Genomic DNA, 911,055 nt, shown 5'->3' on the forward strand with positions numbered 1-911,055 from the left:
GCCTCTGCAGGTCATTCCAGTCAGGCTGCTGCATGTCAGAATTCAAACTGCTCCATCCATCAATGGCAGACCAAAAATTAACGTAGCTTGGAAACTCTGCAGCAAGACAGTAACAGCCCAATTTAAAGTCTGACCTTCGGAGAACGGTGGGGTAAGATGGAAAAATTATTTCATGCCCTGTACCAAAGCCAACAACACAGTTCAGAGGGATTTTCAGTTAATTTATATAGAGAGATAGATATGAAATAAAGTTTGCCAGAATACAGACATTAAACTGTTATGTCAGATAAGAGAGCTGTTATAAAAGCTTTTAATTTATAAGGCGATATCAATTATGTTTACAGAGCTGCAATTTTAAGACATTTAGAATTTTCATTTCTCTAAACTACTGATTAGTACAAAACAAGCAAATAAAAAACCAATCCATAGCGTATCCAGGTTATAATCAACACTACTTTCTTAGTGGTCGGCTGGGTAAAACCTAGGGTTAAGCAACCTGAAAAATTAGATTGAAAGAAGCTGGACTTCTTGCCAGATATACAACTCCTGGTCAAAGTGAACAAACAACCATAAGACAATTGTTCACACTTTCTCACACATGATTTTATGAAAGAATTTGATCAAATAATTAATTTAATAATCAGAGGCATCCACATGAACAATGTACACCAGCAAAAGTCTGAGGTGCCTTTAGCCTTCTAGACTCTACACCAGCAGACAAGTGATTAATCCATTTGTTAAATCACCTACTAACACACTTGTTAGTGCTCAATAAGCTAATTTAAGTAGAAGCTTAATAACATGTAATTGTTATCTTCCATTTGCTTTTGTAAATAGAAATACCATATAGTTCAAAATTTCAACTAGTACAATAAAATCAAACAGTTCGCAGTAAAATTCAAATAATTCAATGAAATCGCCAGATCACATTTGAAACGTACACCCCAAACTTGAGAAAGTCATTTATTTTTCCCAAGCTTTCCTCTGGAGATGATCTAAGAAGCTGATTTATAGTTTTCTTTCCTTACAAATTATTTTTTTTCTAACGTTGTAAAACATTTTCCTTTTTTAACAGCTCGTTTGCTTTGCAGTGGAATCAAAGACACCAAGTAATGCTTCCCAGCATGTACGCAGGACTGCTGATAAAACTTGTGGGTGACACAAGCTTGGGGAATGGCAAAAGCTGTGAGAAAACAATGGTCTCACGGTCCAGCACGGCATGAACTACCTGCAAAACAGGTCCATTGGGATATTACAGATTTTTCAATATTTCAATACAAAATATTTACACCTAGAAATAAGGAGACAGAGGATTTCAGAACCATGAAGACAAAATATTCAGGAGATCTTTGTAATGTGGAGACCCTAACACTCTGTGGGAACAAGGAATGGGAAAGTGATTTCATGCCTAGATACATGTATGGTATTGATGAGACCAGTATAGGAATACTGCAAACAGTGCTGATGTCCAGCACCAAAAGCCAATTGACAAACTAAAAAAACACATTTAAGTAAGTTATAGGCAACCCGTATTTAGCTTATCAAAAAGAAAATATAGGTATAAAGGTATCTCCGTGTACGGCAAGTATCGGATAGTAAAAGTCTATCTTGTCAAAAAGGTCCAGAACAAGGACCGACATCTGGAAGCTGAAGCTAAGCAAACGCAAACAAAAAGGTGTTCAATTTACTATTTGACTGAATAGTAAGGAAATGACAGAGTCTTCCTGTCTTGAAATATCCATAGGAAGGCAAATTGAAATAGTACAGTATATACTCTGTTTAAACGCAAGTTTATAGGCTTAATACAGAATTAACTAGGCTAATTTTAATGGCATATGTTATACAGGACATAATATGATTTAATACTCCCTTCTGGCCTTAAAATCTATAATCAATGAAATAATCCATTAGTTGCATTTTATGGAGTTTCTTACATGTTCCTGTGAAATATCTGGAGCAGCCCTCTGCCAAGGACAAGTTCGCGGAGCGCTCTTTCTTGGTTTGATGCAGTAGGGAACTGAAACACTTGCACTAATTACCGCCGAGAGAATATATTAGGTTGCCGAGTGGAACTGTAATGATTTTATGACCAAATATGCATGCTAGCAGAAGTGTTGTAAGCTATTAAGAACTCTGAAAATTTCAAGTAGTTATAGGCCATCTGACCAGGATAAGGAATTATTTTCTGTATTTTATCTTCTACTGCAAATTATTGTTTTAAGAGCAAAAAACAAACATACAAAAAATACAATAATTGTTGCAATAATTTTAACATTAATTTTAATTACTGGTGACTACTTAGAACTGAAAAACACTTATTTTAATAAATATTATGGTTTACGCTAGTAGTAACCATATATAGTTCCTTACAGTATCCTACTATTTTATTCTCCAAATAAAACATATAATTATTACACAGCAGAGAAACTGTGCCGTTACCCCATTATTTCCATTAGACTAATGGAAATTATTTACTTTTGTTTGTTTGTTTTCCCCAGAATTAATGCACATGGTACACAGAAATAGGGAACGGATGAATTATTTTTAACTAGTCCCAGGACTTCACAGTTTACAATCAGTTCACAGCTTTCTTGCCAATGAATTGTACTTAATGAATGCAATTGTTTTAAGGAGAAAAAAGCATTTATCTATTAACATTAATCATTACATTAAGTGAAGTTATATGGGATATCCAATCAAAGCTGTAGTCAGTATCCTTTTAAAGGAAACTGTTGAAACTTTAACAAATCTATGACTGAGTACAACTATGCTGAAAAAATAAACTGTTTTACTTTTCTCTGTTGAAAAGGGTCAAGCCTGAGAAGAATGTATAATCAAGGTAGTACTAAGGATTTACAATATTTACTTTATTTTATTTACAGAACTGTTTGGATGATAACAAAAAGTCTATTGGCAAATTAAAATGCCAAATTTTATTCTTATTCCCCTATGGATTTCCAAATGACAGACGACAGGCACTTTGGAAAAAAATTTCAAACGCTATGCACTCCCTTAATGGCTGCTAATACTGTAGTGCTCAAGGCTCCTGAGTGGTTTTGGTACTACGAAAGGAAAGGTTTCTTCTTTTGGAGAGCCCCATTTAAAGTAAGTAACTGAGAGAAGTCACAATGATTTCTAGGACAAGGAAAAGTCGTAAATTTGCTATATTATCAACATTTCTTTGATTCAGGGCAAAGCAGGATTTTAACCTATTACACTGATATGGTAGGTGTAACTAAGTGCAACCTTCAGAAGAATGTTATTTGCAGATACAAAGATGTACTGATTTATTTTCAAGGAGAGCAACACAACCACGACCCACAGCCTTCCCCGTGCAGTCTCTGCATTTCTTCTCAGACCTGCGTCCTGCTGCAGGAGTGCTGCAAGCTGACAGCTCACTGCTGGTCTGTCAGCTGACACACTCTATTAGTAGTTTATTTTAATTTTCTTTAAATGTAGGAATACTTAAAACACTTCCCTGAGCATCTTGACAACTGCAAGTGCTTCAAATATTTCAAAGGTAAGTTTGATTTTTTTAAATAGCCTCCAGGTATGTTGCCAGCGGACACTCATTTCCCAAATGCTGCTGCTTTGCATTCTCCTTCATCACCCACTTTTTCCTACTTCTCTTACTTGTGTTTCTTGTTCCACATTTCTCTGTCTCTCTCCTAGGCAAATACCGGTACTGTACCACAAGAACCACCTCACGTTCTTCTCTTCTCCTATCAGTGGCAATTCTGTTGTGGTCTTTTTGAAAAGTTAGGCTCATCAACAAAAATTACTACCAGACATAAGAAGCTAGGTAGTATTTAAAGAATGGAGCTTTAGAAGCTTCTGCCTTTAGGAGCACGAACTAAATTTGAACAACAGATAATGCTGCAGGACATGGTCTAAGCAGCCCACAGCTAGGAGGCCTCTGACCAGCTAAAGCATTTCTGGTTACTTTCCCCCTCTAAGCAATTCCTTCTCTGTGTGCTGCAGCTACAACAAAGGACATCTTTTGTACTGTTCCAAAGTTTACGAACTATGAACTATGGCTGGGAGACACCAGAAATAAAGACAATTGATAGACAAGCGATTGGAACTGAAAGACAATCTCACCCTTCTCCATAGGCACCCCCTGTCAACCTTCTGCTACCAAGTGCGATTTGCAAGCTTCTCTTACAGATGTTCAAAAACATTTCATTTCTTTATAAAATAACATTTCCTAATGCACCTAACAAATTAATGTATTATAAATATGAATGCAAATATTTAGAAGTGAACCCAAAATCCCATATATGTAAAACACAAAAGACAGATGCCTAAAAGCAACCTCAATTTAAAAGAAAAACATATGAAAGACACTGCATGGCTGCACAGGACGTGTCGGCACCTCACATACACTGACAGCAGAGCACAACTCTGGATACTACATTAAAGGATTCATGTTTGGAAACATGTTTGCTCTGAATTATTTCAACTCTCATCCTTTAAATTATTAATGTAATATCAAGGTTCTGTTTTTAAGAGCAAGTCCACTCTGTAGGAACAAAGGCAAAATTAGCCACAGAAGAGAGCAGGGGCCAATAAGAAAATTATTAAATAAAACTGTATATACAGTAAGCTACATTTATATTCATCTTCCCTAGAACTTACAACTACATATGCACTAACAGTTAGTAGTACTGTCACTAAAAACACATTTCCCAAATTTTGCTTTTATATATATATATATATATATACACACCTGTATGTACATATAATGCACTCAAATACACTCATGTATATATTGTCTATATGGAAGGAGGAGGGGTCTTTTTTTGAAGTTGAAGTTTAGTAATTGGTTGGCAGGGGAAAATGAAGAGGAAGGAAAAGAGCCTATTTTTTCACTAAATAAAAGATAAGAGATTTCCAACACTGCATTATGGTGAAAAACTGTGACAGCACGAAAGTACTGCACAGATGGGAAGGACAGAAAATGTGCGAAGATATAAAAGAACAGAAGGAGAAAGATGCGATAGTTATCTCTGCAGTTACCCCATTTCTGGGATACTACTGGGATACTAATTAAGATCACAAGTGTCTCGTGTTGGATCAGCAGCAGCAGTTTTGTGTCAGAAGTGAAGGGGAGGAACAGAACGATCAGCTCTTGTTTAGAGGAAAACTATCAGAGAGGTAGCAGACTGTGTGAAGTCGCACAATTTGCATTCACGGGTAGAAACACAAAAATTCCATTTCTCATGCAGAAACTTATGCACACCTGTAACCGAGTCCCTTTTTTCTCTCTTTTCGCACCTGTCCCGATCACAAAAGTATTTAACTCTATATGAGAGAGGGAACAGCCTCCTCTGTGAATGCGCAAATTCCTTTAACACAGACGCAATAACCCACACCATTCACTGGAAGTGCTCAGAACATGATTGGATTACTACTTGGAAAACATGAGAAGAACGGGAGGATAGGATCAGGTTAGGACAACTGAGACCATTCCAGACTAGCACTACAAGAGGAAGCACAATTTTTCTTAGGACCTGCTGATGCTGAACTAAAAGCAGCTTCCCAATGTTTGGCTGTTGCAGAACCCGCCCCAGTCTACCAAATCCTTCCACTGTACTGGGGATGACATTAAAGAACTGTTGCAGGTCCAACCAAGCACACATACCTGTAGAGACAACCAAAGAAAAACTGAAAGGTACATAAATTCATTATGTACAGGCACCTCTTTTCAGCTGCTACGTTTACCTATGTGAAATGGCCACGTTTGTGCGTGTTTGCATGTCTGCTGTGAACGTGCATGCGTTTCTGCTGCCACGGAGCAGCCATGCATGATGCACATGATGTGCAAACTGCAGTTATGCAGGTTGAAATATTTCAGTAGTTGATGCTTGTTCTTGACAGAGAGCAGTACTTCCATTGAAAGCTCATTTAATAAAAATAATGCAATGCAAATGAACCTGAATCAGAAAAATTAGATTGATGGAAGTAGCTCGGTCGCTGTAATTACACAAGGTGTATTATTTCCTAAATTCTCTTTGCATTAAATATATACCATACATTTATCAAACATAATTAGCAGTTTAGGTGACAAGGATTTGATTTTTCTCCTGCAATAAAAATCCCTCTACACTGGTATGCACATCTAAAACGTATTATGAACATTTTCTTACTATTGCTGTTTATTTACCAAAAAAAAATAAAAAATCATAGGATCAAAGAATCAGAGGGGAAACACCATTTGGGACTTACAAAGCAGAAGATGAGGAAGATGGCTAGGTCAGCCTTCTGTGGATTTCATAAGCATAAAATAAAATTAAATCAGTCAAAGCTTTTAAGGTTGTTAGTCAAATAAATCATATTTGAAAGCAAAATAATTGATGATACCCCATTACATCTTTATTTCCTTTATAATCAGCATTTCATTTTTTAAAATACAGAAATAAATTGATGAAAAACAGCAATAGAAACAGAAGTTAAAAAATAAGCTGTTACAAAGTCAAACGTGGTCTATAGGCATTCTAGTGAAAGAAATGGGTTTTCGGGAAGACTCACTGAGCATATTCAACAAAAATCTTGTTTTTATGTAGCTCTACCTTTTCTTTGCCTTTTGATAATTTACCTCTGACTAAACCTAATTTAGAGAATAGCCTGGAGAATCTATTTTAAACCACAAAAAAAAAGTAAGGTGATGCTACACGGAGCTGTAGCATAAGACTAATATTAACGCACTATTCTCAAGCCTTAACTGATACTCTTCAATCTGACTTCCTGATTGACAGCCTGTCTTACATTTGAATCTCCTGTCTTCAATTTCCATTTCAACTTAATATTATTGCAACATGTTTTCTAAGTGAACCCTGTGTTGTATAATAGACATAGTTCTTTTTTTTTTTTTTTTTTTTTTTTACCCAAGATGATAACAGCCAGTACTGTGGGTCATATCTTCCAAACTGTTCCAAAGATGAGTTAAATATTTGAGACTTCTTAGACAAGCTGTGCTGGTTTTTAAATCTAGCAAAGATCAAGACCAGAGTTGTGATGACTGAAGATGCCCCGTTCATTGCACAATGTGCAAAAGCAGCCCCTCAAATTGTAGGCACATGGAGAAAGAGGCAAAGTATCTGAAATGGGATGCACTCCTATGCATTTCCACAAATAACATTTACAGTAACACTAACCTACTAAACAACTACACTTTTCAGGACTAATTATCTAATTGTAGCTTATCTCATTCCTTCTGTGGAAGATCTGTGGCAAGCAGTTCTGTGTTGGAGCAGCCGATAAAGCCCGTGTTGCAGAGCACACACAGACCTTCCCACTGCAATTCTCTCAATTCCTTTCTGCTGCTTTCCCCACCAGCTATATTCAGCAGAATCAAGTGTCAAAGCACCGCCACAAAGACAGCCGTTTTACCTTTCCACAAAAAGCTTCCCATCTCGGTATCAGCACTTCGACTCCCCTTACTCTCTGCTGTATGCCATGGGGCGCTTCCTGCTTTATACAGTCAAATCTTGATATTCCAAGACCCCAACCAGCACGGCACGGGGCAGTTTTGCTAATGCTGAATTTTCAGCAAGGTCTCATGAAGTGCTCTTTTTCACAAGGCTCTTTTTACAATTGCAGGACACGGAATATGTGAACAACAAAACTGCCTGGCTCCAGCAGAGCAGGGCTGGCTGCAGCTCTCCCTTCAGGAAGCACTAAGGTGTCCCCAGCCTCAGAGCAACGAGCCCCAGCTGGCTGATATTTACAGGCTGTGATGCAATTTACGAAACAGAGGCACGTGAAAACCTATTAAACATGTTTAAGAAATTTCATTAACAAACAATTATGAAACACTTCTATTTCTCACTGAAATTAAATGCAGTGACATCAGCTTCTCTGAGCCCCTCACGGCCAAATGAAAACATTCACAGCACAACTCAGATAAAGAAGTTTTTTTCCCCGTCTCTCTGAATGTTTGGGGCTGGGGGGAAGGGACATGTGGGTTTTGTTTGGTTTTTGGGTTGTGTTTTTTGTGTGCTTTGTTTTGTTTTATAGTTTCACAGATAATAACTATATAAAAATAATGGCAGAAAGCACTTTCAGTTTTTCTCTCAGAATCCCCTAGGATTATATGGGGACCTCAAGTCAAAAACCTTCACTTTAGAACAATAAATAAATAAACCTGCTAAAGCCTTCCCAAGGCTGGCCAACTGTAGCATAAGTAATGCAAGAGGCTGAGAGATGCCAGATAAATTTGATTACTATAAAAGATGGGAATATGTTTCTTTCCTCAGAGAATTCACAAAAAGGGGTCAAAAACAAAGCAGCACTGAAAGCGAACAACTTCATTTCACCACCAACTCAAGGCGACAATACAATACAATTTTGTGGGAACGTTTTATCACATCGGTGCAGAGACCTCCTAATCTTCTATTTCAGAAAAAGGAAAATAGGAAAGAGTCCAAGCAACATGGGACTCCCCTTTCCTTTTGGGAAAAGTTGTCCTGATTAGTATATCAATTTAGTAAAGAGTTCAAGAGCTGTTTTCTTCATACACCTTCTACCAGTCTAATAGAAACCCAAGCATGTTTTGTTAGAAAAAAAAAACAACAATCTTTCACTTCATGTTATTCTTCCTATTTGTCAGATTACGAAACCATTTGTATTGAACACATTCGGAGAGCATCATTAGGAGAAATGACCTACCATACTTTCCTTGTTAAGGAAAAAAAAGTGTTGACTCGCTGCTAATTGTTACAGCCCTGGGAAATGATTAGATGCAGAGATGCTCTGAGCACGATTCTCCAACTGGAAGACAGTCCTGATTTCACATTGCTCCATTTTCCCCCCATAAAGAGATGAGCTCTTACCAGTGGCTATCACAACGGCACTAGTATTTTGCTGACCTCTCTGGAATTACTTTTCCTTCATACATCCTAGGGTCGACTAACACATCGTGTTGGTGACTCCCAGTCATGCCGTCAGCTAAGACACCCTCATCCGTCGCCAATGGCATACTTTCAGCCAACAGCAAAAGTTACTAGAATCTACCAGATTTTACCTAATTTTTATTACTTCTTCAGAGTCAACCAGTTCTTCCTAGTTAATAGCCCAAATTTTCACTCTTATCAGCATCTCACAGCACAGGGTCTTCAGCCCCGTTTCAGGAAACCCACGAGTGATTTTCACAGAAGGCTTACAAATAAGAAGTATAAAAAAGTTGATCTTTGAGGGAAAAGTAACTTCCATCCAGTCTGATAAAGTCCTTTTCAGCACACAAACTCTTTACTCACATCACACTTCTTGTACAAACTTCATTTGAATCCAAGCAGAAATTAAGCAGCAGATGACTTCTATCTTTCCATTTCAGTTAAAACAAACACGAGGATGTCAGTTTTGCCATAGGCAGTTCTGAAGCATCTTCTGAGAAGCTCAGCTAAATGACAGTAATATGAAGCAATCTATTTGCTATCACTGAGAATAAAAGTTTTCCTTTATAGACAGTACTTTTTCATGCTAGAAAATGAAAATCACAATTCCTAGTGCTATTAGGTCCTCAGAGATGAACGTACACAACCAAATTTGGTCAAAACCTTTTCAGGATTGAGCATTAGATGCTTTGCAGTAACTAAGCAGAGCCATTTATGTCAAACAATTTCAGAAAGAGAAAAAAAGCCTAATTATCTCTTTTATTCATGTTATCACTGCTCACTTTACCACAGTCTCCTGTGTAATTGCCACGCAACTCTTACTTCTCTTTTGCAGTACATACATTTAACGGTGGGCTCTAGAAACTAAGAAAAATCATAGAATCGTGGAACCATTAAGGCTGGAGAAAACCTCTGTGATCACCTGGTCCAACCGTCCACCTACCACCAATATTGCCCACTAAATCACGTTCCCCAGCGACTCCCCCACTTCCCTGGGGAACCTGTTCCAACGCCTGACCCCTCTGAGAATTTTTGTTTTTGCAATATGCAACCTGAGAGAAATACTGGGCTGTACTGGCTATCATGTAAACAAACAAATTAGATGCTGGCTTTAAAAGTCATCTATATGCTGCCTTCTTTTAACCTCTGTTTCTAGCCAGGTTTCTTGCATGAACACAGCAGAACAGCAAAGCTGTTAGGCACTACATGTTTGTAGAGAACAGAAACACAATGTAGAAATATGAATTTTAAGATAAATAATAACAAAGCAAGATTTGTGAAAGTGCATCAATTTCTTCACATGCTATTTTCTCCTTTCTAAGAAACCTAAATTACCTTGCTTTCATTGTTAATTGTTTTCAGTATTAACGGCAAAAATCCTGACCACTAGCAATTTATAAACACAACAAAAATTACATGGTAAGAGGGCTAGGGAAATACATATTAGGGAAATATGCAGTGCAGAAAGGGTACTGTAACCTGCTTCCTTTGCTTAAGAGATCACTTTTGGAATGTCTATAAGGCTAAAGCACAAGAGTCTTCTAGAGTTAATAATCTTTGTACTTCAGTGGCATAATTAGCTGATTTTTTTTTTTTTTTTTTTTTTTTACACCAAGGGGTTATTGAAAAAACAGATGAAACCTGCAGAAGGATGCTCCTGCACAGAACAGTGACTGATGGGCAGCTCTTTGACTGACTAGATGAACAAAGGGCTCCTGTGGATTTTAATAACACTGATCCACTTATGAATCATAAATGATACAGAAACCCTTTTGCATCTTTGAGATTTTCAAAGATTTCAGGGAAGGAGAGTGTTCCCATCCAGCAAAACAATATTCTTCATTATGGTGTTTTGTTTGTTTGTTTGTTTTTGTGTGTGCGGTTTTTTGTTTGTTTTGTCTTTAAGAATACAACTGCATTTGGTGTTTGACATGGATGTGCTCTGAGCCAAATGTTTAGATTTTTTTTGCCATAGCTAAGCTATGTGAAAGTGGGAAGCATAGCAGGTTTTTAACACCCTTTCACAACTATCTGAAATATTTCATAGGAAAAATGAAAACAGACTCAAGAGTAAGGCAGCATCCAGATGACCAGTAAGACCACTAATGAAGAGACCGTGAAACTGGTTGATATCAGACTGTCATTTCTCATGGTTTTAAGAATTTTAATGGATTCTTTTTAATTTAGATAAAAATAGTTCATATAGTTTTTGCTTTAACCACAAGCCTATAATGAACTGTAAATAGATGTAGCTAGAAGGTAAGATTAACATTTATTTTTTAAAAAGCAGAAGCTAATGTTTTCTGAGAAAAAGCCTAAGCAGCGTTTGATTTTTTGGCTGCAGGATGTCACAAGGAAACATTTCTCCAAGCAAAGTAAAAGTAACTTCCAGCGTTCTCTTTCCGAACATACCAAATACTTTTATCGGAACAACACCTTCTTATCTAGGCACAGTTCTTGCACTGAGTTCTAAAACTACATACACATAACTGTGCATTTCATATGTATGGAGTTTCCTATGCACATATTCCTTAGATAAACTTTCAAGACTACGTTTTCAGAATAACATAGACACAAATGCTAGGAAACAGTCAAACTCAAAGGCTTGGAAATACAAATACAAAACTTACTAGGACAATGTTATTTTGGATCCTCGTATGTAAGTTTCAATTTAAATCTCATTTTCCTACAGGAGATGTATGTCAATAAATAAGGAGAAAAGTTAGGGTGACTTAGAAGGAAAACAGGAAAAGATTCTGTCTCTGACACTGCCCAAGGGATCTCACTCTGCGTTTATTATGCAAATATACGTCCGACCCCACAAAACTAGGACTCCTGACTGATGATACCAGTCTCACCTCCACTCTAGTTCCTAAATCCACTATTCCCCTCAAACACAACTTCACTGGACTTTTGATCTCATGTCCTGTCAGGTAGCTTCTATTTTATGAAAGTTGACATCATTTTTACCACCATCATATCAGTTCATAATACTGTAAAGAAACATTCTTTAGGCTCAGAAAGAACTGTACAAAAACGTAGTGAACTTCCTTAGGATATTTAGTGATGCAGCATCATTTCTAACAAATTTTTGTTTCTGTTAAAGACATACTTCTTTCAAATGCAAGCATGAGACTTTTTTTAAAAATTAAAAGTTGGCACCTCTGAGATAGTATTAGAACAAATAACCTCTCACAGCAGTGACTGCATAGACCGCAAAGGCTGTACTCGTTCTGTGCATGACCGGAATTTTTCATTTCATACATCATTTACAACTTGCTGCAGTGATTCCACAAATCTGTCTATGCTATTAGCGTGAAGTTAAGTTTTTCCCTCCCAAGAAATTCATTTGCAGATAAATATTATTGGTTATTTTGGCCAGCATTAATTTCACCAAAATTCAACTATGCAACTAGGTCACCGCAGCACTGCGAGCCGAGAAGCAAAGCATACTTAGTACTAGGTAATGAAGACAAAATCTTATATTCTCATACACAATATAGCATATTTGAATACATCAAAATAAAATTATACTGTCTACATCATAAGCAAACTTACTGAAGAAGTAATAATACAATAGCAAGAAGTCAGCTAATGCACACACTTGCTTCAACATATTTAAATATAGGTTTGCATTTATATCCCATATTTTTAGAAATTGCTATTTCAGGACAGTGAGAGACCTGGAACAAAGCTTCTTGCAAAAACATGTTTAGGTAGAACACACCTACTTTTTCTTTGGTCTTTACCACAGGCAGATCACTTACTGTTGCAACTGTCCCAGAAAAACTGTGAGGATTATCCTTACTGGTAAAGTTATCATTGCTGGCATAGCCTTTAAAAATGCTTGTACATTGTGCTCTGTTCTGAAACCATGCTATTCACTGAACCAGGCACTACAGTCTTAAACTCTAAACTGTGGCCGCAATTCACACACCTGACTGTGCTTGACTGAAAGCTGAAAAATTGACAGTTTTTACATAAAATTTATTTAAATATTTCTAAATACTTGGACTTAGAACTCAGCTTGGAAACAAAAAAGAAAGGTTTTCTTACCGTAAAATGAAGGACTTCTGGGCTGGAGGAGTGTGTAACACGGGACAGAAGAATCACTTCCTGGGCATTAATTCCACCTCTTGCTCACGATAAATCCAGAACGTATCTAGCACAAAAAAAAGTGAAAATCACAGATTTAGCAGGGCTTGGGTGTCTTGTCTACTTGGCGGACAAATTCTCCCATGGTCTTCCTTTCTAGTCTAAAAGCAGCGGTGTGTTACGAGGGAGGAAGGCACAGCACTGGTTTGGTCCCACACTGTGGTGTGCTGGCACTGGCACACACCCAGCGTCAGGGCACCGGGACAGCAGCCGCGGTGCCGCCTGGCCCCAGCTCATGGGCAGCGTGCGAAGAACAGCCCATGGCCTGCGCCTGCTCTTCTCACACAGTCACTCGTGCGGGGGCCTGAGCTACTCCACTTGGCATTTCTGTGCGTGGAAAACAATGGCAAAACGAGCAAACAGACCTCTTCCTCCTGCACCCTAATACATAGGTACAGGTGTGCAAAAAGAGGTACCAACAGAAGCTGCAGATGGAGGAATATCTCTGAAGCAAGCACCAGTTAATATTTTCAGAAAGATAAGGCCCCAGAGCCAATCATTATCAAACATATGAAAAAGGAACTAAATATAGATTATATCAATCTCCTCCTTTTGTGTGTCAAAACCATATTTTAATTTTGTTTTTAAATCTGCCAATCAGGGCATAACTGATCACCCAAAAAAATGTTTTAACTTTCAAACATCTGTCACATGTTAAAATAACCCATGTCAAATAGACATACCAGAGGAAAACTTGAGGGGTACACAGACAAGCTTTCACAGATTCATCATATTTCTGGCCTCCAAAATGTTCTTTTAAAATATTCAGATACTATTAAGAACTGAAACTTCCAGCCAGCAAATTTCTTCTTTCTGGAAAAGATTTTTGGAAAAGAAGCTTCAAGCAGTAGCAGATGCATTATGTTTCTTTCTAGAAGAGTGGAGAAGAGATTGCAGGGTTTGCAAGATAAGATGGGCTAACACAGGTCCTGGAGTCAACCATGCAATTTTAAGCAGACCAAAAATGACTTGTCATCTCTAAACACTGAACTATATTACATTTTAATCTCAATTCACATCCAGAATTATTTCTAACACTAAGAACTGACATAATAGATCTCTGCTCCAGAGCAAAGAGCTCTCTGCTCCGGGCTGGATGCCGAGTATTTCCCCACTCCTTTGACCTTAGCTGTAAAAAACGTTGTTATCCTTCACTGATGTTTCCTGAACTGAAGGAGAGAAAAGTATAGCAAGAGGAAGAGGTCACTTATAACGAGAGGCAATTCCATCAGGCAGATACCAACACAAAAACGGAGCAGGGATCTGCACGCACGAGTCTCAAGCCATCCCTAACCTGGCACAGTCAGGGCTTCACCTCGCAGGCACTGGCAGGTGTCTGAGCCACTACCACGGTGCTACGGATCCTGCACAGCCAAAGGAAGCACAGCATTAAAGAGAAAAGGAGTCCAAGTGCAAACAAACCAAAACCCAGCAAGATAAGTGATCGAGGAAGCCTAAATAGATAGGCTATCACGGTATAAGCACAAATCTAATCCCCGAAAGTGGTTGAGAGAAAAGCAGACAGGAAAAAATTTGCTTTCAAAGAGTTTCAGTAACTGCTAAGATTGTACACAGATATACCCCCTGCTTTTCAGTGACTACCAAAACGTTTAAGTGTTGTGTCCCTGAAAAAAAAAAATAAAATCCATTTTACATAAAGGATAATCTACAACAATAATTGCAATATTTCTATTATTTTTAACATGACAGAGCATATTTAAGTTATCAAAATGTGGTAAGACATGAACCAAACGGTTCTGAGTTAGGAGAACTTCTGTGAATAACACAGCACAGGAGCAGAGGAGAGGCTATAAAACCTAAGACTATTCCATGACAGCTTGTGGAAAGCTTCCCAAATTACTTGTCCATCTGCAATGAAACAACCGGGTACATGATGAAATATTTTACTAAATATGAAATAAATACAACTGGCTATCTAGTTACATTTATGCAGCAAGTACATAAATCTGCTTGTCTACATTCACAGCACAGCTTCTTGAGAACACAGCCCTAGACACAAGCTCTTGCCATTACAGTATTGTCAGCTGAAAACTTAAAGGGAACTTACATGCACTGATGAGCACTGCCTAATAAAAAAGACACAGTCGCAAAAAAAAGGAGACAACCACCTCTACAGATCCCTCTGGTACAGGCTCCGTTCCACAAGTTCTCCCACATTAAGGACTGTACTGTCAATGCCACTTTGCATCACAAAAGAAGTTCAGCCAAAAACCACAACAGTACTGACAGGTCCCAAAGAAGCCTGCACCCCCAGCCTTCCACGGTCCTTGCCTCGCCCTTCTCCCTCCACTGCTGCTTCACTGCAGGCATTGATGTACGGACAAGATTTGGTCTTAATCCACGGGAACTACAGAACCAGCAGACACTCGATGTAACAGCACATCTATTACAGGATTCTGCAGCTGCCTACGTAACTTCTGCCATGGTACTGGCTGCATAACCTTGAATTGCAAATGCTTACCTGAATGTAGCAAGCAAGCATGTCAATGCAGACCATGCAGGAAAGATCTATAGCTCTAAACTGTTCCACCTTCATTGTGAACTTCTCAACTCACAAATCAATAAGATATTGAGTAATAAACGAGCCAGAAATATTCTTGGGGAAAAAAAAAAAAAAAAGATTCAGAATTGTGAATCATGGAGCCTACACATTTCTGACATAAGTTCATTAAATAAAAATCTCATTAAAGCTTTAGCCAAAATTTCTAACTCATCAAAGGCCCACGTTCTGAATACCAATGAATTTTATGAAAAAGAAGTGATTTTTACTTGTCTGCATGTCGGTAGAATATCTCTTAGGTTACAAAACCAAATCTGATGACACTGAAAAGTCTTTCACGAACAAAGACAGACGGGTAAAACAACCACCAGATCTCTTTAATTCCATGCAAAAGTGTCAACAGCAAAATCACTGCATCTTTTCCGTAGCAGAATATTAAACAGTTCATTAATATCCATTTTCCCTTCTTCTCTTTTCAGAGGCTACTAAAATTGTTTCTGTTTGATTTTACATGAGTGAAACTCCTCCCAAATGAAACAGGTACAAGTGTCTTGAAAGAACATTCAAGTGTACATCATTCAAGACCTTGGCAGTCCCTATCTCTGTGAAACAACAATAGCATCCCACTAACAATGACTTGCTTAACTATTCATTTTTGTAAATAATGGAACTGAAAATTATCTAGTGATGGATTTACACTTTTACAATGCATCTCAGGGATGAACATGAATAGGGATGCAGAAATTATGTATATTACAATGGGTGACACGCAGAACTTAAGATTCTAGCTAGCTCCACAGAAGAACATAAGCTGGAAACACATAGCACTACAATTTTTAGCATTTTACCTTTGTCTAATATTGCTGTGAGATATCCTATATGTATTATTTGTGTTATACTAGCATTTAAAGACTCCAATTAAAATCCAAACACCATTATATTAGGCAGAAATAGTATGAAAATTACAATAGGTGTCATAGCCATTTTAATTCCAAACAACCACAATAAATTGTGTATTTCTCAGATATGCTTTCCTTTATATTGTAGTTACCCACACAATTTAACAGATTAGTTCTAATATTCAGGGGGAGTGTTAAAAGGATTGCCGGGTAGTCTTCTCAGACTTTTTTTTTTTATTATTATTATTTGAAAGCTGCATTAATATTTCCAGTGGAGGTGCCCAGCCAACAGAGTGAAAGCCTACTGACACAAAGCTTGCCTTCCTTAATCACCTTTCCTGAGAAGAAGCCTGTGAAACTGCAAGACCCTGTGGACCTCAAAATAAAAAAAACCTGCTCCCCTGAGGTATAAGACTGCAATTTTACAGAAAATTCACACATCTAGATTTTCCTCTCGTTACTCCTCTTTTTAGTGATTTTTTTCTTTTTTTTTTTTTCTATTTTTTTTTTTTAGCATAAGTACTGACTTACTCGATATACCAATTTACTCTCATGTAGGGTATCATTTTACTATTAATATATCTGCACATTGAACAACTTCAGTCTAGGAACTAGCTACGATCTATCAGAAAGTTAATCTGAAATATAAATGCATTTTGCACATATGTCTTGCCAGTCAGATAATTCAGTAACAGTTTGTTTTGACTTGAAGAAGAGGACATCTTAAATTAAGAGATATGGAAAAATAAGATCATTTGGAAGGAAGGAACTGACAAAAATGGCAACTTTTCTGGTAATAACACAAAGCACTGAGTTTCCATACAAAAGAAAGTTAATAAAGACTACTTTGGGATTAAGTAACAAATGGCAAGTGTTTACACTGTGACTATTAGTCCTTTAGCTGGGTGTTTATTATAAACAGTATTTCAAACAGAGGACCTTAGGAGACAATATATAAATATTTTAAATGGTAAAATATAGGTGTTGGCTTTTTTTGTACTGTGTCCAGAAAATCTGCACAAACACATCAAATTCTCCACCTAGGGAATTTACTTTATTGTTACGTTTGCATTTAAAACAAATGTACATGACCTATTTTGGGCCTAATATAACTAAAAGGAACCTATTTGTTGTTTATTATTTATAGAAGATTCACTTCAGATTAGGCCTTTTGCAGACGTGTGTATCTGTGTGGCATCATAAAGCGTCTCCAGATATCCCCCAGCACTAAAACAGACGAGAAAATGACAAGTTAGGATGTATCCCAGTACGCACAGTATTTTATAAAAGCAAAGATTAAAAGCTGTTTTTTCCTCTTCAGAAAGGCCACATGAAAGAGCCTGTACCATGGCTAATGCATTGACCTTCTGTGTCTGATAATGACAAGTTCAAGTTCCTAGAGTTGGATAAGATGTGGAACTAAAGTAAGTGCACTCAAGCAATGAGTTCTCCTGCTCTGTTAGAATCCCGCTCGCAGAACTAGCTGCCTAGAAAGAATGAATAAAACAGTTTAATTTTTTTTTTTTATATATATAACCAAGGAGTTTTTCTACACCATCAGCATGTCTCATATCTACTTTCTTCAGTCTAAGGCACCAATGGTTTCTTTCACTTTTTAATAGTAAACTTGAAATGATTTCATGTGAGTAAAAGATGCTAAATTTGTGAAAGATGAGAGATGTAAAATTGCTGCTTGTGTCTGCAATTTCTTATTTTCAGCTTTTTTCGTGTAAATGGAGAAAGAGTAAAACATAGTAAAATCATATATATCATATAAGAGAGACAACAGCTCTTTACAAATAACCAGCAAATCAGAAATGCATTTTTACACAACAAGCAGACTTCCTAAAGTAAATTCCTCTAGCATATGACTTTTGTTTTTAAAGGAGGACAGCAATAATACATCAAGCATTTCTTCCTATCATCAACTAAGAAAAAAACAGAAGCAGTTGACCTAAAGACTTTCTTCCCATCAGTCATCAACTCTGTCCAATTTTGCAGGTTACAGTACCTGGAACTCTGCAGGGGCAGAGTAAAACTCCCTCACAGTGCTGCTGGCATGGCTGAGGCACGGAACAGAAAGTTACTGTCATCAAGCTAGGCACCAATAGCAGTAGCTTACATAGATATGGCAAACAGATGACTAAGGAAAGTAATTAAAAAGGCTTTTTTTTTTTTTCCTAAGTTAATAAAAATAATACAAGACTATGTTTTAGCACATTTTGTACTGTCAAGTACATATTTGAAAGTACACATAGATATCATAGCTGTTACGTCTCCGTTTAGGTTGTATAAGAGAAATAATAAAGGCTAAAAGAAATGCTGGGACTCAAGTTGGTGCGAATCAACACATGCATCACCAGGTTTTAACCATCAAATCACACGTATTTAGAAAGAAATATTAATTTTCAGCATGTCCAAAGTCTTAGGGCGTTCTATTCCAGTAAATTCTTGTAGGTGGAAATTGTTATTATCATTTTCAAAGAAACATGGTGATACTAAGTACAAAAAACGTGTATTAAAAGAACACTAACATTTCTAAATGTATGCGTGCAGCCCAGAAAGTCAACCATATCTTGGGCTGCATCCGAAGAAGCATGGCCAGCAGTTCGAGAGGTGATTCTCCACTCTACTCTGCTCTCGTGAGACCCCACCTGGAATTCTGCATTCAAATCTGCAGACCCCAACACAACAAGGCCATGGATGTATTCGAATGAGTCCAGAGGAGGGCCACAAAGCTAACCAAGGGCCTGGAGCACCTCTCCTATGAAGACAGGCTGAGGGAGTTGGTGTTGTTCAGCCTGGAGAAGAGAAGGCTCTGGGCAGACCTTACTGCAGCCGGCCAGTGCCTAGAGGGGGTACAGGAAAGCTGGGGAGGGACTTTGTGTCAGGGGGACAGCAACAGGACAACGGGTAATGGCTTTAAGCTCAAGAAGGCCAGGTTTAAATTAGAAATAATGAAGAAATTCTTTACTCAGAAGGTGGTAAGGCACTGGAATAGGCTGCCCAGAGCAGCTGTGAATGCCCCATCTGTGGAAGTGTTTAAAGCCAGGCTGGATGGGGCTTTGGGCAACCTGATCTAGTGGCAGGGGTCCCTGCTCATGGCAGGGGGGTTGGCATTAGATTATTTTAAGGTCACTTCCAACCCAAACCATTCTATGATTCTATGAAACAAGAGCTCGAACTGAAGTTAAGAAATTGCCATAATTAAACTTGCCCAGGAAGACAGATTAAGGTCAAATATGCCTATTAATTTTGGGTATCCACTCTAAACCACCTTAGACTTGATTTTTTTTTTTTTTAAGCACAGCATTTCATAACATTTATGCCATTCCTGGAATCATTTTTACCAGCTCCCTCTGCAGCTGTGATTTCCACTGCTGCAAGGAGAACACCACATGCCCAGGCTGAGCGCTGAGACGGGCGACACGAGGGACTCAGTCAGCCCCAAGCCTAGCTTTGAAAGAGGTCTTTACCTCCTTTACTCAGAGTCCACACTCACAGAGCAGCACCAGGCTGGGCTCCATGCCCTGAGGAGCCGGGGGACTCTGCCACAGTGCTGCTGAGGCCTCAGCACCCCACCTGCGGCCGGTGGCAGGGCTGCGCTGTGGGGCCTGGCAGTCCCTGCGCTGAGGAGACGCGGCGAAGCGCTGCCACGGCTCTGCTTCGAGTCCTGTCATGGGGGGTGCCCAAGCGGCCTCACCTGGTGGTGTAAGTAAGGGAGACAAAACACAACACACAGTGTCACTGAACATCGATCCCAGCTGAGGTGTTTAGGGCAGGGCACGGCAGCAGCCCAAGCTGTGCCAAAGGCCGTGCCCAGTGTCAGCGTCCCCGGCCTGCCACGGCCTGGCTGCGCCTGGCCACGGCTGCAGGGTACTCTGCTGCGTGGGAAACGGCACGCTGTCGAAATAAAAGATGCATTTGCACTTTGTAACGCGTTTTCATGGGGTTTTGATACATCCCTCGCTAATTCTAATTATCAAAGAGACTTTCTTTTTAAACAAAGGCTGCTGCTTCTTCATCCAAGAGCGACGTTACGATGCTAAATGAGGTATACGATCAGAGTGCCTTGCCAAACAAAGGGATAAGTCAAACGCAGACACTTGTGATTTCTCTGCTGGATCAAGCGGAGGGAAAGGAGCTACAGAGAAGAAAGCCGAGATTTCAAACAGATGTTTCCGTAATCAACAGTTACTGCATGCAAGGCTCAGAAAATTACAGGGAAAACAAATTCTGTAAATATTCCTTGTTTTCTTTCTTTAAGGTGATTTTATTTATTTATTTACTGTACATCAGTCTTAGCTTTTCTTATTCATTTTAGCTTAGAAAAAGGAAAAGAAAAAGCTATCCTGGAATTTTAAAAAATTTGACACAATAAATTTCAAAGAGTTCTTTTGGAGACGCTAGACCTATCATTTAGCATCTTTATTTAGATAAATTATAAAGTTTTTCCTATATACTCACAAGCCAGAGAATGATTTCTGCTATTAAGAAAAGATATTTTTCCTAAGACGTTATTTGTTAACATGCCTACATACTCATTATGTGAATACACATACATGTAGTCTTTTAAAAGCTTATTGTTTTCTCAATAAATTGGGTATTGAGGGAAGAATCTGTACGCCATATTACATAAATAGTTATTTGGACAATTTAAAGTTAATGTTTAAAATACAAATAGTAACAACCTTTGTAGAAGTAGCTCCTTCCTATCTCTAGCGCTGCTTTCTATTCAGCCTCCTCAGCGTTTTTGTTTCTACCAAGTGAAGGCACCTTTCCCATCACCGTGTATTCTGATCCACGCAGTGAGTTTCTGAGTATTCAGCCACACTGTGAGAGGGAAGACGAGAATTCTCTTCATTCAGTATCCCTCTGTTCTTCACACTTAAATTTACAACACGGTGTTTGTCAAACAACATCAAAATATTTTTCTTTCCTCCTCCTCCCTACATAAATACTCTGCTCTTAGTGCCAGCACATTTCTTTGGACCCAATTGGAGCACAAACAACACTGATGTATAACTTCAGTTTACAAATAAGCATCTGTGGTATACGAAGCTTAAACCATGTTAGTTGAACATGATTAAAGCTGAATGCTTTAATCTGGATAACATAAAAGCAACACAAATATATTATTTGTCTTCTTTATTTATTAATAGCCATTTACCATTCCAGTGGAAGAGGGTTACCTGTAATTCCCTTCTCTAATTTTCTTATACAGAGATGTCAGGTTTACAAGTTCCAGTGTATTTTTAAGTTCTATAAGGTATATTTTAAAGTTGCGTACTCCTCCCCATCTTTCTGTGATATGAGAAATTGTTTAGAAACAATTTCACTAGTTTCATTTTTTTCAGAGGGTGCTTGTATATATTTATTTTGGATCAGGTTATTTGCTTTCAATGGTACTACAAAAAAATTAAATATCATAAGGTTCGACATGTTGCCTTAAAATGAGTGTGGTAAAATCCAGGAGATGGCCTTTAAACCTGCACACTAAACTTGCACATTTTCTTTCTGTGGCTGTACACAAATTCCAAGCATTTGCAGATTTTTTGTTTCTTATTTTATAACTCAGACAGTGAATAAGCAATTTACATGAACAGTTGCTAAATTTTCACAAGCAGATCATGTCCAAAGGGAGGTACTGAACCTACATCACTTTCATACAGGTATCTTTTATGAAAATTAGTAATTCCTAGCCTGAAATGTGGCTTTAAAACACCGGTGAGCCACCTGAATAAAGTGGTGCACCAACGCAGTTTTACTGTCAGAGGGTATCAGGTCAGAGATGGCTTCTGTTGGCAGATCAGTCACTGACTACCTCAATTGCCTTTGGCAAATCATTTAACCTTTCTGTATTAATGTTTTCCTGCCTGTAGAATAGTTCTTCATCATATTGAGAGAAGTTTAGCTTATTAATTAATAAAAATAACTATTAGAATGCTACAGATTTAATTCCAATGTCCATCTGCTCCACAGAAACTCAGAAACACTCTGCATGTTAGACAGAAAAGAATTGTTTCTCTGCACGTGAGTGCTATTTCAGACCACGTTGCTACCCCACGTACTTTAATGACTACACAAATCGGGAAGGAGAACAAGGCTTGCAGGTTTCTTGCAACTCGTGAATAACAACGACGAAAAGCAGCAGCAGCCTTTGTCCTGAACTGACGGTTTGTTGCTTCGAAATACTTCTGTAAGTTTTAATGAGCTAAATGATTTAAACATATATATTGTGAAAGTTCTCTTGATCTGAAACCTTACATGCCACATTTCAGATTAAAACCAAGTTTTACTGCCTAGATATAAACCCCTAGAAAACAGAGTTTATAATGGAAATACTGACAGAACATTAGCTACACTGTAGTGTGCTAACGGGTACCTCTATAATACAGTCTATTCCAGAATAATTTTTCTTTTTATTATTTCATTAAGTTGTATCTCACTAAAGTTCCTCCTAGGATCTCTCTACAGCACCAAATTTTTCATTGAGAAAACTATAAATCATAGGCCTAAATTACAATTTAATTATAAACGCCTTCCCTTCTAATGCTGCCTGGGACCTTTTACCCTCCTACATAATTCTAAAAAATGACCCCTGTCATAATTTCCTTCACTAGAATAATATGCAGAGATCTAATCCTGAATCCTGCTGTCTTATAATTTAATATAAGAGGTAATTATTATTCAAAAGATAATGTTGCAGATATTGAAAATATTCTGAAGTTTAAGTCTAAAAAAACCTTGACTTGGTATGTAAAAGGCTCTTATTTGACTCTTGTAGAAAAGGAAATAAATAAAAAGGTCTTAAGATTTTCTGCAAAATGCTAGAAGTATCATTTGTAGCTAGAATTTGTCTGCTATAAATTCTATAACCTTTGAACTACAGAGAAAACACTCTCACGCAGAGCAAAACCGAGACGACACTGGATCATTTATTATTGATTTCTGCTTTTTGCCATAGGTTAGACAAAAAATTTTAGGTTGCTGCTATCTATCTGAAAAATATGCATTAGGTAGCTCCACATTTCTGAATACAAAGTACACATAAGCTAAAGTTTAAAAAAAACTTGTTCTCACATCTAAAATTTGATTTTAAATTTATCACATTGAAGACACTGGCATGCTTATCCAAAGCATTCCTGTAAGGAAAAAAATAATATAAAAACTATAAGAAATTAGTACATTTTTTTCCTAAGTCAGAAAGCAAGGGCTAACACCGTTACGTCAATTCATCTTGCACAAGAGACAGTGAATTTAATCTCATACCAAGAACACAGCTATTATCGCCTGTCTCTATTCACTTACAAAGAAAGACTTTGACCTTAAAACTCTTTTTTCTAAAACTGGGATTTCATCAATTAAAACCTGTTTTCTCTTTATCTGACTCCTAGGGTATGCAAGAATATCTGCCAAAGAAGTGAACTGATTGTACAGATGGAGAAAAGAAGGTGAGGATGTGCAAAAGGAGAGAGAATCAGCAGAAATTCTGCATCAGAATGAAATCCACAGAACAGGAATACCTTTTTGGTTACAAATGCAGGGAGTATCCCCCACCACCACCACTTTTTTTTTTTTTTTTGGGGGGGGGGGGGTAAATGAGATATCAAATGAGCTTCCTTTCTCCTAACTATATACAGCACCATCAGTAAGCACAAATAAAATACCATAACTGACAGATTCAACATCCTGAAGAGGTAGAGGCCAGTGAGGTTATCAGGAAATGGGGTTCACAAGAGGTAATTATAGCCCATGCTCACCCTTCTTAGGTGAGGCAGAACATTACTATACAGCTCAATAAAAATCAAACTATATAGTGCAGAGGCACCAGTTTACTACCCTTTTTGTTTTTGCTTTGGGAGCAGTTCATTTAAGATGTAATAAATTGAAGTTTTTTTCCTGTCCTTCCATAAATCTAGGGACAGTGCAAATGAGGTGTTCCTCATTATGAACAAAAGAAAAGGGGCTCCCTAGATAGTGACTTGAACTGGTAGCATTAAAGCAGTCATTAAAAGGAGCCCTGTTCTTTTTTGTAGAAAGGAATATTACTTAATAACACTAGAAGCATGGTTCACTTCATATTGCTGAAGTGAGCTTTTGGGGTGCAGTGAAGAGGAAAAAAAACGAGAAAGTCCATAGTACCACAAACATAATAAAAAAGAGAGATGGAATTTTGCCTGTAACAAATTAATAATAAGTAAGAAAGTGTAATTGACTGCCTGTGTCTAACTGAATTGCTTCATGCAACAAAAAGATTTAAGGATCTCAGGGGGTTCGTGGAAGATGTTAGACCATACTTTCAAATGAACAAACAAAACCAGAGTAGATGGGCACAGGTAAACTGAAAAAGACTGCCAACAGATCATTTTCTGGCTTGAGGATCCAATACAACACAAAGCTTAAACAATTTTGAAGGAGTCCTGTTATTAGCAAATCTGAATGGTTATTGTGATGGGGAATGTAGAGCACCGAGACGGACAGAGTGGAGCAATGCAAATAATTTTACTTTTCCGTTTCCAAAAAAAAACCTCTCTCAACCACAGCAGTGAAGGCTTAGACATTCAGAGAATCTGAATCTCATCTCTTAGGGGATTAGTCAGAAGTGAAAATTCAGTTGTAGAATACCTCTGAGTATCTTTGCTATCTTGTGTGCACAATGGGAAATACCTATCAAAGAAATTTATTAGATGTGAGGCACATGTAAAATATGAAGCACACCAAGAAAGGATGCCAGCAGCGAGGAGCCATCATTCTGTCTCACACAGGTTCATCCCAGATGCTTTAGAAGAAGACAAGAAATGTTTTAGTGGTTATCTCTGTGTTTTCATTCTACTCTCCTCAAATGCCATTCGTTCAGTACCTACAAGGCTACACCGGAAAGTAAGCACACCGGGGATTCTTGTTGGACCCAGTGCTCAGCAGGAAGGTTTTTGAGGAATTTGGTATGAACGGTATTGGATCTTCCTGACTGACCGCAGAATTCAACAAGAAAAAAAAAAGTGAAGAATAGATGAAGGTCAAAGAATAACGAGAATATGCAAAAGCAACAACCGGAGGCCTCTGACAAACCAGTATTTCGTTTTTGTTTGTTGTTTTTCTTTTTTACTTTTACAGTGCTAGTGCCTTTCAGAAAGGAGAATAAGGAGGGTTAATTGAACTGGCATTAAAGCTGTTGAGAGAGTTTTTGTTATAAGTCAATCACATTGTCAAAACCTTGAGCAAAGCTCTTACTCAGGTTAATCAAGTTAGAAGTGAAAAAATGACTTTATGTATTACATTTACATTACATATATATTATGTTTACTTTAGAAATTATATTTTCAAAAAACTTTTTCAATAAGCAGGAAAACACTTTTTTTCTGAAGAAAATAATAATTAAAAAAAACTTCTTTTTGCTGTTTCTGCTTGACATAGCCATAAGTGTGTACACAAAGTCCAGGCTGGGGTACCTCAACACAGTTTAGTAATGACTTCTGAATCTATTTTATTTTGCTTTTGTCATTAGCATGTCTGTAATACACAGACAATGTTAATAAAACACTGTAGAGTATCTAGACATAAATTCTTTATGGAGGAAACCTTGTTTCATGCAAATCATTCCTTATCTACACTTTGAGCAATCTTTTTTTTTTTTTTAAACAAATCCATGTTTAATATTCATTTGTATTTGTCTTCATGTTACAATAACTTCAGTTCTCAAAGCAGAAGAATGACTGGAGGTTTGAAGCCAGCAGCAGGGCACTGGGCCAAGAAACTACTAATAGTTAACTCATTACACTTTTTGTGAACATGCTCTCCCTACAGAATTGCACGCTTTTTCTGAATGAAATGGTGATCTCCCCCTCTTATCAGATTACTTTGAATGGCACTCCTAGCATGGAATGTACTCAACATCTCAGTTTTCTACTGCCTGAAATTCAGAAAGTATATTTTCTACTTTACGATTCAGCTCATTAGAGCAAACACTGCAAAGACCCAGGGTCAGGGCGAGCCCTTGCCAAACCTCGTTTTATACCTCCTTCCATTTTGACACTGATAAGCATGCCCTAAACACGATTCTTCAGCCAGCTGTACATCTACACTCATAAACTACCTTTCCTTAGCTTGCTAGGCAAGTCATGTGAGACAGTGTCAAAAACTTCCCTAAATGCAAGATACACGACACCTGCTGCTTCTTCCCTGTCCAGAGCTGCTACTCTGTCACAGAAGCTGTTGTGTTGGGTATACAATATTTTTTCCAATAAATCTGTGCATTTTGGTCATTATTCATTTCCTTGTCATCTTCCAATTGCTTGCAAATAGCTTGATTATTTGTTCCATAATTTTTGCAGAAACTGGAATTTAGCTGACTGGTCTATAACTCGTCTAAACTCCTACTGAAGCTAATGACACTACATTGCCTGCCAGTATTTCACGTTCCTTGTTCCTTCACAAACATTTGGCTTTCTGAAAACTATCATTTGCTCTCCACTGAATGAAGATCTTACACTTTTATTTATTCCTATTCCTGCTATTGTTCTGAGTACCATTATTTTTGCTATTTTCATGAAGCACTAGCTGCTTCCCAACTTATGATTTGGCCTCTCTGATTTTATCACTACATGCTTCTGCTATACTTCAATACTCACCCCCTCAGCAATCCACAAGGAGGTTTCTCATACCTTGCACGCACCCTCTGCTCTGGGATACGTTGCACTTTATGAAAAGATTCCATTTATGTAATTATCCAGACTTCAGTTCTGAATAATTCCCTGTAATTCCAGCGCTAAACATCTGAGATATTCATTGTCATTGATTATTCTTAGCTTTTAATTATGCACTGACCTAAGAAACCCGCTAGCCTCTTACCTGTGATGTCCCAAGTAGTTATATCTTAGCTTTCTATGTCCCTTTTATGTATTCATTCTGCACAGCAGTATATATTGCAACAGGAATTTAGTGTCTTACACTATTAGTACTTGTGGGACTAACAATTCTCACTTTTCTCCTGTCTGTAACCAGAAGCCACACCAAAAAAGAAGAGAGAAAAAAAAGGGGAAGCAAACAAAAGCTCCAATTCCCAGCTGATGGTAGTGTCCCTTTCTTTGGGGGTCCAAGAGCATCCACCCTTCCGAATTTGCAAAAATAGTTTTGCACAGAACCCAGCCCCAGCACATTTTCTCTCACATTTAATAGGCTGCTTTAACAGAACGTTTACTTAGTCCGCATCAAACAAGGATAATTGACAGCTTTCCACCCCTAGCATCCCCACTCTGAGAAGGCAGTGTCCCCAGGAGCCACCTCGTACAACCTCAAACACTTTATTATTGGTCAATTTGGGTTTCCTGCCCACTTTAAGTGGCAGTGCTGAGGGTCTCTAACTCTCTCGTGTCTCGCTAATCAATAGGAGCAGTCACTTCCCCAGCATTTCCCTGCTACTCAGCGAGAGGGGCCATGCGGCCTGCCATTGGCTGTAAATAACTGCACAGCTTCGCCGTTGCATCATAAAGTAAGTTAAACTTCAGAAATAGGGGGAAGATTTGATTTTGGACTTTATTTCTTCTGAGGCTTTCCCTGCTTTAATTCTTCCCAGTGAGAGCAAAGAAGTGCAGCTGGTGCCGTGCCACTGCGGGTCCCTGCTGGTGGATCCCCAGCCAGGAGCCCAGCCTGGCCCTGCAGGCTCGCGGCCGTCCCCGCGAGCAGAGCTCGTGGCACCGTGCTCAGGGCGGAGAGCAGCAGAGAAATTCCATCAAGTGTCAACCGCAGCTTTACAGTCACTGTGCTGCGGGTATGAGAAAGTCAGGATTAAACAATTATTGGCTTGAAGTCACGCAGTAAAATTTGTTTATGAGGTAAATTTTAACAAGAAACAAACAGTTAGTGTTGTTTATAAGCAAACTCAAGCTGTTAAAACCAGGGAATGCTTTGTAAATACCAGCACAGGGGCCAGATGAGGTCCTGGAGGGAAACTCCCTGCTGTTTGCAGCTGGCTCTCACACGCATGCAGAATTTGACCAGTTCCAGCAGCCAGGTGAAATCAAAGCCAGGGGTTTGCCCAAGGAGGACACAGCAGTGAAATGCATCTTCATTTGTTAGTAAAGGTTGTTCTTGGGGGTCCTCCCTTCTACCGCACAGAATGACCACCTAGTAACGTCCATACAACAAAATGGACACAATGACGAAAAAGGTAAATCTATTACCTAACAACAAATAGCATCAAAAAGACTGCTAAACACAGTGCGGGTGTACTGCAGAGTACGTGGATCTAAACAACCCCCAAATTCAATTCAGATCGGTCTTACACTGCCATCTTGTTTAATTGGAAATACCCGTGTTCGTACTCAGCGCTGCAACGTACCCTCTCTTTTAATGAAATTAATTCATTAGGTAAAGCCCTGGGAAGGTTGGAGACTTTGTGGTCTCCCTACAGTGCAGTATGATCGCACCATTAAGACAAATGCCAGCGCAACAACAGGGAGCAATGACTCAAAGCTAATCTCTGCTGGCAGGTGGCGTGAGATGCAGCATTTACCCGTTGGGGCTCTCGGCACTGAGTCATCCGGGGATGCAGGTGATGGGTGGGCTCCACTGCCTGAACCATGGAGACCAAAGATCTAACGCCTGCAAAGCCTCAAAGACTGACTGATGTGTGTTAGAGAGCCCACGCTGCAGAACCAGGGCTGTGGGTGTGCTGCCTGGCACGGTACCTGCCACACGTGCAAGCGCCCCTCTGCGGGGCGGACGGCCTCTCACCTCTGTGATCGCTGGAGTGTGCACAGCAGTGGAGGAATATCAATGAACAGCTACTTTCATTAAAACCCTACATACTTGGCGTACTGCGAGGAAGGAAATACACCTTAGCCTATCCGGCTTTCCTAATCCTTAGCAACAAAGAAATAAAAAAGGGGGGGAAGCGTAACATTATTCTTTTGATTGCACATTAAAAAAATAAACAATAAAAAACCTTTAAAAGTGAATATATGCCTACTGCAAAGTACTGAGGTGAAAAGGGAGGTCTTATCATCCCTGTTCCCCCAGGATCTCTTAAAGCGTGTGTGTTTCTGTGGTGGTTGGCTTGTGGTTTCGTTGTTCACTAGTTTCCCAGAGCCCTATATTTTACTGAAACATAAGTACAGGCCCACCAATTCGCTGACAAGCTGATCTATTGGCTCTAGGACACTGAGGGGAATTATGCTCCTGCCGCCCTGATGCTCTCCTTTGTTTAGAAAAAGAAGAGAGAAAGAGAGAGAGAAAAAAAAATCCTCAATCGTTTAGTACAAGTCATTTTACATGCTGGGATAATGAAGTATAAAAATGCCTTCAAAGGACTGATTTCCTACTTTTAACTCACTACCAGCCGAGCTCTTTGTGAGGCCCTCTGGAACATGCATTCCCAGCCCCACTCAAACAAAAGAGCTGCGAATTCATTAAACTATTTAATTATGCCTTTTTATTTTTCTCCATTAGCAAGCCCTGCCAGTACAAAGTAAATAAAGCCACCATGGTCTTTCCCCAGCAGACACACTGACTGTTTTTATTCTTTATTCAGTTTACAATATAAAGGGCTATTTTTCCCCCTCCTCCTATTCTTGGCTAGTTTCCTAATACAAGCCCTACAAACAGAAGCATCCAACTGTACATGCGATGCATGGAACTAGAGAGCAGCAGCAGCACTCAGCATTGCAGGCACATACCCTAGACAGCTTTCAAAGTACCAGCAGCCAACGGCAGCCAAACAGCACTTTACAGCCAGGCGCGGAAAAGATATTAGCTTTTTTTTTTTTTATACTCTAGTAAATTTGCTTTTTACATCTATTTCTTTTCAGAAGGGCTTGTTATTGAGCTTACTGTCCACAAATTCCATTGATCTCAGGCTGTGACTCAATCCATATGCTCACGCTTTGACACCAGCACAGCAAGCAAGCGATACAAATCCTGTTCAGGCTACAAACTTATTGATTTTATAGATTTCCCCCAAAGTTGTGATAATGATATATCATTGTTAAATTTGGTAGAACAAACTGCTTTCCCAATCTGTCAATGCGAGCATGAAAACCAATTCACAGCCTTGTTTAGAAGGCTTTCCCTTCAGAAGAATAACTACTGCTAGCGGAAGCAGATCACCAATACCCAGCCGCTGGCACAGGCTTGATGGATGTTACCTTTCCAGCTGCCCTTTCTTGACCTGTAGCATGCTGGGTTCCCAGACTTGCCTCCTGGTTATGAGAACCACCCTTAGTTTTCAGCAGCATTTTCCAAATTCATTATTTAAAACTCGCAGTATATGTGAACCATAATAATGGTCTTCAAACATATTTCCTTTAAATATTTAGATGTATTAAGACTACAGGAAAATTATCGATTTTTAACAAATCATTTTTGTTTGTTCCATTCCTACGCTGGCAGACATGATGAAGCTATGCTTTTCCCTTCCATGGGAGGGAGACAGAACACTGATTTAAAGAGGAGCGTCTTCCCTCGCATCATCACAGCTTCTCAACCTAAGAACAGTGGGAACAACGAAACATGCCACTTCATAACGAATGGCCTCTGCTGTGAAACACAGTTGGGCATTTTCCTCATGGCTTCTTACTGCCAACGCAGAAATTTGATCTGACTTTGGTCTCCCAACCAACAAGAGGCTTCCATTCCAGAGGTATTAGAAAAAAGAAACTCAAGCTGTTTCTCAGGTTCTGAGAACACAACATAAGAAGTTCATCCGTCCTTATGTGCTTATCATACCACAAAAAGGCAGTCATCAAAAAAATGTCTGCATGGTGCAGGAGATGCACAAAAACTGTAAACAGCTGTTGTGTTTTTAACAAACCATGAAATAGCTCTAGCAAAATGGTTCAGTGGAATTACAATGTGTGCTTTCATTCACACATTCTCCTTAACTCCGAAGCAATTATTAGCACTCCAAGAAGAGACAGAATTCACGAACAAAAAACTTGCCAGAGAAACTGAAACCAATCAAGAGGCAAGACTTAAAATGTTAGAAAACAAAGATTAGGCAATCAATGTGAATAAATAATACCTCTTCTGGAACGCTTCCTCTTTCCCATCATGGCTTTTCTGTCTGTTACTTTTCCTCGCTGTGTCAATGCACCCCTCTTTAGCACAGGAAAAGCAGCTCATCTCATCTGACATCATGCCATTAGTTCAACATACACCACTGTGAGAGGTTTTTTAGCCTCTTCCAAGTCTTGTTAGTGATAGCTCCCCAGACCTGCCAATACCTCTCCAAGCATTTAGCTGTGTTCCTGGGAACACACCTCTGAGATGGGTTTTTGAAGAGGTGAACGTGTCCCACCACTGCCTCTCCTTCCACTTTTGATTTAATTCAAGGTGATAGATGTTGAACTCTTCTACCTAACGTGGCTTTTTTTGAACTTTCTGAATGCCCTTTCCAACTATGTCTTTCTGAAAAGCCTTTCTGAACTTCAGGGCACTTTACATTTGAGCGCATGCCTGCAGAATCTCTTGCCTATCTTCCAACAAGAGTAAGGAACAATCCTAATACACTTCTCATTTGTCTATAGTACTTTTGCTGGTTTTCTCAGAGACATAAATGCCAGGCTGAAAGGTGATAGAAGAGCCCGATGCATATTTTTTATCTCCTTATTAATAAGGAGCTGTGCCTCATGCTCATCTTCCAGCACGTAGGCAGGAAGCGGTACCACAACGTGTCTGCACAAAACCGAGTTATTTGCTGGGCAGAGGAAGCGCTATCAACAACAGGCTAAGCATTCAAATAGCTTTTGTTTGAATAAAGTGAAGGCCTTTACAAAAACAAGCGTTATTACTAGTTTCACTTTTATGATGTGAGAGCTGAGACTCAGTGAATTTGGAGGACTTGCCAAAGGTCTCATGAAGCCCATGACAGTGTAATGCTGAGTAACGAAGATCTTCATTCCCAATGCTGTGATCTACCTACCAGATAAACTTTTATCTTCTCAAGGACGTTCACAGAAGGAAACGTCGTTGTCATGAAAAGCAAACACCACAGGATCTACTAGTGGTCATTTGACCTCCTTCAGAGGAAGAACAAACGCTCAACAAGAACACCATCCTATATCCTCTGACTTCTCACCATTCCTTCTGTTCAAGCTCTGCATCTTCCTGGAGCGTCTACGATTCTCATATCCTCCATTGTTCCTTGTCTACAAGACAGGTAATGGCATTTCCCCAATCAATCTGAGCAGCAGTAAAGGAATCACATGCTCCTCTGCCCTATTGCAGATTACCTTTCATACCACATGATACATAATTTATATGACCCCACAACAGGAAAAATCTGTTTGTGATACTTTGTGGATTTCCCACTCAGGGTAACACAGCATTTGTGGGGATTAATAGAACATCGTGGTTCTAGATGATTAGAGAAGAGAACTGCTGTCTGTCAGAAAAACAAACAAACACGCAAGTCTGAATGTATAACCTCCGACTCTGAAGTCATCCACAGAATGTGACAATTCTGAAAATTACCTTAATTCCATCTTTGCCCCCCAAAAGCAATGTATTTTGACGATTTACAGAATCTTAGCCTTGAATTAACATTTCTTGAAAAATAAGTCTTTTCTTTCTTTCATCCCACTCTCTCACCTTCCCTTCCACCCCCTACCAAAAAAAAAAAAAAAAAAAAGAGAGAGAAAGGAAAAAAAGCCCTTCCTGATAATTGCACTGGTCCAAATGTGCAGGGGCTTTCATACAGAATGATGGCTTCCCTTGTCTCCTGCATTTGTTCATCTCCTTTGGGAGGAGCAATTTACAGAAAGCATTATCGATTTTTGCCATAATAGGTACAGAGATGCCTCACTGTCCCTGCTCAGCCAGCTCACTCTCTGCATCACAACTGTCAGGCCAGTTTGTGAAGCCCGTCATTATTTTTTTTCAAGTAAATCCATCACGGGAGTGGGGGAAAAGTGATGAAAATAAAATTATTTTCACCTTGCCATAAAAAAGAATGACCATGTTCCCTAACAGAAATAAGTGCAAATGCTGTCAACTAAGAGAGCGGAAGGGAAATTCAAAGCAACTAAAAGCGGGCTGGGGGGAGGAAGGAAAGGGAGGAGGGAGCACGACGAGGCATGGCAGTAGCTAATTTACTTTGAACACATTCTGGAATTTTCCTGTTAAAGCTGCTATTTACAACTCTTCCAGTTGTTCTCCATGTTCTCATTTTTCTGGAAGTGTTGAAATCTATACTTTATACAGGTATTTTCTTTGGCTTTCAGGGTGTTGAGGAGATTGCGGGTTTTGTGATGCCATTATTAAATATGACTGGTCTGCAGGATGAAATCTGCCTTTAAACCTCCCCTCTGAATACAGACCACCCACCCGCTGCAGAGATTACCAACAGCACTCCACTCCTTTGTGCACAGAACGGTTTGGGTTTTTTCTCCCACTCCCTGTTCACCAGGGGCAGGCTGAGGCCACTAAACTCATTCTGTCCCTGATCAGCATGTGAATGTTGAGGGACACTTACTTCAAATATTTCTGAAACTAAAAAAGCCTTTTAGAAATTGCATCTAAAAACAAACAATTCCCCCCTCCCCTCAATTGCATTACTGACTCTCAGACAAGTCTTTTGGTATTCATCCCTGCTCCTTGATTAGTTTTTGCTGTACCCTTCATGTTGGTCACTTATCTCACATCTTGAAGGTCACCGTCTGTAGTACCCTATTCCAGTGGCCCTGCGTTGTTTTTTATTCCTGAAGACAGCCTTGTTTTGGGCTCAGAAGGTTTAATCCAAGAATTGGCTCTGGATCTAATTCCCAGATCCTCAGTTCATTAGCCATGAAAAGTGATAGCTGCTTAAGATTTTTATGAGACATTGTTCCAAAAGCAGACCACAGAAACTGCACAATTACCCAGCACATTGTATAAAGCCCTAGCTGCCTTTGGCACTGACACAAGGAGCTTGATAGCAATCAAACAGCTTAATGAAAAGCAGCAAGTTTGCTCTTGGTAAGGAGCAAGGAATCTGTGAAGTTTGTTTCCAAGTGGTGCTTTCTGTAAGGACACTTGTCGGGATAAAATTTAAACCATCGTACCCCTACTTCAGGAGGGCTGGCACTAAAGGATACACGAGGCATCTTTTTGACCCTCTCGTATAAGCACTTGCAAACATCCTGCATTCAAAGCTCATCTGCCTCGCCCCGTTGGAATCTCTGGCAGATCTAGATATGAATGTTGAGCCGGCCGTTCAGAGCAATTAGGCCGGGCAAATTGTGAGAAAACGGCAAGACAGCTGTACAGAAATATCGGAGGATTTCTTTTAGTCAGGGTGTAGCGAAACCACAATAACCAGTCCCACGTCCAAGTAATTACAAGGATGCGATGCAGGCCAGCAATATGTAAGAGGTTTAGCAGTAAAGTGGATACTCCACTGAGTGGTGGATTAGGACTAACTGCAGCCAGACCCAGCCCAGCTGAAGTGCTCCCAGCCACGCGTGGGCTCTGCCCATTGCCTCCAGCCCTCAAGGAAGGCCACCTCTGCCTCCGTCAAACCCAAGAGAAGCAGGCTGCTGGGCTGCCTCCAGCATCAGGCCCCAGGTCTCTGGATTCTGCCGTCAGCCCCCTCTCAGCCCCCTGCAGAGCTCCCGTGCTGTGTGGGGCACCGCAGTGCATCCTAGGGCAGGACGACACTCGCACAGGGGAGGCAGCTCCGGACGCTGCTCGAGTTGCCCGCAGATGTTCCCAGGGCATGGGGAAGTACCTCACCCCCCAAAATCTGAGTGAGAAGAGATCTGCCTGCCCTGGGCAACTGTCCACAAGGAGAATTAGCACAGAGCTAGCCGATGCTCTCACCTCATACTACTCCACGGCAACTTGCCCATACGAGTGCTTTGGGACTTCCCAGTGCTTGGGAACCAAGGCAGGGCCAGCAGCAGGGGCTCCATAGTGTGTTTGGCATTCATTTTTTGTCTTTACACTGATTGCCTTCTGTGTTTGGTAAATAGTCCTGGCCTGATGCTCATTAGAGGACTTTATATAAAAAGCTATGTATTAAAAAGTTATATGTGAAATAAGCCAGATTTTTGCAGGACATGCCTATTAACATAAGGTAACGTCACTGCTTACAGCTGGAAAACAGTAACTTCCACGGGAACATTTTCAACAGAAAGAAGGTCAGACCTGGGGGCAGAGGAGGGGTAGCACCAGGCATCACAGGGATGGGCAGGGGCTGTGCTGCGTGTCCTCCATGTCCTCTCAGCCTCCAGGGCACCTAGACCCTGCTGCAGACTGACACCGAGCCCGCTTCAGGCAGCGCACAAGCTTTTCACATGCCTGAAGTAGCTAAAGAAAATCAAAGACATCCTTGGTTTGTCACTAGAAAGCAAAAAATAAACTTTGTAATATAGATCAAGCATATCAAGAAATTTTAGCTCGTTTATTAAAGGCAGAGAATGGCTATTACTGCTATTTATCTAATACGCTCTGCTGTGCAAACAACAGGCCCAATTTCAATAGCAGGGTAATTCTGTCAATGAATTACCATCCTAAGGGAAAAATTACTTTAAATTAGTTTAGTTTGTTCTTTTGCTCTAACAAGTACATTCTAGATTGTAATTGTTTTTAAATCTCCCCTCTTTGCTCGATACGCACTCAGCGCTGTCAGAGCAGGTGGCTACCTTATGTCTCTCTCGCTTAGCCAACGCTGCACTCCACTTAATTCATACATATGTTCAGACACATGCATACACACCCGGAACAGATGTATGCACAAAAGCACACAAACACATATGTGGTTGCTGTTTAATATAACAAGTACAGTAAAAACATTAGGACTGGGAAAATTTGGAAAACAGCCTGCAGAAAAATAGCTTTCGTCTTACTTTTTAATTTTAAACTATATTAAATTAACCATTGTCACAAGAGAAGTATGTACTGAAGCCAGACAAGTTCAAGTGTTTGACACCCCCATCTTACCTTTTGGAACAAAAGTTCTTTCACTTGATATGTTTAAGACACCATCCCTGTCTTCAAGTTTGGAAAAATGCTGATAACGTGAGGTGTGGCTTCACTCAAAAATCCTTGCAGAAATGGTAACCCCTTATGCAAAAATTCTCTCATTGGGTGCAAATAGAGTCACATATGCCGACCTGGGTGACAAACCAGCTATTTACCAATTTTTAGCGATTCAGGGTCAAGACAGATGATAGTAAGCGAGCAGTTACGTATTACTTCACATCAAATTCTGCGCAGTTTACTGAGCCCTAATGAGTTTTGACCAGTGTAAATCCACTGAAACCGGTACGGGTGCTGTGGATACCAGCAAGCACCCAATTAACCTTTGCAAGGCTAACAACACTTGAACTGCTGAAAAAAAGTAAAAATGGAAAATAAATCGGATTCTGAGGACATGCCGAAGTCAGAGAATCGACACAGATATAACTAGAGGTGATCTACCTGCCCCCACATGAACTTCAGCTAGAGATGCACTCAAACTGCTTTCCAGCAGACAGATGCTGCTTACCATGTTCTAAAACTGCTCACAGGAAAATTGGCTAAAGTTGTCTGGTGAGAGCAATGCTTCTAGATGGAAATGTTCCCTAAAGCAGAACAGTTTGGGAGCCCTGTGCTGTGCATCCCTTCGCTGCATGCCCAGAGATCCCAGCACAGCCCCTGCTCCATCCCTGGGCAGCACCAGGACATTTCGTCCCTTTGTCTCCTGGGGGTGACATTTGCTTTGCCTGGACAGTAATATTTTTTTTTTTTTTTTTTTTAAGGTGGGATAATTTATCACACATGCCCTGTTCTACATTTTATTAGTTTTGTGAGAAACACAAACCTAACTGTTGGTCAACCCTGCATTGTAACATATTCCTTTGTTTTCACATTTGTTGCAGTCTGACAAGTTCATGCTACAATTCTAAGCCACTTGTTACCCATGCTGCTAGCGTTAACCAAACATAATGTAACGAGAAATGAAGAGAACTGTTCATCTTGGAAGAGTTAAATAGAACTGGAAGTGTAATTTAAATGCATATTTAAACATGCGCATGAGGCAAGTGATGAACCCTCCTCTCAGATGAAAATCTTATCATTGAATTTCTTTGGTTTTGGTGGCCCATGGAGCAAAAGTTGGAGAAATGGTGAATTTATTTTTTTTTCTTTTTGATGGAATTAAAATAGGAAGGGAGTATATCAGAAAGTGGGTTATTTGTGGAAAAACACTCTCTGGCTTGAACACTGGGGTAGAAATGAAGTCTGCTGTGCTTTCTTTGTGTTCAGCCTCTGGCTGTCCAGCTGGTAACCAGATCATGTGGAACACAAGCCTCTGAAAGGTGGAAAAAGATCTGAAATATGAAGCACTGCTGTTTTACTGCTAATTCAATAGGAAAAAAAACTATAAAATATTAAAGAAAGTATTTAAAAATATATTAAACACAATTTGTACCATAATAGCTTAACCTGACATCAAAATGCAGCTTACAGCTTGTTTATCCCGAGTTTCATAGTGCGGATAACAGAGTAATGGGCAGAATGTTCCATACAGCCTCCAGCATTTGACAAAATAGGATTTGGGCTTCGTTAAAACAAATTCCAGGTGGAAAATTGGGCATGCTGATAAAAGCAGTGCAGGAAAGAGTGTTAGCTCTGATAGGGTAGGATGGGTATTGAATTCACTCTTAACAAGACTTAATTAAAGAGGTTGACCTGAGGACCCCAAACAGTGACAAGCCAAGATAGCCATTTCTGGTACAATGTGGTGTTACTAACGTTAATTCTTTTTAATATGACTCAAACTGGAATGTATATAGAATATCCTAATTCAGGGAAGAAGCATGGAGTGCATACTGCATCGGGGCTTACCAGGTAAGAATGCACAAATCCAGATAGTGCATAGACGTTATATATATAAATGTAGACCAGCTATCTCAGCCGATCATTTTTTTTTTTTAATGAATTAGAGTATTTTTATATGACTTTGTATAGTCAAACATCATCTCTCCAGTTTCCCTTCTTAACCAGAAAAAAACAAAAGGACAGTGTAAGTTCTTAGGAACAGCCCTAGTTCCTGAACCTGTGTGCATGGTGCCCTATGGTTCAGTGCTGACAACTCTGTCACCAGTTATGTTTGCAACCATTTTGTTCTTGCAGCAAGCAAAAAGAGGGATTAAATTAACAGTCACAGTACTGACAAACTCTTCTGATTAATGTTATGGCTTGAATTTCTGTCCAGCACCCATTCAAAGTCAGTACCCGTTGTCCCATCTTGCTTTCCACTCATCCATCACCTTGCTCCCATAAGCTACCAAGAAGCTGCACGCAAAGGCAGCTCCCAATCCAAGAGGGAACATTCCTTAAGTAAGGCTCATACAGCACAAGTTATTTGTGTGCGAGGAAGAAGCTGTGGATGACAGTAGGACATCACTGTCAGTGCCTGCCCTTAAGGCCTGCAGAAGACCGAGTGCTGAAGTGTTGGTGCTCAGACACCGCTGGCATTGCTCTGTCCCACGTTTCTCATTCACGCTCAGGATGCGTCTCCTCTGCTTGCATGTCACCTACCCAGAGGTTGGGCAGAGGTGAGAACAGGGCCCAGCCAGAGCTGTAGGACCTTGTCCTACATGTGCTGACCTACAGCCATGAACGGGGTTTCCAGACCTGCAGATGCTCAGCCTAAAACCTGCAGCTTGCCACCCTTCACCCTCTGGCTGCATTCCAGCTGCAACAAAATCCCACAAAACCTGCCAGCGCCATATAGAGCAGAGGAACACGTTAACTACACTCTCCATTTTGTTCACTCACCCTCTGCTTTCCAAATACAAAGGTAGCCCAGCACTACAGCAGGATGAAACGGAACGTGGCCGTTCCAGACAGGAGCGAAGATGCCCAGGGGAGCGGCTGATGAAGGATCATTCCCAAGAGAAACGCGGGCAGAAGATTAACGGGGGGGCCCAGGAGCACTGTGCCGCGGTAACACCGTGTTGGGGTCAGCTCCCCACTGCACTTTGTCTCCATCCAGCTCCTGCAGCTCAGGAACACACTGCATCTCTGAGGTGTAAATGCAAAAGTCATTTTCAAAGCAAACGGCTCTGTGCCACATCACCCTTACCACTACCTTCTGTACGCCTCAGTACACATCTCCCGGAAGGAGTACATCATGCCTCGGGAACTTTTATCTCACCAACATTAAACAAAGATATATTGAAAGCTTTGGAAATCATAGAACTTACAACATCCCCAAAAGTTGGGATGAAAACCACTATTTTCCCCCTTTGGTAGTTTTCCTATTCACCAAGACAGGCCCCAGTCAAAACCTATAAAAAAGCTTTTTGAACAAAAATATAGTAAGCCTAAAAAAATCTGGCCAATCAAATCTACAATTAAAGAAAGTGTAATAAAAGTTTACTGCTTTTGAAGAATAAAGATGTATTTTTAAAAAGCCGTACGTATAGCACTGAAATTAAGGTACAAGTCTAAACTAAATCTCATGTCAGATGCAAGACTGAACTGAAACGAGCAACAAATGAAAGCCGGGCTCCTACCTGCACATTCTCCTCATTAAAAAGATCTTGGAAAAGGCCAACATGAGTAATGCTGTAGGTGAACTCAATGCAATTTCTTACCGTGAGAATATCCATCCTGCTGCATATAAAACACCCGGAATTGCCAGCTTTGCCCTGGTGGGCCACCTTAAAACCTGTGGTTTTGGGGCAGAGTGTAAGAACAAGGCCTTTTCATACAAGCTTAATAACGTGCCCAGATCTCTCTTGTGATTGCTCCGATATATAAGACAAATACTACTGAAGCTGTATTTCTCTGCTCTAAATTACTGTAGCAAATAAGAAGGGAACACAGAAATGGCTGTGCTGGGTCCAACCAAATGTCCCCTTAGTCCCATGTTCAGTACCCAGCCATCATCAACAGCAGGTGCCCAGGGAGGAGAGCAAAAATAGAGCAGGCAGACAGCAATACTTCCCTCAAACACCCTCCCGGGCTGTGGCAGCTTGTGGTTCACGGACCCCGTGCAGAAGGGGCATGTTTGTCTTTCATGTCTCCTTACGGATTTCTCTTTCCACGCACTTGTCCAGCCTCCTCCTACACCTGTGTAAACTCACAGCATCCGTCCTATCTGATGGGGGCAGCGAGAAAACTTTCTGCCTTCTTTTGCAGCATGACTGAGAAGGTTGTTGCTTTAAAAGGACATAACGTGTCTTATCGATGACGACTAATCAATGCTATATCTCTAAGTGCCAACTAATCTTAAACCCAGACTCCCATTTTCATTTCAGTGCGAATCACTCATTTGTAGCACACTTCGTCATTCCTGAAGCAACTCTCTGTTGTGGTCTCACTTCCCAAGGGTTTGTTCTCTCGTTAGGGAATTCTGTGCATAGTTTAACACTATGTACTTACTCTTATTTACAGTTTTTAAAGTTGTGCTTGTTTTATTTAAGAAAACCTATTTGAGTGCAGCTACCACAGAGACTCCTCAGCACAGCACACGTACCAGTTAAGAGTGATTCATTTGCTCACATTATGTGAGATCCCAAGTTGGCCACTCCTTCACCACATGTGAAAAATAAGCACTCCAGCACCACGTTTTTTGGTTAAAGGATCCAGAGCCATTCCTGAGTTCACCTTGCCTTACAATAAACAGAACCAAAGTCCTAATTGTGCAAAGAACCCACCTAAAACCAGTTAAAGAAATACTGCTATCAAGATATGTTGACATTTACTGGCAAAGGACAAAACTTTTTCAGAAGTACAGAAAGCGTCCACTAGTTCAATCTCAAATACTCACTGCCCAAGCTCATCATGTTTGATATTGTACACTTAATATTAAGTCATTTATATTGTGGCATCATCTGCAAGTTCTATACCAATGGAAAAAATGACAGTAACTGCCTTAAAGATCTAACAAGTTAAATGTCAAGCTGTGGAAGTGGATAAAATTAGTAAGTGGGGCCAGCGAGGTGACGGGCAGAGCGTGTACTAGCCACAGCTGTATATGAACAACCCCCAGCAAATGAGCTGCATTGCTCACAGCTTGCTGCTTGCTCTGCCATTACCAGGCTGCCGTCTTCAGTAGGCAGAGTTTTTTAGATGTGAAAGAAGGGAGGGCAGTGGCTTTGGGGACTTTGAGTGCTTTTCTCACTCTTTAGTGACAGTTTGGGAGAAAGTGCAAAAATACTCATCAGAAAAGCAAGTAATCAGAGAGGATGGGAATGAGGGCAGGCATCCAGGATGGAGAAGTAAGCGCAGCAGAAGTACAGCAGGATTGACACCATTCTTGTTGAATTAGAACAGTTCAGTTGAAAGCGACCTACTAAGATCAAGTCGAACTCCCTGACCACTTCGAGGCTAAGCAGAAGTTAAAGCATATTCTTAAGGGCATTATCCAAATGGCTCTTGAATACTGACAGGCATGGGGCATCAAAAACCTCTCTAGGAAGCCTGTTCCAGTGCTTGACCACCCTCACGGTAAAGAAACGTTTCCTGATGTCCAGTCTGAACCTCCCTGGTGCGGCTTTCTCCCCCACACTGAGTCCTTGATCGCTTCACTCTTTGATTATAACCACCCCCCCCTTAAATTTAACAAAGGTAACAGATCATCTGTTTTGCATGTAGATTTGGATCTTCTTTTACGGCTTACATGCATACATGGAAGTTTGGGGACCAAGATTCCTCCAAATTTTTCATTAGTTGCTTAATTCTGAAATACAACTCTTACTAGAAAACATTACACCTTAAGTTTAGTTGGACTGGCAAGAGGTTCAACACCATAAATTCTATAATCAGCACTTTCGATCTTCTGTTTCTTCTGACTGCACACCCAGGATTTTCCAAACTACACAGGTGATAATCTGATAACCCTTCTCTCAACCTATGTGAAGGTATCTGCAGATCCCAAATTCCTCCATGGAACTAGCACAACATGCACCGTATCAGTCCACTTCTTGTAAAAGTCTGAACTGTCAGCCTTAGGGCGTTATAGATTCTCCTAATCTCATCTGAGACAAGTACAAAATACACATCTGACTTTTCCTTCTTTCAAATTAACCAACCGATGCAAAGAGAAAGATTCACAGTGTTGGTCGAACCTTCATAACTGCTGTTTCATCTCCTGCTAGGTTTCACTCCTGCTCCTCAAAAAGGCAGGGTAAGGTTAAGAACGGGCTATTTCCTGTTGCTTGTGTATCTGATGTGCCGACCCCTGATGCTGAAGAGTATAAACTTGTATTTAATGCTACTTTGAAGCTGCTTTATTTTCCAGAAATAACAATTATTTTCGGAGGCCATACATGCAGAGTTACCAGCCGCATTGTGTAACAAAGACAACAGGTATTTTACAATTTCCACTGCTGGCTCCCCCAGTGCTCACCTTTCTCTTGGTCCCGGATGTGAAAGCCATAGTGAAAGAGGCTTCCAGCCTCTACAGCCTCCGAGGCAGCAGGACAGCTATCGTAGTGATGTGCCCATCTCAGTCAAAGGAATCATACAAAGCCTGACCTGCTGTCTTCAGTTGCTATTCATTTATATTTAAAACTTTCTTCTCATCCAGTGACGATGACAGTACATGTCTCGTTGCTGTCCAGGGACAAAAGGCTGCTATTTCATGCTACATAGACTTCACTCTCAGTATTGTGCCCGAGGACAACTTAAAAAATGCAAAAAAGTCTGTAAAAATGCTCAGCTTATTGTCCTACCAAGATAATGGAGTCAGAGGACTCTTCCACACGAAATTTATCTGTGCTATCGCGAAACGATGGGGACAGCCACGATAAAGAGCAGCGAGCATTGCTGTTACCCAGGACCACCAACCTCTGCAGTAGCAGAGCACAGGAAACCAGCAGGCAAAAGCACTCCACGGTTACAGACATTTACACAACCGCTTCAGAAGGCACCTAGGAAAAAACTGAGCAAGTTGGCCTTTCAGCCTTTGGAGTCTTTGGTACACCAAGCCAGAAAGAACTTCAAGTGCACTCAGCGCAGAAAAGCCCTGCAGCAGGTCAGGGTGCCACGGGGCTCACGGTCCAACTTCACACCGTAATCCAACCCAAAGGGAGAGCCAGCTCACCAGCAGTGCCACCAGACCTTTTTTCTTCTTAAAAAGAAAACAGAATGAGACCTGAAGCAAGATGCCCCAGATGGATCTGCAGGGAAGAGGAAGAGCAGACCTCCGACCCCTGAGCCAACCTACCCCTCCACCACCACCGCCAAGGCAAAATCCACCTCTCACTATAGGTGTCGCTGTGGACCTATCCAGAGTACCTGGAATATTGCACATCTGTGCGTGATAGGGAGCAAGGGAAGAAGAATGAATACTTGAAAATTAATGATGTCAGCCTGTCTTCATATATCAAGCTAATTTGAAAGGGCTTTAATTTTCTTAAGGGATAAAAAAAGGTTTCTTTGCTAGATTAAACTTGCAATTGTCATTCATATATTGTTTATAAGGTACTCATCTCCTCACTCTGTATTTTTTTGTTTTTGATTTTGTATACTAGTTAGCAGTGAAGACTTGTCTGCGTGTATCAGAAGGAATAAAGAGAGAAATGTCCTTAACTGTCAGTTTTAATAAGAGGAGTCAACATGCCTCTATTCAGGTTAAATATTGCCCTGTCACATTTCAATAGAGTCAACAGATTTTTTTTAAAGAAAAGTCAAAAGCACTGTGTTTGCAAAAAATAATAATAAAAAACCCTACCCCCCACCTCCTTGTCATAGAGTGTCAAAGCCCTTCTTTATTTGGGGGGGGGCGTGGAGGCAGGACAGAATTCTTTTGTAAAATGTGAAAAATTACTACTCATAATTGGCACTGACATGAAAAAGGTTGGGTTTTTTTGTTAGAAAAACAAAGAAAATCTCTAATTTAATAATCACCTGCAAAGTGTTATTGTGATGGGAACAAAAAACACACAATCAAAGTCATCTCTTTTAAGTAACTATAGTGTTTTTAAGCAATCACTGCACTTTACTGCAGCTCATACACATAAACTGATGATGTGCAAAGTATAACAAGACACTCCAAATTCCTCAAGTAAAGTTTCTCAAATAACAAGTGACAAGCTACACAGAAGAAGAGCAAGAAAGGACCTGTCACATAAAAAACAGTCACCAAAATGAAGTAGAAGTAGGAGATTCCGCAGCGATTGATATCATAAGAAAATTTGCAGAAGTTGACTTCCTCTGCTGGGCAAAGTCTGATCTCCCTGACAGCCTGGTACCTCGTGGCCCTCGCCTGCAAACTGACACAGGGTCCGTCCTGCTTAGCCAACGCCGATCTAGTTGTGTGGAGGAAGAGGAGATATAAAGAGGACATCTGATGGAAAGGATAGCATCCCAGTACCTCATCATTTAAAAGTTCTTAATGTACCTCCAGTGACACTGTTTAAAGTCCAAGATCATTACTTGGAACTACTTGTGCTTCACTTCCTTTATTGAAGGGCAACACCAATTAGAAGCTAGTTCCTGGTCCACGCTGCATAAATTCCCAAATACAACTGAATGAAATTTAACAAGAAGAGAATACAGACCTTGGGAACTCTCGCGCAGTGCCAGAACTCGACAGGAAAAGGCAGAGAATGGTGCAAACCAGTTCCTAACCCAGCAATGTCACCTGGCTTTGCTGCCACCCCCTGCTCTGGGGACGCAGAGGCTGTGGCTTCCAGCAGCCCCTCTGCAGACCCATCTGCACCTCAGCCCCTGCTGCCGGAGCTGTCCTGAAGAGGACAGCCCTGTGGATGAGCTACACGAGCCTTGTAAATCCTTAAGGTAGAGGACAGCCTTCCTTGCATGAGGCAACAACCAGGGTGTCACTATGTCCCACATTTAGGAAACACGGGGTCTTTGACAGAAATCTTAACATCTGTAAAACTGCTTACACACAACGTTTCCAAAGCAAAGCTCACATAGGTCAGTAATGCCAAAAAAAGCCGCTCTCAATTCAGGTAAAGCAGATCTCTAAAATCCAGGTGGTTCCCAAGATTTTGTTTTACAAGCCATCTGCCAGATGCTTACATTTCATTTCACAGACAGTCTAATTTTCATGAAATGGCTCTAAGATTTATTCAGTGAAACCAAATCCCACCGCGCATAAAGCAGGGGCTAAGCAGAAAAGCAGAGCACCGCGGCTCTGTTCATCTCCCCTGTAAAGGCATGCGGCCGGCAGGACAGGGGACGTGGTCAGGATGGTTTTTCCATCCTGCTCAGAGTACGCTCCCGTTGGAGCCTGCTTCATTATTTACAAATTCAATAACCAGCGCGCTCCCCTCTGACTTGCCTCCACGCAGGCTGCCTGCCAATAGAAACCCTTTCAGGAAATCCAGCTGGCTAATAAGGCTGGCACTTGGTACAAAAGGCTCTTCCTTTCAGCTGGCATCCGATCGCCTGCCCCGCGTGGTTTCAGGAACAGCGGCGCAATTGTCCTGCATTGCGCTGCGTGCTGGGAGCCCAGGCTGCTCGAAAACCCCGACCCTGGCAGCAAAGATCACAGCACGAAGGGGCAAAACAGTCTTGTTACGGACTTGTGGGGGAAAAAAAGATACTAGCAAAAAGAATTTCATTTTAAAATGTGAGAGGAAGCAGGCACTTTACTAGGCGAAGGCAGCAGTTCAGCTAACAATAGTGCTGAACTTCCCCGAGGAAAGCACAAGCCGTAGCACACTGCCTCAGCACCCAGACTTCCACAAGTCTGCTTTAAAAGCAGAACGGGGAATCAATATCATGCATAAAGATTATCAATGAAACACTCTGACATATCATTTAACAATAGAACTGTTTTCTCGTGAAAATGATTTTTGAGCTGTCCCCAAACTTATAGAAATATGTACTAAAAAAGAGGAACTGACATTTACTGAGAAAACAGTAATTTACCTGAAAATGGTGCATGGTTCAAACAAAAGCCATCTTCAAGTTAACAAAAATATCTAGCCATAAACATACAGGTATCAGATTAATTTGGCAGTCCCAATATTTTAAAAGAATACCTTAGAATACCAATTAAAATTACGGGGTTTGTGCTTTACAGCACGTGACATGTAAAGGACTCAAAAACCAGGATCACTTTGTTCTGAAACTGAAAGTTCTTCGCTCCCACTACTTCCTTAGTAAATATTTACCTTTTAAAGAACGTGTAGGCTTTAACAACAGCAACAAATTCCTCCTTTCTGGCCTGGCTGGGCCTCAGCACACAGAAGCGAGCAGGAGCGAGGCCGGGCAGGACCACGTGCAGGTGCCATGAGGAGCGAGCGGCCCCGGCCTGCAGGCTGCGGCCTGTCCCCTCCGGCAGCGAGGCCGCTGGCAGAGCTCCTCAGCCCTCGACTCACATGAATTTGTTGCTGCAGAACCAGGCAGAAGTAGAATTTTCTTCTCTGGCTTTGTTTCCTTTTGTAGGGCATGTGAGGCCACAGCACCGCCACTGCCCGAGCACCCAGCCATGGCCCAAGGCCCTTCTCTGCACCAGGTAAACGCGTCTGTGGTCAGTAACACCTTCAACACAATCCCTTTTATTGACATTCTACTCACTGTCAAGCTCTTGATCAAGTAAAAAATCCTCTCAGCTTTACATTTTCTATAAATAAGTTTGGTAGAAGTGGAGATGGCTTGATCCCTCCCAGACATCAGCTACTGGCTCATAGCAGTGGGCTCGTGCATCTCAGCTGAGCGTTCCCAGTTACTGAAATTGTGACCCGATGTCACAGGAAGTTAATTTTCCTTGGCAGCTCACTTTTAAATTTAGCCTTTCATACGCTTTTCTAAAGCAGACATTTCTAGTGTGACTTCATATAAACAGACAACAAGTATTTCATAAATTAATCTTTGTAAGACAGGCTTCATTAATCTGTAAAAGACTCTAGTTGTACGTTAACCCAAAGGGCATAACACTGAAATCCTGTGATGTCTTCTGACGTACAAAAGTAGCTCTAAATTTGCAGTCATTATCCAAATAAGCCTCCTGATAAGTCAAATGCAATCACATACTTGGTTTGTGAAAAAAACTGCAAAGATATCTCAGATTACCTTCACATACGATATATGTGATATACATTTAATTGTAAAGTGTCATATAAAGGGCGTGTTTATGTACGGTTTCAGATATTTTTTCTAAATATATTTAGACATTATAACACATCTGCTAATGCCCACACTGACAACTGCTGGACCTATGAAATATTTAGCACTTTGTTCAGAAAATATTCCAGAACTACTGCTACAGCAATTAAAAAGAACACACGATGCTTACCCCTCATGAAGGTTCTCTCTTAAGTCCTTTCTCTTCTATTATGCTTATTTATTTATTTATTTTTAACCTTACACCATTTGTATCTTTCTCATGCTGATACATACAAAGAACTGAAGAACTTTCTGGAGTTTGCATGGAGGTGAGTTGTTTGTGGATTTGTGGGTATTTTTTCAGTACTAAGATGAAAAATAACAAAAAATAGCCCAGAATTTCTCTTAACATTTATTAAAACCTTTATTTATAAGTGTTTGAGCACATGCACAGATTGTTTACAATCAAAGGTACCTGCATAAGCAATTTCCTAATTTGCATCTGCAGCCTTAATGTTTTGGCATGCAGCTGACTACTTCCATTCTTTTTCTAGGTACACTTATGGAAGTCCCATAAAAACCTGCACCTGTATATCTGAGATACTTCTGTCTGTTTCTAGCAAAGCTTGGAGCATTTTTCTTTCAGTGACAGCATTGTTTTCATTTAGAATGGCCATTTTTCCTTTTTTTCTTTTTTTTTTTCTCCTTTTTCCCCTCCCTGGGCATGTAATATTTTCAACTTTGGAACAGTACATTTCACTCTAGCAGGAATCCAAAATGCTTTAGCAGGAACAAAACTCTTAAGAGATTACTGCCCAGCACACCCTGGATTAAATCTCACAATTAGGAACTCAATTTGCATTCTCAAAGTGGAATTCATTGTTACAACTACAACTGCAGTTGACACAGTAGAATAAGCTATTGTTGAAGTAATTCCTGCAAAAGGTCATATACTTAAACCCTTCAATTTTTCCTGACAACCTCTCAGAAATGAACGCCTCAGTGGCTCTGTGGCCAAATAAGCCACACTGACCACCCCACGTGCTTCCACAGGCAGTGTGGGCAATTATCACCCACCTTGGAACCTCCTGGTTATAAAGCATGCCTGGGGACATTTGAGAGACCTCCATGTCACACCAAGACACTGCCACCCTTGCCAGGCAAGGATCAGCGCAGAGCAGTCCTGCCCTGGGGAGCGGCTGGGCTTTGCAGAGGGGAAGGGGCACGGGCAGGCCACCAAGGCACCGGGATGCTGATGGTGCAGAGGGGCTGCAGGGGAGGGGTGCTGTGCAGCACCAACTGCGAGCCCACATCTCTGCCAGGTTTCCAACTCTGGTAGAGCATCTCCAGGGTGGAAAAAGAGAAGGTGGCTTGTAAGAAACAGCAGTTTTGCCAGGCTGAGATGCTATTCTGACCTACTTTTTTTTTTTTTCACCCCCTACTTGGATTCTCTCTGCTTACATTTATGCATTAACCCCTGCTTGAGGAGTTCTCTGCACACGTGGTGCTGTGTCCCATCTCCATCTGGAAGGGGTGAGGCAGCTGCAGTGAGGATTCCCACCATCATCTCATAGTGGATTCATCAGACATCCTGCCTCCAAAGTGACTACGTAGCTCATTTCATTATACCAACCCGGCTGCTGTTGTTACACAGTCTAATAAACTTTAGGAGTGTAGAGTTACTCAACTGAACATTATGTTGGTCTTAACATTATCCAGGGGTAGGATTGTCAGATTCGTAAATTATTCTATCACTGAACAGTGAAAGAGAGGGGAACCTCCTAGTTATGATTTTACTATAAATATCTCTTGTGGAGAAGATGCAGGCTCAACAGAATTCAGCTTTTAAATTGCTCCTAAGAATTACCTATAATTCTTCCCCCCGCCCTTTTTAATCATACTAAATATGGTCATGGAGCAGAGTGGGAAGTGTACAGTCCATACAGCATAAGCAATAATTCCTTTCTATTCTGTTGGGCTTTGTGTCACACAGAAGGCATAATGTGTTATTGATGAGCTGATATTAAGCTATTTTTACAGTGTCAGAACACAGTAACTCCTTTTCAGAGACTTTCCTATGCAATTTTGTCCAAGTAACATCTCTGTGAGGAAGCCATCTATGTACCATGCTGCTGCTGCATGTACACCAGTGATGTGCACAACAGGCTAACTGTGCCACAGAGCATTTGGAGTCTTTGTTTAAATTCCTTCAAAACCAAGGAAGCGCTGTATATACCCGACACTCGGCCCAGATCCTAACCAAAACTTCTGTCTCAGAAATAAGCTTTTTTTTTTTTAAACACTTCTGAAATGATACATGCTGTATTTTGCATACATTTAAGTTATCATTTAAAGATATCTGGTTTGTCTTTTCCTGATAGATAAATATAAAATTCACTTTGGTGACTAATGTATGATATATTTGTGGATACTATTGTGATTGATACAACTAATCTTTATTTAGTGCAGTTGCTGAGTGCCTTTAGTGCTGTTACCATTGAATAAATATAATCTCATCATCTTTTGGCCCTGGAATGTAGAAGTATTTTTATGAGTATCTTCTGTCCCCCCTAAAAAAAATCTGGCTACCCTTGTGAATGCATTTATTTGATGAAGATGTTCTGTTGTTTATTCTTCTCGAATAAGGCAAAAAATTGTCCTCCAGGACATTTGATTCCTGACACATCACAGAAAGATGCAAAAGCAGCACCTCCCCTGCACGGGCTCCACCACAGCACAAGGAACAACCTACACTTTATCACTGTTTCTGCAGGTAAAAGCTGCCATTGCAAATCAGCACTTTACAGATCTAAGATAGATCCCCTTCTCTGCACAGACTCCGTTTAGACTGGACTTTTTCTCTAATGTGTCAAATTTTCTCATTGGGTTAAAAAAATTACTCCCAGTATCTCACCTGGGAACATATGGGGGCATTAGGTTGTGCATGCCCAAAACAAGGGAGAAACTGATATGAGAACTGTTTCTGAACTCTGTAGTCCGCACAAAAATCTAAAATAAGGCCCAAAAGCACAAGATGGTGTGCTAGTATTACTTCTACATTTCCATTAAGCACACTCGCTTTGTGTGTCAGTTCCCACTTGCACCTTGTGTTGGCTTCAATATTTAAATTAGAAATCTGAAGGATTTACACTCATGCTCAGCTCTAATCACAGACAACAACCGTCAAATGCTCTCGTGCAAATCAGAAACTAGAGGAAAGGCTTAAGAACAAAATGTAGCCAGACCTTGCTGGTATGAGCCTGTTCATAACATTGTTAGATTCAGGGATGGGGTGGTGGCAAGAGACAGAAAACTCCCCAATGACTTCAGAAAACTCTATAATCCACCCAACTAATCCAGTTTTAATTATATCAATAAGCAGATACGGGACCAGACTATTTTTCAGGATAGAATATAGAGTATGAATAATTTTTCATGCTATTTCTATTCTGCTTTTAAAGAATATCTAGAAATTATCAGTGTGAGCAAATCTATGAGAAAAAAATTAATAATGTAGCAACACCATATAATAAGATTTAATGTTCCTATTCCTGCAGCGTAAAGAAAAGTGGTCAGATGTTGTGCATTGCTCTGTGCAGCAGCACACTCAGTTCAGTGACAAAGTAAAGGTGTTTTTTTTTCCTTATTTGCATGAAAGTAAAAATGTATCCTGAATTGCACACTATTGCCCAGCAGAGACAATGAAAAAAATCAGAAGTGTTCCTCATAGATATACGCATGTCTAAGAAAAAAGAGAGGATTTTCAGTAGAGGGGAGCACACGTGGGGTCTTGCCACAAAATGGGGGAAACACAGGATGCTGAAATGTGGTGGGTGTTACCAAAGTTTGTGATTGCACAGAAATAAAAACAAAGCAAGCTGCGTTACTTTAAAGAAAAATGCAAGATACTGGGTAGTCACAGTTCTTAAAGATTCCTGTGAAGCCAAATTTCCCCTTCACAAGATATTAACAGGATAAATAGAGAGAGATTCAAATCAAACCAGTGATGTCAGGAAGTCCTCTGCTGACTTTATCGACCATTTTACATCTTGTTGCACTCTATTCATCATTCTTAGCACCTATATGTCCTATATAGGTCTCAACTACCTGATACAGAGAAATTGCTTCCATGCAGATCTATGGAGTAGTCATTTCTCTTTTGCAATTATGTAATAAATGTGACCAATATAAAAACTGGGGAAAAAATCCTGAGACAAAATAAAAGCAGAGTGACTGTTGACCTCTGGGTCCTTTGTATTTCATGAAGTGCTAAGAAATATTGTTCATTTATTTCTGAACATTTCCCAGAAAGTCCAAACACGTGCCACTTTGCAAAACAATGTACCTAAAAACCCTCAGGCATCAGAGCAGGAGATACCATTAACCAGCATAAACCAAATCTTGATCCATTACTGTCACTCAGTCTATATAGTCACAACCCAAACCATCCACCTCAGACAGATTTAATACTCATTGCCTATCTCTTGTCTCCTAACCCAGACCCCCTGGGTTCTGGATCTCCAAACCCATCTCCTCACTCTGCTCTGTAACACCCACCAAGATCAGCCCTCAAGAGCACCTGCGATTTTATGACTGATTGGACCAGGGTCTTACAAAACAAAGACCATGTTGGAGCACACCATGAATCATATTTTATAACAGCACGTGTACTTTGGTGCTGAAGAAGTCCATCACGCATCCACCAGGAGTACAGGGCAGAGATGCTGTGCACCCTCCAGCTGTTTGTTGTGAAAACAGGCAGTTTGGCTTCTGTGTTGAGAAAATCATTGGGAACAGTGTTGGCAGAACAGTGCACAAAGACAGAGGAGCCCAGTGTGTGTGAACACATCGTCAGTAGCACAGATGCTTGCTCTGGTTGTGGAAGGACTCGATGCACTTTCCCCAACCTCGTAGGCATTCAGCCTGCACAACACTACCGAGAGGCACCAGGAGCCATCAGATACATGATTTTTCTTCTGATTTCAGACTATGGTTATAATGACCAAAGTCAGATTTTGAAATACAAAAATTCTTAGTAAATGTACAACTTCCTTGTTTAGCTTTACCATTTGCCCATACAAAATAACAAAGGACAGAGGTGGCAATCTAGAAATAAATTCCTGTATTTTCCTGTTTTTCAGGATTTTACATGTATTTTAAGTTCTATCCCAGGGCTTCAGTCTATAAGAATTTAAAGCACTGAGTGCTTAATTCTCCAAGACATAATTTCCCACTCGCAAAAATTTACCCCATTTGAATTTAACGTATGTTTCTAGGGATAAACTTCACAGAATGTTTAAATTAAACGCTATCATATTTTTTTAAAGTCTGAAGAAATTCACAAAATGAAAGCAATTAAAGAACAGATAGTGTAACTAATAGGTTCGAGTTAGGTGTGTAATTATAAATATATTCTAATTAATTTCCTACTGCATCTTAGTTATTATCCACGTTTCACATGAACCCATTTATGTTCATTTGCAAATGAGGAAGGTAAAATAGATGATGCTCTGTAAAATGTATTTGTTTTATCGTAGCGCCAGCTCGTGCTGTGAGCAGAGCCCTCGGTGAGGCTGCGGCTGCTGCCAGCCTGGGGCAGTGCAGGCGGAGTGACCCCAGTGCAGATAGCAGAGGTGTCGGTACCAGGCACCCAAATTCACTTCCTCGGCCAAAATGGAAAGAAATAGCAAACAAAACGCAGCCCAGATCCCTTAGCTCTTCCCATTGTCCTTGCTCTAAGTCTTCCTGAATGTTCAAAGCAAACTTCCTTTAGAGATTCTGCCCCGTGTGCCTTTTGTTTTAAAAAAAATTAGCTATATAAATAGGCCTGCCTCAAAGACTCAAAGCAACTAAAACTCTGTGGACTCTTCAGATACAATATACGCTAAGAAGTAACAGAAATTTGATTTCTTCTCCACAGGAGAGAACAAAGTGTGTGCTCTCACTGCAGATGCAGTGCTGGGCAAGGTCCCTGACACATTGATTCCAGTGAATGCTTCTCATGCCTGAGAAAATAAAACGCAAATCTCCTGCCTGCCATCCACCAGTGGAGAACTGGAAGCAAACTACCAACTTATCACGGGAGCGGACACACTGTCCATCAGCGGCCACCAAAAACCCAATCCTAGACAAAATTACACCACCAGAAAGCCTGGGGAGCTCCGGAGGGCAGCAGCAGCCCTGCCCCGAGTCCTGCAGCTCCACCAGCACCGCCAGGCACCACGAGCAAGGAGACAAAGGAAAGTAAGAGCAGAGCAGCTGCAGCACCAATGACCTTCCCACCCTGCCAGATTTTAGGAATTCTTTTATTATACGGAAAATACAGATTTTAAAGCCTTTGTGGATGAGCCTACAGTCTTTATTTCCATCCGTTATTTTAGGTGGTCAAAAAGTAAAAGATGTCTCAGATTCCAGAGCAGACTTGAGGCAACAGTAAATGGAGCAGTGGCTCCCACACTGCTACCACCAAACATGGATTTTTTTTAAACCCATGTTTTTTTTGTCATCTAATCCAACAGTAATTGTACCTGGGGCACCATCGCATGCAGCCCCTCTCCAGTCAGGCAGATGGATGCACACAAACCCAGGTCACACTGAATGTGGGTGTTACAGTTGATAAGAAATGGCTGAATAAATAAGACTTCAAATTTTCATTTGCTTGTTTTTGCTATTACCATTGCATGAAAACCATTGACTAGTAACCAGAAGGAAACCTTGCATTTCAGTTACTGCAAAGGGCCAGCTTCCCCTCCCCACAGGCGGCTCGGCATTGCCAGAGCCCTGCGGCACAGAGGACGGCCCCATCTCATCCCTGTGAGCTGCACTCTGAAACCTGCCAGCCAGAAAAGCACTGCTCCAGACCCAGATGCACCAACTGAGCAGATCATACTATCAAACCTAACTTCAGCTGTAATCCCACTGCATATTCGCATATGAAAAAACACTGACATTTTTATTGCAATACGATGCTTTGATTGAAATCCACTACAGGTCTTTTTCTGACTCAGTCTCTTTAAATCTTCAGCTCTGTGCTATTTTTCCATCTGTCTGGGTGTAAGGGTACATTCCTTTGCGCTGAATATCATTTTGATACCTGAAGTACACGTATCCAAATTCTCCAGGTACCTACAGTTGATTTCTGTCACACAGGCATTTACTACTTCTGATTTTGAGGTTAATCAAGTTGGTCATGTTTGATTTTTGTACCCCTTTTCAGATCCTTAATGAAAATTCTAAATCACAGATCATAGGTCTCAGTGATTTTTTAAGACAACACTTAATATTGGTACCTGCTAGTCTAAGTGATAATTGCTGTCTGTTCTTTATCAACTAAAAACATATCAAAGTATTTGCTTTACGTTGTCCATTAGCTCTGACTTAGCACCCAGCACTGCGATGCTATATTTGCCGGTTAACACGGCCTTTATTTATAGGGTGCACGCAACCCTTTCACTTTACATGCATCTATCCAAAATACACGTAAGCGTACAGCACCGCACCAAGTACCTGTGGGGTACTGACAGCAGGGACTGCCCAGTGCGAGCACCTCGCTACCAAGCAGCAGCGTTACCCAGCCGCGGGCTGCAGCACCCCGAGCCAGCAGTGCCTGGGCAGGACCGGAGCACGCAGCAGCCTCGGGGCACAGCACAAGCTTTGGTTCTGTGCTCCAGCCTGTGGCACCCTTGGTTTTATTTTGTCTGATTCCCATTCACTTTTTAAATGTATCTGTCTGCTATTAGCAAAACCACTGCAGAAATTGCTCTTCGCCTTACGGAGCCCAGTCTGAGCCAGCTACCTGATGAAATAACGTCTCTTCACCCCGATACTCAGAACAGGAAAAAAAATAAAAATCAGGTCTGAGCAGTTGATCAGGGATATTAACACCTAAATAAAAGCACACCATCTATTTACATTTTAGCCCATTCTGTTTCCACTACGCAGCGGGAAGCACCGAGCAGCACCACCAGGTCCAACCAGCGCTGAATCCAAGCGGCTGCGTGGCGGCTCCTGCCTGCTCCCTCCTCCACACGGGAAGGGCAGATTTACCTTGGGACCTACAAACCAATCCCATTTCTCAACTCCAGAAAATCAGATCTTCTGCTTCCAAACAAAATAAATAATTGCACTGCAAGCAGCACCATCATTCCTCTGTTACCAAGAGTTTAAGATAAAAGCACTCAGCCTAAAAAAAAAAAAAAAAAAAAAAAAAGAAAAAAAGGGTAAGCATTCCTACCAAGGACACCCTTACCCTGGTCTGGATCTTAGGAGGAAAAAAAAAAAAATCTATAAATACAACTGAGGTTTCTTTATTGCTGTCAAGAGCCAGGAAGGAGGCTTTTTGGACTGGAATATCATCAAGATAAAGAGCACCTTAGAACAAAAGCTTTCTGCAGAAAAGGGCACTGTTTACTCTTCCAGTTTAAGAGCATGTTGTTTGAGGCAATCTCCCCTTTCACATTAACACTTGTTTGCACCACAGAAAGGTGTTTTTAAGGACACTGAAGCCAGGCTGCCTTTTCCTCTGCTGTCAGACACCTGGGTACCAGTGGGACAGGTGCCAGCCCAGTACCCTGCTGGGCAGGACTGGTGCAGGCCCAGCACGGAGCTCATCCTCACACCACACACCTCCAGCACATCCTGCCCGCTCTGCCCTGGGTGTTCCACACTGTGCTGAATCAGAGGCTTTTTTTTTTTTTTGAGGAGTAGTGGGGGGGACACAGACCCCGTGCCAGGCCCAGCACCCACACCGGGGATGGTTTGATCTGGACTCACGCTGGAGGCAGCGCTGCTGCCTCTGCCACCTGGTTGGGCTGTCTGCTGAGCCCCTATTGTATTCAGGCAGCAGAGGAGAAAAATAGGGATATTAACCTCTAACACTGATGAAAATAATAGCCACAATAAAATAGGGATGAAAAACACAGTGGTAGTAATTATTCTGCTCTAGTTTACCCTGGAGTAAACAGAGCCGGCAGGAGTTTGCTGAGTCCCTGCAGCCAGCCACTGCCTCCCCGGGCGGGCACTGCCAGACCCGCGGGGCAGACCCAGGGGCTGGAGCCACAGTGCTGGCACCCTGGGGTGGGCTCCCAAAAACCGGGACAGTGGCTGGGAGTGGGGCTCTCGCTTTTGTCTGGTTCTGACATTCCTGCAGAGCAGCCTGAGCAGACAAGGGGGCTGTGAAAGCAAACCTGTGAAACAGAAAGAGACCTTTGGGGAGATCTCCTGTGCACACAGCAGGGACACCAGAAGTGCTTGCATTTGTTCGTGGTGTTTTCCACGGGGTGCGTGTATTCAGACATGCACAGTGCAACCACATCTGGTTGATGTACAAGCGCACATTGCCAAGCATCAAGGCTGAAGTGTGCAGGTGCAAGGATAGGTGTCAGTGTACGGGCTCTGAGTGAAAAAGAGCAACCATCACTGCTATTGAAAAATCAACTGTTTCTCCCCCACCTTTTTTTTATTTGAAATATTCCATGTCTGTAATTAATTTTTGACATATATAGCACAATTTCATTCCATGAGTTATCTTAGCTCTTCTCCAGTTTAAATGTCACTCTTCTTTGAAATCTTCTCATTCAAAAATCAAGTTGGATCTAATAAAAAATTCAAAGGTGCATCTAATAATAATGATATAATAGCAGCGAAAAACATGCACCTGCATTTATGCCAAAGAACAAGGGATATGAGAGACAAAAATGTAGGGAAAAAAGAAATTAGAGGGAAAATCATGATATTGCTGAAGTGCTGCTCTCACACTAAGACCAGGGGGATTGGGATAAGGCTAAAGTTAATTGCATTTCCAGATGACAAACCTCTCACCTCTGAACTGAATGGCTCTTTATAAAAGCTATCAGTAATAAACTGTAAATCTCAGCTATGATTGCAAATAAAGGTCATCCCTTTCATGCTGCCACTTTCCCAGGCCTTATTATATTCCTGTCTGAACCTTTCTTACTTCTTAAGGTGTGCTAGCTGCCCATATAAGCAATCAGCGAGGCTTTTTGATTTTATTTTGAAAGACACAAGGCAATCGGATTTACATTCTGGCACTGCACTGATCCAAAATAGAAAACCACTGAATTCTGACAAGACAACAGAATCCTGCTAGCAGAATTAATCTTCATCTTATATTAATACAAAGAAAGGCAATCCCTTTCCTCCTCTTCCCTCCACTTCTGAAATTCACATTTTCTTCCCCACCAGTATCAGTGGGCGTCTCCAGTTTCCTTCCCTCCACACGCAGGGATCGCTGTGCCTCCCGAAGGGGAGCAGCAATCCTCCAGGGCACAGCCCCCCGGGTCCCCTTCCCCCCTGGCACTGGAGCCTCCGGGGAGCATAGCAGGAGGTGAGGACCATGCCCAGCACCCGGCAGGATTGCTGGAGCCAGAGCTCTGCCTAGGAGCGAGGGCAGCTGGACCAAGGCGAGTCACCAGCAGAGCTCCTTGCCTGCTCACCGAGGGCCCCAAAATGCCCAGCAAGGAGCAGAGTCCAAGAGGCGCGGGGTGATGAGCAGCAGTAGCCAGCACAAGGCTGGGCAGGCAGTGCGAGCCCTCACCTCATGCCAGCTGGCCCCGAGACCTGCAATGACTCAGGGAACCAGGGATTCCCAAATATCTTCACAGACCCTGCAGGGGGCACGGGGGATGCCAGGACCCAACAGTCTATCTAGAAATCAGATTCTCCACCACAAAAAAAAAAAAAAAAAAAAAAAAAAAAAAACCTACATAAGCACACACACCTTTCAAGTGATTTTATTGCTCTGCAGAGTATTTCTTATTTGTGACCATCAAGATTTTTTGAAACAAAGAATGAACCTCACTAACCCGGCAGTGAGAGAGCAGGCTGTTAGAAAGGCTTTAATCAGGTACACAATGTTAAATAGCTTAATGAATGTTTGGTGGTCTGTTTTCATGTATGTGTTATTGAGTACCCAGGAGATGGCAGGGGTTATAGCCCTGCACTGCCAGCGTCTCAGCTACCATCAGCCGTGGGGACAGGGAACGCTCTGACCTGCTGCCACCACCGACCGAGGGACTTCTATGCTCACACCCACTGCTGGGGCCACGTCTGCTGCAACATCTGCAAGAGGCTCTGAAGATTTGTCCTCACAGGATGGGGTGAACTCTACTTAAAGGCTGTGACCGTTTCATTACACCTCTTCAGATAACAAATCTCTAAATCCACAGATGGGTGTGGCAATGGGGTCTGGGAATGGGAGAATCCCGATCAACTTCGCTTTACAAAGTACTTGGATTTGCACCATATGCAAACAAAAAATAGAGCAGCAGCCTAAATCTGCTGTACCCTTTAAATGAGGGGCAGGGGGGAACAACTCAAATTGCCATATAACAGCCACAGAAGCAACTGGTGTAAGGAACAAATAGACTTGTCTATGGGATGGGATAATTATCTTCCACATCTTCAGGCTCCTGGAAGATGTGACAATAGCACATCTGAATGAGGCTTCTGACAAGTCCCAGATGCAGTCAGGTTTCTTTTAGTTTAGCTTTTAATTTAAACTGCTCATTTTGAAAGTGATATACTGATAGCTCTGGTTGGAGGCAGGCAGTAAGCACTTTCTTACAGAGCTCGAACAATGTCCCTCACTCACAAATTACGTTAGCCCCAGAACACTCCTCCAGCCCTGCGTGATCCTGCCCATGTAGCCCACTCCCAACCTACTTCATCCCCAAGCTCCGATCTTGGAGAAAGTGTAAGGAGATTTCCTGGCCAAGTCCACCTTACCATGTGCACTGGTTTTCTCAGTGCTGTTTCCTCAGGCACTTTGCTTGCACTGACACAAACTTAGCAGATACTTCCACCACTCTGAACACCTGTGGAAACGAGCTGACAATGCTGCAGCACCAATAATACTCCACACATACAGGCTGCTTTCATCTGGGCTTTTAAAGCATATTTACGAAGCTGCATAAACATCATCACTGTTGTACTGCAATAATGAACTGGCAGATGATGAAATTATGAAATTAAACCCCCATTTTCAAAATAACTGCTGATTTCAGAACTCTTACTTTGAGCCAGGGTGCTGTAAGTTTAAAGATTTTCCCGTTGCTTCTCAGGTGCTCTGCTGAGACCAGCAGGCTCAGCACCACCCCACGGAGCATCCCCTCTGCTGCAGAGCCACAGTCCCACCAAGACCACCGAGCCATTGGCCCTAAACGAGCAGCAGAAGCTGGGACAGGACTCCCTGGGCCCCAGCACCTGGGGTCTGCCCCCTCCATGCTGCCTGTGGCTCCTGCCACCACATGGCCCCCAGCCCAAGGTGGGCATCACCACCCCACAGCCAGGTAGCAGGAGCTGCAGGCTTGCAGTGAGGCTGGGGAACCTAACTCTGCTCATCATTTCCACATTCATTTACAAGACAGAGCTCTTGGTTTTAATGGAGAACAGCAGGTGGAGGACCCTGGGATCTCGCTGTGCAATACAGAAGACCTCATGTGGCTAGAAGCAGGCTCCTTTCCCCTTAGCTCTGCAGACCAGGGCACACTGACCCACATTTCACCTCCTGCATCTTCTTGCAAGTGGGAGGCCACATCTCATTGCACACTTCCCCTCAACATTCTGTTTAGGTGCCCAGAAAAAAAAATCAAGAAAAATAATCCTAGGCATTAGCTGTCTGTGGCACATGATAATTAACAGCTCCCCACATCAGAACATCCCCACTTCAGGTGCATTCACCAGATGTAACCTTGAAAAAGCAATCTGCATTGTACAGAATGCATTTGTTAGGTTTCCTTTCTGTTACATATCTATAGCAGTTTCTGTGCTTGCAGTAGATCTCATTTACCACTCATGAAGGTATTTGTTCGTCCCTGGGGAACGAGGGGAATATGTTTTTAGCTATTTTCACATTGATACATGTGGAGGATTGCAGTTTGTGGGCTGCTGTTAGATGGGGGGAGCACTGGAATGATAGAAGAGATCTACTTCCAGCTCATCTTCTGGAGGGATCTGTGCACATGCCAATTGACCTTGCTGTGTATCCTGCTTCCTTTTTCACTTTAACACAGCAAGCACTCTGTGCCAGGGGTTGCCTACTGGAAGCATCCGTGGGCAGAGGGTCAGCAGCGATGGCTAAGATCAGGCCTCCAGGCTCCGGGGAGTGCTCAGTGCGAGCATGCAGGAGTTTATTTCTGGCTTGCACTGTACAGAGTTGCCTGAGGTTCTTCTGCTGAGGACAACTGAATGAGCACCTGGGCAAACAGGCTTTGAAACCTGACTGCAATGAAATGTGACTGTCTCTGTTGTGTCTAAGGCCAAATGCTCTTGACATGGAGGAGAATTAATTTGAGGTCTTGCTGTAAGAGCCACAGCCTGAGAGGCTTCTCCTGACAATCCCTGTCTTGCTGTGAGTTTTCATCTCAGGTATTAGCGTGGCTCCCAGTTAACACATTATCTGCAGAACCAAGAACAAAGAAGTTTTCCCAGCAAAAGGCTGGTGTGGTTTCATCACCGCTGCCCCGTGCCAAGAACACAGGCGTAATGTGGTTGTGAGGCTCACCCCACATCCGTGAGTCCCTAAAGGAGAACGGGACATCCCATCCTGGACTGCATCAAAGCTTGCTGTGTGACAATTTTCCTGCTGTATTGCAGGAAACACATGGATAACACGTGCCAGCTGGACACCTACTTCCATGCATCTCCTTGCACCTGAATTTATGGGAGTGAAAGCGTTCATCTATAAAAGTACCTATAGAAAATGTACACCGAGCCTGTAAAAATAAGCTAATTGCTTAAAATAGAATAAGAAATATACTGTATATGAAATGTTCCTGAGTTACTGAACCCTTTTGATTCACAGGGTCACAAAGAATTATTTTAAAGTCTCTGATGTAAGTATATTTCAAGGCAGCAGCATCCAACTAAAACAGTGAAATGTAATCAGTCAACAGAATATTTTTTTAAGCTTAAAAATACTTCCTTTCTCAAAAATGGACACTAAAGCCCTAGGCAACATAACCACTGAGATTTTTATTATAAAATACATTTCAAAATAATGGCTGAACGTCTTAGGAGCACAGAGGATGAAAGAAGTAAACAAGCCTTTTCCTACCACTAAATGATAAATTAAAAGCAGTATTTTTGCTGTTCTGCCCCATTTTTTAATCACACTGCATTGACTCCAGTGTGGTTAAGGTTGTGTAGGTATTTCCATTAAAAACACCTATTACCAAAGGTTTACAAATTTGTAGTAGACATGTGTGCCAGCCAAAACAATCAGATAAAAATCTCATTCCAAATCAAAATTTGAGTCAAATTTTAAGAAAAAGTACTGCCTGCTTGATATTACAGGCATACTTGCTAAGACATATGCCTCTCACACACATCTTTTAAGAAATTTGAGTAATTTCAGAACGTAGTCTTCTGGGATTTTAAGAACCATAGTGAAAATACTGTATGTGCTGTTGTTGCTGCCAGATAAAGAGCTAAATCTTAATCCTGCTATGCTATCTTGCCTCAGCACAGATTATGTCTGAACATATCTGTGTAAAAATGCAAGAACAAATAATAAATAGACACTTGCCAGAGAAAAGGGAGAAGATTTAGACTGTGAAGGGAAATGGTATCAGTTCAATAGTCTCTTGCTCAGGAGTTTTTATTAATTAAAGAATAGTTTTGTTTCTGCTGTCAGATCTGTAACACTGCAATATCAATAAAACACTCCCAGCTGTTAATTCATTCTTAATTTTTAAATTGACATAGTTTTCAGATTGATTTCTCAGTTTGTTTCCTAAACTTATTTGCAGACATAGTGTGATGCATAAGTTCTGAAACCAATTGACCAGCTTGCGGATTTAAAAAAAAATTACATGCTTGTATTAGAGAAGACATTAAAAAGACAAAAAATCCTATCTTGTTACCTCCAAACAAAAGGCTGTGCTATGAAAGCGTACAGCAAATAGATCAGCTGGAAAGCTAACGTGAGGCCAGCCAGTAATTTTGTTCGGATTTTCTCTTAAAACAAGGTTCATTAACATACAGAAACCAAAACCAGGAGCCGAGCAGTGCTGTGACAGCCACCAAACATGTTCCCAGACTTCAGCAGTCCGTGAAGCAAGAGGACACTGCCTGCCTCCCATCCCAGTTCAGCACAGTGCTCCCAGTACAACCAGTTGTGCCGCAGGGAGCGGTGCAGCACCACCCCACCCACAGCCCCTACAGAAACAAGCCACACACCCAGCGCACCCCCTGCTCCCAGGAGGGGACCCCGCGCCGAGCCCAGGACCAGCTGCAGTAAAGCCCTCGTTTTCTCTAGGGCTCCTTCCTATACCCAGGACACCGGGCACAGCACTATGCTGGTAGTGCCATGTTTAAGTTATTAAATTAGGGAACATCCTTGTTAGCAAAGTGTATGAAGGGTGTGATCAAACATTTGTATCGTCGCATCGTGGGTGGATGTAGCCAAGTGCTGTTCAAAGCCAACTAACTGCAAGGGAAACATCCGATGCATCAACTCTGTCATACAGCGTCTCCACCCTGTATTTAGTTTAATCAATGTGTGGGGAGTTCTCCATTCCTTTCACAGTACTCGTTCATAGGGATTGCATCCTTACCCAGCAAGCAAAATCCAAGCCAACCTCACTGCAGCCAGAGTGCCCTTTCACCTCACCTCCATCAGAAGGAGCCAGCAATATTAAATCAACAGAATAATGTGAGGTGGAAAAGGAAGAGACAACTGTGGACAAAATAAAAAGGAAAGTGTTATTAATGCTAAATACACTTTCCCTTTTGGGTTTACACTACTGTTCCCTTTAACCGTTTCCAGATGGTTTGCTCGGCTAGCCAGGAACGGAGCAGCAGCTCGCTGCCTCTTTTACTTTAAGGGGGCAAAATCCCAGGCATAAAGGTGATTTACAGTTTTGATAAGCTAAAAACAAAGGTAAAGAGAAGAGCAAGAAGAGGAAATAAAAGTGAATTTTAAATAAAAGCTGGCAGCTGAAGGGTTAACCACAACCTCCTTTCTTTTAACACAGCCTTCTGTAGTAGCTAATGAAGGTAATGAAATATGACATGTAGTTTGGCCCTTGACCACAGAGTGCACCTCCCTCCCCTCTGCCTTGCGAACAAAGCCAAAACAGATGTAGCTGCTTCTGTCGGGTTTGGGGTTGACGGCTGCTACACCGAGCGGGTCAGCAGCGCCTTCCCGGGGCGCTGGCTCTGGCACCACCCCGCAGGACCAAGGGCGCTGGGCTCAGGAGCCAAAATCACGCTCCCGCTGTGGGACTGGGTGCTACACTGGTGTCCAGTCTCTTACAGACAACTCCATAAAAAACATGTAGGTAAACGGGAGATAAACTAGTCTGGCACATAAACCCCATCTGCTGCTATGAGATGAGGCTCTGCTCCAACAGGGAGAGGCTTCGTGCTTTGGGAACCGCGGCTCCTCTGGCTTGTGGAAGCAACGCGGCACAAATGGGGCAGCCAGCTTCACCCCCAGAGCTGGAGATGGAAAAAGCCTTCTTGAAGGAAGCACCTCTACAAAAAAATGCAAAAAAGCTTTCAAGTTATAAAGTTGATTAACCTGTTTAAGCTCTTTCAAAAGGTTCCCCACACATCCCCGGCTGTCCGGGTACCACACTTGACTTGCTGCCCCCCGCCCTGCTGCAGCTGCCGGTGAGCACCCCGAGCAGGAGCCGCGTGGCAGCCCACAGCAGGAGGCACCACGCGGACACCTCTGGTGCCTGGCTCATCACCTGGCCCTCAGGGGGCTGTGGGTCAGGGCTGGACACGTGGGTGAGGATTCCAGTCGGTCCCATCAGCTCTGACCTGCCCTCGGCTCGCAGCAGTGGGGTGTCCCTGCTTCGGCTACGGGGCACTCCTCCGCCTCCCCCAGGACCAGGGGCTGGAGGGAACGGGGTTGCAAGCACCACAGCATCCGTGGAGCTCCAGGGTGGGATCCGGTTCCCCGCTGGGATGTCTCACTTGTAGAGAAGTCTGACCTAATCCACATGGCCCTGTGCTGCCAGAGAGAGAAAAGCACAGCAGAAGGTGGCCAGCGCAGACAAATAGCTCTCTGGAGAGGAGCAGGCAGCTCCCGACCTGTCCGACACAGCCTCTGAAAGTGCTCATTTGTCTCCAGCAGCTCCACCAAGAGCCCTTATGACTCACACAAGTGCCTGTGCCCACCCCAGAGCACACAGACATCCCCTGGGTGCCATCTGCCTCCTGCAGCATCCCTCCTCCACTGCCACCAGCCCCCAGTGGCAGAGACCCTAAATTGTGCTAAGCTGCAAAACCTGCTGGGTTCTGCTGCTCAGTGCCTGGCCAACCCAACCTGGAGCACCGTCTTCACCTCCACCACAGCGTGCTGTGGGTTCTGTGCCCTGGCAGCAGCAGAGCCAGTCCTGGCACACAGCAGCTCCACTGTGACCTGTGGCACAGCAGGTGGCCCGCACCAGTATGCGGCCTGAGGGTCTCCATGGTTTCTCCATCCCTTTTCAGATGTCTGTGTGCTGGCCCATCTGCAAACAGTGATGATCTTTAAAGGAAAGCTGATTTGTCTTTTCTATTTGTTGCCCATAAGCTGCTCAAATTGCCAAGGATCTGAGATATAAAACCCAAAATGTGAAATAAACCTAGAAAACAGAAGTCCTCTAGGAACTGAAAAACCTATAAATAAAACCAAGGAGCAAAGTGTCCTCCAGCCTAGCTACAAGCTCAGCACAGCAGTGCACAAGCCCACTATCCCATAAGGGTTGGACAGACATTTCCCATACCCACTGCTTTCTGGGCAGCCGGGTGCCCCACCAGAAGCTGCTTGGCCCCGCAGCAACCCCCTGACCTCCCCCGCAGGCTCCTCCACCCCACCAGGCTTCTGCAGGCTGGGGCTGCCTCTACATCCAGCTCCCCTAACAAAATAATTTGAGGTATTTCCTCACCCCCCCCCCAAGAGCTATGTATAAAATGGGAGAGTACCAAAAAGCTGGAAAATGCTATAATTAAATTTACCTATTCAACCTTAATTTGTCCCTCTGTTGCATATGCATTGTTATATATGCTTGAATTATATGCTAATTCGCTATCTTTCTACAGGAGGCTAACCCCATTTAGTGAGCGCAGTGGAGCATGCGATGGGTTGGTGCTGAATAACAAAATTATCTGTTGGTTATGGAAGCACAGCCTCATTTGAAGCCAAATTTGGATACGTAACTTATGTGCATGACCTTAACCATGGTGGCTTTGTTGCCTGCATGTAAAAAAGGGTTAATAGTGATTTATACGGGCTTTAAACCCCACAAACAACATTGTATTTCACAAGAAAGATTTGAGGGTATTTTCCCAACTATTTATCAGGCAGGAAGGCACCTCCACAGACGCACAACAGATGCACACAAAGGACCGGTCTGCAGCCAGCACGGCAGTTGTGCCGGGAGCAACACAGAGCTAGGAACAGGGAATGTCAGGTGTCCACAGTACCGTAAGCACCTCTACCCTGCACACTGTGGTCAGGCCAGAGTCCTCCAAAACTCACCCCATGAGGGGATGTGGCTGAGGGTGGTGTCGGACAGGCTCACAACAGGAGGGCAAGGTCAGGGTGTCCGTGCGCACAGACAGCAGCAAACCAGAGCTTGCACCCGGTGCCTTGGCTCATTTGGGTGAGCTGCGGGCAGGTAAAGCTGTAAATGCTCAGGGTCCAACCCCGGCTGTCTCAGTGCACGCTCTGGGCCAGCCCATGGTGCTTGCAGCCTCCCCAGCACAGCGAGAGCCGGTGCCATGCGGCACAAGCCCCGCACCGCAGCGCCGGAGCTGCGGGCCCTCGGCAGAGCCAGACCTCAGCGTCCGGTGCCGCGGGGGGGCCTTGAAAATTGATAGCCCGCTTCAAACGTTATTTATCATTCCCAGCACAGACACTGACATGTGCCTTTTGAAAGGGGATACTGTACCTTTAACCTTGACTCCGTGCGCGCTGGTAATTTGGGATGCGAGCCCCGGTTCAAGCGGGGTGACCTTTCGGTGGGCACGGGGGGAAGGGCTGTGCTGTGCTTATTTATGAGGCAGCTGGAAATTTTTGACATCACATGCTAGCCCCATTACTCACATGTTACATGACACAAGATTGGCCCTTTTAATGCAACAACATCACATCAAAAAATTTGATTTTCTGCTCTGACAGCAGGCTGGTCCTCCACAGTCCCCAAAAATGTAATCTTTTCAGGCTAAAGGCCACTGGAAAGTGATTTAAAAAGCCCACCGCTCCCACAAAAGGGAGAAGGACAGGCCCCAAACTGAGAGCACGCCCAGCAAGAGCTGGGAACAAGCACCCACACCCTCCCAGGCCCCAGGTTTCGGATGCAGAACGTCCTCCCTGGTCCCCATGCAGGTACCACACAGCTCCTGCAAAGCAGCAGCAGCTGCTTCAAACCCGTGCTGTGCAGCAGCATGTGGCTGCATTTAGCAGGAGTCCCCCCACCCCCCATATAAAAAATGCACCACAAAAATTATGTGGATTACAGTGATAATTTTATCTGGAAGAAGTGTTTGGTTTTTGTTTTTTTTTTTAACACACAAGCTTAAAAACCTCTGCACTAGGAGGTTTTACACTCGTATACACAGAAAATTCAGGTCCCGTGCTGTTTTCTTGCACAGCCGCAGTGACAGCGCACGCATTAGCTCAGTAACTCCATGCCCACCCCACGGAGAAAGCTGGTTCATGTAACTAAACTCCTGCTTCCATAGAATTTAAAGTATCAGCTAATGCACTTAAAGATAATGAAATATAGTTCACAAAAAACGTGCCACAAAGCATATATATTAAATTACTCATCAGCTAATTCCACGGAGAGAAAACAGTTTATGTTTAACTTTTCTAAATATGCTTGGTTGAGGGCTTGCAAAAGAGTAATTTTAAGGCAGTTGATTTATATCTGGAAAAGCATTTCTAAGATTGCTACAATTTCTTTACAGGAATATCACGTTGATGATGCTGATACTAAAATATCGTTAGAAGTCAATAAAAGTGGCTAATTTTATCAATATTTATCAATTTCAGTGTTTTCTAAATACACTGCCAAGGGAAGACACGATGTGTTTTCTGTAACAGATGTATTAAGAAGGAGCAGCTTCCTCTCGTGGGTCCCGGAGATGTTTATTCTATTCTTAGGACAGAATTTTAGGCGTTACTTACTTCTTCACCCAGGGAATCGAATCTACAAAAACATTCCACATTCACCACTGTTTGGGATGTAAATACAAAACAACGAGAAATCCCTGCACCCTGCCAGCCCTGTGCCACCTCCCTCCTGTTTGAGCCATGCACACAGGGGGATCCCCAGCACCTCGCTGCCCCGCACCGTGCTGGCTGCAGGCACAGCGGAGGCACGGCCACGCTCCAAGCTGCAGGAGGCACCCCCAGGCACACAGCCATGCTCGGGGATGAGCTGGTGGCCCTGGCCTCTGCCACCAGAGCCAGGTAACAGCACAGATCCCCCAGAGCCATCTCAGCAGCTCTGCACCAAGGCGGAGAAGCTACCGAAACGTGAAAACCTGTGTCCTTTGGGAGCAGGGCACAAATCCAACAAAGCAAAGGCTGAGGAAACTCGTACTGTCTCCAACTGTCATACCCACACCTCTCTCCAAGTTTTCTTTCCCCTAACACTGGCTGTGTTCTCCTGCCTGCTCACTGCTCTGTGCCGCAGAAGTGGGCACATCTCAGCCACACTTTGTCCCTGGCTGGCAGGGCACCGCTGAGCCTCGCTGGCGGGTGATGCTCAGTCAGCATTATTTACATTTCAATCCTGTTACTCTAGAAAGTTGTAAACATTTGCACTTCTTGTCCTTCATAGGCTATTTCTCAGCTTGTCCTGCAGAGATCCCCCAGCCAGCACTCAGCACGGAGCCCAGCAGCGCCCCAGCCCCGGGTTTCGGAGGGGGGGCAGAGGCAGGCGGTCACCTGCACCAGGGGAAGGGGCAGGGGTGGGGAAGGCTGCAGGAGCAGCCAGGTTTACAAGCCAGAGCTGAGACAAAAACATCTTCAGGAAAACCCTCCTTCAGGAACAGGAGGAAAAAAAAAATCCTAAGGCAGTATTACATTTTTACAGATTTATATGGATTTTGAAGCCAAGTCCCAAGACTGGCAGAACACAGAGGGGGAATTATTTTCTTCTTATTAAAAGAATGAAGAGACCCAACATTGATTTTGTCCTTCATCACCACACAAAAAACCTCCCAACTACTGCAAGGATGACGGTATAGATTATCACAACACCGTAAATCAAAGTGAATGTATTTATTAGGGTGACTCTCTTTGTTGTCCATGTGTGTGCTGTTTGCTGGCCCATACTCTTATTATTTTAATTTATGGGTTGTTTTTTCCAGTCTTTCCTCCTCCCCCAGTACCAGAGCCTGTCTGCAAGTTTTACTCACGCCAGTTAAAATCAGCATAATGAAATATCACAGCCAGCCCGACAGCTCCGCAAGGACATCGGGGTGGCACAGGACAGTGCCCACAGGCGCCCTGCCAGCCCCGACCCCTGCCCCGCAGCAGGGACCCTGACAAAGGCAGCTGGCGAGCACATCACGCGCAGGAACAGAGCCTTCCCCGACTTCACAGGTCTCACTATAATTAAGTGCAATAATTCTAAGCAATTTGCAAATCCCACCTCATCTTCCATTTGGTTATAATCACGTTCTCATCATTAACAACGCCGCGTTTCCATGTACTCGGAGCGAGGTGCGGTGGGAATCCAGGCACAGCACAGGACCCCCTCTGCTCCCCGCCTGCCCCAGCTTCACTCAAGCCTCAGCTGCAGCCCCTGATGACCCCACCAACCTCAGGGAATTCCCAGGCACAGGGATCTATGCACGCAAAGCCACAAGGAGTTGGGTGCTCAGAAAGCACGACATCCCCCAGAACCCCACTTGACAAGAGAGGGCCCCACCACATGGCTAAAGCCAAAGGAGCAATCAGCACCTACTTTGGGAGCACGGAACCACACAAAATAAATGACTTTGGAAAATGGCAATTTTTAGTTACATCCATTGTTCTGTGGATAAGCAAGCCTTTGTGCTCCCACACCCACAGCTCTGGTCGCACACTTCCAGCAAAGTGTTCAGGAGAGCAAAGCGAGCCTGCTGGGGGCTGGAGCTGCACGGGGAGAACAGACACCAGCAACCAGCTCCAGCTTGGTGTGTCCTGGCACATTGTAACCGTGCGATATTTTCTTGTGTGTGAAATCACAGCTTGCTCCCAGGAAGTGATAGTTCATTTCTTAATGAGCATCTTTCCCCAAAATTGAGCAGAATCCCTTGAGGACCTGTAGCCTTCGACCTCCTGCAGCAGTTTCTCGCTGTGCATCCCCTAAGGACACAGGTCTGGTCCCGCTGAGCAGCCAAACGCTGGCTTGAGGGATGCAAATCTCTGGCACAAGACACCACTGTGGCATTGTCTGCACGTTATTATCAAGTGTCTTCCTGCTCAGAACACAGGGTGTTGGTTGATGAGAAGCTCAACATTAGCCAGCAATGTGCTCTTCGCCCACAAAGCCCTGTCCTGGACTGCACCAACAGCAGCATGACCTGCAGGGCAATGGAGGGATCCTCCTCCTCTGCTCCCCTCTTGGGAGATCCTAAGCCAGAGCCTGCCTTCAGCTCCGGTGAGCACCCACCTGCACCCCAAACACAGCCCCTGCAGCTCCTGCTACCATCACTGCCCAGCCCCAGCATCTTCCCTCCCTGCTGCCTCCCCCACAAGCACCTCAGGACAGTGCTTTCCTTCCTTTCTCCCTCATCAGTTGGGAACAAGATGCCAGGATGTTTTCTGCCACCCAGGTTAGCCCCAGCCCCACAAGAGGGGATTACAGGGTACTGCAACCACCAGCAGCCCCTTTGAAGCCACAAATCTACAGCAAGGCTTTAGAAACAAAGCAACAGATGACTTTAAGACAATTTTCTACAGGATCTTCTTGGGTGATGCCTAAAGAAACTGATGGTTGGACTTGATCTTAAATGTCTCTTCCACCCTAAACAATTATATGAAATTGCTATGCAAGTCTTTAAAACATAAAATCACAGCACTGACTGTAGAAACAATGTTTAGGGAACCAAGTGTCATTGAAATCAAAGATAACAATACCCTTTACATCAGCTGTTTACCAGTACTAAAGCCCACCAGCCGAATTGGGTGCTCCAGGACTGAGAGCACCCTTCCCCCAGGAGGACACAGCCCCGTGGAGATGGCAGCCCAGGGGACAGCAGGATGAGCGGGGTGACCCAGGGCCAGCAATGAGGAGCAGGAGGGGATGGATTGCAGCAAACAGACAGTGGTGGCTGCTGGCCTGGGACGTGCCCACAGCAGAGCTGACGTCCTGCTCCCTCTCATCACTGCTTCACCAGACCCACAGTGACAGTGCTGATTTCCAGCCCTTTGAGATCACAAGTTTCCACAACACCTGGCTGAGCATCCCAGTCCACATCACTCTTCCCCAGGAGTAGTAACCCATGTTCCATTGCATTGGTGTTTCCACCACATTTCTGTAATACCACACAGGTATCACTTATGGCCATCCATGAGAATTCACGATTTTTCTGGTCTTATTCACCTCTTAACAATCACACAGAAGCAATTAAAGGATCTGGGTTTTTTGCTGCCTCAATTTGTGTAGGCAGGCCAGCTGAGGCCCATGGAAGGACTAAATCTTTTACAGGAGTACACAGGCAAACACCTGTAATTGGGAGAACTGAGTTCAGAAGCTCCTGGCCCTGGCCAGGCTTGATTCAAACTCTCCTAGTTTAGAAACTGGAGGCTGTAGCAGCTGGAATTAGTGTGCTGGATCACAAGCTGAAAGATTCACCCCATCCCTGTACTCCACAGCTACACGGAATGCAAAGCTGAATAAAGAGGGACCCAGATGTGAATACAAAGAGATCATAGCTTCGAAACAGTTTTCTCAGAACAGCAGACCCAAAGCAGAACTGGAAGAACAATTCAGGGAACAAAAATGCACATACTAGCTTAATTTCTGCTGTTACTGACTTTCCTTCATTATTGTTTGGCTTTGGGTTTGTCTTTTTAAGAGCTCAAAGGCTTGAATTCACGGAGTTCCTCCGCTACCCGATGGCAGCACGTGCCTCCACCCACAGCAGGGTTTCCCATGTAGCTGCTAATCCACTCAGACGCTCAACAGCAGAGCCTTGAGTTTTCACGGATTTATGCCCTACACTGCACACAGTTCTGTCTGTTTCACGGTTATTGTTCTCACCAAGTCTACTTCATCATTTAAATTATTAACAGCAGAATTACACTGACTGAAATCTCCTAGAATAGGCAGCTTTAAAATACAAAGGCTTGTATTGTGCTGTATTGATACACATTGACTGGAACAGATACCGTCGAAGAAAGTTAGATTTAAGGGTCATTACTTCATTTCTGTGCTGTTATTTATTTTTTGGCATAAGAGCAACAAAAGAAAAAGCTGGAAAAGCTCCTTTAGATGTCCATCCGTAGATTGGCATTCATATGTTCAAGTACCTTCACGTAATCAGTAGCCTGAAGCTGCCTGATTGATGTGCCACACATCAGAGCACGCAGCACCTTCAGTGCTTCCTGGGCTCACCTCCGTGTAAGCTCAGAGCTGTGGCAGCACCGAAGCGCCTGGGCAGGAGCACATCCCGCACAGCCAAACCGAGCAGAGCTTCCCTGAGCCACAGCGACAGTCTGCAGCCGAGACACAGTTTGTTTTATCAAAGAGGAGTACGACAATATTTGCAAAGCACGGACCTTGTACAAACACATACTGCAAAGATGGAAATTATACACTGGTGTAAATCAAACCCCTGCTGAGAAAAACACAGTGACCCTGGTGGTTGAAGGAGGAAAAGGAGGACAGTGTAGAGGAGCTTCTAGGTTCTAGTTCATTTGTTTCTTCGCCATCTCCTTCTCATTAGGAAGACAAAATTTCCCATCAGGTGTTATACCCCTATTGCTGTCATTAACTATTCAGAAAATAAAAAGAGAAATCAAGTGTTCTAATCACACCAAGTCTCAGCAATTCACAAAGTTGCAAGGAGATACATCGCTCCCCTTTGACTGTATTTTTGAACGTGGCACATGAGAAGCAGAGATTGTGAAAAACCACTTATGTTTTAAAAACAAGCAGCTCTCCCCAGCCGCCAAACAGCGCAGTCAGAGGCAACTGAGCTGATCCCAGAGTTAACAATATTCATTAATAACAGACTAGGCAGTGCCCACGTTCAGACTATGCATATGGTTTGAATACAGGGAATTTGCTTTTCCCAAGCACTACATTACATATTCATGCTGAAATAAAAGCCTTTTTTTCACCCAACTTCTAACATAATTGACAGATGGATCTGATTCAGGAAAAGAGTAATCAATACATTCAGATAGTTTCTACCCATGCCATGTTGCCTAGTTTTTGCCTAGTTTTCGAACATTTGCATTATGCAGGGTTCTACATACTTTAAAATAAAATAGTTAAATTTCATACAGCTTTTTATAGAGGACTTTAGTTTAAAAAAAATCTAGCCTTCTAAAGCAAGAGTTTCTCTGCAATCACATCAAAGTCCTATACGTTAGTACAGCTTACACTACATTAATAATGGAAGTCTTACATGCAAAGACAAGTTTCTGTCAAACAAAAAGAAAGTACATTTTGATTACATCATATATCCAAAACCACAATACTCTGGGGGTCATTCAGGTTAGAGCTGCCTGAGCTAAAGCTGGTTTAAGGCAAGCTCACAGCCACCGGGTGTGATTGATATCTGAGCACACAAGTTTCATTTCTGACAGTAACACTGAAACCCATCCTAGAAAAAAAAAACATTTCTCACTTATGTGGTGGGGAGGAAGAGACAAAATAATAGTTTTAGATGGACTTAATATCATTATTTGTCAAGTGATAAGTATTGAACTATCGAAGTATGCTCTTCCACTACTGCCAGGCATACGAGAAGTCAATGCACAGCTTCAGGTACACCACACACACCCACCAGGGCTTCCCAAAGACACTGACTAAGGCATCGTTTCCAGCACTACAGATTGCTGGTCCTAGAGACAACCAGGCTAAGAACAGAAAACTTCAGCAAAACTTCTAATACTCAAATGACTTGCCTTATACCAGACCATTTCAAAATACATAAAATTTAAGCTCTTTAATTCCTACAGCAGCAGAGAGGTTTAACCAGGCAACCACAGCTAGAAACCTACCTTGCTTGCATCAGAGCAGATCACTCTCTCTGCAGCTTCAGGGCCATTCCCCCTAAACAGTCCCAACTGCTCTATCCTTCCTTATATTCACTCCCTCCTACCCAAATGACCTCTCAGATCAATTGCTTAAGCCCTTCACCTGTATGGCATTAGGTAACGCTTGTCCCATCAGCAAGTTGTGCTCTACCAGCTGATGTTCGTATCATCAGCCAGCAAACAGGCTCAGGAGCTAGGTCAGGGCTGCTCTGCTGACCCTAGGGGCAGGCCTTTTCTCTAAGAGACCTCCTAGAAGCCCCAGTAAGATTAGAGGAATCCCTAAATCCCAGTGCAAAATCCAAAATGAGTTCCTTTACGCATTGGGTTTAAACATCAGAAGTGCACAAGAGAAACTTGAAGTATGATTCTTCTGTTCTTCCTGACAAATAGCTGGTTATTCTCGTCTTTACCACTTTCCTCTTTCCTCATCTTTCATAATTAGACGTATTACATCAGTGGCCGACCGTCAGCTCTCAGATCTAGCAGAGAGTGGGATGCTCACTGCGTCACTCATCTGCGGCTGAATAAAGCATTCTTTCTCCTCAAGTCCTAATGACGCTTCCAGCTGGAAATAGCTAGATTTTCTCCTCGGAATAAATCAGCCCACAGAAAACACCTTGCAGAAGATTAATTACAGAGTCGAGGTTGGAAGGCACGTCTGGAGGTTGTCTAGTCCAAATCCCTGGCTTAGGCAGGGTCACCTGGAGCAGGATGGCCATGGCTGTGCCCAGCCAGGTCTGAACATCTCTAGGGAGACTCCAGCCCCTCTCTGGGCAGGCTGTGCCAGACGGGTGCAGGACGCTGCCAGACACGTGGGGCTTTGCTGGGAGGGCAAAAGGCTCAGATGTGTCAGATCTTACTGCCCCTATGGGGTGAGCTCTCCCTTCCAGGCAGATGGGTGTCTGGGTTTTCTTAAATTTGGTACTAACTGCGAAGAGCTGATTTTGAACAATTCGTTTATTTCCCAGTTATCTGTTGCGGGGTGCAGCAGCTGTTTGTAAGGAGTCTGAAAGGCTCAGAAAGGAGCACAGGCCAGCCATGCTCAGAAACTCCCCGTGGGGTCTCATTGCTATTTGCTTTTTTCCATCTGAGCCAAAATACACGCGCTTTTAATTCAGATGAGCATCACCACACAACTCTTCCCCAAGCACGTGGGTATGGATGGAAAAGGTCCTGGAACCGCTGGTGGCAGCCACATAGAAGCTGTGTCCCAGGGGCTGCAGCCAGCAGCAGGAGCTCACCACGGGAAGTATTTTGGAGTTTCTCTGACACGTTGTTCTCTTTTACATCATTTTTTCCTAATGGTATCTTTAATCTGAGGGGTGGTAATTGGTAATAATTAGTTCATGCACTATGTTCTAGTCAGCATTGCCTGTTCTGCCCGCACTCCGCTGTCAGCCAGCTCCAAGCAGCCGCACGGGAGATGCAGAGGGGAAGATGGGCTGTGGTGTCCACCTCCCTGCTGCCTGCTGGGGGCTGCTCCAGCCGGGGAGCGAGCACAGGATCACAACATAAAGCATTAGACATGCTCTGGAAACCCTTTGCCCAGCTGCTCATTAGTACTGCATTAGTCTGTAAACTCAAGCGCAAAGCGCCTAGTTCAAGTTGCTCTTTCTTGATGTACTTGAAAGGTCCTGTGAATTTATGGCAGGATAATGCGGAGCACAGCACCTATTTATGAGTTGATCATTTGTACAAAACCCCCCTCAAAGCGCCGAAGGTTACCATTCGACCAAGAGCTGCACTTAGCTGCTCAGAGGGCAAGAAAGCCAAGTATATGAAAGTTAAAAGCATTAATAAAAGTGTGACTTATAAATTACTTCATCTTTGTCACCCTTTTTGAAATGGGGTGAGAGAGGCCAGGGTAAATTTATTTTTTAAGTGCTTTCTGAGACCTGCAAGGGTCAGCCCTGAAATGCTGTACTCTATAAATCATTCCATGCGTATCTGATAGATGCGAGTGCATCATAACATTAACAAATATTGATTTGTTTATCATTTGCAACAGTTTATAGCTAAACAGCAGACTTTATAACATTTGTAGGGAGAAGAAACTTTAATCGGTGAGAATGCAGAACAGAAACTCCCTCGGCCACGGGAGAAAAGAGCAACCAATTTCGTTCTGTCACCCGACTGCCTGCTCGGTGTACGTGTTACACTCATATTATGAAACCAGTTATTTCTCAAAATGACTAAAATTTTCAGGCATTTCACGAAACAACTTGTATCACTGCTAAGAACAACAGTGAAACCTTGCATTAGGAGCGCTCTGGTGAATCACAGCCACGAGAGGCAGAAAATGGAGCCTGCAGCGGGCAGCCAGCGTGTGGATGTGAGTGCTACGTGACAAAGCTTTTGTCGGGAGCAGAAGACAGGCACCGCTCCCCCGTCCATCCCGGGGAGCTCTGCTCTGCCACGCCACAGGGAGCCCTGTGCCAGGGCCGGACCCCGCTGCCCATGCAGGGTGCTCAGCACCGCTCAGTGCCCAGCCTGGGAGCAGCACGGGCGCTGCGGCACCGCTCACACCATCGCACAGCCTGGTTAAGGCAGAAGGAGGCTGGTGGGTATGGGAATGGGTATGGGTATGGGTAGGGGTATGGGAATGGGTATGGGTATGGGTGTGGGTATGGGTATGGGTATGGGTATGGGTATGGGAATGGGTATGGGTATGGGTATGGGAATGGGTATGGGTATGGGAATGGGTATGGGTATGGGTGTGGGTATGGGTATGGGTATGGGTATGGGTATGGGAATGGGTATGGGTATGGGTATGGGAATGGGTATGGGTATGGGAATGGGTATGGGTATGGGTATGGGTATGGGTATGGGTAGGGGTATGGGTATGGGTATGGGAATGGGTATGGGTATGGGTATGGGTATGGGTATGGGTATGGGTATGGGTATGGGTATGGGTATGGGAATGGGTATGGGAATGGGTATGGGTATGGGTGTGGGTGTGGGTATGGGTATGGGTATGGGTATGGGTATGGGTATGGGTATGGGTGTGGGTGTGGGTATGGGTATGGGTATGGGTAAACCTGCACCTCTCTGCACGTCACTCTCAGCGTGAGGGTCAAACAGACACCTAGAGGCACTTCACATCACGTCGCCTTATGGTTTCCATCCATTTTATGAAGTCACCAAAACCAGTAATTTCACAAAATGACTGGGTGAGTAACTCGCACCGTGGAACACTTCACATAAATGTCCCTGGGGGTGCAACAAGGACATGTGTTTCACGGCACCTCCAGCCTGCTGGCAGCACCGACCAAGCCACCCTGACTGCCAGCCCCACCTTTCTGGCCAAAATCAGCACCCAAGGTGTAAGTCTTGGCCCTCAGCCCCCTCCAGCCTGTCTGACAGGCACAGAGCATCGGGTCGTCACTGGCCCACCAGTGGGCACCAGCACCCAGGAACTGCTCTTAAACCATCACAGCCTGTGAGGCTTATAGACCTGGCAAAATACAGCAACACTTTTTTTTTTCCTTAATTTAACATCATGCAGCATGTTGTAAGGGTGCAGAAGACACCTGTAGCAACAGGAGCAGGTCAGAAAAAAATACAGTAAAAATCTCACTGGCTCAGTGAGGGAGACAAACTCTATGGTGAGTCTCTTCCTGATGCTTTAAATCATTAAATATTAGGGTAAAACCAAAGTTTTTCATTAAACAGCTACAATAAAAACTGGGTTATTTTCTTTCCCCACCCTCTTTTTTAAAATAGCACAACTCTTTGCTTTTATTTATTTTTGGAACTTGACAGGCTTGATATCCAATTTCTATGCAGAACCACCCACTATTCACATCTCAGAGAGCTAATAAAGTGTAATAAAATCGCCCCAGGAGACACGGATACGCAGACATGCACAAACTTTTCACAAGAATACTAACTATGATTTCTTCAGGTGGGAAAGCAAAATTATGTAAGATAAATGAAAACAAAATCAAATAAACATCAGCCAGCAATAGCAAAACCTGGTTTGCAAAAGGATGGGCACCTTCTTTCCTGTGCGGCTGCCAGGATGCTTTTCCATGGGGAGTTCTGCAGAAGCAGAAGCAGAAGAAAAGTGGCTTGGGTCTGGTTCTGGTGTGGTTTCTTTGCCCCAGAAAAGAGCATCGTGCTACAAGGGATTGTAGTCTAAGGGCCTGTTACATCAACACGGGAGAAAATATTTGATTTCATGCTTCAGCATAAAGCAAGGGTGGGCTCCTGTCCGTTGTGCTTCACACCACAGCAGGTCAGTGCCATGGTGAGTGTTACTGCACAGAGAGTCCTGGGTCAGTGGCACATCACTGCAGGCCAGCACACCGAGCAGTGCCCGCAGCACAGCCGCTGCCCGTTTGGCTTTGCAGCACCCCGATGTCCCTCAGGGCTGCAGCCCAGGAGCGGGGCCGGCAGGCACGGGGCTGGCACGGAGCTGGCAGCAGCAGGTTGCTGAACCCCCGATGGATGCGGGGCCGCTTCCAGCCCATGCTGCGGGGGCTGCAGCCACGGTTTCACCTGGGAATGTGCTGGGAGCTGATGATAAAGAAAAAAAGGAGCATTTGCCTCTGTGTGCCTCCCATCGCCTCTCCTGTGGATGCTCAGGACACGCTCCTAAAGGCGTAAGAATACTTACTGTGCCACAGGAGAGGCAAATCCCTTACTGAAGTGATCTGAAAGGAGCAGTTTCTGCTGGGGATTATTTCTGGCTGTTAGGGAAACCTGCATTTATTGTCTTCTGTGATTTCCTATAGCCATCTCCTTTTGTGCACTGTCTGGCCTGCTGTAAGGCTTCTTGGGGTATTTCTTTGGCTTGGTTCAAAGTCCCATATAAAACATTTTTCTTGTCCTTTTATCTTCCCCTATCTAAAATACCACCACCAACTAGAATCTAAGAAGTTAACAGTAACAAATAAAGCAAAGAGGTCTTACAGAGGTGGTACAGCGTCCCATTAACAAACACCTCAGCATTGCCCAGCTGTTGCACATGGCTGTAAGGAGCAGGAACATCTGGCATGGCTTCACCTGGCAGCTGCTGTCACCTGCGGTCCCCAGCAGGTCACACTGATCAGCTCCAGCCTTGGGGACATGCTGCAGAAGAGCACAGTTGGAGCATCTTGTACCTGGTGAAGTCCTACATCCCTTAAATGATGTGCTCTTTGCTTATGAAGAGATGTCCTTGGGGCAAATGGCAGCATGAGCTGAGAACCACCTCTGCTCGCAGTGAGTTTTGGCTGCTCTGCCTCACGCCTGGCTGCTGGCACCCTCGGGATGGGCATGGGATGGTTGACGGATAGGATGTTGGAAACCACGGGGCTCTGCTCCAGAAAGAGAGAATGCTAGAATTGGCCCCATATCCTGGCACTAGGGCACCAGTGCTCGCGGTGTGCTTATTCAGAAGAGCTCCTCCTCACTTAGACCCCTTACTGCCCAGGAACAAGCTGCACTTGCTGTAAGCCCAGCGCTTTGTCTTAGGCAGCTCCTGTTCATTTGAAAGCTCCTCCGTCCCGACCCATGCAAGACCTGGTGACGATAAACACCCCGTACAGCTGGCCACAGTGCTGGGGGTGAAGGTGCTGGGGCCGCCACCAGACCCAGCCTGGTCCAGGGCTGCAGCACCGCGCCTGCACAGCGCATCTCTCCAGCACGGGAGAGACAACTCAGCAAGACCCTCTCTTACCAATTACAGGTCGTCAATATTGACTATCTGAGGGATTTCCATGCTCAGGAAGCAAATTAGAAACTCAATACCTGAACTATTCCTAAATGCAGTTATCAACTTCAGAGTTTTATCTCATAAAACCAATTCAGCTTAGAGTTTAATTCTATTAAATTAGGGCTTAGAAATAAGATTTGCTCTGAGAATGAATGCATCATTAGTTTTAAAATGCAATATACTGAAACCCAAAATGTGCAGCATTACAGTTTGAAGAATAAATGAGTAGAGATGGCACCCAAATGTACTTCTCCCTAAATATATTTACCAGCCTTGGAAAAATCTGTCGGCTCATTAGGATGGGAAGTCTTTCAGTGTGTGGGACGTCCCCCTTCTTTAGGGAATGATAATCCTCTTGTGTCTCTCCTTGGCACAAGTTTTTCCTTTGTTCTTAAAACCTTCTTATTTCAGCAGCTGACAGAGAAAAAAGAATCAGCATCCTCTTTCTTAATAAAAATGCCACAATGAGATCCTGTCGGGCTGGTGCCAGGCATGTCAAAGGAGCAGGTACTAATACAGGAAACCTCAAGAACTACCTGTTTTGTGTAAGTTACAGTATATGGAAGAGTCACGTAGGGCTGTTTTTTTTAAATCAGACTTCCAATACATGAAAAGCACCCTTCCATGGGGTGCATGTAATCTCTGAATAGGGCCCTTAGTTTCCTGTGGTATTGTATTAAAACTCATGTTTGATACAATAATACAGGGATAGAATATGTTCAGAAGAGGACAAGGTAGCCCAACGGTGCCTGTCCCCTTGCATTATGAACCGCTGCGTGCTCTTTCATGCAGTACTGGCCAAGCAGATGCGAGCCCAATGCATGCCTGCAGTATTAGGATTGTATGATAGAAGGTTAGGATAAAATAGACAGAAAAAAAAGCAAGAACCACCCCAAAGGCACTGGAAGTCCTAAACAGAAATAAGATGTTCTGGTGATATGTTTCACTGCAGATTTTATTCCAGATGTGGTATTTCAGATAGTCCAATGAAAATAGGAGGATACCACTCAGGCCTGGCCACCTACTTTGGAATTAAAAAAAAAAAAAAAAAAAGCCACTGTTTACTGTTTTAAAAGAAAATATCAACATCTGCACCCAGTATTGTATTGTGAGTTAGCAATCTGCCCTGTTCTATACCATCATAATGTAATTGGTAGTCCATTGTCTCTCACACCGAAAGGCTCGGTTAAAGCTTTTAAAGATGTATTATAATACGTGTTAATTTGCTATTTTATTCAAGTGGACTATAACAGTTTTGTTCTTATTAGAAGTACAAAAATAAAACTAACTCAAATGATCTCATTATAATTTTTGGTAGCAGAAGAGTCATACGGAACAACACAATTGACTCTATATAGCCTAAAATACTTTCCAGGAAGCATATTAATGTAACAACTCATTTGAAAATGCATGCCAAAGCTGTGAAAGTAAAAGGAACAAAATTATCTATGTCCATTTCGTTAGTTAGGCAGCAGCTCTGTGGGGTGATGCCCACGTTATCATCCCCTCTTCAGTCAGGACCTGATTTTACAATATTGAGCAAATTCTCACATAACCACATTTTTATTTTGCCATATGATTTTTCTCTTCCTTAGTTTTAAAATTATATTTGGATCAAAACAAGCCTTGTATTTTACATGATTAAAAGTTCTCAACCTTTCCCTTTTATATTCCATCTTCAAAAGCAGCAAGTCAGCCTTCCTACATGCCAGGCAGAGCTCTACCAAATATTTTATAGTTCTGCTCCAATTCATAGCTGCCTTTACTTGGTTTTCATTCAGTGGCATGAACTATCTGTTCCAAACAGTGAAACAGAACAGCTCAGCTGAGATGCTACAAGGCTGCTGACATTTGGAATACTATTTTCAGTCCTATTTTACATATGCTTCCAAAATTTAGTTTACAAAAAAATAAAAATCAGTTAGAAGATGGGCTTACCAGTGTCTCTGGAAATGCAGATGACCTACTTTCAGCCATAAAGAACGGGAAATTTGCACTGCTATTGGCAGCAAAGTTAAAGGAAGGAAAGAACCAACACCACTACCTGTGCAAATGCCCAAGCAAGAAATCTGCCACTGAGAACGGGGCATTGGAAAGAGAGGTGACGGCGGCCCAAACCCACTGAAACCATGCATCACCGCTGGGCCTGAGTAACAAAAAAATACTGTTTGATTTCTTGTCTCCAACAGATTCCCAGGAAAAATCTTCCAGTCTGAAATGATCTTTTTTCCTGACTACTCGTAACATGCAGGAAAACAGCTGGGAAACAAAGCGGTTTAATAAATGTAGCACGTGGGTAAATATTAACTTACATATCTTTTAATGACGCATTTTACAAAAATCCATAATGAGATAAAAGGAAAAAGAGAGAGGAACACAGCCCCAAAGTTTTTCAGAAAGGGAACTAATTCCTTAAAAAGAAAACTAATTAGAATTAATCAAGGCATTACCTAAGGAGAGGGATTAAAGGGAGAGAGAGAGGAAAAAAAAAAAAAAAAGATTTAATTTAAGTCTATTAAAAACCACCATATTTGTAGACAAGGCAACAACTATAAACTTCCTATTGATACTTTACATTTTGTGTGGCTCTTTCAGCCTATAAACAAATTGTAAAAGATGGCAACAGCTAATTTAAAAAATAAAAAGCAAAGTGTTGTGGCAGACTCTAAATTGAGTCTGACAGTCAAGGTCACGTAACTTTTCACATTTATTTAAAGACATTGCTTTGATTACTGAAAAATATTGCAAGATATACACACACAAGTCTGGGGTCAGGATAGCCAGCCTTTGAGGACTACATTGATGGCTTATTGTCCATTGCTTTAAAAGGAAAAATAGCAATAATTCTTTAAATTGACAACTGTTGTATAATTACCAAACTATAGAATATTGTCAGAAATTCTTGATATAATTTTTTGAATTACGCTTTGAGTGTAACCATTATGTCCTAACCAGTCCTGTTACGCCTCAATAAGTTATTTCGGGAAATTTTAAAGAAATGTTTGCTGCTTTAGTTCACACACATGCAAAAAAATTTCATTATAATATTTTTTAATTATTTTAATCACATTTATATTGTTCTAGTCCTTTTACTGCAAACTTTGGGAAAATTTATTAAAGCTAGTTCTGAAATTCATTATCTGCAAAGAAAATTAGTTGAGCCTGCAATGCATGTTTCTAATATGGAAGTATCACATGAAGAGAAAGGATCTCCTGTCTAATGCAACAGTTCTCCTGGGCCCATTAAAGTCTTTATAGGTGGATCTCACTTATATCTTTGTTTAAAAGAAAAAAAAAAAAAAGAAAAAAACAGATTCTGAACAGAACTGGAGCCTATTTGATGTTCAGCCTCTATTGTCTTCAAGGCAGACCTGAATGAAAGCTTGGAATTAAACAGTCTTTGAATATAGTTTTCATGGAGATCACTGAAAGAGATATAAAATAAAGCAGAATGGTTCACACTTCCAGGCTTTCAGAGCCAGCTGACACATTTCCCCTCATTCATCCACTTTCAAAGTTTATAAAAATCATGATACAATTTTGTCACAGACTTTTTATAAATTAAAGGCAATAATCAGACTTTTTTTTTTTTTACTTTTTTTTTTTTTTCCTTTGTAAAGATTCCTTTTCAGGACCTGCAGCTTTCCTGGCTTCTTCCTTTCTGCAGTGCACAAACAAGTTCAAATATTCACATTTGCCCTGTTCTTTGAGATATGACTTCTGGAGTCACTAATACATATTTTAATTAGGACACAAATATCAAGTAACCAATATTTTAATCTTACACAAAGGTTATCAGTGAAATAATGGCTGTTGAAGGCAATAGGAGGTTTGACATTACTTTCGGGGAGCAGGGGACATTTCACCCCAGCTGTCTGCAACACAAATGACATTCCTTAGGATTATATATAAGATGCATCCTATAGGTTATAAAACACAATAACCAGGATATGGCCAAAAAACTTTCTCACCTAATAGAGGGTTTTTATGCATGCATCTTGGCCTAAATCTTTAAACCTAACACTTTTTTATTTAAACAGCAAACAGTAGCGAAACCTATACCTTCCATTTGCTATTCTTCTCATTTACATAGTTCTTCAGGATGCTTGGGTTTCACCACTCTTTGTTATTGAAATAAGCTGCTCTGGGTATCGCTCTGCGCTGCTCCCCATGCGCGGCACGAGGTGCTGGCCATGATCCCCACCACCAACCACCTGAACCCATGCCGAGGCTGGCCGGGGCTGGGAGGAGGCCAGTAGGGTCTCCCCACATCACGAATGAGAAAACAAAGCACAAAGAACAAAAAGAGCATTTTCAAGCACACAGGTAGCCTGACGTGTGTTTGGACCAGCTGATGATTAAGAGCTTTGACGCAGATTCCTCTGTCATTGTGTCTTGTGGGCCCTGCGTGTACTTCCTCAGCATTAGCTGGACCTGGGGCTGCAGTTGTTCCCCTTCCACTGAGCCCCAGTGCCATGCTGCATCCCACAGACCTGACGGGGCATCGGTCTGAGCCCAAAGGTACGGCAGGGAGAGCCCCTCAATGCACAAGGACTGTGTGGGATGCTCAAGGGGCGGATGCTAGAGAAGGGTGAAGCATTACTGACACCAAAATCATTGCTAAGTTCCACATTTCCCACATGGTCTGCCTCTGGAAAACACAGCCTTTCCCGTTGTTTTTGCAGCCCCCTACATACAATTTTCTTGGGATAAAATTCCTACCTGACATAGATTATGAACCTTGTCTTACTTTTTAAAATTATACCGATAGATTAATTCATAACACTAATGGTATTATTATAAATAATAATTACTATCCTTCTTATCAACAATAGTTTTGAAGGCTCAAGACGTAAGACATAAATATCCCACATATGCTGTGGCTGCACATCTCCTCTCTCAACGTGCTGTTGCATCATTTTTCTTGACGTTTGGAGAGGTATCTTTCGAGGAGGTGCATTTAACATGTTTTGTAACTGTATTTAGGTAGTGCTTTCTGTCACTTGAGAAGATTATTTTAAAATGGAACCACGAAAAAAAAAACCACTCAGATAAAATAACGCGCCATGCCAGACTCATTATGCTAAATATATTTTTCACAGTCTTCGTGTTCTCGCTTTGCTATTTTTCGTACTGAGGTACGTGGGTGCCTTGTCACGCGGCGGCATTGCCCAGACCGACCGTGGCACGTTCCGGAAGGCAGTGCACACACGGCAGCAACAGCCCTGGCACGTGGCGGTGGGGCGGCCGGAGCAGGGCTGCATGAGCAGGGCAGTAGGTGGGTGCCGGAGAAGAGGTTTCCTAAAATCCCACAGAAACACTGCCACAAGTCAAGCAAAGCCGCTCGATGTGCCAGGCGACTGACTTGCCTCTGAGCAGCCACCTGACGCGTGAGCCCCACGGGCGAGGTGCGGGAGCGTGTGGGGTGAGCGCCCCACGGCCCCCGGCAGTGCCCCGAGCAGCACCACGCTGCCACGCAGGGCCCGGCACCGCCGTGCCCCCAGCCCGCTGGGTGTGCAGCGAGACGAGCCAGCGGCACGCGGGGCCCGGGGCGCCGCCAACAAAGCACCGCCTGCAGCCAGCCCCGGCAGCCGTCCGAGCGCGCTATTCATCTCCTTGTTCGGATGAAGGCAGGATGCATAAAGAGGAGTGAGAGAGAAAAGGAGTGGAGTTATAAAAGGAAAAGGAGAAATCATAAATTAAAAGAGAGACAAAAAGCTCTTCTGGACATTTTTTTTCTGTGCGGAGCAGAATAGGAGGAGAAGCGTTAAGCATTACTGTGTTTCTTCATCTAATGACACAGAAAGGAGGAGGAAAAAAAAAAAGCCTTTTCCTTTTCTGCAAATAATTCAAGTAAACAATCTCCAGAAAGCATGAACAACAATGCCAAATTTCTTGAAATTAGCCAAGCTCACAGAATCAGCAGGCTGCTATTGCTGCTTGGAGGCTGCGTTTCCAAAACCGTGGATGAGGCAATTTGTGGGAGGGGAAAAAAACAAGAAAAGGGCAGAAAAAAACAGCACCTTCCTCCTCCATTATCGTTCACCTGGGGTTTAGCTCACCATAAATTTCATTTCAGAGGGAAAAAAAATCCTGTGACAAACTCACCTTGACTAAATATCGTTTCCTGGTTTCGAACAAAGATCTGATCCACTTTAACTTGCTAAACACTTTGTCACTGTTTTATATGCACCACATCCAAGGAAGGGAAAAAATAAAGGAGAGATTTTTAGGTCAAATGATTAAGGAGAAAAGGGACTTAAACCAACAATTTTTTAAAGTTCTAATTGTTTGCTTATTGACACCAATTTACATGGAGCCACTTAGTGAATAAAGGTTTTCACAGTACATGGCACTTCTTTATGTCAGTTTTTAGCCATCATGTCACAGCCCGGCTTGAAAAGAAGAAATGCTGAAAACTCGTAGGCCAGAAATGAACAGCCTATTAAGATCTGAAAAGCTGTCATCCCCACTGAAAAGACTTGCGTCAGCCACTGAGGATATATTTTAAACCGCCTGTCCGCAAGAAAACTTTAATAATGCAGCCTTGCTCTAATGTCTTGTGAGAGGAGAGGCAATTTTACTTCTTCTATTAACCCAACGTGATTACAATGGCTTATTTCATGGAATATTAAGTTCAAATTCTGCTCCCTGGGAGGACAATAAAAAAAAGAGTGTGCTTATGACATTGCCCGAAATAGCCACAAGGACCGCAACTCCTTGGTGCTTTTAATGCATCCAAGCAGTAATCCACCTTAATTTGCTAATGGTTAAGTAAATTAGCAACAAAATAATAAAATACAAAAAGGTATCAACACAGAGGTAAAGTGCTTTCCTCTAAAAATATTAAAATAACAAAACAGTGTTTGCGCGGAGATTGAGGTGGCCTTTCAGCCCCCTCCCTCCCCCCGCCGATTCAAGGGGAAAAATAAACTCCTTGTGTCGGACGGGCTTTCGCCATGAGGCAATCATACGCGGAGCATTTTGTGCCGAGACCACAGCTGGGGCGGCTTTGTGCAGATGGACGCGTTAATAACTGCCTGGGAGCCGCAAGCGCTTCCACCGCTACCTGCGCAGCCCGCGGGCACAGGGCAGGCACGGAGCCGGGGGTGCTGGGGCACACCGGGTGCCCCCACGCCACGGCCACCATCCCGATGGAGGGGCTCGGCTGTGCCAGGGGCACCGCAGGCGGCCCCCTGCCCTCCAGGAGTGCCGACCGTCGCCCAACGCGACGCGGCCTGCTCCGGCCTGGCGCTCGCTGGCCTAGCGGGGACCCATGGGCCGGAGCCCGCCCTCCGCCACGTTCAGTACTCAGCTGTTAGAGCAGGGCTCTTGGCATCGCCAGTTCCAATCTCGACAAAATGCAAAATGAAATGGGAGTGAAGGCACTCACCCAGCTCCCCGGTACTTACCCTCGTCCTTCGCCACAGGCAGCGTGGGGGGTGAGCCCCGGGGGCTGCAGGGGGGCCCTGAGGTCTGGGCAGTTAGGGCAGGCAGCAGAAACCTTCACCCCAAACCTTCATCCCAAACCTTCATCCCAAACCATGTGTTTTGCTTCTAAACTGGTTGGGGATGTACAGGAAAACTTCATCACCCACCCTTTCTTGCACTGTCTTCCTACAACTTCTTTTTTTTTTTTTTCCCCAATGTGTAAAAGGAATTTTTTTTTTTTAGATTAAAAAAAAAATAATAATAATAATAATAACAATGTATGCAAATATCTGGTGCAATTATAAATAGCCACCATTATTTTTTTCTAAAGCAAAAAGGCAAACTTAAATAAATACATTTAAAATTGCCTGCTGTGTAATAGTAAGGAGACTCCATAAAACTAGAACAATATTTATTTCTTCTTTTCTTAACAGCTCCCTGTTTTATTAGGCCCATGTTCCAAAGCGATCTGATAAGAAGGAGTGAGGCTAAATGGCAAATGGCAAACATCCCAAATCGCAACCTGATGTATTTCCACAGCCCTGACCTTCAGATAAAAATCGTACAGAAATCTGCAAACCCACCAAATATGCAGCACCACATGCTTCAAGCATTTTCAGACACAACAGTCGGGGGCAAAAAAAAAAAAAAGAAAAAAAAAAAAAAAGGGCGTTGCTATTTAAAGCATTTAGCCTTCCCCTCCCTTAGAATTTAAGGATTATGCTCATATATGGCACGTACGAGGTGCATATAGAAAGCCACCATCAAATCAAAACGTTTCTTACATCCACAGAGGATACTGTGGGCATACAGCTGCCTATCTGTGACTATCAGAGAAACACATTATATATAAAGAATATATCCCACTGCTATATTATATGTATATTTAGGAAAATACTTCAAACAGCAAAAAATTTTGCAGTGTGAAATTAGCTAAAATTATGACAACTGTAAGAAAAAAATTATACGGACAAAATTTGGGTCTGGTGGAAGAATTCTTTGATGTCTGGATTCCAATTTAACCCCGACTGAGTTCTAAGAATCAAATGAACAAAGTATATCATACACCCCAAGTCTGCTTGTCAGTGCTAGTCATCATTTTTATTTTATTCTTTCCAGCCACATGTATTTACAAGACCCTGTTCTGACATTTCCTCCCTTCTTACTGGATACGGCTAGTTGCCAAACACATTTGTGACACAGTCCAACTCTGTATTTATTTATTCATTAAAACACATGCATTAGTATCAATAAATATGTATAACAATATTTTCCTCATATTGCCATATAGCTTGTTCCATAAGCATATGTGTAGGTAGGATGCTTTGTGGTAAACACACAGAAATATGTACAGATCTAAAATTTTAAAAATATTTTTAATCAAAAGCCTGTGTCAATAAATACTGCATCTTTTCCTACATAAAAATGCACCGGGGCTGTGTATAGCAGTACATTTACTAAATAAGACTATAGGTGAATAATAAAGCTGCGCTTAAATACACATTAATATTTTCAGTATTATTTCATCAAGGTGCTGGCTATCTATGGCATGCATTAGGGAACATCACCTTCATTTTCTAAAGGGACATCAGCATGAAGCCTCTATGAACTGTACATATTACATGCTGAATAAATAGCATAATCCCTACCATTTGTGTGTTTTGCATATAAAAATCACTTTTTCTTCAGGTACCAAACCACTTTATCCTATAAAGTGAACGAAGCTTCAGGATTTTTAAAGCAGTTGTAAAACATTAATAATATATCTAGGTTGTTTAAAGAATATTTCCAAATAACATGAAATATTTAGTCCACTCCCCCCCATCCCCACCCTCAGCACTACCACCACCATAAAAAGATAAGATTTATCATGAAATGTTTGAGGGATAATCAGCCATTTTTGGCCAATATATTTTAATATTTATATACCTGACATAGCTGAATATAAATGATACATCATGATTTTCCATAGTGCATGGAATTTATACAATTAACTGAGTGATCCAATGGCTTTAGGGCACACAAGGTGCAAACAATGTTACAGTGGTTTGCTGATTATTGTTATAAATCTTATAAACCATAGAGACATTAAGGTGCATTTTGTTTACACCGTTTATTTTCAAATATTATATAAAACATTATTATTTATCATTAAAAGAGTTACACTTTCCCAGTGTATTAATTTCATGAGCTACATTTATATAACTATTTAAAAATATATAGCTTGTAAAATACATGTCTAAAATATACAGTAAAAATTTATCATTTTCAAGTTATTTCTAAGAAATATGTTTTTGTAATTTTAAAATCAAGGAAACATTTAAACATTATCTGTATCTGAAATGTCTAATTAAAAAAAAAAAAAAGTTAGACCAAGAAATCCATTTAATTTAAATATACCCTGCACCCTCGCACACAAACGTGTGTTTTTATATAAGAGCATATACATCCCTGCACACCAGCACAGGAGGTGCAGCATGCTCACCCTCAGCATGCTATTTTGACAATGTTTCTTAGCCGTATTTTAAAAATCAGAAATATGTAGTTTGAAAAGCTTAATCTACAATTTTGTAGAGAAAAAAACAGGTACAAATAATCAGTCTTGGATATTACAATGTGAATGTATTTTTCCTTGGAAAGAGCTACATTCACTGTGCTTTTATTCCTATTACATATAAATGTAGGATCACTGAGCACCTATACTTACAAATAAAAATTCCTTAAAATGTTCTTAAACGGTTACAATGCTCTAGTATTGTTTCAATTATTTTCATTTGGTTTTGCCTGTTTTTTGAGATGCTGTAGTCGCAGAATGTGAAATTTGAAACACAAACAGTTCTGAGCTGAGCTCTGAAAATCGTGGGGTTGTCCACCCGTTAGTAAAAGGGAACTGAACACTGCAGCTGCTTATCAAATCAGTTTTATGTTTCTGAAATGAGTTCCTGCTGCTGAGCCTGAATTCATAGACAGTCAGAAAAAAAAAAAAAAAATAGATTGATATAGCCCAAAACAAAACCTCTGAAAACACATCTAAGGTACTCTCTTTTTATACATGTATATAGACAGATGGGTGTATTTGTTTTATACCTATGGAAACAGAATGTGCTTATTACATGTATGTGTGTGTATGTTGATAAAAAATCCCTGTAAAAAACATGTTATAAATCCCTATGTTTTTACCGTAGATTTTGTTTGCTTTACCAGAAGTAAACAAGTACTTTCTCTCCTATTCTTTCTGTACTACTGGCAATCAGGTATCTCGCTCCTATTTTTCTCATTCAGAAAGCACATGCATTCCTTGCTGAACATAATCAGAATTTTTCTTAAATTTACATTTTTTTCTTCGGTTAAAATGATTGAAGAAATAAAAAGGACAATTTTGCTATTTACTGTCCTTTTCCACATTAATATAATACCAGCTCAGTAACACAGAATTTGCTTAGCTCTTTAGTATTTACTGACCTGTTTAATGGTTTCTTTCAAATGCATTTAAAATATAGAAATACAGAACACAAATGTAGAAATGTACAGAATTGTCTGTTGACTTCAGAGATCGGCAGTGTTTTGTTGCAAATTTGAAGGTGCTAAAATCTCATCAATGACTGGGAAATAGTGCTAAATACAAGCTCTGCTAACTTTATTTTTAATGACGACTTTAAAAAACAGGGATCAGCGAGGTGAATGTAAAAACTGTTAATCTTAAATTTCTACAAACCCAAGTGTCAGGGCAAGCATGTATGGTGCATCAAGCATAACAAGATGAAAACGAGGAGGTGTTGGTGAGGAGGGGGTCCTAGACACTTGCTTTTCTTGAATCCCTCTGAATACATTTCACAATTCATCAGTTTTTGTCTTTCCTGCCACGAGTGAGGACAATCAGACCAGACACCCATTAGATTTTTCATGCAATTTTTTTTTTTCTTGTTCATGACATGTTGGCAGGGAGGATGGCAATTCTGAAATCTTACCAAATGAGAAAAATGTCAGAAACTGAACTGACAGCTAGTGGTTACTATGGTGATAGGTGATATTGAAAAAAAAAATAAAATAAGACTCAGTTAATTCAAAAGGAATCAAGTTCAGTATTTTTAAGCCAGTTGATACAGATGAAAACTTAATCCCAATACTGGGATGTTATCTTGTTTTAGCTAAGAGCCAAAGAAACCATTTACTTGATTAAATAATTAACTAGCTACAACTAAATATACAATGAATATTATAGTTAAAACAAAAATAAATATATGTATAATCATTTGTTTAGAAAAATAAAACAGTCCTATTAGAAATAGCAGATTAGGAAAAATATTCTGGCTGCATAAGTAATCCAGAATTTTCTTCTACATATTCACAATTACCTACGTGGGTCCAGTATTCTAACGTCAGTTTTGAGAGAGAAAGAGTATTTTCATTCAATGACAAAGACAAATCAGCTTGGAGGTAAGTAAAGCTGCTGACTGATGTCTTCAATAGAAAGAAGGCTGTGCATGCAAGTTCTGCAGAAACCTGAATATCTCCATATTTGTGTTTATGTATTTTATGGGCTTTTTAAAAAATCCCAGGGGAGCTATTTATGGGGCCAAAATAACGCGAGATCTGGTGTTCTCATGATATTTCCATCTAGGAATTGAAACACTAAAATGCCATGAGAACATCAGATCTCGTGTTATTTCGGCTGCATTAATGGTTCCCTTAGGTATTAACAAAGCCCGTGAAAAACAAACACAAATATTTGAGGCAGAAATATAAATGCTAGAATATCCACCACCCCTCAGCAGAAACCCAGTACACCATACACACACACACACACGAAATCTGCCTTTCTCTTCTTAAAGCCAAATTTGCGTAACCATCCACATTTACAATTAATATTACATTAAAATTTTTTGCCAACCACCTCTATTTTTTCTGGTGGAAATTTAGCTTCCTTATATTCCTCGAGGAAGATTATTTTAATATAAATGCTTGTGAGGTTTTAGGGATATTGTTATGAAAATCACTTTTTGAATGCAAAAGCCACCAAAATAATTTGAATTTTGAATGTGCAGCCTAGGTGGAAGTTTGAGAAGTTGTGACTGGAAGCATACTTAAATAAGACAAAAAGTATCTCTTGTGTTTTGGAAGTTCATCATATTTCCATATATGTTTATTTAAGTTGAATCACAATGTAGCTCCACGTTCAAAAGAGATACTTAACTTAGCTAAAGCAAAACATTAGAAGACATCAGGTCCTTCCAGAATAGCGAGCAGCTAGGAAAAAGCAGGATTCTTATTTATAACAGCCAGTTGGTATTTAATGATGAGGAAAAAAAAAAAAAAAAAAAAAAAAAAGAGCAAAATACCCAGGAAAAATGAGATAGTGTATATTACAGGTTAGCAGCTTCTCGCTGCTCACTGGGCAGACTACATTGCCATCTACTGGGAGAGAAAAGTTAAAATTCCACTAAAGAGCCTGTATTTCAAAAGGCTGGAAAATTAACTGGAAAAATGCCCAATCCAACATTCGGCACCGAACAAAAAGAAAAAAAATAAATTGTCACAGAAACATCAGTTCCTTTTATAGCTCATTATGTGCTACTTCTGCAATCTCCTCCCAGCACTTTCCTTCCTAATTTCCAGCCAAAGCCTCTCCTCAGCTCCCGCCAGCTGCTGAGGAGCAAGTTAACAGCACCCGGAGACACCAGCACCGGCAGCACCAACACCAGCACCAGCAGCACCACCAGCAGCAGCACTGCCCCATGGAGCACCAGCACCACCAGCATCACCAGCACCACCAACACCAGTGGCTGCCACTGGCCGCATGATCCCTGCAGACAGACCCCAGGACAGGGCGGGTGGGATGGGATGGGATGGGATGGGATGGGATGGGATGGGATGGGATGGGATGGGATGGGATGGGATGGGACGGGACGGGATGGGTGGGCAGCCCTGCTGCCCCAGGGGTCTCCCCTGATGCCAGTGCCCAGCATGTGGCCCCTGCCTGGGGCTAGCACTGGGGCTTTGCAGAACCAGCAGCCCCTGACCCCTCATGGCATGGGCCCAGAAAGGAGCAGGTCCCAGGTGCACTGCCCGGTGCCGCTGCAGGGTGCAGTGATACAGGAATCCGTGTCCATTGAAACCGGGCAGCTCTCGTGTTCCTAAATGACTCCAGTGCTTTTTGCCTCCCGTGTTATTTGTTTTACAAGGGAGCCCCAGCCCACGCCAGCCCTCGCCATGCAGAGCACCGGACACTGACACAAGGCACAGCATCTCCTGAACAAGTATGGCCATGGCACACACGACAGAGAATAACAAGGGGAGGGAAATCTGTCATTACTTTAAAGGTGGGAAGTTATAAGAGCAGCTACTCACAAATCCAGCATCAGCAACTGCCCCGGGCTCAGCCCATCCCTTTCTTCGCCCTGCCATAACACTACAGGTCCATGGGACAAGTAGCTGAGTGCCACGGCCCAAATCCTGCTCAATTTTCTGTGCCAGGAATGCCGCTGACACCATCCATGGCCTCAATTGACCTCTTGCTTCCCATCTACTGCTTCCACATATCCTCCAGCCAGACACCAGCAAGCAGGGAAGCTGGCCAAGCTCCAGCACAGAGGCCAGGGGCAGAGCAGAGCCACTACAGACAGCACAGGAGAGGGGTGAAAGCAAGAGGAGCGTGCGAGGACCACCACACGGTGGGCTAACGGAGCTGGAGATGGGCTAGGCTGGGTTGGAGGTGGTCCAGGCTGGGCTGCAGGTGGGCTAGGTTAGAACAGAGGTGGGCTCGGTTGGGTTAGAGGTGGGCTCCCTGAGCTGCTCCATGAGAGCCTGCATCGCTGATTGCCTCCTCTGACCAGCACAGCTGAGCAAGGAAAAGCAGGTCACAGGGCTGGGAGAGGCTTGGCTGTGCAAAGCAGGGGGAGGTGGTAGGCAGCAAGCTGCAGGAGGCACAGGAACAGGCTGGGGCTGCAGTCATTGCAGGAGCTAATGCAGTGCCCTGTTCGGTGTACCCCATAATCAACAACTGCATTCCTTGTCTTGAGCAGCAAGCCTGCTTTTTTCCTCAAAAACACACAGAAGCTTTCAGAAAAGTGGTGGCCTATAAATAAAAATTGTTTCTGAAATACTTTCAACTGATATCTACAATGCAGAACTTTCCCTGATCATTATACGGAATAAAAACAATTCCAGCTTGTTCCCATGCCCGAATGCAGGAACAGAAAATTTTGGGATTGGGTGAGTCCCTTTGTCCTCTGACTGCCAAACAGTGTCACAAAAGCCAAGCGTTTTAAGGGCAGGCCATACGAAACGCGTTTCTGTCCCCATGGCTAAGTTCATTGGAGTCAGGACTTCCTAATGAGAGGTCTGCATTTTCAATGCAAATAGGATTTCTATCAGGATACATTTTCATGACGGGTCTTTGCAGACAAAACAACTCCCCTAATATCAGTGATGGCTCCTACATTTAATCACATGTATTACTGCATAAAAGTGGTTTGGGGGCAACAGCAAAACAAGTTCTTTTTATACGTGCACTAAAAAAAATAATAATAATAAAAAAATTGTCTCATCAACAGAATTATACTAAAAGGAAAAAAATGGCATTTTAAAATAAATGCTTTTTTTTTTTAAAAAAAAAAAAAAGGATCTGGGAGATAAGAGAATGGTAAGGTAAATAAACAAAAAGACAAGATATCACAAACCTCATTTTCAAGATTAAAAACAGTACAAATAACTGTTTGGGAGTGGTTAAAACGATCATTGATTATATATGAAAAGTAAAGACTGTTTAAAATTGGAAGCCTATTGAAAAAACATGAAGTAAATATCACACCCCTGTAAAATGTATATTACATACTTCAAAATGGATATTACATATTAACTTAGAATATGGCAAATTCAGTGAAAGCCTGAATGCTAGCAAAAAGGTTTGTCTTTCAAGCATCACACCAGAAAATCTATAAAATGGCCACGTGTAAGTACACACTGAAATAGAATTAATTTTTATATAAATTTAAATACAAATAAAAAATGTCTGTTTTAATGTGGTCTATAATATTCTTGTTACTATATATTGATGTATAGGTGGAGATCATAGCAGATAACTAATGTTAATGATTTTTAAAAGGAAATTAAAGCACTTTATTCTTGCTTCCTTTTTCTTTTTTTAAATTTTGATAAGAAGTTACATTGCTATAAAATTTCCACTGGTGTGGGGGGTTATTGTTTATCCCTTAGTATTTTTAATTTAAAGGCAGATGTTGCCTTTTTTGTACAGTTCAAATTATGACTTGGAGTTCTGGAGCAATGGAAGCCATCACGATCTATTATTTTTATGTATAGCTGTATGTGTGTGTAATGCATGTATGCGTTATGATGAAAACCACTGGAGATGGCTGGGCAGTGCTCAGACAAACAGCAAGACATCCTGCCCCTCACCTCAGAGTCACTTCGAGCGAGGGGGAACAGGAGGGTGGGGGGAAAGTGGGAGATAATAAGGAAAGAATAAAATCATGATTAGAAACATGTAATCGCATAAGCTAACTGCACACGTAAAAGAATGGTTTCAAGTTGCTTTCGTATATGCTTGAAGGAAATTAAAAAAGCTAAGCTTAAATGCTTCTCGACTGACCCATCGCTGCTACCTTCCTGACATCTCCTGCCCGGGACCACGCTGCGATGTGCAATTCAAACACCTCTACTGCACCACGCACACACACCTTAAAATGCGGGGCAGGGGGGGGCTGTAATTGAGCTGGACCACACATATTCTCTCATTCAGAATAAATCTATACGAACTGGATCCAGCGTTTTTAAAGTAATGCTGCTTGTGCGGTCTGCTGCTATCTCAAAGAAACAAGGAACTATTTTCACATCTCATTCCCATAATGGATGAGCTGCGGAGCAGACGAACACTCTGTTCGGTTTGTCACATAGACATGAAAATTCTTTGATACTTCCACATTAAGCTTTCAAAGCCAAGCTGTTTTGCCAGTCCACTTGTATACATTAGAGACCATGATGGTCACAGACGGCCTTTGTTTGTGGTGTTTCGTTTTGTTTTGTTTTTAATGGTAAAAAGCATATGTAAATAATCCCTAATGATCAGGTCAATGGTCTTAGGGTTAAAGCGGGGCTTTATGCTGCTTTCTGAGAAGCTGCCCTGCGTTGTGGCCCTGCAGGATCATTTCTGGAGCAGTCCCCGGGAGCAGAGAGAGCCCCTGGGGCTGTCCCTGCCCTGCACCAGGGCTGGCCGGTGGCCGGCCAGGAACCTTCCAGCAAGACCCAGCTGAATTTCTGCTCCGTTATCTGCAGGTGGAGTTCAAACAACCACCCCAGAAAGGCCCGCACTTTGGGGTCCAGTTTTTATTTTGTTTATACCATTTCAATACATCTGAGTTCAATGAAATTAATCCTGATTTACAGCAGTAAGCGAGCAAAATAATGGTTCTAAGTGGTGTAACCTTTTACCGTCTTTCAGTTGCCAAAGTCTACCAGCTGTTAAGTCTATCAATTTTGCTCTTTTCATTTTTTCAGGCACATTCTACCTTCAGTTTCTGCTCAAAATTCAATTGACTTCAATGGGATTTCTGTGTAAGGAGCAAGGCTCGAACGCAGCCGCTGAGACAAATCTGCCGCTGATTTCAGCAGCCGAGAGGCCGAAGGCGCCGTCCCCGGGAAGGGACGCCAGCAGAGGAGGAGGTCTCCGTGCAAAGCCCACTGTGCAGGATTAACACATAAGCAAGATCTTATTTATAACAACTCCTTCATTTAAAAAAATGCAAAGCACGGTGCTTTATCTGTTATTGTGCTGTTAGCTTCCAATACTCATTGCTAGCTACTTTGAGTTATTAGTGCTGCCAAGGTTAGCTATGCCTGAAAATCTTTGTTGACTCAGTTTCAATGAAAGTAGGGGTAAATTAGTGATGTCACCACCGGAAAGCACAATATTTTTGCTGTCAAATATGCTTTGAAAAGTTATTTAAACAAAGGGAAGTAAAACACCTAGCTATGAAAGTTATATAGAAACATGATCACTGAACTTTACATTTAGGAAGAATTAAGCTTTTAAAAAGTTTTTTCCACTGAAAAAGCCTTTAATGGTAGTTATCCAGGTGGCCCCTGGATTTATTGTTGGATTTTGCTTTGACTGCTATGGAGTTCCCAAGGGCACTATTATGTCAATAATTTCTAAGGCAACATTTTATTCCAGGTAACTGAAATTCCTTAGAAGATGAGAGCTTCAGCTTGGAGATTCTCGGATCCCATTTGAAATCACTCATACTGACTACAGCAGAAATTTAAAAATAAATTATTGTATAGCCTTCTGCTTTCGGCTATATATATAATCTATATATATATTTATAAACATTCTTTATATAACAATTCAGAACTTAATTCCCCTTGACGCTATTAAAACTATATATTTAATTACATTCATAAGGGAGTTGCCTGGGATACAGTCAAAACCTACCACTAATTCAACATGTATTATATATTAACACACTTTGCGATTCCGAAAAATTAGTAATACGGGTCATACGCTGTCTTCGTTCTGGGCATGGAACTTCCATCAGAGTCAGTCAACAGCCTTTATTTGTAAAGTCTGGGTTTTTATGAAGAAGTCTATAATGACTATTTTTGGTCAAGCTTAAAAGAAAAAGAAATGGCACAAAGGTCTTCTGGTTTCCAATGCACAGAGCATATTTTGCTAGTAGGAAAAGTAGAGTAGGACTTCTATCTAGACTAAACAAATTTCAGTACAAAATGATAAATGAATCAAGGAACTTACACTTTGAGATCCTAAATTCTATTAAGTCTCTGATTTTATGAAGCCAGAAAAAGGTCATTTCATGATACTTACAAGCTACAGTAAATAACTAAAATTTATGCGGTATGATGATTTTTTCTCAAAACCTTGATAATCGATACAACTTGTAAGAAATCAGAGAAATTAAACTGAAAATATAATTGTTCCTTTTAAGACCTATTACGTTTAACATCCATTGGCCACGTTTGTTCCACAGGTCACATATAAAAATAAATTTACTATATTTCTTGCATTTGATCAACAGAAAGCGCCTAATGATACGTGTCCAAATTCCCCGAACGGTTGTCCCTGTGTTGGTGTCTATATAGGCTGTCTTGCATAAACTGAAAACCATCTGTCATAAATACATAATCGCTTTTAAATCCACCACACCCATTCCTCCTGCTCCCCAAAAAGGATGCATGTGAAGTATGGTCTGCCCCTGAAATATTCCTTGCAAGTTGCTAAGTGGATATAAAAGAACACAGACCTAAAATAATCTGCAAATAACTGTAACATAAGCCCTGAAAAATGCTTTTGGAGCTGGAGAGAGGGGGGAGAAGCATTTCCATCGCCCGGAGTCGACTCAGAACCCGATTCTGAGTGAAGCATTCGGGCAATATTGTTTGTCCCTGGTTTATTTTGTAAATTTGAGAGATGATTGCTACAAATCTTATTTAAATCAAGCTTCCTTTCGAATATTTTCTTGTAATTGAACAAGTGTTAAACTGCATCAGGCTGTCACAGCTGTTACAATACATGAACCACACTTACAGTAACAGCTTTCGTTCCACATTTTTGTGGAGTAGTTTCCATAGCACTATGATCAGGGTTTGCATATTTTTATACCACTTGCATATTGAAAATAAACTCTGATGTTTAGATTGCTTTCTCCAAGTGCATCTGGTACTTAAATTTCCTGAAAAACTGAGCAGGCAACTCTGATTTAATACCAAACAGCCAGAATGTAACACCTTGTTTTACTTTTTGTAGAGTTATTTTTAGCCTTCTTTTCTCTTAAATTTGTAACCAAACAGTGTATCGGATGAGAAAGCTTTGAAATACGCATTTATCTTAATTGTCATCCATGAATTAAACATTATGGCAAACTTTTCCATTCACGACAATATACAATACAATCAGATATTCTCCATGTAATAATACGCTTTGCGTAATTATCTGTGCCTCGATTCAACGTCTAGCACAGATAAAAAGAGAAGTGCTCAGAAGTTTTAATTAAACCCTGCTCCTCGTGCACAGGCACCTGCCCCTGGCCAGCAGCCCCTGCCCGCTGCCACCTGGGCGCACGCTGGCACAGCCCCGGCACGCGGTGCACGCGCTTGAGGCCGAGCTTATTCCCGACCGAGGAGCCGCCTTCTTATTAGAAAAATACACACAACTTTATATGTCTTGAGGGAAACAACCTAATGAGCACAAGCTCTTCTCTGGAAAGCAAAGCAAAGCCAGCACGGAGATGGCTTGTGTCCTGCTGGCTTCCCCCCAGAGCCGACCCCAGCCGCCGCCAGCGCTCGTGGCCGCGAAGCGCGGGGCCACGCCGTGCCGGCACCACTGCTCCCTGCGAAGCGCCCCGTGAATTAGCAGATTGGAAATTAGCAAAATACAGCAATGCCGTTCACTTTAAATTTTAATAAGAAACAGAGACATCTTCTCTCTCTTTCTTTTGCTGTTCCTCCCTCTCCTCTAAGAACAGAAGGCTGCTGGTGAAAGGAATGAAAATCTGGAAAGAATTTGGGGTGGACTGGCCAACCCCCTTTCATTTCCTTCAGATGTTTACAATCTAGCACCTTTCTGAAGACAAAGATGGGAAAAAAGCTATTTTTTCTTTTGACTGAAGGGTGAGACAGGGGGGTATTAAAAACTGATCAATGTAATTTTTTTCGCAGAAGTATTTGCACATCTGTGAAATAATGTAATTTATGAAAAAAATCTTTTATATGACATTCATGATTATAGCCTGATCTGGAGAATTATTCAAATATAAAATTAAATACTCAAAAACTAGCTGTGCTGTGGATGACTGAGCTTTTACCAGCTGTGCATCACACTTCTGTAATTCTATTAAAAGTATATAAGTGAGGCTTTCCAACTATGTCTGACTCTCTTTTAAAAGGAATGTTACATTTCTAAATGTCTTTATGATCAGTTGCGTTTTGTTTTTTCTTGATGATCGCCCCAGTTGTTGGATACGTTTTATCTGACTGTACCAAAAAGAAAAAAAAAAAAAAAAAAAAAAGAGAGAGAGAGGAATGCATACCCATGGAAAGCGCTCTATAAATTATATTGTATTTTATTATCACAGGGCTTAAGGAAAAATTGGCTCTTAAGAAAGGTTAAAAACCTTTAAAGTGCATTCTTCTGTTTGGTTGAAATTGCCTTTGATTTAACGCGATCCATCTGGGCCCGGTACCTGGCCACCTCCCTGCTCCGCCCGCCCCCAGCCCGCGCGAGGCCCGGCCGCACGTGGGGCGCGCAGGAGGCGGCCGTGGGGCGAACGCCCCCCGAGCACGAAGCCGCAGCTGCTCTGCTCCCAGGCGCCCGCTCGCAGGTTTCTGCACGACTCGTCCCTCTGCAAGGCGAGCCGAGCGCCTGCATCGTCCCCAGCATTATTTTACACGCCGAGCCGCACGCCCCGCAGTCAGGTCGGGAGGGGAAAGGCTCCGTGTGCCTCCACACCATTTTCTTCTCGGTTTCAAGGCGTTCTGCTCGCTTCCAGCTGCGCCGGGCAGGACTGCACGGCCAACCTGCCCCATCGCACAGGCACAGGCTCCGCATCCAAGTTCACCCGTATTTTCTAAGCTTACATATAACATTTGGCATAGATCTTCCACATCTTTCTTATTATCTACAGGTTACAGAGAGTATAATCTTGAAATTATGTGCACTTTCCCATGTAACAAGCCAATATTTTGATTAAAAGGGAAAATACAATCCTAAAACCAACCTAAATGCTCCGGTATAAACTAGCCATTAAAAGAAGAGCACCAACAAAAGGCCACATTAGTAAAAGACAGGATCTGCAGTTGTAGTTTAGCAGGGAGAGAGACAAAATAAGGGATAAGATATTGTTTCTGCTGCCTAAGACAGACGGACTTTAATAACACTTAACAGAATGATGCACATTAACGATCTCAGAAAGCACTTCTTATGCCTCATCCATCATGCGGAGGAGAAAATGAAGCCTTCGACAGCATTAGGAATTATTCTAGATCTTGTCAGTAATTCGCAGCTTCTCTGTAGTATCGTAACACAAATTTGTGTGTATGAGACACTGACCATTAATCTAGGGGCTTTTTTTCACTCGCCACAGCGTGCTGAGAATGTATCAATTGTTTCATGGAGAAATTTCACAGATGAAGCCTTACTAAATAAAACACGGAAGAGGAAAGAGATATAGACAGAAACATAAACAAGGGGAACTCAGAGACAAATTATTATCCTTAAAACAAAAAACACAATAAAATCTCCATATATGTGTTTTCTGAATGGGCAACAACAGACCTCATTCACTGAAAATAGTCAGAATATGCAGTGATTACAAAGTTATGCTCATACATACAAACAGACTTATATTTAATTTTCTGGGAGCCTTTTTTCCCCTCCTTACCAGAGCACAGGAAAAATCCTGATCTCTCCTCCCAGGAGAGTCATGTATTTTTACAAATAGTAGCAAAACAAATTTCAATGCAAAATGCCATACGGCTAAATAAACAATAGCTTTTGGCAACCTTTTCCTTAAGTCGAAATCTGCTGTTAATCGCATGATAGCTGTTTCAACTGGAATCTGTACTACAAAGGAAAATGTCCATAAATATTTGTACAGCAAACTCCTAAGAAAAAAACCCTCTGAGTACACTCCAAACTCATTTCTATCCATGTGACGTAAAGATGAAAGCTAATGAGTTATATGAAGTTTATGATAAATTAAAACTGTTCTGCTTCCAAAACTCATACAGCAAGCAGATGTATGTTTACATAGATGTGATCGACTGCTCAACAACAGAACACTTGTCAGACAGAATGAGGTGAATTCTCCCCTAGATGTGGAGGAGCTGAATTGTCTCAGGAAAAAAAAAAAAAAAAAAAAAAGGATGGAATTTGATCAAATACTAATCACGCAGCAATAATCAGCCTTGCAGTGGCCTAAAACATACACTATTTTATCTCAATTGAAATAGTGACATATATCCAAGAAGTCCTCAAAGAAACTTGGATTTAGATAATATATTGTGATTGCAGTAGATATGCAGGATTAAAATCATTCTTGATCTTCAAACAGAATAAGAATGTATAGTTCTGTTTACTGCACATATATTTGTACATAAAAGATACGACAAATATTTTAGGTTATTTAGAAGCCCATAGTTCTTTATTTTGAATTTTTACAGACCGAATACTGGGAAAGCGATTTGACAGTCACAGGTAATAGGCACAAATTACAGATTAAACTCATTAGAAATTATAAACACTCATATAGTCTCTTAAACCCCCTGACGAAACCTGAAAATTAGAAATCCAATAACCAAGCATCAATAGGGTCTTTAACGGCTGGACAGATGTTTAAACTGCACGATGCTCATGTCAGGAGTGAAACGAAACACTTGAAAATCAAGGTTTGCACTAAATAACAAGGCACTGATGTCAGATCAGATCATTCATATAAACTGTTTTAATCCATCTTTTGGCATTAAGTTACGTTATTCTATAATTGTATAATTTTGTTGTTCATTCATTTTGCATAATATGAATAGAATAAAATAAAATAATAAGCTAAAATAAAATAAAATAAGGAAAATATGCAGATGAGGGAGACTGTTCTAAAACACTCTGCATAGCTATCCTCAGAAAAGGATTACTATCAAATTGATACATACAGAAAGTCAGGACTATTGTCAGAATAAAAATGTAAAAAATGCTTAAAAATAAAATCTTATCAGCAAGCTTTAATTCATGGCTTATTTAATTAAATCACAGAGGGAAATATTGCAGGAATGGTCATCTCACCAACAGTAACTAGATAAATCCCTAGGAGCGGGCACTGGGATAGCAAAAGAAAAATTGTTTGTGTTCCTAGTGTTCGGTCTGACCTGGGAGGGATAACAAAAGAATCTGGCATGAATATGTATTTTTATAGAGCGTGCTGCTGGTAAACATACCAAATAAAATAGAGTGGATTATTTTAAAATAGTTTCTCCTTAACTCTCAATATGTTTAATATGATGATATGAAAAACTATATATAAACCAGAAACATATTCAGCCCATACAAATTCTTTACAGCGCAGTAAAAAGGCAGCCAGATTTCAGCAGAAGAAAACAAACAAACAACAGAAACGCTCCGAAGCTGCCCTGTCTCTCTGCAAGCCTGCGTGCTCTCCAGTGCCGAGATAAAGACCCAATCTGCTCATCAAACACCTCCGGGCTCGGCCATCTAATAGGAACAAATTGGCAATGACTGCCCAAGCAAGTAACACAGGCCCACTGATTTGTAGATTGATACTGATGCCTAATGATCCCCTTGGGCAGATCAATAGCAACAATCCTCATCCCTGCCTTTCTTCTTTATTGGCACAGAGGACCGAGGCAAGCAGAAGCCGTGCGCGCGCTCCCCAGCACCGGCGCTCCCGGCCGTGGGGCAGCAGGGGCTCCTCCGCAACGTGGGCCAAGGTGACCCAGCCTCGATGCTTTGCCAATTTAGGGAGATCACTGCTGCCCGTGCCCCTCTGCCATGTGAGCACCAGCAGTGGCTCCTGGCCATCCCAAGCACGTGCCACCGGCCCAGGCTGGGCATGAGGACCGCTGCCACCACAGCTGGGATGCAGCGCCCACGGCCAACGTGCATCAGGCCAGGCCCACGGCTGGGCGCTGGTGCCCGGACAGCACCGAGACACCAAGGGTCAGGTGAAAACACAGCACGTGTCGGCACCACGCTTTAGAAGTTGAGATTCCTAAGAACCCAAGGCAAGCACGGTGCTTCGGTGGCACAGAAATGCAAGAGGTGGCGGCCTGGCCATTGTTTAGGAACCAGGCCATACGGACAGGTGGATTTACCCTGTGGATTGCCGTAATAGGGTTATACTGCACTTCTTCTCTTGATGCTCCTGCCTTTTCCCTCCTCGACTTTGTCTTGTTGTCTCTTAGTGCACTACAGTATGATCAATCAGGCAATTTCAACGCAGGATTTTTATTCGGTTAACCGTGAGTCACTTTCATCCACTTTCCCCAGCCCCACCCCTTGAAAGAATTAGGGATTTTCTATTTATTTATTAATCTAGTGAATACAGTTATCCCATTAGAATATCCTTTTAAAGTCCCTGGTAATACCTAAGAAAAACTAATAGAGGTGCTTTGCTTTTTTTTTTTTTTTTCAGTGAATTAATGTTAGTGACGTTCTGCAGACCTGTGAGTGGTCATTTACGGCACCGCGGCTGCTGGCAGGCACCGCACGCAGCACTCAAGTTCTGCGGCAGCTTCCCTCGCTCTAGAATAGCCGTGTATGAGCACAGAGCTCGCCAGGTGCACCCCAATCAGCAGGTAAGCAAACACAGAAAAAAGAAAAAAAAAAAAAAAAGAAAAAAAAAAGAAAAAAACAACAGCAGAAAGTTTGTGTCTGCAGAATATGAAATATGAATCCTGCAGTTACTGGGTGTGTATGGCCACCTGAATGGCTCTCCCCTGCCAACCCTGCTGTGCCCAGGGGCAGGATGAGCGCAGCCTCGCTTCTTGAACCGCGCTCAGCCCCACGGCCGCCCGCCCGCGATCTGCTTTGTTCAGCAATCACCGTGGTATTTTTATTCCTTACGGCCGTTTTATTAAAACGTGGATAAAGCAAAAGGCGCAGGATAAAATTAAATTTCATTGACTGTAAATTCCTAAAACGTCCCTCCAATAAAAGATTCCCCTTTTCATCACAAAAACGCCCTTCCCGGCTCTCCCCCTGTCCTGCCGCACACTCGCGGTGGGCACCGAGCCGCACCGCCACCCGGGTGCCCCCCACCCCTACGTGGGTCCGTGCCCGGCGCTGCCCCCCTGGCACACGCAGCGCTGCTGCCGGGGCTCCCCCCCACACCCCGGGGCCGTGCCGCAGCCCCGCTCCTGCCAGCACCGGGGGCTGCGCTCTCCGCCGCCGTCGGACCCACGAGGAGCCGCGGCCCCAGCCCCGGCGGGGGGCAGCGCCCTGAGCCCGGCCCTGCCCGCACCCCCCCCCCCCCCAACCGGGGGCCGCCCGTGCCCACGCGCGACCCGGCCCTCGCGCCTCCCGCGGCCACGCGGCCGGAGCCCCGCGCCCTGCCCCGCGCCCTGCCCCGCGCCCCCACGCGCGGCCGCCGCCGGGCCCCGGGTGCGCGCGGCCCCCACGCGGCCCCCGCGCGGCCCCGGCGCCCCCACGGAGCGCGGGGGGCAGCGGGCGGCGAGGAGCGGCCGCGGCGCCGGGAGGAGGGAGGGGAGCGCGCACGTGTGACGGCGCAGCCCCGCGCCCATTTGCATATTCACATGAGCTCCGTTCCCAGATTGCTTAAGCAGGCAAGAAGTTAAGGTGTCTTCTCCACCCACCTTCCCTCCCTGCTCCGCCGAGGAACGGCAATTTATAACCAAAAAGGGAGCGGGAGGCAGAGAGGGGAAAGCAAAGAAAGGGTTCGCACACACCGCCTTACCTCCGCCGGCTGGCTCCCGCTCTCCGAGGAATTCCCCCTGGTTCCGCTAGAATTTTTGAGACCCATCCTTCAGGGTTTTTAGTTTTCCCTTTCTCTCCCTTCCTCCTCCTCCTCTCTCGGTGTTGTGACTGGGTTTATAAAAAAATAAAAAAGACAACTCCATGTTAAGCTAGCAGTCAGGGCATCGTGAAGTCTAGGGCTACAGGGGGAGGGAAAAGAGGAGGGGAGGGTCACAGCTTAATGCCTTACAAAAGGGAGCCAAAAGCCTCTATATTTTTTTTAATATCCTACACAAAACGCTGGCATGCATATACATGTAATACAGGCGCGCGCAGGGCCACGTACATGTCGCTAATTAGATTTTCGCCAAAAACTGTCGAGGCTCAGCCTATGACGCAAATAAACGCAACGGCATTCGGAGTTAATGTGGAAACTCCATCCCTAACCTGCCCTGTTGTTCCTCCGTGTGCACAGACACCCGAGGAGCGCGAGGTTTTATGTGGCGTGCAGCACTGTTTGCGATAGCTCGCACAATGGTTGAGCATCCAGGTTCAGCCTTAGCCACGCGGTGCTGGCTGGGGCTGCTTCCCTGCAGCAGTGCCGGTACCGAGGTGCACTTCTGCACAAATTAATTTCCACGTTGCATGGCTCTAACGAGAGCAGGGGAAAAGGGGGGAAAACAAAATCATGCGTCCCCTTGCAAATATACCAAATTGGCCTCCCCGCGTTTACGGAGAGGGTGGCCAGGAGCGCAGGCCCATTGTTGTGAGAGGCACAGCTTTTGTTAGCCTGGGCAGCACGGGCTCTGCCCCCAGCCTGCCCGCTTCCTCCAAGGAGCTCGGATCCCTTGCACCAAGCACGCCACCGCTCCATGGATCGCATCCACTTTTTAACAGCCTTGCATTAAATGTTTGCTGCAAATACACGGTGCGTACACATGGCACCTTTTTACAAACGTGTCATTACCATGAATGATTAAGGGCTTCGTCGCTCCCCTGTGCAAGGTCTTAGATCTGATTGCTGACTGATTGCTGAATTCCACTGTACACCTCACAACATGATTTCAGTGAGGGGGTCAGGAAAAAAAGGCACTTTATTAAAGATTTTTTTTCTGCACAGAGAATATTTAGGAACAGTCAAATTTATTTTTGCAATTGGCAAAGGCAAATTTGCTCCTAAGCTGAACCGTCGCGCGTCGTGTTTCATCCCAGCGTACGTTTTTATGGAGAAGTTATAAACCCCTGAAATATGCGGTGTCTATCAGGAGCGCTGGATGTTAGATCACACGCCGCAGCAGTGGGAGCTGCTCTCTCTGAGGCAGGGGCTATGGAAGCTAGCGCAGGAGCGGTGTTTGCGTGTGCGCTTGTACAGTAACTCCATGTGTGTTCGCCACTGTACGGGGCTGCGGCGGTGCAGGGCAGACAATAGGAGCTGGGGAGAGCGAAGGAGTTAACGGGAGCTCTGCTCCTGCACCCAAGTTGCACGGGGCTGAGCGAGGGCGAGGAAAGCAGGTCAGTGGCTACCAACTGGTTAAGCAAACGCCAAAACAAAGAGCACTTCTTTATTTTGGCCAGACCTTGGTGGGCACGCTTCCTTATCAAAAATAATTTCTCTGCCTTTGTTTCTCTCCTCCTTCAAAGAGAGTGGGAAACGTGGTGCTTTGTATTCACGCCTGGTTTCCAAAGGAAGAAAGGTGATTTTTAAGAATCTGACCACCGAGCGTGAGTTACTCATCCTCCACCCAAAACTGATTAAAAAAAAAATTCTTTGACAAGACTCAAAGGGTCCCTGAAATAAAGAAGAAAGAAAAAACATCCAAAACATTAGAGACAGAAACATTATATTTCAATATTATCATATGAATTAAATGTAATCCTTGAAGCGACTAGTCCCAGGGGTCACATATTAGGCCATTTTTTTCTTTTTTTTTTTTTATTTAATAGAGGTCATCCAGGCTGAAAAGCAGAACCCAAATGAAAAGCATCTTCAATGTGGTTATAACATGAGCTGCACGAGGTCAGGCAGTGTCTTGTATGGCCTCATAAAAAATACATAACCAGACAGCCTAATAGTATTTCTTTGCATTCATTTTTGGATGGGAACTGGCGGGTGGGGGAGGGGGAGGGAAGGGGCTGATGGAGATAGGAACATATAAAAAACCGCACGTACATTTCCATAATGTGCAGCTTTTAATACATTTCAGTTAGGAAAAAATGAACATTCATTTTAAAAGATGCCTCAGTGAGCTTTCTTTAAAGGACCAATCCTAAGAACTATTTCCATGGCCCTAAAAACAGAGGTGGCATTTCAGCGTAGCCCTGTGTGCGCGTGCAGCTCCTGCACACACGCGTGCATTTATTTAGGACAGTGGTGCTACAGCCATGCTTAATTGGAAGTGCAACCATGTTGGGCTCGCTTTCATTAAAAATTCCTAATGCACTTTGTTATTTGTCCGTACACAAACACAGCCTGATTAATTTGAATTATTTCTCTTCTGAAAAGAAATACAGATGAAAAACCCCGGTTACATGGTTTCTGCTTTAATTTGCTCTCACAGGGGAGGGGTTTGCCCAGCACAGAATTTATGCAGGTTGCAAAGATACACTGGGTGGGAGAGAGGGCAAGAGAAAGGCAAGGCATAAAAGGGAGCGAGGGGGGATAAATAAAAATAAACAGCGCTAAAAACGCTGGGAGATAAGAGAATCTCTAAATATTGCCTCCCTTCCCCCTCTCCCAAATATAGCCTGGAGACGAGTGACCCTGCTGGGGAGCGAGCCGCAGAGGTGACCCAATGCTAACCAGCCTGTTAGAACTAATAAGGTGCGCTCCTAAGCCACTCAGCTGACACTGGGGCATTGTGGAAATAACTCTCCTTGTTATTGCCCATCCTCAGCTTGAAATTTACTACTCCTTTGCATTATTAAAGAGACAGCTTGCATTCACTATGGGGGAGAGGAGCTGGGCAGGATAAATAACTGTGCACGATTTTTTTAATGTTATGTTTGTGCTCTCTGTAGTCTTTATATTAAGATTCTGAGCATTAAAGCATGCTGGGTTAATAGGTTGTTATTTATTATTTGAACTGTTTTCAAAAATAAAATCTGGTTTAGAAAAATAAGATTTTTTTCCCCCATGGCAAACGGTCAGAAAACAGGAAATGCGTGAGCCATCACGGGGAAGGTCAGGCTGTGGCCAGCGGCAGGCCTTGTGGGACAGAAACCTTTCCAAAACGCTTCTCGGTAGCATCCGATGGGGAGCAGAGCAGAGCAAAACAAAACAAATAAACAAAAAACCCCACCACGGCAGATAGCATGGATTACGAGGCCGGGAACAAAAAAGACCTGCTGCAAAATGAATCTGCTCTTGCGAGACAACATGAAAAGGGCGTCAAAATATGGAGCTGCTTTGCATTCTCTGGGCTCTCACATTTTAAAGCAATTGCAGGGAAAGGTAAAACTCCGAGATAGGAGTAGGCGGAAAAAAAGCCATGTTCATCATGCCCTGCCCACGCGAGCTTCCCCAAAGCAAATCCAGAGAGGTGCTGCAGCTGCCCCTGGAGCCGGCCGCCCCTCTGCAGGGCAGCTGCGAGGGTGGCAGCGCAGCCACCGTGCTGGGATTTACATTGGCACTTAGCAGACCGAACGCTATGGAAAATGGGCTGAGCTGCTTGTACAGAATATTCTGCCATCTCCGAATCGGTTTTCACGGGCAGGCATTTTAACCTCGGTCACCGTAAGGGCTGGAGAGGCCGTCCCACGGCAGAGCAGGATCCTCCAGCCCCTGCTGCAGCCTGGGCCCGGCCAGCAGGGGAGCAGCAATAACAGAACCCGGGTGTTGTTAATTTCGTGTAGCACATCCGAATTAACATTGGAGACATCACTGTGAATAGTGATCGATGATAAATAAGATCCTCCGGGTAAATACAGAACGCCACTTAGCAGCCCATAGTGGGCTGGCAGAGGCAGGGATTGTTTCTGAAGCCAAGGAGGCTTTGCTTCTCTCTTGGTGTTTCATCGGATGCCTTGAAATTGGTTACTGGAGGGATTTGAGAGAATTCTTAAGAGAACACAAGAGCCACAGCAATGCTTTAGCTGTCCACACTGACTGTTTTGTTTCTGCAAGTTCAGAGACAACCCATTCTTCTGAAAGGTTAATGTGGGCAGCTGCTGGGAAGACCTGGGATGACAGCAGGAATCAATGCATAGTAATGTGATGAAATACATGTAGCTGCCATAATACGCCGGAGGAGCATATCGTGACCATTGAGCGACCAAGGAGCAGCCCTAGGAGTGGGTGTGATTTGAAGGGAGCAGCCCAGCAGCCCAGCAGACCACCCGTGGTGGGAGCAGAGGGGCCCTGTGCGTGCCAGGAGGACAGGGTGGGCTGCAGCGAGTTTTTGGCTCGTGCTCCGTGCAGCGCCCTGGTTCCGCAGGACACGTGCCATGGAGCAGCCCGTGCATCCCGAGGGACCTGCCCGCCAGATGCAGGATGCTGCCAGCAGCACGCTGTGCCAGCAGCTCCCCTGGAGGCTGGGTGTCGTGGCACCCAACTGGCAGGGTTGCAGCTGGCCAGGCTGCTGCGCTCGCTGTGCTCTCAGGGTGTCACGGATTCACAGCAGGCAGAGCTGGAACCACGAGTCTGATCTAGTGGTCACTGGAGAGCCAATAGTCTAGGAGTAGATCAAAGATGACCCAGAGCTTTGAAAGAGGCATGGTGAGAGCTGCTTCTCACGGGAGGTATTGAAAACCATCAAATCACTGGAAATGCTCCGTGTGCGCACACGTTGATCATCCTGGAACCGCAGCCCAAACAGCGTCTGAGCATGGATTTATAACTCTTGGTTAAAGCTAACTCTGTGCCTATCGCAAAACCGGGCTGAGTGAGGCTTTAGCATAGGCATACAAAGCGTGTTTAAATACAAAATGTCAACATACATTTATGGCAGCAACTAGCAAACAAGAAGTATTGCTTCAGAGCAAAGGGATAACTGCCGGCTAAGACAGGAAAATGAAACCCAGATTTTTGATAGTGCCAAATATAAACAAGGAATTAAAAGGGATACCTGGACAAACAGGCAAACCGGGAGCCTTACTGACTCTCTCAGTTGTTCCCTTTCTGGCATCCTAATTTTGTGAGTCATCAAAAGTAGCCAAATTAGTCCTGTCAGCAACCGAGCTTGCAGATATTTAGAACTGCTCTACATTTATGTATGCCCAAATATAAAGGTACTTTTATAAAAACACAGCTGCATATACATATTTTTAATCAAGTACCCGTCCTGTAAGCCACGATAATAGCAACAAATGTAATGTTTTACATTCCGGTTGTAATCTCCAAAAGTTTGGGGGTAAAATCGAAGGTGTGGAGACTCACAGGGCTGTGTTAAGCAGCTCTTGTGCTCAGCCTTCAGGTGGTAAAGCTTAAGTAACGAGAGTATTAGAACCGTGACAACACTCTACTGGATTTAAAAATACAATTTTCAAAACTGATTGCCAAACTCTGATCTCAATAGCATGCCAATTTTTTCAGCTCTGCCAGCTGATCCCATAAAAAGTATTATTTCTCCTTACAAACCCAGGCAAAGTTAGGCATCCAAAGAAGAGCAATTTGACTCTAGGGTTTCTAATCCCCTGCAGCTCTCTCGGTAACACTGAACATTCTCTTGAACCGACATCAAAAACACAATTATAAAAACAACAGCCAAAATTATTTCTTATATAACCGGATTGTATCGGTGCCGTATCTGCCACATTAAACACAGCAGTGGTTAACCTGCTCCACGCTTAATTCCATACCTCTTGTTTAGACTGACTGTTTAAATGGCTGTCTTGCCATCTTGGCTTTTCTATGTCTCACATTTTATTCATTTTAAACCTGCTTCTCCTGCTTTTTTGATATCTGGTGGGCTTCAGCAGTGCCGGCTGTGAGGCCGCGCGGTCTGTGCAGCCGCTGCACCGGGCAGGCAGGAGGTGGGGAAGTGCCGGCTGGCGGCTGCAGCTGAGTCCTGCCCGGGTGATGATCACGTTCACATCAGAGCTATTTTGCCAGAAGGTGCTTAGTGTGTAATTCCATAGATGTGCCTATCTGCGGAGCACAAGCAAACCAAAACTTGAGGTAGGAAGCCCGTAACAGAATAACCCCCGCTCTCCAACTTCAAGGTGCACTCACTGATGGCCGAGCTCGGCAGCGTGAGAGCTGCGGTGAGGACCAGCAGGGTCAGGAGCCTCCTGGACCGGTGTCCCCTGCAGGTGGCAAGTGGCCCAAGCAGAAGATGTGACCCAGGTCTGGATGGAGGAGGGCGAAGGTTTAACAGCTGGGTAGGGAGCTGTGCCCCCCTCCCAGAGACCGGAGACCAGCACAGGCCTCGGCTAACTGAGCAAAGACGGAGAGGAGAGGCGGCTGGGGACAAATACCTCTCACCTGGGAAAAAGGGCAGGAGAGGACAAGAGAAGCGTGAAGCAGCTGTCGTGGTTACACAGCCTTGCAGCCCCAGCAGGACCAATTTCCATACCGCAAAGCCCCTGCGTGTGCGTATCGCAGGCATCCAGCACGCCTGCAGCTACTTTGCACCTCTGCAGTGTTCCTGCTGTAACTCTCTTGTACCTCCCTTCTCCTGCTCTCCAAATATAATAGCAACTGACAAACAGATAAAACTTCTTTTAAAAAAAATCTGTAACTAACGTATCTATAACAAATACATGTACGCATTTTAAGCCATTCTTTGGGGAATCAGAATATTAGGTTGCTTTATACAAAACAGGACTTATCTGCTGAATTTTCTAAGCAATATCATTCTTGATTATTAAAAAACAGCTCAGAAGGCTTTTAGCATGCAGAAAAACACCCAAATATATTGAGCCTCTCTATGTGTCCTAATGAAAATTATGAAGGGGGATTTGGTTTTTGTTAGCTCTCCCTTTTTAATGTAAACCTACAAGAGAAGATGGACGTCCCCGGGGGTGAAGGAGCTGGTCCTGGTCCAGCCTGCAGGCGTGCCACCAGCTGCCTTCTGAGCTGTGGCCAGTTGCTTAATAATTCTGCAGAATGAGGACAGTAATTCATGTCTCCCATGACTCATCTGGTTTAGCTATTTAAACTAAAACTCTGCAAGATAGGGAGTGAAATTTTAGCTCCTCTCAAACCAGTGAGTTTTGGCACTGACTTCAAAAAAAAGGAAAATTGTAGGTTAAACAAGTTCAGGTGTCTATATAGTGAAACACTGATCTTGGCTGTGGTCTCTAAATGCTCTTAGAGTGCTAATAATAAGAATGTGGTGGCATATCCGAGACTACACTGCAGCCACAAAAATGTAAGGTCTTCATTTTCAAACATCTGAATGCTGCCAAAACCAGCTACACAGAAAAATACACACCAGCAGCTGTCCAGCAGTCCAGGTCTGGAAATCATGGAAATGCTAGCCTCCTCTTCGCTTACAACCAGACATACTTGATAGCTTGCAGAAAATGAACAGAAGGAAAGTAGAGCTCACAACTGGGGGTTTGACCCCCAGTGAATTAAAGCTAGACGTGAAAGCTGCGGAGAACAGGAGCCTGAACCCAGCTCCCCCAGAAGAAACCCGCAGCGTGTTAACTCTGGAAGGAAAAGCTGGGAAGCATCAGGGGGTACTGAAGCATCCGCAGGAGCAACCTGGTTAGGGGGATTAATCCTGTTTACATGAGACTCCCACATGGGCAACCTGTGCAGTTCTGCGCAGAATAGAGGAGCTCCTGGAGAAGACCCCAGGTTCCAGCCAAGGACACGACTAATCCGCTCAGTGTTTGTCCTAATGAAGAAGCAAACAAACCCAATCTCTGGTTGTACCCCTACTGAAGTGACCTGCTTCCATGAGAGGAAGCCTACAGATAGTTAAATAGATAGCTAAATCATCACTGGTTACAGCTGCTAGTGATAGGGAAGAAGGCATTTAATTTATCTAAGTGATGAGCTTTGCTCTTTGTCAGTTTTTTTTTTTCAGGGAAGATCATTTCACTGTGTAAAAGACTTAGTTGTTAGGGAAAAAAAAAATAATGATATTCAAATTTTTACTAAGGATCATCCTATAATTCTGAATAGCCATCAGCATAAAAATCTGTTTTAATAAAATAAAATAAAATAAAATAAAATAAAATAAAATAAAATAAAATAAAATAAAATAAAATAAAATAATAAAACAAAATAAAAACTCAAGCTCCATAAATGGTGAATTCCATACAGAATAATGGCTCCTTTTTCTGTTGCTGTTGCTTAAAAATTTTAGAACCGTATAGTGAATATTGCAATTTTACAATTAGAAGATGGCATAAGTGTGCTCATCTTTCAAAATCACTTTAAGATCTAAAATATTCCACATCAGCTAGGTATTACTGTTATCCTGCTATTTTCATAAAAGTTTTAGGGGTAGTTCTGCTCTGTAAATGGTGCAGAGAAATTCTGAGTGGATTTCAAAAATCCTTGGTGAGCTGAGGGCTACCTTAATAAAAACAAAGGCATGAACTTGAAACACACACAGTTGCAACTCCCCAGATAACCTTAATTTGGAATAAGAACGTCTTTATTTTATTTAGTTCAGTGGTTCTTAAAGTTAGGACCAAGAGACCACTACCCAGTCGTGGAATTTCTTTGAGTCACTTTGCGTAACCGCACAGAACTGACTCATTCATAAATTTTACTGTTTAGTGTAATTCTATAGACTACAGTTCAGGAGCCAGCGGTTCAGTTTACAGTGTTTTGAAGAAGTTAAACTAACCCCAAAAAGCCAGTTATTCCAGATGAAGTGATCCATCCGTAGAACTATACTGGTGTGGAAGGTGTAACTTTCCTATATAAACAAGTCCTAAACAGCACAAATCCTCCTGAAACTCAATGGCACTTGTGTTCTTAAGTCACGCAGATGCCTTTGAAAACACACGCGTCCATTTTATTCTTGTTACTTCTGAGGCTGTTGAAAGATACTGGGAAATAAAAAATGGTAAAAATCTCTCGGTGATGACTTTGGCTTTCTGACTGTGTTTTGAGCCACCCAGCCGAGGAGTCCCCCCGTTCTTTCCCCACCACTGCCACCCAGAAGCTCCAGGCAAAGCAGGAGTGAATGTCTTTGTAGGAGGTGGCCTAAAAAAAATGGAAAAATAAACAACTTTTGCTTTGAAGTGTGTCTTGTAGTGTTATGCCCCAAGTTAAAAATATCCCAGTAAAATTCAACAACAACAACAAAAAATTCCAACTAAAACAGCAGTGGGGAGGGGAACACCACAGGTCACAAGCTGCTCCTGCACTTGCACTCATGTCAGTCACTGACCAGCAAGAAATTGCACTACTCAGTATTTAGAGCATGAAACCACGGCATTCAGCCTAATTCTCCAAAGCTTCCTCCCTCTCCTTCTGCCCATCCGGTGACTTGATATATAACCCATAGGAAATAAACAGAAAATCTCTCAAAGGGAACCAAGAAGGGCATTTTAAGAACAGACAGTCAATTAAGCATTATCTGCAACTCTCGTGCTTACATCTTCAAACACGAAAGCACAGAAACTTTCCCTTTAAACAGCAGCTTGCTCGTATAGCTGCTAGATGACAAGGCTCATGCACTACCACATAGATGTTCTTACAGATTGGATGGTTATTCCTGGAACTGTAAATACAGAAGGGTTTTGGCACTGCATCTTTGAAGAAAAATACAAAATATACACATAGCACATACATTCTACTCCATAGTTTATATAAGCTAGAAAGTCGTGGCATATGGTGAAGTCGGTTTTTATACAAAGACGTGGAAATGTATACAAAGAAAAATATTCTCAAAAATAATGCAAAACTACATATGGTCATTAAAAAAAAAAATACTGCAATATATTTTTAAAGAATCTTGCAGACAATTTAAACCCCAGCTATCCCTTCTAGATGATGGAGGGTAATAATGCAATTTATTTTGCAATGTCTACTTCCATCACAGCTCAGTCTTACCAAGCTCCTTTTTACCTTCTGAATGCACTGAGGTAACAAAAGAAAGTTAACTTTATTTAAAAAATAGTGCTCTGTATAAAAATGATTGTGTAAATATAAAAAATAAATACTTGTATGCAGTTCTGTAAACTTTATATCAAATAAGGTTGTGCCTGTTTTCCATATCTTTGTTTTTTTTAAATGCCTAGAGAGATGAAGAGCATGCTGAATAGGAATCCCCTATCAGTGGCAAGTGCTTAATGTTCATTAAATTAAAATACAATTAGCACAGTTCAGCTGCACTTTGGTAAGACCCTGCTTCCGTAAAACCGAGGGCTGAACCAGCTGAGGCAGGAGTCCCAGCAGTGCTTCCCCCGAATGGTTGGCTACAGAGTCCAAGTACGGCACCCACACCACTTCGTGGCAGCGATCGTGCAGGAGGGCCACTGGTGACGCCGGCTGGTTATAAACGTAACCTTAAGACCTGGTTTTCTTTTAGAAGAATTAAAAACTTCAGCTGGTTTTCAAAGAAACTAAGAAATGTGCCGTGTGAACTGAGCTTGTCTCGCACTCAGCTGATCAGGAGCCACGCTTGCCTTTCACTCCACCACTGCCACTTTCTTTAGCGCTCTCCCTGGGGAAGGGATTAGCACAAACGTTGCCGTTCTACCCGGTATCATCAACGAGAGTGCCTCTGCAAGAGTCAGAAATAGCTGGGCTCTCAAATAAGATTTTAAGGGAAATTTGTATTAAAATTATTCTCTTAACATTTTTCTACTTCTGCATTTCACTGCTACATTCATAGTTGCGATTCTGTACCTTTGAGGTAATTAACCGGAATTGGTTTGTTAGATACTATATTTAAACTTTAAAATACTATACACCCGTTACTCAAGATTCAAAATACTCTGTCTCTCCTGCCAGACTCCACAAGACACGTCTCAGACAAACGCTCTAAAGGCCCAGGGAATAGGAGCATTACAGCTCCCACCTCCTGAATCAGAACCAGAGCAGCTCAGAGATGGTGCACGATCCACCCGCAGGAGGAACGCGCGTACTTGGGCATCTCCGAAACAACAAGTTCAGCAGCCACAGGTGTTGTTTTGAAAGCAGCCCAAGACCAATTTGCTTTATTGTTTCTCTTTATGCATGGTTGGATCATTAGCATATGTAAGATGAAACCCTAAACCAAACAGGAGTTTTTATCTTTGACAAACATCTTTTCTAATTAATTTGTTACAGAAAGCAGAGATCACCAAGAGCCAAACTTTGTTGTGTGTTTTTAAGAAAGACTTGCCATGCCTTCATCAAAAGTCATATAACATAGAATTTTTCATCAGCACTTATTCTATTTTGACAACCTACAGAAAAGAAGAAAAAAAACAAACTCTTGGGTATACATTGCTTATTTTTTTCTAATGGTAATAACATACTCTCAGAGTCACTTCCCACTGAGACCTGCTAGTTATCACCTCTTTCTTTTATTCTATTAAGCAAATCCTGTGATTCAGTAGAAGGTTATTCCCATCAGCCAAAATGATTAACTAATTCATAATTTCCTTTCCTAGCTTTATACCCTCCTCCTCTAAATTTGGGATAGGCCATTCAGCTACAAAAGTTCATACTCAAGGCACTGGAAGTAAAGAATATACTGGTTTAGCACCAAATAACTCACATCTGGAAACTTGAAGACAGTGTTTCAGGAACTTTCACCTTATATTAACCCAATTATGCAGATCAACATTCAAAAAAATGTGTATATGGTGTTTCCCAAAGCTACAGAAGTTATTTTAAAACTGATCAGAAGAAAGGATTTAAGAGAAAATCAACCCAAACCATGGAAGAAACATATCAAATGTCCAAAAAAAATTGATTTAACAATGTAGAAAGGTGACAACTTTGACTAAAAGCCATTTTGGTTTATTAGTAATATAAAGTCAGCAATTAAAATAGAAAACCGGGATGACAAATGGAAACAAAGGAACTAGATAACAAGTAAAATAAACAAGAAGCTGTGGCCAGCAGAATGTGGGTAAGGAAAGCTAAAGACAGCAGGAAAATAGTTACACAGTTAGGGATAACAGTTTTTAAAGTATGAAAGAAAACACAGAAATCTCAACCCACAATGAAATGAAGGTGGCAAAGCTGAAAATACAACGTAGAAAACAGGTCCTATTTCAAATAAATAAATAAATAAAAAGGATTTTGACAAACTTACCAAAGAAGAACAGTAAGGCACTGAACAGTTTGTTAATGTAAATTAAACAGTGATTCAAACAGGCACAATCTCCAAAACTCTGCTGATGTGCATTGTCAGTGGGTCTCGGTCCTGGCACGTGCAGAGATGGGAGCTGATGCAAAAGGAAATGCAAGTCGCAGTATAGCAAGAAGATGCTGGTAATAATATTCAGGTTAAATTAGGAAAGCTAACTTGGGATTCAGCCTGTTTTAGCAGCTGGGAGGGGTGCACGTGTTATCTGGTGCTGGCACTTGGGTTTGTGGAGAGCAGATGTTAGCAAGGAGCAGTGGCTGCGGCAGCACCAGTGGCACAGGGACACAAGCACCGTGCCGGCTGTGCCGCTCCTTGGCATGGACAGGGGAAAGGGGGGACTGGGCATGGAGCGGCTGCTCAGTGGGGAAGCAGAGGCACAGGAAAGATTTCAGCAGACCCAGGGCTGTGCACCATTTTTGGAATCCTGAGGTTAATAATAACTAGGAAAAAAATAATTGGTGATAAAGATGGCACAAAGTTTTGGAGCAGTGAAGAAATGATGGGGATAAGACAGAACAGTTGGGATCATTTGCTAAACTGAGCCCATTCGACGAGCTAAGAGCTAAGGAGCTGAATCTGCCTCATTTATCAAAATTAGGCCGAAAAATGATGATTACCATGGAATAAATACTTACATGGGAGAAAGCACCAAGCACTAACGTGTCCCTCACCCTGCAAGGCCAAGCAAAGAGCTGGTGGCAAGAAGCTGAAGTCAGGGAAATTCAAATGACAGCCAAAGGACCTGTTTGTTACCACAAAGGTGATTCTCCTCTGGGAAACATTAGGGACAAATGGGTCGATCCTTCATGTTACAGCATTTTTAATCCCATACTCAATGCCTTTCTTGAGGAGAACCCTCAGTGAAACTTGAGTTTGGGGCTAGAAAATCAGCAATTGAGAAAAACTCAAGTGATGGAATGAACATGGGGCTAAAGACCCATGGTCTTAAGTTGTATTGTGGAGAAAAGATTTTAAAAAAAATGCTGAGAAAATCCCAAAGCTATCATCAAAGCAGCTTCGCCAAGTGGAAAACAGCAGCCCTGCTGGTGCTGGCAGCACCCCGGAGCTCAGCCCGCTCCCTGCACGTGGGAGTAAAGCCCTGCTGGGTGCAGATGCGGGCTCTGGAGCATCAAAGTGCTGTTTGAAGGGCAGGCATTGCAAAAGCACAATCTGAAGCACAATTCACAGCAAGGATGTGGGCCAAAGCTTCATCCACATGCCAAAGAAGGGATAGAAGGCCCAGGAGGGCAGAAAGTAATGAAAACATCACTGCAGTGCCCTGAACTTGGCCGCCAGCCCTCTCATTTTGGGGTGGTTTGGGGCAGGAGGCAGGGTGCTGCCATGGGGCCGCTCGTGTGCCAGCTCCTGCAGGAGAAGCGAGGCGAGGGAAGGCACAGAGCCACCATGGGCACTGAGCCCTCGTGCTGCGCCCCAAGCTCTGCAGCTCACCCCCGCCTCTTGGCCATGCTCAGGACAGGAAAAAGAGCAGAGCTGAGGGGCCTGGGGCTCACAGAGCCCTGGCGGGTTGGGTGAGGACGCAGGCATTAGCAGGTGCTGAAATGCCTCTTTTTTAAACGAGGTGGGGGGGGAAGCGAGGGGCTTTATAAAGAGATTTTTCTGTCCCGATGGAAGCACGACAGCGCCTGTTGGTGACCTGCTGTCCCCGTGTGGCTCCCCCTCGGCCGGCCTCCATTTCCCGCAGCCCCCGCCAGGCCGGTGCGAAATGGAGGAGAGCGCCGGAGAGGAGGAGGAAGGAAGGGAGGAAGAAAGGCGCCGTGAGCGGGAGGGCAGGAGAAAGAGAAAGATTGAGCGAGACAGAGAGAATGTCAAAGCTCAAGTCTGGCATTTGCCTATTTAAATTCAATCATGCAGCCCTCGCAGAGCTGGAAATGGATGGCCTGCGTTATGAATTTCTGATCAGACGGCTGATAGGTTATGAGCGGGGACGTAATCCCATTGAGAAAGCCTTTTTTCCCAAGCAAGGGCAAGCAATAACTGCCCTTCAGAGATGGCTCTTTGCTTTGCCCTTTTTATATTTTTTTTCCTTTTCTTAAAAAAAAAAAATCCAAATAAGCATTTTTATGATGATAAATGTGTAATAATGATTCATTCTGCCTGCATCTGAAATGGGATATGCCTTTGCAAATCAGACATGCGCTCAAAATAAACTGCCATATTTTTTCTTTTTTAAACCTAATTAGAATTCTCTCCTTCTCTCAGCTCATTTTGTACCAACACTAGTGATCTAAAAAGAAAGTGAAAGGAATGAACACATGCATTGAGGCTGGTATTTTTAATACCCTGCAGGGTTTTTAACGTTTTATAGTTTGCCTTTTTTAACATGATGTGTTTACATAAAAGGGTACAAAAAAAAATTCTTCCAATGGCAAGAACTGCTGGCGTACAGCAGGGCAAGCCAGAAATTATTGCAAAATCCAATGTTTTCCTTCTTCTACCCATGTGACATCCTTCAGCATTGCTTCTTGTTAGGTTGAATTACGCAAAACAGCTGAGGACACTGAAAGATTTACAGGAGCCAAACTCACCAGGAAAGGGAGAGGCATGCGGCGGGGGCAGGCATCGCATCCCGGCACCCAGCCACCAAGGATTTACAGACGTGCTGTCCAGTGCCCACAGCGTTCACAAGAAAAAATGGTACCAATGTGAGCTGTGGTTGGGCCTCGTCTGATACAAGAGATCTGCTGAGATTCGGTAACACTGCGGTGCCCAACCTAGGAGGAATTGCAGCGAGGTCAGCAGTCAGCAGCCACCACCTCCACAGACCTCCTGTGCCCAGGCACAGCTTGGGGCTGCAGAACCACGGCGCACAGCCTTGAACTTCATTCCTCTTTCTTTCATGTTTTTCCATGCTAATGCACTCACACATGGATACCTCACCTGAAGCACACACAGAAAGCTTCGCATCGCCAGCTGCCCCAGCGGGGCTGCAGGGCTGCAGCTCTGAGTACCGTGCCCAGGCTGGCACAGGGCTGAGCAGCCCCGGGGTGCTGAGACTGAGACCCACACCGTCACTGCATGGCATTTCTGCAAGTTCTTCTAGGTTTGTTGGATTCATTCCCAGATGTGGCTTCTGCTTTTTTTTTTTTTTTTTTTTTTTTGATGTTGTAGCACACCAAAATATCTAGAGACAAGTAGCTTAGGCTGTCGGCGTCTTGAAGGAGATCACAGTCTGCAGCCGGGGCTCTGTGAAATTCACAGGCTCCATTTCTGGAAAGGAGGATGCCGAGGAGATCCTCTGCGAACTCACACAGCCACCACCTCCCACCAACAATGCTAACTTCACGTCTATAAATGTAAACGCTTCAGAATAACAAGGCTATTGGAAAGAGTAGATACATTTTTCCTCATTTTGCTAAAATTCTGGATCACCAGCTAAAAAACGGATCCTTGCAGGAGCCTCTCAGATGTGCTGAGCCAAAGCCTGGCTGCTCTGCACACCCCAACACATCGCTCCGTGGCACTGCCCACAGGGGCAGCGCAGACGGACACTGGAGCTAGCACGGCACCTCCCCACACAGCAACTTTAACTCTGTCCTCTTTCAATACATTAAAATGTGCTAAATTGGCTGGTCTCCAGAGCTTAAGGCAATAAAGGGAAAACTAGGGGGGGGAAAAATGTATAAAGCAATTTTCCATCCTTCTGACAACGTACCATAGCTGCAAACATTTTCTGAGATTTTGCGTACACAACATGAGGCTCCCATGAAACTCACACACTGCAAGTGTCTTGTGTATTTTTCCTGAGGAACGCAAAAACCTGATGAACTAAGTGGTTTGCTAGTCTCCTGTGCTCCAAATGGTTAATTTTGCTGAGTATCCTCACACTGAAATGGGCAAGAAACCTCACAGCTGATAATTATGAAATAACGTGGCCACAGGGGAGTTCCCTCCCCATTACCATTGGTTAGGGATTGTCTTATGTCCTGGAGCAGTAGAATTTTGATTATTTAATTGAAATTATATATATTAGCATGGATGTTCTTGTTAGCCATAAAATAAAATATCTAATATTTTCAATCTTGTTGCATCAACATCTTGTGGCAATGAACTCCAAGGGCTAAAAGCACATTATCTGAAAACATCATTGTTTAAATTTGCCACCTTTCAGTGTCACTACCTGGATGCTTGCATTAGGAAATAAAATAAAAATAAAAATAATATTAAAAAAGGAGTGGGGGACAACAAATAACTGCCTATTCGCCTTCTTCCTCTCTTTTTATTTTATAACAAGAATTAAAAAAAAATAAAAAAGCTTTAACTGAGGTAGAAAAGTATGGTCACTTATCCAGCATATCACATAATTTCTTGTCAATTGAAGTTTCTAAAAAGCTCTATCTTTTACTAACAGATTTTAAAGCCAAGTGTTGGTAGTCTCCTTTATGTCACAGGACCAATAAATTCCCAGTGACCAAGTAAAATCCCAGACAGACATTTGTTTTATGATGTGTTCCAATCAAATGCAGGGGTTCCTAAGCTGGTGATTACAACTGCTGTCACTTGTATTTGCAGTAACTGCTTTACATATTTATTTGGTAACTCAAAATAGAGGTTAGCTAAAGAAGCAAACCTACAACAATAAAGCATCTTCTTGTAAAAGGCTTTTACTGTTTTCATTAACTTATTAAATTTAAACTCATTTTTCCTAGTTTTCACTTCTGCAGTTAATAACTTTTATATAGCAATTCTATAATTACATTAATAGAAAGTTAAATTTTCCCCCTTTCCCATAGCATTACAGCATTAATGGGATATTAACCAGTAAAACTGCACATTAAGTCAACTCATCTTCCACTGATAGGGCACATTTTAATTTAATGATTTTGAAGTTTTCAGCTGATTTTTCTTTTTTTTTTTTTTTTTCATTTTATTTTGTTTGTTTGATTGATTTCTTTTTAAAAACTATTGCCAAGCTTCTGTTTTTCCCAGCATACACTAAAGCCCAAGCAGGAGCCCCTTTCACCTTCCAGTTGCCACAGGGCAGTTTTTCTTCGTGCCCTGAAGAGCAGCAAGAGCCATGGGCACCACGTGGGCACCTTCGTCTGCTGGCATCACACCCGCGACACACGGGAACAGCCCGCTGGCCTTCACCCTGCAGGAGCCCCTTTTTGCCTTGTGCCTTGTGGCTGGTAGTTTGCTGTGTTTTTTTTCCTGCTTTTTCTAAAAGGATATGGAAGTTGCTGTACTTTTAACACTGCATCACTTCGCAGATTTAAGTGCAGCTACAGAAACAATGGAGCCGATAAACTGCAAAGGAAGGGCACGAAGGAACCGGCACCTGGGAGCCCCTTCCTGGCTGCCACGGCAGCCTCGTGCCCTGATGCCGGGTGCCTCAGCCACTGGAACTGAGGATAAAACGAACAGAATTTCTGTAATAATTCTAACAGTCAAAAACATATCTATGGAATATTAGATTTATGCAGTGGGAAGGAACCATCAGAAATGTTCCATTTAAGAAATATAAAGACTTACTGAGCTAGTGATGCACAACAGAAACACTCAGTGATCAAGGACATCACAGCCCTTTATAAACTGAACCGGTGGTTTCCCAAATTTAATATGCATGAACAGTGCATGTGAGTCCTCTTAAATCCAAGTACCAAACCCTGCCTGTTTAATAAATCTCACCAGTACTCCACTATTAGACAGGGGATTAAAACTAATCTATCAATCCCAAAACCAAGCACAGAGTGGATTAAAATGCAAAACACATGAGAGTATGAAGATGCTTAATGCTAAATAACAAACATTTCAATCACAGAAATCATTTTTATCTTCTTGTTTATGCTAAGTAGATACTATTAGGCTTAATATCTGTATTAACACAAGTGGGGGAAGAAACAGTTTTAAGGAGACCTAAATACTTGAACGCTACAGTATTGCTTGCAAGCAGAAGCTCTCTTGTTGAAAGTGAGTGCACCATGGCGTTTAAAATAATTGTTTACTCTCTGAGGCCGGCTCAATGGTGCTTGACCTTTTTCTATTTTTTTAACCCAAAGCAATGCACCCATAGGGTCTTAAGAAAGACAGAACTCAAACCTGTTATTTGCATCATAATATCCAAATATCACATTACCACCACTGCTGGTGATGTCACAGATGTTGCTCCTGTATCCCCATGTTCAGTTCAGCTTGTCAGCGAACTGTGGGTTTGGGTGCTTTGTGTGTTTGTTTGTTTTAAAGGGTAAATGAAAAGAGCTCACTCCACTATGGAATAAATATGGGAAGCAAAGATGAAGAGGGAAGGGTGGAACTGTGCTTGCCCAGCTGAAACAGGGGAATGGCCTAAACTAAGTGGTTCCCACCTCACAGCAATTCACTTCTCCATCGTCACCCCAAGCTCCTAACTCTGCAGTGAGTGCCCGTTTGGTTACACATATCTGTGCCTTTGTGCATCTGCCTTGCAAAGAGAAGGATTTGAGAGCACTGCACCCAGCTACGGTGAGTGAAGGCACTGCGTGTTACATCATAGCTTCCTAAAAATCCTCAGTGAAGACAAATGCCAAATGCTTGCCTGAATTCATTCATAGCTCGAGAGCATCCAAAACCTGCGGAACTGGACCTTTGTCTTCCACATCCCAGCAAAAACTACCCCCGAATCAATGAGTAATCATATGATTTGATATGAAATAATATCCATCGGGGATTTGTCTGAGGTCGCCATCACACTCATTTCACTTGTAGGCATATCAGGTTGTGAGCTGATGTCTGCGGATGTGAAAGCTGGTGCATTAACCCAGTGGTATTATCACCAGCAGAATGTATAATGAGGGGAAGGCGAGCGGCTGCTGTGTGTGTGTGAGGATGGATAATGTCACACAAGTTCAGGCTATCTAGCTGGAGAGGGAAATTTGGTGACAGGAATAAAAATAATAAAGGAAAGCCACCCATCCCCCTCACCTCCATAACATTAACTTGTGATGATGTTTATTTGTCCGTGGGGTCTTGCTTCTGGTGTGGCAAGAGGCTATGGTGCTATTTCAGCTGAAAACATACATAGTAAAGTTGCACTGCTCTTGTTCATATTTGCCTTGGTAGGTAAAGATTTTTTCTAAAGTGTCATCATTCACTAGTTACTGAAATCCTTCCACAACAGTATACATCCTTAATGGAAAGCATGAAATAAAGACAGAAGCAAACAATTTTTTTCCGAAGGCTGAGGCAGTTAGCCAACAGATTTATGCTGTCCTAATCTCTTAATTTTAGCAGAAGTCACAAATTCAGGAAAAGAAAAAGGGAAGAGAGCAGCAGTTTGATAGTTTCTACACAAATTGGAAACATTGGTATTTTATTTTGCCATAAAGTAACAAACACAAAATGCAAGCACACACCCTCATCTTGTCCCTTTGTCAGTTACACTGCATTTTCAGCTCAGTTTCTGCCTGCCCTTGCTCTCCATTGTGCCTGTACCTGTGTCATCCATGCACAAAGCAAAAGCGCACCATTTAAACCTATCAACAACCTAATACCAAAAAGCAAGACCTTCTAATATCACAAAAGAAGGCCCACACATCCTCAGTAGTTGTGGAAGCACTCATTAAAATACCATTTGGAGAGAGGAAACACCTTTGACAATGGTAAAATATCTGGGGAAAAAAATAGCACATGGGAGCTCCAGGCTCCAAGAAGCCACCCGTGGGCAGGCAGAGGGGTCTGGGAGCAAAAGGAGAAGCAGCACAAGCACCTCGGAGCACCAAGTTACCTGGACCTCTACAACAGCCCTGCAGCAATGTGTCACCCAAAGCTCCGCTCAGCTTCTCCCAGCCAGCTCCCAGTCACACACTGGGCAGTAGCCATTATGGTTATTTTGCTCTTTCAGTGACTTTCCTCAGAAAAATGCCTCGCAGCTGGTGAGCTACCAGATGTAACCAAAGTGACCGCAGCAGATATGCCCACGTGCAAATCTGTTTAGGCACAGAGACCTCAACTCAGGAAAGAAACAGGGCTGCAGCTCTGAAAATGGCCACACACCTCTGAGGGTCTCCAGCTCTCACCTTTATGCTTCCCTTCCCTTCGTGCGGGGCTGTACGAGGCCAGGCAGAGGTTTCATAGCACGTGAAGCCATGGTGTTTTGGGACCAGCTGCACAGCCAGCACGTTCTAGGTAAAACAGATCACTGCCCTGGAAGGCTGCACAGCATCCGTGTGACCCCGAGAGCTCGCCCCCCAGGATTGTCCCTGTCCCTGTCCCTGTCCCTGTCCCTGTCCCTGTCCCTGTCCCTGTCCCTGTCCCTGTCCCTGTCCCTGTCCCTGTCCCTGCCACAGCAGCCCTGGAACAAAGGGGGCAAATGGGCCCCTGCTCTGCTGCCGGGAGGATCAGGGAGGGTGCAAGTGTGGCGAGGTTTATAAGATTAATTCTTATCTCTCTGGGCAGTGGGTCAAGTCAGAACCGTCATTCAACTAACTCTATGGATAATCTCCCTTTATTACTTTCAATCAAACTAAGTGTCTGCAATCTGCGGTATGGTTACTCATTTATTGAAAGAAATTACTTGTAGAGCTTGATTATATAATACACGAAATATAAAACAGTCTGGGTAAGCATCCGTTGAGTTTTTACATATCTCATTGCATAGCAAAGCTTCTTCGGGCTAGCTGCATTAGCACTGAGCAGCTGTTCGGTGACCGAAAATTCACAGAAAGAAGTGGACATTATGCTTGTCCACTTCCTAATTAAAATAACAGGAAAAGAAATGTGATTAGGGTTATACTTGGCGTCATATCTAAAAATTTGCCGTTTGCAAATATTTAACAAATGCATTTTGTGAAAAATCAAATTTCTACTGTGTTCTTGTTAATGGAATTCTGCTGCAGCCCCTGGACAAAACAATGTAAAGCTGCCTGGATTGTGGAAATCATTCTCCTCCAGTGATGGATAATATAGCATGAGGTTTTGCTTGGTTTGATTAATTTCAGAATATTGCAGAGAAGCTGCATAATCCCTTAGATAGCACAGAAAAGAAGGAAGACATGATGAAGTAGGATAAAAGCGCGTAGTAATGAAGCACAGGCTGTTTCATATATTATGGAGAAGCTCACAAACTAATGTTATTTTGGCAAGTAGCAGCCACAATAAGGGGCAACACTGGAATGCACTTTTGCTTATGTGATTATATTATATGATCCCAGCAGTTTGTTTTTGAAAGCAAAAAACCAAAAACCTGCTCAACATTTCCACGGCTGCGACTGGAGCCAGAGCAGAAATAGAAAATGCGCCTTTCCTTTTTTGCTGCTCGCGATGGCCATTATTTATAAAAGCACTGAATATGGAAAAGGCTCTGACAAATTTACAGTGGTGTTTGGATGGCTGAAGATGACGAATGATGGATGGGGGAGGCAGAGGATTCCCTTATTAAAGCATCAAATCTTCCCCTAAACATCAAGCAGACATCTGAGCCTCGGTCGCTCCGCTCGCACCAAAAATTGCCTCGGCCGCCAGGCTCCGATTTTGCTCCTCGGCTCCTTTGCACCCCCGTGCCCGGCCGTCCCCGAGCCCCCCGCTCCTCCCGGTGGAGCCGGGGCCGGTCCCGTCCCGCGGGCAGCCCCCGCTTGCGGCCGCCGGGGGCTGGAACGGGTTCGGGGCGCAGCCACGGGAGGGGCGAATCGTGCGTGGGGACCCGCCGGAGGGACCCCAAGGAGCGCGGGGAGCCGGGCAAGCAGCAGCCTCCCGACACCCACCCCTGGGTGCCAGCATCGGTCCCTTTTGTCACCCACTGGGCAAGGCCAGGACAAAGCACGTGCGGAGATGGTTCCCCGGGTTGTGCCCCGAGGACTGAACGTGCAGCGGGGAGGCAAATAAAGGCAAAGCGAATACCCCAATACCGTAACTCCCCATGTGCACCACCAGCACCCGGGGTCCCATTCAGCCGAGGTGCTAGAAAAGGGCTGTGCCAGCTAACGGGCAGCTGAAGCCCTGTGCGTGACTCCATGATGGCAAATGATAGTGGAAATTATTTTAATTCCACGAAAAAAAATAATAAAGTACTTATTAATGGGTTTTAGAAAAGGTTTTACTGCCCAGTTTCAGGTCTGGAGGTGAGTCATTTCAGTTTCATCCAAGGAAGTAGGGACTCACGCCCTGTTACAGGAACATCACAAAGCGCTGCGTGGACCTTCCACTGCTTCAAATAAAGCGAGAGCCTCAAAGCAACCAGAGAACAACGGCCAAGCCTCAGCCCTTTCACTGTATACTCTCACTCCACCTTGGGGAGTTTCATAGTTATAGACAGAATTAGAAAGGTGTCTCCATTTGAAATGCATTTTCTACATTGCAAGAAACCATACAGTTTGAAAACATGGATGAACAAACCCATTTTCTGTCCAGGTGGGAACAGTCTGGTTCTTGGGGTTTTTTTTCAGTACCAACACCTGCCCTATTTTGGTTGGTGCTTAATCAACCAAATGGTAAGCTATTAATTTCAACCTTTCTCTATTTCCTTTAAACCAACCCCTTTCTCTTTAAAGTGCACGTACAGACAAAAATAAAAACCATGCACCAGGACGAGGGGGGCAGCAGGACCAGCCCCATGGCTGGGCAGGGAGGGTCCGGGCATGATGCTTTCAGTGCTGGGCTGCCTCAGCCTCTGGCACACCGGGCCTTGAGCAAGGGTCAGACCTGCTACTGCTTCCCTGCAGACCACAGCGTCAGGCAGGATGCTTGTTTTATAATTTGGGCTTGCTCTGCAGGCATGTAGAGGGGCTCCAGCACCTCCAGGGATCTCCAGGCATTCTTATGGCGTTGTTCACCAAGTGGGCATCTCCCTGGCTCACTCGGTGTGCATTGGCACCAGCAGCATTTAGCTTTTGGCAGTGGCTGGGAGAGACAGAGAGACAGACATGCATCTAAGCAATCCCCCTGGCTTCTAGTTGTGATGAGCAGTTACTTATTGGGGCACAAAATTCTGTTCCGTGCTGCCAGAAAAAAAAATGCCAAAGGAATTTTCATTACTGAAAATATCTTACCATGTAACTTTACTCATGTGAGCAGCTCCTTTGAAGTCAACAAGATGACTCGCATGTGTAACTGTTTGCAGGATCAGACACTTAGTTTATCATTTTTAAGTTCTGCTTCAGTACTGAAGGATGATGAAAGTGTTTCAGTGGCATGGATGAGAGTCTGCAAGGCCCATGGAAGAAGCTAACTTTGTCAGGAAGCACTTCCTGAAGAGAGGTGAAGAGACCCCAGCAGTTGAGCAAGAAATGTCCAGGAGAAAAGGAAGCGGGGAGCAGGCACAGGGCGGCAGTGGCTGTGATCACATTAAGGCGAGGAGTTACCAAGATACAATGCGGGAAAGTGTAAGGCTGAAGTATCACAGTCAGAAGAGCAAATGGGATGCTGAATAATATGGAAAAATTGTGTGTAGCACATGTAAATCAAGCATTCTCAGCCACAATGTATGGTATGACCACCCGATTTCAAAAATAATATTGCATAATTAGAAGTGATTCAGAGCAGACCATCAAGAATGATTAGGGATATGGAAAAATCTCTCACATGACAAGAGATTGAAAGACTTTTTTTAAACCTTAAATAGGCAATAAATAAGAGGAGACATAATAGCAGCATATAGGATAATGAATAACCTACAGGGGGTAGATCAGCCACTCCTGGGCTATCTCATAACACGAGTACCTGGGCATCCTCCATGAAATTAAAAGGTGATGCATTCAAAACCAATAAGGGGAATTTCTTCCACAAATGCAAATTAAACTTGGGAAGTCCCTGACTCTGAACACACTGAGCAGATGAACACAGATGAAAAAATGGAGTGTGCATTTATGCTAATACTAAAAATATACAGAATTATAGTAGTCAATTATAACTTTTTTAAAAAACAAAAAATTACCTCACTCATTTACTTTCTAATCACAGGGAATCCAGAGGAAAAAAATAGACCATGGGCAGACTGTTCCACGTGGCTAGTGTGGGATTTCTCATTCCTTTTTCTGATGTATTTGCTCTGCTAATGCTGGACAAAATCCCAGGTTAGATGGAGAAGAGCCAATGCAGCCGGTGCCCCAGAAAGGCACATGCTACCAGGCAGTACACTCAAAAAGAAAGGAATAAGAAAAAAATGAAGTTAAAAAAATGGTATTTTCACTCCCAGTCCTGTTGGCAGACCTGATGGCTTTCTCCCATGGGCCCAAGGCAGCTCTTTCAGGCTGAGTGCCAGGCAGTGCGCGACACCCCGCAGCCGCAGTGCCCGGGTGCCAGCAGCGCCCTGAGCAGCAGCATGCTGGCAGTCACATTTTTCCAAAGCTCTGCTGTTACCCCCACCTCGTCCCACAGAAAAAATGCAGGCAGCACAGACAGAGGGCCACTGGCCAGAATGGCAACTCCTCAGACTGCCCCCGGCACCCCAGGGCACCCCCCTGCAGCTCCCTTGGGTGCTGCCTCGCCGCCGGGTCCGGGGCTGGTGATATCCCCGTGCTGATAAGGACACACGAGGGCTGTTCTGCACCAACGCCCTCGTAGACCCAATTGCTGAGAATTTTCTGCCTTTTCTCCAGCTGACAGCTGGTCACGTGCACCTCACTGCCACCATCAAGCCCCCAAATGACAAATGAGACATTTATGCACCCCGTTCTCCCCACAGCCCCGTTAGCTCTCCGTTACATTTCACACCTGCACCGACTGCACCCTCACCAAGCAGATTTTGCTCTTGAAACCCCCCCGTGATTCCCGCGCAGCTGGCGCGGCGACGTGCACACCGCAGACAGTGCCGGCCCTGCGCCTCTGCCCTCGCAATCCCAGGAAATGGAATCCACATGAGAAAACATCCCCCTAACTGCCTTTTTATTAAGGCTTGTCGGAAAGCATTTTCTCCCTTTTCTTGTGTGGAAAATAAACCCCTGCCCATTTACAAAAATAATTGTTTTGCTCAGTTTAATCAAAAATGCAAAAAAAAGGCTTTGCTTTCAAAAATTAGTTGTTGTTTTTCATGTTAAAGGTCAAAGATTTTCAATCAAGACAGATTTTTAGGTGAAAAAATCCATTTTCTCATAACACCATTTTTAGCCCAGAAAAGAACTACGAGTGAAGCTTTTTTTCCAAATATCTCTTGTCCTCAGCTTAATTAGTTTTATGGGTTTCTGTTGCCTCTCCAGCACGCAGTCCATGACACGTGAGCCTTTCCTATGGCCCTACAGGCAAATCCCAGCCCCTTCGGCAGCTTTTGTCGCAGAATTGCTGCGGAGGTTGCTGCCCGCTAATAAACGCAGGTGGTCCTGACCCCCTCGGTAACCAGAATCAGCATTTTTCCCTCACTGTCTGACACCGCACCTCCACCTGTCCCTGTGTGAAATGTCTGCCTGGCCACCAGAACAGCCTGGGGTGCAGTCCCACAAGGGGAAGAGATGCTCATCACCAGCTGTGTGCAGCCCGGGCACCACAGAACAGGGCAGCTCGGCCACCCGCTGCCGGGGTGCTCAGCTGAAACCCGGCCATTGGGTTGCGTTGGAAGAGGGATAACATGCATTAGTGGGGATGGGAAACTTTTAAAAGTACCTCCGCATGGAAAGTCATTCATAGTTACACTCTCCTGGGAAATATATAACTTATCTGCGCCTCAGTAAGGGAGATAAATGTATTTTCAACTTGTCACAGTTGCATATTGCTTCTCGATACCTGTCCATACATTTTATATGCTTCGCATACCTGCGGTACGTCTGCAAAGATAAAGTACTACCAGCAAATACACACAACAGCAGGGAGCTGGATGATGCACGACCAAACAAAAAGATGATGGACCCGTATTCAAACAGCAGCTCGGGGGAGGCGGGGGGGTCACCGGGAGGTAGTTTTGATTTGTTTGGTTTTGCTTTTGTTGCGAGCGTTCTCAACCCACAAAATGAACCTCTGCAAAAAATAAATATATAAGGAAAGCTAGATAAGATATAAAATGTGCTTCCATCAGTTTCTTGATGGTCTGCAGTTATATTTTTGCATGGAAGTCAATAAAATTCCATGCAGTATGTGTTTTTCCAGTGGATGCAATTTTTACAAAAAAAAAGCTATAAATAAATTATTAGTTGGGTAAAGCTGCATTTGTTCTTAAAGGAGACCAGGATCAAAGTAAGGCAGTATGAGAGAAAAGGCAATAGATACGACTAGATTAGGCTGCAAACACCTTTAACTCTTCTTTTATTACTGCACCTGTTAGATTCATTTTTAATGATTTTTAACCTTATAATTTTATATTTTAAGTCTTTAATAAATCACTTTTACCTCCCTTGGGTAATGCATTTTGATATCTGTTTATGTATTCACTTTGGCACCTGAATGGCTGTGGTAGAAAAACCCTTCCATAGTATATTTAACATGGCAGACTCTAGGAAAATATAAAATAAAATAAAATGAAAAACCTTCCATCCTATCTGTCTTCAGAGCCATCACTGCTGCAGCAGTGGGGTTTTGGTGGCTCCTGCTGAGCCCCCAGCCCGTCCTTCCACACCTGCAGCCCAGACACAGGCACATGGGGGCCAGGGCTGTGAGCACACAAACCCCACACGATAGGCACGGGCTGCCTTAACTGCACATCAGAACGTGACCCACCATCAGCTCTGCGTTACGATGCACATAGTAAGGACAGAGCAGAGCAGCGGGAGGAAAGCTGTGCCATGACCCCACACATGGGAAGTGCCTCGAGCTCAGCACCCCAGCTCATGCTGCCAGCCGTGGGGAGGACCTGCTGCTCCCAGGGGAGCAGGGGCTTGACATTACACATCCCCAGCGTCTAGCTTCATGTCTCAAGGCACAGAGGATCAGGAGAAGTTGGCTGGGACGCTCAATGATCCAGTCTTGCTGGACCTCCCCCTCCTGAGCTTTTGCTAGCGCTCACAGCCTCCGCCCAAGGAACCTGCATAGGCCGTCCTTTATCAGGGGTTATTCCCCATCCCAATCGGCCCAAGTAACAGTGATATGAGGAGTTTAACAAAGGAATTTCCTCCCCACTCATTTCATTCTTAAAAGGCACTAGAGGCTTGTAAACATTTGTGCAATAACGCAGCCCCGCAGAGGCACCGTCCTCGCAGCAGGCTCCAGCTCCTCGGCAGGCCCGAGGCTGGCGGGGCTGCGGGCCCGGCAGGCGCAGTCCTCCCCTCGCCTGGAGCGCTGCCATCTCCCACATGTGCTCGAGCAGCGCAAAACCCACCTCCAGTTCAACCTCCTCCTTGTGTTACAGGTTGAGGAGAAACAGATGTCCCAGCCAGCCGCCCCGGTCTGCTCGCAGAGACGCTGCTGTGCCTCAGCAGCCCAGGGTCGCTTCCCCACACCTCACGGGGGCGGTCCCACGTTCAGCGGGGTGCCATCCGGGGGATGCCCGTTCGTGGGCACGGTTAGGCGCAGTTGGAGCACACTGAAATGAGGTTTTCTAGATAGAAGTGAAGCTCAGTTAAATGCGGATAGATGCATTTTGTCATATCGAGTACCAGTGTTCGCTGAAGGAGAGGCTGCACGTCTCAGGTTTGCAGAACAGCACGCTTTGCCTGCAAGCAGCCCACAGCTTCTCACACGAGGAGGTGCAAATCCAGCAGATGATGCGCAGTCACCTGGGACAGCACTTGCCCAAGGCCCTGGCGCACTGACTTTTCTCCCCATGCTGGGGAAGGTAGACGTTGTTGCAGCTGGCTGGGTGAGCACCGACACACCAAGCAAACTGCAAAATGGCCTGGGAAGCGATGAGGAGAGGGCCAGAAGCATCAAGCTGTGCTGAGAAAGGCTGGAGAAGCCCTCAAGCAGTGAGCAGAAGGGAGCAATTTTAGTGCTGTTTTTCAGATGTACAGCAATTTTCTTGTCTGCTAATAAATGTACTACACCGCACATGAGGGCCGCGGCCACAAGAAAAATGAAAATTTCAGGCATACGTGATTCCTGAGCATATGCAGGAAGGCACCTTCATCTGGTGCACAGGGTTCACCAGGGAGGTGCAGGTGGGTGAGGACGTTTGGACAAGACACCCAAGGAGCCAGGCGTCCAACCATGCAGCACGCCCCGAGCTTCACTGGCCCAGACAAAGGAGGAGCTGGCTGCAGACATGAGTGCTGACAGCGGCAGCTGGCACAAGATAACAGGAGCCCATTGGCTGCTGGCCGCTATATTCCACTTTAAAAAATAAAGAATAAAAGTGGTGAGAGATTAGTTGATGCCTCCTAGTCCTTTCCAATCACATTGGATGTGATTTCAGTGATCTCCTAAAGCTGAGGAGTTTAGTCCTCATTCAGACAGAAGGCCTACAAGACCACAGAGTGAAAGCCGTGGGCTGATGTCACCTGCGAGGTCGGGGAAAGCCTCACAGGCTCGCGGGGCTGGCCCAAGGAGGCAGCGTGCCTGAGCGCCAGCCTCGACTGCAGTTACACGTTCTGGTCTGGATATGCTCCGAGAACACAGAAAAGTAATTCACCTCAAGTATTGCAGCTTTTCTATAGACAACGCATCCAAAAAGGTTTCTAAATGTAAGAAAACAAGTATATAATTACATAATTAAGCAGATGCACTGCAATTTTTCTTTTATGTTACCCTTTATATTTTTAAAAGGCAACAGGACAGAGCTGTGCTAAAAAGCAATAAAGCACGGGTAATTTAATACCAAATTACATCCATATTGAAAAGTTTACATGAAGTTGAGAGCAGACAGAGGTCAGGTTTTCAGCAGGACTGTCTTTAATTGTGGCCATCAGTTTTAGCAATCCAGATCTCTGGATCAAAGAAAAATATAATGCGTTTCCTCAACACTGAATAGTGAAAGCAGACAGTAAGCATGGCACTATCTTGCACCAAAAGGTCATAAAAAAGATTATCAGAAGGGGAATACGTCTCGCTATTCAACACACACATACGCATAACATACTGTATATTTTTAATAGTTACATTTTTCTAGCAGATTTTTCAGCAAGTGGGAATGTAAATTACAAGTTTTACTACTAGTTTTCAAATGTAAAGGGTTTTTTCTTCTTGTCCTCTAGTAAATGTGCCATCTTGGTACATGTCTTTTTTAATTTTTTCTGTTGCTTTCAATCATAACTCTCAGCCCAGTGAAACAATTCCTCCCTCCTCAGGGAAGAGATGTGAGCTGAGACACTGTTTTGTTTCAGTCGGGGGGGAGCAGGGAGAGAAGAGAAAAAAAAAATAAATGAGGAGTAAATTATCAGCAAATCAGATAGAAACAAGTTTCCTAGATCTGCAGATCCATTGTACAAATGAAGCAATTTCATCTCTGCTTGCTCTGGGGGGGTGGGATTTTAAGTGGCCAAGGGGGACTGTAAGGGGATGTTAGCAGACGAAGCATCACAACATTTGCATGCATAGACCACTCAAATCTGCACCAGGAGACTACTTGTGAGAATCCATCTTTTTTCACTTAACAAGATACAAAATATAAAACACATTTGCCTCTTATTAAGCCTCTCTTGTAAGTGGTTCCAGGTCCACCATTTTTAAAGAGGGGGAGAGGGGAGCCTGGATGCTCTCTTGGGAATTTCACTGGAGTGACTGGAGATGAGGTACAGGCTGGGAGCCTTTATTACTTCCCCCCACACACACCCCCTTTTTTTTCCTTTTCTAAAAGCACAGAAGGAATAACATTTTAAATCATTAGCATTTACTTTAAGTAGCACTTTCTTCAACTAAGCTTCCCTTCCTGGCCCTCGCCCTGTTAGCACTGCACCCCGTGCTCACTGGAGGAGCTGCCCGATGGGATCGCGATCTGGTTGCTGAACGCAGAAGGTGCTTTTTTAAAACTCTGCCCTCCAAACCAAGGTGGCTGTGAAAGAAACTGTAATCACATTTTTCTTTAAACTGTACTGAAAATAGTATTCTAGTGTTTATTAACACCTAGACCTGCAAAGCACATAACCTCTTGAAGTTACTTTCCTGCTGCAGTAGCAGTTTCTGCTTATTTTTTTTATTTTATTTAATAAAAAAAAAACACTAATCTGTTTAAAAAAAAAAAAAAAGATTCTTAGCAGCCTACATTCAATTCACAGTTCTGTCACACAGTCAGTAGCATTTTCATCATTTCTATACTTGTTAAATATTAGATGCAATATTAAAATATTGAAGAGAAAAAAAAAAAAAAAGCAACTGCCTGAATTTACAACACTGGCAAAGAGAGACGTGGAGGTGATCTCTGAAAGAAGTCATGGGTTCTGTAGTTCAAGCATATTACAAAAAACAGTTATGAGATACTCCATAATCAATGTTCAAAAAGGGAGAAAAAATAAGTTTCTCCCCTACCTGGAAATTAGGCATTAGTGAGACTTCTTCAGAAACAAAAACAAAGTGATTTCCACTGCAGAACAGAAGGTGCATCCCACCCTGCAACCTGTCCAGAAGGAAACCTGGAGCACAGGTGCTTGGGCTTGAAAAATCTAAATTTCCTAAGAAAAGGGACTGCACTTCAGTGCCAGAGCAAGCATTGTCTTCCATTACCACAAAAACAAGGAGGCAGAAGAAATTATTTCAGAAAATAGTAAAAAAGGAATGGAAAACGGAGTACCTGTTGTGGGGGAACATCGTCTCTGCTATAATTTGCACCAAAAACTTTTGGATGTTTCCAATGCACCTTTCACAAACCAGACAGCCTCCGCATTTCCCCTAAATCTCCTGGCAATGCTGATTTGCCAACTAAAGTGTATTTCAAACAATCCCTTTTGTAGTGCAATAAGTTCAACCAGAAAGCCCTCTTTCCCGGAGCAGCTGTGCAGAAGGTTAAGCATCGGGCCCAAAGGTAGTTTGTTGCAGCTCAGGAGGCGAGCCACAGCTCTAATCGGGTGCGCACAGCCTGGTGCAGGAGGGTCATCTCCTCCGGGAGGTTTTCCTTGGACAGAGAGCCCTGGCCAAGTGCACGCAGTCACAGCCAGCATCTCTGCAGAGCTGCTGCTGCGGGCACAGCCGCCTGCTCCTGCTGCCAGCAGTGAGGGGCACGAAGCACGAGGCCTGCTGGTTGCCCGGCCGCAGTGGGTGCCACTTCCAGCTCCACCTCATCACCACGTGCATGCCTCACCTCCCATGGGTGCTCTCCTCCCCCTCCTGCCACCACTGGCTTCCCTCCGACCATTGCCCCCAGGCTTTGGGATGGGATGGGATGGGATGGGATGGGATGGGATGGGATGGGATGGGATGGGATGGGATTTGCTACAACCATTCTGAGAAATGAGGCTAAAACAGGCAAAGACAGGAGCTAATGGATGAAAGCCCAAACTGCAGACAGCTAGGTTTCCCTGACTCTCTCTCATGTCACCCTAAAAATGCTTCAGAACCTGCACTTGTGCCTTGTTGCGTGCTGGCATTTATGTGATGTTTAAGAGGGTCTGGGGCAGGAGGAAGGCTAACCTGGGCAGAAGATACGGGGCTGAGAATTTAATCCCTTTGTACCTCAGTCACCTAATCCATAAACCAGGGATAATAATACTCACTAATCTCAGACGGCTTTAATTGATTATTTGTTAAGATCATCAAGAACCTTAGCAGGAAGACTTTAAAGACCTGTAAAGTCTGTTAATTATTTTACCATTATCATTGCTTCAAAATTATATCACATTCTTCCCTCTCCTTCTCGCCTTTTAGACCAGGAAGATTTCAAGGCATGCAGTGCATGACTGTGAGGCCACATCCAAGCTGAAGCCTTGGGGTATCGTAATGGATACACACGGCTTTAATAGCAGACTCTTCAGACCAAGGATTGTGTCTTTCTGTTTATCTCATTATATAAAAACAACAATGAAAACAATATGGCAGAATCCTCTGCTGCAGCTAATGACAACGAGCAAGGAAGTGCTGTACTAAACTGAATACAGCAAGGGGGGAATAATAATGTTGCTAATAGGGGAAGTTTAGCTGTAGCTTTTCATCATCAGATCTCTGACCTGTCTGCAGCAGAGCTCTTCTGCATCCACTTTAACGTACAGGTAAAAAGCAATGGTGCAAAGTCAAGTGGCGAAGATCCAACCAAGTCCCCAGCTCAACCTTAATGAGGCATTACTTTAAAAAAATAAGGCTGTTTATCACTGTTAACACAATGACAATTACATGTTTATTAATGTAATATATATATAGTCATATTCAAACCATATGTTTGTCTACACATGGATTCATCATTTTTTTTTAAATCACTTGATCCAAAACTTCAGAATAACTACACCCTAATAATTTTCATCCTTTGAGCTCAAAGGCTTGTTAAAGCACTGACCAGGGAAATTTCCTGTCCAAGTTACACATAGCCTGAGATGAAGAATTTACCAGATCCTTTGCTAAACTTCAAGTGGTTAACAACTATCATTAAAATATCTGTGCCACATTCCCCACTTGAATTTGGTGATTAGAAGTTGAGTCCACTTCTGTTTGCTGCAGATTTCTCCATGCAGACACATACACCCCTACACAGGGAAGAGTTTCATGTGAACTTAACTTCTACCAGAAATAAATAAATACATAAAAACACTAACTTTTCTACACTACTTTAGGCATCTCTTTGTGTACCACATTTTTGCACTTTTAGACCCAAAGTAGGAACAATTATTTCTTGCCACCAAAGCTATCCAGAACAGGACTATCCTGATGCTCTAGACTGAAGATTTTTCCATTATTATAGCAATACTTGGTCACACCTGAAAGACTAGCTTGTCCGATATCAGTAACGAAGGTATTTCATGGCCGGTGAATTAGGAGGAAGTGTGACCTAAATTACTTCAATTCACATTTAATCTTTTCGCCTCAGGGACTCAAACCCCTCCAAGTAACGGCCAGCATGAGCCCAAATGGCCAAGTGCAATAACGTCTGTGACTTTGTGCACAGCAGGAACATGCCATAACTGTTACCTGCACTTCGCATGTGCATCCACACCACGCACATACGAGGGCGGTCGGTAGAAGATCTCATTTTATTATGGCCTCAGGACACCGAGCTAGAATTGGTCTAACAGGAAGGGGAAAGTTATTGAGCCACAAGCTTTTTCTCAGATGGTTTTCTCTTCAGAAGTTTACTTTACCTCCCAAATTAAATTTTTTGGTAATATTCAGTACTTTTTTTCTGAAAAACTTTAAGTTGTACCAGTGTGTCCACAGTTATTTATTACCTGCCTTGTGGTCTGAACAAATATGATTTTGTTATTCTGTGTTGTCAATAGAAAAAGCACATATGGTTTTGTTTGACAAAATTATGATAAAATTCACTGTATCCTAAAAAATGATTGAAAAGTTTGCAGATGGTTTCTGGGCATAGTAGGGAGGGAGAGGATTGAATTTCAACAAAAGACGTGCCAAATTTTTTTCTCTTCTTACTGTTCACCCTGTTTCCACATCCCAGCTTTTTTCTTATTAGATACTAGGGTAAAGCAGGTATTCAGTCCAGAAGTCATATGTTTCTCTTTAGCTTTTGGCATTCCATCACACTTTGTCATGTTCGCATTATGTTATACCCAGGTTCATTCACAGATAAACATGAAATGACATCATAAGCCTCAAGTCACAAACAGCAAAACATAATTAACGGTAATCAAAAGAGTGACAAATCTGTACCCCAAAAATTTAATGTTTGAGGAATGTTAGTTTGGGGCATATTCCAAAGGTTCTAAGTGAACTTAATTTTGTCTTCTTTTTCTTTTTTTTCTTTTTTCTTGAAAACTAAGTTCTTCTCTTCCTCTGTTCTTCTACTTCCCAGAGGACAAATAAGTGAGGAGAGGGCCAGGCACTGCGAGCCCAGGTGAGACATCAGATTATTTCCTGATAAAATCGATAGCTCCCTTTTTGTCAGCTCAGCTCACATATTAAAGCTAATCCCTTCCATGGGCTTTCCTGTAGCTGCTCACGGTGCTTGTACATGTTCTGTAAAACAAAAGACCCACGTAAGCCGCGTTGTTTGTGTTTCATCTCCAAAACATCTTTACAAAGAGATTCACCTGTCATTTGGTAGCACACATTTTTCGTCTTCTTCATCTGCCTGGGGAAAATACTTATTTAACTTTCTGCGTGCACCTCTGCAGCAGCTGGTGCCCCACGGCCGTGGCAGATGGGCAGCCGGGGCAGCCCCTGGGGCATTAACAGGAATGGGGCTGCGGGCTCCAGGGCAAGACTCTGGGAGCTCTGTGGGGATTCTGCATTCAGAAGAACAGCAGGAACCAAACAGCATCACTGAAATAACTCATATGTGAGCATGGGGAGGGGGGTACAACTCACCTTCTCATGCTTTCCATTAATTTGGTAACAGACTTCAGCCTGTCATAGCCATTTTTCTCTCCCCAATACTCATGGCAGTTGACGATCTGCTACATTACCACCTCTAAAAGCTGCTCACAGCTCCATGTGCACATGTGCACGGAGGTCCACACCTACACCACGGGCTGGGAGAACAGAAGCCTGGGTGGGAAGTTCTGCTTTCCCCAGGGAGGAGTGGAGGGACAGCATCCTCAAGGTGCGAGCTCTGAACTCTGTCCCTGCTCCTTCATTTTAGCCACGTAATGATGGATAACACAAACTACTCAGTACTTATTTAACCAGCCCAAATATTCCCATCTCTGCCAAAGCTGTCAATGCCCATCGGCAGCTGTCATCCCATCTGCCACGGGATGTCTGTGGAGCAGCAAGCCGGCCTGGAGAAGACTGATAATTGTTGAAGGGAGAACATCTGGAAGGTGTCATCTGAGTGTTAGTAGCTCTCCCTGCCTATGAGCTGTGCCCAAACATGTCGATAAGTTTTCCAACGTGGAATTCATTTTTTATAACAGGATACATGTGGCAGTTCATGTTTCAGCAGTGGACAGAAGTGGCTCTTTTCTTCTTCAAAAAGATTTGTGACCTCTTCTCCAGGCTACTGTAGTGTGATTTATTTGGGCCTCCTTTCACAGCACACTCACAGGCCACAGCATTTCCAAACACAAGAGCAGAGGCTTTCAGCTGCCAGTTAATGAGAGCTACCCCCTGTGACGGGCACTGTCTGCCCGCCAGCCCGTGAGCACAGCGTAAGGGCCGCGAGGGCACCAAGATGCTCTGCAGGGGTCTGGCTGTCCTAAGCTGCCTGGATGGGCACCGTGGTCTGTGTGCTGCTGGATGGGGGCACCCAGCTGGGCAAAAGTCCCCCTGTGCAGAGCAAGGGTGAGTTTCACCAAGGTGTCCAGAGAAATTACCAAGGATCAGGGTGAATCTGACCTGAGAACATCTGTGGACTCTCTCACCGCCAGAAACAAGACGAGGAAGGACAGGGAGCCTGGGGAGCAAAGGGGCAGAAATGAAGGAGGAATGTAGGGAATGGAAATAAAACTCCCCCAAATCTTGTAAAAAGTTTTTGATTTAGTTTGAAAGGGAGTGGTGAGGAGAAGACACTTTGCTCACACGTTTCACTTGTGGTCGTTTGCAGCAGCCGGCCCCAGGAAAGCAGCACGGGGCCTTACCCAGCCTTAGCCTGCAGCGTGTGGCTTACAGCCCAGCCCAAGCACATCTGCGAGCTTCTGCATGCACCTCGGAGACATTCACGGCTCTCCCAGCCACATCTGCACAACCCCAAAGACACCTGTCCGACAGTGGAGTGAGGCACAATTATTGATTATGCAGAGGAGGAATTTTGCAGGACCTGTTCCATGCAAATCCCTGAACTGATCACGGAGCAGCACACTTCCATACCCTTGCTTATTGCCAACAGAGAATGTGTGTGACCTATTTGAATTTTATCTAAAACTATTTTCTTGTTTAAGGTCTCTCGAAGCACTTATTAAAATAATCAGTTTGAACATCACAATGGCTCCAGGAAAACGCAGGAGCTGGAAGATTTTCAGCAACAACTCAAAAAAGTCCTTATGCAACACTACATATCTCATATATCTCAAAATAGCACATGCATGGAGAAGTACCATTTAGAGAGATTCTGAGCATTTAACCTTTTCAAAGGGACCCTGGGAATGCTACCTTCTGCCTGGCCAGAGAGCAACTGGCTTTTACGTCCTGCGGGAGCTGCCACCCTCTATCTGAGGCACCGAGAGGCTGGATCAGCACTCTGCATTAGCACGAATCCTTGATGTGATGCTTAAACCTATAACCCTCCAGTTCAGAGGGAAAAATTCTACCCAATAAACCTTTCTGACATGCAATAAAATAACACATTTATTTACTTGCTTGAACCCACCAATGTGCTGTTCATTTCAGTGATTGATAGAATTGGGTTATAATAAGCATACTTTATTATTGAAAAATTTAATTTAAGGTTTAAACATAAAACAAATGGTATTTTCAAATCTATTTTAATGAAGACTATCAAAACCATTCCATTGCCATAAGGGAAAAATTCTGTCTCCATATCTGTTATGTATATATGCATAAAATCTTCAGCCTACAAGTATAAGTCGCCTGTCCTTCTATCAATCCATCATTCTGAAAATAGAATACAGAAAGCCTTATTTTTTCACTTAATTTTCATTAGATTCTTGAGGGAATTAAAATAACACAATAATGGGCAAATTCTGCCACTACAAATCCAAATGACAGCAATGAATCTACTTATGGGCGGAATTTGGCCAAAACTCCAGCTAGGAGTGCCAAATACAGAGCAGATACCAATAAAAGAATACTTAGAGCTCAAGTATGTCAGGCAGGTAAATAATATACTGTAAATTCATACAGGAATATGAGTGCCTTTAATGTGCCATTCAGAGTAATGGGCTGGCTGGAGGGACCTCGCGGCGCAGTGCCCGGTGCGTGCTGTACCCACGGGCAATGCGGTGCTTGCACCGGGGGCTGCTCCTTACCACCTGGGCAGACCCTGTGCTGGGCACAGCCCAAGGCAGCCCCCTCCTACCAGCATCTCCAAAGGGGTTTTTCTTGTACAGGAAATGCAGGACTGCTGGTGTGCCTCCAAAAGGCTGCTGAACGTCCAGACAGCATCCAGCCCTGGAGAAGTCTAGCGATATGATGTATTGCCCAACGCGCGCGACTCAGTTCTTTGAAATAGAAACTCTTCCTACTACGTGATTAAAGAACGTCTCTCCCTTTGGAGCAGCCAAGCCAGCAGACCCGTCCATATTGCTGCGCTGTAAATCAGGTTAACGACCCTTTGTTGGAGGCCAGTTGCATTCGGCAGAGGGATGGTCGCCTCCTTCCTCGGAGGGCTCCAGTTTAGAGCACACGGGTGCAGCCCTTGGCAGTACAGTCCAGAGCCCTCTCCATTTTCCTGCACGTCCACCTTCATCCTGGGCTGCCCTGCATGAGTGTTGACCAGGCAATCCTTGAAGTCCCGTGCCAGAAGGGCCATCCAGCAGCTCGCTGGGACACCTCTGCTCTGCCAGCAGGACGGAGAGGTGCTGAGCTGCGTGCATTGGCTCTCCCTTGTCCCATGTGCACTGTGCCATTCTCCTCTCCCCCCTCACGCATGCTCGGAAAGAATATTTTGGTGGGTGTTATGAAGAAATGTCTTATAATAAAACTTTCCCCTGGCACTTTCCTGAGATCTTCCTTCCCACAGTCAGTGCAGATGTCAGCTCGCTCCTCTCTAAAAAAGCAACACAAAAAGACACTGGGCATGCCAGAAGAAAAGCCCTGCTCCTGAGCCCAGTCCCCTCACCCCTCTTGCCCATGGCTGGGGGGCGAAGGGCTGTGGATGCCTGCAGCAGGGCAGGGGTTTGGGAGCAGCCTCCAGGGGTTGGGAACACTCCAGACCCCTGCTGGCTTAGGGCTGCCCACCCGGCCATGGCACACAGCAGAGCCTCAGATCCGCAAACCCTGCCACCGTTGGCATTAGGCCCCCACTAAGAGCAAGCAGCCAGGTGCTACCACATCCAAAATTTCCATCCCTGGGCAGTCAAATCCTGCACTGGGTTAAAATGTCTGCCCACAACTGGCTGGGCTGGCTGCTGTCCTCAGCCCCTTTCTTATTCCTTGGTTTTTGGAGATAGGCAATACATTTTTTAGCTTGAATGCATTTAAAAAAAATAATAATTTGGGTCTGCCTGCTTGTTATAATTCAGTGTGTAAGTTAAATGTTAGCCACGTGCTGAAGTTCGGGGGGTGGAAATAATAGACTTACATTAAGGATGCTGAGAATGCTCTCATTCACATTTTCCTTAAATTTTTTAAATCACCTCAAACCATAGCAGAACATTAAAAGCACCATGTGTTGGCTGGATTCTTGTTTGATAATTTTTAAATGATCGTCTATATTCTAATTCGGTTTGCACACTGCCCAGATAAATCAACAGATTCATTTCTTCCGTGGGTCAGACCGCTAGCACATTTTGCCTTTTTGCGGAAAAGAAATTTATCTTTTGAAATGACTTATTCTTTCCCTGGATGTTCCTTTGATGCAGGTCTATTGTTTCAGTGTAAAGAAAATGTATTCCTTTAACAGGTTTATGCCTTCAATGGAATTTGTGTAAGTAGGTTCCACTGCACAAACACAAAAAGCCCTAATACATGCAGGCTGGGTCTACATCACGCCGTCAGATGTCAAGTTTGATGGCTGATGGTACTTACACAGATTTACACAACAAAAAGTACATTAAAAGGACGTTAAGATTGTGAGTCAAAGTCACAAAAGCATGGAAATTCACATTTCAGGATTTAAACATCCAATATTGACATGGAATGCTGAATATTAAAACAGTATCCCATTAGAGTTAAGGTACTGAATAATTTTTAATCTAGACTATTAATTTCCTGAAATTTGTTGTTCTCTCTGCCTCTTATGGCTTTCACATTTTTAATTAAGTTTTTGTTGTGTATATGTCCTTGTCTTGTAATTTCAGAGTTGCTCCTTCTGTGTCTAGTATAATTACATAATATATGCAGCATGTGTGATAGCTTAATTAGAAATGTTAACCACTATATGTATTGAAATCATAAAAAGCTTCATGAAACTTTAAGAGTAAATGTTTCTACGTATTTACTGAGGCTTGTAAATGGTTGTTTCCAGTATTATTCTCTAATAAAAACAATTACACCCAACACCAGCCCAACCTGGAGTAAAATTATGAATAATAATAATAATTAGTACTTACAGAATCCTTTCAACACAGTGTTACCATTTTCAGATAGAACAAACATATTTAGGGGTTAAGTGACTTGCCAAAGGGCTCGCTTCAAGTCAGTGTAAAAGGAAAAAAAAAAAAAAAAAAAAAAAAAGCCACGCTCAGAAACCAAGCGTCTCAAACCAGGCTCAGGCAGCAATATTAAACTCTCTCTCTTTGATCATTTGACCCCCCTCCCCCATGTGTCTGGCATTATTCTTACAAAACCCTGCTAGGATCCAAACCTTTCAGATGCTGAATTGCTCTTAGGAGATGTTGGGCACTAAAATAAATGGGAATTGAAGGTGCTTAGAAACGTGCACAGCCAGAATGATGTAAAGTTAAAAATAGTAAAGTAAATTGTATTTTGAAAATTTTTTGTAACATTAAAAAAAAAAATTATTCCCAAGTTTACACATCTTATGCCAGGCCTTACCCTGGTGTGAATTCTGCGAGGCAATTTTATAAGCCTTCAGAGTAGAAGTGTGTAGCAAAAACAATAGCATGCTGTAACTTTAACTAGCAGTCTTACAGCCTCGCTGCAATAGAAGCAGAAATATGCAAGTTAAACCAGTGGATAAAAAAATCTCCAATGTAATGACTATTTGCTACGCTCTCAGAAGGGGCTGGGACAGCTTATGGGGAGAGGAGAGGAGCACCAGGAGAACGGCAAAGTGCAGTGAGATAAAACAGGAGCCGCTACTTTGAATACAATTTACGTTTGCTAATTCCATTTCTATCTACACAGAAGGGAGGCTCCATCTTACGCACCAGTGCAGCCATTTTGAGCTCACCAAGAACTAACTAGACAGCGAGTGGCATTCTTCCTCAAATAAACCATGATAGTGGCTCAAATGCAAACGGGTGCTGAGTAATGGCTAGTGGGTAGCGACGGCCAGTATCAACCAAAAAAAAAATAAAAAATAAAATAAACACAGGAATTTTCTTAATATCTCGAGATGACTCTGCAATGCTGGGACCAAAGGAATCGCAGCTCTCCAGAGGTGGTTCTGCGCCAACATTTCAGTGTCAAATCAGTGTTGCGAGGCACCAACTTGTGCAGGCCCACTGCTTGTAACCGCAGCAATCTGTCCGTGCCCTCGGTGCTGAGCTGGCCCTGAGGTGCTGCGGCTGTCACCTCCCGCAGGAGGAGAGGACAGGAGCACCTGGGAAAGGGCTTCTCCAGCCCAGGGCCCTCCGAACACCAGCCAAGGCTTGCCTGGTTGGTTTTCCTTCTAAAATAAAGCCTTTGGAAGAGAGGAGAAGCTGATTTATACTCACACAAGTTTTCCAACATGGATTTTGGGTGGATAAGCCTTTTTCTGCCCTTTAAAAAGCAAAGAGGACAGAAGTTACTAACAGCGGTTTTTTGTTTGTTTGTTTGTTTTTGTTTTTCCACATAGTCAAAATTGCACACATCTAAAATTTGGACTCAAGGTAAGCCAACATGTGAAAGAAAATGTCAGAAGTCTGTTCTCCAGCCAGAACCCCTCAACTGAGTACCCGCCAGCATAGAAACGCATCCCAGCATCCCAGCAGGATGGAGAAATCCATCAGGATTTCAGCAAAACACTAAAATCATTAATTTTTTAACGCTTTTTTTTTTTTTTTTCCAGCAGTCAAAGTGTTACCAAAAACTGGGCACAATTCTGCACTGCCCCTGCAGCCCCAGCTCACATCTCTGTGCTGCCTCCATCCCAAGCGCAGCAGGCATCGCGTCCAGCCTGCCACAAGGCTTCTGAGGGCACTTTATTTTTTCCAGGTGTCCTGCACTGGCTTATTTATGGTCTCACTTTCTTCCTCAGTGTGAGAAATCCTAGCTTTTAGCCAGCTGTAAAGGATTGGTAAGAAGCATTTGTGAGAGGAAAAAAATTAGCAACGCTTTTTTCTTACCAACCTTTGCCCACCTTATTAGGCCGAGAATTTTCCAGTGTGCTTAAATAAGCCCCGCAGCACCCTCGCGTTTGACCTGCGAGCAGCATTCAGCACATTATTACAAAAACCAGCTGAAACATGGTCACATCTGATAAACCTGGGCTTGCCTGAGCCTTTCCGAGGAAAAACTTCCCATGAGAAAAAAAAAAAAAAAGAGAGAGAGAGAGAGAGAAAATAATTAAAAAAAAAAAAAAAAAAAAAGACATGAATTTCTGTTCTCACGGGCTTTGGCAAAATCACAGTGACCCACCTGAGAAAACCCAGAGGCAGCCACGTCTCTCACCAGCCCCAGTAACATCTCCCGTGCCCACTGCCCAGCCCAGGGGCAGAGGTGGCCGGGTGGCGCCCAGCCTGCATCGCACCACGGGGAGCCCGTCCCAGCCGAAATGATGTCGAGCAGCTGCTGCAGCAGAGATTGCAGCCCTCCAGCTGCACACATATGGCCTTTTAGGAACGCCGCGGTGCCACCAGGGCCGGTGGTGCCATCGGGTGGTGCTCAGCAGAGCAGGATGTGGCCCCGGGGCCACGCTCACTGCAGAGCCGCGGTGCCAGGTGCTCAGATATCAAAAATGTGCCCAGAGCTCAGCTTCAAAACAGAAGCGTGAAGGCCCTAGCAAAGTTGTTGCTTGAAGGAAAATGAATCTTGGGTTTATCAAAACGAGGTGTCAGATACCTTTCTGCATATGCTGGAGAGACTCTACCCTGCGTGGTTAATGGCAGGTTATTCCTTTTCTTATGCTGTCAACTATTGTTACTGATTGTTAATAGCATTAATATTTCCATCACTTAATTTATTTTATTAATCCCATTCAGGTTTACCATTACCAGCATATGAACTGTAAATAGCAATAATAATGCCATCAAGGTTAATATCGCTGATGCTGAAGGGTATTATGTAAAACACCGCCTGTGAGCGGCAGCGAGACGGGCGCCTATAAAACCTCGCGTGAGATAGTGGGGGGGGTTAAACAAAGGTCTCGCGCAGATTTACGGAATTGCGTTATCTGGTGGAAGAGGTGAAGATTTAATACCAAAAGCCTCCTTTAAATTTCCCGTAATGTTCCTTTCTATCCCCCGACTGTAAAAATATAGCCGAAGAACATTCTTAAGGAACAGCATTTTTATCTTAAATTATTAAAAGTCTAATAGTGGCTTCAGTTTTCTTCTAAAAGCACAGGCACTGGAAATAGGCGATTTGTCAACTTTTAAATCACAATATGCAGGCGTTAGGATGATTACAAACAGCAGAAAGAGAAGGTCTGCTTGAGAGAGTACAGGGCAAGCAAAATCCCTGCTGGTGGACTCCGAAACGCCAGGGCTGGGGGGGAGAGGGACCTGATCCGGGGCTGGTCCTCACCCTTCCAGGTGTGCACCACAGCCACAGAGAGCAGCAGCACCCAGCAGCGAGCACACCGGCATAATAATACTGCTAAAGCTGCTAGCTAAGTTTATCTGCAATTAAAAGGCCAAAATATCTCCAGGCAAACCAGCCTTCCTGCTGGTGGAAGAGCCAAGGCAGAGGGAGGGGACACAGCACCCTGCAGCCCAGCACCACCATGGGCACGAGGTGCAGGAGAGCCCACGGGCTGGGACAGGGACACCAGAGGGAGACACACGGGGACAGCCCTGCTACCCCCCCAGCAGCCCGAGGGAAATGCTTGCAGATGCTGCTCTGGAATAAAGGGGGGGAAGATTCAGAAGAAAAATTTGAATTCTATAGAAATTCCAGGAGAATACGGAAGCCGCTAGTAAAGAGGCCACTGAATACGGTAGTTTAGGGAAATCTGGAGAAAGGCTCCATTTGCACCTCTGGGATGGATTTCTGAAGGCTAAAGAACACGTCAGCTTCCTGCGCTTGGACAGGGTGATTTAGTATTCACACCACTTTATTTGGGAGGAATTTGTAAAAGAGTTTGAGCTATAAAATACCTTTCTGCTCATTTTTCATTGATGCTGCTGCAGCGATTGCAGAAGTCTGCCAGGGCACGGAATTAAAAGGAACGTTTTCATGGAGGAAGGCTTCGTCCTGCGGTAGGAAGTGGCCCGTCGGCACAGACCCTCCTTTCTTTGTTACATCTGCCTTGCCTTCCTCTAAGAATTAAATTAGATATACAAGGGAAAAAAAGAGAGAGAGGGAGAGGGGGAGAGAGGGAGGGCAAGAAAGGGAGGGAGAGAGAGAAGAAAAAAAAGGCTCAGGCAGGAATATATTTCCTATGTCTGGATAAGGGGAAGGATTCGAGGTAATTGCTTGCTTTTCTCATTGTTCTCAGCTGCCAAGCAGAGATTCATAGAGTGTCTGCAAAGATCTCTCTCTTTTTTCTTTTCCTTCTAATTCTTCACTCCCCCCCTCCAAACCATCACAGACCCCCAGCCCCGATCCCTCCCCTTCCCGGTGCTTATTCCACCCTAGGAAAAAAAAAGTAATTTGTCTGTTTTATTTATGATGCAATGAAGGTATGCTGAACGCATCGGGATAACCTGACACTGGTCAAACTATCTGTCAGCAAAGAAGAACTGCCTTCATACTCCAACGAGTGCATAATTTAACCATTTCTCCACCACAGGGCAGCGCGAGACCATTCATTTACAGCGAGAGGTTTTGTCACTGTTCCTTTCACAATAAAAATCAGTTTTGTTGCACCCTGGCAAAAACTGGAATTTGACGTGTTTTCAATCAGCCCTTTATCTTCTCATTTTCACTAGTCATATACAGATTGTCTGCATGTAATAAAACTTCTACTTGGAAAAATATAAAATGATTTGAGATATTCATATGAAAGCCAGGTCCCAAAACAAGATGGAACACACAAATCTGCCAGCTATGAAACCAATTCAGGATGGATTTAGGACCCAGATAGATCCAGACAATTGGATGCTGAGTATGGTGAAGAAACAGTAATGCCTCGGGTCTGAAAGAAGTGCGGATAATCCTATCCTCCTGATGCACAGGGCGGCAATGGCTACGGCTCTGAGAGCAAACGCAGCCCGTCCAGCGGCCAGGGTACAACGAGAACAGAAGGAGGAGAGAGCAGGCGAGAGAACCATAGCAAAAATATTAGGAATGTACACTATGGATTAAAAAATAAAATAAAATGAACTGCATCAGAGCTTTAAAAAATAATAATATTAATAATAAATAATCTATTCAAGCCCTGTTGAAATAGAATGAGCAAAGAAGGGAAAGGCTTTACCACTTACATTCCACCATTTTAAATTAGCCACAACATTTTTTCCTCATGGCCAGCACCACGCTGACGAGGCCAGTGGCCGGGAAGCCCCCTCCTGCCCAGGCCATGCCCATGGCCACCCCTGCCCACTGCCACCGGCTGTGCCGTGGCCGCACCGCAGCACTTGTTGGCCAAGGAGGGCGAGCACGGCCGGCGTGAGCAGCTCCAGCTCCCCACTTCCCCACAGCTGTGCCATTTGCTGCTCTAATTCTTGATCTGAGACAGGAAAGGACACGCCAAGTTTGAACAATTCCATTTTTTATTTCACCATAAAAAAAACAATGCTCGGGATTAGGCCCCGAACTGTGAGCTCTCGCGCCACGAAGCCCTGCCGGGCAAGATTTCCTGAATAAGTAGGATTTGAGCACACTGAAAATATTCTGATGTTTAATAAATGACAGAACAAAATATGGAAAAAAAGATTTTGAAATATAATGCAATGCATGCAACAGGGATCAGAAAAGGAACTCCAGGAAATAAGGGGCTTGATGAATAGGTTCTGCTTATGATCCTATTTATTTCTGATGCACACCAGTATTTGCCTTTGCACTGTAAGAAAGCAGAAAAAGATTTTATGAATGGGAATATCTGCAGCAAGAGGACCGTACCCTCACAGGGAGCTGACAGGCAGGGTCGAGGCACAGCCGCCAGGCTGTCCCCAGCACCCCAAGGGACGGCCTCCAGTGCAGCCACACTCGCCTGGGGACTGGGACACTGGGGCCGAGCCGGCACCCAGCTCCTGGTGCTCTTCTGCTCCTGCTGCCGGGCTGCTTTTGTCCATCCTTCGTGGAAGGAGGGATTGCACAATTAAAATCTGGGTCTCTCCTGTATTCTGAGACAATTTGCTGAGAAACAGGCATTTAGAAATGACATACATTTTTCATTGTGAGGTTATTTAGGAGTCGGTCCTTGTAGTTATATTGTCTACTTACCTGTAACTACTTATGTATTAAACACATGTTAAGATAAAAACAAATATATTTGGCAAAACATAAAAATAAAGATATTCTGGATATGGGGAATCAATTTGTAAAAGAATAGATTCTGTAGTAGAAACATCTAAAAAGACACATCATGCTGTTTGTCCTGTCATTCTGGAAATCCCACTTCTGCACAAATATGATGAATGTTCCTATGTTTTTCACACAAAGATTGCTCTGTAATAATTACTGTATTTGAGAACAGTCCACTTTACTTTCTTCTTGCCCTTTATTTTTTCACTACTGAATGAAGAAATAACATGAAATTACAAGGACCGGCCGATCTCTTTTTAATTCGCAACCATCTTAAAATGTGAAAATACAAACAGAGATAAATACATCAAGCTTTAATTTTATTGTAAAATTGCAACTAAAATTAAAATTAGTTTAAACAATTAACATTTGTTTAGAAAAAGGCACAATGAGGTTGAAACATTCTGTGTCTGCTTTTAACTTGAACCAAATTTTTAAGGCTGTTATAAACCTGAAAACAGGATGTTAATACCTGAAACACTTGCATTAATTTAAACATAAGAGTCCAAATAACATCATTATAATTCTGAACAGGTTGTTTTATCTCCTCAAATCCAGAGTTAAAACCTGCTAAAATAAAATTACAAGAGCCTTTTGAACAGACAAGCTCCTTCAAAAGAAACTGTACAGTTTTGAAACCTGATTTGTGTTACAGATTTTGAAGTGTTCATAATTTGTATTTGTGAAACAAGCTGGATTATTACAGCAGGGGAGATCCTATCAGTTTACAGTCTGCCTGAATTTCATACAGAAATCTGACAACACTCCTCCATGATCCCCTCTTTAAGTAATTGCTCTGCCATTTTGTCGTTGCTTCTTTTTCACCTGACTCAGCCTCAGAGAACCCAAACCACACATTTTAAAGCAGATTTCAATGTCCCAAAACAAAATTTGCAATTAACAATTCTTTTATCATCCCTCTTCAACATAAAGAAAAGGCGCGTTTATGCTGATGTAAGGGAATTTGCTGCAAATCAGTTATTTTTTACTTTAGTAAGTGACTTGAAGCAAATGAAAATCCTACTTGGTGAAATAAAAGAATCCCCATTCCCACGCTGGAGTGCTCAGATTCTGGAAGAAAAGTAGAACGCATTTTCAGAGAAAAACAAACAACGAGGGAAAGAAAGAATAAAGCAGGTAGCAAAAAGAAACTTGAAGACCAAATTCACACCTCTCATTAGCAATGTAATGCGTGGTTTGGATTACAGATGTCAGGGGCTCCCGCAGCAGCGTCCCTGCGGGCTGGCTGTGTGGGCACCAGGTACTTTTGGTTAAGCGGCCTTTGGGCACGATTCGGCCAGGTGACCCCACGGGAGCCCCGCTACAGCCCAAACGCGGCCGCGGCACCTTCCTCAGCCTGCACCGAGCTGGGGATGGGGAAACGCGCGAGTGTTTGCGGCAGGGGTTGGGGAGCTGCGAGCAACGCCGGGGAGCGTCCGCAGGGACAGGCGGCCAGGGAGGGCTGATCGCCCCCGACCCGAGCCCCCAGCCCCAAACCCCCAGCCCCAAACCCCCAGCCCCAAACCCCCAGCCCCTAAGCACCGGGCGGCTCCAGGCGCTCCCCGCGCCCCATCGCCCCGCCGGCCACGGGGCCGCTCCCCGGCTTCCAACTGCGCCCACCGAGCCCCACCGGGGGACCCGAGCCCGGCTCCCCGCCGCCCCCTCCTCCCCCCTCGTGCCCCCCCCCGGGCATCATTTGCTGCCAGCATCGGGATTTTTCTACACGCGCGGATCGCGCCCGGCTGCCCGCGGGGCTGCGCTGGGGGCCGCGCGGCCGGGGCGCTTCGGTGGAGGGCGGGCGCCCTCTGCAGGCGCAGCCCCCCCGCAGCCCCGCTCCGCTCCCCCCCCCCAGCCCCGCTCCGCTCCCCCCCCCCAAGCCCCGCTCCGCCTCCCGCACGGCGGCGGGGACGCGGCCGGGGAGCCCCGGGCAGCCCCCCTCCGGGCAGCCCCTGCTGGGCAGTGTGCCCCCCCCCCGGAGCCGGGCAGAACGGGGCTTTTTGGGGGGGTTCTCCAAAATTCGAGGCGTGTCGGAGCCCTGCCCAGACACCTGTGCGGGACGGGTGGCTCTGCGGGGCTCTGCGCGCCCTGGGCTTTAAACAGCGCTTTGGGGTCTGGCTGGGGGGTGTGGGGGGGTAGGGGGGGGGGATGTGGGTGTTTGTGTTTGTACCGACACAGGGCACGCAGGGAGAGGGGCGGCGGGTTAAAATGCAACCCAAAGGGCCGGGGCCGGGGAGCCCACTCCCACGCGAGGTCGGGGGGGGCCCGGCAGCCCCAGGCACGAGGCCTCCCCGGCCGGCGGCGTGTGCGCTGCGGAAGAGGGTGGGATTAGGGCAAAAAAACCTTCTCTGAAGGGAAAGCATTTCAAAAGACGTCATGAAATGAGAATTTACTAGTCTTTTCCAAGACCTAATAATGCCTGTGCAGCACAATAGACATTGCTCACTCTGCCACAGACAGGACTTTCAGGCTCCTTTTTGTCCCCGGGCCCCCTCCCCCTTTAAGAATATAGCTTATGCAAACCTCACAACAGACTTTTGCCTGAGATTGTATATCAGAGCAGCAGGGGGGCTGATGAAGTGCTCATTTTTTTACATCAGTCTTATAAATTGCTCTCCCCATTAATTGTTTCCATGGAAACAATGCATTTGGCTTGTAGGGGGATCCTGAAATTTTTTTAATGGGATTCTTAAAAACGGGCAAAAGGCGGGTGGGGGGTAGGGTAGGTGCTCCCGAACGTCCTCAGAAAAGATCCAGCTTAACTTCTAACAAAATGTGCAATTAATTGCTTGTTTCCAAATGTTGCTAGGCTGAATCCAGATTAAATCAAGGATCTGAAAACATTATTCAAATGACCAGGGGAAAAAAAAAAAAAAAATGAAACAAAAGGGCAAGTACAGATTACGTGACAGCACAGACGAGAATTTTCAAACACCTCCTAGCAAAACACAGTCATGAGACCATGACCAAATAACAATTCTTTAATGTCACAGCCTTAACTAATAATTTAAGCATGAGCAGTCCCTGATAACCCATCAGATCTTCCAACAAACATCGCGTTTCTTGCAAAATCTCCGCATGCTGCTCTGACAGGGACAGCGGTAGCTACACACAAGCCTGCACCACCAATGCGCACAGCTGCACACACACGCACGCACACACCATCTTCCCTTTCCCCACTCTTCAAGTGCCTGGGAGGATTTTTCTTCTATTTTTTTTTCTTTTCCCAGCAGGGAAAGTATTTGTATTACAGGGTATGAAACTAGTCCAACATGCAAGCATATTTAATTTGGAAAATGTGTGGCTAAATGCCACTTGTTATGGGATTAGTTAACAGCTGCGAGTCTGCTACTGTGGAAAGAATTTTTTCCAGGAAAAAAAAAAAAAAAGAGAGAGAAAGAAAAGGATTTAACTGAGAATTGATATGTGTCGTCTCCCAACTTTCCCTGCACATTTTCAAGTTACATTCAGTTTCTCAGCTCTCTATGGGGTTGTCCTCACTTAACTGCCAGCTGAAGCTATCTACACTTACATTAACTCCTCTCCAGTCAGCCTGCTTGGAGCGAGAGCCGTCAGCACCAGCAAGCAACACTCGAGCTGCCAGGCATGCGCCAGGGCGGCAGCGCCCGGCTCGGCCCCGCGGTGTTGCTGGCAGCAGCCTCGCGCCCACACCTCCAGGTCAGCTCCGGCCGGGAGCCCCGGGCTCGGCTGAAGATACGCCCGGGCATCATGTTACAGGCAATGCTCAAGTTATACCTCACGCTAACAACGCAGCGAAGACAGGCTCTAAATTACTTGTTAAAAATACCGTACTCGTCCTGAGTGTCCTATAGTGTCCTCCAACAATAAGTGCCATTAATGAAGGAGAATTTCACTGTTAACAAATCAGGCAGATAAGGCACAGCCACAAGTGGCTCCTATTGTTTCTGTCCATATGGCCGTGACCTTCCTGCGTGACCGCTGACAGATTTTTTTCACGAAGATGCCAAGAAGCAGGTTTCTAGGCCACGGCATGCCCTGCTCTGCATCCCAAAGTGTTTCTCATCAGTATCGTGTCGTGGGTCGGGCTCTCGGGATGGGGTCAATGCAGGGAGCAGCTCTGGAACAGAGCAGTTCCCCAGGGCCACCTCCTGGAGAAGCTCCTGTAGGTCCCTGCCAGGCGAGGCAAGAGGAGGGGAGCCACCAGGGGATGGAGCGGGCTCCCCAGCCCAGCAGGGAACCTCCAGAAATTTGCTTTTTTTCCCCAGACTTGCTGCTGCCGCTCAGCCTGAAGCAAAACAGGCTCCCGTGGTTTCATTGCACCAGTGGTAACAACAGAGAGAAGTCCCCATCACTCACCCCCATAACCCCAGGTGCTGGCTGCTTGGGCTCCAGGTTCAGGATGCCCGAATCCCCGTGTCACACTGCGGGGAGGAGTGAGGAAGACGCAGCACACGAGCAGGAGCAGGTGAGGAAGGCTGCCTGGGCTGGGCTGCCTCAGCCCCCCAAAACTGCCCCAGGGGCTCTGCCCAGCCCCGGGGCCTGCAGGAGCTCATCTGACCAACTCTGCTCATGGCATCGGCATCCTTTGGAGGTCACCATTGCCTCCAGCAGTTATCCAAAAACCACAGTCATATGGGGAAAATGCACTTCTATGGCTACCAAGAATGAGCGGGGGCAAGGCAGTGCCATGCCTGTCCCGTCTGGGCTCCCCAGCAGTGGTGCTGGTCATACTCCAGCTGATAATTCTGTTTTAACGCCATGCTTACTCCCACAGCCTGTATCATAGAAATGAGACAGAGATAGTCATATGATATGGCAGAAAAATCCCTCTTTGGCTGTTTCTTTTGGATACCATTTGCCAATTGCTTTTATGTCATACACACAAATATGATCACGCTGTGCTGACAGACACCCCGCAATTATGTGGACAAAGACAGATGCTACGTGGCATTTTTCTGCTGGAAATGATACCCTGAAATGTATCACGGGGGCAGGGGATAATTGGGAGCAAGTTTCTTAAAATCACATTTCTGCTACAGTGGTGCCAGTTCGCTGACCCTAGTTGAGCCACATATATTGACACCCCACAGCCCAGACCTCCTCCGACCAGAAGGACCCTCTTCTCCTTGAAGAGCCACAGGACGACCAAGCCAGTGTCAGCCAGGGGGGTTCTGTTTTTCGCAATGATGCAGCAAAATATTCCTTTTCCAGCATTCTCTCTTAAAATTGACCAGATGAAGCCCATTGTGCCCAAAGTTTGCACTTTGGGCCATCGGTCTCTTCAGGAAGGTGCAGTGAAGCTTTTTTGAATTTGCCCACATTTAAAAGTAGGGCCACTTTAAGAGGAATGAGTGAGGAGTATGTTCTGTCATTTCAGAAATGAAAGGCATTTACCCTCAAGACAATAAAACAGATCTTTTAAACCTTTCTGGTGCAAGAGAGGAAACGCAAAGTTTACAAAAGTAAAGCTCCGCTCCTGCAAGTACAGCCCTGATCTTCCTCCCGGTGCAGTTCACCAAAATCAATACAGTTGCTCACGAGTGAAGCCGCAGATGCAAGCAAATGTTTCCCTGGCTGAATCTTATATTAATATTAAAGTTGCATTAAAGAAAAAAATCTTCAGAGTAAATTCAAAAGTTTGTGCAGTTAAAAAATCATGTGTGAGTTATATTTGGGCAAATATTTTTCATTAAATTATATAATTTATGCATGCAGTTAAAGCCCACCTACCTCAGGCGACGACCCGGCAGCACCCCCCTGCAGGACACAGGGGCACCCCGCGGCACAACGCCCGCAGCCCCCCAGCCCCAGCACCCCCTCCGGCCACCGGCTGCCTCGGCTTGGCAGCCACAACCACTGCCTTCGGACCGTCCTGCAGCTCCGAGCTTGTGGGGTTGAAACAAACACTTCTTTTCTTCTTATTGCACTGCAAAGGTCCTCAAAATACTTGAAAAAGCAACAGGTATTACACAGAAAGGACATACGTGGTAAAGACCCACAGGAATTACGAAGAGGTGACAGCGATCACTTCCCCCAGACCTTCAGACCGTCAGCTTTCCTCCTACTTTATGGAGCCACACAAAGTAAATTCCAGCTGCTAACCATACAGAATGAGAGTTGTTTGCTAGAGACCTGATAATGTTTAAAAATATATAGTCAAACATCTTGCTAAGTGAAGGCATGATAAAGCAAAGTCCATCTCTTACACTAACCTTCAAGGTAAAATTAATAATTAATTGGTAAAGCCAGGACATGGAATGATTGCTATCAATATTTTAATACTTTTACTGCTAATTTCATTCTCCCTTCATAATCTGCTTTCTGAAAAAGCAAGAGAGCTACATGTGCATTTCCAATGAGCTCCCCTGCCTCGGCTGGGGTCAGCATTTGAAGCGAAATACCGCTCTGAAGTGTGCTGCGAATGTCATTTCTACACGGAACAAGAAACACAACATCCACGCTTCCAGCTGCTGGGTGTGCTCGGTGAGTGAGCTGTCCCCATGCCCTCCATGAAGCAGACCCCGCCGCAGCCCTGCACCACGCTCTCCTCGCCCGCAGTGGCTTTGTGAAATTTTGGTGAGCACAACTTCAGTGATGGTTCTGGTAGAGCATACCGGAAAAGAATACACAACTCAGCTCAATTCCTTGCATGGGAATTTTTTAACAGGAGTGAAACCCAAACCCCTCAAACCCTGAGAGCGAATAGTGCCTGCATTTGGTGACGTACGCGGGGCTTTGCTTTCAGGTACACAGGCAGTCAGTGCCGCAGCTTGCCCAGCCAGGACAGGGAGAAACATGGGGTTGCTTTTCATGAGTATCAAAATGCAGCCATAAACTTCCGTGAGTGCTCAAAACACCAACTTCCCTGGGCAAGGAGATGCCCAGCACAGGACAGAGCTGCTGGGGAAGGTGCATGGGTCGAATGCCCACGGATGAAGGACCCAAACCTGCACAGGAGCAGGCGAGGGGCAGGGAGGCGACCCCGCTGCTGGGAAGAGAAGCGTGTCCTCGCCTGCTTTATTTACTCTTTATTAGTCTAATGAGGCTGTTTCCCGGGAGTTTAATTACCATAATAGAGACAATTCCTTTCTTAACCCTCTTTACAGCCGGGAACAGAAAGAGCCTATGAAAGGGTAAAGCAGAAAACAAGAGCCAGCCAGGAGAGAAGTCGTGTTTGACTCTGTCGGAGCAGAAAGGGACCGAACCTCGGCCACGTGGCCGGGAGCTGGGCAGCCGCGGCATGGGGCTCCCGGCCGCCCCCGTGCCCACTGCCCCATGGGGCCGCCGCCAGGACGCGGAGAACACATGATGAATGCTACAGAAAATGTGCGGGTTACCAGCCCTTTGAAACCCTACCTCGTCATCATTTTCCATTTATAGTTTACTAATGAAATTAGATATGGTAAAGGGTTTCTTTCTTTCGTACTTTTTTTTTTTTTTCCTTGAATTGACTGTGCATTTTTTTAGAGTTAAATCAACATATTTTCCATTCCATATTCAGCAAGAAATCAGAAAATTAAATGGTTTTTGTTTTTTGTTTTTTCCTGGTGCTGCTAAGAAATATTTCCACATTGTTGCCATAATGCATACAGCAATTTACTGTAGTAGCTTTACATGTCTGCTACTCCGTACACAACAGATAAAACAGAGCACACTGAAACACTGAAACTGCTCGTTAGCTGGTTCAGTCCCCACTGACATCCAGCTGAAGCGCACACGCACCAGATCAGCGTTCCCTCCTCCCAAGAAAGCATACTTGTGCTAAATGCAGCCAGTAATACCATTCTGCTCCTTTCTGTGTGAATAAAAAATAAAAAATAAGAAACAGCCTTCCAAACATTAGTTAGTGGCCGTTTTATGAAGCCAGTACTGGACCAGCCACCTCGCCCCCTGCGGGCTGGGAGCCCCAACCACTCGGAGCGCTGTGGGAAGTGAGGCTCTCGGGCCAGACCTGGAGAGCCAGTGATCTGCAACTGGGCCGTGCTAAAACAGATTTTAAAAAGGTGAAGGCAAAGAGACAGTGAGGACGAAAAGAAACAGATCTAAGAGGAAAGAACTACAGAGCCTATGAAAAAGAACAAAAGAAAACAAAACACAAAGTGGGATGAATCCAAGCAAAGTCTCTCCTTGCCCACTCCATTTGTTCTTGCACAATATGGACAACATACTAGGAAACTGATTCCTACAAAGGGGATGGATCTGCAGGAGAACGCAGAATAAACTTGAGCCAGGGTCCAAGTTCCAAAACCACACAACATCCTCTCCTGATTTTCCTCTACTCAAGCCTCAGCGCCACCTCAGTGAGCAGCTTTGGGTTTCCCTTGTCTCATGTGTGAGCCGCCCTCGTTCCATGGCCGGTACCTGGTGCATGTCCCCACGCCAGGGACGTGCCCCGGTGCCATGGGTGCCACTCAGGCACACAGCGTCCTGCCAAGGGCCCCGGGAAGAGGCTCAAGCAGAGCCCCCTGGGGCGAGGGCACCATGGAGCTGGGAAGGCGCTGAGCCATGGGGAGGGGGCGCCTCACATTTTGGTGCCCCAGCTCTGTCTCTGTCCTCCCCACATCTATGGCTGCACTCCTGTTAAGCACCTTGAGCACAGGGTTTGTATGCTGGAAGCACAACACAGCAAACCTGGGAGGGGATGGCAGCAGGTCGGCACAGTAAAACCACCCAGGGCCAACACAGCATGATGCAATCAACCACTGCTATTTCTCACTTTGTTCAGCACCGCAGTGTTGCTGTTTTCCTTCACCTTTTCCTTTATGGCTTCCTGGGCTGGGTTTGGCACGCACGTCTCTCCGGGTACACGCAGTGCCCAGGCTCCATGCTCTGGGAGCAGCTGGGAAACACTGCTTCTGCTTGAAACGACAATCACTGTTTGCATCCATGCTGCTAGCACACTACAGAGAAACCAGAGTAAGATACCAGTTTATTTAGAAGCCTTCTTTCCCTCTGCAGCACAACATTTCTGAAACAAAGCAGTTAAAAGTGCCTTAGGTTACAGCTTGACCAAAGCCAGGAGATGAAGCTCACACCCGTATCACACCCATGTCGCATGCACTGTGTGCACTGAGCACCACGGCCACCGCACGCTCCTTCCCTGGATCGCTCCCCAAAGCCAACCCACTGCCAGAACTTAGGAACTTCACTGCAGCCAACAGCAAACGGGACCTTTTGTAGTCAGATAGCTCTTACCATAGCCAGGGACTGACACTGTAAAAATAAACGTGAAATTAAATAATTAAACACATTCCCCAGAGGCTGATTACAGAGCAACCACGAGAGCGAAGGGATTTGTGAGCCTCTCGCTTCACGAAGCCACTGCCACGTGTTTAGATGAATGCCCTCTGTTCCTGTGCTGCGTTTTGAAGTTTAGGACTTTGCAGCAAGAAACTGCACTCTGGCTAAAATTCATATACGGATATCCCCTTTGAACGCCTCCTGAATGGTTATTTTAAATAAGGTTGTGTTTATTAGCAGAACAGAGGAAAGTCTGTAAAGCGAGAGAACCTGAGCGCGTGATTTCAGGCAGTGATGGATGAATGGCGGGGGAGGCCAGGTCACCCGGCTGCAACATCAAAGGGGCGGCTGCGCCAGGCAGCACACTTGAAGTTAGTTAAAATGCCATAACAGTTCTCTGAGTTTTTCCTTTTTCTTACAGTTAAAGAAATTATATTTCATAGCGCCAGCTTCAGTCATTATTTTCAGGTCTCTGACGATACCCAGGGCTATAAAAAGCGGCTACCTGCCGGCATCCCGCGGAGTTATTTGCCACACATTTTAATTGCGGTACGGTGCGGTGCTCCCCTCGGCCAGAGTGACGCCCTTCCAAGAGCAGGAGCAGGACGCGTGCCTCCAACAACGCCGCGGTGCTCCTCCCGTCAGCCTACTCGGACGCATCGGGACGAAACTGCCGGGTGACTTGAACGTCCCCCGAGCCCCCCGAGCCCCCCGCCGACGGGAGGCGGCTGCCGGCCGCCCTCGCTCCCCTCCCGCTTTGCGAGCAGCCGGAGCGCAGCGCGCCCCCGACGGCCCCGCGCACCCCGAGCCCGCAGCGCAGCGCCAGGGGGCGGCCGCGGCACGGCACCGGCACCGGCACCGGCACCCACAGCCCCACCGGCACCCACAGCCCCACCGGCACCCACAGCCCCACCGGCACCGGCACGGGCACGGGCACGGGCATCGGCACCCGCCCCGGAGCGCGGCCGGCCTGAGCGGGGTTCTTGTTTTTGCTTTGCCTGCAGGCACTTTTGAGCCCGAGTAACTGCAGATCTGGGAATAACAGGTGTTTATTGATTTCCTTGTGGGTTTTTGTTGTGTGTTTTTTTTTTTGTTTTTTTTTCCAGCCGCAGAGCTGCTGCAGAAAGACATATGTAATCCATATGTAACACGTTAGAAAATGAAAGGCAGCAGAAACTCCGAACAGGTGGGCAGAGCGGGGGAAGTGCTGACTCTCTCCCCAATAAATTTTACCTACTTTTCCCACATCATCAATATTAGGAAGAAAGCAAAAGAGTTTTTTAAAAGCCCGACCTCCCCTAGAATCCAAGCGTGGCTTTCAGCGCCAGCACGATGTCTGCACACCCCAGCAAACCGGCTGGGGTTCCCTCCCTGCCCGCTCAGCGGGCCTCAGGGCAGGGCAGCTGCAGCAGAGCCCAGCTCGCTCCCTCCAGCCAACAACCTCAAACTGCAGGGGAGATGCTCTTTTGCTAGGAAGTGGACAAAGCCATGGATCACAAGGGTAAAACAAAGTCCAGAAAAACACGATCAAACTGCAGTGTAAAGCTGAACAGAACTACATTTCTGCATGTCAAGGTTTCCTAAATTATCTCTAGGTAAACAGCCGAAAACTGGCCTCCTTACGCTGACATCCACCCACTTGTTTCCACAGGCATTTTGCCTGGGCACAGAACCCGTGTCCCAGATCGTTATCCAGGGGGTTGTGTGCAGGGATCCAGGCTGGGCCAACCTGACCCAAGAGCCCTGCAGGTGGCCAGGACTGAGCACACGGCAGCAGCGAGAGCCCCCCATCCACAGTGCCCCTCGCTGCGTCCAGATCCCCTCTGCCCCTCTCCTCCCTTCCCACAGCAACAACAAACCCTTCTCCTGCGCCTCAGTCCAGTATTACCTTATCAAACAGAGAGGGGGGAAACCGTATCGATCATTTTGTCCAATGTTAAAAAGAGGGCGAGGAGAAAAAATACAAAAACAAGAAGGGGAAAACAGACAAAGAGAGACTAAATCAAACCACAAAGCAGCAAAGGAGGAAAAACAGGTAGAAAACGACAATTGTTTTCTGAACCCTGGCTAAGTGGAGAATTGAAACGAGGGAGGCACCGAGAGAGGATCAGGGGATGAAAGGAGAGATGGTAAGAAACAGAAGGGATATATAAGTCTGAAAATGGCTAGAAAGAACAAGGGAGAGAGGAGACAAGAATGGAAACCTCTGATGTTGGCAGGAAATGTTGTGATTCTGAAGATGAAACAACTTGCAGGGAAAGAAATTGGGAAAAAATACCCCTGTGTATTTCATACGGTGAACTTGAGCAGCAAATGAACTGCAGAGGAGACAGCTGCCGGACGGTACTGGGCAGGAATGAAATGGCGCAGCGTCCTCTGAAGGAGAATTCATTGTTAGAAAATGACATCCTTTCATAATACCAATATTTTTCAAAGACTGCTACAGCTGCAGCTGCAGATGTGGTTTAAAAACCCGAGCAGGAGGCCCATTCCCCTATGGCAAGACCATATATTCTATGACCGTAATATTATTGCCATAAAGGGAATAGGAGAGACGGGGCATGAGAGATACTTAAAACTTCCAAACTCATCTGAGACAAGTATTAAGGGACATACAAGGAGTTTAAGAAAAGAAACATGATGGCCTTCTTACTTATCTATGAAATTATTATAGAAATGTTTATCATATATATTTTCACTATCCCCTAGTATGCTGGGGGGGTTTAATTCCTTTGGACAGATGCCAGTGCATTAGGAAAAAAATGCCGGGGAGAGGGAAGGAATACATTTACTAGAAAAAACGCATTCCTTCCAACCTTTCTGCAGCTTCTTAAAAAAATACAAAAAGCCTCCTTCAAACTGCTCAGTGCCATACCAATTTCCTGTGTAGACCTGGATATTAGTATATGTTTTTCTGTGTCTCCTAAGTTTCCCAAGTTACCTAATGCACGCTCAGCATGAAGCATTTTTAAATGAGTTAGTCTTTATTGAATTATGATTTCCAGCAGTCACTAATAACAAAATTCAAATTGCTCCAGCAGACGAGGATTTTAAGAATGCTGAGAAGAAACTGAGATTTTAAGAGAATCTCGAAGAGCCACCCACTGCTTGTGTATAGTAACCATGAGCCTCTTGACGGAATACTTCAAATAGTTAATTAGATTTGCTCAAAAAAAAAAAAAAAAAATCAGTCATTAAGAGTTACCACTCTGGGAGACACTTGATAAAGGATTGTTACTGGCATACCTACGGCTTAGTCAAAAGTGAAGCTAAAAAAAAAAAAATTTTTTTTTAAATAGTTTCAGGTTTTCCTCACACTGTCCCTGCAGTCGGCATGATGCAATTAGCAACACATCCAAAGGGGAAAAGGGAACTTTTATTCCATTAGGACTTCTTTTTTTACCTCAGGAATTTCTTCAGGCTGCTAAAAAGGCATTTTTTCGAGCAAGGAATAATAGGGACACTTAGAGGCTATCTGCAGTTACCATCCACGAGGCTGAGAACTGCAGATCACCTGCAAACTGAATTTGTTCTATTTTGTTAACCATTTATTTTGTCTTTACTGGCTGTTCAAAGGGAAGTGTGATAATCCCACTGTTCCTCACTTGCTCAGCAGGGAGTTTAATCTAATAAAGCTATTACAGCAGAATGGATTAAAGCAACGTGAAGCATTAGTAATTTGAGGAGCAGTTAAAGAATGTTAACGCTGAGACACTGTGCGTATTCTCCTAAAAACATTATCACAGAGATGAAAGCAGAGCTTCTACTCAAAATGTCATTTTTCAGGCTCAGAATTTAATTCTTTCAGCCTCCTCAACCAGATGTTTATAGTGCAGAGCAAGACGCTGCCCATTATTTTAGAACTGCTGAAACCAGAGGCCGCTCAGAGCGGACGTGCTTTAGCTTAGCCCAACTTTTGATTAATCCTTCTGTTATAACAATATCTGTTTTCGAAAGAGATGTCTGTGACCGCAGCCACCTGGAGGGCACAGCAGGCAGGGCCCAGGGCCCTGGGCCACCTTCCCCTGGGCAGGGTCGGGGCTGTGGGAGCTGCAGCCTCAGTGGGAAGGGTTTGGCTCCCGTGGTGCACCCAGGCACCATGCACAGACAAACCACAGAGGTTTCTGCACACTCCTGACCCGAGAGCTTCCCATGCCAGACTGCAGCCCCAAATGGGAGCTGGGAACCAGTGGGGTGACGGGCAGGGAGGTCAGGGACTGCAGCACGGGCATGGGTGGGACAGAACAAACTGAGTAAAGAAAAAGTGATGTGCTGCACATGGGCTTTAAGTACAGTACACACACGTTTCACTGTACTTGGGTTTTAACATATTATTGATCTTCCCATGAAATCAAGCGTTTGGGGGCAGAACTCCAATTAAAACCCCAGTTGCACTGCAGGTTTCTGGATTCTTTATCAATACTGTTGGAGGCAGGAACGTGCTCAGCCCGTGTTTGGCACCATCATCAAACAGCACCTATGTCCTGGTGCTTCAGAGGACGGGAGTGCTCCTGAAGCTCCCCAGAGGCAGGCAACCACCAAGCCATCAGCCAAATGATGCCATAAGCACATTTATTTATTTTTTTTTACTTTGTCAAGGAAAGATGCCCCTGTGTTCAGAGATCCTCAGCCCATTTTGGGGCTGTTTTGGCTCGTGCAGAAGAGGAAGCTCTCTGTGCTCACATTGCTGCTTGTGGGAAGCAAAGGGATCATCGGGACACCAAAGACAGAGCCTCATTGGGAGGAAAACACCCAAACCGTGCCACATTTTCAAACCCACCAGTAGGGTTGCAGCCTGGAAACACACAACAAATCTAAGTCAGAATTTGAAGCAAAAAGGTAGGCATTCAGAGTTGAAAATTTGGTCCTCTGTTACATCTGAATGCTGGCAAGGCCAAGTGCATCTCAGAAGGAAACCCACATGCTCACACCTTCTTTACAGGACTTACAAGGGCTTTGCTACCCAGGGATTTAGATGCCATCTGGTACCCAACTGTTGCCTAGAGGGCAAAGTTTAAGTCAACTTGTATTATATATGTTTATATACACTTATAAAACCTAACACGGCATACAACGCAGTAGCACTTGTGGAGGCACAGGCACTGCTAAATGTCACTGGCACACCCCAGCAAACGTCCCTCGATCAGTCTTGGTGGCACAGATGGGGGCTGCGGTGGCCCCACCACAGCATCTGCATCAGGACCCTCTGCCCATCAACCGCTTTTATTTTGCTAAGATAATTTTTTTAATATGGGAATTGCTGTGACCGTCACTATCTGACCTTCCACTGAGCACATGCTGTGGCCTGCAGAAAAATAATAGCTAAAATAGAGAAACTTTAAATTATCCTGAAAAAGATGGGAAGCAAGAGGGTGACCAAAGAGGAGAGCTGCCTGCCTGGCACAAAGGGAGGACACCAGGCCTGAGAGGTGCTGCCCCACATCAGCCACAAAGACCTGCTGCAGGACCCGGCCAGGGCTCAGCACCCCAAGGCTGAGCAGCCACAGATGTCGACGGGCACCCGTGCCTGGCCAGGACATCAGGCAAGGTGTCAGGATGATGTTTCTAACCCCAGAAGTGGGAACTGCTGAACTTGAAGCAATAAAGAAGCTGGCAGCTTAACTATGGAAGAAAAAAAATCTATTGCTGGTCCATAATGCAAGTTCCTCCACTTAATTCGGTCACTGGTTAATTTGTTTCTTTGTTTAATATGATAGAAACCCCAGGGATCAAATCATTCATATTGAAATTATATTAGTACTTTATTTTTGTCATTTCTGATTGCTCTGAGCAAGCATTATTGGATAGTTTGATCGTGGAATACAGAAAGTTACCATTTAATTAATATGAAAGGTGCCTAAATTTTGAATAGCATTGAAGAAAAAAGCCTTAGGACATGGCAGGAGACTCACATGTATTATTAACTCCTATTGCTTTCTAAGCTGCATTGGCTGTCAGCTTTCGGGTGCACTTCAAGATGTTAGATTTAATCTGTAAAGCCTTAAATTGTTTGGAACATTATGGTGAGAAACAGGCATTTCTCACCGGTCTCATTGACACGATGGAGAAGCCAATGTGCATCACAAGGGGAAGTTGTGCACAGGGGGGTGCCAGAGGCCTTGCATGCTTTGGTGCAACATCTTTAACCTTTTGCACGTGTTATGGGCATGGTCTCAACTTCAGGGAGCAGTCATCAGTACCAATTAAGTAATAACTTCATAGTTATTCCCGAACTATCAATAAATCACATTATCTGATGAAACTGTCAACCCTGTAGCCACCTGGTCACCTTTCACAAAAGGTCTAGTCTTTGGCAACAAGGGGAGGGTGGTGGTGTTTTTTGTTTGTTTTTGTGAAGTGGCTGCTCAACACTGGAAACGTAAAACCCTTAAAAAATAAAAGTTACAAAATTAAGCCCCAGACACGCTGAAAAGATGTATTCTTTGCACATGGTTTTCTATCAACGAGCATAGTTACATGTTTCTTGATGTCATCAGCTCACGAAGCAGATGTGAGGTTTGCTCAAGGAACCCTGGCCCTACCCAAGGCTCAGTTAAAAATTAAAAGGACATGGGAATTAAAGTTCATCAGGTGTCGATGGGGAGCCAGAACAAGCATGGCCTGCTCCTTAAACCTGTAAGGAGAAGATCCCACAGCACACTGAGATCTGTGCCCAGCTCCTGGTGCTCCAGCAGCTGGAAGGCTTCCCACACCCAGACCAAGTCATCCTCATCACAGGGGAAGTTTGTGCTGGTTAGTACATTTGGTAGAAGAGAGAAGTTTGAGGGTAATTAGCACAGAAGAGGATAGCGAGGAAAGCAAGCAAAGCAGGGGAATTGGCAGCATGATTGGAAACGAAAATCAATGTTAATAAGTGGAAAGAAATGCATACTAGGGGCAAAAAAAAAATAAAGCACTTAAAGACTTTACAGTATTCTAAATCAACAGGGTCAAAACAAAATGTTTTCATAAAGCATGCTGTTGGGGTGTCCTACAGGAAGTCACTGTGGGCACAAATGCACAGAGACAAAAACAATGAGTTTTCCTAATTAAGTAGGAGTTCAGAAAGGACGTTAAATTTCGTACCCTAGGGTTTATGCCACTCTGTAACTACCAGACAGCAGAAGAAAATACACCTTTGGGGAGGAGGCCGAGCAGCACTATTGCCTGCTGTGCTGGCAGGGTCTCCCCAGGACACGCAGGAGCAGCCAGGTGGGGCCAGGCATGCACAGAGCCACAGCCCCATGCCAGGGCCTGGCACTGCTGGCTCTGCACCCACACACCCCTATGTAGCCAACAGAACAGGAGACAAGGGAGGATGCCATGCCCAGCGTGCACAGCTCACAGTAGCAGGCGAGGAAAAGGCTGGCACACTGAGGTTTAGCAAAGGAAGGAGCCCAGTTGCTGTTCTGCTCCCCAGGGAAGCTGCGTGTGCAGTGCAGGCGGCAGCCTGAGCAGAGTTTGGGACCAGACCCTCCCAGCTTGGTGAGCCTGCCAGGCATGTCCCTCCCTCATGGCACGGAGGGATGCTTCTGGAGACTTCACACGTTCGCTGCTTTTGGCTGAAGTTTGTTGCTTTTTGGCTCAAGAGCTGCAAGCAGGACTCACCCTGGAAGCACAGAGCTGCCTGCTCTGCCTTGGCAGGAAGGCACAGTGCTGCTAAACCGCAGGGTCTGATTGAGTTTGGTCGCTAGAGTGGCGTCCTCAGCAGCATGGCTAATTCATCTTAGCTGCTTGTGCTACTGAGGCTCTCTGTGGCTTGGGAACTACCCAGCTCCAGATTTGCAATGTGCATGTTGTTGTGCAAACTGCCCGAGATGACACCGTGCACTAGGCTTTTTTTAAGGAGCCATTCTCACTGCACGTATACAAAATGCACATACAAGAAACATAGCAAAAACTTGCTCGGTATTTCCAATATGCAAAGACAACATCTTTTAAACCACTGGGACTAGTTCAGTGAGCACAAAGGTTATGTTCTATCAGCAAGGCCTCGTGGCCAGGAGTCCAGCAGCACACGTCTCAGCAGACACCACCTGCACCACCACCATGCAGCGAGAGCACGCTGCCAGTTGTACCAGTCAGCGCCCAAAGCAGGAGCAGGTTAGAAACTTAGCAGTTTTCTTTTCCATATTCCACTGAAGTACTTCAGGAAGAGCCCTTGGAGCACTTCAGCACACAGCAGACACTCACATTTGCTTTTCCCAGACTCTCTCAGCTGTGATCTGCTGGAAGGTGCTGGCAGCACGGTGACAGCCAGGGGCTGAGCCCATTTCACCTTCAGGGGTGCTGGGAGCAGTTTCTCTCGTGCCACCAGCCAAGTTCCCACCCAGCTGCACAGTGGTGTCCCAGAAGAAATGGATCCTCACAACACAGTGGACAAAGCCAGCAGGTAAAGCCCCACAGGTAAGTGGGACCCACAGAGCTCCCGGCAGCACTGCTGCCACTCCACAAGGGCAGCTCCTGGCACTGGTGCTTAACCTTCAGTGTGCAGTACCACGGGGAAGTACTCACATCAGCCAAGACAACCAGGCATTTAGAATAAACCTGCAGAGTTTTTTACCCTAACCCAGATACCTCTGCGTTTTCTCCTACTCTGTCAGTGCCATTTTATGATTCTCCACTGCTCATAAGTGCTTTGATGTCATCTAAACAATCCCACCTGCACCCATCACTTTTCACAACTTACAGGTATTACTCGTTTGGAACGTCCCCTCTGCATCTTAAGCAAGTGCAAAACCAGAATAAAACTGAATAACCCAGTCAGATAATGAACAGAATCTGACTCTATTTATAAATTTTATTTTTCTTTTATGATATACTCACAAACAGTAACATGATTAGCCTTCTTGTAGGTCTGGTATGAATGGTTCTTTTCATTAAAGTTGAAATAATTAATGTTTTTAAAGCCTATAAAGGCTTTGAAAGTACAAAATGCCGCAGGCTATGAGGAACAAAAAATAAGGATACAGTTAAAAAACATATATTATAAATGGTTCCTTAAACCCCAGTGTGCTATCCTTTCATCATTCCCTTATGCCGAGGTTAGTAGGTTATTAACCTGTGTCCCTGGGGAGATAGGATGCACATCAATTATATCAATTGAATAGACAAATGAAAATCAAATTAAAAATTTAACATGCACGACCATAACTACAATACAGTGCTTCTAACAGGAATTTCATCCAAGGAATGAAATGCAGAAGTGCTTTCTCCATCTTAACTGCAATTCACAACACCAGGAAGAAGTACCCAGAGAGCTGTGACCTAATGGAACTGAAGTCCGTGCAGGAGATACCAGTGAAGTCTTCATTCCTAGTCCTGCAACGTTATTGTGGCAAATCTGCTTTAATTAATCCACTAGTCTGGTGTTTAACACGGTGAGGCGTGCTTTGAGAAGATGGGTTTGTGTGTTTCTTCTAGCCGGAGCCCAGCAGGAGTGTGCTCACAGCTGGATCTCCCTGCCAGGGGCCAGGTCCCACTCTCCAGCCTGCTGCTCACTGTGAGCCTTCCACCACAAAGCCACATGAAGTGTTGATCCCACTCATGCAAAAATTTCAATGAGAATAGCAACCCAGTTTGCACTGAATTTCAGAACGTAAAGTGTTACAAATCCCTAAGTACATGTTCTGCAACATCCACGAAGCAGAGCAGCACCCTCATTAATTTCACCTGCTTCACAGCTAGTCTCAGGATCACCATTAAAACCCGAGATGGGGAAACTTGTGCTTAGAATGGTTTAAGTTATGCAGTTCTGCTCTAGATTTCGTGCCCTATGTCACCTCTATGCCTAAGAGAAAATAATATCTAGAGGCATCCATCAGGAAGAGTCTTCTATAAATCTGCCCCCCACTGAGAACTTTTGATTGCAGTTTTAGACTAAGATGCAAAAATATTTAGCTTAAGTAATTAAGTGCTTATATTATGTAATTATGTGTATTGACGTTGGCACATTTAGACAATTAAACAAACAATTGCAACATTCTGCCTTTCATGCTATTTGCACAGCTCAGGAAGCCCCAGCTCAGCAAAGCTCCCAGCTGCCACAGCCTTGCTGGCAGCACTGGGACACAGATGTAGCCAAAGCTCCACCAGAACCATTGGTGCAGCCTGGCAGCAGCAGGACCAGCAGGAGCGGCTGCACACCCCCATCACTCCCCATGCTGCCTGCACTTTTTAAGACAGAAGCAACTTTCTAGCAATGACTCCCAATTATCTTAACACCAAAGTTAGGGAAGAAGCAAAAGGCTCCGCTTTTCTCCGCAGATTTGTCTGTACCTTCAACACTTCATCACTTGTAAGCAGAGGACAATTACTCAGAAACAAATACGGAAGGAAGGCAGCACTACAACGGAGCTGTGCCATTTTAATGCTATTTCTGTCTATATAAAATCTTCTGTAATTTGTTTACGACTACCAGATTCAACAATAGTGTGCAAATGCAAACCCATTTATGTTAATGTCCTCTTTCTCTCCTTCTCAGATCAGATTCTGAATAAAAATTAGGTAAATACTCTGTTTGAAAATATATAAGATGAGAACTAGTCAGGGAGGGAGCAAGAGAACCTCCAAATGCACTATCCTATCAACCGCATTATTTTTTTTCACTTAATAACTTAAGTGTACTGTTAGTGAAATTACAACCTGCTTGTGACACAATAAATTTACAACAAAATTCATGTCATAAATTATTCAATTCGCTGACTGCAACTACACTGAGAAATATCACCACGAGCAGATGATTAGCATGTGAAAAGAAAGCCATCTCCAGACTGAAACAATCACTGTCACACCTCCATTTGAAGATGCCTAGTGGAGTTTTGTAAAATTACCATTAAGAATACACATTTAAGGCTTTGTAGTTTCTATAAAAGCGTTAAGTATTTGATTTACATTAGATTCATTTGTTCTTTCTTCAACTGTCTCTTTTTTCCTACAAACCATAACTGTTTCAATAAATGCTGGCTCAATCAAGCGTGCATTAAAACAAAAGAATTTTAGTCCAATAAAAGTGATGAATCAGAACTAGAAGTTAACCTTCCCCCTCCCTTCCCTTGCCACATGATTGCTGCAGCAGGAGAAACAGACTGATTTGGTAGCCTCAAGGTTCAAAATAGCCTTATCCCACAAGGCCACATGCTCACGAAGAAAGAACCCAGGAGCTGTACCACCAGTTTGGAGGCTTCAAACCTGCAGTAAACATGAAGACTTTCTCACCTTCAACACAGGCACAGAGCTGGTGGTGAAGAAATGCTTCCATGCAACATCTTACCTTCATTCAGATAAGCAGTGAGCTCTCAATGGGCAGACCTTAGCATCTCACAACCTAACCAGGACCCATTTCTTCTGCGTGCCCACAGAACTAACGTCTCAGCAACATTTCAGCAATGGGATCAGCAACCTTCCTAACAACTAACAGGAGGATGACACTACAAAAAGTAACAGATGCTGAAGCAAGCATAAGCAAAATCAATGGAAATTCTTAACCAGCTGCTGAGATGGGCTTCTAAAGCTTCTCTGTTTACTTTCTGCACCGAACAGCTAGCACCAGGCTACTAGGTTTTAGATAGCAGTAGTAGAAGCGACTGTAGTTGTATAACCTAACAATTGTTGCAGTATTATACTAGCATCAACTCTTCAGAGCACTCCCTTAAAAATATCCTAGTATGATACAGAAAAGACTTAAACCTCTCTCCCTGATAGTCTCCTTATATACTAATTGTCTGAAGAATTATTTTATTCCAAGATGCAGGAGTAACTGCTCTGAAGGCATGCATTACCTCTCTGATGAACGACCCGCATCCAGCTGCTGCAGTGCCCCACCCAGCAGAAACAAGGTGATGGATGAATTTTAAGTACAATTTTCTCAGGTGACCTAGATGAGTTTATCAAAATGCCTCCACACAACAGACCCTTCTGATCCTGGCCCATTAACTGTAAACATCTTACCCATTAGAAGCATTTAAATGGCTTCCAGCATCTTTACCTCCTGCTGGGTTTCCCAGCTAGAGAAATTCAAGGAGTTTATGTAAAGAATTTATTTTCCTGAAAAGCGGAATGAAGTCTTCTTGCTCTGGGAATCAAAATCTTACATTTTTAAAAAATACTTAAAAAATAAAAAGTCCAACAGCAATCTTCAGGTAAATCAAAACTCACTGCCATGACAAAATTCCACTTTTACAGATAAGAGTATTTAAAAACAAGAGCTACCATTTTTAAGCTGAACAATGACATAAATCCGGCTTCTTCCTCACTAATCATTCAACTTGCATTTAAAAAAAAAAAAAGTTGTTGTTGTTCTAGGAGCACTGACCACAAGGGGAAAAAAAAAAAATGTTTTGTTCTTTTACCCAGAAACTTATTGGCTCTACGTAAGACTGCACTTCTCTATCCACTGACAAATTGCTTTATCTTCTCTTATGCTGAGTTCATTATCAGCACTTAGACATGTTCCCTAACTCCTTCTCGAAGTCTCTCCCATCTGAAAGCAGTACCTTACATTATTCATAAGGATAATCGCAAATATGCAGAGAGCCATAGACATGTAATGGAGAGGCTGACTTGTATCCGATCCAAATTCCATACGCTTCATGGAGCTTACGGCTTTCCCATAAATTTTGCTGCATGGGCATGCCTCCCTTCCCAGCCGCTCCAACCGGCCCGAAGCAGGGACAACTTTGGAAAAAGTTCTCATGCTTCCCCACCAAGTTTTGTTTCTTTCAAAGGGTGGAAAGCAAATAGGTATATTCTGCCGTCTCCTCATGGGTTCTGCAGCTGCTGTATCTGTCTATAGATGCTGCCTCCTGACTGTACAAAAGGAAGGCTCAAATGGTGTTTCCACCCTTAAGCAGGATTCAAGACTTTACATGAAATTGTACTTCCAAGAGCACAAGGAACGCAAAAGTTCCTCTCAAGTTACTCTCATCAGTGACAGCTCCATGAAAAAGCCAAGGAACGCCAGCACCCTGGCTGTCACTGACTGCGGGCAACCAGCTGCCGGGCATTTTTCACTGCAACTTCTTTACCTCTGGTGGTGCAGAGAAACTTCTTTGTCGTCTGCACTGCACAGAGCCCGCTGGGTCTGCCAGAGCCCTGTGGAAAAATTAAAAAGCCTAGAGGAGGAAACTGAACGTGTCTGTAACTGCAGGGGCTCAAAGGACACGCAAATGGTAGGTGAATAAATGGGGACAGGTAGGACAGGTAGGAAAGGAGGGGGTATGCACAGTCCAAAGGTGGGGAAGAAATGGTGGCTGGATGGGGTAACGAGGTCACCAGAGAAAAATCACTGAAATCACGGGCTCTTTGTGGCAGGGGCCTCTGCTCAGGCATTACTGGAAACATCCCAAGTCCTTCTGGACAAGATTATTAAGTAATACTAATGAAGTAACAGATTAAGAAAATGGAGGCATTTCTAAATCCCTCAAATTTGAGACCAAAAAAAAAAAAAAAAAAAAAAGATTAAAAAAAAATGTCCTGAGCAGATTCTTGTCATCAGATGCATTCTAATAAGGAAGAAAGAGATTATACGTTCATAGCCACATTAACCAGTAATAACTGTGTAACTTCAGCGAAAGACAGAATCATGGAGACATTAATAAGTGATGAGATCACAAAACATCTGGAGAAATGTGAGCTGATATGAAAAGTAGCCAGCAGAGTCTTATAAAGGGTAAATCTTGTTTGACAAATCTGCTGGAATTTTTTAAAGAGGTAACACAGACTTCAGGCAGGAAGAAAACACTGGACATAATTTATTTGGATTTTAAAAGTTTATTCTACACATCACAGGTCACAGGCTGGTGTATTAAAGTACCACAAGTCAAAAAAGTCACCAACTTTGAATGGACAAATAAAATTAAGGTAGTTAACAGCTTGGTAGTGTGATCAGTGAAAAACGGGGGGAGCAAATCAGAGCATGTTATGTTCTGTGCACTCAGGATAGAGAGGAAGACATCATAGCACAAACATCCAACCAGATGGATCACATTGAGCCATTATATGAAGAACATAAAGTAATGTACTGTGTAATGGCCATGATATTCATTTTAACTATAAAATGAGGAGTTTTAATATTAGAAGCTTTATGTGCGGTGATGTCTTTGGAAGACCCAGAAGAAGAAACTGGGATTGGCTTTAGGAATAACTGCAAAGCATTTCATGACACCTAAAAGCAAGCAAGCAAGCATGGCAGATGGAGCAGTGCACGACCGGAGCACCGGCTGAGCCCTGCATGTGCCGGTCAGCCGGGGAGAGCACTGCTCTGAGACAGGAGCAGTGTGCCTGGAGGCTGCCATGCATGCTGCAGCACTGCATGCAACACAGCACATACTGCCAAGAGGAGGAAGGAGGAATAAGAACAAACTGATAAAAGGTTAATAACTAACTCACGCAGAAAGTAAATGCAAAGGACGCTGTATTTTTGTAGAGCAGTTTTAGTATTATTTCTTTTCCCTGAAACCTTTAAAGTACACATAGTTATTAGACCTCTCCGAGTAAAGGGCAGACAATCTGCCCAAAATCAAGTTGTTACACAATGGTGGGCAGCAATTGCGGGTGGGCCAGAGTTTTAGGGTTTGTCCTTCCAGGGTGCAAGACTGTGTAATAGTGTCAGGCTGGATGCTCTGATCCCTGTTCCTGCCTGACAGCTAACAGCCACCCCTCCTGCGTGGAAGGTGCAACACAAGCTGGTGGACAAGCACCCAAGGGCTGCCCCAACCCATTGTTCAAGTTTAGGTACCACTGGAGCAGGTCCATGTCAAGAAGGGAGATCTCCAAACTCTCCAGAAGCTGCAGGCCAGCAGTGAGCTAAGCAATGAGTAGCCAGCAGCTCTCAGACATCCTCTTCAGCAACAGGTTCCACATTTATCCTGGGAAAACTGATGGAAAATTCCTTTCCCCTGAAGCACAGCAAGCAGCCGTACATTGGAGGGGTCACACACTATGAGGGGCGAGGTGATTGAGATTATCACTGGATTGCAAACCTGGAAATCAAAACAGCCACTCCTCAACTCCTCTGGCTGTCAATGAAGACAACTCAAAGCGTGCCTGACGTGAGGAGCAAGCACCATCAGCACCCAGAGCTCCAGTAGAGCCTACAAACTGCCCTGCAGCTCAGCCTCGTCAGGCTGTGGGAGCAGGGCCAGAGCTGCACCACGTCTGGGACCTTGGGGGCAAGAGACCAGCAGGGTTGATAGCAAAACCACTGCTCTGTGCTCAGGCAAGAGGGATCCTTCTCGTTGCATCTTACAGAGGGCCTAAGTAGAGGGATAGAGGAGAAAATCCTCTTTCAGTCTACACAGCAAGCCAGAAATGCAGCCCCGGCTCCCACAGGGCTGCAGGGTGCGCGGTCCCTCCCAGTGGCACCAGTACACTGGCACTGGTGGTGCTGGAGGATCTGATCTTTGCCTCTGGCAGGCAGCAACAAGTGAAAACTAATGCAGAATTCATCCTCTGACATAACACATAAAACTCAATCACATTTTCTGCTTCTCAGCTGAAACATATTGATCTGATTACTCTTTGGGATGAAACATGGAAAAAGACAAGTTCCTTATATATAGGAATAAATTATTTAATGTAGATGTCCAAACACATATACAGTCATATTACACGTATAGATCAATACGGTATTTTTGCAAAGCATTTGGCCATCTCTGGAGATAAGGAACATATATGAAATTAAGCCCCGATTTACCGCATTATGCCAGTTCAACATAGCCATTAATAGCATTGATCTTAGTGGACTCAGACTTTCAGGAAACCAGAGGGGAACAAGGCTGACACGGGGAGGAGGGAACCATGGAAAACAGAAGGAAGGTGTGGGGAGAGCAGGCGGGTCGGCGCCAAGGCCTGTGCGGGCTGGGTTCTGGTGCTGCCCAGCACCTGCTGAGGGACAATGTTGGAGCACCGCAGGACACATTTGTCATAGAGCTGGCCTAAGCACGGCCTTAGTGCAGCCCAGTGCAGGGGGAGCAGGGGCCAGGTCATTGGCAGCAGTGTGGTCACTGAGACATGGTCAGTGAGACATGGTCAGAACATGGGGTAGGACAACATCCAGAAGCAAAGACATGCAGTACTTGGAGAGTCATGCTCATGGGCTGAATTTTTTTTTTTTTTTTTAAGGCTGGCAGACTAAGGCATGCTTGCATTATTGGGCTGAAAACAGAGCAGGATGACATCAGAAATGTGAAGGAAGAGACAGGAAAGAGCATGGGAGAGATCAGGAACTGCAGCACTGCTGCCAGTGGGGTAATAGCGAGGTGGGAGGAGGTGAGCACGCAAGAACTACCCGTGACAGTGACCACGATGCTGGTGATCACACCCTCTGCTTGCCTAATCAGAACCAGCACCAGCACTGACTGCGCTGCCTTGTTGAAGCCCGGGGTCTGTGCGGGGCCGCCTGCGCCTGCCCAAAATGCAGCTGCAGTGAGAGCTCCCTGCAGCCACAGGAGCAGGCAAGAAGGCTTCACGGAAAACTTAGTTCAGCATTTTCCAACTTTTGGAATTTGAAACTTAAATAATCTCCTTTTAACCTTTTCTTCAAAAAAAAAAAAAATGCACCAAGGATTGTTTATAAACACAGCCTGCATTGCAGCAGGCTGCTGAGGCAGCAGCACGGGCTTGAATTACAATTTTTATTTATTATTTTGTTGTGCTCCCTATATTTTTCTTACAGCACAGAGAAGAAAAAAGGCAATTTTCAAAAGTTTATAACTCAGCTCTACTGCAATGAAATGTCACTTGGGAGATAGAAAAGTAGGGAAAGAAGGACATCTACGGCAAACCTCCACTGCTGGTGCCTTTTCTTGTAGCTCTACCAATGTCTGCAGAAAACTCCAACAGAATTAAAGCTTATGGAAAAAAAAAGTCTCAAAAAGGCCACAGTGGAAAATGTTAAGCAATCACAGTGTTATATATACCTCTCTTTCTAAGTGTGCCTGTACAAACATGCTGGTAAACATGCAAATGTGTGTTTTCTTGAGGGCAGGGTGCTGTGGCAGTGGGATTCGGACTGGCAGCGCTGTGAGGAAAGGTGCTTCCCAGCCACAAGGGCAGCGGGGCAGCCGCACACTGCAACAAGCCCGTGTCATGCAGAGTGTGGGAAACGTGTTTCCATGCAAGTGGAAGGAAGGGAAGAAAGTGCTGGGATGAACAGGTATTTTAAACTAACAGCCATGAATGAAGTCAATCAAACACTGAGCACCCAGCACAGTGCAGGTCAGGGCTGCACAAGTTGCCACTGCAAGGCAAGGCAGCGAGTTTATGGGCAGGTAGGCAAGCAGAGGAGCTGCACCCACATCCACACATCACATGTGGGTCACCATCCAAATCTCAAACACTTCTCAGGAGGAATGAGCTGCAGAGTGTTCAGAGCAGGCATGGGCAAGCTTTGCCTGCACACATTTGGACATCACTTTGTTATTGCTAGCAATGAGCCCAGGCACCTGTCTGTCCAGATGCTGAGCAGCAATCTCCCAAAAGCTGGAACTCTTCAGCAGGTGGCACTTGAAGCCAAGAGCAGCCATGCTGGCTCCAGTCCTGTGTCCCTCTCTCACACCCTGTCCCCATCCCCATCCCAGTGGAGCAGCCCAGGGCAGTGCACGGAGTGGGGTCATGTGCACCAGCACCTCCGAGTCCCCTGCTGGGAAAGCAGAAATACTCATGATAAATCCCTGCCAATGGTCTCTGATGGTACACACTCAAATGCTGCCAAACCAACACCAACATCCATGTTTAAAAAACACCTCACATCATTCCTGTATCACCGATGCTGCACCCAAGTCACAAGTGATTTCACAAGAACAGCCCAGAGGTGTCATCAGGCGTGGTGTGAAGCACGAAGCAAGCATGTGGAAACAAGGGAAACAAGAACCTGCAGGATGGCACGCGAAGCGAAAAGCACCTTGTGAAGTCTGGCATTTTTTTCTAGCTGCGATACGAGCCTTAAAATAATTCCTACATAGGCTTTCTCTGTAAAAAGCACAGTCAGTGAAAAGTTACACTAATTTAAACAAAATTAATAAAGAAATGTTCTGCTTCTTTTTATCATCTTTCTACCTCTCATCATTTATCATGCAAATTAAATTGCAGTAATAGAAAATGTAAAGAAAACAAACTCCACAGTATATTGAAACCTCTATCCAGCAAGAGATAAGGGTGAATATTAGAAGGAAAGGTGCAGAAAATTAGCTGTCCATACAATAACTGGGAGGGAAACTGTTTTATTTAGCCTGGAGGGATTTTTGTTGCCAACTGACTAAATTAAAATCCAGTCTATTATACCCAGTATCATACCAGAAAACGCCTTTTCCTTGCACTTTTAGATAAATTTTCATTGATCTCATTTTATGCATGATTACATTTTTAATGAGATGTACAATATTTCCAAGCTCATTTTAAATGCCTGCTCTCACTGCCGTCTCCGTTCCCCTTGCCCCCTCCCACCGTGCACACACTCACTGCTTGTTGGATTAACACTTCTGATAAATTGCTAGACCAGAGAGGAGCATTACCAAGATGAAATAAATTACTTCCATCTTTTGCAGTTCCAAAGTAGTAAAGTAACCTTAAAAATGCCCCGTGTCTAATTATGCCACCTTGCAATTCTTTCCAAAAGCAATCATTTTATTTCATGTAATGATTTTATTTGTTATCGGTAACCCTGCAAAACACACAGATGGTTGTAAGAAGTCACCTTCCTCTGCCAGCAGTTCTGACCGGAGGAACCAGCACGCTCTTGAAACTCAGAGCTCTGCTGGAAATAAAAAGTTGTGTTCACAAGAGTTTTTGAAGAGAACAAAGCAGGTGACCAGGCATGAACTGGCCTGTTGCCAGAGTGCAGTGATCTTAACTTTAAAATATCAGGCAATAATTGATTTTCAGCATTGAAAACTTGGCTCATTCCCAGAAGCCTTAAACTTTATTTTCTTCCTTTGCCTATTTTTGGTAAAGTCATTCCCTTTAAAACAAAGGGGGAAATTGCAGGGGCGGCGCATGAAAAAACATTCTGCTCCAAGCCTGCCATTAAGTCCCTGGTGTTTTATTTCCCTCTTTGATTTGAGAGCTGCTTTTTGTGGGTGGGGGATGTGTTGTCCACGTGGGGCCGGGAGGGCTGCCCGTGGTGCGAGGCAGTGGGCACAACAGCAGAGCGACGCCTCAGGGAGGTCCCTGCGTAGGAGCAGCCGTTGGAAAATGAGATTGACAAAAAGTGTGAACGTGGCAGAGAGTGACAAACCTGGAAAAAGTGGCAGGGATGCTGGCTGAGAAAGGGAGGAGGGCCCAGACAGAGAATGGGCTTGGGGAAATGCTGAAATGAAGGAGCAACAGAGGAGTCTCAGCTCAAGCTGAAGCATCACGAGAGGGGATTAGGGGCTTAGACTTGGGACAGTGGAAATGAGGCCGAGTAAAGCATCCGACAGACAGTGGGAGGAAAGAAACTTAAATGTAAATCCACATTTCACAAAGGATTTATCATGATCCAGCACTGCTTTGAGAATTAAGTACTTCCATCAGAATCCTCGTCCCGGTGCACAACAGGCGACGCGAGCCCCTCCAGATGTGCAAGGTCAGGTGGGCTCGTGGACCCGTGGAGCAAAATGCTTTCCTGATTCCCCCAAATGGATGAATGGGACTATTGCATAACCCATGAAAAATTACTGCTACCAAAAAAAAGCATTGTTATAGGCACCAGACAATAGGATCCTAAATCAGAAGCAGTGAGTGAAAACAAAAGGAAATGGCCTAGAAAAGTAAATGTTTGAAGAAAGGGAATGCGTATCATAGAGCAAAATCTGACCCTCCAGATGTATGCCCGATTTGCATTAAGTTGTAGTCGTGAAGGATGAGCTATGTTTTTCAGGAATAAATGACAGATTTGTGATGAACTGAAATTAAAAAATTGTGGAACTTCCACAGCTAAACACTTCCAGGGAACCATTACCATGGCTCCCTCCAGCTCAGCTGCTGTGAAACACAAACTTATGGAGAGATGATGATTTCCACAGACGCTGGGATGTTCTGCAAATGATGGAGACAAGGGGAAAAGACACGGGAGAGACAGAAGGGGTGGACAGACAACGGAACGTCCCGCACAGACTAAGCAGGCTTTACGGTCACAAAAAGGCCAGGAAAATATCAGATAGGGCAGGCATCCAGGCTGCAAACCTCCAGCAAGAAAGATGCCTCAAAGGAAAATCAACTCAAACTAATCACAAAGCAGTAAGAATAGAGCAACACTGCTAACGTTTTAAATACAAAAACCTGCATGTTCATGTGGTTTCCACATGTGCCCAGCGTGTCTGTGTTTCTCCAGCTATGTGCTGTGTAAGCCATACACTGTTTATTCTTGTTCTGGCTGCCTGCATTTCATACATGTCTTTTTAAACAAACCATTGTAAAAACTAAACATGATTTCCTTGCGTTAACTGCTGCATGTGGTCTAGTAAGGAATTTAAATCATTGACCTGCCTCTGAAGAGGGCAAATCTGCAGTGGACGGTGCACGCCTGTTAGCAGCCCAGCTACAGCAAAGTCGAGTGAAATGCAACTTCCATCTGCTCCTTAAAAACATCAAGTTCTGTGATGACGTTTTGTACAGAGGTAACACATGCAACAGCAGCCCTTTGGGGCTGAACCCTGGATCCATCCGTCCCAGCACCTGTCTCTGACAAGGACCAGCAGTGGGGACCCCAGCGGGACACGGGCCCTTCCCTGGTGGCCAGCAGTGGGACCCTGTGCAAGGAGAACTTCAACATGTGTTTGACCCAAAAATGCATCTCTGGGCCCCACTGCTTACAGCAGGCTCCCGAGTGCTACCCTAACTGTGCTGCTGCATCCTGGGACCGGGGCTGTTTCCAATAGAGTGCATTTTCAAAATAATCCCAGACGTTTGGCAGGGCAATTGCAGAAGCTGCTTGTAGGCCGCGTGTAACTCCAAACGCATGAAGGCAATTATTGTCTCCATTTGAGTGGCTCTCCAAATGGATCCCGGTCATCAGCTGGGAAGCCTGAGCACGGTCTGTGCTCAGGACTGTGCACACACATCTGAGCAGTGCTGGTGCTGGGCCCTTCCCCACGGCGGGCTGGCAGCAGTGCCCAAGGCAGGGACTGGGCAGCCTCCGCAGGGCAGCTCTCTGGTCACGGGCGTAACCAACTCCTACACCCTATTACTGCTGCTACTGCTTTATTAAAATGCATAAAGCAGCCAGAAGCAAAGACACCAATAAATTCTTCTGTAAAAGCAGAAATGTTTTTTTCAAATGGCTCCCTTAACACTAATAATCACAGCTCTCTTATGTGTACTTGACTCTGGTTAACCTTTTTCTGGCACTTTTTAACTTCTCCAAGTCAGGTACTAATATGGAACTAATGTGGGGTTTATTTTCCCTATAGGAATAGCAGAAAGAGCACTGCACATTATCGTAATCACGCAAGCTCCTTCCAGAAACTGCAGGACTTTAGATCAAAGCATCCGCATTATGGCACAGGAAAAGAATTTAATAACAATTGTGGGACTAAGCATTTTTTTAATGTTAAGGGGTTTTTATTGAATATTAATCCTATAAAATGCTCCTGAAAGTTGGCAGAAGGAAAACTGATGTCCCAAATCGTTGCTGTGGCCTTCCCCATTGTAGGGATGCAATTGCAATGTAATCAAAATTCATCATGCCATTAGCAGAAGGACAACAGGAAAGGAGACACTCTCTCCCACATCGCGCTGCTTGAAACAATATGAACTGTGGAAACAGAACAGAGCACGTAATTGTTAACCTTCGCTAAGCACTTACAGTTTGCATGTTTTTTTGGTTCATAGCTTGCAATTTCTTTCACTACAAGTCATGCTCAATATTTGCACTTTCAATTTTACCTTCTATTAAAGATTTGCGTTATATTTCATCCCCCAGTGGAATGAAGGTGCTGGGAGCATGTCTGCTGTGAAAATGAGCTTGCGGTAGCAAGCGTCCCCCCGTTCCTAACTGCTGGAGGCTTTCCATGTCTTGTCCATGGAGCAGTCACTCCGGCTTCCTGATGCTGCTGCAGCTGAGATCCAGCAGCACCAGCACAAACCCAGCTGCAGGGACAGGAATCCGTCCAGCAGCAGCAGGGGAAAGACAGGCAGAAAATGTCAGGGAAAAAAAATGAATGAATAAATAACTCTGGCAAAGGACAAACACTTGAACAAAGCAGCGCCTGCGCTCAAGGGAGTATCGGGATGGACGAGAAGTGAGACGAGCGCCAACCAGCAAGAGTGGGCATCATGCAAGCTGAGCACATCTGTCTATCCGGGTGTCCAGGGGCAGCACCAGGGCCCCACGCTTGTGCCATGAGCAGTGCCACCAGGCAGAGGAACATGGGGCACAGCAGCCCCCAGCAGCTGCCTCAGTGCCCACGGGGTCACTGGGGGACCAGCCCCTGCTTTGTCCCTCACTGTCCACCTCAGGTGGCCCCTTTCCCTGTTCTTCATGAGCAAAACCCAGAGCAGGCCATTTCCCTGCACTCCACACACCAAACTGTGGTCAGAAATGCAAAACCCATTCGGTGTGTGCTCTGCTGGAGAAGGGAAGAGCACAGAGCCTCCATCCATTATCTCTGCAGCATGGACACTGCATGCAACTTACATGTCTTATTTTAAGACAGACTTGGCATTGGTTTCATGTATTGAGACACCTATAACCTTTCCTTTACTGCAAAGGAACCTCCTTCATTATGTATCCCAATACCGTGTTGTTTAGTTAACAGCCAGAAAAGAAGGAAGTGCAGAGACAACTGTCATCATCACCTCCATCCCATTGGTGTGGGGTTTGCTGGCACTCATGGGGTTGTTCTCCCACCTGTTTACCACACAGACATCTTAAAACAATGAACAGGATTGTGAGCAACCACGAAGTCTTAAGATTTCATGATTGGTTTCTTCTTTCCCTATTATTACATAAAAATGTCGTTTGTTAAATTCAGCCCCTCACCTCCAGTTTGTGAGATGGACGTCCTGCTAGATTAACAGATCTTTCTACCACTGCTCACAGCCTTTGGCATCTCTGTGTGCCAGTGTGCCTTCTCAGCCGCTGCTTGGACAAGCTACAAAAATTTAATGTACTCAATGTCTTCTCGTATGTCAGCTCTTTGGGTCCCCAGCTCTCTTTGCTGCTTTCCTGTTCCCGACTGTTCGCAGGAAGGCATTGGGGCAGTGCCGGAGTGGGGCCTGACACCCCAGCTGCAGCCTGGGTCAGGGTGGAGGGCACCGTTGTTTTCCTGCTCCTCGGCACGATTTTAGCTGTACTGGTCATTTTTCCTGTAGGACATCGCAAACTCATACCTAACTTGCTGCCTATTGTTGCCCTGAAATGTCTGGTAGCATTGCTGCAGCTCGGGTTCCTTCCTATTGAATATACCCGTGATGGATTATTACTTTCATACACAGGCAGCTATATCATCTGTATTTTTCAAGGCTGAATTTCATTTTTCCCCTTCCTGCTTCTAACTTCTATAAATAACCTGACATTATACCTGTATAAAACTCCTCACTACTCATCATTCTTCCAAGTTAGTCTGATGATGTTTACTTCATCGCGCAAGCTATTAGAAGTTATTAAAGGAAATGCATAGAATTAATTCTGGACCGGTCACATGGCTGTACATCAAATGCCAACACAAAATTAAACATTTTGCCATTACTGTTCTCAGTCTTTGGCCATTTATTGAGTTTTCCATCCAGTAGACAGAACTACACCAGAACTACACTCCAGCTACATCAGAAGAATTAACTTCCACCCAGAGCACACTGTGAGAGAAAGCTTGCTGTCTAGGTTGGGTAAATTCAGGGACTGTGTGAAGGCTGGGAAGGTAACGTGCAGGAAATGTTACCTTCCCCTCCCTGACATATCAGTGGCAATCATTTAACAACAACTGTTTTGGTGCCACCACAAATACTGGGGTAGGACTGAGATTAGGTCAGAGCTCCTTACCACAAACCCCACATCTGCAGGGCTACCTTGAGCCTGCCTCCCTGTACATCACTTTTGTAATGCCAGCAGCTTTTTCCCACTAAAGAGCACTCAAGAAACTTAGATTGCTGGTGGAAAGCTGATCACATAATAGTCTTCTATTTACAGCTAAGCCCAGCAATCTTCACGAAGTGGCAGCCAGTTTTCAAGAGATGCACACACACCAGTCCTGGCCGTTCCCGTGGTTTCTGTGTGGATCAGAAGGAAGCCAGCACAGTTAACCCTCCAATTTCAGGCTGCGATACTTCTTTATTATCTTACCCATAAATCTTCCAAGCATTTCTCTTTTAAATATTCAAAGAGAAAACTTCAGAGCAACCTAAAGGTAGGTATTTTATTGCAGTAAAAGAAAAGAATAATCCAAAAGGAGATTGCCATCTTGACAATCGGTTAAAAAAATCAAACCATAAATGCAAAGGAGAAATCTTGCCTGCATACCTGTTCAAACGTAGCATGCAGACCATCTGACTTATATAAACAACAAAACCTCAAACACTGTCAACATCTGAGTGTTTTAAAGTTGCTGTAAGGCGATTTTTTGGCAAGCAGTCATGTCATTATTTGTTCTTGGGACTCTGAATTCACTTGTAGAAGTCACTGACAATTTAATCTCTCCTTCCAAAGACCGAAAGTCACTCAGTTTTAATCACAGCAAGGAGGAGGAATGCTTGCTCTGTGCTTACTCAGCAAGCAGAGGATCGCACACGGGGCAGAAGAGAGCTAATGGTCTCTGCTTCCTAGCAGTCTGTCCCAGCTCAGGATCAACCACAAGAAATCTCTGTTCCTTTCAGAAATATTCTTCAGTCTTACAGCAGGTGGTTCAAGAGAAAAACTACAGACTTCTTTCTGCAAGACTTTCAGCGATGCCCAGGCCACTGACCGCCTCGAGGAGAGGACTGGGCTCTGGCACCAGGGAGCCTGTGAGCATCCTGCAGAGCTGCCACCACCATGGGCCGTCTGCACCACTGGGCTGCCTGCTGCAGGGAGAACCCCGGCCAGCCCAGCCGTGTGGTGGGAGGGAGAAGAAGAAGGAGGCAGAGCACTTTCAGAGGTTTTTCAGATAGAGCACTGACAGAACGCAGCACAGGATGCCAAAGTCCAGGCTGGACAAACTAAGAAGAGTGAGGAGGAGTGCTAGGGATATCAGGATGAAAAGAAATTCTAAGAACATAACTGGTTTATTATTAGGCGGAGGTGATCATGTTATTAATAAGGGTACAGGCAGGGCAGAACTGGTCAATAAACATTTTGTTAGGAAAGACCCAGACAGCACACTCAAATCAGATGAAGACAATGAACTAGTCTGGGTCTATTTCTAGCCAAGGGGAGCATTAAACAATCTAAAATCTGATGGCCTCTGGATGCCTCGTGCTACTAAGTCGTAAAGAGTTGCCGGGAGAGATCACTAATCTGTCAATATGAACTGAAAAAAGTTAACATACCAGGGAAATTGCAGAACACTGGAAAAGCGTGAAGATTATATCCATACTCACGGAGAGCAAGTGAGATGACTTGTAACTATAGGTTACTTAACCTGACATCAATCCTCAGCAGAAAGTAATGAAAGTTAATATAGAGTTTGATCAATAAAATATTAGAGGATGGGAATAAAATTAACTCAAGTCACAAATGTTTTGTACAGAGTCTTGTTGAGCAAACATTGATTTTTTTAGGTTTCATAGCGCTGTTTGAATTGACTGATTCTGAGCCAGAGCCTTTGGGCGCAGGTGGCTGTGCGGCGTGGCCGGCTCCTGGCAGGGCTGTCCCTGCATGGCACGGCAGTGCCCGGTGTACCCATGCAGACCCCAACAGCACGCAGGGGGCACCGGGTCCAGCAACCCCACACTCCACAGCACGCCGCCATGCACTGGTTTAAGGGTGACAAGCCCCAGCCTTCACCTGAGCTGATCTTCTCAAGTAGATCTCAGAGGACTGGGTCACACCACTGACAGAAAGTCACGGCAAAACACAGGAAAACCTTTTATCGCATACTGTGTTAGCACGTGAGTCCAGTTTATCCCAGCAGCACAAGCAAGATGTGTTTTAAGGGTGCTAGGAGCTGTCCCCACGCCGTGAGCACGCGGTGGTGGAGGCACCCTGGCCTCTGCGCTCGCTCCGCCGCCCCTCGGACCAGAAACACTTCGCAAGCTGCGGCAGAGAAATAAGAAAGCTGAACGGAAGTTTGGCCTCATTCCACCGAAAGCAGGAGATCATCTGTAAGTGTTACAAGGTGTTTCCATCCTATGTTGTGGCCTGGCTCCAAATTGCGCAGAAGCTGAAGTAATGGCTTTTATTAAGGGGGATTGGGGCTGGCCTTTGGCTAGCTTCTGCGTGAGCTTCCTGAGGAACAGGGGCTTTGTGCTGGGCAGAGGGATCGGAGCTGATGCATCCAGGGTGTAGCTCCCAGTTGCCCAGGTAAACCCAACTTCAGGCTAATTTTTATTGGTTAAATAAGTTCCCCACAAGCAGATTTACAACACATGTGACCAACTCAACATTTTAATTACAAGCAGAGAATGATTAAGCTGGTTATTTGAAAGGAAAGACAGAGCTCGTCTGGTGGCCTTCTGGTAGCACTCCATAACATCATGGAGAGGCCGGGGCTGGCACTCAGCTCTCCAGCAGCCTCACAATGAGGCCAGCAGATGGAGTACAATCATCTGCTGGAAGGGCTCCAATACTCGTTTGGGCCCCCAACATCATTATTGCATGGAAAATGGTGAAAGCTGGGCAGAGGCCAAGTTCCTTGCCAACATGATGAGCCGTGTACCAGTGCCTGCCCTGCCCTGCCCTTCCCGGACGGGCAAATGGGGACTACATGGGCTGGGTTTGGGACTTTTGCACGTATCCTTTTTTAAGAGCATATTCTGATCCTGCAAGGTAATAAAGCCAATTAAAATGTTGCACTTTCATTGCACCAGCTCAAATGACCTATTTCGATGTCGTATCCGGAGGGCTTTGGGGAAGCACTGCTCAGCAGGCCGTGGGAAGCAGCACTGGCTGGCTTTTCCTTGAAGTGCCACAGCAAAACACAGCCCCGTGATGCCAGCACCACCGCGTGCCATGCTGGAGGGCGCAGAGCACAGAGGGGATCTGTGCTCCTGCAGGAGCTGGTGCTGGCAGGGCAGCCACGAGCCCCCCCTCCCGCTATATGCACTCCTCTGCAACTGCTGCTACATCATCACTGCCCCGCTGCAGGATTCCCACCCACAAATGTGTCCAAAAAAACAAGGAAACGGGATCCAGCAACTGTACGATCCAACTTCAAAGACATCAAAAGACATAACATTTTATTTGCCTTCTGCTTTTTAAACTTTTAGGGTCCACTCAGGTAAGACTTTCAAATTTTTAATTAAAAATAAAGGCACAGCAGCTTCTGCCGTCGTTTCTCTTTGAAGTTGGACATTTAAGTATAATATCTGTTACCTGAAGACTTTGCTAAAGCTGTGAGTTTAGGAAAACTCTGCCCAACACATATGTCTCAGCAGATCTGGATGCTTATTTTGGTTTGATCTAGTTTTATTTCGCCTACAACTATTCACCTATATTCTTTCAGCAATTTAAAAGCCATTTTGAATTCCACACGGTTTTTCCTTTCGCATTTCACGTTTAAATTTAACGTATGTTTTTTATATTATCATGACAAATTGCCTCCTTTTTAACTCAGTCATAACCACCTCCTCACCCAGCACCGCCCGGCCGTGGCGAACAGCTGCCCAGATGTGCTGCTCAGGGAGAGCATCGAGGTTGTTCATCAACACCCCTGAGAGCAGCAGAGCTGCAGGCTGGGGACGGGGCTGGTTTGATGCCTCCTCCAAAGCCGCGCGTGGAGTGAGAGCAAGTACACGTCTCGAGTCATTGTGTTTCTTCTTAACCACAAAAGAATACTTACATCCTACATTACTCGGCGTAATGGGATCCATCATCAAAATTCTCTTTCTACTGGAGGACTGCTATATTTCACTGCTGAAAGAACAAAAACTTTTGAAGCCTCTCCTTAATTTTCAATGAAAAGCATTTGGTTCCAGGGTGACAGACTGGGCTCTTAAGAGCTGTTACCACCTCGGGTAATTATAAAATGACGGAAGGGGGGAAAGAGAGAGAGAGAGATTAACACTTGGTGTGTTTCTGCAGTGCTACAAAGGCAGCTCCTCAGGTGCCCATGTTAGGGGCTCGGCTATAACAGCTTCCAGTTGGAAAGCAAATTGGAGGATGGAAGTGCAGAAAGGAGAACTTGCAATTAGAAGCTGGAAGAAAGAAATCCACAAACTAATGTATTAACTTGAACGCTCCAAAATAGGGGGGGGAGGGGAAGAAAGAATGAAGAAATTAAGTAGAAAATATAGCTTCTGTTGAAAACAGCCCAGATTTGGAAAAAAAAAAAAAAAAAAACAAAAAACAAAAAACAAAAAAAATCTTGCACAAACTTGGGACTGACTAATGCCCTAGGAGCTAGAGGAGGTTTGTCCTCTCCCTGTGAAGTGGGTAAATCACAGCAAATTAGAATTTCATTTTGATACGTCACTTAATATACTCTACATTAGGTATTACTGGAAAATATTAAAAAAAAAAAAAAAAATCAAAGCAAAGTAAGACAAAAAAAGGCAAAGGCTGAGCAGAAACCAAAGAAATGAAGTGATTCCAGCAGCAATAATTAGCTCTTCAATATGGTTACGTGGAGTAATGTAATAAACACACATGGACCGTGCAAGAAACGTATGGACTAGAAGCAGGAAAAAGCATTGGTAAGAGAGAAAACTAAGCAGCTCCTTACTGACGACAACTGAGCACCTAGGTGAGAACCAGGCAACACGCAATTAAAAATGGTCAAAGCATGAGACGAGGAAACCACCAAGGCAGAGCAGCCTTTAACCTCCCATACCCTGCTCCTAATTCTAAATTAAAACAGAATGAAATGCAGGATTACTGGCCTATAGGTTCGCAGAGTAAGTTCCTCCCAAATTCTGCCTGGTGCCAGCAGTACTGTACAGGGCAGCCAGGAAAGCCTCCGCTGGGCACGACCACACGTCCCCGCTGTGCCGGGGCCATCCATGCACCGGCGAGGGGAGGTGCTGCTCGGCTGGGGCAATAGTGGCAAATAAAGGGTGCTTTAATAAAACAGCAGCATAGTACAGGACTCTGTCCTCTTCATTTTTTAATAGAAGCCTTTCACGATATGGAACTAATTATCGCCATCTGCCGTCCCATACTTATATTTCCTCTCTCACAGCTCATTCTTCAAAAACTCAGTAGCTTCCTCCCTTTACATTTGTAAATGCTGTTGACTATGGATAAAATCCATGTTTACTTTGTATGCAGGGCCCATAGGAAAGCTTGTTTTAATCATCAACAGATGTTACATTCTGCTCTGCTGTGCTTGGCACACAACTTCAGAGGGAAATAAAAGAAAAATCTTTATTTTAAATTTAAATTGTAGATTGTTACAGACTAAATAAAATGCCAAATTGTTATTGGAAACAACATGGCCACTGTAATAACTATAACTGACATTTACTTTTTACAATTATAATTTTTTTTCTGGTGCTGTTTAACACAAGATGGTTTCCACATTTTGCAAAGGATTTTTTTTCCCTTTTCTCTGAAATGATTTGCAATCAAGCCACAGACATTTGTAATTTATTTTTATTTAATACTTTCCTATGAGTTTATGAAATACTGGGATTATTATGCTATATACAGTAGATAGTTTTTGAATACGTACTCTCCCTCCGGACTCATATTTCAATACACATTATCCCCTTGAACTCATTTATAAACACCCATTATTCCCACAGACCCTGCTATAAACATGTAATATCTCTGCAGACTGTTTCAGCCTTATGGTCCTTTTTATCTCTGGCTCCCCTCCCGTACACATTCACCTTTGATGTCCAAGCACGGCCCCGGAGCCACGTGCCCACGGGTACCCGGTGCCCTCCTGCTGCCCTACAGGGACGGGAGCAGCCGTGCTCCTGCTCATGGTCCTGCTGCTGGAAGGGGACTGGTGGCACTGGTGTGCTCGGGCACCTGCTGCCTGTGCTGATTACAGCATGGCACCTCCCAGTGAGGCATCGACCATTTCGTGTTTAGTCACAGTTGTCAAGAATACGAACGCAATCTCCATGGCCGCTAGAGCCAGGTATCCCTGCCGCAGCCTCACTCGCCCTTTTTTCCTTGTCCCCACAGGCACTCACCAAATTAGTGCTTCCTTTGAGTGATAATTTCTCATTTCAACTTTGTTTCTAAACTACTGAAGAACATACTTCATGAAACTATGGGTGTGTTTTGTATTGCTCAGAAGTAAAAGGGATTAAAATGTTTGAGTAGAAAATCTGAAAGCACGATGCTCTTTGTGGTAGCTAGCTACAGAAAGGACCGGAGTGTTTTGCCAGACTGAGGTGTCAAATCTCTGAGTATTTGCAGCAGCAAATAGCACGTGTCTGCTTTTACTCCTACAGAAACAAAACACACAAAACCAAAACCTGCCATGTGAGTCTGCAGGAGACCACATTATGGCCTGAATACAGCAGAAGGATGTTTCAGAATCAAACAAAAGGTCTGTAACAATTAAAATTCACATATTTTTATGGGACAAAAACTGAGCACTTTGAAAGTCAGGGGCATCCCACACAGTGAGAGTGAATTTCAAGGGGATGGCTGCCTGAAATTCCTAGTCTTAAGATGAGAGACATTTCTCAATTACTGCAACATCCTCTCCTCTGTCCTTGACAAATGCACTCTTGCTCTGTTCACAGCCTATCTGGAGTGTTACTGCAAAGATAATTTCCCCATCCATCACCTGGAGCGCATCACACATCTCCGCAGCCCTCCATTAGCCACCTCTTCTCCCTCCTCAGACACGAGCGGATTCTCTTCTCTTCCGTGCCTCTTCGCCGCTGCCCCCTGCCCCATCAGGCATCTTCCATGCAGGGTCATGAGCCTGCCGCCCAGCTCTGCCACATGAGGTGCCTGCTTCTGCTCTCTGCCTGCCAGCTTTTCAAAGGCCTTGTGCTTTCTCCGAATCTGGTTATAAAAACTGAGAACCTACTATTAATAATTTTTACCTAGGCAGTTATTAAAAAGGAGCAACAGATTAAGAGCGTTTAGGACACTGGTATTCCCTTCACAACACCTCTTGTACTGATGCTGCTTCGCTGTTCCTTAAAGCCTGTCACTTCCCTGCACCTGACCTCTGTCTCCTGTCCCATACAGGCAGGGCAGAAATTAAAAAAAAAAAAAAAAAAAAAAAAAAGTTCCTTGTTTTTACATATTTAGGATGGATGTGATCCTGGTCCATGAGTAACTAGACTAAAGAATGATACCAATACTGGAATAATAGAAACAGGGAAAAGCTGCAGACAGGTTTGGGTTAGTTAACAGGTGTGTAGGCTAACTCGCTTCTCATGGACTTCATCCCGGTGCTCATCAATCTGCTGTCAGTGGAAAGAAGACAACTTCTTTTGGGGGTGATTCATAAATTAATCTCATTAAATACTCCTAGTCATCTCCACGGGCTTTTCTGACAAACGGCTTTCTTTAGATTAAGAACCTTGCCTGTGGCAAGCTGAGCTTAGCGTGGGCAAGGCACGAGGCCACCACACCCCAAGCCCTTGCCAGAACCAAGCACTGCCGCAGCTCCTGTGCAGTCTGCTCCCTCCCTGCAGAATCCTGCTCGCACACATCGAAGTCATTAAATTACCAGCGCTCCAAAAGCAAACCACAAAGCTCACTTTAAAGTCACAAGCCAGTTTTGCCTAAAATCATCTAAATGTCCAAAATCCATACAAATCAACATGAGAGGTCCAGCACCCAGGCTCACCTGCAGCAGTCCGTTTCACACGCCGCCAGCCTTACCTCTGCCACGTCCCCTTGTGCAGCAGCAACCTCCTTCCACTAACTTCCCCCAGCTTTCTACAGTCCGCCAAAGCCCAGGCCATCACCCTGTAAGAGGGGAAGTCTGCCTTTTGCACAGCCTCTCGACTTGCCAAGCAATTTTCCTGATCATCCCGCACGCTGCCACGAGCCTGCACGTGCTGCAGCAGGCTTGCGCGAGCGCCAACAGCAGAACCTGGAGGTACGTGTTCCCACAGCAGGTCCCTCTCTTGTCTGAAATTACACACACGTGTTGCTCACAGGCACATTACACACAGAGCTCAAGCTCACAGGCTGTACGAATGCAAATACAGCACAATACTGACAAGATGATGTTATAATTTTAGATAGGTGCATGGTTCACACCAAAGCAAGCTTCCCACGTCTGTGAATCTGTGCATCAGTGTCTGGGAGTGTTTAGAGAAAGTCAAGAACAGAGCAGAGGGTGGTCAGACTGCACCTGCACTGACACGGCATGTGCCAGGGATGCAGATGTGGGTTTTGACAGATAAGGTAACACATTTTATAAAAATGCAGCAGTGCACACACAATTACTCAGTCAGATGTTGCACACAGTTGTGCAAATAGTAACCACAAACAAGTTTAAAAAATCTTCCTTGGAAATTCTGAGGTCTAAACAAAAAGCTGAGGAGGAAATAAATCCTTTACTTTTAAAAATTGCAAACTACAGCACAATGCAAACCAGCTTGGAAAGAAGCAGACTTTTATTTTACATCACTAGTGGATACTGTTATGAATTAACAGTTCATTAAGAAAAAAACTTTGCAAACCATGAATCTAAAAAGAAAGTCAGAGAAACTGTCATCTGCAATTTCCAGTGTGTGAATAAATCTCAGAAGATGTCAGCAGACAGAGTTCTTACCGAGAGCCAAACAAACAGGTGTCTCCTGGCTTCCTGACCCGTGACATCAACAGCGCAATAAAACTCTTTCCATTTAGGGACAAAACCATTTGGTACCGGTACATGGAATAATACCTGCTTCTTAAAATACGGAAACACATATAACAAATGCCTCTTTAAATCCCAGAAGAAACAGAGACTTGCACTGTGAAGTATTCCCCCTAGGAATCCTGTAAATCATACAGAAATTTTACTTGTCCTGGAACAGGTTTGAAAATCTGTTTGTGGTTTCTGGTACATTTTTTAAAACGTATCTGGTCAATTCATAAATGAAAGAGTCCTTCAAATTCCAATGGAACGGCCTCTGTACATGTTGTTTTAGAATAGCCTTAAATTGCAGACAAATTTGCTTTGAAAATTCAATTATTTTTGTAGTAGAAAAAAAAAAAAATTACTCTATTATCTTCATCACATTCCATAGGACTGGAAATTAAGGTGTCGTTGCTTCTCTATCAACTCACTCTCTCCTGTCAGACCTGGCTGCACAGGCACCACAAAAGCAGTGCTACTGTGGCCTTTCCTTATCGTCTCCTCTCCAAACCTCAGCATCCACAGCGTGAGATCTCCAGTCACCATGAGCACCACAAGCACCTCCTGCTCCTGCGCCCAGCTCCGCTGCCCAGGCTGGGGCTGCAAGGAGACGAGATGGAGGAGCAGGGAGAGAAAGGTGAGTTTGGCACCGCACGAGCAAGAACGAGCTAATGCTGCATTTAATACATGCAAGCAAGCATTCCTCATCAGGCTTTCATTCAGCTATTTAAATAAATGTGTTCGTGCTGGAGATTAAGCATAAAGCTCCCTCAGCCAGGAGCCCCAGGAGGAGGGCACACTGGGCAGCGTGCTGTGGGAGGGAACGAGGGCTTCACTTCCCCAGTTCCCATCTTCTTCATGGCAAGAATGTGAGCGGGATCACACCAGTTTGCTTTTAACCTGAAGCAAAAACTAGAGTGAAACAAGTCAAGCTGCTTGGAAGGCATGCCAAAAGTGGCAGCGAGTGTGCGCATTTAGGCAGATTGGTTTGTGCCTTCCCAGGAGCAGGGAAAAACTTAACAAGTTTTGGAATACAAACAAAAAGCTCGTAACAGATAAAGAAGAATCTTCCAGCAAGCAGTGTGGAGCCTCGCATCCCCCCTCCCGAGCATCTGGCAAGTACAGCCATGAGCAGCTTCTCGTAGGTGAACCACACTTCAAGACCAGACTGATGGCAGCCTTGAGAGAGGCAAAGCCCTACCGTGCTCATCATCATTACAGAACTGCAGACACAATATGTAATCGTTTCATGATAAAGGTAAAACCGTCCGGTGATATGCCCTGTATAAAAATCTACGCTTATGCAGATGGTTGCCCACATTTAATTTCATTGACTACCTCTCCATCCATCCATCAGTTCTCCTGAACTTGAAAAGTAAAGTCAATTTGGAAAGCTATTCCAAGATAACCTTCAAAGTCGCTTCCAAAAGGTATGCCTCTGATTTAGGTTGACAGTCCAGCCACTGTTTGGTGTTATATCTTTGTGATCGTAACTCATTGTACTCACCCCGTGTTGCACCACACTCCGGTGAGAGGAGTATCTTCTTAACGGCACGTGCTAGCATACAGTTTATTAAAATGAAGAACCCTTTATCTCCTTTGTCACTTCTCTCAGCTCTTTGCAGTTTATCCCATCACTGCTCTTTCATTAAGCTAATACAATGTGCACACATAGACATGGTAAATACCAAATAATAAAATAGACTACATTAATGTTGTGACATTCACAAAAGGCAGCAAAATTAAAGCTGGGTTCATCATTCCAGCCTTGCATAACACCTTGTTTGACATGGGGTGCCACAGATGCATAAAGCACAGGAGATTTAAGGGAAGAATAGATAGGGATACACAAAAAGGCAGAAACATAAAGGATTTTTTTAATATATTTTTTCTGACAGCTCATTCCATTATCATTTATTTTCTATACTTTGGATCATCACTGAAGAAATCCCATGTTCAGACAATTCATGGTGATGGAATAAAACATATCAAAAACAGTGAGCTGTAGGACTGCTGAATTATTCAAGAAACAGAAAATTATTAGAGGTCATGTTTATTCAGAAACAAAAGTGCCTTGTTAATTCACAGGACCCTAGACACTGCGATGATTTGATCTGACACTTTGCATAATATAGGCCACAGGAATTTTCTGTATTACTTCCAGTTTGAAGCTCAATAGTTGCACTTGAACTGCAGCTTTTAGAAAATCATCCTATCTTGATTTTAAAATATCCACCATAATGGCCATTAAAGTTGTTCCAGTGATTAATCACCTTGCCTGATTAACACATACATTATTTCTAGACAAATTTTTGTCTACCTTTAATTTAATTCACTGAATCTCATTATACCTTTTGTTGTTAGTTTTTAGAGCTCTCTGTTCTCAAATTTCTTTTGCCTGTTTGAGCACTTATTGACCGTGTTCAAGTCACCTCTTAAGTGCCTTTTTGATAATGTAGGAGACTTGGGGTTGGGGTTTGTGGTTTGTTTGTTTTTTTTTTTTTTTTTTTTTTTTTTTTATCTGTCACCGTAAGATACATTTTCCATTTATTTAATCATCCTCATGGATTTTGAGTGAATCTTTTCCGGCACCCTTCTTCAAGTGTTGCCATAAGAAAGGGACAGTATTCCAGAGGCATTTATAGCAGCAGAGAGCGATCACGCAACCCCTAATCCTGCACAGCATCCTTCAGGTCACGCATGAAGGGGCCGCAACAGCCCTTTTATCCTTGGCATCACCCCAGAATTCGTATCGATTTATTCCATCAGCTGCTGTGAGACTGACGTCTGCCCCTCCTGGGGCAGCCCGCGATGGGATGAGGGCAGAGGGAGCTGGGGCCGGGCCGTGGTGATGGCCCCATGGAAGTGCAGGAGTCACCCAGAGCAGGGGGCTTCACAGCATTGCAAATGAGACATTCCCTCAGGATTAATTGCGATGATACCTCCATCGACAGAAAGCACGTACCTTTTCCTACAGCCATGTACATTTCTGCTATACCAAATATCCTGGACAGAGACTGTGGATTCTTTCAGCAGGACTCATCTGGTGTTTTATTTCTCTTCATGTACCTCTTCCTCTGTAATCTTCCATAAAGTGGCAAAGAACACAAAACAGTCTGCAGCATACACGTCATGTCCTGAAGCACTGGTCACACAATTGTTTTAAAGTTTAGGTCATACAAATGACCCTAAATGGAAGCATGTTTCTATTAATTCCCAGATAACTAAGATGGTACATTATTACAGCTCTTTAAACAAGCAGCATTTCTCAAACTGGAAAGGAGGACACTGGCACGGTGTCAAACGAGAAATTGAATAATAGCTTAGCTAGAATTTGTCTCATCCTCTCTTGCATGTGCCAGGATGAGCACGGCATCTCTTCAGAAAAGGAGAAAATGCGGCCAACCAGGACCGCTGGGCATCCTGTACACGCTTGGGTGCCGCTGCTCCCTGCGCTTCCAGGACACAGCAGCACGGCAACCTCCCAGCCCTGCCTGGGATCTGCTGCCAGCACTTCATGAAGGGCTCCAGGAGGACAAGGACATGCAACCAAGAACTCTCGACAGAAACCCTTATCCAGGCTGGCCACCTTCACAATAAACGGTGGTTGGGTTGCGTGGTGGTAGCTTACCAAAGGGCCAGATTGCAAACAGGCTTTGTTGTGATCGATGGTGGTGACACAAAGCGTGTGACTGCTCACTGTGCAGCCCTGCCCCAAGCCCTGACCTCAGCCTATTTGATGCTTCAGGACAACGTAATTTTCCAGAGCATTAAGACCATCAAACCCACAAACGTTGCAAACTGTATTCTGCATGTAAAATATTTGGATTGCTCAGACTGGACGCAAGCAAATGAAAGCTATAACTAGTTTATCTCTGACACAACCCTATGCCTTTATGAGATGTTTCTGTCTCATATTTGCAGTGGAGGAATAGAAATAAAAGTCATAACCACAAGCAGGAAGTTGGCGAACGTCTCAGGAATTTTTGCTACAGAAAAACCATGCTCCGCCTGCCGCTACTGGCACGTGTGCCTTTTGCTTCAGCAGGCTTTACTCAGTTTTATTTTGTTTAATCAAGAAGAGGGACTTTCTGTAACAAACAACAGAAGCACAAGTCTCACTTCAGATGCTCCACACATCTGAGCACAGGTAAGTGCTGGGCCAGCACGGATGGGTCTGACGCTGCCCTGGGTTCCCAGGCATTCCGGCAGCATCCCACTGACCTGGTGGACGTTCTGGTGAGCAGATGGCATCGCTGCTGCTACCGGTGTCAGGGACCGGCAGAAATAACCCAGCCACAAAACCCCACTGCAAAAACCTATCCTCTCCACCCAAGCACCTGGGGCCGCATCCAGGCACAGCCGCAGCTGCTCCCTGGGTCAGCCCTGGGGGAAGCAGCCAGAGCACCGAAGCTGCTTGGGGAAAGCTGTGAATTCTTCAGAGTAGCAGCATTCCTCTAAAGTGAATTTGAACAAAGGCATTACCTTTTATTTCTTATAAATAGACAACTTTGAAATGTATTCTCTTTAAAAATTATACCATTCCTTCACGTCTTAATTAATGCCAAAAGCTTTGTTTTCTTTCTAGCAACGTATTAGAAAGCTGTTATTAACGTAATTTAATTTTTGTAAGGAGCAGCATTTGTTTTCTATTTAAAAAAAAATAGGTGGTTCTGAAATCCTGGCCTGTCAACATCGCTTAAAACATTCCCGCTCCATGCCTCTACCTAATAAATTAAATCAGTGTTTTAATTGTGCCCATGCTTTGTGGTTCCTGGCAGTACAAAAAGATCTTCTGTGAATGCACGTCCCAAAAAATCCTACCGAGTGATTAATTACTAGTCTGGAAGATATAAATATGCCTTTCAGTAAAGACAGTATGGACTGCTGGAAGCTCTGGCCTTACATATCTCTGTAGATCTCCTTCACCCAGCACACATCTTTTTAATTCAAACAAGATTCCAGCCTCAATATTTACTGACAGCACAAAAAACCTTTCTCTGCCCATTTGCCCTATGTAATTAATACAAGGTATATTTATTTGACGTAGAGCAATACAAGGTACATTTATTAGAATTTTTCGATTTCTCCAAGTTTTCCCCACCCTTAAACAAGCCATCCAAGAGGCACATTAAGTTCTACATGTTCTGGGGAGCTCAGCCCCTGCCGGACACTGCCCTGAGCAGCATCCCAGCACGGAGCAGCCCCGCTGCCCCTTTCACCGCCCCAACAGACCCCAAGCCCCTCCTGGTGCACGGGCGCTGTGGCCGGAGCCACCCCGGGGGGCGAGGAGCAGCAGGCAGGGGACAATTCAGTGCAAGAACTAATCAAAACCAACCGCGAGATGAAAGGAGAGGGACTGGCGGCATAACGCCCAGCCTCACGCAGTCAGGTCACCCACACAGGCCAAAGCAGCACAAGTGGAGATTGCTGCTTAATGGCCTGAAAAGGGGGAAGCAGGGACTGCAACCTAGCTCCTTATCATAAGAAACGCGATTTATTTCACTACAAGCAAGAACGAGGCAAAGACTAACTCTGCTCTTACACTTTGAAAAGGTCTTTCCATAGTCAAGGAACAGACTGAAATATGAAAGGGAAACATGTGCCTGTTTCGAGGACAGAAGACCAGAGTTTTGCAACTCTCTGAGCACCAAAATTCACTGAAATCACTGTTACCATTGTGATTGCTCATTAACAATACACATCTTTCAGCTGACAGTTTTCATTTGGATCTTGTGAAAACCACAAATCAAACATACGTAAGGAGGCAGCTAACTTCAACTGAGGAAAGGTCTTTAAAAAACAAGAAAGAAAATAAACCTTTGATAAAATAATTGCTTCTACTGTCATTTTTTCTCTTTTTTTGCTATTTCTTCAAAAACAATTTCTCTTTCTTTCTTGTTCATCTATCTGGTGTCCTGCTGTTGCATAGATGAAAGGTCCAGTCTCTTTAAAATTTCATGCAGGGCTCTTTAGAACATCTCAGTTTTAAATGCCCATGGCAAAGACAACAAAATGTAACAGTAAATGGAACGCAGATGAAAAACCCTGTTTATATACTTTATAAAGGTAGCGTGTGTGACATAAGGTATATTTTCACACCCGAGCATCGTGGTGATAACCATTTTTAAAACCACTGAACCACACAACTTGTGTTCACGAAGCACTGCCCACAACTCAGACCCACAAAAGCTATCAGCAACTTTTAAAAATAATAAAACCACAGCCCCTGGCACCCACACAGAGCAGACGTGTCCCACCACCCACCAGGTCCTTCCTGCCCTTTGCAGGACCAGGTCCCACCCTGTGGCTGAGCGAGGACTGCAAGGAGCAGGGCACAGCCAGGGCTCCCTCCCTGCCACAGGACATGATGGCCCTGGAAGGCCTTCGGGTACAAGGACATGACTACCTACAACTGGCATCAAAGGATCCTCAGAATGCTGCAGCCCCCCTATGGCTCTGTTTTTGCACATCAGACTTGTGTTCCTACAAGTTCTGGAGCTAAGGCAGGGGAATCTTTCAACATACTCATCTGTTACGTTTGCCATATTAAGTCCTCTTGAGAATTCAAAACCACACAACAGCTGTAAGCCTGTGGAGATGCACACACATGAGTACAGGTGGTGTGTGGTATGTGGACCACTCAAAGAACAAGGTGCTTCCAAACTGTCAAAAAAGGTCCACTTCCATTTTCTGGAAATAGAGCATATTCCTATTAGGAAGATGACCAGATTTCAGATAATTTCACCATTCACAGATAACTTGGTTTTACCAAATTCAAGACAACAGGGCCTCACAAGCAATTTCCAAGTTTTTACAGCTCACCATCCAGCAAGGTAACCACCAGCAGCAACATTGGGTCAGACAGGTTTGTGTGGTTTTGTAGCATCTTAGCATCGTCTTATATCCAATAAGTCTACAGTATTTTACCAGAATGGTAACTGGAACTTTAACTGGAAACCACAACATCTGTTTCCTATATCTCTGCTGTTGCTGCTCTTATGTACAATGTTCACAACACTTACCACTCCCGAGGATATATCTTTTAGCTCACTGAGGATTTGAAGCACAAGTGTCACAGCTGTGGAGCTGAAGCACTGAGGGAAGAACCAGTAGGCTCCCTGCCTGCAGAGGCTGGGGATGTGAATAATACCAAAAAATTTGGAGGAACTGATTAGCACACCTTCAGTCACTTCAGGGAAAAAAAAAAAAAAAAAAAAAAAAATCACAGACTATACTTCAGAGAACCATCCTGATACATAATTGTAGTCATATTCCTGATCAATGGGAACATTGACAGAAAACTAGAATGAGGGTAAAATGCTACAGGTATTTGAACAGGTTCAATAAAAACCGCCCATCATTTCTGCTTATAACAAATGTTGAGCCTGTTTCATCAAAAGTGCAAAGCAGCGAGACAGTGACAAGCGAAAACCCCCAAGCAGCAACTAAAACAGGCCCCAGGTGGACGAGCAGCACGAGGCAGAACATCTCTTCTGAGACAACGCCAGCATTCCTAAGGACAAAGGAGTTGTGAAATGTTGGTTATAACGCTCTAAATGCAGATGTAACAAAAACAGATGACACAGTCTTCCCCATCAGGAACAGGGCAGTTTTAGCAGCATAGAGTCTTTATTAGTGGAGCTATGTTTTGTACACAAAACATGAAAAGAACAACCAACGGTATCAAAGTGGGCAAGCCTGATGGTTCAGAATCTGAAAACAGAAAATGTTTCACTGCAGGAGCTGCATGCATTAATCAAAATACTCTGTTAGCTAATCCCACATTGATAACAAGGACTTATCACACAGGGAGATCAGGTACGTGATGGAAGTCATGTGGATGGCACAAAATAAAGATTCAAGCAGGAAACATCTCTGCCATAGCCTAGAGGCCGGGTTTGGAGAGCACTGTGCAACATCATCCCCAGCGAGAAAACTCCTGGTGTCCCCGAATGAGCTGCTGATAGACATGCTTGTCCTGGGTAACCCAGTGCCAGCACAGCTTCCAGCACACAAATCAAAACCAGCAGAGGTTCAACACTTCTGAACAGAGCAGCCTGGCAGATAAAGGATGATATCACAGAGCAGAGCATGAGTGAGTCATGTCCCATCCGATGCTTGGAACTGAGTCACAGTTTAATAAACAGGCTGGCTCCGGCCACGTGCCTTCTTCATATAGAGCTAATAAGACCAAAATAACCCCTAATTGCATCAGCCATGATAGAGAAAATGATAAGCTCTTTCAGTCAAGACTGAGCTCATGCATCCAGAACAAAACCACCTCACATGATTTTGCAGTCATGTTTTGTAAATGTATCAATGGGAATATTAAGCATAACACTGTTCATATATTTCCAAATACCCAAGGAGCTGAAGGAGCCTCTTTGTGTCTAGAAACTAGGACCTGCTTCAGAAGGTGGTGCTTTGCTGCACACAAACATTTCATTTTCTAGCTTGGGACAACACTGATGGACTCCTGCAGCAGTACAGGATGGGGGCCAGGTACAGAAAATCCCTGCTCAGGCTCCATTTGTGAGGCTGAGGCTGTCTGCTGGCACCACAAAGGAAAAGCGAAGAGCAACCAGCACCACTGCAGCCGTTCTGCTGCAGAAAAGCACCTGAGAAAGGCAGGACCACATACATACACGTGTATACATAGACATGCATACACACACACACACATATATATAAATATATATATATATATATATATATATATATATATATATATATATACACAAGCCAAGACCTGGGAGCACTGGCGAGGATGGGCCAGCAGCCAGGAATGTGCAATGCCAGCAGGAGGGGGCGAGGGAGGGGAGCTGGAGCCCAGTGAGCCCGGTTGGTAGAAAGCACTCGGATTTCTGCTTGCACACTTTAATAAATGTACATTGCAGAAAAGCTTCCAACTCAGAATTATTCCAGTGCTCATCCACAAGTATTGGGACTTGAAATATCTGCATATTTAAAACTACTGGACACATTTTCTGCAAAATTGGCTTCTATTTCCTTCCTTCTTCAATAATGACAATATCATCTACTAAACTTGAAATTCCAATTTTAACTTTTTTTTTTTTTGGTTAGGCACAAAGGAGGAAATTAAAAGGAATGTTATTTTCACACTAAGATCTAGAAATCCAACAGACTTTGAATTATTTAAAGAAATATTTGAACATACCAGACAAGAAAAATGTCAGCTTTAAAGAACTAAGGAAAGTTATAAATAACTGCAACACTGAAAGACATTAAACCAATCATGGTTTTGTATCAACTCATGAAAGATTATTCATATATTAAGAAAAGAAATAATGAGTTTTCTTTCCTGAAAGGACACATTACTGCATTGCAACACACACGTGGACTTTTCAAGGATCTGCTTGGGCATGTTTTTGTAGAAGGGATTAACTGAAGATCAATTTCAAATACTTCCAGTTTAAATCTTCATTTGGTTTGTGTTGCAATGATCTTTCTGTGTGGTTACATCTGAGCACTCCAAATTCTCTCGGCCAAACTAAATCCAGGGACTGAGGGAGAGGAGGTGGGTTCAAAGCCCAGCATGGGGTCAGGAAGGCTCCAGGGGTCAGCACCAGTGCCATTTCTCCCTATATCCAGGTGCCTCTTATCACAGATAAGGTGCTCTGTCAGCCTTAGCAAGTCCTAGAAAACACCCCATTTCTGGTTTGCTTCACAGGACTGCAGTGCACTTGTGAGTGCTGCGGATCCAGGTCCAGGTAGCTCTACCCAGCTGTGGTGCGCAGGTACTGCTTCAGGCTTTTAAGGCTTGAAATAATGTGGATGAGCTTGCTTGATAATCAGACCATTGCAATATTTCCACCCAAGCAGCTTCTGTAAGATCGTAATGGAAGGTGCAAGTAAAAGGAGATTTGTTATTCATTCCAGACTTTAATCAAATGAGAAGGATAAATCATGCTTCCTTTGAAAATCATGTACGTGGCACATAACGTGCTATCATAGCAGGAAGGTCTTTAATACAAAATGAAAACTTAAGTTCTATTTTCCCTAAGTAGGGAAGAAGTAACTTGGGTTATCCTTTTAGCTTATTCATGCATTATGGACTCAATAGACTAGTCTTGTTTCTTAATACACTATTATTAATTAGACATGGCACAGCCAAAGGCAGAATCCTATTAGAAGAAAAAGCAGGGATACAAATCCTGCACATCCCAGCCCACTGGTCTCTGCTCACTGCCCAGACAACATTCAGTGTGTTTGAGCAGGGCCCTGTGCAGGAGGAAGGTGTGCTCTGCCTGAAGGTGCATTAGGAAAGGGAAACGAGGCAGCATCCAATTTCTAGCTAATCTGAATAATTTACAAAGTAATGATATGAAACGTTGGCAACTGTGGTCTGCCTCATCGATGGAAGATGCAGATGACAAGCTTGTTTTGTTGAGATCTTTCCACAGAACAAGTGTTTATTGATCAGAACTTGATGCGAAAGAGGCTGAAATATTGCTTTAATGTAATCAAACTTTATTTCCCTAAAAAATTACTTTTACCTGCAGTAGATTTTATGCACAATTGCAATTTTGAATTGAACTAAGCCTACTTATATCTAGCACTTCAGTTTGTAGGTAACCAGAGCATTCACAAAGGTCGTGGTCTGAATACCAAGCAAAAAAATAACACCTGTTATCACAAAAAAGTTATAAAAAAATAAAATAACAAATAATAATTTTTACCATCTACAAAGAAGAGCCTACCTGAAGCTGATTCTGACAAACCTGCTCATACACATTCTGAAATATCTGAGTCATTATTTATACACCTGCATGAAACACACAACGATGTGCTGCTGGATGAGTCTTTCAGTGATGCTTCACACAACAGGTATGCCAGGCAAGGCTTTGCCACTTGCACCTGGCAGCTTTCTCCCAGGCCGCTCAGGCAACAAGGAAACACCCCCCCTCAGGCACAACCCGGGATGCATCCTCGTTAGGCACTCCATGCAATTAGCTGCAGGCAGTGGAAAGCCCATTTTTGCTCAGCCTTTCGACATCTGTGTTTTTCCAAAGTCCTGATTTCCTGTTTTACTGCTCATATGCTAAAATTCAGCTCTTTTTCCATAAAGTATTTTAATCTAAAAATAATTTGAAACATGTTTATTTTTAAAAGCTTTTACCCTCCCCAAAATAATGCTTAAAAGAAAGCAACCTTAAGTATTAATACAGAGGAAGTAGTTGCTGTTACTCTCATTGCAGATAAATCACTTCTAATCTAAATTTTTTTCAAAAAAAAAAAAAAAAAAGATCTAAAGTAATATTAATCGTGCTGGCCAGGGAGCAAAAGGACATTCCCAGACATTAACTGCTTTCCAAATATGAAAAACATATTAAATATCTCTCTTAAAGCAAGATGTTTTCCTCATGTTTTCTTCAGGGGGAAATGTGCTCTGCTCACTGCGGGATGGGGGCACCGCGCACCAGGCACCGTCCCCTTGCTCTGCCACGGTGCCAGCTCCACTCCGATAGCACCCGAACCACTGCACGCTGTGTTAAGCACAGGGTAACATCAGGTAACAAGGAAACATAGCAAATTTATGCAGAGAATGTCTTCATTTCCCAATATGCAAGCCCCTGGCTGGGACACTGTGCCTGGAGGCACTTGGAGAAGAAAAAATAAAAAGGGAATTCAGCACAAGAAGTGGGCAAGACACAAAATGGACTTGGGTACACCCAAACCTGTGCATGGCCTGCATACTGCTGAGCCCATCTGCAACTGCAATCATACATTAGGCAGCAGGAATCACAATGATCCTTTCCCAAGGCCACAAATCCCCCAGTGCTTGGAAGCAAGCCCCAGGGAGGCACAGGCTGGGCTCCGGCCAGCCCAGCACCACCACAGCCCTGCACAGGATGGGACACGATGCCTGCCCATGGCCCCACACAGGACAGGCTCACGCTTCAGCTCTACAACTTGGTTTGTCCCAGACTTGTGTAGGAAAAGCGCACAAGTGAGCCTTGCCTGCACCCAGCGGATCAAACCCGACAGCGCAGACAGATCTCGCTTTTATTGAATCACAACCTGTGATTTTTGCTGCAATAGGATCAGGGGCAGAAGGCAGGGAAATGCACTTAGGCAGTGAAACTCAGGGAATACAATTAGGGCCAGTCCCAAATAAGATATATAAAACTGTTCTCGCCCCGCACAGGCACAGCGGGGCCAGCAGGGAAGCCCGGACAGTCCATTCCCTTCCCCTGCGTGTGTGAGGGTGGTGTGAGCGCTGCCTCGGACACGCTGCCCACAGCAGCATTAAACACGGCCCTCGCCACTCCGAAGCTACCAAATGCTACCACCCTAATTACTTATAAATCACATGAATTCCGGCCACGTGGATGAGTTTTTTCTGTCAAAGTAATTTTTGTGAAAGAGCTGTGTTTCTGGAGTTAGCTTCTCATCAGACAATCCGCCACAGCCCAGCTGTTAGGCTTCTCAATAGAAAAAAAATACTTTTTTTCCCTCGGATAAATAAGGAAGAATTTTATTAGGCTTTAGTGTACGTGTATGATTAGAATAACAGAAGGAATAATTTATTTGTGGCATCGTAGCATAAAAAACAGTATCCAAGTCCTCAGAGGCTAGGATAGATGCCTTTTAGCAAGGAGCATTTTAAAAAGATCATTAAACACATATTCCTCACTTTCTGAATCTAGTGTCTTTTCCCTATTTCACTAGTGTCTTCTTTTTTATTATTTTTGCTTTAACAGAACAGAAATAGCGTTTGAACTGTTACAGACTTTCATTGAATTAAGATTTTGTACGTTCATCATCTCTCGTAAGAAAACATTCCCACACACCCTGGTGATAAACAGCATACAAAGCTTAATGCCAAGTGATAAAGCTTCTTGAAAAGTTCATATTTACAGATCTTTAAAATGCTTCAATGCGAAATATACGGTAATGCTGTTTTCCCTTGCACTGCATAAAAGCAAATTAAAAGTAAGCACCATAGGATTTGTAAAATAGAAAGGTATTAGGTATCTCACATCAGTCCGGGAGCACACCACACATACAAATGCCACTAGAGAAGGAATGAGGTGTCCCTACCTTACCTGCCGGCTCCCAGGTGCAAAGCTCTACGCAGCTGTGGACACCCCAAAATACGGGATGCAGAAACTGCTCCAGGCTGGGGGCATTCTGGGGTCAGAGGGGCAGCAAGACTCCCTCTGCATCCCCTGCGTGTCCCACCCGGATATCAACAGGACTGGTAAAACATTAAAACATCTGGGACGACAGCAATAAACCCCAGAGCGCCCGGCCTTGAGTGCGAAGCACGGAGCAGAGCTCTCGAGGGTACCCCTCAGCTGTGCCCGCTCTTCTGGAATGCATTCCCTTTTTGGGTTTACAGCACCAAAAAAGGAGCCTAAAGATATTTTTTTTCCTGATTTACTGCTACATTGATACGCATACCCAGGAGATGCACACTCTCTAATTATCTTTAAAACATTAGGAGAAGAAAAAACAGATATCTATCATATTGATTTAAATTTCTACTGGGCAAGAGTACTTCATGCCCTACCTCCCTCTGCTTGCCAAGCGTAGGTGTGCCGACACCACGGCCAGCTTCACAACTGACCGGCCACACTGAGGACCCTGTGTATAACTGGACGATAAAACAACGAGAAAAGATAAACAAGCGAGCCTTCCCCCCGACACTTTTCCTGCGTAGTATGGATTCTCCACTATGAAAAAGACAGTTATCCCTGCTCCCAGCAGTATTTAGATAAGCACACGCAGAATGCCTACAGGCTACAGTTTTTCATTTTCCTCTTGGCCGATCTACAACTAAGCTGCCAAAATAAACAAACTTAGCCTTCCAGTCAGGCTCAAAATGAACCAGCAAACTGAATTTTTATGTCATAAAAGGAAGCAAAAAAATAAGCAGCAGCAGCTAAAATGCTTAAAATATCAACACTTTTTTCTAGAGAAGGAAAAATAAATGTATGAAGACAAGCTATTAAGCAATGCTTTCAGATGTTAATTACACAGTCCTCAAAGCATCTAACACAGTATCAGAATCACAGACTTCTTTCTAAAGTCACTGAAGAGAGAAAGTTTGGCCCTGTGACATCAGAGAATAAAAAATATACTTTTTAGGTTAGAAGAGGAACGAGCACATATTTTGAAAGCTGCCTCATCTATCTCATTCTTTGCCGAGCAACTACTTCATTAAGTCACACATTTTTGAGAGATGTTTTTCTCCCCTGGGAGCCCCGGGAACACCCTGGGGAAGAGCCCAAAGCCCGCTGCTGACGCAGGGCAGTGAGGTGCCCATGGGCATCGCAGAGCTGCCCGTCCATGGGGAGCAGGCACTGACACTGCCCCAAGACACTGCGTCCTCTGCCTAGGTCCGGACCACATTCATCTCCAGACATAATCATAAGTTCAAATTAGGTTGAGTAAGTGTTTTATTGTGTATTGAAGACCTGAAAGATGAGCTTTTCTAAAATGCTGAAAACAGCCCTATCTTAGCTTTCCAAGGGACGTGGAGCACAGCTGAGGAGCTTTCCATGCAGCAGACCACACGGACCACCTTGCATCAGAACCCAACCAGAGGCCAAGGGCTTGCAGTGGACTTCTCACCACCCTTCCCCTGTTCTTTGCAATGCAAAGAGCTCAGGCAATCTTTTTGCCTTGGGGCACATTTTGTCATGATGTTTGTTTACAGACGTGTCCCTGCAGGAGTCCTTAAGTTCTTGTTATGAACAGGAAAATACCAATATGAAAATAGCCCTTTCTTCTTTGCTTCTTCTCTGCACTTTTTCCTTGTTTTTGTTTACAATAATTTAAAAAAAAAAAAAAAACCTTTCCATTCTTTTTATCCCAGCAGAAGCAACATGTATCAGGAAGCACAAACCGCAGCTTGCTTTGCCTCACACACCATAAACAGAAGCACTCACCAAGCTCTGACTGTAGAGCCCTTATTACTGAGGATAATGTATGAGACAAAAAGAAAACAGATGGGTTTTCAAAGGCCAGAATCTGCATTTAGGGGAAGAAGGGAAGAAAAAAGAAAAGTTTTTAGACTGTAAACTGCAATTTTGCTGGACTCATTGAAAAAGAATAAAACCAGGATTCCATGATGTAACTTTTACAGTCAATGCTCTGACTATAACCACACTTTACTGACCTGCCAGTTCGAAGTACTGGTACACCAATTCATCACTTTGCTGCATAAAACTGTGTAAAAATACCAATTTTAAATAAAAAGCCCATTTTGTTATTCATGTATATGAAAGTACAAATCCCAGGTACCTGCTGTGTCAAGTAAAATACATAAAGCATTATCAGAAAAATACACTGGAAAAATGCGAGTGCCATATAAAGCAGTCTGGAAGAGTAACTTAAAATGACTGATGGCATGCTTGTCTTTTTTATGTGCTTTCAGCCTTCTTCCACTTACTGCATTCATTTCCATTAAATATATATATAATATATATACATATAGTCCCTCTATACAATGCCTTTGTTTGACCCTTCCAGAGGATTATACAGAATTAATGAAATAAATAGGCAAAATACAGACCAAAACAGAATAGAACGTATACCACATTCAGTTCATCCTGAAGGACAAGCACTGACTGAGGGTTTGTGCAGATGGCAAAACCAAATCAGCAAATTAATTTGAATTTTGTATGTTGTTGTTTTCCTTATAATTCTCATAGAATAAAGAGCAATTATTTCCACAATATGTACCTTATGACAAAGAGGCCAGAGATCCAACGGAGAACCACAACAGAGTAAATACTCTGTTCTAAGATTTCGCTATTATTCACATACAAAGGTTTAAAATAAGTAATTTGCAAAAATAACAACAAAAAATGAGGCATTGTCCACCAAGATTTTTGTATCCAATTCTTTAATAAACTTAACGTACAAAAGAACATAATAGTTTTTGTACTTTATAATAAGTGAAGGCTTTACAATCAGCTGTTAGGTTCTGTAGCACCAGAGTGCAAGATCCCGACTTGACGCCTGCCGTTTCAGGACAGCCTGATGACGTGCCAGGGGGATGCCCAGCATGAGCCGAGGGGATGTCCAGCACAAGCTGAAGCAGCACAAGAGGCACAAAGCACGGCTGGGACTGCTGCAGAGCATCCCAGGCTGCTGAGCCTCCACGCCACCACAAGACTTGTCTTCCTTTGCTTTAAAACAAAGCACCACAGCCCAGCTTTCTGTCCAGGTGGGAGCCTGGGACCAGCAAAGCAGCCAGCACAGATACATGGGCTCCTTTTATCCCATCCCAGCTGTGACACGGCTGTTGGGTTCCCATGAGACAAAGGCAAGGGAGAGGGACTTTAGAGAAAAACCCCTGTCATTAGTCTGAGAACAGACTCATTCAAACTGGGCGCTCAGCTCGTCTCCGTGACAGCAGTACTAATCACAGGGAAGGTACGCTCCCCACACAAAGTGAGGATTCTCCATCTCTGTATGTTTACAGATCAAGATTTGACTTCCTTTCTGAAAAACAGACTTTGATTAAAGATACATTTTTGAGCTCCATGGTGGTAACACAGCCGCGAGCTAATGGTTTCTGAAACACGGGTCAGGCCAGTCCGGGGCAGCGAGAAGAAGAAAATTCTGCAGGTTCCAGACAACTAAGTGCTTCCCTGGAGAACTGAATTTCATCCTTCCCCTGGAGAGACTTCTGCAATTTTAAGCCACTTGGTTAAATCAGACTTGCCAGAGGTACCGAGTAATTGTATGTTCCATAGATGCTAACCTCCAGCCTGCTAACAGGGGGTGTCATCCGCAATGTGCTGTGCGTTTTTAGAGACCAAGTTCATGGGATTTGTTTTTACACAGAGAACGCTCAACAATGCTAGATGCTCTGAGTCACACAGCCTAGATAATTTTCTATTCCATCTCTTGAAGATTCCCACTGAACCCTACTTCTGACATTTCCATAATTAGAAGTGTCTGACATTGCATATTTAATAACTTTTTTTTTATTTAGCATTTTTGTGTGCAATTAATAACCTAGACTAAAAATAGTGTTTTTATATATGTGTGCGTGTGTATATATATACTGCACTATGAAAACCAAAATATTTTTGGTATAGTATTTGATTTGAATATTTTATTGAGGTCATACGGAGCACCTATGTCTTTATATGGATAACTAAAAGCAAAGAGAAATCTGTTGTGATAACATGCAAATAAGTATGGTGCATTCATACGAGACCAAACACTGAAGTAATAAAAAGGAAGGAAAACTACACAGCAGGACAGATATTTCCAGCATTAATGTAGCATTTACACCTGCTGTGCAGACACAAATCCTGTGTACATGAATTAACACTTGTTCTTATTTGTTTTCTCACCTTTTTTATAGAGCAGAAGCCCTATGTGTATCTTTACTTTCAGCTAATATTAAGAAATATCCATAGCTGAAAAGATTATTTCCATTTTTACCCATATGTGGAAAATGTGGTTATGTACAGTTCATGGGGGAAAAATTAAAAACTTATGCCAAAAAAAAAAAAAAAAAAAAAAAAAAAATCTGTTTGCCTCTCAGCCTTTTATCAGTAAAATACCTTGAAGAGGGGGGAGGGAGGAGCGGGGGAAGAAAAAAACTCATGTCCTCTGAATGCTCATCCAAACACCAGTAATAAGGACTAAATCAATTTAATAGCATAACTTCTACACCTGCTGGTCCACCAAAGCTCAGCAGGGAGCTCCTGGACATGATGTCGGTGGAGACTGCTCTCTTATTTCTCATCTTAGTATTCTACATGAACATTCTTTTAAGATTAATATGCCTAAAAGCAGTCTTGCAAGTGCAATTGTGTCATGCATTTATTTTCATCATTATTCGTCTTGCAAGGTTTAACTAGTTTCTTGTAGATTAGATTTCTAGAATATATTTATATTTTCATAATAGCATGATATATTTTAATGTCAAATTAAACACCACAAAAGGAGATTTAAAAAAAAAAAAAAAAAGAAAGAAAGAAAAGAAATCTAGACACGACAAAGAAAGGCAGAGTATTGCCAAGCCCACAATCATCACAGCAAACCTAGAAGAGATGACTGAACAACAGATCAAAGGGTGATCCATTGCCCTCTTCTGCTTAATTTGTGCCACTCAGGCAACAAAAAGAAGGCAAACTCCATTCAGTTTTCTTCACTATGAAAGTCTTCTTAGGAAAGGCACAACAGAAAAATCTATTCTCTCTGTCCCTGGATGGCAAAGGGAAACCAGAGCTCAGCCACTTGGAAGTTGCACCCACACAGAGAACCAGAGACCTGCAGCCACACCGATGGCACTGCTCGGTGCACTGGGTGTAAGGACCTGGGATGCAGCTGAGAACATGCCAGTGTTTAGGTTGTAATATTTCAGCCATATACCTTCTTGTTAAGCAAATTCACTCCAAAGTATGTTAGGTTCAGATTAAGGCCTCTCCTCTTTTCTCCTGCTTTTCCTCCCCAGTCCAAGCTGAAATCCTGGTACCTTTCTTTCATGTGTATATCCAGCCATAAGATTAAAGACAGTTTTACGACAGCACACCTTTCAGATCTTGCCTTCAGGCATTCCTTGTTTCTTCTGACTCATCTTCACAAACAATGATCTTCGTCTTCTATTGTTTAGACTTATAACTTGGCCATTACCCAAGTTTCATTTTTCTTTCTCTTCCTTCCATCAGATCTAACTTATTGCTTTTTCCTGCCTGACATTATTAGGACATGACTTTTCCTTTTCATCCAGCTAAATGCCTTGACCAAGTCTTCATCATATAACATCATAACTCCTACAACGTCCTTCTCTACAGATTTGATAAATGCAACCTCGCTCAAATTTTACTCATTTAAAAGGTTGCCTCAAGAATCATTATCTTGACTCTTTTTTTTTTTTTTAAATATGAGAAATCCATCTTTGTAGTTCTGCCTATTGTTTATCCTCTTTACAACACAAGGGGAAAAAAAATGGAAAAAAAAATGCATCTTCATTTTCAAGGTAGTTCACCACTTACAGAATTGGGAGTTTATAAAGGACCTTGCCTTTTGTTGTTATTGTTGTTCACTGTTGACATCTTCATCTTAACTTCACCTAAGCTGTTTGCCATCTCATTTCAAAGCAGGATATATTCGCCCTCTCCTCTGACACAGCTGTTGCGTAGCAGCATCACAAATAACAGGTGTACCTCATAATCCCCCTTCAGACTGAGCCCCCCCTGTCATAACGCTTGTAATAACTCCTCCATGGACAGGTGAGGTGCATGCAGCCTTTGCTCGTGTTCCTGCTAGCACCATCCCACCATCTCCCCCTGCCCATTGTCCCTGCAGCACCTGCTGTTCAGGGGAATTGCTCTGGTTTATGTCTGCACAGCAGCAGGGTCCCAGCCCCTCACCAGGGTGTCTGCGTGCCAGCAGGGTACACACAGGGAGGAAAAAAACTCAGAATAAATTTAGGAGGAGAAAAACTTGCAATAATTTTTTGCCAATGAGTGCATTAGTGAACATACAATGCAGTAATACAGGAGTGCCACAAGGAACTTCCCTAACAGATAATTCTGTCTTTCTGCAGTCTGACACAAAGCAGAAATAATTAGGGTGATAAAGTCGAAGCAGCACTAGTAAATTCAGCTAAATCTGGTATCAACACAGTTGGGATACTTATTTGCATGTTTAAATTACTCAAGTGACTAATTTTATAATTTCCTTTTCAATTGCTGAATGCCTTACTTTTAACATTAGCCCCCTGAGAAGCAGAGGCACAGTGCATGGTGCTGTTAAAGTTAAAAAACTTGTTATACTTCAGAAGATTATCATAATATTGCATACATTATTTCTTATTTAATAAAAAATTAATTGTGCATATAATTTGATCATTTAATGTCAATAAATTGTCATATAATTCTAGAATGCATTAATTTGTGGTTTGTTTGTTGTTGTTTTTTTTAATTGTAAAATAAGTTTATTCATCAAAGTTTCTGTGAATAAACGTTCTTATTAAAACTCCAAATTTTGCACCATTTTGTCTGCAGTCTTCCGAAATGGGACGATACTCATACCCATGGAAATCAGGCCCCTTTATTGTTATTAAGTGTCCTTAAATCCAGGCTCCTGCCCTTGTCACAGAAGATGCAAAACACCAAGACACACAACCTAGCTTCATGAAGTTCTGTTCTTTGGGTATATCTTCAACACAAAGACAAGAAACAACCATAGAAAGCCGTGACATCAAGGAGCAACATTTAGCTGCCACTGGAGGTGGAATTCTTCTCTACTCCTCTTCTGTTGGTGTGTAGTTTCTCAGAGAAAGCCAAATCTCTGGAAACCATTATAAACAGTGATCATAGTAAAACAGGACCTGTTTTCTGCAAAAGCTGACTCATTATGACCTTCTAAAATGCCAGATTCCACGTGCTGTGCCAAAAAGCCAAGTTCAACATTATCTGTGTATTTCCTCACACAGGGACACAAACGTAGCAATAGGAAGCACTCAGTTCACTGCATGGGCAACGGGGATTTGCTTGCTGTTTGCAAACTAGGTAAGGACCGAGTATCACTGGTAAGGACACTGTCACCATAATCCTCGCTTCTCTGAGGCCTCTACAATACATGGATTTCAGGAAAATAAATAAATAAATAAATAAATAAAAATATGGCAAATTTTACTAATAACCTGGATCGATCCTCAGATGACTGTGGGTTTCAGACATTCGCCTCCTTGCATCAATTGCAGGTTTGCAACACTGACCTTGTCAGTTCAGCGTGCCCTTCAATATACACAGATGCTATGTGTAGATTTTAATAACAGACTGCAAATGGACATGGAAAACATCTTTAAAAGCATTTGGAAAAACCCATTTTGTTACATCATTGCCAATTACTGTCTCTGGCAAACTAGCCTCTCGACTGGTTTGTTGATGTGCAATCTGGTTTTCCATATCCTGAGGGGAAACAGTGATCTTAGGAAGTTCCTAATGAAAGCAAACCTCACTCAACAGGATCACGCAAATGACAAATTAGTTATCTTCTGTAGAAATCACAAAATATTTTCTAATGTGTACTACTGACACATTATTTCTTTCCTGTTTTCTAATCTGGCTCTCTGTGGACCTCAAAGTCTCCAAAGACAACAGAAAACCCACTGCTATCGGTTCTCTCTCTCATATGGCCCACAGCTGCCCTGCAGACTTAACAGCCATCTACCTTCCACCGAGCACTCATTACTTCTGGTGATGGTGCTTCGTATTTGTGTGATGCACCCAGAGACCCTAGGTAGAATTCATGGCTTCCCGCTACCAGGAGCAGTTATCTGCTCAGTTAAATTTTACTCCAGGTAAATTAAGCAGCCAAGTAGCAATAGGCTACATAAAAACATAACGTTAGAAGCAGTCTTCCATAACTTCTGCTTCATTATATTCTTCTTTGGCTCTCCTATTCTTTTTTTTTTTTCTTTTTTTTTTTTTCCTCTAGTTTCTGTAGCCAAATACAATACCAAGATTTTCAAAAAGTCTGTTTCTGCTAAATTCATTTTGACCCTATTCTTCTAGAGCTCAGTAAGGCACTATCTGAGTATAGCAGCAACATAAAAATTCAACAGCCTAGATATTTTACAGTGCTGACATTCCATCCCTTTGAAAACAAAACAAAAGCAATGCCCATTCCTCCACAAACAATGAGCAGCACAATTCCTGCCACAATATGCCCAACAGCATGTCATATTAAAGTATTTTATCAAAAGGTTTGATCAAGAGTAATTATGTCACTAAAGGAAGAATACCAGATGTGTTTTCCCATTGGAAAAAAAAAAAAAAATCAAGTCCTAATAAATTTCCACCTTTACACAGGTATTAAAGCCATTAAAACATATACACATCTGACATTAGCTTTCTGTATTCAGAGACTAAGAGGTTATTTTTCTTGCATGAAAACAAACCACTTCGCCCAGTACTATACTAACTTCCTTGTGCAAAGGTCAAAAAAGTACATACAGCACCCACCTGAAGTTTGCTTATAAGAAAACTGCCTTTAAAATCTTGTCAGCCTATATGCAATCCTAATGTAACATACAGATGACCTTACAAAGCTTCTCTATCTTCCATAAATTTAAATTAATTGTATCATTTTATTTAAGTTCCCAACTTGCTGTGGTATATTAGCATATTAAAATTAACTCTGCAGGCTGTAATCACTTTACCTTAATAAACCAACTTACCAAGACAAATTTGATAAAATTATAGTACCCCCTTGTGGTGTTACCTTCATACCCCAGTAGAACATTTCTTATTATTATATTCTAAAAAATCTTCTTCTATCAAGCTCAGTGGATAACTAATTAACCTTTTCCAGAATCCAATAAGAGCAAAGGGAAATTAAAAGGACTATCACCAGAATCTGAGAATGGATGAGCTAGGACGACATTTTTCCATAAGCCAAGAAAGCAATATTTCGAAAACCGTATGCATTTTCCATCAACAAAGACAGCATATAATGCTTTAATATGAAAAGAGCATGTGGGTAATTGTCTCCATGATGCACCACCAGAAAAGATTTTATTTTTTTTTAATGGAAAGCAATCAGTTTATCAGTTACAAAAGTAATCTAAAAGTTCACCATTCGGTGATTATATCTCACCTTGTACAATGTTTTCCCTCACTAAATTTAAATGACTATGACTTTGATCCAAGAGGCCCTCTCTGCAGAACTCTTCAGTCTCCTGTCCTCTTAATATTTATTATACACACACATAAACCAATCACCTTTTACCTCAATAGACTCCTGTGAAAACAAGCAAATATATAAACAAAAAAGTAACCAGATATTCTCAAAATGGGACAAAGGAAAAGTGTAGTTTGTATGCTCTATTCTTTCTACACTGATTCTGAAGAGGTGTGGAATGTCTTGAGGTTACAATTTCACTCTCTCTTAAAAGTAACATTTAAACAGGACAGATTTATATACTATCTATGAAAAATGTGCAGACTAACAGCCATACGGCCAATTAGATTTACCTTTAGAGGAGAGGTCCCAGCACCTAGCTGCTCACATCACCTGGACAGCACCATTTATGACAGTGGCAGGGTAACTCCAAAAATATTAAGCGTAAAGAAGTTCTTTAGATGCCATGTATTTTGACTTTTTTATGTATTTATACAAAAAAAAAAAAAAAAAGGCTGTTTTACCTACATGGGAAACGTGGCAAATGATATCAGACTACACAATTGACCACAGCCTGCCGCAGGTAGGATGTCACAGAAGTTATTGAACATCTGAGAAGTATTCCCTGCACAGGTACACGTTGGCCATAGCCAGGGAGAGAAGTCATCCTTCTAGAGAAGGCAAGGAAAATGAGCACGACATTCCTATCATAGACGTTTCATCTCAACATAATTAACGCAGCACAACATTAAGAACAACAGTAAATTTGGTCTATAAAGCGCAGACCTAGGCGGTACAGGATTTATAACCGCCTGAGTCTTGAAATAAAGTAAATACATTTTAAGTTCCTGATAGTTATGGAAACAGTTTTGAAAGATTGTAATGCAGTACCAATAAAGCTTTTGCAAACACTATCCTAAAATATGTGTTTTCTCTAAAAGAAAATAGTTGCCATAGGAGGTTTTTTTTTATTATTTTTTTTCCATATTTTTACCTATCAGGCTTCCAGAGAAATGGTAGAAAAACAGTTTGTTCTTCTGAAAGAATATGTGTTTATCTGTTATTCTCAAACTGTGACAAATGGGGTATTGGGACCAGCAGAGGTGGTAAAGTGTCCTATTAAAAAGCACCAGTACAAATATGAGAGAGAAACTGTCACTGGCAGCATGTGAAGCAGCACTCCCCGACCCCTGCTGGACCCTGCTCCTTCCCCAGGGACACCTGCTCCCACAAAAGGAAGCCATTTAAAGCAAATCTGTGCTTCCTCAGTCCAATGAAATAATTTTGACACTCTTTTAACAAGAATAATTACATTATTACTACCAGCATTTCTCAAACACGTCCAATACAAGAATTTCAAAACACTACACTTGAGTCACTAATTTTTCATTTTCTAAATGAAACAGCTATCAAAACAAAAGAGTGATTTTGTCTAAACCATTCATAGATGAAGCAGTAGAAGAACAAGACATAAACACTGACTGATCAACTTTATCCTGTTAAAGCCCCTTCAAGGCTATTTTACTTCTTCCTTCACAGCATCTTGGCCTTGGTGTCACAGGAATTCGGGGGACTCCAGGTGCCTTACACTCCTTTCATCTTTAAACATTCACAGGCCTTGGGGACAGCTGAACCTACACTTGGCACAGGCAGCTGATTGAGAGGAGACCTTTGCAGATGAGCTAGGACGAGTCTTCAAATTCAACTTCCCCCTAAGTCCAGTCTTAGGACAGGAAAGGAGCTTGGAGATGAGCACAGCAGCTGGGCCACAGAGGCTGACAGAGCTATTGGGCTTGGTTATCACCGTGCTTCTGTAACATTTCGCTTGTAGGAGAGTCTTCCACTGCCCGAGGTGCCCAGGTGCCTTGGTAATCTGCCTTGGACAGGACATGAAGGGTGCCCTGAGACAGACTAAGGAGGGATGTCTTTGGTGGGATTGCATACCACATTTAGGGTAAGAAGGTGTTGACAGGACCATTTTAAATCTGGGTAACTCTTGGGGTATTAGGGTCAGAAAGTCTTCCCATCGGTGCCCATTTTCTACTAAGTGCTGTTTCATTGCCCTGTGAGCCTAACCCTAGTTCCTTTTAGTTTATTTCTGACGTGGCTTGTGTAACCTCCACAGGACCAGAGACGGAGGCTCTCAGAGCTGGAATTTCTGGAAGATTTTTACTGGCAGTAAGCACTTGGGGTTTTGGCCATACCTGCTCCCATGAGGGCAGCGAAGCAATTTGCTCCTTACAACAGCAATTCAGTGTCCTTGCAGTGGCTTCAGTTTGTGACACTTGACTGATCTTTGCCCTCCTGAATTTGGTGGCCGCAGCTCCCAAACTGCACACACAGACCTCCGAGACCGCCAAGGGCGTGGGGTAGGCTCAGGAGCCTGCTCACCTGGCGATTCAGCCAGGGAGCTTGGGCCAGTCTTTGAGAACAACCTCACACGGCAGCCTGGACACGGCTGTTAATTCCCAACTCTTTGAATCTCATCACCTACCAAGTGCAACACATTATCTTCCATTATGATAGAAGTAAGCAAAAAATTAATTAACCTCCACTCTCCATGAGAAATGAAGCTTTATATAGACAAAATCATGCACATTCGTGATATTTGATTACAGGCTAAGGAAAGAAAAAAAAGAGAAAGTCTGAATGAAATACGCTTAAAGAGATTTTATTCAGGCAAGAGAGGACCTTCTGCTTAACATACGCAAGCTATTAGAAATTTCTCAACCAAATCATATGGAAGTGCATATACGGTACATGTTAATTCTTCTTACAGAAGCAATGATGGAAGGATCCTGGCTTCAGAATGGACTGTTTTAATTCTGCTTCAGCTCTCAATTCTGCCTTTCATTTTCCTACTGACTTTCTGAAATTCCATGGAAAGACATTGTTGTTAAACAGCAGTGAGTGTTATTCTCACAGCAGTGTACACTAATAATAATTCAGTGCGGTGTCATGGAAGGCTGTGAGCTCTTAGCTGAATGTATTTGAAAAATAAAGTTTGTTTTTTTTCCTCAGAGATCTTTACTTAAGTCAGCATGGAACTCTTGTAAAAGATAACTACCAATAAGTCACAACTACCCAAGGAACAGCCTTTTTATTTTATTTTTTTATTCGTTGCTCACCATGACAACATAATAAATGAGCCCTGAGAGACTAGAAGTGCATAACTATTTAAAATTTTGTATTTTATCTTTCATTGTATGCTTCCAGACATAACATTCATGATCTATTTTTTTTAACCCTCTTCAGTGTCTCCAAGTAAAATACTCCAATTTTCAACTGCAATATACAGTAATCAGAAATACATCTTCACCGTGATTCTAGATAACAGTTTACAAAACCAGTCTTATAGTATTTTTGTGATTCATTAATAATTACTTGCTCCCGTAAAAAGAAAGCAAAAAGCCAACACAGCTTCAACATCTGCTTTTTCAATTTTTGTTTTGAGTTCTGTTGGATGTCTCTGTATTCTTTCATACATGACTAATAGGAAAGATACAAGACTAATAGGAAACATAACTGAAACTTCACTTATGGTTGGTTTCAGTTAACAGATGGTCTTTAAACTATCCAACATAAAAGCATTCATTTTAGAAAAACTGACCCCAAAACTGCTTCATAAAATAAAAAGTATTTCAATTTTTTTTCCAGAGCTTTAGGATCTTTCAAGACACTACAGTATAAGAGGCCCCAGGGTTTAAAAAAAAAAAAAAAAAAAAATTATAATTCCTGACTTTAAATATCAGAGACTAAAGGCTTTACGATACGATAAGTATCAGAAGTAACATACACAGCTATACAGAAAGGTGGGCCTCCTAGACTAAGTCTGTTCTTGCTAAATTTCAAGTGCCAACATAAAATTACAGCAAAGAGATCTGCAAAATCCCTCTGCTACAGATGATTGCCATGATAGGTCAACCAAAGCCTTAGTTTTCCATACGCTAATAGAGCAGTTATGGTGGGGTCTTCTGGCTGCTGTAATAGCTGCTTCCTTCTGGATAAGTAACTGCTCTAAGTCAGCCACCAAAATAAAAATAATAATAATAATAATTTCTTGGCAATATGCTTTCGGGGCATATGAACTAGAGTGATCATAATCTGAGTCCTATTTCCAAACTATTTAATGTAGCATACAGTGAGTGAAGAATTATCCCACACACACCTTGCACAGTTGAAGACTGTTCAGGATCGATAGGAAGGCTTGGCAAAATTTGTGCTGCTCCACGTTTCTCAGTCCAAAAGCACCACTGTACGTCTGGCTCTTTTTAATACTCATCTACAAATCTGCTGCTGACCACGGTCAAAGAAAGTCTAGTAGGGCAGACACACCTTGTGCTTGTGCTCAGTGCTTTTGCTCAGACAGCAGCACCACAGAGAGCAACGTGGTGACTTTGCTACAAGAGCAGTCTGCTTACAACATGGCTTTTCTTAAAAGCCTATCTACAAAAGAAACCAAGAATAAAACCAAAGAAACAGCTATTGTCCAAAATGCCTTGCAAGCCCATCCATCATGCTTTGCATAACTTGGGGACAAACGGGGACTACTGCAGCACTGCTGTTGCTGTAAGGGCAGCAGAGCGTGGTGCCAATTTAAATATAAACAAGGTTTAATGCCTCTGTCTTTTTCAGACTCACTCTTAGATGTGTTCTGACAGCAGCCCAACTGAAGCCAACACATCAGAAGGACCTCCACTTTGTTTTAGGTCAAGAATTAAGGATTATTTTATTCAATGTTATATTAACAAGTACTTTAGGTAGGTCTGTGCTGCTACTCGCATGTTGAGGCTGCCCATGCAGCAACACTGGACAGCTGCGCATCGCTGGACTTCGCCGATTGTCCGATTCCTCTTTCCCTGGAAGAGACTGAAGGTGGCAGCACTTTCATGGAACAAACAGAATTGACTTTTATATACGTATCTATGTACATACACACACGTCTGGACACAGTTTACTTATGGCCAGATTCTGAGCCCCTTGCTCACTTGCAATAGGTATTTACTCTTGCAAGGTGTCCCACACAGCTCTGTCTGCTAGAGGGTCCATACAAGCTATCAATATTTTGGTCTAGACAGGGAAATAATTTTTGCTATCTGCTCACTTTAAAGAACAGCCTTCAAAAAGTCACTCAGACACAAGTTTAGAAACAGATGAAGCAACTGAAGCACAACTGAAGCAAAATAGCAATATGCCCTAAAAGCATGGCTCTTAATTTTAAATTATTTCCTAATCAGAATTCCTTCAGCTTTGCAGAGAGGTATATGATCACTTAAAAAAAAAAAAAAAGGAAAAAAGAAAAAAAAAAAAAGAAAAAAGAAAAAAACCTCTACTTTTAAAAGTGCTATGAAAAAGAAATCATACAAAAATTAGCATTGGAGAAAGAGTTAGCAAATAAACCAAAGTTGAAAGTAAGTTTCTTTCCTTCAGAAAGTCTGTTTTTCCAGATGCATCATCGGCATCTGCATGTTAGCAATTTTTCATTATTTATAAATGGAGTATTACAGGAACACAGCCAAACTACAAGCCAAGAAGTCCAACACACACATTTTTAAAAATAGGGAATGTGTCTTGGTTATAGAACAAAAGAACTCATTTTATCACTTGGCTTTACCGCTTGAGAAAATGGCTCCTGGTGTGCTGAACTCCATGATAAATGTGCCCCCTCTAGATCTTTATTGCCCTTGTAAATCAAAGGACTGACAGCAGTTAATAAGAAAGCTTTTGAGTGGTTTTGAAGTTTTGCTTTGTACAAATAAAATCTCATATTAAAGAATTTGCTAGTCCTCAAGGTGTGGAAAAATGAGTATGACTGGAACCTGTTGTGCTTTTTTTTTTTTAAACTGTTTCCACTGTTTTCAAAAAAAAATCATTTTGTAGCAGAAGCAGCAGAATACAATAAGTAATTTGTGCTCTATTGAAATACAAAAATTAGAGTTGGTGATTTAGTTATTAACTTTTTTTTTTTTTGGCATTTCTATATCCTCTGATTTCTGGATGGAACAACAAAATCTTAAGTATAGAGTGTAAAACAGGAAGAGTTTTTTCCAAAGCTTCATATTAGATGTTGACAGCTCTTCTACGAGCCGTCCTTACCTGAAGAAAGGGCCTATTCTACATCCAAAAATTATTGGTCAAAATTCCACTACGATACTGGTTTTGGAAGGATAAGGATCATTTCAGTTACCAGCTAACCCACAGGTATGGACAGAATTTTTTTAATTCACTGACAACTGCAGTGCTTACAGATGGCCAAATTATGGTTAAGTAGCATGAGTTTTACAAATCTACCTTTTGGTCAAGCAACAGTACTTTACAGGGAAACAAATAAATGACTACAGCACAAATATTTAAATATCAGATTGCAAAGAAATGAACAGAACAATTTATAATTACAGATTTGAAAGTTTACTTTAAGAAATTATGTTCTAGAACACAGACTTGGAAAAAAAATGTTTATTGCTCCAATTTAGAGGTCTTCAGAAGCAAACTGATACATATTTTGAAGTTTGGGTAAGTACATTCTTCATGGCATCATGCATTGAGCATACAGCATCAGCATTTTACTGAATTACGGTTTAACCAAAACAAATTAGAACTAATGTTGTGGTGGCTTTGTTTTCCTTCCATGACTTGCATTATCCCTGTTCAATTCCAGGCAGCATCATTCTTCCTAAAACAGTTAAAGGCACAGTCTGGTCAAGGAAATCTTAACAGGAAGCTGCAGTTATTTGGACAAAGCTACACTTACTTATAGCAAAATAAATATTTCCTGTTTGAACCCGTAGCATAAAGGTATTGTGACAAACTATGGACAGTTCTAAAGAAAGCTTCGCTCTTCCCTAGTGGATTTTTAACACATTTTAAAAGGCATTTCAATGAAAACATATTCTAGTCTTTTTAAATACATTTCCCCCTTCTTCACCTATGTAGAAAAAATAAAGACTTTATTTAAAAATAAAGAAAAATAGTATTAAGGGAACACGTTAGCAAGTGTCATTTAGGATTAGGATCCAAAGCATCAGGCATCAATACGTCTCAGCTGCGTGGATCTGTTGCAGCCACAGTCCCACGGATGTCACTTATCACTAGCAGGCACTGGAGAGCTACAGAGAAAAAGCAAATCAGGCTGGAGCATTTCTGCCTTCCACAGGACTTGCCCTCCTCCCGCCCGCAGCCCACCCTCTTTTTGCTGACAACTTCCCTCACACACTCTGCCCTTTAGGTGGGTAGAGAAGTGGGTCCCTGGGAGAGGCTCCGGGGCACAGGTAACCAAACCCTTCCCAAGGAGAGGCTACCGATCGACAAAGAGCAGCATCTTGTCTTCTCAGACACGATGGAAAAATACACAAAGCAGGCGGTAAGTTGGGAGGGCACAGGCTATTAAGCAGTCATCCAAGGCTCCATTCACGTGCTCGATGAACTGAGGTTGTTAACTGCAGCATGCTGGTGTTTTCATTTAAAGCACTGTTACGTTTCTAACTCTCACAGCTGGAAAGAACACCTAGAAACACAAACTGAACGTACTCAGTAAACGTATGCCTTCCCTGGTCTATACACAATCAGATGCTTCAGTGATTCCACTGGCAGAATTATCTTTGTTTGTTTCCCCACCACCACTATTACAAATTCACACTGCTCCCCTTCACCAATACTGCCAGATTGAAAGGAGAAAGTGAGGGACACAACCATTAAGTGTCCCTCCGCCACGTTCCTGTGGTCTTGTAGGCCAGTAGTAGTTAAATTAGAAAGCAGCTGGCAAGCAGAGACTCTGTAATGCCATGGCTGATGGCTGCCCAGAGAACGTCACTAGTCTAACAAGCACCTAGGCATGAACATGACACAGGACATTTTATAGAAATAGAAAGCAAGTTTCTGAAACATCTAAACACTTTGCAGTTAAAAAACAAATACCAATTCCTGATGGAAGGTCCAACATTCCTGGTCCCCAGGGTTGGAAAAGAGGCCAGGACATGACAAAAGGCATAGAAAAGACTGAGGATCTCAGCACCAACAGTTTTCATCCTGCTAGTGACACAGCAGCTGACAGCAGCAGAGCTTGGTTTGGAAAAGCCTACAGAGGCATCGTTCTGTGTGACAGTAAGAACTTGAGCAGAGTTAACAACAACTAACAAATTAAAAGGAAGAGAATTAGGGCAAAAAGTGAATTCCGAATGAAGTGAATTCAGAACAGAGTTGCAGGTCATGCCGTTCAAGACAGTGTGCGATTTTCTGCTGATGAACTTTCTTTCAAAATGCACTGACACTAATGGAACCGATAATGGGATGGCGAGCCAAAACACAGCAGAGGTCTCCCCCACAGACAGCACAATGCATCTGGGACGGTGACTTCCCCCTTGAGGTTATCAAGGCCATTATTCAAGGCAGACCAGAGGTCAGTTTAGCATTAAAAGTCAAATTCATGATTACGCAGCTGTTTTATGACAATTTATTCTTCTAATTTTTCAATTCAGAGTATTGTTCTTAAACCTCTGAAAAGTTGTCCATACCCTAAAAAAAATAAAAATAAAGGAAAAGAAAGGAGAAGAGAAGTAAAGCCCAACAACTAACAACTGAATCATTTGTTCCGGAGGGGAGGAACCTCTCCGCTCCAGGTCAGTCGCCAGGTGCTCGCTTACAGGAGAACGTCTCTAAACTTTGAACTTCAGCTCAGCAATCATGAGCCAAATCATAAATAAGTATTGATGTTTGCCACTCTACAGTTAAATTACATCAGGCATCAATGCAATCAACTCATTAGCCGTTTTTTATTGAGCACCAACATTCATTACTTACTTTTCAATTCTTTGATTAAGCAACATATTGCCTGTATTCCCAGTCTACATCTACCAGCTGATTAGCTCAATAATACTGATAATCTTCTCAAGTCAAAAGAGCTGGGAAGGGAAGTAACTGAAATCCCTATGAGCAGACTCAATTTACTCCTTTTGTGTATAACATCAATACACTAAACTACCAGCAATACAATCCAGCAAATGAAACTTCAAATGCACTAAGTTAGAGAGTAATTTTAACAAAAAGTCACAGCAGGTCATTAAAATGCCCCTTAATTGTCTCTAGATCATACTCCGTTATCCTTCAACAACCTTCCTGGCATGCTGAGATTTTAAATCTCTTCTGACTGATGTAAGACCCAGGAACAGAATTGAAGCGTGATTGTCACATACGGAGTCTGAATGCCAAAGGTCAGAACAGCTTACTGGTATGCTGGCCCGCTGCTCCAAATTTTATATCTTTTCTGTCCCTCGGTTATTGCCTGACATGATTTAACAACTGTAATTCCTTATTTAACGATGTCAAAGGTTTTTAGGAAATTGACTGTATTTCACCAACGATATATTTCTTCTTGATTACAGAGTGGTTAAAATGATTTTAAACCAAGACAGCAAAATAAAGCAGTAATAAAATCAATAAAAGGTGCTTAAAACATTCCTTCTATTAGGTAATGGCATTTAAAATATCCGTAGCTTGTAATGGCACTTAGGATATGCCCAAAAATCAATGAGCTAAATTACTTATTGAACTAGTTAATTTGAACATTGAGTTTTATATGTATATTGATAAAACAAGCTACAAGAACGCCGCCTAGCTTCCAATTCCACGGTCAGACGTCTCCCTCTGCTGGAAGGAGCCCCTCAAAGCACCGCCGGATTTGTATTTTTCAGACAAAACCGGCGCTAGAGGACGCAACGCCTGAAAGAGGCCACAAGAGGCCTCAGCTTCGGCCCCAGTGACAGCGAAATCGCGACAGTCGCAGCTGCGAGGTGTCGGGATACGGGACAGCAGCACAGAGCCTGGGGCCTCACCCGGCACTGCCACACTGCTTACACCTCAAAAAACGTGTCCTATGGGGAAAACGTGGAAAGAAGGAATGTGGTGATTTTAAAGCAGTGAGGCGATAAGCACTCTGCCGGCACTTCTTGTGTTAATATCCCCGCGCTGGGTTGGGGAGCAGCCGTGAGGTACCACTGACAAGCTTTGTGCCTGCTGGCTTTGAGTGTGAGCTGCGTCTCTTTTAGGAAACACTATACTTCAGAGAGGAAAATGTTTATTTAAAAAAAGCCTGGGAGCTGTTGTTGCCCACAGAGGGCTCGAGGCGACCCCCAGCAGCCCCCCGCCCGCCCCCACAGCGGCCGGGGCGCCGCGTCCCGACTGCCCCAAGATGGCGCCGCGCCGCCGCCGGCCCGGCCGCACCTTCCCAAGATGGCGGCGGGGCGCGGCCCGCCTCCCGCGACCTCCCCAAGATGGCGGCGGCCGCCCGCCGCCCCGTCGCAGATGGCGGCCGAGGCCCCGCCCGGGCGCGGGGCAGGCTGGGAGCGGAGCCGCGCGGCGGGGAGCGGGGCCTGCGGCGGGCGGGGCGCGGAGCGGGGCCGGGGCCGGGGCCGGGCGGGCGGCGGGCGCCATGCCGGAGCTGGCGGTGGAGCGGGTGGTCGTGCACCCGCTGGTGCTGCTCAGCGTCGTCGATCACTTCAACAGGTGGGGCCGGCCGCCGGGGCCGCCGCCGCGCTGAGTCACGGGCCCGGCCCGCGCCGCGCCGACGGGCACCGGGCACCGGGGGAAGGGGGAACGGGAAGGGAGCGGGGGGGGAGCGGGGACGGGGGCAGGGGGCGGGTGGGCCCCGATCGGCCGGAGCCGGGCCCGGCGGCGGGATCGCGGCCTGTGGCGGCCGCCGGGCCCGGGGGAGGCGGCGCGGGCCGGGGCCGGGGGGGGCTGCGGAGCCCAGGGCCGCGTCCCGCAGCTGCCCGCGGGGCTGAGCGCGGCCCTGAGGCCCCAACTGCCCCCTCCCGGCCCCGGGGCACTTCCCGGGGCTCCTCCCGGGCGGCCCCAGCGCTGATGGGCAGCGGGGGGAGCAGCTCGCGGTGCCCCCGAGCCCCCCGGGCCCTGCCCCGTGACACAGCACCGCGGCCTGTCCCGTGTCACTGCGGCACCGGGTTTGGCTCTCAGTGCACCCGGGCAGGTTTTTTTAACGTAGATCAGCGGTCGGTGACCATCCAGGCCGCCCTTTGTGCCGGCCCGCCCGCGCTGGGAGGTTTGCACGACTGGGGGGCAGCGGCTGCCCCGCTGTTACCTTGTCCCCGAGGGGCTCGGTGCCGGGGCTCACCGCCTTCTCCATTCAGGATAGGAAAAGTTGGAAACCAGAAGCGAGTCGTCGGCGTGCTGCTGGGCTCGTGGCAGAAGAAAATCCTGGATGTGTCCAACAGTTTCGCAGGTGAGTTTGGGTGTCCCACCATATTAGGACCTACCCAGTTGCTCAATCAGGTGCAACACGTACTTTTTTCTTAGGCCACCCTGACAGGCCACAGATTCTCTCCACCTCAAAGCAGCCTGTATCAAACAAAAAAATGCTAACTGCCAGCTGTCAAAAATACTGCTACTCTACCTTTCTCATCCCACATCTTCCCTGTAACATTGTGCCATGTGCAGTGTTTCTGCAGCAGGTGTAAACGTTTTTTAAAACACTGGCAAATGTTTTGGTGCATTGGACTGGCTGACCTCTGCTGAGTGATCATGTCCCAGCTTGCAGAACAAATCACAGCCCTGAGTGCTGATGTGGCTGTTTCCTGCTTACGTAAAGATGTAATGTGTACTTCAGCTTTAATTCTTTTCCTCAGGTTTTGTCCAGTTACAGCACTTGGTCTTTCTTTAAGCTGTTATTAACAGTGTTGAAACAGTTTCCTCTTAAATACTTCTATGTGATAGTAACAGTAGTTTTTGAATCCATGGCTTTCGCTAACCCATTTGTGTTAGTTACATCATTTCCTTCCCAGTGGGACCACTCTATGACAAGGCAAAAATATCCCAGTTTACATACGCGGTTTTTCAGTTTGTATTGAGTTCTTCTCCCAAATGGGGACTTTTTTTTTTGCCAATTTTTTGAAGGCTATTTTTTCCAGTTGAGTTGAAAAAAGTTGAAGAAGTTGTTTTGTTGGTTTTGTTTTGTTTTGTTTTTTACTTTTGACAGCCTTTCAACTATGAAGCTTTAATATTCTTGTAAATTGTAGGGCTGAAACAGCCTGTTCTCAAAATTGAGCTTGTGTCCCTGTGTACATGCTGACTGATGAAATAACGAGCCCTGTACTCAAGGGTAAACAGTCCTTACTTAAAGTGCCTCTTTGGATTCTAGTCGTCCATGAAAGCACTGATTAATTCGCACTGAAAATTAATTTTTCTCTGAGTAGATTTCTGTTGATCAACAAGCTGCAAAGTCTACAGGGATCCTCAGTTTATCATATCAAATGTCTGTGCACAGCGAGTTACTTTTGTGTAAGGGAGGATTTCTCTCTGATGTTTTGATGTTCTCAACTGATGATAACCTACAAAATGTTTTGCATTTTATTTTTCTGTTCTAGAACTGTTAGGAAAGAGAACTGACCAGCGCCAAAATTTATCTCCTGCAGTGTAACATTGCAGAACATTTGAAGCTGTTTAAGATCCGATCTCCCTTAGCAGCCAAAGCTATCCTAAAACATGGTGGTTCTATAAATACTTCTGGTCTAGAAGTTGGATTCTTAAATACTGATATTTTGTTTTATTCGCAGTTCCTTTTGATGAAGACGACAAGGATGATACCGTGTGGTTCCTAGACCATGACTATCTGGAGAACATGTATGGAATGTTTAAGAAGGTCAACGGTAAGTTTAGATTGTCTTGCAGTCATGGATACGCTCCTGGAAACTTCAAAATCTTTGTTTGCCTCAGAAAGTGGATTCATAGCTAAGTAGAAAATTATTTGCTCATGTAAGAAGCTGCTCCGTACTAATTCCTTGCATGGCTTCGCTTTTGCTAATGCTTTTCCATGGATTAATTTGTGCAAGTAGTTTGTGTTCTTAACACATTTATTTATACCTTGTTATTTTTCCCAAGTAACTCTTCTATATAGATGTGCCCTGAAATTGCTTCTTATGAACATAAATATTACAAACACAAATTTCAAGTAATAATTCTATTATTCCTTACTATCGTTTTAAAAACTGTCTTCGCTACTTGGTTTGAGGCTTTAGAGCTGAATGTCCATTCATAACTTCAATTCACATTAATTTTTTTAGCCCTAGGAACAGTTGGCATTCTCATGGAACAGTTTATATTTCTAGAATTTTTACATTCTTAGATGTCAGAGTTTCAAGCTGACAGATCCCAGCATCTGCAAAATTAGTACATGATATGAAATAGTCTAGTTATGAACCTAGGAGTAAAGTAATTGATGCAAACTAAGATTAGTAAGATGTCTTTGTCACTGGTCATGTCATTGTCTTGCCTGCTCAGATTCATTTTTTCCCTGCTTTACACTCGTCTTCTGCATGCATCAGATTTTCACCCCTGATCAGTCTCCACCTAAATCTTTCTGTTGTCTTACCACATGGTTCTGATTTAGAATCCTTTCTGTTTTTTCTCAGCTAGAGAAAGAATAGTTGGTTGGTACCACACAGGCCCTAAACTACACAAGAATGACATCGCCATCAATGAACTGATGAAAAGATACTGTCCTAACTCTGTAAGTGCTGCACTTTCTGTTTGTTTTTTCACTTGCTCTTCCTGAATGGGAGACCTGGGAACCCCTGGCCCCTACCTTTGTTATGGGTGATACAGTTTGTTAAAAACTGACCTCAAAGTCTTTTGAAACATCTGTAGATGTCTGGAGACAACACCTGAACAGCCAGCATACCATTGTTAGGGAATGAAGAGCTGACTTGGGTATTTTTTTCTAGTCCTTGAGTAAAACTTGGGTTTCTGAAATGTTTGCTTTTTTGCTTTTTTTTCCATAAGGTGTTGGTGATTATTGATGTGAAACCTAAGGACTTGGGGCTGCCCACAGAAGCTTATATTTCAGTTGAAGAAGTTCACGATGTGAGTATTCAATGTTTCCATTAAAAGATGAGTGTTAGTTTCCCGGGTTTTCTGAAGGATGCACATCCATGTGGCTGGCAGCCAAAATCTGCTGAAACCAGAGTTTAATCCCAGCAGTGGTGTGAGCCTTTCTAACTCAAGTTTTCATCCACCAATGCACTTGGAAGAAAAGCTTTGTGTTACAGTTTGACCTCAGGAATTCCACAGTTCCAGCTTTCTGTATGATTTAGATGCTTCTTACCTGTTTCTGTCACTTCCATGGCCACAGTCACTGATTGGAACCCTTATAACTTGTCACTTCTGCACGTATGTTTGCAGAAGTATTCTGAGTACTTGTGTGCTTATTCATTTGTTCACCAGCCAGTGTTGAACAGGCAGGTCAGGCATGAGCAAAACTAAGTAATCACTTGCAGCACTCTGCACCCAGGTGATGTACAGTAGTAAATCAGCTTCAGCTTTTCATTTCCAAATGTTTGATTTAAATTACATTCTGAACATATATAAAGAAGTTTGATCCTCTCGCCTTTCTGAGGCCCTCACTAGAGAGAGAAAGCTGTTTCCAGTATTACAGGTCATATATCTGCGGAATTTGTTCTTAGTTATGTGAATTCACAGTGGTCTCAGTAGTGCTTTCTGTTTACAGCTGTATACTGGTCTGGGTAATGACTTTGAAAACAGACTGGTAAAACTCATTCTCAGTAGTTCAGGTGATGGCTCTCTTAAACATCTTCCTTAATCTCAGTTGTGTAGATTTTAATTTGAATTAGATTGATTCACATTAGTATTGTTTTCTAGAATTGCATACTTCTAACCAGTGACAGCCAGGATGACAAAAGGTGTCCTAAAGTGTAATAAGGTTATATTGGGAAAGAAAGAAATGAGGATATTTAGTGAGATTTTCCATTTTACCCACTAGTAGACCAATAGACAAATAAAGTACATTAATTGAAAATTGCACAGAGCACAATAAGAAATTGCTAGCATTTCTGGACTTGTGGCAGAAATACTAATTAAAACAAGAAAAAGGCAGCTTTTCCTCTCTGACTATATGTGGACTATATGTAACTACTTTGCTAAATTCATTAGTACAGTTTCTTATACTCTATCTGAAACTGTGTATTTTTAAAAGGCGTTGTGATTCACTTACAAACTTCTCCCCTTAGCTGTGTACTTCAGTCCCACGTTGTTTTGCCCTAATTTGACCCATTGCTTCTTCCTGATGCTGTCGTGCAAACAGGCCTCAGTTAATCTTACGCTTAACGTTGTTCACGTTGCCCCTGTTCACTTGAGACACCTGTACTGGCTGGTCTGTGAGTGTCTTTGTGCCTGTAGCCAGCTGTGTGCCCAGTCTAACCCTGTCCCTTGTGTTCGTGCCCCTCCAAGGATGGCACTCCAACCTCCAAGACGTTTGAGCACGTGACCAGTGAGATCGGAGCGGAGGAGGCAGAGGAAGTTGGTGTTGAACACTTGTTACGGTAAACACCTTTAAAATCAAAACTTTCTCAGGCGACTTGCCCAGGGGAAAACAGGGTCCATCTGGCATCTCCCGGTGCCAGCTTCCTGGAGGAAACGCAGAGCTTGTTAAACACGCTGCTCAAGTTCCAAGAGCGTATTCATTTAGCAGTCTTGCTTGGCACGTTCACTTATTGCTCATGAAACGTGTATCTGCCCACTTAAACTCCATCAGATGATGAAAACTACGTAGTCATTGTATCAAAGCTTTGGAATATTGTGGTTTGGGACTGTCTCCAGCCACAGCATACCTCACAGGAGGACTGGACGGGTGCGTGGCAGGTTTATCTCTAGCTGACGAATTGGCAAAGCTCGCCAGTCATCAAGAGAGCAGTCACCCAATCCAAGCTGTTCAACTTCTCAAGTGTCAGAAATTCTGATGTTTTATTTCTTAATATCCCTCTAAGTGGTGTTATTAATATTATTCCAAATAGAACATTTGTGCACCACAGGATACAACAGTGACCTATTTTAGATACACTTTCTAATGTAAATCAGTTTGTTCTCATTCTTTGACTTAAAGCATTCAGTTTAATTGTCCTTTATCTGGGCTTGAAAGTGCTCTTCTTTCTAAGCTGGAACGACCTCTCAGTGACTATGCATAGCCTGGAAACGAGCATGCAGTGTAACTTTCTGATGCTGAGGCTTTGTTATGTGTGTTTCAGAGATATCAAGGATACCACGGTGGGCACCCTGTCCCAGCGGATCACGAATCAGGTCCATGGCTTGAAGGGACTGAACTCCAAGCTTCTGGACATCAGGAGCTACTTAGAGAAAGTAGCCATGGGCAAACTACCCATCAATCACCAGATCATTTACCATCTTCAGGATGTCTTCAACCTGCTACCAGATGTCAACCTGCAGGAGTTTGTCAAGGCCTTTTATCTGAAGACCAATGACCAGATGGTGGTAGTTTACCTGGCTTCTCTTATTCGTTCGGTGGTTGCCCTGCACAACCTCATTAACAACAAGATTGCCAACAGGGATGCAGAGAAGAAAGAAGGACAGGAAAAAGAAGAAAGTAAAAAAGAGAGGAAAGATGAGAAGGAGAAAGACAAAGAGAAGAGCGATGTCAAGAAAGAGGAGAAAAAAGACAAAAAGTAAAATGTGTAGTTTTTTTATTTGTAAATTAAAAATCTTGTAAACTAAATCACTTTGCTGCTGGGTTCTTTTCCTTTGCTGAAAGGGTCAGTGCTTTGTTTGCCTCTTCTTTGATGCCTGCTTTTTGCATTTGTTTATAACATGGCTGTATAGGCCTACTCAAACTGGCAGCTGCTGCAACAAGGAGAAAGGCTGGGTGGTTTGGGGGTCTGAGCACTGAGCAGGGAAGGGGGAAAAGCCAGGGTGAGGTCTTTTCTCTAAGCACAGCACTCTTCCTTCCCCCGTGCTCATCTCCTTCACTGACAAGTCAACAGCTGAAGATTTCTACTGCAGCCTGTATTAAAACTTGCTCTACATACCTGTTTCAGCTGTCACTGTGAGTTTTCACTATTAGCTGAGACCTGACTGGTTCTGAAGCACCACAGAGCAGGAACAAGGATGTTGCTGTATGGGCAGCTGCCTTCTGGCTCTAGCTTGTGGTGGGCTGGTAGCTTTTGGTACCTCACCAAAAAGAAAAAAAAAGCAGCTATAAAGTATGTGCCTGGCACATGGGCTCTGCTGGGGTGGAAACAACGAGGGGGGGGAAGAGAGCAAGGGCTCATGCTGGAGAGGAAAGGCTGTGTGTGTGTGTGTGTGTGTGTGCCACCACTGCTGCACAGAGCAGCGTGCCTGCCTCCCAGAGGAGCAATGTTCATTACCACATCATGTTTTGCAGTGTGAGTGCATATTTGCATATTTCAGGACTAATTCATTGTAATTAGCCAATTTTATGCAATATGGACGTCTCTATATTTAATCTAGTCCCGATTTGCAGTCCCTGGGCACCTCAGTGCCCTGGCAGCACACAGATGGCACTGCTGCTGCTACAGCTGCCAGCGACTGAAGCAGCCCCACAGCGAGCTCCCCACCTGCCCAGTGAACCCCAGAGCTTGTAGGGAGTCAAAACATTTGTGGAGACACTGAGCCAGGCTGAGCTCTGCAGAGCCCCAGGCTGAGGTGACGGTGGTGGTGCTCAGGAGCCTGCCCTGCACGTCCTGCAGCCCCGTCCTGCATCGCCAGCCCCTGCCAGGCCACCTGGCTGCTGGCAGGAGGGACGGACGCGTTCTGCAGCACAGCTGCCCCTGAAACTGAGCCAGGAAGCTGGAGCTGGGGCTCTGTTTGGCCTCATCCCCTGCAGAGCGTCCCCTCCGTGCCACAGCTCCCTGCCACCTCCCTGGTGGATGCCAGCGCTGCCGTGCCTGGGGCCAGGAGACAGCAAAGTGGCTGGGGCCAGCCCACAGCGAGCGAAATTTCCTCTGGGGCTGGGCTGTGCCGCACGGAAATGAGCTCCCACTGCGCAACACCAGCACAGACCACTGACAAAACAATAATACCAGCTGCAACAGCTGCTGAAAAGCAGGCACGGCAAAGTCCCTGGCTGCTGGCTGTCCCCCGGCAGTATGAGTGGCGGGTTTATTTACTGCTGCTGTGGTGGATTTTTTTTTGTTTGTTTGTTTCTTTTAACCAAATGCTGCAGTCCCGGGGCTGCTGGCCTCACCTGCCTGATCCCCAGCACTCCCCGCGACGCCAGGCAGGGACACACACCTGGGCAGCTGCTTGTCGTTTATTGCACAAGAAGTCGGCATCACTGAGGCAGGATGGTGCAGTACAAAACTATCCGCTTACCAGTCAAAAGCTATGGCAGAGCTTTGTATCCACAGACTTCAGATATGTACAGATTTACACACCAACGCTCGCAGGGGCCATGCCCGCGGTGCCAGAGCCGGGACCCTGCTGCCAGGAGCCCTGGGGGCACGGCAGGATGAGGGGCAGGGGCCTGGTGGCAGGGGCCTGGTCCTGCCCTCACCGCAGCTCCTGCCACCGGCCCGGCCGCGGCACAGGGAGGGCAGCAGGGCTGGGTGACCCTCGAGCCAAGCGAGTGCTGTGGTGGCCGTGCCGTCCCCACCGAGCGCCAGCTCGGAGCAGCACGCCGCTTCAGGATTCAGTACAAGAGCTCGGAGGCCTCACGCTTGTGAATAAAGCCAAGCAGCAGCCAGGGCCAGGCTGGGGGCAGCCCCGGCCCCAGCAGCACCCGCTGTGACCCTTGCTGGGTGCAGGACGGGGCCCCAAACTCGTACATCTTCACAACCCCCTGAGAGTCAGCTCGAGAGCCGTTGCCCATCCTCAGCTGCATCTACTAAAATGCCACAGAAAGGCAGAAAAAACTGGGGGGTGGGAACAGCCCATACCTAAACCAGGTCTCACTTTAACCGCATCTAGGAAAAGCCTCAGGCAGGCTCCAGAAGTCAGAGCCTCTGGACAAAGCTGCTGCTCCAGCAGAAGTGCCTTTCCCCATGGGGGGTCTGGGGGGTCCATCGGTGTCCCCTCACAGGGACCTGCGGCCACAAGCTGAGTTCAGTGAAGCTACAGGGAGCAGAGAGAAAGAAACTGCAGAGAAACGAGGGGGTTTGGCTCCAGCTCAGTTAAAGATGTTGGTGCCTGTTTCCAGGCGTGCACAGCGCTTCAGTGCGAGGTTTCTCACCCCTCTCCAGGCACAGAGGAGCCCCTTTAACACTGACCAGCCGTGGGACAGGGGAGCACAGCCCCCAGCAGGCAGGAGCTCAGACCCTGGGGTCATTCCCGAGCCACCCCAGTGCCCCCCAGGACTCCCAGCGGGGTGAGGGGGGACAGGGAGCCCAGGCGCACGCTGCGCACCCAGGCTGAGCGGAGACTGGCTTTGGCACCCACCTCCCCATCACACCTCTGATTAATTTTGGGAGGCACACGTGGACCCGTTTCCCCCAGGGCTGTGTTAGTGCAGGTCTCGCACAGGAACAAGAGCAGAGTCCGCAGCCGCCCGCACACCATCCCGTGAGGCAGCACCCGGCAGCAGGCAGCACTCGGGCACCTCCGGAGTCGCTGGGAGAGCACCGAGGCTCCGTCACTCCTGGCCAAATCCTTCCGTCTCCTCGATGGCGTAAAGCAGCTTCTCCTTCAGCTGTTCGTAGCTCTTGTACGGAGGCAAATCCAGGCGGTTAAAGCTGGTGAGACAACAAAGGCTGTGAACAGTGACCCCAAATCCCCTGCCGCCCTCCTCCCCCTGCAGGGACCCCTCCGGCCTCAGCAGTTCCATCCCAGGGGACTGCCAGTGACGGGGACAGGACAGGGGGCACCGGGGCCCCACGCAGCCGGGCAGGGACCGTGAGCAGTTGTCCCCACGCAGCACTGAGGAGAACTGACTTACCATGTATGGCTCCGAGGCAGCCACGTCTCTTTGCCAACTTTATCGATGCAGAATTTCTGGGGCCCGTTGCTGCCTGTTAATTATGAGCAGAGCAAATCTCATTACACGATCGGGAGCTGAAAAAGAAAACCCTGCCGTGCCACTACAGCCAGCAGATCCCATCGGCACACGCCCTGACAGTCCTACAGGCACCCGAGGGCACAAATCCCCTGCAGCACTCCGACAGCCTGCTCTGACCCCTTTGCAGAGAGAATGCACAAAAACACAAAATGAAGAAGCTGAAAACTACATCCACAGCACACGGTGATGGCAGCGCGTTTTGTAAGTGGGGTGATCAAAGACCAAGTGTGAAGCACACGATTTGCGCCCGCTGGACGGAGCGGGTCCATCCGAGCATCATCAAGGACCTGGCTCAGGAGGCCTGAGTCACCGAGGTGGCTTTTTGACAAATTGTGACTGCTGGCTGGGCTCTAGGGGCCTGGAAAAAAGCTAACGCAGCAGGCAGAACAAACACATGGGCTAGGTTAGCTGCTTCACTTGCATCAGCTCCGGGAGAACAACAGAACACCGGTACGGGCCCCAGGAGTAGCAAAGGACAAGGGCAGAATAATGCCACACGCTGTGGGTTTCTAGAAAAGGAGCTTCATCACACACCAAAAAATCAAACATAAGTCAAAAAAAAAAAATCAAATCTCATTCAGAATGACATTACGACTGCACTGACGAAGCTAACTGTGGTGGCACGGCTCAGCCTAAGGAATTTGTCCGGGCACAGCACGCACCAGACCGAACCGCCGCGCCCAGACATCACCACAACTACGTCACTGCTGCCAAGTGCCCTCAAGTCTGGGGTGGAAGTGTGGAAAACCAGGTCCCAGCCTCCAGCCCTGGGCACTGCCACCACCCCCCCACATGACCCAAGCAGCAGGACACGCACCGATGAGCTCGGCGAAGCCCCCGACCGGCAGGCGGCAGGTCCCCGTCACGAACTGCAGCAGCCGAATCCTCTTCTCATTGTCCATCTCCTTTACCACCTGTGACGACAGCACACCAGGAGTGGGACCCCCATCACCCCCACACCCAGATGGGCCAGGGCACCATCCTGCAGTGCTGCTCCTGCCACGTTCACCCCACGCTCCGGGCCATCCCTGCCTGCCCCAGCCCCACGCAGGGGATGGAGGCGCTGGGGCTCACCTGCCAGAACCACTGGATCTGCTTGCTGTTCTTGGTGTAGTGCCGGTAGATGGTGTTCTTCTGCCAGTCGTTCATGTCGATCTCCTGCATGCCGCACAGCATCAGCTAGGGACAGGGCACAGTCAGCAGGGGCACAGGAACAAGGCCCCGCGCCCACACATCACAGCACCGACCGCTTCGGTGCGGGGCTGTGCCAGGCACAGGCTCCAGCACAGGGCACGGGAGGAATCCCTCGCCTCTGATGAGAAGTTTCCCACTAACGGGCCCTACAAGCAACCCTGCAAACCTGCCACCGGGTGGATGTACAGAGCTGACGGGCAGAGCCCGAGGTTGGAGGGAGCAGAGCCCGTGCACCCCAGCAGCACCAGGCAGCCTGCAGCAGGGTGGGAACCCCGCTGCCCCTGCGCTCCCCATCCCAGCGCGGGCACCAGCTCACCTCCAGCTCCTTCTCGTCGAAGTACCGCAGCCACTCGAGCGGCACCACCTCGTTGAAGCCGTCCAGGAAGGCCTTGGTCTGCTCCTCCACGCCCCGCGTGAAGCGCCAGTCCGTCAGCAGCCTGGGGAGGCAGGGGGTGGTCAGCCAGTGGCACTGGGGCCGCTGCTGTCCCTTCCCATCAGCAGGGAGGCAGCCGGCCTCGGGGGGCCCAGGGAGCTGCAGGGGTGCGTGGCGGGGACCCCCTCAAGCCCTCCCTCTGCCCCCACACCCAGCAGCAGCCCCGAGCACAGAGCAGCAGCCATCGGGGAGCGAGGGGTGCAGACCACGTCCCCTGGCTGCAGCCTGCTGCCCGCAGGACAGAGGCAGCCCCAGCCAGCGCTGGGTGAGCGGCCATGGGACAGGGAGAGCAGTCTCACCCTCTCTCCCCTCTCCTCTTTCCTGAAAGTACTGGCAGCTGCCCAGCAGCAGGCAGCCAGACCGCAGCGCAGCTCAGTGACCGCGCCAGCCCATACTTGTCACAGGCCACGTAGCCAGGGGAAGCAGCCACGTCCCAAGCCCCACGTTCCCACCCCAGAACCGCCCTAAAGCCGGGGGGCCGGGCACCCAGCGGGGCATCGGGACCAGACTCACATGATGTACTCCTCCTTGTTCTCCTCCGTCACCCGGATGCTCTCGCCGCCCTCCTTCAGCTCATGGGTGGTCACCTTGCCCAGGATCTCCATGTCCTGGATGAAGTACAGCTCCAGGCCGCACTCCTCCAGGCTGTTCTCCCTGCAGGAGGACACCGGGACGTGATTTCTGGCAAGGCACCGCGAGGGGCGGCGGGACGAGCGCTGCCTCCCCCCAGCACAGGTCCGGCCCCGGGCCAGGAGCGTGAGGCACTCACTTGGTCCAGACGATGGAGTTGTAAAACTCGGGGTCGATGGACTCCAGGTCCTTCAGCGTGGGCCGCTTGTTCAGCATGCGCTTGTAGAAGGGCAGCGTGAAGCCGGTATCGATGAACTTCCCGTGATACAGAGCCTGACGGGGGGGGGACACTGGGTTACAGGGGCCCAGCACGGACCCACAGGGACACACAAAGCTCCACCGCAGCCACGGGGGACAGGGAACAGCTCCCCACAGCCAGGAGCCCCCCCACCAAGCCCCCCTGGCTGGGGAAGGCAGCGGGAGGCTCGCCCGGCGCAGCCCCTCTCCCCTCCCCAGCGCGAATTCCACCGCGTCTCCTTCTCCCCTCGCAGCTCTATTAAGAGCACTTGTTTAAACAGAGCTCTGCTGTGGCTTCCCTGAATCCCTGGCTTCCAGGAGCCCCAAGGCAAAGGCAGCCAAAAATAATGCAGACGCTTGTCTAGAACAGCCCAGCGGTGAGTAATAGTCTGGGGTTTTATTGGTATCCTGCGAGGCGCAGGGCAGGGCAGGACAGGCGGGGGACCCGGGCAGGGCGCAGCCGCCTCCCGCACACACCTCACAGCCCCGGGACAGACCCTGCCCCGAGCCCGGACCCCCGGCAGCCCCGCGCCCACCCGGGCCGGGCGATTGAAGGCACAAATGGCCCCGGGGAGGGCGAGACGAACGGGAGGAGCCACGGCGGGGCCCGGGCAGCTGGAAAATCTCACACTGCTGGGGCTAAAAATAGTGCGGAGCTGCAGACCCGACAGCACCTGGGGTGGCAGCCAAGGACCTGGAGCCATCCCCGCAGCACAGCCCCCGGCAGCGGGGTCCCCTCGGCCCCACAGCCGTCCCCAGCCCTACAGCATGTCGCCCCGCTCTGGTGCAACCCCTCCAAGCCCACTCTGGGGACCAGCACCCGAGCGGGAAGGGGTGTAATGGGGTGTAGTGGGGTGTAATGGGGTGGCTGCTGGGCACAGCTCGGCTGCGGGACGCCGCGTCGGGCTCTTACCATGGCAATGAAGCGGCCGATGAAGCGGAAATAGGTGAGGTGGTCGGGGTTGATGGAGGAGGCAGGGTTGATCTGCAGGCAGTAGTTGTTTTTGCCAGCGTACTCGAAGAGGCAGTACATGGGGTTGAGCACCTCGTGGGACAGGAGGAAGAACCATTCCCTGGGAGAGAGCGAGAGCGGTGAGCAGCGGCTCCTGCGGCCACCGCAGGCTGGGTCTGCCGGACGAGGCTGCGCCCCGGCACAGGGGACAGGGACAGGACAGCCCCTGGGCCTCTGCAGCTCGCCTGCACGAAGCAAGTGCCCAGCTCCTGGGCCCTGCCGGGAGCTGGTGAGGGCATCGGGCACCACAGGCTCCAGCTGCCTTTGCAGAAGTGCTGAAAACGGTTTGTGAAGTGCTTTTGGAGGCATCAGAAAGAAAATCCCTGCTGGGCACGGAGCTCGGCTGGGAGCAGGAGGCATCCCAACGGGCACCGAGCAGCCCAGCCCCTCGCACACACACACAAATGCACACTCACGTGGCTGTGCACTCACACCCAGTGCCCGTGGGCACCCGCTCTCCTCCCACACCCCCCCAAAGCCCGACCGAAGCAGCGCAGGACGGGCCCCGCTGTCCTTGCTCCGCTCCCCGGCCGCGGTCCTCAGGCGCAGAGGCAGCCCCGGCATCCCGTCCGTGGTTCTACCCTGTGGTAGAACAGCATGACGTAACCTACCATAGGGTAAAACCACTGGCAGGACACGGAGAGACGAGGGAGCAGCGGCCCTGCCCCACAGCCAGCAGCAGCAGCACGAGCGGCAGGGTGGCGGAGGGAAGCCCAGCACCACGCCGGACACCCCAGGTGAGCCAGACGGGGACACGGGGACAGACACGGGGCTCCCCCCCTCCACCTGGAGGCGCAGCCCGGCGCCACGCAGCTCGCTCCTCGGGGCGGTGGCAGCTACGGGCTGGCAGCAACCACGTCCCGCCACGTCCACCCTGGCACGCAGCGACTGTCCCGAGAAACACCAGCACCTGTGAGCCCCGCACCAGGCTGCGGGGGGAAGAGGCAGCACGACCCATCGCCCCGGGGTGCTGGCGTTGGCACTCGGGGGCTATGGAGAGCCCCAGGGGGGCCCCCAGCCCTCCCTGTGCAATGAACAGGCTGGTGCAGTGCCGTGGAGGAGTTTCACCCTCCCCAAAGCTCACAGTTTCCAGCACAAACCCCTCTGGCTCCCCGCAGAGGGGCTGGGGACCCCGAGCCCAGCTGCCTGACGGGCCACCCCGGCAGCCCCTCACACCCCAGCACTCACCTGGCGATGCCGCCGTAGTCCAGGCCCTCCTCTCCCCGCATGATGATGTAGAGGCGGCGCCGCAGGTCGTACGGCTTCATGTTCATGATCTGCACGGGGACACGGGGAAGCGTCACCGCGGGCTGTGCGCGAGGGACAGCTCTGCACCCCAGGACCCCGCGCCCCTCACCTGCTGGAAGGAGTCCTCGAAGAGCGTCTGTCGGGAAACGCTGATCTTCACGTGGCTGGGCAGGGCGTTCGACTGCGGGCAGGGCACAGACAGGAGGCTGTGAGCAGGTTGGCACAGCCACTGCCCCATCCCCAGGCTGTCCCCGTGTACCGGCGGGCCCAGCGGCCTCGCGCCGCTCTACTCACGTGGCAGAGGAAGCGGAACTGGTGGTACTTCCAGCGAAAGCTGCGGTCGTACGCCCCCGGCGATCCCCCCTGCTTGCTCCTGAGAAAGCAGCAGGGGCTGGGTCAGGGCATGGCCCCACAGCCCGACACCTCCAGCACCCGCTGCCCTGCCCCTGCAGCCTCACCACCCACGGGGGGGAGGACAGCCCCTGTGCTGCAGTTGGAGCCAAACACGGGGCCCTAACCCCACTCTCAGTGTGCAGGCAACAAAGCCAACCCCTCTTCACTCACTCCACGTTGGGAGCACACCAACGAGCTGTGAGCAAGCTCCTCGAGCACCAGCCCTGAGCACTGCAGCCCCGCTGCTGTCCCACCAGGCGCAGAGCCGGGGCTTGGCCCAGCACCACTTACCCGGACTCGAATCCGGGGCGCGGGTCCTTGAAGGTGGTGGTGCGAGTGTTGTGGTCCACGAAGTAGCGCACGCCCTCGTTGGTGTACTTCATCTCCCAGCCGGGCGGCAGGGGCGGCTCCTGGATCATCCTGCGGGCAAGGAAGGGGTCACCCAGCTGCCGCCTGGGGGTCTCACCCTGCCCCACATCGCTGCCCTCGGGGACCGCCTTCAATTCACAGCTCCGTGCCAGGCAAAAGGATTTGGGGGCGGAACGAGCAAGCAGCTGCCTGCGCCCCGAGGCAGGAGCCCTGCCACCCTGAGCTCTCAGGAGCCCAGCAGGGTGAGAGGAGAGCACCTCCTCCTGCCTTACAGCTCTGCTGCCTCTCCTCACCTCGGTCCCAGCTCCCCCCAGCGCCCGGGGTCGCAGTTCCCAACCCTCCCCAGCTCCCCCAGTGCCCGGTCACTGCCTGCATCGCTCAGAGCCCTAAAGCTCAGCCCCCCCTCAGCCACCGCTCAGCACCTGGGAGCCCAGCGGCGTTTCAGAAACCCCCAGCAGCCTCCCCAAACCTCCCTGCCCACCCCTCGGGCTCCTACCCCTGCGTGCGGGGGTCTTCCCACTGCGTGGTGCGCGTGTTGTGGTTCACGTAATACACTCGCCCGTTGTCCTGTCTCTTCTCTAGGAGAAAACAGAGGGGAATTGTTAGCTGGTGCCCCGGGAACACACCTTGCAGCTCACAGGAGTCTGTCAGCTCCCTCCTCCCCTCCTGCACTGCCCCGAGTTGTTTGGAGAAGACAAAATAAATAATTTTACGTTTTCCCTGTGCACAGAAGCCGCAGTACCCGGGGGAAGGCCCGCTCTCCCCAGGCCCATGTGTGGGGGCAGCAGGGCAGAGGCTGGCGCCCAGCCGCGCACCCTCCTACACAGCCCCGCTCCCTGCGGCTTTGGGGGCGCCTCCTCCCCGCACAGCCCTGCTGCTGGGCACACACGGGCATAAAATCAAGGCACCACTCACACCAGCATCGCTGCGGGACAGGCTCTGCCTCCCAGCCTCACCGCAGGCTCCCCAGCACCCCCTGTGCCCCCCCCCAGGCACTGAACACCAGGGCCCCCCAGCCACAGCCGGGCACCCCGTCCCATCCCGGTGGCAATTCCTGCACCCGCTGTGCGCCCCCTGAGCCCCCAGGGATGGGGCCCACCCCACGCACACCCCCCCGCACGCAGCCCTGCTCCATGCCGGGAGGGATGCCCTGCACGCGCTCCCCGTCCCCGTCCCCTCCCGGTGTCCCCTCCCACAGCCCCATCCCGCTCCTGCAGGGCTGTGGGAAGCGGCTGCGGTTCCCAGCCCGGGACTGGGAGCCCAGTGGGGGTTGTGCTGCGTCCACGTCCTTCACCCCACAGCCCCCCCTCAGAGCGCTGTGCCCCCAAGGGACCAGACTGAGGCTCCAGGGAGCCCAGGGATGGGACACGCCTGCCACCAGCCCCACAGAAGCACCAGGCATGGCTACGGGGGACGGGGGCTTTAGCACTTCTGCTCCTGGCTCCTGCTGAGGCACATCCGATGACCAACCCCACATCCACCCCAGAACCCTATCCGCCCGGGGTGCTCACTCCGAGTGGGCTCCCCCAGCTGACGCAGGAGCTGGGTCACCCAGTCCAGCACCAAAGGCTCCGGCACTGCCCTCGCTGAGCCCCTGCCCTGCCCCTGGAGACCCCCCCTCAGCCACCCAGCCCCTCGCTGCCCTGTCCCAAGCTCCCTGCAGATTGTTCCCTCTCCGGGTCCCTGCAGGGGGCCGCTCTCTGCCAGCCCTGGCAGAGCACAGCACTGCCAGCCAGGAGAGGGGCCCTCTCCTCCCTGGGGGTGGCACAGGGGCTTTGCAGAATGTCCCAGCACCCGGTGTCCCCACTGACCCCTTTCCCAGTGCCCAGCAGCTCCCATTAACGTCCCCTCCGTCCCACCAGGCACTCGCCACCCTCACCACCAGCCCTCCCCAGCCCGGACACGGCACAGCAGAGCCCCGGGGGTGGCAGCAGCACTTGGGACACGGGGACAGGGCTGAAGCCTGGGGCAGAGCATCCCGGGAGGCACATGCGTGGCAGCAGGACAGGCCGCCGCTCGGCACAGGGCTCCGGGGACGAGCGAGGAGTTGGATCCCCAGCCTCTCCCCCAGTCCAAAGAACAACCACAAACACTTCTGCATTCAGTAGCTGAGAGAGAGAGAGCTGGGAACTCCTCCAGGAAAAGAGAAAAAAGGAAAGGGAAAAAAAAAAGGGAAAAAAGCTGGATTTCAAATCAGAGACTGAGCTAGTCATGGGCAGCCTCAGCCCCACACGCAGCGCAGCACCGGGAGCGCTGTGTCCCCACCGAGGGCACCCCTGGCCCGGGGCAGAGCAGGACGGCTGGCAGGAGGCACAGGCAGGTGAGGAGGCTCTGTACTTACCCCAGCCGGGAGGAAGGGGGCCGAGAGGATCATTGTCGGACGGGGCGCCGGACGACTAGAGACAAGAGAGGGCAAAAATACAAAATAAAAACCAGGGCACGGGCGAGCGGGAGCAGCAGCGAAGGCGAGAGCCGCGCAGCCTCTGCTCTGCGCTCGCCTCCCCTGGGCCCGCAGCTCCCAAAGAACTGAAAAAACAAAAACAAAACAAAAAACAAACAAAAAAAGCCTTGCACACTCAGGGGGTGTTAAAAAAAAAAAAAAAAAAGCACAAACCAAACAGAGGCTGGAGTGGCCAAGGGGGCGGCCGGGCAGGGGCCAGGCGCGGCGCAGGGCGAGGAGCGGGACCGTGCCGCAGCCCCCAGATGTGCGCGGCCGCTCGGCTCCCGCTGGCCCGGGCGACCATCCCCATCAGATACACCTCCAGCCTCCTCCAAGAACCACACACAAGAGGGAAAAAATATCGCAGGCCTTTCCAATGAAATCATTCCCACAAGCCCTGTCCACGCCCAGCGCTTCCTGGCGGGGCCCGCGGCCCCCCTCCTCCCCGGGCAGCGAGCGGGCTGCGGGATGCGCCGCACTGAGGGCACATTCATGCCTGCGCAGACGGGCGGCTCCCCGCGCCCCCAGCCCCCCCGGCAGGTTGGGGGCCCCGGCACAAAGCACCTTTCTTCTGCCCCGGGCGGGCAGAGCCGGCGGCCGTCACCCAGGCTGAAGCAGGGGGGGTGCCGGCACAGCCCCCCGACCCCGCTGGAGGTCCCCGGGGATGGAGGCACAGCCCCGACACCTGGGGCTCCAGGGGAGAGGGAGGTGAAATTGTAATGGTTAAATAAGACACGCGTTGTTATGAGAGGCCTTTTCATTGCACCTCCTAAAAACCAGCCACCGGAGAGGGGCCAGGGGTCCCGGCGGGGCCAGCAGCGGAGCCAGGCCTGCAGCCCCCGTAGGGACAGGACAGCCCCAGGCCTGGGTACTCGAGGTGCTGGGTGCCCCCCAACCCTCCATGGATGGGCACCAGCCCCTGGGGCCAGCCCAGCACGCTGGGGGATGCCCTGGGGTGTGCTGGGGACGGGGCAGCCCACGCCTCCTGGCTTCTTCTCTCGCCCCCTGCCCCACGCACAAGGAGAGGGGCGCAGGAGGCACCGCCCTGGCACGGCACAGCACGGCGTGTCTCGGGCAGCCTCCGCTCCCTCCCTACCCAGCCAGGCTGGCCAGAGACACAGCTGAGGCACGTCCAGAGGTATCACCTCACTGCGACCTAAAAATAACTAATTAAAACAAACAGGGCACAGAGACAAGAGCCCGGGGCAGAGCTCCAGGAGCCAGCCCTCCCGCAGCTCTCCGCAGCCCCCAGGAACGACCCTGGGCCAGAGAGACCCCCGGGCACGAGGGATGCTGCTCCCAGCCTGCTGCCTGCGTGCTGCCGCAGGGACCCTGCCTGCAGCCGGCCCCGGAGCTGGGCTCCCTGCAGGGGCTGTGCTACAAGGGTTCTGCATCACCCAGGGGTGCGGCACCGCTCAGCACCTCCCGTCCCCGCACGGAGTGCGGGTGGGTGCTGGAGACGGGAGGGCAACGAGAGGCAGAGAGCCCCTGGGGGAAGGAGGCGCAGCAGAAGCCATCGCTGCTGGCAGGAGAAAGTTTGAACCGAGGAGTACAATCGTTTCATCAGGCTAAATTTGGAGCGTGAGTCCCTCCCTCGGTGCTCTGCAGAGCCCAGCCAGGGCGAGTCGCGCGGCGCTGGAGCAGCTCCAGAGGCGGTGCTGGCAGTGAAGTGAGCAGCGACAGACTCAGAGCACAAATCAGTCTTGGTGGAAGCCCCCTCCCTGCTGCCCCCATGCACAGCTCCCTCTGAGGGGCAGGAATCCATGAGGGCAGCCTCCCACAGCCCCTGCGGGGGCACAGCCCCAGGCCCAGCTCATGGGACTGACCACAACCTCTGCCTGCTTCCCCCTTGCAGAGACATCCGAGCTCCTCGCTGGGGCACCGAGCTCACCCTGGCGCTGGCAGTGCTTCTGCAGGGTGCTGGGAGACCCCAGAGAGGAGCTCAGCATCAGCAGGGAGCTGGATGCCCTGCGCTGCACACCCAGAGCTCCCCGGCCCTGCCAGGAGCTGGGTTCCACACCGCGGTAAAACCCCACAAGGCACGGGGCTGGCTGGCACCAGAGCACGGGGACATCACCACCCAGGAGGCAGAAAGGCTCCAGAGGGGCTCAGCCTGCAATGCCAGCCATCAGCACAGCCCTGCCTATCAGGGGGTGCTCACCCAAACCACAAACAGGGGGAAAAAAACAAGGGAAGCAGCAGCAGGGAGCTTGCAGAGCCCGGCAGCGCTCGTTCCCTGGGCCCTGGCAGCCCTGGGTGCAGCTCCTGCCGCAGCCCCCAGCCCTCACCTGGTACAGGAATCTTTGGCTGAACTGCTGCATGGCTCCTTGGAGCTGGTTTCGCTGGGACTGCCACTGCTCGTAGTTCCTGACGTACTCGGCCGTGGGGCGCTGCCACGTGGTGGTCCGGGTGTTGTGGTCCACGTAGTAGTACCGGCCCCGCGGGTCCACGCGCTTCTCCCACCTGGAAGCACGACGGGGAGATGTCACAGGCTGTCCTCCCCTGGGACAGGGGCTCGCTGGGACCTTCCAGCCCTGCTTTAGGGCCTGACCCCTTCCACCTCCCAGGGACTCTGCACCGAAACGGTGTGCACACCTCCCCGCTTCCCCCAGCGCTCCTTCCCCTGCTGCTCGGAGCCCAAACGCGGCACCAGGCTGCTCAAAAGCCCCTCAGGACATCAGTGGCTGCCCCAGGGAGCCTCTCCTGACCACCACGGCACCAAAGGACATGGTGACAGCCAGCCCAAAGAGGTTCCACCCCGGGCTCAGCTCAGGCACCATCCCAGTACTAACGCGGGTGTGAAGGCACGGGGCCAGCAGAGCCCCAGGAAGGCTGGGAGGAACGGCAGAGGGCACCCAACAGGATCCAGCACTGAATCTCCCATTGCTCTGGACACGCAGCCATGGCTTGAGCACACCGAGCTGCTGCCCCAGCACGTGCTGAAAGCACAAGCTCGCACCATCCTTCTGCACGAGGGCTCCGCTCCCAACCCCAGGACAACCAATTTCATGGCTGAAGGGTTCCCTGGACAAGGTGAGCTCCACCACCAGGGAACACAACAGCCTGTGAGGACCTGAAGCAGCTCCCCACAGCTGGGAGGTGCTGAGAGGTAACACCAGGACACCTCAACACAGCCAGCCCCTGACAGCGGCGCTGGAGCTGCACAGCAGGAGGGGAGCACGCCCCGGGTGCTCCCAGAGCCACCTCCCAGGTAGCAGCCTCCCCCTTAATGCCAGAGGGATTTTAAGCTGCCAGGGGGTCAGAAAGCAGGAGGGGAGGCTGCAGAGATCACAGCCTGGCTGAAGGCATGGGGTGACCACAGGAACTCGGAGGCTCCTGCGGAGGAAAACAGGCTGGGCTTGCACTTCACACTCACATGTTACACCGGCTGCTAGAGCACACTGCGCTCACCCCAGCCTTGAGCAAACTCAGCCCAGAGAACAACCACCAGCAGCATGCCTGCGCTGCCTGCTCCTCCTGGAGCACAGAGGTGAGAATTCAACAGCCTCCTGCAAAGCACACGGCCCCCCAGGGGCACACGCAGCCTCTGTGACCTGTTCCTGCTCACCAGGAGTTCAGCCCCCCCGTGTCATCCCAACTCAAGAGCCATCCGTTCCTCCAGGTGATTCGAGGTCTGTCCCCTCCCTGCTCCTGGTCCTCACGGGGACTTTGCAGGCGCCCATCTCAAAGGCTTCTTTCACCATTCCTGAAGGAAGGGCCTCCAGAGGACACAGGGCGTGCTTTCAGGCCGGTGAACACTCCTGCCTCTCAGCCCGTTTCCTTTCAGGACTGAGACCTCCCTCCCACCTCCCCTGCCTCGCACAGACTCCCGAGCACGGGCTCCACGAGGCACCTCCTGCCCGCAGCCCCTTACCCTGGAGGGAGCGGTCGTTCCCACGTGGTGGTCTTGTTGTTGTGGTCTACGTAGTACACCCTGCCGTTCGGCAGCTCCCGCTGCTCCCACCTGGAAAAGAATCACAGGACAGTCGGTAAGGGCTGGCACCGGCACCCAACCCCCGGAGGTGCAGCCCCCAAAGCTGGCTGGCCCCCGGTGTCAGCCCACACCGTGCGAGGCTCCAGCTGGAGGGGACGTGGAGCATCTGCTGCTTCTACAACCCAGCCCCAACAGCACCTCTGGGTGCTGCCCTGCGCCCTGCAGCCTCCCCCATGGAGCAGTGAGCAATTCCCAGACACCTCCTGAGCAAGGACACCCAGAGAGCTGCGGCTGGGGGCTCAGTAACCCCCCGAGCATTGCTCAGCCACAGCGTTTAGGCTTTCATTTAGGCTTTATTTAAAACCAAGCCCGACAGCAGGTAAGGGCAGCAGTTACTGGGCCTGCTGCACAAAGCCTGCGTGCTGAGAACCGGCCGAACTCGGGGCGTAAATTCCCAATCCCATAGAAAGGAGGGGGGTCGGTGTAAGGTTTCACGCAGGGTCAGCTTCATGCCCCGCGAGTTTCTGATGTAGTTTTTGTTTAGCTTCCCTTAATACCTCTGTAAAGGGGAGCCTTTGAGTTGGGGCTGGGAGTTTTCCTGGCAGCCGTGCTGCTGGCTGCTGACAGACCCCTCTCAGGAGCACCGCATCCACCCGGCGCTGGGCTGGGCAGCAGCCCCTCGGGGGGAGCGGGCGCGATGGGGAGGCCTGGGGGCACACAGCGACACCAAACCCACTCTTTGCCTCCATTCATTCATCCAAGTTTGTGCCCTGGCAAACGCGAAGCCTCCACAGAGCGCCGCGCTTCATCCTCCCCTCGGCGGCACAGGGCGAGCGCGCGGCTGCTGACAGATCAAGGGCTCTGCTGCCACGCTCCCGCTGCCCCGGCTCTCCCTCCCAGGCAGCCTTCAGTCTCAATTAATCATCACAAAAGCCCCAGGAAATTAACGTAGCAGCTTACTAGCTTCTGTTGCAACTCCCTGACGGCAGCTGAAGGAACGCGGCTGGCGCCCGGCGCTCGTGCCGGCGATGCTGCAAGAACCAACACCCAGCGCCAGGCCCCACACCGCCCCCGCCCACCCTCGAGCCCCCCAGGGTCGGATTCACACCAAGGGAGCTGTCACCGTGCGCTGCTGCGGCCACCCGGGGTCTGAGCAGCATTTCCAACCCCAGCTGAGGACCTGAACAGCCCCCAGGTCACTGGGCAGAGACTGCCCCATGTACCCAGACCGCTGGCTGCCTCCCTGCGGGCTTCCCCAAAAGAGTGGGCTCTGAGGACTTGGAAGTCCCTTATGACAAGAGGCTCAAGCCCCCAGGTGCTAATTTTGGGCTATGGAGATGAGAAATGGCACCGTGAGGGCTCCTCCAAGGCAGGGGGAGTCTGGAGCCCTCGCAGATCCCCCTCTGGGCACCCCCACGACTGCAGAGCTGTGCAGGATTGCTGCTGGTGGTGGCAGTGACCGGTGGCCACTGTCCCCGTGTCACACCGCTGTGAACAGCCCACAAGCTCACGCGCTCCTTGGAGCTCTGGAAGGTAAATCTGCCACGTGCTGCTCTGCCCTGCAACCCAGCATTTCGCTGCCACCAGCAGTACCGCAGGCAGCACGCTGCGCCCGCTGCCACCACCGCTGACAGAACAGCCTGGGCACGGGGCACTAAGGACATCGCCCACAGCTGCCAGGGCACCTCGCCAGCTCCCCACGAGCCTCTCCGAGCTCCCCACACACCCCCTACCAGGCGGGTTAGCAGAGCCCAGCGGGGTGAGCTCTCACCCCAGCACACGGCCACCACCAGCAGGACGCGCGTGGCGTGCCGGCACCGCTGCGGGAGAGGCGAGCGGCGCACGCGGGGAGCCACGGCTGGTGCGAAGCAGCAGGGCCGAGGCAACCCTGCAGTCCAAACAAAACGCCCTCCTTATGTAAGAAACCACAGCCCCGTGCCTTCTGCCAGGCAGCATAATGCGCCCCTTTGTGCGCGCGAGACGGGGCTGTGTACACAGCGCGGCAGCGGCCGCCTGTCCCCGCGCAGCATCGTCGCTGATAGGAACCAGATGCAGGAGCCAGCGGCTCTCCCGGCCCCTGTCGCTATCGGCCAGCTCGGGCACCCCATGGGACAGCCAGGACCCCGTGCTGGAGGCTTCAGGACACTCTGGCATCACAAATGCTCCCCAGACCTGCAGGGAAACGCGCACTGCACCAGCCAGGAGGGTGTGAGGAGGGCTCTGGGCAGCGCTGGGGCTGGAATTATTCAGGACACCATCCAGCATCCTCCGTCCCCCAAAACAGACTCCCAGTTGTATGTGAGATGCCTCTGTGCCCACCACACCTGGTGCAGATGCTCAGAGGCAGCTCTGAGCACAACAAATAGCTCCGAATCCCCGCGTGAACCCAGCTGTGCCGGGCTGCCGGGCACACGGGGACCCCGAAGGCAGGGCTGGGAGCTTGGGAACTGCTCCTGCCCCTCCAGCAGCAGAGCATGTGTGCTCCCCCTGCTCCCACAGACAGAAGGAGACGCTCAGAGAACGAGTCTGCAGAAAGCACAGGTTCCTGAAGGCTTCTCAGAGGGGAGAACAACATGACAGCTCCCCCGCAGCGGAGCAGGAGGCGGCTCTGCAGGGGACCCGAGCGGCTGCTCCCAGGGTGCAGGAGCTGGGCCAGCGAGGGGCTGTCCCGCACGGCGCTGAAGCAGCCTGGCCGTGTCTGCATCCCTCCTGCCTGAGGCACCGCCGCCTGCCCTCAGCCAGCCCCATCCCCACCTCCCAACACCGGGCCCCCAAAGCGCTGCTCACAGCAACACCCTGGTGCTGAGCCAGCCCCGGAGCGGCGTCTCCAGACCCGGCCCCGGGGGATGCCCAGCAGCTCAGCCACATGTCCCCAGCCACTGCCCTGCTCTGTTCAGCTCTGTTCAGCCAGGGCAGACCCCAGCTGCTCTCAGGGGAAGGCTTGGGGCAGGGGAACACAGCCGGAGCCAGCTCTCTGCCCCCATCCCCTCGCTGCTCGGCCTCCACCCGACGGAGCGGGTCAGCAGCCACCAGGCACGAGCACGGAACTGGGACAGCGCACGAGATGCTGCTGCTCCCTTCCCCGATACAGATCCTACAGGCAGGATGGGCAGGGAGGGAAACTCAAGGTGCCACAGGCAGCCTCCATCCACCTCGGGCAGGCAGAGGCAGGGAGAAGGAGCCCTCCCGCCTGTCTGGTAGGCGCAGAGAGGGGCACAAGCTGGAATAAAGACCTTTTCAGAGCACTGGACTTTTCCAGCTGCCTGGAAACAGGAAGCGCCCAGGCCCGAGAACAGTAACCCTCACACACCCCGCATAAAGGCACACTGAGCCGTTAACCCTAATTACCTGTGACTGACACACCAGCGAGGCCCTGACCTTCCAGGCATTGGCTTAGCCAAAGGAAAATAAACAGCTCCCTTCATACGAAACACAAGCCGTCCTCAGCCCCCCTCCACGGCTCTCCCCTTGCAGTGGAAGGTGTCTGAAACGCGGGGCGGGGGGCTCAGCCTCACCCCCGGCTGCCCGCAGCCCTGCTCAGCCAGCCCAGCTCCGCTCCCGGCTCCTTCCCCGTGCCCAGGAGGACGCAGAGCAGAGGGGAAACTCATCCCGGGCGTCCCCGCAGCACTTGGCTGCACCTTCCACCACGCAGAGGGCTTTGAGGCTCTCGTTTCTCACTGTCACCACCTGGGAACAACCCGGGGCCGCACCTAGTGACAATTCTCTCCCTGCTTCCTGGTGACACCAGGAGAGCCCACGACTTTCCTGACGTATTTGGGGCTGTTTGGTTGTGCCACCTTGAAACCAGGAGACAGACAGGCTGGGGGGGGATCCTGCCCACCTCCCTGCAACTGCAGCCATTGCCTGCAAGGTGTTCCCGCAGTGCTTCCTTCCCTGATGTTCACACCTTTCCCGTGGAGCTCCCTGGAAGTCCACGCTCATTCTCTCACGCATTTTCTCCTCGCTGCCTGGCAGCCAGCAGATCCTCCTGCACGTGCACTGGATGCTTCTGCCTCCCCTGGCAGCACGCCCCGCTCCTGCTCTCTGTGGAGATGCCTTCCCCTGCCTGTCCTCCCCCAAGCCCCGTGGTGCAGCACAGCCCCATCCCACACCCTCCTCCTCCAGCACAGAGCAGTGCCCCCACTCGCTCAGTCCCCCAGCCACCCACCCACCACCCTCCAGGGCTGCCCCTCCCTCCCAAGCCCCCCCTGAGGCTCTCGGCCAGGAGGAAGGCCAGCCCCAGGAGCACAGCAGGACGCAGAGCTGCTTACCCCGGGGGCAGAGCATCCAGGGCCAGCACCGCTGCCCGGGCCTGGGGGGTGCTGGAGCCGGGCGCTGCCTCCTCGGGCTCCCCGGAGCTGCTCAGCGCAGGAGCCGCGGGGCCATCCGCTGTGCTCGGTGCCATCGGAGTCGTCGTGGTCGCTCCCGCAGCCGGCCTCTCCTCCTCCACGTCCGCAGCACCCGTCACGTCCCCGTTCACTGGAAGGGCAGAGAGCAGAGAGCTCAGCACCACCAGCGGCTGCCCCACGCAGCCACCACCACAGGGCTCTGATCGCTCAGATCCCCCTGAACCCTTCCCCACCTTTTGTCTCAAGACTAAAGCGGATGCTGCTTCGTGTTTGTGCTCAGCACCTGCCCTGCTGCGGAGCTGAGCGCAGGTAGCAAGGAGCTCAGGGGCTGCTGGCAGCGCACCCCCAGGCACTGCGAGGAGCTGAACGTTGCTGGATTCCACTCAGCGTTTGAGAAGGGAAGGGGAAGAGACAGAACGACAATGAAAACTGATCAGGAGGAAAATGCAGACCCAAAAAACGACAGGTTTTGTTGGATGGTATGGATAAGCTAGCCAAAAACACAAGACCTGGAAACCAGGCCAGCAGGCTCGCAGCAGCTTCCATCAGTCCCCACAGCTTGCTGGTGGGGTCTCTGACCGGTGCTCACTTCTAGCCAGCCTTGGAAGGGGGAATTTTAGAAGCTCCAGACACCTCCTGCCAATTTTATGTTAATAGACCTGCGGGATGACCCCAGTGAAGTTGGACTGATCTCAGGCCTGGTCACAACAGGGATAAAGCTGCTCCAAAGTCCACCTGATAAGGAAGGACTGCAGGGAGAACGCGGCAGGGGCTGAACAGGGCAGAGAAAATGCCACAAAATGATTTCCTTTTACTCTCGGATGGAATTCCAGCCGGGAGCAGCAGACGTGACGGGGAAGCTCTCGCAGTCACTCCCCAGCCGTGCACGGTAACGCCGGCAGAAGGCACGGAGCTGGGAGCAGAGCGAGGCTGCTGGAGCTCCAAGCACCAAATCCTCACTGGCAGCACTCAGGGCAGAGCTGGTGATGGGACACAGCAGCGAGGACAGCACAGCCGTAAGGCCACGGGGCAGGGAGATGCAGCTCGAGGCAAGCAAAGCCCAGCAGCAGAGCTGTGCCTGCAGGACAAAACGCTGCCCGCAGCCCCAGGGCAGCAGGGCTGGGACAAGCCGCAGCTCGGGGAGGGCAGCACAGGCTGCAAGCGGCGGCTGAGACGTCACACTTCGCTCCAGCCCTCCACTCCTCCACCTCCCTCCCAAAATGGATTTTGGCAAAATTCAAATTACAGTGCTCCAGGTTTTTCCAATGAAGTGGAAAAAAAAAAAAAAAATCCTCCTCCCGGGCTGAACAAAACATTTCCTTCTACCCGACACAAAGCACGCTGCTTTTCCTTCCAGGTCTCTGACAAAAGCAGAAGAAAGGACAGTGCTCTTTGGAAAAAAACAAAAATAAAAACACCGTGTAGGGGCGTAGGAAAAGCCTGTGTCACTTCTGCTGCCCACCTCCAGCCCTACGGCACCGCCACTGCTATGCTCGCCCAGCACGTGGGACACCCGGACCTCCTCTGAGCCCACCCCAAGCACGTGGCAGGACAGAGCCCCAGGGCTTCCAGGGGGGCTTCTTCCACCCCCAGCCAGCACTGCTCGAGCAGCTCCAGAAGAACCAGGGAAGAAAAGGCCACGAATTGCTCAGGGCTCATAGCCACACGCTCAGCAGGCCCAGTCCCTGCTTCACGGGGTATTTATAGCTTTGTGGACAAGCTCAAGAAAAGCCAAGAGAAACTCTTCCTGAAATACTCCCTGGCACAACCAGCACAATTTTGAGTGGTGGGTTTCTGCTGCTTGATAGACCCCTGCTCTTCCACTTCATTGGGTAAAGAGTTCAAAATTACTTTCTCTGCAGGCTGATGGGCGAATCCAGCTGAAAGCTCACAACCCAGAGAAAAGCCCAGCCAGCTGTGGGGGCTGCTCTCACCATGACATTAGTGCCACGGCTCTTCCAGGCCCCTCTAAAACTGCTGGATGCAATCATTTCACATCAGGGAGACTCCATAGAGGAGCCACGGGAATTATTCCAGGCAGACCAGGTCCCACCAGGGAGCTTGGTGAAGCTGCTCGGTTTCCCAAAATGAAATCAAGAGCTCCTTTGCGGGGAGGAAGCTCCCGGGCACTACGGGACCCTTTATCTCAGCAGAAACTCATTTTCTCTCACTAAGGCAGCCCCCAGCTCTGTGCGCCCCCCGCCTGTAACCGCAGGGCTGGAGCAGAACCCCCGAGCCCACTCACCCGTGCCGTTGGCGGTGCCGTTCATGGTGCTGGCGGGCGCCTGGCTCTTGGCCGGCTGCCGGTGCCGGCTCCTGGTGCTGGGACTTTGCTCCCCGCTCCCTGCGCCTTGCCGGGCTGCTGCAGCCGTGTGCCGGTGTGTCCTGCAGGGAAAAACACGGGGTGAGACACCTCCTGAGCCTGCACGCAGCTCCTGCCGTCCCACCCAGCCGTGTCAGGGTCCCCTGGAGGAGAAATCTCGGAGCAGCCCTCGCTGCTGCTCGCCGCAGGTGCCCCACGTGCTGAGGATGAGCCCCGGGCACTGCTGGCAGCACCGTGCAGCCCCCCCAGGCTGCTCCTTCCACACCCACACGGCAGCACCTTCTGCAGCGGGCACCAGGGCAGTGAAACCTGCTCGAGGGCAGCCGCAAGGCTCGCAGGTGCTGCGGGTGCTGCCAGGACGGCCGCGGGCTCTGGCCCAGCAGGGAGCAAAGAGCTGAGGAGGGCAGCGGGGGGGAAACATCGCAGCAGGAGCCCGACCCCGACCCCTCTCACAGGGATGCTCAGCAAGGGGAAGGGGAAAACCGACAGCAGGGCATCCCACTGAGCACAGGCACCAGGAAAGTGGTGCCCTGAGGCAAAGCCCCAAGGTGGGTTTCTCAGCACTTGCTCCCCAATTCAGGGTGGCAAAGGGGCGAGCTTCCTTCCCTCCCCCGTGCCGAGGGCAGGGGGCAGGAGGCAGCGCTGGGGCCACGGCTCCACAGAGCCCTTAGAGCTGCAGCACGGAGGGTGAGGACCACAGGGCTCAGGACTCGCTTTGCCCCAGCCAACTTCTTGCCTTAAAAGGGCAAAACCTGCAAAGTGTCCCCAGCCCGGGGCCGCGCCGAGCTGGGAGGGGACGGCAGCTTGGCAGGGGCAGGGCACAGCATCGCTCACGCCACCCGCGCCAGCCCCAGCCAGCCCTGGGTTCCTCCCAGCTGCTCCTCGGGGAGCGGCTCACAATGACAGCGGGCAGAGGAAGGGCTGGGAGCGGGAGGAGACTTGGGAAAGGAGAAGACGACTGTTGAAAATAGATCAGATAAGGGCCAGGGACGGAGCGGGCAGCCCAGCAGCCGGAGCTGCCGAGGCCACCCTGATCAGCCGCCTCTCCCAGGAGCTCCTCTCCCATCCCAGCCCCCTCGCTGCCCTCCTGGGGCACTGCTGCCGTGGTGCTCACAGCCCCAGGGCACAGCACCCAGCCTGGGTTTTGGGACCCAGCTCCCCGTGGGGAGCGGTGCTGAGGCAGGGGACGGTCCCGTCCCTGCCCTTCTGGGTGCAGATGAGCTCAGAGCTGCCCAGGGAGTTTTTAGAAACCCAAACAGGATGTGTCCGTGCTGCCAGCCGGCCGCACGGCGTTACCAGGCCTGAATTAGCCCTCCTGCCGCCCGGCACAGCCCTCCTACGAGCGCTCCCATCTGGGCATTGTCTTTTAATAGACGCGTGGAAACAAACCCAGCGGGGCCACGTGCCAGCGGCTGGACTGGGAACACGCTGCTCTTAAAATAGGAGCAGGGAAAAAAACAAGGCAGGGCACGGGTGGGAACGGGCTCCGGCAGCGGTGCCAACGGGGAGGAGGTGGGGGGCAGGGGCAGCCCCCTCCCCAGCAGGGGACACAAGTGCTGCCACCCCAGGCACTGCCCCATAGGCACTGCCAAGGAGGGCAGCGGTGTCAGCGGGGTGCCAGCAGCCCCTCAGCTGCCCCTTTCTGCCCAGGCAGAGCCCCCTCTGCCTGGCTGGGCTGGGTCGGACCAGCAGCACGGTGCTCAGCTCTGAAACCCCAAATTCATGTAGTGTTTGTCCCCGTGGCCCTACACCCTGCTCAGTGCTCGCGGTGGAGATGGGCTGAGCGAGGCAGAGGTGCTCCTGCTGCCCACCCTTGGGGACGCTCGTGCCCGGCACCAGCTGAGCCGGGAGGTTTGGAGGTGCCCCCCCCGAGGCAGGCAGCCGGCTGGGTTTGCACAGGCTGGTGACAAGTGACAGCCACATTTCTCAGGCCACAGCCAGATTGCAGCCCCCAGCACGGCTCAGCAGCCCGAGCCTCCCCAGAGCACACACCCGAGCGCGTCGCTCTGTGCTGTACAGGAGCCCCCCCTGTGGCCACCAGCGAACAAACGGGGATTGTGGCAGCGAGGGGGGCACCCACGGCACCAGCGCTCAGCCAGGGACCTCGGGGCTGTGTTTGCTCTCTGCGCAGAGGGCTGTGGAATTTCACACCCCGCCACCAAGATTAGCAGCAAATCCCAAGATGACATTTGTTCAGGAGAAGAAAGAGAAGCCCTGATCAAGCAGTTTCCCTCGAGGGGACAGTGTGGAAATAGCTGAGGAGCGAAGAATGACCCTTTTCTTTCCACCCTGCCTGCGAGCCAGCGTGCCAGCATCCATCACCAGGCCCATGAAAATAAACCCAGCTCTGCATATAAACACAGCAAACATCAAACGGCGCTCCCGAGAGCAAAGGGACCCGCGCGGCGCTCCGGAGAGGGGCAGCTGCCTCCACGCTGGGTACAAACAGCCACGCTTCACCCCCAGTGCCACAGCCAGCTGGGGGCTGGGTCCGGAACAGCCCCAACCTCAGGTGAGTCCAGGCTGAGTCAAAAACCAGCACGGACGCCTCCTGCACCAGAGCAGCCTCAGGGTTGGTCATGGTTGGGAGCGACCAGAGCTGGGAGGCTCTGAAAGCCAGACCAGGCTGAGCAGCACAACCTGGGGCTTTTAGGGGCTTTCTTTAGGGGCTCTCTAGCCCTTCGGGTAGCTGCCACGTGGCTGCAGGACCAGCTCCTGGCAGGACAGCGAGCAGCATCCTGCCTGTGGGAAGGGTCAGAGCCCACAGCAGGGACCAGGGGCAGCTACAGAAGGGCCCAAGCTGCCTTCAGCAATCTGCCCCGCTCAAACCCACGGTACTGAAGGGCCAGGTAACTTCTTAGAGCTAAAAACACTTCTGTTCACTGCTCTCCTGTCCATGCCCGGCAGATGCAGGAGGAGCAGCAGGGCTCAAGGCGTGGGGCGTGCAGCTGAGGCTGCTCCTGCACCTGGTGTCCGCGGGGCGCACAGAGCCTGCGCTCAGGCAGGCTGCAGCTCCCCTGCTGCAGGCACGCTCCTAACAGAACATCTGTAGGGGCTGCTGGGCCACTGCCACGCTCTGGAAATATAAATAGGTGTTAAATTCAACTCCATGTTGACAGCGTGACACGTCTCTCAATAACCACAGCTCCAAAAGGAGCAGCTCTGAGCCGCTCCAGCCCAGCGAGGAGGCAGCGAAGGGCTGCGTGCCAGGCGCAGGATGGCCCGCTGCCCGAGCGTCTCATTTCCCTTGGAAGCGGCTGCTATTTCCCCGCAGCCCTGCTCACTTTGCTTCTCCTGCTCTCCCTGGACCTTCCGAAGCATCCCCTGTGCCCACCAGCACAGCCTGGCCGTGCTCCAGGCAGAGGTGCGCTGCTCCCCGCCGCCCCCAGCAGCCATCTGGGGGTGCACAGCGGGCTGGGCCCCCCCCGGTTCACCCCGGTGCCCGCAGCCCTGCCCGCACAGCCCCGCTGTGCCAGTCCTGCTGGCAGCGAAGGGTCCTTACCTCGATCTGCTCCCAAAGCAGTTCGTAGCAGGGGGCTGCTGTCTGCTCTCCGTGGCTGCAGCCATGCTGCTGGGGTCCCGTCCGGGCACCTGAGACCCTGGAAGGTTGAAGGAGAAGGGGGTGAAGGAAACAATCACAGAACCCCCTAGTTCTACCCTCTCTTCCCTCCCACCAGAAAGGAGACACAAAAGCACAATTTACTACAGGACAGAGCAGCCAGCATGCTACTCTGCAGGACGCTGCCAGCTCTGCCACGGGGACACTGCTGCCCTAGAGACCCCCGCCCAGGGCAGCAGCCCACTACAGGTGCCCGCACAGCACCTTTACACCTCCCAGCACCCAATTTCCCAAGTGGTGAGCGAGCAGAGCAGCACCTCTGGGCCCTGGCTGCTCCCCTGTGGCTCTCTCCACAAGAGCTCTCCTCTGCCACCACCACACAGAGGCACTGCCCGTCCCACACAGCACCCCCAGCCCTGAGCACGGCGCTGGGGGAGGTCAGCACAGGGCTGAGCTGAGCCGCCAGCACCACAGGAGCCTCGTGCACGGCTCCCGCATTTCACAGCCTGGTCTCCCAGTGAGGAAGGGAAGGAGCAGAGGGAGCGCAGTGCAAAAAAAGCTGCCTGAATTGGGCCGAACGCTTCCCTGCTCGCTCCCTGGGAAGCCCCAAAAGCAGACAGACGGCTGTCCCTGCACAGGAGCCCTTTTTGGAGCAGTTTGGCAAATCCAGCAGCTGTCTGCCCAGCACAGGGCAAGCTTGGGAAGGGGCTGAGCCACTCGGGTGCCTGGCAGAGGGCCCCCCCTCACACCAAGGGAGGCAGGCGTGATGCCATTGAGGCCCCCGCTCCCGTCCTGCCACACGTCCACCCCCACAGGAGCGGGGCTGGGCGGCACCGGGGCCTTACCTGGGGGAGGAGGAGCTGCTGGCACCCCAGAATTTGCTCGGCGGTGCTGGGGGCCACGCTCTGGGCCCCGCTCCTGTCCCTCCCGGGGCTCAGCGCTTCGTGCACGGAGCCACCGCGCGCACGCGGAGCCGGGCGGCACTCACCCTCCGTCACGGCGCTGCCATTAGGCAGGCTGCCCAGATCAACAGCAGGCCCGTCCAGGAAAATCGTCAGCTCTCCGCCGGAGACAACGCTGCCTTTGTTCTCCGTCTGCAGGTTCAGGGTCAGCTGCCTGTTCTCCACTGGGGGAGACGAGGGGACAGAGAAGAGACCCGGCAGTCACCGCCCGGGACAAGGACGGCTCCACCGCCCGGCTGCCCCCCGGGACAGCACCTCGGGTCCCCCCTTCCTCCTCCTGGAGCTGCCGGTGGCAGAGCCGGGCCCCCAGCCCCCTGCGAGGGGCTGCAGCCTCCCCGGGGCCCTGCTGTGGGGCAGCCCAGGCCACAACGCTCACACCTCCAGAGCTGCAGGAGACACAGTGGAGGAAAGCCGAGGATGTGACTGGTTTGATGCAAAGCACGGGGCAGGAAGGGTCCTGCTGGGCAGCACCAGCGGGCACCTGGGGCACAGAGCAGGCTGGCAGCTACGTGCCGAGGTGCCCGAAACCCCAGCCCAGGCAGCACCCTTCAGAATTACTCTTCTTCCTACCTGGAAAACCACGATAAGCAGCAAAAGAGAACCCTGGGCACATCCCTGTCCACAGCCCCACACATCACCAAGCATGCCTGGCACAGGGGGCTGCCCCAAAGCACCCAAAAACCGGCCACAGCGGGGTCTGGGGCTACAGGGGCTGCTCACACACCTCCCACAGCCCCCGACCCCAGAGCCACATCCCTGGGGGCAGCAGGAGCACAGCGGGACCCTCAGCGCCGCGGACAGGCAGGGCTCCTGCTCAAGCACGGCCGTGCCCCGCAGGAGCCAGCGGGACCGAAACACCCAGCTCTGCCGCATGGGGCCAGAAAAATTTGGCTGCCCCGAGCCGGGACAGCAGCCCAGACGCTTCCTGACTCATTTGCTCAAATAATATTTTTATTATACACGGCTTGCTCACGACACAACGGCACCATTTTTTAGCAACCTGCTTTGCCCCAGCCCGCCGCGGGGACGGGGTGCGGTGCCTGCCCATGGGGGCAGCGGGGGAGCAGGCTCCCCACGGACCCCCCCGGCCCGGCCCCAGCTCCTGCCATCCCTCCCTGCCCGCGGCTGCTCCTCCCCTGCTGGCCACACGCAGCTGGGAGGGGACACGAAGGGGACAGGGAAGGGGTCCTGGGACCCGCTGGGCACGCTGCCACCAGCCGTGCAGCCCCAGCCCTCCCGGTACCAAGCTGCCGTGCCCCCTGGGGGACTTGGAGGTCCCCCATGAAGCCAAAGTGGCATGAACTGGTGGCAAAGGGCTGCCCGCAGGCACAGGGACAGCTCCAGGCTGCTTCCAGCCCCGAGGCAGCAGAGCCACCGAAGCCACACACGGGCTGTGGCCAGCTGCGGCCACCTAGAAGTCACCGCTTGGCCCCGCCGGCCACTGCCACCCGCCCTCTGCCACCTTTCCCAGCTCACCAGCACCCCGGGGGCACCACAAACCTCCAGCCTCCCTCCTCCAAGAGGTCTCAGCCACGCTGGGCGTCCAACAGCCCCCCCAAAACCAGCACCTGGGGGCTGTGGTGGAGACAGGGACGAAGGACGATTTGCGCCAGCACCTCAGGGGTCCTGTCCCCGGTGCCCAGAGCAGGACGGGCTGTCGGGGGCACAGCACGGGGGGCCGGAGCCCCACGCTGCCCCTCGCTCCCCAGCAGGGGCTTCCTGCCCAAGGCTGCCCGCACAAAGGTGTTATTCTGCGCGCCTCCAGGGGCAGCCGCTCCCACAGACCGCGTTAAGAGCCCGACACAGGAGATGCTACTGAGCGCAGCCAAAAGCCAGAACAAACCCAGGGCCTGTTCCTCCCGGCTGCCCCACGCCGGAGGAATGTGCCTGCTCCCGGGGCCGCGCGGAAGCGGCGCCCGCACCCGCCGGGGGTCCCCCCGTGAGCGCCCCGCCGGAGCCGCACAAGCCCCCATTGTGCGGGCTCCCAGCCGGGGGGGCGGCAGCAGGGGAGCGAGGCCGAGGTGGCTCCGAACACGAGCCTCCCCCCTCCCCGCCGGCCTCCTTCTCTCCCTCTCCACCCCCTTCGGCTGTTCTTAAAGAAAATAAACACGGGCAGAACCTTCCATTCACTGTCCCCGTCCGGCGCGCGGGACGCACAAAGGGACATTGCTGCTGCACCAACAGAGGGTCCCCTGACGGGCCGAGCACAAAGGCCGCCTGTGTCCCGCCGGCAGGCAGCGGGGCAGAGGGATTATTAGGATTTTGGGAGGGGGCCGGGGGCGATGTGGTCCTGAATAAGGTCTCAGTTTGGCTGCTCGCAGCGCCCCGCGCAGCCCCGGAGCTCCCACTTAGTGGCAGCAGCTCCCACCCGGAGGATTTACAGCCCCACATAACCCCAGCAGAAAGCCCCAAACGGCTCCGAGTGGCACCCGAGCCCCCCAGGAGCTCCGGGAGCTGCACCCCCTGCTGTGGGTCCCCGCACGGGGAGGGGGCACCCTGGCCGGGGTGGCTCCCTCTCCTCCTGGGAAGACGGAAAGACTTCCAGCCAGCCGGACGGACAGACAGGCAGACAGCCCTCAGTCCCCACCCTCCTGGCTCCTAACCCCCCCATGCAGTCCCTCAGAGCCCCCAGGGCCCAGCAGGCGGGGGGCTCACAAGGGTTTGTGCCTGCAGCCCCAGCAGGGACCCCAGGCTGCGGCCACAGTGCCCTGGGAACAAACCCACGGATAAGAAACCTTCCCCGGCTGTCCTCGGAGCAGGGAGGGCGCAGAGGTTTGGGGAGGGACAATCCCTACGCTCCCAGGATAAATGGCACCCCCCGAGGAACAGGAGCTCCCCAGGGCTCTCCCTGCTGCTGAGCTCCTTTTCCAGGCGCCCCGAGCTGAGGCTTTTCCACCTGAGGTGCCGCCCGCTGCGGGCGCAGGGAGCCGCGGCTCCTCCTGGCAGGCAGGGGCCCTGCAGGCACCGCCGCGCTCAGCGGGGACGAGGGCAGCACCAGAGCAATTCCTAAAGCTACGGGAACAGGGGGCTGCAGCCACGCTCCCCTATCAGTGCCTCACAAAAAAACTCATGGAACCCACAGCCAGGAGAGAAATCGGGGTCCCTGAGGGGCTGGGGGCACCCGGGCTGCAGCAGGGCACCGCGTGTGCAGCCCTGCAGGGCGGCTGGTGCCAGCAGTGAGCAGAGGAGGAGGAAGAAGAAGAAGAGGAGGAAGAGGAGGAGGAGGAGGAGATGTGGGGCTGGGGTAGCAGCTCCCCGGCAGGGCAGCCCTGCAGCTTTAAGAGTCCTCCCTCCCGGCCCGCGGTGTCAGGGAAAAATGTGACAGTTTTTTTCTGGTGCCCGGCAGGCAGCAGGCAGAGCAGGCAGAGCAGCCAGCTCCTTTTCCACTCGGTTTCCACACAGCCCCCCCGGGACGCCCGCTCATGAAAGAGCCGATTGTGCCCGGCCGCGGGCAGGTAGGGCGGGGGCAGCTCCAGCATGGCCGGGGGGGGGGGGAAAAAAGTGGTGAGGAGCACGCCTGGGGCTGGGCCCCACCGCGGGCAGCCTGGGGGCTGTGCCCCAGGCAGGATGAGCCCCCCCTGGGAAGGGGACCCTGGGCTCTGCCACCCCCAGGGCAGGACGGGGCCGGGACCCCCCCAGGTTGGGCAGGGCAGGGCCCGAGCCAGCCTCATAGAGCACCACGGATGTGTTTTAGGAGCAGGGAACTCGGCTTGAAGGGGCAGATTGGGGAGCCTTTATCTGGGGGCTGCCACGGCCACCCCCTGCTGTCTGCACGTGGCAGCAGGGAGCAGAGGGGTTGGGGTCCCCCAAAAGCTGTAGGGGGCTGGCTACCAGCACACCCAGCACCCAAGGGCACCGCGTTCCCTCGTGGGGCTGAGTCCCTTGGGGCAGGGGGGCTGCAGGAGGCACGCGGAGCATGGGGGGACCCCGACCCCGCAGGGGGACACACAGGACACCACGCGGAGGCGGTTTGGGGCTGGACGTACGTTTCCCACCGCTCTTGAGCAGGTTCCAGAGGCTGACGGAGGCGGTGCCCAGCAGCTCGTTCCTCAGCGTGTGGCAGCTCCACACCTTCAGGTCCAGGTGGCTCTGCGCCGTGACGTTCCTGGGGGGGGGGGGACACCAAGACCGGGGCCATGGCTGTAGCTCCATGCGAGGGGCAGCAGGAGGGGGCAGGTGAGAAGGGGGCGACAGCGATTCCCCCACCCCGAGGGCACGGCAGCCAAGCCCGTGGACGCCCAAGCAGCCAGGAGCCGTGGGGGTCCCCACAACGCCTGTGCCGGGGAGCGGGGGGACCCCCAGCCCCGCAGCGGGGGCTGGCAGGGACTTACAGGACGAGGATCTCGTTCCAGAGCAGCTCCGAGCTCCCCATCTGCTTCCCCGTCTTCTTGGTCTCGCTGGGCAGCCCGTCCCCTGCCACCTCCACGTAGCAGCTCAGCCGCGGCTGCCGGCTCTGGGCCTTGGGCTTCACCGACACCACTGCGTGGGGACGGCACCGGGCAGGGTCAGCATGGGGCAGGGAGCCCCCCCCGATGGCCCCTGCACCCCATCCCTGCCTGGGGGGCTCAGGGGGGCAGCAGGAAGCCGTCCTCCTGCTGGCAGCACCGTGCAGAGCCTGTCCTGGTCGCTGCCTTCCCCCAGCCCCAAACTTCACCCACCCCATGGCAGCCCCCTGCCCCCCATCCCTGCCCGGCTGCTCCCACCCCAGGAGGTGGCTGAGAAACCCCCAGGGCTGAGGAAACCTCTCCTCGTCCTGCGGGCACAGCAGGGAGAGGGGCTCCGCAGGCACCCAGGGACGGCCACACCGGGCTCCGAGGGGCTGCAGGCAGCGCGGGGACCCAGCTCCCGGCGTCTGGAGCCACCTCGCGGCCACGGGAGCACCGACAGGGCCCTGGCAGGGCTCCGGAGCCACGTCCCGAGGGGAGGCAGAGCCCTGGGCAGGCCCCAGAAGCTCGGCGCTTCCCCACCGCGCTCACGCAGCCTCCCCCGGGGGTCTCCCACCCGCACGGGCCCGGCCCCCCCCCGACCCCCGGCAGGACTCACCTTTGACGGAGAGCTGGGACTTCTCGCAGGGCGGCCCTGCCCTGGCCCTGCTGGAGCTGGCAGAGGCCATGGCATCACCCCCGGGCTGCAAGCAGAGGGACAGGGGGCTCAGCACCGCTCCCACCACGCGGATGGGGCCGTGCTGGGGCCCGAACCTGTCCCTGTCGGGCACCCCCACAGCGTGGGGTCAGTGCAGGGCCCCCCCTGGAAAACGTGGGGCTCCCCCCTGCTCCTGCCTGGCCTCAGCCACGCGCTGCGGGTGGCAGCAACACTCACCCTGCGAGACAGAAACCCGAGCAGCACCCCGGGAGCTGCCCTCAGGCACCACATTGGGGCTCCTCCGCCTCACCACAGCCCAGGAGCTGCCGCTGAGCACAGCCACGGGGACAGAGCGGTGGCAGAGCACCCGTAGGGCACGCTGCCCTGAGCCCTGCCACGTGCTGCGGAGCAGGGGCACCCACCCGGAGCACCCCACGTGGCTGCGGCACCACGGGTCCCTTGGGAGGGACACGGAGTGGGGGCTGCTCGCAGCACAGGGCGGCCTCCTAGGTCTGTGCCTGGCAGCCAAACCCCACAAAATTTGGTCCTGTGCTCCCCAAAACGCACCACGGGGCCGCAGCGGAGCAGGGGGGAGGCACAGCAGTGCCCCTAAATGTGGGGCAGGGGGGTCCCGCTCACCGCCCCCAAGCTCTGGAGCTCCGCGGGTGCTGCCCCAGCCAGGGGGGTGCGCTGGGGGCCAGGGGGCTGAGGGCAAAGCACGAGGCCGGGGGTCACGCAGCAGCACGAGGCCCCGGGATGGTCACGCAGGGGCACGAGGCAGCCGCTGCCCCGCACCAGCCTCGGGGCCGGCTCCGGCTCCTCTCCGCCCCTCCCCGCCCCCGCCGTGCCCGGGCTCTCCACAGCCCTCCCGGTACCGGGTGAAGCAGCGCCCGGCCCAGCGCAACCCCTCGGGGCTCCGGCTGCCCCCCGCCACCGCCCGCTCCCTCAGCGCCCTTCCCGAGCCCCCCGGAGCAGCGGCCGCGTCGTGACCGAGCCCCGGGGCCGGGCAGGGAGCCCCGAGCCCCCCCCCGCGGGGCCCGTCCCGGGGCCGCCCCGTCCCGCCAGGGCCGTCCCCAGCGCCCCCCCCCCCGCACGGGGACTTCCCCCGGGGCCGTCCCGGAGCGCGCAGCGGAGCGGAGCCGCCCCCGGAGCCCCCGGTGCGGGCCCAGCCCCGAGGCTCGGGGGCTCCTCGGGGGCTCCCCCCGGGCCGCCCCCCTCCGCACCGGGGCTCGACGGGGCCGGGTGAGCCCCGGGCCGCCCCTCTGAGCCCGGCCGCTGCCGGTGCGGCGGGGCCCGTCCCGCCTCGTCCCGTCCCGGCCCTGCCCGGCCCCGCAGGGCCCCCCCCGCTCCGGGCCCCCCGCTCCGGTACCGGCCACCGCTGCGCTCCCGCTTCCGGCTCCAGCGCCCGCCGTCATGTGACCCTGCCCGTCACCTGACCGCGTCACGCTCCCGGCGTGCCCCGCGCGGGCGGGAAGGGGAGGGAGATGAACTACAACTCCCAGCGTGCCCCGCGGCGGGGAGCACAGCTATGAGCGGGAGGGAGGGGAGAGGAACTCCATCTCCCGGCGTGCCCCGCGGCGGCCGCGCTACGGGTGGCGGCGAGGGCCATGGGGCGCGCGGAGATGGCGCGCGTGCCGCACGTCGTGGCCGACACCGGGGCCTTCGTGTGCGGGGCCGCGCTGCAGGTGGGGGGGGGGGGCGGCACCGGGGGGGGGGGACCGGGGTCGGGGGGTCCCGAGCCTCGTGTGACGGCGCCGCCCCCCCCCCTCAGGACGTGGCGCTGAGCGTGTACACCGTGCCCGAGGTGCTGGCCGAGATCCGCGACCGCCCCACCCGGCGCCGCCTGGCCGCGCTGCCCTACGAGCTGCGCCTCCGCAGGCCCCGCGCAGAGTTCGTGAGGCTCGGTGAGAGCGGGGGGGGCCGGGGGGGGGCGGGGGGGGACGGGGCTGGGCCCCCCCTGAAGCTGAGCCCCCCCCCTCGCCCCCCACCCAGTGTCCGACTTCGCCAAGCGCACCGGGGATTTCCCCAGCCTGTCGGCCGCCGACCTGCAGGTGCTGGCGCTCACCTGCCAGCTGCACGCTGAATGCTCCGGGCCCGCCGGGCTCCGCCTGCAGCCCCCCGACAAGGTGAGGCACCGGCACCGGGGTATTGGGGGTGTGGGGGGGGGTTTGGGGGGTGTGGGGGGGGCGCTGGGGGCTCGCTGAGCCCGGGCGCTGCCCCCCAGGTGCGGCTCAGCTCCAGCCTCAGGCACCCCGAGGCCCCCCTGCACCTCGCCGGCTTCCACCTGCCCAGCAAGGTAAGGCACGGGGATGGGGAGGGGGGGGGGGACGGGGTTTGGGTCCCCCCAGGGATGGGGACACAGCCCCGCAGAGCCCGGGGTCGAGGCACCCCCGCGCCCTGCCCCGCCGCAGCACAAGCGCCCCGGGAAAGGCCGGCGGCAGCACAGCCCCGAGAGGAGCCCGGACCCCGCCGAGAGCAACGAGTTCGGCTCCTTCCTCTACTGGAGGCCGCCTCTGCCCAGCATCGAGGATGAGCTGCAGGAGCTGCTGGTGAGCTGCCGCGTCCCGCTCCTCGCTGTGCCTGCTGCCCTGCCTCCTGGCTGATTCAGCCCAGCCCCTCTGCGTGGCAGCGCCGTGCCCCAACATCCATCTCCCCCCCAGGAAGCCCACGCCGTCTCCGTGAGCCCAGAGACCACCGAGGAGCACCGGAGCCCAGAGGATGGGGACAGCGCCAAGGAAGAGGAGGAGGAGGATGAGGATGAGGAGGAGAGCGACGACGAGGGTTGGATAACGCCCAGCAACCTCAAGCAGGTCCAGCAGGACCTGGGGCACTGCGACACGGCACCCGCTGACATCCAGGTCGGCTGCGTCACCACCGACTTCGCCATGCAGGTGGGTGCTGATGGAGGTGGGGGGTGCGGGCTGGCTCCAGCCTCCTGCTCAGCCAGGGCCGTGTGGGTGCTGTGCAAAGAGCAGCTCCGTGCTGCCTCCTTTAACATGAAGAGCTGTCAGCTTTCTCCACAGCAGCAGCCTCTGCAAAGCCTGTCAGGGTCACTTTCTTCGGCCTTTCTGGCTGCCCAGGCAGGCAGATGCAGACGCTTCTGGGGTGCCCCCTGACAGCAGCCCCCTAATGGCAGCCCCCTTTCTCCTCCCTCGCTGCAGAACGTGCTGCTGCAGATGGGCCTCCACGTGCTGGCAGTGAACGGCATGCTGATCCGCCAGGCCAGGAGCCACATCCTGCGCTGCCACGGCTGCTTCAAGTGAGTGCCGCGTGTGCTGCGCTGTGCTGCCACGGCACGGGGTGTGAAGCCTTCCCTGGGCCTGGGTGACTGCTCCTGGTCCTGCTGAGCCCAGGTCCTGCAGCCTCGGGAGCAGTAAATGCCCTCTGTCCCTCTGTCCCTCTGTCTCCCAGGACAACCTCAGATATGACCAAGGTTTTCTGTCCTCACTGCGGTAACAAGACCCTGAAGAAGGTTGCAGTGAGCGTCAGCGAGGACGGCAGCCTCCACATGCACTTCTCCCGCAACCCCAAGGTGCTGAACCCCCGAGGGCTCAGGGTGAGTACGGGCTGAGCCGGGCAGCATGCAGCCAGTGGGTGGAGAGAACTCTTGGCCCCAGAGAGCATCAAAACAGAGCCGTGATCATCTTCCAGCTGTTCTGCTTAACCCAAGGACTTTGGGGTTTCATTTGCTGAGCCCTTCTCTAGAAGCTAGCCGTTATTCCAAAGTCTCTCTGAGCCAGAGCTGCTCCTGAAGCAACTTTAAGAGCCTCCCTTCTCTTGGCAGTACCCGCTGCCGGCACCGCAAGGAGGGAAGCACGCCAACAACCCCCACCTGGTGGAAGACCAGCCCTTCCCCCAGCAGCGGCTGTCCCGCAAGGCCAGGCAGAAGACCAACGTCTTCGACCCCGACTACATCGCGGGGGTCTCTCCCTTCGCAGAGAACGACATCTACAGCCGCGCCGCCAACCTGCACATCCGCGACGCGGCCCTGGGTGCGGGCAGGAGGCGCCTGAACCCCAACGCCGTGACAAAGAAGTTTGTGAAGAGGAGGTAAAGGGCAGGACAGGGCCCTCTGCGGGGCGCTGTGAGGGCAGGGCCGTCCGCCAGGGCACTGCGCGGTGCCTGGTGGCACCGGGAGGGCGACCCGCCTGCAGCTCCAGTGCCCGGCCTTTCCTTCTGAGCTTCTCTGCGTGCCTGAGGGGCAGAGCGACGGGTGCCAAGTCTCTGCTTTGGGGAGGCTTTGACCCGGAGTGCCCGCAGCCCCACTGCTGGTGGAGGGCAGGGGTTGTGCTGAGGTTTTTGCTCTCCCCGGACTCCCCAGTAACCCGCAGCGCTGAGAATAAACACACAAAACTGCAGCGTCATGCCTCGTTCATTTCTAGCGGAAGGGAGGCAGGGTTGTTGGGGTGAGAGGCATTGGCAGTGCCCAGGGGTTGGTTGTTCTCAAGGCACTCCCTAAAAACAAGATTTTAAATGCAAACACGCATCCAGCATCCAGCCCAGACCTTGCAGGGGCTGAGCACCCAACTGCACGTGCACCGCAGCCACGACTGCCCCATGTGCCCCCCACACGTGTCCAAGGGTCCCTCTGCACGCATGGCCGTGGTGGTCCCGGTGCTCCAGAACCATGCAGCTGTTCTCTCACCAGTGGGACGGGGGAGAGAACTGGGGGGTGGACTAAAATTATGGATTGACATGAAGACAGCTTAATAGGACAAACGAAGGGAAATAATAAGGCCACGGGCTGGGGTGTCCTTCCAGCAGCTGGGGTCAGCGGTCCCGGCTGTCTCCTCCCAGCACCTCGTGCACTCCCGGCTGGCGGGGCAGTGTGAGAAGCTGAGAAGGCCTCAGTGGGTTACGTAACCAGCATTGTTGTTGTCCTAAATCCAAAGCATGGCACCACACCAGCCACTGTGAGCAAAATTAACCCTATTCCAGCCCAAACCAGGAGACTGGCCCAGCACTGGGACACTAACAGGGGGGAGCGTAAGCGGCACGGAGGGGGCGGCTTGGCTGCTCCTGATGCTGCACCGTGCCCCCCGGCACTGGGCACGCCAGGAACGAGAGGAGGTGTTACCCCCCTTGGGCGGTGGTGCAGCTGAGTCACGGTCACGGTGCTGCACTCTGGCTGCTCACCCAGCCTCCCGGGGACCTGTCCAGCCCTGCCCCGAGCAAAGTCCAGTCCGGCATCCCACAGTGACAAGCAGTGCTCCAGCTCCGCTACCAGCAGCCGAGCCGCTCTGGCCATGGCAGGTAGGTCAGCACCAGCACCAGCACCTGGCCGGATCCTGCCCAGGGCCACAGGAGATGGCTCAGCCTCACCCACAGCTGGCGAACAGCACCGGGGCTGTGATGCTCCCAGCCCCAGGCGTTTTCCCTTCTCTGCAGCCTGGCTGGCAGCGTTAATTGGGAGCAAGGCTCAATTAAGCGTGCTACTGACTGCTGCCCTTGTGGCCTCAGAGCTTCAACTTCTGTTGGCACAGCACAGCACAACATGGCACAGCACAGCCTGCTTGCTGCGCCCTGCTGCAACGTGCCTGGGGGCAGCTGTGGGGCTGCTGTGGCAGCTGCAGGCATCTGGGGGCTGGGGACATCGGTATGGGGGGGGCTCCTTGCGGTGTCCATGTGGCACCCACAGGTGCCTGCAGGACACTGTGGGTGCCCCCATGGGGGGCTCTGTGGGCCCTGCTGCGGGGGTGCTGAGCTGCCCCTCCCCGCAGGACGCAAGGCCCTGATCGTGCTGGCGCACTCTGAGAAGACGTCCTTCAACCATGCCATGGCGGAGGCGGCTGCCAGCACGCTGCGGGCCAAGGGCTGGGAAGTCACCATCTCTGACCTCTATGCCATGGGGTTCAATCCCGTGCTCTCACGGCACGACATCACCGGTAGGACCACAGCCCTCGCCCCTGCCAGCCCCGTGCCCCCGCTGGCTCCCCCCTAACCCCCCGGCTCCCCACAGGGCCGCCCAAGAACCCCGAGCACTTCGTCTACGAGACGGAGATGGGAGAGGCGTGGAAGGAGGGACGCCTCAGCAGCGACATCGTCGCCGAGCAGAAGAAGATCGAGGCAGCTGATCTGATCATCTTCCAGGCACGGGCGCAGGGAGCAATGCTCTCCTTGTTGGACGGGCGCTGGGCTGGGTTGGGGAGGGGGATTGGGGTTGGGGGGATCTGCCTTGGGGGCCGGGGGAGGTGGCAGTGCTGGCTGCCAGCCTCAACGCTGCGTGCGCTCCCAGTTCCCACTGCAGTGGTTGGGGATGCCGGCCATCCTCAAGGGCTGGTTCGACCGCGTCATCATCCAGGGCTTCGCCTACTCCGTGGCCACCATCTACGAGCAGGGGCCCTTCCAGGTAGGTGGCCGGGCTGGGGGGTGGGGGGGGACACCAGGTGCTGGCCTTGCCCCCTGCTGTGGGTCCTACACCCTGTGCCTTCCCCCCTGCCGTCTCCAGAAGAAGAAGGCCATGCTGTCGTTCACCACCAGCGGGATGGAGTCCACGTACAGCCCTAAGGGCATCAACGGCGACATGAACGTGTTCCTCTGGCCCATGCAGGTGGGGCCGGGGCTGGGGCTGGGGCTGGGGCTGGGGCCGGAGTGGAGCTGAGGGGCCGCACTGACACCTCCCCTGCCCCGTCGGCAGCGGGGCATGCTGCAGTTCTGTGGCTTCCAGGTGCTGGCACCTCAGATCTGCTACAGCGTGCGCTACGTGACCCCCGAGGCACGGGCGCAGATGCTGAGCGCCTGGCAGAACCGCCTGGCTGCCATCTGGGAGGAGAAGCCCCTCAGCATCATCCCCAACAGCTGCTTCGAGATGAGCATGGAGCGCGGCTTCGTGCTGAAGCAGGAGGTGCTGGCGCAGCAGGAGGGGAAGAAGCAGGGGCTGACGGTGGGGCAGCACCTGGGCAAGGCCTTTCCCCCCAACCAGCAGCTCAAGGCCCCGTAGCAGGTGCCGGACACCTCGGGGCACCGCCGAGGCCTGGCCCCGCGGCCCCTGCACTGCCAGGGCCAGGGGGGCACGATGGTGGTGGCCCAGCCCTTCCTCTTGGGGGTTTGGACCTGACAATCTTTCGGGGTCCCTTCCAGCCCCTTCAATTCCGTGATTCAGTTGTGATCTTTCTCTCTCTTTTTTCACTGTCTCTTTCCTGTCATTTTCCGGCATGAGATCCCTCAAAAGCGAAGTCTCGGGGTGCTGGGGGCTGCGGCACGGCCCTTGGTTGCCACCATCCGTGTGAACACAATCAATAAACTGCAGCCTGGAAATCAGCGGCGGTGTTGGTGTCCTTCGAATTTCCCATTCCCATCCATCCCAGGGAAGCAGGGGGTAGCGGCCCCATGGTGTCCCGGGCTGCGCGGTGTTGGCAGCAGGGGGAACGGGGACGGATCCTTGGTGTGGGCAGAGGACCTGGCACAACGTGGAAGAAACGTGCCGAGGGCAGGGCACAGGCAGCACACGTGGGACCGTGCTGAGGCTCCAGAGCTGGGCTCGGGGGGCCGAGGGGGTGCAGATCCCACAGGTCCCAGCAGGGACAGAGCCAGCCGAGTAGGGCAGCAGGGCCGGAAGCTGAAGGGTTGGATACACCATTAAAAAATAATAACACGGAGTAAACTACAGATATAGTAGAGATAGTAAACTCCTCTCAGCAACGCACCCCTTCCTTCCACGTCGATGTGCACGAGCCAGGCTTGTTCCCTCCTACCCAGGGCTGGCAGCACACAGCCCGGCACTCAGAGCTCCACTGCTTGAGCACGGCTGGCACAAAAACGCATTTTGCCCTTGGGCTAAGTTCAGTGTTTGGTTTTTTTTTACCCTTGTTGTAACGTTTCTGTCCAGTAAGCACAGGAAGCCCATTTTACCAAGCAAAAAGGCAAACAAGACCCCTCCAGGTTGTTTTTTAGGTGCTTGTGCTCTTGGGGCGCACACGCTCCTTGCTCCAACTCAACGCCCCTTTGCCCTTGAACAACTTTTCTGGAGGGTGCTGCGTGCCCAGGCTGCTCCCCGCACAAGCCCCAACTTCTGCCAAATGTTACTTCTCCAGCTTTGCTGATGAAAATACTGAGAAGGAACCAACTGAAAGCTGGCACTGCCTTCCCCACTGAGTATCTTTATCAAGCTTGTCCCAAAGAACGTAACCACATTTACCCAGGCGTATTTTCTCGTGGGGGGACACAGCTGGGCCTCAGCATCCCCAGGTCACCTCCGGCACATCCGCATGAGCACAGCGAGGATGCAGCTGCAGGGGGATTGTGCCGAGACACACGGGAACTGAGGCCTGGGCACAAACCCTTCTGCCAGAGGCAGCATCCCCAGGCGCCTCTGGAGAGCCCCCGCTGGAGCTGTGGGAAGGCTGAGCACATCCCCATCGGCTCCTCGGAGGGGATCCCACCTCTGGCCGACCATGAAAATAACCTCGAATGCTTTGAAGTTACAAAGCTGGGGCGTGGGTAGTAAGCCACGCAGGCAACCTTGGACTTAAGGCAAAGTCAAGAAGAAACACTGTAAGTTGTTTCGTTTTTGTTTTTTTTTTTTTTTCCAAAGCGTGTGCTTGCCACGCTGCCTTTCCTTATGCAACAGCTCGAGTGGGATACACCAAACCCCAAACCCGCACGCGCTCCTGTCCTCCCCGTGCTTCCTGAGCTGGCAGCCGCAGGGGCACCAGAGGGATTTACTCCGCTCTCAATGGCCACTTTCTCTTGGCAGAGGGAAGATGCCCTTGGGAAAAAAACTACACAAACCAAGAAAGCAGAACAAGACTTTACACTGCAAAATGAAAACTTTCATTGTTTTATTCTTGACTGCAGCTGTTTACAGAAATATAGTTGCGAGTATACAAATGTCCCAATAGAAGCAAAATATTTTTTTTAATATTTAACAAGTTATCACAGGATAGCTAAAAACATAGATGCAAATGAAATATCCCCTCAGAGAACAAACTGAAAACACTGGGTATCAGTGCTTTGAAATCCCATCTACGAAAGCCATATACACAGAAATGCACGAAGGAATATCTGGTGCTACTTTCACATTGCAGGACAATGGAAAAGGCAGCTCAGCAGTTGATCAGTGCACTCCAGAAAAACATGGCAGAAAGGCAGGAAAGCCACTAAGAAAGACGCAGGCATTAACAGAGGTAGAAAGCTCTCACCTTTTTTGGAGCTTACTCATTAGCAACAAGCGTGTATGTTAAAATTTGAAATGGCCTCATCTCAAATAGTGTCTGAATTAAAAAGCTTCGGGAACACTGGGGTCTTTTAGGAACTGGTTCCCAGTTCTGCCATCCCTAGAAGTGCCACTCTCCTTCCAACAGGGACAGCTGTGCTCTCCCAGCCTGTGAAGCCGCCGCGCTCCTGCACGGGACCTGTCTGGGCAGGGGATGCTCAGGCCTGGCCTCCACCCACCTTACCAAGGGGCAGCTCCAGGGACTAAAAAGAAGTTAAAAAAATGCATGTTATCTGAATATAGGACCCTTTGCTAAAAAATGCACATAATTAGAGTATTTTACAGTGGGCTGTGGCTGGGTGTGGGAATTTAGGAGTCTGAACTGAGCACTTGCAAGAATTTCGGTGAGAATCCCATGGCAAGCAGGGAAATCCTCACATTCCTCACCCTCATCCCAGCACGTCTGAACGTTAGAAGCAATTTCATACACTGCAATAGCAAGAAGCAGAGAAGATCATCTCCAGAAGTGGGGGAGATCAGGCTAAAAAAGAATACACCCATTTGCTTTCGGTTTGGCAGAGATGCTCTGAAAACGCCTGTAATGAGGCTACGGCGCCTATCGATCAACCCAACGCCAAATTGCTGTGCAATACACCTGGGTTGGCACGAAGAATCACGGTGGACTAATGCATGCTCTTGGTTTCACATTCTGGATTTCCTTCGAGTTCCATTGCTCACACAATCTGTAGGAACTCGGAACAAGTCGGGGCCGGGTTCCTCATGGCTAGCAAGCAGGGAGGGGGCTGTCACACGGTTTCAAGGAGGGAGTGCTTTAGCCATCAGCTACTTCAGTACAAAGCAAAACCAGAATGGAAGATGCTTCCCCTTGCATGCAGGAATCAGGACAAGCAGGAGAAGAATGACCTACAGATTACGTTTCCTCATCCTGATTCAAATGCAACCCAGCTGAGCAGCAGCCAGCATCTCCTTTGCTACACAAGAACGATGAATGACCCGCACCGGGAAAGAACTGCTCGTGTCAGCCCAGCTCCTACCGAGCAGCACAAACACCACTACTCTGTGTCTGTATGGGCTGCTAGGACACTCAGAAAGGGAACTGCCCTCAGCACCGACATTTGCCAAGTCACTTGGGGAAAGCTGGCAGAGGAGCAGATGGACGCAGAAAGCGAGCGCTGCTGCTGAGCCCATCCAGTGGGCAGAGCCCTAACCAAAGCTGTCAGTTCTACTGCTTGGTTACATCGTGTTTGCAACTATTAATAAAAATATATAAAAATACAAAAGTGTACAGCTGTTTTAAACAGTCACTTTAACCCCACGGACATTAGTGAAGTTCAAGAGCAGGGCAAGTTTCTGAAGCAACACATCCAGTACTCAAAGGCGTTTAGACAACTATTAATGAGCTACTACAAAAACCTCGGTAGATGAACTCATACGAAGGAAAATTAATATTATTTCAGGTTTATAAAAATGTAAATATTAATAATATTCTATGCATGTCTACCACTATTTGTAATAGATAGGACTCCTCTATATACATATGTACAATCCTAGCATATACAGGCATTGCGTATTTACACACCTAGAGGCGAAAGGAAAAGCCTCTCCTGTGTAAGCCTCTCCTCACAGCCCCGTGCTCAGGGTGATCACATTTCAAACAGGGATCCTCTGCCCTCGACACTCAGCCTGCGAGTGCCCAGAGGGATGGATGCAGCTGGGTGTACCCCCAGGGGACTGCTGCGTTCCTGCCTGGCATCCATCAGTCACCAGCCTGCAAGTTCTCCTCTCACTTCTGACCTCCAGTTCAGAGCATGCAAAGCAATTCCTTCTCCTCGCTCCTATCACTCAGAAATGTCCACAATCCTTCACACTCCTCTCCTGTAACTCTGAAAAAGTTACCCAAATATCAGCAAAAGCCCCTAGCAGCTCTTGGTGAAGGTGCATGTGCATGCCTGCACGCACAGGCGCTTGGCAGCAGCTCCGTGCAGCTCCAGCCCAACAGAAACCTTTCGGATTTAAGCTACATTTTAAGATGAATGCGAGCTTCTCACTTGTTAGGTATTCTTTCTGAAGACTCTGCAGAGATAATAGGAGTGGAAAATCTGTTCAGGCAAGTCTTCTTTTCAGAAACTAGATCCTAAATCAGAACTCACAAGATTTTCCATTTTGATCCCCTTACCTAAATGAGGGGAATGCCCGTGAACACAGCTGCCCAGGTCCTCAGTATTTCCAGTTCTAAAAAAAGCCAAATTTACAAATGTTCAACTGTTGATGTTTTATTCTATCGTAAAATTAAATTGAAAATAATCACCCTGCCAATAATTAGAATGGTTGATGATTAAACATTTACTTTGAAACTGTAAGGCTGAAATTGGTTCTTCAACTATTTTTATGTTAAAAAGCAAAGCATTTGGCTTGAGTAAGTGCTGAAATAATAAGCAGTGAAGAGGCAATTAATATCAAAATGTGGACTTGCTAATTAAGCAACAAAGCACCAGTATCTTCCTGCCACAGGAGACGTTTAGCTAAGAATTTTGTGTATTACGTTATTCATGGAATCATAGAATATCCCGAGTTGGAAGGGACCCATAAGCATCATCGAGTCCAACTCCTGGCACCACACAGATCTACCCAAAATTTTAGACTAAGTGCACAGTCCAAACACTTCTGAAATTCAGACAGGTGCCGTGACTACGTCCCTGAATCCTTCACTACTTCATATGAATATTTTTAATTATTCTTAACAACTCACAAGCAGACGAGAAGTCACAACTGGTGGTTAGCAGAGAGGTCTCCACTGATTTTAATCTGTGCCAAGAAATCACCGTCCCACAAACCGTCACGTACCACAGACACCGAGCAGCGAGCAGGTCGTTGGTGCTTTAGGGGCACATGCAGCTGCAGAGCCCACGTTTAACGTGGAGGGGCAGAGAACAACTCTTACGAGGGAGCTCAAGCAGCAGAGAAGACAACACACAGAAAACCCATCCGAGCAATGCAGTTCCAGCTTTTCACTTTCCATCTAGCAGTATCTTTTACACTTAACTGCTGCTTGTGGATATGATAGCAGGTTCTCCTTTATGTCAGGAGCTTAAAATTTAGAGACCAAAAGTCTCAGCATCTCCTCGCTTTCTTAACAAGAATGGGTTAGACCTGAGCACCACTCTCTCTCAGCTCTGCAGGCAAGCACTCCACCTGCTCGCAGCCTAACAGGCACACCAGTGTGAACATGCAGGAGAGTAAACAAAGGGATTAGAAATGCAGAATAAGCTCCAATTATCAATATCAACTCGTTAATCATGAAAGTACATGTTTAGGACTGATAAAATACAGATGTGGCTCACACTGTTCTCATGCCTTTCTGCCATGAAATCCTGCAAGCTGTCCTTAAGTTCTTTACCGGCTTATCAAACCTCTCTCTTTATCCCTCCTAACAGCTGTCTGCAAGCAGCAGTTCAAGCACTAATCAACCACTGAGCAATCTTTTCATTCATAAGACAAATACTTTTTGTAACCAAATCACATGTTCAAAGTGTTGTACATTTAAACATTGACCTAAAATGGAACAAGATAAATTTAAACACAAGAAATGTTATCCAGAAGTGAAAAATATGATAGCACAGCCCTTTTTTTTTTCTTTTTCTTTTTTTTTTTTTTTTTAATAAGCAGCCTAAAATACGCACGCAATTCCAACATACCCTTCCCCTGGAGCTGTAGCAGTCTTGGTATAAAGTTCTCTTTTGGACACCCATCTTATTAAACGAAGAATTGGTCCCTGGTGACTTGGCACTGACCAACAGCACTTCAACATGAGGATACACCCCTTCAAAACAATAGAACAAACTAAAGCAGCATACGAGTGGATTTATCATTCCTATTACTTCTGTGTATGAAGGCCCCAGATGACACCCGACAGTTTGTCCTGGGACTGCAATCCTGCGACAGCCACCAGTTCGCTTTTGAGAAACTGGCTACTGACTTCCCCAACCACCTGCAAGTTGTTTCGGTCCATAATTAGTCTTCTACACATCCTCATACAGCATTTAGTCAATTCTGCAAGATTGCCGTTTTCATATCGTGAACCATAACAGGATTTTGTTAACGTTTTCTCTTAGTAGGAAAAAAAAATAAAAATCACAGGAAGAAAAAGTATGGTTTGGGGTTATAAAGCAGCTCTGGACAGTAAGAAGCAGGGAATTCTTTTTCTCATGATTAAAATTTTAAACATTTGAGCGTAATCATAAATTAAAAGTTAAAACATAGAGGCACTAATAATAAAATATTAAATAGACAATGATAGTGGATAAAAGCTGAATGGCTCATTCTGAATGAAATCCCATTATTTTACACATGCCTAAATGCCTACAGGTTTCCTTACTAGACTGTATTGCTGAGTGACAGACACACCAAAACACACAGTGAAGCTTCTCATAGCCAGTTGGAACAATAAATTGCCTGATGGAATGGCGAGAGATGAACAAGTTATTTATGTTGCAAAAAGTACTTAAATACTCAATAAAGACATAACAAACCCCACCCCACCCCCACTGTTATCAGACGCCACGTTGTGGTAGAACATCAGACAAACTCACAAATTTACCACAAAAATGTGTGGCAAAAAGAATATTTTATATATATGTATATATATAAATTTTTATATTTATGCCAATGTACTCACTCAGTACAAATAGCAAAATAGTATACCATTTCCTAAATACAAAATATAGCTTTCCAAAAAAATGAAACACACATTAGATATAAACCATCCAAAACTTGAACGATTGAAAACTGTATTCAAAATTAAATGACCCAGAGCAGGTCTCTTTCTGAAAAGTTCCCTTCATATCGGCAAGAAGCCTTACTACTGAAAACGTAATTCAATGCCTCTCAATGAGAGAGAGAAAGAGAGAGACAGAAAGAGAAAAGAAAGTTATGACAGACTGACACACAGGAAACAACATTAAAACAAACAAAAACTCTACACGGCTCAACTAAGCACACGAGTTAGGGAAAAAACACAGTAAACAGACTAGAGTTACTTAAAAACCATTTACAGACTACTCTTTGTTATTTAAAATAACAAAAATGAAAAATGACGTGATACCAGCTACACTATACCGAGGCATAATAGCCATACATGACAGCTGTTCGGCTCTAGCTGCGCTAACAGCTTTCTACGTGCAGAAGGAGAAGGAACAAGTATCGGGACGAGGCTGTAGTGAGATATCACAAAACCTTCTGGACAGTCGGAGCACCCGGGAAATTCACATGCCTCACAACACAACTGCATGGTTTGGAGTGGGTTGTCTTTACATTCTGTAACAAGTCGATTTTTTTCATTGAAACATGACGATCTAGAAGCTATACTTGGGGGACTGTCAGTAGGAAAAAAAAACAAAACACTGAGTTTGCAATGAGCTCAATCTGGTACAAAAACGCAACAGCTCAGGATGACGTGAAATTTTCAAGAACGCATAAAAATTCTGTAATTTGCCCCCTCCTTGGAGTAAAGTCAAACTGGAGATTTACAACAGCAAGAGCTGGAAAATGGCTGGTTAAGGGGGTTTCTTGCATTTAGAGGGAAGTGGAAAAATTGTTTCCTCTTTCCTTAATCCTTATTTCTCAGAGCTTCTACTGACTAAGCAATTTAATACCACAAGCGTTAGGTGCCGTGGATTCCTAAAAGCTGCTTCTGATCTTTAAAGCCAGTAGATATCTATAACATTTTTAAAAACACAATGCGAAACTGAGGAAGAGAGAGGGAAAAACATGGAAATAACAAAAGGGAGAAGACTGGTTTGAAAATGGATAATGCAGCTTTAACAAGATCTGACCCATACGGTCAGAGCGAGAGACACAAAAGGAGCTGCTTCCTTAGCCAGGCAAAATGTTCCTTTCCAGTGGAAGGTATTTAAGAGGGCAAGATTTTTAGAGTATAATTTAATTAAAAGTTCCCCTTCATTTCTTCATTTTGTTAGAGCCACCAAACCCTTACTCTATGTACAGGTACATGTAAGAGACACAGAAAACCGTTATCACATTCTCAGATGGGAAGCACCCACCTCTGTCTGGCTATCTACAGTAGCAAGCAGTTCTCTGCTTGTTTATGAGAAGTATCAATATTTTCATTGCCACCTACTGCAATTAATAAATCACAGTATTAGCTCTCCCACTTATCTGTAAAACATGCAATCCCTTCACTTACTGATAGCTATGAGTCATGGCTCATGTCACGGGTATTTGATGGTTCTGCTTCACTAGCTTTTCTAACCAAAAGAGGGGATGTGAAGAAGGAAGAGGAGGAAAAAGTAAACATGGTAACATGTATTACCTTCTAACAACAATAATAACTGACCAGATATGCTTCAAATTCAAAGAGCATCCCACTCTTAGAGGGCATTAAGAGTCAGGTAACAGTACGATCCCATGCCCGAGTAAAACAAAGCATAGCTTTTCAGCATTATTGGCACTATGAATCTTGAATCTCAAATACTACAATCACAGCCTTAGGTGCTAGACACTGCAATTGGCCACATATGTGCTCTTTAGAGAAGAGGGCCACTTTTTGACAGGAGCAATCAGTTCCACGCTGCCTAATCCAGAGTCACAAGGTCTGAAAGGATCTACGAAGTCATCACCTCTTTCTTCACTGAATTTCTGCAGGGAAAAAGGCAAGCAAAAATAGACAATTAACAAAAGTCATCCTCTTACTTCTAAGTAGCTACTTTACCTTGAAAGTGTCCTTCACAAGCAGACATGATACTATGAGTACTATCAGAATGCAGCACTCATTCAAACAGCAGGATTACTTCCCTTCCACTCACGTTCATAACTTCTCTCAAAACAGTTTCACTTCAGTGAAGCTTCTGGGAGATGTAGGGTGCCAACCAGCTTTTCTAACGCCAAGTTACATACTGTGGACAATACTAGATTCCAGAGTCCCACTGTTCTCAGTACTCATTCATAGTCAAAGCCTCTTTCACCTCTCTGAAAAAGGCATCTTCTAAGAGCAGAATGTTTCCTCGAAAGAGCCAATCCTCTCAGCTCGTTTTTAACAGGCTCACCACGGGACACACAATACCCACCATATTCTACAGAAATTTGTTTTCACATTACATTATTGTAACCCAGAAGGCAACTTCGGAACAGTACAGACCTGAGGTGTGTTACCCAATAAGCCTTAAGTTTTCACCTGCAACCATATTTTATAACGCTTTTATCTGCCAAGCTGTTAGATTCACTCGCTCCTTCCTAATAAAGAACTGGATAGCAGATGACAAAACACACAGAAATCAAACAATAAACCTGTCTCAGCCAACTGTTTCACAGAAATTCTGACCTTTGACTGTTTTAAATCATTCTTCATTGTAACCACTGATACTGTGCTCTTAATTCAGCATTGCTGATATTGTAGCTGACCTCCTAAAGCACGGTGATACAGTCATGGGGAAAACTTGCTGAACAAATCGTGCATGGCAGGAAAGAACCTGTAAACCCAAACACATTACTTACTAAAACGAGCCAGCCATGTTGTTCCCCTGGTTTTGCAGTGACACAAGCAGATCATCTATTTTCTCAATATTCTGATTGGGTGCCATAGCTGAAGGTAGAGGAGAAGTCTCAGGTAGCTGCTGGGAGAGAAGCGTTGGCACTGCTGCTTGTCCCTCACCCTGTGGCTGACCTGGCTGACTTATAGCCATCAACTCATCTGGCAGTGCCGCTGGTCCAGAAGGTAGCAACTGGCCACAGTCTGTTAATGAGCAAGTGAAGAACAAAAGGACCATTTAAATAATGTTAACACATGTAGTAAATTAGCCTAACTCTTTATACATATCCATATTGACTATAAATTCTATAGAAGGTTACAGGCAGTTTTGTTCACATGATCACTGTTGCTTACCACTCCCTCAAAGTACAAGCTCAAGGTATACAGACTGTCTTATGGACTCTGTGTTATACCTATTAATATCCTATTATATAGCAATATATTAATATATACATATAAGCTATATATATATATATATATATATAAACAATCTATAGCTAGACAAAAAACAAGATGTGCAGCTCAGAGAAGTATTGGGTATGCCCACGCTTTGTCTTTATAAATTACAGCTGTGTATTTTTCAGGTCAGGAATGCACAGCCCTTTACAGACAGATGAAGTGACCTGTATCCCAAGGAACTTACACTAACGGCTGGATTCAGAGATGAGATACAGGAAAATGCAGACTTATAAAGTTAAGGGAGTTTCAAATACACTTCAATAGACACTTTTCTGAACAATGCAGCTTCAAAAATCTTTCGTTTTCTTCAACAACACGTGGAAAAAGTAATTGCAGAAATTTTGAAAACCAAATACAGTAAGAGAAAGATTAGTGGAGCTGTCTTAAGAGAAAATTTGTTGTTTTTTTTTTTGCAGGTGTATATATATTTTATTTGTATATCTATTGTCAGTATTATATTTTATATCGATATTTCTATATAGATATACATAAAATTCTAGGTTGTTTCTGTTGCATACTAATTCTAAGAGTAAGAAACCAACAGGTATTTAAGCTAAGAGTTCTCTTACACCGCTAAGAGCAACATGAGCCACAGGAATACATACATACACCCTCAGCTGTACTGCTACATTACTTATCTCAGGAGTTTTTGAAAAGTTAATACAGAATTGAACAATCATTGTCTCGTGGACTCCAATTAGTAGCTCTTCTAAACATTACACTCTGAATTAGGCATCTACCACTTACTGTTCTGAATGCCAAACAGGAATATTCCTGAAGTTTGCTGAGATGAAGCAGGAGAATTCTGCAGCTGGTTGATAGCACCTCCTGCTGCGTTGTGAAATAAAGAAGCTTGCTGCTGTGGAGGAGAAGCAGTTCCTTGCATTCCTGCCATGCTGTTTTGGGAAGAGAACATAGGAGACTGCTGTAGCTCTTGCTGGCTCATACTGTTCTGCAAGGCAGACATGGAAGCTGAAGAGATGAAGAGGGTGACCTGCTGCTCTTGAGAACTTGGTGACCCTTGGACCAACTGAATTTGGGGCGAGTTATGGAAGATGGCTGGCTGCTGTGCTTCGGCCTGGTTGGACCCAGGGTTCTGTAGAGAAGACACTGTAGTTTGACTCTGGAATTGCATGGGCTGCTGCTCCTGGTTCATCGGCGCCATGTTCGTCTGTGGATGAAAAATGGACTGGCCTTGTTGCTCCTGATTAGTAACCGGGTTTTGGTTTGGGTTGAAAATCATGTTTTGTTTTTGAGAAGCAATGGTACTCATTGCACTTTGATTGCTGAACATCATGTTCTGCTGCTGCTGCTGCGGCTGCTCTTGAGATGGAGGACTACTCTGAATTGCAACTATCGAATGCTGGGGCTGGAAGATAGCTCCTTGTTGGTTCTGGGGGATTGAACTGGACTGGATGGAGCCCATTGACACTTGAGGCTGAAACAAACCTTGCTGAGCAGGCTGAGTCTGCGGCTGTTCTTGGGGAAGCATAGAACTCTGGATGTGAGATATCTGTGTCTGCTGCTGGAAGGAAGTTGGTTGCTCAGTGTTTGTTGCTGCCTGAAGAGGAGAAATGGAATTCGGGCTTGTAAAGAACGACATCTGTTCCTCTTGAGATGCTGGGTTGCTTATTGAACTCTGGGAAAGGAACATGTTGGCAGACTGCTGGTCTTGAGGAACTGAAGAGCTCTGTAATACGCCCATGGTGCTCTGTGAGTGGAACATTGGAGGCTGCAATTGGTCGGAGGAATTAGTACTGGTCTGGTTGTGGACAATGGAATTTGGACTGTGAAAAATGGAGCCTTGTGTTTCCTGTGGCATATTCTGAGTATCACCAATAGGATTCTGAGAATGGAAAAGCTGAGCTTGTGAGTGTGCAGACTGCTGCATAAAGTTTGCTGGCTGAATAGACATGATTTCTCCACCCTGCTGGAACAGACCACCCCCTTGTTGTTGAGCTCCACTTGCCTGAACAGACATCATGTTTTTTGTAGATGAAAAGAGATTAACTTGAGGCTGACTTTCTCCACTGTGCTGCATTTGAACCATGGTCTGAAATACAGAATTTTGTATCTGTTTACTCTGTCCTGAAGCTTCCTCTCCATCTGCAGAACTTGATGCCTGAAACATATTGGGACCATTGTTAGAGACCTGCTGCTGAGCAGTCGGAGTAGTCTCACTTCCAGAAACACCGGGAGATGAAGAGAATAATTCACACTGCATTTGCATGTCTTCGCTTGTTGACAACCCACTCATTATATGTGAAGCCTGCTGGTAAACAGGTGACTGTTGGAGGGCTCCGTTCCCTGAAGTTGTTGAAGAGAACAAATCAGACTGCATCTGCGTGGCAGCCTGGCAAATGTTTTGTTGGATTCCTATCACCATTGCTGCGGAAGTCTCCATCGCCTGCTGCTGCTGCTGTTGCTGCTGCTGCTGATTGGACAATGCATTTTCAGGCTGTGAATGAACATTTTCACCTCTTCCAGGCAAAAGGTTCTCTGGTCTGGAATGGACAGCCGTCTCTGATGAGGAAAATATCCCAGGATTTTGTATCTGACTGACTTGCTGAAAGATATCTGCATTTAGCTGATCTTGAACATCCTCATTGCTCTCTGACCCAGAAAATAGAACAGAAGATAACTGCTGTTGAGCTTCCAGTACCTGCTGCACCAAGTCAACATTTCTATTGCTGCCTGTGGCAGTGTTAGTTGGAAAATTTCCAGCTTGCAGTTGCTGTATTGTGTTCTGTAACTGACTCACACCACTTGCTGATGAGAAAATACTTGATGAAATTTGTTGCTGTAATGCCTGTGCTGGTTCTGATAGTGTAGACTGTTGTGTCTGTGATCCATCAGTTAATTGTGACAGAGTGACAACCGTGCCATCTGATTGCAAAACTTCTCTGGTTTGGGAATCTCTCGTTTGGAACTGTGCAGCTTGCTGCAATAATGTGTCACTGTTCTGCAGCTGACCTGGAGTAGAGACTGCTGAAAAGCTACCAGGCTGGGAAATGTCCTGCGTTTGGATTGTAGTTAGAGTCTCTGGATTATACACCTTCGGCTGTATTTGTTGCTGCTTTTCACTTTCAGAAGGTAAATGGGAAGCAGAAGTTGGTATGCCAGACATGCTGCTTTCCAATGTTTGCTGAGTTGGTCCGACCACCTTCGAAGCCTGAAAAGAGCAGCAATACATTAAGCCATTCACATGCTTATTCAGGTTATGCTCATCAGATTTCCACCAATCCACCATGTTCAGGAAGGACCAGATGGAAGATTTGATGGCTAGGCATCTTTCCATACATAACCAGAGGAGCAAGCAAATGACTGGGAAAACAGTGGAAATTCCACTTCAAGGCCAAGTCATAGCACAATTCGATGAAAGCAATACCAAGAAATTATTTAAAAAAAAAACCCTCACAATAATTTACTCGTTCTGTGTCACAGGACAAAAAGAACATTCATCACAGCATCACTCACTAACCAATCACTGCTGGCATGCAGGGACAAGAAAAGTTACTTTCTAAGGAAATTGTCCATTACTTTAATCATGCTGATCATGATGTGATCATATGTTTTGGCCAGACTGATCTTGGATGTGACATTTCCTGTGTGTTCCTCTTCTCCACTCTTCAGGACATGGGCTGATGAGGTTAATACTATTAAAATCAGTATCTTCAGATCACAATTAAACTTACCTTGAAGACAGGGGGAGATCGTTTTTCTGCGCTTACTTCCATTGGAGCCACATCTTCATTCTTAATCATACTGCTTGGTATAAGTGGAGTTATCAAGGCACTAGGAAGAATATTTACGTTCTCTGGGTTACAACTGGTGGCATTCACTGCTGCAGTCACAAATAAAAAGAAAAGAAGGGAAATGAAATGTGAACATCCACCATACAAAGCACGGTTTTCTAGTGGTGGCCTGCTTCCCATTTAACTTTTGAGCCCTGCCATAAGAGCTCGCATTCTCTTGTAAGATGCTAACATGCAAAGAAATCACTGCAACCATTTGGATACTTCAAGTAATCTTGGAGATTTACAGTAATATTAACGTTTTTACTTAATTCTTTATTTTTTTTGGGCCAGGACAATCATCCACCGACTGCCTGGAAGTGCAAACAAATGATTAATACATCTTTCCACAAAGTACAAATTTATTTTACTTCACTTTAGCTGCACAACTACTCTATTTTTTTAAATGTCTGTTTTCAGACAAGTGCATGAACAGAACACTCAATGAGTTCAGACAGTATTTTTATTCTGTTAAAGGACTAGCCAAGTGAAAACTTGATATATCTGCGTGCCAGCTCTCTATCAAGAGCAAGCTGTTGTTTTGCCTTTACAGTGCCTGTATTTTTTTCTTTTTGAAGTAAAAAGGTGTCTCTTCTTGAAATGAATTAGATCTCTTCAGTTTTGATTTTTCCTGATCCAGGTAAAAAAAACACATTACATAACATATCTGAGATCTTTGCTGTAAGTAAAATTAGCTTCCTTGATTTAAAATACTGCTGAAAGTGTTTGAGCTTAAAACGAACCAATGGAAAAACCTATAAAAATACATATAGATCTGTGGGTTTTAAGTAAATTAAAGAATTCTCTTCAACATACAGTAAGAAATCTCCATGCCTTAAACAGATTTAAATCTTACAATAACATGGCAGTAAAATTTCTGCAAATTTGTATCAACAGTATGCTATGTCCTTGGTCACAGTCCTTGTGTGCTTATTCTATGTACAACCAACATTCTCTCCTGAAATGTTATTTTTTGTCTTCGGCAATAAATTCTCAGCCATCAGTATGCCAACAGTCGTCAGTACACAAAGAGCCAAATAAACTCTTTCCCTCCTCCTACTAACTCGCATATTTGGAACAGCCCCAAAATACAGGCCACGTGATGTGACGTGCTGGGCTTGGGCTGTACTTCTGGCAGGGACTGCAATTTGAGTGAAAAACTCAACTACGCCAACTTCAGGATGGCCAGGCATACACAGCGGTCAGTATTTTTCTATACCTTAGTCACAACTGACAATTTTTTCTCGTTTACATGCTTAATCCTGTCATGTTAAACAGAAATGATAAAAATTTACATATAAATAATTAAAAAATCCTGATGCTACACAGGTTAGTAATGGTGTGTTGGTTCACAGTGACACACCTGGTTGGAAGGATGAGAAAAAGAAATGAGATTAAGAATGAAAAAGGAATGAAAGAATGAAAGAAAAAGGTCCTGTGCAGGACCTTGGCAACTGTTTATTCTATTTGTCCAGGGCTGCAGTAAATGATGCCACCTAAACTATGAATTCTATGATGTTGCTCCCAGTGAAGAGAAACTGGAAAAAAGCAGCATCCCAGTGGATCCCACCTGCTCTTTATCATTTCAGAAGAGTGGTGAAGGATAACCTGGGACTTATGCAGAGACAATGTACATAACGCAGACAAAATTGCCTGACCTCAGGTTCGCATTCAGCCTGAAGCAGAATAGGAACAGGAATGAGTCGACCAAAAAGCTAGCTAGCAGAAAATCCACACAAGAAAATTAAGTTTCTACCACAAATTAAATACAAGGACACACACCAATACGAAGAGCACACTGTTCTTATGAAGAGCAGATGTTCTCCTGAAGCAGTTGGTATCTTGCCTTGGCTAAGCCTCCACACTAGATTAGATACATGTCAGGCTTGCCCTGATACATCAGTTATTATTATCCTTATCTTTTTAATCTTGCTACTAAGAAGTTTTACCAGTACTTTTATCAGCTTGCTTCAATGCCCTACATGTTTTTGCAAATTTCTCCCTGAATATTCTCTGCAGGTTTAAACTCATCGTATCTTGTATTATCCTCCCGAACAAGTTGTAAAGTCAACTTGTAAATATATCCCCTGCCAAGGCTCAATATACAGCTATTAACTTTAAACATGAGCTTCATGATTTTAACCTGAAGCTATGGATTCCTATCAAACTTGTGATCACGTTGTTAATTTGCTTACCTTTCAACCTGCTTTCACCAGAGCAGGCTATGGAAATTTCCATTAACCTCTGTACACCTCCATAGTTTTAACAACCAACTCAGAAACATTTCCTTCCTTTATTTCAGTATAGGAAGGATCAATTCACCTCACTTAAAATCCAGGCAAACCAAAAAGCTGCTCCCTTAGAACAAAATAACAACCCTTCCGTGGACAAAATGCAAATCTCAGAATTGCACTGAAAGCAATCCTAAAATCACTGGACAGCTTCTACTCTGTCTCTGCTACTACCGTAGCTTTATATCTTTAAGGAAAAATGACAAGTATGTTAGGGTTTTTCAGTGCTGAGTTTTTATTTTTTCCCTTTCACTTTTTTTTGGGTTAAATTAACACAACATAGATTTGAAATGCTTTGTATTAACAGCCATACTAAGTTTCTCTCCTCTTCGTTTAATATTCTTGCAAAGAAAGAAGACTGAAATGCAGGGCCCAAGGCACAAAAAAACCCAAACCATTTTTAAAAAATTATTTTTGCAGAGTTTCTGCTCTGCACTATCTCACGTTACAATATACTTAAAGAAATATGGTTATGAAGCAAAATATTCTGGATTTGAAATCAAACATTAGTGTAAGAATATGGCCAGATTTTATGAGTACATATTTATCCCCACAGCACAGCTGATTCATTCCTGCAAAATTTGAGTAGGAATTTATAGTTAAATTATTAACAATAATGATAAGAATCAATTTAGTACCTTTTATAGCCTCTTCAAAAGAACAATGTTGGGCTGGGCTGGAGATTTCCTTCTTCACTTTAACATTCAGGGTACCAGCTGCTGAGGGAAAACACATTGAAAACTTCCTTATGCTAAAACAGCAAACAAGCAAAAAAATCCCAAACTCAAAGCAAACTAAAACAGTTACTTATACCTTGAAGTAACTAAAGCTCTTTGAAAACCACAGAAACAACCTTTTTTGTGAATACACCAGTAATTCTAATGCCCACAATATCATTCATTTTCACTTCCAAAAACGAAAAAGCCCGTCAGCTACTGCACCGTACATTGTCATACAGATAAATAAATACAAATACACGATGCAGTCAAACTGCAGCATTCCTTGGGATAAAGCTTGGTGCTAGTTTTTCTTGTATTTGGTGCACTGTATGTAGCTTATCTACTATTTTTCCTTACTTTCCTAGTAGAAATGCCTAAGAACAGCAGCCTACATGCAACTGAAACTTGAGCTACTTGTCACATAAATGAATAATGAAATCTAAGGGCTTGGCTCTCCTTGGCAGAGCAAATCTCAACAAGAGGAGTTCAAAAACATCCGTATTACCTAACATTTATATTATTTACGGTCTAGACACTATGCAACCAGGAACAAAAGGTTTAGCAGGTAAAACTGTCCGTTCCTTCCCCCCGTTTCCTATTTTACATACATGTATCTGGAGTGTATGTAAATGGCTGCACATCGTGTGATCGGCCAGCGTTGGTCACCACATAGATTCCCACAGAAACAGCTGAGGTTATTTGCTGGTCATGATATGGTGGCACCTTCACAATAAGGTGATTCTGCAATGCAAAAATAATAAAAAAATCATATTAGAAAACTTAATTCATTATTATTGATTATATCTACATCCATCAAAACACAGAAACAGCCTACTAAAACACTAGAAAAATGGGGAAACATGGTCAAGTTACAGGTTCAGCAAAGTCAGTTGGCAGCAGTTCTTGTGCTACAACAGAGATTTGAATATTCTGCCCACATGATGCTCAGGCAACTTACAGCTCAACTGAAATGTGCAGAAAGGAAAAGCATATATATAAAGTCCAGTACTTTCAACAGAAACTTATGCCTAACATGCCTGAATGAACTGCGATCCATCTGCCATAACACTGCTGGAATCAGATACCTCACTGTTCTGCTGAATCAGACCTTTGTATTCGGTGTGGACAGAGGATGCAGTCTCATGTTACACTTAAGCAGATTTAACACTGAGCAGACACCAAAAATATGCTTGCAATCATCCAAGAGTGATAGCGCTGAGTGAACTACAGGCTGTCTACTCCCCCACTACCTGTCCATCCACTGGAAAAGGAAAACACAAAGCAAAGGAAAATGGAGCACTGCCCTCAGAGGTGGGAGCACATCTGTCAGGCATCGTGTACATTCAATAACTTCTCTAATTTCAGTCTGATAATCCATAAAGACACTCATTTATATGAAAAAGAATGAATACATATTCTGAAAAACATCTCAAAGTGGACCCAAAATTCAGCTGAGTGTAAAGACTGTGGTGTACACACAATATATTCCCACCCAATAGCAATCTCATAGGAAAGATACTAGAAAAAAACTGTATTAGGCCTTTTCATTAAATTGCACGTGAGGGCAAATGCTCACCCACAAAGTTCATATACCACACTCCTCCTGTGGTATCTACGTTCCCAATTAGAAACTGAACAATTCTACTTGCATAGACCTGACTGACAACAACGATAGCCTACCAGACTCACTGCAGAACTCATCTGAAGTGTTATTTATAGAAATGCACAGGAAGAGGGGAAGGCTCTAACAATTTTCCTTCGGAAGAGTCAGAACTAGTCAGCCACCGGGTAAATCAGGAAGCCTGTAACACCACCTTTTATTTTCAATAGAACTGCAGGTTGTATTGTCTAAGTGGCTTTAATGTAGCTTCTGTTTCAAAGATGACACTTCTGGACATCAGATTTTAAAGCCTGATCTTCACAAAAGTGCTACTTTCATGCTGGAATAGCATGTTGCCTTATTCCAGCTGACACAAGGCTATACAAGAAGTACTTCTGCACACTACCTGGGGATGCTTTACTTCAGACAGGTTTTAATTAGAATCTGTGCATGGCAGCTTCCAAAGTACACATTGATCAGTAATACACACAGAATGTCACTCATCCAAAAAGTTCAGCCGGGCCGGCTGCCAACTGCCTCCTACCTCTTTTCTTCCACACAGCAGTTCTAGACCAGTTTAGGCACTTAATGAACACATTGCTTTTTTGTTCTATTTTTTAATAAACTGAAAAACAGTATCATGTAAAAAAAAAAAAGTACAGGTCCAACAGAATCTCATCTCTCATCTTTGGAAAGAGCGATGGACTGCAAAATAACAATCCCAAAAGAGAAGCTTGCTACTAGCAGAGAGGATGTCCCTTTAGAGAAGAAGTGTTTATTATCAGTTTAAAACAAAACTAGAAAAGTCTTTTTTTCCCTTTTCCTTCCTCAATAGCACTGACTGAAAACAAAAACACTGGGTACATTTTCCATCTCTAATCAACGTGAGCCCCACACATGGTATTTTTAGCACAAATGAAATCTTTCTGAACTCTTTTTCCTTGCATTTTATGCATACTACTTTGCATTTTATGCATGGTGAGCCATTGCTCCTGGCCCACAGTTGCCAAGACACTGATCTAAAACCTAACTATCAGATCTTGATGATATCAAAAAGGAGTATTTTCCGGTATTTATAAAAGAGCAAAATAGTAATTTAGAAAAACAAAATAAAAGTAATAATCAGAAGTACCTGATGAAATAATTCCATGTCTATTTCAGCTTCTGCCTTCCAAGAATTTTCATCTAAATGAAAGTTAAAAAGCATAATTTATTGCATATCCATATAAAGCAATTTATTTTAGTGCCTTTGATTCAGCTTCTCAGTTTGCTCCCTACAGCTAAACTGTATGAAACAACATAAACCCAAACATGCTCTCTTCATCACCCCAAGCTGGTATCGCTTTCACACTAACCAGAAACGTTCTCTTGGAAAATCACTTTTGTTCCTTTTAGAAAGTTCTTGCCAATCAGAAAAACTTCCTCTTCACCCTTCACCGAACAACTGTGCAGACTTTTCTTTAGGATCTCTGGAACTCCTGCTGGTTGAGCTGCAATTGAAAAAACACATAGCTTGAAATCCAAGAAAATATTAACATCCAAAACAAAGAGCTTTCACTGACAGGATTACAACTTACTTCTGTCACTTACAGGAAAGAATAAAATAATTCCTAAATGTCTTCCTTTGCTTTATGATTTGTGACAAAAAAAAAAGTATATATATATATGCATATATTTCTCACTTCTTTGCTAAATGTAACAACGTAAATGCATAAAATCAGAGAATACCACCATTAAAAAAAAAAAAAAAACACTGAAAAGAACAATTTAGCAAAAAATGTCAGGAGGAAGAAAAAAATGAGGGACAGGAACACCTCAAGCTGATCTTTCAAGAAGACCACCCCAAAATGTCAAAATAATGCCTAAAGCATAAAACGTGGCCAAAGAGAGCAGGAGAGCCTGCCTGTGCATCAGCAGTGACATTCCTTTGGTTGGGCAAAGGGATTCTTGGTGAGAGCAGTGCACTGGGAGACTCAGGCTGCACATGCAGCACAGCTGCTAATCAGCCTGTAGCTGAATATAAAACCATATAAATACCTATGGATACATATAGAATCATATAAATGTTATATATATAATTGCCTGCTGCCCACAGCACTGTGGTATCTGATGTGCTTTTAATCATCCCCTTACAATCTGTCCTTTCACTGGCAGCAAAGCTGCAGTTTCTGAGGAGTTGAATAGGAGCCCTGATACAACAGGTATTGACTGTTAAAAAAATATCAAGAAAAGCAGCCTCAGATGTACCATGGCCTCCTCTGATTTCATTTTCCATGGTGTTCATTGCAACCTGAACAGTCAATGCAGCCATCTGTGCTCAGTGCTAAACAGAGCATTTTAATAAATAGCTATAAAAGGTTTCATTCTTCCACTGAACCAGAACAGATCCCCCCTCTGGGCTCAATGCACTCCCACATCTGGGACGAGCCATGCTGAGTAACTTATTACAAGTAATTTCTATCACTGAAAGCTGGCAGATGAAAGTGACAGTACAGAAGGGATTAAAACCTGTATCAAAAAAGTCATTATCAGTTCAAAGCAATCATGACACAAGTTCTCGTCTCTTGAAAGGCAAAAAATCACTTAATAAGAGATTAGGCAATTTGTAACTACTTTTAAATACTAGTCAGCCATTCAACACCCCCCTCCAAATAAAAATAACCCATCCGATTTTAGCCACAGCAACTCAAATGATCACAGACCAACATTGTGGTCCCACCACACTTCAATCACACTGAAATCCAGAGTCCTCTAATAGCAAACCTTTTATTTTGATACTTACTGCACAGAATTGGGGAAGAAGGCGTCTGGAGAGTCAAAGTTGAACCATCTTTGCGAGTGATGTTAACACGAAATACCAGCCTGGCACGTGTGCTTTTTTTCTTGGAACCAGCAATCCCTATCCTAGCTTCAACATCAGCATTTCTCAGCTTCAGTATTCCCACACAATCAACCCTAATGACACAAAGTAGTTGAGAGTTTAATAGAGTTTAATAAATTCATCCTCTTTTAAAATATTTTGACTAATCGATTAAACAAGCCACAAAAAAGTCAGAACTCTTGAAGTAGAAATATTATTAGATTAGTCACATGAAATCTCTGCATAACCTCTCATTATATAGTCCTGCCCTCGATTCATCCCTACTTAATTTGGATGCTGAATCATAGGAGGAAGGAATGTGAAAGAACTATGAATAAAAAAGAAAACGCAACATAACAAAATTATTCTGGTAAGCATTCAATTATCACTACAGATCTTTATTCTTCCATTCCTCTGCGTTTGCAGGGTTACTACTACAAAACGTTCTGGACAACAGCTAGGGAATGGAGATAAGTGTGATAAGGGAATTAATCACACTTAAGAAGCAGACACTGCAAATTGAAGAAATGCTTCTGTTGACATCAAGACAAGTTTCTTAAGAAGTGACAGCTTTCAAGCACAACCACATATTGCTTTGAAAGGAAAAAAAAAAAAGAAAAAAGACATTCTACTGAAAAACATACTTGAGAAGATCACGCCTTTTCTATAACTTAAAATACATGTGAAAAGCTTTTAGGGGAATCACTTCTATCTGAAATTTCTTGTGAGATCTACACAGACACAAGAGGCCATTTGCTCAAAAATCTGCTACACTTGACAAGGGTCACTGGACTGGGTTTATCCCTTTCGAGCAACAGCCATATACTGTTTAAACGCATCTGAAAACCTGTTGTATCCAAGACGTTGTCTATATTTGACCAGATTGCTCTGTGAAGATAGGAAAGCACTAGGCTTTCATGACAAAGGACTGTCTGATAGGAATGGCAGTAATGGAACAAAGACAGATGAGAAACCTCAGAATTTAGCCTCCAAAATCCCCAACCTTTCTGGGCCCTAAAAGGATCTGAAGATCCCAGTGTTCGCCTTCCCTCTCTTCTGATTAGCCATTTCATACTTGCTAAGAGAGACAACCAATGGAAGCAGTGACATCGTAATTCAGGTAATGCTTGAATATGTTCATTATTCTTTAAACAGTACATGAACATGGATTTAGAAGTTTATTATTCATGCAGCTTCACTAAGAGCCTGACTTGCTGAGATACTAAACAACCCAACTGAAAGAGGAAGGCCAGTTTCTGAAAATAAGCTAATAAAGTAAAATATATAATTGAAATAGCTACTCACGCGAGTGTCATATTGTTGCTAGGGTCCAGTCCAACCTCAATAACAGTAGTCCCCTCGATATCCACTTCTTTACAGGGAGTAGTGTTTCGCCCAGTAACTCTGCAGGCCTGGTAGAACCCGTGTGGTTTCACTCGACCAGAGTCATTGCCTACGAATACTTGCAGCACCACCGGCTCGTTGTGACCTTCCAGCTGAAACACAGCAGCACAAATCATATTTTGACTGACCAGCAATGCCTTTTAATTAAAATCAGGAATATTTTATGCAGCTGAACTTGAAGCAAACCTGCTCCTAGTGTTGCTGGAAACAATCCTCAGGGAAGCATTTTTTTTTTTAAATCTAGTTTATAAACAAAAGGTAATTGATGTTTTTAACCTATTGTCATTTGCTCATCTACTAAAAGACAAATAAGTCATTTAACACATGGTTGAAATGAATATATATACACATATATATAGTTAATTTTGGAGTTCTTAGCTGGTTTGCAAAAAAATTAAAACTACTGCTAAGATCACAGTATGCCCCTCACGTCCAAAAGGAGCCACTAAGTTACAGCATGTAGGTGGGATTCTAGGAAGTATGAAACCAAGCAAAAAAACAAAAAACTCTTGGCCTTTGTGTACTTGTTGTGTGGTTGTTTTTTTTTTCCCTACCCTCAGCTCAGATTTCCTGAAGATCCACTGACTCATTTTGACTGTCCAACTCAATTAGACTTATGTATGCAGGGTAGGAACTCGTCTGCCTACTGGTAAAGCAAGCTTGGGCTTCCAGGCATTCAGTAACATGAAACTCTTCCAAACAGAAAATTTTCTCTGACGGGTGCTAAAAAGAACTGGAAAAGGAATTAAAAGGAAGTTCAGATGAACAAAGGCCCATTAAGAAAATCCACATAAATGAGCACTAAATCACCATAGCAACAGGAGAGCATGAATGGATTCTTTTCTTAGGAAACTTTACTGGACTTCTGCATTACTGAAGGGGACTGAGTAAAGTGTTGGAGATGCTTGTAGTGCTGTTGAACTGGACTTCAGAGATAAGTATATTTCTATACTCTGCACAAATTATTAAGGCTTGCATTGAAAACAAGTGGTCCTTTGTCGACCTGAAAAATCAGCCTGATCTGAACTGCTTTGCTGCTTTCTCAAAGTAGAGTAACTAAGATAAAGTATTAGAGGCAATGTTTTTGTTTGTTTGTTTGTTTTTTGGTATGGTAACAAAAACGTGGTTGTCTGCTTGCTTTGCCTGCTGGCCAGAATCCTCGCAGTACAGCCAGGATGCTATTTGCCTTATTTCCAAGGAGCACGCAATGCTGGCCTGTATTCATTTTGGTGCCCACTGTCACAATCATACTGCCATCAATGCAACTTCTGTGATACCTGACATCAGTTCTTCTGCTTCTCTCCAAGTACAGCATTACAGCAGGACCCTGCAAATTCACATTCTGTACATCAGCAGACAGACTGTGAATGTTCTCCCTCTTGAGCAGGAATACGAAAGACCTGTGACCTCATCACAGATGAGGTATCATTGCCTTGACATAACATTTCCTGCCTCCTGTAATTGTGTGATGCAGACAGATGTCTTGGTATCCGCAAGAAGAGAGACAGTACAGTTCTACAGCCTTTGCAGTGAAGAGATTGCAAGTTCTCCTCCCCTTCCTCTAAAAGTAGAAATTTGAGGTCTTATCAGAACTGAACCAGTTCCCATTCTGCTAAAGTATGGCTTGGAAAGGAATCCCCGTATCACCCGAAACTAAACAGCCTACCTTTACAGTTGGAAAACCTTGCTGTGTCCGGTCTTTCACCGAGCCTCGGCTGCCTTCAGTCAGGTAACGAGCCCTGTGCTGGGTTTCCGGCTGTACCACTATCTTCAGCTCCTTCCCCTCACTTTTAGTTGGATACTGACCACACAACATTGGGGTCTTCTTCCCTCCAGCTCCTTTCTGGCTCTCTGGTGCTCTGAGAAGTCAAAGCAGACCATTAAAGATGTTATAAGCAGCTCCTCAATGAAAACAAATGAAATCACAGCAAAGCTACAAAAGTAAGGAGTGTGTATTAATGCACAGAAGATGCACGGTTGAGAGCAAACATGGGAATTCTCTTTCTGACAGAGAAGGAAACCTGCAGGATGAAGAGGAATGGTGCTTCCCTGCCTCTTCCATCCAGTGCAACTGCTTTTCATAGAGTAAACATAAAGGAAGGGAAAAGCAATTAGCATTAAACTGCATTAACAAATTGAAGGCTTATAACCTGCTGTTCTCAAAGTATACAATATGGCTTGGCATTATTGGAATAAACTGCTTCACTTCTGTTAAAAATATATGTATGTACACACACATGCCAAATGGATTTAAGGTTAAATGATGCTTCTTTAAACAGGAAAACAGCCTCATGCCTGTCTCCTCCTGAACATGTACATCCATGCAAACTCAAATACCAGTTTCTGTCAAAATTCATAAATTTATGTTAAAAACAGATTTGTTCTTGTAAAAGGCTCTGACAAAATTGCACAAATTTTAGAGCTGCAGTATATGCAAGAAGACTCTTTCCTTCCAGGTGCACACCTCAAGATGTACTGTACTTGTGATCAGTTCCATAATTAAAAGCTGAATAAAGAAGCCCTCCAAAGTATAGCGTTACGTGGTCAATTCTTTAAAGCACAAGGGAAGGTAACGTTTGATGTTGTACAGAGCAGGTTTCTGTAATTATCCTGAGGTCCATCAAACCCATCTAACATTAACAAATGTAAACATGTCACAGCAAACAGGACAGGCAGAAAGAGCTCAATGTGCTTATGCAGAACGTAAATTCATTATTTTTCTTTTTGAACTACCAGAAAGTAGCTTTTAACCGTTAAAGACTGAAAAAAAAAGCAGTTTTAAATCACAGTTGTGATCTGCTAAAAAACAAAACAAAACAAAAAAGAATCCTGTTTCAATGTGCAACATGCAGAACTTCTCCAGGTCCCAGCTGCCATGCTCTGACTTCCACTAAACCTTCCAAAGTTTTAACCCAAGTAACACAGAGCTGTGGTGTATGTTGGTGAGCTGTTATGAGGTTCGTGCTGTGCTTGAATTTCATTTTTCTCCCTGTTCCTGAGGGCTACCCGTGTCAGCACCCAGCGAGCCTACTGCTCACACTGCTCGCGGCCTCAGGCTCATCTCACAGCCACGTAGCAGCACTGGGGCAGTCTGAGGTTATAAAACCTGCACTAACCATGTCACGAAGTCCTGAATCCTCAGCCATAGTCAAGGTTAACAGGCTGGTTGAGAAAAAAAAAAAAAAAAAGCCATGTAAAAATATGCCGTATTTTAGGAAAATAGAAGGGAGATGTCTTCTTCAACTAGCACATACAAACCTGCGATACACTCAATAAATGCAATTACCACCTTGATGCTCTTTGCTTCTGTACAAGTCAAGCAAAAGCAGTGCTTGAATTTAGGCCTGTTAGGTTATCGCTTTCCCTGTTCTTCCTGTCAGGACATTACTCCAACGGCCCAGTAATTAAGAGGAATACATTTACAAACTTTCAGTCCATGCCTTCTCTTTGTTCATATTCAGAATTTTAAATGACTTGACTGAAGTCTATCAGCATCCCACAGGGGATCTGAAAAGGAATTGCAAGGAGCAACTTCAGCCACAACCACACAGCCCCGGTACTCAGACCCGGTACTCAGTCCCGTGCTTCCTTCGCCTCAACCAGGCAGGCTGAGACTGCAATTTCACTGAATTAACGCAGCAGGTGGGTTGCATATTCTGACCTCCTCATACTTGGGAATTGCAGTTACGTAAATTAATATGGAGGACTCAAGTACAAAATTTTGAAGGGTAAAGTCAGAGAGGCATCCATTAAAATGAAATTCCCTTTTAACACTCCAAATACAGTTTTACCAGAGGGACATTGACGCTTTGGCCTCTCCAGCACATCCTTCTGCTTTCCTGAAAGTACTTCACTCTTAAAACCCAAGTCCATTGTCAACACACTGACATTTTACACATATTTATCTAAAGAGATGACACCTAAAAACTATTTGGAAAATCTTCCCTTCAGAAACTTGAGGTAATTGTTATTTTCAGTCAGATTAGATGAACATTAATTTTAAAGACTTCACCCGAATTTCTCAGTGCTTCCTTCTCAAGTTATGAGGATTTATCATTTACACATCCTTCTAATTTAGTCAAAATATAATCCAAGTAGCCATGCCCATACAAATAGTAAAAATATTTCTCTCACACACACCCCTTTATTTATTAGCTTAATTGTTACCAGACAATGTCTCCTCAAAGCCAGCACTTCCTTTCTAGAACAGAAACTCAAATGGCAAAACCCATGATTCTATTAAAAGAGATTTCATGAGTTAACTTTTGTCTGGTCCTGCAATGCATCGCGGCTGTTCCAAGTGGAGGCTTGAAAGTGAAAGCGAGACCAAGCATGACTGAAAGCTGAGAATCTTTGCTCTAAATCAATTCATCTGTTTTTAAAAGGCTTTCAGAAATGCTAAGGGTTTCCACACGAATAAATTCTTTTTTCTATCTCTGAAAGCCAACTACAAGTCTCTTTTAAGACAAACTATTTCCGCTTCACAAATTACCAAGTGTTCTTTCCTTGCTTTTTTCTTAAAGCCAGAAGTGAATGACCTTGCTTGGCTGAACTCCATCAGGCTGCAAAATTTAACAAAAATTTAAGTGACGCTACCATAACTTGGTGTGGTCTGTAATCTAGAGTTGTAACACTGAATTTCTATATTCTAACTACAGAACTAGCTTTTCTAATATCTTAGATATTTCTTATTGCAAAGCTCTTATTTAAAAGGACAATTCTATTACATAGGATTTTGCTGTCGTTCAATCTAGCCTGTATATGAGACATTACACAAACGCTTATCTAACCCTGTGTTCATCGAATCCTAACGCCAGCGCTGCACCGTTCATTGTTCATTGTGCCCCTGATATTTTGGGGAGTATTATAATCTTGTGATGTTTTAGATTGAGACCACATATACTGTTCCCAAGTTTACTAGATCTCCCATTTATGTCCAGAATCACAGAATTCTTGCCTCCCAATAGTTTCCTCCCTTTGTAACTGAGGGACTGAACTCCTTTGTGCTTGCTGGAAGCAGCTTCCTCGTTCCAAGCAAACATGTTAGTTTGCTTCCTAGGTTTTACCCAGAACAAATGCTTTACATCATTAAAATTTTCAGCTGCCAAAATAAGAGATGCTGGACAACTTCGGTCAAGCTTAGAGCATTTGCTGTAAAGACAATTAAAACAAAAGATGAAGAAATAAAAACCCACCCAATTGTTGCTGTACAGGTTTGAGGGGAGGAGCAGGGATAGTACCAACTCTTTGTTACCAGCTAGCTCCATCTTTCCAAATGAGGTCCCTAATCGAGCAGGAAGCAGCAGCACACTCTGGAGAGTTTCTCAGAATCACCTCACAGTGAAATTTTAAGTATGGAACTGCAATGACCCTGGGAATACAGACTCCAGGCTCTTTCCCTTTGGAATATGAGACATTCATACATCTCATTAGGCAAATTTTAATATTCACCATTACTGTGATTAATATCTGAACATACTACAAGCACATACATAAAAAATGAAACAAAATAGCCCCCCCAAAAGAAAATAACCAAATCTATCCATTTGACCACCTTAAGAGTACTAAAAAAGCCAGAAGTTAAAAAATAAAATACAAAAATACATATAACCACGCTACTATAAACTGATGGGTATTTTCTCTTCAAGCAGCTACTGAAATGCATTTAGTGAACAGTGTGAAGTGGGAGAGATGAGAGACCACCACCCAGGCGTGCCCACACACAGACACACGCATGCACACAACCCAGAAGCACAGAGAGAAACAGGATTAGAGATTTATTTCTGAAAAAATCAAATACAGATGTGAATTCACAAGAAAAAACAAAATTTGGTTCACCATATAGTCTTAACATTTTTATAAAAAAGTAAAGGATGCGTTAAATGATGAGAAATCTTAACAAGCCATTAACTTCTACTCCCATCGCTCTCTCTATTTGACAAATAGAGAAAGAGACAAACAAGCAGGAAAAGTGCCTAGACTGAAATCCTCACATAAAATACTGCACAAACAGCAAGATTTAGGGTGCGTCCAGTCCACTTCTGCCTTTTTTTTTTTTTTTTAGTACAATAACGTTTCCATTGTCTTTTTATACGGGGGATTGCACAATTTTTCAGGAATCTCACTTAATAATACAGCCAAGCTCATCGATTCTGCGTCCAATTGTTACGGCAAAGTTTAGCTTTATCTTTAAAGATTAGCAAGTCTAGTGAGAACTTATCATGGGCTAGAACACAAAACGGAATGGCAGAGAAGGGGAGAGATTTATGTGAGAACCTGAGTAGAACACTTGGCGGGAAGGGAGTTTTATTAGTTTGGTTTTACATATGGCGATAGAAATTTATTAAAAAAATGCAGATACCAACCCATTTCCTGCTTTTGAGTTGCCTTTGCTGTCCGTGCTGAGCTGAGAAAGGACATAGTGAGGCGCTTTGGCACTGTCGGCATCAAATATATCCATGTTGGACTCTTCACAATCTCGGCGTTTGATCCCTGGCCTCTGCTTTGGGTTTCGTTTGCGTGATTTACGTGGCACCTCAGTGTTATCATTGTAGGAACTGGTACTCATGTTACTGAAGTTGGAGGGTGAATCCTCCATCCACATACTGCAGCTCTGTTCTGATTCCAATCCACACCCCTCATCCTGGCAGGACATCCGACTGTTGTCCAGCAAGTCCTCAGGTGGTGGCGAGATGTACAGGACTGTGTGTCTCTTCGGCGTTGACTGCTGCTGCTGGACTGTGTTACTGGTTAACTGCTTTTCACTTACCCCTCGGTTACTTACCCCCACGGCTGAGGAGCAGCTCTCCACTTGCATAGCCTTGCTGTCGGTGACTGAGGTAGAGTAAATGGTAGGACTGGAAGAGGTGGTAAAGGAGCTGCAAGCACCGCCCATGGAGGAAGAGGAAGGAGCTGAAGAAGCATCTGCGGTGTACAATTTAGAAGTAAATACAAGACACGTGGTTCTGTGTGTGCTGGCTATAGCAGTCCCATTGAAGTGAAGTGATTAATGAACCGATTTCTTTCCCCCAACGAATATTTGGAATTTGGTACGTTTTGGAATGTAAATGCTTAAAGCAGTATAGCCTAGCCAATACGGTACTTTGGAAATGTCCAAATATGACTGAATGCATTGTGCTGTAATCAACTTTTTTAAAACTTTAAGTTAATTCATAAAAATGGCTGCAAGTAAACAGAATTTTCATTGCCTCAGCTGGACTACTTATTTGTGTATAAGCCATTTCATCTAAAATAATGGAAGCCCCAATCAAAACGTTTATAATCCACATTCAGTGCCAATTAAACCATTTATTATTGGATTTTTTTGTTTTGTTTTGAAAAGACGGGACTGTGCTTAGCCACGAAATATTAAAATAAGTTTCTAACCTATGAAGCAGAGAACTACAGGTCATTTTTAATGCAGACACTCCCTGCTTCAGAGGCAAATCCTGGAATAAAAATATGAGAAAATAAATGAGAAAAGAGCTGCTGATTATTCCATCATAAATGAGAAATAAAATATAAATTCAACTGAGTTGGTAGGCAAAATGGAACTGGTATCAGTCACTACGATAGAGCTATTTATTTTGCAGGTTCAGAACAGGGTTGAAATAGCTGTATTGGTGACATACTGACCCAAAACAACATGAAGTTTCTGTAATTTGATTCAGTCTCTGAGACTCTACATCAGCCTTCTCTCACTCTTCATTAGCTGAGTCCCCTAAGCATACAGGGGCAGCCTGGGAGAGACCTCTAAAATAATTCATATTAAGCAGGGTGTATTAAACAACGTGATTGTGACCTCTCCAGAAGCCCCACAGATCAATCTGGTTTAAAATACGAAAGGCAGCTAATTGATTAAAACAAAACCCTGAAGATTTCTGAAAAGCAGCATAATCATTTCCACTGGAGAATTTTAATGGACAAATAGTTGAAAACGGAGGCTGAAATGTTAGAGAGGAAGTGGTAAGAAGGACAAACAGAAGTCTTAAATTTAAATCAGCTGTAGTTCACTAAGGAATAATTAAGTTTCATATACAGATTTTAACTTCCTAGGGGAGAGGCCACTTTACTACTGCACTGCTAACCACACCTTATGCAATCAACAAGAACTGTAGAAAGAATCTAATTTTGCAAACAATAGGCAATAATAGGTATGTTTGCTCAGCTAGTTACTGCTGTAGTAGAGGTAATACCTGCTATGATAAGAAACAAGATCCTTTCTTTTTTGTTGATTTTTTAAAATCCAAGTTATTATATAGAACTGTCACCTCTAAAAAGGTTTAGACATAGTTGAACTACTTTATCAAGTTTAAGCTACTTAAAAGTAACATAATAAAGTATATTCAGTATGGTATAAATATTTAACTAGCAGCAAAATTCAGCAAACCTTCCTATCAACCAGTCTGCTTGTTATTAACAGGGGTTACCCATGGCTGATGACAAAGACTGCTTAAAAAGGTATTGGTTTCTTACAGCTTTGCTGTGCTAAATGAAATTAAAAGTAAACCTAAACTGTTTCAGAAAGGAGTCAAGTAAAATACAGCAGTCATTGCAGTTTATCAAAAATCTATTCTGCTTTCACCTGCATAAGAAGTCCCTTCCTCAAACCTCCCGGAGAGCCAGGAGCAGATGAATGATACCAGTTCCATTTTCCAGTTTGGTTTTTGGCAAATATAGTGGCTGAAATTGGAGAATTCAGTCACTTTGAACTGCATTCCAATTTAAAGGCAAATTTATCCTTTTTATATCATGCATTAATGCAATGCTTTTTTCAAAAACACTTACAGGATTGGCAAAAACTATTAAATCTAGATATTAATTTCAGTGACAATAGGAGCTGATTTGCAGCCACTTTGAGTTGAGATAGATCGTTGCTATTTGTGATGTTTACTTTTTTTTTTTAATAGAATTAGTTTCCATTCATTAGAAAGAAATGCAAATATGCAACATGCATACAGCATATATGCTGCACGCAAATGGTTGTGACCTGAATACACGGAGCCCACAGCAGCGACGCTGCAGAGCTGGATTGCTGACTAGCAGCATTTCCCCTAGCTTAAAAAAAAAATCAATTCTATTTTTTTTAAACAGATGAAACTGAGCATCATGTACATGATGATGCAGTGTATGCGGATCTCATGTTTTCCTGTCTGTGACAAAGACTGACAAATAAATAATTACGTACGTTGAACCAGGTAGCAGGGCTCTAGAATTGGAAGACATTTCCTCCTCTACAGAGAGCTTAGTATCAAGGATTCTCTTTTTGCAGCAAATACTGGAAAAGTTTTAGAAAGGTTTTTTTCGGAAGACCGATAAGAAAAAGTTAGTCACGTTCATACGCAGGTCTGCCTTGGGACAGGTCTGCCAAACACTGAGCACAGCCTGCGTATCAAGTGGCTCCATGCATATCCTCTCCAGAAATGCAACAGCTGCACTTCTCCTTCACTTTCCTAGAAAAAAAATAATCACTAAACAAAATACTTTCAGTATAATGCTAAAACAGCTGCTAACATTATTAGGGTGCAGCATTTAGCAATGCTGCTATCGTTATAGCTACCAGGTTCTCAAAACAATTTCTCCCCCAGCTTTTTACCTAGAAGGTTGTTGGTTGTTTTTTTTGTTTGTTTGGTTTTTTTAAAAAAAAGAGACCGTGTATGAACATCCATGGTTTTCCTTTCTGAAGATAAGGAGGAAACAATTACTGCCCTTTACGCACTGGTTACACTCTCCTCCGCTTGTCAGACACATCCCAGTGTATCAACAAAATTAAATTATGGAGACATTAGTATCAAGCTGGACAATTATGGCAAGAAACCCCCTCTTCAGCCATACATCTTTTCAAATGAATGTCACTGCCATCCACAAGCATGCACGTGTTAAAGCATGTGCAGACCAGCGCCTTCTCCCTCCTAACGACGTGTGAGAACGTATGGCAAATATTAAAGGCAATGAAAGGAGCTGGCTGTATCAGAACAGCCAAATACAAAATGTAAAATATACTTGGGGGGACAAATTAATAATTGCTTTATGAATAGTTTAAGTCACACAAATACTGAAAAAATGTAATAAAATTTGTGGTTTTTTTCAGAGTCTGCAGTTATTATCTAATTTTCCTTTGAGCTACTAAATAAATAAATGGGATCAACCAAGTAAGAATTCAGAAAAGTTACTATAATGAAAAAAATATCCATCTTCTACACGGCTCCCATGTTGTTCTATCAGTTTATTCAAAGCCTGTGGCTACACATGCGTACCTGACAACCCAGGGAGATCTCTTGGTTGAATGTGCTACAGTCCAAAGAAGTTTATTCTACACTTTTCAGTAGTTCACTTTGACTGGCATTGCTTTAAAAGGTGAAAGCGTTTTGCTTTTCCTGTTTTTGAGGAAGGCATTTTTCCCCAACACACAGAAAATAACCCAAATGTAACCCGCAGGCACTGGGGCTGCAGGGAGGCGAGCACACCTCGCACACTGCCCTTCGCTGAGGTTCACTCTGAGACACCTCAGGGACTGCCACAGGTGGCTCTTTCACTTGCACTTTAACAGCGCTTGCAGTGACAGAGCTTGAATGAGCACACACATTTTGAAAATTAAGATTGATATCATGTTTTAACACAATTTCAAAATAAAAATCGCTTTCGGAGCAGCAGCACTGAATGTAAGCCAAGTGCACGTTATGGCCAGGACGCAGCCCGGTACTGTAAATGAAATACACACCAGCTCACAAGGCTGTAGGTTTATTTATTTTTATTTATTCTTTAATAGAAAGTGAGAGAGAAAAAAGAAAACTGCTGCCCTGTTAAATCAACCTTGATCACTGTGCAAACTAAACCTCCCGAATCCACTGCTTGCCACCTCCAAGCCATGTAAGACAGCTGAAATAACTGTTTCAGAGTTTGTTGCTTGTCTTACGAGTTTTTCTTATCTCAGCTAGGTAGAATGATATCAAATAGCTCAATATAAGGAATTTCTCATTCTGTTTTGGATATCATAATTTGCACATCATTAATAAGTAATTCTGCAATATGGAAATTAAAGACAAAATAACCAAGAGCTAACAAACTAACTGGCCAGTGTGGGAGTTGAGCATGCAAACAAAGAGCTCATTACTCCGCGCTACTCCTAGGAAGGCCAACTTGCAAAGAAGCTTCAGTTGTTCACCATACCAGTCATTTGTACGTTCACTTCCCAGAAAGCCTAAAAAGGGGCCTTCTGCTCCCATACATTTCCTTTGTTTTGAGGCAGTGAACAAAATTACATTCACAACGAAGAGATTGAATAATTCAAGTTTCTTTCTGAAAACAAAAAGCAGGCAGTGGCAGAAGGGATGCAACACGCATGTGGCACGAATGCATGCTGCCAAGAATCACAGGCTAGTTAAGCATGAGACTCAGGGAACACATAGCAGAGCATCCCCATCAGCAAATCAGCGCATTCTTTTTCTTTCCAATAACAAGCTATTGTATAAAGAAAATTTATTACCTCCTGAATTGCCAGCTAAGGCAGTGACATATATTTCTACATCTTATTATCTTGTGAAGTCAAACAAGGCATTCAGCCTTTTAAAAAATGTCTGAAACGGAGAAAAAAAACACTACTTGGCATTGAGGGAGTCTTGTCTTTGGCTAAAACTCACGCGGAGCCAATCTTGAAATCCTTGCTCAGTCTTTCCAAAGAGATCCTTCCATACAACAGGGATTACCCAATCTTCCCAAAGAAGCAGTTCCTCATGACGTCTGTTTTTGATTGCAGCTAGAGTGCAAAGCAAGTCATTTCCCAGACTGGAAAGCTCAAGATTGCAAATTAATGCAAATAAACTGGAGATATTTGGGGCTTTACAAGTCTTCCTGCCACCTGTGCACAAACAGCCAGGACTAGCAAAGGGCCATTAAAGGACTTGCCTTTTTCTAGCCTGCATCCTATGCGATCCACTACGGTATTTCAGGGAACAATTAAGCATCAAAAACCCCACCACACATAGTGTGGTCCAAGTCATTTATAAGCCTACTATGTGGAATATACCTCTTTATTGAATTTGTTAATTTATGTAACGTGTCGTGTTTTTTATAAGAATTTTCTGTGTTAATTTGTTTGTTCACAGAACTACTGGACACAGGAGAACAATTTCAGAACAAAACCAGAAGGATAAAGGATACTATGTGCAAAATTTCCAGCATCAACCCTTGCATTGCCAAAGGCTTTACAGGTAAAAAACAGAACTTACAAAGTGGCTGCAAACCTGCTTTCAACACCTCACATGCCAAACTTGGGGTTCTACATTTCTTCTTCTTGTATTACTGATGTAAAGTCAAAAACTTTCCAAAAAGAGTTTAGTTTCAAATCAGTATCAATCCACTATTTAGAAACAAAACAAAAAAAGAAGGAAAAAAAAAGGAAAAAAAGGAAAAAAAGAAAGAAAGAAAAGAGACTTATGAAGAAGTCTGAAAACAAGACCGACCTATACCCTGGGTGAGATTGGATGGGTTAAGTGTCTCTGGCACTATTTGTCTTCACTATTGACAGACACTGTCACACAACCCACCACACGATGCCTGTCTCTGAATGGCGAAGCTAGAATGCAAGTTAAGTGTATTAATAGAGAAAAAAAACTAGCATCCCAGCAAATATAATAAAGCAATCCAATTCACCAGTTATTAAAAAACACTCAGATTCAAGATAGGTAGGTTAATTTAATTTACATTAAGCCCAACAGTGTAAATTCCCCTTACATTCACATGCTGAACCAAGCAGTGCATTGTAATTTGGGTGAATACATCAATCTGTTTTTATTACCAATGACATCCATTGTTAAATTAGCACCAAGTTCAGGTATCTCAGCAGAACCTCTGGGAGCAGCTCGGACCCAGCAGTCCCGTTTAGCTCGGAGCCAGGCAAGGCAGAACTCTAGGCCCCCTCAGCTGCTCTCTGCAAGCTCTCACCTGTCTGTCCCTCAGCTCCCTCCACAGCCCACTGCCCTAAAAGAGTGACTGGACAATGATATCACGACTGATGGGTCCAACAAAGAACGCTTCAGGTTAGGAAATGGCCTCTCTTGTTCTTTAGGTCCATGGCTGTTTTTTTCCTAACAACTTAAGAACTCCTCTTGGCTTTCAGGAAGTCTTCGATGCCGGTACTGCAAGTGCCCAAACAGGAGGACATTGGGGTTGTTCTCCTTTTACCCTTTTTCTTACTTTTTTTTTTTTTTTCATTATTTATTAAAGAACAAGAAATTCTCCTGTCACAAGCATCTCTCGAGCCTTTTTGGCGTAAGGATAGGAGCCACTCAGTGTAAGAATTTGCCATCCAAAATTTCTCAGAACAATAGAACAGCTTGTGTCTGAGTCAGTATTCTGGAAAAATGGGGCTTGCAGGCTCTGTAAGACTCAGGAAGACTGAAAACAAACTTTAATTAGAAAAAAAAGAAGATCTGGGATACATCTATGCAGCCCTCACATGCAGTTAGCAGCAGGCTGTGCTCCACGCAGAGCAGCAGACGTGCTCAGTGTGCGCACAGCCCAACAGGACTGCAGGGCTTTAACTGAAGTCACAGGGAACACACCTAAAAGGTTTCCATGAAACGGAAACGATCAGAGAAACCTCCTTCCTCAGCATTCCCCAGGGATGAACGCTCACCCATGGTGATGAAGGAGCCTCCCCCAGCCCCTGTGGCAGCCCCTCGGGGCCCGCGGGCTGCTGAAAACAAACTGGTTGGGAGGCAGCAGTGCCGACAACCAGAGCGGCCGGGGCACTGCAGCAGGACAGGGCACTATTAGAGCATTATGGTCTGGCTCAGATTCATTCCCCAAGAAAGAAGCGTTTGGCACGAGCGAGACAAGCGCGCGGCGGCCGGCCGGCCCTGGAAGACGTCCTCCAGGAGGTGACAGGAAGGCGCTTCCAGCCGCGACGGGGTGGGAAGGGGAAGGGAACGGCCTACAAAGAAATGGAAGTTTTTACAGTCATTGGAGATCGACTACAAAGAGGAATCTTTCTTTTCCTGATCATTTGTTTACATCGTGTAATTATAAGCCCAGGAAAACAGAATTCGTAGTGGCACTCGTAGCCCCTTTGAAATTTCTGGTAATTATTTCTGTATCAACAGGAAAAACTGACTAATGACACTAGGAAGGATGACAAACCAAGAAAATATTTTCATTAAAAATAAAAATTAAGAAGCCTAACTGTTCAAAAACAAAACATCTTCATTTTGAAGCTGTATTAGAATATTTAGCTTGGAAATGATGTAAAAAGCTTTATCTTCGTAGGGGAAAATGAGCCATATCCTTAGCACTTGGTCTCGACCCTGCAGGTAATCCAAATATTTTTGATCCATTTTGCTACAGTAGCGATCTAGAAGCAAAGCTTTATTTTCATAATTAAAATGAACAGAAACACTCATAACAAGTATTTCAATTACAGATCTTTGACCAAAAAGCAAATTCCATTTGGGACAAGTAGTTTGTCCCTTTAGTTAAAAAAGGTACAAAACTGGGAAAAAAAAGGTAAAATTTCATTATTTAGTATTTTCCTAGGGTACAAACCTAAGACAGAAAAATTCAGTTCGTAACAGATTAACTGTATCTAAATGTGAAGAATGCAAAAAGTGTTCAGTAAACACATTTCAACAGCAAAAAATCTTTTCCCCTTTTGTTATACCGCCACCACTCTTTGTGAATTCAATTTCAGATAAGAACTGGAAAATGTCAGAATGGAAACGACACAGGAAATAATATCCTGAAGAGCAGTACAAAAATATGGAAGGATATATTTGCCTCTGGTAAATGGAGAGCAGCATAAGAGATCATCAACAAGCTGAAGCAGCTCATTCCAAAACTCTGCTACAGAAAGAAGGAGCAGATGATAAGAAGATGCGACAGTTTTCTTCACTGAGGCTCTGAAGGTTTGAGCATTCTTGTCACTGGAAATAAAAGATGAATATGCAACACTTTTTTTAAAGTACATGGCTGAAAATGCTTTGGAATCATCCCCAAAAGACAAGAACAAGGTGTTGACCTACTAACTAGAAAGACACCTTTGAGGAAGGACTTGAATTAGCGGTTTGAATTTTAAGCATTTGAAGCACTTGTTCAGTGTGTCCTGATCAGCGGGGGGGGGGGGGGAAAATCATTCAGCCTTTACAAGCAACTGAAAAGAATCAGGCATCCCTCCTTACAACTGGAGCTTAAAATCCTGTGCAGAAGGCATTATTAAAGCCTCAGCCATGCTTATTTCATGTAAGAAGTCTCCAGCCACAGCTTACAATGGTATTTCTCAACAGGACACCTTCATGTAGTTCAGGAGTCTGTAAGATGATTCATATTTAATGTGTTCATGGAACTGCACCAGGCAAAGTCCTCTTTTTCCTGTCCCCTGAACAAAGACATTTGTAATGTAAACAGCAAGCAGAGAGAACAGTTTCTAGGAGTAAAACCAAATCCTTTCCCTCCTCTCCACTTTCCAGAAGTATAACAGAATTAAAGCTTGAGATAGCAGCTTAGGTTGCGAACATCACAGCTCAAAATCCTAGAGTTCTATTAAATTATACTTGCCTGGTTGTTATTCAGAGGGTGGGTAATAGCCCCTTTGTCTGGATTAATGAATATGAGATACACATTTATTAACAAGTTAATGAATCCAATCAGCAACATTCCATTTTAATACTTGTAAAGATGTTCTGTAAATTGCAAGACATTTCAAAATGTAAGAACTAGAAGTCTGCCCCTGCAAGGCCATCACAGCTTAAAAACAGCCCATCCTGGTCCTCCAAAAAAACTAAGAAGTTAACTGCAGCAATATATTTATCTCTCAACCATGATGGTATTTTTATGGAACAAAACCCCACAGCAAAGCACCTGACAGAAAAGCCTCAAGTATGTTGAATTTCAGCCAGACACTACCTTATTCTGTGTCCTGGGAAGCAGAGAACAAACTGTGTTAACTCTTATAGGAGTAGTTAAAAAAAAAGCAAGTGCTTCATTACTTAATATCAGTCCCTCTAAGGTAATCCTCTCATTATGAAGAGTAAGCATATGTGTTATTGACTTGTAGATACACTGTGCCAGCAGCATTTCAAATTAGCCCTTCCTTTAAAAGTGAGAGTAAGTGAGATTACCTACAACGCTACGGAGGCTGAACTAGCATTTCCAACAAAAAAGTGAAGTTCCGGAGCAAGTAAAAGCTGACAAAACCCACCAACAAATAAAAGATTAAACAAGGGGGAGATTTCAGAACAAACTGGTTTACACCACAGGAGCATTGCTTGCCAAAGCCATTTTTCTTCCTCACCCTCTCAACCTGTGCAGTCAACTAACTGAAAACATTAAGGACTTGAAATAGACAAACGAATTGTCTAATCTCAGTCTTTAACATTAAATTTAAAGTATATGTTGTCCTGTACAGACATATAAATATCCACGGGCTGATTTTCCTCTTGCTCGGTTTGGAGCGCAGCCTGCAGTCCTGCTTTCCAGGTAAACGCTTCTCTAAGATGCACTATTTTCTTTCAAGTGCGTGGTGGAGGAGAGGAAAACAAACCACGAAGACACTACACCAAAACTATCTGCTATCACTCCCTGGTAGAGCCTGCCTAGAGCCACGGGGAGCCAGGCAGCCGCTTCCCTCTCCAAGCAGCAGCCACGCTGCTTTGGGCCGGGGCTTATCTCTGCCTCCATGTGTACACAGCGCAACTGGCTGTGGAATTATCCTGGTCATCACAATTATATGTTTATAAGAGACCAAGATTCAATTGTTCTTGCCCTCACTGTAGTGGAAAGTGACATAACCAATGAAAACAAACTAGGCTTTGCTCTGTTTTCATACCATTTTTTTTTAACAGCTTGGAGAACCGTCGTTTCTTGCACACCTAATACTTCGGATCCAAGTTTTCGTGGCACCCAGACCCTTAACTGTCTCCTCACAACGCTCGTGGAAGGCCTCCACAGCCCCAGCTCTGCAAACAGAACCCCTCATGAACTGACAGGCGCTGGGAGAAGCTCTGAGGCCCCACCTCGTCTGGCTGCTCCTTCCTCCCCCTGCAGCGCTCCCTGCCCCAGGGCACCACGAGCATTCCTGCAGGCTGGCCGTGAGCCAAGCAGCCTGCACCTGGAGCAGGTCCTTCGCTGCGCAGCACTCAAAGCCCTCTTCTCTGGCAGGACTGCCAGCCTGAAGTCTTTGTGAACCCACAATCTCTGACGCTGAGAAGTGTTCTTGATTGAGTGTCTCCCCATTCCAGTGTTTGCAAAGAAATCTCTACGCTATTTTTTGGTACTTTTTCATTAAAGAAAATCTTGCTGCAGCTTAGCCCAAACACAGCTAACACATTCTTAGTTTTTTAGAAGGAACCAGACTGGCTGTTAGCAGACACTAAATACCTGCAGGAAACAGACATTTAGTTCCATTCATCTCGAGTGTTTAATTTCCTCTGTTAGATACAGAATTAATTAGCAGTTTGCGTCCATCTGTGGATTTAGAGTGTAACAGGGTTTGTGGTTTTTTTGTTTCTTTGTTTTTGTTTGTTTTGTTTATAAGATCTAGGTTTCTACAGGATTTGGTCACTGCTGTATCTTTGAACAAAACCAATCATTAAATATGTTGATTTTAGAAATACATGCCCCAAATATTTTTGAATAAGTGATACAAACGTATCAAATCCTTTCAACATTATTAATAAAAACATAAAAACATCATTTTTTCCCCAATGTAGCAACTGAAATTCCACTGCACACAGTTAAATCCACAGGTTCTCTCAGAAGAGGTCTGGCAAAACATGAATGGTGAGCAGTGCTGTAAAGTTTCTCCAACAAGTCTAATAATATCGTTTTAGTTCTGACCGGGATTCCTGTGCCATGCAAATCTGGGAAACATTCTTACACAAATATTTAATGCACATGAGCTCAGAGGAAAAGAAACAATGCAGCTATTAGAATCCTCTCCTTAAATATATACATTTTAATCAAGCAATAACTTAAGACCAAATCAGGAAGTGGAACATGACCTTGTAAGAAACACGGGGATCCAATTATGCAAAAAAAAAAAAAACAAAAAAAAAACCCCTCATCCAGTGAAGAAAGATGCATCGATCAGTTTTCCTTTTTTCCTCATCGCATAGATGTTTAGTAATCTATAGAGGTTACTGACAAGAATTCCAGATGCAAACCAGCACTAAGACTAACCTCACAAATGAGAGCTTTGCCCTTAAATCCAGACTTTATTTTCAATGAAGACCAATGACAGAGTCTTTAGACTAAAGTCTAGAACATGACTAGGAGTAAGCTGGAGCAGAAAACAAAGACAAAAAGGTCATGTCTCATTTTTATACGCTCTCAGAAAGATAACCAATTTCTCAGTTTTACATATGTGCCACCCTGACTAACGTATTACATTCTCACGCACGTGTAAATTTTGTAATACATTACAGCAGAGCTGTGCTGGAACAGAGTTTAAATACTAAGCTTTCTCAGGCCTCTGAAAAGAAAGCATGAACTCTCTTCCTCCCTACAGCTCGAAAACCTTCACGGCCCAAGATGTAATCTCCCATTTTTTATGCTTGTTAGAATTGTTACACAGTCGGTCAGCATTCTGACTCAGTTCCAAACAGGTATGTATACCCCTGAAGCCAGAATGCACTCTAGGAATTAACAGGCCTGTGCTGAGAGTAATAACAGAACAGCAAAACAGATAACTTGTTTCTTATAGATACATCCTCCCTGAAATACAGTAACCAGTAATTTAGAAGAGCTGGTAGTTTAGATCACCTAGTTTAGCTTGATTTATACTACCTAAATTCTCCTAGAATGAACTTGGCTACTTCTCCACCAACTTTTTACAATCAAAACTTTGCCAGCACTGTTCATGTTGGCCAGAACGTTACAAACCTTAACAAAGCACTGAATAAATGAGAATGCTTACCAGCAGCGACTACAGCTGGAGGAGGCGAACCTGCCTCGCCACCGCTTGTTTGGCTCATGGATGCTACAGATGTTTCTCTGGAAGGTGGTAACTGCAGCTCCTTTGGGAGAAGGTCATAGACAGATTCTGTTGAACAAACGGAAAACAAAAAGGAAAAGGGTTTATTAAGAAAAAATCATGCTCTGTAAGAGAGAAGAAATACTGGTTTTGTCTAAAAACATATGACCTACGACGTGACGTTCTCAGAACTTTCCTAAAAAGTTACATTAGGTACTCAGAGACCCTAACGTTATGGAATAAAGTTATTTCAGAAGACAAACCACGGAAACACGGAGATACACGTTCTCAAGAGTGAAACAAAAACACCAATTTGTTCAAACAAAGAAATAATTCATGACCTTCCACAGAAGCTGTACTCATTTCGAATGACAGAGCTGACGGCATATACCAAGAACCACGTGAGAACCAAAGACAAACCCGCTGCCAGAGCCCAACCTGTGCAACTGCATTTCAAAGAGACTCCCCTAGCACCATCACCTGCACAACATTTACAAAGCCCTCCCAGGAAAGCATCAGCTCCTTACCTAAGATCCCTTATTTCCACTTTTCTTGCCTTACGCTTTTTGATGAAGTGCCACAGGCACCCCTAGGCAAGCAGCCTGCTCAGAAGCTGCTGGCCCCACCCGGCATTCACAGCAGCTCTCTGACCCCTGAGAGGGGATTTGTGACTCGGGTCGCAGAGCCGCAGGGTGCAGCAGCCCAGGCACACGGGCTGGCAGCAGGTCACCTGGGCAGGGCTCTGCACGAACACCTCCCAGGGCATCGTTAGGTTACCTGAGATAATTACAGCCACGGGCACGCAGCTCTGAGCGCACCTCTTCAAGGGGACCCATGGAAGATGCACGGCTGCCTTAAACGCCCAAGGCAGGGATGCAAACAACCCAGCTGAACAGACAGCTCTGCACCACGGAACTCTAGGAAAATCCCTTATAAATATTATTTGCGTGCCTGAGACAGGTATGGAAAGCTCAAGGCAGATTTTTAATGTCACTGTCGCTCAGCTTCCCAGCTGGGCAGTAAAACTTAGCAGCAAGTGTCATTCCCACCAACCTGCTTCCGTCCAAAAAGCATCAGTGACACAGCCTGGCTGCATACTTTGTGAACCACAAAATCCCAGCAGCTTTCAGAGACAACGTCTACTTATTTCCACGCTGAAAGGCCCCTATAAGCTCGGCCACTGGCACTGCTGTCAATGCGTCAAAAACGTCTCCAAATAGAACGTGGCATTTGGAAACCACAAGGTGTGTGCTGCTCTATTTCCTGCTCAATTACAAGTTTTCTTCAAGACGAGCATCTTGATTCAGGAGGCTGATGAAGTAATGAGGTAGGACTGAGCCTTAGGGTTTGGCTTTGTGTTTTTTGTGTGTGTTTTACATATTTACTTCTCAAAAGTGACAAAGGTTCGGTCAAATCTGCCTCTTTAAAGGGATGCTCAGATCCAAACTTCCTAAAATGTGTTGTTTCTCAAGGAACTGGTAATTATATCTACCACAAGCACAGGCACGATCCCTGTGAATAACCCTATCGACACGATAAGGAGAGGGAGGGCAGGAGGAGCAAGCATTAGAACCGAAGCACATTCCCCCAGACCATCACAAGCCAAACCCTGCTGTGCCTGCACCGTGCGGCCAGCCCCATCCTGAGGCACTGGGGGATGGCACCCAGCGCCAGGCGAGCAGCCGCCCTAAGCCCAGCCCGTGGAAAACGTCCCAGGTTGTCTTGCAGAGGGCACGGGCTAACACACACCCCCAGTGACCCAGGCTATAGGAACTGCCGCTCCCAAACCTTCCTCAGGGATCCGAGTTGTGCCGGTGCCTTTAAGAAAGCTTGCCACATCAAACCTGCTCTGAGCTGATCAGACTTCAAATGAAACTTTGTGTTTTCACCTAAACACAGGCCAATGTTTATATACGCTGCGCTATAAATAGCATTAAAGCAAAAACTGACAAATTCCAGAAAGATTAGAGTTGCTGCAAGGAAACCGACTCTTCCCAGAGGATACAGCTTCTCTCCGTGCCTGCTGTCGCTCCCAAATAGCTGAGTCCCTTCCCCATTGCTCAGCTCACCTCCATCACCGCTTTGGGGTTTCTGTTTGGTTTTACACACACACACTCTCCTGCTAGAACTTTGCATTTATTCACATGGAAAACATCCACAAAAAGAAAAAGCTGTTGTTATCTAAACCCTGTATTGCTTTTGAAGGAAAGAAAAAAAAATAAATTAGCATCATTACATATTTCTATCTAACTAGCAGGAAAAATATGTAAACAAAATTCCTGTCCTCAGCAGCCACTGCGGTGAATAAAGGAGTCAGGATTCAGGCAGCTGACAGCACAAGTGCCTTGTAATGTATTGCTTCTTTTGAATCCCCTTGAAGAACATATCTGTTGATGCTGAGCTCCATTTACACCCAACATTCTCCTTAAATACACTTTCTTTCTCCATATAGGAAAAAAGGAATCTCTTTTTCAGGATTATTGTTATCATGAGGTATAAACAGGATCCACACATGAGCAGAATAAAGCTAACAAATGCTCGGCAGCAGCCAAGAGGCTCATGCTCAGCTCCCCCACACAAACCCTCACCAGTTTCTGTGCCACGCATCCGTGCCATCAGCTATCGCACGCCCTCCTCGCAGGGAGCTTCCAAATCTCGCACCATCCCTCCAAATGCCTGGCTGGACTAGCTGGGTGAGCCCAGGCCTCGCAAATCCCGGTACTGAAATCAAGGACACCCGGGGAAGGGCAGATTTACAAAAAAGACCTCTAAGTGTCAAGTTTCTTCAACTGCCCTTTATCCGATTATGCTGCCAGCGTAATCTCTCCGATCAGCTGCCTGTAACTTTGATGTGCCTGCCAGTTACGCTGCCAGGTCAGAAAACTGCATTTCACGTGGCTGTACCGACCAGCACAGCCCCACACACCGAGCCAGCACCCCATGCAGCAAAGTTTGACACCTGGGGAGCACAAGGTTCTGCCAGCGTGCTGCTTGAAACTGCACAAAGCACTCAGAGTCGAAATATTAATGAAAACCAATTAAAGCAATACAGTAGCAGAGATGCTCAGCACCAGCACAGCAGGGCCAGGAGCAGCAGCAGCAGCCCGGACACGAGGCAGGGCCACCAGCAGCACTCACCCGGTGCCATGCACTGCTGGACCTGCAGCACCTGGGGAGCTGCACACCGCTGAGACCGGGTCGCTCCGTGCTCAGCTTCACACTGGAATGGAGACAGACATTGTCACTTCAACTGGATGGGAGGTGGGGAGAGGAAAGCGAAGGAGTTTCCCCAGGACAGCCAATGGAAGCAGCTGCAAACCATCAGCTCAGCACTAAGGCAGCAAACCCAAGGCGCAGCGCCCGCGCTCCCTCACTCGCGGTGCTCGCAGGACTTCCCTGCAGCTCCCCACGCTGAGCGGCCCCAGTGATTCCCAGCTGCAGCCAGGCAGGAATCTCAGCTGTCCAGCCTCAGAGCTGAGAGCTCCAGCAACCTGGTGCCCCGTTAGCTCTCCCTGTGCCGGGACTGGTTCACGAAGCTGCCGCAGGGTGCGTGGAGCCGGGGCGTTTTCCACGGGTCGTGGCGGTGCTTGGCCCTTAGGCGCACATCCTGGAAATCTCTCCCCACTCCTCCGGCCTCCTGAACAACAGCAAAGATAATCCCTGTGTTTTAATAAGCTCTCCGCACCGAGCGGCCGCCCACTTGATCCCCAGCGCTGTTAGTCTCCTCAGCATGCTCTAATACCCACACAGCCTTGGCTGCTTCTTCCCAGGCCATTTCCTTGCCGCAGCACATGACAGTCACACCAGAGATTAGCCAAAACCTTGGTGCACCCTCCTCATCAGCTGGCAGCATGCTAGCAGAAACGCCTTCTCTGGACGTGCTCCAAGCTGATCAGACAGCAAATAGGCAAAAACAGCTACTTATAAGGAACTACATTTATAAAAAAAAGCAATTAGAAGCACACGAACCTGCAATAGCTTCAGCTACGCGGGCTGTGAGAAAAGTACAACAGAGCACATGTACTCTGCCAATGAAAGAGACCCTAGAAAGAAAAAGTGGTGTCCATACTCTACCACGTTCCCAGGTAGGCATAAAAAATCAGGTTCACAGTGCCTGTGTGTGCATACAGATCCTGCAACTCCAGCAGTTCATGTTAAAGTGAGAGCTTTAAAGCCACGGGCCTGGCACTCCTCACTCGGAAGGCTGCTGTGATTTCATACAGCTACACGTGCAAGTCAGGGGCTTCTGGATCCTTTTGGAAAAGGCACTGAACCCCAAATGTATTCTACACCTGAAAAACCAAGGCCTCTGATTCTGTCTGAGGACGCTATGCATTTTCTTTTATTTTTAAACACAAAGTTTGGCTCTACCCAGCAGCCCAGAGCCTAGGCCCAACAATACGGTGCGGTGGCTGAGCGCACTGGATGCCAACAGCTCCGCCACAATAGCTCCGCTCACAAAGGGTTTCAAAGAATGACGGAGGGGTGGGAGAGGTCCAGCAGCCCGAAATGCTCAGCGCACAAGCACAGCCTGGCTTTGTTGCCAAACGTTGGCGTCCTGTGACCCTCACGGACTCGCTGTGCACAAAGCCCGGGTGTGGGAGCACTTCCAAGGCAGCGTGCGGGCTGTCAGGAAGAACCCGCAGGAGCCATCCGATTGCCCCATTCTCTGCCCACCCCCAGCCCCCTCCAGACACCCACCAAGGGCACCAGGAGAGGGGCTCTGAGCGAGTTCGTTACGGCAGTGTGGGATGATGGCTGGATGGCAGGAGCACCCTGGAGCTCCATGGAGGCACTGGGGGTCTGCGGAGGGTGGTGAAGGGGGACGGCACTGCCGCACCAAGGCAGGACAGAGGCAGGATCAGGATCACAGGATCAGCCTGTGACCACAAAGGACTGGTGTGTTCCTATTTTTTTTGTTGTTTCTCCTAACATCCTACCAACTGGCCTTGATGCACACCCCTTGGAGCACCCTATAAGCCATCGGTCTGACCCTCCCGCTCCGGCACTCCCCACAGTGGGACGCAGGCAGTGTCCTGGCCCCGTGTTCAGCCCATGAGCACCGCCCCGTCACACCTCGCAGCACCGGGATGAGCCAGGATGAGCCGCAGGCCCCCGCTCACGCTGCGGAGAGCAGCCAGGCCGCCCGCCAGCGCTCCTCTCGCTGGCAGAACTGGATTGCTACAGCAACAGTGGCAGGTTTTCAAAGAAACGGCAGTGTATACAAGGATGTTTTACACAGCCAAACATAAAATCTTCCTTCCAGTCCCCTCTGGCTTCAGACAAAAGAAGCGAACCCTAAATCAACATGATTCATGAGCACGCAGGGAAAGGCAGATGCCATCACTCTGCCTGCCCTAGAAAACTTTGATTACAAAGTTTGTGCTGCTGCAACCCCACTCCCAAGTCGCAGCTGAGGCTCTGTGCTGATGATGCAGCACTGGACGCTGTAAAGTCCAAACCCTGCCTGCAAACATCGCTGTTCCAACACAGAAATGCACCACGAGTGTTAGCAACGAGGAGAGAAGAGCTTGCTGAGGGACGCACACGTCTATTTTAAACAACGATGATCAGTAATACATTATTAACCTGCAAAGTCATTAACTTTTTATCACAACAGCAGGATCATTGCCTCTCGTATTTAAAAATAAAAGAAATCTGAAAAGTTTTTCCTTCCTTTTTTTTTTTTTTTTTATTTTTAAAGAAGCAAGAATTCGTACCAAAATGCTGCTATTAGAAGGGTAATCTTGCAACCAACCCATAACCGAGCACAACTCGGTTACTGCAGAACGCCACCAACCTCCAGAAAAGCTGTTAATATTCACGATTCTGCACAGCAGGGTAGGGTTGAGAAATTAATCCCTTTAAAGTTGAATTTCAGCAACTGACAAAGGCATGTGTTAGCTGAACTCTATTTATGGCATCCATCCAAATATCAAATAAAGCTTTCCTGGCTGTGTTTCAGTCATCCCCATTCACAGCTCAAAGAGGACTTTATAAATGCAGACAGACAGCATAAATCCTGGGTCTTGTTTGCATCCAATTTTACAAATCTCAGAGAGAGAACGACTTTATTTACTGAGCGTCACTTCAAGAACCGGACCGGTAATGACTTACTGAAGCATCTGCCCCATGCAGTTGTAAATTCCAGAGCAAACCCCAAGAACTCCAAGAAACCAATAAAGCACCACGAGGGACAAGGCAGAGAACCGAGGAACAACAGAACCCCAAGTCCTTGAACGCTGTGGGGCACCGCTCCACAAACCCCTTAAACCTCTCAGCCACGGCTGAAAGACTTGGTTACACACGAGGAGTGCTTAAAGGTGCACATCTTGCATAGCCCAGAATGGGAAGAAAAAAAAAAAAAAAACACCTGTTGGCAATACCTTAAAGAGTTAGAAGAAAGCAGTCCAGCGCTGCCATGGTTTGATCCTCCAGCACACTGGAAGCTGAGCTGCGCTTACCCTTAGGAAAGGCTCCGAACATGCCAGGTGTGACAATTCAATGAGCAATTCAAACAACTCCATTTTGCCATGTAACAACTATAGAAAATTCTGTAACAAGGACATTTCTTTATTTGGGATTCTACACTAAACTGAATTTTAAAGCTAATTGGTTTTCTCCCGTCTTCACACTCTGTCACCACCCTGACATTCTCAAATGCTCAAACCCACCAACACACGATGTCCAAAGAACAAAGATCAGCCCTATCTATCTATCACCCACTTTAAAACGCTGCTATTGTTTCAAAATCAAAATTCCCTGGAAACACAGAGGTGCTCCCGCCAGCGATGCCAGTCCTGTAGGTGCCACACGGCACCTGAACCAGAATCACAGAGCAGCAGAATAGAATACCCCGAGCTGGAGGGGACCCACCAGGATCACCGAGTCCCACTCCAGGCTCCCCTCAGGAGTACCCAAATCCCAGCCCGTGTATGAGAGCAGTGTCCAAACGCCCCAAACTCCAGCAGCTCGGTGCCGTGCCCCCTGCCCTGGGGGCACACCGACCACCTCAAGCCCACAAACCACACAAGAGGTTCCTGTATCTCACCAGCTTCCCCTGCCTATTGCAAGATCCCATGTGAGGGGGTAAAACTGCCCCAGTGCTGAAGGACACGAAGCAAAGGGAGGCCACCTGGATGCTGCCTCGGTGCCCAAGGCGCCTCGAACACGGCACAGCTGGGCCACCCCCTCAGCGCAATGACAGTGCGCCGCTGTGGGCTGCTCTGAACGTGCTCGGGCTGGAACAGGAAAACAGGAAAAATGAAAAAAAAGATTGGGCACAAAATCCTTCCTAGTGAGCTGGAATGCTGCAGCAGACTCACGTGTTGAAGAGGATCCGTACGAAGCACGCCCTGCAGAGCACGAGGTCCCAGGGCTCCCTCCTGGCCCTGCGCTGTCCGAGGAGCAGCGCTGCTGATGTGCACCAGCGAGAGGCACACCAAACCCCCAGGCTGTGTTTGTGACCAACACAGCACCTGGAAGGAGCTCCTCACAGAAACCCAGATGCCAGTTGTTTGTAAAATCAGGTATGGAAAGCGTTAAGCAAGTTCTTCTCCAAACATGTTCGCAGATCACTCTCAGGAGACCAGTAGGAACCGAAGCCAAATATTTAATGGCAAAACGTGGATGAAAAGTTATTTTCTGTACTGCAGAGCTAAAAATCCCAATGGAATCAGAGGGAGAACAGCAGTGAAAGAATGAGTGGAGTAACTGGTCTGGAATTGCCAAGTCACATAAAACACAAGGATGGTGATACCAAATCACACTGAGTATTGATTAGGCCATCTCTCTTCTCTGACAGCAGCAAGCTGCAAAGTAAAGCTCACAAGAAAGTTTTTTTTTTCCACCAGGAAGTTTAGAACAGAATAGCTTCCAGGTTCTAACAACCAGCTACAGACTGGTCCCTGGCTTATGGGCTGCCCTGAGCGGCTGCATCCCCTACAAACCTAACAGCACTCCCGACTCATTCATACTTTTTCTACCCAGAGCATTTATCAGCTGTTTCTATAATCAAACAGCATACCAAAATATAGGCCTATCTTGTTTTAAACTGCTGCCGGGTCATTGCACTGGGTGTCTTTTATCTCTGAAGCCATGAAAAGTAACAAATAGGCACTGCCTGTCTGTCTGCAGTGTCCTGTCCGTGGCTTTCAGGCTCTTCTCCCACCCACTCCTCTCAATTCTCCTTCAGTTCTGTACGCGCAGCACTGGGGACGCTCAGGCTTGACGTGTATTGAAGGCAAGGCACCGTAACAGAGGGTAAGCCCGCTGAGGGTTAGAGGTCATGGGGATAATCAGCCAGCACGCTGATAATGATCCTGTCCGGACCGATATAGCATCCCTGTCAAAAGCTGCTGGGGACTCCTCATGTCTGTGCCCCAGCACGCTTACAGCACGGTGTGACAGCCCTCAGCAAGCACAGCACACCCGCGTTGTACCTCACATCTCCCCCATCAGTTAACGGGCCTCTCCCTCCCCAAATTCCACAAGGGGAACCTCGCTCTCAGAGCTTCTTCAGCAGGTAATTAGTAGCCCACTACACTAAGCGGCTGCTTCAAACTCCCAGTGCTTCAACTTGCTTTCATCCATGCCTGAAAGCTTAATTCAGTAAAAATAAAGCCCCACAGATTCCCTGGCTCAGGGGCAGAGAGGTAATCTTACCAAATGAATTCTTTTGCTATTGTACTAATGTGCTGGCATACCTGCACGACGAGCAGTTCTGCATTTTACCCTGAACAATCTAATCCCTTCCCTGCTACCACACCTCTAAAAGCACTTTTTTTTTTCCTCCTTAAGTGAGAGCACAGAACTTAAAAGTACTGAGGCTTGAGCTGAATCCTTTCAGGCCACAAAATAATAAATAAATAAATAAAAAGATCTCCCCACCCAATTAAAAAGCAATTCCACTCCAGGCACGGCTCAAGTTTCAAGGAGCGGCAGGTGGCTCTGGCTGCAACTCAGATGCCCTAGAAGAAAAACAAAAGTTTGATACCCGGATGAAATCTGCAGACGGGCAAAGGAAGGGCCCTGACCACGCTCACTCAAATATACTTACAGACCAGATCTATTGATTTATTTTTAACCCGTGAGGCTGGTCAGACACTGCCACAGGTTGCCCAGAGCAGTGGCAGAGTCTCCACCCGCAGAGATGCTCAGACCCAGGCACAGAGAGGTCCTGCTGCTGCTGCTGCACCCAGACCCAACTGCACACACCAAGGCAGGGGCTGCCCGGTGCAATCTCTGCCACCACCGCCAGCAGCACGCGGATGGGAGCGGAGCAGAACCTCAATGGGACGGGTTGGCACGCACAACTTACATCTCCCTGCCCTGTTTTACAAAGCAGCCTGCACAGCCACCATCAGTTAACAGCCGTGCGAGTGATGGTGTTCCCCCACGCGCAAGGAAGCAAACAGCCAGCAGTTACTGCAGACCACTGCTCTCCAGCTTATTCTTTTCCCATCACTCCGGAGTGCTGCTATCAAAACTTACAGATTCTGCTGCTCAGCAAATCTGCACAAAGAAGTCAGGCCTGCAAAGCATGAGGCTGAAGCAGCTGGCCTGGAGGTGTCCGTGTGCCTGAACCGGAGTGAAGCTCCCCCACACAGAAACTTTTCATTCCTGTCTTTAAGCCTCTTTCTTCTCTGTGGGCTTCCCCTTGCTGGGCGTTAGGATCTTTGTTTGCTCACCAAACAGCCTGAACTTTACCACAACTCAAATCTGCTTTTAACAACAGAACTTTGTGTTACTTCGGCATTTTGCATTTGCTTTACAAGCTCTGTAAGATGATCGGAAATCCCTCCCAACTGTTTACAAAACAACCGTAAAGCCTTTCCAACTGCTGCAGGGACAACAGATCGACAGGGCTGGGAGAGCGATTCTTCAGCGCGTTTCTGTAACCAGAGAAACCTCTCCTCCTCCCAGCCTCGCCGCGATGCTCAGCACCCAGCTCACCAAGAAGCACCCAAGCGAGCCCCGTAGCAGAAGGGACGTGAGGCTCTTGCATTTCAAACACTGCTAGAGCGCCGCGCCTTCTACAAAGAGCAGCCACTGCGGGATTTATGCGCCCAGCACAACCCCGCTGCTAAACACAGCTCAGCTCGACCCGAGCTCATGGCAGTCGGTGCCGAGACAATCGCTGCACTTCGTGATGGGAAAGCCCCAACCGGGCTCAGGATTTTCAACCTCATCGGTTTACTCTTTACATAAACACAGGGAAGATAACACAGGTGATAACTGCACGGAGATGAGCACATACCTTACTTCACCTGCACTTTGGCCACTCATCAATTTCTGCAAGGCTTACCGGCGTATCTGAACTGCAAAGCCAGGCCAGGCTGCTGTCTTGTTTGTAAAAGAAATCATTCCTATTCCCTCGTTTTCTCCAACTCCAAGTAATTTCCACCTATATTTAAGTAATCTGTGCATCAATGTGATCAATCAGACCAAGACTGCATATGACTATGTGAAGTCTGGTAATTGTTTTTATTAATCAACAGACCCCAAGAGTCATCAAATATTCTGTTGAAAGCTTATAAATAAGCCAAGAAAGATCACGTCCCTTATAAAAATTGGATGGTCTTAACCTATGATTTGGGAAACAAAGGACAAAATAAAAGATTCTTGACTATGCTGAGGAGCAACATGCTATAGATTCCCCTCATGAGAGCTTCGATGGATTTCAAATATGCAGGTCCTGGACTGACGGAAGCCCAGAGCTGTTGGAGTAAGCCTGGAGAACGCAGACAGAACTTCCCAGAGCAAAACAAAGCACAAGGGATGCAGGGTGGCACATCGACGCACTGTGTGCAGCCCCCAGAGCCAGCAGCACCCACCGCAAGGAGCAGCTCAGGGGGCAGGGGGAGCCCCACACGGCCCCTGGGCTGGCAGCCTTTGGGCAGCAGGAGGCACACCTCGAGGAGCATCCCCTCCTGCGCAGAGCCGGTTTGGCAGTTCCACCTCGTCTGCTACTTCCCCGGCCGCTAATCCCAGCCCTCGAGATGCCCGGTCTTGTCTCGACACCGCCGCTTGTGCAGCTGCACAGTAAATTAGAGCAGGGGGCAGGACGACGTCAGAAAACCCGATCAAAAGCACAACGCACTCGTTCTAGGTTGGTTTCCCAATCCCATTCAGCTCGCAGACACGAGAAAACAATCGTGCTGGCACAATGTGGAGAACAGCCCATGGGTGGGAACAGGCAGCGGCGCGGGGCTGCTCGCACAGCACCGTCCCCGCACTCTTCGAGTTACGGCACGAGAGATGGGGAATCCACATCCTCCCCGGCCCCAAATCCTGATGTGATCATCCTGCAGCAACACACTCCAGAGCTATGACTTTAAAGCCAAGTAGCTAGAAAGTTTCAAAAGCGAAGCAGAGATCTGCAAGGCTGACAGAGCTTCAGGAACTCTGGCAGAATCCACGTCCAGCTGCCTTACGCCCCAACCCCAGCCGCGTGCAGGCCGTCCCCATCAGCACCACTCGGCACGGTTTGTCTGCCCTGGCACCTTCTGGGAGGTGCAAAAAGAAGCTAAAATCCACATGTTATTTCTATTACCAAACTGCTGGAATTAGCTATAAACTTCAAAACTAAAAGCAGAGCCTTAAGATTTGTGTAAAGCATCTGTTCCACCTCCTGAGATAATTCACTCACTGTCTTGCCGGAGTTACCTCTCGGTTCTAGTAGAAAAAAACCTCGCCAAGCAGCACGTGGCCTGCATCGGCGGCTCGGCGAGCACAAGTAGGCTACAGTCACTGAAGCAGGGAAGGAAACGGAGTTGTGACTGTGTGACGTTTCCAGGGCAAGGGAGCTATTTAGGACACTGCGAACATTTTTCTTGTTGCTTCCAGTTCCAGAAAGTCTCGCAGCTTCACAGTTGCTCAGATATGTGAAGCAAAAACAGAGGGAGGGAGCAGGGGGGCTAAAAACTTCTGATTTCACTTGCTCCAGTGAAAAAAAAACGCACCTTTCAGCACACACGTTACTTTTTAGTTGCTTACAATGAGCGCGTTAAAGCAGCACATTTCATCGGCTCACATTCAGTACCTGACGCTGGCTGAACTGCTTTCATCACATTTTTTCCCTCTGCCCGTTCGTCATGAATAGCTAACTTTGTTGGGCTTGAATGCTGCGTGTGATGCTCGACCACAGAACAACTGGCCTCAAGGTTTTCGGTTTTACGCTCCAGTGATTTTTCTACTCCATTACTAATTTGTATGCACATTTTGGTTGTTTTATTTCAAGAAGGACAGCGCGTTACGTAAAGATGGGAAGGCTGTGATTTCTGGTCATCTCTGGGATCTCACCAGCAGCTCCCATCCTTCTGCAAGGGCTACCAACAATTCACGTTTTAGAAACACCGATGATATTTAGGAAGCTGGATTTTTAGTCCTCAGCACAAGCCAGTTCTTCAGATGCTACGGGGATGAGCCCCGGCAGCAGGCCTGGGCACCAACACTCCGCGTTTATTTTATTTTTAACAGCCGTAACCGGTCAGGTTGCAGAGCCCTGCAATTTGGGCTGTTTCACTATCATTTTCAGCCAACACAAGCTGGCACGGCCGCTGGAGGAGTGGTCCCACCCTTCCCCACGGCCAGTTCTCACATGTCCCGTCCTTGAGTCAGCCTAAGTCATTCATGAGGGCCCACAGCAAACACGGGCAGGAGACTCATCTAGGTCAAAGCACAGCTTCTCTTCCCCTTCTTTTCTGGGGGCGGGGGACGGTGAGAAGGAAGAAGGGCAGAGCAGAGTTAATTTTGATAGCATTGGTTCCCCGGCCCAGCTCACTGCATGGCTACAGAAACGTTGGCACGAGCAGAGCAGCGAGGGAAAAGGGGACGAGAGTGTCTGAGCTCGGCAAGCGTGGATTCGTGCTGGCTGGAACGGCTCACGGAACTACGCAACAGCATAAACCGGGAGAGAAAGTACTTGGATACTCAGAGGAAAATATTCTCTTTCCCAAGGTAAATATAACAGGGAAAAAAAAAATCAGATGAATAATCGGATCAAATTTTAAGTTACTGATGCTCGCTTTGTATTGCTGTTTCACCTCAGTCTATGTGTTTTCTGAAGTTTTGCGGAACATTTTGACAGGAATACGAAAACAAAAATCTGATCTGAAAGGACCACACAAGCGAAAACATTAATGCGTAGTGACAGCATGCCCTGGTGACATAACTCAGCCCCTCCAGGGAACGGGCCAAACGATACCACAAAAATTGTGCTACCATGAGCCACATCTCGAGTCACTGGAGCTGCAAATCTAACTGCAGGTTTTCTCTTTTCTTAAAGAGCAGACAAGCACATTTCAACCCGCACACTGATGTTCTTCTACCTGAGCTCCAACAAACTCAAGTACAAACACCAGAAAGCCTCGGGGCTGCCACAAAGACCCCAACCTCATGGCTTGGCCCACATCCGTGCTCTCATCTCCAACACATGCCAGCGAGCAGCCCCGAGCACACCGGGACAAGAACATCGCTCTGTCACCCCGCTCACACAGCTAGGACCCAGCCAAGAAGTTACTGGCCCCAGTTCAGCTGCAGCTCTGGGAGCACGCTGCCGAGGAGCTCCTCGCACGCCCTCATCACAGATGCATAGTTGTGGCTCCCTCGCGGCGTTCAGGCCTCTCCCTTATCTCATCAGGTGCACCTATGCTCTGATCCAAAGGATAAGTTGACGGGGTAAGTTTATCCAGAGTGTAAGTCCACAGGATAAGTTTATCTGTCTCTATCTATAAAACTAAATAAAAAAGCAACCGAGCGTGTTCTGATTAATCAGATAACCGCTAATACCTTTTCCTAAATCCAGCTAAAGTCGTACAAACATACCTTGCAGCAACGAGAACAGATTAATTATTGCTGTAAAAGCGCATTCATTCATTCTAAATTTCAATTTAAATTAAAATGCATTTCAAATTACCATCTCCTTGATCTCTTGTTATGACAAAACATAAAGAGCAATCCTTGCCTCGGCCTCTTTACGGCCACTCACTGCGCTGTACGCCCCTATCATGCGCCCTCTCGCTCGCACCAGGAGGCTCGTTACAGCCACTCGAAGCCTGGGACGCCCTTCTGCAGACCCCTGCTAGCTCTGACCCCACATCAGCGCTGCCAGAGGGAAAATGCGCTCTTAATCGACCCTTCCGAGCAGCTCTTCCTACCTGACCCAGCCACTCAGCCATCCTGTTAACTAGAAACAAATTACGATTTTTGAGCATTCACAGTAGGAGCGGTGAGCTCACAAGTTCTGCTCAATTAAGCGTGAGTCCTCGAAGAAGTTCCGTGCCTTACACGGAAGGCTTTCATTTCAGACGTTTTCCTCCTTATTTAATAACTTACGTTTTTTATTGATTGAATTGGGAATTTGAAAGACCAATTTGATGGGTTTTTAACACCTGTATTTTTGGTTTATTTTACTAGATCCGCCCTGGCTCAAAACGCTTCTCCCTTCCATTGTCCTCACCAGAACCGAAGCCAACTGGAGCACATCACACAGGAGGAGGCCGCAGCCCCCGGCCGCCCCACGCCCCCAGTTACCCCAGGAGCCCCCCTGCAGCCCCAGGCCCCCAGTGACCCCCCCAGCCCCCCCCCCACCCCCTGACAGCTGCAGGCCCCGCAGCGAGGCGCTGGCCGCGGGCAGCCCGCGAGCTCCGGACTTGCACTTTCATTCGTGGCCGCGCTTTTCTTTCTTTTCAGCTTTGGCACTAATGACACATGACTCACAGTTAATAAGCGCCTTGCTTCATAAAAAAAAAAAAACTATATAAAAAAAAAAAACTTTAATCTTTGCTCCGGCGTTACCCACGGCCCCCTCCCCCCATCCCCCCCCCCCCCCCTGCTCCGCACCCTCCGGGCGCTGCTCCCCAGCCCCGGGGACCCCCCAAGGCCCCGCCAGGCCGAGCCCCGAGGCTGGGGGGGGGCGGGTGGGGGGGGCCGGGCCGCGGCCTCCCGGGGTGAACGGGGCCGCATCCGCGTTCCCGGCCGCGGCCCGGTCGGGAGGCGGCAGCCGCGAGCCCCCCGCCGCCGCCGGAACCCGTCGGGACACATTCCTGCGGGAAACGGCCTGGAATGCGCCCGGGGGAGCCCGGCCCGAGCCCGGGGGGGGGGGTTGTGAGGAGAGGGGGGGGGGGGATTGAGGGGAGGTGGGGGGGGGGGGGGTCGGCCCCGCGGCCCGGTCCCGGGGCCCCGCTCACCCTTGGAGTACAGCGACTTGGGGGACTCGAGGTCGAGGTCGGCGCTGAGCAGAGAGATGAAGTCCGAGGGCATCGCAGCTCCGCGGCCCGGCGGGGCGAGGGGCGGCGGCAGCGGGGCCGGGCCGGGCCTGAGGGGAAGGGGGGGGGGGGGGAGAGCGGCGGGCGGGCGAGGGGAGGGGGGCGGCGGCGGGACGGGGCCGGGGCCGGGGCCGCGCGTCAGCTCGGGTCGGGTGCGCTCGGGTCGGGTCCGCTCGGCTGGGCTGGGGCCGGGCTGGGCCGGGGGCTCCGCTCGCCGTGGGGACCGGGCGCCGCCACCCGCCGCTGACAGGAGCCGGCCGCTGCCAACGGAACGCGCCCGCCCGCCCCCTCCGCTGCCGCTCTGCGCATGCGCGGCCCGCGGGGAGGGGGCGCGCGCCAGGAACCCCGGCGCCGCCGGCTCGCGCATGCGCGCCGGGAGGGGGGGGGGAGGCGCGGCGGAGGAACGGCCCCCCCCGGTTGGGTCCCGCGCGCATGCGCCGAGCGCTTCGCGGCGCTGTTCTCGCTCTCTGGCCGGCGGCGGCGCAGTGCGCGTGCGCGGGGCCGCGTGGGGAGGGGCGGGGCGTGGAGGGAGAGAGAGGAGGGGGGGGGCCGCGCGCGGGCGGGGGGCGCGGAAACATCTAGAAAGGGGGGGGAGGAGTGAGGGGCCCCGCGCGGGGCCGGGAGGGGAGAGGAGGGGAGGGGAGGCTGCGGAGGGCTCACGGCGGCCTCGTCCCGGGAAACGTCGACATCGTCCTCAGAAATTGTGCGCCTTGTCACCAAAAACGTCTGCGTTGTCCCCAAAATAATCTGTATTGTCCCCCAGTCTGCATTGTTCCCAGAAAACGTCTGCCTTGTCCCTAAAAAGAGTCTGCTTTGTCCCCCAAAAAATGTCCATCTTGTCCCCAAAACATTTCCATCTTGTCCCCAAAAAACATCTACATTGTCCCTAAAAAATCTACGTTGTCCCAAAAAAAGTCCACCTTGTCCCCCAAAAACATCCATCTTGTCCCCAAAAAACATCAACATTGTTTCCAAAACTGCATTGTCCCCAGAGAAGTCTGCCTTGTCCCCAAAAAACATCCATCTCGTCCCCAAGAAATGTCTACATTGTCCCCCAAAAAATCTGCATTGTCCTCAAAAAATGTCCACCTTGTCTCTAAAAATAGTCCACTTTGTCCCCCAAAACATGCATCTTGTCCCCAAAAACGTCTGCCTCATCACCAAAAAACGATACAAATTCAGATACAAAGGGGCCGTGGGCCCAGCTGTGGTGCTTGGGCCCAGAGGGGTTGTGGTGGGGGCAGCCCCCCAGACCCCGGCCCAGCCGCCCCGGGCAGCGCTGCCAGCCCCGAGCCTCGGCCCCAGAAGCTGCCAGGAGCCGGGGGCCGGGGCCGGACACACACAGCACCACACAAATTTGTGGCTGTGGATTGACAGGGATTAGCTGATGAATTCACCGAGCGCCTGGCCATTCCTTTTACCATGGGAGGTTTAGAGGGAGGGAGGAAAGCTGCAGAGTGGTCATGTTTGGGAGAGGAGAAGGGAGAGGCCGAGATCGTCCCCTCTTGGGCCTGGGGCAGCACGAACGTGGCTGCCAGAGAGGAGCGAGAGAGCTGCCCTGGGGATGGCACTGAGACATGAAAACCAAATGCAGCATCCCAGGAAAGATGCCAGGCTGCCATCTAACCGCCTCCTGTGGAGGCAGGGAGGGGAAGGGAAGGTTTTTTGGGGAGGTGCTGCAGGGAGGTGGTCGCAGGTCCTGCTGCTGGAGGGGGAAGCAGCGAAGGACAGAGCACTGAAGGGCAGCAGAGCAAGACAGAGCAACCGGGCATGGTGAGGCACAGCGAGAGGCTTCCTGGGCGCTGCTGCCAACCCCAAGCGGAGCCGGGACCTTTGCCCCCAGCCTCCAGCCGTGCCCTAGGCCTGGCTGAGCTTTAAGCACGAGGGCAGCTGCAGCGCGTAACCAAACCTTCCTGCTGCCTGTGCCCCCAGCCCGGGCTGCGCTGCTGGGCTGTGTGGGCAGCCGGGGAAACCCAGCGCGTGTTCCTGTCCAGAAAATTCGGGGATGGCACAGGAGGAATTCAGACCAGTTACTCGTGAGGGTTGGAGGTCACCAGAGACCTTCTTGTACATTTTCCTGTGCTTTTATGATTTTTGAACATTTTGTGCCTCTGGCTGTAGTTGAACATCCAGCCTCAGGTTCGCTATGGGTGCCTGGTGCTTCGTGGGACCTTCCCAAAGTCGGCTTGGCTGATGGACAAAGATCTTTCACGTCCCAAAAGGGCGAGCTGCAAATGGTGACTGTAGTGGAAACTGTGAGCAGGGTCATAACTGTGCAAACTACACAAACAAGGGAAGTTCAAACAACAAGGGAAAGGAAACCTGGCCCTGTTTGGGGCCGGAGGGCCCGCAGCTGGGAGAACACGCTGATCCATTTTTTCCCAGTCAGTGCAGCAGAGATTGACAGAAGGATGGGCTCAGTTTGGGGATGCTGCCCTCAGCACGTGGAGATGCTCAGCCCTGTCCTTCCCTGATCCACACCCGCTCGGAGCGAGCCCTGCCAGCAGCCCATGGCACTGGGACGGGCAGCTCCATCCTGGTGCCAGCATCACAGCCATGCCCGTGAGCAGCACACGGTGCTGCCCACTCCTCCTGCACCCCAGGTCTCGCCATTAAAGTGTATGGAATCAGCTACGTTGATTCCACACAAAAACCCCGTCCAACTAACTCCAGGCACCGAAGCGGGAGACTTCCCGCGAAAAGTTATGTGCTCTGGGGAATTAAAGTATTTTCTCGTTCCGTGATTGAGCCCTTCCCCGGTGCGAGGTCAGATATTGGCAGGTGGGAGTGGGCGGCAGGCTGAGCCACACGCGTGTGCACGCTGCAGGTGTGTGCGGTGCCGCTGGCCCCGCTGCAAGCCCTGAAGCCACGTAGGTGTTGTATTTTCTAGCTGCGCTAGAAGGCTGTCAGAAAATAATTAGGCTCTGTCAACAGCTCCCCTATTCCCAGATTACTGCTTCCTGACTCATTAGCGCTGCTGAGCTTGGCAGGAAACTTGTTTTATAGTAATTTCTGCTAGCAGCGTCCCTGGAGATGGGGCAGTGCTGCGCCCGTGACACCGGCGTCCACTTCAGCTTCGTGATGGAGGCGCGGGGCCGCGGGAGGCCGTCGGGATGCCCGGCCTCTCGTTGTGCCATGAGTGCTGGTGCTGCCCTGAGCAGCGGTTTGCAGCTTCCCACCCCAGTGCTGGCCACGGCTCCTGGGCTGCAGGCTGGGCGCTAGCCTGGTGAGCACGATTCACCGATTTCCTGACTGCTTGGTGTGCATTTAGGGTTAGTGCGCACCAGTGGCGCTTTGGCCATTAGAAGAGTGCTCAGATACATCGGGCTTTTTCCCCACGCTTAGTGCAATATTTCCCCAGGGAAATATTCTTCTCAGAGGCCGCGGTCGGTCATTTCATGTCCTGCACCACTCAAAGCAGGGAATGCTGGCACCCCGGGGCCCCGAGTGCTGCAGGAGGATACCACAACGGGAAGGGCAGCACTCGTGAGCAGAAGCAGCCCGGCACGGCGGCTGTGCAGGGCAGGCAGGGCAGCATTCAAAAATAATGTTGTGATCCCAAAGAGCAGGGTAGTGGAAGTGACGTGCAGCTGAGCAGCAAAAGGTCACAAAGCGAAGAACCGGAGAGGTTTCTGCTATAAATTATTGCCCTGGTAGCTGGGAGCAGCGACAGAGGAAACTGCTCCAGGCAGTCACGAGGAGGCTTGGCCGGTGGTGCAGCATCTTTGTTAAAGGCCTGTGTGGGATGCGACAGGCAACGTAACTCATGTGGCTGGAGAAATTGGTACTTTGGGGTAGGAGGCTGGGGGCCAGCTTTGTCAGGAGCGTTTTATACATTGTCATGGCCATTCATGACTAATTCCTTCAGTGCTTGTTGTGTCACTTGAGCTGTCTCAGCAAAACAAGCTCATTTTGTTGCAGTCAAAAGCTTTAATAATTGACTCTGGCTATTAGGGATGCTTCTCAATTTTCAGCAGCTCCTGGCTCGGGGAGCACACGGTGCAGGACGGCAGCACTGGGGCCAACGCAGTCCCCGGGATGGCTCAGCTGCTCTGAGGACTCATCTGTGCGCAGGACACCCCATGGATTCCCCCAGTGCCGGTGCTGTTAACCCTGCACACTTGGCAGCAGGTCTAAGCATCATTCCGAAACCTCTGTATTTCTGTGGATTTTGGATCCAATTCCTCTCGATCAAAGATGAAGTTTACAGCAGAGTGCTTGCCAAGAAAATAATTCACAACTTTCCTCTGCGTTGTGAATCCATTTTTCCTTTACCAAGCGTGCTCTGAGGATGTCCTGTCCTGTGACCACAGGCTCTGCTTCCTGGACCGCTGAATGTTTTAGTACCAGGACCTCACGAGGGATGCACAGTTGGCTTCATGAATTATCCAGCGCTGGTTACAAAGTGCCCCCTGCTTCCCCCAGCCACAACCCCCCACTTCCAGCCCAATTAATGTCTTTTTTTTTCCCCAGGCATTTCATCCACACCCATATGTTGGTGCCTTGCTTTGCCCACATGCTGTCCATAAAGTTTCAGAGCCACACGGCAGCTTCATCTCGCAGCTGACTGGTGCTACCACTTCCACGGGTCCCTGATTTATGTCAGCTAAATCCCAGGACCCAAGCAGGCAGTTCCCCCTGGCTTTCCCACCCAGTTACCCCATCAGCAGCTGCTGGTTCGTGCCCCTGCCAAAGTTCTCCTTGCTCCCGGGACGCCCCAGCTGGCTGCTGCCTCCTTGAAGCTGCTGCAGCTCCCGTGAAAGCTACAATTAGGCAAATTTGTTAGAGCTCGATTCTGCTGACAGCTGTGGGAGGGGAAGGTATACTCCTTCAGAAGGATGCGTGTCGATGAAAGCTGTATTTCACAGCCGCTGTTTCATCTTTCCACTGAAAACCACCCTCCCATGCAGGTGGTGACGATGGTCTGGGCTGCCAGAGCCAAGGGTCTGGTGGCACCGGGAGACTTCTGCTGCCCAGGCTGTGGCCCAGAGCACGGGAGGCTGCTCTCCTGCACAGGAACAGACTTCAGGTTCTTATCTGGCACAATTTGCTTCCATAGCTTCTTTGCTGCTCGCTTATCACACTTCCTGAGCAGGTGACTGGAACTTATCAGGATTACAGATGGGGCTCTCCCTGCGCCCCTGCTGCGATTATAAAAAGTGCCATTATTATCGTGACAGCATTAAACATTGTGCCGAATCAGCAGCTGCTGACCGGAGAGCAGGCGCTCACAAAACTGGGAAAGCCAGAGAGCGCTCAGCCACGTCAACGCGCCGCGGCTCCCTGAGGTCTTCGGGATAAATGAGCAAGTTCAGAGCAGAAGGAGAACGATTGCACGGTATTTGTCAGCTGTGAGGTTGAAAACAATCCGTGTTTAGATCACTACGGAATGGATTCTGCAGAAAATCCATTTTACCCCCCAAAATCTGGGCTGCACGGCTCGCCGCTCCCTGACTTGCCTTGCGCCGTGCCCGTGCTCTGGGCGAGCCCTTTGGCAGCGGCTGCTCAGCTGCTGCCATCCGAGGGATCCTTCCTCCGGCAGGAAGACAAATCCCACCTCTGCAATAGCTCAACGTTTTCTCAGCTTTAACTCGTTATTAGTTATAAGCAGAAAAATTGGCACAACCAAATGCTCCTTTCCCTGGTCTGGGTAGGGCTGCAGCTCCCTCCCTTCAACGCGGTGCTGCTGCCACTGGGGTCCCCGTCCCCACAGCCTGCAGCGGCTGCAGAGTGCCAGAGAACTCTGTGCATTATTCTCCCCAAGTCCTGCCCTTCATCAGCTAATTCCAGCAAAACCAGGCTGTATTTGGAGCTCTCAGCTCTCCCCTGCGTGCCCTCGAGCCGGTGAGCAGCGACGCTCCGTACTGTGCAGGAATTGGGGTTTGGGAAGGGGCAGAACCCCCAGTGCTGAGCTCCGCAGGTGTTCCTGCAGTGGCTGACCACAAACGCTGCCTCCATACTCGTGTCTGCACTTCTCCACCTCTCAACCTCTCCTCCGAGACACCTGAAGGAGCCCTCACCACCCGACCAGCTCCCATCCCAGGAACTTTCCTGGCAGGGCCGGAGCCGAGGCAGCGCCAGCTGTGCAGGAGCTCCGTGCCAGGACAAAGCCTTGGAAGCCTCCTTCTTTAATCCTCAGATGAAAGGGGTAAACAACTTTGGTAATGCCTCCTTTGTGCCCGGAGTGCTTTCACACCCACTGGACCCATCGCTTGGAGGAAAGCAGGGAGGATGGGGCAGCCCCCGGACAGCGTGTGGGGCCAGCGGGTCCCATGTTCCTGCATCCTTCAGCCCGGCCCCACTCCGTCCCCAGAGCCCCGGAGGGAGCTGCAGAGCAGTAATGCTGACACCAGGCCGCTGCTCCGAGCCTGGACATTTCACAGAAGGCCTCAACGCAGCTCCTGCAAACAGTTAAATGATGTCCATGGAGAATCCAAACTCGTGAGCACCATTCCAGGGGCCCCTTTCCTCAGGCCAGCCTTGGGTTCCTAAAAGCAACCCATCCGACTGCTGCAGAGGGCTCTGGGCTCCCCTGAACTCACCCCTCCAGAACAAAGAAACATTTGAAAAGCAGCCCTTCCTGACCAAAAGCCCCACGCCAAAGTTGCTATTCCACATGCAAGCACTTCCACGCTATGATTTTGTAACCTTTTCTTCGATAAGCTACAGCGAGCTCAACTCCCTCACCATAATGCTTTCCAGACTTTTAATCATTTACGTGGCTTTTCTAGGGATTTGTAAAAGCCAAAGGCATTTGGTGTACGGCACAGCCACAGCGTTAATTCACTGCAACAGCAACACCAAACGCACACGAGAGCTCCCGCAGGAGCACGCTCCACCTTCACCCCGTGGCACCACGCTCTGCCACCCCCCCGATGCGATGCTGCGTGCACACTCCCCAGGACACAGCGCGGATCCCACACGTCCCAGGACGCAGCCCTGCAGCAAACGTGACGACAGCCCCGACAGCTTGGTGCCAGCAGCTCACCCTCAGCACAGCCTGCTCCATGTGGTGACTGTCCCTTTTCACTGTTAAATCCGATCTCTCCCTTCTCACTTTGTCCTCGTGTCTGTTTGTTTGTGTTAATTCTATGAAGTCAAGCAACAGACCTTGTGGGATCAATTCCAAAGCCTTCCAAAAACCCAAGCAGCTCAGCTGATCTAGGATATAAAAATCTCACGTTAGGCTGTTGAGATCTATTTTCCATAGACTGATTGACTGATCCACTGCTTGCTTTAAGACCTGTACGACTATGTGGCCTGTCACCTCTACCCTTTAAAAATATACCTAAATGGAATTTATCAGACCTTTCCCACTGTTTTTTCCTCGGCTCAAATTTATACTCTTGCTCTGCTTTCGTTAGGATAGAATAAACAGACATCAGGCCATTTTTAAAAGGTGGAGTGTAACTCCAAGTGAGAAACTCTTCTGAGCAGCCTTCCAAGGAGCACGGCGATTTCATGAAAGAGAGAAGCAAGAAAACCACAACCGACAGGAGGTTTTCACAGCCGGGACCGCAGCACGTTGCTTCCCTTTTGCTGCAGTTCAGAAAGCCGATATGCTTTGGACTAGGAACCGGCGTCAGACCACTGCAGGGTATCGGACACCACAGGATGAGTTTCCTTTTGTTAGCAGATCCTGAAACCACAGAGCAGCGTGCTGGAAGAGCTGCAGACATCCGTGCCTCACAACACACGAGGTGTACCTGACCTCTCCTGTGTGCTGCTGGAGGCTGGCTGCAGGACACACAAAAAGAGAAGAAAGGAGAAACGTCCTCCCCTATTCCAAGACAAAAACAGCACTATGCACAAATCCCAAGTGGATTTCTTTTCGCTTTTTATTTAGGAAGAAGAGGCAGGATTTATTTCTTTTGTGTTTTTTTTCCCCCATCTGGTGCAAATTCACAGGCAGTAAGAACGAGTTTTGTATCCAACACATGTGTTGGATCAAGACCCCAGGGAGAAAAAAAATCTCCCTTTCAAGAAGCCACATGTCAGTTCCCATTTCTGGCGTTGCCACACGCAGCACAAAAGCACCCAGACAAACCAGAATCCAAGGCAAAAATTGTTTCACAGAATATACATGTTAAAGGGACAAGTACAAATATTACAAAATGAACAGAATCACTTTTAAAATACTTATATTTGTTTAACCGTTAAAAACAGACAGAAAGAGGTAGCAAAGCTAACAATTTCCTGCTGTTCCGATTAGTGTAGCCTGCATGCACTTGGAAAGTTACTGTGGAACCGAATCTCTCAAAATCTTTTCTGGAAAGGACTGTAGACAACTCGCAGTTTATTTCTGACAATGCTACGTGAAGTACTGAGGCAAATCCACAGGCTCACTAGCAGCTGTTTCACGTTGTCTGGCTGAACAAAAAGGCATCGAAAGAAAAAGGTTATCTGCGTTTTACTTCAGAGAGCGAGAGAGAGAGAGCGCGAGAGAGAGCACAAGCACGCACACGCCGGGGAGACCACACACACGTAACAGAATAACAGGATGCTGCGCCTGCCCTGCCCCAGCCAGAGGAAGTCATGGAAGGGCCGCGGGTCCCAGAGTTCGGGCAGACGGTTTGGTATCAGCTTGGTCCCATGGAGATCAACACCACTTGACAAACCCAAAGCTAGAAGCGAGGCATGAAAGGCGGAGGGAACTGGAATCCCGCGTGCTGCATGCATGCACTCTCTCTCACACATGCTCTTTCAGGCTTTCTGAGGTCCCAGCAAGGTGAGCTCACGACGATCTCCCTTCCAACATGTAATAGCGATACATCAAACCTATGACCAGTGCTCCGAAGATGGGGATTAGCCATGTTGACCAGAAGCTACGGGGAGGGGAAAACAACAACAAAAAAAAGACACCACCCACGGACAACATAAAAGAGAAGAAAGTATCAAGTTAATAAATCATTCGAGATGTTCGACACTCGCTACACGTCTGTTTTCCCCCAGGGAGCTCTTGAGACCCATCTCCCACCAGCTCGCAGAGCACAGTCCTGTGCTCAGTGCTCTCCTGTTCCCTGCGAGAGGCCCCTGTGACTGCAAGGATGGCTTGGTTGCTTATAAAATAGCAGCTGGGTTGCTGAACTTTCCAGCCTGGCACATACAGAAACCAATTGGGGTTTTCTGTTGTTGTTTTTTCTTTTCTTAAATAAGCCAGACTGTAATTTGTGCTATACAAACAGCTGCGTTGACTCAAGCATGGAAATTGCTACAGCTATCCCACAATAAATCATCCTCGCGCATAAACCTGAGGCCACAGGCTCACCTTCAGCAGCCTCCTCAGCAACAAATAAATTAAAAGCTAAAAACTTCTGCATCGGCTGTGAAAGACCAGGACCCTCTTCTGGTTGTGAGCACTGCTGCATTTTCAACTAAGCTGTGCTGGTCGCGGTAAGACCTTCCGAAAACCCACACATGGCTGCATTGCATCATGCCTGGCCTGCAGCGACCACCCAAATAACCACTGCAGTGAAAAAGGAGCGCAGCCAGCGTTGTGTAATACAAACACGTGGGCCAGAGGATTCGAGCTGCACTGCACCAGGACGCCTGCTCTGCCCAGCGAGGAGCTGGGGACCTCTCACTGCCTCCACCAAGGGAGGTGCACGCCCTGGCAGCTGACTCGGTGCCATGCAGTTGGGCAGCTTCTTTTGGAGCACCTGCTTGCCGGCAGCACAGCGCAGGAACAGCCTGCGGGGTTTTTTCCTGCCCGTTAGTGTTGCTCTGCAGTTCTGTGAATGGAGACTCCCAGCCCCTCAACCTCTCGCTCTATTTATTTATTGTTACGATTACTTTGTACGATACCTTGCTTGGCCGGAGGATGTCACATTTTGATCCTGAAAGAAGAAAGAGAGAGTTAGCAGGGCAAAAAAGAACCATGACACATGTGGTGCTAATAAAGGAGACTGCAAGACCGGACATGTGCTTACAAACAGAGGAAAAACAACACTCCCCCTCCTTTCCCAAACATCCTCTCCATCACGGGCATGGCTGTTTCTGGGGGCGTTTGCCTTCCTCCAAACCTCCACATTATTTCATCAGCCCAATCCCTCCCACCTTCAGCTTCACACTGGCACTTTAACCTCTCACAAAATATGGTCTTGCTCATCGCCTTGCAAACTGGTCCGTCCATTTCATATGATACGGACGACGACTGATGATCTGAGACAGATAATTGTTTCCCCATGATCGCTTCCCCAAAGCCTTCCGTCCACATCCCCATTTGCTGTCCTCCTGCCTGGCCACCGAAGCATAAAACCATGAAGGTTGATGGTTTTCAATTCTTCCTTTGCCTACGACCTGCTTCCAAACTTTCGTATTTAATTTTTCATAGAACTCTGAGAATTTAAGTACGTTTCCCAACCAACTGAAATTTTTATTTAGATTTTTATCAACTCTGCATCCTCTTCCTCAATCACTGTTGCTGCTCTGCAGTATCTACCAGCCAAAAAAGTCACCTTTCCTGCCCCTCCTAAACAGTATGACCTCCACTCCTTGGGCGTCTTAGCACTTTCTTTTCTGCCACAGTACCTTCAGTGGCTGTTAAACATTGACACTTATCCATAGGGAGTTACCTCTAGGCTGAATTCTAAGAGTATAACGTCACTACTTTAAAAAAAAAAAACATAAAAAAAAATAAATAGGGGGATCCGCATTACTGATGTCTATCCCTTGCTGCTGACTTTATATTTCAGACTAGCTTAAAAACAGATGTTGCACACTAGAAAAACCTCAGCTGTACATAAACCACTGAACTTTATACACTGAACAATACATTTGAAGGTGAATATAGGCAGAATCACGCAGCCCCACTTTATAACTAAGATTTGCCTTTATCTATCCCAAGTGGCTCTTTCTATGGCTGGCTATAACAAGCAAACACTCCCAAGGGCTTCAGTTACTGCTCTCTGTTGACAGCTTCCTTATTGATTCCCGGTGCTCTGCGAGTGGCCCTGCTTCGAGCGACAGCTAAATGAAAGCGCTGTTGAAGGCAGAGCTGTGCCTGGTCCAAGCCTTCGAGCCAGGCAAGAAGAGAAGCCAGTTGCAAGGCACATGTTTACCTCTCAAACTGCATTCTATTTATTACCATTTCCCTCTCCCCATCTGTTTCAAAGGCATTTCTGCAACCCTGGGTCCCGTTCTAATCCAGGAGTACCTGACTTGTAACCAACACCGCTGATTTCTAGGGCAGTTAACAGAGAATTCTTGTTCTGCAGCCAGCCCCGCGGTGGCTGTCTGCTGGCTCAGATGGAACACCACGAACAGTTCAGTGACCAGGACACAGCAAGTACTGCAAAAAACGCTCTGTGGCTTGCGGTGTAGAAATAGCATCGCTGATGTCGGGGAAGAGAGGGCACAAAAAAACACTTCAAATTTCACCGAGGTGCCTGCCAAGCTTCTGAACAACAACAAGAAAAAATAAAAATAAAAAAGGAATAATTTGCCTAGGAGATCTATTCCTTATGGACTCTGTAAACATAAAGCCACAAGCTCCATAAGGAAAAAAAGAAAGCAAAATAAAAGGTGTTTGAAGACTTCTTTGTTCGTTTTGTGAACATAAAATAGTTTCCTCAGCATTAAATGAAACGGGATAGTAAAACACTAACAGCTTACCTTAGAACCTTCCTTTTTACGATCATGCTGTCAAGGGGAAAAAAAAGAAGAAAGAAAAAGATAAGCGAAACCCAAAGTCATTATGCGGGAATTGTTCTGTACACAGTCCTCACCACACGGCCAATTGCCTGGACTCGTTTTCAAAGCAGGCAGACCTACAACACCGAAAGGCAGCAGCAGGCAGGAACCCGCTGTGTGCCGTGCCCCTGTGATCTCTCCCCCTCCTCAGTTCTAAATCTTAAGGCAAGGGGAAGTTGTGGTCTCACCAGCTAAGGAAGGCATGGGTTAGATGAGCTTCCTTAAGTGCCATGGATTTAACCGTAGGGAGAAATCTGTTCTAAATGGTGGAAAGAGAAGACCGAGCTGGTTTTGTTTCCTCAGCGAGGCCTTCTTTCCTCATTAGAAATCCTGGCCGAAACAGAGACTGGGTAAAAACGGATCTTGCACGTCTTGGTGTGCGTTTACTGGGTTGCATAAAGGAGAATCACGATTTGTCCACCCCATCCCGTGTCTGAGAGGGCTGTCCCACCCCGCGGGGCCTTACCGGGTGGACCTCCCCGATGTAGTACTGCTTCAGCATCTCCCGGGCGTCCGTGGAATGCCCGACGTCTTCAAAGCTCTCCGTGGCATCTTTACCAGCTTGCTCGAGCAGGACCTCTTCTCCACCCGGGTGCTGCAAGAGAAGACTTCAGGTGAGTGAGCAGATGGGTTCCAAAGAGCCTGAGCAGCCCTTCGAGCCCTTTGCAGGCGTTATGGATGTCTCAGGATGATCAGTCAGAGCTACCAGAGATCCAACCACCCAACCTCCCTCCTTCAGGGCACAGCAAATGGTGTGTGCTGCACAGCCTGGGAAACACCTTGCATAAAATAGAAATCCTTCCAACGAGGTGAACCCCCAACTTATAAATGGAAGCCCAGCTTTGACCCCCACAGCCAGGCCATCTTTTCTTGATTCTGCAACTGATTTGGGCAAGAAGATAACACAGGAGAAGGTGTATCCTCATGTGGCTTTTCATGGGCTTCACTGCACGAATCAGACTTGCAGAGGAGCCTCTCCAGTGCGACAACCCCACTGCCAGCAAAGCACGAGAGAACGCTGCCTTCACGGAGACCAGCAGAAGAAATGATGTTCTGCTTCTTCAGATACTACAAAACCCAGCAGTATTTGGCAGACAGCCTCTCTCTGCACACAACTGTACTACGAGGAGTGGAGAAGCACAAAGGAGAAGCACATCACGTTTCCTAGTGGCCTAAGAAACCACAACCATAATGTGTGCTGGATAGAGCCCAGTGCTGGTGGAGCTACAACTACCCAACAACCACAGGAGAAAGCACAGAAGAACCAACAGAACACGTTGCTGCTCGACATCACGGTCTGCTTTCAGGAATCCAGAAGTGTTAACAACAGAAGTCGCTCCCCAGTGACACGGCCAGGGGCAGCCCGAGCAGCCTTGCAGTTCCCAAGCATACCTGGAGCAATTCTCTGCTCCTTCCCGGGCCGGGCTCTCCCCTAGCATGTCAATACCAGGATTCCCGGAACAGCCTGGCAATAGGAGGCACCGAGCACGAGGCCAGCAAAGTGCAATCTCTTTACGGTGTGTATGGGAACAAACAGTTCAGTTTGAACTCGCAGCTAATCCAGTTAAACCAATAAAGCCATCAGGCTGCGGAGCACACACCGGGACCAGCCCAGGTCTGCAGGGCAGCAGGCAGCAGGCACGAGACACGCTGCTCGAGCAGAGGGGACGTGCTCACTGCTGCACGAGATTCCTCTGACAGCTACAAGCCTGGGACTGGAGAAGAGATGTCAGGCTACATCTCAGATCAAAGGACTGAAGCACCTGTTTTTCTCTGTAATAGATAATTTTCTCCTTCCCACAGACACAGACCAGTTGTCATCGCCCCTCTTCCTCCAGCTCGTTTGTTTTTGCTGCCAGAAGTTGAAATATTCTCACTTGGCTCTCACCCTCATACCAAACCTCCTCGTGCAGACACCAAAGCAGCCCGGCTGCGTCCTGCAGGGAGGTGCTGCCAGCTCTGCAACCCCACATCACAGCTCTTCATTCCGAGTAACCCCCTGCACTGTCCAGGCATGCAACATCATCGAGGCAGCGCTTTCTCAGCAGCCACGAAGGGCAAAGTCTCAGCCCAGCAGGCAGCAGGGTAGCACTCCAGTTGTGAGGTCGCCTTCGCAGTGACCCCAAACCAGGCTCCGCTCTGCTGCCCCACACCACACTGCCTCTTCTCCTGCTAGGGCTGCTTTGATCTCCGAGGGAGTCAGGCAGGGACTGCCCCAGCAGAAATCCAACCCAGCAGAAGAGGAGAGGAGGCGATGTCCTGCTGGCAGCCACCAACGAGCTCCCTACAGCCGCGGGTGCCTGTCCCTGTTCCCGCAGGCAGCAGCACCCCCAGCTCACACTTTGGGACCTGGCTGCAGCAGTAGGGTGCTGTACTTGTTCTGCACAACGTGCACAGGCAGTAATTCAATTCTCAGCTACTTTATAAGCATGCTCACAAAGATCCACAGAAATTAGGGGAAGAAGGGCTGACCATTTACTTTAAGCTCTCTACAGGAAGTCCTTAGGGACGGCTCCTCAGAAATCTCATTTCACGTGGAAAAACGTCAGAACTGAGATTTTGAAGAGATAACCTTGACTTCCTACCCAGCCATCCTCAAAGGGCCAACAAAACCCTGCAGTAACAGGGCACATGGAGCAGCTCTTGGCTTTCAGGGGCAGCCAGTCCCTGCACGCCCAAGGGATGAGAAAAACAGCAAAGTGCGAGAGAGAAGAATGTGAAATTTTACTGCTCTTTATGTGTTTGTTCTGAAGCTTTGCTAAACCCACAAGTAAGAATTATTTACTCGTGTACGATCATCCTTAATTGTAATCTCCAAGCCAAAAGAAAAAATTAAAAAAAAAAATCAAAAAGCTTGTAGGACGTTGTGCTTCTGAAAGGACTCTTTAGTCTAGACAGCCACAACTGCAGCCAGACAGCTCCTACCTCGCCGTACCCGCGCACATGTATAAATAGTCTGCTTCCACAAGAAGTCATTCACCCTGCCACAAAGCTTCCAAAAGCCACAGCTCCTGCAGAAAAACATGAGAACTGCGAGAAGCGCAGCGAGCTCCGAAAACGAGATGTACTTCCAGAGGAAATAAGGGCTGAGGTGAAGCCTTCCTCCTCCTGCACAGGAACGGACACAAGCAAACAGGGACCAGAGAGGTGGGCCCAAGCGCCAGCATGCAGGGGTCCCCCTCGACATCAGCACCAGACAAGGACGAGCACCCAGACACACGGCGCTCATCCAGCACATGTCCTTCGAGGCTTGTTGGACATGGAATGGGCTTCCTTGAGAGCTCCTCTGCAGCGCTGCATCAGCGTGAGCAAAACCAGGTCTCTGCCATCCCTCCTCCTCCTGCCGCACGGAGCTCTGGCTGCAGACACACCCGAGCACGCAGGAGTTAAACACAGAAAGACAAAGGAAGATATTCGATATTGTTTTCCTACTGCTGGTGCAACACGAAGGTAAGAACTTAAAACCTTGCTGCCTCCTTGGTGTGAGCGACCATCCGACACCTCCCTGCCTGTCCCACTTCACTTTCGGCTCAGATGAAAAGTCTCACATCTAAGTTGTGGCGGGCTCACAACCCAGTGATGTTCTGAAGCAACACACATCCCGGCTCTTCTGTGCGTACAGAGGCAGAACAAATCCCTCTGTCACAGGAAAGCTGGTGAAAATAAGAGCGCTACAGCTGGTGCACAGGTGGAAAGCCACAGCTGGTAGCAGCGATGTGCTGAGGGCATGTGTGAGCAGCACCAGCCCTCGGAGACCTGCCAGGGAGGCTCGCCTGCCTTCCTCCTCTTCCCCGCTGATCACTCACAGCTCCCTGCCGAGCCAGCCCTTCTTGCTCCAGCAAGTCTGCACTTGCTCTCCTCGCCTACTGCCAACAGGAGCAATGATGTGGATGCCGGTGGTCCAGTTACCCAGATTTGGAAGAAAATGAGACAATTCCTATAAGGCTGTCTCAGATTTCAGGTAATCCCACCTCCCTGCAGGCACCTGCAGGCTTTCTGGAGCACGCCACCTCTCACAAACACTGGGAGATTTTGGCTGCCCTCTCTGCATTCTCACACACACTGGGAGATTTCGGCTGCTGTCTCTGCATTCTCCGTTTTGTTCATGCCCTCGTAATTCAGGAGACTTTTGCTATGTGCTGAACGTCTTAACTTGGTGCCTCTCACACAGGAAATGGCCAACGGTAAACTGAAAGTTTAAACCCCCCTGTATTTCAGGGAACACCCAGCTTTTGGGGCGGCTGGCTAACAGCTGGCCTGCTGCTCCCAGCCCGCAGGGACACGCAGCAACATTCGGCAGCCTTTCAGCAGCGAGGCTTCCTAGAGATAACGCGGTCACTCCGAGGCAACTCCAGTGGAATTCGGCAATCCTGTTCAAATAACCCATGGCCAAAGGCCAGGAAAGGCAACAACCAGACGCTGCTTCAGTGACTACACGGGACCAGGGGGAAATACTCCCCGCTGAGAGCTGCGGTGGCAACTCAGAGATCTCAGGCAGCACAGTTTATCAGCCAACTGTAACCTTTAAACACGGCAAACATTCCTGGTTCTGATCAGCCACACATTGCTCTGCTGTCACCGCGCTGATTGCAGGGGGGTAGCAGATATAAAGCACGTTTCTGCCGATAAATCAGGCCTTGATCTGTGCTCACAAACTTCACCACGTTGGCGAGGGGTGCACATAGCAGACTGCTGTGCTAGCCGTGCTGCCAGTTACCAGCGCAGCCTCGCTGCTTCTCTTCACTAACCTGGGAAAATCTTTATGCCAAAAAGCCAGAAATGGGATAAAGGGCACCCCAGCTGCCATCCTACACAGAGACTGCTGAAAGAAAGGCTGGGATGAGCACGTGGCAGCCATGCTTGGAAACACGGCGTCATTCGCACCACGGGCCTGGGGGCAAACACCTCAGAAATGGGATTTGTGAAGAAGAAAGGCTTTGAAGATTTTTCTGCCTCTTAAGTCTGAAAAATAAGCAGCAGCTGTAACGGAACACTGCGGCAAGGTGAGACAAGGCACGCACTTCTTGCAGCTCCTCCTAAGCCCAAGGTGCCTTGTTATTTAGAAACAGGCAGCGAGCTGCTTTTCCACGTTTGTCTTCCCCTGACTCTACCTAACCTTCTTGCATCCGTGACGTCCTTTGGCAAGGATGGGCTGCTCCTGTTGTGTGAACAAACACCATTTTTTTGTTTTGAAATGTGCTCCAGCCAGCCTCCTTGATGTCCCCTGCTTCTTGTGCTCGGCGGTGAGATACAGGCAGGCATGAAGGCTCTTGGACGCTTGTGGAAAAGCAAACGCTCTTCAAAATATTCAAAATATTGAAAGATTCAAGCAGAGCCGGCTGTCCCCACAGCTCCCAAGGATTTGGCAGGCGCTGGATGACCACTTTGGGCTACTGCTGGGGAACCCAAGCACCGGAGGGGGCGTGCATGTAAAGGGGGCAGGCAGCTGCCTGAGCAACCCTCCTGCACCAGGGGGAAGCTCCTGGTGTTGTGCACTGCCCCTTGGCCATGGATCCGAGCACCTCCACCGTGCCTGCAGCTGCATTTAGCTGCTTCCCAAGCTGGAGTCCTGCCCAGCAGGACCACCCCCATTCCCCCCCAGCTGCCAGCCCCCCAGCAGTGCCTGTGTCTGCCCCCCGCCGTGCTGGCAGCCCCGCAGGCCCCACCAGGCCCCACCAGGCCCCGCCAGGCCCCGCCAGGCCCCGGGGCGGCCTCCTCAGAGCCCCGCCAGGCCCCGGCCCCGCTCCCTGAGGCCTCCCCGCTCCCCGGCCCGGCCCCGCACCTCCTCCAGGAAGCGGGTGACGTCGTACACGCGGCCGTGGATGACGAGCCAGGCCTCGCGGCTGCAGTTGCGCCTCGCCACCTCCTGCAGGGTGAACACCGGCCCCGCCGGCCCCGCCGCCGCCTCGCCGCTGCCGCCCTCCGCCCGCTTCCCGGCCTCCATGCTGGCCGCCGGCAGCTTCGCGCAGCGCACCGGATCGGCCCGCCGAGGCCGCCGTAGCCGCGCGGTTGGCTGACTGACCAATAAGGAGCGAGAGGATGAGGCGGTGGGGTGACTCCGGGCACATGAATCGACCAATAGGAAGGGCGCGGGGAGAGGCGCGGGCCAATAGCGAGCGGCGAGAGGGAGAGGGCGGGAGGAGTGAGGGCGGGCGCGGCGGGCGGGTTGAGGGCAGAGTAAGGGCAGAGCTGCTCGCTGCAGCTGGCGCGCGTTTGTACTCCATAAAACCCCAAATAAACCCCAAATAAACGCCAAATAAACCCCAAATAAACGATTTGTGCGCCTTCCTCTGCACTTTCCCTGCTGGGGGGGTTTCTCCACGTATTGTGCAAGGCAATCCCGGTATCCTCCCCCCCAGCTCCCATTTTTGTTGTGCTAAGTGCCCCATTCCCCCTGCCCTGCAGCTGCCCCACGCAGCGCCCTGACCGCGGGCAGCTCAGCAGCACAAACAGCAGCGGTGGCAGCAAACACTGTGTGCATTCACCGAGGGGCAGCATCCAGGCGCTGCTCCTCACCACCAGCATCCACCAGGAGCCAGCTGCGACCCGGGAGAGGGGAGTGTGCGGTGACCGGGATGCCCCTTGTCCTTCCCCTGTTTTGTTTTCCGCTGTAACTTGGGCAGGACAGAGCCACGAGACCGCAGCAACGTGCGGGCCCTGTTCCATTCAATGTTTTCTTTCCTCAGTAATCACTTCATCGAAAGCCATAAATCAGCCCGCTATGACCGAAAAGCACAAACGTGACTGTAATTTGTGCCTTCCTGCCCGGTGTTTCTTTTGGCACGCAGAACACCAAACCTTTTCCTGAAGGGGAACTGATGGTGGACATTCCTCGCCCACCGCCTGCCCCCACAGCCCCCGTTTCCTTTCCATTCCTCACAGAGGATTCAGAGCCCAGCAAGGGGCCGCAGTTCTGTGCAGTTCTGTGCCGTTCCGTGCTCGCTCCAGGAAGCACCTCACGGGGCAGCGTGTGTTGTGGGCACAGCATCCCCAAACTTCTCAGAAACCACAGAAATTTCTCAGGAGAGCAGAGGCCGTGCAGGGAACCGGCCTCGTGCTCCTGCTGGGCCTGCTTGGGCTTCCCTTGGAGGCTCGGGACTGCCCGTCCTTCGTGCTGTGACAGAAATACGGCAACCCCACGACGGGTACGGCACCCGCACGGCTCCGCCATCCCGAGCCACAACGGAACAGGCCCAGGCCCCGGACCAGGCCCCGGAGCGGGGGGAGGCCGCCAGAGGGCGGCAGCGCGGCCGCGGAGCACGCTGGGAGTTGTAGGCACAGCGAGGGGGGGTGTGCCGCGGGGCACGCCGGGAGTCATAGGCACAGCGAGGAGCGCCGCGAGGCACGCCGGGAGTTGTAGGCGCGGCGGCGGGGCTCTGTCGTTATTTCCGGTGTGTCCGCGGTCCGTTTCCGGCGCGATGGCGGGCGAGCGGGCGCGGGGCGCTGGCGGGCGGCGGGAGAAGGCGGCGGCGGCGGCGCGGGGCGAGGAGGCGATGAACCGCTGGGTGCTGCAGTTCTACTTCCACCAGGCCGTGGAGGCCTACCGCGCCGGAAGGAACCGCGACTTCCGGCAACTGCGCGACGTCATGCAAGGTACGCCGGGACGGCGGGAGGGACGGCGGGACGCCCCGCCAGGCCAGGCCAGGCCGCGACCACGCTGCCGGTCACAGCGCCCGGTAACGGCCTCGGTTACAGCCCCCCGGTAACGGCCTCGGTAAGGGCCCCGGTAACGCCCCCTGTTATACCTCCCGGTAACCGCCCCCGGTAACGGCTCCGGTAACGCCCCCTGGTAACGGCCCCGGCTACACCCCCCGGTAACGCCCCCCCGGTAACACACACACACACCGGTAACCCCCCCCCCAACCTCCCCTGCTAACACCCCCCCGGTAACACCTCCCCTCCCGGTAACCCCCCCCCCCCCCCCCCAACCCCCCCGTTAACTCTCCTCCGGTAACACCCCCCCGATAACAGCTCCCCTCCTGATAACAGCCCCCCCCCACCTCAATAACAGCCCCCATCCCCGGTAACCTGTCCCGTCGGTAACACCTCCCCTCCCGGTAACACCCCCCCCCCCAATCCCCCCGTTAACTCTCCTCCGGTAATACCCCCCCGATAACAGCTCCCCCCTGATAACAGCCCCCCCACGCCTCAATAACAGCCCTCCCGGTAACGTGTCCGCTCAGTAACATCTACCAGTAACACCCCCCCTCCCGGTAATCCCCCCCCCCGTTAACTTTCCTCCAGTAACACCCCCATCCCCCCCGGTAACAGCCCCCCAGTGACCCCCCGCCCCCCATCTCACCCCCCAGCGCTGCTGGTGCGGCCCCTGGACAAGCCGCCGCCCGTGGTGCAGCTGCTGCGTGTGATGCAGTTCCTGACCCGCATCGAGGAAGGAGAGAACCTAGGTGGGTCACTCGGCGCCAGGACGGGTTCTGCAGCACCCCCGGGGGTACCGGGCTCCTGCGGTGGCCCGGCGGCCTTCCCTCCTCCACCGTAGCTGTAATGTCTGAGCTCAGACCGAGTGTGTCCATGTCCATTCAACAATCTGTGCCTTCTCTCTAGAGTGCAGCTTCGACAGAGAGATGGATCTCACTCCCCTGGAGTCGGCAATGGGCATCCTGCAGCTGTTTCAGAAAGAATTCAGCGTGCCTGAGAAGAAGGTGGAACCTGTCCGGAGAATGCTGAAGGAGGCTGTAAGACTTCTGGCTTGTTTGATAGGTTCTCTGCTCGCTCTTGGCTCAGTTGTGCTCTCAAACAAGCGGCAGTAGGAGTTGGCACCGGTAACGGACTGGGGTAGCAGTGAGTGGGCTGCAGATGTCCTGGTGTCACGGCAGAGCTTGGTTCTCCACGTGAGCCAGCACTAAGCTGAGACCCACGTGCCCTGGCTGATTATTACATGTGTTTTCCTAAAACTGGTTAATTGTATGGCTAACGCAGTGTAACAGAGAAACTGATGGTTTTTCTTCTGCAGGCTGTTATCGTCTGCATCAGGAACAGAGAGTTTGACAAAGCTTCATTAATTTTAAAGAGGCACATGGGGAAGGATCCCAGGATCCAGGTGAGCCCCCATCTGACTGTAAGGTGGGTGAGGACTGTCAGGTACGTCCTACGGGGTGTCACGGGGCTTCTGACTCCCGTTGCAGGCCTCAAAGTACCTCTGGAGTAAATGAAAGTGGGGGGGGATGAAATGGAAGGGGTCCTCGAAAGGTGAATCCTCAGGCTGGGTCTCCAGGGCCTGCAGCCTGTTCCCAGACTCGTGGCAGTGTAATCGAGCAGGGTGTGCAGGGCGGCCGAAGGGTTCTGATCTTTGCCCAGACCCAAGCTCTGGAAGTTCTCATTTACACCCCTGGTAACTGTGCAGAATGTTCTTGCCTTTTCTCTAGAAAAAGAAGGCAGAGTTGCAGGCCATCATCCGGGAGAAGAACCACGCTCATCCCATGATCAGAACCTTCTCGTACAAGGACTTCCAGCAGGACATGTTCCAGTTCATGAAGACCTACGTGGACAGCTCGGAGCCGGTGCTGGTGACGGTGTGTGTCTGCTCCTGCGCCCGCTGCCGTGGGAGGGAGGTTGGGGGGAGCTGAGGCTTCCTTTCCCATGGGACAGGGAAATCCAGGGGCTGGGCCTGTCCCTGCCTTCACTGCAGTCATGAGTTTCAGAGTGCAGACACCTCGTTAACAATGGGTTAAGCCCAAAGTACTGAACGCTGTCTGTTCCTACAAGGTTTATACAGCTGAGCCTGTTTTTCAAACCACATTGCAGGCTCTAATTGGCAGACTTGAACTCTGTGCCTAGTGCCTGGCTGCACGTAACGGCTTAAAATGCCTTAGGGAGAAGGTGAAAACTGAATGGTGCTGTGGGGAGTCACTGTTGTAATGATTACCTGCTTTTTCCCTGTTGAAGATGATGAAGACTTTGAATTCAGAACGTGCTGAAGAACCAAAACGCTTATCGGCGGCTCCTAGATCTGCGAGTAGGGCCAAGGATAAGGCAGCAGCTCCCGAGCCCGTAGGAATGGAGCAGGAGCCGGCAGGAGCTCCAAAGCCTGCAGAAACTGCAAAAGACACGGTGGTACCTCCCAGCCCTGCGGAGAGGGCAGAGGGCCCAGCAGGAGTTCCTGAGCCCATGGAAGCAAGCAGGTGCCCTACAGCAGCTCCTGAGCACGTAATAGCGGCAGTTAAGAACCTGCAAGACGTTTCAGAACGTATGGAAATAACCGAGCAGCCAGCGGCAGCAGCTCCAGAGCTTGCAGAAATGCCTTCCAGGGACTCAGAAAGGTGGGCAGAGAAATCTGGGGGGTGTTGGTGTGTGGGAGGGCTGGGAGTGCCCTCAGCAGACGTTAGCACCCTGGGGTCAGGGTGAGTTGTTGAGGGTCACAGCAGAGGAGAAAAGCCTGATGTCAGCGATGTCGGAGCCGTTGCGGTGGGACGTCTACAAGCTGCTCAGTTCTGTTTATTTTGTAGGCAGCCGCCTGGAACTGTAACCACGTATGGGATTTCTGTTCTGAGAGAAGCTTTCAAGATCCTGTCAGACTCCCCGGACGCAGATGCGCTCTTCACCAAACTGGATGAAACAGACTTTTCTTTACCCAAGCAACTGTCTCCTTCTGTATCCCACAGAAACAAGAGACGGAAGGAAGAGGAAAATCAAGATTCTGAAATCTCAGACCCTCCTGAGATTCCCCATAAGGTCAAACGCTTGACCATAAGTGAACTTGTCATGGAGCACGACAGCCAGAGCAACGAGTCAAGTGAAAGCCCAGACTCTTCCCAGGAGCCAGTTGTATCTTCTGCCTCTAAATCCGTTCAGAAATTGCCCAACCAGCAAGAGTCTACCGAAAATGCCAAGTACGGAGCCCGTCTCTTGTGGTATAGCCTAATTGCACCCAGCATTCTGACTTGCAGCTGCCTTTAGTGAAGTGAACGGCAAAAACCTTTAGCTCAGGATGCCCGTAGTGCCCATCCTTGCCCACTAGCGTACGTGGAGCTAGGTGAAGTAAGCTGTCCTTAGGGCTCTTTGTTCGTGTACTGGAGGTGAGAAACTCACCCAGCTTCGCAGGCAGCGAGTCACTTGGTGCAGTCAGTGCTGGAGGCAATCCTGGCAGGCACAGCTGGGTAACCACCCCCCCCCAAGAGCACAGCGCTGAGCTTGTGCTCTTTTTCCTGAAAGCTCTGCTGGATGAGAACCCCCTCGTTGCAGCTCTCCTCTTAGCTTGTAGCTGAAGGGACTGCTGTAGGAGGCAGGGGTGTTTGAGGGTTTTCATTTTTGTAAGGGTTTCCTACAGAAAACAGCAAAGTACGCTTACTGGCAGAGGTCTGAAATTCATACTGCTACGAGACCTAAGGAAAGTTTCATGAGTATTGCTTTTGGCAAGCAGTGGTGAGGCATAGCAGGGCTTCCTGCTCACGTTGCTGTTCTCTGGCTAGTGAGGGTGCGCAGCAGGCAGCAGGAACGCTCGGATCCCCAGCAGCAAGGCTGGGAGGCTTGCGTGAAGGTAGCTGGAAGTGCTCAGAAAGGAGAAACGCCTTCCCCTGATCTTCTGGATGAAGAGTTCAGAACCTGAAGTTTGGCTTTGAAGGGAGAGCAGTGCAGGTCGTGGTGTGCTGTGGAGCTTGGCCTCGCAGGCGGGTTGCCCTGCTCTGAGGCACAGGGGAGGAGTGGCTGCACGCAGAGCTGCGGCGCGTGCTGGTGTGGTGGTGTGAGACCTCCCGTGCCCTGTGCTGCTCGGCACTGAGCTTGTCAGAGATGTCCCTGAGAGGAGATGACCCCGCAGGCACCTCGTCCATTCCTTAGGCTCATCTGGGAATTTCCACTTTCCCTTTTCAAAGACTTGCAAGTGGCGGTGCTTTCTCTCTCCATATTTTTTTTGTTGTTGTGGTTGGGTTTTGTTGGTTTGTTTTGGTACCCTGCAGCTCTCTAGGACAGGTCTTTATTTTGAGCCGTCGGTGATGGCCTGGGCCGCACGGTGTGAGCTTGCTTGCTGTGTTTGCCAAAACCTGGTCGCTTGATCTCAGAAACGCTGATCACAGAGTACAGGCTGCTGCTCGTGGCTGGCTGCGTGGTGCGCGCTGTCTTTCTGCAGGGGCTCCTACCTCGTCCCCACGCCGAGGGGAGAGGAGGGGGCGCCCGCCTTGTTCCTTGCTTCCTGGGACGCTTTTCTGCCCTGCATGCTGACTGCAAGCTTGCCTGCTGTGCTGCTGCTGGCCCTGCACCCCGCCCCCAAACTGCTCCTGGCTGGTAGCTGACGTAAATGCTTGCCTGCTTTCAGGTCCCGCGAAGGAAAGTGGAGCAGTTTATATACTGAAGAACAAAAGGACAGCTGGAGTGATGAGGAAGAGCTCTTCTCAGATGCGGGTAGGTACTGAGCTGCTGTCACAGGTGCTAACTGAGGCTAATCCTGGCTTTGTGGCGTGTTCGTGGGGCTGTGCTACTCTCTGTGTGGGTTTTGAAACCAGAAATTGTAGGAGCCCAACAAAATGGCCAGATAGCCAGTGCTGAGGCACTGGGTTTCTGCACCTCTTACCTGAAACGCGTTCAGGTTTCAGACTAATAATGCTTAAACTACAGGGTGTAAATACTGGCAGTACAGCTTCTTCCCTGTTCGTGCTTTTATTGCCATGAAGTAAGGGTTAAGTTTACCTTTATCAGCCAGATTGGTTTTCCAGTCCAGTTACCTTTGCACGTATATGCACAGTTCAGCTGGCACTGCTGGTGAGAAGGGGTGGGCTTGGTTCCAGGCTGCCTAATTCCAGCCTCAGCATATGGCGTGGCTGCATCCTGGATGGTTGCCCCTGTTCTTGACATATTGGCTAGTTCAAAACAAAGCAGATCTTACTGGGAGGCTTCCCATAAAGCAACTGGGGCTTGAAACGGCCTGCAGAGAAGTGAGGGACAAAGGAATTTGTTTTTATTGCCTGTCATGGGATGCTCTTATTGTAGGCTAACTGCAGAGTTCAGCAGTTAAGCCAAAGGCAGTCTCCTGGGAGCGTCTGTGTCCTGAGCTGTTGTGAAATGTAACCCTCGTGTCTTGTTTTCCAGCACAACTTGAGCAAAATGGCCACAACTCTGCAGTCATTGGTTCCAAGAAACAGGTAATGTAGAGCCCTTAAATCCTTCCTGTAAGGTCTGAAATGAGAATGTGTCTTGACAGAGGAGCAAACTGTCAGTGATCTGCACTGTGTGTTGGTGAGGGGGCTCTGGTGCAGTTCAGCGCAGCAGGGCAAGCTGCTGCCCTGCTTCAAACCAAGCCCAGGGGGCTGGGCTGGGGGGAGATTCGTGCTGAGGCTGGTGCTGCAGTGCCTGGGCTCTGTCAGCCTTGTGCAGATCTTCACGTTCCTCAAGCTGGTTTGAGTTTCAGTGCTAAAGCAGCCTGGTTTGGTAGCTGGCTAGAGCTGTGTGCCTCCCACGTGCCAGGCATCAGGTGTTGGAGCAAAGTCCCTTTTCCTTCCCGTGTGCCCCTCAGAAGTAGGCTCGCTGTGCCTGCTGTCACCTTCCAGGAGCTTCCAGGAGCTCCTCCAGCCTTACCTGGAGGTGAATGTCAGCTGGCTGCTGTGCTGCCCCACGCAGTGCAGCGCCTCGTTCCCCCTGACTGCTTTCTGCAGGTCTTGATTTGCCTCCCATACAGAAACCAGGGGACCTGCAGAGCTGACCTTGCAGTTCTAGCCCTAAATCCGTGCTGCTGTGAGGGAGTCATTCCTCAATTGTGTGATCAGCAGTATGTTTTGGGAAGCACAGCTATTGAGCTTGTGCTGGAGCTCGGTGATTCTCAGCTAGAAATGAGAGCACATCTGCAATGAGGCGATTTTTGGGTGTTGCATGTGCTGTCAGAACAGCTCTGCCCTTCTTCCATGTCCCTAGCACGGGTGATGAGGCACAGCTAACCCCTAGGAAGGAAATGCAGTGCAGTCCCAGCAAAATGCAGCTCCTTCCTGCAGCTGCACGTCACTCACAGAATGCTGCTTACCTGCTCTTTTGTAGAGATGGACGGCGCAGGAAAGTCAGTGGATCAAGGATGGAGTGAGGAAGTACGGAGAAGGGAGGTGGAAGTCCATCTGCCAGAGATACCCCTTCCAGAACCGCACGTCGGTGATGATCAAGGATCGCTGGCGGACCATGAAAAGGCTGGGGATGCTCTGAAGCTGGGGGCCACGGGATCTTCAGTGCAAAACTGGTTTTGTTTTTTTATGTTATGTTTTGAAAGATTGACCAGAGCAATAGCAGCAGTGAGGCTGCGGTGCTCTTCCCTGATGCACAGCAGCTTTGGGATTTTGGCTTTTGGTACCAGAGGCTGCTGCAGCAGATAGAACCATGTGTGGCAAGAACCGAAGAATCTTGTTTCTTGAGTTGTAGGTAGCAGGTTTAGGTCTTCTGCGGCTGGTAGAACCTGCACAGCCTGACTGTGGGTGCTGGGACATGGCCTGTGCCGGGACTTCCTTCACCTGACAGCTGCAGCCTTTGCAGAATGAGTACCAGCCTGATGGGCTGCTGAAAGGAGTTCTGTGTTCAGATACTGTCAAGTGACAGGAGAATTTTATCAGTGGCTGTTAGTGTTGTAATTTGTCTAACTGTTGGAATTTTGTTTCCGTCTCTCCCTCGTGGGAGAGGCAGCACAGCCCCAGAGCTTCTGGGCTGGAGCTGTAGGCAGGGTGAGTTACTGTTCTACTCCCACAGCTCTTTGCTTTGTAAATGTCTAGTCTGCAAGCGAGAATCTCTCTGCTTTCTGAGGCGTTAACGGCATCTTTTTCAGTACTTAAACGTTGATTAGTTCCATGTAAAACAGCTCAGTGTTTAATGACTTCGATCCTCTCTTACCGGCGTGTCTCCTTCCTGGTAACATCCTCCGTGCGCGGTTCCTGCATGCACGTGAGCTCTGAGCGCTGTTCCTTGCCTTCAGGGCCCTGGGCTGGAGTCCAGGTCTGAATGGTGTTCTATAAAATAAAGTTCCTTTCCTGTTGAGTACCGGAGTCGCGCTGTGTGAGCTCGTGCTGCCCCGAGGGGAGCGAGGCGGTTTGGGGCACCGGCTGGTCCCTGGGCGTGCACAGCCCCAGAAGTGGGGGGTTCCCAGTCTGCTTCCTGCGAGTGGTGCACCAGCCGCTGTGTGGGGTGGAACAGAGATGCCCTGAGGGTGCAACGTGAGGCACGGACATGAAGCATCGCCTTCTGGGCTGTGCTCCCCTTGAAGGCAAAGGGCAGAGGGGCAGGCGTGTCCTAAAAGCAACCCCTGCTGGCTCTGAGTGAAGCGTCGGTGAAACGGCAGCTCCAGAAGAGTTGGGGAAGCCCAGGGAAGCTTCTTACTCCTCTTGTTACTCTTCTGATTACCCTGTGCTGTTTTCACGTAGCCCTGGAGCTTTTTCCTCCACTGCCAGCTGAGGTGTGAGCAGCTCTGCTGCCTGAAAGCCCAAAAGCTCTGCACGGACTTGTGAGGGAACGGAGGTGCCACGGGGACGGTGGCCGTGTGCCAGCGGGGCAGACGGAACCTGCGGCAGCTGCGAGGTTGGCTCTGCAGAGATAGGAAATCAGCAGCACGGACTGAGCTGCGGGTGGCTTCGTGGCCATATTCCTTTGGAGCTGGTGCTGGGTAGGTTTCTGTTTGGAAACACCTGCTTGGCCCTGCCCTTCGGCAGCTGCTGGCACGAGCTTCCCCCGTCAGCTGGTGGTGGCTGCACGTTTCCCTGCCCTGCCACTCCTGCAGCTCCTTGCAGGGCTCACTCCAGGCTTGGTGAGAAGAAACGAGCACTGGGTGAGGAATCGCCGGTGTGAGGCAGAGCTTTCAGCATGCCCAGGAGGAAGAAGACAAGGCGGGGGCAGAGCATTTTCTCCACGTCCTCTCCCCTCCCCTGCTCTGGGCTCCTGCCCCAGGCAAACACCCGGAGTGCCAGAGGAGAGCAGCAGGGGAGCACCGTGCCCTGCTCAGCTGCACAGGGCTCTGGGTGCTTCTTGGAGTGAAATGTTTGTGCTGAAGCACCTCGCCCACAAGGACTGGGGCTCCTCCGCAAGAGGCACGAGGCTGGCTGGGGACAGGAGGAGCAGCTCCGTGCGCCAGGAGCTGCTGCTGGTGACCGTGGCGCTTCCTCACAGCATCCCTCATCCTCAGCAGGAGGGTTCAGCTGGGTGAGCTCCAGCGTGGAAGAAGCAGCCCAACCCCACTGTGCACAGGGAGAACCTCAAGGAGCAGAGCCTGCTCCGTGCTGCTGCCAGCCCCAGCACTGCCAGGTGACAGCGGGGAGCGAGCGGCAGCGCAGGCGCCGTTAATGATTTACCCCCCCCCAGGCTCCGTGCTCCTGCCCCAGCCGCAGGCAGCATGCTGCTGCTGCTGGCTCTCCTCCTCCTGCTGCTGGGCCCTGCTGGGTGCCCCAGGACCGAGCCCCTGAGCAGCTCCAGCGACGAGCCCCTGTTCCGTGGTGCGGATCGCTACGACTTCGCCGTCATCGTCCCCGCCGGCACCTCCGAGTGCTTCTGGCAGTTTGCACACCAGAGCGGCAACTTCTTCTTCAGCTACGAGGTGAGAGCTGCGGGATGGGCTCTGCGAGGCTGTAAGCGTGGTGCTTCTGCTAATAGGGTCGGGAACGGGGCGCTGGGTCAGTCCCACAGCACCTCCACGGCCAGCAGCAGCTGGCGGGTCCTGCGGCGGGCACTTCTCCCCCTGCCTGCTCCTGCAGCCAGGCTGGCACCAGGAAGGGAGGGAGGGAGGGAGGACGGGGACCTTACCTCGTAGGGTGACAGCCACGTGCCGGCTGAGCTCCAGATGTGCTGACCTCAGGGCAGGGGTGGTTTGTCCTGCGTGGGGAACAGCTGCTCTTGCGGATTCAGACTTCTTTTTTTTTTTGAGGCAGCTCTGTTCTCATTGTCAATCCTTTTTTTTTCCCCTCAAATACCTGCTCTAAAACCCTAAGTAGGTGCAGATCAAGCAGGTGCTGAGTGCTCCAGCTGTGGTGCCTGTGTACCCTGAGGGAGCTCAGGTTTACGAGCAGCTGGCTCGGAGCACCTGAAGGTCCCCGCACAGCCATATCTGCTTGGCCCTGTGCTTGGTCTCCTTCCCACGATGGAAACTCCAGCCCTTTTATCTCCTGTTTACACTGCCCTGGCTGAAGGGGAGCAGGGCAGAGCCAGCACCCTGTGCCAGGCAGGGCCTTAGCACGAGCCCAGCTTTGTCCCCAAATGTGTGCTCGCCCAGCCCAGAGCGCTGGCACCGGCGGCTGTGGGCAGCAGGAGCTGTGCCAGGAGCTGCTCTGCGGGGCTGATGGTGCGCATGGAGCCTTGCTGGCAAACACCTGGGACCCACAGCAACCCTAGGGTTAAATTTCTCAGTGCCACATCTTTTGGCTTTTATTTTTCTCCTCTTTAGGTGTAGCTGGCAGCTCACACAGGCATTTTTGTTCCTTGCCTTGGGGCGCAGCCGGCACCCTCAGTTCCCCAGCGATGCTCAACCCTCCCTGGGCCCTGGTGGGCTCCTGCCCTGCTCGCTCCACTCCCTGCTTCCCTGGGCACACAAACACCCTTAGGCAGCGCCCTGTGGGGTGAGGATGGGATCCCCATGGGGCAGGGCACTGTTTGCTATCCCCTGCCCGCAGGTCCAGCGGGCGACGGGCTTCGCCAACAGCCGGATCATCCTGGCCACAGCGAGCGACCCCAATGGCTTCCAGATCGGCGCTTCCCAGGACGCACGAGGACAGATCAACTTCCCCACCAGGGAGACAGGTCCCCACTGCCCTGGTCCCCCCCAGGGGCAGGGGGCTGCTGCCTGGGGGCTGTGAGCTCCCCGAGCACCCTCCCTGCAGTGTTGGCTTGAAGCCGCTGCAGCTCTTTCCACCCAGGGAAAAAAAAACCCCGCTTCTCCCTGCAGGTTTCTACCAGCTGTGCCTGGACAACCAGCACAACCACTTCGGCTTCATGCAGGTGTACCTCAACTTTGGGGTCTACTACGACAATTTCAACACGGAGAAGGAGCAGCCAGAAGAGAGGAGGCAGCTGAACGACACCTTGGAGGCCATCGGGGTAAGTGCCACTGCCAGCACAGAGCGCTGTGACACGGCGCGTGGCAGGCAGACCCCAGACGGGCTGGAAATAACGCAGTGAGGCTGCCTGGGAGTGAAGGATCCCAGGGATCTCCCCTCCCACTGCGCTGTCTGCAGGTCAGCATTCGCAAGCTGCAGCTCCACATCTTCCACATGTGGCGCTTCTACAACTTTGCCCGGATGAGGAAAGGGGCCGACTCCTTCCTGCTCGAGTCCAACTACCACTACGTCAACTGCTGGTCGATGGCGCAGAGCTGCGTCATCATCCTCTCCGGGGTGCTGCAGCTTTACTTCTTGAAGCGTCTCTTCAACGTGCAGGGCTCCAGCAAGCCCAGGTGCTGACAGCGCCCGTGGCACCGGCACCGAGCTGCATCAGCCCCTCCTGCTGCGGGGAGAGAGCTGGGTCCTGCGCTGGGGGGGAAGCAGAGCTCACCCAGCCTTACCTCAAATCACCTCTTAAATAAAATGAACGAAACACCCTTTGTATCTGTACAGTGTTTTGTTCTGTCTACCAGCCTTCAGGCAGTGCCTCAACCTGCCTTTTTTGGTGATAAACCCAATAAAAAAAGGCTTCTAACATGTCTGCTGTGGTGAGTGGTGGGGGAGCGCTGGCTGCTCTCCCTCTGTACCAGCTGGGGGTGAGCCCTGCCCTGCAGGCAGCTGCCTGCCCCCTTCCTCCGTCCCTCCCGTAACAGAGCCATCAGTTTGTGCCAGCTCAGCCTCCAGCAGGGCTGCCCCTGCTCTAGCTTCATCTCCTGAGCCTCCCGAGGTGCTGTGCTACTTGGGGCAGGCATCGAGGCTGAGAAGTGACACGAGACAACAGCGCTTTGGGGAAGGAACAGGCTTTATGCAACCGCAGCACCAGCTCTGGTGCCTCCTCACACACATGGGGGCAGCAGCCACCCCCTGCCCGGGGTGAGCTCCTGGCTGTGCCGCACGCTGCTGCCACGCAGGGGGCAGGACGAGTCCGCGCTGCCCAAAAACGCTCACGGCTCCTGAACACCCGCGCTCCTCTAGGTCAGCGTGTCTTCGCTCCGCACGTACTCCCCCACATCAGCCTGGTGGAACACCACGATCGCCATGGGGTCCACCTTCCGGCAGTCCTGCGTCGACTTGGCGGCTACCCCAAACCCCTGGGGAAGAAAAAAAAAGAGAGAAAAAAGGGAGGTTTCCGCAGCCTGGCTCCCGTGCCTGGCAGCAGGAGGCGTGGGGCTCACCAGCGGGACGTCGGCCATGGAGTACACCACCACGCCCTGGTACTGCGCCGTGTTCTCCGTGATGCGGCCCAGGCCTGATTTCAGCACGTGGTTACCGTAGAGGAAGGACTGCTCGGAGCCGGGCTTCACCCACACCTTGTACTGCGACAGAGGCACCGCACTGAGCACCGGGGGGGGGTGCTGAGGGGTTGGGGGAGGCCGGGGGGGGGGAGTGCGCCCCAACCTTGGCGTAGGGCGCGAGGAAATCCAGCGCCGTGACGTTGAGCCGAAACTTCTGCGTTTTGGTGAATTTGCCGAAGCAGGTGCCCAGCGCCACCAGGCTGCCCCGGGGGATGCTGGCCGCCCCCTTCAGCAGCTTCTCGCTGCGGGGAGAGGGACACACGGGGGGCTGAGGGGGTGGCAGGGAGGGGACGGATCCCCCCTGCCCCCAGCCGCGGCCCCCGGCTCACCTGACGTAGTAGACGCGGTCGCGGTGCAGGCGGAAGCAGTAGGTGCCGTCAGGGCGCTCCACCAGCAGCTGGATGTTCTCACCGATGCTGCGGGGACGGGCAGCGGCCGTGGACACCGGTCCTGGTCCCAGTGTCCCCCCCCGTCCCTCGCCCTTGCCCCCATCCCGGTGCCCTCCCCTGGTCCCGGTGCCTCCCCCCCCCCAGTAACCCCATCCCGGTGCCCCCCTCCCCCGGTGCCCCTCCCCATCCCGGTGCCATCCCGGTAGCCCCCATCCCGCTTCTCCCCGGTGCTCTCCCCCCCCCGGTACCCCCTCCCGGTGTCCCATCCATCCCAGTGCCTCACCCCCCTCCGGTAACCCCCATCCCGGTGCCCCCCCCCACCCGGTGCCGTTCTGGTAAACCCCCCCCGGTGCCTCCTGTCCCGGTACTTCCCCCGCTCCCGGTACCCTCCCGGTCCCCATCCCCGTCCCGGTAACCCCCTCATTCCCGGTAGAACCCCTCAGTCCCGGTACCCCGCCCCGCTCCCGGTGCCCCCTCCGGTCCTGTTACCCCCGGTCCCGTTACCCCAATCCCGGTACCCCCCGTCCTGTTCCCGGTGCCCTCCCCGGTCCCAGTGCCTCCCCGTCCCGTTAGCCCCGTTCCCGGTGCCCCTGGTCCCGGTGCCCTCCCCGGTCCCGGTGCTCCCCCGTCCTGGCGCCCCCAGTCCCGGTGCCCCCGGTCCCGGTGCCCCCGGTCCCGGTGCCCCCGGTCCCGTTAGCCCCGTTCCCGTTCCCGCTCACTATCTCCCGAGCTTCTCGAACACCGCCCGTGTCTCCGCCTCGGTGAGCGGCCGCATCTCCCTGCGCGGCGCACGCGGGGCCGAGCCGGAAGCGGAACCGGCGGGACCGGAAGCGGAACCGGCGGGACCGGAAGCGGAACCGGCGGCGGCGGGAGGCGGTGGTCTGGGGGGGGGGAGGAAGCGATGGCGGCGGCGGCGGAGGAGGCGCGGCTGCTGGCCTGGCTGCGCGGCCCGGCGGCGGCGGGGCCCGGGGGGGCCGAGCTGTCCGCATACGTGGCCGAGCTGGCGGCGCTGGGGCTGGCGGAGCTGGGCCGGGAGCCGGCGCGGCTGGCGGCGGAGCGGGCGCGGGTCGGGGCGGAGACGCGGCGCTTGGCCTTCGAGCACTACCGGGCCTTCATCCGCTCCGCAGAGTGCACCGGCCGAGCCGGCCGCGGCTTCGGCGGCATCGAGAGCCGCCTCGGCAGCCTGCTGGAGCGCCTGCCCGCCCTGCAGGACGCCTGCCGGTGAGGCACCGGGGGCACCGGGGGTCGGGGGAGGGATGAGGGGGGCCTGGGCAGGGCTCCAAGCCTGCCCTGACCCCGTCCCGGCCCCGCAGGAACTTCGTGCGTGATGCCGAGGCCATCGCCTGCAGCCGGCGGATGAACAGCCTGACCCTGAACCGGCACACGGAGATCCTGGAGATCCTGGAGATCCCGCAGCTCATGGACACCTGCGTCCGCAACCGCTACTACGAGGAGGCGCTGGAGCTGGCCGCCTACGTGCGGCGGCTGGAGAAGAAGCACAGCAGCATCCCCGTCATCCAGGTACACCCACCACGCTGCCGTCCCCCTCTCCCCGTGGCTGAGTTCTCTCTGAGCCTGCCCTGAGGAACCTACCTTGCAGGGGGGCTGCACCCGATGATGTGCCGAGGTCCCTTCCGACCCCCACAGCTCTGTGATTCTCTCCCTCCCCAGGGCATCGTGGCCGAGGTGCGCCAGTCCACGCAGCTGATGCTGACCGAGCTCATCCAGCAGCTCCGCACCAACATCCCGCTGCCTGCCTGCCTGCGGGTCATCGGCTACCTGCGCCGCATGGACGTCTTCACGGAGGCCGAGCTGCGCATCAAGTTCCTGCAGGCGCGGGACGCCTGGCTGCGCTCCATCCAGGCCTCCATCCCCGAGGACGACCCCTACTTCCACCTCACCAAGACGGTGGAGGCGTGCCGTGTCCACCTCTTCGACATCGTCACTCAGTATCGCGCCATCTTCTCCGACGAGGAGCCGCTCCTGGCCCCCGAGCAGCCTGCCCTCAACGAGGGGGCCATCTTCCATGGCTGGGTGCTGCAGAAGGTCTCCGAGTTCCTGCAGGTGCTGGAGCGCGACCTGCAGCGAGGGGTGGGCGGCCGCCTGGACTCGCTGCTGGGGCAGTGCATGTACTTCGGGCTCTCCTTCAGCAGGGTGGGGGCTGATTTCCGCGGGCAGCTGGCCCCCATCTTCCAGCGCGTCGCCGCCGCCACCTTCAGCAAGGCGGTGGAGGAGGCGGTGGAGAAGTTCCAGGAGGAGATGAATTCCTACACGCTCATCTCCGCCCCGGCCGTGCTGGGCAGCGCCGCGGCCGTGCCGGTGCCCACAGCCCAGCCGGGGACGCTGCAGCCCCCCATGGTGCTGCTGGACTTCCCGCCCCTCGCCTGCTTCCTCAACAGCCTCCTGGTGGCCTTCAACGACCTGCGGCTCTGCTGCCCCATCGCCCTGGCCCAGGACGTGGCCTCCTGCCTGCAGGATGCCCTCGGCAAGGTGAGGTGTGAGGTGCTGGGGCTCGGGGCTGTGCCCAGCTCCTGCTTTGTCTCGGCAGAGCAGCAGAAAGCGAGGGCGGTCTCTGTGAGCCCAGAATACTGCCCTTGTCCAAGTGGTCGGGTTGCTGTGGAGGAGAAGCGGCTGTTTTCCTGTGGGGGGTTCTCCAGGCTCGTGGAGATTAACAGGATTAACGGCTCTGTCTTCCTCCTTCAGGTGACCAAAGTAATCCTGGCTTTCCACCGGGCAGAGGAGGCGGCGTTCAGCGGGCGCGAGCAGGAGCTCTTTGTGCAGTTCTGCACGGCGTTCCTGGAGGATCTGCTCCCCTACCTCAACCGCTGCCTCCAGCTTCTCTTCCCTCCGGCCCAGATCGCGCAGGCGCTGGGTAAGGCCCTGCTGGGGGAGGTGTCACGGCGGGGACAGGGTGCCACTGCCACGGGACCGTGCCCAGCCCCCTCTCTGTGTCCCGCAGGTGTTCCCCCCGCCCAGCTGCAGCGTTTCGGCCGCCTGGGCTGCATCGACGTGGCCGCCATCAGGGAGCTGCTGGACCCCGTCCTGCCGGCACGGGAGGCAGAGCCGCTGCCGGGCGAGGAGGAGCCGGTGCTGCAGAGCCCTGTGCCCACAGCGGCCCCGTGCCCACTGCAGGAGGAGGAGAAGGAGAAGAAAAAGGAGGAGGAGGAGGAGGGGGCTGTGCCGGGGGAGCCCCCAGCAGCACAGGGCCAGGAGGACCCCACAGACCCCATAGTGGGGGCTCTGCTGCCGGACGCACCGCCAGCCGTGAGCTAGCGGGGAAGGGACAGCTGCACGGTGACACGGTGACATGGTGCCACGTCTGTCCCTGCGTGAGGCTGCCCCGGGGACAGCTGAAAAGGGACAGCGGGGGGGGCACAGCCCCGGTTGCTCCCTGGGGACGCGTTGTGGGGTCCGTGCCCTGGTCCCGCTGTGTCCCCGCAGCAATAAAGCCGTGCCACCACCGCCGTGCCTGGCGCTGCTCCTGGTGCTCCCCCCTCTCGGTGCCTCCTCCCCGGTGCTCCCGGTGCCGCCCCCGCCCCGCCCCTCGCGTCACGTCCGTCCTGAAGATGGCGGTGGCGCTGCGGCGGCTGCTCCCGGGACCGGCCCCGGGGGGCTCCCGGTGCTGCGGGGCCACCGCCTGGGGGGCCCGGGAGCGCTCGTACTGGCGGGCGCTGCGGAGACGGCTGCTGGGCCCCCCGGTGCCGCCCTTCTCGGAGCCGTGCCAGGTGGGCACACCGGTGCTGCGCTCCCCCGCCGCCGCCGTGCCCGCGGAGAGCCTGGGCAGCCCCGAGCTGCGGGCGCTGGCGGCGGCGTTGGCGGCAGGGCTGCGGCGGGGCCCGTGCTTGGGGCTGAGCGCCCCGCAGCTCGGTGTGCCCCTGCGGGTCTTCGCCGCCGAGCTGCCGCCCGCCCGCTGCAGCCACTACCCCGCGGCGCTGCGCGGTGCCCAGCGCATCGAGCCCTTCCCGCTGCGCGTCCTCGTCAACCCCGTGCTCCGCGTGCTCGACGCCCGCCTCGTCACCGCGCCCGAGGGCTGCGCCAGCCTCCGCGGCTTCTCCGCCTGCGTGCCAAGGCACTGGGCCGTGCACGTCTCCGGTACGGCTCCCCCGGTACCCCCCCCAAACCTCTTCCCAGTTTGATCCCAGTCCAACCCCGCTCTCCCACCCCAGGTGTGGATGAGAGTGGGCAGCCGGTGAGCTGGGAGGCGTGGGGCTGGGCTGCCCGCGTTATCCAGCACGAGCTGGACCACCTGGACGGCGTGCTCTTCATCGACCGCATGGACAGCCGCACCTTCACCAACACCGCCTGGAGCCAGCTCCTCGACTGACGGCCACCAGGCACCCCCAGCACGGCTCCATCGCGGCAATACCGAGCGTGGGGCAGCCCCTGCCTCCTGTCCTGCCTGCAAACTGCGGGGTGCTGGGCCTCGTCCCCCCCCCCACAGCACCCACAGCCTGGGAGGAGGGAAGGGGCCGGGGTGCAGGCTGCTGGGATATAGGGGAAGGGGGTGTCCTGCGGCTGGGCACCGTCTGAAGCTTTTGGATTGTTTTTATTTTCATATAAACAAGACAGAACCCGAAGCAGCATTAATTTAAAAAATAAAAAAAGAGCAGGAAGAAGAGAGGGGAGCGGGAGGAGGAGCGCCCGGCTGCACTACGCCCCCTCCCCCAGTAGTGTCAGCCCCCCCCCCTCGGGCAGCGCTCCCCCCCCGCCCCGCCGGGTGCTGCAGTGCGCGGGGTTGAGCTGTGAGCTGCGGGTGAGCCTGTTTGGCACGGCCGCCTGCCGGGCTGCGGGGAGATGGGGGTGGGGGTGGCGAGGGTGCCCCAGCCCCACCACCCGCCGCCGCGGCCCTTATCCCTCCTGCCCAAAGTCCTCTGTGAATTTCTTCACCTTCAGGAGGTCCTCGGCGTTCACCGTGGGGCGGGTGGTGGCCAGGGAGCGCAGCATGTCCGACTGCAACACAGGGAGGGGGGTGGGCGCTCAGGGGGGGGTGGCAGCGTGCTGAGGCCGTGCCCCCGTCCCCACCGGGCACCAGGGTGCAGACGGGGGGGGACCTGGGGCTTCCTGCTGCAGCGCGTGAGGTGCTGAGCCTGCTCCAGCCACCGTGCGCCTCCGCCAGGCCCGCAGGCAGGCGGTGGCTGGGGAGGAGGAACCGGTAGGGCCGGGGCTGCAGCATTGCTGGGCCGGGTGCTGGGTGCCGGGGCCGTGCCGGGGCCGTGCCGGGGCCACACTCACCATGCAGACGATGGGCTCCATCAGCTTGTCGCTGGGCACCTCCATCCAGGTCATCTCGATGGCCCCCGGGTCCCCGGGCGAGCACGGCGTCAGGAGATCATCCACGATGAGGTTGGGGTTGGTGCGGGAGGGCCCGCGGACCTGGTGCCGAGGAAGGAAGCGTTGGGAGGGGGGCACCCGGCGCCCACCCCCCTCAGGGAGCAGCCCCCGGCCCCCCGCTCACCTTTTTGAAGTGCATGGCCGACTGCACCTTGCGCACGGGCTGCATCAGGGCGTCCCGCACGATGATGCTGATGTCGGCCCCCGAGTAGCCCTCGGTCTTGCGGGCCAGCTCGTGAATGTTGGCGTCCGTCAGCGAGTGCGGCGTGTTGCCCAGGTGCAGCTTGAACATCTGGGCGCGCGCCGCCTCCTCGGGCAGCGGGATGTAAATGCGCTTCTCGAACCTGAGCGTGGCACGGGGGGGGGTCAGGGGGTGCACACACTGCTGCCAGAGCTGGCAGCCCCACAGGGCACAGCGTGGTGCCACGTTTTGGGGCACTGAGGGGGAATTTCATGCCACTCACCTCCTCCTGATGGCCGAGTCCAGCACCCAGGGGATGTTGGTGGCGCCGAGCACCAGGATCCCATCGCTGCTGTTGCCCACACCTGCCCGTGGAAACAGAAGGCGGACACTTGAGAGGGAGCCCTGAAGGGTTGGCTCCACCAAACCCCCCCGCCCCGTGGTCCCCCACCCCGTAGTGCACCCGCCGGGGGAACCCCACGCACCCTGCATCTGCACCAGGAACTCCGTCTTGATGCGCCGCGCCGCCTCGCTCTCGTTCTCGTTGCGGGAGCCGCACAGCGAGTCCACCTCGTCGATGAAGATGATGGAGGGCTTGTGCTGCCTCGCCAGCTCAAAGAGGTTCTTCACCAGCCTGGCCACAGAGGCAGGGGGTGGGTCCCCAAGCGCTGGGCGAGGGGCCAAGGCCCGACGCCCCCCACCCGCTGCCCAGGGGTGCGAGCCCCTCCTGCCCCAGCCCACCCTGGCAGCACCCCTCCGGCACAGCTTACTTCTCGCTCTCTCCCAGCCACTTCGACATCAGGTCTGAGGACGACACGGAGAAGAAGGTGGAGTTGTTGGCTTCGGTGGCCACGGCCTTGGCCAGGTAGGACTTGCCAGTGCCAGGGGGCCCGAAGAGCAGAATCCCTCGCCAGGGCGTGCGCTTCCCTGCGACAGAGCCCGGTGTCAAAGCTTCTGTGCAGGGACCTTGGGGCCCGCAGGGACAAATGTCCCCTCTGTGCTGGGTCACCTCCCCATGTGCACATGCCCCAGCTGCTGCCCCTTGCTGTGGGGCCCGAGGCCCTTCTCCACGGGTGCCGGTGACTCTCACCGGTAAACAGGTGTGGGAACTTGATGGGCAGGATCACGGCTTCCTTCAGGGCCTCCTTGGCTCCCTCCAGGCCGGCCACGTCACTCCACCGCACGTTGGGCTTCTCCATCATGATGGCACCTGCGAGGCGGCGGTGAGAGCCCCCCTGTCCCCCCCACGTCCCCCCCACAACCCCAAGCAGCCAGCCCCACCCAACCCCCCCCCCGGCACCAAGCCCTAACCACCACCACCACCCCCTGCGATGGCTTCGGGGGGCTGCACACAGCAGCACCCACCGCAGCCAGCCGGCCCCCTACCCATCAGCTGCTCCTGCAGCTTCTTCTTCTCCGGGTTCTCTCCCTCGCTGTCGCTGTCGCTCCTGGGGAGAGGGGAGGAGGTGAGGAGAGGGGAGGCCGTGCCGCGGGGGAGGGCGGCTCTGCGGGGAGCCCCCCCCACGCACCCCTTGTTGTCATTCTGGGCCTCCTTGACGGGCTTCCTGCCCTGCCGCTCCTTGCTGCGCAGGTAATCCTTCAGCTTCTCGGCGCGGTCCAGGTACTGCACGCACTTGGCTCGGATGCTCTCCTTGGCCTTGTCGCTCTGCGCCTCATCTGCGGGGCCCCGGAGCCGTCACCCCGAGGCCTGTTGGGGGGGGACCCGTGCTGGGTAGGGGGGGGTTTTGAGGGGGGGTGCTCACATTTGATGGCGTGCAGGAAGTACTCCACGGCGTGCTGGTACAGCCGCAGCGCCTCCTCGTAGTTCTTGGCCTTGTCCTCCTCCGTGGCCTTGGTCACCAGGTCGATGGCTTTCTGCCGGGGGGGGGAGCGGCCGTCAGCCGGGGCCTAGCGGCGGGGCCGGGCCCGGGAGGGCCGGGAGGGCCGGGAGGTACCTGCAGGGTGGACGTGGTCATCGCATCGCACGGTAGCGGCCGCCCTCGGAGCGGCGCGGCCCTGCCCGGCTCCGAACGGCGCTGCCCGGCCCGGCGAGGCCCGGCCCGGTTCGGCCCCGGCCCGGAGCGGCTCTGGGCGGCGGGGCCCTGCCGGGACCGCCCGCGACTGCGGCTCTGGGAGGCGGCGGCGGCGGCAGCGCCCCCTGCTGGCACCCGCCGGTACTGCAGGGAGGGGGCGACACGGACACGCCCCCTCGGGTAGCCACGCCCCCTTTGTAGCCACGCCCACTCCGTGTAGCCACGCCCCCTGCTGCTCCGCCCCGCCCCAGCGAAGGGGGCGGGCCCGGGGCGCGGGCACGGCGCTGTGCGAGCAGCGGGGGGGCACGGGGGGTGTTACACGGCGGGCACGGCTTGCACACACCTTACACACACTGTGCACACACCTTACACACAGTGTGCAGCCCTTACACACACCTTACACACAGTGTGTAGCCCTTACACACACCTTACACACACCTTACATACACCTTACACACAGTGAGAAGCCCTTACACACACCTTACACACACCTTCACACAGTGTGCAGCCTTACACACACCTTACACACAGTGAGAAGCCCTTACACACACCTTACACAGACCTTACACACAGTGAGCAGCCCTTACACACACTGTGCACATACCTTACACACAGTGTGCAACCCTTACAGTGTGCATGCCTTACAGTGTGCACACATCCAGTGTGCAGCCCTTACACACACTGTGCACACACCTTACACACAGCATGTAGCCCTTACACACTGTGTACAGCCCTTACACACACCTTACACACAGTGTGCAGCCCTTACACACACTGTGCACACACTTTACACAGTGTGTAGCCCTTACACAACATGCACAGCACAGTGTGCAGCCCTTACAGTGTGTGTGCCTTAGTGTGCACACTTCATATACCCAGTGTGCAGCCCTTACACACAGCGTACACACACCTTACACACAGTGTGCACGCCTTACACAGCGTGTGTGCCTTACAGCGTGCACACACCACATACACAGCGTGCATCCCTTGCACACATAGTGCACACCCTTCAGTGTGCATCCCTTACACACAGCGCATCCCATGCACACACCTTACACACTGTGCACAGTGCACACACCCCGTGCACACCCCCATACATACCCACAGCCCCCACCCCACACCATGCACACACCCAGTGCACCCCCAGCCTCCCCCATGCACGATGCCCACCCTCTGCACCCCCACAGCCCCCCCACACACAGTGCACCCCCCGAGCACCCCCCAGCACGCAGCGTGTGTGTGCAGCACGCTGGGTGTGCAGACACCAGCACTGCACGTGCAAGGGCTCCAGCACGCGCTGCATCACACCCGGCTGTGCCGTACCCCGCGGTCCCGGGAGCAAGAGGGAGAGCCGAGCCAGATTTTGTATAAATAGCGATTTACAAAGAGTACAAAAATAGAAGGGGCTGCGCAGCCCGGGGCCGTGGGGAGGGGGCACCCCAGGGCCCGCGGAGCCCCGCGGGAAGCAGAAACGTTTGCGGAGGAGTTTGGCCGGGGGCACGACGGGGACACCCCCAGCGCCTGTCCCCACGCGAGGGTCAGAGGTAAAGTACAAAAAGCGAAAGTGCATAAATCTGCGCCTCCCTCCCCAAAGCTGCGGGGTGCTCCCCCCCCCTCCCCTCCCCAGGGGCCCCGCAGCCCCCAGCCCGGGGCGACCCCGTCCCCAGGAAGGAGACGGCGGCGTTTGTTTTCTGGCTCTTAGAGTTTGGGAGCAGCACGGAGGGGGCCCAAGCCCCCCGCCCGCAGCAGCACCGTGGGACCGGGTCCCGGCGTTCCCCTGAGTGCCCAAATTGTTAAGACAAGACCCCTGTGGGGGGGGGGTGAGCGGTGGCACGCAGCGCCCAGCCCCATCCCGTGGGGCGTGGGGGGCAGCGGCCCCGCTCCAAGGCACAGGCGGTGAGATTGGAGATGGCTTCGGGGCCGGGGGGTGCCGCTGGAGCCCCCCCCGTGCCACGGCAGGGGCAGACCCGGCCCCAAGGCACTGGTGCGGCAGGAGGGGGGCGCGGGGGGCTCTGTGCTTCCTCCGGCTGCTTCGTGCTGCGGGGTTGGGGTCGGGGGCTCCGGGGCCGTCGCCTACACCAGCAGCCCCATGCGGGTGACTTTGGCCGAGAGGAAGGTGTGCAAGATGAAGACGATGGGCTTGGGGCAGGAGTGCAGGTCCAGCGCCTGCGGAGGGAAGGCGAGAGCGGCGTCAGGGCGCGGGGGCACCCCTGGCACCATGACCCCTGCGTGGGTGCCTCAGAGCCCAGGGGGGGGGTCCCGTCCTCACCAGCTCCCCCTCGGGGCCCCCGAAGTCCAGGTAGAGGGTCCTGATGCCGTCGTCCGCCGACATCTTCAGCTTCTCGTAGGGGTAGCGGAACAGGACGCTGCCGCCCCCCTCCTCGCGGCACACGGTGAAGCCGCCCTCGTAGTGGATGCAGAGCTTCACCTCCTGCCCGCCCAGCGTGCAGCCTGCGGGCACGGGCACAGCTCTGGGTCCCCGCACGCACCCGAGGCAGCCTCGGCACTGCCCTTGTGCCATTCCCACCCTGGTGGCCTCGGGGATGCGAACCCAGGGGGGCCGAGTCCGCGCACTCACCCACGGACACCTCCTTGATGAGCTCGGCGGCGGCGTGGCAGCCCTGCACCAGCACCCGCGTCCAGCAGGACAGGTCCCGGTGCGTCTCCACGCGGAAGACGTGCATCTCGATGCCCTGGCGCGAGCCCGTCCGGGTGGCGAAGGTCAGGTCGGAGCCCAGCGAGGGCGAGCGGCGACCCGAGCCCGAGTGCACCAGCCTGGGGACACGTGGAGGGGGGACATCAGGGGTGTGGGGACAGCGCCGTGCCTCATACACATGGCTGTGGCCCCCCGTTCCCAGCCCACCTGGTGGCCACCAGCGGGTAGCTGTGGCACGGTGATGCCCAAGCGTCGCGCGTCCAGGGCATGGCATCGTAGAGCAGCAGGTCCTTCTCCGTCACCGCCATCAGCACCGGCCGCCACTGCTGCCGCCCGCCGTCCAGGCGCGCCTGGTGGAGACGGGGTCAGGGTGAGGGGCAGCCGCAGCCCCCGGCCTTGTAGGGGGGGTGAGGGCACCGCCGCACGGTGCCGGCACAGGGACCGTGCCCCCCGGGCACCCTCGTACCTGCTCGGCCAGCCAGGCGATGTGCTTCACCTCGCGGCCACCCGCGCCGCCGCCCAGCGTGGCGTTGAGCTCGGCCAGCACCTGGGGCAGCAGGGCGGTGATGTTGGCGTGCAGCGCCGTGAACCACGAGTGCGCCGTGGCCGTGTCCTTGCAGCGCAGGATCAGCGTGTTCCTGCTGTCCGGCGAGTGCAGCTCGATCAGCCTGCGGGGCACAGGGCGCTGGGACGGGGTGCAGGGGGTGCAGCGGGGTGCGTGTCCCCCCCATGTCACCGTCACCACCCAGCCGTGCACAGCGGGGCCGCCCGGCCAAGCAGTGCCTGGAGCGCAGCCGGGTGCGGGGCTCGGGGCAGGCTGCCAGCACCGCGGGGGCCCGGGGAGGGGGCACGGCGCAGCCCTGGGCCCCGGCCAAACCGCCGAGCATTTCCTGAGCGCCGCCGCGACGCGTCCTGGGAACCCCCCCGCCTCCCCCTCACCGGTTCTCCAGGTCGGGCATGCTGAGGTTCCTGGCGGCGAAGCACATCTTGAGCGGGATGACCTTGCGGTCCCGGGCGCCGTGGTGCTTGGGCGAGCCCGAGTCCTCGCTGCCGCTCAGGCTGGGGGACTGCGGGGCGGCCCCCTCCCAGGGCAGGTCCGACACCAGCGACGGCTTCTTGATGTAGGGCGTCACCTCCCGCATGAACTTCACTGGGGACGGAGCAACGGGCAGCGTTAGGGATGGGGGAGCCCGCGGGGACCGGAGCGCAGAGGGATGGGGACGCCCCCCAGGGCCAGGGAGCCGTGACCCCTGGGTGGGAGCCGGCGGCACGAGGGGCGCCGGGGGGGCTCGTCCCGGTACCGTCGGGGCGCGGGGATCGGAAGGGGCCGGCGGCGCAGCACAATGGGCCGGGCGGGAGGTCAGGCTGCAGCCCATCCTGGCCCGCCCTGCAGGACACCACTGTCCAAGTTTCCAGCGCCGCAGGCACTCAAGGCCCCCGGGAGCGGGAGGAGGACGAGGACTTTCCAGCCAGGATGTCCCCGGCTCCGTGCTCCTCTCCAGGCTGGGAGGAAGGAAGGAGGCACCGGCTCCGTTTCCCCACGGACCCGTCCCTCCCCAAACAGGCAGCGGCGCGCCAGGACGCAGCTCGCTGCCACCCACCGCTCACCGGGTGCCGTCCCCACGGCCCCCACGCAGCCCCCAGCTGGACGAGCTCCTCGGGCTCGCCAGCACAAGCGGCCCCGCGCGGGGCCCTGCTCCCTGCTGTCACGCTCGGGGAACTCCAACTCGTTCAAGATGTCAGGGAGCGTCGGCGCCAGCGAGCGTGCGGCGCGGCGTGCCAGAGCAGGGCTGAGGACGAGCAGGAAAGCCGCACGCACGGCCAGGGCCGGGGCCGCCCTGCTCTGGCTGCGAGGGAGAAGGAGCCGCGCTGGGAGCAGCAGCCCCGGCACGCCACAGGGCAGCAGGGAATTAAAATCGGAAAAAAAAAAAAAGCAAATAAGCTCTAATCTGCTGTGAAATACAGCTGCGAAACGCAGCTCCCCACGGCCAAGTAGGCCACGCGTGGCCGTGGGGGAAGCACCGGCAGCGGTGCTGCTGTGGTGCCCGTGCCGGGCAGCGCAACGGGGGGGCTGTGGGGCTGCAGACCCTGGGCAGCAGGAGGGGGACGCGCTGCCACGAGCCTCCTGCCCTTGCTGCGGGCAGCCAAGGAGTTAATATTAGCCTCCCGCTGCGCTGATCCCCGGATTACGCCTTCCCCACGCACCTTTAATCCCCAGCGGGCAGCGCAGCGCCCAAGGTGGCCGGGTGCGGGCAGGGGGCTCAGGGGGCAGCGTCCCCCCTGGGGGCTGCTCGGCAGCTGGCGGCCAGATGTTGGTGGCCTCCAGCTGAGGCTGGAGACAGGGAGCAGAGCACGCAGTGGCCGTGCAACCACGGCCAGGCCAGCAGGCTGCGGGTGGCCGGGGATGGTAAAACAGCCCCAGCCGTTTGCCTCCTGCAGCAGCCGAGCCCCGGCCACCACAGGAAGCGCGCCCCAGCCCCGGGGTGGCCGGCAAAAAGGGGGGGGTGGCTGCAGCCAGCCTCTGCCCCGGGGACACCGCCGGGCTGTGCTCCTGCACGGTGCAGGCAGGGAGCCCCCCGTGCATTTGGGGTGCAGGGGGCACGGCACCTGCAGAGCCCCGGGCTGGCACGGCACGGCCTGGCTCGGCACGGCACGGCACGGCCCGCCTACGTGCTCACCGCAAAGGAAACCCAGCGCTGCTGCACCCTCACACAGCCTGCTGCAGGAAGGCGGCGGCGCTCCCTGCCTGCACCCAGGGGCTCGTGCTGCTGGCAGCAGGGCTGAGACCCCCGCCGGCTCCCCTGGGGGCTCCCCGGCACCGCTGACCCCGGCCCCACGCAGCCCCCTCCCGCCGGCACCGCAGCGGTTTCCCCACCCATGGGTGCGGGTTTGCTCTCACAGCCCTTCTTCCCCTTTGCCAAGCTCCCCGGCCAGCAGGGCCCAAAGGCCCAGGGCTCGGCCCCCAGCTCCTGCCGAAACTCAGCGGGGCTCCTCGCCACCGTGCCACGAGCACAGCGGGGTCGCACCGGGCCATGTGCAGGTCCCTGTGATCAAGCCCAGTGCTGGGGAGCGGGTGCAGGGCTCGGTGCTGCTCCTCCTGGGCACCACAGCCCCCGCCAGCACTTTTGGGGCTTCCCAAGGACGGTGCAGCCAGCACCAAAGTCTCCAACCCCTTTTTGGAGGGGCGATGCTGGGTCCTCTCTCTGGCCCTGAGCAGCCCCACGTGCCCCCGGGGTGGGATTGCCCCACGGCACGGACACGTGTGGGGCTCCTGCGGGACAGGGCTGAGCAGCTCGGTGCCGGACGGGAGCCGAGGGGCACGGTGCCGGAGGCAGAGGAGAGGCAGCAAATCTGGCACGGGGCACCAGAGGGGAACTCAGGCGACAAACTCTGCCAAAAACAACAGCGGGCGGCCGCGGGCTGGGAGCTGTGCCGAGGCACGGCCGCCCCTCCTCGCCCCCTCCTCGTCCCCCGGTGCCCCCGGGGGCAGCTGAGCCGTGCAAATCCCCGCTCGCCCTCGCACCGGCACGCGGCCCCGGCGGGTGCCAGGACGGGAGGGCGCATGGGGCACCGGGGACCCCGTGCAGGCACCGGTGGCACCGGCAGTGCCGCACCGGGCAGGTCCTGCCCCAGCTTGCCGGGGAACAGGTTGGGCAGGAGCCGTGCCGAGCCAGGCCAGCCCCGTGCCCGCTGCACCGCAGGCACCGAGCCCGGGGCTGGGCACCACCGGGAGCCCCCGGGGCACCGCAGCCGAGCCTGGGGGCAGCGGGTGGCACGGCAGCTGGGGGGTCCAGGCTCTGCCAGGGGGGTGTCCCTGTCCCTGTCCCTAGCCCAAGGGGGGGACAGCCCCGTCCTGTGCCGGTGGTGGGGACGTGACCGGGCCCCCCACGGTGAGCGGGGGTGGGACAGGAGGGGGGGGTCACGAATGGGACCGGGGAATGAGGGGGGCTGGGGAGAGAGAAACGGGGATGGGGGTGGAGGGAGGGGACACCGGGGGGGCACCGGAGGCGGGGAAGGGACACCGGGGGTCGGGAGGGGACACCGAGTGGGGACACCGGGGACCGGGAAGGGACCCCGGGGGGGTGACCCGGGGACAGGAGGGGTACCCCGGGGGGGGGCCACCGTGGCCGGGGGGTGCGGGTACCTTCCAGGACGACCTCCCTCCCGGCTCGCTTCAGCGCCTGCACGGCCTGGTCGTGGGTGGCGTCGCGGAGATCGACGCCGTTAACGGCGAGGATGGCGTCCCCCAGCCGCAGCTCCCCGCTGCGCTCCGCCGCCAGCCCGGGGAAGATGCGGGAGATGAGCACGGGCATGCGGTTCTCGCGGCCGCCCTTGATGCTGATGCCGAGCCCGCCCGCCTCCGCCTTCACCACCCGCACCCTCCGCACACCGCCGCCGGTGCCACCGGCCGGTTCCGCCGCTCCCCCACCGTTGGGCAGCCCGTTGAGCCCGTGCTCGGCCGGCGGCTCGGGGGGCTCGGCCGTGAGGCTCAGCGCCTCTCCGCTCAGCTCGGCCGCCACCCGCACCCAGCGCTCCCGCAGCAGCAGCTCCAGCAGCCCCGCCTTGGCGGCGCGCGTCCACACGGCCATGCCGCCGGGCGCCGGGCAGGGCGGCGGGCACGGAGGGGCGGGGCCGGCAAGGACCGGGACACGCCCCCCGCCCGCATGGCGCCACGCCATTGGGCAGGACACACCGAGGGGGCGGGGCGAAGGGAGAGGGAGCCGATCTGATTGGTGGAGAGGGGGAGGGGGCGGGGTTAAGGAGGAGGCAGGGCGCGCCGCCCCGGCACCGGAGCCCCCCCCCCACCGGTACCGATCCGGGACCGATCCGGGACCGGCCCGGGAGCGCCGCCCCCTCCCCGTACCCGGCCCGGTACCGGCACCTGGGGACGGCCCTGACCCCCTCCGGTACCGGTGCCCCCCCCCCACAGCCCTGCCCAGCCCGGTACCGGTGCCCCCTCCCCGTACCCGGCCCGGTACCGGCACTCGCCCCCCGGTACCGCCGTGACCCCCTCCGGTACCCTGCCTGTCCCGGTACCGGTGCCCCCTCCCCATACTCATACCCGTACCGGCACCCACACCCCACTCCTGTACCCCCCCTGTTACCGGCACTGCCACCCCCTCCCCATACCCAGCCCCAGTCCCCTGCTGTCCGGTACCGGAGCTGCCCCCCCCAGTACCGGTACCAGCACCCCCACCACCCCCCCGCCACCCCCCGGTACCGGTGCCACCTCCTCCCCCAGCCCCTTCCAGTACTGGCCCAGTTCCCATCCAGTTCCCTCCCACCCATCCCCTCCCGGTACCGGTTCCCCCCCCCCGGTGCCCCCCCAGACACGGGACGCGGTGCTGTCGGTGGCAGAGCTTTATTGCGGGGCTCTAGGTGCCGAACGGCTGCTGCTGCACGGGCGGCGGGAGCTGGGCACGGATATCGGCCAGGGGCCGCTCCACCAGCACCAGGCGGTTCTCCTCCAGCAGCTCGGCGAACAGCAGCGGCTGTGGGTACAGGAGGGGGGGTCAGGGGGCGGTCAGGGCACCCCCAGCCCCGACACAGCCCCCCCGTGCCCCGGGGTTAGGGCTGAGCCCACCTGGAACTTCTTGCAGATCTTGAAGGCGTGCAGCTGCCGCTGCCGGGCGTGCTCCGGGAGTTGCTTCAGGGTGCTCTGGTTCAGCAGGGGGGTGCTGGCATCGGGCAGGGGCTGGGGGGGCACAGCATCAGCTGCCCGAGCCCCTCAGGGCCCCCCCGGTGTCCCCCTGCCCTCCCCAGCACCTTCCCGTGCCCTCCCCTTGCTCCACCGGCACAGCGCAGCGTGAGCAGCCCCCCTGGAGCCCCCCCAGCCCCGCTCACCAGGGATTTATCGAGGACGCAGAACATGTAGACGTCGTGCAGCAGGATGTGCGCGGGGTTCTGGGGGTTGAAGGCGATGTGGGTGATGGGCGAGTCCCTCTCCAGCCAGGCTTTGTGCAGCCCGCAGTTCTGCACCGTGCGGCTCCAGGCCGTGTACTGCTTCTGGGGGATGCTGAACTCGAAGAGCTGCGGGGCAAGGACAGGGGATGGGGGTGGTGGCCCCGCAGCCACCCACCCGGCATCACCCCCAGCCGGGCTGAGCGCTGTGTGGGGACGGGATCCTGCCGGGGACAGCCCCTACCTGCTGGTCCGCGTAGGCGATGACGAGGTTGTTGGTGGCCGGGTGGATGGCGAGGGCTGTCACCGCACAGCTGTACGTGGGCACCGTGCAGTGGTGCTGAAACGGGAGGGGACAGAGCTGGGGGCACACGGGGACAGTCCCTGCCTCGTGGGACCTCTCCCTCCTGCCCCAGGGGTGCCGTGCACCCAGCGCCTTCCCCTACCTTGAAGTGTTTCAGGCTGTAGACGTGGATTTCCCAGTCCCCGCTGACCGCCGCCAGCCAGTTCCCATCAGCGCTCGATGCCAGCAGGTAAACAGCCTCGGCCGTGCCTGGGGGAACACCACACCCCCCCCCCAAGTGGGCACTGTGACCCCCCCCCAACCTGGGCTCACCCCTCCCCATCAGCACCCCCCAGAGCCCAGCCAGGGCAGGGACGCACAAAACCCGGCGTGGGCAAGGTGCTGAGCCCCAGCCCCGCACCCCCAACACCCCCAGCACCCCCCGGTGCCCGCTGCCCACCTGTGGGGGGGCGCAGCGTGTGCAGGTGCTTGCAGCCCCCCGGCTCCAGCAGCTGCAGGACGTGGACGGAGCCTCGCTCAGAGCCCACAAACAGCCGGCCCGCGTCCGAGGCGCACTGCAGCTGGTACGCCGGGAGCAGCAGCTTGGGCACGCCGGGGACCTGAGGAGGAAGGCGGCACCGGGGGTCACCCCGCGCCCCCCCGGGGGCTCCCCCGGTCCCCCTCCCTCCATCCCGTGCCCACCTTCTTGACGCTGACGCCGTCGCCCTCGTGCTGCACGCGGTAGAGGTGGAAGCGGGAGGCCGTGCAGTAGGCGACCCAGCTGCCGCAGGGCGAGACGCAGCTGCAGTAGATGTGCTCGGGACCCTGGGGGGGGGGGATGTGGAGGTGCTGAGCGGGGCCCGCAGAGCCCCCCCTCCTCCCAGCCCCCTCCCGCAGAGCCCCGGCCCAGCCCTACCTTGCTGTTGAGCTGCAGGAGGTGCTCGGGCATGCGGCAGACGGGGAGGACCTCGCCATCCTTCCCTGGGGTGACAACCAAGCGGGCAGAAAGTCAGCAAATGTGGAAACCAGACAGGTCCCAGGGAGCAGCTGGGGGCCCAGGGGACACCCCAAACCCTTCCCTGGCCTCACCCCAAGCCTGAGCTCCCCAGGAACCATCCAGCCCAGGGGGAAGAGCGTGCTCTCAGCAGCACAGCCATGAGCAGAGCTGCGTGGAGGATGTTCACCACCACCCCGCTGCCCCGGGCGCTGCGGGCTCTGCCCCGGGGTAAAACGCAGAGGTTTGTACCCGACAGCTCACCGGTCTCGTTGGTGGAGCCGAGCCTCCAGAGCTCCAGGTGCTGGGAGAACTGGAAGAGGAGCAGCCGGGCTTTCCTGGCGCAGGAGACGAGGCGGCGCTGCGGGCAGAAACGGGCACGCTGTCAGGAGCCCGCAGCCGGGGAGAAAAGGGCTGGGGGCGAGCCAAAATGCCCCGGGGGAGCAGCGAGGAACGGCTCGGGTGCCGTGGGATGGGAACGCAGAGAGGATGGGAGCCCCAGCGGGACCAGCAGGGCAGGCTCGCCAGCTCCCAGCCCCACCGTGGGAGCCTCCGGGTGCCAGGGCTGGGGAGGGGGCCCCGCAGATCCTGCCCCAGGACCCCGCTCAGCGCCCACTCACGTGGGGGAAGGTGAATTTGCGCAGCACCGCCTCGTAGCCCTTCCTCTGCACCTTCTCCATCAGTGGGCGGATCACCAGCTGGGCATCCAGACCTGGAAGCCAGGCAGGGCGCGGTGAGGAGGCGGCGGGGAGGGGGCTGCCACCCCCCCCCAGCCTGCCTGGGGAGCGCCCCGCGTGCCCTTACCTCCGGAGATGAGGGCTGTGGGGCTGTGCGCCACGGCTCGCACGTCGTGCGTGTGGAACTGGAAGGGTTTCGTGCGCACCCAGCGCTTCTCCTGGCCGCCCGCCTTCACCGGCAGCAGCTGCAGCTGGTAGGTGGCCCCCGTGGAGGTGCCCACCACGATGCTGTCCTCCTGCTGCGAGGAAGAAAAAAGGCTGCAGCTCGAAGGGATCGGCCCCACGGGTGGTGGTGTATGGAGTTGGGGTGAGCCCTACCTCGGAGACGGCCAGCGAGAGGACGGCCGAGGTGCTGACGGTGTGGGACTCCAGCAGCGTGCCCCGCTCCCAGTCCCAGAACTGCACCCTCCCGAACGAGTCCGAGCTCACCACGGTGCCGTCGGACAAGAAGGCGATGCCCCACACCACGCACTCGCGCTTCTTGGGCTTCGGCACGTGGTAGTTCACCATGATCCTCTGCACCGTCCGGCCTGAGGAGCGGGTATAGGAGGGATTAGTGGGGTGGGAAAGGGAACGGCTCATCCTGGGGACCAGGGGTACCCCAAAAAGCGGCGCCCCGTCGGCAGGGCAGCCCCGTTACCTGAGCGGACATCCAGCACGCGGATGAAGTCGATGGAGCCGGCTGCGAGGTGTGTCCCCGAGGGGTGCCAGGAGAGGCACAGCACGCGCCCTACAAAGGACGAAGCTCCAGGAACACCGCAGGACCCCGCAGCCCCTCGGTGAGTGGGGCCAGGGCGGCTGGGAGGGGGGCACAGGGCCACCACGCCGAGCCCCCCGCTCACCTTTCTGCCGGTCCAGGTTCTTCTCAAACTGGACGCCGCCAGGCACCACCTGGAAGAGCTTCACCGAGCCGTCCTCGCAGCCGATCTGTGGGGACCGGGGTCAGCTCCAGGAGGGTGGCAGCGGGGTCCTGGCCCTGTCCCCATCCCGTCCCCATCCCGTCCCGGTCCCCGCACTCACCGCCAGCCGCGTGCCGCCCCCGTTGGCCACCATGCTCCAGATGGGGCCCCCGAAGCCATCGATGGTGCGCGCGGGGCGCAGGCGCTGCAGGTCGTACTCGGTGATGTCCCCGCTGAGCCCGGCCCCAAAAAGCCGCTCCCCGGCCGCCCAGCACAGAGCCTCCACCGAGCGGGCCTGGTGCCCCGGGATGGCCTGCGGGGGGCACGGGGGGGGGCATGCTCAGCACCGGAACGCTCCCCACGGTGCCCGGTTACCCCCAGTGCCCCCAGTGCTCCCAGTCCTGCCGGTACCCGGTTACCACCGCCCCCCCGGTCCCTCATTGCCCCCCCTGGTGCCCAGTTGCCCCCGGTGCCCCCAGTTCCCACTGCCCTGCTCCCCCCAGTGCCCGGTTCCCCCCGGCACCCCGTTTTCTCCCCCGGTACCCCGGTACCCCCCCGGTGCCCCTGGACCCCCGGCGTCCCCCGGTTCCCCCGCTCCCCCCAGCCCAATGTCCCCGTCCCCCCCCAGTCTCCCCGGTGCCCGGTTCCCCCTGGTCCCCCATTTCCCTGCTCCCCTCACACCCCCGCGGTTCCCGGTTCCCCCCGGTGGATTGTTTCTCCCCGGGTCCCCCGGGACCACCGACCACCCCCGGTCCCCCGGTAACCGGTTCCCCCCGTTCCCCCCGGTCCCTCCCGGTCCCAGCTTACCACCGCCCCCCCGGGTCCCCCATTGCCCCCCCCGGTGCCCGGTTCCCCCGGGTACCCCCCGGTCCCCCCGTTACCCCCGGGTACCTCCCGTTACCCCCGGTCCCCCCGTTACCCCCGGTGCCCGGTCCCCGTAGTACCCGGTTATCCCCATTCCCCCCCGTTATCCCCATTCCCCCCGGTGTCCCCGTTCTCCCCCCGCTCCCCCCGTTCCCCACCTTCTCCTGGAAGCAGCCCTCCGCCAGCCCGTACACCTCCACGGCGCCGTCGGTGCGGGCGAGCGCGAGGCGGCGGCGGCGGGGCAGGTAGGCGAGGCAGCGCACCCCGGCGGGCACCAGCCCGAAGAAACGCACCCGGTGCACCTCGAGCGGCCCCATCCCGGCACCGGGCACCGAGCACCGGGACCAGGCCCCGCCCTCGCCGCCACCGGGAGCACGTGCGGGCCGCGCTCCCGGAAGCGGAAGTGCACCGGAAAAAAAAGGGGGGCGGGACCGGAAGCGGAAGTGCGGAGCGGAGCGGCGGGAGATTCGGGGGTGGTGGAGGGACCGGCACCGGGACTGGGGGGGGGGGGGGGAAACGGGGAGATCCAGGCCGGAACCGCCTCAACGGGGCTGCTGCGGGGAAACGGGGCTGGGGGGAACCGGGGAGAAACGGGGACACCGGAGGGGAACCGGGGGGGCGCAACCGGGCCCGGGAGGGGCACCGGGGCTGGGGGTGAGGGGAACGGGGGCAGCCGGAGGGTCCCGGGGGGGTCCCGAGGGTACCGGGGAGGTCCTGGGGAGGTCCCTGGGGTTTTGGGGAGGTCCCTGGGGGTCTTGGGGGGCACCGGGAGGGGTCCCGGGGATACCGGGGAGGTCCCAGTGAGGTCCCGGGAGGGGTCCCCGGGGTTTTGGGGAGGTCCCGGGGGTCTCGGGGTGGTCCCAGGTGTCCTAGGGTGGTCCCGAGAGGGGTCCCGGGGGCTTTGGGGTGGTCCCCGGGGTCTTTAGGAGGTCCCGGTGAGGTCCTGGGGGTACCGGGGAGGTCCCGGTGAGGTCCCGGGGGGTCCCTGCCGGTCCCATCCCAGCCGTGCCCGCAGTGCCCGTGGCCCCGCAGGCCGTGCCATGGTGCAGCTCATCGTGTCCAGGTGAGCCCTGACCAGTCCCAGCACCGGTTACACCGAGCACCCCAAGCCCGGTGGTGCCCCCCCCTCACCCTCTATCCCCCCCCCCATCTCCCGGTAGCGGGGGCAGCCTGCCCCGCTGGGTGCTGCTGGAGCTGCAGGGCGAGGTGGAGGCGCGGAGCGGCGGCGCGCTGCCTGGGAGCCTGCTGGGAGACCTGCACTACACCCGCCAGGCACGGAGACCCCCCCCGACCCCCCTGCTGCAGGGACACCCCGCCACCGGGCCGCTCACAGCCCTCAGCTCCCGTTTGTACCCCCCCGCAGGGCGTCCCGGTGCTGGTGGTGGGCCACCATGTGCTGTACGGGAAGGTGGTGCCGCTGGAGAAGCCGTTTGCTGTGCTGGTGAAGGAGGCGGCTGGCCCCGCGGAGCCGCACGCCCGCTACGCCGTCACCGCCCTCATCAAGACCAAGCTGCTCTTCAAAACCCGCCCCAAACCCATCATCACCAACGTGCCCCGCAAGGTGTGAGGGCACCGACCCGCTGCCAGCACCACCAGCGTGCCCAAAACACGAGGACAAGGACCTGCTGGCACCACCAACGTGCCCAAAATGTAAGGACAGGGACCTGCTGCCTGTTGCCAGCACCACCAACGTGCCCAAGACACAAGGACACCGACCTGCTGCCACCACAGGCCTGTCCCAGGTCCCCTGTCCTCCCTCGGTGACACCAGGGGAGAGCCAGGACACAAACCCAGAGCCTCTCTGAGGTGAGGAGCACCCGGGGGAGCCCAGCTGCAGGGCCCGTGCCCATGGGGGCAGATGTGGCTCTGCAGCCGTGCTCGTGCTGCTGGGGGGCTTTGGCTCAATCAGCCCGGCTCAGCAGCATCTGCCCCCCCCAAAACGCACCCCTGCAGCTCGCAGGGGGCAGGTCTGCCTCACCCCTGCCCCAGCACCCACTCCCCTCGAGTTTCCCCCCGCCCAGGGGGCACCTTGTGGATTTGGGGCAGGGGGAGAGCGGGGCCGAGACGCCGGCGTTTCTCTGTGCAAGTCTTTATTGTGACAAATCCAGCGGGATATAAAAAACAGACCTCTCAAAATATGAAAAAAACACGGGTTAAAAAATAAATAGATTTACAAACCATCAGCAATAAGTGTAAATACGAAAAGAGCTACAAAAGTCTCCTAAAAAACCTCGTCTTAAATAAAAAACCCAAGTTGCTCGACTGTAGAAAGGTTCTAGCCCTGAAAAAAGAGGGCCCAGGGGAGACGGCCGTGGGTAAGCACCCGGGGGGACCCGGTGGGCAGGGAAGGGCTGGGAACTGCCTCTCCCCGCCCTCCTCTGCGTGCCCAGGCCCAAAACCCAGCGCCTCCTCCCGCTGTCTAGACAGATGCCAGGCTCCCTCCTCGCTTCCAGAGCTGGGGGGCAGAGGAGGGGCTGCGGGGAGGCAGCTGGGACGCGCTCGGCTCTGTAGGGCCGTGGGCTGGCCGGAGCTGCACCACAACCCCGTGTGGGTGCCGCTCCAACCAGCCCACGGCCCCGCTTTGCCTGCTCCTGCCCAAGCTGCGGGCACAAAAGCAGGAGCCAGGGTCCCCCCCGAGCTCTTTGGCACAGCACAACGGGGGCGCCGCCCTCCTGGGGCAGCCGGGCCCCCCAAAAGGGGTCGGGGGGAGCTGTGGGTACGTGCCCGCACATACACAGCCCTGGGGCGAGGACGTGGCCCTCGGGGACATTCGTGAGCCGCCGGAGCTGCGAGGGGATGGAGCAGGGGGGTGCTGAGGCCCCGGGGGGGGGGTGGCCCCAGCTGGCAGCACCAGGGGAAGCGGTGCCAATACTGGTGAAATCCCACTCGTGTCCCTGACCCGCGGCAGGGAGCGGGGCTGAACCTGCAGCCGGCTCCTGCTCGCGCAGGGGCTGCACAGGGATTTTGGGGACGGGTTGGGGGACACCGTGGGACGGAGCATCACAGCTCAGCACCCGGCTGGACGCGTGGGGTCCTCTCTCCATAGCACCGTGGGGACGACCTCAGGGTCCCCGGGGAAAGCACCGAAGGACGGCGGCCCCGGCAGGGTGGGGGGAGCCCAGCCAGCGGAGCTCCCGCAGTGCCCAAACGCTCGGCGTGGCACAGGGGGGGGCCTGGCACTGCCCCTGCAGCACCAAGGCTGTGCCGAGCACAGCTCCAGGCAGCCCCTGGCCGCCAGCACCCACCGGGCTGAGTCTGACAGAAAAAAAATCAAATCAAAAAAGGGAAAAAGAAAAAAAAAAACAAACAAGACTTGATCACAAATGCTGCCTGGGGCTGCCCCCGGGGCCGGGAGGGGACAGTGGCGGTGTCCCCATCCCCTGGCACCCCGCTCACACCTCGGCAAAGGCCAGCCCGCACTGCTCCTGCCGCTTGCCGCAGCGCCGGGCGACGATGGCCAGGTAGAGCGTGAGCAGGGCCACCCAGTAGCAGGCGTAGAGGATGGCTCCCGAGACGAGGAAGGCCACCTCGGTGTCGCTGAGCAGGTCCTGGCTGTAGGCGGTGTAGGCCAGCCCGCCCAGCAGCACGGCCACCCACACCGACACCGGCAGCAGCCCCACGAAGTTGACCACGATGGTGCGGCGCCCCGACGTGCCCCAGCCCGACTTGTTGATGGTGGCGATGGCGAACATCTTGGCGGGCAGCAGGCTGGACATGTAGAGCAGGGAGTAGAGGGACACGAAAATCATCTCGGCGCTGCCCCGCAGGAAGCAGGCGTAGGTGGCCTTGATGATGCCCACCAGCTGCACCGTCAGCAGGAAGAGGAGGATGTTCCAGATGCGGCCGCGGTAGAAGAGCTGGATGACGGTGGCGATGAGGAAGAAGGGGAAGAAGCCGGTGACCACCGACTCGTAGGTCATCCAGAGGTGGTGCTTGTGGAACCAGAGCGCGTTGTAGAGCCACTCGCGGAAGTAGGACTTGCTCCAGCGGGTCTGCTGGTTGAGCCAGCGCAGGTAGCGGGTGGGCGTCTCCGTCAGGCACTTGGAGCGGGCCGTGTACTTGGTCTGGTAGCCCAGGCTGAGCACGCGGTTCGTGAGGTGCCGGTCGTCCCCGAAGCTGCACTTGCTGCCCAGGAAGGTCTGGTGGTACCAGTCCTCCAGGAACTGCTGCAGCAGGGCGTTGCGGTACATGCCCAGGGGCCCGCTGATGCACTGCACGCAGCCGAAGTAGGACTGGCAGGCGCGCTCCACGTTGAAGGCCATCCAGTACCGCACGCTGCTCAGGAAGGAGATCCACGAGTCGTACTTGTTCAGGATCTGGGGAGGGGACGGCATCAGCGCCGGCACCGCCGGGACCGGCACCGGCCTCGCGGTGCCCCCACGCGCCCCGTGCCGCCCCCGTGCCGCCCTCCCTGCCCGCGCTACCTGCACGTCGCCGCCGACGCCGCCGACGCGGGGGTCTGCCTCCAGGATGCGGAGCATCTCGGCGGTGCAGGCGGGGTCCAGCACCGTGTCTGAGTCACACACCTGGGGGCAGAGGCAACGTCGAGCCCCGCTCCTGCCGCCCACGCGCGCCCGGCAGACGGCCCAGCCCCAGCCGGGCAAGCCCGAGCCACGGCCGGCGAGACGAGGCAGGGCCCCGCCGACCGGCAGGCGGTGGCAGGGAGCGGAGCGCCCCGCGGTGCCCGGCCACCGCTGCCCCGGGACACCCAACCCCAAACACCAGCCCCGAGTGATGGCACCGCGGTGGGACCTGCCCTCGCCAACCCCCAAACAGGCCACGGGGGTCCGGAGCCCCACGCAGTGCCGCCCCGTGGCATCCCCCCGGTGATGTCTACCCACGGCACGGGATGCACCGAGGAGGTGGTGCAAGACCCTCGTGGGCAGACCTGCACCCGCAGGGTCCCCACGGCCACCCCACTGCTCACAGCATGCCCACAGCCCCCCGCCCGGCCCCCACGGCCACCTGGATGTAGTCCACGGAGTCTCCGAGCGCCCGGAAGGCCGTGTACATCACCTCGCGCTTCCCGCCCCACTTCTGCAGGATGCAGGAGTAGGTGGTGCCGCGCACCAGCGCCTGGACGCGGGCCAGCCCTTCCCGCAGCCCGGCCTCCGTCTCGCCCTCGCCCCACGCGTGGAAGTTGCTCCTCCAGACGTAGCTGCCCGCCCGCTCGGAGCCCATCACGTCGTGGAAGATGTCCAGCATGTAGGTGTCGTCGGGGCCGTTGCCGTCCACCACCATCACCACTTTGAGGTCGGGGAAGGCGATGCGCTTGACGGAGCGCAGGCACTTCTTCAGGTAGTCGGGATCCTCCTGGTAGGCGGCGATGCAGAGGGCCACCGAGCGCCCCAGCCGCACCGGCCGCCCCTCGCCCCTCATGCGCCGGTGCTCCAGGAAGGCGAAGAGGCTCTGGATGAAGAGGTGCAGCCCCAGGATGGCCCCGTAGAGCCCGAAGGAGAGGTAGTGCTTCTCCGTGTGGATGAACTGGTACCCCGTGACGTAGGCGGCCAGGATGCCCCCCAGCACCGCCAAGGCGAAGAGGCTGGTCCCCACAACTCGCAGGGCCGTGGAGAGGCTCACTGGCATCTGGGAGGGATGGGGGCAGTCAGGGCACGGCCACCACCGGGGGGAACAGGGGAACGCGGGCACACGGGGGGGTTCCCACCCCACATGAGCCCCATCTGTCTGCAGTCTGTGAGGGGGGCGCATCCCAGTGCCCCCAGTGCAGCCCTGCAGGGCCTGGAGGACAGGGAAGGGCACGGGGACAGCGGAGCCCTGGCACCGGGGGGGTCCCCAGGGGAGAAACCCTGCGTGGACACAGCCCCCCCGAGCCCCCCGGCCCTCCCACGGCAGGACCCGGCAGCCCCCCCCACGGCGGGGCCGGCAGCACCCGGAGCCCCCCCCCCTTTATCCAGGCTGCGGGACGGGCACCGAGCAGCGGGCAGCGGGCAGCAGGTACCGGAGCTGCGCCCCGGGGCATCGCCGGCGGGAGGGGGGGTACGGGCAGCGCAGGGGGGGGCGCAGGTTTGGGGGGCAGGCTGAAAGGGGGGGCTGCCAGCAGCGCCCCCGGCTCCCCCCGGCCCCGCCGCCCCCGGTGCCGGCTCCGCGGTGCGGGGTGGGGGGGGCGCGGCCGGTCCCGCGGCGCCGCGGGGGAGCCCCGAGCCGGTACCGGCACCGGCGGGGCGGGAGGGAGGGGAGGGGAGGGAGCGGGGCCGGGACTCACCGTGCCGGTGCCGGTGCCGGTGGTGCCGGTGGTGCCGCTCGCCCCGGCCGCCGCCGCTGCCGCTGTGCGCCCGGCCCGGCCCGCGCGGCCGCTTTATACCGCGGCGGGGCCGGCACCGCCCGCAGCCCGCGGGGTCCCCGCCCGGCACCGGCACCGGCACCCCCGGCACCGGCACCCCCGGCACCACCCCCGGCCCCGGCCCCGCCGGTCCCGGCCCCCGCCCCGCCCGCGGGACCCGCCCGGCCCCGCACTGCGGGAGCGCAGCCGGCACCGGGCACCGGGCACCGGGCACCGGGCACCGCGCCGGGCTCCGGGACACCCCGGGGACGCCGCGGTCACCCCCGCGCCACCCGCCGGGGCCACCCCCCTGTCCCCGTGTGCCCCCGCGCCACCGGCCGTGCCCCCCCCCCGTGCCCATCAGCCGCCCACCTGGGGGCACCCGGGGCTCACCTCGTGGCGTCCCCGCGGTCCCCACGCAGGAACGGGGCCGCCCCGGGGACAGGAGCCCCGCGCCCCTCCTGCACGAGGTGTCGGTGCCAGGCTGGTGGGGGGGTCCCTGCCCACCCCGGGGTGCTCCGTGCCCGCTGAGCCCCCCAAGCTGCAGCTGCTGGTGCGGGCTCAGACCCCCCACGCTCAGGTCCCTCACCCAGAGGGGCTTCCCGGGGGTGTCCCCGTGCCCACGGCGGGGCAGGGGCGAGCTGGGACCCTGGCACTGCGTGGTGGGGTGACACCCAGCATGGTCCTGTCCCCAGCGCAGGGGTGCACAGAGGTGCCCCAGGGCTGTGGGTGCCGGGCTGCAGGAGGCAGGGAGGGGACAGGGACAGGGACAGGGACAGGAGGGTTTGTGTCCCCACCCCAGTGCAGGTGCCCAGCAGCGGGGTTACCCCCTGGCCCCGTTACCTTTCAGTGCGATCCCAGCTCCCCGCTGCTCGCCCTGCTCTCTCCGCACGAGCGCTTCCCAAGGCACAAATAAAATTTCCTCCTCCTCCGGCACAGAAATCTCCTTGTTCACAGCGGCAGAACTGCAGCCAGACGCCCAGAAAGCAGCACAAATGCAGACTTCTCGTTCAAAACCCTTCCTCTGGCTGCCTGCTCCAGGCCCTGGCAAGGCAGTGCCGGCACGGCAGCATCCCGGCGCACGCCCGCAGCCCGGCACCGGCACCGAAACCAGCAGCAGTGAGAGCAAGGGGGAGCGCCCGGCTGCTGCCGTGCTCCATCAAGGACAGCGTGCTCCTGGCCACCCACCCTGCCTGCACCCACCCGGCTCAGCACAGCACGGCACGGCACAGGTGGCTTTGCTGGGCTTGTGCTGCATCCCAGCACCCCAACCCTACAGGGCAGAAGCGCACTGACCCCACACAATCCCTCGGCCCAGCACAGGGCGGTGGGGCTGGGGCACGGATTTGCTGCAGGTGCTTTTTGGGGCTCAGGGCTGCAGGACCCCTGGGTACCCTGGTGCAACCCTGCACGTCCCCGCTCCCTCCCTGTCCTGTGGGTGCAGGGCAGCTCCCAGCCCAGGAGCGGGGTGCACGGTGCTCTGCGGCTTTGGGGTGTCCCCCTCGGTGAGGTGGGGGCTGCCTTGATGGATGGAGAGGAGTGACCCCGCTGCTGGGATGTCCCCAGGCACAGAGGTGCCCCGCAGGGCCCCGCAGACCCAGCCCTAGGAGCTGCCAAAAAGGCAGTAGGGGGCCCCAGTGCCAGTGGGGCAGGGGCTTGGAACCACCAGCTCCATTTCTCTCTTCCCCACTGGGGAAATCACTCCAATTTGGCTAAAGTCACAACATTTTGGATCTGTTTCAGCCACTGCTTCCAGGGATCTTCTTTCCTGGCCCGCACCTGGGGCTGGTGCCCCTCGATGCCCCTCAATGCCCACGGGCACCCCAGGGGCTGGGCTGGGCGAGTGCCACCAGCCAGCTTGGCACGGCTGCAGCCGAAGCCCCCTCTCCCTCCCGGCTCCCTCCATGGTCTCAGGGGAAGCCGCAGCACCCGCGCTGCCTCCAGCCCCAACAGCCCAAGCACCAGTGCTGTGGCTCCAACCTGGGCACCCCCCCATGAAGGGCTGCTCCAGGGGGCTGATGCCCCAAACCCCCCCAGGACCCAGGGGCTCCATGGCCCGTGCTGTTGTCACCATCCCAACCGTGCAAGAATACAGCTGAGAGCACCCAGGGGCTTCGTGTGGGTCCCAAAACCATCACACACACACACGTGGCGGAGGGTTTCTCCATTTAATCCAACATCCCTGCACCGGTGAGGCCGGAGCTGCCCTGGCCGAGGGGGGCTGGGGACGCTGCCTGCCCCCGGCACCGCGGCGCTTCCACCACGGCCGGCACCTGCTGCAGGCACCCCGAGGGCGCAGCAAACCTGTCCCCTGCAGGGAGCAAAATCCAGCAGGAAAAGTCTCTTTCCGTAGGGGAGCGCTGCCAGCACCTGCTAGGGCAGCACCACGATCTTCTTCTCCAGCACCTGCGGGGGGAAGAGGCCGCCCCGCACCGCCTGGCCCAGCTCCTCCAGCGCCAGCTGGGCGTGCAGCACGGCCGCGCCGTCGGGCTCGGCCACCACCACGTGCTTCAGCAGGCGGTACAGGTCCCGCAGCACGTCCCGCAGCACCTGGGCAGAGCAGAGGGCAGAGCCCCGTGGTCAGAGCCATGGTCAGCACCCACCGGCACCCAGCGCAGCACCCGGCGTGCCCCGGCAGGCGCAGCTGTGCCCCTTCCACCCGGGCAGCGCCAGGACGCGGCCCCACCACCATCGCCGCGCTGACTCACCGCCCTCCCCTCCCGTGACTCAGTTTCCCCACACATTCGTGGCACTGCCGGCTCTCCCCAGGCTCCCAAACCCACAGGGGTGCCAGCTGGGCAGTCCTGGCAACAGCCGTGGTGGGCGCAGCGCACGAGGGCAGCTACGGGTGATGACCATTGGCACGGCCCTGCTCACGGGCACTGCTGCAGCACTGAGCCCAGCGAGGGGGCAGCACCCCCAGCCCCTCTGCAGGATGAGGCCCGTGCCCAGCCCCAGCTACCTGCAGAGGGGCACCCCGGAGCTGCCCGCTGGGGATTCCCGCGGGGAACCGGCTGCTTCCTTCCTAGGAACTGAGCCCCAGCACACTGCCGGGAAGTGAGGCGATGGCCTTGGCAAGCCTGGTCCTTCCCAAGCCAAATAATCGATCATCGGGGCCCTCAGGGCAACTCCCACGGCTTCCCAGAACCTGGAACTGCCCCAAGGGATGCACCTCCACGGCCCCCTGCCCCAGGAAGGAGGGCACTGCGTGGCGGCCCTTCAGTGCGGGGCCATGAGCTGTGGGTCGAGCAGGGGGCACGCAGAGAGCAGCCCCAAGCTCCTGTGGGCAGCACCACAGCCACTGGGCTTGCCAGGACCAACAGATACGGGTTCAGGCTGGGCCACGAGCAGGAGGTGCTCCATGTGGTTTGGGGAAGACAAAGTAATTCACGGCTGCAATGCAAAAATGTCACCGTGCCACACAGCTGTGCCCTGATGTCCCCCGAAATGGGGGCTGTGGCTGGAGGGGCTGGGCAGAGCCCCCGTGGTGGCTGAGTGCTGGCAGCAGCCCCTGGGTGACAGCCACCCCTGGGTGACAGCCACCCCTGGGTGACAGCCGCCCCACAGAGCTGTCCCCGGGCTCAGCCCCGCGCTGCAGGGCCTGTGAGGAGGGCGCAGCTCGGCCGCCTGCAGCAGCGGGTGCCAGGAGGAAGAGGTGCCAAGCGCCGATGGCTTCAGGGGCAGATTCCTGCAAGTGCTGAGAAAGGAGCCAGGCCCTTCCCAGAGCGGGGTGCTCTGAAGGGCAGAGCCCTGAGGAGGGAGAGAGCTCGAGAGGAGCGCAGGGAGCTGGAGCGAGCTCAGAGGGAGACGTGGATCCGCGTCCGGGCCCCCAGCCTCGTGGGGCTCCCTGCAGAAAGGAGCCCTGCCCCTTCTAGGAAGCCGTGAGGTGAGGATGGCTCATCCCCTGCTGCTGCTCCGAGCCAGGGAAACAAAACCTCTGTGGCTGCACGGTGCTGCTGCCCGGGGGAGATGTCAGTGCCCCAGCACCAGGCAGGACGCGGGGCTGAGCGCTGCAGGAGCCGGCCCTCCTGCACGGGCTGGGGGACAAAATGGGAAGCAGTCAGAGAGCCGTGGGGACTGGGATTGCCTTCAGGAGGAAACACAGTCAGGCTGTCTTTTTTGGGGGGCGCGGGGGTGGAGGAAGAGAGGAGAAGCTTCGACCTGGGGGAGCAATGAGCCTTGGAGGGGAACACCGGCAGTGACACCGGCAGTGACACCAGCAGTGACACCGGCAGTGACACCGGCAGCCTTCCCTGAAGCCTCCACAAAGAAACAAAGAGCAGGCGTGCACGGAGCACAAAGCACACACAGGGAGAGCTCCTGCACGGCTGCTCCTGCCGCGGTGCCCTCGCAAGCACAAGTCTGCGTGCGTCCCCAGGGCAGGGACCCCGCGAGGGGTCACCCCCGGGCAGTGCACGAGGCTGGGTGGCCGCAGGGCCAGCTCGGGCAGAGGGCAAGAGGCACAGCCCCACGCTGAGGGGCTGCTCTGCTCGAGGCTGGGGCCAGGACGTGCTGCGTGTCTGCATTCACAGAGGAACGCATCAGGGACCGGGCTGTCCCCAAAAGGCCGCATGCTGGGTCCGAGCTGCGGGGAGGGCGAGAATGGAGGGGCAGAGAGAGAGGAAAAGGGCAGCTCTGGCTTAAAGAAAGCTGAGAGAGAGAAACTGAAGCGATTGCAGCAAGGAGCTGGCAGGGCTGTCACCATGCCAGGCTCTCCAAGCTGCTGCCTGCATCGGAGCCGTGAGGATGACTCCGTCCCTGCTGCACCCAGCCCAGCCCTCTCCCGGCCGTTCCCACCGGGAGCAGGGCACACAGCACCCGCCTGCACCAGAATCAGCAGTAATTTAGGCAGAAGAAGCCTGCAGCTGTTCAGGTAATTATAGCTCAGTTAATTTTCTCCTAACTCCCTGCAGCTGCCGCACATGCCGGAGCCACAACGCCAGCTTGGGGTGACTGCAGCCGTCACCAGGCGGGGACGTGTCGAGAGCACTCGCTGCCACTGCCAGGCTGGCCCTGCAGTGGGGCACCCCCTGGAGCAGCAGGACTTCTCGGGGAGCTGCCTGCAGGTGGAATTTCACCCCATGCACCCCCCAAACCCAGCTGGTCCCCGCTGCCCTCATCACACGAGGCAATACAAGCACCGGGGCACCAGGACCTGCCACCCCAGGGCAGGGACAACCCCTGGAGCACTGTGTTCCAGGACAGGGTCTCGCTGTCCCGGGGGGCAGCAGGGGGTGACCCACCTCGGTAGCCTTCTCACTGAGCCCCCGCAGCAGCAGCACCACCACGTGCACGGCGGCTCGGCGCACCTCCGCCTCGGGGTCCGTCTTGGCGATGGCCGTCACACAGGAGGTCACCTGGGGGGGCAGCACGGGGAGGACATCAGCAGGACGTGTGCCACCACCCACGGCCAGCCCTCGGGCAGGGGCTCAGAGTCCCCATCAGGGGACACAAAGTGACCTGGCAGGGACAGCGTGGGGCTCTGGCACTCGGCTACGTGCAGGGAGGTCCCACTCGGTGCAGAGGCAGCCACAGCACCGTGGGGCCTGAGGCTGGGGGATGGAAAACCCTCCTGGCACCTCGGACTCTCGCCGTGCTGCCCTGATCTCCCTGGGGCTGGGGCAGCAGAGCCCAGCAGCCGCTCACCCGCAGCCAGGGCTGTTTGCCTGGGGAAGCCCAGGGCACCGCCACGGCCAGCAGCTGCAGCTCAGGAAAGGATTTAATCATCAGTAATTACGCAGAAAGGCTTTCCCTACGCCAGGAAGGGGACGTGTCCCTGTGCCCTTCTCCTGCCAGCCCTGGAGCTGCAGCCCGGCGCTGCCTCGCGATCCCTGCGTCCCTCTGCAGCACCACAGAGCGCCCAGACAGGGTTGGACTCCTGCAGCAGAAATTGGGACTGCTGCAAGTCCTGCAGAGCCAGCGGTGGCAGCGATGCCGGGTGAAGCAGCTGATGTGACCTGAGCAGCTGGGAAGCGAGCGGGGCGAGGGGACAGCGGCTGCACCGCGAGCACGAGCAGGTGAAGGAGGCAGCGCTGGCCCCGCTGCAAAGCTCGTCCTCATCGGGGCACCGAGCCCAGCTGAGGCTGCAGAGTGCTCCTGGTGTCACGCAGTGTCCTTAAAAGCCCCCCCAGGAATGCTGCTGCCACGGGGCTGTGCCTCCTTCAAGCACCGGTGCTCGCGGGACACCGAGCACCTCCCTGCCAGGGGCTGAGCGCTGTGCGGACGTCTTTGAGAGCTTCAGAAAAAAAAAAAAAAGCAGAGTTGAAGGAACCTAATTAAACACCCAGTGACAGCAGGAAGAATGAGCAGAGCTAGCGCGTTCCCGAAATAGCTGCATGTGTGGTGCATTGGCATCTCATCAAACGCTGTCATTACCCCATTGATGCGTGAGCAGCAGCGAGAGGGAACCCAGGGAGAAAAGCCGGCGTGCCGCGCCGATGCTGCTGCCTTCCTGAGACCCGAACCTCGCCAGCTGCCCACACCAGCACGGCGCTGGGGGTTTGATGCTCGCAGCTCCCCAAACAGCCAAGCCCTTGAGCTGAGCACAGTGATTGCCAGCTGAGCAGATGCAGATCGGCCCCGTTCGTGCCCAGGCTGCAGCTCCCACACCCAACGCTGTGCTCCTCGCCCCGCTGCGACATCCACAGCCCGACCAGAGCCCCGGCTCCCCATCTGGGTGCTGAACACCCGAACAACCGGGGCAGAAACGTGCCCAAAGCCTGGCTGCCCCTCACAGGAGCACAGCCGGGGCACCTCTGTGCATCCCCACCCCGGGCACCCACCCGGGCGAGGGCTGAGCACCGCTGCCACGGCGCTCCCGGGGGCACCGAGTGCTCCCCAGCAGTAGTAGCGTGGAGGATGAGGAGGTTTCATTAAGGGGGAGGAGGTGCCTTTGGCAGGTACAGAATATGCCTTGAGGTCTCCTGCTCTAGGGAAACGAGGATGGGAGGAGCAGATCCCGCTGCGCTTCCTTGGGGCTGTCTGTCACTTCCCATCACCGAGACATTTTTAGCTGCTGCTGAAGCTCTCAGCCCTGAAACTCGGCGCTAGAATTACCCGAGCGTTTGCTTCAGACTGAATGACTTTTTTACGCTCTAATATCTGCAAGCATCATTCACGTCCTCTCCCAGAGTAAGCTGTGAAAGAAACCGTGCTGCTGTGCCCCCAGCAGTGACCCTGCCGGCAGCTGACGAAGCAGCCTCATTAACCAGAGCCAGCCCCACTACGGCACAGCTGGGGGCTCCCCTGGGGGCTTTGGTGCCATGCCAAGCACCCGTCCCCACTACCTGCCACCAAAAGACCTTAGCCCTGGCCCCAGGCTGGCACAGCCCAGGACTTTGTGCCCAGCTGAAGCATCCCCGTCCCACTGCCCCCAGCGCCAGGCAGTGGCAGGAGGGGAGGTGACGGCGGCTGTCGGGGGGTTCGGTACCTCGTGGATGACGGAGCCCAGCTGGAAGCCGAGCCTCTGGCACAGCTCCCCCAGGTTGGAGAGGCTGCTGGCGCGCAGCACGCTGTCCGGGTCCCGGGACCCCCGCAGGAAGGCGTGGATCAGGGGCTCTCGGTGCTTGACCACCATGTCCCCTGCAAGAGAAGAGAGAGCACAGCGGTCACCGCAGTGCCAGGCGGGTGGCACAGCACAGCTGGCTGCAAGGACACCCCACAGGGATCCAGCACAGCCACGAGACAGAAGCTCAGGCCCTCTCCGTGTCCTGCGGAACAGCTGGGTGCAATATTTGGAGCACAGAGCAGCCAGATCCCTCACCGGGACCCCCTGTGCTGCTGGGGACCAGGCACCCCCGCTCGGGTAAGATTCGTGTCACGCAGCCCCCTGAGCACAGATCTTTGTCTGGGGCCACTGGGTGCATCATCACGTATTCCCTCAGTCTTCTGTTGGGCCTTTCAGGTAGGTGACGTGCTGCAAATAAACAATCCCAAGTGCGAAGGCCCAAATTCTCACATCATTCAGCGCCCAGAGCCCACGGCCAATTAGCACGGGCAGGCACCGGGGAGGTGTGAGCCAGCTAATTAGAGCTGCGTGTGCGCAGGCAGTGACCTGCATGCACAATTACCCCGCTCACAAGGACACCCGGGTCCTGCACGACCCAAACGCTGGCCAGGAGCGCTCCTGAGGCGAAGGCACCCTCCTGCAGAAGCAGATCCCGTGCAGCACAGGCTGCCGGACACAGGCTAACCTGGGGAGGTGTTCGGGTGGGGTGAGCGGGGAAAAAAAGCTGCAGGGATCTCTCGGATCTCACTTGCAGCAAGACAAACGCCCCAGTGGAGAAGGGAGAAGGGCTGCCTCGGCACTTGGGGTGGATTTAATGGGTTTGCAGCTAACGACCAGAGGAATGATGCGAATTCCTCCCAGCCCTGGCGGGGCAGCCACACACGGCCCCCGCTGTGTCGGGTTGCAGAGCCCCGTGCGCTCCTGTCCTCGTCCCAGCACTGAGCAGATCCCAACTTGTCCTCAGCTCTCTCCTGCCAGGTGCCAGGAACAAAAACGCTTCCTCATGGGGCTGACAAGGACCCCGCTGGTGGCAGGGGATCATGAGCAGCTCCTGCAGGGCTCCGGGAGGAGCATCCTCGGCTCTGCTCCAGCAGGAGGGCAGCAGGGCAGGGAGCATTTCCCCATCGCTGCCTTCAGCCCTGCCTGCAGCCAGTCGGGCAGCTCTCCCCATGGCCCTGCTCCCTGGAGCAGCCCCTCGTGCACAGGCACAGCTCCAGCAGGCTGGGGGCATGCAGGGGAGGGCAGCACGGTGGCCCCCAGGTGCAGGGCAGCAGCAGCAGAGCTCCGAATCCCAGGGGTGCTGCTGCACGGAGCAAAGCCTTTCTGGAAGCACCGGAGAAGTCCTTTGTCTGGAGGACCGAAGCCTTGCAACAAAAACAACCCAGCGCAGCGTGTTCTATAAATACGCAGGCGCGCCAGGACACGCCGCAGTCGCTGCCCGCAGCAGAGGCTCCGCAGAGGGGAGGAGAGCCCCCGCGGGGGCCGTGCCCACCCTGCTGCTGCCAGCACCCCCCGGGAGCCCCACCACGTCCCGTGCCCATGCTCGGTCCCAGCCCAGCACCGCCGAGCCCTGGCACGGAGCTGGACCAAAGGGCACGGGGCCGTGTTTGGGATGGGCACGGCTGCGGCGCTCAGCGCCAGGGCTCAGCCCTGCCACGTGCAAACCCCGAGCGTGCCCCTCGCCCTGCCCTCCCCTCGGGGCTCCACTCGTGGGCGACGCAGCCCTCCTCAGCCCTCCGTCCGCTCCTCCTCGCACCTGAAAGCCTGGCCCAGAGCCTGCCCGGCCATCCCCGTACCTGCAAGCACAGCTCCCGCCCGCCTGGGAGGCGAGAGGAGGTGTCGTTAAAGGATAAAGCGCCTTTGAAGGATCCAAAGTACCGGGGAGCTGAATAAAACACTGACACACTGCAGTGCAATTATGTTATTATCTTTAAAGAAAGGGCCCCTTGCCAATTGCTGCTCATGCCTAGAGCCAAGAGACTTTTCCCGCAGCGAGGAGGGAGGACGGGGAGCTGCTGCCAGGAGCTGCGATGCTCCCTGGGGCAGGGCTCAGAGCAGGGCTGTCACCGAGGGTCTGTGGGGACCCGGGAGGTGGCAGTGCAGGGGTGACCCCGCTCTGCAGCCGTGTGGCGGGCAGGGAGCTGCCACGTGGAGCGGTGTGATTGCTGACAAACACCCAGCACCGCACAGGGTGCAGCACGTGAACCCCCCAGCCCTGTCCCCATCCCAGGGGCCAAGATGTGACCGAGGCAGCACCAACCCTACGGGATGAAGCACAAGGAGCTGCCCCCGCAGCCACAGGACCCGGGCAGCCCGAGTGGCCACGCTGCAGGGCCCGTGGGGCCGGCCCACGACGCTGAGCTGCAGCTGCTGCGGTGTGGGGAGCGCTCACGGGGAGCGCTGGAGCCTTGGCCAAGAGCTCCTACGAGCAGCCCAGCGCTGCCACGTCACTCCTCGGCACGCAGGAGACGTGCACAGATGTTTCCCCATCTGGAACAGCAGCTGCCTTAACACCGAGCTCAGCTCAGTGTGCCTCGAGTGCAGCCAGAGCCAGGAAGCACGGGGCCGGCCACTGTCGCCCAGCCGGGCAGCACAGCACCATGTGCCATGTCCCCAGGCCCACGCCGACCCCACAGGAGGCAGCGATTCCCCACATGGGAGCATTTCTCTGCCCGTTTTATTGGAAGCAGGACTGCGGGGCATACAGTCACCTTCCTGCCTGAACAAGCCGTGCTGCTGCTGTCCCAAAAAGCCGGGCTGTGCTGGGCGACGCAGCGCGCTGCGTCCTGTGCGGATGGGGACCGAGGGTGATGCCCAAGCTGCCAGCACGGGGAGGGGGCTCAGGGTGCAGCACACAGCGTGTTTTTGGGCTCCCCGTGTCTGCTGTGCCCAGGAAGAGGATCCCTTCTGCACTGCACGACTGTTACGAACAATAGGCTGCGGTTACCTGCGTGAAGGCTGGGCAGGTCGCACCTTGCCATGGGGTTTCCAGGCAAGAGGATGGCACAGAGCTGCCACTTGGCACTGGTGGGAACAATGCGAGGGCTGGATGCCAAACTGGGGGCCTGGCTGCGGCACCAGGGCTCGTTGTGCCCCTCTCATGCCCCAGCGAGATCAGACACTGAAGGGAGAGCTCGTGGGCCAGGAGGACAGGCTGCCAGGCACCGCCTGCTGCCCTTGGAGGTCCCAGCTCAGCTCAGCCCCTTGGGATGGGGCTGCCAGCAGCCCCACAGCACCGGGGAGAGCGGCTTCCTCCTTCCCTTGGTGCCCTGGAAGCACCGAACGCCTGCTCTCGTCAGCCTTGCCTCCACCAGGAGAAGCACGAGGCGTTTTAGGACATGTCCCAACAGCAGCTGCCGGAAAGGCCTCGCACAGCTTTCATCCCTCAGCCCTGCATGTCCAGGCGCTTCCCGGCGTCCTCTCAACCCAGCCAGGGCTGCCGAGGGTGAGGGGGGCCGGCTGCGGGATCTGCGCCCCCGCTCCTGCCCCTGGGCTTCAGCTGGGAAGCTGCCGGGTGGCGGGGCAGGATCCCGGTCCCACGGGGCCAGTCCCCCCACGCAGGGCGAAGCCTGGAAGGCCCCGGGAGCCGGCTCCCCTCTGCCCCGCAGGCAGGAGGATGGGGTTTTCCAGGGAATCGCTGCCCCTTGTGCAACACACTCAAGCCCCGGGCTTGGTTTTCCCGGCAGCATTTTCCTGCTCACCTCTTTGCCCCGGCACCACTCACATCCCTGTACCACGGGGGTCCCCTCAGCCTCTCCCTGCCCACGGGGGGCTTGGCCCCATCTGCTCGCACCCCTGTGATCCCGAGTGGGCACGGCAGGAACCCGCAGCCCTACAAAGCCTGGGATTTCACTGGCCTTTATCTCCAAAATGTCCCAACACCACCCCGTGCCCAGGCACCACTCACCCAGCGCCCGGGTCACGCGCATCAGCACCTCGCCCAGCTTCATCCTGCTCACAGCAGCCGGGGCGTCCTCGGTGCCCTGCGTGGGGTGCCCGTAGCGGGCCAGCAGGGTGGGCAGGATCTGCTCCGGGTACTCGCTGGACAGCAGGGCAACGCCTGGAGGGAAAGGGGAAAGAAAATATGGGTCAGACACAGACACGAGGATGGCACACAGGTGGGCAGCACTCTGCATCACCTCCCTAACCGAGGAGATGGGAAATGGTGGTGGTTGGCATCATGACCCAACTCCAGCAGCAGTTTTGGGTCAGACACGGGCTCACGGGTCTCACCTCTGCTTGGTGAGGGCTGTGCTGGAGCGGGCAGCACCCGCTGGGCTCCGTGCTACAGCGAACAGCAGGGGACACTGACAGCAGGTCCCAGCCCCACAGCGTGGCCAGCACCAGAGCTCCTCACCGGGCAGGACGGAGAGGGGAAAACTCTGGGACTGCACTCTCAGAAAGGCAAGGACCCAAAATCCATTACAGGTGTCACGGCGATGGCCAGGAAGGGGGGTTTGAGTTCCAGCAGGGGCAGGAAGCCAAGTGGTGTCATTAGAGCCGGTGTGACAGCGAGTTCAATGGGGACACCACTCCCCAAAGGGCTGCTCCATCCCCCGGTGTCAAAGCCAAACTGACAGAGCCATGGGGGGAAAGCAGCACGCACAGACCCCAGCTGCCCCCTCCTGCTCCCCAACGCACTTTTGGAAAGGCAGAGGACACCATGGCACAGGGGTTCGCTTGTCCTGAGGGCGTAATTGGGGAAATTACCCCCAAATTCTCCCATTGTTCGCTCAGTACTGCCGAGTTTCAGGCAGCAGGTACACCCGGGCTGAAATTAATTCTGCACAGACGAGTGTCACCCCCCGCCTGCTCAGCCAAACACATCACGTCGCCCCTCCGCGCAGAACCAAACCGCCCCCGTACCCAGCGTGGCCTGGGGTTGGGTGCCAAGCATGGAGATAAATTATTGAGCAGTTGGCAGCAGGTGTCCGCTAATTACTGCTGGTTAATATTCATTGACCCGGTGTCTACATAACGAGCCAGACGTCAGACACCAGGAGATGCTGCCACGGCGAGCACTGGCTGGGTGCAGCTCCTGGGCAGCTCGCTGGCTCCAGCAGAGTGTGGGGGCTGTTTCTGGAGGCCGGGGGGTCCCTGCTTGCACCTCCCGGGCAGGGCTCTTCCAGCTCCAGGGCTCCCAGAGCTGGGCACGTTTCTGGCTGGGGCACCTGGGTGGCAAAAGGCAGCCGCTCTCCAGGGAAATGCAAGTGGCAGAGCGCTGCCCTGGCTGTGCCAAGCACTGAGTCAGCAGCGGGGCTGGGAGAGGACGGCTCCAGCATTCCCCTGCCCTCCAGGAGCCTTCACCTCCAACCCAGTTCCCCAGTTATCGCTCGGCGCCCGCTGTGGGTTACCATCCACAAGCCCGGGCGCATCCACGGGGGCAGCGACCTCTCCCCTGGCATCACCCCGCACGCGCCCGGCGCTGCGGCTCCGTCCTGCGCCCCGCAGCGGCACGGGGAGCTGGAGGGGAGCCCTGCTGGGGGAGCTGGAGCCCCTCGGAGCAGCTTCTCCTGCTGCCCTCGGGCCCCACGTGTGGCTCGGCACAGCTCGGCATGGCTCGGCAGCCCGAGCAGCACCCAGGGGTGAGTCACCCCCACAGGGAACTGCGTCAGGGTTAATCACAGCGGTAGCGGGGCTGCGAAACACGGAGGCAGCTGCACGCTGGATATTAATCACTCGGGGAATAGTGAAGCGTGCGTTTCTATTTCACCTGCAGGGCAAGGACAAACCCGTCCCACTCAAGACCGTACAGGCAGAGAGAGGGAAGCATATTGATAAGCTGCTTTTCCAGCTGGGTATGAAGGTTCCCTGCTCAAGTGCTGCGCACCGGGCAGATGCTGAGGACAGAGCTTCCTCGCCCTGTCCCCAGCTCCCTAAAGCCACCAAACTCCATGCACCGCCTTGCCACCAGCTCTGCAGGCCTCCAGGGGAACTCCAGTCCCCCCAAATGGCTTCTTCTCCTGTTTGGCAGCCCTAAAATAATTGCTTGCTCTCCCAAGGGCTCCAGGAACACCTCTCCTCTGCTTTCTCACACGCACACAGGAGACCGATAGGCACGGGCAGCCCGTTGTGCAAGACGCCTGAGCCATGCCCGGATTTGGAGGCACCTGCATGCAAATTGCTGCACCAGCCCGGTGCCACACGCAGCAGGAAGGGGATGAGCTGAACGTGCTGGAGCAGGAGAAGTCCCACGCATTTCTTGGGAAGCAGGTGAGGGGCAGCACTGGGAGCCCCAGCTGTGGGGGCGAACAGCCCGCCCAGGGGGGCAGAGCCCCTTCCCAATCCCCTCCTGCCCAGTTTCACCAAAGTCACTGCTGGGAACCGAGCAGTGAGCTGCAACGTCTTTAAAGATCCTTGGGTTAAATCCTTTGGGTTAAATCCTTTGGGTTAAATCCTTTGGGGATCCTTGGGTTCTTGGATCCTTTAAAGATCCAAGGGTCCTTAAAGACCCTCGCAGCCCGGCTGTGGGGTAAATGAAGCCAGCTTTTGCTCCTCTTTCCCACAGGACCACACAGGGGGCTGTGCAGGAGCAGGGTTAGGGGGCTGGCTCGCCCCACGTCAGCACAGCCCTCTGCCAGCCGTGCTCACGCACGCAGCCCCCGGGAGGTCGGGGCAGGGACAGTGACCAGCTCCCGGTGTCACTGCCTGGGGGACAGCCCCCAGCTGTGACCCCACGCAGGGCACCCTCGCCTCCGCGCCGGGGCTGCACACTTGTGGGCTGTGCGCATTAGCAGTTAAATCAGGCAGTAAATCAACTAATTACCCACTGAGTAAGCACAAGGAGAGCTTCAGCTTGACGAGGCCCAGGAGACAACGCTCACCAGCCCGAGGAACGAGGAGCACGGCCCAGGCGCTGGCTCGAGGCACATCCTGAGCTGCCAAGCTCCATCTGGCTGCTCCCAGGGATGCTCCTGGGATGCTCTAAGGCCGTGGGGAATGCACCGTACGGGGGTGGCACTCCCTAAGCCCCCACGCAGACCACGGGCTGCATGGCAGGCCAGTTTACAGGCAGGAGCATCGCTGCTGACAGCGGGGCTCGAGGGCACAGCACCCTGCAGGGCCCGGGACCTGTCAGGTCAGGCACTGCTCACCTTGAATGGCAGACAGGTACACAAAGGAGTCCTCGTGCTGCACGTTTTCTAGGAAAACCTGTAAGGATGAAGAGAGGGGTTCGTTACCAGCAGTTTCTGAGGACACGAGAGGGGCACTGCCCCACGCCATAGTCACAGGGGCCCTGTACCTGGAGGATTTTTTCTTGCATCTGCAGTGCCTCCGGGTCCCTCTGCGATATCAGGCTGGAAAGAGCACGCACAGCAGCTGCCCGGACAGGGACCTGGGGGTCGTAGGCTGATAAGAGGAGCTCCTGGAGCTGAGCTGGGGCCGGGCTCTCAGTGCTTGGGGCTGCAGCAGGACCCGTGGCACCGGGCTCTTTGTGCACGCTCTGCTCTTCACCCTCCTTGGGAGCCGAGGGGCGTCCACAGCCACGGCCACGCTGCGTGGGTGCCCCACCAGCCCCGGGGCTTTGGCAGGGGGCTGTGACTGGGGGGCCTGTGGGGCTCTCCCCTCCTGTCCTGCTCGGCCCAAGCTTTTTCCCCAGCAAGGTCTCGGCAGCGGTGCCAACCGTCTGGGCAGAGAAGGCGCCGTGAGTGCAGATGGCGATGCGCAGGTCCGCGGCCAGCTCCTGGATGACGGGGTCGGGGTGGGTGCGGGACACCTCCTCCAGCAAGGGCAGCAGGCGCTTCAGGATGGCAAAGTCACTCGACTTCAGCTGCAACAAGGAGAGGAGCAATGAGAGGCTTCCTCTGCCACGGGGCCGCTCCCTCGTGCCAGAAGCAGGAGAAATACTCAGGGATTAGGGCAGGAGAACTGTATGGCATTGGTGGCCAAAACCCCACAAGCCCCTGTGGGGCAGAGGGAGCACAGAGAGGGCAGGAGCAGGACTGCAGGAACACCGAGGGCTGCCCCAGTGGTACCAGCTGCTGCAGGGCACCCTGCTGCCAAGCACCCCACAGTCAGGCCAGCAGAACATCACATTTTGGGGCACACAACAGGGTAAGGGCCCCTCTGTGGTGCTCTGCCCTGGCTCGAAGTGCTTGCAAAGTGAACCACCAGGTTAGTGAAACGCCAGGTTAGCAGGGAACGTGTCAGTTGCAGCACTGCCCCTGCCTGCTCCTACCTCAATGGGCTCATTGTGAAGAGCTCCAACAACCTGGAGACCTCATTTGGGAAATAAAAGGCTTTGTGCACTACAAAGGAACGCAGGAGCTTTCTGGGTTGAGGACAGGCAGCGTGTGTCAGGGGAGAAGCTGGGAAAGGAGCAGCCCAGGGCAGGCAGCCAGGGCTGCAGGAACTCCCAAGGGCACCCCCCAAGGGCACCTCCTCGTGCCCCGGCGCAGAGCCTCTGGCCTCGAGCACCCTGAACGCTGTGACTCCAGAGCCACAAGCACTTTGCAGAGACAGAGGCACTTAGCCCTGATGCTAATCTCTGTGTTAAACCCAGTGCTGAGGTGTGGCAGGAGCAGCTGGGGATGGCAGCAGCACGGAGCTCGCTGCCCTGCCGGATCCCATGGGATCCCCAAAGGAAGCACCCCGCAGGGCTCCTGCATCCCATGGTGGGGGCAGCTCCTGCCCTAACCTGGGTTTAGGATTTAATTGCTAGGTCCCAGGAGCAAACTCAGGGCAGCTAAGGCCTGAAAAGCAAAGCTCTCCCAGAGGTTTCAGGGGAGCATTTGGATGATTATGTAAAACCCACTTGGCCATTCAAAACCAAGCAGCTTTACAGCCTCTCCTGCTGCTTCCCGCACCAGCTGCCCCACGAAGCCTTTTTCATTCAATCTGCAGCCCGGTGCCGTTGCTTCCATTAACAAGGAGAGGGAGCAGGGGCTCTCCTGGGAGGGGGGGGGCATTAACGCTGCCCTGCGCCCACCATGGCAGGCGCTGGGCTGCCAGGACCAGGACCAGGACCTGAAGCTGCTCCAGGTCCCAGGCTGTGCATTTATTTCCATGCAGGAGCAGTGGAGCACGGGGTGCTGGGGCTCTGTGGTGGTGGGAGCAGCCCCAGCCCCACTGCTCGGCCCCGGGCACAGCCCCTCCAGCCCCACGCTGAGCACCAGATTTAGCCCCAGGCGTGTGCATGAAAAGGCACCGCTGAGGGACAAGCCCCAGCAATGCCCCGAGCTGGCACCTGATGGGGAACTTTGCACCTCCTCTTCCTGCACATCGACTGCCACAATATGGTCATTAATTACATGAGAACTGGTCATTAATTACATGAGAACTGGCAGTTTCTGCTGTTTTAATTGGAGGACGCTGCTTGTTATCTCCTCGTCTGTGAACATGCCACACTATTATTTATTTCTTTTCTAACTAAATGTCTCTCTTCCCCATGCTAGGAATTTGGCACATAAGACACAATGAATTATCTTTTCCCATTAATGGCTGAATTTTCCTTTGGGCACGAAGCAACTGAGTGCTCGGTGATGTAACCAGAAGTGATTTCACAGCACTAGGACACGTTGTCACTCTCCGGTGGCATTTATCTGACACTGTGCCACGGAGCGAGTTCTGCTGTTACAGATCTTCAAGAATGGTACAGACTCCACGGAGAGGTTTGGCACGCTTTGGAGGGGGAGCTCCTGAATGTACGGGGTGCAGGGTGTGGTGTGTAAAGAGACTGCTGCTCCGTCATTGCCTTCTTGGAAGCAGATTTTGGATTATGAATGAATTAGCCAACATTTTGTGAGCTAGCAGAGCTTTCCTCTGCTGCCTTCTGCACTGAAGCACTTCTGCCAGAGGCAGCACCGTCTGCGTGAGCTGGTGGCAACCGAAGATTTCAGGACCTCCGGGTAGCAGGACGTGGAGCCCACCCAGCCCGGTGACAGCCACCGGATCCCACGGCCAGCCCAGCAGCCACGGGCATGCCTGCAGGGCACACAAAGAGGTTTCCACCTCACCTCCTCCTCCTCCTCCTCGCTGGGAGGGTGCAGCCTTCTGTGCCTGGCTGCTTTGTTATTGGGAACACATGGCATTGTCAAGAGAGCTTGATTAAAGGGACAGAACAAACAGGAGGAAGTGGCTTGTGAATGCCAGCGGGAAGCAGAGCAGCACACGCGTGTGCAGGCAGGCTGGAGCTTCCCAAAGACAGAACCGGGACCAGAGAGTGTGGCCGCAGAGCCCAGCCCTTGTGCCAAGCGGGCTTGGCGCCCTTGGCTGTGCTCCCAGGAACCAGACAATAAGCAAACACCAACACACCACAGCTGGCGGGGCACCCAGGGACCCCGACGTCCCGCTGCGGGGACGGTGCCGCCTCCCCCAGCCCCACGATGAAGCCCCCCAGCCCCGAGGCTCGCCCCGTGCCCGCTCACCTGCACGGCCCCGCCGAGTGCAGCGGCCACCAGCCCCATGGCCATGCTCAGCGTCTGCGCCTCCACATCCACGCCGCGGCCCCGTGCCAGGCTGACGCACGCCCGCTGCAGAGTGGCGGCCACGAACTCCTCCACCTGCCAGCAGATGGGAGAGAGGTTAGGAAGGGAGGAAAGAGGGAAGGAGATGCCCTGAGCAGCCCACCAGGAGCTGCTGTGGGTCCCTGGACCGTCACAAGCCCTGCTGGGGAGCTGGGGGGCAGCTGGGACCCCGGTGAAGCCCAGCTGTGAATGCACTGAGGGTGAAGGACAATGTGGTGGTGGTTTTGGAGGTCCTGAACTGCTGCCCATCCCCGGGGCATTTGCTGTTCGTGGCAGCAAACCCTGTACCTTGCTGTCCAAAGCAGCCGAGGAGGTGCCGGGGAGCTGAGCTGCAGAGGGGGCAGTGGCCAAGGCAGGAGCTCCCCTTCTCTCCCCATGCAGCCCTCCCTTCTGAGAAAGAAAAGCAGTGTTTGTGAAACACAATACCTCCGATCCAAAGCTAACATCCCCTCTAGTCACAGCAGACAAAGCTGAGCCAGGAAGGTGCAGCCAGCCCGGCCCCTACCGCAGGGCTGTAGGAGCCCATGTGTTCCCCCCCAGCACCTCCCTGCAGCCCTGGGACAAGCTGGTCCAAAAAACAAGGTCACATAGGGAGCACGTAGGGAAGCAGAGAGCTAAGATGTAGCTCAGAGGGAGCAAAAGGGGTGGTGGCAACCAGGGAGGAACACGGAGGGTCCCTACAAGATTGTGCTGGAGAAAGGTTTGGGCTTGAAAAATTAAATCAGACAATAGCAGAAGATGAAGACCAGGCAGCTCTGGGAAAGCATCGGCTCTGCCGACTGCTGTCATGGACCAAAGTCAGCAGCAGCACCAGGCACAGCAGCAAGACATGGAGCTGAGCAGGGATTATCACAGCTCTGATAAACTTCCCCCTAACAAAATAACGCCTGCCTGCACCCCTCCGCGAGCCCCCCGGGTCAGCACAGCATCCTGCCGCCCGCAGGCACTGAGAGCATTTGGGCATTTCACAGCCAAACCCCTTCGCTGAGAGCCCTGCAGGACTCCCAGCAATTCCCCCGATGTGCCAGCTCAGAGGGGTCCCCGAGTGCAGGAACACAAAGCCAGGGACCAGGCACCACGTGCCCCCCGGGCAGCCGACCCTCGACACAGGCCACTCGCTGCGTGCACACACCCTTTGTCATTTCCTCAGAATTTTTCTTCCAAGCCAGTAACGATCCCGCTCGGCTGGCTTTGGCCTGCTTGACACTTGGCACCGAGATCTTTGATCCCACAGGCTTCCTGTGTTTCTAATGGAGCTTGAAATTAATACTTCTTTCCCTCCACTCCTTTGTCTGCTCACTGCGCTGGCCAGCGCTGCTCGGGGCCAGCTCACGGAGTGTGGCAGGAGCCGGGCACTCATTCATGGTGGGAAAGGAATGAATAGCAGCCCTTGCCACTTCACATGCTTGTTGCAAAATAAGAGGAACCCTTTGGAACAGCTCCTCTTTTGGAAAACAAAGCAAAAGGTCCTATTGCACCAGCTCCCCACGCTTCCAGCCTCCTGCCATCACTCAAGGCACCGCAGGCAAGCGAGCGGACTGCTGCCAGCTTCATTAAATGCCCCCTGACTGCAGCAGAGAGCAGGAGACAGGCTCCAAGGGGCTGCAGAAAGGGTGCAGGTACTTTCTGGACTAATAAGACCAGAAAAAAGAAAAAAAAAAAAGTGATGTTAAACAAGAATGCGGAGTACAAACAAGCTCAGAGCAGCTTGTCTCACAAAGCAGTGACACAAAAGCTGAATGGGTTGAAATTACTCTTGGTGCAAAAACAGAAACATCACAAACAGCATATAGTAGATACCAAAAATTAAAGAAACACTAATATCCACGAGGAATAAAAAGCTTGAAGGATAAAACTCTGAGTGATGGCTCTGTCTTATGCAGAAGAGTGTACTGCAACACCAAGGGAATCAGGTGAATCTCATAAAACTCAACTGTGAGCAGGAAAATGTAGATAAAATATATCGTGCCACTGAGGAGGTCCTCAGCTGCTGCCGCTCCTTGGCTCAGGCTTCAGGCAGACAGCTCCTGCTTGTTCCACCCCTGTTATACACACACCCGCTGCAGAGTGGCTGCAGCAAGAACAAACCCCCTGGAGGAACCGTGTGCTGCAGAAAATGCTTAAAAACACAGCTATGCAGATGCTTGTTTAAACCTGAGGGATCGCTCCTTGAAATATGACCCCTGGTGTTTACTTGTAGGCTGAAGTATAATGGCTTTTTTGTCTGCCTTTTTTTTTCTTTGTGTGTGTTTCTTTTTTACACCAGACACGCTAGACACAAAAATTCAGCAAACTCCTTCCTCATTTCCCACTCCTGACTTTTTGACCCGGGCAGCAGAGCCAGACCCGCTGGTGACCGTTGGTGTCACTGCGCTGCCACTGCAGAGCACAGCACAGGAGATGCCACTGTCCCAAAGAGGAAAAATAAGAAAACCTGCGCAAGAAGTGACCTGCTTTGGTTCAGCAAGTCACAGGTAACTAGCACAACAAGGTCACTGAGTTAAAAAGAAGAGGATGAGGAAGTTAAACATGCAAAGCGGCTGGTGAACACAGCACTGCCCTGAGCGTGCAACAAAGACAGGACAGGAATTCCCTTCAGTGCTGCTTCAGCGTGGGCTCAGGGGGGACAGAAACAGCACATTTTAACAACCCTGCTTGGTACCAGGTTCAACGAGCCCTTGAAATTACAGTGGTTAATAAATTTTGCAGATGCACATTCATGAAGACATCTGTAAGTGCATGAACACAGTTATGCCCTGTTGATATTGCACAGGATGGTGTCTTTTTCAGACACTTGTGACTGACTTAATAAACTGCTTTTTGTGAGGACGTTCTGGTTTTCTCCAGCTGTTTTAGTAATCGTGCACCTAGGGCGCAGTGGCACAGAGCCCCACCATGCACCCCAGCTGCTGCTCCCCATGGGCCGTGCCGTGCCCCACCTGAGCAATGTCCGTGAACACGGTGTCCGAGACACTCTCACACAGCGTGGCCACCAGCTGCAGGACCAGAAGCTTCCTCCTCTGCCTGGCGTGGTGCTGCTCCAGCTCCAGCAGGCTCCCTCCAGCTGCAGCAGCGGGGCTCACCTCTGCCTCGTCTTCTGCAGCCACTTGTGTCAGTGCCTGCAGGAAAGGAAGCACAACAGGGAGGCACTGGTTGGGCACAGCAAAACCAGTTCCAGGGTCACCATGAACCACGCTATCGATGCTGCAGGAGCCACCTCCTTCCCCACGGGCTGACAGTCCTGTGTGCAGCACATCCACATCACCTGCACCTCCTCTTCACCTGCCCAGCACGTGGCAGGAGTGCTCCACCGTGCCGTGCCCGCTGCTCCCAGTAACACAACTGATGCCCAGGCCCCTTTGCCACCTGCCTGTCCCAGGAAAACCATCCCCACGGTGTGCCCCAGAAACCTCACCTTCAGGCAGCGGATGAAGAAGTCTCCAGCCAGGCCACTCTTCTGGCAGTGAGACAGCAGCTCCACTAAGCTCTCCACGTAGCACTGCTCCGAGGAAACCTTCTGGTAAAGGGCCTCATCTTCATCACTGAAACAAGTCACCGTGTCACCACCACAAACACACCCGGAGCCTCGCCAGGGCTGGCTCTGAGCAGTCACGCAGCAAGGTGAAATCCTGCTGCTGCCTCCTGCTAAAATCCCTCGTCCCCAGTGCTTCTCCAGGCCCCTGGCTCCCAGCCCGGCAGCACGCAGCAGCTCCGTGGCTCCTGCTGCCCCTCTGCCAGGGGGAGCATTCAGCACGCACTGTGCAGGAGAAGAGGAACACGTCAGCCTGCAGGAACCAGGGGCACTTTATAGGGGTTTTGTACAAGATGCAGTTTGCTCGGACACTGAAATTAAGATTTCTGTTCTCGTGAAAGCCAGCAGCAGTGCAAGCTGAGTCTGTCATGTCAGCAGTCACAGGAGGTGGGGAGAACAAGTCCTGCAGACACCACCCCAAAGGGCATCCGGAGGGTCCCATCACCCCTGGCCCCTCTCCCCAGGTAGACCCCAGGGTTTCAGGGCTCTGCAGGGGGCAGGCTCCCGGCTCCCAGCACCAGCCTGCAGAGCACAGCCAGAACACGGGAGCCCAGAGGCAGCTGAGCCAAGCTATTGCTCCGTTAATTTGGTCTACATGATCAAGCAGTCAGCTTATTAATTAACCTGCATTCATTTAAGAACTAACAGAAACCATCAGCACAAAACACACGTTCAGTCCACCCATGCTATCCTAGCACTAGCTAATTCATGCAGCAGTCATAACCATAAAAGCAGGGCAGACAGAGGCAGAGGCATGGCCATTAAGGAATAATTTTAAATTACATTCAGTTTAACCAGTGCAAACCCCAGGGCAGACCTTCTTCTAATTCAGGTCAGGAATAGATTGAAATGAAACCAGAATGAGGGTATTTGTACGGGGTTTTGTTACGCTGGGAAGGAAATGGGTGCCCGCAGCTCCCGACGCACCCATGCAGAGATCCCTGCTGGGCAGGAGCCGTGTGCTGAGCCTGCTGGACAGTACTGGGCTGTGCTCGTGATGTGCCAAATAACGTAGCTGCCTCTCTTTAAACCAAAAACCTTGCTGCTGAACAGTGCTAGGTTGCACGGCTGGAGTCTAATGGCTGCAGTTTATTTCCCACAGGGCCACGCACTGCCTCTACTTGCAGAGGCCATCTGCAAGAGCAGGAGGGGGGTTCAGTGCCTGGCTCAGGTACTTTGGCACCGCCACGTCCTTGCTGCAACGGTGCCACCTGTGCCCGAGGGATTCCACCCGCTCCACGCAGTCGCAGTCAGCCAAGAGACAGCCCCTGGCTGGAGGTGGAAGCTGCACTCGGGGAGCACTGGGACTGGTGGTGCGTGTCCTGTCCCCAGACCCCCCAGAGGACAGTCCTGGGACTCGGGAGGACACGCAGGGCATGCAATGCTCACAGCGTGCAGGTTTTCAGGGCCGAAAGCTCCGCACTACAGATGGGGAGCCCAGAGGCAGCGTGGAGGCCCCACTGTCCCAGTGCACACAACTCAGCCACCCAGCTGCCTGGGGGACAAGACAGGCGGGGACAGCATCGCCAGCTCGCCACAAAGGGTCCCAGGCACTGGGCGATGCCTGGGGGCTGCCCCCGTGCCCGCAGTGCTCCAGCAGCTCTCACCTGATGGGCTCCTCCACCGCAACCACGGCGCCTCCCTCACTGCCCACGCGGAAGCAGCACCGCGGGTGGAGGCGGCGCACGCTGCCCTCCAGCCCCGCACAGCCCTCCAGCACGGACAGCGACGTCTCCCTCTCCGACTTCTCCAGGAACCACAGCAGGACCTCCTGGCACAGGGAGCTGGCAGGAGAGAGAGAAAGAGAAACATCAACAGTGACCTTGCTCTGCCCGCTGGAGCCCTCTGCGCAGTGCCGCAGTGTGACAGCGTGACCCAGGGAGAGGGGCAAGGCACGGACGCTCTGCAGTCACCACGGACACTCTGGGATGCTCTGGGCTGAGAGCTCCAGCTAGCAGAAGGCATTTGTGTCAGGTCAGAAGGAGCTGAGCAGAACAGCCTGTCCTAGCGTCCACAGATGGAAGGAGCTGGGTCCTTCAAGACTGCAGCCCAGCGAGGAAGGGAGCGCGCTGAGCGAGCAGCGTGTTTGTGCAAGGACAGCCACTTGCACGCAGCCTCAGAACGCAGCGCCTGCCGCTTCGTGCCGATCTGACAAAGCACAGAGCTGCCAGCCGTGCCAAGAAAAAGGAAGGAGACAGGGAGCACCGAAAGGTGGCACGGAAAGCCCTGCCAAGGAACAAAGCAGGTTAATGAGATCGAGCAGCGGTGCTGTGCCAGGGGTCCGGGAACCTGAACACTTCCAGGCAGCTGTGGTTTTTGTTACCCCTGCCAAATTCCTGTGTCAAGAGAGCAGCTAGCAGTGACTGCGCTCACTCAGCAGCAGTGTTAACTTGGCGTGTTCTAAGAACGTGCCCCAGTGCTCGCTACTCCTTGAAGTGATTCACCAAGTCGTTAATAATAGCACAGCCCTTTTAGGGGAAACCTCCAGTACCCACGTGCCAGTAACACCAAGGCATTAGGATAAACCCATCGGGAGCATACGTACCAGGCTGGCCCAAACTCAGGGCAGCCCAGGGAAAGGAGAACGGGGAGAGGACAGTCACACCTGGTCCCTGCTGTCACTGCCACCACGACTGATGCACGTCATGCTCAGCACTGTGTCAGTTGTGGGGGAGCTGCGTGCAGTGCAAGAAACAGCTGCTGAGAGGCAGGTTGTGCACACACCAGAAAAATGATCCCAGACAGGGAAAAGATGATCTTTTTGCTTCAGTCAGAGCTCCAGCTGCTGCTTTTTACCATTTCTAATCCTCCTGACACAAACTAAGACGAGAACTGCTTCCCTGTGCACAGGTCAGGCAGTAAGGTCATGTACCTGGCCTACGCCTGTGGTTGCTGCCTCCTTTTAATGAGCTCTTCAGGGTAAGAAAATTGGTTTTCTCTGCATGTCCGTGTAAAGCATGTGCTTTGGAGCCAGGCAGCGCAGAGAAACAAAACCCCAGAAGAAGCAGTGCAGTCCTTCCTTACCGTAAGTATGACACATTCTGCTTGGCGAAGGAATAGAGGCAGAAAACCACTCCCAGGACTGACTGCAGGGATCCCAGCAGCAGGCTGGAGCTGTCATTTCCAACCACGTACACCTACAGAGAGAGAAGGGCACATGGAGAAGAGTCAAACACCTGCGTGGAGCAGAGGGAAGGCCGAGGGAGGCCAGAAGGTACGTGCACGCAGGACAGCTGCCACCAGAGAGGCTGGCAGAGCGTTTACAGCCTCTGCTCCTTTCAGCCTGGGGCCTGATCTCCCCGATTATGCCACGTTCTGTGTTAAAAGCAGCCGTCAGCACCACCTTGCTCTCAGCATTTGCTTAACCACAGCAGGGCTCCAAGCTACAGGAACACTGCAGCGAGCTGCTTGGGAAGTCTGCTGCTGGGGGGTAAGGGCTGAAGATACAGAGACGCATTACGCACCTCTGAGTTAGCAAATCTGTATGGAAATTGCATTCAAAGCCAAATCCTAAATATGCAGATCAGTCCCTAGCAGGGCAGATGTGTGCTGAGCTGACCAGGCTTTGAGGAGGCTGCAGGACCCTGTTCCTGTCCTCTGCCCCAAGCAGCCCCTCCTCAGAGCCAGCACCCTCTACCCACTCCAGCTACTATTACCAGGGCACTGTAACCAAGCCCTGCCACTGCCCACGGAGCACAGAAGTCTTATGATATCGGGCTTCCTTTTGAATCCTTTTAAAGAAATTGTCCAAATCTAAAAGCCAGGTAAGACGCTTACAGTGAAAGCCATAATGGGAAAGTTTGGTTTAGGAAATGGATAAATATGGAGCTTCATCTGGCTGGACTCAGGGTTTGTTATGTTTAGGTCCTTGATTTTTTATTTTTTTTTTTCCAGAGTCCATCTCCCTCCATAGCTTTTAGCTTAAAGAAAAGGGGAAAAAACAGACAAGTTCTCCAAAGGACTTCTAGTTGTGTAGGCTGGTGAACGACCTGCCCAGAAGCTGCTGGCCCTTCAAACTGGGATGCTCCCCACACCTCCGACCTGCCCACATGGCAAGCAAGTCCCTGCTCCAAGGGCTCCAAGTGCCCTCGGGACAAAGCAAAGGAGCTTTTGCCTGCCAGAGGCAGGGTGACAGCCAGGTAGGAGCCCCAGGAAGGAGATCTTCTTGATAGTGTCTTGGCCTGCTGCATTGATGCAAACCGATGTTTTGCTTGCTCTAATCCCCGTGGAGCCGTTCTTCCTAACCAGAACCTTTTGTACACAAAGCCTCCCTGATGAAGCCCCAAGGATGGTTTCCCACTCAGCATCAAATGACACTTGCTAGGCAAGAAAACCCCACAAATGGCAGGCTGGAGTCTCCGTCGCTAATCTGGCTGCTGTCAGGCCCCGAGCGCTGTGCCATTAGGGCGGGATCCGCCCCAAACTCCTGCAGCATTCCCATTGTGCGCAGCAGCCACAGAGCAGCCCTCCAGACTGGTCTCTGCCTGCCAGCTAGTTGCAACAGATCATTAGTACGCAAAATACTACAACAATCACAGCATTTAAGAGCTTAGGCTGCCTAGGGGCATGCCAGGAAGCCAGTCACCAGCTTCTTGAAGCTGAATTCCTGGGCTGGAGATGTCCTCCTTGGCTGGGACGCAGCAGAAAGCTCGGCTGCTACCAGGCAGGGGTGAAGCCTGCAGCGTGGTACTGGTGATACTGGTGGGAAAACGAGGCATAAGGGAAGGTTTCAGAAGAGGGGCCCCACACAACAGCCCTGTTCCCTCACGGGGAGCACAAGCATGGACCCCACCTCCCCCTCCAGTGCCAGAGCCAAGCCCTGCACTGCTGAGCACCCCGCTGCAAAGGAGTCCTAGAAAAGCAGGGGCATTTTCCAGTGGGGAACAGACTGATCAGCAGGGGTGGAAAGGCTCCCTACCTACATCACTAGGACAAAAATCCTTGCTGGAAGGAGCTCCAGCCTCTAAACCTGCATTGTCCTCCAAGAAGAGGGTTTCTGCCCATTTTGCTGAACCCTCTCCATGCCCCAGAACCCAGCTGGGGTCTGGATGCCAGGCAGGAAAGGTGCTGAGCTCCTGCAGCCCCTCCTGTCTCACTGCCCTGAGGTCTGACCAGCTCCTCCAGGCTGTGTCCTGTCCCACGAGCAGCTCCTGGGGACAGATCAGCAACTGCCGGACACCCAGCACCTGCTGCTGAGGGATTACCCACCCATAGGTTTTAAAATTAACATCACGCACACGGAAATCCACGTGTCACAAGGTTAGGCTCAGAAAGGTCCCTGCAAAACAGGCTGCTCGTTTTCCTTTACTTAACCTCATGATTTTAGCTCGTCCAAGGGGGCTGGGTGCACCATAATTCCCTCAGCCACTTACATACTGCGGGAGCTGCATGAAAGCTCCCAGCTCCAGCTGCTTCCCTTCAGACTCGGGCTCAGGCTGCCCTCTGCAGCCCTCGGGAGGCATGAAGGCACTGCTGAGCAGCAGCAGAGGGCAGCAGGCTCTCCCTCCCGCAGGTAAATCAGCCACACGATGCATGTTTCACAGCAAGGAAACTGAGGCACGGAGGCACTAAGCGGAGGGTGAACCAGCGACAGCCTGGGAGGAGACCTCGGGCATCCTCTGAGGACTCAGCACTCACAGAATTCCCTGGGGTCGTTGCTTCCCCCTGATCATCTGCATGCCTCTGGTGCAGGCTGACAGGAGAGAAATGCCATTTTTGACAGGGACTGATCACCCAAAGCAACGCGTGCCAGGCCAGCAGCACCTCCTGTGTGTCACTCCACCTGTTCTAATGTTACCTGGTCTGCAACCCCAGCCCGGGTCCTGAGGCTGTTCTGACAGCACAGCTATCCTGCAGGAAGCACTGAATGCTGGCAATGCTCAGAAATTCTTGCTGCAGCTCAAGGAGGAAGAGAATGTGACAGCACCATGGGGAATCCTGGCCCCCAGCCCACTGCTCGGACTCTCTCCTTACTTTTCATTGCCAAACCAGCAAGACGTGGGGAAAAACAACCAGCAAGGGCTCAGTGCCACTCTGTAGAGCATTTTCAGGTGAGAATGTTTGAAAGGGTTAAGGCAGTGCCTCTGGTATCCATCAAGGAGCTGCACTCCCTCCAGCGCAGTGCTTTGTTCAAGGTTACTCAGAGCAATTCAAGGCCTTGCTGCAGCACCACGATTGCCTGAGAGGCTGCTTTTGTCGTGGCCTAAAACACACACACACACACTGAGGAAGTCTCAAACCAGCTCTTTCCCAGAGCAGTGTCCTCACCTCCTCACACACCACAACAGACACTCTACCTTGAGCACATCTTCCACACAGCTGCTGAGCTCTGCCTCCGTCACCAGCACTGTCCCTGCTGACAAATCTTCTGCTGCTATCTCTGAAAACAAAGAGGAGAAATATCAGCACCTCCGGGCAACGAGGAGGCTTCAGCAAAATGGCAACCCTTCATGCCCAGCACCAAAAAGCCCACGGAGAGCCCTCTGGCTTTCCCCCACAAGGGCAGCATGGGAACCACCGAGCCCTTGTTAGCTGTGGGAAATATCCCCGAAGTGGTGGAACCTCTGCAAGGCTACAAGCAATCAAAGCAGACCACGAGTTTGAGGGATTGCTTCCTGGAGAGCTGCTCGGTCGGTGTGGGGAACCGATGGCTCCCATCCAGGAGCCCAGCACAGGACTGTCAGACTGGGAGAGGCTCCCAGAGGGGACAGCAGAAGCCCCACTGCTTGACTCTAACACTAATTTGCCTTAATGCTAGCAAACATGGTGCACATCGCCACACAGACGTATCCACAACCAGCAGTTGTGGGCTGGCACCCTCAGCAGCCAAGTCACCAACATGGGAAAATTCTGGTGGGAAGACAAAGACCACTCAAAGAGGAATCAGACCCTTCCTCACCCCGGGGCTCCACACGGTGCCTCGCCTGCTGTTACCTGCTGCATCGGAGCAGCGGAGGAGCGGTGCCAGCAGAGGCTGGAGCAGGTATTTCTCTGCCAGCTGAGGGTGCTCTTTCGCCATGGTGAGCAGCGTTGTGGTGGCCACTCTCTGGAACTGGCGTGCTGTCAGCTTGTCCTGGATGTGCAGTAAGCCCAGAATCTGGAAGGAAAAGTCCGTGATATCAGAGCAAAGCTTTGCAAACGACTCCTCGCAGCCAACAGTGGAGGAGTCTCCGTGGTGCTGCTTTACAGGACACTGGGCACAACACCGCAGGCAGAGCAGCAGCTCTGTCTCATGCATGTGCCAGGAGGTGTTTCTGGGCACTGACCCTGCACCATGCCCACCGCTGAAGGCTGGGAGCCAGAGCCCCCCAGCACAAAGCTCCCTAAAGCGAGTGGCCTCATGTGGCCTGGAAGCGTTGCTCAGCATTTCAATAAAATATAGAAAATTCAAGAGCATAGTGGGAGCACATCCCACTGACAGAGCTGCAGGAAAACACATCTCCACACTGGGGCAGCCTGGCTCAAGCAAGGCAACGTGCAGGTGGTATCGACAGCAGACACTTGCCAAGCTGGGAACCTGAGAGTGCTCCCATTTTCACATTCGCAGGCAAAGCCAGCATGCCACGGGGAGGGAGGAGGGAAGCACCCACCTGAGGGCACACACGTTTGTAGTAGTCCTCCAGGGAAAGGCACTGCTGAGGGCAGGAAGCCAGGATCTTTGCAACCGCATCACATTTTCTCCAGTCCACAGCTGCTGCTTCAGCATCGGTGCCACCTGCTCCACGCACAGAAAGAGGAAAAGAAAGAGCTCAGCCAGACAGAAAACAGCAGGGACATTTTTGGCTGAACCCATTGTGTCTGGAAAAAAAAATAATGGAATTTTAGATTTTTAGCTTTTATTAATCTCCTTAAACCAATCATCTTTCAGAAAATGCTTGGGCTTAATGAAGGAAAGGGAAAAATATTATCCAAGGCCGTTGACACTGGAAAACAATTTCTATAAATAGGTGTGCAAGCCAGAAAGTGGAGGGAAGCTATGCTTGGATGCTGCCTTCAGGTTGCACTGGCTGGAAGAGGCTTTGGTGCCGTGGGATTCATCTTTTAAAGAGCAATGCTTAATGCTTAACCCAACTGGCAGGAAACAGAGCAGGGGGCCAGGCTGCCAAGGCCCAGCACAGGGCTGCTGCCAACAGCCTAACACCGAGCACTGCTGCATCAAAACCCAACCAGCACAAGGGGCCGTGATGCTAAAAGCTGGCTGGAGAGTTACCCCCTGCTCTCATCCCTAAAAATGGATGGCATACCCCAAGATAAAGGCGTTCACGTTTCAGGAGGCCAAGAGAAGCAAAACCTGCGTGAGCATTACAGAAGTCAGCTTAGCCTAACAAAAGCATTCCCCATTTCAGGGCTCGACTGGTGCAAGCTTTTCTGGGCTTCCCATGGGATGAAACATCTCAGACACATCATCACAGCCTCTTTTAATCTGCAACCCTGGAAACCAACCGCAGCCCCCAAGCACCCTACTCACCGCCGGTTCCCTCCATGATGCCCCGAACCACAGCCTGAACCCCGCTGGGTCTCATCAGCCTTTCTGAGAGCAGCTGGCCACAAAGGCGCCGCAGCCATGCTGGAGCCCGTACAAGCGCTGGCTTTGTTTCTTCCCCAGGAGAGGGACGACTCTGAAAGGAAACAAAGCAGCAGGCTAAGTAGGGTATTCTCCCCAGTGCACGCTCCCGGCAAACCCTCACTAACAGGCCTGCACCCTGCCCTGGAGGACTGGAGACCAGATAGGAGCAGAGGACACAGAAACGTTTTAAATCACTTCATCCAGTGGCACAAAGCAAATTAGGGTTTAATGAGAGACTAACCTTGCCGGGAACATCCTCTCATGCAGAGCTTCCCTCCTTTAATTAAAGTCTCCCAGGGTCAGGCAGCAGCTCTGACCGTCTCATTACTGAAATGGGGCAAGGGGCAGCTCAGGGGACAAGCCAGGCTTAATGCACGTAAGGGGACAGCAGTGGTGACTCCTGCTACACCAGACACAGCGTAGCAGTGGGGAGGCAGCACCAGGGCTCAAGCAGAGCACTGCACAGGCACAGCTACAAACAGCAACGCTGTTCAGAGGCTGCAAATCCACAAATTGAGCAATTTGAATGTGTGCACTTGCTAGGTAGGACACGTGGAGCAAGGCTGGCAATGTCACGCTGCAGCAGGACATCAGCTTGACTCTGGTCTGACCAGGAAACGCAGGCTTTCGGGTGAGCCACAGCATCTGCTGAGGGTGCTGACCCCCCTGAGCTCCTCATGCAGCGCTTCTGCAGCACTTGCACATAGGATGGCAGATTCTGCCTGCCCAGGAATTGCCTTCAGTCCCAGCCAGAGGACAGAAGATTGTGCCACAGGCTGCTCTGAGTGCAATCCAGCAGCTGCCCCTGCAGACAGCAGAGCATCAATTTCCCATTTTCTTCTCCCCACCGCCGTGAGGCAGCCTTTGAACAGACCACGAGCAGCAGCCGGTGCTGAAGCAGCAGCACATCACCCCGCACACTGCATGCTGACCCTTCATGCCACGCAAACAGGGGACAGCAGGTGCTTTGCGGGGCCATCATATTCCTGCTGGGACACGGGATCCGTGGCTGCTCCGCATCGGGACGGTTCCGCTGCAGCCAGTACCTGCTTGGGGCCGCCCTGCAGGACGAGCAGCTCCCGCACGGCCAGGGGCTGGTAGACACGGTCCAGGATGTGCTGCAGGGCCTCCCGGCTCTGTGCTCGCTCCGCTTCCGAAAGGCCCTGGAAAAAAACAAGCCCTGAGGTGGTGAGGGCAGCCCGGCCGGGGGTGCTGCACCCACACACGGGCTGGCACCCAGCTCCCTGTGGCACGGTGCTGCCGGCGGCGTGGTGCTGCCGCCCCTCGAGCCCTCCTTCCCAGACCGTATATGAAGCAATGCTTTAACCTCTTATTTCACACTCAGACTGACAGAGGGCAGCTGAACGGGTGCTCCGAGGGCACCCCCTGCACCGGCCACCCCATGAGGCAGCACCGAAGTGTCGGGACAGGTGTAGGGGAGCGCGAGGCTCGAGCCCACCGACCTCATTATGGGCAGCAGGGCCGTGTCCCAGCAGGCAGAGCCCGGCGAGGAGGAGGCCGAGGTGGTGCGCGAGCAGCGGGCCGCCCAGCGCGGGGTGCTGGCACAACTCCACCAGGGCTCCGGTGGCGGCACGGAGCCGGGCCCCGCGGGTCACCCCCGGGGGTGGCGGAGGCAGGGGCGGCCCGGGGCGCTGCCCCACACCTGGGGGCAGGTAGGGCGCTACCCCCAGCCCCACGGCGGCCCCCAGCGCCCTCCGCAGCGCCCGGCCCTGCGCGGCGCTCAGTGTATCGGCGGCGGGCGGCGGCGGGGCACCGGGCACGGCGGCGGGGGCGGCGGGGAGGGCGGCCAGCGCCAGCAGCCGCTCCTTGAGGCACAGCAGCAGCGCCAGCACCGCGCAGGCGGCGGCCCAGCCCGGTTCTCCTTCGCCCTCCTCCGCCCCGGCTGCCAGCTCCGGTGCCCGGGCCAGCACGGCGGAGCGGAGGCCGCGCAGCGCCGCCCAGCCCGGCTCTCTCCGCAGCCGCTCGTTCAGCTCCGCCGCGTTGCTGAGCACCGTCTCCAGCCGCAGGGCGCCCTCCGGGCCGGGCCCGGCCTCGCCGCCCCGCTCACCGGGCCCCGCGGGCTGCCCCAGCAGCAGCTCCAGCGCCTCCAGCACCCGCCCCGGGGCCGGCTCCCCGCCGCCCGCCATCTTGGGGCCGCCGTGACGGGGAGAGGAGGAGCGGGCGGCTCCCCGCCGCCATCTTGGGGAGGTCGGGGGAAGGGGAGGGGCGCTGCCGCCCGCCGCCATCTTGGGGGGATGGCGGGGGGATGGAGGGCGGCCCCGCCCGCCGCCATCTTGGGCAGGTCGCGGCGCCATGGAGGGCCCGGCCCGGTGGGGCGGTACCTGGGCGATAACGGGGCTCGGTGTGGCCGCCCCGACCACCGGGAGTCCCGGTGGGGCAGGTGGTTGAGGAAACCTGCCGCCCTGTGTGCCACCGCATCCCCGCAGCCGGCTGGGGGTGGCTGGGGCTGAGCCTCGTCCACACACAGAGCACAGGTTCTGGCTGCAGCCAGCAGCTTGTGGAGAGAAATTAGCGTTTTGTGTGAAAGGAGAGGAACACCAAGCAGTAAACACGTTACAAAGCACACACATCAGCACTTCACTTGGCCCAGACTGTAACCAGGGTGGTTGCAACTCCCGTACCTGCCCCTGTGGTTGCAGAGAGGCACGCAGGCACTGTGGGGCACGTTATTCCTCTGCCTTCTGCTTCCTTTAAAGGGCAGGGCTGCTCTGGAGAAAACACAGCAACAATTACAGGGCCGGGCAAACAGCACCGATAACAGCCTCGCCTGCGCTGCTGGGCCCGCGTGGGTCGGGCGTTAGGCTGGGCACGCAGGGTGCAGCCACCGCGATAAGGCACGAAGGGCAAGCCCAGCTCTCCCCCTGCCTCCTGCTCCCCCTCTCCCCAGGGCCCGGCCAGGCAGATGGGCAGTAAGGTAAAACCTTGCGGTGCTGCGAGCTGCTCAGCCGCAGCTCTTATCAGCCCCGGTGCTGAGAAAACACGTGCTCTGTAATGCATCCCTCCCTCCCCGGGTAAGGTTGTTATAAAGAGTAGGGACTTCAGCAAGCGCTCGCTTTCTGCACTTCGGAGGCAGCCGTGGCCATAAGAAGAAGTCACGGCGGGGCAGACCTGTCCCTCAGCACGGCCACAGGCACGGCAGCTGGCAGAGCTACACACAAAGAAATAGGCTTCTTGTTTTATTAAAACAACGTATTATCTCAGTTTCATATAAAAAATGTACAATCAGTTAAAACTAGACAATGGCTAGACCTTATTCCCGTTTTCAAAATACAAAGCATGACAACAGCTAAACACAGTTCAGAATTTAAGTAAAGCTGTTTGATTTCAGAAAGCGCCTTCTATTAACAGCACAATAATTACACATAATGTGACACAAAAGGAAATAATATAATCTGGTATACAGAAAAATAGAAATCTGCCTGCAAGTACTATATCAAATATAATTCCCTCATGTATCACGGAAAGACAATGGCACATCATTAATCAGTGTTTATAGATCATCCACCCGGCATCGGCACATGCTTGAGCAGCTCCACACAAAAGCTGGACGTGGGGCCATCCCGTTCCCTGAGGGTGGCTGGCTGCCAGCATGGCCATGATTTCAGGTCTGGGAGCGCGAGGTATTTTGGAGAGCGCCACAGAAACTCTTTCCTTCCGCAGCAGAGGGGGAGAGGCGGTGGGGGCCTCTCCTGGATGAAGGAGAAGTGCTGAGCACCAGCCGAGGGCCAATGCAGGATTTGGGCATGGGGAGGCTGGGAGCTGATCCAGGAGCTGATCCAGGAGCACCTCAGCTTCGGGACAAGGAGTGCCTACTGCCAGCCTCCCGCGTCCCCCCAGGGAGTCCCAAATGGCACCATAGCCTACATGGAGCTGAGGGGGATGAGGAAACACACAGGCTCCCCAAAACACTCAAGCCCCAGCGATCCTGAGCTTTATCTGCACTGAAGGAGAGGGATGTGAGTGATGGATCCAGGGATGTCAGAGGGGGCTTTGGCCACCCACCACGCTGCTGGCGAGGGCCAGTGCATGTCCAAGAAATGGCAAGAGCTGCTTTCGCTGCGTGGCTGCAGGAGCAGCAGGAGGGCCAGGGCAGCCTAATCATCTTCCTCCCCGCCACCATAGAGCTCGGCCAGCTTCTTGAAGCGGTTGCCCCACTCGTTGAGGTAGTCGTAGTCCTGGTCCTGGTCGGAGTCGGAGGAGTTGAGGGAGCTGAGCGAGGCGGCCTCCGAACCGCTGCCCTCGTAGTCGAACACCAGCAGGGAGTCGTAGGGGGGGGCCGTGGGGTCCGTGTCAGCCGCCTTCAGGTTCTGGGGGGGGATAGAAGAGGAGCTCAGCGGGGAGCTGGAGCTGCCCCAGGGCCCCCCAGGCAGGGGAAGGGGCTCACCTCGTCGATGAAGTTTCCGATCTCATCGGGGTTGGCAGGCCGGGGCCGGTACTGGGGGGCTGCCATCAGCGGGGGGGCCACGTCGTTGCGGATCACCTCAGGGCGGGCATCCAGGCCGCGGTGCAGCTGGCTCAGGTCATAGTCCTGTGTGGGGACGGAGACAGGGGGCATGAGGGGACAGCAAGACTACGCTCAAGGGATGGCCTCAGGCAGTGCTGGAAGGACTGGGTAACCAACTGGGGAGCCATGCTGCCACCCGCTGTGGGGACGGTGCTGTGGAGAAAGAACCCCATGGGCACGACTATGGCCCAGCACCCCGTCCCACCTGGTCCTCCTCGCCGCCACCCTCCTCGTCGTAGTGGTAGACGTTGTCCCGCATGTCGTCTTCAGGTGGTAGCAGTGGCTCCTTCACCACCTTCCTCCTCCTCACAAAGAGCAGCAGCAGCAGCAGCAGGACTGCGAGCAGAGGGCATGGCGTCAGCGCCACGGGGTGAAAGCGGCCCCATCCCTGTCCCCACCCCACAGTACTCACTCAGCAGCGCCAGGATGCCCCCCAGGATGCCCAGGATTGCGGGGACACCCAGGCCAGTGGCGATGAACGCTCTCCGCTCACAGTTTTTGGTTGCCCCTTCACAATCGCACACCTGGGCTTTGACTTCTGTCATCTGCGCCTTGCCCTGGCTGTCCGTCAGCTTCAGGAAGATGCTGTACTCCCCGGGCTCCAGCTCCTTCTTCAGTTTCAGGACCAGCGAGTCTTGTGTAGGGGAGACAGGGCTTGGGGTCAAGGCAGGTCCCAGCTCCCACATCTGGGGACAGCCTCAGCACCCGCAGGGCTTTGCCACATGGCAGTGCCACCATGGGGACCGGTAGGAGCTCCAGGGGCATTCAGGGTGGCTCAGGGGGATCTGGCTAGGATGCGGCCCTTGCTCGGTGTCCCCCCACTGCCCTGCGCCACAGGTGGGTGGCTGGCACGGACCCCACAGCACCTACCTTGGCCGAATATCTCGACGGTCCAGTTGGTGCCGGAGCCGTGCTCCAGCGCTGCCTGGAACGGGTAGGTGTTTGGGGGCAGGTCCTTGTCCACGATGGTCAGCGTCTGGTCCTCGGGCTGCCGGCTGCAGATGTCGAAGATGCGGGGCTCCGGCGTGGGCCCGTTGTCGTTCACGTCCTGGAGGAGCAGCAGCAGCGTCCCCGTGCCCGTTGCGTCCGGCACCCCTGCGGAGCTGGGCGTTAGCGAGGTGCCTGCAGCCCGTCCCCACGCCCTGCACGGCCGCCCCGTGTCCCCGCAGCCCCCGCTGCCCACAGCGCGTCCTCACCGTTGTCCACGGCCAGGACGATGGCCTTGTAGGTGCTGTTGATGGCGTGCACCGACTCGCGGTCCAGCGGCTGGGCGGCCGTGACGATGCCGTTCTCGGGGTCGATGGCCAGCCACCCCGCGGGGTCGCTGCCCATGCGGTACCTGGGCAAGGGAGGGTCAGCGGGGGGCTTGGTGCCCAGCCTGGCCCCTCCGGCCGGGCGGGACGGGGCACGCAGCCCTCGCGCCCCCAGCATCGCCCCCACTCACGTGATCCTGTTCCTCTGGTCCTTGTCGGGGTCCTGGGCCGTGTAGGAGGCGACCTCGTGCCCCACCGGCAGGTCCTCCGGCACCTCCACCCTCTTGACGGGGGGCACGAAGACGGGGGGCTCGTTCACATCCCTGACGAGCACCAGCACGCTGGCTGAGGAGAGCCCGAGGGACACGGAGAGGGGGACCTTGTTCTCCACCGTCACCACGAGGTCGTAGCGGTTCCTGGTCTCGTAGTCCAGGCCCTGGAGGCGGCAGAGAGGAGCTGGGCTGGGAGCGGTGCTGGGGGGGACGCGTCCCACATGGGGCAGCCCCGGGAACCCCCAGACCCACCTTGGCGGTCCTCAGGATGCCGTCGTTGGTGTTGGGGTCGGTGGTGATGCTGAAGGCGCCGTCCTGGTCCCCGCTCTTGATGCGGTAGACGGCTTGCCAGGCCGGGGAGCCCGGCATGTCCTGGTCCGTCACGTGCAGCCTGGCCACCTCCAGCCCCACCTCGTTCTCGGGCACCGTCCCCTCGTACTGCGGGAGGGGCGCAGGGACGGTCAGCGCGGGTTGGGGCCGGGGGCAGCGGGGGAAGCGGCTCGCGGGAGCCAGCATGGGGGGGAGCTCGGTACCATGGTGGGGTCGAAGATGGGGATGTTGTCGTTGGCATCCGTGACCTCGATGACGGCCGTGGCGGTGGTGGACAGCCCCGTGCCCTCCTGGTCCGTGGCCTGGACGATCAGCGTGTAGTTGGGGGTGGTCTGCAAGCGGAGAGCACCACGGTCAGGGGCGCCCCACGGCTGCTCCCACCGTGGGGGTGCCAGGAGACGGCCGGGCGCCCACCTCGCGGTCCAGCCCCGTGCCGAGGACGCTGATGACGCCCTTCTGGGGGTCGATGGTGAACATCTGGGGGTGCGGTTTGGGCGGCTCCTGGCTGACGATGGAGTAGCTGACGATGCCGTTGTTCACGGTCACCGCGTCGTCCGCGTCCGTGGCGTTCACGGTCATCACAGAGGTGCCTGGCGCGGGGACGGGACGGGACGAGGAGATGTCACTCACGGGACGAGCCCCGTGGGTGCCATTGTCAGCCTGGCACAGCTCCGTCCCGGGGCCCCGGGGCCCCTCCACCCCCACCCCACGCACCCGGCTTGGCGTTCTCCTCGATGTAGCCGACGAAGAGCTGCTTGGTGAAGACGGGCTTGTTGTCGTTCTGGTCCATCACCGTGATGATGATCTCCATGGGGTCCTCCACGGGCTGCCCGTTGGCCGACACGGCGTGGGAGAAGAGCTGCGGGGGCACCGTCAGTGGCGTGGCCCCCTCGAGACCCCCCGGCGCCCCCAGCCCCAGCCCCCACTCACGACATATTTCTCGATCTCCTCGCGGTCCAGCGGCTTCGTCACCTCCAGCCACCCCGTCTCACGCTCGATGGTGAAGACGCCCACGGGGGGGCTGTCCGCCCCCTGCCCCGTGATGCTGTAGAAAACCTTGGTCTCCTTGTCCTTGTTGGATTTGATCTGGGGGCGAGGCGGGGGGCTGTTAGAGGGGCCTGGCACTCCACAGGGGTACCCGCGTCCCCCCCGGGGCTGCTCAGCCCGGCCATAGGGCCTGGCGCTGGCTCAGCCTTCGTCCCCACACCGTGGGGGCCACGTACCTGCACCAGCTGCTTGGGGAAGGGCCCCCGGTGGTTCTCGGGGCAGCTGATGGGGGGGATGACCCAGTCCCTCTTCTGCCTTCGGAGGCTGGGGCCAGATTCGGGGAACGAGAGCATGTAGGGCTCATCCTCCTGCAGGAACAGCGATTTGTCCCGGTGCCCACGGGAGCGCCAGGCAGCCGGAGGCACCCACCGCCCACCCCACAGAGGGGCTGTGGTGAGCACAGGCACGGGGACCACACCTCACCTGGTTGCTGCGGCGGTGTTGCCGCGACCTGCGCCTCTCCACGGTCACCCAGGCCGAGTGCCTCTTGCCCGTGGCATCCAGGGCAGAGATGTTGAAGCGGATCTTCTGCCCGCGGAGCTGCAGTGGCTGCTTCGTCTGGAGGATGCCGTCTTTGTCCACCTCGAAGCGCGGGTCGGTGGGGACGTGCACAGCCTGCGGCTGCCCAGCACAGCCCGAGAACAGCACTGGGGACAGGAGGAGCGGGTGGGCCGGGTGGCACCGTGCTTGGCACATCCCTGCCACGGGGCACAGCCCCCCGTGTGCTGTGTCCCTGCTGCACAGCGTCCCCACGGCACAGCCCCACACGTGGTCGTGGCAGCAGGCAGAGTGCTGCTGCACTGGGTGCTTTTCAAACACAAACAGGGCCGGCGTGTCCAGCTCGCCCGCACTGGCACCCAGCCACCCCAATAACCGCCAGGGCTGGGGCCCAGGGGCTGCCAGCGCAGGATCCTGCTCTGCAGGCAGGGGGGTGACAGTTCACTGGTGCTTGGGGACCCCTGGGGGTCACCGAGCCTCCTGCATGACCGGGGATCTGGGGTATGCATCTGCAGTGGGCTTGTGACCCGCTGCAGGGAGATGGCACCCTGCTGGGGCCACGGTACGAGCCCTCACACTGGCCACACTGGTCTGGTACTGGTCTGCTACTGGTCACAGCTGGGGCTGGCGTGCTGGAGACAAGGACAGCCCGAGGGGGGGGGCAGCGCGCAGCACGGCAGCGATCAGCAGGCATCACATGAGCGGGGCCGCGCAGCCGGGAGCTCCCTGAACAAACGCTCCTTTGTCTGGGGGATGTTTTGTTTGAGCCAGCAGCACCCAGCCTGGGTCCCCCCCCACCGGCAGAGCCACCCCCAGCCCCGGCACGACCGCGGCTCGGGCAGGAGGCACTTGGTGGTGCCGTGGGATGGCGACGTGCCCGGGGTGGGAAGCGCAGAGCTGGGCGCTCCCAGGGCAGCCCTTACTGCCGGGCCCTTTCCGCCATCCCTCGGCACATCAGCCCACGTGCAGCCCAGCAATTCAGAGCCGACGGTGAGAGGAAGGCGATAGCAGAGCTGGGCTGGGGGCTGCCACCGTGCCCCCGACCCAGCGGGTGCGATGCCAGCCCGGCCCCCAGGTGGGTCCCGCAGCCAGGCCGGGGCAGCCGGTGAGGCCGGCTGTGCAGGGACACGCCGGGGCAGGCCGGGCGCTCCCGCACCGGGGGCTGGCAGCGGGGAGGTGCCGCGGCCCCCGCGGGCACCCGGGCCCTGGCACGGAGCCGGCCGGGTGCAGCGAGCACCCAGGGTGCAGCTCAGCACCCAGCCCCGCACCGGCTGCGTGTACGGAGCGCAGGGAGCGCGCCATGCCGAGCACGCGCACCCCATGGCTGTGCTCAACCAGTTTTTCCAGCTCAGCACTTGAAAGCCAACCCCTCCCTTCCCCGTCCTCCCCGGGGGCATGCAGCCATGGGGCCTCAGCAAGGCGTGGGGCAGGGGGAGGCGGTGGGGCTGGGGGCAAGTTTGGGGGGCTGATGAACCGCAGGGCGCTCCACGCCTTCCTGGAGCCTCACCTGCCACTACCCACGGGGCCAAAATCACCGAATTACTGACTGCTGGACGGGGCTGGGGGGAGCACCCCGCACCCCCAGGACTGGGATCTGGGGACCATGGTGCCTGCCAGCCCCCAAGCCACCCCACAACCCGCTGGGACACAGGAAGGTGTCTCGCCAGGGCTGGGCACAGGGTGAGTCACGGGCCCAGCCAAGTGCCACCACCCCAGGACAACCGGGTGACAACCGGGTGCCACCACCCCGTGTCCCCACACGGTTGCGCAAGCGCGGTGGCTGCACTGGGGCAGAAGCCAGCAGTGGCGGGGAGGGGGGGGACGGACAAACACCAGTTCCAGGCAGCGCGGGCGAAGGCGCCGTGAGCCGCACGTCCCGCCCAGGCGCTCCCCCTGACGTCACCGAGTTTCGCCGTGACTTCAGAGTCTCGAGGTTTCTCCCACCCGGGGCTGATTCAGGACCTGCGTAGTTTGGGAACATCCGCCCCCGCCAGAGACCCACAACCCCCCCCCGAAATGGGACCAAACGCCCACGTCCCACAGAGCTGGGGGCTCCCTGAAGGCTCCTCCCTGGGGTTCTGCCACCCCGTGCCCTGCCCAGGGACCCCTTGCCCATGGGCAAAGCAGCACACGAGGCTGAGCGTGGCCACAGGGTCCCGGTGCCATCCCAGGGCCGCCAGGCGGGTGCTGCCATCCTTCCCTCGGGGCGTGGGACAGCCGCAGCCCCAGCACCCACCGGAAACCGAGGCACTGGGCAGCTCCTGCTGCCCGCATTAACGCGGAGGAAATTGCTCCTTCCTCCACCGAGCTTTCTCATCAGCGTGCCGGGGCGGCAGCACCGCCGTCGGGAGGCTCGGAGCCGCAGCAGCAGCTGGCGCAGCCCCTGGAGCGCTCGGAGAGGCAGGGCCCCACGCCGCCTCTTGCCGCCCCAGCGCCGAGCTGGGCCTATCCAGACCTGTCTGAGGCACAACACAGCGCTCGACTCATCTGCTTAATTACAGGCCAGCTCGGCAGCCTGCCGCACCGCAGCCCGGCCGAGGCCTTTGAAGCACTGTGTGGCACAGAGGGCAGCATCCTGCCCCCACTGAGTGCCCCCCTGTGCGGCTGGGCATCACCGTGGCACAGCCAGGCATCACCACAGCACCGCTGGCACGCATGGGCTGACACAGGCACCCGTCCGCTTCCTTCCTCCTCTGTCCCAAGCCCCAAACTGGGACGCAGGGGATTTCCAGCTGGCCCCGCTGCAGAAACCAGCCCTGTGCATCCCGGGGGTGCAGAGGGCCACGCAAGTGCCCATCACCCTGCTATCAGGCACAGCCCGAGCAGCTGCAGGCTCCTGGTGCTGAGCGCCTTTTGTTAATGATCAACCAGAAAGCAAACAAACATGTACGGAATGCGTTCGGTGCAGTGCAGGGTCCAGCTCCCTGCACTGAAACTGCCAGCGCAGGTGAAACTCAGCCTGAAACCGAAGGCACAGGGGCCCCGCTGCAGTGCTCAGCGCCCCTCAGCCCCCTCTGGCATCGCTGCCAGCCACTGACCCCAGCAAACTGCAGCCGAGCCTCTGCCCTGCAGTGCTGGGGAGCCACCAGGACCTCGGTGCTGGGAGACAAAGAGCACGGTGGGGACACAAACACCCCAAAGCAACAGGTCCTCAGCACCCCAATTTCACAGCCACCCCTTCGGCACCTCCAGAACCACCTCCACATCGAGCCGGGTGCTCGGTGCCCCACGCAGAGGCACCGCCAGCCCGTGGGGAGGCCACGCGTGGCGGTCGGGCTCCGCACCCCACACCCAGGCCTGCCGGCCCCGACAGGTCTGTGCCTGAGTCAGCGCTGCCGGGACAGGCGCCCGCTGCCCCCGCACGCCCTCGCCCCGCTGCTGCCGGCCCCGGCACCTGCAGCGCCCCAGCTCCTCGCCGTGCACCGACACGTAGGCACTGCCCCGGCCCCACGCAGCCACGGCTTTGTGCCTCGTTTTGCCACCCTGGGCACCCATCCCTGCCACCACGGCCCTGTGCCACCTCGCCACGCACCCAGCCCAACCCCACGGGCGCTCCGCCAGCCCCGTTGCCACCCTTGGTGCCAGGCACCAAACCCGACCCCACGCCTCCACAGCCCCCCGGCACACTCGCCCGTCCCCACGAGCGCAGCCCCGTGCCGCACCGGCAGCGGGTTATGGGGCTGCGTTCCCACCCTTGTGGGCCCCCACCGCCCCTGTAGGACCCTACCTCGTCCCAGCACCTCGCCCGCCGCCACGCTGTCCCGGGGCACGGTGAAGGTGAAGGTCTCCGCGGTGAATCCAGGCTGGCAGGGGGCTGCCTCGTCGCACCTCCGTCCGCCCACCTGCCCGGACAGAGGTGTCAGCGTGGCCACCGCCACCCCATCCCCTCCAGTCCCTTCCAGTCCCTTCCAGTCCCCTCCTGTCCCGTCCCCCTCACCTGGAGCAGCAGCAGCAGCAGGGGGAAGCAGAGGGGGCCCATGGAGCCCCGCTGCCGCCCCATAGCTCGGTGCCGGTGCTGGACGGTGCGGGACGGGACGGGACGGGACGGGACGGAGCTGCCGAGCGCTGCCGCCGCCGAGCCGCAGGTGAAAGCGGCACCGCCCGCAGGTGCTGCGACCCCGCCCCGCCCCGCCCCACCGGGAGGCGGCCCCCCCCCCCGGTCCAGCCCCGGTTCCCCCCTCCCGGTTCGTCCAACCCCTCCCGGTCCTTCCCAAAGGGCCCCAGGGAGCGGCCCCGGCACCGGCACCCTCCGGTCCCGGAGCCCCGGGGGAACCTCGAGGGGGTGGCTCCGGTGAAACCCGGGCAAGCAGCCCCCCGGGACCCCCCCGGGGACCTTACGGCACCCCCAATGGTGCAGACAGGCAGGGGGGAACCCCCTGGTGCCACCGCCTCCTCCTGCCCCACAGAGCACCCAGCGCTGGCCCCAGGAGCAGGGTCAGGGGCTGAGCCCCCCCTGTAGGGAAGCAGGGAGCACCCCCACAGCACCCCCTGCCCCAGGGGAAGCTCTGGGCTGGGTTAATGCAGCGCTATCAGTGCTTATTATGGGCGGGGGGGGGCCGCCGGGGATGGGGAGCTCTGGGACCAGTCCTGCCCATGCACACCAGCACGGTGCGGGGCTGGCCCAGTGCCCTCCCAGCACCACCAGCTGCTTCCCTGGCATCCACCTCGTCCTCCCCCTTCTGCATGGGGACAGGGACAGCCCTGGGGAGAGACCCCACTGCCTCAGCACCCCCCCGGTGATGCTGCAGGTCCCCAGCCCAGCAGTGTTTCTGTGGTCCCCCCCCCACTCCTCCAGCCCCACAGAAGCGCACAGAGACAGGAGGATCTTAAAAAAAAAAAAGAAATCCACATCCTTTATTAAAACTTCTACCTAACCCAGCTTAGCCCGTCCGTATCATCACACTACATTTATTTCATTAAAAAATACACAGGAGGAAGCTGAGGCCGCTTCAGCAGACGCAGAAGGCATCAGAGGGAGTGCGGGGGGAAGGGGGGGCAGCGCCGGCCCCAAGGCACAGCAGGGGGGTAAGGCTTTGGGCAGCAGGAGCAGCAGCACAGGGGGGCCGGGGGGGGCCCTACTCATCGTCCTCCCCGCCACCATAGAGCTCGGCCAGCTTCTTGAAGCGGTTGCCCCACTCGTTGAGGTAGTCGTAGTCCTGGTCCTGGTCGGAGTCGGAGGAGTTGAGGGAGCTGAGCGAGGCGGCCTCCGAACCGCTGCCCTCGTAGTCGAACACCAGCAGGGAGTCGTAGGGGGGGGCCGTGGGGTCCGTGTCAGCCGCCTTCAGGTTCTGGGGGGGGATAGAAGAGGAGCTCAGCGGGGAGCTGGAGCTGCCCCAGGGCCCCCCCGGCAGGGGAAGGGGCTCACCTCATCGATGAAGGTGCCGATGTCCTCGGGGTTGGCGGGCCGGGGCCGGTACTGGGGGGCCGCCATCAGCGGGGGGGCCACATCGTTGCGGATCACCTCAGGGCGGGCATCCAGGCCGCGGTGCAGCTGGCTCAGGTCGTAGTCCTGCGTGGGGACAGCGCGGGGTCAGGCCAGCCCGTGGTGACACGGGGACACCCCCATCCCCGGCACCCACCTGGTCCTCCTCGCCCCCGCCCTCCTCCCCGTAGTAGAAGACGTTGTCCCGCGTGTCGTCCTCCGGCAGCAGCAGCGGCTCCTTCACCACCTTCCTCCTCCTCACAAAGAGCAGCAGCAGCAGGAGGATGACTGCGGGAGAGGAGCGGCATCAGTGGGGGCACCCCAGCACCCACGGGTGGGGCGCAGCCCCTCCAAACCCCCACTCACTCAGAAAAGCCAGGAGGGCGCCCAGGACGGCGAGGATGATGGGCACGCCGGTGGCCACCTGCGGCTCGTAGGCGCAGCTCTCCACCCGGCCCTGGCAGTCACACACTTGTGCCTTGATGACGGTGACCTGGTCCTTGCCCTGGCGGTCGAAGAGCCGCAGGTAGACGCTGTACTCCTCCTGCTCCAGCGGCTCCGTCAGCCGCAAGGTGACCGTGTCACCTGCGTGAGAGGAGTGATATGGGTGACCTGGGGTGCCTGCCCCCGCAGCAGCTGAGGCACCCATCGCACTGAGCCCCTTCCTTACCGGTGTCCCCGACCTCCACCGCCCAGCTGTCCCCCGAGCCGTGGCTCAGCTCGGCACGGAAGGGACCCGTGTTGGGGGGCAGGTCCCTGTCGATGACGGTGAGGACCTGGGGCACGGGGCTGCGGTTGCAGACAACGATGTTGCGGGGCTCAGGCTCAGGGCCGTGGTCGTTCACGTCCAGCAGGGTGAGGAGCAGGGTGCCAGTGCCCGTGGCGGGTGGAGAACCTGCCGAGAGGAGCCGGGCTGGCGGGGCACCCCAAGAGCAGGGCCTCCCTCCCACCCCCAAGGACCAGACCGCGCGGGCACCGCTCCCTGCCCAAGGGAGCGAGCCGGGATGCAGCACCCCCGTGACACCAGGAGCACGTGTCCCTCACGTGGGACAGCACCCGGCAGGAACAAGGGCTCCTTTCATGGCCACCGCGCCTCACCGTCGTCCACGGCCAGCAGCACGGCCACGTAGGTGCTGTTCTTGGCGAAGGGCGACTCGCGGTCCAGGTGGTCCCGCGCCGTGATGAGCCCATTCTCCGGGTGCACGTCCAGCCAGCCCGCTGGGTCGCTGCCCACCACGTACCTGGGGGACAGAGGGTGCTGGTCCCACGGGGGCACGGCAGCAGGACCCCCCTAGCCCCAACCCCAACCCCAGCCCCACTCACTTGATGCGCTGCCGCTGGGCTCTGTCGGGGTCCTGGGCCGTGTAGGAGGCGAGGAGCTGCCCCAGCGACGCGTCCTCCGCCACCTGGGCGAGCCGCACCGGGGGGTCAAAGACGGGTGCCTCGTTCACATCCTCCACGCTGACCGTCACCGTGGCCGTGGCCGTGGGCAGCTTGACGGCGAAGGGCGCCTCGTTCGCCACGGCCACGTGGAGCACAAACTGCCGCTTGGCCTCGTAGTCCAGAGCCTGCAGGAGGGCACAGGATGGGACGGGCAGCACCACGCAGGGCGGGTGGCCACACCGCGGGGACGGGCACGGGACACGCACCTTGGCTGTCCGCAGGACGCCCTCGTTGCTGGCAGGGTCGGTGGTGATGGTGAAGGCGCCGCCCTCGTTGCCGCGCACGATGGAGTAGACGGCGCGCCACGCCGGCGTCTGGGGCTCGTCCAGGTCCGTGGTGTGCAGCCGGGTCACCTCCAGCCCGGCCTCGTTCTCCGGCACGGCCGCCTCGTACTGTGCATTGGGGACCATCAGCACCAATCCCGCCATGCCCAGCCCACCCTGCCCGCCTGACAGCCACGTTACCGTTTTGGGGTCAAACTCGGGGGCGTTGTCGTTCACATCCGTGATCTCAATCACGGCCAGCGCTGTGGTGGTCAGCCCCTCGCCATCCAGGTCGGCTGCCTGCACGGTCAGCGTGTACTCCCGCACACGCTGCGGGGGGCAGACAGACAGACAGACAGACACCCGTCAGCACCCCGCAGCCCGCCCGGTGCCAGCGCCACCCCCACGGTGCCGCAGGTCCCACCTCACGGTCGAGGCCGCTGGCAATGACGCTGAGGGTGCCGGTGGCCCTGTTGACGGTGAACATGTGGGGATGGGGCTCCCGCGGCTCCTGGCTGAGGATGGAGTAGGCAAGGACACCGTTGTAGGTTTCCACCGCATCATCTGCATCCGTGGCGTTCACCTGCATCACCGAGGTGCCTGTGGGATGGGGCGTCCGTGTGAGGGAGGGACAGGGCACCCATGTCCCCAGGAGGGGCAGTCCTGGGGCTCTCCAAGGACACATCCAGCAGGAGGCAGAGTTTCCCCATGGGGCCACGCCACACCCAAAGCACCGTGGCACCGGCCCTACCTGGCAAAGCACCCTCGGGCACGGAGCCCCTGAACACCTCCTGCGTGAATTGGGGCTTGTTGTCGTTCTGGTCCGTCACCGTCACTATGATCTCCATCGGCTCCTCCACGGGCTTGCCGTTCTCGGACACGGCGTGGGAGAAGAGCTGCGAGGCAGAGGGGTGAGCATGGAGCTGGCACAGCGCCTGCCCCAGCGCCCCCCCCCCCCCCTTCCCCAGCTGGCACCTACGTGGTACTTGTCCATGTGCTCCCGGTCCAGCGGCTGCGTCACCTTCATCCAGCCCGTCTCCTTCTCGATGGTGAAGATGCCCTCGGGGGGGGTGTCCGCCCCCTGCCCCGTGATGCTGTAGAAGATCTTCGCCTCCCGGTCCCGGTTGGATTTGATCTGGAGGGGTGCGCAGCAGCGCTCAGTGCTGGGGCTTGGCAGCCCCCCCATGGCACCGCACCCCGTCCTGGCACCCACCCATGCCCATGGCCGGCACCTCCACTGCCCTGGGCGCACACATCCATGCCCAGCTCCAGATGCATGCCCAGATGCAATGGTGACGGGCACAACCAGAGCATCACCCCACCCCAGGGCACCCACCCACGCCTCTGGGCCCCCTCCATACCTGAACCAGCTTTTTGGGGAAGGGACCCCTCTCATTTTCAGGGACCTTGATGGGAGGGATCACCCAGTCCCTCTTCCGCCTCCTCAGAGCCCTGGGGACATCGGGGACCTCCTGGTGGGAAGGAGAGCGGGGTGAGGGAGCAGCCACGCGGGGAAGGTCTGGGGGACGGGGGTGTTTGCCTGGGGGGGGCTCCCAGGAGCATTACCTGCAGGGAGCGCCGGCTCCGCACAGGGCCTGGCAGGATGGTGGCATCCTGGGGAGTCACAGGCAGCCACCCTGGGGGCCTCGGTGCCACCGCTCCCATGTGGGGCTCCTCGTCCTCGTACTGCACCGTGCCATCGCCTGCTGTGAGGGGCAGGGGTCAGGGTGGCCACGGAGGGGACACAACCTGCTGCCCCCACCCCAGCCATGCTCCACGTGCCCCCTGCTTGGCCCCGGGAGCTCCCGGCCAGCCCGGCTGAGCCCTGGGGATTAGGATCAGGAGGGGGAGGCCGGAGTGGTTCCCGGCACTGGGGGCGGGCAGGAGCTCGGTTTTGGCTTTGTTTCGGAGATGACGGGGAAATTCCTGGGCACGCAGGGCCCTGCCCCGCGCCTCCCACCTCTGTGTGTCACCGCCTGCTCCCTCCCCCCCTCCCCAATCACCACCCCAGGCTGGGACCCGCACTGCAGCAGGGCCCTGCACCCAAAGCCACGCTGCGCCCCCGCGCCATGCCGGGCCCAGCCCCGGCACCCCCAGCACCCCGCAGGATTAGGGGATTAGCAGTGCTAAGCCTGCTCCGGCCGCGCTGGCCAAAAGGCTGCCAGGAGCAGGGAGAGCGATGGAAGCAGGGCGAGGAGAGCTGTGCCCCGCGGGCGTAGCAGGTCCTGGGCTGGGGGAGCAGGAGCAGGTCCCCAGGGGGGCCCCTTGGACCCCATGCTGGGGCAGAGCTGGTGCCTGGAGGGCAACTCTCGCCAGCAATCAGGGATGGTGCTGGGGATGGAATCACCACGGCCACACCACGAGGGCCACGGCCACACCAGGGCACGAGGAGCCAGCCCTCGCCGTGGGGTTGGGGTCTGCAGCCCCGCTCCAGCACCAGGCTCCCCCCATGCCCCCGGGGTTCCTCGGCACCACGCAGCCTGGGCACCCTGCCCGCCTCTGTGGGGATGGAGCCGAGCCCGGGTGGGCTCCTGGCTACGAGCTCCCACGGAGGGGCTGCAGCCCCCCGGCCGGCCCCAGCCCCTGCCCACGGCCCCAGCCTGGCAGGAGCTGCCCGCAGCACTCGGCAGCCGGGCGGGCTGAGGTCAGGGCTGGCACGGTGAGAGCTCTCAGGGCCAGAGCTTTCAGCGCTCCGCAGCCATTAGGGGAGCGCTGCCTGCGGTCGTGGTTCCCGAGCAGCTCCGTTCCCCGGGGATGCCGACGAGTAAACACGGCGGGCGGCCCCGCCGGCACCGGGAGCCAGCCCCGGGAACCGGCCCCTGCCGCCCCGCCGTGCCCCCGAGCCCCCCGCCCGTACCGGAGAAGGTGGCCCCGGGGCGACCGGTCCCAGCGGCAGCCCGGCGCCTGGCACCGACCCGCGGGGTCCCGCCCTGCCCGGCGGCTCCCGGCCGCTCTCCGCCGACCGGAGGCGCCGGCATCAGCCGACGGAGCCCGAGCGGCACCGCCAGAGCCCCCCCGGCCCGAAAAGGGGGGTCCGCGACCAGCCCACAGCCTGCGATGGGGTCGCCCCGCGATGCCGGGGACACGGCCAGGGGGCAAAGGAGCGAGCCCACGGCCCGGGGGGGGGGCACAGCAGCCCCGCAGCGCTGCCCAGCCCCGCACCCCGAGGGCACCAACCGGCTCCGCACCGCGGCTAGCACCGGGCCCCCAAGTTGGGGGGCGAGAGGGGAAGAACCGGGCCGAGCACCGCAGCAAGGGGGGGGCTCTCCACCACCCCCAGCCCAGCCCGGGGCAGCTCACCTGCCCCCACCGCCCCGGTGCCGGTGCCTCCCGGCGTGGCGGCGCCCCCAAAGCCCCCCCTCCGCCGGCCCGGTGATGCTCCCCGCGCCCCGACGGCGCCGCTTACCTGGCCCCGGGGGAGCGCACGGCCGGGCCGGGGCGGCGGCAGGCGGGAGGAGCAGGAGCAGGAGGAGCGGGCAGAGCCCGGAGCGCGACCCCCGCATGGCCCCGCCGCTACCGAGCGCCGCGCCCCCGCCCGCTGCTCCGCGCGGCTCCAGGTGAGGCCGCGGCCGCGCAGGTACCGACCGGCCCCCCCCGCCCCGCCCCGCCCCGCCCCGCCCGGTCCGGTCCCGCCTCGCCCCGCCCGGTCCCTCCCCGGTCCCGCCCCCCCCCCGCCGAGCCGTTCCCGGTCCCCCCGTGCGCCCCTCCCGGGGTGTTCCCCGACCTCCCCAGGTCCTCCCCGGTTCCGCCGCGCCCCCCCCGGTGCCTCCGTTTCGCCGCCACCTCCGTGCGCCCCCCCGGGCTCTCCACGCGCACCCCGTTGGGGCAGCGGCAGCCGGTGCCCGGGGGTGGGAGGTGGAGAGCCGCGACCCCCCCCAGCTCCGGGGGGCTGAGCGGTGAGGCACAGCACGGAGCTGCCGTCCCAACGGGGGTGCCGGTGTCTGGGCACCCCCCGGGCACGGAACAGCACCTGCGTGCACGGCCCCGCACCCCGACCCTCCCCAGGCACCCTGTGGGGCCGGGGGGGCGCAGCGGGGCCGGGGGCTGGCACCCCCTGCGCTGGCACCCACGTGGGCACTGCTGGGAGCTTTGCCAGGGGCACAGTCCAAGGGCACGGAGCTGGCCCTGGTCAGCGCTCGGAGCACCCGGAGTGGCCGGAGCTATGGCACCCTGCACCTTCCTCCTGCTCCTTCTCCTCCTCCTCCTGCAGGTAGGGCGCTCTGGGGGCTGCTGCGCATCGGTGAGGGGCGACAAGGAGGGGAGAGGAAACCCGCACGGCACAGCCCCGCTGCCCTCCCGCTGCTCTGCATCCTGCAGGTCACGGTGCTCAGCACCCACGTAGATGACGTGGCCTTCTCCAAGTCTGGCCGCAGCCTCCGAAGGCAGAAGAGGGACTGGGTCATCCCCCCCATCAGCTGCCCCGAGAACCACCGGGGGCCCTTCCCCAAGCAGCTGGTGCAGGTACGTGGCCCCCACGGTGCGGGGACGAAGGCTGAGCCAGCGCCAGGCCCTATGGCCGGGCTGAGCAGCCCCGGGGGGGACGTGGGTACCTCTGTGGAGTGCCAGGCCCCTCTAACAGCCCCCCGCCTCCCCCCCAGATCAAATCCAACAAGGACAAGGAGATCAAAGTTTTCTACAGCATCACTGGGCAGGGGGTGGACAGCCCCCCCGTGGGCGTCTTCACCATCGAGCGTGAGACGGGGTGGCTGGAGGTGACGAAGCCGCTGGACCGCGAGGAGATCGAGAAATACGTCGTGAGTGGGGGCCGGGACTGGGGGTGCCGGGGGGTCTCGAGGGGGCCACGCCACTGACGGTGCCCCCGCAGATCTTCTCCCACGCCGTGTCGGCCAACGGGCAGCCCGTGGAGGACCCCATGGAGATCATCATCACGGTGAGGGACCAGAACGACAACAAGCCCGTCTTCACCAAGCAGCTCTTCGTCGGCTACATCGAGGAGAACGCCAAGCCGGGTGCGTGGGGTGGGGGTGGGGGGGCCCCGGGGTCCCAGGACGGAGCTGCGCCAGGCTGACGGTGGCACCCACGGGGCTCGTCCCGTGAGTGACGTCTCCTCGTCCCGTCCCGTCCCTGCGCCAGGTACCTCTGTGATGACCGTGAACGCCACGGATGCGGACGACGCGGTGACCGTGAACAACGGCATCGTCAGCTACTCCATCGTCAGCCAGGAGCCGCCCAAACCGCACCCCCAGATGTTCACCATCGACCCCCAGAAGGGCGTCATCAGCGTCCTCGGCACGGGGCTGGACCGCGAGGTGGGCGCCCGGCCGTGTCCCGGCACCCCCACGGTGGGAGCAGCCGTGGGGCGCCCCTGACCGTGGTGCTCTCCGCTTGCAGACCACCCCCAACTACACGCTGATCGTCCAGGCCACGGACCAGGAGGGCACGGGGCTGTCCACCACCGCCACGGCCGTCATCGAGGTCACGGATGCCAACGACAACATCCCCATCTTCGACCCCACCATGGTACCGAGCTCCCCCCCATGCTGGCTCCCGCGAGCCGCTTCCCCCGCTGCCCCCAGCCCCAACCCGCGCTGACCGTCCCTGCGCCCCTCCCGCAGTACGAGGGGACGGTGCCCGAGAACGAGGTGGGGCTGGAGGTGGCCAGGCTGCACGTGACGGACCAGGACATGCCGGGCTCCCCGGCCTGGCAAGCCGTCTACCGCATCAAGAGCGGGGACCAGGACGGCACCTTCAGCATCACCACCGACCCCAACACCAACGACGGCATCCTGAGGACCGCCAAGGTGGGTCTGGGGGTTCCTGGGGCTGCCCCATGTGGGACGCGTCCCCCCCAGCACCGCTCCCAGCCCAGCTCCTCTCTGCCGCCTCCAGGGCCTGGACTACGAGACCAGGAACCGCTACGACCTCGTGGTGACGGTGGAGAACAAGGTCCCCCTCTCCGTGTCCCTCGGGCTCTCCTCGGCCAGCGTGCTGGTGCTCGTCAGGGATGTGAACGAGCCCCCCGTCTTCGTGCCCCCCGTCAAGAGGGTGGAGGTGCCGGAGGACCTGCCGGTGGGGCACGAGGTCGCCTCCTACACGGCCCAGGACCCCGACAAGGACCAGAGGAACAGGATCACGTGAGTTGGGGGAGATGCTGGGGGCGCGAGGGCTGCGTGCCCCGTCCCGCCCGGCCAGAGGGGCCAGGCTGGGCACCGAGCCCCCCGCTGACCCTCCCTTGCCCAGGTACCGCATGGGCAGCGACCCCGCGGGGTGGCTGGCCATCGACCCCGAGAACGGCATCGTCACGGCCGCCCAGCCGCTGGACCGCGAGTCGGTGCACGCCATCAACAGCACCTACAAGGCCATCGTCCTGGCCGTGGACAACGGTGAGGACGCGCTGTGGGCAGCGGGGGCTGCGGGGACACGGGGCGGCCGTGCAGGGCGCGGGGACGGGCTGCAGGCACCTCGCTAACGCCCAGCTCCGCAGGGGTGCCGGACGCAACGGGCACGGGGACGCTGCTGCTGCTCCTCCAGGACGTGAACGACAACGGGCCCACGCCGGAGCCCCGCATCTTCGACATCTGCAGCCGGCAGCCTGAGGACCAGACGCTGACCATCGTGGACAAGGATCTGCCCCCAAACACCTACCCGTTCCAGGCAGCGCTGGAGCACGGCTCCGGCACCAACTGGACCGTTGAGATATTCGGCCAAGGTAGGTGCTGTGGGGTCCGTGCCAGCCACCCACCTGTGGTGCAGGGCAGTGGGGGGACACCGAGCAAGGGCCGCATCCTAGCCAGATCCCCCTGAGCCACCCTGAATGCCCCTGGAGCTCCTACCGGTCCCCATGGTGGCACTGCCATGTGGCAAAGCCCTGCGGGTGCTGAGGCTGTCCCCAGATGTGGGAGCTGGGACACACCTTGACCCCAAGCCCTGTCTCCCCCACACAAGACTCGCTGGTCCTGAAACTGAAGAAGGAGCTGGAGCCCGGGGAGTACAGCATCTTCCTGAAGCTGACGGACAGCCAGGGCAAGGCGCAGATGACAGAAGTCAAAGCCCAGGTGTGCGATTGTGAAGGGGCAGCCGAAAACTGTGAGCAGAGAGCGTTCACTGCCACTGCCATCGTCAACATCAGGGATGCCATCAGCAACGTTCCCATCTTCAGCTTCACCATGGTACCTGTCTCCCCTACTCGAGCCGGCTCCAGGGAATCGTTTTCCCCTCTCCCCCACATCGGGGTGACCGTCCCTGTCCCCCTCACCTGGGTGATCCCCACGGCCGCAGCAGGCTGGAGGTGCAGATGAGCCTTGTCCTGGGCACGGCCCCCCTGCCCCAGGCGCTCAGCCTCTGCGTTCCCCTGGCTCTCACTGCCCACCCAGGCACCGTGTGCGCAGCAGGTGGTCCCCAAACACCCCCTGAAGCTGCCGACAGGGACGGACGCAGGCTCCCAGCCACCAGCACCACTGCTATCAGCACGCAGATGAGGCGCCGGGCCCTCCCGGCGGCGCAGGAGGGGAGGCAGGCAGGTCAGACGAGCAGGGCTTGCCCGCGGTGATCCCGCTGCCTGCTCCTCGCAGCTTCCACGTGCCCGGCCCCGCTCACGCGCTCTGAGCTCTTTGCAGGGGGAGGCTGGGCCGGCAGCTCCACTGTGGCTCAACCAGTCCCGGTCGTCCCAAAATCCAGCCGGACTTGGGGCTGCCAGCCCCGGGGCTGCGGTGCCGCCAGAGCACGGGTTCCGTCGGGGCGCACCGGGGTGTGCCGGCTGCTGGGGAGCCGCCTGCACGGGCCGGCCCAGCCGGGGAGGAGCGTGCCGGGATAGCGGCGCCTGGTCCCAGCAGCTCCCTGGGGAAGGTGTCTGGGACAGGGGATGGCAGCCTGCGGGGTGGCACCGGGTGCAGGGACCTGGCAGAGCGGGACGGAGGAGAGGCAGGTAAGCTACCGCGAGCCCTCGCTTGCCGTTGTGCCTCCTGGTCGGGGAAGCCAAAGCCCACAGCCGGACCTGGGTTAGGGGAAGGCACTTGGGGCAACCCCAGAGGAGCAGCTGGGGTGGTTTTGGGGGGTCCCACCCCACCGAGCACAGCCAGGGGCTGCCGTGGGGGAAGGGGCAGCGCCCCGACCCCGTGCTGGCTGCCTGCCCCAGGCAGCGCCGGAGAGCTTGCAGGGTTAACGTGTGCCACACGTGATGTGGTGACACCGCGATCGGTGCAGGCTGGGAAGGTGACAGGGACATGGCCGCTTCCTCCCTGGGGGCCAGGCCAGCCCGCGCGGTGGCCCGTTGGTGCACGCCAACACGGGGCTGAACGGGGAGCCTGGCAGCCCTCCTTCCAGGCAGAAAGGCAGGCAGGGTGCCCACGCCGTGCACAGCGGCGGTGCCCTGGGCATGCAGGCAGCTGCTGGGGGCGTTGGGGTGCACCCCTGGGACCTGGCAGGCACAGCAGGGTGCTGGGGATGGAGAAGTTCCCGAAGGGACCCAGCTGCACTGACACCAGCACTGTGCCCTGCCCACCCTGGGTTCCCCTCACCCCCCCGCTACCCATGCCAAATATTTACTCCTCGGGGTGGAGTGCTCGGGTGGTGGTGCTGGGGGGAGCAGGACAGTGCTTTTGGGGAGCCCCCCAGCCCTCACTGCTCCCCCGCTGCAGGTTGGAGGCACGGAGAGGCCGCAGGGCTCCCTGACCACCCACGTGCTGAACACGGCCACGGGGCTGCCCGCTGCCCGCCTCGCCCTGCGCCTGGCCCAGCTGCAGGAGCCGGGGGCGCAGTGGAGGGAGCTGGCACAGAGGTAGGGGAGGTGACACCACACAGCCCCGTCCCCCCCGAGACCCCCAGCTGAGAGAGCTACGGGGGGAGGCTTTTAGGGCCATCATCTTGTGCCTCCTTGTGTTTTTTAGGTGGACGGATGAGGACGGGCGCTGCCTGCCCCTCCTGCCTCCGGGGCAGGCTAAGGCTGGCACCTACAAGCTGCACTTTGAGACGGCGGCGTACTGGGAGAGCCTGGGGTACAGCAGCTTCTACCCCTTCGTGGAGGTACCTGGCTGAAGGGCACAGAGGGGGGTGCCTGGTGCCTCTGGGAGCCAGCCCTGGTCACTGTCAGAGCTGCAGGGGGGCTGGAGGCAGTGTCCATGCTTGCAGGAGCTCTCTCCCCCCAGCCACCTCCTGCTGCGCTGCTTGGAGTGGTCCCAGATGACAGGGAGAGGGGCAGGGGCTGCTTGTGGCTGGGGTTTTCTCCCCCTCACTCCCTTTTTGCTCTCCCCTAGGTCGTCTTCACCATCACTGACCCAACCCAGAAGCTGCACGTCCCGCTGCTGATCAGCCCCTACTCCTACACAACGTACCGGGGCAGCTAGGGCAAGGCACATCCTCCCCGCGGGGCCGCCACTACACGACTGACACCATTAAAGGATTCAAACAGCACCACTAGTCTCAAAAAAAAAAAAAAATCACCTTCCTTGGGGTGGGATGCTGGTGGTGTAAGGCAGGCACAGCCCTGCTCCCTGCCCCAGGAGCACCCGAGCACAGCCAGCACCCATGGGTGCTGCCTGGTGTCATGTGGGCACCGCCACGAGTCCCGCGGGGCCCTGCCCCAACGCCTGGCCCAGCACCGGGCTCTCCAGGGGCTTGAAGCCCAGGTTGTCCAGCGGGATCCCAAAGGCGGTCAGCTTCGCCTCCAGCGTCTGCAGCATGTCGTTGTGTGCCTGGAAGAGAAACGCTCCACGTTCTGCTCTGCCAGCACAAACCCCAGCCCAGCCCCTCCTTGCCAGGGTCCCTGCAGCCCCCTAAATGGTGGGCACCCCCAAACCAGCCTTGCTTTGCAGGGGAAAGTCAGGGAATTGAGAGCAACGCAGCCCGGGCCAGCACTGCAGGGCATGAAGCAGCTCAGCTGGCCTGCTGTGAGTTCCCTTCCCTCGGAGCGAAGCCAGCCCCAGGGCTTACACCGTGTGCCCAGACCCCTTGCTCACCTTGCAGACTCGGGCCAGCTGGAACTGCAGGTCCTCGATGGTGGTGTTCTTGGAACCGAGCACGTCCTGCAAGGGAAACGGTGCGTTAGGCTTTGGCTAACCGAGGGCACATCGAGCTGGGGCCGTGCTGCAGGCTGGAGCACGGAGCAGCTGGCAGCAGGACACGGCTGAAGCAGGGCAGCTCGCGGCACAGCCGGGCAGACGGCCACCACCACGTCCCCGTGGGGCCAGCGCTGCCAGGGACAGCCAGCCCCGGGCAGAGGCAAGGCCCAGGGAGCTGCCAGACCAAGAGCATGAACGCCAGCTCAGCCCCGCCACCAGCATCTCCTGCCCTGCTGCAAGCGGGGGCGGACGGCAGCACCTGCTCCCGCAGCACCTCCCCGCCGCCACGGCACCGAGGGAATTACAGGGAGAGCCTCCCCAGGAGGGCGCCGGTGGCTGGAGGCAGCTGAGCAAAGGAATTCAGGGACCCCAGCAGCTGAGGGTGACAGCGGCGCCTTGACGCCTTCCCAGGAATGTTTCCCAACGTGCTGCTGTGGCACCTGCTGGTAGGTGGCACATCTGCTCTGCTGTCATACCCACTGGGAGCCTGGGGCTGCTGCCGTGCTCATCCCTAAGGTGCCCCGGCACGGGGGAGACCAGGAGCACCACCAGCACCCAGCACAGAGGGCCCTGGATGGGGCAGGTGGCACAGAGTGAGCAGGAGGGTGCCAGGGAAGCAGAGGCCAAGCTGGGTTGGGAACCTGCATCCCGTCTCCAGCCCGCCTGAAACAAATGCTGCTCCTCCAGTTACTGCTGCTGCACGCTCCAGGAATGTGGGTCTCCGAGCCGCCGCACCGTGCTGAGGCTTTCTGCATTGGTATTTTTAGCACGCCAGACATCGCAGAGCCTCTGGGATCCGGTCTGCACCGCCTCTGCAGCCAGAGAGGCCAGGAGAGGAGCACGGGCAAGGCTCAGCAGCGGTGGCTCCCCGCAGTCGGGGCACCCCAGGTCGCTCGCAGGCCCCGCACGCAGCCTGCTGCTCAGCGCTGCATCGGGAGCCACCTGCCAGCACAGAACCCTGGTGAGCACCGCTCTGCCTGGGGCCATCCTCCTTCAAACAGACTCCACCTGAGGGAGAGATCAGCGCCAAACGCCTACGCCCACATGCCTCGCTCTCGAGGGAGAGCTGGAGTGCCCTGCGGCACCGTGCACAGCGCTGGGAGTGTCGGGAACGAACTGACACGACAGTTACAGGACCTTCACGTGGGGCTTTCAGCACCTGAGCAGGCTGAGGTGCTTGTCACAGCATCCCAGGGCTGGGGACTGGCTGTCCGGGCAGATACCCGCAGTGCAGGGAGGACAGGGACTCTGTTTCCTGCCACACAGCCTGGGTCTGCCCTGGCACTGCCTGGAACGAAGCCCCTCAGGCACCTGGCCACGCTCACGCACTCCAGGATCTGCCCCAGAGCAGGCTCTGCCCCTCAAGAGCCAGCCCTGCTGGGAGAACAGCCTCTGTGGGGCCCTGCAGCAGCGCACGGTACCTCCAGCTTCTGTGAGACCAAGGAGAGGGCGCCCGGGTCGAGGTTGGAGGCTGCAAAGACCTCGCTGAGCTCCACCTCCTTCTTCTCCAGGACGTCGAGGAGTCCTTTCAGCTTGCGCTCCAGGAGCAGGTTCTTGAAGCCCGTCTTCTGCTGCACCTCGTTAATGGCTTTGGTGAACTTCTGGTAGAGCTCATCTCGCTCTGCCTGCACCTGCTCCGAGAACATGGCACGGCTTCACACCGCCCCCGGGACCCCCCCCGGCAGCCACCCAGGGCTGGGAGCAAACAGGCCGTGCCGCTCAGCCCTGCCTGCTCCAGCGAGAGCCGGGCTGTTCCCCACAGCACCTGCACCCCGCGGGGAACACAGGTGCTGGAGCACAGCTCCCCCCCTCCTGCTGTGCTGGCACCACCTCGGCACCTGCAGCTCTGCTTCCTCTGTCCCCTGGCACAGGACACCCCCCAGCAGCAGGGACCCCACCCCATCCATCCATCAGCACCTGCCCCGGTGCAGCCCCTGCTACTCAAACCCTGGCATAGCCCAGCTACTTCTCCTCCAAACAGCTCGGCTCCCCCCAAACCTCCCCCTTCCTGGGCCCCTGCAGGGAGAGAATTGGTCCCCGCTGTCCCCCCCCAGCAGCACAGGATCCCTGCTTCATTGGCCTGACCCCGACTCCAGGCTCCCCAGTGCTCTGCCCCCAGGCACTGCTTCAGAGCTCAGAGAGGGCCTGCGGCGTGCAGGGGTCTCTCCTCCTCCCCTTCCTGCAGCTGGCAGGAGTCCCCGGCTCACAGCTAGTTAATAAGTGTCCTAATTAGGATTTCTCCTCCAAAGCCTATTTCTGACTGCACTGAATACGTTGCTGCCTTAATGATGGATTGTTAACGAGGCCTCAGATCAATGTTCATATTCCTGGGGATTTCTACGACTTGCAAATGAGCTCTGTTCTGCCTCAATACGTTTATCTGGGTTAGCTGGAAGGGAGAGGCTGAGGCTGGGGGGATATTCTGACAACAATATTCCTTGAAGAGGCTGCACGGCGAGAGGGGAAGCGGCACCCACGCACCAGCAGGACGAGGGAGCCACCGCCCCCGGCTCTCCCCGCTGCAGCGGGAGCCCCTCCATGCGGATCCTCTCGTGACCCAGCCTGTCACCAGCGGGCCAGGAGGGGACCATCAGCACACGCATGATTGCTCAGCGAAGTACAAGGCCGGGCCTGTCTGCTGAGCACGAGAGATGCCAAAGCCGCGATAAGCTCTGCTGGAAGCGGCAGCTAACACGCAGCTCCAGATCAGGGCTTTGGAAAGCCCTTTGCTAAGCGCAACGTAGGCACCGCTGCTAAGTCCCGGTGCCTAACCCTGTGTAAAGAGGGAAAGTGGATGCCCAGAGCCACCTGCAGCTCTCACCTTACTGAACCGCTGCTCCAGCACCTCGTGTTCCCACTGAAGGTCTTTCAGTTCCTTCTGGATGACTTTCAGACGGGCTTTTGTGTTCTGCGAGTGGGAAGGGACAGTTAAAGAGTGCAAGGTTCTCCAGGGGGTGGTATGTGTTCTGGCAAGGGAGGAGAGAGACCAGCAAAGGGAGAGGGGTGAGAAAACACAGGCTGCGCCCACATCTCCCTCCCCTCTCTGCAGCAGGGGCTGCTCCTCTCTCTTCCTGACAGAATCCTGGAGTCCCACCTGAGATCTTGCACACAACTAAGCTGAACGGGACTCGGAGGCATTTGCTCAGCAATCTGGCCAACCAGCCCTCTGCTGAGCGGCAGAGGTCACTGCTGAGCGACTCCACTCCAGAGAACAGCCGCAGTGACTCAGGGAAGAAGAGAAAGGGGCTCCCAGCAGGGCTGGAAACTCACCGTCAGAGCCTCCTTGTCCATGTCATAGTGGGCCAACTTCTTCTGCATCTCAAACACCTGCTCCTGGGTCTGCTGCAGGGTCTCCTGCTGTTGCTTCTTGTGGAGCAGCAAATCTGCCTTCTCCTTTTCCAGCTGATTCTCTCTCTTCTTCCTCTCCTCCATCTGCTCCTGTTCTTGGGAAGAGGAGCGCTGGCTCCTGGAGGGGCTGTGCAGCAGGGTCTGCCCAGCTCCTCACGCTGCCAGGACACCCTCCCACTGCCAGCCCGGCAAGCCACATCTCCTTGTGCACAAGGGCTTTGTGTGTTAATGGTGTGCAGGAGAACAGCAGCACCAGCACCTCCACCAGGGAGCTGGCCAGGTCTGGGTGAGGTCCTTACAGGACCAGCCCCACCACAAGCCAGGGCTGCGGCAGCAGGCAGGCAGTACCTTGAGCAAGTTGATGAGTGCCAGGTTTTTGAGGGTGATATCGTTGTAATAGTTCTTGATCTCACTGAAGGCCTTCTCGTGGTTCTTCATCAGCTCACTGATCTGGTTGTTTTTCCTCTCTTCTACCTCATGGATCTCGGTCTTCCGGCGCAAGTCAAGCTCGTCCCGCAGCATTTGCATCTTCTTGTTGTACTTGGCCTCGATCTCTGGGGAAGCACATGGGGGTAAGGACAGCGAGCACCAGCCCAGCGCGTCCCACTGCAGCATCGCTCGAGGACAAGGCGCTCACTAACAGCCCCACCAGGACACAGAGCGGTTACACTGGGACCAGACTGAGTAGAGCCCAGAAATAGCATTCTGGAAACAGGACATGGAAAAGCTCCAAGTCAGCCCGTGAGAACCTGAAGCGTCCCCTGAGAGGGGTGGGGAGCCAGGGCTTGCATCTGCAAGGGCTCCTCCAGCCAGCAGAGCTCAGCGATGCAGGCTGGCAGCAGTAAGAGCCCTGCCTCCACCCCCAGCTCACACAACAGGTGGCCATCCCAGCCCCATTTCCATGGCACAACCCCACCAAGCTGGGAGTTCAGCTCAGAGAGCGCTGCTGGCCACGCAGCCTGGCAGCCCGTGGGCACGGGGAGCAAGCACTGGCGGGGAGAAGCAGCCCCTTTCTGCTCCACGGAACCAGGAGTGCAGTGGAGCTCGGAGAAGCCTTCCCCAGAGTGCTGACACACGGCCTGACCTTTCACTTGTCTCTCAAAGTCGTTGCACAGCCGCGTGATCTCTTCCTCTTGTTTCTGTGAGGGAGAAGTTCCATGTTAGAGGTGGACAACCCAACCCCGAGGTCACTGCACCGCTACACAACCCAGTCCCTGAGGTTCACGCAGGCCTCCAGGCCAGGCCCAACCATGGGGCTGGGTTCCAGCAACCAGGAACCACCCCAGCAGGCAGCCAAAACCCGTTCTGCTCCCTGGGAAAGGCTCCCACCACGGCATGAACCCCACGTTATTTGAGCAGAGTGGCATGTTAGGTTCTCCAGCTGTTCCCAGGGGTTTTTAGCCACTGCTGGTGCCCTGCTGTAGGAGGGATTTCACAGAAATTGCCCCAGAAAGCCCTCCTCCCTGTTCCCGTGCTGTCTTTCCAGTGCCTATAAGTACATTTGACACTGGGGTCTGCAGGAAACCCCATTCCCACCTCACCAAGACAGCAGAGGAGACAGTCTCCTGCTCACACACCATGGCTGGGAGGGCTCAGACAGCAGCCCCACCACTTCCCTCTGAGGCAGAGGCTCCTCACACGCGGCTCCAGCCCCCGCTGCCCTGCCAGGCACCTACCAGGCGCATGTTTTTCACCACCACCTCGTTGGCCAGCTCTTGCTCCTTCAGCTCCACCTTTAAGGAGCGCATGTCTTTGCGCAGCTCCATCTCCTGGGCCCAGTGATCCTTCTGGGCCCGCCTCATGGACACGGTGCCCTCTGCCTTCAGCTCGGTGAGGTTTTCCTGGTGCTCGTACAGCAAGTGCTTCACCTTCTGCTTGTAAACCTAGAGACAAGCCAGAGAGCAGGTGACGGGCGCCAGCAGGAAAACATCTGAAGCTGGGATATTGGCAGAGATGCTCCTGGCTCGTATCCTGCCCAGCTCCTCCACCCCAGTCCCTCACCTCACGCAGGGCTCGGGGCACGCACACGCCCCAGCCGTTTCATCCTCCCACCTTGATCTCCACTTGGTGCCGCTCCTCCGCCTCCTCCATCTCGCGGTCCTTGTTACGCAGCTCGGCTTTCTTCTCCTCCAGCTGCCGGCGGGTGATCTCCCAGAAGGTGTGAATCTTATCACGCTCCAGCTGGAAGTAGTTGCGCTCTTCCCGCTCCCGATCCAGCTCCTCCCGGAGACGCACAACGTGCTGCCCCAGCTGCAAGGCCAAGAGAAGGAGGCAGGTAGTGGGAAAAGGGGGCCTGGGACAGATGGCTCTTCTCAAGATACCCGTGGTGAGCTCTGTTGGAAACCTGCAGAACACGGTAGCCTCTGCTGGGACAGAGGAAAGGAGGACGAAAAGTGGGGATGGGGCAGGGAGAGCCCAGGACATGACAGTGACCCACTGGCCTCTGGAAAAGGAGTGACAAAACCTCCTCCTACCCTAAGCAGCCAGGGCTTGGCCATTCTGTCTCCCAGTGGCCAGTGACACGTTCTCAGATGCTAGATAGCACTGAGACATGCAAGATCTTATCCTGGGAGCGAGATCGCCCAGGTCAGGACCGTCTCCTCCTGGTTTTTAGGTACCCAGCACAGTATGATCTGGGATGTGCTGAGAGTGCTGCAGGCTGAGCGATCACACGGCTGAGTGCAAGCGCAGCCACCTGTGGAGATGGGCCTGCTCACCCGAGCAAAGCATCAGATGCAGAAAGAAACCGATTCCAGCAGAATTGGTCAGCAGGGTTACTTTCTAAAGGAAACACCACAGAACACTTGTCAGATAATAAGCTCCCATCACAGGCACCTTTCCCGGGACATTTCCACACCAGCAGGTCACTGACACGAGGGAACAGGGCTCCAGGGCTAAGGGACGAGGGCAAAGACGGCGAGAGCCCAAGGAGGGGAGCGGCACGCCATGGAACAGGAGAAGCACGGACACGACGAGGGGGCTGCTCCTGGCAGGCACTGACCGCACCGAGCACCAAGTATCCCCCCCCCCCGCGGCCCCAAAGGCAGCAGCCCCGGGGCCGGGCCGCGCTCACCTGCTCCCTGCTCATCTCCTCGGGGGCCGAGGCGTCCACCACGGCCGGGGCCTTGCCGCCCTTCCCCTTCTTCACGGCCTTTTTGGGCGCCTGAGGAAGGAGAAGGAGAAGAAAATGTAGACGAGGATGAAGATTAAGAATAATTAAGAAGGAGAAGAAGGAGCAGGAGCAGGGCCGCGTTACGAGGGGGGGAAGCTCCGGGGGCAGCGCCCGGGCCCGGGCCAGGCCGGGCAGGCCCGGGGACCCCTCAGCACCGCGCCCGGACCCCCCGGGGCGCCCCCACCGCCGGGCCCCGGCCTCCTGCAAGCCCTCAGGGTCCCTCCAGGAATCCGAATCCGAATCCCGATCCCGATCCCGGTCCCGGTCCCGGTCCCGGTCCCGGTGCCCCCCCCCGGTGCAGGCCCCGGTGCCCACCATGGCGGCCAGGCCGCGGCGCCGTCTCCTTGGCAACGCGCGGGGAAGTCTCGCGAGATTTGCTCGACGGAGGCCCCGCCCCTTAGCAACGGGGGGCCCGGCCCCGGTAACGGCGTCGGGGCCCGGCCCAGCCCCGGGACCCGGCCGTGCCCGGGGCCCCGCTGCCCCCCCGGCCCCCCCCCGGCCCCAGAGCCGTTACCCTGCGGCCTAACGGAGCCCCTCAGTCCTTCGGGAGCCCCTCTCCGCCCCCCGTTTCCCCCAGCTCCCCGCCCCGGTGCGCGCCCCCCCCCCCGGTGCATCCCCGGGGCCCCTCAGCACCCCCGGCCCCACAGCCTGCAGCGGGCCCCCCCCCTCTATCCGAGGCCCCCGCCTCGCTCCCGGTGCCCCCCCCCCTCTCGGTGTGCCCCCCCCCTTTTGGTGTGCCCCCCCCGGTGTGCCCGTTCCGTTTCCCGGTGCCCCCCGGTCCCCCCCCCGGGGTAGGATGAGCCGCCCCCCACCCCCCCAAAGGCCCCGGGCCCGGCCCCCGCCCCCGCACCGCCCCCATCCCCGCCCCCGCCGCGGCGGGCAGGAGCGTGCGGGCTGCGGGCTGGCACCGGGCCCGCCCCGCCCAGCACCGGCACCGGCACCGGCACCGGCCCGGCCCGGCCCATGGAGGCTCCGGGAGCGGGCGGCACCGCAGGTGAGCGGGGATGGGCCTGGGGGGGGGGGGAAAAAAAGCAGCGAAGAGCCCAGCACCGGGGAACCGGGGAACCGGGGGGGGGGGGGGGCAGCGGGGGCCGGAGGGGCTCGGGAAGGGGGTGGGGGGGAAGGGGGGGTGTGAAAAGGGGGGGTGGGTGTGCAAGGGGGGGGGTGCAGGGGGTGTGTCAGGGGGTGCCTGCGTGCACCAGGGGGTGTAGGGGGGGGCTGTGGGGTGGGGGAGCCGGGGGGGGCATGTTTTAACCCCCCCGCCCCCCGTTATTGGGTTTGGGGGGGGTTCACCCAGGGTAGGGGGTGCGGTGTGCCCCTCGCACAGGGGGTGCTGGGGGGCTGCCGCCCGCCTGCAGCGCCTGGGGAGGGGGGGGTGGCCATGGGGTGCAGCCGGGGGGGTCCCCGGTGCCACAGCGGGGGGCACGCAGGTGGCATCGAGTGGCACCCGCGCCCACCCAGCCCTCCTGTGTGTGCCCCGCATGTGGCGCTGCCACCGCCCCCACCACGACCCCGCTGTGCCCTCCTGCCACATTGGGCCCTATAGCGGGGTTGGGGTCCCGTGGAGGTCCCCGGAGCCCCCCCCCCACCCCGGTTGGGGTGGCCGGAGCCCGGTGCTGGCTCACTCTGCGGTTGACGTGAGTCAGCAGCGCGCCCAGCCCTGCCGCCAGCCCCGCTCCTCGCCCCTGAGCCCGAGCTGGGGGCTGGCAGCATCAGGCGGGGGGCACGGGGGGATTGCTGCGGTGGGGAGCAGCTGGGTGGTGCCGGGGGGAACGGGGACGCTGCCACCTCGCTCCGGGCGGTGACACCCCCATGTCACCCTCAGGGGGGCTGTGGTGCAGGGGGCAGCCCCACACCTCCCTGGGGATGGGGACGGGTGTGTATGGGGTTCCTCCTGGGTGAGGAGCGGGGTGGGGACCCGTTTTCCCCGCCGCAGGGAAGGTGGTGGCGGTGGCGGGTGCCCCGTGCCACCGTTTGGGGTCGGGGCAGGTGCACGGGCTGCCTGCTGCCCTCCCTGCCCAGCACCGGGGCCAAATCTCCCTGAAATTCCCCATTCCCCGTGCTGGCTCCTTGGTGCAGGGGCGTTCTGCCCCTTGCCCCATCTTGGGGGGGCAGAGGTGACCCCCCTGCCCCGCTGAGCCCGTCCCCGTGCCCCGTGCCATCTCCCCCAGCAGCAAACCAGGGCCCAGTGGCACAAGGCTGGGGCTGCCCGGGTGCAGCCGTGACACCGGGTGGGTTGGGGGGCTGCCCCACACTTGGGGGGCTCTCAGAGCCAGCCCAGCCCCCCCAGCACCGTGCCGTGTCTGCCCGGCCCCGCCAGCTCCCCCCAGGAGACAAAACGCCTCTTGTCTGGGCTCCGGCCTCCGAACAGGCTGCGCTTTTGTCTCGCCGACACAAAGGGGCTGCGAGGGGCGGGGGGCTGCCGGGGCCCACGGCAGCTGCCTCGGAGCGCTGCCTGTTCCGCGGGGGTCCCGGGGCTGGGGACACGCAGCCCCCTCAGCTGGGGAGCCCCCGGGCGGGCGGTGGGGCTGCAGGAGGGAGCTGCCGGCACTGCCCCGGCCCCAAACCAACGAGGCAGGTGCCGGTTCTGCAGAGCTGGGCAAGGAGACACTGGCCCCGGAGCGAACGGCGGGGACCCCCATCCCTGGGACGGCTGAGGAGACCCCCGACATCCCCGTGGAGGAGCAGGGCGGCATCCCCATCCCCACCGCCAGCCTGCTGCAGGTCACCGAGCGGAGACGTGAGTGCAGCCCCCGCGCCCCTCTCAGCCCCTTGTCCCTCCTCGGGTCCCCTCCCAGCACCCTCGGGTCCCCCCGGGCCCCCATCCCCGCGGTGCCCAGCCGTGCCCACCCCCGTCCCGCCGCCCGCAGAGCCGCTGAGCAGCGTGTCCTCGCTGGAGGTGCACTTCGACCTGCTGGACCTGACGGAGCTGACCGACATGTCGGACCAGGAGCTGGCCGAGGTCTTCGCCGATTCCGACGAGGAGAACGCGGCCGGCGAATCGCCCAGCGGTGATTTTGAACCCCCCCCGTCTCGCTGCCGTCCTCACGGGGGGGCGCGGGCTGAGCCTGCTGTCCCCGCAGGGCTGCACCCGCAGGCCATGCCGCGGGCAGGGTACCTGCGCTCGCCCTCCTGGACCCGCGCGCGGGAGCAGGGCCGGGACAAGAAGCACCTCAGCGACTCGGAGCTGCAGCCGGGCGCCGTGGACGCCTTCCTGGCGGTGGAGCGGCCGCAGCAGGAGTAGGAGCTGCCCCAGGAGGTGGGGACAGGCTCCACGCCGCCGTTCTCCAACCGCATTCCCCACGCCCTGCCCGGGAAAAGCCGTGCGGGGCGAAGGACTCGCTGCTGGGGTGCTCGGGGTGGCCCCAGCCCGCGGGTACCAAGCGATGCCAAAGCCGGTGGCCTGGTGGGGAGGGGGAAACGGCTCCTCCCGGCCCTGTAGCACAAAGGGGGCCGCGCTGCCCGGCCCCCACCTTCCCCCCCCTGTTATGGTCCTGGCCCCTGGGAGCCCTGGCTCAGCGGGGCCGGGAGCCGCACGGTGCCACCCGCCACCACGTAGCAGCTGTGTGTACCGGTAAAACCGAGAGACCCATGGTCACGGCTCTGCCCCGTCACTGGGAAAAAGGGGGGTGCGACCCCCAGATGGGGGGGGGGAGCTGCCAGAGGTGGGGGCGGCGTAAAAAGGAGCCTGTGCTGCCAGCGGGGGGAGCAGGGAACAGGGGGAGCCCCTGCAGGAGCAGCACCGGGCATGGGGCAGGGGATGGGGAGGGGCGCAGGGCAGCCTGCATGGCAGGACAGCCAGACCCCATGTGTGAGGGCCCCCCCCGAGCCCACCGAAGCCCCCCCCCAGCCAGTGACCCCCCTGCTCTGCCAGAAGCAGCCCCCAGCTGGGCTCACGACGGCGGCGCTGTGCAAAGAGGCCACGCTGCTGCGACAGAGACCGGGCGAGTGTTGCAGGAGCGGTGTTGGGGGACAGGACACGGGTGGGTGCAACGCGCAGTGGGGGCTTCCACGAGCAGCAGCGAGCAACGGGGGGGGGCCAGCAGCGTGCAGGACCCCTGCCGTAGTGTCACACACGGGCACTGCCCTTAACTCCCCCCCTCACACCCCCCAACCCCTTGGCCCAGTCCTTCACCATGCTAACGTGTGTCCCACGGTGCAGGGGGAACAAAACCAAGTGGTATTTCCCCCAAACCAGCAGCATCCAAGCAGGTAGTGTTCACCCAGGCAGGGCCATGCACGGTGGCTGCCGGCAGCCCCCCCAGGGCAGGAGGCACCCCCCAGCTCCCGGCTCTCCCCCCACGCACCCCGCCCGGCCCTTTGGGAGCGCGCGGAGACGGAGAGAAATCCAGGGCAGCCTCAGCCCCGTCCTGGCACCCTTGCCCTTCCTGGCAGAGCCCGTTCCTCCTGCTCCGCTGGCACGGAGCCGGGGCCACGGGCTGGGAGCTCGCAGAGCCCACGCCTGGGGCCGGGCCCCCCCTAGGGCTCTGCCTCGGCCACCGAGTCCTGGAAGAGGGACTGCTTCCGCAGGCTGAGCCGGGCGCACTTGGGGCACGTGGTGGAGTTGTCGTAGTAGCAGTCCCTGTGGGGATGGGACACATCAGGGAACGCCGGGGAGGGTCCCGGAGCTGCCCGGACCCCCTCCCACCACCACCACCACGGCACCCGAGGGGAACGCGGCGAGGCACCGGCACCCGGCGTACCTGTGGAAGACGGCGGAGCAGTCGGTGCACACCGAGGTGTGGCTGTCGAAGGGGAAAAGCACGTCGCCCTCCTTGCACAGCTCACACACGAAGCCTTTCGCCTGGCAGCGCTGCGGCGAGAGGGGGCAGAGGGGGCTCCGGTACCCGGATGCTTGGCAGGGACCCCCAAAGACCCCCACGCACGCCCTCCACGTGGCTCTGGCCCCGTGGGGCCGTGCCCAAAGCCACCCCACGGCACGGCCCCGCTCACCTCGCAGTCCAGCTTGATGTGCTTGGCGAAGAGGGTGTGGATCTCGGTCAGGGAGCAGCTCAGGCGCCCGGCCTCGATGTCGATGAGGTCCTGCAGCGAGTACATCTCGTCGTTCTCCACAAAGTGCTGCCGGTCCTGCAGCTGTGGGCGGGTGGGCGTCAGCACCGTGCCCGTCACCGCGCACCGGGGGCCTCCCTGGCCTCGGCCTCTCCTTCCTTCCCTCCCTCCCTCCCGCCCTGACCTGCAGCAGCAGCCGCGCCTCCATCGCCTCCTTGCAGGTGATGAAGTAGGGCTTCATCAGCAGGATGTCCTGGCGCAGTTTCTGCGGGGGGGGGACGGGGCAGGGAGGAGACGGGGACAGGATGGGGACAGGGTGAGATTGGTGAGGGCGTGGGTGTGGGAGAGGGTAAAGATGGACATGGGATGGGGACAGGAACAGGTTGGGGACAGGGACAAGGCCCTGCTGGGTCAGTCCCAGCCCTGCAGCACTTCAGGACCCCCCCACCCTGCCCTGCTCCCCCTTCCCAGCCCCCAGCGGGCGCTGCTGGCCCCAGCCCCCTCCCCGCTTAATGCCATCCGTCCCCCCAGCCCCATTCAGGGGTCCCCATTCCCCCCATCCTTTCCCCCACCCCCTGCCCACCCACGGCCCCGCTGCACTCACCCGGATCTCCACCAGCTCCTCCACGTAGTTGAAGAGCAGGGGGTTGATCTCCCGCAGCTTCAGCACGGGCCGCGACACCATCAGCGCCAGGTACCGCATGCTGCAGCGCGACACCTGCGTGCCCACCACCGTCACCCCACAACCCCGGGAGCTGCCCCCCCAGGACCCCATAACAAAGCCACAGCCCCCCCAAGTCACCTCCACCCACGGACGCATCCCCCAGGGACCCCTCGCTTGGGGCCGTGCCCTCCCAAGTGACCCCCCTTGGACCCCCGCAGCCCCCCCCCAGCAGCACGGGCACCTTGCGGGGCTCAAAGTCCCAGTTGTGGATGGCGCGGGCGGGGACGACGGCCAGGTCGTTCCAGTGGCAGCTGCTGCAGTAGTAGAGGCCGGTGTAGTCGCACTGCCGTGCCTCGCTGGGCACCCCCCCTGCGGCAGCACACCCGTCGGTACCGGCACCCACAGCCCCAGAGCCCCAACGCCCCCCTCCCACAGCCCCCCCCCGGTGCCTTACGGAGGGCGATGGGTGCCCGGCACTCGGCGCAGCGGTAGTCCTGGCTGTCCAGCCCGCTCTCGGGGCAGATGCTGAGCTGGTACTCGGCTTGGTGGCTCACCTTGGACCTGACGCAGGGCTTGGTGACCAGGGGCAGGCACTTGCTGTGGCACCGGTAATAGCACCCTGCGGGCGGGTGGATGTCAGCACGGGGCCGAGGAGGGGATATGGGGGGGGGTATCGGGACCCCAGACCCACCTGTGCAGGTGTACCAGGTCTGGATGAGCCCCCAGATGATGGTGCTGCACTTGTCGCACGTCTGCTTGACGCTCTTGCTCTTCTCCTTGTAGAAGCGGTGCTCCAGCACCACGCGGATGTTGGGCTCCTCCTCGTCGGGGTCCTGAGGGCGGCGGGGGGTCAGCGTGGGCCCCCCCAGAGCCACAGACTCCCACCCTGAGACTCTCAGGACCCCCGCAGGACCCTCAGAACCCCCTCTCCAGGGCCCCCAGGACCCTCAGAACCCCTTCTCCAGGGCCTCCAGGGCCCCCAGAACCTCCCAAGACCTGCAGGACCCCCCAGGACCCTCAGAACTCCCTATCCAGGGCCCCCACGACCCTCAGGACCCCTCCAGGACCCTCAGAACCCCCTTCTCCAGGGTCCTCAGGACCCTCAGAACCCCCTCTCTAGCGCCCCTAGGACCCACAGGACCCCTCTCCAGGGCCCCCAGGACTCTCAGAACCCCCCAGGACCCCCTCTCCAGGGCCCCCAGAACCCCCCCAGGACCCTCAGAATCCCTCTCCATGGCCCGCAGGACCCTCAGGACTGCCCCCACGGCCCCCAGGACCCCCTTGAACCCTCAGAGTCCCCAAAGGACCTTCCAACCCACTCTCCATGGCCCCCAGGACCCCCAGGAACCCCTCTCCAGGACCCCCAGGACCCCCTCAGGACCTCCTTCAGGACCCTCTGATCCACTCTCCATGGCCCCCAGGACCCTCAGAACCCCCCCAGGACTCTCAGAACCCCATCTCCAGGACCCCCAGGACCCTCCAGGACCCTCAGAACTCCTCTTCATGGCCCCCAGGACCCCCTCAGGACCTCCCCCAGGACCCTCCAACCCCCTCTCCATAGCCCCCAGGACCCTCAGAACCCCCCCAGGACTCTCAGGACCCCCTCTCCAGGGTCCTCAGGACCCTCCAGGACCCTCAGAACCCCTCTCCAGAGCCCCCAGGACCCCCTCAGGACCTCCCCCAGGACCCTCAGAACCCCTCTCCATGGCCCCCAGGACCCTCAGGACTGCCCCCACGGCCCCCAGGACCCCGTTGAACCCTCAGAGTCCCCAAAGGACCTTCCAACCCACTCTCCATGGCCCCCAGGACCCCCAGGAACCCCTCTCCAGGACCCCCAGGACCCCCTCAGGACCTCACCCAGGACCCTCTGATCCACTCTCCATGGCCCCCAGGACCCTCAGAACCTCCCCAGGACTCTCAGAACCCCATCTCCAGGACCCCCAGGACCCTCCAGGACCCTCAGAACTCCTCTTCATGGCCCCCAGGACCCCCTCAGGACCTCCTTCAGGACCCTCTGATCCACTCTCCATGGCCCCCAGGACCCTCAGAACCTCCCCAGGACTCTCAGGACCCCATCTCCATGGCCCCCAGGACCCTCAGAACCTCCCCAGGACTCTCAGGACCCCATCTCCAGGGCCCCCAGGACCCTCAGAACCCCTCTCCAGGGTCCCCAGGACCCCCTCAGGACCCTCAGGATCTCCCCCAGGACCCTCCAACCCCCTCTCCATGGCCCCCAAGACCCTCAGGACCCCCCCAAACCCCCCCCCAAGTCCTCCCCGGCCGCACCTGCAGCTCCTGCAGCTTGAGGCGGAGGTGGATGAGGCGCACCACGGCGTCCTTCTGGCGCTCCGAGTGCTCGGGCAGCGCCAGGATGGCCCGCTTGCACTCCTCGATGGCGCGGCGCAGCTGCCGCACGTCGGGTGCCAGGATCAGACCCTGCGGGACGGGGGGGGGGGGACGGCTTCAGACCCCCGGTGCCCCCCCCCAGACCCCGGCTCCCGCTCCCCCCACTCACCACGGGCCGCGAGAAGTGGTCCTCGGCCAGCCCCAGGTCCATGGGGGGCTCCGGGCTCTCGGCGTCCCCCGGGCACGGCTCCGGCCGCCGGGCAACCGACGGGGGGGCACCGGGGGGAGGCTCCTCGGGTCCTCCCCCCCCGGTGGGATTCTCGGGACCCTTGTTGAAGGGGTTGAGGTGAGCCTGGCGGAACCGGGCCAGCTTCTCGTCGTACGCCATCGCCGCACCGGGACCGGCACCGGCACCGGCACCGGCACCGCGCAGCACCGGCTCAGCGCCGCCCCCGGTACCGGCCCCTCCCGCAACACCGGGGCGGGTCCCAACCACCCCCCCCTCCCCATCGCCACTCCCCCCCCCTCCTGCCCCCCCTGGCGGCCGGCGGAGTGCGCAGCGCCCGGGGGGGGGCCCAGCCCTATAAGCGAGCCCCCAGCCCCACCCCGGCCCCCTCGCCCCATGGGGACCCCCTTCGAGGGGGTGGAGCGAGATTTGCGCATTGCTGCCCCCCAGCCGGGCATTATTCCCCCCCCCCTCCAGGGCTGTGCGCCCCCCCCCCGCCATCAGCAGGGACAAAAGGGGCAGCAGGGGGCGCCCCCCGAGCATTGTCCGGGGGGTGACAATGGCTGGGGCACGGCCCCGATGGGTGCTGGTGGTCCCTAACCCACCCCCCCCGTGTCACTGAGCACCCCCCTCCCACCACCAGCCCGGGCCTCCACCCCCCCCCCAAGCAGACACAGACAGGGAAGGAACCGGACAGCAATAAATTTATTGAGTATTCCAAAAAAAATATTAGACACGAACCAGTAAAAAACGAAAAGGGGGGAGGGGGGAGGCCGGGGGGGTCACGGGAGGGGCCGAGCTAACGCAGGGCGAGGGAGGAGAGGGGAGGGGAGGGGGGGGTGAGCAGACACTGAAGGGGCGAGGACGGGGCCCCCCCCCCGGGAAGCAGCGGGGCCGGCGGGCGATGGCGAGCGGGGCCGGCATCACTTGGCGCCCTGCGCCTCCGACTCCTCCTCGTCGTCCTCGTACATCTCGCCCTCCTCCTCGGCCGTGGCGTCCTGGTACTGCTGGTACTCGGACACCAGGTCGTTCATGTTGCTCTCGGCCTCAGTGAACTCCATCTCGTCCATGCCCTCGCCCGTGTACCAGTGCAGGAAGGCTTTGCGGCGGAACATGGCCGTGAACTGCTCCGAGATGCGCTTGAAGAGCTCCTGGATGGCCGTGCTGTTGCCGATGAAGGTGGAGGACATCTTCAGCCCCCGGGGCGGGATGTCGCAGACGGCCACCTTGACGTTGTTGGGGATCCACTCCACGAAGTAGGAGCTGTTCTTGCTCTGGATGGCCAGCATCTGCTCGTCCACCTCCTTCATGGACATGCGGCCGCGGAAGACGGTGGCCACGGTGAGGTAGCGGCCGTGGCGCGGGTCGCAAGCGGCCATCATGTTCTTGGCATCAAACATCTGCTGGGTGAGCTCGGGGACGGTGAGGGCGCGGTACTGCTGGGACCCGCGGGCCGTCAGCGGGGCGAAGCCGGGCATGAAGAAGTGGAGGCGAGGGAAGGGCACCATGTTGACCGCCAGCTTGCGCAGGTCGGCGTTGAGCTGGCCGGGGAAGCGCAGGGAGGTGGTGACGCCGCTCATGGTGGCCGAGACGAGGTGGTTGAGGTCGCCGTAGGTGGGGGTGGCCAGCTTGAGGGTGCGGAAGCAGATGTCGTAGAGCGCCTCGTTGTCAATGCAGTAGGTCTCATCCGTGTTCTCCACCAGCTGGTGGATGGAGAGGGTGGCGTTGTAGGGCTCCACCACCGTGTCCGACACCTTGGGGGACGGCACCACGCTGAAAGTGTTCATGATGCGGTCGGGGTACTCCTCGCGCACCTTGCTGATCAGCAGGGTGCCCATGCCCGAGCCCGTGCCGCCGCCCAGCGAGTGGGTGAGCTGGAAGCCCTGCAGGCAGTCGCAGTTCTCGCACTCCTTCCGCACCACGTCCAGCACCGAGTCCACCAGCTCGGCCCCTTCTGTGTAGTGCCCCTTGGCCCAGTTATTGCCGGCCCCGCTCTGACCTGCAAGGGAAATGAGGGGGGAGGGAAAAAAAAAAGAACAAAAGACATGATGGGTGCTGGGGGGGCGACACGGCACCGAGATCTGATTCTGGGACAGGGTGGGGACCAGGAGCTGCTGGGGCTCAGCGCCGTGAGGACGCACCCACAGACGGCCCCGGGGCCGGACGGGTGAGGGACGCGGCCCCACCGGCACTGCCCCCCCCCCCCAGCCCACGGCACAGGGCGCGGCCGCCTACCGAAAATGAAGTTGTCGGGGCGGAAGAGGTGCCCGAAGGCACCCGAGCGCACGCTGTCCATCGTCCCCGGCTCCAGGTCCACCAGGATGGCGCGAGGCACGTACTTGTGAGCTGCGGAGAGACCTCGTGCTGGAGGGGACCCAGCGCCCCCCCGAACCCCCCCCCCGGGGTCGCATGCATTGTCCTCAAACCACAGGGGCTCACGGGGCTGGGTGCACGTGCTGCTCCCCCAGACAAAAGGCTCCCCACTGGGTCGGCTGCATACGTCCACACCTCCCTCCCAGAACCCCCCCCAGGGTCCCATGGGGCTGGGCGCACCCCTGCCACCCCCCCAAAAAAAAAAATAACCCAGGGGGTGCAACACAGCTGGGTGCACGCCCCCATCCCACCCAAACCCCAAACCACGGGGGTCTCATGGAGCTCATTTTCCCCTTTTCCTCCCCCAAACCGTCGGGTCCCCAGGGGCTGGGGGTATTTATCTGTCCCCACCCCACCCCGCAGGGATGCGGGGGGGTCACACAAAGGGGGGGTATCGGTGCCCCGGTCCCCGGGGGCTTACAGGAGGCCTCATTGTAGTAGACGCTGATGCGCTCCAGCTGCAGGTCCGAGTCGCCCACGTAGTTGCCGCTGGGGTCTATGCCGTGCTCATCGCTGATCACCTCCCAAAACTGGGGGGGGGGGGCACGGCCTCAGCGTGGGCGGCGGCCCCGTGCTGGGACCGTGTCCCCCCCACCCCCACCCCCTCGGGACCAGCACCGGGGCTGCCGCAGCCCGGGACCCCCCCCCCAAAAAAAAACCCCGGGAGGGGCGCTCAGCACCGGGGCTGGGCGGGGAAGCACCGGGGGCGGTGGGTGGGGAAGCACCGGGTGGGGGGTGCCCCATGGGGGTGTTGTGGGGGGGGGGTCGGGCAGGGGGGCGGCGGGGCCCCTCCCGGTACCGGGTCCGCCGCGGGGGCGGGCGCTGTCCGCGGTGCTGAAGGGCGGACAAAGGAGCGGGGCGGGGCCCTTTGTGTGCCCGGTGCGGCGGAAAGAGAGAAGCGGGGAGGGGGGGGGATGGCGGGGAGGGGGAGAAGGGGGGGGGGGGGGTCTTTGTCCGCCGCTCCGCAGCGCCGGGGCGGTGCCGGTGTCGGTGCCGGTGCCGTTACCTTGGCGCCGATCTGGTTGCCGCACTGCCCCGCCTGGATGTGGACGATCTCCCTCATGGTGCGGCCGGGCCGGGTGCGCAACGGGAGCGGAGCGGGAGCGGGACCGGGAGCGGGAGCGGCACCGGCAGCGCGGGGGGCGGCCCCGCCGCCGCCGCCGCCTTTATAGGGACCGCGCGCCGCACCGGGCCGGGCGCTGACGTCACCGCCGCGCCGTAGCCAATCAGCGCCCGCCGCCGCAGCCCTGCAACAGCCCCTGCGGCACCGGCACCGGCACCGGCACCGGCACGGCCCGGGGTAGCCCGGTCCGGTATGGCCCGGTATGGCCCGGTCCGGTATGGTCCGGTATGGCCCGGCCCGGCTGCTCCACGCTCAGCCCGTTCCCGGTGCCCCGGCACCGCCCAACCGGAGCATCCCCGGTACCGGGGGTCGTCGCCGCACGAGCACCCCCCCCACACCCAGACACGGACACGCACGGGGAGGGGAGGGTGGGGAGGGGGCCCCGCAGCCGCTGTGGGGGAGGGGAGGCGGCACGCCCACCCACGGACACGCGTGGGGGGACCCCGGCCCCCGCCCGACCCCACGGGGATTGGGGCCACACCGGCAACCGGACCCGCTCCGAGCATCCTCGGGGCAGCGGAGCCCGGCCCGGTGCTGCCCGGGGGGCTCTGTCCCGGTGCCGGCAGCGTGCGCGGCCGCAGAACAAAGGCGGCGGCGGCGCGGGGCTGCCTTTGTCCCCCCGGGGGCGGCCGCGCCCCGCAGCCCCCCGCTCCAACGCCCCCCGGGTCGGCCGGGACCCCCCCAGCCCCACCGGTGCCGGGAGCGGGTCGGAACCGGTGCCCGCGGTGCCGGTAACGGGAAGCGATCGTTGCGCGGATAAAGGGCGGGGGCGGGCAGGGGAGGCCCGCACGGAGGCTCCCGGTGCCCCCCCGCACGGGCGCTCGGGGCCGCACGGCGGTGCCAGGCAGAGCGTCACTGCAAAGAGCCTTTATTCGGTACCGCGAGGCCGGGCAGCCCCCCCGGCACCCGGCCGGGTCGGGGAGGGACGCGTCCGTCCGTCCGTCTGTCCGTCCATCTGTCCGTCTGTCCGTCCCGGTGCCTACCAGGAGCACAGCACCACCTCCCGCAGCGTCCGCCGGAGCTCCTGGCTCCGGAAGGCGTAGATGAGGGGGTCGACCACCGAGTTGCAGATGATGAGGATGAGGAAGAGGTTGAAGTAGCCGAAGAAGCAGGTGCAGAAGGGGTTGGTGGGGCAGGTGACGATGAGGATGAGGTGGAAGAAGAAGGGCCCCCAGCAGATGAAGAAGACGCCCAGCAGGATGGTGAGCGTCACGGCTCCCTTCAGGCTGCTGGTGCGGTAGACGGCGGGGTGCTTCTGCTGGCTGGAGATGCTGCGCAGGTGGTGGCGGGCCAGGGCGAACATGTGGATGTAGAGCACCAGCATGAGGATCAGCATGAAGAGGAAGAAGCCGATGAGGCAGAGGAGGATGGCGTTGTTGCGGTAGTAGGTGATGAAGACGGTGCTGGAGACGGTGCTGGCCAGCCAGACGCTGGCCATGGTGACCACGGCCCGCTGCAGCGTCATGATGCTGTGGTAGCGCAGGGCGTAGAAGATGGTGATGTAGCGGTCCACGGCGATCACCCCTAGGAAGGAGAGGGAGGACACGATGGAGCTGCAGATGAGCATGTCGATGATGTTGTCCATGTGGCGGATGATGCTGGCGTGGATCACCAGCACGCCATGCTCCATCAGCAGCATGAAGAGCGTCTCCGCCAGGTTGCTGACGCTCACCAGCATGTCGGAGACGGCCAGGCAGCAGATGAAGTAGTACATGGGCGAGTGCAGGTTCCTGTTCTTTAGGATGGCGGCCACCACCAGCAGGTTCTCCACCAGGCTCACCAGCCCCAGCGTGAGGAAGAGTTCGTTGGGCACGTCGAGCCCCTGGCACCAGGCGCCTCCAGCCCCGGCCGTGGCGTTGCTCTGGTTGCCCTTGCTGGCGTTCCAGGGCTCACGGAGCAGGCGCAGGGGGGCCAATGTTGACATGGCCCCGACCTCAGCCCCGGGGGCTCCCTGGATGGCGGCCGTGGCCCCAGGGCCCCCCACAGCACCTGCAGGCCCCCTGAGTGCCCGGCTGGCCCCGCCAGCGCTCCCGCAGCACCCAGCTGCGAGGTCAAGGGGACATGGGCACCGCGGCGCCCCGAGTGCGGGGGAGATGGGGAAAGGCCCCCCCGCCCCACCAGCGTCCCACTGGTGTTGCAGCCGCGCTCCTCGCCAGCCCTGCCCGGCGTCCTCAGAGCTCAGCAAGGGCTCGGCAGCGGTTATGGGGAAGAAAGGGCCCTTTCTCTGCAACACTTTAAAGCCGTCTCCCTCAGCTCCTCCTCCCGAGGAGGGTGGGCACGCACATGACAGCCTGTACCCCAGTAGCTGGGGGAGCCGTCACCGAGGCTGGGGCTGCCGGACCCCAGCGCTGCCCCGGGGCACCACGTGCACTGGGGCCCCTGCGCACCCTGGGGGCCACACGCCACGGCCTCCGTGTGCCAGAGGGGTGCTCTGCGCCCTGCGGGTGCCAAGTGCGCTGGGGGACTGTGCACACTGGGGTTCCCACGCTCCCTGGGGTCCTGCATGCCCCCGGGACTTCCACGTACCTTGGGGACCCCAGTGGGACCATCCCCGTGGCAGGGACAGCACGAGGGGCAGATCTTGCCCGTGGCCATGGACGTGTCCCCCCCTGCTGCACCCAGGTGTTGCGTTGCGGAGCAGCGACGTGTCCCCCGGGGACTGTCAAAGGCACAATTGAGCACGGTCCCACTCCGTGACCGGCTCACGGCATCTCCCACAGCCCAGTGCCACAGCAAGCCCGGGCAGGCTGGGGGACGCGGGACCCATCTGACCATCATGTGCCTTTGGCTCGCTGTTGATGCCCGGAGCTGCTCAGCCACCAAAGAGCCATTCAGGGCTCCATGAATGGGGGCCGTTCACACCCGACGCTTCCGCTCCTTCCTGCGGGGTGCCGGGGCCTCCCCGGGGCTCGGAGCTGCCCCCGGTCCCGTGTGCGTGGAAGCGGCTGCGTGCAGGGCTGGTGCCCGTGCTCAGCAGGGAGCAGGAGACATTTTAACACCCTGGCTAATGAGAACCGCCCGCTGAGCCGAGGTCGGGACGCACACATCCCCAGCGCTGGGCTGGGAGCATGGAGCCTGCTCCCACGATCGAGGCCATGTCCTGGGGCCGCTCAGGATGGGTGCTCACAGCCCACGAGCCCCAGCCCTGATCCCTGGCACAGGTTGGGGTCGAGCACCCGCAGCAGCGCCCGGCTGCAGCAGCCTCGCTCGGCGCCAGCCGCCCGGGCAGACGGCGTCCCCAGCGCCTCCCACGCCTCGCGGGCAGGATCAGCCCAGGCCGCGGGGAAACGTGAGCAGGGAGGAATCTGGACCAGCAGACACCGGCTTCCCCGCCCGGTAAATTCCGGCTTTGTCAACACAAGGCTTCAGGAGCAGAGCCGCAAAACGCCGAGGCTGCAGCTCCGAGCAGCGCGGGGCGCAGCCGGGGCTCAGCTCCCGCAGGGCTGTGCCAGGGGCAGGATGGGGCTGGCGGGAAGCGGGGCCCGCAGGGAGCCCGGCTGCAGCACGGCCAGGGTGGGAGGAGGGGGATTTGTTCCGGGCAGCGCAGCCTGGCTCAGCACTGGAGCCACACACACACCGTTACACAGCAGAAATGAAAAAGCTTTGTGGGCAGCAGCGATGAGCCAAGGCTTTCATGGTGCCGCTGACCTCATTATTCCTGGCTCTGCGCTGCTTTGTGTCCCACTCGAAGGTGGGGAAACAAGGGAAGCTGGTGGGGAAAAGATTAAAAAAAAAAAAAAGAGGGGAGGGGGATTGTCTGCGCTCCCAGCAGCATCAATGGCTGCAGCACAAGAGGAGCCGCTCCCCACCCACCCCCAGCAGACACCGGGAGAGCTCCAGCTCCAGGGCAGATCACAAGGAATTGCGAGGAGCAAGGACACAGCCCAGTCCCTCCCAGCCCCAAGGGAGCTTGCAGGGCAGCCGCCCCCACCCCGCCGCAGGGAAGGCGCCTTCAGCCTGGAGGAAGCACAAAGGACAAGGAGACAGCAGGAAGAAAAGGCTACGACCATTAAGCACAGGGCAGGAGAGCAAGCCCAGGGAATTGGGCATTAACTGTGTTTGCAGGGGCCCAGAAGGGGCCTCAACTGCGGCAGATTATTAGCCCTGCCCTTTTAAGACAGCGCTCAGCCTCACGCCGCAGCAGCAGCCTCCCCTCGATGCAGCCCCTTCCCCACAATGACAGCCAGCACCTCTGGTTTCTATGAGTTTATTGGAGTGGGAGAGGGTTAGGGTACAATTAACACAGGGGCAGGGTGGGAGACGCGTGCTCTCAGCTCAATCCCAGTCCCCGTCGCCTTCAGGATTGTCGTCCCGGGGGGGCTCCTGGAACTGGATGTTCGCCAGCATGTCCCGCATGGCTGCCATGAGCCTGTTCACCCCCTGGTTGAGGTCCTGCCCTGCTCCGGCCTCGTCATCTCCATCGTGCCTGATGTCCCCCTGCAAGAGAGCAGAGCTGGAGGGCCCCCCCGGCAGGGAGCTCGCTGCCTGGCTGCAGCAGGCAGGGACAGACAATGCCGCCTGCCAAAAAGCATCAGGCTGCTCTGCAACCTGACGTTTACACACTGCATATGCCAAGAGCCACTCCCTTTGCAGAAACACTGTGCAATAGAAACTTGTGTACTGAAAGCAAAAGTGGGCTCTGATTTCGCCTGCAAGCAGCTGACTGCACGTACCTGCAAGTTAAAATTTGGCAACAGTGATCGGAAGAAGAGAGATAAAGTGCTTTCGTTGGATGGGTGATTCGTTCTGAAAGACACAAGTTGCACACCACGGTTAAGGGAGTAGCTTGTGCTTGACCTGCCAATGTTGACCCAGGCTGAGACAGGGCAGAGGAGCAGTAATCACGCTTCCACACAACACAGGGCCCCTCCCTGAGCCAGTCATGCTCTCCTAAAATGAGGAATTCATGAGCACTTCTTACCCCAGGCAGCCAGCAGCTGGCCAGCCCCTGGGCAAAACAACCATTAAAAGCACTGCCCTGCGTCCTCTGACCTGGGCTGGCGTGTGAGACATGTATGAGCCTCACCTGAGCAGTCTGCACACCACAGCCAGCTGCGATCGTATCTGTGTTTACCCCAACCCACCCCAGTTAAGAAACAGCCATTATTTTCCACCAGGCTTTGCCTCCGCAGCTGTGACTAGCTGCTGCCTGCGATGGCCACCAGCAGCCCCACGCAGAGGCAGCAGGACCAGCCCTGCCTGTTCGCTGAGCCTGCTGGCGAGCGCCCAAGCCAGGCTGCTCTCCCTCGGAGGGAGGAGATGCTAGTGCTGAGCACCCACGTGTACCCCGGCCGAGGCAGCCAGGTGTCGATGCTGGGAGGAGGCGAGCTGTGCCTGCACAGGGGCTGGGAATTACCTTTCTGGTCTGGTGTAGGAGATGATGGAGTCCAGAGGAGGAAGAGGGTCAAACCCCATCACAGGCTGCGACGTCACCTCCTGCAGAAAGGAAGAAGAGAGAGGTGAAGGCTGCACACCACCAGGGCCAAACGCCGAGGCACGGACATGGTTGGACCTGCTGGGCAGGCCTTGGTCTTGGGAAAAGCAGCAGCCACAGCCCAGCCTGCCCGCACACGCCGCTGCGTGCCTTATCCTGAGGACACCCAGGAAGCTGCACGCAGAGGGAGGATGCTTCGAGGTCATGCAGATGTTTCCTTTCTGGTGGCTGTGGTCTGAGACATGCCCGGCATCTGCATGCGTAGCAAGGACACAAGTGCCACCACTCCGCAGACAGCGGCACCATCTGCACCCCCACGGGGCCCTCACCAGAGGCAGAGCTGCCGTGGCCTCCTTCATCTCCGAGAGGATGACGTGCCGGTAGATATTCCTGGGGGCACTCTGGTATCTCATCTTCCTCCTAAAGCGGGAGCGGGAACAGCTGACGGCACAGAGCACACCTCAGCACAGCCAGCATTTCATCGCCATTTCTCTAGGTCAGCTTCATCTCTGCTGGGACCCACCAGGACAGACTGAGCTGGCCAAAGGTGAAGCCAAGCTCACTTGGCAGCTGCTAATCGCAGACGGAAGAGCAGAGCAGCTCAGGGACACTGCACAGCTCACTCACCAGCCTCTTACCTCCGCAGGGCAGCAGAGCAAACTAACATCAGTTTAGGACAAGAACTAACGCCTCCCTCTCCCACTTCTCAGAGATGGAAAATGTTTCTAAGCCCTTTGAACAAACCCCAGCATCACTGCTGCCCAGGACAGGGCTGCTCTCTCATCTTCTGCGCCCCCCAGCCTGACCTGCCCCTGTGTTTCAGCACCCAGATCCCTTATGAGAGCCCATCACCTCTGCCTGCTGCACTCACTTGAGCTCACACTCCTCCACCAGCGGGTCTCTGATGTCTACCAGGTGTAACACCTCGTGGACGTTTGTCTCCAGCCAAGCCATGACAGCTGGGTCCTTCCACAGGGAGTGAGTCCTTCCCACGTAGAGAGACGTCAGCTGGTTCAAGGCGGGAGGCTGGCTAAAGGACACAGTTGTTATTCAGGGCACTCTCCTCCTGCCTGCAGGTCCCCGTGCTGTCTGGAAAGAGCTCATCTCTGCACCGTGCTTCAGCGTGAGAACACGGAGAGCGATCACAGGCTCCCAGCTCTGCTGTTTACATCTACCTTCACCAGTTTTTCCGCCTCCTCCTATTTTTGGGATAAGCAGAGCCGTGAGATGAAAGTTGCTCTGCCTTTACCCGAGGGGGAGACCATTCACGTGTTCAGGAGGACCACGTGTCAGGGAAATCCAGACTGGCAGGAGACAGCCTGCCCTGAGAGCATCGCTCTGCCTACATGTACCGACAAGCTGCAGTATGAACTTCTGACCCATCCGCATTAAGGTGAGGCAGGCCTCTTAGAGTGATCTGGTAGCCTTTATGGGAATCCATTATCAATGCATCTAACAGCCTCTCAGCATGAGAAGCAAATATTGTCCTCTACAGCTTTTTAACTCCATTAACGGCCTGAGCAAGCAAAATCCCGAATACCAGGAAAATCGATTCCTTTCTCTTGCTGAGAACATCTCCAGGTCTTACCTTATCTGAGCATTCAGCCCAAAAAAGGAATGGGAGGCGACCCTGGCATCAGGCTGCACACTGCAGTGATCCAACAGCGGCATAAGAACTGCAGGAAAAGTCACACAGCTCGCTCTCAGACTGTTGATAAGCGCCTGGGAGCGGGCAGTCACCACCGCCAGGGCTGCAGGGAGACAGCCCCACCCCTGGGGCCAAGCACCCCTGCAGGCTGGGGCGCTGAACAAGAACCGACGCAAGGAGGATGCAAGGATGCTGTCAGCTTCACAGCTGGAGGTTATGCAGTGTTTTGATCTCAGGATGGATGATGGAAACAGATCCACAGTAAATAAAAAAGAACAATTTTTCCCCCTCAGTAATATAAGGTGCAATTTCATGCACTTAATGCTGTTGGCCTTTGAACTTGAACAAAGGTTTTATTTCAGTCACCGTGACAAGCAGCAAAAAATAGGGTTTCAACCAACACAAACTAAACCTCTGTTCGAAAGCTGGTTATTCCTGGCTTTAAAAGACACACCCTCCTTGGCATTCTGTGTCCCCTCTGGGCCTGGAGGGGCTGTGTAAGGGGCTGTGTATCTCCTTTCAGGAACACGAGCACCAAATGGATAAAAGCAAGAGTGATGGGCACCCATGGAAAGGACATCTAAAGCAGAGCAGTGCCTCGGAGAGAAAGCTAAGAGAGACTAGTTGTCTGTTCTGGGCAACCCCAGGGTAAAACATGCTCCCGCTCCAAGAACTCCGTTCTCACCCTCCCCCAGCCTGTATGCCCGTGACTCCCTTCAGTGAGGGGCCATCAGCTGCTCCTAGAAGAGGACGAGCAGCACAGAGCACAGTTGCTGATCTCCTCCCAACACGTGGAGCACTCATGGCTGTCTGTACCCACCCTGGCTCTGTCGCTCTGCCCCTGCCATGGTGCAGGGCAGGCTGAGCCCTGGCAGTGGGTTCTGCCTGGGCTCCAGCAGCCAACCTGCTGCGGGCCGGCCGAGCCGTGTCACCCCTCTGAGTCAGGGCTCCTGTCCCACATGGACAGAGGCCAAGGCCATTCACAGCCCGTAGGCAAACTGCTGCTTCTGCATTTGACTACTTGGAATCCAGCGTTTGCTCTCACAGATGAGGAGAGCGACAAAGCCTGCGGGGACGGACTTACCGGTGGGGACAGACTTACCGCTTGGGAACATGATCAGCGCAAGCTGGATGAGCCGGGCAGCTCTCTCCCGGGTTTGGCTTGACTCCATCTCCGAGTGCTCCTCCTGCTGGCTCAGGAAGAAATAGGCCAACGGCACTGAGAAGGCAAAATTGGGGAGCTGGGACAAATTCCGGTGACTCTGCAGGATCAGAGAGAGAGATTTATCGAGAAGTGATGCTATGCAGTGATCTCAGCGTGGCTGGGCTGCACACAGGGAGGGGTTTATTGCTTGGTAGGTTCTGTTACTTTCCAGCTGCTGGCTTGGTGCCCCTACAACTGAGTAAGCAACTTTGAGTTTGTAGAATTGCTTGTAGGGTACCAGGATTACAACAGGACCTAACATGAACACCTCAGCCTCCAGGGGTTGTTCTGACAATCTCCGGATGCCAGCCTGACCGTGAGACAGACCCAAAGGGCTGAGCCAGTTACAGAAGCCCCACGCTCTGTGGCACAGCTGCCTCCCTCCAGCCCAGCTGGGTGGGGAGAGCCCCAGGAGCAAGGTGTCCCTGAGCTCTGCCTCATCCCTCACTGGTGTGGTGTGCTGGCAACTCACCTCCCACTCCTCGAACATGCGTGTCAGGAAGGTGTACTCTCTAGCTCGGAGGGACAGAAAATCAATCATCAGCAGCACGCACAGCGGGTCGTTCTCTGGATCAAGGCTTCAGAGGGAAGCGAGCACAACAAGAGGAACCAAAATAAGCGTCACAAAAGCTGAAGTGCCTGCCCCAATTTCTCAGTCAAACAAGGCTTTCCCACTAGCACTCCGAGTCATGATGTGACTCAGCAAGCAGAAATAATGGGGCCACAAATAGCCCCACTCAGCTGGGAGGGGGTGCAACACCTCACCCGTTCCACTCCCTGCAGAGGGGTGACAGGCCTGCCACGAGGCCACACGGGAGGAAGATCAATGGCCACACAAACCCAGCAGGCTGAAGCCACTGTTGTGCATCTGCTCCACAGAGACTCCAGGCTCTGCTGTAATTATCAGCCAGGCCCACAGCTAGGTAGCCAAATGCAAAGGACAATCAGGTTCCAGCTGATTAAGCCTCCTCCTAAACAATCACCTCTCTCTTCAAAGCAGGATACAGATAAGAGCACATGCCCCAACTAACCTGTGGGACTGCATCCTTAAGGAGTGCAACAAGCCCTTACTGAGGCTGGGAACAGTATCATACCTCCTCCAATTTTTTCTGTCCAGCCTGGGCATATGAGGGTTACACGCGTTGCTCAAAGCATATTCCCTGTGGGCACCACGACTCCCAGATGTAGGAGAGGGGATGCAGCCCTCCATGGGGCACCTACCTCAGAATCAGCTTGCAGAACTCCAGAGCTGTCCGGGGACAACCCCTCTTCTCCAGGAACATCAGGTGTTTGAAGAGAGCCAGGAAGAAAGCCCTGTGTGGAGAGCAGAAATGGGTTTTAGAAGCCAGACCGGGAGAGCAGCACACTTCATTCAAGAGTGGGGACTCCAAATCAGCCTAAATCTTCATTGTGTCTTGTTTTTTATTTATTTATTATTTTTTTTAACCCTTGCTACCTTTGTGCAAGCAAAGGGACAGCAAACCCACAGCCCATTCCACCTCCACTCCCCTTTGTGCACACACAACCCAGGGCTAACAACTCAGGACAACAACAATAAGGAAATCCCTGAGGTCTGCATCCTGCAGGCTTAGCACAGCTGTGCCTCTGCCACTGTCCCAGCACTGCACGAGGACGGTGACGCAGCACGTGTGACACGTGTGGGGTGGGACTAGCATCCAAATTGGGTGAGATACAGATCGCAGCGCTCAGGTCACGGACAGCACAAAGTCTGTCAGCGAGTGGGCGCTGGAAACCTGAGCAATCTCCAGGTAGAGCAATTTGGGAGAGATTACTTAGGTCAGCTGACTGGAAAATTCCCAGAATAAAGTCACCTTTCCCTGCAGCTGCAGAGCTGGCAATATTACATAAGCAGCCAGGCCTCGAAGAGAGCAAGTGCTGGGAGCAGCAGCCGAGCAGCCGGCACACCAGTGACCAAGCACAGACTTAAACACACCATCAAGATTTTTATGACAAAAATAAGTGCTGCTTTGGGCTAATGGATGCTAATTGCACAAGAGGGATGTGACAGGGAGAAACAGGTAATGCTCCAATAACAAATCCCTTGGGAAAGAAGATACTTTGCAAAAAAAACTCAGTCTATTTCAGTACAGATGACCTGGCAGAACAGGAGCTGCTGGTACCCCAGTGCCCCCTCACAAGCACTGCCTGCTCTCACCTCGTTAAGGGCCATTGCCATTAATTGCGGAGCAGCAAAGCTTCCCTGAAAGAAAGGGACGTTCCAGGTCCCCAGCCACCACCACCCGCAGGACTGGCTGGTGCAGCAGAGGTGGTGAATCTGGGTCTCCGTGCCCAAAGTAGGCCAGGGGATGCTGCAGGCACCCTCGGGCTGGTGTGTGGGAGGCAGGCGGCCACCTACCTGTTCTCCGGCCGCCGGTAGTCCAGCCTGCAGCTCCCGCTGGTGAGGCTGAAGACGGGGTGGAAGGCGCACTCCAGGCTGTACAGCACCCGCTCTGCAGACAGCACAGACACCATCAGGGCACACCATCATCTCCACACAGGGGGCTTCCCCAGTGTTCACAAAATAGGGCCAGCTGGCCTGGAGAGCCACAAGCTCCCCTGTGGATGCGGTGGGCTTCCTGGAGCATCCCCGTGCACTGCAGTACGGGGTAGCTGCTGAATCAGGCCCTCCTCCTGCAAGGGACTTCCTACAGGTGACACCCGTCGTGCCCAGACAATCCTTTCATTCTTTATAAAGGTGAAAGCTAATGTGCTTTGCCACAGACAAGCACGTCCAGCTCTGCTCCAAAGCCTCCAGCAAAAGCTGCAAGCCTGAAGGGTAACACGAGGCCGAGCGCCCGCGGCCACAAAGTCACAAACACGGAGCCAAACAAACCCTTCTGGTTTGCTGCTCCTTTGCTGAAATAAAAACCAAACCAAACCAGAAGCCTTTGATTGCTAATTCACAGCAACTGCTCAGCTGCGACTTTCAGCAGGGACTTGCTCAGCACTGGGTATGGGTGCACATCTGCAGACTGGTGCCACTCTTCCTTCCTCTCCCTCCCAGCACCTGGGCAAAGCCTTGCCCTGCAGCGCGAGGCCACGCTGCTCCGCAGCCCCTGCTGGGCGTTCAGGCTGATGTTTTCCATCTAAACCCTTCACAAGCTCTCACCAACTCTGCTCAGCACCTACCTATCAGGTCACGGGCCATCTCCTGATCCTCCTGCATCCGGCAGACATCGCTGAGCTGCAGAAGGGAGTCCACGTGGTACGGGTTCATCTGAAGCAGCAGCTACAGAAGAGCATGAACTTGATTACACGATGGCACGAATCACTGCTTTCTTGTGCACTTTGCCTACGAGGCAAGCTCTGTAAGCGTGGCAGGAAGGCAAATGTCCTGACACAGCACATAAGAGAAAGGGGCTGTTCTTGCCCCGGGTCTGAATGTGAAGCAATCCTGTCCCACACCATCACAAACAATGCTAAGACTGTAATGCAAGGCTGAGATGCACCTCATGTGAAAGGCCAAAACCAGGGATTAAAGGAACATAAGGACATTCATACACTTAAAAGGTCCATCTTGCCATACCTTCAAAAGCAGATGTCTGGGAAGGGCAGCAAGAGTTGACTCCCGGCATACTCTAAACTTCCATCCTACAGCAGTTCAGGGACTCTCATTGTCAAAGATGCCACCTTATATTAATAGTCCTTAATTAACTGGGAATTTGTTCTCTCAGTGACATTTTTGTTTCCTTCTCTAGCCCTTTTAAAAAAGAGTCTGAACATTTGATCAGGCTTTTGATTCCTCTAGGCACTGCGAGGGTAATTTCACACACCTACTACAATCCCAGGACCCAGCTCCTGAATTGGAATGGACAGAAAAAAAAAAAAAAAAGATTTCCAGGCTTCTGAATACAAGTATAAGTTGAACCATACCTCGAAGAACTCTGCATCAGTAATTATAAACGGACTACTTTTTCTAAGTAAATCTCAGTTTCAACATGAAAACACTGAAGCTGCCTCAAATCTCTTCAAGTTTCTCCCAGAATTAAAAAAATGGTACAGCTTCAAAGGCTGCAGAAGTGGTACATCTGCAGGGTGGTGGCCAGCATTCCCACCCTAGGCTGTCCCAGCCCAGTGCCTTCGCCTTGGTGCCTTTTGCCTGACATTTTTCCCTCTCCTTGGCTTCTTTAAGATTCTTTCTAGTCCTTCATTTTGGAAGATATAGAGCATGTGGGGTCATAGTGAGAGGGAAAAATACTCTTAATTCACTAAAACTTGACCAGCAACTACTTTGCATCTTTTACTGTGAGTCCCTCAGCCTAGTTAGCAAGCAGAACTGATGAGCTGCAGAGAGCAGTGGCTAGGAGCAGAGGGTGGGAAAGCAGAAGGAACTAAACGCTGGCCTCTTTAAGGGCCTTTGTCTTCAAGAGACAGTGGCCTCTCAGAAACTTCGCCAGGGCATGTATCCGCCCTCACGTGGCCAGTTTTCAGAGCAAAAATACCTCGGTTATGGTCCAGTAGGGTGCAGAGAAATTTTTCTGTTGCTTATCATTACGAACTCCAAGCGTTACCATAGACTTTAATGAGCTTGAACATGCATGAAGAGCTTCAGCACAAAGACTTGTTTTTACTGCAATACCAGGAAAACACGCTTTTTTCACCCATGCAAGGGTTTATAAATAGAACAACTGTTGGTTTAGAGTCCCGTTTAAAAATGGGCTTATACAATATTTTCCCTTTCCCAGCTGAAGAGAGGAGACAAGGGAGCTTTATTCCTACCCCTTCAGCCAACGGCCAGCTCCTGCAGGCTCCTCTGCTAGCCACCTGGCATGCTCCAAGCAGCACAACCCAGGCTGGCCACCAGGGACTGGGCCTCCTTCTCACCAAGCTGGTCACTGTCTCATTTATGAGGCAAAAGCAGAGCTCAGCAAGCAATGCTGCTTCACCCCGCTCAGACAGCACTGGCAGAAGATAAGTACTGGAGCACATTGCCCTGCTCCCTGGCCAGAAAAGGGGGTTGCAGGAAAAAACAGCACAAACAACCCAATTTCACAACATACCACAATGTTGTTGGGGTCCATGGACTCCACGGCATCCAGGAACTTGAACTGCACTTGCTGGTACTCACGGTGGTGCTCAAACGTGAAGTACTGCACCCCCCTCCTGGTCTCTACCAGCTGCATGGCAATACCTGGAGAGCACGTGGGACACCAGGGTACTGCTGCTGCTCTCAGTCAGCCAACAGCAGCGCAGTGTTTTGGGAAGCAGCACTGAAAGCCTCACCTGTTTTGCTGTAACGTGGCCAGGTGTTTTTGGGAACCGTCAGCCACGTGCTGCGGACATACTGGCGCTGCCTTTGCCTTGGCCTGAGGAAGAAAAACACAGCAGGTCACAGCTTCCCTGCACTAGCAGAATAAGGAGGGCTAAAAACAGCCAGAAGAAGGATGATTCAGGGAAAAAAGATCCAACTTCTTCCCCAGCTGCAGCCCTGCCACAGAGCTTTTGCCCAGAGCTTTAATCTGCTTGCCTTCGAGACACAACATCCCTTCACTCTGGCTCTTCCTCACTTTAACCATTCCTCTTTGGGCCAGCCAGTGCCTCCAGCGTTTCCACTTCAATAGCTTCTTTCCCTGTTTTCATTCCTGCCAAGTTCTCAGCTGCCTGTTTGCTTCAAACACCTTCCCAGGCCCAATTAAGAGAGCCTCATATCCCTCTGACTCATCTCTCTCTTCCCAGCAGGGCCTTTAAGCACTGACTCAGTTTATGCTGTACTCCTAAGTGCAACCAATGTGTTGGTTCAGGGCGAGAGGAATTCGGAAGTCACAGCTACTCTAACAAAGCTCCTGAGTAAGAAGATTATTTCTTTTCCTCAAGCACTAAACACCACCTTTTGTTTTAACCTCTCCTTGAAGGAGTGTAATTCTTCCAGACTCTCTCAGAGGTTTCCCCTTCCACCGTCACTGCCCTGAGCTTATACCCTTCTATGTGCACATTTTCCAACTGGCTCCTGAAAGGAAGAATTTTCTGGATAGCTGATCACAGTGCAGTGGGTAAGTGCACAGAGATTTCCACCTAAGCAGCAGCTGGCTCCCTGAGCCCCTGTAAGCAAATACGTGAGACTACCTGGAAAATATTCAGGGTCCAGTCTGTAAGACAGAGACTTCGGAATAGTAACAAACATACATGTTGGAGAAAAAAAAAAATCTAAGAGTCAATAGCCTAAAAATTTGAGCAAAAGGACTTTTAGAAGGACATTTGGCAGTAAAGGGGGGGAACAACAAAAGGAAAAGGAAGTACTAGGTATAGTCTGAAGAAATAAGATGCCCTGATCACATCGGGGTGCCCTGGGTTCCCAGCACAGGCATAGCACTGGGGGCTCAGTAGGCAGGGCCCTGGGAAGGACAGACACACCAGCTCAGACTTTGAAAGCATTTACTATTACATTTTGGACTAACCTCTGATCACCAAGAACAGCACGAGCCCCAAAGTATCTCTTCAACTCATTCTCTGGATTCAAGTTTCTGAGAAGGTTGAAACAAGACAAAAATTTTAAAAAAAGGTTAAACAAAGTCTTGCACTCCTGCCCTTTCCAGCAGTGCCAAGCGCTCTGTACCATGAACTGTCCCTGCTCAAACCCCAGAACTTTCACACACACACACACACCAGGGCAAGACTGGTCACTGGCCAGAGCAGGAGGCATCCAAATGCCTCTTCAGTCAGATGCACGCTTCCTTTGTGCTCAGCTCCAAGGACCATGAGCTGGGGAATACTGCTGCTGCCCTCTCCAGGGCAGCCTGGGACCTCGCCTGGATACTCCCAGGCACTGCCTCAGCGCACTCAGCATATTTGTGCCTGGAAAACATGAGCTGCCCTCTGCTGAATCTAGCAGTGGCAGCCTGCAGTTCAGGGCAAGCACCCTAACCACTGCAGGGAGGCTGGCAAGGCTTAAAATACATTCTTTTAATACAAACATCTTATATCAAAGCACGACAACACCTACAGTTTTCTTGATCTAACGTTTGGCCCAGAGAAGGGAGGCGTATTTAGGAGGGGTTTCTCTCTGCCATCCAGTGAGCAGGAATTGAAGAGAGGGAGTGGGAAGGCTGAGACCCAGCACTGCCAACCCTCATCCACTTGGAGGTTATCCAGCTCTCAAAGGTGTCTGAATAACGCTCGCCTGACCAGAGAAGTCACTGAAGCCTGAACACATCTGTAGGCAAACAAACATTTCTCCCTTTACTGAAATGTCCCTGAACAAGCTAAACTAGTGAAGAGTGCCCACTCTGTTTGATGCAGTGTTTACAGGTTTCAAAACCCGAGTGGTAAATTGTTCCACCCTACAGGTTAAAATGCTTTTTCTCCTACAGAAACACAAAGAGCTGCCAGTATCTGCACCAGCCCAGGGCTCTGAATCACACTGGACACAGCAGCTGGCCCATCTGTGACAAGTTGCACAGCGTGACACAGGCTACAGATGTCTAGCGTGAGGCCAACTCATCCCCCAGCTCTCAGACACGCTCAGCACTTAGTCCACTTTGTTGATGGTCACATGGGGGAAAGGTTAGATGAGTCTAATTAGCTTTCCTGGTGAAATTAGCTGCTGGTACTGTTTAGCCCTCCTCGGAGCACAGCACTTGCTGTGCTGGAGCTGGCTGCTTGCAGCACCCAACCTGAACGCAGCCAGTCGAGTGGCCACGCTAGGCTGGTTCAAAGCTTAAAGTGCTGTGGCTCTCAGCAGCTCTGCGGAGATTTTTTGACAGTCACCAAACGTTTTAGTCTGGAAGGCACCTCTGGAGGTCGGCCTGGTCCAGACGTCCACTCAAACCGGGTGGGACAGTAGAGAATACCAGTTACTACAAACTGAATGCAGCTTTAAGAGCTACGGTCAGAAATTGAGCTGTGTACAACCATCACCATAGCCCCTGTCAAGTAAGATCCTGGAGTCACGGCCAGATGACACAGGCTTCCTTCTCCCTTCCTCAGGGGACGAAGACCTCTGTCCCACCCAAAATCTGAAAGGAAAACAAGCACTACCTGTGCTCTACGTAGAGCAGAGGCCTGCTGTCAACAATTACTCCACTCTGGGTCTCTTGCAGTATCCCATTGGTATCCTCAATCTTCTCCAGTAAGCTGTCGATGTCTTCCAGGTCATTGTCTTCCTTAAGACAGGCACACGCAGAGATAAGGCAGTAATTACAGGACACGTCCCGGAGGCACAGGGGTCACCCAGCTGCCTCCAGGCCCTCTGGCTCACCCCAAACTCCACGCTGTGACTGGTGCAGCCCCACTATCCACCCCGCTGCTACCCCACCTGGGGAGCACACGTACTCTCATATCTGGCACAAGCATATCTGGCAGGCTTCCTGCTGGCCTTGTGCTCTGAGCCCAAACTATCCACCCACAGTGGTCCCTTCCAGCACAGAGCTCACAATTTACGTGCCTGCTCTCTGGTTTGCCCCCTGCTACAAAGCATTTGCTGTGCTTTATCTGGTTTATTTATTGCACCCTAACTTCCTAAAATATCATGAAAAGCCGGGGTGCTGATTTTAATGGTAAAGACTTAAATAGTCAGCCTTTGCTGCCTGCTTTCCGTGAAAACGCTGATTTACTGCTGTGATCCTTGTGATACGATAGCAAACACGTGCACGCTTGTAACCCAGCTCTGATGTACCACACAGTCACTTCCCAGTCTTTTAACCACCAGAATATACACAAGTGTTGGATGTGTGCTGCTGGATAACACTTTTACCCCAATTGCCCTCAATTTTTCCCACAAATAGCAAGTGAGGCATTTCTAAGTGGCCATTTCATGCCTCCTCCCGATGCATGTGGGCGGAAGGCAGAATCCCATTCACAACACCCAAATTACACCCCAAGGTTGCCTTTTTTTAGCTAAATATAGCTACGCTGTGTGGAGAGGACACATGAAAAGTTTATAATGCTCTGCGTTTTAGCAATCAAACAAAGATAGCTTTATCGCTAGCTGGTAAATCAAACTGCCTGTTTGATCTAGGAATTAAGTCTCCCTAAAGCTTAGGGCTGGCAGATGTCACCCTCTTGCTCGTTATCCTCGGACTGGGGAGGAAGCAGGCTCTCTGATGGGGTTCTCTGCCTTAGTGACTCACCCCCGCGTCCCCAGCTGAACTCCTGGGAGGCAGCAGCCAGCCTGCACCTCCCTGGGAGGCACTGCTCGTGACAGCTTGACCAGCACCGCAGCACGCTGTGGCTTGCTGTGTTTAGCCAAGGATCTCCCTCGAGTTAAGACTTTAAAAGCTTTAGCCAAAAATAAATAAAAAACAGTTCCTCACTTGAACTTCATTTCTGTTAAACGTGTATTAGTCATTAGTCTTCCCAGCCTCTCGGGCAGTGACAGTACCCAAGTGTAACAGATGGATATAGATAAAGATTCTCCAAGCTTTATCCACAACACACAGATGCTGGATAAAGTTCTCCCTCCTCTTGAAGCACGTTTACTTAGGAGTCAACAACCCAGTCAGAGAGAATCACTGTCCCCTCATTCCCCTCATCCCTGAGAAGACAGGAGCACCTCCCTCTGGAAGGGCACTTGGCCACGTGTTTGCTGATAACGCTCTCAGCACTAGCGGGTGCTCCTGTCAGCATTTAGCTGTGCCATGGCGAGCTACAGACAAGGTGCACGGAGAAGCAGGCAAAGGTAACACGAGTCTCTGCCGGCAGCACGAGCTTCCTACAGCTCTGCAGAGCTCCCTAAGTAGGGCAAAGGAAATAATCATGAAAATGCAGAAATCCTCACAGGTCCTGCAGTACCTCCTCCTGTGCAGAGCCTCAAAGCAGAGATGAAAGGAGATGCTGCTGTGAGGATTTCAGCTCTAGATGTCTGCAGCAGAGCTGCGCTAGTTCCGGCCGCTTCAAGGACCGCAGTCTAAAGCTGTTGTTGCCCTTTGATGACTTTCAATGAGGACAACACAAGATGGAGCATTTTTGCCTCAAGATCTTTCCTGCCACTACCAGTGTCACCGCTTTGTCAACCCCAAGGCAGAAATCAGCACAGCCACCGTCTCTCAGAGCACAAGCAGACATACCAGAGCCTCTCCTGCTGAAGCTTTCTTCGCTTTCCTTTTCTTTTTTTTCTTTCGTGGCTTGTTACTTAACACGGGCTGCAAAGATAAACGAAACAGCCGTCAGAGCATACCCAACGACTGCAGGGAGGAAGGCTCCGTGGGGGAGAACAGCATTTCCAACAGGGATCAGCACGTCGGAAGGTTCCCCAGATGAAAACAATATTCATCCTTCCAAGTCTGTCAGAAAGCAGAAACTGAAACACAAGCAGGAAATAAAAGCCAGCATCAAAGGTTTACAAACTCAAGGGTTAAATCTCATCTCACTTTCATTTTAACATCCGAGATTACGAACTCAGGCAAGACAACTTAGGTATGCCAGGTTTGAAAGAAATGTTTCAGCCCTTCTTTACTCCCTAGAAAAAAAAAAAAAAATGTATTCCTGTCTTTCTAGTAAGCAGGATGGTTTCACCAGCTGCTCTGATTACCACAGAAACCAACAGCTGCCGAAAGCACCACATGATGCAGGCTCCTCTCAATTAAGACACAGCTGCCTAAGCTGACGATGCTGCACAGCATTGCCCAACCCAGGATGCACACTGCTACCCGTGCTGGCTCTTTCCCAAGGCACGCAGCACTAAGATGCACTTTCCCAGGACTGCCAGCATGTAACACCCCCAAGTATCAGCACCACAGAACTGCTCTACAACTCCCCAGCCCCTCTCAGAGCCAGGGCCACAGGCAGCCCCAGCCCAGCTCCACACATGCCAATGGCTCCCACGTTTCCACCCAGCTCTGGAGGCAGCACCAGGTGTGCTCCCGGTGTTTACGCAGCAAATTCACAGGGTCAGGGTCACGCTGGAGCCGCTGCTCACGTGGGGATGGGCTGAGCAAAGCTCACCCTGCACATCCAGCGTGCTCCCAAGCCACTGGACTGGCTGAGGGCAACAATCCTGCTGCAGCACGCACCAACAGCAGCCCTGCTGCTCCAGCCACGCTGCCGGGCACACAGGCACCACAAGCAGGGTCCCAACGGATGAGACCAAGGGGTTAATTCCCTCTTACACTCCCTTTCCTCACCTCCAGTAAGATATGGACTAGGGTTGCAGTGCCAAATTGTTGCTTAAAACGTCCCTTTCCTTATGTAGTTCTGTATCTGTCATACAAGGAGGTGCTTAACAGCTGATACAGACTAGAGGAGAAACTCTTAACAGAGAGTGACAACAAAATACTACACGAAAGAAGGAAGCTCAATGTTTAGTTGTTTGGAGTGTTTACATCATTTGCCCCAAAACAAATGCTCACTGAGCATTCTCCCAACAGCCTAGCACCATCTACAGTACAAAATGATGGTAACTGTGCAACGAAGAGCACAGAGAAGCAGCCTCTGATCCTGAACCCTAGGGGTGCTTTCTTTCCCACGTGCTCTACGTAACCTCAGCGCCCACAGGAACGTAGCACAAGGTCTTCCTCGGGAAAACATCGTAGGAGCCTGCCCTCTGAAGGTGTAAAATATCCCCCAGGCCCCATGCAGAGATGCCACGCACCCCGCAGCAACACGAGGACTGGGACAAGTGGGAGCTGCAGGCAGGCGCCTTGCTCTTGCCCTCTGAAGGAGCTCTAGGGTGCAGGCTCATCACCTTCCCTGATAAAAACCTGGGACAGGAGCTCAGCAAGTTACCAGCTAGCGAACACGGTGAATGCAGACAGATTCACTTCTAACCAGACGTTAACTGGTTCCTGCTTACGATTTGGTTTCACGCCCTGCGTGTGCATACCTGCCCCGACAGCTGTGTTCTCAGCCTCTGACAAAGCCCACGCACAAGAAGCACGTTTGTCTATCACCGACACAGCGGAGGCAGGAACATGCAACACCTCTCTGCTCCTCATGGGGCAACAACTGTCACTGCAAGGTACCTGCAGCTGCCTTACCGTTTGGTCCGGCCGCTCTGCCTCTTCCCCGTTCCTCTGCCCATCGCCTTCTCTCTCCTCTGGTACGGACTCTTCATCGTTCCTCTCTGCCACGCCATGCTCTTTGAGCCTGGTATCCGCTCGCTCCTCTTTGGATGGGAGGTCATCCTCCAGTTCTTCACTGGTGATCTGTGCAGAGAGAAGAAGGAGCTGCAGCAGCAGGCGGCACACGGCTGTGCTCTGCCCTCTCCCACACCCACAAGGTCAGGATGGCACAGAACAGGCATCTGTTCTACCCACACCTGCATAGCACAGGGGAGAGCACTGCAGGCACAGAGCAGGGCTCAGCTTCCCAGCTGCCTCTCCAGCACACAGACTGGGCACAGACACTCATTTAAAGCACGACACCCAGCTGGGGCTGCCCAGCACCTGCTGCCCAGCCAGAGGGGAGGACAGGGCCACAACCACGTGCCTGCTACACAGCACAACGGGCAGAACACACACAGCTCATCTGGCCTCTTGGAAGCGCCTCCAAAGCCAGCCTTGTGCATGCTCTCACAACCAAGCCTCAGGGAAGCGCTGGGGCTGGCCGAGGGGCTCTGTCACCCCAGGGAGCCGTCAGTGCCATCAGATCAGCAGCAACGGGACACCACAGGGCGGGCAGGGTGGGGGCAGCAACACCCCCACCAAAACCCTCATCACTGCCTGACTGCCCCAGCACAGCCCAGCCCTGCCCCGTGCCCCCAGACCCACCTCCCCACCACCCCCAGGTTCCACCCAGCCCCGAGCCCACCCCTGTGGCCCCCACCTCCCCCCTAGAGCCCCCCCACTCCCACCCCAGGCCTCTAAGCACCCCCTCACCCCCTCCCATTGCCCCCAGCTCCTTCCCCATAGCCCCTCTAGCCCCCCCAGCCCTCTGGGCCACCCCCGGCCTCTCCCCCCCCAAGCCCCGTCAGCGCCCCCCAGACCCCCCCCCAGGCCCCTCTAGGCCCCCCCAGGCCCCTCTAGGCCCCTCCAGGCCCCTGCAGGCCCCCCTCAGCCCCTCACCAGCTCGAAGCGGTTGCTGACGCCTCTCCGCCCCCTCACGACCCCCTCCTGCCGCTGCTGCCCGTTCTCGGGGCCGTCAGCCGGGCCCAGCTCGCCCAGGCCCGGCTCCTGCTGGCCCCGCTGCTCGCCCCTCAGCCGCCTCAGGGCCCGGCGCGACATGGAGCCCCCGGCCCGGGCCGCACCGCGCCTGCGCCGCCCGCAGTGCGCATGCGCGCGGCTCCCCCCCCTCCCCCTCCCCGATCCCGCGCAGGCGCAGTGCGCGCTCCTGGGACTTGTTTCGCGCCCCCCCCCCCCCCATAGCGGGGCCCTAGCGTGAAATATGGCCCGGGGGGGGGGGGGTATGGGGACACGGGGGGGGGTGTGGGGCTGGGATACACACGTATGGGGGTGTATGGGGACACGGGGGGCGTCTGGGGATGGGGGTATCTGGGGATGGGGGTGTCTGGGTATAGGTATGGGGGTGTCTGGGGACATGGGGATATTTGGGGACAGGGGGTGTCTGGGGACAGGGGTGTCTGTGGATGGGGGGTGTCTGGGTGTAGGTATAGGGGTGTCTGGGGATGGGGGTGTCTGAGGATGGGGGTGTCTGGGGACAGAGGTATCTGGGGACAGGGGGTGTCTGGGGACGTGGAGGTGTCTGGGGATGGGGGGTGTCTGGGGATGGGGGTGTCTCTATATAGGTATAGGGGTGTCTGGGGACAGGGGGATGTCTGGGGACATGGGGGTGTCTGGGTATAGGTATAGGGGTGTCTGGGGATGGGGGTTTCTGGGGACATGGGGGGGTCTGGGGACAGGGGGCTGTCGGGACGGGGGTGTCTGGGGACATGAGGGTGTCTGGGGACATGAGGGTGTCTGGGTATAGGTATAGGGGTGTCTAGGGACAGGGGGGTGTCTGGGGACATGGGGGTATATGGGGACATGGGGGTATATGGGGACATGGGGGTATATGGGGGCATGGGGGTGTCTGGGGGCATGGGGGTGTCTAGGGTTAAGGGGTGTCTGGGGACAGAAGTATCTGGGGACAGGGGGTGTCTGGGTATAGGTATGGGGGTGTCTGGGGACATGGAGGTGTCTGGGGAACAGGGGGGTGTCTGTGGATGGGGGTGTCTGAAGATGGGGGTGTCTGGGTATAGGTATAGGGGTGTCTGGGGATGAGGGTGTCTGGGGACAGAGGTATCTGGGGACGGGGGGTGTTTGGGTATAGGGATGGGGGTATCTGGGGATGGGGGTGTCTGGGGATGAGGGTGTCTGGGGACAGAGGTATCTGGGGACAAGGGGTGTCTGGGGACATGGAGGTGTCTGGGGACAGGGGGCTGTCGGGATGGGGGTGTCTGGGGACATGGGGGTGTCTGGGTATAGGTATGGGGGTGTCTGGGGATGGGGGGTGTCTGGGGACATGGGGGTGTCTGGGAGCATGGGGGTGCCTGGGGACATGGAGGTGTCTAGGGATAAGGGGTGTCTGGGGACAGAGGTATCTGGGGACAGGGGGTGTCTGGGTATAGGGGTGCCTGGGGACATGGGGGTGTCTGGGGACGGGGCACTGTGCTGTGGGAAGGGGCTGTGGGATTTCCCCCTGGTGCCCCCAGGGTGTGCAGCCCATCCCAGGGGGTGCCGAGCATCACAGGGGGGGCGGCTGCCCCCAGCCCCCAGCTCCCAGTTGCCCCAGGACCCACAGGGCCATGGCGGTGTGGAGCAGGCCCGTGGGACATCCAGCCTTGGGGCCACAAGACACAGAGACCACCCCACATCCCCCCCAGCACCCTTTTCCCCAACCCCCCCAGCACAGGAGCCGCCGCTGTGGCCCCGAGGGGCAGCCCGGGATGGTTTATTTTCGGGGGCCGCTATGTACAGAGCGCTGCGGGGCCGTAAGGCATCCCAGCCCCGCCAGGCCTTGGCACTGCAGCGGGGCTGGGGGGGCTGAGGATGCCCCGGGGAGGGCGTCCCCGTCCCCAAAGGGCCGTGCCAGCGTCCCCTCAGCGGCGGGGACGGGTGGCTCCCCGGGGGACGTGGGCTGGGGGATACGGGGCCGGCCTGCCGCGGGCCCTACACCCCCGTGGTCCGTCAGGTATATAAATATAGAGGCTGTGTGTCCGTCCGTGTGTCTGTCCCTATATATATAGATATGTACATCCCGGCGGGGCCGGCGCCGGGCCCTCACTTGTACCAGGACTCGCAGCGGGCGGCTCGGCGCGGCGCGGCGTTGAGGACGGCCACGCTGCGGCGGCTGGAGCAGACGACGTCGGTGACGAAGCCGCTGCAGTCGCTGCAGACGTCGCGCAGGACCGAGCCCTGGGCGTAGATGTGGGGGAATTCCTCTTCCACGCGGCGCCAGCCCGGGCCCTGCAGCGAGCTGGGGGGGCGCAGAGCGGGTGGTCAGCCCCCAGAAAGAGGAGGAGGAGGCTGGGAGGAAGGCAGCGGAGGGCACGGGGCCCTTGTGGGGTTTGGGACTCACTGGAAGGTTTCCCTCCTGCGCAGCGGCAGGGCTTTGGCCAGCAGCGATCCCGGGAGGCTCTCGAAGCCCAGTGCGTAGACGGGGATGTGAGCCAGCTTCTTGGAAGGCATCTTCATCTGCCGGGGCGTGCAGGCATCAGGGACAGCACCCATGGGTGCCCCCTCTGCCCTAGGGCACGGCTGGGTGGGCTCAGCCATGCTCGGTGCCTCTGTCCTGGTGTCACCCCCACCAACAGGACGGGGACGGGGACAGGGGCTGGTGGCACTGAGCCAGGCAGGTCCCTTACCTTCAGGCTGCAGGAGGTGCAGACGGACCTGGGGACACGGAGAGAGGCTGCTGAGCAAGGCCAGCACCGCGGCACCCTCCCACCACCCTCCCAGCACTGTTATATGGCACGGCACGGCATGGCACGGCACGGCACGGTGCTCACCGCTTGCAGAAGAGGCAAGCTGAGGGCCAGGAGAAGAGGGGGAACTTGGTGCGGCAGCAGCAGCAGACCTGCGGGCACAGGCAGGGTGAGCACCAGGAGGGCAGCGTGCGGCCAACCCGGTCCCCTCCAGCCCCGGCTCCCACCTTGCCCTTCTTCAGGCTGTTGTAGAGCTCCTTGCTCTGCTGGAACTTCTCCATCTCGGCCTTGACCAGCACCCTGCGCACGTTGATCATCTCCTCCACCGTGAGGGCCAGGCTCTCCACGGGGTGGCTGAACTCCTGTGGGCGCAGAGGGGCTGTCACCCCGGCACGGGCACAGGGCACCCAGTGTGGCGTGCCCCACACAGTGTGCACCCCGTGTGGGGCTGTGCTCGCAGCCCCAGCCCCACTGCAGGCACCCACCAGCCACAGGTGCTTGGAGCTGCTGCTGGGGGCAGCGCTGGGGCCGTCCTCTGGCCTCTCCTCCACGGAGCCCAGGGCAGCACGGGGCGGCGCAGAGCCGTACGGCACCGGGTGGTAGCTGGCGGGGACCGAGCCTGCACGGGTGGGACACAGTGAGGACACGGGAGGGACACTAAGGACACGCTGCTGCACGAGACCCCTCCAGCAGGCGCCTGCTGGAGGGCACGGCAAAGCCACCCTTGGGGACATGGGGACAGGGGTGCCACAGGGCATGCGGCGTATGGGGTGGACTGGGGGGCTGGGGGCACTGACTGCAATGGGATGGAGATCCTGGTGCACGGCTGGGCTTCTGGGGTGGCCACGGGGTGCAGGTACCTGAGCGGGGTCGGGGCTCGGGCTCCAGTGGCCCCAGCACCTCGGGTGCAGCCTGGCTGCTGCTGAGCTCGCTCTGGAACTGGGCCAGGTCCTGCTCCGAGAAGGAGCGGTCCCGCTTCATGGGCAGCCCCAAACCGGGCTCTGTTCCTGGTGAGTCCTCCTCCTGCAAGGCCACAGGGACGGCGTCACACGGAGAACCCCGTGTCCCCGTCCTCTGCCCTCCTGGCATGCGCCCCACAGCGTCCCCACCGCATGCCCTCTCTTGCCTCGGAGATGTTCATCTCCTCCATCTCGGCCAGCGTGGGCGCCTTGAGCAGGACGCGGGGCCGCGGGCGCGGGGGCACGGTGCTGGCCTCCGGCGCGGAGAGGTCGATGCAGGAGCTGGAGGTGAGGTGGCTGGAGCAGGCGTGGGGGATGCAGGGCAGGGAGCTGTAGCCTGCAGACGGGGCCGGAGCTCAGTGCCTCTGTGCGGGGACCCGACGTGGCACTGGGGACCTGCCCCAGCTCCAGAGCATCGCCCGCAGCACAGGGGAGGCGCTGCCAGTACCTTTCTGGCCCCGGTACTGCGTCTCCACGGGCCGGAGCTTCCTCTCCTGCTTGATCTCCTCCAAAATCTTCTCGTGCAGTGTCCTCTGCTTCTGGGGCAGGGGCCGCAGCCGCCGCTCTGATGCCTGGGGGACGCAGAGGTGGGGTGCTGCAGCTTGGGGACGGGGTCCCTCAGGGCTCATGGCGAGCCCACAATGGGTGCTGCTGGCCACGGGGGCACTGCAGCACCACGGGGCTGCCACCCACCTGCTTGAGCGGGGGCCGGGAGCGGATGAAGTCCAGGATGAGCTCGTGGGCATCCTTCTTCACCCGGGGCGGGATGTCACCATCCACCTGGGAGAGGGCAGAGGGGCCGTGGGTGGTGTCAGCGCCCGGGCTAGCCCATGGGACAGCACCTGGCAGGCTGTGGGGACGTCCCCGCTGCGCTCACCATGACCTTGCGGAGCTTGTAGTTGCGCGCGCGGATGTCCTGCATGAGCATCTCGAAGGGGGTGAGCTGGTACTCGGTGGGCAGCGGGTTGAACTGCTTCTCCTGCACCTTCTTCAGCTTCACGCCGTGCCGCAGCTCCCGCATCAGCTGCACCCACAGCCGGGCCTGGCGGGAGTTGGGGGGGTCAGCACCAGCCCCGCCACGGCCCCGGCCCTCAATGCAGCTCCTGCCACACCGCCGTACCCAGTCTGTGTTGCGCAGGCTGCCCAGCTCTGCAGACGGCCTCTCCTTTGCCTCCTCATCCTCGTTCAGCTTCTGCAGCATCTGCCACGGCAGGGGGACACCGTCACCTTGCCACAGCACCCAGCACAAGGGGTGCCCGGCACGCAGCCCCCAGGTTGGCACAGCCCCGTGCACGGCAGCACCGGCACCTCCCCGGCTCTGTGCTCAAAGCACCGCGCTCACCCCAGCATTTTGGGGGGGGTTCCCTGCCGCCGCTCACCTCCTTGGCATCGCGGATCTTGGCCAGGAAAGCTTTGAGCTCCACGGTCTCGGCGAAGAGAGCCCGGCACACGGCCTGGTAGTGAGCCTGGGCTTCGGCGGGGTCAGCGAGGCGCGCGGCGCAGCACCGCATGGCCTGCCCGAAGGTGCGCACGGCCCGCGGCGGCCCCTCGCCGCCCTCCTCCTCCTCCTCCTGCCCCCCATAGCCCTCATCGGCCGTGCCGCAGCCGCTGTCCTCCGAGTCGCTGTTGGTCATCAGGTCGATGAGCTGCTCCAGCTGCGGGCTCAGCTCCCGCTCCTCGTTCTCGTCCAGCCCCCAGTCCAGCGCCCGGTAGATGGCGAAGCCCAAGGACTGCACCATCTGCAAGGAGATGGCAGTGTCTGTGCCACCACGATCCCTGGCACCTCCCGAGCCACGGAGGCCCTGTGCATGACACCCCATCTTCTGGGGCTGTCTCTGACCCCCCCGGTGCACCCAGGACCCCATTACTGCAGGGCGAGGGTGCCTGCAGGGGCCAGCGAGGAGATGTGGGGCCTGGCGAGCACCCCGGGCCCCCACGTACCTGTGCTTCAGCAGCGGGTGTCAGCAGCAGGGGTAGCTCTGGGGGAGAGGAAGGCTCAGTCACTGCGGGCTCGCCCCACATCACCTCATGCTCCCCACCACACCTGAGCTGAGATCCCCACTCCCATCCCAAGCTGACCCCATGGCTGGCGCAGCCTCAGGGTGCTGAGCCCCCTGCCCTGGTCCCCAGCACCAGCCGATGCCCTGCCTGCCAACAGCTGGAGCCGGGAGGGAGAGGTGGCATTTTGGGTGGCACATTGGGTAGCATCATCACCCCATTAGCACTGGGGCCAGGGGAGCAGCGTGCTCTGCACCCCCTGCACGGCCCCAGGGCTGCAGGCCCCAGCAGGGTGCAGAGGGACCGGCGGAGCACCCACAGAGTGCGCCCTGCGTGCGGTGCGCTGTGGTGCCGGGCTGTGCTCAGCTGACGGCGCTCACGGCGCTCCTTTCACTGCAGAGGCGGCATGGCTGGGGCGCTGTGCACACACATGGCACCGTGCACACACAGCACCACGCATACACAAGCCCCGTGCACACACAAGCTCCATGCACATGCACACACACGCACAGGTCCGTGCCATAACCTCGCAGGCAGCTCAGACCCCCCGGAGGAGCACGGTGGCCACAGGACACCCAGCAGCAGTGCCTTTTGCACCAACCCCGAGGGAAGGAAGTGCCCAGATGCCCCCGGCTTGGCTTTCCCCAGCAGCAGCTGCAGAGCAGAGCCACTTCCCGGGCCCAGGAGAGCCCAGGCCATCCCCCGTGTCCATTACCTCTCCATTTAGCTGATCAATGCAGCAGCCCAGGGGAGAGGTGGCTCAGGCCACGTGCCGGCCGTGGCCAGATGCCCAGCCCAGCACTCATAGGGCAGGGTGAGACCAGCTGGGACAGGAAAACATCCCACAGGACCCTGTGCCCCATCTGGACCACATCAAACACTGTGGGATTCTGTGGCCGTCCCCAAGCCCCGCTGGCGGCCCTGCAGGGGACAGCATCACATCCCGCATCGTGGCAGAGGAGCCGGCCGAGCCAGCCACGGGGAGGAAACAGAAAATCTTTTCCAGGATGTAAATCAGGGACGAAGCGCCTGCGGCTGTGGCGGGACAGCCACACCTGGAACGGCAGCGCCTGCTGCTGCCATGGCAAACGGGGCCACTTGGGTGGTGTTTGCGCAGCGCTCACGTGCTGCCTGCTCCCTCGGGCTGTCAGGGTTGGGGCCGGGCATCCCGTGGGATGGGGACCTGGAGCTGCTCAGGCAGCTGCTGCCAGCTCACCCGGCCCATTCCGGCCCCACAGCCGGGAGCAGCTGCCAAGCCACGTGCCGGTGCCCGTGCCCTACCTGCGGTGGTGCTGGGACTCACCCACAGCCCCTCGAGCACCCTGCAGCAGTGAAGGGCCCGGCTCCATCCCCCTTCATTCCCTGTTCCCCTGGGATTTTCCCTGCCCGGCTGCCGGCAGCAAGGACACGCAGCGACACCGCAGCATCCCTGCCCGCTGCCAGCAGCGGGGACGCACAGCGGTGCCGCAGCCTCAGCTGGCCGTGAGCAAGGGCACGGGGTGACAATGAAGTGTCCCTGTGGGGCTGCGAGGCTCCCAGGAGACCCCACAAGCTCCAAGCACCAAAATCCATCTTGGGGCACGCAGCCGCTGGTCCGGGGCTGGGTGCAGGGCTGTCCCCACGCTGTCCCCACGCGGGGCGAGGCGGGGGCTCAGCCCTGCCCCAGCTCTGTCATTAGGCACACGGTGCTCAGCCCCGCGCCGAGCCGCCTCGCAGTGCTGCTGGCACCCGGCGGTGCCTAATTACAGACCATAAACACAGCCGGCCCTGCCCAGCAGCGCCAACCGCCCGCAGGGAGGGCACGGCCATGAGTCCAAAGGTCAGGAACGGTGCTGCCCCAAAATGCCCCTTCCGGGTGCCCAGGATGGAGGGGAGTGGGGGCTGAGCGTGCATCCCATCCCGTGGGTGTGCTGCGTGTGCGCTGAGTGCCCGTGTGCGTGCAGGTTTGTCCCCATGCCTGTCCCTGCCGTGTGTCCTGCCTGTCCTGAAGGGCTCCATGTCCCGGGCCCTGCACCGTGGACACCCCGCACCCCGGTGCCCCTACCCGCTGTGCCACGCACACCCCGTGCCCAGCTCACGGGGCACCCAGCAGCCTCCTCCCGGGGCAAGGTGCTGCCGGTGCCGGTGCCGGTGTTGCACCAGGCCTGGATCCCCGAGCCACCGACCCTCTGCCGGTGCCGGCACCCACGGTGCCAATGCTGGAACCGACCCGGTGCCGGGACAGAGGCTTGGGGTGCGCACCCCCCCTTCACCCCCCACCTCACCAGGGCCTGTTGGTCCCGGTTTACCGGTTGCCAGCCCCCCACCCGTGGATGCCTTCCAACCCCCTGCCTCCCACGGAGCCCACCGGGTCCCGCAGCGGTGCCATCCCTCTCCCCACCCCCTCCCAGCCTCCCGCTGCCGGTTCCCTCTCCCCGCTCCCGTTGCCCCCCCCTGGTTCCAGCGGGGCTCTGTCCTCCCCCCATTCCCCGCAGCACCCCCTACCGGTCCCGGGGCTCCCTCCCTTCTTTCCCCTCTCACCGGGCGGCGGTGCCGGGAGCCCCACGGTCCCGTCGGCTCGGAGTAGGATGTCTGCGGTGCGGGGGGGCGCGGCGGGGGCGGCGGCGGCGGCGCGGCAGCCCTGGAAGCAGAGCGCCCACGCCTGCTCCTCGTTCAGCGGCTGCTCGTAGCACTTCAGCACCTCCTCCAGGGACAGCTCCCGCGGGGCCCCGCCACCGGCCCGCGCCATCGCCCCATCCCCGCGCCCCCGCCGCCGCCGCCGCCGCCGCCGCCGCCGCCGACCTCCGCCGCACGGGCGGGGCGGGAGGGGCGGAGGTGTTTGGGGGGGGAGCGGCTCGGCTCGGCCCCGCTCGGCTCGGAGCTGCGCCGCCCCCGTTGCCGGCTCCTCCCTCGTCGCCACCGCCCGGGGCGCGCGGTGCTGCGGGGGCTCGGTGCGGTGCGGTGCGGTTCGGTTCGGTGTGGCTCGGTTCAGCACGGCTCGGTTCAGCACGGCTCGGTACGGCCCCGCAAGCTGCCGGGGTGCAAGGATCGGCGGCGAGAGGCGGGGCTGGGCGCAGGGTGCGTGCAAGGTGCAAGGGCGCAGGGTGCGCGGCGCGGAGAGCGCAGGGGGCGCAGGGCGCAGGGCGCACGCAGGGTGCGCGGCATGCGGGGTGCGGGGGGGATGCGGGGCGCAGGGCGCACAAAACAGTGCAGAGGATGCAGCTGCATGCAGGGTGCAGGGTGCAGCTGGGTGCAGGGTGCATGGCACAGCTGCATACAGGGTGCAGGACACAGTGGGGTGTAGGGTGCAGGGTGCGTGAGTGCAGGTGGGGTGCATGGGGAAGGGTGCAGGGTGCAGGGCCCACAGCGGGGTGCGGGGTGTGGAGCAGAGCTGTGGGACAGCCCCACCACGGGGCTGTGTGGTATGGAATGATTCCTGCCACCCGGAAGGTCTGCTGGGGCCACCTCAGAGGTCAGGCACGGCCACGACTCAGGGCTCAGCCTCAGACCTGAGGCATGGAAGCCACGAGCTCCTCGGGGGCCATCCCACATCACAATGTGCAGCAAGCTGGGAAGGTGGCTGCAAGGACACAAGGAGCCCCTGGAAGCCCCTAGGAGCGCTCAGAGCCAGGAGGTCTCCTGGGGAAGTGTCTCCATGGGCTTTGTGCAGCCCTGCATCGCCTGCAGGAGCAGGGACCCCGCCAGCGTACGGGGCTGGGGCTGAAAACCAGGAACCCGAGCACCGGAGCAGGGAGGACCAGAGGCAGCATTTCTGGGGTGTCTGCGGGCTGCATCCTCTGGAAGAGGCCTGGGGGCAAAGGCAGGCAGCGCGCCAGCAGCCGGCAGCGTGGTGCACTGCTGTTTTGGCATGGCCAGGAGCAGCAGAAGCCAGCTGAAGGCACTGAGGTGGGGCCTTGGGGTGTCTCGCTGAGGTAATGTCCCGTGGGAGCATGGCAGGGGGGGCACCCACAGAGTCTGGCATGGCTCGGTGCCCGCAGCAGAGCAGGGAGCAGATGGCCTGCCGTGAAAGGTCAGGCAGCAAAATGAAGCTTGTCATTACGAGCTTCCCGTTTGCATGATGCACAAAACCCACCTCAGCTCCATTAAGCCATGAGCAGGAACTGGGGCCACTGGGGCCACCCGTCTGTCCCGCGTGGCCAAAGGGCTGCCCTGGGGCACCGTGGATGGGACTGTGCCTGCAGCGCCATGGCTTGGCTGAGCGAGAGGCTTCCAGCTAGGGGAGAATTCCCTCCTGGACACCCCGAGCAGCATCAGCTCCTTCTTTTGGGTAAGGAAATGGCAGAGCTGAGCTGCTGAGGAAGGCACGGCTGGGAAGTGCAGCCCTGCCTGCTGCAGTGCCCTGGGGCCAGGGAGACAGGAGGATGGGTGCAGATCATCTGTGCACCCCTGGGATCGCCCAAATGCACCATCAGCTGGGCCAGGGTTTGGGGAGCATGGTGGTGGCTGCCTCCCCCCTGGGGCCACCACGCTCGCTGCCATCCTGACTGCCCCTGCAGCTCGGCCACAAAGCCCCAGGAGCCACGGGGACGGGGAGCCGAGGCAGGACGGAGCTCCAGCTGCATCAGGAAGGAAAATGCAGCAGATCTTGGCTGTGATGCCCGTGTCTGCGTCTCGCTTTCTGCTCAAACGAGTGCGATTTGAATGTGACATTCACCCTGTCATCAGCCGGCTTTGTAGCCTGCTTTGGCAGCGATGGCAGAGGGAGGAAACCCAAGCGCGCTGCCCGGCGCGGGGCCGAGCCGGCTGCTGGCTCTCCTGCTCCCCAGGACCTGCTGCTGCCTCCGGACACAGCCAGGGCGGCACCGCCGGGGCCGGGTGCGGGCCTTTGGAGGCAGCGATAACCCAGCCGGCAGGATTTGTGGGAGTGCATTTGAATTATAAAGCTCACAGCCCTTCGCTTTGGGTGAAACTGTAATTAATGTGAAATCAAGATATAATTAAAAGCTACCGCCTTGGAAAAAAATCAAACAAAAGCCAAGCGTGTATGTGCATAGGGGACATTTAATTAAAAAATGAAAGAAATAGGGGAAAAAAATGAACAGGTTGGGAAAAGGTTGCAAATCACTGCAGGAGCGTCAGATTTCCCCACCTCCCACCCCTTTGTGCGTCGAAGCATGACGAGTGGCAGCGTGGCGGGGCTGGGACATGGGGCAGAGCTGTGCACAGTGTTTGTTTTCAGGTGATACACTGCCTGGGTTTCCTTTGTCGTATGCAAAACATTTCCTTGAACATCCCCAGGATGTCGAGATGACTGCGCACAGCTCCTGTGGGGCTGGATGCACGTATTCAGCTTCTTTGGCTGCTGTGCTGGGCTCAGGATCGTGAAGGGAGGGAGTGCTTGGCGAGATGCTGTGCTCTTGGGGTGTGCTGGCCTCAGATGTGGCCGGACTTGGACGTGCCCGAGCTCAAGGGGAGCTCCTTGGTGTCACCACCTCAAGTACAAACCTTGGCTGCACCTCCTCTCACCTTTTTGGGAGGTTTCTCATCACTTTGGCCCTTTGATGTGGTGTTTTTGCCCAATTTCCTGATGGTGCAGGATATAGTGGCCTGCTGACTGCTCTCAGGCATTCTGGCACCCCAAAATTCCCATGCCAGCCCCTTATTGAACCCCAGTCCTCACTCCTGATCAAAGCAGCCAGGGGCTGTGAGCACTGGAGGCCAGCCCTGTCCCCAGGCACCACCGAGGAGCGGATGGATGAGCCTGTTCCTCTGGGCAAGCATGGCTCATAGGCATGATGCTGAACAGATCGGGATGGATTCCACAAAACTCCCACCCGTAGGGGCAGTTTTATCACAGAGGTCTCCAGTACGACCAAGTTTCACCTTCCCCTTGCCTGGACACAACCAAGGGGTGGACGTGAGGCCTCCACGCTGCTCACCCTGCAGCTGAGGAAGATGTCCCCACAGAGGCAGGTCCCTGGGTGGGATCCATGCCCTCGGAGCAGCTTGACATGGCCCAGCAGCACAGCAGTGCCCTGGGGCAGGAGGAGAGCCTGTCCGGGGACACTGCCTCGGCAGGGATGTTGAATCACGGCGTGCTTGTTAAGGCTCCATTTCCTTTCTAGACTCTTCTTCATTAATATTTCAATTAAAACCAATCCTCTGAGCAGACCGCGTTAACTCAGGATACCTCACAGATAGTGCGCCGAGGGATTAAATATAGCGAGAGCCGCTCTTCGCAGGCTGGCAAACCCGCGAGGCTGCAGATGCTGGTAAGGGAGAAGTTTTCTGTTCGATTCACACGTTGGGGGACGACCTCCCTGACAGGGAGTGTGACAGGGACAGACATTGTGCCACCTCCTGCGCTGTGGCAGGGGGAAGGAGAGGCTGGAGGGCTGGGGCTGGCACAGCGAGCACAGGGCTGCAGCCCTAGCACTGCCAGGAAGGGATTTCAGGTGAGGACTGTGGGGTCAGTCCCTCATGGGACCAGTGCTGCCCTAAAAGCATCCCAGAGCCAATTCCATCACAGGGCACTGAGCGCCTGCAGCCAGCGGGTGAGACCCCAGGGTGAATTTCCACCTTCCCCAGGCAATGCTTGTGTTCCACACACAGTGAGCTGCTTTTGTTTCACACACAATGAGCTGCCACCCCCTGCTCTGTACCCTCGGCAGCCACAGGTACGGGTGGCAGCAGTGCCAGTCCCACACAGGACCCCAAGGGACCCGCCACCTCACGCCACCCCGCCCTCCCCAACATGGCGGCCTCCTGCCGCCGCCACTACCAAGATGGCGGGCGGGCGGGTGGGCGGGACCACGCCTCCTGCCAGCCAATAGGCGAAGGGAGCGCCTGGGCGGCCAGCCAATGGCGGCGCGGAGCGGGCGGGTTGGTTTGGCGGGCAGCGGCTGGGCGCCGCCATGATGGCGGGCACGGGAGGGAGCGAGCTGAGGGCGCTGCTGGGTGGGTGCGGGACGGGGCCGCCCTGGCGCTTGGGGGAGAGGGCTGAGTTCGCCCTCTGTGCCGGACAGCTCACCCTTCATCTGGTTTGGGGCTCCCTGGGGCTCCAGGCAGCCCTGTCCTAGCCTCTCGGGTGCCCCCAGCCCTTCAGGTGCTGTCTGCCCCCCTCAGGAGCTGCTTGCAGAGCCCTGAGGTGGGGGTGTCCTGAGGTGGGGGTGTCCTGAGGTGGGGGTGTCCTGAGGTGGGGGTGTCTGGTAAAATTTGGCTTGGGCAAGGCCAAGGCCAATGGCGCAGTGCCTGGCAGCCTTGGCTGCACTGGGCTCCTCATGCCAATGTGTGCTGAAGGCCGCAGGCTTCATGGGCCTTGCTGCCCTGTGCTGTGTTTGAAATGATCTTCCCAGTTTCTGCCCGCTGAGGGTCTGGCCAGGGCCCTCTCGGCGCTGTCAGTGATGTGTGGTGGGGCAGCAGGGTGGGAGAGGGAGATTGCCTCATCAGCGGGGGCCAGAGCACGCTTTGGTTTTAAAATAAACCCAAACTTCTCAGCAGGGAGAGCCAGGAAACGAAGAAGCACCTTTGGGAGCGGAGCAGAGCTCTGTCAAGCAGCTCTGCGGCTTCTGGACCGCCATCAGAACCTGAACGACCTCCTCCTGGAGGTAGGAGCGGGGCAGGGACCTCGGGAGATGCCTGCTGGAGAGGGATTTCCATCAGGGTCATTCCCAGGGCAGCTGTGAAATGTCCCAGGAACACATTTTTCATGATAAGTGAAAAGGAAAAAACAGCACTGTGGAAGTAAGCTGAAGCTTAGAGGTCTGCTTTGCAGAAATTAGACCCTTTTTTTGGTTATTGTTATAGGCTAAAAATGGTCAAGCATGGGGCAAACGGATAAATGGAAATCCAGCACCTGTCTGGGTGCCAGAATTGCCTTTTTGTGTGTATAGGGGGAAAAAAAAGCTGGAGAGGCTATTAGATTTCCTGAATTAACAACCGTTTCTGACTAACGTGACTTTCTTTATGAAGACATGTTTGATTTGTCTGCGTACGTGCTTAAGCCAAGATTCTGTCTTGGCCATGTTCTACCATCTCCTCCTGTACTAGAGAAAATTTTTGATTTTGGTGACTGGAGTAGGCAATTCCAATACTTCCCATGGTTCAGCCACAAGAATGTTTCTTTCTCTAGAGAATGTGTGTCTTTATTTAAAAGCAGATAATAAGGGGAGGGGTGATTTAGCTATAAAAGGATGCAAAGTTTTGCTGTGTTCATCAAATATTCATGACACTGTAACTGCACAGACAAGATTTCTGGTGCTGATCTGTTGGGTAACTATGAACAAGGAACTTTGACCTGTTTCTCGCTTTCTCTGAATAAAAGGAACATATTTATATCTTGCAAGGTGCCTTAAAATCCATGGTTTTCCATGACTGTGCAGGAGCATGCTGTTAATTTCATGTCAATTGCTCCAGCCCCATAGAATGCCAGAGCTGCTAAATATGCTTTGGAGGGAATATATTTGTAGAAGTGTGTAATAGACGTCCAAGACTGTTAATGTTTTTGTTTTGTGTGCAGGTGGAAGATTTAGTCAAGCCAGCTGGAGAGAGTGGCAAAGAGCACCAGGAAGCATTGTCAGAATCGTTTATTGGTGAGTGAAATAACATTAGTTGCAGACATGGAAAAGAACTTCACTTATAAATTTGTCTGTTAGATGCAATCCCGATTTTACTTCCTTCACACTGTTCTGGTCTCCCATTCAGCTGCTTGTATCTTACTTGTTCAGTGAATGACACCCTTGGCCAGGTCTGATTTTCAAATATTTTAATTAGTCTAAAGTGTTCCTGTGAGTCTTGCAAGATTAAAATACAAAATTCTACTTAGCAGGGATTTTCCATTTCTCTGCTTGTTATGCCGTCATTTTATGCGTGGTAAAGGAGTGATGCATGGAAATATAAATGACTTGCCCAGTATAACAAATGATATTGGTGCTGGAAGGAGTTTTAAGACCAGGGATTTCTCTGTTCACAGTCATGTATTTATGCACTGATTTATACTGCATGATGTCAGGTTTCTGCATTGTGGGGTTTTGTTTTTAGTCTCTGTTCTGCAGGAACAGGCCTCAAGATTGGGTGTCCCTGCAGCAGTCTTGGCAGCCAAAAACGCTGTTACCAACATCGAGCAGATCTGTCAGCCTTCTGCAAGCCCCTCTCAAGTACCACTGCTGAACTTGGACCAGAGAGTAAGCAAAAAGCCTTACATTTAGCTTATTAAGAAATCAGTATTTGTGTGTCTGAAATGCTCATAGAAATATGGCACTCTTCTGTACAGGAAAGGAGCTACTTTCTGACACCTTGGAAGTGAAGTTTCCTGTCTGTTACTAGAGTATCTCCAAGCAGGCCCTATATTGTCACCTCTAGTGTGTTCCCTGGTGTGGCTTGGTCTCTTTTATCCGTAGTTCCATCTTTATCAGTCTCAGTTTGCAGCGTAGCGAGGTATGGTGATGGTCTTCCGTACAAAATCTGTGCCAGGACTGCTGGCTCACCTCGCCTCTGAGTAGCTGTCAGGTGCCAGTGCTGTCAGCTCGCCTGCTTTGACTCAGCCTTGAGATGAAAGGTGTGGGACTTCCCCAAGAATTCTCTCCACCATTCAAATTTTTGAAAAACAGAAAGCAACAGGGAAAAAAAAAAATATTTTTGTAAGAATGCGTTATTTACGAGGGAAATAATTTCTGCTTATTTTTTTTTGGTGATTCCAGGAGAGACTGTCTTGCTTGCTTCAAACAGTCAAGGATTTGTTGGTGAACAACGTGTTCAGTCGCTCACGCTTCTGTCAAGAAATATGGAAAATGCAGGTAAGAACTCACAAAGAAAGGTTGCTGTCACGAGCCATTTAGATTTCATCTGTGGAATCAGGTAGGGTGCTTGCAACCCTCTTTTCCAGCGAAGGGCAGGGATAGCTGTAACCTGGAGTGATGCTCTGATCTGTGCTCCATTTTCTTTGGTGTTTCTTGTAATCTACCGAGCACTGCTGGTTTTGTGTAGCTTTTAGAAGCAAGGAAGGGCATGGCAAATGTGGCATCTGGAGTTATAGCACAGGTAGTGGGATTAGACTCGTCCGGGGTGACACTGCAGCTAATACAAGCTTTGGAGGGATCATTCTCTCTCTTATTTAGCTTCACTCCTTGCTGTTTTCAGTGAAATATGCTGATAACTCTCCATCAGGTGGTGCACAGGTTTGCTGCCCAGGTCACCGCAGACTCGCAGCTGGCTGTGGGGTGTCACAGCCCCAGGGGTCCTTTGTGCACTTTGCCAGCAATGCTCAGCGGGTCTCTGGCATTCTGGTTCTCTGCTCTGTTTGTCTGGGAGTTGTGATAAGCCTGAGTGAGTTTGTGCAGCAAATGGCTTGAGAGAAATATGAGAGCAGATAACAGGTTGCATTGCTTCACAAATGTGTTGGCTTGATTTCATTTGTGTGGTTTGTTTTGTGAAGATAAATGGTGCTCTAAATAGAGTAAGGGACTTTTTGTGAGCAGGACAATCTTGGTTGCTTGCTGCTCTGCTGGGAAAGAAGGAAGAGACTGATCCCCCTGGATAAAGAGGCATGCTCTAGTCTCAAATATCCGTCCACGGGCTGAAAATAGAATCCTGTGAATTTTATGGGCTGATTAAAATCTCCTTGTTCTCAGGTAGACATGGAGACCAAGTGCTGCTATGTAATTGAGATCGTTACAGTAAAGGATTAGGCTGTTGAAGACAAACTATGTGGGCGAGTTGGGGGTCATGCTAAGAAGCAGCTACCAGTCTCTGCAGAAGGCTAGTGGGATTTATCTTCCAAATGCCTTGCGTGCTCAAAGACTGCTCAGGTGGTGCTTGGTTTTCCTCCATGCCCATGGGCATGGAGGAAAACCTTCTTGTCCAGCTGCAGAATCTCTTTCTGCAGTCTCCTCTTGGGAAATGGATTTGAGAGCAGCAAACCTGCTCCACAGAAACTACCAAAGAGTTACGAGACCGAGTGATAATTCTCCAAGATGGTTCTGAATTAACAAGGCTCAAAATGTAGTACTACCCCCTGTTTTATGGGATAGCCACTGCTCCTTCGGATATGCAAAATCAGGATTATTCCAGGGGGACAAATGTGGGTGTATTTATGAATGGAACACAGAATTGATAACTCTGAATGAACGAAGCTTAGTTTCCTTTTTTCTATATAGGTTATCTTATCAAAACGTTGTTGTTAAGTGTGAAATGTGCCCTGGGACCTAATTGTGCCATTCCTGCTAGGACCTTCCAGTGCTGGAAGCTGTGTGGCACCTGCACAGAGGCAACATCATTGGACTGGGAGAGTTGCTGGAGAGGTGAGCAGAGGTTTATAGGTTTGCAGATATATTTAATCTCTTAAAGCCTATTGAAATCTAATCGGGGATTAGACATGAGTATTCTGGACTATGAATATAGTCAGATGCTTGCAGGTGATCAGATTAGCAGGATTTAAGAAGTTACCCGGGGTTTGAGAGGTTACTCTGGGTTAATTAGCACAGTTCAGGCCACGGTGGCTGCTTGTCTGATGGCTGCCCAGGCAATTGGGGTGCGGAGCAAACGGTTGGGTGAGAAGCACCACTGCAGCCTGTGCTGCCTGATGTTTATTTCACTGTTTCACTGGCACAGCGGGCAGGTACCACACAGTGTGGGGAAGGACACGGTAACCCAGCTCTTTAGGATCATCTGGCCATGCCATGAGAGCTGCTTTGGAAACTCTGGTGTAGCCAGTGAAAATTAATGCTGCTCTTGGGGAGAGGTCTTGCTGCACATAAACTGCGTGCTTCTGTCATCTCAACGCCAGTGTTGCAATAAAGTGAGGCAGAGTTAATCTCCGGGGAATAGTTGTTCTAAGAATTTATTTATTTTTCCCAATACAGAGCTTACTCTTTCAGAACCTCAGGATGTTTTCTTATGGTGTCAAAGGAATATTACAACGATCTTGGATACAGCCCTTGATGCCAATTCACTTGTCCGTTAATGAGACAGGAAAAAAGCCTGCAGTGCTTCCTGTGCTTTAAGGAAACCAAAGAGATAGAGCTTGATTTTTATATTTTTTGGAAAGCATTTTTACCCAAATGTCTTAGAAATCAGAACTAGAATCTTGTAAAAGAAGTTTTAAAATTAAAGTACCTTAATGTAAGATATGATTAATACTTGAATACTTGAAAACACAATTTCACATATATTTTTTCTTATCTTACTATGAAGCAAATAAAGTTCCTGTTGACTTTTACAATGAAAAGAAATGAACTGCCTCATGTAGTGCAGATGTCTCTTGCCTAAGTCCAAGGGGATGGTGGGGCAAAAACCAAACATCGCGAAGTGTAGAGGAGATTGAACTGAACGTGCTTTTGTTTGTTCTCAGCAATCCTGATGCCCCTGCTGTGGTGGAGTGGCTGTGCAGCAGCCTTTGTGCCCTGTGTGAGCAGGCGGAAGAGCCCTCGCAGGACGCGGAGCTCGCTGGGAGCGTTCTCTCAGGCAAGGCACTGAGTCGGGCACTGCAAAGCAGGATCCCACTGCTGGCCTGCAGCACGGGCCAGAAGCTGGGGGTGTGAGAATGTGGACTGTGCTTTGCATTTTCTTACCTTCTTTCAATGAGGGAAATATATTTGGTGAATTTACCAATTCTTTCCTGAAAAAGATTGCTTGGAGTGTTGCAGCCTGGCCTTTGGGCCAGTGCAGTGGCTCAGGTACAATTCACCTGAGCTCTGAGACGGTAAAAGTGTGTGACACCTGTAAACAGCGTGGTCTTTACAATCCTTGACATTTCTGTGCTGCTTGTCATTGATTGTTCTCGGTCCTTTTTGCCTGAGAGCAATTTTAGTCCAAGAAAAAAACAGAGTGTTGGCAGTCTTGCTGACTGTGCTGTTCAGCGGGTGATGCTTTTCAGCCACCAGTCCCCCTGGGGGACTGAGACGGGAAGGCAGAAGAGCAAGAGGTTGTTATCATAAGGGGATGCTGAAACACTCAATTCCTTCTTGACTTGCAGACTTTGCGATCACGTTTCTTCAGAATGGCTTTCAGCAAACGTCAGAGCTGGGAAGGACGTGTGAATTCAAGAAGGTCCCCAATGTAAGGACAAAATGAAACTTTAAAGATATCTGTTTAAAAAAAGTAGTTGCATTTTATATGTCTCTGCATTTATGAGTGATTTCTTTAAATCTGAGCTTAGAGCAACAAAGAAAAGGCAATGGTCCATTTACTGGAGTGTCTAAGGAAGAAATGGTGAAACCAGAGACCTTTGTAAAGAGACTTTCTCCTAGGTGACTTGTCAGAGGCTTTTTAGCTTCCTTGGGTTCACCTCGATTGCCCTTTTTTTCCGTTTGTATATGAAGCATGGAAAATGCTTGCCTGTCTGCCTGTTGTATCTGTTCTGCATTAGAGCCTGAGGTAAAAGTTAAGCTTTAATTTAGGAGAGACAAAACCTTGTTATTTGACTCAGTTCACTTTTCCTGCATATAATTGTAGCTGTTTTAAACACAAAATTCTTAATTTGTCATTTTTGAACAGATCTGTCGTGCTGTTTTACAAAGAATGTTGACATGTAAGTGTTCTTGTGATTTGTAACTTTGTGCAGTCACTGCTGTTTGCTAGGCTTTAGTTCCTTGCTCGTTACTGAATCTCTGGAGGACTTGGAGCAGTCCTCTCTGGGATGCTTTGCCTGTGTTGTATTTATGTCACTGATTCTCTGTGCTTCTGTTTTTTCCTTCGCTCTTGTAAAGCGAGTGTCTTCTAACACCAACGATAATTTCTTGCTTTTTATGCTAGTTCGTTTTTGATCCTCCCAGCTGCAGCATCAGGTAAAGATATCTGAGCTGATTTTTAACAAGTTTGGTTGGAAACAATCCAATGTGTTGTAGCACAGAGGTTAAACTAGGATAATTTTTTTTTCTGCTTATTAAATTCAATTTTGAATTTACCAAGTTAAGTGCAAGCAAGCTATTTTGCTGACTGGCTGTTTGGGTTTGCAGACTAATGGTTTGTGAAACCTGATTTTTTAATTTTTATTTATTTATTTTTGATGTGGAGCGAAGACTTCTAATGTGCATGCTTAGTCTTTAAAAAAACAGTGTTCAACTGTCCCATGCACAGCGTGCCTGTTTAGGCCTGGGCAGTTATGCTGCTGCTGCTGAGAGCTCAAGTGTAGTAGTGCCTGATGTGCATTACAAATCCTCTTGCAGAAAGACTGAACACACGAGAAGGTTTTTTTTTTTTGCCTTGTGTCACAGACGATCTTCGCAGTAAGCTGCTGGTTCTGCTGTGCTGTTTTGTCTGCAGAGGAAGCATTCACTTACACCTCCTCACGTGCTCTAGGCCATCGTATTCATCTAATCTGGCTGCGTGGGTGTTCTTACTTCTCTGTCTCCTTAGTGACAGCGCTTTACCTCTTTCCTTGCTGGCGTGTTTCAGCAGCATGCTCAGTGCTGTTGCAGAAATCAGCGCTTTTTGCCTGTTGTAAAATGACTGAAAACCAGGACGCAGCAAGAGATCTGTCCCCCCCTGTCCTTCTGCATCTCTCCGTGTGGGTATCGCCAGCCTGATCCCTTCCCCACGTCTGGCAGAAAGCGTTGTCTGGAGACAGAGCTGCCTTACAGACCTCACTGAGCAGTGCTAAAAAGGGAAAGCTGTAAGAGAAGTGCTTTATTATTTAGTATGTATGACTCCCATCTCAGGTGACCCTTTAATGGTGTTGGCACTTGAAAAATAACCCTCATAAACATAGGACTGGAGGGATTCTGGGGGAAGCAAAGCAGGTGGCTGGCAGTCAGGCTGGAGTCGGTGCTAACCTGCTCTTCATCTGACCTTCATGTTCACGCAGCCTGTGCTGCCCCTGGCTGCCTTACAGTCTGATCAAAAGTGTATTGGAAGTTCAGAATTAAGTGTTTTTGTGAGTGTGTGTTTTTGGGTCACCTTTGAGGGGTTTCACTTAGCTTGCCAGCTGCTTTGAAGAACATTAGGGTGTTTTATATCAAATAATTCACAATTAATGGAGACGTTCACGGGAGGAGGACAGGAGCCCTGTGCTTCATAGTAATGATCGTGCTAAATAGAACTCCCGTGCCTGGGGATAAGTAGAGTTTATCTCCTTTTCTCTGTTCTCCCCTGCTTAACCTCAAAGTATTCCTCAGCAGGGGAGGAGAACGCTCCTCCCATACGCTGTGGGCTGCCTTACAACAGAACTGTCAGAGACGCCTGATTTGCTGCCTCAGTTTGGTAGTTCCCTTTTCAGAGTGCATCCCTGAGATGGTCCTAATGATTAAATCCTAATGAAAACCAAACTTTTTCATGGTTAAAGAGGAGACTTTTGAAGGTAGGATGGAACAAGAATCAAAACTGCTGCTGCTGCAGCCTGTAAAGCCGAGGATCTCTCAGTATGTGGGCTTTGAGTAGGCTGGTCAGGACCATGTGTTGTGCAAGCTGCCAATCCCTGACCTCTACCAGGCATTTTGGGGCAGGCCTTGCTTTTGAAGGAGTGCTGCTAAGCCAAAATAACATGAAGTCCCTCTGCTGTCACAAATAAGTGCCTTCCACAGCAGCGTGCTCTCTTCATTGAAGGTGAAGACCATTGCTTCCGGAGGTTAACACAAAGCTTGCCTGTGCAAATCCATCTCCAGACTTTTCTCTAGTGCAGCCTTGCAGTGTTTGCACTCTTAGATGCACTGCACAGTCAGGATTAGATTTGGAAATTAAACATTACTTTATGTGCGTTTTTTGATGGCTTAATTATTAGCACATTTTTGGGAATGCTTTTAAAGTGGTTCAAGGTTGATGTTAATAGTTTCTGAGTCTCTGTGTTACTTCTGAGTAGTTTTTGTAAGAATTTAATGCTGCTGAATGGCACATTTCCCTAATGGGGTCACCTTCTTAGCTGTTTGGGGTCACAGCTCCTTCCATTTGTCTCATTGCACCTTTGTGTCTTTACTTTGGGGTGCCAGGGGTGCTTGATGCTGTTGGTAAAGAGAAGCAGGAGGATGTCTTCACGTTGCAAGCTATGAGGTTCTGGTAAGAAACACAGTTGCTCTGCATAATGTCAGGAGAAGTTTTCTTTAACCACTGTTATGGTTGTTCCTGAAATTGGGTGAATGTTTATTCCCTCCCTCCCTCCAGCCCTATTTGTGTTTTGTGTTCTCTCTAATAAAATATTCACAAGTGAAATTGCAAGTAAAAAGTGTGAGATAGGAAAGGGCATTCTGGCAGTCTCACAACCAATCTTGGAGCACTTTAGCATGTGTTGAGTTTCTTCTCTCAAGTTTGCTCACTCTGCTTTTTAGCAGGAGCACCTGGAAGGTGCCTTCAACTCCTCAAATTTCCATTTTCAGACCCATTTTGTCTGACTGCTTTGTACTTGTCAGCCTTCAGTCCTGACCTGTGCAGGGGCATACTTTTGACTCAAGTTTGTAAATCTGGTAGCTTAATACTGTTGAGTAACTGACAGATTTTTAAAAATACATATAGAAAGTTATATATCTCAGGCATTTTCATGAGGGTAGGTGTAGAAAAATGAGTCATTCACCCTAATCAGTGCCTGGTTGATCATATTTCCTGCGCATTGTTTCTGAATATTTCCTTGTCGTTTATAGGCTGAATGTGTTCAATGTGTCAATTTATAGAAGTGCAGTTCATCCGGATTCCTTGCAGCAGTTTTTTAGACACACCCTGACTGAGGTTCTTACTTACAACCCCTTGTTGAAAGGTAGGAGTACACGGGGAGCAGTAAGTGCCTCGAGGGTTTGTTATTGTGGTGGGTTTGGAGCTCCGTCCCAGTCACACCTCACTGAAGGGAATCCAGCCTGCAAACCAAGCACAGTGCAACTGCCTGACTCCCTGCTTCTTTCCCTACCTGCATGTTGCCAGAAAAGATGGGAAGTTCATCTGGGTTTTTATAGGGCTGTAGTTCAAGAGAAGCCCTTAGGTGGAAAATCAGGGCCTTGAGATAGAGCTTTAGCCAGTGGCTCATGAGCAGGTACTTGGATAACATCTCCTAGCAGCCTTTATGGAGCAGACACGGGAGAACTGTGGCCTCTGGGAGTAGTTTTAGCCAAAGGAGGAGCTGGGTGGGAGAGCTGGTATTGCAGAGCAAGCTTGGGGCTAAAATTATGTGTCACTATATGTTTCTCTTTAAGTGCCAAACGTAGCCTTTCTCTGCTGGTTGGGTGTCTGATGTTCATTTTGTTTTGGTAGGTCAGACATAAATGCAAGAAGGCTTCCAATCCATGATTGTTAATTGTGTGAAGCTTGATGTTTTTAGGAAGAAATACATTTGGGCTGCAAAATCTCTGGTGAAATATTATCACACTGAGCTATGAGCTAGAGCCGCTCACCTGTAGTGTGGGAGAGCAATGTCGCTGTTGCTGGCTTCCAGCTGAAAGAGATCATTGAGGGAAAAGATGATTCCTTGCTGTTTTTCTCTGTATTATGTTGGCCAATGCATGTGTGATCTCGAGAACAGCTTTGAGATGACAGTGCTGTAGGGAAATGGCACAGTCGTGTTCACACAGCCTGTGTTCCAGAGATGAATAGGAGAGAGAGGATTTCAGCAGGCAGTTTTTAATGTGTGTGGCTGTGAAAGCTAAAGGAAAATCTTGTGTGGTGAAGATCTTTGTTTTAGGTCTATTTTAAAATCTATTGCTGAAGTGGTAACTGTTATTGTATTTTTCTGGGTGCAGTGTCTGATGCCATCCGTATGCAGAGAGAGTGGAGCTTTACAAGGACTTGTTCGCTGCTCACTGCCTTGTATCGCAAAGTAGGTCTTGGTTTTACAAAGAGCACATGATTATGTTGGTTTTGTATTCGCTGAAATATCTGAAGTGGAATTACTTAAATATAAGGCATTACAGTCGCAGAATCTGAACTAGCTGCCAGGAGCTGCAGGCAGGACAAAGCCTGAAGCACTAAGGGGACGTTTGTTTGTGCAGAGCTCCTAATGAGAACAAAGATATCTGAAGATGTGAATTTTCACTGTTACAGAATATGACGTTGCTTCTGAAAGAGTTGAAGTGTTCCTGTTATTTTAGCCAGTGCTGATTCCAAGCCAGAATAAAGTCTGGCAAGCTGATGCATAAGGTGCACACGAGATAGCTTTTTCAAAAGTTACGCAAAAGGCATCTGTGTGTTAATCTTGGCAGTGCATTTCACCCTTACAGGTGGCTGCATGCCATAGCTAAAGTGAACTGCTGTCACTCTCTTCCAGCTGTTTGTGGCATTCAGTGCAAAGGAGTCGATCTGCCAGCTACAGCAGGTCCTGGAAACACATGAAGTGAATTGGCAGCATGTCCTGTCCTGTGTTTCCGTGCTGGTGGTCTGTCAGGCTGAGGCTGAGCAGTTGTTCAAAGGTATGTAGATATTGGCAAGCCTGCAGGATAACACGTGCTTGTTGCTTCTCAGATACTGAACAGAGAAAACATCCTGAATGGTGCAGTAGCAAGTTCCTAACTGCTCTTCAGAGATTTCTGTAGGGGAAAGAGCAGGAGCTCACCCTCTGCATTCAAGTATTCTATGTCAGCTGCGATGTGAATGCCAGGCCTTGTGTCTGACACTTCTATAATTTAGTGTACAGCTAAGAATGATTACTTGATAATTACCTTTATGATTATTTGGAGTAGTGATTGCTGAAGCTTTGTTCTTCTATCTCACCTTAGCTAGCAGACCTTGTTTGATAGGGTTCTTATTGATTGTGTCATTGCTGGACTCCCTCTGATTCTTGCAAGTGGAAATCCAAAAGTATTTGACCACTGAAAGCACATGAAAAATATAGGTGAGGCCCAAAGGTTCTCTAAGCTGCAGTGCATGTCCCTTTGGGACAGAGGTGTTATCAGATATTTGTCTTCATTTACTATAAAGTTGTAGCACAATTGTCAAGAGCAAAGTTTGAGGTTACTGTTTTATGTTTCTAGATCTACTGAGCCATCTCCTGATAAAGGCTTTTGAGAACTATGATATGGAAAATATGATCACTGCATTCCTGATAGCTCGTCAGGCTGCCCTCGAGGGCCCTGCTGTGTTCATGCCGTACTCTGAATGGTTTAAGGTAAGACTAAAGGAGGCCTGAGTGGTAATCTTTGTTTTAAGTATGTGAGAAACCTGCACTTAAAGAAGGTTTTGCTGCACAGAAAAAAACAACTAGTTTCAGACAAGATAACCAGGGATCTAACAACAAAACAAGGAAAACAACACAAAGGAATAAGTGATTATATTGATATTAGGAATAATATTTATTACAGCCTTTGTGTCTGCAAAGAATATATTTATTTGGCTTTCTCTGGTCTTCCCTTCTTTCATCTTCCAAGTCCATCTTGCCTCCTCTAGTTATTTGTCAGGAACGCAGACACGTAATTCCTATTCTAATCATATTCTTGGATGTCTCTCAGTATCTTGATAACCAGCAGTGTTGTGATTGCGTAAGTTGTGGGTTATTGCACATGAAGCATTCCTGTTTCCTGGATGTTTGCGTGCAGCTGTAATTGATGTGTTTGACCTTATAGATAATTGCTAATTAGCTTTTAGTTGTAAACATGTAGGTATTTAAGGTATGCAAATCTCCGCATAACTTAAACCTCTAAATACCTTCGTATGAGTTTGCAAATCTAAGCTCAGCCTTTGCTGATAAAGTGTTTAGGATGTATCAAAGGTAAACTAGTTCTATTTTGTATAGTGTCTGACTGGCTTATTTTTCTTAGAGTGCCCAGATAAACTTTTAGAAATGTGTTGCCTCGATCAACCTCAATCCTTTGGTTCTTTTTTTTTTTTTTTTTTTTGCCTTGTTTAACTCCCCTGACGATTCCCATGGTAGCGCATCAGAAGGAATTTTGCATGTGACATGGCAGGCTGTCAGGAAACTGGAAAAAGAAACTCAAAGAAACTTGTGTGGAGACTTCTAAAAACTTTCTCTGGAGACTTTTCTCCAGGAAGATACTCTTGACGCAAAGCAGATGTCTGCAAGAGATGCCTGGGGTTTGCGTGCTGACTTTTGTGCAGTGCTGGGATGCTGATTCTCTCCACGCTGAAAGGCTGAACTGTTAAATTTTCTATTTCAGGCTTCCTTTGGGAGTGCTGGTGGTCAACACGGGAGCAGTAAGAAAGCTCTGGTCTTTCTCTTTGAGTTCTTGTCAGAGCTAGTGCCCTTTGAAGTAGCCCCGTACTTGAAGGTGGGAAACTGCTGGTAGAGGCAGTTTTTAGACTGCTCCAGAACTGTTCTGAAATAAACACATTTTTGCCATGTGCCTTTGAGCATATTATTAATGTTGTTACAGTAATTGCATTACTTCTGATATAGTGCTCAAAACATTTTCTCCCTGAAATAAACAAGAACAAGATTCTTTTATTTCCTTGACAAGAAGGAGAATTCCTTCCGTGGAGTTACGTTGAAGCACTTCAGTGATTTAGTCTGTTTGTTGTTGTTGGGGAAAATTAGCATGTCAGTTGCCATGAAACTGGCTTTTCTTAAAACAAGCAATAATGTCTTCTTGGGGGAGTATTGGAGGTAATTGAGTGTAAAAGTAAACCAGAATTTTATAGTCATCTCCTGTTAAAATGGTAAATCATGTTCTGAATTTTACATTTCAGGTCCATATAATGTACCCGCCTTTTGTGCCATCAAAACATCGATCTATTCTCTTGGAGTATATCACTCTGGCTAAAACCAGACTGGCTGACCTCAAGGTTAGTAAAAATTGTCCCTTTAGAAAAGACATCTTTCTGGATCTGTCAAATTTAACCGTGTTGTGACAACGTCCATCTTTATGTATCACCACCCAGGTTGCTATAGAAGATATGGGGCTCTATGAAGACTTGTCTTCCACGGATGAAGCCGTGCAGGTACTGGTCATGCATCCAACAGTTCTTTCATCAATTTTGCTCTTTTTCCTGTGGAGGCTTAGCTTAGCCCTGTCTGCTATTCCTACCAAGCTTGAGCATGCTGCCAGATCTAATTCCTGTCCTGAAGTTGGACAAGAGGTCATAAATATGGAAACTTTCCCCAGATTAGACCTGCACAGAGGACAAACAGATCCTACTGAGTATTTCTGGAGACAGGCTGCAGAGGAGCTCAATGATTAGCCAGCCAGCTACTGGCCAAGCAGCACCTATGTTAGCCACCCAGGTAGCAATGTGCTGTTAGAAGCCAGTAAAGTGCCAGCTTCCTCTAGCCCATCCTGCACTGTGGGATGTAGAAAATAATGGACGATTCCGTTGGTGGGGATTTAAGGGACAAAAGGCTATCTAATGGTGTTGTATGGTGTGGGGAAATGAGGTTGCTGAGATGGGGAGAGGCAAAAGACAGCTTTGCAGGAATTGGCTCTGCATTATCTCTGCTGATAGACTGACTGGTCTGTTTGGTAGGTAAGAAGTTGGCACAGGTTGCTGCAGTCTTAAGATGTCTCACGGCTCAAACACGAGAAACCTGTGGCAGCATTCCTGCTGCCTGGAGTGTAGTTCTGGTAGTGCGGGCTGGATGTGAAGATTATGGGCCTTAATTCCAAGTGTATGAAGTAATACAGAACAACAATAAAACAAATTCAGAACAGAAAAGATATTGTCCCCATGAGGGCTTACTGAATAAACGATGATGTTAAACAGGAATATCTGCTGCAGTCAGTGTAGGAGTCGGGTACAGAACTACACGGACCTTTGGGCTGACCCAGAGGAGTTGTTACACGTAACAACCTTCCCAAGACAGGCTGATGCTTCGGGTCTGGGTTTCTCTATCCTGCAGTTTTACTCTGCTTATCAGGTAGTTCTCGTTATTCAGTTGCATTTGTTCAGTTGCTTCACAGCACAGACAGCTATTACTAACCCTGAATGAACAAGCAGGGAAGATTGCTGTCATCCTTGATTTCTCACAATATTTTTCTCCCGTTGTTGCTTGTGAGCCAGCCCCAGGGCCAGGCACTTCGTGACGTTGAAAAAGCCCTTCAGATATTTGAAAATACAAGGAAGATCCCAACATCTGTGATAGAAGCCAGGTACTGTGTGCTTCTCAATTCTTCTTGCTTTTAACTTTAATAATAATGGGGAAAAAAAAAAGCCAAGTCCAAATCAAAATAACAAAACAAGAAAAATTGAGGAAGTCGGCAAAGGAGGATTTAGGAAATTCTTCCCATGTTACTCGCTTCCTCCGTAGTCATCTAAACTGAGGCTATTTCTGCAGAGTATAAATGGGATTATGCACACCTGCAAGAGAAGTCCACAATTACTGTAATACTATAATTAAATAAATAAATGAATAATTATTAGCTAATCTGAACTTGATTTGTTTGTGGTTATTCACGGCACCTTGAATATTTTTTTATTTGCAGGAACCAGATTAATTTTTGAGGTAATGCAATGGCACGTTACAGCTCTGGCGTTAATATTTTGCTATCTTTTATTTTGTTTCTCAGTATTTTCAGGCGACCATATTACATTTCCTGGTTCCTTCCCGCTTTGCTCAGGCCACGTGTGGTTAGTACTTTTTTTTTTTTTTTTGACCCTTCCACCTAGAAGTGTGTTTGTAGAGAGGTGATTTGCACCTAACCTGCCTGTTTTTCTCTTGCAGCTCCCTAAAGCCCCGGATGTGTGCATGGCTTTTATAGATTCTTTAAAAAGGTATTGAGGCTCCTCAGTGTTGTTTTGTGGACTTTGCCTTCATAACGTTTGGCTTTCCATTAGATTACCGGAAGCTTTGACACCTTGTTTACGGAATGCTGCCTGTTGGCTAACCCTTTTGGCAGGGCTTCGTGGCCAGACTCGTTTGTGGCTTGCAGGTTGTGGATGCAGTAGCTTATCTGTATGGGTGAATGTCTTCAGTTCTGTAATTAGTCCAATATCCATGGGTAAAACTATTATCTAGAAGGAGTCCCGTGTAGCCCTCTGACTGCAGGCCAGATAAATTTTCATGCAAACTTGGGAGGATGCTGCTGAATGCAAAATTCCAACAGGAAGATGAGCCCCACTCTATAAAGCTCCCCCCAGTATGGGTGAGGATATGGGAGAAGGGGAAGATGGAAATAAAACGTGTGATAATGCTTCTTGAGCTGTTCTTAAAGGACAACAGGGTAACGTTTCAGGAGCTTGCAGCCCCTCTCAGAACTCAGGCTTGTCCTGTATGCATGTTTAAAAGTGCTTTTCTGCCTTGCAGAAACAGTTTTAGTTTACATCCAGTAATTCCTCTGTAACCTGCAGAAAAAATGCTCAACTCTGCCTTTTAGGAATGAGACATTCAATCCTGCCCTGTAATTCCAGTCTGACAAAAAAAAAAAATCTTAAAAGTTTTAAGAGAAGAAGAGAAGCTGCTACATTATTCTTCCTTACCAGCAAGTGTTGGAGGTCAAACTTCGATCTCTTTCGCATTAGCATTTTAGGTGTGTAAATACTCATGATCACATAGGAATCTAAGTCATGTGACTTAGATCTCTTACATACGAAACAGGTATTAATGCATGTGTATGCCATGTGTAGTGTGTGTTACACTTCTATGATGCTTGCTATGAAAGCTTTGGATATAAATTTCTGGCCCTTTTTATTTATTATAAAAAAAATAATTCAGATGCTCTGTATGCTTTGGAGCCTCTGTAATTACTTTTCATAGCATAGCTGTTCTTTATACTTAGATGTAATGAAGATGAAGTTTGAATATGCTGATTTGGTATACTAAAAGTCTTTTTTTATTATAGAGCTGATAAAATACCCTCAAACTTGTACTCGACGTATATACAGGCCTGTTGTGCTATGAAAGAGAAAATGTTACAAGGTAAAACAATTTTACTTCCAGATGAGTTTGAAGAAATGTTAATGTTTCCATTGATGCTCTCATAAATTGAAAAACTCAGAAAGTTACAGCTGATTAGGTCTTTAATCTGCATGGAAATGATATGTATATGTATGTGTATGTTCTTTATGTCTTCTTGAGGTATTAAATAGTTACTGCTGTAATTATTTTCTCCGCCTTTCCTGCCTGAGTGGGATTTCTGCAGTCCGTGTGGAGCTGTGCAGTGCTGAGGCTGCAGATGAGGCCTGAGCTAGCTGATTTAAATCTAGCTCCAGTACATTGGCATGAATCAGCATTTGCAGTGAGTACCTGTCAGCCCCAGCTAGCCTGGGGTGTGAACCTGCTGTGTCCATCCCTCGTGTAATGGCACTGGAGCTGTCTGAACTCACCCTCGTGCCTTTTTAAGAACAGATGACTGTGCGTGGCTGAGAGCTGGGGAGACAGGAGGGGCTAGGAAGGAAGCCAGCAACAAAGGGATTCGTAGTTTACATGTTTGTGGGCGGGAGGGCCCCCACCATTTTCAGATTCCATCCCTGCAGCCCCATTAGCAGCACAACGTGTGTGGAATAGGTATTTAATGAACAATCCTATCTCTTTCAGCAAGTGGGTTTAATCAAACCCTTGCAGCTTAAAATGGGCAACATCCTCAGCGCAGGTTTGTACAAAATGAAAGGTCAGGCTGGTGAACAGGGGCTGTTCCCACAGCACGGTGGCAGTAAATACACCCCTGTACAGGGGTGTGTCTGCAATGGGCTCCTAGTCAGGGCACTCTGGACGTTTGAAGCTTTCTGAGGATGCTGTGGCTGGGAAGAGCTGTGACCGAAGCGTGGACTGCAGCAGCCCGGCTGCAGAGGTTGTCCTGGCAACCGGCAGAAGTGAAGAATCCCTGCATGGGATCAGCAGCATCCTGCTGGGCGGCCAGAGCTCTGCAGGAGTCTCTGAATTGCCAGTGACCTCTAGTGGCACAGCCTGATCGTGTCCCCTGCATCCTGACCAGCCTCTTCCATGTCCCCTGCCGTCCCCTGTGTCCTGATCCATCCCTGGGGCTTTGGCACAGGATTTAGGGCAGGATTGAGTTCTGGTCAGCTCTAAACCTGCCCTGTTTGTTAGTGCTCATTCTCTCACATAAGAGTGACTCAGCATTCATTGTTGCTTTACAATGCGTTTATAACAATTATAAATTTTAACCTTGTCATTTACTTCTCTTGTTCATGGTTGAGCTATTTCTGGCCCATGGACGAGACGCAGTTCCTGTCTAACCAACTGCACTGGGTGGTTTTTGGGGCTGTGCTGTGGCAGCTTCTTGGTGGTGGCACTCCTTTTCTAGTGGTAAAAGGAATTTCCTTTCATTTCTTTCAAACAAAATAAAGCAAGATGTAACATCTGAAGATGGTGTCGGGCTTGAGGAGAAGCTGATGACATAGTATATTTGCATTGCAGTGTTTTGGTATTTTCAGATTCTGCTTCCAGTCTTTGGAAGACAACAAATGTTTCCGTGTGGGGCAGAGAGCTGAAGCAAGTAGGAAAGAAACTCAGAAAGGAGACTTTTTTTTTTTGTATTTGTCTCTAAAAACTGAATTCTGTTCTGAAACGAGGCATAAACTGATAAATGATTAATCAAGTAACACATTTGGAATGTAAAAACAGAGCTGTGCATGTGAAGGGTTGATGCTTTGGGGGTCTGTGACAGTTTATAGAGAAGCATATAAATACTGCTTTTGCAGCAAGTGTGTGCAAAGGCTGTTGAATACCTTTTATAAACGGATGTAATGCACAGAGGTAAGAATAACGTGTTGCATTGCTCTTTTTATATGTCTAGATGAATCAGAAGTGGAGACCAGCCATTCCAAAGAGCCTATTGAGCAGCTGAAGGCTGAACTGGCTGAACTAAGGGTGCTGATTGTGGACCAGGCTAAACATGAAGGTATGGAGGAAGGCAAGTTATAATTACCCATAACTGGCTGCTACAAAAGCTACATTAATAAAATGTGGCTAATGGTAGCCCAAGCAATGGCAGTAGTGACTTGCCTCTGGTACCTGAAGGCTGCAGCCCTCTCAGATCTGTATCCTTCCAGCTATGAAGACTTTTTTTTTTTTTCATGTCTAACATAACTCCTGTGCTTGAGTTGGGAACTTCAGGTCTGCAGCTTTGTGATGATTGCTACCACACGCATCTTTGCCAAGATTGGCAGCTTCGTTCCTGGGACTTGCCTGGTGGCCTGAACCCCTGCCTTTCAAAGGCTTTTCCTTTTTGGTGTGAGAAATGGTTCTTGATGTGTGTTCATAATAGTACTGCGAGGAAAAAATAATGTTGTCTTCTAAAATGAGGATGATGATCACTGTTCCAGCTGACCTTTTTTGCTCATTAAAGGTTTTTATTGCATAATTTGGGTTCTGATCAATTAGAGTATATATTTCACTTGTTCTTCTTCCTGTTAACATGGAGTTATAGATCTTTCATGCCTTCTGTCCTGACTCTCATCTTCTCCTGTTGCTTCGTTGCAGATGTGCCAGCACAGATTGCCTTGATTTCTGACAGACTCTCAAGTGTCTTGGGTCACAGCGGTGATGAGAACGACACTGCTGCTTTGAATTCTCGAATCCAAGTTAATGTTTTTGACCCCAAGCTGGAACCCTGCCATCAGAGTGTGAGTGCAATCTGTCTTGGGATGAGAAATAGATAGGGCTGGGTAGGTAAAAAGGCATCTGGATTGTACATGAGACAGGTTGCTTTATCTGTGACTACCAGGAAATACACTTCTCCCTTTGTCTGCTTTGTAGTGCCCTGCACAGACTCTAGCTGTGTTTTAACCTCCTTGAAGTTGTTGGATGTCTGGTGGAGAGATCTAGAGATAGGATCTAGTAGAGCAGTCCTGTGATGAGCTAGGCTTTCCTCACCAGACTTGCCTAGATATTCGTTGTATGTTGAGATTATTCCTGGGCTGTTATGGGCTTAACGTTCTATCTCTTATTAGCACCAGTGGTTCTGTAAAACTTAATGGTGGTGAAATGTCATTTACAGATTTGTCTCCTTTGTTTTAACGTTGGAAAACATAAAGCGTACAGAGCACAAAGCTAGATCTAGGTATCCAGCCCAACAAGGAGGAAATAGCAGTGTCTCTTGTTCCAGGTTGTTGATCTTCTGCTGACATCTTTCTGCCAAAACCTAATTGCTGCTTCCTACTTCAACCCTCCTGACAGGTAAGATGGAAGTAAAAGAGCAAGGAAATGAAAACTAGCTAATACACTGTAATTCCAACATTTGTCTAGGGGCCAGAGGGACTTCTGGTTGTTCATCCTTACTGTGCCAGACTGGGAGTAGCAGGCTGCTTTATTCTGAGTTTCTGTAATCTAAGAACTAATGCGCTTTGATGTGTAAGTGTAAATAAAACCTACTTCTCCTTTTTTGTACTGATTTCTTCAGAAAAAAGGTGGCACTTGGCTCTGCTTTGTTCTCTGTGACAGTGCATTAAAAACTTGCTGCAAATACTACGTGCTTAGGTTGGTGCTTTGAGCTCAGTGGTGAGGGATGGGGAATGAAGCAAACTTTTGTTCCTTTTGTCTGGTAATTACTTGCTGGCTGACACTAAAGATCAGAAGGAAAATGCTTGTGTTCTGACAGGGTTCATGGGGGTGTCTTTTTGGCACATTCAGTGATTTTGCAGATCCAGGCACCTCACTCTTTATCCCTGATGCCGTATGTAATACAAAATGAGTGAGACGTAAGTGCTGTGGGCACAGGAAGAGCAGCCTGATACGCCTTCTTTCCACCTTCCTTCTCCCCTTCCCCCTGCAAGTAGCTCAGTTTGATTCTGGCCTAAATGAGCTATACGTGGAGGGAAAAGCAGCAGTTTTCACTGAGAGCCTTCTTTGCAAGGACTCTTAATGCTGTCTCCTTCATGATGTGACAGAAGTCTGTCAATGTTAACATGTCAGTGGAAATTGCTTTGTTGGAAAACACCAGTGTACTGACAAACTGCCTGTGATCCCAGCTGCTGACGGTGCTGAGCTGGGTGGCTGCTTCTCTGGAGCGCAGCACGCTTCGGCAACCACTGCATCTTCACCTCTCTTCTCTGCTGGTTTGCCCTGGTGACACAGGAGTGTGGGTGAATCTGCTTTGAGAACCCACATGAAAAGGCAAAATGATGAACGAGAGCATTCCAGGAAGTTATTTCTAAACCCAACCCCCCATCCAATATCCTCTGAAGACAGTTTGTGTTCTGTCAGCTAAGTGGGAATGCTCCATAAGAAAGCCCTTCCCTTCCTCTGTTTTTTAACAGGGACCTTGTCATATTGCTTCTTTTCTACACTTGCTTTGTTTTACATTCCCGTTTATTGCTCTGCCTCTGCTCACATTGTGCTCTCTGTCTGAAAAAGCTGTCTTTGCCCCAGGCGCAGTTTCCTCCTCTCCTTGATGTCATTTCAGAACTCTTCTTTGACTATATAGTCAGTTATTTGATGCAGGGCACTGGTGGAGTTTGTGCCTTTATAGAGGTCCTCAGTTCAGATGCTTTAAAAATGATACTTTCTTTGAGCCTATAAATGGAATTATAATTATCTTGTATTTATCGACAAGTATGGCTCAGGCTCATTGTGTCTAACCATGAAAAAAAAGGAAGAAAAGACCTCTTACTGTATTGGTGATAAAAGAAAAACAGTAAAATGAGCGTGTGGTTTTTACCTTTCTACAGGCAGGGCCCATGTCTCTCCTTGTTTGTGAAGATGATATGTGGACACAGGAGGCTCATACCTGCCCTTCTGGGCAGGCTCTGTCAGCTTATTTATCATCAGGTTAGTTTTCCAAGCAAGAATCCTATGGTTGTAGTGTGCTAAAGGCTAGCCTGGCTGCATTTCCTGAGCTGTGAGGCATGTACCTGTCTTGACTGTATTGTGGAGGGACTTCACTAGTTTTCAGGCTTCCAAAATTTCTCATTTCAGAATAGTCTGGACTTGATCTTAGGAACATGAGCTAAATGGTTTTCTGCAGAAGTGCTGCTGTAGTAGGTTAATTCTTTGGGAGGTATTTTAAGACAAGCTGAAATAAACCAGGCTAAGAATGGATCCAAAAGAAAAATAGTGGGATGCTTAATTCCCAAACTTCCATATCGAATATTTCACTAGTAACCCCTTTTAAAAATAAAAGTAAGACCTCCAAGTCTGAGTTGCAGCAGTGCATGGCTTTCTTTTAAATAACTGTTGATTTTATTTTCCTTTACTCAGTGATACTGAAGGTGAAAAATTAAAAGTCTGGTAGACCAGATTAGCTGTCATGGAAGCTAAAAAGTCTTGAGGGATTCAAATTCTGCTGGGCTGAAATTAGAGCTAGTTGCTCCAGGTTACTCTGTTACAGAAATGTACAAGTTTAGCTGCAGCTTGACAAAAGGAAGGAAGAACATGCTTAATTTAACTGGTGCCTCTTGTCTGCTGAATTGGTATCACTGCACTGAATTACTCAATGGGCAGATGCAGTGTTCTGCTACTTGATTAATTCTGAGATTTTTCTGCAATTGGCTGTTTTGTTACAAGTGAAATTCATCTATTTCTCCAATTCCTTTGTCTGTCTTGCAGGGTCCTTCCCTGAATGATGCTCATATTTTAGGACTAGCTGCTTTTGTGATCCATTTAAGTGAATGCAGATCTTTAATTCCTGAAGTGGAAGCTGATTTGGGGATTTCTCAGCCTGTTGCTGAAAAGGTCCTTTCCATTTCCGAGTACTGGAGCTGCTTGCTGGTGTGCAGGACAAAAGAGTCATTCTCCTTCTGCACGAGGTGAGGTCGTACATCCCCCACGTGCTTGCTTCCCTGGGCAATGGCTTAGGTTTGGCACAGGAGGGGCGCTGGGGAAGCTCCCATGTTCTTGTGGAGGATTTCCAGGGCATGTAGGTGCAGCATAGAGGCGCTACACAGAGAAACAGACTGATGGTGAACCCGCGTGAAATAGCATCCCGATGACTGTTGCTTGCAGGAGAAAGGACTGACTGGGTGCTCTTGAAAGTTCTGGTTTATTCGCTGGTGATTCATGCCATTAATATACTTGGTTTTGGGAGCACAGAAATAGAAATGACCCCAAAAGCGAATGGGTTTTGAACGTGTTGGTTAAAACTATTTTTAAAACTTAGTCTTTGCTTTGACTTTGAACTTTTGTGAATGGGAAAAGAGATGACTGACCCAGCCAGATAACTGAATTCTCTCTCTTTCTTGATCAGGTTTTGTACTGCAGCCATATCTTATCTGATGTGCAAGTTTCCATCCTTTTCTCGTGATGATTTATGTGCCTTGGTTCCTCCTAGCCTTGTTAAAAAGGTAAAAGGAATAAATGTTTTGCTATTACTCTTGAGAAAAATCAGTCTCAGTTCAACTTCCCGTTGCAGACCCTCGTGGAACTATAACTTGTACAAAGAAAGCTACATAAAAATGTCTCTTGGCACCCTACTACCTTACCATTTGGTGTATTTGCTTGTTTGGCAGCTTCACACAAACAGAGGTTGCAATTTTTTTTAATTTTTATTTATTTATTTTGTGGAAAAGTGCAGAATTTTTCTGCCTTTGTTTCAGTTGCAGTACATTGTACCACGGTTAAGCTTGGAAGCTCGGGGAATCACGTGTGAGGAAGGTAAAGCTGACCTAAGCTGGAGTTCCCTGTCGTGTCCCTCTCTAAACTACAGAAGAGCCAGCCTTTGTTTATGGAAGCAAGCACGGTTTCAAGAGCTCCTGAAGGAAAAAGCATTCCAGGTAAGAATATTTCCCATGCCTTAAGTTTATGCTGGGATTCTCATTTTTCAGATCTGCCCTTTACAATTTCTTTTTTGCTGATACAAGCTTTGTGTAAAAAATCTGATACCTGAAAAGTTGACGTGACAATGGGAAGAGGTGATATGTGCTACATCATGCACTCGGTGTTATCTGTAGATTTTGATGGTGATGATGAAAAGGTAGAAATAGATAAACAGGACATAGAATCTTCACCCCAGGTTATGGCAAAACTTGGAACCTTGGCACGATACAGTATATCAACAAGAAAATTATCAGGAACTGTAGAGAAAAAGCCTGTCCCTCACCTCAGCTTCCCACTGCGTGCAGACTACAAAGTGATGATGACTCAAGGCACTGAAAATACTTTCTAGCTTTTTTGATGCTTTGTCTAAATGTCAGTGTTCTCCTTGCGTATCTTGGATTGTTTGGCTCTGCCTTGCTATGAAGCAGGTTAGCATATCAGATATTCTCTTTATACCATCCTCGCAATATATTTGATTTGACAGGATTGCTTTTTTTAACCCAGTTCATATAAAAGCTAGTGTGTCTTTGTGCAGAGGAGTTCGCCATATTATTAGAATGATTCCATGTGCTTTGCTAGTTTAAAGTATGAGTCTAAAATACCTTTGCACTCTAACCTTTCTCTGATATTTACACCAGCCTGCCTGTGCTGCTTTATTCATTTTAGAGTGTCTGGTAACCTGTGTTCATTCTAGTATCTACACTTTAAGAACATGGGCATTTTGGGGAATGCCAAAGGGGGTGTGTTTGTGAATGAGATGCTCTATACACCTGCTTTCAGTAAATTTCTAGATTCCTGTAGGTTTTTAGTCTAGATGTCTTGCAAGGGAAATGGTACTGTAACTTCCTTGGCTTGATGCCTCTGGTTTAGTATCTCAATCTGCACTGGGTTGTGTCTTGATGTGGGTGAGGGTGGGTTTTATTTTATTTTGGAAAGAAGGTAGCTCTTCTGTACAAGTTATTTACCTTGCTGATCTGCTCTCTTATCTAAATTGTGTTTTTTTTTTTCCCCCCTCCCAGTTATCTTTCAGAGAATGGCTGCTCTTGGAACTAGAAGTGCACCCTGAAGAGGATATTCTTTCTGCTTCAGAAAGGTAAGTGCAGAGACATTTTAATCCCAGATTCTAGTGGGACTAGTTCAAGAGCCTTTCCCACTCAGATTAGGAAAAAAGCCTTGAAGACCAGGAGGTTAACAACAAAGGTAAATAAGAAAGCTGCTGTGGGACACACATGCCTGTCGTCCACTACAGGCTAAAGCAATGAATTGCAAAGTTCAGGCAATACTGGAGTGAGCTGTGTGTTCTACCTTGAGGAAGTTCACCAAGATGACCTCTGGCCTGCATATGCAGTCCTTCCACGTGACTTTTCATAAAACCTCCCTGTTTCCAGAAGCAAGAGAGCTGACATCTGGACATGTGGTGTCCGGTGGATGGCTTTACCTATATTGGCACTTATTGCCTGCTTGTGTCTGTCACTCCACGTGACTTGGTGCCTGAACTTCCTTTTATAGTAAGGTAAAGGAAATCTATCACAGCAATTTAACGGTTCCCTATCTTGTCTTTCAATACTGCAGACAGGATTTCCATTACTGGGCTATCTATCAGTGGTATCTTCCAGCACCTTCTGCTTCTGGTGGCTGTGATGGAGACCTGGAAAAGGCGTGTGGCATTATTATCAACACTATTCTGGATTTCTCACAGAGGTATTCTCTTCACAACTTGCATGTCTGCAGAAGCAATAGTTCTGCTAATGACCATGCAAGCTATGTGAATTTGTCTTACATGGGGCTATGTTTTCCTGAGTGGAAGTGATTCCCTTCTCGCAGGTCTGGCTGCATGTGAAAGCTGGGAGGTTTCTCTGCATGATTCACCGGTCTTTGCTTCTTGCTTTGGGGGACAGAGGTTAAGGGCTGAAGTCACAGATGGTTCCTACTTTGACTGGCTTTACGTCAAATTTGTATTCAAATTTGTTTAGCCAGACAAACATCAGTGCCATTGAGGAAGTGGCTGAAGCTGGAAAATGAGGAGGTGCAGGGCTAAAGGAGGGTTACATCTACAGTTTATTTAAGAAATGTTGATAGTAGATGTGTATGCTCATGTGACGCCATTTGTTGCTTTTTTTTTCTTTGAATTATGTTCCGTTTCTGGCCTAAAAGGGATAGTCACCTGGTATGTCTCTCTATTTCAGGTTGGACCTGGGTAGCTATGGCCAGTTGAAGATGTCAGTCAATCCTGATATTCTTTGCAAGTTGCAGGTGATTACAGATTTTAATGCATATCTGTGTGTTCAATCCTTGAATTTGTTCAGGCAAAGATTTTTCCTAGAATGTCAGTGTAAGTAAGGCTGATACTCGGTTCTCAGATGTGGGCAGCGGTGTGGTAACAGATATTGAGCTCTTTGAATTACTTTGGAGAATCATAGAGGTTTGAGTGCAAACTAACATGTAGCCCTGATAAACACTCTTTTTTCCTGCCCCACCTTGTTTAGGAGCTGGTACTTGAGCTGGGCTGCAGGCGAAAGTCACTTTCTGGCTGTTTGGATGCCAAGAGCCACTTCCTGTTTAAGATTCTTCAGGAAAGATTAAAAGACAGAAAGCACGACTCTGCTTTGGGTGAGCAGTTGTGGAGGCAGCAGGAGCTGCTGTTGCACAGAAGGTAAATGCTGATGTGAACGGCTGGGAATACCCTGACCAGATCTGCTGTTCAGAGGAATCACGTTGTGTGCTTGTGCAGTCAGGTAGCCTCCCCTCAGATCCCACTGCAAGTGAAAATGACACCGAGTCCTGGCAGCAGCTGTGCAAGGGGTGTTTATTCCATAGCACCCACATAGTTTAAATGGGTTTGTGTGCCATTGTGGGCTAAATGTTGCCCCTGTCAGTAGACTGGATTTCAAAGACCACACATCTTCCTGGACTCTGTTTACAGCCAGCAGCACTGTTAATGCCATCACTTGCATTAACCATCATTAAATTACTTGCTGCTGTAACTTAGGAGTGCGTTTCCACTTCTGATCCATTGATAATATCTTTGAAAGTGGTCAACATATCTCATTGAAATGCAGGTTTCTTTCTGGACAACAGGAAAAATTCCTGGTACAGTTCCTGTCAACATATTTGAGCTCTGTCATGTCTGACATACTCAAAAACTCTCCTGAATATCAAAGTCTGAGAGTGTGGAGTCAGATTCTCTTCTTGATGGCATCTGTGATTTTGTTTTTCTCTCCTGCCTAAGGATTCTGGTAGGGCTCCCTGCATCCGCTCTGATCATGACTTGTCGGAAAGGAAAGAAAACAACGTTGGACTGTGAAGATTTTTTTCATTTTGTAAACTCTGAGCTGGTATGTGTGGCTAGCCAAACATCTTCTTGTTGGCAAATGCTCTAGCTAAAGATCTTTAAACGTGGGTTTATGGCAGAAGCTAAGGCATTCAAACTTTTTCTGTCCTCATCTTGCCACAGAAGAACGTCTGTTCCAGAGGGTACGCGCTTCCCTACGACATCACCTCCCACTTCTTCAGGGTAACTCCTGCTTTCGTTGTTCTGCTCTGTTGTTCCTGCTAGCCAGAGCAGATGTTCCTTTTGAGGATACCTGGCTATGTACGCTGTTCTTAGCAGTGAGATGTGCTCCCTTCACAGCTGTTTTGAGAATCGTTGGTATAAATTACAAAAAGATGAGCAGTAGTCCAGGGAAGTGGAAATAATTAACAGGAGGAAGTAATGGTAGAGACTAATTTTAATACAGTGAAGTGCATGGGGGGGGGTGGGAAGAGAAGCTGTTGAACACGTTTCTTTTGCTGGGCCATGCTGACCCCTACAGTTACTTTTGATTAGTTTACATTTGGGTTTGGGAGGTACTTCAGAGCAGCAAAGACATAGGTGTGCAGTCTTCTTGTATTATATCCTCTTCCAGGGCCTGCTGAATGCCAGCTTGGACTGTGAAGAAGCAGCAGAAGCAGTCAATGATGTTCTAACAACGTGTCAAACCAAATGTCCCATTGTGCTTCTCTCTGCAGTGGTATCTGTTCATGTTTTTTGTCATACATAGCTCAGTTTGCATTGCCAGGATGTGAAACTTCTCATGTTAGTTATGTGTGTATGTGCATCCTGGGCTTTTCTATTAAGGTGGGAAAAAACCAACTCTTTCTCAGTAGCTGGCAGAGATAGTTTGCACTCCTTACTGCAAACAGCCACTAAGTATGCCACCACTAATGCTGCTGGTTTCTGGCTTTCTCCCTAGCTCTGGTGGCCACGGTTGGAGCCAGTACTTTGCTCTCAGTGGAAGAGACTCTTCGGGGCTCCGCTCGCAGAAGAGTTGGAAAGACTGAGGGAATGCCAGTCCTGGGCTACGAGGTGTGTATGAGGCACCTGAATGTTGAGCTGCAGGCAGGAGAACCTGCTCTGAGTGAGGTAGCCTGGCTGCGATGGATCAGCACGCAGAAAGTCTGTTCTCTCAGACAGGCTGGGGTTCAGCAGGCAGTGCGAAATGCTAGTGCGGTCTGAGGCTTGTAGGACAGCTATGTACAGATTCCTTTGTAGAGTTGAAACTCAGAATGGGTCATTATAATCATTCAGTCCGGCCTTCTGTGTAATATGGGTCAGTGTTTCACCATAAAGAGAAGAGAATCTTCCTTCTTAGAGGAGATTGGAAGGCAGAGTCCCTGTTAGACAAACACTGGCAATAGCCTTTAGCACAGTGTTGAGTCATTCCCTGAAGCTGCCGCACCCTTCACACCCTGGATTTGGTTTCACACCCTGGATTTGGTCAATCTCTGGTTGTCCTGAAACTACTGACTGCTTCTCTGCTGTATCCTTCCCTCTGTGTCATCTCCCATGTGGTAAATCTGCTGTCTGTGCAGTGTCCTGCAGCTTTTCACTAAAAGTTGGGAATTCAGTGTAAGAATCTCCTTGCAGATGATTGCAGGCAGCAACCACATGATTTTGTAGTAGTGCATGCAGCTACCTACCTGCCTAGCCTGTGATAAAAGAGATTTGGGAAGGCTGCTGTCTGTTGCTAGACTTCTCTTTATTTCTGCAAATTCTCCAAGTAGCATTCAACAATGGGGAAAAACCTGGGGAGAATTTTTTTTTTTTTTTTTTGTCCCAGTCACAAATTTATGCCGTTTGCTGAAGCCCTTACATCTCCTCATTTACAGCTGTGATTCTTTATCTAAAACTCGGTCATTCATGCTGGTTTTGTTTCTTAGCTTCCTTTCTTCAGGAGGGGTTTTTCCTCTCTCTGGCCCTCCTTGGATTTCTGCTGCCTTCCTCCACTGCACCATTCAACAGCAGTCACCACATGGAAGAGAGAGAAATGTACTGAAGAGGCTGGGGACTGACACAGAGCAGGCAAGACTGGGCACATTTTAGATATCTGCTGTTCTCTACACTTAAAACTAGAAGTAGAATATCTTAAACTGAGAAATTGTAAGCCTTGTGGTGAAATCTTGCTGGTGGCTAGTTGATAGAATGTAGCTGTAGATTACCAGATACTAAATATTTATCCTAGAGGCAGTTTTTTGAGATTTAAAATTCAACTCAGATATCGTTTTCTCTGTGAAGTTAAGGAGGATTATTAAATTGCTGCTTTAAAAAATAAATGAAGATGGAGAGAGTGCTGCAGAGATTGAGAGCTCAATCCATGGCACGTTAGAATCACTTATCCTTTTGACAAAGGAGCTGTCCCTGATAATTTTAGTTCAGGCATCTTGTTTGGAAGGTGAAGGAGATGCAGAAAGTGTTTGTTAAACAGGGGTGCAGGCATCCTAAGGGCTCTGGGCAGGTGTTCTGGGAATCCTAGAGACAGACTCCCAGGAGATTCCCAGGTGTGCTCCAGGAACACGTCTGATGTTTCACCATGGCCCAGGCTGTCTGTGCACAGCAATTCTCTGAAGCCTTCTGCTGAGAAGGAAGTTGGGCTGCTGCTCTCCCAGGGGTGTGTTGATCGTGAGGGGATGGCAGGGACCAGAGCTCCGTACAGGGAGTGTCTCTGTATTGAGAAATTCACAGGTAAATCTTGTTCATGCAGAACCCGTGCCTTACTGGTTACAGCTAAGTTTTAATCCTCAGGGCAGCAGTTGCGGTAGCAGCTCCTCTTGCCGTGGGATTGACTCCACCGTTGTTTATACTGGTCCAGAGCCAAAAGTTGTTAGTCAGAAACTGATCTCACCGAGGTGATAGGTGCATTTAGTACAGGTGAAATAGCGACAGCTTTCACCTCAAAAATCTTCCTTAAGATAGCAAGAGGGCACCAAGAGAATGAGAGCAGTGGGAGGGCTGAGTGTAACGGGTCCCAGCAGATCACACTGGCTGCCTGGTGCTCAGCCTTTGGGTCAGACCCTCAGCTACTGCTCTGGTTTGGGTGGAATAAGAGTTCGGAATAACAAAAGCTCATGGATTTGAGGAATATTTCTGAAGATTTGATAAATTGACTATAATGAAGGGGAGACTGGGACACTGGGAGGAAAGGGAAGAAACCACATCTGTGGAAGAATTAAATTGCCAGTGCAGGACCCAGAGACAGACAGAACTGCTCTCTATTGACACGAATTGTTTAAATATTCCTTTGCAAGGTACAAGAACTCTATACATTAACTATTCTGTTTTTCTTAGACTTGTGGTTATACAAGGGTATGTAAGACAGAAGGTCACATTCATCATACCATGCGGCCCCAGCACTGTTCCATACTGACACGAATCAGATGAACATATATCACAGCATAGACCAAGATTAGCTCTCCTCCGGGTTTACATCTATGGTAGCTTACTTAGTTTTCCCTGTATTTGGTAGAATTTGCCATTTGTTGTCTGAACTGCTGACTGCAGCGAGCCTTGCTTTGAAAAACTGTGAATTTAGTGTGGAATTTATCCTCAGAAGCAATGAACCAAGTCAGGCCCCAGTCTCTTTTCTTCAAATGCACTTCCTTCACCTGGAAGGAGCAGCAGTGCTTGTAGTTCATCCAGGTCCATCCTGGGGACGTACCCGGTGAAATGTTATTTCCTGATGGGAAAGTTGAGTTCTGAGTCATCGCCGCCGACACAGCTAACAGGTACTCTCTTTCCCTTGCAGCTTCTTGTTTCGCTGCTGTTCTTCTCGCTCATGGACCTTATCTCAGCAAAAATAGCACCAAAGGTAAACTCAGCCCTCGGGGAATTCTCATGACACTAAATCATGTTTGAGGCAGGGACGCTGCGTGTGTGAGGTGTGAGCAGGTGGATGACCTGGTCCGCATGGTGGCGGAGCTCAAGGAGGAGGTGGAGAGGCTGAGGGCCATCAGGGAATGTGAGCGGGAGATTGACTTCTGGAGCAACTCCCTGCAGGGCATCAAGGAGAGGTACCGGGGTGAGACACCCCAAACGGGGGTGGACCCCTTGCCCTGTCGCCGTCGGGCTGAGGGAGGGGATCTGGGAGCTGAGGAGGAGTGGAGACAGGTCCCTGTGCGACGTGGCAGGCGATGCCCTCCCCCTCCGGCCCCACCTTCCCAGGTGCCCTTACAAAACAGGTTTGAGGCCCTGGAGATTGAGAGACCGGTAGCTGAGGAAGAGATAGAAAGTGTTCCCAGGAGGATGCCTAGGGCGAGGAGGTCGACTCCACGCATCAGAACTGCCTCCACCAAGAAAGAAAGAAGGGTGATTGTCGTGGGAGACTCTGTCCTTAGGGGGACAGAGGGCCCTATTTGTCGGCCTGACCCTACCCGTAGGGAAGTCTGCTGCCTCCCTGGGGCCAGGGTCAGGGACGTGGCCAGGAAGCTCCCCAACCTGGTGCGCCCCTCTGATTATTATCCGCTCCTGATAATCCAGGCGGGCACTGATGACATTGACAACAGAAGCCTGAAGGCTATCAAAAGAGACTTTAGGGGACTGGGACGGTTAGTGGACGGAGCAGGAGTGCAAGTAGTTTTTTCGTCCGTCCCTACGTTGACAGGGAGGGGTACGGAGAGGACAAGGAAAGCCCACTTGTTAAACACGTGGCTCCGGGGCTGGTGCCTACGCAGAAATCTTGGGTTTTTCGACCATGGGGCAGTTTACTCAGCACCTGGTCTGGTGGCCGTAGACGGGTCCCTATCCTTTAGGGGAAAAAGGATCCTGGGCCAGGAGCTGGCGGGGCTCATTGATAGGGCTTTAAACTAGGTAAGAAGGGGGATGGGGCTGGAGCGAGGACTGTTGGGGCTGTACCAGGGGGAGCAGTGGCAAGGCCAGAGGATAAGGTAAAGGCCCAGCTGAAGTGCATCTACACCAATGCACGCAGCATGGGTAACAAACAGGAGGAGCTGGAAGCCATCGTGCAGCGGGCAGGCTACGACTTGGTTGCCATCACGGAAACGTGGTGGGACCAGTCTCATGACTGGAGTGCTGCGATGCCTGGCTATAGGCTCTTCAGAAGGGACAGGCAGCACAGAAGGGGTGGCGGTGTGGCTCTCTATATTAGAGAGTCTTTCGATGTTGTAGAACTCGAGGCTAGGAATGACAAGATCGAGTCCCTTTGGGTTAGGATCGGCAGGGACAACAAGGCTAGTGTCCTGGTCGGGGTCTGCTATAGACCGCCGAACCAGGATGAGGAGACGGATGAGGAGTTCTACAGGCAGCTGACAGAAGTTGCGAAATCGTCAGCGCTTGTACTCGTGGGGGACTTCAACTTCCCAGACATATCCTGGAAGCACAACACAGCCCAGAGGAAGCAGTCTAGGAGGTTTCTGGAGAAAGTGGAAGATAGCTTCCTGACGCAGCTGATTAGTGAACCTACCAGGGGTGGTGCCCTGCTAGACCTTCTCTTCACCAACAGAGAAGGACTGGTGGAGGATGTGATTGTCGGGAACAGTCTTGGGCAGAGTGACCACGAAATGGTGGAGTTCTCTATTCTTGGCGGGGCCAGGAAGGGAACCAGTAAAACCACTGTATTGGACTTTCGGAGGGCTGACTTTAGGCTGCTCAGGACACTGGTTGGTGGAGTCCCATGGGAGGCGGTTCGGAAGGGCAGAGGGGTTCAGGAAGGCTGGGTGCTATTCAAGAGGCAAATCCTAATGGCACAGGAGCGGTCTATCCCCATGTGCCCAAAGATGAGCCACCGGGGAAGACGACCAGCCTGGCTCAACAGAGAATTGTGGCTTGAGCTTAGGAGGAAAAAGAGGGTTTATAATCTTTGGAAAATTGGGCAGGCCACTAGGGAGGACTATAAGGATGTAGCGAGGCTGTGCAGGGACAAAATTAGGAAGGCCAAAGCTCATCTGGAGCTCAAGCTGGCTACTGCCGTTAAAGATAACAAAAAACGCTTTTATAAATACATCAACACAAAAAGGAGGACTAAGGAGAATCTCCATCCTTTACTGGATGCGGGGGGAAACTTAGTTACAAGAGATGAGGAAAAGGCGGAGGTGCTCAATGCCTTCTTTGCCTCAGTCTTTAGTGGTAAAACTGGTTGCTCTCTGGATACCCAGTACCCAGAACTGGTGGAAGGGGACGGGGAGCAGGATGTGGCCCTCACCATCCACGAAGAACTGGTTGGTGACCTGCTACGGCACTTGGATGTGCACAAGTCGATGGGGCCGGATGGGATCCACCCAAGGGTACTGAGAGAACTGGCAGAGGAGCTGGCCAAGCCCCTATCCATCATTTATCAGCAGTCCTGGCTATCGGGGGAGGTCCCAGCTGACTGGCGGCTAGCAAACGTGACGCCCATCTACAAGAAGGGCCGGAGGGCAGACCCGGGGAACTACAGGCCGGTCAGTTTGACCTCAGTACCAGGGAAGCTCATGGAGCAGATCCTCTTGGGAGTCATCATACGGCACTTGAAGGGCAAGCAGGCGATCAGGCCCAGTCAGCATGGGTTTATGGAAGGCAGATCCTGCTTGACGAACCTGATCTCCTTCTACGACAAAGTGACGCGCTGGGTGGACGAGGGAAAGGCGGTGGATGTGGTCTACCTTGACTTCAGCAAGGCTTTTGACACCGTTTCCCACAGCATTCTCCTCAAGAAACTGGCTGCTCTTGGCTTGGACTGGCGCACGCTTCGTTGGGTTAGAAACTGGCTGGATAGCCGGGCCCAGAGAGTTGTGGTAAATGGAGCCAAGTCCAGTTGGAGGCCAGTCACTAGTGGCGTCCCCCAGGGCTCGGTGCTGGGGCCGGTCCTCTTTAACATCTTCATCAATGATCTGGATGAGGGCATTGAGTGCACCCTCAGTAAGTTTGCAGATGACACCAAGCTAGGTGCGTGTGTCGATCTGCTTGAGGGTAGGAAGGCTCTGCAGGAGGATCTGGATAGGCTGCACCGATGGGCTGAGGTCAACTGTATGAAGTTTAACAAGGACAAGTGCCGGGTCCTGCACCTGGGGCGCAATAACCCCAAGCAGAGCTACAGGCTGGGAGAGGAATGGCTGGAGAGCTGCCAGGCAGAGAAGGACCTGGGAGTGATGGTGGACAGTCGGCTGAATATGAGCCAGCAGTGTGCTCAGGTGGCCAAGAAGGCCAACGGCATCCTGGCTTGTATCAGAAACACTGTGACCAGCAGGGCTAGGGAGGTGATCGTCCCCCTGTACTCGGCTCTGGTGAGGCCGCACCTCGAGTACTGTGTTCAGTTCTGGGCCCCTCGCTACAAGAAGGACATCGAGGTGCTTGAGCGGGTCCAGAGAAGGGCGACGAAGCTGGTGAGGGGCCTGGAGAGCAAGTCCTATGAGGAGCGGCTGAAGGAGCTGGGCTTGTTCAGCCTAGAGAAAAGGAGGCTCAGGGGTGACCTTATCACTCTGTATAAGTATATTAAAGGAGGCTCTAGCGAGATGGGGGTTGGCCTGTTCTCCCATGTGCCTGGTGACAGGACGAGGGGGAATGGGCTAAAGTTGCGCCAGGGGAGTTTTAGGTTAGATGTTAGGAAGAATTTCTTTACTGAAAGGGTTGTTAGACATTGGAACAGGCTGCCCAGGGAGGTGGTTGAGTCACCATCCCTGGAAGTCTTCAAAAGACGTTTAGATGTAGAACTTAGGGATATGGTTTAGTGGGGACTGTTAGTGTTAGGTCAGAGGTTGGACTCGATGATCTTGAGGTCTCTTCCAACCTAGAGATTCTGTGATTCTGTAAATGCATCTGATCGGCTCGGTTTGCTGCCTAGAAGTGCTTTGTACCAGTACTCAGAAGGCTGGTAGCTTGTTCTGCCAGAAGGAAGGGATCTGCAGCGTCCCAGACAGAGCCTGCTGAAAGCCTTTCTGTTCATATCAGATTGAATGTGTATTTTCTTCTATCTGATGTTATCTGCCCTGTCACTGCAGGAGCTTTTATTTCTGAATGACTTGCTATTTATTCTCAGTTTCCTGCTCAGACTTTACACCTCCAGGTAGTGCTGGAACCTCGTATCTATCTCTTGGCGTTTGTGTGGCATTGCACGTTTGTTGAAAGAGGCTTTTCCTCAGGCCAGAAACACACACGGAATTTCACAACGAAGAGTCCCTAACAAGGAGGAACACGGGTTTCTGAATGATTTAGTGCTCTGAAATGGGAGAGCAAAAACAACAAGTTCCTTTCAGCAGCTCTCTGCCCTAAGCACCCTCCTGCCTATGAATGCGTTTCTGTCCCTTTGCTGTCTTCTCAGCTTTGAAGTGCAACCATTGGTGTAGTCAGCTAGCAGATTGGATCAGGGAGCAGATTCAAGCTAAAAATAATCATTTGATCTCATCGTCTTTCACGGGGGGAGTCTGGAGGAAGAGTCATTGAGGAAAGAAATCTCTTGAGCAAACAGATACGGGAGGTTGTTCCAAGGAAAATGAGCAATGCAAAAAACCCTCCCGGGGCTTGTCCTCACTGGAGAGGTTAGAGGGGAAAAGTCTCCTACAGGCAACAGGGTGGGGTAGGTGCAGGACTCGCAGGGACTCTGTGGAGCACAGCTAGGAAGTGAGCAACCAGCTTGTCACCAGCACACCCGTACTGCTTCCCCTGCCCCTGTTGTGATGAAGTCCCTGCATTGCACAAGGGCCTGGTGGCCCCGGGAGGAACCCAGGCCCCCAGGCAAGGGGAAAGGCTTGGGCTAAATTCCTGAAGGTCCTTTACGAGAGCATGTCATGTGCGTGATCTCTTACTGGGACTTCTGCTTTGATGCAACTAAAACCTAAGGTGATCTGTCCTTTCTGACTCCCAGGAGGGCGTGGACTTTCAGACCTCTCTGGAATGGTCCCTGGAGATTTTGCAGTGCCTGGAAGAGAGGGGCGCGTCCTGGCCACTTCTCTTCCAGTCAGCAGAAAAAGGTGAGCGAGTCCTGCCTCCGAGGGATGGAAAGTTGGGGTTTAGTGCTGGACAGTACTGCTCTCTTTGATTAATGAATGTGCTTTGTAAGGAGGAACTGTTGAGCCTTTGTGAGCTGCATGGGAAAAAAAAAAAATTGCTTCAGTAAAGGCTGAGAACATCCTGCTTCTACCCTACAGTACGGTGACCCGGCTGAGGGGTAGAGCTGGCTGAAACTCAGGCTTTCTCCACCAGATGAAACAATACTAAGAGGGAACAGCTGTCTTCTAGCTGTCTTCTCCATGTCACCACACCCAGGTGTCAGGGTTTAGCGTGGGCTGGAAGGAAGCCGTGCAGCCCCTGCGCTGCTGTAGCAGTACACGAGGTAGGGTGAGGACCGCTGCAGATGCTCAGTGCTTCTCTCTGGTTGTTACAGGCTCCAGAAAATACTTTGTCCTGCACAGCGCGGCCTCAGCCTGCCACAGCCGGCTCTTGCCTCTCGCGTTCTACAGGTAAGGGATGTCCTGCTGGGTGCAGGAATGTGCTTGTGAGGGAGGATGTGGCTGGTGGCTGCCATGCACAGCAGCAGGCCCGGTGGTGAGCTGAGCTCCTGTGTTAGCTGTGCAGGAGAAAACACTGGATCATGACAGGGCGACTGTTTTAGAACCCCTGTCTCTTTCGCTAGAAGTTTCCCTTCATCTTTGTCCTTCAGTGTCCCTGGCTGCATTATTGCTCCTGGCAGGGGGTGGCCCTGCACGCAGTGGCACTTGTAAAACAGAGGGCAGCAGGAGCACTGCCTGGATTTACCTCGTGTCTTGCTGTTAGAAACTAAGGTGGAATTGGCGCTGACTGGACACATGTGTGACTTCCCACAGCCTCACCCCTGCCTTTGACCACGAGCTGCTTGCTAGAGAGCAGCTCTTCCTCTACGTGGCGCTCGACCTCTACCTCCAGCTGCTTCAGCTCTTTGTGGAAGGGAAGGACCTGCCTCAGTCTGACCAGGTGGGACAAGGCCAAGACCCTGTGGAGCACGTGAGTGAAGCTCAGTCTTTTTTTCCTCTCCTAACTCTGAATCCTATCCCTTTTCCCTTCCCCCTGCTGCTTGCAGCATCCCTCTGGTTCTCACTCTCCTGTACAAAGCTGTGGGTTCACATGGAGATGCCTTTGGCAGGCAGCTTGTTCCCAGCCTGGGCTGAGAGGCTGCAGGTGCTGCTGGTGCCTGAACCCTCAGCTGCCCCGCTGCTGTGCCTCACCTCGTCTGTTCCTCAGGGGGATCCCGTGGAGGTGATCTCCAAGGCCCGTCGGTTCCTGCGTGCTGCGATTCCTCGCTGCCCTGCCAGAAGCTTTGGGAACCTAGGACCGGTGCGTTGAGTGTTTTCTCTCCTCCCAGTCTGAGAGCCCCATGTCTGAGCAGCACCAGCTTTGTGTGGCCTTTCTTGCCACACTTAACTTGCTCTCCCAGCAGCAGGCAGCGTGCTGCTGTACCATGCGTTGGAGCAGTAGACACCTGCTGTTGGACCAGTGCTATAGCCGCTGCCGTCCCGCTCCCCTGCTGCGGGCTCCGTCTCAGCTCCGTTAAACATTACCCTCACGCACTCTTGCTTAATGCTTGATCTTACGGAAAGTGCCAGGCACGGTTACGGGGCTGGTGTTGCAATTCCCACACGCACGGTGCTGGCTGCCTGCAGCCCCTGATTGCTGCAGCAGCCAGCAGCAGCTGCCTGCACAACTCACAGGGGTTGCTGTAACTTGCTCTGAGGAAGCAAGAGCAGCCCTAACACCAGCCACCTGCCCTCTCCACAGTTACTAGCTGCCTGTGACCAACTTGACCCCGAGCTGGGAGCCATCCTGCATCGCTCGAGGCCAGCTGCAGCCCTGGACCTGGACGAGGAGCTGGTCCTGTTTTGAGGGCCAGGCAGTGCCACCACGCTGACTGGGGACAAGGGACAGCCCCGCTGCTACCTCTCTTTTCTCACCAGTGCTGTTTCTTTCCAATTACTTTGTAAATAATTTATTACAAGCATAACCATGAAGCTCTTGTTACAATAAAAAGTAGGTTACAAATTTCAATTTAGACTTACTTTGGGAATCTTTTCTTTTTTTAAACCAAAACAAAACATCTGCTCAAAGTTGCTCCACTGTCCTAGGTACCCTTACAGCCACCTGCAGGCAATACTGCACAGGCAGCAGCTTGTGCAGGTTGGTAACAGTTGTGGGCCAACTCTGCTTCTACAACTGTGTGCACGGGGAGAAGGGGGACAACAAAGGGGTGCTGCCAAACATCCACTCCCCTGGGATTAGACAGACTCTTAGTACAACACTGCTGAATCAGACGTGAGCATGGAGAATCACAGCATGATAACAAGCTTTTTCTGAGCAAGCTGAAGCTAATTCCACTGAGTTCTTTGGAGACTAAAACGTAAATTAAAAATCTCCACTCTGCTGTATGGTTTCTACAGGGCTGGACTGGGAACGCTGCCCCGTCCCCCTCAGGTGGGCTCCTGCTGTGCAGTCACTTCTGGCTTTACTGCCTGGCTCTCTGAAGTCCCTGAAGTATTTAGGAGGAGAATAGGCTCTGGCTCCAGTGGCTTGGTTTTGTCCTGAGTCTGGGTCAGAGGGTGCACCATGGACATGTGGACATTAAGGTTATGGGCCTTCTCGAAGCGCTTCCCACACTGGTCGCAGGCAAACTCCAGCTCCGTCTCGGCTTTGTGTTTGGTCATGTGGTACTTGAGCGACGCGCGCTGCCGGCACTGGAACCCGCAGATTTCACACCTGCAAGGCAAGGCAGGGGCTCAGCACCCAGCACAAGCTGTCTGGCACAGGGACAGGCCCCCCACGTGGGGCTGTGCTGATCAGGAGCTGGGGCTGCATGAGACGAACACCACAGCCTCAGGGGCTGGCTCATAGCACCTCCTAAAGCTGCCCTGGTCAAGCAACGCCCTTACCCTCACACCTAGAGCTGAGCAGTCACCTACTAAACAGGGACAGAAGGACTAAGACCTGTTCAACAAACGGATGCCCTGGAGCAGGGGCACACACTGCACAAGTGGATGAACACTTGAAGTGCCACACACAGGGCTGGGGGCATGGAATTACGCTGTGCTAAGGACAGGAAGAGCTCAGCAGAGCTTCCTGATGCCTTCCGTCCCTTTTTTTAGCTATGAATAAATGATAACGTGCACTTACTGGAGGGGCTTTGCTCCTGAGTGCCGCATCTGATGGACCGAGAGGTGTTTGCGTTGCTTAAAGGTCTGCCCGCATTCATCACAGATATAATTCCGTACCTCTGCGATGGAAACAAGCAAAGAGTGGTTGGTGCTGCTGCTTTCTTAGCGCATGAAACACACACACACAGCTGCCCACAGTTACTGGGGGAAGCTGAATTCCTCCCCCTGCCTCAAATCCCCCACACGATGGCTCGTTACAGGCTTACGTGTCAGGACGACAGCTCTGCAGCCCCCACAGAGCCTTGCTACAGCGCCCAGCAGCCTTGCACAATGAATCAGCTGGCACTGCTCAGTCCCCATGCGATCAGAACCCTGCAGACCCACCTGTGTGAATGAGTTTCACGTGCCGCTGCAGGTACCGGTCAATCATGAACACCTTGTTGCAGCCCGGATGAGGACAGGGCCTCTCCCGAACTTCTTCGTGATGCTCTTTGATGTGTTTCTGGGAAGGAAGGACAGGGTTCTAACTGCTCGCCTTAAAGCAGAGATCGAGGCTGAATTTTTTCTGCACAGGAAAAGAAAACAACCCCCAAGAAACGAGACCCCCAGCCTGGCAGCCTTGCACACCGTCACCGTTTTGCTGTGAAAAACCAGCCTTGCATCCAAATCCATCGCTGGCAGCGGGGACTAAACAGCACACAGCCCAGCTCGTTCCAAGGGCTGCTGCCGAGCCAGTGGCAGGCTTCCAGAACAGGAGGAGCGCGCTGAGCCACAGCAGCTCCTTTTCCTTTTGGAAGCACAGAAAAAGGCCAGGGACGCTGGACAGATTGCTCCCTTCGGTGACTCACCCAGGCGCTCACCCCCCTGCAAAGCCAGACGGTGAACCACAAGTCCCAGACCTGCCCCTCGTACGAACGCTGCTCTACAACACCCAAAGCTGCAGGTTTGGAATAGGAACAAGCCCTGAACCTACCTTCATGCCGTCGGCCCCTCTGTAGACAGCCGTGCAGCCCTGGTAAGGACACTTGTAAATGGTGGGCAGCTCCTCCCTGCAAAGCAGAGGCTTGCTGTCAGCCGGCGTGCCGGGAGCCAGCGCCGCCGCCCCGCCACACCCTGCTCTTTTATTACCTTTCACATTTGATTTTTTTTTTCCAGCCTGGCTTAGGTCCTGGCTTCTTCCTTACTTTGGGCTCTTCCGCCTTCTTTGCTTCTTTGCTGTCACTCTTCTTGCTAGAAACCCTCCAGGAAGGAAGAAGGACATCTGTTTCACACTCAATCTTGATTTAAATCCTCCCACCTGACTGTCCCAGCGTGTTACACTTGGCCTGAAGGCTTAGCCTGATGCCTGACCTGGCAAAGCCCAGGCTACACAGGAGCACACGTGCCATCGAATAAATACACGTGAGCCGAGCTGCTGCATTTACTGCAGGGCCTGGGGAAGAGGAACACGGCCGTGCTTTAACCTGATGGGCAGCCTGGGGAACGCACGTTCCAGGCGTTAACGGGTCCCTCGGGGGCAGGAAGGCAGGGATGTGGGAGAACTGAGGCCAGGCAGGAAAACAAAGCTCATCCACCCAGCTGGGTCCTGCCCTGGCACCAGCCCTGCTCAGCCACAGCCCCCCGCCAAGCACAGCGCGCTGCCGGAGGGGGAAAGCCCCTTACTTCTTCTCGGGGTAAGGCTCGAAGGAGTCATCTGAAGATTGCACGTTTCTCTTCTCATTCTCATCATCACTCAAGAAGTCTCTGAGAGAGAGAGAAGATGCCCTTTACCGACACAGGACACGGTTGATGCACCAGCAGCCACACGCGTTCTCTGCTCCCAGCACGTTCATCTCCCCCACAGAACAGCGCAGGAACCGAAGCTCCGCGTGTTCTCCTCCCCCGCAATCTCCCAAAGCAAATAAAGCCTCGGTGAACACAGCAAATACCAAAATCAGCTCCTTTTAGGGTTAGATCTGTGTAAGATTAACCGAACCACTGTCAGGAGTACAAAAAATGGCTGTTACTGACAAGATCCGATGTTGTAACCAGTTCCTATACTCGGAAAAGTAATTTTATAGAGCAAGAATGTGATGTAATTGTCTGGCACAGGTTAGTTAAGGTCATTCAGTGCTTCCTCATATGTAGCAGCCACATTTTTTTTTGTTTTGTTGTTTTTTTAAACCCTACGCTATACAAGAGGCAATTCCCTCCATAGCCAGGGTGTAGGCAGTAAGTTCTTGGGGTGCTTTCAGTGGGACACGTTTACCTGCCAGGCTGCACTAAGCTCACACTCGGCCGTTCAGCACCTACACTCAATCACCAGCCGTGCACCAGCCTCACTTCACTCCGGGGTTTGGAGAACTCGGCCAAACCTTTGAGCACAAAACCCGCCAGGCTGCCGCTGTCCTGCTCCCCCTCAAACTTCTGCTCAAACGCTCCCACGGGGGACAATTTCTTGGGGTCCCACCTTACTGCCTGCGAGCTCAGGGCCGTGCACCCACACCCCGCTGCCCCGAGCTGCGGAGGGGAGCGGCGTGGGAGCAACACGGAGCCACCAGCAGCCTCCTGCCCCACGCAGAACCGCGCGGCTGCTTTCCCAGGGCGCAGGGGCTGGCGCAGAGCACGGCCAGGTCTGCTGGGGGCAACCAAACAGAACACGCACACACGCTGATGTACAAACACCCTGCTGCGGCCGAGGGAGGGAGCTGAGCGCTGCCACCGCGGAGAAACCGCTCTGCGCCTCGGCTGCCAGCCCCCAGAGCCTCCGGGGACCGGGTCTCTCGTGGAGAAAGAGCTCTCCGAGGCCTCCCATTTCATACTCGCAAAGAAGACATTAAGGCTAGTTTAAACCCACTCTTCTCTCACCCCTCAGAAAGGTCACTGAACTCGTCTTTTACCCGCTCATCCGACGTTGGAGACAGAACCTGCTTCCCACTCAACTGTCCTAGGAAATGAAGGAGAACAAGGTGCGTTACTAGGAAAAGCAGTGAGAACAAGCCAGCAGAGACAGCTGCCGGGAAGGCACTCTGACTTCACTCATGGTGGCTCATACTGGAGGGAAGAAAAAAAAAAAAAAAGTGCTCCACGACAAGTTAATGATTATTTAAGCCAAACTCCATGCCTCGCGTGCTCCAGGAGCAGCACTCTGCCTGCGCCCCAGGGACTGGGAGAGCCCTCACCCTGCAGCTGCCACGAGCATCTTTCGGTTTCCCCAGTGACAACCGCTCTGTACCCGGCAGCCTCATTCCCCAGTGAGTCACAACTGCCTTCTCCCTTCCCAGCAGCAGACGTCTCACGTGGCTGTTAGAGATAAACACATCTCGACTTCTGGAACTCGGGATTAGCCTGAGGCCCAAGTTTTCGGGGAGAGGGGAGCGCCAACAGGGGCTCCTTCTGCTCGGCATCGCCCTGCAGCCGCAGCTGGGGGGGGTCACACCCCACTGCCAACATGTGGCGGGGTTAGGACTGATCAGAAACCAACACCTGGCAGATGGTCAGAACCAGTGGCTGCTCTGCACTGCTCACGTCCCTGGGTGAGGGCAGGGCCAGCTGAGGAACAGCCAAGTCTGTCCCTTCCATCAGAGGGGAACAAGGGACGGCTCTGGCTGCAGGACAACGCGGCCAGCCGAAGCCCCGCGCTCCCCCTTCCCTCTGCAAATTTTGCTGTCTGAGACCAGAAGCAATTTCCCAGGCAACCTGCACTTCCCAGTGGGATCCAAGTCCCCCTGAGGAGCGGCTGTCCCCGAGGAGGGCAGCCCAGCCCCAACACCGCTCCCTGGGGCAGCTCTTCAGACCTCAGCCTTCCCCAGAAGCTCGGGAGAAGACCAGAAGGCAAATCCCTTACCTGTGGCACTGCTCGGCGGTGACACGGGCTGGGGCAGGGCTTTCTCCTGTACCGAGGCCGTGCTGTCCAGTTGTGGGTGAGATGAATCCCTGTTCTGCGGCGGCTCATTCTCCGCGTTCGGTGGCACTGATGTGGTCCCTTTGTTTGCGGGCTGCTGGCAAGGAGTCGTCCTTACTGGAGCATGCTGGGCTTTGGGAGCAGGAACAGCCTCGGCATTGTCTGCCCCTGCCCCGTTGTCAGTCAGACGCTGCGCCGTGCCCTTGCTCCACTCCCGTTTGACAGACAAGGCGTTGTCGACGAGCACCGTGCTGCAGTCGGAATCCGTGTCCATGACGTAGTCGTGGCCGTCCCCGCAGCCCCAGACGGCGCGGATGATCCCGCAGTACTCGGAGGACAGCACGCTCTGCAGGCTCGGCACCGACTGGCAGCCCCCGGCGTGCGCGTGCGCCCACGTCACCAGGCTGTGCAGGCACTGCGGGCTGGACGTGATCAGGTCGACTGCGGGGAGAAGCAGCAGGCGCAGGGTCAGTGGCTGCGGACCCGCTCCCGAGCCACTGGGTCAGGCTGGTGCTGCCCCCAAACCCGCTCTTTGCACTCCCCACGTAAGTCAGAAACTTTCCAGCACGATGCTGGTGCCAGCGAGGATCCTTCTGGGGACACGAGGGGAGAGCTTGTGGTGGAGGGAGGACAGGGCAGTGTGAGCGCCCAAACGGTGAGCACCCAACCCGGGGCGTGCAGGGACAGCCCTGCTGAAGGACACGGGCACCGCCCTGCCCCAAACACCCCAGAAAACCACCCCCCTGCGCCAAAACTGCAGAAAGAGAAGGGAGGCAGCTCCGTGAGCTGCTACTCACCCAGACAGGAGGCACCTCCCTCCGCGCCAGGCTGGGCCGGGGCAGCGCTGCTCCTGCAAGAGCCAGAAGAGCAGCGGCAGCGTTACAGCGGGACCGCGGCGGCACGCGGTGCTTTACAACTCCCCGTAACTACCGGGGGGCAAAGAAACTCAACGTACTTTCCTTTCGACTTGACGTGGCCCGTGGGAGAGGCGTTCACCCTCTGGATGAAGGTCCTGAGGACGCTGCGGCATTTGTAGAACTGGGCATGGCACTTCTTGCAGACGAACTGGGGGAGCGCGGGGTCCTGGCGCACCGCCACCCCCACCAGCCGCTGGAAGTCCGTGAAGAAGACCTGATCCACGCGGCGCTGCTTCTCCGAGTTCTCCCCCATCACCGGCACCTTCCCGAAGGCGTTGCGCAGGCTCCTGGACGAGAACTTCCCATGGCAGAGGCGACAGTAGCCAGTGCTCAGGGCTCTGCCAATTCCTGCGGGAGAAGGGTCGGCTACAACCGCTCGTGCCTGCTCCGAGAGCACGCGGGAAGACTTTCCCCATCCCTCAGTCCCAGTCAGCAGCCTGCACTCGAGGTCCTGGCTTCGGCACCAGCACAGAAAGGCCGGGCAGGATGAAACCTCCTCCAGGACTCAGGGCAGCCCCTGACAGAGCAGGGGCTCCGCAGCATCACCCCTCAAACCCCCCGATGTCCCTGCCCTGCGCCCTGGGGAGGCTGCAGCAGACCCAGCTCCTCCCGGGGCTCTCGTGCAGCCCCGCTTCCCCCAGCACCATCCTGCAGCAGAGCCCCTCTCCTCCCTGCCCCGCGTTTATCTCCAAAGTATTTATAGACAGCAGCCGCAGCCCTCAGCGAGCCTGAGCCCCCCCAGCTCTCCCCCCTCCTCCAGGACACGCCGTTTCGCTGCCACCCCACAGCTTCTGCCTCACCACAGCCTCCTCAGGGCCACAGCCGGGCTCCAGCCTCCCCCATGGAAAGTGCTGGGGGTCCTGCCCCACACCTGGGGGGGCTGCAGCCCCCAGGAGCTCCCTGCGGCCACCCCAGCAGCACCCACAAACATTTGGGGGGGCTGAAAACCGCCCCCCAGCTCCAGGCCAGCCTCAGGCACGGGGGGCTGAGCCTGCTGCCCCCCGGGAACCCCCCCACAAGGAGGGGGAGAGCCCCACACGGGGACCCCCCCCCACCGGGGCACAAAGGCACCTCCGGGCCCCATCCCCACCGCCACAACCCCCCCGGGGGGGGACCACGGGACGGGACCCCCAAACCCCCCCCCCCCGGTACCGGTACCGGGACCCCAAGGCCTCACCCCCCCCCCTCAGGGCCTCACCTTCCTCCGCCGCCCCCCCGGGCCGTGCCCAAGCCGAGGCCTCCACCACCGGGGCCGCCGCCGCCGCCACCACCGGGGCCCACCCCGCGGCCGGTTCGGGCCTCGCCGCTCCCTCCGCAGCCCCCCGGGACGCCCCCCCCGCAGTCCCGGGCCGCCTCCGGGGCTCGGCCGAGGCCGCCAGGAACCGCCCGCGCCGATCGCGCTTCATCCCCGCCGCCGCCGCCGCCGCGGGCCCGGCGCGCCCCGCCCGGCCCCCCCCGGCCCCCTCCCCGGGCCCTCCCGGTGCCCGCAGCGCCCCCCAGCGGCGGGGAGGTCCCGGTGGGGTCCGTCCCGGTTTAGGTTCCCCCCCCCCAGCCCGGTACCGGGCGTTCCGGCCGCCATGGCCGCGGCGGGAGGAGGCGGCGGGGCCGGGCCGGGCAGGGCCCTGCAGGCCGCCATGAGGGCGGCGAGCGGGGCGCTGGAGATGGACAGCGGGGGGAGGCCGGGGGTGAGCACCGGGAAGCGTAACGGGGGGGTTGGGGGGGGGGCTGGGAGGATCCGGACCCCCATATGTGTGTGTGTGTGTGTCCAAAAATGGGATTTTTAGCGTCAAAATCCCACCCCCCCTCCGTGTGTGTGACCCCCCCCCTCCATGTGTGTGACCCCCCCCCCCCAAAAAAGGGTTTTTTAGCATCAAAATCCCACCCCCTCCATGTGTGTGACCCCCCCCCCATGTGTGTGACCCCCCCCCCTCCGTGTGTGTGACCCCCTCTCAACAAAAAAGGGCTTTTTAGCACCAAAATCCCTCCCCCCTCCATGTGTGTGACCCCCCCCCATGTGTATGATCCCCCCTCCCCAAAAAAGGGCTTTTTAGCATCAAAATCCCCCCCCTTTCCATGTGTGTGTCCCAAAAATGGGCTTTTTAGCACCAAAATCCACCCCCCCCTCCATGTGTGTGACCCCCCTCCCCTAAAAAGGGCTTTTTAGCATCAAAATCCATCCCCCCTCTCCCTGTGTGTGACCCCCCCCCCCTCCATGTGTGTGACCCCCCCTCCCCAAAACAGGGCTTTTTAGCATCAAAATCCCACCCCCTCCATGTGTGTGACACCCCCCCCCCATGTGTGTGACCCCCCCTCCCCAAAAATGGGCTTTTTAGCATCAAAATCCCCCCCCTTTCCATGTGTGTGTCCCAAAAATGGGCTTTTTAGCACCAAAATCCACCCCCCCCCTCCATGTGTGTGACCCCCCCTCCCCAAAAAATGGCTTTTTAGCATCAAAATCCCCCCCCCTCTCTGTGTGTGTGACCCCCCCCCTCCATGTGTGTGACCCCCCCCTCCCCAAAAAAGGGCTTTTTAGCATCAAAATCTCCCCCCCTCCATGTGTGTGTGTGTGAGTGTCCCCAAAAATGGGCTTTTTAGCATCAAAATCCCCCCCCATGTGTGTGACCCCCCCCCATGTGTATGATCCCCCCTCCCCAAAAAAGGGCTTTTTAGCATCAAAATCCCACCCCATTCGTGTGTGTGACCCCCCCTCCATGTGTGTGTCCCCAGAAAAGGGCTTTTTAGCATCAAAATCCACCCCCCCATGTATGTGTGACCCCCCCCTCCATGTGTGTGACCCCCCCCCTCCGTGTGTGTGACCCCCTCCCCAAAAAAGGGCTTTTTAGCATCAAAATCCCTCCCCCCTCCATGTGTGTGACCCCCCCTCCCCAAAACAGGGCATTTTAGCACCAAAATCCCCCCCCCATGTGTGTGTGACACCCCCCCCCATATGTGTGACCCCCCTCCCCAAAAAAGGGCTTTTTAGCATCAAAATCACCCCCCCCCTTGGTTTTTGTGGCAGGAGGCCTACGTGGAGTACCTGAAGAGCATCGCCCTCATCTCGCAGGCCCTGCAGGACGAAGCACTCACAGGTAGCCCACCCCCAGCCCCTGCTGGGCCCCCCCCTCCCCATAAAGGGGATGCTGAAAGGGGGGGGGGCGGCCCTACAACCCCCCCGCCACTGTGCACAGCTGGGGGCGAGGGGCTCGGCCCCGACACGCCGAAGATGCTGAAGCTGGCGGAGCAGTGCCTGGAGAGGGTCAAGTCCCTGGCGGCCGCTCTGGGTGAGCCTGGTGGTCCTGGGGGGGGGCAGCGGGGGGGTGGCGGGGGTGGCTGAGCCCCCTCCTGCCCTCCCCAGGCAAAGGCAAGGCGAAAGCGGCCCCGCAGGAGCGCGGCGGGGGGCCCGCTCCCGTCTCCAGGCACCGCAGGGTCTTCTCGGATGAAGGGGGGAAGCTCTCGCCCTTCCTGCCCCCGGAGATCTTCCAGAAGCTGCAGATCGCCGAGGCGCAGGCAGCCCGCAAGTGCGTGGGGATGGGGGCGTGGGGGGCTGGCAGCGGGGGCTGCGGGGGCAGCGTTCGCCCAGCACCACTGCTGGGGCCCGTATGGGGCAGCCCCGAGCCTGGCTCGTGTTTGGGGTCACCCCGACGCCCCTCCAGCCCCGGATCCCCGCAGGGAGCTGACCCCGCTGGAGGAGGCGTCGCTGCAGAACCAGAAGCTGAAGGCTGCCTACGAGGCGCGGGTGGCGCGGCTCAACCCCAGCCAGGCCGTGCAGAAAACCTCGCTGGTAAGCGGGGAGCTGGGGGCGGTGGGACCCTCACCCGGGGGCTTTTTTCAGGTGTCACCGACGCAGCATCGCTTTGCAGACGCTGTCCCTGCAGCGGCAGATGATGGAGAACCTGGTGATCGCCAAGGCGCGGGAGGAGACCGTATCCTTGCCGCGGGGAGAGAGCTCAGAGCAGGGGCCGGGGCTGTGACAGGTTTTGGGGGCTGAGTTTTGCCCCGTTCCTGGCTGTTTTGGGGGGGCTGAGGCTGGAGAGGTGCAGCCCGTGCCCATCCAAGCTGCCTCCATGGCACCGCTCAGCCAGCACAGGAGTCTCGGGGGGCTCCCCCTGTGCCACCCCATGCACCCAGCCCGTGTTTGTGGCTGCTGCTTCCTCACTTCTGGAGCCTTAACTGAGCCCTGGCCCAGCTGCAGCGGAAAATGGAGGAGCGGCGGCTGCGGCTGCAGGAGGCGGCCAACAGGTGAGGGTGTCACGGAAGGGGCTGCGAGGGTGTGGGGGTCTCGCTGCGTGCCCCCTCACCCGGGGGACCACGGCACCCCCAGGAGGTTCTCCAGCAGCGTGGCCCTCACCCCCGAGGAGCAGGAGCAGAGAGCGCTGTACGCTGCCATCCTGGAGTACGAGCAGGACCATGTGAGTATGCGCCCGAGGCTGCTGCCAAAGGTGCTGTGGGGGCAGGAGGACGTGCTATGGGGCAGGAGGACGTGCTATGGGGCAGGGTGAGGCGCTGCCCCCCCCCGTCCCTGCTGCCGGACCACGGATTCTCCCTCAGGACTGGCCGCGGCAGTGGAAGGCCAGGCTGAAGAGGAGCCCAGCAGACCTGTCCCTGGTGACGGGGCTCTTCTCCTGCCTCCTCAGGTACTGTGGGGCTGGCAGGGGGCTCTGCTCGGACCCAGGGGGGCGCAGCCACCAGCCGGTGCCCCCCCTCACCCCCATCCCTCTGCTTCCAGCTTCCCCGAGCACCCCATTGCCCAGCTCCTGCGCAAGCTGCAGTGCGCGGTGTACACGCGGCTGTACCCGGCTGTGAGCCAGAGCAGCCCCGAGGCTGCCCCCACAGCCCCCGCCAGCCTCTCCTTCCTCTCTCTGGACGCGGGGGGGTTGCTGCCTGCAGAGCCGGGGGGCCGGCGGCTCCGAGCCTCGCGCAGCCTGCACTGCATGTTCTCGGTGCCCGAGCACGGCCCAGCCGAGCTGCGGCACAGCCTCTCCAGCGCGCCCCTCGCCGACGGCAGCCCCGACGCCCCCGGGATGGAGGGGGACCCCCAGGCCCCCCGGGAGAGCTCCTTCGAGGACCTGGAGCGGTTCCTGGCCTCACCCGAGGACTGGCCCTTGGGGGAGCCCCCCGGGCAGGCAGCGTCGCTGCAGGAGCAGCTGAAGGGCGTGGTGAGGGACATCCACAACGCCATCGGTGAGGGGGGGACGGGGACACGCGGGATGGGGATGGGGTCTTGCTGTGCCCAGCCCAGCGAGCTGCGTAACTCCCTCCTTCCCAGACAGGCTGCTGTCCCTGACCCTGCTGGCCTTCGAGGGGCTGAACACCGCCGCCGGCAAGGACCAGTGCCTGGCCTGCATCGAGGAAGCCTTCTTCCCCCAGCTCTGGGCCCCACTGCTGGCCCTCTACAGGTACCGCAGCCCCGGGGCTTGGATGGGGGCTCCCGTCCCGGCCCCCTCACCCTAGCAGCCCCCCGTTGTCTGCCCGCAGGAGCGTGCACCGGCCCCGCGAGGCGGCCCTGGCCCGCAGCATGGAGCGGCACCGCAACGCCAGCCCCGCCGAGCTGGGGCTGCCCTCCCGGCTCTTCCCCGCAGCCCCCGGCTCGTCCCCCGCCTACGGCGCCGCCGTGGAGGACCTGCGCCTCATCCCGCTGGAGACGTGTCCCCGCAGGAAGCTGGACTGCATCGGTGCGGGGCCGGGCTGGGGGCGTGCTGGGGGGGTGGGGGGCACACGGGGGGCAACGGGGGCGACCCTCAGCACCCTGCTGTGTGCCGCAGTGCGAGCCCTGCGCAGCATCTGCGAGTGCGCCGAGGAGTACTGCAGCACCCGCGACAGCCGCGCCCCCACCGCCGGCACCATGTGAGTACGGCGCTGCCGGGGGGGTGCCCGGCCCGGGGGGCAGCGGGGTCGGTGCTCCCCAGTGCTGCAGGGCTGCTGGTTGCTGCTGCGGGTACTGGTGGCCATGGGTGCTGGTGACTCCGGGTGCTGGTGTCCTTGGGTACTGGTGGCCATGGGTGCTGGTGACCATGGGTGTGGTGTCCTTGGGTGTCATTGGCCGTGGGTGCCGGTGACCCCAGGTGCTGGTGTCCTTGGGTACTGGTGGCCATGGGTGCCAGTGTCCATGGGTGCTGGTCTCCTTGGGTGCCAGTGGCCATGGGTGCTGGTGACCCCAGGTGCTCATGTCCTTGGGTGCTGGTGGCCATGGGTGCCAGTGACCATGGGTATGGTGTCCTTGGGTGTCATTGGCCATGGTTGCCAGTGGCCATGGGTGCTGGTGACCCCCAGGTGCTGGTGGCCATGGGTAACAGTGGCTATCAGTGCCAGTGGCCATGGGTGCCAGCGTCCTTGAGTACCAGTGGCCACGGGTGCTGGTGACTCCGGGTGCTGGTGACTCTGGGTACCAGTGGCTATGGGTGCTGATGGCCATGGGTGCCAGTGACCATAGGTATGGTGTCCTTGGGTGTCATTGGCCATGGGTACCAGTGGCCATGGGTGCTGGTGGCCGCGTTTGCCAGTGGCCATGGGTGCTGATGACCCCAGGTGCTGGTGTCCTTGGGTGCTGGTGGCCATTGGTGCCAGTGACCATGGGTGCCAGTGGCTACAAGTGGTGGTGTCCATGGGTGCTGGTGTCCTTGGGTTGCAAAATCCATGGGTGCCAGTGTCCATGGGTGCTGGTCCCCTTGGGTGCTGGTGTCCTTGGGTGCCAGTGGCCATAGTTGCCAGTGGCTACAGGCACCAGTGCCCCCGGGTGCCGGTGCCAGCAGCCCCCCTGAGTTCTCGTGTGGCCGGCAGCGGTGCGGACGACCTGCTGCCCCTCGTGTCGTTCGCGGCGTTGCGCAGCGGGCTGCCCCAGCTGCTCCCCGAGTGCGCGGCGCTGGAGGAATTCATCCACGAGGGGTAGGGGGCTCAAGGGGGGGGTTGAGGGGGGGGGTCCCGGGGGGGGGCTGAGACCCCCGGTGGTGACACCGCGTGCCGCAGGTGCCTGCTGGGCGAGGAGGGGTACTGCCTGACCTCCCTGCGGAGCGCACTGGCTTACCTGGAGACCCTGCCCTGAGCCGCCCCCCCAGGACCCCCAGGGACCCCCCCGGCAAGTGGCGGGGCTCGGCCCGCGGGGGGGCGCTGCGGGGAGGGCAACGCCCCCCCCCCACGCGTGGCGTCACGGTGGGCGTGGCGCGGGAAAGCGGAAGGGGCGCGGGGCCGGGCAGGCAGGTGGGAGCGGGACCGGACCGGGACCGGCACCGGGGGGGGGGAACCGGGGCTGGTTCGGGGGGTTCGGGGTCGCCGGGTGGAGCTGGGGGAGTGCGGCGGGGGGAGCGGGGGGTGACCGGGGCCGGGGGCGGTGCTGGGGCGGGGAACCGGGGGGGACACCGGGAGGAACCGGGGCCGGGAGGGGGCCACCGGGAGGGACCCGGGGTGGGGCTGCAGCGGGGAACCGGGGGGCACCGGGACCGGTTGGGGGCCACGGGGCGCGGAACGGGGCTGGGGGCGGTGCTGGGGCGGGGCAGCGGGGGGCACCGGGGCCGGTAGGGGGCCACGGGGAGGGACCGGGAGCAGCGGGGCCGGTGGGGGCCCGTGGGCGCTGACCCGGGGGGGTGCCCACAGGATGTGCGCGGGCCCGGCGGTGCGGCAGGAGTACCGGCGGAGTCTGGAGCGGGGCCGTGCGGGCGCCTGCCCCGACCCCTCGTTCACCGAGAGGCTGCGGCAGCGGCTGCGGGCAGAGCCGGGGCTGCTGCGGGCCCTGCAGGACGACGCCGAAGCCCTCCTGGCCCGGGGGCTGCGGGGCCGCCGCGAGCTGGAGCCGGCGCTGCGGGGCCTGGCAGCCGCCTTCGAGCTGCTGGAGCGGGCGGCCCTCAACCTCTACCTCTTCCCCTGGCGCAAGGAGTTCGGCACCGTGCAGGTGAGCGGGCGGCGAGACCGGGAGGCTGGGGGTCCCGGGGAGGGGAGCCGGGACCCCCGGTGTCACCCCGCTGTCCTTGCAGACCTTCTCGGGGGCCTACGTGCACTCGCTGCGGGCGGCGCTGCCCGAAGCTGATCTCCTGCGGAGTTTCGGGCGCCTGGGCTACGCGCGGCGGGACGAGCACCGCCTGGCCGTGTGCCGCCGGCCCCCGGGCACCGAGCTGGCCGCCGCCGCCTGCGGCTTCTTCGCCTGCCGGCTGGAGTGTGAGATCCTGGCCGAGGTGCTGCAGCGGCTGCGGCCCCGCCGGGTGCGTGCTGAGGAGCTGCTGAAGGCCCGCGGCCTCGCCCGCGACATGGAGGCCTGCGTGGAGATGCTGCGGGAGCTGGCGGCGGGAGGAGGCGAGGTGGCGGCCGCCTGCGATGACGATGATGACATGGATCTGTACCAGGAGATGCCGGAGAACCCTGGGGACGGCGGGGAGCAGGAGCTCAGCCCCCCAGCGCCAAGCTCCAGGCTGTGGCGGGACCCCACGGGGCTGCAGGAGACCCAGGACGTGCTCGGGAGGAGCTGGGACCTCTGTGAACACAGCGAGCTCAGGCGGGAGCTGCTCCCCACCATCCCCAAGCCGGACGCTTCTTCCTCCTCCTCCTCCTCCTCCTCTTGCTTTTTCCTGGAGCAGGAGCTCAGGGGGGCTGGCGGCAGCCCCCAGATGCTCCCCCCAACCTGGCTGCCCCCGGGGGAGCCCCCACCCGGCAGCCAGGCCGAGGCCGTGCCCCTCAGCGCCCCGCAGGAAGCGCCCGAGCTGCCCTGCTACCAGCTGCACTCGTGCCTGCAGCAGGGCGCGCTGCCCTCCTACTGCTGCACCACCTGCCAGCAGCTGCACGCCGGCACCTGCGCCGCCGGCCGGGCCTGCCGCAGCCAGCACCGCGGCCAGGAGCTGCGCGGCGAGAGGCAGCAGCGCCTCTGGCTGCAGAGGACAGAGGTGGACATGCTGCTGGCCGACAGCTCCGGCCCCCGGCCCTAGCAGGGCAACGCCAGGGGTGCTGCTGGTTGCCGAGCTCCTGGACGTGGTGGGGTGGTCTGAGGAGGGTGGGCACAACGGGCCCCTGCTCCAGCTGCTGCTGTAAATGGCTCCGTGCGTCCCAGTAAAACGTGGCTGCCTCGCGGCGCGCTGGTCTTGTCTGCCAGGGAGGGAGCGGGGAGGAGGAAGGGCTGAAGAACCCCCCCCCCAACCCCTAATGGGGGGGACGGGGCTCACAGCGCTGTCCCCAGGGTGGTTTCGTCCCTGGGGGGCTTCACCGGGGGTCAGCTCGGTGCTGGTGGCACCCCCCAGGAGCAGCTCAGGCCGGGGGGAGGCTGAGGGCCGCATCCTGCCCGGGTTCTGCCCCAAGGACCTGGCTCACACCACAGCTCTGTTTGCAGCTGCTTTTATTGACAGCACAGTCAGGGTTACACCACACAGCCCAGGGCTGGCCCCGCCAGCCCCCCAGGTGTCTCTGTCCCAAACCCCGCTCCCCCCATCCTCCCCCCCCCACAGGCCGTGCCCCCATCCCACCCCCAGGGAGGAGGCGGCGCAGGGCTGAAACCCAGCTGGGGGCTGCGCTCCCAGCCCCAGGCAGGGCAGGAGGGGATCAGTGCTGTGATGGGGTCACAGCTCGGGCTCTGGCAGCCCGTGGGTGTTTTGGGGTGAGCCGGGCACCCCTTAGGGCTGACGGGGCCGCGTGCCCGGCCAGCAGCGGGGCAGGAGCCAGCGCCCAGCCCCACGGCCGCCCCCGCGGCGAGCTCCCGTTACCTCCCGCTGCGGGACGGGGCTCAGGGCTTGCCCCGTTTTGCCTGCGTCTCCGTCCCCGTGCTGGTGGAGGCTGCCCGCTTGTTGCGGTGGTGCGGGAAGGTGGGCATGAGCTCAGGCTCGCAGGCTGGGGGGCAGAGAGGTGGGTCAGCGGGGCCCCAGCTCCACAGCCCTGGTTGGTGGGGGATTTACTTACGGAGGGGCTTCTCCTTGAAGTAGGAGCTCTCCAGGCAGTCTTTCGCTGTCGCCCTGCGGGGACAAGGGCACGTGGCAAGCTCTGCTTGCAGCCCAAGCACGCTGCTGCCTCCCATCACCCTTGCACATGGCCTGCTCTCCCGGTCCCCAACCTGCCCACACTCCTCCCTGGGCTCATTTCCACCCCAGCACCCACCCACGGGGCTGAGCTGCCCCCATCCCGAGGGACAGTCCCCACCCCACAAGGGACAGTCCCCTCCAGGCACGCACGGTGACACCAGCAGCCCCAAAAGCCCTGCCCACGCAGCTGGCTCTTACCGCTTCTTGGGATCGTACATGAAGAGGAAGTTGAGCAGACGCAGCCCGGCCTCCGACAGCCAGGGGAACTTGTGCTTGAGGTTGTTGTAAGGCTGCTTCCGCAGGGTGTACTGACTCACCAGGGGCAGCTTGGAGAAACCCTGAGGGCAGGGGCGCAGAGAAATCAGGCACAGGCAGGCAGGGAGGGAGGGCAGCGCTCACAGAACAGCTCTCACCGGCCAGATGTTCTCGTTGGGTGTCCCCAGGAGCTGCACGATGAGGTCGATCTGGTGGATCTCCGAGGTGCCCGGCAGCAGCGGCTTGTGAGCCAGCAGCTCGGCGAGGATGCAGCCCACGGCCCTGCGGTGCAGAGGATGTGCAAGAAAGAGTCAGTGGTTGCAGGAGAACCCCCACCCTCCCCGTGTGTGTTTGCAGTCCTGGCTCCTGTGAACCCCCAGGCACTGCCCAGCCAGCCTTGGCCCCTCCTGTCCTTTGTCCCCACCCTTACCACATGTCAATGCTGGTGGTCTGCGTCGTCGTCCCCAGCAGCAGCTCAGGCGCTCGGTACCTGCGCAGGGAAGGGGCAGGTCTGCAGGAAGCCCCCGCTGTCCCCCCTGCAGGACTCGCCCCGTGCCACCCCGAGGCAGCACAGCTCGGGGTCCCACGCCCAGCACTCACCACAGCGTGACGACTTTGGGGGTCATGGGCTTTGGTGGCATCCCGTAGGTACGTGCCAGACCGAAATCCGCTGCAAGAGAAGAGCCCCGAGGTGAGAGGAGAGGTGGGATCCGTGCTCCGGCTGCTCGTGGAGCAGAGGGAGAGCTGCAGGCACACCCGCAGGGGCTCACCTATCTTCACGCAGCCTTTGTCAGTCATCAGCAGGTTGGACACCTTCAGATCCCTGCCAGGAACACCGAGGGGCCGGTCAGCGCTGCCCTGCAGCCGTGGTTCCTCCCACACCCACCCCTCCCAGGGCGCCTGGGGAGACGCCGAGCCCCTGAGCTGGCTGCTCACTGAGAGAAATGCATCTCAGCATCCCTGCCACAGCTCCCACCCTGCCCAGTGTTTGCACCACGCCCCACCCAGAGCTTCTCCACACAGCGCTCCCTGCTCCCCTGGCAGGGGCGCAGGAGCTGAGGAATCACCCCACAGCTTGAGGGCCCTGCAGGCTGCCTCCCAGCAGTCCCCCCGCTCCCACCTGTGGATGATGTACTTGTCGTGAAGGTACTGCAGGCCCTTGAGCACTTGCAAGATGATGCACTTCACCTGGGGACAGAGGACAGCGGCGTCACCCGCTGCGTGCCCAGGAGGGGTTGCAAGGCACAGGGAACCCACGCTGGTGGCCAAGGTGTTTTGGCTGGAGCTGCAGCCCCCTCTGACGGGTGGCATTCCTAAAAGCCTGTCCCAACCTTTACCTGAGCCTCAGAAAAAGGCGTCTGCATGTTCTCCAGAAGGCTGGCGAGGTCCTGCTCACAGTAGCCCATTACCAGAAAAATGCTGCAGGAGATGGGACAGAGGCAGGTAAGGCACGGGCTGTGCTGGAGCACCAGGAAGGCATCGCCTCTGAAGAGCCGAGAGGGCAGGAGATGACAGGAGGACAGAGGGGGCACTCTCACCTCTCCAGGTGGTTCCCCACGACCACCTCCTTCAGCTCCACAATGTTGGGGTGGTGGAGCTCCAGCAGCAGGGTGATCTCCCGCAGGCTGCTGACGGGCATTCCTGGGGGGGACAGCGAGAGCCGCGCTGCACGAGTGCCTCAAGCATGGGCCAGGGGCGCTGCTGTCTGCATGAGGAGCCACCCTTGCCGCGGCGTCCCTGGTCCTTTATTACCTTCTTTCTCATTGTCCATCCGCACCTTCTTCAGTGCCACGGTCTCATCCGTTACGGTGTCCCGGGCACGGTCTGGAAGAGCAGCGGGGCGCTCAGCACCAGGAGGTAGCTGCTGGCTTTATTCCCTATCACCGGGGAGGCGCTGGCACCGCCGAGCCCCCTCTCAGCCTCAGGCCTGCCGCCCCACAGCCCAGCATGCTCCGCTCCCAGGCTGAGCACCCACCCTTCCACCCAGGCTCCATCCCCCTCCCGTGCCGGGAGGGCAGCCCGCCCCGCACTCACACACGATGCCGTAGGTGCCCTCCCCGATGCGGTTCAGCTTCTCGAACTCCTTCACGCTCCGGCACCTCCCCAGCTGCAACCAAACCGGGGGTCAGGGGCAGGACCTGCCTCCGGGGGTGGGGGGACCTCCCACGAGCGGGGGGAGGCACGGCCTGACGGTGGGGCTGCCCCGGGCCCTTCTGCTGCAGGGACGGCCCCGGCCTGGGCCCGGTGCCCCCCCCTCAGGGCCCGGTGCCCCCCCCTCAAGGCCCAGGCCCCCCTCCTCAAGGCCCAGGCCCCCTCCTCACGACCCAGCACCCCCCAAATCCCCACCCCGCGACCTCACCGCCCCGTCCCTCACCCTCTCGGACGCCGGCACCTCGAAGAAGCCATCCGCCCACAGCCGGGGGAAGCGCAGCGGCTCCAGCTCCCCCTCAGCGCTCCCGCCCTCCGCCATGGCCGCCTCACGCATGCGCAGTGCCGCCCGGCGCCGCTTGACGCATGCGCAGTGCCGCCCTCCCCGCGCGGGCCCCTAGCAACCGTTGCTATGCGCGGCCTGGCCCGGCCCGGTGTAGGCCCCGGTGTAGGCCCCGGTGTAGGCCCCGCCGTGCCCGGGCCCGGCCCGCAGCCGGTGTGAGCCCAGCCCCGGCGTTCACTGACAGCCGGCACCGTGGGGAGCCCCCGGAGCACCCTGCTGCCTGCCCCCTGCCCCCCCGCTGCCGTGTTCCCACCCGCCTCCCGACACCGGTGCCTCAAACGCAGCGGGGCTAATTACACCGCATATACGTTAATTATATTTTAATCGTTAAAACCCCGCCGGCTCTGAGCACGGCACAGCGGGAGGCGCCCGATTTGTCTCAACGGGGTCAAACGGGGTCGAAATGGTGACGGGTGGCAGCTCCCGGTGCCCCGGGGGGTGCCCCCGTCCCTGTCCCCGTTCCTGTCCCCGCCCCGGTGCCCCGCCCCCCCGGGGGCCGCCCCCACCGGCCGGCGGCGCGCGCAGCCCGGAAGCGGCGGCGGCGGCACCCGGAAGCGGCGGAGGGGCAGGATGGACGGTAAGGAGCGGGGGGGGAAGGCTCCGGGGTAGGGGGTCACCGGGGGGGGTCCGGGGGTCCCGGTGCTGAGGCCGCTCTCTCCCCGCAGACACGCTGTTCCAGCTGAAGGTGAGCGCGGCGCTGACCCCGACCCCACACCGGCAGCCCCGGGACGTGCCCGCCGCATTAGGGGCCGGTAACGGCGGCCGTGCTGGGGGGGGGGGGCAGTGCGGAGCGTTATGGGGTTTCTTGGGGGCGGGGGGGGCACAAGGACCCTGTACCCTCCCCCTTTACCCTTCCCTTTTACCCTTCCCCTCTTTTAATCCTTGTATTTACCCCTTTTTCTTTACTCCCCCCCTTTTAACCCCTCCCTTTGTGCCCCCCCTTTTAACCCCTCCCTTTGTGCCCCCATTTTTTAACCCCCCCCTTAGTGCTCTCCTTTTAACCCTCCCTTTGTACCCCCCTTTCTTATCCCCCCCTTACACCCCCGTCTTTTTACCCCTCTTTATACTCCCCCCTTTTTTTTAACCCCTCCTTTTTGCCCCCCCTTTTTTTACCCCCTCTCCCTTTTCAACCCCCCCCATGTCCCTGTGGGTCCTGTTGTAACCTGTCTCTGCTCGGCACTCCGGGGTGCTGCCCCCCACGAGCAGCCCTCCCCGGGGAGGTGGTGGCACTCCCCAGGTTGCTGCCACCGCCTTCCCCGCGGTGTCCCGGCTCTAACCCCTGCCTCCTTTCCAGTTCACAGCCAAGCAGCTGGAGAAGCTCGCTAAAAAGGCTGAGAAGGACTCCAAGGCGGAGCAGGCAAAGGTCAAAAAGGTGGGTGGTGGCTCCTCGCGGGGCCACGGGTACTGTGCACAGGGGTTGGGGACCCTTCCTCCACCCTTGCCCTGCATCGAGGGATGGGGCAAAGGGGCAGTGCCCCTCTCCAGGCTTTGTGTGCACCAGCAGTCACAAAAAGTTGGCCTCAGAATGTTTTAGGAATGTTTCTTTTTCACTGGGAGTGTGCTGGGGCACAGGCTCCCCGGGGAAGCAGTCCCAGCCCTGAGCTGATGGAGGTTGAGAAACGTGCGGGCATCGCTCAGGCACCAGCTCTGATCTCTGGGCGGCTGCAAGTTGGACTCGAGGACCCTGGCGGGGAGCACAGGGGGTTCTGTGAAGTCCCACGCTGAGATCCCGGCTCTGCTGGTGCCTCCCTGTGACGCCGAGGAGGATTTCAGATTTCATTCCATCCCGAGGGCGTGCTCCCTGTTGGCGTGGGGTCACAGCAAAGCTGCTTCCTGCTGCAGGCCTGTCAGGGAGGGATGGATTGCGCGGGTTCGTGAGCACAGGGTGGGTTCTTGGTGCCAGCAGCTGTCCTCTGCTCTTCCAGGCCCTTCAGCAGAAGAACGTGGAATGTGCTCGTGTCTACGCGGAGAATGCCATCCGCAAGAAGAACGAGGGGCTCAACTGGCTCCGCATGGCTTCCCGCGTGGATGCTGTGGCCTCCAAGGTGCAGACGGCAGTGACCATGAAAGGGGTAAGGGTCTCTGTTCTCCAGGGTGGTCTGCACCCTGCAGACCCTGCCTTGAACCACCTCGGGCTCCCCTGTCCCCAACAAGGATCCCGTGAAGCTTCGTGTTGAGCCCAGTCCCTGCTGGTTTGGGGTCTGGAGCAGCTTCTGAAGTGCCACAGAGGGCACTGCAGCAGAGGGGCTGCTCCTCGGGGCTTGTGCCTGTTCCCCTGCCCCTGCTACCCCCTGCGTGTGTGTCTGCAGGGGGGTGGGCTGGGACCTGCCCTCCCCAGGGGTGCAGGGCTGCTGTGGGCCCCCCCTGGCTGTGCTGTGCTCAGGGCTCTGTGCCAGGGATTTGCTCTCAGCAGCGATGACTTTGCTTTCAGGCAGTACCCATGAAGCAATCTCCTCCTCTTGCAGGTGACAAAAAACATGGCTCAGGTGACTAAGGCTCTAGACAAGGCTCTGAGCTCCATGGACCTGCAGAAGGTGTCTGCCGTGATGGATAAATTCGAGCAGCAGGTCCAGAATTTGGATGTTCATACGTCGGTAAGTGGAGGAGGCCTCGAGGGGCCCTGAGAGCTCTTCTGTGTGTCTGGTGTGTGAGAGAGAGGCTGGGAAAGCCACGGCTCTGCTGCCCAGCAGGGAAGGCTTTGCTGTAGACCATTCTGGTGCAGGGGCAGTGGTGTTATGGGGTCTGTGGGGTGATTTTTGAGGGAAAGAAGTTGTGCTGAGCCGAGCAGCTCTGCCTGTGGGTCATGCTGATGGACTGTCTCTGTTTCAGGTCATGGAGGACTCCATGAGCTCTGCCACCACCCTGACCACGCCGCAGGAGCAGGTGGACAGCCTCATCGTGCAGATCGCCGAGGAGAACGGCCTGGAGATCATGGACCAGCTCAGCCAGCTCCCCGAGGGGGCTTCGGCGGTGGGCGAGAGCTCGGTGCGCTCCCAGGAGGACCAGCTGTCACGGAGGTTGGTTTTCTGCAGCCTAAATTCTTCACAGGGCGCAGGCAGGCGAGGTGGCCGCTCGGGGCTGGGGGTGGCCACTGGCACGTGGCAGCAAGCTGTCCTCCATCCGGCACCACGCCGTCTGCCCTGCTCCGTGCTCGCCCTCACGCAGCTGCTGCTGTGCTGGGAAGGCTTGGCACTGACCCGCAGCCAGCTCCGGGAACAGGCTGTCTCGCTGGAACTGCCCCAGGAGGAGCCGATCAGCTTCCTCTCCCCGCTCCCTCCCTGCTGCCGGGGTCCCCGTGTGCGATGGCACCGGCCCCGTGCAGCCCTGGGGAGGGGGCACCAGGCGTCTGTAGCCACGAGGTACCCCCGGGAGGAGCTGGGAGCCCCATTCCTGCAGCAAAATTGCTGCGCTGACAACAGATGCTCTGCATTTCCTGCAGGCTCTCAGGGCTGTGTGCTCCGGGGCAGCATTTCTTGCCTCTCCGCCACTGGAGGGAGGCAGAGGCGTGCCCTGGGCTTGATTCCTTGTAGATCTGGTGGCTGATCCCAGCTGCTCTTATGCCTCTTCCCTCTTGTTTTCTCCCTTCCAGGTTGGCTGCCTTGCGGAATTAAGGTCTCCTGCCTCCCCCGCGGACTGCTGCCACACTGCTTGTATGGTGTGTGGGGTCGGAGGGACCCAGGACTCCTTCCCCTCTGCCCGTTACGTCCTTGCTCTGACCTGCTGGCCGGGCAGGGCCGGCCCCTCCTGCAGCAGCACGTCCCCAGCCCTGCCCACCTCCCTGCAAGACTTCTTTTGGGGTGCGACGGTGACCAGAGCAGGCAGAGATCCCGGCGGGGGGGATGGAGCAAGGGCAGCCCTTCTCCGGGCTTGACGGATGCTTCGCTGGTTCTGATTTTAGGGTGATTTTTAGGGTGATTTTAGGGTGTTTTTCATTTGAGGGGCGCTGCGGGTTTCTCGCAGCGCCCCCTGATGCGCCGTGCCACTCCTGATTTAACACTGAACGAATCCTTCTGGGGGTGGGTTGTGGCAGCTCCCGGGGTGCTGGTTGCCTGCCTCCTCCGTGCGTAGCACGCCCGGTACCTGCTGCAGGGCCTCCCAGCTGTGGGCAGCACCCAGCAGGAGCCCGCAGCGAGCAGCTGTGCCCTTGGCATTGCGGCAGGAGGGCTGGGGGCTCACTCCCCGCGGGGCTGTGGTGTTTTTGGGGGGCTTTGTGCCTTGCAGGAAGGCGGGGGTACACCTCCACACCTCTGGCCTAGCAGCGCCCTCCCCCAGCTGCCCGGTTCGTAGCCATACCTGCTGGCCCTGCTTGCAGACCTCGCCTTGCCCACCCGCCTGGTCCTGGCAGGCTGATCCTCCCCGCGTCTCTACCACGAAGTGGCCTTTGAAACGCTCGTCCTGCCCCGTAAATCCCCCCCCGTGCCCCCTCCCCGTGCTGCAGGCAGCGAGTTACCGGGGTTGTGACCGTCCCGGCCGGATGGGCGCACCGGGGCGGGTGCCAAACCCTCCTGGGCACGCATCCACCTGGCCCCTGGGTCCCCCTCCTGCCCTCCTCTGCCCCCACCTTGCCACATCCCCGTGCCCGGGGGGCTCGCAGGGGGCTGGGTGGGAGGCACGGTGGTCAGGGAAATGGGGCTGCCCGGGGCTGAGGCTCCCAGCACCCCATCTCCTTGAGGTACCAAGTGGGTGGGAAGCTTGCGGGAAGGAAATTCGGCTTCCTTTGGCTCTTGGGGGGAGGAGGAATTTCAGCCCTTTTCCTGCAGGCCATGAGCGAGGACTCTACGGCTGCCCGGCCCCACAGTGCCTGCACGCGGCTGCAGCTCCCCTCCTTCAGCTTTAGCGGGGATTTTCAGTCCCACACAGCAGCTGCACGGGGCCGGGCTGAGAGCGGGGGCTATCGGGGGACAGGGGAAGCGTGGGGACGGGCGGCAGCCCCCGCACCCCTCCGGTGCTGGCACCCGGCCCGGCTCAGGCCACAGACACAGGGCAGGGCACGCTCCAAGCCGGGGCCATCTCAGTGCTCGTGACAAAAACACTTCGTGCTGTTTGGGTTAGTTTTTTTTCTAAGTTCAGTGGCCTTGGCTGCATGTGTCTAGCTGAGAGAGCCTTCCGCCCTCGTGTGCTGTGGCGGGGGGGTGTGTGGGGGGGGTGACAACAGGGCAGCAGAAGGCACTTGGGGCTGCAAAGCCGCTTGTGCACGGCGCCTGCACCACGGAGCGGGGCTGCCACCAGCACCTGGCCCTGCATCAGCACCGGGCTGGGGGCTGGGATGTACCCCCCAGCCCCTGGAACCGCCCCCCCTTCCCCTGTGATGTTTGTCTCGATTCCTGTTGGGTTCGTGTTGTTGTGTTTTTGTTTTTCTCTTTTTTTTTTTAAGCTTGTCTCCGTTGCCTTTTTCTTCTCTACCACACTGTTGATTACCTTCTGCTATTTTAAATAAAAACTGCCTGAACATCCCTCGTGGTGTGCACACAAGGGGCTTGGGCACAAAGAGGGGGGGCTGGGAACCCCACCACAGCTGGGGAAGGAGCCGGGGGTCCCGGGGGGGCTGAGGTGGGGAGCAGGGGGAGGCCGGGCCTGGCCCCCTGGGATGGGGCTTACAGCTTTGGGGGCGGCAGAGGGGAAGGCCCCTGACGTGCTGGGACACCCTGCATGCCACCTACCTACACCTCCCAGCAGGGCCCAGTTCCCTTCCTGTGGCTGAGCTGGGGGAACTGGGACGAGCAGGAGCTGCCACAGCCCCGCTGCGGCCACCGCCGGCTCCTGGGGGGCCGAGGCAGCCCCCTCCCTCCCCGCTGCTTTTCCCGGCTGCGTTTTGGCTCCCTGCGCCCTTCCCCGCACCTCTCCCAGAACCTCGTGGGGGGAAATTTGGGCTTGCCAAAGGGGGAGCTGCCCCCCCAGGAGCTCTGCCCTTTCCCATCCGCAGCACCCGGCACTGGTGGGTGCCAGCTGGGGGGGCTGGGGGCTCGTCCCCTCCCCTCCTCCTGGCAGCCGGGCTCCGCGCCGCAGCCAAGCCGCGAATGCCACAGGAAGGTGGCTCTGCCTCGCGAGCTTGTTTTCCCCGGTGCCCGAAGCCGCCTCCGCCGTGAAGACAGGCTGTTCCCAAACGCGAGAGGAAATTGCTAAGAAGATGATTGAGTAACCAATTAATTCGCTAATGATTAATGGAAGCATCCTGCGGAGGCAGCCCCGCCGCCACCTGGCCGGCTGTTGCGGCGATGTCTCACTCCCGGTGTGGTGGCAGCCCCCAGCCCGGGGTGGGCACCCACCGAGTGCCTCCGCCACGCCGGGGTGCCCGGTGCCGTGCCAGGGTGCCATCAGGGTGCCATCAGGGTGCCATCAGGGTGGCCGGTGGCACGCCGTGGTGGCTCGTCACCGCAGCGGGGCAGGTGCCAACCGCACCACGCAAACCCTGGGGGCTCGGGGGCGATGCGCACTGCCTGGCACAGCTTCATGGTGCTTGGGGTGAGGTGTGGCAGGGTCCGGCCGTGCCGGGGGGCACCCAGCACCCCCGGCAGGGTGCTAGGACAGCAGGGTGCTGAGCAGGGGCAGCGCCAGCACCAGGGCTGCCGGCAGGAGCGGGGCTGGGCCGGCCCCGGTGGTGGTGTCGGTGTATCCGTAGCTCGTCCTGCACTCCCCAGACAGCTCCTTGAGGGCGATGGGCTCCTCCAGGGGCGCCGTGCCCTGCAGGGACACCTTCACCTGGGGGGGGCAAGGTGGGTTCCTGCGGTGAGTTGGGGTCCCCGCGTGCCGCACCGCCCCGTGGCACCCTCACGGTGCTGCCCCGCGTGTCCCTGTGCCACCCTACGTCCCCGAGCACCCTGGTGCCCTGCTTATCTGTGTGTCCCCACGTCCCAGCACCCTGCACCCCCCCGTGCCCCCCCCATGCCCCACTCACCTCCTCCACCTTCTTGAAGACACGGAGCAGGTTGCCTGCCAGCGCCGCCTTCACCTCCGGCTCCGTCCAGCCCCTGCGCAGCAGCTCCGCCACCAGCGCCGGGTAGGTGGAGACGTCCTCCAGCCCCGTGGGGAGCCTGTGGCACCCCGAGGCTCAGAGGCAGCACCCCCGTGTCCCCCCCCAGCCCCCCAGGCAGGGCGTGGGGGCACCCCATGGCTGATCCTGACCTCACCTTTTGGGCTACCCCATCCCAGTCCCTGCACACTGCCACCCCCATTACCTCGTGACGCCGTCGTAGTCCCCACCGAAGCCCACAAACTGGTAGCCTGCCACCCTCTTCACGTAGTCCATGTGGTCTGAGGGTGCAGGGGGGGGGTTGAGCGGGCGGGGGGACACCGCACCCCTCCCCTCACCCCCTCCCCAAGTCCCTGCCCGCTGCCTCACTCGCCACGTCGCTCAGGTTGGCCTTGTCACTGCAGGTCACGTAGTCGTTGTAGAAGTTGACCATCACCAGCCCTTCCTTGGCAGCCTGGGGGAGAGGAGGTGGTGCTGAGCCCCTGTCGGACCCCCCCCCCGGACCCCCCCCCAGCTGGTGCCGGGTGCTCACCACCATCCTCAGCACGTCATCCGGCACGTTGCGGCGGTGCGGGCAGAGGCCATAGGCGGAGGAGTGGCTGAAGATGACGGGGGCTTTGGAGATGTTCAGCACCATCCTCATGGTGGCCACCGAGACGTGGGCCAGGTCCACGATCATGCCCAGCCGGTTCATCTCCTCCACCACGGTCTGCGGGGACAGGGTGAGGGCTGGGGCAGCCCCATGGGGGGGACACCGTGCACCGGGGGGGCTGGCTGTCCCCAAGCCACGTCCCCCCCCTCCAGCTCCAGGGTGCTGCACCCTGCTCCCTCCCCGCTCACCTTGCCAAAAGCCGAGAGGCCGTGGTGCACGGGCGACTCCTCCGCCGTGTCCACCAGCCAGTTGTCAGCCCTGCGGGGTCGGCAGAGCATCAGAGCAGCCCCCCCAAAAGCCCCCAGCCTCCTCCCCGTCCCCGCCACCCCCAGCCCCAGCCGTGCCCCCGCACCAGGGCGTGTTGCAGCTGTGGGTGAGGGTCATGTAGCGGACGCCCAGCATGTAGAAGGTACGCAGGACGCCCAGGCTGCTGTCGATGGAGTGGCCGCCCTCCACGCCGATGAGGCTGGCCACTTTCTTGTTCCGAAAAGCCGCCTCGATGCCTGCGGGTGGGCAGGCGGGGGGCGCTCAGCCAGGCACGGGCACCAGCAGCCCCTCGCCCCCCTGCTGCCGGTCCCACACCCGCTCACCAGCGCTGTCCACGACGCAGGAGAAGGTGTCGGGGTAGAGCTGGCACATGCGGTGCACCACGTCGATCTGCTCCAGCGTGCGCTTCACCGCGTCCTTGTTCTGCGTCTCGCAGGGCACGTACACCGACCAGAACTGCCCGGGGAGGCAGGGGGGGGGGGTGAGCACCCAGACCCAGTTTTGGGGTCCCCCCGGTGCCCGCGCCCCGCTCGCCGCCCCCACCTGGCCGCCCACGTGGCCGGTGTTGAGTTTGGGGATGTTGGTGTGCGTGCCGTTCAGCTGCGTCAGGTTGGACTCCGGCAGCCCCAGCCGGTTGTTGAACCTTTTGAGGAGCTGCCAGGGCAGGTCGTTGTGCCTGGGCCGGGGAGAGAGCGGAGTGAGGGGCTGTCTGTCCGGCTGTCCGTCTGTCTATCCAGCCAGGCGGCTGCCCAGCTACATGCCCAGGACCCCTGGCTGCCTGCCCATCCACTCACCCATCCCTCCATCCCTCCATCCATCCATCCATCCATCCATCCATCCATCCATCCATCCATCCATCCATCCATCCATCCCTCCATCCATCCATCCATCCCTCCATCCATCCATCCCTCCATCCCTCCATCCATCCCTCCATCCATCCATCCATCCCTCCATCCATCCATCCATCCATCCATCCATCCCTCCGTCCGTCCATCCATCTGTCCGTCCGCCCGTCCGTCCATCCATCCATCCATCCCTCCCTCCATCCCTCCCTCTCCATCTCTCCACAACCCCTCCCTCCATCCCTCCCTTCCTTTGCCCCTCCCTCTCCTTCCCTCCGTCTGTCCCTCCCTCTGTCCATCTGTCCGTCCCTCCCTCCTCCTCTCCTCTCCCCCCCCCTCCCACCCATCCGTGCCCCCCCAGGAGGAGCCACCCAAGCCGCTCAGGCCAGGAGCAGGAGCGGTCACCCCATTGGGACCCCTTGGCGCAGCCCCCCCTGCCCATCCCCACGCAGCCCTCGCCCACCACAGGGCTCCCTCCTGCACTGGGGGGGACGCAGCCCAGCATCCCCAGCCAGGGACGTCGCTGTCACCGCCGTGGGGATGTCACCACCACGTGGCGTCATGTACCCTGCGGCATTTCTGGGGAAGTTCTCGGGGCAGGCGCATGGGCCAGCTCCCACCTCTTCCCTCCCGCATCGTGGCCCTGCCACATCCTCCTGCTCCTCCATCCCTGCTCCCTCTGCCAGGGCTGCTCGGGGCCAGGAGGTGGCCGCACACCCCAAGGAGCCGTGGGGATGCCACCGAGGACCCGACCCCACCTCCGGGAACAGCGTCCGGGGCGTCCTGGCAGGGGACCGGGAATGTCCCTTGGGACACGGCTCTGCAGGACTTTCCCTGGGGCAGCCTGGCCCCGTTTCCCAGCACCAGCCCCATTCCCAGCCTGGCTGCGTGGTGTCCGGGGATCCCCCGTGGTTGTGCAGCCCCGGGTGCACCGTGCGGGGATCCCCCAACGAGGCCGGCCCCGTGCGTCCCTGGGGCGCACAGCACGGGCATCCCCCCGGCAGGGCCGTGGGGCTTTCTGTGCCTGGGAGTTTTGCAGGAACCGAGACCCCCCCGAGCTCCACGCTCACCCATCGATGACCGGCGTGCTCTCCATGATGCGCGTGGCGTTCTCCAGGTACTGCTGCTCCGAGCAGGGCAGGAGCAGGCACAGCAGCAGCAGGCTCCAGCGCAGCATCCTCGCCCCGTGTGGGTTTGGGCACCTCTGGCTCCTCCGGGACGAGCCCCCTGTCCTGCCACCGCCGTGGGAGCCTGCTGAATGCTCGCAGCTGCCCGGCCTCGCCGTCCTTCCCCTCCCGTGGTAAATCAGTAACCAGGAGCCCCAGCCATAAACCCACCCTTGCACCCCGTGCCCGGGGTGCTCCGGCAGCACCTTGGGCACCGCGACGGCCTCCCTCGGCACGGCACGGGTGGCACGGGGACGCGCCGGGGCCTCTCGGCATAGCTGTGGTTACGCTCCCGGCCCCTCTAACGCACTGCAGATTTTTCTGCTGGAAAAGCGCCGGTCCCACCCGCGCCTCGGCCTCCCCGCTGCCGGCACCCAGCGGCACCCCCAGCCCCGTGCCCCATATCCCCAGGAGGGGTCTCAGCAGGGCCCGCTGCCCTTGTCCCCCTGTCCCCAGCTCACCGCTGTCCCTGGGATGTTTGGGTGGCTGCTCCTTGTAGCGGCTGTGCAATTTGTTTTCTGTCTGCGCGCGGGGCTGGAACGGGCTCCGGCCACCCCAGAGCCAGCCCCCGCCATGGCGCTGGGCGGTGGCCGAGCTCCAGCGCGCCCCAGGGCTCCCTGCCCAGGCAGCCCCATGCTGGGGGCTGGGGGGCAGCGGTGCTGCTGCTGCTGCGGGGGGAAACTGAGGCACTGCCCTGCCTGCGCCCCCGTCACCCACCGTGGGGTGCATCCTGACGGTGGCCGCGGGCAAGGAGCGGCACCGTGGGGCTGTGGGAGCGGTGAGGATCCCAGCTCCTCACCCTGGGGTGGCCGGGCTGGACCCCCCCACTGCGGCATGGCGAGCTTGGCTGTGGGGCACCGAGGCCTGCATGGTGTGGGGCACGGTGTGGGGCTGGCACCCCACGGCACGTGGCTCACCGTCTGTGCCAGCGAGGGCCCTGAGCACCCCTGGCCCCGCTGGGGGGCTCTCAGCCCCTCCAAACTCCCCCCACATCCCCAGTGGGTCCGGCTGCGTGTCCCCCCAAGCGTGGCCCCAACCTGGGGATGGCCCCGCAGCCCCCAGCCCCGCGGCAGCTTTCCCCCCCTCGCCGGCCCCCGCCACCGCCCCCGGCCCCCTGCCAGGAATGTGCCGGGGGGGGCCCAGCCCCACGCCCTGCACCCGCCGGGTCTGGCTTCCTCTTCTGCAGCTATTTAAGGGCTGTCCCCAGCACGTCCCGCGCGGCCGGGCCATGGAGAGGCTGGAGGTGACGGAAACCTTCGCTGGCATTGCCCTGCCCGGGCACCTCCACACCAAGGAGTCCCTGCAGTTTGCCACCACCTTCCCCTTCCGCGACACCGACGTGGTCATCGTCACCTACCCCAAATCAGGTGAGAGGTGTCGGGGAGGGGGGGACAGGGATGGGGTGCGGGGACGGCCATGGGGACCCCCAGGGCGGAGGGATGGGGATGGGGATGGGGATGGGGATGGGGATGGGGATGGGGATGGGGATGGGGATGGGGATGGGGGGAGCTCTGCCGTGCAGCCCCTGCTCGCGGCAGGCCCTGGTGCTGCCAACGTGGCTGGAATGTGGCCGGGCCCTCAGCCAGCCCCAGAGGGCTCGGTGCCCCCGCCCTGCACAGCCACTGCCTCCCCCTTCCCCCAGCACAGCCCCCCCAGCCCCATGTCAGGGGGCTCAGCCCCACTGCTCCGTGGGGTGGAGGCGGGCACCCCACACCTACCCCCGCTGTGTCCACAGCCCCAACCCCATTCCTGTCCCTGTCCCCAGCCCCGTCCCCATCCCCAAACCCATCCCCATCCCCGGGGGGGTTACGGCTGCAGGGGCTCGGTGGGGCAGTGGTCCCACGCTGCTGCTGCTGCCCTGCGCCACCTCGCTCTGCGCCGTGCCATGAGCCACGCAGTGCTGAGCTGTGCTGAGCCGTGCTATGGCCGTTACGTGGCACACGTCACCGTGCTGTGCCGTGCCAAGTCAAGCCATGGAGTGCCGTGCCATGCCGTGCCACGCTGTGCCATGTTGTGCCATCCTGTGCCACACTGTGCCATGCTGTGCCGTGCCATGCTGTGCCACACTGTGCCGTGCCATGCTGTGCCATGCTGTGCCATGCTGTGCCATGCTCTGCCATGCTGTGCCACACTGTACCATGCTGTGCCACACTGTGCCGTGCCATGCCATGCTGTGCCATGCTGTGCCGTGCCACGCTGTGCCACCCTGTGCCATCCTGTGCCACGCTGTGCAATGTTGTGCCACACTGTGCCATGTTGTGCCACACTGTGCCGTGCCATGCCATGCTGTGCCATGCTGTGCCGTGCCACGCTGTGCCATCCTGTGCCACGCTGTGCAATGTTGTGCCACACTGTGCCATGTTGTGCCACACTGTGCCGTGCCATGCCATGCTGTGCCATGCTGTGCCATGCCGTGCCATGCTGTGCCATGCTGTGCCATGCTATATCAAGCCATGCAATGCCATCCCGTGCCATGCCATGCCGTGGCATTGTGCATGGCGGTGCCCATGCGGGGTGGCAGTGCCCTGACGCCCCCTTCCCCAGGCACCACGTGGATGCAGGAGATCCTGACGCTGCTGTACAGCCGTGGGGACGCGCTGCCGGCCAAGACCATCCCCAACTGGGAGCGGGCGCCCTGGCTGGAGCAGATCCACTTCAGGGGCGCGCTGCGGGACATGGCCACGCACCGCCTCATCACCAGCCACCTGCCCGCCCGCGTCCTGGCCCCCCTGCTGCGGGGGAGCAAGGCCAAGGTGAGGGGAGCCGGGAGGGCAGGGGGGGTCCCCATGTCACTGGGGCTTCCCCCGGCTGGGGCAGCTGGCAGGGACTTTCTGAGGGTGCAGTGGAGAGGTGGGGACAGAGCCTGGAAACTCCCTCGCTGCCGCAGCGCTGAGAGCGGTGTCCCCAACCCCCCCCAGGTGATCTACGTGGCCAGGAACCCCAAGGACGTCGTCGTCTCCTTCTACTACTTCCACCGCCTGGCCAAATTCCTGCCCGACCCCGTCTCCTTCGACGCCTTCCTCCAGCAGTTCCTCGAGGGCACCGGTAAGGGCTGGGAGGGCCCAGGGGTGTGAGTGGGGGGCACTCCGGGGGGGGCCAGCCACGGGCTCGCATCACCCCCAGGCTCCCCGCAGTGCACTACGGCTCCTGGTTCGACCACGTCAAGGGCTGGCTGGGCCAGCGGCAGCTTCTGGACATCTTCTACATCACCTACGAGGAGCTGCACCGGGTGAGCCCTGTGTCCCCGTGTCCCCCAGCCCCGTGTCCCAGCCCCGCTGTCTGACCCCCCCCCTTGTGCCGCAGGACCTGCGGGGCACGGCGCAGCGGCTCAGCACCTTCCTGGGCTGCCCCCTGGGGCCGGAGACGTTGGAGGCCCTGGAGCAGCACTGCAGCTTCTCAGCCATGCGGGACAACGCCATGACCAACTACACCCTCATCCCCCGCGAGATCATGGACCACAGCCAGGGGAAATTCATGCGTAAAGGTGAGGGGGCGCGGGGGGTGCCGGGCGCGTCGGTGCCGGCGTCGCCCCGCGCCCCGGTCCCACCGGGTCCTTCCCATCCCGCAGGGGTGGTGGGGGACTGGCGCGACCACTTCTCCCCGCTGCAAAACGCCCTCTTCGACCGCGTCTACCAGGAGGAAATGCCTGACATTGACCTCAGCGTCCACTGGGCCATGGTGTGAGGGCCGGGGGGCCCTGACCCCATAAATTATAGACCCTTGGGGCCGGAGGGAAGCAGCTGCTCTGTGCCTTGTCCTGGGGATGTTTCCGCCACCGTCCCCGGGGCCATCCTGCTCCTTGGTGGCCCTGACCCTCTCCTTCCTCCGGCCCAGCAGGGAGCAGAGCCCCGCTCAGGAAAAAAATAAATATTTATTGTAATTCCCATGCCGGATGAGGGGTGTGGGGCAGGCAGCGCCGTGCTGGTGGTGCCGGGTGCCAGGAAGTGCGAGGCGTTATCAGGGACAGATCAGGGCAGGAACCCATCCCCAGGGACCTTATCTTGGGTGTGGGTGACGGTCGGGGGGGCCGTGGCGGGCTGCCAGGTGTCATCTTCAGCAGAACTCGGGGTCCCAGCCCCGCGGTGCCCCTCTCTGCCCCGGTGCACGCCCGTGCCCCTCTCTGCCCCGCGGTGCCCTGAGCAGCCGCTGGCACCCACCTGCCCCATCCCCTCGTGGGTTTTTTTGCCCTTGGGGCTCATGCCCCCCAGCAGCATGCCCATGGGCCCTGCCTCATCCCGATACATTCCAGGCAATTGCCTTATAAAATGCTCGTAAAATCCAGGAAAAGTGAATAATTAACCCTGTGCACTAAACATCTCCTGCTCGCTCAGCATGGCAAAGTGCTCCAGGGAGGTGCGAGGACCGACGGGGCATCCGCCACCCACCCTGCCTGGTCAGGGCTCAGCTGAGTGGGGATGGGCAGCGGGACCCCCCCGGGGACACCGGCACCCCCAGCCCCAGGGGACCCCCTGCGCCCCTGCGTGAGTGGGGCAGCGCTGGAGGGGGCCCGGGCACCCCCTGCCTGCGTTGAGGGCCGAACGCAGCCGCAGCCTCATCAGGCGCTGGGTTTCCATGGTGACGTCCATTATCCTGTTTTATAGGGGGATGATTCAGGCGCTATAAATACGCGACTGATCGGGGCGCTGCGGGCACCGCGCTCTGCCCGCAGCTGGCAGCCCCACAGCAGCCCCATGGAGATGGGCACGGGCAGCTCCGTGCAGCCACGGCCGTGTGGATGGGGCCGGGCTGGGAGCCCCGTGCCAGCACCCTGACAAGGTGACAGCAGTGTCCCTGGGGGGGAGCACAAGGAGCAGGATCTGGGGTGGCTCCTGCCCCACGACTGCTGCCCCAGGCCACACCTGCAGCCCCATGGTGGCTTTTGGGTTCCCCCCCTCTCCCAAGGCAGATGTCACCTCCCCATGAGCAGCTGCAGGTGGCAGGATGGTGGCACATGGCACATGGTGAATGGCACAGTGCATGGCACATGGCAAAAGCCCCATGGCACATGGCACACGGAGCATGGCACACGTTGGATGGCACACGGCGCACGGCACGCGGCACGCGGTGTCACACAGCACACGGCGTGAGGCAGCTGGCACGCAGAGAACAGCACGTGGGGCTTGGCACAGCCAGCCTCAGAGCGCTGCGCAGCACATGGCAGCAGCACGGCACACGGCACAGAGCACACGGCACACACCAAGCAGCACACATCATGGAGCGCATGGCATAGCGCACACGGCACAGCTCATGGCACATGGCACGGGGCTCATGGCACACAGCACACGGCACATGGTTCATGGCACACGGCTCACGGCACGTGGCAGAGGCATTGAGCTGGGCAGGGGCAGGAGCACGGCTCCGTCTCTGCCTCCGCTGCCCTGGATTTTCAGGCCGGCAGCGCAGCGGGGTGGGAGCCCTGTGGCGGGGCGGCTCCGGCACAGCTTTAAAGCCGTGGCTGCTCCAAAGCACAGCAGCTACAAAGCACTGCTGCTTCTTTCACCTGCCGGTGGCTTTCAAGTGACAAATCCCTGCTAATGAGTGACGTGGCCGAGGTGGTCAGGCGGCAGGGCAGGTGTGTGCGCCTTCAGCTTTTGCTCGCTTACATCCTTGGGACTCTTCGCTGCGGGACGGGGCTGTGCCCAGGGGCTTGGGCACGTGGGGGGAGCAGACCCCATCCCTCCACCCTGTTGAGCGCCCATGCTTTGGGATTTCATGGGAGGTGGCAGCACTGCCACGGGGCCCTGTCCCCCAGAGAGCACGCGGCGCAGGGAAGGGGCAGGTTGCTTTATTGGCTGGTGCCTCCCGCGCACCGAGGACGGGTTCGTCATGCAGCCCCGAAACGGCATCACAGCGACAGACAAGCACGGACCACAGGGGACCACGAGGACAACGGGCACAGGGGGACGGAGCGGGGATGGGCCACGGGCACAGGCCACCGGCAGCGGGCAGTGCCCTCTGGGGACCCGGCCGCCCCCGTGCAGCACGGCGTGGCGCCCTGCACCGGGGCACCGGGGCTGTCCCCGTGTCCCTGGCCGGGTGCGGTGGGGGCACGGTGCCGGTCCCCACGCAGGCGCCCTCACTGGGGTGAGCTGAGGCTGGAGTCGGGGGTGTCGGGCTGGGGGCAGCGGGGCGGGAAGGCCTTGTAGCTGTAGTACTCCACCACCTGCTTGGGCACCTCGGCCAGCACGCACTTGGCCAGCGCCGTCGGGGACGCCTGTGGGATGGAGCGGGATGGGTGATGGGGGCTCGGGGGCTGGTGATGCTCAGCCCCCTGCAGGGACCAGAGGGGATCAGAACGGGATCGCCACCACCCCCCACTCACATTCTTGAACTCCCTGAAGGGGACGAACTGGACGATGTCACGCAGGACGGGCTCGCCCCTGGGGGAGCGCAGGACGCCGTCGTCCCCGTCCAGGATCTGCATGTCGGTGAAGTCGGCGTTGCCCACGCCCACGATGATGATGGACATGGGCAGGTAGGAGGCGCGGACGATGGCCTCCCGCGTGTCTGCCATGTCCGTCACCACGCCGTCCGTCAGGATCAGCAGGATGAAGTATTGCTGGGGGGGGAGAGAAGCTCTTGGGGGGGGGCTGCCCGGATCGGGGCACTTCTGCCACGCTCCCCCCGTGCGCACAGGGTGGGATGACGTTACCAATGATTCCACCCCAAACCACCCACGAGGTCCAGGAGAGGCTGGCATTTTCCTAAAACTCTCCTCGTCAGCAAGTGTAAATAATTGTCAGGCTTTTAATTAGCCCCCCCCTCCCCATGCACTTGTAGGTAAGTGCCCCCAAAGTGTGCCGGAGCCCCGCGGGGACCTACCGATGCCTCCTTGGTCCGCTCCTCGTCGGCCGCCACGCGGGCCACCTTGGAGATGATGGGGGCCACGTTGGTGGGGCCGTACAGCTGGATTTTGGGCAGGCAGCTCTGGTAGGACTCCACGACGCCCTGGATGCCTGGGGGAGCGCAGGGTGTGGGGGCGGCCCGGCTGCACCCCGGGGTCACGGGGATGGGGGCTGGCACCCGTGCAGCGGGGCCGGGCTCACCCTCACACTCGTCGTTGTCGGGGTTGAAGTTGATGGCGAAGTCGTGGGAGACCTGGGGGGGAGAGGCGCGAGGGGCAGGCAGGGAGCTGGCAGGGATGGGCATGGCCCGGGGGGTCCCGGCTGCCCCCGTACCTCATATTTGGGGGGAATCCGTGCACCAAAGCCCAGAGCAGAAAATTTCTTATCGCTGCAAAGGAAGGGTGCGAGGAGCCCCGGCACGGTGGGGGGGTGGTGTGCCGACACCGGGGTGGCCGTCACCAAGGCGTCCTGGCCCTGGGGTGGCCGTCACCAAGGTGTCCCAGCCCCAGGGGCCCCCCCGCAGCCACCAACCTGTCATAGTCCTGGCAGATCTCACCCACAGCGACGAGCGCCTTGAGGTACTCGTTGGGCTGGTAGGGGTTGATGTAGTGCAGGGAGCAGCTGTTGCGGGGGTCCCCGTTGGAGGCCGTGAAGTCGATGGCCACCTGGCACAGCGGGGGGGGACGGTGACCTCCCCACGTCCCCAGGGCCAGGAGCTGCCGTCCCTGCTCACCGGGGCACCACGGCACAGCCCCGGTCCCCCCCGGGGGGATGCTGCTCACCGTGAAGTGGATCTGGCAGCCGCCCATGATGTAGTCCAGGAAGGAGTAGACCCTGTGGATCTGGGGGGGGGGGACCCTCCTCAGCCGCTGCCAGCCTGCACCACCCCGCGGCAGCCTGTCCCGGCACGGCTCGGCACGCAGACACTCACCTTCAGGTCCAGCAGCACCACCACCCCCGAGTTCTTGTAGTTGCGCTTCTTGATTTTGTACTTGGGGTTCATGCACTCCCACTGCACCTGCGGCACGCGGCACCCGCGCTGCCCGGGGCCGGCCCCACGGCCCCACAGCCCCCAGCCCCATAACGTGACACCCCCCCCAGCCCCACAGCCCCACGACCCACCCAGGCTGGTGTCCCCATGGAGCCCATCCCAGCCATCCCCTCCCCACGGAGCCTCCCCCAGCCCCGCAGGGGACACCCCCACGTCCCCCCCGTCCCCTCTCCACCTTGTTTTCCCCCATCGCCTTCTGCATCTCCTCGAAGGTGGTGAAGAACTCGCCGATGAAGTCGTGCTTGCCCCGCGAGTCGTAGTCCCACACCACGCACTGCGGGGGACACGGCTCAGCCCCGGCTGGGTGCGTGTGTCCCCCCCCCCAACCTCCCCATCCCGGGGATGGGATCCCCATCGCCCTTCCTCACCCTCAGCTTCCTCTTCTCCTCGCAGCTGCAGAGCGAGTTCAGGGAGACCTTGAAGGGCTCCCAGATGGGGCTCAGGTTGTTCTTCACCACCTGGGGGGGCGAGGGGGGGCTCAGCAGGGCTGGGGACCCATGGGGTGGTCCCGGGTAGGATCCAGCCAAGCCTCACCTCGGTGCGGTACACCAGCTGCTCGCTGCGGTCATCATCGATGCGGTAGATCTCCAGGAAGGGGTCGGACTTGCTGAAGAGGTCCTGGAGGGGAGAGGGTGGGACAGGACAGAGCAGAGAACCGGCTGTCCCGTCCATCCCATCCCATCCCATCCCATCCCATCCCATCCCATCCCATCCCATCCCCATCCCATCCCATTCCATCCCATCCCATCCCATCCCATCCCATCCCATCCCATCCCCATCCCATCCCATCCCATCCCATCCCATCCCGTCCCATCCCGTCCCATCCCATCCCATCCCATCCCCATCCCATCCCATTCCATCCCATCCCATCCCCATCCCATCCCATCCCATCCCATATCCCCATCCCATCCCATATCCCCATCCCCATCCCATCCCATCCCATCCCATCCCACCTTGTCATCCAGCTTCTTGGCCCGAAACGCCAGCTCCACGTAGCCGTTGTTCCCCGAGATCTCCTCGGAGATGACCTGCAGGGAGAGGTGCCCGTGGGGTGCTCAGCACCCGGCGTGGTGTTGTCCCCCTGCCCTCCTTCCCTCCCATCCTCCACGCGCCTCCTGGCACCATGGGGACCCCCAGGGTGGGTAGCAGCTACCAGGGGGACCCCAATCCATCTGGGATGCGTGGGGCAACTGGATATATGGCTGGGATGGGAGGAGGGTCACTGGGGTCCCCCCACATGTGTGCCCCACTCAGTGCCACCCCGCTGCCACCCGCAGCCCAGCCCGGCCGCTCACCGTGATGGTGGATTTCCCTGCGAATTTCCCATATTTGAGGAACAGCGGCTTCGTCACCCGCTTCTGCGCCACGATCTGCAAAAAACGGTGGGCTCGGGGAGGGGACATCATCCCACCGGTGAGCGGGGGGTCCCGGCGGGGGGCTCACCTGCCCCACGGTGCACTCCATGCCCCCCAAGAAGTCATCGTCGTGCGTGCCGACGCCGGCGTGCCCGTGGCTGTCGTACACCTCGAAGCGCAGCTTCTGCACCTCCTCGAAGTAGTAATCCACCGTGAAGATCTTGGCGAAGACGGGGTTCAGGTTGCTCTTGATCACCTCGCTGCGGTCCACCTGCGGGGCAGAGGGGGCTCCGCCAGCCCCACCACTTGGCACCAAGGGGCTGCCCCCCAGGTCCCAGCGGGCGGGTGCTGGCTGCTCCTCAAACCGTGCCCGTGGGAGCTCCGGGCATGCCTTCCCCCCGAAAAAATGGGGATTTCGCCCTTAGAAGCAGAACTGCTCCACACTCGTCTCACTGAAATTCATCCTTAAATCAGCTCAAGCCCCTGGCTCACTGCGTCGCTGTGGTGGGATTGTACCCGGGGCGGGAGCCAGCTCGGGGACGGATTTGGGGCTGGTGGCAGTGCTGGCGCAGGAGGGAGAGGTGCCCCTGGGTGCCACCCTTGGGTGCTGAGGCACCTCTCCCTCTGGGGCAGACCCCACATCACCGGGGCTGCATCGAGGCGATGCTCGGGCTCTGGCCCACCTTTTCCATGGCTCTGTTTGGGCACGGGGATGAGTCCCAGTGAGGGTCCCCCATTGCCCACCAGCCCTGCCCGCTGCCACGGGTGGGGACCAAAACGCAGCCCAGGAGGGGTCCTCTTGCCCTTGGGATGTGGCCCTCGCCCAGCACGGCCCCGATGGCACGGCACAGCCTGGGGGTGCCGCATCCCCAAGCTGGCACGGGGCCCCTCGCCGCCCGCCCTGGCTCCGGTTCTGGCTCCAGCCCGGGCGAGCAGAGTCAATTACACGCAGAGGGATTTAGCGCTAAATCTGCCGGCTGAGCAGCGGTGATTAGCGAGCGCGGAGCTGCTGGAGCCAGGCAGGAGCTGAGCTGGGGGCAGCCATGGGATGGAGCCAGCCCCAGCCCCAGCAGGGACACAGCAGCCCCCAAACCCTGATGCACCCCAGGGGTGGCCAGCGCATCAAAAAACCCTGGCACAGGGTGGCTGAGCCCATGTGGACCCCCACACCGTGAGCACCCCGTCCCCTGGTGCCGCCAGAGCCACCAGGTCCTGGGGGTCTCACTCCAAGCCAGGGCTCTGCACCGTCCCCGTGCACCGCCCGAGCATCCCAAAGCACCCGGAGCACCGGGCCCTGCCCTTCACACCCCGTGTCCCTCACACCCCGCGTCCCTCACACCCCGCGTCCTTCACCTCACTGCACCCCGAGCCCTGCACCTTGCACCCCGCAGCCTGCGCCTGCGCCCAGCCCTGCTCCCTACACCCCACCCTAAGTCAGTTCCTGCACCTTGCACCTCGCTCCCCGCTCTGCCGCCAGCTCCTGCCCTGCCCTCGGCCCCGCTGGACATCGTGGCCATCCTAGGGCTGTCTCCGCTCCCGTCCCCATCCCGGTGCCCCCATCCCTGTGCCCAGCACCCTGCCCTGCCTACCTCCACCCACTGCCCCTGGGACTGCATGAGCAGCAGGACGCAGGGGTCCGACTTGTTGAGGGTGTCGCGGTCCAGGAGGTGCTTGCAGCTCACCCGCAGCTCCACCTTGGAGAGCACGGCCAGCGGCGCCTGGGAGGAGGGCTCGGGCGCTTCGCCCATGGTGGCAGCAGCACGGGGGGCTGCCAGGCGTGACGGGGGGCAGGCGGCACCGTGGGTGAAGGGCATGCGGGGGGACGGGGCGGCCGCTGCCTTCCTGGCTGTCAGCGCAGCAGGCTGGTGACCCTCATGCCCGGGGCACGGGGCCCCGCGGTGCCAGGAGTGCGGCTGGAGCCCGGGCACAGGTCCCTGGTGGTGGAGGGCGCTGGAAGAGGTTTGGGGGGCTCACGGAGCAGGGGCGCAGGAGGAGAGAGGGGTGAGGCGGCCCGGTGGGTGCTGGGGACCTGAGGGACCCTCTCCGAGGTGCGGAGGTGGATTCCAGCCCCGGTGGTGGCCCTGCGAGGTGTCAGAGCACCGTGGGGTGAGCTGGAGCTGGGGCACCCCCAAACAGGCAGCCCCTCGGGCACGGCTCTGCCCCTGTGCACTCACTGGACCCCCAGGGTGGATCTTGTGGGGCCGTGCCCAGCTCTGCCCCCAGCCTCACCCCACAAGGTGCCCGCAGCCCCAGCCCCGATCCCGCTCCTTGTGCAGGAGAACAAAACCTCCCCGCCCAGCCCCTGCACCCTGGGGTGACGGGGTGGTCACTGCCCGGGGGGGGACACAGGGACACCCTCCGCCCTGCTGCTCCCAGTGCTGGGGACACGGAGCTGCCGTGCTCCACCGGGGTGCTGGCAGGGCTCAGCCAGGCGATGCTGCAACGTTGGCTCTGCCGCTCCATCCCCACCCCATCCCCACCCCACCCCATCCCCATCCCTGCTCCCATCCCATCCCATTCCTAGGCTCGTTGCCCCCATCCACAGCCCCCAGTTGCACCCAGTACACGCTGAGGCTGGGGCAGAGCCGCCCCCCACCCGGTGCCCGGAGCTGGTGCCTCCTGACCGAAGTTTCCCGACGAAGTCGCTCAGGGCCCTGCCCTCCCCGGCACATGGCTCCGGTGGGCACCGTCCCCTCCCCGGCACCGTGGCACCGCTCGGCATCCCCCAGCAAAGGGGTTCAGAGCCCCCTGCCCTGCCCAGCTGCCCCCCTCACCTGGGTGCTGGTGGCCCGGGAGCCGTGTGGGGCCGGCCGAGGGCTGGCGTGGCTGGCGGAGCCGGTGTGCCAGCCGGAGCCGGTGTGCCAGCCGGAGCTGCCGCCGCTGCCACCTCCACACAACTGACTCAAGCTGCAGTTCGGGAGCGGAGCCCTAAGAGGGAGACTACAATCTCCGTTAACTGCCTCGCTGCCGGCACCGGAGCAGAGCCCGCCTGTGGGCACGGGGGCTCCGTGGTGCCTCGGGGGTCCCCGGTACAGGTGGCCACGCCAGGGCGCACGGCACAGCGCTGGGGGCACCTCCATCCAGCCCCCCTGCACCCTGCCTGGCACAGCCCTTGCTCCATGCACCCCACAGACCCCTTATCACTCCCCATGGGGTGCCCGAGGCCTGTCCCATCCCCTGTGTGTCCCTGTCCCCCTGTGTCCCCCACTGGAGCTGTCCCTGCCCCAACAGGGGGGTCATGGCGTGCCCAAGCCCCCAGTGCTGGAGCCCCCGTCCTGGTCTGGGGTTGCCCCCACACCCCACCCGTCCCTGGAGCACTGCAGCGCTGTCAGCTCGGCTGCGTGAGGGATGATGTAATTAGCCGGCGTTCGGAGGGATTAAATGCAGGGAGGGCTAACGAGCGGGAGGGCACTGCAGGGCCTGGGCTCCGGGAGCTAATCCCCAGCCTGGTTGGCAGAAGTAGGACACCCCCTCCCCGCGCCGTGCCCACTGCAGCACCCCAATGCTGAGCGCCCCAGCTCCCAGCCCTGCGCCCGAGCCCTCTGCTGCTGGAGCCCTGAGTTTGTCATCACCCCATTAATGAATACGAATGGTTCAATTATCCCAGCACGGGAGCAGCACTGCCCCAGAAGTGCTTAGCCAGCCCGCAGCCAGCGAGCGCTCCCCGGAGCGGGACGGAGCCCACGGCCCCGTGACCGCAGCAGGCGGAGGGGACACGGCTGGCAGAGCCCCGGGGAGCTGCAGGGATGGGGCAGAGCCCCAGCAGTGAGGGATTGCCCTGGAGAAATGGTTTAAAAAGGGCTGTGGGGTGAGTGCGAGGCGCTGGGGTGAGGCAGCTGCAGGGCCGGGTGACAGCGAGCACAGGGCTGGGGCCCGGCTCCACCCAGCGGCCAGCGGCAGCAAGCACAGCCCCACACACCCCAAATGTGGGAGCAGGGACCCCACAGGGACCCCACTTCTGAGCCTCGGCTTCCTCCTGCCCACAGCCCCAGGGTTTGACAGCTCGCTGCAAGGGAACACAAACAGAGCAGGGAAAGCTTGGGGCAGGGCCAGGGCTTCCCAGGGAGGGGCCCTGGACCCCCCCGGCACAGGCAGGAGCAGGGCAGGGCTGGGGACAGCTCCAGGCAGGAGCAAGCTCTGATCCCGTTGTTCCTGACAACAAAAATCACCCTCCAGCACAGAGGCGAGGTGCCTCCTTCCCTCGCTGCCAGGAAGCTCGGAGGTTCTGATCAGATTGGAGCCTGGCTGAGCTCCTCCACGCTGCCCACCACTGGTACAGGCACCAGGAGAAGCTCCAGGGCAGCTCGGTGCTGTGTCTGCCCTAAGAAGACACCACACGGCTCCGTTTCTACATTTTTTATTGGCAGTTCTGCTGCAAACAGTTCATTTCTTCTTCTCCACGTCCTGCTCTGCCGCTTCTTTGGCACGTTTTGCCCGAATCCCGAAGAGGCGAGCGTTGGCCCGGGCCATGCGCAGGCTGGCGAAGGCCTTGAAGTTCTTCTCCTCCTCGGTGATAACGCGGGCCTTCTCCCGCTTGAAAACCTGGGGGGAAGAGAGCCCAGCAGTCAGACCGCACATCAGAGGCTGCCAGAGAAGACGGTATTTAAGGCTTAACGCAATTAATCTCGCTACATTTTTACCACTGGCTCCAGGATGCTGTTAAGAATACAGAATTTGTGCAATCTGGAGGCCCTGCCCTTATCATCACTCCACCAGACACCTCATTTCAACCAGCTCCTAATTTGCCAGCGCACATCAGCAGACGAGCAGCAAATACCAGGGAAAAACAAGCGCAAAACGAAATCTGAGTCAGGTTCGTGGCACGCTATCAACAATCTCACGATTAGCGAGGGTTTTAAAGACGGTGACCTCGCAACCTGCCCGGCCCCGACAGCCAACACACCCCAAATGTGCTGGGGGCACTGCCATCTGGGGGCTACCGGGCAGGTTCCACCCTGGCCTTCTCTGGGGGTGTGCATAGCTACGTCCTTCCCATGTGATTTAGGGCAGAAGCAGAATATAGGATCATCCTTCTCCAATTTATCTTGACTTGACCCCAAGCTTGGTGCCAAGAGCTCTCCTCTACACAGCTCACACCTAAGGACTTCTCTCAGTTGATTAAAAAATAAATGAGGGTAGAGCTGGACGTGTTGGGTTTTTGTTTGTGCATCCAGGAGGGGAAGTGTCTGAAGCCAGCAACCCGTAACTATGACAAGAATCCTCCCCCATAAATCCCAGCCTGAATTCCCTCACACACAGAACACGATTTAGGGCTTCACTTACGTTCCTAATTGGCATAACTGGTCCAGACAGCTGAGTCGCCATCTTGAGTTCCTCAGCCTGCATAACAAGAGAGGGAAAAAACATCATTTAGAACCGGGTACGTACGCTTCCCAGCCTGGTGCCTGCATCCAAAACATGTTTTTAACGCGAGCTCCCAGCCCAAACACGCTGATGACGACTCTGACCGCAGGCTTAGCAGCGATGGCAGCGAGTTCAGCATTTCACCCGCGCAGCTGCAGGAGCTCTTGGCACCCACACGCCGCACCGGTGAGCTCTGCCTGGCTACCAGGGAGGCTGGATCCGGCCAGCGGAGCTGCGGCCTCTCAGAGCTCTGCCAGCTGGAAAAAAAGGTGAAGTCCACTGAGCCATTTTTAGTTTGGCTGCTCAGCGTGTTCTTCAGCAGTTCCTTCCACAGCTAACTGCAGCTCCTTGTGCAGCTACTGCATCAACAACCATCATTAAACTTTATTTCAGATAGCTGATTAAACTAATTTGAAACATGATTCCAGACACAACTACCTTTACGTTCTGGGATTGGAAACAGGCTGCAGTGGACAACCTGAAAGCTGGGCTGAATTTAGAAAGCTCCCAGTCTGTGCTGCTAGCCAGTTTACAGCTGGAACAAACTGGGTTCGGCAGTCTGTGTGCTACTCACAGCAGCTTGGAAAAATCCATTTTATTTAGACGCATCCAAGATTCAGAAAGTTTCAATCTCATAATCCTCACGTCCACACCTGTGCTCTCCACCTTGACTTGTGGACTGGCAGCACCCTCCTGACTTAAAAACCGTGAAGCTGACACGTTCAGCAGAACTCGTGCTCAACCAGGCAGTGAAAGATTCCAGAGACCATCCTGCCCCCGTTCTGAAAGCTGCTTGAGAACGGCCCAGCTCGGCAGGCAGCACCGTGGCTAAGCAGCTCGGGGCTCACAGGCTCTCCCAGAGACTGAAGGCAGCTTGAACATGGCACCGTGTTTCACTGCCCGCACCTCCCCAGGGAAGCATGTGTTTTTCACACGCAGAGCCAAGACCAGACGGGAAAAGCCAACTCCCCTTTGGATCTCAGTGAGATTCTTACGAAAAGTAATTTTATACGTCAGCAACAACACCCTTCTCGAGAATTCCACCACCACTCCTTTCCCTGAACTACTCCGTGGTGCAGAGCACACCGTCACCTTCCCGGTGCCATCAGGAGAGGCGCTGCAGGCGGTGACAGGTGAGCCTCAGGCTGAAATTGGGCCAGCTGCAGCAGAGCAGCCAGCCCCAGCCCCGAGCTGTGCCTGTCCAGAGCACCAGGAGGGAGGACTGACAACCAAAGCCCTGCTGAAGTCACCGCAAACAGACGGGGCCAAGTACTTACGGAGCTGTCTCCTTTCTTGGGCGCAGAGGGCTTCCTCGGGAAGAGGATGAGCTTGGAGCGGTACTCCTTCAGCCTCTGCACGTTGGCCTGCAGCGACTCCGTGGATTTGTTCCGCCGCCTGGGATCCACCGAGATTCCGATGGTCCGGGCAAACCTTTTGTTAATGCCGGCCAGCTGTGGAGAAACAGAGCATGCAGCGCTAGCATGGGACAACGTGTGACAACACCGCACGGCTGAGCACAGCCACCAGCCTTGTCACCTGGCTGGAACCCCCACTGGTACTGGGGTCTGGCCTGAGGCATCAGCAGTGCCACCATTTAGACTCTGAGAGGTGCTGGACAAATTTATGGAGCCAGCACCCGGGAACTGGTTTGCTGAACAGTGACAGCTCCACTAACAAAATACTTTTGGTAACACCCTTAAGCAATAACCTCAATTTCTGTTTAAAAGCAAACAGCTGTGTACCCATTTACATCCCAACATTATCTGAAAATTAAAGAAAAACAAAGTAATGAAGCATTTGGCATTCAGAAGTGCGGCTTTACTGCTTCAGTGCACTGATTTCACTGTAATAAATGCTTTAATTAAACACTAAACAACACGCGAGAGGCTGGGGGTGCTGGCTGCCAGCAGTCACTAACATTTACTCCTGCTGTGTGGGATCAGGCTCGTGGGGCTTTCTGCAGCCCACCTCCCTCTCGGCTCTCTGCCAGCAGCTCATCAGCTGAGAGCCACCTGGGAGGATGGTGCAGGACCTTCTCCTGCAGCAAGGCGAGGGAGCTGGCAGCTTCCCCCAGCCTCTGCAGTGACTGCAACCGACCCGTTCCACAGCACAAACAGGTCTGCACCAGCTGCATCGTGCAGGGTTTGCAGTGGTGTGTTTTACAAAGAAAGAGCCATTTAACAACAAAACCTGCCGGTCCTTTTACTTAAATGAAGTTCAGGAGACTCAATTCACGCTCTACCAGAACCTGATTTTAATGTTTTTAATGTTTTGTTTTAAGTGACAGCCTGACCAGGCACACCAGTATTTAGTTCTCAAATTAACCTATCGCTCTGTCGTGTTACTGCTTCCCCATGCCACAATCACAAAAAAAAAAAAAAGGAAAAAAGAACACTAACATTTTGTGTGCTTCTCCACTGATAGCAGCAGCCTGTCCCTGGCTACGTGCTGGCTCAGCCAGTGCAAGCAGATGGCGATACTTCCATACACCGCAGCCACTTGTGAGTTAATTTTATGCAAAATAACAGAACAATGGAGCCCAAGCTCAAGAGCGGGCCTTCCTGAGCAGGGACAGCTCCTCCCTACTTACCTTCAGCTCCTCTAGGCTGAAGCCTCTGCCGGCACGGACTTTTTTGTGGTACCTGATGGTCGGACACCTCACGATGGGCCGGACGGGCCCAGCCACCGGCCGAGGCGCAATGCGGCGAGCCTTTGCCTGGCGAGCCTTCCTCCTGGAGCGGGGGGCAGCGAGCTGTCACCGACAGCACCCTCCAGCCACCCCCCAGCCGCACGGGGGGGCTCCCAAACCCCAAATCCCGACCCAGGGGATCCCCAAACCCCCCCCCAGGGCGGCTCCAGCGGTCATCAGTAAGGGTTTGTTTTCATCACAGCCCTACAGCGATTCCGGATGTTCCACATCATTTGACCGTAGCCGGAGCCAGCCCCGCTCCTCTCCCCTGGGCTCCCCGCTCACCTGCGGATCTTGCGGGCGGGTTGGTTGAACCAGGTGGCGACGCGGCGCTGCCAGTCCTTGTGGAAGTGCGGCTTCAGGATCATGCCATTGCGGCTGGGCGCCATGGCGGCTGCGGCCTGCGGACACGGACAGGGCTGGGCTGCGATCCCGCGCCATCCACCGGCACAAAACCCCTCCGCGGCATCCCTCGGGTTCTGCCCCGCTCCCCCCGAGCGCCCCGAGCGCCGCCCGGCGCCGCCCCGGCCGGATGGCGGCGGATGGAGCCCGATGCGGCCCCGCGGCGCAGCCACTCACCTCCCGCCTGCGAAGATGGCCGACCGGAAAAGGGCGAGGCTGCCGCGGTGCGCGCCGGAAGTGCAGAGGCAGCTCCGGGAAGATGGCGGCGCCGGAAAGGGCTCGGGGCGGCTTCAGCTTGCCCGCACTCAAGATGGCGGCGCCTTAAAGGGCCCCGCACCCCTAAGCAGGGGGCTTGGGATCAAGGCTCGGGGGGGCTGAAAAGGGGTCGGAGGGGGTCTGGAGGGCACGAGCAGCCCTGCTGCAGCACGCCAGGACCGGTCCGTCCCAAAAGGGCTTTCCCTCAGCTCTGCCTCTCGCAGCCCTGCTGTAAAAACCCAGTATAAGGCCGTAAAAAGGCAGCCCGTACCTGCAGGACACAGCTGTGCCTCCACACATCGCACAAACACCACCACGTTCAAGATTTTATTCTGGTGCAGTCTGGTTTTCAACTTCTAGTTCGTGTCCAGCAGCAAAGACAAGCACAGGTTACGGTGGAGTCGCGTAACGGCAGCGCTGGACCCAGCTCAGCCTCCCGGGGGTGGCTGCTGCCCACCCTGGCACCCCACACGGCACAGCCCCGGGTGGCTGAGGAGCACCCCACAGCACATCTCATCCCAAAGAACGTGCACACAACAGCCCCGCGGACGAGAAATCCTTCCAGCAGATGAGACTTACCCAACTCCTAACCACTACTGCCCTGCTGAGAATCAATCTCAAAGCCCTAAGGAGTTCTCCTTCCCGCAGGGAAAAGCTTGTTGCAAGAGGCAGCGGAGCCATCCCTTCGTTTTTGGGGAATGGCATCACAGATTCCCTGCTCGGTATCTTTGATTTCGGAGCTGAAGAGGGACAGAGTCTGCGTTCAAAAGAAGCCTCTGGAGTCCTCCCATTGCACACAGATGGGCTTCACACTGGTCTCAGGCGTGGTTCTTCCTCCTCCTCGTGGTTTGGTGGCTGCTGGGGCATTTCTTCATCTCTGGTGTCCTGCTTGTCTCTCTCTGCTTGAAGCCAGCTCTGAGGAGCTATCATTTTCTTTGGCCCGTAGGGCGGGGGCCCAATCAAAGCTTCGATGTCGTCGTAATTTATCACTTCTTTCTCCAGGAGGGCATTGGACAGCTAGAAAGAATAAACAAGGCGTAATGAGGCACAGGGGTTTGAAAACAGCCCCTCTGAACCCATCTGACCTCTCCCTGCCAGCTCAACTCGGACCTCCACATCTGGACTCAGCACGTGCTGGAGCACGCGAGCCAGCGGGACCCCAGCACCCACTGAGCCAGTACAAAGCTTCCCAGGCAGCCGGCACCTTCTGCAAGCCTGATTTTGGCCAGAAACATCAAATATGACTGGAGGCAATAAAGCTTGCGTTAGGAAGTGATTCGGCAAGGCAGAACCCCGGGGACAGCGGGGAAGTGCCCTTACTGCCGCTGTCACAGCGCCCGGGGCCCTGCCTAAGGAGGCAGAGAGGCAGCAGCTGAGGCTGGAGCCAGAGCCAGAGCCCTCCTCTGCTCACAGAACGTGTCACAGCTGCCCCTGCACGCTGGGGGTCACCAGGAAGGTCCTCCCCAGCCCCTCTGCGAGCAGGGCCACGCTGCAGCAGCGGGTGGCTGTCCCCACGAACCGCTCCGTTCTGCTGACGAGAGGCGACGCGCCGGCCTGGCAAACGGGACGCTCTGTAGGCACTTTGGCTTGAGTTGAAAAGTTTTCTCTCTGCTGACCCTCTAGCAAATATCTGATTGCTGTGAAATGAAAGCGTTGGAACGGAGGAGCCCTGTGGAGAGGAGAGCCCCCGACAACGCCCGCTCTCAGCACTGCTGGGGCACGGTCCCGGGGACAGAGCGGGGATCAGCAGGGTGTCCGAGCGAGTTCTGGCCACCTTACCACGCACAGGAGGCTTGCTGCTGGGCAGAGGGAAGCATTTTGGGTTTTGTTGTTGTTTAAAAAGATTGAAAGATTGCTTCATTCGCAAACCATGCGACATTAGGTTGGCTCCTCATGTTATGGACCAGGCGTCTGAAGGGAAGGTCAAGGAGCACCAAGGGATGGGGGCAGAGGCCCTGGCAGCGAGGGGGGGGCTGCCTAGGGGCTCCCAGGACACAAATTTGCAGAGGCAGAGCTCTGCCTCTGCAACAAGTTCTCCTTGACATATCAGGTATGAAGCAGGTAACTGGTGCAAGCTGCCTGGAGGCACCAGTCAGCCTGTGACAGGTCCCGTGTCCTCTCACCATCCCCAGAAACCATTCACCCAATTCTTTTATGCCTACAGAGCCTGGAAGGACGAGCTGCTCTCGCCTTCACAGGCTTCACAAGAATGGTCACTGCTTTCCAGGAAGCTGCATTTCCTAGAGGCTAGCACAGAAGTACAGGTGAGGGAGCCAAATTTGGGGTTTGATTGCTTCCATCCAGCACAGAGCACTCCTCCCCTCCCCTGCAAATACCAGCTGGTGTCAGGAGGTGAACTACTCACTGCTGGAGGAGGTGCACATCCTCCCTCTGCCTGCTTCTAATCTAGGGGATACGCAGTGAACAGCCTCTGATTCCCAGCACGTTAATATCTCCACTACCAGATATTTTAGGGCCACAGAGACGCTGCAACAACCAAGCTGCAGAGCACAGAAAATATCAAGGTCAAAAGCAACAGTAAAAGAAACCTCAGACAACTCCAACTTACTGTCTGCAGCTTATCCCGGTTGTCCAGCAGGAGTTTTTCTGTGCGTCTGTAAGCCTGAGCCACCAGCACTTTTGCTTCCTAGAAGACAGTAACAAGAAGGGACTTGCAGTGCAAGTGGAAACACACAACACATGGACAAACAAGAGAGCACCTAGAGCAAGGATGTGCAAACCGAGCAGGCAGAAAGCAGCTACCACTAACAGAAAATACAGATAAGCCTTTTGAAAAAAGCCACAAGAGTGCTTCTGATAAGAAGCAGTAAACTTTTGTGCTAGCAAAACTCTCAAAGAGAGTCCCTGCTGATGGGAAAGAACTCTAAGGAAGCCACCCAGTAGCAAAAGACACAGCTCAGTACAAAGCCCAAGGTTTGGTTTTCAGCTATGTGACTTGCATTTTTCATCAAGCTGCAGAAAGTAAAGAACAAACAGGAAGGTGTGCTCAGGGGCAGCCTTACGTGGTCCATCATTTGCTGAAGTCCCTGGCTGAAAGGGCGCCGACCAATTCCAGGGGCACTCTCCACATCCGGGAAGGAGAGCTGCCCGATGCTGGGCACCATCCCGTACTGCTTCACCATGGAGTAGGCGATTTTGGTCACCTTCTTCAGGTCATCCTGGGCTCCTGCATGAAAGAGACGCGATGTTTGCCAGCTCTGAGTGGAGCGCAGGGGAAGCAGGTCCTACACAAGCACACGTTTGACTACTCGAGGGACTAGAGGACCTGCAGGAACCCAGGCAGATGATCACTGGCTGCTGATGGACCTTTCCTTGTGTGCTGCAAGACCCATGCATGACCCTGAGTGAATACACTGGTAGCTGAAGTATATGGATTGCTCAGCAGCCACTGCCTTCTGTTACCACATTTGCCTATAACCAGCTGGAATTAAGTGGAAGCAAGGCACAGAAGGTCCGGGCTCTTCCACCGGCCAAGAGTCTCGCTGGGTAATTGCACCCGTGGCCTTAGGCTTTGGGACAAAGTCTAAGACAACACAGTTGCATCCCACAATGAGACCTTCATTCTTACAAAAACAACTCGAAGATCAAAACAAGTAATTTGGCATTTCCCTTTCCCACTGCCCAGAGTGGGAAAATTCTAAGATCACCCTTGGACAGAGCAACAAGTACAGAAGTTCAGACTATTTACACAATTTCCACTTGCCTGCAGCAGGGTCTGACTCCTCACCTGTAGTGACTTTGTTAAAGGTGATGGCCTCGGACACTCTCCCGCCCAGAGCCATGCACATCCTCTCCAGCAGCTGCTCCTTGGTGAAGAGATACTGCTCTCTTGGAAGGATCTGAGCAAACCCAAGTGCTGCGTTTGTTCGAGGGGCTATGGAAACCTGCAACACAGGGCAGCTCCGTCAGGGCAGAAAACAAAAAGAACCAACTCTAACAACAGAGAGAAGAAAGGAAGGGCCTGCACTCCCAGTGAGATCTGTTGGAAGCGATGGTGCAGGCTGACACACAGCTGAAACTGCAGTACGTTGCCATTCCCATACTGAAGCCTCTGCAGCTGCAGACATGCACTTTCTGCCATTCCAGGTCAAAAAATAAAAAGGAAGCTGTCCTTAACAGCAAGTAAATTAAATTCTAGGAGCTCAGAGCACCTCTGAAGCATATAAGCCAACCAGAGCTTGCTTTACCATGTTCCAGAATCATCAGGACTACCTGGAGAAACACAGGATGTCTTCAGAAAAATAAGAGCCGTTTCCCCCATCCAGCCACATCTCATTGAGAGTAATTAACAACAGTTCAGCTTATACAATAGGTCATTCAGAGTGAATTTGCTGCTGGTGGCAGGCCAAGAAGCTGTCATCCTTGTCGTTCCCACCCCTCCACCTCTCCCCTTCGTCAAGGCTCTTTGAGGAGACGTGCGTGGGACAGAAGGCACCCCGGGGTGCAAAGGGAGGCCCTTCCCTACAGAGAAGGGCTTCAGACACACCAAATCTCAAGCGTGCCGATCTGAAAAGCACATCTCTTCCCATCAGTATCAGAGCAGCTCCTGCAATGGCCTGACTGGTAGCTGCAACGTGCTGGCAGGGAAAGAGACCGTGCAGGCACGCACACAGCGCAGCGCTGTGCCTGGAGGAGGCGCACGAGCTGAGCAGCAGCAGCAGGACGCTCACTTGCTCCAAATGTGCCCAGCACCAGGGTGGCCAGCAGGCACGTTGGGAGTGCTTTACTGTTGGCTTGTAAAGGCAAGATTTTTCCTGTGGCTGGTTAAGCTTTGCACCACCACTGTCATGTCTGGAGCCCGATAACGGACTTCTTGACAGCGTATCTTGAGAACAAAGGTCTCTGCTCTCGTGAGCCCCCACCTGTGGTTCTGCATTCAGCTCTGGGGACCCCAGCACAAGAAGGCCATGGATGTATTAGAACAAGTCCAGAGGAGGGCCACAAACATGATGAAGGGGCTAGAGCACCTCTCCTACAAAGACAGGCTGAGGGAGTTGGGGTTGTTCAGCCTGGAGAAGCAAAGGCTCCAGGGAGACCTTACAGGAGCCTTCCAGTACCTACAGGGGGCTACAGGAAAGCTGGGGAGGGACTTTGTGTCAGGGGGTGCAGTGACAGGACATGGGGCTTTAAACAAAACGGCTTTAAACAAAAAGAGGATAGGCTTAGATTAGATATACGGAGGATTCTTCACTCAGAGGGTGTTGAGTCACTGGCACACGTTGCCCAGAGAAGCTGTGGATGCCCCATCCCTGGAATCATTCAAGGCCAGGCTGGGTGCTTTGGGCAGCCTGATCTAGTGCGAGGTGTCCCTGCCCATGGCAGGGGGTTGGAACGGGGTGATCTTTAAGATCCCTTCCAACCCAAACCTCTCTGTGATTCTGTGCTGCTTGCTGTTTGTGTTGCTGCAGCATTCACAGCTCCAAGCTCATGGAAACCAGGGTAACGTAGCAGAATCTAACACAAGTGCTGCAAAACAATCAACACGTCTTGGACAGAGGATCCCAAAGGATTCTCTTCCCACCCAGCACTGAACTCCACAACAGCCAGCGGTGGGGTTACCTTCATCACTGCCTCCGTGTGCTCCAGCAGCCAGCCAACCAACGCGTGCCCTGATTCATGGAACGCCACAACCTTCCTCTCCTCTGGTGACAAGATCTTGCTTCTTTTGGCAGTGCCTATGGGAACACAGACCAGACACAAGTGGCAGTAAATGTAACCAACAGGCATCACCTTGTAAAGAGAAGCACACGAACTAGAGCAGTCTGTGGCTGCACTGCCAGCGAAGTTGCCATTGCACTCCGTTTTGGGAGAGGCAGTAAAACACTCCCCAGTTACACGCTGTGCAAGAGGTGCTCTCTGTCCCTGCAGCTGAAGGCAACCCATGCTTGGCACAAACTTTTTCCCTTTACAACAGACTTAATCATCACACAAATAATTTAATGTTCGATTAAATCACAGCTCTAAACGCAAGGCTCTGTTCTGTTCCCAGCTCTGCCAAAGGTACGCTACATCTCTGCCGAGGGACAGATCTGCAACAAGGCAGTACCATTTCGAGAGAAAGGAAAAATCCAACCCCCAAAAAACCCACCACCAAAAAAAAAGTCTGGCTGGAAGAGCATATTTAGTCTGCTGTAAGATCTTTCAGTCCCTTAGGGAAATGAGGGACACGAGGGAACCGAAATGTTCCATTATATGTAGCAGAGAGGTCCCAGCTGAGATTCCTGTGCATCAGTAGCCTTCAAGTCAGAAAAGAAAACCCCAAATATCTACCAAAATCTTTCTCCAGACCCAAGGAATCTCTGATTACACATGGCATGCTCCGTATGAGCTTATTCCCAGGCTCCTGAGAATGAGCAAATTAAGCCATAACTCACATTTAAGACTTTCTCCAGAAAGGTGATTTTTGAAAGTGTCTATTTTCCAACCCAATAGTCCGTAACACAGAATAAGTCCAATTAGGATTTCAAAAAATGCTGAATGGGAGTAAAGCTTCTAGCAGGCAGAAAATACGTTAACTACAGAACACACTGCACACCGAGCACTCATTACTGCCCCGCGTATCGAGCGCAAGGAGGTACCAGCGCTTTAAAGTGGATATTTCTGCACAGTGCCAGCAGCAATAGGGGGTAGAGCAGGCACAGTCAAGAGCAGCATTATACCAAGGTTGCCTGATGCCTTGGAAAACAACATTCTATTAACATTAATTTTTAAACAAAGTCAAGAGCTTTATTAAACAAGGAAACAGCAAAATGAGCGTGGCAGATCTTGTAAAATTACTGCTCGGGGATGCTGGAAAGCACTGTGCCCTGCAAGGCATGATGGTGATGGAACAGCAGATTAATTGCAACAGCCTTCATTTTCGTTAGTCAGTCCCTTACCTCGCCTTCAGCAGTGTGTGTGCATTCCCTGTATGGATCTTTCTATAGAAAGACGCACGTATGTGCTATATATAATCTATTTAATTTTTTTTTTTATACTCTGGAAGCATCCCCCTGACAGCCCACCAAGAAGGGAGGGACTGTGCTCTTCACAATAGCACACAGCGTGCCCACAACGATTGTTTCTTCCCCTACAGAAAGCAAGCTCCAGGCAGGAGAGTTCTCTGAAGGCCTGCACTTATCACATTTACGAGAGAAATAAGCCAGGAAGCAACTCGGGTGCATCTCTGCTGGTCTTACACTGTGCACACAAACCCCACCAGAGCACAGGCTCTGCTCCATCTTCCACAGACAGTTCCAAAGACAGCCCCTAACTGCCCCTGTGTGCTCAGCAGGTTTCCTCCATCGCTCCCAGGAGACCTGACTTACTGCCTACTTTCTGTTCCCAAACTGAAAACACAATGGAGACTACCACAGAGAAGAGTTCTTACTCCTCCCTCACTGCAACACAAAGCTGTAAGGCTGACAGGGCCTCTGGACTTGCAAAGTTCTCTTTTGATTCCGCACCACCCTTATTAAAACCAGCAGCCTATAATGGAAAGCACAGTAATATCTTGTTTTCTTCAAGAAAAGCTTTTATAGCAACTGAAATACCCTCTGAATTGTGAAACTCAGAAGCATTCCTATTACATGGCAAGGGTACATTTAATATAAGGGCCTGGAGGGGTGTTTAGGGTGTCCTACAAAAAATAGCCAAGTCCTGCTAATACGAAAAAAATCCGATTAAGCAACAAAAAGCTGTTATTGCCTCTCAAATGCCACAAAGCCTCAGTGAAGCGAGCCAGCCTGTCAGCAGTGAAACTGCTGAAGCCCATGCCCTCTAACATCCACCACATTAAAACAAGATATCCCTTCTGCTACACGTCCCTGTGGTCTTCCTTGCTTCTTGCCCTGTCTTCCATGTCTGGGGAACTAAGGCTATGGTGGAATTCAGAGTGAAAAGTTAAGGGAATCCCTGAGTTCAGTGCTTTCTCTACTGCAGATGTGAAAGTAAAGCACCTATTTGCTACAGCTGATTAGGATTTCTGCACTGCAGCTAGAGCTGTCTCACTGTCCACTCCTGGGAGCTGCTGAATACAGTTTAGGCTTTGTGGAAATGGGGTCACAGGCACCCAAAGCACTCCAGGGGTCGTTTTTAAGAGGCAGGTGAAACTGTCAGGAGTTCTCAAAAATCTTCTCTTAGATGAGGAATTGTTTAGGCATTTTCTGATTAAAAAAAAAAAACAACAAATAGTGAAAACCTAATTTCTATATTAGGAAATAACTGACCCAGTACAAACATCCTGTTTCACACGCTCTACTAAGAAGAGCACAGAACGCCTCTCCGTTTGCCCAGGCTCACCCGCCAGTAATGCTGCTGCAGCCTGGAAGCAGTTAAGTGTCAGATTATGAAAACCAAAGCTTGCCTAGAGGGCACTTCAGATCAAAACCGACCAGATTCAAATCCCTCAGGTGAAGTCAAGCGTTCTGGGAACTCTTTTCCCCCCCCTCCCTGTAATATACTGCTACAGGGTAATCTCCAGAGGTTCCTCTGCTGGCACTTGCACAAGTGACAGGGAAAGGCTGACAGGATGTTCTCAGAGGGAGAACAGTACTCTACTGTCTTTCATTTTTTTCTGCCAATTCATCAAAGCCTGGGCTTTGAGGCCAAAAAGAAAAATCTCTAATTTCTTCCTGTTGCTGTTGAGGATGGGGTAGCCTGTTTGCTTTTGCTATTCATGTTTATGTAGCAGGTGTCCAGAGCAGCAACAAAAACCCAGAGATACTTCCACTTTATTTATTCTAATGAAAAAACAAACCAACCACCAACCATACAGCTTTGAATTCCCCTCTTTACTATTTTGCTACTGGTCATTTGCCCTGAGCTACTGGCTCAGGTTCCCTGCAGAGTCAGAAAAACAGGTCCATTTAGGGCCTCATTCATAAAATCTTTCTCCAACTATGGCCTTCAAGATTTTCCAGACAGCTCTCTCTACAAGAGGAACCAGTTAAGACCCAATTGTCTTCCTGGAACATAATGCAATCACCTGACCCTTCTTTCCCTCCAGGAGCTGACACAGATTAGCAAGACAACAGCAGGAACAGCCGGGTCGCTTACCTGCTATCACTCTTTCCACGGCATACTCGAAGTTGGAAGTATCGATGGATTTGTGACCTTCTCTAGCAGCATGAAGAGCGGCTTCATTGCATATATTTGCTATGTCAGCTCCTGTAGACAAGAGTTTACAAGAATTATGTTGCGTTTGTTATGTGACAGATACATTTTAGGGGACAGAAAAGGCAGGAACAGATCTAGAGAGGGATCTAAGGAAGTCAAATAGCTGCGCTGCAAGCTCCTCTTTGTTCCTTGGGAACAGAGAGCAAACCTAATCCATGGTGTTTATGTTGGATTTGAACAATACAACTGCCTTGGCAATGAACGCCGCGTTGCCACACAGAGGACAGAGTTCAGCAATCAATTAACAGGCTGAAGCCAAGGCTGGCTCTCAACAACAGGGGAGTGGCGTGGGCAGCCTGGATTGGCATGGGCCGCCGCGCTGTTCATACAGCAACCGCACAAACCTCTGTGCAGAAGAGAAAGAACATCTGTTCTGAGTTTGTGTGGGTGGGTGATGGTGGTGGGGGGCTGCCGAAAGAAGTCACGAAGAGGCACTGTGCTGGGGCCTGTTAGAGGGGAAACCCAGAAAGGATATTCCAGGAACTCCACATAAACAGGAACTCTGGAGCCCCTTGCTCAGCACTGTTTCAAAGTCCCAGGGACCTACCCTGGAAACATGCTCAGTGCAGGAGCCAGAGCTGTCCAATTTCTACTCTGACCGATGAAGGAACTGCTATTCATTCCTCCCATCATTTTCCTGCTAACACATATCAACTTAAGAGTCTTTCCACATCTCAGTGTGAAGCGCAACACCTCATCCTTGACACCAGCTTTGGAGCAGAGAATGAACAGCGGTTCCTCCCCTTCGGAATCAGGATTCAGGCACTGTAAAAGTGTGCTTTCCTCCAACCTCCACACCCTGCCAGAAACTTCAGAAGATTGAAAATAGCCACAAACAATTGCTTATTGCAACTCCATTCACCAGGGAGCTGGTTAGGTTCCCACTATTTCAGTGGGGAAGAAAAAAAAAAAGCCTCTTGGACCAAAATACCCTCTTAAAACTAAGCAACTGTGAAGCTTCAGGTTGATCAACGGAATTAGCAAGGAAGGAGGCAGAACAGCCCCACAGGGACACAGCATGTCATACCGCTGAAGCCTGGAGTCAGCTCTGCAAGGTGCTGCGAGTAGAAGCTGGCGTCCTGGATCAGTTTGAGGCCCTTCAGGTGCTGCTCAAAGATCTCTCTTCTCTCCTGCGAAGAACACGGAGCACTCACACGACAGCGAACACCCGAGCCCAGCAGACCTTTGCAACATGGCAGCTTGCCTGCTCTCCATCCCAGGGAGCAGAGGAGGAGCCAGACCTCTGGCAGCGGGGACAGGAGCACTGCCACCAGAGGGCAGGGCTGTCCTTACAGCATTTCGGTTCCACGGGAGCCCCGATAAACACCCAGCTCTCAAATTCAGAACAGATGTACCAAGGCTTACCGTGAGTCACTGCTTTCTCTCTCAGGACCACTCTCTCCTCCAAACTTTCACTCTGATCTGTCTTTTAACTTTTCTCTTCCCATAAAAGCACTTGCAGGAAGGAGCTCGGAGTGCCTCTACCTGCTCCCTCCTATACTGCAGACGAAATCCCCATCTACTAGTTACTTAGCCTGCAACCATTTCCCAGACAAAGGTGGGGGTGAGATGATGGCTGGCGGGCAGCCAGGGAGTGACTCATTCAGCTGGTCCAGGAGATCCTGATTAAAACAATGGGCTCAGTTGCCAGGGTTTTTCCCCTTCCTCCTTCAGGGCAGCTGCACGGTTCATGCTTCCGGTGCCAGATTGTATCAGGCATTTAAGGTATTTTAAGTGAAAACTCAGAGGACGACAGTAAAGCACAGATGGAAGAAGAAGAGGCTGTGCTGGCAGAGCGGACAGACCTTTGCTGCAGCTGAGCCTGTTTCCAAAGCTCTGCTACAAACGTCAACACAGCAGCCGTGGAAGACTCCCCTAGTAAATGGATTTAACAAGCATTCAGAAGGAAAGTCACTTAGCGGGCTGTCTGAAGGAAAACAAAGAGCCTGAGGAGGATAGCGAGGACAATAAACCTGCGAGGCAAATGATGCTCAAAGCACACGACAATTTGAGCTCTCCCCCACAAGCCAACTTGCCAATTAGGTGGTTCCCAGTTTCCTGGGGAGAAGACTATATATAACGTTCTGCATCTGCACGGCAAAGAACCTCACAGGAGAATCTTCTGCCAAAGCTCGTATAGGAACAGATACGCTTAAAACCAGCGAGCTGTCATTTCACTGAAACAGGCAGCTACATTAGCATGTCAAATCTCTGATTTAGGGCACATAAATAAGAAGGAAGGCACACAGAAAGGCGTACTATCTCTGTCTCCTCCAAGCTCAGCCTTTGCCAGGCCCGTGAATCATCAGCAGGCAAAGGACTGGGACACTTTTGTCATCAGCATTACGGGAAGGACAGGGCAGTGCGTGGAAAATACCTGGAGCGTTGGAAGATCGATAAAGATGTGCCTGTCAAGCCTCCCAGGTCTCATCAAGGCACTATCCAAGACATCAGCACGGTTGGTGGAAGCCAGCACTATAACGTGATCTGCGGTCCCCATTCCTGTAGCAAAACAAGCAAAAACAAACATGAAGGTTTCCACCACCACAAAGAGCAAGCACACAAAGGGACGAGGCAGGGCAGGATGCAGAGAACATCTTACACATCTTTATCACAAAGGATGTATTTACAACATCCTTTGGGGCAGCTGAGGCTGAGAAAGTGTCCTGTTCACTAGGAGCACGAGGCAGGAAGGAACCTCCCAGGTCACCCGGGCCAGTCTCTGGTCCTTGTGGGCACTCTGAAATTCCCTTTTCAGTTACTTAAACCCCAGCCTAAAACTTTTTTTTGGCCACACGTTGAAGTTGCTCCAACTGGAAGCCAGAACAGAAATCGTTGTGTTCAGACGAGCTGGGATGTGCCTTCTCACCCCCAGCCCTAAGTCAACTCCTGCTTTTTTAGCTCCAGTTGTACAAACAATTCTTTTTAGCTGAAATAGCATTTTCCTCCCCAGTATTTCTGCGGAAAACCCGTTCAGCTTTCATTTACTTTTAGCCCTCAGTCACAGACAGATCACCAGGGAAGGGACAGGCTTCCTTCCAACCAGCTCATGTTAACGTAGAAATAGAAGATGTAGCCTTGCCACCCAGCAAGTGGCATATTAGCATGAGTTGATCTGCGTCTTTTCACTCTCCTTTTATCGCTCCAAAGGCACCCAGGCATCCTGCAGAGCCGTGCAGAGACCAGCCCTGCAGAACTTCCCACAGACACCACGTAGGCAGGGGCAGAATGTGCCCCAGCAGCTCTGCAGCGATTATTAGCAGACACCAGCTCGAGCCACAGCCACAAGGTTTTTGTCTCCGGGTCTTAAAGATGAAGGGAGCATCAGGATTTACAGGCTTTGCCAGAGCAGCACGGAGGCATCAAAGGCAGACAGGACTTCCTGGGGAAGCCGGAGCACTAACAGCTGGAGGAGGGCAGAACGGGGCAGGTGGTTGCGCTGCTTGGGTGGGGAGCCAGGGATGATGTTGAATCACCGAAGCACGCTGCTTATTTATTGCATTCCACCGGGTGCCCAGAGGGCCCTGGGGTGAGTCACCTGCTCCGAGCCGATTCAGCCGCCCTGGCACGCAGCAGCCTTCCCAGGGAACGGCCGCGTTTGCCCTGCGTGCTTCCCTCGCTGCCAAGTCACACGCTGCAGCAAGCGGCTTTATGCACGTAAGCTGGGTGGGTTTCAGCTCTCTGCAGCTTCGCCGAGGAGCTGCCAAATGTGTCAGCGTACAAGAGCTCAGCAGAGAGATTAAGGTTACAGGTAAGGCAGAGGACTGGCTCCGTCAGCTCGCACCGCAGCGAACCTCCGCTCTTCCTCCCTGCAGGATGCTGTCTGAATAAGCTCCTGGCGAGGATGAAGCCGACCACTCTTCAGGCAGGCGTTACGCCGCGCTCTGGAGGGTGATAAACAAGCAGAGAGACTGGCAGGCACTTGGGGGGATAGCAAGCTGCCTTCTCAGGGTGGGATTAGATGCTACAGTACATTATCAGCTTTGCAGCTGGGAGGACGCGGCCTTAAAATAGGTCTGACTGCTGGAACAAGCATAATAAAAACAGAACCGCTGAGTGCATCCTCCTCACGTCAGCTTCTGCCCCACTTGCTCTCCAGCCCGCAGCGGTGCAGGGCAGCCCCAGTAAACCTACACCAGCAGCCCCTGAGTCCCATCACAGCTCCCAGCGCCGTGGCACCTGGCATGTGACGGGCCTTGGCTTCCACAGGCAGCCATCAGCCACAGGAACAGGCTACGAAAACACCACCTCTGCAACAGCGACAAATTAAAAACGGTTCTGAACATTTAGCCCAAAAAGAGCCTTCGTATCCATGAAGCTTACAACTTAACCCACTCCAAAAGGAAAGGAGAAGGGGCTGCTTGAACTGCTAAGGGCTCTCCCTCCCCACTGCCCCGATAGGCATCCCATCTGTGGTACTACACCGTCCTTCCCCAGCCACTCGTTATAGGAATTTTGGCCCTCATCTGTGTGCAGTGCCCCTCAAACAGTCACAAACCTGCACGTGGCACAAGCCAGGGCTGAGGTCTCATCTGAGGACCTCCGGCTGCCACCAGAAGCAGGGCTGCGTTTTTGTTCAGAAAGGCAGGAATCAGCCCAGGCCTGTCGGGCTCCTGTCGGATGCACTCAGAACAGGGGAGATATTTGGGTCACGTTCCTCTTCTGCTTGTTTGCAGCTTGTGAGGGGAGATTCACTATTCAGAGCAGGCACTTGTTCCGACAAAGGCTGGAGTACGAGCTGCTCTGCTTTTAAAACAGCTTCTGTACACATGAGCTCCATCCCTGTCCCTCTCCCACCCCATTCCTGGGGCTTCCAGAACCGTCAGAGCCACAAAACCCAAGATAGCTTAGAGTAAGAGCCTCCAATTGCTCTAAAATCCGCACACCAGCGTTAGAGCAAACTGCACTCTGCATCCTGTAACAGCTCTTGGGGCCCTCGTCCTTCCCGCAGCCAACAGAGGGGGATCCACGAGGCTCTGACCCTCCTCATCCTTCCCCACCTCACCTAGGAGTCATCTCATTCCAGCGCACACGTTCCACAACCGCTGCTGAGCTGATGATTCACAGATCTACTTCTGCACTTGATTTTTTTTTTTTTTTTCAAACGAATAGCTCGACTCAGTGCCGTGGTGTTGCCTTGCAGAAATTCAACCACCAATTTAAGCTAAAAGCAGCTAAAACAGCTCTCAACCTCCCGTTTCAAGGTTCCTCATTAGAAACATATGACTCCCCCACTTATGCCTGGGTAAGCTGTCAACCTCCTTAAAAAACAGAAAAATATTCACTGTCCTCCTGAAAACTCTTTTGTAAGGACGGACACAGCACTTCAGCATTCATTTCGGTAACATGCAGCCAGATAGCATTTCAATAACACGAGCCAAGATCCGCGCTCATGTGTACACCCAACAGTAAGCTCGTGCTTCTTGTACTACCCCGCCGGTCCGTGCCAGCTGTCTCTCGTTTGGCATTATAAACTCCTTGGGCTATTTTTTTTAGTGTGTTTGATAAAGCACTTAGCTCAACGAGGGGCTTAGTCCGTGATCTGTACGAGACACAAATAAATAATCACGAAGCAATATAAATTTAAAAATAAGCCAGGCAGCACAGAACAAAGAAGCTTTTTTTTTTTCTAGGGCTTTTAAAGCATACACTGAGGACAATATTTACCTTCTAAACGGATTTGTTCCCTGATTTCTGAACTGAGACTCACCAAAGAAGCACTCTGGAAACAGCACCTGATTTCTACAGCCCACAGAAAATCAGCCATTGTCATTTCCAGCACTGAGATGTAGGCTGCACTGACCACGTATTCCTGAACAGATGGCCCCCATCTGAGTCAGCGTTAACCTGTTGCCAGTTCACCTTGCAACCACCAAGAGGAAAAAACAACCAAGCTGGCATTGGCATTCTGTGTCAGTAATGGCCTTTCCCATGGAGACAGCGTTACACAGCCACAGCTGTAAACAGTTCTGTTTGCTCCACGAGCAGCTATATGCTTGGCCAAGATGCCTGAGTTAGTGCCTGTGCGAAGTCCCATGGAATCACATCCCCATTTCTGGTGATTTCTGGTAACTACACAGCACTGTGGGTTTCAGGGAGGTTCCTCTGATAACCAGGTTTGTGTCCGGTTATTTAGGACCCGCTTAAAGCTCGTTCCCCTCCTTCAAAAACTTCACGGCACCTGGGCTAAAGCAGAGAGAGGCCTGGAGGATTTCTGCTCAGAAGGACCACTCCACCATGCTGTGCCCCAGCTTATAATTTCTCCTCCTTCTGCAGCACAGGCAAAGATCCAGAATTACAGATCATCCTGCATGCAGTATGGAGGAATACCTACCCTATCCTGAAAACACAAGTCAGCTTCCCTCCTTGAGAGCCGAAGGTTGACCACACAGCAAGCTCCAGGAGGCAGCCTTACTGCCGAGCTGCAGGAAGAGCTCTGCTTCAGCAGGGCTGCCCCCACTGTTCCCCTCTGAGCATCCAGCAAAGAGGAGCAAGCACCTTTCAGCCCTGAGGTCTGGAGAAAGAGGGATGCTTTCAGTGCAGGACTTTTAACTTCTCACATAAAGAGTCTGATGAGCTAAGTGTCACGTTTATAGTCAAGGTAAAAGGCAGCCCTGTCCCACAGAACAGCAGCCTGATACAAACATGCCCTGATGGACAAGTAGCCATCCTATACCTCGCCCTGCAACAGAAGGATTTAGCAACAGCAGCAGTGCAAGTTGGGTCAGGGCAGCAGGCTCTGACAGAGTTATGACTAACACCAGACAAAGGATTGTTCTTTTTGGCACTTGCATGAAAGCGTCTGAGCAAAGGGTTGATTCCATATGTGGCACAGCCAGCAACCATCCAGAAGCGTGGCATCAAACCGGGACTTGTCTGCAAAGCTTCCCTCTCCCAGCTCAGATAGGCATCTTACAGCCAGGCAAGAGATATGAGAACAGGTCAAGGGATGGGAGAATTAATATTTTCCAGTGCTAATGTCCCTGTGGGACAACTAAACTTTAAACCTTATCAGACATTAAAACACCACCTGTCTCAGAACATAGCAAGTAGTCAACATTTAATGGTCAGCTGGACCTAAATGCTACCAGCTATGGACGGTACTGTCCTTGCTGCCAATTCATTCTCTTTTGGTTCCCCCGTATTGTAAAAAATTCCTCTCCAGCTGCCAGTAAGAAAACATACTCCTAAACTGAAGCCACTTACTGTAGGAAGAGTCTTTGGGGTTGCTGCCCTCTGCCAGCCAGGATCTCTAATGCATGTTATCCACTGGTTTTGTTCGCAGGTGGATGCGCCCCTGTTGTTGGTGCACATTCACCCTGAATGTGACACTACAATTCTGACTCAATCTTTGGAGTACAGTCACAAAAACAGCTGGCTCCAGGGTTTTAAGTCTACTAGATATTGACCTTTAATCCTTTTGAAATCTAGATATTTATATAGTTTTTTCTTTTTTCTCCACAGCTTATTCACACCATGTTCTCAAAAATCTCTCCTTAGCCCAATGACTTGCTAGGCACCATCAGCTCTGGAGAGTCCTGCCCAGCTCTCCAGTGACAGACGAAGAGATGCAATATAGAGCCTTCAGAAACAGGGACTAACAATGGGACACTGATTCAGCCTAGTGCTTGGGGAGAGTCCTGGGAGATCTGCAGAAAAGCGTAATTCAGTGTGAAGCAATTACTGGACACACAGCTTCCAAAAACACTGCGCTGAACAACAGCTGCTGCTCTTCCTCTGTACTCACTGCAGCAGCTGGTGAAGGGGAGAAAGAGCAGAGAAAGGACCCACTTCAGCTGAGTAATATGACAACCTCCAGAAACAGAACAAGGCCAGTCACTGCCACAATGGCGTACAAATAGGAAAAAAAAAATCACAACAAAATGATTTTCAGGTGTGAAAGTCCCTAAGCTGCAGTTCAAGCCACAGTTATCACTTGAAATACAGAGAGGTTTTTAACAATGACATGACCAAATCATAACACTGGGCTTAGTCCTGGAAATGCTGTGCAGTGCCAGCTAGCCTTGTCCCAGGAAAGAGGGAAGCGAGGTTTGTTTCAATGCAATGGTAAATAATCCCCCAAGAAGAAAACACCAAAGAGGCACTGCAAGTTCAAACAGGACATCAGCCCAGATCTCTGAGGTGATAAGGGCCCAACTGCTCAGAGACAGAAATACTGACCATCCATTTCTACCAGCAGCTGGTTCAAGGTCTGCTCCTCCTCAGCGTTGGCAAAACCCGATATGTTGGTTGAGCGCTTCTTGCCCACGGCATCGATTTCATCAATGTACACGATGCAGGGTGCACGAGCCTGGGCTTCTCTGAAGAGGCTCCGAACTCGGGCAGCTCCAAGACCTGTAGGGGAAGGGAAGAAGAAATGAGCTTCACAGCCATAGCTGTAGAAGATTGCTGGCCCCCAGTTAGACATCTGACCCAGGCAAACCCTCAGTGCGTGACAGTCCCTCTCTCAACACTCCAGACACAAAGAATTAGTCACAGAACTCATCTCTTTAGTCCTTAAACACTGCTCATCCTGGAGCGTGCTGGCTTTTAACTGAGCTCCCAGAACGGCAAGGACTCTTCAGAGCTGCTGTAAGAGGAGCTCTGCTCCCAGTTCTAGACATGAGCTCCTGGTCCTTCCACAGGTTAGGAGCAAAAATATTCAGCACATTTCCACACACAGACCCTCATTGGGTCTCAAGAGAGGTAGGAAGGAAGGAAGAAGACTGAAATCCCTGAGCACAGAGAGGCCATACTTCCTCCTATCAGCAGGGAGCAGCAGAAAATCCATCAGCATTCTCAATATAAGGAAGGAAGCCTCAGTGAATGGCTTTAGTAAGTAGAGGCAAGTCAGAGATGATGCTTCCAGGTGAAGAACCATGGTTTCCCATGGTCAGAAAGAAGCAACTAGCTATTCAAAGAAAATGTTTAAGGTACCACATTATTATCTATCCACTAATGCTGAAACCCTTTTATATTTTCAGCAGCAATATCCAGCAAAGCAACACAAAATCTGTCCTTTACGAGGCCCAGCCAACGTTCCCCAAGTAACCTCCACTCCCTTCCTCCCACCACGCTTACCTCCTATCACCTCCACGAACTCAGAGCCTGCCATGGCCAGGAACGGTACTTGTGCCTCCGTAGCCACCGCCTTTGCCAGCAAGGTCTTCCCACAGCCCGGTGGCCCAAGCAGTAAGGCACCCTTGGGCACTTTAGCTCCAAGCTGAAGGTAGCGATCGGGATTCTGTAAGAGCAGCACAGCTGGGTCAGATCCACAGCCAACACGAGGCATCTGCACAAGGATACGGTCTCCCAGAGCTCCTTGACGCTGTTCTCATCCTGAACAGCCCTGAGCTCCTAATGGGAGCAGCCACATCTGCAGCCTGTTACAGAACTGGAAATAGACACTGAGTCATGGTGATCACAGCACAAAAGTTTTCAGCTTATTTAGACAGAGGCTGCTCAGTATCGTGCAGGATGAAGAGAACAGACCCTCCTCCCCAGGTTAATTCTAACCCAGAAGATGGGCAGCAAGCACTTCTTGTGGTCTGCTCTTAAATACCTTTAAGTAGTCCACAAATTCTTTGACTTCCATTTTGGCCTCATGCATTCCTGCTACGTCTTTGAAACCAATCCCTTTTCCGGATTTTCCATCCACAATGGTGAAACGAGCCATCTTCAGCTGGTTCTGTGGGAGGCAACACAAATGCTGAAGATGTGCTCTGACTCTGGACAAGGCAACAGCCTGGAAAGGCGGTTTGCTACACAGCACAGCGCAGGCATAGCCATCCCCAACAAAGAACATTACAATGCCCACCAATGCATCATTGTTTTACTAACTGCTGCTTTGGATACTTCACAGCCAGGCTGCAGGATTGCTGCCTCAAGCCTTATTCACCCACATTTTGTTGGGAAGAGAAAATAAACATGCAATAATACCCCCAACCCAGCTCAAGTCCCTGTAGACCAGGCAGAGACATTTATTAAAACTGTACAGAATGCCCAAAACCTTATTTGGGATTTTCTCCCTGATTTTTAAATTCACTGATCCTTAACACACTCGGGATAGGTGTAGCTTTAAGGAACACGTATGGATGGTAAATATCAGCGGTAAATAAATTACCAATATTGCCTTGTAAACGTATGCAAACATACACTTTGGACCACTGTCCAACGCTGCCACCAGCTCCTACTACAACACAACCTGGGGACAGAATATGGGCTCTCGAATTTAACAGGCACCACATTTCAGCCTTCTGGTGTGCGTTAAGCCACAGTGACAGCCAAAACAAGGATTTAGTTAAACGTCCTACTTGTAACTGCTCATTATGTTCCTGAAAACAGCTACTCAGGATTTTTTTCTGAGAAGAAAGTTTATAACTTCTCATGCCTTGGAAGCAGCAGTTTATCCAAAGAGTTAAACACGCTGGGCCTAGCTGTCCCCACTTATGCAAGGGCAGAAACCAGTCCTCAAGGCCCTCATTACTTAACACTTCTTTAAACTACTCTTTTCTCCCAGGCAGCTGCGCCCCTTTGTATAAAGAGAATCCCAAAGCCAGAAGAGAACTACAGAGGAGAGCGAGTGGGAAACCTAACAAGGGACTGAATTCACCACTGTTTTCATCCCCAGATCCCTGCGGTCAGTACCAGTGCACCCAGAGCTGATTTCTACAGAGTTTCATCAGCTGATCCAGGCAAGGGTGGAGGATAGCAGGAGATTTAACTGATGTTGCAAGCGAGGCATGTGGCGTGAGGGGAACAGGCCAACACGTAATGAAATCCAGAATCTGAACATATTTTATAAATTGAGAATTCATTTTGCAGAAAGCAGCAATTCCTACTCCTGGCTGTATGGGAGGCATATTGGCAGGACCCAGAGAAAAACACCATCTGCAGCTGCAACTCATTAACAAGCTTTGAAAATAGCAGAGCAAACTGGACTGCAAATTCACTGAGCTCAGCCCTTCCTGCCATTGGGGGAAAGAAAGGGCCTCAGCTAAGGCCAGTTACTGTACAAGCGAGTCAGATGATCAGGACAGGAAAAGATGCAAGATGTGTCAAGACTGAGGAGTCCTTGGCATCGGTTTATTCTCAATCTGTGTTGACTTTGCTGGGGAAAGGGGAGGAGATTAGGCCAGCAGAAGGCAAGACTACTCACAGGCTGCAAAGCAACATAAAGATGCAGGATACTTACAAAAGCATTGAATCCTCCTGCCCTGCCTGCGACCCGAATAAGGCGGAAGATGCTCCACAACATGGAGACAGCCACAAGTGTCACTATCAGGGAAATGACATCGCTGAAAGGACAAAAGCAGGACAGGTCAGAATTGAAGCCTTGAGCCACAACTCAGTAAATGTCACTCACTATTTTCAGTATTTTAAAGGTCCTGACATTTTCAGCAGCCATGAGCATCTATGACTAAGAAAACAGCACCTTGAAATTTTCTATACAAAACCAAAACCCCAACAATTACGTAACCCGAGAAGTTAAACAGAGGACACTGGCACATACTGCTCACAGCTGTGGAAGAAATTCCTCTTCACCATTCCCTGCAGAGGCATTTCTACTTATAAAGCAGATAGACCTTTGGGCAGCCAGATCACAGCCAGAGCAGGAGCTCGGGACGCTGGCAGCCCTTCCCACGGGAGCTCACTGCAGAAGACCTGTGTCCCGCGATGCTAGGAAGGTTCCAGCTCCCCCAAACCTGGTGGAAATCCCACTGTAACTCTCCCATTAGGAGAGTCAGGTTGGCTGCCCCTGCTCAAGTCTCCCAGAAGTCCTTCACAAGGAGCTCCTGCAGCAACCAGCACAATGAATTTTCTGGATCCTTTCAGTACCTCTTGGGTTAGAGGGGAGCCACGGAGCAGAGCTGACAGGGCAGGTCTAATGCAGTTACAAGACAAACGTGCTGAGGACAAAATACCCTGTGAGCTCTGAACATGGGGTACTTCTAATAAGAGGAAGAATGATCGGACTATCAGAAGGCAGGCTGGGACTGGAGGTACCCTAAGCTCCTTGTTCTGCTCCACGTGCCCTGCTTGACCCTGTGAAACGCTCTTGCCTCCCCGCACTTCTGTTTCTTATCTTTAAACTAGGAGCATGCGTTCCACCTCTCAGGAACGGATGATTTACTGAAGCAATGGGAGCAGCATGTGCTGTATACCTAGCTGCATTTGTCTCCCCCGAGCGAGGGCTCCTAGGCAACACTGGAAACTGAAAATCACCTACAGTTTGGCAACTGTGCAAACAGGCGATTCATTCTGAAACGCATCAAGGGCCCGTACCTGACAGCAAACTGAGTGCAAGCTCTAAGTGCTCTGCACCTCACAGCTTCAAACTCTAGACTCTGTCCTGAGAGAGCCTTCAGACCCTGGAGTATCTCTTTAAAAACCAGTATTTTCAGAAGCAGGGGAAGCAGCCCGTGCTGCTAGCTGACTAGCTGGTCAGTGTACTCATCCCATTACACAAACTTTGACAAAAATTATCAAGTTATGAATCCCAACAGAAGATTCCATGCTGCGTGATCTATTTAAGAAGTTTATCTTCACACAAATCATGCATTCAAAGTGTAAAAAACGTCACTCAGAGGACAAGCAACTGGTCAAAATCCTGCAAGGGTATTTTCTCATATACAAACATGACATTTATTTCACATTTCGGTAAGGCATCCAGGAAAGACACCGTGCTCCAAACCCCATGAGCTACTAGAACCCAACGCTGTGCACCTCTGCTTAGCGTGGTGCACAAGCAGGTGCCCAGGCCATCTCAGCAGGTAACAGCAGCAGCACGGAGCTATCCTTCTTGGTTGTTAGGGCATGGGATTTCTTTCTTAGCAAAGCTACTGTGCTGCATCTCCATCTCTAGGACTCTAGAACAAAATACTAGTTGAGAGCTCTCCAAAGGCCAGTCTCTCTGCAGACTTCCAGAGAGCATCTTTCTGCACCAGAACAGCCCTCCGTGATGGAGGTGGACTTGTTCAATAGCCCAGTAAGCGAGCTTCACAGGTCTCTTTTGTTCTCTGTGCCCCATAAATCCTATCTTGCAAAAATAAGCTGCCAGCCTTAACAGAAGGGCAAATAAACCTTGTGAGCAGCAAATGACCACAAAATATCAAATGAAAGCACAGACCAAAGCCTAGCCAGTGCTCTGTAATCTTCTGTCAGATTTTTACTTCTTGCTCATTGCAGTTTATTTCAGAATTAAAACCTTTGAGCACTGACATTTTAATTATTATTTTTAAAAGCAAAGGATCCCAAGATCCTTTCAGGTAACAGAAAAGGGCTGCAAATTTAATAGGAGTACTCCTCCCTCAGTGAGATTTTCTATCTTAGCATCAAAGCTGCTCTGCTCAGTATGTGGCTCACAGCTGGAGCGAGCACCAGCACAGGCTGTCCTCTGATCTACAGCTGCTGGAGAAACAGGCCAGAATTAGGTGTTTATTTTTACAGCCTGAACCACCACCACAGGCCTTCCTTGAAGCATTCTAACAGGGGACGGCTTACTGCACCGCCGGCATTCTCCACAAACCAGGGCACAACATCACACTTGTTGAGTCAGGATTTCTATCTCACGTTGCACTTGAATAATGGATTATTGCAAGGACAGCAGCAACTGACAGACTTTGCTCAGACCTGCTGACACTGACCCCAAGTATTTTGGTCCACTATGTGCTGCAGTTCCAGACATCTTGAAACCCTCATGTCTGAGCCGCTAAGGCACATCTAGAGCATTTTTCAAAGACAGCCTAAGTGCTCCAAAACAGGGAGCACTTCTTTTTGTTCTGCATTTACATAACATGTAGCTGGAAGGAACTTTGCTCTTCAAGTGAAGGATGCTGTTGCCAACATAAGATCAACAGTAAGCACGAGTTTATATCATACTTTCCATAAAAGCCAGGGTGTTTGTAGGAAACAGGGATTCTCTCCTTCTCATCAATATTCAGCTCATCCTCCGCAGCTCTCAGCTTCTCTTCAAATTTGTCAATGTTTGCCACCCGCATTGTGTACAGCAGGGTAACGTTCTGGGGACATGCAATCAAAAGCAGCAAAAAGAAATCGTAAGTGTGGTGTAAAGACCCAACAATGAGCAGAAGAGGTGTGCGAAATGGAGAAGTCAGATAAAAGTTAGCATTGTTACATCCTTTGTTGGCTACAGCAATGAACTCATGAGCAGGTAACTTACACTGGGCCTCCAAATCAAGTCAGGAGCACCTCATGGCTTTCTGGCACCTTATTGAAAGCGTAAAAGCCAAGAACTGAGTCTCAGCTCTCTAGAAACAAGGAGATGCAATGACTTTGTAGGCAGACTGGAGGATGAGGTTAGTATTATAAACCTAATTGTAATGATAGCTTGGGTCCAGTCAAAGTTTTACAATACATCTGGAAAACTACATCACTGGGCAGGAGGCCTTCTGGATAATGTTTCTGTATCCCTCTCAGAAATTAATTTCATCCAGCAGTTTGCAAAATGGATCATAAATCGATGAACTAAATGGGATGTACCCAAGAACAATATTTTAATCTCTGAGGCTAGTTGGTAATGATTCTTGGTGGCAACTCTTGGAAATAAAGCAAGCATGTGATCAAACTTTGCTTTTTTTCCCCATTTTGGAAGATTTAAGAAGGAAGTCTGATGGAACTTGACAGAGCAATTGAAGCTAAAATCCAAACAGGAGACAATTTTTAAAACTGGATCTAGAATTAAGAATTTACAACCACCTTCTAGACATCTGACATTTTAGACTGAGCTGGGAAGAACGAACTATTGAATTTCCCCAGCTTTTTAAACATTCGTAATGTTTCCTTCCAGGTCACTATGAATTATTCTTACAGTTTAAAATAAAAATCTCAGTGTCCAGGCTGGTAGGAGTAATAAAAGCCCCCTGAAGTACAAACAACAGGAAGTAAAATTAATGAAAAGCAAGTTTACCAGCTAGAGTTTTACTGAACATATAATTCATTAATTCAATTCTTTCCAACAGTATAATCTAAGATCATCGACTCCAACCAGAGAAAGCCACTCACGACTTGTCCATGCGGAGTTCCTCCTGGGTGCAGATAGATTTCTACAATATCACTTTCTGGAACCACTTCGATTCTCTGGACCTCCCCCTTTGACAGCATCTCATTGATGAAATAATTCCAGGAAATGTTGGTCCCTTCTCTGTTCTCGCTGACGGTGAATCGAAACATCAGCACTATTAACGTTATGATGAGGAGTGCCCGCAAGCGTTCAAGGTGCATCTGATTCTCCCTTCTCCTCCGTTTCTCTTCCTCTAAAAAAGAAAGAAGATCGGGAAAAGAGACATGAGCACGTAACTGCACAGCTTTCTGACCAAAAGAAGGGACACATGAGTGACAAAGACTAACACCAGGGAACCTTTAACGCTTCTGTCGCATGGTTCTCTGGAGGCACTATACTCAGGGGCAGGACCTGACTCACTCTGCACAGGCCATTTTCTAGCTTGGCTCACAAAGGTAACAGGAGGCTGTGTGACTTGCCCAAGGTTACACAAGGGAGTTGGTTTTCTGGGTTACGTTTCACTTCCAGGCCTTCCTGGCTTCTGACTGTCAAGCCACAGGGCCCCAGCTGTGCATACGGAACAGCAGCAGGGCAAAAGCCTGGTTATGAAAGCACGAGCAGTCACATGGAAGCCTAGTGGTTGCCTGGAAGGAGACACATTTTGCATCCTGATAGCCAGCAATCATCTGCTTGCATCACGTTGCTGCTTTTCCAATCGAGGCTGTTGTACCACATTTACACTCAGCTGCTCCCCAAAGCCCCAAAAGCCACGCGGGGAGGCACTGCATACGCACGTTACAGAGGTAACGGAGGATTGCCTCTTCATTTTAAGTGGTGCTTCAGTAAGAGGAGGAACTGAAGCATTGGCGAGCCAAAGAAAGTCCCTTACTTCCAGAATTTGTCATGCACAAAGGCCAAAACCCATCTCTGACATTCTGAAAAGCTCTGACCAGCGTTCTGTGTCTCGGGGCAGTCCGACTGTGCTCCTGGAGACTTCAGATGGTCGTAGCCCACTGCCCCCATTGCAGTGACCCCAAGTACCATTCTGCTCGAAAATGAAGGACCCACTTGCCTGGCCTAACATGGATGGATAAAATAATAAAGCCACCAGACCTTTGCTGCTAAAAAAATCACTCAAGTATGACTACAGCCCAGTTCTAATTAACACGCCTCTACGCTGCCTAGTCCTTGGGCTGTTGCTAACGTATCCACTGAAAAGAATATTAGGAGTGAGTAAAACCAGTCTTAGTTTCACTGTTAAATCATGTAGCACAGTGCTGAGGGATAATTGCTTCCTGGTGAACTCCTGATCTGCTGGCGCTCTGCACCACGAGACCAACAAAGCTCCACTGCCTCAGAGAGAATCAGCGCTTGCAACAAATCAAACACCACACAGGAAGAGGGGAATGCAGCTTACCTCTGAATCAAAATATACTGCACAGCAATCTCATTGTTTGTTGCACGTTTTCTCCCCTGCTACGTAACCACCTTAATATTTAAACGGGCTTGATAACTCGTCCACGTTAAGGATCTGTATCAGCACTACATACTAGAAGTGCTTTCCCACCTTTACTGTACCAGTGACATAGGAAGTGGTGACACGAGAAAAAGGGACGGTTGGTTTGCAGTATTTGCCACCAAACCTTTTCTTTCCGGCTCCCAACATTTTTTGTACTGCATAGGCAAATTCTGAATTCTGTGGTGGCACAGTTCAACGTCAGCTGCCAGCGAGCAGTCGAGTTGTTAAGCTGACAACGAATATCTTCCTCTTTCCAGTTCTATGTGGAACTTCTCAATATATAATTTACTGCTCCTTCTTGATATACAATTTAACATCAACAGCAAGATGGCATACATAAATACTATTCTACCCCCAGAAATAAATTAATTCCGTACCACTGGACTGCTAGTGCCTCTGCCTGCTGCAGCCCAGATTAGATTTATTTGCGAATTCATAACAAGAGTTCTGACACCAGCATTTATCACTAACCACCAATTAGACCCTTACACACACTGCAACAAAACCGAGGGACAAACATATGACCCAGTCAGATGCTAAAAAAAGTACTCTGTCCTTCAGATACACAGCGTCATTTTTCACTCGTTTCCTTGCTCTGCTCCACATTTAACAGGAAAGGCTTGTTCCTAAATAGAAACAATGCAGCTTTTCAGATAAGGTCGCAATTTCAAAACACAGTGACAAGCTCAGACGCTGCGTCCAGCCCATCCACTTTGTTCTCTGATGCCATCTCCTCACTCCCGCGTTATCTGCTAGATCCAGCCTCATTAGAACAAAGCAATCCGTCACAAAACTGCAGGCTAACATCCAGTAGTTTTATTAAGAAAATTTAAATATAGTATTGTAGAGGCCTTAGCTTGAGCATTATCCTTAACTACTGAGCAAGTTCTGAATAAGTTGATAGGAAAAAGGAACGACTAGAAAAAGGAGTTCTGACTTAAAGAAAGTGTCCAGCTCCTGCTATGCAAGTTCCTTGCTTGGAGATCTGACTGAACTATTGCTAAAGCACTTCTTTGTGTTAAATTTCAGACAATGTCAGCGTGCATGTAGTATGTTGTAAAGCACGCACTCACTGAGGACGTTATCACAAAGAGAGATCACCACGGGGTAAAAGCTAGCCATTAGATAGCTCGAGACAAGCAGTGTCTGGGACACTTGTCTCAGATCTTTAACCTACAGCTGAATAATTTCAGAAATTTCTAGAAAGCTCGAAGACAACACAAAGCTTTCTTCCACCCTGCATTTAATTAAGGACAAAATTAATCTAATCCTAAGTTTATGTAAAATATGACCGCCTTTACAGTACAACATTCATATTGCACCATAAGCCACCCCACAACACTCAGTAAATGAGAACCAGGAACTGGATGTGACACTTGCGAGCAACAGCTGTGGGAATACTTCCAGCTCTTTAGTCTCCAAAAGCCTCCATGAAGCAATGATTTGCCATTAACCCCAAATCTGAACTCTCTGATTAAAATCTTGCAAGGGCTGCACTGACAGTTTGAAGAGTTCTTTTTAATAATTACTGCAGAGATGAGCATTCCCCCGGAGACATGGGGTAGCATTCCACCTCCCAAAGTCAAGCTATCCATTAATCACCGGAGAAAAGAGGCCGCAGAACACAGCATGTTACTGTTTACTAATTTTAACAGCTACAATACCTCAAGGCACTGTGCTCACAATCACCCTGTGTGGTCTCGCAGACCACAAGCACCCCAGCCTCTGAGCTCCAGCTTCCTCAGCGAGGACTCAGCGATACCTGCGCTCGCATCCAGATCAGATGCACCAAGGTAAGAGTTTATCACAATCTACAAAAGCAGCGTGATGCTAACTGCAAAGGTCTGGAGCCCTCCAGCTCAGCCCTCACTCAGAAGTCCAGAAAGCAGCAGATATCCATGCAAAGCCTCTCGAATCATCACCAGCCCCTGCAAGCATCAACAAGTGCCATAAAATGAATAAAACGTTTAGGTCTTTGTTATGCTTCTGGTATCACTGACAAGACAGAAGAATGAGGCCTTCATCCGGAGCACTTCTGACTCCTTTCTTAAAAAAAAAAAAAATCCCCAGGCCAGTAGATGCAAGACATGGCCTCAGCTGGGGGATTTCACAGCTCGAAATCTGCACCACAGAGCCTGAAAACACGCCTAACCCAGATCCTAGAAACTCTGCACACACTTCAGTTCTTGGGAGACTGCAGGGAAAGAAATGTACTCACGAATGAGCAAAGAATTTTCCTTACAGAAGTGGAAAGGAAGAATCAAATTACACTTTTAAAATGGAATGCAGCTGTTGTCAATCTACAAATAGCAAAATGTTGCTGACAATACTAAGACTTGCAGGGACACCCACAAATCAGCTCAAATTTGAAAAATCTTTGATGAAAACCTACTGGTAGAAGATACAAGGATCAAAACACTGGCCTGTCAGAAGTTACGCAAGGTTTCTGTCTCGTACACAGCAGATGTTCTCCTTCATGTCCCTGCTCCTTTTTAGCACCCTGGAATTCCTCTCTCCCCTTCCCCCAACAAGCTTAAGGTATGGAGTGGCCACTGACTTAGCAGCATCTGGCACACCACGTAACTCCCCAGGTATCAGAACACATGTAGAGAGAGAAAATTCAAGTTCTGTATGTTGGGATGCCTGGGGTTTAGACAGTGCAAGATATTAAAAAAAAAAAAAAGAACCACCAAAAACCAGTGTCTAGGAAGACCAACTTAATAAAATTTCTGAGCAAGTGCCCTTATTAACACAGCTAAGAACTCTTTAAGAATCTATTTTTAAACTTGAGCTCTGTAAACCACTAGAAGCAACACTTCCACCAAGAAGGTAAACGAAATAAGAAATAAACAGCTTCCAGCTTCAATTCGTATTAACATTTAGTTCTTAATGAAGCCAGTGCTCTATACCAAAACCCCCAAACCAAAACTCAGTAAATACCATTCCCCTTTGTACAATGGCAAAATTAAAGCAGAAGACAATGAAATTATTTGCACAGGATGCAAAGCAGCACATAAAGAGAATCAGTTTCATGGCCTGATTAAGCTTTATTCTACCATCAGCTAAGACAAAAATCCCCCTTCCAACTTGTTCATAGCCATGGGCTCGTACAGTCGGTAAGTTACAAGGAGTTTGCAGTACCCAGAGATGGGCATTGAGGCTGATCTTCCACGCTCTCCACCCGTGTCCCACACACACACACACAAGATTCATGCCATTAAATACGTTTTTGGCACATACGTACCCTCATCCTCCTTTGGAGATTTCTTCTTGAATCCTCCATTCTTCTGGTTACTCCCTCGAGAGCTTGAAGTACTAAAATAGTAAGTGCTACCTGCAGGCAAGCAGAGTGCAGCAGTTACCATCAAAGACCTCAGGTGGCAGTGAGAGAGGTGGACCAAGGATGGCAGAGATCCACATGAGCTCCCACCCCACAAAAACCTCGGTTCCACACCCACCCAAGCGCACAGCTTCGTTGGTGTGCCATGGAAATTAAACAGCCTCACAAGAAGGAGTACTGGGAGGGACAGACCCCTTCAGCTTCCTTATATGATATATACTTCTCGACAATCCAATCAAAATATGAGTTTGCTCAGACATTGTTTTAATACAGCAAAAAAATCATTTGGAGGAATTCCTTCAGTACTGACACATTTACACATTCCCCAAGGCATAACCAAAGTTAACACTGGTGGGGTCAGCAAAGAACAGCCTCACGCTAGAGCCATAAATGCACACTAAAGGAAATTATCTGCTGGACTTCAGTGCAGGGTTCTCAGTAACACTGTTAGGATACTCTCATAAAAGCCAAAGAAGGATGGCTGCAAACAGAAAAACCCACGGTAGTTGCTACAAAACAATTAAGGGAAGGCTTTTTTACCAGGAAAATACAAAAATTTCAGAAGCAAAGCAACTGACTTAAGGACTGTAGCTTCTATTTCTCATGGCGTTTCATGAAGGCTCTGGAAAGTAGCAAGCCAGGAAGCTGGACTGCTTGTCAGCTGCTATTTCTACCAGAGGATTCATAGCCATTTAAAAGATTATGCATGTATTTTTTCTTTTATTTTTATTTTTAAAAAGGGGGCAAAACAAAATAAATTATCCCCTCTTCCCCCCAAAAAAAAACCACTGAAACTCTTCAAGGTAAAGCAGCTCGAGCTCACCAGGCCCACGGCAGTCACAATAGCCAGGACCACTTTTGTTCAAATTTCAAAAGCATCAGCAAAGCTGCCTTCCCAATTTGAAGAGGAGAGGGAGAAGAATAATTGCCTTTGTTTTACAGCTTTGTACTCTTGCTCCAGGAATTCAGATAACTGCTCATAACATACACTTCTAACCTGCTCCAATGCGAGGCTTTTAGCAAGGTTCCATGATTTGATTTCTGCCTAAGGTGAATGACATTTTCTTCTTCGGCTTTGCTAATGAGGCACAGGAAGACTCTCTAGTTTGAAGTCTGCTGTTTTTAAATTAGCTTTTAGATCTAATGACTCAAGTGCTTACTTAATCACACCGAGCTCCTTGTGGAAAGATGCCGTTGCTCATCTCTGCCACCAAAAAACCTAGAACCCCTGAAAACAGCACTCTGCTCCCAAAGCCAAGAACAGGACAGTTTTATTTCAGTTTCAGGAATTAAAAGTAAGCAAAAGTCAACACTCTTACTAAGTAAGACCTGAGTTTCTCATCTGAGTTGCTCTTTGGGACTCACCTAAGAGATTCCAAAGCCTGACTGGATCTCGAATTATTTGTTGTTTCAGTAGGATTCCACTGAGACCTTGAGATGTGGGGGAAAGTGTTTGTGACAGAAGGCTCTGAAGAGGGAGATAAAGGAGGAAAAAAAAAAAGACAACTATTGTTAAAGTTCTGTGACTGCTTCTTGTTTCTGTATCCCATGAGGCAGAAATTCCAAAACATCAAAATATTGTGGTGAAGTTGCAGGACCAGCAGGTGTAAGCCCCAAATATTATTCCTGATTGTGTGCTGTGAACTTTCCATGTGACTGGGTTGTTTATAACCCAGTTTAAAGTAAGCACACGTATAAATAGAAACATATATTCAAAATGCTTGGAATCTTTTTCCTCGCTGTACTGCTGCTCCTCGCTCTAAAGATATGCTAGAAATCAACTCCTAGAATGCAAACAAACCCTCCCACAGCAGGGAATGTGAACAACTACTGCTCTGTAACCCTGCTGCACAGGGGTGAGGATAACACAGCTGTTTTCCCCATGGTCATTCAGCAGCAATCCTACAGCTTATAGCCACGTTTAAGGGCAATTCCTTAGCATCTGAGAATCGATAGGAACTAATACCCTCACTGAACACATCTTCCCCTTCTCAAATGGGGCTCCCTGTCTCGCTGTCCCTCTCATGCACAGAGGCAAATTTCTGTGCAGCAAGCTGGACAGGAGCACTGACCAGGCCGAAATCCCTCTATTTTTCCCTCTGGTAGTCAGCAGCACAACTGGTTGTGTCTGCCTGAGAGGGCAGCCTCCCGGGATCAGTACTTTTTGGAACAGAACAGCAATGACAGAGCTGTGGTGGTAGAAACCCTTGGCATGCTTCAGGGCGGTCTCAGAACCGTTCTTCCTTCACCTCCTTGCTCTGCCTGTACCCGTTCACTACACTGAGGCACAAAACAGAGTTAAATCACGCTGCAGGCCTGCTTTAAGCAGGACCCTTCCCTTCTGCACGATTTCAGAGCGTTTGTTTGCACCACCAGCAGCACAGCGAGGCAGGGAGAACCCACCCGCGGTGCCCAGCAGCAGGGTGGGAAGCGCATTTAGGGCACCGAGCCGCAGTGGGGGGGTGCGGGACGGCCCCACAGCCGCGGGGGGCTGGGCTGGGAGCGGGCCCTGAGGCCCCCCGGGTGCTGTGGGGGGGGGGAGGGAACCGGGGCCAGTACCGGGACCGGGGCGGGGGAAAGAAGCCTCGGCGGGGCCAGCCCCGGCGCCCTCAGGCCGCACCGGCCCCTCCTGCACGCTGCTAACGCCTCACCCGCCACACGGCACCGGGGGCCCACCGAGCCCCCCCCCCCGGCCCCTCCGCCGCCGCCCTCCCGTTACCTGCAGGCCCCGGGGCTGCGGCCGAGGCCGTGCCCAAGCCGGGGCTGGCGGCGGGGCGGGCCGCGGCCAGGCGCAGCGCCCCCGGAGCAGCAGCAACCGCAGCAGCGCCATGGCCCGGCCCCGGGCCCAGCCCGGCCCCGCTCCACCGGGGGCTCGCTGAGGGGAGCGCCCGGCTACCGGGAGGAGGCCTCAGCGGGGCCGGAAGCGGGCGGTGAAGGCCGGGCGGCCATCTTGGAGGCGGGCGGGCAGCGGCGGGGCTGCCATGCCGCAAGATGGCGGCCGCAGCTTGGCTCCGCCCCCATCATGGCGCCGGGTGTGAGGGGGGAGGGGGGGGGCGGCCGGTACCGGCCCGGGGATGGAGGGCACCGGGAGCCCTGCCCGGGGGACGCTGAGGGGAACCGGGTTGTGCCCGGCCTCAGCAGGCGCTGCTGAGGGAGAACGGCCCTGCACGGCCCTGCTGGGGCTCACGGTGCGGTCTCCGAGGGGAGCGGGGGGGAGGCGGCCGCGCCTGAGGCAGCGCCTGAGGCACCGCCAGGGATCCTCCAAGTGGGACGAGCTCGGATGTGTTTAGCGTTGGAATAGATCTAAATATTCAGAGCGTGTTTCCAGCCGGTTGTCGGGCAGGTGAGCTGGCTCTGTTTGCTGAGGAGGAGCCCCCAAGGTGCGTGGGGCAGCTCCTGGCACCGCTGGGCAGTGCAGGCAGGCGGTCCTGGTGGTGGTACAAAAATCTCCTCATGCCTTACACCGAAACCAAAGTGTGAGCAGGAAGGCATTTCAGAGCACAGCCTGAACAATTTGTCTCCTCACGTTTCTAATGATTCCGCCTTCCTTCCACTTCAGGGTCAAAAATGCAAGATTTGCGCACAATGCTGTGCCAGTCAAGACTGTGAGAAGCCCTCCCCCTGGCTCACCCAGAACACCAGTAAAAGCGGTAAGGTGGAAGATCTTAGGGGCAATCTTTTGCTCAAGCTTCCAGGGTAGCAAGTTCAGGTGCGGAGCCTCCAGATTTTTCAGCCTGTGGGCACATGGCAGCCTGCAGAGCTCCCCCTGCACCTGCCCAGCGAACGCAGATCCATGGCTTTCCCCAGGAGCGTATGCTAAGGGTGGCCTAGGAGCTGGTTTAATCCATAAATCAACACAAGTCCTTCAGGAGCTGCAGCTCCCCGAGGACAGGCTTTACCAAGCCCCTTTGCCAGCTTCTGTCCAACCGTGCCCATCTGCCTGACCCGGCCAGGGTGAGCTTTCCATTGCTTCTGCCCCACAAGCCCTGCCTGGGCCCTCCTGCTCTGTGCTCATGCCAGGAGTTTGGCCCTGAACAGCCCTCACTGCACCGTGGTGCCCTCCTGCTCTGTTATGACAACGTTCGGAGTAAACTGTCTCCTCCCAAACATCCCCTCCCTCCTGCCACAGTTACACCCTTCTTGCCCTGCTCCCATGTACGTTCCCTTTGCCAGGCCTGCAGGTCTATCTCTAGCCTCCTGCCCTCTTCCTTTGACGTGCCATTTTACTCCCTTTCAAGAACTCAAGTCACATTTCTTCCTTCTCCTGTTTTTCTGACCAGGATGGTTTCTGCAGGTATTTCTCCTTCCCCTCTGGTGGCTCCAGGACAACTTTAGTGACTGTCGGTGTGGTTGGTTCTCCCAGCTCACCTGTCCTAACGTATCTCAGGTGTTCTTGAAAGGGAAGTTGCAGGGCTACATAAAATAATAATAAATAATTATCTGTAAGAAGGATCTCTCCCTTCCCAGCAGGTCTGAATTAGCATCCTCTTTCTAGAAGAGTCTCTTAGGATGTTAATTGTCATCTGCCCCCTGGGATGTATCTAAGCAAACCTTCTACCAGCAAGGTCTATTAGCATGTTAATGTCCTCCTCGCTCCTGGAAGTCTCTCTGTATCACTGGCTTAATCGTCAAACAGCTTAATTTACAGACACAAAATTAAACTGGTTGCAATTAATCTCTACGGGCCGGTCATAGCTCGAGTTGAGCACAAACACCGGCCCCGTGCAAGCCACGCCAACCCTCGCCAGCACTGTCCTTCGCTCGCAGAGACAAGCGTCACGTCCTCACCCAGCACGCAGAGGGACCCGTGGTGGGAGGTATTTTACACTCCAGCTACATTTGGAGGAGGAAATGGTTCCTCTGGAAATGCTGACTGAGGGGGGAGGCTCCCTCTAGCTCAGGCTGTGCCTACAGAGGCGACAGGCACGGGATTTCCAGTGCGGGCACAGTGCGACCGCAGTGAAGTGCACCAGGAACCAAGAGGCCGAGGGCCCCAGCACTGGGGTCGCAGCGCCCTGCACCTCCCGCACCTCAGCTTCCCTCAAGGCGTGTCACACTGCCTCCGCCGATTCTGCGATTAGACCTGTTGCTAATTAAGCACGCTCTATTTTTAAAGGAGTTGCATCACTTAAATAGACTTGGAGCCCAACTGGAAGCGACGCAGTGCAGTTTGCTTAGACAGGGCTCCACTGCCTTCTACCAGGCTGACCCAACGGGGACCCAAATGTGCCTCACCCTGCCTGCCTTACAGTTCTGCTGCAGCTTCAGGGGAGCAAACCCACACCCACTGAATGGTGCAGAGCGCTGGAAGCTGGATGGACCCAAGCTCCAGCACAGGCTGAGCCTGGTGGGCTCGCTGCCTGCCACAAACAGCATTTGAGGGCTGCGGGGCTCTTGCTGGGACCCTCTGAGCCAGAAGACTCCGGCCTGGATGTGACCGATCTGCCAGGATGGGTTATTTACAGACACACCACGTCGCGGCAGGTGACACAATTCCCATTCCTCCTCTCACACTGTGCCTCCGAGGCGAGCAGATGATGAGCCACCAGGAAAGGGGGTGCTGGGGTCCGTGCCTCACTTGTGCCAACACGAAGCAGTGCCAGGAGGGAGAGGCGAGGAGTTTTGCGGCCAGCAGCCACTGTGGCTGCCCTGCGAGTCCGTGCGTGGGCGGCTCGGGCTGGGCAGCATAGGGGAAGGCGAGCGCTGTCCTCCCTGCGTGTGCGAGAGGTGACCTTGGGGAAGGTGGCTTCAGTCACCAGCCCCGGCCTGGCAATATGCTCCGCTGGGAGCAAGCCAAGGCTCTGAGCAGACAGATCTAACCTGATCCAGGCTTGGCCTCACTGGGACGTGCTCCAGCCATGACATCACCCGGTAATGCTACGTGTATTTACTACTGGGGGAAGGTGCGGGATTGGAGCCTGAAATCCCTGCTTTATCCCCTGAGCAGGTTAGGGACAGGAAGCAGCATTAGCAGCCCCAGCCGGGTGTTCTTCAGGCAAAGAGGAATCAGGTTCTGCAGCCAGCACAGCCCTCAGCCCTGCTGTTTGAGAACTCACATCTCCTATTTTCACACTCCCCATGAGATGTTCTTGCCACCTGAATCTCGGGGAGCTCCTTGCAGGGTGCCACCCCCCCCCTCTTAGCTTGGACTCATCTCACAGCACTTTGCAAGCAGAGCGAACGGATACCTGGAGTCAGGTATCCACTGCGCCATCCACAGCCGTCACATCAATAATGAATCAAGGGATTAAATGCAGAGCTGAAGCAACCAGAGGGTAAACTCAGACTTTTAAAAGAAGTGAAATTGCTCTCGTTGCACGTGGAGCAACATGGGGCCCGAAATTCCACTGGGGGCAAGGAAGGCACCCCATCCCGTCAGGCAGCCACGGGCTTCAAGCCTGGCCGGGACACACTGCTGGGGCACAGGCTCGTGGCTGTGAGTCACTGCTGAGGAGCAGGCAGTTTTAGACAGGTAGGTGACAGATGGCGACAGGCAGGGGATCAGAGGGAATCAGCAGTACGGCAGCAGCGTCAGGACAGCTGCCCGTTGGGGCTTGGGAAGCTCTAGGACAGGCAAGGTCCGAGGCTGTGACAGGGACATGGGCACCTCGCTGAGCTTGCAGGAGAAGAGCAGGAAGAGGGGACTAGCTCGGTAGGAACCAGAGCTGTTGGAGGCCACGAAGGAGCAGACTGCTCCACGGGAATGCTCCCAGAGAGCTGCTGAAGCACGCAGAGCTCAGGCCAGGCATCCATCGGTGTGCAGGGGGTGCCTGAAGTCAGCTCCAAGCCCCACGGACCGCTCAGGAAGCTGCATGCAAGCAGCCGTCACTCCGTGCTGCTCAAATCCAGCGGCAAGCTGGAAGCCTGAAGCCTGTCATTAGGAATCATAAAAACAGCAATTAGAGCAGAGCGGCACGAGTTCACGCCCAGACCATCAATACGAGGCATTTACCCAGCAGCAGGGGACCGCCGCCCTCGGAAATCTTCCTCGGCTGGGGACGCAGGAGGCCTGGCGCTCCCCCTTGCCAGCCACACGGGCACGAGGCCGTTTTATTGAGGAAACCTGGGGTGGCAAGTGGAGGTTGGGAGGTCGGAGCTGTGCTGCCGGGAGCAGCAGCAGGACTCCTCGCCGGCCTCCCAAACGCTGTCTCGTTTGCCAAGCCCATCTCTCTGCTGAGTGCTAATAGGTGACATCAACGAAACCACGAGCCAAGCTTAAAGTGAGGGCTCTTCTAATCAACGTGCTCCCGAAGCTTTTTCTCTTGGCCTCTTTGATGTTGGCGCTTGACTGCTCACGCAGGATTTACCCCGATGTTTGACCGTAGTAGTCCTCAATCACTTGTATGACCTATTAAAAATAAAAGCCCATCTTTTCCCATTCTGGTAGGTGCTGAATCAGCAGAGAGCTGCACCCACGGTAGCACAGATGCCTTCCATACAGGTGCTGCATCGCTTTGCTGTTGGGAACGGAAGGCTGAAAGCACCCCACAACTAACTACAGGCTTTTATTTCCCTCATAAATATCACAAATAAGCCGCAAGGAGCAGAACCATGAGGAAGGGGCCCTGCAGAGGCCCTTCCCGCGCTGCAGGTCAGGAGGGCGCAGGGAAGGCTCCAGCTGCGGCCGCCCAAAGGCAGCACCAATATTGGGGAAGTGAAAATCCCAATTCCCCTCAGTTTTGAGCTCGGAGGCCGCAGGGAGGTTGTTTGCAGTGCTTTGCGTGAGGCGTGACGAGAAACCCACCGAGAGGGAGGCTGACAAAGGGAAACGAGAGCCCAAAAAGCCCCAAAACCTTTATGTTTTGGATCAAAAATTGGGATTTTTGTGATTTCTGGGCACTGATAAACGGCGCTGAGGGCGAATCCCCCTCACACCACCACACGGGGCGCAGGGGGGGGGGGGCCCTGAGGCGCCGCCACCTCACGGCGCTGCCCCCCCGGTCCCTCCCCCCCGCCTGTCACTCACAGCTCCCAACCAATCAGCACCGCCTCCGCCGAGCCACGTCAGCCAATGGCGGCCGCGCTGCGCCCCTCCCTCCCCCTTTCCCCCCCTCTCCCTGCTCGGACGCGCTGACGTCGGGCGCGCGCGGCTCGGCCAATGGGCGGCGGCGACGCGGCGGGCCAATGAGCGGCGGCGTCTCAGCCAGCGGCTCGAGCGGGCGGCAGCGCTGCGAGCGGGGCCGGGCCGAGCGGAGCGCAGCGGGGCCATGGAGCGCGGGGCCGGCACCGCCACCGGCACCGCCACCGGGACGTGCGGCCTCTGCTGCCCCCCCCCGCCACAGCATTAGCCCCCCGCCGCCCCCCTGCACCCCTTTCAGCCGCCTCTTGCTCTCTCCTCTATGCGGCCGGGCCGGCGGAGCCGCCGCCAGGCCGCGCTCCCCCCCGCGCCGGGCTGCCCTCAGGCCGCTGAGAGCCGGTAAGGGGCGGGGGGGGGGGAAAAGGGAACCGAGGGGGGGGTTTAAGGGGTTAAGGGGGGGGTTAAGGGGTGAGGGGGGGGTTGGGAAGGGGGGAGGGGGTGATTGGGGGGGTCTCCGGTGAGAGCGGGGGGTGCCCGGTGGTGTGTGGGGGGTGTCGGTAATACCGGGGGGTTATCGGTAATAACGGGCGGTTATCGGTAATGGGGGGGGGGTTATCGATAATACAGGGGGTTATCGGTGATCCGGGGGGGTTACCGATAACACGAGGGGGATCCCCGGTGATACCGGGGGTTACCGGTACCGGGTGGGGGGGGGCTCATCGGTAGGCCGGGGGGGTCCCCGGTGATCCCGGGGGTTACCGGGAGGGGGCCGCCACCGGGGGCTGCTCGGGGCCGGGAGCCGCGGCCGTTCCCTGCCCCCCCCCCCCCCCCCCCCCCTTCCTCCACCCGTGCCCCCGGGGGGCGTCGTGCTGCGGTGGGGGGGGGTGGGGGCAGCACCGGGAGGAGAAACGGGGGAGGGGGCGTTGGGGGGTGGGGGGGGGGAAAAACAATGCCCCGGGCCGCCCCTCTCGGTAATTTCCGCTTCCCATTTCATCAGCCCGGGGAGGCGTCAGAGCCCCGCGCGTGTGCGTGCAACCCCGGGTTGAGCCGCCGCCAGCCGGCCGGGCCCGGGCATTTATTTATTTATCTATTGCATTATTTATTTAATTAGCTATTTTTATTATTTATTTAATTATCTATCTACTTATGTATTTATTTACCCACCCACTAGCTTCATCCAGCCTTTGTGCCCCCCGGCCCTAACCCTCACCCCCCCCCCCCCCCCCCCCCACCTCCCCGGTGCCGCCGCCGCCCCTAGCAGCTGCCCCGCGGTGGGGCCGGGCCCGGGTCCCCCCCCCCCCCCCCATCCCTCTCCCGTTCTCCCCTCCCTCCCCGCGGAGGCTCCGGGGGCCGCATGTGTGAGGATTGGCTCGGCCCGGCGGCCCCCGGGTGTGTTTTGCTCTCCGGTTGCAGGGCTGGGATCCTCCCCCCGGCCGGCTCCCCGCACAAAGTGCTCTCTCAGCGCCGGGGGAGCGAATTCCAGGCAGGGCTGGGGGAGCTCCAGCCCCCCCCCAAGCCCCCCAGCACGGCTCCTCGGGGCGCTGAGCTGGGGGCAAATGGAAGGAGCCCGGAGCTGTGCGATTTTGGCCTTCTTCTGGTCCCTTCCCAAGACCGAAGGGCTTTATGTAATCACAATTCTGGCCTTGTTTTTATTTTTATTTTTTTGGGGTGGGGGGAGCAGTGCTCCATGGGGAGGGCGATTCACTCCCGCACGCTTTTGGACGGCCTCGGTGCGCTCTTTTGTGCGTGCTCCACCAGGAGCTAAATATTTGCCTTGATTAACTTAAAAAGGAAAAGTTGGCGCTCGCACAGCACGGCTTCAGCAGCACGTTCAGGGTGCCTCCTGGAGCAATTCCCCAGCCCATGGTGGTGCCCAGCACAAGGGCTGGGAAACCGTGGTGTGGAATTGGGACCGAGCTCCACGGGGGCTTCTGTGAGCCGGGGGGGGGAGCGTTGGTGCTGCCCCCAGCCCCGTGGGGTGGTCCCTGCACGTGGGCACACGCTCGGGGCTCTCTCTGTGCCTCCATCCCCAAACTGGGGGCTCGGCTCTTCCAGCACATGGCTGCTGCGTGCCTCCTCCCTGCCAGGTGCTGGGAGAACCGGGGAGGTTTGGGACTTGCCTCTAGGAGAGCTCAGGAGGTTTGGGACTTGCCAGGGCGCATCTTTGCTGGGTTTCAGCGAAGTTTGCTGCGAGCCCGTGCCGTCGGGCTGGCTGGGGCTTGCATCACCCCCAGCCCCGTCTGGGTGCGCGGCGAGGCTCCGGCTCGCAAAGCCTGGGTCGCCTCTGCAGCGAGCGCTGTTAGAGCGTGGCTGGCATGTGAGCCCTGTGGTTTCTGCCCCCGACTCGCTGCGTTCCCAGCTGTGTGTGTGCTTGTGCCTCCTCTCCGTGGTGGCTGTGAACCTGGCCCTCCAGGCTGGGAGCTGGAGGTGTGGAGCGAAGCGTTCCCCAACTGGTTCTGCCATTCAGCGCTGCTCGTAGAAGTGAACTCTTGTCCCCGTCTCCATTTCATGAAAATGTGGCTCAGGGTGAATTGATTTTTTTTTATGTGCTGCTTTTTTGGTTTTACGACGTTGTAACAGCGTTTTCTCAGGGTTAAACGTATGGGCTGTCCAACATGGGGATTGGGCTGGGGGGGGAAGAACACTCAAGCCAAAAAAAGATCACCAAAAAAAAACCCCAAACAAAACCCCCTTGATCAAAGTGCTGGGCTTCGGTTCTTCCTTCCTGTGTGGCAGTCGACCCGTTAAGCTTATTTCATTTCTACTTTTGTTTTAATTGACTAAACCCCCCCCCCCCACCAACGCCGTGGAACAAAGCGGAGCGTATCGCGGTGCCGTGCGGCGCGCTCTCTGCTCAGCAGAGCAGACAAATGTATTTCTCTGGGGTCAGTGCAGACCGGTCGTGTTAATCAATACTGCACCAGCAGCGCTCCGGGTGAACCAGATGGGCTGCCTACAACTGGCGCTGATTATTTTAACTGTGTAATTGTAACATGGCTGCGCGATGACAGCGTTTCCTGCAGATACTTCAAAGCCAGGTTCCTGACAAGTCTATCTTGGCGGCGTTTAATCCGCGCTCTTTGTCTGGGTGTTGTGGCTTTCGGACACATGTTTGAAGCACTACCAGTTTTTCACCCTCTTGCTTTTTTGGGACGTTAGGGGAAAGCCCTGCCCTGTAATGAGGAGGTGGCTCGGGCGAGGGGACGGGAGCAGGGTGGCTGCTTCCTGGGGTCTCACGCCATGGTGCGGATCCTCGCTGTGAGTAAGAGGAGGAGGAGGAAGAGCACTGAGTCTCCGGGAGGAAATGGCGGTATTTATTTCGAAAGGGCGCCTGCTGCCCTCAGCGGCCTTGGGGGAAACGTCGGGGGCGGCGTGAGTGGCGGCTGGGCCGGCCTCGTGGTGGCTCGCTCAACTCCTCCTGCAAGGAGAGGCAGGCGGTTGGCAGGACCAGAGCTGCTTAATTATGTTTCATGAAATTAACGAGTGGCAGCTTTCTTGCGAGGCTGGCCCCACATCTCGAGTACCTGAATTTCCGGCTCGGCAGTCTGCGCTCGCACCGCAACCCTGCCCTGCCGTGAAGGCTTCACGCGGGGAGGCCCGCGGCAAGTAGGGGCAGGTACTGGCGCTTCGCAGCGGGGCCGGGTAAACGATACCTGGGAGCATTTCCCTGGTGCCTTTTGGTGCCTCTTCTCATCGCGTTGCCCCGGCAGGGAGCTGTGTCTGCTGCCTCCGCCGTGACCGGGAGCTGCGCGCGTCTCCGTTGGAGAAGGCTGCCGGGAGAAAGCGATGTCTCCATGGCGAAGGTCTCGGTGTTTCGTGATAAACTTGCGTGTATTTTTACCCCGTCTAATTTAAACAGTCTGCACGACGCTTGGCAGGAATGATTTGTATGCGGCCTTTAAATATTTTCTCTTCCCTGCGAGAGAGATGAGAGGCGAGGAGCTGCCTTCGCCGAGGGCACGAAGCCCTTCGCTTCCCAGCCAAGTCTTATGTAATTTGTATGCCGCTGATGCGCCGTGAGAAGAAAATACTCGCGTGAACGTGAAAGGGGAGCCTTGTGGCCAGCTCTCCGCAATGGCAGTGCCCCGAACACTGCGGGTTTGTGCAGCTACAGCCTCAATAAAGCCCGCTTGAGCTCGGCGCTGTCCCGGTGCCCTGCTGTGACGCGGGGTAGGAAGCGTTTGGTGCCCGTAGGCCGGAGGCTGCCTCTCTGCGCCCCTCTGCACCTGCGATTTTCTGCCTTTCCCACGTGAGGACGGGTGCTGTGGGGTGGTTTCTTCAGCAGCTTAATTTGCTGGAGTCTGGGCGGCGGTGCTGGCTTCGTCTGTGACTCGTTGTAGGTGATGCCAATTTGTAATCCTTCGCGAGTGCCTGAAAAATAAAAGCAAAAAGGAGCTTAAATGCTAAGAGCAGCGAAAAATCTGTTCGGCATGCAGCGTGTGTGGAGAAGGCGGGCGCACGCGCCGCGCTGCGTAGCCTCCGTCAGCCGGGCTGAGGGCTTTCAAAAATCTGCTCTAATTTTGATGCCGCGTGTGGAATGGCTAATCCCATAAAAGCCTCGCACCTTTGGCCAGATGAAACGCTGCTGTTTCTTCCCTTATTTCAGCAAAATATTTTTATAGACGGCATTAGCGCCGTGGCTCCAAGGGCAGCGCAGCCCTTCCAGGAGAAGGATGGCGCTTTGATCTGGCAGCTCTCAGGATCCATTTCCAGTCGCCGCGTTCCATTAGCTCTGTTTATAGCGCTGCCCTCGGACTCGCTGTGTTTATACGGCTCTTCGGGGTGTTAACGTTCCTGCGTGTGTGAGTTCTTTAATAAACTGGGGGAATAATTGGGGTCAGCAAAGGAAGCAGTCCTGTTCGAGGGCCCGTTTGGGTCTGTTGGGGGCTTCCCCTCGATCGTGGGTGCCCCGTGAGCTGAGTGGTTGGGTGCAGGGAGCTGTGGGGTGGCCCCAGAGTGGGGCTGTGGGATTCCATCGCCATGTGGATGAGCTCTTGTGCTCCTCGTGGTTCTGCTGTTGCTGACAGAGGCCGAAACCGTTTTCTGTGGAGGAGAGACCCTGCCCCAGCACAAGCAACTGGCTGGGGTAGCCAGAAGCCAGCGGTGTTTTTCTGGGTCAGGGTTGAAGGCGCTGTCGGGGTGGTGATGGAGTGCGCCGTGCCGTCTGCGTCGCCTGGCCATATGGACGCGTGCGGTGCTGGCGTTCCTGCGCTGAATTATTTATCTGCCCCAAATCTCCACGCAGACTTGAAGAAAACAAAACTTAGCTTTGTAAAACTACAAATGGGCTACGGGTTGTGCACCAGCTCAGTGCTGGTAAACCCAAGCTGATGGCATCAGACACCTTGTGGGAGCGTTGAGGCGTCTGCCGTGCTGCGTGAGACACGGTGCCCGCTCCTTGTGCGGTGACCAGAGCCTGGAGAAGAGCATGGAAAGGGAAGGGTCGAGGAATTGCCAGCGTGTGTGAACGCAGCCTTGTTTCCACAAGGTTGGGAGGAAGCTGATGTTTTTGTTAGGTGTGAGCAGCGAGGAGGCCTCTGCTCTCCTCCTGCGTTGGCTTTGCCTTGTCCAAGACAAGTTCTGTGTGTGTCCCTGCCTGGAGAGCAGTGCTGGAGGAACTCGGGGAGACCAGCAGCTGTGTGGGGGCCCAAAATCAGCTCCCCAACAACAATGTGAAGCTGTTAATGTTGTGTCACAAGCATGGCAAGGTATGGAGGTGTTACCCTCAAAAACAAGAGCCCCGATTTGGAAGCAGCGGGTGCTGGGGAGCTGCCACCCCTGCGCAGCACGGGGCTGGGTGCTGGCGGTGCTGTGCTGCTTGGGGCACCTCCCAGGGAAGTGAGAGTGCAGTCAGGAGCACTATTAGAAAAAAAAAAACACCATAGAATGGCTCTGAAGGAAAACGAGGTGAATGGAGACGTTGCTATCAATGCTAAATTCCTTAATTGCAGTCCGTGGTCCATCTTCGCCTTCAGCAGAGCAGACACGAAGGTGCCCCCTGCCCCCGGGTGAGCAGTGCACCCAGCCTTATCAGCTTATCTGGGCAGGAGTTCAGAGCCGTAAAAACCATATCCTGCTTGCACCTTCCAGCCTATCCTGTGACCTGCTCTGTGTAAACAAGCTGTGCCAGGAGCCCCGCGGCGCTCGCTGCCTTTCTGCAGGCCGGCTGGAGCCGGGGGGAGGTGGCGAGGTGGGGTCCCGGGGGCTGCGGCCCCGATGTCCCGCTGGCATGGGGGTCCTACAAGGAGCAGGAATTCCCTGCTGGACTTTAACCCCTCGGTCTGCCCTCTGCTCTGTGAGCTGGTGGCTGCTGCTGATGGATCCCAGGTGTGTGGGATCACTCACAGCAGTGAGTGCTGCAGGATCTGGGATGTGGTGATGGGGCTGCCCCTTCCCAGTCCTGCTGCTGGTGTGCGGGGTGCTCTGGGGGAGCACATCCTGCTGGTGCATATAGCTGTGGAAATGCCACCGTGCCATTTGGTGCCCTGGTTGGTGTCATGGGGTGGGTGCAGGGTGCGTGAGGACCCGTCTTGCCCCGTTGTGTGTCGGCAGGCCCAGAGCCAAAGGCGCGAGCTGGGTTTGGAAATGTAAACCCTGCGCGCCTTGGAGGCTCGCCTTTGACTCCAGCTCGTGCGGCTGCTTGTCCTGCCTGCTCAGAAAGGACATCCGAGAACAGGCTGGGAGGAGGAGGGCAGCTGAGAGCTGCTGTGTCTCCTCTTTCCTTCCTTTCTGGAGGCTCCTGGGGGCTGCACAGAGATCTCCTGGCCCCTGCTGCTCTGCTCTTCTGCCCGGGCCTGGGGTGCCCTGCGCTGCCCGAGCTGTTCTGTTGTGGGGGATGGCTGAATTCAAGTGCCTTCCCTGTGATTAGTGCTGGTGCTGGGGTGTTAAACGTGTTGTGTGGTGAGCCGAGTTGCCTTTCAGCCCTCCCTCATGCAAGGGAGGAGGGGTTGGGGAAGAAGGCAGCCCTGTGGCTTTTTCCAGGCGTGCTGAGCAGTGCTGGTTGGTTCAAAAGCCATGGGTTAGAGTCTTAAAATGCTGAATGTACTTCTGCAGCCTGTTCCTTCTGCTGGCTTCTCCTGCTTCCCTCGCCATCTCCCTTCTGCCTCTCCCTCTCCTGGGATCTCCTCTCAGAGCTGCTGCGCTGCCTCCTCTGGCCCTCCTCAGCCAGAGCCCTCGGCTCTAATTTTAGCCAGTCTGCCTTTTGATGTCTCCTCGCTCCTCTTCCTGCCTTTCTGCTTCTCTGAGCTCATCGCGCGTCGCCGTCTCCCTGTCGAGATCTGGGCTGGGCCTTGGCGTGGTGGGAGGAAACGGCTCCAAAGTGGGGTGGGCAGCCCAGGGGGTGAGGGGAGAGGGGTCTGGGGGACTGGGGGGGCTGCTGCCGTGCACAGCAAGGGGCAAAGGCTGCTCTGCACGGGGCTGTGGTGCCTGGCCTGATGGTGCTGGTGGCCTGGGGGGCTCAGCACCCTGCAGGCTCGCTGCTCGTGCACATAACGGGTGCAGGATGCAACCACGTGCTGGGGCAGATGTGTGGCCTGCTTTAAAGTTCTGTGAAAGCAACGTTCAGCCCCTCTGCTGCTGCAGAAAGGAGCTTGGGTAGGGACGCAGCGATAGCAGCTACCGGAGGCTTGCGGAGGAGCCTAGCAACTGCTGCTGTGCTGTGAGCTGCAGATTTCTCTGGGCTGAGGCTGGCGGCTGTTCTCTGCGGTGTGTGGGGAGAGCTGCGTGCCTTGCTGTGCTGGGCAGCGTGTCTGGGCTGGGATCAGCGGCTGAATGAGCCGAAAGGAGAGCAATAATGCTGCCGTGGGCTCTGCACCAAATGGTCCTCGGGGTGAGCAGAGCATGGCCGGAATACACCTGGCTGTGTGCGGGGTCTGTGGGTCACCAAGCTCACCTGGAAGGCTTCTCCTTACCCGGCTACTTCCTGACCTGCCTCAGTGCTGTCAGCAGTGGCAGCGAGTGATGAAGGCGCTGCTCCCCCGGCGTGGCTGTGTGAAACGTTAACGCGCTGCCTCGCTTTGCATCAGCGTCATGATCCGCACGGGGCCCGGAGCCGGACTTCAAAGGAGGGAGTTTGCTTTATGGCTGAACCTCTGAGCAGTTTTATGCGCAGGGTGGAGCGAGCTCGCGGAGAATATTGCAGTTTTCCCACCGTCATAAAAAGTTATGATCCTCATGATTCAGGCATTGTGCTGGAGGTGGAGGCAGGAGACAGGCTCCGAGGTCAGAGGCAGCGCGCGTGGAGCGAGGTCGGACGTGCCCATGCAGGGGACGCTGCCTGCCATGGTCCCAGCTTGCTGCACGGTTCGAGCAGCACCTCGTGTTCCTCTGCCTGTCCCCGAGGACCTGGTGTCTGCCTGCCCCCCAGGGCTTTGTCCCAGTGCAGAGCCCCGAGCCGTCCCCGTGGCGTGGGGGACACCGTGCGCCAGTCCGTAGCCTGGTTGCCTTCCTTGGTCTCTTCTTTGGGCATGAGCCAAGGGAATTAAAAAACAAATAAACGGCTGCCAGTGAACTTTGCTCATGCTTCAGAAGATGCCCAAAGTCTCAGATAGGTTCCCCGGCAAGAAGGGCTGTGGAGGAGCGTGGGGTCACCTTTCTAAGCCTTAATGCTGAAAACCGAGGGCTGGCAGCGCGCTCCCGTGCCCTGGGCTGCCTTTGAACCGCGGCAGGGTGCGAGCGCTGCGAATCCTGGGGTATAAAACCCCCTTCAGCGCTCCGTCAGGAAGTTAGAGCTGATTAAAACAAGTCACTATTCCAGTCCCAGTCAGATCTCTATAAATATTCCGAGGGGTTTAGCCGCTCGTTTCAAACCTCCTCTCCTGGGATGAGGAGGCACAAACGCGCCCTTTGTTTGCAGCCCGGGAACGGAAGGATCGCCACGCTCGGAGGCAGTTCTATCTGCTGGAAAACTGCTGCTCTCAGGACCTGCACCGTGTCCAAGTGCGCACATACCTGCATTAAGGTGGCTCGCTTTGTTAGTGGCAAGGATTTTATTCTAAATACGTGAAAACCTGAAAAAAAAGGGCTGGCTGCGATCCCCGTCTCCGGGAGATCCATTAGCTGTTACATCTCCCCTTTATTTATTTCTGTAAACACATGTGTGAATGTAAACACTCTTATCCAGAATGGCTTTGCAAATCTCCCTGCATTAACATATATTGTCATGGAGAATAATTTTCATTTAACCGTAATTTGCTTTATATTTTCCTCCCCGGTTGCTATAGAAACGCAGGCCGATGTGGCAGTGCCGACTGCCAGGAGCTGGGTTATGCGGTGCCTGTATAATGGACCTCTGCTCCTCGCGCCCAAGGACCCGCGGTTACGTGCAGGAGGCGCTTGGTGTGGGTGAGCTGCAAGGTGCCTGGGGTGCCTCGGCCCCAAATTCGGAGCGACCCAGGGGGCTGCTCTGTGCCGCAGAAGTTTTGTTGTGAGGACTGCCTGGGTGTTCAGAAGACCTGAACTGATATTTGCTGCTCTCTCATCAGCTAGGCTTCATTTTCAATTTTCATTTTGTTTGCTGTCACAGCCTGGCTGGCGATGTGCTTTCTGTGGCACCCGGTTCAGCTTCAGCCCTTCAGCATTGAAACGCCATGAGGAGATATTTGTTAGCCTTACTGTGCGTAAAGATGGGCTCCTGGTAACAACGTGTCCCCTTCTGCTGGCTGCAGCCCCGCAGGCACGCACTGTTCCATCCCACGCCCATGGGGAAGGACGGGGAGCTCAGCCTGCAGGGTCATCCCTGAGCATTTAGCCCTGCCTGCAGGGACACACGCTTTGGCCAAGCATGGATAAATGGGGCAGACTCAGACTTAATTTGGCTGTTTTGGGGTTTGGGTTCTGCACCCCTCCGTTTGGCCTCCTTGTGTCTGTCCCATGCTGCAGTTGCTGTTCCTCTGGACTCTGCCTGGCCTCTTGGTGGCATTGGGATTGGCTCAAATGGAGCTCGCTGTTCTGCTCACGATTCATTTTTGCTTACTGGGATGAGCTAAAGGAGAGGGGATCAGCCACCTGGGAGTTCCTTTTGCTTGCCGCTCCCATGGCCGAACCCCGAAATGGTGACTTGGGGACATCAATTTCGCTTGCCTCCGGAATCAGATTCCCCCAAATGCATGTTCGGTTGGGATTTAGGTCTTAAGGAAGATTTGTACAGTGGCCCTTTCCTTCCTCCCCTTCGTGGGCAGGCGCCAATTGTCCCTTACGTAACGGCAGATTATCCCAGCACGTGGATGCGCTCGGATGCATATGGGCTCACAGTCGGTTCTTGGTGCTTTACGGAAAGAATTGAGTAACATTTTGTTCTGTAATGCAGTATGAAGAAACTGAGCATTTTTCTGTAATGGCGTATAAACAAGTAGTGATAACATCCTATTTAAAGCCTTCGGAGGAGGTAGGGCTGAGGAGGGGAGGCAGGGCTGAATCAGTCCCTGTTTTGCTCAGTCCTACACGCCAGCTCGCAGCACGGCTCACAGCTGTCAGGGAGGGCGAGCGAGTTCCAAAGGAGCTGCCGAGGGGCCTGGGCTGCTCGGGGAGCTGGTGGTGGGGAGCTGCTGCTGCCCCGGCTGCAGCCTGCGGGCTCTGCTGGTCGTCTCACCTCCACCCCGCTGCTTGCTTCCCTGCCTTGTGCCGTGCTGGTGCTTCCTGCTGCGTGCCGGAGGCAGAAATGAAGCGTGGTCAAAGGGCAGTCCCCGTGGAGTGGAAGGGCTGGCAGCGACGTGGCTGTGAGCAGGGCTGTTCCCTGGGATCTCACGGAGACTCGGTGGTGAACTCTGCTCCAATTTTATTCAACTTCAGCTACTCAAAAAGCAGCAAATGCTTCGTAACTTGCGATTATTTTACCCGAGAGTTGAGCAATGAAATAATAACGCAGGGAAATGCTAGGAAGGGAACCGTGAGCTGGTGCTGAGCAGAGCTGTCTGCTGGGGCTGGCTCTGCAGTGTCAGCCTGCCTGGTGCTCGTGGGAGCTGCTTCCAGCCAGAAACCTTGAGCATGAAGGCAGTTGCCTTCCTCGACTCCTGCCCAGCTCTGGGGCCGGTATCCGAGCAAATCTTCACGGTGTTTTTTTCCCCAAAGGTGCAGTGCTGAAGGGCTGCGTGATGAATTGCACTGTGAGCACAGCCCTGTGTATAACCGGAGCGTGTGGTGGCTGAGTTACCTGCTGTGGGCTCCGTGGATAGGCTCTTAGCTGATTACTCTGTTAAACATTCATTCGTTACCCGAGAGAGCGGAATGGCTTGGGTGGCAGCGAGTATTTGACTTCCTGGAGCTTCGCTTTGAAGCTGGAAATATTTTCAGGTCCACTTGTTTGTGCTCGGTTTGGGCCTGACAGCTTGTCCGTTACCGTATCAGCGCCGCGGAGAAGTGTTAATCGCAGATAAAGCTTCCCAAAGCCCAACCGTCCCCTGCTCCCTGCTGCTCGCGGGCACCGGGGGTGACTTGGAGCCGGGGGAGAGTGCTGGGGGAGACCAGGGGAAGCGGGACATCGATGGGGAGAGGGCGAGCTGCGGCCTCCAGCTCCTCGAGCCCCGGCTTCTCCGGGGTGGCAGGAGGGAGAAGCCTCCCCCGGCGAACTTCAGCCTGGGAGATTGCCACCATATTGCTGCCTTCAGCTGCCTGCAGCTAAAAATACCCGTGCTGCCGTGCAGCAGGCGCTGCGAGAGTCTGCTCGGCTTTCCTCTTGAAGGAGGAGAGCTGCCTGACCGTGTGAGGTGCTTGGGGAATCGCGCGTTTGCTGAGCCGCGTTGCCATTTTGCTTCTTCCAACCCAAAAAAAAAAAGAAAAAAAATGTGGGAAGAGTTGTTCTGGCTGGAGTTCCCTTTCTGACAACAATAGCAGAGCCGGGGTGGGGTGCGCTGAGGATTCGTAACGATGCGAAGTGCCCGAGGATCGCTCTCCCGAGCTGCGCGGACGTCCCCACGTGATGCGCTGGTGCTGTTTAGTCTTCTGCACGGCCAGCAGCGTTCCTGCGACGGGCTGTCGAAATAGTTTTGACCACTTCTGTCTCTCCTAAGCAGAAGTGATTAAGAATGCTTTGTCTGCACCCCATGGCGTTCGCTCTGCTGCATTCCCTCGTTCAGCCGTGCTCGTTTGGTTGTAATTTAGCCCTTTTTCTCTGGCTGAGGAAGAATGAAAGCCTACCAGACGAGCACCTATAAACAGTAGTTAGAGTTATTGCTACCTCTGCGCGCCGTGATTCATCTGGGAGGCAGACAGCTCGCAGCCCTGCCATCTCCCTGCAGCTCAGACACACTCGGATGTTGTGCTTCAGCGGCGCTGGCGGAGAGGCCGGGGCGGCGATGCGTGGTGCTGGGGAGGCTTCGTTTCCAGGTAACTCCCGCGAATATTGCACGGCAGCGCGAGGGCTAGTTGGGGCACGGCGTGGGTTTGCTGCCTCGCGTTGAACAGCTCAGGAGCTGGTGCCCTGGCAGCGAGCTGGGACTTGAATCCCTCCTGCCCCTGCCAGCGGGAGGCTGCGCTGGGTGCTCGGGCTGTGGGACACGCTGCTGGTGCAGTGCTCGCTCTTCTCCCTGTGCCAGCTCCTGCCTCACATAGAATCCCAATCCTATTTGGGATTCGTGGTGTTTGTCTCCTTCTGTGCCTGCCTTCACCTCGGCTCCTGATGCCAGACCTGTCTGTGCTCCTGAGGCCGTGTCGGTGTGAGGTAGGGACAGGGCTCAGGCACGGGCACGCCGAGCAGCCTGCAAGGAAACTGCCTTTAAAACAGGGACGGCGTGAGAGGGACTCAGGCTTAAAATTAGAACCGCTCGTGATGCGCGCTCGTAGTTGTTTACCTTGAACCATAATTATCTTATTTCCTGCGTTAAAATGTCACGTCAGCTTGCCGAAGCAAGATTTGATGACAAAGGGATTGTTTTTAGCCACCAGCAGAGCAAAGAACACTGCAAGCGTGCGTCCAGGGCTGCTTTTATAACCTAAGTGCCGCGCGCTCGGGGCCCTGAGCTGGCTCTGGAGGCTGCGTGGGCTCACGGGTAGGCCGCTTGGCCGGGGATCAAGGGACTCCGCTCTAATCCCAGCTCTGTCCTTTTGTCCTCTGCGTGTTTTCCTTGCCACCCTCCGTGCGGCTTGTTTGCTCCGGGGCGGGCCGTGTCCACATTCCCCGGGCGCGAAACCCCTTCCCCAGGGGTTTGAGCACATTTTAACGCTCGCATTCTTCGTGTTGCTCTGTGCAAGGCTGTGGGGGTGGCTGCGAGCCGCTGGGCGGAGCGGGTGACCTGTCCTGGAGAAGCTGCCCCCGTTTTCTCCCTTTTTCTCTCTGTGTGTGCTCCTGTAGGCAGGACGGTGACTTCCCCGACTCCTCCTTGGCTAATAAGTGTTTTTTAAGAAACGCCATGCCTGCATCCTTCTCACAAATCAGCTTTCAGGAGGGAAATAGTTGGGTTATTAATAGCAACCTGGATCCCATTTGCCACCGAGTTGCATGGTTACAAATACGCGACGCTAAAAGGTGACAAATGTGGCTGTCTCTTTTTTTTTCTTTCCTCAAGAATGCTCTGAGTCTTCTCAGCGTGTTAAAACTGAGCAGAGAGGAAGAGAAATTGCAGACTCGTGTTTTTGAGGAGAGTGGCAGTGCTCCTGCCCTGGCAGCCTTGTCCTTCGCTTAGGACTTCCAGCGGGAATGGGAGTGGAGTGGGTGAGTGAAGGGCTCCTGGGAGAGCTCAGGAAGGAGGCGAGGTGTGTGTTTGTCCTGCCTCTCACTCTCGTGTCCAAAAGGAATGAGAGGAGAATGCCCCTGAAGTGTGACCCAGCGGTGATCTAACTTCAAATTGCCAGTTTAATTGCACGGAATGCGCTTGTCTTCATTGCGTTGTTGGAGGCCGGCGTCGTGGAGCTTAACTAGGGCAAGGCAAAGCTCCCCAGAGCTTTTTGTTTGGCTTCCTTCAGCTCAGCACGGTGAGCTGTGTGCGTGCGGCAGTGCTCCTCTTCAGCTTCAAAACTCTCCTTTGAGCGTCCCTCCTGCTGGCTGTCGGCGCGTTTCTTCTGCCGCTTACATTTTGGGTGGCAGCAGCTCCCCTGTCACGGGGCTATCGCTGCTCGCACGCGGTGGGTAGGGCTCCCAGGGCCCCGACAGACGTCAGCTGGAGGAGCTGGCACCAGGGCTTGTTTGCCAGATGAAGCTGTTGCAACGCTGTTGTAGGTACTCGTGGACAGGGGTTGAGTAATCTGCTGGCCGCTCTTTGGTACGGGCTGAATTTCTGCAGCCTCCTGCTACATGCTGTTTCCTAGTGCTAGATTAATTCTTCAGTTTTCCCATAAACCTTTCTAATTTGTCAGCATCTGGGAGTATTATTGCTCATGCTGTTGACTGTAGTAGCGCTGTTTTTCCTTCTTTTTTCTTGTTTGTGTGCCCAAGAAGAGCGTTTGTTGGCTTTGCCTCCTGCCTTTTACTTGAACTTGGTTTTTGCCGGTGTCTGCGTTGACCTGAAAGTCTCTTCCTGGGAAATGCTTTTTACAGTGTTTGCTTTTCGGCTAGATTATGCCCTTCGCTTTACCTGCCCACATGTATGCAGCTGTGCTTAAGCTTTAAAAAAAAAAAAAAAAAGTGCTATTTATACCAGGCTGGTGATTACCTGACTGCAGAATAATTGGCTTGGAAACTTACCCTTCAGATGGGGCTCGGCAAGTGTGTAGGACACGGGAGTTGCAATTTCTTCTCTTCGTTTTCATGCGAACTAAAAATAATCTCGGAACAGTTCTGCTTTGAGAAGGGTCGCCGTGGTGCATCCCGTGCCTCCCTCCAAGGGCTGAGGAGTTAACAGCGTGCTGCATGTGGAAATAACCAGCTGGAAGCTCCGGAGGGTTCGGCGTTGAGTTCTGTCTGGGTAGCTGACCAGTCCGGGTTAGACGAAAGCATGTGATAGTGCTGGGTGTGTTTTTTTTCCCCAGAAGGGCTTGCTCACAAGCGTAGCGTGTGTGCTCATTTCTCTGCTTGCTGCTAAGAAGTGAAGGTCCCTCAGAGCTCCAGCACATGGCACTGGAGCAGGCTCAGCCCTTTAGTAAAGGGACGAACGCGATTGCGCATCCTTTGGAAGAAACTCAACCAGGTTATGAAGTTGAAATTGGAGCTCTAAAAAAAACAATGAGGGTCTGGGGGGTTTTGGGGAAGCACTGGGGTTATTCTACTGGGATGTCTGGAGCTTGGGAGGCTGCTGCAGTGCCGGCACCCAGCCTCCTCCTCGCCATCACTCGCTGGAAGCTAGAGCTGTGCCAAGGAGAGTGGCGTTAAGGCTCCTTCGTGCACTTGCTGAGGGCACTGGATGATCTTTACGGTGCTTTTATGACTAGCAGAGTTTGTTTTTCGCTTGTGCAGACGAAATCACAGCATGGAAAGCGGCGTGTCCTCTAGCCCGGCGGAACGAGTCTTGTCTCTGCTTGCTGGTACAGAAGGGCAAGCCGGAGCCTTGAGCTTCGGCCCAAGGTTGGTTAAGGAAATTGCAGGAGCTGTATTTTGACTTAATACTTTCCACTCATCAGAGAAGCCACAGAAGGGTGGTAAGGGTGAAGGAGGAGAGATGAGAGAACGAGCTTGTGTGTTTCCAGAGCTCTTAATTGTGTGCACAGAACTGAAAAACCTGGTCCAGTGGAAACTGTTCAGGCTTGCTCTGCTCTTCTGCCACATCACTCCAAGAAAAAAAGAGTTACTTAGAGTTAACTTTTTTTTTAATTTTAAATCTGCCAAATACCTCTCGGGCTGCTTGCACAGATCTTTCCAGGAGGAACCAGGGGGTGGTTATGTAACCTGAGGGGTTAGCAGTTCCCCCGTAGAGGTAGGGGATTCAGGTGTCTCACACTGCTTGTCTTGTTTCTTCATAATAAAATTGAAATTTCAGGTAACTCCAGAGCTTGTTGCTCTGCTCCTGTGGTGGTTGCAAGGGTTAATGCCAGTGAGGTGTTAGGGGAGCCTTTTGCTGATAATGAGTTTTTTAGTTTAATGCAATTTCAACCCAAAATTGAAACGTTTCTGCACTATCTTCTGACCTACTGAAATGAATTGCAGAATTTTTATTCAAACCTCCCAAGTCTTATTTCTATAAAAGGGAACACAGAAATGTACCGTACACAAACGCCTGGGCACGTTCTCCTTATAAGCGTGGTGCTCGCGGTATTTATAAAGCAGGCAGCAGTGGTGCTCAGGCACTCCTCGGGGTCACCCCGAAATATTTGGTGCTGGAAGCTCGCTCACACTGTACCAGCGCGGAAATCCTGGGAGTAGTGCAGCTGAATGAGCTGAAAACACCCAGGTCTTGAGGAGTACCTGAAACACATCAAAACTGGTTATTTGATGCCCCAAATCCTGAGTTTTTTCCTTTCATTGCAGGCCTGTAAATAACTCGGTGCTTCCTGAATTTAGACTGGTGTCAGCCCTCAATTTCTTGGGGACGGCGTTGTCCCTATCAGACTTCCAGTTAAAATGCTTAAAGGACAACTTGGTTCCACAGGCCGTGATTCAGGAACCGCATCTTTCCCTCCATGCTTTTTTTTTTTAATGGGATAAATTGAGCCTTAGGCTCCTCAGCCCACACGTAGGTAGCTTGTTTTGCTCTTGAGGACAACATCAACTTATTTTGTGTTTTTATCAGATGGCAAAGGTGGCAGGGTTTTGAGCAATGCAGATGTAGCGTGCTTATCTGCAGGGCAAAATAGAGGAACTTGGAGCCCAGGAGTACATCGTCTGCTCAGCTTCTGAAAGTAAAACGCAACTCGATTGCTTAACGCTGGAGCTCTTCCCGTTTTGTCACACTTGAGCATACTGAAGGGTGTTTTCTTTTTCTGAAAAACAAAAGCGCTGGTGGAATGCTCTCTGCTTTGCTTTTCCACTTGAGTAATCGCTGCTGCGTGAGCATCGCTGGGTGCCTGCCGAAAGGCTCGCTGCCGCGCGGGTTGCGGTGGAAGGCGGCGTGCACGGCATTGGGAGCCCCGTTAGCACGGTGGGGTGCTCAGCCTGCCTCGGGGTGGTTCGTCTGCGAGCCACTGATAGTGCACGGGCAGTTGGGTTGAGGGCACGGCATTTATCTCTGATTCCTGCCAGTTCTTTGGGATCGGCTCCTGCCCTGCTCTGAGCGCTGCCGAGGGGCTGGCAGTGCCCTGGCCGTGCTCTGCTGGGCCTGGAGGTCTGCGGGAGCAGCGGGACCCTCAGCGTGAGCTCTGGACAGAGCAGGGTGACCACGAGAGGCTCCTTCCTCAGCACGTGGTGCTCCATCCAGAGCTCCCTTCTTGGGCTCATCTGCCACAACCAGGCAGGAGCACGGCCCCGCTGCAGGAGGTGGCTGCGGGTGTTCCTGGGAGCCGTGTGGGGTCTTGGTGCTGCCTGCTTGCAGGTTGCCGAGTTGTAGGGTGCCTTTATAACTTCTGAAAGCGAATCCTTCTCATCCCTAGCAGTGAGGAGGACGGGTGTTTGCAGGCGGGGTTGCTCTCTGCCTGCCCATGGAGCGTGCGTTTCTGGACTGGTCACGGCCCTTGGGATGGCTGAGCTGTTGGACGTGCTCCTCCTCGTGCTCTCCAGCTCAGGTACCGGAGCTTATCTCAGAGCACAGCCGCATCGGTGTCGTGTGTATTCCCCGGTGTATCTTCTCAGTGAAGCCCTCGGAGAGATCCCTCATTGAAATTCTGTCTTTTCTGTAAATTATGTTGCGGGAGGCAGCTGCGAGCCGTGGAGCAGGGCTCTCCTACTCTCCGGGGATTTCTTCATTCACAAGTTGGCGTAAGCCAGGATCCGAACCTAATGCCGATATCCCGCCACGCCGCTTAGTTCTGGATCACCACGGAGCCTGAATTAATGCAGGTCTGCTTTCAAAGCAAAATGCACCTCTTTGCTTCAAAGAAGTGCTAATATGGAGAAACAGACCTGCTTGTTTGCCAGGTCGGCCTCGTTTGTTTGAGAGGAGGCTTCGGCATGGGGCTCTTACTGCCTGCAGCACGGGGATTGCAAGGAGAACCTTCCCGCGTTGTTGATCACGTTCAGGAATAACTGGGCTTATAAACCTATGAAAAGTGATTAAAATTGAACAGCGATCCTTTAAGTGACTGCATCAGTACGGAGGGGATGTATTTTCATTCTTCCTTGCGGCCACCAGCCCGTGAAGCCGCCTCCTGCCCAGCTTTTGTGGCCCTGCTGGCGCTGCTCGGAGGCAGCTCTGTGTACTCCAAGTGTTTGGTCCCTTTGGGTTCACATCTTGTGATTACACGGGGCTTGTCAACTTCAAACACCGACTTATCTCCTGTACAGACACAAGATAACCTTTTATTAAAGAAGTCTGAGTTACTGGATCCCCAGTTTTTTCAGTGACTGCCAGCAGAAGTGGTGCTGCGGGTGAAGTTACTGATCTGCCTGGGAGCGCAGCGGTGATCGATAACTAATCACGGGGAAACTGCTGAGGACAGCACGGGCGGTGGTAAAGAGCAGGAGCTGGGGGGAGGCCCCACCACCCTGAGTTTCTAATGGCCCTGGCTCTTACCCAGGTGCCAAATTACTGCGTGCTAATCTGAGAGCATCACAGGCCTTGAAAGGCTTGGCTGGTTTTGAGCTAGAATCTGGTCTCGTGGCACACTCAGCCACTCGGTGCTTGTACCAGCACTTCAGCACGAAGGGAGATGTAATGTTGGCCGTGTTGCGTGGTGGAAAGGTCTCGTGCAGCTGGCTCAGCACGCACCTGAGTGCCCCAGCCGTGTGGTGAGCTCACAGGAGCAAGAGCAAGTGCCCTGGTGTTATTTTTTTGGGGATGCATCTTCATCACTCCAAGGCTGTGAAGTTGGACGGGCAAATCATGAGTTGTGATTTAGGCTTTCAGAAGTACAGGTTGCTCATAAATGGGAATTGCCCCTGATCCATCTGCAAGTGGGGCACTGTCCCATGGAGTGTCTGCAGCACCTCATGGCACGTAGCTTGAAGCCTTGGACGAGTTCATTAAAAAAATAAAATACACCTAATTGCACAAGCTACTTGGCTTGGATGCGGTCACTGGCTCCATGTTACAGTACTAATGTATGTTTTGTGTCAGTTATGTAATGAGCAAAATCACTGTAGGCTGGGCAGCAGGTGTAAATAGACCTTCAAAACTATTGGCGTGCCGTGGGACAGGATTCCTGGAGCCTTTTGTTCACAATTAGTCCTTACCCACCAGCAAACCCCACTGCTGATCTTCCAGATAACGCAGCTGGAGGTTGAGCTTCGTTTTTCTTCCTTTGGTGGTTTATCTTCTGTACCTGTTCCAGTGGAGAACTCTGCCTAGAGCTGTGACTTTTTTTATGGACAAGAGTACAGAAAGTGTGGTAATCGTGCTGGAGAAGGTGCTGGGCACGTGTTGTCATGGTGCAAAGAAAGCAAAGCTGGGGACCCCTTTGGTGCCCCACGAGTCGCTTTCCTTGGGAAAAGTGTGAGGGAGCTGCATCTTCCTTCATCTCCAGGGCTTTCCTGGCAGAAAAGCATCAAAGATTGTCATGTGTGTCCTTGTGGCTTGTCTGAAACACTTCACCTGCTGCAGGATTTCCTTTCTCTGAGTGTTGCCTGGTTTGGGGTGGGTGGGCTGCGCGGGCTGGGGCCCTCTGCCCTTCAAAAGGGGCAGCGGGAATGGGAGCGAAGGAGTAAACGCGGTGCTTTGCCTTGCTTTTTTATTGAAAAGAGCACACTTTGTACTTTGTAGTACCCAATTTGTAACTTGATATCATGTCTTACATAAAATTGCTTGTTGGAAGTTCTCCTTTTAGAAGGAAAGGTAATTTGGAAAGACTCCGGGTTTTCCACTGCTGGCCGGAGCGGCGGCTCAGTCGTGTGTCCGTCGGCGTGGCACGGAGACCTGGCGATGCGATGGGGTGGGATGGGTGATTTTGGCAGAGGGCAGCTTGTGCAGTTGGTGCCGAAGCCTTTACCCTGCCTGGGCAGAGTGGCACAACGTGGGGAGGAAGGCCCAGAGCCCAGGCTTCGGGCTCTGCTTGTCCAAGGCAGACCCTAGCAGTTGGAGCCTGCAGCGTGCTGCCGGCCCCCTGCCTCCTCCAAGTTCCTTCCTGAGCTCTGTGGAAGCGTAGCAGGAGCCCTGACAGCGCTGTTACACACCCAGTGCTCTCTGAAGCTCTGTTTTTCCCTCGGAGCACGCTGGCTGCTGCGGACCAAGGTGGGAGCAAAGTTGGGGACGAGGTGTGCTGCACGCGGGGCTTTGCCCCAGCCCTCCCGTCCCCCTGCTGCAAACCCTCAATGCCCACAGCAGGCATTCTCCCTGCAAAACCATCCTTCAGGGGGGCAGCGAGCAGGAGCTGTTCGAAAAAGCTGAAGGAGAAGGTTCAGCTTGTAACAGATTAACTGCCCCTCGCAGGCAGGATCCAAAGGTGTGCTCCGAGAGGCGGCTGCAGCCCGCGGAAGCTGCCCGGGAGGTGAATCAGCACCAGTGCATGCAGGGCAGGTCCTGCTGGCCCCACGGCTCCCAGCACCCCCACGGCGTGGGGACCGGCCCTGCTTGGCCCCACGAGGCCCCCGGGCTGCTGCGGAAACCTCGGGAGCAGGGAGCTGCCGTGTGTGATCCGAGGGGTGGCTGCAGCTGCGGGACGGGGCTGGTGCTCTCAGCAGCTTTCCGCGGTTGTTTTCCTTCTGTTCGTGCAGACTTGTTGTCAGATTACTGCTGGATTAGACGAGGGATTTGTACTGAGCGGCCTTTGGGTACTCAAATGTAGCGTGATTGTTTTTTGAATGAAATTAAATTGTGTTTTTTAATTTTTTAATGAAATAATTCCTCTGTTTTTCAGATTGCACAGCGTTTTTGGGACACACCTCTGTTGGATTTTAATATATGTCCTGCTAGCAACAGCTTTCAACTATGGAATCGGTAAATATTTGCCTTGCTTCTGTCTAACTTTTCTCTTTTATTACTTAATAAGTGCTTCCGTCCGTGCTGATGGTTTTTTAAATTGTCTGTAATTTGTGTTTTCTGTGATTTGAAGCAAAATATTGCAGCTTCCATGGAGTAACTTATGTGTACTGCTAACCAGGATTATTTTATGAAATGCTCTTAGTTGTAAGATACCCTTAGATACCCTTTCGTGTGTGTCATTTGGAGCGTAGCACATCTCCCTTTGGATGCAGTGAAGGCAGAAGCTCCTTTCCTGCAGGGGCGAGCCCAGTGCTGGCTGTGCGGCAGCCCGCAGGGCTCGGCACTGCTGGGGCTGCTCGGTGTGGATGTCCTCCTGCTTGTGGTCTATCACATCCACTTTTTCTCTTTGTGGTCAAAATGTGTTTCAAAGCTGTTAGAGATGCCAGTTTAACAATGCTGGTCTCCTCACGATTAGTATACTCGAATCAGGTGGTGTCTGTTTCATTTCGGGCAGGGGAGCCTCCAGATGTGCTGAGACACCTTTTGGTCAAGGTTAGGGTCCCAATTTTTGGTGGCATTAGCAGACATAGGAGTAGGTTATCCCTGACTGGAATTCGGGGAAAACTTGTGGGTTTGGCCTGAGTGCTGTGAGAGGATGAGGGCTTGGTGCTGTCCTCCGCGCTGGTGGAAGCGCTGCTTCTGGTCCTTGCATTGGCGGCGTGGGGCTGGATCCTGCTCTCCTGCACCCTGGCTTGTGGTGTGGGGCTCCCTGGAAGGGTGTCCTGTGCGTGTCCTAAGCGTGGTGGGTGGAGAAGGCTCTGAGCTTCTGCCCTGGTGCTTTGGGTGCTTGTGTGTCCCCCCACTGTGATGGGGCTACCGGTGGTGCAGTCTGTACGATGCTACAGGCTGGTGGAGGTGTACAGGTCTGCTCCATCAGGTGGCTTCACAAGCTGTAGGCTTCTTTTGTCCTGGGTTTTGAGGAAAAACCACTGTATTTAGTTCATCTATAATAATCCTGAGATATTCAGATGGAGATAAGACGTTATTTTAGCATCCCTTGGTGAATATTAGCAGTGGTAGAAGTGTTTCTTGGTGAAACCAAACAGCCGAGGCACTGTGGCTGTCCCCTGCTGCCGCGCAGTAATTAAAGGGCATCGGGTGTGGGACCCTGTGCTGCAGCGTGTGCTCGCTCTTACTTTAGTGAGTGCTCTGCAGTTCCCTGGAAAACGGAGCTGAATCCCAGCACTGGTGGTTTACTACCAGTTGTATTTCAGAGTTTGGTGCAAAGAGTTTTTGGTCCGAGTTTCGGTCTAAGTGGTGTTTTGGTTATGGAGTGCAAACCATCCTTTTCCAACAGGATAGTGTTAATTACTGTAACTTTCATTTAAATTTACTAAATACGGACTAAACGACTTGCCCTGATGGATGAGAGGGCTGGGCTGTGCCTCTCAGGCCTTCTGTTGGCATCACCGACCTGCTGCTTGGCCACCAGCAGCTTTTGGGTTCTTACTGGGAGCCTGGAGTCCTGCGCTGTGCCCATGGTGGCTGCCCTCGAGATGAGTGTGCCACACGAGCCTTTCTCCACCTGCAGCCCCTGCTTGCTGCGTGGTTTGTGCTTTGCTGGCATAAAGCCGTGCTCTGTTGCTTGTGGGTCCTGCAGAAGCCGTGGCTGGAGAAGCCCGGTGGAGGAAGGCTGGCGATGTGTCGCGACGCGCTGTCGCGCGGCGCAGAATGGGAGCGTTGTTTGAGCTCGGGTGTTTCTCCCACTTCTGGAACAAAGAACGATGCTGCTGTGCGGGTTCCTGAGCCCTGGGAGATCACGGTTGAGTGACCTTTTACAATAAAACAAGCTTCTATCTGCTGCTCTGCAGAGGCAGACGATTGCATTGCCTAAAACATGTGTTGGTCGGGGGCTCGCCGCGCTGCTCTTGACCTGAGCTTCTGGGACGAGGGAGATGGTGGGGCTGGCGTGCTGAGCTCTGAGTCCATAACCTGCTGCTGCCTCCCGAGGAGAGCTCATGCCCTGTGCTTGGCTTCTGTCCCTGAGGCTGCCGGGGGACACCTGTGGATGGAAATGCAGGGGGCACAAAAGCAAATTTTACGAGATTGTTTTGCTTTTACCCTGCTTAAAGCACCATGTGCCCCAGCGCGTGCTGCCGAGGGCGTTGGGTGGGCTCCCCTCTGCTCCCGTGGCTGTTGTGATGTGCTGTTAACCTGATCACCAAGGTGCTCTGCTCAGATATCCAGAGGTTTGCAGGGATTGCGTGGGGCAGTTGGAGAGCAAACCCAGCGTGTTGCCTCTGGGGAGGGGCAGGGGGCCTCTTCCACCGCAGGAAGTGTGATGAAAGTCTGAGATTTCTCCATCGTGGTGGACGGCTCCGTATTGCAAAACGCAGGAGTTGCTGCAAACCCGGTACCTTCGGTTCTCTGCTCGGTTTCCTCAGCGTCCTGTGGTGATAGAGCCCGTCGAGATGGAGGAAGGGAGCTGGGTTGGGTGCCTGAGGTGCCGGCGTCACGGAGCCGAAATATCGGATCCCCAACAAGAAGGCAGAGCGCTTCCTGCTGAACTCCTCTGCTTGGAGCAAGCGAGGTTCCCCACGTCAGCTCCTGGCTGCCTGTTTACAGCAAGGACCCGCTGCGTTACGCCAGGAGACCTCGGGGGCTCGGTCCCCACACAGGAGCTGGCAGCTGGAGCCGTTCGTGCTCTGCCTTCACTGGGGCAGCACAGGGTCAAGGCTGCCGCAGAGACATCGCAGGGGCTTCTGGTGGCGGTTCTGGCGCTGGCATTTCACAGAGTTGGTAATGAATACGTAGGTGTGCGATTAAAAGGATGAATAAGGTAGTGCTGCTAAACAGAATTGCTTTTCAGAGCTGGAGCCTTGCCTTGTTCTGACCTCCCGAGAAGGATACAATTGTAGAGCCGAGGCCGGTAGTGGAAAAGCAATTACAGTACATGCTTCCAGAATTGAATTGTCCTCTGAAAGTCAGATGCTACAATAATGGCAGCGTTGTTTAGCTGGAATGTGACTTTATTTAACTGCTTCAAAACATAAATAAAAAACTCAACTTGATGATGAACAGTTCCCAGTTCTGGGGGACCCGAGAGCTCCCCTACGCTGACCTCCCTGCCTGGGGTGGGTGGGTTCTGTAGCCCTTGGCCCTTCCTGCACCCAATAACGGCCAGCACTGCGATGAGATATGTGCAGGAGTCAAATTCAAGCTCAGTGTTTGGAGTCCCGTCTTTGTCATAAGCTGAGGTGCCTTTCTGTGAGCCGAGGTTTCTTCATGGGTCACAGGGACATGGGCGTCTGGACACACAACGCTGCTGAGACCTGCAGGAAGCAGCTTTGAAATCCTTCCCTGCCCCAATGAAAAAGCTGCATTTTCAGATGTGATCTCAGCACAAGCATTTGATTTGAGTGTTTGAATTGCTGCTGTTACCGTTCCCTGTGTTTTATCAGGATTTGTTAAATTGCGAACGTTACTCACATGCCATTTTTGGCAGCTGCCACCTACGTGCCCTCAATTTGAGCGCACCTTTTCGGAGCAGTGTAGGTAGGGAGGCTCCTCTCTCGTGTGTCAGATGTTGGTGAGCGGAGTGCTTGCATTAATTCCCTCTCGGTAACCTTTCCACTGCTAATAAGCTCGCCTGGCACGCGTGCGTAGCAGAGCATCTTTAATGATCAGGTTGGAACCGAGCAGGAGCGTCTGTGAGAAACGCGGTGCTCGACTTGTTCTTCGGGCGCAGTTCAGGTCTGTGCGGGCTGTGACACAGAAGGAGGCTCTAGCAAGAGCAACCCACAACCAAATACAATGCTGCTTTCTTCCTCGTGTTCTGTTTTGAGCTGGACAAAGCCTTTGCAGTAAATACTTAGCGAATGAAAATAGTTTTTTTTTACTCTACTTGGTTTTGAATAATTTTATTTTCGTGAAGGGCCTGTGCTCTGACCATGAAAATCCTCATTTAAAAAAAAATATTATATACACTGCTAAGTTATAATTTTTAAGCTGATGTGCTCTACCCTTAGGGATCCCAGCTGTGTTCAGGAGCACGTTCATTACAGCGAGCTTTTAACAGGGAGGGTGCACAAGTTGTTACCTCCAGAAATGAGACCGCTGCTTCCACGCAGGGAAGCTCCTGCCAGGTGCACGGGCCTGGTGACGCATGGCGGCAGGATTTTGGGGAGGTTCTCAGCACGCAAAGCTGCCAGTCCCCACTTCCATCGTCATGCTACAAGTGGTGTTCCTGGGCACAACCCTTCCAAAAGCAGGAGCTCTCCGAGGAGCCTCCCGCGCTGCAGCTGCTGCATTCGCTGCCGCCTCTGCTGCTCGCCTGGTGTAGCCCCGGCGCACGTTCAGGAGCACCGTTGTGGTCGGTGCCCTGCGAGGTGAGGCTCTGGGCGTGAGCTGCGGGGCTCTGGAGTGGAACAGCAGCATTACACCAGGCTGGAGTCGCTTGTTTGCAGCAGATATCCATCACGCCGTGATGAAGTGCAGATGATGCGTTTGGCAGCGAGAGGTGCGCAATCTGTTCCTCCCCTAAGGAGCCCGCAGACCAAGGGCCAGCTGATAAGGCCGGGCTCTCTCTTGTATTTTTTGAATGAATAATGGCTTGGGGTGTTTGCCTTCCCTCATCTTTCGCTCTTCGAAATAATAGTTCAGTTGTTTCCCGGGTGGATTTGCCATTCAAACCCCTCCGTTCTGTAAATTCTTGGCGTTCTGGGTTATGTGTTGGTGTTGTGTGCGTGCCGAGGGACTCGGGCACGTTGAGCAGAGCGGCCGTGCCCCCGATGTGCTGGGGGTCTTCGTGCCATGCTGGGGACTGGTGGGAGCCTCGTGGGTGAGAGGCTTTAGCTGGGTGTGGGGGGTAACAAGCAGGTGCAGCCCCTCCGCCCCTGCCTGCTCGTAAAAGGGGGGGGATTGCTGTTGTTGTAAGCAACGTCATTATTTCTGTTCCATGGTTAAATTCTTGATGAAGCTCCAATTGTAGAAGAATGGGACAACAGGGGCTGAAACCTGCAGGCTCAGCCTAATTCATTGCTAGCTTAATTAGATGCTGGAGATCTCAGGTATTCCGACGGCTTTTCCAGCTCCGCGTGTTATCCCTGTATTTGGGCAGCTTGGACCTCTCCAAGAAAGCTTCGCTGAGATCATCTGGCAAGCGAAGGCTGCGATTGCTGCTTTGAGCTTGGGCTCAGCCTGGCTGGGCTGGTGCCTTCCAGGTGTGGAGGTGGCTGGGAGCAGAGGCTGGGGGCATCTCGCTGGGGTCCCTCCTGTCCTTGGAGGTGGCGCTGTCTGGGTGGGCAGGCACCCAGACTGGGGACCTCATGGGGCAGCAGCAGCACGAGGGGGTACAAGTGAAGCCAGGAGGTTTTGGAAGCCTCGTGGCACTGGCTGGAGCTCTCTGCTCGCCCCAGAGCGGACGTCTCGGCTGGAGCAGCTTCAAGTCTGGAGTTTGCAGCAGACTTCAGCAGCTCACCTTTGGGGGTGGGAGCCTGCGGAGTTGTCGATACCATTGCCTGTAGCCATCTGTTCCTGCCGCCAAGTCGCTGCAAGAATCACTCATGTTCTTTGTGTTTCGGAGGAGCTGGGGTGTAAATCCTCAAATCCTCTCCCTCGTTTGTCCCTTGCGATGAGGGAGCACAGAAAAACGGCATCTCCAGTGCTGGAAAGGCAAACCTGCATTCTTTAATCTCTCCTCTAAATGTATTTGGAATTTAAATTCAAATGGGTCCCGATATTTGAGGTTACCTCAGAGCACATTAGCTATTTCGGATTAAGTCGCTGCGTGGGTCTCCCGTATCAAACAGGAATGTTCTTGTGCAACTTCACCTCGCTGGGGTAACCGCTCCCGAGAGCGAGGAGACGGTCGGCATGCCTACGACTTATTTTAGGAAATTGCCACTGCAAATGAACGTTGTTTGCAAGGAAAACTGGTGATGGCTTTTCGTGTTCCCTTATTTTTTTTGTCAAAGTGAATTAATAACTCACGTGGGCTGGATTTGTAGCTCTGGTGTCTGGTGGCAACGAGGGTCGTGGGGACAGCAGTGTGCCGGGGCTGCTGCCATCCTGGAGGACAGGGTCAGGGGAAGGGGTCTCGGGCAGCTGGCCGTGTGCTGCACCCCGTGTCCACGGCTGGGGCTTTGCTTCCAGGGTCAGTTGGAGCAGGCTGACATCAAATAGCCACACGATGGTGTTTGGGACATGAGGTCCTACTCTCTGGGGTTGTCTTCAGCGTTGTCCCACAGCCAGCGGGTGACACCGTGTTTAATCCCAGAGGACTTCTCAGCCTGAGGGCAGGTGCTCCTCAGGGGTTTTCCCCTCTGCCCTCCTGCATCGCTGGCATTCAGCGCGCTCCTTCTGCTGCCTGCCCAAACAGCAGCGCCTCTGTCTGAGGGCTCTGGCCAGCTGCCGTGCAGTTCCCCAGCCCTGCACCCTCTGCTCAGCAGCCATCCCGACTGCTCTGCAGGAGCAGGAGCTGCCTCTGGAGCTTCAGCACGGTGCTTGTGCATGGGCTCTCACCGTACGCCAATGCATGGGGACTTGTACCCACAGTGTTCTGGCATTAGCACGTGAGCAGTGCTCGGCCAGAACAACAGCTCCAGCGCTTGGCTGAGTGCTGACACCAGGCTGCTGGCTTGGAAAAGCTCGGGACCTCCTCCTTGGAGGTCTGCAGGGTGGATGTGGTGGGATGGCTTCCTTCGTTTTGGTCCGTACCCATTAACGTGACTTCTCGGGGTTTGGTGGTATCAGGGCGCACAGGTCGGTGTGGAAGGGCTCTGGTTACTCTTTGTAGGTCCCAGCCTTGCTGCTGGAGTCCTGTAAGAGCTGGACTTCCTTTCTGTGTCACCTAGTCAGAAGAAAATTATTTTGTTGTCTTCAGTAGTTTCTACCTCATTCTTGTAGTCTTGCCAATATCCTGTATTTGTTTTGTGCAGGAAGCCTCTCAACTTTTTCTTAATTGGAGTTAAGTGCTGCGATAGAAACGCACATTTTGCTTGGAGATAATGTAGGAAATAAATACTCACAGAAATTTATTTTAAGTTAGTGGAAAAACATTCGGTGGAGAGCTTTGCTTTGGAGCTCGGAGCTGTGAGATTTCTCATGGAGGCTTCCCTTGCTGTTGGGCAACTGTGAAGGAACCGACTCTGCTGCTCCCGAGTTAGCTTGAGCAACCAGCCTCAGAGGCTGACAGTAAGCCGGTCGGTGATGTGTTGTAGATGATATTAATTAGCAGCGTGACACAGATTTAATGCCGTACGAGAGTTATGAGGAACCAGAGAACCAAATGACAACAGGTAGTAAATAATCGGACCAAATAAAATCACGAAAACAAAGATATGATGAAGAAATCCCGCGTCGTCTTCCTGGCAGCAGCTAGAACTGCACCTGGCCCCAGCAGCTGGCCAGTCCTGAGGTTTTTCTTTTTTTCCTCCAATTTTTGATGGTGCTTTTAGGCTGCTTAAAGGGAGATCTCTGTCTAAGGGAGCTGGTAGCGGGGAGGCAGCGGCAGCTCTGCGGGCAGCACGGTTCTGCGTGCTGCGATTCCCTTTCTCCTCCAGCTTCTTGGGTTCCCAGTGCTGTGATGTGAGGAGGACCTGGACGTGAATGCTGCTTATTTTGCTTATGCTGGGAAAAGAAAACAGCGGCATGCCCTTTGGTCTGGTTAAAGGTTCAGTACCCGTCCTCCTGCCCTTGACCCTGTGATCTGCTGAAGGTAGGGAGGCTTCAAAAACACGGCACCAGGCGCTCGCGGGCAGCTCGGCGCGCACACACACGGCTTTAAACGGCTGCTTCAAGGGCATCCGCGCTGAGATCTGCGGCGAAATATCTGTTACTGGGGCTTATTCCCGTGGTCTGGAAGGAATGTGGGACGGGGACCAAGAGAGGTTTGCATCCGAGTCCCGCGTGGCACTCGGTGTCTGCCGGGGTGAGAGGAATGCGGGCTGACACCTCCCCTCCCACAGCAGTCCTCGGAGCTGTTTAATCTATTTTTCATACTTGCGAAACCGCACCAAGCTCTGAGACACTCCTGCGTGAGCTTAGGCTGTGATGAGCAAGAGGATTAATTAGATCTTCGGGACAGATAACTAGAGCAATGGGTTGTGCATAATAGCAGCCTGGAATTCCAGTGACGTGTTTGCGAGGAGCTGTGCAACGTGCGTGCCTTGGCTGCAGCGCCGGCGTTTCCCAACCTTGCGTGCCCAAATGCCCCTGGGCACTGGGGCAAAATTTAGTAAGCAAATCATGTGAACAGCAAGCTCGGCTCGCTGGGCGTGTGCACGCCGAAATAGCCGGCAGGGTGCTCAGCTGCCCGCCTGGTCGCCTGCTGCTGGTGGCTTCCACGTGTTTGGGTACCTCCGAGGTGCTCGGTGTTTGGTGGTGCTAAGCAAACAAATATCCAGGCTCAAACTACGAGGAGAGGGAGCTCTTGCTGCTCTCATACAAGCTGCCCGCTCCCAGCGTGGCCGCAAAAATTCTGGCTCCTTGCAGAGGGCCACGGCGCTGGCTTGAGGCTGGTGTCAGTGCAGGGAATGCCCTGCTCAGTGAATATTCCCTTAGAACAACAACAAAGCCCACACAGGTGCATTGTTCCCCATGCAGAGCTCTCCCTTCTCCGCAGAACTAGTTCCTGCATCCATGTTTAATTTACAGTAGCTCAGAGGAATGAGGAAAACGCCGGGCTATTTTTGTGTAGCCCTCGTTAAATGTCTTTGGATCAACTCTTGGATAAAAACGAGGAGGACAGAGTGTACTGGGCAGAGAAGTCATAGATTTTTGTTAAAACCATAAGTGCTCACGGCTTCAGCATTCAAGGTGAAAACTGGAGAGGTCTGTCAGACACCCTCGAGTGACTGCAGCCACCGTTTGCACATCCAGTTCCTTTTCTGCCATGGCTTGCTGTAGCTTTGCCCCTTGATACAGAAGTTTTTATTTTAAAAATTTGCATTTCTGGTGCTGACCATAAAGGGCTGCGCTCTGGAGCTTGGGAGGAAGCCCGGTTGGTGCTCAGGCCACGGTCCTGTGCAGGCTGTAATTAAAAGGTGTTGGAAGAGGGCTCAAAGTTGGATTTTTTTTCCTGTTGAAAATTTTGGGGATCCCTGGGAAATGGACTCGATTTGGGTGTTTTCTGCCAGGTGAATGGGAATTGAAGGCTTCACCTCCATGCATTGGCCTAGTTATGAAGCCCTTGCCTGTAAACATTGACTGAAGCAGCTGAGAGTCCAGAAATTAATTAGAATTGCAGAGCAGCGTATGCTTTTCTGCAGAGCCACCTTGAATGTAGACATTAAAGGATGGTGATAAATCAGATAAACTGGGCAGAATATATATTCGGCTGTGCTATAAACCTGCTTTATTACTCAGGAATTAATTGATGACTTTTGACTTTTTTTTCCTCCTACTCAGCCATACTTTCACAAGGTATAATTAAAAAAAAAAAAAAGCTATAGTTTTACTTTTTGTTAAACTCTGCTGTTGTTGAACTATGTGTGGTTTGGACTTCAGCCCTCCAGAATGTTGGCAGGAGTTCCTGTCTGGAAATAAACGGTAATTCTCCCGGGGTTGAAAAACGGGGAAGGAAAGATCCATGTGCACGGAGATGATTTAAAGCAGAAGAAGTCAATAGACATGTTGATAGATCTATACATACACACCCCAAAGTTTAATATAGAACGTCCCTAACTCTTATTCTTGTCGGTTTTCCGTATTTTTAGCTTATTGTAGAAAATCCTGTGTTTAAACTTCACATGTGAAGTTCTCTGCGATAGCTAAAACTGCAGCAATTGCAACCACCAAAACGTAAACGTTGTATTTGAATTCGGCTGCAAGGACAGGGAAGTGAACTTCACACCAGCTGCTCTGCTTTTTGCCCAAAAGCCCGGGTGCAGACCAGGTTACCCCGTGCCTTCCCTCCGCCTGCTCGTGCCCTCGCAGGGCTCGGAGCTGAAGGCACCGCTCCGCACATGTTGCTGCGAGGGCAGGGCTGAAATTTGGAGACCGTGTGAGCTCTGAGCTGCTGCACCTCTGGTGCTGGCTGCTAACGCACACCTCTGATGGTGTTGGTGTCCCGTAAGGGGATGGATGTGAGCCGCTTGCAGCCTGTGAAATGCTTTTGGGGTGAAATAACCCCAACGCAGCAGCACCGGGGGCTCGGTGGCAGCGCTCTGCGGGGCTGTGCTCGTGCTTCTGCTTTTGTTTCCGCAGCAGGCGTGTTTATGGAAATAGATGCGTGCGGACACAGGCTGAAAAGGGAAATGTCTGCTGCTTTGGGCCAGGAGAACTGTCTTTGATCTTTTTCCTGGGCACGTTAAGGCTTTGCTAACAGCGGCCTTACAGCTCTTGTGCCGGGAAGGTCGCTGCCTCGCCAGCGCTGGAGCTGAGCGTGCATCCATCACCCCTTCAGGCTGGGCTTCCCCTCTCTGGGGCCGTGCTCAGCCCTGGCTCCATCCCAGGGCTGAGGATTGTCCTTTGGGGCTGTGATGGCCCCGTCCCCTCCGCTTTGTGTGTCCTCTGCACGCCCTGGAAGCTCGCTCGCGGGTTAGATGCGAGGCAGCTGGGGAGCGATGGTCACGTCCGCATCTGTTGGGCATTCCCCGGCAGAAGTACAGACAGCAGCGCTCTCAGCTACTCATCTCAAAGGAATTACGTTCTTGTGGGAATCTGTGCAAGCGCAGGACTGAGCTCCTAGCCTCGCAGTGCTGACTGTGTGCTGTTTAGTTTCGTTCCCCAGGCAGACCAGCTTTGCTCCCCTGCACGGGTGACCGGGGCACGGCGGTGTCCCCGCACGTGCGGTGCCTGCGGCCGCGCTCTGCTCACAGCAGGGCTGGGGGCCTTCAGCACATGCACAGGAGAGAAGCAGCTTCACAGGGGCTGTTTTTTCATCATTTTTCAGTCCTGCACCACAGGGGCTTGCCCCCTTTGGAGAAAGCAGATGTGAAACTGCTGAGGAGCATGAGATGAGTGTGTGTATGCCCGTCAAAATGGGGAAAAGTCAGGACCTGCTTTCTCTGTAAGGACTTGAGGCCAGTAGCTCCGGGCTAGGACCATTCTAACAACCTTTTGGGCAGGGCAGAGCTGCAGATGTCGCCGTGGTTTGGGTTTAGTCGCCCCCTTTGCACCTTCGTGACTTCAGGCAGCTGATGAGGCAACACAGCACTGAAGCTCTGAACAAGGAATGTGTCTGGAAGCGGCCAGTGGTCATTCTGGCAGATCCTCGAGACCAAGGCTGCTATTGTTTTTCTCTTCGTTAAACAACAGTCAGGCTCATGCTGTGGCTTTTTTCTTCTCAATTGCAGTATAATGTTAGCTTTTATATATCCCGCGGGCCCACACCCGGGCGTGTGGTGGGCCAGCACACAGATGCATTGTTCGGGGTCCGGCATTCCAGGGAGATCAAATGCTCCGTGCCCCGCATCGGCTGCACATCTGAAACTGCTAAATCCCCCGGCCCTCCCGGATCCAGGTGCCATGCAATTACTGGGTTAAAGGCAGCGAGAGCTGCTGCTTCTAGGTCCTTTCTGTTTAATTCTGCCTGCTTTGATTCACTACAGCTGGTGGAACAGTTAGACTTGGTTCAGGCATGTGTGGAAGAGAGCTCATTTCATGCTTGGAATTGTAATTATGTTCTTTTCTTTCAAGCTGCCAGCAGTAAAAGATGTCTTCCAGTGTGTATTATCTAAATAAGCTGTAGTGTTTAAATGTTTTCTTATTTCATTTTAAGAATGTGGCAAAATAAATTGTGCTTACTCTTCTAGTTTTTGTTCTGGAGCATCTGATCCCTGTAGCCCTGTTCCACCGTGCAGGCGCACTTGGCCCTCAATCATCTGTGTCCACGGACCTGTGGGCACTGTCCTGACTCACCTGGCTCTGGTTTCCCCTCCTGGGCACACCAAGGGCAGTGGGAACCTGGTGGCTGCGATCTGAGCCACCCCACTCACCTCCTGTGCTTGTTCTAACATCAGCTGATGGATTTTAGCAAGCTTGAGACCGCTCGATGCATGCGAGCAAGGGAGCACGGTGAAGACAGCGGGTCTCTTTGTGGTGGCCTTTCTGTGCCCAGGTTTTCCATGCTTATTGAGCTTTTTCCATGTCCCCATCAGCGGCAGCAGGTGTTCCCTGGTGACTTCAGCCCACTGGGAGGCCGTGGGTGCGATGCCACAGGTAGACATCCACGCCTTGCTCCCGAAACCCTCAGCTGCCCGGGGAGCACAGAACCCAGCCCGAGCACAGCTGGTTTTTAGCTTGTGCAGATGTATCTGCACCTCGGACCTCAGTGCCCTGGTGCTCAGCACCTGTTGCCTCTCCTTTCTTTTTCTAAACTTCATTTTTCACAGGGTATCAGGGCCTTCCCTGCAGGACTGTGCCTTGGGAGCCCATCCTCCTGGTGCTGCAGGCAGGAGGAGCGTGTTCCTGCTCCCAAAGGCAGCTTTGTTCCTCTCCTGGGCTCTCTGCGTGCGCTGTGACCCAGGCAAGTTGCTTTAGAGCTGAATTTGTGCCCTGGCCCTGGGCTTTTGACTTCCTCGCAGAGATAAACGTGGTTCTTAGACCCAGCTGTGGCAGCTTCCCTCTGATTTTGGGTGTCTGGAGTCAGCACTCTGAGCTGCTTTCCCGAGTCTCTGGAGTCCGTCTGCTCATCTTGTGGTCTCGAGCTGAGTGCCTGATAGCCATTTCGGTGTCTGTGATTGACTGGAAGTCACAGTGGATAAATCTTTCATGATTGGAAACCACTTAAGCCACGAGGTGGCTGATGATCACTGGTTATTAGTGGAGAGGTTCTACCAAACAATCAGGGAGATTTGAGTGGCGGGGCGTGTAATTTATGACTTCATCCCAGCACCGTGGGGCAAGCCAGTGAGAATCGAAACAGTGGAAGAATTATATCTGACAGATATTTTAAAGAATGGCTCCAGTTAGTGTCATTTATTGCTGGAATGTGTGGACAGATCCCGAGTCAAAGCCAGATATGAAAGAGCATGCAAGAAAATGGAAATGCGGTATGTGGCCAAAGGCTTGCGAATTTTCTCACAATGGGCAGAAAGAATGCTCGAAGTTGTTTGCCTTTTTTTTTTTTAAAGGCATTCTCCTTTGATAATGAAGTTTACAGATCCTACTTAGTGCTTGTTGAAATCCCTGCCTGAAGGGGATTTGTTGGAGCTCAGAAGTTGAGGGGCCTCTGCTGTGTCAAAGGCGCTATCGACACACGGAGGAGAGCAGCTAGAGGAGCTTCTGGAACGTTCTGGAAATTAACTCTTGCATCTTAATGAGTGTGGAAATGACCTATGGAATTGTCTCTGGGTTTACCTTTAAAGTTTTGCCTAGCAGTGGCATGGCACGGGAAGGGGCTGTTGCCCTTTGCTCTTAAACGTACCTGGGCAGAAGTCTGCCTGCTGCTCAGAGCGGTCGGATCATCCTCCGTGCATGACCGTGAATAACTCCAGAGAACTTTTGGAAAATTCCCTTTTTTCAGGTGTTTGGTGGTGGTAATGCCTCTGCGAGTGCCAATCTCTTTTGTCACCGTTTGGTACTCACCCTGGCTCCCGGCAGGGGTTTCTCAGCTACTCCCCATCTATTTTGCTGTACCTCGCATCAGTTTCTGACCACATCCCGGCACCTTTTGGGGGTCTGTGCCCACTTGGAGCACCCCAGAGGCCTCGGTCCCTGCCCGGGGGTTACCGTGGGGCAGCCGAGTCCCTCGGGGTGCTCCTGCAGCACCCCTGTGCCCGTCGCTCCTTGCAGCGGGCTGCGGCTCCGCGCTGCTGCCTCGCGGCCCTGGGGACGGGGAGCTGCTGGGTTCAGATGCAGGATTTCCTGATGTGAGCAGCGGCTTTCAGAGGGAAGCGGCAGATGTTCTCACTTCAGCCCAAGCATGACAGCTACTGGGGGAGCAGCTGGCTCCTCGCTGCCGCTGTCCCCAGCCGTGGCTGTGCTTGAGAGCCTGTCAGAGCCAGGTAAGCTCGTGCACGGAGCGACTGCCCGTGCTGGGGATGTGGCTGGGCCTGGTAGGTTTGTCCTGATGGAAATTGGAGTCCTTGTGTTGGAAATGGCTACGTGAGATCGCTGTCCTTGTGTTGGAATCACTGCGTGAATTATCGCTGTCCTTGTGTCAGGGCTGTCCCAAATTCGCCTCCTGCTTCCTTCTGTGTAAGTACGCAAAAGCTTTGGGTAAAAGGAAGAACTCCAAACTTCAGTTTTTTTGTGGTACTTGTCCTGCTGCTCACCCTCACGACCCACACAGAGCTGTCCACGTTGTGCACAGCAGGGCGCAGAGCCGTGGGCCTGCCTTAGGGCTGTGTTTTGGGCTGTGAACCCATCGTGGTGTGGACCCAGGTGGTGCGGGGTGAGCAAGGCTGCTGGTGTTGGTCCCGGCTCCGGAACTGAAGTCCTTAGGGACTAAAGTTTGCTGCCAAGTCTATGAAAGACCCTCAGGGAAGGAGAGAGCCTTCAGGAACAAAATGCTTGATGGCTTCTTGTTTTGTTGCTCTAGACTTGTAGGAACGGTTCAGAAGTTTTCAGAAGCAGTCGTGTTCATCTGATGCTTTCCAGGCTTGGTCTGCACGCAGAACCTGTCCCTGCTGTGCCTGATTCGTGCTCGATTTTTCCATCGCAGCAGAAGCTCAGCTCACAGGTGACGGTGGAGATGCCCGTGCTCCTCCGCAGGCAGCACCGTGTGCGTGGCAGGGCTGTGGCTCAGCCCTGTGCTGGGACAAGCCACACGCTGCTGCTGCTGCTTCTCTCGACACAAGTAAACCCAAAGTTTGGTGTGTTGAGTCCCTGCTGTGCTGAGGCGAGGCTTCGGCCTCAATTTGGGGAAGTTTTGGTGCTGTTTAAAGAGAAACCCTGAGAAACGCTGTTGGCAGCCATGCTCTGGAGAGGAGGGGAGCACGTAAACTTAGTCTAAAGATAATTTATGGTTTCTAAAGCTGCTGCTGAGTAAAACTTTCCAAGGCTGGCTTGTGACCTAGCTATCATCAGTGCTAAAACTGAGAACAGTCATTTTAAAGTAGCATTTTTAGCTGTGTTGAGGGGAAGGAGGAAAATAGGCTACCTTACTTCTTAAGCGTTTAATCTGCTTTGGTTTTTGCAGCGCGTGTGCAAATTCTTTCAGGCTTGAATCACGGGGCAACTCGGTTAGCTGAGCCTCGGCTGGTTGAAGCCCCGCTTATCACCTGGTGTATCTTGTGTTGTTGCTGGGTTCGTTTTCACAGAAATGTGGTGTCAGGCGTGCACCAAACCCCTCCTCAGCTGTCTTCCTGCAGCAGAAAACCCGTGGTGGCGCAGGAGGGAGGACTTTGGGTCGCGTCGGGTTGAGCTGTTGGCAGCGGCGCCGCGTGTTGGCAGGAGCTTTCCGAGGGAGATGCTGAAGAGCAGAGGAAGACTTCTCGTTTTGGCAAATTAGCAAACGAAACCCTAAATAAGTCGCTAAACTCGGTTCCCTTCTGTTGGGTTAAGAGGAGCAGCGTGCTCCGAAACCCTAATCCTGGGTGGCCTGAGCCCGCTGAGAGCACCTTCCCTCCACCGCGGGCACTGCCCCTATCTTGGCATTGGCTCGCTGGCTGGCAGATCACTTTTATAACACGTAGAGGCTGTATAGCTTTAGGAAAACAGGATGTGTCCATGCCTTATGTTTTGGGTTCTCTTTCCAAGTATTTTTTTAGGGCTGCTGGAAGTGGCAAAGCAGAGGAGCGCAGGAGCCTTCAGGGGTGCGTGCGGGCTCTGCCCGGGGCTGGCTGTGGAGCAGTGCCAGAGGCTGCTGGCAGCAGATAGGGGCACCTTGGGGCTCCTGGCCATGGAGTGGCTGTGGGGGTTCCCCAAATTTGGGTTTATTTGCAGGCAGACACCAAGGCAGGCGCTGATACGGTGGCTGGGTAACTGCCTTGCTTTCTGCCAAGGCCAAGTTCTCTATCAGCTCCTCGCCAGGAGTGCTGCTGAAGCCGTGTTCCAGTGCTGTCCCCCTTCCCCTCCCAAGCTGGAGACAATTAGGTTTTCATCTTTTTATTGAGCTAATTAATATGGCATTTCCTTCCCACAGAAGATTCTGGATTTTTTTTTTAAGAAACCCTGTATCAGTGCTAACTGCATCCCAGGCTCTTCTGGGTTAGAAGATGGCTTCTGTTCTTCCTTGTCTTGCCTGCTGATATTTTGCCTGTGACTTGGCATTTAACTTTTTTTTTTCATTTCAGTTTCCCGTGAGCACGGTGGCAGTGGCAGGAGAAATGTAGGTCAGGCTGAAAGTCCCATTCATGGCCCGGTTGGTTGGAGGCAGTGCTGGCAGGCACGCGGGTGGCTGCGCCCAGTGCCGCGGTGCGTGGAGGTGCCCGTGGGAGCAGGGCAGCGCGTGGGGTGGCTCAGCACCCCGAGGGATCTGTCCCACCACCCGTGGGGATGGTTCTGAGACCCATGGAGGGATCGGGGCAGGGAGAGCATCTCTGCTCACAGCTGTGGCAGAGAGGTGGCTGATAAACGTGTGGGCAGTGGTTATGAGGGTGTTTTGCTCTTTTCTTTCTCTCCAGTTGGCGCATTTGAGAACCAAGCCATGCTCAAACCCTGGGAGATGATGTGTAAGGGTTTGGGAAAGGCATGGTCAGGGGGAGAGGAAGAAGGGAAATAGAGGATTTCACTTCAGCAGTCGGTTTGAGATGGAAGTTTGTCTGCAGGACCTGCCAGCCAGAGCTGGAAGTGCAAGGCTGGGTAGGGGAGGGTGAGAGTGGAGCTGCTGTGGTGCTGGGTGGGTCTCTCTGCTTACTAAAATACTTACAAGTGGGTTTTGGAGTGACGAGCCAGAGTTCAGGGCCTGACGCACACATGGGGCATCGCAGCTTCTTGCAGCACGTTGGGTTTCCTTCCTGGCAGTAACCAAATGCCCAACTGCTGATGTACCTGGGGCAGCCTTCATTGTGCTTCGTAGGAGCTCACAGGTGAAGCTTTTCAGCCCCCTGTTTTCAGGCACGGCACTTCTCACAATGTTTTCTACACCTGTTCTCAGCGGCTGGTCATAAATGAGCAATTAATTAGTGCAGAGGAACTCACAGGGTGGTGGGTGCCCTTGTCCCCCGGCCCTGCCTCTCCAAGGGCAGCCTCCTGCCTCAGCTCACGTTTCCCTCCCTGTCCTGTTCCTGTCTTTAAATAGCGTTTCCCTGCCTTTGAGCACAGCCACGTTACTCAATGCTTCATCTCAGCCCGCCTGTGACCCTCAGAGGGCACCCGGCAGCGAGGCTTCTGGCCCAGGGACTCTGCTGGCCCATTTCTCTGTTGCTTTTTATTTTCCTTGTTTTTTTCCTCACTTTCTCCTTCTCCCATCCGCTCTCTTATAGCGCAGAGTGACAAGTTACTCGAGCTCTTTGCTATGTGTTGTGATTTCTTGCTTTCAGGGTTTCGCGCAGAGAGCACTTCAGCTTTTACAGTTCCCCGAGGAAGCGATATGGAGTTATTAAAAATAAACCAGAGCCACCTCACGGCGCGCGGCTCGGCCTTGGGCTGCTCGGCGCAGGGAGCCTCGAGGTGGCCGCGGATCCTCCCTGCCCGAGCCCTGATCCTTGGGAAACCGGGCTCAAAATGCACGTGGGTTTGGGGGAATGATGCGCTGTGCCTGTCCAGGGCAGCCGTGTTCAGCCTCTCCCCGGTGTTGTGCCCATCCTTCAGGCTGTGTTCAGTGCAGGCACTTGCTGACAGTCTCTAATTCCCTCTGTTCCTTTCTCTGTGAATCGCGTTTATCAGCCTGTCTCATAAACACACACAAAACAGCCCCCTGTAAATCCTGCCCCAAACTTTAGGAATCTTTGCCCCAAATTTTAGCTTTCTCGCCGGTGACACGAGAACATCCCGGCCATCTGGGGCTTTCTGTAGGGAGCACAAAGCTGTAACGGGAATCGGAGGAGCGGACACAGGCTATTAAGAGCTTATCTTTTAATGAAGATTAGGCACTTTTTTCTCCTGCCTCGCTGGCTGTGAGCTGCTCTTTGATTTGAGCATCACCAGCAGAGAGCTGCGTGCAGTTGGGCAGCGCCGTGCTGCAGAACCAGAGCCACCCGTGGGTGCCAAACCCATTCCAACAAGAAGCTCCAGCCCCGCTCTGCTTCCAGCTGGTGCTGAGCCCAACCCTCCCCAGCTGCTGGGATGGTGCCCGTGAGGAGCCCTGGAGCGAGGTGGGGGGCTCCAGCACAGCCCCCACCTTCACGCACACCCCTGATCCCCAAAATCTCCCTGCACAGCCCCTGGGTTTTGGCACACAGTTGTTAAGTCCTTCGGCTGGTTGGTGGCATGCTGGGGACCCTTGGTGGCGCAGAGGCAGCCCAGCTGGCCCCCCATTTTTTTCTGCTACTTTAAGTATTTTTTAAGTGTTTGTCTCTTCCAGTTGCTCAGCCTGACCTCAGTGGGGAAAGAGGCCAGCTGGAGCCACGCTGAGTTATTCTAAAAGCAGCGTGGAGTTGAGGTAGGAGGCTGGAGCAGGGGCTTGTCCCTGGGCACCGTCACCTCCCGGCGGCTGCCCTCGTCCCCACCACGGGCCCGGTGTCACCGGTGCCACTGCCACCAAGAACCAAGCCTGGTGGAAGTCGGCGGGGCCGAGAGCAGCGCCTGGAGAAAGTTAACGTCTGGCCATTTGAAGGTCCCCTTTGAACAGCAGAAGCTTGGTTTCCTTCAATTACTAACTGAAAGAAATGACCCAAAGGATGGCTGTGTTCTTTCCTAAAGCGCTTCAAAACATCCCACTGAAATAATAGACAAATTGAAGCTGAAACATTACATTTTTTCCACAAATGTGGACAGGCTCCAGGACCATAAAAAGAGTTTGGAAAGGCTGTAAAACACATGTTAAACAATTTCTTACTTGAGGCACCTCTAGAAATATTTCTTTTCAAATAAATTAAATATTTAACTTGAAGACCCATCTTTTTTGAAAGCCTTTTTTGTAATTAGAAGCAGAATGTTTCTTCCTTAGCAGATGCGTATTAAGAGGGTAACACAGCAGCACAGCGAAGAACAGCTCGAAGTCCATAAAACAATGATTGTTCTTAGGGCTGGTGTTCCTTCAGAAAGCAAATGTTTGACTTCACCGCTCGTCTTTCTTTTTAATTTTTATTGTGCTATATATCCTACACTGCCATTAGGATGATAAATGATGGTAGGGCTTAAGATCTGTGTAAAAAAATTGGGCAGCGTAGAGGCTGTGTTGCTTTGGAGTCTAACTCCTGGTGCTCTCGTACGGGGGATGAAACAAACATAGCTGATAATGCATATACACGATGATTAAAGTTTGAGAAATTAAAAAAGTCCTTAAGCATTGGGTGGAAAGGAAGATAAAGCAAAGATCTCGGGATGGGACGTATTAACCCAACCGAAATGCTGAGGCTGGGGGTCCTCCCCGGGTTGGAGTCAAGCTGTCTTTAAGATCAAGCAGGGATTCGGGGGGGCGCTTCCTAACTGGAGATTGATTCAAGCTGCAGAAATGCCAGGGGTACGTCATGCGCTACGTATGGATTATTTTTGGGTTTTACAGAGGAGTCAATTTTGATATTTAAACTTTTCCAAATGTCAATTGTTTCTGTGCAAAATCTCCTCGCCTCGAGTGCTCGGAGCTGCAGCCCAGCCAGGGGACTCGTCCTCGTGCTGCAGCCTCCTCGGAGCCCCCGTGGTGACCCTGCGTGGTGTTAGCACGTGGTGCCCGGAGCCGCCCTGATCCATCAAGCAGTACCTTGCAGCATCTTCCACCACCACCAGCTTCCATCCGCAGGCACCTTGCGAAGAGGACAAAGTCCTGTCCTCGTTGCCTTCTCCCCCAGCGCTTTGTAATGCTGGGGCTGCTTCCAGATGTCAGCACCTTGATGCCTGCGTGGGGAGGGACCCCTGCTCCCGGGGGGACCTTGCTGCTCGCTGCTCATCCTCTGCTACTTGCAGTGCCCAGCTGCTCAGCGTTCACCAGGTCATGCGCTCTCTTTTTCCAGCGGGTTTCATCTCCTTGTCACTGTGGATTTCCTGCGAGGAGGACGATTACTTAAACATCGCTGACTCTTTCGGTGTTGTCTCTCTGCTGTAGAGCCAGGCGCTGTGACGCGGGGTCCTGACGTGACAAGTAGGAGAAGTTCTCAGGACGTTCAAGCGCAGCTGATTTTAGGATGCGCAATTTCTAAGAAAAATCCCCAAATCATTCCCACCCCTTGGTGGAACAGGCGCTACCGCTGTGCCGGGGCTGGGCAGAGGAGCACCAACGCTGGGTGCTCCTCTGGGGAGGCTCTGGGGACCTCGGTCCCTCACTAGAACAGTGCCCGGCTGCTGCTGGCAGGCGGCGTGATCATGGGGCTGGTGCCTTCAGTACTTTTCCTAAACCCCAGCAGAACCTGGTTGACTTAATCTTTAATGGAAAAGCCGAAAACAGCAAACCTGCTGCTTTATATAGCAACCAGCCCGACCAGTTGCCTTGTCCCACCTCCTGGGAGGCATTGCTAAGGAGCTCGTTAGGCTGGATGCTTTCAAGTACGGTATTTAAGGTGTAAATGTGGTTAACCTTTTACACATGAAAGCTTGCTTTTAGCCAAAAGAGTCTCGTAGCACTCCCAGCAAGGAGGGCAGCCTGGAACTGCCCAGAGGTTTGTTCCCAAATGAACTGCTGCTTTGAGTTGGTTTTTCAGCCCCCTTGTTTCTGAACCATCTGGTTTTTGGGTGAAACACAGAAAAAATACTCTGATGGGAGCGGGGTGTTGTGTGTCTGATAGCAAGTGTTTTTATTCCTGTTTCAAGGCAGGAGGTAAGGGACTGTGCCCAGGAGCGGGCTGCTGCTCTCCAGGGCAGTGCCACGAATGGTCCTGCCAGTTAGCGCTCTGCATTTGGGTCATAAAGCTGAACTTCTTGTATTTTCTCCATCAGGATGTTATCTCAGGGCTGATGGAGTGACCGTGACCCACAGCTGTCTCGTGGGGGGCTGCTGAGCTCTGCAGGCTGTGGATCTCTGCCCACGCAGCCCGAGGCTGCTCGTGTGGCACCGTGGGCATCGTGGTGCCCAGCCTCTGCCGCCTTCGTAGGAACAACTTTCTGTGGAAATTCCGCTTCGTGTAGAGCTCAGTTGGGGGCTGCAACTGAAAAAGCACCAAGTTAGGGTGCAAGAGTGCTGCTCGCTCTGATGGACATGTCTTCAACATCTTCAAAAACTGCCCCAAAGCTCCTGGCGCAGCCCACAGCCAGGGCATGTGACTGCTGGGGAGGCACCCCTGGCTTGGAAGGAAATGTTTTTTTGAGGTTAACTTTGCAGGGAGCTGCTTCTAAGCGTCGGCTCGGTGTAGTTGTGGAGCTCACGTTGAAATCCCAAGTAGCACCAGGTGTTGCAGAGGCACGGGGACTGCTTGCTGGGGAAATGTAATTTTGTCTCGTGGAAAAAGCACAGAGAAGGCACGGGCAAAGAGCGGGCGCAGCAGGGTGATGCTGAGGCGAGGGCTGCTGCTCCTCCTGGTGCTTCTCCCCGTCTGTGGTGCCGTGTCCTGGCTGCACTGGGGCTGTCCCAACCCCAGTGGGGTCCGGGGCCGTTTGCTGGGAGCGCCTGGGCTGCGCGCAGCTCATCCTGGCTCCTCTCCAAGCAGGAGGCACACGGCCACGCATGTGGCGAGCTGCTCGCTTCCTGCTGCGTCCAGGAAGCCAAAGCAGAGGAATTTCTCATGGCTGTTGATGCGTGTAAATACATACACACAATATTTAAAGGCAGAGCAGCTTTTCTGTGCGTTCAGCAGGAGCCAACCCGTACCTCCGAGTGCCGGGCTGGACGAGCAGCCCCAGCGTGCAGCTCCCTGCTGGGCACGGGCACTCCTTGGGCTCCGTCCCTCCGCACCTGGCCGCCCGTGGCAGCTTTCCTGGCAGCGCAGCCCACGCCGTGCCCGTCTCTTCTCCGTGAGTCACCTTCAGCTGCTCCAACACGTTCCTGGTCCCTGGCAGAAAACGGCTCCGGGGCTGCTGGAACGCTGTGCGAGGGCCGCGGGTGCTTCCCTGCACCAAAACCTGCCGAGCTTTGGTGATCCTGCTCCTGCCTCAGCAGCGGTTGTAGAAATGTGTGCATCGGGGTGGAGGAAGCGAAGCCTTTTCTGCACGTTGCAGTTCCTGGCACCAGGCTGAGCGTTTAATAGGCTTAGAGAAAACTCAGTTCCATCTGGTTTTTCTGCTGCGGCGCAGGCTGAAATGCTGCTCATGGGTTGTGCTGGCACAGCTGCCCTTGGGCCTGGCGGAGTTGGGTTGGGGATAGCAGGCTTTTTTAAAGAGAAAAAGGGGAGGGGGCTTTTTGGGTGCTTTTTGGGTGCTTTTTGGGTCTGATCTGCAGCGTGGCAGGTCGGTGAAGAGCTCGGTGGTGTCGCTTTGGGGCAGAACCTTTGAAGTTTGCTAGCAGGGGCTTTAACTCTTGGGCAGGTACTGAACGCCGGCTGGGGCTTGCCGAGGTCTTGGCTGTTTGCTTCCTGCTGAATGATTCACGCAGCGTGCTTTCAAAAACAAAACAACCCCCAAGGTATCGGAAGAAATCAGTGACGCGGGGCCCTGGTGCGGCAGCAGCGGGAGCCGTGACCTGCACGGCGCTGGCACGCGGTGCGGGGAGCGCGCTGGCGGTCAGCTGGGCTCTCCTCGGCTCAAAAATCCCTTATAGGGAAAATGGAGCAAACCCAGAAGGAGCTTCTGGGGATGCGGCGACAGAAATAGCAAGCGTTGGGCTTGGGAACTCGCTGGCGAGCGCGGGATGTGTCTGCGCTCAGCCTGCAGGGCTTTCCCCCCTCCCCACAAACGCTCCTCGCGTCCTCTTGTTCCATTTGGACAATGGGATTTCTCTCTCCAAACGAGTCCCGGGGGCTGAAGGCTCCCCTTTTTCCCCCCCGGGGGGGTGTGCGGGGGCTCGGTGCCGCCGGGAAGCGGGCAGGCTGCTGCTGCATGCACGTTCCCAGCAGCCGGCGGCTTCTCCCCGAGCCGGCGAGCAGCGCGCCGATTTGGTAAGCTTCCCTGCACCTGTCTGCTGCACTTTGCAGCCTCGGCGTCACAACGCCGCTCCTCATTCAGCCGGGACAATGTCCCCTTGTGTGCGGGGCTCCCGGCGGGGAGGGGACACGGGGTGGATGCCTTGGGGCTCGGCCCCGCTCGCCCGGGGACTTCCCGTGTGAAACGGGACGGGAAAACAGCCCCTGCCAGGGCCTGGCGGAGCACACAGAGGGGTGTGAAGTGGGTGAGGAGGAGAAGGGAAGGGGCTCCTGCAGAGCTGCTGGGCTCTGTCACGGTGCCTGCCTCTCCTTGTGGTGGCTCTGCCCATGCTGAAATGTGGGTTTGGGGCTGATCCGGTGCAGGGGGGTGGCACGAGGGTGGCTGGCACCCAGGCGGCCCTCACCGTGTGGTTCTCACCCAGGGTTTCTGTCCTGGGGAGGTTCCCCGCTGGGTGCCCTCCTCGTGGGGACCTCCTCAGCCTGATCGTGCCGTGAGGCCGGCACGTGGCTTGTTGGGAGCAGAGTAACACCGGGGAGTGATTGGAAACCAAACAGAGGAGATCCTGATGCTTTTCCACGTTCAGTACGTCTGTCCTGAAGCACAGCAACGCGGCATTCCCACTTCTCTGACAGCCAAGTGCTGGTGCAGCTCAGGGCTTTAAATGAATGAGATCTCGGCGTTTGCTGGAGGGAACACGAAAGGCAAAGCCCAGACCCACCTGGGTCCTCGGCGCCTCTGCAGAAGCGCAGGTATTCCCACAAGCCGTTCCGAAGCTCGTTAAGTAAGAGCTTAACGATCAGTAGCACAAGCTGGCATGCCTTGGGTAGTCAGAACGTTATTAATTAGCGTGGTATTACTGGGTGGAAATGGCGATGGAAACCACGCTGCTGGCTCTCGCCTCGTGCTCAGAGCTGATCTTCAGCTCCTGGCGTGTCTGCGGGCGGTGGGGCCCCGACAGTGGGTATTGCAGTGAAATTTTAACGCTCGTTGTAAGATAAGGAACCTCTCCCTTCCTAGCTTGTTCTAGATAAAGGAAGGAATAGAATTCAGCTGGCTGCCCCACTAGGAAGTGGGCGAAGGAGAAATATTTCCATTTTCTTGCACCCTGCAGCCCCTTGGGTACGTTGCAGCGGGGCAGGGGATCCCCACCTCGGTGCAGGTTTCAATTCCTGGTGTGGAGCTGCAGCTGGAGGCTCAGCGTGCCCGTGTGAGGGGCGAGGGAGGCTCTCACCCCGAGGATGCTCAGCACCTAACAGGTGAATAAATGCAGCTGATGGAGGAGCCGTGGGCATTACCAGCTCCAGGGCGGGCTGCCCAGCACCCCAATGGCTCTTGGACCACAGTGGTCCCCGTGCAGAGCCGAGCAGAAGCCTTCAGCTTTGGTGTCCACCAGCGGGGTGCTGCCGAGGTCACCTGGGGCTGTGACCACAAGGAAGGCGCTCGCTGGGTGCTGGTGGAGCTCAGGGCACGTCCCTGTCCCCGGGTCGTGCTGCTGGAGGAGGAAGCACGGGGAGGAGCAGCCCGCTGATGCTATCTGCCCTTGGGCCAGGCAGGGTTCCTGTTGTGCCCAGCCCCGGGGAGCTGGGAGGTGCTGCTGTGCCTGGGCTCCTCCAGCCGTGCCGTGGAGCCCCTGGCTCCTTCCTCGAAAGCCACCAAAATCCCGGCGTTGTCCGTGCCCCCGGCACAGGCAGCTGGGCGCTGCCACCGCTGCTCCTGTGCGAGCGAGGGCTGGAAATGGGCATCAGGGGCGTGTAGCACGGGGGGCATCATCTCTCATGGGGTAAAATCAGCTCTGTGGCTTGCTGTTAGTGCGCAGTGGCACTGACGGAGGCTGTGGGATAGGCCAGGCTCCGATGTGTTGTGCCAGAGACCCGAATTTCAGTGCCAAACCCAAACCAAGCAGGAGAGCTCCCCAACCCCCAAGAAGAGGTGAGCGGTGCGCTTCTCCCTGCTCGCGTTTTGGCTCAGGAGGACTGAGAGCGTGACGCTTCTCCTGGTGCTGCCTGGAGTTTAACGGGCTGCATCAAGGGGCTGTGTGCACAGCCTGGTGATAAAAAGCCCCCCCGAGCCCTCTCTGTGCTCCGGCTGCTGCAGGGGAGCTGCTGATGATCTGCGGCCAGGAGTCCCCCGGGCCGAAGGCTCCCTTGGTGCTTTGGCTCCTGCCGTAGAAATCAGGGGCCGTGCCTGGGTGAGGGAGGTTTGAGGCTGCCCGCATCACCGCGTCCTTAGCAGGAGCTCGTAATTGTGCCTGGCTTTCTGGATCCGGGTTAGGGGGGAGGAAGGAGGAAGGGGAGGCTCAGTTCCGTGCACAGCTCGCTTCCAGGCACCCTCAGGGAGCTCCTCCAGCCCCTGGGGGGGTTTCAGGGAAAGCTGGCTCTGTGGGCAAGGCACATGGTGCTGGCAGAGCGTGGGGGCACCCGGCTGGGAAATAAATCCCCCAAACACCAATCCCCCAAAGCTCTGGAGCACAGCAGGGTGGTGCGGGGATAGAGGAGGCCGCTGGTCCTGCTGGCTAGGAGGAGGCAGCCCCATGGAGGCCAGGAGAAAATGGCTGTGCTGCATCCTCCTCGTGCTGGGCAGCGTTGGGGTGTGAGGACAGCCCCTGGATGCCAAACACACAAATATTTTTCTACCTGGCCCCTTGGGGGGGTGCCCGGCCGGGTGCTCCCCCCCCCACGCCATGCGGAGGCGATGCCGGGGAGAAGGCCGTGGTGAGAGGATGTAGCAAACACAATCTTGGGAAAGATGAAAAAAAAAAAACAAAAAAAACGAGTGGGTGGCGATGAGAAGGAAGAGGAGGAGACAACCCAGACGATGAAGGAAAACAGGATCCTCTGCGAGAGATGGGAACGCTGGAAGGGAGCCAGGAAGGAAGCCTGAGAAAATGGAGAGAGAAGCAGGGCAGGCCAGCGCTGCGCCGAGCGTGTCAGCAGGTATTCCTGGCACCCGGCTGCACGCAACTGCGAGGGGAAAAACTGGTGACGTGCCTGGAGTAATTGGAAGATGTTTATTGGAGCCGAGCTGTAATTGCTGGTTTAAAAACTGACATTTTGTGAGCAGAGGTTTCCTGCGGGCTGGTGGCTCGTCCGGGGAGCTGGGAGCTGAGCTGGTGGTGGTGCAGGTGGCTGTGCTCAGGGGAGCTCCGTGCTCAGCGATTTGTGTTTGTGTTTTCTTCCCCTCCCTGCCAAAAAAGAAGGGAAAAAAAGCCGTGTGGGAGCTGTGCTCAGCAGCGTGGGCAGGAAAGCCCCAGCCCCGTGTCCCTGCCTTCCTCCGGCCCCCAGTGCTGCTGGGCACAGCCCAGGGGGGAGCAGCAGCCCCTGCTTGGGCATCCCAGCCCCTTGGATGGTAAAAAAACAAAACAAAACAACAAAAACCAGATGGGTGGGAGGTTAAAGGTGATTCCTTTTTATAACCTCGGTTCTTGCAGCGTTTGAGCCAAACGGGGATGCTTAATGGAGCCTTTCCCAAGAAGCTGAACCAGCGGGGCTGCTGCTGGGCCGTTTGGTGAGGTGGGGCCTGGGTGACTTCACGGGAGGTGCTGCAGGGATCCTGTGCTCTGTGTCAGGCTGCCAGGGGTGCTGGATCGTGGATACCACCCCAAAAAACTTGTGGGGCACCCTACTCCTGCTCGTGAGAAGCTCAAACAAGCCTCGGTGCCTGGGGAGGCTTGGGGCAGGCTGCAGAGCGCTGCCCTCGCTCCTGGCTCCTGTGTGCTTTGGAGGGCACGGGGTTGGGTTTGGAGAAGGCCCCGCCAGTCCCTGAGTGCTCGACGTCTTCTGAAGGTGAAAACCTGACGGGGTTTTGCTTCTGCTTTGAAACTCCAAAAGGAAGGGGTGCCACAGCCCTGCCTGCCTGCCAACGGGTGGGAGGAGGACACGAAACCGGCCCCGAGCCCCGTGGCCAGCCCAAGCTGCAGCGGGGCCGCCGCTGAGCCTGTGTGGGAAAGGAATTTGCAGGTGGCTCCGCGCTGTGTTACTCGTCCCTGCATCACTGATAATGAGGAGAGAAGCGGTAGGAGCAAAAACTTGAGCAAGGTCGAGATAAAGAGAATTGGCTGCGGTGTTAAGGATGAGCTCTGGGCAGTGGCCAAGTGCTGGCTGGCTCCAGGCGCTCTGAGGGTCTCTAACCCATTGTGTGACGGATTCGGGCGTGCGGACAGCGCGTGGGGCTAGGGGGAAAGTCCATGTAGTGGTGAAAAAGAGGAATAAAAGTCTCTTCAGGAGCCTTCAGGAGTCCGTGTCTTGCATCCTGGACAGCCTGGCAGCAGTGCTGGCTGCTGCGAGCTGGGATCTGTCTTCTCTTCTGTTCAGAATAGAAGACTGGAGCATTTCTGGTGTAGCAACTGAAAAAATAACGTGAAGTTCCCAACAGTTCTGTTTTCAGCTCACTCAGCCTGAAGCCTGCAGCTTTCCTGCGCGGGGGATTCACAGCAGCTCGCAGCGTCCCTCCTGGAGCTGCTGCCCCACGGCACGGCGTCAGCGTGCGTGCACACTGCAAGTTCACGTGCTGCAATTCAGAAACTTCTGAAATCTGCTTGCTCGAGTGCTGTAAGGATGTCTTTATAATAACTCTGGTTAACGTAGCTGCTCGGTAGCAGACACACGTGTGACTCGGGAGCCTCCCAAGCAGCTCCTGGGCTGCAAGGATTTGTATGGGCTCACCTCTCCTTAGAAAAACAAACAAAAACCGAAAACTCCTTGACTAAAATCCATGCTCATCCTCCACCATCCCAAAACACGAGCGTGTGTTTGGCCTGAGCAGGGCTCAAACTGTTTGAGGTCCTGGCCCAGCGTCCCCGTGCCCTGGCAGCCGCCCGTGGGTGGTTGTGCGGTGCCGGGGCGCTCCTGGGGCACCCTCTTTCTCTCCCAACACAGCTCCTACAGCCTTGGCCTCTCTGCCCCCTTCCCGTGGTGCTGGTGTGATGCTGGGGGGTCCAGAAGGCCGTGCTGGGCTGGCAGAGCCCTTTCACTGAGCTCTGCTTCTCACCTCCCTCCCCACCTCTGGATTTCCAGGCGGTGCTGTCCAGCCCAGGGCAGAATTTGGGGGCTGTGCGCTCGCACCTGCCCTCGGCTGCCCGGCTCAAAGAGCTTCAAAATTAAAAGTTTAAGGAGCGTGCGTTAATTGGAGAACTGCTTTGGAGCTGGAGGAAGTCAGGTGGGAGAGCAAGCAGTCGGTCCTCGTTCCTGGTCCAGGAAAACGTGCTCGTGGTGGGCACCCTGCACACGAGGAGCCGGCACGGCGTTACCCTGGCCTGCGGTGGCCTCACAGCCAGGCTCCAGCATAACTTCTGCAAACTGTGCTGTCTGTCTGTCCGAGGGCTGCACTCCTGTTCCTGATCCTGTTTTTATGCATTTAATGTGCCAGCAGCTTTTTTTTTAATTGCTTCCACCTGGAAACAAGCAGCGAGTGCTTCGGTGGAGGTATAGCGCGGCTGCGTTTCGGTGGGAGCCGGGGAATCTCTGGGTAAATAAGGCGAGCAGCTTCAAAGCCCTGCAGCTGAAAGGCATTGTTCCTCGCACCCTAATAAAAGTGGAAAGCAGGCAGGGGGTGGGGCGGCAGCGCGGGCTGCGAGGCAGGGATCAAAAGGACAAACAGCAGCAGAAGGCGGCGGAGGGAGGCACAAAGAGCCACAGCTGAGTGCGGCGATCAGGGGAGCGAAGGAACAATGGCACGGCCACAAAGCCGCCCTCCACGGGCACCGCTGTGTGTCCCCAGCTCGGGTGCCCCGTGCCAGCCCCTGGAGGTTGTTCCCTCTTGCCCTGTGGTGTGGCAACGCTCTCCCCAGTCGGGGTTGCCCTGGGCTGGCTGGTGGCAGAGCCAGGGGACCGGGGAAGCGGAGACGCCGCCACCGGCTGCGTTCCCTTCAGTCCCACGAAGCCTGGGCTTCTCCAGCGGAGGGAACCCGTTCTCACAGCCCTCCTGCAAGCCCAGCTTTGTTGGTGGAGCCTGGAGGCCCGTAGCGTGAGCGTTTGCTGTAAGGATTTGTGCTGGCTGAGGAGCTGGAAGCAGCGTTGGGGTGGAGGCAGCCGTGTGTGCGCCGCTGGGGCCACCCCTGTGCCGCCTGCCCCGAGCGGGGCCGCGGGCAGGTCCCAGGAGGAGCGGGGTGCCTGCCGTGGGGACGGTTTGCTTGGGCTGTTCAAAGCAATTGCCACCAAATCCAGCCTGTGAGCGCTCTTAAGGCTCTGCCTGCACGTGGGGAAGGGCTGGCTTTGCCAGGCAGGCAGCTCCCGGGGCCCTGAAGCCTCCGCTCCGGCCGTAGGAGTTTCCAGACCTCGGCGTGATTGCGAAAATAATAGCTGGGCAGGTCACTGCGGTTGTATCCTGCTCCTCCCTCGCAGCCCGCGTTTGCTCGCCTTTGTTTGGGTCTCGTCTTGCTCCGACTTGCCCCTGTCGATGTTGCTGGCTTTGGTTTTCCAGAGCCAAGGCTTCTGTGTGAGGGGCTGGGTACGAGGAGCCCGGGCGCAGCCGGAGAGGCCTCGGCTTTCCCGGCCCACGTCTCGCGTGCCGGGAGGCTCGCTGGGCTGGGGCTGAGGGAGGGAGCTCAGGAGCAGCTGAACAGCCGCTTGGGGCCCAGGGAGCCACGGGTCGGGAGGGGGAGGGAAGCCGAAATGGATGCTGAAATGTGGAATCTGCTTCTTAAATTTCCTCCCTTCCCCGGAGAGGGCGAGAGCGAAGCCGAGCGCTGAGTGTTTGCCTTGGCCGCGCGCTGCCTGCTCCGCCGCCGCCTGCCTGGGGCAGAGATGAAGGGCGGAGGGTTTCTCGTGGTGGGAGCGAGCGCTTTTCCCTTCAGCAGCGTTCGCTTGTTTGTAGTCGAATTGCATTCAGAAAATAATCCCGCATTATTGAGGGAGTGGGCGAGGAGCTGCATCAACTGCCATGGTAACTCCCAGGGCTTCACCCGGTGCTGCCTGCTCGGTGCCGCACCGACTCCTAACGTGGAAGAGTTTCCAGGCTCTTTCATTATTTTCTCTCCTCGTTTTAAAACAAACCAACCCCCAGCCCTCTGAGCTCCCTCTTCCCCGAGCTCCCTCTTCCCTGATGCTCCCCTTTCTGACCTGGGCGCATCGGTGCCAGCCCGGTGCCTGCAGAGTGTGCTCCGGGCACTGCCCCTCATCGCACCGCCTGCTTGGGGCGATGGCGCTGCAAACCCTGCCCTGCTGCTCTCTGCTGTGCCAGCGGGGAGAAAACACGGGCATACGGGCACCGGGCTGTTGCCAAAACGCTGGTGAATTGGGATGAGAGACGGGCAGCTGGCTTGGGGCAGGGCTGCGGGGTGGCTGCAGGGCTCAGCACCTCGCTCTGCCTTGGGGCTGGCGCTGGGGTGGCCTTGGGGACCCCCGGGTGGCCCCAAAGCCTGTCCATGGGTGCTCTCGGAGCGTGGCCACCAGAAATTTGGGGCTGCTCTCCAGGCTGGCTCCTTGCTGATGCCGGCGATGCTGCGAGGTGAGGGAAGGAGGCGAGGGAAGGAGGCGAGGGAAGGAGGCGAGGGAAGGAGGCGAGGCGCGCTGCGTGGCTCTGTGAGCAGGCGCAGGTTGCTGGTGCCGTCCCTCGCGGCTTCCTGCGCGGCACCACCCATCTTAGCTTCGCTCAGCATCCCAGCAGAGTTTAAAATGGTTTCATTCTGAATAATTTATCTCCCGGGGAGAGAGGGAGGGAGGGAGAGAGGGAGGGAGGGAGGCGGCGGTGAGAAGCACGGAGCTGTTGGCCGGGGCCTGAGCTGTGCCTGCCCTGCTGCCGGGGGGCCGTGAGCCCCCAGCCCGTCCCGCGGAGGCGGCGAGCGCCGCGTCCCCCCCGTCCCCCCGCAGCTTTGTTTCTCCCAGCGTTTTTCTGGCGAACAAAAGCGCCCGCGTCCCAAGGAGAGGCCGGCTTTGGGAGCCGTCCCGACCTCCTGACCCGCCTCCGCCGAGGCTCAGCCGCTCCTTTGTTTTTCAGGAGGCTTTTTCAGGGGGCTCCCCCCCCCTTTTTTTTCCCCCTTTTCCCCCCTCTGCGGGGGCGCGGGGCCGCGGTGCGGGGCGCTCGTCCCCTAATGGTCGCGGCGCCAGCGAGGAGCCTCAAAATGGAGGCGGCTTCTCCTCTCGCCACCTCCCCGTCCTAGCGCGTGGGCCTGCGCTGCCCTACTTCTGCTTGGGATCAGGCAGCTCTTTTTGAAGCTGCACAAAGACGTTTGAATGCATTAGTTTACATGGAATTAATCTCCAGATTCCAAACATGCTTTCAAGCCGGTTTGGCCTTATTTCGCTGCGAAAGGAGGCCAGCTCCACGTTGTAGGCAGTGACTGTTGTAAGCGAGAGCTGAGCTGGAACGGTGAGAGACTAGCACAGGCACCACATTCAAGCCATTAAAAGGAATTTTTGGCTCACAGACAAAACAAATTGAAAAAAAAAAAAAAAAAATCTCATTCTTTGTGTACCACATCAGCGGTGACAGAAAAACAGAGCGAGGCTGCGGGGCGATCCTTCTAGTAACTGCAAGAACCCGTCGCGAGGGCTCCGAGCTGCAGCTCCTTCGTGGGAAAATAATAATAAAGAGTTAAAGGGGCCCAAAAAATGCCTTGGAAAAGCTGGGGCGAGGGCAAAAAAAACGGCACTGCTGAGGGCAGCGGGAGCTCGGCCAGGGGGGGAGAGAGCGGTTGTGGGGTTTAGCTGCCCAGTACGGTAAAACCACCACAGGAGGCACCCCTGCAACAAGTGGGTCCCAAATCCCCGTCCCTCCGTCCTTGGGCAGCCGTGGTCCTGTGGGAGGGAGCAGTTGTCTGGGGGTGGGGAGCGCCGCCTTCAGAAGTGGGTGAGGTGGAAGCGAGCCAGAGCCCTGCGCCTTTCTGAGGAGCGCCAAACACTGATTCCTTTGAGAAGAGGTCGGTGCCTTGCCTTGCGAGCGCAGCCCCGGTAGGAGTGTGCTAGGAAATGGAAACTGCTCCACCAGGCAGGTTTTTTTTTTCATCCTTTAACCAGGCAAAGATACACAAAGATGCTTATTTTGGGAGATGGTGGAATGTTTCTGTAATAATTTCAGCAAATTTTGGTTCACATAGAGCATCTGTAAGAGTAGCACACCCACAGCTTCATGTAATATGTTCCGTTTGTTAAAAAAAAAAAAGCTTTCCCTTGAATTGGCAAGTGGTTTAACCCAGAAGAATCTATCCCGTGTTTATTTTTCCTCCCCGCTCGGTGTCTGAAACCTGCCAGGTTCCCGCTGCTCGTCTCGCTGACGGGCACGGGGCGTTGCTGCCCGCTCGCAGACCGTGCAGGGAACAGGAGCTGGAGGAAAACGATGGGAACCCGACGGGAACAGCACCTGGGGTGGCTCTGGATGCGGGGACAGCCCTGCAGGGCCCTCGCGGCGCACCTGGCGGCCCGCTGCACAGCCAACACCTCGCCTTGGGGAGGCTTCCCTCTGCTCTGACAATTTCCCCCCACCGTGTTGACGTGTGGAGCGTGTAGAAGCACGTCGGGGCTTGAAACCCAATATGCAAAGCGCCGCCAGTAACCGGCTCCATCACATTCCCGGGCTGCAGCTCGGCCGCCTGCAGCACGCCGCCGCTTTTACGAGCTCCCTGTGCGAGCTGGCACGGGGCGGCCGTGGAAGGGGTGAGCTGGAGGCACGGGAGCGCGGGCGGCTCCTGGAAGCAGCAGCATTGGGGCTGGGAGCCCGGGGCTGCTCGCTGCTTCCCGGCTGGTTTTGCACCGCCGTGCGCCTTGGCGCCGTGGCGCATTCGCTCCTCGGAGGGGCTTTGGGCACGCAAAGCCCCCGCGAGGCACCCCGAGGTGTCAGCTGGCGAGCGTTTGGCCGGTTGCCTGTGGGCGAGCAGGAACCGGATTTGTCCTCAACGGATAAGCAACGGCAAGAAAACCCCAAGGTGTGCCTTGCTGCCTGCAGAAGTGTATTTTTCCTGTAAACAAGGCTCGTTGCAAGAAGCGTCTGCTGTCAGATCAACGGCGAGGAAACCGAGAAGCCAGGCAGCCAGAATAAAGTTTGGCTTTCTCAAACGGCAAGCTGCTCTGCCGGGTTAAAACGAATAAAAAATACATTCAGGTCAACAGCGGTGCTGGACTGGAGCGCAGCCTGTTCGCTACGTCTATATGATGAAAAAGCCACCAAAATAGAAAAATTTCCTCATCGCTCGCGGGGCGGGCAGGAGCCGAGCGCACGCAGCGCGTCGCTCGGAGCGGTTGCAGCGCTGGAACAGGAAGCCTCCCTCCCCCTCCCCGCCTCGTGGACAAGCCGTCTGCAGAGCTGATCAAAAGGATGTAAAACTTGTTTACAAGATGTATGCAAAATATATTTGGGAAGGAGCGTACGGGCTGCCCGGGCCGGGACGCACACGAGGGATGCGCGGCGTGTCCCGGCCGTGCGGGCTGGGGGTGCGGAGCCCGTGACCCCCCGATGCTGTAGGGCTGGGGAGCGAGGCAGGAGGAGCCTTCCTCTGTCCTGTTGCACCCGCTGAGCTGCCTGAACCTCGCCGTGTGCTGGCTAAGGAGGGCACGAGATGTGAAAGGTGAACGGTGCCCAAGGGACACGGTGCCCCCGTGGCGCTGGGACCTGCGGGGCTGTGCCTGGCCACGCGTTTGTAATCGTGGTCCTGAGAGTCAAAGGTGGGAGCGTGTGTTTGGTGTTGGAGACGTGCATGGTGCCCTTCAGTCCTTCCGATTTTGGAATAAATGGCAAAAGGTATCTCTAGGTGGATGGTGGATCGGTGACAGGCCAGCACGTGCCTGCCTGTGCGCTTCTGCTCCGGTTATGGGGTTGCTTGCCTTCCCCTTCAGCCTCGCTCACCTTCCTCTGCTTCTGTAAAAGCAGCACTTTCCTACCTCACAGGGAGTCTTAAGGCTTAATCCATTGTTTGTAAAGCTCTTTAAGATCCTTGTTTGGAAGCACTAGAGTCTGGAGGATTAAAAACAATTTATTTTTGTGTATCTTGTATAATGGGCACCTCAAAGACTTGCCAGAGAAGAGGAATTGCCGGAGATGGCAGGGCTGCAAGGTAACCAGGAGGGAGGAAGCGGCCGGGAAGAACAAAGAAGGCAAAAGCAGGGAGCTGCTTCCCCGCGGCGGAGCCAGCCTCGGCGCGAGCGGGGCGACTTTCCAGCCCCGGAGGAAGGGGCTGGACGTCGTCATCGTGCCGCCTTCCTCCTAATCCCATTTAAGGACCCATCTGGTCGGTGCCGCTGCCTGGTTGTGAAGGGCAGCACACGGACCATCTCTCCGGTGCTGCTGCCCTTTGATCACACGGAGCACCAGCACTCCTTTTCGTCCCCTCTGTTCTGTCCCGTGAGCCGTGGTGTCACCAGGAGCTGGCCCCATGGCCATGCCAGAACCCAAAAGCCATTTACTTGGCCACTCGTGGCCACAGCCTGCAGAGCATCTGCATGCTGAGCTGTGTCATCGGGGCACCCCATGGGCCTCCCGCTGTGTCCCCTTGGAAGTGGCCACGGGTGCCGGCGATGTGAGGAGCAGGCATCAAGGCAGCGGCCTCCAGGTGATGGCAAAGTGTGCTCAGGACCCTCAGCGCCTGTTTTTTTGGATGGGATGCAGGCTTCATGTCTGCTGTAGCCGGTTTGCATCAGCAGAACGTGAGAGAAGACAACCTGGGGAGTCCTGGTGGGCCGGTGGCTGAGATGATCGCAGCAAATCCTTTCGGCCTTGGAAACGATTGATTTTATTAATTTGAATTATTTCCTATTTTTGCTGGTTTTGCTTCAGTTATCCCCTTGAGGTTGTGTAAGACTTCCTAAGACTCTCCAACGTTTGTTCACCCCAGGACGTGTGGGGTGCAGCCCCGCTTCCCCCGGGCCCATCCCCAGCTGCTGCTCCGTGGGGCCCTTTGTGCCAGCGGAGCCCCAGAAGGATCGATCCCCTCTGAACGAATTTCTCCTTTTGTTCTGCTCGATCCCGTGACTGTTAAGCAGTTTTAAACCAAGATTATTTTTAGTCTCCTGCAGCCTGAGGAGCGAAGCACGGGGGCTTTGAACAGGCACCAGGCTTCCTCCAGCAGGGCAGGGAAATGTTTTCACGCCCTACAAGCCCTTTCCCTTCCCGCTGTGCCACCTGCCCTGCCCCGAGCCCGCCTGTCCCCGCGGCCACCCTCAGCATCAACCTGGGGCGCGGGGGATCAGCGCACGGCTCCACACGTGGTGGGAACCGAGCAGTTGAAGAAAATGTTCCATTTGTCAGGGTTAATCCCAGGCACTTGCAAAGCCGTGCCCGAGCTCTGCCCCGTGCCTGCTGCTCGCAGGGACTGCGCCCCTACAGAGCTCCCCCGTGGGCAGGGGAGGCTGCGGGGCGCAGGGACGGAGAGCTCGGAGCTGGGCACGGCTCCTGGCGCCGCACAGGATGAGCAGGCGTGCTGCGAGGCTGGCACCCGAAGGGGTAAATTACAGAGAGTTTGAAGCCTCTGCTCAGCGCGTGGTGTTAATTGGAGCTTTACAACATTTAGCATTTCTTTCAGCAGGGGCAGGAGGACGAGCGGCGTCGCGGTGCCACCGTCCTCGGGCTCCATCCAGCCCCTGGTTACCCCTGCCTGGGGCAGCCCTGGGTGCTCCTGGGGGCTCTGCGCCTTCCGCAGGGGCTGCTGGAAACTCCCCACGTCCCTGCCCGGCTCTGGGCTTCGGAGGAGATCCCTGGCTGAGCAGGGGGGTGCCGGGGCTGGTGAGCTCGTCTCCGAGGGTCCTGGTGGAGCCCTGGGTGCGCAGGGCTGGTGGCAGAGGGGCTCTTCCCCTCCCGAAATGTATTCCAGCTCCAGCCTGCGCTGTGGCGAGAGGGGGAGCGAGAGAAGGGAACAACAGCATTAGCGGATGTAGAAGTAGCTGGAATGAGAAGCTTTTGTGCCATTAATAACAGCTCTGGCTGGCAGCCAAGGCTCGGAGTGTGGGATTAGCCTGAACAATCAAGACTGCAGGATCAAAACAAGGAGGCAGGAACAGCGAGGTCACGCTGCTGCCATCTGCGCTGCCGCAGTGGTGGGAGGGAGCGGAAGAGGGGGCTGCGCTGGAGGAGCGCGGCCGCCAGCGCCCCGAGCCCCGAGCCCCCGGCTCTGCCACGGCCACCCCGTGCCCGACGCTGGCTCCTGGGGAACGGCTCCCAAAAAATCCCCGAGCAGCTCCCCCCGGGGCTTGGTCACACTCCTCTTTGCCCAAACCTCGTTCCAGCTCGGGGATCTGGCCGACTCCTGTGGCCCCTTTGTTTTTGGCGATTGTCTTCCCGCGACAAAGCCCGCGGCCTGCCTCCAAAGGAGTGTCACCAGGGGTGTCACCGCGTGTCACCGCTCTGCGGGCTCTGACTGGCATCTGGTGACCCGGAGAGGGGGGGGACACGGCCGGGGCTCAGCTCTGGGCTCGCCGGGGGCAGCAGCACCGCGGCTGAAAGCGCCCTTTGGAAAGGGGCTGCTGCTGCAGGGCAACTCCGGAGGCAGAGTGAGGCCAAGCTGGGTCTGTCTCGCCCTGGAGTCGAGCAGATTCCTCTGAAAATCCTTCCCAGAGCGTCAGAAAGCAAAAGGATCGGAGCCGCGCACGCAGCTTCTCGTCTCTCCTTCCCTCTGACCTAGTAAATCTCAACTGTCCTGCGAATGTAAATACAAAGGCTGAATGCAGCGGGAGCAAAGCAGCGTCCCACAAACAGCCTCCCAGCTCTGGCTAAAAATATCTCGGTGCGGTGCAGTAACTCCCAGGCATTCTTTTGTCTGGCTGCTTTTGAATTCCCTAATTGAAGTTGGTTGGAGGGCAGTGCACCAGTTTCCTGAATAGCTTCGATGGCGATTGTGAGCTAAAAAACAAGAGCAAAACTGTTTTTCCTTTGTGCCGCGGCACTTTTGTTTACCTCCCTCCCCCCCCTTTCCTAATCTCTGTCTTTTTCCTTACGATTTTATTTCGCGAGACGAGCGCATGAAATGCATCTGCGGGGCCGGGAGGTGTGGGTAGGGGGCCGCCCTTCCCCACCCGTGCCCCCACGTGCGCCGCGGGGCTGCGACGGCCGGGTTGGCGCAGGGATGCGGTGCAAGCCGAGCTTAACGTAGTAGGAAGCGTTAATAATGGCTCCTAATTGCCTACTAATAACTAAAGCTGGGGGATTTGGCAGCGGCTGGGATAGAGTTTTCTCCTGCAATCTGTCTGTTCCCTGCAGAAGGAACAAAGTTGCTTTGCAGCGGGGCATCTGCGCCGCGCCGCAGGCAGGGGGGAGTCCCGGCCCCGCGCAGGGCACGCGAGCGGTGCCGGGGGCGAAAGCTGCGGCGTGCTCTGGCCCCCCAAGGTCTACAAGAGGAAGAAGAACGCCACCGGGCCGTTCTCCTCTCCAAATGTGTGTTTTTCTTCATTTGAACTTGGAAATAGAGAAGCCCGGGCTTGCTCCAAGCCCTTGGCGGAGCGCCGCTGCCCCAGAAGGCGCATGCGGGGCCGAACGCAGACGGGTCCCGGAGCTGGCGGGGAGCGAGGGAGGGAGGAAGCGGCTGCGACCCGGCCTTGCGAGAGGTGCCGGCCGGCGCAGGCAGCTCCCCGCTGCTTATCTGCTGGGGAAACGTGATAAACCGCCAGCGCTCCCAGCTCCTCTGTGGCTGGCAAGCGCGCCGATGGCGCTTTCACTCCAGCCTCCGTAAATTCAAGGTCTTGAAATTGCGATGGGGATGGGGAGGGGGAGGGAGGGAGGGAGGGAGGGAAGCTGCTTTCAGCTGCTTTCAGCTGCTCCGGGAGCCGGGGTTTTTATCCAGGCTCTCCGTAGCGGGAGATATTTCCTAGCTGCTCAGCAGCAGCAGCGGAAAAACAAGCACAAATTTTTCTGTCTTCAGGGATAACTGCAGTGAAGCGTGCGGGGGGGGGCCGCGGCGCTCGCTGGTCCCGAAATACCTCCCCATCCCCCACGCACGTCACCAGGCCCCGGCACGGCCCCAGAGCGCGGTGCGGGGCCGGCACGGGGCCGGGGCACCGCCGGCAGCCCCTGGCCGCAGACGTCAGCACCTTCCTTAAAAATGGAGAATCTCAAAAAAAAAAAAAAAAAAAAGAGAAAAGATAAAACATGGCACACGGGTATGAGCTGGCAGCCTGCGCGCTGGGTTTTCTGGCTCCTGCTCTGTCACGGTGCAAAACCAGGGAGATGTTCCCGGGGGAGCCTGCGGCACGTGCGGCAGTGGGGGTAGCTGCACCCCGCTGCTCGGGGGCTCCGGCTTCACCTTGCTTCCTGCCCCATCCTGCAGCTCCCGCTGGGTGCTGTGGGTGAGAAACCCTCGTGATCAGAGCCTTTCCTCCTCTCCAAAGTCGTTTCTTGGGCCTGAGCATGGTGCCTGGCTGGAAGCGTGGGGCTGGGGTGCTCAGGAGCCAGGGCCAGGTCGCGGTGCCTCCATCACGCACCCGCTGCGGGGTCAGGTTTGTGCTGCCCGTGCCCCAGCACCTCGCGCTGCCGTCGTCACGGGGGCGTTGTGGGGCTGTGGCTGGGAACGAGGAGGGCTGCGGGGTTATCTGCCGTGCAGGAATGGCAGGAATTTCACGGGGGAGAGGCGAGCTGTTCCCTTCCCAGCGCAGGGAAAGCCCATCTCGGTGGGTTACACCGAGCGAAGTGCTTCGTGTGTGCCGGCAGCTCCCTGGCCTGGGAGTCTTGGTGTGAAGTTTCCACCTGCCCCAAACGTTTTCGCTCTGACTGTGAACCTCAGAGGGGAGAGCGCTGGAATGGAAAAGTTGACGCAGCCCTTATCTGCGGCGCAGCGACGGTGCTGGGGAGGAATCCGAGCCCTGGCTTATGTCAGGCTTGAAGCTTTCCCCTTTTTTTCCAGCAAGCTGCATTCCGTTGCCTTGGAGCCTCCCTTCACTGGGGGCGCATCCTTTGGGGAGCGTGGTTTGGTCAAGAGGAGAAGCCCGGCTGCGCTTCCAGGCTGCTCCGAGTTCCCCCATGGCCACCCTGGGAGCTCCGTGCAGCAGCCCTGGGTCCTTCAAAAGCTGTTGCCCTCCCAGGAGGCAGCCACGGCCCCTCTCAAGATGTTAGCCCTCACCTTCAACAGGCAAATATTATCCTTGCAGGAGACATCCAGGTCACCCACTCCCCTCGTACAGTGCCACTGCTGCCAGTGGCTGATGCTTGGCACAGCCCGGGGTCACCTTACCAGCACCAGGTGCCCTGCGGTGCGCACCGATGGCCCTTGGAACTTCCTGCCTGCTCCACTGCCGGCGCTCTGTTAGCAGGAAAAAAAAACACAACAACACTGGAACTCGATTTGCCAGATGTGCTCAGAGCCCCTCGCGCCCAATCTTCCCCCTGCCGCGTGCCGTAGGTGCGGCGCCGTGCGTCCCGCTCCGCTTGGCTCCGTGACCCTGCAGAGCGACCCGCGGCGGCGGCTGCGGGGTCACGCTGACATTGGCACCGTCCCACGGCTGCAGGCAGGAGCTGGAGCAGGAGCAGGAGCAGGAGCAGGAGCAGGAGCAGGACAGGAGGGGAGGGAAGGACGGAGCCAGGCGCGCCTCGAGCCGCGGTGAGCGTCGCCCGCAGGCTGCGTCCACCACCGGTCTCGCTCTCCGGCGAGACGCTGCCAGCACCAGAGCCAGCGGCTGCAGTTAATTGCTGCAGGGCCATCGCTCCCTGGTTTCCATTTGTCGTAAGGTAGGATGCATTTGCGGATGAATTTTGCAATTATCTGAGCCGAGGATCAAATGTTGTTTTTTGCTCTTTGGCACCGAGCGTTGTGCTCCCTGGCTGTGTGCAGCGGTGCAGAGCTGCGTGTGGAGTCGGGCTGCAGCTAATGTTACAATTTCCTTCCTGCCACTAGCTACTGTGCTCTGCGCTCACGCCTTTCTGGAAGCCTCCTTTAGGGCTAGACATTCCCTGCTTGGTTTTGTGCTAAAGGAACGTTTTCCTGTGAAGGTTGGGAAAAAAGATTTTCCTTTTAACGTTGGGTAGATGGAGGAGTATCACCGCCTATTAAAAACAACACAAAGCAGAGCAACATTTCAGAGGCTGAGCCTGCTGCAGTCTTGGCCTGCACGTTTCATTGAGGAGAAGGCATTTCCCTGCGTTCAGAAGCATTTGCTGCTGTGACAGGTTGTGGGGTTGGGGTTGCGGGTTCAGGGTTGTGGGTTCCTGCTTGGGACATGCCCCCGAGCTCCCGGTGGGGCAGGGACCCGCTGGGGCCATCGGCCGGATCCTGCACGGCCCGAGCTGGTCCTCGCCTGGCCCCTGGCTGTGTGCAGACGGGGCTGGGGCCGGCACAGCCCGGTGGGCACGGCTCTTCGCTCCTTCAGATGGAAATTTACTATTTTGGAATGGCTTTGATTATCATACGGAAGAATTGTTTACTGACTGTACATATGCTATGCTGTCTCGATTCCGTGCCTTGCTAAGAATAGAAACCCAAGCATCACTCTGCGTGTCCTGCAGCTGCGGCTGCCGAAGATCTGACTTGCCCAAACGTTTTGTGCGTTCGTGGCTGAGCAGCCAACGGAGCTGCGGCTCCGAACTGCCCCCGCTGCGCTCACACCGCTCATCAGCATCGCCTCCGGCAGGGCTCCGGGTGCTGCGCGCAGGCCGAGGCTGCAAAAATAAACTTTTCCCAACCTTCCTCTGTTTTTGTGCCTCCCTGGACTTGCAGATCCCCAGCAGTATCTCGGGGCACTCCCAAGGCCATCTGCACCCTGGTGTTCTCTGTTTAATTGTGAGAGCCTCCCGGAGCAGCCTTGAGCCCCCATCGCCGTCGCACCGTGAGCGGGGCCGTGGCACATCTGAGAGCTGCCACCTTGGTGCCCTGCCATTGTACTGCCTTGCAAGCCCACTGCAGATCATTCCCGTGGAGGCTGACCGACATCTCGCCCCGAGTCCACACCACGCTCACCAGCAGCGTTAGCTCCCGGCTGTTTCCAGAACTCCCCCAATTCCCCCGTCCCTCCCCGTGGGTGGCATCGTGCCCCCCGCTGCCGTGGTGCCGCGCGATGGAGGAGGCAGCGACACCCGGTGCTGTGCATGGCCCGGGAGGGCCGAGCTGCAAACGATGCATTTTCTGTGCCGTTTTGGGGTGATTCGATGAACTTTTGCACTAGCTAACCGCCTCGTGCCACGTGGCAGTCCTCAGTTTGGCTGTGTAGTAGGTGCTGTCAGACAAAGTCTGTCGTCCCTCGGAAACTCAGCCCTGCTGAGCGGCCCTTGGACTGGTTCATGGCTCCTACATGGGGTGAGGCTTGGCTTGCTATAGGGCCGTGGCCTTAGGACATCAGCGGCCTCCCCCCCTCGCTATTACAATCTGATTTTTCTCTTCAGCCCTGCTAAGGAGGAGATGGAGCTGCTAGAACAGAATCTATTTTGATTACTAAAAATCTTCGCGCTGCTAATTTAGTCAGCTCGTACGTTACAAATGTAGGTTCTGTGTGTTCAAACTGTTCTTGTTTTTTTTTTTTTTTTTTTTTTTTTTTTTTTTTACTTAATAAGTTCTCAAGATAGTTGCCATGGAAATAATCCTGGATTCGGAGCATACGTACAGCCCCACATGAAACCAGCCCGGTGGGAGCGGAGCCCGGCTGCCTCTCGCGGGGCTCGGCTCCTGCTCGGGAGCTTTTTTCCCAACATGGTGCTGCTCCCGTGGCTGGTGCAGCTTCCCGCAGCTCAGAGTTTTGGGCAGAATTCTCCCGATTCAGGTAGTGCAGAAGGGCTCTTGTCCCCCCTCACTGCTGGAGCTGCTCTGCCCCCAGCCCAGCTTCCCGTGGCTGTCGGTGCCATTCCTGCGCCGTGCCGGGGCTGCTCACGCTCTCCCCGTGCCCAGCAGAAGCTTTGGGGTTGGGCACGAGGCTGGAGCTGTGCAGAGCCTTTCTGCAGCCCTTCTTTGTGCCCCAGAGGGGCAAACAAACCCGCTTCCTCCAGGCCTGTGCTGGCTTCTTTCTCAACAACTTCCTTTTTGTGCAGCGGTGATGTTTTTCACGAAATCGCTGCGTGGTGTTTTCAGACGTCGTCATCAGAACGGTCTTCTGCCTCTGAGCCAACTCTGCATGCTTCTCGTGGCTTAAAATAAGACCGCCAGGCCAGGCCTGAGAAGTGCCCCGTTGCTCAGGCTGGAGCTGGGCTTTTTTTGCAGGAGGCACAGGGCAGGTGCCGGGGTGATGTTTGGGATGCTGACCGGGCCGCTTGGTGGACGGGCCAAGCGCTCTGTGCACCGGGGCTTTGCCGTGGCGATGTCCTGGGGACACGCCGTGTTCACACTGAGCTGATTCATGCTGATGCCCACCCAAAGAAGCAGCCTGTTTGAAAGCAGGTTCCAGAAGTGGCCCTGGTAAAAAGTTCTGTGGCGAGCAGGGGAGGAGGCGTGCTGGCGAGCTGGAGCCTCGGGAACCTCGTGGAGCGGCGTTCTTGTGTGTTGGGTGAAAATGTGACGGTTTTAGGGATAGCAGCTTGCAAGGCTCTGAGCTGGGCATGGAGTGCGCCTGTGCAAGGCAGGGATCAGATGCATCGTAGCAAAATCTGAGTTTTTTTTTCCTTTTCTTGTCCTTTTCTTTCTGGGGAGCTGAAGTGAGCCTTCTCCTTTTCCCCTCGTGATGCACGGCATCGAGTAGCCCTGGCTGTGGGACGCAGCGGGCAGCCACGTGCAGGGCATGGGGCACACCACGGCTTGGCCATCCCATGGCACGGGCAGCCCCAGATGGAGGTTTTGGGGGCCAGGTCCGTGCCTTACCCGGGGTTACGGCTCCCCACGGATCCAGAGCCTGCCGAGAGCGCAGCTCCGTGTGCCAGCGAGGGGAGGGACGGAGCGGAACAAAAATCCTGCGTCCTTTTACACTGCTCCGAGCGTATTAAATTAGCGAGCAGAGTGACAGCTGGGCAGGAGGCTGGGAACAATGAAGATAAAGTTAGCTTTCAGCGATGTGACCCTCTCCAGGCTGCGCGCCAGAAGACTATAAATAATTGATAGGAGCAACCACCCCAGCCAGCACGCTAATGTACCGAGCGGCTCACGGCGCGAGGCGCTGCAGCGCCCATTACATCACCGCCGCTCTCAGCCCGGGCTCTCCTATCAGCAATGTAATTTTACTGCTTTTAAATAATAAATTGCGCTGGGAGCTGAAACGCTCCTTCGCCCCATTCAAGCCTACCGGGCTGTGCAACTACACGGCTGAATTTTACATCTGGTGAAATGCATTTTGGAATCGAGCTGAAGGAAGTTGCTTGCAGCGAGGGTTTTGCCCCACGGTCTGCTCGAATGTGGGTTTGGGGCCGTCAGGGGCAGCCCGTGCCGGCCGATGACTTTTGATCTGTCCCAGTACCTGGAAGGGTTTTGAAGCTTGACGTGGGGTCAGCGGCCGAAGTTCACTGCTAGGGCCCGGGTAAAGTTCTCGGGTGTTGCAAGGCACAAAAATCCCCTCTGCGGCAGCGCGCGGCCCCGCGGAGTGCGAGCTTTCGCTTTCAGCATCGCTTGTTTTCGAGCTACAACCCAACGGCTGGTGTCCTTCCCCCGAGCCTCCAGATAAGTTTTGCAGCCCCTGCTGCTCTGTACCTGGGGGGAAAATCCAAAACGTGCTTTGGCTCTTCCAGGGTTGGGGTGGGGCTGGGTTCCCCTGTGATCGTGGCGATGCTGTGCGCACTGCTGCAGCGTTTTGTGCCCATTTGTGTGGGTACCAGCAAGGCTTTGAAAACACAATGCCAAAAAATTTAATGTAACTGCTACGGCAGAATTTGGAAGCATGAAATGCTGTCCAGAAATGGAGAGGGTTGTATCTGGATGGGGAAGTTTCTCTTGGTCTCTTGGTCTTGGCTTCAGAGCAGTGCTCCCCAGAAAAACGCCCTCTGCGTGCTCGGCACCGAGCGAGGGGTGGGTGGGAGCCGGGACCCTCTGCTGGGCGTCCACTCACCTGCGTGTGCCCCTTGCGGGTCCCCAAATCTGTGCCGGGTTCCTGTGGGGATGGCGGTTTTCACACCTTTCCGAGCACCACGTAGAGAACTATTATTTCCGAATCAGGAAGTGAGCAATGTCACCGAGCTACCTAAGGAAGCGTAAGCTGCTTACGGCGGATTAAAGTGGCCGAGCACGTCGCTGTGCAATCAGATGGGGCGATGCTGTGATAAGCCCTGGCTCGCTGGCTTACCTGCCCCGTGGTGTCCCTAAGATCGGGCACGTGCGCCCCAGGGTGCGCAGGGCAGGGCGGGTGCTCAGCCTTGGCTTTTGAAGGCTGGGCTCAACTCGGACTTGGAAACTCTCAGGGCTCTCACAGGGCAGGAGCACATAAAATGTGCACATAAAATGTGTTAAATCCTTTGTTGGTGCTGCCCGGTGGCTGCGCTCAGGGACCTCTGGTTCCTGGGGACGGCTCGGTCCCTGCCTGGCCTCTGCTGAAGCCACCCGGGTGGCCCTGCTGGCCCTGCTGCAGCCCAGCCCTGTGGAGCTGCGCTGCCAGATTTGCTTTTTCCCATTATGAGAGCTCTGCCTCATCGTCCTGTGGCCAGCAGCGTCTCCTTCACATCTCGGGGATGGAGAGCTTAAAAAATGCTTTCAAAACACTGTGAGATTTTGGCCAGCTCCTCTTCAGAGAGGGGCACAAGCGGGCTGCTCGCACCCAGGGCTTGTGCGAGAAAGCCCCTGGGAGAAGTTTGGATCCTGCCAAGCTCCGCGGGTCTCAGCCATGGGGCTCCAGGGGCTGGTCACTGCCTTGGGGACGGGGACCTTGGGCAGGGGACACAGCACCCGGCGCTGGTCTCTCTGCTGGCACAGCTCCTTCTTCCCTGCCCCACGCAGACATCTCCCTGCCCAGGCGTTTGTCTTGCAGGGCAGGGGGGTGCACGTGCTGTTCTTGGCACCGAGGCAGAGCCGCTCCAGCACCGTGCGTGGCGAGGAGCTGGGGAGTAACCATGGCAGTCGCTGCTGAAATTGGTAACCATGGATTAGAGAAATTACGGGCATAGAGCAAAGAGCAGGATTATCTTTGGCTTAGCGGTTTTCTGCTGATCAGAAGGCACTTCCCGACTTTCTCGTTTAGGTGAGCCGCAGTAAATTACCTGCAGTTAAAAAATAATGCTAATTAAATTCACGCGCAATAACGATTAACACTGCTGATCCCGATTCTCTGAATTTCCTTGCAACTCTAATTGACAGAAAAAAAAAAAGAGACCTATAGAGAAGAAAGGAGGGGGAAGTTTTTGCTGCTGGCTCCTTGCTGCATCCATCTTCTACTGCAGCTGTCAGGTTTGGGTTTGCAGTTTCCCTCGACTCTTTTTTTTTTGTTTTATTGACAATTTAGAGCACTCCCAGGGAAGGGGAGCTTGCTTTGCTGTCCCTTTGCAGGTGGGCGCCTCGTTTCACGAGCACCCTGCTTCGGGAGCAGCTCCCTTCTGTTTTTCTGAGCAGGCCAAACACACACACACACCCCTCAGGTACATTTGGGGGCCTTCACCATGCCTGGCGAGGGATTTTGGCTCCTGCTTTTCTTCATGTGATGACCCCAGCCCCCAGCTGTCCCCACAGAAGAGCGCTGCTGGCGCCCGCTTAGCATGCAGGCCGTGTGCTGGGCACAGCAGATTTGCTTTGGAGTTCCGCGAGTGCTGGGGCTCGGCACAAACGGGCCTGCTAAAGGTATTTTTTGACATTTGGAAATCCTATTAAGCCCGTTTCTCCCCTCTCCCCCTCCTCAGCTGCCAGCTGAACGTGGAGGTGCTGCAGAGGTTCCTGGCGCTGCCCAGGCCACATCCCTCAGAGCGGATCGCAGAAGTAGGGGTCGAACAAAGCGAGGGAAACAAAAACGTTTTGTCCCCGTGTCCTACCCTGGTGGCTGGTAAAGGACTCCCTGAACGAGCAGCACTGAGCCAAACAAGGTACCGAGCGTGAGGCCAGTGGGATGCGTGGCCCCATCACGCTGCCCATACAGCCTTAGAGGAGCGAGCTCATCCCATCCCGTCCCATCCCATCCCATCCTGTCCCATCCCATCCCATCCCATCCCGTCCCATCCCATCCCATCCTGTCCCATCCCATCCCATCCCATCCCATCCCATCCCATCCCATCCCATCCCATCCCATCCCATCCCATCCCATCCTGTCCCATCCCATCCCATCCCATCCCATCCCATCCCATCCCATCCCATCCCATCCCATCCCATCCCATCCCATCCCATCCCATCCCATCCCATCCCACCTGCTCCTGCTTCTCCTCCTCTTGCCCAGAGCATGGGGCCTGCAGCACGACCTCAAAACCGAGTTCTGTTCACGCAAAGCATTCGGAGTGCGTTCATCAGCAATAAACACCAGGAGCACTTTGTTTTTCACCAGCCCAGGGGAATGGCTTCATTTACAAAGAGCTCTGGTGAGCTGTGGGTACCGCTCACGGGCCGTAAGCAGGCGGTGCGTGATCCACCCGGCTCCCCTTCAGCCTTCTTTCGCCCTGGGTGGAGCGCTCTCCGGGCTCTTGCACATGAAATTTGAAGGTGGGTTTCCACCAGGCCCGAGTTCCTGGGATATTCCTTGAGGTGTGGGCAGCCGGTGCCAGGACAATGAGCCGGTTGTGCCGTGAGGTGCGTAATTACCCAGGTTCGGGGGAGCGAGGACGCAAACAAGTTTGCATACATTGAATTACAGGCAGGGTTTTAATAGTATGTTTTTTAGGCCTTGGCTCCCCGCCCGTTTTTTTTTTTTTTTTTTTCTTTTCGTGCTATTATCCTCTATTTACAGCTTTCAGCACCCAGCTGATGTCACCGCACATATGTTTAGAGCCGTTGCCACGGTGATCAGCTTCGGGATTCGGCAGCGCCCACGCGGTCCTGGGGACCGGCTGCGGAGCTGCTCGGCAGCGTCTGTTCAGCTCGGCGCATTGGCGCTTTCAGCTATTAAGAACCATAAAACGACATTACCCAATTTGGGGTAAATTCGTTGGCCTCGGCCGGTCATCGGGCAGGTTTTACAGGAGCAGAGGCTTTATCTAGCGCGTTGAACCAGGTATGAGGACATTCCTCGCCGAGAGTTTAGAGTTACCCGGCACACAGTTGCCACGAGCCCGTGCCACTGCGCTGTGCCCATGATCCCCGCTTCGCCCTCACCATCTCGTGCCTGTCCCCGTGCTGCCGGGCCACCAGCCCGTGTGGCTGCGTGCTGCCACTTGCCAAACCTCCTGCTCCGTGGCCAGCCCCTCCGGTTCCCCCGGGAGCCCTCCGGTTGCTCCATGGTGGACCCGGGGAGCTCCACGCGGTGCCGGCGGGGACGCACGCGGCCGCTCTCCAGCTGAGCCAACGCCGCCTCCGTTCCCTCGTGTTCTGCTCCAGGTGCCCGGCTCACAACGCGTGATGTGTTCCGGTAGAAAGCACCCATCTTCCGAGGAAGCCTGTCCTCTGTAATAGAAATTAATTTACCTCCCTCTCCCCTTTTAGCGAGCGGCGTCAAATTGCCTTTACCGGCAGGGCTGGGATCCTGTTACCGGGCGTGCTGCTGCTTCTCAGCCGAGCAGAAGAAGAGCTCGAATTCATGGCAGAGCGACCATGAAATAGAATCAAGTTGCCCGCAGCCTGCACCAAGAGCTGGCCACCAGATTACATTTTAAGAGTGTTATAGGTGGAAACTCCTTTTGGGTTTGGGATGGAGTATGAAACGCGTGTGAAGAAATCTCTCTAGTCCAAGGTACTTTGGTGTCCCTTAAACTGAAAAAAACCCAACACAATGTCTGCCATTTGAACTGTGAAAAGATGTGGATACGTCTGTATGAATGCGTATTTTTTTTCTGGTCGCCCAGTGCACGCCAAGTGTCGTAGCTGACAACAAACATTTTCTTCCCCGGGAGATCACTTCTCCCGCTGATATTTTTCCCCTTGTTTTAAAGGATGCTTGCTAGCGCTTGACCTAGTTTGGCTGTCGTTACCCTGTGAAGCGATGCGAGTGTTCACCTAACACAGCTACCTACATTTCTGTTCCCTAAGCAGGGCAACACCACGGCGCAGCCGTGCGAGCCGCGGAGCCACCCGAGGCACGGGAGGGAGCTGTGCAGGACCTGCCCCTTCCCTGCCTGCTCCCCACCGCAGGCAGCTGCGGGCTGGGAAGGGTGGGAGCGGGTGTGCGGGACAAAAACCCCGGTGACAGCTCCCGCGCCCTGCTGGAAGGAAGAGATTTAGCTGATGGCACAGGTGTTCAGGCACCGCCGCGGGAAGCAACTGCCTGGGTAGCTAATTTTAGCATAAAATATAAATCTCGTTAATTACTGACTGTGCGAGAAACACTTAGGTCAGGGTTGTGAGAAGGCGCTTGCACCGCCTCGTTTCCTCCAACCCACCTGCAGCCCGACGGGCTGTGCGAGGTGAGCCCGGAGCTATGGGGCCGTGCTGGGCACCCCACGGGGCTCCGGTGCCCTTTGGTGCCTGCTGCCGTGTCCCTGTGGGCTTGGAGAGAGGGCATCCCGAGCCCTCGCCGTTCCCAGCACACAATCCCCGAGCTCGGATGGGTCCATTTGCACCATTCCTGGCGCTGACTTTCCCAACAAGCACTCAGTCACCTCTGGATGGTTGCGGTCTTGCTGCCTGGCTTCCCGCGGGGTGGATCTCCGCTGGTCACCGCCGATGTTTCCAACAAGAACAGGGCAAAACCAGGCGGGTGCAGCGGTGCCGTTCCTACAACCAGCCCCTACAGCCCTGCCTGCGCCACCGGGATGCCCCTGGGCTGGGGGCAGCCGCAGCAGCAGCAGGGGCTGCAGAGGGGCCAGGAACAAAAGGGATCTGCGCCTTTCTCTGCGCCTTTCTCTGCGCCTTTCTCTGCGCTTTTCTGGGGGCCGGAGGGGCCGGGGCCATTGATATGCAGATGCGGCGTGGCGGAGCACCACGGCCGCATTGTTGGGAAATGTCCACATGTCGGGTTCATGAAGCGAGGGATAAAAGGAGCTAAGTGCACGACGCTGTGCTGTACCACGGGGTGTGAAATGCTGCCGGGATGGAGCAATTTTCTAATACAACCCCACTGCCAGCGGGCCATGACCACTAAATTGCGCTGCTTCTATAAAATCTTTCCGCCTTCCCAGCCTCCTAATTTCCTAGGGTATGTTTTAAGGGGATTTTGTTGATGGTCTCTCCTCTATTGCGAGAATGATACTACAAACGTGGGGCTGATGCGAGGGTGACTTCTGTCCGGCTCTCCAGGGCCAGGCTGGCGTGCACAAAGGCGATGGGGGCTTTGTCACTGCCCAAAGCTCTTCAGGCGAGGTGGTCACGCTTTGCCCTCGCCCTGAGAGCCTCCTGGCCCCGCGTGAGCACTTTGTGTTGCCTCGGCTTCTGAGTGAGCAGCGCTCCGGTGATGCTGTGAACCAGGGCTGAGCCTTTATTTGTTGTCACCCGCGGATCACGGCTCTCCAGGGCGTCCCACGGGAAAAACGCTTTGCCCATCTCCTAACTTATCAGAAGAAAAAATGCAGCGAACGGGAGGGAAACTCGGCAGGCGGTGCCGGGTGCGTGCGGCCACCCCGAGCGAGCGGCTCGCCGGGGTTTTGGGGTCGGTGCTCCACGTAAGCTGCTCCTCCAGCTGCACGGCCACGGGGCTGCCTGCCAGCAGCAGGCTGAGCAGGAAAGCTTGACGGCTGGGTAAAATTAGAAAAGAGCTTTTTTTTTTTTTTTAAATGGTGCATTGAGACGTGTGATTAGAGCGCTGACCTGCCGGCTCCTCCTCTGCTCCGGTGCAGGTACGGGGCCGCGCGCCCGGCTTCTCCCCGCGGGGTCTGTGCCGGGGGAGCATCTCAGACGTGGCTGGGGAAGGGCAAATCCCACAGCACCCACAACGAGGAGCCAGCAGCGGGTTGCCGAGGTAGAGCCGGGTGGGTTTGGGGGCCCAGGAGGCGATGAGTCCGGCATCGATGGCATTTTGTGTTGTGCCGAAATGGGAAAAACTCCGGTTCCTGCGTGTGCCACAGCTCCACGCTGCCAGGCACATCCCTGGCGGCTGCACAAGGAGGGAGATGTTGCTCTTGGTTTGCTCCTTCTCGAAAAGCCTTCTGTCCTGCCCTGCGCCCAGCGCTGGGCTCCCTCCTGCCTGCTCCTAATAAAAGCTGCCGCGGCTCCCGACCTCCCCTCCGCCGGGTGGCTGCAGATGGGACCCGCGTTCGGGGCTGCAGCCCCGCACAGCCGCCTGCAGCTTGGAGCTTTTAGCCTGGGAATCTAAATATAGGCCCGTGTGATCAAGTGCTCAGGACGAAATCGAGTAATCCATACTTGGGGCAGCTCCAGGGCTTAAAATTCTTAATAGCCTCGCTCCCGGGCTCTGCAGCAGGCGCTGCGCTGGGCGTGTTTCGGGAGTCAAGGTCTTTGCTTCTGATGGTTTCCCTCGGACAATGAGGAGCGGTAACAGCAGCGTTTTATTACATTCGTTTCACTCTTACTTTCCAAAGAATTCTTCTGATGCATTCAAGCTACCGGCCCTTTGGATGCTAATGGACTTCTGCTGGGATTTTGTTGTTGTTATTACGTAGCACCAGGGCTCCCATTCGCCGGGGCTCGGTATGAGGAATGCTCGGCCCTGAGACAATGCGCCCATTCAGGGGCCTGATACAATGGGGGTGGACCGCTTATCATGGAAATTAGCATGCAAAGCCCCGGCCTAATCAATGCCTTGTGCTGGGTGTCTGCAGGGCCGGGAAGTGCTGAGCCCGTCCTGCACATCGCTGGGCTGCATCCAACGCGCTGCCCAAGCCGTGCTTCCAGAGCAGGGAAAAATCCCCTCTCGGAGCAGGAGTGGGGGCTGCAAAACTGGTGGACGGAGAGCCACGCTCTGTGATGTCCACAGCTCTTTCTGCTCATCCTTTTTGAAGGGTCAGTCCCCAGAAATGAGGCCCCTGCTCCCCTCCTTCTGCGTGCAGCCCCGAGCAGAGCGGGGACACCGGGAGGCTGAGCCCAAGGAGCCCGGTGCCACGGTGCCACCGTGCTCTGTGGGGCATCGCTCGCCATCCTAGGGGCTGCAGGCTGCACCAGGCTGGCTGCGACCCTTTGGATTTCCTTGCACAGCGGGTGGTGGCACTGGGGGGCCAGGGAAGGCTCCAGAACAGCGTGGCGAGGAGCAGGTTTGGGTCCTCCAGCCCCTACGTGTGTGGCGCTCATCGCTCGGGTGCTCCCGCTGCTCTCCTTACCCCAGCAGGGGGCTGGGGCAGCCCCATTTGACCAAATACCACGCAGATAACCTGTCCTGATGCGTTGCTTCAGGCACGGCACCACCAGAACTGCTCCTGCTCCTGCTCTGGGGTGGGAGCTGGCCCTGGGGACAGCCCGGACGCATTCACACTGTGCCGTTCGCGCAGTGCCGTGCGCCCGCTGATAGCCCTGCCGGCCGGGGTGCGCTCGCAGCTGTGCTGCGGATAATCTGCAGCCTGGATAAGCTGGGAGCGGGCAGCCGGCCCGATTAGTGAGCCTCGGGAGAGGCTGGAGGCTGGGGAGCGTGCCGCAGGAGGAGAGGGGACCGGCAGGATCCCTCGCAGCGCTGTGCCGAGGCCTGGCAGCGAGCGGCACCCCCCGGCACCCTCCGATTCCTGTGGCAAAAGCTGTTCTTAATCTGTCCCAATCTCAGTCATGAGTCTGTAAGGGAAAAGGGTTTATAGAGGCCGAAATGAGTTGGGTCCGTGCCCTTTAGGTGCTGGGAGGCTGCAGACGGGCCGGGCAGCGCGGGGCTGAGACCTTGCAGTGCCCTCGGGTCGCACCGTGCTGCCGCTCTCGGATGGAGCTGCCCCCGTTGGCCACGCCGCCGAGATGACACAGGAGCCACGTCGTGGGCTGAGCTGCTGCCCGTGCGGTAATGCCAGCTGCCAGAATATCCCAGTGACACCCCCACGATAAGCCTGAGAGCGCAGCCGGGCTTCAGAGCACGTCCTCACCCGGCGGGGCCGTGCCCCGAGCTGCCCTGGCCATGGCAGTGCCGGCGCCTGGCCACCCTCTGGCATCTCCTCGTCCCATCAGGGCGCTGCGAATGATCCCAGGAGTGGTGGTGACAGAGGGAGTAGCTGGCACGCCGAGCCGTGGTCACCACCAGCAGCGATTTTGGTGACCGAGCACCTACTGACCCAACCCGGTGTTAATTTGGGATACGCTGTGGGGCAGGAGCTGGGTGCTGCGGCACCGGCTGTGTCCCCACACTGCTGCTCTCCATGTGCACGGCACGGCTTGGGTGCTGCAGGACCAGGCTGGGAGCAGAACGGGGAAAAAAATTAAAAAAACATTTTAAATGTGGATAAATTCCCTGGTTTGCGTGGTAGTGGGTGGTTGTGTTGGGACAGTCGATGGAAAGGGGACGGAGCCACTGCTGGAGCGGCGGTTTGTGAGAAACAGAATAAACCTCGGCACCAGTGGAAAGCAGAAAAGTGTTAAGAAAAAAACTGAAAGCACCTGAAAACGTGCAGCATTGCTGTAGGCGCTGAGGATCACACAGCGAGCTGAACTCAGCGGTAAGGTGTTGTGTAAGTTTTTAAGGCTCCTTAATGGAAGCAGATGTAGCGGGTGGCTCTCGGCGGTGAGTAATGGGGAGCGTGACAGCCTGCCTCGGCTCCTCGCCTCTTACTGCGCCGGAGAATTTAGCAGAGAAATAAATGAAGGACTATGAAACTCAGAGCCAGGAAAGGAGTTTTAGGGTGCTCAAATAAATAAATAATGCCCATTTTCCTAAAACAGCGCCAGGCTGTGGTCTCTATAAAGGGGCTACGTTGGGCCTGCCCCTATGTTGGGCTGCGCCCTGGCACGGCTCGGGGTGCGTGTCCGTGCCGTGCGTGCTCCCCGCATGTGTGGTCAGGGACAAAATGTCATGGCCCGTCACAGCTCGAGAGCAGATGCTTTATAAAATTAGGAGAAAATGGTTTTCTGCATGATGTAGGGCTCTTGGCACCATGCTCTGCGAAGAGTGGCAGCGTTGTCGTGGGTGATCTTTGGTTCCGTGTTGACTAAGACGATGGGAAGCTGTAGTGGTGATTTCAAAAGAAAAGAAAAAGAAAAAAAGGAAAGGCTGGATTAAACCTGCTGCTTAAAGCTCTTCTTCAAACCACGGCGGCTGCTCCAGGGTCCGAAGGGGCGGAGTGGTGCGGAGCAGCCCTGGGGGATCTTTTGTTCCGGGGAGGCTGAGGGGAGAGGGAGCAAGGAGAAAACACAGCACAGCCCGGAGAGCTAACGCCAGAGGAGCAGGTGACTTCCCTGAAATCCTTGGGCTTAGCGAAAATGCGCTGTGATCAGCGCGGGTCACGGGGGAGCAAACAGCCCTGCACAGCCCCGTGTCCCAGCAGGGCCTCTCCACGGCTTTCTCTTAATGCCCTGAGGTCTGCTGCCCCCCACGCAGCCCCCGCTGCTCCTCCTGACGAAGCCGAGTCCCCCCCAGCCCGGGGGTGCCGCAGGGCCCGGAGGGATTTCTAAAAATCGGGGTAATTCCCCAAATTCCCCACGCAAAACCTCCAGCTCTGTATTTACGGGTTCGCTCCGTGTTGGTTGTGTGTCGGTGCGGGGAGGGGGCTCCCACCCCAGACCTGCGGCGTGGATTAAGCGATTTTGTGCCCCGGTGTCACTAAATCTCTGCTGCTGCTGTCCGGGTGTGGGGGCGGGTTGCCGGCGCTGCTGTTGAGCTGAGGGCTGGCTTTAATCCCGAGCAAAACAGCAGCCGCAACACCTGGGCTTCACCCAGCGCCCAGGGCACCGTGTGTGTCCCCAGCAGGTCCCCAAAACCCCGCTCCTGACTGTGAACGGGGTAAAAAAACCACATCCCTGCTGGCCGGGAGGCTCGGTGCCGGGGTGCTGGAGGCAGCAGCGGGTTTTCCCTGTGCCTGGAGCCCCCTGTAGTGCTTGGGGGTGGTGAGGGAGGACCTGAGGACATCTCCGTGAAAGCAGAAAGTCATCAGGGCTCGGGGCTGTGAGGAGTGGGGCCGAGGCCCTGCAGAAGCGATCTGTGCGAGCAGGCCCCGCCGGACGGCTTCCGCCGCTCCCGCTCTGCTGACAGCTTCAACGACGGCTTTGTAGAGAAAATTGAATTTCCCCTTTACAAGAACACGCTCGTTTGGGTAAGCGCCTTCCCGTGCCTTTACGCAGAGGAGATCACCTTCAAAAGCGCTGCGATGCGAGAGATGGAGGCGGAGGGAGGAAAGAGCAGGGCTGCAGGTCGGTGAGGAATTAACCCCGATTGCACTCCGGGCATGCAGCAGCAGAACCGCGCCGTGCCCAAACCCGCCCTGCCTCCACCGGGCAGCGGGCGGCCCCGACACCTCTCCGGGGTCCCTGGCAGTGTCGGCGGGCAGGATCCCAACAGAAGGCACCGTCAGCCCCATTCCTGCAGCACAGCACGTCCCGCACCACCACCACCACCGGGATGGATGAAGTGGGAAATCTGTGCCCATCCTTGGAGAGCGCGAGCAGCCGGCTCGGGGCGCAGCAGTGCGCACGGTGCCGTGGAGCCCAGATGTGTGCCACAAACGTCCCGCAGAGCCCAGGGCTCTGAACCCAGCTCCAAACCCAGCTCCGAACCCCACCACTGGTCACTGTGCTCAGTACTTCATGGGGTGTCTGCAGCAGGGCTCCCCCAGGCCAACCGAGCCCTGGCCGGCAACCCAAACCTCACACGCCCCGGGCTCTTCTCCCCCAGCTTCGTTTCGTGCTTACAGACTCAGTGTGAGCGATGAACCAAGCTTTCCCGTCTCTGGAGGGGAAGCATCACATGAGCTGGGTGTTCCTGCCGCAGCACAATGGGTCTGCAGCTTTGATGCATTGTCCTAAACTAGTTCTCGGCGGCGGAGGCTTTGGCTGCCCTACCTTGTGGTGGGCAGAGCCGCCTGCGAGTGCCGGAGGTGGGAGGGCTCCGTACAGCCCCGGGACTGGCGCTGGAGAGGGAAAAAAGCCTGCAAGCAGGAGGTTGAGGTGCCGTGGATGTCCTCTGGCTGCGCATCTCCTGCCTGGGCTGGTTTTGCAACCAAGAGGAGTTGGGCAAGAAGGAGGAGGAAGAGAGGTGTTGTGCCGAGACTGCTGTGCTCGCTCACGCTCACGGCTGGGAGATTTTTCTTACGCTGTTGCGATGTGCTGGCCTGAAATGAGTTTGTACACGGCCAAGTGCTTGTTTGGGTCCCCGTAGTTTGGGCACCGGGGTCGCTGCTGCCTGCGAGGCTCGAGGGCAATCCCGGAGCTGGCCCTGCTGCGAGGGCTGCGGCACCTTCTGCAGCGTGTCCTTGCTTTCCCTATTGCCCACATAATTAACGCAGCTGGCTGTTGTCTCCTCTCAGGTTTAGGGACACATTTGGGTTGGCTGGGGTTGTAAAAGCCGGTCTTGGTGTTGGACTTTCATACGCTGAGGCATGGAATGAGGCTGGACAGCACCGGAGCAAAACTGCTGTGGGGTTTCACTGCCTGGGCTCCGTGCGTGCGTGTCTGTGCACGTGTGTGTGTGTATACACAGAGATAAGTGCTAGCAGCGTGTAAGAGTAACTTATTTAAAGAAAACGACCCAAACCTCGCGCAGCTGGCCCCAGGCAAGCTGCAGAACCCTCCCGAGCCTCCCATCCGCAGACAAGCAGCAGCTGGGCTCACGCAGCACTGCTGTGGAGGACGTCAAAGCGCGTGGATTGTGTCCTCCTCCGAGGGGACACCGATTTTTGGAGAGGTTTGTGGGCACATGGTCAGGCAGGGCAGGAGGTCCTGGACCCAGCAGCTGGCTCGGGCTCAAAAACGTGCGTGTGCATGGGTGGAAATCGTGCATTCCTGTCCCGCAGCTCGGGGCCGGGGCAGCGAGGCTGGAGAGCCACGCACGGAGCCCGCTGGAGGCCGTGGGAACTCGCGGCCTCCCCGGGTGTCAGAGCAAAATAACATCTTGCCGTTGCGAAACACATCCCTGGCCTCAGCCCGGCCAGTTCCAGGCGAGCCTTTATCCCAGGGAGCACCCAGAGCTGTGCTGTTCCTTATGTTTTACTCAAATAAATCGGAGAATTCACGTGTGTCCCTGCTGACGGGACCTCCAGGAGAGGTGAGACCACGGCGCCGCGGTGCTCCTGGCTGCCCGCCCAGCTGCAGGCACGGCTCCTGCCTCCTCTGGCTGCTCAGGGGGAGCTGCCTGGCTGGGGCTGCGTTTTTTCCTCCCAGACACGCAAAACACTTCTTGTGCAGCCTGCTTGGAGTTAGCTCTGCTGGTCGCTGTCCTTGCCCCGTGCTGTTTCATGCAGGTCCTCAGGACTTTGGTTAGGGGACCGTGGGCAGCTCGTGAGCAGCTCCTGCACGGCGTGGAGTGGGGCATCGGGGCCGAATCCGCTCCCACCGTCCTGCAGCGCCTCCTCCGAGGGTTTCCCACTCGCAGAACTGACTGAAACTACGGTTTTGTAACCTTGGCCAGAACCCAGCTCATCGGCGGCATCCAGCAATGTAGCAATAGCGAGAGGCAGCTGCACGGAGATAATTGAGGGAAGGGTTTGTGGGAAAAGCTGCTCCCGGAGAAACCGCACGGACAGAGCAGTCGCTTGCGGTTTCGGGCCAGGGCTCGCTTTTATTTCAGCGCCGTGGATCCTGAGAACGGGCCCGTCTGGAATATTCTGAATCCCAGGGAAGCTGGGCAGAACTTCCCAAACGTAATCTGGTTAAAGAGCAGCAGGCGGTGTAACAGCACAGCTCGGGGCTGTCACCGGGGTTTCAGCCCAGTGCCCAGCGTTGGGGCTCTTGCACAGGACATTTGGGGTTGTGCCTTGAGCCGCAGCAGCTAGCGGGGGTCATTTTGGGTAGCAAGTTGTGGCCGGAGAACCGCTGAGGAGTTCAGCTCCTCAGGACAGGCTCTGAGCATCCTCCTGGCTGTGGCCCTTGGGGTGCGTGTCCACAGACCCACACCGCTCGGCACACTGAGCTTTGGGGCTGCTTTGCTTTATTCAGGGGCCTAAGAAACGCCAGGAATTTATCCTGCAAGTGATCAAAATGCTGATAGCTGCTTTAGTTCTTCCTGCAAGAAGTTCTTCTTGCAGGGACCGCCAGCTGCGAGCAGTTGCGGGCGCATTGGGAGGGGTGACCCCAGTGCCTGGGAGGGGTGACCCCACCGCCGCGGTGGGGCTGGCACAATGAACGTCTGAGAAAGGCAGAAGGAAGGAGGTTATTTATGGTGGGGAGAGGGCACTAGGAGCCAGAAAAGGGACTAAGAGGGGAGAAAAGGTGTTCCCGGTGTAAGAACCTGCGAAAAGGAGCAGCATCTCCGTCCAAAAGCCAGTACAAGAGGTACCGAGCGTCCCGGGGACAAGAAGGAGGGAGCTGGGTTGAAGCTGAGGGCCTGGGGGCTTTGGGATCGGGGTAACCCCGATGTGACAGCCGGTGAGCTTGCTTCCAGCCAGCTGCCATCAGAACGGGGGCGATGCCGAGGTCTCGGTGCTTTCCCCGTTGGGCAGTGGCCGCACGGAGCCGCGCACGGCGCAGCGGTGCCTTGTTCATACCTAACCCGTGCCATCCCCCATGGCGAGGCTGCCAAACGAAACGCACCTGTGTTTGCACTGCCCGGCTCGCCGGCCTTCTGCTGCCCCCGTGCTCGCTGCGGATGGCAGACGAGCTCGGACTTTACTCTTCCTGCACGGGAGAGCAGCACAAAGCGCGATTGTTCCTCGGCCCGGAAGGCGCGCGAGGCAGCTGGAGGCGCTCGGCACGAACCGTGGGGCCAGGGGGCAGGGGAAGGACCAGCACCGGGCAGCCTGGAGAGCTGGGAGCACATCCGTGGAGCAGCGTGAGCCCAAAGGGATGGTGATGGCTTTTGGGCACGCAGCCGGCCAGCGGTTCTGGCAGCGCCCGGATCAGCAGGGCGATGGAGAAGCACCGTGAAAGTCCTCGACTTCTGGTCCCGTCCCCACGCATCCCAGCAGGTGGAGGTGTCAAAATCTGGACGTGATCTGTTTGAATTGTCATCTTAAGGCAATTTTTAAAGATTTGAGGACACATTTTTTTTTTTTTTTGGGACAGAGTCCTCAAAAGGAGCCTGAGTTTTACAAATCCCGTGTTTCGACAGGGCTGGTTCCTCTTCCAGCCCTTACAGACCAAACAAATGTGTTGGATTTGCGCAAATAACGTCTGCGCCTCTAATTCCCGTCCTTGTGTTGGGAGTTTTTCTGTAGTGGGTAAGAGCCTCCAGCCAGCTTTTTTTCTTATTGTCTGGCATTTGAAGAAGTCGGCACAATCTTCCTTACCCAAGGCTGGCAGGGGATGGGCGAGCTCCAACGCACGGACCCCGGGTGGGAGATTTCCTCGTCGTGGCTTCGTCTGGAAGTGGCCGGAGCCCGGCTGAGCTGCACGGGGCTGGCAGGGGGCACAGGGCACGAGGCTGTCCCGGTGCCTCGTGCATGTCCAACAGCACCAGGAGCTTTGGCACAGTTTGCATTTTCCCTTGCATGTCACCGATACGAGCGTTCCTCATCTTTGGCCATGAGGACCTTGACCCGCGTGGCTCTGCTCGCTGTGCTCCCCGGGGGTCTCCCCTCCTGCGGGGCTCGGGGGCGTGTGGGCTGCCCCCATCGCCTCTTCCCAGCGGCCCCCCGCCGCTTCCAGCAGCCGGCACGGCCTCCCCGAGCTCTGCTCCCCGTTGTGCAATGCAGGGGGGGGGCGGACGGCTCCCCCCCACCCCTCCTTCCTTTCCCTTTTGGGACCAGCGCTTCTGAGGTCCTCCCCGGACGCCTTTGGTCTCAGTGTGTGGCTTTGGGCTTGGCGTGCCCCAGGCGAACCAAGCAACATTTCCAAGGCTTCCTTGCCCCGGGAAGGGGAGAGGAGCGCACGGCTGTGCGTGTGTGCCGTGAGACTTCGGGGCTGTACCTGGGGCTGCCGCCCCTCTCCTCGGCGACCCCAAGGGAGACGTGGGGGACCCGGTATCGAAAGCCACTCGCAGGACATGCAGGAAGGGCTGCAAGGGGGTCGGAGGGGCTGGCGGCACCGCGTGTGGGGCTCGCACCCTGCCGAAGGTGGAGCGCGGCAGCGCCCTGGCCACCGGCCAGAGGCAAAGAGCTCCTTTGTTTTCCCGGAGAAGTGCGAGGGATTATATTCCGTTGAGCTCACTTGGTCTCCCACTTCTTATTGTGCGGCAGACATGTAATCATCTCGTTCGAGGAGCTTAGTTAATTGTTTACAAAATAGAAGCGGTGGCGATGGGGAGGGAGGCAGGGGGGTGCTGGGGTTGGCCCAGCTCTGCCAAGGGGGGGGTCCAGGGCCATGCAGCCCCCCAAGTCCGGCAGCGCAGCGCTCACCTCCCCGCACCTCCTGCGAGCAGGGAGGCTGCGTTGGTAATTGTTGTGCAAATGCAACGCTCCCTGCAAGCTGTGAACCAGGCCAGGGCTCTGTTTACACGGAGAGGCAGCCAGCTTTCCAAGCGTAATGAGTCAGCTCGCGGAACAGAAGGGGCGCAGAATTAATCTGGCATCCGTCTGGCCTTTTCTCAGCTGAGCAGGTTGCCGGAGCTCCACGTGAAGGGGCGGCTGCCCCGGCTGCAGGGAGCCACACCGACAGTGAGCGAGAAGCGGGCAGAGGCTTCGAGAAGGCGCCGGTGGCGTGCGGGCTGCGAGGCGAGGCGCTGGGAGCGGTGTCAGCAGCGTGGGGCTGGGTTTTGGGGTCGGCTGCTGGAGCAGGGCGAGCTCGTGGAGGGCAGAAAGCGGAGCTGTTGGCTTTTAGGCTCCTTGACCGAGTGCGCTTGGATCTCCAGTGCCGGGCTCAAGGCTTTGGAAATTCCACTGCGTGGACTTTGGGTGGCTGCTGGAGCAAATCCCTTGGGGTGGGCAACGGTGGCTCGATGTGATGAGGAGCCAGAAATTCAGGGAGGCAGATTTCGCCTCGCCTCCTGCTCGTGCGAGAGCCAAGGGCTGGGGCTGCTGAATCTCAGCGCCGCCTGCAGCAGGGGGACGTGGAGAGGCCTCGGTGCGCGGAGCTGCTGCAGGAGGAGGAGGGCGCCCAGCCCCGGGACTCCTCGCGCTGCGGGGCTGGGAGGGGGCTGGGAATCGCTTCTGAAATCCCTTTAAAAAAAAAAAAACAACAACGCCAAAAAAACCCAACCCACAAAGCAACCCAAAGGGCTCTGCAGGCTGTGAAGCGTAAATGAACCGCCTGAACGACGGCGGGATTTCCAGGGCGCTTCTAAAAGGCAGCGCTGAGCAAAACACTGCTCGGGGAGACCCCCAACACCCGCCCCCCTGCCTGCTGTCCCCATGGGGCACCCGGTCCCACATTTGGGGCTGCCCCAGCTCCGTGGGACCCATGGGGTCCGGGCTGTGGTGCCCAGCCTGAGCAGGAGGCTCCTGCCTTCCCTCTCTCTTCCCTCTGTTTTCCTTCCCTCTCCCCGCCCCCAGGATTCCCAGTCTTGTGATGCAGCCCTGCGTGACTTTGTTCCTGGACAATTTCCTGCAATTGTAGCCGTGCAGAGAGCCAGCCGCTCTTCTCAGAAGTTAATGGGTGCAATGTGCAGCCTCGTCAGGTGCCGATTAGCTGGGGAAGAGTTCCCCAACGCTCGCGCTGCCTCGGTGCGGGCGCAGCCAGAGCCGTGCCGCAGGAGCTGCCGTGGGTCGCTGCCGCACCGCTGCCTTTTAGCCTCTGCTCTCAGGAGAGGAGATATTTTTGTTCACCTAAAAAGGCCTCGCCGGCCTTGGCTGCAGCCCGCCTTTCTGATCCCTGTTCCAGCTCATGCCTCGCTGTATTTCAGCTGTCAGTTGTCTTTTCAGCCCTGTAACCAGGCAACACATGGCAGGAGCCGGGAGCGCTTTGTTACTCCCCGAACCGCCCGTACCTAGGCCAAGGCGCCGCGGCCGCGCCGGTGCGAGGGCGAAAAGCCCGCGGCCAGCGCCTCGGGAGCGCTCTGCCTCGGGGTGATTTTGAACCTCGTTACGAGAAGAAAGCACGGAATTGTGTTTGGGGAGCAGGTTTGGGAATCCGGCGAGGTGCGGAGAGGTGCGGGCGGTGCCGGGGGCTCAGCCGGCACAGCCCCGGGGTCTGTCCCGTGCCGCGGCCGTGCGCTCGGGGCGATGCTGCAGCAGAGGAGCAGGAGGAGGCTGCTCTGTCTCAGCACAGTCCTTTCCAGGCCTCCCTTGCACGTGAAACAAGTCGGGTTTGCAGCGACAGGTCCCAGCCTGCTGCCGCCCGGCGGTGGTTTTACCCGCGTGTAGGTGCTCGGCCGTCCCGCTGCTGCCCGGGGAGAGCTCGGTGCGGGTTCATCCCCCGGGACGTGTCCTGCCTTTCTTTCTCCCCAGTGGATTTTCCTTCTGTGATGTCTGATTTGTCTTTTCCTCTCTCCAAACAGACGGTTGATGATGAGGCGATGGCAGCATAAATGAAGATCAAGTAAGGAAGGCAGAACGATGCCCAAGGGTGGGTGTTCTAAAACACCACAGCCAGAAGATTTCTCTCTCAGCAACGACATGGTGGAGAAACAAACGGGGAAAAAGGTAGCGTGGCTTCTTTACTTGCCTGCCTTTGGGGATGCTGCCCCTTGTGCCTGATGTCTTCAAGCCGTGACTGTTTCAGATGGCAGCAGCTTGCCTTGGGCTGCTACCACCTGAACCCAGCCTGGTCAGGTCCTGACTGGGCCTGAGAGGAGGCTGCTGAAAGGAGACCTGAGTCTAAGGGTAAATACATCCCTGCTTCTCCCCTTCTGTCCCACACCCCGATGCTCATTTAGTTCCCGACCTGCTCTGTGCCTCCCCTCGCAGCTTTTCCAGGCCCTTCCCAGCGTAGGGGCAGCTCCCGGTAACCACTGCTGCAGACAGCTGCGCTCAGACCTTAAAACACAAATTTAAGCCCACCCCTTTTGTGTTCTGCTATGGAAACAAACGCCACCCCCTTCCCTTTCACCCCCTTGCTCCTGCTCCTCGACACTCCCCGGGGAGCGTTTGGCAGCCCTGGTCGTGGCGCTGAGCTCTGTCACAGCCACGGTGCCACAACTCGTGCTCTGCCCCTTCCCCCGGCTCCGACGGGTGCTGCTGGCAGCGCTGCTTCTGTGCTCGGGGCGTGAGGTCGTGTTATTGACGGGAGGAGGGAAACGACAAACAAGCGGCGGGGAAATCCCAGGCAGAAATGCAGGTTTCGAGCACGCTCGTGGCATCGGCCCCGTTCCCCTTTCTGCTGCCGCGTGTGCGTGCAGATCTGCTTTGGGATCCACGCCGAGGGGTTCGCTGCTCCCCCCCCCCGGGAAGGCACCAGCATTTACCTGGAGCCCAGGGAAGGCAGATCCGGGCTTTGTGGTGCCACGTAAGGAGCTTTTTGTGGGCGCAGGTGCGTCGGGAGGGAGCGGATCGGTGGTGCTGTGAGTCAGCGCCCGTCCTTCTGCGCCCGCAGCTTGGAGGCCGCGCGTTATTTACGGGCAGGGAGCTGGAGAGATCCTCCGGCAAAATGACTCGGGCACAAATAACGTCCTGCTTCCCGTCGAAAAGCCTCAGCGGGGATGGGGAGCAGCCCTCCTGCTCCTCGGTTCTGCTCTCAGCAGAGCTCGCAGGGTTTCTCCCCCAGCCCCCGAGGTGCCGTGGCGCAGCGCCTCGCCCCGTGTCCCGCTGGCGCTGGGGCTGCGGTGACTCAGGGTGAGAGCACGCGGCCCTCGGCCCCGCCGCTCTACCTGCCCGCCACGGAGGCCGCTGCTCTGGATTTATCTCGCTTTTGTCAACACTCACAAAGGCCGAGCTGGAGACTTGGCACGGGGGGGCCCCGGGCTCTCCTTCGCCACCGCCTTAGCGTGGGCGCAGGACGGAGTTGGCACGCTTGGGCCCTGCCCCTTGGCACCACAGCCTCCGTGCCTCTCCGCTGGAGAGCTGGGGGCGAGGGCGAGCCCCTCCTGGCTGTAATGCCCGGGGGGGCCCCGCTGGTGGCCGCGGCAGCCCGGCGGGGCCTTATAAGGGCTGCTGCTGTGCTCAGCCCTGCCCGGCCCTCGGCTGCCGGCTCCGGCGCAGCCCGAAGAGCTGCTGAGAAGTATGCGCGCCTTATATGAGTAATTCCGCGTCTGCCGCGGCTCCGCAGAGCCCCAGCGAGGACGAGAGCCCTCGCCGAAACCATTTCCTGACGTGCCCGGGTCCCACACAGCTCGCTGCGGGCTGCGGCAGGGGATTTCTGTCCTGGGGGGGGGGAAATGCTTGACGTGCGCCTTCGCTGCAGCCTCGGACTGAACACGGAGCAGGACGGTGCTGGGCCTGGGTTTGGGGTTTGCTCTTTTTCTCCCCCCTTGTCCTGCTTCCAGCAGAGGAAGGGGAGCCTCCCTGCCTGCCTGCCTGCCTGCTGGGGCTCCTCGCGCCGCACAGAGCGCGGGGCTCGTGGGTGCTTTGAGCCAGATGTGGGTGAGGCCCAGCAGCCCCCGGTGGCTGGAGGGTACTCGGCTCCCGCCAGCCTCCCCGAAGGAATTCAGATCCAGTCGTCTCCGCGCTGTGAATGCTTTGTTGCAGCCTCAATCGTGACATGTTCAGACTGCCTGAAACTTCACACGCCGTCCCCTGGTTTTGGAAAGGCCCCCGGGGACGCAGTGGCTCCACCACCTCCCACACGTCCTCTTGGTGGCCAGGTGAATTCTGCCCGTCCCCACGCATACTGCAGGGCACGAACCCTCCTCTGCTCCCCGGTGGGACTGGCTGGGAAATGACAGTGTGATGGCAGGGAAGCTCCCAGCATCGCCTGCCTGCCGCATGGCTGCGTGTGCTGGGCACCTCCAGCAGCACGCGTGGTCCTCCTGGCTTCCCGCGTCGCCGCTGCCGCTCGTCCTGCTCGCTGCTGGCTTGTGCAACCTGAAACCCTTTCAACTCATTTTGGAGAACAAAGGGCGCCGGGGATTTCCACGCAGGGCTTTGCATAAGCGGCTGGGATGTGAGTCAGGTTCTGCTGGTGGTGCCGCGAGAGCACAGCACAGGCAGCAGAGGCAGCAGAGGCAGCAGTCCTGCGGGTCTGCAGGCACCGACGGCACCGCTCTGCTGAACGGGCAGAGGAGGAGGAGGCTGCAGGTACCCGGCCCTGCCTGGAAAGACAACTGTGGACTCACCCCACTTCTCTGCTGGGCGTCCACATGGGCTGGCATGCTGGCTCTCCTACAGAATTTTAATTTAAAAGAGCTACGTGGTTATTTTTTGCGCTGAAAACCCAACTTTGGGTAGCCAGGTGGCCTAGAGTGAACCGTGCATGAGGATAGAAAGTGGTGTTAGTTCATATATGGCACAGATGACCCGAGCAGACTGCTGTCAGTGTCTCTCTTGTTGATCAGAGAGGAGTCAGCATGGTGCTGCTGAGCGCCCTGCCCTCCGCTCCAACGCGTGGCACCCGGCAGCAGTTCGTGGTGCACCCTTTTACTGTAGCAAGCCTCTGTCGAGGTGGCTTCACGTCGTAACTCCTTGTATTCATACAGCAAATCTTACTGATACCGTAACGTGGCAGTAGGGGATTTCTCCTGAAGTCACGGTCTGCTGTGTCCCCTTTGCAAGGTGTCTTTTCTTAGCAGCGACAAAGGGGAACCTGCTCTCGTTGCGGAGCTCTCAGCCGTGCCCCCCGTGCCCCCAGCTCCCTCCCCGGCCACCAGCAAGAGGCACCCGACCGCCGCGAGCCTGCGTTGCACGTGGGTGCTGCTACTCATTTCTCTGCAGCATCGATTCATTTGGATTTGTTCCTTCCGTGAAACCCGATTCTTGCACCTTTCGGGTGAATCACAGCTTAGCCGAGATGCGAGATGACCTAAAAGTGAAAACGGCTTTTACTCAAGAAAAGAACTGCATTCTTCGGTATGAGATTGGAAATAATTACAGAAGTAAAGCTTAAAATAAGAAAACGAAAGCAGACATTATCTTCAGGAACGTTCCTCTCCAAGCTGCCTTCATTCCTCCGCGGTGGCTTCGCTGCAACCTCTGCAGGCTGCCCCTGCCCGCCACTGCTTTCCAGGGAGCAAAGTTTGGATCTTCCTTGCTCCAGCTAGAATGAAAGGTTACTGTCGCGCTGCTGAACAAATTAATCTTCAAAGCGGGGCCGGGACTGCCGCCGCTTCCCTGGTTCCTCGTGGTTAATTCTGCCGGCCTGGCTGGCTCAGCAGCTCTGAGCGTGAGGGCGAATGCAGATGGAGCGCTGCCCGAGCTTGCCCGGCGTCGGTACTCACGCAGCCAGTTCCATTTCCACGCTGGGCTCTCCGCGTCTGGGAACGGGTTTTTTGCCCAATTCCCTTCTTCTTTGTCTCTCCTCTACTGGGGAGTTCTTAACAAGGCTGCAGTAGCTTTGTAGGATGAGCTGCATTTTGACCTGGGCCATGCTTTTTCTCGTTCCTGAGCGTGCAGAGCTCCCACTCAGCAGTCATTCAGCAAACAACTGACCCGGCTTCTAGTCCCTGCAGTCCCCCCACCTGCAGGCTCAGGCTTTAGCACCGCAGCAGCGAGCAAAGCCCAAAGGATTGAGGGAGTTTTAGAGCAGGTAGGCTTTAAACAAGTTGTTGCCAGTAACAATTGGCAGATTTCAGCTTGCTTCTGCCATGCTCCTTTTTGCACTTTGCTCCTTCGGCTCCGTTTGGTCCTTGCAGCCCCCTTGCAGCCTCCCAGGGTGGGCTGAGAGCCTCCCAGGCAGCAGAGGACACGGCGGGTGCGCTCCAGCTGCGCTCCCTTTGAAGGTTACAAACAAAAGAGCCATGGTTTTTGTGCGCAGCACAACTGACCTCTCGCTGGAGTTCTCACCGTGGAGCTGACGTCTGGGAGAAGCTCTCGGAGTTGAGGAAATCCCGCCACGGGGTGCCAGGGGCTGGACTGCATCCTGGCCTCCTGCTGCAAAAGCAGGCAAAAGGTTCGTTTGTACTTAAATACCGGGTGGGTGGGAAAGGCAGCCTGAAAGGTCCGGGCGAGGAACAGGAGCTGCAGACAGCGAGCACAGCTGGCGAGGTGCTCAGCACCACCTGAGAAGCACCAGATGTGACCGGGACCTTTGGAGCCCTCCAGAAGTACCTGTCCTGCTGCGAGCTGCCACCACGTCGACCTGGCCGACCAGAGCCATCGGTGTTGGGCACGAGACTCCCAAATGGGCCTCCAGCAGTGGAAGAAGTGCTGGGAGTGCAGGGCTGCTGCTGCTGCTGCTGCGTGGGCAGCCCCGGTGCTGCGCCCTTGTCCCAGCCCTGCCTGGCAGGGGTAGAGGTGCCGGGCTGGGGAATCCTGGAAGTGCCGTGGCAGTTCCTGAGGTGCACGCTGGGGCCGTGGCCTCGCTGTTGTTCCCACCCGGAGAAGGCAGCACAGCACCGCTGCTGCCTGGGTGCTGAGCTGGGGATGCACAGCGCAGCGTTGCTGTCAGAGCTTGCGTTGAATTGGGGAGGAAAAGGGCAAATTGGCCTGCTTGCATCGAGGCGTTCCTGGAAGGTGGTCGGTGGGGGGGCTGGCTGTGGGCTTCAGTTAGATGAGGAGGAATTTGGGGAGGGGCTGCGGAGAGGCAAAACTCTCCCCATTCTCTCTGGGTTCTGGCTGCGAACCGCTGCCGCTCCCTGGCCTCGTTGCCCTGCCCAAGCTGCTCGGAACTGGTGAGAGCAGCGGTGCGCAGCCAGCACCTTCGTGGTGCAAACCTAATTTTGTCCAGGTCAGAAAAAATCAGACAACAGCACTGGAGCACGTGGTGTTCAGATGCAACCTGGGGTGGCTGCGTGAGGAGGAGGAGGAGGACGGGCGGTGGCGGTGCCTACGGTGGAGCGTGCCCGGCTCCAGCCCCGCCAGCCGCTCCGCCAGCAGGAATCGGGCTGCTGAGCTCTCAGATAGGTCCCTTTAGCTTGCTTTACCAAAAAAGGGATTCCCAGCCCCATTTTTTCAGGCCTTAGTGTTGCACTGGATGAGGAGGCTGAGCGTTGCGAGTGCAGCCGAGGAGGAGGAAGGAGCGATGTGTGCGGTGACGCCGTGGCCTCGTGAAGGCTGACGCAGGAGCCACCTGCCAGGAGTCGGCTGCAGGCAGCCTGGCCGGCGTCTCCAAATGCAGGAATTTCTGCTGGCTGCCAGCGATGCTCTTGCATGATCTGAAACATGAAGGTTCTTTATTTCATCTAACTTTGTACCTAGAGCCTGGGGTCGAGGTTTTGTTTGAAATCACAGAAACCGCTCAGTTTGGCCTCGCTTTTGGGGCAGCGGCACAGGGGTGAAACTGGGAGCGGATGCCTGAGCAGATAGGTTCTGAAATGCAAAATCTGCAACTGCGTGACTTTGTCTGTGCGCGTTCTCAGCGCGTGGAGCCCCAGAAGTTTCAGTTCTGCACCAGCTTTCTCACTGCTCCCCCGCCGCCTGCGTCGCTTCCCGCGCCTTCGTGCGCGCTCGCGGTGGCTTTGTGCTCGAGGTAGCTTTTCCTCTTAAAATCCCAGTAGGAAGAAGCTTAGAATTAAGCAGCTAAATCCTTCAACCTGTGCTGCCCTCCCTGCAGAAGCGGGTTTTCCTGCAGCGTTTGCAGCAATCCTTTTGCCATGGCACAGCCGACACCGCGCCCGGTGTGCGCCCTGGAGCGCCGGCCTGTTGGGTGCATGGGGCTGCGGGGTGGCCCTATAACAGGAACGTTGGTGGGCCTGCTGGCTGCCCAAATATCCTCCAGATTAACCCCAGATCACGTAAGCTCAAATAGCAATGCCATATTCTTGCTCTAGAAACATTGCAGCTCCTGACCTGTGGCTCCCTGGTGCTGGGGCCGTTTGGTTCACGCAGCCCCCGGGCCCCCAGCCCCAGCCCGGCCACGAGGCCTCGGTCTCTGTGCCGGTCACTGAGGGTTTTGTGCCGTGCAGCAGCCTGGGGGCTGGCTGTGCTCTTCTGCATCGGGGCACCAGGGTTTTAGCTGGGTGAAATGAGCTGGCCTCTGGCAAACCGAGCAAGTACTCGCTGCTGTGGCCCTCCCTGAGCGTGCGGGGACCTGCTGGGGGGCTCCGAGCGGTGCCTCGGCCACCACAAACCATTCTTTGGGCTCGATGAGTGGGTAGAGGATGGGGCTGGCAGTGCTGGCTGCTGTGCCAGCCCTCGGTGCCCCTTCCTCCCTCTCCTTTCCAGAGGACAAAAGCCATTTCTTTCCCCTGTGGCTGCAGGGGGGCTCGTTTCTGCTGCATGCACACACCCAGCCCTGCGGGAAGGGGAGAAAAAGCGTGTCAGGAGGTTGGGGTGGCAGTCGGCCCCTCCACGGTCCGGGGAAGGTCCTTGCTAGCACTGCTAACCTGCTCTCTGCTTTCTCTTCCCAGGATAAAGATAAAGTTTCTCTAACCAAGACTCCCAAGTTGGACCGGAGCGATGGCGGCAAAGAGGTGAAAGAGAGGGCCACGAAGCGCAAGTTGCCTTTCACTGTCGGAACAAATGGAGATCAAAAGGACTCAGATACAGGTACAGGAAGCGCAAACCCCGCCGTGGAGACGGGAGCAGTGGGGCTGGTGGGATGCACGTGGCACCCGACGTTCACCCGTCCGTGCTGGAGCGCTGCTCCACACCTCCTGTGGTTCTGTAACCGGAGGAAAAGGCTCTGAGCAAGAGGAGAGCTCCTGAGACGTCGAGAGCTGAGCGGATCTGGGCCCTTGTGTTCTCAGTAACACACCTAACGGCACCGGGGATGGCTCTGGGGGGGGGAGAAACCCCATCCTGGGCTGGTGGTCAGCTCTCTGCTGGTTCTCACTGCGGCTCCGGCTGGCCGAGGAGCAGCACTGAGCCTTGCAGTGCGAGCTTGGAAATCAGGGAGCAAAGCCGAGCTCCCTCTAAAAGCAAAAAAAAAAAACAGTTTCCTCCGGTTTGAAAGCTGGGAGGGCAAATTTGGGAAGGTCCCGAGCGCTGTCGTGGCCGCGCAGCTCCCGCGCTGGGCAGCGAGGACACGCGGTGCTGGCAGTGCGTCCTCGGGGCTGCCCGAGTGGTAATTCTCCTGTCAGCTGCTGAACTCCGTGTCCTGGGAGAAAGCTTCAAAACCTGAATTTGTGGAGCTGAATGCCAGCTGAATGGCATTTGTCCTTGTGGAGCATCACGTCGGGGTTCTTGGTGTGTGGATGGGTGAGAGCATCACGGGGTGAATACAACGTGTGGATGGGTGCCGGGGCACGGCAGCGCTGATGAGCCACAGCCGTGGCTGCTGCTGCTTCCTGGCGAGGGCGTTTCTGAACCACGTGCAGCACTCGGTGGGGTTTTAAACCCAAACTCACTTCATGAAGGGCTGCCTGGCCCTTGTGGTCACCGGGATGTCACGGCCGGGCTCTGCCAGCCCGCTTCCTGGGGGACCAGCAGCAGGTGTCTGCTGTGCAGAGGGCTCGGGGCTCCTTCTGGCTGTGGAAATGTTAGAAATGGTGCTGCCGGAGGCATCAAGAAGGAAAAAATTAAGAAGGAGCAGGCGGGCAGGGACAGCCCGGTGCTGCTACCAGGAAAGGGTCGTGTCAGATGCATCTTCCCCGTCCCCTCCGGGGCTCGGCCGAGCCGTGGGCAGGGGAGCTGTGCTTGAAGGCACGTGAGAGACAAACGGGGGCTCGACAGAGGCTGGCAGGGTGTGGGCGAGTCAGCAGCAGCCGATTTGGTCGAGACCAGAGAGAGGAAGTGACTCAGCCCCTGGCGAGGAGATAGCGGCGGGGAGCTGCAGATGCACGGCACGCAGAGCCAGGCCGATGCTGAGCAGGAGCTGGTTGCTTGCTCCGAGCTCTTTTCCTCCAAGATCCAGATGCCTGAGGTGGGAGAGGCTCCGCGGCACCGTGCTCCCCTCTGGCACCACCGTGGGGTCCTTCTCCTCCTCGGATGGGCTCGAGGAGGGCTGTCCCTCAGGGGAGAGGCCTGTTTGTGGCTGCACAAGGGTTGCCCACCTCACACGGGGCTGGAGAGGTGCCCCCAAGCCTGTGTGGGGTCAGTCAGTGTCCCACAGCACCCAGCAGCCACGTCCTGCTGGCACACAGCTGGAGGACGAAGGACGAAGCTTTGGTCTCGAGCAAGGGGGCTGCAGGAGGGGGGCTGCGCCCCGCTGCCCCGAGCTTTTTCTCTTCCCTTCCTAAACTTCGATTTCAGCCAGTGTGAGAAGTGGGATTGCAACATCAGCGCTGGCCGTGCCCGTTTTGGGGCTGACCGTGGAGGATTTGTGCAATGCAGCTGCGCTTCCTGGGCCTCCGCACGCGGGCTTTCGTGTTTGCCTGAGGACGCTTTCGCTGGGCTGCTCCACAGCCACGTGAAATTCAGCTGTAAGGATGTGGGAACCGGGAGAGGGCTCTTTTGCCTACAGTAGGATTTTTTTTTTCCCCCTCTTTAAATGTTTAAGCACTACCGTGAAGCCTTGCCCGGGTTTGCTGCAGCGGCTCGACTGCCCTAGCACTGTGCAGCCGCTGTCCTGGCGAGGGATAAAAAATGTACACGAAGCTGTGAGCCTCCAGAACGCATGTTTCAGATCCAGCTCTGTGGGAGCAGCATCTCCTGCCTTCCTCCTCTCCCCTCGTGCAGCATCTCCCCGCATCCAGACAGCGCCGAGAGCCTACGTGCTGCCTGGCAGCAGCCAGCCGAGTGCAGCCAGCTTCTCCCCAGCACTTCCAGCAGCCTGGGAGGCTTCGTGCAGCTCCTCGTTTCTGCGCTGTGCTGAAAGGAGGTTAGACATTAAAATAAACACGCACCAAAAAAAAAACCCACAACTGTGCAATGCTCAGAGTGCCAGAGTCCGTAGTAAGGTGCTGGTTGGACCCGGTGATGGTGAAGGTCTCCTCCAGCCTTAGTGATTCTGTGATTCGGTGTCAGCCGTAGTGGGGACGGCCTCTTTAGCTTGATTTCGGGCTGTCGCTCGAGTCCCTTGGCTTCCTGTAGGGTGGAGCTGTGGTCTCCGGGCTTTTAGTCATCATGGGGGAGAGGCAGGGCTTCAGAAAAACCTCCAGGGCGCTTTGAGTTAATTTGGGCTTCCACGAGCTGTCCAGGGAGCTGGAAAGACCTGGGTGAGGTTGGGTGTGCGGGGCTGTGCTGCTCCCCCTGCGTGCAGAGGCCTCCCGTGGTGACCCCCGGGGAGGGGAGGCAGGCGCTGGGCCTTAGGGTGCCCCTTAGGGTGCTGCTGGTTCCTGGTGCCTCCAGCCCCGCTGCCCCCACGCTGCCCCTTGAGCCAGGGTGACACCTCTGGGGCAGGTTTCGCACATTTGCTGGCAGACTCGGAGCACGTAAGAAGCTTGGGTTCGCCCAGATCATGTCCAAACCCCACTGTTGCTAAATAACACCCAGATTTGTATTCACCTACTCCAAAATCACAGGCGGAGGAGCCGTCCTGTGCCTGTGCTCACTGCTGTAGCCGTGCACTGAGTGCAACGTGTGCTGCTCCGTGTGGGAGCGCATCACGGCTGAGCTGCGCAGCCCTGGCCTCAGCGGCGTTACTGCAGAAACAAATGCCTGACTTTTAAAGTTCCCTGAACACAGAGAAATTCTAATTTTGAACCGTTTGGTCACGCAGACTTCGGTTTCTCTGGCAGCTCTCGTGCTGGAGCCGAGGGCTTTGCACAACTGAGCTCTCCTCAACACCTCCTGCAGGGAGAACAAGGGCAGCTAGTGGTGGAGGGGGGGACAGGAGGGGCTTGGGGAGGCAGAAGGGGTTTGAGGGGGCAAGAGGGGACTTGGGGAAGCAGGAGAGGAGGGTGCAGGTGCCGGAGGGGTGCCGGGGCAGGAGGGATTTTGCATTCCTCATTGCTGCCTCCAGTGCAGCTCCCGCTGCTTCCAGCTCCTGGCCAGGCCGGGAGGGGTGGACGCCGTGTGGTTTGGTAGCGCTGTGGCTTTGGGTCGTGGGATTTCTCAGCACCTCTTGGTGTTGGTGTTGGTGTTACTGGGGTGTGAGCTGAAGCAAGTGGCACCGCAGGCAGTGTTGGGGGGGACGGGGATGGCACGGTGTGGGTCGGGGTCCCAGTGTGGTGCCGGGCACGGAGCAGGAGGTGGCTCCTGCCCTGGAGGAGGGGGGCAGCAGGTTGGGTTCCCTCCCATGCTATCGGGGTTAAAATCAGTGCCATCTGCCTCGGCTGTGGTCTGGTGGCATTTGGTGTCTCAGCTTTGTGGGACGGGGGAGCATGGGCAGAGGGCGGGTGCGGAGAGTGTGGGTTCAGAGGCCCCGGAGCAAACAGCCCCTTCAGCTGCGTCCGTCCCCTTCAAAAATGAAACATGAAAGCAGCATCGTGCTTCCGAGGTCCTGAAGAATGAGGTAGGATCCTCCTGCTGGGAGGCAGCGGGGAGAGGCAGAGCCCCACCAGCACCATCCCACCGTGGAGGGTGGCCGTGGGTCGTGGTAGCGGTGAGCATGAGCGCAGGATCTGGCCTCGGAGCCTCCTCGGTGCTGATGAGAGCACGGTACGTGGTGCTAATTAATTACCGGGCTACCAAGCCCGATCACCTGGGCTATCAGCCGAGCCAACCCACCCGCTCCATCCCTCCTGGGCTGGCGAGGGGATCCGTGAGAAGCGAATCGCTGGCGGCTTCCAAAACGCATCTGCGTCCCCGGGCGCTGTTTGTGTGCGCCTCTGTGGCTGGCTTCGGGCGGATGTGTGCAGCTGGGGGGGCTCGAATGGGCTGCGCTGCATCGGGCCTTTCTTCGGCTGCATAATTTCAGTCCTTTTACTAAAATAGTCGAGAAACTGTTCTCACCTAGCAACCGGGGAGAGAGTGAATGTCAGAGCTTCTCCGCTTCTCGCTGGCTCCATAATGCCGGCACAGTGCGCCGGGGCTGGCAAACAGCAGCCTTCAGATCACCCTTAGAAACTCCCCGTGCGCAGCAGCCATCTGGGAGGTGCTGTGCAGGAAAGCAGGTCGCTCGATGATGGGGGCTGCCATAAATCTCCCTCCTCCCCCCGCCTCACCTCCTTAGCATGCAGAGGGAGAGGCTGCAGTGTGCTGGGGCTCTGTGAACCAAAAATCTATCAATGATGGCTTTTTCTCTAATACAAGAGCTTTTATCAGCGCTGTCTGCGGAGCGTCCTGCCCCCCGCTCCCGGAGGGGGGCTGCGCGGGCGAAGCCTTCATCCCCTCCTGCTCCTCCTCCTCCTCCTCCTCCGGTTCTTTCGGCCTCGTGGGAAATGGAAAGTGTGGACCTGGCCGATGGCCACCCCAAAAGCTGCGTTGACCCCCTTCTGCATGGCCTGGGGCTGGGGATGAGGGCTGCTGTTTGGGTGGCCGGCTCTCTGGGGCACGGCATTAAACCTCTGCCTGAGAGATGCTCTTAAAGCTGCCGAGGCCACCGGGGGCAGGGCCTGCAGCTGCTCCGTCACCAGTGAGCTGGGGCTGGGCGCTGGGGGTCCCTCTCCATCCTTGGGGCACCCCCCTGCCGTGCTGCCAAAGCAGACCCTGCTGTGGCTTTCCCTCTCGGCTCCCTTTTGGCTTCCACGTGGCTGCCGTGCCACATCCCCTCCCGTCTCTACCCGGGGATGTTCACACTGCAGGGGCTGCAGCACGTGCGTGAGCTCCCTGGTACAAAACGTGCCTCCTGCCTGCGTCGGATGAACCCAAATACCCGGTTCCTGTGCTCACAAACCACTACATTATGATCTTGGTGCCTTCGTGCCAGCCCTGCTGCCACCTCTCGTTGATCTGCCCGTGCCACTGCTGCTGTCCCCGTGCTGCATCCCGGTCCTCAACTCCTGGGGCACCGCTCACGCTGTGCCGCCTCTCCCTCTGCCCGCAGACGCAGGAAGCCCTCTGCTCGTGCTCAGCTGCCAGCAGCGTGCAGAGCCCGGGCGTGCAGCGTGCGAGCAGGGCTCTGGGTACAGAACGTGTCCGCGTGCTCCGGCTCGGCGCTGCCCGTGCGGGGCCAGGCTGCTTCCCCTCGCTGGAGCTGGCGTGCGCCGAAACATCTTGTGCCCTGTGACTTCTGCAGTAGAAATGAGTCACTCTTACGCATGCCAGGCTGTGGATCAGGAAGGCAGAGGCTTGTGCGGTCTCTCGGGGGTGCAATGCAGTCTCCGCTGCTGTCTGTGCCGTTCTAATTTATTCTCATTGATCTGCTGTTTGTGTGCTCGCTCCGTGAATAAACTCCAAAATCCCGACCCGGGAGCGAGCCGGCCGGCAGCGTCCCCGCGCAGCGCTCAGCTCTGCGTCCCGAGCTGCTTATTTGGAAATGGTATTTTTCTTCCGGGTGCCACCTTATTTGCCTGTGCTGTCATGCCGGAGCCGTTCACACGGATGCTTTTTGCATTACAGGGTGCCACACACGGCAGTGGGGAGCGGGAGCTCGGCTGCAGCTCTCTGCGATGCCTGCACCGCGCGGCGCGCCAGCCAGCAACCTGCGAAGGTTTTCCCCTCGCGCCGCTCCCGTCTGGCTCCCGGCCTCGTCCTCACTCCCCTTCTTTCTGGGGCTGAGGCTCAGCCCTGGCTTTGCACCCCCCGCGGGGGCAGCGCCAGCGTTGCGTGACCTGGAGCTTAATTCGGACACGGGAGCCACCCGCGGGGCTTTGTCCTGGAAGGGCGCTCGCGGTTGTCACGCAGCAGAGCGGTGTTTGTAGCCCGGGAACAAGGAGCAGTTCCCCGGCTGAGGCTTGGCTCTGGGACGGAGATGGAAGCAGGCAGCAAGGAGCTGATCCTAAAACGGGTCCCTGGTGGCAGGGCTCGTGCAGAGCCCTCTGTGCTCGCCCCTCCAGCGGGGCACATGCGTGGTGCCGCTGCTCGCACAGCCCTGCGCTCTGCCTCTTGGTGGGGGGCTGCCCTGCACTGCCTTCCCCAGCCTTAGCACAGCCTCGCTGAGGGGTTTGAGTGCCAAACGGAGGGATCCCCTGGTGCCTCCGTGGTGCCTCCACCCCACAGGGCACCGCGCTCGAGCCCAGCTCCTCGGCTGCTGCCTCAGCCCTCGGCACGGCGCGAGCAAGCGGGAGCGCAGCGATCGCTCTCCGGTTTATTTCTGTCGCGTGGATCACATGGCTTTAATGCTAAATGTTGTGTGGAGGAGGACGATTCTCCAACTGTAGAGCTAAGAGGAGTTTAGAGGTTTGGGGTTGAACTTTGGAGTCGTTTTTTGGAACTGGCAGGCTCCTGCTGACAACCTGCAGCCCCCGGCGTTGCTGCTCTGCCTGGGGCTCCCCTGCACGCCCACACAGCTGCCCCGTGGGGCCCTTACACATGGGCTGTACGTGTGTAAGGTGTGCCCCACGCTGTGTCAGGACTGGATGTGGCCGGGACCTTTGCCACTGCTGGGATCGGACGGGGGCTGGTGGCACACACGGCTCGGCCGCAGGGCTCGGGGAGCTGCCCGGGCTGCCTGGTTTCCTCACCGTAAGCACGTTGGGTTTAATTTTATTGCAAGCCATTAAAAAGCTATCCACTTGCCTGTGATCTGATTTCATCTCTAGCTCTGCTACCGCTGCCAGGGTGACCGAAAGGTGGCTTTGGAGGATCAGGCGGGGGTTCTCCCTCGGTGCCTGCGCGCGTGGAGGCGCGGTGCGTGCCGGCTGGGGCCAGGGCGGCCTCGGGTGCTGCTGACCGGCCCCACTGGTGTCTGGACCCTGCACCCGAGGGTGCCACGAGAGCCTGGGCACTGCATGGCACCTGCAAGCACCCAGGGGCCAGCAAAGACATGGGTGGCTGATGTAAGCAGAGCCTGGAGTTGTGCAACCAGCTCGCTTCCGTAGCGAAGCAGCTCCCAGTTAGCGCGGTTCAGGTGCGTGGCTGGCAACTGGCGTGGACCCAAGGCTGTTCCTGGTGCTGGGCTCCAGGGGATGACGTGGGGCAGCCGCGTTGTGGCTCCAGGGGGAGGTTTGGCACTCGTGTTCATGCCCAAACCCTGCTGGCTGCCTCCATCCAAACCGAGGGTGTGGGTGGGAACAGGCTCACCGTCTGCGTGCAAGGAGCCTGCACACAGCTAACGTGAGTGGTGAGCTCTGCTCCAGGCACTGTGTCCCCGTTACACCACGACAGGGGCACAGAGGAGGTGTGAGCCAGCTCGGGGTGAATTGGTGCCTTTTGCTCTGGCGTGGTGGCCGTGATGGAGGGGAGGGAGTGCAGGGAACGGGAAGCTCCGGTTGCGCCTCCCTGCGAGGCCAAGGCGGTGGCACGGGAGGTCTCTGGTGCCTGGGGTGTTTGGGCTCAGTGGTTTGGACTCCGTGCCTAAAAACAGAGAGTGAGAAATGTTCCTTCAGCTTCGGAGCCTCCCCAGCAGGGAGAGCTGGCTCGAGGCTGCACGTCCTCTTGGAGCTCTGCGTCTCCCCCACTTCTCACGCCCAGTTTCAGGACCCCAGATCTGGGCAGACACCACCGAGGGCTTGGTGGGTTCCCGTCCAGGCTGCTCGGGGTTGAAGCCCTGTAAATTGGAGAGGGTTATCAGGCATGTACTTGTCTGCAGATGCTGCTTTGAGACTCCTGTGTCCCACCACTAACATTTCCTGGGATTCTCAAAATGCTGGAGCACGATGAGCATGTTTTGATTCAGACTTCCACAGCCACGAGCTCCCTCACCAACCGACCCGGTGCGGTGTTGTGCTGCCCAGGTTTCTCCAGCAGCATCTGAGCAGCCCTGGCTCAAGCCCACTATGTTTGAACCAGGACCTGCTCACCTGCACCGACAACTTCTGCACGTGTGGCCCCTGTGAATGCTGTTCCCAACCCTCTGCACGCAGCAGGAGCCCTGCAGCCAGCCTGGCTGGGAGCGAGCTGTGCCAGCGCTTAGAAATAGACGGGAGCAGCGTTGGATTTTCCACTCACACGCACCATATCTTCCTTATGCTTTTTTGTGGGTTTAGGACAGTTGCCTGGTAGGAGGCACGCAGCTCGGCTCCTTGGCAGGGGATCGCGGTGCTGCTCTGCAGATCCATTTGCTGTCTCTTTGCTTGGCTGGCTCCGCGAAAGGAAACTTTCGTTTTTGTTTCCTGAGCTGACACCTTGGAGCTCGGGACGCGTCCCCGCAGCGGTGCTGAGCAGCGTGCGGCAGCTCGCCGGGCAGGAGCTCCGGGAAGGGCTGCCAGCCCTCCTTGCAGGGGAAAAGAAGTGAGATTTGCATCGAGAAAACTGGGAAATGCTTTAAAGAGTCGAGCTGCTCGTGGGGCTTAGGTGTGTGGGCCAGCAGGGCTGGCAGAGGCAGCGCGGTGCTCACTCCTGGCTGTTTTGGGAAGGATGCAGCTGAGCAGCGTGCTAGGGGTGCGAGCAGCGTGCTGGGGGCCCTGGGGAGGAGAGGACAGGTCCCCAGCTTTGTCCTGGCAGGGCTCGGTCTGTGCCCGTGGCTCGGGTGCAAAGTCCTTGTGCTGAAGGAGTGAGGTGGCAGCGTTGCGGAGCTGTCAGCCCCTGTCTCGTTAGCACTCTCTGTTGATGCTTTTAGATGCCTCCAGTTCAGTCCATGCTGTGGTGGCATAAGGCTGCGTACGCTCCCCGAAGCACCATGGCATGACATGGAGGCTCCTAGAAGCAGGATGAAGGTACAGTACCGGCGGTGGCCCCACCACGGAGTCGTTTCCTCTGCCTCTTGTGCTGCTGTTTGCCGGGGGGAGAAGGGAGCGGGGCAGAGCCCCCAGGAGCTGCGGTGGAGGCGGTGCTGCTCCTGCCCCAGGTCTGTCCCGTCCCATCCCGTCCCATCCCGATGCATGGTACCAGAGCTGGTGGGCAGCAGGAGAGGGTGCCAGCGCTCCCACCGCAGGGACGCATCCTTCACCAGAAGCTTTTTTTATCTGTAAGAGACCGGGACGGACTCGGAGAGCTGAGAGTGCTCTGCTCGGAAAGGAGCGTGGTTCCTGGGCGCCGCGATGCTCACGGGTTGTGTTTTTGTGTCTCGTTGCATCACAGAAAAGCAGGGTCCAGAGCGGAAGAGGATTAAAAAGGAGCCCGCCACGAGAAAGCCTGGCTTGCTGTTTGGAATGGGCCTTTCAGGAATCCGGGCAGGCTACCCGCTCTCCGAGCGCCAGCAAGTCGCTCTGCTCATGCAGATGACAGCCGAGGAGTCTGCAAACAGCCCAGGTGAGCGTGGGGCCAGCCCCGTGCTGCTGCCTTGGGGAGATGCTACTCGGGGCGAGCTCTCTCCTGCCTTTTTCTGCCCCCTGTGCGAGCCCTGGTGGACATCTCCTGCTCCAAAGCAGCGAGCAGCGTGGCACAGCTGGGTGCAGGAGGGCGGCTGCGCTGCTGCCAGGGTCTGCCAGGCTCCGGGGTGCTGGGTGTGGGAGGGAGCGGTGTGAACCGAGGCAAAACAGCAGCCTCTGGTCTTTTTGTGTTCCTTCTGGGGAGAAGGATAAGGCTGATGATAGCCAGCGCGCACTGTAACGTGAGATGCAGAGCAGCTGGAATGTGTTTACCATGGATTTGGGATTTGGGTAATTTTTATCTGTTGTGTGACCCCCCCTCTGGGGTTTTGAGAGGCGCAGCGTGCTGTCCGTGTGTGTACATCTGCGTCCTACACACACACGCTGCAGCTTTTAGCTGCCTGGTTTGTTGCTCTTAACGCAAATCTCGCTGCTTATGTTGCTGTTACTTGAAAACCAGCAAAAAGCTGTGTAGTCTGCAGAGCATTCAGCTGTTCCCAGAAAATGTGCTCCCCTCCCAAGGCTGTCAGACCTCACATGTGCTTGGTAAAAGGCCACTTCCCTTAGGAAATGAGGTTTTAGGGTAAGGAGCTGCATTGTCTACTCCTAAATCATGGGATTGCCTACAGTCTTTGCAAGGACTGCAGTTCTCTCCAGCGGGCTTTGGCAGCCTGCAATTAATATCTGTATTACACACACACAGGCTTTCCTCTGTCTTCACATCAACTTCAGAGGCTGTTAACTCTCGGTGCCTTCTGGGGAGCGTTTTGGTGGAGAGGCGAGATGAAACGCGTTGCAACAGCTCCCTCTAAGGGTTTGCGTCTTGCTCTGAGCTGCGCTTCCTGACTCTGTTCTCTCCTCCTCGCAGTTGACACAACACCAAAGCATCCCTCTCAGTCCACAGTTTGTCAGAAGGGAACTCCTAACTCTGCCTCCAAAACCAAAGATAAAGTAAATAAGAGAAACGAGCGAGGAGAGACTCGGCTGCATCGAGCTGCCATCCGAGGAGATGCCCGGCGCATCAAGGAGCTCATCATCGAGGGTGCGGATGTCAATGTGAAAGACTTTGCAGGTAAGCAGCCCCGCACCAGGAGCTCTGCGCTTCGCCCTCGGGTTGGATGTGCCACCCACAGAGTGGCTCCTGCCAGGGGAATTTGTTTCCTTACCACCCAGGTTCGCTACTTGGAAAGGAGAGATTATCCAAAACCAATGAATTCGCCTTTAGGGGAGGAAAACATCTTGCTGTCCTTTAAAAAAAAGAAAATACAGATTTCTAAGAGTTAAAAATCTTTGGAAAACATCCGCCCCTGTGTTGGAGCTCAGCAGCTGAAGTCTCAGGGCTGTCCTTGCTGCACCCACCCTGCTCCTGCCGGGCTGGGGGTGCGGATCCCTGCTCCCCCCGGGGCTCTCGTGGCTCCATGCTCAGCAGTGGGACCGGGACCCTCTGGGCCATTTCTTGTTCCACACACGTGATGCCTGAGAAGTCTGGAGGAGGATTTGCAAAGGCTGTTTTAGCTCTTTTTTTTTTTTTTACTTAAAACGTAACAAACGTGCGTAAAGATATGAAAACACTGGGTTTGTGGAGTCGGTGATCCGGAATCAAATGGTGATGCTGTCAGCTGCCTGGGGTTTAAGTACTGAATGTGGGGTGCTGCTGAGAGGAACCACACCGCTGCTGCACTAACGAGGGGGCTAAATTAGCACGAGGCAGCCTCTCTTCCGGCACGTCCAAGAGCTCGACTTTGCTCTTTGCTGTTCCCTTTGCACGATTTTTTGGCTATAAATAGCTGTGCGTGTTCCTCTGCCTGGGTGATTAATGCCAGCGCTAGACGGAGGTATCAGCTGTGATTAATTCCGGGCACAGGTGCCCCCTGCTCGTGCTCCCGGTGAAGGTAACGGGCGCGCTCCCACGGCGCTATCAGCAAAACACCCAAGGAGCCGCACGCCTTTTGCTGGGAAACTTCAAAACAGCTCCTGCTTAAAAATAGCCTGTTTGAACATGATAAAATACTTCATCCCGTGGTCTTCAGAGGTTTGTTTGAGAACGAGAGCCGCTGTTACTGTGGAGATGGGCTGTTTGGTTCCTCTCCGAGATCAGGGCCTGTTTTTTGGTGGCATTGCTTGCTTTGGAAAGCACGCAGAAAATATTTGTTAGGTCTGCGTGGGGGATGCTTCGGGGCAGTGTCTGTAGCTCGGAACTCAGCCCTGCTGTAGGAGGCTGTGTTTCTCTTTTCAGACAAGGGAAGGGATTTGAGACCTGGCTCCCACATGGCATCAGCAAGCCTCCCAATTTCCTAGCCAGAACTTTGCCCTCGGGTTTGCCAGGGCTGTGCCATTTCTAGCAGGCGATCTGACTGCCCGTGGTGCACCCCGAGGGGAAGGTGGGGCTGGTCCTGCAGAGCTCCCCGAGCTGCGGGGCCGGGCTGCAGGCTCCTGGTGCAGGCAGCCGTGGTGGATGGAAGTTGCTTTTCTCTCTCTGACCCTCTCCATGAAGGTGATGCCCACCTCTCGGTGTCTGTTTGCTCGCAGGCTGGACGGCGTTGCACGAGGCATGCAACCGGGGATACTACGACGTGGCAAAGCAGTTGCTGGCTGCAGGCGCAGAAGTCAACACCAAGGGGTTGGACGATGACACCCCGCTGCACGACGCAGCCAACAACGGGCACTTCAAGGTTGGTTGTGGCTGGATTCCACGGCTCTCTTTCAATGACCTTTTTCTTCTCGTGTGCCAAGCAGCCACCTGTGAAAATGCAGAGATTCTGGTTATTTTGTTATGGTTTGCTGCTGATAGCCCTGTAGCGGTGAGAACCTCCTGCCCCCGTACTGCTCAGCGTTGTACTTGCAGAGGAGAAGAGTTTGTTCTGGAGCACAGGGAGAGTGCATGGCTTTGCAGCTGGTTTTTCTCCATGTTTTCCTGCCCAAATTGATTCATGTTGCTGGCCTTTGTCTTCTTATCGATGTCTGTTAGTGCCACAGGGCTTGTCCTGTGGCTGACAGCAGGCTGCTCTCCAGCTTGAGCATGTCCCCTTTTTGTTACATGTGAAAGACCAAAAAGAAAAACCAAAAAGAAAAACCAAAAACACCCCAACAGATTCAGAACATCTTTACAAACACTTAAAGTCTCTATTTCCATTTCCAGGTGGTGAAATTGTTGTTGCATTATGGAGGGAATCCTCATCAAAGCAACAGGAAGGGGGAGACACCTCTAAAAGTAGCCAATTCTCCCACCATGGTGAATCTGCTCCTGGGGAAGACGACATACCCCTCCAGCGAAGAGAGCTCAACAGGTGAGGCTGACCTTTTTGTGCACGTAGGAGCGATATCTATGGCCTGCAGCAGTCTGTTAGTACAGAGACGTTAGGAGGACGGTGAAATTAGGCTGTTCTCAGAGTATCTGCACGCTGCTGTCACAGCCAGGAGCCCAGCTGTAGCTGCACTGCAGGCGCCTGCCCCGCTGGTGCCGGTGCCGCTGTTGTGCTTGAGCCAGGTGGGAAACATCACAGGCTTCATTAGTGCTAATTGCAGGAAACGTTCCTGTCTTATGGGGAGTCTTGGCCTTACCCTATTTGCAGTCATAATCCTGTTAGAAAGTTTTTCCCTTGCTGCATGCTGGATGTTCTCAGGAGCACGCCTCGCGGGGCTGAGAGGGGCTGACTGTTCCCTAAGAGATCTTCCAGCTCGGCGTTTCGGGGTGGCAGCTGCAAGCTGAGCAAAAGCTGGGGGAGGAAAGGGGTGGCAGGGCTCCTTGCAGGCCTTAACGCGGTGTTTTTCTCCCTCTGCAGAGACGTCAGAAGAGGAGGATGCCCCGTCCTTCGCTCCCTCCAGCTCTGTTGATGGCAATAACACAGACTCAGAGTTCGAGAAGGGTTTGAAGCACAAGCCCAAGGCCCAGGAGCCCCCCAAAACCATCACCCCGGTGAAGGATGAGTATGAATTTGATGAGGACGATGAACAGGACCGGGTCCCGCCAGTCGATGACAAACATTTGCTGAAAAAGGATTACAGAAAAGAGACTAAAGCAAACAGTTTCATTTCCATACCCAAAATGGAAGTGAAAACTTATACTAAAAATAACACAATTACACCAAAGAAAGCTGCCCACCGCATCCTGTCGGACAGCTCGGACGAGGAGGAGACCAGCGTTGCTGTGGGGACGGGGGAGAAGCTGCGACTTACGACCCACTCGATATTGCCCAGCAGCAAGATTCGGGAGCCTGCCAGCACAAAGCCGCAGAAGGAGAAAAGCAAAGTAAAAAAGAAGCGGAAGAAGGAGACGAAAAGCAAAGAGGTTCGATTTGGCAAAAAAAATGACAAATTTTGTTCCTCTGAATCAGAGAGTGAAAACGTGGAGAGTGAGGAGGATGACAGAGACTCTCTTCAGAGCTCTAGCTGTGTAAAGGACTCCAGGCTAGTGCTAAAAGAATCCTCCTTGTTTAACTCTCTGTCTGCCTCATCGACCTCTTCTCATGGGAGTTTAGGCTCCCAGAAACATAATCCTAATCTTACAGAACAGCACTCCAAGCACTGGAGGACGGACAATTGGAAAACCATATCTTCTCCAGCTTGGTCAGACGTCAGTTCCTTATCGGACTCCACAAGGACGAGGCTGACGAGCGAGTCAGACTACTCGTCCGAGGATTCGAGCTTAGAGTCGCTAAAGCCAGTCAGGAAGAAACCAGAGCACAAAAAGAAAAACAACCCACACAACACTGTTTCTGAGAAAAAGAATTCATTCCATAGCAATGTGGATGGAGCAATTCCAAAGCTGGACAAGGAGGGGAAGGTTGTTAAAAAACATAAAACAAAACATAAACATAAAAACAAGGAGAAGGGACAGTGTCCCATCAGCCAAGACATTAAAATAATCAAAACTTTTTCTTTTGAGTTTGAGGACTCTAAACAAAAGCCTGAGAAAGGCTTGATAGTAGAGACAGAAAATCCAGTCGAAAACAAATTGAAAGTGTTAAAGCATGAGCGAGAACACTGTAAGAAGGAAGAAAAACTCCCCAAAGGTAAAGGGGAGGAGAAAGAGTGGTTGTTTAAAGATGAGACTGGAAAATCCTCGAAAGAGGAGAAATCATTAAGAAAAGTCAAAGAGGGTAGTAAAGACATGAGCAAATCCTTCAGAGAAGGATTGAGTAAATCAGAAAAAGAGAAACCTGTAAAGGAGAAGTCTCCAAAGGAGGAGAAGCCAAGAATACACAAGGAGGAGAGAAAGAAGAAGTCAAAGGACAAGCAGTCAAAATCTGAAAAGAAGAATGAGCTGAAAGAGGAGAAGGTTGCTAAACTAGAGAAAGAAAAATCCTTCAAGGAAGAGAAGGAAAAATGCAAAAAAGAAAAAATGTACAGGGATGAGTCTGGCTTTGATGAGTTTAATAACAAAAACCAATTTCCCGAAAGCGAGGACACAAAGTTCAGCCTCTCGGATGATCAGCAAGAGAGGTGGTTTTCAGACTTGTCTTCTGATTCCTCCTTCGATTTCAAAGGCGAGGATAGCTGGGATTCTCCGGTCACAGATTTCAGGGAGATTAAAAATGACACCGTGGCAAAACTAATCATAGAGCCAGTGAAAGAGGAAATTAAAGACAAGAAAAAGGAAAACAAAACGAAGGAGAAGAAAGAATACAACGAGAAGCGTAATGAAAAGGACGCTTTCTTAAAGAAGAAGGACAGAGACTACGTGGACAAAAGCTCCGACAAGAAAAAGGACCAAACAGAAAGACACAAAGCTGCTCCTAGCTATTTGCCTGAAAAGGACAAGAAGAGGAAGGATTCTGCAGAAAGCGTCAAGGAGAGGAAAGAAAAAGATACAGGTGAAACCAACAAAGACAGAAAAGATTCCTCTGATGGCTCTAAAGACCGGAAAGACAGTAAAACAAAGCAGGAGGAGCCCTATCGAGATGACTTCAAAGAATATGGCTGTGAAACCTTCTTCAAGGACAAGTCTGATGCTGAGTTCAGTGGCAAAACCCTGGAGAGTTGGGAGCGGCACCATTCTGGGAAGGAAAAGGAGAAGAAAGATGCTCCCGACAAGGAAAAAAAAGAAAAAGTGAAGCCAGAGAAGTACAAGGAAAAATCCAAAGAAGGCGACAAGGAGAAAAGTGAAAAAGCTGCACCGGAGAAAATCCCAAAAGACAAAGAACTCGAAAAGGGTTTCAAAGAGAAAAAGGAAAGTAAGGAAAAATACAAAGACCTGCACAGCAAAGACAAAGAAAGGAAGAGCTCCTTCGACCAGGTCAAAGAGAAGAAGGAGAAAAACTTTGTGGATCGAGAGGACTTCTCCGAGAAAAAGGATGAGAAGAAAGGCAAGGAGAAGAGCTGGTACAGCATCGCGGACATCTTCACAGACGAAAGCGAAGACGAGAGGGATGATTACAGCCTGACTGGGTTCAAAGTCAGCGAATCCGTTGGGGGCGAAATGCACCGGCTGGACAGCCTGCAGGAGAAGGACGAGGGCGCAGCGGCTGAGAAGGAGCTGTACCCCGAGAAACACCGCAAGTACTCCTCCGACCGGCAGCACTCGGGAGAGAAGCAGAAAGATAAGGACTCCAAGGAGAAGAAGAAGGACAAAGGAACATCGGAAGGGGGGAAGGAGAAGAAGGAGAAGAGTTCCTTTGAAAAACACAAAGAAAAGAAAGAGAAGGATTCTTCGGAGAAGTACAAAGACAGGAAAGACAGAACATCCATAGACTCCAACCAAGAGAAGAAGAACAAGCAAAAGCTCCCGGAAAAGGTTGAGAAGAAGCATGCCAGTGATGACAAGGTGAAGAACAAGCATAAGGAGAAGCTGGACAAGGAGCATTCCAAAGAGAAAAAGTCTTCGAAAGGGGGAGAGTCAGAGAAGAGCCTGCTGGAAAAATTGGAGGAGGAGGCTCTGAACGACTACAGGGACGACTCCAACGACAAAATCAGTGAGATCTCTTCTGACAGCTTCACAGACAGAGGACAGGAGCCGGGACTGACCAGCCTCTTCGAGTCTTCGAATCTCTCTCTTACCGATGCCTCCGAAGAAAAGTTCAAGGACGCCCTCCCGTTACCCTGCCTGCAGGACAAACTCAAGGAGAAGGAGCGACACCGGCATTCCTCATCGTCATCAAAGAAAAGCCACGAGAAAGAAAAAGCAAAGAAGGAAAAGACGGAGAAAAAGGAAAAATCAGATGAATTTAAGGACTCCAGCAGCAGAAAGGATTCCAGTCATTATGAAAAAGATTTCTCTGTGGATGGGGAGGCTTTCAGCACTTCCTACAACATGAAGGCGGAGCCTGATGAGGAACCAGAGAAAAGCATTGATTACTTATTTTCTGAAAAGAAAGACAAAAATGATTCTGAAAGAGAGCTGTCAAAGAAGGCGGAAAAAGAAAAGACTTATGGTTCCAGCGCCATCAGCACAGCTAAAGAGAAAAAGAAGCGAGATAAACACAAGGAGAAATGGAAGGAGGAAAAGGAAAAGCACAGAGACAAACACGCAGATGGCTTCTTTAAGCATCACAAAGACGAGCCAAAGTCAACACTCAAAGAGAAGGACAGTCCTCAAGTTACCACCTTCAAGGACAAATCAAAGGAGGAAAACCTCAAATTCGGTGAAACCAAACTCAAGGAGAAGCTCAAGGAGAACCAAGAGAAAGACAAATCGGAGTCAATAAAAATAAGCAACGGCAATGAAAAAATAACCCTTTCCAAAGACAGCGGCAAGAAGGATGCCAGGCCCAGGGAGAAGCTGCTGGGAGACGGTGACCTGATGATGACCAGCTTCGAGAGGATGCTGAGCCAGAAGGACCTGGAAATCGAGGAGCGCCACAAAAGGCACAAGGAGAGGATGAAGCAAATGGAGAAAATGAGGCACAGGTCCGGAGACCCCAAGCTAAAGGACAAAATTAAAAGCTCGGAAGACGTTCGCAAGAGGAGTCTGGATCTGGCAACAAAGAAGCCATTAACGCTGGACACCCAGCTCAAGGACAAGAAGCTCAAGGAGCTGGGCCCGCTGACCCCCATCCTGTCACCAGAAAACAAACCCCAACCCGCCGTGGGCACGGACTCCAAGGACTGGATCACGGGTCCTCAGCTGAAGGAGATCCTCCCGGCCTCCCCCAGGCCGGATCAGAACCGGCCGACGGGCGTCCCGACCCCGGCATCCGTCGTGTCGTGCCCGAGCTACGAGGAGGTGATGCAGACGCCCAGGACTCCTTCGTGCAGCAACGAGGACTACACGGACCTGATGTTCGAGTGCGCGGACTCGCAGCACTCGCTGCCCATATCCACCATGTCCATGAACGCCTGCTCTCCATCCTTCTTCGACAGATACGCCAACGTTTCGGGGGGCCTCCCCGAGAACCCGAGCCAGACCCCGACCCGCACCATCCCCTCCACGAACCTCTATCGCTCCATCTCTGTCGATATCAGAAGGGCGCCCGAGGAAGAGTTCACCGTTGGAGATAAATTTTTCAGGCAGCAAAGCGTCCCGGCGACATCGAATTATGACTCTCCGGTGCAGCATTTAATGGAGGAAAAAGTTCCCCTTCCTTCTGTTCCCACCGAGAAGTTCCAGTGTCTGTCCCCTGGGTATTACTCACCGGATTACGGGGTTTCGTCACCCAAAGTGGAGGCTTTGCACTGTCCTCCGGGGGCTGTCAGCGGAGTCGCCCAGTCTCCTGAAAGTGTCTTTTCTGGTTTACAAGCAAAATCCTCCCCTTCGCACAGAGATGAACTGCTGGCTCCTTCGGTAGAAAGTGCTCTTCCCCCCGACCTTGGCATGCCGTTGGACACCACGGAGGAGCAGCAGGCCACCGCCTCCATCATGCCCCCAGAACCCACCTACCTGCCACCGATCGAGGAAAACCATTTCAGTTCGGGTCTACCAGAACAAAACAACATAGACTGGGATAACCCTCCCGCCAGAAACCCCGAGGCCGCGCTGCCTCCCAGCTTGATGGCTAACACAGCCGAGCACCCTGTCACCTGGTCCATGGGCTCAGAGCTTCTGATGAAATCTCCCCAGAGGTTTTCCGAGTCCCCCAAGCCTCCGCTCTGTTCCCTAGAGCCGATTCATCCTCCACCAGTAGCCTTCATCCCCACAGACACGTCCTACCCCGTTTCTCCGATATCTTACCCTCTGTCGGTGTCCGAGCCGGGGCTCGATGAAGTCAAGGAAGATGCTGAGGAAGCGGTGCCGGGGGAAATAGCGAATGCTGAAGAGCAAGCACCCTACATGTCCCCCACGAGGTTAGACACCTTCTTCAATAACTGCAAGCCTCTTCCAGAGGAAGCACCCGAGATACCTCCGGAGCCCCCCTGTGTGCCAGCAGAACCTCAGGCAGAAGCTGTTAGCGCGCCAGAGAACAACTATTTGGAAACAAACACCGCCGCCCCGGCAAACACAGAGGAGGCGGTGACGTGGCCCGATCCGTTCACCAACAACGAGGATGATTTGGACCTCGGCCCCTTCTCGCTGCCGGAGCTGCCGCTGCAGCCTAAGGACGTGGCGGAGACGGAGATGGCCGAGGCGGAACCAGTGGAAGAAACCCCGGTGACAGCTTCAGAAACCAGTACCAGTGTCATCAAAACCGGTGCGCCTGCGGTAGCTGCTGGGGACGCGGAGGAGCCCCCGGGCAGCCAGGCAGCCGCTGCCCTGCCGCTGGAAGCAGAGCCACAGGCGGAGGAGCAGAAATCGGAGGCGGCGGCGCAGGAGGCCACCTCGGAAGCAGTGAGCGGAGCCGAGGAAAAAGGTGGGGAGGACGCGGAAGCGCAGCCTCTCCAGCCGACCTCGTCGGAGTCTGCTCAGGCTGAAAGCAAGGAGGTGGAGGCGGTGCAGGAGGAGCTGTCCTCCTCCGGTGGGGCGCCCGACAGCAGCTCCCAGCCCTGTCCCCCACCCGCGGCCAGCGCCGAGGGCAGCGCCGTGCCGGAGAGCACCGCGGCACGCGCGGGGAGCCAAGTCTCTTCCTCCCAGCCCGACGCGCCTCCGGGGAACGCGCAAGCAGAAATTGTTGAACCGGTACAAAAACCGGTAGCAGAAGCTCCCAAACCGCCCAAAATAGAAGAGATTCCTCAGCGGATTACCAGGAACCGGGCTCAGATGCTCGCCAACCAAAACAAGCAGAACGCCGCGGCTTCTGAGAAGGAATTTCCTCCTGTTTCTGCGCCTGCCACACGTGCCAAAGGCCGCATTACGGAGGAGGACGATTCCCAGACTCAGCACCCGCGCAAACGCAGGTTCCAGCGCTCCAACCAGCAGCTGCAGCAGCAGATCAACACGTCCACCCAGCAGACCCGGGAGATGATACAGCAAACTCTGGCAGCTATCGTAGACGCTATAAAATTGGACGACATCGAACCTTACCACAGCGACAGATCCAACCCCTACTTCGAGTACCTCCAGATCAGGAAAAAGATTGAAGAGAAGCGGAAAATCCTCTGCTACATTACTCCCCAAGCTCCTCAGTGCTACGCTGAGTACGTCACCTACACGGGCTCCTACCTGTTGGATGGCAAGCCTCTCAGCAAGCTCCACATCCCAGTGGTGAGTCGCCTCCCTGCTCCTGCAGCAGGTGGTTTAAAGCACAGCATCGGGGGCTCTGCCCTCCCTTGCTGCCACCAGCACAGCCAGATTGTCCCCTCGTGCACCCAGGGCACATGCTCACGATGGCAAAACCAAGCCTCAAGCCTCGCTAAGTGGATGGCTAAGTGGTAAATGCATCCTCTGAGATGTGTTTCTGCAGAGGAGACCTTAGGCTGTGCTTAGGAACCTGAGGTTTGTTCGGGCTTTAGGGCGAGTTTATACAAATCCACTGGGTTTGAGGCCAGAAGGCAAAATGGCTTTTACAGGCAGCGCAGTAACTGGATAACAAACCTGGGAGACTGCAGGGAAAAGAGAGTTGCCCTTAACTCCTGCCTCCCTTTTACCCAGCCTCGGTGCTGCAGCCACAAATCCGGGCTCTGGCTGGAGGAGGAGGGTCAGGCCCTGCCCTCCTCCCTGCTGCAGCCCCTACAAAATACCCAGGTCTGGCAGGATTCGTGCTGCCCGTTCAGAGCAGCCCGAGCGTGGGTTCCTCTGTGTGAATTCAGCCACAATTTGCCTGCCCCAGCACTGTGCTGGTTGTAGCCCGCGGTCACTTCTGCTCCTGCCGGTGTTTCTCTGGCTGTTCACCCCCTTGCTTGGACGTGCTCTACCCCCTGCCCTTGCTCGTGGCCGTGCCGGGAGCTGCCGTACCCCCAGCTCTAACCCCGTGCTGTCTGCCCGCAGATCGCCCCGCCACCATCGCTCGCGGAGCCCCTGAAGGAGCTCTTCAAGCAGCAGGAAGCCGTCAGGGGGAAGCTGCGGCTCCAGCACAGCATAGAGCGGGTAAGGCAGCGCTCCGAGGAGTCCCTGCTTGGGAACGGCTCCTGAATTTGCTTTGCTGGGGAAACCCAGGCTGCCCCGCTCACTGCTCTGTTTGCTCTCCCCAGGAGAAGCTCATCGTCTCCTGCGAGCAGGAGATTTTGAGGGTTCACTGTCGGGCAGCGAGGACTATCGCGAACCAGGCGGTGCCCTTCAGCGCCTGCACCATGCTGCTGGACTCCGAGGTCTACAACATGCCTCTAGAAAATCAGGTCAGTGATTCTTGGCGGTGAAGGAGCCTCTCAGAGGTGCTGTACACGATCCCGGGGCCGAGGGGCTTTTCCAGATGGAAAAGATAGCTCCCAGCTGCAGGACTCGCTGCCCAAAACCTCCCCAGCACGTGCCCGGCTCAGTTCCTGGGGGCTCGAGCTGCAGGCGGTGGGCGTGCAGGGGAGGGAACACATCAGGAGCACGGTGACACGGGGAGCACGGTGTCTCTGTAGAAGCTGAGATGGCTCACGTTTATCAGGGAGTCTCAGGACACTCTGCCCTTCTTGATCAGGATCATTGCACATTTGAGGGATTTATTTTACTGCAATCTGGGATATCTTTACCCGCCAAATAACAGGGAGAGAGCCATTAAATTAACTTGTATCCGAATACTGGCTTTGGAAGGGCCAGACTGATGCACAGCCCACAGAACACGGGCATTTCTTCTGCTCTCACGTGGTTCTGTGCCAGAGCTGGGTGAGTGCAGCCTGCCCTGTGAGAGCAGAGGGGCTCAGCCACGGCTGTGCCACCCCGCCAGACCCTCTGCAGCCCGGAGCAGTTTTGTTTCGTCAAGCATGTGCCGTAAGAGGGGTCTGAGTATGGCCTATTACACCTTTGACTGCTTAAAGTGAAAAAAAAAATATAAATAAATCTCCATGCAATTCCCTTTTGATGTCTTCTGCTTAGGGAGACGAAAACAAATCGGTCAGAGACCGTTTCAACGCGCGACAGTTCATTTCCTGGTTGCAAGACGTGGATGACAAGTACGATCGGATGAAGGTGAGAGGCGCGGGCGAGATGCTGGGAGCAGGTCCTGCTGCTCGGCGCCCCGGGGAGGCTTTCGGTGACAGCAGCCCCAGCCACGGGGCTGGCAAAACACTCACTTGGCTGGGTGCTGCTTTGGGAAGCTGTGTTTTTTGTGGTTTCCAAAAATCTGCTGGGCGCAGGCATCCCTGGATGGTGTGGGCAGCACAGCTGGTGGGAAGGGCTCTCTCCTCGTCTTCAGGGGCAGCGATGGCAAGAATTGAATCCTGTCCTGGGACCTCTGCGAAGCAGTGGGGGCTTCCCAGATGTCCTGAGTCCTGGTTCCCTTTCCGTGAGGCTGTGCGGGGTGTCCCTGGCTCCACGTGCTGTGCTGTTCCCTGTGATCCCTGTGGATCCCCAGCTTTTGCTGGGTGTTACTAGCAGCGGGAGCTTTTCCTGCCCTGTCCCGCTCACCCCTCACCTCTGCTTGTTTTTTTTTTCCCCATCCAGACATGCCTGCTCATGCGACAGCAACACGAGGCTGCTGCCTTGAACGCGGTGCAAAGGATGGAGTGGCAGCTGAAGGTGCAGGAGCTGGACCCCGCGGGGCACAAATCCCTCTGCGTGAACGAGGTGCCCTCGTTCTATGTGCCAATGGTCGACGTGAACGATGACTTTGTGCTCTTGCCGGCATGACAGTTCCAAACCAGGAGACATCACTGAAAACTGGCAAGGACGGGAAGCCCTCCGAGGTCGGGCGGTCGAGCTCACATTCACCCTTACCGCTTGCTGATGAATCCCTGGTCAGAGGAGGAGGAAGCAGCTATCGGCAGAAAACAAAACAATAAGAAAAAAAAAAATTGCACTTTCTTCACAGCGCGTCCCTCGCTCCCGGACTGACGGCAGCTCCGCCGGGCAGCGGGTCGGGGCGCATCTCCTTTCCAACCGGCTGCTGCGGCAGGGAGGCAGCCGGTCCGCGCGGGCAGCGAGCACTCACCGGCGACGGGACTGGCAGAGGCGTGGAGGGAGGAGGCCAAGGACACCATTTGTGTGTTGCAGAAGCTGCTGAGCGGGGCCAGCAACCACGTTGATCCATGTACTTGTGAACACAGCGATTTCCAGCTCTCTGTTTTCCACCGCTCTGCGGATCTGCGCGCAGAGAAGCTGCAGTAGGAAACAATGGGGGGAGGGGGGGGTGTTTGAGTTTCTGTTCCATCCTGGGTATGTCTAAAACAAAACAAAAACGAAACAAAACAACAAAAAAAAAAAACAAAATTAGAAGCAAAAGACAGCGTCCGAGTTGGGCAGACGCGGCTCTGAAGGTGTGGACGGCGCCGGGCGCGGGGAGGAGCCCGGGGGCCGCGGGGCCGCCGCTCGCCACCGCCCGGGAAGAGCGGAGGAAGCGGCGGGCGCCGCGTGCCGGGGGGCACGGGGGCAGCGGCGGGGCGGGAGGTGGCGACGCAGAGAAAGGACTTTGCCAACTGTGTTTTTAATGGAGTAAAATCCATGTGGTTTATATATTTTTTTTCCTTTAATCTTGGGCATTTCGTTTCTCTTTCTGAGAACATAACTTGAAAACACTACAGAGCCAATACTCATATAAAGAAAAATTGTATCCCATAAATGCTGTACAGTTTTTATATACATTAACAATGTACTTTTGCTGCCTTCTAGATAATTTATTTTGCAACACATTACTGCACAGTTGTAAATAACTTATGTACTGTAACATCACTTTCAGTTATGTGTAAAGAAATAAATAAATTAATTAAAATTACCTTTGTACGTATAGCTCACCCCAGGCAGCGCTCTGAAGGAGCCAGGAGGTGCTCAGTGGTTTGGAAGCCTGCCTGATGCACCCGTGCTGTGCGCACAGGTCCCCTGGCTTCAGTTTGTGCTGCACAGACCCCCGGACGCCAACTCCTAACCTCGGGTGGCTCCTAACCCCGTGGTGCTGCTCCTGCTTCAGTGCAGCCGGGTGCTCCGAGTCGAGGAGCTGCTGCTTTAGGGCTGCAGAGCTCGGAGCAGGAGCAGAAATGGGGAGCCCAGCGCTGCCCCAGCCCTGCCATGGCCCCGTTGGCTGAATTCGCTCCTGCTCCTGGGGCCTCTCCGTAAGGGGTGAGGGAGGGAAGGGGCACGCGGCGCCCTCGTGTCCCTCCTGTCACCAACCCTGCACCGCTGGGGCTGTCACCACCGCATGCTCTGTGTGCCCGTGTCTGTGCTGTGGTGTTTGCCTGGCTCACGTTGAGCCATCCTGCTGGCAGCTGGGCCTCGAGCACAAGCGCTCAGCACCAGGGCTGGAGAGGTTCAAGTGCCTCTCCCACGGCCCCTGCGCCCTGCTTGCAGCTGCCGCCCGCCCTTGCCTGGCACGCAGGAAGCCTGGCTGCCCCCCCCGGCCTCTCTGGCTGCCCCCCCCGGCCTCTCTGGCTGCCCCCCCAGCCTCTCTGGCTGCCCCCACCCGCCTCTTGCTTTCTTTTTCCATTTTTTCCAGGCGCACACACACTGCTCAGACCCCTCGGCTGCTGTTTTTGGAACCAGGGAGGAGTTGAGCACAACGCGGCTCCAGGGCGCTGCTGGGCTCAAGGGCACGGCACAGCCCAGTCCTCCCCAGTCCTCCCCAGTCCTCCCCAGACCTCCCACTGCAGCTCGGGCTATGCCGGCCGCACACAGCACAGGGGGAGCTCCTGGGGCTGGGGATCTGGAGGGTGTCCCTGCATCGTGTCCCACTGGGGTCCTGCTTTCCCCAGCCTGGTGCCCCCCACCCCTCCAGCAGGGATTGGGTCCCAGTGTTTATGGGTGCTGTGGCCTCACTGGATCCTAAATGGTTTTGTCCCCAGCCTGGCTTAGGGTTGTTGTGTTGGGGTGGGCGATGGGCACCAGCTGGGGGGGCTGCTCCTGGGGTGAGAGGGGGCCTGGGGCATCCTCACACCCAGCTGATTTTTTACCTAACGCCCAGCCCTGCCCTTTCCTTCATTAAATAACTGCAAAGTGCCGCATCCCAGGGCTGTGCAGGGGGGGACACAGAGATAACGGGCACAAAGAAATTAAGGAAAAACCAAAAAGGCTCCTCTGGGGGCTCGGCTGCTTCTTCCCCCTTCCCACCGCGCTCCCCCTTGTAGGGTTTTGTCCCGGAGCCCTCCTGGGGGTCCCCCAGCCCCTGGAGGCTCAGCGGGGGCCGGGAGCACCCATGGGTGCTGGTGTCCATCCTGGAGCAGCTCTCGGCCCCCCCGAACCCCCGGGAACAAGCGGGGTGCGCAGGGGGAGGCTGAGCCGGGCAGGGGCGCACGACCCGGGCTGGGCTTGGGGGGGGCGCACAGGGGTCGGGAGGTGTCTGGGGGGGTCCGGGGCTGGGATTCGGGCCCGGGGGGGGGCCAGAAGGAGGGGGCAGGACCTGGCTCCGGGGGGGGGCGGTGCCGCGGAGGGGCCGAGCCGAGCCGAGCCGTGCGCGCCCTCACCTGCCCGGCCCCAGCGGGATGGAGGCGGCGGGGGCAGCAACCGGGGCAGCAACCGGCACCGGGGGGGGGGCACGGCCTCGGGGCCGCCGTGCCGCGGGGGGGTGGGCTCCGTGCTTGGCGCTGGCGCTGGGCTGGGCGCTGGGGTGGGCGCTGGGAGCGGAGCCCCCCCACCGCTGCCGCCCCGACGCCGCGCTCCTGCCGCCGCCGCTGCGCCGCCTGGCGGGGGCCGCCCTGCTCCGAGCCGCCGTCCCCCGGCTCCGCGGGGGCTGGAGCCCCTGCCAGCTCTACCGGTACCGCCACGGCCCCCCCGCGACCCCCGGCACGGCCCCCGGCACCGCCACCGCCCGCCCCGACGGCACCGGGCCCTGCACCCGCGGCTGGCATTACGCACTGCCCGCAGCCGGGCTGCGCTCCAACATGGTCACGCAGGTTGGGGGGGGGATATTTGGGGAGGGGGGAGATGTTTGGGGGTGTAGGAGAGGGGTCCTGGGGATGGGGAGGGGGATGGGGAGAGGGGTTGTAATGGGGTTCCTAAGGTTGGGGTGATAGGGGAGGGGTCCTGGGGATGGGGAGGTTTGGGGAGGTTAGGGGGAGCCCGAAGTTTGGGGAGGGGGTAAGGTTTGGGGTGGGTCTGGGGGTGTTCCCTTTGTTTGGGGAGGGGGGGTCTGGGGGTGTTTTCCGTGTTTGGGGAGGGGTTGAGGGGATCCCTGAGTTTTGGGGGGCTCGGGGATCCTGGATTAGGGTGGGGGATTCTGGGGAGTCCTAAGGGTCCCAGGGGGATTGAGGGGTTTTGGGGTGTTGGGAGGGTTTGGGGGGGTCCCCAGGGTCCGGGATGGTTGGGGGGGGGCAAAAGGGGCCTGGGTCTGGAGGTCTCGGGGGGGGCTCCAGGCTGGGGGAGGCTGGAGGAGGTCGGGGGGCCCTGGGATCGTGGGTGCAGGAGGGGTTGGGGGGGCTGTGGGGAGTCCTGGGGAGGGTGTGAAGGGGACTGGGGGGTCCCTGGGGGACAAGCTGGGGGCCCCAGCGAGGGAAAGCCCTGGCTGTTCTGGAGGGCCTGGGGAAGAAGAATTTTGCTTGGGGGGTCCTGGGAACAGCCAGCAGACCCCCATGGGGGGGGACAAGGGGTGGCTGTGGGGTGGGGAGCTCTGCTGTGCGGGGGGGGACACGACAAAGACAGGGCTCTGGGGGCCACCAGCACCACTCTGTGCCCCACGCTTCTGCCTGGGGGTGGGGGCCGCCCAGAAGCCCCCCGACAAAGCGTGGGGCTCGTGACCCCACCGGCGCCGTCCGTCCCAGCCCTGTGGGCAGGGGGGGCTCTGCTGGGCCCCCCCATGCAGACACATCCCCGTGGCCCGCAGTGGGACCTGGTGTGCGCCTCGCGCTGGAAGGTGCCCCTGGAGCAGACCACGCACTTGCTGGGCTGGACCCTGGGCAGCGTCGCCGCCGGCCTGGCCTGTGACAGGTAAAAGGGGGGGGGTCCCCGGGGCGCTCCCCCCATGGGGCACCCGGCCCAGCTGATGCCCGGCCCCGCAGGTTCGGCCGCCGCCCCACCTTCGTGGTGTCCCTGGGGCTGGCGGTGCCCCTGGGGCTCGGCGTGGCGCTGGCCATCAACTTCCTCATGGTCCTGGTGGCGAGGATGCTCTTTGGGGCCGCGCTGGCGGGCGCCTTCCTCTCCCTCTACGTGGCACGTGAGTGCACCGGCAGGGTTTGGGGTGCTGCGGGGTTTTGGGATCCTTTGGGGTTTTGGGATCCTTTGGGGTTTTGGGGTGCTGCGGGGTTTTGGGGTGCTGTGGGGTTTTGGGATGCTGCAGCATTCAGGGCGCTGTGGGATGCAGGATGCTGTGGGGTGCCCTGTGGCCATGGCACCCACGCTGCACCCCTTGTGTCCCCCCCCCAGGGCTGGAGCAGTGCGACCCCCCGCACCGGCTGGAGGTGACGATGGTGGCCGGCTTCTTCTGGATCGCCGGGGAGCTGCTGCTGCCGGGGCTGGCCGTGCTGTGCCGGGACTGGCGGGTCCTGCAGGGCGCCGTCACCATGATCCTGGCTCTGCTGGCTGCCTGCTGGTGGTGAGGACCCCCCCATTTCGGGGCTGGTGTGTGCAGGGGGCCAAGCCACACCGGGCAGCGCCCTGTCCCGGCACACCCTGCCCGGGGCTGCGGGGCATCAAAGCCGCCGGGGCTCTCCAGGCTCCCCGGGTAAATGTTTGCTCAGGTTTGAAGCCGAGGGTTTCCAGGCACAGCGCGGCTCTGAGCCAGGCAGGGGGAGGTGGTGGTGGTGGTGCTGGGGGGGGGCACAGTCCCCGCGGACACCCCGTGACACCGCCGCTTGCCCCAGGTGCCCGGCGCTGCTGCTGGAGTCCCCGCGCTGGCTGCTGGCCACGCAGCAGCTCCAGAGGGCCAGGAGGACGCTGCAGGCGCTGGCTGAGAGCAGCGGCCGCGGTGCCGACGACCAAGGGAGCCTGATGGCGGGTGCGTGGGGGGTGCCTGCTGGGCCCCCCCTTCCCAAACCGGCCGTGCTGGGGCTCTGTGGGGCTGTCCCGGCTCTAACCCGGTCCCACCGTGCGCACAGAGCTGGAGACGCTGGCTGAGGGCTCCCCCCAGCCCCGCTACCACGCCGTCTGCGAGATCTTCAGCACCAGGGTGATCTGGAAGAACAGCGTCATCCTCGGCTTCACCGCGTGAGCAGCCGGGGGGGATAATGCTGTGGGGTGGGGGGAGCGGCCCCAACCGGCCCCCCAACCCCCCCTTGCTGAGCCCCCCATCCCGCAGCTTCATCGGCTCCGGCATCCGGCACTGCTTCACCCGCAACCTGGCCCCGCACCTGCCCCGCTTCTCCTCCTACTTGGCGCTGGTGGGTGCCGAGGCGGTGGCCTGCCTCTTCCTCTGCCTCACCGCCGAGCGCTTCGGGCGCCGCGCCGTGCTGCTGCTCTGCACCGTGCTCACCGGCATCTCCTCCCTGCTGCTGCTGGCCCTCACCCAGTGTAAGGCAGGGGGTGGGGTGGGCACAGCGGGACCGGGTGCTTGGGGGGTGCAGGGTGAGCCCCCGGTGATGTCTCCTCCACCCCCCTGCCCTCTCCAGACCTGCTGGACCTCATCGTGCTGACCCTGTCGGTGGTGGGCATCACCGCCTCGCACGCCGTCACCATGCTCAGCATCTTCTTCGCCAGCGAGGTGCTGCCCACCGTGGTCAGGTCAGGGGGGAGCCGCCCCCTCCCCAGGACCCTGTTTCCTCCCCCTCCTTCTTTTCTGAGCATTTTTTCCCCTTCCCCTCCCCGCAGGGGCGCCGGGCTGGGGCTGATCGTGGGGGCCAGCTTCGTGGGCAAGGCGGCCGCCCCCATCACGGCCATCCCCAACAGCCGCGGCTTCTTCCTGCACCACTTGGTGTTCGCCTCCTTCGCCATCCTCTCGGTGCTCAGCATCATGCTGCTGCCCGAGAGCCGCGGCCGCGGCCTGCCCCAGTCCCTGCAGGACGGCGAGAGCCAGCGCCGGCCCCCCCTGTTCCACCGCCCCCCCCGCGAGGACCACCTGCCCCTGCTCGCCCCCCGCGGCATCCCCCACGACTACTCCCGCCTCGTCTCCTCCGCCAAGCGGGCGCTGGGTCCCCGGCACAGCCCCACGGCCGCCCCCCCGGAGACGTAGCCGTGCCCCCCTCCCTGCTGCTGGAAGGGCTGGGGGGGGCAAGCATCACACCACTGGGACCCCCCTGGTGCAGCGGGTCCCCCCCCGTCCCCACGTGGCCCTGGGCGCAAAGCTCCGGGCTGCGAGCGGTGGTGGGGCTGGGGGCTGTGCGCCCACCCCCCCCTTGGGGCCGGATCCTGCCCCAGGAGGAGCTGTGCTGGGAGTCCTGGGGTGGGGGTGATGCCCCGGGGGGGGCTGCAGCTGCCAATAAAAGTGCCTTGTTTCTACACGGGCGGCTGGTGCGGCCGGGGTCCCGCCAGCCCCCTTGGTTGGGATTTTTATTGGGAAGGGACCAAGGGGGGCTCTGTGGCCCCCCCATCCCCGCTGGCACACTGCTCGCACCATCAAGGCTCTGCTGGGTGTGGGGTCCCTCTGCTGCTGCTCTGGGTGGGGGGCACACGGGGGTGCAAAGACCCCTGCAGCCGGGCACCTGGTGCGTGCACGGAGCCTCCACCTTTGGGCACCTCGTGTGCGAGACCCCCAAACTCCCCAGCCCCCCCCACGGCCCCTCTACTGCCCGTAGAGGTCAGCCAGGCGCCTGAAGCGGGGCCCCCACTCGCTCAGGTAGTCGTAGTCCTGGTCCTCGTCCGTCAGGCTGGACACGATGGAGCTGAGCGGGCTGGCCACGGAGCCCGAGCCCTCGTAGTCGTAGATGAGGGCGGTGTCGTAGGGGGGCACGCTGGGGTCGCTGTCAGCCGCCTCCAGCCCCTGCGGGGACAGGAATGGCATCAGCCCTGCTATGGAAAGGGAAGCAGGGGGGTGCCGAGCCCGGTCCCACCTCGTTGATGAAGTCCTCGATGTCTGAGGGGCCGCTGGGCAGCTTGCGGGGCGCCGAGGGGGTGCCGGAGCGCAGCGGGGCGTCCCTGCGCACGGGGGGCTTGGCGCGGGGCTGGAGGAGCTGGGGGTGCCGCAGCTGGTTGATGTCGTAGGCGTCCTGCGGGGACCGGGATGTGTCAGGGCTGTTGGGGCTACGATGAGCCCCCCCCCCCCCTCCAGCCCTGCCCGGGGTGCCCCCCATCACCTGGTCCTCCTCGCCACCGCCCTGCTCGTCGTAGTTGAGGATGTTGTCGCGCATGTCGTCCCGCGAGCGCTGCAGCAGCCCCTTGCGCAGCGCCCGGCGGCGCCCGCGCACCTGTGCAGCCCCCAGGAGTGCCAGCACTGCGGGGGGGAGAGGGTGGGCATGGGGCCAGGACCCCCTCAGGGGGAATGGGGTGTAGGGTATTGGGCAAGGAAGGGACGGGGATGGGGCTGGGGTGGCATGGGATGGGGATGGGATGGGGATGGGGATGGGGATGGGGATGGGGATGGGGATGGGGATGGGATGGGGATGGGGATGGGGATGGGGATGGGGATGGGGATGGGGATGGGGATGGGGATGGGGATGGGGATGGGGATGGGGATGGGGATGGGGATGGGGATGGGGATGGGGATGGGGATGGGGATGGGGATGGGGATGGGGATGGGGATGGGGATGGGGATGGGGTGGGGTGGCCAGGACTGGGCTAATTTGATGTGGGCCATGGGATGGGGTGGGATACGGTGGCCAGGACCATGATAGGGTGATGAGGGACATGGGTTGGGATGGGTTGTGGTGGCCAGGACTGGGATGGGGCAGTGGGTTGGGGGCTGGGGGTTGGGACGTGGTGATGGAGCGTGCTGCTGGGATTTGGGTCCTGCACCATGAGGAGAGACACGAGGAGGGGTTGGGGTACCCAGGAGTGGGTGGGGGGGCTCTGGGGGTGTCACTCACGCAGGAGCAGGGTGCTGCTGCCGAGGATGACCAGGAGAGCCTCCAGGGTGATGCCGACCCCGGCGGTGGCAGCGGCCAGGACGCCGTCCTCGCAGGTGCCATCGCGGCCGCAGGGACACACCGAGACGTTCAGCAGCTGCTGCTGCTCCCGGGGGGGGGTCCCCGAGTCCCGCAGCAGCAACGGCAGCGAGTAGAGCCCCTCGGGCAGCTCCACCAGCACGGCCAGCACCGCGTGGGTCACTGCGGGGGGGGCACAAGGGCTGGGGTGAGTGGGGACCCCCCATGCGACAGCGACCCCCCTGAACTCCAGCCCTCCCTCACCATTGAAGCGGGTGATGCTCCAGTTCCGGGCGAGCTGGGGGTGCTGGGGGCTGAGCTGGAAGTGGAAGGGGGCTCCGTGGGGGGGGCGGTCGTCGTCGGTGGCCCCCAGCAGCAGGCTCCCCCCGCGGCCAGGCCGCCCGCACACCACGCCGGCCGGCGGCTGCAGCAGGGGCGCGTGGTCGTTCACCTCCAGGATCTCGATGGAGAGCGTGCCGGTGGCGGACAGCGGGGGCTCGGCTGGGTGGGGGCGAGGAGCAGAGGGGTCAGGGGGTGCCGAGGGGCACAGGGGGGGGCTCGGGGGGGGTGGGGTGCTCACCGTCATCACGGGCGAGCACCAGGGCGATGTACCAGCCGCCCTGCAGGAAGGCCGAGGGGTGCCGCAGCTCCCGCTTGGTGCGCACGGTGCCGGAGTGCGGGTCCAGCTGCAGCCAGCCCGCGGGGTCGTACAGCAGCGCGTAACTGGGGGCACAGGGCGGGGGGCACACCATCACCACCCCCCCTTCCCAAAAATACCCACCGCCGGCTGCACACCTGGGTGCCCAAATGCAGCACTCACGTGAGGGTCTGGAGCTGGCGCGTGTCGGGGTCGCTGGCGGTGTAGGTGGTGACAGGGGTGCCCGGGGGGGCCCCCTCTGGCACGCTGACTCGCCGCGGGTTCTCGCGGAAGACGGGCGCCTCGTTCACGTCCCGCACCCGCACCTGCACCGTGGCCAGCGCCCGCGGGCTGCCCGGGGCCCCCGGCTCCAGCGGCTGCTGGTTCTGCACCGACACCGTCAGCTGGAAGCGGTCCCGCACCTCGTGGTCCAGGGGCTGCCGAGGGGTGGGGGGGACACACAGGGGGTCAGCGGAGCTGCCAGCACCCCCATCCCCATGCCCAGCACACCGGGTGCCCCCCCCCCGGGTGCCCACCTTGGCCACGGAGAGCACGCCGTCGTTGGTGTAGGGGTCGGTGTGGATGGCAAAGGCGCCCTCGGGGTCGCCCTCCAGGATGGTGAATTTGGCCAGCCAGTTGGGCGAGCCGGCCAGGTCCTTGTCGTGCACCAGGACCCTGCCCACCTCCAGCCCGGCCGCCTGCTCCTCCACCTCCATGGAGAACTGGGGGGGGAGCAGCACGGGGCTGGCACCTACCCCCCAGGATCCAATGTCCCAAATTGTGTCCCCCCTCGTGTCCCACCCCAACCGCTACCTCCTCCTTGGTGAACTCGGGGGCGTTGTCGTTGATGTCCTCCAGGTAGATGACGGCTGTGGCCGTGGTGGTGAGCCCGTCCCCGGACATATCGGCCGCCTGCAGCGTCAGGTTGTACACCCCCACACTCTGCGGGGGGGCAAGGGGGAGGCGCTGAGCCCCCCCAGCAGCCACAGGGACGAGGTGTCCACCCCTCACCACGGCTGGCCGTGCGCACGGACCAACCCATGGCTCCTCCAGCCCCGGTGCCCCCCTTAATGCCCCCCCCGTGCCCCCTACCTCTCGGTCGAGGCCGGGCCGTGCGGTGCAGATCTCTCCCGTGGTGGCGTTGATGCTGAACATGCCGCCCGCGCCCTGCTCCAGGATGGAGAACCGCAGCGCCGCGTTGTCCGTCTCGGGGTCATCGGCATCGGTGGCCTCCACCGTCATCACGCAGGTCCCTGCGGCCACCAGAGCACCCCCGGTGGGTGCTGGCACGGGGGCCGGCTCGTGTCCCCCCCCCACCCCGGGTGGCCGCGGGGTCCCACCTGGCTCGGCGCCCTCCACCACGCGCCCCGTGAAGACGTCCTGGCGGAAGAGCGGCCGGTTGTCGTTCTGGTCCACCACGATGATCTCCAGGTCCGTGGGGTCCTCCAGTGTCACGCCGCCCAGGTCCAGGGCAAAAGCCTTCAGCTGGGGGCACGAAGCAGGTGGGTGAGGGTGAAGGGGGGGGGCTGGGGGCCACGGGTACGCACAGCCGGGTCATATCCTTACCCGAAATCGGTCGTTCTCCTCCCGGTCCAGCATGGCGTTGAGGAAGACCTTGCCGCTGAACTTGTCGATGGAGAAGATGCCCAAGGGCTCCTCGTCCACCCCCGGCCCCTTGATGCTGTAGATCACCCCCCCCGGCTGCTGCTTGTCCGACTTGATCTGCCCAGAGGAAAGCAGGGCTGGGGCTGGGGGGCTGGGGGCTGCCCCCCGGACCCCTGGGGTCGTGGTGGGGGGGGTGCCTCACCCCCAGGGCAGGGTGCTTGGGGTGGGGGGGTCCCTGCACCCAGGGGAATTGGGGCTCCATCCCCTCCGTGCTACATGGGGATCTCCTCACTGGGGGGGCCCTGTGCTGCCCCCCATAGTGTCCCCCCCCCATTTTTTTCCCCGCCTACCTGCACCAGGAGGTGTGGGATGCGCTTGTGGTTCTCCGAGACGCTGATGGGGGGGATCACCCAGGCCCTCTTCACCCGCCGGGGGCCCTCGTGCTGCCGCCAGCCGGGGGGGCTGCCTGGGGCCGTGCTGGCACCCTGAGGGGGGAGGGGACACCGTGCTGCCGAGTGGGACACGGGGGCTTCGTGGTGGCCCCCCCCCCATCGTGGTGATGGGCACCCCAAGAAGGGGGCAGAAATGCCTGGCACGGCCCCAACCCATATCACCGTCACCGCATGGGGGGGTCCGGGCTGGGGTGGGGGGCACGGAGCTGGGGGGCTGCAGCCAGGGCTGGGCTGGGGGCATGTGGGGAGACCCCCCCCCCCCTTCCCGTTTATCTGGGAGGCTGCTGGAGCTCGGGGAGGGCAGGGAGGGGGTGGTTGGATAATGGGGGGGGGGTGAGGGGGGTCCCTGTGGGTCCGCTTGCCTTCCTTCCCCCCCCCCCAGAGCTATGGGGCCCAGGCCAGACCCCGACAGCCCCACATGGCTCAGGCCTGAGGCCGCGGTGAGGGGCACGGGGGGGGCTGTGTGCGAACAGTGGGGTGGGAGGGGGCTGGGGGGGGGGAAATCCGGCAGTGCTGCTAGGGGTGGTGAGGGGAGCAGCGTGTTTCTGAGCACCAGCCCCCCCCATACCCCTCTCGCCGCTTTCCAGCCCAGGCAATGTGCCGGAGGCCCCCCCCCCTGCCCCGGCCACCGCCACCATCTGTGGGGTGGGAAATGGCCCAGGAGGGGCGCAGAGCCTGCGACACCCCCGTCCCCATCCCCGACACCCCCCTCCCCATCCCCAAATCCCCCCTCTCCATCCCCAAATCCCCCCTCTCCATCCCCGACACCCCCGGAGACGTGCGTCCGCAGGGCCTGGGCCCCATCCCAGCCACCCCCCACCCCCACCAACCCATTTTTTAGGGGGGTGGGGGTAAGTTTCAGCCCCCCCCCATCCCTTACCCTGGCGCAGAGGGGGGCGAGCAGGCAGGCGAGCAGGAGCGGGGGCCCCATGGCCGAGCGGGCGCAGTCCGAGCCGCTCGCCGGCCCCGAGCTAAAATAACCGCGGGGCTGGCTGAGTGACAGCACATGTGCTGCCGAGCGGCCCGGGCCCCCCCCGGCAGGGCAGCTGGCCCCACAGCCCCCCCCCGCCGCCCCCCGGCCCGGCCCGATGCCGCCCGGCTGCGCGCAGGGGGCCCGACGGGGCTGGCGGTGCGCACGGGGAGACCGGGGAGAAGGGGGTCCGAAAGGCTGGGGGGGGTCCACGAAGGGGTCCCCGGGGGTGCTGCGTGTCCCCCCCCCTCCTCCTTTGCACGGCACTTTGTGGATGGGGGCTGCGCCCCCCCTCGCCCCGGGCAGGGCGCTGGGAATGCGGCAGCTGCCGCCGGGTGCGCCCCGGGGATGCCGCGACGGGGCGGGCGGAGAGCCCCGGGCCCGCTGCTCCCCCCCCCCCGGCAGCACGGCCCCGGCCCCCGCCCGGCATCGTCGCCCCCCTCCTGCTCTCAATCTCCCCCCTCCCGGGGGGGCTCTGCTCGCCCCCAGCCCCGCCGGGCCCCCGCGGCCGCGTTCCGGGGCAGGTGCGGGGCCATCTGGGCTGGCGGCGGGCGCTGGGCGGGGGCCAGGGCGGGCTGCGAGGGGGGGGGGGCAGCGGCAAGGCTGGGGCCAGCACCAGCCCAGCACAGTCCCAGCCCCATTCCCACCTCACCCCATACAGCTCCAACCCCATCCCATCCCATATCCCCACCCCCATCCCATCCCATCCCATCCCATCCCCATCCCCATCCCATCCCATCCCATCCCCATCCCATCCCATCCCATATCCCCACCCCCATCCCATCCCATCCCATCCCATATCCCCATCCCCATACCCATCCCATCCCCATCCCCATCCCCATCCCCATCCCATCCCATCCCATCCCATCCCATCCCATCCCATCCCATCCCACCCCATATCCCCATCCCCATCCCATCCCATCCCATCCCATCCCATCCCATCCCATCCCATCCCATCCCATCCCATATCCCCATCCCATCCCATCCCATCCCATCCCATCCCATCCCATCCCATATTCCCATCCCATCCCATCCCCATCCCCATCCCCATCCCATCCCCATCCCCATCCCATCCCATCCCATCCCATCCCCATCCCCATCCCATCCCCATCCCATCCCATATCCCCATCCCAATCCCATCCCATCCCATCCCATCCCATCCCATCCCATCCCATATCCCCACCCCCATCCCATCCCATCCCATCCCATCCCATCCCATCCCATATTCCCATCCCATCCCATCCCCATCCCCATCCCCATCCCATCCCCATCCCCATCCCATCCCATCCCATCCCATCCCCATCCCCATCCCATCCCCATCCCATCCCATATCCCCATCCCAATCCCATCCCATCCCATCCCATCCCATCCCATCCCATCCCATCCCATATCCCCACCCCCATCCCATCCCATCCCATCCCATCCCCATCCCCATCCCCATCCCCATCCCATCCCATCCCATCCCATATTCCCATCCCATCCCATCCCGCAGCACCAGAGGGCAGCATCGCCCCGGCCACCAGCTCCGTGTCCCCGCACCCCGGGGGCCGCACCGGGGAGCGGCCGGGTGGGGGGGGCCGGGCTGCAGCGAGTGCCTCCCCCCACCCCATCCAGCCCCGTTCCCCTCCCTGGGGACCCCCCGGTTCCCTCCTGCGCAGAGCATCTGGAGAGCGCTGCGGGGCTGCTGCAGGGGGGGCAGCCCAAAGGAAAAAAAGCTGGGGGACACAGGGGGGTCTTCTGCCCCCCCCCCAGCTCCTCACCGAAGCCAAGCGGTGGCAGGGCTTCAGGTGGCCAGGGGACAGCAGAGGGGACATGGAGCCGTGCCACGAATGGGTGAGCGTCGGGCACCGGTGACCCCATGGCACGGCTCAGCCCCCTCCCCGTCCATCTGCCCGACCCCATTTATCCGCCCACCCTCCTGCCCTGCCACCCCACATCAGTGTCACAGCGGGGAGCAGCCCCGGTGGCTGTGGCTGGGGGTCCTGGCAGCTGACCCTGACCCTAATGCGCCGTGGCAGCGGGGTGGCCGAGCAGATGTTCCCTGCCACTGGCACCGCGGCGCAGGGGGCACGGGGCGCAGACGTGATGGGCTCTGACAAGGTGCCAGCGCCAGGCCGTGGGCACATCCCGGTGGCACAGCTCCGTTCCCAGCAGGGCAGCGTGGCCTCTGACCCCCCAGCCCCCAAAACCTGCCCCTTGAGCCCAGCCCAGCACAAGAGTTTTGGGGCTTGTGCCCAGCTGCGTCCCCAGTGCGGCACTGGGACCAGTCCTGCCCTAACGTGGGTGCGGTGGGGGAGCGAGCAGCCGGGAGCGTGGCGCTGAGCAGCGAGGTGCCAAATGCCGGCACAGCAGCCGTAAAGCCACCGGAGCTTCGGTTTTATACGGCCATAAAAGATAATGTCAGCCATAAAGCGCGAGCGTGGGGCCCGGCGTGCCGAGCCGTGCTGAGCCCAGGGCAGGGATGAGCGGCTGGGAGCACCCAGGGGACAGCCCCCAGCTCCCTGGGGACACCCCAACAAGGGGTGAGCGGCACCGCAGGGCTCTGGCAGCTCGGGGCATTGCACCCATGGGTGCCCTGGGGTGGCTCCAGGCAGGGGGAGGCTGCAGCGGGGTCGGGGACGCTGCGGGATGGCCCCGTTGGTGGTGCCCGAGTTGGGTGGTGGGGCGGGCGCATTAAGGAGGCTACTTTGGGTTTTGTTGTTGTTTTAATGGTTTTATTGCACGGTGCCGGGCCGGGCCTGGCAGGGCTTAATGAAGGAGATTGATGGCTTAATAGCCTGTAGCCATTACGGGGTAATTGAATGGTTGTGTACATATGATCAGACCGTCAGCGCGGACGTGGCTCGCAAGCAAAGTGACTGGAGCATCCCCGACGGATGTGGCACGGGGGGTGCAGAGCCTTGGGGACCCCCATTCTGTCCCCAGTGTCCGGGCTGTGTCGGTGTCCCGGGGCCACATCCAGCAGTGAGGGGAGGCAGCGGGGTCTCCAGGTTCCTCCAGCGGCACCAAGGTACCCAAATCTGTCCCTGGCCAACACAGCTCCAACCTGGGGCGTGGGGCACGGTGACCAGGTGCTTTAACGAGGTTCTCAATAAACTCCTGCCATCTGTAGGGAGGAACGAGCTGGAGGGGCTGGGAGTTGGGGGCCAGCACAGAGGCTGATCCCAAAGCCGGGGGTGCCGTGGCCACCGACCACCCTCCCTGCAGCAGCCACCCCCGGGGACGAGATCCGGCGGTGCCGCAGCCGGTCCTGCGCCGGGGTGCGAGTCACACTACTCATTTCAGTGTGTGACAGCCAGGTGTTTTACAGTATTTGCTACCTGTGATCATCCATCAAAGCAATCGATAGCGTTCCTGCAGAGTTTTATTAATGATCTTGTCACCAGGCTGGTGCTGGGTGCCTGGGGTTGTCGAGAATGATAGATCATTAAGAGCTTTTGCTGCTATTTATTCTCCAGTGACCTTGTCTCTCTCCATTGTTGCTTGCTTAAGAGTTATGAATGTGAGACATGATAATTTGATATTGATCTATTTGCTAAGTTAAAAAATTTACTGCATCGCTGATGTTTTAACAAAGGATCCGCTCGGTCCCTCCGCGGAGAGCTGGGCTCTGATGCCGCAGTGCACGCTGATCGCCCTCCCAGGTGCTCGGGGCTCCGCCGACCCTAACGAAGATATTTAATCAATTACCCACGCTCCCCATCCCTCCCACCCTTCCTGGTGCCCCATGGCTGGCAGGATGAGCTGTGTCCCCCCCCCGTGCCGGGGATGGAGCCGCAGGGCACGGCCGTCAGCCCCCGTGGTGACATCGATCCGGCAAAGCGTGCGTGAAGTCAAACAGGGACAAAGCTCCGTTTATGAAGGTAGGATCTATCGATACCGCCTGTCCTCCAGGAAATCGATGACCTTCAGACGTGGGCGTGCACGTGCAGTGTGATTTGTGCCGCAGCTGCTCCCCGCTGCCTCCTGCTCCCCGTCCCCACAAGCGGTGGTGCCAGCACCCCGTAATCGCCCCGTACTGGTGTGGAAGCACCTCGGTGGCAGAGATGCTGTGGGTTATTCAGCACCCCCTGTATTTATTTGTGCTTCTCATTACTGCTTCAGTTCCGTGGGAAAGCAGGAGGCAGCATTTGTTGGAGGCTGGAGGCACGGGGCGCTCACTCGCAGCGGGTTATGGGGTGTCCCAGGGCACCCAGCCCCTCCGGCTCTCCCTTTGTGAGCCAAAGTTGGTGAGCCCGTGGGAAAGGGCAGAGGGGGAGGCAAAATTACCAGGCACTGCCACAGCTGGCTGAGGACAGGGGTTTAATGTGAGGAGTGAGTTCAGCTGGTGATGAGCAGCACGCGGCCCGAGGCAGGGCTACAGCAGGAATGGGGACGAGCACCCAGCAGAGGTAACGGGGAGCCTGGAGCCCTCCTAGCCAGGGTTTGGGGTGTCCATGGTGCAGAGAACTAAGCCCCACGCTCAGCCCTCACCTTTCTGCTTCTCACCTGTCCTACACGTGTGTTAAACGGAGCAGCTCTGTCCCGTGAGTGCCTGCTGGCAGCACTCAGACAAGGGGGGCAGTCCTAGCCCAGGCTCCCCCCCCAAATTCACCCCATTTCACTTCTATGGGCAGGACAGCCCCGGTCCTCCTGCACGAGGCATGATCCCTGCAGCTCTTCAGCCAAGGAGAAGAGCAGGCAGGGTGAATCTCGCTTTTATTGGGCTTGGTTTCATGGGCAGGAGCGCAGAGAGCCCAGACCTGCCCCTGCTGATCCCTGCTGGCACCCCACCAGCACCAGTTCAGCCCTGGAAGTGACGTGGCAGTGAGCGGAGCACCCCCAGGCTCCTGGTCCCGTCCCGTGGCCGTGCGCTAGGCTGGGTAAAAGCGCTGCAGCAGCTCCTTCTTGTTGACTTTTCCCATCTGGTTGCGTGGGATCTCCTCCACCACGATCAGCTCTGTGGGGATGGTGTACGGTGCCATGGTGTCCCTGCAACACGGAGACGCAGACCATCAGAGCTGACCGAAATCTGTGCTTCCAGCCCCTCCTGAGGCCCCAGCAGCACCCCAAAACCCTGCTCACCCCTCGCAGGGTGCAGGAGAGCCTCCAGCAAGGAGGCAGTGCTGTTAACGGGGACTCCTCAACCCTCCCCATGAGATGTGGCAGGGGAAAACAGCACCGTGGCACTAAGGATGCTGAAACCGTGCCTGTCCCCGGTCCTGTCCCTGCACAAAGCCCCCTGGGGGCCAGCTTTGGGCCGTGCTGGTGGCAGGGTGCCAGGCTGTGTGACAGCCCACAGGGCTCTGCCTGCTGCAGGAGGGAGGCTGAGCTCGGCGTGCCATCCCCGTGCCCTTTGTGGCACGCAGGGGGAGGCTCTCCTGCCTTCTGTGCCGTGTGTCACCAGCCTGGGGCCGTGCCCAGCCCCAGCACCGCGCTGGCAGCGGCTCTAAGGCGAGGTGCCAAGTCTGCAGAGCCCTCACCCGCTGCCACCAGCACCCCCAGTACTCCCAGTACCCCCAGCCAGATGGACGTCTCCAGCTTGGGGTGGTGCCGGCAAGCGCGGCTGGGGGCCAGAGCTGCGAAATGAGTCACGCTGAAGGGGAACATGTGTCTCCTGCCAGGGAGTGCGAGAAAAGGGCCAGGCAAATGTTAAGTGGCATGAAAAATAAAGGGGAGAGACAGGGGGAGGCAGACAGGGAGAGCTGGAGAAGTGCCTGCAGGGAGCAGGGCTGGTGCTGGGCACACAGCGCCGTGGTCACCTCCTTGTAGCCTCGAGTGGGTTTTGCTTAAAGGGCTCTGGGGACTGCCACGGCTGCAGGGGTAACGAGGGCCATGGGCACAGAGTGGGGATGAAGGATCTGCCGGAGACCCCAGCGTCCTTGCCATGAAGTTCAGGGGTGAGCAGCCACCGTGGGTGCCACACGGAGAGGCCACGGTGGCACCCACACCAACCCAGACAGACCGAGCCTGGCCACAGAGGGGAATCTCCACTTGCAGGAGGACATCAGCGTGAAGAAACAAAAGCTGCTGCTGGATTTGGCTGCCTTGGAGGAGCAGGAGCCCCGGAGAGCCGGCAGCCAGAGGGTTAAGGCGTGCACAGCACGCAGGGGTGGCAGCAGGAGGGACCCCGGTGGGGTCCTGGCCCCTCTGCCCAAGCAGCGCGGGCGCAGGTTTGGTTTCTTTGTTCGCTTCTCTTCCCCCCACCACGCAACTGTTTAATCAGAGCAGCAGCCGGCCAGCTAGCATCTTCCCTGCATTTGCTAAATCGCAGTCCCCCAACTGTGATTTTTGCAAATCCAGGGGAAATCTTTAATTGGCTGGCTGTGCAGCCCCTGATGAAACAAGTGCTCCTGCCGCTTGCAAAATAGCGCCAGCCTCGCCAAAAATATCCGCAGCCTGGAGGAGGGAGTTGCCAGGAAAAGAAAGAATCTGCTATTAAATATTTTGCTAATGGAATATTAGCGATAAACCTGGCGATTCTGCTTCCTGGCTCCAGCTTGTGCTCTCCTCCTCCTGCAGCTGATGCCCCAGACCTCGTAGCTCTTGGACTGGTGAGCAGTGGGGTGTGCGGGCTGACACCGTGCTGCATGGCCAGCTGCTGTCTGTGCCCTGCTCTCCAGAAAGGCTCCGTGCAAGGCCAGTGAGCCCCGGTGTCCCCCCCATCTCCAGGCCCCTGGGAGGGGTTTCTGGGGTTAGCTGGGGCCCATTTATTCCCATTATCTCCCATGCTTTGCAGCCTCCTGGTAGAAGCTGCGTTTCTCCCGTTCCCAGGACCCAAGGCACAGCATCACTGCTGCCACCCCTCATTCCTCCCCTGACACGTCCCCAGGTGAGGGTGCTGAGCCCTGAGGTGCTGTTCTGACCCTGCTGCCCACCCCAGCCCTGCCTGCAGTGCCCTCGCCGTGCACGGCCCCGCTGCCTCTCACCTGGCCCACTCCTTCAGGGCGCTCACCGAGAGCATCTCGCCCCTGCGCAGCTGCACCACGGCGCTCACCCGCTGGCCCCAGACCATGTCTGGGGGCCCGATCACAGCCACGTCTGCAGAGAGAGCACAGGACTCAAGGTGAGGAGCACGAGCAGGTCCTGGGGGCTGCGGGGGGCTCAGCACCGCGGTGTGCTGGAGGAGCAGCGTGTGGAGGAGGATGGCACGGGATGCTGTGGCAGGAAAACACCAGGGACCCCTCTGCTGCTGCCATTTCCAGGAGCAGAGCTTTGCCCCACGGAAAGGCAAGCCCCATAGAAAGGTAAGAAGCCCCACGGAAAGGCAGGAAGCCCAAGGGTTGGAGTGATTTGGAGTCAGCAGGGGGATGCGATGCACACAGCGGTGTCGAGCCAGGGGCACCGCTTCCACCCCCTCGCGCAGGGTCAGGCACAAGGTCAGCACAGATTTAATTACAGCCTCATTTCCAACCTCAGATGAGAGCTGCTGCTGACTTGGCACCCAGCGGTGAGCTCCGTGGCTTCAGCCCCGAGAGATGCCTGGTGGCAGGTTTCAAATCCCGCCTGCTCCTCGCCCAGACACGGGACTAATGATGGGAAGGCAGGGCAGCAGCCTCGGGGCACGAGCCCTGGGGTGGCCCCGTGCCAGCACCTCGGGGCCAGGACCCCACACAGCCCCGTGCTCCTCATGGGGCTCAGCCCCGGGACCGTCCCACGGGGCCCCCACACGTACCTGTGATGTGCGGGTGCGCGAGCAGCTGCCGCTCCACCTCCAGAGCGCTGATTTTGAACCCTCCGTTTTTAATGATGTCCACCGAGGTGCGGCCCTTGATCCAGTACACGCCGTCCTGGTAGGCTGCTGTGTCCCCTGGGAAACAAAGGGGGGGCTGTGTTAGGGCCGTGCCACCACCTGCCCCTGTTTCTGTCACCCCCCCATCCCGCACCCCAGGCTCAGATGGTGGCACCGTGCGCAGGAATCGTGCTCAGCATCTGCAGAGCCCCCCGGGGTGGGTGCCAGCCTTCCCACCCAACAGCCTGCACCCGGGGATGCACAGAGGGGAGCGGGCATCACATTTTTTGCTGGGGGAAAGGGAAGAATAAGGCTGTGCAGCCACAAATCCTTTAAGATGGAAGCAAAAAAAGGAGCCACCACCGCAGGCGGACACACGTCCCAGCGCGCACAGCAGCAGGACCAGACTGTCCCCAGCTCCTGCCCGGCTGCTGGTGACACAAAATAGGGTGGGGGACGGTGTCAGGAAGAAGAGAGGGCCCAAAGTGAGACTTTGTCCTTCCTGTGGGGCGGGAGGCGGGGGAGAAGGCGCGTGGCAGGTGTGCTCCGGTAATTAGCCGCTCGCGCCGAGGCTGGGAAGATTGAGGAGAGAGGTCATGTCAGCACAACCTGGCTAAATGCTTAACAAGCTGTTGCACTTTGATAGCTACTTAAGATGATTACTCACATCCTGCTAATAGAGCCTTTGCCAACCGGGGGGCGGGGGGGGGGCTCGGGACCTCGCATTTCAATTTCAGAGCCTTGATGGCAGCACCAGGGGGGGGCCCTCGGCAATAACCCATGCAGCCTGCGTGCCCTGATGACATGCACCACCTCTGTGGCCATGCACCCGGCTCCCTTTCTGCAGCTTTGGATGCTGCTGGCTGGGGCGTGCAGGCACGGCGACAGCTCTGGCAGTGGGAAAAGAGCTCCCAGCAAAGGGTCTGTGGGCACCACAGGGCTGCCGCGCTCACCCCGGAGCTGTGGGTGCTGCGGGGGGCACCGAGCCTGAAGGACCCCCGAGCCTCTGGTTGGGGTGCAGGCTGTGCAGGGAGCACGCCAGATCACTGGGTGGGCTCCGGGGTGGTCGAGACCTGGGGACTTTGTTGGGTAGCCCAGGGAAAAGCCTCCCCAATGCCTCCTGCTTCCTGAGCCCTGCGTGCTCCCCAGTTCCCCTCTCTCAGAGATGAGGTCCCCTCTCCTCTGGGGCCTCAGGGTGTCACCCCGCAGGTGATGCAGGTGCCCGCTGGCTGTGCAGCTTTACAAATCCGGCTCCCAGCTCGCCTCTGACACTCCACAAGGACTGCACGTGGTGCACGCAGAGGCAGCAAACGCTTGGAGATTCGCGGTGGCAGGGCAATGAAAAATCACAATCAGTTCTGAAATTTGGGCCCTTCCCCAAAAGTCGTGTCCCCGTTCAGCTGGCACATGCCAACTGCCGAGCAGCTCCTCTCGCTCAGGTCAGCCAGGAAATGATTAATTGTTCGTGTAGTCGCCTGCCTTCCTCTTGGCACTCACGCGGCCGTGGATGTTGGGAGCTGTCTGGAATATTTTAAAGTTGTGGGAGAGTTCGAAACCAGGACTCTCTGGGTATTTGGCTGCTTGGGGTTGAAAGGAATTCATGACTGCCGTGATAAACTGCCCTCTGTGTCCGGTATCACTGTGGCATGTGTGACTGACACAGGGCTGGAGAGCGAGCATTAATTAAAACGTGGCACGGGGGGGACTGGGGAGCCACGAGCTTTCAGCAGCGAGCTCGGGAGCTGCTTATGCATGCAGAGGAGACAGGGAGAGGAGAGGGAATTCAGCGCTGGTTCAATGACATACAGCGCCCGTGCTGCTCTTCAATATTTAAGCACACCAAAGCTGCCACATTTGCATTTTTCTCCATGTCAGGATGGGGAGAACGGCCCATGCAGCGGGCTGGGCGCACGGGTGGTGGAGGTGTCACCACACCAACCGCTGTGGCTACCCGGGTGGCTCACTCCCCCACCTTTCCTTACACCCAAATCCACGGCTGCACGCCCTTGAGGGGGTGGTCTGTAGGTGAGGTGTCAGCCACGGCTGATTTCTCTGCTTTTTAAAGCAAGCTGCTGCGGGAGCAGCTCAGGCACCAGGGTGGCAAACATCTGGGGCCGTGCGTTTCACCGCGGTCGCACCGCACAAAGCGGCACGCACGACCCCGCGCACCGCCTGGCTTCAGGCACTATTTCCAGCTCGGGAAGTCTCCGTGTTCTGCTCGCAGCAGAGGGACCCCAGCAGGATGTTGGGGCACGTCAGCACCACTGCAAAACCCCCGAGCTGGCAGCAGCCCGAGCTCCCAGCCCCGCGGACTACCTGTGCCGGCTGTGCCGCGCGAGGCGGGCACTGTGCCAGGGGTGGCGCAGGAGCAGGCTCGCTGTGCCGGGCGCCGTGCCAGGCTGGCTCAGCTGGGCGGCAGCTGGCTCCGGGCTGGCTGATGCCAGTGTCCCCGCACGGCTGTCCCCTGCTGTCCCTGGCACGAGCACGGGCAGGGGTTGGTGGCAGCTGCCCCCGGAGGTGTGTGCCCTGTGCTAGAGGTGTGCTGCTGCCGACTGCAAAATGTGCTCCCTGTGTGCTCCCCGAGCCGTCACCACCCCCAAATGTTCACTGTGCAGCGAGGGGAGGTGACAGGTGACAGTCACTTCGGATGGAGCATGGATGGGGGGAGCTCAGCTGGAGAGGAGCCCCCCTCCTCGCTGCTCACCTTGGTCCCTGTGGCCCCCCAAACGTGGATGCCCTCCAGCCCCATCTGCAGCACTCCCAGCCCTCAGCGCACGGCAGGCGCTTCGTATCATTACTGTGCTCACAGGGAGTTCCTGGATGAGCTCTGTAACCCCCCCGTCTCTCGTTTTCTGTCTCTTCTCTCCTGCCCTCCGAGCGCCAGGGCCCTGCTGTCAGTCCCCGCTCTGACAGGAGGGAGCTGGCTGCGCGTGGCGCCGCAGGGGCCACCGTCCGCCGAGGACAGCCCCATTACCCTCTGCCCCGCACCATCTGCCACCAGCCGAGCACACCAGGACGGCTCCAGCGCTGCGCAGCCGGAGCGACAGAGCTTCCAGGCCAGCAGGGACCTCCCGTGCCAGCCAGACTGGTTAAAAGGATGCTGCTGTTTGCTTAATGGCTCTCCCCCACGTGCTGCCTCTGAACGGGGTGAAGAGCAGCGTTTCCAAGCCTGATGCTGCTCCAAAGTGCCGTGGCAGGAGCTGCTCGCTCCCCCCGGGTGTCTCTGTGCCCGACGTGCCCAGCCCCTGCTGCCAGCATCGTGCTCTGTCCCCACGGCTCCCCGTGTTATTCTGCTCCATTATGCAGGCTCCTGGCTCTGCGGGGCTGCAGCTTGCTGCTTCTCACCCCGCAGCCTCCAGGCGTGTGTGGGTACCTCCTCCTGGGCTGGTAGGGGACACCGGAGGGGACGGGGCAGCGTTTCTGAGCGCAGGATGGAGCTCTCCTGCCATGAGATGACACCGCCTTCCAAACCACCTTTCTGCTGACCCCGCTTTCCAGCTGGCTGTGCCTGTGGCTCCCAGCACGGGGACACGAGGGGTGCATGGATGTGGTTGATAAAACACCGGGCTCAACACCTGCGTGGTCCTGCTCCTGAGCCACCCGTCACCTCTGCGCCCATGCAGCTGAACTGCTCCCAAATCCTCTCCTTTCCCCCCAGCCCTGCACAGGGATCACCCCGAGTAGCACCCAAACATCCCCGTACCCAGAACCACCCCCCAGCAGGGATGCAGCAGCAGCCAGATACACAGGGAAGGAGCTTTTGGGTGATGAGAAGGCTGCAGCCTGTGACACCGCCACGTCTCCACCTCTGCTCCCCCGGGACACCTCCACCAGGCCCCTTCCACCCAACAAAGCAGCAGCAGGAGCCTCTGTGCGCCGCACAGCGCCAGCGCCCGGGCACAGCTGATGCTGGCGAGGCCACAGGATTATTGTTTCCCTGACAGCAGCCGTCACTGCTACCTTTGGATGCGTTTCAAGACGCTCAGCGGGCATCTGTTCCGCGAGATGTTAAAGGCTGTGCCGAGCTGCATGCTGAGGAGGCTCCTGCACCAGTTGAGTCGTGGTGGGTGCCGTGGCGGGGCGGTCAGAGGGTGCTGTGTGTCACAGGCTGCAGGGCTGGGAGCCACCAGGAGGGACGTGCCCGCTGGCACGCTCAGGAGCCAGCTGTGGACATCCCCCCCAGCCCACAGCCTGCGCTGTGACCACCTCGCACCAGCACGGCTCAGCCCCTGGGGGCCACGATCCGGCACAAACCACGCCACTGGTGCTGAGAGGCCTTTCCCAGACTGCCTTTGTCTTAAAAATGAGGCTTTTGGGTAAAGCATTTCTATTTATAGGGAAGGGCTGGCTACAGAGAGTCACTTGGAAATGTTCCTGCTCTTCAGATGCGTGCCTTGCCCAGGCAAACTCTCCGAAGCTGCAATGAGGACCCTATTTCCCAACCCCAGCCCCAGAGATTTCTGCAGCGTTCCTTCAAGTTGCAAAATCCTTGTTGCAAAGACCAAAGAGCCCTTGTGGCCCTGCCAGCACCATCCCTACAGCCTTCGGTCTGTGCACCTCCTCCTCCTCAGAGCAGAGAGGTCTCAGTGGCTGACCCGGAGCCCGGGCAGCCTCCCCAGACCACGCTGAACAAAAGCTTTTTGCTCCAAGGAGAGGAGCTACAGCAGCAAACGCTCCCCAGAGTTTCTGTGCTAACACCTTGGCACGCCGGTCAGCTTGTTCCTGGCAAACACCGCACCGCTTCTACATCAAAGGTGTCCAGAACAAACATTTGAACTAACTATTGACCAGGAGACCGCTCGGAGCAATGAAACACTTAGCGACCTGGAGGAGTTCTGAGAGCAGGAATGCACAGAAAAAAAAAAAAATGAGAGCCTTCAGGTTAACACAGAGGACGGCGATTTTAGCCCATGCTGGATGCAGAGCCAGGACTGTGCTGGGAAAAAAAATGATGCTGAGGCACAGGCACTGGAGAACCGTGGTGGCATTGCCCTCGTAAGGGGTCAGGCTCCGGAGAGGAGAGGTGCTTGGCAGATCTCAGCCCTGGGGACAGGAGAGTGAGCCACCAGGGCTGTAGTCACCAAGGTGAGGAGGGTCTGTGACGCCCCTGCCCCTCCTGCTCGCCGTGCCGTGGCGCTTTGCAGATCAAGGGCAGCCCTCTGTAACCCATCAGGAAACAGCAAAAGGTTTTGAAAGGGAATTTATTTTCCCGAGGAACCAGAAGTGGGTTATTTCAGCCTCCTGCCACGGGGAGCCGCAGAGCCTTGATCAGCTGCCACCGAGCGTCCCCCTGCGTGGGGCGCAGCCCTCGCCCCGAGCAAATTGTGCTCCACGGGCCTCCTCCTCCCACCCCACGGTACCTGCTAAGTGATTTGCTCCTGGTGGAAGGTGCCTGCTGACCCAGCAGGTTGGAGCTGCTTGTTTAACAGTTTCCTGGCTGCCGGAGTGGCTCCTCCAGCTTTCAGAAGTGGCTGCACGCAGACGGCAGCGTGGAGAGCCCGGGAGGAAAGCAACGCCTGCAGGACCCCGGGGGTGCAGGGGGGGCTGGCAGGCTCTTCCCTGCCAGCAGGAGAGCAGGGTTTGAGCACTTTCTAATATTAATTAGACCTTTTCCTGTTAAGGAACCATGGCAGGTTTTGCAAATTAGCCTCGCCTTGCTGACACTTGGTGAAGAGCCCGGGCTGGTGCTCCTCGGAGAGCCAGGCTGGAGCGCGGGGACTTCCCAAAGCCACTTTCCATGAGCCACAGACCTGCAGGGACACAGAAGGGACGGGGACAGCCCCCACACAGTGCCCCTGGATGGGGTGGGATTGGGACACCCCGCTGCTCGGGGCGAGGAGTTTGCTGGGCTGGTGGCAGGGCTGCTCCTGCCCGAGGGCTGCCCGCACAGCCGGGCTCACCCACACCCGCTCTTCAAGGAGCCTTTCAGCCTTTTTTTTCCAAACCGAGGGAGGAATCCCCTGCCTCTCCTGCACGGCAACTCCTGATCCTGAGAGAGGAAGGGCAGAAGGAGGCACTCTGCCCCCTGCATTCCCCTGCACAGCCCCGTGCCACAGGGACGGGCAGGGGCCCGGCTGCAGCCCCTTGGGAAGCTTGTGTCGAGGCAGGCAGAATAAGCAGTCTTTGCCCTTCTCTGGTGCCTTTCAGCCAAGGCTAATTAGGCAGAAACAGCACAGCTGGCAGGACAGCGGCGGGATGGGGGGAGCAGCCCTGCTCCTGCACTGCTCAGGGTTGTGCATCGGCTCTGCTCTGCCTCGGAGTATCTCCCGCGTGCCTCTCCCTCCCCAGAATGGCTGTCGATGCTCCTGGTGCATCCCAGGCCAAGGCAGAGCTCACTCTCTGGCAGCCATACATCAGTGCTTAACCCGAGGATTTATTTTCCAGGCAGCGAAGAGCCCGAGCTCTAATCCTGACACCCTCATCGGTTTGGAGAGCAGAGCAAAACCTGTGGGCTCACATCCCCTTGGCCTGAGCCGTGCTTTGCAGGCAGGCAGCACGGAGCTCTGCCCCAGGGCAGGACTTTGAGGTCCATGCGTTCCTCATGGACAAGCATTTCTTTTCTCAGGTTTCAGGTTTCCCTGCTCTTCCCAGGGCAGCTCAGCGTCTCCCAAATTCACACAAAATGTTTATGTAGGTAAGGAAGCTGCAGAGCACGCAGTGACACCCCCCAGCCTTTGTGCCGTGCGCCAAGGAGAGGCAGGAGGGATCCTTCCAGCCCTGCCGGCACGAGCAGCCTGCACAGCTCCAGCCCCAAATGCTCCGAGAAATGGTGGCTTCCCTCTGCTGCAGGCTTCCCGTGGTTGGGAGAAGCCGTGGGAGGAGATACGGGGTGGACAAACACGTAGGAGAGTGCTGAAGGACATCTCTAGGCATTAGACAACCCGTCCTCCCTGCAGCGAAGTGCCCACCTTGAGGGACGGGGGGGAGGCTGCACGAGGACACAAACCCTTCCCTCCCCTGCACACAGTGAAAACTGCATCAATAGATCCCCCATCTGCTCACATACATCACACACTTCACTCCAGTTTATTAGCTGGAATAAATCATAAATATTTCATTATACATCAACGACGCTCGACTCCGGGAAGGCGCAATCCATCACCTCGACACTCCTTGCGACCTGCCGCCATGCAATAAGCTTTCCAGTCTATTAAACAAGATTGATACAGTGTGCTGGGATGGACTAGGGGAATTTATTTATGGAGCGCTGGGAGAGGGAGGGCACCGAGAGCCTGGTGCCGCACGGACAAGCAGGAACCGCTGCCATTAGCCGCTTGGACCTGGGAAAGGGTGGGGAGCCGAAAATCTCCCCCCTAAAATCTCTACTCAGCACCACCACGTCATCAGCATGGTGAGAAGGGCAGTTCCTGCTTTTCTGTGGTGGTGCATGGGTTTTTCAGTGTTACAAGGGCTGTGTGTGCCCAGAAATACTTCCTGTAGTGCCAGGGTTTTGCTGCTCTGTGTGGCCTCTGGCTCCTTTTAATGCCACCCCTTCTCCTTTACTTCTATGTGAAAATGAGATGTTTTCATCTCATTTTCAGAGAGATGAAGGCAGAGAGATGAGGCAGAGCAAAGAGCAACCAGGAGCAAGCCCCTCTTGGCCTCAAATACAACCCGAACACAACCAAACCTTCCCTTCCCTACGTGCTGCTGCTGTTTCCGTGCCGGAGCTCACGGAAAGCCCAGCACCAGCCCTGCAGAAACCTTCCCTGATACACACCTTGCGTGCAGCTTCAGGTCAGCCCCCACTTTGGGGACTTCTGGGGACTCAATCCGATCTACCTGGTGGAGATCTCCCCTCTCTGAGCCTCACCTGCCCTGGGGAGCAGCAGCAGCAGCCGTGCCCACGAGGCCGTGGCAGAGGCTGACGGATGCTCGGCACGGCGCTGCCTCGACGCGCGGCGAATCCCCGGCCCCTCGGCGGCACGCCACGCTGCTGGGATTGATCGGAGGCAGCCTTCCTCCTGAGGGGGATTGACACAGCCTCGGCAACGATGATGTATGCGCACGTATCTATTTAATGAAATGCTAAATGATAGGCTAAATAACGGAGGCAACTTGAGCGTGATTTATTGCGGGGGAATGGATAACGTTTGTCACTGCTGACAGCCATCTTGGCTAGGAGCAGGCTGCTCCCGAGGTCATGAGCGCAAATTGTAGCTAATTAACAGCAATTAGCACTCCTGAAATTCTGGATTTTGGCCCGGTTTGGCTGCTGAGCAGCAGTGCGTGTCCTGTCTCACGCAGGTATCGGCCCTGGGCGCAGAGGGCTCTCCGCAGACAGCCCTTACACCCGCTGGGCCAGCAGGCATGGACAGAGCCCTGCGGCACCCTGCCCTTCCAAATGTGGAGCAGAACTGCCAAAAGATCAGCAACTGCAGCTATAGAGGCCCCAGAGAAGAACTGGAGGATCGAGATAAAGCACCCCAAAAGCCAAGGAAAGTGACGCCAAACCACCAAAGCCAACCACAACCAACACCCACCCCTACTCTCACCGTTGTTTCCTTAGCTCCTTGGACACTCTCTTGAGCTATAAGAGGCCTCCAAAAGTTCCTGTTCAGCCTGATCCTGTGTGCGAAGCTCAAATCTCTCACTTCTGCTTTTTGCACACATTTTCCACCCTGCGCGGAGCTGCCGAGTTCCCGGGGAGCGGCTCGCCGCAGCTGCGGGTGGCTGTGCGGAGCTGGCCGGGCCCATTTATCCTCACCCTTTTGCTTCAGCTGGTGAAACGCCTTCCCCGTGACCAAAAATAAATGAGCTGCCTCTGCACGAGGACTTGGCGTGCTCCAAGGCACCGCTTTTGCCTCAGTGTACCGAGGGCAGCGCTGGGTTTGTGCCGCCGTCATTAATAAAGCATCAAATCAGCCGGGAGGGCACGGGAGGAAGACAGAGATGAAGAGGGAGAGTTTGAAACTTCTTTAAAAAATGAATGCATTTTAACAAAGCACCAATTATTCATGAGGAAGCCGTCTCCCCTCCCCAGCACCTCCCAGGGCTCCTGTTTGCCTGGGTGCTGCCTTGGCGAGGCACGAAGCCGCTGCACCGGGAGCAGGTTTCCGCAGGGAGCAGTGCCGGCACCGCGCTCCTCCGACCACAAACCCTGGGGGTGGCACAAAATCTGCAGTCAGGAGCAGCGTCTCTGCTGGCACCGGCAGCCCTGACAGCCTCAGCGTGCTGGCTGGCAGCAGCCCTACCTATTTACCATCCTTCTCGCCGCCAAAAACCTCCGGCAGACCCGCAGAGCGGAAGAAAGGAGGGCAGAGCAGCAGCTGCAGCCCGGAGATACGTTTCTGTGGTTGAGAGCAGGAGAAGCAGCTTTCAGGAGCTGGCTGCTCCACTGCAGGTCCTGACCGTAGGTACACGGTGTTGGGGAGCCCCAGCACTGGTGCTTTGGACACCTCCTTCATGGATCTCCTTGCAAAACCCATCCCAAAGCCTCCTCCAGGTCCAGAGCAATTCCTGAAGCTCTGCTTCACCCCCCTGAAGGCTTCACCCTCTGCTCGGAGGAGCTGCCCCGAGGGGTCTGGATGGAGACTCCTTTTCCAGAGGTGGCTTTCACACTCCCCAAGCTCAGCCCAGCACCAGGAGGATCTGGCCGGGTGATGGTGGGAGCCCTGGCGCAAGGGGCAGACATCCAAGGTTGTCCTTAAACCCAGAGTACGATGCAGGCTGCTCACAGCCTCCCCCCGAAGCAATATCTGAGAGTAAGAGGTGGCTGTCACGCTTTGCAGGCCACTGTCCGCCGAGGCAGAGCGAGATTTCGATGCTGCTACAGCTTTGTACCTGCATGAAATCTGGAGGTAATTTAATGGCTCACAAGAAAGGAAATAAATCTATTAGAACGGAATCGCTGTTTGTTTACGTATCTTGCCATGAACATCACCACGAGCAGCAGCAGCAGCAGGTGGATGTGCAAGCACCATTTATTTACATAATAAAATTGCCAAGTAGATTTGTAGCTCAGGGGCATCCTTGCCTCTCCGTGCACGCGCCTACCTCCCATTAGCACTAATGGCAGCCGCTGTGTGCTCAGCAAGCCGAGCACAGACCCTCCGACTGCCCTACCGGCTTGTTCGAAGAGATGTAAGGCTGCAGACGCCTCGATGTGTGGGCTCCTCTCCCCCTGACTCTGCCAGGTGATGGGAATTGTGCCGCAGCTCGGAGCTGCTTCGCACTCCTCCCCATCTGCGAGAGCTGGCAGGGCCGCTGCCGAGCTGCATGTCCCGGGAGAGGAGAGGTTAAGCAAGCGCTTCCCCGCTCTCAAAACTTCTGCAGAGAGCCCTGGAGCATCCAGCGCTGGGGAAAAAAAAAAAAGAAAACCAGAAAAAAAAAAAAGAAAAAAAACCCCTGGAATGAATTCCTGTCATGCTCTGCACAGGGAAGTTTGTTTGTATTCCACACGCAGCAGAGCTGAGCCTGCTGTCAGAGCCACGCTGGGAGAAAGGGCAAAACCCTGCCGAGATGAAAGAATGCGAAGCACTGGTACAGCCTCCCCTGGCATTTACACCTGGAAAAAAAAAATCACTCAAGGGCATCTCACAAAGAGCTGTGCTAATAAGGCACCGCTCGCTGACGTGCTGGGTGGCTGTGCAGCACGAACGGAGCTGTAGCGGTGCAGGGAACACCGGCAGCATCTCCGGGTACCTGGGAGGTAAAAGCTGCAGATAAGACAAATTTGATTTCCAACCAGAAATCCTGAGCCGTGCTCTCCCCCACGCTGCTCCCAGCCAGGGGCAGGGGGAGTCGGGGACCTGCTGTCGGACCGACAAGGAGCGCAGCTACTCCTTGTCTTGGCTGATAAATCAGCGATACCTTCACCTCTTGGCTGGGTTTTTAAAGGCTTCCTGAGCTTAATGCATCTCCCCGGCAGCAGGGCGAGAAGCCAGGATGATGCTCAGTGACCCTGTCAGGGTACCCTCGTACATCTCAGCTCCTTCGCCGTCCTGAAGCCCATTCACTGCCAGTTACCCCTTGTGCCGTGCCCTACAGCCCCAACCCAACTGCAGGTAGCGTGCCTTGTGCCGTCGTGCAGATCTGCCTCTGCTCACCTGGGGACTTTCCTCCTGGAGCACCTGATTGATTAGAGCACCCTGCTTGGCACAGGAGAGAAAGAAAGACAAAGGAGAAGAAAGGAAGACAATATTTGCAGGCAGGGGTGGACTGACCCGCGGTGTCACCGAGTCCTGTGGCACCACGCCTCCACAGGATTCACCCCACGGGTGCTTTTTCTGGTAACTCTATTTTGAAAGAGCAGATGTTCCGAGGAGAAAAAAAGCACAGGAAAGATGCAGGTCGATTTTTATCCACTTTGAGTGAAAATCGGCTCTAAGCCCAGCTGTGGGAGTGCGCCAAGGGAGTTGTGGTGGACATACAAGGGGGACTCCGGGTTGTGCACCCAAGTGTGAAGCCTCGGGCTGTGCACTGAGAAGTCGAGGCTGTAGGAGGGTTGCTGAAGGCTCTCACCAAAAATGCTCCTCACACCCACGCTGACCACAGTGGGCAGGGGATGGGCGCAGCACACGCATGCACCATCCTTCTTTGTGCCCTGCAGTGCTCACCCGCTCCCAGCACCACCTCGTGTTTGCTGACGGACTCAGGGGACCCTTGGTAAACTTGCCAGGCTCATCTGAAGCTGGCAGCTCTCTAAAACCCACAGATGAATAGACCCAGCAGCTTCAGCTTCAGCTGCAGACACGCTAATGGAGCTTGGAAAGCATCACCCACTGCGCCTCCTCCAAATTCAAAACCCTCTCCCCCCCCCATTGAGATGGGCACCCCGGCGGCTCCAAATGGCCAGCGGGCTTTGGCCGGGGAACACAAAGGCCCATCTCCAGACTGTTGTTTTGGGGCCTCGGGGACTGCTGCATATGGTCCCCTTTCCAGCCTTGGGCTGGCATCCGACCTCGTTACCCGACATATGCCAGCAGACAAAGTCCTGGGCACCAGCTTTCGGCAGGGAGAGGAGAGCACCGAAAGGATTAGCAGGAAAGCCAGAGCTCAGCGGGGTCTGGTGGCCTTCTGAGGCCCATCTGCCCCTTCTCATTTCGGGGCCTTCCATGTCTGACTGCCTCAAATAAGGGGAACAGTTTTGGGAGGGTTTTGGGGCTGGGACCAGGATGGGTGCACACAAACACGGTGCTGCCTTAGCTCCTGAGCGCACGGGAGCCCCAACACACCGATGGGCCTCACCAAGACACCCACGATGGTCCCAGTTTTGGGTGGTGGGACATTTCTGGTGCTTGGACCTACTGAAGGGACTTGTCCACACTGCCCAGCTCCATCAGCTGGTCCCCAAAGACCTCACTGCTTGTTCTCTCCACCCCACTGTGGCTCTCGCACCGCCAGCACCAGACCGCGGCTGCACACCCTGCTCGGAGGGCACCACATCTCTGGGACAGAAATTAGCAGATAAAACAGCCAAACCTCTGAACGCTCCCGCAAGCCAGACAGCCAAGACTTTGTAGGTTCACTCGTCATTAGCAGGAACTCATGGGTGACTGATATGACACAAGTAGGCTGGGCGGAGGGAGAGCCCCCCCGCTGCTTACAGCCAGAATTACTGCAGATGGGTTTGCCCAGAGGACAAGCCAGAAAAGAAAATGGGTAAGTAAAAATGAAAAACGTTTTTTTTTTTTTTTTTTTCTTTCGCATTAGCATTTAAATATTTATAGAAATCCCTGCAGACAACAAGATGAAAAAGAAAACTCAAAGAGTAATAAATAAGTAAGTGCTCCAAGGTGTGGCAGCCCCGCTGAACGCGGCTGCCACTCAGCTGGTGGAACTTTGAAGAGCACGGCAGCCATGCGTGCATGGCTAAAAATAATAATTGTAATAATAAAAACCTTAGACCAAACCCCTTTGCTTTGGCTTCTGCCCTCTGCAGAACAGCTGAGGGATCAATTACACCTCAGCCAAAGACAGTGCTACCTCTTCTTTTCAGCGCGGTGACCCGTCCCAGTCTCTCGTGAGACGAATTATTAAATAAAGCGGAGATAACGATGGGAGGATGTTGACTAAGAGAGGCAGCGGTGGGATACGGGGAAGGATATCTGCCTTAAATTGTTTGCTTAACTATCCTGGAGCCCATACTTTTGCTTACAGCGTAAGACCATTAGTCGTAAGTAAATATGCTCTCAGTCGTCTCGAGCGAAACCCACAGGGATGACTTGTGGAAAGGAAAGAGCCTGGAGCGATCACGTCCTAGGATGCTCTGTCCCGGCTAACAGAGCGGGTGCAGAGCAGCAGGAGCCAGAGATGCTCTAAGAAAAGATGCTCAGCCCTTCTTCAAGCATTACGGCCAGCCTGGAGTACAAACACCGACAAAAACCGTCACCATTTAGCAGAACCTGGGCTTGGGTCATGCTGAAAATGTTCTGTAAATCCACCCCCTCGGTCAGCTCTGCAGACAGCCCGGCAGCGTTCACCCTTTGTGCTGAAGGACTTCCCAAAGCCCTGTGGTCACGGCTCGCTGTGACAGTGCAGACACAACAAACCCTCCTCTCCCTGCGCCCGGTGCCCGAACCACGAGCACGGATCCAGTGAAAATCCCTGGGGCCCCGTTCCAGCCACGCTCGAGACGAGAGGGGTTTTGACACCGCCTGTAATAGGACCACGTCCCGACCTCTGCTTGGGGATCTCGCTCAGATGCTTTGACGCTGACCTTTCCCTACGGGGTTTTTAATTCGCCCCGGAGGAGACACGCTATTTATCCAGCAGTAAGTAGCCACTCCAACAAAAGCTTTGCCAGTGATCCAGGAGGGGCTGCCAAGTACCACGAGGAAGATGATGGTTCAGCCCATTTCTTCCCCACATCCTGAGCTCTCTCCTGCAGTCCTCTTGCTGTTCCTGCTGTTCCCACGGACTTTCAGCTGGGGTGCAATCGCTCCGTGCCACTGGAAATCGGACTCGGTGCACTGGAGGTTCTCGAAAAAGCGCATGGTTGGCATCCACGGTGTTTGATAAAACCAGAGCAGGGCTTTGTAGGAGAGTAAACAAATTCTGTGCCAAAAGCTGCTCCCATTTACAGCTACAAAAACCCAAAGTCACTCCAAGCTGCTGAAAACATCGGTCTTGCAAGCAGTCACGGAATTACACGGGCTGCATTTCACTGTGTTCGAACGATGCTTTGACTTCCAACCATCAGACAAAACTGACAACGTTGTCTCCTTATTGCTCGAGATGAAGGAATAAACATCTTTATGCTTTTACTTATAGAAACATCTTTTAAATGAGGACTGGGTGGATGCGATCCCACCTCGCTGCTGGCCTGACTTCACTGGGCAGCACGAGGCTATCCCGTGGGTGCCTGCAGCCTCTGGCCCCATCCCGTGCAGACCCAGGGGGATATCCTAAATCAGCGCAGAGAGATGTGTTTGGGGTAGGTTTGGGATTTTTTTTTGGGTGTCCTTTCATGTCCCTTCATTTGTGGGTCCATCACTGAAAAGAGGAGACGGAGCCTCGCACGCCTGACTCACGGGCTTAAACTACAGCACGGCTTAAAAAGAAGCTCCTTAAACCCAGCCTGAGAGGGAGCCAGAGCTTCATCCGATGGGCTCACCCAACTGATAAGTCACATCATCTGCAGCACATTATAATTAAGGCCTCGTTTTTTTTAAAAATAGAATTTGCATTAACTGAATTTATGACTAGGAGAGACACTGCAAACAAACAGAAAACCTGCAGATTAGGATGCTAATGAGATGCGTTTCTATTTATAACCTGCCTTGATCAGGCTAAAGTATTTCTGTTTCAGGTGGCAGTGCTACTCCCACAAATGTAAGCAATTCCCTTGGCAGGGAAACACCTGCTTGTCTCTGGAGACAGGCAAGTGCCAGGTACAAAAGTCGGTGCCAGAGGGATGGGGTGGGAGCTGCTGGCTGCAGCCTGAGGGCAGGAATGGGTCTGGCCATCAGCTGCCCAAGGGGTTTCCTAAAAACACCAAATTTCTTTGGGTGTTCCCCTCTGCCCCTGGGGAGCTCAGCCTGAAGGCAGACACCAGCAGGTCCCTGCAGCCAGCCCGAGAGCCGCTGGGCTTCTTCACCTGCTTTGAGGGCTTTTTTTTTTTTTTTTCCCTAGATCTCCCTCTTTCGCTGCAGAAATCCAGAAGGAATAAAGATATAGAAATAAAGGTCTACCCTGCTCTTCAGCCTTCAACAGTGCCATGTGGGAAGTCTTTGGGGCAGTAGGAATTCTGGTTAATGTGAGCCCAGAGGTTTCGTGACCTGCACAAGGGGATCTAGCCCAAATTCGGTGATAAAACAGCACTCAGCAATGGGAAAAACAGCCACAAAGTTGTTTTTTTTTTTTTTAAAATGCGGCTTAAAGAAAGAAACTTAAAAGATATGAGTCATCATTTCGAAGTGTGCATCAAACAAGTTAAATAACTCTTACTTTCTTAACGACATATTAATCAAAGTGCATTGATTCCTGAATCAGATGCTGCGACCAACAAGCTTTCTATCTTCTCCATCCTGATGCATGCATTAAGAGAGTTTTACTCTGACAGATACAATATAGCAATCAATAAAATCTTATTATATGGGGCTGAGACACATGGATTTGTTGCAGGATTTATGCACTGCTTTCAAGCCTGGTGCTATTTCATGTCTCAGCCTTAACCTGTAATTGAAAATAAATCTCCCTGAATACACCAGATTCTAATTTTCTGGATGTATGGGCAAACGTGAATGGAAGCTGGCCTTCCCTGGGGGAGCAGGCTGCTCTCTGATCCTCTTGTTCCCCGCTGAGCACAGCACCGTGCTGCCAGATTCCTCTGCAGGCAATGCTCGGGCACATCCCTCAGGCTCCTAAATCCTCCATCCCCTTGCTCACGGCTACAAGCAGCTCGTTGCCTCCTGGGCAGGAAAAACTCAAAACCTGCCAGCTCCAGAGCCTGGCAATATGATGGGACAGAAGGACAAAGATTGGGGATTGGGATGACCGCGGTGCTGGGAGCTGGTGTTTGTCTGCTGCCGTCCTCCAGCTCCCGGGGTGTGCCCGGTGATGCCTCAAGGGCACACAGGTTTGCTCTGAGATCTCCTCCTGCCTCGCAGGACAGCTGCAAAGGGGTCTCAGCACAGCAGACAGACGGCTGCAGGCGTTTCTCCTCCGGGTCTGCCTCACCCTGGGTGCTGCGGAGATGCACGACAGCAGGTGGATGCCCAGCAGTCTCCCTGGAAATGGCCGGAGGGGACTTTGATCCAAGCAGCTCTGTCGACAGCGTTAATACAATAAAAATAATCAAATTCACTCGGATGGAAATGAGAGCCACGGAGAGAGAGGCAGACGACGGTGCGAACCCAAGGAAATAAAGGGGAAGGGAGCAACGGTAAATCAGCGATGCCACACCAGGAGCTCGGGTGCTTCTCAGAAGAGCTGAGATCTTGAATTCATCAAAAGGTCACGGCAGCATCATGCTGCTTTTCTTCCTGTAACACACACACACACACATATTTGGTCCTCCTCCAACTGCAGGCACGGAGTAGGCACATTTGCAAAGGGATCTGCACAGGCTCCCTGCTCGAGGCGCACGTGGCGTTTTCCTCTGGTCCCCAGGGGAGGAAACAGGTCTGCAGTTGTTGCTCCGAGCTCCTCGTCTCTCCCAAATTTCCCCAGAAGCAGAGCAGGGTGTGAGTGCTGGTGGCCAGAGCCTGCCCCGTTCATTTTTCCTCCTGTCACAGGGGCAATGGCCATCCCCAGTGCTCAACCTGATGTCGCTTCCTTTGGTAAGACATTTTTGTGGGAGAAAAAGAGGTTTTAATAAAAGAGCTGTCAATCGAAAAGGAAAATGACTGCTGCCATGCAAGCGTTGGGTCTTTTTTTTATTTTGGTTCATATATTTTCTGAAACAACACTCGATGGCTTGATTTACAGGAACTGCAACCAGAAACAGAACTGGCCTGAGGAAGGTACCGGGAAATAGATGGTGTGCAGCCAGAGAGGACTTAAAAATGAAAGATCCCTTTGTGAGCCTGAAACTGCAGAAAGCAGCCTGGAAAATGACCTGATGGAACACTTCAGGTGGTTCGCAAGTTTTGAGCATGACCTGTCACTGCGGGAGCACGCCTGGAAGGGGAGGAAGAGGCGATGGGGGAGGCAGGGAACGAGCTCTGGTGACAAATTCTTGGCTCTGTGTGTGTGCAAGCTCTGAGTGGAGGTGCCCAGGTGGAGCCCCAGGGTGCTGACCCTCAGGACAAGCAGTAATACGTGCCCCACGTGTGGCCCTGGACCTTCCCAGATGCTGGGCACCCTGCCCTCGTGCCCCGTCCCCGCGCGGTGCCACAGCAGCCAGCAGCCTTTCTGGTGGCACAGACACCACGAGGCGCAACACGAGCAGTGCTCGTGGTTCCCTTGCGGTAATTACTCTTCGTTTGCTGACCCGCTGCTTTTTCGGAGTGCCATTAGCAATCAGCAGAGTGCTGAATTCCAGCTGGGGAGTTACCCACGCTGCCTCCAAGTTCGCTCTCTCCAAATCTGGTTCCTGGTGCTGAGCGCGCACCTCTCTGTCCTTGGGGAGCGCAGGGGACCTGCACCCTGCCAGCTTGGTCTCCTCTCCAAAATTAACCACCTGAAGGCTGCCAGCAGGGCTGGGGGCAGGCAGGGCGAGCTGGCGGGTCTCTCTCAGCACCACCAGCCTTTTTTTCTTGGAATAAAACAGCCCTGATGGCCTGGCAGTGAGGAAAGATGGAGCAAGCAGTCAGGAGAGGGGGGAAAAAAAAAGAAAGAAAGGAAAAGAGGGGGAATAGGGTGGGGAAGAGGATGAAGAGGCTGTCCTCCTCCCGAGGCTGCTACCAGGGGTACCAGAAGCTGCCTGCACGGGGGCTGCTGCCTGTGGTGTGTCCTCAGCACCCTCCGACCCAGCCCCAGCCCCAGGCGGGTGCCTCCGCTCCCCTCTTTATCCCCAGCCCTGCGTCTCCGCTCGGCGAGCGAAAGGGTTAAGTTTAATTTATACTGATTTCTATTTAATATCATTCTCTCCCCGTAGGAGCCGGCAGCTGTGAGCTGATTGTACTCTCTCATTATGCAGTCTGTATCACTAATGGCCTGTGACAAAGGCATGCCATCTTCCAGGCCTTACCCCCGAGAGCCAATTAAACACACATACTCCCTTCCTGTTTGCAGCGCATTACAATGAAATTAAACTGAATTTCAAAATCATTTTCTCCTAAAGACATCTCTTTGCAATAATTAATGCATGCTATTCCTTTGCAGCTGAAATATTCATCAGGAGCCTTGACTACAAAAATTTTTAGAGCTGATTGCCCCACACCCGGCGCTGTCTGCCCCTGCTCCGGCACCAAACGTGGCCCTGGCACGGGATCGGGACCTGCGGTGACACCCCCGGCAGGGCAGCCCCGTGTCTGGTTCAGAGCAGCCGTGACAATAAATCACAGCGTTGTCACAAATCGTCAATAAATACGATTACAGAGCGGGCATCAGAAATCCACCCCGGTGCCTGGATGGCACCGCTAACGCGGGGTAAAAGGGGAATGGGAATGTCAGGGCTGCTTGTCCGTGAGGGCTAGGAGGACAGCAGGCATCCCACCCTCCTGCACGGCCAAGATTAGGGGACGGTTGGGCTCAGCACCACCAGACAAACGCGTTGAGGGCGTTTATCCCAGCCTCCAAACCGCTCGTGGCCGGTGGCAGAGGTGGCAGGAAGAAGGGTGGCCAGAGATACGAACCGACCGCTCAAACGCTGGGACCAGAGCCTGCAGAGCCATCTCAGGGCACCGCCGTGCTCGCTGTGGGCACAGGGATAATTTATAATTTAATCCGACTCGCAGAGCTGTCCCGGGGGACGGGAACCTCTGCCCGAGGAGGCCAAGCTCTAGCGCTGCGTGCGGCGCGCTGCGCGCAGAGAGGGAGGCGTAGATCGAAGCACATCACTTATTCATGGTCTGTCACGTCTGTTCCGCTCGGGAAAAGCCTTCAGCACAGTATCCTCCTGAATTTGTTATCCCACATTACGGACAGGATCAGCCTCAAGAGTTCCCCTTCGAGGCTTTGCCACCCCAGCCGGGGATGCTGCAGGTAGGGCAGCCGGGGCTACACCCGCTGCCAGCAGAGCTTAAGCATAACAGGATGTTTTTTTTTTCTGTTTGCAAACATTAGATAAAATCTAGCAAGGTGTGCCACAATATATATCATTGCTATCTGGATATTATCTTCTGGTGAAATCTGGTGAAATTTGATCTGAAGGAATCGAACACCAGAGGTGTTCCCGTCCCTGGAAACGTTAAATGTCTCAAAACCAGTCCTTATTCCCAGTCCAAAGGGCAAATCCCAGGAACACCCAGGAAAATGAATAAATAAATAGATAGATAAATAAATTAATTAATTAATTACCTTTGCAATTCAGAAACATACCACGTAAAATAAAATGAGCCCCAGATTCAAAACAGAAGGTCTCTATTTGGAAGACGCAAACCTTTCACTCTGAAAAATGTCAGAAGGCGACATCCTGGCAGTTCTGACACCTTCCCAAACTGTTCCCCCGTTGGGGACACTCACCGTGATTCTCGTCCAAAAAAGCTCATTTAAACTGAGCCACACCATGACCTGGTGTCAGGTGCTGAGGCCGCAGGGCTCAAGCCCCCAGGAAGCGTGGTGCCGCTGCGCTGCGTTTCCAGCAGCAGCCCCGAACATCCCCCATTCCTTGGCTGAATAATTAGGGCCAGTGCACATGAAGAAGCGAGGTGAACCCAGATCCCGTTCTCCAGACCCAGCACAGAAAACCTGCCCTGGTCCGGGCAGAGCACACAGTACCTGTTTTGAACCAGCCGTCGGGCGTGAAAGCATCTTTTGTTTCCCGGGGTCTGTTCCAGTACTCGCGGAACACCGAGGGCCCCCGGACGAGCAGCTCCCCTTCTTGGCCTTCAAAACCTGGAGTCACCTGCAACAAAGCAGGAGGGAATGTGAGGGAATTCCGCCAGGGAAATCAACCCGTGTGGCAGCCCTAAAAATCCCCCATCCCTGCTCGCTGCCCTGGAGCCCAGCGTGGTGCAAGGAGAGGGATCAGCAGGGGATCAGCAGCACGCAGCGTGGTTTGCAACCTCCAGGCTCCCTGTTTGGGGCACGCACCCCATTGGGAGCCCTGTGGCCATCTCAGTGGCAAGACCGTCCCTTCCCGTGGCAATTAGGATGAGAGAAAGCCACAGAGGTTTCATCCTGAAAGGCTCCCACGTCCCAGACAAGGACACGTCCCGTCCCCGTCCCCGTCCCCCCTCCAGGCGTGTACCCCCAGCCGTGACAGCAGCAAGCAAAGGGTTAGTGGCCGGCTCAGCCTTGGGAGTAGCAGCCACAGGGGACGTGGCCACCAGCTGCAGCACTTGGCCCTTGCAGCAACCTGTGGCCGGGCTGGCAGCGGGGACAACCCCTGCCCTCCCCGGGGGAGGCAGCACAAATAGATCCCCTGCTGCAGAAACGGGCTGCGGCGTGGCGAGGGGAGGGCAAACCCAGGCAGAGCTCCAAAGCGAAGCCAAAACTGAGCTTCCCAGGGAGCTGCTTCACCAGCCGGGGGGGGGTTGGCCTCCCCAGCTCTTCTAAAAATACGAAATGGGCTACTACAGGCTCAAAGTCACGGCTTTCCCGCAGCAGCTGGGAGATCGGGTGCTGACGGTGGCAGCACGAGCGCCTCGTGCCCCTCGCGGCTCAGCACCGTGCTCCTGCAGGCAGGAGGAGGCAGCAGGACGAGGCGCAGCTTCTGCTGTGTTGATAGAAACCTTCGCTTCCCCAAACTGTCAATCTGACACTATTTATTTATTTTTTTTCCCGAGGAGGTGGCAGGAAACACCATCTGATTTGTTCTCCGGGACGCGCGGCATCTTTCGGGCGCACTGCGAGGCGGCGGCTCTGGTGACGGCTCAGCACCCCGCAAACCTGCACGGGGAGGTTTTCTATGGCAACAGGACCGAATCTCCTGCTGTTATGGAAACTGGAGAACCACGGGGAGGTCGCAGACCTGCCTGACATGGCACGGTGTTCCTCCCTCCTGCACGTATGCTGCTCTGCAGTTCCCAGGCTGGGAGACGAGGCTTTAGCCGCGCCGGGTGTCGCAGCGCCCGTGGGACCGTGTTAAGCTCAGGTCCTTTGCGGGGAAGATGTGCAGAACCCTTCTGTGAGAGGAGGTCACTGCCAGAGCTGCTGCAGCCCCTCGTGGGGCAGGCACCTAGCGGCAGCTCCCGGCCACTCTGTGCTGGGGCTGCTGCAGCACCAAGGTTCCTCTGGGACCCCGGAGTGAGCGGTGCCAAAAACGCGGCCACGAGGGAAAGCAGTAACAGCAGTGCTGGAACGCCAAGCGGAACCACGGAGCAGGGCAGGCTTTGTATCTCCGCAGTCTTTGATGGGAACAAAGCTTTCCTAACGGAAAATGCTCAGAAAGCTGCTTTTAAGGCACCGTTTGTGCTTTAAGTCACGTCGTCCTGATGTGCTGTCTTGGAGGACGCGGTGACACGGGGCTTTCTGCACCAACAGCCCAGGCACTCCGCAGAGCTGCCACTTCCTTAAATGCCAGGAGCCGGACCAAGCCCCCAGAGTCCTCGCTGGGTTTTATTTCCACCACCTAGGAGATGCTGCGGGATAAAAAGCCCGTTACTGCTGTCGAGGGGAGCTCAGCTGAACCACGGCAAGCTGCGGATGGTGCCGGATCGGGGCGCCCCAGGGGACCTTGGAGAGGGAGCCTGAAGACCAGACGATGCACGGGCACAGAATCACTTGGGGTCTGGAGAGCCCAGGGCCAAACCTTGGCACCTGCATCGGCAAAGGGGCACGAGGCACAAAGCCTGTGCCCAGGGGGCTTGCAGGAGCCGCAGTGGATGGGGCACGCCAGCAGTTTTGCCACGTGGCCCTCCTTTTCCTGCTGGCCTGGCCGTGGCACCACAAACCAAGCAGCTTCCCTGAGCAATACCATGAGCCCGGTGCCACCAGTTTCAGCTTTTCCCCTTTGGGAAGCACACCTGGGAAGCACTCCCCAGGCCAATCCCACCCTATGCACCCTCCAGCAAGCCCCACTGCACCCCACTCGCTGCGCCCCAGCTGGAGAGGACACACTAAAATCCTCCTCACACCGCAGGCACTTTAATCACCAGTGTGAGCTCCAGCACCGGTCCCTGGAGCCCTCAGCCTGCCTCCGGCTCCCCAGAAAGGGCTGGGAAGGGGGGCAGCAGAGGTAAGCACCCGCGAGGACCTGCCGACAGCTGCCTTGGATTCCTCCACATGCCCTGCCAGATTTGATGTGAGCAGGGATGTGAACATGGCCATGCCGAGTGCCTCCGTGCCCCCAAGGCAGGGCACGGCACCACCACTGCCCCGGGGACCAATCCTGCACGGCTTTTACCTGCGCGCCGCCGCTTCTGCTGTGAATCAAACCTTGAACGAGCTCCAAATTCCCTGTCAGATCGACTCGAATTTTGGCAGAGGCTCAACCCACGTCTTATCTAGAGCAGAGCTCCTTGGCAGCAGGCACCTCCCTGTTGTGTAATTTAATGATGTTATGGCTGGCTTGCAAACAGTAAAACAGAAAGGCCGTGACGTTATCTTAATAGGATTTTGCTCGCTGAACTCCGAATGTCACTGGCATTGCTCCCCGGCGTAGCGGAGAGGACACGAACCGCCCCGGTGCCAGCAGCCTGGCTTGCCTGAAAACAGCATGGGTAAAAATTCAGGGTTCGAGGCATTTTTCTGCTACAGCCTCTCGCCTCTGACCCCTGCTAGGACCACGGGTACGCCCCCAGCCCGCTGGATGCATGGCAGGGAAGCGGGCGTTTCGGCGGCAGCGGCGTGGCTAGCTGCTTTGTTTCCTTTCTCCTCCAAATCTCAGCGGTCCCCGTTGTTGATACACTGCAACCGCGTCGCAAGCAGCTGCTGAAAGCATCAGCTTGCTAATTGCACTGATATCCTGATCTCCGAGTGCCACATCGCAATGCACGTTTCGACTGCTTCCATGCATTCGAGCAACTTTAACAGGGAGCCCCCCCCGTGCCCCCAGCAGGCTGCTGCTGCTCCAGAGCTTTCCGCTGCAAAATGCACCCGGCGAGCTGAGCTGGGCCAGCCGGCGTGCCGGATAAGATTACATTTTCCACGCAGGAAAATAAAAAGGTTGTAATAAACCCTTTGAAGGGATAAATCCGGGCGATTATAAACTGCAGGTTTTCGCCGCTTCCATTTTACCTCTTCATTAGCAGGAAGTGAGGGTGGCTGGTAAAGAGCTGGGAATCCCCACTTGGCAAGCAGCCCTGCGATTTGTTCAAAGTGGCCATTTGTTTTCTTGTGGTCTCTGATCTGTGCTGTGCCCCTCTCCTCCGGGAGCTGCAGGAGAGGAGTTTCTAATGGACGGTAATGGAATTAGTAGCTTTTATGGAGGCGGCCGTACGGCAGCACGGCTTTCGCTGGGAAGGAGGGGAGGCACGGCGGATGCCTGAGCAGAAACATGTGGGAGACAAAGCGAAAGTTGAAAGGCAGGTCTGTGAGGAGAGGTAATAACTTTTTATTAGGCTGATAGAGCGGGGAGGAAGACAGACACGCTTGTAGGGAAAAAGAAAAACCAAAACCAAAAACCCTTCTTCAGGCTGGAAACAGCAGCAGGATGCCACCGGCCGGAGTCTGGAGGAAACGGCCAACTTCCACCAGACCTCTCCTTCCCTCCAGCCCCAAAATAATTACCTAAGCCTCTTCCCTGGGTGAGCACGGGAGGCTCAGGGCTGCAGATGAGAGCACCTTCTCTTTGGGGTGCCCACCAGGGATGGCACAGCCCTCGCCGAGGGGAAGCGCAGGGCTGGGGGTGACAGGAGGGCAGCGCACGGGGACCCTTTGTGCCCTGAGGGTCTTGCATCATTTTCCTTTCATTCCTCCCTGCTTTTCCTTCTATCCTTGGGTTTCCACTCTGTGTTTCACCCCTCCTACCCAGCCAGAGCCTGGTTTTCCTTCACAGGCCTCTTCCTCCACCAGCAGAGCTGCCAGAGCAGGAGAGAAGAGCCCAGCGCGCACGGGCTGGGCACCGTCACTGACACAAGGAGGAAAAGCAAAATCATGGACATTTGGGGGGAAAAATTGCTTTTGCAACGCTGCCTCCTCTGCCACAGCCGGTACCGTGCTCCTCGGCTTGGAAATACTTGGCGCTTTCCCCACCTTATAAATAAGTGATTACTGTAATCAAAATAATTAAGCAACCCAGCCTTTTAAGTGACTAATAGAAGACAATAATTTCTACGTGCCAGGTTTATGGAAGTGATGGAGCCCTTTCAGCACTTCTCACAGAGCAGGAACTTTTTTTAAAGCAAACAAGCAAACAAAAACCACACCAAAGCATGGAAAATAGGGGAACAAATCCCAGAGGAGCAGCAGGAGATGGTCTCACCCGGGGGCACGCTTGGCACCAACCGCTCCCGTTTTTGTGGCCACTTCTGCCTGCTCAGCTCGATGCTGGCAGCCTGGGGAGCGATGCCTGTCCACAAGCCATAGCTTCACCAACCCACATCCTATTTTTTCCCTGTCTTTCGCCACGCTCAGCCAAATCAACCGCAGCGCTCGTGCACGGCTGGGGAAGGCGGAGGATGGATGCCGTGCCATGTCTCGCCGCCTCCGAAGCCAGCAGCAGCATTTCCAGATGTTCTCTGTCCCTCCAAAGACCCCTCACTCGCTCCCTGGGGATTTTGGTGGCCCTGGTGACACAGCAGAGCCTTGCCACAGCTCAGCCCCCATAAACCAAATCAACCAGGGGAGCTCCTGCTGGGCCCCTGCTTCTCCAGCACAGGGGCTGGTGCTGTGCCAGTCCGGGCCTCTGGGACCAGGGAAGTGAGGACGTGTTTACCTGCCTCCCAAAAGGAGGCTGGAGACCAATAATCTGCTCGACACCCCCTTTTAATCGCTGTCTCCCTGGGTCACATTTGTATGGATGTCCTCGAGGTGCGAGGCTTGCCAGCGCACTACCAAATTACCAGGCAATCTGATCTCTCATGCACATTCATAATTAAAAATTCCCTGCTAAGTTGCATGTTTTTGTAAAAGCATTATCTTTCCTGTGAGCTCTGTGTCCTGCAGCATCCTGCAGAAGGCAAGCAGGAGGCAATTTAGACACAGAACAATTTTCCTCCTGCTGGAAAAAGGCAGATTTCTGCTCCTCAGGGACACGGCGCAGCGCAAGAAAAATAAAAGCAAAAAACAAAAACCCCAAGCCCAGACTGTAATCTACAAGGCCACATTGCACATCTGTTTTTGTAATGTTAACTTTTATAAAAGGGCTGGGAATAACACAATCAATTTACTTTTCATTTTGGAAGGTTATAAATTTAAAAGCAAGGCTGGTGCACGGCGGAGCTGGAACGCTGAAAGTTATTCTCAAAAAACCCAACCCTCTACTTACAGCAAATGCTGCTCCACTGAAAACGAAAAGTAACTGTATATATTTTGGGGCAACACTGATTTTTAAAAGTTACCACACTGATTAAGTCCAGATGATTCCAAAAGAACCACGGAAAGCAACCCAAGTTTGGGAGAGGTCAGTCCTCCCTGCCGTTGCTCCACGGACCCCAGACTTCTTGCTCTATATTCACACCATAAATTAGCAGCGTAAAGCCATTCCAGAAATGCCAACAGCTCTCCACTCTGCTGCTCTCAGCCCTCTTGTTTGCAGGCCCCAGAAGATAATAAACGAGGCGAGATGTCAGCACATCTCCCCACTCTCTCGGCTCTGTTCATTAGAGGCAGGCTCCCGACGTGCACTCGCAGCGCCCGCTCTGATTCCGGGCTCGGGGGCAGGCAGGGTACCAGGCAGGGATTCAATTAGTGTCCCCCCTCTGCTTCGTTTCTCATAAACCTCACTCAAAAGTCGAGGTCAGCGAGGCTGTGACGTGCTCGGACTGCAGACGGCCGTGCTGTCCAGCAGCCTCTAATTGCTTCCTGGAGCTAAGCAGCCCCGAGGCAGCCGCTGCCTCTCCTCCTCGGCTGGAAGCTCTCTGGGGCACGGACTGCCCCTTCTGCTGGGCTTCTTCAGCATCTCCCCCACCTCGTCCTTCAGCAGACGTCCCCGAGATGTGCTACACCAGCCACAGCATCTGCAACCTGATGGAGAAATACAGCACGGGACGAGGCAGGAGCACAGCTCCTGAGCACGTGGCTGAGCCCACAGAGCAGAGGGATTCGGGGGTGAGGCTGCAAAAAGGGAGCAGAAACAGGCAAGGGGCTGCACGGGCAGAGCTGCTTCCATCCCACGTCTCACAGCAGGGGAACAGGAGCTCCCCAGCTTCCCAGGCTGGCCCAGTGGCAGACGGCTCTGATACAGACAGAGAGAGAAGGGCTGAAGGCCAAAAACAGCCGCGATGGGAACAGAGAGGAAGCCAGCCCTCATCCTTCGTGCTGGGACAAGCAGGGGGCCAGCCTGGTGGAGGGGACCAAGGAGACATCCCAAGGCAGTGGGAAGCCAGGGAGAAGTCCTTCTCCCCCTGCAAAGGGGGAACAAACGCATAAAATGGTAATAAAGAGATTAATGGACAGCTTGAGGGTGCTGGGACCAAGGTTAGCCCAAAGGAAGCGCTCGTGGAAGGAGGGTTGTTCTTGACAGATGGACTCAATTTGAATGCACGAGGAAACAGCCTCCTGGGATGGAAGCTGCTCCTGTGATAAGAGGCTTTCAGCTGAGAAACGCAGGGACGTGGTGCTAGCGTCATCCCTACCTCCACCTTTACCACCAGGAAAAAGAAAAATACAGCTGTGGCCTCAAAAAAAAAAAACCATCAGACAGACAGGGAGGAGGCAGGAGTATAAATACCAGTAGGAAGGCAGTCACTGTGTTGACTAAGGAACTGGATGTGGTCAGTAAGGAGCAGCTCAAATGTTTACGCAGTACCGAAAGCAGCCCGGGTAACCAAACGGACACTGAGGGGATGAGAGGAACACGGGGAAACAGAAATCATGGCTGGAGTATACAAAACAAGCAGTGTCCAACGCTCAGAGGGCTCTGGAAGGAGTTTTTGGAAGAAATAAGGGCAAATGGAAAACAGGATAAATGCGGCGCGTGTTTACCTAAGGTGGGTTGTGCCAACGACCTGAGGACTGATGTTCCAGCTGGAGGAAAAGCAGCAGACCTAATCCCAGCTGCCTCCCACAACGTGTTCCCCACACCGCCTGCCTGGGAGGTGGTTCCTGGTGGCAGAGATCACGACCTGAGGGCAAGGTTTGTCAAAATGGCAAAGCCCTAGGCGGGGAGGATAAAGCCTGGAGCATCCAGCGAGCCCCCGTGGTGGCGAGGCAGCAGCAAGCCCCCAAAGGGAGATGGAGGTGGGGTGCTGGAGGTGATGCCCAGCACCTTGGAGCAAACCTGACTTTCCGGGCACCTTGGTGGTGACCAAACATCTCCCTGCTGGTTCTAGGAAGGTCTCAGCAAACCGTGAGCGAGGTGGAGCCGCTCCTGGTGCCCTCTCCAGAGCACCCCCAGCATCTCAGAGCCCTGGCCCTGATATAGGGTGAGGGACTGGCTGTCCCCACGCCGTCGGTGGCACAGAGGGGCTGGCGAGAGGCAGCGAGCTGCTGGCAGATGGTGGAGACGCGGGGGGCACGGGAAGGAGGGGCAGGGAGATGCTGGTGGCTGCGGGGAGGAACGGCCGCAGCAGAGCCGGTTCCCGTCCAGGACGACAGCTTGCATATGGATAAACAACGAGATAATTACAACCTTGAAGGAGGGGGGCGAGGGGAGGCGGGTGGGGGGGTGGAGAAAAGCCCGTGGCTGCAGCGTCCTCCTGCTGCCAGCTCCTGCAACCCATACGTCCCGCCCGGCTCCCTTCGCAGCCTCAGCGCAAGGAAATTACTCGCCATAAAAGCCCTGGCTGGAGCACGGCACCAGATACAGCTGTGAAACCATTTATCTATTGATAGACCCCCATTGTCAGGGACTGGGGCTTGGCTTTCGTGCGAGCGAGCAATTTGGAAAAAAGCGAAAAATAAATAAATAAATAGATAAATAAATAAAAAATCCAACAAAAATGACAACCCAAAAAAAAACCCTAGCAGCCAACAAACAAACAAATAAAGAAGGAGAGAGAGACAATACCCAACAGCTCGCAGGGTTTTTGCAGGCCTCTGCCAGCTGGGAAGCTAAGCGTATGAAATATGCATCGCACCAAACAAAGCGAACTGAAACGCTCAGCGCGGGGAAGCTGTAACCCTTTCCTGCGCGCAGGAGCTGGGCATGAGGTCCTGAGCTGGAGCTGGGATTCCAAAAAGTGAAGGGGAAAAAAGGTGAAAGGCGTGGGGGTGGTGGGTAAAGAGGGGCGCTGATACCTTGCTGCGCTCAGGCTCTGGGTTAAATACTTACTGGGGTGCCTTTACGGTCAGGTTTGGTGTTTAGGGACTGCTTCGTAGTGAGCTGGGGTGGCTCTGAGCAGGCGAAGCTGCTGCTGTCCCCTGATGCCTGCTCCCACACCTCCCAGCTCCCCAGGGAAGCAGGGGAGGAATCGCTTCTCCGAGCACTTGAAGAATGGGATCTCATCTCCCCAGGGGACCTCGCTCTGCACCGAACACCCCAGAGCTGCTCTCAGCCCGGGGTGCAGCAATAATTAGCAGGTATTTGGCACGGCAGCACCTAAAAAACCTGAGCAAACTGGGAATGAGCAAGCACGGGGCTCCTGGGTGCTGCAGGGAGATGGGAGGGCTGGAGCACGTGGGTGGGAGGCATCCAGCACTCTAATCAAGGGACGGGGGAAAAAAAAAAACGAATTGAGGCGCAAAGAGCTCCAGCAAACTTTCAGCTAAGTAGATTATTGATCTTCAGGGCGTGCCAGGAGCCAGCTCTGCAAATTGCACCAGTCCCCTGCCGCGAGCTCGTGCAGTTACCGGATGGTGGGGCACAAAGGCTCCCCGCCTCGCCACCGCCACGTCCCCGGGGTCCTGGCTGTGCAGGATGGCGACGTGCCCCAGGGGTGGCACGGAATGGCAAGCAGAGCTGTCCCAGTGCTTAACGGGAAGGAGCAGGTCTGTTGTGTGCTGCTGTCAGGAGGGAGCAGGAGGCTGAAGCCTCAGCCCAACGCGAGCGGGGAAGGCGCTGACCTTGTGAGGCTCTTGCTACAGCTAAGCAAATAATTTCCTTGGCAAATGCAGGCGCTCGCAGGAAGAAGAGGGGGGGTTTCTGGCTCCTCGCAGCCCAGGCGAGGTATGAACGCCTCGCAGATTGCCCTGACAATGTGCCTGACCCCGTCGCCGAGATCGGCTCCTCGTCACCGAGATCAGCTCCTCGCGGGAGCCGCAGGGATGCTGCGAAGAGACGGCTCAGAGCTGAGCTCTTGGCAGGGTGCTCAGCTCCTCTCCGCATCCCGCAGGTACTCGTGGCCCCGCCACGCTCCTCGGGGATGTCCTGCCCCAGAGCATGGCCCCGTGTCCCCCCCCCACAGCCAGGACCTGCTCGGTGCTGGCAGTTTCGTTATTATCTGGGCAGGAGGAGCACAGATGTGCACCGCGCTCCCTGTGTACGGAGAGAGGTCCCTGCCCTGAAAGTGGTGTAATTGAAGCAGACGGCAGGCGTTTATTGCGCCGGCCGGGCTGCTGGGAGGTGTTTATTTCCTACTGGGGAACCAGCAAGCCATTACGTGACATTTGGTAATTTTTCATATCGTCGGTACCAAACCACGCAGAAATGCCCGGAGCGGGGACACAGCCACAGACACGCTTATTGCAGGGCTGTGCGCGTCCAGCCCCGACCCTTCTGCCACCTTCCTTCTTCCACCAGGACCCTTCTTCCACGGCAAGTCCACACCACAGCTCTCACAACCTCAACCACTGAGCTTTAAGCCTTGGAGCCCTCCTGCAGGGGAGGTTTGACATGGTGTGAACTTCTTACACCATCACCCACCGCCCTTGCACCATTGCCCTCACCTCCCGCCCCGTGCGGGGAGCTGGAGCACTTCAAAGGCTGGGGAGGAGGGAACTTTTCGTGACACGAGCAGAGAACACGGCTGAGCACTACCTGTGTGCCGTTTTCATCTCCCTGAGCATGGACGGTGTAGGAGCGACCACCACTCCTCAAAGTCTCGGTGGCAATGCACACCTCCACGCCGGGCAGCGGGGTCCCCACCGAACCTGTGAAGGCAACAGAACAGGAGTGAAGCAGTGGACGGCCCCTGGGGAACAAAAAGGATGCAAAAGAGCAGCTGCTCTTCTATCCATGGCATCTGCAGCCTGCGCTGGCACTAGAGAACTCCCTAGCAGGGGGTTACCCTTCAGGAAGGCTTCGATCACATCCTATGTCTGCATGCAAATGTCACGGCGCTGCAATCCTCCGTTTGGTCGCTGAGCAGGCAGTGCTGGAAATGCCTAGGAAAACAAATGTGTCTCCAGCCCTGAACAGTCTCTCTTGGCCAGCCTTTGAAGACATCAGCACAGCTTCGTGGCTCAGTAATGAAGCTGTCTTTAAAAAAAAAAAAAAAAAAAGAGCACTGTGAAACCTGCACAAAGATGAGAAAAGAAAGGACACAATGATTGCTGCAGTGGCTCACTGCTTCCCTATAGCCTGGACCCGACAGAGAAGGCAAAGGCTTAACGGGGTAAGAATTGCAAGGGATTATCTCAGTTTTATGAGGCATCAATACACCGTATAGAAAACATCACAGGAAGAAAGCAGAGATCAAAGCCACCACATTCTTCCACTGGGTTCAATTCTCAAAGCCAGGGTATCTGACACGGAGGCACAAACAACTGCTAGTAAGCTCCGAGACAGTACTGTGACCACAGGCTCCCAAAACTGCATCCTGCAGGGCTCCCACCCTTGCTTTCATGTATGCTCTTCGTAGTAGGCATCTGAAAACCCAGCCCAAGGGGCAGCTTTGTTCCTGCCACCTCTGTGTGCCAGGGGGCTCCAGGCACAGCAGCAGCCAAGGGTCTTGGGCATCTGCTGGCTCAGCAGGTTTCCCCTGCACCGGGCACAGAACACTGGGCACAGAGCATCAGCACCGAGCAACCTGTGGCTCAGGAGGGCTGGGCAGGTTAAACTGGGAAGCGTGCTCTTTATTTTGAAATGATCAATGTTTCCATCTGCTTTCTAACTCTGCTCATCAAGCAGCACGCTCAGCCCAACACGGCGTGGTTGGGAAGTCCCCAGAGCAAGGTGAGCAGGACCCGGAGCCCGGCACTGCCTGCCCCTCGTTACCTGCATTTAAGGTGTTTGGGCTCAAGGGGCATTTTCCGTGTCCTGGTCTCGTTCTCCCATTCAGGCCCTGGAGGTCTGGTGTCTGACATCACGGTTTAGTGTTTGCTACATTGGTCAGTTGCCATGGAAATAGATGTGTCGTCGTAGCCCAGATTTATGGCATCCCTGCAGGATCAGCCAAGAGCAGATGGGCTATGAGGGAGTGAGATTTTATTGCAGCGAAACTACCCTAACAATTAGCAAATCTGGCAAGAAATAAACAGAAGCTACATGGCAGTTCCGTGATGTGTGTCTGCTCAGCTCGAGCTTGCCTTCAGCATTTGGGTCAGCTAACACGGACGGCCAGGTCCTTCCCCTGCCGTAAGCCTCACTCAGGCTGCTCTAGCACAGCCAGAATCGCTGCCAAAAGTCCAAGACAGGCAACTGCAGCAGAGCAGGGAGGGAGAGTGGGCTACATTCTTCTCACCAGGAGTTAAGTGCCACCTGAGGTGCCGTGGAGAGGTATTTATGTATTTTAAAGAGTCTGGTACCAGCCATGAGACTCCAGGATGACTCCAAGCGAGTTATAATTCATGGAAAACGAGCCAAATGTTTGCACGTCGAGCTTGCCAGAGCCACCTTCTAGAATTCTATGGGAACATTTTCTCCAGTGTGAAAAATACCTTGTGCTGACAGCCTCAAACCTAGCTGAAAGACGCGGCAAGGGACAGCAGGCAGACACGGCAAGTAAATGAAGTCAGGCTTACAAGGTGTGTGGAGGGGAGCACTAGCCAGTGCAGTGAACTGCCATAGATTTGGCAGCTCTGGAAGCCTTCAGATCATGATCAGATAGATGCAGCATCCTTCTTCACTTTATGCATCTATCCTCCTCAGTGCAGAAGGGCGATGGGCAGCACTGCTAAACCATCAGTGACCGCTGCCGGTCTTGGTCTTTGAGAATCAAACGTCAAAGGTCAGCCAACGCTTTCAAACACACCTGAAGCCACAGAGAAGTCAACACATCCTCCACACAGCGCAGGGCTTTGGATCGCATTTACAAGTACAGCTCCATCAATTCATTTCTTATTTGGCTAAAGTAAAACCAACATGTAAAATAAGCCCCTCATGGGGAGCTGTTTCCTTATGTTCTGTCTGGAGAAGTCTTTTCGGTAGTTAGGAAAAATGACAAACTTGGAAATTGACATCTGTAAAGGCTGAAAATGCTCACAGCATTGACTAGAGCTACACGAGCCTGACAGTATTAATAAAAACCGTGCAGAGGCAACGACTAGAGCTCCTCAAGCCCTCTGCCACGTTAAAACGCACACCACGCCGACTCCAACAGGTCGGTGCTTGGCTGAGCAGGTCCCCAAGGCACAGCCCCAGCGCTCCTGTCTTTCTTGAGACCTGAATCAAAACGGGGTCAGAACTCAGCCCTGCCTTCCTTTTGTCAGCAGCCACAATTCAGGGAGGGGGAACTGGGGAGAAATCCCTGCTTTCTCCTCTGGCTCCCTCCCCCTGCCCTTCCAGCTCCCTCCAATTTGCGCGCTGCCGAATGTTAAGAAATGCTGGCGGCGTGCCCACGGTGTCAGCTCAGCCAGCCTCCGCCGGGCTGCAGTCAGCAAGGAGTGACACTATTATTCTTCCACCGGTTCTCCTCTGTTTAAAAAAGTTGTCAGCTCTTCCCAGATAAATTTAATTGGCCCTGCGGTCTGTGTCCTTCGGTATCGGGGGACCTCGATGCTGTTATGTGCGGTGGTGTCCTGGGAGAATTGAAACAGGCCAACGATAAGGCACTCAACGATCTCACTGTCAACAATACACGGAGTCCCCGCTGTAGGAGCTATTAGCCGCCTCTGATCTAAACCTCCAATTAAAGTGGTGATTAGGCCCAGCGAGGCATTCTCTGTCCATGAATTATTCATCTCCCTTCACAGTAACAGCACCAGGGGGATTAGAATGAGAGCTGGTGAAAACAGAGGCATTTTAAGCAGGGTTTTAACCGTATACAAGCAAACATTTATCTTTCCAATCTTTCATCTTTTCTTCTTTTGGAAATTAAAGGCTCCCACCCTGCCTTGCTCCTTCAGATCCGTGCTCCGGTAGTGCCCCGTTGTCCTGTGGGGACGCGGGCGGGCGCTGAGGCCTCTGCCCTTCCCCAGCCACACCGAGCGGGTGTAAGAGGGCAATGGAGGCCCCGGACCTCTCCTTGGAGGCAGGAGCTCACAAAGGAGAGGAGCAGGACCATGAGAAGTGAAGAAGAGATCACTTCTGCTCCGAGTGTGAGGATCTGTACCCTGAGACCTGCCTCTGCAGGCCGGGGTGGATCACCGCTGGGACAGGCACTTGGAGCACAGCCACGTTAACTGCTTGGGCTGCCGGGTGACAGGCAGTGGCATCGTTCTGAGACAAATTTCTGAGCTGTCCACAGTCATCCCCATCAATTTCATTATCTATTTGCTTGCCCCTTCAGCATGGTTTAAGGCACCGAGGGCTGCTGAGGCCCAGCCTCCATCATGGTGAGCTGCTGCCGGAGAGGGGCGGCCACCAGGCTGCTGCAAACGAGGAGTCCTCTGCTGCTCAGCCACATTTATGGCATTATTTTTTTTTAAATAAAGCTTTGGGCAGTGCGTGGGGCTGCGGTCAGCCACTGGCTAGCACCTTTCCTATAACACTCAGTGCTGTCTGAGGTCTTTTTTGCAGTAAGCTCACTGTTCCTCCTGCTCCAGGCACTGTCCCCAGCCGACTGCTGTATTTCTCAGCTGAGTCGTTCACACTGGGTACTCTGCTGTACCTGGTGACCTTACATCCTAGTCTCTAATGGGGTACTATATCAAAAGCTTTTCACAGCTCTGGTAAATTATGCCTCAGCTTCACCCATCTGCTTCCCAACTGACAATTCCTGAAATAAATTAATCAAGCCTATTCAATTATAGCCCTCTGCCTGTAAGGTCTCTGGCTGATCCACACCTTTGTCAGATTCTTCTCTCTCCCTTCTGAAGGAAGGGCAGCCTTTATACCCAGCCCCTCTGCTCACAGCTCTATCAGGTTATTTGTCCCCAGGTCCCCTGCAGACCCCAGTACTGCCAGAAACTATGCACTGGCTTTGCTTGGGAGCACATGGACCCAGCTCCAGAATAAAGAATTTCCTTCCCTTCCTTCATTTCTGACTTCCCACCTTTGGTCTTATTTCCTTTCTTCCTTTGTCTCCTGGGAAATGCATAGAGCCTCTACTCATTGCCCCTACTTAAAGAAAAAGCAAACATCACCAGGCTGTGGGGACGAGCATTACAGTCACTCTGCAGAAGTAAACCATGGTTCGTATTTCATGCTGCCCCCGAGCTGTTCTCAGGTTCAGAGCCAGTGCTGGGCGAAGCTGTGGCTTCTCCTCTCCCTGTGCAATCCCTTCAGGGGCACAGGTGCCACAAGCAGTCAGGACAGAGGTGCTGTGGGAAGCCACAAGGCACAGGACAGGCCCCCCGGGTAACAACAGTCCCCCGAGAGACCAGAACGATGCATATGGTGCCATGCGTGTGCAGACAGCATGTGGGGAGGAGAAGGTGGCATAGTGGTGGGCTGGGTTGCTTGGCAGACAGATGGCCACGTTGTTAACCAAAGGGAGGGTGGGGGCATTTTATATTTTTAATGTTTTAGATCAATTTATTTCTAGGTTACATAAAACTACAGATATTGAGGAGTCACCAAGTGTAGCTAGGAGAAGTGAGGGAAGACAAGGAGAGAACAGAGCCAGGGTGTACAACGAGGTGTGACAATTTCTAATTCTTGAAGAGTTAAGGAACTTGCACTAAAATAAGAGTGAGCAGACATCCTATTTTAAATGTTCAGTACTGATTGGTAGGACATGAGCTGCTCTGTGGAGAACCCTGTGTCAACACCCCACACAGATACAACTTCATAAAGCAGAAGCTGAAGACGCAGACCCATCACCGTGCTTGAACTCACAAAGACTTTGGAAATCATAAAGCATCCAATATGGACCCTGCTTCTAGAACAGACCTAGCCTGGCTGCTTGGGCCAACTTCCACCACTGTGAGCTCTGCACGCACAGCTTTGCCAAGGCACCATGGGCAGTAATCCCAGGGAAAGCTGCCAGCCGCTTCCCACACACTCATGGCCTCTCCTGGCTTCCCAATGCCAGCTCCTCTCCCAGCACCGTTGTTCATACCATAGCCCACTCCTGAATTCTGGTAAATGGTGAATAATTCACAGCAAAACACCTCTGAACTGAGCCACCCTCTTGAGACTCCTACCTGGGACACGGACTCCATGCAAAGGGTTAGAAAGCGCCATCCCAATCTCCGTCATCCCATACCTCTCCAGCAGTGTGTGCCCAGTGATGCTCTTCCACTTCTCCAGGACAGGCACAGGCAGGGCTGCAGAGCCCGACACCATCAACCTGCACAAGAAACACCACATAAGAAAGCATCCAAGATGACCTTTGCTCCAGGGAATTTGCATTCGAACACAAGGCTACACAAAGAACACTCCTACATAAAACCTTAAGACACAAGTTCCCAAAGCCTTTAACCAGTACCAAAGATATCCCCACATACAGAAGATTCTCTGTCTGATATGGATTTTAAATTTAGATGGGAATGACTCCTAAAAGAGATGCTGCAGCACAAGCTTGGTTTGCAGGATGAAGTCCTTACTCCTGTGTTACATAGGGTGACACATACAGTAAGCATGCAGACCCCTTCTGGCTTTATCATGCACGAGTGGCTCATAATTAAATAATGTCACCCCCGTTCTTGTCAGGGAGACACTAAAGCACTCCAACCTGCCTGGAAGTGCAGAGGGGTAAAGCCAAAGAAAAAACTTGCAGATCCCCTGGTACGACAGCCACCAGCAGCCCCTGCCTGGTGCAGAGCTGAGAGGTGGAGGTGGTGCAGAGGGGCAGCGCTCACCTACCTGATATTCTCCTGGCAAAAGGCACGCACAAAGTCCTGGACCTGTGGCTGAGAGAAATGCTTGTCGTAATACTCTATCAGCTTGGCATAGATGGTGGGCACTGCCATGAAGACGTTGACACGGGGAGCTTGGGTGCTTAGGAACTTCTTCCAAACCTAGAAAGGAAGCAGAGACATATATAAAAATGCACCTCGATATCAAATGCAGAGGGAAGTGATGGTCGGCACTGTCAGCACCAACTCCCCAGCGCTTTTGAAGAGGTTCACAAGCAGGGGCTCTGCAAGCAATCCACTGCACCCCACCATGACTCCTTTATGGTGCAAAGGGAAATGAAATACAGGAATGAACAGACTTGTCCACAGCAAAGCCACCCCGGGCTGGTCAGAAACAGCCAAACCTCTGACCCAGGGTACTGCTGAGGGATTCTGGCAAGTGCAAACATCTGTGCCAGGCACCTCACCCACATCCAGAATGAAAGGAACCGTTCCCAAAAGGACTGGTCCCTGTAGGACCAGTTCTCCAGCTACAGCTCCCGCTAACCTGCAGGAACCATAAACTGGGTCAAATTCCAGGAGCCAGCTCTGCTGGAGAGGAATGAAGAACCAGTGACCCCGGCTCCACCTGGGAGCAGTCAGCAGCGGGGAGCGGGCATAAATATTGCAATCAGGCCCGTTTCTTCCACACACCGTCGCTCTTCCCCCTAGGTAAGCTCTCCCCAGGACAGGAACGCTGCAAAGCCATCAATAAATAAAAGGCTACGGCCCTCTCAGCCTCGATGCTGGCTGCCTCCTTCCCTTCTCCCTGCTCCTGCCCCGCTGGTGACAAATGTATTTCCTAACCGCTCCTGACACCGCGGCCGCCTCTCCCCTCCCTCCCGGCGCACGCTCAGCTGCACACAGGCACGTGCGGCGGTGGAAAAAAGCCCTGAATTGATTGAAGGTGAACAAGTGCTTCTCCTTCATGCTGTCACCCTGCCTGCTGGTGCGCTCTGCCCCTTTCCCCTCCGTCCTGCTCGCTCGGGCTCCATTTCATCGCTTTCTACTCCACCGCGCCGGCGCCTCCTCTCCCCGCGCGCCCTCTCTCCCCGTCGTCTCTCACTTGGCTGCTTCAGAACAATCAGCTCCTGTGGAAACCCGCCAGCACCACGGTGTTTTTCTTAATACAGCAGGACACGTCCAACAAAGGCACCATCCCACCCAAGAGGGGAGCGCCTGCTGCCTCCCAGCCCAGCCAGCCCCCGACGGGACCAAATGGCACGGGTTGGGAACCCGCCAGGCACAAAAGACCTTGACCTAAGGGCATTTCCAGCCCCTTACAGAGTCCCTGGAGCTGGGACACAAGTGGTGTAAGCCCCGCTTGGCATCAGGGAAAGCAGAAGAGGATGCAGTTTGCCCAGGTTGATGGGGTGATGTGTCCAGAGGGGAACATCGCACTCCCTGGTGGAGACGCATTGGCGCAGCCGTGCCCTGACACTGCGGTGCTCCCGAGCTGGGAGCTGTGGGCTCTTCAGTGCAGAGCACCATGGGCTGTGGTCCTGAGCTCCAGCAGCAAGGTCTGCTGCTTTTCTTGCTCTGGGAACCCAGAGGGATGGTGCCAGGCAGTGCGTTTCAGAGCGTGAGAGCAGCTGAGAGTGGCTGGTGCTGGCAGTGGGCTTGAAAATACCCCACCTCCCCAAAACATCCCCAAAAACAAGGCAGAACAGGCAAAGCTGCATTTAGAAGGATCTAACGCCTGCTATATTCCTTCCAGCCTCTTTCCCCAAAGATGTTTTTCTCTTCAATCCCCCTGGTATTTCTCCCATCTGAGGCAGCAGCACGGACAAGGACGTCTCCAAAGCCAGGAGCTGAACCCGGGGACCCGCTCCGCTCCCCCTGGTGGTCCCGAGAGCCTTGCCTCGGGCAGGGAGAGACAGGTGATGGCAAGCAGGGATCAGGACGGTGCCAAAGGGAGACAGACACTTGGGGCTGTTCGATCCTCACCGTGTGATTTGCCTTCAGAAGCTCAGAGCAGCTGTGGGGAGAGCGGGCAGCCTTCCAGGCTGCCTGGCCACGCAGCAGAATTATTTTCGCATGCGTTTGGATTTAAAAAAAAAAAAAAAAAAAAAAAGGAAAACAGAAAACCACACACAAAAACATCACTCCAAAATACGGCAGACCTCTCGTGCACCCCAGAACTCCCTGTCCTCGCACATCTGCTCAGCTCCTGCCCCAGATAAAATCCTCTGTAGGCCCCCCCAGCGATGGGAGCAGCTCCTTCTGTGTCAGTCCGGCTCGCCCCAGCAACAGCCCCTTCCTGAGGATAAGCAGCTGCCTTTGGATTCGTGCCACCAGCCACTGCTGGGGCGATCTGCTGACAGCCAAACATCTCCACCTGTTCTGCTGCTGCTCAGCCAAATCTGGATCCCAAGCATGTGTTTTAACGGCACTAATCACCACGCCGCGGTACAAAGCTGGCACTCCCGAGCACTGCGCAGACCCAGAGGCGTCCAGAGGGCTTGTCGCTGCCCAGCCAGCTGAAACAGCTATTTCTGTTTTATAACTATAACTTCACGGTTTAAGGGAAGGATCTGGGAAAGCCTCGTTACCTGGGACTAATCAATCAAGCCTGGGACTTGGACGGCCTCCAGCGAGAGGCCAGCTCTGCCCTCCCCGCACGCGGCACCCTCCGACGCTGTCAGGTCCGGAGCAGCACGCTCCATCTCTCCCTCTCCGTTACCCTACGTGTCACTGTCACCACATCCATTACCTGTGGATGGGATATTGGCAGCCCATCACTCTGGTTTTTTTTGTTGCTCACCTGATACTGTCTGCTCAGAAATGCCAGCTCCAGCTGGAAGCCCACCAGCCTGGGACCGGGCACAGCTCAGCGGGGTTGGGACCGGGGCTGCAGCTTGGCAGAGTCCTCTGGCCAAATGCTGAGCCTTCAAAACTATCAGGAGAGCCCGATGTGCGAGGGAAGCACCAGCCTTCAGATGGAGGATGTTCAGGAGATGGTGCAGAGCAAACCAGAACTCTTTTTATAGTTAAAAAGGGCGATAAAACAAAATGTTTCTCACTGCAAGAAGGGGAATAGCTCTCTATCAGCAATAATAGGAGCAAAAGCCCAAGGCAGGCACACAGCACTGTTGGCTCACAGGTCAGGGCTGCCCGAGCCAGCAAAGAAGCAGAGGACCTTCTGTTCCCAAGAGCCTCCTGACATTCCTGATTTTCCTCCCCTCCCACTGCACAAAAGCATATCTGGGCGATTCCATGGGCTGGCCAGCGGGATTTTGCCATCAGTAAGTGAAAAAAAAAAGAAAAAAAAAAGAGAAAACGACACCAGCGGGTACAAAACAATCCCAGGGAGGCGAAGCTGCAAGATTTTCCCACGTATTTCTTACAGCACGCAGATGGCACGATGGTGAGTGAGGCCGGAGGAGCAGGCAAGCTGCTGCTCCAAGAGATCGCCCTTCCCTATAGCAGCCTCCCAAACCTGCGTCCAGATCTGCCAGCACCACCTGAAGGAAGAGATGCAAATAGGGTAGAAAAGGAAGAAAATATTTTTTTTCTTCCTTTCCAGAGCCCTTGCTTTCAGAGGGAAATGTGCAAGGACAAACTAGCCAGAAAGCACCAAATCTGTCAGTACCTGGGCACCTTCTAATGGTGGCAACGACTGTAAAACATGCTAAATCCAGCCAGACTTTGCATGGTACAGGGCTCCAGAAGCAGCTGGCAGAGATTCACGCAGAAATGCCTAAAAGCTGCAAAGAAAGTGCCTATCAGCATGGATTTTCCCATCAACCCCAAGCAGATAACAGACAACGTGCGCCGCTACCTCTATTGACACATGCGGCAGCTCCCCTTCTATAAAATTACGGTATCATTTTCAGTTGTTATCGGATTTTTTTTTAAACCTTTTCAGGAGTAACAATATCCCTAATGCAAGGTTAAATCGTCCCTTTGCATCCCTCCTGAGCTGGGAGCTGGCTCTGTGCTCCGCATCGATCCGTGCCGCGCCAGCCCACAGCCACATCCACGGGACCCCGGCCCTAATAGCGGGGGCAGAGAGCTCCTCCCGAGCCTGCAGGGGCACGGGGAAGGGAAATCAGGGCTGAACACCCCCATCCGACACCGCTTTCCCCCGAGTGGAGGGCAGACAGATGCAGCAGAAGCCCGGAGAGCCGTGGTGGGAGCTCTGCCTTCTCCCCGCCGCCGCCACCCGGGTTTGCGCAGGAGCAACGTGCAGAACAGGCAACGTCCCTCTCTTCAAAGGGAAATTGGGCCCTCGGTGGCTTCAGCTCCTGTTTGTTACAACCCCGAACTGTTTGCGCTCCGCATGACTCTGGTTTTAATCATTTATTCATCAGTGTGGCTTGATGGCCCCTCTGCATTCCAGTCTGAAGCTTTTAAACCCTCGCTACGCTGTAGGCATACTGAGAGGAGCAAGTGCTTTCCCTGGGACCTGGGAATATAAGTAAATATGACAGGCTCTGGTTGCATTTTTTTTATTTTTCCCCACACACATCAAAAGCCATTACTCCGTAACAGATGCTGAGGACAGACGGCAGATCTGGGGAGACGTGAAGAAAAACTCTAACTTTTTAAAGCCAGGTCTGCGCGAAGCGATCAAACGTAATCCGTTCACCAGTGACCCGCTCCTCCCTCCACCGGCTCCTCTTTGAGTCTGCAATAAAATTACTCCTCTGAAGCCTCCGATTAATGAATGAAAAGACAATTGCCTTTCTCCAGCTGAAGCAGGAGGGGATGCACAACCCCCAGTGCCCCGAGTGCACCACCTTTTCCATGCTTGGTTACTGGAGACGGGCGTCCTGTGCTCGGAGTTGCCTTGATTTTAAAAATAGACTCGGGAGGGCTGATGCTTGCCGAAGTGACAGATCCGGGGGAGAGGCTCGGTGCTGTGGTGTGTGCTTCTCCCTGCAGGCGACAGTGACTGCCGTGCTCAGGATGTCCCCGCGCAGCCCAGAGAGGCTTCCCCTAATCTGGTTGGCACGGATAGCAGCAGCTAGAGGGGCAGCACCGTGCTCACAGCTGTACCAGCCCGCAGGGCTTCGGGAGGAAGCAGGACAGGATTTTCAGAGGGCTTGTTCCTTGGAGGCACCTGAAGTCAGATGTGCCGTGGTGCTGGCACCGAACCAACAGCCCCTCTTGGAACTGCAGGGCGATAAATCTGCATCCCGGCACGTTTACCAGCCCAGTGGCTGTGGGGCACAGCCACGGCTGTCATCCTGCAGGAGGCACATTGCAGCTCAGAACCTGCCCAGCAGAGCCCGACGGGCAGCCCACACCACCACCAGGTCACACAGGGTTGAGGTTTGTAGAAGCTCACTGGAGTATGCTTTTTTTTTTTCCGTCGTGGTTTTGATAATTTTTATTCCACCCCTACGCCGAAGACTGAGAAGAGCCACCAGGAGCCGAACTCGTGCTCAGCACAAATTCCTCCGAGGCTGACTCAGAGGTGGCCCAAGGCAAAGACAAAAAGTTTCTGTTGTCCAAACCCGGGATGGATCCTGCAGAGCAGCAGCTGCAGGATCTGGGAGGGGGGGATCTCTGGGGAAGGGGTGCTCTGGTGCCTGCAGGGTGCAAACCCCGAGTGCAGAGAGGTCTCCAAGGAAGAGTGTGTGATCGGGGGCCTCCTCTGCTGCCCGGTGGGCAGCGGGCTCGTGGAGAACCCATTCCTTCAGCACCGACATCAGTAACCTCCCTCCTCCTCTGGCCACCAGTTTAGAGGTGCACAGAAATACCAGTGCCTTTACATTTTCTAGCCCTGCACAACACAAACGGGGCAGGCCTTTGAAAGTGGGAAACGCCGGCTGCCTGCAAACAGCACGGTGCAGCTGGAGGAGAAAACTCAGCCTGGAAGGCAGCTCTGATGGGAGGGAGGACGGTTTAGGGCCGCTCAGGCTGCAGCCCTGGCTTCAAAGCGCGTTTCTGCCCTCCCGGTTCTCACGCTTTGCCGAAAACAAAAATAACATCAGAGCTGCCTCTGCCCCACACAGCTGCTGGGAGGAACGAGCTCTCAGACGCCGCTCTCCTGCCTGCTGCCAGTCCACGTGCCCACGGCAGCAGAGACGTGGCCGTGCTCTGTGATTTTGGGTGATTTTGGGGTCGGGGCTGCCCTTTCTGAGCAGCAGACACACTCCGGGAGCACTGAGTGCTGCTCCCACGGCCCCAGGGGGCACCCAGCAGAGGCACGCTGCAGCCCGAGCAGCACCAGAGGATTTGTGCACCACGTATGAGACTGTTGGAAATTAAGGGTCCGTTTATAAGCCCGTTATTAATAAATGATTAATAGATGCCGCCGTATTTCTTAATAACTTACAATAAAAAGATGCTGCAAAAAGCTTAAGCAAGACAGTCCTAACAGATGGTGCTATAAAGTGAATTATAACATGTACAGTAGCTAGTGCAAAGTAATGGATGTCCTCATTTAATAAAAAGAATCTGATTTTATGCAGCAACTTTCACGCTTGAGGCATCTCAATACGCTTTAATGAGCCCTCGTGGCCTCGGCAATAGCTCGCACGCAGCCTTGGCCATCAGGTGCTGTTTTAGCACGAGAGCGGCTGTTGGGCAGGACTCAGGGGTTATTCTGCAATCTTGCTTTTTAACCTTTCCTTGGACGGCTCCCAAAAGCAGCCGGGAGGGCCTGAAAGATGCCACCTCCTAACACTGCGCTGCAGGGGACGACAAACAAGCCTCGGTCCGGGGCTCGCAACGCCTTCCAACTGAGAAAAAAAAAAAAAGAGCGCTGTTACCGCCACCGAAACCAGACTGGCATCTGTATCTGCCTATAAGGCACGCCACAAATTATGTAATTTAATAAACACTGTAATAATAAAGTATTTATTTTGTATAATGAAGTGTTAGTGATTAGAAACCAAACACACATTGGGCATGCTGCTGCGGTTTCTCTTGAACCCATGCCAGTATCACTCAAGGCTAAATATGTCTGCAGCAGGTTGAGAGTAAGTTCCTAGCCTTGTTTTGATCAGCCTGTCAAGTGTTTTAGCTGCCATTCGGGTTTCTTTATATCACACTATAATTGGCTGCTTTCTCAAGGTGCAACGAAGAGAAAAAGCACACAGCAAAACTCGGGCTCCTTGTGCAAAATCCTCCGCTGAAACTCCGCTGCCTTTCTGCAAGCTGATTTCGGCAGCAAAGGGCATTTTGTAAACAGCTGGTGGAAATAGGCTGCAACTGAAAGGCAGCTTGCATTAAACTCCACAAGAAAGCCTTATTTACCCTCGCGTGCTTTCTTTGTAGTGCCGATCAAACCACTTTCGGCTCCCAGGGGAGGCCCTCGGAAAAAAAAATAAAGGGAATTAAAAAAAAATAGAAAAGCAAGTGACGTCCTTCAGAGCCCGGACGCACCCGAGAGCCCTCGGCACGCTGCAGCAGGGGCGCTTACCCTGAGCCCTCCCTGCCCAAGTTCATCCCCCAGGGCCAGCCGGGCTCCCTCCAGCTCTGTCCTCGCTCGCCCTTGGCTGTGGGTCCGGCGGAGATGCTTTGATCAGAGGCAGCTCGCAGGCATCCCGCTCCCCGGCACCTGAACCCATCGTTCAACGTCAGCTCATCGATTCGCGGATGTCAGGGAGAGAGCGGAGAAAAACACAAGGGTGGAAGGGACAATCCATCACCGGTGGCACAGGACGTGGAGAAACGCGCCCTCCAGAGGGCTTGGCTTTGCTTCCAGGCTATCGGCACGCTCCTCTGCCAAAACACCAGCTGCCTCCGAGCATCGCTGGGGCTGGACAAGGCTCTGAGCCCTGGGTTTGGAGGGGCACACACACCTCCCTGCTGCACCCCGGGCTGCGAGCACGGACAGGGCTTCTTGGGCTGACACCCTAAAGATGAGGGATGGTAAATTTGGTGGTGACTATCAAACAGAGAGCACTGGCTGGGGCTGCCAGGAGACCTTGCTGCCCTCCTCTACAACAGCATCCTACCCAAAAAAACATAAATGCAGGGCTGCCCCTCTGGGATCCTGGGGCTGCTCCCCTCAGAAGAACCGCTGCTCAGCCAGCGGTGGGGTTTTCAGGTGTCAGGGCCATCTTGCAGCGAGAAGGGAAGCATGCCTTTTCGGTGGTTGCTTCTCTGCGAGGCAGAAATAAGCAACCAAGAATCACGTGGCCCTGCAGCCGCTCAGATCAGAGCCTGGGCTCGCTGTAGAGCAGCATCAAAGGCTTCTGGGTGTATCCTTCACACTTGCACTTTGTCCCTTTGGCGTGACAAGGCTGCCTGGCACACTTCATCCTCTCTTTAGCTCAGCTATCTGCCGCCGTGGGCAAGGAACAGAAGGGAAGCAGAGCACCAAGCCTGGAGTTTCCTGCCTCAGCTGGAGAACATTCAGTGCAGTACAGGCGTGCTTATACGTAAGGTTTCCCTCCTGCCACCTTTCCTTCAAAGCTGCAAGCAGCTCTCAGTTTGCAAACTCTCACTTCTATTGCCGAGCCTAAATTGACAGATCTGTTAACACTTGTACCTCTGTAGATGAAGAGCAACATTTCTACGTTGACAAGTATTAGTATTTCTCTTACCTGGGCTGCAAGAAATTCTAAAGCCCGCGTGCTGTCATGTAAAGTAATACAAACATCGAGGACAGAAGATTGGAATGGAAAACGCAAGCTACTAAAAATGAAATATCCAACAAACAGCATAGCTCCAGGCAGCACGGTGCCAACATGCAAGGGAAAAATCCAATATTTCCACCTTTCTTCTCGGTGCTAGAAAATTAACAAGCCCTATTCCAGGTGCTGATGGTCTTAGCGGGTGTCTGGAAGTGCCCCCCCACGACCCAGGACCCCCAGCACATCGAGGACGGGCAGCGCAGCGTTACCATGACGTATGTCACACTCAAGCAACTTGTAACCTCCAAAGAGCGCGTTTACCCCAGACCGAGCACCCAACTGAAAGTGGTTTTTAACAGTTTGTGAACCACATGCAGCCGGTAGCTAAAGAGGCTGGAATTGTTTAGGAACTTATTTCCAAAGTTGCTCTAATTACAATGCATGGGGTCTCGCTGCTGAATCTCAAAGCCAACACAATCCCTCCAGGCTTACCATCTGTGCGCTGAATTCGGGTAACATGATGCATGTCGCTCCCACCCAGAGAGGACAGAGCAGCTTATTGATCACCCCGTGGACATGATGTAAAGGCAGCACGTGCAGAATCACATCCTCCTTCTTCCACTCCCATTTTTCAACCAGCCCCGTGGTCTGCAGAAGAAGACATACAAGGCAGCGTCAGGGCAGGACAGCCTCTCCCAGCCACGATCCCCCGTGCGCAGCTGGTGGCAGAAACCCCAGAACAAGGCTTAGGCACAGAGATTTATTCTTCAGGGTCAGCAGGAGCAAAATTACCACCACAAACAGAACACCAGAGGAACAGCTTCTGCATCTTTTTGTTATATGTGTTAATTTACATCGATGGCCTTCCTTGCGACTGAGGAAGATAAGTTGTAAATGCTCCAGTAGGACCCACAAAATTATTAGCCTGTTGCTGCACAGCCAAGGATGACAGAAACATTAACCCAGAACCTAAGTTTTCCAGAAAGCAGCTGACATGGTTTGGACACTGATGACACTGCTCTTCTAGCATGTGTAAGGGATAACTGGTGGGAGCAGGAAATCAGTGTCTCAAAGAGAAAATAGTAAAATAATAATAAATCAAACGTCTAGATAATTATCCCTTCATAACAGGGCATTTTAAAGTGTTAGGCCTCACGCTTCTGGGTAGAACAACGTCCTTCAGGGCCCAACATCAGCAACTGGAGAGCTTATTTCCATCTCTCTAAAAATAAAAAAAGCATTCAGAGGGTGGAATTCAGCCGTGCCATTCACAGCCCTCTCCCACAGGGCAGGGAGCAGGTTTCAGCCTCTCCGCGAGGCAGCACAAAAGACAGCTCTGGCTTCGGCTGCCTCCCAGATGATCAGCATATTTGTGAGGGAAGGGATTCTTCGCCCGATATAGCCGAGTGCTGCCTCTATCCATCAAGGCTCTCCCACCACGCCCGGCGCTGCAGTATCTGCATCCGGAACGGCGCGAGCTCGAGGACGTGTCCGTGAGGCCCGGTGTATTCCCTGCCCTTTTTCCCTAATGGCATGAGCCTCTCTGTTGCAGGCAGCGATAACAAACTGGTGAGGCAGTCAGCAGGCTCGTTCAAACTTTTAATTCCTTTTGGCTTGGAGAGCTAATGGATTTTTTTGCCTTGGGGATATATGGCTAAATAATGCACAGACTTCACACGGCACGGTGCTGGGCTGGGCTAAGTTATACCCCAATTATGGGCAAAGATACTTTCCTAGTGGCAGGGAAGAAAAGAAAATTGCAAAGAAAGCAGTCCTACAACAGGTCTCACCCCTTCTGCTTTCCAGGAAAGGAGGGAGACCTGCCCCTGGCTGCAGCACGAGGGTCAGAGCCTCAGGCACCAAGCTGCGTGTGCTCACACCAAAAGCAGTAAGGACTTTGAAGACACAGCCCCTGTGCAGAAATTAGGTTGCACTCGGGTGTTTTGTGCCTCACGGCCCCAAATCACCTGTGAGGGCCAAAGCCTCTGCAACTCAACGTGAGCATTGCAGAGAGAAAGCAGCACTCACCACGGCCTGCACGTTCTCATGGGTGCTGAGGACCCCTTTCGGTCTTCCCGTGGTCCCACTTGTGTAGATTATCATGGCTCCCCTGTCTTTCCAGGAGGCACAGGATGCCAAGGGCACGTCTTCCACCGCTGTGTGGCCTGCAGACCCATCGCCACCAGCCTTAGGAAGTGGCAGAAGTGGGACTCCCAGCTTCTCGGCACTGGGGGCTATTTTCCCCACGTATTCCTCTGCTGCGATGACGAGCGCGCTCTGCGAGTCCTGGATCACGTACTCCAGCTCCTGCACGGGGTGCTTCTTGTAAAGGGGCACGGCTATGCCTCCGCTCATCCAGGAAGCCCACTGGGCAACCACGTACGAGGCATCGTTGGGGCACAGAAACGAGATCCTCTCCTCCTCCAAGTCTCTGCTGGAGCGCCCCAGGACCCTACAGATCTCCTGTGACAGGCGCAGGCTCTGGCGGAAGAGGTCCGTGTAAGTGTGCTCACCGTGTTGGTCAACGATGGCGATTTTATCACCAAAAGTCAAAGCCCTAGTGAAGACGGGGGCAGTGTCACGGCTGCTGGCTGCCCGTGAGGTTCGCAGCCCCTGGTGGGGACAGGCAGCCCCCTTCTGCCCACGCAGCCACCACCGGCACCGCTGCAAGTCATGGCCAAGGCGTCGGAGGGGCCAGCTCGCCGGGGGGAAGAGCAGGGAGCCCAGCATCCTGCCAGCAGCGCTTGTTTTGAAGTGATCCTGCAGAAAGCAATTATAGGAACAGATAAGTCTGAGCAGCAATTACCCAGGGGTTCATCCCCACCGAGGAAAAGTGGCAGCCTTCATTTGAATAATACCCACTGTATTATTAATGCTTCTGCTTCATTCTGCTGGATCCCCAGCGTACTTGGCCCTGCCCAGATGGAGCAGGAGGCAGAGCCCCGTCCCTCCGCAGCCTCCACATCCCCAAGAAACACTTTAACTTAAATTATGAAGCAGTTTTCATCAATCAGTAATATCAGAACACTGAATAATGGCTACTTGAGGTGCCGTCCTAACTCGATTTCACCAACATTTAAGGAAATTAAATTACAGGATTAATCAGCTCTCAATTTGCACTTTTCATTGTTTTAGTAAACCAATGCCCGGCTCAAGAGCAGCAGCACAGAGCCAGAGACAAAATCCAAACTTCCTAAATTCTAGCAAGTGGAAACTTGCTGCCCTCGATTCACACCGAGGAACAGGCGAGCGCTCAAGCCCTGCGACCTGACAGCTCATCCATCACAAACGCCGCTTCAGCTCGGGAGCTTTCTTACCCAACAGTCCAACCAAGAGGTTAAATTCACGGGCAGCAGGAGCCCTCGGCACGCAGCTGGTGTTCCCAGCAAGCAGCAGCTGCAGGTTTGTCACCGCGCTGCTCACCGTGCAGGACTTGTGGCATTCGGAGCTGGGCTGAGCATCGGGACAAGCTCAGCCGCGGCTCCAGCTCCAGCCAGAGCTCGACCCAGGCACCCAGCCTGGCCTCTGAGCCTCAGCATGATTTATCAATGGGGAAAATCCCCAGAAGGGAACTGGAGGGAGAACCGGTGCCATTAGAGGCTGATCTTTATTAGAGGCCTTCCTTACAGGAAGATCAGGGGCTGGCACAAGCGCTGTGCGTCCTGCCTTTATGCAGAGGCATCAATCTGCTCGTGAGAGATGGTGTAACTGGGGAGAAGTGCTCGAAACCTGCTCTTCACCTCTCTTTTCACCATCCCTTCCCTTTCAAGGGGAAAAGTCTGCAATAGCATCAAGCTATTGAGTGACAGAGGGCTGAGGAGCTGCCTCAGAAGAATCCCGAGTACCCTCTGCACAGGGCCTGGAGGTCACCCAGAGCAAGCAGAATAATTCATTTTAGCTAACACATCTTCACCGTACAGAGACTGTCACCACCACCAGCAGGGGAGCAGAGAAGGGGAAAAGCAGGGCCGGAGCAGAGGTTTTGCTCCATTGTTTGCCCAGTGGCTACAATTAAACTCCACCACTGAAGTACCTCTCAAGAGGTGCTACGAGGAAATAGCCAAGGATGACAGCTTCTCCTTCCACGGACGCCCTGGTGACAGTACGTGGTGTTTCCTTGATGCTGCCAATCGTGACTTGATTTTCATAAAATTTTGATAAATATCTGTTAGCGAAATGGCTCGACTTGAACAGCCTCCCAGCTCAGCTTTCCACCATGGGGAGGAGCTGAAACAAAAAGGATTCAGAGAGCCGGCAGCTCCTCAGGGAAGAGCTGGGCGCAGCTTTGCTGAGCTCAGGCTGCTCGGATGCCTCCGCTGACAGCAACAAGTGTTGGCTTGTGCAGAGACGTAGCCGTGAGACCCGCAGACTCTCCCATCCACATTCAGAGCGTTTCTCCCATCGGAAACTGCTCTGCACGTATTTTCTTTTGCATATCAACCTCAATTTCTGCTTCTGCAAAAGAAACTTGTGATTTACTGCGGAAACGTGGGGGGAAAAGCTTTAAACCCAGAGGGTGTTAACCGTGTGTACTCATGACTTGTACCACCAGGATGGAAAAAAACAAAAAGGTCATGACAAAGCTAGCATGACATCTTTCCATTTCTCTGCAGAGACTAAAATATAAAATAGAGAACACGGCCTGAAACCTCAACCGAGTCACCTCCACCCAAGCTGTGCCCAGGGCCAGCTCGCTGGCGAGACGTTCACGTCCCGGACGTTTAAGAGGGGCACTAATGGGAAGTGACCGAGTGCCAGGACCGCGCCGTGCTCCCGGCCAGCACAGCTAAGTGCACTTGGCACGCTGGCTTTTCCTCGCCAGGCTCCAGAGCAGGTGTTAGCTGCTGCTGCTTCAGAACGGCGGCTTCCAAAAATTGCATTATCCCTGTTCCACCGCAGCGCCAGTCCAGATTTAATGGAACAATAAACGGCAGCGCCTTCAGCCGGGCCTGGGCATTTAGGGGCTTCGCAGAAGTGGTGCTGACTGCGTGTGTGTGCACAGCGACAGGCGCTCGGGATGGCACGAGGAGGGTCACACCGGGCCTGCTTCCTTCACCCTGCTCAGCAATAATCAGCAGCACAAACGTTCCCCGGCTGTGAATACGTGAATTAGGAGCCTGCCACGATGGCAGAGGAGGGCTGTAGCACAGCAGACGGGCGTTTGCTGCCCTAAAGAAGTCGGCTCAGCCCCAATCCCTCTGGGGTGAGGGCAGGGTGGGGAGCTCACGGCACCGTGCAGCTGCTGCTGGGAGCTGTGCTGGTCTCCAGGCTCTGGAGGCAGCAGGGCTGGGAATAAAACCCCAAACCACGCATCTCCTCCAGGAGGGGAGCACATTAGGCCTCCTGCACCCCGATGACGACCTCTTCCAGCACTCTGGGAGAACCCCCCCACCTTACCCCACAGTCCTCCAAGAGCAGAAAGGGGGGGGAACGAAATCCCACCGCACACAGCCAGGACCAGCACAGGGCCCGGCCTCACCCCAGGGGAAGCCCTGAGCTGCGGGCAGGGATGGGGGCGGTCGTCACGGTGCCATTAACGCCCCGCCACCGGCAACGCTGCACCCGCAGCCGCTTCCCGAGCGGCGCCGGTGCACCCCCGCCTGCAGGCCCCGACCAGGCCGCAGAGCAGGGCTGTGCCGTACTGGGCCGTACTGGGTTGTACTGGGCCATACTGGGCTGTGCCCCCCGTCCCCCCTCAGCCCCTGCGAGGCCTCACCTGGAGGCTGCGGCCCCGCGCCCCGGGGGAGCGGTCCGGTAACGAACGGGCGCCGGCGGAAACACCACGCTGCAACCCGCTCGTTCCGCACTTCAAACGTTCCCCCTTCCTCCTCCCCCTAACCCGTTTTATGACTATTTGACCCCAAAACATCCCCGGGGGGGTGTCACAGCGGGGCCCTGACAGCACCGCATCACCCGGTGTTATCAGCACGGGGCGCGTGATGTCATGGCGGGGCTGTGACGTCGCGGCCTGCGGGCGCCATTTTGCGCAGGCCGCGCGAGGGCCGGGGCTGGGGAGCAGGAGCGGGGCTGGGGCGTGGGGTGGCGTCGGCGGGGGCCCTGCTGCTCCCCCCCGGGGCCTTCCCCTGCGCCACGGGGCCGTAGCGGGCAGCGGGGCCGACCCCCGCCCACCCCCAGGTGTGTTTCCACCCGGGGGCCGCAGCGGAAGCTGGGCGCCCAGTGCTCGGCTCATCACCACACCAGTTGTCACCACACCACCAGTTGTCACCACACCAGTTGTCACTACACCAGTCACTCCTTTTTGCACAGCCCCTTCCCCGCTGCACGGCTCCCTCCTCGCCATGCAGCCCCCTGCCCGCTGCATAGCCCCGACCCCGCTGCACGGCGCCATCCCCGCTGCATGGCTCGCCCCACGCAGCGTGGCTCCACATCACGCAGCTCCTGAGGGAAAAATCCCTGCCTATTGCACCGCTCCCCATTGCAGGTCACCTTCCCCAGTGCACTGCTCCCCGTTGCACGGCTCCCCAGTGCACGTTTCCCCATTGCACGGCTCCATAGTGCGCAGTTCCGCATCGCACAGCTCCCCATTGCACGGCCCCACGTTGCACAGCTCCCCATGGCACAGCTCCCTTCCCATTTCACAGCTCCGTGTTGCACGTCTCCCCGTTGCACATCTCCCCATCTCACAGCCCCCCTGGTGCAGAGATGCTGCTGGGGGGCCCTTGCCACCTTCCCCCCCCGGAGGGCTCACAGCCACCATGCCCACGTGCCGCCCTGCAGCTGCACCCGCTCCCCACCACCCCGGCCCTGCCGCCTTGCCTTCATTCTCCTTTCTGCACTCACCATCTGTCACTGCCTTCCCTCGGTCCCCAGCCACCGCACGCTGCAGGGATTAACCCCCCCGACCCAGGGGAACAAAGGGGGGGCTCTGATGGCACGGGGGTGCTGCTGGCCCCAACATCCCCGCGATGGCACGGACAGGGTGCACAGCACGGGGACAGACCTGTGGCAGCCGTGGGGATGTGCACAGGGCAGGACGTTCCTCTGCCCCTCTGGTTTGTGCAGGGACCCCCGATCCGGGGTGGGGGGACACAGCCAGCTGCCCACACGCACAGCAGATGTCCACCCCGCACCACCCTCTGCCGCTCCGTCCCCCGGCACCTGCTGGCCACCAGCCATCTGGACCCCCAAGTCCCTGGGGACGATGTTCAGCGCTGTCCACCCACCTCCACCCCCACTGGGTGCCCCGTGGGACGTGTGGGGATTTTCAGGGACCGGCCGTGTCCCCACGCAGCTCCGTGTCCCCACGCAGGCGCCCCGAGGCCACCACGGTTCTCCCCACCCTCCCCGCGGTGGCTGGGGCTGAGCCGCGCACCCTGCGCCAGCGGGAGCATCCTCCCCATCGCATTAAGCAGCTTGCTGATTAATTATGGATCCAGCAGAAAGCTTTTATTACATTAGAGTTTACTTGTGGCAACATCCGTATTTATTAAAAAAAAAAAAAAAAAAGGAAAAAAAAGGAACGTAATTACTAATGTGGTGTAAACAGCACTATTTTACGGGGAGGTTAATGCCTGGGGGGAGCTCTGCGGGCGGTGCTGGCTCCAGCCCGGTGCCCTGTGGTGGGGACGGGGACACAGGGGCACAGGGGGCTGCCACCGCAGTGGTGCTGGGGGTGAAGACGAGCTGCCCCAGCTAAAATATGGAGAGGAGGGGGGCAGACACACATCCCACCTCGCCGGGATGCCCTGCGGCCACGGGCACCGTGTCCCCAACCCGCGGGGGGATGCCCACGAGTGCCAGCGGGGCTCCCTGGGGACGGGAGCAACGCGGAGCCACTCGGCGTGAAGTGCAGCCGTAAGTGCCTCCCCGCATCACGTGGAGAGGATAAGTGCAAAATGGCCCTATTATGATAATTGTGCGAAATTATGATTGATGGAGATTAGCTGCTTATTTGAGGAAATGGCAGGCGCACGTGTGGCGTGGCCGGGCTGTAGGGTGGGAGCCGGGCCCGGCAGGCACCGGTGATGGGGACACGGGGAGGGGGGGCGCAGGGATGGCCCCTGGAGCTCTGCCTGTGGGATGCCCTGGCCCCACCATCCCAGAGCTGCTGTGTCTGTGTCCGGTGGCTCTCACCACCTCATTAAATACATCCCCAATTAGAGGGAGAACCCGTTCAATGGGGATGGCACGCGGGAGCTGTTCTGCAGGGCTGTGCCGGGGGGATCTGCAAGAGCAGAGGGCAGTGGGGCAGTCCCAGCCCCCGAGGCTCCCAGTATACAGGAGCTCCCAGTAAAGGTGGCTCTCAATAAATGCTATTTTCCATGAAGCCAACCAGGGAGCTGTGCTGGTGCTGGGCTCCCAGCCCATCCCTGCCCGGGTGTCCCCGAGCGCGCCCCTCGGCCTCGTGTGCTGAAGCCACGCTCCCGCTTGAGCCTCATCTCTCTTCAAAACTACACCAAGAGTAGGAATTTAGGGAAGAAAATCAAAAGCGGAGAGGCGTGGAGGGTTGTGATGCCATCTCCTGCCCTGCCGAGGGCCGGGCTGTCCATCCCAGCTGGGGCACGGCTCGGTGCCACCCGGGGAGCGGCGTGGGGACTCCACATCACACCAGGCCGCGGTGGCCATGCAGGAAGGCACATGGCCAAGGGGACCCCAAAACTGCCCACCCCTCGGTGCCGAGTCCCTCCTCCGCTCTCCCCTTCCCAATTTCCCGGGCCCCCCTCTCTCGGCAGGCGGATGCTGGGTAAGAGGTGTGTCTGCGGGAGCCGTGCTCGCCACGCAGCATCGCCGCGCCGGGGCTGCCGGCGTCGCCTCCCGCTCCTCGGGAAGGGCTCGCCCGCACGGGATGGGGATGCGGGTGGGGACACGGGGACAGACGGGGCCCAGCCTCCCCACGAGGGGCAGCAGGGCCGCAGCAGGGCCCCCGCACTCTCCACCAAGCGACGAGGACGTGGCAAAAGGAAGGGTCGCCAGCGGGTCCCCCATGGCCGGTGATGGCGGCGCCGCCAGATCCTTTCTTTGCCTTTTTTTTTTTTTTCCCTTTTCATCCCCCCCTCGTTTGGCTTTTGGCAGCGGTGCTGGGGAGGGCTGGCGAGCGGCAGCAGCCCCCCGCCGCCCCGGCCCCGTGCCAGGGCGGGTGATGGCAGAGGGGCTCCGCTCAGCTGCGGGAACGTCCCCGCGCCGCGCTCGCTGCCAATTTCCCTGCGAGCTGGCACCGCAGGCGGCTCCGGAGGCAGCGGCGCAGAGGCTGGGGATGGATTGTGAAAGGGAGCGAGGAGGAAAGGAAAAAAAAAAAAAAAAAAAAATGGACACATGCCATCGCTGGAGCGGCGAAGCTGCCAAAATGCCAGCAGGCAGCGTGGGGCCGAAACCCGCCGGAGGGGAGAGGAGGGTCTGAAGCCCGTCCCGGCGTGGGTGGCGGTGCATGGAGGACGGGCAGAACGGCGGAGGCGCCGCGTGGCCGGGGCAGGACAGGTGTTGGACGGTGAAGCTGGCGAGGAAAAAGGTATTTGCCTTCATTTTAAAGACTGCTCGGTGCATGCGTGAGGGGCTGGGGTGCCGTGCGGGCTGCCCGCGGCCTCGCCGCCCGTGCCGTGGCGCTGCCTGCACCGTGTGCCTCCCGGTGCCTACGGAGGCAGGCGAGGGGCCCCGGGTGCCGGGGGATGGTTGTAGGATTTGTCGTCCCCTGGCCGTGCAGGCGGGGAAGCTGCCCAGGGGCCGGGGCTGCGGCTTTGTCTGGTCGGGCTTTGTCTGCCGGGATGGAGGCGGCAGGGCTGGGACACGCGCGGGGCTGGCTGGATCCTGCCTGGCCGGGAGCAGAGCACGACAGGAGGCAGGAGGCTTCCCCTGAGCAGTTTGGGAAGGGGGAGCAGGGTGGTGAGACCCCCTCGGCCCCGGGAAACGCAGCCTGAAGGGTCTCTGGCACCCAGTGAAGCTCTGGGCATCGCGGAGGCACCGAGTCGGAGCCAGCTGCTGGGAGCAGGGCAGCACGTGCCCCAGCACCGCGTCCGCTGTCCTGTGGGAGCTGTCCCCAGTTCCCAAACTGGGAGCAGGCTCAGGAGGGAACTGGAGAGCAGAGCTATGAGCCCTGGCAGAGCAGAGCCGTGGGGATGAGGCTGAGGTCCCCAGCCCAAAGGGGACGGTGGCCAGGGCACTGCCCTCACCCCCTGGCCAGGCTGGGTTTGGGGCCACGGGGTGCACGTGTCAGGGCTGTGGGTGCGTGTTTTGGGGTGCGGGCTGCGTGCCAGGGAGGGGGCTGCAGCACTGATGCTTCCTGGTGCTGAGCCCCTCGCTCTACCCTGACTCTGCCTGATGCTCTGCACCCACGAAGGACCCTGGCTCTGTCCCCTCCACCCACACCCCACCAGGACAACCTCCTTCAGGGTCCCCAGCCCCGAGGATGCCCCATGCGAGCCTTATGGGGCCATTGTTCACAGCAGGATGAGGCTCCGAGCCACCACCACGGGGCTGAATCACGCCCCATGCTGCGGGACGCCTCCCCCGTGCCCCCCTCTCCCTCGTTTTCCTCCATATTTCACAGTTCCTGCTTCCTGCACAAGCCGGGGGTCTCCAGGGACTCCAGCCAGATGTTCTCTGCAGCACACCACATTGCTTTCCTAATGAAATATTCATGCAGCCTCGCCGCCTTTTGCCATGAAAGCCTTCAACAGCTCCCAGCCGTGGAAGCCCGGGGCAGGCAGCGCTCCTGCCACGTCCCCGGCTCGGCGCTGGCCCCTCGCTTCATCCCCTCCATCCTCTTCCTCCTCCACCTCGGGCTGAGCCTGCTGGCACAGGGGCTTCACCCCTGCTCCCCTGAGACCTTGCAGAGGGGCATCACCGAGGGCACATCCACACCAGGCTCTGCCGTGGGGACAGTGGTGTCCCCAGCCAGGGTGACCCCGGTGCCGGGTCCCCGTGGTGGTCACCAGCCATAGGGCAGGGTGTGGGGGTGCCCCGGGGTGAAAAGGTGGCAAAAAAAGTGGCAAAACAGTGGCAAAATGGTGGCAAAAGGGGGGAGCCAGCACCTTGTCTGCCCCTGCAGCTCCCCGCCAGCCCGCAGCATTAGCGATGCCGTGCGCTACAATCCAATCAGGGTGTTTATGCAAACAATCAGGTTTTATGTTTGGGTTAAAAGCTTAAATAACCTTAATCAAAGGGGAAGAGCTGATATTGTCACCGGCGGGGTCTGCAGCTCGTCAGGACACCCTGACCCGCCTGCCCCCAGCTCCCCAAGGGGCTCAGCCCCAGCCAGCACTGGGGGCGCGGTGCTGGGCCCCCCCTGCTCACAGCCACCCATGCAGCGAGCCTGGCACGCCTGCCCCTTCCTTCCCCTTGTCCAGAGATAATTAACTGAAACTCCAGAAACGTTAATCAGCCGCGGATGAGCAGGTCTGCCCTCCTATCTGTCGGCACCCAGGCAGGGCCGTTAGCAGCGTGGTCATTGTGGCTCCCATCGCCCAGGGAATAATCACCAGAGCAGGGAAAGGGCCCGGCTGGGAGCATCCCTCTGCGCCCAGCACACCAGAGGAGCAGCCTGCAGCTTTTGGGGACACCATCCAGAGACACATTCACCCCAACCTCCCCACATGGTGCCCAAGGGCTCATCAACACCCCCATCCCGTGCCTTGTGCCGTGCCACGCCGCCCTCCTCCGCTGCGCCCTCCCCGAATTCCTTCTTGGAGAGCACCCAGCGCCGCCACCATCCTGCCTCGTGCCACCATCTGGGCTGGACCCACGGCACCAGAGCCTCCTGGTGCTGGGAGAAAATCCCCGCAGCTCCAGCTGGTGCCTCGGGGGCTGTGCCGTGCCATGGGGGCTGTGCCGTGCCATGGGGGCTGTGCTGTGCCACGCTGTCCCTGTGCCAGCTGGGGACAGGCACGGTGAGGCGCGGGCACGGGGCTTGCTCTGGAGGGCCGTGCCCGCCGGCGCTGCCTCCCCGCACACCCCGAGTTTGTCGCGGAGTAATAAGCTATGCATGTAGTGTAGAAATAAAACATGTTCTGCAGAACAAATGATGTTAATTTGCTGAGAGGCTCTGAAGCTGAGTATTAGCGAAATGCCTTGAGGGAGAGAGCGGCAGCTGTGCTGGAATTAATGGCAACGTGCCGAATTAGCACCGCTATGCATCATAGTCAAAGGGAAAAATTACCAGAGAGAGGGGGGAAAACAGCCCCCCCCTGCACACCAGCCTGGACCCTGCGAGTGCCACCGAGTGGAACCAGCCCCAGTGGTCCCGGTGCCCGCGGTCTGCCCTTGTCCCCAGCCCACCCAGCACCGCTGGACCCGACAGCCTGGCGCAGGGAACCAGCAGTGAGCTCCTGCTTGCTCTGAGCTCCTCAGCTCCTCTGTGAAGGTGTTGTCGGGAGCTCTCAGCATCCCAAGGGATGTGCAACATCCCCCCGGGGTGCTCAGCATCCCTCTGGACCAAACCGAGCCATTGCACCCTCCCCAAGGGACCATCCACATCAGGGTCTGCACCTCTGCTGCTCCCCCACCCCTTCCCCTCCTTCCTGGGGAGCTGTTCCCTTCTATTCCTCGTCTATTTCCTTCTATTTATTCCTGGGGGCTGAGCACCCAAGGTCTGTAGGTCCCCACTGATCACTAAGAGCACATCTGGCTCGTGGAGCTGCTGCAGCTCCTCCAGGCCATCCGTCTTCCGTCTGCCCGGTGTGCCCCGGCTACCAGGAGCACGCTGCAAATTGTGCATTACCTCCTAATGGACGGTTCCAGTAAAATCCACGCCTCTGATGAATATTTAACACCCACATCCGCCTCTGCTGCCCGGCAGGGGTTTTGCTTCGGATATTCCCTCCGCGGCTGCCAGCCCGGGGTTGCAGAACTGGGTGCCAGGAGCACCCCAGAGCCGCTGTGCCCACGCTCCTGGGGGTCTCATGGGGATACCGGGCTGAGGGAGGGGAAAGTCCCCATGTACCCGCTGTGCCAAGCCCCTCTCCTGCACCACCACCTGGGTTTATCCCCTGCAGAGCTGAGCTGCAGCCTGTGTGTGTCCAGCTGTGAGCCTTTGGCCAGGTGGACACCAGAGCTGGTGACATCCCCTATAAACCACCTGTGTCCATCACAGCCTCATGATGCTCGTCCCCAGCAGCTCAATAAATTCTTGCCCTGTTTTTGTCACCCTGACCCTTTCCTCTGCTTTTTGATCCACAGATCCCCATGGTCACCGCCTCCTGTGGATGAGCCCCGCTGGATGCAGCAGCCCCAGCCTGGCCCTGGATGCCACCGTGCCACCAGCCCCGCTGCAGCCCCGGGGTGGGACATTTCCAGGGCAGGGGCTTGTGTCCCCTTGTCTGTGTGTCCCCCAGCCCGAACAGCAGCAGCAGCAGCACCCAGCCATGCGAAGGACCACGGAATATGATGGAAGTGCCACTGGTCTGGTCCTTGCTGGGACGTGCCAGCAGCCACCCGTCACCAAACACGCTGGGACCCGATGACAGCGACTGGAGCTCCCCTGCCATGGGCGCATCGGGTTTCAGCATCCCCAGGAGCGTGTCTGGACAGAAGGAGAGGCTCACCCACCCACCACACATGGAGCTTTACCACGCATGGCTGTCTTGGCACAAGGATTTGTCCTGGGGACGATGCCAACAGGAGCGTGGAGGCTGAGAGCAGCGTCCCCCAGCGCGACCAGCCCAAAAGTCTCCTACCCCATGTCCCGGGGATGCTCGGGGGTGGCCTCCCCATGCCCACCTCACCCAGGAGCTCGTCGTGCTCAGCTCCACGGCACCGGGGTCATCCCGATCCCATCCATCCCAGGACGGGGCTGGAAAGCCCTGCGACCCCGTGAGCCGTGTGGAGGCCGGTGGGGCGCGGGGTGCCCGGCCGCGGGGGCTGCCGGTCACTGCCAGGTTACATCTGCTGGGGCACGCAAGAGTGACTCCAGATGCATTAGAAGTGCCGTGCTCGAATTTCAATTTCATCGTCTCACAATCATTTTCAGGCTCCTCTTAGTGCCACATTAACGAAGCCTGCTCGTTTGAATGCATAATTAGCCCGAGCATTCTACCTCGCTAATTTCGAAGCAGGAGCAGAGAGTGGGGGGGGGGGAGGATAGGGGGGGGGAATTTGCATATTAATTTAGCAGAGGGAGAGAAAAATTGTTTACCACTTGCTTCTTGCTGTTGATCACAGCGGACTTAACTCTTTCCCGGGTGCCATCTGGAGCTGTGGAGCTGGGCGCCTGGCCGGCACGTGGGACGGGACGCAAAGGTCACGCAGCAGCAATTAATTAAATCCTCCCCGCGGCGCCGTGGCCGCCCGGACCACCCTGGCTGCTCTTGCTACTGGGAGCCAACTGGGAGCACTGGGGCTGCTCCTGGAGGGGTGGCTGGGACGGAGGTGCGAGCTCCAAGCTGCGCCCCAGCACTCCTCCCGGTGCAGCTCTGGGGGGGAAAGCGTCATTGTCACCTCCCCAGGAGCACCAGGGAGGTGACAGCCGTCCCTGCTGTCCTCAGCACGGTGCCAGGCACACACAGGGGTGCCCAACAGCAGCACCCATCCTGCCGAGGGTGGCCGGGTCTGGGTCTGTGCCATGGACACCCTGTCACCTTCATCGTGTCCCCTCCCTGGGGATGGCTCTGTCCTCATTTTTTAGCATCACCCACGCCAAGCATGGAGCTGGATGCTCACAGCTGCTGTTGGCCATCCCCAAAATGTGGATCTGCCCTGTGGGTATCTCCATGCCCACCCACAGCCTGCACACCCGTGGAGCACCCACGGCACGGGGGGAGCACCCTCGCCGAGCGCGGACAGCTCGCCGCACCGCCGCGGGCTGCCTTTGTTCGGAGTCTGTGGGCGTCTTGAGCCGGGGCTGGAGGTAATTTGTCTGTCTCCTGCAGCGGGGTTGTCATCTCGCATCTGCGAGCCGGTTCCATTTGCACTGCCATTAAAAAATCGCAGGTCTGACAGGTAGCAAAAAAAAACAAAACAGGGAAGAAAAGCCTAAAAAAAAAACAAACACGCACAACAAGAGCATCGTGGGCTCGCTATATCTGGAAACAACCTCAAATCCAGGTATCGCTGGATTTGAGGATAGTCCCAGGTGTGGCAAGCCATCCTCTGCTCCTTGGGTCCGTGTCCCCATTCCACCTGGGCTCTCCAAAAGGGTTTGGTCACCCCAGAAGGGTTTGGTCACCCCTGGAGAGCTGCTGCCCAGGCCATCCACGCTGTCTGACCACACGGAGCCCTCCCAGTACATCCCATTTGGGGAACACCCTCCACCACTGGCATCGGGTCTGGCTCCAGCAGCACTGCACGGGGAGGCACTCGTGGGGATCACCCCACCGAGGCCAAGGGACGCCCTCACCATGGGCGTGGGGTCCCTCGGTGTCCTTGTGGGGTCTCCTGGTGTCCTTGTGGGGTCTCCTGGTGTCCGTGTGGGGTCCCTCGGTGTCCGTGACGCCGTGCTGGTGAGTCCCACATCGCGTGGGGCCGGCCCGCAGAGGGTTAACAGCTGATTACAGCCTTTGTCTCTGCATCAGTGTACATAATGCGCCCCGCATTTGCATACTGCAGTGTGCGCTCAATTAAAATGAACTTTTAATTTCTTCTAAGTAAATTACTTCTTCCCGGTACGTGACGCGCACAAATGTCAGAATAATGGGAGAGCCTTAATGAGCTGGGAATGAGGGGTGGGGAGGGGAGAGCGGGGCCCCCCAGCCCTCCGGGCCATGCTGCAGCCCGTGGTCTCCCCGAGGACGAGGACAGGGACGGATCCTGCTGGGGGACGGGACCTTCCTCTGCCTCCCGGGGCCATCTCTGAGGAGGTGTCCACCTCCTCAGCATCCCTGCAAGGCTGACCTCAGGGTCCTGCTTCCCTCGTGGCGCATGCACACCCTGGAGCATCCCCAAAATGTTCCCCTGGGCGGTTTCTACACGGGGTGCACCCAATGTGGGTGCCCCTGACCCCTTCTGCCCGCCCCACCACGGCTCGGGGGATGCTCGGGGCGATGCTTGGGGTGGTGCTTGGGGCATTGCTTGGGGGGATGCCTGGAATGATGCCGGGGGGATGCTCGGGGAGGGATTCTGGAGCCCTGCATCCTGACCCTGCCCCCTGCACGGCTGCGGGTCCATCCTCCCGTGTCCGAGGGCCGCAGACGCAGGGCCATATGGCAGGCGAGATTACTGGAATTTGATTTTCAGATAAATCACAAACCTGGATGAGCGAGCGCTGCTCCAGATGCATTATCCATAATCCCCTGGAAGGGAACCTTTTGGAGGAGACGGGTCCCGGGGCCAGCTTGGGAGCAGCTGGGTAATCCCAGCGAGGGATGCGGGGCTCTCCGCGTACACCCCGGTGTCACCGCGACCCACATTTGGTCCTGCCGAGCCCGGGAGGGAGCAGATGGGGCCAGATGGAGTCACACCAGGAGCAGGCGGGCAGCAGGGCCAGCCCGTGCCGGGGCGCCCACGGGGCTCCGTGCTGCTGGAGGAGGCAGGAACAGGGCTGGGGGAGGCAGGGGGGTGCTGACAGAGGCACTCCCGCTGCCAGCAGTGCCCGGAGCATCCCCACGCTGGCCCTTTTGGGGATGTGGGCACCATGGGGAGCCCCTTGGAGCATCCCCACCCTGCCTGCACATCAAGCCAGAGACACCTATTAATGCCTGGGCTTGGTGCACTTGCTGTCCTGGGTCCATGCCCTGGGGGCACGCTGAGCTTTTGGGGGTCTGCAGCTTTCCCAAACCCCAGGACTCCTCCTCACCTTCGGAAGCAGCCCCCTGGAGCTCCCCTTATCCTGCAGAAATGCAAATTTAGGGACCACACAATTTCTGCAAATAAACACCCCCCCTTGCTGGGGGAAGACGCGGAGCCCCTCATCCCCGCTGTTTGGGTACGAAGCCACCTATCCCCCCGTGCTGCTGCTGACCCCGATTTCCAGCCGGGCCATCCATCACGGCTGCACCACAGCGGAGAGCGAGCTTAACCAGGGGCTGGTGCCGATCGATAGGCGCATTAACCTGCGCCCGCGCTCCTCCTCCCCGGGGGCCGAAGGTGGCCGGGGCAGGCAGCAGATATTAATTCCTCCCCGGCTCCCGGAGGAAGAGGAGATGGGGAGAGCGAAGCTTTGTCTGGCCGTGCACTGCTGACCCGGTGCCGCTCTTCCGAGGCCACGAATTTCCCCCCCACGGTGCCTTCCCCCAGGAGCTCGGGGCTCCCCCCAGCCCCTGCTGCTGGCGTGGGAGCACGCGGGAGGCGAGCGGAGCCGCGCGTTCCCCCAGCGCTGAAATTTACATTGAACCACAAATTAATTTCATAATTTTTTCCTCTCTAATTATGCCAACATCTGCTGCGAGGCCCAAGCTGTGCACATGCATTTTAATACATCCCTCCCCCCCCCTGCCCACCCCCCCAACCACCCCCCCCCCCCCCGTGTCTCTCCCAGCACTGAACTTTTCGGTAATTATCGGCAGGAGAAGGGCTCCATCCGCGGGAGGGTGAGGCAGAGCGCGGGGAAGGCTGCACCCTGCCCTGCTCCAGGGCTCCTGCGTGCCATGGCGCAGGGATCTGCAGCTTTTTAGGGGCTTTTGGGACTGTTTCCATGGCTGGGAGAGGGGAGGAGGAGGAGGAGGGGGTGGCAAGGGGCACGCTGAGCCCCAAGGATGCTCCAAGCCAAGGCAAGGAGCCCTGTGGCCACTTGTCCCCTTCCCCTCGGGATTCACCAGGACACCTCGGTCCTTTTCTCACCCAGATGCCTCCAGCTGTGCAGTGGGGTCATGGGGTGGCCCCCCCTGCAGCACCCTGGGGTGGCACCTGGGGGCCGGGGGTGTCCCCGTGCGCAGCCCCCTGTGCTCTGTCCTTGTCACCTGCCGGTCTGGGTGACCCCAAAGCCCTGGCAGCCCCCTCCTCATCCCGCTGCACGTCTGCTCCCACTCGGGGAGACGTCTCACGGCCTCACCAGCAGGTGCAAAAGGTCACTGGGATACCGAGTAATTAAAACCTGGCAATTACCAATATCCAGCAGCGAGCTCCTGGCCCGTGGAGCGCTCAGACCATCCCCTGTGAGCTGCAGGGGGAACACGGGGGGGACACGGGGCAGGCACCAGGGAGAGGACACGGGGATGCTGGGGCTTCACCTCCAGCACAAGCACCTCGGGGACACCACCAGAGAGCTCCCCACACCTTACCTACGAGGCAGGGACTGTGCGTGACATTTCGGGGCGCAAAACCCCCCGCGCACCCCAACCCTTTTGAGGTTGGGTCCCACGCAGCCGAGCCCCCCCTGGGTGCTTCCCCTTCCCGGAGCGAGCCCGCGGGTGGCGGCTCTCGCAGCAGCCCAGGTGTGACAGCAGGAGTGGGGCCGCGTCAGCCCCGTTAGGCTGCTGCCGCCCGCCTGACTCGCAGCCGGGAACAGATGGCAGGCGACAGAAGCTGCCGATGAATAATCCGCGGCTGATGAGCGCCGCTCCCAGCCGCCCGCGCTCCCCGCGCTGCCCCGCGCGCTCCATCTGCGCCCGACGCCTCGCTCGGGGCCCCACGCAGGGCGCCCCGGCCACCCATGGGTGCTGCCCCGTACCCGGGGCACCTCGCCGTGTGCGTGGCACCCATGGGTGCCACCCCATAGCGGGATGCCACCCTCTACGTGTATGGCACCCGTGGGTGCTGCCCATATGGGGATGCTCCCAGCACGTGCACGCCCCCACGCTGGGGTTGTCCCCACTGGGGACACTGTGGATGGGGAGGGTGCTGGACCCACCCATGGGGGATCCAGGTTGGGAAGGGGCTGCGCTGTCCCACAGGACCCTGGTGTCCCCGTTGTATTGGTGCAGGTGACTCAGGGCGGTGTGGTGAAGGAGAGGGGGCTTCCCTCCTCGTCTCACTGATGAGGTCCTGGCTAATTAGGGCTCAACGGGGGCTGCTGCTGGGAAGGCAGCATCCCTTGGAGCCCTGGTGAGCAGCACGTGGCCAAAGTCCCCATCGCCCCTCTCCTGGGATGCTCCCGTGCCAGCTCCACAGGCCCTGTGCCCCCAAACCCCGGTGCCCAGCCTGGTTCCCAACCACCAGCACCATCCTGCAGCTCTGAGCCACCCCGGTCCTGCCGGGAAGGGGAGGAGGAGGCCAGAAAACAAAACGGTGATGGATGGCAAAGCTATTGAAGCGCCGGCGAGTAAACTCCATATTTTTAACGGCATTTAAATGCCTCCAAGCAGATTAATAAGGTCTAGGTAATAGCAGAACCAGTCTATATTTATTCTATCTTAAACGCCAGTTTGTCAGGCTGTATTAATATTGATGGTAAGGCTTGGATTGAGGACAGTAAACGCTGGGACTTCACTTTATCTCTCCCAAACAGGCTGCCTCAGACCCTTTATCAGGGCTGCGGCTGCCGCAGCAGCTGCCTCTTCAAGGGCTCAGCGCATCCCCTCTCCTCCCCCCGCTCTCTCTTTTTAATCAGAGGAGGAGAAGTTGCTGGCTTGATCGTTCCATTTTTATCTCTTTTATTTACTCCATTTTCATGTCTTTCAGTGCATATTTTATTCCCATCAAGGCAGGACCATTGATAGCTTAAGCTGTCCCCCCCCCCCGCCACTCCTCCCCACGCGGTGTGACAGGGAAGGACGAGGGGGAATCACGGGGGACTCGCCCCTCTGCCCTCCCCTCCTGCCCCTTGGAGCATCCCAGACCCACTGCCTGATGTCCCCAAGCACCCAGGACCACTGCCACCACCCGTGCTGACCCCCCAGCACGACACGGGGCACGCAGACACCCCAAAAACTGCTCGGGGAGGAGCTGCAGCCCCGCGGGGCGCACCCGCCGTGCGCGGTGGTGGCAATGGGGCGAGGGGAGGCTGAGGACAGGGGCCTTTCCTTGCGCATTCCCCAAATCCCAGACTCCTTCCTGGCTGTTCCCTGGCCGTGTTTGAAATTCAGGGCGTGCTCTGCCTCGATTATTTCTACAAACCACCCAGCCGGGTGGCCGAGGGCAGCGGTGCCTCCCCGCTCACAGCCCCGCGCGCGCACCTCGCCCGCCGCGCGCGGCGCTGGGGAAATTTGCACGTCGGCTCTCAGCTCCGCTGGTAATGAATGCTAAACCATCGCAATAAATGCTAAGCGCACGAGGAGGGCTGCAGCCTGCCACAGGTTTGGAGAGGATGTTCTGTAAAATGTCGTGGTGCTGGGGGGGCTCTGTCCCGCTCCCCGGTCCTCGCCCCGTGCCGGTGCCCGCAGCCCCTCGCCCGCTGCAGTGCCCGCGAGCAGCCAGCAGCCCTGCCAGCATCAAAGGGCCCCTCTGCTGGAAAATGAAAATCCTCATTAACTAATAAAAAGCCCATCGCTCGCTCTGCCTTTAATATAATTAACGGCAGCCAAGACTTCAATTAAGGTTTTATCCAAACTTCAAGACGCCACTCTCGCTCCGTAATTACGCCGGGCAGGCGCAGCCGCTGCAGCCTTCGCTGGGGCTCCCCGGCCGTGCCCACGAGCACCGGGGCTGCACGGAGCTGCTCGTCCCAAATAGGAAATGTTTGTGCGATCGCTCCTTGGCAGGACACGGCCGCTTTGCCGGGCGGCTCTGACTTCAGCAGGGAAATATGCTGCCGGCAAGGGGAGGTGGCGCGGGGTGCTGGGAACGGGCCTGTTCTCACCGCCCTTGGGGCCGGGTGGGAAGGGCGAGGGGCTGGGGGATGTGGTCCCAAGGCAGGAGCTGCCCCAAATCTCCCAAAATGAGCAGCAGGGTTTGGGTGTGCGGGGCTGAGCTCCTGGTGCACGCAGGAGGATGCTGTGGTAGGGTCGGTGCCCATTTGGGGCTAACGGCATCGCCTTCGTTAGCGCGGTGGGCAAGGGGAGCACTGGGGGGGGGGGAAGTTCTGGGGGGCTCAGCCTGTTCCCTCCCTCCCATCCGTTTTCTTCCCAATGTGTCATCTCTCAGGGTGAAGAGCTGGGGCTCTGTGGCTGTGGCACCAAGCAAGCCCCCAGCCCACACCCGCACACCCCGCCCGGCTCTGTGCCAGCGCTGGCATGGCCACGGTGTCCTTTTCTGTCTTTATTGACCCCAAAAAAGCATCCCTGGGTTTCCCTTTTGCAGCACGAGGCATTGCCATGCGACTCCCCCAGCCCCACACCGGTGCCACAGGCTGTGATTTGCGGTGCACAGGACCCTGGGCTGATTTTAGGGCAGGATCCGGGAACCTCTCCCATTTTCCCCACGCATTGGCCTCAGCGCATCTTCGGGGATGCCAGGAGCCCCGGGGACGTGCGGGGATGCTGGGCACTGTGCGGTGAGCAGTATGGCACAGCTCCTGCCCCACATGGCCACGGGCTCCTGAGATCAGTGCCACTGCCCCGGTGCTGGCTGCAGGCGAGGGAGAAGCCGGGCCAGGAGACGGCCACGCAGATGGCAGCGCTCTTGGAGAGCCGGGGACGGTAATCCTCCCTCCGGGCCCCATTATCATCTCTATCTGGGGAAAAAACTCCCGTCCTGGATGCGTCTAATCCTAATCGCTCCCTATCGCACGGGGCCACTTCAGACGGGCCAGACGGGCAGACGAAGCCCCCCGGCCCCGCATATCTGCACAGGCAGCCCGCGGCCGGGGGGGGTGGGTGGGGGGGAGAGGCCACCCCTCTGCTCCTAATCCCTCCGCGAGGGCTTCATTTAAAAGGGGATTTGCTGCTTATTCCCTCCGCGGGCTGAGCGATCATTACAGGGGTCAGCATCTGATCTGGGCGAGCCTTGTTAAAAAATAATAACGGCACGTTAATTTGGGGGGGGGGTGGGGGGGGAAATGCACCGGCGAGTTTCCAAGCGCAGAGGTTTTCCTTCCCGAGAGCGTGGCTGGGGCTGCACGAAGGGCTCCGTGGGGCTGGGGGCGCTCCCCAGGACACACATTTCCCCCCCTGCAAGCGTCCCCACCTGCACGTTTTGCTCAGACCTCTCCGTGTTTATGGGGGAAGCCAACGGGGCCGGCACGGGGAGGGTCTCCCGGCCCCACCGTGTGCCTGGGGCTGCTGGGGGCTGGCTGGGATTAAATCCAGCAGGGAAAATATCCTGCAGCAGGTGCAGCTTGCGACAGGTCTGAACGGCTGCCAGCCGGCTCTGAAATCCCGAGCACATCTGCGCTCCTCAGTTGGACACCAGATGGGCCCCGCTTCGTATTTTTGGGACGGGGTTGGCTCCAGGGGGGGTGCTGGGGGCGACGACGGGGTCCGGCTGCCCCGGGACGGCGGCAGGGCGCACCCTGGGATGCTCACACGCCGTCGGCATTCCCGGGTATTCTTAGCCCCGTATTTTTAGCTTGTTTTGCCAGCTGGAGGCCAGACGCTGGCTCGGGGCATTGGGCAGCTTGGGGCTGCACCGCAGAGCCCAGCGATCCCCGACAGCCTCCGGGTTCCCCTGAGCCCCGAGGGCACCCCACATCCCACCCATATCCTCACCCGGACGGGGTCTCGCCGGGCTGAGAGCTGCAAACCCTGCAAAAGGCCTGAGTCAACCCAACCCTCGGCACCCCAACCCCGTGAACCACAGCCCCTGCACCCCAACCCCAATGACCCCAGTCCCACAGGGGACCCCCCCAGCCAGCAGCCAGCCCGCGGCTGCTCCGCTCCCTGCTCGCTCCCCGGCGCAGCAGACGCTGCTCGCCAGCCTCCCAGCTCCCAGCTATTTTTAGGAGCCTGTCGGTGGCTAAATCTGGCATCGTGTGGGCCCGGGGCAGCCCCGGCGGCGTGACGGCTGCCGCCCTGCTCTCTCGGGGCACGGCGTTTCCCCGTGCAAGCATCGCGAGCGCTGGTGGTGCTGCATGCACGGGGGCTGTGCTCCGCACCAGGATAATTGTCCCCATGCAGGGGTGGCTGTGATGGAAGGGGAGTTTCCCAACCCCATAGCACCAACCCCTTCCAGTGCAGGCATGGGGTGCAGGGCAGCACCAGGACCCCCAAACCCACTTCTCAGCCCAGAGCTGAGCAGTGGGGTTGAAGAGCAAGCCCTGACCCTAAGCATGGGCTTGACCAAAATTTTGCTGCAGGGTATTACCCCACCCGGGACTTGCACACCACGAGGAGAGGACGAGGAGGAAAAGGAGGAGGAGGAGGAGTTGCCTTCCCCCAACCCTGCCCATACCCAACAGGGCTGAGCAGACAAGCCATAGGACTACAAGGGGCCTGCTCCCTACATCTCCCTCCATTCCCACTGCCCACACTGACACAATTCTAATGCTGGTACCCATCCCATCCCATCCCATCCCATATCCCCATCCCATCCCATCCCATCCCATCCCATCCCATCCCATCCCATCCCATCCCATCCCATCCCATCCCATCCCATCCCATCCCATCCCCATCCCCATCCCCATCCCATCCCATCCCATCCCATCCCATCCCATCCCATCCCCATCCCCATCCCCATCCCATCCCATCCCATCCCATCCCATCCCCATCCCCATCCCCCTGCCTGTCCCTGTCCCCATCCCCAGCTCTTTTCCCTGCCCCGTAACCCCACAGACCCCAGCGCAGCCCCTGGGGACGCTCAGGGTCGCTCTGTCCCGGGCGCAGAGCCCGTTCCAGCACCCTGGCTCAGGGTGGCTGTGCATCCCCACGGCTCACGGCAGCGTTTCTTCTCCTCTTTTCCCCCTCCCCTCTCTCTCCCTTTCTGAAAATTGATAATTAACCTTTTGTCCATGTGGCTGTTGTGTTTATTTGGTGCAGGCGGCTGCAGGACGCTGATATGGAAATCGCAGCCGGCAGGCAGCTCCGCGTCCTCTGCGCAATCTGCAGCCGCGCACAGCCGTTGGGCAGAGATAAGCAGGTGCTTATTCACAGCCCTGCAGCTGCCTGCGAGGGCAGCCCTACCTGATCACTCCAATCTCAGTGAAAAACTACTTGAGGTTAGGCTACCGTGATGGAGAGAGCCGATAGGGACCGCGCGAGACAGCTCCCCCGGCTCCCCGACTTCGCCTCCGCCTGCGCCTCCTGCCTCCCGCTCCCCGCGTCCTCTCCACTCCGTGCGTCTCACTGCTCTGTCTTCCTCTTATCTCCCTCTCCACATCCCTTTGATTTTTTTTTTTTTTGATTTTTTTTTTTTTCTTAAAGAATTCGTCTTTGTGTTTCATGTGAACTCTCGGTGGCTCCCTTCTCCCCGCCTCGGCCGCGGCTCTCCCTTTCATTCCCAGCTCCCTGCCTCGGCTCTCGCTTCCCCTTCCTCCCGTCCTGCACCCGCATTTCCTCGGGGTGGAAGAGGCCGATACGGGCACGGGGGGGGGCACGCCAAAAATCCCCATCCCCTCACCCCTGTGCTGTGCCCACCCCAAGGAAACGGCTGCATCCGGAGAGCGCGCGCCCATGTCCCCGCGCACCCTGTGCCACCCGCCCTGGGACGCAATCACCGCCTTGGGGTTGAGAAGATGTTATTATTTTGCTCATGGGTTATGGCTGTGGCTTCCTCTGACCTCGGGTTTCCCAGCCGGGGTGGCCCCATCGCCCCCGCTGCGTGTCACACAGAGGGGACAGCGTGCCGTGCCGTGCCGTGCCGTGCCGTGCCGTGCCGTGCCGTGCCGTGCCGTGCCGTGCCGTGGGGGTTTCTTGCTTCCCTTCTCACTCCTGCTCTGAGTGTCAGGGTGGGGAGCGCCGCACCCGCTTCTCCTTTACCACGCGGGAAGTTTCTGCTCGGCCCCAAAAGCTCAGCTCTGACTCAGACAGAAAGCACCCAGCAGCACCGTGAGGCTCCACGGGAAGGGGTCACCTGCGCCGGGCACAGCCCAGGACCCCCGGGGCTCCCCCAGTTGGGGGCAGACCCCACGGCCCCACGTTGGGGCATTCCCCGAGCTGCTGCCCCATGGCTCCTGCAGCTGCCCAGCAGGTGCCTGCTGGAGAAAACCCTGCTGCTGCAGGTGACGTGGGGGACACGGGGCCGCAGCTGGTGGGGATTTTTCTTGCTGGCCCTGAAAGCCTCTGGCTTTGACTCAGTGCCCCGGCACGCGCCCCGGGAGCAGCCCCTGCTGTGTGATCTCCCGCACGCTTTCGGTCTCTCTTTGCCTGTGCCCTGCCGCAGGGCGCCTTGGCAAACCCCCCGGGCTGCTGATGCCGAGCCCACCTGGGGCCACAGGAAATAAAAGGGGAAGAAGTGGGAGGCTGAGAATGGGAGGGAAACCCTCCGGCCCCAGCATCGTGCCCCACACAGCCCCACACCACCGAAACCTCCGGCAGCGCTCAGTCCCCACACGCTGTCCCTCCTGGCAGACCGTGGGCATCCGGGGGTGGGCAGGATGGAGCTGAGCCCCCCGAAATCATGGGATGTGGGGCCGAGGCTGTGTCCCCATGAGAGGCAGCAGGCTGGGTGCACGCCGTCCTGCCTGCCATGGAGCTGTGCGTCCCCTTGGCCCCGTGCTGGGGCTTCCCCTCACCCCCCAGCAGCACGCAGAGCCACGTGCACCATCCCCTGGGGCGCCCAGCACCGCAGTGCTCAGCCCTCCCCGCCCCGCTGCAAACCAGTGGCTTCCCCTTCACCCTGCTCTGTGCAGCCCCAGGATCCTCCTCCCCATTTGCACCCCACCGTCCCCTCCCCGTCCCTGTCCCCCCCCCCCCCGGTGGCCCCAGGCTGAGGGGAACGGAGCGGGGAGCCCCGGGAGCCATCTGCGGGAGCCCAGGTGGCCGCCGAGACACGCCATCTGCTGAGCCACCTTCGGGGACCGTGCAGGCGCTGCTGTATTTTTAGGACACGTTTCCTCCCTCCCACCTGCAGCCCGGAGCAGCCTCTCGGTTTTCTAACAAGTCGCTTCTCTCGCTTGCGGCTGCTCTGCCCGAGAGCGGCTGTTGGAGAGCCCCAACCCCGGCACTGGGGGGGCTGGCCTGGGGGTGCACGGATCCACGGTGCTGAAAGGGGGCTCAGCACCCACTGGGGGGTTGTCCTGGGCAGGGAGCAGGCAGGGAAGTGCGTGGAGCAGGCACCAGGATAGAGCAGGCACCAGGATAGAGCAGCCAAGGGAGATCCCTGTCCCCACAGCCAGGCAAAGAGAGCAGTGTGCTGCAAGGGGGTGAGCCCCTGGTGCCACAGCGTGCACTGGGCATGCCGTGCCAGGCTGCACCACGCTGTGCTGGGCTTCACGATGCCGTGCCAGGCTGCACCACCCCATGCCAGGCTGTGCCACGCCGTGCCAGGCTGCACCACGCCACGCAGCACCACTCCCTGCATTCACTGGCCGTGCCGTGCCAGCCACTCCATACCACACCGTGCATCCCATGCCCATGCCAGGCTGCATTTTGCCAGCTGTGCCACGCTGCCTTGCCCACGCCAGGCTGCGCTCTAAAGGCTGTGCCATGCCAAACTGCACCGTGCTGCATGTGCCGTGCTGCACCATGCTGCCTGTGCCGCAGTGCACCTTGCTGGCCGTGCTGTGCCATGCTGTGCCGTGCCGTGCCATGCTGTGCCATGCCATGCCACCCTGCTGAGGTGCTGCCCATGCCGAGCTGCACCGCGCTGGCCCCTCGCAGTGAGGAAGTGAAGCCGGCGAGAAGGGGAAGTTGTTGGAAAGTCAGACCGGAATGGCTGATAGGGAAGGCAGAGCTGGGCTTGGTCGCAGATGGTTCCTGTTGGGGAAGGACACGGGCGCAGCTGCCCGGCCTCCCCCCACCCGCCGCATTATCACTGCCCGGCAGCTGTTCACCTTCCCCCTCGCCATGGGACACGGCGCTGCTGCCACCCCGGCCCCGGCAGTCACATGAACGGCCCTCACGGCAGGGCAGGCACCGTTCGGGCAGGACGCCCCGCACCTCACCGCGCTGCACCGAGCCCGGCGCTGCTCAGCATCCTCTTCCCTGGTGCAGAGACTCGTGCCTGCCCCAGGAGCGGGCTGGCTGTGCTGGGCACTGCTGATCCCGCACCCCTGGGATGCCCGGGGGCACCCCCAAGCCCGACAGCCACCCCTCCAGCGCCAGGGCACCGGGCAGGACCAGCCAAGGTAAGGCCGAGGCAGCGGTGGGAGCAGGGAGGCGGGGGGCTGTGGGCGACCCACGTGCACGTGGCGCGGTGCAGGTGACTTGTCCCGATGTCACACGCAGCCCTGGGGCCAGGCAGGTGCTGCCCAAGTGGTGCGTGGGGGTCCCCAGTGGGGTGTCCCCATGGGGCCAGTTGGAGCTGGCAATAGGGCAGGGGGTTGGGGCACAGCCGAGCTCATAGCACCAGCAGGATGGGGCACGGGGACCCGTCCGCAGCCCGCTCTGCAATTAACCTTTCTGTAATGAGCAAGCAGCCACGATTAGGTTTTATTTGCAGGGTTTAAATCCCCTGTTTACCCAGTGCTTTCTTTCATTATTGGGTCAGCAGCTCACGTGTGGCTCGGGAGCACATTCCCACGCTCGCTCCCCGGCAGCAGCCAGACCCTGCCCGCAGCAGCTCCATCCCACCACGGTCAGGATACGGCCCCGAGGGCTCCCCAGCTGCTGCTGCTGCTGCTCCCTTGCAGCGTGACAGCATCGGGGCCAGCTCCAGGGGCTGGGACATCCCCATGCCCTGTGCTGGGCATCCCTCAGCACCCCGAGCAGGGACCTGGTGGGGCCGTGCCGGGCGCGGGAAGGAAAGCGGCGGCCGGCTGAGTCACCGGCGTTTGTCTGCCCCGAGAGAACAATGCTGGCCCTCTGCCGTGCTTCCCCTCACACACCCCTTCCCCCGGTGGCTGCGAGCCCTGCGGCACCATGCACCGGGCACAGCACCCTGCCCCCCTGCCCGGCCCTAATATCCACCGTGCCGGATGGGGATGCGGCCAGCTTGGGTTTGAGGACAGGGTTTGGGCAGCGTGGGGACCTCCCAGGTTCCCATCCTGGCTCCATCCTTTGGCAAAAGTGGCGTGGCCGGGGGTCAGGATGAAGCCCTCTCTGCTGAGCCTGCGTGCTGGGATGGGGACAAGGACGTGGGGTGCTCCCAAGCTCCTTCTCCTGGGTGCTGCATCACTGTGTGAGCACAGCAGGTGCCAGCGCTGCGCCCCTCTGATGGGACACCAGCACCCGAGCTCCTATTTGAGGCAGAGACACCCAAAATGCTGAAGCCTGGGAGTGATCCCCATGTGGGAGCAATGGGGACACCGGTCCCTGCCCCGTGCCAGCACACAGCACCCCGCTGATGCCCCCAGCCCCACAGGGTGAGGGGAACCCCCTGAACCCGGAGGGGCGCAGCGAGCGGAGCCGTGCAGATTGCTGCGGGCTGGCGGAGGTGCCGGTTAGGTGCTTGGCAGGAGAAACGTTTATTTTGTTGGCCAAATATCTCGGCAAACTTCCTGATTTACTCGCAGCCAGCGAGGCAGCGATAGGGGCTGGTGAGGCCGTTGCCTGCTCCTCGCTCCGGCTTCAGCGCGGAGAGCTGTTATCTCAGATGCACAGCGGGCAGGGAAGAGGTGGAGAAAGGGAAATGAAATACAACAGAGGTGGCACATTTTTTGCTCTTGATAACAAGCCCTGCTTTTAGCCTGGGAACTTGGAAACGATGCAGGTGGCCAGAGGCAGCCGCAACGTCCCCCCGCTGCCACAGCGCATCTGGACCTTGTAACGAATCCCAGACCTCTGGGATGGCCCCGCCACGAGGCTGGGGCTCCCCTGTGGCTCAGCCAGGGGAGCAGGAGCTGCACAGAGCTGGAGTTGGGAGGGCAGCCGTGGAGCTTCAGCAGGGCCAGGAGATGCTTTCAGCTCCCCAGGTCCCTCTGTTGCAGGGGGGTCTCACAGGATAGCACAGGGACCCCACAAGAAGGACGGGGCTCTCGGGGAGGCTCAGCACCGTGTGCCCCCTCTCCGGTCAGGGGATGTCACCAGGACAGGGAGTGGAGGAGCTGAGGGATCCTGTGCTGTGCTCCCAGTGTGCTGCGTGTGCTGGGCACCTGCTGGGGTTCTGCTCAGCACCTCTGGCACCTTCCCTCAGGCCAAGAAGGGGACGTGTTGCTGGCCGACTGCTGCTTACACCAGGGTGGCAGCGGTGTCTCCGTGCACCCCCAGGCACCAGGAGCAAGGGGCACGAGGCCATCTCCACTTAGGACAGTTTCCGGGCACCCCATGGCAAAGAAAAGCTGCAAACACGGCCCCAGCAGCCCCAAAACCTGGAATTTTAAAGCATCCAGAGGAACAGCGACATATCCCAAAGCCTCCCAGTGTCTAAGCCAGGACGGTGATTTTTTGGAGGCTGCGGTGCAGGGCGCGCCGGGGTGATAAGCAGTAGGGCCCGGTTTCCCTTTGAAAGGGAAGCAGGAACGAATCTGTCAGCCAGGAAAACATGATTTTTTTTTCCTTTTCATGTTCATGGAAGTTGTGCAGAAGCCGCAAAGCCCTCGGCTCCGCTCCCCACAGGCGGTGACAGGCAGGGGCTGCTCCCACCAGCCTTCATCCCAGCGGCAGCGAGGGCCGGGGTGGCAGAAGGGCGGGGGGCTGCGACGCCGGGAGCCCCCGCGAGCGGGCGCAGGGGGAAGCCAGGCACAAGCGAAGCCCCTTTCTTAAGAAAAGCTGGCAAGAGGCGCTTCCTGAGCAGCAGATGTCCCCGCGGCGGATGCAGCTGCGGCGGGCGATAGCCGGCGCGCGGGCGAGCTGTCTTCCCCGGCCGCTGGCTCCCCACCAGCCCCTTATCTCCCCCGCGCATTCCCTGCCAAATTGCCCTGCGGGGAAGGGGAGCACCAGCCTGGGCTCCAGCTGCAAGCAAAATGCCAAGGGGAGAGCTCTGGGGGCTGCAGCCCAGCTCCCGGGGATGGATTTAGGAGCTGGGATTAAGGCCACCACCTCCGTGCGCGCAGCCAGGGTGAGGGGCTCTGCATCACCAAGGGCTTCCCCCCTGGCACGGCCAAAACACCGCAGAGAGGCACCCGGGGATGCTCAGCTCCCTGTGAGGTTGCGTGTAGAGACGGAGAGACCCAGACGGGCAGCCAGACTCCTGGGGGTGACACAGGAAACCTGCGGCACGCTGGGGCTGAGCGCGGGCACGGCTCGGTGCCTTCGCCCCCAGATGAGCCCCGGCGCGGCGGAGCAGGTCTGCGCGGCGGCACGGGGATGACTCACGGCACAGCAAGGTGCAAGAAACCAGCAGCGAGGGCTCTCTTACAAGGCTTGAGGCTTGGGAAGAGGGGACATCCTCCTCTGTGCACCCACAGCAGGCAGCACCTGCGAGCAGAAGCGGTGCACTTTGGTGCCATCACCGCCCCAGGGGACCACGGCACCTGGAGGGTGGCACTGGTGGGCACAGGGCTGGTGCTCAGCAGCAGGAGATGCCATCTCCTCGCCACAAAGGGAGCACAAATTGACACAACACGTGCGCTTCATCCCCTTGCCAGCCGGCTGCACGCCGGTCTCGGGCTGCTGTGGGACCCACGCGTGTCCGTGGGGTGCGTGGCAGCGGCGGGGAGGGTTCCGGATTAGGGTTAAGGGGCACGAAGGGGTTAAGGCGGGGAAGTTTGCTCACTCTCGGCAGTGATTTAAACCAGACAGAAAGGTTCTGTCATCCATCACACTAACAGCCAGATCATTGTGTTTTAAAGTGTCTGTAATTGCAGCAATACAGAGACTGGGAGGAAGATAAAGGCTGGGAAGATGCAAATGCGGAGGGGAAAGCACCAGCCCCCAGCACCCAGCACCCGGTGCCAGGGGAACCCAGCCAGGGACAGGGCAGCCCTGCGCAGGGTTGGGGCTGGATTGGAGCACCTGGGGGGTCACCTCGGTGCCCCCCTGCCCTCGCTGGGGACAGTGCAGCCCGGGGAGCACCCAAAAAAATACACAAACTGACCCAGGGATGAGCGCAGGCTTTTGGACATGCCTCAGGTTTCATCCCCAAAATGTCACATTTTTTTGAGGTGGCCTTGCCGCCAGCTCCATCGTCATCCCTGGTGTAGCACGGTGTGACACTTCCCTACCCATCTCCTGTCTGCTGGGCTCCAGGGATGGCACAGGACGGCAGGTGACAGCCTGCTGCAGGCGAGGAGGTGGCACGGGCACGGCCGTGGGTGCCCGGGTCTGTCCCGGCGGCCGAGGCCACGTGCGAGCGCGCCGGCAGGGCGTTATTAACATTCAGACGAGGCCCGCCGAATAAAGCGAGCTAACACAAATGTTTATTTTCTCAGCGGTGAATTATGACTTCAATAGACCAAAATTACAGGCTGCGCGCGCGGAATAGAAACGAGGCAGACCCTGCCACCCAAACGCCGCCGGGGGGGACGCGGCAGGGTCCCCCCCCTGCCCATGGTGCCCTGTGCACATCGTGGTGCTGCTGCCACCGGCTCGTCCCACCACGGGACTCGATAGCATCCTGCATCTACACCCAAAATGAACCAAAGCTGGCAAGGTTGCAGCTGGTACCTGCAGGTCGCTGGGTGTGGAGCCAGTGCTGGTCACCCTTGGGTTCTGGCTGGGCTTCACCCGCTGGACATTTACTGGTGGGTTTCAGCACGAATTTAGCAGCTTGCAAGGCGTGGGGCGCACATGCAGGACAGCATATTTGGCTGAGAGCGTGGCCACCCCCACAGCTCCCTCCTGAAATTGGGGTTCAGCCTCGGGAAGCGCTCTCGGGATGCCTGGGTGCTCCAAGAACCCGGGACGTGTGCGCCGGGGGGGGGTTGCACCATGCACCACGTGCCCAAATTCACCCACGCCGTTGCATTTGCATGTGCCAGCCGGGGCTGCTGCTGCACGGCGTGCAGCTGTGCGCGGGGGCGGATGGTGCTGCGCCCGCGGGGCCTCGATGGTGGGGCTGTGGTGCTTCCAGTGGGGGGCTCCTGGGGCAACCCCAGCGCTCGGGGTGGGGAGGTGCGGGCAGGAGGAGGGCTCCGTGCACGGCAGCAGGAGCTGGGAGGGGGTGACCCTGCCAGCACCTTGGGGTGGGATGAGGCACCATCCTGCGACCCGATGTGATGCAGGTGGGAGCTTGGACACGCAGTGGTTGTTTACTGGCCATGCAGCATTATTTACTAGCCACACAACGGCCACTTAGTGGCCACGCAATGGTCATTTGGCAATTGCACAACGGCCACGCGACGTGCACGTCGTGCAGAGCCTGTGCCCTCTGCAGCGGTGGTGCCATGAGTGCCCCAGCAGTGGTGGTGCCCCAGTGGAACCCCATTACCCGGCAGGGCCCCGCCGTGGTCCCCAGCGCCCTGCGCCCCGGGGAGAGCAGCGGATGAGTAATGCAACAAGCACCCGGGCGCAGGGGCTCCTGGCGGCAACTCGCAGAGGGAAGGCAGCTGCCAAGCCGAGTAATTACGCAAAGAGGCAGGGCTTCAGCTCGCAGGGAAATTAGCAGGGCTTGCGCTAGCCAGCAACAACATCGTAGTAGGGTTTTTTTTGGGGGGAAGGGACACTTTTAGTGCCCCCCCAGCCAGCAGGATGGGTGCACCGGGCACCCAGCGTGGGCAGGGAGCCACCTCCATGGGCATCCCCGTGGTGCCGGTGCTGTGCGGCCACCCGGGGCAGCCTGGATGAGGCCGTGTGGGGTGGGGGGACCCCGAGGCCAGGCTGCGTGGGTGGCGGGGTGCCCGTGGGGCTCGCCCTGCACAGATGTTGTGGCTGCACGTGGGGCTGCTCCCACTGCAACCCCGTCCCGTGGGCATCCCCGGGGCAGCCGGGGACGGAAGCAAAGCGAGCACAGCCCCAGCCCCTCGCAGCCCCCCCAGTCCTTGGGGTGCCAGCCCCCTGCCAGCCCGATGGGGGCACCGAGCCCAAGCCCCACGCTGACACCTCCCAAACCCTACAACCCCCAGCCCCAGCCCCTTGTTGCCCCCAGAACCATTTACACCCCCCAACCCTCGGCAAACCCCAAACCTTTCCCACCCCCAACCCTCATCCAACCCCAAACCTTTCCCACCCCCCAACCCCTGGCACCCCCCCAACCCTTCCCACCCCCCCGCAGCCCCCAACCCCCGCGCACCCCCTCCCACCCCCCTCCCCTCTCCATCCCCGTGTCCCCGCGCAACCCCCGCTCCTTTGCCCCCCTCCCTCCCCCTAACCCCGGCTCCCACCGCCCCCTCCCCGACCGCGCACCGGGGGCGCCCCCCCCCCCCTTCTCCGGCGGCGGCGGCTGCGGGGCGCCCCCTGCCGGGATCGGCTGCGGCTCGGTGTAAGGCGGCGGCGGGGGCGGGCGGCGCTCACTCCGGGGCGGGCGGGCGGCGGGGCGGCAGCGGGGGCTGCGGGCGGCCCGGCCCGGCACGGAGCTCGGCCGCGGGCGCCCCGGGGCCGGGGCGCGGCGCCGGGGGATGCGCAGGGGGTGAAGCGACCCCCGCGGCTCTCCCCCGGGTTTCTCCGCCCTCCCCCTTCCCGGCGGCGCCCCCCCCTTCTTCCCCTCCCCTCCTTACCCCCAACCCCTTGGTGTCCGTCCCCGGGGGGGGGCAGCGCCCCGACCCCCCCGGGCTGGCGGCCCCCGGCGGCGGTGGCGAGGGGCGGCGGGCAGGTGCCGGGGGCGGCAGCCGCCGCCGAGGGGCCGCGCTCCGGTTCTGCCGGCCTTAACGGGGCCGGGGTCGTCTCCGTCGCCGCCGGGGGTCGCCGCCGGTTCTGCCCGCACCGCTCGGCTCTGCCTCGGGACTTAGCGCACGCCGCCGCCGCGCCTCAGCACGGTAAGGGCCGGGCACGGGGCGCAGGGGGCGCGGGGAGAGGAGAACGGGGGGCTGCCGGTGTCGTTAGGGGGCTGCCGGTACCCAGGGGATGCTGCCGGTGTCGGGGATGCTGCTGGTATTCGGGGGTGCTGCCGGTACCGGGAGGCGCTGCCGGTGCGCGGGGGACCGGGATGCTGCCGGTCCCCGGGGGTGCTGTCGGTGTCGGGGCGCTGCCGCCGCCTGCAGCAAGCCCCCGGTGCGCAGCGCTCGGGGGATGCTGCCGGTGCCCCGGGGGTGCTGCTGGGACCCGGGGAACGCTCCCGGAGCTCGGGGGTGCCGCCGGTGCCCGGGGAACGCTCCCGGTGCGCAGCGCTCGGGGACGGGGACGGTGCCGGGGAGGCTCCCGGTGCCCCATCGCGCTCCGGTCCTTGGCAGGGCAGCGGGGCCCGGCCCGGTTCCCCCTCTCCGGGGGCGACAGCAGCCGGGGCGAGGGCGCATCAGAGCCTCCAGCCGCTCCCCGGGGGCAGGGGGCGGGCGGGGGGCGAGGGGCGAGGGTCGGCGCTGCCCCGCTGCGAGCTGCCCCCGGGGGTCCGGGGGGAACGGGGAGGCTGCAGCTCGCCCGCCGCGCCCAGGGCTCCCCCCGCGCTGCCCCTGTTCTGCCACTCACGGGCACCTTTTGCTGGATTTTTCTTTTTTTTATTATTATTATTTTTGTATTAATTTTTTTTCCCGTTAGCCGAGAAAAACTTTGCAACTTCCCTTCGGTGCCGGAGAGCTGCCGCCGCTGCTGCCGGGTTTCATTTTGTTTTTTTAATTCGGGGTCACGTGCGCCTTGACAGTGCCTTTGGATCTAAGCGATGGTCTCGTCTCTCGCTTAGAAGGAGCTCCGGAGCTCTTCCCTCTGTTGTTTTCTCTCTGTTCAGGAACAAAGAGATTTTTCTGCCTTTAATTAAAAGGAATATTAATCCCACGCTCCTTTGTCGAGCGACTCGAAGACGCTCTGCAGCCGTTCGCCTCGCTCGGCACCTCGGCGGGGTGAGCTCTGCTGCGTTGCACGGAGGCAGCCGGGGCACGGAGATGCTGGGGATCCATCCCGAAAACGCACGGCGAGCGCGGAGCAGCGGCCGGGCAGGATGCTGAGGGCCCCGGCGCCCGCAGCCCCGCGCTGGTGCTCGGGTGAGGAGCTGGCAGAGCCGGGCTCGCGGCCCCGCGGGCGGCTGAGGCGCACGGAGAAGTTTGGGGGCTTGCTTTTGGGGAGCCCTGGGAAGGAGACCGGAGATGCGCTGGGCTGTGTGCGGCTTTTTCCCCTCCTGCTGCCTCCCGGCAGGCCCAGCTGTATGGGAGATGCGTTGGGGTGCAGGGAGGGAAAGCCCGGGGGGCGCAGGCAGCGGGGGCCGTGCTCCCGTGGTGCCGAGTGCTGGCGCGGGGCTGGCCGCTTGTTTTGGGTGCGGTGGCAGCCAGGCCTAGCGTGGATGCAGGATTTGCCTCTTACAGTGAGGACTTGCAGGGTGAAGGATGCAAAAATGCTCTGGTGTTGTGTAGGTTCTGTGGGTTTGGAGGGTCGAGCAAGCTCCAGGCTCTGCCTGTTTCTGTGGCACGCGTGGGGAAGGGGGCTCGGGGCTGCGCTGGCAGCTCGGGGACCCCGCGGCGTGGCTGGGGTGGGCTGCGTGCGCCCGTCCTGGGTTTGCCATGGAAATGGGCTCTCGGCTCCGCTCGCTGCATGCAGGCAGCTCAAATCCCCCTCGGGCTCTCGGGGTGGTGCAGCTCCCTGCCTGCGGCCGTGCAGCCTCCCTGCGCCCCGGGGAAGAGGTGCGGGGTGCTGTGAGACCCCCAGGGCTGAGAGGCACCCCGTAAACCATTAAACATCTCCTAACGGGATCAGGGCATTGCTGGGGAGCTGGACACGGAGCACAGGGATACTGGCGAGGTGTAAGTGTGTGCTGGCAGCGGGATGCGTGCTCCTGTGGGGCAGGGAGCCGGTCCCCACGGCACAAGGGACACCAACCACAGCCACCAGCACTGGTTCTGCCCCCGGCCGTGCTGGCACCGTCGCGGGGTGCTCAGCATTCGGGCAGATCAGGGCCTGATCCTGCAGCCAGGCTGCGAAGGAGCAGGGAGCTCGGTGCAAAGACGGGGTGAAATGGGGCGACCCGAAGCGGGGGCACTCGGCGGGGGCTTTGTGATGGACTGGGCAGGGCGAGGCCAGGCTGGGGCGCAGAGGTGAGAGCCCACCAGGTGCCGAGCTGGTATTAGTGCCCCTGCCCAGCTCTGGGCTTATTTTTAGATTTCCTGAAGCTTGTTTTCTGCCTTCCCTCCCCGCTCGCTCAGCCTCCCCAGAGGCAACCCCACCTTGACAAGCCCACAGCTTTTCTTCGGAAGATGCTGACCAATGTTTCCAGAAAGCATCCGAAGGATTTCCTGTTTATTTTTCAAAATTCTCATTAATATTTTTTATTTTTTTATTTTTTTTGTCTCCTGCGTTATTGCATTAAATCTCGCACGGGCAAAATTGCCTTGAAATGGAGCCTGTGGTTAAAAAGAGACAAAGAGTCAGCGACGCAGCAGCCCGGAGGCTGTGGGGATGCACCGCTGGATTCGGCACCCCCTCAGAGCCGTCACCGTCCTGGCGCCTCCAGGGCAGGATCTGGCCCGGCGTCCCCGGGGAGCCGGCGGTGCCTCGGCGTTCCCACGCTGCAGGGACCTGCACGGAGCTCCCCGCCAGCTTTCGGAGAGGGACTGCTTCCCTTCCCAACTGCTCCGTGCCTCCGAAGTGCCCCCAGCCCCCTTGGTGCTTGTGCCACTTGTCCGTGCTCGAGGCCACCTCTGGACACAAGTGTCCCTGTGCATACGTGGCTGCAAAAATGTCACGGAGCGTTTTAGCTCGGGGCTCTGCCTGCTCGAGGAGTGCATGGCTTTGGTTTTGGGGTGCCCCTCCTGCAGCTCGTCACCGGATCGGTCGCCCTTTCGGCACGGACGCCGTGGCCTGGTGGCCTCATGGCGCGCCGCTCGCTGCTGCAAGGAGGATGTGTGCGCAGAGCAGGGCAGCCCCGAGCCTCGCGCCGCCCTGTGTGCCCACGCAAAGCCCGGTGCACAAGCCCTCTGTTTGCTCGCCGTGTTTAGAGAGCATATTTAATTTCCAGGTGCGCAGGACAGCTGGGGAGCAGCGAGGGCGTGTGCGTGCCCACCTCCTCCCGCGCCCGCGAGCTGCTGGTGGGACGGGGCAGGCACAAGGCTCATGGTCATGGGCCAGGATCCGTCCTGTGCTCCCCCAGCACCTGGGGAGCGAGTCCCCTACTCGGAAAGATGGGGAGGGGGCGTTGGGACCCCACTCGTGGCTTTTCTGCCTCGGGCTGCCCGGTGGTGTTGTCCCACGCCGCCGTCGGCTCTTGCGCCCCGGCGCTCGGTCCCGAGACGGTTTTACAGGCAAGGCTGAACTGCACAAAATGTTCGACTTGTAAAATATGTAGCGTGAGAAAATAGCCTTTTCTGCTCTCCTCCTCGCCGCCGCGGCTCCCCCTGCCCCATCTGCTTGCTTGGAAAGCTTCCCGCAGCCGGGGAAAGGAGGAGGGGTGGTGGGGGGGTGCGAGGCCGGCGCAGCTGACGGCACGAGGGTCACCCGGCGATCGCTGCCGGGACGGCCGGGCTGCAGGATGGTGCTCGCCCCGTGGGCATCGTGGGCACACCCAGGGGGTGTTTGGTCCACGGTGCGCGGGCAACGAGTCCTCTGCAAGTGGCCGTGTGGCTCCGGGGGCTGCTGTCACCCGGGGATGCGCTGTGGGGACGGCACCGGGAGAGGTGGCCAGGCTGTGCCGCGGTCCCGGGGCGATGCAGACACCTCTGGTGGGGTTCCCAAAATGGGGGGCGTCATGGGGAGGGCAACGGGAAATACCCCTGTGAGGCGCCCGGCCGGGGGCGGGGAGGGAGCCGAAATCCCCGGAGCTGGCGACGAGCCATTGTTTTCACCAGCCACCTTAATCCATCATTATCTGGGCATATTTCGGATCCTTGCCAAGAGCAAGGTGGGAAGGGGGGGGGGGGGGGCTGTAAGCATGCTTTCCCTATTCCCCTGCCATCCTTTTTGCTGCCTGTGTGTAATTAACAGAGTAATTAAAAACAGGATGAGTTAATTGGTATTCATTTATGTGGCAGATGTTTTTAATTGAGATACGAAACAATTTACCTGTTTACATAAACAATAGCAAATGAAGGCTTGTAAAACAGAGAGGGCTTTTTTTTTTCCCTTTTTTTTTTTTTTTTTTGAGGAAAATCAGAATAACCTCCCTCTCCCTCCCTCTCCCTCCACCCTGGCTCCAGCTGACCGGCAGCTGATGGCTGTGGCCCTGGGGGGGCTGCAGGTCCTCGGGGGTGCTGCTCAGGGCAGCGGGCAGGGCTCTGGGGTCCCTGATTCCCCGGGGAGCGCGGGCACCTCTGCGGTGCCCACCCAGCCAGGGGCTGCAGGGAGAGGGAAGGAAATTGGGATGTGGCAAAGGGAAACCCACCGTGCTCCCCGTGTGGGGTGGCTGGAAGTGTCCCAGGTTGGGGCATGGCTCAGGGCACCCATGGGCGAGGGATCCCCAAATTCACCGGCTGCACGGCGTGGTGCATGGCGTGGATTTTGGGGGAGCAGGGAGTGTGCTGCCCGTGGTGTGAGCATCTTTGAGAGCAGGGGATGCCCGAGCACCGTGGGGTGCCCGCAGTGCCGGGTGCTGCCCGGCTTCCTGGCGGCGGTGGCTCTGCAGCCACAGCTCCCCGTTTGCAGGGCGCCTGCAAGTGCCTCGCTGGGCCTGGAGCTGCCAGAGGCCAGGTTTCGTTTACATCTTCTGCAGAGGCTTTAATTAATTTGATTTCCTTTTAAAAGGCTTCATTTGTGCTGACTGGTGCTGGGGCTTGCGTCGCTTCGCCCCCCCACCCCAACTCCTCCCGCACCCTGCAGCCCGGCTCCCCAAAATGTGCTGCTTCAGGGAAACCTCACAAAGTTGTCAGAGCGAGGAGGAGACACCGGTGCCACCTGTGTGGGGTGGTGGGAGCCGTGTGGGGTGTCCCCATTTTCTCCTTCGCCCCTCGGCTCCAGCCCCAGCTGCTGCTCCTTCTCCACCCCCTCACCTCTTTCCAAAGCCCCCTGGGGACGTGGGACACCCCGGCCGTGGCTGTGTGATAGGCCTGGAGTTGCGCAGCACCCTTCTGGCACACCACCATCCCGCTTCCCTCCCCTTCATGCGCAATTTGGGGGGAGCCACGTCCTCCCCCACCAGCTGCCTGCCATCGTCACCATGTCCCGGGGGTGGGGACCTTTCCCCACGCTGGGGATGTCCCCAGGAGCTGACAGCAGGGTGCTGGGGAGGGTTTAGCCCGTGCGCCACGGCTCCTTGGGGTGCCCACGCTGGGATTTGGGGCACGGGCACCCCCATAACACCCCCGTTCTTTGCGCCAGGAAGGCACCGGGGTGGCTGGCGCCGCGTGCGCCCACCCGGGGGTGCTGGACGGAGCTCGGGGGCGCCGGCGCCCTGCGGTTCCCCCCCACCCGTGCCCGGCTCGCACACGTGGGAGCGCGGCCGCCCGGCTGCCGGCGCGGAGAGCTGCCCTAACGCGCTCCAGATGGAGAGGCTCCGGCCCTCGCGATCTTATCAGGGAGTTGTTCTTGGCCCCCGTGGCACCAGCAGCTGAGCAGCAGGAATGCTTTCCTTTGTTTGGGAGGCAGCCTGGCTTCGGGGAGACGTCGCCTCCAGCATCTGGATTTCATTTGTGGCCATTTGGAGAGCATGAAGGATGCTGTTCTTTTAATTCCCTTTTAACCCCTTCCTCGATGGCAAAGCCTCGCCGGGAGGCTCGCAGGCAGCCGGAGCTTTCCGACAGCCGCTGCTGCACCGGGATGGCTCCGTGCCCACGGGAGCAGAGCGGGCACTGCCTTTGGGTGCCACGCAGCCACACAGGGACTGGCATGTCCCTGTCCTTGTCCCCAGCCACCCCAAGGCCTGGCTAAAGGGTGCAGAGAGCAGGGGGCACAGCAGGGGGATTTGCACCCCCAGGCTTGGGAAGCTGGCTGGCGCACGTGGTGCCCTGCTTTGGCACCCGCAGGGGTGGCAGTGGGCACGGTTGTGGCCGTGTGGCACCAGTGGGCACCGTCCCCAGCCAGCACGTGGGGGGTTAAGGCCTCCGGTGTGACAAATCGGGGTCGGGGGGTGCGTGGGGTTCGGCATCTGATTCCCACCGGGAGGCAGGGCGGGGTACGGCCCCGCTCCGGCCAGCGGAGGAGAAAATACTAATCCTTTTATTTTTATATTATTACTTATTCATCTGGGCTGCACAGGCCTAATGGAAACCAGATGTAGGAAAACAGACACAGCCCCGAGCGGCTGGGACAAATTACCCCAAAGAAAAAGAAAAAGAAAAAAAAAAAGGAAAAAAAAAAAAAAAAAAAAAGGATTCCAGTAGAGTTTGAGCGGTGCCGGGGAATTGGTGCCACGCTCGGAGGCGCTGCCGGGGGGCAGAGCCTGGGCACGGGCTGGCGACCGCCTGCCGCTGACGGGGAGGGCAGGACGGACAGAGGGACACGTGGCAGGACAGCAGGACGTGGCCAGGCTGCCGTCACCGGTGCTTCAGAGCCTCACAGGAGCTTCGTGGGGCTGGAGGCAAAAGCTGGGGCTTCCAGGGTGGTTTGGCGAAGCGAGGGGCAGCGCCCTGCTTCTGGCACGTGTGACGCCGTGGGGATGGTGCCACCGGGGCGCACGGGTGTCCCTGCAGCCTGGCTCTGTTTGCTTTGGGCTTTTCTGGGCTTCAGCACCGAGAAATCCGGCACTTCGGGGGCTGCCTCCTGCTCCTGTGCCCGCGCGGCGGTGTTTGGATTGCAAACGCAGCAGGAAAAACTTATGGCTTCAAGAGATGGAGGAGGGAAAAAAAAAAGAGAGAGAGAGAGAGAGAAATAACACACCCAGACGCAGTTTCCCCTGGTGTTTGTTCAGCTTCGTGGAGACTTTCCTCCTGATGGGAAGCTGCGGAGCAGCCGTGCCGGCGCCAGGATGAGCGGATTTGTGCTTTTTCCCCCAAGCCCAGGCAGAGCCAGGCCCCTCTGCTGCAGCCCCTTGGAGCCAGATCCACACAGGGAGCGTGGTACAGGTGCCGTGGCACAGGGTCCCCAGGGTGCCACCTCTCCACCTTCTCCTCCAGCTGGACGAGCCCCGTGGCCTCCATGCCGTGCCCCTGCTTGGGGGGACGCTGGCTGAGGGGAAGGATGCCCAGATCCGTGCTTTGCCAAGGGGCAGGGGGTGCTGAGCCAAGGAGGGTTTGGCTGTGCCCTGTTGCACGCTCTGTGGATGAAGGGACTGGCTGCGCTCACACCCACCTCGTGGTGGGCTCGTGGGGGCCACGTGGATGGCAGCCCCCCGGCTGTGCCAGGGCTCCCCCTCGTCTCCATGCGTCCTGGGGACACTCAGCAGGGGCTGGGCTTGGCAGCATCATGAGGGCACGCGTGGGATGTGGGCTGCAGGCTGACCTCTCCTTGTCACCCTTTTTGTCCTCGGGGCACAAAACCCATGCTCTGCGTCCCTTCTGGTGCTGGAGCCTCGTGAGCCTGCGGACACATCTCCATGTGGGCAGCCAGAGCTGGTTCCAGTCCGAAGCACTGGACCCACCACCTCTCGTGCCTCCCCCGTGCCAGGGCTGTCCCCGGGGCTGTTACACCTGGCGTAAAGCTGCAGAGCCACACAACGGGCCCAGGAGGTGGGAGGGAGGCTGCAGGTCAGGGTGCGAGCCAGGCACCCCCTGGCATCGTCCCCCCCCCCAGCATCTTCCAACAAGTCCCTTCTGTCCTGCCTGGAGGAGCCGTTCCCAAACCCCGTGGCGAGGAAAAGCAGAGGTGTTTTTCAAAGCATCCCGTTTATTTTGGCAGAGCCCGCGAACAAACTGCTGCTCCGTGGCAGAGGTGCTGTTTAGCCTTGGGGGTTTCTCCTGTGGCTGGAGAGGGAGAAGGGGGCGCAGAAAGGCAAACCCCAGCACGCAGTGCCAGGATGGCCCTGCACACCAGCCAAGGACACTCACTTGGTGCCAGGGGTGCCGTGGGACCGCGGTGGTGACCTCCAGCCCTCCTGGCTCCCCACTCCTCCCCACGTGGCATCAGCTGCAGGATGAGCCCTGCTAGCATCTTGCTCGGGACGAGGCCCCGGTTTTATTTAGCCCGGACCATGTGCTCTCGCCGGGCTCGATTAATCTCCCGACAGTTGCAGCGGATTAGGCGTGCGCGTTAGATGAGTGGGTAGCAGCCGTGCCTGGTGGCGAGCCCGCTGCGTGCAGCGGGGACCCTGGCCAGGATGGTGACAGACCTGTGCAGCTGGCGTGCTCGTGGCCACTTGGCACGGCATGGCACAGCATGGCACGGCAGCCTCTGGGCTGTGGGTGGCACAGGGAGCAGCATCGTGTGCCAGCCATCGTGCACCCAGGATTTGCTGCCCGTGCGCAATCCCTGCCCGGCACCACGATGCCCGCAATCGCCCTGGGGCTGGCGAGGTGCTAGCGGGCAGCCTGGGCACGGGATCCCCGAGGTCGCTGCTGGCAGGCGGGTGGCTTTGCAGGGATGGCAGCTGTGATAATGCTGTGATAATGTGCCCGGGCTGTGCTGTGCGCAAGATGTGGAGCTCACACCTTGCAGAGCCGTGCCCTGTCCCTTCTCCAGTGCCACACATCCGTGGAGGATTCAGGGCACCGTCCCCACCACCCTACAGGGACACAGGGCACCGGGCACCGTCCCCACATGTCCCTGCGCTCCCACTCCACTTGGGGACCGGCGACACCCGAGGTCCCCGAGGCCCTGACCCTCCGGGCAGGGGCTGTCCCCGGCGGCACTGCCCCGCTCACCGCGCGCGCCCTGTCCCCGCAGATCCCGCGGCGAAGCGGGCCGCCACCATGCCCGACTCGCCGGCCGACGTCAAGACGCAGCCCAGGTCCACGCCGCCCAGCATGCCGCCACCGCCGCCGGCCGTCACGCAGGGAGCCACGCGCCACCCCTCCTTCACGCCCAGCACCAGTGAGTATGGGGACGGGGAGGGGACGGCGGGCAGGGGGGCTGCCCGGCTCCCTCGGCCACGTGCTGCCTTTGGGATCCGTCGCGACCTCGTTGCGCTGCGTGGTGCTGGCCGTGCCGTGGGGTGGTGATCCTTGTTGGTGTGCTGGAGAAGGGATTTGGGATGTGTGTGGGCTCTGCCTGTCCCCAGCGAGTTGCTTGGGGACAGGGACGCCCTGGTTTCCTGATGCGTGGTCACCAAACGGGAGCACGGAGCAGCTGGAGGAGGCTGCAGGGCTCGGAGCTGGGCACGGCCACGTGGGTGTGTGTGGCACCGGGCGGTGCGGGGCAGTGTCACGGCTGGCTGTGGTGGTGGGGACCTGCTGGCTGTGCCCAGGTGACAGAGTGGTGGCATCGAGGTGCTCTATAGGGACTGCAGGTCTCTGCACGCTGGCTGCCGCGGCCCTGCTGCGCTCCCAAGCAGATGTTCTCTAATTAGAAATCGGATTGTGCTCTCTGCGCTCTGATGGGTTTTGCTTTTTAATCCAAGCCCTGCAGTGGATGCAGGGCTCTGGGATCCGTGTGCGGGGCTGGTGCGGGCGTCCCCATCCTGCTGGTGTGGGCACCGTGTGGGCAGCCGGCTGCCAGCACCACCAGGCCTCGGGACGGAGTTTTGGTTGTTCTTGGTCTCGAGGAATTTCCACAAGCTGCCCCTCGAGCTGGGGCTGGGCAGGGACTGTACGAGGAGGGGGGCATCCTCGGAGCCTTTCCGTGGGCTGCGTGGGGTCGATGGACCCGGTTCCATCCCCGGCACGTCGGGCTCCACGCGGCTTCGCCCGCAGGACGAGCGGGCCGTGCCCAACGGGACCCCCGGCCGAGAGCTGCCGCCTCTGCTCTCTCATCATAGCGTGTTTTATTTTGCTTGCAGATCGAGACGCTGGCCCTCCGACGTTTCTGCCTCGCGGCCGTTTTCATGGTTGCTTGAAATGGTCGATGGTCTGTCTTTGTAAGTAAAATGAAACGTACGCTCTAATGAGAGACCCGAGACGCAGCCCGAGCCCCCCCCGGCCGGTGCCCCTGGCAGTGCTCTGCCCCCCCAGCCCCTCTCCTTGCCCCGTCCCAAGGATGCAAACCCCGTCCCCGGCCCGGCCGAGGGACACGTGCGGCGTCTAACTTAGTCCCCACCTGTCGTGGGAATAAAAGCAGTTGTGGCCGGGGGTTATTTTCGGCACCTCTTTAGCGGGCGGCTGGGACCGGCCGGCCGGAGAGCGAGGGGGAGCCCGTGGAAGCAGCCAGGGCAGGCAGGGCTGCAGCACCCCGCAGCACCAGTACCACCAGGTCAGGGCGATGGTGGGAGCAGCACGGTGCATGCCCGGGTGCTGGCGGAGGGGTGCGAGGCCGTTGTGCACAGGGGGGACGGGCTGCAGGGGGCTGACACCCGTGCTGCCCACGGAGAGGTCGCTGCGCCGAGGGCTGGCACGGGAACGGGGTGCGCCCTGTTGTGCGCCGGGGTCCTGCCCACCCCCTGGCGCAGGGTGCTGTGGGCAGCAGCCACCTGAAGGCTCCTGGATGGGCAGCGTGGGGAGCGCACAGCTTCTGGCAGCTCTTGGCTGCCGGGATGGCAAGGAGCAGGGTCAGGCCCTCACCACAACCCATCCACCACCCCTGCGTCTGCCACATGCTGCCCCAGGGGCGCAGCAGCATCCCCGGGCACCCCAAGCCGTGGGAGGACACTGGTTTCTCGGTGCCCAGCGGGATGCTCGGGTCCCCCCAGCCCAGCGCCATCCCCTCACCGCCGTTCTCACCTCCCCTCCTCTCCGCTCGCAGTGATGAACGGCAGCAGCCACTCGCCCACCGCCATCAACGGGGCCCCGTCCACCCCAAACGGCTTCAGCAACGGGCCGGCCACCTCCTCCACCGCCTCCCTCTCCACCCACCAGCTCCCCCCAGCCTGCGGCGCCCGCCAGCTCAGCAAGCTCAAGCGCTTCCTCACCACCCTGCAGCAGTTCGGCAACGACATCTCGCCCGAGATCGGGGAGCGGGTGCGCACCCTCGTCCTGGGGCTCGTGGTACGTTTGCCGGGCGCAGGGAACAGTTTTGGGGAGCCCCTGGGGCTGGCGGGTGATGCCCCAGCCGTGTCACTGAGCGGGGCTCCTGGTTTTTAATTTGGGGATGGAGGTGATGCTAAATGGGGAAGAGGAGCCTCTTGGTGCTGGGTTGACTTAAATGCTGGAAAAATGGGGGCGTCCCGCAGGGTCTGCATGGTTCCCAGGGTGGGAGATGGATGGAGTGGATGCCACCAGTGGTGTGGGGCTGGGTCCCCACTGCTGGCACCACCAGCAAACCCTGCGGGGTTTTCCCTTGAGCACGGCAGAGCCGGCGGGGAGCAGAGCAAGGGAGCAGCACCAGGGGGCACAGGGTGGGCTGGGGGCTGCGAGCGGCCGGCGCTGAGCCCGGGCTGTCCCCGCAGAACTCCACGCTCACCATCGAGGAGTTCCACGCCAAGCTCCAGGAGGCCACCAACTTCCCGCTGCGGCCCTTCGTCATCCCCTTCCTGAAGGTGGGTGCCCTGCACGGCCCCCGGGTGCATAAATCCCCCCCCCACGGGCAGTCCCGTCAGGCCGAGGCGCTCGTGGAGCTGTTTGCAATAACGCGCGGGGTTAGGCCCATCTGGAAACCATTTGCAATTCATTAAAAATCCCCCCCCCTTTTTTTTTTTTCCTTTAATTTTCCTTCTGATTTTGTGCTGACTCTGCACTGCCACCCTGCTCCGGAGGGATTCGCCAGCCGCTGGCACTCCTGGCACCACGGGCACGGGTGGCAGATGTTTGAGCCTGGCATCGCTCACCCCTCGTTAGCAGAGGAGTAAAAAAAAAATGTGCCCCCAGCCACCTTTGCAGCCCTTGCAGCAGGAAGCCACCCCCCAGGGAAGGCAGGGCTGATCAGGGGGGACACGGAGCCCCCCATCCCCTCGCCAGGCAGTGTCCCCGAGGCCAGCAGCACTCCCCGTGCCGCCGGCCGCCCCGGCACCCTGCTCCAGCTGCTTCCACCTTGGGCTCCAGCTGCTTCTCATTACCCTAAGTGCAAGCAGCCGGGCGCGGCGTGCTTCCCAGACTCAGGGGCTTTTTTGGTTTTCGGGGTCGTTCCCTCAGCCGGGGAAGGGGCGGGAGCTGCAGCGCGCCTCTCCTCCCCGAGCGCTAACGCGTCCAACAGATGGGGCCTTGGCTGCCGATCAGCTGCCTAAAGAGAAAAGTGGAGCTGGCAGCAGCAGGGCCCGGGCAGAAATGTGTTTCTGCTGCTTCAGGGACAGCACTGGAGGGGGGAGCGCACGGGTGCGGGGGCAGCTCACGGCACCCTGGTGCCCCGTGGGTGCCAGGAGGGTTGGGGGTGTCCCCGGTGCCGAGCGCGCACCCCAAAGGGCTCCCCAGAGCTGGGGGCTCAGGTCCCCAAAGTGAGAACTGGAGGGATGGGGAGATCAAGGGTGGCTGGGGTGGCTGAATTTTGGGGAGCGTGGCTGTGCCGTGGTGGGCTCTGGATTCTCGCTCCCCTCGCAGGCCAACCTGCCGCTGCTGCAGCGCGAGCTGCTGCACTGCGCCCGCATGGCCAAGCAGAGCCCGGCGCAGTACCTGGCGCAGCACGAGCAGCTGCTGCTGGACGCCAACGCCTCCTCTCCCATCGACTCCTCCGAGCTGCTCCTGGAGGTCAGCGAGAGCGGCAAGAGGAGGACACCAGACAGGTGAGGGCGCACGGGGCGCCGCTTTTTGGGGCGCACCCCCCGGCACGGGGCGCTGGATGTGGGAACGGGCACCTGGGCGCGGAGCTGCGCACGGATGCTCGGGGACCCCGTGGGGACCGACCTCTTCTGCAACCCCCCCAGGACCAAAGAGAACGGTTTGGACCGCGACCCCCTGCACCCCGAGCACCTCAGCAAGCGGCCGTGCACCATGAGCCCCGCGCAGCGCTACAGCCCCAGCAACGGGCTGAGCCACGCGCCCAACGGGCTGCCCCCCCCCGCCGCCCCCCTGCCCCAGCACTACCGCCTCGAGGACATGGCCATGGCGCACCACTACCGCGACGCCTACCGCCACGCCAACCCCCGGGAGCTCCGCGAGCGCTCGCGGCCCGCCGGTGAGCTCAGCACCCCCCCGAGCCCCCTGGTTTGGGGAGGTGGGGGACACGGCGTGGGGTTGGGGACGATGTCGGGGTGACCCCCTCATCCTGCGCTCGTCTTGCAGCGGTGCACGGGGCGCGCCAGGAGGAGGTGATCGACCACCGGCTCACCGACAGGGAGTGGGCGGAGGAGTGGAAGCACCTCAACAACGTACGTAGAGCCCCCAGCCTGCCCCCCCAAATTGCTGCATGCATGGGGCAGCCGTGCTGTGCCCGCCCCGCTTTGCTCCCCGCTTCCACCGTGTCCCCCTGTGGTTTTCCTCCCGAGCATCCTTCGCTCCCACGGCCCCCAGCACCACCCTGCACGGCCCAGATTTCCCCCCAGCCCCTCCATTGCCCCCCCCCAACAGCTGCTGAACTGCATCATGGACATGGTGGAGAAGACGCGCCGGTCGCTGACGGTGCTGCGGCGGTGCCAGGAGGCCGACCGCGAGGAGCTCAACCACTGGATCCGGCGCTACAGCGACGCCGAGGACATGAAGAAAGGCAGCCCCCCCTCCGCCCGCCCCCACAACAGCTCCTCCAGCTCCGAGGCACCCCAGTTAGGTATTGACCCGGGGGGGCTGCAGCCTGGCCCCAGCCCCTCTCCGGGGTGCCCGTGCCGTTCCCCTGGGACCGGCTCGGCCGGCGGGTCGGGTCACGGGGGGGTTGCCTTTTGCTAACGGCGTTGTCATCTCCCCCCTGGATCCTTCGCAGACGCTCACCGGGACTTCGCACCGCGGCCCCTCTCCGGTTACATGCCCGAGGAGATCTGGAGGAAGGCTGGTGAGTGTGGCCCCTCCAGCGTGCCCAGCCGGCAGCGTCCCCGCTGCGTCCCCTCCCCGTGCCCGCGGGGCCGGAGGGGGCTGGGAGCCCCCCAGGGTCCCTGCACGCCCCATGCCACGCTCGCCCGCCTTCCTTCCAGAAGAAGCTGTGAACGAGGTGAAGCGTCAGGCCATGTCCGAGCTGCAGAAGGCCGTGTCGGACGCCGAGCGCAAAGCCCACGAGCTGATCACGACGGAGCGAGCCAAGATGGAGCGAGCCCTGGCCGAGGCCAAGCGCCAGGCTTCGGAGGACGCCCTGACCGTCATCAATCAGCAGGAGGACTCGAGCGAGGTGGGGCTGGAGGGCACGAGGCTTGGGGGGGGGGACGGGGTGGGTGCTGGGGACCTGCTCAGCAGCACTGGGGTGGCTGCGGCACCGCTGGTGGGGTGGGAATTCCTGCAGTGAGTGGGGATGGGATGGGGAGGGTGGTTTGGCACGGGGTGTGCGTGGTCTGGGATGAGGACGCATGGTCCAGGATCAGAAATATGAAGTCAGGGATGTGGCACATGGTCCAGGATGTGACACGCGATCTGGGATGAGGTGCATGGTCCAGGATGGGTTATGTGGTTTGGGATGTGGTGCACGGACAGGGTTTGGGTACGGGGTTTGGGACGTGGTGCACGGTCCAGGATGGGGTGTGTGGTTTGGGATGTGGTGCACGGACAGGGTTTGGGTATGGGGTTTGGGACGTGGTGCATGGACTGGGATGGGGCACATGGTCCAGGATGGGTCGCACAGTCCAGGAATAAGCATGTGGTTTGGGCTGTGGTGCAGGGACTGGGTTTGGGTACATATTTAGGGCTGTGGCGCACGGTCCGGGATGGGGTACGTGGCTTGGGATGCGGTGCGCAGCCTGGGTACGTGGTTAGGGCTGTGGCGCACGGTCCGGGACGCAGCACGCAGCCCAGGAATGGGGCGCTGCACGCCCCAGCACTGAGGTTGTCCCCCGCTGTCCCCGCAGAGCTGCTGGAACTGCGGGCGCAAAGCGAGCGAGACCTGCAGCGGCTGCAACACCGCCCGCTACTGCGGCTCCTTCTGCCAGCACAAGGATTGGGAGAAGCACCACCACGTCTGCGGGCAGACTCTGCAGGGGCTGCCGGCCCCCGCCACCGCCCCCACACTGCCGGGGGGCTCGGCGCAGCCCGAGGGGGTGCCCCCCATGGCCAGCAGCCCCAGCGAGACGGGCTCGGGGGCCGCGTCCCGCGCCGGCACGCCGGCCACCCCGGCCCCGTTGGAGAGCGCGTCCCGCTGAGCCGCTCCCCCCCCACCCCGCTGCCGCCCCCGCCGCGGCGCGCCAAAAGAACCAGACTGCACTCGATGCAATTTCCTCAGCTACCTGACTCGTGTGACCTCCAAAACAACCTCTCTATCTCTCACAAATAATCCTCACGGATCCTCAAACCGGGCTTTAAGTGGAGTTTAAGGCAAACGCCGGTTCTTCTCTGTTCTCTCTTCGGTCTTTTGTTTTGGCTTTTTTTTTTTTTTTTTTTTTGGTTGGTTTTCTAGCGTTTGGGGGATTGCTGTTCGTTGCTACCGGGTGTTTTTTTTTTTTTTTTAATATATATATTTTTATATTTTTATTTTTCTCCTCCTTTCTGGATGAGGGGGATGCCGCAGGCTGGCCGCGCCATGCGGCGCTGCCCAGGAGCTCGCTCGCAGGAGGAAGGAAACTTCTTTTCTTCGTCTCTCTTTCTCTTTTTCTTTTTTTTTTTTTCCTCTTTTTTTTTTTTTTTGTAAAAAAAAAATAAAGAAAATAAAAATGAAAACGTCGGACTCTTTGGCTTTAAGTAAGATATTGTAAAAAAAAAAAAAAAAAAAGGAAAAAAAAAAGAAAAATCAAAAAAAAAAAAACAGACACCGCCAAGTCAAGCGGCGTGCCAGAAGCTCACCTGTAAACTACCTTGCTAGCTAGCCAAGAACAGACCAGACTCACCTCTGCTCCAAAGGAAATCCAAAAACGAGAAAGATCCAAACGTCTCTCCACTGCCAAAGTTCGTTTCGTTCTGTTGTCGCTTGCTCTGACGCTTCCCGTCCTCGCTGGCCGGGGGGAGCCCGGCGCGCCTGGGGGTTGGACGAGTTTCTATCCTAAAATAAAGCAAAAAAAAGAATTTTTTTTTTTTGGAAATAAACAGAGGAGCGCTCCCCACGTGGCATGGGGGGCACGGGCAGGAGCCCCTGGGTTTCCCTACCTCTGCCCGCCGCCGGAGGAGAGGAACGAGGAGTGCGAGGGACGAATCCTGCTGCTCTCCCAGCCCCCGTGCGCCGACACCCCGGGGTTTTTGTCCTTTTTATCCGCTCCCCGCGTTGGATTATAATTTTTAATTTTTTTTTGCAACGATTTCCAGGAGGCAAGAAAAATAATAAAAAAAAAAAAGGCAAGAAGGCACCACCTCCTCCCTCGCAGAGGAGGCGGACAAAGACGATGTAGGAGATGCTGTAACTTTGCGCAGCGCCGTACGAAGCGCAGAGGACGGGAGTGCAATACGGAAAGTCCCACGGCTCCGGGAGGAGGGAAGGAAACCAGAGCGTGCCCCGGCGCGGCTGGGCAGGAGTGCTGTACGTTAATGTGAATGTAAATAGCGTCCGCAGAGGTCCAAAAAATAATAATAATACCGCCGGTGATCATAATAATAAGAGACACTTTGCCAAATAAAAGGGTGACGAGAAACCACGGGAGGATGTGGTGTGTGTAGGAGCTAGGCTGAACCCAGAAGAAGTCGTGTGCTCGATAGGAGCTTTAGTTTTTCCGCATTTGCAAAAACCATCCTGTGTGTTTGCTGGAGGCGAGGCGGGAGGAGGACGGGCTCGGGGCCGCTCGGATGGCATCGCCGGTGCCCTCGTGCCGCCCTCCTGCAGCAGGAGCTGACGTGGGGCCGTGCCGTGCCGTGCCGTGCCGTGCCGCAGCAGGGCCCGGTGCACCCCGAGGTGACGTTTCCTGCCCCGTGCCACCAGCACCGAGCCCTGCTGCAGGTCCCTGCGCACCCCGAGACCTCGGGGCGTCCCCTTCGGGGAGCGGGGGTCCCGCGCACCCCGCGCTGGGAGCGCTCGGCCAGGTGCCCCTCGAGCGAGCGTTGGCTTTATTTATGGTGTGACATATGTAATATTGTCTATTTTTCTTACGTTTCCTGAGAAGAGGTAATATATAAGGGTTTTGCAGATGCTCCTGCTGCGGGGCTGCCTGCTGCCCTGGGTGTCCGTCCCCTCCCCACCGCGTGCCCCCTGTCCCCCCCGCACCGGGGCCCTGCCTCTCTACCTCCGCCTCGCCGGGAAAACGCAGCCGAGAGCATTTACGCAGTCTGCTCTCGTTTCCACTCCTTTCTGTTTTATTTTATTTTATTTTCTGTTTTCCTTTGTGTTTTGTTTTGTTTTGTTTTGTTTTTCTTTCTTTCTTAATAATAAAAATTCCCTAAAGAACCTTGCATTGAAACCAAAAGCCGAGGGAGGGAGGGGGCGGGCGGTGCGGCGCTAGCAGACGTCCAAACCAGAACGACAGCTTTAACGTGTGATATTTCCAAAAAATAACGGTGCGGGGAGGACGGTGGCCGTGGTGGCGGCCGGGGAGGCTCTGACCGGGTGCTTCCTTGTTTTTTTTTTGCCCCACACCGGTGCTGGGACGTGCGTGGGGCTGGGATGAGTGTGCCCCAAGCCTTGTTTTTGGTGGCTTTGTGGCACCAGGTGCTGGCAGAGGGATGTGCCCCGTGGTCCTGGTACAGCCACAGGGCTTGGGAACACCCCGGGTGCTGCGGGGCAGCTTGGGGACACGGGGGACAGGGTGGCACAGCCCTGTGCCGGATCAGGTCCCTGTGGCCACCCGCAGCACCCGTCTTGGGTTTCCTTCCCAATGCTGTGGATGGAGCAGGGGAATGGTGTTCGTGGTGGGGGGACAGCCTGCCTGGGGTCCCCAGGCATTCCCAAATGGAAACCCCAGCTGAAACCAAAGTGCTGCCTCCCGGCAAGGCTCTGGGAACCCCAAACCTCCCCGGAACGACCCCTGGCACCGCCTGCCACAGCCGCCCCTCGCCCACCTCCTCCTGGGCATCCCCAGCTCCTCGGGGGTCCCTGCGCCCGGGTGGGTTTGGGGTTGGGGGCACGGCGTCGCCTTGCTCCCGGAGCAGCTCCCGGGTGCTGTGCAGGGTGTTTGCAGTGGCAGGGCCCCCCGCAGCACCCGGCAGCACCCTGGGGTCTCCCCCGATGCCACCAAAAGGCACAGCCCCGGCAGGGAGGCGTCGTGCCCCCGACCCCCCTGCCCACGGCTGCGCGGGCAGCACCGGTTCCCAAACCCTGCCCACAGCTCCCTGCCAGCCCCGGGGACGGGGACACCGGGGTGCAGGGGGTCCCTGGGGCTGGGGGCTGGAGAGCAGAGCCCCCACCGAGGGCCGGGTGGGTTTGGGGGCGCCCACCCTGCTCTGCTGCCTGGGTTTGCAGGGCCAGCACGGAGAGATGACGCGGTAGGACTTTCCTTCGGCATGCTGTCCCCCCCTCCCACCCCTCTTTGCTGTTTCCCGCTTTCTCTAAGTGTACTGTATGTTTGCCCTGTGAAAGATGTAAACTTTATGATTCAGGTTCTGTCTGTTCTTTCCTCTGTATCTGTGTAATAAAGGACGATTTAATATCAACCCCACGTCTCCCTAGCATGGGCTTGCGCTGGGTGCCCTGGCTCCTGCTGCCGGCAGCACCCTGCTACCCCTGTCCTGAGCCGGGGAGGGGGGCACGTTGGACCCCGGGGTCATGCAGTGGCCCCCACCCAGCCCTGGGAAGGGGGGTCCCAGTGGGGTCCCCCCCCAATTTTGCACCCTGCACATGGGGCAGGCAGGCGGAGCTGTGCCTGGTCCCCAGTGGGGTCAGCAGACAGGAAGGGCTGGGGGTGTCCCCACACTGGGGGGGGTGTCCCCAAACTCGGGGGGTGTCCCCAAACCCGGGGGTGTCCCCAAACCCTGGGGGGGGGGCGCCACGCGTGGCCGCAGCCGCCCGCGGGACTCGAACCCGCAGCCCCGGGGTCCCAGCGGGGCGGGGCCGCCCCCTCCCTTCCCGCCCTACCGGAGGAGGGCGTGGCCCGGCGGCGCGGCGCGGCCCGTGATTGGCTGCTGATGTGTGAAAGTGGCGCGCCGGCGGGAAAAACGCACGTGGCGGCGCGGCACGGCGTAAGGGCGAGCAGCATGTTCGCGGGCAGGGTCAGGTAAGGGGCTGGGGGCCGGGATGGAGCTGCCGTGGGGCTGCCCAGGTTTTGGGGGGCTTGTCCCGGGGTGGGCCCATCCCTGAAGCACAATCGAGTCAGGGTCTGGAGGGCTGTGGGTTTTCCCTTTGCTCTGTGCAGCCTGGGGATGCTGCCTGTAGGGTAGGTCCTCCTCCCTGTTCCTTTTCCTCGGTGAGGTTGGGGTGTTTCCCACTTTTTTTTTTTTTGCCTGTGGGAAGCTGCTCTCAGTCTATGTGGTTCCCTGAGCTGGGCAACAATTCTGGGAACTGGAGGTGTCTCAGTAGTTCTCCCTGCTGCAGCTCTGGGGTTTTGCTGCGAGCCTGCCTGCAGCATTGAGAGCTTTACAGATGGTTCCTCCTCCTGGAAGTAGCCTTAAAGCCTCTGTGGGGCTGGCATTCTGTGTTTGCTTCTGTGTTACGTGGCTGCCTGTTGAATTGCTTGTTACCTCTGTTCCTGCCCAGTCCTCTCTTCCTGGACACTTCTGGGATCTGGTGGCAGGACCCGCCATCCCTGGCAGCAGAGGAGGCGTCGTGGGGCATGGCGGGGATGGCAGCTCCGCACAAAGCTGTGGATGAGGACTCAGACCTGAGCCACCTGGAGGGGGACAGCGTGGAGGAGCTGGGCGTGCAGGACCCGGTGAGCATTGGGCTAAACGTGGAATTGCTTTTCCCCCTTTCCATAGGGGAACAGGAAAATTTCTACAGCTCTGTCCAAGTGCAGGGCTGCATTACCATGGTCTGGGGGTGTCCCCACACTGTGTGCTGCTCACACGAGTCGTGCTTTGGGTTTCAGGAGCTGGAGGCCATCAAAGCCCGAGTGCGGGAGATGGAGAAGGAGGACGAGAGGCTGAAGGCGCTGCAGCTGGAAGCTGAGAGCCGCCTCATCATGAGCTCGGAGGCAGGTACGGGCTGTCCCTGGTCCCAGGCTGGTATGGGGTGATGCAGGTCATACCCACTTGTACCTCCCACCTTTGCCAGCCAGCTGAGATGCACTGAATTAATTAAAGTCAATTAAGTAATGGAGTTTAGCACAAAAGCCCTATAAAGCAGTCACCTGGTGTCATTCTTTTCCTATGGAGAGATAGGGCAAAGGGGTGGAGGAGGCTGAAGTGGTGGGGTTTGGGAATATGTGATGGGACTGTGGAGGTGGCAGTGTGGCCGTGCACCAGCTTGGTGCCAGCTGTGCTGAGAGCCACCACGAGCTGGTCCCTCTGCTGTGGTTCCACCCATGGTGACCTCATTTCTGCAGGTCTCTTCCCAAAGACAACAGAGGAGAAGATGGAGGTCGACCAGCGGTCCATCTACGTGGGCAATGTAAGTGGGACACCCTGGGGCAGCACCCACTGCCCTGCTCCCTGCCCCGGGCACCCGTACCATCTCCCTGCTAGAGGCTGGTCCCAAACTGGCTGCTTTGCTCCTGCTCAGCCCACACAGGGAACACAGCTTGAGCCTCACAGCTCAGCATCTGCCCGTAATCCTCAGCCACTTGCAGGTAACATGCTGCAAGCATCAGCCACCCCAAATACCCCGCTGGAAGCTGTGGGTTGTGCAGTGTTCCTTGTTCCCTCAAAGCGGGGCTCTCCCTTGGATTTGGGGTTTCTGGGCTGGGGGATTCAGGTGGAAGGGTCTCCTGAACCTCAGGAGGTGGTGAGGCCGTGGTGGCACAGCGTGTGGCACCTTGCTGGCTAACCAAGACGTGATGGTGAGCAAGGAGCTCCCTTGTGCTCATGAGGCTGTGGTTGCAGGTGGACTACGGGGGCACGGCGGAGGAGCTGGAGTCTCACTTCAACAGCTGCGGGCAGATCAACCGCGTCACCATCCTCTGTGACAAGTTCTCGGGGCACCCCAAAGGGTGAGTGCTGGGTGTGGGGTGCTGAGGTTGTGGTGGGTCTCAGCCTGGCTGCCCTGCAGCATCGCTGCTGGACGTGGTGGAGGACGTCTCCTCCAAAACCAGTGGCTCTGGGACTTGGCTGAAGCTCGACTGGAAATGTCCAGTGCAGGGAACGGGTTGAGGATGGAGGGGAATTCAGGCTGGGAGCTTGGCTTCAGCCCTACAGCAGCATCCTGCAGGTGCCTGCTTCCTAAAAACACAGAGGATGGGCTGTGTGTGCAGAGAAAGCAGGGATTTATTTGATTCTTGGTGTGCCCTCGGGAAGGACGCTGCTGTCCCCAAGCAGAGCCCGTGCCGGGCAGCACGATGTCCCTGGGGCTCTGCTCACCCCTTCCCCTTGCAGGTACGCCTACATCGAGTTCGAAGAGAAGAGCTCTGTGAAAGCTGCCGTGGAGCTGGACGAGAGCTTGTTCAGAGGCAGAGTCATTAAGGTAGGAGGAGGATGAGCCCCTGGGACGTGTCCGTCTGTCCCTGCCCTGCTGTTTGGGTTTGTGCTGAGCCCCCGCTGCCTTCCAGGTGCTGCCCAAGAGGACCAACATGCCAGGCATCAGCAGCACCGACCGCGGGGGCTACCGGGGCCGCTTCCAAGCCCGGGGAGGGCTGGGGCAACGAGGGGGCTTCTACGGGGGGCAGCAGGCGAGGCTGCGAGGGAGGATGTACAGGTGAGGCTGGGGGGGTGTCCTGGTGCGTGGGAGGCTGGAGAAGCCCTCTGGCCCCTGGGGTACCTGGGTTTGGTTGAGGTTAGCTGGGGCCAAAGGGTAAATACCTGCTCCGGGGGGGCTGTCAGCAGGTAGCTGTGCTTTTTGGCAGCACCCGACCCCTGGCACCTCATGCTGAGCGATGCCCCGGTGCTCCAGGACACTTTTTTGTTCCTGTCTAGGGGTCGGGCAAGGCTGTTGCCTTGGTATTTTCCGTACTAGAAAGGAGGACGGCACTGCCCCGGAAGATGCCAATGGGACTGGAACGAAGAGATGGGATTGGAGAGACTTTAAATGTGCCTACCCGAGCCAAAAAAAAAAAAAAAAAGATTAATTTTAAAAAAAGCCATCTGCCTGGCTGCGAGGATTACTGGCGAGGCAGCTGTGTGCTGTGCAGCTGGAGCTGGGCTGCCAGGGGGAAAACTGGAGCTGCTCTGTCCATGCTCCGGCCAGATCCCTGCTGGCATCCCGGGGGGGCTTAGGGATGGGGTTTGTGCAGAGAATGGCTCTCTGTTCCAAGGGACAGAGTGCCCTGGGTTGGGAAGTGCTTCCCCAGTCCTTTTCATCCTTATCCCATGGGGGCAGAGCTGTGTTGGGGGGTTTGTAAGCCTTCTTTGGGTTTTAGGTGCGTGAATGCTGTTCACCCCGCAGCGGGGGGAGTCCTGTCCTGCTCGGCCCCTGAAGAACCCTGCCCTGGGTGCTTTCAGATCCTCCAGCACACCAAGCTTTCCTCTCTGGCACTTCCTTACTGGCTATTTCTGCAGCAGCCGGGTCCTGTTTTCTCTTACCCATAAGAAAATCCTAAAGACCTCTCCAAAGACCCCAAATCAGCGGGATGCAGCTCTAGGTGTGACTGCCAGGGAGCTTTTCTGCAACTGGAAAGAGCCAGCACTGTGGATTTCTGACCTCTTGGGAGGAAGATCAAGCCTAGTGATGCATTTTGGGGTCTAGTTTTTTATCTTGCTAGCTACTCCACCTATAAGAACCAGGGTAGGGAGAAGGCACCCCGTGCTGTTTGCCTGGAAGCCTCTCTCTCTCCTTTAACCAAGACCTGGGTGTCAAAAAAAATCAAACCTTCCCCCTCCTGCTTTGATTCCAAAGTCCCAGGGATCAAAGTGTGCTGCTAATGCATCCTTTTGCTTCATTTCTAGCAAAAGCAGCATTTCTAGATGGTCTGTTTTGGCAGATTTGGCCTGATCTTCCTCTTTATTCCTGGCACCGTTCCTGCTCTCTGTTTGGGGTGGGTGTGAGCTCACCTGAGCTCGAGGCTCGGCACCGCCTGGCCCTTGCCCTTCCTGCTGATCTTGTGTTTCTGAGCTCTGAATCTGCTCGTTTTTAAAGGCAAAACTTTGTTAAAAGAGGCAGGCTGGGACACCAGCAACCAGCATTACCGCGTGAAGTTCTGCATTGCCATGGGTTTTATTCCGTAATTCTCACGCTAATCTTTCAGGATCCTGGGTTAGGGTTCCCCTAACCCAGATGCAACTGACTCCTAAAGCAGCTTTTCACAGCTCAGGGGGTGCTGCCAGGCTGAAATCCCACTGCTTTTCTTTTTCCTTTGGACCTCAGGATTTTTTAAAGCTCGGGGCTTTAACTCTTCAGTTGATTTTTGCCCTCTGCCCAGTGCGGGCTGTGCTGCCGAGGCTGGCCTTAATTTCTCAATCTGAGCTACCCTTGGGCTCAGACTCCAAAACTGGCTTTTTCTCAAGGGCTTTAAACCTTCTATTAGTAGCTTTGTAAATTACCGAGATTTAATTTTTAATAAAAGTTACTTTGGGGTGTGCTTCTAAGTGAAAAAAATGAAGACTTTTTATGTGGAGTTGTTTCAGAGCAACAGCATGCAGCTGTGCCTTGTTGAGATGCTGGGAGGGGCTCAGACACTTCCATCTCCCATCATTTGGCAGGTTGTTGTTGACTAAATGTGTTTCTGTTTGAGAAAGAATTGTCAATGTCACTTATTTTTAAAAATAAATGATTTTGCTGTGTGAACTTGATCTGCAGTGAGAGGCTGGCTGGGAGCTGACACGCCGTACTGACCTGGCTTTCTCCAGGTTTTTTGTATCCTCTGGAGCTTTGTAGCTATTTTTTTAATTATTTTTAATTGATTAGGTGCTCAGAGCAGACTGTGTGCTGCTGGTGGAGCAGCCTAGATTGCTTCTGACCAGGAGTGTGTGCTGGGAGCTGCTGGGATTTGCAGATAATCTAGCAGAAAACTTGCCCTGTTGGGCAGCTCTGGGTTTGCTGTAGCTGCACAGCCTCACTGAGTGCACTGTACAAGTGGCTAAGAGGCTGGGATGACTTTCTAGTCTACTTTTTAAAATATAAATACCTGCTATTGATTTGATAGCCTTTAATTAGATCAGCAGTGAGCTGCAGGAGGAGGAGATGTTAACAGATTAGTTTGGGATGTGCAAGGCACCTGCAGTCCTGATGTCTTAATCTGGGTTTATCCCAGCTGCACTACCTGTGCTCCCTGACCTGGCCCAGAATTAATGCTCAGTGTGCCTGCTCTGCTTCAGGGAGTGATAAAAGCAACTGCTCCCAAATCTGAGTCACCCACAGATCTTCCCCAGGAAGGTAAGAGCAGTGCAGGGCTCCATCAGGTGCAAGGTGGTGCTGTGAGAGCAGCTGTTTGCCTGCCAGATCCTCCTCAAGCATGTAAGCAGTGGCTGACTGTAAAGAGAGCTGGAGCCTTCAGATCTCTGCAGCTTTCTCTTTCCAAGAACTACTGCAGTAAGTGCATGCAGATCTGAGCGTTCCCAGTTAAGGCAAAACAGGACGAGGAGGCCACGGTTTTGAAATAAGCATTGCTTCGACTGTTCCTGCTGGAACTAAACAGTCCTGAGCAGCAGCAAAGGGGGCTGGCAAACTGCAGAAGGGGCAAACAGCAGAAGGGCAGCTGGTGCTGCTGTGCTCCTTCTGATTTAGGGAAGTGTTCTAAAACATGGGTACTTCTGAGGAACAGTGTTGCTATCTCAGCTGACTGAAATCCAGGCTGACCCTACTAACAATCCCTTAGCTGTCTCTTGTGCAGCTGTGCTTGCTCTCATCACAAGCACAGCAGGAACTGCTGTTTTTCTACAAAGCCCAATTTCTCCAGAAACATTTGAGTTAGAGAGGAGCACAGCTGTGTACAGATCTGTAGGGAACGGGTCTCCTCTGATGCTGCTGACCTTCCTGAAGGAAGAGCTGGCTACTGCAGGGTACCTGAAGGCACAAGGAGTTGAGCAGGGACTTCTGTGCTGTGCTTTGGTTTGCTGGAGTAGGAACGCACGCAGAGCTTGCAGGTGCCGAGTTTATTTTACATAGAACAGCTTTAAAACATGACACAGAACCAACCATATATACATCACTCTGTAGGGCGCGTTCCTGTACACGGGGGGATGTTCCCAACACTTGGGTGAGAAGGGGCAGAGCCTCAGCACACCTGCATCATCATGGAGTTCACCATGTTATCAAAAGCCCTGGGGAAGGAAACAAACACAGTGTTAGAGGAAGCAGCTCTCCTAACAATGCCTCTCGCTGGTTAATGAGCTGGCTTTCCCCAGGCTGAATACGGAGTTTCACTCGAACTACAGCGTGTTCTGTTGAGTAATTACTTTAATTAAGCTGAAGTAAGGACAGGGCTTATCCTGGCAAAGTGTAGCAGTTTTCTTGCCTAGGCAATGCAGACTCCCAGCATTATTAAAATTCCCTGTGAGATTTCAGCTTAGAATTGGGGAGCACTGGCCCTCACACAGGGAGTTACAAGTGTTGATCCCAGCTGTTGTCACTCCAGGATAAACCCTGGCCAGCTGCAGTAATTTACTCTATTTACCCCCCTCTATTTACCAAAGTTCCAGCTGATCAGGTAACTTTCTGCCCCCAGTGACACCATTTTCCCTGTTTTTAACACCAGTTCTGAAGTGGCAGTGAGACAGCTCCGTGGGACTTCTCAGGGGACTTTCAGAGTTTCCTATTCCCAAAACCAATCTGAGCAGTTAGAGCATGCACACCTGAACTGGTCGACCACGGGGGTTATGTTCCTGGTCCTGTTACACCACAGGCGTGCTGCAGGTCCCAGAGAGATGACACAGGTCAGCGTGGTCACCCCACACTTACCTGGAATGGATGCGGTCCCCGGGGTTGTAAAAAGGGTTGCACATTATGTCTGTGTACGAATTATGCAGCTTTCGGAACATCTGAAAAGGGAGTGCAGTTTAATTAATATTTTTTGCTTTTTGGTTCTCAGCGCTTTATGAATAAGAGGAAGTAGCAAAAACACCGATGGGGCAAGTTGTGCTCCGATTTCCTGCACTTACGCTGCGGATCTCATTGTCTCGGAGCGCTGTGTTTGAAGAATCCACCACCATAACAAACTTCACCTTTGAGTTTGTCACGTAGCCGTAGCTGGGCAGCTGTTAAGGACCGTGCTCCTGACACACCAGAGGCTGGCAAAGCAACCAGTACAAGGCAGGAACACACTCAAAAAAAAGCTGAGGAGAGGAAATATTTTGCTCTTACTGCACCCAGCACAGAACCAGGCGCAGGTGAGGTAAGGAAGACACCGGGGTGCTCCCTCTCCACCTGATTTCTGCCCCTTTTGGTAGCTCCTGATCCTGTTTGCTCCTCTGCTGGCCAGCAATGATGCCTTGCATTTTGCAAACAGCCCCATGTTAGCTGTTTGGTGGGGGTTTCTCTCTTCTGAGGAATGGTTTCATTGACCCAGCCACCTTATCCTCATTCAGGAGGCAGCAGTCAGAGGCCTGGAGATCCTTTTAATATCAAGGACCCCAAAAGTTAACCCATAAATCAGGTCTGGGAGAGCAGATAACCTCTTAGGCATGCAGAGAACAAGCCAAAAAGCATTCAAAAGGTCACATTTTTGCGACAAAAACCCTGGGACAGCTGTGACCCTGGGTGTGGATCTGAGAGAGGCTGCGTGGTGCAGCTGGGGCCTGACCCAGTGACACCACCATGCTCCTGCCACACTCATTAGTGCCATTAAGGAGTCCCAGCCTTGTTGTCATTACTCACCTGCTTTAAATAAGCAGAGAATGAGGAGAAGGAACCACGTTTATGAAATGGTGCTGCCAAATGCCCTGTTAGCAACGAACAGCAGCAGCCAAACTGAGCGAGGCACCAAGCCCAGCCCTTGAGGTGTCTGTGAACCTCCTGCTGCTGCCTTTAAAGTGGCACCAAACAGCAAGAGAGCTTCCCCACGAGGTGCAGGCATGGTTTGGTGAATAACAGCACGTGGGGTGACGGCGTGGCTGCAGGGAGAGCGTGCCACGCAGGGGTTAGATCAGATCGTGTTGTAAAGACACACTTTGTGTTGTAAAGATACACCTTGGGTTATAAAGATACACTTTGTAGTCCTCGGTGGGGTAGAGGAGCCCCAGGTACAGCTCCCTCTGATCCACCAGGGCCTTGCCCATGGCGGAGATCTTCTCATCCACCACGTCCAGGGAGGTGTGCACCGTGTAGTGGAACTTCAGCTCGTTCTCCGTCGGAACGCTGCGGATGTAGAGGGGGTAGTTCTGAGGAGGATGACAAATTGTGCTCGTGAGGACAGGCTGCTCTGTTCTGATGTCCCTCTCAGGCCCCACAGCATGACCCAGACCCACGGCCTCTCTTGGGGCCCGTATTCCCCCCTGGCCCCGCTATCCTGTCGCCCCTCTCAGATCCCATAACACCACCTGGCCCCACTGCACCACCTCTCAGGCCCTACAAACAGCCCTTCTCACCCCTGCTCCAGCCCCACAACCCCTCTGAGGCCCTATAGTCCCACCTGGCCCCACAGCCCTTCACCCCACAGCCCTTCACCCCACAGCCCTTCACCCCTGCTGGGCCTCCATAGTCCCACCTGTGCCCCACAGCCCCTCTCAGGCCCTATATTCCCACCTGGCCCTATAGCACCACCCTGAGCTCCACAGCCCCTCTCCGCTCACCCCTGCTTGGGCTCCATAGCCCCCCAACCCCTCTCAGACCCCACAGCACCACCTTGAGCCCTACAGCTCCTCTGAGGCCCTATAACCCCACTTGGCCCTACAACCCCTGTAAGGCCCTATAACCCCACCTGGCCCCATAACCCCACCCTATGCCCCCAGCCCCTCTCTGCTCACCCCTGCTCGGGTTCCACAGTCCCTCTCGGGCCCCACCTTGAGCCCTATAACCCCTGTAAGGCCCTATAGCCCCACCTGGCCCTATAGCCCCACCCTGACCCCCAGCCCCTTTCCCCTCGCGCCTGCTCGGGCTCCACAGCCCCATCTGAGCCCCCACAGCCCCTCTCAGACCCCCCAGCCCCTCTGAGGCCCTACAACCCCTGTAAGGCCCCATAACCCCACCTGGCCCCATAGCCCCACCCTGTGCCCCCAGCCCCTCTCTGCTCACCCCTGCTTGGGTTCCACAGCCCCACCTGAGCCCCCACAACCCCTCTGAGGCCCTATAACCCCACCCGGCCCTATAACCCCTGTAGGGCCCTACAACCCCTGTAAGGCCCTATAACCCCACCTGGCCCCATAACCCCACCCTATACCCCCAGCCCCTCTCCCCTCACCCCAGCTCGGGCTCCACAGCCCCCTCGTTCCCCCCATCCCCCCCTTAAACCCTTAAATCCCCCAAAATCCCCCCAAAACCCCCTCCCTGCCCCCCCACCCCCACCTCCTTGGCGATCACAGCCACGCACACCGCCATCTTGCCCCGCCCCGCGTCACGTGACGGGGGAGAGGAGGGGAGGGGGTCACGTGAGGGGGGCCGGTCACGTGAGGAGGGCGCCGTTGCCATGGCGAGGGCGGTGCTGGGGTCGCTGTGCCTCTGCTGGGCCCTGGGCCGCGCCGCGCCCCCCAACCTCCTGCTGCTGCTCATGGACGATGTGAGGGGGCCGGGGGTCGTAGGGGGATGTGGGGGGTCGTGGGGGGGGCGGTGGAAGCCGCCTGGAGGTTGTTATGGGGTGGGGGGGGCGGTGCTTGCCTCCAAGGGGGTGTTTGTGGGGTTGGGGGGGGGCTGTGTGGGGCCAGAGGGGGTCATTGGGGCCTATATGGGGCCTATATGGGGCCAAGGATGTCGTTGTAGGGCCGTGGGGGGATGTATGGGGCCAAGGATGTTGTTGTGGGGCAGGGGGAGGGGGTATATGGGGCTGGGGGGGTCTCTGTGGGGTCCTGGGGGTGTATATGGGGCCAGGGGGGGTTACTGGGGTGTCTGTGGGGTTGGGGAATGTCGTTGTGGAGCCTGGGGGCCTATATGGGGCCGAGGGGGGGTCATTGAGGGGAATATAGGGGCGGGGGGGGATATATGGGGCCAAGGATGTCGTTGTAGGGCCGGGGGGGAGGATATATGGGGCTGAGGATGTTGTGGGGCTGGGGGTATATGGGGCCATGGGGGTGTATGTGGGGCTGGAGGGGGTCTCTGTGGGGCCCCGGGGGTGTATATTGGGCTGGGGGAGGGGTCATTGGGGTCTCTGTGGGGCTGGGGGATGTCTATGGGGACAGGGGGGTCTCTGTGGGGCCAGGGGATCATTTTGGGGCCGAGGCACTGCTGCCAGGAGTAGGATTGTGGCAGGCTGGTCCCGATATCCTGCAGGGATGGGACTGGGGAGAACAGCCTCAAGTTGTGCCAGATGAGGGTTGGGCTGGAAATGAGGGGCTGTTTCCTCTCAGAAGGAGCTGTTAGGTGTTGGGACAGGCTGCCCGGGAGGGGTTTGTGGGGTCACAGCACCCGGCCCCGGTCACTCGGCCGGCGTGCGGGGCAGCAGGGGGGTAGGGTCAGCGTCCTGAGTCACAGCCATGGGGCCGGGGTGCGGTGATTCAGGCTCGTGGGTCGGTGGCAGGGTATGGAAAGGTTTGAGTGGAACAAGCAGAGCATTTCGGGGGTTGGAAGAACTTCCTGAGGGATCTGCCACGCTCAGCTGCTTTCCTTCTCAAGCCCTTTCCCAATTTTATGTAAAAAAGTAAAAAGCATTGCTGGTTTGAAGGCCCTGCCCCTCCTGGGGGGCACAGCTACCCCAGGGGATGTCCAGGGGATGTTTTAGTCCTCATTTCACAGAATCACACAGAATTTCTAGGTTGGAAGAGACCTCAAGATCATCGAGTCCAACCTCTAACCTAACACGAACAGTCCCCACTAAACCATATCCCTAAGCTCTACATCTAAACGTCTTTTGAAGACTTCCAGGGATGGTGACTCCACCACTTCCCTGGGCAGCCTGTTCCAGTGCCTAACAACCCTTTCAGTAAAGAAATTCTTCCTAACATCTAACCTAAAGCTCCCCTGGCGTAACTTTAGCCCATTCCCCCTCGTCCTGTCACCAGGCACATGGGAGAACAGACCAACCCCCACCTCGCTACAGCCTCCTTTAATGTACTTATACAGAGCGATAAGGTCACCCCTGAGCCTCCTCTTCTCTAGGCTGAACAAGCCCAGCTCCTTCAGCCGCTCCTCATAGGACTTGCTCTCCAGGCCCCTCACCAGCTTCGTCGCCCTTCTCTGGACCCGCTCAAGCACCTCGATGTCCTTCTTGTAGCGAGGGGCCCAAAACTGAACACAGTACTCGAGGTGCGGCCTCACCAGAGCCGAGTACAGGGGGACGATCACCTCCCTAGCCCTGCTGGTCACACTGTTTCTGATACAAGCCAGGATGCCGTTGGCCTTCTTGGCCACCTGAGCACACTGCTGGCTCATATTCAGCCGACTGTCCACCATCACTCCCAGGTCCTTCTCTGCCTGGCAGCTCTCCAACCATTCCTCTCCCAGCCTGTAGTTCTGCTTGGGGTTATTGCGCCCCAGGTGCAGGACCCGGCACTTGGCCTTGTTAAACTTCATACAGTTGACCTCAGCCCATCAGTCCAGCCTATCCAGATCCTCCTGCAGAGCCTTCCTACCCTCGAGCAGATCGACACACACACCTAGCTTGGTGTCATCTGCAAATTTACTGAGGGTGCACTCAATGCACTCAATTTGTGGGTGTCCTGTGGAAAACACATGAGATTTCTCAGATCTTTATACATTTGAAAGCCTGCATTGGGGTCTTGTTGCTTACCCTATGCCCCTTATCAAGAAGCTGTCACCTCATCAGCCCGTTCCTAATGACTGAGCAATTAAAGCCAGGATTGGCCTTGCAGCCTACAAAAAATAATAGTCTGATGTCGATAAAGACACCGAAGAGGTGAGAGCCGAGGGCTGATCCACGAAACCCAATTTAACTCCACGCCCTCCGTCAGGTCCCACCGTTTAATTGCCCTTTGCTCAAGCCTCAAAATCGGGGCTCTGCAGCTCTCCAGGAGTTTTCTTTTCCAAACTGGAAAAGAAAAATGCAAACGGGAGGCTCTCAGCTGGGCCCAGGCAGGTTTTTTTTTGTTTCCTCCAGCTCTGGATACATCACCCCTCTCCATTAGCTGCTCACCTGACACACGCCTGCGTTAGAGCCAGCTATTGCACTTTTTAAAGCATGATATAAGCTCTAGCAACCGTGGTGCCTAATTGCTCGTTAAGCTGTTCCCTTCCAGAACCTTCTGTTTGAAGTCACTGGCTGTTATTGGTGTTATTACCCACCAGCGTTCTCAGCAGCGAGCGCAGGCAGCACGGCGGTGGCTTTATGGCCCTCCTGGGTAGGGATGCACGACCCTGCTGCGCTGGAAAGGCACGGGGTAAAACCCCTGGCTCGCACACGATGCCCCCAGCAGGTTTTTTTAGGGCTGGTTTTTAAAATAAGCATTTTTTTTTCCTTTTCGAGCTTTTCCTTGCCTCTGTAGTTGAGTACACGCGGGTGGACAAGCAGAGTGCTGGGCTCCAAGACAAAGACGCGTGGCCAGGGACTGAGCAATTTGACTTTGTAGCTGTGCAACACTGAGCAGATCGGGTGCAACTTCCTCCTTGCCAGTCCTCGGGCACTGCAGTAAGAGAGAAGACGTTAGGGTTTTTTATCCAGTTCCGCTGCAACCTTTTAAATGTCCTCCAGCAAGTCAGTTATCTCACGTGTGCCTCAGTTCCTTGTTTGCCAGTGAAAACTTGAATAGTTCCCTGCTTCATGGGGCTGGGGGAGAATATTTTTATGATGCTGGTGAAGTGCTCCCTGAGTAGGGAGATGAGCGCTATAAAGACAGAAATGAAGGGATAAAATAAAGGTTTTATGTGAGCCCAGAAGCACTGGCATTTACGGAGGAGTAAAAGTACTTTTACGTCTTGTGCTGTGTTCTTTTTTACAGATGGGTTGGGGGGATTTGGGAGCTTTCGGAGAGCCTTCGAAGGAAACTCCTAACTTGGACCAGATGGCTTCGGAAGGGATGCTTTTCATGGACTTTTATACCGCCAACCCCCTCTGTTCGCCATGTAAGTACCTGGAGTTCGAAGCTGGGATGTGAGGATGCCACCTTCTGAGAAGCTTGGGATGTTTGCCAGCCTCTGCCATGAACTAGCAACCAAACCAGTGATTACCCTGGGGGCAGAATTGGGGTTCGGTGCTTTGATCTTTTGTCTTGCCTCCTTTTTCTTTACTTTTTGATTGGGAAACCTACAATCGTAAGTTCATTCAAAGCGGTGTTGTAGTGATCGAATCAGTGCAGTTAAAGGATTTTATAAAATATTCTGGTTTGGTTTTCTAGCCTCAGTCATTGCATTTTTAGTTCTTTCTCATTCTGGAACAGACCGAGCAATATTTAAGTGATTGCTGAGCAGAAAGGTACGTAGGTTGTCTGATTCCACTGACATTGGTGAGAATTTTGTGCAAGGAAGGCAGCAGGTCCTGTCCTGTTGTCAACCCCCATGGCTTGTGAGATTCCTGGGGAAGGGACAAGACAAAATAAACAGTTCAGTTTGGGAAATAAAGGTTATTTATTTTTAATCCTTCTGTGTGTGTGTCCTCAGCTTTATTGGCAACCAAGAACTGAAATGAAAATGAGGAACAGAGGCTTTCTGTTTGGGTTTTCATTTAGCAAATCATTTGTCAACATGCTAATGACTGTCCTTGCTCAGAACAGGCATTTAATATATGCTGCAGTCCTGCTAAGCCCAGTAGTACTTCAGCATCTGTTTAAATGTTTGCAGAGTTCAGGAGCTGATTTTTATTGTCAAAGCTGGACAGCTTCTTTTTGTTCACTACTACGTGGCTTTTATTCATGTTTTGAAAACTTAGCCTTAGCTATGAGCATGTCATCGATCTGTGTTAGGATTCCCTCTTAAATACACACACCAGGTATTCCTTTTTATTAATTTTTTTATTAATTACTGGGGTAGGAGGGCTGCTTCAGTTACAGTTGGAAATGATAACTTCTCAGCAGTGGGTAAAGTAATTAATAGAGGGGCCAAATTTCAATTGGGTTCATCCTGGCATAATTAATGGCATTGTATCACAACCTGGCCATCACCTTGGCTCCCTTGGGAAGGGTTTGTTGTTGAGTTCTGATGTGAGTGATCCTAGCAGCTGGCTGTGGCAGGACACTGACGTGCTTGGGTTGTTGTGTCCTCAGCCTGAATACAATAGTGCTAACCGTAACCAGAGTGCATGGAAAAAAAAAAATGTTTTTTGTTGTTGTTTGTAGCAAGGGCAGCGCTGCTGACGGGCCGGCTCCCAGTCAGGAATGGTTTTTACACCACGAATGGACATGCCAGAAACGGTATGGGCTTCATTCCCGATTCCTCTTGAGATTTCTCTCCGTGCTTTGTGCAAAGTTTTGCTTTGAACAAAGGCTTGGCTCGGTTATCTTCCCTTATGGGTCTTCCAGAGTGGCACAAAAAGATTACCATGTTAACTGCTGGTAATAGGCGTGAAATTTATTGCTTCCTCCTCATCGAGCAGAAAACCTCCTCAAATGAAGAGACACAAACAAGGCTGGTTGATCCGTTTGCTTCTGCTGGCAGAGAAGTGTTTCCTCTGCTTGGTGTAATTGGTGTCTGGTTAAAGAAAATCACACAGGGTGTGTGCTAACGCCCAGAGTAAAGAACAAGCTGCTTACAGTTTTATTCAGCATCTGGTTTTCTGCCCGTTTCAGAAAGGGCATTTTTATAGCCCCGTGGTGCTCCCAGGAAGGATTACCAGTACATAAAGTCTCTGGGTTGATTTTTGGTTCTGGAATGCCAGGAGCTGCGTGAGACCACGGGCGCTTGGGCAGGAGGCAGCAGCTGCATGTAGCTTCACACACAGCTCAGCCATCTCCACCCTCCCCAAAAACACACCGGAGAGCTGCAGATTGGGAGAGACCTCATTTCTTTCAGCTCTTGCAGCCTGAGCAAGTGTGTCAATCGTTTCATCTAGGAAAAAAATGCCTTTGTTTTAGGAAATATAAGGCAAATTTGCAGAAGTAAAGGCAGCTCCAATGGATGCCTAAAGCACTTGTTTTCTTTATGATCCTCACCCCTCTTTCTGCCCTATTCATGGGCTTTGCCTTCCTTCTGTGATAGCAGCTCCTTTTTTTATTGGTCGTGGTGTGTAAGCAGATGGAGATTTCCCTTTACTTGAGGCGTGTGTTTGCTGAATCAACTTTTCCTCTTCATCTCCTGGTCCGGGAAGACTTCCAGAGAACGATATTGCTGGAACTTCAAACTAATTGCTATTTCTGATCCAGTAATAATGCTTCTAATGATGGGTGGCCATGAGCTGTTTGCTGTAGTGCTCGTAAGAGACAGAAAAACTTCTTGTTTGTTTGTTTTACGCAGCATACACACCACAGGATATAGTAGGAGGAATCCCAGATTCTGAATTACTGCTTCCAGAGTTGCTGAAGAAAGCTGGCTACGTCAATAAGATCATTGGCAAATGGTAAACTTGTTTTAAGATCTCTTGCTTTGAGATTTCAGTACGTGTGCGTATGTATCATGAAAGAGCAGCAGGACAACCAGAAGCGCAGGAGAAAGCCTGTTTTGAAGTTCAGACGTCTGCCTTTTGAAATTTGTGGTGGATCTTCCCCCCCCTGCTGTGATCAATTTCCAAACTGAGTGTTACCATTCCAAGTACACGCGTAGATCCATGCTTATATATCAAGCCTGCGGCTCTTTGTGCTTTCATCCATGTACCACACTACTTAATTTTATCAAGAAGCGCCAAGATGTTTTCTGTTGGAACTTGCCTTCAGCACCTATGTGCTTTTTGTCTTTGGCAGGATGAGTGTATGGTACAAAAACAGAGATGCAGACGCTTGAGGATGAGCGAATTGACATCAGAGCTATGCTGAAGTCTGTTCACCTGCTGTAGAAGATCAGGACGGGTAGGGAGGGACTTACTGAGGACAGCTGATACTTCTGGGTGTTTTAAAAGAACTAGAGGGCTGATCCAGTACTCTCTGAACGTTGTCCTTTGGTTTTATTGACTTGCGTGATAGTACGATAAAATCTTTGCAGATCTTGTGCAATGGCTGCGAAGGATTGGGAAGGAAACGCCTGAGAGGTATTCAGATCAAACAAAGACCGAATTACCGGTGTAGTAGTTGAAGCTGGTACATTTGTAACATTCAAAATTCAGATGCGCTCGTGGGCTGTAATGGAATCCCACGGTGTCTGGAGATCTCCGAACAGTTAATTCACAGTTTGGAACAGTGCTGTAATAAATAAATGTATAAAGAGCAACTTCAAAACTACATAGACCCCCGACGAGTACTGCTTGGTTAACAGAGTAATTGTTAATGAAGAGGCTTCAGACGGGATTAGTACCAGGGGGATACTGTTTAGGAAAGGAATGGGATACATTTTATTTAGCAGTTTCGCTAACAAGTTAGAGAAGAGTGAGACTGAATTGTGGTTGGATTCACCCATGCTGCTGGAATTGGAAAGAAAGCAAACTAACCTAAGACAGTGAATTATTTATTACCACGAATCCAAACAGCAGAGTGGCCATGAAGAATCGGATCAGTGGGCTGAATGCAATAAGATGCAGTTCAGTGCTAATAAATGCAAATTCATACACCCAGGGAAAAGAAATAAACAACGCAAATACAGATTGGTTCCAGGCAGTTATTTGGAAAACAGCAAATCTGGAAGGACCTGCAGCTGTTAGCAAGCAGCAGCCTAAATATGGATGTGCAGTGTGCTATCATTACAGACCCAAGAACTGTTGTACCGGAGAGGACTGGGGAATGATACCGTGCAGCAGGAGTCTCTGGCAGTTGTGAACATCACCTGCTTCCCAGAAAGATGTTTAAAAGAAAAAAAAAAAAAAGGCAGCGTGCAGTAGTTAATTTGGAGTCTCATCCCAGCTCCCTGTAGAATTTTGGGGCTTGTAGAGATCTTAAAGTTTTCTGGCAGAAGATTTTGTATCTTTTCAGCATCCCTTTTAAAAGCATCTCAGTGACAGTGAGTTCCATAGTTAAGTTATACATTTGCAAGTCAAGTATTTTCCATGATCTTTTTAGAATTTGTTGCATCTATTTATTTTTGTATTGTAAAAGGGAGAGAACAATCTACCTTCTGTATCTCAGTAATTATTTGATACGTTTTTCATGTTTCTTCCTTTGTGAGTTCTCTTAGGGCTTTCTTAGAATATTTTCTCTTATTCCCTGTTCTTGTGGAAACAGCCAGGAATAGCTTTGTAGTATTGTGTATATAAATGAGGAAACAGGAGAGTCCTGTACTGGAGATTTGCAGTTTTAGTTACATCACCAAGATACGATCATAGCTGGAATGATGATTATTTTATGCTTTAACTCATTTTGGAATAGCTCAAAATGACATCACGGATCGCTTTAGTTCAGGTAATGCATTTTATGTCCCTTATGTTCAGAAAGCGTGCAGGCAGCGATAGCACAGAACGGCCAGGTTGCGAATGCAGGCTTGTGAGCAGAATCTGCAATGATTAAATAAACACTTGGGTACGAAGATCTCCTGGAGACTGAAAGGACGAGGACGGGCATTCTTTCTTTTCAAGACATAGAATTTGCAGTTGAGGAGTTGGAGATTAGAAAGGAGCTTCAGCTTGAAGTTAGGGATGGAGCGTTTTCAAGCAGCGTAGATGAATGCAGCTGTCACCAAGAGTAGTTAAATGTGCTTTAGGTTCACACGTGTGTGTAAAGAACTCATTCTCATTTACATTCAGGTCTCTCTCTACCGTTTTGGCCACGTAAAGACTCCATAAAGGGAATGCAAATACAGTGGTATGTTTCATGAGTTTTCCCGTGTGTTTTTTACAGCTTAGTGGTGTAAAAGTGACTTGTAGATCAGAATCCTCCACAAAACATTACGTGCAGCTTTGCGGTGGCTTTGAGCAGTGTAGTCCATCAGTGCAGATCATCAAGGCAGCAAGAGAGAAGGCACCGATAGAAGCAAATAACAGAAAACAGACGGGACAGTAGGCTAAAATGGGATGCATGGGTCTGGCATGGTCTGCATGGGTCCGTTTGCAACGAGAAAGATCAAGACAATGCTCTGCAGTCATTTATTTAATTAAAATGCTTGAAGTTTTTCTTCTTGGGCAAAGATTGTTTTCTTGCATGCCATTCTGATGAGATTACGGCACTGAAGCAAAAAATAGAACTTAAATTCATCTATTTCTTTTTTTCCTAGGCATCTGGGCCACAGGCCCCAGTTCCATCCCCTGAAGCATGGGTTTGATGAATGGTTTGGATCCCCAAATTGCCATTTTGGACCTTATGATAACAAAGCAGTCCCCAATATCCCTGTGTATAGGGACTGGGAAATGATTGGCAGGTAATTCAAGTTTTTTTCCAAACCGTTACCTCGTCGCTGGTAGTGCTGCTCTTCTTGCTCTCACTGCTGATGCTGCTGTGTTGGAATACAAGTCCTGGCCCAGCAAACCCGTTTCAGTGAAAAAGTGTTGGCAAAAACAGAAGCTGCTCCAGAATCAGGCAAATTTCCAGGTTTGGTTGGACAGCCAGTGACCTCCAGGTGCTTCACCCCGAGCAGAGGACTTTCAGAGCATGTCACTTATTAAAAACATCCTGCTTCAGATGGGATTTAAGATGCTTCCTACTGAATGCCCCCTCTGCTCTGCAGCTCAGCAGTAAGCTGATGCAGAAAAGATGCTTGTAAAAGCTCATGAAACACAGAATGGCTCTTCAGAGTCCAGCACAAAGCTGATTTAATCCACTGTGCTCTGCAACAGCTACCTGCAATGGGTACCTAGAGGAGGGATGTAAGAAAACAAACATGGAATTGTCTTTTTTTTAATGTGGCTGTCCATCTTCCTGAACTGAAGGTTGTCTGCAGGTCTTCAAGTTTAATAGCCACTGCTTAAGGATGGTCATTTCCATTGGAGCTAAGGCAGAAGGGGGAATACCTTGTGGAAAAATGCTCCGGGTAGATAGAAACAGGAGTCTGAGTGCCAAGACCAACCTGCAGGGTGCACACAGACCGTGTGGGGATTGTGGCTGCTCTAGAGAACCTCTCAGAGATGTTTGCTTACCCTGTTGTGCCCTAAAGGCTTCCTGTGATGATTTCACTCCACTACTTCTCTTGGAAACTGGTTCCTTTCTGTACTGAAAGAATGCTTTATTCCTCCTCTGCCTGTTTTGTGGTAACCAGTTGCCTGTTTGCCTAACACCATCCTAGGCTCCAAGCGTGCAGTATGTATGTACCACTCTCACCCATTTGGTTTTCTGCTTGGTGTCATCTCATTTCACATCCTATTATTCTCACGAGGTCTGCAGCCTGCCCTTCTTTGCGTAATTGGTGTCTGAAGATGCTTCCAGCACGATGTTCTCAGGGCAGCCCAAGTTCTGATTCCAGGGTTGCTCTGTCTCAATGAAAGTTTTTGTGCTCTTCTGAAAATATCTCATACCAAACAGCTCTCTATTGAAGGAGCACTGCCTTATGCCCATGTTCTAATAGCTTAATATTGAAAAGCTAGTGGCTCACATTTGTCCAAATCTTGCAGTTGTGATTCATTCAAATCTGGCCATTTCACTGCTTTGTCCTATAAGAGAAAAATAAGATGACATCCTTTTAATTATCTGAAGAGAATTGGCTTGTTATGTAAGTTATCTTTTCACCTTTTTGCTAAGTAGCAACAGTGCCTTGCTTGTATACGTAATGGGGGCAGGGGCAGCCTTTTTGTGTTGTGTATTCCTTAGGTTTTATTCTTTTTTTTTTTTCTCTGATTGATTTTATCTTAAGATATTATGAAGATTTCAAAATCGATCTGAAGACAGGTGAAGCCAACTTGACTCAGATCTACCTACAGGTACCATTTATTTTGACCCACAATGACTTTATGCTTTTTTTTTTTTTGGAGAGACTTAGATGGCAGAGGATGATTCTGTTAAATTCATTTTTACTGTTGTTTACAGGAAGCTCTCGATTTTATTAGCCGGCAGCAGGCCAGCCAGCAGCCATTCTTTTTATACTGGGCAATTGATGCTACCCACGCTCCTGTTTATGCCTCCAAACATTTCCTGGGCTCTAGTCAGAGAGGACTGTAAGTCTTGTTTTTGTGTGTTTTGGTGGTTTTTGTTTATTATTATTTATTTTTTATTTATAAGTCATATCTCATGCTGGAGAAATGGAAAATCTAGGCTGCATTCATTAGATCCAGCTATATAGATCAGTTCTCAAAGTGTGGGCTGAAGTACATGACGATTTATATTAGTTAGTGAGAACTTTGGTTCTTTATTTTTGCTATAATCCGAAATGAAGATCATGAGACTGAAATGGAGGAGAGAAATCTAAGCTCCTTTGCCAGTTGTGTGAGTAATGAAGTGCTGTATGTGGCATAGATGAAGTTTTGGAAGCCCTTTGTATGGTTTGTGCCTGTTGTAAAAACTTATAAATCAGAGGGGCGAGTAGAAAAGCATGCACGAAAAATGCAGTTTACAGCAGGCAAGAGTAGCTCTGTAGGTACTGTGAGCCTTGCTTCTGAGAGCGTGATTTCAAACCAGCATCTAGAAGAAAAATGGTGTAATTTGCTTCAGGACAACGGCAAAGTGGCGTTGCCTATATCTGAGAACTTTATAGCTAAACTTTTCTCCATTGCTGGTCTCTGTCCAAGCGTAGCTCAGATCTGAACAAATTCTGACTCCTAGTATCCAGGAGAAGTGGCTCCATACAGGAAAGAGGTTTTGCAGTGACCCTGGAAAACTTTATTATGGTACCTGATGCACATGAGAAGTATTTCCTTCTGCAGGCCAGGTGTAAATTGTGTTCACTAAAAGCATCGTGGCTTATTGCAATACGTTATTCTGCATCAGACTTTTATTCTTCTCTTGCCTTTAATGTTTTTCATCTACTTTTGCCTCAGATATGGGGATGCCGTACGGGAAATTGATGATAGCATTGGAAAAATCCTAAAACATCTTCAAAAGCTTGGTATCAGTGAGAACACTTTTGTGTTTTTCACCTCTGATAACGGGGCTGCTCTCATTTCAGCTCCTAAACAAGGTGAGTCTCGAATGAACAAACCTGGACTGGGACTGTGAAATCTAGGTTTATATTTCCATGTGTGAACAGGGGGATGGAAAGAGACCTGTACCCGTTTTTTGGTGGTTTTTGTTTTTCTTTCCTTATCCCCTGTGCAGTCAGGAGAAGCCTCAAAGTTCAGAGCTCTCATGTTTAGAGTTAGCCTGAGGGATCTATTTATGTTCATTACTTCTGGCCACTGGTAGAGGAGGTAACCTTGGCCAACTGGACTTTGGCCTAACCCGGTGTAGCTGTTCACCTGTGTGCATTTCCACTTCGTGCTCCTCTGTCAGGGGGTGAATGTTTTTTTTTATTTTATTTAGGCCCACCCAGGCACAAAAACTTCACAGGATTTTTATTCTCCAGCTGCCAAACGCGTATCTGAACTTTCTGAGTAATTACAGTTTGAGTCTCTCCCTCTTTAGATCTCCTGAAAAATCATCAGGAAGAAATAGCATTTTTATTTTCTTCTCACGTTTTCCTTTGTTTAAATGATTTTTTTTCTCTCAGAGTCATTGCAAATTGATTTTATAACCCACTCTCTTCTCTTTGGAGGCAGGCTGTCTAGTGGTTATTAGACCACAAAGCAGGGAGTATCCTGAGTTCTGATTTCAGCTGAGCCACTGTGTTTGACTTTGTGTGACCTGGAGTCAGTCACTGCCCTTCCCTGTTTGCTCTTCAGTAAGCTCAGCTGTAAGAGTGGCTTAAAAACACCAATATTCTTGCAAAAAGAAATTCCTAGCTCTGAGAGGGAAACATTCAGAGAATGTATGACTTATTTTTTTCATTCTCGTATCTGCATCTCATACTGGTCTGGTACTTTAAAAGGTTATGGAAAAAAAAAATACTATTTCTTCCTGAAAGTGTCAGATTTCGTCTAGTTATAAACAGCAGTTAACATCCATACAGGGAAGGAAAATGCTGCAGTCTTATCTGTTTTGTTTGTTTTGTTTTGTCTTTGTCCAGCTGACAGCAAGTTGTGTTTAATTGTCAAGTTTCTCTCTGTGCTGAAAAGACACTCTTAAAATTCATCAGAAAGGAATATTTAAAGAAAACAGCTCTGGACGTCTTATTTGAAGAAGGATTCATGCACAAATGAAAACTCATTTAAAACTAGCTTAAAATTTTTGTAGTTGCCAGTGTCCCTTTGAAATGTGTTATTGGCATATCATGGGTTTTTTGGTTTTTCTTCTTTCTCTAGGAGGAAGCAACGGACGTTTTCTGTGTGGCAAACAAACCACCTTTGAAGGTGGCATGAGAGAGCCAGCGATTGCTTGGTGGCCTGGACATATTCCTGCAGGAGGGGTGAGTTATCTGCTTTTAACAATTCCCATCAGTCGTGAGTGAACTGAAATGAACAGAAAGGTTCCTGCTGGATTCAGGGGGCTTTGGATCTGACTTTTAATGTGTCAGTCCGGCCACTTGCCTAAATGAGGAGCTGAATGCTACCCCTCGAGAACAATGCCATTTCTGTTCATTAGCACAAATTTGCATCTCGAGTGTCTGTGATCAGCACTTCTGTGAATACCACACAGCCTGGTCGTTTTGTCCTCGTGGTCGAAACCCTTTACTCTTCTAGACCACGGTATTTTAGCGGGTTACATAGCTGAACAAGTAGAAGTATAAACACAGATGCGTGTCCCAGTGTGCAGCAGGAGTGTGGTGAAAATGCACTCTCTGTGCTTTGAAGTATCAAGTGATTTGACCCTTGCAGCTCTTGCTTTGGTGTTCAATAAAAGTTCCTCTCGGGGAGGTCTAGATACCAGAATATTGCTCTTTCCTGCCTGTAGACAAATTCAGATATGATCCCTTCAAAATAATCCTCTGGTGGTACTACCAGCCTCTCTCGTCCCAGTTCTCATTAAAGAAAGATGCAATCAATTCTTCTGCAGGGGGGGTTCGTAGTAAATAACACAGATTCCCTCCCCTTTGTGAGCACCTCTCATCCCCGAAGAATGTGATACTTCATTAACTGGGCACTGTGCTTAAGATTGCAAACTATTCATAAATAAAACATTTATTTTTCTGAGTTGCATTCCTTTTCAGTGGGTTAATTGAGTCAGGATAATGATAATTTATCATTTGCATTTAGGAGAATACCGTCAGATATCATAGATCTGCAGCTGAGGGTACGAGGGTAGTTAGGTTTCATTGCTTTTTAGAGTCCACAAAACCTACTAAGGATATTTTATTATTTTTTTAATTTGAAATGAAAACAATCTTTTTGTTTAAATTTAAACATTTCCATAAAGTCTTTACAAGCCAAGTACAACAGCCTTGGGCTAGCATATGAGAACATGAAACTGAAGCCGACTGTTTTGTTTTCCATGTCCAAACTGAATAATGTGCTAAAAGTAAACATGCATTATAAATGAGGACAAGTAAATACCAAATTTTTAAATTCTTTCCATTGTAGTAACGCTAATGGTAATTAGGAACATGAGCAGAGAAATCCGTGTGCCTGTTCATTTGCTGACTGTAACTTGCTGGTACCACTCTTACAGGTAGTCTTTTGCACGTAGGCAGAGTGTAGCAGACGAAGCTTTGCGTGGTGAGAAACCTTCTCGGTAGCTTGTTGTGATGCATGGCTTCCTGCTTGAGGTTACAGCTGAAGCTGCTCTCTGAATTTCTGTGAAACAGTCATTTCTGTGCAGAGCTGGCGTGTCTGCATCTGCAGATGGACTGACCAGGGCTGTGCTGTGAGGACCACGTGCATGCTCAGCGGGCTGGAGAGCGTGCGTAAGGCTCATGGGGCACGAAATTCACTCCTGCACCACCGTGGGTATCATCTTTGGCACTTAAGCATGTGCTTAACTCCAAATTCTTCCTATCCTGGGCTCCAGTTTGTGCCTGCCAAGTGCCTGTGTGTGCAGGTGTTCGGATCCCAGGTGTCCTCTTGGACTTGGCTCAGGTACCCTGAGAAGCCTGTTCTGAATTGTGGCCCTGGGATGCGCTGCTTTGCTCCGAATTGAACCCCCAGTGTGATGCTCCTAATAAGAAAATATGTAACAGCTACTTACATGTCTTTTCTGCTTGTATTCTTGCTGTCGAGGCTCCAGCAGTGATACCCACAGCAGCACTGACTGCAGGTGAGAGGTATGGCGTTGCTTCTGTGAAAGAGTTTTTGCTTCTCTGGCATGTAGGGTGCCTGGGGTTGCCGCTTCTTAATCTCCTCTTTGGACCTAGTAAGTGAGGAGTCGTGTTTGCTAGTGCATTTCTGGCTTCTTTTTGATATCTTACGGAGTCTGTCGCTTCAATACCTTCTTGACTGCGAGTTAAAACTAGTCTGTCTAAGTGGTGTGTAGTCCAAGTAGCTGTAAAACGTGGAAAAACTGCTTCAAAGTGCCTCGTTGCTTTTTCTTCTCAAAAGAGTTGATGGAAACAAAGGGTTGGGTGCCCCGAACCAGGGTGGAAGCACAGAGCTGCTCAGTCCTGCCAGCTGCAAAGCTTGGAGGGTCAGCTCATCCCTCCTGCGCTGGGGCTGCTCCATTCCAGCCACGGAGGTTTTGGAGCCACGGAGATTTTGGAGAGCAGGCGGTGGGCCAGCCCCCATTTCAGCTGGCACAGCTGCAGCCAAAAAAAAGAGAATTTTGAGGCCAGTGAAATCCAGTTATTGGCTGGAAGGCTCATCCTGCTGATGGGACCTGGCAGCCTGGTAATAATCTCATTGATATATTTATGTTTTGTTTTGTTGCTGTTAAAGGGTGTGTGAGTTTATTTGAAGGAAATGCACCTTTTTACAGAAACAAAAGAAGTCAGGTGGCAGGACTGTGAGCACTTGACAGGGTATCGATAGAGGGGAGGATAATTGGTGCAGTCGGCTGACTTGCAGTTATTTTGGGGAGAGGGATGCCTCGGGAGCCTGTGTTGCTCTTGGCATCAACATTGAGTTAATTCTGGTCCCCCATCAGGAATATTTATTCGCACACAAGCAGCCTTTCTGCAGTTTCTTCCTCGGCTGTGTTTTCCAGGTGAATTCACAACAAATCAGCATTTCAGCATTCCCCACATCGCATCTGCCTTCTGGAAGGATCCAGATGGAAAAAAAAAAAAAAAAAATCATATTCTGTTGGTATTTGAATCCTCCTCCTCCTCTTTTCCCTTGCCCTCCTCCCCTTCCTCTCTCGTGCCTGCTTCCTGAAGGAGAAAAGAACATATCAACCCAAAGACAGCATTGCAACCTTTTCTTCGCTATCTCCCATGGGGCGCAAATTGAAATTGAATTAGACAGGGATATCAGGTCTGCTCGCTGTGATAACTGTAAAAGGATTTTATTTAAAAACACCCTGACATTTGTTCACCCAGTTTCAAATATTTAGCTTTCCTCCTTTCCATTCCTGGCGGGGGCGACTTTATTAATTGTCGCCTTTGATTCAGAGTTAAAGCTTGAAAGCACTGATAACAGCAGTGGTGACTATTTCTTCCAGCGACGTGGCCCACAGCAAAAGGATTTCATTTTCTTAAAGACGTTATGTGTATACTGAGAGTTTATTAAAAAGAAGGGGGGGAAGGAGGGGGGAAAAATCCGTTCTTACGTGCGTAATACCGGCTGTTTCTCACTGATACGAGCAATATCTGATCTCACTCTTTTTTTTTATATATATTATTTATTTTCTCTGGGCTGTTGCCCTCTCTGGATTTTTATTTTTCTTTAAGAAAAGAAAAAGGAGGAAAAAAAAAAAGGAAAGGCAACTAGAATGAAAGAGCACTGTTGACAGGAGAAAATGGTAATTTTTTTATTTTTCTCTGAAAATACTTCAAAGTTTTATATAAATATTAACCTTTTTCCCCACCCATTCTTCAGCGTGCTGCTGCAGAGCACAGATAAATCCAAGTGGCTGTGGCATGGGCATTTAATTTCCTTAAGAAGTTTTCTCTGCTTCATGGAAAAATGTTGTCTGAGACCAGAAACGTAATTGGATGATTAAAGAGAGTCATCTACATCTGGTTATGGTTAATAAGGGCCAGTACAAGAAGACTGGGGTGGCCCCGCAGGATCGTCACAGCGCGCTCTAGAAATTAGGTGATATTAGAGGCACGAGTCTCAGGTCAGTGATTGCCTCTCGCCGCTTGTTATCAGAAGATTGAGGCGAGGGAATGGGGTGACAAGAAGAAAAGTGCCTTTTGGGTTTGCCGTCTAAATTGCGAGAAGCCTAATTACAAAAAGTCTCGGGCACCAGCCTGCCTGTGCCTGGCGTGGCAGGAACCAGGCGTGTGCCGGATCTGCTCCTTATTAGGCTCCGAGCTCTGCATATGGTGTTCTGCTGACCCCACGGCTCTCCTAAGACGTGCTTGGGGGAAATTAGCCAGCAGATGAGCCTACGAGGGACTGAGCATCTTAGCTGACACCCTGAGCTCTTGTAATCCCCTTCGACTTCAGGCAGAGAGAGGCGCTCCCAGCACCAGTGGCTCCTGAAGCTGTCCTGCTGGGAAAGGAGCAAGCTGATTTTTATTTTTTTTTTTAACATGTATGCACTGATTTGTAGGATTTCATTCTTTTCTGAGCACGTGCCCCAGAGGAGCCTGTGTAAGGAGACAGTGGCAGGAGCACGCAGCAGTGTCTGTGTCCCGTGGATGATCCAGCCAGCTTCGGTTCAGTTTGGTCACCCCCCTGGGGGGCTCTGTTCTGTTTCTTCCCCCACAGCTGTAAATCAGAAGATCCCGATCCTCTTCTGCACATGCAGAGAGGGAATTTCATGTGTACATCTGCTTCTTGTGAGGGATCTGTGGGTTCATCTCTGCTCCTTGCTGCCTGATGCAGCAAGGCCCATGAACGAGGCTTAACTTTTAATTCCCAACACCTTCCCCAAGACCATTGATCGGGGTCCACTGATCCAGCTGCCCTCCTGGGTGAGGCTTTTCGTGGTCAGGGCTTCCTCTTGAGCTTCGAGCTTTGCACTCGGATTGCTTCGTAGGAGTTGTGAAAGCATTCTTACATGCAGCTTTAATATCGTGTGTTTCTGCCAACACTTTTTGATGAATGAAAGCCATTACGGTTTGAAATTGCTGTAATCAAGTAATGTGATATTGTAATGTTAAACTTGTAATCAGTTCCCTGCATGTTGCTCTCTCCAGGTTTTTTTAACTTGCTAATTCTTCCTTTAAGTGTTCATTTTGTTCAGCCCAGCCCCTTAATGAAAGGCTTAGTATCCCAGCAAAAATAGCATTTTCCCTTTTTTTTTTTTTTTTCTCTAGAGCAAGGGAAACAACATCTTGCCAATATTCATTTATCACGTTATCAGTTGTTATCATTTTCTAATAATTAGTATCAGCCCCCAGGCTGGGGGGTCTGCTTGTGACTAGAGAGAGGATTGAGAGATAAAAAGACTTTGATAGTCTCAGCGTCGTAATGTTCACACTGCCATTAGCGAGGCTGCTGGTAGGACTTGGATTTCACTCAGAATGTGCTTCTGAACTTCCAGATGTGAGCTCGTATCAGATGGCTTCTTGTCTCTGAACAAGTGGTGTGGCTGCAAAGGCTCTTTTCATGTCACATCTTGTGCTGGTGCATCCTGGTGCTAAACATGCTTGCTCTTGCTCTTGATTTGAATGTATCTGCTTCCATTTACTGTGTCGCTGGCTAATTAAACATTCTACTGCAGATAACTCTAGCGTACCCCAAGGAGGATGGGAGCAAAGCTTCAGAAAGAATCAGAAGAGAGTTTTAGGTTTTTAAAACATAAATAAGACCAGAGAGATAAGTATGGCTTCCAATTAAAGCAAAAACAAACAGGAAAACAACAACAAAAAATCTTTGTAAATCTCCTTTGGAGCCAAAACCAGATGTTTTTTCTCCCTTATTAAAATATATACTAAAAATACCACAACTTTATAGTTCTCGAATTGTTGGAAATGGTTTGCAGATGAAGTCATTGGGCTCTTTTTGTTGTTATCCATCTATCCTTGTGCTTTCTGCAAACCCTCTCAGGGTATTTTGGACTACAGAGATGATCTGGTGAGGGAACAAATCAAGGACTTTTTTTTTTTCTTTTTTTCCCTTGTTTTAAATGTTGATTTTTCAATTCACAAGTGACTCAGAATTTGCTAAATGAGGTTGAACTCTGCAAAAAGATGCTCTGGTAGGTGGCCACATGGAGAGAAGTGAGAAGAAAGAGAAAAACGAAACAAAATGCAAATGCTTTTTGGAAATGAAGACATATTAATCATCTCCTTTCGATTTTATTTTAATGTGAGGTTTGCTGGTGACTGCAGAGGGAGGTATTCTTAAAAGATGCTTAGCAGGGAAGGCGGATCAGGAAGCAATACTGCTGCTTGGGAGGAAACCAGCCTCTCATTATGGCTTTTACCGAAGGTCTTTTTGCAAAAAGCGTTTCTGTTGATGTTTCAGGTCAGTCATCAGCTGGGCAACGTGATGGATCTCTTCACTACCAGCCTCTCCCTGGCGGGTCTGCAGCCTCCGAGTGACAGACAGATTGACGGCATCGACCTTTTACCTGCCATCTTGCAGGGCAAGCTAATTGACAGGTTGGTTACGAGCCCAGAGCTACGACCCTTGCCTCCTAACTGAAGTGGTGCCAAAGTTTGGATTATTTTTAAAAAAATAATAAATTTACAGGAATATTTAATAAGCTGAGCTGACACATATTTGCTCCTACTCAGTGAAGTGAGGTAGCACCAGAGATTTACCCTGTGAATTAATCCTCTGCTGGAGCAAGCGGAGGTGACATTTCCTGACACGCAGCGTATGCCATGCAGTGGAGGCTGGGGACAGATGCAAATGTCAGGGGGTTAGCAGGGATCCCTGAAACAGCATATGGCAACAAGGGAGATAGGTCTGGGAACTGTAGCCAGGGTGGGGGCAAAGATATCGTTTTTAATACTGGAAAAACATCCAAGAGTTTGCTGGCTCTTTGCAGAATATAATTCCAGTTTGAGAGAGGTTGAAGTTAAAGGCTGGGCTGCTGCTGGTAAGCCAGAAGCCCACCTCTTCCCAAGGTCCTGGTTCTTTGGTTGCTTTTAGAATCAGAGAATCATTCAGGTTGGAAAAGATCTCTAAGGATATATTCGGATTAGAGACCTGGGATCTTTATGAGCATGGAGGAGTACTGTCAGCAGTTGGGTAGAGACACTAAGATTTGACAGCAAATATCCTCGATGCCCTCTTTGAAAGGTTTGGAGGTCAAGAGAAATCTTTTAGTTCTGATTTTGGTAAATAATTTGGCACCCTGGAAATCTGAATACAAACATATTCTTTGTCTGTGACACAACAAGGAAACATACACATGCAAAACATTCTTTTCTTTGTATGATGTGAGCCTTTGTTCCATAAAATTCCTCTTTGTTAAAGCAAGGAATGTGTGCCAGTTACCTGAGAGTTCATCCAGTGGCTGCCAGGAGGTGTTGCGTGTTCCTCAAACACAGCCTATCACCATCTTTACATCCGAAAGTTTGTGGAGCTGCTGTGTCTTATTAAAAAAGAATTTCACTGCAGCCACCAATCTCTTGCAGCAATGCCATTTGTGTTACAATGATAGTCACTCAAGGGCATGATAGCTTGCTTTTTTTTTTTTCCCCCAAGACCTGAATGGGAGGTCACAATTCCAAGAGCCCCCAAAACGTTGCAGAGGATGCAGTTGTAGTGTTGTTTTGTTTGTTTGTTTAAGTTTTAAAAGGTTAAAGCAATCAAGGAAAAAGAATTTGGTAACAACAAAATTTTGAGTACAAGGTGTAAGCCTCTGTCAGAGATGGATTTTATTTTTTTTTAAATGCAAACCTAACCCCCACACCTTCAGTTCCATGGGTACATACAGCTTGTCACACAATCAGTATTTATGGCAATGAAAAAGGAGACTAATGTGTTTTCAAGCGTGGCATATTTGTTTGGACACTTTATTTTGTTAATGGGCCTGGTTTAGGTCAGGTTCTGCATTTTGTCACATTTCTCAAGCAGTCTTTATTTCACAGGCATTTCAGGTTTTAGGATGCAGGACTGGGCACTGTGAGCAACAGCATTTCCCCTTTCTTCAGGAGCAGTTCCTGCTGACAAAGGACAAAGGCTCATTTTTTGTGCAAGGAACCTGCAGGGGAGGCCACAATTTTGCAATAGGAGAGATCTAAGGCCACTCCTGTTGTTCGGACGTGGAGATTTTAATCTTATCTTGTGTGTAGGGACTGTTTTTTTTTCAAGGTGGCATCACCAGAGAGGAGTTTTTGCTTAGTGCCATCTGAATCAAAGACGAAGATGTCTGCCCTTATCACCGTGATAAGCAACTTTGTGGTCTCATCCTGTCAAGCAGCTGGAGAGAGCGATGTCTGATGTCCTTGTGTGATGAGCTGCAGCACCAAATCAAACCTCTCCTGCAGATAGCCCATTTCTGTAAAATTTTGTACTGTTCCCTCAAACAAACGAGAGCACGTTATCAGGAAAACCAATGAGTGTGGTGCTGGGATGCCCAGGTAGTGCCCGTACTTGGGTGCGGACTGCGCTCTGCACGGGGGATCTGTACTCAGGAGAACCGTAGGGAAGAATTTGGAGCTTTCAGTGATGTGTTTAGGTGATGCAAAGGGAAGATCGGGGAAAGCAGACGGACAGGAGTTCAGCGTGGCTGGTTGCCAGTTTTTTTCTCATGGGATTTTTCTGAGCTGACACCCGGAGCAGGTCAGCAGCTGGTGTCCTCCCCAGCCATCCTGCCTGTCTGACAGGAACAGCATAGATCTTGGTGTTGCCATAAAGAGGAGTCTAAGCATTGCATATTCTGTGAATCCCTGTGTTGTGTTTTTTTTTTTCACTCTCTGGCAGACGCACACCACTTCTGAGACATTTGGTGTTTAAATCGGCGTGCTCTATAGGAAATAACAGGGTCTGATAGTTCAAGGATTAACAATCACTGGCAGCCAAGCTGTATAATGTTTCATTCTTGCGCCGTGTGAGCTCTCAACTTGATGAACACTTTAAAAAATGTTAATTGAAAACCTTGCAGTGGAGACTATTAGGAGGCAGCCTGTTTCTGACTGATAGCTGGATCGGAAGTCAGACGCCGTTAAAGTGTTTGTCTCCCTTATCAGCAAGGCTGCGGCAGCAGCTGCCCAGGCCCGGCGTGTTGGTGTTTCTCATGCAGTTCTGCTCTCCCTTGCAGGCCCATATTCTATTATCGTGGCAACGAGATGATGGCCGTGAGAGTCGGGCTTTACAAGGCTCACTACTGGACCTGGAGCAACTCCTGGGAGGAGTACAGCAAGGTAACAGGGCGCTGACCCTTGTCTCGTTCCTTCTCCCCTTCCCTGCTCGTTCTCCTGGGGGGAATAACCATTTACAGAGGAGTTTTAAATTGGGGAATGTCACAGAGCTCTTGCAAACCAGCCTTTTATCAACAGCCTCTGAAGAGCTACCAGATCTAATGGTACTGGTGTCACCAGCACGCCAGTACTGAAGTCAGAGACAAACAGAGGAAAATGAGCAAAGTCTTGAGTTGTTTTACGTGGCGCTCTCTTTTAGCAGCACTTAAATTTCCTTAATGTTAAGCTTCTTTCCCTGCTGAATTCTGAACTTTCACGTGTATCCTTACAAGGTCTGGAAGCAAATTGGTCACGTACCTTGCAATATCTGGTGAAAAAGACTGAGTGTGCCCTGAACTATACAAATGGAGTAGGGCTGTGATTTGTGGTTTAATTTTGTTTGTTTGTTTTGGTGTTTGCTTGTTTTTTGTTCCTTTTTCCTAAATGGGAAAAGGAAAGCTGTAGGGACCATGCAGTGGAAAGAACAGCAGTCACTGAAAACAGTAGAGTACATATGTTTAATCTATTACCAGCACTCTTTGCAAGCCCATATCACTCCAGAAGATGTTTTATATTTTGTTTGCCAAGTAGGCACTGCTTTTGTAATTTCCTCGCTGATCTTCTCACAATTAGATGTTAAGCGCCGTTATTTTTCTTCTTTTGTGTCTTTCTTGCCTCAGACTTGGGTACTAAACTCTGGGGCATTTCTTGAAAGGCAGGTTCACACATGTGCCTTGCTGATTATACCGTTAGACATGAGCTAAATGTATTATGGCACAGCTCTCAGCAATTTTGACAGCAGGCCGGTATTGGGGAGGAATTGTTTGTATGATTTATTTTTTTGTCTTTTTTTTTTTTTTGACTTATGGTGGCTCCTCAAGGCATCACAGGTGCAGAAATAAGTGCTGATGACATTTGTAGATGTAAAAGTGCGTGGTTTCACTGGGAATCCTGGAGGTAGAAGGAAGCACCAGCTCCGAGGGAATCATTTACACTCAGGGCTGTAAACGTGTGGGTTTGTCTTTTTAGGACTGCATTGCTCCGGGAGTCAAAGTTTTGTTTTACATGGAGTAGGAAGGAAAGTTGATTCAAAAATGCCTTGCACGCTCTGTGTCAATGCTAATACTGCCTGGCTAAAATGAGATAATGTATTTGTCGAGGTTTGTACGTGAGCAGAGCCCACGTGTCATATGTGGAGGATTTTCCTGGGTGAGAGCAACTGGGAGCTTCTCTGTTCGTGTGTATGGGTGTAGGAATGGGCTCAGGCATGCTTTTCCCATGTGCCTGGAAGATAATGTCACACATGACTAATTGCTTTCTGTTGTAATATATGCACAAACACACACCTACACACCTAGTTTGGAAATAAATAAATGCCTGCATTGATCCGAGCTTATTTGTAGATGTCTGGGTATGTGTGTGGCTGTGATAATGGGGAGCGGTTCCTCATCTCAAAAGCTCTCCTACTGCGAGAAATGGCAGTTGTGCAATTAAGGAATATTTATTTCTTTCTGAGTCTTTGTTTAACTGCTGTCTGATAAAAGTCAGCAATTATACTGTACATCAGAGAGATGATTAAAAATTCACTTGCTTTCCTGCAGCTTGTATCACATGTGGTTGATGCGGGTAAAATTGGAGCACATTAGTGGACAGACCAGCCATTAACAACACGCAGAGGAAGCTGAGGCTGAAATTTGTTCCAATTCTCCTCATGTCCTCGAGCCATTAATTACAAGCCTCGCAAGTTTAAAAATAGAAATAAATCAGAATGCAGAGCAGTTCCACAGTTCTGAGCCTTGGTTGAGGAGTTTTGTAATCTCACCTTGTGATACGGTTGCCTCTCTCAGTGCCTCGTGTTCTCGGCTGTTTTGGTACTCGATTAAATTATTCTGCCAGAATCAAAAAGGCCGATTTGTTCACTAACCAGTGAGTTTCTTTTGACCAGTAACTTTTGACCAGTGGGTTTCAATCCATGCACGTGTGGCATTAGAAATTCTGCCTGTCGTCGGGTTTGCCGTTTGATAAATTTGATTTGCCATCCCATTAGAACTCCAGCTAACGAGGCCTCGTTAGTTGTGTGATCTTCATGGGTGCTTCCCTCGGTGTGAATCCAGTTTAAAGATTTATTAAACTTTCAAATGTAAAATTCTTCCTGTCCGAAGGGTCCCAACTCAGAGCTGGGATAAATAGCTGTATCTGGTTGGCATGTCAGTCGTTTGGAAGAGGGCTGGAGTTGGCCACATGTGTCAAAACAGCTGTCTGCAGTTTTTTCAAGGTTTGTTTTATGGGTAGTTGAGTATCTAATTATTTTGATGGATACAATGCACATTTTAGCCAAACCTCCTTTTGCTTTCAAATTCCCTTGTTAATTGGCCGTGTGGGAAATCGGTGATTGATACAGAAATCGTGCCCTGGTTTTAATCCGTGCGTTGTGCATTTTTGTGTGACTTTTAGATGAGATTATACCCTGAAAGCATCCAGAATCACATTTTCGTGTTGATATTGGAAAAATGTGAAATTGTTGCATGCCCTGGGTCTGAGCATAGTCGTGTCACTTTAGGACTACCAGGCCTTTCAGGATTAACTAGAAAGAATGTGTGCAATGTTGGCCTCTCACCTGGAAAGCTATGCGCTCGAATATGGTGTAAGTTCATTAAGTAATAAACTATGTATGTACAAATAAAAACTCAACCAGAGAGAAGCAGCTTATAGAAAGTAAAGCCTTGGAAAGCATAACAGGCATGTGAGTACTTCTCTCTATATGGCACGTGGAGTATTTACACTGGAAAGGTCCCACACGAGCAGTGCGCAGGTTTATGGTCGTCCTAGACTCCCATGACATTAGCATGCCCTTACTGGTCTGCCTTATGGCTTGGGATTAAGATCTGTTATCTTTCACAAAGCTGAAGTGTGCTGTTCTGTTCCTCCTATTTCTTATTTTTTAACCCCCAAGCAATGTTTCCTAACTGACTCCTCTCATAAGCTCTTGCAGTCTTTCTCAGTGCTGGAGGATGCCCTGGTGCCATCTTTCCTGCTGCCTTAACGGGATTACTTAGGCAGCTTGCGTGCTTGAATGGTTTGTCTCCTGGAAGCATGAAGGGAACACTCATCAGAAGTCAGAGTAAGCGCTCTGTGGGGCATTGTTCCAGCAGATTTTGGGACAGGTGTGTCCTCCAGTGCTCAGGAAATACAGCAAATGCCCACAGCTATATCATAGCTTCACACTGCACCCAGGCAGAATTCAGTGATGTGATCGGTCTTCTCCCAGCACGGGGCAGAAGGGAACACAGAACTAAGGATAAACCCAGAGAGCTCCCCTCCTGTACAGCACAAGACATGTGAGCCTCTTACTGGGGTGCAAAGGGGGTGACAAATAACGTGTGTGGACCTGGTGTTTCATGCCCTGCTGTTTTATCGCTGCTGGTGCCCGCAGCAGTGATGCTGGGTGCACAGCTTCCCGTTCCTAAACTTTTTGCTCAGGGTTTTCATTGTTTTGTCCAGCTGATGGAAGGGAGAGGGACGTTTGATTGTCCTTGTTTGGATACCGGGACCTGAAAGAGGAAAAACTGGGTGCTCTGTGGCTTTACCCACGAGCCGGCAGAAGAAAGGAGATCTCTCTACCTGCCGCAGAGATTATCCAGCAGAGAATAGCTCTTGTGCCTTGCACGAGCAGTGAAGCACGAAGGAAAAAAAAGTAAATTAAAAAAAAAAAATCGTGGTAAAAGCCCCCTGGTTCATTGGAGAGTGGCTGATAACATCAACCTTGCTGCCGTCAGCTGAGGATCTTGTTAGTAGCCGACAGCGATTTTTCATAAGGGCCCCCGTGTCTGTAAGTGCTTGGGGTAGGTGCCGGTGAGAAGACCCCATTGTTTTAATGTGAAATGCCAACGGGGTTATTCCTGCACGGTCTGTCTGATTGCCCTTCTCGTCAGCGTGAAGGGATCGATAAAGCCTTTTCTGCGAGGGGGATGTGAAGTCAAGTAGAACCTCACAAATAATGACATTTGATTGTGGTCCTCCGAGCGCAGGAGCTGGCCATTGATCGCTTCTGCTTGGAGGCTCGCCGATCTGCCCATCTTCTGGGGGCTCTTCCAGACGGTTAACACATTAGGAGCAATTTTTGTTCGACAGGGTTGAAACTTGGCAGTCACGCTCGGAGGTGTCTGGTCGGTCAGAGCTCCGGCCTGCGAGGCTTTCGCTGGGAATTGCCAGGGGAGTGAGAGCGGCCGCTTCCCAGCACCGTGGCGAGCAGCGAGAAGCAACGTCCCTGGCTTTAATTAACTGTTCTCTCCCTCTGATATGAGCACAGCTCTGCAGCTCCAGGTCTCGTGTGGTGGGACGAGGAGACACGAGCAGGAGACGGACCCCGGATTTGCTGCGCCGCTCTCGAAATCCGCAGCCGCTCGTCGAGTCGGAGCGATCTGGGATAGCGCCAGGGTGACGAATTGCCAGAGGGCTGACGTTGACACAAGTGGTGATTCCATCGCCTGGCGGAGAGCCCAAACTGGCAACCGGCTGTATTTGTCTCATGTCTATATTGACATAGCATCTGTGGTCCATTTGCTCTGGAAATTAAAGCATAAGCTGTGCAACCGATTGCCACTAGGTCTTAGGAACGGAAAAACAATCCAGGTTACACAATTGCTGGGAAGAAGAGCAGAAAGACGTGCTCGCTGAGAGGTTTACCTGATGTGCAAGAAGGTTTTTTTTATTTTTATTTATATAAAAAAAAAATCTCTGGAATTTCTCCTACAGCAAACAGGTCTGCGCGGTGGTGCAAAGCACTGCCTGTGCGAGAGCTCTGGTGCAGAAGCTGAAATCCTTCTGGTTGCCATCTGATGCTCTTTTATTGGTTCCCGGAGAAGCAGAGCTGATGTGCTTTAGATAGGATCTTCTGGTTTGGCTTTCATGCTTTTATAGCCGAGGAGGAAAGCTCCAAGAAAAGCTTAAACACGGGGTGACCTTTCTACTTTGTTTGATCAGCGTTACTGTAAACATGCAAATTACCTTGGATGGTGTGCAGAGCGAAATATTAGGCATGTGCTTTAACTGGCTATTGATCCCCTGCATATTGTTATTAACAGCCTGCCAAAGAAAGAGCTTTGAGTAAATAATAACGGGCAGAGTGGGGTTTTGTTATCCTGGTGGGCAGGCAGGCGTGCCCACCTACCTCTTTGCTCTTTGCCACATAACATAACTTTACTTTTCAGGGAAGTTTGCAGTCCTGCTGGCAGTGGTAGAGAAGCTGAGCCAGCCCCTTGCCGGTGTAAATCAGGGCAGTTCCCCTGCTGCCTGTGGAACAAGGTGGCTTTTCTCCAGCTGAGAATTTGGCACATCTGTGTTTACTGGTAAAGCCTGCAGTGTCCTTAGAGGCTATAGGGCATGTCGTCAGATCAGGCTTCTACAAGGGGAAGAAAAAAAAAAAAAAAGGAAAAATTTTAAGGAAGAGCAAGAAATGATTGAAAACTTTGATGTGATTTTAAATTGTCATCTAGTGACCATCACCAACAGGAGGAGACTCCCCTCCCTCACCAGGTCTGTTGTCCTCTACCCTTCCAGGGGAGCAGAGCTGGTTTCCCTTCTGCCCTGCTGGATGGCAGCTCCAGTTCTCCCAGTAAAGGGCTTTGGCACATCCCTTCCCCATCTCTCAGCAGCACCCGTGGCCAAATCTGCACGCTTTCCAAGCAACTAGAGGCATTGTCCAGATGCTCCGGAGTGTGGGTTGTCTCATCGTGAAATGCTGCTCACATCTCGGGCAGCTTTAGTGTACACTGGTTTGGCTCCAGAAAATAAAAGCAATCCAGACTCGAGGATCCCAGACCTGCAGCTTGCTGGTGGAGCTGACTTCTCTTTCCATCCTGAGAACCGAAAAGGCTTTGAGATAAGAATCAGAAGAGAGCAGAGCTTGTGAATGATAAGTTAAATGTTCTTTTCCGTCAAATGGGCAGAAGACCAAGCTCCACCAGCTGAGGCTCAGTGCATTGCTTCCTGGGATGCTGGGCAGTGCCTTGAGAGCAGGGTTATAATTTTATATCTTGTATTTTGCTCATTTGCCAATGACCGACTAGAAAGCACGTTGAGCTGTCTCTGCCGGTTGGATATTAGCAGCCAAACACTACATAAAAATAATAACGGCCTGTTATATTTGTGGAGATGATGTTGAAAAGCCTCGGAAATTCAAAGTGTGGTTCCAGCAGCGCTCGAGGAGAGTTATTTCTGGGTCACAAAACAGTCGGTTTGGTTATTGCTTTCCCCAGCAGCCAACCTTTGAGCAGGGCATTGGCTGCTGGGGTTTGGGGACAGCTTTTGGCTGGAGGCACCGGGCGAGGAGTCGCAGCACCTTTCGGAGCAGCCCCTGGGACCTGGCCTGGGCCGTGTGCTGGAGCATCAGCCACGGGGAGCAGGAGAGGAAATGCAAACAGAGCAATGTATAAACAAATACCCAGGAGACTGAAATCTTTCAGACTAACGCATTTGCAGCTGAAGAGTATTGTACCAATTAGCAGGCTCTTAATTAAATTGCTTGTTTGATTTGCATCCAAATTATAATTTGGATGTTATGTAGGCTTTGATACCTTTTCATTAACCGTTCCTTTTGGAAGAAAAAAAAATAATCTATTTTTCACTCGGTTTCAGAGGCCTGTGGCATCAGAAGGTGGGAAGGTCAATCATTTTTGTATCCATTTAAAGTCCATTATTGGTCGGTCACTACAACCTATCAAGCAACTCTCTTATTTTTCCAGTCAGTGAGTCAGGAATCTATAGCTGTGTGCAGATAAATGGGATTTTATGGGCTTCTAACCTCCTTGCTTTATTGAAAAGCAGAATATTAACTGCTCCACTGCCCAGCTGTCCATTAAAAACACGGGATATTTTTAGAAAATTGTTTGCCAATCAAATCCTACCCACATCTGTAGAGAGCCTTTCAGTTTGTTTGTTTTATAAGCAAATCCTGCAGCTGCCTTCCCACCTCCATTGAAATATTCCCACTTACCTTCTCTCCACGCCTCTGTCCGTGTCTCGGGGCATTTTGAGGCATTGTGAGGCCGCAGCGTGGCAGCTGGAATTGTAAAAACCGAGCTTTAACAAGTCCGCTTGGTGCTAGCCCGTGCTGGTCTGCGGGGCCCCCTGCTTTATTTTCTGTTCAGTGAAATGAGCGTTTTACGTTTTTTGCACTTCCCAGGGCTAAACGAGCTCTGTTCACCCCCCAGCCCAGGCTCGGGGTTATTAGGGAGCTTGGCATCTGGCTAATCACCCGCTGGAGCTGGGGAGATGCAGCCTGGCGAGGCGTGCGAGGGCAGATCTGCATCTGCTCTTGGCTCTGGGAGCAGACAGCTCGCTCTGTCCCTCAGCAGCCACCCAGCACTTGAACCTGTTGCTGCTGGCAAGCAGCGAGCCCCAGCCCTTGTGCCCTTCGTGCTGCTGCTGCTGGGGAAGTCGCAGCCTCTCGCCCTGCAGACTTAAATGTTAGCAGCAGGAATCTCTCCTCCAGGCAGAACGGGGTTCTTTCAGCACAGCTCTCGATCCCAGGTGAGCACCACCAGCTTTGAGATGCTGCAAATCAGGTCTACAAATGCACTAATTTCTTTAAAATTAACCAATTTGCTCTGCTCTTCAGTGAAGCATTTCCTTCAGGCCTGATGGCATGACAGGTTTTCAGGGAGGCTGGTGGGTGCCCACTGCCTCTCAGGGTGATGCCCCTCGGTTTAAGCCAGATCTTTCCCCTGGGAAATTGCTGCTTTTTGGTGAGAATTGCCCCGTGATCTGAATCCCTGTTTATTTCCAAGCCATGGAAAACCAAAGAGAGGAGATGCTTTCCCTATGAAAAATTCTTATGATTAAACGGTTTCATGTTTTTCGTCTTCTGTTGTGCCGTTTCATTTTAATGAATATTTTATAGAGATTACTTTTCTTATAAGGCAAAACCGTAAGGCCTGCTTCAGCTTTTATATCAGTACAGTGCCAATATTGTCACCTTGTTTTACCTCATCAGATCAGAATCCATTTTGGACACTGTAGTGGACTCTCTAAGTTTAAACCAATTCTGGGGTTTGTGGCTGTGTTGGAGCAAGATGCTGAAGAAAGCAGCACCAGCTAAAACGTTGCTCCCTCACCTGCTTCACCCCTGATGACCTCTTTTCTCCTCTTCACTGCAGGGCATTGATTTCTGCCCTGGGCAGAACGTCTCTGGAGTGACAACGCACACGCAGGAGGAGCACACCACGCTGCCGCTGCTCTTCCATCTGGGGAGGGACCCTGGAGAGAAGTACCCATTAAGGTGAGCAGTTAACGAAGATGTGCAAACCCTCAGCACCATCAGCCTTTGCTTTATGTGATTCATTTGCCTCAATAGCTGGTTTGTACAATCTGCTTGAAAACCGTCCCAAAAAGCTGTCGCTAGTGAGAACAGCAAATAAAAAGGACCAAATATTTTCAGTTGGGTGAGCTTAGATGGATGTGCACATGTCCGTGGCTCCGCTTGTGAGTCTTGTTCTGTGTCCTAGCACCCCTGATGGAGAAGCCAAAACGTTTGCTTTTGGATAGAACAGAGGAACTAAGTGAAGGGCAGATGTGGAACAAAGCAGTGGTGAGGAGTACGTGCACTGGAGCTAGTCTCCTGCAATTCCCAGTGTGTTTTGGGGCTAGGGAAGAAGCATCTAGTGATCTTTCTTGCCATGGTGTTTTTTCTACACGCTGCATTGGAATCTGGGCAGGCAAACTGGGTAATCTTCCAATTTCCTAGCCCCTGCTAGAGGAGCTTCTCCAGAGAGTCTTTGCAAGAGGACTTTCTGCCCAATCCTTTTCCCTCTCTGGACTCTCCTGGCTATCTAAATCCATTTTCCTATAAGCCTACTGTTGTAATATTTATCTCCAGCACACACCATGCCCTGAGAGATTTCTGTACGGATTTATGTAGCCATCAGCCGGCGCAGTCCACACATCAATCTGGCATCTCCAAAATAGCTGCCAAGGTGTCCCCACCTCCCTCCTGCCTTCTGCTGGCTTCACTTTTACCCTCTGGCAGAACAAGATGCAGCCAGAGGCCTTCAGCCTCGTCCCTCGCTAGTGGCCCTGCCTCAGGGAACGTGGAAATAAATAAAGGGAAAACCAGTGCTGCTCTGCCTGCCTGTGCAGAAAGGGTTTTGTGCAGCAGCTTTACCAGAGAGATGTTTTCGGAGCTGACAGGGCTGCAATTACTCAACTGTTTTAAATAATTGAGTGGATAGACTCGCTCCATTACTTCCAAAAGAACTGAGCCTGTGCTGTCCACTAAGTGTTTTCACTAGAGAGAGAAGGGGAGGAAAAATATTTTCACTTCTCTCTCACTTAACAGACGAGCACCCTAGAGGTACATTATACAGCGTATAAAGCTCTTCAGAAGCCCAGCACGTTAGCTCTTGCTTTCTATTGCATTTCAGCACTAATGAATAAAGCAACTCTGCAGCTCCTGTGTTTTAAATTCAGCTCAGTGAAATGATGCTACTGGGTTGAGATTCCAGATGAGATGATGCTCTGTTCAGTTTAACAGCTATTTTATTTTAGGAGGATGGATGGATAGAGAAAGACCTCTTTTTCCTAAAATCAAACAAATGGTAGTGTTAAGTAAACTGTAGTTTCTCTTATTTGCGTACTCTCAAATTCTCCCAAATGTGAGGGAGAGGAGATGTTGCTTAAAGGGTGTTTGCAGCACACATGCTTCCCTCTTATTAGCTGTTCCTTACAGCCACCGTGGGCTGAGCATTGAAATAAATTCCAGTGTTACATCTGCAGTCACTTCTTATATAGCTTCATTGATTTTTTTTTTTTTATTATTATTTTTTTGGACACTCAAAGCTGTTTCCTTGATTGATTTTTTTTTCTACCAAGATGAATACACGATTGTGGAGAGCTGCGATGTTGTTTAATATACAGACCGTAATAGAAAGCTTCTCCTAGCAAATGAATCTTCCTTTCTGCAGCACGTTATGTTGCTATTGTCTCCTCTCTGGTCACAATGCAAAACTCATGGGAAGTGGATCTCCTATATCCAAGGCGGTAATTAAATTATCCTCATTTGTGGAGCTGTTTCTGTTGTGTATTTTTATTTAGCTTAATTATCCCCCTTGGCAGCCAGCCTGTTGGGAGTCCCGACACTGATGTTTCTCAGAAGGGAATCCAGCGTTCCCCTCCAAGCATGTATCTGTCTGTCCGTACACGCTGGCTGTTTTCGGATCGTTTCAGCTCCAGCCTGAGGTTTTTGTGTCTTCGCAGTCCACGTTGGCCCCACTCCTCCCTTCGTCCTCAGGCAGCCGTGGAGGAACAGGGTGTATCGTACAGCTCTTCCACCAGCGTGGCTCCTCTGGAGAGTCATTACGTTGCCAAAGCATTTAGGAAAAATTGTGTTGCATCCCTGATTTCTTGGTACCTTTCTCTCTTCCGTTTAATTTACTTTTACTGCTTTGCCTCGTGAAATCCACACTGGGCTTCGTTATTTTATTTTTGCTGCTGTTCTGAAGGCTGGGAAGAGGCAGCACGGTACGATGATTTCCTCTGTTTCTCTGTCTGCTTTCAGTCATTTATTTATTTATTCCTTATTTTAGTGCTACCTTTCCTTCTCCCTAAGATGATTTTAGTCATCTGCTATGTCTCTTGATTTTTGAGTTAGTTTGGCACAGGGTCACATGCAAAACCACCCGTAAAGAGGTTTCGTTGCTTCAGCTGAAGGATAGGTGTCTCACACACCTCCAAAGAGATTCTAGTGCTTATATATTTGGTCTCCTTTTAGGATTTTAGGAGATCTCAAAGCCAGGGCATCCTGGAAATCAATCAGATCAGTCAGCTGTGGCCATGCTCTTGGCTTACACTCAGGCAATCTCGTTTGAAAAGGCTTTGGGTCGTGACACTGCGCACCAGGTACTGGGTGGCTTTTTCTAGGCTTTGATTTCAGTTCATCTCCAAACGTGGGGATTAGCTTTTTCAGTCTTTCCTGGAGAACTAAAGGGATCGCTGCAGATTCAAGCCCTTTGAGATCTAGGGACAACACGTCAAGTTCTCAGTTCTCTGGGTCTCGTGGTGAAGCAGGACAAGTCCTTCCTCTTCCTGACGCAGCTTGCTGGATTTCCTGGAGTTTGCCTGGAAACGTTATCAGCAAAAGCTTCTCTCCCCCAGGAGCACTTTTCATGCGGTGGAAAAAAATGGTCAGGCAATTACAGGCAGCCCCTGTCATCATGTTGAGGATGCGTCTGGCAGTCTGGGGCCATATGGCACCCTGCACTTCTGTTCCTTGACGTGGAAGATCGTGCACGCATCCCTGTGCATGTCTCTTTCCTTCCTGCTACTGCCCCTCTGTTTTGGGCTGGATCACCTCCAGCATCTCGGCTGCTGCCAAGGGGCATAATTGTGTTGGTCCCTGTTGCCTCGAAAAGATAATTGCTGACATTTCTCTGCCTGGTTTGGGACTTCACCCCGGCAGCCCAACAGCTCCACCAGCTTTGCGTGTGGTTAGTCGGAGCTCACAGCAGTGCCAGGAGCATGTTATGAATTCTCACGCTGCCTGAGCTTGCCCAAGGCATATTCACATCAGCACCTCAGTGTCTGCATGGGGCAGGATCCCTGTCCTGGAGCTGACCTTCAGGACTCTGTGTTCACCATCAGCATCAGAGACATCCACGACCAAGCTTTTATCCCCCTCTCTTCTGCAAGGAGAAGGAATTTTCTGATAATTGTGGGGTTCTGGAGGTGAGAGGAGCTTGGCAAGCTCTACATTTGTATGGCTGCAGGATGAGGTAGGGCACGAACACGTCTACAGGTACTGATAAGGCAAAAATTGACGTCTGGAGAGGTACCTGGAATAAGAACACCTGCAGTCTGAAGGTATATGTGGGCAGTCTGTTTCAAAGAAGGGTGGTTACTGGTAAATAATCTTTCTTTTGGTTGCCAGACATGGTAATGTAACTCTTATGTAAGTAAGCTACCTTGTTATCTAGTCCTTGTCTAGAGAGAAGTGAACTTTGTGTGTCTTGTCATCCAAGAGATTGACTAGATCTGTGTAGGCTGTGTGATAGAAGGGTTTTTTTTGCTCGTTTGTTGTGTAAGCTCTCAACTTTTAAATCTAAATGAGACTGTGCGTTAAGCACCACACAAAGCAGAAGTGTTTCTGTAAGCCTAAGCAGTATTTTGCTTCTTCCCTCGATGCAGCGTTTGTTTGGTTTTCTCTTTGTATGAAAGCACTCCAGCTGTGGGGTGCCTCTGGTACCAGGTTTATCGGAATGCAGGGCTAAAAGATCTGATCACTGCCTTTCTTCACCAAAGTCTGTTACGTTCAGGGGATTGTGAGGCCCCTAAATAACACACAGGGAATTTGTTTCTCCATCCAACCTGTATTTGAGAAATTCAGTCAAATTACCTGTTGGGATCTTCACAACCAATTGCCAGCTTTACTACCCACGTCAAATATTGCTGGTTTTATACGCTTTTAGTAAAATACTCCATGCCCGTCAGGAAGAGCACAAGCAATAATAGCTAGCAAAATCTGGCATGGCTAAAAATACAGCTACCAAAAGACACCACACGAACGGAAGGACAAAGTGCAGTTCGGGTCAGACTCCGAAGCTGCCAAAGGAGTTCATAACAGAAACCTCTGAAATTGTCAGTTTGCACCAGAGGTACAAAACAAAGCCTTGATAACAATTAAGTGCAGCTCCCACCTTGCCGGTACTCCAGGTTAATAGCGACTTCTGCTTTGAACTATTGGCTCTGCTCAGAACCGAGTTTAATAAATTGTGAATGTCAAAATACCTATATTTTACTTAGGGCAATAGATTTTACTATTATGGAGAGAAAAAAAATGGAAGCGATAAGGCTTGGTTGATGAACATAATGATTTTAGAACACATTAATTAACAAAAGAGCTCACAAGTGCCTGTTTTGAGCAGATGGAAAATCCTGAAAATCATCAGAGAGGTAATTGCACTGGTTATGGAACCAGAAAAGACGGGGAGAAGCTCCTGAAGGGAAGCTAAAGGGGAAAGGATCTGATAGGAAAGCTGCCAGTCTCACCTTACCCATCAGGGCAGAAACCTCTCTGTTGAGAAAAGAGAGAGAAGGTGCAAAACAGGAGGAAAAAAAAAAAAAAAAAAGTGTAACAAAGCCGGAATTTTGCCCAGGGGAGATGCTGACTCCTCATCTTGTGGAAAACAGAAGGAAATGGCAACAGCTGCATTGCAGGAGCGAATTCACTGCTGCCACAGGAGAGGTGGCTTCGAGGAGAACTACAACTGTGGAAACCGTGGGGAACGGTGGATAAAAAGCCTCAGCAATGAACCTGCTGTCCGGTGCCTTACAGCATGGGCTACCCTGTGCTTTTCTATTTGATTCCTTTTTGTTTTTTCTGTGGCCCTTTGAGTCTCTCCGGTAACTGCAAGTTGCCACGTTCTGGAGTCCTAAACCTGTTGTCTGTGTCATCTATTGTACAGACTTCACATTCCAGATAAATTTAATAATAGAAAAGAGGAGCAGAGGAAGACTGAGTAATGGGACAAGATCAAAACTTGGATACCATATTGCAGAGCAGCCTCACAGCACTGATAACAGATAAAACCAAATTACCTGAGCCTGGGCGTGAGTATTTCACAATTAAAAACCAAAGTTTAATTAAAATAATTCAGTGTAGAAGGAATTAAAATACACAAATCGTTAGCCAAGTTTTGTGCTCTGCCCTGACTTCACGTCAATCTGAAAATCTGCAAATCCGAAAGCTGCTGTTGAGATTTCAGTGAATTGCTCTGCAAAATAACCACAGGTACGTTCTTCTGAATAATAACGTGGTTCTGTCACTGCCAGGGCCGAGATACGGTGTTGTGCCCCTATATGAATCATCAGGAAGAGCTAGAAATTAATACATCAAGATCTAGATTTAAAAAATGCTGAAAGCGCTCTTTGATTTCCTGTGGTTTGGGTGGATTCATTAGGTGGAGAATCACCCTGTCCTCCTCCTCCTCGCAGCTCAGGATGTCAGAAGACCTAAAGGCAGAGGACTGAGACGCTGCTCCGACACGGGAATCAGGGTGTCAGACAAACCCTTCTCCTTCCAAACCCGAATTTCACCGGAGGGCACGGTGGGGTTAATAGGCGAGCAGGTTACACTCAGAGCTGTTTGGCGAGGGAGGAGATGGGAGCAGATTGCCAAGGCACAATTACACTAAATGAACTAAGCGCAGGCCACACCTGTGCCTGGGACCCCGTGCTCTCCATCCAGCCCTGATTGGCTCTCCAGAGACTTCCCGGAGGTAAAGTGTCAATTAGTGTAATGACCCTGGACTTTGTCCACCCCGCGCGCTCATTCTGAGCGTGGAATAATTCTGTGTGCGCTGGGGGATCTCTTTGAGCAAACTCCTCACAACGCCACCTGCTCACCCGCGCTGCTGCGCTCTCATTCTTGCAGTGATATTCCCAGCTCTCCTTCCGCAGGATCGTCGAGCTCGAATAGAAAACGCGGTGTGCCCTGGAGGCAGCGAGGTCTGGATCCTCGCTCAGGCAATAATGCCTGAACACCTGTATAGAGAATTTTATCTTTTCTTGTCGTGGAGAATGCAGCAAGCCCTGCCCTTGCAGTTCGTATGCACTCAAGGAAAGGATGGGGCTCTGGTGTAAGGAGAGGAGAGGTTCTCGTCTCCATTAACAACTCAGACTGATTACCATGAAGCAATTATCCCCATCTTACATGCAGATTAAAGGCGTTCTTCCCCTGCAGATTTTGTCGTGAAACGCGTTTCTTTCATAGGGCTGGAGACAGCTTTAACCCACTGCATGCAGTCAGTAAATAATTCACAGAACATTGCATGGATGTTGGGGCTTGTGGGGCGTTGTGGAGCTGAACAGCTTGGTCTGAGCAAGATCCGAGCTCTGCAGAGTGAGGAACGGGGACCCTCCGAGTGCTGTGATCCTTCAACAGCAAAAACAGCCACCAGCACTGTTTGGTCACGATGCTGGCTCCGGTGTCACTGTGAATTCAAGCCTCGGGTGAGTGCCATCCTGCAGGAATCGGAGACCAGACGTGCCTCTGGGTGAGAGGCACAGCTCCTGTGATTAACTGAGCCATCTGAAGCCAATTTTTGGTGATCTCCCAGCCTTGAATGACACCTTACGGCACACTCTGTCGCCGCTGTGTACTCGGACACCAGGAAGACAGCTGCAATCGGATAGGTTTTAAGCTAGTGTCAACAGGTTTAGTCAGCTTAAGAGCACGTTAAGCCCTGCTGAGACAAGGTTTATAGGTTAGCAGTGTGACTCGGAGCATAATCTATACATGTTCTTTAGCTTGAGCCAGCTTTGTGCTTATGTGAGAAGTGCAAGTCTTTTCTACGTGCCAAGCCATTTCCAGCATGCTTTGGGGAAGTCATTCAGCCTATGCTAAATGCTCAAATAATCTAAGAGTGGAGGAGCTGCAGGGGAGAGCAGTTCAAAACCACCAGGAGCTGAGGTTAGGCCAAGATTTCCTGTCGCTGCTGAGCTGGCTGAAACAGCCAGGAGCATCCCCAACATAGGAATTAAAGCAAGAGGCTGATTTAAATGACGTGAGCCTACTTTGTTATGCTGCAGCCTTCACGTGGCTTAGGTTGCTAATGAGCAACAATGCTGTGGATAAATGCGGTATTCAAGATTACAGCAAAAAGATATATGTATTTTTTTTTTCACTGCAACAGGACTGGCATATTTGGAGCAAAAACCAGCAGTCATGACAACATATTGTTTATCGTTCATCCAGACCACAGCTGTGTTTTCCAGTGGTCTGTCCAGATTACAGCTAATTTGGACTCGTATGTATGAAAAGCCCTTTCGAAGGATGAAATTGGGCTCTTTAGCACTTAAATATTTGCAAAGATGCTGTGGAGCTTAATTAGTTAGCAGCAACAGTATCTGATGGGTCCACTTCCAAAAGAAGATCTTAAACGCTGGAGAGATGACACGAGTATGTGACAAAAATAAACACGTTAGGTGGCTACAAGAGCAACAGCAGAAGGCATTAACTGATCAGATATCTGTTAGACTCTAACAATTGATTGAAGTCTGTATTAATTCACATTAATCCTTAATACGAGGATTTTAATGAAGTGTGATTAGCTAGGGCTTGGAAGAGCTTCCCAACCCCAAAACAGTAAGTGCGTTAGAAAATCTGAAAACGCTGCAGCACGCGTGTCTCCCTAAGCCACGTTTTGTCCCTTGAGCATGTAGGCTCTGAAATAAAGCCCATGACACCCCCGTTTCCTCCGGTCTGAGCAGAGCAGGCTGCAGCTCCCATGTCCAACACGCTGCGTGCACCCCTGGTACTCGCCCTGGTTTTGGGTACGCTCCCTCGGCGTGCCTGCCTTTGTTGCCTTTTCTCTCTGCACGCAGGCTCTCCCCTGTTGGCCGTCCTCTGTGTGTCACCAAGGGTTAGCTCGAAATGCTCTCCGCCTCTTTGAAGGATCTGTTTTGATTTTTTTTTTTTTTCCCAAGCGTGCTGCTGCGCTGGCAATCCTGCGTGCTTGAAACGCGAGCGCAGGGCTGCCAGATAAAATCTTGCCGAGCTGAAAGGCCACTGTGCCACCAGGATGCAACGCTCCCACCTCGCTGAGCCAAGCCACTGCTGCCTCGAGTGTCCTCAGCAAGGGCGTGAGTCACAGATGGTCCTTGGCAGCTCCCAAACTTCTGCAGCCCTCCTTTTTTCAGCTGCCTGCCGTGGGAGCTGAGGTATGGGATGCACGGGAAGAGGAGCGCGCAAATTCGGGAGCTTCGCAGCAGGAATCTTTTAGGGTGATCCACGGGGATCTGATCCTGGTGATCGCCTCTCCACCAGGATCCAGCCAGCTGGGTGTGAGAGCAACAGCTTTGTTTGCTCGAGGTTGTCATTTCCAATTCCCTTCCGCTTCTCTATCAGCAAAGCTCAGGCCCATCCCCGCAATCAGCTTCTCCCTGGATGGCTGCCGAGATGCGATATTTATAGGGCTTACTGGAAACTGTTGGCACATTACTGGGCTTCGAAATGTGATTGTTTTTTAAAGAAGGAAATTAGCTGGAGTACGGGGCTGGTGGCCAGCTTGGACTGGAAGCAAAGGGAGCCTGAGGTCAGGACCAGGCTGCATTGTTCCTCTTTTATCTTCAGAAGCAATTTGCCGCTCTCTGTTTTTGAAGTGGCTCCGAACGTGATGGGCAAAATGAGATCATTGGGTAGCCGGCCTCCGTTTTAGGAATACTTGAAATATGAGCGGAGTACACCCCGAACTGCTTAAACAAGTGCCTACCGGGGTAAGAGTTTGGATACAAATCTGGTAATTTATAACGTGGTATGAGGGCTTGGAGCATGACAGATGGGTCCCAGCTTGGAATAATAAAGCCGAGATGGAAGAATGTAGAGGGGCAGAACCCCGGGGTGGATGTTGCGAAACGGAGGAGGTATTCTTGTCTTGGACAAATAACTTCTATTCTTCTCCATCTTCCTGTTTGCATAATGTTAGTTCTTTTTACTCGGTGATTGTGAAGTTTTACTGGCTAATGGGTGGTTGCGTTTGAAAGCCTTTGCTTAAGAGCACTCTTGAAAAACCAAGTATTGACATTGACTCCCTTCCCTAAATGCTTCCATGCTACAGAAAAGCCCTCGAAAGAGTGTGGAGGGTGAAAACATCCAGAACTGGGTGACCTCACATGTGGCACAACCCCAACACCCTTCCTTGCTAATGGCATCCCCCAGGGAATCAGGCATTTGGGGCCGTGGGGCAGGCAGATTTCCAAGCTGAAGCCCCAGGCTGGTGATCCGCGGGGAGCCACGTGCCTCTGTGCCGTGCTCCCCCGGGCTGGGCAGCTCATCCCTGCAGCCTCCAAGCCCAGCCAGGATGGATTTTGCCAGCTCAGATGCTTCATTCCCCCACGGACCCGTGGGCGGTTAGCGTCGGCTGCATGTTTACAGGCTCTCCTCTTTTGCTATGGTCCAGAAAAAGGCTGACGTAGCTGAGCGGTGTGGACGCTTTAACAACGCTCTGTCTCCAAACAGTTGCATTCTGGAAGCCCCGCTAATAACTTCCATCATTTGTTCACGTTCTAGTTTTGCCAGTGAAGAATACCAAGGAGTTATGGAGCGCATCTCTGCCGTGGTGCAGCAGCACAAGGAGACCATGGTGCCAGGAGTGCCACAGCTCAACGTGTGCGACAAGGCCGTCATGGTGAGTAGCTAAAACATCCAAAAAAATCTCCTCTTAAATTATATTTTGCACTTAAAAACGTCACCTGCTGTCGGGAAGGGATGGAGAAGAAGGAGGCTGTCCTTGCACAGAGGGGAGGGCTGGGCAGTGTCTGCTAAATCCATCAGCACGCCGTGATAAACTGTGACTTCCTTCGAGATATCACAGCATGGACAACTGCAGATACTTCTCCTTTCTAGTCCCCCCTCTGCAAATCTCACAAGTCCTCTACATTTCAAGTGGTGGGACTGAGACAGAGCCTCTTGTCTTTTTTTTGTGCTGTATCAGCGAGTATCTTTGGTGTAGCTCAGTCCTCTCCAAGTCCACCTGTGCCTGTCTTTTCCCAAGTGCTTCTGGCTTGAAGCAGGCCAAAAGCGTTTGCAGTTCTGCAGTCCAGTTTGAATTAAACACTGGAAAGTCACAGTTTACCTTTCCTATCAAACGCCACTCGCTTTGTTGTGAACCTGGAAAAAACCTGGCTGGTCCATAGGAGATAAAGCTGTCGGATGACAAGAGGTTGTGTGGTTTTAAGGGGATGTGCCTGTAAAGACTGACACCAAATAGTAACAGGCTTCCTGACACCGAAATAATCTCCTCAAACAAACAGTGAGTACCTGCTGCTTGGGGTCTGTCTCCAGCCAGATAGAAAAGTGCAAAATGTGGAGCTGTCTGTTCAGTAAGAAGGCAAAGATCTTTTTTAAGTTCAGTAACATCTTTTATTTTTGGATGTTTTTAGTTTAGTAACATCTTTTATTTTTGGATGTTAAGCAGCAAAAAAGATTTGAAGTACCATTGTTCCTGTGTTATTTTGTTATTCAACATTTCCCTTAACAAACACTGTTCTGTGCACCTTTCTGGGTTCAGGGACTCTCCCCAGTGCCTGCCAGAGCCCCTAACTGGAAGGGCATTTCTTCTGGGCGGACTCCAGCTCCAAAACTGCTTTGTAAAGTGTAGGCTTACACTAAACATCTCCTGGACTTCACCCCAAACCCCCAGCTCTCAGTTTGGGGCTGCTGACGGTCAGTTTTCTCCCTGAACATACCTGGTTCTTTTCTCAGCTGGGCCGAAGTTTTGCCTTTTCCTCTCAGCAGACCACAAGCTGCCTCTTCTGCTTTGGCTGTGGGAATGTCCTGGCTGAGCCTCGGCCAGTCGTACCTGCCATTTATAAGCAAAAGAGGTTAATGACTGCATCAAACCAGGTCATTCAGGCTGTCTGAGGGGGAGAGCCCTCCCCAGTGGGCTGGGTGATGCTCTAATCTTGATAGAAATGTTCAAATCTCAGCAGGAAGCTTTTTTAGGTCACAAATTTTCTATTCAACGTACACTTCTAATTGGCCGATGACGCAGTCACAAAACTAAAATAAACAGGCACCAAATTATTGTCTGCCTTTTGAGACCAGAATTAAAGGTAACCAAATCTTCTTGGAGTACCAGGATTGGTGGGGTTGGCTGGACCCTAAACCTGTCTTTGGGAGGTGCTGGGATGTAACCATCACTTCTTAAAGCCATGCCCCAAAACGTCATTGAAATTCTGCTGGCCCATCCATAGTGTAGCCCACCAGCAGTGGAGATGGAGCTCCTTGGGGCTCTTACAGCCCTGATCCACGAAAACTGACTTAGACTGCGAAACTGAAGCAGATGCAGTCTGTTTTTTCCCCCCAAAAAATCAATATTTTCTTTGTTTCTTTGAATCTCTGTTGCCTCTACAGAGTGGTCAAGCACCTGAAATTCCCAGTGGTGCTTGCGCATTTTAAAATTGAGGAGCAGAGTTCGAAATCAGCATTAATTGCTCCTGAATCATCTGAAGCCCTTCCGCCAGATCTCCGCTGTGTGCTGCTGTGCCTGGCAGATAGCTGGTGTCTCACTGCCATCTGTTGTCAGCTAGAGGGAACAGAAACCTGCTCCTGTATTTTTTCTGGGGTTAAGCTTTCCTTTCCCTCCGTAGGAATTTAATTCCAAGCAAACATAAATGACTTGAAAAAATAAATAGAAGGCGATGGGTCGGGGCTGAACGGAGCTTTAGTAGTGATAAAACTCGCCCGTGGATGGGTAGACCTGGAGAGGAAGAGGGTCAGAGAAAAACCATAAAAGATTTCCGAAGGCAGAATGGGAAAACAGAGTTCCACCAAAACCTCGTGATCTGTTTGCTCCTACAAGAAAGAGAGGAAATCCCCAGAGTCCTGGCAGGCTGCATTGGTACAGGAGAGCCCACGGTACCCCAGCAAAGGGAATCATCTGCTGTGTAACCATTTGTAGTCCTTCCTAAAGCCTTTGTGAACAGGATTTGGAGTTGGAAATGTGATGAGCCCAGCAGCATCAGTTGTGAGATGGGTTTTGTCTTTCAAGGAGGACATAAGAGCATCTTATGATGAACTGAAAGGGGTCACTTAGGGTACAGGGCTTAGCACATACTTGATATAACATTTGACTTCATTTTTCTCTATATTTTGTTTGTTTCTAACAGAATTGGTCTCCCCCAGGCTGTGAGAAACTAGGGAAGTGCCTGCAACCACCCGAGTCGAATCCTAAGAAGTGCTTTTGGCCTCATTGACCTTTTATGCAGCCCTCAGGAGCTACTCAGAAAAGCCATAACCAGCTGGACACGGCATTTACAATGCATGTCTTCTCATGTTGGCACTCCTGTTTACACAGGAAGGGTGTGATGTATGTGTGATATCATCATTTGCTCTTCCAAAAGGGCCAGTGTTTATACTGCTAGTGCTCAGGGTTTAGCCTGTACTCCTCTCTTGTTTTAGTTCTTTCCGTAAATGGTAAATTCTCAGTGAAGACTACTTCAACTCTAAAAGCTCTCTGGACAAGCACAACTTTGCTGTTAGCTCAGAAGCACCACGGATGCACCTTTCCTCTGGCTCCTTCCACCCAACCTCTCAAATCAGTGCTCATGCAGATGCCCCAACGGTGGCCACGGGGTGCAGGAAACGTACAGTAGCCAGAAAACCCTGCCCAAACTCCCCGTGTTTTCGTTGCCTGTTGCTTGTTGTTTTAACATTTGATTTCCATTGTGCACTCTTTGGACACCAACCTGTTTTTCCCCGTTCTTCCTAAATTTGCAAGTACTGGGTGCAGCTTTACTGCGGAGCATCGCTGAGTGCCCACAAGTGCTCCCTCCTGTTCTTGACCAAGGGGTTGGCTCCAGGGACAACAAACACCCTGCGTTCATGCCATCTGTAGCTGCAAACGTTCAGTAGGTCAAGTTGTAAAGAAATTTGAAGATAGTGCTCCTGTAAGTATTGCCTTGTCGATGGCACGCAGCATGTTCTTGGGGAGCTGCGGGGCAGTTGTTCAGTTAAAGGGGTTTCTTCGTTTCCAAAAATCTGGGTCCAAATATGGTTTAAGTCACGCTTCTGGCCTCATGATCTGAGCCCAGCCAACTGCAGGCTCAGAAATGCCCGTTTACACCAGCTGTTAACTCTTGACCCTGTTTGCAGTCTGTGCTCTCTGAGGAATTCTCCTTGTGCAAACTTTCCAGGGCCTGGGCGCAGCACTTCTCTAAACAGAGTTCACGGTAAATGCAAATTCTTCGCATAACTCCACGTTGCAAATTTCTCCTCTGATTTTGAGCCGTTTTCACACTCCTCACTACTGCTAATAAACATTTATTGGGCAGAACCCAGCCAGGTTATTGCGGGACTGCAAGAATGGCCAGAAGCAATCATGAATGTGCCATTTGCACCAGTGACAGGTTCACTTCCAGCCCTCCTGTGTTTGAGACAGGACGCATGCCCTTTCTGCGTGGCATTTTGCTGCCTTGGGAGTCTAAACAGTCCTGCTTCCACCCCAAGCAAAGCCTGGGGCTGGCGTGAGACGTGCTGAGAGTTTGTGTTAACCGCTGCGCTCCGCCTGCTGCGGGCTCCTCCGCTTTGTGTTCCTACCTGCCCTGTAATCCCGACTGCTTTCTCCCCGTTCCCATGATTTACGCTACCTGTAATCTCCTCGGCAGTAATTCCTCGTGGACGTCTGATGGAGCTGGATAATCCTGCAGGATTGCAATGAGCACAGCCCCTGAGTCAGCTCCTCGCACCCCATCCATCAGCCTCCCAGCCAGCAGCGCCGGCTGCCAGCCCCTCGCAACCTTGCTGCCTGCTCATCTGCAGCTGACATTTGTTTGCAGTCCAAACGTCTTAGCTGCTCTGCCTTGTCCCCGCTGGCATCTCAAGGCGTTTTTCAGTTCCCTCATAACATTTCTCCCCGTTTTGGCATGGTGTCATTAGTTTTGAGGCTCAGCTCCCCCTGGTCCTGGTGGTGCTGTTTGGTAGGAGGGCTGGCAGCTGTGTGTCCGCACAGGAGCCCACACGAAACCCCCAGCTTTCCATTTTCAGGGTCTGAGCCTCCTCTGCGTTAGTGCTTGTGTCACAGAGACGCGTTCAGAGCCCTGTTATCAGCAGATAAAGATCCCACCAGAGGAGGGAGTCCGTCACTGCAGCTTCCTGAGAACTGCTGGCAGCTCTCGCATTGCTCTGCCCGTGCCTGCTGCAAACTGCACCAGCGCTTTGTCTTTCCGTGGGCTGCTTTTTGAGACATCCCAGCACGGGCTCACAGCTCACCAGAGCACTAGCCTGGACATGTTTCTTCTTCTTACCTCTTGCAGCATGCACACTGTGAGCATACTGAGCCCCTGTTGCCCCATTTCCCCTGCCTGCTGCTTAATTCTTTTCTTTTTCCCAGCTTGCAGTTTTGCAGCTAGGGCTTTTCGCCCCGTCTGCAGGGCTTGCTCGGACAAGCCGTCCTGTTCTCAGCCTGCTCGGTGTTTGTCTGGTTACCCAGCACCCGAAATCATCATCCCCTGCTGATACAGGCGCTCGGTGCATGGGTGCTGGGTGTAAACTTTGCGCTTCAAAGGCTGGCTGCTGCCACAGAGCTGACCTGGTGCTTGTTGACTCATCTGCTTCGTGTTCATTTATTATAAAAGATCAAAGCTTCACATGAAGAAGCGACTGCTTTAAATTTAAATAAGCGTAGTAGTTTTATAGCTGGCTGGCTAGGAATTTTAAGTCCGTTCCTTTCCCAAAGATGTACAGATTTTAAAGCTGTGAGATGAGGAACCGATGATAAATAAACTCACTTATCAGCAGCGCACGATACGGTTTGTCTGCACGCACCTGTAAAAAAACTGACGGACACCCTGCTTCGGGGCAGATTCACGGATGTGCCTTGCAGGTCATGGGACTGACTTGGGTTAAAAATATCTTGTTTTGTTTTTCCCTGTATTATTTTTACCCTGGATCAATTTCGCAGCCCACACAGCTGCCCGAGCACAATTGGGAGGCTGGTGTGGGGACCAGGGCACCGAGTGGCTGCCAACAGCAGCAGAGCCGCAGGGAGAAACGCCTGGCAGCCTGCAGCTCTGCTGGGGGGCAGCTAAAAGCCCCCCAGGCACACCCTGGGGGACAAGGCAGCCAGCACGTGTTCCCACATCTGCCCTAAATAATTACCCAGAGCCCCTGATCCACAGGTGGTCCCGTTTTGGGGGCATCCCGTGCTGGGGAAGGTGTTGGCATCCCAGGGGTTGCGCACACGATCGCTGTGGGTCTGGCAGGATTTACTGACCGACAGCAGTGGCTTCCTTCCCCGAGCTGCAAGATGTAGGGGCAGAGGGGAAGATGATGTCAGCTCAACTACTTCTTTGTGGCATTCCTTCCTTTGTATTTAAATACGTCTCCGAAATGCTGAAAGCTTAATATCTGCTCGGGCTGAGAGTCCAAGGAATTCCTCTCCGGCCTCTAATTTCCAATTAGCTGAGCGAGTCTCCCTCCTCTGGCCCTGAGGCTATGCTATCATCCAGCCCTCCACGCGGAGAGGCTTCTGAAATTGATGTAACTAATAATCGCGGCCAAAGTCCCCCTGCATTTACAGTCTGTGGCTGCAAAAACGCAGCCCTGATTTAAAAACCGGCAGCGACAAATGGATTATTTCGGTGGCAAATTAGTCCCCGCGGACCGACAATTTGGGGGATCTGAAGAGTGGAATTGGAAAGCAGAAGATCAATTCCAAACACTTAGAGCCGAGGTTAATGCCCTTCAAGCAGCATTGAGTGCAGCGATGAGAGATAACTCGCCTTTGCATTTCAGATGCAGAGCCGGGGAGCATGGCTTGAAAAGTGAAAATGGGAAAGTTCGGAGCAGAACAAGAGCGGGAGATGCCCCGTGGTTGCTAATAAAACCTTTCGCAGCGTCTGGGGACTGAGTTTTCGGGCAAGTGTTGAGGATGACAGCGGGCTTTTACTGAAGGAAGTGGAATTAATGGTGCTGAGAAGGAGCTTGTGGAACTGGGGACGGTGGCTGCCATGCAGGAGCTTGGCAAGCTTGGTGCTCGCAGCTCTCAGGACCTGCCGAATCGAGCCTTGCCCAGCCGTGGTGGACGGCTTCCAAAAGCCTCCTGGCTTTGTGCAAAGTGAGGCAGCTGAGACGAAGCTCTCCTGGAGGTTTGAGAGCGCTCCTCCTTCCGCCGAGGGCATCTCCGCAGTCGTCACGCGAAGTAATTCCAGCAGCTGAAGGAAAATGTTTGGAGGTGAGAATGGTTTCACTCGGGGACCTGGGGGGGAGCCAGTGCTGGGAGGCAGCTCGGGGCAGAGCTGCAAGCGGCCTCTCCAGCACTGCTGGAGGAGAATCTCTGAGAATCTCTCCCCAGGGATCCTGCTGTGGTCCTCAGCGCTGGGAAGCTTTACAGCCTGCGCTGTAAGTTACTCCGAGTGCTTCTTCGTATCCAGAATAACTGTTTTGCAGCTGGAGTGCCTTGTTTGCCGTTTTTCTTAACAGTTTTAATACTTGGAAAAAACTTTTGCTTTTGTTTTCTGAGGCTGTTTGGTGTTTTTCATTTGTTATCAGAAAGCGACACAGTGGTGCCTCTTGAATTAAACTGTTAGTGTTAAAGAGCAACTGCAGGGGAAGAACTGAAATCCCATTTTTAGGTCCCTTCTTTTCGCTGGAAAATGTCTATTTTAGACACGGCGAGAAGCCCCTATTTGCTGGTTTTCTTCGTATCCCCTGCTGCAGTTTAGAGTTTTGTTGTTGCTCGAAGTCTAGTTCGGGTTATATAAATCCTAAATAAAGGGGGAGCCCTAGCCAAAAGCCTGCGGTCGCTTAGAAGAGCAGAAAAACCTCTGCCATCCAGCTTCTCGAGAGCCAATCTGGCAGCCGATGTGTGATTCTCTCTGCCTTTTTCCCTCCTGGAGTCACTTAACACCCTTCTGGGCGATACGGGGGCTGGCAGGGCCATTCCCATCCGAAAGGGATGGGGGCAGAAATGCGTGCCAAATCCATTTGCTCTGGATCGGGCTCCAAACCCCCTCCTGGCTGCCTGGGGAAGGGAGATGAGCTCCGTGCCTTCTCCCAGGGCCTGATCCTGCCTCCTGCAGCGGGCAGGGGGTGCGGGGCGAGGATGCTGTGGACGGGCAGAGCTGGCTGGCGGCTCCTTCGCCTCTGCTGGGGGAACGAAGCTCGCTGCTCGGAGCTGGAGCGTCGGTCCGGGGAGCTGGCTGGGGAGCCGCATTCTTGGGCTGTTGAAATAAGATATTTCAAAATTTGATTTAAAAAAAAAAAAAAAGAAAAGGGTTTTAAAGTGCATGCGTTTCTCAAGCTGAAATTGAAATCAAGCGTTCCAGCGGATTCGAGAGGAAAGTTGAGTTCCCGTTTCCCCTTGCGAGGCGTGTTGAAATTTCGGGCACTTTGTTCCACTTCACGCTGAAGTTTCTAAAAACCCCCTGACGGAACAGAAACTTCCGTGCTCAGCACAGCCCTGCTGACTGCCGGGGTAGGAGTTAGCACCCCAGCCTTCACGCACCCCGTTTCTGTGCTCATAACCTCAGTGCCATCTCTCCCAGCAGGATCCCAAAGCACTTTTAATCTCTGCGTCAGGAGAGGCAAGGACGGCGTTTCCCCTGCCCTGGAGCCGTGGGGGGGGTCCAGCTACGAGGCTGTGGTTCCCTGGCAGGCACCGAGCAGCCCTGAACCTCCCCGAGCCGCAAGCGGATGCTGACACCTCCCGGGTGATATTCCAGAACTGGAGTCCTTTGACATCACATTTGGAAATTGGTTCTAGGAAAGTTCTTTTTTCGGATGGAAACTGCAGTAGGAGTCAGCGCTGCTGTTTGAAAGGTTGAACAATTACAGGGAAACTCATTTAGCTCCGATGTTAAAACCAGTCCGTGCCGGTAGGCGCAGTCCTTCGAAACGGGGGATTAACGAGGTGAAGTCGTGACAAAAGGTTTGAGGAGAGGTTTTAAACCCGAGCTGGCGGGTGAGGTCACTCCTGGCAGCTGAAGCCTTACAAGCAGGACTTGGTGTAACCTCTCACGGGATGGTTCGGGGTGGAAGGGACCTTACAGATCACCTCGTGCCAACCCCCAGGGATGTCTCCCACTAGATCAGCGATCCTCTCTCTGGCAGAACTGAGGTGTTGGAGATTCCCCCCAGCTCCTCCTTCGCCCAGCTTTGGGATGCCAAGGTAGCGGTGGGAGCCCTCGGCAGCCCGTGCTGGTGAGAGCTGCTGGTTTGGTGGGGTCAGGAAGCACAGAGCCCGGGAACCTCGCTTAGAAAACCTGGTGGTGGCTGCTAATAACGGTGGTGGCTGCCTAGGAGGGTGACAAAAATGAATTCAGTTGCATCTCAGAAAAAAAAACAAACACGTGATGAAGCCCCCAGCTCCTCCAGGGGTGCGAGCAGAAGGCAGGGCTGCCTGGCTTGGTGCTCCGGGAGGCTGCAGAAGGGCCCTGTCCCATCTCCTTGCTCGTTTCCATGGGTAGGCAGAGTAATTCCATCGCTTCCAGCCGCCAGGAAGACGAGGAGCTGCTGGCCTAGCTCGCTGTCCGGTGTTGTGTTTGGGAAGCTCACAAGAAAATCCCGTCCAGGTCCGTGGGAGCACGGCCGCGGCGAAGCCCCCGTTCCAGTGGACGGCCGCGTGCCTCATCTGTGGCTGCTTCTCTGGAACAGCTGTCGGGATTCTTCTGGTGCCAAAGAGATAATCTGACTTCAGGGAAAATCTTACTTCGGGAGGGAATGGTTGGGAAAGGAGGCACGCTGACCTGTGTGGGCTGGCTCTGGCAAGAGAGCCTGGCGAGAGGGAACTGCTCCGACCTTCAGAGGGCTCCTCAGCAGCCATCCCTTACGCAGGTGTCCCGTGCCAGCAGGACAAAGAGACCCACAGCCACCTACAGATGGAGTGGGAAGGAAAAAGAGCAGCGGAGGATTCAGCTGCAGCGAGCAAAGAACCGGAGGCTGGCACGGGATGGGGTGTGTAGGGGGGGCAGGCAGGATTGGGTGCCCCACAAATGGTGAGATGTGCCCGAGCCCGTGGCAGATGAGGTGTGGAGCAGGTCACCTTCCCCTCCTGTTGGGTGCTCCTGCTGTGCCAGACCTTGTCTGGGAGCTGGGGGGACCCGCAGGGTGTTGGGGGGACCCACAGGGTGTTGGGGGCACTGATCCAGATGGAGCAGGGGAAGGATGTTGTGTCCCTTATCCCGCTCACAGCCCTCAGCACCCAACCTGTGGGGTCTGCACCAAATCACTCCAAAACGGCAGCTGCTGGCTCATCACCCCATGGGAAACACACCACAGATGGGCCCTAACGGCTGTCCCAGGGACGTGGAGCCCAGTTGTCCCCACGCAGCTCCCAGCAGCGGGCACCCAGCTCGGCCTTTGCGGGACCTTTGCTGCAGCAGGGGCTGTGCCCAGCTGAGTCTGGAGCAGATCCAAGCCCCAGCTGCTGCCCCAGGAGATGTGGAACCGTCCTTTAGGGCTCCCAACCGCAGCGCAGGGTGCAGGGGAACACGGAGAGCGGGGAGCACCCTGACCTGCCCCACCAAAGCTTATCTCCCCCACTGCCAACCCAAACCACAGGCTTTAAAAAAACATGGGAGACAGAAAAAGCAAAATAATCCAGCCCCCCCCCAAAAAAAAGGTGCTAATCGGGCAGGGGGAAGGGGCTGCAGGGGCTCTTTTGGGCACGGGACCCCCTCGGGAGGGTCTCTGCGCGCCGGCTCCTGGGCACGGCGGGCAGGGGCTGCGCGCCCTGGGGCGCACCGGGGCGCACCGCGGGGCGCTGGGGCCGGGACCCCGGGGAAAACCCGGCCCGATTCCGGGGAAATCCGGCCCGATCGCGGCGCAGCCGCACCGGGGAAGGCTCCGGGAGGGGGCACCGCCTGCAATCGGCGGCGGCTGCGCAGTGCTGGGGAGGCAATGGAGGAGAGGCTGAGGGCTGTGCGCGCAGGGGTGCGCTGCTTCCCCGATTTCCCCGTGCCCGGAGTGCTGTTCCGGTGCGTGGCTGGGCTGGGGGGGAGGATAAAGGGGTTGGGGGGGAGGATAAAGGGCTGGGGATGGGGCAGGGGTTGGAGGAGAGGGGCTGGAGATGGAACAGGGGGCCTGGGAATGGAAGAGTAGGGTTGGGGATGGAGCAGGAGAGCTAGGGGGTGGAGAAAAGGGGATGGAGGAAAGGGCCTGGGGATGGAGTAATAGAGCTGGGGAGGGAGAATAAGGGGCTGGGGATGGAGGAAAGGGGCTGGGGATGGAGAATAAGGGGCTGGGGATGGAGAATAAGGGGCTGGGGAGGGAGGAAGGGGGCTGGGGATGGAGCAAGGAGCTGCTTAAGGGGTGATTCAGCAGCATGGCAGGTCTGGGCTTGCTTCGTGGCTGGGGTTTTGGTCCCTCCCCAGGAAACCACAGATGCCTCTGCAGCAGCCCCGCTACCTGTCTCTTCCCCCGTGTCTGCTGGGCACGCTTCCCCTGGGTGCAGCAGCTCCGCCACGTGCACCTCTGGGTGCTGGCTAAGCGCCCTTCCTGTCTTTGCAGAGACATCAGCCCCTTGCTGAAGGATCCCGTGGCCTTCAGGGCTCTGATTGATCTGCTGGAAGATCACCTGAGGACGTCTTTGCCCCCCATCGACTTTATTGCAGGTGGGTGTTCCCCGGGGCAGAGCACGGTGCTGCCCGGGTGGTGGGTGTGGGGAGACACCTCCCCGAGGGGCCAGGAGATATCGGAGCCCTTGGGTGTCATCCGAATTACAGCCTGTAGCGTAGGTAACACCAGCAGGGGCTCTACCCTTGCCCCAGTACCGTGGTTTCCTGAAATACTGGTTTGGGATGTGGCAGACGTCATCTGATGGTGCTTCAGTGCCAGTTTTGTAATTCATTTCTTCCCTCAATAAGCAAAGAGGCATTCACTGAGCGCCGAAACCCGGTGTGCCATGCCTGGAAGGTCTCACACAGTCCCCAGGGCACGGGGCCCCTGTTTCCATCATGTTTTCCTTCTCGGAGGGTTTTATCGAGCCAACTGAAACAGGCTTTGTGGCGATAACCCGCTGCAGCACGCGTTTTAAGGAGACTGAGAATGAAAAGTGCTCCGGAAGGTGCTGCTTGGGCTGGGCGATAGCCCAGGGCTCGGGGAGCCTCAACCAAACCTGGCCAAGTGGCTCCTGATAACCAGGCTCTGCCCCTGGAGGTGCAAAGTCCCTGGGTGCGTGGCCGGACTGATAGCGGGGCTGAGCTGAGCTTTGCTGCTCTAAAGAGCTGGGAGGGAGGCAAAAAGGGCTGCTGAGCTGCTGGGGGTGTCACTGCCGTGCCCCACAGCTCCCCAGCAGCCCGTCTGGGTGAGCACGGTGCCATGGTGCACGTCTCAAACCCCATGGGGACAAAGTGCTCCCGGTGTCGCACGGTGGCTTTCAGGTGTTGGCTCTGCTGAATTCTTCCTGCTCTGCCCCCCAGGTCTGGACTCCCGCGGCTTCCTCATAGGCCCCCCTCTGGCTCAGAGGCTGGGGGTGGGCTTCGTGCCCATCCGAAAGAAGGGGAAGCTTCCCGGGCCGACCGAGTCCGTCTCGTACACCCTGGAGTATGGCGAGGTAACACCCAGGGGGGAAAAAGGGTTTTCCAGGCTGTGGTGCGGGCTGTGAGTAGAGGGGGCGATGAGGCTGGCGGAGGATACCCCGGCCAGCCCCGATGGGTGCTGAGCCCAGGGGCATGGCACAAATTTTGGGAGCTCCCCAGGGCTTTGTCTCCACGCCACGCACCCGGGGTTGGTGTCGGTGAGCCGTGCTGTGGGTTTTTTTTTTTGGGGGGGGGTGCAGGATGTGGGATAAGAGTCGGTGCTAAATTGCTTTCTTTGGCTTGAATTCAAGGGCATGACCATCGAGCTCCCCCTCTTCCAGTAAGTGCTCTGGGTAAATGCCTTCACTGCATGGCTTCGGGGCCGGGCGCTCACCCCATAACACCGCACCCCTTTTGGGATCGCAGAGCCCTAGGCCCCATAACCCGCTACGGCTGGTAACTAACAGCAGCAGGAGCTCCACGCTGCCATTACGCACAAGATCTCTTTGGGCCAAGCCCCAAATTCATCCGACAAAGGACGTGCCTGCAGCTTTTCCCCGCTCCAGCACTCTTGGAGCGTGCGTTTCGGGGCTGTAGGTGCTGAGCGCTAAGGCTGGAGACGTGTCCGCGTTCCCAGCCGTGTGGGAGGTGTTTCTCTGGGAGGCAAGGCTAAAATGAGGCTGCTCTTTCCACCCTGCAGGCTGCACTTGAAATCCAGAGCGACGCCGTGGAACCGGGGCAGAAAGTAGTAATTGTGGATGATTTGCTTGCGACTGGAGGTGAGCGAAACGCGGGCGGAGGGCGCGGGGAATGCGCACGAGAGCTCCACGTGTGGGTCTGCCTGTGATCACCCTGATTTCCCCCGGGGAGTGATTTAACCGAGACGTTGTGCATGGAAACTGCCACCCCGAAACGCTTTGCTCCTGCCCTTTCCCTTGTTGCAATGCCCGTGGTGTTTAAATCATTGTGAGTGCTAAAATTTGGGCTGTGCGAGGCACAGGAATGCGCTTTGGGGCTGCCTGTGGTTAGCCCCGGGTGCTGCTCCTTCTGCTGACCCCTCCATGTCCTGCAGGTACGATGCGAGCAGCCTGCGAGCTGGTGAGGAGGCTGAAGGCGGAGATCCTGGAGTGCCTGGTGATCATAGAGCTGAAATTCCTGAAAGGGGTGGAAAAGCTCGAGTCCGTCCCCTTCTTCTCCCTGCTCCAGTACGACTGAGGCTCAGGCTGCGGACGGAGGCTGCAGGGTGCTCGCTGCCAGCCCCGGCCCCCTCCTCCTGCGTTGGAGTTGTCTCTGGCTTGATGCCACGAGGGGGTGGGCAGGGGAGAACCTCCAGTTTGGGTCTGAACTCTATCCAGATGCTCCACGAGAGTAAGTCCCAGTCATTTTCCACGCCACAGATCAAAGCGTATTCAGCGCACGGATCCTTTTTTGGGTTCATCCCGCTGGAAATAGGGAACAGACTGCCGGGGCGAGGGAGGGAGACCACAAAGGGGTAGATTATTTTTTTTTATTATTATTATTTTTTAGGATACCAAAGTGAAAATGTTGCTGCTGAGGCAGGGCAGGGCTGAGAGCTTTTTGGGGCCCAGCACATGCTTTTGTTTGAGCCGTACGTGGCCAGCCTCCTTTCAAGGGGTTCCTAAGAAACTCAGAAGGTGGGCACAAGGTGATGATTTGTCTCGGGGTGACCTGACGTACCTGCCCCCGGAGGAAAAGCTGCCAAAGCACCAGCTGAGGCAGCGTGATGGACTGAGGAGGGCTCAGCAGAGCTCCCCATCGCGTGGTTCGGGTCAGCCCCAAGAGCAGGCAGGACTCAGCGTGCCAAAATTTGCACCACTGAACGCAGCACAGCCTGCAGCCCCGCCTCAGCAGGAGCTGAACCCACTGGTAAAATAAACCTCGACTTCTTTTTATTTTTTCTAAATGGTCTCAGAGCTCTCTCCTTGCAGTAGCTGAAGCTCCGTACCCTCCTGAGCATCTCCCTCCAGTCCTGAGCCATCAGTGGAGGCTGTGGTGTGCGCTCCCCATGGTCACCCCAAATGGTGGATTTGGCCCTTCCAGGTATTTTTTTTTCTCCCCACCTGGTGCTGATCTCTGGCTGCAGGGGGGGGCACCCAGGCTGATCCTGGTGGGCTTCCATGGAAATAATTTCCCTGTGCCGGGGATGGAGCGCACCCAGCCCCGTGCTCCCAGCTGTCAGGACCCATTGGGGCTATTTTTATCCCCGTTTCCTAAAAAGCTGCTCAGGGAGCGCTGAGGAACATCAAACATCGTTCCCCCGGGGAGAAACCTACCCCAGGGCACTGGGATTTACAGCCAGCCCCTGCGTGGAGCCGGGCGCATTCTTGGCACGAGGCTGCGGGTCCCCGCTGCGAGGCAGAGAGGGGAAAAATCGGTTCCACCCCGAAGAGCTGTGGAAAAGCAGCTGCTCACCGGGGAAGGGAGCGCGAGCCCTGTCAGTGCCAGGGCTGGCAGTGTGCGAGGCCAAGGGGTGACATCAGGGAACGTGGGGACGCTGCCTTCGCCTGGGCGGGCATGGAGAGCCCCCCCCTTGATGCGACTGCTGGCTTTGGAGCGGTGCCTTGCAGGCAGGAGGAAGATTTTGGGGTCCCAGTAGCAAACGGGAGCTCACCTCACCCCACAGCCTCTGTGCTGGGTTTAAACCCCCCCCGTGAGCCCCCAGGGCTGGGAGCGGGGCTGGCTGCAGGCAGGGTGCTGGAGGAGGCTTCCTTGGGGCATCACAGCCAGCAGGATGAAGGACGGGCACCTCCCTGCTGCTTCTTCCACCTTTTTAACCAAAATCTGCGATTCTGAGCAGCCGAGGTGAGCGCACCCAGCACCAGGCAGCCCCCCTCCTGCTCCCCAAGCTGGGTGCACCCCGCGCAGGCACCTCTGCTGCAGCTGGGACCCTCCTCAGGGCACCCATCCCTCCTCCCCAAACCCTACAACTGGTCCCCAGCCGGAGCTGGGACCTGCCCCAAACCACCCCCCGCTGCCTCCAGCCCTCTCCCAGCTCCCGTCCCGTCCGGGCCCTATTGACAAAAGCTGCATTCAGCTCTCGGCGAGCCCACGCTCACTTTTTCCAGTAAGCTTTTCCCCAGGAGTTGGCCGAGGACCCGGCCCCAGCCCTTTTCCCTGCGTGAGCGGCCGGGGCCCGGTGCCACGGGAGAAGCGCGGGGCGGCCGAGAGCCGGCTCGATTTAAAACATTTTAATGCAAAAGATGTTTTTGACAAGTCCCGGCGTCGTTTCCAGCCGGGGCTGGAGATGCGCGTTGCCCTCGCCCTTAAAAAACACAACAAAAAGGCCCCGGAGAGCCAAAACAGCAAATTGGGGACTTCTCCTCTCGCTCCTTTCCTCCTCGCCACCCTCTCCCCCTGCCTCCACCACTCCAACACCGGTCCCTGGGTGGAAGCTCCTGCCTCGAGCCTTCACGGGAAGCCCAGGACAGGTCAGAAACTCCTCGTCACCACCCCAGGACTGCCTGCCTTCACCTTGGGGTTAACTACAGCCCCCTGGCAAAGGAACTAGTTACAATTAATGCCCGCTCTCCCCTTCCTCAACCACCCCCCGGGGGTTCGCTACGCCTACGGAGACGATTGCGCAGGGGAAAAGCCCGGACCCTCATCGGGCTCAGAGCGCTTCTGCCTCCTTGGCCACCTTGGTGAGCCTCTCCACCACCAGCCCGACGTCCTTGTTCTTGTCCAGCTTGATGTAGGTGTCCGTCCTGATGGCGTGGATCCCCACCCAGTCGGGCAGCAGCTCGGCGAAGAGGCGCAGGTGCTTCTCCATCTCTCCTACAGGGTGGAAAAGCAAAGCAGCCGGGCTGAGCTCTCCGCACCCCGAATCACCCCAAAACCCCCGGCACCATCCCGGAGCCCCGTGCGCCCCCATTTCCTACCCGCTGTCATCTGCGTGGGGAAGCTCTCGGCCATGCGGGCGCACGCCACCTCCAGGGGCAGCGCCGGCTTCTTTTCGGCCACGAAAATGTTGCGCAGGACGCGGGCCATGGCCGGCAGCCTCCCCAGCAGGGCCAGCCTCTCCTCCTGCCCCGCATCCCGGGTCATCAGCGCCTGCAGCTTCCTCGCCTCCTTGGCACGGATCTTGGGGAGGGGGAGAGGAGGGAGGAGAAGGGGTCACAGGTGCAGGCAGGACCCCCTCCGGTCAATATTTTGGGGCCAGGATGGAATTACTCACCCGCTCCAGCAGCTCCTGGGACACCCCCTTCAGCGCGCTGGAGGTGCTGGCAGGGGATGGTGCTTTGGAAACCATCGGTTCCCCCGCACCGGCTTCAGCGCTTCTCAGGGCCAGGTTGGCAAGAGCTTTTTCCATCTGCTCATGATGTGGAAGAGGGAGGAGGAGTTGGGTTGCAGCTGGGAGGAAGGAGAAGTTTCCCCTCCGCCGCCCCCACCTCCAGGGGCCACCCTGCAGCAGCCCGGCACCCCCCACACCCCTCTGACCCATCCAGGGGGACAGTTTGGTGTCCTCCATCTCCTCTCCCAGCCCAAATCAGCTCCTCCAGCCCCAAACCAGCCCTGTGCACACCCCAGGGCCATGATATCCAAGCTGGGCCCCCCCCCCATCTCCATCTTCCAGCTCTCCAAAGCAACCCTTCCCCACTCCTGCCCCTTAACATCCTCCCAGAGGAACCAGTTTGGGGTCTGGGATCCCCCCCAAAAGGCAGCAGTTGGAGCCAGACCCCGTCCCCGCTCACCTTGGGGATCATCATGCCCCGAGCTGTGCTCAGCAGCTCCTGGGCCGTGGTGACCCTCTCCTCCTGCGGTGGCCGCGGCAGCTCCGCGGGGCTGATGTCCGGCACCTCGTCCACGTTGAAGCGGGGATGCCAACGGGTCAGCTTGTCCTCGGGCACCACCATGGGGGGCGTCAGGCCGGCCAGGAACGCCTGGAGGGGGGCGAGAACGGCATCACTGCACCCACAGGCTCATGGCCATGCTGTGCTCCCAGCAGAAACCCCAGGATTTTCCCTATTTTTCATCCCACACCCCTGCCCGTCCGCCACGAGCACCCACAGAGCCCACGGCCCCATAACATCCTTCATTTTGGGTGCCACCCCAATCCTGCGGGTAGCACCCAGAGCCCCCCCGAGGCTGAGGGATCAGGGGCTCACCGCGTGGTGCTGCTTGACGATGTTCACCAGGCTGCGGTTGAATTCCCTCCTGCGCTCCAGCAGGCGCGACGCCGAGAGGTGCGGGCGGCCGCACAGCTTCTCGTCTGCCAGGAGAGGGGAAAGCATCACCTGCAGTGCGCCCCAAAAGCGTTTTCCAGCTCCAGCTCCTCGGTGGAGGGAGCAGAGAGCGCTCCGGGGACCCGCAGCTCCCCCCCCGGACCCACCTTCCCCCAGCACGGGCTCCAGCGTGAGCTGGTAGTCGGATTTCTTAACGCCGCTGCTGAAGGTGGGGATGTTCTTCTCCTGGCGCAGCCGGTACGAGGTGGGGTACACCGCCTTGATCTGGCCCATGTGCCGCTCCTCAAACTGCCTGCAACAGCAGCAGGGAGCTCAAAAATCCCAAGGGATGACACCAGGGAACCGGCCCCAGCACCTAAGGCTGGGAGCCCCGAAAAACCCACCGAGATGCTCTCCGACTCACTTGCGCATCATGTCCTGCACCCCCTGCTTGACCTTGGCGAAGGTGATGGTCTCGGCACGGTTGAAGAGCATCCCGGCGATGGTGTCCACGCTGCGGAACATCTCGGCCAGCACCTTGTACTTGTAGGGCAGCGTGAGCCCCGGCGGCTGGTCCTGCGCGAGGGCGTGGAACCGCTGGTACGCGGGGAGCTTCTGGCCCCTGGGGAAAAAGGGGAGGTGTTAGGATGCCCCGCTCTGAGCGGGTGCAGGGAATGGGGCACGGGGACAGCCCTGAGCATGCATGGGGGGGACTGAGACCCCCTATAGGCTGGGACTGGGGTCTCAGAGCCGTGCGCCCACCCCAGTTGGGGCAGGTCCCCTCTGATCCCGTTGTCCCAGCACCCCAATGTGGGTCCCTGTGCGCCCTGGGGATGGGGTTTGGTGCTGGGGAAGCGCTTTTTGTGCTTTTTTTTCCCCAAAAAAAGCCTCTCCTCACCCGTCTCCTGCTGCTGCCGGAGCTGTTGTCTCCTGTGCCCGTGCTCCGCTCGCCGCCGCCTTGTCGCGGAGCCGCAGCTCCAGGCCCCGCAGGGTCTCCAGGCGGCCCCGCAGCTCAGCACCGGTCCCAGCGGGGATGGGAGGCAGCTGGGATGGAGCCTTCATCTTCATCTTCATCCTCTGCAGGCGGCTCTGCAGCGCGGCCAGGTCCTCCTGGGGGTGTGGGAACGGGGTCAGGATGGGCAGGGAGGGGGACAGGGGACGGGCAGAGACCCCGAGCCCACCCACCCCATAACCACCCCCATCCCAATCCCATCCCAATCCCAATCCAATCCCATCCCCGTACCGGCTCCAGGCGCGGGGCTTTCCGTGGCACGGCTCCACCGTCCTGCTCCCGGCTGGGGGATCGCATCCTGCCCACCGGGGGGGGCTCAGCCGGGGGGGGGCTGGCGACCTGCGGGACACCGGGGCTGCGTTAGGGACCGTGCGGGGAACCCCCCCGGGACCCCCCGGCCTCACACTGGGGGTGCCGTGGGGGCACACCGGGGATGCTGCCACCCCCCTCCCGTGCCCCCCCCGTACCGCGGGCAGCTCCAGCCTCTTCCTCGCCGATTTCCCCCCGCGCTCCCCGGTGCCGGTCCCGGTTCCCAGCTCCGCTTCCATCTCCCGGCGGCTCCGTTTCCTGCCCGCCAGCCCCGGCACGGCGGGGACAGCGCCGCGGGACGGGGTGCGGGGCGATGCGGGCAGCGGTGGCAGCGGGAGGGGGGCTCCATCCTCGGCCTCCCGGTGCACCGGGGCTCCCCCGGGGGCTGCCTTCAACCGGGGGCCGCCAACACGCTTGGCGGGGACGGTGGCGGCCGCCTTGGCACGGCCGAAAAAGTCGGTGAGGCGGAGCTGCGCCATGGCTCCGGTGCCGCTCCCGGTGTCCCGGTGCCGCTCCCGGTGCCGCTCCCGCGCTCCCGGTGCCTGCGGCGCGCGCGCGCCAAATCCGCCGCTCTTGGCGGGAACCCGCGCGGCCGCGGCTCCGCCCCCCAATAGGGTCACGTGGGCCGGAATTGGCGCCACGGGGCTCTTAAAGGCGCCGCGCTCCGCAGGAGCTCCACGTGGGTGGGTGGGGAGGGGGCTCGGCGCTGCGCAGCGTGTGTGGGGTCGCTCCCCGCTCGCAGCCCCTATAGGGTGGAGGTGCCATAGGGGTTTGGCCATGGGGACCCCCCCAGGGGTGCTGCCACCGCTGCAGGGGTGGGTGCTCAGCTGGGTGGGTGCCCCGGAGCGCAGCGCATGGCGAGGGTCCTGCCCCAAAATAGGGCAGGGGGCTCTCAGCCTCGTTCCTTCCCCAAAACTCATAGGGACCAGCCTGAAAAAGCTGCTGCTGCTCGGTGGCTGCGCCCCATAAGCAGCCCCGGGCGCAGAGGCTGGCTGCGGGGTCCCCATCTGCATGGATGAGAGTTAATTATGGCACTGCCCGGACATGGGAGCAGCGTGCCGGCCCGGAAAGCTCCTTGCCGGGCACTCAGGCCGTGCCCGCAGCGCATTACGGGGCCGCGCTGCTCTCAGCATGGCTCTTAGCGCCATGAGCCAGGCCGGCAAAGTGGAGCGGGGCCGGATTCGGTTGCGCGAGGCAGGGCTCAGGGGTGCCGTTCCCTGCGCCCATTTACTCCCGCAGCCTCCGCTCGGGGTGCTCGGGGCTGGGAGCAGGGGGCTGGGGTGGGCGCCACGCGCCGCCCCTTCCAGGATCTGCTGCGGGTTTGGGGATGCAGCGTGGGGCTTTGTGCAGTGATGGTCTCCAGTGCCATGGCCGTGAGATTTACAGCCTCGTGGTTTGGTGCTCACGAGGGTTTTATTTGCATGAGTGAATTTTTTTGGGTGCCAGCCCTGAGGGTTGGCTCGGAGGTGGCTCAGG

The 911,055-nt window shown here is 54.0% G+C and overlaps 46 protein-coding genes and 7 long non-coding RNA genes across 87 annotated transcripts; 23 read left to right on the forward strand and 30 right to left on the reverse strand.

Moving 5' to 3' along the window:
• Positions 1–200: 200 nt before the first annotated feature.
• LOC106019041 (uncharacterized) lies at positions 201–73,715 on the reverse strand. Its single transcript, XR_001193558.5, has 3 exons — positions 73,651–73,715; positions 12,951–13,056; positions 201–1,228 (listed from the first exon to the last, which is right to left on the reverse strand). It is a non-coding gene; the product is annotated as an uncharacterized lncRNA (long non-coding RNA).
• Positions 44,559–49,960, forward strand: LOC140003489 (uncharacterized). The gene is made up of 3 exons (XR_011812262.1): positions 44,559–46,872; positions 47,761–47,791; positions 48,017–49,960. It is a non-coding gene; the product is annotated as an uncharacterized lncRNA (long non-coding RNA).
• Positions 73,716–101,959: 28,244 nt separating the features above from the next.
• On the reverse strand, positions 101,960–133,166 carry LOC140003511 (uncharacterized). Its single transcript, XR_011812306.1, has 3 exons — positions 132,651–133,166; positions 105,271–105,398; positions 101,960–103,049 (listed from the first exon to the last, which is right to left on the reverse strand). It is a non-coding gene; the product is annotated as an uncharacterized lncRNA (long non-coding RNA).
• Positions 133,167–139,583: 6,417 nt separating this feature from the next.
• LOC140003497 (uncharacterized) lies at positions 139,584–152,315 on the reverse strand. Its single transcript, XR_011812286.1, has 3 exons — positions 146,666–152,315; positions 145,762–145,807; positions 139,584–142,967 (listed from the first exon to the last, which is right to left on the reverse strand). It is a non-coding gene; the product is annotated as an uncharacterized lncRNA (long non-coding RNA).
• A 73,436-nt stretch (positions 152,316–225,751) lies between these two features.
• Positions 225,752–231,856, forward strand: PSMD7 (proteasome 26S subunit, non-ATPase 7). Its single transcript, XM_027465851.3, has 7 exons — positions 225,752–225,825; positions 226,467–226,558; positions 227,889–227,981; positions 228,744–228,841; positions 229,114–229,194; positions 230,578–230,669; positions 231,372–231,856. The coding sequence occupies exons 1-7, from the start codon at positions 225,752–225,754 to the stop codon at positions 231,808–231,810; spliced, it is 969 nt and encodes a 322-aa protein (XP_027321652.1). The 3' UTR covers positions 231,811–231,856.
• A 1,536-nt stretch (positions 231,857–233,392) lies between these two features.
• WWP2 (WW domain containing E3 ubiquitin protein ligase 2) lies at positions 233,393–264,824 on the reverse strand. 2 transcript variants are annotated; one of them, XM_038185368.2, is made up of 24 exons: positions 264,685–264,824; positions 263,277–263,361; positions 262,565–262,712; positions 262,220–262,338; positions 258,260–258,397; positions 257,215–257,311; positions 253,635–253,774; positions 251,312–251,519; positions 246,981–247,070; positions 245,395–245,569; positions 243,008–243,062; positions 241,163–241,244; positions 240,589–240,717; positions 240,199–240,277; positions 240,014–240,085; positions 239,845–239,933; positions 238,558–238,717; positions 237,547–237,680; positions 237,291–237,431; positions 236,661–236,781; positions 236,225–236,329; positions 235,968–236,064; positions 235,031–235,103; positions 233,393–234,827 (listed from the first exon to the last, which is right to left on the reverse strand). In XM_038185368.2, the coding sequence occupies exons 2-24, from the start codon at positions 263,344–263,346 to the stop codon at positions 234,728–234,730; spliced, it is 2,622 nt and encodes an 873-aa protein (XP_038041296.2). In that variant the 5' UTR covers positions 263,347–263,361; positions 264,685–264,824; the 3' UTR covers positions 233,393–234,727. The 2 variants fall into 2 exon arrangements, with proteins under 2 accessions (XP_038041296.2, XP_038041298.1); XM_038185370.2 differs by lacking the exons at positions 245,395–245,569; positions 246,981–247,070; positions 251,312–251,519; ... (5 more) ...; positions 263,277–263,361; positions 264,685–264,824 and adding an exon at positions 243,281–243,465.
• Positions 264,825–264,841: 17 nt separating this feature from the next.
• On the forward strand, positions 264,842–267,673 carry NOB1 (NIN1 (RPN12) binding protein 1 homolog). The gene is made up of 9 exons (XM_038185597.2): positions 264,842–265,000; positions 265,087–265,219; positions 265,308–265,441; positions 265,540–265,611; positions 265,727–265,864; positions 265,976–266,206; positions 266,477–266,574; positions 266,727–266,871; positions 267,100–267,673. Exons 1-9 carry the CDS (start codon positions 264,923–264,925, stop codon positions 267,367–267,369), a joined length of 1,299 nt encoding a protein of 432 aa, XP_038041525.2. The 5' UTR covers positions 264,842–264,922; the 3' UTR covers positions 267,370–267,673.
• A 735-nt stretch (positions 267,674–268,408) lies between these two features.
• NQO1 (NAD(P)H quinone dehydrogenase 1) lies at positions 268,409–270,575 on the forward strand. The gene is made up of 6 exons (XM_027466610.3): positions 268,409–268,568; positions 269,036–269,200; positions 269,275–269,405; positions 269,551–269,664; positions 269,764–269,865; positions 269,953–270,575. Exons 1-6 carry the CDS (start codon positions 268,562–268,564, stop codon positions 270,253–270,255), a joined length of 822 nt encoding a protein of 273 aa, XP_027322411.3. The 5' UTR covers positions 268,409–268,561; the 3' UTR covers positions 270,256–270,575.
• Positions 270,576–272,078: 1,503 nt separating this feature from the next.
• Positions 272,079–327,700, reverse strand: NFAT5 (nuclear factor of activated T cells 5). 5 transcript variants are annotated; one of them, XM_072043949.1, is made up of 14 exons: positions 327,316–327,700; positions 312,068–312,193; positions 299,526–300,084; positions 294,827–295,019; positions 293,062–293,252; positions 291,679–291,851; positions 290,252–290,386; positions 290,029–290,081; positions 287,905–288,037; positions 287,216–287,293; positions 284,188–284,336; positions 281,240–283,664; positions 280,000–280,237; positions 272,079–279,144 (listed from the first exon to the last, which is right to left on the reverse strand). In XM_072043949.1, coding segments are annotated over exons 1-14 (4,527 nt in total). In that variant the 5' UTR covers positions 327,389–327,700; the 3' UTR covers positions 272,079–279,143. The 5 variants fall into 5 exon arrangements, with proteins under 5 accessions (XP_071900050.1, XP_071900049.1, XP_071900053.1 ...); XM_072043948.1 differs by having other exon boundaries at positions 287,216–287,296; XM_072043952.1 differs by lacking the exon at positions 327,316–327,700 and adding an exon at positions 300,547–300,608 and having other exon boundaries at positions 287,216–287,296; positions 312,068–312,146.
• A 7,513-nt stretch (positions 327,701–335,213) lies between these two features.
• Positions 335,214–345,081, reverse strand: CYB5B (cytochrome b5 type B). Its single transcript, XM_027466392.3, has 5 exons — positions 344,867–345,081; positions 339,551–339,679; positions 339,007–339,033; positions 337,198–337,229; positions 335,214–336,218 (listed from the first exon to the last, which is right to left on the reverse strand). The coding sequence occupies exons 1-5, from the start codon at positions 345,026–345,028 to the stop codon at positions 336,128–336,130; spliced, it is 441 nt and encodes a 146-aa protein (XP_027322193.2). The 5' UTR covers positions 345,029–345,081; the 3' UTR covers positions 335,214–336,127.
• A 1,386-nt stretch (positions 345,082–346,467) lies between these two features.
• On the forward strand, positions 346,468–354,039 carry TERF2 (telomeric repeat binding factor 2). Of its 7 annotated transcripts, none has more exons than XM_038185321.2 (10): positions 346,469–346,677; positions 347,394–347,489; positions 347,647–347,777; positions 348,056–348,142; positions 348,468–348,614; positions 348,988–349,361; positions 349,548–349,931; positions 351,353–351,438; positions 352,123–352,175; positions 353,062–354,039. In XM_038185321.2, the coding sequence occupies exons 1-10, from the start codon at positions 346,503–346,505 to the stop codon at positions 353,218–353,220; spliced, it is 1,692 nt and encodes a 563-aa protein (XP_038041249.2). In that variant the 5' UTR covers positions 346,469–346,502; the 3' UTR covers positions 353,221–354,039. The 7 variants fall into 7 exon arrangements, with proteins under 7 accessions (XP_038041250.2, XP_038041249.2, XP_038041251.2 ...); XM_038185323.2 differs by having other exon boundaries at positions 349,704–349,931; XM_038185324.2 differs by having other exon boundaries at positions 346,663–346,798.
• A 146-nt stretch (positions 354,040–354,185) lies between these two features.
• TMED6 (transmembrane p24 trafficking protein 6) lies at positions 354,186–357,577 on the forward strand. The gene is made up of 4 exons (XM_038185330.2): positions 354,186–355,585; positions 356,655–356,781; positions 356,927–357,078; positions 357,216–357,577. The coding sequence occupies exons 1-4, from the start codon at positions 355,385–355,387 to the stop codon at positions 357,438–357,440; spliced, it is 705 nt and encodes a 234-aa protein (XP_038041258.2). The 5' UTR covers positions 354,186–355,384; the 3' UTR covers positions 357,441–357,577.
• Positions 357,578–357,924: 347 nt separating this feature from the next.
• NIP7 (nucleolar pre-rRNA processing protein NIP7) lies at positions 357,925–359,697 on the reverse strand. The gene is made up of 5 exons (XM_072044050.1): positions 359,544–359,697; positions 358,765–358,851; positions 358,539–358,677; positions 358,316–358,456; positions 357,925–358,231 (listed from the first exon to the last, which is right to left on the reverse strand). Exons 1-5 carry the CDS (start codon positions 359,597–359,599, stop codon positions 358,112–358,114), a joined length of 543 nt encoding a protein of 180 aa, XP_071900151.1. The 5' UTR covers positions 359,600–359,697; the 3' UTR covers positions 357,925–358,111.
• A 28-nt stretch (positions 359,698–359,725) lies between these two features.
• On the forward strand, positions 359,726–363,401 carry COG8 (component of oligomeric golgi complex 8). 2 transcript variants are annotated; one of them, XM_072044048.1, is made up of 6 exons: positions 359,726–360,045; positions 360,138–360,345; positions 360,496–361,314; positions 361,528–361,696; positions 361,784–361,943; positions 362,956–363,401. In XM_072044048.1, exons 1-6 carry the CDS (start codon positions 359,726–359,728, stop codon positions 363,146–363,148), a joined length of 1,869 nt encoding a protein of 622 aa, XP_071900149.1. In that variant the 3' UTR covers positions 363,149–363,401. The 2 variants fall into 2 exon arrangements, with proteins under 2 accessions (XP_071900149.1, XP_038041248.2); XM_038185320.2 differs by lacking the exon at positions 362,956–363,401 and having other exon boundaries at positions 361,784–362,286.
• On the reverse strand, positions 363,352–366,486 carry VPS4A (vacuolar protein sorting 4 homolog A). Its single transcript, XM_038185328.2, has 11 exons — positions 366,292–366,486; positions 366,100–366,211; positions 365,866–366,013; positions 365,723–365,784; positions 365,427–365,546; positions 365,107–365,263; positions 364,822–364,970; positions 364,620–364,701; positions 364,280–364,499; positions 364,057–364,197; positions 363,352–363,774 (listed from the first exon to the last, which is right to left on the reverse strand). Exons 1-11 carry the CDS (start codon positions 366,310–366,312, stop codon positions 363,673–363,675), a joined length of 1,314 nt encoding a protein of 437 aa, XP_038041256.2. The 5' UTR covers positions 366,313–366,486; the 3' UTR covers positions 363,352–363,672.
• Positions 366,487–367,730: 1,244 nt separating this feature from the next.
• SNTB2 (syntrophin beta 2) lies at positions 367,731–373,719 on the reverse strand. The gene is made up of 7 exons (XM_038185584.2): positions 373,170–373,719; positions 369,965–370,175; positions 369,492–369,693; positions 369,233–369,375; positions 368,948–369,144; positions 368,639–368,820; positions 367,731–368,535 (listed from the first exon to the last, which is right to left on the reverse strand). The coding sequence occupies exons 1-7, from the start codon at positions 373,702–373,704 to the stop codon at positions 368,443–368,445; spliced, it is 1,563 nt and encodes a 520-aa protein (XP_038041512.1). The 5' UTR covers positions 373,705–373,719; the 3' UTR covers positions 367,731–368,442.
• A 652-nt stretch (positions 373,720–374,371) lies between these two features.
• On the reverse strand, positions 374,372–379,125 carry UTP4 (UTP4 small subunit processome component). Its single transcript, XM_038185575.1, has 16 exons — positions 378,862–379,125; positions 377,961–378,152; positions 377,783–377,867; positions 377,581–377,670; positions 377,259–377,470; positions 377,008–377,179; positions 376,824–376,915; positions 376,468–376,564; positions 376,126–376,190; positions 375,912–376,034; positions 375,670–375,829; positions 375,373–375,479; positions 375,171–375,266; positions 374,870–375,055; positions 374,610–374,720; positions 374,372–374,517 (listed from the first exon to the last, which is right to left on the reverse strand). Exons 1-16 carry the CDS (start codon positions 379,018–379,020, stop codon positions 374,401–374,403), a joined length of 2,064 nt encoding a protein of 687 aa, XP_038041503.1. The 5' UTR covers positions 379,021–379,125; the 3' UTR covers positions 374,372–374,400.
• Positions 379,126–379,224: 99 nt separating this feature from the next.
• CHTF8 (chromosome transmission fidelity factor 8) lies at positions 379,225–380,886 on the forward strand. Its single transcript, XM_038185576.2, has 3 exons — positions 379,225–379,766; positions 379,864–379,975; positions 380,067–380,886. The coding sequence occupies exons 1-3, from the start codon at positions 379,744–379,746 to the stop codon at positions 380,268–380,270; spliced, it is 339 nt and encodes a 112-aa protein (XP_038041504.1). The 5' UTR covers positions 379,225–379,743; the 3' UTR covers positions 380,271–380,886.
• A 666-nt stretch (positions 380,887–381,552) lies between these two features.
• HAS3 (hyaluronan synthase 3) lies at positions 381,553–385,027 on the reverse strand. Of its 3 annotated transcripts, XM_072043803.1 has the most exons (4): positions 384,927–385,027; positions 383,669–384,289; positions 383,128–383,229; positions 381,553–382,978 (listed from the first exon to the last, which is right to left on the reverse strand). In XM_072043803.1, the coding sequence occupies exons 2-4, from the start codon at positions 384,287–384,289 to the stop codon at positions 381,974–381,976; spliced, it is 1,728 nt and encodes a 575-aa protein (XP_071899904.1). In that variant the 5' UTR covers positions 384,927–385,027; the 3' UTR covers positions 381,553–381,973. The 3 variants fall into 3 exon arrangements, with proteins under 3 accessions (XP_071899904.1, XP_071899903.1, XP_027322235.2); XM_072043802.1 differs by lacking the exon at positions 384,927–385,027 and having other exon boundaries at positions 383,669–384,640; XM_027466434.3 differs by lacking the exon at positions 384,927–385,027 and having other exon boundaries at positions 381,553–383,019; positions 383,669–384,640.
• A 2,110-nt stretch (positions 385,028–387,137) lies between these two features.
• On the reverse strand, positions 387,138–417,362 carry TANGO6 (transport and golgi organization 6 homolog). Of its 2 annotated transcripts, none has more exons than XM_072043697.1 (17): positions 417,123–417,362; positions 416,101–416,217; positions 414,956–415,106; positions 414,078–414,202; positions 413,422–413,584; positions 412,785–412,867; positions 409,513–409,625; positions 408,096–408,272; positions 406,372–406,498; positions 405,896–406,075; positions 402,858–402,992; positions 399,734–400,261; positions 399,585–399,642; positions 396,398–396,550; positions 392,413–392,564; positions 390,227–390,340; positions 387,138–387,533 (listed from the first exon to the last, which is right to left on the reverse strand). In XM_072043697.1, the coding sequence occupies exons 1-17, from the start codon at positions 417,345–417,347 to the stop codon at positions 387,357–387,359; spliced, it is 2,778 nt and encodes a 925-aa protein (XP_071899798.1). In that variant the 5' UTR covers positions 417,348–417,362; the 3' UTR covers positions 387,138–387,356. The 2 variants fall into 2 exon arrangements, with proteins under 2 accessions (XP_071899798.1, XP_027321668.3); XM_027465867.3 differs by having other exon boundaries at positions 416,518–417,243.
• Positions 417,363–418,240: 878 nt separating this feature from the next.
• Positions 418,241–427,092, reverse strand: CDH1 (cadherin 1). The gene is made up of 16 exons (XM_027465868.3): positions 426,917–427,092; positions 426,707–426,821; positions 422,905–423,128; positions 422,658–422,789; positions 422,365–422,520; positions 422,149–422,293; positions 421,849–422,024; positions 421,638–421,766; positions 421,357–421,542; positions 421,024–421,268; positions 420,776–420,918; positions 420,450–420,674; positions 419,992–420,213; positions 419,785–419,915; positions 419,460–419,603; positions 418,241–419,382 (listed from the first exon to the last, which is right to left on the reverse strand). Exons 1-16 carry the CDS (start codon positions 426,977–426,979, stop codon positions 419,170–419,172), a joined length of 2,649 nt encoding a protein of 882 aa, XP_027321669.2. The 5' UTR covers positions 426,980–427,092; the 3' UTR covers positions 418,241–419,169.
• Positions 427,093–427,801: 709 nt separating this feature from the next.
• On the reverse strand, positions 427,802–433,715 carry LOC106020454 (B-cadherin). 3 transcript variants are annotated; one of them, XM_027465871.3, is made up of 15 exons: positions 433,514–433,714; positions 431,674–431,813; positions 431,469–431,579; positions 431,087–431,242; positions 430,859–431,003; positions 430,532–430,707; positions 430,309–430,437; positions 430,051–430,236; positions 429,725–429,969; positions 429,500–429,642; positions 429,072–429,296; positions 428,768–428,986; positions 428,559–428,689; positions 428,345–428,488; positions 427,802–428,267 (listed from the first exon to the last, which is right to left on the reverse strand). In XM_027465871.3, the coding sequence occupies exons 1-15, from the start codon at positions 433,608–433,610 to the stop codon at positions 428,055–428,057; spliced, it is 2,460 nt and encodes an 819-aa protein (XP_027321672.1). In that variant the 5' UTR covers positions 433,611–433,714; the 3' UTR covers positions 427,802–428,054. The 3 variants fall into 3 exon arrangements, with proteins under 3 accessions (XP_027321672.1, XP_038041263.1, XP_038041262.1); XM_038185335.2 differs by having other exon boundaries at positions 429,725–430,236; positions 431,674–431,810; positions 433,514–433,715; XM_038185334.2 differs by having other exon boundaries at positions 429,725–430,236.
• Positions 433,716–433,784: 69 nt separating this feature from the next.
• On the forward strand, positions 433,785–439,476 carry LOC106020320 (cadherin-1). Its single transcript, XM_038185336.2, has 14 exons — positions 433,785–434,317; positions 434,425–434,568; positions 434,706–434,861; positions 434,933–435,077; positions 435,202–435,377; positions 435,460–435,588; positions 435,684–435,869; positions 435,958–436,202; positions 436,309–436,451; positions 436,553–436,777; positions 437,014–437,237; positions 438,705–438,844; positions 438,954–439,089; positions 439,320–439,476. The coding sequence occupies exons 1-14, from the start codon at positions 434,270–434,272 to the stop codon at positions 439,407–439,409; spliced, it is 2,187 nt and encodes a 728-aa protein (XP_038041264.1). The 5' UTR covers positions 433,785–434,269; the 3' UTR covers positions 439,410–439,476.
• Positions 439,477–439,488: 12 nt separating this feature from the next.
• Positions 439,489–447,182, reverse strand: GAS8 (growth arrest specific 8). The gene is made up of 11 exons (XM_038185338.2): positions 446,959–447,182; positions 446,545–446,634; positions 445,524–445,721; positions 445,148–445,354; positions 444,556–444,610; positions 443,820–444,025; positions 443,394–443,561; positions 442,945–443,031; positions 441,545–441,754; positions 440,022–440,087; positions 439,489–439,757 (listed from the first exon to the last, which is right to left on the reverse strand). The coding sequence occupies exons 1-11, from the start codon at positions 446,959–446,961 to the stop codon at positions 439,608–439,610; spliced, it is 1,440 nt and encodes a 479-aa protein (XP_038041266.1). The 5' UTR covers positions 446,962–447,182; the 3' UTR covers positions 439,489–439,607.
• Positions 447,183–447,464: 282 nt separating this feature from the next.
• Positions 447,465–450,237, forward strand: DBNDD1 (dysbindin domain containing 1). Of its 2 annotated transcripts, XM_038185342.2 has the most exons (4): positions 447,465–447,637; positions 449,237–449,383; positions 449,514–449,654; positions 449,727–450,237. In XM_038185342.2, the coding sequence occupies exons 1-4, from the start codon at positions 447,607–447,609 to the stop codon at positions 449,885–449,887; spliced, it is 480 nt and encodes a 159-aa protein (XP_038041270.1). In that variant the 5' UTR covers positions 447,465–447,606; the 3' UTR covers positions 449,888–450,237. The 2 variants fall into 2 exon arrangements, with proteins under 2 accessions (XP_038041270.1, XP_038041269.1); XM_038185341.2 differs by having other exon boundaries at positions 447,470–447,637; positions 449,514–450,237.
• A 335-nt stretch (positions 450,238–450,572) lies between these two features.
• DEF8 (differentially expressed in FDCP 8 homolog) lies at positions 450,573–455,143 on the reverse strand. Its single transcript, XM_038185340.2, has 10 exons — positions 454,833–455,143; positions 454,604–454,753; positions 453,009–453,150; positions 452,772–452,936; positions 452,559–452,686; positions 452,258–452,371; positions 451,838–451,918; positions 451,597–451,737; positions 451,347–451,456; positions 450,573–451,225 (listed from the first exon to the last, which is right to left on the reverse strand). Exons 1-10 carry the CDS (start codon positions 455,049–455,051, stop codon positions 451,123–451,125), a joined length of 1,353 nt encoding a protein of 450 aa, XP_038041268.2. The 5' UTR covers positions 455,052–455,143; the 3' UTR covers positions 450,573–451,122.
• Positions 455,144–459,238: 4,095 nt separating this feature from the next.
• Positions 459,239–460,367, reverse strand: MC1R (melanocortin 1 receptor). The gene is given in 1 exon segment (NM_001310805.1): positions 459,239–460,367. A coding segment is annotated over 1 exon segment (945 nt). The 5' UTR covers positions 460,310–460,367; the 3' UTR covers positions 459,239–459,364.
• Positions 460,368–462,576: 2,209 nt separating this feature from the next.
• Positions 462,577–479,824, reverse strand: TCF25 (TCF25 ribosome quality control complex subunit). The gene is made up of 18 exons (XM_038185337.2): positions 479,628–479,824; positions 478,602–478,769; positions 476,694–476,768; positions 474,667–474,791; positions 473,088–473,153; positions 471,916–471,998; positions 471,693–471,823; positions 469,822–469,921; positions 469,049–469,142; positions 467,893–467,985; positions 467,144–467,249; positions 466,570–466,729; positions 465,408–465,495; positions 464,691–464,849; positions 464,149–464,239; positions 463,742–463,821; positions 463,059–463,131; positions 462,577–462,822 (listed from the first exon to the last, which is right to left on the reverse strand). The coding sequence occupies exons 1-18, from the start codon at positions 479,784–479,786 to the stop codon at positions 462,661–462,663; spliced, it is 2,013 nt and encodes a 670-aa protein (XP_038041265.2). The 5' UTR covers positions 479,787–479,824; the 3' UTR covers positions 462,577–462,660.
• Positions 479,825–481,660: 1,836 nt separating this feature from the next.
• SPIRE2 (spire type actin nucleation factor 2) lies at positions 481,661–490,315 on the reverse strand. Of its 2 annotated transcripts, none has more exons than XM_027466398.3 (15): positions 487,903–490,315; positions 485,326–485,363; positions 484,764–485,123; positions 484,505–484,585; positions 484,262–484,426; positions 484,078–484,164; positions 483,833–483,956; positions 483,552–483,721; positions 483,223–483,448; positions 482,911–483,044; positions 482,653–482,787; positions 482,510–482,577; positions 482,366–482,393; positions 482,080–482,195; positions 481,661–481,977 (listed from the first exon to the last, which is right to left on the reverse strand). In XM_027466398.3, exons 1-15 carry the CDS (start codon positions 488,696–488,698, stop codon positions 481,782–481,784), a joined length of 2,724 nt encoding a protein of 907 aa, XP_027322199.1. In that variant the 5' UTR covers positions 488,699–490,315; the 3' UTR covers positions 481,661–481,781. The 2 variants fall into 2 exon arrangements, with proteins under 2 accessions (XP_027322199.1, XP_027322200.1); XM_027466399.3 differs by having other exon boundaries at positions 483,286–483,448; positions 487,903–490,310.
• Positions 490,316–492,174: 1,859 nt separating this feature from the next.
• On the forward strand, positions 492,175–530,084 carry FANCA (FA complementation group A). Of its 5 annotated transcripts, none has more exons than XM_072043973.1 (43): positions 492,175–492,279; positions 492,823–492,929; positions 493,841–493,913; positions 494,362–494,504; positions 495,021–495,116; positions 496,546–496,619; positions 497,669–497,781; positions 498,293–498,375; positions 498,814–498,847; positions 501,240–501,306; positions 501,885–501,997; positions 502,971–503,047; positions 503,495–503,636; positions 504,198–504,331; positions 505,338–505,448; positions 505,867–505,962; positions 506,059–506,118; positions 507,175–507,263; positions 507,681–507,741; positions 507,836–507,885; positions 508,953–509,029; positions 510,867–510,971; positions 511,553–511,695; positions 512,178–512,248; positions 513,739–513,838; positions 514,616–514,815; positions 515,253–515,349; positions 515,602–515,778; positions 516,841–516,914; positions 517,394–517,522; positions 518,008–518,074; positions 518,308–518,474; positions 519,051–519,156; positions 519,276–519,335; positions 519,727–519,831; positions 520,054–520,166; positions 521,021–521,162; positions 522,883–522,945; positions 527,932–528,037; positions 528,451–528,526; positions 528,890–529,046; positions 529,284–529,376; positions 529,818–530,084. In XM_072043973.1, the coding sequence occupies exons 1-43, from the start codon at positions 492,237–492,239 to the stop codon at positions 529,920–529,922; spliced, it is 4,299 nt and encodes a 1,432-aa protein (XP_071900074.1). In that variant the 5' UTR covers positions 492,175–492,236; the 3' UTR covers positions 529,923–530,084. The 5 variants fall into 5 exon arrangements, with proteins under 5 accessions (XP_071900074.1, XP_071900072.1, XP_071900075.1 ...); XM_072043971.1 differs by having other exon boundaries at positions 492,184–492,279; positions 492,820–492,929; XM_072043974.1 differs by lacking the exons at positions 522,883–522,945; positions 527,932–528,037; positions 528,451–528,526; ... (1 more) ...; positions 529,284–529,376; positions 529,818–530,084 and having other exon boundaries at positions 492,184–492,279; positions 492,820–492,929; positions 520,054–520,223; positions 521,021–521,159.
• Positions 530,085–530,105: 21 nt separating this feature from the next.
• Positions 530,106–537,442, reverse strand: ZNF276 (zinc finger protein 276). The gene is made up of 11 exons (XM_027466411.3): positions 537,183–537,442; positions 536,023–536,332; positions 535,865–535,917; positions 535,011–535,508; positions 534,032–534,110; positions 532,847–532,927; positions 532,313–532,423; positions 532,158–532,233; positions 531,569–531,686; positions 531,204–531,303; positions 530,106–530,789 (listed from the first exon to the last, which is right to left on the reverse strand). The coding sequence occupies exons 1-11, from the start codon at positions 537,388–537,390 to the stop codon at positions 530,504–530,506; spliced, it is 1,920 nt and encodes a 639-aa protein (XP_027322212.2). The 5' UTR covers positions 537,391–537,442; the 3' UTR covers positions 530,106–530,503.
• Positions 537,443–537,511: 69 nt separating this feature from the next.
• Positions 537,512–543,708, forward strand: VPS9D1 (VPS9 domain containing 1). Of its 3 annotated transcripts, none has more exons than XR_011812352.1 (16): positions 537,512–537,669; positions 539,004–539,073; positions 539,173–539,265; positions 539,340–539,502; positions 539,654–539,765; positions 539,845–539,907; positions 540,171–540,223; positions 540,306–540,393; positions 540,533–540,618; positions 540,711–541,165; positions 541,251–541,380; positions 541,460–541,656; positions 541,747–541,828; positions 542,762–542,866; positions 542,948–543,130; positions 543,572–543,681. XR_011812352.1 is itself a non-coding variant. In XM_027466413.3 (16 exons), exons 1-15 carry the CDS (start codon positions 537,562–537,564, stop codon positions 543,021–543,023), a joined length of 1,881 nt encoding a protein of 626 aa, XP_027322214.3. In that variant the 5' UTR covers positions 537,512–537,561; the 3' UTR covers positions 543,024–543,056; positions 543,572–543,708. The 3 variants fall into 3 exon arrangements, 2 of the variants coding, with proteins under 2 accessions (XP_027322214.3, XP_071900078.1); XM_027466413.3 differs by having other exon boundaries at positions 542,948–543,056; positions 543,572–543,708; XM_072043977.1 differs by lacking the exons at positions 537,512–537,669; positions 539,004–539,073 and having other exon boundaries at positions 539,638–539,765; positions 542,948–543,056; positions 543,572–543,708.
• SPATA2L (spermatogenesis associated 2 like) lies at positions 543,347–545,032 on the forward strand. The gene is made up of 2 exons (XM_072043979.1): positions 543,347–543,866; positions 543,949–545,032. Exons 1-2 carry the CDS (start codon positions 543,573–543,575, stop codon positions 544,888–544,890), a joined length of 1,236 nt encoding a protein of 411 aa, XP_071900080.1. The 5' UTR covers positions 543,347–543,572; the 3' UTR covers positions 544,891–545,032.
• A 245-nt stretch (positions 545,033–545,277) lies between these two features.
• Positions 545,278–548,750, reverse strand: CDK10 (cyclin dependent kinase 10). The gene is made up of 13 exons (XM_027466421.3): positions 548,600–548,750; positions 548,260–548,332; positions 547,978–548,049; positions 547,764–547,866; positions 547,563–547,644; positions 547,346–547,413; positions 546,996–547,048; positions 546,826–546,895; positions 546,656–546,715; positions 546,384–546,507; positions 546,169–546,308; positions 545,852–545,904; positions 545,278–545,782 (listed from the first exon to the last, which is right to left on the reverse strand). Exons 1-13 carry the CDS (start codon positions 548,708–548,710, stop codon positions 545,679–545,681), a joined length of 1,113 nt encoding a protein of 370 aa, XP_027322222.1. The 5' UTR covers positions 548,711–548,750; the 3' UTR covers positions 545,278–545,678.
• Positions 548,751–549,171: 421 nt separating this feature from the next.
• CHMP1A (charged multivesicular body protein 1A) lies at positions 549,172–554,170 on the forward strand. The gene is made up of 7 exons (XM_027466424.3): positions 549,172–549,293; positions 549,382–549,401; positions 550,011–550,088; positions 550,642–550,788; positions 551,182–551,310; positions 551,546–551,733; positions 552,306–554,170. The coding sequence occupies exons 1-7, from the start codon at positions 549,287–549,289 to the stop codon at positions 552,325–552,327; spliced, it is 591 nt and encodes a 196-aa protein (XP_027322225.1). The 5' UTR covers positions 549,172–549,286; the 3' UTR covers positions 552,328–554,170.
• A 674-nt stretch (positions 554,171–554,844) lies between these two features.
• On the reverse strand, positions 554,845–559,222 carry DPEP1 (dipeptidase 1). 2 transcript variants are annotated; one of them, XM_072043978.1, is made up of 11 exons: positions 559,075–559,222; positions 558,518–558,679; positions 557,149–557,281; positions 556,929–557,061; positions 556,691–556,841; positions 556,527–556,596; positions 556,219–556,395; positions 556,056–556,140; positions 555,892–555,967; positions 555,612–555,747; positions 554,845–555,415 (listed from the first exon to the last, which is right to left on the reverse strand). In XM_072043978.1, the coding sequence occupies exons 2-11, from the start codon at positions 558,622–558,624 to the stop codon at positions 555,236–555,238; spliced, it is 1,248 nt and encodes a 415-aa protein (XP_071900079.1). In that variant the 5' UTR covers positions 558,625–558,679; positions 559,075–559,222; the 3' UTR covers positions 554,845–555,235. The 2 variants fall into 2 exon arrangements, with proteins under 2 accessions (XP_071900079.1, XP_027322217.3); XM_027466416.3 differs by lacking the exon at positions 559,075–559,222 and having other exon boundaries at positions 558,518–558,698.
• A 521-nt stretch (positions 559,223–559,743) lies between these two features.
• LOC113844889 (sulfotransferase 2B1-like) lies at positions 559,744–562,499 on the forward strand. Its single transcript, XM_027466420.3, has 6 exons — positions 559,744–559,980; positions 561,158–561,366; positions 561,532–561,658; positions 561,748–561,842; positions 561,917–562,097; positions 562,182–562,499. The coding sequence occupies exons 1-6, from the start codon at positions 559,842–559,844 to the stop codon at positions 562,295–562,297; spliced, it is 867 nt and encodes a 288-aa protein (XP_027322221.3). The 5' UTR covers positions 559,744–559,841; the 3' UTR covers positions 562,298–562,499.
• A 1,883-nt stretch (positions 562,500–564,382) lies between these two features.
• On the reverse strand, positions 564,383–570,898 carry CPNE7 (copine 7). The gene is made up of 16 exons (XM_027466415.3): positions 570,639–570,898; positions 569,454–569,945; positions 567,953–568,135; positions 567,805–567,879; positions 567,463–567,537; positions 567,044–567,127; positions 566,878–566,967; positions 566,685–566,783; positions 566,390–566,476; positions 566,241–566,300; positions 565,990–566,123; positions 565,792–565,846; positions 565,660–565,711; positions 565,436–565,569; positions 564,936–565,172; positions 564,383–564,827 (listed from the first exon to the last, which is right to left on the reverse strand). The coding sequence occupies exons 2-16, from the start codon at positions 569,676–569,678 to the stop codon at positions 564,690–564,692; spliced, it is 1,728 nt and encodes a 575-aa protein (XP_027322216.3). The 5' UTR covers positions 569,679–569,945; positions 570,639–570,898; the 3' UTR covers positions 564,383–564,689.
• Positions 570,899–572,205: 1,307 nt separating this feature from the next.
• On the reverse strand, positions 572,206–576,649 carry RPL13 (ribosomal protein L13). Its single transcript, XM_027466423.3, has 6 exons — positions 576,497–576,649; positions 576,203–576,318; positions 575,819–575,960; positions 574,506–574,679; positions 573,148–573,204; positions 572,206–572,406 (listed from the first exon to the last, which is right to left on the reverse strand). The coding sequence occupies exons 2-6, from the start codon at positions 576,304–576,306 to the stop codon at positions 572,248–572,250; spliced, it is 636 nt and encodes a 211-aa protein (XP_027322224.1). The 5' UTR covers positions 576,307–576,318; positions 576,497–576,649; the 3' UTR covers positions 572,206–572,247.
• Positions 576,650–576,887: 238 nt separating this feature from the next.
• SPG7 (SPG7 matrix AAA peptidase subunit, paraplegin) lies at positions 576,888–608,610 on the reverse strand. The gene is made up of 17 exons (XM_027466410.3): positions 608,352–608,610; positions 606,998–607,100; positions 605,537–605,626; positions 600,776–601,026; positions 599,633–599,772; positions 596,946–597,048; positions 595,314–595,439; positions 594,833–594,995; positions 593,933–594,106; positions 588,129–588,253; positions 586,779–586,881; positions 585,632–585,742; positions 582,155–582,270; positions 580,323–580,479; positions 579,598–579,761; positions 579,144–579,221; positions 576,888–577,591 (listed from the first exon to the last, which is right to left on the reverse strand). The coding sequence occupies exons 1-17, from the start codon at positions 608,460–608,462 to the stop codon at positions 577,382–577,384; spliced, it is 2,325 nt and encodes a 774-aa protein (XP_027322211.2). The 5' UTR covers positions 608,463–608,610; the 3' UTR covers positions 576,888–577,381.
• Positions 608,611–608,697: 87 nt separating this feature from the next.
• Positions 608,698–613,008, forward strand: LOC110352371 (uncharacterized). The gene is made up of 2 exons (XR_003499847.3): positions 608,698–608,975; positions 609,192–613,008. It is a non-coding gene; the product is annotated as an uncharacterized lncRNA (long non-coding RNA).
• A 747-nt stretch (positions 613,009–613,755) lies between these two features.
• ANKRD11 (ankyrin repeat domain containing 11) lies at positions 613,756–726,197 on the forward strand. Of its 2 annotated transcripts, none has more exons than XM_072043799.1 (13): positions 613,756–614,048; positions 634,395–634,474; positions 695,512–695,656; positions 702,391–702,529; positions 711,866–712,036; positions 712,964–713,167; positions 714,625–714,767; positions 715,235–715,382; positions 715,878–722,608; positions 723,332–723,430; positions 723,535–723,678; positions 724,364–724,456; positions 724,931–726,197. In XM_072043799.1, the coding sequence occupies exons 3-13, from the start codon at positions 695,570–695,572 to the stop codon at positions 725,114–725,116; spliced, it is 8,145 nt and encodes a 2,714-aa protein (XP_071899900.1). In that variant the 5' UTR covers positions 613,756–614,048; positions 634,395–634,474; positions 695,512–695,569; the 3' UTR covers positions 725,117–726,197. The 2 variants fall into 2 exon arrangements, with proteins under 2 accessions (XP_071899900.1, XP_071899901.1); XM_072043800.1 differs by lacking the exon at positions 613,756–614,048 and adding an exon at positions 625,709–625,970.
• LOC140003478 (uncharacterized) lies at positions 725,905–727,839 on the reverse strand. Its single transcript, XR_011812238.1, has 2 exons — positions 726,861–727,839; positions 725,905–726,817 (listed from the first exon to the last, which is right to left on the reverse strand). It is a non-coding gene; the product is annotated as an uncharacterized lncRNA (long non-coding RNA).
• Positions 727,840–727,893: 54 nt separating this feature from the next.
• On the forward strand, positions 727,894–731,776 carry SLC22A31 (solute carrier family 22 member 31). Its single transcript, XM_038185528.2, has 9 exons — positions 727,894–728,304; positions 729,231–729,334; positions 729,406–729,560; positions 729,770–729,938; positions 730,207–730,340; positions 730,441–730,549; positions 730,641–730,852; positions 730,951–731,062; positions 731,150–731,776. Exons 1-9 carry the CDS (start codon positions 727,894–727,896, stop codon positions 731,508–731,510), a joined length of 1,767 nt encoding a protein of 588 aa, XP_038041456.1. The 3' UTR covers positions 731,511–731,776.
• On the reverse strand, positions 731,768–737,088 carry CDH15 (cadherin 15). Its single transcript, XM_072043801.1, has 14 exons — positions 736,931–737,088; positions 735,949–736,083; positions 735,560–735,715; positions 735,334–735,478; positions 735,086–735,246; positions 734,807–734,935; positions 734,530–734,715; positions 734,177–734,430; positions 733,937–734,079; positions 733,621–733,857; positions 733,300–733,539; positions 732,571–732,707; positions 732,328–732,483; positions 731,768–732,257 (listed from the first exon to the last, which is right to left on the reverse strand). Exons 1-14 carry the CDS (start codon positions 736,979–736,981, stop codon positions 732,060–732,062), a joined length of 2,328 nt encoding a protein of 775 aa, XP_071899902.1. The 5' UTR covers positions 736,982–737,088; the 3' UTR covers positions 731,768–732,059.
• Positions 737,089–741,701: 4,613 nt separating this feature from the next.
• On the reverse strand, positions 741,702–795,221 carry ACSF3 (acyl-CoA synthetase family member 3). The gene is made up of 10 exons (XM_027466651.3): positions 795,054–795,221; positions 791,366–792,097; positions 789,830–789,985; positions 780,772–780,926; positions 780,111–780,256; positions 774,682–774,794; positions 764,499–764,625; positions 744,675–744,809; positions 743,929–744,040; positions 741,702–741,991 (listed from the first exon to the last, which is right to left on the reverse strand). Exons 1-10 carry the CDS (start codon positions 795,204–795,206, stop codon positions 741,874–741,876), a joined length of 1,947 nt encoding a protein of 648 aa, XP_027322452.3. The 5' UTR covers positions 795,207–795,221; the 3' UTR covers positions 741,702–741,873.
• A 1,794-nt stretch (positions 795,222–797,015) lies between these two features.
• Positions 797,016–804,275, forward strand: LOC140003462 (uncharacterized). Its single transcript, XR_011812175.1, has 2 exons — positions 797,016–798,803; positions 802,466–804,275. It is a non-coding gene; the product is annotated as an uncharacterized lncRNA (long non-coding RNA).
• An 11,523-nt stretch (positions 804,276–815,798) lies between these two features.
• CBFA2T3 (CBFA2/RUNX1 partner transcriptional co-repressor 3) lies at positions 815,799–839,227 on the forward strand. 6 transcript variants are annotated; one of them, XM_038185522.2, is made up of 12 exons: positions 815,799–816,194; positions 831,646–831,792; positions 832,697–832,774; positions 833,596–833,837; positions 834,239–834,328; positions 835,323–835,504; positions 835,646–835,896; positions 836,004–836,089; positions 836,289–836,484; positions 836,635–836,703; positions 836,846–837,033; positions 837,704–839,227. In XM_038185522.2, exons 1-12 carry the CDS (start codon positions 816,125–816,127, stop codon positions 837,992–837,994), a joined length of 1,890 nt encoding a protein of 629 aa, XP_038041450.2. In that variant the 5' UTR covers positions 815,799–816,124; the 3' UTR covers positions 837,995–839,227. The 6 variants fall into 6 exon arrangements, with proteins under 6 accessions (XP_038041450.2, XP_038041452.2, XP_038041449.2 ...); XM_038185521.2 differs by having other exon boundaries at positions 815,801–816,194; positions 836,843–837,033; XM_038185525.2 differs by lacking the exon at positions 815,799–816,194 and adding an exon at positions 822,329–822,797 and having other exon boundaries at positions 836,843–837,033.
• A 2,542-nt stretch (positions 839,228–841,769) lies between these two features.
• Positions 841,770–845,292, forward strand: PABPN1L (PABPN1 like, cytoplasmic). Its single transcript, XM_027466654.3, has 8 exons — positions 841,770–841,918; positions 842,398–842,572; positions 842,729–842,837; positions 843,185–843,249; positions 843,681–843,787; positions 844,170–844,257; positions 844,343–844,488; positions 844,707–845,292. The coding sequence occupies exons 1-8, from the start codon at positions 841,830–841,832 to the stop codon at positions 844,744–844,746; spliced, it is 819 nt and encodes a 272-aa protein (XP_027322455.2). The 5' UTR covers positions 841,770–841,829; the 3' UTR covers positions 844,747–845,292.
• Positions 845,293–847,805: 2,513 nt separating this feature from the next.
• TRAPPC2L (trafficking protein particle complex subunit 2L) lies at positions 847,806–851,214 on the reverse strand. Its single transcript, XM_038185344.2, has 5 exons — positions 851,167–851,214; positions 849,871–850,043; positions 848,826–848,913; positions 848,626–848,705; positions 847,806–847,988 (listed from the first exon to the last, which is right to left on the reverse strand). The coding sequence occupies exons 1-5, from the start codon at positions 851,197–851,199 to the stop codon at positions 847,943–847,945; spliced, it is 420 nt and encodes a 139-aa protein (XP_038041272.2). The 5' UTR covers positions 851,200–851,214; the 3' UTR covers positions 847,806–847,942.
• An 18-nt stretch (positions 851,215–851,232) lies between these two features.
• Positions 851,233–898,079, forward strand: GALNS (galactosamine (N-acetyl)-6-sulfatase). Of its 3 annotated transcripts, XM_038185343.2 has the most exons (14): positions 851,233–851,377; positions 854,706–854,829; positions 856,038–856,112; positions 857,152–857,254; positions 859,987–860,130; positions 861,556–861,622; positions 861,729–861,856; positions 862,676–862,815; positions 864,035–864,138; positions 870,182–870,318; positions 872,931–873,033; positions 881,226–881,347; positions 891,128–891,245; positions 893,728–898,079. In XM_038185343.2, the coding sequence occupies exons 1-14, from the start codon at positions 851,288–851,290 to the stop codon at positions 893,812–893,814; spliced, it is 1,542 nt and encodes a 513-aa protein (XP_038041271.1). In that variant the 5' UTR covers positions 851,233–851,287; the 3' UTR covers positions 893,815–898,079. The 3 variants fall into 3 exon arrangements, with proteins under 3 accessions (XP_038041271.1, XP_021133950.1, XP_021133951.1); XM_021278276.4 differs by lacking the exons at positions 851,233–851,377; positions 857,152–857,254 and having other exon boundaries at positions 854,772–854,829; XM_021278275.4 differs by lacking the exons at positions 851,233–851,377; positions 856,038–856,112; positions 857,152–857,254 and having other exon boundaries at positions 854,705–854,829.
• A 3,294-nt stretch (positions 898,080–901,373) lies between these two features.
• On the forward strand, positions 901,374–904,999 carry APRT (adenine phosphoribosyltransferase). Its single transcript, XM_027465727.3, has 5 exons — positions 901,374–901,533; positions 902,066–902,169; positions 902,977–903,110; positions 903,776–903,854; positions 904,148–904,999. Exons 1-5 carry the CDS (start codon positions 901,457–901,459, stop codon positions 904,288–904,290), a joined length of 537 nt encoding a protein of 178 aa, XP_027321528.3. The 5' UTR covers positions 901,374–901,456; the 3' UTR covers positions 904,291–904,999.
• Positions 905,000–906,269: 1,270 nt separating this feature from the next.
• Positions 906,270–910,193, reverse strand: CDT1 (chromatin licensing and DNA replication factor 1). The gene is made up of 10 exons (XM_027465726.3): positions 909,738–910,193; positions 909,502–909,609; positions 909,157–909,368; positions 908,683–908,880; positions 908,426–908,571; positions 908,202–908,305; positions 907,788–907,976; positions 907,271–907,405; positions 906,975–907,176; positions 906,270–906,870 (listed from the first exon to the last, which is right to left on the reverse strand). Exons 1-10 carry the CDS (start codon positions 910,056–910,058, stop codon positions 906,707–906,709), a joined length of 1,779 nt encoding a protein of 592 aa, XP_027321527.3. The 5' UTR covers positions 910,059–910,193; the 3' UTR covers positions 906,270–906,706.
• Between the last annotated feature and the right edge of the window lie 862 nt (positions 910,194–911,055).

The sequence above is a fragment of the Anas platyrhynchos genome, chromosome 12, assembly GCF_047663525.1.
Source record: "Anas platyrhynchos isolate ZD024472 breed Pekin duck chromosome 12, IASCAAS_PekinDuck_T2T, whole genome shotgun sequence".
NCBI classification, from domain to species: Eukaryota; Metazoa; Chordata; class Aves; order Anseriformes; family Anatidae; genus Anas; species Anas platyrhynchos.

What these genes read in the sequence shown, in the direction of transcription:
- ANKRD11 (XM_072043799.1), top strand. Translation starts at nt 695,570, where the DNA reads ATGCCCAAGGGTGGGTGTTCTAAAACACCACAGCCAGAAGATTTCTCT. An exon ending in TCAAAAGGACTCAGATACAG is followed by an intron (nt 702,530 to 711,865) that starts GTACAGGAAGCG and finishes GTTGCATCACAG; the next exon opens with AAAAGCAGGGTCCAGAGCGG. An exon ending in GCAAGCTCCACATCCCAGTG is followed by an intron (nt 722,609 to 723,331) that starts GTGAGTCGCCTC and finishes GTCTGCCCGCAG; the next exon opens with ATCGCCCCGCCACCATCGCT.
- LOC106020454 (XM_038185334.2), bottom strand. Translation starts at nt 433,610, where the DNA reads ATGCGGGGGTCGCGCTCCGGGCTCTGCCCGCTCCTCCTGCTCCTGCTC. An exon ending in GCTGCTGGCCGTGGACGACG is followed by an intron (nt 429,297 to 429,499) that starts GTGAGGCGCGGT and finishes TCCTCTCGGCAG; the next exon opens with GTTCTCCACCCGCCACGGGC. An exon ending in TCGGCACCTTCATCGATGAG is followed by an intron (nt 428,268 to 428,344) that starts GTGAGCCCCTTC and finishes ATCCCCCCCCAG; the next exon opens with AACCTGAAGGCGGCTGACAC.
- NFAT5 (XM_072043948.1), bottom strand. Translation starts at nt 327,388, where the DNA reads ATGCCCTCGGACTTCATCTCTCTGCTCAGCGCCGACCTCGACCTCGAG. An exon ending in AAGGTTTTCCAACTGTAAAG is followed by an intron (nt 293,253 to 294,826) that starts GTAGGCTGTTTA and finishes GCTGTGTTTCAG; the next exon opens with CTGGAAGGTCACAACGAGCC. An exon ending in CCTGTTTGGCATTCAGAACA is followed by an intron (nt 280,238 to 281,239) that starts GTAAGTGGTAGA and finishes GCTCATTAACAG; the next exon opens with ACTGTGGCCAGTTGCTACCT.
- DPEP1 (XM_072043978.1), bottom strand. Translation starts at nt 558,624, where the DNA reads ATGCTGCGCTGGAGCCTGCTGCTGCTGTGCCTGCTCCTGCCCTGCTCG. An exon ending in CCGGCCACGTGGGCGGCCAG is followed by an intron (nt 557,062 to 557,148) that starts GTGGGGGCGGCG and finishes CTCCCCGGGCAG; the next exon opens with TTCTGGTCGGTGTACGTGCC. An exon ending in CACAGCTGCAACACGCCCTG is followed by an intron (nt 556,597 to 556,690) that starts GTGCGGGGGCAC and finishes CCGACCCCGCAG; the next exon opens with GGCTGACAACTGGCTGGTGG.
- WWP2 (XM_038185368.2), bottom strand. Translation starts at nt 263,346, where the DNA reads ATGGCCTCTGCCAGCTCCAGCAGGGCCAGGGCAGGGCCGCCCTGCGAG. An exon ending in CGCCCCGGATTCGAGTCCGG is followed by an intron (nt 240,278 to 240,588) that starts GTAAGTGGTGCT and finishes CTGCTTTCTCAG; the next exon opens with GAGCAAGCAGGGGGGATCGC. An exon ending in CTGCCTCGGAGCCATACATG is followed by an intron (nt 234,828 to 235,030) that starts GTAAGTCAGTTC and finishes TTGTCTCACCAG; the next exon opens with CTTTAACCGCCTGGATTTGC.
- ACSF3 (XM_027466651.3), bottom strand. Translation starts at nt 795,206, where the DNA reads ATGTTTTGGGGTCAAATAGTCATAAAACGGGTTAGGGGGAGGAGGAAG. An exon ending in TTTTGCCAGGAGAATATCAG is followed by an intron (nt 780,257 to 780,771) that starts GTAGGTGAGCGC and finishes TTTCTTGTGCAG; the next exon opens with GTTGATGGTGTCGGGCTCTG. An exon ending in GCCCTGAAGGAGTGGGCCAG is followed by an intron (nt 741,992 to 743,928) that starts GTGAGAGGCAGC and finishes TCCGTGTTGCAG; the next exon opens with GGACACCATGGCACCGTACA.
- ZNF276 (XM_027466411.3), bottom strand. Translation starts at nt 537,390, where the DNA reads ATGAAGCGCGATCGGCGCGGGCGGTTCCTGGCGGCCTCGGCCGAGCCC. An exon ending in TTCAGTGACCTTTCTGAGGG is followed by an intron (nt 532,928 to 534,031) that starts GTGAGAGAAGAG and finishes TCTCTCTCTCAG; the next exon opens with AGACTTCTTGAGTGATGATG. An exon ending in GAGCCTTACCCCGAGAAGAA is followed by an intron (nt 532,424 to 532,846) that starts GTAAGGGGCTTT and finishes TCCTTCCTGGAG; the next exon opens with GGTTTCTAGCAAGAAGAGTG.
- TMED6 (XM_038185330.2), top strand. Translation starts at nt 355,385, where the DNA reads ATGCTGCTGCTGCTGGCTCTCCTCCTCCTGCTGCTGGGCCCTGCTGGG. An exon ending in CTTCCCCACCAGGGAGACAG is followed by an intron (nt 356,782 to 356,926) that starts GTCCCCACTGCC and finishes TTCTCCCTGCAG; the next exon opens with GTTTCTACCAGCTGTGCCTG. An exon ending in ACACCTTGGAGGCCATCGGG is followed by an intron (nt 357,079 to 357,215) that starts GTAAGTGCCACT and finishes CGCTGTCTGCAG; the next exon opens with GTCAGCATTCGCAAGCTGCA.
- SLC22A31 (XM_038185528.2), top strand. Translation starts at nt 727,894, where the DNA reads ATGGAGGCGGCGGGGGCAGCAACCGGGGCAGCAACCGGCACCGGGGGG. An exon ending in GCCGGCCTGGCCTGTGACAG is followed by an intron (nt 729,335 to 729,405) that starts GTAAAAGGGGGG and finishes CCGGCCCCGCAG; the next exon opens with GTTCGGCCGCCGCCCCACCT. An exon ending in GCTGCTGGCCCTCACCCAGT is followed by an intron (nt 730,853 to 730,950) that starts GTAAGGCAGGGG and finishes TGCCCTCTCCAG; the next exon opens with ACCTGCTGGACCTCATCGTG.
- NIP7 (XM_072044050.1), bottom strand. Translation starts at nt 359,599, where the DNA reads ATGCGGCCGCTCACCGAGGCGGAGACACGGGCGGTGTTCGAGAAGCTC. An exon ending in TTCGAGAAGCTCGGGAGATA is followed by an intron (nt 358,852 to 359,543) that starts GTGAGCGGGAAC and finishes CCGTCCCCGCAG; the next exon opens with CATCGGTGAGAACATCCAGC. An exon ending in CCATGGCCGACGTCCCGCTG is followed by an intron (nt 358,232 to 358,315) that starts GTGAGCCCCACG and finishes TTTCTTCCCCAG; the next exon opens with GGGTTTGGGGTAGCCGCCAA.
- HAS3 (XM_072043802.1), bottom strand. Translation starts at nt 384,412, where the DNA reads ATGCGCCCCCCTCACAGACTGCAGACAGATGGGGCTCATGTGGGGTGG. An exon ending in ACTCCGTGGACTACATCCAG is followed by an intron (nt 383,230 to 383,668) that starts GTGGCCGTGGGG and finishes CTCTGCCCCCAG; the next exon opens with GTGTGTGACTCAGACACGGT. An exon ending in GCGTCGGCGGCGACGTGCAG is followed by an intron (nt 382,979 to 383,127) that starts GTAGCGCGGGCA and finishes CTTCCTGAGCAG; the next exon opens with CGTGCGGTACTGGATGGCCT.
- UTP4 (XM_038185575.1), bottom strand. Translation starts at nt 379,020, where the DNA reads ATGGGGCCGCTCGAGGTGCACCGGGTGCGTTTCTTCGGGCTGGTGCCC. An exon ending in TCTCGCTGGCCGTCTCCGAG is followed by an intron (nt 377,180 to 377,258) that starts GTAGGGCTCACC and finishes TCTTCCTCGCAG; the next exon opens with CAGGAGGACAGCATCGTGGT. An exon ending in TCCTGCAGCTCAACAGCAAG is followed by an intron (nt 376,035 to 376,125) that starts GTAGGGCTGGGC and finishes CCCCCCCCCCAG; the next exon opens with GGTCCCGAGCACATCTACTG.
- CDH15 (XM_072043801.1), bottom strand. Translation starts at nt 736,981, where the DNA reads ATGGGGCCCCCGCTCCTGCTCGCCTGCCTGCTCGCCCCCCTCTGCGCC. An exon ending in AGGAGAACGACCGATTTCGG is followed by an intron (nt 735,479 to 735,559) that starts GTAAGGATATGA and finishes TCGTGCCCCCAG; the next exon opens with CTGAAGGCTTTTGCCCTGGA. An exon ending in CAGCAGCACCCTGCTCCTGC is followed by an intron (nt 732,708 to 733,299) that starts GTGAGTGACACC and finishes TCCCCCCCGCAG; the next exon opens with TGCTGGCACTCCTGGGGGCT.
- SPIRE2 (XM_027466398.3), bottom strand. Translation starts at nt 488,698, where the DNA reads ATGCACCCCACCTGCACTCACGCACCCTGCACCCTACACCCCACTGTG. An exon ending in AGATCCGCGATGCCAAGGAG is followed by an intron (nt 484,586 to 484,763) that starts GTGAGCGGCGGC and finishes CTGCCGTGGCAG; the next exon opens with ATGCTGCAGAAGCTGAACGA. An exon ending in GCAGTACCGGGGCCAGAAAG is followed by an intron (nt 483,722 to 483,832) that starts GTACTGGCAGCG and finishes CCCCGTCTGCAG; the next exon opens with GCTACAGCTCCCTGCCCTGC.
- NQO1 (XM_027466610.3), top strand. An exon ending in CTCACGGCACGACATCACCG is followed by an intron (nt 269,201 to 269,274) that starts GTAGGACCACAG and finishes GGCTCCCCACAG; the next exon opens with GGCCGCCCAAGAACCCCGAG. An exon ending in TGTTCCTCTGGCCCATGCAG is followed by an intron (nt 269,866 to 269,952) that starts GTGGGGCCGGGG and finishes CCCCGTCGGCAG; the next exon opens with CGGGGCATGCTGCAGTTCTG.
- VPS4A (XM_038185328.2), bottom strand. Translation starts at nt 366,312, where the DNA reads ATGACCACGTCCACCCTGCAG. An exon ending in GCTGCAGGAGCAGCTGATGG is followed by an intron (nt 365,547 to 365,722) that starts GTAGGGGGCCGG and finishes GCCGCCTCGCAG; the next exon opens with GTGCCATCATGATGGAGAAG. An exon ending in GTTCCCACACCTGTTTACCG is followed by an intron (nt 365,264 to 365,426) that starts GTGAGAGTCACC and finishes GCTCTGTCGCAG; the next exon opens with GGAAGCGCACGCCCTGGCGA.
- PSMD7 (XM_027465851.3), top strand. Translation starts at nt 225,752, where the DNA reads ATGCCGGAGCTGGCGGTGGAGCGGGTGGTCGTGCACCCGCTGGTGCTG. An exon ending in AAAGATACTGTCCTAACTCT is followed by an intron (nt 228,842 to 229,113) that starts GTAAGTGCTGCA and finishes TTTTTCCATAAG; the next exon opens with GTGTTGGTGATTATTGATGT. An exon ending in CAGTTGAAGAAGTTCACGAT is followed by an intron (nt 229,195 to 230,577) that starts GTGAGTATTCAA and finishes TGCCCCTCCAAG; the next exon opens with GATGGCACTCCAACCTCCAA.
- CDT1 (XM_027465726.3), bottom strand. Translation starts at nt 910,058, where the DNA reads ATGGCGCAGCTCCGCCTCACCGACTTTTTCGGCCGTGCCAAGGCGGCC. An exon ending in CCGGCAGCAGCAGGAGACGG is followed by an intron (nt 908,881 to 909,156) that starts GTGAGGAGAGGC and finishes CTTTTTCCCCAG; the next exon opens with GGGCCAGAAGCTCCCCGCGT. An exon ending in TCGTCAAGCAGCACCACGCG is followed by an intron (nt 907,977 to 908,201) that starts GTGAGCCCCTGA and finishes GCCCCCCTCCAG; the next exon opens with GCGTTCCTGGCCGGCCTGAC.
- TCF25 (XM_038185337.2), bottom strand. Translation starts at nt 479,786, where the DNA reads ATGTCGCGCCGGGCCCTGAGGCGGCTGAGGGGCGAGCAGCGGGGCCAG. An exon ending in GGGCTGAATGCTCAGATAAG is followed by an intron (nt 464,850 to 465,407) that starts GTAAGACCTGGA and finishes TGTGTCCTTTAG; the next exon opens with CCAGCCTCCCGCCTTGAACC. An exon ending in CCACGGCAGCTCTGCCTCTG is followed by an intron (nt 463,822 to 464,148) that starts GTGAGGGCCCCG and finishes TCCTTTCTGCAG; the next exon opens with GAGGTGACGTCGCAGCCTGT.
- CDK10 (XM_027466421.3), bottom strand. Translation starts at nt 548,710, where the DNA reads ATGCGTGAGGCGGCCATGGCGGAGGGCGGGAGCGCTGAGGGGGAGCTG. An exon ending in GTGGGGAACCACCTGGAGAG is followed by an intron (nt 547,645 to 547,763) that starts GTGAGAGTGCCC and finishes CATCTCCTGCAG; the next exon opens with CATTTTTCTGGTAATGGGCT. An exon ending in CCAACGAGAACATCTGGCCG is followed by an intron (nt 546,309 to 546,383) that starts GTGAGAGCTGTT and finishes CCCTGCCCTCAG; the next exon opens with GGTTTCTCCAAGCTGCCCCT.
- TERF2 (XM_038185321.2), top strand. Translation starts at nt 346,503, where the DNA reads ATGGCGGGCGAGCGGGCGCGGGGCGCTGGCGGGCGGCGGGAGAAGGCG. An exon ending in ACTGCGCGACGTCATGCAAG is followed by an intron (nt 346,678 to 347,393) that starts GTACGCCGGGAC and finishes CTCACCCCCCAG; the next exon opens with CGCTGCTGGTGCGGCCCCTG. An exon ending in GGAGAATGCTGAAGGAGGCT is followed by an intron (nt 347,778 to 348,055) that starts GTAAGACTTCTG and finishes TTTCTTCTGCAG; the next exon opens with GCTGTTATCGTCTGCATCAG.
- CDH1 (XM_027465868.3), bottom strand. Translation starts at nt 426,979, where the DNA reads ATGGGGCGGCAGCGGGGCTCCATGGGCCCCCTCTGCTTCCCCCTGCTG. An exon ending in GACCAGAGGAACAGGATCAC is followed by an intron (nt 420,919 to 421,023) that starts GTGAGTGGGGGC and finishes TCCCTTGCCCAG; the next exon opens with GTACCGCATGGGCAGCGACC. An exon ending in CGTCGAGATATTCGGCCAAG is followed by an intron (nt 420,214 to 420,449) that starts GTAGGTGCTGTG and finishes CCCCTACACAAG; the next exon opens with ACTCGCTGGTCCTGAAACTG.
- GALNS (XM_038185343.2), top strand. Translation starts at nt 851,288, where the DNA reads ATGGCGAGGGCGGTGCTGGGGTCGCTGTGCCTCTGCTGGGCCCTGGGC. An exon ending in CAACCCCCTCTGTTCGCCAT is followed by an intron (nt 854,830 to 856,037) that starts GTAAGTACCTGG and finishes TGTTGTTTGTAG; the next exon opens with CAAGGGCAGCGCTGCTGACG. An exon ending in TGTGCGACAAGGCCGTCATG is followed by an intron (nt 891,246 to 893,727) that starts GTGAGTAGCTAA and finishes TGTTTCTAACAG; the next exon opens with AATTGGTCTCCCCCAGGCTG.
- APRT (XM_027465727.3), top strand. Translation starts at nt 901,457, where the DNA reads ATGGAGGAGAGGCTGAGGGCTGTGCGCGCAGGGGTGCGCTGCTTCCCC. An exon ending in CCCCATCGACTTTATTGCAG is followed by an intron (nt 902,170 to 902,976) that starts GTGGGTGTTCCC and finishes TCTGCCCCCCAG; the next exon opens with GTCTGGACTCCCGCGGCTTC. An exon ending in ACACCCTGGAGTATGGCGAG is followed by an intron (nt 903,111 to 903,775) that starts GTAACACCCAGG and finishes TCCACCCTGCAG; the next exon opens with GCTGCACTTGAAATCCAGAG.
- CYB5B (XM_027466392.3), bottom strand. Translation starts at nt 345,028, where the DNA reads ATGGAGGCCGGGAAGCGGGCGGAGGGCGGCAGCGGCGAGGCGGCGGCG. An exon ending in ACATCGGGGAGGTCCACCCG is followed by an intron (nt 339,034 to 339,550) that starts GTAAGGCCCCGC and finishes TCCCCTTGACAG; the next exon opens with CATGATCGTAAAAAGGAAGG. An exon ending in GTAAAAAGGAAGGTTCTAAG is followed by an intron (nt 337,230 to 339,006) that starts GTAAGCTGTTAG and finishes TTCTTCTTTCAG; the next exon opens with GATCAAAATGTGACATCCTC.
- TRAPPC2L (XM_038185344.2), bottom strand. Translation starts at nt 851,199, where the DNA reads ATGGCGGTGTGCGTGGCTGTGATCGCCAAGGAG. An exon ending in GAGACAATGAGATCCGCAGC is followed by an intron (nt 848,706 to 848,825) that starts GTAAGTGCAGGA and finishes CTCCCTTTTCAG; the next exon opens with ATGTTCCGAAAGCTGCATAA. An exon ending in GGGGACCGCATCCATTCCAG is followed by an intron (nt 847,989 to 848,625) that starts GTAAGTGTGGGG and finishes TTCCTTCCCCAG; the next exon opens with GGCTTTTGATAACATGGTGA.
- CBFA2T3 (XM_038185521.2), top strand. Translation starts at nt 816,125, where the DNA reads ATGCCCGGGGGCACCCCCAAGCCCGACAGCCACCCCTCCAGCGCCAGG. An exon ending in ATGGTCGATGGTCTGTCTTT is followed by an intron (nt 832,775 to 833,595) that starts GTAAGTAAAATG and finishes CTCCGCTCGCAG; the next exon opens with TGATGAACGGCAGCAGCCAC. An exon ending in AGCAGGAGGACTCGAGCGAG is followed by an intron (nt 837,034 to 837,703) that starts GTGGGGCTGGAG and finishes CTGTCCCCGCAG; the next exon opens with AGCTGCTGGAACTGCGGGCG.
- DBNDD1 (XM_038185341.2), top strand. Translation starts at nt 447,607, where the DNA reads ATGGAGGCTCCGGGAGCGGGCGGCACCGCAG. An exon ending in GGGAGCGGGCGGCACCGCAG is followed by an intron (nt 447,638 to 449,236) that starts GTGAGCGGGGAT and finishes CCGGTTCTGCAG; the next exon opens with AGCTGGGCAAGGAGACACTG. An exon ending in GCAGGTCACCGAGCGGAGAC is followed by an intron (nt 449,384 to 449,513) that starts GTGAGTGCAGCC and finishes CGCCGCCCGCAG; the next exon opens with AGCCGCTGAGCAGCGTGTCC.
- FANCA (XM_072043971.1), top strand. Translation starts at nt 492,237, where the DNA reads ATGATGGCGGGCACGGGAGGGAGCGAGCTGAGGGCGCTGCTGG. An exon ending in TGGAACCCTGCCATCAGAGT is followed by an intron (nt 511,696 to 512,177) that starts GTGAGTGCAATC and finishes CTCTTGTTCCAG; the next exon opens with GTTGTTGATCTTCTGCTGAC. An exon ending in ATATTCTTTGCAAGTTGCAG is followed by an intron (nt 518,075 to 518,307) that starts GTGATTACAGAT and finishes CACCTTGTTTAG; the next exon opens with GAGCTGGTACTTGAGCTGGG.
- SNTB2 (XM_038185584.2), bottom strand. Translation starts at nt 373,704, where the DNA reads ATGGCGTGGCGCCATGCGGGCGGGGGGCGTGTCCCGGTCCTTGCCGGC. An exon ending in ATGCCCGACCTGGAGAACCG is followed by an intron (nt 369,694 to 369,964) that starts GTGAGGGGGAGG and finishes TGTGCCCCGCAG; the next exon opens with GCTGATCGAGCTGCACTCGC. An exon ending in CATCAAGGAGGTGTCCGTGG is followed by an intron (nt 368,821 to 368,947) that starts GTGAGTGCGCGG and finishes CCGTGCCCGCAG; the next exon opens with GCTGCACGCTGGGCGGGCAG.
- GAS8 (XM_038185338.2), bottom strand. An exon ending in CTTTGAGAGACAAGTGAAAG is followed by an intron (nt 444,026 to 444,555) that starts GTCAGGCCGTGT and finishes GTGCTTCCCCAG; the next exon opens with AGATCGAGGCCAAGTACAAC. An exon ending in CACTCATCAACTTGCTCAAG is followed by an intron (nt 443,562 to 443,819) that starts GTACTGCCTGCC and finishes TCCCAAGAACAG; the next exon opens with GAGCAGATGGAGGAGAGGAA.
- COG8 (XM_072044048.1), top strand. Translation starts at nt 359,726, where the DNA reads ATGGCGGCGGCGGCGGAGGAGGCGCGGCTGCTGGCCTGGCTGCGCGGC. An exon ending in GCAGCATCCCCGTCATCCAG is followed by an intron (nt 360,346 to 360,495) that starts GTACACCCACCA and finishes CTCCCTCCCCAG; the next exon opens with GGCATCGTGGCCGAGGTGCG. An exon ending in CCAGATCGCGCAGGCGCTGG is followed by an intron (nt 361,697 to 361,783) that starts GTAAGGCCCTGC and finishes TGTGTCCCGCAG; the next exon opens with GTGTTCCCCCCGCCCAGCTG.
- SPATA2L (XM_072043979.1), top strand. Translation starts at nt 543,573, where the DNA reads ATGTGCGCGGGCCCGGCGGTGCGGCAGGAGTACCGGCGGAGTCTGGAG. An exon ending in AGGAGTTCGGCACCGTGCAG is followed by an intron (nt 543,867 to 543,948) that starts GTGAGCGGGCGG and finishes CTGTCCTTGCAG; the next exon opens with ACCTTCTCGGGGGCCTACGT.
- CHMP1A (XM_027466424.3), top strand. An exon ending in ACACGCTGTTCCAGCTGAAG is followed by an intron (nt 549,402 to 550,010) that starts GTGAGCGCGGCG and finishes CCTCCTTTCCAG; the next exon opens with TTCACAGCCAAGCAGCTGGA. An exon ending in AGCAGGCAAAGGTCAAAAAG is followed by an intron (nt 550,089 to 550,641) that starts GTGGGTGGTGGC and finishes CTGCTCTTCCAG; the next exon opens with GCCCTTCAGCAGAAGAACGT.
- VPS9D1 (XM_027466413.3), top strand. Translation starts at nt 537,562, where the DNA reads ATGGCCGCGGCGGGAGGAGGCGGCGGGGCCGGGCCGGGCAGGGCCCTG. An exon ending in GTCCCTGGCGGCCGCTCTGG is followed by an intron (nt 539,266 to 539,339) that starts GTGAGCCTGGTG and finishes TGCCCTCCCCAG; the next exon opens with GCAAAGGCAAGGCGAAAGCG. An exon ending in TGGAGTACGAGCAGGACCAT is followed by an intron (nt 540,394 to 540,532) that starts GTGAGTATGCGC and finishes ATTCTCCCTCAG; the next exon opens with GACTGGCCGCGGCAGTGGAA.
- RPL13 (XM_027466423.3), bottom strand. Translation starts at nt 576,306, where the DNA reads ATGGCGCCCAGCCGCAATGGCATGATCCTGAAGCCGCACTTCCACAAG. An exon ending in TCAGCCTAGAGGAGCTGAAG is followed by an intron (nt 574,680 to 575,818) that starts GTAAGTAGGGAG and finishes GTTTCTCCACAG; the next exon opens with CTGGCCGGCATTAACAAAAG. An exon ending in CCAAGAAAGGAGACAGCTCC is followed by an intron (nt 573,205 to 574,505) that starts GTAAGTACTTGG and finishes CTTGTTATGCAG; the next exon opens with GCTGAGGAACTCAAGATGGC.
- CHTF8 (XM_038185576.2), top strand. Translation starts at nt 379,744, where the DNA reads ATGGTGCAGCTCATCGTGTCCAG. An exon ending in GTGCAGCTCATCGTGTCCAG is followed by an intron (nt 379,767 to 379,863) that starts GTGAGCCCTGAC and finishes ATCTCCCGGTAG; the next exon opens with CGGGGGCAGCCTGCCCCGCT. An exon ending in ACCTGCACTACACCCGCCAG is followed by an intron (nt 379,976 to 380,066) that starts GCACGGAGACCC and finishes ACCCCCCCGCAG; the next exon opens with GGCGTCCCGGTGCTGGTGGT.
- DEF8 (XM_038185340.2), bottom strand. Translation starts at nt 455,051, where the DNA reads ATGGCGTACGACGAGAAGCTGGCCCGGTTCCGCCAGGCTCACCTCAAC. An exon ending in GACCTGGTACACCTGCACAG is followed by an intron (nt 452,937 to 453,008) that starts GTGGGTCTGGGG and finishes ACCCGCCCGCAG; the next exon opens with GGTGCTATTACCGGTGCCAC. An exon ending in TGCTCCGCCGTCTTCCACAG is followed by an intron (nt 451,226 to 451,346) that starts GTACGCCGGGTG and finishes CCATCCCCACAG; the next exon opens with GGACTGCTACTACGACAACT.
- LOC106020320 (XM_038185336.2), top strand. Translation starts at nt 434,270, where the DNA reads ATGGCACCCTGCACCTTCCTCCTGCTCCTTCTCCTCCTCCTCCTGCAG. An exon ending in AGGAGATCGAGAAATACGTC is followed by an intron (nt 434,862 to 434,932) that starts GTGAGTGGGGGC and finishes GTGCCCCCGCAG; the next exon opens with ATCTTCTCCCACGCCGTGTC. An exon ending in CCATCTTCAGCTTCACCATG is followed by an intron (nt 437,238 to 438,704) that starts GTACCTGTCTCC and finishes CCCCCGCTGCAG; the next exon opens with GTTGGAGGCACGGAGAGGCC.
- TANGO6 (XM_027465867.3), bottom strand. Translation starts at nt 417,201, where the DNA reads ATGGCGGGCGGCGGGGAGCCGGCCCCGGGGCGGGTGCTGGAGGCGCTG. An exon ending in GTACCTGTCTGCCATTCAAG is followed by an intron (nt 396,551 to 399,584) that starts GTGAGCAGTGCC and finishes CTTTCCCTCCAG; the next exon opens with GCGTTGCCCTGCTGTCCAGC. An exon ending in TCAGTGAGAAGGCTACCGAG is followed by an intron (nt 387,534 to 390,226) that starts GTGGGTCACCCC and finishes TGCTCTGCCCAG; the next exon opens with GTGCTGCGGGACGTGCTGCG.
- NOB1 (XM_038185597.2), top strand. Translation starts at nt 264,923, where the DNA reads ATGGGGCGCGCGGAGATGGCGCGCGTGCCGCACGTCGTGGCCGACACC. An exon ending in GCCTGCAGCCCCCCGACAAG is followed by an intron (nt 265,442 to 265,539) that starts GTGAGGCACCGG and finishes GCTGCCCCCCAG; the next exon opens with GTGCGGCTCAGCTCCAGCCT. An exon ending in CGCTGCCACGGCTGCTTCAA is followed by an intron (nt 266,575 to 266,726) that starts GTGAGTGCCGCG and finishes TCTGTCTCCCAG; the next exon opens with GACAACCTCAGATATGACCA.
- LOC113844889 (XM_027466420.3), top strand. Translation starts at nt 559,842, where the DNA reads ATGGAGAGGCTGGAGGTGACGGAAACCTTCGCTGGCATTGCCCTGCCC. An exon ending in GCAGTTCCTCGAGGGCACCG is followed by an intron (nt 561,659 to 561,747) that starts GTAAGGGCTGGG and finishes GGCTCCCCGCAG; the next exon opens with TGCACTACGGCTCCTGGTTC. An exon ending in GGGGAAATTCATGCGTAAAG is followed by an intron (nt 562,098 to 562,181) that starts GTGAGGGGGCGC and finishes CCCATCCCGCAG; the next exon opens with GGGTGGTGGGGGACTGGCGC.
- SPG7 (XM_027466410.3), bottom strand. Translation starts at nt 608,462, where the DNA reads ATGGCGCTGCTGCGGTTGCTGCTGCTCCGGGGGCGCTGCGCCTGGCCG. An exon ending in CGCAGCCCCGGGGCCTGCAG is followed by an intron (nt 607,101 to 608,351) that starts GTAACGGGAGGG and finishes CTCCCTCTTCAG; the next exon opens with AGCCTTCTGTCACAAACACT. An exon ending in TTCAGCAAATGATGGACCAC is followed by an intron (nt 579,222 to 579,597) that starts GTAAGGCTGCCC and finishes ACTGTCTTCTAG; the next exon opens with GAAGCAAAAGTGCTGGTGGC.
- CPNE7 (XM_027466415.3), bottom strand. Translation starts at nt 569,678, where the DNA reads ATGCCCTTCACCCACGGTGCCGCCTGCCCCCCGTCACGCCTGGCAGCC. An exon ending in CAGGGAAATCCACCATCACG is followed by an intron (nt 567,538 to 567,804) that starts GTGAGCGGCCGG and finishes CTCTCCCTGCAG; the next exon opens with GTCATCTCCGAGGAGATCTC. An exon ending in TGGTGCTGCTGGACCTGAAG is followed by an intron (nt 566,301 to 566,389) that starts GTGAGTGTCTGC and finishes CCCCCCCCCCAG; the next exon opens with ATCCACAGGGTCTACTCCTT.
- PABPN1L (XM_027466654.3), top strand. Translation starts at nt 841,830, where the DNA reads ATGTGTGAAAGTGGCGCGCCGGCGGGAAAAACGCACGTGGCGGCGCGG. An exon ending in TTCTCGGGGCACCCCAAAGG is followed by an intron (nt 843,788 to 844,169) that starts GTGAGTGCTGGG and finishes TTCCCCTTGCAG; the next exon opens with GTACGCCTACATCGAGTTCG. An exon ending in TCAGAGGCAGAGTCATTAAG is followed by an intron (nt 844,258 to 844,342) that starts GTAGGAGGAGGA and finishes GCTGCCTTCCAG; the next exon opens with GTGCTGCCCAAGAGGACCAA.